At 39.6% G+C, this 1,145,797-nt stretch overlaps 17 protein-coding genes, 1 long non-coding RNA gene and 1 pseudogene across 71 annotated transcripts; 13 read left to right on the top strand and 6 right to left on the bottom strand.

Moving 5' to 3' along the window:
• The first annotated feature begins 6,247 nt into the window (after positions 1–6,247).
• Positions 6,248–36,271, top strand: fam222ba (family with sequence similarity 222 member Ba). 3 transcript variants are annotated; one of them, XM_022207103.2, is made up of 3 exons: positions 6,248–6,390; positions 26,915–27,042; positions 32,571–36,271. In XM_022207103.2, the coding sequence occupies exons 2-3, from the start codon at positions 26,961–26,963 to the stop codon at positions 34,280–34,282; spliced, it is 1,794 nt and encodes a 597-aa protein (XP_022062795.1). In that variant the 5' UTR covers positions 6,248–6,390; positions 26,915–26,960; the 3' UTR covers positions 34,283–36,271. The 3 variants fall into 3 exon arrangements, with proteins under 3 accessions (XP_022062795.1, XP_022062796.1, XP_022062797.1); XM_022207104.2 differs by having other exon boundaries at positions 6,255–6,379; XM_022207105.2 differs by lacking the exon at positions 6,248–6,390 and adding an exon at positions 7,073–7,581.
• Positions 36,247–50,527, bottom strand: trpv1 (transient receptor potential cation channel, subfamily V, member 1). Its single transcript, XM_022207102.2, has 17 exons — positions 50,143–50,527; positions 49,589–49,778; positions 47,151–47,381; positions 46,846–47,000; positions 46,599–46,751; positions 46,275–46,412; positions 44,243–44,541; positions 43,868–44,044; positions 43,626–43,781; positions 43,442–43,537; positions 43,263–43,333; positions 41,591–41,756; positions 41,435–41,501; positions 40,977–41,323; positions 40,779–40,900; positions 37,371–37,489; positions 36,247–37,290 (listed from the first exon to the last, which is right to left on the bottom strand). The coding sequence occupies exons 3-17, from the start codon at positions 47,357–47,359 to the stop codon at positions 37,205–37,207; spliced, it is 2,361 nt and encodes a 786-aa protein (XP_022062794.2). The 5' UTR covers positions 47,360–47,381; positions 49,589–49,778; positions 50,143–50,527; the 3' UTR covers positions 36,247–37,204.
• Positions 50,528–50,592: 65 nt separating this feature from the next.
• Positions 50,593–63,247, bottom strand: shpk (sedoheptulokinase). Its single transcript, XM_022207106.2, has 7 exons — positions 63,043–63,247; positions 62,759–62,900; positions 57,719–57,893; positions 57,476–57,628; positions 57,116–57,291; positions 56,375–56,575; positions 50,593–54,205 (listed from the first exon to the last, which is right to left on the bottom strand). The coding sequence occupies exons 1-7, from the start codon at positions 63,178–63,180 to the stop codon at positions 53,811–53,813; spliced, it is 1,380 nt and encodes a 459-aa protein (XP_022062798.1). The 5' UTR covers positions 63,181–63,247; the 3' UTR covers positions 50,593–53,810.
• A 1,042-nt stretch (positions 63,248–64,289) lies between these two features.
• On the top strand, positions 64,290–67,177 carry LOC110960047 (ER membrane protein complex subunit 6). Of its 2 annotated transcripts, none has more exons than XM_022207111.2 (2): positions 64,290–64,501; positions 66,494–67,177. In XM_022207111.2, the coding sequence occupies exon 2, from the start codon at positions 66,525–66,527 to the stop codon at positions 66,855–66,857; it is 333 nt and encodes a 110-aa protein (XP_022062803.1). In that variant the 5' UTR covers positions 64,290–64,501; positions 66,494–66,524; the 3' UTR covers positions 66,858–67,177. The 2 variants fall into 2 exon arrangements, with proteins under 2 accessions (XP_022062803.1, XP_051793718.1); XM_051937758.1 differs by having other exon boundaries at positions 66,491–67,177.
• A 7,120-nt stretch (positions 67,178–74,297) lies between these two features.
• Positions 74,298–82,271, top strand: LOC127530624 (uncharacterized). The gene is made up of 6 exons (XR_007937271.1): positions 74,298–74,333; positions 76,909–77,164; positions 77,391–77,545; positions 78,737–78,860; positions 81,803–81,872; positions 81,958–82,271. It is a non-coding gene; the product is annotated as an uncharacterized LOC127530624 (long non-coding RNA).
• A 4,917-nt stretch (positions 82,272–87,188) lies between these two features.
• sytl2a (synaptotagmin-like 2a) lies at positions 87,189–95,323 on the top strand. Its single transcript, XM_022210492.2, has 9 exons — positions 87,189–87,691; positions 87,875–87,979; positions 88,364–88,533; positions 88,768–88,870; positions 91,393–91,554; positions 91,636–91,732; positions 91,828–91,933; positions 92,298–92,503; positions 94,817–95,323. The coding sequence occupies exons 1-9, from the start codon at positions 87,647–87,649 to the stop codon at positions 94,963–94,965; spliced, it is 1,143 nt and encodes a 380-aa protein (XP_022066184.2). The 5' UTR covers positions 87,189–87,646; the 3' UTR covers positions 94,966–95,323.
• A 2,971-nt stretch (positions 95,324–98,294) lies between these two features.
• Positions 98,295–301,426, top strand: dlg2 (discs, large homolog 2 (Drosophila)). 40 transcript variants are annotated; one of them, XM_051937087.1, is made up of 28 exons: positions 98,302–99,656; positions 100,962–101,093; positions 142,521–142,657; positions 151,868–151,930; positions 199,419–199,502; positions 200,389–200,553; positions 205,027–205,086; positions 248,829–248,882; positions 249,801–249,851; positions 250,803–250,927; positions 256,415–256,584; positions 257,112–257,248; positions 258,002–258,146; positions 259,423–259,588; positions 264,888–264,947; positions 269,196–269,351; positions 273,498–273,654; positions 280,470–280,572; positions 286,806–286,920; positions 287,396–287,572; positions 289,514–289,589; positions 291,884–291,980; positions 293,674–293,724; positions 295,476–295,577; positions 297,873–298,045; positions 298,291–298,400; positions 299,612–299,703; positions 300,991–301,426. In XM_051937087.1, exons 1-28 carry the CDS (start codon positions 99,638–99,640, stop codon positions 301,095–301,097), a joined length of 3,084 nt encoding a protein of 1,027 aa, XP_051793047.1. In that variant the 5' UTR covers positions 98,302–99,637; the 3' UTR covers positions 301,098–301,426. The 40 variants fall into 40 exon arrangements, with proteins under 40 accessions (XP_051793083.1, XP_051793047.1, XP_051793048.1 ...); XM_051937088.1 differs by having other exon boundaries at positions 151,865–151,930; positions 200,392–200,553; XM_051937089.1 differs by having other exon boundaries at positions 151,865–151,930; positions 259,423–259,564.
• Positions 301,427–324,337: 22,911 nt separating this feature from the next.
• LOC110954081 (BBX high mobility group box domain containing) lies at positions 324,338–360,156 on the top strand. 9 transcript variants are annotated; one of them, XM_022198383.2, is made up of 16 exons: positions 324,361–324,449; positions 327,826–327,902; positions 339,979–340,150; positions 340,273–340,530; positions 341,003–341,204; positions 341,287–341,354; positions 341,538–341,612; positions 343,134–343,214; positions 346,479–346,544; positions 347,012–347,867; positions 348,457–348,592; positions 349,836–349,987; positions 350,219–350,308; positions 352,016–352,213; positions 352,669–352,861; positions 355,545–360,156. In XM_022198383.2, exons 3-16 carry the CDS (start codon positions 339,992–339,994, stop codon positions 355,621–355,623), a joined length of 2,613 nt encoding a protein of 870 aa, XP_022054075.1. In that variant the 5' UTR covers positions 324,361–324,449; positions 327,826–327,902; positions 339,979–339,991; the 3' UTR covers positions 355,624–360,156. The 9 variants fall into 9 exon arrangements, with proteins under 9 accessions (XP_051793394.1, XP_022054075.1, XP_022054078.1 ...); XM_022198386.2 differs by lacking the exon at positions 324,361–324,449 and adding an exon at positions 326,346–326,477 and having other exon boundaries at positions 340,276–340,530; XM_022198382.2 differs by lacking the exon at positions 324,361–324,449 and adding an exon at positions 326,346–326,477.
• Positions 360,157–370,749: 10,593 nt separating this feature from the next.
• Positions 370,750–381,099, top strand: vps11 (VPS11 core subunit of CORVET and HOPS complexes). The gene is made up of 16 exons (XM_051937290.1): positions 370,750–370,951; positions 371,870–372,014; positions 372,109–372,244; positions 372,363–372,526; positions 372,634–372,881; positions 373,885–374,086; positions 374,226–374,377; positions 374,657–374,843; positions 375,264–375,407; positions 376,327–376,524; positions 376,642–376,803; positions 376,909–377,042; positions 378,250–378,452; positions 378,619–378,790; positions 380,159–380,381; positions 380,563–381,099. Exons 1-16 carry the CDS (start codon positions 370,806–370,808, stop codon positions 380,725–380,727), a joined length of 2,781 nt encoding a protein of 926 aa, XP_051793250.1. The 5' UTR covers positions 370,750–370,805; the 3' UTR covers positions 380,728–381,099.
• A 2,307-nt stretch (positions 381,100–383,406) lies between these two features.
• On the top strand, positions 383,407–402,787 carry hyou1 (hypoxia up-regulated 1). Its single transcript, XM_051937289.1, has 24 exons — positions 383,407–383,611; positions 384,462–384,537; positions 384,700–384,793; positions 385,472–385,550; positions 385,704–385,858; positions 386,244–386,320; positions 386,414–386,595; positions 387,323–387,438; positions 390,242–390,428; positions 390,578–390,712; positions 391,492–391,574; positions 391,743–391,875; positions 392,166–392,350; positions 392,765–392,903; positions 393,331–393,388; positions 394,666–394,742; positions 394,951–395,124; positions 395,279–395,445; positions 395,534–395,621; positions 397,117–397,373; positions 397,486–397,570; positions 399,064–399,325; positions 399,450–399,557; positions 401,259–402,787. Exons 2-24 carry the CDS (start codon positions 384,468–384,470, stop codon positions 401,306–401,308), a joined length of 2,961 nt encoding a protein of 986 aa, XP_051793249.1. The 5' UTR covers positions 383,407–383,611; positions 384,462–384,467; the 3' UTR covers positions 401,309–402,787.
• Positions 402,788–408,669: 5,882 nt separating this feature from the next.
• On the bottom strand, positions 408,670–410,310 carry LOC110954086 (histone H2B 3). Its single transcript, XM_022198391.2, is given in 4 exon segments — positions 408,670–409,709; positions 409,712–409,738; positions 409,741–409,950; positions 409,953–410,310. Coding segments are annotated over 4 exon segments (369 nt in total). The 5' UTR covers positions 410,026–410,310; the 3' UTR covers positions 408,670–409,650.
• Positions 410,311–410,325: 15 nt separating this feature from the next.
• Positions 410,326–410,783, top strand: LOC110954085 (histone H2A). The gene is given in 5 exon segments (XM_022198390.2): positions 410,326–410,427; positions 410,430–410,456; positions 410,459–410,673; positions 410,675–410,707; positions 410,709–410,783. Coding segments are annotated over 5 exon segments (384 nt in total). The 5' UTR covers positions 410,326–410,354; the 3' UTR covers positions 410,745–410,783.
• A 1,449-nt stretch (positions 410,784–412,232) lies between these two features.
• On the bottom strand, positions 412,233–417,703 carry LOC110954076 (heat shock cognate 71 kDa protein-like; annotated as a pseudogene).
• A 3,318-nt stretch (positions 417,704–421,021) lies between these two features.
• LOC110954077 (cytotoxic and regulatory T cell molecule) lies at positions 421,022–428,367 on the top strand. The gene is made up of 11 exons (XM_022198377.2): positions 421,022–421,075; positions 422,742–422,882; positions 423,019–423,171; positions 423,340–423,459; positions 424,572–424,727; positions 425,169–425,330; positions 426,532–426,585; positions 426,784–426,846; positions 426,981–427,127; positions 427,419–427,505; positions 427,915–428,367. Exons 1-11 carry the CDS (start codon positions 421,030–421,032, stop codon positions 428,061–428,063), a joined length of 1,278 nt encoding a protein of 425 aa, XP_022054069.2. The 5' UTR covers positions 421,022–421,029; the 3' UTR covers positions 428,064–428,367.
• Positions 428,368–429,694: 1,327 nt separating this feature from the next.
• LOC110954078 (heat shock cognate 70 kDa protein) lies at positions 429,695–434,014 on the top strand. Its single transcript, XM_051937543.1, has 9 exons — positions 429,695–429,833; positions 430,778–430,987; positions 431,304–431,509; positions 431,592–431,744; positions 431,857–432,412; positions 432,578–432,780; positions 432,978–433,176; positions 433,250–433,482; positions 433,569–434,014. The coding sequence occupies exons 2-9, from the start codon at positions 430,783–430,785 to the stop codon at positions 433,764–433,766; spliced, it is 1,953 nt and encodes a 650-aa protein (XP_051793503.1). The 5' UTR covers positions 429,695–429,833; positions 430,778–430,782; the 3' UTR covers positions 433,767–434,014.
• A 150-nt stretch (positions 434,015–434,164) lies between these two features.
• jhy (junctional cadherin complex regulator) lies at positions 434,165–464,203 on the top strand. 2 transcript variants are annotated; one of them, XM_022198392.2, is made up of 9 exons: positions 434,165–434,783; positions 435,531–435,954; positions 439,686–440,379; positions 443,979–444,074; positions 444,787–445,226; positions 445,914–446,211; positions 458,008–458,094; positions 459,930–460,037; positions 460,832–464,203. In XM_022198392.2, exons 2-9 carry the CDS (start codon positions 435,581–435,583, stop codon positions 461,039–461,041), a joined length of 2,307 nt encoding a protein of 768 aa, XP_022054084.2. In that variant the 5' UTR covers positions 434,165–434,783; positions 435,531–435,580; the 3' UTR covers positions 461,042–464,203. The 2 variants fall into 2 exon arrangements, with proteins under 2 accessions (XP_022054084.2, XP_051793502.1); XM_051937542.1 differs by having other exon boundaries at positions 459,915–460,037.
• Positions 464,204–466,096: 1,893 nt separating this feature from the next.
• bsx (brain-specific homeobox) lies at positions 466,097–468,656 on the bottom strand. The gene is made up of 3 exons (XM_022198374.2): positions 468,105–468,656; positions 466,712–466,902; positions 466,097–466,473 (listed from the first exon to the last, which is right to left on the bottom strand). The coding sequence occupies exons 1-3, from the start codon at positions 468,346–468,348 to the stop codon at positions 466,231–466,233; spliced, it is 678 nt and encodes a 225-aa protein (XP_022054066.1). The 5' UTR covers positions 468,349–468,656; the 3' UTR covers positions 466,097–466,230.
• A 3,739-nt stretch (positions 468,657–472,395) lies between these two features.
• Positions 472,396–478,346, bottom strand: lim2.1 (lens intrinsic membrane protein 2.1). Its single transcript, XM_022198375.2, has 5 exons — positions 478,185–478,346; positions 476,465–476,652; positions 475,237–475,386; positions 474,629–474,763; positions 472,396–472,853 (listed from the first exon to the last, which is right to left on the bottom strand). The coding sequence occupies exons 2-5, from the start codon at positions 476,637–476,639 to the stop codon at positions 472,792–472,794; spliced, it is 522 nt and encodes a 173-aa protein (XP_022054067.1). The 5' UTR covers positions 476,640–476,652; positions 478,185–478,346; the 3' UTR covers positions 472,396–472,791.
• A 104,266-nt stretch (positions 478,347–582,612) lies between these two features.
• Positions 582,613–1,111,497, top strand: ntm (neurotrimin). 3 transcript variants are annotated; one of them, XM_051937546.1, is made up of 9 exons: positions 582,613–582,857; positions 938,305–938,395; positions 1,032,444–1,032,676; positions 1,067,514–1,067,639; positions 1,092,422–1,092,550; positions 1,096,453–1,096,573; positions 1,096,864–1,097,015; positions 1,101,545–1,101,580; positions 1,104,758–1,111,497. In XM_051937546.1, the coding sequence occupies exons 1-9, from the start codon at positions 582,797–582,799 to the stop codon at positions 1,104,856–1,104,858; spliced, it is 1,050 nt and encodes a 349-aa protein (XP_051793506.1). In that variant the 5' UTR covers positions 582,613–582,796; the 3' UTR covers positions 1,104,859–1,111,497. The 3 variants fall into 3 exon arrangements, with proteins under 3 accessions (XP_051793506.1, XP_051793507.1, XP_051793505.1); XM_051937545.1 differs by lacking the exon at positions 582,613–582,857 and having other exon boundaries at positions 937,803–938,395; XM_051937547.1 differs by lacking the exons at positions 582,613–582,857; positions 1,101,545–1,101,580 and having other exon boundaries at positions 937,802–938,395.
• The last annotated feature ends 34,300 nt before the right edge of the window (positions 1,111,498–1,145,797 follow it).

Raw genomic sequence — 1,145,797 nt, 5'->3', positions numbered from 1 at the left:
GAAGCTGGTTAAGTATTTATCTGCTTAATTGTTTGAAAATCATTTGTTTCTCAAGGTACAAAGTTTTACTTTACTCTGTAATATTGAATCTAAATAAATTTCTTTATTATATTTTGTACCATTAAATTAAATCTACAAAGTAGCTAAAGTTATCAAATAAATGTAGTGGAGTAAATGTGTAACATTTGCCTCTGAAAAATAGCAGAAGAAGAAAAAACATGAAATTTGCAAGTAGGTACTTAGTTTCAACCATGGCAAACAGTAATTTGATCCAAAGCCTCAGATTAAATGTGTTTTGTCAGAATCAATCCCAGATTAAAATGTTTCTTGTTTGATAGGCTTTGACTTACGCTATTTACATGTGATCTAAATATATATATGATTTATGCTGATATGCAACTACTCTCTACAGTGGTTTCATACAAACTGTTTCAGTAGAAGAAGTCTAATTGCTTGAAATGAAATGGTAGATCAGGATGATTGCGGGAGAGCAGGGCAACAGAAAGGGACCAAAGGATGAGATGGAAGATAATCCAATTTTAAGGAGGTCTGTGCGTATACAGAGAGGAACACTGCTCTGCAGGCCTTGAAATAACTTTGACAAGTAAAGTAATTACATGGTTGTTTTATATTTACATTAATGCATGAGGTAATTCGATAAAAAAGCAGTTGTGCGTCATCTTGCAGCAAATATTCCGTAACTCCCAGAAACCCTCTGGAGGGCCTCAGCTCAGGAACCACCTGTCTGCAGTCGGTAGGACATTCAGGGGCTAAAATTCGCTTACAGCAACTTCAAATCAGCTCATCACAATGCACAAACACATCTGCCGACATGAGCAACTTGCAGTTTAAAATGGATGACGGTGCTCAAAGGATCTTTTGGCGGGGGTGATATTCTCTAGATTACTTTGGGAGCTATGCTGCGACTATAACCACAAATCAGATTGCACTGCGCAGACTTTTTCTTTCCCTCTTGTCCCTTGAGTGCACAGAACAGAGCTTATCCCCGAGGGTGCTCGAAGCACAGTTGTGACAGTGTTGCTGAGGATATATCGAGCATCGCTGCTTAAAGCAATATGCCAGTGTGAGGAAAACAGTGCATGCTGTCACATTTACTCCTTGTAACTCCTCACCACTAATTCACAATGACAAGCTGATATAATGACTTGATAACTATGAAGTCTGTAAGGTTAATCAACAGACTAAAAGGACACAGTTTGCATATTGATTGATTACTGTAACATGTTGTTTTGATTCTGTATGGCAAAGCCAGGCCGAGCAGATGTCTCCCCATAGTCCATCAAACACGCCGGCTGTTTGTTAGTCCTCGAGGACTTGCTCAGGGCGGAACAAACACCTCCACTGGGGAGGATGATGAAGGATATCAGGTAGCTCACAATCTGTCATCATCTAACTCTAAAAGCTCAGCAGCAATGGACGGGCAACAAAAATGGAGCTTTTAGCAGACACTTACTGCCGAATTCCAATTGAACCAGAAACCAAAAGGATATTTGAGGATCAGTAATGTTTGAACTTTTTCTCTATCTGCCTCTCTCCAACTCTCTCTCTCTCTCTCTCTCTCTCTCTCTCTCTCTCTCTCTCTCAAATTCATTCAAGGCCTTTTCTCCCTCCGGGCTTTCCTCACATGGCCACTTCACGTGGGAGTGTATCAGAGTTCTTTCTATGACTGCATTAACTTTGGCCTTCAGAAAGAGCTCTCTCTCTCTCTAAAAAAAAAGACAAAAAGGCTTCGCCTGCAGACCATTTAATCATAAGCTGTAGCCCACTTTGCTATTTGAAGTGCACTTGCCAATGAGATTCAGTACGGTGTGATGGAAAACCTCTCTATGCTGCTGCAATTCAGCGCGCTGCTGATTCCTAATCAATCTTGTTTTCTGTAATTCAAACAGAACACATTGCATTGATAGGGAATAGGTCAAATCTGTCTGAACATACAGATCTTTTTGCTGCAGCTGAACCAGGTGGTGTCAGACTTTCTGCCACACCAGGTTTTGCAACCTCTCCTTGATGTACTAATAACACTAGCTGGGATTAGACATGCAATAACTGGCAGCTTGTGCACTAATAAGGAGACCTCGCTGCTCACGAGGAATAACAAAGTTCATGGAATTATAAGCACAAGCCATGGGGCATGTCAACAGGGAGCAGAGGTGGGAAAAAACAATCTGTCAGTGCGCCAGAGCATCCATCACTCCATCACCGCTGATTGCAGTGAGAGGCGTGATGCTGCACAGCCGGCTGACTGTCTATAAAACAGCTGCTCCTGAACTTTATCATGCTGAGAACTCCAACACAGATAGGCTATTTGTAAAGGATCCCACAGATTAATGAATGGATGGATGAATTTCCACATGTGATAAATGAGAGAGCAGTGAGATTTAACTGTTACATTTTATGTGACGCCCTGAAGGTCCCCCAAGGTCCCTCGACTCAGCAATCACTGCTCCATACGTCCTTGCTCAGACTGCTTTTTAAAAGAGGTGATTTAGCTCCCAAACTACCCATATAGGTCACACTGATGCTCTGATTGTACAATCTCCCTCTCAGTGGGGGAGATAAAGGGGGGGAAAAAACTTTTATTCATTCTAGACTTGCAATCGATGGGACTTGTCTGTGAAGTGGATCAATAATGCCTCCCTTTGAAATCATCAATCACGTCAGTAGTGAATTTAAAAACCGTAATTAGGAACAGCGTTCTTAAACATCCTGTATTGACGTCTTCTTTGGTATGGAGAAAGACACCATTCTGCATCATTAACTTTGTATTATTGCCTGATGGAGCCTGCTGCTGCTACTTCCCCACCTGCTGAACTCAGAGCGCTGTGTGTGATTGGGCTTTCAGACCAAATTCTCCCTTCTTTCACTTGCTGATGGGGGAAGTGAGGCTTGCAAGCTTAAATTGGCTGAAGTATTGTAATAAGCCCGGTCTGCGCTGGAACCCAGGCCATGGACTTATTCTTCACAATGCCTTAGAACAGAAATGTTTGTGGGGCTGAACAGGTGTAATTTTCTGTCTCATAATTTTATTTGATTACTTTTGTTCTGATGTGACATGACACTACATGGCCACGAGCAAACATTCTCAGCATTTCTATAACTCGCCACAATCCTCAGTGTTGTCCATCTGTCTCTCTCTTGTAATAAAACCATATCAATACTGTGGAGAGGGCAGGTGGGCGATTGTAATGGAGTAATTTATTTTAGTTGTCACAGAAATATAAGTCTTTGATTAGGGAGCTATACACATCAGGCTGCACAAATAGAACCTTTCATCAAATCACAAAGCATGTGACACTATTGACCAGGAGTCCTCTAGCTGGGTTTTATCTTCCCAACAACATTCTTAAAACAGTATGTGAAGGACATGACGCAGTAGTAAGCAAAATGCATGAACGAGGTGGAAGGGAAACTAAAGATTTTATGGAAACACCTAAAGAAACATCATGAAAATATTGTACAGATGATAGACAGTTGGCTCATCTTAACTTAAACTTTAAACTACAAATCAAAAGAAATGTTTCACTTAAAATCTCAACAAATTAGTGTGTACAAAGATTTCCACATGACATAATGGTTTTTTAAATGGTTGGATTGGTATGAAAGTGATGAGAATCATATGCAACTGACTGCACAGCCACCAGACTTCAAGCCAACCAAACATCTATGGGAGATTTTGCAGTTAGGTGACAGACAATGATCTCAATCATCATCATGACAGAATGTATGTTTTAGAAGAGTGGCATTTCATCACTGCAGAGGAGACTTGGAGAATCTACTTCAGTAAGATACATTATGATTAAACTTTACATCACAGTCTCATTAATCTGATGAGGAAACATTTAGATTCTACAACCTGAACGTTTGACCCCAACAGTGAAGGGGAATGCAATGGCATTTTTTGGTCCCCTTTGAGGAAAGGTTCGCTGCATTAAATACCGGGACATTTTGAGATCACCTTTATCCTGTGTTGAAACATTTATATCCTGATGGGCGTCATCCTTTCCAGGATGACAATACCCCCAGCCACAGGGCACGAATGGTTTGATGAAAACATTTGATTATCTTTGGGAGATTTTGGACCTGTATGTTGCTTTTTGAGCTCCAAAGCTCAAAAAGAAATCAATGGTGAAACCAGGGTAAGTCATCTGAACACTCCTTACTGTCATACACAAATGCCCATTAAAGGGTTTGATAAATATGTAAATGACAAGAATCATATGCAATGCTCTCCACAGTGGTAGACTCGTTGTCCTTTAAGTAACAGCTTGATGGTTCAAGTCCCGGTCAGGACAAGCTTCTAGTTAATGTTTCCTGGTTAAGACCTGCACTTCTACACAACCTACCTCGGAGCATAAGAGAAAATTATAACAACACCAATACCAGCTCATACATCACAGATTAACCATGTCAAATGTTGGGGGATCATGATATTCTGATAAGAAATGGTCTGCTGGAACAGACATGAATAATGATTGAGAATATTGACTTAATGGAATTCTACTCTAACCAAAGGCCCAAGGACAGAGGTCACATGCAACACATGTGGGAACTATGGATGAGCAGAAGAGCGACCTCCACATTGACTAAGAAGCAGCTGGGGGCCCAGTGCTCCAACATCAACAGAAAGAAGCTAGTATCACAGCTGGAGCTGGAAAGGCTCCAGCAGAGAGGGAACACCACTGAGCAGCAAGGGCATAGAGAGCTGACCCCAATACAGGATAGAGCAGTGTTAAGGTAGTAGATGCTGCTACACCACCAGTCCTGACAGCTTCATCCACTGAGCTGAGGAATAAAACTGTGCCCAGACTAATGCAGTCAACATCTCTGTACTAAACATACATGGTACCAAAGGCTCACTGACAAAGTCCTATCAGAATAGACACCTGCATGTTAACACAGCTCTACTCATCAAACAACTACCACCACCAGGACAGTCATATACAGCTACATACAGTTTTGTTCAACTGTAGCTACAGCAGCATTGTTGACAAGTACAAAAGTATGAAGCAAAGCTCAGGGAGAATAAACTCTTTAAGAATTTTGAAATATTGTATATATAATATTTATAGGATTATTATTATCATTAATTGCCAAAAGCAGTGAAAAAGACAAATGATCAGAAAAATAGAAACAGGTAAACAAATTTAAAATATACAATAGAATAGAAGTAAATGAATTGCCATTAAATGAATAAAAGCACAGAAGAAAAGCACTGCCTCTTTAGACTCAATGAAACATTTATACAACACAATACATTAAAGAATACATTTAAGAAGCACTTTAATGTCATAACTGATCAATGTGGCAGCATTATATTGGCTACTATTGTGGAGTCGTTTCATAAATCAAATACTAAAATACAAATATCCTCTGTTTTGTAAAACATCAATCTTCAAAGCAACCTACTGACCATAGCGGTCAGATAAATGCATAGGAGAGAAGTTTTAGGAGATAAGAAATTAAGAAATATAAGCGTCACAGATCTAAATATACATTTGGTACTTAACATAAAGTGCTGAATTACTTTCCACCACTGGTCACACTGCATGCAAGGCTTACTGAGTGCCAGCATTCCTCACTACTTCAGACTAAGCCTCCCTGCTGATTGGTGACATTGTTACATCAAGAATTTATATATCAATGTTAATAAAGTTATGAAACTTTTGTCCTAGGCCTCTCAAAACTAAATGAATAGTCAATATTCCAACGTGTTATCTACTGCTTCATGATGCTGTTAAAATAAAGTTAACCTTTGTAACAAGTTGTTAGTGTTTAAAATGACTAAGGTGAGATTTTCTGGGTCATGGGGAGGATTTACCTTTTCAAGAAGTCACATTTAGTTTTCTAATAACAAAATTGTAGTCTGTTATGATATATTTACTACGGGAATTTGTACACGGAAGCATGCGTTTTGTGTACATATCACACTGGTATGTCTTAAAATAAATATTTGTATTCTAAATAATTGTATTATAAAAGAAACATTGTTCTTACCCTGGTTTAGTCCGTTACTTCTGAGCTTATTAGCCAAACCTGCCAACAGACAACAAAGTACAGGTGGAGTAGAGTTTTATACGTATTTATATTTTGCATTTATTTCACGTTAATTCACTGATTTCTCCATCCTCTTCGTACTAATATTTAATCGTCCAATCACATTCCTCCCTGACTGTACCTTTAAAGCCCTCGTGTGTCCTGCGCAGCGCACGGCGCAGTCTGGAGCGGTCTCGGTTACAGCGCATGCGCCGGAAGTTGCTGCCGCAGACAGCAGCAGCAGTGATTCGGCAGCGCAGGGCAACGGGAGAAAATCTGTCCGTTTTAAACCATGGCGACGTACTAAACGATGCCTTTCGCAGAGGTACACGGAGAGTAAGTAGTTGTATCTTTGTGACACGCCTGTTGCCCCACGATGTGTGACATCGTCTCAGATTGTAGCATAAATATTGGGAAATGTTGAGGAGGCAACAATGGGACTGTGTATCTTTCAGACTGGCTGGCTAGGTTTGCTAGCCAGGAGCCTGGGCAGTCAGCTGGCACACTGACTGGCAACATGCAGGGTTATAGCTACTGTACGCTTCCCTTGTGTTGTCTCTATATTTACTGTAAAACCTCTACCTACGGCTTAACTGTCTTTTATAAGCCTCTCTGTTTTATTTTAGCACTGAAGAAGCCAAAAAAATCGTGTTTAAATAGGTGTTAACTGAGCGAAACTGGAATTGTGTTGTGGTGCTTGTTAGCTAGTTGTGTTCTGCAGTGTGACAACAATCCATTTACCAGGCACATAATTATCATGATTTCCATCTTCCTGATGCAGATAGGCTAGTGGCACCTCTCAAGTGAAATTGCAAGTTGTTTTCCTGCTAGAAGCCAGCTGAGGATGAAGTTGGAAGTGCGGTTATTTTATACTATTTGCAGCTTTCAAAGTATGCTATAGCTGTCGTTTAGTTGTCTCCCGCTGCTCGTATCTGACAGTCATTAGGACATGCGTGCATACATCCAGAATTAGTGACAGTCGTCTTCACTCCGTGTACAGATGTGCGTCTTCCTGGCTCCCCGGCGTGTCTGCAAATAGCACCTCTTAATACAGAGACGGGGCAAAGTGTTTCCACCTGCAAAAGCAAGTGTTAAAGGTGATAACAAAAGGTTGACGTCACCGGGCTCATCCTGCTCCTGCCGCACAACCCCGACCACTGAGGAGGTGGAGGAGGAGTGCAGGAGTTTCACAGTGGGAGAGCAGCTTTTTGCCATAACGCCTAATGGTTCGTGTCTGGAAGGAAAAGGTCTATCTGTGATCAAATTTCGGGTATCCTGAGGGCGCACTTAACTAATGGGATCCTATCGATGTTTCTCCCCCTCCAAGCCTGATCTTTACACGGCGGAATGTTAATGTTGCCACAGCCTGTCCATGTTGTCTTTGGCTGCTCTGTGTCTGGCTTTATTGTTGTAATCGCTCTATAATGTCACGGAGCTTGACGGATTTTATTAAAAAGCATACCGCAGTGAAGCAACTCTTCTGTTACTGGCCGGACTATGGAAGTTATCGGGTTTTCTCTGCACATGGTAAGATGATAAAACTGTAAAATGCTGCGGAGAGATATGAAAATCCTGTTTTGTCTACATTTGCTTAACCGTTTTGAAGTTTAAATGTAAAAAAAAAAAAAAAAAAAAGCTTTATCATTGCTTTAGCATAACAAAGGTGAGCTGTTTAGTTTATGGAGCAGGGAGGATGTGCTCTCTGATATCTCGTGCTTACTCGAACAAGAGCTTGACATTACTTGCCCAAAAGTGCAGTTTTGCAATGTAGCTCTCTTCCCCTACATTTTCCAAAGAGCAGATAATTAAATTTCAGACCTTGTTGTCTGGGAAACTCAGGCCTGGAGACTTTCTGCAATTATCGTGTGGAAGGAACCCTCTTTGCATTGGGGTGCTATGTTTCCCAGCACAATGAAGATTAATTAGGTCTTAGCAACAAATTACTGTAAGGCCTCTCCCCATCTGTAAAATGCAGTTTGTCTCTAATGACAGCAATCTGACAGATACCTAGATGAATGAGAGTAAAACGTTTCAAAGATACTTGCTTCCAATCTCTTGAAATATATCTGCACTTTTTTTGTAGTAGCTTGCAATTTCAATGAACAAATTTGGTTTCTGTGTTGTAGTTTCTGTGTGCGGTCTTGAGTGAATGAGTGCGTATTTCTATTTAACAACGACGTATGTGCTTGCTCTTGGTCATAAAAGCAGCAGATAAGTCTGAATGTCAAGAGCACCTGGTTCATTTGTCCATGTCATGCTGGTCAGCACTGTAGAAAATTACAGCGTTCCAGCAAATTGAAATACCACTCGAATGTATGTGTTAATTAGATCTCTGCATGGCTTTTCAAAGTGTCTCTGCTCCTCTGCCCATGAGTCATGTGCTGACTCTTTGACCTGTCACCGCAAATCCAGAGTCGTTGCTGAGGGCAAACTCACAGAGAAGCAACTTTGCCTTGTTTTATTTTATTTCCACAGCCAGCCACTGACCAATATATTTGAATGTATTGATCTCCATTGTGGCCAGAGGAGGGTAATTTCCTCTGAAATGCTTGTGTAGCTTCTTGGCAGCCGAGCCTCTCAGTTTACAGTTGCTTGTAGATGACATTAAACAATTGCAGAACACAAAATGCATATTGTAGAGAACATCAACACTGATGAGTATGTACATGTTTAAGATTACTGGAACAGAAGCATTAAAGTAGAGTATTGAATACAGCCCGGTGTGAATGTAATGCACTCCTACATCATTTTCCAAACATTGTTCTAACTGTATCCAAGTTTCTCTTTGTAAGCAAATGACAAGGTAGATATGAGTGAGCAATGATTGGCTTCACAGAGCCAAATCAATCGTTCTGAGCACCTTACGCTGACGCCTGGATGTTTTGTGTTGCAGAAGATTCTCCATGTGACAGCCGAACGATCTGATTCCCAACATTTGGCTTGTTTCAGACAGCAGTAATAAGAGGATAACATCAAAGCTCTGCTTTATTTCTGGGAGACTTCAGAGCAAGACTATGAATAACAGATCACAAGGTACATAGAGTGAACCAGAGAACTTGAGCAGCTTTTATGTTTCAGCTGTTGTTGGGATTCACATGGAGCTCATTAAAATACATTGATTAGTAACAGTCCTGATTCTGTGATTATTGACTGTGAAATCGCTCAGCTAACCAACATATTTTTGATGCGATGATTTTCTGTGCTGGAATGAGCCACTTGGCTGATGCTCATTTTGGTTTATTCAAAGCCAGTGATTTGATGTAGCATTTTAGAGACGGTACTTGAATTGGAAATGTGTAACCGTGTGCTCTCCCCAGTGCAATGCATTTGTTCCTTTCGTATTTCAGCAGGGGTCTGTGTATGTTAAATCTCTCGCAGGTGTTGCCAGTGAATTTTATGTGCATTGCAGATTTTTATTTTCCTCACCCGGTCGTTTTAGATGAGCTGCATTTGTTGAGTATCATCCATTTGCTAAATGAGGCTGCCCCCGGTCTCGGGCAGCAGGGCAGAGATTTCCCAGGTACCAATGATGTGCCAGCCGGCTCCACCTTTCAGTCCTCCAGTCACCAGTGCAGCTGTCAGCCCACACTCACCCACTCACCCACCACCACTTGGAGAAACTCTTTATGAGGCCACCCGATGTCTTCATAGCTGCGTGAGTCTGGTTTCAGACGGGTAACAGATGTTTGGTAGCTTTTGTGTGAGCGGGCAAAGTCAGGAGACCCATTGTTAGGGTCAAATGCAGGTCAGGCTCGGAGTAGGGAACTGCGGCCACATGATCCATCCAGATCAGGTGTTTTGGACGTGATGGGCGACTTCTGAATACCTCTGAGAAAAAGGAAGAACCTGCAGGGCTGAGACTGTGGGTCAGCTGTTGCATGGTATGCAGTTTGTTTCACGAGTGTTGCTATATTTTGTGCACAATGCTGCAAGCTGTAGGCCTGATTTGAAGATACACTTTGTGTCTTGTTTGCTACATTTTTGTATTCTTCGTGACTCTTTGTGCATAGATTTGCATGTTAGCCAGCAGGTCCAATTAGGGCAAAAAGCCGTGCTCTGGCAGAGGTAGTTTGCGTAATCAGCAAACCTGAGGCTTTAAGCCAGGGAGTGACGTTACAAACACCAGGACCAAAGGGCTTTCTCAAATTGTTATGTCTTCAGCTTGAGGGTAATCGTGGAAGAATCTAAGCCTCCTGGTGACATTCGCAGCAATAACAGCAGTCAGTGCAGCAGGATGAACAGGGCTTGGTCTAGGACAGCATCTGTGTGATCAGGCTTGTCGGAGGCACTGCAGATGACAGGGTTGTTTATCCACCTCCATCTCACAGGAACAGCAGAAGAGCAGGGCAGATGCTGTTATCTCTTTATGGCACAAGATAAGGTCGTCTCAATCGGATCACTGACCCTCCACTGACACTCTCCACCCCCAATACCAGTCACACTGTAATAAGAGGTTGCCAGGCGAGTCCCACATCGCTCTTAAGTATTCCTAATAGACGCCATTAGCATGTCCGCGGTTATTGCTGCAGTTTTCCAATGTCCATGCCAACTGTACATATCAGGGCGTCATTAACCACCAACAGAGAGGCTCAGAGTCTGACCCGGTCTGTGGGGTCAGAGAGAATGCCACAACAAAGCAGCAGTAAAGCTGTAGGGGATATCAAGTGGAGGGGATAGAGCGAGAGTGAGCTCAAAGTGTCATAGTTGGCGCAGACATTAGATAAGGCTAAGCTACGAGAGGATTAGAGAGGGAGGAGATGTAAAATGCTGTCGGCTAATTGGGCTTTATTTTTAATATTTCAGAGGGTTCATTAGAGACTAAATTGGTGAAGTATTTCAGCTCTGTCTGTAGTCTGGGAGCCTTTTTGGGACAAGCCTTACAACCTGAATAATGGCAGATCGTTTTTGTTCCGGTCTTGCCATTGAATGCAGCCTATATTGTTTTATTAAAATCCAACTTTTTTTCCCCCGTGGTAACATGGTTAGATTTCATAATCCCCTGTCCTGTAGTAACAATGCACCAAAACGGTGTACTTCAGGTGATTAAAATCTCATTTTTTAAAAAATGTTCTTGCCAAGAGAGAAGCTATTTGACATAGGCTATAAAACTGTGTTTGTCATACTTTGCAATCTTGAGTAGGACACAACAAGCTAAAGGATGGAGTTAAAAGTATCACAGTTGTCTCTCCAAAATGACAAAGCATCGAAAGCCTCTCAAGTCTCGGAGGCTTGATCTGTGTGTTAAGATCTGTGCTGGGGAGGGACTGAAGCCGAGCTGAGAGAGCTGCTGAGGAGAGCGGTCAGCGCACGGCACTTTGCCATGACCCTCCTCAGTTTATCATCGGTTACACCACTCCTCCAGGCCTCAGTGTGTGGGTGTGTTTTTTCTGTGTGCGTGCAGCGTACTGGAGAGCGAGCGGTGCTTAGAATGGGGTCCTTTATAACCTCCTAACCCTCTGGTCCTGTTTGCAGCCATTGTTGGCCACAGTGAATGGTATCTCCGTGCCTTGAAAAGTAACCAGATGACATTCTTCCTGTTGTTCAAAAGGGCCCGGGGTTCTGTTGTGAAAAGCGGCTGAAAGGATAGGCTAAGACTGTGACCTTCAGAGGCTAATCTCTGGCATGTCATTCAGTGCCTGTTTGAAGCGAATGCAGACCTTTCTCCCTGATAGCAATGTACCAATTCAAACAAGGCAGAAATTCCTCTTAGGGTTTCAACAGTTACACTCGAAAAACAGTCAAGTTAGTTTTTTTTTTTTTTTATTAAACCGTCACTATAAAGGAACCAGAGGATGTTTTGTAGCAGCTGAACTGAATCGTTATTCCAGACAGGCAGTGTGTCTGACACCTACATTGTCCAAACAGTCTCTCCAGCCTGTGACTGAGCCCTCTGTACACAGACCTGTGGCATCAGCAGCCCCTCTGTACTGCATGCTGAAATACCGCCGCTGCTGTGAAAGCAGTGGGGATGAAATGCACTTAGTGAGACAGTAAACATCGGTGCAGCTCTCAAACTAGCTTACGTTGTTTATGTCTCCTCCTCTCTGGTGTATTTGCTGTCTTCAGCTGGCTGCGCTTCCTGGAATGTGCAGAGATGCAGTTGTCGCTCTGTGGGGGGATGCTGGCTGTAATCACAGTTCATAGTTCGACTGTGTAGTTGGACTCAGCTGAGCAGCAGTCAGACTGGAGTTACATTATTCTCCTGAACTAGACGACCACACTTGACATTACTGTCATTGTGCACTGAGTTCATCTTTACAGGACTGTATCATGATGATTGCCGTTGGCGCAAAAGATGCATCTTTTTTGTCGAGTACATTAGGAGGTTTTAAACTTGCTGTTTGAACTTTAACCACAGCTATTGCATTTCTGACAATACTTGAAGAGTATCAGCCTTCACAGCATAATATGTAGTTGTACAGGTTTAGCTAACATCATGACTCAAATCCTCCTTAACCAGATGCTTTTAGTCCACACTAAGAACAGGTCCTTATTGTTAATGTGTTCAAGGGGAATTGCTTTTCAGTGAAATACACTTTACTGGCATTGAGCTGCCTTTGTGCTTGTCTAAATGATCTCTGAGAGCAGGTCTGAGAATGATTTTTTTTTCTTTTCTCCGTGCTTCCTGTGTTAGCGCTGTGTCACCTGTATGGGGTTAAGATTGGGGTCAGACCTCTTGCAGGAGTCTGTTGTCTGGGGCCCCTTTTTCAGGAGCTGCTTGCACTGCAGACTGGCATGGAAAAGAAAAGCTGTCAGGTTTTTAGGGTCTCTTTTGTCAGACATCTTTCAACAATAAATGATTGGCATATCTCCTGCCATTTCCCCCTTTTGTTTGCAGCTGTTGAGTTTGAAAGCAAATAATGAAATTGACCATTATGTGCGATGTGTTTGCAGCCTGTGTGCGATTGCACATGTGCGCACATAAAAAGCCGAGGTTGTTTACAAAGGAAGCATTGGATTAGAAAAGGAAAATGTCAACTTTTATCATGCTACTGCACAACCGTTTTGCATTAGTCAGAATATATCCCCTGAAGTAGTGTAACATCCGCAGAATGTGATTGAGATAGAGGGGGAGACTGGGTGGGGGCAAAGGAAGAAGGGTGGGCCGCAATTTGAAAGGCATACTTGAAAGTACTCGTGTAAAGAGTCCTGAGGCAGGTCATGTTGCTGTGACAGAGAAGCATTCGTCTTGCTGTGTATCTGACATCCCAGGGTCTCATTGCGAGGGTTTGCCTGCGCTGCGTGTCGGCTTTCTGTAATTAATAGCCAGTAGCCCCCTCACCCCGTCATGGGACCAGGTGGTGCTTAGATCTACTCTGGCATGGAAAGACGGCAGATATGCTGGTTGTGTGTTTCACTGTTATTGGGATAAAACTCGCAGATGTCACCAACATCTATCGTACTGTATACAACTCGGCTGACTGTGTACATATAAACACACTGTCCTGGACCCAAAACAAAGAGATGAATTTTAATGGTGCACAGCTGATGGATAGTTTGTTGGGAAAGGATGTGGTTCATTTAGTCTACTTTGTGTCAAGCACCATTGTATTCGTGTCCTGTGCTGTTTAGCAGGGCTTGCGGCCCTGACAGATTGCCATCCCGATGGGGAGATTTACCCAGCCAGCACAGCCAATGGCACTGACACCATCATTAGGCTTTGATCAGCTGCAGTCTGCAAGGGGAAGAAGAGAGAGTAATATTCTTGATCTAATTACTAGGAGACATTTCAGGCAGTGTAATGTGTGATTTAACCTCTTGTCAGAGGCTATAAAAGGAAGCTGGGTTAATCTTCCTGGCAACCTCTTTTCCACGCAGGGGAGAGTGCCTTTAAATTTCCTTTTCCCATGAAGCTAGTGAAAACCAGCATGCCAGTGTGGTATGCTAACACACCACTGCTGGCGTTTTACTTGAAATCTCTTAAGGCAAGGGTTCTCTGACCTTTCAGTGTTCGCAACAGCTGGTTCGCAGGAACTCATGTGCTATCATGTGCATTCAGAGACTTGCAAGTAGAACAAAAAAGCTGTCCTTTTGACTTCTCTGTGCTTCCTCCAAATGGATTGTTTTGCAGCCCCCTTTGTTTCTCTCTCTCGTTCTTTCTCTCTTTTCTTTCTCTCCCTCACCATCACCGCCCACACACTGCAGCATGATGAGTGCAGGGGACTTGATTGAACAAATAGATTGTAAGTGGAATCGAGGGGTTTGGGTTAATCAGTCAAACATAGTTAAACAATTCTTTGGACATGAAGGGATTAGTCTTGCCTGCGTTGAGCTCATCAGAGCCCATTCTCCCCAGTGCTGGCTGGGCTTTTAGGACCAAGGGCCACGGCCTCTCTGGCTCCATGAGGAACCACACACGCACCCCTCAGCATGCTCCATTGCCTCTGAATGCCCCACCACTCTCCTTTCCCTTTGTTACAGAGCACAATTGGAATGATGGATTAGCAAATTAAATGCAGACCTTTCTATTCATGGCCATTCCCGCTCAAACTCTCATTCGCTGGATCTATCACAAACCTACTTTAAAATGGTTTCCAGGTGCACTGTGTGTCCTCTAATTCTCGCAGAAAGTGTCTTTCACCCTTTAACATGTTCTGAAAAAAAAGCTGTTCACTCTTTCCCAACATAGAGGCTCTCAGTATCTTGTTTTTACAGGATGACTTCCTGTACATTTTCTCCCCCACTCCTTTTTTTTTTTTTTTTTTTTACTGAGTGCTGATCACACTGATAGGAAGCGGCCCTGATATGATGATGTGTTGGCAAAAGCAGAGTGCACAGCTGCAGCCAGCCTGAGCCTGCTCTAAATTAACTGTGTCACTGTCTTTTCCACGTTCCTGAGAGCAGAGCACCGACCCCGGTGACCCACAGATTAAAAACTGCACTCTTTTTAAATATAGTCTTATTTGAAAAATTATTAGACAACTGGACCTCAGTCATTACATAAAATAGCCAGCAGTAGCTTTCCAGTCTTCTATGACATTTACATAGATGTGTCTGCTAAATGAAATTGTGTAACATCTGATGTCTTTGTTCTATTGCTGTTTTAACCCATAGCCCCAAGTTGTTTCTGGAAAAGCTGTCTTTGAATCTTCATGACAACAAAGCCTCCAGTTATGTACAGCACCTCTGCCACACACGCTGATCTCATCTGGTAACTAGAGCTGAAAAGATTATTTGTTGAAATGTATGTATTTTAGAAATAACCGGTTATTCATTTAAATGATTTTGGCTGCACCTTCTCAGCTGGCACCGTTTAGTGCTTTTCTCAGTATTGTTTCAAAGTAAATTGAGTGTCTTTAAGTTTGATCGGCCAAAACAAGCAATCTGATGATGCCACCGAAGGCTTTGGAAACTATCATTGTTCATGTTTTTCAGCAGATATCGGCAATTTGACTGATGATAAAAACAGTCAGTAGTTGCAACCCCGTACTAAGCATTTATCATCTGATGTCTGTTTTTTAACCATATAGTGGTATTTTCTTAATTGTTTTGTGTGCATGCCTTCAGTTGTACTTTTTATTGCTGTGCAGTACAATTTACCAACTTGACTTGATGTTGTTTTCCACTCATATGAAAAACTTCTGATATATTTTGGTGTCAAAACAGTGCTTTTTTTGTTCAGTAATTTGTGATTGTTTTGATATGTTTTGTATTAGTGTCTTTCTGTTGTCTTTTCAGTGCAGCCTTAGTTTAATTTTGCATGCAGACGTAGATTTTTTTTTTTTTTTTAAAAGTCCAGTTCCCAGTTTTTTGTCCATTTACCACCCACTAGATAAAACACTCCCTCACTATCTCTTGCCTCCTCTGCCTCATTGTGCCCCCCTCCAGTGCAGTGTGGGGGGTGGATTGCTGTGCTCTGTGGAGACCCCAATTAGCAGGACTAGCAGGCCTGCTGAAGGTCACTCCCAAAGCTTTGGTGTGAGAAAAGAAGAGGGCTGGGCCGGTCAGGAGTCGCTCTGACAGTGACGGGGCTGAGACTCTCGGCTGGACCCGGGAGTTTTCACACAATAACCACATTTTATGAGCCTCAACAGCAGCTTGCATATTCTCTCTTTTTTTTTTGCATTGCACAGTGTTGGCAAAAAGTAGTTGAGGATTTTGCTAAAGGTCAAGTGTTCTCAGCGGATTGTCATAGTATACTGTGACCATATCTGAGAGATCCATTTGTCATTAGCTCCAAAGTCCCCTACTTCATCAGCCCGTGTCTGGTGTCGGCTATCTCGGTCTGATTGATGGTTCTGTCCTTATTGCAGGGAACTGGGGTCGATGGCAAAAAATTTGCTGCTGGGTGCATTAATGCTGTGTTCAATGGCATAGACCTTTGAGTGTGCCTCATCAGTCTTGAATCATTGGACGGCCACAGGAGATCTGTATGAGCAGGCATGATGCAAGAAAGTGAGAGAGAGAGAGAGAGAGAGAGAGAGAGAGAGAGAGAGCGAGCGACAGGAGAACGAGTTTTTATCAGCTGGGTTAACTCTATTACTCATATGACTTTATCTTGCTGGTACAGGGTAGAGGAGGATATTGAATATTTTAAATCAAGCTTTTAGTATTCAGAACTAGCCACACACACACACACACACACACACACACACACACACACACACACACACACACACTAGTGTTGTTACGCTGAGTAAAAAAAAAAAAAGATTGTTTGTTGAGACTAATTTTAGTATTGACACATCAACAGATCTGTAGCAGCCAGCGTAGAATTAAAGCAGAACAAGGTTAAATCTAGTCCTGTGTATGCTTTCAAATTTTCTCTATGCCACTGTCAATACAAAACAAATCTGGTATCAATCTCACAGCAAACCTTTATCAATACAGAAATGTCCTTTTGGATCGATTTTTGTGTAAAACTAATTTTCCCCAAATGTTACATGTTGTCAGTTTTACACAAAGTTTTATTTCTTGAACATAGCAGGCAAAAATGCATTTAAATAAACTGTTCAAGGACAACGTTTATTTGGGCTTCCAATGTGCCTTTGGGTGGTGACGATGCATGACTGTAAATCTAGTTGGCCTGCTTACAGTGAAGGCAATATATCTGGGGTTTCTCTTTTTCCAGAAATCTGTACATATTCTTTTTAAAAAAATAAATCTCAATTAGCAAAACGAATTTCATACATTTTTGTATATTTATTTTTAAATCAAAATTCTTATTTTGGCGCTTACTATTTTTTGTGGCATTGGCTAAAACCTTTTTGGGTTGCCAAAAGCTCCTCTGTGCAGAAAAATTGTGCAGAAAATAGCTGAAAGGGCACTCAGTGCAAACATCCGCTAAGGCCAATAATCCATTCTTCTATGATGTGCAATTTTGCATCCCAAATCAGAACAGCACAAAAATGTTATGGGTTGTTTTTGTCCATGCACTGTCTCTTAAAGTTTCATAAAAATCTGCTTAAAAGTCTGACCAGGCATCACATGCTGATCAGTTTTCAATATTCAAATAGGCACGTCTTGACTTATACTGAAAAGTTTAATACCCAGCTGCAGTCAAACAATCTGAGCTGAAGTTTCTAAGTCAGTCATTTGACAATCATAAAGTGAAGTGCCATGGTTGTTATATGATATTTGGTTTGTTTGCTTTTGAATGGTCGTGATTGTTTTTGTATATTAAACCAGTACCTGTGTAGGAGTGAAACTCTGGTGCCATGACAACACCAGTATACACCAACAGTGTGTGTAGGCTCACAGTCAGACAGGCAGACAGACGGAGGGCCCTGTGAGCCTGGGAGGGCCAGATGTTCCCATGCAGACACAGAGGTGAGATGTTTGCTGTGCCGAGCCTGTGTTTGCCTGGCTCTCCACAGAGTCATCGCCAGGCTGGCCTGGTACCCCGAGCTCTTGTCTGCTGGGGAAAGAGCTGGGGGCGGAGAGGCGCTCACATATACACAGGAGATGAAGGAGAGACCGCAAATGTCTTGTGTGTCGCCAGGGGCAAAAGGAACACATTTCACACAGCCCTGTCCAGTGTAGAAAGATCTTCTTTTTTTTTTAAATTTTCTTTTTCTTTCCTCGGCTGCTGTGCTGATATGAGGGGGACTCGTCTGGTCTCGCTGGAGGCCTGACTGAATGTCAGAGCTGCCATGGAGGCGGCTGACCTTACCAACCTTCCATAGACACGAGATGGACATGGATTAGCTTTTACTGAACACACACACGCAGCGATTTTGACTTCGCACTTATAAAGCCAGCAGACTATTTTCACCAGATCTGTGCATCACCACCAGATCTGACTCTCTGTAATCCACTCTTACTAACTGAACAAGCGTGCTTCAGTAGAATTTGGGTGGGAGCTTTTTGTTTGGCCTGAATTAAAGAGATTGCAATAAAATCTAAACTAACATTAAGACACTGAAATGTGATTACCATAGCAGAGTGACAGGTGAAGCTCTGATTCACTAAGATTCTTTTCAAGGTCAGTGGTCATAAATGACTGAGTGTTCCTGAGTTCCTAAACCATAAAAATTCTTAAAACTACTGATGATTTTCTGTCATAAGTCCTAGTCAAGACTTTAAGGTGTCTATATCTTAACACGTGAGCAACGTGTCAACAAATGAGAAGAATGCTACTTTCAGTGTAGACTAGTGAGGTAGAATTGTTTGAGTGGATTCTCCAGCAGAGTGGGATCAGGCATACATGTAATTAGTTTTTTTTGTGTGTGTATGTGTATTGGTGTGTATATATTTATATATATATATATATATGTGCAGCTCATATGGGAGAGAGGCCAGTTAGTATAATGGCACAGTGGATAAATCTCTCACAGCAGGCCTGCGCAACACTGGAAGCTGTTTTTGTGCGTTAAGCCCTTTTAGGATGATTTGTGAGAGTCAGCGCTTGCACAGTTCTGCCTAGCAGAGCTGCTCTGACCCCCCCCCCCTTAAATCAGCCCGCTTGCAAACAGGCCAGGGCTGGTTAATGCTGGGTCAATAATATGGGTCTGAGTGGGACAAACACACAGAGACTTAACTTTTTTTCTCTGTTAAACACAGCGTCCATGTCAATAAGAAGGCACTGGAAATACCAGAAGAGGTCATTATTCCTGCAGGGGAAAATCACTAGTGTATATGTATGTGTGCTTGTGTAGTTTCCTATGTTTGTACTGCAAGTGTATGTGTGTGTATATATATATATATATATATATATATATATATATATATATGTGTGTGAGTGAGAGAGCTGGGCGAACAGCTGCATTGATTTGGTTTTGTTTGCTGAGTACTCGGAGCAGAAATGTAAGCCGTGGGAACACCTGGAGAGTGGGGAAAATGGGAGAAGAGGTGGTAGTGTCAGCTCTGCTCCTGGCTCTGCACCAAGCATACATGCATGCACAAACACGCACACACACACCTCGCATCTCACATGTGCGAGGGCAGCCTGGGATCCCAATCAGCAGCACTTAACAAAGCTTTCCTCTTTCTCCCTTTAATCGCAGGCTCAATTTGTCACTGGGGTGTCCAATTTCTGATAAGCGCTTTGACTGAGAGAGGCGAGGTGGGTGTGGGGAAGAACACAAAATGGATGCACCTGCTAACAAATGAAATCAAACCACTCCATCTTCATTTCCCCTTTTTCCGCCAGCTGGAACAATGCTGCCTCACTTTAGCTCTCAGCACATTGAGTTATTTCCCACTAACCAGAGTTATTTCCCCACTAACCAGGGAGAGGGCCTGGCAGACTTACAGTTGAATAGTTAGAATAGGCTCAGAAGTCTGATTTTTAAACATCTGATGAACTGGGCCCAGTTTCAGACTTTAAAGAAACTTAATGCAGAAGGTTTGCCTGCTTTCCTTATTTGGGTGAGTTGGAGCATGTAGATCAACAAATTTATCAGAATCCCAAGACTCCCCTCCTTTTTGTATACAAAGGAGAGAATGTAGTTTAAAAGAAATTTTGAATATATATATATATATATATATATATATATATTTTTTTTGTACCTTGAAAGTCTTTGAAGTAAGTCAGCAACTCAGGGTCAACTGCTTGGTAAAGTTTCTTCATCCCACAACTCTGCGATTTGTCTGAGGATTCGCACAAAGCAAACGCCTTGAAAAACCAGCTGCGTGTATTCTGATTTCTATCGCTGCACATACCATAAGACACACAGATAGGAGATTTAATGTAGTCTAGTATCTGCATATCTCTGTCTAACCATGATATTCCAGTCCAGTGCCAAACCCCACAGTCTGGCATCTGACACAGCACCATGTGACTCAGCACATTGTTGTCTGCTGTGATGTGAGGATATGTGAAGATAACACAGATGTGGTGGCACCACTGAGGAGATGAAAGGAGGAGGCTTGATCTCATATGTATGAGTGCTGTCTCTGCTTGTGTGATCTGATGGTTACCAGAAGGCGGGATTACTGTGAAATTTGGTGCGAGCAATCACATTCCCCTCAGAATGAATTACATTAACTTTGATCCTTGAACTTTTCAGTGCCATAATTGGGTCAAGATTCTCATTTGTTCAGCCCACTGGTTTATGACCAAATGTCAACAAAACAATTGGCATTCTTATAAGCCTTAGATGCTCTTTGAGTTTCATGCTTATTGGTAAGTCAAGCGTAAACTAACCGTGACGTCACCCGTTGGTTTCAACGCCGAGAAAATGAAGCCCGGATTTTGCTACTTCCTGGTCGCCGTTTTGGATTTTTTTGGAGCCAGTGACGTAAAAAGCGTCATCAAACAGGCTGGACCGTAGAGCAACTATGGGCAGGATTGGCTGAGGACTCTCTTATCCCACCCACATTTTACCGCAGAGGCTTCTGTTGATGTCTATCAAGTATAGCCACGCCCCCTGGCTCCGCCAACTTTAACAATTTATTTAAAATTCAGTATTGATTTATTTTAAGATCGGCCACCTGATCTCTCATTTTGACCATGAAAACTAACAGGAAAAAAATCCTGAGCTGTAGAAAATCAGTCTATCAAATTTTATTTTTTCCAAAAATGAATTGGGGTTTATGGAGCAAAAGCTTTTTGGAGCCAACCCTAGCGGACGGCGTGATATTGCAAGTTTTTGACACTTCCGGGGTTGCTTCAATTCTGGAGCCAGATGCTACGTACACTATATATACAGTCTATGTGGTAAATATTAGCATGCTAGCACATTAAAGTAAGATGGTAAATCTGCCAAACACTGCCATGTTTGGCTTTTTTTTTCAGTTTTTTTTAAAAGATAGATTTTAACAAATGAATTTGGTATAGGCTGCCACACTGTTTACATAAACAAGCTTTTCCAGTACAGACTGCCTGTCCATCTCAGTGTAATTATTGTGATTTGTGACAGCTCGATCACCTGTTGTACAAGTTAGACTATTCTGTTAGAGCATATTGTCAATATGCACACACACTTTTGCTGTATCGGCGTTGTTCTTGTGAGCATATTAACCGAATGATGTTTTTTTTTTTTTGATGTTGTCCACAGGTATACAGTGTTTTTTTTTGGTTTTTTTTTTTAATGTAGCATCTTCTCTCTGTTTTGTGTTTCCATTGAAATGCAAATCAAATTTTTGATAACTCAAACAAGCTTTTGGAAGAGTTTCTCCAGGGTGCAAATTTTCAGAAAGTCCATTTGCAGTGTTGACATGTAGATGGAGGCGACTTTTTGAAGTGTTGATGCTTCCTAATGGATCTTATCAGTCACTAAGCTACCTGACTTCATTCATCACTCCTCCATAACTTTATTCTACAACTAAACCAGCCTTCCGTGTACACCAGCATGTGCACAGTGTGGAAGAATGATGATGTGATGTTGATATTATCAGGTGTGTAAATTTGGTCAGAGATTATAAATGAAACTATCAGTTGAACTGAGAGTTAATAGTGTAGCTCCTGTTAACATTTGGTTCTAAATCCTACCAGCACTCCAAACGATTTTAATTGCAGGGCTGAGTAAGGACTGGCACAGTATCTGAACCTTATCACGAATGATTTTCGAGCAGCTTCTCATTAATTTGAATAATTTCATGTGCTAATCAGAGCTCGTGTGAGCTGTATTAAGAGCAGAGCAAATCAAATCCAATCTCTAGAGCCGCTTCATGAGATCTTTGCTTTCCTTTTCTGTTACTGCTTGTCAGGTCTTTTTTTTTTTCTCCCTCAAGTGGTTTAGGACTGTCATGTCTGAGAGTAGGCTGGCTTTTTCCTCACTGAGGCATGCCCAGCTTCTGGCTGCGCTCTCGATGGATTTGCAGCAGATAAATAAATAACTAGTCTGGCACCCCTCACTTTGGATCCCCTCTGTTTTGGCAGGCCATCCACACCGCGTTTTCTATCAGGTGTAAACATGTCTGTCAAACGACGCAGTCAGGGGCCCCGGCATTTTGGCATTCATGACGCCATGCATGCGGCGCTGCCAGCACTTTCTGTCTGCCCGCTTGACCTTGGCCAGCCTTGACATGACTGAGCACACTTAGCTCTACCTTCCACGCTTGTAGGGCTTTTCGGGAAGCCAAGCAGGCTTAAGTGGCTGTTGGTGAAACTGACCCCAAGTTGAATACTGGACCTTGGCCGGCTGTCCTCTCAGTGCTGATGTGGTGGATGGGTAATGACCATGACATAGCTGTGGCAGAGATAGCCAGGCCATACCAGGACACTCACTACCCGATATCCTCTCATCCTGTCATCTCACCACCATTACTGTCATCTTCTGTGAGGAATCGTGGTCATCATTGAGTCAAAGAGGCTACAAACTGCTGATGTAAGGAACAGAATGGAGGAATGAGGTCAGTGAGATAAGAACAGGCCTCATACTTTCAAAGGGCTTCCTTTTCTTAGTTTCATGGCATACAGCTCCTCTACGAGCCTGTGTTCTCATTGCGAAACCAACTTTCCGTATCTGACACCTTTGCAAAGATTTAGCCGATCCAGTTGTGGACTATGCTGTATTCGCGGGGCATGCTGTCTCTCTCCGCTCCATATCCACCATCTCACCTCAGGGAACTGTCACTTTTTCATCAGTTAGTTACTGAGCGTTCATGCTGCCTCCCAGTTGTTTCACAGACCCCTCCCTCCCTCCAAAGAAGAGCGGTTTCAAGTAGCTGTCTTCCTCTCTCCCACAGTACTGCAGCAGTTTCCTTGCTTGACAGTTTTATCCCTGACACACAGCGTCTTGCAACTTGGAAACCACTATTTTACAGACTTTCAATTTGTGTGTGAGTTGGGTTGGATTGGTTGTCTTCTCTTCGTTTTTACCCTCTGCTCACTATCTCGGCCATCTCCCACTCTCTCGTCCTTTCTCTTTTGATGTGAGATAACACTCCGGGTTGATGAGGGGGGTCTTTGCTGACTGAAAAAGCAAACGGTCCATCCCAAACGCCTCGGGATGTGCTGGAGTCATCAGGATCCATTGTGTGAAGCCGTGAACCAGCCTGTCATAGCCCAACATGCCCCTGGCCCTCTGCTAGCGACAGAAATCCTTTTCTGCCTCTGTTGTTTGTGAAGCCCGATGGGCTAATGAAGGCCATACCGAAGTGTTATTTCTTCCCAACATGCTCAAAAGCCAAGGCTTTTTCCCCTTTCTTTTGACAGAATGCTCTGGCTTGGTATTCAAGGGTAAAAAGCTGTTCTCATCTTTCTGCTCCTTTTCTTTCTTTACCTCTTATTCAGAGACTCGGCTTGCAAAGAAAAGTAATTTCACTCTCTCTGTCCCTGAGAGAATCAACACAGTGAAGTTGCATTGAATTTCTACTGCAACATTTTTTTTTCTTGGCTCTATTTCAGACCCATAACCTGGGGGTAAACATGCAATTAAAATAACAGCAGCCTGCTTTCTCCTCCACTCTCCTCTCCTTCAGCCGTTAGCGCAAGTCATGTACAACATGGTGACTTGGTCTCCTAATTGCTTTTCCTCATAATTGGTATAGAAAAACTGCTAATATCCAACCAGCTACCAAACATACTTTCTCACCTTATTTTTTTTCCCCTTCATTGTTTTTCTCCACTAATATTGTTCGCGTCTCCTTCTAATGAGCTTATTTTTGGTGCACAGTCCTCCCTTTTTCCTCATGCATTACTGCTGGTGGATATTTAAATAGATGATCTCCTATGCAATTAGCCCAATGCTACGTCCAAATCTCTAACAACTGCTGATTATAGTTGATGGAGAGGGTATTGATCAAAACATTCAGCACATAAATGCAGTCAGCTGGTCTAATTTCCTAAGTGGCTTCCGTCTATCCTGTTCCTACTTCTCTGCATTTTTTTTTTTAAACTTTCAGATGGCTTTCTTTTTCTCCTTCCCCACTGAGGAATGAAAAGAAAATATAGGTCAGCTTTTATGGAAGCAATTTGACACATGACACAAGCCATGCACATCGCTTGCTCAAGTCCTGCTTTGTCTGCTCGCCTTTATTTGTCTATAATGAAAAGCCACACAGTTATTCACACAGTTTTATTACGGTTCTATAAGTAGCTGGTGGAGACTTGCCGAGTCACGGGGGCCCCCTAATACTCTGAGAACCCTGTGGTGTCTGTCTGCACGGGGCTGATAGTGTGAGACGCCTGGCTAAACTCCACCAAGCCAATCCCTGCTCTGCGGTCCTGCCCAGCTGGCTCGGCTGGGCCTCCACAGACGCAACTCTGTTTCCAGTCCTGACAGGAAGGGCTTGTTTCTATATCACAAAGGCCACTAAGCCATTTGGGTAGATACCTATTTGCCCGAATGGATGGCGGTTGGAGGGCTAAACCCGCTGACTTGTGGTCAGAGGGCAATTAGGACTCAGCAGAAGCCTGTAGCCGAACCACTCGTGCTGATTACGACCTGCAGAAGCACCTCCAACTTTAGTGAGCTCAGTCATTGTCAGGATTTGACGCTCTGTCAGGTGTAGTCATTGTGCCTCTGATACAAATAGTCCGTGTGTTGCAAAATCCTCTGTGGGGGTGTGTGCCTTTGTAGAAAGTGCCAGTGTTTGGTGTGTGATGTATATTTGAAGTCTCTGTGGCAGTGGTGCTGATAGGCGAGTCAGTAGACGTCAGGCTTCTGTCTGTCGAGTTTCATCTCCTCCTGCTCTGCGCTGTAAAGCAGAGTGTCAGCTTGGGCATTACCATAGGCTGACCTTTGCCGCTGCACTCCCCACTGCACAGTTTTCTGACATTCAGGGGCGCTGTGGGGGAGGCAGGAAGGGGGTGGCCTGTTGGCTGTTTTTTGCCTGTAGTGTGTTGATGCGTGTGTTCCTATAACAAATGAACTGACAGTTTGTGCTTGTGTTTTGTTTTTTTTCCCTCCACATCATTTCACTCTCCTGCCACTGATTTGCTTTTGAAACCCCCAACAAAGACACTGTTGTATTTGATATTTAGTTTTCCTCCACCCCAAACCTGCCTGTTGTCAAAGAGATTGCTGTTATCTTTGTGTGAAATCTTGGCACCCTGATAAATGAGAGAGAGTTGGAAATCTTGCCTGCTGACATCAAGGCACCATGTACCTAAACTCCTTCCAAGGCCAGAGGGAAAAGAATAACATATCAGGCCAATTAAAGTTAATGCATGGTGACATGCTGAATCGAGGGCAGGGATTGCTGCCATATGGCAGTCCAGGCTGTAAAGCAGAAAATGGGGGGAAAGGGAGGAGGATGAGAGGAGTGAGAGTCTGGGCAACAGAAAAGGTGACGCAGCATCAATGGCACAGAACACCCCCAAAATCCTCAGATCCGTCTCAAGACTGCGGTGCTGCCACCCACTGCTACCCACACACATCCTTTTCTCCTTTCCTCCCCCCGCCCCTGTAGCACCCCAAGGTGCAACGCCCCTCAGGTATCTGTGTAGAACTGGCAGCTTCATTAAGGCTTGTTTTTTCTCCTCTCGCTGGGAGGATTTAAATGAGCTGTCATCCTGACCTTTTTGAGCTCCTGCTTTTTAAAGCAAGTTCAGCCCCCCCGCCACCCCAAACCCGCCACCCGTCTTTCTCTCTTTCCACCTTTCTCTCTCGCTTTGTCACTCTTTCCTCCACTTGTCTCTTCTCCCTGCAGGGGGGAAGACACTTTTAAGCCATCACCCTGCGGCAGACAGGCATGCCAAGGTTGTTTTGTGGGTAATTGCCTCTCTCATAGACGCTGTTTGTCTGCGCACACTTGCCGCCTTCCTCTGATGCCACACAGCAAACGGGGAGGGCGCGGACTCTGTAGACTTAATTTGCTCCCTGACTGTTCTTCAGTGCTGATTAAGCAAGCATCTGTGGTGTTTTGAATACAGCAGTAAGCCAAGTGGAGCATGGCTAACGTTTTCTCCCTCTCTGTTACATCAAGTTATTGCACAAAGTGGCAGGCATTTATGGGAGCTGTAGCCGTGTTTATTCATTTCTTTTTCACCATGTCCAGAGCTGGCTCTATTGTTTAATGTCCCCAAAATAAAGGCCTCTTTGAGGTCTGGAGGACTGCAGTATCGATCAGAGACTCGCTAACTTGTCAGCGCCAGGCCTCTCGAGAGTGTTCTTTTCGAGTATACAGGAGTCATTAATTTCCTCTGCCATGGTCTGATGGAGGCGGAGAGGTAAAGCGCGGCTAGCAGGGTCCAACTAGGTGACTAACATGCAGGGCGAGGAAGAGGAGGGACTGAGTCGATTTAAAGCTGCCAGTCCCTCAGGCCCAGTCTGCCCGTTTTACTTCAGCTGTTTGATGTTTAATTGAAGTTGTTATTGGCATCAAATGTCACCTTACCTGATGCTCCAGGTGTGAATCAGTTTCTAATTGAAAGGTAACTATGTCTCCCACAGACCTGTGCCTCCAGGGACCAGCTACAGACTTCTATTAGTCCGGACCCAGCCTCTGTATCGCCATGCACCATGTGCTGCCTTGCAGTTATGTCTGACCTCTCCCCTCTCTCTTCCTCTCTCTCTCTTTCTTTCTGCAGTGTGAGGAGAAGTGTGTGTCCCATGTTGCATTAGTGTCTGTGTGAAATGCTGGCCTGTCTGCCAGGGCCAGGTGACCTCCCCCTCCAGCTTCTCCCCCACACGCAGATGAACACTGGACTTCAGAAATGTAAGTACTGATCTCAGGACACACACACACACACTATTACCAACCACCACCATCCCACACAACAAACCAAGCTGTTACAATCCTGCTGGCCGCCCCACATCAGATCCCCATGCCAACCCTGGCCTGGTTCTCTTCTGCAGCTCTGTGTTAAAACCAGAAAGAGAGAGAGAATATTTTTGCGCTCCAGGACCATAGATCTGTCTTCAAGGGAAATTAGGATGAACTGCACCATTAATTTGCTGATGAACGGCGAACCAGCTCCCTCCCTCCCTCATCACCCCTGAGAATCCGTCTGCTGCCAGAGTGTGGTCCTGTGTGCTTCCTACAACACTCTCACCGCGTTCACGTTTTAAATATCTCGGCTACTTTTCACCATCAGGAAGAGTCAGTCGCTGTCAGACTTGCAGACAGATTGCGGCTGAGTAGTTTTGCCCCGATGATCTTGTAATGTGAGTGAATTTAAGATGCAATCTGCTGCCCTGGTTTAACAGCAGACTAGTCAGTGCTGGCCTGCTCAATTCAATGTGTTTGAATTTTACAACTTGACTGCTGACAAATGTGGACACTTGAAGGTGTTAGGGGCAGCAGCACAAATGGAGAGTTGAAGTCGGCGAGTGAGAGCTGAGACTAACTGGCTCCGATCAGTGAGAAGACTAATACATAATAAATGGCAACGTTAACAGTAAGCCAGTGTTATTGTCCTTGTGTTACTTTGACGTGTCTTTCCACCCTGAACCGACATGTCCCTTGTTTTCAGTCTGAAAAGGTGAAACTGATAATTAATGCATGCATTCACATTGTGTAATTAGGTGTATATTTGGTCCTGCACACAGCCATACTTGCATTTTGTCCTATCCGTATGATTATCCCTAATAAAGCTGGCTTTTTAGATGATCAGTCACTTCCTAGACATAGATTATGGTCCACGTCTCCTTTTCCTCCTTCCTCCGTCTCTCTGAGTAGAAACTCAGCCCCAGCCTGACCCATTTCTACTGCAGTTTTTTTGTTGTAAACTGCTCCAGCTCATCAAGACTGTAATTTCAGAATCACAGTAATCAGCCAACCCCCAGGAGATCAGCAAGCGTGAGGGAGTCTGCTAAGTGCCAACGTCTGTTGCCTCACTCAGGCAGGCTTGTGACATGGTACAGCCATCAGCTAGACTGTTTCTCTATTCCTCCTTTATGTGACACAGTAAGAAACATCAGAGCACAAGGCGCAACTGGAGTTCAATTTGTTTTTCTGCCCAACACTGTAATCCATTTAGGTGATGGAGCGTGCTTCCTACTGCACGGCCGTTCCTAGAAGTGTAATTACTGTCTGTTCTTTTTCCCTCTCCTTATCATTCTCTCATAATGTCTTCTCTTGTCATCTGCTCTTCAAACAGACATGGTGTTACATCAAAGCCACAGAGCTGTATTTTATTAAGACTGAATCTTTTTTTTTTTTATCACAGTGCAATAGGAAAAAGTGAATGAAAGGAATCTGTACATTTTGGAGTTTTTTGTCCAATCCAGCACCTGTGGATGACCTTCTGCATGTCAGCAGTTTGTGCAGTTGTCATATTTTGAAGTATTACTTTCCTGTGCACTGCCACACGCAGCCAGAACCAGGCCTCAACCCTCAAGTAACGCTCCGCCGTCTCCCTCCTGGCTGTCCACAGGACTCACTGTCTCTCCAGAGCCCCATTGCTTACCCAGCACAGAAGATAATTTGACAGCTTGACTCCATGAGAGATGTGCTCGACTGCTTTTAGGTGAAATTCGTAGACTAGTTGTCACTTGAAATCTTTATTCAATGCACTGACAAGTTCCCACGAAAAAGACTCCGACAGGGAGTTTACATAATTAGCTCCTATTTGTTTTCCTATTTGCCCGTCCTTGAGCTGAAGCCTTCCAGGTATTCCACGCACTCTAATGGTGAGTTTTGTGTAACAGAATCTTGTCTTTGACACTTTTCTGCCACTCTGTATTCACCAAGAGTTCCAGATCGCCAGTCTGGCTGTGCGCTGCCTCCTGTGCATCGAAGAGTCATTTAAAGTTACGAGCTTGCAGGTTACTGTCAGAGGCAACGCCAGAGCAGCTGCTCTATTTATCATCAGGGAGTGACTGTTAACAGATGACAACTGTGAAATGTAAAGGCTGCCAGAGGAGAAGATCAGGTATGCTGAGAGACAGTGGGTCATGAAGAAAACGGCTCATCTTCCAGGCACGATGACTCAAGTACCAGGAAGTGGCCTTTGGTCCTCAGTTCTTACAGGCAGAACAAACTGTTAGTACAGCTGGGCCACTTGACTGATTCTCACATCTTAGTCCCCACTGAGATCAAAAGCAACTCTCTGTTCTTCCTCTCCTCATAATAGTTTTAATTTTTTGAAGGTTATGCTATCATGCTCTATCAGCATGGAATGTTCTCTTCAAAAGCCTGCAAAAAAGTGAGGAGGCGACTTCATGTGAGAAACTACATTCACATGTCTAATTTGACGCAGAAGCTTCAAACCTAATTTCCTGCTCTTGTGTGAAAATTGTAATTTACAGCAGCATGAGCCCCTGCTCCCTGCTGCTTAAACCTTGTTCAATAAAAACAGTAGTTTGAATAAAAGAAACCCTAATTAGTGCCTGCTGACTGTGCACTTGTGTTCCAACTAGCTAGCTAGCAGTGGGATAATTAGCGCACGACCAGGCTGGCCTCTTTCCCCCCGTTCCCTCTCTGGGAACGTGCTTAGCTGGAGATCTAAGAGATGATATGCTCGTAGCCACCAGCAGCCGCCTACAAACCTCACTCATATTCCTCATTAACCCTCCCTTGATGCTTTAAGCTCCCCAACTAATCCAGGTTTCAGGTTAAGGTTGAAATGCTAATAAGCTACACTTGCCTATTTGAACACATAATCAACAGCTGCCAGGAGCCTTAAACAGATGTAAACAGCAAGGGGTCGATTTCGTCCACTGTTAAGGGGAAACTACTCTAAACAGTTATTTATCGAATTCATTACACATTTTACTACACTTCTTTTAAAGTCTCCATCCAGATTTGCTTTCCCCCCAGAATGCCTGTGTAAGCTTTGTTAACAATGTATAATCCCTTTTCCAATTTAATGGATCGTTCAGTTTCCAGTGACACTGCTTTCTTTGCTACTTGCCTGAATCTTACAACTTGCGTATAAAACTCATTACACGAGTGCCAGTGGCAAAGTGTACCGTTACATGCTTGCTGTAGTTTTCAACATTTCTCAATCTAAAAGCTATTTCTCCCTCCCTGAAAAAAATATAAAAAATACACATATCTTTCCCACATTTCAGATATTTTAATAAGTTTCACATTACATATTAGAATATCCACAATGGTGGATTTTCTCCTGGTGAATATATAAAATGACACATTTTCATTTGGGTCTGTGGTGGAACAGTTGGTAGAGAGAGAACTTATATGACGCCTATACAGAAACCATAAGATGTTCTTGTATCTGTAGGTGTTTAATTGCAACTATTTTGATCATTCTTGTATTAATTACTCCAACCATGCTGGCTCGCTATATGAGACAGGTGTACACTCTGTTTTCACAGATTCACCTGCTGTAGAAGAGGCAGTGCACAGCTTGCTAATGGTGTTATATTTAGAGTTACTGTGATCTTTAACATTCGGTCACTCTGTTCCCAATCCTAGTTTCATCCAGAAGATTTCATTCCCATGAAATTATAAAAGATGTTTTATTCATTGCAACAGATGATGTTACTCTCTTCCCACCCACTTACAAACCTTTCTACAGCTGCACTGACATGAGGTTTTGACAACAGTTGCAGACCACGGATGCTGTGCCAGATTCTCACAAGCTCATCTCACAACATTGATAGCAAACAAGCTACATTTATTAAGTTTTATAGTGTAAAATGCTGTGCACTGTACAGTAAATGTAATCCACAGGTACTGGCTTTGGTTACTTGTTACTGACAAGCTGCCTTTATATTTATTTAGTCTGTTCCTATGTCACTATGGAATATCATTTCCAACAAGATCATTAATCATGTGCTGTTTGACAGGTGAAGTCTATCCTCAGCATGTCTGTGAGCCTGTGTGTAAGTGTTCATTTATCTGTGTTTGCTTACCCTGGCATTTATTCAGCGACAGACATTAGGCCGCAGTGATGGCGGGTGTCAAGCTCCAGCTCCTTGGCCCAGACCCTTTGCATTAATGAGGCTGCCATCAGCAGGCTGAACACTTAGTTACAGCAGCCCCCTGTGTACCGCCCCATACCGGCCCTGCACATCGCTGCCCATTGTTTCCTGTTCACAAATAAAGCAGGAATTAATTAGCCAGTTGGCACAACTCTTGGTGCTGCCATGTCAGCGCCCTCAGTTCAGCTCTGTGCCTCATCCCACAAGCCCCGTCTGCCCGCTGTGAGACTGAGCATGACGACTGCGGCCGCATGAAACCACAGACCTCTGCCAAGATTTCAGACATTTCAAATTGCTGCTCACCCAACAACATGGAGGAGTGGCCAGTATGCTGTAAAGACATCATCTGTTTTACCTGAGCTGATAATCCGCCTCCTCAAACAGCGGCGCATCAGACCTGTGATCGCTACAGTAAATCAGGTCCACTCACATCTGTCAGTCCAAACGCTGTAGCGTAAGTAGGTCAGACTGACAGGGCTGAGGTGGTTGGGACAGCGAGATGGAGGGAAGCAGGGAAAAGAGCTATCGTTCCCTCAACACGACTGACTTTTATTGTGAAAGTGAGCGTTGAAATAAAACGCGCAACACCTGCAACACCTGCATGATCTTGTCGCACATTTTAAACAACCTCATAAACGAAGCGCACCCTCACACATGCACAAACACATAATCATGTTCACATTGTCACTTTGGCATTGTTAAATTTAGCCACGGTGCTTAGCGGGTGTAACAAATGTCTGCGAGCTGAGGCCTGGGAGGTGTTCCCGCAGATCAGAGACGCTGCTTCTGTGTCTGATTACTTGTCTGCTGTCATGGAGCTCTGCTCTCTGCGTCTATCTCTTTCTTTCCTTCTCCTCGCAGCAGCCACAGGGGACCATCACTGCCTCGCTTATTCTTTGTTTAGTTTGTGATTCAGTAGCAAGCAGTGCAGCCCACCCTCAGATGTATACCTATTCTTTGCACAGATGCAGCGTCAATTAAGGCCACTAAAAGCTCCTGACCTCAAAGTCACCAGCAATAGCACTAAATTGGACTGTAGAGTGGGAATGTGTCAGCTGCAATATTTCTGCTGAGATGGGAAGTCTTTTTCTTTGTCCTCATGAGGTGGGACCTGAGAGAGTTTTAGGAGAAAAAGTGAGGTATGGAACATGAGACCGCTGTCCAAATCCGCCTCTACTCAGCTCCTTAGATTACAACTGATGTGCTCTTTTGTGCCATATAAACTTCTACCTGGATGAAGTTGTCTCTCTCATTGTGCCTCACCCTCCTCTCTTCACCCTTCAACCCTCCCAACTCTGTCTCCTCTTGCTTCCTGTCTGTCTCACTTCTGATCTGTCCTGTTCTCTCCCCCTTTAGGGGACACCACACAAAGGATGAGATCTGCTCCGTTTCCAACCCCTGCAGAATTGGACGCATATGCTAAGAAGGTTGCCAACAACCCCCTCTCCATCAAGATCTTCCCCAACAGTGTCAAGGTCCCCCAGCGAAACCACGTACGGCGTACAGTGAACGGGCTGGATACATCAGGCCAGCGCTACAGCCCCTACCCTTCGTCTCAGGCCAGTGCCAAGACAGGCCTCCTCGCCATCGTCAAGGTCCCCACAGTCAAGGGCATCCTCAAAGATTTTGACGGCAGCCGGGCTCGGTTGCACCCTGAAGTCATCATGAACCCTCCCACTGGACCCTATCAAGTGGCTTCAACCAGCACTTTAAACCACCACCCACCTCTGCCGAACCTCCCCCGGCCCCAGCAGAGCTTACCCCTTCAACCACAGGACCCACCTCAGACTCTGCAGATGCCACTTCCTCAGCAGCAGGCTCACACTCAGAGTCTCAGACACCCTCCCCCTATGGCCCAGCACCCTCAGGGCCCACCCAGACTCCAGACTCTGTCTCAGCACCCAGTCCTTGGCCACCCACAGGGGCCTCCTCCTGTCATGCTTCAGCAGCAGCACCTTCAGCAGCAGCCACCACCTGGCCTGCAGGGGAGCAGAAAGCTGCCAGATGGCGACGCTCCGCCTAACGTTACCGTCTCTACCTCAACCATTCCACTCTCCATGGCTGCTGGGCTGCACCAGGGCCGCCAGGCTGATCTGAGCACCATCGTGCATCAGATCAACCAGTTCTGCCAAGCTCGGGCCCAAGGTGCAGGAGCCACCTCCATGTGCGAGGGCCAGATCGCCAACCCCAGCCCCATCAGTCGCAACCTGCTTATCAGCGCCTGCTCCCGGGTGTCCATGCACAGTAACCCTGCTACCCCTGGCTTCCCCCCACCCAACTGCATCATTGGCGCTCAAGAGAAAGTCACAGCCCTGGTGGGAGCCCACCCTCCACCCAGTGTGGCTGCTATGAACCACTTGCCTTCCAACCACGCTGATCTCAAGCAGCAGCACCACCTGCAGCAGCATCTGCACCCACAACAAAATCAGCAGCAACAACAGCTACAACACAACACACAGCAGCAGAAGATGCGCTCTTGGAATCAGCATCAGTTGGCTCATGTGCCCCACATTCAGAACGGTGGGACCCACCTCTGCAAGCAGCCTTCCAGGGACCCCACCTTCCATTTTAAGGGCATGGGCTACCCTGCAGAGGTGTGTGTGGGTCAGCCTTACTCACTGAAACCTCCCGTGGAGAGGCCCACCCCCTCCCCACCTGTCAACAACAACGGCATGCCCGGCCCCATGGCCCACTACACTAACGGTCACTACTTCCAGTCACACATTTGGAACAGCAGCATCCTTCCCACACCCAACAGTGACAGCTCCGGGTCTCAGGACGTAGCCATGCCATTCCACAGTGCAGGCCCAGGAGGGTGTACCACACTAGACTGTGGCCCCCCTGGGGCTCCCCATTACAGGCTAGGAACCAGCTCCTCCACCTCTTCCTCCGCCCAGACTAATCTGATGCAAACGTCAGATTACTTGGGTGGGGACTTCCAGACGCCCTATTTCCGCGATCAGAATCTAGGGTTGATGGGCAAGATGCACAGGCCTCCTCTGAGCAGGGTAGGTCCAGAGGTTGGAGATGGCAGAACCGCTCTCATCCAGCACCCAGGGTACAGATAAGCTATGGCCTTGTCTCCACAACCGTTATCAACCCCCTTTGTTTAGTCTTAAGAAAGGAAACACGTGAATAAAACTCAATTGATAACTTAAATGACCGCTGATGTTAAAGAGGGTAAATTAATATATTCAATGAAGAACAGTAGTTATTTTGTTTGTTTAATCTTGCAAGTGATCAATTGCTACGTTTAGTTTTGTTGCTTTTACCTGGCACTTCTGGTAACTTTTTCATGTATGTGTGCGTAGACATCTGTACTGTTCATTCCCTGCTTCATCCTCGATCATACTCGTCGATTCTGTGTGCCTGGATCTTAACAGATCCTGTGTTATTTCTACTACAGACCTGTTGGTAAAGTTTTCTTATGCATGTAAGAAAGAAGAAAAACAGATTCCTCACTGAAAAACCGCAATGTCTACTGATGGATTTTTTTATTTTATTTTATTTTTTACAGGATTATGTCAGGAATTATTGGCTCCGACTAGTTTTAATAGACTAATTTCTTGTTGTTGATGCTTCAAGATTAAATACGATCACTTCCGGATAGAAGAGAGAGTTTGATCTTGTTTCAGTGCAAAGCCATCGGACACTGGAAAGTCGAAAACACAGCTGGAAGCGCTTGCAGTAATGCACATGTACACAGAGGTTTTATTCTTTTTAATTGTAATTATTTATTTGTATAATAGGACTATTCAAGATTAATTCCTCTCGGTCAGTTAAGGAAGCACGTAATCAGGTTGTTTGTACATAGTAAAGTTCCAGCAGGGAGCAAACGTGTAAAAAAGGTGAAGCTCTGTCCTGCTTAAAATGCTGCAATGAATTCAGGTGTTTAAAAAAAAAATGACTCAGTGCCACAGCTGGCAACAAGATTGTGAAATGTTTAGGGCAGAAAAAGTCAAGAAAGATTAGCTCTTCTACCTTAAAATGGCCAAAGTCAGGTTAACAAGGACACACTCTTATGAAGTTGTGCCATTTTTCTGTTCGTGTCCTTTTCTGATCCTTTGTGTATCCATGACAAATGTAATACTTGAATGTTGAGATTATTTGTTTTGCAGGTATTGAAAGGGATAGGTTAGTGATGAGGACAAAACTCTGGAGTAGAAGAAATAAGTGTTAATAATGTCACATAGAGCTGAACTACAAGCCTAGCCAGAGTTTTGCTCCTCACAACAGGAGCTTCAGTGAATTATGTGTAGTTGCTACTGAATCTGATGTGAAGTTTGCTCAAAAAAGACCAAATTGATCACTTGCAAGATCTCTCGGAGGTAAACGGAACCGACTTTTAAGTTTAAAGTGAAACAGCAAATGCATTGTTTATTTTATTGTACACTGGCTTACCTACTAGACTACTGTAACTTTAAAGTTTAATGATTGTGTGTGAATGTTGCCTGCTGCTGTGGGTACAGTTAAGGATGAATGTGTGTGTGTGTGTTATAACACAATTACGCCCATGTTTTGTTCACCTAACTCCCTAACAGCCCTTAAAAAGCCTTAAGTGTTTGGTCCTTGGACTTTCCTTTGAAAATGAGCATGGTTTTAATAAAAACCCCAAATAATAAGGAGAAAGAAGACGGTAAGGATACACAGAAACAGCAATTTTTTTTGTTTTGTTTTGGTCTTTTTATTTTAATGAAGTTTTGTTGACTAGACAGAGCAATTCCTTAGAGATTCTTTATTATGGAAAGCAAGAAAAGGAGTAATATTTTGTAATTATATATTTTAGCAATGTGTAGTTACTGAGCTGTAACATTTTTTTCCCAAGTCTCAAAGCTTCAGTTTGCAGTTGTGACTATTTATAATACTTGATTTGCTTGTTATTTAAATTTTATTTTCTTCTTTTGTTTCTTGTACTATTGCTGTGAAATGGAAGAAGGTCTATACGCCTTTCTTTTGTGTCATTCTGTACGACAGATAAGAGGCAAGAGCGTGAGAGTTGTGCTACTCTTTTTGTAATATTGTAATAATAAAATAAAGTTCTAATTTATGCTTTGAAATGAGTCTGAACTCAGTTTGGCTGAACATTAACTTGTCTAAATTCACAGCAGGGGTCTCCGCTGCAGTTTCCATCTGCTCCTTTTATTCTGCATGCGCTCAAAGAGATGCATGAACTTTACAGTTGTCATCCTGCCTGACAGCTAAGGTAGCTTACTATTCACACACTTGTCTCCTCCATAATCAGCCTCACGAGTAACTGCACAATTCAGAAGGCCCATCTAAACCACATATAATTTGTAACTGTGACAGCTTCTGCTGAAGGTGGGGATTGTTGCACCAATTGCTGTGCCGTCATGCCATTTATCCAGGCCTGCCTCTGCCAAATAGCAATAGGAAGTAGAGTAGACAAAGCAAGCTGTGAAATCCGCAGGACTATCTGGCCGCAGTAGATTTAGCTTGTCTGGCTGTGATGAAAATGGGACTTGTATAAAGGGCACACAGCGGGAGGGCAGGATCAGCACCTTAGTGATCAGTATTACTCCATGAAGGATTTTGAGCCATGCCAGAGGTGCCAGCAGGTTGTGGCCTTTGTGCAGAGGATGTGCATCCTGTTCACGTGTAGACGCAGCATGCCAAGAAGCCTTTTGGATTAAATGTTTAATTTAAAATGCAGGATTTATTTGGCATTTAAGCAGCACTTGTTGCAGCAGTGATAAATTCTACTTTTTAACACAATTATCAGTCAGTCAAACGCACAAATATTCACAATGTTTTTCCTGTTCCGCTCCTCAACTTGGTGATATGCTGTCTTGAAGATGGAATTTCTGATCAAGCTGATACACTGGAGCATTAGTCAGTCAGAGAAGCAGTTCACACATTTGGCAGGTGAATTTCTTGGGGGAGCTGAAACCGGATACTGTCTTTAGGTTTGAATGCCTCGTTGCTCAGGTCAGTCAGGCTGAGCAGCCAGAGTGAAGCTCTCTGTTGGCTCTTTACACCGGTGAGGAGCTCATCTCTGTGGACTGATATGCCCGCCACCGCCTACTGCCCTCTGTGAAAATGCCTCTCCAGCTCCTCCCTGTGGATGAACAAGGAGCTGTTACTACATGTGAGTAATGTCATTCTCTCACAGAAATGCATGCATACATGTTTGTGCACCTCTGGGTCGGTTCAACGGGGTGTCTGGGGTCGGTGACTGGACACGATCCCAACACCCAGGATCCTCATTGATTTTACTCAGGTTGCTGTTCCATTTGTTCCAGTTGACTTCCTCCACTCTGAGACAACAAGAGGACACATTCTCCAATTACTGTCTGCTGTGTGACGCATCAATCAGCTGTCAGCTAAATTAGTGAAGACCACGGTGATCCTGCTCACACTGCTGCATCTTACGGTAACTCCTCAAGAGTAAACCTTTATTTTCTACTTTGTAGTTATTCCTTGCTGAAGTTGGCTTCATGCTGCTCAGAAGATCAGGTAGTGGTGCTAAACAGATCTTTAATCCTGAGAGTAAAATTTCCTAAATGGAATGAAACTTTGTAGCTTTACTTAAATACAAATATTAACCCTGCCGTTGTCTTCATTTACGGGCACCAAAAAATATTGTTTCCTTGTCTGAAAAAAATCCAAAAATTCTGAAAAAAATTCCCCAAATTTCTGAAAATTTGCTCAGGAAGAAAATTCAAATAATTCCTTAAAAGTTTTATTTTAAAAAAAATCTCCCAAATTTGGCAAGAGAATTCTTGTAAATATGTTCAAAAAAATTGTAAAAATCTTCCCAAAAATCCTAAAAAATATCTAAAATGATTACTTATATATCAGTAAAACTTCTAATATTTTCCTTTAGGAACATTCACAAAAAATCAACCAAAATCTAGTGAATTTTGCTGGATTTTTGTTGATTTTTTTTTTTTTGCGAATGTTCTTAAGAATTTTTATTTAACATTTCTTTTTTCCACCAAAAAAATGTTTAAAAATTTTTCCCAAAAAATGTTGAAAATGTGGACATCAGAAATTTCACTCTGAAAAATTTTTTTTCCCCACATTTGTGAACTTTGAAACGGGTCAATTTGACCTGCAGGACTACACGAGAGGTTAACACAGCATGTCAAAATGTACCATTACAGGTAAAAATGCTGCATCAGAAATCTCATTGAAGCAAAGTAAGGAAGCATCGTGGCCAAAATGTAGTTGAAGTACTAAAGTAAAAGTACTGGTTTGGTCTATCTGACTGATATTACTGTACATGACTTCAGTGGATTATTAATAGTGAAGCATCAGTGTGGTTTGAACAACTTTATACAGAGAAATTATACAAGAAGTTTAGAGGGAAAAATCAGCATTTGGTGAAGCTGTTAATAGCTCAGACATCTGAAATGTGACTGACTACACTAAAAACTGACTATATTATCCAACTTTTAAAACCTCTATGTTAAAAGTACCTGAAGTTGTCAGATAAGTGTGCTGGAAATATAGCATGAAATGGAAATATTCAAGTAGCACAAAGCAGATCACGTTTCACTCTGAAATCCAGAAGTGACAACACTGAACCTCTCAGCAGGACACCTGAAGATCTGAAGTTATAACAGACACACATATACTTGGAGTGTTTTATCTGAACCGACCGGACACAGGACAGGACTGTTTCTCATCAACAGGAAAATGTGTAGTGTAGCCAAACAAAAATATATAACTCAGTTTGTGACTAATAACCCTAATGATCATTTATTTAACCATTATAAAGCAGCAAACATGCTCTTTCTCTGTTCTTCATCTGTGTCCTGATCAATCTGCATGGGAGCCTCACTACAGATTACTTGCAGACACTTCACTGTAATTCTCCCACAACCCCAGAAACCCGTCAGTATTTATATGCTTGAATTATTATTACTCATCCTTTGGTTTGCTGTGCATGAGGTAGTTTGTTCTAATCTAATGAAACGCTAACCTTTAAAGGAAAATGCATCATCAGAGCATCACATTACTGGAATACTCAGAAAGCTGCAGCCATTGTTACTTTATTAGATACACCTGTGACATCTGAGGTAAACTAATAAAACAGCTCTGCTTATGAAGCTTCAGTATGCTCAGTTTCTGATGACGTTGTCAAAAATGTGATGATTCTACTTCATGTTTTATTATTGCGGCCACAGAGGTGGTTGAGCAGCATTACATTTAAGAGTTACTGATATTTCACCAGCAGAAAAGTTTTAGGAAGCAAAATTCACGCCAGAACTGTAGCATTGGATTGCTTTAGATTTCACTGGTGTTCCTAATAAAAGTGGCTGATAAGTGTATATTTTTGCCTTAAGGCCTTCTAGCAGACTGAGCCCTCATAAAAATGCTAGCAGCTCTGTGATGCTGTATTGGACACAGTGGTGCTTTGAGCTAAATGCTAATCGGCCTTTTCATACGCTAACATCGCTATATTTTTTCTGTCTGTGTTGAACATCATTTTATTTTGGTGTATTGACATCACAATTAGTTTCTTGTACTTGTTTTGCCATAAACACAAAGTGCAGCTGAAACTGATGGAAATGACATTAGCTTTGCTGGTATTTGACAATAAACTTATGGTACCATATTGCTGCTACACCACAAAAAGAAAAGTGGATCAGTATCACATTATAGTGTGAAAAATTTGTTGTGATTATAAGACGTTTTCACATTATTGCTTATCATCTTAAAGCCAAACACTTTCCTTGTTACGCCCATACACCATTCACCCTGTTGTAACATTTCTTTTTCACATTATGATATGCTAACTTCTATTGTCATAACGTCTAACTCATGTCTGAATGAATAAGTGGTGTGTGAAGAACAAATTGAATGATCAATATGACTCGTAAACAAAATTGGATTAAGTTCTGCTTCATGCTTGGGTTTGGACAAAGCAAGATTCTGCTGTGATTGAGCATGATGGATGATATCGTGATAAGCACGTGGATTTTAAAATGCTTGAAGCTGTACAGAAGCAGGAATGAGTCTGACCCTCTGGAGCTAGCATCAGTTCTCTCTGATCAGCTGAAGAAGCACTGAAAGTTCCAAGGATACATGACTTATCAGAATATCCTCCATAGTGCTGAGCAGCAGCAGAATCTCACCATGTCTCAACCCAAGCATGAAGAAGAACCTAATCAAACTGTGTAAATGATCAAGCATTTTATGTTATTTGTTGTTTGTATGTCATAATGACATGAAAAGATCTTCTTATAACAGGTTAGTATATGAAACTATAAAACATTTTTCTTCTTCTGCTGCAGCAGCAATGCACATGTGTACAAAGTATCTAATGCTGTATAAAATTTGGATCTGATTATGGCAGCAGATGAAAAGCACAAAAGTCAACCTCATGGTGGAGCTGCAGGAAATATTCGATGATGACTATCAGGATTCATTATCTTGAGATCAGGACAGTGTCTGTCATGGTAATCCATCCAGTTATAACTGAGATATTTCAGTCTAGACCAACTGACAACTCCTTATCTGTGACCGGGACTCTGTGTGTTGTCATCCAGTGACTGGCGGACCGCTTAAAAACATGGTAATCGCTGACTGCATGCAAACCTGAAACACTGGCGCCGGTCGTCTCCGAGAGCAGTGCCGAGTTTTATCTCCACCCCACAGCGAAACCTCTTCTTCAGGCAGTTGGGCAGCCGTTTCTCCATGTCCAGGATGGTGACAGCCCTCTGAAAACAATCACAGCATTTTATTAAAGCCTCTAATAAACACTCACATGACCAGTGAACACCCTGCATGACTCGCCTGCAGCTTCCAGATGCTGGCGCTCTCCATGGTGATCTTCTCCACGGTGCGGTTCATCAGGGCGATGAGCATGTTGAGCAGCAGGATGTAGGTGAGTATGATGTAGCCGATCAGGAGCACGTAGAAGATCTCCTTGTACTGGTAACCCTGGGTGAACTCCATGTCGCCCATACCGATGGTGAACTTGAAGAGCTGCAGCGTGGTGTAGGAGATGTTTCTGAAGCTGGGTTTGAAACACTGCTCACTTTCTTGATCAGTATTTGCAGCAGGAGGATGATAGAAACGGCCCTTCTTCGCTGTATTTGTGGTATTTTTCACAGGAGGCTCTATGAGGAGGGTGACGACCGCTGTGACAGGACAGAGAGAGCACAACATCCTCCATTCATGGTACTTGGCCATAGCCTTTATCGTAAAATATTTTTGGGTATCTTCAGAAAGTAAGTAAGTAAGCAAAGTACCTGATGAAAACCCAAAGAGGAAAACAACGTAGACAAAAAGAAAGCGCAGGATATCACTGAGGATCATCTGCAAAGACAAAGACAGACAGACAGCCTCAGAGACCAGATTGTTCACTGTGACCTTCACTTTGGTGTGTTCTGACCTGCGTGGACTACCTTCTGTATCATGACGCTGTAGATGCCCATGTGTCTGTCACCCCTGGAGTAGTAAAGCAGGTTCAACCAGCTGAGAGCAAGACACAGCACCAGGAAGCCGAGATACTCCAGCCGCCCACACAGGTAGAGCCCAGCGGATGCCAGGAAGAGGATGCCCTGCACAAAACTGACAACAGCAGAGGAGCTGCTGTGATGCTGAATGGCTTTATGGAAGTAACCCTGAACTATAAAACATGACTGTACTGGAGGTTTCCCAGGAGCTATTTGGTGTTGAAGCATTGTCAAGTACCACTAACCCCCAAATAATACGCTTTATAGTGACTGATCCTTTCAAAAAGACATTCATAAATTGCCTGTTAAAAGCCTTCACCTCCTACGATCATTTTTATATTGATACAAATACATTTAATTCAAATAGTAAAGGATTCAAATTTAAAGTTCACACTAGTATTCCTCATTGATATTGCACACCTAAATCATAACTGCTTGTTTCAGAAATGACTACTTAGATGAGATCAGCTGCATAAAGTCAAGAGGGTTCACTTGATTGTTTTATTAATACAAGTGTAGCTGGAAGGTCACCTTTTGGTGAGTTGATATCATGGCAAAACTGCACTAATGAGCCGCAAGATTTAAATCTAATAAAAGTCTACTACTGAGCAAGTCCCCCTCCTGCTGCCAAAACAGCTCCGTCTCACTGAGGACTTGAATCCACAGACCTCTGAAGGAGTTCTGTAGTATCAGACCTCAGACATTAATAGCAGATCCTTTAAGTCCTGGAACTTGTGAGTTAGGGCCTCCATGGATCAGACTAGTTTTTCCTCAACTAAACTGAGATCTGGAGAATTTGGAGGTCAAGCCAACAAACCGAATTTATTGTCATGTTTTTTCAACTCTTCCTGAACAAGTGAGGCAGGAAGCATCATCCTGCTGATGAGGCCACAGCCATCAGAGAGAACTGTTGCCAAAGAGGAGTGATGTTTAGGTAGGTGGTACCTGTCAAAGCAACATCCACGTGAATGAACCCCAAGTTTCCTAGCAGAACGTTGCTTAGAACTGCTTCTGCTGCCATTGATTCCCCACGTAAACGACACACATGCAACAAACCGTCCACATGATGTTAAAGATGATTCATCAGACCAGGCTACCTTCTTCCATTGCTCCATGGTTCAGCTTGCATTGGAACTACCCGTCTGTCGCTACACAGCAAACTGGGATGCTCTGTGTGTTCTGACACCTTTCTATTATAGCAGCATTAAGGTTTTCAGCTGTTTGTGCAACAGTAGTTCTTCTGTGTGACTGGATCAAATGGGTCAGCACTCAGTCCACATGAGCACCAGCAGCTGTCCTTCCTTGGACCACTTTTGGTAGGTGCTAACCCCTGCATGCTCGGAGAAGCTCGGATCCAGTCGTGTGGCCATCACAGTTTGGCTTGCCAAAGTCACTCAGATCTTTCCGCTTGCCCCGTTTTCCTGCTTCCAACAAATCAGTTTCATGACACTGACTGTTCACCTTTTGCCTGATATAGTCCACTCCTTGCCTTTGTAAGAAGATGATTTGCATTTGCTGCTAGTGGTTTTAATATTGTGGCTGATCTGTGTGCATCATAAAGAGGTGAGTAAAATGAACATTTCAAAGGGTACTTTTCATTATGACGAAGTTTTCTACTTACAACAGAATCTCATAATATCCATCAATCAGCAGGGTCTGCAGCTTTGGGTTTTTCCTCTTCATGTCTACAATCTGAGTTAGATATAGCAATCAATCAGCCACATTAATGGATCACAGCTTCCATAAGGTGTTGATATGAGACCAGAAATATAAATTAATAAAACGAAGGCACCTACATACCCCTATGAAAAAGAAATAGAAGTTTGCCAGCATCATCAGCAGTTGTCCAGAAACATACAGGTAGCCCCACACGTTGTGCTCGATCTGAAACGGCGGCTGTGAGCACAAAGATAGCATCAGTACCACCAGGACTGTAAGGATTAGCTGCAGAGATCAGTGTCATAGTTTGTGTCATCCAGCTCACCGGTCCATTCTTCTTATTGTAGGCTACAATAGTGAAGATGATCAGGTACAAGAGGTAGACCAGAAAATTAAAGAAAAACATTCGGCCCGCAAACTGCTTCCACTTGTTATCCAGGAGTTGGCTTAGAGGCTCCGTCTCCAGCATCTCGTGTCGGTTCTGAAAGGAAACAAGAGGGGATGCACGTTTAAGAGCTGAATGTCAACTACAGCTGCTGTGATTGGACTTATAGTACTGAAACTCACAGGAATGTCACTACCATAGACCAAGATGTCTATAACCGACTTGTCCTCATACAAGTCCAAAGAGGCCAGGTCATACAGGGAGCAGTGGACCGGTCCATACACCCACTCAGTGAATTTACGAGACAAATGTTTAGTGTGGCTCTCCTGGAACTCCCGCTGAAGGATGTGTGAAAACAGCTGTGGACAAATGAAAGAAAAGAACAATAACATTTGTGACAGCTCAGTCTCATCAGCCCAGACTGAAAAGGACTCCACTCTACTGAAACTGGGTCAACCATAATTCTACTTTCTGGGCTGTCAGTGCTAAAGGGAACCCATAGCACTGTGTCTGCTGTGACAGTGCAGTACTCCTCATGCCAGTCTGTAGTAATTTACCCCAATCTTTCCAGTCTTGGCAGCCATTTTGAGAGGTGTCAGGCCCTTGCGGTTCTCGACGTCCTCCAGCTTCAGCTTGGGATGCAGTCGCGCCGTCGTCTTGAGGATGTGGTCATAGATGCTGGTGATGAATTCTGTGTTCTCCTTGGAGTTGTCAGCTACCACCACCAGGGCGTGCAGCACCGTGTTGCCTTGAGAGTCTGTCAGCTTAGCATCCGCCCGCTGGTACTCATTCTCCATGAGGAAGTCCACCACATCGGGCTGGTTGGTGCAGGCTGCCAGAGAGAGAGGCAGCTCACCTGGAGACAACAAAAACAGAGAATAAATGCATCTTAGTGATTCTCTTTAACTTGTCTTAAATGAATAAATCCTCCAGAAAAATCTGTCTGACCTCAAACATGTTTTACTTCTTATTTCTTCTCTTGGATGTTCGGGCTTCACTGTACAGAACGATGTATGTGAAGAGTTGGTGTGACAGCTAATTTGCAAGCCAATCAAGGTCTTATGCTATATCCCCGGAACTGTGAGTGTAGACAGAGAGGTGTAGCCTTATGGCGGCCTGTGAAGCAGCTGCTTATTCTGTGAGGGCCAAACCAGCTGCTTAATGCAAATGTGTTACTTGGTGATGTAGATAAGCTACCGAAGAAAAGTCTGAACTTTAAATGAGGATTTCCAGTCAGGCAAAGAGAAATGTTTTCTGTGAAAGTGAATGACCCCCTTTGGTGTGCAGCTTAGGCTTTGTAAATTTGCAGAATCTCTATACACACAGAAAGCTACAACTATATACTATACCTAGTACTTTATGCAACTTTCTGATCCATAGTGTATACTAAGAGGCTGTTAGTTGTAGCAGGCCCCCAGACCTACTACATGTGGAAAATAGACACACCTGGAGATCTATAGTGACCAATCTTTATAACGAAGACGACACATAATGATGATACCTAGTACTACAACAACTAATATCACTTTTTAAGCTACTATAACTGAAAGAAAGTATAAAACAACAAAGCAGAATATGGGCACTTTAATATTTATCTTCCTTTCCACTTTGGAAAACATTGCAAAACTGTCCCTAAAGTTGCTTTGTGTGATTTAACAGTATCAAGGTGATAAAGCAATAAAATACTGAAGGAAGAAGAAAAGAAAAGGAATGCGTGAATTCACAATGATACACCATGGTTTATACATCTCATACTCTAATAGACGTAAAATTGTCAAATTCATTGCAAACAAAAGCATCATATCCACCAAATATTCAAGACACCGCCTGTCTGAATAAAAATCACTAGTAGTAATTCAGCTCATTAAGTAATTCTGTGTTACATTCAAAGTGAAACAAAAGTTTCAAGCATCTTGTTTTTGCCAAAGTTGTAACAATTAATGTGAAAATAGGCAAACCCTCCTTGATGTCACCCACAGGTCTCCTGAGCAGCAGTTTTAAAGCAACCACAGCCTTTATTACGTACAATTTGCGTGTTAATACCATTCAGACAAGTAAGTTCTAAAAAATCAGCTCCCAACATGAACAGATTAATTTAGCTATCGAGACCAAAACCATTTTTTTAAACACCAGGCTGTAAACTTGTTTATTTCTGCTGTAAGGTTGGACATCTCAGCACTGGGATTTATGAGAATCCTGTCACTTAAGGGGTCAGCCTCAAGGGACCGTTTCAGGAACTGCTTTTGGAAGATTTCTGCTTTTCAGAAATCCTGCTTCTTGTAACTGGACAGTGTTTGAGGATACTAATGCAAACCTGCAGTATTACAGACTAACAGTTAGAGGTGCTGTCCCTCTCTACAGTTTGCACACTTTGCATCTACACATCCTGTAATTGAGGAAAAGCTCGTGTTTCATGTAGTACTAAGAAAATCACACTTCTGCCTCAAGAACAATTAATTACTAGGATAAAAAAAATGAAATGATTGAAATGCCACAAATATCACCAGCAGCATTACAGAGTGATTCATCTCATGTGTAGATGATCTTTGCATGAAGAAAGCGTTCCACTCTGCTGCAGCCTGGACTCACCAAAGTAGAAGTTGGGTCCGTCATGTTGCTGGAAGAATTTCCCACAGGCTTTAGCATGGACGTCTGCTCCTTTATGGACCAGCAGCTTCACGTAAGCAAGACTCCTCCTCTCAATGGCTATATGCAGAGCTGTCTGACCTGTCAGAGGGGACGTAGCATTTCTATTTAGTAGTATTTTATCCACTTAGTGTAACTGTGCTTTTTGTGGGTAAAACAAAATAATAGGAGAAGACCTTTACCACAGTATTTGTGGTTTATATGGAGAGTGGAAGTTGAAAGAGAAAGAGTTATGTTAAACTAAAGTGAATTCAGCAGAAAGTTCACCTTTGTAGTAGCTGCTGGTAAAAGCTACATTAACAAACTCCGTAATGTCGCCCATCCTCTCTGATATGTCGATTAATACGTCGATGGTATCGTTCTTGCCGTCTTTGATGTGCAGAAGAGCTTTCATGAGGGCGGTTTTACCATAAGACTGATCTGCAGACGTAAGCACACATTCAGGGGGTAAACACAAAGGTCAGCAGGTCACAGTTTGGTGCAGCTGTTGCATTATGGGTACTTTTGCACTCACACAAAGAGTCAGAGAGTTTCTTCATGTTCTGGTGCAGGTACTGTTGCAGACCGTCCAGCTTTCTGACATCCCTGCTGGCCACTGCCTCAAACAATCTATCAATGTTAAATGTCTTACTGTCTCTGCGGTCGGACTGCTGCTCACCTCGAATCCCTCTATAAATAAGAAATGTTTTACACACAACAGGTGGTACAACACAACAGCTTCACCGTCCATTTTAATTAACACAGTGGGGCTTGATAATACACAGCACCCACACCAGAATAAGGGCAGAGATCATTTTATGACTGCATGGAGAGGCTCACTTGTCAAAGTTGAGATTGAATCTTATTTTAGGTTTGGTCTCCTCCATTTCCTCCTGGTAATCAGTGTCCATGGGGGCCTGAGGGCCGTCCTGGCCCAACCCCAGAGCAGAAGCAAGACCATCTTTCTTGCCCCCTTTTCGTTGGGTTTTCTCCTCCTCTGTCCTGTCGTCGGCCTCCAGAGTGAAGCCAAACATCTCTGACTTCTTCATCTTCGCCTCTAGTTTGAGAGATCTGAACAGAAATATGACAAAAGTGTTCATCATCAAGACACAGAAGCTCATTCTACTCACTCATTCAACAGCTGGAGGTGCTACAGGGAGCAACTGTGTGACCGCTAACTCATTTTCTGTCAGATTCAGATCAAAAAAATGCACAAGAGCCACCCGCGTCTTCTGGAGTGTTACTTTCCATAGACCAGCATTTTTCATTGGAGAAGAGGAACCACTTGAAGGACTGCAAAGTAATTAAGAGGATAGAAAACACATTTCTGCTATGCAAAATATTTTCTGAACTCTGAACCAGTTAAAGTTGTTTCAACTCAGAAATGTAAGTTCTCCTGCTGACAAAGTCATCTTATGAGAAAAGTGTAAACAAGCTGAATAAACTTACAATGTTTAGTTAAATCAAATACTTAGACAGTGGGTTACAAACTGACTGCTTTCATTTTCCATTTTCTAAGTTTGAAGAAGTTTTGTTTTTGTTTTCAACCAGAGTCAGCAGGAAGTCAGCCTGTGAGGCGTCTCCCAGATTCAGTGAAATAAATTATAAGTCTGTGAATTCAGGGAATGATTTTAGTACTAACCTTTGCCTTTGTTTGTGTGGCACTGTTTAAATCTTAATGAAAAGAAATATCCGTAATTTGATTTAACTTGTATAAACACTTAGTGGGTACCAAGTTTCCCTTCAACTAGAAACAAAAATCTCTGGTGGGTTTTAACTCTCCAGTAATGCCTTCTGGGAATTGTTATGCTAGTTTAAACTTAATTTAATGAGTTGAGAGAACTCTCAGCTGTTCATTCATTCAGCTCATCATTGTAATTCAGAATGTCTCAAGTTATAAGAACTTATGAAGTTGTAAAGTGGTCTGAAGAAAGCAATGAGACATTTTAATTTCAAATAGGTAGAAATGAGCAAGACTCATGTTTACATAACGGAAACCAGAAGAGATAAGTTGATCTGACTGAATTCCTTTATGATCAACAACGTAAGGTGCAAAGATCAGTTTTATTAAACTGCTTCCAGCTGCGTCAATAGGTTACACATAGCTTTAATTTAATGGCTCACAAGTCAACATTGGCTGTGAGTCACAGCTGTAGACAAAGTGCTTGTATCAGCAGGGTTTCCACCGGGGTTCATCCCTCTGCTCTTTGAGACATACTTTCAGACATGTGATGTCTCATCCCTCTATGACTAACAAAGAAGTTTATTTAGAGGATCTCCATGACAGCAGGAAACACAGCACTTGATCTGGGAGCCACTTACTCTGCAGAATAATCAGATCATTTACAGTTGGGTTTGTGTAGAAACTGTTTTATCGTGTACAGCCTGAAGAGAATATTCCTCCAAAGCTCAGTGATCACAGCAAAATCTATAATCATGAGTAAAGGGAGACATGTTTGGGAAAATAGGAACCTATACAGAAATGTCTGGTGGTTTTTTGTTCCCATTTTCAGTTAGAAAATGAGGAATCAGTGACTCCTGTGTATGACTCCTTTATCATAAGAAAAGAAAAAGACCAGATGAAACTGGAAGCAAACACATGTTATTTTTTTAGTCTGTTTTATTTTGAGGTGATCAACTAAGCCTTTGTTAAAAAGGACGCAACATCTGAAGCAATAGAATAATAAAGTGTGACAGAATTCACATTAACCGTTTGTTGTTAAACTGTGTGTAGGAATACCTTGCACAATGTCATGATGTCCTCTTGTATTATTTATAGATCTATTGATTGTTGGCACAGTAATGTGAGCCATGCATGTTTTAACCGAATACATCATAAAACATCTAGATTATCTACATTCCAGTTCAGATTTTATAAGCACAAATCACATAATAAAGTTGTGACACTACAATATTATTCTATTCTATTCTATTCTATTCTATTCTATTCTATTCTATTCTATTCTATTCTATTCTAATATGTTTCACAATATAGTGTATTGTATTGTGAAACCCACATATCCAAGGATTCCCTCTGAGCAAGCACTTAGTGTTAACAAGAAGGACAAAAGCTTACAATTTAATGCATCATTTTACATGCACAGTGTATATACATGAAATGATTTTAAAAAAGCTTAAATCCCAGTAGCATATCAAGAGAATATTGTATTGTATAACACAAACATTTTGCTCAAGATAATTAGGGTGTTCTACATATTCTTCATAGATTGAAGTAATTTGATCAGCTGGATACAATAATAAAGCAAAAGTTGGCTCACCACAAATGAGCCGTCTTCTTCCAGATTGTCTTCTGAATCAAAAATCTGATCTTTAGTCAAAAACAAAACAACAGGGCAGGGTTCTGCAGAGGCGTGTGGATCCTTTTGTCCTCAGCGTCCTATGATGCTCGGTTAACGTAAAGGAAATGAGATTGTAGAAGCACGCCAGAAGGAGATAAAGTGACCCGCCCTAGAGAAAATCAGAGCACATTACTCGGACCCTGAGTGCTTGAAAGGATGCTGTATTGACTGACCATAGTCAGACCAAGACAGCGAAAGATACCACAAAATATTCCCCATGTATGGCCTGCTCTGAGTGCCATTATCATTTGACGCAAACACAAATGTGCTTAATGATGAGTTCAGCAGCAAGGAGCCACAGAGTTGAGTGTTAATGTGCAAACAGCCTTTACATGTAATCAAAACAATTCGATTATATAGTTTAAGTAATGCAACAAAGCACTTATCTGGAGAAAATGTCTATCAAGGAAAAATCTGTGTCGCCTTAAAGTAACACTGAAAGTAAAAAAAATAATCATATAAGAGAAACTTACATGTTTCTTTTGCTGGATTTCTGTTACATAAAGTCCATAAAGTCGCTTCTTGTGTGTCTTGCGCCTCTTCGTACTTTCAGTTTAATGTGTGTGTTTTCAGTCCTGTGACTGAGTGTGTGGTTGCAGAGCGTCTGCCTGCCAGTGTGATCTGCAGATTTGCATTCATAAGATCAGACAGTTTCCTTTCTTTATATGACTTCCTTTTTTACAGTTAAACGGGGCACACAGGCAGGACATGGTTTTGGTTTGCTCAAGACGCTGTAAACAAATATGTGCCAGAGCAGCCAAACCTGTGCTACTTCTTCTAGTGTGTGTCTGATCTTTGTAATACCTTCAGTAAAAACACTAATCACTTCACAAGATTAGGATTATTTTCCTGGAGAAACAGAAAAAAACATGACCATTAAATTTCAGTCTCTTTCAACAAAAATATATACAATCTGAGAGCAATTTGAATCATAAATACTGATTTATTTGACAACATCCCTTCATGTGAAAACTACTGACCCACAGACCTTCATGTTGCTCCAGTTCAATGGATCACTGGATATGATAAGATCAGTATTTCCTTGTAAAAATCAACGTTTACACACATTATTATGACAAATTATGAAGACATCAACTGTATTAACCGGCCCACCCGGATGCTTCAGAACAAAATTGTTTTCTCTCTGATGACTTTTAGTGTCTTTATTTGCTACTTAATTATAAAATTAATGTAATAATATGAAACAAATGACATAAGCCGAGTCCATTTATCCACCATTTGACAAGCAATAATTCCACAGAAAGCAAATAAAGAGCAGTGGTGGGGTAAAATTCAGAAAAACTTCAAATCTAAGCATCAGCTTGGATGAAGCGAGTAAAGACAGCAAATGAAGCATTTTCAATCAAACACGACTGTGCAGCTTTTGAACAAGCAATCTGTCAGTGCATGGGTAAAATGGAAGGAAAGGTGGTGCTGTGTGTTGGTCAAAACCAGATAAATGTGCTGGAGCCTGCATCTCACAGCATTTGCAGGTTAGCCAGATATCCTGGGTTTCTGGTATCATGATGCTGGGTCACTTTAAGATCACCATGGCAACCTGAGCTTCACAGTAAACAGTCTGATGGAGAAGTCAGTCATGACTACACAGAAGTAGTGTGTTTACAATCAAACTATACAGAGCAGCAGAGACATTTTTACAGATCAGTACAATCATTTCACTTTTCATGACAAATCACAGTATGAATATTAAAAGTCTGCGGTATTAAAGCCACAGGTTTCCTATCAGTGTATTTAGGTTTGAGCCGCTGTATAGTTTTTAACCCTTTCTGAAGAGCTGCAGCTCTTTTTGGAGTCTTAGGGGAAACAACCCCTTATCATTAATCAGCTGAGTAAAGTATAAAAGCAACATTTTGTCCAGGTACACCAATTATTTTCTTATTCTTTTCTTTTTTGGACCATCAGTACTTCTCTTGTCTGCTTGGGTCGTAAAAACACTAACAGCAGATAACAGTATAAAACAAAAGTGAGTACACCCAGTGTGAAATACAACTTAAACGTCAGCTGCTTCTAAAATGCATTCCTGCTCAACAATGCATCATTTCTAAGGTGAACAGTAGACCATTTCCTCTAACTGAACAATCAAAAACAAATAAACCAGAGAGACTATATTAAAAATACAGAGTAGAAACATCATGCAACGCAACGGAATACACTTATGATTACTGACAGATAAGTTACAAAACCTGTGATCACTTGAAACTAAACTTAGTAGACCTGTGATTTCCAGTTAGCCTAACGGCATGAACATGGGTATAAAATGAGCTGTGAACATCAGAACTTTCTCAGTGTTGAACCTGTAAGCTGTGTCAACCTGCATGTCCACATCATGGCTCCACGTGGAAAAGAACTACCAGAAAAACTTTAAAATCTGATTCTGAAATTTAACAAAGACAGAAAAAGATACAGGAAGATCAGTCACCAAGTAATAAACAGCTTAGGCAGCAATCAGGAGGTAAACAATGAGCCACAGTACTACTAATCAGAGCTGCAGTGGTTGTCCTCCTAAAATGACACACACAGGACATGACTTGCTTTTAGTGCGCTAGAGAATCTAGATCTGAAAGACAGACAGGCTCTGTGCTTCAGAGTTGGCACAGGAGTTATCAGTGAAAATCAGAGTTTCTGTGACAGCTCAGTCAATCAACCTCTATGGGCAGTGTCCACTGATTGCTCTTCAGCACAAAAATGCAAGCTAAAAACCTGAAAAGCATCTAATGCATTTTGAGAGCATATTCTTCGTTCAGATGACTCCAACCTAAAATTTCAATCGGCTCAGAAGTTTTCCAGTTTCTTTGGAGTGTACCTGGTCTGGACCACAGTGAATGAATCGTCCCAATAGTGAAGCACAAAGGTGGGACTGTGATGATGATGACTTTGGCTGCACTGAGTTCTTGCTAAACGTGGAGCCTGTATTCTTAATACAGTCAGTATAAACTTTTATTTATTTAAAAAAAATTCACAGAAGAACAAATACCCAACTGTTTAACTTAGAAATAATCTGATTACTGTCAGGCAGTATCACTTTAAATTATTGGACATTTCAGTCGTATTGCACAGTAAGTGGCTGTTTTTATCTGCTCTCATGTTATTGGGTCATGGTTCTGATGATGAAAGAACTCTGCCTCTTTTATGCTCAGAGCTGGACTGAAAAACAAGAGTTAAGGCTGAGAGCCAGCTACATGATGCCAGCTATCCAAGCTCACAGAAATTAGGCTAAATGGAGCACAAAGCAAATTAAACTTCCTTCCGTAATACAAACCAGAGCAATGAATCCATCAGACACAAAAAGCTCACTCACACCCTGATGACTCCAGAAATCTATGGGTGCATCTCCTTCTGATCAGAGTTAAACAGTAAACATTTCCCCAGAGAGAACCAAAAAGGAACCTGAGGAACCGTGAACCAGAAAATAATAAAACCATGAATGTTTCTGACTGAATGTTAATATTTTAGTAGTTGCAAGTTGTTCACAAACCAAACACAGTGATTTTACTAAGCTGTGATTTCTACCACTCTGTGATTTTATGTCATTCCTTTTAGAAACCTGCAGGGAATGAGGGAATAAACTAATTTCATCTTCTATCCGTGCAGCATCAAACAGCTGTAGAGCTCCAGTAAAGTAGAGCGAGGGGCTTTTAAAGGCTTTTATAGCATATTTGTTGTTGCACTCAGCATTGTTCTGACTGTTTCTGATGAATTCTAAGTATCTTTGGAACATGCCAGATCTAGGAAAAGACTCTAACACGTTGATTCTGAAGACTGGAAATATTTTACGCTGTAACACTTCACTGTAAAATACACTACCGAACCCGGATGGCACAGACAGAAATGCTCAGTAATAGCTGTTCAGTCACAGTGAAATGTTTAAGGGGGATTTGTTGCACTCAGCAGCTAATTTGAGTCAGTATGTAAATCACTTAGCAGCTTCAATCTTTTTGGTCCTGGAATTTTAAATCCATTTGATCCCTGTCTTGGCAAACAATAGTAGCATTTTAGTTTGCCTGATTGTTGTTTTATTTTTTTAAACAAAGCAATATCATTCAATAAAGGCATTAAAAAGTGTGCAAGTTTTTGAAGTAATCATGTAAACAGAGATTGCTCTGTGGATTAGGACCCTCAATCAAAGTCGGTCACAGAGCACCATGGCAACGCCAACAGCCGAGTCAGCGTTCTGTCCGTACACCAACTCCTGAGGAAACGCCTTCTCCACTTCCTGTCGGAGCACCTCATTACGAGCCAGAGCGCTCCCACTGCCCACGATCCTGCGGACCCCCGCCTGCTGGAGACGTTCTGCAGGCATCATGGAGGTGATGTTGCTCACGATTCCACGGCACAGCGCCCGGATCACATGACCCAGAGACAGATTGGAGGCTGAGATGTTGGTCACCTGACCCAGGCACAGAGGGTTGTGCCTCTCTCCCAGGATTGTGGGATTCACCGTCAGGTCGCTGGTTTCCTGGTTCAGAGCGCAATTTATCAGCTTTTCATAAAAGCAGGAGTCAGTCGGCTCTACACCTGTGAGGGTGAGAGAAAATTCACATGTGATGGTGTGGCACCAGTTCACTGTGATCTCTGTCTGTGGTCTGTACAGTAGCATATTTAGTAAACACCACAGTGGCCTAGATCAGAGAGGACTTATTATACTTTTAGGAGTTTTCACTGTTAAATATCAGCTTTTTGTGCATGTAAACGGTCTGCAGACTTACAAACTCCACAACAAAGGGAGTTACTCTCTCACTGTGTGCTTCATGTGAAGTCCAGGCTTTTCTTCAGTTATTTCTCTCCATTACCATGTTAAATATTTGCATTACAACTGTCTGCGGCTAGTTTGGCCCTCAAAAAAAAAAAAGAATGAACAGCGTCTTAACAGTGCGCCATTATTTCCAGCAAGACACACTTTTGCTTTAGTCTGAACTCAAAGATTTAACAAAATCAACACTGCCTTGCTTTCATCAGTCAGTTAGAGCAGACAGCAATCTATGCTCGGCCAGCAGGTAATCGGTGATTAAATCCCTAAAAACACATCTTTGGGGATCAAAGTTAGATATTTAAAAGTCTTTTCTATGAAAATAATCCCTTCCTGCCTTCAGTCTCTCTATCACCCCCCCACACACACACACACACACACATGCACACACACACACACACACACACTGCAGCTCAAGCACACCAGCTCATCTACAACTCTGTTCAAACACTGTGAGACCACTCTGAGTTCAACAATTACAAGTTGTAATACTACAGTAATTCAGCCACATGTTCAGAAACTGATTCTGGAGAAGAATACTGATACAGAAAATCCCACCCTGCAAGCTGACAGTATTGGTTCCAAAGATTTGTTAGGTATGAAACCATAGAGTTCCGTGTTTTTGAGATTTTCACTGTGTTGAATGCTTATTTCACTCATGGAAACATGTTAGGGAAGTAAAAAATGTGATTTTCACCAAAGGACAATTAAAACCCTTTAAGCTTCAGTGTCCCGCCGGCGGTACACCTACTAATTTGCATAGGAATTTCAAGAATGTCCGACGGCCGCAAACGCGCTTATACAAACACTATACACCGATGGAAAGCTTAGATTCTCATGAATCTGCCGGTATAAACCACTTTCAGATGCGATTACCACAGCGGGTGAGAAAAACACATTTGTCCGACAAAAACAAATATTCATCCATCCGTTCTCTATACACGGCTTCAACGCACACAGCGCGACTCACATTTCCGGGTTCATTATTATACACAAAAAAAAAGATTCCACAAAAAACGGCCATAATCCAACCTTTTACATCCAGATGACACAAGCCAGGAAACTATTTTGTCCAAAACATGTCCTGAAGTCGGTATAAAATCCCCGAATCGGTCATTTTCAAGGAAAAGCACCTCGCGATGCCCGTCCAATATTCCCCGTATTTTTCGTAATTTTTTTTTATTTAAAAATAGAATATTAGCGATTTTTTGTACTGAAAACGACTGGAATTGACTGAAGCTTAAAGGGAAGATTTCTGACAAAAACAAATAAACATCAAGATGGTGACTACGGTAAAAATCGTGAAACAGCTCATTAAGATATTAAGTTTAGTCTAGACACACAGAGCTTTCCCACAGATCTATACAATAAGAGGGGCCAAAAAAGGAGAAATGGAGCTGGTGAGAAGTTGCTGTGTGAGCAGCTTAATGTAAGTGACTGGGAAGTTCTAAATCAACCTCATCAATGAGGCTGTTTTCATAAGAACATTCAGTTATATGTGTCGATGAAACTTGCAGTGGAGTTTCTGTCTCCCACAGAGACTGTGGACTTGTGTTCATGACATATGCCTCTCTGCTGATCGCTTTCTTTTCAGACTGTAAGCCTTTCTCTGAACACCAAGTCTTTTTTTATCTGGAGCATCAAACATTTTTCTTGCATGACTTTTCTGCCATTGACACTCCTAGCTGCAGTAGTCTACATTGTCTCCATCGCTGCAGTTGCTTCCCTTTATGAGCCCTCGAAAACCAGTCATTTCTGGCTGATGTCTCACACATCATTACTGACACACCAGCACAGAAATGTCACCACAGAAAGCAGATTTAGAACTCCAAAATACAGAGAGACTTACCTGGGGCACTGATAGGCTTAATCATCACTGTGTGAACAGATGCTCATTTAAAAATCCTGCTTCAGAGATAATACATTAAAGAACTTACCAAGCTCTCTCATCCAGGCAGTCAGCATCTCCACAAAAGTGGCCAATACATTTCCTCCATTGAGTGATGCTGCTACAGCTAAGTACAAGGAGTCAAAGTAGGGGAAGTAGGCGATGGAGGAGGAGGGCTCAGGAGAATCTGGAGGTTTGAAGTCAGCTGGCATAGTGAAGGTCACCTGAGCTGAAGTGCTAATGTTAAGAACTAAAGAAAAAGGAGAAGGATGCAATGTTTTAGCTCAGGAGCAGAGTACAATTACAACAGAAAGGTTAGTTTTCTGTGTGTGCTAACAATAAAGACAGGCTGAACATGTACACTACAAAACAAAAGTTTGGACAAACCTTCTCAATCAATGGTTTGTATTTAATTATTTTATACATTGTAGATTAATAGTGAAGACATCAAACTATAAAAGAATACCTATGGAACTATGTTGTAAACAAAAAAGTGCTAATATTCAGTGATAATCTACAATGTAGAAAATAATACAAACAAATATAAAGCAATGAATGAGAAGATGTGTGCAAACTTTTGAATGGCAGTGTATATTTACTGCTGTATATTCTATGACTGCAACGTTTCCATTAACACTCTGATAAACTGCTGTAATGTTATTAAGCCTTGAGGGAGTTGGCTAGCATTAGTCCTGAATGCAGTATGTCATAGTGGAGCCTTAATGGATCCCTGCATTTAACCAGAAAAGACTTAAAGAGCATGGTGCATTTAGTGGACTTAATGCTTCACCTGCATCTGTCCGTGCACTCATGCAGGAGTAGACAGAGCACTGGAAGTCCCCCAGGGCGGCGCCTACTGGTGTACCAGCAGGGATACCATGCCAGGACGAGCACGTCTGTCCCGCCAAGCTGCCCGACGACACACACCGAGGAAGCAGGTGCAAAGGAAAGCTGGCACCCTTCAGACTGCAGCATGCACACACACGTTGGTTAGTATAAAAGCAGCTAGGTGTTTGTTTGTTACACACAACCGTTCTGACATCAGCTGGAAATGATGGACGAAGTGCTTGCACAAACATCCGCCATGCATTTAGTCCTTCAAGTACCAAATTAAATGTTATTAAAACGTGAAGTTGGGCACTTTACATACATGTTTTCATTCCACCGATTGGATGAAGTGTTGAAGAAGCCCCAGCTGGCTGCGTTCTGAGGCGTCATCACACATCCATCCAAACCGCACAGCATGGACACCACATAGTCCTGGATGGTCCCGGCAGCAGTGAAGCCCTCAAGGAACTCGGGTCTGCACAGGAAGCAGAACTTGATGTTGTATCACACAAGCAAGAGGTGCAGCAGACTCCACATGAGGCTTGTACAAAGTGCGTGGGCTCACCTGTGTTTCATGTACCAGAAGATTGTTGCACAGCCAAACCCTGTGGCCACGCTTTGATGCGAGTCTGGTTTTGGCAAAGAGGACAAGAAGTCGCTGCTGCAGCGTCCATCTTGCCAGGTGATCAGCTGACTGGTGTTTCTGGCCGTGAAAAAGTCTCTGCTGGACCAATCGCAACCTGCAAAGGACAAAAGACACTAAACTAGACTAGACTGACTAGACTGTCACTTCAGCACTGCAAAAACTCAAAATGTTACCAAGTCTATTGGTCTTATTTTTAGTCAAAATGTCTCATCCCATTTGATTTAAGATAAATTCACTTAATAAATGACATTTCAACAAGATGGAGGGACTTGTTTTAAGACAATGCATCTTAAATATCTTGTTGAGTCAAACAATCTTGAAATTATTTTGTTTTGAGTTGTATTTCACAAGAAAACTTACAATAAGTTTAACCCTCATGTTGTCCTGCGGGTCAAATTGACCCGGTTTAAAGTTTTAAAATGTGGAAAAAAATATACATTTTCACTGTGAAAACTTCCACATTTTCAGTTTTTTTGGGGGGAAATTTTTGAACATGTTTTGGTGGAAAAAAAGAAATGTTAAAAAAAAAAGGTTCAAAACATAGACTTTTTTCCCCGAATGTTCTTAAAGAAAATATTAGAAGTTTTACTGATAAATAAGTAATCATGTTAGATATTTTTAGGATTTTTTAAAAAGATTTTTGTTCACTATTTGAAAAATATTTACAATTTTGAGATTTTTTAAAATTTTTTCTATTTTCTGTTTCTTGCCAAATTTGGGATTTTTTTAAAAAATAAAACTTTTAAGGAATTTTCTTACTGAGGATTTTGAAAATTTTTATACATTTGAGGAATTTTTATGCTGATTTTTTTTAAACTTTTTTTTCAAACAAGGGAACAATATTTTTTTGGTGCCGTAAATGAGGACAACAGGAGGGTTAAGACACCTAAGCTTGACAATCCTGGTAAAATATAGCTTATAATAAGTGTTCTCAGTTAATTTTAAGGTCTCAATATTCTAAATATCATCTCTTATTTCAAGAAATCTTACCAAGACATTTTTCACTTGTTCTATTGGCAGATTTTTTTCACTTAGTTCAAGGTAAAAGTTCCTTGAAATAAGGTTTTTTTTCCTTGTTTTGAGAGGGACATATTTTCCAGTGAGCACAAACTGAGATGCATCTGAATTCAAGGTTTTGCCTAGATGTAAATATGTCAGTACCAAAAAATAACCATGGCTGCAAAACTGTTTTGAAAAACTTTTCTAGTTCAACCAGCAGAGGTCATCAGGGCAGCTGCTGTATCCCTGTGTGTGTTACTACTGAATGTTTTTCTGAAGTCTATGGTCTGTTTAAGCATCATGTGAACTGCTGTCCAACAGAATCTTTGGTGACTGACCTCTAATTACAGAAAGAGTTTCATATTCATACTGGACCAGCATTTGCATTTTTGCACATTAACTAAATTATGTCTATTGTATTATGACTTTATTACTTTAATGTGCTCAGCTTTACTAGAACAAAGAACCGTGTATGAGATACAACACCTAAAACACATTTTATGGACCTTGCAGGGGGTCAGAAGTAAATGGACACTTGGCTACTAAATATTTCTTCATGTGATGTTTTAATGTTAGTTCCTGTACAAAACAGCTCATATGTGGCTCAGACAGGCAGAGTAGTTCATTAGACTGATGTGAAGCTGTCTGTCAGTATGAGGAGTGAATAGGCAACCATTTAAGTGAAAAAGATAATAAAAGGCTCAAAGATGTTTCTCAGATCAAAGGTAGCTAATGTGTCAGAATCAACAGGGCATGTAAACACCGGAAAACTAGAAACGTGCACATGACCTGATAGACTGAAGAGCACAAGTCTCTCAAATGAGAAGAAAATCATTTGCATGTTGAAGGAAACCCTCTTTATGAAGGCACGACAAGTCAAGAATCAACTTCAGGATGTACACAACCAGTCAAAAGTTTGGAAAAACCTTTTCATTCAATGCTTTTGATTTATTTGTACTATTTATATTAACACTGAAGATTAACACTTTTTTGTTTATAACATTATTCCATATTTATTCTTTTATAGCTTTGATATCTTCAGTATTAATCTACAATTTATAAATAAAAAGAAAACACTAAATAAGAAGGTGTGTCCACATTTTAGACTGGCAGTGTACTCATCCTTATGTGGATATCAATTATATTTATATTTATTGTGTGTAGTCGTGTTGACATGTCAGAATTACTGTGATTGCTGCCTGTCTGCAGTCTGCTCCCCGTGCTGCATGACTGGATTCACAGGTAATAATCAACATTGGAAGGCTTTGAGACAATATGGGCATTATATTATATAGTGAAATAATGATACAAATTAAAACTGAACTCCAATAGCATGCAGTTATATATTTTAGACCAACTGCAAATTTAAACTTGTAGTTCATTTTCTTTGACTAATAGTTTGTTTCTGACTGGAAATGGCATAAACAAATGACAAAAAAATAGTAAGGCATTGTGTTAGAGAAGCTAATGATAAATTGAACTAATTTGACTTTTTTAGAAACACATTTGGGTCATTCCATATCATTTCAACCAGTTTGAAATGATATGCCACAAGAAGCAACCAGTCTGACCCTCTCAGAAGTTTTAACATACATTTAGTACATTATATATGATGGGAAAATCCAAAATTTGAATGCTTTATTGTCATTAGTTTCAAAGTTATGGCCATTTGAAGTAGATAGGGGGTACCCTAAAATTGCGGCCAAAATTAAGACTTGAAATTTTCGACCATTTTCAGACTTCTATAACTTCTGAACAACGAAAGATCGAGATCTGAAATTTTCAGAATCATTTCACAGTGACCTATAGTCCTCAGAAATGTGAAAATATTTACTTTATATTTATAATTGCATGTTACAAGTAGCCGTTTAGAAGTTCACGATAGATAAAATCGCAACTTTGCCATTCTCTGTAACATGCAATTGTAAAGTAAATATTTTACAGAGGGTACAGGGTACAGAGGAAAATTTCAGCAACCATCACTCCTGTGTTCTAATGCTACATTGTGTTAGCTAATGGTGTTGAAAGGCTAATTGATGATTAAAAACCCTTGTGCAATTATGCTAGCACATGAATAAAAGTGTGAGGTTTCATGGGAAACATGAAATTGCTCGGGTGACCACAAACTTTTGAACGGTAGTGCATCCATCCATCCATTCTCTATACACTGCTTATCCTCACTAGGGTCGTGGGGGTGGGGGGCTGGAGCCTATCCCAACTGACTCGGGTGAAGGCAGGGGACACCCTGGACAGGTCGCCAGTCTGTCACAGGGCTACATATACAGACAAACAATCACACTCACATTCACACCTACGGACAATTTAGAATCATCAATTAACCTCAGCATATTTTTGGACTGTGGGAGGAAGCCGGAGTACTCGGAGAAAACCTACACATGCACAGGGAGAACGTGCAAACTCCATGCAGAAAGATCCCACTTGAACGGTAGTGTAGATCTAAATTATTAACAGAATACAATGTTGGAACAGAGAAACAGAGTGATGCAAGGAAGCCTTTGATCTCAAAGAGCTGGAGATTATTAAACAGAGGAGCTGAACAAAATCCCAGTGGAGACATGAAGAAAGACTGTTATCAAATATGAGAAGTGTGTGATTGATGTGGTGACAAATAAAGGCTTTGCCATGGACTACTAAGACTAGAAAGAGTATGAGGAATTCTGAACAGGGACATTTTTAGTGAAAGTGTCAAAACAAAGACAAAAAAAACCCATTCTAATAAGAATTATTTTTCATTAACAGCTCTACACACTGTCTTACTGTTTTTGTTTATATACTGTTTTTATATATTTATTTATGGTTCATTCCAGAATTGGAGGACATTTGGGCTCCAAATTTTTTGAAAAATAAGCTTTCTCTTTTACAATTATCTGCCACATATTCATCCATAATAGTTAATAAACTATCAAAGGCTTGTTTGGCTGAGCGTACACATCAATGGCACCATTTTTATTCCACATTTTATTTGTTGTTTGCTAACCCTACTCTAATCACAGTAACAGGGTTGCTAATTCATGCTAATGTTAGCATTTTCTCAGGAGTAGAAGCTAGATATTTAGCTAGCTGTTACTGCTGACCAAGAGGACAACCTGACTGATGGAAAACAGTAAAGAAAATAGTATGAAGAATTTGTCTTTTCCTGATAAGATGCATAACAGGGTTGCATGAGGTAGAGTGAGACATTCAATCAAGGCTGATAATGTCATAAAAATATGAAAAATAGAAGAGAGGACAGCTCTGCTCTATCCATTCTTTAGGAAAACTGTCTGATATTAATTCCAGCGTATTGTGTGATTCACTGTTTTCTTCTTCCTATAGCTAAAAGGTTATGCTAACAGGGCTGTGGGTTACACATTCTGTGCATTATAATAATTATTTAAAATAATATGTTGATTGAAAAGGGACATCAATGTAAAAAACCACCCCAAAAAAGGAGACGTAAATTTCATTTTGTGGATGGAACAAGAGAAAAACGGCATTTTAGAGCAAACTCCAGACTTATTTGGTATTTTAAAAAATATTTTCAAGCATTCTTTTCTCCTGATTTTTTATTTTTTTAATTTGGTCTCAGGACAAGTAAATTAAACTGCATGTTTGAGTATTTAGCACAAGGATTATTTGAAATTTGATGGGAGGGGGCGTAAAATGTCCTCCATTTCTGGAATGACCTTTATCACTTTCAGCCAGAAGAAACCTGCACTTATCTGTTTGGAAACAGATCAAGTTTCAGCTTAACAACAGGTTGTTCCATTTTCCATGCATCCTGAAAACAGAACAAAAGATTAAAAAACCTTTTTAAGTCACTTTAAGTGGCTCTAGGGGCTTTAATATGGAAACTAAGAACCACAGTCTGTCCAGGGCAGCAGAGATGGTGTAATTACTGGTTACACAGTAAACCGCTCTGTTATGAAACGTCCCAGCGTGCATGGAGGCTCATCTCACCGCTCTTTGCTTTCCAGAACACAACTCCGTGCATCTGTCCGGTCAGTCCGATGCTGCTGACCCGCTGCAATTTGTCCGCAGGCAGGGCATCAAGGCACCGATTCACCGAGTCTATGATCCGCCCGGTGTCCTGCTCTTTGGCCTACACACACACACACACACACACACACAGAGAGAGAGAGAGAGAGAGAGAGAGCGAGAGAGAGAGAGAGAGAGAGAGACACTGGTGTTGAGTTTACAGGTCTGCAGAGTACGGTAATAAAGTGTCACCTGAACACTCCCACCTTCACTCCGCTGCTGTCGCTCAGGTCAGAGTCTGTCGGTAAACTGTGAGTCGCAGCAACAGATCTGGAGTCACTTTCTACTAAAACCGCCTTTACAGAGGTGGTGCCCACATCTAAACCAAGTATAAAGCTAGACATGACTGCTGCTCACTGTGTTTCCTCGAGCAGCAGCTCCACATCATCCCAAGTCAAAGTCTGCACCGCTGATGAGTTCACGCTGTAGTAGAAAATGGGAAATATTATATTCTGTTTGACATAATTACTCCAAATCCACCGCTGCATAATAATAGTATTATTATTAATAATAATAATAATAATAATAATAATAATAATAATAATGTTAAGAAGAAGAAGAAGAAGAAGAAGAAAAATAATAAGAATAATAAAAATAAGAAGAATAAAGAAGAAAAAGAATTAATCAGCCTTTACATTAAGGAATGAAAATATACTCCCAACTTTGAACAATTTCTTCTAATGCCACTTCAAAACTAGAATACCTTTCTCATTATTACTAAATAGTAAATAGTAAATAATAAAAATAATTTGTTTCTTTCCCATTGTGGAGAAACAATATGTTCTCAGAGTTGAACTCTTGCTCTTCTCGTTTTGCTGTTTATTAGTTTAAATTGTTGATCAGATCCAGATTAAGGGAGGAAAAGCTAGAAGCAACTGGACCAACGTTATCAAGAATAAATGCTGTTAAGCCATAGACTGTACATGTATATTGGATCTGTTTGTGTTGTATATTTTATCTATTGTGTATGTGTTTAATATACAGTCTATGTCTGACCTGCGCTACAAAGTAGATACAAGGGTCATTTATAAGTGAGCAGATTATATGACAAATATGTGTGTGCATTTTTACATCTTATTGAAGTTAAAGCTTAAAATAAACAAAGAAATTGACCTTAAGTATGTTTATTAAAAAACAAATGTTAGAACAAAGTAATTGCAACAGTAAAGTAACTTTTATTTTTACATTAATTGTATTGATTTTGTTGTTGTTCTTTTCAAGTTTTTTTCAAACCAAGAAAATTAACGCCACTAAATCAAGACTGAAAAATATATATATATATTTTTTTCAGTAAACCCGATTTTCATTCATGTTGCAGAGCAAAGCCTCCAGATGATGGCACTCGCCCACCAACAGAAGTGACCACGTTTGAAGTTCCTCTCCTTAATATAACTATAATTTCCTTCTTTTCAATGTTCCTGAACGCACCACATCCGTCGGCTGCCGTTTGATGACTCTTATGTTCCCACAATGCACCGCGAAGGAGCATGGCTGTCTGTGGGGCTTGGAGTGTCATCTAAATGAGAATGAATGCGCTTTTTCTGGCTCATAGCAGTTGACATTCATTCAAAACTATCTAATATCCGAGTTTATGAAGTTTCTCCTGCAGACTGCGTTATTTTATTCGCGTTGTTAGGAGCCGACGAGTCGTGACGTTTCTCTCCGGTGAGTCTGTCAGCGGGGACCGTCAGCTAAAGCAGCTAACGGTGCTAACATGTTAGCATCAGCAGTGACAGGAATATTAAAATAGAGCAGCTTAGCTTTCCGTGGTGGGCCGGTACTGTGCGTAGTCTCATAACGGCGTTCAACTAAGCACAGTCACATATGTCTTCTTGGCGTTTTATGAACCTGATTGTAACATCTGAGCAAAGCTTTAAATCTACTAATTACCTTCATTTTGAGCAGCAGCTAAGCTAACAGAACAGTGCGCATTGAGAACTATCAGTCATATCAGAGGAATCTAATGTATGAACCTCTTTTGCTTTTGTATTTTTTTTCCTCTGTTCACATCATTCGAAAATTTTAGGTCAACCTCAGACATTCATACATCTGCAAACCCTCTAGAGTTACTTAATATCTATAGCTGTCTATCTGATAAATATAGAAATATAGATTTAGATATATTTCAATCTAGTAGCCCTGGTTGGGCTGTGTCATTAAAGCTGGTATATTTATGTATTCGTAGGATCATTCTACCAAAAGTTCCAAAATAGCCTTTCACCATGTTGTAGTTCAAGTGGTCTGAGAGGAAAATAGACTAATGCACCTGCTTTCAGACTTTAGAAAATCTACAGGAGATTTGATAGGTGAGATTCAGAAAACTTTATTTGTCCTCAGGGGTCAATTAAAACAATCTTGTCAATCACAGGTTTTTACATTTTATTTCATATCCAGAACAGGTTTGATGCTGTTAATGATGAAGTGTAAACTAAGTTACAAATCAAGGCCAGAGTCTATGACTTGACCGTGTTCAAACGTCTAAAAAGTTTCTTTAAAGATCTTCAAAAAAATCATCAAGAGAAGTCAGCATTCGGAGGACAGCAGAATTTATTTATCGACAAACGTCCAGGAGTAATTCTTGGCAGTGATAACACCCCAAGGAGAACTGAAGATTTGTCAAAATTGAGTGACAGTTTTGACACCATTATACTTTTCTAAATGTATTGGTCAGATCATGACATCAGGTTATCATATTTCACTCCTAGATCACTTTACAGAAGACGTGCGCATTAAGTTATTATTAGGTCAGCTTTTACAGAGAAAATGCCCAGACATGTTCAGACTTTTGGCTCCACGTCTTACTCTTATTATTTTGTAATAGATTTCATGTATATAATTCCAATATATGTTAAAAGTTATAATACCTTAAATTTACACTGTTATGTTTTGAGTACATGCGTTTTACTCCTGGTCTTTAGCCTAATAGCATTTGCCATAATTGTATCATCTCTTATTTTTAGCACATTGTACCTAAAAAATATTACACTACATTAATCCTAACAAAATCCTTGATGAGAGTAAGGTGTAGTGGTAGAACAGTGTTCAAAGCACGATTGAAGCCACAAGTGAATAGTTTTCCACTGCAGGAACTTGTGGGCTGTTGTAGGTCAGCCCAGACCTTTGTGAGCATTCTGACCAAATGAACCGCCCCTGTAGAACCTCTTTCAAGGCCATTTCGAGGGGGAGAAAAGTATCTGCACAAGGGTAGGGACATCTGACTGGCCCTGATAAACTGTTGTCTATCTCAACACTGACTGATTACACTTGGAGAGAATAACAAGCAGCATTTATTCTTCCATCTTGATGTCCTTGATCAGTCGTCGTCTTCTCTTGAACATTGTCATCCAAAACAGAACATTCACGAAATAGGAAAGCACCCATTGTCCTATTTACTACATGCTTATAGAACTGGATTTTTCTCCATGCGATTTTTGTCTTTGCGAGCTCAGAGTTGAGGTCACAGTCAAAGCAGCAGTGGAGGAAGGCTGAAAGGGCAGGCTACAAAAGTGTTCCTATGAATGTTTGCGGCACCTCACATCTTCCTGCACATTTATTTAGCAGCTAGACTTGCATAAAAGTACAGAAAAATGTACTCCACTTCAGCAGCTTTCCCTCATCTGTGTGGTAAATATGCCTGAATCTCTTCTGTTGCAGCAGCACCTTCTTGTGGCAGCTGACCAGAGCCAACATGGCAGGAGTTGCAGCCAAGCGAGAGGGACCACAGTTCATCAGTGAAGTGGCTGTCAGGGGGAACTCAGCCGTGCTGGAGTACTGCCGCACCTCTGTATCCGCTCTGTCTGGAGCAACAGCTGGCATCCTCGGCCTGACGGGACTATATGGCTTCATTTTTTACTTCCTCTCTGCATTTCTTCTCTCACTGCTGCTCATCCTCAAGGCCGGCCGGCGGTGGAACAAATGCTTTAAGTCACGGCGGCAGCTCTTCACCGGAGGCCTTGTTGGAGGTCTTTTCACTTACGTCCTGTTCTGGACTTTCTTGTACGGGATGGTGCATGTGTATTAAAATGATGTACACTAAATAACCCTGAAATATTTCTGTCTAATGCTACGTAAGCCATTAAGAGCGTCTGTCCTGCTGTTTGTAGATAGGCTATTAGTTACAGACTTTTGATTTTTCCATTGTGAACTGTTGATATATTGAATGATGTGTTAATAATTACTATATTGATAATTAACTATTGACCCTTTCTTTCTGCTCCACATTTCACTTTAACTCCTTTAACCTGTAACTCCAACTCTGTGGTATCGTGAATACTGGGACAAGAGCCACAGTTATTACAATGTAGATTAACAGATAACATGATAATAAATGATTCTCTACAAGTTGTTTGCAGACATTATTGATCCGTTTGTCACTTGTTGGCATCATGAAACCAACATGACAAATACATGTGTTTCCAACAAGAAAAAACATTCAATAAATAGCAGCACAAGCAGTAGATGGAGCTCCTGCACTTCAATGATCATTCATTTACAGAAAACCAGTGCGTCTCCTCTGAGGACCTGCAGGTCGTTCTGTGGCAACTCAAAAGATCCTTCCAGTAGTGATGGCGAGATGAAGCTTCATGAAGCACTGAGGCTTTCCATCCAGTTTGTTCACTCATGGGTCAAAGCTTCATGGTGCTTCTTTTGCTCTACTGCGCCATCAAGTGGACAAATAAAAGTAAAACAGGCAGAGTGCCTATAATGACACACTGGCTTTGCTATGTGAAGAAATGATAATGCCAATAAACATAATATACTTAATATAGTGTCTGTTTTTCCTGACAGCAGAGATAGAGAGGAAAGTGGAAACAAATGGGGAGAGATTTGAGATCTGTAGTTTGACTGCTTGATTGAGGTCAGGTTCTGGTTTTCTGTAAAGTGTTTCAATACTTTTAATTGTAATAAGGGCGACATAAATAAAATGTGCTTGTGCTTCTTTTTGTTTTGTGACTGTGCTTGTGGTACCATTGCAAAACTAAAGTAGGGACAGCATTTTATTTGATATTATTCAAAAATATGAGAATTATTCCACAGAGCTGGGATTTAGGTGGTTTCTTTTTTTTTGGACAATATTTCTCCAGCTCCTTGGAACACCTCACCTTTAATAAAATCATACATATTAGGACTGATAGTTCAATATATGGCAGGTACCCAATATATTATGAGTTTTCCCACATAAAAACCTTATTATGAGCAGTCAACTCAAAATACTCCCACACGGGTGAGGACTTCCTCTTTCTTCCTTGCTCCATCTGTGAGAGAGTATTTGTGATACAACCAACAAACATGAAACTGGCAGGAATGTGAATGTTATTACAGTGTTTTCTTGTAAAATCACTGTCACCACAATATATATATATATATATATATATATATATATATATATATATATATATATATATATATATATGCACCATCACATGAATTAATCATTACCCAACACCAGTGTATAGTTTACAGCTCATTTTATTAATAATAAATAAAACTTTTGTACATATTTCACTTACACATGTTGTCTTTCAGAATAGGTAACACAGAAACTAACACATGCTTTGCAGGCCCTGCTGTAGAACTGTGGCTCCCAGTGGCTTCTTTACATACACGTCAAAGTAGTGTCTAGTTCCCATGTGACTGAAGAAGGTGACAGAAGGTGCAGACACCAAATACAGGAGTTACATTTACAAATGGTAAAACTGACACACACATACACCCATAATTTTACACAACCCATAAACCAATGTAAAAGAAAAAATATATAATATCTCACATCAAAACACTGCAGTTAGAAAATAATCTAAACTGCTGCTCTTCCTACACTTCTCCTACTCCTCCAGCTACTGCTATTTCACACCGAATAATACTTACTGAATAATACTAACTACAACTCGCTCTCACTCCTCTCTCCACAAACGCCAACAACACCCACAGTGTGGCTCGAGATTCGAAACATTTTTATGGGACAGCGATACGTTGAACGAACCAATCACGTGATCTGCACAAACCGAGGCCTCGTTTGTCATCGGTCACGTGACGTTTTCAGAAGTGACCCAAGCCTCGAAGCAAAGCTTCATCTGACACGCTCACTTTTACTCGAGACACGCCTCGATGCCTTGGTTCATTTGTCCCATCACTACCTTCCAGTTCATATTTTAAGTTTGCATGAAAAGTTTCATGTGGAAACTTCTGTCACATTTGCAAAATCTCAAAGCTGAACTCACACACCACTTTTTTGTTATCACTGTTACTTGGTAATTTTTTGATCCTCCTAACCCTCATCAATGATTTTCACTGGATTGCTTTTAAATTTGTACCGAACATTAACACTGACAATGTTTGCAACTAAGCAATTATTGCAGAATAGTAGAGTCATTTTGGGGGGGTTCCGTGACCAACCTCTCCGTACCTTTTTTCTCAGTGGATTTGGCATACTAGACCAATTTGAAGGAAATTTTGTGTGTGTGATATTATCCAGAGAGTCGGCTTGGGTACAGGGTTGACCGCAATGTAGAATGCATTTGTATTTGGCTGAAGACGTTGATGGTAACTCATCACTGTCGCTTGCAGAATCCATTATTCAGGATATGTCTGAAAATTAAGAAGAGAAACCAACATCAGCTTTCTCGGTGCCATAGTAGTTGAGAAACAAAGAAAATTGTATAGCGGTGGCCATATTGGATTTCTCTGCTATGGAATTGTTTTACAAGTGAACTGATGGCAGAATTGGAATCCTTGACCCCCAAAACCTATGTCTAGACACCAAAATTATCCTCCTAGCTGAATTAGTTACTGAGATATAGGGGGTGGCAGTCATTTTGGCGGCCATTTTGGATTTTGGGCTATAAAAAAGTTAGCCGTCATTTTTGGGAGGTTCATAGGAGCAAAATTTCCTTCAAATTGGTCTAGTATGCCAAATCCACTGAGAAAAAAAGGTACGGAGAGGTTGGTCACGGAACCCCCCCCCAAAATGACTCTACTATAAACCAACATTTTAGGTGCGTGTCCAGGGATTTTTGGTAGAATGTTCCTTTAAGGTGGATGTGTGAGGATTTGTAGGTGGAATACTTCCTGAAACCAACCTTTTAGGTCAACTTTCAAAGATTTAAGGTGGAATACTCCTTTAAACCAACCTAAATTTCATGTTCTGATCATTACCAAGTGAGAAACCTCAATCCAGACTCCTCATAATGATGTTTGAGATTTATGCTGCTGTTATTTGTTTAGTCCATACTAAATGACAGAAATCCACAACTGTAATTTTATTTCAGGACTCGGTTATTAAATGTCAAAACAATCGACGTGACTCTAAAAACTCAGCATTACAAACTCTAAGATTAAACTCTCCTCAAGGATCCAAAATAAGTTTGACTTCTACATGAGAGCTTTAATTATTCCTCATCTACTTCCTGGAAAGTTTGGTCAACAAAAAAATAAAATAAAATAAATATTTTCACCTGAACTAAAGACAGACTTTGTGATTTTTCCGCTCACATGTTGTGTTAAACTTACTCTTTCAAATAAATACCCTCCTAACCCCCTAGAAACCAGTGTTTGTCCTGTTCTTGTGTTGCTCTTCAGCAACGATAGACAGCTGGGTTGTAATGTTTTTTGAGCAACACACCATACTATGACGTTTTTACAATGATGGTTCTACTATGAAACCAGTTTGACATGTTCAGGTGTTCTTTGTGTGAAAACACAGAGATTTCAGGTATTAGTGTAGTATATAGTGCAGTGCACTTATAAAAAGTAGTGCCTGCTTGGGAGGTGGAGTGATATGATATTCGGAGAGTTGTGAACCGGTTGTCTGTGTTGCCACTAAAATGATGCCCAGTAAAACAGCGCTAAAAGAACCAGCCTGGTGTCCTCTTTGTCCAACCTGCACCACGAGCTACGTCGTAATATGGTAACGTTAACAGAAACCACTACACAGAAGGTGGTTTTCAACTTTCTTTGTTAACTTTCTGCTTTAACTTTAAACTAAATTTACTTAACTAAGCCAGCCCTCTGGACTTCCAGTAAGCTGTGTTCCTATTGGCTGTCCAGGTGGCTGCTTGGTGTTATCAGGAACACCTGAGCAGCTCAGTGTCTTCCTGCTTTATGAATAAAAGGTGAGAAAAAAGTAAATGTGTACTGTATTTAAAACTAAACATTTAAGAATCAAACTACAGACAAAATATTTGAAAAGACACCAGTTAGTCATTAGATCAAATTAAACAGAAGAAACAAAACGATCAAAAAGAGCAAAAACAGATAAAGGGCTTAAAACGTTTTCTAGTCAGAAATGAAAACATCAAGTTGTTTCTTCAAACATTTCCTCTTTCTGTGTTCTTGGTTTGAGTGTGGACAGATTTACTAAGAGCTCATTTCAGAAAACTGCTTTCCAGATAAAGTCTACTAGTAGTTGAAGGCATCGATCAAACTAATGTTACCTTCTGATCTCCACAAACTGTACTGTTCAGTGAAGAGAATCAAAGTTTATTCAGGATTTCTAAAAAACCCACAGGTGAAGGTCTGAAAAGAACTCAGATGGATGGTCTAAATGTGAAATCAAGACTCATGGTCACAAGTTTTAAGGCTTCTGTTAACCACAAAGTTCAAACTAACAGAGGAGTACTCAACAACTTTTAGGATTTCAGCCCTCAGACTGTTTAAAAGCTCAAACTAACAGTGAACCACTCAGGAACTTAGAAGATATCAGTCCTTGGACTGTCTGAAGGTTCAAACTAACAGAGATCTACTGTGGGACTTAGAAAATTTCAGCCCTCTGACTGTGTGAAAGCTCAGGTCCTCAGGACTTGGGAGGTCTGGAGGCTTCTTCAGTTCCAAACAAAATACAATCAAAAGATCAAACTAACGTCGTTGGTGCATTCAGATGCAGTCGAACAACGAAGTTGAATTCAGGAGCGTTGGAAATCGGAGATTCAGTGATGTAAATTTCCAACGAAATAAACTTTTTTTTTCTTTCTAGTTTGATAGTTTGAAGCTCTGCTATGGTACAATAAGTGTAATTCTGCAGAAAAACAATCAATAAAATGTTCCAGAGTTTAACAACTGTTTATGAAGAAATCAACTTTTTTAAGGTTTTTGAAAGAACATGAAAGACAAGTCTATTATATTTCTAATGAAGCTCTGAAGAAAACTCATACACATTCAGTGTCATACATACAGGCCTCGTCACTTCTAGTATTATGGAAAAATAAACTAATTAAGTTTTTAAACCATGTGTTCACATATGTTTACAATGCATGTGGATTTTTATAATGATATATGCAATTACATGAATAATCAAAGGGCTGAAAGAAATTATAATTCATCAGTAAAGTTGATGTTAAATACTAGGGGGCACAGGGCCTCTTTGAATAACAAATAATAATTTGTCTGCATTGCTCAAGGGCCCAGTGGTTGCCACATCAGGGTCTGAACCACTGACCTTCTGATCAGTAGTCCAGAGACTTCACCATTTCACCAGTGCTTCTATGTTGCATTCTTTGTGAACGAACATCCATCCATCCATCCATCCATCCATCCATCCATCCATCCATCCATCCATCCATCCATCCATCCATCCATCCATCCATCCATCCATCCATCCATCCATCCATCCATCCATCCATCCATCCATCCATCCATCCATCCATCCATCCATCCCTTTATCCTCACTAGGGTCACTGGAGCCTATCTCAGCTGACTCGGGCGAAGGCTAGGGAAGCCCTGGACAGGTCGCCAGTTGGTTGCAGGGCTACATATACAGACAAACATTCACACCTACGGGCAATTTAGAGTAATCAATCAACCTCAGCATATTTTTGGACTGTGAGAGGAAGCCGGAGTTCTTTGTGAATATGGGTTGGTACAATTCAGCCAGTTATATTGTAAGGTATGTTTCTGTGTGGTGATTCAAATTCGTGCTCCATGTGCCCCCTTTTAACTTTAAGCACCTGCCCTTCCAAAAGTCTCTGTACGGCCCTGCCAAATGTAAACATCCATTCATCCACCACTAAAGTGTCCAAATAACTACAACCCAGTTTTTTTCTGATTTCTTAAACAGTGAACTGAAAGTTCAGGACTCAACCTGAGGACAAAATGCTGAAGGGCAGCTGATTAACTGTGTGACAATTTACCTGTCAGAGAGGAAGATATGTTCACAGCTGCTGTTGCATCCTAATCAGCCCTTTGTCCCTGTCTGGATAATTTATAGCTAAACCTAATGAAATTATTACTGTTGCTCTTTGCAAAATGTGTGCATCTCTCTCTCTCGGAGACACTCACCAATAAAAACTACGGACATTTACAGTTGCTTGTATTGATTTACAAAGTACAAAGTAATTATAAAGTTAATTTGAAAAAATGAAGCCACCATAAACAGTCCCATCTTTGAGATTAGGCTAACAAATAATTCTAATTTAAATTATAATACGGGGGGGGGGGGGAATCTGTTAGTTCCTGGTCTGCAGTGGTCAGTATCTATCCAAAGTGTTCCAAGGAAGGAACAGTGGTAAACTGGTGACAAGGCTCATTGATTTATGTAGGGCAGTGAAGGCTGGCCCCTGTTGTCCCATTCATCAGATGTCCTATTGTTGCTCAGACTGCTGAAGAAGTTATTGCTGGTTCTGATAGAAAGGTGTCAGAATACACAATGCATCACAGTTTGTTGGGTATGGGGCTGGATAGCTGCAGACCAGTCGAGGTGCCCATGCTGACCCCTGCGCACCGCCGAAAATGCCAACAATGGACATCAGAATTGGACCACAGAGTAACGGAAGAAGGTGGCCTGGTCCGATTCATGTGGATGGCCAGGTGTGTGTGCGTCGCTTACCTGGCGAACACATGGCACCAGGATGCACTATGGGAAGAACTCAAGCCGGCGGAGACAGTGTGATGCTTCGGACAGTGTTCACTTAACCTGTCAGTGGTCATAATGTTGTGGCTGATCAGTGTACGTCTACACAACCGGTCAAAAGTTTCAGAACGCTCCAATTTTTCCAGTGTTTCATTGGAAATTATACTCTGAAATTACAGCATAGAACAAATACGAATGAAGTCAAAAAATCAATCAATCAATTTGGAAACCAAAATGTATTCTAAACTTTTAGCTCATCAAAGTAGCCAACTTTGGCAGATAAAACAGTGTAAGTGTTACTAAGTTGTTATTTTTTATAATAACGTAAATATGCAGGACTGTGTTATTATATCTGATTCCATTTGGTTGTTTTTCACAGTAAAGATAATCGGAGTAGATAAACAGAGGTGGTGATCTCATCAAGTACGCTGGTGTTCCAGTTACACATTAACCTAGTCTGTACTTGCAAGTCCATACTGCCAAGTATGCAAGTCGGTACTCATCGTACTTGGGATTGAGAAATAGGCCTGCATTCATTTCCTCAGTGCACAAACCAACGGGTGACGTCACGGTAGCTCTGCTATCCTCCCCTCTGCAGCAGCTCTGGAGCCAGTTGGAGTTTAGTTTTCTCTCTGCAAGGAGCAACAGCAAGAGGTGAGCTGACGGCTATCTGACTTTACTCTGAGAAAATGTTTTTTTTCTCTGCACTCTTTCTGCGCTGTCCTCCGTGTACTGCTGTAATGTTAGTTTGGCTCTGTTACAATTATGAACTTAAATGTCAGCACAGTTTAGGAGAAATGTCAAACACGGACAGAGATTCTTATTTTCCTATCCAAATCTAGTGTGATGTTGATCAGAAACCACTATTTTAGCTGCACTACACGATCATCATTAAAAAAAACTGTATTCCTCCACTGTGCAGCACAGTGTCACTATATGAATTAATTTTGCCAAATGTTGTGTAGAATGTACATTTTTAATTAAAAAAAACATTATAAGCAGCTGGAATATCATCAACATCATATTTAAAGTTTAAGTGGATTTAAAGAATTATGAAATTCCATGTTTTTCATTTTAAATGACAGAAACATGCTGTCTAATGTTTTGATAATAAGTGCACAGTGATAGTAACGGTTACAACAGAAGTCTTTCACACGCTCACAGTTAAAGATGTGTATCATGCCTACATCTGTTTTATTGCATTATTATTTAGACATGTCTATAAAAACTTCGGAATCTTTTTAACATATGCAAATACATTTTCAGATCAGTGCTGTCCATTTTTTTTTGTGGTTGTGCGGCAGAAGAATGAGAGACAGAGACAGTCAGTGGAAAAGTTAGAAAGAAGGAGGTGTTTTCAGGGGAATAGTAACATGGTAGCCACATCACACATCGAAGCACTGAGCATTCATGTTTCATCAGGCTGTTGTAGTGGCTTGAATATCAAACAGGATATGTACAGACATGTTTTTATTGTGGCCTTCTCACACAGTGAGAGTAAGGTGTCGGGATTCATAGGGTGTAGAGATGGGATTTACGACTGTTTGAAAGGAGCCGGATCTTGAGGTTCCTTTCAAAGAGTCTTTCAAAAGACTTGCTCATGGTTATATTCATTTATTTTAGAACTCAACCAGGGGTAACTAGTTTTTATCAAGGAAACAATGACTGGTAGCAGTTTTAAAATACAATATGGATCAGAGTAATTCAAACTTACACATCCCACCAGTATATTTACTCTATTGAGTTTTATTTATATTTTTATATGCATGAATACATTTTATTATTATTTATAATTTTATATTTTTCTTTGTATTGCTAAAATGTTCTTGTGCGGTTTTGTTGTTGTTTGTATCTATGATATGTGGCAGTGTAAGCTGATTGTTGACCTGGACTTGAAAGAGATGTTTTTCTGACAAATACTGCGTTGTGCTCTGCCTTGCGTGACGTTCCCAGAAAAGTGTATCCAAATGTTGCTATGTTTCCTTTGGCTCTGTCTCATTTTCTTTTTTTTTTCCTTTTTTTCCCATCGCTAATATCTCCTAGTCAAGGAGGTAAAGCTGGTAAATGTGACTCCGCTCCAGTCTCTAGTCAGTCGGACTTAGGCGGTGCTCACACTCCTTCTCCTCTAAGTTAGGTGCATATATAGCTGCATTTACATGAATGGAGTGTGCTGTGGACAACTCAAACTCAGAAACGTCATTACTTGTTCACACGAAGGCAGCGTGGACAACTCAGACTCATGGGGCACACGAGTGACTCGTGAAGGAAATGCGGACAATTTGCATACAAGTGGCTCGCAACTGTGAACCAGTTCTCATCGTTCACTTAAAAGACGTGTTCAAACAACTGAGTTGTTGAAATCTAATTTTCTACATGCGCTTCTTATCACCTCGCAGAAGTAAAACATAACAGTTAATTGGCAGTGAATTCAAATCTTAAACTCTGAAAAACAACAATAACAAAACATGAATGTTAAAAAAGAACTAAACGTCCGTTATCTATACACCGCTTAATCCATTAGGATCATGGGGAGCTGGAATCTATCCCAGCTGATTTAGGATGAAGACAGGGGACACCTGGACAGGTCACCAGTCTATCACAGGGCTGCATACAGAGACAAACAATCACACTCACATTCACACTTACAGACAATTTAGAATCACCAATTAACCTCAGCATGTTTTTGGACTGTAGGAAGAAGCTGGAGAAGCCAGAGAAAACCCAGGCATGTACAGGGAGAACACGCAAACTCCATGCAGAAAGGAAACTGGGGATCTTCGAGTTGTTTGGCAAAAGTGCCTTAAAGAAATCAATCCATTCATTTTCTTTCACACTACTACCATCTGTTGTGCAGTCTGAATGCTGAAGTAGAAACTACAATTTCTTCTGTAAATGTCAAATATTAGAGTTCTCCTTTCCTTTTTAGTCTTTAGTCTTTATTTATTTGGACAGGACAGTGCACATTGATGAACATACAATCTCATACCAGTTGCCATAAGGTTGCAGTAAATATGCCAGATTTAGCACAAGGCTAATTTCCATCCGTTGTCCTACATATAAGGAAAAAATAATTTTAGGAAAAAATTTTGCTTGTCTTCATTTTTAAATGGACTTATAAAGCATCAAACATGACCTGCAGTAACTAAATCCGACTGAAGACAAAACTACAAGTAAAGCTCCAGAATTAAGTCTTTTTAACTGCTTTCTCTGTCATCTTTTCACACTATAGCTAACACATAAATGACTCTAACTTGACTTAGAAGACAAGGCCATTGGGAGTTTCAAGAAGAACCATATGGAATGGTAATAATGTCCAACCACTAGACACTAACTCAACACTGTGGGAACCATCAGCAGCAGGTACAGTGAAGGACAGCAGTCATCATGATCGACCTGAGCTTCCTGTCAGAGGAGGAGCAGGAGACCGTTCTGTCTGTGTTGAAAAGAGATGCTGAACTGAAGAAGACTGAGGAGCAGCGTGTCCAGTAAGTTTCTACTGCTGGTTGGTTGAAGTTTGGTCTGTCATGGTTGAAATTGTATAGAAGGTTCCAAAAGTCTGCCCTGAATCTTATCTAGAAAGTAGAGGTACCAGGGTCAGACAAAAATTAAGAAGGAAAGAATTTTAGCAAAAAGTGACACATTCTTATGCTTGTTTTCATATACTTAAAAGCAAAGTAGTAGATACAGTGTTTATCACCGATGTCTCTGCAGGAATTTGCAGAAGACTGTGAGTGACAAAACCCAGCTGAGGTACCTGACTGGAGAATGGTTCTATGAGACCAAGCAACTTCGCCATCCGGATCGCATCCATGGCTCTGACATCATCAGGGCGTCTCTGAGGCACACACATAAACCACTAACTCTATGTGAGTCTGCCATATCCACATTGCTTCGATTTCTTATTCATATTTCTTACTCAGAGAACTTCGGCTTAGTTGACAGTCCTCGATTTAACTGTAGATACAACTAATAGAATGTGGCTGTACGCATCTCTGAATATCATCTGAATGACTCCATCTTAATACAAGCAATTTCAAAGCTGTTCATTTTTTATATATGCCTTTATAATACTTACAAATGGTCTTGCCCACCATAAGAATGAGACTGAATGGGAGGTTTCTGAATTCTGAATGAACTGGTTGTTTAAAGGGATTATATCTGCGATTTTGTTGGACAGATTTCTGATGTATGGTGATAATGAAATCCTTGAATCTTGAATGAGAAACCTAAATCCATGCAACTTATGCTCAACTGATGAGCATGTTAATTCTGCCCTCATATCTGCAGTTTTTTGCTGAACAGTCCCTCCTGACTGTGGCTGCAGCAGGTGTCATTGCATTGGCTGAGGATTACAGTTTGTTCTTCTGAGAAAAATGCAGCTTGAGACATGTCCCCTGCATTTATACACATTCAAAAATCCATTCAGAAACCCTGGGTTGATACCAAGTAGATACCCAACCGTGTGGGATGCTTAGCCTGACTGCGGTTGTAGATTTCATGAAGCCAGACAGTGTAGGACGGGTATAATGAACTTGGTTTAGAAGAGTACAAGACCCAAGGCAACAAGGGAACATTCGAGGAGGGAAAAAAAAACTGAGACAGGAAGTAAAACACACCATGACACACAAAAAAGTAGATCTTTTCAAAATGGAAAAGAAAATAAATTATAAGGAAACCATGACATCTGTTTTTGGTATGGATGCCAAGATGCTGACAAGACAGTATTAAGGTCTTGCATTTAATAATTCTCTCTAAAAAATAGTGCCATTTTGGTAAATGCTGAAGCTGAAAGGACCACCCTTGCATTTGTAAAAAAAAAAAAAGGGTTTTATTTATGTCCCATAAGACATAGTCATTAGTCCTCTGTGTAATAGTGTATTATGTGCCTCTGAAACGTCCATGCCACAATTCTTGTAGTCAGGGTTGAGACTACATCTGTATTTTTTTTATGACACTGTAAGGTAATCAATAGGTTACTATGTTGTAATGAATATAACTAGTATATGTCACGTCAGATGGCTAACTCAGTAACAGTAGCTATGTGGTTTGTGCTTCAGTGGAACTGTCACAGATATTACCTGAGAAGTCCAGTTTTGTCTGCAGTGAAAATAAAGAAGTATTTGTCCCACCTGTACTCTGTGGACTCCTTCAGGAATCTCACGTGCAGCTTAACATTGAGGGGTGAGTATGGCAAACCAAAGCATTAACCACATGTGTTAGGAGTGTTATATACTATACTACCAGTCAAAGTTCAGACACCCTCTCATTTAATGTTTTTTCTTTTTTTAATGACTATTTACATTGTAGATTCTCAATGAAGGCATCAAAACTATAAATGAAAACATAAGGAATTATGTAGTAAACAATAAAGTGTGAAATAAGTCAAACCTGTTTTAAATTTTAGATTCTTCAAAGTAGCCACCCTTTGCTTTGATTACTGCTTTGCAAATGCTTGGCCTTGTTTCAACGAGCTTCGTGAGGTAGTCACCTGAAATGGTTTTCACTTCACAGGTGTGCCTTCCACATTTGTGGAATTTCTTGCCTTCCTAATGAGGTTGTGTTATGCAGAAGTCAGTTTGGTACACAGTTGACAGTCCTATTTGACAACTGTTAGAATCCATATTATGACAAGAACCAATCAGCTAAGTAAAGAGAAATGACAGCCCATCGTTACTTTAAGAACTGAAGGTCAGTCAGTCCAGAAAAATGCAAAAACATTTGCAAAAAACCATCAAGCGCTATGATGAAATTGGCTCACATGAGGACCAGAAAGGACCCAGGAAAGGAAGACCAAGAGTCACCTCTGCTGCTGAGGATAAGTTCATCTGAGTCACCAGCCTCAGAAATGGGAAGTTAGCAGCACCTCAGATTAGAGTCCAGATAAATGCCACACAGAGTTCTAGTAGCAGACACATCTCTACATCAACTGTTTAGACGAGACTGACCAATCAGGCCTTTGTGGTCAAATAGCTGGTAAGAAACCACAACTAAGGAAAATCAACAAGCAGAAGAGATTTGTTTGGGCCAAGAAACACAAGGAATGGACTTTAGACCAGTGTAAATCTGTGCTTTTGTCTGATGAGTCCAGATTTGAGATCTTTGGTTCCACCCGCCATGTCTGAGCGGATGGTCTCTACATGCACTGTTCCCATTATTAAGCACGGAGGAGGAGGTGTGATGGTGTGGGGGGTGCTTTGCTGGTGACACTGTTGGGGATTTATTCAAAACTGAAGGCACACTGAACCAGCATGGCTACCACAGCATCCTGCTGTGACATGTTGTACCATCCAATTTGCTCTGTCAACCAGACAGAGCAGTCACACAAAATCTAGAGTAGGAAGACCAACATGAACACTGCCTGGATAAACTACAAGAAACCCTTTGATTCCACACACATGGATTCTGAAGTGCCTGATACTGAGCAGGAATGGCAGGACTTCGATATCCTTCATCAAAGAACTCAATGCAGCTGTGGAAAACAACACTGGAAGCCATCTCCAATCTCCATCCAGTGGATTACCACCAAGTGTGGCATATACCAATGTGGTCTCCTCTGCTATTCTGCAAAGGCCTGAATATATCCATACATCCATAATCCTCTGTAGTGTCACGGGGGGGGGGGGGGGGGGGGGGGGGGGCTGGCTATCTCAGCTGACTTAGCATGGAGGCAGGGCTCACCCTGGACAGATCGCCAATCTGTCACAGGGCTACACATAGAGACAGACAACCAAGCACACTCATATTTAGGCCTGAACCCCCTCACTGAAATCATCTTAAAGAGTGACTACAAATGTAGAATCAGAAGTGGAATAACCATCAGATACTTCCTGCACATGGATGACATTTACTTCCTGCACATGGATGACATTAACCTGTATACTAAGAGTGAGCGAGACATGAAATCACTGCTAGACCTCAACAGGATGCACAATGAGGACACTGAGTTGTCATTCAGACTGGAAATGTGTGGCCACAGGGTGGCAATGAGGGGCAAGATGATTAGGACTGAGGCAATGGACAACATCTGAGGTCTCTGTCCAAAAGAGCACCCTCAAACTCCAGGCCTCTGGTAAAGTACATGAAGTTGAGGACAGTACTCACCATACCCAACAGGTGGGCACAAGAGGAAAATAATTATCTATATAAATATACCACATATAGACATGTGGTCTGCATAGAGCGACTTTTGTTTGATTCTTCAACCATTGTTACCAAATTATCATTAGTTTAGTCTATATTTGATGACAACACTACCTTTTTGCACTTCTGTACCTTTAACTAAGTGTAATTTTCAAACTGCTTCAGCTGTTCCGCCCGCTTCCTCCTTCCCAACCCAGCACTTCCGTGAGTCTCCCTACCCCGTAGTTTGGTTATTGTTTTATGTTTAGTTCTACTCGGCCTTCGGGTCCGCCCTTAGTTTAGTTTTGTTCAGTTTACCTCTCCTCCCGCAGTTTCCCCCCGGCTTCCTTTATTCAGTGTTTTCTGTTCGTATTCATTCTTATTTTTTCATTAAATCTTTATTAATCTCACCCACTTGTCTGTGCCTGCTGCTTGGGTTCACATGTCTGATCATGACAGTACCTCCACATTGTATAAACAAAATGATCGGTGTTGTTTCTTGAGCACCATCACATGGCCGCACTAGTGGAGGAGATTATTCAGAGTGTAATTTCCAGTGCGTGATCTTGTGCACACAGTTACAGGGTAATTAGCCTTGTAATTCTCAGTAATCTCTTTACAAGGTCAAGTCTCACATGTTCTTGTTTTTACTACTTCGAGAGAGTGATCATTGATATCAGTATCAAATGAACTCTGCACTGACTTCAGCTATGTGGATTGGCCTACTTTTGCCTAAAGGCCACTATATGTAGATGTAATTACTTGTCTTAAGGCACATTAGATAGTAAGTTTTGTTGCAGTGTCCACAGTTATTTTCCATGAACAGGTGAACAGGCATTGATGGCTACTAAAACGTGTCTGTCATATGGAGGGCTACACTGCTCTTCATACTACATGCAAATACATGAGGACATTCCAAATCAAGCTTAGAAAGGTTTGAAGTTGCACATCTTGTCTACAGAGATTGTCATGACATATCATGTCATTTTTGTTTTTTCTAACAGGGACCATAACCTGAACAATTATAAATCCCAACAAGATTCTGCAAAACCAGGTTTACAGTCACCTACAAAGGTAGGATCCTACCTGTTGAATCAAAATCTGCTAAAATGTTCAGTGTAAGTCCATGTTGCGATGTGTTGTTCCTCTTCTGTTGCAGAGAAAAAATCCATTCAACACTGAACTTGCTTTCAATGAAAAGGATGATGAGTTGCTGGATGGAACAGTAAATCAAGGCCAGACACCAAATGAGAGTAAGTTGTTATACAAACATCATGTTGTGCTACTTTAAATATGTCCGTGTAGCATGAGTATAAACACATCTCTACGCTGTGATCTAACCATGTATCATTTATTTGTTATGTTTTGAATTGAGTGGACTTGACGGACAGATTGTGTGAACAGTTATTACAAACCAATGTAAGTCTGGTTCTAGAAGTCTGTTTCCTGCTTCAGCCTTTGATGTGAGCAGAATGTGGGCATGAACACTGGCTGCATGGCCGGGGAAAGCTTGCACTGGCTTGTCATTTCTAACATTTCTCGTGATTACATTCAATCTTGTTTTGTTGCAATTTCAAAGAAGGCTTTTCTATCACACAGGGAAACTAACTTTTTCATGCAGGTCCTGCTGGGTGACATACAGGTTTAAACATGTTCAGTAGTTCACAAGACCACTGGTTAAATGAATAACCACTCTTACGTTTTATTGAAAGTTTTGATGCCAAAATGTTGCATTTCTGCCAATATTTTTTTTCATTACCATGCCTTTGACATGAGCCAGTGAGCTGGGACCACAGAGTTTCTCAGGGGTACTCAAAGGGAAGGTGGATGTAATTACCTTAGAGTGCCGGACTAGCCAGAGGATTACACAGAGAAACATTCCAAAGCCCTAATCTGTACTGTGTGACTCGTGTCTGCTGAAAATATTTCACAGGAACTGTGATGTTTTTATAGCAGAAACTATACCATGAGAAGGACACAACCAACCAAAAAATGACAGTTAAGAAGAGGAAGAATAGGTCAGTTAGATACTAAGTACTTATCACCAAAACACATTTAAAAGTACTCATTCTGCAGTAAATGTCCTCTGTGCCTGATGCAATGTTTAATCTGACTTATCAGTCGGTTGGTAATTCTGATGCATCTGAAGTTATCGTCACACAGCTGATGTGCTGTTGGTTGAATTTGTGTAAATTTGTTTTTGCTTTTTACAGAGAATTTACCATTAACTAGCAGCTACATTTTTTATGCTTCTAACTTTAAACAAGATGGTAATGACAGCTCAGTCACCCAGAATGCATCTGTTCCAATGGTAATGCACAAGAAAAAAAGCAGTCAGCACCACTTTGAGGACTGTTGTGTTGATCTAGATCAGTCAGCAGGTAGACAGAATAACTCTTCTGATTCTTGGGGCATCCTTAAGCACTTGCATGCTTCCAGCCCAGGCTCTCTGTTCAGTTCCCTGAACACACAGAGTCCAGTTAACCTGGATTTTCCTGTTGAAACTTAGACAAACAGGAAGCAGATGAAGTTCAGCTCCATGGTTGGTCAGACTGATGTGAAATGGAAAGATTGGATAGAACTAGGAGAGCACAATTTGCTGGATGTTGACCCTTCTGTTACCTCTGAGGCACCAAAGTCAGTGACTGACAAAACTGATAAAGCACCATTGCTTGCAAACATACGTGCTCACTCAGACAAAAAAGAAGAATTTACTTGTAAATATGCAGCACACCTCAAAGAGCAAGCTGCTGGCCAACACTAGGTCTTTGGAGGAAAGAATCTTATTTCCAAACAGTGTATCAACTAGCTAGCCAATCACCAAGTCAATGACAATGACATCAATATTTACACATTTAAAAAAACATTTTTAATTGACAGTTCATCCTGCTTATGCATGCTCTTTCATCAAAAATGTGTATTGCTGCTTGTAGATGCTGGTAGAAGAAAGGGGCAAGGGAACTATCTGTTTTTATTGTTTTGTCGGGTTTTACTGCAACCTTCTTTGGTATTTTGGGCAATCTGTCACAGAATTCTGAACAGTTGCATGCATGCCAACTTTTCAGTGAAGTTAACATCTCATGTCATACTTTGAAAATTTTCATTGGTTGATTATGCGACTGTTAAATGAAGTGTGCTAATGCAAATCCTTGAATAAATGAGTAGATCTTAAGTGAGACCTAAAGACCCCCTCCTCCATGTGGTACTTTTTGATAAGTTTGAGGACCAATGGGCAAATTATAGCACTTGAGCAGAGTCATGGGTAAGGTAGTGATCTTGAGCTGCAGTGAAGCGTGGGAAAAGAGAGAGGCAGAGACTCTGTAGAACTGTACATTCTAGAGGAGGCAACAGTGTAGAGTTAACTTCTAAGCAATTTTAAGGTGTTTCAGAATGATTTCATTCTTGAAAGACCTTCTAAATATTAAACTTTGACTCACAGAGATGAGGGGTTTAATCAATGCCTGATCAGAGAGGAAGTTTAATCTTCTGCGAATTGTATTCCATCCACAATTGGAGCTCATGTGTCATTCAGCTATTGTAACGCAGCTTCTGGCACACTGGCGAAGTGTACAGTGTGGGCAGAAGGAAATGGATGTGTAGAATTTCTTTGCTTTTGTTTTTATAGCATGCTTAATATTATTCTGATACATTAAATGTTGACTTGTAGTATGTCATTACAACACTGAGTGCCCTATTTGATTTCATAGTAATACAACAAGAAAAGTCCCACACAAGTGATGAATTATGCTGTGTAATGTTTGGGTGGAAAAATATACACGAGTGATCTAATAACTGATTGCTGTTTTTGCAGATGTCTCTGAGCGTTGTCATTTGGAACTACTAAGCCCAGCAGAGTCTAGCTTTGTTTCTGCTGAGCGGGAGTCAGGTAAGCCTGTACACCCGGAGACAGTGTCTGAAGAGGACTGTCCATCTCAGGCTGATTTCACAGACTGGTCAGCTGGACACAGCATTTATTCTGTTGATGCCACCTCAGACACCAAACCCTCACATAATGGCAGGTCAATGAGTTCCTCTCTTGCCGTCTCACCAAAACCTAAACAAAGACTGATTAGAATTTTCAGAAGACAGCAGGATAAACAAAAAGAGGAGCTGAACATATCTAAACAGAAAGAACCAAGTATCACACAGAATCTCTTCAAAACGGCTGCAGATGTGCCCCTGGACAAACCTGCAAGTGTCAAACAAGAAGCTAAGGTCAGAACAGTACAACTTGCAGCATTGCAGAACACTCCATTTAAAGAAACAGTGACCTCAGTAGATGCAAGCACTCAGCAGGAAACGACAAAAGGCAGAACTACTCCATTTTCAGCGAGACTGTTCAATGAGGAAGCATTCTTCGAGAGAGAAAACACTGGCCCAAAAATCATGTTTGCCAGAGATGGGGCAAGACAGGACAACATTGCCAAGACAGAAGTAGGAGGTTCACAGTGCCCTCAGACTATCTCTCAGAAGAAGAACATCAACAAAAATGTCTCACCTAGAATGGAAATGACAGTGGGCCAGTCTGAAGACAAGAGTTTGTCCCCACAGACTGTCGGCAGTGTCTTAGTAAAATTATCAAGAGATGATGGCACATATAGAGCTAATCCAGTCTTCATCGATGAGGAGACGTGTGCCTCTTTGACAGGTTCAGTAACAGAATCCCAGGTTTCTGAGCCTGAAGAAAATATCACCTCCCCTATATTGCCCACTGTAGCTATGAACACCCAAAAGCTAGAGCAAGATACCGCAGTTCCCCTTCCAAGGCAGTCTAGTTCAACTCATCAAGAAGGCCAGCTAGCCAAGATCAGTGAGCCTGAGCATTTCGAGAAGAAGGAATATGCTAGATCCAAGAAAATCCCAGGAGTCAAGGAAGCTTCAAGCAGTTCAATACTTATACACAAGCCAGTTTCTCCCCAGTTTGACCTCAGAACATCTTTAGACAATGAAGAAATGTCTGGGATAGAGACAGAAACATCCTCATACAAAACCAAGTCTAATGTCTTGAAATCATTAAAAGTGACAGACAAGGGGTTTGTCAGTCAGAGTCTAGACAGATCACAGCTAAGAAGCACTGGCAGTACTGCAGATGTACCGTCACCAAGTCACAAATATCAAGTCAAGATTGATACAGAGTCTCAAGAAAGACCCCATAGTCCCAGTAAATCCCAAGCTCCAGGATCAAAAGACAAGGATGAAACAATCAGGAGGAGTCCATCGAAGACATGCCACCCAAAGGTCCTACCACGAGAATCGTCCAGTGCCAAAGGATCCTGGCTGGAAGACTCTTCCCTGAAAACCTTTTCAATAGACATCAGCCCCCAAACAAAAGCCACTGAAGAGCAACAAGGGAAGCCAACACCAGCGCCAAGACAGAGGAGGAGTCCCTCACATGCAGCAAAGCAGACATTGTCCAAAGACATCGACCTTAGCAGAGACATCACCTGTCCCCCTTTACCTTCACATCAAAGTAGTCCAAACTCGTCCACTTCACCACACCCCAACAAAGCTACCTTTACATGTCTTGCCAGATCTTTCATTCCTCAAGACCATCAGCATTATCTTGGCCCAAGTGAGAAGGCACACATTCCTCGTTTTAATCAAAACAACGCAGAAAGTGAAGCTGTGTACAGACCACAAAGTGCCAGCAGAGATTTAGTGGGAAACCAGAGTGGAAATCCCACCGAGGGAAGTCCACCTGGAATCAGTTCTGGGGCTGTGCAAAACAAAGATGGAAATTCCTGCCAAGATGCAGCAACCAGGGCCTGGTCTCTGTCTCGGGCAAGTTCAGGCAGTAAGCTTTTGAATTCTGTCTTCACTGATATGGCTTTTAGATAACGAGTGACAAATGCAAATCACAGTGATGTTTGTTTTTTTTTATAAAATCACAGCAAGTTAGGACATTAACATCACATGAGTCTGATTTGACTGAGAGTTCATTTACATGTTGCTTCATCTGCTGTGCTTATTATTAACCTTAAAGTTTCTCTTTGAGAGTATTCAATGGTTTTAATTTTAGTTACCTTTCAGCCAAAGTCTAAGCTTTCAATGCAAGTTTTTAATCTATGTCTTTTTTGTGACTAAAGATGCTAAATCTGTAAAAATGTTGCTTTTAAGGAACTGCAATTACTTACTACTAAAAAGATCAAAATTGGTATTACCTTTTACAACAATAACAACATTTCTATTAATTCATTCCCATAAAATCTAAACACAATCTGGCTATGTTCCCAGTGTTTAATGTGATCATAGGATGGTTTCATTTTCTCAAAAATATATCAGCAAAGTTCTCCCTATTTTTTTTATTTCATAAGTAAATCAGAAAGTCTGTGTTGAGTCTGTTGTCGAGTCTGTTTTCCAGAATTAACTTTGTGTCATTCTTGGCAGGTCGTAGCGAGAGTTCTAGTCCCATCATGTCAGCTCTTAAACGATTATCTTCAAGAAACATGACATCATCCCGAAGTCTGGAAAAGCTTGCCTCAGAAACAAGTACTGGAAGTCCTAATGTGTTCATTTATAATTTCTCATTTATTTTTGTGACGCTTAACTTTATATAGTAACTGTATGTAGCAGAATGCCGTCTCTTTATTGAATTTCTTTCCAGGAGAAGGGAGAACCCACAGTAACTCGAGAGAACAAATGAATCTAAGTGTGGATGATTGTAAATATAAAATCTTCATACACACAATCACCAGAATCTGTCCTTCACACTGACACAGGATAAACAGGAAGGCTGAGTAGTGATGTAAACATGCAATAGTTCATGTACTTTATTGTAAGAGATTAAAAGTCATATCTTTCTTCCAGTTTCTTCACTTTCACCATCAGACTCTACTCTCTCCAACCCAATGATAAAAACCAGTGTGTCAGTGCCTGTCCTTCAGCTGAATGAGGTAAATCACTTCAATTTCTGTCTTTGAGCTCAACAAAAGTATGATATCCAGATATCGATATGTGCTCTGAAGTTATACAACAGAGAGAAGTGTGAGGTAGAGACACATACAACATACAGATGTTTCTGCATTTGTGTTTTTTACTGTCAATAACTGATTTCTGCTCTCTGATGATATTACCAGGCAGACAGTGACGGCGCTTTTGACACCAACTTGGGATCTACAAGAAAAGCCAGCAGCTCAATGTCTAACATGAGTGTCTCCTCTGGACTGGCGTCCATGTCGTCTGTATGTACACATACAATTCATGACATAATACGCAAGAGTGTTTACCACAAAATATACACTTTAAATAGACTGAATTTTAAACTTGTTTTTTGTTAAAATGAGACTAACAAAAGATTACCTCACTTTTAAAGATTTTAATATGCAATGATCACAAATAGAAAGTTTTATTTTCAAATAAAGCTTAGTAATTTCCTAAAACAGGTGGCTGCTGGAGGTAGCATCTTACTAAAGCACTGCAAATTTGGACAATGTCTATAAAATTGGCTCATGCATTAGAATGAGTTTCCATCTAGAGTTGACTACAATCGCTTTCGCTTAAATGGACAGTTAGCTAAAACCAGAGGGACTGTATTTTTTCTTTCCTGTCTTGTTTTAAATGAGCAGGTCAGCGGCAGCATCAGCAGCATTTACCCTTCTGACTTTGGTGACATTGAAGTCCAGGGAAGCATCCAGTTTGCTGTGAACTACATTCAGAACCTTGGAGAGTTTCACATCTTTGTGGTGCTCTGCAGAGATCTGGCAGTGGCCGACAACAAAAAGAACTGCTCTGACCCGTAAGTGTTGGCTATAAACAACATCATCAAAATGACAAAGAACAGATGCCATGTCATCAGGTGATGTTTCTGATATAAAGTTTGGATAAATAGAACCTGTCGATTAAAAAAAGATGGTGAAACATGTCACATTTATAACATAGTTGTCTTTTGCTGTCTTTTGAACATTTTATAGTAATCTTTTCTATATTTTGTAGTTTAGACTTTAAATGCAACTCTGATGTGATTTCATAGGTATGTGAAATGTTATCTTCTTCCTGATAAAACAAAGTTGGGAAAGAGAAAAACCACTGTTAAAAAGAAGATGTTAAATCCAACCTACAATGAAATCCTCAAGGTGAGAATTCTATATTTAGTCTTTTACACATTTATCTTTACACATTAGCATCCTGGTTGCCTCTGATGTAATGTGAATACAGTTTTCTCATGCTTGGTCCTTAAGTGCTAATTTGAGTAGCCCTGTCTCCCAAAAATTATAGTGAACTAAACAAAATTTAGGGCTTGAACAAACAGCTTGGGTAGGAATTTGCAAACACATCAGACCTGGTGAAAAATTTGAAATTTTATGGGACTTGCGCAGGACGTTTCACCTATAGCTACCAAATTTTGTAGCTGTAACATGTCAGGAGACTCTAGGAGCCATACCCTAAACCCAACAAGAAGTTTTTACTGATTTTTGCTCTTTTTCAAAAGCAATTTTCTCATAAAGGGAAACTCAAAAACACCTCAGATTTGGACAGTGAAGTGAAGTGAACAGGCCTTCATGATAAAAAGCTATCAAAATCTTCCTCATGAGTCTAAAGGCGTTGCCATGGTAAACTTTGATGCTTTGCCATTAAAGAGGAAGTGCTGTCTAACTACGCTGTACGTGCTCCAATCTGCCTCGAACTTTACATATTTGACCACAGTCTCACCCTGATCGCCTCCATATGCCCGTATCCATTCACATTCATAGCGCCGCTTGCTGGCAAGGAAATGACAGCAATGCTGTACTATTGTTAGCCGGTTCCCCATATTCATGTTCATTATTCTATTATCCTCTCTATAATGGCTTCCAGTTATCTTCGCCTCTTTATATTGTCTCCCAGTATGTTTTTACCTCATCACACTGGTTCCTAATATGTTAGTTTCTTTAAATTGACTCTCACTATGTTTCAGCCTCTTTACACTGCCTCCCAATATGTTTTAGGTTCTTTACACTGCCTCCCAGTGTGTTTTATATATTCTCTTTATATTCACTCTCAGTATGTTTCAGCTTCTTTACACTAGCTTCAATATATTTTATCCTCTTTTTAAACACCAATTTGAACTTTTTTGTCTTTTTCTAAATCTTACCCGTTTTTTTGTCTCATTACAAAGCACATTGTAACTGAAAACTGATCTACATTTGTACATAAAGTTGCTACAGACATTGTGATATAATTCATGAAATTGGTCAGCTAATTGTCAACACCTTGACATTTCTGTCATTGTACCCAACGTACGCCACACTTCGAGGTGTGCCACATCCCGACAGGTGCGGGTGTGCGAGGACCCATTCAACACTGATTGCAGCTTTAATTTCAGTTGCATTTTTAAGGAATTTCTTTTTCTTTTTAATAGACATACCGTTGCCGTTTATTGTTTTGCTTTTTCACTTTCACACCTTTTCAGCCAATCAAGCACATAGATGGAGTGGGGTTCATGCTGGTAACCAAGACAATGGAGGAGAGGCTTCAAACCATGACAGTTTCATAAACAGTGTAAAACTTTGTAGCCATTGTTATAAGGATCAATTTAGCCTAGTGTAACTCACTGGATGAAGACTCTTATATAAACCTCTCATTTCTGCTGTGCAACTCATGCGGCTTTTGCCTTTCTTTCTCTGTGCTTTACTATTTTCTTTACTGAAAACAACAGCAACTTCCAAACCACAACTTACATGTTTTAAAGTTTTCAAGAAGATTGTGCTTTTGGTGAGTTAGACATTTTGAAGACAGAGCTCGATTAATTTGATTTAGTTCAGACATGCACCAGAAAGGCAAAGAGAACATCAAATAAAAGACGTAACTTTAGTTGTTTAGGAGTGTAATTTTTGGGAGACAGACAGAGACTCTCCTTCATTTCAAATTAAAATATTATATTTTTACTGTGTATTTTGATCTCTTAAGTCATTTTTTTATTTAAAAATGCTAAATGTTTCATGATTTGAGCTTTTCCAATCATATGATTTTTTTTAAGTTTACTTTTGAATTATCATGGCATTCATTTGTGTTTAATAATTTGAAAAGTTGTTTGAAACAAGCATTGTGAAGTAATCATTTTTGGGTAATGATGATAGGGAATTGTCACTACTTTCTGAACTTAAGAAATGCACTGAGTACTTACACTACCATTCCAGTGTTTGTTGTCACTTAGAAATGTCCTTATTTTTGAAAGAAAAGCAGTTTTTTTTCAACGAAGATAACATTAAATGAACCAGAAATACAGTCTAGACGATGTTAATGTGGTAAATGACTATTTTAGCTAGAAACAGATAATTTTTAATATCTCCATAGGGGTACAGAGGAACATTTCCAGCAACCATCACTCCTGTGTTCTAATGCTACATTGTGTTAGCTAATGGTGTTGAAAGGCTAATTGATGATTATTATTATCATGATAATTATGTTAGCACATGAATAAAAGTGTGAGTTTTCATGGAAAACATGAAATTGCCTGGGTGACCCCAAACATTTGAACGATAGTGCACGTAATCTACTAATAAATCTTTATAAGATTTAAATTACAAGATTTTACATGGTGCAAAGTGCTTTCATTTCTCCAAAGGCTCTGAATACTTCAACTAATAGTGATGGTTGCCTTCTTTTCTTTTAATAGTTTAAAATCCTAATGGAGGTGTTGAAAACTCAGAATCTGAACATCTCAGTATGGCACAACAACACTTTTGGGCGAAACAGCTTCCTGGGTGAGGTGGACCTGGATTTGTCAGAGTGGGACTTCAGAAACACACAAATAAATGATTTTACGTTAAAACCCAGGGTAAACACTTCATCACTTTAAATGTTCCAGGTGTAATGTATCAGCACCTAGATTTTTACTTACCTCAGCCTAATCCTTCAGGTCTCTGCACAGACCTCAGCACCCTCTCCCTCACGGCCAAACCACAACAGAGGTCAGATGAGAGTCGCCCTGAGGTTCCTGCCACAGACAACCCACAGTGAGCTGATGACTCCTCCTATGTTTTTTTAAATTAGTTTGTTTCCTTTAGTTTTATAGTCAGAATCCATTATCATGGTTTGATGGCATTTACAGGAAAGACAACATCTAGGATGAAGACTGGTGAGGTGCAGATTTGGGTGAAAGACTGCAAGAATCTTCCTCCAGTCAGAGGAGACATTATTGACCCATTTGTGAAGTGGTAGGACACCCGCAAACTTTCAAACAACTGCCTCTGGAGATGCAGAGTATTCACTATTAAATGAGTGATGGCAGAAGAAGGCATTTGAAAACATGATGGTTTTATAGACCAAATTATCAAGTGATTATTAGAAAAAAAAAGTAAAGAATTAATAGAATATGAAAATGATCATTAGTTGCAGACCTACTTTGGTGACCTATTCTGTGTACTATCCATTCTACCATTGTGACCACTCGTTTAATAATGTCTTGTTCATTGATTTAGTTTGAAAAACTTCTTGTTGCTTACCAATGTTTTCATCAGATTTTAAAAAGAGAATAAATTCAATTTATTTTTAATTTGAGATACCTTCTTTCTGGTGCAGCACTGTACTTCCTGACACTAGCCGGAAAAGCCGACAGAAAACACGGGTGGTAAAGAGGACAGTCAACCCCATGTTCAACCACACCATGGTGTACGATGGCTTTCGACCAGAGGACCTCAGAGAGGCCTGTGTGGAAATCACAGTGTGGGACTATGACCGACTGCATAACCACTACATTGGTGGTCTGAGACTTGGGCTCGGGACAGGTGATTCCCCTCCACCTACAGTTTGAGTGTTTTGTTTTTTAAGTTTGAATGATGGTTGTCCAAGGGCTGCACAGTGGCTTGGTGGTTAGCACTTTCGCTTTAGTTAGAAGATCCCCAGTTTGCGTCCCTGACTTCCCAGGATCTTTCTGCATGGAGTTTGCATGTTCTCCCTGTGCATGCTTGGGTTTTCTCCAGGTACTCCGGCTTCCTCCCACAGTCCAAAAAATATCCTGAGGTTAACTGATTATTCTGAATTGCCTGTAGGTGTGAACGTGAGTGTGGTTGTATGTCTGTATATGTAGCCCTGTGAGGCTTCATACGTATATACTGTAGAAGCCTATAGATGATGGATGGATAGATGGATGATTTTCCATCTCGGAAAATGTGATCTGAATTTTCATTGACTCGGTTTCGTTCAAAACACAGTAAAAAAGTACATAATGTTGGCTTAGCAGTGCTTTTCCTCCAAATCTTAAACAATTTTGCCTATTTATTTCAATACCACAACCAACAAATCAGATAGAGGGTTATAACTGCTGCTGCCATGGATTCGTAAAAGAAACAGAAAGGGACTAACTCCTACTTCAAGTCAGTAACCTCAATGTTTTGTTTCTGAATGTGTTCATTATACCACTGTAGAAGGCCCATGTGATGACTCGATTCCATTAAGCACACTGAAAAAACAGCTGTGTTGTCTGTGATTAGAAATGTGTCCATCCTTGTACTGACCTCTACAGTTACGAGAGATAACCAAAGTAAACACAAAATGCAGTTTTTAAATGATGATTTCATGCTTTAGGGGAAAAAAAGATATCCAACTCAACCTGGAACTGTGTGAAAAAGTAATTCTCCCTTTTGTTAAATCATGAATTAACTGTAGCTAATCATATTTTTTTGGAAAGCAAATTTGATTTCACTGATCACACCCAAGTCTGATTACCTCCAGACCTGTTCAATCAAGAAATCACTTCAATAGAACCTGTCTGACAAAATGAAGTCGGCCAAAAGATCTCAAAAAGCTGTACCAAAATGATCCAAAGAAATTGAAGAAATTAAAGAACAGATGAGAAATAAAGTAATTGACATCTATCAGTCTGAAAAGGGTTATAAAGTCATTTCTAAAGCTTCACGACTCCAGTGAACCACGGCAAGAGCCATTATCCACAAATGGAGAAAACATGGAGCAGTTATGAACCTTGCCAGGAGTGGCTGGTCTTCCAAAATTATCCCAAGAGCACGACGACTAATCCAGGAGGTCACAAAGGAACCCAGGACAACATCTACAGAACTGCAGGCCTCTCTTGCCTCAGTTACAGTCAGTGTTCATGACTCAGCAGTAAGGAAGAGACTGGGCAAAAATGGATCCATGGCAAAGTTCCAAGGTATAAACCACTGCAGACCAAAAAGGACATAAAGACTTGTCTTACTTTTGCGAACAAACATCAGAATGATCCCCAAGACTTTTGAATGAATATTCTATGGACTGACGAGACAAAAGTTGAACTTTTTGGGAGGTGTGTATCGTTACATCTGATGTAAAGGTAAAAACAACATTTCAGAAAACGAACATCATACCAACAGTCAAACATGGTGGTAGTGCGATGGTCTGGGGCTGCTTTGCTGCTTCAGGATCTGGACGACTTTCTGTGATTGATGGAACCATGAAATCTGCTCTTGACCAGAAAATCCTGAAAAACAATGTTCAACCGTCAATTTGTGACCTCAAGCGGAAGCACATTTGGATTCGGCAGCAGGATAACAATCCAAAACACACCAGAAAATCGACTTCTGAATGGCTTAAAGAACAAAATGAAGGTTTGGGAGCGGCCTAGTCAAAGTCCAGGCTTGAATCTGATTGAAGTGGTGTGGCATGACATTAAAAAGGCTGTCCATGCTCGAAAACCCTCCAGTGTTGCTGAACTAAAACAATTCTGCAAAGAAGAGGGCGCAAAATATCTCCACAGAGATGTGTGAGACTCATTGCCAGTCATAGAAAACGCTTGTTTTCAGTTGTTGCAGCTGAGGGTGACCCAACCAGTGATTAGGTTTAGCAGGCAATTACTTTTTCACACAGGGCCAGGTAGCTTTGAATAGTTTTTACCCCTTAATTAATAAAATCATTATTCAAAAACTGCATTTTGTGTTTAGTTGGGTTATCTTTGTCTGATATTTACATTTGTTTCATCTTAAATACACACACACATACATCCCATAAGTGATGTAAATGAGGCATATGGTTCTTCTTCACATACATGCATCGGATCCATACACATACAGCATATGAATCAAATAATTCCTCTGCTTTCTGTGCAGGGAAGAGTTACGGAGTGGAAGTGGCTTGGATGGATTCAACGCCAGACGAAGCAAATTTATGGCAAAGGATGTTACAGTCTGATGGTGAATGGGTGGAGGATGATTTACCTCTGAGGACGCTGATGATGGCAAAGACCATGTCAAAGTGAGGCTGTATAAAATATGTTGATTAATGTTGGGAAACTATGGGAGCATAGTGGATGGACTGACATACTGTACACTATGAGTGGAAGCAGCAGCCACAGCAAACAGCATGTGTGGATTTGTATACCTGATGAATACTATATGATAAATTAATATAATACTCAAGCTACTTTAGTTGTGTAGCCTGAATCGTGTGCTTAATTTGTCACCCACAAAAAGATAAGTAATTATTAGGATCACACAAAATTTAAAACATGCAATGTTGATCTGAAAAGATATCTGATGTAAGGACTAATGATTTGTATATTGTGTAACATAATTACTGCAAATCCTCAATAAACTGGATGCTGATGTGACCTATAATTTGGGGGTAAACATTATTCGTTGTAAACCATTTTTGTTGGTGCATTAACTTAAGTGGTTAAGTGGTGAGAACAGAGCTGGACTCTCTGGCTTTAGTAGCAAAGAGAAGGACCCTGGAGAAGACTTCCTCCATCCTGGACAACACCCAGCATCATCTCCACAGGACTGTGGTCAGACAGAGGAGTGAGTTCGGCTCCAGGCTGCTGTCTCTGACCTGCTCCACAAACAAGCTCAAGAACTTATTTGTCCCTCTGGCCATCAGACTGTACAACTCATCACTAAGAGGTTAATGATGGTTGTAGTCATGATGACATTAGAACTGATCCAATGTGACTGTAGAATGTCTATGAACCTTATGTAGTTTACTACAGCTGTTTTCTTACTGTCTGTCGAAATCACTTTAAATCACTTTAAATTACTGTACCTTGAAATGTGTAAATACGGTATACAGTATTGACTTTTAATACATGTAGTACTTCTGTAGATTTTAAAATTAGAAGTGTTTTGTTTAGAGTGTTGTCGAGCAAGTTTTTTAGAGTATATACTAACCTTTAATGTTAATTTTAATTTGGTTTCTAACCTGCCTTTTTTGTCTTTTTTTTCACTTTTTTTCTTGTATGTAAACTGCTGAATACTTCAATTTACCTTGAAATTAAAAAGTATCTATCTATCTATCTATCTATCTATCTATCTATCTATCTATCTATCTATCTATCTATCTATCTATCTATCTATCTATCTATCTATCTATCTATCTATCTATCTAATCACAGCTCAATTACAGATGACAGGAAATAACAAGATAAAGTCTCTTAGTAGTAAGGTGCTAACAGCTTAAACACTCTTTGGCATTGGTTCTCCAACTCAAATGCAGCAACAGAACACCACACTTCCTCAGTATATTCTATCATTTGGTGTTCTGATGATAATGGTGGTTTCCCATAGGGGAGACTGAAATCTGAGTCCTGTATTACAAAGCAGGATTTGATGTTATCGAGGTAACTTCCTTTTTAACTCTGGGTTTTCAGTACTACGACAGGGGTTTCACTTTAGCGTGGGTACATCACTACAGAAACTTATGCGGAACACATAATGTGTTCCAGGAAAGGTAATCTTTAAGAATAGAGATTAGCACAAATAAAAGCACGGCCTACTGATCAATCACTTCTCTTCTAAAAGGGCATCAGCACTACTCAGAGATCCAGTGGAGCTCTGTGTACGGGTAGTCAGATGGGAACAGAAACATATTTAGAGCTGCAAGTGATTTCAAAGCCGTTTCATTGTTCTATATGTACAAAACTATATAATCCCAACAGAAACTGATTAAAACATTTAGGCCTTGTACTTGTTGATAATCTAAGATTTACTTTAAGTCTGTTTAGCGATTTGAATGGTGTTTTTATTTTTTTGTTTTTAAACATCTCTGAAAGCTGCAAAATATCTAAACACAGCTGAAAAAATATATCCAAAAGTGACTTACATGCCAAAAGAACAAGACCTGTTGTGAGATTACTGAATTCATCCTCCACACCACCGTGAGAAGTTTTATTTTTATTACTTCAATATTTTTGTTAAATAATTTATTTTCATAAATACCATAAAAGGATAACTTATGTTATTTTCATCGATCCATCCATCCATCCATCCACCCATCCTCTATACACTGACAGTAAAGGAGTCTAAATCTGAATCTGTTTTGAAGTGAGGCTTCTCTCCCACAGCAGCTCCTCATTTTAGATGTACTCTCTTTTTTGACCACCAGAGGTCACTGTTTGGACTAAGAGCAGGCCGAGATAGAAACATTCCCAAGCCCGAATACAACTGTTTGCCATTTCCTACCATTTAGAACCACAGTGTTTAGCGTCAGCAGTCTTCAACTGACTTGAAGAAAAACATTTTTCTCTGTTTGTATCCGACATGACTGTAAAATCATCAACAATACGAACAGGCAATGTGAATATGTAAGATATATTTACAAAATTTGAAGAAAAAATGAACATTGGAGATTTTAACTTCAACAACAACAACCATACACTCCGCTGGAAGTCAGAATCGTATATCTATGGTCAGAATAATCTCGACATTTCTTACTTCCTGCAGTGCATTTAATGCAGTAGTATTTCAACTCTCATCTTTGCACAGGTTTGAAGCGCTCTCATTGGTTATCTGTCTTGATGCGACAAGAAATCCCAACATGTGATTAGCTGTCGCATTCTGTCAATCATGACGGAGCCAGCCAATCAGCGAGCAGACTGCGTTGCTAAGGGAAGTTAAACAGCTGCGTCAAGCTCGTTGCATTTGGCCCGGAAGCCAGAAGACTTTACGCCAAAATAAAAGTATGATGCATGTCACTGAGAAAGGATTTAAGTTAGGCACTGGTATGCTTAGATGACACAGCAGCAAATTATTTACATCCACAGTATCAACCATAACATTAAGGTATCACTCTGCTTGTTGATTGCACCCCTAAAACCTTATCTGTGATTATGTATAGAACTTAGGTCAAAGCTGTTTGTTTGGACATGAGGGAGACAGACAGTATTATGTAGGTGGTTTGAATTTTGTGGATTGATGTAGTGTGATCACTCACATGAACAAATAAAGATGTGGAAGCATCATGCTGGACCACTGTACCTAAGATCATCTTCCATATGTGCCACAGTATTAAATTAGTTCATTGTGCTCACTATCTGGAAAATGAATGGAAAATGCTCAGAGAGATAATGTAGGTTTTACAGAAAGTATTTTAACATTATTGTCTGGTTCATTATCAATAACAGTGGTGAGGATGTTTTCTTCATTCAGCCACTTCAATAATTCCACTCACTCAATAAATTTATTTCAAATGACTAAAAATGACAAATTATAGACAGTTTTCTGTTTGACGACTAGAGAAATGTCTTGTTGAGTGTGGTATTATTTTGACATGTCTAAGCGGACTTCCTTCAGTGTGTGCGTCCAGCTTGGTGCTGGCACTTCAAACTGTTGGCGATGCTGTCAGTACATATGGCTAACGCTGCGGTGCAGTACTTGCTCACAGAATAAAGAGATGTGGCAGCTCTATGACAGCGTTATGCTTTGCCAGGAGAAGTTTCAGGGGAATGCATAGCCACCACTTTACGGAAAATTAAAATACACGGAGTCTTTTGGGGGCCATGCGTTTTCGCCGACAGTTGGCAGGCAGGTATTTTCCTACAGCCAGGCGTCGCGCTGGGAAAGCATCATTTCACTTGGCACAGCCGCTGGCTGCTTATTTAGCATGGATGCTAGCTAACTAGACGCACGTTTGTGTTTGTGAGCAGGCACAACAACAACAGGCAGCGTTAGAGGGCTTTTCTATCTCATGAATTGTGATTGCCCGTCTCATGGGAGTAGACAGACGTCCCTCCATAAGTGAAAACCTGCAGACAGAAACTCTGAAGTGATTGGGAGGTGTTAGCTGACATTTCCTTAACAAAAGCGGCACAGCTTGATATATCCTTTTCAACTCGGCATTAATGTGGCGTATTTGAAATGCTGCATCCTTAATCCTGCGTTTTGGCTTGCAGACACGTAAAGAAACTTTGGCCATAGCCTGTGAGGTGTGAAGGATGTGGACCAGCTGCTCTGACAGAGGATCTACCCAGGACTGTGTCTCCTCACCTGCCGTGTGTGGTTGTGGTCGGAGCAGAGCTGTGGACCCAGGCCGCCCTCACACCTCCCTGCTCTCCTCACTATGGGACTCCCAAGATGCTCCTCTGTCCGACTGAGGACTGAACCGAGCCTCCACTGTACTCTACTGTAAACCTTTCATGTGTGAGAGGCTGTTTGGACCAGCAGTGACCAGTCATGACAAGGCACATATGCTGTCTGCTACCTCTTTAGTCAGAGGAAGTTTTTTTGATGTGAACCCAGACAGAAGTGTTGAACATCCTCATGTGCAAAATGTGTTAAAATGCTGGTTCACAGGTGTTCTCACCACTAGGACCCTACGCCAGTACATGAGCAGTAGATGGACATCTATGGGACCTCATCTTAGCTTCTTGTGGATTATTGAACGTAATGTCATCTGGGACAGACACCTGCACCACATCAGTCCACTGTGCTCATATTTAGTCAGAGGAATCAGTCTTTTAATACTTTTGCTTGGATATCCACTCAGGGGCCCGCTGGTGGTCCCTGGAGTCAACTTTGAGAGCCACTAGTTTACATTGTCTCCTCAGAGAATTTAGACAAAAACGAAGTTTACCAAAAATGTTCCTGTTTCTATAACAAGAGAGAACTCTCTGGCCATGCATTAAAGACCCAACAGGAAGCCGACACAGTCACAGAGCCATGCCTATCAGCAAAAAAGGTGAGTTACTCTATGTCCCAAAGCGCTCTAATTAATTCATTACACAGTGTAGCCACATGATGTGAACAAGCAAGGTGCTGCATTAGAATAGAGCAGAGTAGAACGATACTTTATTGGTCCTTTAGAGGAAATGACTCTGTTACAGCAGCATATTAACACACAGACAACCCACAAACCCAACAGAACACCATCACTAATAGTCATCAGTATGACCATATACACTACTGTTCAAAGTTTGGAGTCACTAAGAAATGTCCTTTTTTTAAAATAAAAGGATTTTTTTTCAATGAAGACAACATTACATGAATCAGAAATCCAGTCTAGACATTGTTAATGTGGTAAATGATTATTCTAGCTGTGGTGTATAGAGAATGAATGGATGGATGGATGTGTTAGCTAATGGTGTTGAAAGGCTAATTGATGATTAGAACACCCTTGTGCAATTATGTTAGCACATGAATAAAAGTATGAGTTTTCATGGAAACCATTAAATTGTCTGGATGACACCAAACTTTTGACTGGTAGTGTACATTGTATATAAGTTAGAAAAAATATCTAAAAGTTAAAACATATGCACGACATATAAATCACAAGTAAACCTATTAATGTGAATTGAAAAGCCTGATTGCTGCTGATCAGAAGGACTTCCTGCTGCGCTCAGACCTGCACTGAAATGCACCTGCACATTACTGAAACTGCACTTGTCCACAGTTTACGTATACCATTGAAACCCGATTTTGGTTGTTCAACAGCATGGAGACAACACAGTTTGTGTCCAAGTTGAACAGTAAAGCAACGGTTTTCCCAGGATGATCTGGAAAATCCAGATTGGTCTGCACAAAGCCCCAACTTCAACAACTATTTTAAGATGAGCTGGAATACAGATTGTGAGCCTGACCTCATCACCAACACCCGATGCTGGACCTTGTTCCTTCCCTTGCTAAGTACCGCCCCATAGCAAAGGTCACATCTGGTGAAAAAGGGGTGCAGTTTTCATATATGCCTTGATCGCTGGTGTGTCACAAATGTGTCACAGTCTGCCCCTTTCTGATAAACTGTGAACAGAGGCTGTGGTTGTGCAGGGTTTGAGTCGAGTTTTCTGGGAGCATAAACTCAGTTTACTCATCTCAGTATTTACAGACAGATTGATGCACTTTTTGCTCTATATATTTATTATGACATAGTATTGTCACACCATGCTGAATGTTGTCAGCTTGATGCCCAAATGATACACTGTACATGTTATTATATGCAGAAAAGAAACCAAGGAAACCCCAGAGCTTTATGTCCCCTCCTTCTCTGCAGACACAGCTCGAGCTTTGGGGCTTCTGGAGGAATACTGCACTAAACTGAAGAAGCCTGAGGAGCAGCAGCTCAAGACTGCCATCCACAGAGTGATGGGGATTTTCAAAACCAACCTGTTTGAAGCTCTTCTCGGTAAGTCAGTGCAGAGCAACCAAGCAACTCATATTTTCTGTCAGTTAATACTGTGGTGATTTTCTAAGAAAAACTGACACTACCTTGTTGCTCTAAATGTATACATGACTGTTGTACTGGCTAGGCTGTTATTAAAACTACACGACCAGTCAAAAGTTTGGACACACCTTCTCATTCTGTGATTTTTATTTATTTGTATTATTTTGTACATTGTATATTAAAACTGAAGATGACCATTTTTTTGTTTACAACACAATTCCATATGCATTCTTTTATAGTTTTAATATCTTCAATATTAATTTACAATGTACAAAATAGTTACATAACAACCATTGAATAAGATGTGTCCAATGTGTTTAATGGTTAGCTAATTTAAATGGTAACCTGTTAGGAAGAGTAACAGATAGCCTTTGGTTATTGCAGTGGCTCGATAATGAATATTTGTGTGGCAGATACAGAGAATCTCAGGATACCCACAGTATTTCTAATGCATCCTCAGTTTGATCAGTCTAATTTTACACCACACAGACAGCCTGCCTCAGTAGCTCTGACATGCAGTCAGAGTTGGTGCTGTTGTTAGCCTACAATGTTGAATTATTACCATATAAAAAGTAGTTGTGCTAAACAGAACCATGGAATATGCAAGGCCTTTTATTAATTTATATGTTTTTATGATTTATGTAAACTTAATTATCAACAGTAAGAACTTTTTAAGAACATTATGCAGAACAGTGAAACAGAAAGCTACATAATATGAATCAGCTCTTAGTTAAAGTGGTGTTGTCACAGTTAGCCAAGATGTCAGTCTGTAGTATTGTTCAGAGTGCACCACTCCGCCAAAGCTGCTCAGCCGTTGTATGATTTCCAACGAATGTCATCTTTAAAGACATTCATGGTCGACAGTAGTGGATTTGTAGTCGGATCGCAATCGTGTGATCGTCAGCAGGCAGCTGGCGTAGTGTTCACTTGTTGTCATAGTTACAGTGACGTCGTGCCGCTATCGCGCAATGATATAGAAATCTTAAACAAATCTGTAGATCCAGACTATAAGCCGCATCACTGCTGAAATCTAATCACTTGGTCCTTGTGTCATTTCTGACCTTCCCTGAAAATTTCATCGAAATCCGTTTGTCTGTTTTTGAGTAATGTTGCGGACAGACAGACAGACACTCTGTCACATAACTCTGCTACGTTCCTTGGCAGAGGAATAAACCATGATTACACTGATTACATTCCAGAAATTTCAAATAATTTATATACTTCTGTCTCACTGTTCATATATACATGCCACCATCTCTCTTACCTGTACTTGCACACTTTCCATTTTGCTCTCCCTCCAAACTTTTGCTTAAGCAACTGCATTCTCTGTTTTATGATTAAAAGTATAACCAAGTCATACATCTTCATCCAGTATCATACACATGGTCTGTAGATGACTGTTGCTTTGCCACAGCAGTGGTGATGAACACTTTAGTCACATTCCATGAGACTTAGGAAGAGGGCAGGGAACAGCATCAGAGACCCCACTCCCCCACTCCCCCAGGACACAAACTGTTCTCCTCCCTCCCGTCCAGCAGGCGCTACAGAGCCCTGTACACAAAAACCACCAGACCAAAGAACAGCTTCTTCCCCACTGCCGTAACCCTACTAAATGGCAGAGCCTTTATCAGCTACAAGACTGCTGACTTTTTATTAACTTTCTGTACAATACTTTCCCTGTACAATATTTTTGCACTATGAACAATATTCTTTGTGTTTTGCACTATTCTCACTTTAGCAGTTGCCGTTTTGCACTACTGTGTCTGTCTGTCTGTCTGTCTGCTACAGCTGAGTTACAGATGAAAGGAAATAACAAAATAAAATCTCTTAGTAGTAAGGTGCTAACAGCTTAAACACTCTTTGGCATTGATTCTCTAAGTCCTTGCAACTCAAATGCAACAACAGAACACCACACTTCCTCAGTATATTCTATCATTTGGTGTTCTGATGATAATGGTAGTTTCCCATAGGGGAGACTGAAATCTGAGTCCTGTATTACAAAGCAGGATTTGATGTTATCGAGGTAACTTCATCTTTAACTCTGGGTTTTCAGTACTATGACAGGGGTTTCACTTTAGCGTGGGTACATCACCGTGGGATCTTACGCGGAACACATAATATACTCCAGTATAGGTAATGTTTGAGATTAGAGATTAGATTTACTTTTTTTCTACAGTTATTTTATTATCCTCTTTCCTTATTCCTATCGTGACACCAACAGCCAAAACCAAATTCCTTGTATGTTGTACATGTACTCGACATTCAACGCTGATTCTGATTGTTGTTCATATTTTTATACACTCAGAGTACCACTCCAAAGCTTAACCTTTAATCTTTAATCTATCACTTTGAATCTTTTAGTAAACATCAACAACTGTCAGTTATGTAACAAAAACCACAGTATTCTACCACTTCATAATCATTAAAAACAGAAAGCCAAACTAAAGTACTATCTACGTTGTATTTATATCTACATATACAGTATATCACATACGGATGCACAAGCAAGCTTAAAACAGAGTTGCATTAAGTCTTATATGTTGTTTACACTGATGACTGAATGTTATACATGATTTTTTAAATGTGGAAAACAATACTACCTTTACTACAACTAGTTTTTTTTATTTGCACAGGACTCAGACTCTAGTTTTCTGGACTGACTTGCCACTGACACAGAAGTCAAGTAAACTTTGGGTAAATTTTGGCTTTACATAAAGTCTAGCTGATGCCTGGTTTATGCTGTTGTAGCACACATGCTTTACCACAAACAGAATCATGTTTTTGATATTGTTTTTTTTTTTTACATTTATATTGTTGTGCTTATTATTTACTTTTTTTGGGGGGGTTTACAGTATTGAATCCTTTGGATGCTGTGGGTTGCAGTGGTGGTACCCCTTTTCATTCAGAGTGCCTACAATTTTAGTAAAATTTTTTGCAGTTGTCAGAATATTTTCATTTTCCTAATAATAAAATAGTTACATTGTCATCACACATTGACAAATTTTCAGGGATTCGGGATACCTATCAGTTTTTATTAGACAGTTTGAAATGGTACTGTCTGTTTAGAGTTGCTCTTTTATTTATTTTTGCATTTTTTTGCATTTTACATTACTTGAGGTACTGTCCAATTTTGCACGTATGACAAATATTGCATGCATCTCATATTAGAATGTGGCAGAAGAGGTCCAATATTTTTCTCCACACATTGGTCTTCATGAAAATTGTAAATATTCTAGCCTCAGTACACATAAACTGAAATATTTAAAGCACTTATTTGTTTTAACTTTGATGTGAGCAAGTTACAACCCATAAATACCCCAAAATGTATCTCAAAATATTAGAATATGTTTGCCACAGACATGGCAAACAAGGACCCCTAGACACTCCCACACACCTATAAGAGGAGTACTAATCAGCTAACTCCCTGGAAAGAGCCTTGAAGTTCTCAGTCTGGTTCAGTACACACAACCACAATCATGGCGAGGACTGCTGACTTGACAGTTGTTCAGGAGACAATCACTGATACTCTAAAGTACACTGCTGGAAGGGCTGCTGTTCACTGAGTGCTGTATCAAAGCATATTAATGGGAAGTCAACTGGAAGGAAAAAGTGTGGTAGGAAAAAGTGCACTAGCAAAAAGAATGACGGCAGACTTGAGAGGATGGTCAAGAAAAGCAGATTCAAAAATGTGGAGGAGATTCACAAGCAGTGGACTGAGGCTGGAGCCAGAACATCCAGAGTCACCAAGTACAGATGTGTAAATGGAAATGGACTACAAGTGTTCAGTTCCTTTGTCCAGCCACTCCTGAACTCCCAACGTCAGGAGCGTCTTACCTGGGCCAAGTAGAGAAAGAACTGGGGCGTTGCCAAGTGGTTCAAAGTCCTCTTTTCAGATGATTTTGTAATTTTTCATTTCTTTTAGAAATCAAGGTTTCAGTGTTTAGATAAAGAATGGAGTGGCACCGTTGCTTGAAATCCAGCGTGACATTTCCACAGTCGGTGATGATTTGGGTGCCATGTCATCTACTGGTGTTGGTCCACTTTTTATCATCAAATCCAAAATCAACACAGCCATCAACCAGCAGATTTTGAAACACTACATGCTTCTGTCTACTGAAGAGCTTTTCAGAGATGCAGATTTTGTCTTCCAGCACGTCCTGGCATCTTCCCATACTGCCGAAGTTTCTTTGATTACTGCTTTGTAGACTCTTGGCATTCTCTTGATGAGCTTCATGAGGTCGTCAGCTGAAATGAGCAGAGCCTGTGTGTTGTACTTCTGACCAACCTCTCTCTATTGATGATATAGCCCACAGAGACTTGGTCTTTCATGGTATTTCCTCTTCCTTCTCATCACCCTCCATCGTTTACTGCATGAGGCACACTTTTATACCCCCGTTGGTGTGTGTCTTCCTCGAGCTCAAACTTAATTCTCAAGCTTAAGACTACTATCTTTGCTGGTTCAGTGACTGTTCTCTTCTGGACAGACCTCCGATGTTGTACCAAGAATCTACTGGAGCCACTGTCCCCGTTTGGGGCTTACAGTTCTTTTTTACCACTGGGATGACTGTGGACTTTACTTTTCACATCTATGTGCAGAATGTGCTCCTAATATTCACTAGACTTCTGTATGTGTTTTTGTCCCAAGGATGCCATCCATTTAGGCTGATGTTATGTGATGTCTGCACTGTCAGAGTTGTTACAGATACTCAGATTTGTACTGATAAGCCCGCTTCCAAGTCTGAAGCACTTGCCTGTCTGTTTTTTTTGGAGGAAACTCTTGCGTTTGTAGTTAGTGGTGCTATGGTTCATTTTACACCTTCTGATTTCTGCTGCAACTGTGTTTTGACAGATGTTTAGCTGGCCACTGATCTTACTGTATCATTTTCCATCTTCCATGTGTGTCCATCATGCAGACATGCCAATGGACACAGCTGATAGGTCGAACACTGACAAGATTCTGGTCTTCACAGGCCATCTGATAATAATGCTCACGCAAATAGACTAATTGGAAATCATAGGTATTTTCAGTTTGGTTTCACTGATCACAAGTTTTGTTAAAGGAAAAGTGTACAAGGCAATAAAATGTTTCATGGACCTTTCTATCTCAATAAAAAGAGAATCTGATTAAATATATAATGGCTGTGCATACAACCATTGCAGTCTAATTGCTGGCAGAAGCTGCTGTGTGGGGATTGATTCTACTTTAATGTCAGGCCCCGAGGAGAAGAAAAGTGCATGATTCTAAAGGATACAGAAGCTTGAACATCCGTCATGTAATATGCAATGCTACACTTTTTGATTCTTTTTGGTTTATTATTTTGTGATGTTTTTTTTCCTTTTGTCTATTTTTTATTTGCTTTATTTCACTGCAGTGAAATTCATGTTAGTATTCTGTTTGTTTTGGTTATCCCCATCATTATCTTCTTTTTGTCTCAGTTGAAGTAGATAAAATATTTTACAATATGAACATTAAAGCTAACTGAACAACTGCATACACATTCCACATGGCTTTTTGTAAACAAGCTATTTCTTTCACACACATTTTTCTCGCTTTCCTTTTCTGTTGTATCAAACCAGGGTGATAATACATATTGAATACACAATTTCTGTGGACCATGGACACTGGTTAAACCACATTAGAAATCCTCTTTAATTTCACGTGTGGATTACATTGTCATGTAATGCAGTGCTTACATAATATCCTACAACAGATGTTCTCCAGGGGCACGCTCGTATCTTGCACTCGTAATGCCACGTATTAAAGATTTACTTCTATTGCCTGCAAGCTTCCATTAAACAGCAGAATTGGTCACTATTCATTATTAGCAAATACAGAGTGAGCCACTAGTTAATTGATGCCATTCTTTCATCAGAGGTCATTAGTTCTAATCAGGATACATTAAGTTGTAGTGATAATAAGTACTAACATGTTTGCTGAATGTTTGAATTCTGGTATTGTGTAACTTTCTGAATATCAGCACAACTTCAGAGTTTTTAAAAAAAATTGCATGTCTCTTGTGTTAGCTTCTTTCTGGATTTTCATCAATTAATTTGATGGATTTTTTTGTGCATAGTTGAGTTGTTTCCCATTCATTAGTTGTCACTCCAAATAGAAGAACGCCATACATCTTAACAATTTCTTTAGCAGTGACGACAAACAATAGGTCGGTACATTCAAATACAACTAGAACTCTGCGATGGAATACATGCCTCCTGAAATAGATGTAATCATCTTACAAAGCATTAGGTGCTGTCTAATCTGGCCAGTGGCGTGGGCGCCCCAGCTAAACCCCATCACTGCAGAGTGGATCCATGTGTGGATTAACCCCTTCATCATAACCACTGCTATATTCCACAGTTACTTATCTGTACAGTTGAGAGACTCGCTGATCCGCCAGCTCAGGCTTCATACTTTTTTTGATTGACAGGGAAAGTACTGTTAAAAAAAGACTTTTGGTTTCAACCCTGAAAATGAAGACGTAGTTATTGTCTTTTAAAAGTACTATAAATTACAACATGCTTTTGTCAGTGGTGGGTCCATTTCATTTGATTTGTTCAGAGTGCAATACATGCTGGTTCTGATACATTGTTTCATTTCCACAATTGTATGAGAAAAATTAGATCTAGGTTGTATCCCACCTGCTTTGGTGGTCCTGTGACTTACCATCTTTAAGGCCGTCATCATGCCAAAATGATAATTTGTCCAAATATCTATTTTTTTTTTTATAATACTTGCAAAACTAACTACATTCATAGTATGACCGCAGCTGCACCTTGTGATTGACCCAGTTGTACAACAAGGTGGAGCATCTTAGCTACGAAGGGCTTGCAGATGTGAGTTTTGTTCTATATAACAGGCACATTGCCCTGTTGTTCAAGGCAGAAAAAATGCTTGCTTCATGTGGTAGTGAGGTTGATCAATGTGGCGATATGAAGTTGTGAAAATTCCTCTTTCATCTGGCACTGTCTGCTTAAGTTATTGGAGGCTCTCGCTGACGCCAAAATAGCGTCTCGGTGTGCAGTAAGCAGCTGCAGGGCTGTCAGACAGCACAGAGCATCACTGTAGCTACGATGCCAGCTTTAAAGACCAGCACTGCTCTGATTACATGATTCCACAAAACTGATGACAAAAGGGACATTAAAGTGATGAACTGTATCAGCACCCACCTGGCTTCATGATGCTGGTGCAGTGTGGTAGTTCAGCCTTTCTAGGACATTTGTCACTAATGTCATGTACACAAGGTGCTGCATGTGTATGCCTGTCTTAAATTTACTGAATAACAATGCAGGTTCTGTACTACTGGAGACTCCAGCCCTTTTCCTAGAAGGGAAATAGGATAGACCTTGGCCTAATTGTTAGATGTGTTCAACACATCTTGTCTGATTCAATTTATGCTTGGAAGATTTGTCCAATTTATGTGTTCTTTGAATTTCCAATGTACTCTCATATTTAGTGGAGAACAAAAATGGGAGGGATTAAACTATTGTAGTCTTTATAAAAATGGCCATTGTGTTTCAGACATTCTGAAAGCTTAGTATTTTTTATTGTAGCAGCCTATGGATCAAGTACTGGTCTCTAGTACTCTAGTATCATGTGTTGAAATAAAAAAGTGAGATCAGCCAATAGCTAGCCCAGAACGATTACATAAGATATGATCAGATATGATGAGGTTTGATTCCACAGTGGGAAAGTTCACCATTACAGCAGCTCAAAAGGCAGGGGTCTTTTAAGATTAATTATATACACAGTACAAAAATTGCAAAGAAATATTACATACAAAAAGGAGATTGCAACAAAATAAAAGATGAGATTGTAACACATTATTGCAAACAAGTTACAGTAGCAGCGTCAGTAGAGTGTGTATGTAAAGAGAAAGGTGCAGCAGTAAGTGTAATAGACCAATGAGGCACAGTGCAGCATTGTACAGTCTGACTGATGTTGGAACTAGATGAGCCCCCAGTAGAGGGCAGAACCACGCCCATGCATGATACTCTGTATCAATTTTGATGCATGATACTGTGTATCAATTTTGATCATCCTACGTATATCCCTTCCTACTTGATCTGCTGACCTCTAGCTCCACAACTGAGCAGGGGACCTTAGACTGATCTTCAGTGCCAAGTTTGATTATCCTGGCTTCAGCACTTGCAGAGATACATGACCGGACATACCCACATTCTTACCCAGCCAGCCAGATACCGAAGCGAATGCAGTAACCCCGCTGACGTACGTCAGACGTGGTTAATAAATTATCTGTGGAAACGCTCCTTGACAATGACCCAGAATCCCTGGATGTTCAGAGGTGGAGTGTTTCCTGTGGAAGTCAACCACCATCTCCTTTGTCTTGCTGCCATTCATTAGAAGGCTGTTCTGCTCACACCAGTCGACAAAGTCCATGATGATCTTCCTGTATTCACAGTGGTTCCACTCGGCACATGCCCTATGATAGCTGGGTCATTGGAGAACTTCTGGAGGTGACAAATGTCCATGGAGTACCTGAAATCTGATGTGTACAGGATGAGGACAAATGTAAAGTATTTAAAGGGGAAGTCATGATGGCCTTAACACTGATTTTGAGCATTGCTAAAATGTTATTTTTTTGAATGCAAAATTAATAGTTAAAACTTCAGAATATGATATACTGTTTATCACCTATGATAAACACAGAATTAATTAAAAAGTGACATTCATTTTGAGAAAATAAAGTGGGAATACAAAACAGCTTGGCACTTACTCAGTGGTGAGAAAAAGAATGTAAGCAATTCCTCATATTTCTCAGGTTTCATTACTACCTGTGGTGGTGTGTATGAGACACTGATTGTAGTGGGAACTACCATGAAAAAAAGTTTTGAATGTTTTTGCAGGTGTTTGAATGTCTGTCTGGGCAGATTATGTCAACATTAGAACATTAAAGTAGAATATGAGAACAGTGTGCAAGTAATAATGTGTAATAATATTGTAATAATGTAGACAAAACTACTGAGGTGAACTTGCACATGGTACAGTGCAGAGCACTGTTGCCTAACAGCTCAAATTTCCTGGTTTCAAATCTCAGCCTTTGGTCTTTCTGTGTGGAGTTTGCTTGTTCTCCCTGTACCTTTGCAGGTGAAACGTCAGCTCGAATACACTCCAGGCCCCTGCGACCTAACACAGGATAAGCAGTGTCTAGATAATGGATTTACTGAGATCTTCTGGTCCTCAAGTCAAGATTTTGATGAGTGTTGTGGGATGTGTGATCCCAAAACAAGATGGTCTCTGGTTAGCTGAACCTTACTTGTTAATTCTGTTGATTTTTTTTCAGATAGGCTTTGCTATGGATTGAATGTAGTGGATTAGAGGTTCAAACATATTGTAGATTTAGAAGATCTTCAAATTCACCAATTTCTTCATCCATTATTGTGTGATTTTCAAGTTTATTATACCCACAAACACAATGTGAAAATATGTTTTAGGAAATTTGGAAACATGTCACTAGCTGGAAACTAGCTGATGCCAAGGGCATCAGCTAATGGAGATCCTTTTAAATAAATAAATACAAGTCAACAATCCAATTCTGAAATCTCTCATTAGACCTTTAGTTTGGTACCTTGTACAAGACTGCGTGGTAGTTATTACAGCTCTGCTTAAATAAGTCCCCCCAGTCTTTACAAGACAACTCCATTTGGGCAGCTTATCCCATACTTCCCTGCACACTCACCATCTCCATCCTGGACACATATGATCAGGTAGATCCTGACCATAATTTAGTGTGCCCCTCACTCACTGATGAGGAGGTCAATACTAGAACTGCACCCATGAAGCCGAGGCTCTTGAGCTTCCAGGTGTTGCAAGCTGCGCTCCGGAACTTGGCAAACTAACAAGTTCCAGTCCCAACACACATATGCCCAAGTACATCACTTCAGACTGTAGTGCAAATGTGAAGACAGAAAGGACATAATAGGAGCATTCTTTTAAAGGAGCAGAGGAGGTTAATGATAAGAAATGGTATCATGTACTGCTGCATCAGAAACTGTCAAAGCTTTGTGATGGAGCAGTTAATACTACCAGAGAAGCTGCATACGCCAGTCAGAACCGCTCTTAATGATGACTCATGGCACTTTGGGCTTGGCAGAACATGGCAAATGGTGAGGAAGAAAATGTTCCAGGAAATAAAGAATTGGTGTGAGACGTGCAAAAGGTGTTGCCTCCTAAAGACCCCCACTGCAGGCCTAAGGGCTCCCCTGGTCAGTATCCATAGTAGTGCGCCCATGGAGCTTATTTACATTGACTTTTTGTAGCTGAAGAAGTCAAAGTGGGATATAGAAAATGCGCTCATTGTTACTGACCACTTTTCCCACTATGTGCAGGTGTACCCCAACAAGGACCAAAAAGCCAGTGGCTAAGGCATTGTGGAGAAATGTCTTCTGTCAGTTAGGCGTCCCTGCAAAATTGCATGCGGACCAGGGACACAACTTTGAGAGTGCAGTTGTGAAGGAGCTGTGTGAATGTACGGTGATCACTAAGTCCCACCAGGGTTAGATCTTAACACTAGCCCGCTAGCCTGTGGCTAGTGCAGATATCCATGGGCTAGTGCAAAATCTCTGCTACTAGCCCGTGTTGGCTAGTGCAAAACTTTTTAAGTTCATTCTATTTCTATTGTAATGTATTGTTGATGTCATTGTTCATTGACACAGGTAACTGTGTTGCACCATGATAAGTGCTTAACTTGCCACAAGATGGCACCACTATACAGAATCTGTAACTTAGGGTAGATGGCAGGGCAGTAAGGTGGGGTGATGTCAGCCATGTTTGAAAAGTTTGTTTGAAATGTGAGTGAGGAGATTTGCAGTGAATTTGCAAGATAACATAGCTTTTAATGGGCTTTTCCAGATGGCCAGTGATTCTGAGCGCAGGGAGCATAACCTGGTGAGTATGGAGATTCAAGAAGTCTCAAAATCTATTAGTTTTTTAGAATTGAAATACATGTGACTTTCAGATTGAGAAACAGGTGTTCCATAGTGCTGTGTCAGTTAGTTATGAGCATAGTAGGGCTGGCCCGAATAGTGGTTTCTGGCCTCCGAATATTCGGGCCCTATTAAAGACTAATATCCGAATATTCGTTCCGCCCCATAACGTCCGACGGGGGGGCTTCAAGTAACGGGCTAGTGCAACATTCTGCAGGCTAGTGCATTTTGCAAGCTACTAGCCCGGGTGGCTAGTGCAGAAAAAAGTTAAGATCTAACCCTGCCCACACAACCCTTCACCACCCTCAGGGCAACTGGACCACTGAAAGAGTTCAGCCTGACTCTGATGAACATGCTGGGAACATTAGAGCTTCACTTAAAAACTCGGTGGCATGAATATTTGAATTCTGTGACATATGCCTACAGCTGCACAAGACATAACTCGACAAGATACACACTGTACTACTTGATGTTTGGTTGGCATCCCAGGCTCCCTGTTGACCTGATGTTTGGGTTCCAAGCTAATGATCCGTCTGGATTTAATGAGTACATCTAGACACAGCATGATTGTCTGTCACATGCTTATGCGCAAATTAATCAGACATCACAGCATGTGAAAGAGCAACAGAAAAAGTACTATGATAAAAAAAAGAGTCAAGTCTTTGACCCAGGGGATAGAGTCCTTGTCAACTTGTCACTTGGAGAGGCATCACAATCAGATAAATGGAAGCTATGCCCATACATTGTGGTGTATGTGGTGGAGCAGAGAGAGTTGTCCACTGCAACCTCCTGAAACAGTGCATGTTTCTCTCTGCAGAGGAAGTGAGTTAAGTGACAATTGAAGAGGATGAGCCTGATTTAGAGGCACAGAGAGAAAGCAGTGACTTGGACAGAGAGGACGATTCAGAAGTGGATAATACACAGGAGACTGTGGACGAGGCAATGCCTGAGATAATGGGTGGAAGGGATGGATGCACAAGCATAAAGGAGGTGGAGGTGGAGACTGAACAAACGAGTGTATGAGAGGTCAGTGGAACTGCCAGTGGTGCTAACTCGGCTGTGAGATCTGGTAATCTGAGAAGAAATGTGCCAAGGCATCAGCGTCCTCCAAAGAGACAAGCGTATGAGTTGCAAGTAGGGAGACAATACAGTGACCAGGGTCTGCCTCTTGGAGTTTTATCCTATCTTGGACACCGTAGGTGTAGTTAGTTTAATGCAATACTGGGAGGAAAAGGTCTGTCTACGCGGAACTAACAAGCTGATCCATTGTCATAATGTCAGCCTGTTTTTCGCCGTGCACAACAATACTAAAACTGCACTGGCCGTTTCTCAATGCCAAGTACGCGAGTCCATACTTGCGTGCGAAAACACATCGTTAATGTGTAATTGGGACACCAGCGTATTTGATGATATCACCACTTTGGCTCATCTTCTCCTGTTATTTTTAAGAGGGATGTCATACATACGGCCAGTGGGCCAAAACTGGCCGGCTCGATGGTCTGTTTCTGCTCGTGGGATGACTTTACAAAGTGTAAAAATTGCAGAGAAGACATTAACTGTAAATTGCAAATTTGTAAAACTGTACTTTTTAAATAATTTGTAGACCTTTACAAATTGTTTTGATCATAAAGTAAAATACTACATTGTTCAGTTTCAGATAGCTGTGACTAGATGTTTTGTGCCTTTGTGGAAACGCTGTAATATGTCAGTTGCAATGCACATGTAAATGATCGACTGAGGCGTAATATTGTTGAAATTGAACTTACTTAGGAAAATTTAGGATGATCATGTTGTTTTTGCAAAAAGATAGTTCATTAAATGTGATCATTTTTAGAATGTACTTTTTTGAACTAAAACAAAGGGAAAAAGTTTGAACTTTGGCAACCATGCACACACACACACACACACACACACACACACACACACACACACACACACACACACACACACACACACACACACACACACACACACACAATGTGGGAGTAAAGAAAGCTACACGAAGGAGTGCGCTTCCTCTTCAACACTAGTGTGTGTCTATACGTGTGGACTGTGTGTTTTAGCAGTTTCTTAAATGTAAAATATGCTCCCTACATCAAAACCCTGCACTGTTGTTACAGCCATCTGTGATCTTTACTTCAGTCCAACTGTTTTGTGTTGAAATGCAACTTTATGCCCTTTTCTAGTCAAGGTTTCCCAATTTTTCTTGTCCTCTGCTGCAGCTGGTAGATTCTGCAACATTTCTCAGAATAAACACTGATGAATTGGAAAAAAGACTGGAATTTTTCTCTTTTTTGTACTGAAAGAATTTCTATACTTATGTGGGATCTTTCTCTTGATTCTATGGATTTTTAGACACATATGTCAGTTTTAATATTTGTTGGGAATATTTTGGTCCTCTACCATCCTCCCTGATGTTTCCTAATCAGATTTTCAGGTCTGATTAGGAAATATCATCACTATTGGCAACATGAGAGCAAAATATTTCAATTCACATCACATAGATTCCATCAAAAATATCAAAGAAATGATGTTCCTGTGCAGCTAAACTGCCATCCGAACTACATTTATGCGCAATTTGCATTCAGAGGTTGCTTGTGAATGAAGCAACACATTAATAAACTGCATCACAGTCAGCAGGAGGAGCTCGGGGTCGATGGAGGGCATTCATAGTGTACAACTCGTACACACATATTCACCCCTGTGGTTACACTTTGCACTTTTCCTGCAAAAAGCTCTCCACATAGTGAGGCTAAATGCACCACATGCATTCAGATACTTTCATTTGAACTACTTCTTATTGGTTAAGCAATGCCACCAAAGCCTGGCCCGTCTATCCTCGTACCGCTGTATTAACATGGAGCATTTTACAGCAAAAAATATCCAGAAAATGGTCAGATAAATAAAGTCAGATGATGACAACACATCCTGTTCCAACTCTCTTTTTGTAGTTCAGGTCTGTATCACAAATGACACACTCTTGTATTTCAGCTGTTCTTGTTTGTCAGTGACACAGAATAGAAGTTGTCAGTCAAGTTTCATGAATACATGAACACATCTTGATGTCAAATTTTTCTACATTTATTCAAGAAACGATCAAAAGTACAGTCAATTCAATTCAATGCAGTTTTATTTATATAGCGCCAATTGCACTTCAGATTGTGTCAAAAAGCTTGAGAGAACCCATATGGCCTGAACCCCCACAGAGCAAGCCTGAAGGCGACAGTGGCAAGGAAAGAACCCTTTTAACAGGGAAGAAAAAACCTTGAGCAGAACCAGACTCATGTGGGGCGACCCATCTGCTGCTGGCCGGCCGGGTTGAGAGATAGGGAGGGAGAGAGAGAGAGAGAGAGACAGAGGCAGAGACAGGCAGAGATTTTATAGAGAGAGAGACGTACAACAATTAAAATAACACCACAAAGCTATTGACACCACCTAAGAAAAAAGAGAGAATAAAAAACATGTTAGAAAGAGGAAACATGTTAAGTTACTGACATTGTTTTCATACAATGACAGAAAAATGTTGGTATCAGCCACTTAATATTCTGTGAAATTAAATTGTGAGAGTTTGATGTTTTTATGGTGGATTTTTCAATTTAATAGTTTTTTCTATTTTGTGTTAAATCAGTTTAGATTTTATATATACAATTTTTGATTAATATTTAGCTTATTATATATAAAATTTTAGATAACATTTAGATTTTTATATATACAATTTTACATTGATATTAAGATTATTGTATATAAAATTTTATATTAATATTAATATTTTTAAAATATATTTTGATAATTATATGCAATATTTTAGACTAATATTTTGATTATATATATATATATATATATATATAATCAAATATATTATATATATATAAATATATATATATGTATGTATGTATGTATATCTTTTTGATTGTTTTTTAGTAATTATGTAGAACATTTTTTATTAATATTTTGAATATTTTACATAATATTTTAGCTTATTATTTTTGTAATTTCACAGTTCCCCTAGCTTCCCACATTCCCGTTCCCACATTCAGACTCCACATGTTACTTTAACAGATATTCAGTGATAATACTTGGAACATTTAGCAATGTAAAACATACCCTAATGAAACACAACAAATACCGACACCACCGTGGTGTCTTCTTCTTCTTCTCCGTCGTCCCTGCAGTGGTGGCGGCGGGTGAAACCTCCTGGTCCTTTTTGTTGACACTGGTAATAAAGGGAAACACAGATTGTAGTTGACTTCATGATTCTGCGACAATGACTGGACCTTTGCTGCTTTGATCAAGTAAAAGTAAATCTTTAATATGTTCACAGTCAGTCTGTGTCAGATCAGTCAGAATTCAGGAAACATTTTGCTGAACTGTCACATTTTGTTCAAAATTTACTTATTTGTTATTTGGGACCCAAAAGTAACATCTGTATAATATTCTGTAGATATTCAACTCTTAAAATGGCTTCACAGCCTGGAACACGAGCAAAGAATTTAAGCTAGCAAGTTTCAACCACAACAAGCTGACAGAGCATAAATGTTGTTAACTTAACCTCGAGTCAGCTACATCATTTTTTTTAGATGGAAAACAACACATTTTCTATTGCTGGTTAGCTGTTATGAAACTGTTTTAGATTGTTGTGAACATAATTTCAGAAATTTAACATTAGCAAAGCTACAGGTTGAAAATCACTGATGTCCCTTGTGTGTTTTCCCTCAAAGTCCTACTCTCACATTTTAACATGACTGAATAAGTTTCTGATAGATTGCTTTTTCAATCTAACAGAATAATCCACATGACTCTCTTTTGTCTGTTTCCTCACTAAATTTTGCATCTCTCTGAGACACATTTCTGGAGATATTAAACTCCTAAAATGGCTTTACAGCTTTGAAGACTAGAAAAATTAAAGTTAGCAAGTTACCATGACAACAAGCTAATGTAGCATAAATGTAATTAGGTTCACCTAGAGTCAGCTAGGTCTTCTTTTAGACAGAAAATAATACATTTTCTAGTGCTGGTTAGCTGTTATGTTTCTGTTTTAGATTGTTGTGTACATAATTTCTGAAATTTAACATTAGCAAAGCTACAGTTTGAAAATCGTTCATGTCCCTTGTGTGTTTTCTTTCAAATTCCTACTTTCACATTTTAATGTTATTCAATAAGTTCTGATATACTGGTTTTTCAATCTAACAGAGAATCATCCACAGGACTCTCTTTTGTCTTTTTCCTCACTAAATTTCTTCTGTGAGATACATTTGTGGAGATATTGAATATTAATTAGCTTCACCTAGAGTCAGCTAGGTCGTCTTTTAGACAGAAAATAATACATTTTCTAGTGCTGGTAAGCTGTTATGTTAGTCAACATATTTCACAGAACTTAGTTTAAAATGACAATTAAATAAACTCTGAACAAAATCTGAGATGGTGGAAAAAGCCACCTGAAATGATCAGTTTCAAACAGCAACAGACAGTAAAAGAATTTCATACCTTTCTGCTATGGCCGTCTCAAAGACAGGGATTTTAAGAGGCAAATCCTTACAGCCGGTGTCAACACTGTTGATTAAAGGAAACACAGCTATAATTGTACTGCGTGGAGTGAACAAAATGGAAATAACACCAATATAATTTGTTCAATCAATTCAAAAGGGAACAGAAAGAAAGAGAATTTCATACATCTCGTCCGTGTCTTCATCTATTGGAATCGCTCAATTCCTGGTTTTCTGCTGGATACAAATACAAAAAAATAACTGTTTAAGAGAGCCCAGACAGACAACATACTACATTGTTTGTTCACTGGTTATTATTTGACATATTTAGCTTTGTTAAACTTAAAAAATGGCAAAATCTGGCAACAAAAACACTAGCTATTTTGATCAAGTTTGAAAAAAATAAAAAGATAGAATACTGAACCATTAAATAAAAAACATGAAAATATATAGATATTTTCTATGATTTTACCTATTATCTGATCTAACAAAACAGGGAAATGTGGAAAATAACAGTAAATTGTAGAACAAATAATAAGTAAAATGTACCTTGACATGACGGAGCCATCTGCCCCACCACGAAGTCTTTTTGGTTTTTTTCTCATCTGGACTTGAGACTGTGGTGGTTGGACAATCAGGGGCATCCTGATTACTAACTTTTCCCTGTTAAACAGATAGAAAATCACTTGTGAGGAAATGTCACAGACACATACCTAACTCAGGGTTCGTACAGTCATGAAAAACCTGGAAAAGTTATGAAATTGTAAAATCTACAATCCAGGCCCTGGATAAGTTTTGGAATTTTGTAAGTCCTGGAGAAGTTTTGGAATTTATAATTTCTTGTGTATTTATCGGAGATTATTCTCATAGACATATATATAAAGATTATTCTTCGTGCATTTGTGTTCAGGCACCTGGCAGGTTACCACCCACCAGTAACAGTGACATAACGCCTCCCCTCGAGGCCCTAATCAGGCAGCTATCGGTCAGTGTAAGCGACAGCGTATGTACAAGCTGAGATGCTAATGCGGCAACAATGCCCGGTAAATGTTGTTTCAACAATGCGTGGCTTTTCATGGACAAATATAAAAGCTGGCTTGAAAAAGATACGGACAATAGACACGCTAAATGTAAGCTTTGTATGAAAACTTTCGATGTTTCAAATATGGGAGAGGCTGCTTTGACAAGTCACATGAAGGGGAAAAGCACTCTGCTGTCGTGAATGCCACAACCGCAGCAATTCCCATCAGCGAGTTTTTGGGCGCAAGCACACAGAAGAATAATCCCAGGCAAGTTGCAACGACTACGACAACAACGCAAGCATCATTGGACTACGCCTCTAAAAGTGACGTGTTGAAAGCCGAAATACTGTGGGTACTTAAATTAATAAACTCTCATTACTCGTTCAAATCGTCAGAGGACACCGCGAAACTATTCGCAGCTATGTTTCCAGACAGCAAAATAGCAGCACAATTTACGTGTGGTGAGAAAAAAAAGTGTATATATCGCAGCCTTTGGACTTGCGCCATATTTCAAGAGACTTTTGATGAAGGAAGTGTCCCAACAAACAGCTTATGTGATGCTATTCGATGAGAGTCTGAACCATAATTTGCAGTCTAAACAAATGGATATTCACATACGTCTGTGGGAAGAAGCAGAAGTCAAAAGCAAGTATATTGGTTCTGAGTTTTTGGGCCATTCAGCAGCGGCAGATATAGTGGAAAAACTGCTCAACACTTTGTCTGAAATTGGAATGAAAAACCTCATACAGCTGTCAATGGACGGGCCAAACGTGAATTGGAAGGCCTTTGAAATGCTCCAAAGAGCGATGCAACAACAGGTAGACAAGTCCCTCTTAAACCTTGGCTCTTGCGGTCTACACATTTTACACAATGCATTCAGAGCTGGTTCAAATGCAGCGGGATGGGACGTCGAGCACACGCTCCTGTGCATGTATTGGCTCTTCCACGACGCTCCTGCTCGTCATGAAGACTTTGTGAAGGCAACCGGATGCAGTGTCACAATGCTCAAGTTTTGCAAACACAGATGGCTGGAAAATGTCCCGGTATCAGAGCGGGCGCTGAAGCTTTGGCCCCACATCTTGATATATCTGAACATGGTGCAGAAGGGTGATCTACAAGAGCCAAAGATCAAATCCTTTGAGACTATAAAGACCACATCCAAGGATCCCCTCTTTGTGCTCAAACTGATGATATTCAACAGCATTGCCAAAGAGATTTCTCCTTTTCTATCCCTTTATCAGACAGACAGGCCCATGCTGCCCTTCTTCAGTGAGGATATGTTCAATCTTATGAAAGGTAAGCTACTGAGTACTCAGATTTATTTTTGATTCTATGTGTTTTTTGTCTGTTTAAACTTGAAGTAGACAAACTATCAACTATTAATGCATTGTAAAACATATATTGTTATTGATTTAGTTATTTCAGAGTAGGATTTTAGGCAATGATATTTTATATTTTTGTAATACAAAAGCGATACAAAAAATACAAATACTACAAATGTGTTTGTTTTGTCATAGGACTAATGGGCCGTTTTTGTCGAGAGAAGCCACTAAAGGAGGCCAACACTGTCCTCAAGCTTCTATACTTTCCTCTAGAAGATGTGAGCTTTCATAAAGATGTCCAGAAAATCAACTTGGGGTTTTCTGCTGAAGCTCATCTCAACAAACTGAAAGTCACTAAACAAATCTCAGAAAGGCAGGGACTGCAGATCAGAATGGAATGTAAAGTCTTCCTCACAACAATCCTGAATAAGCTGCAGGAAAAGGCACCTGTTAGCCATCAGCTAGTAAGGAGCATGCAGTGTCTTGACCCAAGATTCATGAGCGGCTCGAAAGAACTCAGCCTGGCTAAAATGAAAAGGATCTTGACACATCTTGTTGAGACCAATCATGTGGAGGAGGCTTTATGTGATGATATTCTGCGTGAATTTGGAGAATTTTGCAACTTTGCTGCACACCAGAGCAGCTTTCGAGAGTTTGACCCAAAGGTGGATAGAGTGGACACTTTACTGTTTGAGACTATGGGCAAAGACAAGGTATTTTCCAAGGTTTGGCATGTTGTGAAGATCCTGCTTGTTCTTTCTCATAGCCAAGCAAGTGTGGAGAGGGGGTTTTCCATAAACAAAGAGCTAATCGTGGAAAATCTACAGGAAAAATCACTTATTGCTCAAAGGCTCATTGTGGGGCATATTAGGTCAGTTGGTGATGTGGCAAATGTGTCCCTGACAAAGGAGCTCCTAATGTCAGTTTCTAGTGCTAGACAGAGGTACCAGAGCTACTTGGATGACATGAAGAAAGCAAATGAGAAGCAAAGGTGTGGGCAAAAGAGAAAGGCACTTGAAGATGAACTAGATGATCTGAAAAAGAAGAAAGCCAGAACACATCAGGACATTACTGCATTGGAGAAGTCAGCAGATGAATATGCTGTTAAAGCAGAAAACACTGGCAATATAACCTACATAACAAAATCAAACAGTCTGCGCCGCACAGCTAAGGAAAAGAAAGAGTCACTCCAGGACCTAGACAAACAAATAGACAACGAGTTGCTGGAGATGAAAAACATTTAGATATCTGAATGTTTAAACTAAAAACAAAATGTCAGGAAGACTTTTGGGCTTTAGGATTTACCTTTTGAATATATGTATATATTTTTTATTTTAACTATATCGATGGTAGCGAATTTTTTTTATTGATATTTGAAGAGACCAGTGGGCCTGCACTGTCTGTGTTGGGAGGAACACGCTCTTCTTGACCAAACCATGTACACCACTGCAGGCATATTTTTGTTTAAGGATTGACTGGGACACATATCAACTTACTCAGTTTGTACTGGGACAATTTATTTTTTACTAGGACACTTTATTTTTTATTGTATCTTTACTTGAACTATTGTAATTGCACTGCAGCTATATTGTTTTATCTTTGAATATATGGAACACTGGCCAAATTACTCAGTTGGTACTGGGACACTTTATTTTTTCTTTATTGTAGCTTCGTTATTTAGGTTTTGACTGAAGTACCAGTCTACTTACTTTGTTCAGGAGCACTTTATTTTATTTTATGTCTCTCAATACTGTGAAGATGTTTTATTTAAGATTTGATTGGATTTTCAGTATTTTACCTTGCAAGTTGCAAAGTCTGTGTTACTAGATTAAATAAAAAAGAATAAATATGGTTATAATTTTAAGTTTATGTTGTAAGGTGTTATTTTGAGTCATGGAAAATCGCTTTAGGGTAATGGAAAAGTCATGAAAAAGTCATGGAAAAACTCAAGGGAAAATCTGTACGAACCCTGCTAACTGATAAACAGAAAAATATCAACAAACACATGAAGATTGTCAGAGTTCTGTGCAAATCATCTCAATCCATGAAATGAAATGAACAGTGTAGACAACAGAGAATCAGATACTAACCTTTCTGCGTTTTCCTAGACAGCAGAACATCGTGGTCGTCGTTCGATCTCTTCACTAAATACTGTGATCTTTCTCTCAAGAACTCCTCATCGAACTGGAGAGTTTAACAGAATTTCACCTCTTTAAAGATTCTAGAATGTTGTCTTATGAAATCAAAGATTTTAAAACACAACAAACTTGGTTCATTTTATTGCTTAGAACAAAGATTTTAAAAAACAACAAACTTGGTTCATTTTTATTGCTTAGAACATCAAAGATTTTAAAACACAACAAACTTGGTTCATTGTATTGCTGCTTTTAAAATGTGCTTGCAACCAATAATTTTTTTTGGTTTAAGTTATACAAGCAGTTCGTTGACATTATCAGAATAAGTACTCAAAATGTGTGAAGAATTAAGACATACATTTATTTTATTTTGTGTTTTTAAAGGAATTTAAAACTAATGGTAGGAGTTTAAAGCTCCAGAAGGCTTAAGTTTGTCAATTCCTTGTTGAGTCTTGAAAATAAATATGTACAGTAAAATACAACCATTTAACGGTGGCTGGTGTCTGAGGTGACCACAGATTTAATATTGTAACATAACACAGACATGTGATAAAAAATTCATATGAACAATTTGAATGAAGTGAAGTGGTGGACTCACCTGTTCACATATTTCACATTTGATTGCAGCCCGATGAACTCCTCAACTGATTTATTTTATGGGAACAGCAGTGTGAATTAAGGTTTCATTTTCTCAGATGGTTTTGTTCATAAAAAACTTGACAGGAATTATATTCAGCAATTGCCTTTACTGTACTCAGACTGATGCACAGTCGCCCCACAAATGTTGGTTTTGATCTACTATCTGCTATAGAGCATCTAAAATAATGAGAAAGAAGCAAAAATATTTTGTCTTCCTTGATAATATACTTTCATTTTTCAGTACTAGTTCCACCTGTGTTCAGGTACTAGTTTTGTATTTGTACAACACCAAACATTTATGGGGAACTTTTCAAATCCAGGTTACATAGTGCTTCACAAGTCATAAAATCATCAGACATTAAAAGACGATACAAGCACGACATGGTGTTTAAAAAACGAGACAAAATCATTGTTGCACAAAATAGAAAACAGTTCAAAATAAAAACTCAAATATAATCAGTAAAGGACGCTAATAAATGTACATGTTCAGAAGAGACATAAGATACTCAGGTTAGAAATATAACGAGAAAAGAGGCCATTATGTACCTTTGAATATTAATTTTGATAATCAAAAAAGAACATGGAAAATGTCTAGATGTCAGCTCTTAAATTAAAGTCTTATGACAGATTTTTGTTGCTATCATTATACTTGTCCAAACAAATGTACCTTTAGTGATACCAGGCAAGAAATCAGGGGTGGTCTAATAATTTTTAATGACTGTGTGGGTATGTTTTTCCCTTTTATCTGACATCTGCAGGTACAGCTCATACAACCTGATATTTATGTAAAAATAATGCTCTAAAAATCTCAATATTCCACAGATTTTGTTTTTTATGAAGCCTGAATGGTCTTAAAATCAGATGTGCTTTTAACCAAACAAATAATTACACCAGTGCGTGCGTTCAGCCACAGACAGCACATCTCCTTGTCTGCTGCCCCTCAAATAAATTCTGCTTCTGTTGTCTTTTTTTCACTAATACAGCTACAAGAACAATCAAATATATTGACCGAATGAAATTTATTGGATATTTTAAACTTTTTTAACAAATAAAAACCTGAAAAGTGGGGCGTGCAATATTATTCGGCTCCCTTGCATTGATACTTTGTAGCGCCACCTTTTGCTGCAATTACAGCTGCAAGTCGCTTGGGGTATGTCTCTATCAGTTTTGCACATCGAGAGACTGAAATTCTTGCCCATTCTTCCTTGCAAAACAGCTCGAGCTCAGTGAGGTTGGATGGAGAGCGTTTGTGAACAGCAGTCTTCAGCTCTGCCCACAGATTCTTGATTGGATTCAGGTCTGGACTTTGACTTGGCCATTCTAACACCTGGATACGTTTATTTGTGAACCATTCCATTGTAGATTTGGCTTTATGTTTTGGATCATTGTCCTGTTGGAAGATAAATCTCCGTCCCAGTCTCAGGTCTTTTGCAGACTCCAACAGGTTTTCTTCCAGAATGGTCCTGTATTTGGCTCCATTCATCTTCCCATCAATTTGAACCATCTTCCCTGTCCCTGCTGAAGAAAAGCAGGCCCAAACCATGAGGCTGCCACCACCATGTTTGACAGTGGGGATGGTGTGTTCAGGGTGATGAGCTGTGTTGCTTTTACGCCAAACATATCTTTTGCATTGTGGCCAAAAAGTTGGATTTTGGTTTCATCTGACCAGAGCACCTTCTTCCACATGTTTGGTGTGTCTCCCAGGTGGCTTGTGGCAAACTTCAAACGAGACTTTTTATGGATATCTTTGAGAAATGGCTTTCTTCTTGCCACTCTTCCATAAAAGCCAGATTTGTGCAGTGTACGACTGATTGTTGTCCTATGGACAGACTCTCCCACCTCAGCTGTAGATCTCTGCAGTTCATCCAGAGTGATCATGGGCCTCTTGGCTGCATCTCTGATCAGTCTTCTCCTTGTTCGAGGTGAAAGTTTAGAGGGACGGCCGGGTCTTGGTAGATTTGCAGTGGTCTGATACTCCTTCCATTTCAATATGATTGCTTGCACAGTGCTCCTTGAGATGTTTAAAGCTTGGGAAATCTTTTTGTATCCAAATCCGGCTTTAAACTTCTCCACAACAGTATCTGGGACCTGCCTGGTGTGTTCCTTGGTCTTCATGATGCTTTCTGCACTTTAAACAGAACCCTGAGACTATCACAGAGCAGGTGCATTTATACGGAGACTTGATTACACACAGGTGGATTCTATTTATCATCATCAGTCATTTAGGACAACATTGGATCATTCAGAGATCCTCACTGAACTTCTGGAGTGCGTTTGCTGCACTGAAAGTAAAGGGGCCGAATAATATTGCACACCCCACTTTTCAGTTTTTTATTTGTTAAAGAAGTATAAAATATCCAATAAATTTCATTCCACTTCATGATTGTGTCCCAATTGTTGTTGATTCTTGACAAAAAATTACAATTTTATATCTTTATGTTTGAAGCCTGAAATGTGGCGAAAGGTTGAAAAGTTCAAGGGGGCCGAATACTTTCACAAGGCACTGTATATATATATATATATATATATATATATATATAGATGTATATATCGTGACTTTGATAGTGATACTGACCACTGCAGACCAAGAACACCGCATAAGAGCTGCAGGTTTGAAGATGTTCTGACACAGTCATCTAGCCATCACAATTTGGCCCTTGTCCAACTCGCTCAAGTTCTTGTGCTTGCCCATTTCTTCCTGCTTTGAGGAAAAACTTTCCTCAAAAAAAACTGTCAACTTTGAGGACAAAATGTTCACTTGCTGCTTATATCCAACTCACTAACAGGTGCCATAGTAAAGAGATAATCAGTGTTATTCACCTCTCAGTAGTCATAATGTCTTCCTCATTTCCCTCAGAATGTTATAGTAAAACTCAATTCGACCTATACGAATTAAGGACACAGAGTCTGCCTTTTTTCAGTACTGAAGGCTGAATACTCCTCAGCTGACAACTGCTGTTTGGTTTCTGGGTTGTAATATTACACTTAATTTGATATTTGTTCTCTGAAGTGTATGGAGAAATTGCAAAGGAGCGCTGGGAAAGGTTGATCGCTGCACAGGAAAACCACTTTAAAGGGGATAGCAGTTAAATTTAAACCAGCGCTTTTTATAGGCACAGTCTCTTAACTTCTAGATCGTACTTCATAAATATGGCCTTACACATGTTATCCCATTTGGTGTGGACTTAACATTGTTCTCTACCACAACAGTTGTGTAACGAGATTAGTATCTCTTAACTTCTGACTCTACCCTCTGTTACTGAAGTCGGCATTTCAGTTTTTCTGATTCAATTCCTGCAGGCAGCATAGGTGGTCAGTATTCAACAAGGATTTTGAAAGCAGACACATAGAAGCTAAACTATCAGTTTCCTGGTCATACAGTAATGACAATGATGAGTAAATAATGAATGTTCCAAACTATATCAGAGTTTATGAATGTCTGTGTAGGTTTTAAAGGTTTTATATTCACTCAATGGATTATGGGGCTTCTCCTGAGCTTTAGATCAGATAGATCATCTGTTAGAGCACTTCAGGTCAGAAGGAATTAAAATTATTTACTGCTGTTTGTATATGTTCCGACATTTGTTCCATAGAGGGCTAAACATGTATTTCAGTACTTCTCACACTAATTTACCATAACATTGGACAACACTGACTACAAATAAAGAGTAGTAATTCATATTCATGTGATTCCTCTATTTGTGTAACTTTCTGACAACTGTTATATCTTTCAATGTTTTTCCGTTATCCAGTGGCCTGAATGAAACTGATTACTATGATGTTTGGAGTCAGACAATGATCACTGCTCTGTAAAAATTGATGTAGAGTATGCTGCCATCATGTGGTGATAGACAGAATCATAATCATCTTGTAATTAGACACTACCTATCTTACCCATCTTTACATGCTATATGAAACATTTCTTAAAAATGGTTAAAAAAAAAACAGATACACTAGTGGAGAAATTCAATGAATGATTATACTTCTACACATGTACACGTGCATGTTACAACTATGCAATCAACAGTCATACTCTGTGACACGTATAAGAATACCGAGCACTGTCAAGTTATTCTGATTTTGTATCTAGGTGACAAGATAAAAAGATTTAAATGGCTTTGAAAGAGGTTTCAGAAGCTGCAGTTCCACAGGCTCCTTAGCTAAATAGTGTTTAAACAGGAACTGACTGTGACATCGACTTTTAGATCTGTAAGTGAGACATAGTACAGTAAGACTGGAAGTTGAGATCATTGCTTGATTATGATGTGTCATATTCTAAGGTATTCACAGTTACCGGATCTCAACCTAGTTGAACAGTTAAGTTTGGGCCGATGTGGTGGATAACAACCGCCATCGTTATCATCAAAACACCAAAGAGGAAACGTCTTTTGGACAAATGATGTTCCATCGCTCAAGTAGAGTTCTAGAGACTTGAGGAATTGTGCACTGAGGTGGGGAGACATAAATTAACCTAGATAGGCACCCAGTCGATAAAAACAAACGCACATGGCGTTATCTGTCAAAATAACAGCGTAGCGTAGCGGCCCTAATCACAGTGTCAACCCTTCCTGTTCAGCCCCCGACCATGGTCAGGAAGCCCAGGGTTAACCCCCTTCACTTCCTCAGCAGCCGTAGAGGCAAAGACACAGGAGCCCAGCCGTATCGAAGAACACTGCAGCCTTTATTGTCTATCAACAGTGGCTGAACCGCACAGTACCGCCAACCCAGCAACTACACACCTTCTCTCCTCCTCTACCGAACCGACTGCCGTCTCTCTTGCTTGCGCTGCATTCAGGGTCACTGGGACATCTCGCTCTCCCCCTCTCTCTCTCTCTCTCACTCACACACACACACACACACACACACACACACACACACACACACACACACACACACACACACACACACACACACACACACGCGCTGCTCTCTCTCCCTCTCTCATGACGGAGCCACACACTCTCATAACAACAGCGTAATCTTTGAAATGCACTGGCGAGAACCCTTATCTGTCAAAATAACAGTGTAGCGGCCCTAATCACAGCGTAATCTTTTAAACTGACAGCGTAATGGGCCGTTATGACAGCGTAACGGGCCGTTACGCTGAAATGCGCTGGCGAGAACCCTGCCTTACAGAAGTGAATCCAAAAATGAACCACACATTCAGGTGCTTTTATATTTTAGGAATTAGACTCTCAAAAGTATCTTTAAAGCCTGTTTCACCAGTTTAAAGCCAGCAGTCTCAGCAACACATTAATGTTGTAAAAATCCTTGATCAGTATGAAACAGCTGAAATTGAAACAGAGACCCACTGTTATGATTTGAGTGCTATCATCAAAATGTCCTCTCTTAAATACAATGCATATCATAATGAATTTAAAAAATGAATTTAAAAATGGGAAATTATTTGCAAAACAATAAGTATGTATTGATTCCAACTCTTTGTCAACATACTAACAAAGAAATGCTAGATCTAGTAGCTTGTGTCATGAACTATACTAATAGCCAAACTGCCATGGAGACTATGAGGAGTGTGTTGCTACAAAACAAGTAGTATTTTAATAATAAAGAAGGTTGTTGAAATGTATTCACACTTGTGCTCCTGCAGCACAGTGCGTCACTCAGTCAAGTTCCAGTTACCAGGTGCTTTTTATTCAACTTTTCTGCTATGAAACATCTTCACTTGAGTCCAATACTTAGCTGTAAAAGATGAAGTAATATGGATGGCTTTCCAGTATTTTTTGGAGTTGGAGCTCCAGCAGAGGGAGCCAGACGTCAAGATATCTTGTTTACTTTCATCTTCACTGTTCAACATCCTGCTATTGTCAAAAATAAGGAAAGCTCACATCTAATTTTTCTCATCTAAATTGTACATAGGTGCCCAGATCTTTGACCGAAAGACTTTAACTGGTCTGTCATAGTTTTGACAGATGTCAGCACTGAAGAAACAATACTGAATTCCTTTAAATATTGATAGAATACATTGCGTTTACCTCTGAGTTGTATAGATTGAAAACCTTGTTATGTAATAATCAGAATCAGAATCACTTTAATACGTACTGGTCATCTGCTGTACTGCATGGTAGTCATAGCAAGTACTGATGCAGATCTCAATACTTTATTATAGCCTGCTGTCAGCTACGTTATTCCTCCCACACTTGTGAGGTCATTAAGACGCCCACACACTGAGCTCACATTGCTGCAAAGTACTGTGCATTACCTCAGTCTTGTGGCTGGCATGCACTGGGGGAAGAAGACAAGACAGTGAAGGGAGTGTAACACTTGGGAACCCAAGATTTATGCATTCATGTGGTCTTCAGTTTTAGTTGTACCACCTGCATGCACATTGTTACAGACCAGGTACACCTCTTTGTGGTCAGGGTATTCCCTCATGGCAGCGATCTGTTTTAGTATTATATGTCCCTCAGTGAAACTGTACACATAGTTTAGGAAATTTGAAGAGTTCAAGGTCTTGTGCTCTCCTCTAAATTCTTCCCAAAGAGTGCATGTCTCAGTGGGATGGAGCAATTTTGCTACAGCAAGGACTGATATCTAATAAATTATTGCATTACAGATGATCACTTTGTTGAAAATAGTATCTGTAGTTGGTATGTATCGTATCAAAATTTTGCAGTCAAGCACTTTACACAGTAAAATTCTGCAGTGACATTATTACATTAAGGGACATTATTACATTGCTCAAGTTTTTTTTCCTCCCATCTGATTCAAGTCAGGATAAAAAATTTCCATCTGATTCAATATTCCTGGACAATGCGCAGTACATGTACAATACATTATAAATGAATGAATTCAATCCATTGTACAGTATGTGCTTAACAACAGAATAGCTCTGCAATAGATTAAGACAAAATGCTTCTAAGCTGTCTCTTAAAGGCTAATTCATGGCAATAAGCAGACTGTGGCTGTGGCTCTGTTTATGCTACAATTGGACCCCGTCAATCTGTCATGTGCCTGGCAGCGTCTATCCACACATAAACACAGAAAAACACGAAGAAACAGCAACTGCTTACAGATTGGACTGTAGTACCATATCAGGGATAATTGTGCGGTGTCCCGAGCACAGGATGTCTATAGAAATGAGAACCTCCCACTGTGTTTGGGCTCTGTGTGTGGAAAACACAGCAGGCACACTTTCAGTGCAGACAATCCCTGCAGTTGCAAAGTTAGGGTTGCATGTGGACAGTTTGCCTGGACCCTTGCTTATTTGGATATGTCACAAACACAAGGTATTAGGAGGTCACAAACATTGTTGTAAAGCTCCAGTAGGTTAGGGTGTACCTGTAGCGTAGCTCCTAAAGCTCAAAAACTTGGTGAAAACCTGAATGTTCTTCCGTAGCAATGGGCTGCTCACCCAACCTAATTAATTAATTTACCATCTCTGAAATGTTTATGGCCTTCTTGCTGTCTTGAGTATGTTTCTCTTACCTTTTAAAAGGTGTCCTCTTGGGTGTGTTGCTTCACTGCAACCTTTCCTGGTTTACCAGAGTGAACCCACAGGTTCAATTCAAAATATTTTCACATGGCAGACATTTTAGCTGTGCCCTGCCACAAATAGTGCTCTTCTTCTACGTTCCAGTCCAGTATGTGGCGGTAATACAAATTAAAGCTGATTTGCTAACTACCAATCAAACCGAAAGATGAAGACTAAGAAGAATAATTCTGGTCTCCCTTTATGACATGTATGTGACAGCGGATGTAAACAAAAGATTAGACTAGGTTGGTGCTCAAAAAAGCTGGGCCCCATCTGTTAAAAAAAAATGGCTTCATTGGCTAAGATTGGGTTGGGGCAGCACTCATTACAACTTATAAACACAGCTGTTTAGTGTGATTAAGGTATTTAAAGCAAAACAAATTTTTGGATGTATTAAGATGTTATTCCTGGTATTTATGTATTCCAAGAAAGCTCAGAGTCATTATCCTGTGTTCTTGTTATGCACAAGCTCCACTCTCACATCAGTGGGTTTCAGAGGCAGATGTCACTAGATACTGTTGGAGTCTTATGAGCAGTGCGAGTTTTAAATATGTGGAGTAAATAGCCTCATATGTGGAGCCATAAAATTATGTAGTGAAAATGTGTGTAGCAGAAATGTATTCTGACACGGGAGCAGCAAATAATAATAAGATGTAGCGTAACAGCCTCACATGACTGTGCCAAATTAAAGAACATGTAAAATGTGAAATTCCAGAGCTACAGACGGAGAATGAAAATCTGCTCTTTGTTTGTTTTGTAGTCTGATCCTACAATTTTGATTTAGTTTTTTTTAAAATTATTATTATAATTGGTGAGAGCTCCATATGCTTTTTTTTTTTTTATGACAGACAAGATAAGATGTTTTGACTGCAAGGACATTTTCTTTAGTGTCACTTTTTTATGCATATATTCTGATGCTGAAACATAAGTAGCAATTGAGGCAGATGGCCATCTTCCCTGAGCCTGGTTCTAGTGGAAGTTTTTTTTTTTTCAAATTCTCCTCGTTAAAGGTTTTTTTTGTTTCCTTTCCGCTGTCACTGACTGCTTGCTCATAGGGAATCCATAGGCAACTTTGGATTGTTGGATTCTCCATTCTGTTTAAAATTTGCAAGGTCTTCACCTCACTATGTCAAGTTCTATGAGATGACATAGGCTGTGAATTGGTGCTACATAAATAAAATTGAATTGAATGTGTGATTGGTCTAGCTCCTTTTTATGTAGAAAAAATAAAGAAGCGTAATGTACTTTTCTTGGCAATCCTGATACCTGCTGGTCCATCTGTTGAGTGCATTAAGGTGTGAACTTGCAAGAATATATTTTGTGCACACCACTGGTTGGTTGTTTTCTACATATCTTTTATTTATTTGTTCATGTATGACTACTCATCGATTGCACAATCGCATTGATTAGTTTAGTATTACAAGATGTATTAGTGGGACTACTGTTGGCTACATGCCTTTAATGTGCATCTGTCTCATCTTTAACTAAGCTCAGTTTTAAGCCAAAATGATCAGATTGGTGTTTTTATGTGTGAACAAGCTGTCAGTATTGCCTTTCTCTTGAAGTGTGTCCAGAGTCTCAAGGTGTTTTATCAGAGATTACAAATTAAAAATGAAGAAATACAACTTAAAAAGAAAAATAACTGCCGGCTTCTCATAAGAACTGACATCATACCGAGAAGTGCACTTGATATTTGTATCCATGGAGGTACAGTAAGCTGGATGCCGGGTCATGACTTTCAGAATGTTTAGACACATTGTATTTACTTAAATTGGACTGTTTTACAACTCTACTTGCCCTGTCTTTTACTGAAACAAAGACTAGTTTAATAGTAAAGCAGTCTTGATTGGTTAATTAATAAAATATTGGAGCTTAAAGTGTGATGATATAAACTTCTCTAAACCATAAACTGCTCAGAGTCATTCAATTCATTCCTCCTCTCACTGTTTTCTGAAATTGGTGTTGGGGGAATCCCACCATTGCTAGATGATGAGAGTCAGGTTGAATTTTTCTAAACTGCAATCTTATGTGGATTCATATGTTTTCATGTTACTACCCCGCATCAGGCCATTTCCTTGAGGGAGGTGAGAGCCAGGGGAGTGGGCAGTGATGCATTACTGGTAAATGATAGCTTCTGTGTGTGTTGGGAGATAGAAGGATTAGTCACTATGGCTAGAATAATCACTCCCCAAAGAAGCACAGCTACACAGGAGTCCAGCCCACTCCACCCACCCGTTACGTAAGCATGAAGAAAACACATCAGCATTGTGACAGTGTCTATCTGTATTTACTCTAGGAATACTTAATGTAAAAGGGATTTTGTGCTTGTTTAAGGAAGCTACCAGTATATTTGCATGCGAGACATATGTGTCAAAGAGGATGCAGAGCTCCTCAGATCCACTGCAGGGTTGCCTAGGAAACCCAAAAGGGGTGAGATCAGCATGCCTACAGTCACTGTCAAAAAGCAAAAAGGCCAGTACCCTAAAATGTTAATGGGAATAAATTCACTGTGAATTTCTAAAGCTAATTACTGGAACAAGCTCAGCAATGTTGCGTTATATTGATGCTGCATTAGTGTGAAGCAGCTTAGTACTTTTTCCATTTCAGCTGTCTTTAATGGAGTTTTTTACATTTATGGAAGGTTTTTGCTGTTTTTACAGTTAGTCATACAGATCCTGTGATTATATTAGTCAGTTCAGTCCATGCAACCACAATCATGTGGTAGACTGCTGATTTAAAGTCTTCTGTGGCCTACCCGCCATACAGAGGGCAGACCACAGAAGGTGATTGATGAAAAGACTAATTGTTGGCAGAGTACTCTATCCAAGCATCTTAATGGAAGTTGACTGGAAGGTGAAAGTGTGGTCAGCAAAGGTGCACTAGCAGCAGGGATGACTGTAGCCTTGAGAGGATTATCAAGAAAAGCTGATTCAAGAACTTGGGAGAGCTTCACAAGGAGTGGGCTGAGACTGATGGTGGTGCATTAAGAACCACAAAGCACAGACGTCTTAATGGAAGGGTTTACAACTGTCACATTCCTCATACCAAGACACTCCTGAACCAGAGACAACACCAGAAGCATCTTAACTGGGCTGAGGAAAAAAAGACTTGGGGCCTCATTTATAAAACATTGCGTAGGATCCATACTAAAGTTTGCGTATGCCGAAAATACGAAAAGGGCGTATGCCCCTCGCCCCTGATTTATAAAACTGCGTATGCACAGCTGCATGCAATTTCTTGATAAATCACACACCAGCTGGAAGATTGCACAGGTGGATCCACCTCACATTCCGCCCACAACACACCCACATTTTACCATGAATGGTCAATGCAAAGTAACTCATGAATGTATCTGTATATAAATAAGCTGCTGATCCACGGCATTTCACGCGGCGCCGGCCGGCAGTCTTTTCACTGCTGTGCGTCAGGATGAATGAATCATGTGTTGACCCAGGCCACCCTGCCACTAAATTTTTTATGATCATGTCCGATGTACAAATAATTTGCACACTGATTGAATGTGCATTTTTTCGGTTCACATAGAGAAATTCATCTTCACTCGGGAGTTGTGGTGTGAAGCATGTGTGCCTGCGTGCCTGTACAGGGCTGATTAATGGTTGGACGCTCATCCCATTCGGCCGCATATGGATAAATAAACAAAATTCTTTACTTTTTTTATTTGCCTTTTTACTGTGATAGTTGCAGTGAAGAGTGACAGGAAATGGGGAGAAGAGTCTGGGGAAGACATGCATAAAAGTGCCGCGGGCAGGAACCGAACCCGAGCCACTGCGTCGGAGACCACCCCTGCAAATGGATGAGCCATACCGGCGCCGGGCCCCAGATACCGGCCCTTCGGTCAAACGACCGAATGAAATAACGTTCAATCCGCCCCTGTTGATATATGAACATAGTTCTGCAAATACAGTCGTCGGCCGAATGACGCACTATATGAACATCTACAACAATGAGGGTTTATGATTATCAGGCTCTACAAGTCTAATATGTGATAACAATAAAGGTTTGAGATCAATCTGGTTTCAATTCGCCACTTCATCCTCCGGCACTGCCGTTCCCTCTGTCTCCAAAATGTGCTTAAGCAAGCATCAAAGTTGGCGCACCGGTGCGCACATTCTCACGCCAAGTTTTTTTTAGAAATCACAACGAACACAGCGTACGCCACTTTCTACGCAAAGTTTGTGATTTACGCCCTGTTTTGTGCGTAAAGAAGCATCAAGAATCAAGGTTGGTGCACCGGTGCGCACATTCTCACGCCAAGTTTGTTTTTATAAATCACAACCTTTGCGTACTTTCTAGCCCTGTGTTGTGCGTACGCAAGCTTTATAAATGAGGCCCCTGGACTGTTGCTCAGTGGTCTACAATTCTCTTGTTCAGATAAAAGTAAATTTTGAATTTCATTTGGAAATCATGATCTTAGATTCTGGAGGGAGAGTGGAGAGACTCAGAATTCAAGGTGTTTGAAGTGAAGTTTCCACAATCTTTGATTATTTGGAGTGCCATGTCATGTGCTAGTGTTGGTCCACTGTGTTTTATCAAGTCAACGCAATCGTCTACCAGAATATTTTTGGAGCACTTCATGCTTCCTTCTGCTGATAAGCTTCATGGAGATGTTGATTTTCTTTTGGGCTGCACAGTGGCTCATGGCTAGCGCTGTCGCTTTGCTCCTAGAAGATCCACGATTCGTATCCCAGCCTGGGTCTTGGATCTTTCTGTGTGGACTTTGCATGTTCTCCCTTTGCATGAGTGGGTTTTCTCCGGCTTCTCCAGCTTTCTCTCACAGTCCAAATACATGCTGAGGTTAATTGATGATTCTAAATTGTCTGTATGTGTGAGTGTGATTCTTTGTCTCTGGTGACTTGTCCAGGGTGTCTCCAACCTTCACCCTAAATCAGCTGGGATAGACTAAAGCCCTAAGCGACCCTAATGAAGATAAAGCTGTGTATAGAGGATGGATGGATGATTTTCTTTTCCAGTAGGACTTGCCACCTGCCCACAGGGCCAAAACCACTACCGATGAGTTTGCTGACCATGATATTACTGTGCTTAATTGACTGCTCAACTCACCAGACCTGAACGCCACAGTACCCCATATGAGGTATTGTCAAAATTAAGATGAGAAACATCCAAGCCAAAAATACAGACGAGCTGAAGGCTACTGTCAAAACAACCTGGGCTTCGATAAAATCTCATCAGTGCCATGTGCTTATTGCCTCAATAACGTGCCGTATTGATGCAGTAATTCATGGTGAAGGACCTCAAACCAACTATTACATACAGAAATGAAGACACTGTACAGAAGTTGTACATCTCAGTATTGTAAACCATTTCTGATAGATCTTTAGAAGCATTTTAATAATTTGACATGTTTAATTTCTGATTTTCATGAGCTAAAAGCCGTAATCATCAAAATTCAAGCAAGAAAATGCTTGAAATATTAAACTTTAAGTACACTGAATATAGAATATATAAAGGTTTATCATTCAGAATTGAAATATTAAAAAAATAACTTTTTCAGAACATTCTAGTTGTTTCCGATTTATTAGTATGTACTTGCAACTTCTCACTTTTATTATTCCACTAACATTCTTCTATGTTTTAGCTATTTATTTCCACCATGACAATTAACAGACAGATTTACTTTTCTAAAGGCGAGGTTCAAATCTAAGTTCATTTTTATGATTATTTATTGAAAAATATTCAATTACTTTTGGTCAGCAAATGTGTATGAGTACAAAACATCAAAGACAGGAGAAGACAATTTATACAGAAAATAATACGTTTTAAACAGTCTCTAACAATGTTGCCGTAGTAGCTTTGCATCGACCTCCTGATTACGACTGTCCAGTTACAGTCCTGTGCTTGACTTAATGCTGCAACTATTTACTTTATCTGCCCTGTCCTACTTTTGTTTGAAACAAATGCTATAGGTTTGATCAAATAGTATCAAATATTGATTGTATCAGCTCAGTGTCTTTCCATTTAATGTGTAACCAAATCTTGCAACAGCAACTGCTATGTGATGCACAGATAGTCCTAATCCATTGTACAGCTAATCGCTATCGCAGCAGCCTTCATGCCATCACCATACATGTGACCCTGCTGGCAAAAATACTCAGCAGATTGGGATTTTGTCATTGTATTTTCTCATAAAGCCTATGGATTACCAGTTAATGCCAAGGGCTTAAAAGATGCTTCCACTGTTGAAGTATAATTACTTGATTAAAATTTTGAACAAGCACAGTTTGTCCCATTATGTAACTTGCTGAATTTACGATGCTTGCATTAATGTCTCTCTCTCTCAATGCTGCGAGTTAAAATACGCAAAAAAAATTCTAGCGGCTGTTTTGCATGTAGTGCATGACAAATATTCATATAGAAAGAACAACAATAAATGCAGATTTTTAAAATTTATTTTAAATACATTTTAATTCAGGCACATTAATCATTATTCTGCTGTAGTTTTGCAGCTTACCACGCTTGATACCATGCTTGAATTCACTCTGTTCCTGAGACTGACCCACTCTTCTACAAATGTTTGTTGAAGCAGTCTGCATGCCTGGATGCTTGATTTGATACACATGATGTGGTCATGGATTTGACCAGAACAATTACTTAATTCAACAATTACTTGGAGTGGTGTCCCAGTACTTTTGTCAGTATAGTGTAGGTTTTCAGTAAATCATCATTTGAAAACAATATTTTGTGTTTTGTGGTGGCTCAGCCCCAAATACAGTGCGTTGTGAAAGTATTCGGCCCCCTTGAACTTTTCAACCTTTCGCCACATTTCAGGCTTCAAACATAAAGATATAAAATTTTAATTTTTTGTCAAGAATCAACAACAATTGGGACACAATTGTGAAGTGGAACGAAATTTATTGGATATTTTAAACTTTTTTTAACAAATAAAAAACTGAAAAGTGGGGCGTGCAATATTATTCGGCCCCTTTACTTTCAGTGCAGCAAACTCACTCCAGAAGTTCAGTGAGGATCTCTGAATGATCCAGTGTTGTCCTAAATGACTGATGATGATAAATAGAATCCACCTGTGTGTAATCAAGTCTCCGTATAAATGCACCTGCTCTGTGATAGTCTCAGGGTTCTGTTTAAAGTGCAGAGAGCATCATGAAGACCAAGGAACACACCAGGCAGGTCCCAGATACTGTTGTGGAGAAGTTTAAAGCTGGATTTGGATACAAAAAGATTTCCCAAGCTTTAAAAATCTCAAGGAGCACTGTGCAAGCAATCATATTGAAATGGAAGGAGTATCAGACCACTGCAAATCTACCAAGACCCGGCCGTCCCTCTAAACTTTCACCTCGAACAAGGAGAAGACTGATCAGAGATGCAGCCAAGAGGCCCATGATCACTCTGGATGAACTGCAGAGATCTACAGCTGAGGTGGGAGAGTCTGTCCATAGGACAACAATCAGTCGTACACTGCACAAATCTGGCCTTTATGGAAGAGTGGCAAGAAGAAAGCCATTTCTCAAAGATATCCATAAAAAGTCTCGTTTAAAGTTTGCCACAAGCCACCTGGGAGACACACCAAACATGTGGAAGAAGGTGCTCTGGTCAGATGAAACCAAAATGGAACTTTTTGGCCACAATGTGTTTGGCATGAAAGCAACACAGCTCATCACCCTGAACACACCATCCCCACTGTCAAACATGGTGGTGGCAGCCTCATGGTTTGGGCCTGCTTTTCTTCAGCAGGGACAGGGAAGATGGTTCAAATTGATGGGAAGATGAATGGAGCCAAATACAGGACCATTCTGGAAGAAAACCTGTTGGAGTCTGCAAAAGACCTGAGACTGGGACGGAGATTTATCTTCCAACAGGACAATGGTCCAAAACATAAAGCCAAATCTACAATGGAATGGTTCACAAATAAACGTATCCAGGTGTTAGAATGGCCAAGTCAAAGTCCAGACCTGAATCCAATCGAGAATCTGGGCAGAGCTGAAGACTGCTGTTCACAAACGCTCTCCATCCAACCTCACTGAGCTCGAGCTGTTTTGCAAGGAAGAATGGGCAAGAATTTCAGTCTTTCGATGTGCAAAACTGATGGAGACATACCCCAAGCGACTTGCAGCTGTAATTGCAGCAAAAGGTGGGCTACAAAGTATCAATGCAAGGGAGCCGAATAATATTGCACGCCCCACTTTTTAGGTTTTTATTTGTTAAAGAAGTTTAAAATATCCAATAAATTTCGTTCCACTTCACGATTGTGTCCCACTTGTTGCTGATTCTTGACAAAAAATTAAAATTTTATATCTTTGTTTGAAGCCTGAAATGTGGTGAAAGGTTGAAAAGTTCAAGGGGGCCGAATACTTTCACAAGGCATTGTAAGTTCCAAATAAACTAAACAGCAATAGAACCATTGTTTTTCCTTCATTTTGCTCCTTCTTTTGCTTGATGTCATTGTAAATGGATCTTTGGTTTAACCCTGGGAACTTATTTCAGGCTTCTTTTCTCTATGTTTTATGTATTCTTTTTTTTCACATTTTACAGTCAAAAAGAAAAAGAATCTCGACTTAATCGAAATGGGGGAGATAAAAGCAAGAAGCAAGAATGAAAATCATTTTGGTAAATTTCAAATTGCTGCAACCCCTTTTATATTTATTTTGTAGTGGTCTCATGGAGAGCCAGCAAGGAAGTCACTCCTAGCCGGGACAAACTGATGCATGTACAGCTGAAGTTGTTCTCTGCTGGGCTCGTCCTGCAAGGACATGCAAGCCGTGTGCCTTAAATATCACACCAGCTGTGTCTTTAAAGCAGCTCAGCAGCACAAACAGAATGCATCATTCCAGAGCTACTAGTTACTTGTTTGTGTCACGCTCTTAATGCCTGGCCCAAAACATGTACGTGGCATTACATAAACATGACACTGAAGTATGAAGCCGACTGAGTAGATTTATAGATTGCAGACAGTGGAGAACTGAATGGTTATGGTTGCTGAAGTAGTTTTGATCATTATGGAGAGAAGTGGAAGAAACTGCTCTCTGTGTTAGGCACATTACCTATTGGAGAGCTGAATAAGAAATCAGCTATGGGGGGTGTAAGGTCATTGTCTGTATTGAAGGGAACAGGCGGCCTCTATGTCTGAGGATTAGCCTCGCTGTTAGCTTGCCACCAGGCATCTGGTGCTCTCACAACACACAGTTTCAAAGGATAGCTGTGCTGCAACATGACTACAGAGAGAAGAGATTTTACTGGACCGTGAGTTACTCTTGACAACCATTGTATTTTGTCAAAATTTTTTCCATAGGGCTTAGTTTTACTAGAGTTGTTGATGTTTTCGATGATATTGGAATGCAATACAGTGGAGGAATGACAGTTGTAATTTATTTCAGACCAGAGCTATGCTCATCAAATCAGCATGGGGGTAAGAACTGCTGCTGGATGCTTGGTCATATTTTCATTTAGTAAAGTCACTTTCTTGGTTTTTCTTGTGGTGAAAGAAAAGTCAAAACATGTTTCCTTTTTTAAAGTCAAGCAAGTTTGAATCCAGTTGTATTGTGTGCTGCATTTCAAAGCTTTGTGTATACTTCTACTGCAGAATCTCATTCTGTAATAATAATAAAATGGGACAACTAACAACTACTGGTTTTGTATGAGGTGGAGTCTATGGTCTATGCTCACCATAGTATGTATCTCCCATTCAAGAGCTTTTGGGGATTTGCATAAATTTTGCTGTATTCATTTGCATCAGTAATAGCCTGCTTTACTTTAAATGAAAAAAGAACTGTGACTCTTTTGGTTTTCTTTGCATTAAAAAAACTACATCAGTAAATCTTTAATCTGAATTTATTTCCTATTTAAACTTATTTCCTATCTAAATACAGATCAGAGTCAGTTGTGTACATTTGGGACTGAACATGATCCTGGACCTGGCCTGAATGCTAATCACTGGTTTAGAACGTGGCATGGTTGTTGGTGCCAAATGGGTGAATGTTCCTTAAGGTTAATTTAAATAGCAATGTGTCTTTTATGTGCAGAGCTTAAGTATTAGACTGGTGTGGCAGATCACTTGTTTTGGGTCTGATCGCTGGTAAAGGATGGCCAGATATTCCAAAAATGTGTCTGCATCTTGAAAACAATAGCGCTTGAATACCAAAGAGCTCACTTGAATCACACAACGTGAAAGCTTTGTGGTGAATATTTTAATGATACACTAACATATGTTCAGTCCATTGCGCCAAAAGATTTTAATGCAGTCAAGCTGATGCATTTGTGACTCATGCCGACACACTCACTCAGACCATGTGGAAATGTTTGCGCCAATGTGGTCATGAGTCCTGATTAAATGAATATTCTAAATGATATCATCTTTTCTTACCCAGTTATGTTGATCTGTTCTGCAGCTTCAGGCAAGGAAGTCATGGGACTGTGGATGTGTGCATGAAAACAGAACTAGCAGGATACACTACTATTCAAAAGTTTGGGGTCATGCAGACAATTCCATGTCTTCCATGAAAACTTACACTTATATTCACTTCCTAACATAACTGCACAAGGGTTTTCTGATCACCTCTTAGCCTTTCAACAGCATTAGCTAACACAATGTAGCATTAGAACACAGGAGTGATGGTTGCTGCAAATGTTCCTCTGTACCCCTATGGAGATATTCCATTAAAAATCAGCCATTCACAGCAAGAATAGTCATTACCACATTAACAATGTCTAGACTGTATTTTTCATAGAAAAATACAGTCTATTTTCATAGAAAAATGCTTTTCTTTCAAAAATAAAGACATTTCTAAGTGACCACAAACTTTTGAATGGTAGTGTAATAATATAACATTGAATATTTAACCTACACCTTTAAAACTAAACTGTTGCCTCACAGCAAGAATAGCCTGAGTTTTTCATCTGTGTGTCCTTCCTTTCTGAAGTTTGCATAGAACACTTGATCATAGAAATACAAGCAGACATTTGGTATTTTATGATACATCTGAACTGTGGTCGACCAATAAAGTATTAAAATAATAATGCGAACACAATATTAAAGGAGGCTAACTTAATCAAGATCAGTGCAGATGAGCACAATCGCTTTCTGGAACTTTACTTGAAATTGAAGTTGAACTAGAATTTGAATGGCGTACACAGTAAATTCTGTGTGTGGAAGTCAGAAACGGCTTGCACCAACTGTCCATAAATCTATTACTATGTCTAGGTTTTAAGTCTTTCCTAACTCATTTGTAACAGCTTGCTGATCAGTAATTCAATGTCAGATCATCAGATTATTAGAACAATTTCAGCTTGACCATCTAAGATTTGCCCGAATTCTTTTTTACAGCACAAATATCTTAGATCTGTAAAATCATAATTGCGAAATATTACTTTGATACAGTCAAAAATAAATATTTGCATACACACAGAAAAACCACATATATCATGGCAGTTTTGAGTTTGTCATACTCTTGTAACTCTGAATTTTCTATAACAGAAACATTGAAATCCATACATCTTATAGATTTATTACAGGTCCTCTTGAAATATGATAAAATAGATCAAGAATATATGTACAGCAGCATCCATCCATCCATTCTCTATACACCGCTTTATCCTGTACAGCAGCATGAATTTTCTATTTTGGTGCTATAGAAAGCTGTGTTAATCAAATTTTCTTAGTGACATGGCCTTTAATTGACTACAGCTGGTGACTTCTCAGAGCAAAGTTAAATAGGTCCCATTTGATACCATCATTCGACTCAGCCAAAGACACTGCAGTGGCAACGATCTGAAGAACCAAAGCCATTTCAAAGCTTTTGTGGTACAACTTGTCGTATCATTCATGAATGAAAATAACTTTGCTTTCATTTTTTTTTTTTTTATAATGATTTTTTTCTTTGTATTACTGTGACTAGTACACATGGTTCAGAAAATATTACCAGCTGGCTTTTGTGTTTTCAATTTTGTGTTAATATGTGCTCAATTTTTTCCATATTTCAACTGACCCATGATCAAATTATTTAATTTACTTGTCCAATATAGCAGAATCTAAGTCAATGTGAACAGTAAACAGACAAGTAATAGTCACATTTAATATGTGAATACATTTCACAGATTTTTTTTTATTAAATTTCCATAGTTTATAATAATAAAAAAAAAAAAACAGATCAGAGGCTGTCAAGCTAAGGCCCCTGATGGTTTGAGATGAAATCACTGTTTTTCAGACAGATTTACCAAGTGTTGCACTGTTCAAGTTTAAAGCATGTCTTGTTTGTTGATGGCCATGTATGAACAGCTATGAAAACTAGTTACGCCATCTTGTCAAAAATGATCAACTGTCAACAGCCTTTCAGTCATTTACTATCTGTATGTCCACAGATATCCAGGAGTTCTATGAAGTAACACTGTTAAACACACAGAAGAGCTGTGAGCAAAAGCTGGAGGAGGTCAACCACATGGCAGACAAGTGGGAAAAGAGTGTTTCTGTACAGAACTCTGCCTGTCCAGTGGAGGAGGTGAGTCTCAGACACAGCGAATCGGCCAAGCAAAACTTCACATGTACTTGCACTAAAGAAGCAGCAGCAGTAACAAGAACCAGCAGGAATGCTAGCAATGGGGGCTGAAGCTTTTTAGGGCCCTTTCACACCCAACGTGTTTGGTCCAAACTTTTGGAATTTTTAAATTCCTTTTCAAACCTTGCTCTGTATTGCACTACGGGTATTGAAAGCACCACTACCACCATGTCTGTGAGGAGACAGCACAGTTACCTGAAGTGATGTGGAGCCTCCTGGTCCCCTTCGTACTGGGTATACTTTCTGTGTTCCCCATAAAATCCACTTGAGCTCCTCAGGTGTCCGGATTCGATCTGTGTTGCCTGTGTGCCTGATTTTTTTGTGTAGCGAAACAGCTAGTTAACATTTCAGAAATCTTCAAATAAACACACAGATCTTGCTTTTCCTGTATTGTACTTGTCTTAATTTTAGTTGGATCAATATTGTAAAACTGAAACATTACAGAGAAAATAAAATAAACTGACATATGCATATAGACGGTCAGTATTACACATGTACTGCAACTGAGAATAAAACTTCTTCCGACACCTACATATGCAATATACTGTATAAGACACAATTTGACTGCTTAACAAAACATGACAGAAATATTTTAACATTACATTCTCTAAAAGATGCACAGAGCTTCTCGTTTTTACGCTTTTAGACTTGAGCGACTGCGAGTCTGTGCGCCTGGCTATCGCTAGCTGTCAGTGGTAAACATTTAAGCTGTTATGGCTTCCACCAGCTCCACTGAGGAAAATGCTAGAGGCAGCAAGCAGTGTTACTATTGGCTGTCCTAAAAGTTGCTAAATGACATCATTGCCTAATTTGCATAATTACATGTAATTGTAATGGATGTTGTAGGACAGAAGAATACCATTGTGGGACAGGCAAAAAATGAGTAAAAAACACACTAAGTATGTTTAGAACTGCAGGCTGTGTGAGTCAGATGCAGTGATTTATTTTAGTGTGACGGTGAAGAAACATTTACATCCCGCTCTGTTCACCAGGACAGGATCAGCAGCGGCTTTGTGGACGCACAGTTCATTTGCCGTCTGGACATGGAGTAGTGTGGGTCTCCTCTAATCTGACTGCAGCTGGAACTGTTGCAGGGTTAATGCGACACTGACCGCCTGTGAGTGCTGTGGGACGGGGAGGGACTCATGGCAGCACCTGCTGCTCGTTGAGGGCAGTAACTGCAGAACGATACGGGCTTTAGTGTCAGAGTCTCCAAAACGCCAGAAAAAGTTGCTAGATTTGTTGCTACTTGCTTTTGACAACAAAAAAAAAAAAAATCGACAGAAATATTTGGAAAGTTGCCACATTTAATGAGAAAGTCACCAAGTTGGCAACACTGGCGGCAAGGTTTAGGATGTTGTGGCCTGGGATGAGAGAGGACTGTTGCCACGTCATTGGCCTAGTCGGGGGAGAGATCATTGTGGCCCTCAAGCCTGCCTGACCAGGACATGCAGGTTATTATGGACTCCACTTTTTTGAGCTGTCTCTAGCCATGAGAATATGTGGAGAAGTGGCTACCATCCGACCCTTCAGAGCGGGAGAGGATGCGGTTGACTTTGGAGGTGTGGTGGCAAAGCACAGTGTTTTCAACACAAAAGAAAAATCTAAAAATGTCAGTCTGTTGCCTATAGAAGACACAGCTGTCCCAGCTTTGAGCTTTAAGCCTCCGGACTCTTGGCTTTGAGATTGGAGGAAGTAGCTCTAAAAAGGTTAGGAAGGTTTGGTACGGGCACAGATGGTAAGACAGCAAGAGTCCTGAGGGTCCAGGATGACAAGTCAGATGAGTGGAGAGGGCCCATTGCAGAATAAGTCTCTTAGCATTTTGAATGCATCATAAGTTCTTATGATCTCTCCACACAATGAAAGGCTTCTCTACCCCCCTCAGCTAATGTTGCCAACTCGATGGCCAGACGTTCACAGGTACCAGTGTCATATTTTGGGATGGATACAGAGGCTCAGTATTAAACAGGCCCAGTGGTGAAATTTTTAAATACCAGAGGATCGATAAATTCCAACGTTAACAGTTCTGCAAATGTTACTGTAAGAGGAACACCTGGTGTGTGAGGGGTGGAGCAGCTCGCTGTCACTTACCTGCAGCCCTGTGCAGCACACAAGCAACAAGAGTTCAAAAATATGATTATACTTCACTACACTTGACATAGAAAATGTTTGTTACCCCAAAAGTAACAAGTTGTTTGCAGAAACCCGATTAATCTGTCCAAACGTTCTGCAAAAGTTCACAAACTGACAGAGAAACACCGTTTGACAGCTGAACTTGTTCATTCCTCGCTCACCTAGTATGTTATGTGAACTGGCTGCCTGAGTGTGGAGTTAATTAAAATATGCAGAACATGGGATTATCAGCTGAATCTGCTGCTCCTCGCACCTTTATGAAGATCTATTGTGAGTTTCAGTCCAATGTTGGTCTCTTCACTCTTTGCTGTTACTATCAGAGTGCTCTCATGACTTTAATAGTATTGTTACTGGCTGCAGCAGGTATAGAAAAAGCTGTAAAACATCACTGCACACTATCTGCCCAGCAGCAGACGGACACAGTTTGACGTTGTCCAAGGGATAATGTGATAAAGATACTTTCTTCATGAATTGGCAGAGATAAAAAAAGAAGAGATCTCAAGAAAATATCGGCTTTGCATTAGACGCAAACACCACTCCATATTCATGATCATGTTTATCAGTGGATCTGGTGGGTACATGAGTAAACTACTGTTTGGTATTAAGTTCTCTATATCATCTCAAAAAGTGATTATATCAGTGTTGCAGTGTTTTTTGGATGTTCAACCAAAGTTAGTTCTTTTCATATTCGTCTTGATCCGGGTGACCTTTAAGGGAGCAGAATGAGGCATTTTTGACACCTGGCACACATAAAAGACAGTGGAAAATGTGTTGGCGGTGTCGACATGGTGGATTTGCTGCTGCTTTTCTGCTGAAATAGAAATATCCACACAATGTAGATACATTTCATATAGCAAATTGTTTCTAAAAGCTGAAAAATATTCTGCCTTGAACATAGGCACAGTTAACAAAATTTGTGTTTGGTCACTGGAGAAGAAAATATCTTGCTCAGTCTTAATGTCATTGTTAAGGCTGTGGTGGTAGTGTTAGAAATGACCGTCCATTACAGATCTCTCGTGTATAGTTTTATTTTAAAGTAACTACTACAACCATACAGTGCCATTTTATACCAACTTCATCATTCTGACTCATTTGTGGCAAGTTTGGTGTCAGGCCTTTAATGAAAAAGCATTTAAAAAATGTAAGTAAATGTGGACGAATGTTGGTTTTCATGCTTTCCCACGCTTTTGCAGTATTGCATTTTGTGTCTCTTCAAAATCTTAATTATTTTAATTATTATTATTTGATTAATTATTTTAATGATAATGCTGAACTGAATGGTAATTAATCCTGGCTAGAGCATGCATTCTGTGGTGGCAACAATACAGTAAGATCATGACATAAAAGCATATCAGCTGAAATGAATGCCACTGCCTTGTGTAGTTAGTACACAAGCATAGTCATTCCTGTATGATGCAGTTTTTGCTTCTGCTTATTGGTTGAAAGGGAACCTTGACCAGTGTCAAAGACCCATGGGTTTTTGCACACCAAGCGTGTTACTAATAGCATGTTTGACTTGGAATTGGACCACAAAGTCTGAAAATCCATTAGTAATCCTATTTGTAGATGCAGTCGAACCTTCACGTCACATCTGCCTTTTTCTGCCATAACAGTGAAGAATTGGCTATGAGGGACACAAATATATATTTCCAAAGAGATTAGGTGTGCAAGGTCTTTTAAAGGTCTTTTAAGCTTTTAAAATAGCCCCTCTGTAACAGCAGGAGCTTCTGAACCACTTTGCGGAAGCTATCCAGTAGTACCAAGATAGGGATAAGTGATCGGGATTAGAAGAATCCCTGGAGGCGAATGACCCTACCATGAGGTCATCAGTGCATGGCTGTTACATCCCCTGTTCTGTTACCACAATCAGCCCTGTCTGGATTAGGCAAATGTCATGCCAAATAATCAGGCGGTAGAGGACTTCATCCAAATATTTAACTGGGTTCAAAAGGTTGATTATAAAATCTGAAAACTCATTTTGTGTACAGGAGGGTATTTTAGATTTTATTGGTGAGAATTTAGGTTAGTTAGGCAAAATTAAATTATTATTTTCAGGCCTCCCAGGAGTTTTAAAATTTTAATAAAAGGCATTTTTGTTAAATGTGCGTTGACTTGGGATTTGATTCCTGCTCCCTCTCCTTTACCTCTTGGCATCTCTCCACTAAGTCCAGCATTAAAAAATGTTAAACAACTGAATGAAATATTGCCAATTTTTCAATGGTTTATCAGTAATACAGTGTCATTAATCTTGTTTAGACAGATTAATGGCTATAACAAATAAAATGCACAGTGTAAAAACAAGGCTGATGATTGATTAATTGACTCCCAGCATGCAGTATCGGCCTATGGTGAAATGTACCTGTGTTGTCCAGTATACCATACTGTAAAGGTATTGCAGTGCCTTACTAAAAAAACAGTGGTACTATAACTTGTTTAATTACTACCTGAAGCACTTACAGAATGATACTGTGTTAATCGAAGTCATATATTATCTATGATGTGTGTGCGACAGTAGGCAGTGTGTATGTGCAGTGTCTTGTTTCCGTTGCCTGCAGACATACACACGTGGACAAAATTGTTGGTACCCCTCAGTTAAAGAAGGAAAAACCCACAATTCTCACTGAAATCACTTGAAACTCACAAAAGTAACAATAAATAAAAATTTATTGAAAATTAAATAGTCAAAATCAGCCATCACTTTTGAATTGTTGATTAACATAATTATTTAAAAAAACAAACTAATGAAATAGGGCTGGACAAAAATGATGGTACCCATAACTTAATATTTTGTTGCACAACCTTTTGAGGCAATCACTGCAATTAAACGATTTCTGTATTTGTCAATGAGCGTTCTGCAGCTGTCAACAGGTATTTTGGCCCACTCCTCATGAGCAAACAGCTCCAGTTGTCTCAGGTTTGATGGGTGTCTTCTCCAAATGGCATGTTTCAGCTCCTTCCACATATGTTCAATGGGATTCAGATCTGGGCTCATAGAAGGCCACTTTAGAATAGTCCAACGCTTTTCTCTCAGCCATTCTTGGGTGTTTTTGGCTGTGTGTTTTGGATCGTTGTCCTGTTGGAAGACCCATGACCTGCGACTGAGACCAAGCTTTCTGACACTAGGCAGCACATTTCTCTCCAGAATGCCTTGATAGTCTTCAGATTTCATCGTACCTTGCACACTTTCAAGACACCCTGTGCCAGATGCAGCAAAGCAGCCCCAAAACATTACTGAGCCTCCTCCATGTTTCACCGTAGGGACAGTGTTCTTTTCTTCGTATGCTTGCTTTTTGAGTCTATGAACATAGAGTTGATGTGCCTTACCAAAAAGCTCCAGTTTGGTCTCATCTGTCCAAAGGACATTCTCCCAGAAGCTTTGTGGCTTGTCAACATGCATTTTTGCAAATTCCAGTCTGGCTTTTTTATGAGTTTTTTTCAGCAGTGGTGTCCTCCTTGGTCGTCTCCCATGAAGTCCACTTTGGCTCAAACAACGACGAATGGTGCCATCTGACACCAATGTACCTTGGCCTTGGAGTTCACCTTTAATTTCTTTGGAGGTTGCTCTGGGCTCTTTGGATACAATTCCAACGATCCGTCTCTTCAATTTGTCATCAATTTTCCTCTTGCGGCCACGTCCAGGGAGGTTGGCTACTGTCCCGTGGGTCTTGAACTTCTGAATAATATGAGCCACTGTTGTCACAGGAACTTCAAGCTGTTTAGAGATGGTCTTATAGCCTTTACCTTTAAGATGTTTGTCTATCATTTTTTTTCGGATGTCCTGGGACAATTCTCTCCTTCGCTTTCTGTTGTCCATGTTCAGTGTGGCACACACCTTTTCACCAAACAGCAGGGTGACTACTTGTCTCCCTTTAAATAGGCAGACTGACTGATTATGAGTTTGGAAACACCTGTGATGTCAATTAAATGACACACCTGAGTTAATCATGTCACTCTGGTCAAATAGTTTTCAATCTTTTATAGAGGTACCATCATTTTTGTCCAGGCCTGTTTCATTAGTTTGTTTTTTTAAATAATTATGTTAATCAACAATTCAAAAGTAATGGCTGTTTTTGATTATTTAATTTTCAATAAATTTTTATTTATTGTTACTTTTGTGAGTTTCAAGTGATTTCAGTGAGAATTGTGGGTTTTTCCTTCTTTAACTGAGGGGTACCAACAATTTTGTCCACGTGTGTATTTCCTCTCATGACCACACTGTAGTTTTAATGACGACAAAACAAGAGGCAAAGACAAGTGCTCTTATTGACTCTCCATAGAGAGCGAAATAATGGCATTATTTCACTCTCAGCCAAAAGTCAGGGCAACTCCACAGACACCACAAACGTTTAAGTTAAATATACTTGAATAACAGATATAGATATTTTTTATTTAAAATTAAATAAAAGATATAGCTGTATGTAACTACAGACAACTCAACCATAAGGAAAAATTTGGAGACCAAAATGGACATTTAAAAGAAAAACAAAGATTGTATTCAAAATTACACAAGTAAAAAAAATTCTATCTAAAAATGCATCCTTAAAGAGAATGTTCTATTTTAGTAACAGAAATTTTGCACAAATACTGACCAAACTGTATTCAAAATTTCATAAAGTTTAAGGAGGTTATCCCTCACATTGTGATTTCATTGTCAACCCAGATTTTTCTTTGTGTGACCCACAGAAAACCCACCCAGGAATTAGTCTGATTCTTAAACCCTGTGAGCAATGACAACCCCATCTTCATGCCAGACCTGCAACACCTAACCTTTGTTCTAAAAGCCTTCAGTGATTAAAGCCTATTGATTCAATTACTATGCACAATGCAAGAACCCAAAAGGGTAAGCCACTAGACATGGTGCGAACCATTGCTGCTCTTTTCACCAGTATTAGGCTGATGTGGAGGATGCAGTTCACCTCAGTGAATTGCTTTTCATGATAGGGCCTTTCTAGGTGAGGATGATGCAGGTGGTGATGGAACTGGTTTCTGCTTAGTAATCAAAGGTCACCAGTGGCTTACCCTTACTTGTTTGTAGACATTCTGTGACACTGTAGGGTAGCAGATCTTTGCAGATTGTTGATCTGTCTTCCAGAGTGGTTGAGTTGGACTTAAGCCATGTATGAGCTGAGGTTTTATAGGACACGACAGTATGTTGATTGCAAAGTTTGGGGCCTTGAGGGGATTAACCAATAGCAAAGCCTGTGAGAGGGTGGAACATGTTAGAAATATAACTATTTGTACAGTGTTTTAAAGGTTCTAGTTTGTACCCCAGGATGTGTCTTTCAGGTTTTTGTAGTTTTATTTTACTGATTCAATAGTATGGCTCCTTGAGAATTGAACTCGCTAAATAAGTAACCCCTGAAGCACAATTCAAAGTGAGCACTAATAAGAAATGGCAACCAAAAGGAAACAAAAGCCCAGGTCATGCCATGTTACAAGAGTGTCATCTCTGACTCTCCTCATCTCTGCAAAGTTTTGATAGTAAAGTCTAGATAGCAGCTATAAGCCAGGCTCAAGTAAAGACGCTGTCCTAAAACCAGAGATCTCCCACCCACAGTTCTGGAAGGGTAACATGCTTACAGAAACATAACCAAAGAGATACAAACTCCAAGATCAATAGTCAGTTTATCAGAGTTAAGTGAAATGCATCAGTTTTGGGCAGATCTGTTCATTTTACTAAACAGCTGTGAGTGCTGCTTTGATTCAGTTCTGGCTGGGAAACCAACAGCAATCATTCCTCCTGTGCACGTTTTGAGTGTGCACGGAGAGCAGAGGCTGTTCACAGCTGGGTGCTGCGTTTGTCAGACGGCATCATGGCTTTGAAATCATCAAATGTATGAGGACAGAGAGTAGGCAAACAGACTGCGTTTAAGTTGCCATAAACCCCCAAATTCATCATAAAAACACATTCACCCACATCCATTTCCTGTACATCGGTTTCAAAATGGTCTTAAAGGTTCTACCATGTCTGATTGTTTCTCAGCATGATAATTTCCGCATAGCTCTGACCTGTGACCCATGCTAATGGCTATGTTAGCAAAATTACCTACACGCTTTACTAACACAAAGGTTTTTCTTGTTTTGTGGAGACTTTGCCAACATTAATCAGCTCCTCAGTTCTGCTGATGCTGGGGTTGCATGAAAGCTCTTGTCTTTGTTCTTGCAGCCAAAATTTGAACATTTTAAGCGCTTTTCTCAAGGCTGAGACGCTTTAGAGTCAGCACAAGCGGCTCAAGCAAGGAGACAAAACTGATGAGCTGTGAGGCAACTACTGAAATCAGACGGCTTACCTGCAAAGAATCAGGCAATGAAGGGATGGGATTATGTGAATTTTTACTTTGTTGACGATGTTAGCCAGTTTGAATGTGGACAGTGAGACTAATTATCCGATAAGAAATGGCCGTAATGAGCAACATCATATTTTCACTCCTTTTATCTTACACCTCAAAGTTTAGAAAACACACAAAACACAGTCAAAATGATTTTCTCACATATGGCCCACATGTAAGAAAATATCTGCGACCTTAAAGTCACCGGGCCTTGCTGCTATGATCATTTAGGAGATAAAGCCAGTTTGTGCGTACTGTATAAAGGATTTGTAGTGCATCTCGGATTTATTTTAAGCTGCCATGGGCACATGTAGGCTTACACTATCTGAGCTTCTAATTAAAGAGTAGCTATCAGATTCAATTTCCAAGTACATTTTGATTGAACATTTTCAGAACTTTTCACCTGTTAAAAATGACGGATGTTTTATAGAGGGCTTTATTGCATTTTTAGATTTATCGTGGACTTTTTCTTACTGCTCGCTCAAACTTCATTGTTAAAAATCTCACACTGCACCAACCTTTACAAAATGGTAGCTATTGGATTTTTTCACCGTATAATCAGGATATAAGATACTTGTTACCTAAATGCTCATTCTGTTGGTTGCATCAACAGCTGCCTACAGGCTAGTCTGTTGTAGTTTGTTACAGTATTGCTGTTCAGAGGTACTTACCAGTGTGTTGTTCCCAGCAGAGGGAGCAGAGCAGCTCAGAACCCAGTGGGGGAGAACAAAGAAAGAGCTTCAGCACCTCCGAGGTAAGTTCTCTCCGTGACCAAATACATTTCTTTCTAAGTGCTTACAATGTACACTACTGTTCTAAAGTTTGGGGTCACCCAGACAATTTCATGTTTTCCATAAAAATTCACACTTTTATTCATGTGCTAACATAATTGCTCGAAGGTCAATTAGCCTTTCAACACCATTAGCTAACACAATGTAGCATTAGAACACAGGAGTAATGGTTGCTGGAAATGGACCTCTGGAATGTAGATATTCCATTGAAAATCATCCATTTCCAGCTAGAACAGTCATTTACCACATTAACAATGTCCGGGCTCTGTTTCTGATTAATTTAATGTTATCTTCAATGAAAAAATAAATGCTTTTCTTTCCAAAATAAGGACATTTCTAAGTGACCCCAAACTTTTGAACAGTAGTTTAGTAGTAGTGCACGTTCTATGTCAGACCCGTGACCTTTTTAATTAATTTTACTCTGCATCACATTAAGTCACCAGTTGTGTTTCTGTTATCAGAATCCATTTCCAATTCATTCTGTGTTGAAATTGTGATTTTCTCTCAATCATCACTTGCAGTGTAACTTAGCTCAACAGGTCTTTAACCAGTAACATAGCACTGGGTTCCTCAAGAAGCAATTTGTAGCTCCATAATCTCAACAACAATAAGCTCACATACGTAAATGAGATTATGCTGGGGTAAGGAAGGGAGATGTGGTTTGAGGGCATGGGACCAGAATAAGGACTGCAGTAGCAGATATATTACAGCCATGATGTGACATAAGCCAAACTATCTCTGTTTAAGTGCATGAGAGCGGGGAACAACCAGTCTGGATATAGGTGGCATTTTAATTTCTAGGGAATACTGATATTAAATTATTAGAAACTGGAAAGTTTCTTAATTTAATATGTGAATTAAATATTTGAAGTACAAATGATGCTTGCTGGCATTGAGAATTTTCTGTGAACAGATGGCTGAGTAATATTTGCTCGAATCTTGAACTTGTGCCCATAGCAGTAATTACAGTGAATTTCATCGTCTGCATTTAGTTTATGTCATACATGATAGGGTCGTATTTGAGTCACTGTTTGAGGTTCACATGTATGTTCTTTTCAGTCAGTATGTTGAAGTGTTTGCAGCTGTATGTGTGGGTTTCCAGCCCAACATACAAACAAATAAACTGACCATGTGTTGGATTTATGGTGTAAACAACACAATATTTACACAAAACAGGAGCCGGGCATACATTTCACTTGACATGTATGCTTACTGAAATAGTATTATCTGTGCTTATATACACAAAGATGTTTTTAATTGCTTTGTCATACAAGGACTTAAGAGAATACATTTTGTTCAACTGCAGGCCAGCTTCAAGGTCAGCATGTCCAGGAGGCTGTTGTGTAAATCAATCAAGCAAGCCATGTGCGCAGTCAGTGCTGTTACATTCACAGACAAATCCAAATTCGTCACACCCAAACTGTACATACGGGAGGCAGCCCTAACAAAAGAGGTTAAAGCATTCCTTCTCTCTAATGCATTAAGTCGAAGCTGCCTGAGCTGCAGCACCTGAAAAGATTAGCCCTGCTGCTCGGGCAGAGTAAGCCTGAGCTACAGGTAGAACAACGAGGGACTCAGAGCGTAGAGGTGTCGCTTCGTCCACATATGAAGGCAGTAATCAAAGTCAAAATCTGCAACACACCTCTTCAACAGGATGACTCCAGCAAACAGGTACTTGTTTATGAGCGGGAAATTTGCAGTTGCTCAAAGGCTGGTAGCTCTTAGAGGGGGAAAGTTGAGAGACACTGGAGTGGCCGTGCTTAACCTGGACCAGTTACTGATCTGTAGTATTCAGTACTAATAGAGCAGTACTGTAATAGCTTTTCACAACACCTTCATCACTGTGTTACCTCCTTTTTAAACTTCAGAATAGCAATAAGTCTCATATGGTCATACACTGTACTTGCAGACTGGATACAGGCATCTTAGGAAGATTTTACTCAGGATAGTCCATTCATCATTTGTTTTATAGTCATTTGTGAATCCACAAATGAATAATGAAACATTCAATTAAAACTTGTTATTCAGTTATGAATTCAACAGAAACAACACATAGGTGCTTGTTGCTATTCTGTTAATTTTATGCATGGACAATAGTCTGAATTTGATTTTAATATGCAAAGTGTCACATTCATGTTCATTGGTTGCAGATAACATAGACGTTTGGTGATAATTGTTCTGTTATCCTGTGACACTGACAGATAGCAGATAAAAATGAAGTCTATATGAAATGTCATTATAATATTATGTCAGCGATATTATGTGAAATGATTGTAGTCATCTTTGGCGCTTGGCTATTTCTCTGACATACCGTAAGTAAAGCCTGTATCTAAGAATTAAAGTACAGCTTTGCTTTGTGTTTAATCCTTATGTCTAATGCTCTCAGGCCATTTGAGATGCATTTTACTCAGTCAGGAACTCTGCATGTTGGTCTGTGTTGACTAACAACAAAGAGAATTTTTCATACTTTTACAGAATCATTCTTAGATTGTTGTAGCTTCTCATGTATCTGCAAGCATTAGTCAAGATTTAGCTGCTGTCACGGGGTCAGGCAGCAAAGACACAGCAGACCAGCAGTTCAGACAATCGTAAATTTACAATATGAATCAGAATTTACAAAACACACGGAAGATTGGAAGGGGGAATGACATCACTAAGACACAACTGGACAGACTTCTCTTGAAAGAGACTACTAGGGAACGGAGGGGGAAATGCAAAATACAGGAAGTGGCTAAGGAAGCTGAGATGGGACAGAAAACTGGATTCACAGAACTACAGACAACAACTACAGACTTGATAACACCAAGATAGGAATGGATGAGGATCAGAAACTCACACAGAGCACTAGAGGATACACACTAGAGCTGACTATGTATTACAGATACTATGCTACAAGACGCCAACACAGCATAACACTATTCTAGTGATGTGTGAAATAACACGCAACAACACATACAAGCACTATACAACAGCCCAGTATCTACAGGCTCAAGAGAGAGATCTGCCTTAGCTGGCAGCCTGAATGGGGGGAGTGGTCGAGGGAATGCAGGCAGAGGAGGCGTGTTGTGTGGCAGGAATGGTCACTTGGTGTCTGGTGGGGAATCCATTGGTGAGTCTGAGAAGAACCAGGTCTGAATAGTGGAGGCAGAAGAGAGTTTAGGTTAGTCAGAGAACAAATTTAAAGAAGGAGCAGAATAAAGGCCTGGGTTGACAAGCAGGAGTTGTTCAGCAGTCTGGTGTTGAGAAGGAGTCTGAGCCTGGCTTTTCTGGAGAGTAGATGAGTTGCAGGTGGACCACTCCCTACTGCAGGTGTCCTCAATCATTTTGAGCTGCACCTGCAGACATTCCACACACACACACCTCACTCACACCCACACGAGGGTAAAGGAAAGCAGGGAGAAGAGAAAGCTGCCACTTAACAGAGGTAAAGGTGGAAGGCATGACCACTGCTTTTGGAGACTTTTTACACCAGTATGTGTTAATTTGCTCTATCTGTGGTGTCTTATAAAATAATTGTAGCTGCGGTTTGCACATTTTATTGATGCAGAAATGGTTCTTTGACTCTGTCCTGACATCACATTTGGAGACAGGCAGTTAAAACTGGGATTGTGGATGGCAGTGAAATTTTCTTTGGATAAACCTTGCTGCCAGGATTTCACTGCATTGCACTTTTTTGTTGTTGAATTGCACTTTCAAATGTTGCACACCGGGCCAAAAATTCATTGTTCTCAGCGCAAAGATTTTTCAGTGGTTTTTACATTGTGGGCTGCAACTAAACACAATACAGAAATACAAATCACAGCTTCGCAAAGTCAAATCAGCTGTCCAAAACAGAAAAGCAACAAAACCTAGCATTTAAAAAGCGCAGAAAGTTTGGATCTTTTTGCTAAAACTACTACAAAATCTACAATAATGTCGCAGGAATTGTACATTATTATTGTCTACAAATAATTACCTGATTAATTGTTACAGATCTCTCGGTATGCACTTAGGCGTGTATAAAAACTGTCACTGCAGTATAAAAAGTTGTCAAATGGTGTTTGTTTTATTCTGTTATTCCTGCTATCAGCTGTGCATTGTTTTCATGTATGTGAGTTTGTGAGTCACGATTGATGCATCTGCATCTATTTGTAGATTTTGAGAGTGCAAAGAATTATGTCGTCAAGTCCAAAGGCTGTCCCGCTTCTTTTTCCTGTGTTTAGTTCACAGAGTTGTTGCTTGCTTTTTGGGAAACGTTTTGCTTATTTTTTTTGTTTTGTCATTGATATTTTTTTGGCACAAATCAATATTACTACTGTTATCAGTTTAAGTCCAAATTCTAGGATCCTGCCTCCTGAAAATACCGTATTGGTCGACCTCACACATGCACACACTCACACACAGTAGACGGTCTGTCACAAAGCCAGTTAAAGGTACCGCTGCTGCTGATTTGCAGATGAAATTCCAGCCAGTGTGTTATTCCTAAGTGCTAGCAGTCTGCCACAGCAGCTAATAGTCAGTGAGATAGCGAACATGGGAACCTGATTCATTCCGCTGAGCTCACGCTCTCATCCCTCACTCTCTTTTCTCACTCTCTCTTTTATCCCATAACGCTTAGTCGCTGGAGCCGTGAAAAAGGGAGGAGGAGAAGATTAACAGGAGACAGAGGGTGAATGAGAGGGAGAGAAGCTAAGGAATGATTTTGGGTTATTGGAGGAGACCAGCTGCTAAGCGCTTTTTTGTGTTGTTGTTGTTGTGTGTGCTTGTTGGCTGATGACGTGCGCTGTGCTCTGAGATGGTGTTAGGAATCCTGATTGCCTTCAGCGCTGTGGAGGAGGCATCTCACTGCTCACAAGGGGCCCACATGCAGTAAAGTCTCTTCACTGTGGCTTCTCTCTCTCGCCAGGGAGTGTATGTGAGTGTGTGTGTCTGTGTGTATGCATTCTCTTCCCTTCCTCCTGTTCTTCATCTTCTTTTCTTTCCTCCTTGCTTCTTCATACTGATATCTTTTTCTCCATCTTCCCGTGTTTGTTTGTTTTTTCCCCCCCCCCTCCAGTAGTGATATTAGTGGTGATGAATTTAAGCAGAGGTTGAGAGCTCCTTTTTCTCTGGCAGGCATGGATTGTCTTTGCATTGTCACTACTAAGGTAAGATCCACAGCACGAATGAATGATTCATTGGGACGGAGAAGGGATAAGAGGGAGTCATGGACTGAGACAGAGAGAGAATGAGCACTGTGGGAGAATGAGGTATGCAGTGAAGCAGGAGGAATAAAGCTCTGTCTACGTGTTGGCTATTCCTGAATGCTTGCATGTACATCCATGTTTTTGTCTTCAGTTACAGTCATGATGGTCTTCATCGCCCTGTAAGTTTGAAGTAAAGAGTTGAGTAAAATAATTTTCTCTGTTGCAACTAGATGTGTTTGAATTTAAAATAGTGTCGGCTATTATCTCCTGAAAGAGTGATTTGTCTGATTTAGCCTGAGTGTGTATGTGTGTGAGAGAGTGATTAATTTTTTCCTTTTAACAACAGTTTGTGTGTCAGTCAGCAACACTTCAGATAGCACAGGTGTCTGTTAAGATATGACAGCAGAAGTTGGGTTGAACTTCTGTCCGTCAGCTTGTGGTTTTGCTGCAGCCCTGTGCTCACACGACATGTAAGAACTTCTGGATGCTGCACTTGGCTGACGGAGCAAACAAAATATTGTTGCATCATTATAATAGAATCTTTGCAAGTTGCAGACCTGCAGCATTTTCTATTCCTTTTTGTAATCAGTCATTTTGAAAGAACCATTGCATACCCATACCAGGAAAGGGGAATCGGATTCCCACCTCTTATTCATTGCAACAAACATCTTTTCTGCTTCTCTGAATATTTTCTCCTAGTTAGTTTTTCTTTTACACAGATAATACTGCATGTTATTTCTTTATTGCCCCATGTGGTTTTTATGTGATTGTGAATGGCTTCCTCATGATTTAGGTAACAGAACCAGACAGCAAGTAACACGATGCATTCATTGTTCATTGTTCTGCAATGGAAAAGCAACAGTAGATTACTCCTATTGAAACAACTTTCCTACTAACTGACTTGTTGAAATGAGCCCTATAAGTGAAACTGACAGAGCTCTCCTCATCATTTATGCCACAAATCTCCACTGAGTGGTTTATAAGCATGGTCCAAGTTTAGGCATAGGCTAGATTCAGAAAAACAGCTGTCCTACTGTCTTGGCTGGAAATCCTACACACTATATATCCCGTTTTCTTGCAGTGTTGTAGAACACATGTGGCAGAACCCTTTAGTCAGCTAGGACGTTGGCTCCACTGAGAGCAATAGTGAAATATTGACACACTGGCCTTTGGATAAAAGCCATTAGTAAGTCTGTAAAGCTGTAGTTTGCTGTCCTTCACTCAGACTGGCTGCCTTCTGTAAGCAGAACGTGTTATAAAATTAAAGTTACAGCAACAGTTTGTCAGTGGAAGTCTTGTTTTTCATAATTCAAAACTACAATCTGTGGATATCACCAACCATGTGGATCACCAGATCTTTTAACTCAGCACATCAGGAAAGGCTGGACCGGCTTAGCTTCCTGATGTTAACTCTCCTCAATGTCCTCCTCACATAGTGCTCTGAAGCAGTGAGTGCATGTTCTGCTCTGGCCGTTAATAACCTGTGAGCCACGTGGATTAACACGTTATCGCCAGCGCTAAAGAGTATGCATTAGTGTTAGCTTCGAACTGTGTGTAGAAAGCATTCAGGTAATTAGCCAGAGCAGTGTTAGCACTCACCGTGGTGGGGGTTCCCCTCATGTAGTCCGTGATCGTCTGCAGTCCTTGCCACAAGCTTTTGGAGTCATGTTGTTGAAATTGTGATTCCTGCCTCGTCACAAAACCTTTGTCCTGTGCCGTTCTTTGTTTATGTTTTGGCATCAGGAGAATGGGGGCTTGATCTGATTTGCAGAGTGACTTTGTAGCCCTCTTTAAACAGTGTGTAGCAGTGGTCCAGCATGTTGGTCCCACTGGTCAAACGTGACATTTTGATAAAAATTCGGCATCACTAATTTCCTAAGGTTCGTCTTTTTAAAATCCCCAGCCATGTTGAGGGCAGCGTCCGGGTGTTTGTTTTGGTGCAGACAAAGCAAGTCTTGTAACTCGAATAATGCAACATCGGTATTGGATTTGTAGTGGAGTGTAAACCGCTGTGACGATGACTGACTTGAATCCCCAGCGCCAATGGAATGGACAGTACGAGATGGTCAGATGTTCCAAATCTGACAAGCAAGAGTGGGAGAGAATTCTGGTGTATTGTGGTTTACACCAGCAGTTGTTGATCATGAAACAGACTCCACCACCTTTAGACTTGCCAGATTCCTCCATTCTGTCCTTGCGGAACACAGAAAAAGAGTCCGATGACTGAATGGCACTGTTCGCTACTAGGGGACAGAGCCATGTTCTGGTCAGCCAGACGATGTTGTAGTCCTACTGTTATTTGATCTGACCTCTGAGATCATCCAACTTGTTTCCAGGGTCTGGGCATTGGCAGGAAGGATTCTAGGCAAGGGTGTGTGATGGACCTGACTTCTAAGCCTGTTCCAAACACCACCTGTCATCCTTGGTGCTTTTTTCTTTTCCGTCTCCACATCGGGTCTCCCTTGTTGTTGTAACAAGCCTTCCTGTGGCTAGCAGTGTGTTACAGTCATTATGCTGTTCTACTTGGAAAAAAAAAAGGCATGGCAAAAGTGAAAATAATAACAAAAAAAGATAAAAACGCACAGCCTACGCAGATCAGTTACAATGACGTCTGGACACGGCTGTGCCATCTTGGAATCCGACAGGACACAGGATACCAATCTACCACAGGGCTAACTGAGAGCTCCTCATAGAGACCATGTTACCTTCAAGGTACTCTGTCTAGTTCAGAGATACTGTACATGTGTCTGATGGCTGTTTGAACCAGATTTTTTGATGTAGGCATGTGATAACTTGAGGACCACTAGATGTGTGAGTAAAAGACTTCTCTAGTTGGCCGTGACTGCAGATATAATCTAGGTGGACATTAAAACATCTGCACTTTTTAGAGGCAGTCAATAATTTGGTAAATGACAATTTATTTTCTTTAACTGTCATATAGTCTCTAATTTATGAGTTTCATCTGCTAATGTATTACTATGTGACAGCTGCAACCTGTAAAAGGGAAAGTTATATATATAAATAATTCTGAGGTAAATAATTAACTGCTCTGATTTGTGTCAAATTGTCATCAAATTTAAATTGTATAGCAGCACCTCCCAACTGTGATTGCAGCATATTGCATACTGTAGTGAGGAATGGAACTGGAGAAGTATTTGTCAGCATCGTTAATGTGCATTATATAAGGTTTAACTTCAGCCCATGCAATGCTAATCTAAGGTTAGGTGTCCTCCCATCTTGGAAACATATTTGCTGCTTTCGAGTGATAGAGGCGTCATGAGACAAGACTGCTGTATAAAAAGAGATTGCTAAACCCTGCAAGTACTCTTCATGATCCTCTAGTCATACTAACCTCTGCAAAAGCCAGAATTACATCCCTCCCTGGTGCTCATGTCATGAGATCCTGTATGATGTTGATCATGTTGTATTCAGGTCTTCTACCGTAACGATTCAACTCTTAGTAATGAATGTGCACAGCATAATGATATGCAGTTTTCAGTCCATAACCGTGTTATGTAATGCTTTTGGGGGCATGGGGAGTCTTGTGCTCTAGTTCAGCATGGGAGGAAAATCAAGTGGATGGAAACATTCCAGGAAGAAAGCACTTCTACATGATTGTTTTAATACTTTACCATTGTCATGTTTTTAGACAATCTCTCTAATCTGGATTCTGACACCTTTTTGTTGAGGTAACCAGTGGTATGCCTGTTTGAAGCGGGCTAATTGCAGCTTGCATGTATCTTCTGCTTCGTCTGACTCCGCTACATTTGCACATCTGTCGATTGCCCAGCCCATATTATTGACTAAGCATGATATGGATTCATATCAAAGTCTGGGCATGCAAGGTGGGCAAGGCCCTCTGTGATGTCACCCTTAGGTTTCCTTGGGTGACCTACCTTCAAAAAGTGATTTTGAAGGTCGGTCATGGACTGTCCTGTGACTGTACTTTTAAGGCTGAGTACAATTTATTTATCTATTTATTTTCTACATTTTTTTTTCTTTGGCATTTTAGGCTTTATTATATAGAACATCCATCCATCTGTTATCAATACACCGCTTAATCCTCATTAGGGTCACAGGGGGGCTGGAGTCTCTCCCAGCTGACTTAGAGTGAAGACATGAGACACCCTGGACAGGTCACCAGTCTATCACAGGGCTACATATAGAGACAAACAATCACACTCACATTAACACCTAGGGACAGTTTGGAGTTATCAGTTAACCTGAGTATGTTTTTGGACCATGGGAGCTGGAGTGCCTGGAGAAAACCCATGCATGCACAGGGAGAACATGCAAACTCCATGTAGAAAGATCCCCGGAAGCAAACCAGGGATCTTCTAGTTACAAGGCGAAAGTGTTAACTACCAAGCCACTGTGCAGCCTGGAAATAAAACAAGTAAAATGTCGTGTGCCCCCCCCCCCCCCCCCCCCCCCCATTTCAGCTTAACATTGTGCCAGTAGAAGGCACTGACTTCTACCACCTTTTGTAGAATGAAGCATTGTGTTGTTGTCTCACTAATGTCTCAAAATAGTGATTGCCCTCCAGGAAATTTGTGTTCTTCTTTTAATCAGATATTTTAGTCATGCATTTAGTCATTTCAAAGTCGTAGGATTACAATTTGTGTCAACTACAACTATAACATGACAGAAGTACTAAACCAGGTACACTACTGTTGTAAAGTTTGGGGTCACCCAGGCAATTTCATGTTTTCCATGAAAACTCACACTTTTATTCATGTGCTAACATAATTACACAAGGGTTTTCTTTAATCATCAATTAGAATTTCAGCATGGTTAGCTGATACAATGTAGCATTAGAACACAGGAGTGATGGTTGCTGGAAATGGGCCTTTGTACCTCTATATAGATATTCCATTAAAAATCAGCTGTTTCCAGCTGGAATAGTCATTTACCACATTAGACTGTATTTCTGATCAATTCAATGTTATTTACTATCCATAATATACGCTATTGCAGATAGTAAATATAGAAAAGAAAAAAGGCATTCATGCAAAACAACACATTCTGCAAAAAAAAAAATGTTGTGCTGACACAAAAAGCAGTGCAGGCACCTTTTTACAGACGTGTAAACAATTCAGGTCCGTTTGAGTAAATATGACCCACTGTTGGAAATGGGTGTGAATAATTAGTTGCTTTTTATGTTGTCCTGTAGAGCACGACTAGCTAAGGATAGTATAATAGCACCATTAATAACACCATTTCAGGAACATCCAAAAGCATCCTGAATGGTTCATAATTGAAAGCATATTACAAAATTGGCATATTTCATTCAACCCAAGGATCTCATATAGGCATAATGGGGAGTTATTAGCAAATCCAAGTCAATCATTTTTTATAAGAATCAAGAAAATGTGCAGGTTCCCCATCAGAACATTTGGAGATGTAATGTTTTATCGATGTGTGGAAATTGATGTCTGTGTCAGCCTCTGTCTGTCTCCTCTGTTTGTAAGTTACTCAGCTGAATAACATTAAGCTCAAACATTGCAGAAACCGTCGTCCCTGCAACAGTGATAAAACTTTCCTCCAACTACAGCTCAGCCTGCCTTTATAGATTGGTGATCAGTTGTGTTGCATGGAAACAGCATTGCTGAGGAGGATTTAGTTTGAACCTTTTTATTGTGCTTTAGTGAGCTGGATAGTTGTTTCAAAACATTACCCACATTAATCTGCAAGATCCTGCTGGGCACTGTTCTCCTGACATTACACTGCAGCCCATGTCTTCTGTTGGAAATTGAAATCGAAAGTTGAGTGTGTACGTTGTGGTGGTATTATCAAGTGACATCTATTCTGTCTTCTCTCTAAACTGTTGATTATTACAGTAAATCATTGACTATCTGGATAAGAAATGACACAGTTGCTAAATGGCTCTTATGTACAGCGCTGTGAAAAAAAATGTCCTGATATCTTCTGTTTTTACATATTTCTTAAAAGGTAATATTTATCTAATGTTAGACACAGAAAGCCAACAAGACACAAAATGCAGTTTTGAAATCATGATTTTGGAAAGTTTTATTGAAAACTTTTATTACCCCTGTGAAAAAAATAATTGCCTCCCTAAACCTAATAATTAGTTGAACTACCCTGAAACAACTGCAGTTAAATGTTTGTTCCAGCTTGTGATCAGTCAGTCCATGGAGGAATTTTGGAACACTTTCTCTGCAGAACAGTTTGGCCACATTAGATGGTTTTAGGGCGTGATCTTCTCTTTTAAGGTCTTGCTACAGCATCTCAATTGGATGGAAGTACAAACTTTGTCTTTGCCATTCCAAAACCTTTTGTTTTACTCTTTCTGACCCATTCAGAGGTGGACTTAGTTGTTTGCTGCCTGTCATTTTAAAACTTTAAAACCTGCATTTTGTGTTTTCTTGTCTTATCTTTGTCTGACATTAAAATTAGCTTGATAATCTGAAATAGTTAAGTGACAAATATGCAAAAGCAGAATATATCTGACACTTGTTCTTCTATACTTCGATACTTATATTTGTAGCAGCAGTTTATATATGTTTGTGTGTGATTATCGTTTAGTCTACTGTGTATTTGTTTGGGAACTGGTGGTCAAAAAATCTGTTCACGACTTTTGGTTATAAGACTGATCACTGTGCCTGTATTTGATCTTTTTTTGTTTGGACTTTTACACTCTTTAATATAGGACAGTAAAGACAGACAGAAAAATGGGCAAAGAGTGGGGGGAGACCTGCAGCAAAGGCCATGTGCTGAATTTGCACCCAGTGATCGCTGTCGAGAACTATAGCTCTGTTTATGGGTCACCTTCTCAACCAGCTACAGTTGAGCTACAGGGTTTCTCTATATTTGATACATTATTGATATTCAGTCTGAGATATTAATAATCAAATGCTGGATTATATCTGATTGTAAATGAGTGCAATTTTAATCTTGAAGTGTGGTTACCTTATAGACGTATAGTTATGGTTCACCTTCATAGTAATTTGAAATGCATTGTTTTTGGGATTGCCCTTATTTGGTGTCAGTATGGAACAAAGATGCACACACTGAAAATAATATTTTTGGGCCTAGGAAATATCTTTTACAAGATTTCCCTATTAATTGTGCAGCATATGAGAGAAAGAAATGCTCACATTGCTGAATGACCACTGCAGCAGAAAATGTTTGAAATATATCTGAAGAGAGAAGCAGGTGTAAAATTGTACTGTACCAAAATGCTTCTGGATATTTATTCTAAAAATTAGGCTGCAGTATCAGTATATGCTCACATGCAGCCCTTCTCTTGCAGAATAAATGCATGTCAGCTGTTCCAAAAATACTTTCTGTTTAACTTGCATTCAAAGTTCATCCATCCTGCAATGATACAGAAATCTTCAACAAATTCGTGGATCCAAACTGTAAGCCGCCTCAGGGCTAAAGTCTAACATACCTTGCATCAGATACAGTTTAGCTACATTTTGAAATGGACTAATTAATTTAATTACTTAATACTAGATTGAGTTTAGTTGAACTACAATGAAAGTAATCTGTAAATTTGTAAAATATATAATACATAAGTATGTTTGAATTTATTTAAATAACTTTAAATAAAATGGCTTAAATGGCTTAATTAAGTTTTAGTCCTCACCTCTCTCTTGTCAGTGATGTCACTTAGTCTTGTCATAATGCTGTCATAATTCTGAGAAAGCTTTAATTATGATCTGAATTATGATTTTGTATCTCGTGAAGTTTTAAAAAAAGATACCAAACACTGTTACAGCGTGATTATTTCATAATAATGACATTTAAATTCAGTTTAATTTATATTTGTTTATAATTTTATTTCTCACCATTAATTCTTCTTTGGACCTATACTGTTGAACATTTCAGTTTGTTTTTACAATACATACAGACAGCAGTGTTGCCAGTAACATTACTGTAATTCAGATACAGTGTTTTAACTAAGATCCACTTTTATAGTAACAAAAGGTTACTGTAATGTGTCAAATGATACTTTCACTATAAAAGCCCACAGTTCAAAGTATAACACTCTAGTCACCTATAAAGGTATTAATTTATTTCTATACCACATAAAAATATTCAGTATAAATATTACTATTGAAAATGGAACTGGGATCTTTCTACATGGAGTTTGCATGTTCTCCCTGTGCATGTGTAGGTTTTCTATGGGTATTCTGACTTCCTCCCACAGTCCAAAAACCTACTGAGGTTAATTGGTGATTCTAAATTGTCCGTAGGTGTGAATGTGAGTGGGATTGTGTGTCCCCTGCCTTCACCCTTAATCAGCTGGGATAGGCTCCAGCCCACCGTGACTTTAATGAGGATTAAGCGATGTGTAGATTATGGATGCATTATGGAATATCATAAAGACAGACAGAAACAGTAAGAAAACATTTATTTTAATAATGCAAATGTATAACAGAAGAATATCACATAGCAATCAACAAAGATAATTTTATATTTAAAAATGCATTTGAAATACTTTTTATGAATACATATTTTATGTGAATATTAGTGAAGTTTACCACAGTGTTTCTATGTGAATCTGCCATTACTGTCAGACACTCACAAGCACTGGCTTCCCTAACATCTCAGAACGTATGGGCTGGTGGGGACAGCTAACCACCGTGGTGAGGGTCTATGTGGCTTCCTGGGCCTAGGTGGGTGGAGATCCCCAGCATGCTCTGAGAAGATGTGGTGGCTGACATGGGCTTAAGAGAATTGTGCTTGAAGTCCAACATGTTATGTATTATTATTGGTGTTACTGTTCTTCATCCTGGTTGCACAATATACCAAGTACTCACAGTTGTAAATAAAGAAGGTAATCCAATCAGAGGAAATCCAAAAAATGTACAGAATAAAAAGATAAAATAGCAGAAACAAAACAAAGCCTCAAGAAAGAAGAGGGAATTTGAAAATAAAACAGGAAATGAGAACTGAAAAAGGACATGAAACCTACATGTCTCTAATCCCATTTTACTTAATTGCACATCCTCCCACAGTCCAAAAACATGCTGAGGTTAATTGACGATTCTAAATTGTCTGTAGGTGGAGTGTGCTGGGTTGTCTCTATATGTAGTCCTGTGATAAACTGGTGACCGGTCCAGGGTGTCCCCTGCCTTCAGCCTGAATTGGCTGGGATAGACTCCAGCCCCGCAGCCTTATAGAGGATTAAGCAGTGTATAGATAATGGATGAATGGACACACATTTGTCAGTCCTGCTGCTGACATTAGCCTGGAGCTGAGGAGCTGGGAAAGTATATAGACTCTTTGCATTGTCAATCTGTACACGGTATTGGACCAGTGACGCCAATTACTTTGTATTTGCTGTAGATGGAAAACATTTGGGTTTGACATCAAAAGATGCCAGCTTTATTTCTTCATATTTACATCTGGATCTAATACACAGCTTACAAGGTAGCATTATTTGTAACAGAACACATTTTAGGTGAACAAAAGTATTGGAACAGATGGACTTAAAATAGATTACAGTGAGTAAGACTTAATGTTCAGTTGCTATAAACTGCATCAAATCTGTGACCCATTGACATCACCAAGCTTTGCATTCTTCTTTTGTGATACTTTTCTAGGCTTTCACTGCAGCTTCTTTCAGTTGTTCATTTTGGGGATTTCTCCTTTCAGCCTCCTCTTGAGCAGGCAAAATGCAGCTCTGTAGGATTCAAGTCAGGAGATTGACTTGGCCAGTCTAAAACCTTCCATTTCTTGCTCCTGATGAACTCTTCTGTTGTTTCTTAAGTGCGTTTTGGATTATTATCTTGCTACACGATGAAGGCTCTCCCAATCAGTTTGGTTTCATCTTTCTTTAAATTGGCAGATAGCATGTTTCTGTAGATTTCTGATTTCATTTTGCTGCTGCCATCATGTGTTCCATCACCAATGAAGATTAATGAGTTCGTCCCAGAAGAAGCCATGCAAGCTCAAGCCATGACATTACCTCCACTGCGTTTCACAGATGAGCTTGTATGTTTGGGATCATGAGCATATCCTTTCTTTCTCCAAACTTTAGCCTTTCCATCACTTTGGTAAAGGTTCATCTTTGTTTCATCAGTCCATAAAACTTTGTCCCATAATTTTTGAGACTCTGTACTTTTTTGGCAAACTCCAGCTGGGCCTTCCTATTTTTCTTGCTAATGAGTGGTTTGAATCTTGTGGTGTAGCCTTTGTACTTTTGTTTATGAAGTCTTCTGCAAACAGTAGATTGTGAAGTCTTCACTCCTGCCCTCCACCTCTAACTATAGGAGCAGTCTGCACAGGCAAAACCCAAATCTGAAACTGAACATAGACATGGAGTGCTATTTATTATTTGAATAATCAATAAATAGGACACACCAGGGCAAAAAAACCACACCTGTCAGTCACATGTCCCAATGCTTTTGTTCACATGAAAAATAGATGAGTTCAAAGAAAAGATGCTGTCTTCTAAGTTGCACGTAAATACCTGGAAATAACAGCCAAAATGTTGATCTCTTGTCTCATATTTATCATTGATGTCAAATCCAAATGTTTTCAGTCTACAGCAAATTGGAATTGACCTCACTGTTCCAGTAGTTTTGGAGGGGAGTATATGTTCCCTTTAAGGTGCTGGCATTACCATGTTAGTGGTTGTGTTCAAGACGCCAAGTTCAGCCTTTTTTTGTACAGTTTCATGTTCATTCTAACTCAGCCACCCCCAGATTTCCTCCCCTGCCTTTTTTCTTCCACTCTTCATACAAGCCCCCACTTTCCTTTTCTTCTTCCCCCAGCTCAACCTCGCACTCACAGAGGAAGAAATAAATAAATAAGTAAAGTAGGGGGTGGAAGATCCGTTTAGTTCTCTGTTCACTCATACTGCTGAATCGATGGACAGTTACCACGGTAACAGGAAGGCTGCCACCAAAAATATATTCTCTACAACATCTTTAATACCTCCCCTTACATTCAGTTTGCCAACTGGTTCCCACTGCGATGCACGTTGCTGGTGTAAATTACAGTGGCAAACGCAAGCATTTTTCAACACTATAGTATTTGTAAAAGTGTAAAACCTACAACTTTAACTAATGAGTAGCAATGTGATGTTGAGGTGCATTGATGTGGTTTTGTCCCTGAGAATGCCTCCACTTCAGTGTAAATAGCACAGTCATATAATAAAGTCCTGAATCATTGAAAGAATGCTCTTGTGTGAAGCTCTAAGTTAATGTTTGCTGCTGGTGTACAAAGCTAGACTGTGATCTTCATCCATTCATGCTCATTGCTTTACTTGTTAATTGTTTGTTGCACATTTTATGGTTTATGAAAGGTAATAATTTAATATGTAGATACAGGTGTACTGATCTGGCAAGCTATTAAAGCTGTGGCTTGATGGCAAATTCTAAAACAGCTATGTGTTTGAGCTAAGTTTAACTTGTCTGTGTTAATAAGTCCAGAAGTGACTGCAACCACGACCAGAGTTTCCTACTGAACATTAGCTAGAGAAGGCAGCGTGTGTCAGCAATTAATAAAACCAGTGAAGCTAGTTGATTTTCAATTGAAACTAATTTCAGTGAGATTTCGATTCAAGCGTGTGTCCAATATATCAAACTAGTCCTGGTCTATTGGTCTTCCCAGTGATTTTTTTTTTTAGCCTCACTAGTGGCATGAGGTTGGCAACGTCAGTCAGCTCACTTCATTTATCCAGAGGACAAATCCTGACGACTTTAGAGATCCTCTGACTTATGGTTGGTGAAAATGTTCATTAATCCAGTTAAATCTGCTTCATTGATTGGAGCACACATTCATGAATTTTAGGCAATAAACCCTAAAGGCTTTGGTGATAGCTTGGCTTTTCTTCTGGCACTACCAACAGCCTGTAGGACTGTCCCTTACTGAATTGTTTTTCTGTCTTTTCTTTGTATTATTCACGGTTGCTTTTTTCTTGACATTTTGACGCACACTAAGTTATTGATGACAGATTAAGCAACTCCCACGTGAAATCTTTGCTGTGGTGTAATTTTCTGATCAACTTCATATCACATTTTAATAAAACGTTACAGGTTTTATTTGATGTTAGTGAAGGCGCTCTTTATTTCAGGTGAGACCAGTTGCCCTCGCTGTAACACTGCATCATAAATCTTACTAATTATGCTGTTGCTATATACACTGTAATGTGACTAGAAGTAGCTCTTACATGAATCGGTGTCATTTTAAGTATTTTTATGACACAGAGAATATGTACAGAAGCAAAACGTCTCAGCAATCATCTCTATATCTCTTTATTGTTCTGCCAAGGAATGCAGCAGACTTATGTGAGGATCAGCGTACGTTTGTCTGTTTGTCTGTCTGTCTGTCTGTTTGCAACATTACTCAAAAACGGACAAACGGATTTGGATGAAATTTTCAGGGAAGGTCAGAAATGACACAAGAACCAAGTGCTTAGATTTTGGCAGTGATGTGGCTTATAGTCTGGATCCACAGATTTGTTAAAGATGTCTGTGTTACTGCGAGATAGCGACATGACGTCACCGTAACCATGACAACAAGTGAACACTACGTCAGCTGCCCGATCGCATGATTATGATCCTACTACAAATCGACCAACTTATCGGGACTTATCCTTCGGAAATCATACGACGACTGAGCAGCCTTGGCGGTTTACTGTGCTTTGTGTTTCATCTTTATATTTGTTTCCTTCCTGCTGTGTTGTAATTTTTAAAGCTTAGCCGGTTTTGCCGTTTTTTTATATAGTTTTCTAAAGAAGCAATGTCTCTTTGTTGAAACTTGCGGTGGTGTAAAAGAAAGGTGTTACTCTTCTGCTAGTTCTGCTGGTGTCTTTCTTCAGAGCACAGTAGTGGCAGCATCAAGCGTTTCTTGTTATGTAATGCCGTGTGTGTGCATGTGTGTGAGTAGGGGGGAGACGACACAAAAATGATCAAAGGCGGTGTGCAACATGCTGCAAACAATAGCGCTCTGTAGTGCACAATGCTCGTGTATTTTTAGGCATAGAATACACACAACAAGATGCACTGTTTGCAGCATACAGGATGTCACAAATTTCTTACATTGCATTTTCACATCTTTATGTCTTCACACTGCAAGTTTGTCTTTTTCTCTGCAGCCAACCTTGACAGTCCAGCATTTCCTGCACATGTTGATCACATTCAGACATTAGACCATCCTCAATTTGTTTTCTCCTTCTTTATGTGAGATGCACATTATCACTCCTCCCTCTTGATAGCTGAGTCCCGCCTGCTTGCCTATAAGCTGAGATGGAACCCTACGTCAAGTGAAAGCTGTTTTTATTGGTCTTTTTAAAATTCCCCACAGAGAAGGGGGTCTAGCTGCTTCAGCGTGGCACAGTTAGGAGTATTTCTCTCACTCAGGGATGCTGCTACTTTTGTCTCATCTCACACCACAGCTCCTTCCTTTGCTTTTTCTTTGCAATCTTTGAAGAAGATCTTAGCAGTCTTCTGTTGCTTCCTTCATGTTACTACAACATAGCCATGTTTTTCGCATGCTATTGTGCTCTGAGATCAGACATGCGGGTAAGTGGCTTCCAGGGGTGTTTGTGTGCTTTTGTGAAGGGGGTCGTTGTGTTAGGAAGATGTAAATGTGATTCTGCACAGAGCCCAGAGAGCAAAGGGTGACAAACTTGTTTCACAGGTGTTTTTTTCTTTACATTTGTGCTTTTTTTTTTTTGTAAAACTGGAAGGCTGTGTGTAGAATTGCATTTGAGCTGAGATTATATAATAATCAGACACTTTCGAAACTGTTGTGCTTTTTGTAGAGTTGATGTTTTTCACCATTTTTATTTAGCTTACAACAGTTGTACTTATAACTTACCAGCACAAAGTTGTACCCTGTAATCACCTCCATCTTCAACCTTGGCTGATATCAGAGTTAGTGCAGCCTGCTAAGTAGGCTCAGAATAAGCTTTGGCCAGTCACTACTGCGGGAGCTCAAAGGATTTAACCGCCAGGCTAACAGCAGTTGGTGTACAGGTGCAGCTCAAGAAATTAGAAGATTGTAAAATAGTATTTTTTTTTTGTAATTGAAGTCAAAACTGTACCTTTCATATCTTACATTATATATTCATGACACATAAAGTGAAATATTTCAAGCCTTTATTGTTTTCTTTTTGATAATTCTTGCTTGTAGCTGTAATTGTGACACCCAGTATCTAAAAAATGCACCTTTTATTAGTTAATTATTTTTAAGTCTGGTTTAAATTGTTTTTGTTTTTATTTTGTAGCACTTTGAGACTTAATAAAATAGTAATAATAAAATTATTTATAATTATTTTTGTTATTATTGTTATTACTCCTACTGAAATTGGCATTAATTGGTTGCACAATACATTATGCAACTAAAAGAAAGCACAATCTGAGCATTCATTGCTTCAAAGCAAACGCTAAGTTAATCAATATTTATTCAGGAAATCTCATGAGATCAAGACAGCAGGGAAATAAGTGTCCCATAATTGACTTTAAGCATTGTTGTAGCTCACTCCAGTAGTAAGACACAGCACCAGAAACTAGTCTGTCACAATTAAGACTTAACAAGAGGACCTGTCAAAGTTAGTCTCTCTTGTGGTTATTAGCTCTGAGCTCAACTGAAGATTATATCTATATCTATATATCTATACACACATACAATTTGTATCTCTCTCTCTCTCTCTCTCTCTCTCTCTCTCTCTCTCTCTCTCTCTCTCTCTCTCTCTCTCTCTATATATATATATATATATATATATATATATATATATATATATATACACACAAGGTGAAAGTGAACAGGATATTGAACAGAGTTTGCAGGTTTTATTGTCTATTCTTTCAGGTTTAGCAAACAGACAGCCTGTGGGAAGAAGCTCCTCCTCGTCCTTTCTGTGTTTGCCTTCAGGCAGCGTTAACGCCGCCCTGATGGCAGCAGAGAGAAGAGTCTGTGGCTGGGTTGGGTAGGGCTCACTCAAAATCTTACTGGCCTTTAACCTGCAGCGTTTGTTGTAAATGTCCTGCAGGTTGGGGAGGGTGTTTCTCATGGTGCACTCAGCCGAGTGGACCACCCTCCTCAGGGCCAAGAAGTCCTGCTGGGTGCTGCTGCCCATCCAGCTGGTGATACTCCCAGCCAAAACACTCTCAGTGGTGCAGGTGTAGAAGTTCCTGAACACCTTGAGAGGGAGTTTAAAGTCCCTGAGATGTCTGAGGTGGCAGAGACTCTGTCGACCTTTCTTCACCAGGGCGTTGATGTGACAGGACCATGTCAGGTCCTACATGATGTTAACACTCAGATACTTTAAGCTCTCCACTCTCTCCACCTCTGTCCTGCTGATCCTGAGTGGATGGTATGCCCTCTGCTGCTTCTTGCTGTAGTCCACAATCAGCTCCTTGATCTTGCTGACATACACAAGGAGGCTGTTGTCTCTGCACCAGTCCTCCAGGTGATGCTAATTACCAAAATGTAATTGACACTGAAGTAAATTTCCGGCATAGAAAAATGAAGCTGTTTCACCACACGAGATGCCATGCAGAGGCATCCTCAGTTATACTGTAAACCTGTGAGGCCTTACTATTACAGGGATGATCACAGAAATGTTTTTTTTTTCTCTTTTTCCCCCACTTAAATGTTTCTAGTAATTGATATCATTAGTATTTGGAAATGTTGAGAAAATAAGAATGCAGCATTTGAATATAAAAAAGTGAGCCATTACAAAGTGAATATTGAATCAATTTTTTAAATCTATTTGATGGAAATCATAATGCTGCCCAGTTTGCATTGGCTGATAGTATTTGGAGAACATTTATTACTTCATCCCATATATACTAGACCCTCCAGAAAAATGTGATTATGCAATCGCATGAATTCCCGCATTGATCACCAAAATGCCGCTGATTATGCGGGGGTCAATTATTTCCCAAAAGGCCACATAATCCCCACAAAACGGCACATAATTCCCGCAAGAATCTCACATTTCCACGACAAAATAGAGAAATATGCGGGTCCCGCTTGATTTCACAATTTCCGCATAAAATGAGAAAACTATAACCAATACTAGAAAAAAAGCACTCGGAGAGCGCATACCTCCGCCATACTGTCTGTCTGTCCGTCTGTGTGTGTGTGTGTGTGTGTGTGTGTGTGTCTGTTTGTCTGTTAACAGCATAACTCAAATCAAGGATTTTAGCCCGCATAATCAAGGATTTTTGCCCGCGTTTTTCTGGAGGTTCTAATAATGTACATGCAGACATCCAGTTGTTTAAAGGCTGACAGGTGCACAAACATCACTATATATACATAAATGTAAGTGCTTGTCCTTCATCTGTGCCAAGTACAGTCCATCATCAGTAGTTCCTGATGTTTGCACTTCAACACTGATCATGTTAACTGAAGGCAAATTGAATTCTGGCCTTAACAATATCATATTCAGAATACAGTTGAAGAAATATATACTTGTACAAACATCTAAAAATGCAATAAATATACTGTACATATTAAATTGAACAATTTCTAAACATTAACAGAAATACATTTTGTATTCTAACAGGACTGAAGTTCCTTTTCAAAATTAAAATATGCACAGATTATAAGCAATGTACTTAGTTTATGGAGCTGAGCAACATGCAGGGTTCCAGGACCAGCATCGGGATGTTGACAAAGACGCTGCACTGGCAAAAAGTCCACGAATGAAGCCTTGAGATCGAGGGATCTCAAGGCTCATGGTCCACCAGCTGCCTGTGGAGTCTCCCAGCTGTCAGTGAAGACTGTAATTTCTTAAGCTGTGCCTCAAAAAAAAAAAATTGCTTAAATGTTATTTTTTATGCACAGTCAAGGTCATTATAACAAACAGAAAAAGTTGCACTGCAGGTAGCGAAGACAAGCAAATAATTAAGTCAGAAGTACAAATTCAGCGATCAAGTACAATATTGAATATCAATATAAAGTCACGAACATGAACTTTATCCGTAACAGATTTTCCTGGGAACAGCAATTAGATTTCCACTCTGAGGCAAACGTTTGACTGTTAGACACATGCAAAACTGTTTATGTCTCATGTTTATCCACTACAGAAATGTCAGAGCCAGAGGCAGGTTAAAAAAGTCTTGCTGAGATAAGGCTGCTGTCAGCGGGGTACTGTGAGCACCGACCAGCCGGTCATTCAAATAACTTACAACACGTGTGATTGGGACACTCGCATCTCAAAAAATATCAGAGGAAATTCTTATGCAGGCTTTATCTTGATAATTCAACCTCAGACTTGATGTATATATCCTAGTATATCAAAAATTATTACCTGCAGTTGGTGGTTTTCTCCTCAGCCTTTGAGCCTTTAAGGCCCCGATTGGCATTAAATGTGTTTTGGGATACTTGGCTGCCTCAAATTCAAACAAATCTGCTCCTTTCACATCCTTGATAATGTGGCTGAAGCAGCTACACATCCGGGCATTTTTTTCTGTGCTTGGCTGGATGCTTGCTTTAAATTGGAAAAAAATACTTGGGCTGCAACTGAACACAAGTACAGCCAGTTCTGCATACGGAGAAACAGCCTGAGAGCAGATTCATTAATGGCCTGACCAGTTATCAAGGCCAATATTTGATACTTGACTTTAATAAATCAAATGTGCTACTTTGACTCTGATGGAACCAACTGCTCACTCTGAAGTCTCGCTGTGGTCTGAATCAATGTCCCACCCACAACTCTGTCTGATTAGCTACTTGTTACAGCTCAAAGCCACTGTTTACAGACAAGAAAGGATGAGCGCATTAGCAGAGTGAATTAGTGAGCAGCACCATGACTGAGCTATGTTTGGAAGATGAGGTAGCAGATTCTGCTAAAGTTGTAATAAGCACTGCCATCTTTCAGAGACTTGCAAAGTTTCCCTGCTGCACTGAAAACACCCCAATATGTCATTTGTGAGTGTCAGAGCAGTTGAAACCTATTTTCCTGTTGATCCTGGGTTACGGCTGCTTCTAAGAGATCATCTGTGTCTCATAGCCTGTACAGTAACATGTTTCTAAAATAAGATTGACTTAAAATTGGTTCTAGCTGACAGGCACATCTTTAGCTGGGATCCATCCGTCCATTATCTGTCCAACGCTTAATCCTCATTAGGGTAGTGAGGTTGCTGGAGTCTACCCCAGCTGACCTAGGGTGAAGGCAGGGGAAACCTTGAACAGGTCACCAGTTCATCACAGGGCTGCATGTAGAGACAAACAATCACATTCATCTTTAGCAGAGATACATTCTGCAATTACTACAAGAGAAGCAAAGCCATCACCACAGATCAGGACATAAGCTACTTTCATAGTGGCTAAAACTACGTTAATGTTTAGCAGCTAAGTTAGAAGGCAAGAACAGGTTACCCTGAAACAGTGCATGAAAAACAGTAACTAACACTGTTTTAGGATTTGGGCCTTAATGGCTAATTATAGAAATGGAACTTTCTTGAATAACCTGTAGAATCTATATGTATATATCCGTCCTGAAAAACTACAGATCATGGTTGATTCTGAAGTTTTTTCGTATGTATCAATCAATGGAAAGGATTGCAGTGCCATTGCTAAGGCCCTGGGATTTCAGAGAATGATACTGAGAGACATTATCCACAAACGGAAATAAAACATGGAACAGTGGTGAACCTTCCCAGGAGTGGACCAACTACCAACATTTCTCCAAGAGCCCGTTGACATCTCATCCATGAGGTCACAAAGGAACTAAGACAAACATCAAAAGAACTGCTGGCCTCACTTGCCTCAGTTAAGGCCCATCTACATGATTCCACAATAACGAAGACACTGGGAGAAAATGGCCTCCGTGGAAGATTTGCAAAATGTAAACCACTACTGACTGAAAAGAAAATAAAGGCTCATCTGGTATTTGCAAAAAAAAAAAAAAAAAACAAAAAGCAAAAATCTGAATGAGCCCCAAGATTTTTGGGATAACATTCTGTGGACAGATGAGTCAAAGGTGGAACTTTTTGGAAGACATGGGTCCTGTTACATCTGCTGTAGAGTTTATACTGGATTCCACAAGAAGAACATGATACTAGCAGTGAAACATGGTAGTATAGCGTGATGCTTTGGGGCTGCTTTGCTCCCATAGGACCTGGACAACTTGTCATAACTGATGGAGCCATGAATTCTGCTCTCTATCAGAAAATCCTCCTGGAGAATCTCCACCATCAGTTCATGACCAACAGCTCAACACAAATGGGTCCTGCAGCACGATAAAGAGCCAAGGCACACAAACAAGTCCACCTCTGAGCTGCTCAAAAAGAACAAAATGAAGGTTTTGGAGTGGCTAGGTCTGGACTTGAATCTAATTAAGATGCTATGGCAAAACCTTAAAAGTATGATTCATGTTCTAGGACCATCTAATGTTGCAGGATTAAAACTATTGTGCAGAAGAGAGGGGACCAGTATTTCTTCATGGCGATGTAAAAGACTGATCACAAGCTATCACAAACATGTAACTACAGTCGTTGCTGCTAAGGGTGGCCCAACCAGTTATTAGGTTTAGAGGGGTAATTACTTTTTCACAGGGCTGATAAAGGTTTTCAGTAAATCATCATTAAAAAACTGCATTTTGTGGGCTATCGCTGTCCAATATTAAATAAATACAAATATTAATTTGACGATCTGAAACACTTGAGTGTGAAAAATATGCAAAAAAAGAAAGCATCAGGAAGTACAGAAATACTTTTTATAGCACTATATATCATAAGTCCTGCGTTTCCAATGACTTCTTTACTTCTGAATTTGTGAGTTTTCTCACAAAAAACAAACATGCATTTTTTGTCCTATTTATAGATTATTTTAATAGATTTTTTGGAAAAATGTCAAAATTTCCTGGGTTAAAAAATATGCCATTGACACCAAAACAGCTCAGGGCATAATACTACCACTACCATGTCTGATGGTAGGTATAGTGCTTTTGGGGTTAAAGGCCTCACCTTCTCTCCTACAAACATATTTTGGTCACTGTGGCCAAATGGTGCAATTTTTGTTTCGTCTGATCACAGAACTTTCCTCTAGAAAGTCTTTTCTTTGTCAAACTTCAGCTATTTCTAAAAGAAAGGTTTCCTTCTTGCACAGCAGCCTCTCAGCCCACGATGATATAAAACACATCGGACGGTGGACGCTGACATCTGTGTTCTAGCCGCTTCTCATTTACTGCAGACCTGTTTTTGGTGAGTCTTGGTTGACTCTTGACTCCCAATTGTCTCTCAGCAGCAGGTGATATTTTGTGTTTTCTTCTTGATCGTAGCAGTGATACAGCTGTAACGTGTACTTTGTGCTTACAGTTGTTCGCACAGATGATTTGGGAGCTGTAGCTGCCTTGAAATGCCTCCAAGTGGTTTTCTAGACTTTTTCGAGTCAGTAATTTGGTTTTTAGATCTGTGCTTTAGATTGTAGTGTTTGTAGCTGAGTCTAAGCAGTGTATCAAATAGGCCCTATTTAAGGTAGCTTAGAGAAGTCAGCAGCTGTAGTCAATCGTAATCACTCATGAGAAGTTAAAAGGTCATGTCCCTAAGAAAATCTGATAAACACAAATGTGTACATTACCAATACTGAGGGTAAGGATAACCTGGTTGCTATGGATGACATCACGCTTTATTCTTTGTGACTTGGACACTGTCCACATATCGTGAGTCGTTCCCTTATTGCTTTATTTCATGTAGAGGTGGGTTATTTTCAAAAATTTCCTTCTGGATTTCTCAGATAAAACAGCTACTTACGAGATGATAATGTTGTTCTGACCGTTCTTCTTATTTATATATTTGTTTATTTGATCAGGGACCACGCAATTAACAGAAAACATTTGCTGCATGGCGTATAGCGTGTCGAACATTAAGCTAATTTTCAACTCCTGTCCCTGGTTGGGCTTTTCAGTAGACAGAGGATGAACGACATCAATAAAAATAAAAAATAACACAGACAACATTAGAAACTTGTAACACACACACACAAACACACACACACACACACACACACACACACACACACACACACACACACACACACACACCCACAATGACACAATCCACGGTCAGTCGGACCTTATAGTTGCATTTGTTGCTGGTGTTGTTCTGGTGACCCTGCTGCCGTCCTGTCTTTGGATGAATCCACAGAGTGGCTGTGGCCCTGATTTATTGAGGCATTTTCAGATTAATTTGATAAAATAAAGATCTGTGAAGCTTTCAAAACTCAATAAATTGTATTTTTTTTTAAATAGACAGTGCTGCCACCAAATTGTTTTTTTATCCATGATTTTCTCTGTATGATGTTATTTTTTTGCAGATCTCTTTGCTGACTTAATGAAGGTCTAGTTTTCATTTCCTGCATCACAGCCATTGACACCTTGAGTCTTTTGAGTCTTGGGTCGTGAACGGACAGCAAGCCATGTGATTTTGGGATTTTGGGGGTATGTAAAAAACAGGGTAACCCACCCCAGTTAGTTACAAGTAAGAAAACCTCTTGGATGAGTGGTGAATAGTCTTCAAGAACCAACAAAAAAGCCAAATGAACTTTTCAATGAGGTTTGCTATGACATAAATGACTGAGAATCTACACAGACATTAACAGGCTGAAGTTAAGAAAGTCGTATTTTGTTGGCAAATTTCTTTTGAAAATACAACAGATGAGACTTATACGGGTTTTGGCAGTTTACCATTCTCTTGTGGAAAACAATGGAGGACCAGTTTGCAGTCATCCACCTACACTGTGAATACAGCATTAGGTTATGCTCCTTTTGAGATGAATACCTTTAAGGAGACAAATAAGCAGCTGTAATAGATTTACCTTGATTTTTACTAGCTATTACTTCTGTAGTTGGAATCAAAAATGCTACGTATACAGGCTTGGCTCATATAAGAATGCAGAACCTGCTCAGCTTACACCCACAACCACTAGTTTAAATGATCATATAATCATTTTTCTAGTTGTATTGAAACTTTTTTGTGCTGTGATTATGCGCCACCTGCTAAAGTGTCCGTGCTTCAGCATATTCTGTCCAGCGTGTGGTTCCCTCTTGGCTGAACTCCCAGCAGCGGAGTGGGATGTGGGAGGGAACTTGTTTGCCGCAGTTGCCGATGCAGCTATGGGGAAGCAGTTCATTGCTGTCCCAAAACACTGACAGCTTTTGCACACAAACACACACACGTGCCCAGTGAGCAGCTAGTGCTGCCAGACACCAGGCAGTAGTTTGAAGAGAGCAGTCCCCAGCTAGATAGACAGCAGATTGAATCTCCAGACACTTGCGTGTACATGCGCGCACACGCACACAGACACGCATAGTCAAACACACAGCTTCATTCACAGGCATGCAGGAGGAGAAGGAGAAGAGCATGGAGGTAAGGAAAGAAGGCTTTAGGGCATTCACAGCCTAGTATTTTCAAGTGATATGTGAATGAAAGGGAGAACCTCTAGCTGTATGTGGGTAGACACGTGTGTGTGCATTGGCATGTTTGTGTGCATTTGCTGCCAGCACACCCTGCAGTCTGGGGTGGTAAGGAACTTGAATTCTGTAGGAGAAAACTGCAGTGGAGTCTCACCAGTCTCCCTCCCTGCTATAGTTCCTGCTCTCACTCTCACTGACGTCTTATCACAGTGAGTTTCAGCTATACAGTAATGGAATCATTTATTTATGGAACTCTTTTGTGTGCTTTGTCTGCTTTACTTGTGATAACGTTCATTTAAAAGCAAAAAATGATAGACTGAAAAACACAGACAGTACAATAGCCGATGCTAGAAGTAGGACTGTTATGCTGGAACAATCAGTCCTTTAGCTTACTGAAAATGAAGCTAAGTTCGATCATGATAATGTACCAGTTTGGACATTTTTGATGTTTAGCCATTATATGCCATGCAAATATACTAATTTCTTTTAGTTCTTTAATACCACTAGAGCTTTAGAGTTTTAGATTATATGAATTTTCAATTTTGAAGTGTCTCATAAACCAATTAGCTTAATACTGGGTACCCCCAAGGTTCTTCAAGGGAAATTTACCACTGTCTTTTACTTAGACTGAAATTTGATGCCAACTACACAGCCATTCTGGCAAAGTATGAAGGATATATTGGAAAATCAGTGTTACTTTTTAGCTCTTGAGAAGAATTATTTAGCAAATACTTGAATTTATTAAAACACCGTCTGAAGTAGCCACAATGTCAGAACTATTTGAATGGTAGTTTGTAGTAGTTTTCTGAATCCAAACTACCTCTGCTCGAGAACTTTCATGAAAACCGCAGTATGTTTTGCAGATCAATTGCCAGCAGTAGTTGCATAGCCAGGTTTACAGTCGCTGTGCTCTGACTTATGCTACTAAGGTCTGCTGCTGGTGGACAATACCACATGCACCATGAATGAATCCCATCATCCCCAGTTCAAAAGATTTTAACCCACTCAAGTTTAGGATTTTTGTGACAGTGGAGGTTAATACATCACTTGCCCATCCTGAAGTGACAAACTAATAATACTTTGTTCATAGCAAGGTTACGGATGTTTTGTTTTCTTTCCTGACAACTGACTAATGGGTACCGAGGCTTAAACACGCCCGACGAGCACGAAGGAATACACGGACATAAACAATAGCCAAACTGTCACAACATCCAAGTCACACCAGAGTTAGCTGGAACTTTCTGTATATATACACACTCATTCATAAAATATATCTATTTGTGATTTGTGATGTTGCTGTATTTATTAATTCTACAACTAATTAAAAATGCTATAAAAGTACAAGATAAAATACCAAGAGCTTTGTAGACAAAATTAAGTACTTACGACTTTAAATTCACTGTTAAATTCAATGCTTTTTAATACCTTTCAGACCAGGTACACATTACTGAGGAGATGTTCTTCCATTCTTCAGAGAAAACTTTTTTGAAACTGCTCCTGGTTGTTTTCTAACTGCATTTTGAAATACCCCAAATGATTCTGATTTAAAATAGGCAATGCACTAGCCTTTTTTCATCTTTTGAAACTTAAGAACACTCTGGACCCCATCTAGTACTGGTATCATGTCACCAAAGAATGAATATTTGTCAGACTTCCTTTCAGGTTCTTTAGCAAATTGAATATTGTTTTGTAATTAAAGCTCGTGTCCGGAGTTTGTTTGTTTTCAATTTATGTATCATTGTTTAACAAAGCTTAAATGTGTTAGTCTAGTTCGATACTATAATATAATGTTAGTATGACGCGATATGAAAATTTATTCCTGAGCTCCGCCTTCCTCTCATAGACCCCCATGTTATTCCAAAAAGCGCCGGTCGCTGCCGACCAATCAAGTTCGAGCTTCAGCTTTGTCATGCTGTCAATCAACGGTTACGCGCACAGCAAGCAAGCCCATGCAGAGGTGGGCGAGCTACGCACTACGCAACCGCGCGCACATTTGTTTTGCTTGTGGAGGAGAGAGCATCAGGGATCAGCAACTTCCAGAAAAGTTACCAATCCCACGGCTTGTCAGGCCAAGAGACTGCAGGACGTTTTTTGGCTCGGGGTGCTCGCGTCTCTCCCCGACCACGGCCTCCATAGCCCGGCTGACGGCTTCGTTTAGATGCCTGACCTCTGGAGGAAGATGTTGGGGCGTCTGGGACATACTCTTCGTCAGAGGAGTCATGCAATTCTGAACTCTAGATAGAAATAAATAAACAATGTAGCACATATACACGCGTAAATGCACTAAGTTTGATAAACAACGTCATCGAGAGGGATACACGAGTGTAATCACATATTGAAACTTTACTCGTTCGTCCTAGCAGATTCATGTTATTTTGGTATTAGGACAAGTTAGACTCAATACAGAATTCTAACGTAATTCCTTTATTATTTACTAAATGTAGAAGAGTGGAAAACAGCAAAACAGGCAAGATGCTGCAGCACTCCGGGCACTCCTGTCAGGTACTGCGCGCGTGCACAAATAAAGGGGTGAAATCAGAGGGAGGGTGGGACCTGATTTTTAGAACAGAATTGAGCAAGTACTCCAAAGTCCAAGGCATCATATGAGGAGGACGGCCACTGCAGCTCTGACTAGTGGCTCGTTCTATAACTCCCGATTACTGCTGCAACTGCATTTCCACTTCCCAATCTTCCCGTCTCCTTCTCTTTGTGATTTCTCACAATCCGATCTTTCAGGCCCTCCTTCCTCTCATTCTTTTCCAGTCTTACCAGAACCAAGAACATTCTGGTGTTCACAGGTATTTTCAAGTTGAAAATACCTGAAAGCAACTTGACCATGTAACACAATTGCACAATGATTTTCTAATCATCAATCAGCCTTTCAACACCACTAACTAACACAATGCACCATTAGAACACAGGAGTGATGGTTGCTGGAAATGTTCCTCTGTACCTCTATGTAGATATTCCATTAAAAGTCAGCCGTTTCCAGCTAGAATAGTCTTTTACCACATTAACAATGTCTAGACGGTATTTGATTCATTTATCGTTACCTTGATTGAAAAAAAAAATGCTTTTCTATCAAAAATAAGGACATTTCTAAGTGACCTCAACCTTTTGAACAGTACTGTATATATATCTGAACCATGCTTCCAAATAAAAAAATGGAATAATATAAATTCATACATAATACATTTTAAAGAATAGCACTATTCTCTGCTACTCTTAAAGTGCAGTGTACTTATGGGCAGGTACAGTAACCTATTTAATAGGCAGATTACTCTTACTCTCGCTTTTTTTTTTGTTATATCTGCTGTATACTCTTTTTCACTAAAGCGAGGGAGTAACACCATGGCTTGTAGCACAAATGTCAGCGCTGACTAAGGCAACACAACTTCATGTACAGTAGTTACAATGACACCGTCCCGCTATCTCGCAATGATACAGAATCTTTAACAAACCCATGGATCCAGACTGTAATCTGCATCACTGCCAAATCTGATCAGGTGGTCCTTGTCATTTCTGACCTTTCCTGAAAATTTCATCCAGATCCATTTCTGAGTAATGTTGCTAACAGACAGACAAATAGACGGATGGATAAGTAGACAAACAGATGGACAAAGGTGCGCTGATCATCTCATAACTCTGTCGCATTCCGTGGTGGAGTAATAATTATGTTGACAAATAAATCAGACAGTGCATTGAAGCTTTAATGACATCCTTGATGGCCCCATGTCTTCCAGAAAATTCCACCTTTAACTCATCCGTCCACAGTATGTTATCCCAAAAACGTTGGGGCTCATCCAGATTTTTTTTTTAAACAAATGTCAGACGAACCTTTATGTACTTCTTGGTCAGTAGTGGTTTACACTTTGCAGCTTTCCCATGGATGCCATTTTTGCCCAGTCTCTTCTTTGTTGTGGTGTCAAGTAGACGGACCTGAAATGAGGCAAGTGAAGCCAGAGAACTGCTGTTCTTTTGATGTTCGCCTGGGTTCTTTTGTGACCTCCTGGCTTAGATATCGATGCTCTTGGAGAAATGTTGGTAGCTGGGCCACTTCTGGGAATGTTCATCACTGTTCTACGATTTCTCAATTTGTGGATAATCTCTTGCTGTGGTTCTCTGGAGTCCCCAAGCCTCAGCAATGGCTTTGTAACCCTTTCTAGACTAATACTATCTGTGTTTCACATCTCTTCTTGATACTCTTTAGAACATCAAGTGCTGTTTTTTGAGAACCTTTAGCTACTTCACAATGCCAGACAGGGTCTATTTAGTGATGTTTAGATTCAACAAGCTTGGCAGTAATCATTTGTGAGCGTGGCTGGTGAAACTGAATCCCATTGCCAAATTAATTTCATTATTTGGGAGACGGACAGCATTTTTCCTTCAATAAATAAAATAATCTTTGAAAAACTGCAAATTGCTTTTTCCTTTGTTATCTTTGTCTTATATCAAAATTAGTTCTATGATCTGAAAAATATGCAGAAGTAGAAGATATCTCTAGAGGGGCCAATATGTTTTCACAGCACTGCATATGTATCTTGGAAAATATTTCATGTATCGAGCTAAAATGTAACAAATATCTTCATAAATGTTCATCAATTTACCACTAACTGTTTAGCTGCAAATTTTTCTTCGGATTACGAGGATGTTCAGTACAAACTTCAATCCTATCCAGTCGAAAAAGATCAATTGCTGGACTTTAGGAGGAATTATGGAATTTTGTGTAGAGGATGAAGCGTAAGATATTCTGACCTAATAAAGTATTTGGAGCAAAGCTTAAAGATTTTGCAAGGCCCTATGAACTTGATAGGTGTTTTCACATAATTTTTTTTGCCAAGATCTCTGACAGCGTGATTTAGGAAGGTAGCATGAGTTGGTGAGTTCATGTTACTTAAATGGCATGGAGACAACAATTTTTTTAAAATGACAGCATTTATTGAATGAAATGTAAAAGTAAGTACGTCTATATCGTATCCATGGATTGTGGGAAATCAGCTGAGGTAACATTACATTAATAGCTTGACTGTACATGTGAAATACTGTACTATCCTAAATTACAGTTGGATTTCATGACACAAAGCCATAACTAGGTTTCTTTATTCACTGTAATGTGTAGCCTAGGGAAAATGTGCTTAATCAAAGTGAGATATAATGTGAAAAAAACCTAGCATTAACACAGTGTGGAGGACATGCTGTGTGTCAACATCATCCATCAGCTACAGAATGGCTTTATTTTACAGTTCATAATTCACATGCTTTCTGTCACTGAGTCATGGGTGCCAGCACAGGTGCCTGAGCAATGAAGCAAAGGGAACAAGTGCATTCCTAATTTTCAGGTAGGAGTAAAGTTATGGTTTTGCTCTCCCACTTTTTGTCTTTGAAGAAATAATTTTATCAATAGACAGTTACCTCTCAGGTGGTGTTTCAACTAATGCTTTTACATTTAAGCAGCCTGTATTTTCATTGTGGTAGGTTGCTGCCACGAGTTTGCTGTGGTCTCCAACCTACATTTGGTGAGTTAGGCTCAGAGCTTATCAGCTGTTACAACAAAAGGCGATGAAAAAATATTAAATAATTAGAAATTTTGACAAAATGCTGACTTGAGGACTTCTGTTGCATTTTTCTGATGTAGAAATGAATGTGAATCGGGTTGTTGCAGTGTGAGCATTCAGACTTGTCGTGTTTACTGAGTAGCTGCCAGAGTATTATTGAGTATAAATGATAATCTGTCCTGGTTTTTCAAATCCTCTGAAGTTTTATTTTCCCATATCTTAAAATATAGCCAGTAACCATCTACTTGCAAACCACCTCAGCAACAAACACATGAAGAGGAGCTGCTGATTAAACCGGTTAGCCTTATCAAAAAGCCACAGGCTTCACTCCCATAGTACTGAAGAAAATGCAAACGGAGAAACTTAATTGGAATTTACAGCTTTGAGGATGGACTGTGAAATGTGTTCAGGTTTGGTCACTGAAAGGGTCGGCGTTTTCTCAAGATGTGCCCAGTTGTTGATTCCTATAAAGTTTTTCTTATAACCTCACCCATTAAATGGGTAACCCTTGCTGTGTTCAGTTATGCTGATCCAGATGCACATTAGAGTGACGGTGGGTTGAAAAGAACGCAACATCACTTCAGTTCCTACCAGAATTAAAACAATGGAGTGTGATGCTGACATTTTGCGTCTGCATGTATGACCATTTGGCTAAAATTTTATGTTATTTAATTCTCCCTGACCACAGTCACCTTTTAAGAACGTGGCCTTTGAGGTTTTAGTTACTTGTGCTTTGTGTTGTACACTTTCGTCCACAGTGCTATAGTTCCATCTAGTGGCTTAATTCTTCTAACACTGTACTGTGAGGTTTCTATAGATGAATCAGTTTGCATAGTTCCCACAGTGTCTGCCAAGGCGTGTAGAAAGGATGATGGGTACTACTACAGGAGCTATGTTATGTAGTCCTTAGCTACAGTACTGCACAAGTGCTCATGATCTCATCTTCTGCAGGACTAATCAACAATCAATCGAAAGAGAAAGTGAGAGACAAGCAGAAGTTTAACACCGCCTGAGCAGAATTCCATGTTATTTTGTGTATGAAATACAGGGGAACTTAAAGTTCTGTATCTTCATTGCAGAGAATTTCTTCAGATTTGCACGGCACCTGGTAATGTGGAAATTCCTTGTGTCCTCACAGAACTTATGTTACAGATAAGGGCCAGTTTGCAAGATTTTGAACATAGGTGTATTAATATAGCTGCAAACAACTATCTTTTATATGAGTCATAGTGGAATAATGTTGTCCTAAGCAGAGGATGAATGTGTGTTGTAATCTGAGCTTCCTTGTGCCGCGTGTAATAGTGCACGTTAGTGCATGTGTGTCGCTTCCTTTAAAAATATTGACCCTAACTACACCCACACAGATTATGACCTGAAACACCCCATTGGAAAAGTGACATTGCAGTCCAGTTTTACTGAAACATTGCTGATGGCATTCTGTGAGGGTCTTAACGACGGACACTGAACTGCTTGATTTGAGACATTTTGTATTTTTTAGGCTTCAGAAACTCCAGAAGTTGGAGACAGGGTGACTTTGTCATAACAGAGAGCAGCAGGGTAGCCACCTTTAGATACACTCTTACTTCTGATTTTTCTTCTCGAGTTTTATTTACATGTATTTTTTTTTTTATATTTGCTCTGATTTGATGAATGCACTGACAGATTTGCTGCTTAATTGTATTGTACACTGTGCAATGACAGTATAGAAATTCTATTTATTTCTAATTTGTTCTATCTGTGCTGTAATTTTAATATAGACCTACCTACCTAACAGGTTTATTTCACTGTGTGACTATGTGAGTGTTCAAGATGGCCTATACAGTATAGCAATTTTTAAACCACTTGGATGTTCTTCTTGTCATGTAACTCAACATTATTGTAAGATGTCAGACCCTTGTAGCATGGAAAAAACTGACAGCTGCAGTGTGAGGAGAATTACAGTCATGTCATATTACCTCTCATTTGGTTAGAGAGTGAGATTTCCAATGACTCGTAAACACAGTTTAAAAAAGGTTCAGACAGCTCAGTGAGGGAATATGTCAGTTGCTGCAACAGTCTGACCCAATAAGTTTTTCATAGTTTTTAGCCTACAGTGTTGCTGTATGAGGGCTGCAGAGTGGCTCAGTGGTTATCACTGTTGCCTCACACCGAGATGATCCTCGGTTGGCGTCCTGGCCTGGGATCTTTCTGCATGGAGTTTGCGTGTTCTCTCCGTGTGTTCGTGGGTTTTCTCCAGGTACTCCAGCTGCTGCGATCCAAAAACATGCTGAGGTTTATTGGTAACTCTAAATTGTCCACAACTGTGAATGTGAGTGTGCTCGGTTGTCTCTCTGTGTAGCCCTGTGATAGACTTTGCCCTGCCTTCACGCTAAGTCAACTGGAATAGGCTTCAGCCCCCTGTGACCCTAATGAGGATTAAGCGGCGTATAGATGATGGACGGTGGATGGATGAAGCTGTACGGCACAGAGGAATACTGGTCATCTGCTGGTGGTAAAGTTTTCTAAAGCTTTACATGTAGTATACCCAACAATGACATTTAAGGAATTAAAATGTCTTCAGTTTAGAAGAATTCTATTGCTTTGGACCATCATTTCCAGAGCATTTAAAGCTGTTCTGATGGCATGCAATGACCCAACAACTTACTGAGACATGTTATGTTGGTTTCTCCTTTAATTTAACACCTGACTACAACTAAAACAGTGACTGTTGTTTTAAATGCAAATTTGCACTACCTCGGGACAAGTGATATGGCAGTTTGTTTAATTAATGAGTTAATGCATCTACAGAAGTCAGGCTAGCAGGAGGAGGAGGACGATCAGGGTGATCAAGTGGAAAGAGAGAGAGAGAGAGAGATGGGGGAGGGGTTGTGTGGTGGGGACAGAATGTCACTGAGTGTGTGTGTGTGTGTGTGTGTGTGTGTGTGCATGAGTGTGTGTGTGAGAGCAAAAGCCCGTATGCAAAATCCTACTCTCATGAAGCGTAAGCCTTCTCTCTAGCTTTCTGGTTTGGTCTTACTGCAGCTTATCTATCTCTGGTCTTCATGCGTTCAGACGTTGTGCTACCTCAGTTTGTCCAGTAGCCTTTTTTTTTTTTTTTTTTAAAAAGGAATGTCACCCATTGTTAAAAGTCCAGAGTGCACCCCGATGCTGTGCCACTGCAAAGTTGCCTGCACCAACAACACTTTGTCGTTGCTGTTTGGATGTAAGGTAGGTTGTAGACCACTTTCAGTTCACTTTCAGTTGCTCATTTTGACTTGTTGTGGAGCTCAGTGACAGTGAGTATTATCTTTTGGTGGTGCGTGGATCATTTTATGATATGAAAGTGCATTGATTAAAGATAAGAACGCTGCTTGTTGTGTTCTTTTATAAGATGATAACTGAGGCGACGTATATTTAAAGGTAACGCTCGCAGAGTTTTGACTTTCTGCCTGCCATCCTCAAAGCTGTATTCATGCTCACTGGGGCTTAATGAGGGCATATGTACAGCTACAGTTATATTTTTGCATCCCTGTCCTGTCACCCTTCGTTTGTCATAGTGACTGGTCAGAATTACTCCCCTGCGTTTAATGTTACGAGTCGCATAATTCTCCTCCTTTTCCTGTTTCTTTTGCTGGTTTTTGTGCCACCATTTTTCTTATCTTTTGCATCTGACCAGGCTTTAAGCCCACAAGGTATGGAACAAAGTATCTCTCTGTATCAGCAATGATGGGTCACTGTCTTTAAGCGGATAATGGGTCATTCCTTTTTTCAGTTGTGAAAGAAAGCCTTAGCACCTGCTTTAGAAGCCTTAGAAAGCCTGCTTAGATTCTGAAACTGAATTCAGGATTGGAAGTAGAGATATAAAAATCATGTATTTGATTTAAAAAAAAAAAAAAGTCCAGGTAGTGTAGAAGTGCCTGCATGTGTTTTACAACAATGTCAAGGTAGTCATATTCCATTATTGTGCAGGCAGTTCTGTTGACAATGACTTTCTTGGTTAATATAATCATGTATTGAAGTTTGACATATCATGATACGATATCAAATAGGTGGCTGCATGTATTGTGTGGTCTTGCGATATACAGTATATGCATGCTGTTGCTTTACATGAAGTTACTTTTAATTTTTTGCCATTAAGGAGAGGCCAGTAGCAGGGGGCATAGTCAACTAAACCTGTTGTCCCTCATGTATTACATGCTTTGTACTGTGGAGGATGTACTTGCATTTATCATCCCAAACAGTTTCCTGGGACCTTGTGCCACGTACACATAGCTGAGGGAGGGTGATGATGGGGGCAACAGCATAGCACATCCCACAAAGTTACTTATCGCCATGGCTACCACAATGGCAGGAACAAAATGAAAAAAGTGCTACGGAACCAAACGACACAAACCGCTGACATTATTTTTTATGTTAGGTTTCTAATTTCCTCTTCTGCATTAATAATGATTACTATTACTGAATACATAGAATGCATATATATATATACACACGTGGACAAAATTGTTGGTACCCCTCAGTTAAAGAAGGAAAAACCCACAATTCTCACTGAAATCACTTGAAACTCACAAAAGTAACAATAAATAAAAATTTATTGAAAATTAAATAATCAAAAACAGCCATCACTTTTGAATTGTTGATTAACATAATTATTTAAAAAAACAAACTAATGAAACAGGCCTGGACAAAAATGATGGTACCTCTATAAAAGATTGAAAACTATTTGACCAGAGTGACATGATTAACTCAGGTGTGTCATTTAATTGACATCACAGGTGTTTCCAAACTCATAATCAGTCAGTCTGCCTATTTAAAGGGAGACAAGTAGTCACCCTGCTGTTTGGTGAAAAGGTGTGTACCACACTGAACATGGACAACAGAAAGCGAAGGAGAGAATTGTCCCAGGACATCCGAAAAAAAATGATAGACAAACATCTTAAAGGTAAAGGCTATAAGACCATCTCTAAACAGCTTGAAGTTCCTGTGACAACAGTGGCTCATATTATTCAGAAGTTCAAGACCCACGGGACAGTAGCCAACCTCCCTGGACGTGGCCGCAAGAGGAAAATTGATGACAAATTGAAGAGACGGATCGTTGGAATTGTATCCAAAGAGCCCAGAGCAACCTCCAAAGAAATTAAAGGTGAACTCCAAGGCCAAGGTACATCAGTGTCAGATCGCACCATTCGTCGTTGTTTGAGCCAAAGTGGACTTCATGGGAGACGACCAAGGAGGACACCACTGCTGAAAAAAACTCATAAAAAAGCCAGACTGGAATTTGCAAAAATGCATGTTGACAAGCCACAAAGCTTCTGGGAGAATGTCCTTTGGACAGATGAGACCAAACTGGAGCTTTTTGGTAAGGCACATCAACTCTATGTTCATAGACTGAAAAACCAAGCATACGAAGAAAAGAACACTGTCCCTACGGTGAAATATGGAGGAGGCTCAGTAATGTTTTGGGGCTGCTTTGCTGCATCTGGCACAGGGTGTCTTGAAAGTGTGCAAGGTACGATGAAATCTGAAGACTATCAAGGCATTCTGGAGAGAAATGTGCTGCCCAGTGTCAGAAAGCTTGGTCTCAGTCACAGGTCATGGGTCTTCCAACAGGACAACGATCCAAAACACACAGCCAAAAACACCCAAGAATGGCTGAGAGAAAAGCGTTGGACTATTCTAAAGTGGCCTTCTATGAGCCCAGATCTGAATCCCATTGAACATATGTGGAAGGAGCTGAAACATGCCATTTGGAGAAGACACCCATCAAACCTGAGACAACTGGAGCTGTTTGCTCATGAGGAGTGGGCCAAAATACCTGTTGACAGCTGCAGAACGCTCATTGACAAATACAGAAATCGTTTAATTGCAGTGATTGCCTCAAAAGGTTGTGCAACAAAATATTAAGTTATGGGTACCATCATTTTTGTCCAGCCCTATTTCATTAGTTTGTTTTTTTAAATAATTATGCTAATCAACAATTCAAAAGTGATGGCTGATTTTGATTATTTAATTTTCAATAAATTTTTATTTATTGTTACTTTTGTGAGTTTCAAGTGATTTCAGTGAGAATTGTGGGTTTTTCCTTCTTTAACTGAGGGGTACCAACAATTTTGTCCACGTGTGTATATATATATATATATATGTGTGTGTGTAAAATGCTATAACTTAACATGTGCAAAAGAAATAGGATTGACGATGTCAGAGCGTCACACAGCCTTTATTACAACTTTAGCAACATTTGCCACCTCACCTGATACAACTTTAAAAAGTCAAATTGTACACTGGAGTCTCTTCTGTCACTGAAGAATTACTGTGCAGTGTCAGATTAAGAAATACAAGGCTCGGGCTTGTATGTATTAATTGCAAAAGGGCTTTTCCCCTTGCTCTGTTTTTAATTAGAAGAATATGCTTTTCTGTATTCATCCATTTAAACTGAGCTACAAATGTTTTTGATTGTTCCAAGATGTTTTTAATCTTTTAATCTTTTTACAGTATCTAATTGAGACATTTACAAAACCACTGACTATACACAAAATCTCTCTTGTTACAGTGCCTGAAAAATTAAACTAATTCAGACTGAGTGTTAGAAATGGAAGCTTTTCTTTGCTTTCTCAGCAGAAAGACCAGTTTGCAGTGCATGATTAGATTAAATGTATTATTATTTAAGCAATCAAGAAATGGAGATATACGCACATCGAATTCAAAGACTGACATAGATCCGTTTAGAATCATACTATTATTCCATACAAGCTGAGAACAGTGAGGCTTAGTAAGACGGAGACAGAACAACAGAAATGTGTATATTTCACGAAAAAAAAGGAAAAAAAGCAGAGGGCAGGTGTTCCTTTTCCCCATAGCTCAGCTGTCCCTACCACTGTCTGAAGGAATTAGGGCTGTAGCAGAGAATGGGAGAGAAGAATGCAACTGTAGGTATATACAGCCACAGAAAGAGGTCAGTGCACCCAACTGCAAGGAGATTCTACACTAAGTCTTCACTGAGGCTCTGAATGTGCCTTTGGCCATGCCACCCCACATTTCCATCTCATCGCGATTCTGCTGGTTAGGGTTGTAGTGAATGTCGGAGAGGAGGAATCCTCTCAGTGGAGCATGACATAACTACACGTGAGCAGTTATCCTCTGCATGTAGCAGTTCCACCGGCCCCAGAGCTACACCCTATTATCAACTCCATTGAGAGCCAGTGCACTGCAGGGATTTGTGTGCAGTGATTATAAATACAGCGACTACATCAGGTAAAATTCAGAACATGAATAATTATTGTTGCTGTTGATTACCAAGAAGTAAAAATAGAAAAGTGACATGATGAACGGTACTGATTAAATGCATTAAAAACATTTTGATTCCAGTCAGATCCTCACCTCATCAAAATGTTAAAAAGCGTTGAATATGTGTATATATTAGGGCTGGACCCGAATATCCGAATATTTGGTCATGACGGTGGTATCCTGATATTAATTTTGAGATCCGAATATTCGAAGATCTGGAGATGTTTCAGTATGGGTAAAACAGGGCAAATGCAGTTGTGTGAAGAGCAAATGAACCAGATCATGCACAGGGCTACTCTTAAAAACAGTCTTCTTCCATCAGCTGGAAAACTCTTTCCTGCCTCGAATGACTGGATTTTCCAACAAGACAATGCCACTTGTCACACGACAAGGTCAGTTAAATCCTGGATGGAGAACCAGAACATTGGAACCATGTCTTGGCCTGCTCAATCACCAGATGTAAATCCAATTGAAAACCTGTGGAAAATCATCAAGTGCAAAATGGAGAACCACAAGGCCAAAAACAAAGCAGATTAGTTAGAATTTGTGTAATGTCAGAAACTGGTGGAGAGCATGCCAAGACGCATGGCTGCAGTCATCAGAAACAGTGGTTATGAAATCAAGTACTAACTCCTGTGTGTATCATGTGACGAAAACAGACAGGAAAAAAACAAAACATGGAATGCCTGAAAGCACTGTTTTTGGCAGTACAGTGCCACAGATACTGATGTAAGAACTTAAGTGGTTTTGGTTATCAAGAAAACCATAGAAATATCAGGACATCAGCTCTTAAATTAAGCTCTTATGAGCTATTTTTGTTGTTATTAAACTTGTCCAAACAAATCACTTGCAAGTGCAAAAATGTAGGTGCTTCAAATATCTTACCAAGGGACGCTTCTGTTCAGGCCTAAATTCGTCCTCCATACTTATCCATACCATCTGTGGAGAACTGTGGAAAATTTTCTGAAATGCTTGAAATAGTCAACCTGTCAAGTGTGTCGTAAAACTGTGTAACAAGGAGAACTAGTGCTATTTTCAAAAACAAACGCTGTTCACAGCAAACATGACCTGACTTAAAAATGCTGTTTACTGCACTTTAAATGAAGGTAATTGGTCTAGCAATGTCTACTAATAGCATTAAGGACATTTTGAATTAAACATTCTCATACATTTATTTTTAGTCCTTGAAATTGCATAGTATTATATATGGTGAGCAAAACAGACTGTATTCTCAGAACTGTTGACTATGTAGGAAAAGTGTGATTTCAGGGATGCTGTGTTTTTAGTTTCTATATTTAGCTCCTCTCCCTTTCATTTTGCTATGGTAAACTAAACAGCAATAGCAGCTGCGGACACCTGCCTCCTCACTCTGGAAGAAACACCCCAGTGGAAACAACATCTGCAAATGGGAATGGCCTCATACCTAGAGTACTGTCTGCCCTAAAGCAGACAGACACTACCTCTGGCCTACTCTTGTCCTCATGTCATGAGTGTATGAATTAAAAGAAGTGACTTTATGATGTGCTGTGTACATGATGTTTAGAGGTATCTGTTGGTCCTTACACTGTCAAGGAGTTTATTTCTGTTGCAATTCAAGCTTATATTTGGATTTAGTTTAGGCTAAAGCAAAGCAATCTTGTCTGACTGGTCTTCTGGAGAAACTGCACACAGTTTCCTCATTTTACTTTTTAATACTATAAATATAATGTACTGTGGATATGGTCTTTTGGTTTGCCAAAAATAGACATTTATTTCGATAGGCCTGCATTGTGGGAAGGATTAGTTGGTGCTCGAGGTAATACCTGAGGTTCATATGTGTGGTTTTGGTGAAGTGAAATGCCTTGTCGTTGGATGGGCTTTCATGAAATTAGGTTCCCTCAAATGTGTATCTAATGACTAGCCTAGCCACGCTAGACCCATGCTCTGAAGACGCAAGGGTCTAGGCACGCTCGACAGGGAGGGAGGCGGGCTAAAAGGTTGTCTATCAAATCACTCTGCAGCAGTTGGGTAGGTATCCAACCAATTAGCGCAACGAATAGGCTCCTAGAGCGCCGGAAATCAGAAGATGCGGTAGTTCGGTGAAGCCTTATTTATACAGTCAGTGTGTGAAGCTCAAGTATATTACAGACATGTTAACAGAAAGATTTTTCAGTCGGTGCTAATGGAGCGCAATGACTGTTGTCGTTTGTGTTGTCATCCCTGGCAGAGAATTAAATTCGTTGCCGTGGGTTGTCTAGCACGGCTAGGCTAGTTGTTTCCGGTTGTTTCTGTCAGAATCGTCTCGCCTCTGTCGTCACTTAGTTATGCCCGCCTTCTGACTCTACACTTCATGGTGATTCATCCAGCCAGTTTTAGGAGAATCCAGCCTCGAGCCTTATGGAGGGTAACTAGACCCACCTTGGCAGAGAATTAAATTTGTTGTCGTGGGTTGTCTAGCGCGGCTAGGCTATCTAAGGACATCATCAGATACAAAATGATAATTTTCCCATCCTTTGGTAGCATGGTTCATCGTCTTTTTTTTTTTTTATCAGATACCATTTCTGTTGCTTGGTAGCCAGCAGGTTAAGAATCTGTGGCGTGGCTATGAATAAATTATTGTTTGTGAAGAGCCTTTTATTGTTCAAACTAAAAATGTCTGTCTGCACTTATGTATATGCATGTACAGTAAGTTGAAGTGTAAGAAGAGTTTAATCTTATTTAGTTCCATCTGCATCTGGTTTGGAAACTTTTGTCCCAAATCATGGGCCAGAATCTAAGACCTGACCGTGTTCAAATTTCTAATAAAAATTTCTTGAAAGATCTTCAAAGAATCACAAGGAAAAGTGAGCATTCAGAAGCAGCAGGATTTATTGTCAACAGAAAATCCACCATAACAATAACCAGAGATACTGTGCTGTGCATCATCTTTTATGCTGTGAGAGTTGGTCATTTTTTCCACGCCTGTCGGGCATATTTTTTAGAGAGATAGTTCTGATACCAATATACTTTTCTAAATCTATTGGTCAGATCTTGACATCAGGTTATCATATTTCAGCAGTAGATCATCACACCATAAAGAGGACATCAGGCTATCATTAGGTCATGTTTTACAGAGAACATGCCCAGACATGTTCAGACTCTACCTCAGCCCCCCTTGCACATTTTTATGACAGTCTTCATATATTTTACACCATTATGTGTTGTTATATTTCTGATACACCTCTTTTAAGAATTGTATTGCTTTAAGTTTTCACCATTATGTTCTGAGTACTCCACATTTCATTTTTCTACAAAACATGTGATCTGTCTTTACACAAAAAATACATGTTTTACTTCAAGGTCTTCCAGCTGTGTGTGTCCTCCACAGACACACACGATACCATCAAAACATCAGTGATTACGATAACCTTCATTATTATGTCGTTTATACACATGCCTTAACTCTATTCTTCAGTTTAAAAGCATTCGCCATAATTATATAATCTTTTACTCTTTGCATATTTTACATAAAAGTATTACACTGCACATCACAAGTCTCTTCAACCACTGGGACAGACAAATAATTTTAAAATGGCAATCAGTAGGTAAAAGATGGATGCAGTTTACATGAATTTCAAGATGAAAAAACAACAGGGATGTCAACTTTTCTCCTCCTGCCAACTGCTGATTAATCCTGTTGGAAGGCATTAAAAAGCCAGTTCATGAGCTTGACCGAGACGTCTACCTGTGTCCTAAAAACAACCTAATAATAGCAGCAAAATTAAGATGCTGAGCTAACATGCTCCGAAAATACACCAATCCACACACTGTGGTTTCCTTTATTGATCAGGACTGAGTAGAGGTGTCAGTGCTAGAAGTAGAATGTTTAAGGTTTTGGCAGTCTCATAGCTGAGGATTTTTATCTTCATCATTCTTTACTTTCTCACACTTTTACAAATTTTACTGAGCTTCAGAGTTTTTACATGAAACAGTCAGATGAACACATATCTGAAAAATCTGTTCAAGAAGCAGAGGCGGCTAACGCTGGACAGCTTCATTTTAAAGAAACACTTTTTTTTTGGGGGGGGGTAGCACTCCCACTGTCGCCAACTGTTTGCTCAAAGGGAATCCAAAGGGAACCTTGGGTTGTTGGGTTCTCTGTTAAGAACTAATATAATACTATTTGAAGTATTTTGAGATGACATGTTTTGAATTATTGCTGTTAATAGTTCATCAAAATGTTGTTTACAGGAGATTTTATTGAAAGATTTTGCTTCGGTGGCGAATTGGTTCCATTAAAGGGAACAATTTCTTGTGTAATACGGTACCATTGTGTTTCTGTACACAACAATGTGTTTAGTACCTTTTAATCAGAAATTTGGAACAACAATTCCAAATTATACCTACAAAACAAAGAAATAACTCTTTATTGACTGCATCAGAAGTGATAATAAGATCCTCTGTGTGATAAATTATGACAATTTCATAATAAATGTGTTGCAAAAGTTTACATAGGACACCTAAGCAGTTAATAATGTGATGACGTCCCCTTGTTTGCGAGATGGCTGCCGATCTGCGAGGCATACTGTCCACGACGGTGTGTGACTTTGCACTGTGGAGACTGGTCCATTCTTTCTATAAAAGCTGGCAAAGTTCACAAAGATTACTTAGCTGTGAGTTTCTGGCAGCAACTGCATGGCCAAGAGCATCCTACAAATGCTTGATGGGATTGGTGTCAGACGAGCATGATGGTTGGTACAAAACGCAGATTCCCTCATAGTCAAGCAAAATCCTGCACAATTTGTGCTCTATGTGCTAGAACATTGTCACTTTGGTGCCTAAAGTTCTCTCCGTTTATCTGCCAGGCCCATGCAAATAGGTGATGTCTCAGCTTCATGATACACAGCCCGATAACAATGGCCCCAAAGATCTTTGCCAGGTCTGATTTGCCATTGGAGTGAAAAGCCCCATACATGTACTGATTCGCCTCCACTGGAGAGTCTTGGCTGCGCACAATCCTCAGTGAGTCTTTTACCTTGCATTTGATGCATCCTGGCACAGCCATCAGTTCTATACAGCAGAAAGGGCGACTCATCTCCAAACAGGACATGTTGTCAGTGATCAGCAGTAAAGGCTCCGTACTGCTTGGCCTGCTGGAGGAGATCCCACTTGTGTCTGGCTGTCAGCTTCCTGATTAGTCTTCAGGCATTCAGACCCCTTTCAACCAATCTCCTGTTGACTGTTTCATGACTAACTTGGATAGTTACGTCCTGTTGCCATTGTTGCCTCAAAGAGACAGCAGCATGTTTATATACCTCTAGTGTCCCAAAACCGCTTCACTGGAAACAAAAAGGTCTATTGTGAGTTTTATGTACTCATTAAATAGTTATTTAATAATCTGTTCTTTGGCCTTTTAGGCTTTTTTTTAATATCCAGTGGAGAGAGACAGGAAAGCAGGGAGATGGATGTGGGGTGGATAACCAGTTAAGCTACCGGGACACGCAATTGTTCAATAATCTTTTATTAAAACCTCTGTGTTCTGTTCACTAAAATGGTGCTTTACAAGTAATCCTCCATGTTCACAGGCTGTACCCAACATTTTGACCAACAGTGTAGAAATTGAATTGAACTGTGGACCATCTTCAGGTTTACACACTTACAATTTGTGGTTGTGAGTTTCTCACTTAAAATGTTACGTTGACAAGAGCTCCTGAAACAATGTTTTACTTTGTGCAGATGGCTATTTCTCTGTTGTAGAGAAATGGTCCAACTCAGTGCAATTTTGCAAAGATCTGTGGGATGCGTGTGTTGCAGACCTACAAGCCAAAAAGTTTGACTTGAGTGTGTAACTGTGCTGTGAGATAATGTTATTTTTTCTCTGTGGCTACCCATCTGTTACTGCCTCTGTGTGTACTCTCAGGCCCATAAATATTTGGATATTTACACAATTTTCTGTACACCACCACAGTGGATTCAAAATGAAACAATCAGAATGTGCTTATGTGCAGACTTTCAGCTTGAATTTGAGGGTATTTACATCTAAATGAGGTCAACGGTGTAATTGGACAATTGTCTGCTCAGCTGGTCCATGGTCAGGTGTGTGTTATTCCCTCATTATTTCATCTACAAGAAGCAGATGAAAGGTCTAGAAGTCATTTCAAGTGTGGTATCTGTATTTGGAATCTGGTCAGGTCAACTCTCAACATGAAGCCCAAAGAGCTGTCACCATCAGTGAAGGAAGTCATCATTAGGCTGAAAAATCAAAACAAACCCATCAGAGAGATAGCAAAAACATTAGGTGTGGCCAAATCAACTGTTTGGTACATTTTTAAAAAGAAATAACGCATTGGTGAATTCAGCAATGACAAATGACCACAAACAAACAAACAAAGAAACAACCAAAGAGTTTTTTAAGCCAAAGAAGTGGAATGTTCTGTAATGGCCTCGTCAACCAACTGAGCTGCATTTCACTTGCTGAAGACAAAACTGAAGGAAAATGCCTCAAGAACAAGCAGAAACTGAGGACAGCAGCAGTAGAGACCTGGCAGAGCATCACCGGGAACCAAACCCAGTGTCTGGTGATGTCTTTGGGTTCCAGACTTCATGCTGCTGTTGACTGTAAAGGATTTGAAACCAAATATTAAAAATGACAATTTGATTTATGATTATGTTGGTTTGTTCAGTTACCTTTGGTCCTTTAAGAAGTTGGAGGGCACATATAAAATGTGTTGTAATTCCTCCACCGTTCACCTGATTTGGATGTAAATACCCTCAAATTAAAGCTGAAAGTCTGCCCTTAAATCACATCTTAAGTGTTTCATTTGAAATCCACTGTAGTGGCGTACAGAGCCAAAATGCTGAAAACAGCGTCAATGTCCAAATATTTATGGGCCTAACTGTGTGTGTTTCTGATTGTAATCATCCTGACCACATCTGTCCTGCATGCGCAGACATCTGTTGTTAGTTCACAATTTCACAGACACCTACAGTGTATGGACAGTATGTACCATCACCTAGCAACTAGCCTGCCAGCCATGTGCTGTGTTTTTGTTTCTGTGCTGAATGCTTGGAGTCTTGGATGTAATTCAATGGCTTCATCTCTTAAGTCTTACCTGTGCTGTTTATTCTTAGTGGTGACATACAGTCCTGTTGCTCTCTCCAGAACAGGCCACCAGCAGTACAGGGGTCGTCCCACAACGGCCAGACCCCACCCTGCATGAACCCTGCCTTGATGAACGCTCCCTGGGTGAGAGAAGGGAGGAGGGGGCTAGTTTTCTATTCATCCCATCCTGTTTGTGTACAGTATCATGGTAGCAGTCAAGCACACATCAACCTCATCCTCATTTATGTGTTTGTTTTTTTTTGTCACTCCAGTAATGCCTGATGTGTGACAGATCACGAGTCATTGCTGAGTTTACTGCACCACCATGTGGTTAGAGTACCATCAGAGTTTTCTAATTTTCTGTGTCTGGGCCTCATTCTCTGCTTATTTGGTCACTACTAGACTCTTAGCAGCTGCTGTTGACTCACAACCATCTCTGTTATCACCTGTATGGTTTCAACACTTGTTTTATATGTTAACCATGGAGCCATTTTGTATTACTTGAACCTGCTGTTACGAAAGTTGGATTTCATAGTACTATTGTATGCCCAAAAATCATTCTAAAAATACGAAGTATTGCTAGATCAGTTAGTTGGGAGAGGTAAGAAACTTCAATTAATCAGATTTCACAAAACTTTTCTTAGTTATTGCTCAACAGTTCTACTTTAATAGTGAGACCTGTTAATTCATTTACCCACATCATTGCGAGGCCATAGTTCGTGATTGAGTTTTGGAGTTGAATTGTACAAATTCGATAAAGTTGAGGGAAAAGTCTTAAATATTGATTTAAAACTATTTGCACATGAATGAAAGTGTAAATTTTCATGGAAAACATGAATTTGCCTGGGTGACCCCCAAACTTTTGAATGGTGGTGTAGTTAATGAATATTAATTATTTTAGCCATTTCTGCTGTCATTCCTGACACCAGCGTAACACAAAGCATATACTGACTTTTGCTGCCAGCATTTAGAACTCATCACTTTCCTTTCCTTTTCCAATGCATATCTTTTTCCTCCTTTCCACTCTTAGCAGTACCACTACCAAGAAGATGACTCACCGCATCTTGACCAGGGATTCCCGCGGCTCACAAACAAGGTGCGCGCTCCTGAGCTGGTGCACGTGTCTGAGAAGAACCTGTCCGAGATCGAGAATGTGCACGGCTACGTGTCCCATTCCCACATCTCTCCTCTCAAGGTCAGTGTCTCCCTCAGTATTACAAGTGTGGCTTTTTGCACATGGCATAGAAGCCATGGCCTCTTCTCAGTCTCGCTCCCTTTTCTTTTCTATTCTCTCTTTTTGGCTTGAATGTGACTACAGAATGTTCAATGTTTGTTCTAACAATTTTTATATAATAGAGAGATGAGGTTAGACTAGTGTTTCCAATAGAAGTCATATCATTTACTGGAAGTGTTTAGCACAAACATCAGTAGATCATGGTTGAAATTAGGCCCGTTTTCAGAGCATAATATACAAGTTAGAGCTGAAATTCTTAAACGTGTTCCATCCTTTTCTCCTTTATTTTTTTCCCTTTATTTTGATGCGCTGTTCTGATCCACAGAAGCACGACTTAGTGGCAGTAATCCCTCTTTGACTCTTTGAGTTTGTAGTTTTGTTCATCATTAGAATAAGAAATGATAAAACATTGTCTTTGCATGCCCCCTTCCTTCTGCTTTTACCATTTCTTGCACACATCTTCACCCTGCATTCTCCTAATAATTAATGTGCCAGTGCACATTGGGATCCGGACCCCAACATCTCACTATCCTTCTCTGCCCACAAAAGCGCATGCCTCCATGTAGAGTCCAAACTTGGAGGAAAAAAAACAAAAACGCAACCAGATCTATTGAAGACTGGATAGCTGTTCAGTCAGCAGCTGGAACTTTTGAGTTGCGTCTCACCTCTGGCTTCTTTGAGCCAGCAGAGGGCAGTGTGGGAGCTAAAGTGAAGTTTTACTCTGAATTACTGTCACTGTTGATGGGGAAAGATTTTCCTGAATATTTGCTGTTTTGGTTCACAGAATATCATTTTTTAAGTTGCTTTAATGTTGCTTCTGCTGCCACTTCTTAAGCCTGTCTGTGTAATATATGATTATAAATCATTGTGTGCTGAACAGCATTGCTTAGTATGCGGGTCAGTGGGAACATGGCCTTGACTCTGATGGAGTCTAGTGTCAGGAGCTCTGACTGTGTTGCCTCTGTTTCTATTCTCTTCCTTTGTTGTCATTAGACTAAACTTGTTGATGCTGTGATGCGATCCAGCAAACTGTTGGTAGCATGTTACCCTTTGTCCTGCTTATACATACTGTATATAATGAAGGTAACAAACCAGTGGAGACATTCCGTGCTTTTTACAGAGGATCTTCATGTTAACATTTCACAGTTGATGCGGTCATTAATTATACCAATGTAACACACAGCTGTGATTTGTGTGGCTCAGTATTAAACCCACCTTTGGCTTCATTATGCTACAGTGCAGGTTTTTAAGAAAGCTGATTTAACCTTCCCTCTTTGAAAAGAAACTAAATTGGCACATCAACACAGATATGCTGTCTCTGTACTTTTATGTGTTGTTTATCACAAGAGTTATCTGAAAAGGAGTTGTCTGAGTGTTGGCAGTCCTTCACCTCATGTTGGTATCAGTTTACTCACAAGCTGTGAACCCAGAACTGTGTTAAAATATTCTGGCCCAATTATCTGTCTTCTCGCATGTAATGTGAGTCTCCTGTAAGTGATCATCAGTGAATCTGATTTTGCACTTGTGCAGTCAGTCTGTGATGGAAATATGTCATAACAAGCTCTTCTGAGAGCTGCTTCCCCATCTCAGTAATTAGTGTGGTGCCAGTTCAAAACATGTCTGTTTGGAAGGAACCAATTGTTTCTTCTCCAATATTTGTGTTTGCATCTTTCTTAATACCAAAAACCAGCCTCTCATCCAAACCACTTTACACTCAACATTGAGTGCATTCAGAAGTGGTTGGCAGATATGGATTTTTTTAGTGACCAATGCTGATATGAAATGTGTATGTCATGTTGTGCACTTAACAGATCATATTGCAGTTCTTGACTTGTTTGCTTTCCTGTTTACAAGGCTCTATGCTGCGCTACTGGTTACATATACACTCACCAAAAATATAAGCGCAACACTTTTGTTTTTGCTCCCATTTTTTATGAGATGAACTCAAAGATCTAAAATTTTTTCCACATACACAATATCACCATTTCTCTCAAATATTGTTCACAAATCTGTCTAAATCTGTGATAGTGAGCACTTCTCCTTTGCTGAGATAATCCATCCCACCTCACAGGTGTTCCATATCAAGATGCTGATTAGACACCATGATTAGTTCACAGGTGTGCCTTAGACTGCCCACAATAAGAGGCCACTCTGAAAGGTACAGTTTGGTTTTATTTTCGCTGTCGTATACGCCGATCCACAACATCCCAAACATGCTCAATAGGTGACATGAGTATGCTGGCCATGCAAGAACTGGGACGTTTTCAGCTTCCAAGAATTATGTACAGATCCTTGCAACCTAGACATCCTCTCTAAATCAGGCTGCCCTTCAATGTAGCAAGTCCAGACTTTGACTCGGCAAATGGCACATATTAGCAGCATGTGATTGGAGGAGGAAACCTGCCTTTCGTAACCAGGTTTCGTCATTACTAAGGACTTAGCAATGGCTTGTAACCTTCCAAACTAATAAATGTCAACGACTTTGTTTCACATCGAGCCATGGATGTCATTAGAACGTGGCATCATGTGCTGCTTTTTGAGACCTTTTAGCTCCTTCACAGTGTCGGACAGGTTCCATTTACTGATGTTTAGATTCAACAAGCCTGGCAGTAATCATGCATGGGTGTGGCTGGTGAAACTAAACCCAGTTGTCAAATGAATTTGGTCTTTTCGTAGATTGGTAGCTAAGGGGGCAATTAGTTTTTCACTTAGGGCAAGATGGGCTGGACAGTATTTTTCATTTATCATCATAACAAAACCTGCATTGTGTGTTTACTTGGGTTATCTTTGTCTTGTATTACAATTGGTTTGATGATGTGTAACATTTACACTACCGTTCAAAAGTTTGTGGTTACCCAGATAATTTCTTGTTACACATCATCAAACCAATTGTAATACAAGACAATACTGGAACTATGTCGAAAATTCATTTCTCCATCACTCACATGTATGAAATGACATATGAAAACAGACCCCAGGTTGAAAAAAAAAAATGAAGTTCCCCTTTAATATTGCTTTCATTGAAAGAAAAACTGCTTTTCTTTCAAAAATAAGGACAAACCCCAAACTTTTGAACAGTAGAGTAAGTGTGACAAATTGGCAAAAATAGAACACATTTTACTGGAAATGCTTTTTCACTGCACTGTGGGTCAATCTAAAATGTCACAAATATCTTTCCATTTATATCTATATTTTATGTGATGAATTTCAGTCAAATCAGAGACAATCAAGCAGAAATTCTTAGAAATTTGATTTGTACATTGTTTCCGACAAAACATGATGCAGGTTTTAGGACTGTTGACACATTACTACTCTGACAACACTGTTAGTGGTATTTAAAATTAGTTTATTTAAATGACTCTTCACCATCCCCACATACACCTCTGCTGTGTTAATGTTTACTTACACCATGCATCATCTAATATATTATATTTTTAGTTATCCCTGAAAGTCATGTTTGACTGAGAAAATTGCTTAAGCTATCTATAAATTAGGATACATTTATCCCTAATTGTCTTTGCTGTAAATTACTTCAGTGGTGAAGTGAATCCATGTTATTCTGTTTTTCTGTTTTACATGAAGTACTTCAGCTAAATTGCAGATTCTTCAGTCCATAGAAAGCATTGTTCCGACTGATTAAATCAATCTGTGTGTACTTTTGAATTTGACATCCGGTAGTTTTCTGATGAGGCATCTGAAAAGAAGGTTCTAGTATTATCTATGCTATTAGAAACAGCAGTGAATTGGAAATTTGGTGATGATTAGGTGATTGAATAAAAATGCTGAAATATTTGTGAGATACGATTTGAAATTTATTTTGGAAGAATTATATTATTTAAGTAATACATTTTTTTAGAACAGTTAAATAACTAATAACTTAGTTGTTTTAGCACCAGTGTGGTAACCCTCTTTCTCACAGGATCCTGCTTACATCTAATGAGGCACCAGCAAGTTTTTAAATTTGAGATTTAGTGTAACATTTTAATTACTCGGCACAGACAATGTTGAATGGTAAGTAGTCTGGATGAGCAGTTGGTCAGTGATAATGTCTGTAGAAATACTGAACGGACGCCGCACTCGTTGAAGTAATGCAGGAAAACACAAGGATCCACTGCCTTTCATCTTCATTCAGTCTGAACCCTTCTGACTATTTTTCTTTCTATGATTCTGTGATTTTAATTTATTGTCAGTGTTCCTTTCTAAATGCATCTTTATGCTTCTGTAAAGCACCCTGAGTTTCCTTGAATATGAATGGTGCTATGCAAATAAACTTAACTTACCTTGCCTTCTCCTTCCACTCCCCTCAACTTGTGACTGGGTAACGATTACTAATGGGTTTTTTTATCCTGCCGCATTGGACTCCCTTCTCTTTCTCTCCCTCTGTTTACTCAAGTATACTGGCTAGTGATCCTGTTTTTCATTTCTTACCTGCAGCCTGCACTGGTTACCCGTTTTGATCTTGCATACCCGGGTGTGACCACAGCAAACTACATGGCAAGTTTTATTTATTTAATATTTTTATTTTATCTCTGGGGACTTTTTGGGGTATTATTTAAAACTCTTCACTTATTTTTGGGCTCCCAGAAGATTGATGTCCATTTGGTGGTGCATGGACTGTTTTAGTGCTGTCTTCAATCCATTGCTTGAAAAAGCAGTCTTTGTTTTTCTTGTGGGTCGCTACCAATATTTTGTCATACCCCCGCCTTGTTCCAATATCCCCATCCGTGTTGGTGACCCATTTGCTTGCCAGCAAATCCCATGTGCTTGTTGTGGTGTTTCTGTGATCTGGTGTCAATCTGTTATTGTTAATATTAATGTATTGCAATATGTTTAGGTGTTTATTGTACCCAGGTACCCATGTGGTCAAGACTGAATTTTCTGATTTAACCAATTATTTAATGTTGAAGCACAGGCAGTAATATTCAAAGACTACATTGGTAATTTTAAGTTACAGTGTGCTCTCCTGTGTATAACTTTGATAATAATTTGTAAGCGATTATCATTAATAGCAATTAATGATAGTCATGATACAAGGGTGTGAATAGGTGTAAAATGACTGCAGCTTTTACATGAGTCTAATTCTTTCACTTTGGCAAAGAGTCTCAAGGTTGCCCACTATCATCCAAAGAAAAGCTAGTTCTATCGATTATTGGACTTAAAGTCCTAAAAGCACACACTGTGTTTAAAGAAAAGTAGAAGTCATCGTTTTCATAGAAATAGGAGGAATGGTAGGCACCTTCACTGTCGCTGAAAATGACCGTAGATTGACTGACTGTTAGTTCATTGCAGCACTTGCTTGGTTTAACTAACTGTAATAACAACGTAGCTTCATATTTAAACCTGAGTCTTATTTTTTCAGCGTTTAATCTATCACAGAAACAGATTTGCAAAATCAAGTAAGCCAAAAGAGTCTGTCCATCAGGTTCATTCTCACTGTGCAAAATGAAATATCTGATGACTTGGTTGTATTGAAAGAAGGACATGCACATTTAATTTGTTGATTCATAACTCTCATTTATTCAGTGGTTATTGAATAAATGAGGGTTACAGTTTATTTACACAGTTGATGAGATTTATTGTTCAGCCTATTCTGAGCCTGATACTGAAGGTCCACATTACGTTTTAGATTTCATAAGTAAGGCTCATTATTGCAGCCTGGGAAACAGTTTTTAACAGTCACTTGGTAGCTGCATCTTAGTCATTACTTTTGACATTTATTGATGAAATAACAAGTAATTCATTAAATAACTAAAAGATAAATGAAGAAAATGAAATTTAAATATGTACTTCCATTTCTCCTGTACTGCTTTGTACCCAGCATTGGCACACAGATTCATCTGCTTAGAAAACTATTGACTTTTTGTGGGTGTAATTTCCTGGTGGGTTGGTTCCCTCGTGGCATAAAGGAGGAGTTGATTGGATCCTTAATGTGAATATGGAAAAGACAGAGACAAGTGTGTAAGGGAGCTGTGAACAGGGCTGGGACGACAAATTCTGTGCTTGGCCTGTTTGTTTCCTCTCAGCTTTGAGACTTTTGAATGAAAAATTGCTTTATTACAGTCAGGGTAATTGCAAAGGAAGCAGAGAGACAAGAATTATGGTGTGTCTATGACCAGAGGACGTGTAACCCCTCCTCTGCTGACCAAATCCAGCACCAAAGGTTGGAGACTTGGACTCAGAGAAGACATTATTGATTCGAACTGCTTCAGTGTTTATTGATCACCAGCCTCTTTCCATGGTAATAGCAGCTTGTAAAAAACACACACATGTTTTGGCAGCAGTAACTTCTTTGTCAATCAGGTAGATGGAATTTGGGACCGGCCATAAGTCACCGGCTTATGCTCACTGAGGGGTAGCAGAGGAAAGCTTTGAGGGCTGTACTCAGCAAGATTCAAGGTACACTAACATTCAAAAGTTTGGGGTCATCAGGTAATTTCATGTTTTCCTTGAAAACTCACACTACCATATTTACACAATGGTTTATCTAATCATCAATTAGCCTTTTAACACCATTAGCGAGCACAATGTAGCATTAGAACACAGGATGATGGTTGCTGGAAATTGGCCTCTGCACCCCATGTAGATATTCTATTAAAAATCAGCTGTTTCCAGCTAGAATAGTCATTTAACACATTAACAGTTTCTAGACTGTATTTCTGATTTTTTTTTTAATGCTACAATACTACAGTAGCACTTGTAGCAAGCATTCGTATATCATAGTGTATTCCAAAATGACAGAGCATGAAGGACATCCGCAGACCTTATTACATAAGTTTTTTTATTGACCCATTTAGTAAATGAATTTTGTTTTGGGCCTGTAAAATTCTGCCGCATTTAATGCTGTAAGGTTTAGGGACAGTGCACTTTAATTTAAGACAATGAAAACTTGCTCATCAAAAACTATAAAAGACGAGCTTTAAAGAAACAAAACAGTGGCTGAGATGGGCAGGATCTGGCTGATGAATCTTCGCTCAGACAAAATTAGCATCTAAAGGTTACATAGAAAATTCCATTCATCACAGCAAAAGCATGAATATTCATTGCACAGTTGATAAAACAGCACTTTTCAGTCTCTTTAATTGGGTCAGTAGAACTGTCGAGCCTTCCAGTCATCAAAGAAACCGTGTTCTCCTCTGTAGGTAGGCTGATGTCAAAGTACCTGTCACGTGTAGACAGTTGTTAAACATCTGCCTGTCCTGTTGTCTTACTACCTTTTGTTTTAAGGGAAAATGATGACGATGACTCTAAGATGATGATGTCACTATCAAATATTGTCAGATTTTTTTAACATTTTATGGCCTGTCCTTGACATCAGCTCTATTTTTCAGTGATAACCCGAGATAAGCACTCAGACATTCTGAGAGGGGGCCAGGTAAAGACAAGATTAATCGCCATGTTTGATGAGATTCAGTTCCAAGATTCTCTTTCACTGACACACCTGTTAAAATGCATTCTTCCCATTTTCACTTGCACACTTGCACACTTGCAAATCATAGTGATTAGTTGTGAATGACAAGCAATCACATAAATAAGGAAAAAAGGCAGCAGGAACACAGTTTAATTGTAATGTAATTGTAGTATTGCAGTGATGCACAGTTGTATAGTTGTAGGAAAAATAACAATGCGTTATTACTCCGCCGAGTTCCTTGGTCCCAACCACGATCGTCACATAACTCCGCCGAGTTCCTTACAAAGACTGAACAGCCTTGGCGGAGTACTGCGCTCTCTAAGTGCTTTTCTTGTTTTGTTAAGTGAGATTGCTCAGTGTGCCTGTTAGTAAGAAATACACTCGATATGTTCTAATAGCACCTTGAACACACATTCACAGGTGGCCTTTGTAATTGAGTATGTGCAGCTCACGATCCCCTTTAAGGGATGAAAATTCCTTTTTCTTCTCCCTTTCTGTTGGTGGAGTCAGCCATTTGAAGACATCAAAAGAAAAATCGAGATCAAAGACAAGGAAACATGAAGAGTCAAAATGTCACTCGAATTGTGACTGACCTTTTCTGCTGATTGTTTGTTCACAAGGAGCTGTCATCACACCAAGATTGAATGTAATGATGTACTGCAGATATCCCTGCAGTATCATCTGTGACAAGATTCACTGCTTGCCATCTACACTCACGCACTATGAGATCCTCCAGAACTGATTTAGACTGAAGAGGCTTCTGTAAGAGGTCAATTTTGTGGACATCACCATTTTTCTGTAAAAAGAGTTTTCATTTTTTGCTGATAGAAAAAAGAAGAAAAGAAAAAAAGTCATAGGTTGAACAGTTAATTTAGTATCTTCAAAAAGAACATCTTGGAAAAAAGAGCTAAGGTCTTCAGCAGATGAATGTTTTCATTCAGACCTAAAAGCACACGCTCTGTTTGAATGTCTGAAGTTTTGTACATTTATTTAAGAAAGATGATTCCATTGTGTTTATTTTCACTACACCCCACAAACAGGACAACATATAACTGCTGCTAATTTTGACCACAACATCTTGATTATGTGATCTCTGATTTTAATATAATAATAATTGTAACTTATAAGCTTGTGCACCCAGCATGCATTAGCTGTGTGCACTAAGTTGGGTAAGATGTTTTTACATTATTGTGCAGCCTGGATAAATCAAGCAATAATCATCGAGGTAGAAAGTACGCAATTTGTATTTTATTTGAGATTTGTTAACATTATCGAATTATCACTGACATATGGTGATAATTACCTCATGCACCACACTTTGTGCCTCACTACTTTTCCTACACAGTTTGAAAATAGTTTTGTAATGTCCTCTGTGATGTTGTTTAACTGATTGCAGCTTGATCTTGAAGGATTTAGTTTTATAACAGAACAATAACGTTATAAACTGGCTGTGTGGAGTTTGGAAGACACCGGTGTTGATCGGCAAGAGTGAGTCTAATGAAAGACACTGTTGAATTGCATTTTTGGAAGTGGAGGGTCCTAGATTTTTTGGAACATGGCTTCGGTTACATCTGTTTTTACCCATTGCTTACAAAACTGTAACATACTGAGTGAGTTATGTTCCTTGTGTGTAGATGGGGTAGGTGGTGGTTTTTTTCCCTCCCTTCTCTCAGGTTACACCCGGCGATACTGGCCCGATGTACCTGTGGCTACTTTACAATCAGGAGGGATTGTTAAAAGCCATGTCACCCTAGTCGTCGTTGCCAGTGGGCCAGATTGGCTAGTGAGCTGTGTGGTGTCATGTTCTTCTTAAAGCCGAGCATGTGGTGCTGTGTTGACCTCAGGTTGGCTTCGTGTCCCCTCATCCCCTGGCTTATAACACAGTATAGTGTGTCATTTAGCATGTACTGAAATGAGTTAAACGTTATTCTTATTATTCTTATTCTTAACATTTATTTTAGTCCCTCAATTTTGCTGTTAGAATTAATAAATAGATATTTTATGAACAAATAAATACTTTAAAAAATGACTATAAACTACCATTCAAAAGTTTGGGGTCACTTCGAAATGTCTTTATTTTTGAACGAAAAGGAGTTTTTTTTTCTGTGAAGATAACATTAAATCCCATGTGTCTGGGATTGATAGGTGGAACCGAAATGTACTTTAATGCCTGATAAATCTTCATCAAACAATGTGGTGGTGATCCAGGAAACACGTTGCTGCTCTTTTGAAAAATGTTAATTGGTGCTGCTGTTATTTGAGCCGCGTTGCTGATACTGACTAAATTGAAAACTAAACTGAACTGTAATTCTTTATGACTGTGCAGTACCAGTTGACCTTGGTATCTATTTGTGTCTGGTGCTTTTACTGTGAGTTAGTCTGCGGTACATCATCCAGCAAGTCAAGGTCGATGGCCTGGATCAATGGCAGTCTGTTTCAGCAGCAGCTTAGTTCACAACTTGTGTAACTGAGTGGTTTTCAAGTCTTTCTAATGTGAGTAGTTGTAAAGCAGGCGCTTGGCTTTTTTTTTTATATATATATAAATATGGTTCGGTCAGAGATACAGAGTATTATATATCAGATATTCCAGAATGCAGTACAAGGTGCCCATGACCAGACACCGTGCAGTGTGCAGTCTTCAATGCTGGGATTAAATTCACATTTATACTTTTCTTTTTTCAGGATGCAGCATTTGGGGGGGGGGGGGGGGGGGGGGGGGGGGGGGGGGGGGGGGGGGGGGGGGGGGAGCTGCTATAGTATCATTGAAACCTGAGATCATGTCTGAGGGAAAGCATTTTTAAAATCATAATTAATATACAGTTCTTCTCTGTGCCATGGCATGCTTGCGAAAACTTAATTGACATGCAGAAGGCATATAATAATAATATTACATTTTATTTGTATGGCGCTTTTCAAAATAATCAAAGACACTTTACATAATTACATTATAAAATCAACAAACATTAAAACAGAGGAATATCATAAAACAAGTCATAAAACACATCATAAAATAAATTAGTATTATATTAAAAGCCTTCTGAACAGGTGGGTCTTGAGTGATTTGAAAGTGGTTAGGTCAGTGCTGTCACGGATGCTATGGAGGGCTTTGTGGGTCAGAAGAAGGACTTTGAACTGGGTGTGTTGTGGGACAGGGACCCGGTGAAGGTTTTGGAGGACGGGCTGGGTGAGTGAGGAGGCGGGCAGCAGAGTTCTGGATATACTGAAGTTTGTTGAGGACTTCTGAAGATGAACCATAGAGAATGCTGTTGCAGTGATCAATTCAGATGTGATGAATGCGTGGATGAGGGTTTCAGCAGCAGGGAAGGAGAGTGAGTTGCGGAAGCGGGTGATGTTTTTGAGGTGAAAGAAGGTGGTCCGGGTGATGTGTTGATGGAAGGTGAGGTTGCGGTCAAGAATGATTCCCAGATTACGGATGTGAGGTGATGGGGACAAAGTGGAGATGTCGAAGGTGAGGGTGAAGTTGTCAGTGCTTTATGCGAGGGATTTGGAGCCGATGATTGTTATGTTCGATTTGTCATAGTTTAATTGTAGAAAGTTACTTTGCATCCATGTATTTATGGCACTGAGGCAGTTGGTCAGGGTGGAGCAGGTTGTTGGTTCGATGGATTTGGTTGAAATGTAGATCTGTATGTCGTTGGTGTAGCAGTGGAAATGGAGACCATCTTTACGTATGATATTACCAAGAAGGAGGATGTAGAGGATAAACAGGAGGGGGCCAAGCACTGAACCCTGGGGGATGCCTTGTAGTAGAAGGGCGATGGAAGAGGTGCAGTTATTGATTTTGATGAATTGTTGTCTGTTTAAAAGATATGTCCTGAGCCAGGAGAGAGCAGTACTAGTGATACTGAGGAGTGATTCCAGGTAGGAGAGGAGGATGGAGTGGTTGATGGTGTCAAAGGCCGCAGTGAGGTCGAGCATGAAGAGGATGTTGTGGAGGCCAGAGTCTGCAGAGAGGAGGATGTTGTTTGGTGACTTGACAAGGGTGTTTCAGTGCTGTTTTGTGAGCAGAATCCAGGTTGAATTTGAACACGGCATTAGAGGTTGGTGGGTTTTGATTTTGGCAGCTACGACACGTTCCAGGATTTTTGCCAGAAAACAGAGTTTGGAAATGGGACGGAAGTTATTCATGATGTCAGGGTTGAGTCCAGGTTTTTTAAGGATTGTGGTAACAGCAGCAAGTTTAATATAGCTGATTTATTTTAAGAAATGCATAATAGTAAAAAATATGAGATGTGGTACGACTCAGTTGGGAAGTTGTGTGTGAGGATAAGTGAGATATGCTCGTGTGGGAGAAATGAGCTCAACTCAGGCTTAAAGGTTTACATCACGGCTGTTTATGTGCTTAAACAGTATGTTTGCTTCTATGGCCTTGGTAGCATCATAATGTATTTTTTGGTGACTTTTCAGGTTGGTTTTTATAAATTTGTTGTTGCCCTGCAGCCTTTCATAACAGAGTTTTCAGAAATTGAGGTTTTGATATTATCCTCTAATCATACCTTAATCTGAAGAAATAGTTTTTGTCAAAGCTGGTTCAATTTAAATTCACTTACCTTTCTTCTTCTTGTTGTTGTTACAGGTAAGTTTTCTTCAATTCAATTCTGAATTTTGTGCAATTTTTTTGTGTCCCATCCTCATAGTTTCTTTTACTGTTCTGTTTTTTTCATTGCTACTTTCAGTGTGTGCCTCTCTCACATACAAAATATGTCACTGTCTTAGGCCTGAGGCTGTTTTTACATCTGTTGATATAACTAAGGGAGAATTGTTTGTCAAAATGTTGTAAAGAATGACCTAGCATACTGTAGATGTACACTACATTCAAAAGTTGGGCCACTTAGAAAAGTCCTTATTTTTGACAGAAAAGCAGTTTGTCCAATGAAGATAAGATTAAATCAATCAGAAATACAGTCTAGACATTGTTATGACTATTCTAGCTGGAAACGGCTAAATCTTAATGGAACATCTACATAGGGGTACAGAGGAACATTTCCAGCAACCATCACTCCTGTGTTCTAATGCTACATTGTGTTAGCTAGTCGTGCTGAAAGGCCATTGATGCTTAGAAAACCCTTGTACAATTATATTAGCACATAAATAAAAGTGAGTTTTCATGAGAAACATGAAACCATACTGTTATAAAATGTGTTGTTAACAGTGTCTTAATATAAAACAGACTGCAAAAACAAGCTGTTGCCTTCTATCAATATGCTCTTTTTTCATTTTTAATTATTTTGTATAAGTAGATATCCACGATCTTTAACATGAACTATCTCTTTATGTAATGCTGCCAGCCTAGAAATATCATGCATTTGCAAGTAGACAATAAGAACATGCAAATGCAGCCAGCTGACCTTCTTTACAAGGCCAAGGGTAGCTTGACGGGATGGCCCTCATCCCCGCAGAGCTCTCCCCACCATACCGACCTTTCTCTCACACCACTCATTTACACACCTATGTGTACCAGGTAGAAAGTTGTGTTTCTTCCTGCATACAAATATTACTTGAATGTGACCCTTGGACACCAAGACCCTTCATCCAGTGGTTAAGGTCTTTTTCCAGCCCTGCCTGACAGCTTATCACGATTTTCTGCAGTTAGGACCCAGCAGCCCTGGAATAACCAACTTTGCTTTGACAGTTCTCAGTAGCAGACCTTTGTACATATGACACTGTACAAGGTGCAATAGAAAGGAATACACAAGTTCCTTTTGATTTTCTCTGATCCCAGCATGTTGTATCTTCTTTGTATTGTGATTCAAAATGATACTCTCATTTGGTTCACAATAGTACAGTATGTACTGCTTTGACTAAGAAGTGAACAAGCACAAAATCAACCCAAAAACTGAGGTTTGAAATGCATCCTAAGTAATCAGTAAAGTAGAGGAAATGTAATCACTAATCCAGCCTAAATAGCTTGGTTTGGCGCGTAAATGTCAGATATAACAACCACCTTTTCACAGCAGGATCTAAAGGTATCAACATGATTTACAATTTTAATAATTACACTTATTTATTTCTGATTTTAAAAGCTGCCCAGAGAACCAAAAACCATTCTGAGGGCCAAAAATTACCATTCATCAACAGATCATTTGCAAGGCAAAAAAAAAAAGTAATTTTCACTTTTTAACAGTAGTTGTTGTCTGAATGAAATGTTTTTAAATTTTAGTCTCATTCATACTCAGAGACAAACAAAAACAAACAATCACTTACTGGCCTCCACTATAAGTCTGACCAATGTCAAGTATATGCAGTGATATCCAGAGGCTCAGCATTAGGACAAGGGCGTAATTGTAGGATAATAGATATTTTTTGTTTAATTTCAAAATGTCTACATCTCACAGGCAGTGCAACTTTATTGTGTAATATAAGAATTGCACTGTTAATCTAGGAGTTGGTTTAGTAATATTATTGTCCTAATGCCTCTTGTAAATCCCACTCATATTTTGGGGAGAAATAGTTGTGTTGAACATAGAAAAAAACTGAGGCAATAACAACCATCTTGTTGTTCACTGCTCTTAAAACAGTTTGCTTTTTCAATTTTCAGTTCTGTGGACAAACTGCACAGTGTACAGTGAGATTTTGTACCAATGAGTGAAAGATTTGCGTAATATATGTATGCCGTACAATCTAATTGGATCTCAAACCATTTGCAGTAATTGCACGCAGGAAGCTCTTTACAGGAGAAACCAGGACAGGATGAAGCCAGACTGAGGCGGCCATGTCATCCTCCTACACTAATGTTCAGCTGTGTCATGTCATATTTCCCAGCAATTATCTTGCTGCACTTCTTCCCTTTCGTGACAGAAGGGCAACCATATTATTATAAGGGTTGGACTGAAATATGTTATTAAACACGTGCTTTGAGTAGGAGGAACCAGTCCTATTTCTGGTTGTCTTCGTGGTTCTTATTCAGATTTGAATGCAAACCATGTCAACTGGTTGATTAGAGTGGTTTTGACGTGAAGCCATTAAGTAGAACAGAGAACGTCTTGGGTCAAGGTTGACGGATATGGAGGGAGTAAAAGAAAGGATATGCTTGGGAATGCAGTGTGTTCATCTGACCCATTATGAGGTGTGCACATCAATTAAACAAGAAAAGCACTCGGAGAGCGCAGCACTCTGCCAAGGCTGTTCATTCCCCATATTGGCATTGTCAGAAATGCAGCATTTTTTTTTTCTTTTAGGAATGTAGCATCTGTTTATTTATTTATTTGGACGGAACAGTGCATTTTAATGAACATACAATCTCATAGTAGTTTACAAAAGGTTGCAGTAAATACGCCAGATTTAGCACAAGGCTAATTTCCATTCATTGTCCCACCCATAAAAGACAAAAATAAAAATAATATACAGCATTGCAGATGTATAAAAAAAACATTAGTATTAAAAACAAAGACAACGACAATTAATGCTGACGCTAACGAGTTATTGATGATCAGAAATTCCGGCAACATAGAATGTGCCCATTTAATATAGATGTACCTACAAAAAATGACCTTGCGCTGAGCACAGACGTGTGTTATGCATGTGTACGTTATGTACAGATACTGAATCACGTGACCTAAATATGTAGCGGGCGGTGGGACTTGGTGGGATTCTGAAACACCCTAACAATTTATCAGTTGTTCCTTGTATCATTTCCGATGGATAAGTCCGCAGCGGTTGATTTGTAGTAGGATCACAATTGTGATCGTCAGCAGGCAGCTTGACGTAGTGTTTACTTGTTGTCATAGTTACAGTGATGCCGTGCCGCTATCTCACAATGATACAGAAATCTTTAACAAATCCGTGGATCCAGACTATAAGCCACATCACTGCCAAAATCCAATCACTTGTCCTTGTCTTTTTTGACCTTCCCTGAAAATTTAATCTAAATCCGTGAGTCTGTTTTTGAGTAATGTTGCTCACAGACAGAAAAACAGACAAACCACCGCTGATCGTCACATAACTCGGCCACGTTCTTTGGCGGAGTAATAATTCTGTTTTTGATATTTAAAGCTGGTTATGATCACACATACAGAAATGTTTGTGTTTTTATGAAAAAAAAACAATATTTCTGTTTGTGTGGGCGACGGTACATCCTCAAAGAGTTCATGTCGCATTTCAGGGATTTTCAGGTCTTGAAAATTTCTCAGAATAAACTGAACTGAAGTTATTTTCAGGTGATGCAGCTTGTAAATGATCAAATCATCAATCTGAGTTGACTTCATAATGAAACAATTCAGTTTTAAATGTCTTGAAGTTGTATTTTTTACATCTTATTCCTTTTGTGAAGCTTAACAGAAATCTCAGACTTTTTTGCTACGTTTGATATTTTGATCAATGTGTAGCAGCTGTATTTTATGTTGTTTCCTTCTAAAAGACATTTTCTCGCATTCAAGTTGTATTCTAATCAGCTCAATGTTGTAGCACTTCAATAACACACTGTTCTGGTGGGATGTCCACACTGACCAAACAAAATGAGGAAAAAAAAACTCCATAAAAACAGTCGCAGGAGGTACAGAATGACCATGAGTACCCACTAATCCATGGCTGGCAGTGGTCATCCTCCTAAAATGACTCACAGGTAACAAATTACTTTCACCAAAACACCTGGAAGACTAGATGACTCTCGTCTGCAGAAGAGGAATATTCCAGCACGATAATCATCCAAAGCTCACTGCCAAACACAACAGTTTTAAAAATTACTGAAAACACTGCAAAAAATACAACACACACAGAGAGAGAAATAAACCAATTATTGTTTGCAGGCCTTTAAAATCAAAGGGGAAAACTCAACGCAAACAAATATGGCATAATTAGACACAGAGGCAAAATGCAAAAGCAGTATTACACAACACAGTGCATATGAATTCCAACATGTGAACACATGATGAGCTTAGAAGAGTCCAGGTGGAGAGATAAAAGTTCTTATTACTCGGAATGCAACATTCCCTTTTTAATCTATATTACTGGCTGTTTTACCAAACTGAAGCAATCCAAAGTTAAACAGAACACAACTAAGTGCTGGTATGAGACAACGTGGAAAATGAAGCTTTCTACTTTTTATCTGATTCATTGGCTTTCAGTATGCCTTTGATCTGTATGTGGTAGCAACAGAAAGCTACTACATACTAATAGATTGAAAATATTAGGGCATGATTTGGGTTTGTTAGAGGAAGCTTTTAAGGATTGTAGATATAAAAAGGACATTTCCAACAAGATTTCCGTCATGTCCTCCCTCTCTCTTCTCCCCAACCTTAACCTGTCTGTCAGTTCAGTTTATTTGCCATTTGCAGTATAAACCACATTGGAAAGAGGTGCAAGAAGCTCAAGTGCACTGTCAACATCTAGAACAACAAATACAGGAGAAATAGGACAGTAAAAAGACAGAGAACAATGCCACATAACATACTTCAGAATAAAGTACTAAGATCCAATAAATAGTTAATAAGAAAATAAAAAAACATATTAGAATCAAGGTGCATTATTAGAGTCATCACAGCTTGTAAGAAGAAGCTCTTAAAATGACGAGATGTGGTGCATTAATTGACCGATATCTCTTCTCTGAGGGAAAGACTTCAAACATGGCACTGGCAGGATGTTCCTGAGGAATCATTTACCATCTGTAAAGCTCGCTTTATTAAGTGGCCTCCAGGAGCGGCAAAGTGCAGTCGATGGTCGTCTGTCCTCAACTGCACTGTGATAAAAGCAAAGCCCCTAATGCAAAAAAAAAAATGGAATGCCTCCTGGATGCCCCAGTAGCTCAACTGGTTGAACGGGCAACCCATAAACAAGGGCCATAGTCCCCGACGCAGCAATCATGGGTTTGAGTCCCACCCACAAACATTTCTTGCATGTCATTTCTCAACTCTTCTCCCCATGTTTCCTGTCTCGCTCTCTTCTGTCCTCTACAATAATCCTACAAACGACAATAAAATAACTTTAAAAAAATTTAATGCCTCCAGCCTTGACTGTTTGTAAACGTAGAGGCATAGATTGAGACGCGTCAGTAAATTTGGTCTTTTCTTTAGAATGATGAGTGCTGTTAGTGTAGACAACTATATTGTGAGAGCCAAATATCAGTGACTTTTTTCCAACACTCCCCTCTGGAAACTTGGACTTGCCAGCAGCCTCTTTGCAGGTTTCAATTGGTGCTGAAAGATGCTGTTTCACACATGGAAATCAGCGGTCCCCTCCTTTGCTCTCCCTTAACCTCTCTCTCCCTCTCTTTGCTTTCGTGGCTGACAGAGACCTCACTTCGCTGTGCAGAGCTCTCCCTCCCGCGAGCCATCCTCCTGTCTTTTCTCTCTCTTCTCTGCTCTCGCCTGTGTGCTACATTCAGCCGTTAAGGAGCTCTGAGTCCAGATGGGCAGAAGCTAGACTCCTTTAGGCTGACCAAACAATATTATTTCCCCTGTTGCTATGTTTGCCTCTATCTGGTATGCCAAGAAGCTAAGGGAGACGACTTGTACAGAACAGCAGGAAAAGCCAAAATGCTAAAAGACAAGGTAGGTTTTTGCGTGTGTGCTTTTTCTGATTCACCGGGTTACAAAGAAAACAGCTGAGAACACCAAAATAGTGTGTAAGAAGTTGCTGAGCTCAGCTTCAAACACTAAACGTGTAATTTCGTGAAGACATTTCTTAAAATAGTCAAGATCTCTGATTTAGGGCTGCGGCAAAATAGTGCCAATTTTATTTCTCTAATAATTATATTGTTGTTGATGTCTGTGTTAGCAATCTGATTTTGGCAGTAAATTAGTTGACTTGGCTCAATTGCATCCTTTCTGCCTCATTTGAAATAGGAGAGTGAGCAACAAGGGAAGAGACCTTGCTGCCCAGAGAGTCAGATCTTGTATTTTGACCCTGCCTATGCACATGGGAGCCAGACATTCACTGTTTCTCAACTTGCTAAGCAATTACTGATATGTCTTTCTTAGCCATTCAGCCCCTGATTTCAAGTTTTCTTTGCTGACGTCTTGTGTGTAGTTTTGACACTGCAGACACTTTTCTTTACGAACAGTCTGCCATTGAAAGTTATATGAAAGATGAACTGAATGCAAAATTGCACTGACAGAACTTTCTCTATTGTCTGTGGATGCTCAGTTTTTCCCCCACAATGATGCTGTTTACGCTGCACCTTTAAAGAGTGAGATGCCTATTTGTAGCCTGGTCTAATAAATACTGGATACGACTCCACAGGAACAGAAAATGAGTACACTTTATCAGACCTTCGCTCATTATGAACAAATTTGCTGTCAATGTTTAGTTGCAATAAACGTCATATGCTGCCAATCCATTCTGTAGTGTTTAATGGACTGGCTGCACCAAGTTGTCATTCTGCTATCGGGGGTAAAAACGCTCCTGGCTTGTTTGTATTTCTTTAAAACCAATCACAGTCAGTGTGGGCGGGGCTAAGTGATTTACGCAAAGTTGTGACGGTTGGAATTGTTCAGGTGGAACATTTACATGCAGGGAGATGAGCACAGTGATTCAATGCATAACTGACCAAAAGAAAAAGTAGCGTGGAAGCCTAACTGCACATCCAAATGCTTGGTAAAACCTGAAATTTATCTTTACCAACTGAGAGGTTGCACAGAGTAAAGTCATTTCTGATTTTTAGCCAGATTTTATTGCCAAAGTCAACTGGATTGCATTTGGACCCCTTTATAAACGGACCTCCACAGCTCGCATCTATTGGCATTTCAGGTATTAACAGGACGTAAGTGTTCTGATCTCACCAGGAAGACGCGAGAGAAGTAAATTTAGTGAAAAGGTTTAACCAGGTTAAGAATGTTTCAGTGTACAGTTGATCACATCAAAGTTAGCTGCTTTCTGGAATAGCTAATCCTTTACTTGTCCTACGTTCTGCACATATACCACGCCCTCCTGCCAAAAAACTGCTGATGATTTGTTTCACTGAATACTTTCTATGCACAAGCACAGTTTTAACTCATTTCTGCATGAGCTGTCCAACTACTAAGTGCCTTCATCTACAGTTGGTAGCTGGAGGTTTGGCTGCACAACAACAGTCTTTAATTATCATAAAGAGCATTTTATATCCTTTCTCAGAAACCTCGATGCTCCTCATCAGCAGTTGTTGAGTGTGAGTGGAGAAAGCCAAAGCCCCTTGTCAGTTTTTCAGTGAAATCACAAGTAGTTCTGTCCACAAGCCTGCTTTTTGACCTTTACACCATCTGGAGGCACTGAATTTCTTTCTTTTTTTCTTTCATCCTTCTGCTTTTCTGTCAGCACACGTGTGACGCTTACAACTACCGCTGTGGACTGCCTCACCCGTAATTGCAGCGCCAATTCTACTGATTATACACTAGCTATGTATGTAATTTGTGGCCCCCTGCAGTGTAACTGCCAAGGCCCGGTTCATATGAACAAAAGCAGCGTGCTTTGTAGCCTCAGCAACAAGTGTGTGTATGTCTGTGTGTGTGAGACTCATATCAAGTATCTCAGATTATTAGAATACTATAAATTATAAGAAACTACTAGAATCATTTCAAATTTGCGTAAATTATTATCTCTCTGTCTGGTTTCACTACAACCACAATCATGTGGAAGACTCCTGACTGTAGCCCAGAAGATGATCATCGACACGAGGAGAGTGGACCACAGAAGGTTATTATTGCTAAAAGTGCTGGCTGTTGGTGCTGTATCAAATCATGTAGAAGTGAGGTAGGAAAGAGTGTACAAGCAACAGGGATGACTGCAGTCCTGAAAGCGTTATCAAGACGAGAGCTTCAGAGGGGCTGAGGCTGATGTCAGTCTATCTACAGTCGCCAAGCACAGATACCTTTAAAAAAAGGAGCTACAACTGTTGCGCTCTTGATATCTAGCTGCTCCTGAACCACAGACAACATCAGAAGCATCTCAACTGGACTGAGGAGAAAAACAACTGGACTGTAGCTCAGTGGTTCAAAGTTGTCTTTTCAGATAAAAGTAAGTTTGCATGTATTTGAAAATCAATGTCCTACAGTCCTACAGAGTGGAGAGGCTCAGAATCCAATATCATTAAAGTCTTGCTGGCGTTAAATCACTTTGTTCCATCACGTCCAAAGTCAACTCAGCCATCTAACAATATTCAGAGCACTTCATGTTTCCATCTGCTGACAAGCTTTATTGGAATGCCAATTTCAATTTTTATTTTTCCAGCAGGACTTAGCACTGGCCCACAGTGCCAGAACTGCTACCAGAGGGTTTTCTGACCTTGGTATTACTGTGCTTGATTAGCCAGCCAACTTACCTGATCTGAACACCATTGAACCTAGTACAGGATATTGTTAAGAGGAAGACAAGAAACTGCCGACCCCTCAAACGCTATCCTTACCGTCAGACATTGTGGTAGAAATATTATACTCTGAAGCTGTTCTACTGCCAGTGGAACTAGTGCCTTAGACAAAGTAAACAGAATAATGAAGAAGGATAACCTCGATATTCTTCAGGAAAACATAATATTTTCAGCCAGGAGGTTGGCTCTGGAATGCAGTTTGGTGGTCCAACAAAATAATGATCCCAAATGCACATCAAAAGTGTTAAAGAAGTGACTAAATCAAGCTAGAATTACGTAAGATTTTAAAGTGGCCTTCTCAAAGTCCTGTACAGTAATGTGTAAAGCCTTCCCGTTATCATTGGCAGTCTCCAGGACCAGAACTTTGCGTCGTGTATATTTTCTGAATTGACCACACTGCTTTTCAAGTTTTTAAGTATTTACGGATTCAGTCTGGCCTTTTTAAATGTTCAAGTTATGCAAACGGTTTGTTGCCTTTACAGTCCTATTTCAACTGTTGCACGCATTTGAGTGTTCCTTCATTTGAAAAGGACAGAAATGTTAATCCAATATGTCGGAAAAGGACTCTTGGTAAACAACAAACAGTGATATTCGGATGATTACGAAAAAAGCGCCAAAAAAGCAGGTTGGTGCTAATTTTTAGCATCAGCGTAAATTAAAGGTGTTTTTTTTTTTTTTTTCTTTTTGCCATGTTTCTTTTCCTATCCCAGGAGATTTTTTCCACACTAATTTCCAATAACCTGTAGCAGAACAAGTCTGTACAGTGTTGCTTTGAAGTCATACTGCATAAGAGCTCTTTTCATTTATTGGACCTACACTATCCTCGCCACATCTGAATTAGCCCATTTGCGAGGTGTCCACAGAAAAAGCCTGTTTAATTTCCTGTATCTATGAATGATTTAGATATCCCCATTTCCACAGCAGACTATTATTTTTGTAAAGCATCTTCAGCAAAAGCAGCTCCCACATTTTGACTTAAAAAGATTGAGGAAAAGATTTAAAGAGTGGGTTTTCAATACTGAATAGTAACTAGAATGTGTTTCACTTTGTTACTGAGTATTACTGTATATATTAACAGTTTGCAGTCCTGCAGAGAGGCTCATGTGAAAGCAGTTTCATAGCAGTTTCATGCACATTTATTATGTCATTATAGTATTTTTGCACCAAAAAGGGCAAGAGAGTGAGAGAGAGAACTGACAGATGATACCTGAAACTGTACCAGAAATAGTAGGTTATACTGTGGTCAGTGAGATGAGCAAAGTTGAGGTCGTGAGGTAGGAAATGAGTCATGAAGCAAAGAATAGGTTTTGTCCCACATGATCAGTTTCACTCAGTAAGGTGCTGATGGGTCATCCTAGAACTGGAGGACATTTGGGCTGACTTTTTTTTTTTTTAAACTAACCTTCTCTTTTACAATTTCCTGCTAGATATTCATCAATAACAGGTCATAAACTATCAAAGGTTTGACAGGCTCAGCTTACACATCAGCGGTACCATTTTTATTTTTTATTCCATGTTTCAATTGTTGTTTGCTAACCCTACTCTAATCACAGTAACAGGGATGCTAGTCAATGCTAACGTTAGCTTTTTCTCAGGACTACAAGCTAGATATTTAGCTAGCTGTTACTGCCGACCAAGAGAACAAACTGACTGATAGAAAAAGTTTTAAAAAAAAGTCAGAAGAGTTTGTCTTATCCTGATAATATGCGTAACAGGGTTGCATGAGGTAGAGTGAGACATTCAGTCAAGGCTGACAATGTTATGAAAATATGAAAAATAGAAGAGAAGACACAGCTTTGCTCGACCCATTCTTTTGGAAAAGTGTTTGATGATGTTAATTCTACCATATCACGTCATTTACTGTTTTCTTCTTCCACCAGCTAAAAAGATTAATGCTAACAGGGTTGTGAGATGCACATTCCATGCATAGTAAATTATTATTTAAAATATTGTGATGATTGAATTTTTTTCCTACAATTACAAGAGACATCGATGGAAAAATAATACAAAAAATAATTAAATTTAAATTTCATTTTAACGGTTTTATTTGAGATTCAATTAGGTCATCAGGGGAGTGGGACAAGAGAAAAATCTCATAGGAGGAAGTCAAGACTTATTTGGTATTTTAAAAATATTTTCAAGCATTATTTTTTCCTAGCTTTTTTCAGATTTGGTCACAGGGCAAGTAAATGTACACAACTGCATGTTTTAGTGATTTGTACATGGATTATTTGAAATTTGATGGATGGGACGTAAAATATCCTTCAGTTCTGGGATGACCCTAATGCGTTTAATAAACTGACTAGCAACCATCATGTACACTAGTAGTAATGGTGTTTTTTTCTCTCATGCTGCCTCTCTTTTACCTTGTTTCCTGTCTGATTCAATATTATTACTTGTCTAATAAAGCAAAAGTCTCACAAAATCCAAAACTCTTTATAGTGAAGCAAACAAATCACTTGCTCTGGTAATATCTCTGTTCCAGATTACCTGGCTCTCTTTTTCAAACGGTAGCTTGCTCTCCAAACACCACAAATGAATCTGTCTCTACAGCTGTCCATGGCAAACTCAGCTTTATTTCAAAGGACGTAGCCAGGATCACAGCAACCCCCGCAGCTGCTGAATGGCTGTCTGCTTTCAGAGATAACATAATTACAAATTGAACCCACATAAATGCGCCAAGGAAGCAGTACATAATTATGATGGAAGGGTTTGGTAGAGTGCTGCAGCTGAAAGATGTCACTCTTGCAACATTTACCAAAATAATAATTTGATTGGTTTATTATGTGTTTTGTTTGTTTTTTTGTTTTTGCAGAAGGAAGTGCTGAAAAGTTCAAACAGCAAAACTGCATCATTAGCTAGTTAAGTAGAAAGGAGAGTAAAGAGCTGTTGTATGTGAAATGGAAGCAAGTCCCAAATCATGGGCCAGAGTCTTAGGCTTGACCGTGTTGAAATGTTTAAAAAACTTCTTTAAAGGTTGACAAAAAATGAGAAGTAGGCATTCGAGCGCAGCAGGATTTATTGTTAACAGAAAATCCAGGAGTAGTTCTTCGTAGTGATAACACTACAAGAAAAACCAGAGATACTGAGCTGTGCATTGTCTTTTATGCTGTGAGAGTTGGTGGAGTTTTGACGCTATGATACTTTTCTATATCTGTTGATCCGATCTTGACATCAGCTTGTCATATTTCACCATTAGATCACACCCTACAGAGGACATCAGGTTATCATTAGGTCATGTTTTACAGAGAACACGCCCAGACATGTTCAGACTTTGCCTCAGCCCCCCTTGCATATTTCCCCCTATTATTTTAAGACGGGTTCCATTCATATTATACCTTTATGTATTGTTATTATGTTTATGATAGACATCTTTTACAAGTTATATTGCCTTCAGTTTACACTATTATGCTTTAAGTACTCCATTATAATTTTCTACGATGCATGCAATCACCAAAATACATGTTTTACTTTATAATCTTACAGCTGCATTTGCAATATCATCAGAACATCAGTGATTACTATGACCTTCATTATTATGTAGTTCATACATTTTTTATCTTTATACTTCAGTCTAATAGCATTTGTCACAATTAAATCATCTTTTATTTTTTCGTATATCGCACCCAAAAAATATTACACGACATACATGCAAACACTCACACAATATGCTTATTATTCTGCCGAGTATTAATTTAAATAAACTGCAGAGATTGCTAACACAGGGATATAAATTGAAAATACTTGTAGCTTGACTTCAACTGCTGTGGCTGTGAGCAAGATGTGAAGCTGCGGGTCACGTCTGAGGAGCCTTCACTGTCCAAAGCATTCTTTTTGTGGGTGAAGGACAGCTAAGTACTTATACTACCATTCAAAAAATTTGGGGTCACCCAGGCAATTTCATGTTTTCCATGAAAACTCACGCTTTTATTCATGTGCTAACATAATTGCACAAGTGAACACCATTAGCATTATGTAGCATTAGAACACAGGAGTGATGGTTGCTGGAAATGTTCCTCTGTACACCTATGGAAATGTTTCATTAAAAATCAGCCATTTCCAGCTAGAATAGTCATTTACCACATTAAGAATGACTAGACTGTATTTCTGATTCATTTAATGTTATCTAAAGTGAAAAAACTCAAAAATAAGGACATTTCTAAGTGACAACAAACTTTTGAACAGTGCTGTATATATTTATGAACCATGCTTCCAAATAAAACAATGGAATAATATAAATACATACATAATACATTTTAAAGAATACCACTATTCTCTACTACTCTAAAAGTGTAGTGTACTTATGGGCAAGTACTGTAACCTATTTAGTAGGCAGATTACTCTGTGTAAATAATACACTGATTTGCAAAAAATATATATTTAATTTTAATAATTGCATTTTTATTTATTTTTAACTGGACTATATGCTGATTGTTGGCAAATGCTGCCCATTGCCTTGTTTTTGATCTATTTCGGATAAATATCGGATTTAGGGCTTATGCAATTGATTTTTGACATTTTAGAGAGTAAAAGTGTCTGTTGTGTTTATTATACGTCACTCTTTTTTTCCTGCATCTTTTTTCTGCTCTTTCACTGCTCTCGTCCACTTTACTTCCACGTCCGCCTCCTTCTCTCTCTCGTTCTCTCTCTCTCTTTCTCTTTCATTTCCCCATGGTTACTATCCTCATGATGTCTCAGAGGCAGAGCAGCCGTTGCAGTGTAGCAACCAGCTCCTTCTAGTAATGGATGCACACTCCAGTAGCATGGTAGTGAAGTGGGTTTTTAAGAAGGCTTCTGGCTAGCAAATGGAGAACCGGGTGACTTGGAAGCATAGCAATGTGTCATGTTTTTTTGTTTGATTCTTTCTGTGAATTTTTTTAAGCCTGTGTAGCAACCAATAGAGCTCCGGACGTCACGTGACTCCGTTTGTTTACGCCACCATGTTGGCAGGAAACTCCGCTTCAAAATGAATGGCGCTGGTAGAAAATTTACGCCGTCTGAGTTTACTTTTCATTTTAAATCAGACGATATTATAAAATATACAAACAAACTGGACAAACTAAACATATCCGATCCAAATCATGCCCCCGGTATCTTATTTAAGAATCTTGAGGCGGTCGGAGCGGACCTTTTACCGGACCTGAAATTCTTCTTCAGTTGACTTAACATGAAACATATCAGCATCATATTGCTAGAAATTACGCGATCAGATATAAAGCTTAGGAAACGGATTCTGTACCTGATACAAAGTGGTCGCTACATAAGCGGAATCCGTTGCCTGCGGGTTCCCACCGCTCCGTTTTCTTCTGCTCGCTTCTTGCGCGTTTTATGGCAGTGATCCACCTCTGTCGTCTTTCAGGATCTTTGGGAATCCGATTAAAATGCTCTCCCCTTTGCTCGTCCTCGGCTGTTCTGGCATCCCGGGGCGCAACAACTGTCCACCATATCTCTGATGTCGACGCTGAAGAACGTTTAGGAGTTGGCTGGCAGTAGTTTAAACAGCGCGCCTTCCTGCCAATATGGCGTTGTTTTGATTTCGACTGTTGCATGCCGGGATTGTGTGACGTCATCTCCCGGAGCTCTATAATGCAATGATGGCCATTAATGTAATACCTGCCAGTAAGGTAATAATTTTGGCCATTTCAAATGTAATAAAGCCAATAACATAATAACTTCACACATTTTTTGGGCCAATGAAGTAACAACATTTTGCCAGTAATGTTAAAACTTATTACATTATTGGCTAGTTGTTACGTCAATGTCCTAGAAGTAAGAAAATCTTTTGAAAATGTAATAACTGCAGCCTTCTGCATTTCTTCTCTTATACACTACCATTCAAAAGTTTGGAGTCACTTAGAAATGTCCTTTTTTTTAAAAAAGAAAAGCAGCTTTTTTTCAATGAAGATAACATTAAATTAATCAGAAATACAGTCTAGACATTGTTAATGTGGTAAATGACTATTCTAGCTGGAAACGGGTTTTCTCCAGGTACTCTGGCTTCCTCCCACAGTCCAAAAACATTCTGTTTGATTATTTTGAATTTCCCATAGGTGTGAATGCAAGTGTGATTGTTTGTATGTGTAGCCCTTTGACAGACTGGCGACCTGTCCTGGTTGTCCAGCTCCCCCGCAATCCTAATGGGGATAAAGTGGTGTATAGATAATGGATGGATGGATAGCTGGAAATGGCTGATTTTTAATGGAATATCTACATAGGGGTACAGAGGTCCAAACATGAAGTTGCCTTGGTGACCCCAAACTTCTGAAGCCTGGAATTAGACAGAAGACGACTGTTCCATTAGTATTACGAAGCTCTACGAGGCTGCAGGGCGCAACTGTGGTCTCAGTTTGCATATAAAGCAGTTTTTTGGCGAGAACAGCCGATGGGTGAAAGCCTGGATTCTTCTCAGTAATGTAACTTTCAGGCAATACAAACTAAGGACATTCACTGGAATAATTAATATCAATTTTGTGTTGATCTTTTGCCCTTAGTTCATTATGTACAGAATACTCTTCAGTTTTTTTGGCTTTAAATGCCATTATAGTGCCAGTCCAGTTATTTAAAGACAGTTTTAAGTGATGACCGAATTGTTTTTCCTTGAGAAATGTTTGGAAAAAGTTTGACGAAATGCTTTCCGAGAAAAAAAAATGCGGTGAACTAATTTGGCAATGCAACGTCCAACAGAGACGCTGACATGGAGTTGTGAATTTATATATCTAAGCAAATAAACAATATTCTAAACAAAGATTTTGTACAACAAATAATTCTCACATTGCTTCTTACAACCATAATTAAGCAGAGTGAGAGCCACATGGGACATATCCTTCATGAATGAATATGAAGACTATGCCATCCACTATGCCTATTTTTGATGTAAAGCTGGGAAAAAAAAGTCTTATTTCCAAGAAATGCAGTCCTGTTTATGTATTATTATGCCATCGGCTGCAGTTATTACATTTTCAAAGGATTTTTTAAAAAGATTTTTTAATGCTGAGCCATTCACTTAATAACCAACCAAAAACGTCATAACTTATTGCATTATTGTCAAGTTCTTTAAAATAGACAAATCTGTGACATTCCTGGCAGGTATTATGTCATTGGCTGCTATTCCACTGCTGGTTGCTACAGCCTGTCAGCATGTCTGCTGTGAGCCGAGCTCACTTCCAACATTCTACTCTCCCTCTGTGTTGGTTTATGTGTACCTGTAAGTTGTTATCAGTGTCACACCATGCAAATCTAATCCCACATTCATCCAGCACTGAAGCAGAGAGCTTCGCTGCTTCAGGGCAGCCTGGGTTTCAGGTCCTAGTTGTTCCAACATCCACACATTCCTCTGCAGCTGATACACCACACAACAATGAGAAAATGAGGAGGAGACAAGTGGGCAGTGAGTGGGAGGGAGATGGTTGTGGGCTGTGAGAGAGAGGTCATTGATAAACGAGCAAATGAAAGAAATGGAAAACATGAGGAAGTCTCTCTGTATTTGTCTCTCTGTTTGGTCAAATCACACAAGAGAAAAACAAAAGGTTTATGGTGCTCTGAGAATTTTCAATTAGCCTCAAGCACCAGATTTTGTTTGCTTCTCTCTGCAGCAAATATATTATTGTTTCCATTAATGTTTAGCTCATTATGGTGTTTTTGTGTTGAAGTGTGGCATGATCCACTGTTGCTCCACCTCTTTTCCTGACACGCACCATTGATCTGCCTCTAATCTAGTTTTGGCTGCCTGACAGAGCTCACTTCCCCGAGGCATTAATTATACCTCCACGTGATTTATATCAGTGGGCTCCAGCACCCAGCACTCCTTTCTGCCTGGTCCAATCGGATCCACATCTGTGACCCCAGCCACTGCAGCTCTCATCCAGTCAGATATATTGAGTATCTGTCGCCAGCGTTTCCCCTGGCTTTCACCCCCCTCTGAGCAAAATCACCAATCTGTCCTCAATAGTCCCACTGCATCCATTGTCCTCCTCTGTGAAGAATGTGCTGTGCTGCACCAAAACACAGCTGTAAAGAGGACATATGTCTGTTGCAGAGCCTCTAAGTCATCTAAACTTCAGCTCATGGATAAGAAGTTGATTTTTTCAATAGCATAATCTGGTTCCTATGGGTACAACTGATCCGTGGATTATTTTACTTCTTGCAGATGCAGTTGGAAATTGCTGAACTTATTCATTTTGTTGGGATACCGCTCCTGAAGTGGGATGCCTGGTTGTTTATAGAAGCTGTCTGACTTGCTCGGTGACCTCTTTTAGTTAGGGTACATTTGAATATCCAATATCAAGTTCAAGATGAGCTTTATGGGAAAGCGACGGTGGGGCAGCCTAATAAGCAACTCGTCCCTGGGGTACAGCCCCACTGGAGGAAGCGTCCCAAACCTCCTGTCCGCTTCAGGCAGTGACAGCTGGGGGACCCTCAAGAAGAGACTGTCCATGGACATGCTGCGGGGCTGGGCACCACAACTAGGGAGCTTAAGTATGGGGCTTAATCTCAATTTGAAACCAGTGAGTTGGCCCTCACTAGTTGCTCTCTGCAAGCGGAAACAGAACATGACGGAGAAACTGCAGACGGCACGCTGTGGCACTGAGGATGAATCACAGGTTAGAAAACTTGCATGTACCACAAGCTTTAAGACTGATTAACATGAATGTTACTGAGGTCTAGATGATATGTTTTTAAATGTTTTAGATAATTAATATTGCTTTTTAGTCTTGTTAGCGTGCTGTATGTCTAAGTTACAAGCACCCAGGTTTTGCTTCTTGAATTTCTATGTAATTGTGTTTAAAGTTGACCGCGATTAAGATTCTTAATCAAGGGCAATCTGGCCAAGAAACTAGCATCAATGAAAGCAACAGTGCAGTATCACCACACTGACTGGCAGCGTTGTCAATCAGCAAGCTTGTAGGACAAAGCTATTTCAATCTTGACTCAACAAAGTGAACTCCTTAATGACTCTTCATTGTAAACCTAAACCAGAAAGACCAACTCCATATGCAACAGTGACAAAATCATTCACGGCTCTTCTGATTTTACAACCTGTTCCATTTTTTATAAGATGCGTAATTAGAAATACTATCCATCTGACAGGTCCCTCAAATTTATGGAATTCAATAAGTAGAAGACAGTTTCTATTAGGCGCAAATGGAACAGCTCACTGAGATCTGTCACATTACCACACATTTTTTAAGGCTTTTCTGGATTTATTTCCTTTGGTCTCTGGATTGTATCATTAAAAGCACGCTAAAATGCGTGTAATTTAGTGTGTTTTACATCTTCCACTTTATGCTGGTAGGCTTAAAGTTCCACTCTGGTCATTGATTGAGCCCCTATAAAGTCATTTGTGTTCATCAAAATGGCACATTTCTAAGTTTGTTTCAATCCTCTCATCCCTTAAAATCAGATGTAGCACCTTTTTCTCCTTTAGCATACATGGAGCGGCGAATATGGAATTTCCCTGTCCCCACTAACACCAGCCATTTTTGACCCTGTATAGACACTTTAAAGCTACTCCACACAATGGCAAATTGTAATACTAGAGTAATTTAGCCCTAAATGTTCATAGAGAGCATATAAAACACAATATGGACATGTTAACAATTTAAAAATTTGACTTTTATTGGAGGGGCTCTTGAAGAAAGGAGGAGAATGAAATAGATGATACCACACCATTAGCTATACCATCTTATCCTAACGTTGAGTGGTGGGGCTGAAGCCTATAAGCCTATGGTGTTGGTTTTGCTCCCAGATTTCAATCCGGGCCAGCACGGCAGCTGTTTGCAGAAAAATATTCAAGATTTTGCAAGTCAGAGCATTAAGAAAACTGAAGGTCCACAGTGTTTCCTCTAGGATTGGTGCCTTGGGGGGGGGGGGGGGGGGGGTTGTTTTCGCGTCGGTCGTTGTCGCCGTCGTACAAAAACTCGAAATAAGGAATTTGAGTCATAATATGTTTTAATTACCTACCTACATTTATGTAATGTATGTATTTTTATTAATTACTTGCTTATGCCTAGAGCTAACAACACGATATCAGGCCGATTTTGGCTAGGTTTTTTGTCGGCGCTTGTCTGCTCTTGTCTCACCCGACACTAAACTAAAATTGGCCTGATATCGCATCGTGTGCTCTAAGCATTAATTACTTACCAATATCAGTTTTGTACAGCCAGGGGGAATATTTCCCCTCTGACAACCAAGCTGGGTCAAAGTCAGGCGTAAACTAACCGTGACGTCACCCGTTGGTTTCAACGCCGAGAAAATGAAGCCCGGATTTTGCTACTTCCTGGTCGCCGTTTTGGATTTTTTGGAGACAGTGACGTAAAAAGCGTCATCAAACAGACTGGACCGGAGAGCAACTTGGGGCAGGATTGGCTGAGGACTCTCTTATCCCGCCCACATTTTACCGCAGAGGCTTCTGTTGCTGTCTATCAAGTATAGCCACGCCCCCTGGCTCCACCAACTTTAACGATTTATTTAAAATTCAGTATTGATTTATTTTAAGATCGGCCACCTGATCTCTCATTTTGACCATGAAAACTAACGGGAAAAAAATCCTGAGCCGTAGAACATCAGTCTATCAAATTTTATTTTTTCCAAAAATGAATTGGGGTCTATGGAGCAAAAGCTTTTTGGAGCCAACCCTATGATATTGCAAGTTTTTGACACTTCCAGGTTGGCTTCAATTCTGGATCCAGATGCTACGTCCACTATATATACAGTCTATATGGTCAAAGCCCGACATGCGGTGGTGAGATGATGACTTTTGCTGCGGGGCAGGTGGGGGGGCTTGCCATGCAGAACTTTAGCTGCTGTCACTTGGCCCGGGAGAGGCAGAGCTGCTCTGGGTGCTACTGCTTGAAGAGTCAGAGGGGCGGCTGGTGTTGCCATTATCACCCTGTGACTGTGAGCGTTTAAAAAACACTGAGATTTTGCTTTGTTTTTCATGTGCCATTTTCCGACAGTCGCTGGCGGGAGTCTGCTCACATGTGCGCTCACGCTTGTGTGTGTGTACACGTGTGCGCGCACGCCGATATTAAAATATATAATTTTCACCATTTTGTACCACTTATTTAGCGTGTGAATCATTTTTAGCCCATTTTTACGTTACGATGTTGAAAGGCTTCATCTAATTATTTTATAATAATAATAATAATAATAATAATGATACTTTATTTATTTTAGGCCCAATATTATGACAGACGTCGTCTCAAAGGACCAATTTTGCATCATAAGAAGTCATGCTGTTAAAAGAGCGTCTTCATTTTTTTTTCTCTCTATGAAGTTTCATCGCGGGTCCCACTTTTTTCATTTTTAACACGCCTACACGATTGAGAACAACAACACATGGCCCCGCTATACGGTCGTAATTACCTCATGGCGCCCGTCACTGTCATCAGAGGTGGTTTTTCTTCTGCTTCTTTATTTTATGGCTGAAATAACTCTATATTTTGGCCGTAGTTTGTTGTAGAAAGTAAAACACGAGATGCGCCACTGCAAACTAGTGTTTGTGTGTGTGGTGACAGTGGGGTGGGGGGCAGTGTGACTGTTTACAAGACGGAGGGAGGGGGGAGTAGACACAGTGGAGTGCTGCAGCGAGTGCTGTAAGGACAGCATGTGGAGCGGCCTTTATGCAGGAAAAGTAACAATTATTTTAATTTAACTTGACCTTCTGGGGGGGCGGGGCGCCCCCCTAATATAATGGTAGGGGAAACACTGGTCCATACTAAAAAATGTATCCTTACAAAGCTAAGTGTTACGACCCAACCTCTAGGGGTTGGCTGGATGCAACAAAATAACCAGATGTAATTGGTTTAGGTAAGGGATTTATTGCTTAGTAGTAAAAGAGAACGAAAAAGGTGACAACGAAACACAAGTCTGGTGGGTATTGCTGAAACAAAGAACAGAATAAAACATAACGGCTAACAGAGTTCGAAACTAAGCTAAACACAAAGAAAACAACTAAACTCCTTAGCCAAACAGAACTACAGAAGCAACACCCACCACCAAGAACAAAAACCAATACAAAAGGTGTACCAACAAACTAAACAAAACTGGTGCCTCTGGAACGGTATACATAATGAGCATAGTTTACCAAAGCTCAGCATACATAGTGGTTTCTATACCAAGTTAGCAACTACACAAGTGGAGCCTCAGTCTCCACACTAAACAAAAGCTGCTAACAAAAGGTCAGAGTTGTCTGGAACACAACCACAAGCGCTTCCAGACGGAAAGACCACACAAAGGTACACAAAACCACGAAACAGAGAGAGCACCAGGGTGGACTGGTCTAAACACCAGCCACCAAGACTGATGGTATGGTGGTGCTTTATAGTGAGCAGGTGTGGTGCCTGGCTGCCTCTGGTTGGTCGGAGGAGGAGCTGCTGGAGGGTGGTCCAATGAGGACGGCCGGAGGGCGGGGAGAACCAGACGAGAGTGCAGGTCATCATCAGCTTCATCATTAGCTGAAACGGCTGGCAGCTGGGGCTCCAAAAGGCTCTGTAACAAGCCACAGCTGAACCTACACACAAACTTCTCCCAAACAAAAGGCCCAACAAAGCACCACCCCAGAACGATCGGCACACCAATACTGGTGGCCGTAACACTAAGCTACAAAGCCTACCAGGTGTTGTTGATAGTGGAACACACTGCACTTCCTTATGCTGCTTTTATTGGAAGCATAGTGGGCAGTGCACGGTTGATAGCAAAATGTGATATTTGAATATGTTTTATGTGCTTTCATTGTTGGAATGTAAGGATGGCCAGTTGAGCCCACTGGTTTTTCAGATGGTTGACACAATTTTGAGTGTGAGGAGACAATGCTATGTCTAGCTGTTAATGAGGCATTTTGGGCCCTATTTTAACCCTGCAAGTACAACCACAGGTGCAGTGCATGTAGGCTGTGTGAGGATCTCTAAGTACACAAGCTATTTAGGTTCATGTAGTTGCAGCAGCACAAACTGCATGAAGTAGAACACAAATCAGACTTCGTAGTGGAGATCAATGATTGATAAATGCGCCTTTAGTCTGTCACATCACTCACTCAGGATCTCATTGCGACAGAGACAGATGGTGTGTGTTTCTACCAAGTAGTTAGTGCAATGATGATAGAAGTCAGTAAATAAAGATTAGCCTGGTTAGTGATGCATCTATCTGCTACTACTTCATTAGCAACCAATCTTCTACTTCAAATATTCATCTTCTCATATACATGTACCATTCTTATTATTGGGCTAGAGTGTATGATCTTCTATTCCTTTCGGCTTTTCCCTTCAGGGGTCGCCACAGCGAATCATCTGCTTCCATCTAACCCTATCCTCCGCATCCTCTTCTCTCACACCAACTAACTTCATGTCCTCTTTCACTACATCCATCAACCACCTTTTTCTTCTTCCTCTCTGCCTCCTGCTTGGCTGTTTAAAACTCAGCATCCTTCTAAAGATATCCTTGCTGGTCTCACCACCATTTTCTGCACCTTTCTTTTCACTCTAGCACTCTTTTATCACACCTGACACTTTTCTCCACCCCTTCCAACCTGCCTGTACACGCTTCTTCACCTCTTTTCCACACTCTCCAGTGCTCTGGACTGTTGACCCTGAGTACTTACAATCCTTCGCTTTCTTTATCTCTACTTCCTATAACTTCACCCTTCCACTTGGGTCACTCTCATTCACACACCGTCTTGATGTGGCTGGCGTTCATTCCTCTCCTTTCCAGGGCATACTTCCACCTCTAGATTTTCCTTCACCTGCTCTCTACTCTCACTACAGATCACACTGTAATCTGTAAAAATGCTAGTCCATGGAGGTTCTTGTCTAACCTCATCTATCAGCCTGTCCATCACCATAGCAAACAAGCAGAGACTCAGAGCTGAACCTTGATGCAGTTCCACCTCCACCTTGAACTCCTCTGTCACACCTACAGCACAACTCACCACCATCTTACAGTCTTCATACATGTCCTGCACCACTCTAACATACTTCTCTGCCACTCCAGACTTCCTCATGCAACACCACAGTTCCTCTCTGGGCACCCTGTCTTCTGCTTTCTCTAAATCTACAAAGACACAATGCAGTTCCTTCTGACCTTCTCTGTACTTCTCTATTAACATCCTAAAAGCAAATGCTGCATCTGTTGTACTCTTTCTTTGCATGAAACCATACTGCTGCTCACAAATGCTCACTTCTGTCCTTAGTCTATCTTCCACTACTCTTTCCCATAACTTCATTGTATGGTTCATCAACTTTATTCCTCTGTGCTGGAATATGTGGTACACGGGATTAATTACCTCGAGTAATCTAATGTCTCCTGCATAAAAAAACAAAATACAGAGTTATAACAAAGTCACCAGATGTGTGTAAACCTGGTATTGTTTTCAGCTAATTTAATCTAGTAGTAATTATCATGGTAATGACAATGGACTGTGCATAATGGTGCTGCAATTGTAAAATCAAAGTTGCACATTTATCAACATATGTGTGATTTACTTAAACTGTAAGAGAACCAGCAAAATTATTTTAGATCAATCCAGAGGGATTTGCCTGTGTTCATCACAAAGGTTGCGTTTTAATGCCAATGCAAATTCAGCTAATGGTAGGAGAGTGTTTGCCTGAAGAACAAATACTTCATGTTTTAAGTAATATTCTGTTAATATTACTCATTTGCTGCAAGCATTTAGTTTTTCTGATGCTGATAAAAGCATAAGACGCTGCTTCTGGCACTTCTATTCTCAGAGAAAAGCGTGAGACCAATTTTCACCAAAATACCAACAACTCACCTTTCATTACTTGATTTGCCTGAACTTACCTGCTAGGGAAAGCCAGTTTCAAGGTCAGGAAAATACCATCCAGAGCAGTGCTGGTTGCTGTGCTTCCACTGAAAGAGCTGGTTTACATTCTTGGTCATTTTATCTGGGTGTAATTTACCATGGTAATTGCTTCCTATAGAGGCATTACTGATGGCTTGAATGGTTTTTTAGAGTGAGCTATTACTCCTTTTCAGCCAACCAATGATAGAATAGATGGAACGGGACTTGTCACCCATGTGATCCACTAAAGGAAAAGGGGGTCAAACATGTTGTGGAGGTTGTTTTTTACCCCAAACTAAACAGAGTAGATTGTGTGCCTAAATCTAACCAAACAACAAGTGAAAACTTTTTAACAATGAGTGAAAATTAATCTTAAGTCTATGAATACTGGTACTATGTGGGATTCTACGGTGATGGTCCTGGTGCTGACTTCATCCAGTCCTTGATTGTACTGCCTTGCAGATGTGCACAACAACAACTGCAATGGAATTTTCCTAGTCTACAGTAGTGCAGTTGGAGGACCCTGTTCCTACATTTTCAATAGATTGTATCTACATGTTCCTATCATGTGCACTGGTGCTTCTTGTAGTGTTGTCATGTGGAAACATTTCTGCTGCATGTGGCTGCTACTGCAAAGGGATATCATACTGTCATACAGATCCTGAGGAAAGCAGAAAGCATGAATTGGCCTTAAAGCCGGTGTTAAGCTTCCCATCTATGTACAGCCCAAAATTTGCATCCACATGGACGGTACCCAGTGCATGTTCCAGGAAACAAATGATGTTCACTTCACCACTAATGTTGGTTTTGTAAAGAGACTGTACAAGGAGATCATCATTAGAAGAGATTCATGTGTAGTTGCTGCTGGACTTTTGGAGATCCTTTGATTTGTAAATGCTTTCCATCTGCATCAACCAAACACATTTGACATATTTAAATTTGATTATAATCCTGTGTTAAGTCTGCTCAGTATGCCACAGTAATAATCACATTGACACTGGGCTGAAGTTTAATCTATAACTAGCTGCTGCAGTTTTGAGATTAGAAATGACTCTTGAAGCTCTAAATCTTCTGTGATTCAATCATTGAAACACTTGCATCTTTGTCACAAAAAAATTCATTCATTTTGTTTCCTTAACCCGTTGCGCTTCAGTGTCCCGCCCGCGGTACACTTTGAGATCTGCATAAGCAATTTGCTAAATATCTGAAACTGCAAACGCGATTATACAAACACTATACACCGATGGAAAGCTTAGATTCTCATGAATCCGCCGGTATAAACCACTTTCAGATGTGATTACCACAGCGGGTAATATAAACACATTTGTCCGACAAACAACAAATATCCATCCATCCGTTCTCTATACACGGCTTCCACGTACACAGCGCGACTCACATTTGCGGGTTCATTATTACACACAGATGAAAATATTCCACAAAAAACGGCCATAATCCAACCTTGGACATCCAGACGAAACAAGCCAGTAAAATATTTTGTCCAAAACATGTCTTGAAGTCGGTATATAATCCACGAATAGGTCGTTTTCAAGGAAATGCACCTCGCGATGCACGCCCAATATTCCCTGTATTTCTTGTCATATTTTTTATTTACAAATAGAATATTAGCGATTTTTTGTACTGAAAATGGCTGGAATTAACTGCAGCTTTAAATTTATAAAATATGACATCTGCTGGTTAAAAAGTATACATATAGCAACTTGAATTCTGAGTTTTTTGATGTAGAAAGTTGTGTTCATCAACTTTTCTTAGTGACATGGCCTCTTAACTTCTCATGAGTGATTACGATTGACCACAGCTAATTTAGCGAATTTAAAAAGGGCCCATTTGATACACTCATTAGACTCAGCCACAAACACTACGGAGGGAATGTCCAAGGAGCTCAGCAAAATCTGTAAACTCAAGTCACCAGCTTGAACAACTCAAGAAAGTCACTTTGATCCATTTCAAAGCTGCTAGAGATCCCAAAATCCTCTGTGCAAACTATTGTTTGTAATTGTGTAGTGCATGGCACGATTATGTCACTGCCACGCTCAGGAAGAAAATGCAAACTAACTACTCCTGCTGAGAGACAATAAGTCATGACCTAGTGCTGAACACAAAGTAAATGGAATAATGAAGATGGAGGATTACCTCCACATTCTTTAAGAAAACCTAAAATTTTCAGCAAGAAGCTTGGGTCTTGGACACAGTTAGCTGTTTCAACAAGACAATGACCCCAAATACACATTAAAAGGATCAGAATCTTCAAAAATGGTAAAGGAATTAAGGTTTTAGACTGGCCTCGTAAAAGTCCTGAGTTAAACGACGTCAAAAGTCCGTGGACTGCGATGAAGAAAGAAGTCTGTGTTTTGTACGTATAATTTTGACCCAACAGGTTTAGCCTTATTTCCAAAAGACCTGTATTATTTCTATGAAAGAACCAGAATGCATGATTGTGTTTGTGACAAAGACTCATGTGTTTAAATGATTCCATCATAGAAAATGCAGTCATAGAAGTCACTGAAAACCCAACACTGCCATAATTTATAGTTGTAAAGAAAGGTTCTCATACACTTGTAAAGGCCATGTATCAAAGGCCCATTGGTCCAATATGCAACCTGATGACATGATGGGAAACAGCAAAGCAGAACTCCAGGAGCTTAGGAAGATCATTATCAACAGCCACAATCGACACACACCAACAAACGTTAAGATGAATGGGCAACGCCTCAAAGACGTGAAAAATTTCAAACACCTCTTTTGGTGAAAATGACATTAGCTCTGGCAAGACTCACCAAAATCTGAAGTAGCAAAACTATCAGCTGCCTTGTGAAGATCAAACTCATCAGGTAACTGGTACACTACAGTCTTGCTTATAGATGTGAGAGTTCCGTGCTCAGCAGATACCAGGTGCAGTTGAGATGCAGGTGAGAAGAGGTACTACAACTAAGATGATCTGCATCTCTTACATGCATCATAGGACAAGAGAACATACACTACTGTTCAAAAGTTTGGGGTCACTTAGGAATGTCCCTATTTTTGAAAGAAAAGCTGTTTTTTTTAAATTAAATTAACATTAAATGAATCATAAATCCAGTCCAGACTTTGTTAATGTGGTAAATGACTATTCTAGCTGGAAATGATTTTTAATGGAATATCTACATAGAGGTACAGAGGAACATTTCCATCAACTATCACTCCTGTGTTCTAATGCTACATTGTGTTAGCTAATGGTGTTGAAAGGCTAATTGGTGATGAAAACCCTCGTGAAAGGGATGATGAATGCATGATGAATGAAAGGGTGCGTTTTCGTGGGAGACATGAAATTGTCTGTGTGACCCCAAACCTTTGAACAGTAGTGTACAAGCAAGCACAGCAGACTGTGAAAATCCTGGTGAGCTGCTCTGGCATAGCAGAAGATCAGGAGCTATGAAGAGTCCACACTACTCAAGGATCCATTAGGACAACCTATACGACCCCCAAGGCAGTGGGATGAGGTAATTAGTTAGCGAGTGATGCAGATGTACATGGCAACCACTCTGTTTAATATGATGAATGCCGTGCCTGTTTGTTAATTTTCTCCCTCTGTTGCTCCTCTGACGGACAGGTAGACTGACCCACTTGCTTAAAATGTTTTAAGAATTACAGCTTGATTTATTTGAATCTTTGCTAAACCTTAAATGCATCATCAGACAGTGACTGAGCAGAACATGTCTGCACTGAGAATAAACTGGTGGATTACCAAAAAGAGAACACTGACAATCATTTAAAGTTTGGATTACAATCGGTAAGAAAAGTTGTTACAATCCTGTGTTTCCTTTTCTCCCCCTCTCTGGAAACACCTTACTGTATGACCTTTGTGTAAATGCAGTTGTACATACTCCTTACATTTGAAATAGTCAGGTCTACTGCTTGACACTGGACTGTAAGTGCCCTCTTGTGGCAAGTTAGAGGCATTGCTAGTACATATCACTACATTAACATTATTTGCAAAGAAAAACTCACGAAACCTTCAGTTCAGGGACAGTTGAAGAAGGCTCATGTGTTTCTGTCTGTGTCAGGTTTAAGATGCACATTCACTTCCAATGAATGCAGTTCATTGCATTTAAATTTTTTGGTAATGTGGTCAAATGTATCCTACTGCTTTACCATAGAGATTGTCTGAATTAGTGATTACTGTGTCTTTTAATCAAGGTATTTGCACTTGGAATATTACACTTGACATTCCATACATGTTTCTGTTCATTATACCATCATACCATACAACTGTATGGTAGCACCAGCATTATAGATACTGAAACGTATGCAAGAGTATTTTGACTAAAACTGTTCTGTTGAGAATTGGGGCCCAAACTGGCTAATAATGCCCAAACTGGCTAAACTGATTAGATGGTGTAGCATTGGATTATGTATATATATTTTTTATCAACAACAGAGAGCACATCAAATAACAGTACATGATTAATATGATTTATCCCAAACTGATCTAAATCAGTGACGGTTAGGTAATTATTTCAGTCTGTACAAGATTCAATTAGACTGAAGGTTGCTCCAAATATAACAAAAGCAAACACCTCAGATATTAGTTTCTATAGGCTTTAGAAACTTCCACCATTGATGTCCAAAAATAGTTATATCTGTCTATATATCTGTGTCTCATCTCGGATTTAAATTTCATAGGTATCCACATTTTACTTGTCACATGCTAATGTTATATGACTTGTCTTGCTTAAGTGTACTTAGCTGATTGGCTGCTTGATTTTTTTTGAGTTATTTATTGCAGATATCACAAGTTATATTACTGTTGAATGTTTCTTGACTTCCATTGTGACACCTCGAGTTTAGAATTTAGCCTTCACCAACTTGATCTGCTGATTTGAAACCAAATGTAGCAAATGAGTGCTAAGAGATTTTCATTAAGCCCTAATCTGAGACTGGCAGTATTGATATTACCATTGATATGACCCACTAGCACTAATGCATATATATAGGCTGCCCACCCATGCTCTCACTGTTTTGTGATTGTTTCCTCTGGTAGACACACACATACTAAAGTATAAAACAATAGCGACCATGTGACGGAAGTACTGTACCACTAGGTAGCTCCATGTAGCTACATATAAAGCTATAAGTTATGTTCCTCCAGTTGAAAATTCAGAATATACTTAATGTGTTGTATTTTGTAATGTCACAGATGTTGACACTAAAGCAGCCACATATTTTAGCATAATTTGCTTACAGCTCCACGACCCTGATTTCAGATCAAATTAGCATACTTTCGGTAATTTTACTTCACTGTGCTGTGTAGATGTTAGGTGGTGTTACAGAGGTACGCATCGCTTTAAGAAATAGTAGCTTGTAGGATTGGTTGCAATGTTACTATCTCCCTGTTTCATTTTCTATATTTATGGATGCCTAAAGAAACAAGATATACAAAGAAAGGACAGGAATATTGCATTTTTTGTGGGATAAAGAATAATATCTTATTCATTCAGGAGTTTTACAGCCTTTTATTTGATATTGCTGATATTTTGTTTGTATTTTAGTTTAGTGGACTCTGATGCTGGGGTTAAACAACACAATATTAATGTGTGGACCATAAATGGCAGTTAGGCACAAAAACTAAACAGACAATAAGTAATAGCACATTGTGGTTGCCTCAGAATTTAATTTAAGTTTCCATTAAAGACATGAAATTGTCTGGGTGACCCCACACTTTTGAACGGTAGTGTATAATAGCAGGTTTATCACAGCTGTTTACTGCAAACAACGGTGTGCTTCTGTTGCAAGTTTAGTTGGTAAGACTGTGGTGTGCAGAGCACAGCTGGCTAAAAGAAGCTAGAAACTTTTGTAGGAATAAATGAAACTGCAGAGCAGGATGGTAATTGTTCATGTGTCCATAAGTTTGAATGCAAATCATTATTTTATCCATTGATTTAAAAAAAAAATAGCAATTAGTGCTGCATGGTGTCACAAAGCTTGATTGACCAGAAACAGGATGCTCTAATTGTCAAGAAAGAACTCCTTTTGCTTCTTAGCTTTCAGGCACTCCCATAGTTATAATGTAGGGATTTGTAGTTCAGGGCAGCTTCTTTTGCCTTCACATCCCAGTAGCACAAACCATCAGTTGTTTCTGCCTGGAGGTGCAGATGCTGTCAAGCAGCAGTGATAGTTGAGTCATTTATTGACAGATGGCTGACAGCCAGTGTACAGACAACACACACACACTCTCTCTCTGTCGCCATCTCTGGCTGTTCTCATGTGCCTCTCTCCTTCCCATCATTCTCCATCATTCATCTCCCCCTTTCTCCCTCTCTCTCCCCTCAGTTCCTCTCACATTTAGCTCTCCTGTCTCTCCCTCTCTCACAGATTCCCTCTCATCCAGTATCTTGCTCTATCCCTCCCCATGTCTCTCTTCCCCCTGACTCCCTTCCCTTTCTCTCTTACTCATTTATCGCTCTACCACTCCAGAAGCTTTGGCGCACACACAGTCACACACTAACCCTCTATAGCCTGTTAAGCAGCCAGCTAGTTGGTTCCTTCATCATTCACTTTGCCAAGGCAAGCAGTTCAGACATCAGGCAGGATCGCGTCTCGTGCCTGATGACTGTTGCAGTGAACCTACAGAAGACAAACGGAAAGAAGCAAAATATAAAGTGGTAAAGGGAGCAGAGACGGCAACATGACTGCTTACCTCAGCAAACAGCAGAGTTGCTTTGCGGACCTGGATGGAAGAGGTGACTGTGGTGAGGTGCCATGTTCCTACAGCCGGCATCATCAGCGCTCCAACAATCACCACCTCCATCACCCTTGCCAGCGGTACAATTATGGATCTGTCCCTGGTGGTGCTACCCTTCCACGTAGGGGAGGTCGAATTGCTTGGCATTTGGACAGCATGTCCTCTAGAACCTCCAGCCGGTTGGTGTCCAAAGGGGGCAGCTGTGACCTTTGGCCCCCTGAGTGTGGCTGCATTCAGAGCTGGCAGGAGCACTATCAGGTAAAGCTGCTTTTATTAGAGAACTTCTGTAGTGTAGAATTAAGATAAATAATGATGCATTTTATTGATGGTGCAGTAATTCATCACTTGTCACTCATAGTATAACCTGTATTGATGTAGTGTGACTTAGATTGTTCCTTTTTTCTCAGCAACTTGAGTAATAAGGAGCATGAAGCTTGTGTAAGACCTTTACTTTAACTGGTTTACTCCTTTTGTACAGAGCTACTATTCTAACTAAACGCGTCATTAGGTTGTGTTTTCTACCTTAAAAAATTCTCTCCCAGGTAGTCAATAACAAGAATTATTTACACATACTGTGCATTTGAGTAATAAGAATGTATAGACTCATTTTAGCAAATGATGTCTCCATGTTTTGTCCTCTTTTACCGTCCAAGCTAAATTTTTATAGATTTGCTCTATGCCATGTGATATCCAGAAAAATTGTCTTGCATTGTTTTACCTTTTTAGTGGCGCTTCCATGGTCAGAACATGTAAAGAACATGTGTTTTGTTACTCACATCTGCATCCTCATTAAATTCCTGTGTCAAAATAGCTTCAGTTTGTTTGTTACTGAACTAAGGTGTTTTTTATGATATACACTCTTACCCAAGAGAGATACTTGTTTCACATCAAGATTATGGACGTAAGAATAAATTAGCTTCGGTGCAACAAATTTACTCTTAAAAAGGAAGCAACACAGACAGTCAAAGCAAAGGTTGTTAGAAATTCTAAGTGCCACCAAAAATTAGCAGTAAAAGATAATCACACATCAGTCACAAAATCTGCAGTATCAAAACGGGCAGCCTGAACAGCCTTGGTAATGCGCTGTGCACTTTGTGCCAAACGTGAGAAACTGTTCGAGGAAAAATCTAAGCCCAAGAGTAAAAGATGGGTATACTTCTTTGTCTACACTTGGCACTCGTATTTAGGTTGTTTTTGTTTATGTACACATCCATTAGTTTCCAAATGTGAAAAAAAAAAGTAGAAAATTTGATTGCACTGATGAAATTGATTTCACGGGTGACTGGGTTTACCAGTCTGCCATGAGTTCAAAAATTTCGAGCTATAGAGCTGCATCTGATTGTCAGAGCAGAGCTTCAGTGTTTGTTGAGAGTGGATTTCCATTGTATATAACTACTCGGACAAGGAACACGGACAAGTTATGTGGTTTGTCTGTTTATCTGTCTGTCTGCGATATTGCTCAAATTGCAATCCTGCTACATCTCTACTGCTGAGGATCACGAATTTTTTAAAGATTTAATCCGTCAGAAATTAGACAACTGGTCAGCCTTGGTGGGGCACTGTGCTCTCTGAGTGCTTTTCTTGTTTCTCCCCCAACTAATACTGTGGAGTTATGTGACGATCAGCATTTGTCCGTTTGTCTGTCTGTTTGCAACATGACTCAAAAAACAGACTAACAGATTTGGATGAAATTTTCAGGGAAGGTCAGAAACAACACAAAGACCAAGTGATTAGATTTTAGCAGTGATGCAGATTTATAGTCTGCATCCACAGATTTGTTAAATATTTCTGTGTCATTGCAAGATAGCAGCATGGCGTCACTATACATACGATTAAAAGTCAACACTATGTCATCTACCTGCTGGCGATCACATGATTGTGATCCTACTACAAATCGACCACTGCGGACCACAAATTTTTTAAAGATTGAGCAGCCTTGACGGACTACGGTGTTCTCTGAGTGCTTTTCTTGTTTAGCATTTTCTTTCCCTCAAAATGTATTTGTTGTATTGAACTAGTTGCATTTAAATTTCTAACATACAGAGTTGCTGTAAATGTGCGAAATTGTCCTTTAAACGTGACAAAATTGGTTGTCCTTTTTTGCTTTACTTGATTCGAAGAGATAAATGATGGTTAATCTCTAATCAGATCCGTATCAACCCATCAATATTATCTCTGCTGCTAGTTTAAGTTAGCAGGTTAGCGCCGTCCATTTCAGTCACAGCCGTCCATCTTCTTTCCCTCATTCTGACCATACTTCTAAAGCATCCACATCTCACTTTGTGTTGTTGACTATTTTTACATGACAGTAAATAATTGATACACTCCACAGTCATAAAGCCCTGTACATAGAGGGACACTGAATAATTGAGCAAAACTCAAAAAGAGCACAAGATCTGACACAAGCAAGTTACTCTGTGAAATCTTTAGTATTGGCTCTGCAGCTTTGCTCTGTAAGAGTGACACCTTCATCATCCAGTTAGTGCTTTGTTTCAGCAGATAAATGCTGTTTCTGTTCTCTTTAGCACACTGAATGAAAGCTTATGAGTAACAACATGAACAATGTTTCTTTATCAGTCAACCAATCAATTTTTGAAATTTTAAAGTGTAAAATCAGCATTTAACACCATCTACACCAACGCTCGAAAGTTTGGGGTCACCCAGACAACTTTGTATTTTCCATGAAAATTCACACTTTTATTCATGTGCAAACATAATTGTTCAAAGGTTTTCTAATCATCAATGAGCCTTTCAACACCATTAGTTAACACAATGTAGCATTAGAACACAGGCGTGATGATCGCTGGAAATGTTCCTCTGTACCCCGATGTAGATATTCCATTAAATATCAGTCGTTTCCAGCTAGAATAGTCCAATCCAATCCAACTTTGTTTATATAGCACTTTCAAAAACCACATTACCACATTAACAATGTCTAGACTGTGTTTCTGATTCAATTAATGTTATGTTCAGTGAAAAAAAAATTCATTTCTTTCAAAAATAAGGACATTTCTAAGTGACCCCAAACTTTTGAATGATAGATAGATACCTGAAAATTCTTTGAATGTTAGAATCAAAATGGAGCAACCACAGTGTTTAAGTAGTGTTTCAAAAGTTCTTCTCTGTGGGATCAAACAGACAGCAGTCCACTTGTTTGTTTTTTTTTGTCTTGGGGCAGCTGTTACTCAGGTGGTCGTCCACTGATTGCAAGGTTGCCGTTTAAATCCCTGACCTGCTGAAGTGACACTTAACCCCAAGCCAAGCCAAGGTGTGTGAATGAGTGAAAGCGAAAACACATTGTAAAGCACTTTGAGTACTGCTAAGGTAGAAAGGCGCTGTGTAAGTGCAGACTATTTGTTTTAGTTGAGTGTTGTACGGGAGGAAGTAGCACAGGAGTTCTCAGTGAAACTCAGCATTCAGCCATTTGTTAAAAATATAGCACTGTTATGACACTTAATTTTCTATTTTTTTCTGTGCTGGCAGAAATGTAATTAATAACTGAGTGTTGTTACAGTGATATAACCTCTTATCGGTTAAAGCTCCATGAAAGCCTCTTAACATATGATGCTCTGTGCTGCCGTACCTCTGGACCACTGGCTTAATGTGATGTTTGAGGCTACTCGCCACGTGGCAGTGTTAGTAAGCATGAACAAGGATAAAATGAGCCTAAGTGTAGTTAAGCATGCCATTCATGTGCTCAGTTCAGTGACCATTATCTCCCAGGAGTGTGTGTGGGTGTATGCATATTCACTGTGGCAGTGGTGTCCGTGTTCCGCGTGTTGTGTTTTAAAGGGCAAAATAGTGCAAAGAAGTGAAAACATATAATATGTAGCTCCTACTTACCTACTGTTTTTTTGAGCATCTTTGTTTTGTAGCATTGTCATTTGCTTGTGAAAAGACTAAATTACTTCAGTGGGATTTCTGTTCAGAATCTACACTGCATAATACTAAAGGCTACCCTTCTTTACTGTGGCGAATGTCACTATACTGATAATCTGCATGACTGCTGGTGAACTGTCAGGCACAGGTCAGACGGAAGCATCATGACAGGAATAAAATTAACAATCGAATCTCCTGATTTGCAATTGGATCATTTTGAGGTTTCTGTTCTCCTGCATTATAGAAGGGGATTTGCTGCACAAGTGCCTGTATGTGCCTTTCTCTGTTCAAGCTGATAGTCACTGTTTCAGTTTAAGAAGGTAAATTAGGAAAGTCTTTTTCTGTGCACACTGTCTGCATTGAAGAGGAATGTATACTGTATGTAGAAGTGGATGTGTGTGATGGGAGAGTATTTGCTCATGTTTAAATAAGCGTATTTCACATTTTGACAATGAGCAGTAGTAAAGGGATTCCACTATGGGTTGCACATGCTGTTGCAGTGAGTCGCTTGTACTCTAGAGTTGAGTTCACGGTTGATAGATTGTGTGTTCTCTCTGAGAATGACTGTGAATTCATTCATGTGTTCATGCACAGCAAGCAGAACACGGTTAATCCCTCTCATCATTTCTCTCCAAAATTACGTTTCTGACTTTGCAGTCCTGCACAGCCTGCTGCAATCTTTGTCTTTTGTTAAGTTCATTGAGTCAGTTAGTCTGTCTGTCGCCGTCTGTCTCTGTGGTGTTCAGACTCGTACACTATTAAGAGATGCCTATTTGAATGAGCCACATTAATATAATAAGTTGCAATGCTGCCATGTTGAAGATGCTCAAAGTCAGCCATCTAATCATCACAATTTAGTCCTTGTCAACACTGGTCCAGTCCTTCCTGTCCATCGTTTCTGTTTCCAACACATCAAGAACTGACAGTTCACTTGCTCACTAACATACTTCACTCCTTGACAGGTGCACTTGTAACAAGATTATCAATGTTATTCACCTTCCCTGTCAGTGGTTTTAATGTTGTGGTTCTGTAAATCTGTGTTTGTGTGCACATGTGTGTAGATTTGTATGTGCACGCAGTCTGATAGTCTTTCTAGTTAATGATGTGAACAGATGTAAAATGCATTGTGATACGTTTGGTAACTATTATGAATTCTGAGTTGGTGATCTAATCTAATGCATAAAATATAATATTCTTATTATGCATTCCATACTTTTTCAATTATTCACAGGAGAATGATTAGTCTTTTCTTTTGTTATTGCCCTGGTTTGAAGGATTTTTATTCCGCTTTTGAGGACAGAAATCAAAGGACGAATTTCAAAGGCATCTCCAAAAACATCCTTGAGCATCATCTTTTGAAGCGAGTCAAATGCATCAAGTTCATCGTTTACGTACCATAAACTCAGCTGCTGTTTATCTGATGTTCGGGTCACTACTCTCATGTTGTGGATGAAACACAGTTGCTCTCTTACAAACTCTGCCTTTAACCATATGCTCATTTTCTACAAGTTAACAGGAGGATGCATCTGGCGTGCACTCTGTGACGTTGGCTTCATTTCATACTGCACTGCTATGACTGCAATATTATAAGCTGACAGGAGGTCAGTGTTATATAAAATTCAGGCTGGAAAGTAGTGTAGTGGGACCCTAACAGATGCAGCAGAAAGACAGCTGAGCAGGAACGCTGTTTCGACAGTCTCACCGTTTGTGTCTTTACACTTGCATTTTCTGAGTATTCATGGAACATTTCAACACAGGCTGCTTTCCCGTATGAATAACTGATGTTGTGCTCCACTGGAACTTTCAGTGATGTGTCCAAATTCACATCTGCAGATACAGCCTTGAAAAGTCCACTTGATTACTAACCATTTTCTTTATCCCTCTCTCTTGTTAAACCCATTCAGCTGTGACTGTCAGACTGCTGTGTATGACGGGTAGTGTGTACGGTGCCATCCAGAAAATGAAAGTCTGTTAAACTGTTGAGATGCAGAAATCCACAAGCTGGTCCTCTGGATACATTTATGGAAAACAGGACTGTGGTGGGTCCAAGCATCTCTCTAGGACTACAACCTAACTCTCAATCTTTTGTCCCTCTTCTCTCTCTCTGCCTCTCTTCCAGGCCAGTCCTGCTCCAATAATCGTCAACACAGACACTTTGGAGTCAGTTCCTTACGTGAGTCTTTTTTTAATGCAGCTATTACTCTTTTTCATTGGACGATCAATACCTTCAGCCGAATAAGGCACACTCGAGTAGAAGCTCTACTCCAGAGTATGTATGGTGTAGTAGTACATTTTGATGATGTCACTTATCTTAGTAAAACAAAATGAGGTCGCAGCGCTGAATTATTGATGTTTGTCATGAATAAAAGACCAGCGCGAGACTTTCTAAAAACCTTCATTTCTGGTGCCTTTCACACCATTTTACATCAAAACTAAAAATGAAGCTAAGCTGGATAACTAACAAATACTACTCAGAAGAGTATTTTGCTTCGAGAGATAGTATATTTTTATGTTTGTAGCTGCAGATATGTTTGTGATTTCTGGTAAAACAAGACATTATTCACATTTACCTGGGCACTTTTCTCACTTGATAGTTCTCTGTCCTTAAACTGAGCATCTGATCATATAGTAACATCGGATCAACTTTTCCTTTGTTGATGCTAATTAAGTCTTCAGGTCTTGCTTACTATTTAAAGTTCTGATAATAACATCTAATGCTTCTTTAAATGTGCTATTCTGGTTTGAATATATAATGACGGAAGCACTTACTGCTTATAAATCATATGAGTGAGTTACATCATGGCAGTAACTCCTCTATTGCTAAAGTTCATCTTGGAGAAATAGTTAATGCTGATTACCCATCATTTTAAATGTTTCACTCCCTGGTTAGTATAGAAGGAGGGAAATTACCTGTCACTTATGTGCAATTGGTGTTAGTGTAGAGCCAGTGGTTAGCATCATTCAGTGTGAACGTAATTCAGGAGAGTTATTCAGTAGCACAGGCATTCATATTCATTTCAAACCTGTGCGTGAAAAACATAAATTAAAATGGAGAGAATGTCTGAGCTCAACCTGCTTTTTATTTCCTCAGGTCAATGGCACAGAAATTGAATATGAGTTTGAGGAAATCACACTAGAGCGGGTGAGTATTTCAGATCCCACAGCTGTGTTTAACCTCAGAAAGTCTTCATCCTTTTGGAATGGTTTATATGTAGTTCTAAAATTTCATCTTGAAGACGAATTCATGGAGATTTTTAATTTCAAAGCAGACAGTATAACACAGTTTAATTGCTCAGAACCCTGTTAAACAGTTTGTGTGCTAAAGCAGATGTGACACATTTGAAAGAGATGGTTAAATGAAGTCACTGAGAAGGAAATATTAGCTAAGTGGATTCTAACAGGCAGCAGAGTGAGGCAAGGTACAAAACCAGACCCACAGCATTTGTCTGTACTACCAACTAGATACAGAAACTAAACTAAAAGTCTACCTCCATCCATATTCCAGCCATCAGATGATGACCAAAACCTCCTAGTGTTGTCTCTGCCCACAGACAAGTAGGTCTACAAAATGGTCTACGCTTACATAGCCCTTTTCTTCCTTAATGGTGTTCAACTTGTGTCAGATCCTCTCAAGCTGTCACCCTGAATGACTTTATCTGATTCAGTAAAGCTGCTATTCCTATGAGCATAAAACTTAATTAAAGCTTGACTTTCATTTTGTGAATGGCTATTTATTTTCAGAGTAAAGTGCAGCTCCTGCTCTGGAAGACTCATTAACACAATATTTCAAGGTAAAATTCAATGCCAGGTTAACTCAAGAGAGAGGCTGTGAACTGAACTGACATGTATTGAGCACTGCGCATGCAACGGCCTGGAGTGGTTTCCTGCTTACATTCAAGTTGTAGCACAGACAACAGAAGTTGTCAGCTCTCAAATATTGCCTAAAAAATAGAATTATGTGAAGCCACAAAGGCAGCCATCTTGGCACTGCTGGAAATTGGAATGAGTGAGACAGGTAGCGGAAAAGCCGAGGAGCACTCTAGGTTCCACCTGCCCAGTCCCTGATATCTCTGACTGTTTTTCATGGCCACAGGGTAACTCAGGTTTGGGCTTTAGCATTGCTGGAGGGACAGACAATCCACACATTGGTGACGACCCTGGCATCTTCATCACCAAGATCATCCCTGGAGGAGCTGCATCAGAGGATGGACGTCTAAGGTCAGCCACTTACCCACAAATTTAACACAAATCACTACAGAAGTTGTCTGATCTGAGATGAGAAATAAACTTGCTTGTCACCAAAAAAAAACTGAAATAAAAAACCTAAAAAGAAAAGAAATCCTCTCACGAAGCTGCAGCAAGGTACCAATAAAGTCAGACAGTTTAAAAACGACCTTAATGAAAGAGGGTGACACAACAGTCGGAGGCAAAGTTAGTGACATAGCAGGATACTAACCAGGAATCTGTTCTCTGTTTTGTTGCTTTATTTGGTTTGAGGTGAATGAACAGTATTTAAAAAAACATTCTTGTTTTGTTTTTGTTTTTCATTCTAAAAAAAGCCCAAAATGGATTATTTGAGTGTATTCTTTTGAACTGCATTGAAAAGGTAATTAGGAAAACTAGGAGTGGACTTCCTTTGTTTTTTGACCAAGTTTGTTGTAATAAATGGAAAGTAATGATTTCTGAAAAGTTTAGTTCTTTTTCTTATTTTTGTTATAGTTGGAATTGACTTTGCTACAATTTATTATTGTGGTGTGACAACGAGTGAAGTTTTGTGCTGTGTGAAATATAGGTATATATGTAAATCAATATATGTAAAAACATTTAACCTTTGCAGGGTTTGACAGTGAACTTAAGTTATTTGGTTGAACCACTACAGACTTTAACAACTACGTGTAGAGTTTACCTTAACTTATGGAGGCTAATGTTGTTAGCAGCAGCTGTTAAATGTGGGCGGACAGACTCAGTCAATTATTGCTCTCCAGCTCTGCCCTCTTTCACAAATATGTGGTCTAGTAGCTCCAAAAAATACAAAATGGGTGACTAGGAAGTAGCAAACTCCTAGTTTAACTTTCTCAATCCAGAACCAACAAGTGACGTTGCGGTAGCTTCGTTATCTTTCTTATGCATTCTGCAATTTGCAGTCATGTGTTTGCATTGTGAAAGCTGACGACGAGTAAAAAAGCCGTTGTTGCGCCCACCTCAAATGTTAGGAGGCAGAGCTGCAAGCACTCGTCCTGCTGAGCAGCTACGCATAAACATTATGATCAGAAATATTGCTCTTAGCAAAAACTGATGGTAAATTAAAGTATTAATACTAACAAAACAGGATTCTAGGATTTTAACCAGCAACATATTGCAGTGATTTTCTAGTATCAGTATAACGTGCAACACTACTTTGTAAGGTCTGCTTTTGTAAATTTAATATTATCTGTTTGAGCACCTGCACATAAAAGTGTTGGTATGTATGTATACCTTTCCATCATGGTATCTCTTTCATGATGCATGATAGCGCTAATTACTGACATAATTCAAGCTATGAGGTGTGATTTCTTAAACTTTGTCCCTATGTGTCAGATATAACGTCTGCATAGATGTTATGTTAGCAATCCTCACATTGTGCTTACCAAATGTTTTTTGGTTGCCTAATACTAATAGAAATAAATTAGACAAATGCTAATATGCAATAGATGCATTGTTCTGGAGCAGCAGCATGCTAGCTTGAAGCTTTCCTCTTCTCACATTTACTTCAGTGGTGGTACTTGAACTTTTGTTTGCCAATTACAGCCCAAAAGAGTTAGCCATCAGAGCTGTTCAGTGTCAGCTATTACTGAATCTACACTCTGAAACAATTGTCTGTACTGCTGAAAGGCTCAACCCCATCTTATGAAATGAACAGAACTGGTGCTCATAAAGTCTATGAGAGCCTTGCAACAGTAGATAATCAAGGAAGCAAGGATGCATTTGAGCTTATTCAGTACTCAACTGCGATAAAAGACTCATTCAAGGGCAAACACTGCGAAAACACTGCATTTGCTATCTACAATCTTGGCGAGTTTATTCTAAAACGTAAACTCTCTCACTCTCACCACATTTTTAAGAAGCAGTGATGGATATTGTGGATGATGCTGATATTCATTGAAGCCTCTATTTTTAGCTCACATCACAGATGATACAGAGAGCCATAATGTAAACTCAATAAGGCCACTAACAACCAGACTAGGCATAAATAGCTCTTAACCTAATTGATGGTCACCCACTCCAAGCTGGACAGTGAGACATTAGACATTATAGATGGAGAGAGAGTCTAATCTCTTGGAGAAAGAAGGCCTGATGGGGATTTGGTTTGTTATAACGTTATAGAAGCCAGACTTCCTGTTGGTGTTCTGGCACACTGTAGCAGAGCACTAAGCATATTTAATGTACCATCTTGGCTTCAGGGACTGCTTGGAGCATTCAGATGTTTCTTACAGATGTTTTATAAAGAAAAGCGAGCAGATGTAGCAGAGACTAAACCCACACTGACTCCACCATTTTTTCTAAGATTTCTGTAAACATACGTGATACAAATTCCCTCTATATCTGTACATTTATTTTAGGTCTTCTCACAAAGTATAATTTTTAATTATTTGTGGCTGGTCTGTTTCGTTCTGTGGTGTTAGGTTACCTTTACACAAAATAACGATGTATTGTGGGTGCCGTATACTACTTGTTGAAATTTTGAAAGGAGTGCACTGAAGCTATTTTAGTACACCCTTAACCAACTCTACCTATTTTGAGCCTCTGAAATACAGTTGATGTTGGATCACCATAGAAACAGTGTTTAATGAAAATTGGGATGCTTCTGTATTTGCCATTATCAAGGTCTTACAACATAAATCTTAAGAACTTTGAATGTGTTCTCAACCCATCAAACTCTATGATAAAACTCATCATGCCCCAGGAAAGGAAGACCAAGAATCAACTCTGCTGCAGAGGATAAGTTCATGTGAGTTATCAGCCTCAAAAACCAAGCATTAGCAGCACCTCAGATTAGAGCCCACATTCACACATCTTCACAGTTCTAGTAGCAAACACATCTCTGCGTTAACTGTTCAGAGGAGACTGCATGACTCAGGCCTTCATAGTCGAATTGCTGCTAAGAAACTAGAACTGAGGATGAACAATATCAAGAAGAGAATTGTTTGGGGCAAGAAACACAAGGACTTGACTTCAGACCAGTGTAAATCTGTGCTTTTGTCTGATGAGTCCAAATTTGAGATCTTTGGTTCCACCCGTCATATCTTTGTGCGATGCAGAAAAGGTGAACAGATGGTCTCTACATGGTTGCCACATACAAGTCCCACATGTTAACATGGTTCCCACTGTGAAGCAATGGGGGTGTGATGGTGTGGGGGTCCTTTGCTGGTGACACTGTTGGTGATTTATTCAAAACTGAAGGCACACTGAACCAGCATGGCTACCACAGCATTCTGCAGAGCCATGCCATCCCATCTGGTTTGCGCTTACTGTGACCGGCATTTTTTTTCAGCAGGACAATGACTCCAAACACACCTCCAGGCTGTGTAAGGTCTGAACCCTAAGGTGGGAGCTGAAGTTCTATAAGGGGAACCGTGGAGCCAATTTATCTGAAACGTGCTAGATAATCATTAAAAAAACAAAGTTAATGCGAAGTTTCCTATGTTTTTTTAAATCTCTAGCCCCTCAAAAATACACATCACAACAACATCAATGATAATAGCAGGAAAAGCACTCAGAGACCACAGTACTCCGCCCAGGCTGCTCAGTCTGTGTACTATTTCCGACAGATGAAATCATTCATTTAAAAAATGACTTTGCGATTAGCACATGCGTGTGTTATGCATGCGTACGTTCTGTACGCAATCGTGTGACCTAAATGTGTACCGTGCAGCGGGAATTGATGGGACTCGGAAACACCCCCACAGTTTAATCAGTTGCTCCTTGAATGATTTCTGATGGATAAGTCCTGGCGGATTTGTCGTGGGATCGCAATCATATGATTCTCAGCTTGCAGGTGACGTAGTGTTCACTTGTTGTCATAGTTACAGTGTGTGTCTGTGTGTGTGTGCTGGTCCCTCTGAGCACCCCTAGGAGAAGAGTGTCCTTGAGTGACAGGACATGGATGTTGTGGTCAACACCCCACATGTTCATCCAGTCTTAGTCTACTCTGTCTCTCTGTCAAACATCGCAGATATACATATACATGACAAAGTATACGTGTTGCTCAGCACAATCTGCAAAAATCCATGTAAGCACATATGTGTCATCACTGTAAGTAAACAAAATCTATGAACAAACACGCACGGTCACATGTGTCTTCAAGCATGTTTGTGTCTCTACAGAGAGCTACAAAACAAAAAGATGGCTCTGTATATACTGTAAACATTTTTGTGTGTCTTGGCACAAGTTTTTGCTTTTGGAAAGCATAAGGTTCAGTATCAAAGAGGACACCCTAGTAGCTGAACTGGTTGAGCGGACGCCCCATGAACAGGAGCTACAGTTCCTGACAGAGCGGTCATGGGTTTGAGTCTGACCCACAACCATTTGCTGCATGTCCTGCCCCCGCTCTCGCCCCATGTTTTCTGTCTCTCCACTGTCCTATGTTATAAAGGCCAAAAAGCCCCACCAATGAAAATAATTAAATATCTGCTGGGTCAAAAATATAAATACAGCAATGTTAATATTTGCTTAAATGTCCCCTGGCCTTTTGCACCTCAAGCATCTTGCAACTTGCATCTTTGCCACTGCTCTTTATAGAGTTGGTGCAGTTCATCTAAATTTGTTGGCTTTCTGACACAAACTTGTTTCTTCCTAAAGAATGCAGAAGTAATCTTCCTTCATTATTCCATTGTATTTGTATAAAGCACCAGTTCCACTGGTACCAAAATAGCCCCAAAGCATAATACTACCACCACTATGCTTGACGGTAGGTTTGGTGTTCTTAGTGTTAAGAATGTCGCCTTCTTCCTCCCAAACATATTTTGGTCATTGTGGTCAAATAGCTCAACCTTTGTTTCATATCCAGTATTCCATTTCTTTGTCCATGTGATTAACAGCAAACTTCAGCTGAGCGTCAGGCTGCTGCTTCTAGATGAAGAGATTCCTTCTTGCATGGCAGCCTGTCAGTGAGACGCTTGACTGTGGACACTGAAACCTTTGTCCCAGCAGCTTCTAATTCATTGCAGATCTGCTTTTTGGTGATTCTTGTTTGTCTCTCGATCATCCTGACCCATTGTCTCTCAGCAGCAGGTGCTAACTCATGTTTTTTTCCAGATGGTGGCAGTGACATAACTGTGCCATGCACTTTCTACTCACTATTGCACTATGCACAGATGATTTTGGGATCTGCAGCTGCTTTAAAATGACTCCAAGGGACTTTTCTGACTTGTTCGAGTGAAAACAGTTTGCTTTTTCAGATCTTTGCTGAACTCCTTGGACTTTCCTACTGTTGTGTTTGTGGATGAGTTTGAGTGTATCAAATGGGCCCTATTTAAATTTGCTCAGAGGAGTGAGCAGCTGCAGTCAATCACAATCACTTACACGCAGTTAAGAGACTAAGAAAACTGAACCAATGCAACTTTCTGCATCATAAACGGATAATCTAAGAAGAAGATTTACATAAAAGTTACATACATATGTAAACTTCTGTTTACAATTGTGTCATCATTCTTATTTCTCTTTCAGGGTAAATGACTGCATCCTGCGCGTAAATGATTCAGACGTGTCTGAAGTCTCTCACAGTAAGGCCGTAGAAGCCCTGAAGGTTGCAGGTTCTATTGTCCGTTTATACGTGCGGCGCCGGAGGCCAATGCTAGAGACCATCATTGAGATTAAACTCATAAAAGGACCAAAAGGTGGGTTCAGATGCAAGCACTGTGTTGCTGTCAAGATATACTGCTCTTGTACACATTGTCACTAGCAGGTAATAGTTTTTGTCAAACACACAGCAAAATGTATAATGCATGGTAAGATTACGGTATATTAGATTCACTAATTTTTATTAATTTTAACTGAATTATATTTTTGACCATGCAAAGCCATTTTAACCGAACTGACTTCCCTTGTACAACACAAGAAAACAATATGTAGGGGCCTAATGTTGCATTGGGAGACAGTTCTTTTCTTTAGTTATGTGTGTGGGAGCTTTGTAGACCCTGGCTCTTGAGTTTGTTGAAGACCTTATCCATCAAAAAAAGGCCCAGAAAATGTCCCATTGTATATATAATGATTTTCTCATGCTCACTTTTAATGACTAGATATAAATTTACAGTGTCTTCATAATATATTCAAGAAAGTGCATACTGTATATCATGGTATACATCATCATATTATGTACTGATACTAACCAGGTACTTTCATCCACACACACATGCACACACAGGACTTGGCTTCAGTATTGCAGGTGGAGTTGGAAACCAGCACATCCCTGGTGACAACAGCATATATGTTACCAAAATTATTGATGGCGGAGCAGCACAGAAGGATGGCCAGCTACAAGTTGGAGACAGATTATTAATGGTGAGCAACCGGAATACTGGAAACAATGTCACACACAAGTCCCACATGTAAACACGCCTGTGTGTTTTCTGTGGGGACATCTACAGTGACGTGCAAATGTGTATGCCCCCCTACAGAAATCTAAAAGGTAGCAGATTTTTGTAGGGCAAATACTTTTGCACGGCACTTTATCGAATGGCAAAATACTGGCAATAATGAGTCACCACAGAGACTGAAGTCTCAATTGTAATGTCAAGTAAGCAGAAAAAGTTGTACTCTTTGATGATTCTCTTTCTACTGGTAAAGTGTATGAATCTTTTCTATGATGTTTTTATCATGATAAAACAATGATCGCTATTACGCAGCCAGAATTTTAAAAACCATTTGTAAGTCCATGAATCTGAGTAAACACTGTATAGTAAATCACCCTACAGTGCATTAACCAGGTAATATGCTTGCAGCTGACTTCACTTTCCTGCGTCTTCAATCTAAATGATAATTAAGTGATGAAATGAGTGTCTGGCACACACCATGAAAGCAACAAAGCAGCAAGCTATTGGCTCAATATAAGCACAGGTCTCTTTTGAGAAGCATTCTCATGCTTAACGAGCGCTTAATTTAATTACCTTCCGACTGGCATGTTCTCACCCGAAGACCATCTGTTATAATCCAGTCTCCTGGAGGCAGGGAGCAGGCTGGACTCATCTTAACTGAGCCGTAAGAAAACACAAGACGGCTTCTAAAACTGTTGGACGATATCTTGTGTCTGCACAGGTAAACAACTACAGTCTGGAGGAAGTTTCTCATGAAGAGGCTGTGGCCATTTTGAAGAACACGTTGGACATAGTCTACTTAAAAGTGGGAAAGCCATCCAGTGTCTACCTATCAGATCCCTATGGGCCTCCTGATATCACACACTGTAAGTCTCTGCATCTTGTTTTTGAATGGATTGGGTGAATCACTTCTTTTTTTTTATGATGCATAATATTTGTGAGCATTAAGGCCATATCTAAGAGTTTCACTTTGAATCAACACTTTTCTCACAAAGAACTCAAACATTTACAAGGTATAGTTGCTTTAATTTATTTATGTATGATAAGTAGGTTCCGTTTGTTGATATAAGCTTGATCCATTCAATTATATATTAGCATTGCACATACACTGCAATTCAAAAGTTTGTGATCACCCAGGCAATTTCATGTTTTCCATGAAAAGTCACACTTTTATTCATGTGCTAACATTACTGCACAAGGGTTTTCTAATCATCAATTAGCCTTTCAGCATAATTAGCTAACATAATGTAGCATTAGAACACAGGAGTGGTGGTTGCTGGAAATGTTCCTCTGTACCCCTATGTGGATATTCCATTAAAAATCAGCTGTTTCCAGCTAGAGTACTCATTTATCACATTAGCAATGTCTGGACTGGATTTCTGATTCATTTAATGGCATCTTTATTGAAAAAAAAAATGCTTTTCTTTCAAAAATAAGAACATTTCTAAGTGACCATCAGCTAGTACATCAGCTAACATTCAATTACTTATTTGTCTTACAGACACAGGTACCCATAAATAAATAAATTATTGATTTACATCACAAACTGATTAATTTAAAGTAATGTTTCTCCTCACCTGATAGTTGTAAATCACTTTTCCTTTAACTCAGGTTTGGTCTCATGCAGCTCCCAAGAAAAATGTTTGGTTCTGCAGCTGCTACATGCTGGACTTTCTTTAACAGCTCCTGTTTTTGTGTCTGTCTGCTGTTTGGTGGATTTATCAGAGCTCTGTCAGTGAAGCCAGCTACCTGTAGCTGCTACAATAGGGTTGTTTAACGCAATGAGACTAATCAATTTAGTACTTGTACTGTTAAACCAAAAGAACGATGTAAATGAGGTCAAAAGGCTCATCAGAACTGCAGAATTGGGTGATAGTTCACTCTTAACCTCTTTAATTAAACTTGTGGGTTTGTAGCAAATTTTCCTGTGAACAACTCAACTTCAAATGTGATTCTATCAAAGTTGAAATATAATTTGATATTAGAAAATCAGTGCATTGCATACATTTATGTTTTTCCTTTAAATAGTAGCTGCTAATTTGGGCCTTTTGTTTGCATAGTATGTTTAAAATTTGTGTTTCCTCCAAAAGGAAAGTATATCTGGTATGTCTTTTTTAATTGTCTTTCACTCTTCCTCTGCAGCTTTCTCTCCTGCCATGGAAAATCATATCTCTTCCCCTATCAACAGTGGCAATCTGGAGTACAAGTCGAGTCTACCCCCTATCTCCCCCGGGAGTTATTCCCCCCTCCCTAAGCACTTACTGGGGGAAGAAGATATAAACAGGTTGGATGGTTTTTCCTTCCTACGGTAATTACCTCCTTTCCTACCAGACTGCTAGAACTCCAGGTATAGGCTTTGTCCTGTTCGCTCTTCCTGTGTCCCCTTGTCCCAGTTAATTTGTGTTTGTGTGGCAATTCAAAATGCTACCAAAACTCCATCAGGAATTCCGATGCAATTTGAAAAGGTCTATTTATTGTTGAGTTGTTAAGTGTTGCTAAGTTTGATCACCTTTGTTGATTGATTGCTTTTTTTTTGTAATGCCATACAAAAAGCTAAGTGTGTGTCCAGTTTTCACTGCAGTGAGTTTCAAAGAGGACCTCTAAACAATTACCAATTACAATTAAGTACCGTGATCCTCCACAGAGAGCTGTGACCTTTTGGCCACATTTAAGGAAATAAATGTTTGAAAAATAGAGTCTCCAGAAACTGCAGTTTGAAAATCCTATGTCTACTGTAATCCTGTATTTCTGTTGTGGTGGCTGCTGAATGCGTCTTTGCGTGATTTTGTTTTGTTTTTGTGCGAGAAGAACACCTGCAGAATAATTAATCAAATCACCCAGAGCCACATCGAGACAACATTATTGGGTCATATCGACCGCGCTGTATACAGCTACTGAATGCCAAGTGATGAGAAAGTTTACTGATTAGTCTGAGACACACTAGCAAACAGCTACAGCTCTAGGCTGGTTCACACTTCGCAATCAAGCACAGCAGAGACAACCTTCTATAAAGATAAACTGCACATGAAATGGCTGCGCTACTACAGCTACTGTTTTTGCGAAAGTGGTGCAGATTTTGCAAAAAGTACAAATTGTTGTTTTCCACGCAAGTCAAAGTCACGCCTGTCCAAAAACATCTGAACCCTCATGGTTCCACAGGGACAGAGGAAATTAAACATGGCCTTTAAACATACATGAGCTTTCAGCGTTCTAGATAATTTTCTGACAAACTACTGCGTTTTCTTTCTCTGTCTTTTCTCCTTTCCCTCTTTTTTTGAGCTATTGGAGGTTTTCATTTAGTTCTCTCTGACAGCTGCTCCCAGTCTAAACAGCAAAATGCTTTAAATGTCTTCTTGAAGTGAATCGTAGCCAAACATTAGCTGCTCCACACCTCAGTTGTCCTAATATCTGATCCCAAAGCAAACGGCCATCAGGCTCAGACCCAAATGTTCGCATCTGCTGTCCAGTCAAAAATAAGAGTAGAGCTTTAGTGGGGTGGATGTTTCCCTACTGCTTGTCAAATGTAAGGTTTAATCTGAGTAGCAGCCTCAGCCGATCTGTTCACTAGTTTTATGCTACAGACTGAAGCAGATTTAAGGACAAGAAAAAGTGGTGGTTAGTGGTGATGCTTGTATGTTAGGTTACATCCTTTGCTGCATGCTATGGCAAGAATTACATGGTGTCATATTCAACTTGCAGAATAAAGATTGGTATGGGACAATTGCAGCAGAGTGATATCAAAAGCTCACAATAGAGGATAACAAATGGACCCCTGTGTTAGGCTGTGTTGATTGAAGGATTAAGCCTTTATTCTCTTTGGAGTTAAGAGGTTTACTAGCTGCTCTTAACCAAGGTGCATCTCTAATAGCCTTTGAGATTACCATGTTGACCTAAAGTGAAGGACTGTGTTCTGTGCATACAGTTAGAACAAACCATGTGGAAACAACAAAGCTAAGCAGACCTTCATTTTCTGTAATAACTGATGATACTTCTCCATTAGCTTTTATCACTCCAGATATAAAAAGTCAAAAATTATGCCTAATTTGACAAGCTAAATTCTAAATGTTAAAATGTCACTATTAATATTTCTGTTAAGCGAGATGATGAAAGAGCAGAGAATTTATTGCAAAGATCCAAATGAATTCATTGTTCATTTGCTCTAACTCATCCAAACATGGGTGTAGTTCTCATGGACCTACTCCACTAAAGGGAAGGCAAATGAACCTTGATGGAAAGTGACTGACGGCGTTTTTAGAAATCAGTTTAGGAGTTGATAATGGTATAATATTATGCAAATATGTCAGTGGCTGTTATAAGTTATGAAGCCTAGATATTTAATAATCCATGACAAATTTGCATGAAGCGCACCATGTTGTCTTCAGTTGTTTTCATTTGCTAAATAGCATTTGAAATGTGTGGGTTTTTTTTTTTTAGCAGAATAGCTACCAGCAGCTAATTCACTGCACAATAGCTTGGATACAGTTCTCCCAAGTTATCCTTTAAAACAGGAGTGTGCACTTTTTTTTTCTTTGACACTAATATTCATACAGCTGTGTGGTATTATTTTGGCTCTTTAGTTTGAAAAGAAATTCAGAATGTTGTTGTTTCAAGGATTTGATCTGATCTAATTCAAATGGTAATTTCAAAAAGGAGAGCTGAAATGCACCCCCACAGGCCAGTGCTCAAGTCCTCTTCCAGATTCTAAATGGGCCCTATATGGGTCCTTACAAGGTCACTACATTTTCCTCTGATCTTCTCAGCTCGTTGCAGAATGAATGATTCTGCAAAACAAACTAAGCCAACTTCCCAGATCTCTCTGGCTTTTGCGTCTCACTAGTGACTTAGTATTCACACTTAGTAAGAGTGTAAATACTGAGAGTTAAAATGTTTTTGACCACTTGCTCTAGTTAAGTGTCAGACATCATTTCTGATCCCTGACCTTTCACATGTTCTGAACTTCAATCCTGCAGTGTTCACTTTCCTCATGGCTTTCTTCGATCTGAAATAAATGATGGAGCCAGCAGATAAAGTGACTTCATTTTGTCTTTCAAGCTCATACTTTCTTTGGTAGTACCACCACCCCCCCACCCCCCAAATCGTGACATTTATTTATTGAAATATTTCAGTTAGTCAGGGGCTGTAGAGTGTCATCAAGTGTAGATGTTATTATGATGCCAGGTAGCCTTAAGTCTGCCTTTCTTTATTCACAGTCATTCAGAGGTACAGAAATGCAGCCTTAAAGCTGCTGTCCGGAGTTTCCGTTTGTTTTCAATTTATGTATCATTATTTAACAAAGCTTAAATGTGTTAGTCTAGTTCGATACTATAATATAAAGTTAGTATGACGCGATATGAAAATTTATTCCTGAGCTCCGCCTTCCTCTCATAGACCCCCATGTTATTCCAAAAAGCGCTGGTCGCTGCCGACCAATCAAGTTCGAGCTTCAGCTTTGTCATGCTGTCAATCAACGGTTACGTGCACAGCAAGCAAGCCCATGCAGAGGTGGGCGAGCTATGCACTACGCAACCGCGCGCACATTTGTTTTGCTTGTGGAGGAGAGAGCATCAGGGCTCAGCAACTTCCAGAAAAGTTACCAATCCCACGGCTTGTCAGGCCAAGAGACTGCAGGACGTTTTTTGGCTCGGGGTGCTCGCGTCGCTCCCCGACCACGGTCTCCATAGCCCGCCTGACGGCTTCGTTTAGATGCCCGACCTCTGGAGGAAGATGTTGGGGCGTCTGGAACATACTCTTCGTCAGAGGAGTCATGCAATTCTGAACTCTAGATAGAAATAAATAAACAATGTAACACATATACACGCGTAAATGCACTAAGTTTGATAAACAACGTCATTGAGAGGGATACACGAGTGTAATCACATATTGAAACTTTACTCGTTCGTCCTAGCAGATTCATGTTATTTTGGTATTAGGACAAGTTAGACTCAATACAGCATTCTAACGTAATTCCTTTATTATTTACTAAATGTACTAAATGTAGAAGAGTGGAAAACAGCAAAACAGGCAAGATGCTGCAGCACTCCGGGCACTTCTCTCATGTACTGCGCGCGTGCACAAATAAAGGGGCGAAATCAGAGGGACGGAGGGAGGGACCAACAGTGTTTTGGGAGACGCTGCGATTCAAACTCCGGACAGCAGCTTTAAGGGGTCCTCCATGTGTCGGTCCCAAGCCCCCATAAATGCAGACGATTGTGTACGGAGGGGCATCTGACATAAAACTTACCATAAATCAAATATGCGAATCATTCTTATGTGCTGAGCAATGAAGAATGTTGAAAAGAGATGAAGAAGCAAGTAGGTTGGAACAGGTGGAGAAAAGTGTCAAGTGTGATGTGTAATTGAAATGTATCAGCGAGAATGAAAGGGAAGGTGTGGAAATCAGCCATGTTGTCTGGTTTAGAGACAGTGGCACTGAAGAAAAGATAGGAGGCAGAGCTGGAGGTAGCAGAAATTAAAATGTTGACGTTCTCTTTGGGTGTGACCAGGATGGATAGGATCAGGAATGAGGACATCAGAGAGACAGCACATGTTAGATGTTGTAGAGATAAAGCCAGAGAGGCCAGACTGAGATAGTTTGAACATGAACAGAGGAAGAATAGAGAATATATCAGTAGAAGGATGCTGAGTTTTGAAATGCCAGGCAGGAGGCCTAGAGGAAGACCAAAGAGGAGGTTTATGGATTTAGTGAAAGAGGACATGAAGTTAGTTGTTGTAAGAGAAGAGGATGTAGAGGACAGGGTTAGATGGAAGCAGATGATTTATTGTGGAGACCCCTGAAGGGAAAAGCCGAAAGGAAAAGAAGATCCAGAGGTACGGTGTCGCCTGGTGAACCTGTTTTCATGTTTGAACGAGATGCAAACGCACAACGGTTGGTCAGAGAGAATAGAAGGATGAGAACAAAAGTGCAGTGATAGTAGTTTTGTGCGGCAGTATGCTCAAGGCAAGCCAAACAATGACATCACCAGTCTAGTCCAAGCAACATTGAGTGTGTGTGTGTGGTGTGTATTTGTGAATATGAATGAGCTGGTGTCTAGGGAAGACTCACAGTACACCCATCTACTCTAATCTCGTCTAATAGTGTGACTACCAACCTTGCATTGAAAGACTGCATGTGCACACACAGACCAGCGTCTTGCATACACACATTATGAATAAATTCCTGCTTTCCATTTTTCATACTCACTTATAGTACTACATGCTCTAGTTAACACACTTGAATCCGCATCAGCAGACACACACAGACTGAATGTTCACTGAATGTTTTACCAACTATGTGAAGTCGCAGTCTGTCTGCGGCAGGTTAGCGCTGCCTCTGCATGAGCTAACACACTCTGATGTTTGTGATGATGTTGTCGATGACTCTTTAAATCCCTGACATGGGACATTCACTTCAGTGTCTTCAAGGACGCTTCATGTTTTCCGTTGATTATTTGTTTTGTGTGTCAGTCTGAATGTTATTTAGACCTATGTCTGAATATATTAAAAATCAAAAGTGTAGAATTGGTTTCAATAGCAGAGCTGCAGCCTTTAGTGGTAAGAGGTAGTTACTATTGGTTGATTACCAAAATGTACTTTTTCTGTCCTGTTAGAAATCCCTCACTAGATGATGGGGAGGGACACAGGTTTGATTCCCAGCACTTCCAGTTGAGGTGAGATTAAGAATTAAATTTAATGAGTGGTTTTGAACGCACACCGTCACCAACTGCATGTGCTTGCCTTTTCATCATTGCATGTTTTTTTCTTCATCAGGTCATTTGATACAGAAATGACCTTTTTGAAGCATGAGCCTCTTTTCATCATTTTTTCCTTCTCATTCTTTAAATCCCTGACTAAATGTCATGAAGAAATTTTGAAGTATTGTTGAATGACATACACTTTTTGTTGTCTAAAACATATAAATTCTGACTGTCCACAATTCTGCTTTATCAAATAGATTATTCTTAGTTCTAAAATACTCGGGAAATGAGTTTAACATTTGTTCTTGTGTTTCTGCGAGTACACTAGTGAAGCAAGATTCCAACATTTGAAAAAAAAAACAAACAAATGCAACACAATCTTTGACTGAAAAAGAGTTATTGTGGACAATGTTAGTTCATGTTTGCATTTTTGTATAAGCTATATACAGTATGTCTATATACTGAACACTTCTGATTCAGCTCAATCAGTTGTGCAAACATTACAGTTCAATTTATGGATGAGGTGAGCGATGGACTGTCATTTTGGCATCCAGCCCCAGTGGACAGGGTTTTTACGAAAGTAGTATACTGTATGCAGTCATACATTAATGATCAAAGACAATGAACAGTGAAGATATAGATAGAAATGGCATTTTTATTAATCCACCCTCAAAAACCCATAATGACAAAATATATACATTACTGTTCAGAAGCTTGGGGTCACTTAAAAATGTCAATATTTTTAAAAGAAAAGCAGTTTTTGTTAATCAGAAACTGCTTTTCTTTGTTTTCTCCAGTTAATCAGAAACACAGTCTAGACATTGTTAATGTGGTAAATGACTATTCTAGCTGGAAAAAGCTGATTTTTAATAGAATATCTTCATAGGGATACAGAGGCCCACTTCCAGCAGCCGTCACTCCTGTGTTCTAATGCTACATTGTGTTAGCTAATGGTGTTGAAAGGCTAATTGATGATTAGAAAACCCTTGTACAATTATGTTAGTACATGAATAAAAATGTGAGTTTTCATGGAAAACATGAAATTTTCTGGGTGACCCCTAACTTTTGAACGATAGTGTATAAGTAAAGATATATCTTTCAAAAATCATCAGTTAAAAAACACTGGCTGAAATCTCTCATTAACAAAGGTGCAAGGAAATTAATTTCAGTACTTTATTGAAGCTCAAAGTACGTCTCTACATAGTCTGACTCATCGCTATAAGCCTGCCTTTGGCCACAGACTCTACACAGCATTCTCCTCCAGTCTCACCACCTGTGTGTTACCGTTTCCCAGATGTCCTTTGCTACAGGAAATAGCAACAACCTCCAAGCAGCAACCTATACAGTTGAAAGAGCAAGTTTTGATGATGATTTGGTTTTGTAATAAGGCCATTGTGCTTGGTTATAAAGCCCTACAAAAAACATTCTTAAAGCATTTACTCACTAATGGGGACGCTCTTGCATGTTTACCCACCAGATATGGATAAAGCGTTGTAGGCTCAATCAGACTTTAAAACAAAGAAATAGCAGATTTTCATTCTCCTTCTGTAGCTCTGGAATTTCAGACCTTTATGATCTTCACACTGGAGATACGGTCTGTTGTGATCAACAGAGTAACGACGCCAATGTACAGCACGCCACATGTGGAAGATTAAAGAAAAACATCTTCCATGTCTATCAGTAAGTCGTGAAGTTTGTGTTCCCAGGCGGGGGCCACCAGAAAGTAGACTTTCAGAGAATTCTCCAGCACACACTTCAGCATACCAGTGAGGACACCTACTGGCTCACATCCCCCGTCACTGTCAGAAGCACAAATGCCCAAAAGACCACCAGAAACACCATGACCAGTGTTTGACCCTGCAAAGACAATTATTCTACCTTTAGTCCCATTTTGATCATCTGCCTACCAGAAGTACACACCTAGAAATGGTGTGTATAAATATTGTACCATTGCACATTTATAAAAATCACTACAAAGTATTTTAAAAGCATAATTCTGCAATGGACTTAGCCCTCCCTGACAGAGTTTGTGCCAGAACCTCTCCTGAGTTCATGACATACGGAAGTCCCTTTAAAAAGCCGTACCTGAAAGCAACACGTTTAGCCCTTCCTGAGTTCCACTTGATTGCCATCTCCAGAGTTAATCTGTGATTGGAAGAAGAGACAAGGATCCACTCTGTCTACTGCTGTTAAGATCCACGTCATCAGGTTGACCTGACCATCAACAGATCCATCAGTCAGCAGAATCATCGCAGCATCATCGTTGTTTGTTTTGTATTGCTGTCCTGTCATAGTGTGTGTTATTCTTGCGCCATAGTTAGTAGTTGATTTTCTCTTTGTAACAACTGCAGCGGTTTAACTTAAATTACTTGAAGTAGAAAGTCAAACCCCAAAAAGATCAGTGTTTTTAGGCGAATTCTGCCATTCTTAATGCTAAACAATTGAAAATAAGTAAACACATCAAGGAGCACAAAACACCATAAAATCATCAGTTCTGTAACAAATAGAGCAAGGAACAGAAAACCTTTCAGGAGTCACTCCAATCATTTTAATTAATTACAGGTTATATTGCAACACAGTTCAGTTCAAGTTTTCTTAAACAGCAATTGTCCCTTAGTTCAACTTAATATTTAATGTGACATTTTTGAGTAAGGGCTGTACAGTGGCTTGTTGGTTCGCACTTTTGCCTTGCAGCTAGAAAATCCCCAATTCACGTCCCTGCCTCCAGTGGGTGCTAGAGCCTATACAGCTGTCTTACGGTGAAGGCATTGGACATGCTGGTCACAGGGCTAAATATAGAGAGAAACACTTACATTTGCATTCACACCTACAGACAATTTAGAGTTACCAATTAACCTCGGCGTGTTTTTTGGACTCTGGGAGGAAGCCCATACATGCACAGGAAGAACATGCAAACTCCATGCAGAAAGATCCCGGGAAGGAGGGGACGCAAACTGGGGGTCTTCCAGCTGCAAGGCAAAAGTGCTAACCACCAGCCCACATCTAGTTTATCTGTGTCAAATCTGGAACTTAGTAGTCATGTGTTCTTTGGCAGTAGAATCCCTAATGGAAACAAAGGATGTGACTTTAAGCAAGTCTGAAAATCACGCACACATCTTGTATTTATTTTCATAATAGACATTACTGTCCTAAAACACAAAACAAGCCATGCTCTGGCGGTGGGTTGGCCATTAAGAACTTGTGCATCCAAGCTTTTTCAGATCCACAACAATAAACTGACATTTTTGTCATTTTAAAGTCTCTAAAGATACTCTATTGGTCAAACTCAAATCTATTGATCTCAAATATGAACAAGAATTCTGGAATATTTCCACTTAATGGCATGTTTTTTTAAAAAAAAAAAAAAAAAAAGATTATTTTTGGTTTGAATCCAAAAAAAGTGAGCGTATGCATTTGCCGGTGTAGAAAGTGGGGCTCAAGTGCAAAATAATTTGTCAAAGGAGGACATAGTGGTACATAGAAGTTTGTATTTGAGTTTTTCACGAAATGTGCCAACATCATGTAGACTTAATGAAGACATGGAACAAGCAGATACTGTCAGTGAGAAATGAGATCATTTGAACAATCTTAGAGCTACTTATGGGGAGACAAAATAGATGAAAGTGTATCTTAAAGCGTTGATAACCAGATTTTCTCTGAAGTCATATATCAAACGCTTTCCTTGAGTTCAGCTTCTGACACCTGGTTTTCTGCTTTTCTATTTTTTCACATCATGATCTGAATACCTTTTGCGTTTAGACTGGCAGTCAGTCAACGAAAGCCATCACCTTGTCCTAAAATTGTGCTGAGTATTTAATATTTTAAACATTTTGACTGACGGAGCTGATCGATTAATTACTGATTACCTGATCAAAATATCAGTAAGACAGAAAATTTGCTGAAATATTTTTAGTTGTAGCTAGAATACCAATAAAACTAGCTTTGTGAAATATATTAGTTAAAATAGGAAATTAGTTAGTGCATTTTCTTTTAGTAAAGCGTGACAGCTCTGACTTTTATGTTTTGAACAGCGTGACCTCTATGCCATGTATACCATATACCAGTACTCTCTCCTCCTCTCTCTGCCACAGCTCATATTGTTGTTGTTCCCATTCTTCTGTCTTCTGTCATTTCGCCATCTTTGTTTACCCCAGTCCTGTTCGTCCTCGCCTCTGTCCCTAAACACTAACTTCTCTGCTCTTGTCTCTTACTCCACTGTAGGCCTCCTGAGCCAGTTTACAGCACTGTGAACAAACTATGTGAAAAAGTGCCCTCCCCCCGACACTATTCCCCTGTGGAGTTTGACAAAAGCCTCCTCCACTCTGTCCCCCTCCCTAGCTATCACTTAAGCCTGTTTCCCGACTTGGACTTCACCAGGTATTGTCCACCATCATCACCACCTCCAATACACTCCACCACTATGTCCCACTCCACAATATTGATGCTTTAATTCACTTAGTTGTGTGCTGTCCCAGCACTTCTAGGTACTGTTTTCTAAAGCCAGCATGCCTTTCTTCCTTCCTATCCTTCCTGTTATCTCTCTCTTGGTCTCTCTCTCTCTCCCCTCTGATCTACTAAGTACTGAATCATAAAGGAGCCTGTATTGACAGCTTTCAGACTGAGTAGATTATCAGCCAAGCAGAGCTCTTAGCCTAGCTGAGTTTACAGTGAACTGTAGGGTTCAATTAGATGAGGAACAATCTTTAAAATGTTCTCTTTTGATAATTGAGTATTGTAATGCTGGACTATCCATCCCTTTTTCATCTTAAATCTGCTGCTATTCTCATAGGGCAGTTGTTCTCTCAGGTCTAAACGTTAAAAGATGAATACACAGCAGTCTGCTAATATTTGAAGAGTAATTTTGCAAGCTAGTGCAAACAGTAACTTTACTGCTGTGGATATGTTGGGAGGAGCATGTGCAGGTGGTTCAGCAGTACTGATGTAATAGTAGTATTCACGTGTTTGGAGGGGGAGTTTTAGTGTTAGACAGATACTTTATTTTCTTCCTTTTTTCACTGTGTTTCATCAAGTCCAAAGTTCACACAGCATCTACCAGGAGATTTCAGAGCATGTAAATTCTTCCATCTGCCGCCAAGCTTTGTGGAGATGCCGGTTTCTTTTTCCATTAGGACTTACTACCTGCCCGCATTGCTAAATCTACTACCAAATGGTTTTGACTATGATATAACTGTTCTTGATTAGACGGTCAACTGAGTTGACCTGAAACACACAAAACCCCATATGGGATATTGTCAAGAGTAAGATGAGAAACATCTGACCTGAAAATAGAGATGCACTGAAGCCTCCTATCAAAGCAAACTGGGCTTCAGTAACACCTCACAGGCTGATCGCCTCCAAGCTATGTTGCATTGCTACAGTATTCATGGTAAAGGAGCCCCAACAAAGTATTGAGTGTATAAATGAACATATTTTTCAGAAGTTGGACATTCCTTTGTTGTAAATCGTTTTTCGATTGATCTGAGGAAATATTCAAATAATTCAAGATGCTGAACTTATTTCCATGAGCTTTGAGGTGTAATCATCAAAGTGAAGGCAGAAAAGGTGATGCAATAAATAATGATGTAATATAGGATGCATCAAAGTTCACCTTTTTGAATTAAGTTCCAAAACAATATTATTTATATTTTTATTATATATTTATTATAATTATTTGAGCTGCACTAGTAAGTACTAATGGCAAGAATTGTTTTTAGTGTAGTAGTTAATCAATCCATGTGAGTTTGCAACATGGCAAAAGAGACATACATATTGTAGTTTGCTGTTATGGAATCTAACTCTCTCAAAATGTAAGTCATTTAAAAAAAAAGCCAAAGTAGTGTTATTTCTTGATCCAAACACTGCCAAGAAACAGTCTATAAAAGTTTAATTTATTTTAGAGCAGCACACTTTTTTTTTCTTTGTTTCCATGGCTGGAATGTGTATGAACTGAAATAATTTCAGGTAGAACTAGAACACGATCAGCCATGATAAGGCACGCCTGAAACAGATGAGGAAAAGGACTTTGTCCATGGGTCCAACAGTGCATGCATGGCGATGCTCGAGCTTGAATTGTGACCTTCAGATCAGTAACCTGGAACCTCCACTGCTGAACCATCAGTGCTCCTAAAAAAGTGAGATTTTCATATTTGAGGAATGGGTCAAAACATCTGTGACCCACACAACTGCATGCTGGGCCTTGTCCTGGGTGAACCACCTTCTTTAATGACTTTAATGTCTTTGGTATGCACAATTGTTCTACTTGTGGGTCACATCTTTATAGCACCATACTCTTTCTTCATTGTGTGATGTTTCCTGGCTGCCTCAACACATTTCACCTTCACCCCAAACCACTTGGCATGTAACGTGTTTCAGAGGGGATGCGTTGTAAATCTGCAAATGGCCATTTAGTGACAGTAAAAGCAAACTGTCAACTCTCAAATTACATTGCTTTGACAGTTTGTAGAATATTTATCAGCTCAGCTACAGGTGAGTTATCAGAAGACTAGAAATGAGACATTAGTACACCATGATGAGCATAGGGAGAAGGCTCTCCTTTTTAAATTCTAATTGCAGAACTAATTGTCGTGTTCCCCTGAAGGCTAAGACACGAGTTTAACTTTTCCTTTCTATAAAAACCAGTTGAACTAAGGACACCACCTTCATCACGGTTGGGTTACGCGGCTCCATGTGTAGATTAATTTTCATGTTTTAAACTGATCCTGATTCTGAACTTTAGATGTAGATCTTGAGTACATACATATAGGCAGATACAGTACAGAGGTATGTTTTCAGACTGTGAAAATGTCAGAAGATTAAGTTGAACCATCAAAGTCAATTTGTTTTTCAAATGTAGTTATAATCACTTAATGTAGCCTCTCATTTATTTTTCTAATGTTGCATTAATCATGTATTTACTGTAGGGGGTTGATTAGATGTGAACAAAGCAACCATAACAACACAGCAGCAACATATGAATAAGAAGCCATTAAGTCTTAAGAGACGATTTCTTTCTTTCTTTTCTTTTCTGTCTGTCTTTCTGTCTTTCTTTCCCACAGCAACTTTCTTTTAACTCTATAACCAAGGCAAACTGTCTGTTATTTCTTTTTAGCAGTGAAACTACATTGCTGTGTGGACATGTTTGTGTCATTGGTGTTGCAGTGATGGTTGAAAATGGAGAAGAGATGATTGCAAAAAGGGTAAAAGCCTAAATATATGCAAATCATTCTTCTGTTAGAAGCAACATTTCAAGGCTAGAATTTACAGGGACAGTACATTCACAAAATAGAAATAATTTGAAATAAATCATGTGTTTGTAGATAATACTGACTATTCTATTTATTTAAGTCAGAAAGTGCATCTTAAAGTGATAAAAGTCTTTGTCTGTGTAGATACTAAAGCGGTAGGTCAACCACATAGGACATGTGGTCACATAATTCTTCAGAAAATGACGTAAATGCTGTATTGTTGAGCTCTAAAACCTCTCAATATGGAGTTTCAGTATTCACCAGCAGATGGTAGTGTGTTACTTACGGCATGGTCATGAAGGGTAGGAGGTTGCTGTTTCTAGAAACGTCAGATGCCATTTGATTATAAGCATGGTGGACCAGACCTTGAATTTATCACATTTAAGTTTGTACCTCCTCGGAGATGCTGCTGCACCTCAATCTGGACCAGGTGTGCTTCAGTGTACACTACCGTTCAAAAGTTTGGGGTCACCAAAACAGCTTTGTTTTCCATGAAAACTCACATTTTTTATACACATGCTAACATAATTGCACAAGGGTTTTCTAATCATCAATTAGCCTTTCAACACCATTAACTAACACAATGTAGCATTAGAACACAGGAGTGATGGTTGCTGGAAATGTTCCTCTGTACCCCTATGGAGATATTCCATTAAAAATCAGCCATTTTCAGCTAGAATAGTCATTTACCACATAAGCAATTTCGAGACTGTATTTCTGATGAATTTAATGTTATCTTCATTAAAAAAATGCTTTTCTTTCAAAAATAGGGACATTTCTAAGTGACCCCAAACTTTTAAATGGTAGTGTATATTTGTAAGTATCCCACGCATGTATCCTAGTGCGCACATATGAAAGCAAAAGAGAGAAACCATACCGCATACCTCTCTCTCTCTCTCTCTCTCTCTCTCTCTCTCTCTCTCTCTCTCTCTCTCTCTCTCTCTCTCTCTCTCTCTCTCTCTCTCTCTCTCTCTCTCTCTCTCTCTCTCTCTCTCTCTCTCTCTCTCTCTCTCTCTCTCTGTGTGCGCGTGCATGCGTACGTGTGACGAGGTTCCTTTTCCGTCAGAACTGAATCAAGGACAAGTGATCTTAAGTAGAGCACCATCCCCTGTGGAGCTCCAACAGTCTTTTTCTCCGCTGCCTGAGCAAAGCTTCACTGAGGCTTTTGTCGTGCTGTGCGATTGTTGTCCACTTCTCTGTCCTCCAGTCCACTGTAGCTGAAGATGCTGAGACCCACCGACTCCCCTGAGCTGATGTACTATCTAAACTGTCTGTACAGGGAACCCAGGAAGGTCGTGCTCCACAAGGGTTCCACAGGCCTGGGCTTCAACATCGTTGGGGGAGAAGATGGTGAGGGCATTTTTGTCTCCTTCATCCTGGCAGGAGGCCCCGCTGACCTGAGCGGAGAACTGCGGCGTGGTGACCAGATCTTATCGGTGAGTGTGAAGGGCGACCGCTTTCCATTTTTCACATAGCCATGTTGGGAAATGGTTAAAAGTGAAGTGTAAACTAAGTCAAGAAGTCAGAAGTCAGCATTCAGAGGCAGCAGGATTTATTGTCGACAGAAAATCCAGGAGCAATTCTTCGCAATGATAACACCAGAAGAATAATCAGAGATACTGAGCTGTGCATCATCTTTTATGCTGTGACAGTTATTAATAATAATAATAAACTTTATATATATATATATATATATATATATATATATATATATATATATATTTGGTCATTATCTCAACGCCTATAGGGCGTATTTTCTGATGGACAGTTTTGACACCATTAGACTTTTTTAAATCTATTGGTCAGATCTTGACATCAGGTTTTCATATTTTCCCATTAGATCACACCCTACAGAGGACATTACTTTATCATTGTCATGTTTTACAGAAAATATGTCCAGACATGTTCAGACTTTGCCTCAGCCCCCCTACACAAATTACCCCAATTTTGAGGCAAATTTCATGCATATTATACCTTAATGTATTATGTTTGATACACCTCTTTTACAAGTTATATTGCCTTAAGTTTACACCATTATGCTTTAAGTACTCTATTCTAATTTTCTACAAAGCATGTGATCTGTCTTTACACTAAAAATGGATTCATGTGTGTGTCCGCCACAAACACACACAATATCATCAAAACATCAGTGATTATTAGAACCTCCATTATTATTTAGTTCATACACATGTCTGAACTCTATTCTTCAGTTTTACAGCATTTCCCATAATTATATCATCTTTTACTGTTAGTATATTGCACCCAAACAATATTACACGACAAAAGTGAGTCAGATCCTGCAACATGTCTTCTTTTTGACACGATTATCGTTTCTCATGCATGATGAGAAAGATTTTAATACCTCAAAACAAAGTTACTTCTGTTTGTTCACTTCTGAATCTTTACATCAATATCAAGAGTGACCCTAAAGAATCTAGCAAACACTGGCAGCTGGGTTTCACCAAGTTTCCCCCTCTACATGTACAGATCTACTTTTAAAATGATCCACTCTTGTTAAACCTGTGTGTTCCCAGTTTATTAATAGAAGTTCTACTGGCCTAGATTAATTTTCAGGGCCAAACACTCACAGCCTGGTTTGTTTTTCCTGCTGTATTTCTACAATATTATCATAGAGAAAAGATCCGTAGTAGGAAATGGTCCGTTTATTTTGTTATAGTCATGTGAATACCTGTGCATCTACACTTAATTAGTCTGTTTTCTTTTGCATCTTAGTTTCTGCAATTTGTGGCCCATTAAAAATGAGCTGTGGTTGTATAAATTACAAGTGGCCTCTACAAATGGTTGCTTATAGTACACATACACTGACATTCAAAAGTTTGAGGTCACTTAGAAATGTCTTATTTTTGAAAGAAGAGCAGTTATTTTTCCAATAAAGATAACATCAAATGAGCCAGAAATACAGTCTAGACATTGTTAACCCCAAACTTTAGAGCGTTAGTGCGTCAACAACCACCTGTCACCTGAGTACCTGCCACAGAGCCCCTTTCTGAATCACCTATGAATCTAGTAGAACCAAATGGATTAGTTAGTTCATCAGCTGGTTTATTAGTGCAATTCAGCACTAATTTTGATAATCGCCTAAAGATTTAGATAGAATAAATCAAGTACACCAAACTAAATTTCTAGAGTCTAGATTTAGAATTTTGTGGGATTTGCTGCTTTTGTCTTTACCTCTGAGAATTTAACATCACAAGCATTTGATGGGACACAACAGGCCAGCTTTTTGATTGTAATTTTGTATAACGGTTTTATTATCTGATGTTTTAATAGAAATCAAATGTTATAGGAGCTAAATGTCATTTTTTAAGCTACTGAGATGTCTAACTTAGGAGTGACCTAGTTGGCACACAGTACTTTAGTCTGCTGGTACAGCATGTTACCTTTTGCTGTGTGCTGCATTTAGTACAGAATCTGCATGCTGTTCTTTGGTTAAAGAATAAGATTTTCACTTTTTTGTTATCTCCAAAGTGCATACACTTGAAAAAACTAATTGCTATGTTTCCATCAGTAAATCAAACACACAACTTACAGACTGACTACACACGTGGACAAAATTGTTGGTACCCCTCAGTTAAAGAAGGAAAAACCCACAATTCTCACTGAAATCACTTGAAACTCACAAAAGTAACAATAAATAAAAATTTATTGAAAATTAAATAATCAAAATCAGCCATCACTTTTGAATTGTTGATTAACATAATTATTTAAAAAAACAAACTAATGAAATAGGGCTGGACAAAAATGATGGTACCCATAACTTAATATTTTGTTGCACAACCTTTTGAGGCAATCACTGCAATTAAACGATTTCTGTATTTGTCAATGAGCGTTCTGCAGCTGTCAGCAGGTATTTTGGCCCACTCCTCATGAGCAAACAGCTCCAGTTGTCTCAGGTTTGATGGGTGTCTTCTCCAAATGGCATGTTTCAGCTCCTTCCACATATGTTCAATGGGATTCAGATCTGGGCTCATAGAAGGCCACTTTAGAATAGTCCAACGCTTTTCTCTCAGCCATTCTTGGGTGTTTTTGGCTGTGTGTTTTGGATCGTTGTCCTGTTGGAAGACCCATGACCTGCGACTGAGACCAAGCTTTCTGACACTAGGCAGCACATTTCTCTCCAGAATGCCTTGATAATCTTCAGATTTCATCGTACCTTGCACACTTTCAAGACACCCTGTGCCAGATGCAGCAAAGCAGCCCCAAAACATTACTGAGCCTCCTCCATGTTTCACCATAGGGACAGTGTTCTTTTCTTCGTATGCTTGGTTTTTGAGTCTATGAACATAGAGTTGATGTGCCTTACCAAAAAGCTCCAGTTTGGTCTCATCTGTCCAAAGGACATTCTCCCAGAAGCTTTGTGGCTTGTCAACATGCATTTTTGCAAATTCCAGTCTGGCTTTTTTATGAGTTTTTTTCAGCAGTGGTGTCCTCCTTGGTCGTCTCCCATGAAGTCCACTTTGGCTCAAACAACGACGAATGGTGCGATCTGACACTGATGTACCTTGGCCTTGGAGTTCACCTTTAATTTCTTTGGAGGTTGCTCTGGGCTCTTTGGATACAATTCCAACGATCCGTCTCTTCAATTTGTCATCAATTTTCCTCTTGCGGCCACGTCCAGGGAGGTTGGCTACTGTCCCGTGGGTCTTGAACTTCTGAATAATATGAGCCACTGTTGTCACAGGAACTTCAAGCTGTTTAGAGATGGTCTTATAGCCTTTACCTTTAAGATGTTTGTCTATAATTTTTTTTCGGATGTCCTGGGACAATTCTCTCCTTCGCTTTCTGTTGTCCATGTTCAGTGTGGTACACACCTTTTCACCAAACAGCAGGGTGACTACTTGTCTCCCTTTAAATAGGCAGACTGACTGATTATGAGTTTGGAAACACCTGTGATGTCAATTAAATGACACACCTGAGTTAATCATGTCACTCTGGTCAAATAGTTTTCAATCTTTTATAGAGGTACCATCATTTTTGTCCAGGCCTGTTTCATTAGTTTTTTTTTTTTAAATAATTATGTTAATCAACAATTCAAAAGTAATGGCTGTTTTTGATTATTTAATTTTCAATAAATTTTTATTTATTGTTACTTTTGTGAGTTTCAAGTGATTTCAGTGAGAATTGTGGGTTTTTCCTTCTTTAACTGAGGGGTACCAACAATTTTGTCCACGTGTGTAACTTTTCGTGCCACAGATTAAGAAGCCCTTCCAGGGTCAAACTACTGATAATAGAAACTTCATCCATCCATCCATCCATCCATCCATCCATCCACACAGAGGGGCTGGAGTCTATCCCAGCAGACTACGCAAAAGCATTGGACATCCTGGACAGATCACCAGTCTATCACAGAGTTACATATAAAGACAAACAAACACACTCACATTCACACCTATGGACACTTTAGAATTACAAATTAACCTGAGCATGTTTTTGGACTGTGGGAGGAAGCCAGAGTACCCGGAGGAAACCCACACATGCACAGGCAAAACATGCAAACTCCATGCAGAAAGATCCTGGGAAGGTGGGGATGCAAACCTGGGATCTTCTAGCTATGAAGAGACAGTGCTAACCACCAAACCACTGTGCAGCGCCATAACAGAACTCTCCTGCCTATAATCAATTTGGTTGTTGCCTTGAAATAAAGTCTTAAATCCTCATTCAAAATTCAGACTGATGACCGCTATAAAGATGTATGAGCAGGTTACAGCAGACAAACTGAAGAAATAAAAATTATAAACAGCTTATACAAAAAGATAAAGAGCTATGGTAAAGTTATGATGTGAAACTGCCTGCACAAAGAGTGAAAAAAAAATGTTGTCAAACATTTGCGGACTACCAAAGAGTCATCAGGAGAGCACTGATGTGAAACCAATGCTAGCTAACCAAACAATTTTGAGAAATAAAATAAATAAGATAGCTATAAACTTGTGGCACATTTTCCGAGCCAATTCTACACGACACACTATATCCCACACTGTCACTCTTCAGGTTGGAATCCAAACTGTGGAATGATGCAGTAGTATTTACCCCCAACAAAACGTGGTGTATTTATGAAACTAGTGAAATTACTTAAGTACACAGCAGACTGGATTTTAGAACTGCGTCTGGTTTACTCAGCAGTAGAAGTTACTATTCCGCTGTATAATTATGCTTCTCAAAAAGTCTCTAGCTTTAAAAATGTCTTTTCTTCAGAAAATATGAGAAACTAATGCTGTGGTTTCTAGTATAGCAAACAAATAACAATTCTGATCAAATGATTTAGCCAGCATTTAATACTGATTACATTCTCAGCTGGCAAAAATCCGCATTAAAATAGCATGCTAATCTACATACTGTTTGAATTTTACTGCTAGCTATAGATGTAGTATGTTTAATGTCAGAGCCGTAAATCATGAGTAAATTATGAGTCAGTTTTCAATGTCAGCTTATACTTTGTTTAAGTCACATATCCTGTCATACATGTATCCAAATATGCGTTGTGTTTTCCTTGCTTTCCCACCCCTCCCTCTCCTCCCATCCCTCCCCCTTGCCCTCCTCTGTCCCTCTCAACCCGCCCGGCGAGCAGGCAGATGGATCCCCCCTATATAGAGCCGGGTTCTGCTCGAGGTTTTTTCCCTGTTAAAAAGGTGTTTTCCTTGCCACTGTCGCCTTTGGGCTTGCTCTGGGGGTCAGGCATATGGGTTCAGTAAAGCGTCTTGAGGCAATTTGATTGTAATTGACGCTATATAAATGAATCAAATTGAACTGAATTAACAAAACTCTGTGACTTGCTGAGGTGCTGAGCTGAAAAGTGATTGTTCTGCTTCATTATAACTAATTGTAATAGTTTGCCTCGTATAGTAATTTCATGCTGTTCAGCAGATTCAACCTCCGTGTTTAATTGTAGTGTTATGGCATTGTGTAACCTGTAGACTGTGAAATCAACATGGCACTTTCTGGCTGTTAATTTGTCACCAGTCAGTGCCTTGGTCTAGCTTGATGAAAGCAGGCAGTTAACGCTCCAGCAGTGGCCTGGTTTTCAAGTCTAACAATAACTTCCTGTCTGTCCCCACTTAGTGAGCATCCGCACTCTCATTTCTACATTTCAAATCCATCACTTGCCCTTTTGCTCTGTTGTTCAGTTGCCGTTGGCCTGACACTGAAAAACAACAAACCAATTATGAATGGAGAGTTGTCAGAGATAAAACAGTGTGTTTTGCTTTTTGAGAATTTGACACTAAATAGTCACAACCAAATCCCCTGTGTCAACAAAATAGCTCTAACCCATGAGGCCGCAGACATAGGACCTCCAGGTGTTTCCAGTGGTTCCTTCCACTGGGATGTTGGGAGTTGTTTTTTGGGAGGATCCTGTGGGTTGAAAGGCTACAAATGAATGTCAGGACCTAAGTTTCCTGGCAGAGCATGGCATTGCAGTGGCATGATCAACATTGTATACTTCACCTGTCATTGACTTAATGTTGTGTCTGATCAGTGTATGTGAGTTAAGCTCATTATTTCAAAGTAGATCTGGTTTCAGCAGCAGCTCTCGTGAAAATGTGAGAATGTAGAACACTTGCTAGTCTGTTTTACACAAATGTTGCAGAGAGAAATATTTGATTTGCTTTTATATATAAACTGGCGATCAAATGATATTAACATTGACTATCAAAAGTTTGAGGTCGTCCAGACAGTTTCATGTTTTCCATGAAAACTGACACTTTTATCCATGTGCTAACATAACTGCACAAGGGTTTCTAATCATCAATCAGCCTTTCCACACCATTAGCTAACACAATGTAGCATTAGAACACAGGAGTGATGGTTGCTGGAAATGTTCCTCTGTACCCCTATGGAGATATTCCATTAAAAATCAACTGTTTTCAGTTAGAATAGTCATTTACCACATTAACAATGTATAGACTGTATTTCTGATTTATTTATCTTCATTGAAAAAAAACTGCTTTTTTTCGAAAATAAGGACATTTCTAAATGACCTCAATTTTTGTACAGTTGTGTACATTTATTGCATTTTGTATATTTTTATAGTTGGAAAAGTTTGCATGTATGTGAGACAAATCAATTGTATTTGTTTGCATGTGAGATCAGAACTGATATTGATATATTTTCAGGAAAGCCACGATTAATCATTCTCACAATCCCATCATTGCATTATATCTCATTTGTGTTGCAGGTCATTGTACTGTAGTCAGTATAACAGAAATTCTCATAAATAGCCTTGTTGTTGTAACAGGTTAATGGCATTGACCTACGAGGAGCTACGCATGAACAAGCAGCAGCAGCACTGAAAGGAGCAGGACAGGTGGTCACCATCTTTGCTCAGTACAGACCAGAAGGTGAGTCAGAACAAGCAAGCCACTGTATTCATCATACACAGCAACCCTGCGGTGTAAACGCCCTCCAAACAACACAAACATGCTCAGGACAATGCTTCAGTAGGTCTTTACTGCCCACTCTGTGATTTGCTTATATATTCAGGCCAAGTGATGTCTTACCAATCAAAAACATCTGCAGTTTAACAGTTGTTTTCAACTAGCATCTCACAGAATTGTCTTTTCATACATAGGGTTGACTGAGTCAGAGGACGTACAGCAAAAATGTGTTTGATAGCATTATAAGTTTTTGTTGGAAACAACTCAAACACAGTGTCTCAGACAAAATAAAACAAAACAAAAGCCTTTAAGAATTCTAACCATACCCTCAAGATTCTTTCACCTAATAATTTAAGAAAATTATAATTCCTTGTGGATGCTTATGTATTGAGAATTTGTTATTTTTGCTAAATTAACAGTATTGCTGATTACCAAAACATTTTTTTATGTTTCAGTAATGGTCAATCCACCAGTATATGCAAGCACTTTAATAAAAATGGTATCTTTAATGCTAAAATATAAATATTGTTGTTATTCATGAATTTTCAAATTTACAAAAAAGCAGAAAAAAACAGTAAAGCACGTTATTTTTTTAAAATGAGATTTCAAATTGCAGTTATTTGCTTGCGTTTCTAAACAGAAAATTCGGTTTTACTGCTTTTGTGTTATTCGTGATTCATTTCTGACTTCTCAGAGAATTCTAGTGTGCTGACTGAAATTTGCGTACAAAAACTGAAATCAGTTTGAAATTCCTCACTTCTGTTCAAAATGGTGAAGCGTAGAGAACTCACTGAGAAAGACAGAGTCCGAATTAAAGCACTTCATGATGCTAGATGGTCTTTGAGACAAATCGTTGAAGACATAAAGTGTTCTCACAGTGTGGTCAAGAATGCTTTGGACTTCATTGCAGAGACTGGTACTTAGAAAATGCACCAAGGAAGAGGTCAGAAACAAAAGTTAACTGAAACAGATGTCAGGCACCTCAACATGTGAAGTACTAGAAGCAGAAGGAAGACCACAGCTGATCTTCAGGCAGAGATTAATGCTTCTAAATCAGAATCTGAGAAAGTCTCCAGAATGACAATAAGCAGACGACTGAAGGAACGATTCTTACAGGAACTTAAGCTTTCTCTAAGCTTACAGGCTTACAGAACGTTTTGATGCTAGATGCACTGCACCAACAGTGAAACACGGTGGAGATTCCATTATGGTATGGGGTTACATTTGTGGAAACGGTATGGACAAATTAGTTCAAATGGATGGTATCACGAACAAGAAGGTCTACCACAACATCTTGGTGCATCATGGCGTCCCTTCTGGATTGAACCTGATTGATTGTGGGTTCATATACTAAGAAGACAATGACTTCAAGCATACTTCAAAGCTGTGCTTAGACTACTGGACCAAGAAAAAGGAATCTGGAGTCCTGGAATTGATGGACTGGCCGAGTTAAAATCCAGACTTGAATCGTATTGAACAGATCTGGGATTTATTGAATTAGAAATAGATCACACGAAAGTTTCATCTAAAGTAAATCTCTGTGAACAGCTAGAAACTATTTGGAACTTCATAACAAAAGAGACTGTGGACAAGTACATAAAAACAAGGTCAGCAAGAATGCAAGCTGTTATCAGGGCCAAAGTAGGTCATACAAAATATTAAGATTTGTGGTTATTATACATGAATAAGGAATATTTAGTTGTCACAGTTTGTTATGTGCCTAATCAATAACAATGCAGTTTTTACTATGAAACAAGTTTTTGACAGATTGCTGAATATTTGTGTTTTGTTGTTTTCATGGCAGGTGGTCTAATAAATTTGTTAAACACTGTAAATATATATGAAAATAAAGCAGTTGTTCCTGATTAGTGCATGCAAACAAGTAACCAGGCCAACCAAGCCAAGGTTATGTGAGGAAAACTAATTAAACAAGTAGTTAAAATGACTTTTTCAATATTTGTATAAGGTTGAGGTATTGCAATGTTTAAAACCTTAGCACAATGCTTTCTAAAGACATAGCATCAATTAATTTGCATTAACACACACAGTTCCCTTGCAGGCTTAGCTGTTTTTTTGTTTGTTTGTTTGTTTTAGAAAATTATCCTTCCTTATGAATGCTTTTGAATTTAGCATTTGTTCTTTTATTAATTTAAGTTAACACATGAATGAAAGGCAGTCTTTTAAGGACTCCATTGGCCCCAACTCAGAGCAGCACAGATCTTACTTATTGATGATATTGGAAAAGAGGCAAGGTGACAATTACAAGGCTCCTTCTGTCTCTTCATTATATCAGGAAGGATTTCCCAGTGAGAATTCTCACTGAATGGAATCCTAAGTGGGTCTTTTGCTAATGAGATTTTAGTTCAGTGTTAAGGTAGTAGTTTAACTGCACTCCTGTCAGATTTCATCTTCACACTTTGATAGTAAGAGAACTGACAGTCCATCATTACTATCTTTAGATCCAGGCGCCATACGTTACATATAGTGTTCTCTAAAACATTTTAGTTGTTGTATAATGTGGTAGTTATTTTTTTCTCAAGCAGTAATGTGAGCAGTAATGATATGATCTGTTTTTCTTTTCAGAAACCATGCAGGTCATGTTTGTGAAATTAAATCTGTCAAAGACTGTCTACCAGACTTGTGAAAGTTAACATGTAGTGAATCAGACAGCTTTGAGTGATGGCATGCCTCCTCTGATTAAGGTCAACAGCCGTAGCAACATCTACTTGAGGGTTATGGAGGCAGTGACTCATGGTCAGAGACTTTGGTATGTCTCACAATCAGTAGCAAAGCTATTTGACTTGCCATCCAGTTCAATCTGAAGTCCTTTGGATAAGTGAGATGCACCTCTGCATCATGCTTTTTCCAAACTGCTGTTCTCTCCTGAGCTGACTAAACCCCTTTGGGACTAACAACTACTTTCTCTTTTTACCCATTAGAACTTGCTCTATGTTCACCACAGTGGGCCCTCTCTCCTGCACCAGGTTTGTGCCACTGGCACCTGTGGCCACTCTGAACTTTAACATCATTCATCAGTGCTCAGCTAAGCCACTGAGCCACTGAGTGAATGTAATCATAGCATATACACTCTCAACCTCAGGCTGCTGAGACACACCAGATTCTCTCTTTCCCGACCTTTTGACTGTCACTCATCTACAGCACAAACAATCCTGACTGTACCTTTTGTTTCTGTGCTCCCAGCTCAGTACCCTTCAAATAGTACTGTTTCTTCTTCGCTTTGAAAATGTGTTTAAATTGATGTGCTCTTTTGACATGCTGGTTTTGAGAAGGTTATTATCATTAATTCAATGAATCCATCCATCCATCCATCCATTACCTATGCATTGCTTAATCTTCTGTAGGTTCTCTGGAGTCTATCCAGCTGACTTAGGGTGAAGGCAGGGTTTACCTGGACAGGCTGTCAGTCTATCACAGGGCTACACATAGAGACAGACATACATTCACACCTACGGACAATTTAGAATCACCAGTTAACCCCAGCATGTCTGGACAGAGGAAGGAAGCCGGAGCACCAGGTGAAAACCCATGTAGCTACAGGTAGAACATGCAAACTTGACACAGAGAGATCCCAGGCCCTGGCCAGGATGTGAACCAGGGATCTTCTAGCTGTGAGGATCTACTATCCTCTTCTGGATCTTCTGTCCTCCAGATGAGAACGTTATACATATCTCCAGTCTTATGTATCTGTATGCTTAAATGTTAAATTACTATAAATATTGGGAAATGTTTTTGAGTCATACTGATTTTTGCAGACGTTGGTACAATTACTAGGCTGGAAGCCAAGGCAATGCCATCAAGAGGAACTGTCTGTTTAGACTGTCTTTCTGAGGTGCCTAGGGCCAAATACAGTAACATCGGTTTTGCTTGAATTTAAATGAAGAAAATTACAAGTCATCCGGGCCTTTATGTCTTTCAGACATGCCTGGTGTTTGACTGACTGACTGGTTTTATTTGGCATTATACAGTAGATAAATATAACTGGGTTTCATCTGCATAACAATGGAAATGTATGCAGTGCTTCCTAATAACACAGCCTAAGAGGAGCCTGTACTAAATAATTACTGGTCCTAACACAGAACCTTGCGGAACTCCACAACTTACTTTGGTGCAAGTGGAAGGATCACCATTACCATGAACAAACAGGAATCTGTCTGATAAATATGATTTAAACCACTTTATTGCAGGTCCTTGAATCCCAATAATATCTTCCAGTCTCTGTAGTAAGATGCTGTGATCAACTGTATCAAATTCAGCATTGAGATCCAGCAGAACAAAACTGGTCCACTGTCTGAGGCTATTAGAAGATCACTGGTTGCTTTCTTACACACTTTTTCATGAATTAAAGCTGTCAGCTGGGACCTGCTGTTCAGCAAAAATTAGTAATAGTAAAAATAAATGTGTGTGTGACCAGACATTCTAGATAATTGAAACCAGCACTGTTTGGTGTATTGTTTGCTCTTGCCTCCGCCCCTTAGCTACTTATGAGCAGCCACCGGAGAGAGAGAGGGAGCTGTCTCCCTTTCTCTGCTTGGTGCTGCAGAGGGAGAATTGCTCTGTCAATAGAGAACAGAAATAAGGAGAACAAAGGAAAATAGCAAGATAAGAAAGAGACAACAGCAATGGAAGATAGAACATCTTACTGAACATGCGGACAGGTATGTGAGACCTATTTTAGAGGAAGATGGACAAGGAGGAGATTAAAGTAAACAATCTTGAGATTTCTGTTTCCAAGAATGTATTGCATTTTAAATATTGTTTTGCAGAGGAGCCTCTGTGCTCACATGTAGGGGCTCTGCCTTGTTTCCGGAGAGAAAGTTCTAGGAGGATGCAATGAAAACATGTTAGAGTTTGGTACATGTGTGGCAGCTTGTATACAGTTACAGCTGAAAAAGAATTTTCTTGGAATTCACTGTAAAAATTAAACAAGATTTCATCACATTTGTTGTTTTTTAGCAACAGTTCCAGTATATTTGATGCATGAATTTCTTAAAGTAGACGTTGTGTTATTAGAGGTTGTTTTTTTGTCATGATAGTGTGTATCTTGTCTCTTTACTTGTTGGTCTTCTTTAAGTGAAAGATTTCCCAGCCATACCACAAGTATTCAGCTTTTTTTAATCCTTATAGTGACCGGTACAAGCACTTCTCAACAGATTGATTTTGTTCATGAGTTCTGAAATTATGGTGGTTCATAATAAATGTATTAATGTTAGCAAAAGAAGTACACTGACGTTCAAAAGTTTGGAGTCACTTAGAAATGTCCTTATTTTTGAATGAAAAGCATTTTTTTTCAGTGAAGACAACATTAAATTAATCAGAAATCCTGTCTGGACATTGTTAATGTGGTAAATGACTATTCTAGCTGGAAACAGCTGATTTTTAATGGAATATCCACATAGGGCTACAGAGGAACATTTCCAGCAACCTCCTAATACTACATTGTGTTAGCTAATGGCGTTGAAAGGCTATTTGATGTTCAGAAAACCCTTGTGTAATTATGTTAGCATGTGAATAAGAGTGTCAGTTTTCATAGAAAACATGGAATTGTCTGGGTGACCCTAAACTTTTTAAGGGTAGTGCAAGTGTTTGTACACTGTCTGTATCGAGGCAGATCTATGAATTACTTCCTGCATCACCGTGTTGTTTTGTTTGTGTTTTTTTGCTTTATGAGGAAAAACTAACAAATAGAAAATAGACTAAATAAAAATTGCTGTTTCTTGACTTTGCTTGATTTTTGGCATTAATGGACAGTGAAATTTTGAAAAAAGGGAGTTTGTTTTCTTATTTTTTCATTTTTGGTTCATAACCAAAAATTTAAAAATTGACATTTTTTTCTGTTTTGGTTTCTGGTTCAAAATAAATAATTGTCATTTCTACATTTTTTGGTAGTTGAAAAATTTAAATATCCGTTAGTACATAGACCAAGGTCACATAAAAAATTTATACTATCCTTTGAGTACAGATTACCTCTAAGCTCATTTCCCTTCTGTATCATCATCTCCTTTGTATTTGCCCTCGTGAAAATCACGTAGAATTCCAATATACAGTTTCTCACTTAACAGGGGATCCTTCCAGTTTTTAGTGGCATTACCAAGCTGACCTCCTCTTTCCTTTCATGTACTGAAGTCTGAATACAGACCTGGCTGTCACTCTTCATCCATTTTCATCTTGTCTTGCAGAATACGAGCGATTTGAGGCTAAAATCCATGACCTGCGTGAACAGATGATGAACCATAGCATGAGCTCTGGATCGGGATCCCTCCGAACCAATCAGAAGAGATCGCTCTATGTGAGGTTGGTTTCCTTTAGATTTGACCCTAGTCTTGGGTGTTCGACTTAAATTCAGACAACGCAGAATATTTAAAAAAAACGTCCATTCCTTCCCCCACATTTCTTCCATGTGATGTCTGCACTGACCAAGCTCCATGGCAAATTGATCCGACCACAGTTTTGAATATTTTTTATTTATAAGAATAGTTGGGTTCATATTTCTTTTTGTATCAGGATGTGGGCCTAATTAATGACAAGATTTACACATGCACACGCTCAAACCAGGTTTGAGATCTGTGACTGAAACAGAAGAACATTTCTAATTCTAGCAGCCCCCACAGAGCAGCAGTCAATAATCTCTATGACCTGGTAAAACTCCACTTCTAATTTCTCTGCTGAAGTAGAAAAGACCTCAAATGGAGGACAGACAGAGAGGAAGTAGAAAGTGATTGTGTTTGCAATAATAAACATGATGCTCCTGTTTTCTTCCACTGAATAGGGTACTGTTTGACTATGAGAAGTCAAAAGACAGCGGCCTCCCCAGTCAAGGGCTCAGCTTCAGGTATGGGGACATACTCCACGTCATCAATGCCTCAGATGATGAATGGTGGCAGGCCCGCCGTGTTACTCCACATGGAGACAGCGAGGAAATTGGTGTCATCCCAAGCAAGAGACGGTAAGCAGTGGAGAGACCTGTTTCAGTTTGAAGACGTTTTAAAATGTAAATGATATGTAAGGGAAGTACTGACTGTCCATTCCTAAAAATAAAAAACAATCCGACGGTCATGAGTAGAAAGTACGTTGAAAAAACCAGGAACTTGGATAAGTGAAATTGATCTGATAAATTTTCTACCAAAATAACAGCGAAATGTAGCCACTGCCAAAACAGGTTTAGTTCAGGAATTAACATTTTCAACAATACCTGAAAAGCCTGAGACATTTTAAGCTGTCTGTGGAAAAAATGTCCAAACACTACAAACTGCACAAAATAGATCATTAGAAATCTGCTTAAAGTTTATTTTCACCCTGCAGAGTGCCCTTTTCAGACTTGTTTCTTGCAAGAAGGCAGATTGACTGCTTAGCAAAGGTAAATCAAGATGCATAAGAAGCAAAAATAACTCAGTGCATTTGGGTGTTAGCTGGATTTATCTTTGATGAGAAGAAAATATTTAATAAGATCATGTAATATGACTTTCCTTTTTTGGTGTGTCCATGATTTAGACGGAGGGAATCTAAAACAAATAAGACACAGGCATTAATAAATCTCTATTGATGTGTTCTTTGTAGTGTAAAAGGCAAAAGAATGAAAACAGGAGAGCCAGTGCATCCATTATACCCAGTAGTGCTGCTTTAGGTTAAAAACAGGAAACATATAGTTGGCTATACATTTAGAATTTTACAAAAAAAAACTGTTTAAAGGCCATAAAAACCCTAATCTGTGACTTAGATGTAATAAGAATTTCTTAATTTTCTCATACATTCTTGATAGAAATTAAAATTTATGTGGACACTAATGTCATGATTGGAATGATAAGAGCACTGTAGACAGGCTTTACTAACATAATAAAGCATTAGCACTATGTTTTTTTCAACAGTCCAGCATTATATCAGAATTAAAAGATGCTGCTCATTTTTGGGACTTCTGGTTGCAAAGTAGGATTCATGTGAGAGGAATCCCAGTTCACTTTCTGAAAGCTTTTCTTTGTACCTCACTTTTTCAGTCAACCCTTACTATATTTACACAACCATTCAAAAGTTTGGGGTCACCCAGACAATTTAATGTTTTCCATGAAAACTCACACTTTTATTCATGTGCTCACATAACTGCACAAGGCTTTTCTGATCATCAATTAGCCTTTCAACACCATTAACTAACACAATGTAGCATTAGAACACAGGAGTGATGGTTGCTGGAAATGTTCCTCTGTACCCCTATGAAGATATTCCATTAAAAATCAGCTGTTTCCAGCTAGAATAGTCATTTACCACATTAACAATGTCTAGACTGTATTTCTGATTAATTTAATGTTATCTTCATTGAAAAAAATGCTTTTCTTTCAAAAATAAAGACATTTCTAAGTGACCCCAATCTTTTGAACAGTAGTGTATATATAAATGCATGTCTGTAGCTCTGACAGAACTCCTTTTTTGATTTCAGAAGCATAAGTGCATAATAGACACACGCACATCAGTTCTTCACATCTACATTTAGTACCATTAACTTAACTGTCAACGTCGGTATTTTTTGATCCTCCGGTATTTATAAATTTTGCCCTGGTGCTCGTCTGATACCACAACTCAATACCCATCCCTTTAGTCACAGAGTGAATCTAAATTAATAAGCAGTCATCCCACATGACTGTCTTGAGGTCTACACAGTATGTACTGCATGACAGCCTGTTTGATTCTTTACTGGCAACATACTGATAGTCTTTTATATAGCTGATTGTTAGCAGTGATGACTGAGAAGAGAAGGAATTTCAAGAGACAAGTACAAGTGCTTGACAGATGTCTGCACGCCACAGTTTCAAAAAATTTCCATAGTTCAGTATATTGTCAGCGCAAGTTATTACATTTCAACTCTGCGGTGGACTGACTATTATTATTTCCTTGGCAGGGTGGAGAGAAAAGAGCGGGCGCGTCTAAAGACTGTGAAATTCAATGCCAAGCCAGGGTCATTTGATTCAAAAGGGGTAAGTGCCTTTCTGAGAGCTGCAAAATGGCAATTCTATCACTACATCGCCTTGATGATTCATACCTCAGATGTCTGTGAACTGAGTATGTGCAAGAAAAAAGTCGTCTTCAAGTCTTTGCAGGGACAGTGTTGCTTCCCGTGTAACCAGATTTAACTGTGTCATCATGTGCCTTCTTGGTTCTTCAATAGCACTCCTCTCACTGCAGTTTGATGTTCTTCGTAGCACACACAAACAGACAGACAGATCTCCTTTATTAAGAACAGTTTTATTGTGTGTGTGACTTTGTTCATTTACATTTCTACCAATGACATCACAGCTCCAAGTTTCTAACTCATTCAAAGATTAAAAAGAGCCGTTTCCCTCTTTCCCTCTCATTGTCTTTGTATTATGGATCCTGTAAATACAATGAAAGAGTTATATTTGTTATATTTTTCTGTCAGGAAAATTTACCTTCCAGTTGTCAAACTTTCTGCTTCAGTAAATTGTATGCTTTTAGCAAAAAATGTCACTTTACTTTTCATCCACATATTTCATTTAGAGAACTACACGAGGAATGCAGGTATATTCCACCAAGCTTTGACCTAAACCTAATGTAGACATGTTAATTCAACAACTTACATGAACTTAAGGAGGAAATAAAATGTGTGATTTGGGCAGTTAACACATCTGAGCATGACTCCACATGGAGTCAAACGTCACACAGCAGCAGCATTTTGTTTTCAAATGATGATGTAGCATTATATCCATTGTTTGAAGCGTCATCTTCTTAAGTTCCATCTTTTCTTTCTATCACTGCATGTTTTGTGTGTGCTTAAAGGAATCTCTTCTATGGCTAAACCTCATATTTTCTTTGTTGCATTACTTCTCCCATTGCATGGTCAGGGTATCTCTTCTCTCACCTTCTTTTTTTTTTTTTTACTTTAAATGGCTCTGATGCAACTGTGGCATGTCAAGAAGTACTGCAAACCTGCAGCCTCACTGTCCCAGATGAACACAACAAGCACATTATTTTAATCCTGCAGGCAGATTTCACGAACATTTTTATTTACTCGTTAGCATTTTACTAATTCAGGCAATAAGTAAGTAAGTAAAGTTTATTTCTTAAGCACTTTTCACAGATAAAAATCACAAAGTGCTTTACAATAAAATACTAGAAAAAACAAATAATTTTAAATACAATATAAAACAATAAAATACATATATAAAACAGAATAAGAAAAATGTCAACCAAATGCTCTTCTAAACAACAGTGTCTTCAGTCCACTTTTAAAAGAGACCACAGATTCTGCAAAACGCAGAGACAAAGGCAAAGCATTCCACAATGTGGGGGCCACAAACTGAAAAGATCTCTGTCCTCGGGTTCTGAAGTTTACACGAGGGATTACAAGCAGGTTCTGACCTGAGGAACAAAGAGCACGACCAGTGGCAATGGGCAAACTGGATAATGCATATTCACATTACAACAACTTTGTTTTTAATAGTGAAATGAAGGAATTCACTGCTTTGCCACTGCGTTCAATGTAAAATCACAATTTTGATAACTTTGCATGCAAAGGATTTGGGTGACCCTGACCTAATCTGAAGTCACTTTGGTTTATTTTGTAAATATCAAAAACTTTGAGAAAATGTTTCAAACTAAATTCAAAATGGCTGACTTCATGTGGAGTTCAGGATTTGGCTCCAAGAGCTTTTTGTAAGGCTGCACTTCATACATGACCATAAAACTGATTGAGCAGTGTACAGATAATGGATAAAGGACATTTATCTTTAGGCAACTTGGACCAAAAAGCATTTGCGCTGTATTTTTTCACATACTTATAATTTAGCCACCTAAGTTATATCCAAGTTGTTAACTTGTGGTTGGACTTTATTTTTTCAAAATCAACTATTCCATGGCAGAAAAACGCTCAACTTTCTCTGTTTGTGTCAGATCAGCAGTATGAACGCCATAATTGTTCATAACTGTAGTTTACTTTTTCACTGGCTTGCTAAATGGCTGAAATTTGAACATTTTTCAAAATGCTAGTGATTGTTTTTATGGTGATCATCTAATCGATTCACTGTTCAAATTATTTTGGAAGTGGTCTGACCAGAAATAAAACGAAACTTTGTTTTAGTCAGAAAACTGCACATATTACTTGTTAATATACTATTAGAGTGAAAACAAATCTCTACTTTGAAATGTTTTCAAAGAACAGAACTTCTTGATATCCCACTTTTTGCAAGCAGTTGTTTTGTCTGCATGAACGTGACAGATACCTGTTTGCCCCATGCTTTCTCTCCCTTCACAGTCATTCACTGACAAACGTAAAAAGAATTTCATCTTTACACGAAAGTTCCCATTCTACAAGAACAAAGATGGTGAACAGGATGGCAGTGATTCAGACCGTAAGTAAGCTCACAGACACACATGAACTCCATGCAGAGTCAGAGTAGGTCACACGCAGAACTAGCTGGGGAGTCATGAGTGCGTTTGAGGTGAAGACGCTTCAAACAAGCCTTTACTCCTCTCATTCATGGTTGTGTCTTGTTGTGCTGGTTTCTGTTGGATCGCAGTCAGGGACATCCTGCCTCAGATGCTGATCAGTCAGCAGGAGAGAAGCCAAATGAGTGCTGTTCATTCTGGTGTGTTGATATTGTATGAGCCGGTTTCCTTTCAGAGATACCAGAGGTTCAATCTAAATCTGCTATCATGTTGTATTTGGCTCCCTCTGCTGGCGGCTCACTGTCTGGACAGGGACAGATCTGAGGGCCCTCCACTCCCTCCTTTCACTGCCTCCCACATGGTGCTTATATTGCGGCTGTCCTCCTTCCTCTCTTTCTTCTGTTGCGGCTCTCTTTGGACGGTCAATAGGACATCCTGGGGCTAGGTGATGATGGGTATGGGACAAAGACATTCAGTAAGTTGGTCCAGGAATGATTTCTCATCTCTGTTTACCATGATTCCCCAACAAACCCACTCTTCCCACACAAATATCCTCTGTGTCACACTATTTGTCTGACCGTGTGTCTCTTGCCTGTATCACTGCATGCTGCGGCTGCTGGATTTGCCTTGCTTCTTGGTCTGCAGTGTGTTAACCTCTGTCCACTCAGGTTTTGGTCTGTTTAATGGCAAAAGGTTGAAAAAGTGTGATATGTTGTTGTGAATCCTAATAAGTGACAAACTTCTTTTTTTCCCTCTTACTTTGAATTGTACTTTATTTTCTGCAAATCACGCTTTATCCTTTGAAAAGAACTAAAATTTAGTTCGAAGAGGATGAGATGTTTTGTTTTAGAAGTTTTTAAAATCGGTTAATTTTCCTACTGTCTGTGTAGTCCGTCGTTATGTACGTGCTTGTAGTTTGAATTATTGTCCATTTACACTCTCATTGCTGCTAGTTGGAGCTTAAGCCTGTAAAGATGACAGTCACATCTGTCTGGGTGCAGCACAGGCTCAGTAGGCCACATGGAGGGTTTTTGCTCTGTGGTTGATTAGTCACCAGAATGATTCTCGTGTACTGGAACCTCCTACACTACACTGGCATGCCAGTTCACACTGACCACTGTCTTTAGATGTGGATTGTGTTTAATGCATGCGTGCATGGCACTGGTCTAAACCTTTTAAACTGTTTTGTGTTTGCCCATCAGCATTTCACTTTGAGGTACAGTCTTAGAGCATGTCACAGTTACATCTGTTTGTTTGAGAGTTATGCTGTAATGCGTTGCTAGCTCTTAGAGAAAATGTTTTAGTCCTTTTGAATATTGGTAAACACCAATATAACCTGATATTTTTCACAGGTATTTTTAAAATATCATATTACATTTTATGCAGTTTTTCATGATGTTTTGTTGCTGAAATTCAGAAGTTCTGATCATTCATTTATTTACAAAGATGAAAAAGTGGAGAATTCAGAACTTGAAGTTTAAATAGCAATAGATGTTAAAACATGATGGAAATGTTTCAGATTGATTTGAGACAGCTGTATGATTTAATATGAAGCATGAGCCGCATACATGCATTTGGATGTTAACAGGGAATAGTTATCTTTTATCTCACCAAAATGGCAGAGATGTGTTCTAATATTTCTATGTATCCCACCAGGGAGTCAAGATGATGTGATTCTCTCTTATGAACCTGTGATCCGGCAAGAAAGTAAGTCATCACTTCCCCGTCAATGTGTCTTCAAAGCCTCTCAACATGCATGCCACTTTACTGCTGTAGTGCTCATTTAGATTTGTCTAATGCTTCATTGTTACTGAGAAAAGGTAAGGTTACCATGAGACATTCATAACGAGTAAATAGAACCCTGCAATGTTAAATAGTTATGAAAAAGCAGTAATTATCATATTTGTAAAAGGTTGTGCTTATGTCACATTCACAACTTCTATTGTAAGGTGAGATGTAAAGTGGCATGGTGAAGCATGGGAAGAACAAAACAATACTTTGACACAGCTGGAAAAACACATAAAATGGAAAAAACATGGAGGGAAATCTTTCAAGCAGTTACTCAACAGTGACTCAACAGTTCAGTACAGTGCTACACATCCTTCAGACAGACTATTCTGCTCATCCATCCATCCATCCATCCATCCATCCATCCATCCATCCATCCATCCATCCATCCATCCATCCATCCATCCATCCATCCATCCATCCATCCATCCATCCATCCATCCATCCATCCATCCATCCATCCATCCATCAACAGGGGTGGGAGGTGCGGTATATCCTGGACAGGTCAGTGCAGTACATGAAGCCAACACAGAGAGAGTGACAGACAGAGTACCCTCACATTCACAGCTACAGCCAGTTTATACTCACCAATAAACCTTCTATGCATATCTTTGGATAGACAAAACCCACATAGCCACAGGGAGAACACTTGGAGCCTAGTAGTAAATAGTAGCAATACAATTAAATTCTGTATACATTGTGTTATATTTAATTTTATTGCTAGTATTTTTTTCCTCCCTGTTCCTCTTTCTATAGTTTCTTTATTTTTTTATTATTCTCTTCCGTATTCCGAGGTTTATACCAACAGCCGAAACCAAATTCCTTGTATGTTGTGTACATACTTGGCCATTAAAGCCATTAAAGCTGATTCTGATTCTCAGTAGAAATTAACTGGACTATTTCACCTCTCATCCAAGAGGCTTCTTCAGTTTTAACTGACTAATGGGGAGTTACAAAATTTGTAGTCATTCCAGGTCACATGGCCTGTTAACGAACAGGATTCGCATGCCTCAAGGTGTGAATTGTTGTGAAATCTGAAGGTCCAACAACAACACCGCCAGCAATCCTAGTGGTGGAGCGACCAGTTTACACAACAAAGATTAGGAATCTGCCATGTCAGGAGTGACTCAAGATGGTCATGGTAGCAAAACTGTCAGGGGAGAAGTTGATAAGTGGTGTCACAAACCACCTCCTCTGTTTAGAGATGGCTTTTCTAATTTGACATGGATGGATTCCTTCACTCCTCTTTCAAAACCATCCGCCCTCTCTGTCCAAAATGAGGACATTGCTGTCGTCAAAGGAATGTCGTTTAAACTTGAAATGCAGGTGAAGTGTTGAGTCTTATCCTGATGAGCTGCTCTCCTGTGTTGAGCCATGCGCTTGTGAAGATGTTGTTTAGTGTCTCCTATGTACCAGTCTGTGCACTCTTTACTGCATTGCAAATCAAGTGTGATTATTTGTCTCTGTGTAGCCCTGTGATAGACTGGTGACCTGTCCAGGGTCTAAACTTCACCCTAAGTCAGCTGGATAGAGTCTAGGATTAAAGCAGGGTATAGATAATGGGTGGATGGACGTCTGACTTTCATGAAAAACAAAGAATAAATGATGCAGATGTGGTGGCTTCTAAAGAAATATTTAAGAAATGCTCTCAATCTATGTTTCTTTTCCAGTTAATTATGCCAGACCTGTGATAATTCTCGGACCGATGAAGGACAGAATCAACGATGATCTGATATCAGAGTTCCCAGAGAAGTTTGGGTCATGTGTGCCACGTAAGTAGGTCAAGCAAACAGAACAACCGTTTGTTTCGCATTCTTCATGAACAACAGGGAAGCAGAGAATAAATGAAATTACAGGTAGTTTTTGTGTTATTTAATTACAGTTGTTGTGTGACATGATGTGACGCTGATAACGAACGGAAAACGTGCATTTTGTTGTGTTTGTTGCCACTTAGTCAGTGTTTGCCATCATCATATTCACTGGCATTTTCTATTACACCAGCATCATCCACTCATCTAACCATTGCTGCATTGTGTGGAGGCTGAGTCAGTCTTAGTGATGAACTAACATTTGATACTTCACCTTTAACTGTTTAGCTGTGATAAGGTTTTGATCCCAGCATGACTTTTGATTTGACCAACTGAACAGGATGAGCTCACCTGTCTGTGCATTGTGTGATGATACTCCTAATCAGGCAAAGTTTTTGTGCTGCATGTTTGATTTATCCATCTCTTTTATTTCAATTCACCCTTTAAACCATATAAAGCTGCTAACAGTTCAGGTTACCAAGGTAAGTGAGCCCATAAGCTGATTTTTCCATCCTTTTGTTTAGAAAGTGAAGTCTGAAGCAATTTGTAAATGCTTCCACTCCTTTTTCCCTTACAGCTTGTGTGAAGTCCGTTAGGGATTGTTGGTGTTGTACAGTATATATTTGTTTAATTTTGGTAAAAAGTGCATTTTCTAGCATTGTAGAAGCACTAGTTGTAGATTATATAGAGAACTATACTATAGACAGCTTATTTCTTCAAAGGTATCCAGTGAAATTTGCTGAGTAATGACAGAACGCTCATCAGACACAACATTTAAACCACAGGCTGAAGAAGAAAAGCACTCAGAGCGCAGTGCTCCACCAAGGCTGCTCAGTCGTTGTATGATTACCAACGAATAAGTCCTGATAAGTCCACAGCAGTCGATTTGTAATAGAATCGCAATTGTGATCGTCAGCAGGCAGCTGATGGAGTGTTCACTTGTTGTCATGGTTACAGTGACACCGTGCCGCTATCTCACAATGATACAGAAATCTTTAACAAATCCATGGATCCAGACTATAAGCTGCATCACTTGGTCCTTGTGTCATTTCTGACCTTCCCTGAAAATTTCATCCAAATCTGTTTGTCCGTTTTTGAGTAATGTTGCTGACAGACAAACAGATGGACAGACATGCAGATTGACAAACATATGTCGATCATCACATAACTCTGTTGTGTTCCTTTGTGGAGTAATGAAAGGACAAGACCTGCTCTGTTTTATCATGTTTTCTTGTACATTATCTGGACGGCAGGGTGTACGCGTGTCGATTAGATGGGGAAGAGATTTCAGCAGCATGCAGTGTGGGAAGAACGCAAGACAGGGGAGGCAGTGTGATGCACTGAGCACTATGCTACCAGGAAACCTTAAGTCCTTGCATTAATGTAGATGCTACCTGACATTGCACATCTTTGACATGGAGCGCCTACCTAAACTTTGTTCCAGACAATGTACGTCCATTCATAGCGATAGTATTCCCTGATGGCCGTGGCCTCTTCCAGCAGGATGATGCACCCTGCCACACTGTAAATAATATTCAGGAATGGTTTCAGGAACACGATAAAAAGACTTCCACATTCTCTCCAAATTTCCCAGATCTTTCAGCAGTTGGAATGTGTTGAAAAAATAGTGATCTACTCCATGGAGACCACCCCTCTCTTCCACTACTTAAAGCGTCTGCTGCTCACGTCCTGCCTGATAGCAGTTTTTGCAGAACAAGGGCACTGACACAATATTAGACAGGTGGTTTAATGTTGTGTCTGATGGCGTATGCTAGCAATATTTAATTAATAGGTCCTTGTTTGCCAAAGTTTTAGTTTCCATTGCACACTAGTGGAGAATCCACCTCAGATGTCTTCCAAGTATTATTATTATTATTATTATTAAGAGGTAATAAAGAGGTAATGTCTCCATTTGCTTACTTGTGCAAATTTCATGACAAGTGTTTAAACGTGTGTGACTGGATATCTTTAAAGATAAATGAGCATCCTGTTGTTGTGAGAATTTAGAATATGATTAGAATTTGACAGAGGCTCCTAATTATCTCCACCTTGGTGTCTTTTTTTGGTGGCAATTTAAGCAAAATGTCACCATTTAAACACTAAGATGCAGTGTTAATATTTGTGTGTTGGAGATTTTAAAACTTCATGTGTTTTAGAGACTTTGATTTGTTATGTGAGAAATCAGAAAGGAACACAGCGAGTGTCTGCTGATCCTGTTGTGGCGACTAAGAGCGTATCCTCCTTTCTCTCACACCAAAGATACCACTCGGCCAAAGAGGGACTACGAGATGGACGGGCGAGACTATCACTTTGTGATGTCCAGAGAGCAAATGGAGAAGGACATCCAAGAGCACAAGTTCATTGAGGCGGGACAGTACAATGATAATCTGTATGGAACAAGTGTCCAGTCTGTGAAATATGTGGCTGAGAGGGTGAGACTCTCCACCTACATGTAAACGTTACATGTCGGCAAAAGTGTAAACATAAGAATGTGAAGTTCAGGCCTTGAGGTCTGTTCATCACATAGGCGCTTAGATTCTACACCAGCAAAAAGAACAGATCGTAACACATGAGATTATTTTTTATATTTGACAAACTTTGCACAGTGAAGCTTTAATATTGGAATTTATGTTATTTTGTGTGGTACATCTCTTCTAAACGCATGCCTCTGTCCCAGGGTAAACATTGCATTCTGGATGTATCTGGAAATGCCATCAAAAGACTACAAGTAGCACAACTCTATCCCATTGCCATCTTCATAAAACCGAAGTCTATTGATTCACTAATGTGAGTATTCATTTTCAGTTTTACTACAAACAACTAAACACTCTGACACTGCTACACTTCAATAGACTGGTTCCTACTACTTCTATTTACCGTTTGTCTAGCAGCAGTACACAAATATATGTGTTTATTTATTCATTTTTTGGAAGCTTTCAGTTTTAATTCACCATACAGTTACTTTTGCAATTATAGCATTAGGTACACATTAGACCTGGCCGTAGTACAGAGAAAGACCCAACAGTTGTCTTAGGAGCAGCACAGAACCAGACTTTAGCATCTCTAAAGACATTTAGTGTGTTCTGAACCATTTTTGCAGTTAAATGTTCATATTAGGGGTGGGATTGTTTACATGAGTTGCACATATACATGCTGGCCACATCATAATCATTTAGTTAACAACCCAACTTGGTTTCTTTTTAATTACGATTTTAGTTTTTGAGCTCCTGATCTTATAGGAGTCTCAGCTTGAACATTAGAAATAAGTGAATTTTTTTCCTGACAAAATGTTTTGTCCTGGATATAGTCACATTGAGTGGTATTTATCTCATATTTAACGTTTTTGAATTGAAAATACACCAAATTTGCTTATTAAAGTGGCATTTTGCAGTGTAGCATTGGAGGGAACAATAACTCCCACTAAACTACTAAAAATCAGAAAAAAATATCTGATCATTCACAGGCAAGTTGTGAAGCATTCCAGTTCTTGATAAATATTTTCAGTGAATGGCACTGAGGGCTGCAAGCTGGGTCTTGTTTTTGACGATATTTGCTTGAATTTTGCAAAAATTCCTAAAAACTAATGTATTCTTCTGTGATACAAATAAAAATCATTTTCATTTTCAAAGGTTTAAAACAAGATCTCTCCTACTGACTGTGTGCTGAAAGTTTTAAGCTGCATGCCTCACTTTGTTGCTTGTTGATCTGAGGTTCCAAAACATTATTTATGTCAAAAATCATGCTTCTATGTGCGTATCTTAAAGTTGAGCGTTAAGATGAACTCAAATACTCTCCTCCTTCAGGAGATGCTCTGAAAACAGCGTATATGCCACACTCCCTTCAGACATCAATCTGACCAGAAAACTGAGAGCAGCCAAACATAGCAACAGCATGGTGCAGTGCAGTCATGCATTTTTAAGTGCAGGGGACTAGATTGTTGAAATAGAAATCAAGGAAAATCGTGTGTGTGATGTTCTGTGTCCTGTCCCCCTATGCAGGGACATGAATAAGAGACTGACAGAGGACCAAGCCAGGAAGACATTTGACAGGGCTATGAAGCTGGAGCAAGAGTTTGGTGAATCTTTCACAGGTATGACATTAATGGAGACACCGATGCGAAAGGAACCGTTCATATTCAGCTTGTGCCTCACAGTTAAACGCTGCTCAGACAGACCATATAGTCACACAAAGGCTGATTTCAAAGCTCTCCATTAAAATGACCTGAGAACAGGAATGGGAAGGGTTTGCCCACATGACTGCATGCAGATTCCACAAATGTCTGATTTTCCTCATCCAGACTTTAAATGTAGACGTTATAGAAATGCCGGTTCATGTACAACTGTATTTTGCAGTTATAATAAGCCCATTGGTGGCAGGCATTTGAAAAATGATTCTGATATCTATCATTTTGACCTCGAATCCAATAGGCAAGTTATCCTTTCACGAGTGATTGGACCCTACACTCTTCCATAAATGGGTCAAAAATGACCTGCATAAATCTGTTTTTATGCCATTTTTGTCATTTTAGTTAACACTAATAATCTGTTCTTGTTTGTATTCTATTTCTGTCCACACAAGAATGATTTCATGTCTGAATAATGTTTATTTTCCACTTTATAATAGAGTTTGAACATTCTGATAGTTGAAAAAGAAGAAAATTACACAGTACGGCAACAGAAGAATGTCAAGATCCCTTTTTATTTCCTCCTGCTGTTGTTGCTCTCTGTCCCTCCATCACCTCTTGTATTGATATCAGTGGTGGAGAGCTTCGGGTAGTAATAAAAATACTACAGTTTCTTTAAAAGTATAAAAGATAACCTAAAAATTTAAATGGAATGATATCAAAAACATGTTTTTTGAGGAATAGCTGGAACATGAAATAAAAAAAACTTTTCATCACAAAGATAATGCAAGAAAACGACATCACCGGGTCATTTCTGAGCCACTTATGCATCTAAGGATCAAAGATACCTTCTACCTAAAGATATCTCTTACACGGCTTTTGTCATTTCTCAGTCTAATTGAAATGTGGAATCATTTTATGGAGGAAGGCAAACTTATGTAGAACCCTTAAATGTCAAGTTTTTATGTGATAATGGCAAACATCCTAACTTCTCTGATGGTGGAAGTTTTATTTTTTGTTTTTGTTTTTTTAAACAAACTTCTAAATGCCAGCAATAATTAGTGTCAGAATGGATGGAAATAGCCTACAGGGCCTTTTTCTTATTCTAAAAGTCAGACGTCTTCAATACTACACACTTTAAACGGACAGCTATGAGATTTCACAGTGACTGAATGTTTACTGAAAAAGTGCAATTGTGCCTGTATCTTAATTTGATGTTCATTTCCCAGCTCATACATAGTTTTTGCTTTGCAGCGTTGGTTCAAGGAGACACCTTAGAGGACATTTATAACCACTGCAAACAGGTCATAGAGGAACATTCAGGACCCTATATCTGGATCCCCTCGAAGGAGAAACTATAATAACTCATCACCCTGCAAGGGAGTCTGGACTGCTAGGAACTAGTAATAAGCTGTATCATATGGTAACTGTGTGGCGATAAATAGTCTTCATAAATACTTATTGTGAATATGTTTTTTTTTTAAATATTATTATTATTTTCTCTTTGTTTGGTTATTGCTTCTTTTTTCACTCAACATGAATGTTCCTGAATGTAAACCACATAATGTTAGAAAATTTTAGGTCTTTAATCATGAACCGTTTGTATATTTGTTGATTTTTTTTTTAATTATTTAAACAAAATGGAAAGGAAATGTAATGAAAATGAAATAAAATTGGGGGTATGTGTCCACATCGTTACTGTGTGGGATTTCAAACGGGATGTTGGAACGTTGTCGTATACAGTGCAGATGTCTTTGCTTTGCCACAGGAGGAAAGGTACTCCAAGTGTGATACTGCAAATCGCAAAAAAATTCAATGTCCGATGCCCAAAGTTTGTTTCTGGTCTTGCAACTGTGCATACTCTGGACAGCGCTTTGCTTTGTGTGTCTTTTCATTGCCATATCCTCCTTCCATGACTGTATTTCTTTATGTGACGTGACAACGAGCATTTGTGAGGAAAATGGTTTTTCACCCGGGCTCTTTGTGGTTCTTTTTTCTTTTTTCTTTTCAAGAAAGACACTAATCATCTAGCCATTGCATTGACAATGATGAGTAAAGAGACAGAGCTGCTATAGGCAACAGAAATGTGACATTATATTTTGCTACTTAATTGCTAGAGGGCACAAAAGCACACAGTCATTTATTATTGAGAATATAACTTTGATTAAAGGGTAATTTACAGAGCATATCTAATTTGAGTGATGTAGTGTGTTGGGCTCTGTGGGTGAGAATGCAACAGGGAAGTAGTGATTGCATTCATTAGTGACACGTCTTTTGAGACCAGTTTCAGGAAAGCGGGTTAAGTGACATTTTTTGGAAGTATAAAATTATCTAGTAGAAAAGGAAAAATAAGAAGGAATGAAAAGTAACTTGTCAGATTATAACATCCTGCAGCAGCACTGTGGAGTCCTCAGTGAACTCGGTGATTGAAAAGGTGGGTTTTTAGCTTCACTTTGAAGAAGATATTGATTTAAAGTTTGAGTTGAAACGGGTGCTTCTCAGCTCAAAGAGCAGTTTTACAAAAGTGGCTGCAGCACACTGCGCTTCAAGATGGACAAGATGAAGACGCGGTCTGTTTGCTCAATAAAAGGCTGGTAGTAAGGCAGTATCTCCTAATGAGAAAGGTCCAGTAATGGTGATTACAATTTGGGAAGACCCAACACATTTCGATCCACTGACTTGTGGCAGCTTTCTTGTTCATAAATTAATACATTTCTGATGCTGTTTTCTAATCCAGAGTCTCCCTATTGAGCTGCAATAAAGAGACACTAACTCCAAGATGGAAAAACTAAAACTGTAGAAGATATCAGCTTGATTTGTCGAACTCAGTCTGATTAAGTCTCATTTTACTTTCAAACCTTTAAATATATTTAACACAAAATGAGAACTGTTTACTTTTTTTTTTACATTGCTAGCATGTCCATATAGTGTTTTTTGTTTGCTGGAAGACACATGAGAAAAACAGTCAAGAACACCTCAACTGAAGCATGGAGGTGCCTGCTGGGACATGATCAGTCAGCAGATCGGAATCATTCAATCAGACTTGTGTCTATTTCAAACCCAGCCCAACTCTGGTTGTGATCTGAGTGCAAAGGTGTCACATAATTTCGAAATCCGTCAAAACATTTTGTGGCCCATTGTGTCCTATAAATGGATGCATTGTCATCTTCGATAGATCACTCCCACCCACATGGAAATGTTTCATCATAGAGCGATGGTGATCACTCACAACTACCTTGTATTGATTTGCAATGACCTATGTCTCTAAGCGAATGCCAATGTATAATGTTCCCATTTTTGAAGAAATAACAGATTTTAAGACTTGTCATGGTTTTAGGCTTGTGCCCCTGTGGCTCGGCCTCTGTACTGCTGAGCACTGGCAGTACCACTTGGATACTGAGCGGGCAGTATTTGCAACTATACTGCTCAGCTGGAGTTCAGTCCTTCAGACCCACCTGTAGGAAAAAGTAAAACACTTATCTTGAGATCAGTTTTGATTTTCATAGTGAAAATATTCATACATCATCGTAGGCAGACTGATATGATTTTACTATACAATAACAACCAAGTAAACTCTGTTCAAAAAGTCTCTGGAGAATTGATCTTCTCAGTCAGCATGTCTGAAATAAGTTAGTTGGATGACAAAATGGGAACAAACACATTTGCAAATCTTTCACATAGCTAGCTTCATCCGACACTCGTCTGTCTGCAGTGTAACCTCATACCCACTACAGCTGTGCCAAAGTCTGTCTTTGGTACCAAGTCAATGCATAGATCAGTTGATATTTCAATTAAGACTACACTACCAGTCAATATTTTGGACACACCTTCTCATTTAATGTTTTTTCTTTATTTTCATGACTATTTCCATTGTAGATTCTCACCGAAGGCATCAAAACTATGAATGAACACATACGGAATTATGAAGTAAACAAAAAAATGTGAAGTACACACGTGGACAAAATTGTTGGTACCCCTCAGTTAAAGAAGGAAAAACCCACAATTCTCACTGAAATCACTTGAAACTCACAAAAGTAACAAATAAAAATTTATTGAAAATTAAATAATCAAAATCAGCCATTACTTTTGAATTGTTGATTAACATAATTATTTAAAAAAAACAAACTAATGAAATAGGGCTGGACAAAAATGATGGTACCCATAACTTAATATTTTGTTGCACAACCTTTTGAGGCAATCACTGCAATTAAACGATTTCTGTATTTGTCAATGAGCGTTCTGCAGCTGTCAACAGGTATTTTGGCCCACTCCTCATGAGCAAACAGCTCCAGTTGTCTCAGGTTTGATGGGTGTCTTCTCCAAATGGCATGTTTCAGCTCCTTCCACATATGTTCAATGGGATTCAGATCTGGGCTCATAGAAGGCCACTTTAGAATAGTCCAACGTTTTTCTCTCAGCCATTCTTGGGTGTTTTTGGCTGTGTGTTTTGGATCGTTGTCCTGTTGGAAGACCCATGACCTGCGACTGAGACCAAGCTTTCTGACACTAGGCAGCACATTTCTCTCCAGAATGCCTTGATAGTCTTCAGATTTCATCGTACCTTGCACACTTTCAAGACACCCTGTGCCAGATGCAGCAAAGCAGCCCCAAAACATTACTGAGCCTCCTCCATGTTTCACCGTAGGGACAGTGTTCTTTTCTTCGTATGCTTGGTTTTTGAGTCTATGAACATAGAGTTGATGTGCCTTACCAAAAAGCTCCAGTTTGGTCTCATCTGTCCAAAGGACATTCTCCCAGAAGCTTTGTGGCTTGTCAACATGCATTTTTGCAAATTCCAGTCTGGCTTTTTTATGAGTTTTTTTCAGCAGTGGTGTCCTCCTTGGTCGTCTCCCATGAAGTCCACTTTGGCTCAAACAACGACGAATGGTGCGATCTGACACTGATGTACCTTGGCCTTGGAGTTCACCTTTAATTTCTTTGGAGGTTGCTCTGGGCTCTTTGGATACAATTCCAACGATCCGTCTCTTCAATTTGTCATCAATTTTCCTCTTGCGGCCACGTCCAGGGAGGTTGGCTACTGTCCCGTGGGTCTTGAACTTCTGAATAATATGAGCCACTGTTGTCACAGGAACTTCAAGCTGTTTAGAGATGGTCTTATAGCCTTTACCTTTAAGATGTTTGTCTATAATTTTTTTTCGGATGTCCTGGGACAATTCTCTCCTTCGCTTTCTGTTGTCCATGTTCAGTGTGGTACACACCTTTTCACCAAACAGCAGGGTGACTACTTGTCTCCCTTTAAATAGGCAGACTGACTGATTATGAGTTTGGAAACACCTGTGATGTCAATTAAATGACACACCTGAGTTAATCATGTCACTCTGGTCAAATAGTTTTCAATCTTTTATAGAGGTACCATCATTTTTGTCCAGGCCTGTTTCATTAGTTTGTTTTTTTTAATAATTATGTTAATCAACAATTCAAAAGTAATGGCTGTTTTTGATTATTTAATTTTCAATAAATTTTTATTTATTGTTACTTTTGTGAGTTTCAAGTGATTTCAGTGAGAATTGTGGGTTTTTCCTTCTTTAACTGAGGGGTACCAACAATTTTGTCCACGTGTGTAAATCAAAATATGTTTTATATTTTAGATTCTTCAAAGTAGCCACCCTTTGATTACCGCTTTGCAAACTCTTGGCATTCTCTCCATGAGCTTCATGAGGTAGTCGCCTGAAACTGTTTTCGCTTCACAGGTGTCCCTTGTCAAGGTTCAGTTGTGGAATTTCTTGCTTTCTTAATGGGGTTGGGACCATCAGTTGTGTTGTGCAGAAGTCAGGTTGGTACACAGATGACAGCCCTATTTGATTGTTAGAATCCACATTATGTCAAGAACCAATCAGCTGAGTAAAGAGAAACGACAGTCCATCATTATTTTAAGAACTGAAGGTCAGTCAGTCTGGAAAATTGCAAAAACTTTGAATGTATCTCCAAGTGCAGTTGCACAAACCATCATGCACTACGACAAAACTGGCTCACATGAGGACCGCCCCAGGAAAGGAAGGCCAAGAGTCACCTCTGCTGAGGATAAGTTCATGTGAATCAGGATTTACTCTGCATGTACTGCACATGTTTGAAAATAAACTGTTACATTTTATGCATTTATGTTTTATTAGCATATTTTATATTAGCATATTTTAGTAGTGCAATGCATAAACTGCTGAATATACAGATCTGGAGTTTCAATTATGTTCACAAAGCAGTAGATTGAGAGAAAAACTTGTGGCTCAGTGACTTTGACAGTTATTTTATTATTGATGGACAGGCTGTCTCTGTATTTCTAAATCTGTTGATTTTCTGGAATTTTCACCAGCAGCGACAGCCTCCATTACAGAGTTTCAATATGTGGTGGACTGAGGAGCAGAAACACACAGATAATCCAGAAATCCTTTCTCAAAGCTGTAAATTTGGTCGGAAACCATTTCTGGAAACGGCTTACCCAAAACTCACATCTAAATGGAACATCTGCATATTGGATGTTTACATCAGAATTACTGCTCACGGCTCTCATGGAGACAACAGGACATCTCCTACCTCCACCAGAATCTGATAAGGGTCTAGTGAAGAAAACCACACCTCTGGACAGGAGGAGATGGCATCTATCACTGTGACCTCCTGACCTTTCTCTTTGCCTAAAACCCAGAACTGTCTTTATGACAATTAACTAAACAGTTTAAAATCCTCAAAATAAAGAAATTCTGCATCACTGGACAGATGAGCCCAACATCTGGACTGAATCTGTGATACCAGGTGGATCAGAACCATATCTGGATAGTAACACATCATATCTGAAGTGTTTGATACACAAACATGCCCCTTCTCTCTTCACTGCAATAACAGACACAGAGACTTTCATCCTGAGCACATACACTTCTTAAATCTTATTTTTCTTGCTATTGAATCTATATGCTTGTGTTCTCAGTGAAATTAGAAGTTTATTTTCATAAATCCAGAAAATCCATAACTTGCAAGTTTATTGTTGTTTGCACCTTTTATTATTATCTGTGAAACAATATGAGATAAACATATCTGGTTTGATATCTTTTTTTTATCACCTGCTGAACATTATTCCAGATCTATGATCATTATAGATATTTAAGAATTGGATGTGTGGAGAGATACCCATTTTCACTTCTATGGGCCACTTTTGACTCATGTAGTGCACCAAAGGGTTAAAAATGCAACAGCACAAACATTTTCTTTATAAAGATGAGCTTTGACACTTAGCATTTTTGCAGTGCAAACCTGCCAAAGTGTCGTCCTGTCTCTCTGCTCCTGAACCAACTCACCCAGCAGATCATCACAGCTTCACAGCCTGCAGCAGCCTCCACTTCCCTCCTACAAAAGCAATGCAAGTATCATTTTCCTTCTGCTATTTATAAATTATAATAGGGTTTCAATTGTAAAGTGATTCTAAATTGATTACCGTTCTATTAACTGCTTCCAGTGACATCACGGTTAATAAGTTTGATTACCTGCATTCAGTCAGAGTTTATGACTTTTGTTTACAAGACTGATCAATACAAGTAGATCTACTTGCCAAAAAATCTTTTTTAAAATTTGTTTTAATGTGTATTTTGTGTATATATTAATATGTTGTACAGTGTCCTTGAGTGCCAAGAAAGGCACCTTCAAATAAAATGTATTATTATTATTAAATTAATGATTGTTTGACCAGAAATATTCTTGATAAACGTCTCTCAATGTCTCTAAATGACTTTATTGATCCCCGAAGGGAAATTCAATTGTTTGGTCTTATCTTTTTGCTTTTGAATTAAACAGTCTGATTGCTGATGGCAAGAAAGATTTCCTGAATCTTTCAGTCCTGCAGCGCAGGGACAGGAGCCGTCCACCGATGCTTTGTTGTTCACTGAGGCAAATGTGAAGTGGATGATCCACTTATGAGACTATTTACACACGTGGACAAAATTGTTGGTACCCCTCAGTTAAAGAAGGAAAAACCCACAATTCTCACTGAAATCACTTGAAACTCACAAAAGTAACAATAAATAAAAATTTATTGAAAATTAAATAATCAAAATCAGCCATCACTTTGGAATTGTTGATTAACATAATTATTTAAAAAAAACAAACTAATGAAATAGGGCTGGACAAAAATGATGGTACCCATAACTTAATATTTTGTTGCACAACCTTTTGAGGCAATCACTGCAATTAAACGATTTCTGTATTTGTCAATGAGCGTTCTGCAGCTGTCAACAGGTATTTTGGCCCACTCCTCATGAGCAAACAGCTCCACTTGTCTCAGGTTTGATGGGTGTCTTCTCCAAATGGCATGTTTCAGCTCCTTCCACATATGTTCAATGGGATTCAGATCTGGGCTCATAGAAGGCCACTTTAGAATAGTCCAACGCTTTTCTCTCAGCCATTCTTGGGTGTTTTTGGCTGTGTGTTTTGGATCGTTGTCCTGTTGGAAGACCCATGACCTGCGACTGAGACCAAGCTTTCTGACACTAGGCAGCACATTTCTCTCCAGAATGCCTTGATAGTCTTCAGATTTCATCGTACCTTGCACACTTTCAAGACACCCTGTGCCAGATGCAGCAAAGCAGCCCCAAAACATTACTGAGCCTCCTCCATGTTTCACCGTAGGGACAGTGTTCTTTTCTTCGTATGCTTGGTTTTTGAGTCTATGAACATAGAGTTGATGTGCCTTACCAAAAAGCTCCAGTTTGGTCTCATCTGTCCAAAGGACATTCTCCCAGAAGCTTTGTGGCTTGTCAACATGCATTTTTGCAAATTCCAGTCTGGCTTTTTTATGAGTTTTTTTCAGCAGTGGTGTCCTCCTTGGTCGTCTCCCATGAAGTCCACTTTGGCTCAAACGACGACGAATGGTGCGATCTGACACTGATGTACCTTGGCCTTGGAGTTCACCTTTAATTTCTTTGGAGGTTGCTCTGGGCTCTTTGGATACAATTCCAACGATCTGTCTCTTCAATTTGTCATCAATTTTCCTCTTGCGGCCACGTCCAGGGAGGTTGGCTACTGTCCCGTGGGTCTTGAACTTCTGAATAATATGAGCCACTGTTGTCACAGGAACTTCAAGCTGTTTAGAGATGGTCTTATAGCCTTTACCTTTAAGATGTTTGTCTATAATTTTTTTTCGGATGTCCTGGGACAATTCTCTCCTTCGCTTTCTGTTGTCCATGTTCAGTGTGGTACACACCTTTTCACCAAACAGCAGGGTGACTACTTGTCTCCCTTTAAATAGGCAGACTGACTGATTATGAGTTTGGAAACACCTGTGATGTCAATTAAATGACACACCTGAGTTAATCATGTCACTCTGGTCAAATAGTTTTCAATCTTTTATAGAGGTACCATCATTTTTGTCCAGGCCTGTTTCATTAGTTTGTTTTTTTAAAAATAATTATGTTAATCAACAATTCAAAAGTAATGGCTGTTTTGATTATTTAATTTTCAATAAATTTTTATTTATTGTTACTTTTGTGAGTTTCAAGTGATTTCAGTGAGAATTGTGGGTTTTTCCTTCTTTAACTGAGGGGTACCAACAATTTTGTCCACGTGTGTACACGACATGATATTGTTTGATGCATCCATGTGATGCCATTTTTACCACAAATAAAATGCTGGAAGAAGTCTGTATACAGAAAATGTGTATCTGATCATTAGAATGGGTGGCACAGTGACTCTGTGGTTCGCACTGCCGTTTCACATTTGGGATTTGAGTTTCACGTTTGGATTTGAGTCCTGGGGTTAGGGATCTCTCTGAATAGAGTTGGCATATTCCCTCCAGATGCTCTTCTTACTTTCTAAAGGCATGCATGTGAGTGCATTTCCCCCCTATGTCAGCTGAGGCCCCACTCAAAGGTACTGTATCATTATCAATCCACCAGAGGGCATAAATGTACCAATAATGTAGGGGTTTGCTCTATAATGACAATGCAAACATTTCTCATGCCTTGTGTCCTTTTTTTTCAGACCCTCAATCTTTTGTCTTAAATGGAGTGCTGAAAGGCATTAGAGGAGATTTAATTTCCTACGACTTTGAACGTAGCATGCGCATGCGCACATACAACCTCTCCCTCACCCCCCTCTAACCTCCCCCCTCTTAACATTTACGAAGAAACGCCCCCCTCCAGAAACTTGCGTAGGACTCGTGAAGTTGCCTACAGCCGCAGTATAATACAATAATACATTTTACCTGTCCAGAAGGAATTTAGCAACCAAGGCATCTGTCTTTAGGTCCATTTGTTGCTTGAGCTGACGCCATCACCCAAATGACTCACTTTTGTTTTTGCATTCTCGCGATCCAGTTGTCTTTTATTTTCTCTGACCTAAAAAAAATGACTTTGTTTTACGGCTGGGTCCCCCTGGATCTTTATCTGCCATTATGTAAAAAAAGATGAGCAAACCTTAAACCTGCAAAAAAAAGAATAAATAATTTTTTTTAATTTAGAGAAATATACCACCTTATCAGCCTTTAGTGTGTTTCACAGTGAAGTGGTAACTGCACCTCTGCAGTCACTCTTAAGCACATGGGCACAAACTGTTGAAACCAAAATCATGCATTTAAGCAACCCACAAACTTAGCTTCAAGCTCATCCCTTTGCTTTATTGGACTGGATTTGTCAACATTTAAGTTCGTAGAATCCCTTAAAATTTCATTTTAGTGATTACTGCAATATCTCCAACATCCAGGTACTCAGTTCCACCAGAATATGTCTGTGTGGATTCTTAGTCATTAAGAATCTAACTGGACATCTGTTTTTGGCACTTGAAGACATTTTACCCCTCATTCAAAAGGTTTATTCTGTTCTAACTGGCTTGTAAGGAGTCCTGAGTGTTTATTCTTATCCTTAAACCACATGGCCCATGAACTGTTAATGACCCACCCTCATTTGCCTAAAGATGAATGAATCTGCCTATGAAAGGATCGCAGAACTCTGTTGTAAGTTCCTGATAAGTAGTGCTGTAAATCCATACCTCTGTTTAGAGATGGCTGTTTCAGTTTAATGCAGATGGCTTTCTTCACTTTCTCTCTTCACTGGTTCTCCTGTGTTGTGCCATGGGGTCATTCCAGGTGAAATGACCAGATATTCCTTGGGGGTGTTGCTGCACCATTTTCAAATTAGTCCTAAATTTGCATGCCATTAGACAGTCACAAAAGTACTTTCTATGCAAAATTGTAGGCCTGTAGCTCAAATAGTTTCTGAGTTGTGGGGGTCTGAAATTTTCAGAATTTGGGCTATAAAAAGCCTCACCAGCGTTTTTTGCATCTTTAAATGGTTACATACCAGAGAGCTGTGAGTTGGTAGACAAGGCCTCTGCATGTAGCTGGTGCCCCACAAACATCCTCAGATTTTTCCCTACACTCTGCAGGCCATGGGGACTTGCTAAAAATGCTAAAAATTAAGAGATACCTACTCACGAGTGGAGTTTGGGACCTTAAAAGTACTAGAAACGCTGCACTTAGGTAACTTAGGTATACCTATAGGTTCTGTTGCTTGTAACATGACATTGTACAATTAAATTTAACATGTTTAATCCCACTGCACTGATACTGTAAAATTCAACATTATTGTTGTTATTTTTAAATTAATCAACCATAAACTACTACAGAGCTCCCTGAATTCAAGTTAGTACATGTATTTTTTATGTGTATGTTATAATTACATGGATGCATTGCAAATGGGTGTCAACATGCCATTACACTTTTTGAAGGTCGTCACCTTTAACAACTAACATTTCTAAAAGAACAAAACATACATAATACTACCATTGGGATGACTACTAATACTTGTATCCTAATTTAAAGTTCTGAAAAGCAAAAAAACATTTTGGCATTACCCATGCCATTTTGAGTAAGAATATCTCAGTAACTACAAATATAACCCTGCTGCTTTTTTGTACAGTGATAGAAGACAGATGGAACTGTCTTGTAGAACAATTTGGGGTCTCTGGTACCTGTCCCACACTGAGATTTTTGCCACCAAAAATAGCCAATTAAAAATCTCTTCCAACTTTGGGAACTCATATTTTCCAAACTGAGGTACCTAGAAAGCTCCAGTTTGCTAAGTTATCACACAAGTTTGTGTAGAATGGAACCCAGGGGTGTTAGAACACTTCTGTGCAGTATTTCTAGTACTTTTAAGGTCCCAAACCCCACTCATGAGTAGGTATCTCTTAATTTTTAGCATTTTTAGCAAGCCCCCATGGCCTGCAGAGTGTAGGGAAACACCTGGGGATGTTTGTGGGGCACTAGGTACATGCAGAGACCTTATTTACCAACTCACAGCTCTCTGGTATGTCTAGAGGCTGAGAAATAACCACTTAAAGATGCAAAAAAATGCTGGCGGGGCTTTTTATAGCCCAAATTCTGAAAATTTCAGACCCCCACAACTCAGAAACTATTTGAGCTACAGGCCTACAATTCTGCATAGAAAGTACTTTTGTGACTATCTAATGGCATACAAATTTAGGACTAATTTGAAGATGGTGCGGCAACCACCATCTGGTGAAACCACACGGAATGACCCCATGTGCTTGTGGAGCAGCTGTTCAGTCCAGTGGTCCTCAATTTTCATCTTTACTTATGTGAAGTCCATATTTTCAAAGACAAAAATAATAAAATATACATTGCCCCCCCCCCCCCCCCCCCCCCCACACACACACACACACACACACACACACACACACAATCAGAGAGCACTGAGCCCTACAAGCACAGAGAGCTTCGCACAAGGGCTGCTGAGAATGAAGATAATGAACAGGCTGGAAAGCTGGCATCCCTGGAGTCATTGAGTGATAAAATGCCCTCCGGAAGTCTGCTGGAAGATGTCAGTGCAGCCCTACAAGCTATCCCTTCTATGACCATCACTGTGCTGATGTGTGCCACAGCAACAGTGTTTCTAGAGATGCTCAGTTATTAGATGAACAGCATGAATAATAAAGAGCAATGCCCCCCATTGAGGAGGAGGCTAGAGGCCAAGATCAACTTCAGAAAGGTGTGGAAAAGAAAGGGCTTCTCAGGAGGTACCACCGACTGTCCATAGCAGAGGCGCTAGTAACTGCCAAGCAAAGACTCACAGCTCTGGCTACCCGCCTAAAAGGACTAACTAGAGCAGTAGAAGCCACTGAATGAACACGGTGTTTACTACCAAACCATCCAAAGTGTACTCTCAGTGGGAGGGTCAGAACATAAATAGACCCATCCAGAAGTGAGACTGAAAGGTAGTGGAAGAGCACATGAGAGAAAGGAGCATCACATAACACCAATGCTCAGTAGCTAGTGGACCTAAGAGTTGACCACAGCAGTCTCCCAGAACAGAAGCCAGTGACCATTCTAATGGCAGACATCTGAGAAAGAAAATATCAGGTATGAAAAGCTGGATAGCACTGGACCTGGATATGGTCTGCACCTGCTGGATAAAGAGACTAACTGCACTCCATGAGCACCTGCTAGTACAAACAAATCAACTGCTGACAGATGGGATCCACCCAAAATGGCTAACCCAACAGTCCTGATCATGAAGGGCTCCCAGAAGGGTGCGATCCCATCGAACGATCGGCCAATAACCTGCCTCTGTACAACATGGAAGCTCCTCTCAGGCAGCATGGCAGCTAAGATGAACAGGAACATGGTCCAATACCTGAACATCGCCCAGAAGGGAATTGGTAGCAATACCAGAGGAGCCAAGTGCTCAAGACTGCAAGACCAGACAGACCAACCTTTGCATAGCTTGGGTTGACTACAAGAAAGTCTGTGACTCAGTGCCACACACATGGATCCTGGAATGCTTGGAGTTGTACAATTATCAACAAGACATTAAGATCCTTCATGAAGAACTCAGTGGAGCTGTGAGAAACGACACTGGAGGCCAACTCACAGCCAGTTTCACAATTTACCATCAAATGCAGCATACCAAGGGAATGCCTAGCACCACTGCTGTTCTCAGCCAGATAATCACAGAGTGGCTACAGGTACTTATTTTGAAACAGAGCGACCATCAGCCACCTCCTCTACATGGATGGGTTGGTTTTGTATTTTGAGTATGTTCCTGACTAGATGCTGGTGTGCAGTTCCACCAGTCCTTGCAAGATCACTGTAGTTTCATTTTTGGTTTCGACATTAGTCTGCCGTGTCTTGTTGTCCTGCATGTGAGTTTCTGTCTCAGACCCGTAACATCTTCCCTCTGGATGGAGGTTTTTAGTCACAAGGTGCAGGACAAAGTGTTATACAAACAGCTTTGTTCCTGTCGCTGTCACTGAGGTCAATAAGAAGTCATGACATTTACACTTTATCTTATTTATCTTTTTTTTAGCTCTATTTATAATTGTGACCGATAAATTTTCTGTTTTTATCCTGGTTTTTATCCCAGAGATTGCTTTTATTTCCCTACGTTTTTTTTGTTGTGTTTTATTATGTTTTGTTTTTATTTATCTTTTCTTTTATATGTCCTTGCTGCTACGTTGGTGAATGGTGGAGCATTTTTTTATCTTTTGTCATTTGAGCAAATAACAGCCTGTAAGGTTCAATGTCTGTTTTGTAACAGAATGCCAAATGCAATCATTCTTTTTCAGCAAAACAAATCTACCCATGTGCAAAAATAAAGTAACCTTGAACCACTTTTGCTTGCCAGGTTTGGAACATCTAACCATCTTGTGCTGTCCCCCCTTAGCCTAGCTGCGCTAGACCCAGCTTTTAAGACACAAGGGTCTAGGACCGCTCGACAGGGAGGGAGGCGGGCTAAAAGGTTGTCTTTCAAATCACTCTGCAGCAATTGGGTAAGTATACAACCAATCAGCGCAACGAATAGGCTGATGTAGTTTCTAGAGCGCCGGATTGTGGCTAAGTCCCATTAGCTTCCCAACCAGCGGAGCCAACTGGTATATTAAGGATTTGCCATATCCCGTCGGCATAAGTCCAAATACGTCTTTCTTCTCAATGAAACACTTCAGTGCCGTCCTTTGTTTATCTTTCAAGTTGAATTTTAGCTTCAAATCTTTAAGGGCTGTGGCCAAAGCCGAGTCGAAAGATAACTGTTTACTGTGCGCCGGTTGTTTCTGTCAGAATCGTCACGCCTCTGTCGTCACTTAGTTACACCCGCCTTCTGACTCTACACTTCATGGTGATTGGTCCGGCCAGTTTTAGGAGAATCCAACCTCGAGCCTTATGGAGGGTAACTAGACCCACCCTGGCAGAGAATTAAATTCGTTGCCGTGGGTTGTCTAGCGCGGCTAGGCTAGTCCCCCCTTGCATCTACCCAGGAATTCACCTTAGTGATTGTCCCTGTGTTTAAATAACACTCCAAGCCAACACGACACTGCACAATCTGAGTTACAGGACCTGTTGCATCGGCACCAAAACAGACACCTGGACGTTGCTTTCAGCATGGCTGGGAATTTTAATCTGCCTAACCTTTGGAAAGCAAAGCTGATTTTTGTCATGTATGTCACCAGTGAGAGCAACATACTGGACCACTGTACACCATTTACAGGGGCTCAGTAAATCGAACCATGCCACCATTTTCCTGATGCCACGACATAAAGAATGGCACAGGACAAGTGTTGTGACGAGAAAAGTAAGGTGCTCGAGTGACCAATCACAGGCTACACTGCAGGGCGCTCTGAGTGACGTCAACTGGGACATGCTCCAGTCCAGCTCTGGTGATTCAAATGAGTTTACCTCAGTGGTTATGGGCTTTATAGCTACTAGATGACGTCATTCCCATGGTGATGGTTTATATTTTTTCAAACCAGAAGCCATGGGTCGACAAATCTGTCTGCACTGTTTTGAACACTTGCAACTCAGGCCTTATCACCGGTTGTATGGAGTAATACAAGAAGGTGTCATACAGGCTGAGGTAAGGAGTGAAGGATGCTAAGCAGAGGTATGGGGACGAACTGGAATCACACTTTTAACAACATGACTCCAGAAGCTTGTAGACTGCTGACGATCAAGGACTACAGGAGGAGGACCCCCGTCATGGTGAGTGCAAACACTGCTCTGGCCAATTACCTGAATGCTTTCTATGCACTGTTTGAAGGTAAGGCAAGCACAGACTCTACTGCTAGCATGCTAACAGGTCAGTAATGGCCAGAGCAAATCACGGATTCACTGTTTCAGAACATGACGTGAGGAGAACACTGAGGAGAGTTGGCACCAGGAAAGCACCTGGCATTCGAGGAAGAGCGCTGAAATCCTGCACCAACCTACTACCTCCAGTGTTCACAACACTGTTCAGCCTCTCCCTGAGTCACTGTGTGATCCTCACACGCCTGAAGAGAGCCACTATTGTTCCTGTATGAAAGATGTCTCTCCAGCCTCCTTAAATGATTACTGCTCAGTAGCTCTCACCTCTGAAATAATGAAGTGTTTTAAGAAGCTAATCAGGGAGTACATCTGTTCCTTGTTGAGTTCCTGGTTTCCACTTCAGTTTGCTTACTGACCAAACAGACCCATTGAGGATGTCATCTCTCAGGTTATGCACAACACCCTCACTCACCTGGACAGGTGAAGAGGGGACTATGTGAGACCATGTTCTTCGGTGGTGTCAGACTAACAACCTGGTGCTGAACCTGACCAGCTGATTGTGGACTTTGGGAGAAGCCAGCAGAGGAATTACAGTGTACTGAGGATAAACGGGTCATTTGCGGAGAGGGTGTGCAGCTTCAAATACCTGGGAATGTACATTTCTGAGGATCTGTCACTGTCTGAGCATATATTCAGTGAGGTGAAGAAGGGGAGGCTGTCAGGCTTCCAAAGATATAAAAAAGGAACATCACCCAGACCATCAGCAGCAGCATTAACTCAGAAACTCATAACATTGCAAAACACCTTGCCATCATCTTTGCACCAACTGAACCAATTTCAGCCACAACTAGACATTTGCCCTGCTTGATTTCTGCCTGACAAACACCTATCTCAAGAACTATAAGTGTTTCCAGAGACAAAAGCATAGCTGTACCATGTACCATGTCACCATTATGGCTAATCTCTACATGAAGGAAATGGAAACCAGTCCACTGAGTCCTTTTAAGTGAACAATGCCCAGCCACTGGTTTAGATGTGAATGACACCCATGTCAAAATCAAAGCCTAAGAAGTAGAGGCCTTAACGGAACATTAAACAGTATTTAAATGTTGCTTTGAAACATCAACAAGTTCACATCGAGGGTGTCAAGGAAAATAAACTGCTTCTTTTCAACTGTGCTGTGCACATTGAGGTTTAAGACACACAGATCATTACTTATTGTTTGGCTCACATCACCCACTGGAACATAAGCTGGGGTTTATTAAAATCTACTGCTGGACTGATGATGTCCCTCATAAGACAGACAGACAAGAAAAAGAGCACACACATATTCAGAAAGCATTTAAAACCTGTGGTTATCCCAACTGGGCTTTCATTAAGTTACATAAAGAAAAAAATAGCACAGCCTGAAACAGAGAAGAAAAGAGGAACAGGTGCAACAACACAGTCATCCCTTATGCAGCTTGTATGTCTGAGAAACTTTGAAGGACTTACTTCAAGCACAACATCTCAGTGTGCTTCAGAACCGATCACACTCGAACAGGAACTGGTTCATCGTGAGGATGAAACGCTCAAACACAAGCTGAGCAACACTCTATATGTAGGCCAGTGCAGCAAAGACTGCACAGACCTATATATAGGGTAGACTAAACAAAAGCTCTACAAGTCATTGCACAGTACAGGAGAGCCAGCTTCTCAGGACAAGACTCAGTAGTCCACCAGCATCTAAAGGATAAAGGACAGCGATGTCTGTATTCTGGACAGAGGAAAAACATATGGTTTGAGAAAGGGTTAAACAAGCCATCTACGCTAACTGGAACAGCAATCTCCAAACAGAGAAGTGACTCTACTAAACCACTTAACAGGTCCTTATATCACAGTCCTCACATCCCCAGACAATTTCACCACCATTAATAACTTGATTCATCTCTTACATGACAGTCTCACAACCATTCCCACCTCGAGGTATGCGGGTCTTGAATTGTTAAAAGACCATGAGCCATGTCATTTGAGGGTGAAAACAAATACCTGTGACTCCCAACAATTCAGTTAGAACTGAGGAGGACTCTTGAGTCCAGTTGCTTTCTACTGAAGCACTTAGAATTATCCTTAGCTGGGTGACTGGGATCAACACAGACATGCTTTTCTGGATTCACTTACTGGCCTTGCTTCAGCAAAACCCCAGTTGGTTTCAGCTCTACTCCCCAGTCCAGTCTCTGCCTAAATTTCCTGCCTGCTCCAGCCTCTGTATAGTTCCTCTGCATATGCCTGCCTCTAGCTGCACTACTCTGTGCTAAATTCTCCTGCCTGTTCTAGCCTCAGACCTGTTTATTTGTGATTCAGGCAAAACCTTGCAAAATTTTCATTTTGACTGAATTTGTATTGTGTTAAATTTATTTAAATGGTTATTCTTTGCCTGGCCTGTTTCTTTGACCTCTCATTTGGGTTCCCAGATTTGCTCTAAAAGCTTGGCAAACAAATAATAATAAATAACATTTAAAAGAGAGTGGTCAAACTTATTTAATAACTCTAAAACAAGGCCCCTACACATTCCCCTTCGAAAGCACTTCAACCCCAAGAGTTAAGCCAATGAAGAAGTCCCTTATCTCAGTTGGCTGATATTAACTGCCACTCTCAGACACACTCTGGTCATTCTTAGAGCAACACTGCTTTCAGGACACCTAGAAAAAACAACTTATAATGTAATGAAAATAAATCTATTTCGGACAATGAAAAGATAAAAGTAACAGCAGAAAATGGATACAAATTTTATCTGGTTCCCAAAAGAGATGAATGAATTAGCAGAGCATTTCTACCGTCAGATATGAAAGACAGAGACAGATCCTGAACAGAACATGTGGTCACTGTCAGACAGGTGAACTCAAGTCAGAGATACTCTTCATCCATCAATGTGAAAGATCACTAAAATAAGGAACTTTTAACATCATCATTTGACAAACCATCCATCCATGACCTATGCACAGCTTTAGCATCTGTATAGTTGCAGAGAGCTTGGGGGTGAAGACAGGGTACACCCTGAACAGATCATCAGTCCATCACAGCAAGACAGACAGGCACACTCACATTTAACAAATTCAACTCAAACATTTAGATTTTCATAAGCATAATGAGCCCTCAAAAAAATTTGAGGCAGACATATCTAGCTGCCATCATGCCTAACATGCCTATGCTATACATGTCAATAAAACATATCAATCTTAATGGTGTATTTCATTTTCTTACAATTTATGACTGAACTGCAGTACCACCATGTTACTGACAATACATGTGTTTCTTTTTATCCCCTGCACTCTTTCCTAAACATTTTGAAATCACAGCACCAAGGATAAGCCAGAACTTCTGAGGGATAACTGTTTTAAACTGGCAAGAGGATAAATCCAGGTGTCTGTAAAAGGTCAGAGAGATACTAGTTTATATATTGTTACATGTTTACCTCTTTCCTCTTTTTCAAAATACCACTAAAGCCACTTCATGTTTCTCTCTCACTTCACTATTGGCAGTTCATGTCTTATTTCAGACATTCATATGCATTGTTTGCCATCTGTTGGTGAACTTCTGTAATGTCATCAGTAAGGTTCTCGATGTTACTGTGCCATAAATGAATACTGAATTAACTGAACTAATGTGGAAAGTCAAAGAGATTAGATTATTTTGCTTCACAGCAAACACTGTTATAATTTATTTTGAACAAAGCACAGGTGTTTAATACCCTTAGAGAGCTCAGTTCTATTTACCTGACCCAGCAGGTCCTGACAGTGCTGAAGCAGCTAAATGAAATCAGCCAGCCATCATTAATGCTATTTACACCTGTGCTTTTCCCACTGTGACATGTTAGACTTTTTTTGATGAAAAATACTGCCACCATGTTAACAGCTGCAGCCATCAGGTTGTGTTAGATCACCAATGGTGGTTTATTTTGCTCAGAAAGCAATAAAATATACTAAAACCTCAAAATTGATAATCTTCTAATAAACAGTAAATCTGTCACAATGCAACTGTTACATCCAAAATACTATTTGTTACATTTATTGCTTTCAGCTTCTTGCTTTTGCCACAAAGATCAGAAATATGTTTGGAGGAGAGAATTTGAGGCCTTGAACCCCAAGAACACCAAACCTACCATCAAGCATGGTGGTGGTAGTATTATGCTCTTGGGCTGTTTTGCTGCCAGTGGAACTTATGCTTTAACACAAAGTGAACAGAAGAGAATTTAGTCTGGTCTTTCCAATGTCCTGACTTAAACCCCATCAAGAACATGTGGACTGTGATGAAGAAACAAGTCTGTGTTAGAAAGCCAACAAATTTAAATTTACTGCACCAATTCTGTCAAGATGAGAAGTCATAGATACAATCAGAAGCTTGCCAGTAGCCTGTAGACAGCTTCCAAACGTGCGTAGTTGAGGGGAAAACGGCCAAATGACAAAATATTAGCATTCTTGACCCAGCAGATTTTGTCATATTTTCAGAATAACTTTAATGAATTTTTTAAAAAAGGAATGATGTCCAAAAATGCATGACTGTTGTTGTTATTTTTTTATATGGGTGCTTCAGTGACTCCATCATAAAATAAATCAGCTATGAGAGTCATTGGAAAGTCAAAACTGCCATGATACATATGGTCTTTACATGTCTATGGAGACTTTTGTTCATGACTGTACCTGGCCTCAGCCTGAGATCATCAGGCAGAGTCAGGATCTTGCCTGGTCATATGAAGCTGCAGCAGTTAATCAATATAGCCCAGAGTTAGCCCAGGAAGTGTCTTCAACTTCATCTGTAAAATCTTAAAACTCAATTAGTTACCTAAGATAGAACACATTATACAAACTTTCCCTTTTCAGTGCAGCGCTCTTATCTTTGGTTCCAATCATGAACAACTGTATGCCTTTAAATAAACTTACCACTGACTAATCCATATTAAGCGCCAGTCTGACAGTCTCTTTGCAACAAGAAGCTCTAAGACTTCATGAGAATTGCTGTCCTGCTCTAAATAAACATATCCTCATGAAATATTCTTTTGTTATTGTTTCACCTTGTGAGCTTTACACAGTGGCCTTGTTAGGCTTGAGCATCCAAAGGCCCCAAATGTTTTATGAATGACCCCAAAAATAAATAAAGATCTCCAAACTATGAATATAACAACAGATAGGTTTATTCATCTCTTAATCTGCCCTTCCAATCTTGCACTAAAGCCTTCTAAAATAAGATGATATCACTGATCAAGAACATCAGTAGCCTATGTTTTGGGTTTTCAGTATTTCATTCTAGTCGGTGATTAGCTTCACTCGACTCAACTCTCCCACATATTGTGTGAGCATGAGAGAGGAAACAACTGAGTGATTGTTGGTACTTGGTGATAGTTAACTCACAAAAGCAAACTTGAAGAATATGAGCACTAAAAGCTTTCCGAAAAAGAAAAGGGATGAAAGCTGCAAGGTACAGGCATAGAGGAGTCGTAGGAAGAGTTGTCTCCTGTAGGATCAGCTGTCATTGGACCAAACATGGACAGTGGCTGATATCACTTTTTAATTTGGGATACTGTGTCATGAGACTTTATGGGGGGTGAATTTTTCCCCCTCACCTGGCCTTACATCTCTTTGAATAGTCAGTTGCCCAAATTACTAATAATTTAAGTGTATCTTTAATAATTAAAATGAGTATTAATAGCCTATAACATGTACCAGTCTCTCTCCAGCTTGAAGCTGAAACTGGCAGCTCTGATTTAGCTCAGTGGTTCTCAGAGGTTTGGGATGACCTTGCTTGACTTAGAGTACAGTTGTTTTTAAAATATATATATATATATTCATTTTACTCTGAAATAACTTCTTTTCAGGCTAAAAGCTTAAGATTTCTGGGCTGTCCTGAGAACCCACTGTTTCAAGATCCCAATAAGACCTCTGGATTCATAACTGGTGCTTTTTAAAATTCTAATTAGCTGAATACATTGTGTCAGACAGTGCTGTTGATGTTGTGTTTAAATTACACAATTATGTTTCAGTTTTACACCCCTTGTACCCAAAGTAGAGAGTCAGTGACATTGGAGATTCTCACTGAAGCCATCAAAACTATCTATGAGGAAACAAAAAAGTGTGAAATAAGTCAAAACATGTTTTATATTTTAGATTCTTCAAAATAGCCATCCTTTGCTTTGATGACTGCTTTGGCATTCTCTCCATGAGCTTCATGAGGTACTCACCTGAAATGGTTTTCCAGCAGTCTTGAAGGAGTTCCCAGAGATGCTGAGCACTTGTTGGTCCTTTTGTCTTCACTCTGCGGTCCATCTCATCCCAAACCATCTGGATTGGGTTTAGATCAGGTGACTGTTGAGGCCGGGTCATCTGATGCAGCACTCCATCACTCTCCTTCTTGGTTTAATAGTCCTTACACAGCCTGGAGGTGTGTTTGGGGTCATTGTCCTGCTGAAAAATAAATGATGGTCCAACTAAATGCAAACTGAATGGATGGCATGTCACCTTTTCTGTGCTGCACAAACATACGGCAGGTGGAACCAGAGACCTCAAATTTGGACTCATCAGACCAAAGCACAGATTTCCACTTGTCTAATGTCCATTCCTTGTGTTTCTTGGCCCAAATAAATCTCCTCTGCTTGCTGATTTTCCTTAGCAGTGGTTTCTTAGCGGTTTTTTGACCACAAAGGCCTGATTGGTCAGTCTCCTCTGAACAGTTGATGTAGAGATGTGTCTGCTACTCGAACTCTGTGTGGCATTTATCTGGGCTCTAATCTAAGGTGCTGTTAACTTGCCATTTCTGAGGCTGGTGACTCACATGAACTTATCCTCAGCAGCAGAGGTGACACTTGGCCTTCCTTTCCTGGGCGGTCCTCATGTGAGCCAGTTTCATCGTAGCACTTGATGGTCTTTGTGACTGCACTTGGGGATACATTCAAAATTTTTGCAATTTTCCAGACTGACTGACCTTCAGTTCTTAAAGTAATGATGGGCTGTTGTTTCTCTTTGCTTGGCTGATTGATTTTTGCCATAATATGGATTCCAACAGTTGTCAAATAGGGCTGTCAACTGTGTACCAATCTGACTTCTGCACAACACAACCCTATTAAGAAGGCAAGAAATTCCACAAATGAACCTTGACAAGGCATACCGGTGAGCTGAAAATCATTTCAGGTGACTACGTCATGAAGGTCAATGAGAGAAGGCCAAGAGTTTCCATCCATCCATCCATTCTCTATACACCGCTTTATCCTCATTAGGGTCGCGGGGGGTGCTGGAGCCTATCCCAGCTGACTCGGGCGAAGGCAGGGGACACCCTGGACAGGTCGCCAGTCTGTCGCAGGGCTACATATACAGACGTACAATCACACCTACGGGCAATTTAGAGTAACCAATTAACCTCAGCCTATTTTTGGACTGTGGGAGGAAGCCGGAGTACCTGGAGAAAACCCATGCATGCACAGAGAGAACATGCAAACTCCATGCAGAAAGATCCCAGGCCCACCCCAGGATTTGAACCGGGATCTTCTTGCTGCAAGGCGAAAGTGCTAACCACTACGTCGCTGTGCAGCCCCGGCCAAGAGTTTGCAAAGCAATAGTCAAAGCAAAAGGTGGCTACTTTGGAGAATATAAAATACAAAACATATTTAGAGTTATTTCACAACTGATTGTTTGCTACATAATTGCATATATCTTGCTTCATAGTTTTGATGTCTTCAGTATGTATCTACAATGTTGTAATAAAAATGAAGAAAAAAACATTGAATGAGAAGATGTGTTCAAACTTTTGACTAATAGTCTACATATTATATATTTCTTCGTCTATCTTTCTACGTTTATCAGAGAACCTCTATGCAACCTGCGACTGAAAAGCACTAGATGTGGTGTGAACCAGCTGATTTACACTGACACTCGACTTTGGGTACAAGGGGTGAACAACTTAAATTGTGTATTTTAATTAAACTGATAAATACAGATTCCACTTCCAGTGTTGTGAATCATGAAATATAACCTGATTGTACAGTATGCCAAACAAAATCTACATTAATGGCACTATCTGCACACAGTCTATTCAGCTAATTAGAATTTTAAAAAAAACACCAGTTATGAATCCAGAGCTCTTGTTAGGATCTTGAAACAGTGGGTTCTCAGCTCATATCTTATTGTACATCTTATCTCATCTTATAAATCTCTCTATCTGTATGTATTTATTTCCAACACCCTTCCGCCATCAGTGTGTGAATGTGTGTGCGAATGGGTAAATGTGACATATCATGTAAAGCGCTTTGGATAAAAGCGCTATATAAATACAACCATTTACCATTCTCAACAATGCATGTATGTGATTAAAATTACAGGATAAAAAACGGCAGGGTTAGTATAGCTCTACTGCCTAATAGTCCGGACACACAGTAAGTTTGTTTCACTTGGATGTTTTGTGTTCTTAATGCCTTATTCTCCAACACGTGTCCTGAACATTACATTTGAGGACTTTACACAGCTCTCCAGACACTACAATATAACGGCTGCTCTCATTGGTGAAGCCGGCCCGTCCATCAGGAGGAGCGTCCACTCACGTACAGCATTGCATGACAGAGGTGGATATTTTCAATGTGTACAGTGTGCTGCAAAACTGTTGATAATTTCTCGGCTAAAGCTGTTTAAGCGGCCACGTCCGTCGCTGCTGCTCACAGGTACGTACCGTTAAACTGCCGGTAAACACTTCACCTGCGCTTCCGATCAGTTGTGGCGCTCACAAACACCCAGGAAGCTGGTGGAAAGTAGTCACTGAGCTGAAATAGGTTGTAACAGCGGCGAGTCGTTATCGGGGGGATTGTGATGCACCTTTTTAGACAACCTCTGTCAGTCGGACGCCGCGGAAAGATAAAGTTGAGTGAGGGATGGTGTTGGCGAGCACAGGCCAGCCCTGGCACTTTGCAAACCGGGGGAGGGGAGGGATATAGCGGAGATGAGAATCTTCTCCCACCTCGAGGAAATCGAAAGTGATTTCTGTGACATTGTGTGACTGAACAAGTCTGTGTTTTTAGCAGAATTGCCGCACTACGATGTTATTTTTGTGTGTTAAAGTTGTTTGTTGTGTCGCCCTCGCCGATAGAAACATTCATCATCTGGTCGAGTGCTGCGTTTCTGTACCATTGTAAAGCTGCACACAAAAACACACAGCTGTTCCGGTTAAGAGTACAAAATAAAAGTTTTGACCTACTGCATGCAAATAGTTTGTCTTCGGGTATGATGACCCTCCAGCACTTTTCCCTCTTGACCGTTTTCATTTTAGATGTTCATTTTAGGCCTCACTAATCCTTAGAAAGTATTGAAATCATTTCATTGGTATTTGGAAATCAGAAGGAATGGATTTGAGGTAAGGTGATGTATAAATCTAACAGAAAAACAGCATCTTATGTGTATATCATTTAAAAAAATATGCATATACAAACTTTTCATTACTGTAAACACAAGAGTCATGTGGAGTCATTTATTAGCTTAATAAAAAAAACTTTTGCAATGTGAGAATATATATAGGACTTTGAGGAAGACGTTTGGCCCTTTAGTTCTAAATATGACAAGTGATATTTTGGCCTGTCTGTGGTTATAATATTACCACTACATTTGTTATCATAAATGCTACATGCTTTGCTCATACCTATAAAATCTTCATCTGTGTTGGCATATTTTATCTCAATTTTTGTTTTTCTTTGCTGATCAAGTTTTCTTTCACCTTTTATGTTGTTGAGTTAAGTTGCTAAAGGATGATAAATAAGAGAACTGTTAATTAGTCTGTTCAGGGGGCAGAGGCTTGGCGGAGATATGTGACTTATCAGCGTTGGTTTGTCTGTCTTTTCACAACAGTACTCAAAAACAGATCAATGGATTTGGATGAAATTTTCAGAGAAGGTCAGAAATGACACAAGGACCAAGTGGTGAGATTTTTACTTCACTTGTAGTCATAGTTACAGTGACGCGGTGACGCTATCTTGCAATGATACAATAATCTTTAACAAATCCGTGGATTCAGACTATAAACCGCATCACTGCCAAAATCTAATCACTTGGTCCTTGTGTCATCTCTGACCTTCCCTGAAAATGTCATCCAAATCCATTAGTCACGTTTTTGAGTATTGCTGCGAACAGACAAACTTACGCCAATCGTCACATAACTCTGCTGCGTTCCTTGGTGGAGTAATAAAATGGAATAAAAAATTGTACTATTGATGTGTAAGCTGAGCCAATGAAGCCTCTGATAGTTTATTGCCTATTACTGGAGAATATGTAGCAGAAATTTGTAAAAGGGAAGGTGTATTTTTGCAGAAATTTTGAAGCCCAAATATCTTTTATTTCTAGAATGACCCAGGTTTACTTCAAAAGAATATTTTTATTATTATTATTAATATAAACACTGCATTAAAATACATTTGAGTTGACCTCCTGAGAAGATGTTTTGAAGTCTAATAAATGTATAGTAAGCACCACTGGAAGTGTCTCGACAAAAACCTCCAAAATCATTGGTGGCAGAGTTTCCAAGAAGTGTGTATTTCAGACATTTGTCAACACTTCCGGTTTTCGTGCGTCCTGTTTGTCGCTACTTGACGCAAGCCGCTGTGAGTACAGTCAGTGCTGAACTGTTATGATGTGTCAATAAGTTAAAAAGGTGGACAGCACCAATGATGAGAGGGCCCCCCCGGTACTTGAACAGGACATTAGAGGTATGTTCGGACATTAAGGAAGCCTTCATGACAGAGAACTTGTGCTAGTGTCGATTTGTCGTTCAGACCCGGTCGCTATTTTGTCAGCCTCTCAGTCAGTCACTGAAAAATTGTTAATATCGCTGCTTTGGACATGATGTCCGCCTGCTGGCTTTTCCCTCTGAACGTGTTTGTTTCTTATCGACATTTCATCGACAATCAGGCCGATCGGCGGCATGTTCTCGTCACTGTTACTGAGCTGCGTGAACATTTCTTCCCTCCTGTTTGAAATCGCCGTCTAAAATAAATGGCAAAGCAACTGTTTCTCAGAGAGCTGGTGTGACTCCCCCCCTTCCTACCCGCATCAAGTACACAGCCACAGACCTGCGTTGTGTTTTAAACGAGCAGCCACAACAGCACAAACCTCTATTTCCATCTGTTCACTCAATGAGTATTTTGTCAGCAGAAGGCTGTGTCGGAGAAGCTCGTGTGTTTCGGAAAGCGTTCCCTGTGAAAACTGTGACACGTCCAGTTAGCAGGCAGTGGAGCTAGCAAGCTAACTAGCTACTTTTATTCCCAGTAACACTGCTAGGAAATGGAGCTACTGCTCTGCAAAACATCACCCACAGATGCATGTGCCCCGGCAGAAAATCCTCACTTTAATTAACCTCCGTGAACGTTTTCTGCCCCCCTCGGAGTGTGAGACATTTCGGCGACGTTGTCATCGGAGAGTTTGACAGGAGTGAAATATCCCCACTACTGTACTGTACTTGGGCTTTTCTCGTCCAAACCGAAGCAAGATGGACTCTCATTCGGCTCGTCTGTCTTGTCAGGGCTCACATCGACATTTTGCACGGAGATGAAAATGTGTGCTTAGAGGTAGGAAGACGTCGTTTATTCGCACACCACGTCCATTTAGTGCTTCTGTACCGAAGCTCAAGACTTCACTCCCGACACTCGGTCCGATCAGGCATCAGCAGTTTTACCTGAGAGCTAAACCTCTGCGCAACCAAACAGTCCCTGCTGCTACTGCTGTGCCTGCTTCGTTTAGGGCTGTTGAATGTTGTATGAAATGCATCCAGTGGTCGCACAGGGTGTTTTTTGTTTTTTGTTTGGCCTACGTGTTTTGGGTTTGGTCACAAGGGCGGATCGACTGCACGACTGAAGTGATCAGTTATCGGATCAGACAAAATGTCCCACCGTGGTCTGAAGCTGATGTGCCATCTAACTCACTAATGCTCTGCTCTCGGGGCTCCAGCTTTTTTGCACACATATTTCCCTGCAGCCGAGCTCATGTTGTCGCAAAAAGAAATGTTGCAGAGATGCCAGTTGTAACGCCTGACTGAGAGCAGTGTCTTGTATTTTATAGGTCATCGTCATTGCATGACAAAGGCTGTGGCAGATTCATCTCCATCACTCATACAGCATTTCCATAGTTTTTCTTGAGTAAGTATCCTTGTTTTCCACTTCATACAGAGAAACGCCGCCGTCTGCCGTGGCTGAGGAACACCTCACTGAATTATTCATTGATTGATTGCTAATTTCATTTGTGCCATGTTTACTAGACATCAAAAGAGGGGGGAAAAAGTGCAGACATGCCTAGAAATAAAGTGCAATCAATGCTAAATTGTTACAGCTGTTTATGTGCATGTAAAGTATTAAAATGTACTAATAATTAAAAAAAAAACAGAGCTAAAGTTGAATAGGTGCATCAAAGTGAAAAGTGGCATTGAGCAATTTGACTTCAGCTGACTTGGTAACATTTCAGCAGCTTTATGATGGTGCCTTAACCCTCAGCTGCAGTGGCAGTTCTAGACAGATTTTACTGTGGGGGTAAAGGTGGGGCTAGTGTTCAATCACAGGGGTACATTAAAAATGGTTTTTGGCTTAGTTTTGTATGCTGACAAAGCTAAGCTCTTGCTATATGGATGCGAAACGTGTACAATATCAAATAATATGCAGAAGAGACTCCAGGCAATGGAAGTGTGGTTCCTACGAAGAATGCTAAAGATATTGTGAGTAGAAAGAGTAACCAATGAAGAGGTGCTCACGAGAGCAAATGTGAAAAGAACAATGCGGGCAACCATCAAATTGAGAAAAATTAAATTCCTAGCACATGTGATTAGGAGGAATATACAGAGAATCTTGCAATAACAGGTAAAATAGAAGGGAAGAAAAAAGGATGACAGAGAATGACATATATTGACAACATCAAAGATTGGACAAATACATTGAATTCCAACACTGTACTACATGCAACGTATGGCAGAGAAGAGTGAAAAGGCATGGTCGTCACTGCGATTACGCAAGACATCTAAGCAGAAGACATTAAAAACAACAATGATATTTAAGCAATAAAAACTTCAATTTTACTTTATATTAAAATCAAACAAACTTTTTTTCCAAAAAAAATTCATCAGCAATGATGTTATCAGGGCCAGATGTTGAAATGTGTAACATAAGTCACATTTGAAATCAATCACATGCAACAAAAGTGGTTTGGTTTCCTGTCATTCAGAATCCACTATCACTTCAGCAACAGGATCCGGCAGTAGTGCTGTCTGGCAAAGTGGTCCTCAAATATGTTAAAATCAAAGGCCTTGGCCTGTCTAGATTCTATACTCAGTTCTATACTCAGGAGCCGTACATCATTCCTGGACTTGCTAATATCTATGGGAAGATGCACAGTAAACATAGTTTACAAGTACAGTTATATGTTTATTTATTAAATGCACCTTGAATAAAGTCTCCACGGGCGCAAAAAACACTCTGCGCGCGTGGCAATGTCTCCGCACGCGAGGAGCCTCTTACGCGCGTGGAGACATTGCTACTCGTCCGTGTATGGTGCCATAATTATCCGTGGAGCTCTGATTTACGCGTGCGGGCAGAAGACTTTTGACCCTTTGTGGGCGGATACCAGTGCTCGCCACAATCTCCCTATGATTGGCTGTCTGCGACAGCAAGAACTCACCCCCCACGTGGGCACAGTCGGCTGGCGCCCCTTTGATGTTGCTGCCACTGTTCTGCAGCTCCGCCGAACACACACAGAACCGAGCCCGGATCTCCAACTGCCGGTGGGTGAGTGTCTCCACGTATTTCTGGCTCTAAATGGGGGGGGGGCTGTCAGCCTTTAGTACAGCGATTAGACGTTAGTTAGCTCCATTGCTAACGGCAGTTACCCAGGTGGACTGACCGGAATCGGCCCAGAAGCCCAGCGTGTCTACTCCAGTGATTCTGACAGGGAGTTTAAGAGTGATTCTATAATTAGGGGTACATTTCAAGTCCATGAGGTGTAGACACGCTGGGCTACTGGGCCGATTCTGATCAGTCCACCTGGGTAACTGCCGTTAGCAATGGAGCTAACTTCGTTGTACTAAAGGCTGACAGCCCCGCAATGGAGCACTGAGACCTCCCGTTAAGGGGCAGAAATATGTGGAGACACTCACCCACCGGCAGTTGGAGATCCGGGCTCGGTTCTGTGTGTGTTCGGCGGTACTGCAGAACAGCGGCAGCAGCATCAAAGGGGCTCCAGCCGACTGTGTCATTTCCTCTCTTGTATACAGTGGCATCCCACGTGGGGGGGTGAGTTCTTGCTGTCGCAGACAGCCAATCATAGGGAGGTTGTGGCGAGCACTGGTATCTGCCCACAAAGGGTCAAAAGTCTTCTCCCTGTGCGCGTAAATCAGAGCTCCACGGATAATTATGGCACCATACACTGACGAGTAGCAATGTCTCCACGCGCATAAGAGGCTCCTCGCGTGCGGAGACATTGCCACGTGCGCGCAGAGTGTTTTTTGCGCCCGTGGAGACTTTTTTCCCGCTCGCGCGGGGTACGTGTTTTGCGCGCGCGCGACTTTTGACCCAAATTTGACGCCATATGCGTCGCTCTGTATCATCTCTAAAACGTAGAGCCACATTAGTTTTATTTGGAAAGGGGCACTGGGGTCAAAGTGGGTCAAAAAATACTTCGTGAGGTCGTTTTCTTGCAATATCTTTATAATGAAAAGTTATTTCATATTCCAGCTATTCCTCAAAAACATGTTTTTGATATCATTCCATTTAAATCTTTAAATTGCCTTTTATACTTTTACAGAAATTGTAATGTTTGTATTACTGACCCATGCTCTTTATCGCTGACAATATCATACAAGAGGTGATGAAGTATGCAAACTTGGAGGGGCTTAGAGCAGCAACAGCTGGAGGAAAAATGTGGAAATATGTTGAAAAATGGATGTTGACATTCTTCTGTATTCTTCTTTTTCAATCATCACAATGTTCAAAATGTGTTCTAAAGGGGAAAAAAATATAGTTCAGACATGAAATCATTCTTGTGTGGACCGAAATATAATACAAACAATAATCCAAATGATTATTCCTGACCAAAATGACAAAAAAAAACAACCCACATTGATTCTTATACGAGTCATTTTTGACCCACTTATGGAAGAGTGTAGGGTCCAGTCACTCATACATCTAAGGGTTAAAACAAGTCAAACAATAGAATACGCTTTTGTCCAGTCCAAGACAGTTTGAGAGTGCAACAGTTGTAAGATAATAGCAGACCCAATTCTTCTATAGTTTCTTGTAATAATTTCTGAAAGTTTTCAAATCTCCTGATCTTAATGCAAACACGAGCTCGGAAATGTAATAACATGACAGAATCAAGGAAATGTACACAATAGAATTTGTGTAGTGTTACTTACTGTAAATGTCAAACAACTCGCATCACCTCTCAATGTCTTCATTGTTTCTAAATTGACAAGTAGAGTGCTCTTATGAACGATCAGAAACAAATACTTTGAAAAGACCATCCTGAAAATACAAGCCACAAAATAGCAACATAGTGCAACAGCACGTCACTGCTACAAAACTTACACCTGTGATTTCTAATTAGCCTAATGGCATGGACATGGTGATAGAATGATCAGTGAACCACTGAACTTTCTCAGTTTAGGACCTGTGAGTTGTGTCTATCAGCGTAATGGTTCCAAACGGAACATAATTTGCCAGAGGATTGGGAAAATCTGGTTGCAAAGCTTCTACTAAGATGAATAAGGATACAGGAAGATCAAAGACCAATGAAAAATCTGTGAAACACATTTACAACAGTAATCAGGAGGTATAGAATGAGTCCTAGTATCACTCTTATTTTATTTCTTTGGACGGGACACTGCGTATTAATAAACATGCAATCTCATAATAGTTTTTACAAGGTTGCAGTAAATACGCCAGATTTAGCACAAAGCTATTTTCCATCCGTTGTCCCACACATTAAAGAAAAAATACAACAGAGGTGCAGTGGCTGTTCTCCTAAAATGACACCATAGAGAGTGCGATACTTGCACAGTCTACCTCTTACACACAGATAGGCTGTTGCTATAGACTTCTCACAGTGATTTTTAATATAAATCAAAGTTACTGTGACAGCTCAGACAGTGTGAAGGACATTGCATGTTCAAAACAAGAAAAGCACATGGAGAGCACAGTACTCTGCCAAGGTTCCTCAGTCATCGTGTAATTTCTGACGGATAAGTCCGCATCGGTGGATTTGTAGTAGGATCTCAATCATGTGATCATCAGCAGCTGATGTAGTGTTCACTTGTAGTCATAGTTACAGTGACACCGTACAGCTATCTGGCAATGATATGGAAATCCTTAACAAGTCAGTGGATACAGACTAAATCCGCATCACTGCCAAAATCTGATCAGGTGATCCTTGTGTCATTTCTGACCTTCCCTGAAAATTTCATCCAAATCGGTTGGTCAATTTTTTGAGTAATGTTGCTAACAGACAGACAAATCATCATATGATCATCACATATCTCCGCCTCGTTCCTTGGCGGAATAAAAACTGCTTGCTCTTCAACACAAAATTGCAAGATGATACTTTGCTGAAGAACAAGAAGCCTGATGAATACTGGAGGCAAATTGCTTAGATGAGATCAAGATAACTTTGTTTGACTCAGCATAGGTCCAACATGTTGGCCATGAACCCAGCCAGAACTACCACAATGAGTGCATAGTCCTTACATTGAAGGGTGGAGAAGGAAGTGTGATGATATGGGACTGCAAGAGTGCAACATTTGTTGTGGAGATAACACCATAAATGCCTGTGGTCATACCAAGATACTAATAAGATACTTTTCAGTCTTTAGAAACTTGGGAGAAGAGGAACTATGTAGTGAAGGATTGAGTCTGTTGTCAAAAATATGCACTACCATTCAAAAGTTTGGGGTCACCCAGGCAATTGATTGGCTTGATTGGCTCAACTTGCACATCAATGGTACAATTCTTATTCCATGTTTTATTTGTTGCTTGCTAACCCTACTCTAATCACAGCTAATCCATGCTATTATTTGCTTTTTCTCAGGAGTCGATATTTAGCTAGCTGTTACTGTTGCCCAAGAGGAGAAAGTTACTGATGGAAAAAGTGAAAAGAATTTGCCTTATTCTGATAATATGCATGACAGGGTTGCGTGAGGTAGAATGAGACATTCAATCAAAGCTGACAATGTTATGAAAATATGAAAAATAGAAGAGAGGACATCCTTTTGCTCTACCCATTCTTTTGGAAATCTGTTTGATCTCATCTCATTCACTGTTTTCTTCTTCTGCTAGCTAAAAAAGGTTATGCTAACAGGGTTGTTGTGGGACACACATTCCATGCACAGTAATTATTATTTAAAATATTGTATTAATTTAAAAAATGTTACCACAATTGCGAGACATCAATGATAAAAATACTACCAAAAACGGAGATTAATATTTCATTTTAACTATTTTATTTGAGATTCAATTTGTTCATCTGGCAGGTGGGACAACAGAGAAATTCCATTTTAAGGGGAACTCACTCAAGACTTATTTGGTATTTTACTAAATATTTTCAAGCATTCTTTTCTCTTAGTTTTTTTTAGATTTGGTCTCAGGACAAATAAATTTACAGAACAACTGCATGTTTTAGTATTTTGTACATGAATTATTTGAAATTTGATGCGTGGGATGTAAAATTTCCTACAATTCAGGAATGACCCATAAGTTTCACATGTAATCCAATGGACCCCACACGTGTGGTCCTTTGGGTTCCACGGGGTTATGTGTATGTGTTTCACATAGGAATATAGAGGGGTTCCAAATGTAATGCTACTGAGCATCTGTAGAGAGACCTGAAGATGGCATTTCACAGACACCTTGTATCTCATCTGAGCTTGGAAAGATCTGTATGTAACACTGAATCATGGGTCAGAATACTTTTATATACAAAAGACATCAGTTTTTGACTTTTATTTTCATTTTCAACTTATCTACACTACCAGTCAAAAATTTGGACACACCTTATTTAATGGTTTTTCTTTATTTTCATGACTATTTACATTGTAGATTCTCACTGAAAGCATCAAAACTATGAATGAACACGTGGAATTTTGTAGGAAACAAAAAAGTGTGAAATAAGTCAAAGTGTGTTTTATATTTTAGATGCTTCAAAATAGCCACTCTTTGCTTTGATTACTTCTTTGCACACTCTTGCAATATGAGATTACATCTATCAAATGAATTTTTTCTTAACTTAATCACAAATCAATGAAATTAAATCAAACATTTTCAAAATAGGGCTGCCCAGTGGCTCTGTTAGTTAACAGTAGCAATGTTGCCTTACTAGAAGCTAGAAGATTCGAGTCTGGGTTTGGGGTCTTTCTGCATGGACTTTGCATGTTCTCCCTGTGGGTTTTCTCCAGGTTCTCCGGCTTCCTCCTACAGTCCAGAAGCATACTAAAGTTAATTGGTGATTCTAAATTGTCCGCAGGTGTGAATGTGAGTGTAATTGTCTGTCTCTATATGTAGCCCTGTGATAGACTAGTGACCTGTCCAGGGTGTCCCCTGCCTTCACCCTAAGTCAGCTGGGATAGACTCCAGCTCCCCCGTGACCCTAGTGAGGATGAAGCAGTGGATGGATAGATGGATGGATGGACATCCAAAGGCATTGCTCCATTGCTTAATTTTCTTCCAACTCTTAGGAATTTTTCTTCCCAAATTGAATCCAGCCTGTCAGTATAATTTTGACTCCTTGCTACTCCATTTTTGGATAACAGAGCAGACATTTCCTCCTAAAACCTCTGCTGCTAGCAATAGTGAATATGTCTTTTGGAGTCCAGTTGAAATTGTGGCTTGTTTTCCTTCCCTTTGTTTAACTTTTGCATCACCAGAGGTCTTCCAATCATTCCTTCTAAGACAGTGATCCAGCAAGATTGCTTTCAGTTTAAGAAACCAGGCAGCTGACACTTTTCCAGTTTGAGAAGGTTGTCATGAGATAATCATTGGCAGAAAGTGAACTTTTAACAGCAAAAATCACAAAGATGTCCTTTCTAAACTCTCGATCTTCACAATCCAAGATGATAATTCTAATGACATTTGTTAGCACCTCTTTCTCAGACATCCACAGAAACATGAAACCCTCCATATCAACTGGGTTCTTCAGAAAATCAAATACCTTCAATTCCTCTGGATGTAGTTTCAGCTAGGTTGTCTTCACATCTAGGAAACGGCTTGAAACCTCTCTTCTGGCCAAGATCGTATTTACCACAAATGTTTGGAAACGTGTGTTTTCATTACTGATGTACTTTAAAACTGAACTTCTGTCTGTCCAACACACAAAGTTATCAACCTGAAGTAGAAGCTTTGGCTTTCGCATCGCATCTAGTTTGGCATCTACTCTTGGCAGCTAAGATACAACTGTGAGCTCACTGTGACTTCAGTGATTCCACTCTGGCCTTACCCAACAGGAAAGTGTCAAGAATATTGTTTTTGCAGCTCTTCAACCTGATATCCATATCTATCTTTACTAGCGTCGGCTATACTTGGCTTTGTATGAGCTTCCCAAAATCCTTTGGCTCTATGCATCTGTTCTCCGTTAGTGATGCCAGCAACTCAGTCTTTCTCAACCAACCTTTCCACTGGTTCAACATGTCCAGTGGCATGACTTCATCCCACCCTCAACTTGTCCTGCAGAGGTCTTGCTGCATCAGTTTGGCAGACAAGATGACTGGTGCCACAATTCCCAGTGGATCGTGCATAGAGCTAGTTAAAAAGAACTTTTTCACTTCCATTTTGAACCGAGGAGTAAGGAGTCTAACTCAACACTCCAAATTAGACCCAAATGTCTCTCAGTAGGAAGACTATCTTCATCCAGATTCATCTTCTTTACATTCTTGGCCCACTGCCCTTCAGTGATAGTCTGCAGTATCACTCGACTGTTGCTATTGCAGTTCTCCGAAACAACCTCACCTCTTTTACAGAAACCACTGAGATTGTTACTCAACTGATTGTTTAGCATGAGCTCCAAGCTAGAAGCCAAAAATTCTGTTCACCCTATCAGAGTCTCAAGATGTTCTCAAGGACCACTGATGACCCACCCCAACACTGTTCTAATAGTGTATGGGCGCTCTCCATGGCTATTGATAATTTCACATGATTCCAATTTCTTTGGTTCCTATCAACAAATCAACATCAGGCTCTAAGCTGGCATTATGAACTTCTGACAAACATGGTGAAAGCGAATCTTCTCTCTGTGCTTTTCATACTGAAGCCGTTGGCATTCTGTACCAGGTGATCATGGGAGCGGCAATGACACAACAAATGCTTCACTTTCTTTAATCTGTAAGTCTCAGGTTTATTAACAGAATCCAATGATGTTACCATAGTAGCTAAAGTACTTCCTTTCATTCTGCTCTTTGAATGTCATATAAACTTGTGAGAATCTCCTAAGTCTACCTTTGTATTCCAAAAATGCTTACAGAATAATTTATCACATACTTCTCCAGGACTGCAGCCACAGTGTGAAAGGAGTTCTGTTACTTGTGGATTCTATAATTTCATGAACCATCACCCTTAACTGTTCTCTTAGCTAGAAAAGAAATTTTCAACCAATAATTTTCATATTGGTTGGCATGTCCAGCTGCTGCATGTAATGAAGTTTTTCCACTGCATTCAAACGTCTGTGAAAGTATAAAGCATAAGCTTGTAGGACTTTGAGAGCTTCTGCTCTTATTGCAGAACCTATGCAATAAGATACTAAAACCTTACCTCTTTATGCAGTAGCGTTAAGAACATTTCCACAATGTTCCTAAAGAAGATCCTTTGCCACAATTTGAAGCTGTGTCTGGAGTCATATGCTGGCAGATATGAACTAATTCCTGTGTCTGCTTTCTTGTGAACTTTTCCAAATAATATAAGCAATCAGCTTTGCTAGCTTTGTTCTTTACTCTTTGTTCAAATGCTCTAATGATGACTTTACATTGTAATGGATGTTTTTCAAGAATGGGAACGTCACATGCTGGCAGAGATATGAAAATGATGTTGCAGAACAAGGGCTGCAGTTACTTGTGCTATGTCACATGTGACAATGACGGCATCACCATGGGAAATTTGAACATTTTGTTGCGGATTTATGTGTTGCCTTTTATTTAAATTTGCCCAAGCAGTCATTGCTGCAGACTGTAAACCTTGTGATATTTCCTGATCTTTTGATCATATGCACCAACATATTGCTTTGATAGAGCAGCAGACTGCCTTTCAGTTTGTTTTGGTTAATATCCATTCCTGGCTGTCCGCTCTGTCACAGTTACCAATCTCTTAGATGTTTTGGTTTCCATGCAGTGGGCTCATATTCCTTTGCCTTTGGGTTAAGAGCATGAAATGGTGCCAATTTTCTCCTTTCCTTGTCAGAATAAGAGTTCATGCCATCTGACACATGAAAGGAACCTTGTCCTTCTAAAGAATGCTAAACCACCAATTTAGCAGTGAATAATGCTAGCTCAGTTTCTAGCTCAAGCTTTTCCTCTCTCCTCCTTATCTCTTGCTCCTGTTCTGCCATGGCGACACACTATTGGAAAAGCAGGGCCTAATGTATGTGTAAGGGACTTGATCCTCCTCAGGAACCTTCCCCAGAGACTAGGAACCTTTGGAAGAACATGGTATACACACGTGGACAAAATTGTTGGTACCCCTCAGTTAAAGAAGGAAAAACCCACAATTCTCACTGAAATCACTTGAAACTCACAAAAGTAACAATAAATAAAAATTTATTGAAAATTAAATCATCAAAAACAGCCATTACTTTTGAATTGTTGATTAACATAATTATTAAAAAAAACAAACTAATGAAACAGGCCTGGACAAAAATGATGGTACCTCTATAAAAGATTGAAAACGATTTGACCAGAGTGACATGATTAACTCAGGTGTGTCATTTAATTGACATCACAGGTGTTTCCAAACTCATAATCAGTCAGTCTGCCTATTTAAAGGGAGACAAGTAGTCACCCTGCTGTTTGGTGAAAAGGTGTGTACCACACTGAACATGGACAACAGAAAGCGAAGGAGAGAATTGTCCCAGGACATCCGAAAAAAATGATAGACAAACATCTTAAAGGTAAAGGCTATAAGACCATCTCTAAACAGCTTGAAGTTCCTGTGACAACAGTGGCTCATATTATTCAGAAGTTCAAGACCCACGGGACAGTAGCCAACCTCCCTGGACGTGGCCGCAAGAGGAAAATTGATGACAAATTGAAGAGACGGATCGTTGGAATTGTATCCAAAGAGCCCAGAGCAACCTCCAAAGAAATTAAAGGTGAACTCCAAGGCCAAGGTACATCAGTGTCAGATCGCACCATTCGTCGTCGTTTGAGCCAAAGTGGACTTCATGGGAGACGACCAAGGAGGACACCACTGCTGAAAAAAACTCATAAAAAAGCGAGACTGGAATTTGCAAAAATGCATGTTGACAAGCCACAAAGCTTCTGGGAGAATGTCCTTTGGACAGATGAGACCAAACTGGAGCTTTTTGGTAAGGCACATCAACTCTATGTTCATAGACTCAAAAACCAAGCATACGAAGAAAAGAACACTGTCCCTACGGTGAAACATGGAGGAGGCTCAGTAATGTTTTGGGGCTGCTTTGCTGCATCTGGCACAGGGTGTCTTGAAAGTGTGCAAGGTAGGATGAAATCTGAAGACTATCAAGGCATTCTGGAGAGAAATGTGCTGCCTAGTGTCAGAAAGCTTGGTCTCAGTCGCAGGTCATGGGTCTTCCAACAGGACAACGATCCAAAACACACAGCCAAAAACACCCAAGAATGGCTGAGAGAAAAGCGTTGGACTATTCTAAAGTGGCCTTCTATGAGCCCAGATCTGAATCCCATTGAACATATGTGGAAGGAGCTGAAACATGCCATTTGGAGAAGACACCCATCAAACCTGAGACAACTGGAGCTGTTTGCTCATGAGGAGTGGGCCAAAATACCTGTTGACAGCTGCAGAACGCTCATTGACAAATACAGAAATCGTTTAATTGCAGTGATTGCCTCAAAAGGTTGTGCAACAAAATATTAAGTTATGGGTACCATCATTTTTGTCCAGCCCTATTTCATTAGTTTGTTTTTTAAAATAATTATGTTAATCAACAATTCCAAAGTGATGGCTGATTTTGATTATTTAATTTTCAATAAATTTTTATTTATTGTTACTTTTGTGAGTTTCAAGTGATTTCAGTGAGAATTGTGGGTTTTTCCTTCTTTAACTGAGGGTTACCAACAATTTTGTCCACGTGTGTATTTTCACTGCATGGACCGATGTCTAAATTAAATTCCAAGGTACTTTTCAAAAGAACAGGAGTTTTGGGGGTGGAGCACTGAACATTTCTGATTGATCGAGTACTCATACAGTAATTTTTAATAATTTGTTGCTGTGTGTGTGTGTACATGTGTGTGTGTGTGTGTGTGTGTGTATATATATATATATATATATATAGGGTCAGGCATATGGGTTCTGTAAAGCGTCTTGAGACGATTTGACTGTAATTGACGCTATATAAATAAAATTGAATTGAATTGAATTGAATATATATATAGTATATTTCTTGTTCTTTGTGTTTTGGCACATCGTGGAGTCACCCAAGAAAGCCTATGATAGGTCTGCTGACAACCAAGTACTGCGTTGGCACATGAAAAAATGACATACAAAAACAGCTCTCACTTTTTCGTTAGACCAAATGCACTTCAGGTGGAAACACAGCTATAGCAACACTGAGGCCATGTAAGGCACAACACATTGCTTGTAGTCACACTTTACTACTTGTGCCACCACCTGTCTTGTACTGCTTTTTCATAAAACCTCGATTTAGTATTCAGTAACTATAACGAAGGTAAAAAAAAATCTTAAAAATACAGAGACAGTACATACAGACACAGTCTGGTCCAATCTATGCAGAGAATTGTAAAAGATTCAAAAAAATGAAGTCTTGAACAGTCACAGTGAAAATTCAGTTTCATTCAAAATAAGATTATAAATATTTATATCAACTTTAATGCCTTCTTGCAAACCAGCTTGAAGTCATCCAGTGTTCTGCCCTGGTCATGCATGTGACTAGTAAACACAGCATGCAATTAATGATACCTGATGCTTTCCCCATGCAGGTTTTGCACAAACATGGTCTTAGAGTGTGCCCAACCCCTTGCTCTTGTCTTAGGTGCGGTAGTACCATGAAGGGTGGAGGAAGAGGCAAGGAGCCACCTGTTGCAGGGGAGGTCACTGGCAAACGGCCCAAACGCAAATGCCTGCAATGGCACCCACTTCTCTCCAAAAAGGCGTTGGATTTCTCCGAGGAGGAAGAAGAAGAAGATGAAGAGGAACTTGAGAAGGTGATTGACAGTAATTTAATCATGATCAAAAAATGATCCACCAATCTGTTGGTTTATCACATAAATTGGACAGAAAACATTGCACATCATTGCACTACACAGTTTATCATTTTTTTCATCAGCAGCCAGTGATGTGCAGTCAGGACCAGGATTCGCAGGTGCAGTGTGGAAGCACAACAGAGGAACTGGAGGAGGACCCCAGTGAGCAGCGTGCACGCCGACCTATGAATGCTTTCCTCCTCTTTTGCAAACGTCACCGTTCCCTGGTCCGACAGGAACACCCTCGCTTGGACAACCGTGGGGCCACCAAGATCCTGGCTGACTGGTGGGCAGTGCTGGAGCCCAAAGAGAAGCAGAAATACACTGACATGGCCAAGGAGGTGAGACTGTTGTACTTATGCCTCCTTACTGTTATTATTTCTAGCTTTCCCTGCTACAAAAAAACCTTCAGTGTTGCTGAAGTTACTAAATGTAAAGTAAAGCACCAAGTCGTGGGTTATCTTGTAGAGCTTTGGTAATGTTGTATCAGTTGTATAGGCAGCAGTAAAACGGGGAGGGGTTTCACAGCCAAAGTGAAAAGACAGTTGGTGGGTTGTTTGCTTTTGTCACTAGGCCACTGTCAAATCTGATCAAATCACACCCACACAGTCCTGATAAAGAAGATTAGCTAAGTTTTTAACAATTAATTTCTTAATCAGTAATACCTAAGAAAGAACTTCTAAACTTTAACTTTGATTTCTGCTAATTACTAATCAGTGCTTATTGTTACAGAGAAATATTCTGATTAAATGGTTTTCACAAGGGGCCTACAGGATTTAATTGTAACCACATCAATTTTGTATGTTTTTCCAGTACAAGGATGCCTTTATGAAGGCAAATCCGGGCTACAAGTGGTGTCCCACCACCAGCAAACCAGTTAAAAGCCCTTCCTGTCAGTCAGTCAGCAATCCTCGCAAAAAAGTTTGGTCCTTCTCTTGCAACTCATCCAAGGACTCCACTGCCAAAAAAGTGCCCAAAACTGACAGCATGCCACAGTTAAACTTTGCCATGGCAGGTGCGTATAGTAAAGATCGTTACTGCAGCATAATATGATAAAGTGTTGAACTGCTTTTGTAACTTATGTCATTCATTGTCAGATCCTACAAAAATGGGAGGCCTTAGCATGTTGCTGTTAGCTGGGGAACATGCCCTCACAAACAGAGAGGTAAGTAATTGTTAGAAACCACTGATGGATGCATCCATGTGAGCTGCAAATGTACGCAGAAGGTGGCCTGAAAGAGTAATCCCTGATTTGTTTTCTTTGTTTGGAGCAGAAACAAATATTTGTGCTTTGTACATTATGTTATGTTTTTGAATTTCAAGTGTCTATTGTTGTTTACTTCTCTAGATCCCTTCAAGCACTAAACCTAGTTTACCTGACACAGGCAGTGAAGGGAACTCCTTTCCAGAGGACAAGGAAGAGGTATGTTCTGAGACCATATCCCTCTATTCCACATTCAGAGTAGATTTTTTGTCAAATAGACGAGGTAGTATGTCTCTCTGAAGTATGGGACTTATGTACTCTGACTAAACTTGTCAAAAATTTTAAGAATCACCGACGTTGAAGATTCAGATCATTACCGCAAATCAATCAACAACAAGAAAAGCAGTCGGAGAGCGCAGTACTCCGCCGGGGTTGTTCATTCCCCGTATGGCATTGTTAGAAATGCATTTTTTTTTAGAAATGCGGCATTTGTTTGTTATTTATGATCAAAAATGACGGCAACATAGAATGTGGTCATTTTATATGGATGCACTCACAAACAAAATGACCTTGTGCTTAGTACAGGCGCATGTTATACATGTGTATGTTATGTACGGATACCAAATAACGTCACCTAAATACAGTTGTGCTCATGAGTTTACATACCCTGGCAGAATTTGTAAAATTTGCTCCATTCTTTAATGAAAACATGAATGATCAGAGCAAATACAATTGCATGACAATAAATAGCTTTGTCTGAACACCAGCCCTAAATGAAAGAAAAATGTTTCCATTAACAAACATATTTGCTAAAAAATAAAGGACAATATTTCGCAAATTTGGCCAGGGTATGTAAACTTATGAGCACAACTGTATGTAGTGGGTGGCAGGAATTGATGGGACTCGGAAACATCCCCGCAATTTAGTCATCTGTTCGTTGTATCATTTCCAACAGATAAATCACGATAAATCTGCAGCAGTGGATTTATAGTAGGATCGAAATTGTCAGCAGGCAGCAGGCAGCTGGCGTAGTGTTCACTTGTTGTCATAGTGACAGTGATGCCATGGCTTTATCTCGTGATGATACAGAAATCTTTAACATGTCTGTGGATCCAGAATATAATGTGCATCACTGCCAAAATCTAATCACTCGGTTCTTCTGTCATTTCTGACCTTCCCAAAAAATTCCATCCAAATCTGTCAATCCATTTTTGAGTAATGTTGCACACAGACAGACAGACAGACCGACCAACGCCTATCATCACATAACTGCAGTGCATTCCTTGGCGGAGTAAATATTACTATATGCATAACTTTAGATCAAATTGTCCAGGTGGATATTGATGTGGTAAAACTCGAACCACCTTTACCAACTAGACCATTAATATTAAACTTATACTTAGGACTCGTGCACATTAGATTTTGTGAAAAAGACAAAAAGGATGTGGAGGGTAGATGGGAGCAAGAGGGACAGTTAAATGTGTCACATGCTAACTATCTAAATATGGTACCTAACTGAATATCAACACTGTTTCTCTGGAATCACAGACTCTACCTTCAGTGCGCTAATAAATTAACTAAAGTTAACCTTTTGTCTTCATCTGAAATGAACCATTCTACGTGAGTGCTGTTGATTCCTTTGATGAATGTAGGATATTTTGATCCCCCTAATTAAGATGTTTTATTTAAAGCCTTACCACACAACTGACTTGTTTTTGCTCGTGCCATTTTAATCTTCAGATGTTGTCTGGAACAATACCAAACAGAGTGCCTGGCACTACTGAAAGCAGGGTCAAGTCTGCTCTTTCTCCAATGGCAGAGGTAGGACTTGAATTACAGATGTACCAATTATCATATCTGAGTTGTTTATATGCAAAGCTTAGGTACTGTGTGTTTTTCCAGCAGGACAATATCTGTGTAACCATTTCTGTCCCCTCCTTTGGCCAGAATGTCAGTATTGTTTACAAGGCATCACATTATCTAACTGGAATCGTCATGACATTTGTAGAGCCACTGTTAGGGTTACTTTACTAACATGCTTTCAAAAGATGAGAAAACACTAACACTTGGGGGCCATACCACAAAATTTAGGCCTCCTTGCTATTATCATTTCTAACTCTCTCACAAATGGCACCAAAGTTAGTAAAAGTAAAATAAAACACCAAGCTCCTGGACTGTCTTGCAGAACTCTGGTAATGTGTCTGTAAAAAATTAGGTTTCATGGCTGAAAAAACCCGAAGTTGGTGGATTGTTTGCTTACATCTCTAGACCACTGTCAAATCTGATCAAATCACACCCGCACAGTCCTGATGATGAAGATTAGCTAGCAGATAATTTTTCATGAAGTTTGTTGAGTCACTATCAGTGTTATTTTACTAACATGCTTTCAAAAGATGAGGAAACACTAACACTAGGGGCTATATAACAAAATTTAAACATAACTTAGTGTTATAACTTCGTATCACAATCATCAGGCAGCTGACATATTGTTCACTTGTTGTCATAGTTGCAGTGACGCCATGCCGCTATCTTGCAACGATGTGGAAATCTTTAACAAATCTGTGGATCCAGACTGTAATCTGCATCACTGCCAAAATCTAATCAGTTAGTCCTCGTGCAGGGTTTCTGCAGGGCATTAAAAAGCATCAATAGTCATTAGATTGATTTTGTGAAAATTAAAGCCTTAAATGGCATTAAAAATCATTACGTTGGATTCTCAGTGGCAACAAAAATTCTTTCTGCCGTTTTCAAGAAAAATATTTGATAATAATGATGTATAATTATAGACTGCGATTCATCAGATATGTGCATCTGCATAAACATGCCGAAGCATTGCGATAACTGCTCCGGCCTGTCGGTTACAATTGATAAAAATTGCATTTTTGGAAAGTGGAGGAGAACTGAGAAATGGGGAAATGCAAATTCCGGCAAAAATGGCAAGAAAACATAGAATTAAAGAATTACTGCAGCCTGTGGGTGGTCAGGGGGAGTTTCCTGATTCAGAAATAATGAAATGAGGGGACAGTTTTCATCCAAAAAATGATCTTTTACAGAAAAACAAACCCGTTTAATTTGTTGAGTTCATGGTCATGGCATTAAAATTTTTTTACAGTATAACATTAAAATAGCATTAAAAATCAATAAATTTGACTGTCTGATTTCTGCAGAAACGCTGTCGTGTTATTTCTGACCTTCCCTGAAAATGTCGTCAAAATGTGTTGGTCTGTTTTTGAGTAATATTGCTAACAGACAAACCAACACCGAACATCACGTACACTGAGCTTCAAAAGTTTTGGGTCACTTAGAAATGTCCTTTTGTTTGAAAGAAAAGCATTTTTTTCAGTGACGATAACATTAAATGAATCAGAAATACAGTCCAGACATTGTTAATGTGGTAAATGACTATTCTAACTGGAAACGTCTGATTTTTAATAGAATATCTACATAGAGATACAGAGGAACATTTCCAGCAACCATCACTCCTGTGTTCTAATGCTACATTGTGTTAGCTAATGCTGTTGAAAGGCTCATTGATGATTATAAAACCCTTGTGCAATTATGTTAGTACATGAATAAAAGTGTGAGTTTTAATGGAAAACATGAAACTGCCTGGGTGACCCTAAACTTTTGAACGGTAGTGTAACTCCGCTGTGTTCCTTAGTGGAGTAATAAAATATATTTTTTTAAATCTTTTTTTTTTTCAGTTTTATCAGGCATTGACTAATTTTCTTTACTTAGTTCTCAACAGTCTGATACTATTTGTGACTGTATGTGTTTCACATAGTCATGATATTTATTATCAGACAATACAACAAAGAATCCTCATTATATAGTCCAGCCATGTAAGCCACAGCTGCTACAAACTACAGTTTCTGTGGTAGTTTTGTCATTATATTGTGTCTAATTGTTTTTTACCCTGTTGAAATTCACTTGATGTCGATATAACCACAAGTATTCATTCATAGTTCTGAAAATGTCTCTTGTAATATACCAGCTCCACTTGTTTCACAAGAACATTCTCATAGCTGGAGAGGCAAAATAGCCAGTTAGTCAACAACTTTATGACCGCAGTATATGAGGCCAGTATTAAGCTCAATGAAGCCAGGTAACCTAGAGCAAGCCCCATGAAGTTAAGCCTACCTCAAGGCACAAGCTCTAGGTTTAGTTGTACCTGCAATACCAGTGAATATTGTGAAATTTCTCCTTAAAAGTGTGACTGTTCATTAAAAAATTCCAAGGCTGTGCACACTGTGAGTGCACGGAGCATGTGCACAGAGCGTGCATGTCAGTGGGAGCAGTAAATGTCATGAGTCCGGATGCCACAGGATACCGTGCTGTCAACAGTGGGGCTTTGCTTAGTCATTATTTATGATAATTGTGTTGTTGTGACTGAAAAACCTGTGTGTAAAGGCCTTTCTATGACCAGATGCACAGTGCATTGGAGCACTCACTTTCCATTTCGTCGCAGTTGAGGCTGTTTCCTCTGAAAGTTCTATCTCAGACACCTCAGGCTGATGTTACAGGACAACTACAGTGCTCGACATCATTACTCATGATAGTTACTGCTCACACATGCACTTGCAGGCAGTTTATGTATACCAAGCAAGTGCACTGTACAAAGTTCTGCAACTTTTTGATCAACCCTCATATACACTAGCGTTCAAAAATTTGAGGTCACCCAAACAATTTCATGTTTTCATGAGAACTCATACTTTTATTCATGTCCTCACATAATTTCACAAGGGTTTTATATCACCAGTTAGCCTTTCAACACCGTTGGCTAACAAAATGTAGCATTAGAGCACAGGAGTGATGGTTTCTGGAAATGTTCCTCTGTACCCCAATGGAGATATTCCATTAAAAATCACCCGTTTCCAGCTAGAATAGTCATTTACCACATTAACAATGTCTACACTGTATTTCTGATGCATTTAATGTTAGCTTCATTAAAAAAAATACTTTTCTTTCAAACAGAAGGACATTTCTAAGTGACCCCAAACCTTTGAACGGTAGCATATGCGTTTGGCTGAATAGTAACAATATCTTATAACACAACAGTTGACAACAGTTACTATGTCTTCACAGTCGTCGTCATCTCTGGCACCTGAAGGAAAACCGTGCAGACAGTCTGCACTCTTTCAGCTAGCTGAGGTAAAACACTGAACACTTTTGCTGTATTGCATATTTGGTGATGTATTTCAACTTTATTTAGAAATTAGTGAGAATGCTAATCTACAAAAGCATTCAATTTGCCTGGTTGCATCAACATTGTTACAAAGTAACATTATTGATCTATAGAAACGAAAAATTGTAAAAACGAGACAATGATGACAATGAGTGTTTGTGTGTGAGCCTGTTGCAAGAGCAGACTAGAGAAGAAAATAACAAGCAGTGATGTTTTCTTACTTTTATCGATGCAAAGTCTTAAATGTACACTTATTAGCTTCTTCCATTTGTATCTACAGCAGTAAAATGTATAAATCAAAAAGTAACGTGTATAATGTAATGTGTGGAATGAGACATAACCATTATTTAATTGTTATCATTAGCAGCATAGATTGCTATAACTCTGTAGTTATTTGATTAACATTGTTTTTTGTGTGTGTGTGTTTGGTTAGATGTGTTTAGCATCTGAAGCCGGAAAAATGGACACAGTTGTATCTCAGCCAGAGGACAGCTCCTCTACAGCCTCTATCCAGCAAACTACCATCAAGCCAGAGGTCAAGGAGGAGAGAGCAGACACCAACAACTGTCCTCCCTCCCCACAAGCATCAGCCCTCCTACCTTCACTCTCTTTTGTCACTTCTACCTCCACTGATGTCATTCCCCCACAAATCAGCAGCCAAAATCCATGTGTCAAAAAGAAGAGCAAGAAAAAAGACGTGGCCAAATCAAATGAAGATGATGCGATGCCTTGTTCAGCAAAGAAGATAATCAAGAACTGTGACAATTCAGAATCAAACTTGGATAGTGTCTTCAGTACAATTGAGGCCGTGGCCAAAGGGGCCTGGATGGGCACAGAGGAAGATCCCAAGAAGAAGATGCAGGGCAGTCTTAGTGATGGAAACTCTGGTTTACCCAAAAAGAAAAGTAGGCCCAAAGCCAAGACCTTTATCAAAGAGAAAGAGGAGGAGATGGATGACAGCAGTGGGCAGTGTGGGCAGTACAGCTCCTCTGAGGTGGAGATGAAGGAAGAGATTACAGTTTGTCCCAAGACCGAAGCAGAAGAAGCAAATATAGAAAGCACAGACCTCCAGGGTCACATGGCAGAATCCGATTTCTCCCCTTGCAGCCACTCACCCGTTAAACTCAAAGAGGAGGACAGGGGGAAGGAGAGGGTGAGTGATGCAACCTCCGAGTCCAACGCAGAAAACCGTGGCTCCAGGAAATCAGAGCGGAGCTGTAAAGGCGCCTTGTATAAAACTCTTGTCTCCGAGGGCATGCTGGCATCGCTGAGAGCCAATATTGACCGAGGTACTTTGATTCCAGAGCAAACTGATTAATCCATGCAGACTACACAATCTAAGCTGTGAATGTTATGTAGATGATGAATACTAATGAATTAGAGTCAGATCCGTAAATATTTGGACCTGAAGAGTAACCTGGACATAATCATAAATCAAGTTGTCATTTTTAATATTTCGTTGACAATCCTTTGTAGTCAACTACAGCCTGAAGTTTGAAACCAATAGAAGCGCCACACTTGAAATGAACTCTAGACCTTTTATCTGTTCCTTGTAAATGAAATAATGAGTGAATAACACACGGCTGGCCACAGAACAGCTGAACAGGCAATTGTCCAGTTACTTTTGGTCCCTCATAAAGGTGGAGTACACATGTATAAAATGTGTTGTAATTCCTCCACCTTTCATCTGATTTGAATGTAAATACCCTCAAATTAAAGCTGAAAGTCTACACTTAAAGCACACCTTGACTGCTGCATTTTAAATCTGTTGTGGTAGTGTACAGAGCCGAAATGATGAAAATTGTGTCAATGTCAAATATTTGTGGCCCTGACTGTATCTTCAGTCATTTGTCTGACTTGCTGTACATGTCTCTTCAGGTAAACGAGGAGCTGTCCGTGCTTCTGATCATGATGCTAACTGGGGTGATGACAGTTGGACAGTTTCACAGATGGGACCTAATAACCCCAAGAAGCTGAAAAAGTCCAAGTCCAAAGATGATTCTTCACAACAAGGGTGAGTCATGTCTCTTCTTCTTCCTATTCTTTTTTTTTTTTTTTTTTTTTTTGCAGAGAAAGTCAAGGTGTCCGTGAGTCCAGTTGTCTTCATCATCAAAAGGCACTCGGAAACTCTGACAAGAAGAGGTCTGGAAGGCCCAAAGCCACAACAGAATCAGAAGAGAAGTTTCTGAGAGTCAACAGCTTGGTGATGGGCTTCTCACAGGACAACAGCTTCAAGAACAGAGTAATAGTGGTCGTAGTAAGGAGTCTCAGTTTCAACTGTGAAGAGAAGACTTGGAGTTGCAGGTTTGACAGGTCAAATTGCAGCACGAAAATCATTGCTAAGATGTCAGAATAAGAAAAAGAGGCTTGCCTGGGCCATGAAACACCACCATTGGACTACTGAAGACTGGAAGAAGGTATTATGGACTGATGAATCAAAATTTGAAATCTTTGGTTCATCACGCAGGATTTTTATACGCCATGGAGTAAGCAAAGGATGGTTCCTCAGTGTGTGACATCAACTGTCAAACAAGGAGGATGAAACGTGATGTTCTAGGGCTGTTTTTTGCTGGATCCAGGGTTGATGACTTGTACAGCATGAGAGGAACCCTGAACCAAAGCAGCTCCCACAGCATTCTGCAGCGCCATGCAGTACCCTCTGGTATGTTCCTAACTGATCAGGGATTCATCCTACAGCAAGATAATGACCCAAAGCATAAGTCCAAGCTATGCCAGAACTACCTTAGGAGAACAGAACAAGATGGTAAGCTTGAAAACATGGAGTGTCCAGCACAGTCTCCAGACTTACACCCCATGGAGCAGGTTTGGGATGAACTGGACAGAAGAGCTAAAGCAAAGCAACCTACAAGTGCCACACATTTATGGGAACTTCTGCAACAGAACTGGGAAGAACTTTCTGAAGAATATTTGATTTCCATTGTTGAAAGAATGCCACGAGTGTGTTCAGCTGTTATATCTGCCAAAAATGGCTGCTTTGATGACTCGAAAATCTAGAGTACATTTTGGTTTATAAACAGATTTTTTTGTTAACTTCATGTGTTTATTGTGTTTGCATTTAGTTATAATGCTCATAATGTTAACCCTGTGGGACTGGACCACGATTCCATAGCATACTTTTTCAGTGGGCACGTGAAAACCATAGTAGAGATTACTCTGACATCCAGTATGTCTTTAAGGTTAAGTTTGGCTCTTGATGATACAGTCAGTGATGTTGAACTCTGAACTTTACTTGTCAGCTTAGGGAAGCTGGAGGAGGAGTTTGAAAAGAAGTTCAACAGCCTGCCACAGTATAGCCCAATGACATTTGATAAAAAGGGGACAGCTGTGGCAAAGAAAAAGAAGACTGAGAGTTCATCTGTTCAAGAGGACGCGTCTAATGCTAGAAAAGGTAGGAATAAAATCTAACAGTGGTTTCCCCACTGTATACACGCAATGAATGTTGAATGTCCTCTCATCTTATCCATAGCCCACCCTGCTGCTGTTTGTTCACTCACGTTTCTGACACTTTGGTATTCTTGACCAGTTTTCTCTTTGTTAAAACAAAAACATTTGGACTGCATAACATAGCATTTCCATGCTCTTTTTTTCTTTGTTCTTTTTTTTTCTTTTGCTCTATCAGGGCCATCTCCATCTCAGAAAAAGACTTCATTCCACAAGATTGTTAGGAAGCACAAACACAAAAAGGAGAAAGCACGTGCAGTGGACGAAGGTGAACTAGAATGTTGATGTTTGTGCATTCTGTAGCCGGGGTGTGAACATTGTCAAAGATGTGCCAACAGACAACCATTAGCAATGCTCTCAAAATCATCAAAATGTTGCAGGGGACTTTTAATATTCCTTCAAAACTCAAGCATTCTATTAGCTTGCTGTCAACAAGTAAGCTAGCCTCCACTGAGATATACAACACTCATGTTTCAACTTGCACTATTTATACTATAAAACAGCTGTTTTAATAAGGAATATTCATGATGAATTCTGTTTTCAAGCCTATTCACTTTAGCGTTAAGTCACAATGATGCCAAATACATGACTGTAGAATTGTTGTATTTGTAACTTAACTCCTTGTAATGAAGAAGTTGTAGTTTTCCTACAGTACACCGCCACAATGGACTTAAAATGAAGCAATCAAATGTGATTGGCGTATAGACTTTCACCTTTAATTTAAATACTTCAGCAAAACTATTGCATGAACCATTTCGGACTTTAAACCATTTATTACACAGCTCCTCCATTTTCACAGGCTCAAAGTGCATTGGGCAACTGATCAATGAGCAGTGGGGCCTCTTTCCTCATCATTTAATGGCAAATTAAGGAGATCAAAGGCCTGGAGTTGATTTTAAGTATTGCATTTGCATTTAGTATCTGCAAATAGTTGTTCAAGTGAAAGTAGCCATTATGCAGAAACACCAAAAAAGAACAAGCAATAGAAATAGTAGAAACTTTAGGAGTGGCCAAAACAACAATTTGGTACATTCTTCAAAAGAAGGAATGCACGGGCTTGCTTAGCAGTACCAGAAAACCTGAAGCACCACAGAAGACGGCTCAAGTGATGACCACAGAATTCATTCTTTGATAAACAGCAACAACTTCTAGCATCTAGTCAAGTCAACAGCAGGTGAATGATGAGAAGAGTATGGAGAAAGAAAGGAAGAATTAGTGATCCAAAGCACATCATCTACAGACTGTATGGAGTCGGTGTCATGGCATGGGCATGTGTGGCTGTCGGAACTGTGTCACTGGTGCTCCTTGATGATGTGAATGCTGATATACGCAGCAGGATCAATTCTAAAAATGTACAGAGCTGTCCTCGGCTTCAGATGCATGGCTGCACGACTGATAGGATGGCGCTTCACAGTACGGATGGATAACGACCCAAAACGTATCATGACAACAACCCAAAAGCTTCTTAAGACAGAGAAATGTAATGTTTTTAAATTAAAAAGTCAGTCTCCTGACCTCAACCCAGAACAGCTTGCTTTTCACTTACTGAAGGCAAAACTGAGGGCAGAAAGACCCACTGATCAGCAACAAATAAAGGTGGCAGTAGCAAAGATCTGGCAGAGCATCTCAAAGAGAACTCAGCATCTGGTTTTGTCCAAGGGTTTCAGAATTTAGGCTGTCATTGACTGCAAAGGCAAGATTAACAGTAAGCCTTATAACTGCAATTTATTCATTTGTGCAATTACTTTTGAGCCTATGAAAATTGGACTTTGTAGAAAATAGCTGTAAATCCTACTGGTTGAATCAATAGTTTTGTAAATTGAAGCCAACAGTCTGCACTTGAATCACATATCGATTTCAAATCCATTGTCATGGTGTTCCTAGGCAGAATTACTGCATTTGTGCCATTGATTTTTCATTTCCACCTATGTATAATAGTCACTGAAGTCCATTCTGATGAATCTGTTCTCCACAGCCGTGGTAGAGAGTGATTCCACGATGCTGGATTCAGCTTCAAAAGCCAAATCATGTGCCCCTGTTGCCATAATGTGCCCTGATGTCCAGGGTATGACTAACATGGAGATGCTAGTTGGTAGCCAGAAGAGGAAGGCTAGGAAGACCAAGATCACACACTTGGTTCGCACAGCTGATGGCAGTGTTTCTCCAGCTGAAGGTGAGTGATGAATGATGGATCAGTTGATCAGTCCATCTGGAAGTAGATTGATCTTAAAATATATGATCTACTTTGAAAATGGCAGGTACTCTATTGTTTATGCTATTATTTTAATATTGTACTTTATTTTAGAATGATGTAATCAGCTGCTTGATACAGCTTCTTGATGTTTTTATCTTCTCAACCAGTTCACTTTTCCTTTATGTCATTTACACTACCAGTCAAAAGTGCTACACATCTTTTCATTCAGTGGTTTTTATTCAGTTATTTGTCTTTATCTGTCTCTTCAATTATTGAAATATCTCATCAAAAATGAAAAAATAATTTGAGTTTTTTTCTTTTTGCTACTTTTTAAAATTATTAAGGGGGTTCCATGTCATCAATCTGGCAATAAAAAAAATAAATGTTTGTGATGTTCCTGAGAAATGAACATGTTTGCTTTTTTTTTACTACAGAGGACAAAACAAGGGACCTGAACCAGGAACAGGATAAGAAGCCATTATCCCAACAGAATTTATGCAATGAAAAAGGGTGCTACAGTAATCCCAGAGCAGAGGAGGCAGAGAGGAGCACCGTACCACAAGAGCTACCTGCTTTCTTGAGCTTGGCTGCCCTTGCTGAGGTAGCAGCCATGGAAAACGTTCACAGGTAGAGACAGCCGAGCTTCTGCACAACAACATGGAGTACATTCACTTGACTTTGGCATATCTTAGCATTATTAGCATGATTACAATGCTAATAATGCTAAGATATTTTGTATCAACCACTTTAATATGCCGTGTGCTGTAAAAAAAAATTTTGCAAATTACAATTAACATTTTTAACCCCGACCCTTAGCTAATTTTGTGATTCTTTTTAGCATCATTGAGCAAAATTTCTATTGTCTCCATTGTCTGAGAGAAAACTAGAACTCTCGCTTTATTTTCAAGCTTTAGGTAACCCATGATTGAAGATTTTTAGCCAGTCATGGGGCTTTTCACAGATCAGCTGAGATACTATAAATAGCACCAAAGTCCTTGTGAGTACATGATCTGGTGGTGCAATGGGAGGATTTTACTTTAGAGACTGGGGTTCCAATCCCTGAGGAATTAAGGTTGACTTTTAGCTTGACTATCGTTGCAGTGTCTGAAGCTCGTGTAGCGGAGCAATGTTGAATAGAGAGGGGGGGAACTAGCTTTTTTGTTAGTTTTTTTGCCTTTTCCAGGTTATCGCCTGCTACAGCTGGATGTGAATGTGTTGGGTTTTTTGCTAATAGATGAGTGTTTATGTAGGGCCGCTTTGCAGCGAGAAGATCGCTGGTTCATGTCTCGACCTGAGCCTGGGATCTTTCTGCATGGAGTTTGCATGTTCTCCCAGTACATTGCGTGGGTTTTCTCCAGGTTCTCCGGCTTCCTTCCTTCACAGTCCAGAAACCTGCTGAAGTTGATTAGTAACTCTAAATTGTCCCCCTTGACCCTAAAGAGGATTAAGTGGTGTATAGATAGTGGATGGATGAGTGCTTATTTACAAAAGCTTAGTTAGATTTGAATTGTTCTACCATTTTATTCAGGACAAGTTTGACTTCTAAAATCTCTGCTAATTCAGTTTTTTTATGAAAAAAAAATGGCTCTTGCAAATATTTTAAAACTGTTTATTTTCTAAAATAGAGGCTAGCTACCTCTAAATGCTTTCATCAAACATCATCAGCTCCTTCTTTAGCATGTCATCTTGTATCTTTTAGACCTCATGCAGTAACTAGTCATGCAAACACATTTGTCCTTACTTGGCACATATGTGTGGTCTAAAAGAGCTTCTCACTTTCAGTTGTTGTCTTGCATTCGTTATTTAGAGTGAACTTCATAAGTGCCATCCTATTACTCTTATTGACTTAGAGACCCTCTCTTGTGTAAATCAAGTTTTTTTTAAACAAAAAAACTTGTTAAAATGTACACATGGTGTTTTTATAAGCAAAACAAGAAGTCAGCGTTATGGCTGAGCATTGCTATCATCAAACTGCAGTGTAGTCTTGTAAAGTACAGTGCATGTATACATAGATGCACAGATGCACACATACAATCTAAAACCGAATCAAATAACACAGTCCTTAACACAGCTCCAAAAACAGAAAAACAGATGGTACTGCTCTGAGCCCTGCACTGTGAAGCTCTCTTTATATTTTGGTGACATTATTGGGGATGAAACAACAGCAGGCATATTACCTAAAGCAAAAGTGCTATCACTGCAAAAACTCAAAATCTTACCAAGTCTATTTGTCTTATTTTTAGTCAAAATGTCTCATCCCACTCGATTTAAGATAAATTCTCTTAACAAGTGACGTTTCAGCAGATGGAGGGACTTGTTTTAAGACAATGCATCTTAAACATCTTGTGAAGTCAAACAATCTTGAAATTATCTTGTTTTGAGTTATATTTTACAAGAAAACTCAAAATAAGTTTAACCCTCGTGTCATCCTGCAGGTCAAAATTGATCCGCTTTAAAGTTTGAAAATGTGGAAAAAATATTTTCACAGTGAAACTTCTGATGTCCACATTTTCAACATTCCTGAAAATCTTTGAACATTTTTTCGGTGGAAAAAAGAAATGTTAAAAACGTTTCTTTAAGAACATCCACAATCAACCAAAATCCAGCAAAATTTGCTGGATTTTGGTTGATTTTTTTGTAAATATTCTTAAAGAAAATATTAGATGTTTTACTGATATATCTGTAATCACTTTAGATATTTTTAGGATTGTTTTTTGAAGATTTTTACTCATTTTTTGAAAATATTTACAAGAATTTTCTTGCCAAATTTGGGTGATTTTTTTTTTAATAAAACTTTTAAGGGAAACTTTTAAGGAATTATTGGAATTTTCTTCCTGAAGGTTTTGTAAATTGTGCCTATTTTTTGGATTTTTTTCAAGAGAATAACAATAAACAAACAATATTTTTTGGTGCCTGTAAATGAAGACAGCAGAAATTAGGAGGTTATATGAAAGCAAAAATCTATTTTGAGTGAAAAACTGCTATTTTTTTTTTTAGCACGTCTGGCTTATTTTAAGATACCCAAGCTTGAGAATCCTGGTAAAATAGAGCTTAAAATAAGTTTTATTAGCTAATTTTGAGATCTCAATATACTAAATATCATATCTTACTTCAAGAAATCTTACCAAGCTCTTTTTCACTTGTTCTATTGGCAGTTTTTTTCACCTTTTTCAAGGTCAAAGTTCCTTGAAATAATTTTGTTTCTTGTTTTGAGAGGGACATTTCTTTTCCAGTGTATGCTTTAATTTTAAAGACTCCTTAAAAACTGCGAACACACTCCTCTAAAGTCTTCTCTAATGGTCTGTTTCAGGGGCCAGAGGGGCTTGGCCGAGAGTCAAAAGACAGAGCTCGGCCAGACTGCAGTTCTCATCTCCTGCGCTGATCAGTGAAACTCTGCTGCTGCTGGTATTTGAAGCCACAAAACGGACATTGGCAGTGTAGCTTTACTTTCCTCAGTGGTAACCCCACGCTGAGCGAAGACTTGATCAGGAAGCTTGGGACAGACTCCACCTTCCCCCTCGTGGTGAATTTGCTTGAGCAGGGATTTATGGTGGGGAAAAGAGACCCTCTCCTCCTCGTCCCTGCTCCTTGCTCTCTCAGTGTTTTCCCCTGAAGCCTTCCTTTAGTTGAGGGTGGATGCCTTTCTTAAGTCCTCGCCCTGCTTAGATTTTCTATTAGGACCTGTGGAAGAACCAAGCTGTCTCCTAGTGCATGGCTTCCCTTATAGAGATGGTTGTCATGGGTTTATTGTGCACTGTTTTGTCAAATAGAGGCCATTTTTGAGGTCAAGTCCTGCGATTGAAAAAATGGCGTTTTAGGTAGGGAAAATACCCAACACTGCATTTGTTTTATAGGCAAACACAGCTTTCTGCCATCTTTTTACCTCACACACACCTGCTGAAGAGTTCCCTCCACCTCTGCTACAATACCTCTATATTTAAATAGCTCTTATCCCTTCCAGTCCTTCCAGCTTCAACCCAAAATTACTTTAACCAGGGTAAATTATAATGATGGATAGACCTCTATTACCAACTACTTGCATAATGTTTCTGTGTGGTGCACTAATAGTGTGCTCAAATTATGAAGAAATCATGGCTGAGTTGTTGATATGTACGCTTAGATGATGCTACTTATAAACAGTGTGTGGTAGCTCCCAATAATCATGTTAGACTGAATGTGACAAGTAGGCCTGTGCATACCCTTGCTTCTGAACCAGAGGGGACTGTAGCTGAGGGTATTTGTTCTGTTTATCTTTGAATAGTAAGTTCACAGTGTCTCAGTCAGGCTTATGAGACTGTAGGTCTGCTAATAAACTGCTTATTGTGACGGGGAGGTTGAGTGAAAGTGATTAAAATATAGCCTTAAACCTCCCACCTCCACATTCTTTGCCATGACAAAGCCCTCGACTAGCTTCTTTTTCAATGCCATCACAGTCCCACAGTTAGAGTAAACATTTTTCAGTAGTGAATTGCAGTCTTTGTCAATACTTGATCTTATTGCAGTTTGCGTAGCAGTGAGAACGGTGAAATTCTCGTGTGCAACTTATTTTCTGGATTTATTTTTTTTTGTTATTATTGTTGGTGTTTATTCCGTAAAAACTGCACTAATTCGTTGCTGAAGTTTGAGTTGCTCATGGAAGGGTAATGATAAAATGCCTCGTCTCCACCAGTCACGCTTCTTATGCCATAGCCTGTCTCAATAGTGTCTTTAATGCCCTCAGGACCTGGCTAAAGCCAGCTACAAGTTGCTACACAAAGGGTCAGGTGTTAGTCAGTCTCAAAGAATTATTTCTTTTATTAAATTGTTTTATATTCCAAGTCTCATTAAATGAGCAAGTTAGTAAAAAAAAAAAAAAAGAATAAAATAAAAACAATGCAGAATTAAATTTGCCGTTTTTGTTTTTCTGATTTTGTGCACAAACTAAATATGGATTTGATGTGTCCAAATCAGACAGCACTGTGCTCTGGTTCCTCTGGTGACGAGGCATTTATTAATTCCCCATTCGTTTCCTTTTGGCCTTTTGAGATTTTATTGCCAAGTAATGGTCTATTCAGAGGTCACATGTAATCAATGTTCTGATTGTAGAAGTATTTATATATACATGAAACTTGGTGTTCTTTATTTGGGTTTTTTTTTTATGTTTGGTCAGAATCATTACATTCCCTGCGTCTGTCTTGGCCATACTTCTGTTTAGTGTTTATCAGCTGTAAAAATGCATAAGGATGCAGTTATACTGTAGGTTTCTCGTCTTCCCAAGAGCTGGTGGAACCTGGAAGAGCTGCTGACACATGCTGATCGAGGCTAACTGAGAGCTGTGCAGGCTGCCCAGCAATACCTCTCTCCTCCTGACCCAACAGCCTTTTGTTCCTCTGTGTAGACCAGTACTACATCTATCACATTTTAGATCCAGTCACATTTATAAGTTGTGTAGCTTTTTTTGTTTTCCTATTTTACCATTCTAACTTTAAAAGTGTGTGCATTTATGATGTTCTTTTTAGTAGGTACTTGACCAACTTCATTGGTTTTTCCTGAGGTCAAGTTTACTGGACTGTTGTCAAAAAAAAAGTTCAAGCTCATAGAGAATGAAACATCTGTGCTTACATGGTAAGCAAGTAGGCATTGAAAAATTGGTGGCTTTTTCACCTGTGGAGGTATATACGAGTGTACTTCAAAAAGTTCTTGGCCTCACCCAGATGCAAGAGACAAAGCTCTCATTTTGGGGCAGAATTATATACTATAAGCCTAATATCACTTCCACAAATATTCAAATGATTGTTGTAATTTCTTTGCAAGGAGAGGACAGACTGGAGCTGGTGTGCTGGTGCTCCAGGACAACGTACCGTCCACACAGCACAGGTAGCAGTCAGCACAGGTGCACAGCATGCCACATCTAAACTTTCCTCTCCTTTTTTTCTTTGGTTATTTCAAAAAATGTGAGTTTTCCTGGACAGTGATGACAGTTTTATAGCATTCAGCTACGCTCCAAAATGGGAGTTACGTCATTTCCGGATAAGGCTGAGAAATGGTTGAAATACCCTCATATATGTCCATGACCGCTTCACAAATTCTTTGGTATGTGTTAAGAGGGCTTTTTGACACTTAATGACAAGACAGTCAAATAAGAAACATATGGGTCTTAGTGATTTGCTATGTATTAAAATAGTATGTATTTTTCCTAAATCAAGGCATTGTTACGTGGTAATGATGTTTGCTTACGTAGGCCCTTGTGTGTAAGTAGTGGTTTACATGCAACAAATCTATAGTTCCTCTATGAATTTGTGCTTGAACTCTAACAAACTTACTGCATGTTTCCAAGTTAACATTACAGGACCCACAGTATGCCAACGAGTGTGTGTGTGTATATATATATATATGTATATGTATACACTCACACACACACACAGAGATATGACAGAAAGCTATTTTAAGGATGCTATTGTTCAAGCAGTAAACTGTATAGTTCTTCCACTGGTGGCCATCAGTGTAGTTCTTTGCAAAGACAAAGAAATTGTCTTCCCCCCCAAAATAGAGATATATTTCTTTATAGCAAGTGAGTTTATTGACATTTGCCAAAGAAAGGGAAAGGTATATTCAAATGGAAATCCTGTTTTAAAAAAAAAGAGAGCTTGCATAACAGTTGCACTGAATTTTTTTAGGTGTTTTAAATATTCAGGTAACAATATTAGCACAATTCATCCTGTGTATCAAATGGGATTTCCTTGGTGTTTAAATCCAGAGTTGGAATTAAGTGCAACAAAAGGGCACATCTCAATGCCTCTTTTATTATACAGTATTTGCACCTTATGACCCAAACCAAAATTATCATGGGCTTTGAAGAAAATATATAATTTTTACCCAGTGTATGGAAATTATGCATTTTAACTATATATATATATATATATATATATATATATATATATATATATATATATATATATATATATATATATATATATATAATCCAGTCAATAACTAAATCACACATCTACAGAACAGCCATAAATTTGTCATTTCCATATCCCCTCAGTTTTTTTATCTAGAAATCTCTATAATGTTGAAATTCCTATATTAGTTACCTAAATGACTATAATACCCTTTTGTGCTAGTACTGTCTTCTTGAATGTAATCATTTTGTACTTGTATTTTTCTAATTCAGTCTTGATTGTACTGTATGTATGCTATGATGGTATACTGTTCCTTAGGTGCATAGTTTGTTACAACTAACAGTTCTTAAGACAAGATAGCTGCTGCTCTGTGAACTTGGTGGAAATGTATGGAAGATTTAAGTCCAAAGGACTTACTGTACCGTGGAAGCATCCATAAGACTGGTAACTGAGAGATTCTTGCATTTTGAGTGGTGGGACAATATCTTTCCAAGATTTGCTACTTCTTTTTCTTTTGCAGTTAAAGTGAAAGTCTGTTCAGGACAGTTTATAAAACAGCAACACTCCTGAAACAGAACATATGAATGCTTGAGTTTTGACTTATTTATTACTGTTCCTTTTCATAGGTTTAGTCAAATAAACAATGAAATATACAACTGAATATGCATCCATTGATACATGAACGAGTTAAAGCTTACCTGCCCTTTACTGGAATGTAGATCATGACTTCCTTTGGTCGTTTTGGTGATAAATGCCAATTCTCTTATGTCAGTTTCATCTGATAAGTTGTACATGTGCTTTCTCCAATTTTTGTTATCGATAATCATCGTGACAGATATGTATTTTTGATTGTTAAAGCCCAGTTGTTTCGTGCTGCCTTGCCTTACTGGAACCCCTGCTTAGTGTGGGATCCCTCAGCAACCCACCCTTCCCATTCCTATGTCATAACACTGTTTGCTGATGCAACTGTTATTCCTTTTACACTATCTGCTGACACAACTATTACTTCTTGAACACCTATTAAAATAACATCTATTACATCTGTGTGAAAAGATTTTATTGTGTAGCTATTTAACCCCATGTCCCTCACACTGGACAGTAATGCTGATTAGACTTTTAGAGATATAATATACAGAAATATTCATATATATTTATATACTGCAACAGGTTCATTTATTGTCATACAGGTAAATTTAAAGTGTAAAAAAGTTACATATATGTACTCACAACCATTCAGAAGCTTAGGGTTATTTATAAATGTCCTTATTTTTGTAAGAAAATCCGTTTTTTTTCTATTAAAATAATCAGAAATACAGTCTAGGCATTGTTCATGTGGTAAATGACTATTCTAGCTGGAAACTGCAGATTTTTAATGAACTATCTACATAGGAGTACAGAGAAAGATTTCCAGCAACCATCACTCCTGTGTCTAATAGTACATTGTGTTAGCTAATGGACTGATGATCAGAAAACCCTTGTGTAATTGTGCTAGCACATGATTAAAAGTGTGAGTTTTCATGGAAAACATGAAATTGTCTGGGTGACCCCAAACTTTTGAACGGTAGTGTATATATAATGACTTAAGCCTGAACTTTAAAGGGGAACTTCGGTTTTTTTCAACCTGGGGTCTGTTTTTATATGTCTTTTCATACATGCGAGTGATGGAGAAATGAATTTTCGACATAGCTCCAGTATTTAGCCAGGCAGGCAGCTTAGCAGCTCAGTTAGCGAAAAGTATGGGGCAACTTGCCCCCCCACGTTGAAGTCCACCCTAACGTGCTTTTTTCCCCACACTGACCGGCTCGGATAGTCTCAACGAGTGTCCCACAACATACTAGAGATGAGAAGTGAACGAAAACCTCCACATTACTTGGCGATCGCTCTTTGTTGTGGTCTGTATGAAATGTATGTGGTCTGTATGAAACTGGTGTTTTGGTGCGAGATTTCGGAACGAGATTTGCTTTCTAGCTTCCTGAGATTTAGATACAGAGCACAACAAAGAGTGATCGCCACGTAATGTGGAGGTTTTTGTTCACTTCTCATCTCTAGTATGTTGTGGGACACTCGTTGAGACTATCTGAGCTGGTCAGTGTGGGGGAAAAAAAACACATTAGGGCGGACTTTGACGCGGGGGGGGGGGCAAGTTGCCCCATACTTTTCGCTAGCTGAGCTGCTAGCTGAGCTGCTAAGCTGCCTGCCTGGCTAAATACTGGAGCTATGTCGAAAATTCATTTCTCCATCACTCACATGTATGAAATGACATATGGAAACACACCCCAGGTTGAAAAAAACCGAAGTTCCCCTTTAAAACCACCTGACTAATATTGAGTGGGTCCTCCTCGTTCTACTAAAACAGCTCTGACCCTCTGAGGCATGGACTCCACTAGTCCTCTGAAGGTGTCCTGTGGTATCAGACACCAAGAAGTTAGCAGAAGGTCCTTTAAGTCCTGGAAGTTATGAGGTGGCGCCTCCATAGAGCTGAGTTGTTTTTCCAGTACATCCCACAGATGCTCGATGGGATTGAGATCTGGGGAATTTGGAGGCCAAGTCAACACCTTAAACTCTTCATCGTGTTCCTCAAACCATTCCTGAACCGTTTTTGCAGAGTGACATGGAGCATTGTCCTGCTGAAAGATGCCACTGCCATCAGGGAATACCACTGCCATGAAAGGGTGTACATGATCAGCGACGATGCTCAGGTAGGTAGTACGTGTCAGAGTGACATCCACATGGATCCCAGGACCCAAGGTTTCCCAGCAGAACACTGCCCAAAGCATCACACTGTCTCCACCAGCTTGCCTTCTTTCCATGGTGCATCCTGCCGCCATCTCTTCTCCGGGTAAACGACGCACACACACCTGGCCATCCACATGCTGTAAAAGAAAACGTGATTCACCAGAGTAGGCCACCTTCTTCCATTGCTCTATGGTCCATTTCTGATGCTCCCGAGCCCACTGCAGGCGCTTTCTGCGGTGGACAGGCGTCAGCATGGGCACCCTGACTGGTCTGCAGCTGCGCAGTCCCATTCGCAGCAAGCTGCGATGCACCGTGTGTTCTGACACCTTTCTATCAAAGCCAGCATTAAGCTTCTCGGCTATCTGTGCCACAGTAGCCCTCCTGTGGGACTGGACCACTCGGGCCAGCCTCCGCTCCCCCCGCGCATCAATAAGCCTCGGCCGCCCATGACCCTGTCGCCGGTTGACCGGTTGTCCTTCCTTTGACCACTTTTGGTAGGTACTAACCACTGCAAACCGGGAACAGCCCACAAAACCTGCCGTCTTGGAGATGCTCTGGCCCAGCCGTCTTGCCATCACAATCTGGCCCTTCTCAAAGTCGCTCAGGTCCTTACTCTTGCCCATGGTCTCTGCTGTTTGCTGGAAAGCGGACGCCAAAGATGGCGCCGCTCACTGAATGAAAATAGTTTGAGTGGAGCTGACAGGAGCCAAGACATGTGTGAGCTCAGTGTTTTCTTCTTGTGGCTCCGCCTCCACATTCTGTCCGTTTTCAATAGTTTTTTTTAAGAAGACTATGCAGCTCTGCACACCATAGACTGTAAAGAATCACTCTTTGCAAATGTACAAAACTGCGAAGGAGAGAATACAGGAAATCTACAAGAAGTATCATCAGCTCAAGAAATGTATCCAAGCCTTAGTTGAAGTTGTTTATCCACTTTTCTTCTTTTTTATAATGAACATGTCCTCTATGCGTTGTGTAGTTTTATGCATCAATAAAATTCGTACCAAACTGCTCCTTCTTCTTATCCTTAGAAACAATAAAAACTGATATTTTTGCGTCTAAATCAATATAACACCTATTTAATTGGATGTACTCTATGCACATTTTGAAATAAAAAAGGAAGTTTAATTTTATTAATATGACAACAGCTGTTCCCAACTCGTCAGATTTTATTCTAAATGAGTTCTCCATCCGGTAATGTCTGGAAGAATCTTCCTGGGGTCAGAGTTACAGCTTACAGCACATAGCTATATACACTCCCAGTCTAAAGTTTGGGCACACCTTGTCATTCAATGTTTTTTCTTTATTTTTACTACTTTCTCCATTATAGATGCATACTGGAGACACCAAAACTATGAAACAAGATATATGAAATTACAAACAAACAATTGTGAAATAACTCTAAATATGTTATATATTTTTAGATTCGTCAAAATAGGCACCCATTGCTTTGATTACTGCTTTTCAAACCCTTGCCATTCTCTCAGTGAGCTTCATGAGGTAGTCACCTGAAATGGTTTTCACTTCACAGGTGTACCTTTTCAAGCTTTATTTGTGGAATTTCTTGCCTTCTTAAAATGGGGTTGTGTTGTCTTGTCAGAAGTCAGATTGGTACACAGTTGACATCCCTATTTGACAACTGTTAGAATTCATATTATGGTAAGAACCAATCAGCTAAGTAAAGAGAAATGACAGCCCACCATCACTTTAATATTGAAGGTCAGTTGGTCTGGAAAATTGCACAAACTTTGAACGCATTCCCAAGTGCAGTCACAAGCAATACGACAAAAGTGGCTCACATGAGGACCACCCCAGGAAAGGAAGGCCAAGAGTCACCTTTGCTGCTGAGGATAAGTTCATGTGAGTCACCAGTCTCAGAAGTGGCAAGTTAACAGCACCTCATATTAGAGCCCAGATAAATGCCACACAGAGTTCTAGTAGCAGACACATCTCTACATCAACTGTTCAGAGGAGACTGACCAATCAGGCCTTTATGGTCAAATACAATGCCTTGTGAAAGTATTCGGCCCCCTTGAACTTTTCAACCTTTCGCCACATTTCAGGCTTCAAACATAAAGATATAAAATTTTAATTTTTTGTCAAGAATCAACAACAATTGGGACACAATCGTGAAGTGGAACGAAATTTATTGGATATTTTAAAATTTTTTAACAAAAACCTGAAAAGTGGGGCGTGCAATATTATTCGGCTCCCTTGCATTGATACTTTGTAGCGCCACCTTTTGCTGCAATTACAGCTGCAAGTCACTTGGGGTATGTCTCTATCAGTTTTGCACATCGAGAGACTGAAATTCTTGCCCATTCTTCCTTGCAAAACAGCTCGAGCTCAGTGAGGTTGGATGGAGAGCGTTTGTGAACAGCAGTCTTCAGCTCTGCCCACAGATTCTCAATTGGATTCAGGTCTGGACTTTGACTTGGCCATTCTAACACCTGAATACATTTATTTGTGACCATTCCATTGTAGATTTGGCTTTATGTTTTGGATCATTGTCCTGTTGGAAGATAAATCTCCGTCCCAGTCTCAGGTCTTTCGCAGACTCCAACAGGTTTTCTTCCAGAATGGTCCTGTATTTGGCTCCATTCATCTTCCCATCAATTTGAACCATCTTCCCTGTCCCTGCTGAAGAAAAGCAGGCCCAAACCATGAGGCTGCCACCACCATGTTTGACAGTGGGGATGGTGTGTTCAGGGTGATGAGCTGTGTTGCTTTTACGCCAAACACATTGTGGCCAAAAAGTTCCATTTTGGTTTCATCTGACCAGAGCACCTTCTTCCACATGTTTGGTGTGTCTCCCAGGTGGCTTGTGGCAAACTTCAAACGAGACTTTTTATGGATATCTTTGAGAAATGGCTTTCTTCTTGCCACTCTTCCATAAAGGCCAGATTTGTGCAGTGTACGACTGATTGTTGTCCTATGGACAGACTCTCCCACCTCAGCTGTAGATCTCTGCAGTTCATCCAGAGTGATCATGGGCCTCTTGGCTGCATCTCTGATCAGTCTTCTCCTTGTTGGAGGTGAAAGTTTAGAGGGACGGACGGGTCTTGGTAGATTTGCAGTGGTCTGATACTCCTTCCATTTCAATATGATTGCTTGCACAGTGCTCCTTGAGATGTTTAAAGCTTGGGAAATCTTTTTGTATCCAAATCCGGCTTTAAACTTCTCCACAACAGTATCTGGGACCTGCCTGGTGTGTTCCTTGGTCTTCATGATGCTCTCTGCACTTTAAACAGAACCCTGAGACTATCACAGAGCAGGTGCATTTATACGGAGACTTGATTACACACAGGTGGATTCTATTTATCATCATCAGTCATTTAGGACAACACTGGATCATTCAGAGATCCTCACTGAACTTCTGAAGTGAGTTTGCTGCACTGAAAGTAAAGGGGCCGAATAATATTGCACACCCCACTTTTCATTTTTTTATTTGTTAAAAAGTATAAAATATCCAATAAATTTCATTCCACTTCACGATTGTGTCCCAATTGTTGTTGATTCTTGACTAAAAATTAAAATTTTATATCTTTATGTTTGAAGCCTGAAATGTGGCGAAAGGTTGAAAAATTCAAGGGGGCCGAATACTTTCGCAAGGCACTGTATCTGCTAAGAAACCACAAGGAATGGACTTTAGACCAGTAGAAATCTGTGCTTTGGTCTGATGAGTCCAAATTTGAGCTCTTTGTTTCACCCACCATGTCTTTGTATACAGTTTATGGGTGTAACTAACTGAATTTAGAAATAAATTCATATACATTACAGAAATGAGAACAGTATCTGCAATATCACTTTCAATGTCAAATAATTCAAAATTGTGTCACTTTACAATAGTTACATCAATACCAAGTTGACAAGTAAAGTATTACCTCTTATGAACAATGAAAAAAAATGCTTTAGAAAGACTGTAATAAAATACAAAATATAAATGCATTCACCAAAAGATAGCGCACCTATGATCACTGAGACACACAAATCACACAATGAGCCATAGTAGTACTAATCACTAAAACAATAATACCACAGACAGTGCTCTACTTGCACAATGTAGCTCTGAAAAACAAACTGGTCGGTGCTTCAGACTTGTCGGATGCATTTTAAATGAAAATCAGAGTTTTTATGACAGGTCAGACAATATGAAGCACATTTCATTACATCAACCAAGACAAAAACCCTGATTGCTCTTCAGCACAAAACTTCAAGATTAAAGTTTCCTAAAGAACATGATAAGTCTGGTGACTTTTGGGAGCATATTCTCTGTTCAGACGCAGCTCAAATGGTGTCCACCAAAACTATTTCTCCAACCCAAATTTGGTCCATACTGCCACCTACTGTACTGGAGGATGTAATATCAGGAAACAATTATATCAGGAAATAATATTCTGAATACTAAACTTTTTTTGTCAAATATTTCAGTAAAGCTATTTTAAGCTGCAATTGCTTGTACCATATCCCTGATGGACTTTGATATTTGATTCTCATCTATTATTTACCACCAGTGTGAGAAAGGTACAAGATAGTTTTGAATGGGTTGACAAACCAAAAGAAAGTTAATTAAATCAAATTTATTCCAACAGTGTTGATGTTGCAAAATGCTTGTGCCTACATGGAATTACTAAACATTAACTGAGCTAATACAACAAAAGCAAATCTAGTAAAAGAATGTTACATAACAGGGACAGGGATTACAGTGACTGTATACTGCTGCTTACAGACAGGACTCTGCAACATAAATAGGACATTTACGCTTCAGAAGTTTGGGGTCACTTAGAAATGTCCTTATTTTAGAAAGAAATGCATTTTTTTGAATGAAGATGACATTAAATGAATCAGAAATACAGTCTAGACATTGCTAATGTGGTAAATGACTATTCTAGTTGGAAACAGCTGATTTTTAATGGAATATCTACATAGGGGTACAGAGGAACATTTCTATCAACCATCACTCCTGTGTTCTAATGCTACGTTGTGTTAACTAGTGGTTTTGAAAGGCTAATTGATGATCAGAAAATCCTTGGAAAACATGAAATTGTCTGTGTGACCCCAAACTTTAGAATGGTCGTGTACATGAAATAAACATAAAGTACAAGTAGTAAGAAATAATGAAACCAGCAACAAAAAGCAAATAAATTTAAGTACATTTGTCATTGGCCTTGATACTTTTTATCATACGGAACAAACAAAAGGCAAATCAGTGAAGCAGGATGTTTTTTTAAATTGCTCCAGATCTCACTTTTTAAATAAATAAAAGTAATAATTTAAAAAATTGCCTCATATTGATTCATCTGCCTCAACGTCCCAAATTTCTGAAGAAGGTTAGATATGGTAAACAGACGTTTATCTGTACACACAACAAAATCTGGCTATCTGGATTTTTCTTTATTCAACACACAGTCAAGTTGAATCTTCCCCAGAGATATCTTGTTTGTCTGTTGTCAAAATAGCAGACATTTGCCAACAGCTCTCCATCATCACCAGGGAGTTTACTGTGATTTCATGTGTATCTTTAACATTAACCCGCTTCGATATGATCTCTCTGTCAACCCTGGAACACACTGGTGTCCATTCAAAACAATCCACCTGGCTTTTAGATTTAGATTGCATTCCTCTTAGTTTTAAAAGCTATTCAGACTGTTGGTCCAGATATTTTTGCTACTATTAGCTCTTCTCTGTGCTGAGATTTCCCTTCTTTTGTTAAACATGACACTCTTTACCACTCTTTAAAACAAGCTGTCTCTAAAGTGCTCTGATTTAAGTTTAGACCCATCTCCTAGCTGCTAATTTTATCTAAGATTTTAGAAAGAAAATCATGTCAACTCAGGTAGTTTCTTTGATTAACAAGAATAGGATTTTTGAAAAAAATTCAATCTGCCTTTAACTCCCTACATACTAAGGAGACTGCTCTGGTAAAGGTCTCAATCTGGTTTGTAATCTATTTTAACTCTCCTTAACTTTAGTTCAGCCTTTCAAACTATGGACGGCAATGTCTTAGTCTTCTGAAAAGCAGCATAGCCATCAATGATGTGGGCCTGCATTGATTTATCTCATATCTGTCAAACTGGTCCTTCACTGTCGGGCTTTGAGATGCATCCTCTTGTGTTTGTTTCCAATGTGGGGTCATCCAGGGATCTATTCTGGGTCCCCTCTTATTCTCTGCTACTTCTGGAGGAAATCCTTTGTGAACATGGCATTAATTTCCATTATTCTGTGGACAACACCCAACAGTCTGTCCAGTTAAGACAAAGTATATGAAACTGACATTTCACATATAATGTCCTGTCCAAGACGACAACAGAAATTTATAATTGGATGGCAAAAAATGTTCTACAGGTGAATGACTTCAAATCAAGTCATCATAGTTTTACAGGTTATATACACTAACCAACTAATTAAAATTAGGTCTTGGTTAGGATAAAGACATACAGACTCACAAAGACTGCAGTCGGTTCACAAAGTTGGCAGCAACATTGTGAACCACCTGTACTGAGAGAAGCAACCCCTTTGCACCAATACTTCCTACCTTTCACTGTTTACCTCTGAATTTTAGAAGAGACTTGAAGGTTTTACTGCTTGTTTTTCAAGCCGTAAATTATCGGGTTCCTGTTTTGTCCTCTACAAACACTGAGGGCCTGAGCTGGTTCTACTTCCTCAGGAGGCTCAGGTCCTTCAATATATGCAACTGCATGCTCCTGATGTTTTATCAATCTGTGCTAGCAAGTTTCATTTTTTTGCTGTGGTGTGCTGGGGTGCAGGCATCAAGGCGAAGGATGCCAACAGACTGAATAAACTGATCAGGAAAGCTCAGTCTGTTGTTTGGCTCTCAGTTGGCCACCCTGGAGGAGGTGGTAGAGTAGAGGATGCTGAACAAGCTGCTGACTATCATAGACATCACCTCCCAACTCTTCCATAAAACTGTGACCAATCTGAGGAGCAGCTTCAGCAACAGACCGATACAACCCTGCTGCTCTTAGGAACGGTACAGGAGGTCATTCCTCCCCACTGCAATAAGACTTATCTGCGTCTGGCAGATTGCAAAAGGACTTTATCTCTTTACCTGCTGATGAAACCACTTTACATCCTGGACACTTTACATCCTAAATGTCATTCATTATATCTGTAAACTCATTTACATATACTCATGTCATTTGCACATCGAAGCACATTCTCATTTGCACATTTCTGTATCACTTTGTATATTCTGTTGATTTTTTTCTATGTTATATTACATGTATTCTGTGTTAGTCTTGTCGTTCACCCCTTTATTGAATATCCATGCTGGTGTAGCAACTTAATTTCCCTCTGCGTATTGATAAAGTCAGTCTAAGTCTAAATAAGCTGAAAGTAGATGTGACAAAGGTCAAGCAAAGGGCGTACAATGCCTTGTATGCTAGGTTGGACAATCAGGAGGGAGAGACTGATTTATACAGGTTGGCAAGGCAAAGAGATAGAGATGGGAGTAAAGATATATATGGAATTGTATTGACAGGTGCCAGAAATGTGATAGGAAGATAGAGTACTTTGAAGAGTTGATGAATGAGGAAAATGAGAGAGAATGAAGAGCAGAAGAGATGACCGTTGTGGACAGGAAGTAGCAAAGATTAGTAAGGTTGAAGTGAGGAGGGCATTGAAGAGGATGAAGAGTGGAAAGGCAGTTGGTCCTGATTGAGGTATGGAAGTGTCTAGGAGAGATGGCAGTAAAGTTTCTGACTAGGTTGTTTAACAAGATCTTAGAGAGTGAAAAGATGCCCGAAGAATGGAGGAGAAGTGTGCTGATGCTGATTTTTGAAAACAAGGGAGATGTGGAGAGTTGTGGCAACTACACAGGAGTAAAGTTGATTAACCATACAATGAAGATATGGGAAAGAGTAGAGGAAGCTTGACTGAGGACAGAAATGAGCATTTTATGCCAAGATAGATGCTGTATTTGCTTTGAGGATGCTGCTAGAGAAGTACAGAGAAGATCAGAAGGAACTGCATTGTGTCTTTGTAGATTTAGAGAAAGCTGAAGACAGAGTGCCAGGAGAGGAACTGTGGTGTTGCATGAGGAAGTCTGAAGTGGCAGAGAAGTATGTTAGAGTGGTGCAGGGCATGTATGAGGACTGTAAGATGGTGGTGAGGTGTGCTGTACGTGTGACAGAGGAGTTCAAGGTGGAGGTGGAACTGCATCAAGGTTCACCTCTGAGTCTCCACTTGTTTGCTGTGGTGATGGACAGGCTGATAGATGAGGTTAGACAGGAACCTCTATGGACTAGCATGTTTGCAGATGGCATTGTGATCTGTAGTGAGAGTAGAGACCAAGTGGAGGAAAATCTAGAGAGGTGGAGGTATACCCTGGAAAGGAGAGGAATGAATGTTAACTGCAAGACAGAATTCATGTGTGTGAATGAGAGTGACCCAAGTGGAAGGATGAAGTTGCAGGAACCTGAGATAAAGATGGTGAAGGATTTATTAGTCAGCAAGGCAGACTACCAATTTGGTCTAACAATAATTATTTATTTGGGGAAAGAACATTATTATTTTAAAAATTAGTGTAATGATATACCAATCTTTCAGGTGGTAGCTAAAACTGACAAGTATCAAAGCACACCATACGATTATATTTGTACATCATCACAAATGATGAAAGACTAATTCCAAAGCTTTGAAACAAATGTGAAAATTGTGCAGTTATGTGCTTAAAAGATTGATGGTCTGAGTGTGACGACTTGAAAACTGATATTTAAGTTTTATGAAAACCCCTTCACTGATCGCAAGACTGTCATGAAACGAACGGTTAACTATCCACGCCAGAAGGAGGCAGTAGTGCAACTTAAATGATACCAACTGCTATGAAACACCAAAGAAGAAGAATTAGACTTTTTTTTTTTTTTTTTTTTTTTTTTTTTGGTCTGTCTGTCACATGACTGCGCTCCCAGTCAGGCTACTTTGCTAACAAAATGGCAGCCTTCCTACAGTGGAGAAAATTTGTATTCTTTGATAAAGATACTGTGAAGGATCCTGTGGATAATGGGAAAGACTTTGTTCTTCCAAAAGGAATATCAGCCTGTGACTCCGGCCGTGGTCACATCGTTCTTGGTGATATCCTTTAATGGTGTCAGGCTCTGTTATGCTAGGCTACTAACAGCTGATGCTAGCTCCGGTTTAGGTAATGTGAAGCCTCAAACCGAGGGGATTTCGACCGTGTTTCAGAAACGACTTTCTGTTTTTCCTATAAATAAACTGGAGAAATGTCCTGAAGACTGAACAATAGAGCTAGAGTGTCCTATTTTCTGTGGAAGTGGAAACGGCGTCACACCAAACTGATTAATATTTTCAAGTTACGGCTGAGAATAATAGCTGAGAGAAACTACTTGAGATTTCACTAGCTGTTGTGAATTATTGACCATCTCAGTCAACATTTACTACATTGATAATAAGCTAAATTACGACTATTTATAAGCCTACATACTCCTCCTTCAAAACAAGGCCCGCGGGCCAAAAGCAGTCCACCAGAGGGTCCAATTCGGTCCGTGGGAAAATTATAGTGTAGACATTAACTGTAAATTTTAAGTAATTTCTAGATCTTGACAAGTTGTTTTGATCATAAAATAAATGCTGTATTGTTCAGTTCCAGGTACCTGTGAAATATTGTGCGTCTTTGTAGACACTGCGATCTGTAAGTTGTAATGTGGAAATGATAAATTGAGGCATAATATTGTTGAAATTGCAAATATTTTTCCAAAGGAACTTCATATTTTTTATAATGTTTTAACATTTTTTGCTCTAAAGCAGAAGGATAATTTTGGAGTTGTGTTATTTATGGGTAATTACGCTCTGATTTTACTGATGTGGCCCACTGGAGATGTAATTGGGCTGAGTGTGGTCCCTGAACTAAAATGAATTTGACATCCCTACTTTATAGTAACAATAACTTGGAGACAGACGATAGTGAGTTGAGTGTCTATAAAATCTTATACAAACAGATCATGTAATTGTCTTTAACCTCTACAATGATACATATGGAAGGTAAGATCTGGCTTTTGACGCGCTCCCTGCAGCTGACTTCTTTTCAGGCCTACAAGTTGAGGGTAACGCATCTCTATCAGCTGAAGCAGCACAGTATTCTTGTATCAGTGGGGCAGGATGAACAAGGAATTAACCCTTTAGTAAGTGTTATGTTTTCCATACAAGTTTCAAACAGAAGAATTTTTTAAATGATCTTGAATCCACCACTAAACTGAATCGCTGTTCATTTCTTAGGTAAAGGTCTGGAACTTAGACAAAAGAGACAGTGGAAATCCTCTCTGCACTCGGATTTTTCCTGCAATTCCTGGTAACAAACCAACTGAAGTGTCTTGCCTCAGTGTACATGAAAACCTCAACTTTATGGCCATCGGTAAGACACAGTGACAGGTTCTGCTTTCATCTCGTTGACTGTAATCAATGTTTGGCAGTTTTCAGTTTTGCCATCACTGTTTATAATTGGTTGTAAAGGGTGTAGTGTTTGTTGACAGGCTTCACAGATGGCAGTGTGGTTTTGACCAAAGGTGACATCACCAGAGATCGTCACAGTAAAATTCTGACTCTGCATGAGGGAACCTGCCCGGTCACAGGCCTTGCCTTCCGCCAAGTAGCAAAAGTTACACACTTATTTGTCGCCACTCTGGAGAAAGTCCATGTAAGTTAGGTCCCACCTTGAACATTGTGGTAATTTTTTCTCAACTTAAAGATGATGAAATAGCCTTTCACCTCACAGTGTGGCCATTTTCTTTTTCCCTTGCTCAGTGCTACACTCTGTCCATCAAGGAGTATCCTAAAATAGAGCTGGATACACATGGCTGCGCGCTGCAGTGCTCGTCTTTGGCAGATCCCTCCCAGGATTCCCAGTTCATTGTGGCTGGTGATGAGTGCGTGTACCTGTATCAGCCTGATGAACGAGGCCCCTGCTTTGCCTTCGATGGACACAAGCTTCTGGCCCACTGGCACCGCGGATATCTGTTCTTACTCATCAGGGACATAAAGTCACCCAACAAGTAAGCACAGCGCTGAGCAAACAAATTGAATGCATACTGACCATTGAGGGGCTGTGTTCATGTGACACTTTGGGTGCTGAAATAGAAATATTTTCATCATAAAGGAAATATGTGCAAATACTATTGACAGATTAAGGTGGTTATTTAGCAAAGCTCTGTAGCATTTCCTCTACAGTTGGTGATTCTTACTACCTCCGAAGACACTGCGACAGTGGCGAGTTTGTGCTCTTGCAACATCTACTTTAAATTGTTAACAAACACAAGCTATAGGAGAACAGTACTAACACTCATTACCCATGTTAATACTTTATCATAATGACATGGCACTAAAACTAATTTCTTTGTTTGTTGTCTGCTAAATGCTAATGTTGCATTCATCAGACAGGCTATGCAAAGTCTTGGACCATTTCCTTTACATGCAAAGTAAATATAGACAGTGAACTTGTTACAATGACCAAACTTGGATAATTCCGGTATATAGTCGCAGCTCCTATCACAGACAGCCACAGATCACATCTTTATTTAATTATATAATAATTAAATAAAGATGTGGTATGAGAAATGTAGAATGACTTTCTCCTTGTCTTCCTCTTGTGTGATGGATACATTCTTGCAGTGCCCCTTTAGAGCACTAAATTGTGCTCTGTTGATGCTAATTTGACAGTAATCAGCTGACTGTAAAAGTCATGCTACTCTGTGGCATTGAGGTGTTAAAAGCACAATATCCAGAGTCTATTAGTGTAATATGAGCTGTGCCACATTTATTAGACAAATTATTAAATGAAGTATATTATATCTGAAAGAAGAAGACATTTTATTTGAACTTTATGTCAAACAAAGCATAATATTTAACACCGCCTAGAAATGGGCTAATTTAACAAGATGAAAATGAAGTGTTTTCATGTAAGACTGTAGACCAGCAGTTAGTGATCAGCTCTATAGAGTCTCACAGAAAGACAGAGGTTTCCTGTGTGACTGATGATGGTGTCCATTTTCATATCAGGACAGGGTTTGGCAGCAGGGAGAGCTTTCCGTCAGATAAACAGCTTCTGACCATCTATGACCTGGACAACAAGTTCATCGCTTACAGTGCCTCTTTTGATGATGTGATTGATGTAGTAGCAGAGTGGGGCTCCTTCTACATTCTGACCAGAGATGGAAAAATGTTTGTTCTCCAAGAGAAAGACACCCAGACCAAATTGGAGGTGTGTGCAATATGTAACTGTAAATTCATTACTTGTAAAGAATAATGATTAGGAATGTAGTCCCTTATAATTCACCTTACTACCTGGCATTACTCTGGATTAGAAAGCAGGGCTGTTACGTCTGTGTTTGTATTTTAAGATGCTGTTTAAGAAGAACCTGTTTGTGATGGCCATAAACCTGGCTAAGAGCCAACATCTGGACAGTGATGGACTGTCAGAGATCTTCAGACAGTATGGTGATCATCTGTACCTTAAAGGAGATCATGATGGCGCCATCCAACAGTACATTCGGTAATTACAGCATTAAATATTTTCCAGGGCTGAAACTGTTGTTATTATCCTGGATTGGATTGACTATTCTTTTAGTAGTTTATTTCCTGTTCAACCATGTAGAACTGTTAGATATACCAGAGCAAAGGTGCCATGATGATTTTGTGGCCTGAGAGAATTTTCAGTGTAGCACTACAATTTATTTCTCTATAGTTACACTATAGTTACACAGCTTTCACACACTGGATCACTGATCAATTCATCCAACAGCACGTAAAACATCACTGTGTTTTTCAACAGCACTATTGGTAAACTGGAGCCATCGTACGTCATCAGGAAATTCCTGGATGCGCAGAGGATCCACAACCTGACAGCTTATCTGCAAGCTCTGCACAGGCAGTCCCTGGCCAATGCAGACCACACCACCCTGCTGCTGAACTGTTACACCAAGCTAAAGGACAGCTCTAAGCTGGAAGAGTTTATTAAGGTGATTGACAGGTGATAGTGACCACTAAAGTTTTTCAGGATAAACAGAAATGTTAAAACTAGAAAAGCATTCAGAGAGCAAGGCACTTCTTTCCCCCATATGGCATTATCAGAAATGTAACTTTTAAAAAAAATACATAAATGCAGTAGCCCGTCTGACATTTTCCTGAAAATGTCATCCAAATCTGTAGGTCCGTTTTTGAGTAATGTCGCTAACAGACAGACAGACGGACAGATCAACCCAGATAGTCACATAACTCTGCCGCGCTTCATGGCGGAGTAATAAGGCATGGAAAATCAGCTCTTTTTGCAGTGACATTATTAAGTTACTTCCATCAAAGAACAGGTGTGTCTGAATGGATAAGCCACTAACGGGTTGCCACATTTAACGCGTCTGTCTTCCTGCTCTACATTTCAACAGAGCAGTGAAAGTGAAGTCCACTTTGATGTTGAGATTGCCATCAAGGTTCTTCGCCAGGCCGGCTACCACAGCCACGCTGTCTTCTTGGCTGAGAAACACATGCACCACGAGTGGTACCTGAAGATCCAGCTGGAGGACCTCAAAGTAAAAGCGTGCAAACCTTTGTTAGAGAGGTGTATTCAGTCATCTTTTGGCACTGCTGAAAGTTACTTTATTTGACCTATCTTCCCCTGACAAGTTAAAATGAATTACTTTTGTTCCTGCCTCTGTGCTCATTTTATTGTTCTTATGTGTATTTAGAAGAAATATTAAACCAACAAATTCATTACTTTTCTATAAACAGACATAAATAGCATCTTTTTTTGTATTTTATGATGCAGTTTAAAACACCCTCTTCTGAGTTTTAACACAGTCAAAGAGAATCAGACAAAACACACAAGAATTCTGAGGCGGTCCAGTAGTTTCTATGAACACTGTAGTCAGATTTCTGTTGCTGCTTTTACAAAAGAGTGACCAGTGTTCACTCAGACTTTAAGTCAAAATGCTCAGCGCCATTGGAAGAGAGTGAATATCTCATAGGAGCTGAAATACTCTAAAACACAGAGGTGTAGACAGTCAGAAGTTGCCTGGTCAAACATTCAGCAAAGTTCATTCACAGTAACTTTTATCAGTTCACCTGATTAGTTGTTCTGTGTGGAATAAAGTTCATGATCAGGTATTTTGACAGCCACTGACTAACCCAAAAGTGCATACAAAATAGCCAGAATCTATTTAATTGCTGTCTCCTTATGTATCCAAGGTGCTTGAGACCAATTTGACATTTAATCTTTGCCTCTTTCTAATATATACTAACCAGAATCCTGCAATATGGCCCAGGAGAATTCTGACCTTTATTTTCCTATAGTTAATTTCTGTTGTATATCCAATCTGTGTTGCCCCCCTGATGGTACATTAGTTTGATTATTATATGTTATATATCAATGAATTTAGGTACATAACAGTACCCACAGCAGCACTTAATGGGCAAAGTATCTCACTTGTTTTGTTTCCCTCCGAAACCCAGAACTATCAGGAAGGATTGCGTTACATTGGGCGTCTGTCTTTTGAACAAGCTGAAAGCAACATGAAGCGCTATGGAAAGACCCTGATGCACCATGTTCCTGAAGGTACCACCTTGCTCTTGAAGGGTCTGTGCACTAACTACAAACCCAGTGGAGACGTTACTGAAAAAGACAGCCTGGACATGAGTCGGGTCAATAAGGTCAGTCGTACGTTCTGTCGCTGTCTTTTGTATTGAGGACTAATTCCTCACAGATCATACGTTTACGGCATTCATCACAAATACTGGCCTAATTGAGTGTTCATGTTTTGGTGGAAGGCCAACTCAGAGGAATTCATCCCAATTTTTGCCAATAATCCTCGGGAGCTGAAAGCCTTCCTTGAGCACATGATTGAAGTGGACCCCAGTTCTCCCCAAGGTGTTTATGACACACTGCTGGAGCTCCGACTGCAAGACTGGGCACACGAACAGGACCCTGAGGTCAGTGCAGTGCAAAACACACAAAATAGTTATAAATGCTGCCATTACACTTTTGTACTACAGTATGAAAACTTTCCCATAATTTCTAATCCATATGTTTGGCAGAGAAAAAAGGTCCTGCAGGGGGAAGCTGTGTTCCTGCTGAGGAGTGACAACACTGTGTTTGATAAGGCCCTGGTCCTTTGCCAGATGCACAACTTCAAAGAAGGCGTCCTCTACCTTTACGAGAAAGGCAAACTGTAAGTGAAGGAGACCAAACAGCCTCCTGCTGTGTTTGATCCCAGTTGAAGTGATGAAGCAGCTCATCACATCTTAACATAACCTCTCATTAGTCACTGTCTCCATGCGTCGGGTAAAAATGTCTAAATCTGTCTGACATCTGAAAGCGAGCCGTAAACCACACAAGCCAGTTTAGACGAGGTGCTGAATATGATCCAGGTTTTTGTGTGTGGTATAAACCAACCATATGATTGAATATCAATACACAGACACTCATCAAGCACTTCATAAGGAACAGCAAACCAATACTGTAGCAGACCTCCCTTCTATATTGTGGATTTCACAAGAATCATTCTTCTGAGACTCTTCTCCATGTTGAGATGATTGTATCCCATCAGTTCCGTGTGTTACGTTCTACTAAATCCCAAAAGTGTTGTGCAGGATTCAGGTCTGATGACGGGGGAGGCCACTGAAGTCCACTGAACTCACCGTCATGTCACTGAAACCAGTTTGAAGCAGCATTTGCCTTGTGCCCTGGCATTTCATCCTGCCTGAAGCAGCAATTAAAAGACAGACATATTCAGACATGCTGTGGCATTCAAACCATGAAGGCTGGTATTATGGGCCGAAAGTGAGCCAATAATGCACCCCCCATGTCATAATACCAACAGCAGCCTGCACTTTTGATAGAAGGCAAACTAGATCCATGGATTTGTGCCATTTATGCCAAATTTTGAACTTATCATGTGCAGCCTCAGCAGAATCTGACCAGACCAGGTTTTTCTGTCTTCAGCTGTCCATTTTTGGAGAGCTTGTGCCCACTGGAGACTCATACTTCTGTTCTTGGTTTGCAGGAGAGGAAACTGATGTGGTCTTTTGCAGCCATAACCTCAAGCTTTGACATGTTGTTTGTCCTCAGCTGCTTTTCTGTCATTTTCAACCAGTCTGGCCATTTTTCTCTAATCTTTCTCATCAGAAAAGCCATTCCAGCAGCACACGTCTGACTTACATGGTGGCTTTTCTTCTTCACACATCTCTAGGTATACTCTGGAGACTGAAAGTCTCAGGTCACTAAAATACATTTTCCCTTATCCTGAGCATTATCAACAACTCCTGACCTGTTTCTGTAGAAGTTTGTGCAACACATGCATGAGCAAGTGTGCTCAATGAGCGTATTTAGATTCCATAACTGTTTATAAATTGAACAGGGTTTACATTTCTGCATAGGTACCAGCAGATTATGCACTACCACATGCAAAATGAGGAGTATGGAAAAGTGGTAGAGGCCTGCAAGCGTTACGGAGATCAAGAGGGTTGCCTTTGGGAGCAGGCACTGGGATATTTTGCCAGAAAGGAAGAGGACTGCAAGGCCTACATCAGTGAGGTCCTACATCACATAGATCAGAACAACCTGATGCCTCCACTACTTGGTGAGTTGGTGGACGTTTTATTTTACACATATTTGTTTGGATTGTGTTGGAAATGTCACAGAGTAAGCTCAGGTAAAGCCTGAGAGCACGTATCTTTTCCCATCAGTACGATGAAGTGTAAAAAGCAGGATTTTGCACAACGTCATCCCTTTTTTTGTGGTTTCAGTGGTGCAGACATTAGCACACAACTCGACGGCCACTCTCTCCGTCATCAAGGACTACCTCATCAACAAGCTGCAGAGAGAGAGCCAGCAGATAGAGGACGATGAACGCAAAATCCGCCAGTACCGCGAGGAAACGGCTCACCTCCGCTCTGAGATCCAGGAGCTTAAAATGAGGTGGGTCACAAGAAATGGCATTTTTTGAAAATGGGACCCTTTGACAGCCAGGAAAGACTCTCACATGATTTAAGGATCGTGACAATTAATGATTTAATTCACAAAGGTGAACTTTCATGTGTTTTATGTCCAATATCATTTATTGTTTTCATTTTGATTATCATGGCTTGTAGCTCATGAAAATCAGAAATCCAGTATCTCAAATTATTTTTCAAAATCCGTCAGAAAGCATTCACAGTCCAAAAATGTCCAACTTCTGAAAACTATGTTCATTTTTACACTCATACTCATACACCCATGAGTTAATGCATCTATGCAGCGTGTCATAGAAGCGATCAGCTGGTGGCACTGCTGAGGTGTTATTGAAATCCAGGTTACTTTGACAGCAGCATCTGTGTTTTTGATTCAGATGTTTCTCATCTTCCTCCTAACAGTACTCCACACTGGGTTCTATGTGGTTCAGATAAGAGGAGTTGGCCGGCTAATCAAGCACGATAATGTCATGGTCAGCAAACCATTTGGCAGGAGTTTTGGTGGACAGGTGTTAAGTGCTTCACTGTGGTTCAGGAGAGGCTTCATGTTAGGAATATGTGCATTATTTTGCACACTATTTTCATTATTTTTCTGAAATACAACATGTCTAAGCTACTGAATACTTTGAATTTCCTCAAGTAGATGAATAAATGATCATAACTCCTTTCCTTGAAGGTATCTGTGCATGTCGGCTCTTGATGCCCTGATGTCAGCCTCAGTTCTTGGAAAGCTTCCCCAAGTTCTTGAATTGACTTTTCTTGACAGGCTGTGGTCATTCCTGTTACTTGTTCATCTTTTCCTACCACACTTTGGCCTTCAGTCAACTTCCCATTAAAATGCTTCCATATGTTACTCAGCCAGCAGCAGACCTTCTGTGGTCTGTTTCCTTGTGAAGGATGTTTATGATTGTCTTCTGGACAGCTTTCAAATCAGCAATCTTTCTCATGATTATGGTGTAATCAGCCAGACTGTCTACATAGTGCTTAAATTGTTTCATTGGTAATTTACTCAAACTCAAAATTAAATATTCTAATATTTTCAGGTATGTTCTTAACATGTTTGAGCTGTAAGCCATAATTATCAAAAAATTTAAAAGAAAAATGCTTGAAACATTTTACTTTGTGTAATGGATGTAGAATATATACAATTTTCTCTTTCTTAAATAACTGATTGAAAATGTTATTTTTTCACAATATTATAAATGTTTAAGATGTACTTGTATAGTCATTGTCCCAGTTTTTTTTTCATTCATTATCACCACCAGGCTTTTGCTGCTAATGTGACCTGCAGAAGTCACAGATTACCCAACATCCTAACCTCTGTATTTCCACACAGTGCCAAGATTTTCCAGAAGACCAAGTGTAACATGTGCAACAGTCCACTGGAGCTGCCGTCGGTTCATTTCCTGTGCAGCCACTCCTTCCACCAACACTGCTTTGAAAGCTATGCTGAGAGCGAGGCTGAGTGCCCGACTTGCACTCCAGAGAACCGCAAAGTCATGGACATGCTGCGCGCCCAGGACCAGAAACGTGACCTACATGACCACTTCAACAGACAGGTAAAAATACTGCAGCTTGTCAAGAGGGAAGTTTACCAGAAACAAAGGAAGTTGTTTGTTCAGTGTACTTCCTTTCATGACTTCCATGGTCTGCTTTGATCTGCTTTGTAGTGTACTTGCCTAAACACCAATGGAATGTTGAATAAATGCAGGTTCTTGTGTCTTTCTTTCTGGTTTTCAGTTACGCAGCTCAAATGATGGCTTCTCCGTCGTTGCGGACTATTTTGGCAGAGGAGTGTTTAACAAACTGACTCTGGTGACTGACCCACCTGGCAGTAAAACGATTGGGAGTCTAGACGTCAGCCTGCAGAGAGACCTTCTCATCCACACCAAGAGAAACAGTTAGAAACCTCAGCTTGTGACTGCATTCTGAATTTCTGTCTGGTGGGCACCTTGTGTCTCGCTCGTCATCAGTGCAGGCTGTTGACCACATGTTTTGCTGCACTTTATTTTAGCAGTGGATACAGCTGCCAGCTCTTAGCACCTCTGATTGGCCTTTTTGCAATATTTGTGTCCAGTTTCAATCATTAATCAATAGGGACCTGTTAAATGTAAATGTGTTTAAAACATGTAATAACGTGTCTTAAACCTTGCTTAATCACACCTTGAAGCATTTTACATGTTCTCAGTCTTGCAGCTACAACTCAAACGTAGCTCACCTGTCTGACATTAATGAGCTTATGCCTGATTATAATTGTGAATAAAGTCATTAAGTGTATTTTCTTGATGTGACTTTGTCTTTGGGCTTTGCGGGAAAAAAACATTAAACTGCTGTTGTGACCGTACAAAACATCCATCATCCATACACTGCTTAATCCTCATTAGGGGCTGGACTTAGGGTGAAGGCGGGACACCCTGGACAGGTCACCAGTCTGTGACAAGGCTACAAGCACACTTGCATTCACACCTACAGACAATTTAGACTTACCAATTACCCTCAGCATGTTTTGGGGCTGTGGGAGGAGGCTAGAGAAGCCGGTGAAAACCCACGCATGCACAGGGAGAACATGCAAACTCCATGCAGAAAGATCCTATGAAGGTGGGGATGTAAATCAGGGATCTTTTGCAAGGCGAAAGTGCTAACCATCGACTCACTATTCAGCCCCTCACAAAACATGTTTTTATTAGATTAGTTCAGATTCATCTTTATTGTCATTGTGATATATTTCAGTACAAGTACTAAGACAGTGAAAAACAGTTTAGCATCCCACCAGAATTGCAACAGGAGGAGTAAAAGTGCAAAAGCTTTAAGAATGCGCTGATATACACAGAATGATAAACGGTACATTTAAGTATGTATGACATAAATACCCAAGTTGTTTAAGTCACGTGTATAGGATATGCTGTATGGGCATCTACAATATGAGACAGTATAAACACGCTACATATATACATACAATAGATACTATAAGTATGCTAGATGAATAACAATTTAAAAATGAGGATAAGTGACAGTGGAAACAGTATAAACAGTAAGACTTCAAAATTCATGCTCAAATTTAGCACGTGTAATACAGGGTGTCCTTAAAGTCTGGATACGGGAAATCTCATTAACTTCAATTTTGCTTCCACAGATTAAATATGTTCATGTGAATCTTGCAAAGCGCATCATCCTTTTGCATCACAAATGATGGAAATCATATTGAAGATGTTGTTAATAATTCTATTGAATAAAGTGTTTAAAACTTCATTTCTTGAAAACATGTATTTTTGCCCATGTGTTCAGACTTTAGGGACACCCTGTATATATGATAGTTAATCAAATATATATTTAATATAATAGCCATAGTTAATCTGTGGAAGCAATACAAACTTATAGTTAATAAGTTTTCCTATGTGTCCAGACTTTAGGGAATACAATGAGGTTAAGTTTGGACAGATCTTGATGTAAATTCTGTGACTGGTTGAAGGAGATGCACAACCACTGGGTGAGAATTCTAATCTTCTGTACTTTTGCCACTGTTGTCTGTCACATATGTTTTGTTGTTTGTTTTTTGTGAGATTTGCAAAATACTGATAATTATTATTTGATAGTCCTACCTCTTTTAGATTTTATGGAAAAGATAAAAACACAGCAAATAAAATAATGGAGTTTTTACAACACTGATCTGGCATCTTACAACAGATGTTTCGCAACACATTTGACTGTTAATGCAGTGAACTGTTTTCCTGTACGTAAAGGAGAAAGATGTTTGGATTTCATCAGCCTGTGCAAAGAACAAGTGGCAAGTTTTAAATTAGAAAGACAAACTCACATTTATGTTATTATCAGTGTAACAGTAAACTAGGTGTGGCATTTATTAAAGGTCACTGAACGTGAAGGAGGACGATTTCACTGCACAATTTCATTTAAAGCGGACATGTGGCTTAATCAGACTTTACCTGGAAATGTCGTCATTTGAGTTACGCCCACTATCTGGACGTGGACCAATTGGATGGAGCCAGAAGTCGTTTCCGAGCGTCACTCACTTCACGTGGACCAATCACCGCGCAGTGCGTGGACTGGTGGGCAGGTTCTGAGGTGGAGGTGGGGGTGGGCGGGGTCACCGCTAGTTGTTGCTAGAAGAAAGCTGAGGTTAATTACCGGAGGCGATGGGTACCTTTCACAATAAGAGCACATAACTTCCCCTTAGTACAATCAAACACTGTTCCTTACTGATTTATCATGTTCACTCACACGGAGATCTTCATGACAGACAGAAGACAGGTGTCCATTACTTCCCTGACTAATGTTTCAGTATCTGTTGGACAGCTATAAGATAACATAACATCCCCAGTGAGCAAGGCAATCACATTTATTGTTTATTTATTGCTTTTGATCAATAAATTTATTATAAAGTTACTGAAATCATTAATCACATGTGTTCTTTAAATGGATTTTTGTGTGTGTCCTATGATTAATAAACGACCCAGTCGGTAAGTTGCCAGTATGGTCTTCTACAATGCATTTTTCTGCTGAAGGCTACTCGGAAGCAGTTTGTTTGTTTGCCGGTAGTTTGACAACAGGATTTCTTTCAGAAGCGGCGTCAGTGGATCCAATGAGGTGACGCCGCGTTCCGGGCCCAACTGCTCAGAGCAAGCCGGTGATAAGGGAAATAAAACTAGCAAGTGTGACAACAAAGAAGCTCCGAATCAAGGCAGCAACGGGGAAACTAACCCCAGAACCCGCCCGGAACCGCACGACCTGTTGGGAGCCTCTGAAGACTTTCATTAGTGCCGCCTAAAGAAAGGTAAATCCTGCAACAGCCATGTCCATCATGCGTTCGTATCGGTGGTTGTCACACAGTGAGCCGGCTAACAGTAGCTGTTAACTTATGTCAGAGCTGTTTGTTCCAGCATTACATGGCTAGCTTTTTATTTGGAAAGGACAACAGATGTTCCTCATTGTCCAGATGTGTTTAATTTCTACTGGTTCCTGGTCCTGTGCTGTAATTAATGTGTGGAACTGAGCTGTGTAACACACAACCAGTACTTTCCAGTGATGCCCAGATGCAAGAAGACTAATGCTTTAAAACATTAATTAAAGTAATGAAGGTCTGCTTTGTGATACACTCTGTGTAGATTTTGGGTTTTTAACTGAAGCATATATGTTAATTTTAGCCCACACAGTCCTCAGAGGGCAGTCTGGCTCATGGTTGATAATAGAGAGTTTTAGCCAACCAACATAGGAGCTTGACAACAGTATTATTGCCACGTGGTTGGAAGATACCTGTACCTATGTGGGTGGAATCAGGTGCATTAACGCCCCTTATATCTTTGAGCAAAGGCCATGACATTGCCTGGCAGTGGAAACGTCAGGTCATAAGAAACTGGACATTTGTGTTACAGTGTTACAGCCTGAGAAGAAACTGAGGTGTTAAAGCAGCTGGAGCAGCCTTGTCTTATCACCACCTTTAGTTCTCCCGAAAGGAACAAAATAAGGGCCACATGCATCAGTACAGGCCAGGTGGATGGACAAAGATGAGCAGGATCCTATTTGCAACCTAAAGTTTTGACATACTGGATAGAGTTCTGTTGAATCCCTGTGTTGCCTTTTTTTTTTTTTTTTAACACAAATGTTTTGTTTGTTCATCTTTGCAGCTCATCATGGGGGACAGGAAACTGGTGCTGGTTGCCCTCTCTTGCCTTGTTCTGGTATTGTTGCCTTCTCACACAGGTAAAATGATCCTTCAACATGCACAAGCATTTTTTTTAATGATGGATTGTCTGTTGAACCGAAAACCGCATCGCTGATTAATATTATAGCTGCGCTCTGCCGCAGATGGTGTTGCCTGTCTGCCTTTCCAAATTTATGTAACACTTTGCTCCGTGTCTGCAGTAAGTGTAGCTGTCATGTCCGTTGACCTGGGAAGCGAGTGGATGAAAATGGCAATAGTGAAACCTGGTGTGCCAATGGAGATTGTTCTCAACAAGTGAGTATGAGCTTTAGTCCTCATTGCGAAAGAGTGAGTATACACACCTGTGGAGTCTGTGATGGTGGAGAAAGATGGTTGATATTCAGTTAGTTTGCATTTTTAGATAGTTTGCATGGGCCAGATTTACTCTCGCTCCTACAGCGGCCTTTCCCCTCAGTCCTCCCTTATCCTCCTTTCTATCCATCCTGTGCACTTACTGTGTTGTATCTACTGTCAGATGTATGCTACCAGTCAAAGGTTTGGACACACCTGTGATTGTTTGTCTCTATATCACCATCTTGACCTCATTTAATGTTTTTATTTCATTATTTTATACATTGTAGATTAATACTGAAGACATCAAAACTATAAAAGAATACATATGGAATTACAACGTATGCAAAAAAGTATTGCTCTTCAGTATTCATCTAGAATGCAGAAAATGATGCAAATAAATAAAATGTATTGAATGAGAAAATGTCCAAACGTTTGACTGGTAGTGTACGTCGCTTTGGAAAAAGGCCTCTGCTAAATGAAACTGTAGACTTGTACAAAACTGTATTTTATTACAGCCATTGCCTTTACCTTTAACTGAGAGCGATGCCCTCACAAAGATTTCTGTTACTTTAAAAGCATGCTAAGTTACTAGACATCAGTCAGAGAACCTACCATTATGTTTGTTGTCTCTTTCTTTAGAGAATCAAGGAGAAAAACACCCACAGTTGTATGTCTTAAGGAGAATGAGAGACTTTTTGGAGACAGTGCACTAGGAGTGGTATGACTTCTTTTCAAATATCTTCCATCTATTTCACAGAATATTAACCTAGTAATGGGAATCTCTTTTACATTACAAATTGAAATAGCCTCAAATAATGTACATTGTTTTCCTCGTGCTGTTAATGATCACATCTTCTGTGCAACATTTCAGTCTGTGAAGAACCCCAAAACTGTCTATAGGCACCTCCAAAGTCTTCTGGGTAAAAAGCACGACAACCTGCAGGTGGAGCTCTACCAGAAACGTTTCCCTGAGCACCACTTGGAGGAGGACCGAGTCAGAGGCACATCTTACTTTAAAAACTCAGAGTGAGTCTCTTTATTTGCCTCCTGTTACTTATTCCATTGTTATATTGAAACCGACCGTGTCCATGTGACTTTATTCAACGTGATCACAAAATAATATCATACACAAACTACAATCAGTATTCCCCTTAACCTTAGAACAAAACAGCTATTTATTCATTCATGGCTCCTACATTTGTTGTATTTCACTTCTGAAACATTTTCATCACTGATGATGGAAGATTTTCATTCATAATATGACTGATGATACAGTACTGCTTCCTTAGAGATACTATATGAGCTGTCATGGAAGCATCAGTTCCAGAGTATCACCTGTAAAGTAGTTATAAATAAATTACAGGAAGAAACTTAGCACTGTTTTGGGTCTAACAGCTTTTTCTTCCGCCAGGGAAATGCAGCACACACCTGGGGAGCTGCTCGGGATGGTGCTCAATTATTCACGTGGTCTGGCTCAGGACTTTGCAGGTCGGTTTGCTCGAGGACGATACATTACTGTATGGCTTGTTTAAAGACATCTAGCGCATTACTTCCGCCCCTAACAGTGTCTTCAATTCACAGAACAACCAATCAAAGACGCAGTGATCACCGTCCCAGCCTTTTTCAACCAGGCGGAGCGCAGGGCAGTCCTGCAGGCTGCGCAGATGGCCGGTCTAAAGGTCCTTCAGCTCATCAACGACAACACAGCCGTGGCCTTGAACTACGGGGTCTTCAGGAGGAAAGATATCGACAGCACAGCCAAGGTGAATGTTTAACTTCGCTCACAAGCGCACGTGTTGAAGAATCAGCCGTGTGGTATTCTGTATTTATCTAAATGCCAACAAACCTTTAGCAAACAACCGATGACTGTGTGTGTAGTAACAGCCTGGTGCGTCTTATTCTTCTGGTGCCATGAAGCTTCATTTATTCAAAATGCACCAGTGATGTACTGGTTGACAGGTTCTTTATCACCATGAACTCCCACACAGCAGGTTTTTTTTTCTCAGTCCCACACACCATTCATCTGCCTGAAATGTTCTGCAGAGCACCAAATGTGGTTTAAGGCACCACTAAGAACAGTCCCTGACAAAACAAGAAGGTCTCCTAATGCTTGAGTACTGTTTGCTAAAAATGCAAATGTCCAACTGTTTGAGGAAGTTGCAGAGCCTTCAAAAACTAAAACTGTATTTGTGGGGTGATTTTAAAGATTTCTATCTTTAGTCAGAATCAGTGAGTGTGGAACTGAGACCCAGAGACAAAGTAGAGAAATCAGACAGCGTTGAGATGAGGTTCTGATACAAATATGAAGTATCACCAGCTTTATTCATAAGTACATCTCATTATCATTTACTTAGGAGGAATATTTGATATTGTTGAGACCTTTTATTGCAACTTTATTTTAGGTTATACAGCATTCACATGAATGTAGCCAAATTAAAACGAAAGCTAAGATGACTAAAGTGCTGAAAACCTGATCTTGTTCTCTTTCAGAATGTGATGTTTTACGACATGGGCTCAGGCAGCACTACTGCCACTATTGTCACCTATCAGACGGTCAAGTCGAAGGAGGCCGGCACCCAACCCCAGTTACAGATCCGAGGTGTCGGGTGAGTCCTTTGAGACGTTCAGTAAAAGTGCCATGTAGAGTGTTGCTTTTATCAGCGTGAATTCTGTCTGACATGATGGATTCTGTGATGAAATAAAAACAGACTTTGAATATCCATCCATTATCTGTACATCGCTTCATCCTCATTAGGGTCTAGGGGGGCTGGAGTCAATCCCAGCTGACTTAGGATGACGGTAAAGGACGCCCTGGACAGGTCACCAGTCTATCACAGGGCTGCGTATCCAGATAAACATTCACACTTACCAAGAATTTAGAGTTACCAATTAACCTCAGCATGTTTTTGGACTGTGGAAAGAAGCCGGAGAACCCACTCATGCACAGTGAGAACATGTAAACTCCATGCGGAAAGATCCCAGGAAGGCCGGGGATATTCTAGCTGCAAGGTGGCAGTGCTAACCACCGATCCACTGTGCAGCTCAATTTGTGAATGTTATTATTTTAAAATAAGACATGTACAATGAAACCAAAAAGATGCATTTAACTTATAAAATGAAAGCAATTAAAAAGCTTTTAGATATATTAAAGCGGTGGCCATTGTGATGAATAGTCTTGTAATATTTAATAATGTTTATAATGAACCGAGTTGTGATAGTTAATTGTTCATTCATGCAGTGTTGATAGCCTCATGTCATTCATTAATAGATCCTCAGCAGCAGGCAGAATTTCACATCTTTCCTTGTGAGGATAACGTAACGTTTGAAATGTACAACAGAATTTAACAGACCATTTTGGAACGACGGGCACAGATTGTAATGTCAGTTGTATTGAGTACATTTTTTAGCATGGGAGCTTCTTAACATTACGGACAAAAGCTGCAACCTCTGTCACGGTGCAGGTTCTGTGAGGCCGTCTCAGGTACTCATTAGACTCCACCTCATTAGTCTTTGTGACAGAGTGCAAGATTTCTTTGGGGGCCAAATGGACAAGCTGCATAGACGCCTGTCGTTTTTCCTTTTCTTTCTCTTCTACCGCTTTCTCTTTCTTCTTCTTCTTCCTTCTGCCACCGGAGTCTAATGCAGAAAAAAGAACTTTATGGCTTGGGCCGGTCTCCTGATTCTCTTTACCAAGTTTCATGTCTGCGCCTTGACTACTTGAAATCCACATAGGGATGAAGTTAAAGGTGTGTTCTACTGGATTCCTTGAAGCAAGCTGATACTAGGTTTTATTAATAAGTTAAATTTATTTTTGTTGTCAAAAGCGGGGCTGCGCAGTGGATGGGGGTTAGCACTTTTGCCTTGCAGCTAGAAGATCCCCAGTTTGTGTCCCGGCCTTCCGGGGATCTTTCTGCATGGAGTTTGCATGTTCTCCCTGTGTATGTGTGGGTTTTCTCTGGCTTCTTTCCACAGTCCAAAAACATGCTGAGGTTAATTGGTAACTCTAAATTGTCTATAGGTGTGATTGTTTGTCTCCATTTGTAGCCCTGTGATAGACTGGTGACCTGTCCAGGGTGTCTCCTACCTTCACCCTATGTCCTCTTTCATCTTGACCATCTTGACCGATTGTCTCTCAGCTGCAGATGATAGTTTGTGTTTTCTTCCTGAATGTGGGAGTGACACATTGGTACCATGCATATTTTCCTTGCAGATAATTTTCTGCACAGTTGATTTTAGGATCAGTAGCTGCTTTGAAATGGCTCTAAATGACTTTCCTGACTTGTTCCTTTCAGATCTTTGCCGAGCTCCTCAGACTTTTGCACTGTAGTGTTTGTAGATTGATTGTGTTCATTTTGTTGTTTTCTAGTCCACTGCTCCACTGCATCGTGTTGATCTGTTGGGTAATGAGCCCAGTGATTGGTTAAAATCTCAGGCTAAATTTTCTAAAGCTTCCAAACAGAGCCAGGAGGAGCTGCACAAGTAGTGTAGCTCCTCTCAGACACTTGAACTAAGAGCTGGAAGTTTAGTATGGAATTTTTGCTCAGTAAGGCCAGAATAATACTACTTTGCCCAGCTTTAAGGCATTAAAGATGCTGAATGTGGATGTTTGTATTTTTGCAGTTTCTGTAAATTAAAAAGAGAGTAAGCGGTTCCTACTTTTGATTGTTAGTAAGTTTAAAACCCGTGGATTTTTCACTCAGAATAAACTCCAGAACATCTAACAGACTAAGATGTTATTATTCCACCTATTACTCCACCTGTTATTACTCACCGGTGGAGTTATGTGTCAGAGTATGTTTGTGTCCGTCTGTCTGTTCACAACATCACTCATAAACAGACCAACGGATTTGGATGAAATTTTCAGGGAAGGTCCGAAATGACACAAAGTCCAACTGATTAGATTTCGGCAGTGATGTGGCCTATAATCTGGATCCACAGATTTGTTAAAGATTCCTGTATCATTGCGAGATAGCGGTAGGGCGTCACTGTAACTATGACGACAAGTGAACACTACGTCTGCCTGCTGATGATCACATTATTGTGATCCTATTACAAATTGACCACTGCTGACTTATCGGTACTTATCTGTCAGAAATCATACAAGAAACAATTGATCAAATTGTGGGGATGTTTCTGAGTCCCATCAATTCCCACCGCCCGCTCCATATTTAGGTCACACGATTCGGTATCCGTACAAAATATACACATGCATAACACACACCTGTGTTCAACGCAAGGTCATTTTGTTTGTGGGTACATGTATATTAAATGGTCACATTTTATGGTGCTGTGATTTCTGCCATGAATTTTTTTCAAGATTTGATTGCTCAGTCGAAATGATACAATGACTGAGCAGCCTTGGTGGAGTACTGCACTCTGAGTGCTTTTCTTGTTCTGTTCCTGCTCTAGGTTTGATCGTGGGCTGGGCGGCTTTGAGATGGACCTGCGACTCCGGGACCACCTGGCCAAGCTGTTCAATGAACAGAAGAAGAGCAAAAAAGATGTGAGGGAGAACCACCGGGCTATGGCCAAGCTCCTCAAAGAGGCTCAGAGGCTCAAGACTGTACTCAGTGCCAATGTGGACTTCATGGCCCAAGTGAGTCCAGAAACACTTCAACCTTCAGTTTGTCTTTCTAGTTTTGTATCTCACTGTAGTATTGTGACTCAGAGCTAACTGCGCTGTGAAAAACCATTTGCAACATCTGGAAAATCTGTTTTCATCTTACATTTTTGTTTGTTTTTCAGGTGGAAGGTTTGATGGATGACATCGACTTCAAAGCTAAGGTGACCAGGGCTGAGTTTGAACACCTGTGTGCTGATCTTTTTGAAAGAGTGCCTCGTCCAGTGCAGGATGCCTTGACTGTAGCTGAAATGAAGCTGGTCAGTATTCTCACTCCACCTCTCTACATGTATTATGAAGTGCAGCTTGGTTGTCCTGTGCATGTGGGGAGACTTATGATTCCTATGGGGAGATTTGGTGTTCGATCGCTGATGACACTGAATACAGAAAAGCTCAGCGGAAGAGGATGTCCTATCAACAACAGACTATGGACACCTATATACCTGATCTGGTCATCCTGTAGTCCTCCACTTATTGAATTTACTAAAGTCGGTACTTACACCGATCAGGCATAACATTATGACCACCTGCCTAATATTGTGCCGTCACAATTTGGCTCTTGTCAAACTCAATCAACTCTTTACTCTTGGCCGTTTTTCCTGCTTCTAACACATCAACCTTTAGGATAAAATGTTCACTTGCTGCCTAATAGATCCAACCCACTAACAGGTGCCATGTTTCTCACTTCACTTGTCAGAATGTTTTGCTTGATCGATGTACAGACTATTTACAAGTTTATGTAAACTTTTGCTCACACTTGTATAGACAATGTTAGCATGGAGCAAAATGCGAAACACATGACTTTCTAGCAAACTAAGAGTTTGTGGCGGAAATAAGCTGTTTGATCTCCTCTGTTGATCAGTGTCATACTGTATCTTTTGACACAAATGCATCGATCAACTGAATACAGCTAGTCTAGCATTTGATGAGGGTATTTTGGGCAACATCATTCTCATTTTTAAGCAATAAGTAGTGAATTTAAATCAGTGCGTGTTTTGGTTACTGCTGTGAGTGTAAGCTTTTCTATTTCTGCCAACAGGATGAAATTGAGCAGGTGATTTTAGTCGGTGGCTCCACACGTGTCCCCAAGGTCCAGGAAGTGCTGCTCAAAGCTGTGGGGAAGTAAGTCTTTACCACAAGGACATGCCACTAAATTTGACTGCTTTCACTTTCACAAGTGCAAACTGTAATCACATTTATCTTAACCTAAACTTTAGTTCTGTGTCGTTTTGTTGTCAACTTAATGACATGAAACAGTGCGGTGGTAATCAAGTGTCTTTTCCTGTGCAGAGAGGAGCTGGGCAAGAACATCAATGCAGATGAGGCAGCAGCCATGGGCGCCGTGTACCAGGCTGCTGCCCTCAGCAAGGCCTTCAAAGTCAAACCTTTCCTGGTCCGAGATGCAGCCGTCTTCCCAATTCAGGTCAGCACATAGTCACTGCCTCATACTGCTGGAGATGGCTTTAGTTAATAAGAACCTTGCAAAAATGATTGGTATATGGACTACATTTAACCTTTTCTGGTTAAACTGGTTGTCATCTGTCTTTAAATAGCGCTGAGCAACAGAGGTGGTGATGTGTCTTAAAGACTAGATCAGAATTCAGTAATAGATTGAAATCATTTTTCTCTTACATTTCTGTGAACAGTCTCTGAGTGCAACTGTAATCTGTTCCAGTCCACGTGAACGCTATCCGTGATATTTGATTCTGTCAGGTGGAGTTCACCCGGGAGGTGGAGGAGGAGGGGATCAAAAGCCTGAAACACAACAAACGAATCCTGTTCCAGAGGATGGCTCCGTATCCCCAGCGCAAGGTCATTACATTCAATCGCTATAGTGACGACTTCGCGTTCGACATCAACTACGGCGACCTCAGCTTCCTGAGTCAGGAGGACCTCAGGTTGGCCTTAGCACCTTCTGTTTATGGGAGCTAATGAAAGGGTGTTTGCACAGAATTGAGTTAGAACCAAAGAAAAGTGAATTTTTATTTGACCACTATTATTTTTTTCTGGTTGAAAATAACATTGATAAATTTCAACTATTTCTGTGTTTGTTTTTTTCTGTTTTATGAGAAATTCCATGTCTGAAATCAGAAATAACCTTTCTCTGTAATCATCAGTGGCTAAACATTTTGCCACCACCGCAATCAAATAATTTCTAGAATCGCTAACGAGCTTTTAAGTCGTCTCCATTGGGATTTTGGACTACACCATGTACAATTTTGGTCTTTGCAGCATAGATGTGATTATTATGAGTTGTATTCCATGATTTAAGTGTAAACTGTGTCTCTGCCCTTCCTGATTGTGCGCTGCAGTGTATTCGGCTCTCAAAACCTGACCACAGTCAAGCTGTCTGGAGTGGGCAGCAGCTTTCAGAAGCACTCGGATGCCGAGTCCAAAGGAATCAAAGCCCATTTCAACATGGATGAGAGTGGAGTGCTCCTGCTGGATCGGGTCAGTTACACTACAATGTGTTTTGGTTTAATCAGGGAGCTGTCACATAATCACATCAGTGTCCGGCATTCAAAAGGAAAAGTCTTATTAAAAAAACGTCTGCCATGCATCTCTGATAAACACTAAAGCCTGTGGCTAGCACTTATCATCTGTATAACCAGGGCCATTTACCACAGCTGTAAAATGAAAAACCCTAAATCTGGATAATGGGAACAATACGTTTTTGTTGAAAGAACACAGTCAGTTCTGTCATGTGTCAGACATTTTGGGTTAGACTTTGATTTTCTTAGGTGCCACAATGGTCAGTTGAGGTTATTGAACTCAAAGTCAAAGTTATGATTGACTTGAATAATCTCAGAATTAAAACGTTTTTATTTTATAGCAATAAGTCCTTTTAAATTTCTTCTGTTGTAATTTTCATTCACAGGTGGAGTCTGTCTTTGAAACCATTGTGGAGGAGAAAGAAGAAGAATCAACTTTAACTAGTAAGCTTTGCAAACACAGCCACAAAATCAGACTCAACCCATTTTCAACACAAGCAGTCAAAATACTTGGACAATGTTCAGCAATTATTGAATATTGCTAACTGTAATTGAAACCCTAATGTGTGTAAGTCGATATAAAAAGACACATGGTTCTAACAGTAACCTAAGTTTATCAATTTGGGATGATCTGTACATGTATTTGTGCAAATCTTACTGTGTGTGTTGTCTACAGCAGCTTTATTCTGGATGAAAAGTTGTACAATGTCATTAGATAGTCGTTCGCTGTGTGTAGTTTGATCTGAAATCTGCTACACTAAAACCATGCACACCTTGAACCACATCAGACTGGTAAATTCTGGCTGTTTTTGTCAGAGATTTATTGATTTTGAGTGTTTTTTTTGGTTCTGTTTTTTTTTTTTCATTCATCCACACTGACAATATTCCATCTGCCTTTAATGCTCTCTTGGTCTCAGAGAACTGAACTGAAGAACGGATTAGAATGTATTGGTCGCTGGGTCCTCACAAAATCATCCATATTTTGAGAATATTGACATTAATTATGACACTGACAGGATAAAATATTTTGTTTAACATGTTCAAGAGATTACAAGTCGACTTCATTGTGACAAAGTCAGAAGGGAAATTGTCACCATAATTTAAATGTGGTTTGATTTTGGACTGATGAAGCTACTTAGTGCCACTTTTAAACTGAGGTGGTTCTGTAGATCTTCTGTACTGTTGAGCTCAAGAATCTGAATATTAGAATTAGTAGGTTCTTTACAGCAACATACATATTGGAAGATTTTTCTGCTGTCATGGATGGAACTTTGTGTTCTCTGAGAATCGTCTTTATTTGCCCAGCATGTGAACACACAAAGAATTTGACTACGTTTGGTTCTTTCATTGAACTTAAACATTTTTTAAAACTGTACTACATAAAGTAGATTATCAGTCTGGGCACACCAGGATGGAAACTGCAACTTTGCTGATTGGTGGAAGCATCAGGCAGTAATTGTAGTTTATCCAAAACTTCACACTACTCCTCTTTTATTCGCTGTGTTTTACAAGATACAATTAAAATATATATATATATATATATATATGAGATATTCTATAAGGAAGGTTGTTTGCTGTTTAGTTACAGCTTTTAGAATAATTCATAGAGGTAAAGATTTGAAAGTTTGCATGTTTAACTGTCGACTTATCGAGTAAAATCTGTGTTATGCCATATGTGAATCATCATTAATTAACTGAGACAACAATTTGCTGTCTTTCAGAGCTTGGTAACACAATTTCCACTTTGTTTGGAGGAGGATCCTCAGAACCTGCCCCAAATGTAACTGAACCTGTCCAGGTAAATGCACCTCTATCAGCAGTCCCAAATCAGGTCTTAAGACTGGGATTTGTATGAATTCTACATTTGACACTTCTGATAAATATCTGGACCTCCATGACATACGTGGTTTGTAGCAATTGTACAGCTAACTGATCAAACTGAAGTGTTGGGTACACCTCCCTGGAATGAGACTGTAGCTCACTGTCTTTTTATTTGCTGTGTCCAGGATGAAGAGGAAGTACCTCCAGAGTCTGGAAAGGATAACAAGAATGAGGATGGCAATGATGAGGCACAGAAGGAAGAGGCTCCCAAAGAGAAGCAGGAGGATTTGGAGAAAAGTGCAGGTGAAGAGAAAAGCCAGGAGAAAACAGAGGAGGCAGGCAGCAAGAATGAAGCCAAGGTAAGCTCTGCCACAGGTAATCCCGGAGCAGTGAATTCAAAATCAGATGCAGCAAATGTATCTGCAGAGTGGTTCCAAAATTTGTGTAGCCTTTGATGAAAATGTAGGCGCTTGAAACTTGGCGCTGACAGTCGCCACATCTCTGCTTGTGAAGGAGGAGAAGGACGAAGAGAAGTCTGGAAACACAGAGGTGGAGAAGGATGCAGAGAAGAAGGCGAAACCTCAGAAAAAGAGCAAGATCTCTGAAGACATAACAGTGGAACTTGTAATCAATGACATCCTCGATCCCACCACTGAAGACCTCACTGCCTCTAAAAAGAAGTAAAGCAGCATTTTTTTTTTCTTTCTCGCTCTTTCATTGTTTGGTTCTCGATGTTGTCAGCTAAAATGAGTCTTTCTACATTTGCAGGCTGCAGGATTTGACAGACAGAGATCTGGCCAAACAGGAACGGGAAAAAACACTGAACAGTCTGGAAGCTTTCATTTTCGAGACGCAGGTAAGCAAATAGCTGTGGCAGAGGAGGGCGCATAGAAAAAGTGTTGTAATCCCTCCACAGTTCACCTCATATTAAAGCTGAAAGTCTGTTTTTAAGGTACATTGTGATTGTTGATTTCAAATCCATTGTGGTGATGTACAGAGCAGAAGTGCTGAAAATTGCACCGATGTCCAAATATTTATGGACTTGAATGTATTATTATTACACTGGAAAAAATGACACTCTTAAAACAAGAGAAAAAACTTATTTCAAGCAACTTTTACCTTGAAATAAGGGGAAAAATCTGCCAATAGAACAAATGAAAAATGGCTTGGTCAGATTTCTTGGAATAAGATATGGTCTTTAGAATATTGAGATCTTAAAATTAGCTGGGTAAATTTATTTCAGCTGTATTTTACCAGGATTGCCAAGCTTAGGTGTCTTAAAATAAGTCATATGCTAAAAAAAAAAGTAGTTTTTTGCTCAGAAATAGATTTTTGCTTTCATGTAACCTCCTAATTTGAGATGTTTTAAACCTCCTGCTGTCTTCATTCACGGACAGCAAAAAATATTGTTTCCTCGTCTGAAAAAAAAATCAACAAAAAATTTCCCTAAATTTTTGAAAATTAGCAAAACCTTCAGGAGGAAAATTCCAATAATCCCTTAAAAGCTTCCCTTAAAGGTTTTATTTAAAAAAAAAAAAAACCAAATTTGGCAAAAAAAAAAATAAAATCTTGTAGGTATTTTTCAAAAAAAAATCTTCCAAAAAAATATCTAAAGTGATTACATATATATCAGTAGAATTTATATTTTCTTTAAGAACATTCACAAAAAATCGACAACAAGCATTCCACCAAAAAAGTGTTCAACAATTTGCCAAAAATGTTGAAAATGTGAACATCAGAAGTTTCACTGTGAAAATATATGTTTTCCCCCACATTTTCAAACTTTAAAACGGGTCGATTTGACCCGCAGGACGACACGAGGGTTAAACTTATTTTGAATTTTCTTGTAAAATTCAACTCAAACCAAGATAATTTCAAGATTGTTTGACTTCACAAGATATTTAAGATGCATTGTCTTAAAACAAGTCCCTCCATCTGCTGAAATGTCACTTGTTAAGTGAATTTATCTTAAATCAAGTGGGATGAGACATTTTCGCTAAAAATAAGACAAATAGACTTGGCAAGATTTTGAGTTTTTGCAGTGTAATAATAATGATGAACTAGAAAAGCACTCAGAGAGCACAGTACTCCTCCAAGGCTGCTGGCCAGTCGTTATATGATTTCTGACGGTGGAAATCTTTACAGAAATCGTGGATCCACACTAAAAGTCGCATCACTGCCAGAATCTAATCAGTTGGTCAATGGTACAGACAAACCAATGGCGATCATCACATACCTCTGACGGGTTCCTTGGTGGAGTAATAGTACTAATAGTTAATGAGAAAAAAGTGATAAGACGCCATATAACCTATGCCTCTTCTAAAAACACTGTGCATGTGTTGTTTCTCCAGGACAAACTCTACCAGGAGGATTACCAGCTGGTGGTGACCGAGGAGGAGAAGGAGCAGATCTCATCCAAACTGAGGGAGGCGTCTGAGTGGATGGACGAGGACGGCTACGCTGCCACCACCAAGCAGCTAAGAGAGAAGCTGTCTCAGCTGAAGAGCCTGTGCAAGGACATGTTTTTCAGGGTAGAGGAGCGACGCAAGTGGCCAGACCGTCTCGCTGCCCTGGACAGCTTGCTCAACACCTCCAGCTTCTTCTTGAGGTGAATGCTCAAGACTTAAGGCATGAGGAAAATGGAAATGTGAGGAGTTTGTGGTGCCCCAATAATTTTACGTTGACCGACCTTCTGTTTTTTTTTTGTTTTTTTTCCAAAGGAGTGCCAGACTGATTCCAGAGGATGACCAGATCTTTACTGAAGTTGAGCTAAATATGTTAGAGAAAGTCATCAATGAAACAACGGTAGGTAGTGAAATCATTTGGATTTTCTTGGTTCTTAGTACTGCTGTGGAAACTGTTTATTTACTGAATTCTACATTTTCCATCCTGTAACTCTACACCAGCTGCTTTTAACTCCTTCTCTGCTGGTAAATGCTTTACATCTCTGAAACCTCATGCATCCCAGCTTTCTGTTATGTCATTTTGTCATCTACAAGCTAAAGTTTAGAAAACCCTGATGACCCCTTCTGCCCTGAGCTCTCGTAGGAGGCGGTCGCATTTTTCCTCTCTCCGTCTCTATCTCTGTTCTTCTCCCCACACCCTCAAGGTTTCTGCTTGCTGCACTTTTGTCTCGTTGGTCTGACTTGGAGCGATCTCTTGGCACTGGACCTTCGAAACACCGATCATGGAATTGATTAGCTCGTCTCTCAACGCAATTGACAAGATTGTCGCCACAAAGAGCACAGGCCTAAGGGAGCCTACCTGCCCGGATGGGAGTTTCGCCTCTGGTTACGTGATCGATGCCTGGGGGAAGTGGAAGGGGATCATGTGCCTGGCACCCCTATCTGTGGAAGATGTTTATATATTCGGATTTGTGATGACAGGCCTGCTGATAATTGGCTTGTTCACGGGCCTGAGCTTCTGAAAAATTAGGATGACCGCAGATAAAAACAACGTCCAAACTCTGCTGGTCTTCGCAAATGATCGGATCAAGGCTGCTGGTGACCGGAATGATGAACTCAAACGTAAGATGGACAATTTGCTTGGTGTGACTGTTGATTTGAGTCGCAAAGTGGATGCCATCAAGTTGATGATCGCCACAGCTGAGGTCTAAAAAGTTGAGAGCAGCTAGGGGGAAGATGAAATTGCTCCTGTCCCCCGCCTAAACAAGAAGGATACTGATTACATTCTGGGGCCCCTGGAACAATAACAAACTCCTCTGGAAGCTTCATGGCCAAGAGATAGCTCTTCTAACCACCCCCCACCTCCCCAAGGACACCTGTTGACTTTTGGACCGGTCCAACCGAGGACGTCTCCATAGCAACCTGCTGTGTTATCGCGCTTCCACTAAGCGACTAACTGACTAACTGTGCTGAGCTTCCTGTCCCATTACCCCCCATCCTTATCCCAACTAACCTTGTCTCTTGTCATGCTTTGCCTGTTGCGGGTTTGTTTTTTCAGGTTCTTTCTCAAATTTAATTTCCCAACACTGGAGGTTTCATTTGGTATAACGAACCTTTTTTTTTTTTTCATTTTACCCTCTGCTATCCCTAGGCACAACAGTCTGAGCTGCCATTGGCAGGGCAGCTCGAATGAAATTTCATTGTATATGAAAGTTTGCAATGACAAATAAAGTAATCTGTGACATTACTGACACATAATCAGGGATACTTTCTCTGATTATATCTTCCAGATCTACAAAATACATTTTAGAGCTGTGTTCAGACAGGCTGAATATTTCTTCTTGGTTCAGTTAAACTGAGCTCCATGTGTGAAACTGTCTCTGTGTGCTTTAGATCTGGAAAAATGAGACGGTAGCGGACCAAGAGAAACGCTCTCCACAGGAGCGGCCAGTCCTGCTGTCCAAAGACATCGAGTCCAAGCTGGCTCTGTTGGATCGAGAGGTTAACTACTTGCTCAATAAGGCCAAATTTGCCAAGCCCAAGTCTAAACCCAAAGCCAAGAACGGCACAAGCACTAATAAAAGCAATAAGACCAACGACACATCTGAAGAAAACGTCATCCCTCCGACAGAGGAGAGCACAGACACAAAGAGTGGTGGGTCTATAAGTTAAAAAAAAAAAAAAGAAACGCAGTGGTTGTCATTTTTCCTACTACCCGTCAGTAAGAATTAGATCTACAATTAAATAACTTAATTTATTTTATTTTATTTAAAACGCAGAAAGCCCAGAAGAGGTCCAGCCTGGCGATGCTCCTCCCACCGAGGAGAGCACTGTACATGCAGATTCAGACAGCCAATCACAGCCCACGGAAGAAGTGACAACTCCAGGTCGGTCAGCCATACCTGTTGCTGATAATGCTGGAGAACTTTAGGGACACACACTGATCAGCCACAGCATTAAAACCATCTGCCCAATATTTGTCCATATTCTCCTCATGTTGCAAGCCCATTTCTGAGCATCTGGCCCCACACACAAGGACCTGTGGGAGTGTCCTGTGGTGTCTACAAATGGGAAGCAGATGACCCTCGTCCTGTGGTTTGGGTTAAGGGTCCTCTATGGATCGGGTTTGATCCTCTGCATTCCCACAGATGCTGAGATTGAGATCTTGGGGTTCTTTTTTGAGTTCCTCGGGCTGTTCAGGAGCAGCTTTTGTGTGGCAGGATGCTAGGAGAGGCTACTGCTGTCCAGGAGTGCTGTTTCCATGCGGAGTGTGTGCGGTCTGTTTAGGTGGATGTCAGTGTCACGCCCACATGAATGCCAGGGCCCAAGGTTTACCAGCAGAACATTGCATTCTAATGAAGATGATCGACTTCCCTTGTCTGTGGTTTTAATGTTGTGGCTAATGGGTGAAAAAAACTGCAGGCTCAGAAATCACCGCATTGACACACAGTCTCAGCACAGATAGAACATTATGTGACTGCTGGACTGTTTCTTTGGATTGCATTACCTGGTTAGTCATTCTGTTATTTCATCCTGTAACAGTAGAAGTTTCTGGCTCAGTATGACAGTCCCACAGTTGCAAAAAAAAAAAAAGCATGTGAACCTTTTTGGATTTCTGAATTAACTGTTCATAAAATGTGCTCTGATCTTCATCTAAGTCACAACAATAGACAAACACAGTCTGCTTCAACTATTACCGCATGAAAAATTATTCCCACCAGACATTTCAAGAATATTGCTGAACTGAAACAGTTTTGTAAAGAGGGATGGTCCAGAATTCCTCCTGACCATTGTGCAGGTCTGATCTGCAACTACAGGAAATGTTTGGCTGAGGTTATCGCTGCCAAAGGAGGGCCAACCAGTTACTAAACCCAAAGGTTCATAGACTTTTTCCAGCCTGCACTGTGAACGTTTACATGTTGTACTCGGTAAAAACATCATTTTTGGTGTGGTATTAGCTTAAGCAGACTGTGTTTGTCTGTTGTTGAGTTAGATGAAGATCAAAACACATTTTATGACCAATTTATGCAGAAATCCAAAGGGTTCACATTGCTTTTAAGCTTCAAAGCTGAAGAAGTTGCGTTTGTTTTTATATTTGTTCAATAGTACCAATTACTATGTGATTCATTTCAATAAAATGGTGTTTTACATTGTTATAGCATTTAAATGAGCATCTGTTTTGCATTTCACAAATTGCTACATAATTTAGCCTTAGCAATTAACTTAAAGTGGAAGACAGCAGTTATTAAAATGAATAATCTGGCCTACATTTAGAAAGGATTGATTGTAACGCCTCGAGAATGACCACATAAGTATTAATCTCAACTAGAGCTGGTGAGATGACAGACCTTTCTTTTTCAAACGTCACACTGACTCAGTCTCGGCTAACAGGCTTCACCATAGCAACAGCCTTTTGTGTGTGCCTTATTAAATCAGTAAACATGCGCTTGAGGAGCTCAGCCCTGCATCCACAGACTGGAAAGGTGGCGTGGTCACTGCAGAGCTTGTGCTTTTCTGTACTGATGAACTGAGTTGATGTAATCCCATACACTCAGTATTCACGTTTCCTTCTCTTCACTCGTTTCCAGGACCAACAGAGAAGGCCCCACCTGAAAACCACATAGAAGATGAATTATAACAGCTGGAACTGAAAAAAAAAATCACTATATTTATTGACAGTGTATAAATGTTCAAGTTCCCTCTCGCGCTGTGTTTTTTCTCCATTTGTTTTCTCTGTTTTATCGTTATTGCCCCTGCTTTGTTGAACTGCTGGAAGCTGATTGGATGCGGACTGGAAACGACTCGTCTCGGCCCCCTCCCTCCCCATTTTTTTTTTCCTCCTGCAGTTTATATCTTTTGCTTTTCATGGATTCGATAAGCAACGGACACCGAAACACCACAAAGAACCAGTTCAACAGAAATGAAGCCCCAGACTGCCATGATGGAGACGGTGTCCAAACAAAACGCTGGCATCCGACATCATGGTCTCATCACAGAGGAAGGTGAAAACATTTGAAATAACGATGGACAGCTGACAAAAGCAGTCCTACTCTGGTTTGTCATTTCATCTCCTGGTGTGTTGTTGTCAGGGTTAGCGTAGGTCTGAGTAAGTGCACTATGTACTGGATACAGCTCACAGGATTCTCAGTGGATAGGGTGGTGGTGTTTTATTGTTGTTTTTGTTCGACGCCAACCTGCAATTTATTTGGCTGCATAAATCATGAGTACGTTTGCAGTAATGCTACAGAATGGAATCAAATGTCTTATGGCACATTCAGTATGTTCAAAAACACATGTTTTGAATGGAAAGCATTGCTAATATGGTGAGTCATAATATTAATTATGAATTTTTCCTTTTTACCCGGGATTGGGCCAGATGGTCAAGGGGAAATCATGTTCCACTTATTGACGAGGATTTTAGGGGCAGCAATTCACAAGTCGGTGACAAAATTTCCTATCATCCAGGTGAATTTGGAGAGCAATGGCCAGTGTTATGCATGATTCAGAGACGCTGCATATCACATAACGTGCAGATCCTTAAGCGATAAAACCCTTACATTTCCATTTTTCAGTTTGCTTTGCTTGGCGAAGCTTTATTCCTCCATCACCGTTTTAGAGTTTTTTTTAAAGAACACAATCGGACCTGATAGAAGGTGGTGCAGAAAAACAGGTGCATGCCGGGGTCCACCGAGTAGCTCCTGTCTGTGCACGATGAGAACAAATTATTAAACTGGACCACCGAATAGTGTTGATCTGGCATTTTAGGAGCCTCCACACATCTGCTGCCCGTCGTTCTGATGTAGCTGGTTTCTGAACGAGTTTTTCTACCGATGCTAATATGTACATTGAGGAGTACTTGAATGTGTTTGACAGCAGACAAACTCCATGACTTCAGAGTCTCAAAAGCTGCTAGAAGAGGTGGTGTATTAATATTGTTTTTTTTCTTTCTTTTTTTTTTTTTTTAACCCCGACACGTTCTGTGGTACAGGTTCTTGCTTTGTGTTCGCAGCACTCTGGATTATTTGAATAACTGAAGAAAACACCCGGTCAGGCATGAGAGATGCAAACAATGTTGTATTTCTAAACTGTTAATAAAGAATCTTTTTTTTGTTTTTAATTTCACTGTCATTTTGTTGATGCTTTTTGAGCTTACTTTGTGGTTGTTGAAGTTGTCAATGCAGGGCCCTGACTGGGAGCCAGCACACCTGTTGAAGTGTCCTTGGGCAAGATGCTGCTCTGGCACAGGCCTAAACATCCATCCATTATCTATACACCGCTTAATCTTCATTAGGGTTGCAGATTTTTTCCCTATCCTAGCTGACTTAGGATGAAGGCAGGGGACACCCGGGACAGGTCACCAGTCTATCACAGGGACACGTATAGAGACAAACAATCACACTCACACCTACGGACAATTTAGAGTTATCGGTTAACCTCAGCATGTTTTTGGACTGTGGGAGGAAGCCACACATGCACAGGAAGAACATGCAAAATCCATGCAGAAAGATCCCGTGAATGCAGGGATGCGAACCGTGGATATTCTAACAGCAAGACACCAGCGCTAACCACCAAGCCCTTGTGCAGCCTCAGGGGTAAACAAAAGGTAAAATGACCCTATTAGTCAGTCGGTTCAATGTAAAAACAACTGACATAATCAATTTCTTGTGGGCTTTTACATTTTTTCGGACCTGTCCTTTTATGCCTTAAACAAGGGAAAATATCTGACTGTGAATAGAACATAATAGAATATCCTTTATTACTCCCACAAAGGGAAATTTGCAACATCACAGCAAGAAAATGCAATAAAGTAAAGAGGTGAGGCATACATACACGCCAGGTACACACTTCTTGTCAGTAGCTTTAGACCAGTAATGATACAATGACTGAGCAGCCTCGGTGGAGTACAGTGCTCGGAGTGATTTTCTTGCTTTTTCTTGTGTTTTATAAGCTAATATTTTGAAATTTTTAGCATTCATCTGAAAGATGGTTATTCTAAATGCAGAGCTGCCAACTTATGACCAGACCTTAGAGTGAGATTTGGTTTGTGTGGGATGCTGATGGGGGGTCTGGGGGCCGTCCCCCAGAAAATTTTGAAAATTATTGAACTCCAGCAACCACTTTGTAACATTTTTCTTGGAGGATTTTAATGCACACACTAAACAGCTTCAAGTTGACCACATCAGCCAACTAAACAATAAAAAGTGCTGAAGCAAAAACAAAACATATCTTCATAACTTAAATTATCCATTCACTGAACAGAATTACAATGGGACACTAAACTCTCTATTAAATGTCAAAACGATCCATGTGACTCTAAAAACTCAACAGCTTTACAAACTCTAAGATTAAACTCTCCACAAGGATCCAAAAGAAGTTGGACTTCTACATGAGCGCTTTGATTATTCTTCATCTACTTCCTGAAAAGTTTGGTCAATAAAAAGACAAAAACTAATATTTTCAGCTTAACTAAAGACAGACTTTGTGATTTTTCTGCTCACATGTTGTGTTGTTGTAAACTTACTCTTTCAAGTAAATAGCCTCCTAACCCTCTGGAAACCAGTATTTGTCCTGTTTTTGTGTCGCTCCTCGGTGACCATAAACAGTCGGGTCGTAATGTTTTTTGAGCAACACACCATACTATGACGTTTTTACAATGATGGTTCTACTATGGAACCAGTTTGACATGTTCAGGCGTTCTTTGTGTGAAAACTCAGAGATTTCAGGTATCAGAAGGTGGTTTTCAACTTTCTTTGTTAACTTTCTGCTTCGACTTCAAACTAAGTTTACTTCACTAAGCCAGCCCTCTGGACTTCCAGTAAGCTGTGTTCCTATTGGCTGTCCAGGTGGCTGCTTGGTGTTATCAGGAACACCTGAGTAGCTCAGTGTCTTCCTGCTTTATGGCTGCAGTCAAACATTTCCTCTGCTTCTCTTCACTGAACTGGGTTTGGCTTCAAAGCTTTAGTTTGTTCTTTAGGCATTGGCTTGCAGCTTCCAGCAGTAAAATCCTCTTTAATGTGTTTCTTGGTGTGTTTTAGGGCTTTGTACTGGATAGTTGTCTTGGTAAATGTGGTTCTTTAGCCACAGTTAGCACATGGTGCTAACATATGCAGTGATTAGTGGATTTGGTGCAGCTGAGTTGTGTCTTTATCTTGGCTGCAGTGAGTCTTTAGAGGTTTCTGGTCAGACATATTCTGTATTCTTGTTTGTGAACCAACATTGGTTGTCCAGAAGGTAGGAGTTCCTGTCCTGATTCTCTGTTTAAAGAGGTTCTCTGGTAGGCTGCAGGAGACTTTAGCATTTGGGTTGTGCTAGCTTGGTTTTTGTACGGTTTCATTTGGATGACTATCTTGAGGCCCCTCCATGTGGTTTAGTGAGGTTTTCTGTAACAGTTCTACAAAGCAACCTACAGCAGAAGAGACTTTGAGAGGTTTTAGGAAGTTCTGGAGACCAGACTTTAGAGCAGCACAAACATTTGTCAGCAGTTTAAGCAGGAGAAGGTGAGCTTCAGAGTAGAAATGAGAAGGAAACCTTCTTGACCCGTGTGGTGAGGTCCTGTACCAAGAGTTTGAGCAGATTGTGAAGAGTCGACTCATTAAAGGAGAAAACGGGAGATATTGTTGGTTCTTCTGTCGCTCTGCAGTTTCCTTAGACTGAGTATGTAGTTTCTATTTTAAATGATTTACCATGTGAGCCCAAGAACACTTCCCTTCATCCCCTGGACACAACAGGTATTATTACCATATTAATTTTTTTCATGTCTTCGAGTTTTAATCATAGTTTTTTTCTTTGTTTTAATTTTGTCGTTTGTGTGAAAGGTGCTAACAATTAAAGTTGTATTGATAAACTGAATAACTAACTCATGATTTTGACAACAGAAGTATTTTATTGCAATTTAAGGGTTTGGTTCATTTTTAAGGTTGACATTAAAATCTTGACAAACAAAAGATTAAAGAAATAAACTACATTTGTTCAGGATTTCTAAAAAACCCACAAGGTAAATGTCTTTATTTTTTTTTAAAGAAAAACTGTTTTTTCAATGAAGATAAATTCATCAGAAATGCAGTCTAGACATTGTTAATGTGGTAAATGACTATTGTAGCTGGAAACGGTTGATTTTTTTTTTTTTTTAATGGAATATCTACATAGGAGTACAGGGGCCCATGTCCAGCAACCATCACTCCTGTGTTCTAATGCTACATTGTTTCAGTTAATAATGCTAATTGATGAATTAAAAAATCCTTGTGCAATTATGTTAGCACATGAATGAAAGTTAGTTATCATGGCAAACATGAAATTGTCTGGGTGACCCCAAACTTTTGAACGGTAGTGTATGTACAGGTTGATTCTGTTGTCAGACAATTTCAAATAATATTCATTGGGCTTTTGACAAGATCATACTGATTGTTCTTTTACTTGTACTGAATAGTGCTTCATGTCAGCTTGAAAAGGTGTTGTTTGTAGATTGCTCACCAACTCACTTGGTCATAAGAAAAATCAAGAATTTACAAAATATATACTGCTGTCTAAGAGCTACCAGACAGCAGATCTGAACCCAAAGAACCATTAATTATCTGGTAAGCTGATGCCGTCCACACTGAAGACATTACATAACCAAAAGGTCCACGCCTGCTGAACTGTTTCAGACATATTTACATGGAACACGTACATCTCAAAAATCCATGGTATGAGTTCTGCCCCACTTAAGTGCTTTTTTTTCCCCCCTTTATTCACACCTTTACCACCCCTCACTTCGGCTAGAGGTTATGACCATTTGTTAGGTAATTAGGTCTCCTGCACACCATCTCAGACTTGGACAGAAAGGCACACCCTGCCAAACAAAACCTCTGACAGCTCACCTGAACAATGAAGCCCCTCAGATCCCCTCCAGGAACCCTGAGACCTGATCCCAGCAGTGGAGTGGATGTGTGCATACCCTGACCATAGCACGACTGTCCTTTTCCCCATTCATGAGCCATAAGTGTATCTTAGTGGGTTATTGCATCTGACATCTACCTCTTCTTAATCCTGGGTGTTGACACTTGAGGGAGGGGAGGGGGGAGGGATACAGATTGTAATCTGGCAATCCAGCAGTGCCATAAGAGTACACCAGCCCTGATATCTAGTGAATTACTGAATGAGTCAGACTGTTTTCATTGTTGTAGTAACTAGATCAGCACAAAATCACAAAGATGCTGTTCTTCCTTTTTTATTGCTAATCAATTAATGTTAATTAATCAATGGGTAAGAGCAGGATTGATTGACTTACTTGAGTTAATAACCAGCTTTGTAAGACTGCATATCTCTACTGCAGCTGTTATTGAAGCCAGATAAAGTAAAGATACCCTGGGTATGCTTAACCTGTTTTGTAGAACTGGTTCCAGGACTTAGATAACCCTGGAACACACTTTGCACCACAAATCCACCAGTAGAGCCAACAGAAATACAGCTTGATATCAAATCAAGTCCCAAGGTGAACACAGTTTAGTGAAGTCATTTCAATTTGAACTCTTGGTTTTCAGGACTACAATAATGATTCACTTCTTACTTGGGTATATCCCGCTCAGATCGGGCTCCCCCATGGTACCGTCAGCTGAACGCACAACCTTCTCCACAGGAGGTTGTGTTTGAGATAGCAGATCATCACTTGTAGAAGCACAGACAATCAACCAGTCAGTTATTTTGGAAAATGGCATCACACTTTGTAGAAGACTGAAGTTTGGTGAGCAGGTAATGATGTCTGTGAGGAGGGCAGGTTGGGTTCATCTAAATCTTTTTCTCTCTGTTCATCAGAGAGAAAAAGATTTAGATGAGAGATGTAGATCATGATGTAGATCATCAGCAGAATGAATTGCATTCTTGCTTGCTTTTTGTTGTGTGATGACAGCAAGAAATTTCATCTCCACATGAAAGAGAAGTAATCACATAACTCTGAAGCCTTGTCCACAGGTACACAGGTTGCTTTTTTTTTCTTTAAAAAAAAAAAAACCCCAGTGCTTTTTCATTGTTTTGGCCCTGTGGAAAACCCCTTCCAGGGGGAAGATATTCAAATACTCTCATTGCATTACTGATATATCTAGACAGGGAAAACAGATCTTCTCCTTTGTCAGTTCATACAGCCTCGATTCCTTTCCTCAACCGCTCTTCTTGAGTGTAATCCTATCCCCAGAGATGCACGGGAGGAGGCTAAGATACTCAGCAGTTAAGGAAACAGATCTTACAAAATGAGACCTCTTTGCCTCAAAACAGTGGCTTCAAAGTAGTGTTAACTAAATATGTGTTTCAAATTCATAAGGTCTGTACCTTACTATGTTAAGTGCTGTGAGATGATAGCCACTAATGTTCAAAAGTTCTCTGGGCTATCTGGTTGATCCTGCCAGTAGAATGTTTGTCTCAAAAATTAAGCCATGCAAGTCTAAATACACATGGCCGGTACAGTGAAACATCCCACTTGTGGATCTTAAACTGCACAAGCCATCAAATCCAGAGAGCCCAAACTTTTGAACGGTAGTGTACATGTGGGCATGTTGGAGTAATTTGACATAACAGCTTTCATCTATTTTACTACAAAAATGTTATAGATGAGAAAAACAGGACATCCTTTAGCTCAAAAAAAGTGTCCAAAACTGTGAATAAAGTCCAAATCTGTATACTTTAAAAATAGTGATTTATTCTTTTACAACAGTTGACCATAAAATTGCAGTTTTCGCTGTATTTAAATCAGCAAAAAACAGTTTTTTAAAGTAATATTTATAGTAATTTATTTAAAAGAAGAATTCTGCATATTGAAGACCAAAGAAAGGGTAAATAATTTTTTGTAACTGTTATTTTGTATTTTTTTCCTCCTTGGTTTGATAAATTATGTCCATTTTGGAGCTCACCTGATAAGAACTGATCCTGCACAGCTTCAGGCATCACATTACATTTTTCCAGCTGGTTCACTGGTTAAATAAAAAACATCTCCATCACCAGACTGTGGGCAGAAACAAAACTAGACATTGGTAGTAAGTCACAACTTTAATCTCACAATGGTTTTCAGCTGCACCATCACATACGGTGAAGTTTGTTGGTCATTTTCTAAAGTGCATGTGTACACATCAGTATAAATCCTTAAACACAGGAGTGACTAGACCCAACACTCTTCTATAAGTGGGACAAAAATGACATGTAGAAGAATCAATGTGTTTTTATACCATTTTGGTCATTTTGGTTAAGAATAAGCACTTGTATTCTTGTTTTTATCACATTTTTGTCCACACAAGAATGATTTCATGTTTGAAACGTGTTTATTTTTCTCTTTTTAACAGGTTTCGAACATTTTGGTAATTGAAAAAGAAGAATATCGCACAGAACAGCAATAGAAGAATGTCAGCATCCATTTTGTTGACATTTTCCACTCTTTTCCTCCAGCTGTTGCTCCTCTCCAAGTTTGTGCATCACCTCCTGTATGACATTACCAGTGATAAAGAGCTTGGGGCAGTAATACAAATATTACAATTTCTTTAAAGACATAAAAAAGGTAACTTAACATTTTAAATGGACTGATCTTAAAAACATGTTTTTGAGGAATAGCTGGAATATGAAATTATAACAACTTTTCATGGCAAAGACATTGGAAGAAAACGACCTCACCTGGTCATTTCTGACCCACTTATGCATCTAAGGGTTCAAATGATGCAAATCAAAAAAAAGAAAGACTTCCACCGTTTAATAATTATCTCTCTGATGCATTAATGATCAGTTAAAATCTGCTCTGAGTCAAACGTTTAGACAAAACAAAATGGCAGGCTACAGTTGCAGCGCATCAATACATTCCATGTAAGGCCTCAGTTCGATTCATTCTCTTCAAAATCCAGCAATGGTGCAAAAATCACAAACGAGTTTAGTTGCGGTAATCACCCAGCACAGCGGTGGGGGTCTGAACATCGTCTTGGTGGACATTTAGCGGCTGCTGTCCCCCTCATGTGGAGCATCTATGCGCTCCTACTTGGAGCTGGTGTACTTGGTGACGGCCTTGGTGCCCTCGGACACGGCGTGCTTGCCAGCTCCCCGGGCAGCAGCAGCCGGACGCGGTCTGGATTTCCCTGGAGGTGATGGTGGACCTCTTGTTGTAGTGAGCCAGGCGGGAGGCCTCACCGGCGATGCGCTCGAAGATGTCGTTGACGAACGAATTCATGATGCCCATGGCTTTGGAGGAGATGCCCGTATCTGGGTGCACCTGCTTCAGCACCTTGTACACGTAAATAGCGTAGCTCTCTTTCCTGGTCTTGCGGCGCTTTTGTCTCCTTTCTTCTGGGTTTTGGTCACGGCCTTTTGGAGCCTTTTCTCGGCGCTGGGCTGATTTGCAGGATCAGGCATTTTGTCTCTCCTGTTGACGATAGTGTGAAGGCAGGAAGATTAAACACGGCTCGTCTAGCAGCGTCCACAGCCCTCTATTTATAACGTAGCTATGCAAATAAGTGTGCGTTGTTCCTCTCCAGGATTGGAGCACTGCTCACCAGAGGACAGGCTTTACTGCAGGACGAGCCACGCTATTGGCGTATAGGGTTCAGTTCCAGTTGTCCAATCAGAGAAGCCCTTGTGGTTTATATGTGTGTCCTCACAAATACATTACGTAAAGGTCCAAGTGCGTGTATCGACTGGACTTACAAGCGGCTTTCACTTCATCGGTTAACGCACTAAGCATCATGTCTGGAAGAGGAAAAACCGGAGGCAAAGCCCGAGCAAAGGCCAAGTCTCGTTCCTCCCGAGCCGGACTCCAGTTCCGGTGGGTAGGGTCCACAGGCTACTGGCAAGGGCAACTACGCGGAGCGCGTCGGCGCGGGGCTTCCGGTGTATTTAGCGGCCGTGTTGGAGTATCTGACCGCTGAGATCCTGGAGCTGGCAGGCAACGCTGGCCAGGGACAACAAGAAGACCAGGAAGTCATCCCCCGGCACCTCCAGCTGGCCGTGCGCAACGACGAGGAACTAAACAAACTGCTTGGAGGTGTGACCATCGCACAGGGAGGGTGTGCTGCCCAACATCCAGGCTGCTCTCCTCCCCCAAGAAGACGGAAAAACCGGCCAAGAGCAAGTAAAAGAGACAGGCAGGCCCAGATTCAAACGGGACAAAACGGCATCTCCTTGGAGCGGCACTTTTTCATACAAAATGTATTTTTTTCCTTTGGATAAACAACTTTCAATAGGGGATGGTGTTCGTTGTTGCGTTTCTGCAATGATACACGCAATTGGCTCCCCATCGGGACTATTCATGGACTGCTCAGGCTCTGGAAAATGGAGGCGCTCTGTAGGCTGGAGACGATGACGGCGTGGAAAAAAAGCAGTTCTTAATATGGACCAATTCTGAAGAGATTGTTTTAGTTTCACTTGTACTGCTGTAAAACGTGCAAAGTTGTTGTGTTGTTTATTGTATCATGTTTCAATAAATGTCGTGCAGTCTTGTGGCACAATTCTCGAAAGCACTTGGTCTTTAATTCTGATGTTGTCATCCGGCGACTGAGCTGGCTGGTCTTTGTGCTAGGAAAAAAAAAGAAGTCAGGCAGATAAACGGGCTGCGGCCTCTGACCGGAACAGTGGTGTGATTTCATGCTATACTGGCTGTTGTTGCGTTTTGTTTTCATAGCTGAGTCCAGTCTCTGTGCCTGCAGGAGGCTTGCTCTCTGTCACAGTGGAATGGTTCAGGCATTTAATGGAACATGGGGGGGGATGATCAAGATTCATACAGTGAGGCTTCTCATCCTCAGCTCTTTCTTACCTGCTACAGCCTATTTCTAAAAGCTGTCAGTGTCCCTTTGACAGTTTCAGAGTGGTTAAGTATGTTGTAGAGCTGTTTAAGAGCATGTTGCAGGTTTCCTGATTAAAATGTGGTGTGATTAAACAGGGCACATTGGCTGACAGTGGACGTCGTCGTATTGACGACAGTCATTGTGTTGTCTCGACGCTGATTTACAACTTTTACTGTCCTGAAACATCTCTTCACTGTCTCTTGAAACTTGTGTAATTTCTCCATATTCAGCCATATTAAGCTTTGGTTTGCAATCAACATTGGAGGAATGAAAACTCAAATACCAAGGCCTACATGGGGGCTCGCAGCTTTTTCAGTGTTGACTGTAGAAACTATTTCAGAGTATCATGATCATAATATTGTAATGACCTCTGTGCTTTGCTAGTGCGCAGTGTCCCTGGAGCTAGTGAGGAACACATTGACATGCTTAAGCTCTGAGTCAGCAGAGTAAAGTTCCAAGTTAATTTTAACAGTTTGAAATAATGTCATAGAAACCAAGAAACGGATGGAAACATCACTCACCGGAGAAACAGCACATTAAATTTCTGAATGTCTAGAGAATACATAGAGACAAATTACAACTGTTGCTGTTCTTAGTCATTTTCACTGTAGAGCGGCCATTTATCTGTACAAACAATATTACTGGGGAAACATTGCAATTCAATATTTTCTTACAATCTTGGGTTATAGATGCAAATTTGTTCACATAAACTTCTTCCACTTCTAGGATTACTGTGTGTAAATGCAAGCCCACAAAGCAACATGAAACATTAGAAACAACTTTCACTGAGACACATGCTTCGGTCGTAATTTATTATTCTGGCCTCAAACATGACATAGGACACAGTGTTTGACTTAGGATCTGCTTATATTTACTGATCATAAATATGACTCGACTGAATTCAGGTTGGGAAAGTCCATGCTTGTTTATTGTTCAGGGACATGAAGGAGTCACAGACATTGTACTTAATCAACTTCTTCAATGGTTGGTCCAGAGGATCCTCCACCAGTAGGAGCACCGCCTGCTCCAGGGAAGCTGCCTGGCATTCCACCGGGCATCCCGCCAGCACTCTGGTACAGTTTGGTGATGATGGGGTTACATACATTCTCCAGCTCCTGTTGCAGATGTTCATATTCATCTTTCTCTGCAGTCTAATACAAAAAATATACATTCAATTTAATATATATCTCATATTCAAGAGGCAATGACTTGACATTTAGTTCAGCTTCAATTCTTTTACTGATGCAACATATATTATGATAATGTAGCTCTTCAAAACACTAATGAATATGTATGAAATCAGCATTCTCCAATGACATCAAATCAAAACTGAAGCAAATATGTAAACCTGTGAAAGCCTACAGCCACATAAAATTTGAAATTACCTTGTAACCTGTACTGTTTACCTCCTAGTAAACTCTCAGTATCAGTACACATCAGTCCCTTCATAGCTTAGTCAATTTTCTTCAACTGACAATGAACTAAGACAATGACTGCATCCATAAAGCAAATACACTGATGAAGGCACTGATGACTGAAATTTGATTTCTCTGTTCTGTCACATAAACAACAGACATGCTGACGGTGGAGTCTCACACAAGTGTAGGAGGCAGACTCTGTATTCATGTTTTTCATATTACAAAACTTATTTTTCTTTGATAACTCATCGCCAGTCCTCACCTGATTCTTGTCCAGCCAGCTGATGACTTCATTGCACTTGTCCAAGATCTTCTGCTTGTCTTCATCACTGATTTTGCCAGCAAGCTTCTCATCCTCCACTGTGGACTTCATGTTGAAAGCATACGACTCCAGGCCATTCTTAGCAGATACTTTGTCACGCTGCACGTCATCCTCAGCCTTGTATTTCTCAGCTTCCTGAACCATGCGTTCAATGTCCTCCTTGCTGAGGCGACCTATCATAAAACAAGCAAGGTTAGCATTTATTCATGCATTATTGGAAGAACACTGCAGCAGTTAAGCAGCTTTAAGAAGCATTTTGTACCCTTGTCATTGGTGATGGTGATCTTGTTTTCCTTCCCAGTGCTCTTGTCAACAGCAGAGACGTTGAGGATACCATTTGCATCATGTCAAATGTCACTTCAATCCTGGGGAACACCACGTGGAGCCAGGAGGGATGCCCGTCCAGCTCAAACTTTAGCCCAGCAAGTTTTTGTCCTTTGTCAGGCGCGCTCACCCTCGTAACCTGTTGGTTTATACAGCCCTAAATGTCACTTCCTAACCTCTTTGGAAATACATCTGGCATTATGTATGACCACCTGCTGGAATTGTGAAATGCGACAAATATACACAACTGCAATCCCATCCCCTAGTGTCCTCACCTGAATGAGCCTCCCTGGCTGGTTGTCAGAATAGGTTGGTGAACGGTCTGGGTTTGCTTTCGTAGGAATGGTGGTGTTACGTTTTGATCACCGGACAGTCATCGGACACCTCCAGCAGTCCTCAATACCCAGGGACAGAGGAAGTGACATCCAGAAGCAGCAGGTCTGCACATTCTCCAGACCTTGTCACCAGACAGGATAGCTGCCTGGGACAGCTGTAAATGTATTATGTGACTGGTTACGATATTGAAAAGAGCCCAGGCCTGTGGACAATGGTTCAACTGATTATCAACCCGAACAATTACTGAAGCTGATTTTTTGCATTTTTATGATTATTGAATTGTTACTTTCATTTACTGACTACTGCAAAATAAGATAAATGAGCTACTTTGGGTCTGATGCAACCAGCACAATGTGCTGTTTTGAAAGGTAAGGTAGTAGATTGTTGCTGAAGGTGTAATGAACACAACAATGTTACACAAGTAAGCACTCCTGTTTTACAGAAAATGTCTGAGAAATTCACTTTGAATTGATAAAGTGGTGCAGCTGGACATTATTTTGCTGATGCTGCTAGGCTAAGGCTATCACCAATAGGTTAGCTGTTCTCTTTTCCTGTTGGCTAACACTGCAATATCTGGAGTACCGCACATCTTCCTAAAGTAAGATTAAAGTAAACTCATTTCTATCTGACAGACACATGTCTTTAGCAGAGTTTCATTCTGCAAAAACTAACAAGAAGCAAAGCCATCACCATAAATCAGGACATAAGCTACTTTCCACAGTGGCTAAAGCAACGTTAGTAGCAGCTAAGTTAGGAGGAGGCCACCGATTACCATGAAACAGTGTATGAAAAACAATAACTGATATTTTTTAAGATACTTTTATTAGCAGAAGGAGCTGCAGGAGACAAACTGTACTTATTTCAATCAACTGATCTCATAGTTAACAATGGAGAGGTTGAAGTGTCATGTGATGGTCAAACATCATAACTTTTATTTTCTCTGTTTGCACATATTCAATAACATTGATCCTTATTAATAAATAGTCCAGTTAATAAATGACAGGTTCCCCGCTATTACATGCTATGAATATATAATATTTAATGATCATGTATATGAATTCAGCACAGGTAATCTTTAATAATAAATAAACCTAGTTATGAATAACACGGTACTCTTGCTATCACATGCCAGTTTTAAATAACTTTTCATGTTCCAGAACAGTTTATTGGCCCTTCTCAAGCCATCAATAATCATATTAACATCGGCCCTAAAAAAAAAAAAAAAGGGTATTGGTCATCCCTGCACGGACGTGTCATCTTGAGTTATTAGTGGATAGACACATTGTGAGAATTCAGACTCTTACCAGCTCCGTAGGCAACAGCTTCATCTGGATGATGCTCTTGTTCAGCTCCTTTTCCATTGGAGAAATCCTGGAGAAGTTTCTGGATTTAGGGATACGCGGTGGAGCCACCAACCAACACGATGTCATGAATCTGCCCTTTATCCATCTTGGCAATACGAAGTGACTTCTCCACAGGGTCTAGGGTGCCACGGAACAGGTCAGCGGTTGATCTCCTCAAAGCGAGCCCTGGTGATAGAGGTGTAGAAGTCAACTCCCTCATACAGAGAGTCGATTTCGATGCTGGCCTGGGTGCTGGAAGACAGGGTGCGCTTTGCCCTCTCGCAAGCCGTTGCGCAGACGACGAACAGCCCTCTTGTTGTCGCTGATGTCCTTCTTGTACTTGCGTTTGAACTCTGCAATGAAGTGGTTGACCATGCGGTTGTCAAAGTCCTCCCCACCAAGATGGGTATCTCCAGCAGTGGACTTGACCTCAAAGATACCATCCTCAATGGTCAAGATGGACACATCGAAAGTGCCGCCACCAAGGTCAAAAATGAGAACGTTCCTCTCTGACCCAACCTGGAAAATGAGAGAGGTTTGAGCACAGCTGTAAAAGTGTGTATTCACATAAATCATGGTACTACTGACCTACAGTACATCTCACCTTCTTGTCCAAGCCATAAGCGATAGCTGCTGCAGTAGGCTCATTAATGATTCTCAACACATTTAGACCAGAGATAGTTCCAGCATCTTTTGTCGCTTGACGTTGAGAGTCATTGAAGTAGGCAGGTACTGTGATAACAGCGTTCGATACAGACTGAAAAGAACAGAAGGAGTTTAAAGCACACAGTGGCAGTACTGTGGATAGTTGCTTAACATCAAGTATTTTATAAACTTACCTTCCCAAGATAGGCTTCAGCAATCTCCTTCATCTTTGTCAGCACCATGGAGGAAATCTCCTCTGGGTAAAAGGTTTTGGTTTCACCTTTGTATTCAACCTCCACTTTGGGACGTCCGCTATCACTGATTATATTGAATGGCCAGTGCTTCATGTCTGACTGAACTACTGTGTCCTCAAATCGTCTACCAATCAGACGTTTAGCATCTGCAATTCACAAGAAGAATGAAAATAAATACTTACTAGTTGAGATGCTCCTAGTTGACGAATATTTGCAAGCCATGTTCACACACTACAGCTATTCTTCTGTTTACTCAGTACCAGCGCAAGCACAATATCACCAGAAAATTCTAATTATATACATGATATAACAATCTGCTCGAACCTTACCAAAGACTGTGTTGGTGGGGTTCATGGCAACCTGATTCTTGGCTGCATCTCCAATCAGCCTCTCACTATCTGTGAAGGCCACATAGCTGGGTGTGGTCCTGTTGCCCTGATCATTGGCAATGATTTCAACTTTACCATGCTGGAACACACCAACACAGGAGTAGGTGGTCCCAAGATCGATACCAACTGCCGCTCCTCTGGACATGATGGTTCTGAAAGGGTGAAATAATTCATGGTAATTCCAGCAGGGGGTGATAAAAGCGTGTCAAGTCTGCATATGTTAATAAAGTCAACAAATGGGGATTGCAAGTTTTCATTCGGTGTTACCAGTAGAAGGTATACCCCACTCATCATTATTTTAAAAAAATAGCATTTTTATACACATTTAGAATGGGCATTCAGTATAAAAATAAATCTGCTGGAATTTCCTCCAGCCCTAACTTTGATGAGCTCTGTCTCCTCTCAGGAAAGACAGAATAGGTTACATGCCAGTGGATGGGAGTCAACTGAATGCCAAGCAAGTCAGACTGATAAGATGCAAAGAGTTTTTCTAGGAGTTATAGGTTTTACTTCGAATGCTATACTGTCGCATATATCAATACAGAGTTGTGTCAGTAATTTCATGCCGGTTGGTACAAAAATTGACAAAGTTTCTGTATTTTGTGCAGACTGCAGAGTACATTCTGCAACATCACGCCGAGGCGCAGCTGAAACTGCTGATCCTGGATCATCTGAGGAGACAGAGCTGACTGAAGGACAAAGTATCCTGCTGCTCCTCCTGCATCTATGCGCCAAGTTACATTGACCGAATAGACACTAAGAAGACGAGTCTTTTCAAAGTAAGGTCACTGCAACTCATTAACACATTTCACTTTTTTAAGTCACCCATTTTTGTGATACGATGATGTCACAGGTAAAAAGCAGCCAAATTTTCACAACATAAACACATGCACAATCACGATGTATGCATCCTAAACACTATTATTTAGTATTTTATTATGCAAAACAAAACAACAACATCAACTACGTCACTATATGTTCTGTATTAATTATACTGACCGATAATAAACAGACGTGTCGTCGGTGATAAGTTCCCCTGCTAAAGCCTGACTGGGAGCAGCTGTAAACAGAGACGGAAGAGACTAATTGCACTCCTACCGAGATGCTGTCGATGATCAGGAATGATGCAGTCTGACTGCCTTCCAGCAGTTTAATTTCAGCAAAAGTTGCCAGCCTCACTGCATCCGTAACGAGCTTCCCGATGTTTCCTGAACCAATCAGCTTTGAGAACCTCGGAAAGCTTCCAGCACTTTCTGGCTCAGTCTTCCCTCTGATTGGTTAAAATCTGGTGGAAAAAAAACATTCAGCTTGAGAGACATAAATAACCACAGAAAGAAAGTTCTAGGACTCGTTTTAGCTATCATCAGGAAATAACAGTGGATCCTAAAAAAAAAAATCATCAAATAAATTAATAGCTGGGACACTGCAGCATTCAAGGACATTTGGGTGTCAGAATTTTTGAAAAATTAACCTCTTTTACAATTTTCTGCTACACATTCATCAATATTAGTCACTAAATTATCAATTATTTGATTGACTCAGCTTGCACATCAGTGGTACAATTTGTATTATATGTTTTATTTATTGTTTGCTAACCCTACTCTAGTCACAGTAATAAGGTTGTTAATCCATGCTAATTTTAGCTTTTTCTCAGGAGTAAAAGTTAGATATTTAGCTAGCTATTACTGCTGACCAAGAGGACAAAGAAAAGGTAAAAAGAATTTGTCTGATCCTGATAATATGCATATCAGAGTTGCATGAGGTAGAGTGAGACATTCAGTCAAGGCTGACAATGAAAAATAGAAGACAGGACACACTTTTGCTCTACGCATTCTTTAGGAAAACTGATGACGTTAATCCTAGTTTATCATGTGATTCACTGTTTTAAGGAGGCTTAAGTTTCATATTAACTGTTTTATTTAAAATTCAATTTGGTCATCAGGGTGTGGGGCAAGAGAAAAATGGCATTTTAGGGGAACTCCAGACTTAGCTATTTGGTAAAAAAAAAAAAAAAAAAAAAAAATTCAAACATTCTTTTCTCTTGGTTTATTTTTAGATTTGGTCTCAGGACAAGTAAATGTACACAACAACTGCATGTTTTAGTATTTTGTAGATGGATTATTTAAATTTGATGGGCGGGACGTAAAATGTCCCCCAGTTTCTGGAATGACCCAGCTACTCCTGATCAAATTCATTGGTTGAACAATAATGGCAGTTTGAAGATATGAGTCTCATAATTAAACCACTATAAGTACAATTATGTCACCACACACTAAACATCAGTCAAAAATATAAATTGATATGGTTACCAGCCCATTCTCTTTGAGACTGGAAACAGACCATGCGGATTCTGAAGTCAACAAATGAACACAGAGACATTGTGATTGTCCTTTGACGTCTGACTTTGGACACTGGCTTTGGTGTCCTCTGGTTTGCAGGGTGTGGGCTTTAGGACTCAGGTTATGACTCCAACATCCCGCATGTTCCTCGACTGGATTGGTAACCCATGTTTGAGTTTGGAGGCCATGTAAACACCGCAGACTTTTGTTGTGTTCCTCGAACTGTTCCTGAGCCAGTTTCTGAGGTGTGGGAATGTTATTGTTACTTTAGGTGGGTGTATGAGTCAAATTTACATCCTCTTTGAATGATAGTGCTTAAAGTTTCCCTTTCTCTTTGTTGTGTTTCTGGGTTTTTAGTTTCTGTAGTGTAGGTGGGGAGATATTGTCCTGCTGCTACTCAAGCTCAATGTACTGTATACATGATCCATATTATTTTGGTTCATGTCTATGATAAAGCTAAAGTGATTGTCATTGTCAACAGAGTAAGACTGCATTTTCAAGACAAAACAAACAAGTACATTTTCATATTCAAAATACATCATGTTCATCAGGTTTGTGCACCCACAGGGCACTTTTTTAAAGACTCTGGAACCAAGCCTAGTGACTCTGTGAGGCCAAAAGGCTCACCATAAAAATATTAATATGTAGAGTAAACTTTAGTAAATTTAAAAAATGTAAAGGATTAATCAGGATGTCCATACAAAATTTGTACGCGTTCCTCTTGTCAATTCTGAGATATTTCACTGGATGGAAGTGTAAGGGATCACCAAAGCGAGCAGATAAATCATCAGGAACTAAAACATGTACCAGACTTCAAGACAATGTGATGTTAAAGCTACAGTTTAACCTTTGTGGTGGTTCGAATTACAGCTGAAGAGGTCAAAACCTCTAAGGCTATTTAAAGTACTTGTTGGTTAGAAACTGCCTCTTTGTGACACATGTTGACCTCCAGTTGCAGAAGTATAAATTTAACAAGAAAAATACTCTACCGAGGCTGCTCAGTCGTTCAATGATTTCTGACAGATGAAATCTTTAAAAAAAATTGTGGTCCGCACCGATGGATTTGTAGTAGGATTGCAATCATGTTATCATCACTAGGCATAGTTTCAATGATGCCGTGCCACTATCTTCCGTGGATCCAGACTATAAGCCACATCACTGCCAATATCTGATCATTTGCTCCTTGTGTCACATCTGACCTTCCCTGAAAATTTCATCCAAATCCGTTTGTCCGGTTTTGAGTGATGTTGCGAGCAGACAGACAAACAGGCAAACCGACGGCGATCGTCACATAACTCCACCACATTCCTTGGCGGAGTAACTATGATGATGCCTCTCCTTCATTTTGTAGTGAAGTACAGCTCACCCTTAATTTTATGGAGGATTTCTGTTGTCCACATATTATTTCATTTTCTATACTGTAGTTTCTCTGACATCCAGGATGTGAACATGTTGAAGAAAACGTCCATTGACACTCACTTGTTTGCATGAGGAAAAGTTTTTACAAAGAAGACCAGGATCAATCAGGCACCATGGATACCCGGGAGCATTCTCAGCCAGTATGAACAACTCAGCTTGACTTACAGAGACAACTCACTTATATAGGTTTATGTATGGAGGGTTCTCTTAACATTTGTTCATCAGTAGCAGATTCTCACTTTTTCCATGTAAGGTACATCATTCCAACATGTCCCAGGACAGGAACAAGGATCTCTTCTATCTAAACATGTCTTGGAGTAGCATAAACATTCCAGGAATAACATTTCAGTTGCCTGGAAATCCAGACTGACTTTATTTATGTATTAATATAAATACAAATAAAGGCTCCTAACATGGAGATAGGAGATCACATGGAGATTCAGTTTGGATTTTCCAAGCTAACATTTCAGCCCTATGGTTTCAGTAACGCGTCCCTGGATAACCCAAACTGCAGTCGCACCATACAAAACAAATTGAACTGAATTGAACTGAAATGAGCATATATCTCTGGTCAGATACTACAGCATCTACTTTATTCTGTGGAGGGTTGCAACAGTGTGTATGAATCTTGAACCTTTTACCCTTACTGTATCACATGAGAATCCCTTGAATCAAAAAGTCTGGGGAAACCACATAGCTGTGATGTCACGGAAGGTCCCTCAGTGGAGTGCAAATAAGTTGAGCGATGAGGAAGTGCAACAGTCAAAGTGTGATTGACAGTGACAGAGATGGAAGTGAAGCTGCAGTTCAGCGTCTTCGTGCTACTCATACAGGGTGAGTACGTTATTTTATTGTTTGTTGACAGACAAAGTTTGTGATGAAACATAGAGAAGACTGAAATGAGACAGCAACCTGATCTGATGACTATGTACGATAGTTTAGATAACTTACCACAGCGTCTCTCTACAGCGTTGTGTGATGTTTTAGCTTTTGATGCTTCATTTTGAAAAAATTAAGTGAGAGTCACGAACTTTGATGCTTCTGATAAATCAAATGGTTTCATCTTGTAGTAAAAGCATTGTTGCCTGAGCTGTTTATGTGCTGTGTTAATGCACTGCGTCTCAGTTTGGATTCTTGTCTAACTGCACATTCTTGTGTGTACAGTGTCCTCCAAAAGTAGAATGAAACTACCGTTTTGAGGCATTTGATTTAAAAGTTAAAATAAAAACATGATATTGATTATTAAATGTACACTACCGTTCAAAGGTTTGTTGTCATCCAGGCAATTTTATGTTTTCCATATAGAGTCATACTTTTATTCATGTGCTAATATAACTGCATAAGGGTTTTCTAATCATCAATTAGCCTTTCAACATGATTAGCTAACATAATATAGCATTAGAGCACAGGAGTGATGGCTGCTGGAAATGTTCCTCTGTACCCCTATGTAGATATTCTATTAAAAATCAACCGTAATTTACCACATTAACAATGTCTACACTGTATTTCTAATTGATTTAATGTTTTCTTCACTGAAAAAAAACTGCTTTTCCTTCAAAAATAAAGACATTTCTAAGTGACCCCAAACTTTTGAGCAGTAGTGTATATTTACAGATTAACTTTTGTAAAAAAATTAAAAAGTCTATCTATCTATCTATCTATCTATCTATCTATCTATCTATCTATCTATCTATCTATCTATCTATCTATCTATCTATCTATCTATCTATCTATCTATCTAAAGCATGAACACTACCGTTCAAAAGTTTGGGGTCACTTAGAAATGTCCTTATTTTTGAAAGAAAAGCATTTTTTTTCAATGAAGATAACATTAAATTAATCAGGAATACAGTCTAGACTTTGTTAATGTGGTAAATGACTTTTCTAACTGGTTCTCAGGTTCAGTTAAAGTAATTGCATAGCTAACAAGCCCACTAGAATGGAAAAAAACGCCTCTGAACCTTCAAGCCCACTGTCCTCAGCAATGGTGTGAATTTGCCCCCACAAATGTGTTTTCCAAACAGCTCGTCATTCTCACCCCACAGGAAAGAAAAATAATCTAAAGCCCCCGTAAACAACCTACACTGAACTTATTTTCTCTCACAACTGCTTTACTTTCTCTTTCACCATGAAAGGACTGACCACATTACTTCCTGTCACAGCAGAAATGCATTCAATTTGTAACGGGGGGCTACTGCTGCCACAGAAAAGAAAAAACACTCACCCACACTCAAACACACACAGTGTCAAGGCAGTGGCAGAGATGAGTCAAAGTGTGATAAAAACTTTTTTAAAACTTAGGGCTACTCTGTAAAAAGGAATGAAACAAGCGTCCGCTGTTCTTGGCGTGACGCAGTAGATGGTTGCTAATTTTTATCTGAAGGGTAGTATGGTATTTTATAAAATGCTGCATGTATCATCAGACTTTAGCATGAAATGACATTGTGTTTTGTTGTGAATTTTCAAGTAAAGTTATGTGTTATGACTCATCTGATTGCAGTTTCACTGGCGGTGTGGCAGCGTGTGACTGTGAAGAAAGGTCAAACACTCAGCCTAAGCTGTCCTATTACTAACGCTCACAAGTCTCATGTGGACTGGAAGAACCCTGAAGGATATATTATGTTCTTCAATGAAAAACAAGGTGAAATGACATATCTTGTACCTCAATCACACTAACATACTTATACGCACAAACTCAAATTGACTGACTGACTGAAAATTATAAGAATCCCTCATACTTGTGAAAGACTGATATTAAACATGTTTTTTTTTTCCAGCTTTAAAGGACAAACGCTACAGCATCAATAAATTCTCTGAGTCGGAGTTCTCCATCAGTATTTCCAGTGTCACTTTTAAAGATGGAGGAAATTACACATGCTCCCACTTCGACCATCCAATGACAGAAAAGAAATTTGAGGTGACAGTCTTAGGTGAGAATAATGTTGAATCCACCAGAGATCTCACTTGACAATGGTGTCGTAACTTTACCATCAGAGCTACCATCTTCATCACATCTCATCACAACTATTATGATGTTGGTTGGACAGTTATTTCATAATCCTGTATTTACATTTGTTCTGTTATTGAATCTTTTTAAGATTATCCCAAAATGACAGTAACACGTCATGATGGAAAGATTGTCATTAAGTGCGTTGCCGAGGGGAACCTTTCGCCTCCCAACATCTCCTGGAAATTTGATAAGGATCCTGAATTTTATGGTAAGTTTGAAAAAAAACTGAGATTGTTAACTTCAGTAGTAAACATGAGGAAAAAAATTTAATCAAGGAGTGGAGTCATAGAAGGTAAAACAACTCACAAAGTCACATCACCTTCCATCTTTAGCTGCATCTTTTGGTGAGCAATATTTGTCGTGCAGAACTGCCAATCACATCGCTGTTTTAGACAGATGAAAGGGTCAATATGACCCTGTGACTGTAACCTGAAGATGTGCACATACTGTGATGCAAATATACACTGCAAAAACACTGCCATGTTATTCGTTCAAACTCAAATCAATTTAAAATCCATCCGTTGCAAAAAGAAAAAGTCATCTCGCCTTAAAACTAGTAGAAAGGCTGTGATAAACAAGATTGAAATAAACCATGGATTGTCAAAATTCAAGTTAACCAATAGACGTAATACTTCACTGTGACAAATTAAGACTAGTTACCTTGAAATAAGAATAATATCTGAATATATTTGGTATCTTTGATAAACATAAATAAAACCAAATCATCTTGAGAAAGGATTTTATGACTTTTGAAATGTTTCTTCAAGTTTACAAGGAAAAATAGCAGGAGCTTTGACACTTGTCATTGTTTTTGAACACCCAGTATGCATTTGCACTTTTGCAGTATATTAAAATTAGACTCGACTCTTGGGGCGCCCCACTAGCTCAATAGGTGGGGCGGGTGACCCATTAACAGGGGTATAGTCCCCGATGCAGCGGTATCCAGTTCATGACCCTTTGCTGCATGTCTTTCCCCCGCTCGTCTCACCACGTTTCCTGTCTCTCTCTCCACTGTCCTATATAATAAGGGCCAAAAAAATAGAAAAATAATCAGTCTCGACTCTGAGCACATCTGTTAATGACACTGCCCAGCACAACTGTTGTCATTTTACCCACAATGGAAATTTTCTTTTAACAAAGGAACCCGACACTGCAAACCTGTAAACTGCCTAGTCTCCCTGTAACCTCATCGTAAACTTTTTGGAAACTATAGATGTTAATTTGTTTAGATATCTTATTTGTGATGCCTCTTTTTCTCTTGATGTAATCTATGGCACCTTCTCAGCAGAGGATGCTAATGACATCAATCTCATTCCACAGGTGATGTACATTTCCGACATGAAGATAAAAAATATGTCTCTCAGGCGATGCTGCATATTTTCCCGCCGGAGAAAAGAGTCTCTGTAAAATGCCTTGTTCGCCACCCTGCACTGCATTCCCAGCCTTTGATGGACTTTGTCAATGTTGGACGAAACTGTGAGTATATTTCATTTAATCTCTTGCTTACCTGCTGCTACGTCAGTGCCTATAACTTTTGGAAATCACAAATTAGCAACAGTCACTGTATTAGAAAACACTTGAGAGCTACAAAGCACTTCTGCATAAAGAGTGATATTTGAGGAAGAGAGACAGCGTAGTGGTGTCGTCACAAAACGGAAAACACTGCAGAAGGTTTTTTCTCATGAGTTCCTCCATGACGCCGTCCACAGAACTGGACTGTGAAACTCGACCAGTCAAAAACCAGAAAAGGACAGTCCCTTGTAATTTCCTCTTTCTGTGTGCTGTAAATTTTAATTTTAAAAGAACAATGTGACACTTTTCAGATTCGTAAAATGTGAGTGGGAATTTTCCCTTTGATTTTCTATGAACTGAATGCTGTTTCCCTTATTGATAATATAAACTCCCTTTCTGTCGCAGCTAAAAGGCGCCACCACACGACCACAGTTAAGCCTCAAGTGTCCACAAGGAAGCTGGAAACAACAACCAGCTGGATCAGAGATAGTATAACGGCAGAGTCCTTCACAACTGGAGATGTGAACAGGCCTGCTACATCCACAGGCTCACATCTGAGTGCTACTGGTGAGTTAAACTGCCCTCATGTGTATGTGATTTTCATGCTACATTGGCTTTAAGTGACAGGAAATTCTACAACAGATGACATCCATCCATCCATTCTCTATACACCGCTTTATCCTCACTAGGGTCGCGGGGGGTGCTGGAGCCTAAGATGACATACACTACTGTACAAAAGTTTGGGGTCACTTAGAAATGTCCTTATTTTTGAAAGAAAGGCAGTTTTTTTCAATGAAGATAACATTAAATTAATCAGGAATACAGTCTAGACTTTGTTAATGTGATAAATGACAATTCTAGCTGGAAACAGCTGATTTTTAATGTAATATCTACATCGAGGTACAGAGGTCCATTTCCTGCAACCTTCACTCCTATGATTTTATGCTACATTGTGTTAGCTAATGGTGTTGAAAGGCTACCTGATGACTGGAAAACCGATGTGCAATTATGTTAGCACATGAATTAAATTGTGAGTTTTCAAGAAAAACACGAAATTGCCTGGGTGATCCCAAACCTTTGAATGGTTGTATGTGGAGATGACGGGCAACAACCAAAAAGTTATTTTAATGAGACATTGCAGAAAAATAGTCACACCCTTTGACATTGTAAATTCCGCTAGTCCTCAAAAACATGCATATGACAAAGTCTTCATACATTTATTAAATGCACAGTATCTAAAAAAAAACAATTCTACACTGTAAGTAATGTATTGCTCGACGTAGCAAGTGCGTAGTGTACTATGCAAACTGCGAGCGTGGGGATGGAAACTACAGATCACACTTTCACATAGCAACAGACTACGGCTTAACCGCCTCTGTGGCTGTGATGCTTTTAGATCTGTTTCCTGTGATGGAGATCTCAAAGTAAAGTGTGAAACTGTCATGTTACACATCGTAATAACTTCTGATTATGGAACAGCGAGGTGAAGAACACCTATGAAATATACATGAATGTCTAAGATTTGACTTCCTGTTTCCAGAAAAGACTTCTTACATCTTCTGTCTTCTGTGTTTTTAACTTAAAAGACTAAAAAGCAGTTTGACAGAGCTAAATCCATTTAAAATTTTAAAGTTATACAGAGCATTGCCTCTATTTTAATGATATTGACTTACTTATCTGCTTGTCTTCGTTTTTATTCTTGAAAACTTTTCTGATTTCTGTTTTCCAGTTAACTTTAATCATCAGAATGTCTTCATTTTTTTTGTAGATAACTCAACCGGGGTGAGCAATGACACCACTAGTGAGGCAACAAACACAACAGGTATGAAATTCTCTGTATAGCAAAATTACTGTATGGGCAAAACTGTTCCTGAAACATGTCTGTCTGACGCCATCTAGTGATAATTCTGGACAACTACAATTGAGTTGCTTCATCAGAATAGATGGTTGACTTGGGCTGCAGCACTTTCATTAATTCTTTGTTAATTATTCTATCTGCTTTCTACATTCTTCTTTATAGGATGGATATTTGTCTCTAATACAACAGAAAACATCTCTTCCTATAACAACACGGACAAAATAGGTAAATTCACACTATAAACCATACCACCATATGCATGAATGAGACTAATATGCAGTTTCTGTGCTATGAAAATGCTGTTGACATCACAAGTGTTCCCTATGCACACTAAGATTTGCATTTTTGTCCATTCTCAGGAAGCTCTGACACAAATATGCAAAAAGGAAGTAAGAGAAATTCATCACTACTGGTCCTTCTAGTGACATGCCTAATCTTTGGCCTTCTGGTGGTGGTTATTTTTTTTGCCATCAAACTGAGGAGAGCTCACCTAGCCTGGAAGAGAGGTAAGCGGACCACATTCTCATTTTCTGCATGACAGGATGCATTACTAGGCTGAGACTGATGTTAATTTCAGTTTTAGTCAAGACTGTACATCCGTGAAGCAAACCGTCTGTGCTGCCTTTACTCTGTTGTCTGTGTCATATGTGTCCAGAAATATTGTTTCAGTTCCATGTATTTGAACGGTTGAAAGAGCTATAAAAATATAAAGCAGGAAGTAACATAGATAGACCACAAGTGCTATCTTCATGAAATGTATTATTTAAAAAATCATATGACAGTTTTTATGGTTACAGAGAATGAAGATTCTAATCCATCAGAGGAGAGCAGTAAATCCAAATCAAGCCAGGAGGAGAAAGGCCTCCAAGCACAAAGAAAAAGAGGTACACATAATGTATTAAATTTTTGATGGGATAATCTGTGGAAATGTGGTGAAAAACATGCCAGCAGAGGTTATGATCGTCCCTGCTCTTATGGCATGCTTTGTAAATTGAAACATTATTCATTTTGTTCTGTGGGTTCAGATTTCATGTGATTATGATTGAATGAAACTTTAAGGTTTAGACAATGAATTTCACAGCTTAGTGAAACATGGTTAGGGTGGGTGAGGTAAGGTAAGGTGCAAGCTTTTACCTTGCCACCACCTCATGCCTTTCAGCCATAGTCTCTGGTGACAGACTTCTCTTTGCTCAGATACAGGGCTGGTGTGTGAAGAAGCAATATGTTTCTGTAATTAATCACTGATCGTGAAATGCTCTCTCCCTCTTGCTTCTCTCTCTCTATTCTTCACAGCACCCTTCAACACAGCATTCACACAGTATGTTATTGAAGAACCAACGACGTCAGCGCTAACAGAGAGTGTCAACAAAGAACACACCTTGCAACCTCAACCCGCAGCACAAACTTCGGCCAAATCTGATATAAAGGAGACATCACTCTAGAACTGTGTAAAATACAGCTTTAATGATATCAGCAAAACCATTATGCTCACACATAAGCTTTATTAACTGCAAATTTAGCACAGTGTGTGCAGTGTTTACAACATTACTCATTAATTATTAGCAAAAGCACGCTAATACCGTGTTATCCCTCTGCTTTGGTCTCAAACAGCCTCAGTTTTTGGTGTCTTGGATTCCATATGATGTTAGAAAAACTCCTCTGAGATTCTTCTCCATGTTACATGACTGTGCCATACATTTTTTGCTGATTTTTGTGATTTTGTCATGCTGCAAATCTACCATTCCGCCACATTATAAAGGTTACTGGAGGCAATTGAACTTATCGTCATGTCCACAAAACCAGTTTGAGACAACTTTTTTTTGTGGCATGGTGGATTATCTTGCTGGAGGCAGCCCTTTGACAATGGTAACCTGTGGTCATAAACTGACATACGTGGCCATCAATAATATTTTAACTGCTTATGGCATACATTAGTGATTGGTACAAACGGGCCTGAGTAGTGCCAACAAAACATCCCCCATCTCAATAAACCACCAGCAGCCTGGACTGTTTTCACAAGAAAGGTTGGTCCATGGATTTATGCTGTTGACACCAAAATCTTGGCCTATCATTTTCAGCCTCAGCAAAAATGGAGACTTATAAGACCGAGGTGTTTTTCTTCAGCAGTCTTCAAATCCAGGACATCAGCTTGTTTAAAAAATACACACACACACTCACACACACACAAGCTTGTCTGACACCAACTGTTTTGTTATGCTATCATGAATCACATTTTCCTCATTCTGACATCTGATGTGAATATTATTTGAAGAACCTGCCTGTAACTGCTGGATTTTGTACATTAATGCATTCCTTATAACTGTCCTTCTGTACTGTACTCTGTAAATATTGTATAAACATTTTCTCTGTAAACAGGTACCAATAAATAATATTTTGCCGGAGCATACTGTGTTTGAACATGGAGCAACAGTGTTTCAGGAAATATAGTTTTGCATATTAACTTTATTTTTCATTATCATCTACAAAAATACTTAAAATAATTTAAAAAGGAGGTTTCACTGACTTATGAAAACGTTTTTGAATATTTTAATGAAATTAAATGTAGCTTGTATCACAGTAACATTATTTCAGATGTATCTGATTATGTGCTACTTAAAGGCTCTGAAGCGACAAATACTGAAGCTTTATGGAAACAGAAGCTAAATAAAGCTCAAAGTATGAAAAAACATCAACAACTGTCCTTAATCTAGCAAAGTGGTTAAAAACAAACACATTTTAATAAGAGGAAGTACACTAGCTAACCCTGATCAAGCCATCCCAGGACTGACCTTTGATTTGTTTAGTAATTCCCCCATTTAAAAAGAGTATAAGCTGATTCCATGGTTTCCTTGGACATGTAAGTGTGCAATATAGATATGAATTCTCGGAAACAAGGTCGTTTGTCTCACGACACATTGTCTATCCAGTCATAGCTACCGCATGGTCTCTGCGGTCATTCACTGCGATTATGAAATAAAGCCGATAAAACGGGAAGCCGGAAGAATCGTCATTGGCGTCATCAAAGATGTTGCGTCTCATTGGTCTACTGTCGAGGAAAGACTGAAAGACTCTACGCTGATTGGCTGCTGTGCCGACCATATAAACGATTCGTTAAACCAACCCCTTCCTTTCCCTTCTCATACCGGCAAGGTCCAGTCTCCCTCGCCGTCCATTCCTACCCAACACCCAGTCAACCTCGGTTCAGCAATTCGGTAAGTGACTGTAGAATACGTCCCGTCGAAAGGGATGAGACTATATTTGTTCCCACATTCGTTTTGCGTTGTTTCGGTTTTGGCGTTTACCTTTTAGTGCCACCCGGTAGCAGACAGAAATTTACTTTAGCGTAAAAATTAGTCTAGTTTGATGTGAAGGAGAGAGTGGTGATGATCAGAAATCGAATGCTTGGTCTGTAGCTGTAATATCAGGATAAAATGATCCGTTTTTTTTCACGGCGGCGTCTTGGTGTTGGTGAGGGTGGGGGTGGTGTGCTGACTGAGACGTTCCAGAATGTTCTCGAACACGAGCTGTCAAGCTACCCGGATTGAACAGACTTCCGGTTGATTTTTAAGAACAAAAGCTGTCTTGAAACAATGAGCGTCTCCGATTGAAATTCGTCTGGCTCTTTTGCCTCTAACCTCACTAGTTTAATATACGGCTTTTCTAGGATACCGCTGTAAATTGTTTTTCTATAGCTTAAACGGTAAATATGCTTTTGCGTTTTGTTAACTTCCGCTCTTTGCTGTTGCGGTGTTCGGTAAACTTGATGCGTCATTGTCACATGGCCAAAACTACTGCTGTGCTGGAACGGGACCAGTTTTTACAGCATTGCTTCGGCTAGTTGCCACTACGATTTATTGAAATTGCATACTATTACTACTTTCATCCTTAAATGCTGCTTTAATTTTTTTACTATCTAAAAATACACTCTCTCCACTGGAACTATCATTTAAAGATTAAAGTAGTTTATTAGTATTTTAAAGTGGTGGAAATCAATTTGGTATCTATGCAAAGTTGTTAATAATTTCAATAATTTCCTTTGTGTAACCTATTGTCATAAGTTTGTTTAGCTAAGTAAATTTGAGGTAAAACTGAAGGCATTTGAAATTTGTCACTAATTGAGCATTTTGTTTTTATTGCCTTTTGTTTCAATATTCAGGAAACATGTCTAAGGGACCAGCAGTTGGCATCGATCTTGGGACCACCTACTCCTGTGTTGGTGTTTTCCAGCATGGCAAAGTTGAAATCATTGCCAATGACCAGGGCAACAGGACCACACCCAGCTACGTGGCCTTCACAGATAGTGAGAGGCTGATTGGAGATGCAGCCAAGAATCAGGTTGCCATGAACCCTACCAACACAGTCTTTGGTAAGCGTGAACTGCCTGCTGAAAATCAAGTCATTTATCACAATAGTCAATTACTTCAATGTCCACCCGAGCCCAGTGCACTTGTTTAAAGCAATTGTAATTTTTAAACTCCTATGATAATTTAAAAAATACATTAGTATGACATTACTTGATTCTTTAGTTGCACCATCAGATCACAATGTGATGTTTCCTGCCGTTGGTACTTTTCACAAGAGGGTGAAGGACTTGGCTCAGCTTCTTTAATGTCTGAGTGACATTCCTAATGGAAGGGCACATAAGTTTTTCTTTTTTTAACAAAATTTTCTGTGTTTTGCAGATGCCAAACGACTGATTGGCCGTAGGTTTGACGACACAGTTGTGCAATCAGACATGAAGCACTGGCCATTTAATGTCATCAATGACAACACTCGCCCCAAAGTTCAAGTTGAGTATAAGGGTGAAACAAAGTCCTTCTACCCAGAAGAGATTTCCTCCATGGTGCTGACAAAGATGAAGGAGATTGCTGAAGCCTACCTCGGAAAGGTAAGATTTTAATAGGTTAAATAGTGAATAATGCTTAAAACTTGATGTGAATCACACTAATGGTTGGCTTATACCTTTTCAGACTGTCAACAACGCTGTAATCACAGTACCTGCCTACTTCAATGACTCCCAGCGCCAGGCCACAAAGGATGCTGGTACCATCTCTGGCCTCAATGTTCTGCGTATCATCAATGAACCAACTGCAGCTGCAATTGCATATGGGTTGGACAAGAAGGTAAATAGAACTTAAGACAATTCCAGTTATACCAGAGTGTGTGACAAAATTAGAGCATTTTGTCATTATCTTCTCTGCCTTTGGAATTAATCTAAACCCATTAAATTTCCAGGTTGGGTCAGAGAGGAACGTTCTCATTTTTGACCTTGGTGGCGGCACTTTCGACGTGTCCATCTTGACCATTGAGGATGGCATCTTTGAGGTCAAGTCCACTGCTGGAGATACCCATCTTGGTGGGGAGGACTTTGACAACCGCATGGTCAACCACTTCATTGCAGAGTTCAAACGCAAGTACAAGAAGGACATCAGCGACAACAAGAGGGCTGTTCGTCGTCTGCGCACGGCTTGCGAGAGGGCAAAGCGCACCCTGTCTTCCAGCACCCAGGCCAGCATCGAAATCGACTCTCTGTATGAGGGAGTTGACTTCTACACCTCTATCACCAGGGCTCGCTTTGAGGAGCTCAACGCTGACCTGTTCCGTGGCACCCTAGACCCTGTGGAGAAGTCACTTCGTGATGCCAAGATGGATAAAGGGCAGATTCATGACATCGTGTTGGTTGGTGGCTCCACCCGTATCCCTAAAATCCAGAAACTTCTCCAGGATTTCTTCAATGGAAAGGAGCTGAACAAGAGCATCAATCCAGATGAAGCTGTTGCCTACGGAGCTGGTAAGTCTTCAGTGGAAGATGAACACATTCTGTATTTTCCTAACTGCTTGCATAGTGATGGCTGTTCAAATTTGGGAGCTTGAGATCTGGGTCTTTCATGAACTGCACTTGGGGTTGTAACTTGGAGGAACTTTTTCAAGGACTAATCATCACTTATATTTACAGCTGTCCAGGCTGCTATCCTGTCTGGCGACAAGTCTGAGAATGTGCAGGACCTGCTGCTTCTGGATGTCACTCCTCTCTCCCTGGGTATTGAGACTGCTGGAGGTGTCATGACTGTTCTGATCAAACGTAACACCACCATTCCTACGAAGCAAACCCAGACCTTCACCACCTATTCTGACAACCAGCCAGGAGTGCTCATTCAGGTGAGGACAACATCAACATATTTGACTCTTAATGTTTCGCAGTGATGACGTTTACTCCTGCCATTCGTAGTTTCCACCAGAGGTCATAAGACCAAAGATGGCCCTGACCTTCCTTGGATGTCTGAGCGAAGTAAACTTGGCAGAAATGTTGATTCATAATTGAAAAATCGTCTGCTAACCCTACATGTTTCTACCAGGTTTACGAGGGTGAGCGTGCTATGACCAGGGACAACAATCTGCTGGGCAAGTTTGAGCTGACGGGCATCCCTCCTGCTCCACGTGGTGTTCCCCAGATTGAAGTGACATTCGACATTGATGCCAACGGCATCATGAATGTCTCTGCTGTTGACAAGAGCACTGGCAAGGAAAATAAGATCACCATCACCAATGACAAGGGTAAGTTATAGCTAAATTTAAGCACCATTTTGGATGTGCAATTGCGCAAGTTCTGACCACACTGTCCTTCCAGGTCGCCTCAGCAAGGAGGACATTGAACGCATGGTTCAGGAAGCTGAGAAATACAAGGCTGAGGATGACGTGCAACGTGACAAAGTATCTGCTAAGAATGGCCTGGAGTCATACGCTTTCAACATGAAGTCCACAGTGGAGGATGAGAAGCTTGCTGGCAAAATCAGTGATGAAGACAAGCAGAAGATCTTGGACAAGTGCAATGAAGTCATCAGCTGGCTGGACAAAAATCAGGTAAATATAAAACTTTTTTGTCAGTGTACAACAGCAGTGCAGAACACAAGGAACAAATGATTTTATTTTATTTTTTTGTTTTGCAGACTGCCGAGAAGGATGAGTATGAACATCAACAGAAGGAGCTGGAGAAAGTTTGTAACCCCATCATCACCAAGCTGTACCAGAGTGCTGGTGGAATGCCTGGTGGTATGCCAGAGGGCATGCCTGGTGGCTTTGCTGGCGCTGGTGGTGCTGCTCCTGGTGGTGGATCCTCCGGCCCAACCATTGAGGAGGTCGACTAAACATTCCATCCAACTGCTACCTCTGAGATGTTTTTCAAGAAAGTAACCCTCTTAAAGCACAAATTACAAGCTAAAGAGTGTAATTTCAAGTAAAACAGGGTTCCAAGCTCACATTTATTGCATTGTGTGCAACACAAGTGGGAACAACTTGTAGTTGGCATTACTGAGTGGTCACTTCACATGTATGGTACAGTGTTTTGTATACTGGGATGCCACTACCTTGACAATAAATCTTGTAACCCCCTGCACATTTCAGTTGTTTTTCTTCTGCTTTTCAGAGCCATCAGGTTTTTGCCTTTCAAATTGGATGAAATTGTGGAATATGTAGTTATGATAGCACTACAGTGCCTATGTGGTAACCTAGAAGCAATAAACTACTTCAGTACTGTGGTAAAACTCTTGCAGAGGTAATGAAGAGCAAAACCTTGTACTTAACCCATGTAGAGGATGGGAAATTAAATGTTTCAGATGACTTCATCCTCAGTATGTTTTCAGCTTTTTAATTTTTGTGAAATGCAGCTAATGCAGTGCATGTACCTTTAAAATATCTAAAGATTTTTTTTTTTTTAAACCACGTGTTCTCTAAAAGTGATGTAAATGCAAGTGTGTTAAGGTTGGAGGCTTGTGAGATGGATGCTACTTCTTGACATAATACTTTGTGGCCCCAAATTAGTATCTTTAAAAAAAAAAATCAGGATCATTGTTACGGCCGGCAAGAGACTAATGGAACACAATGTAATGTGAATGATGGCCAGGCTTTACTCCGGCTGCGCTGTTTTCTTCTTCCTGTTACATGACCTGACATTGCGAATGTGTGACTCATAAGGGAGACACAAATGAAGCGAAGCCATTACGAATTTTGGATTACTAATAAGCTATCTTTCTTTGTGTAAACGACAGACGGCTTGTTTGTATTTAATATCGGTTGTTGAAAGTGTGAACTTCCGGTTGGGCACTTCAAGACAGTGCGTCGCCGTCTCCATGGTTACCTTACTGAATACTGGCAAAGGACAGCAGGTCAGTATTTGAGCGAGTTGATTTATCTAAATGTTTCATTAATGCCGCAATGTCGTCACTGTAGACACAGGGAAAGCTGTAGATATTTTACGTGGTCGGAATTGAGAGGTAACTTCATGAAGTTCCCGTACGCTAGCTTCGTGCAGTCAAAAATACGATAGCCGCTGAGCTAGCTGTAAATGTTTGCTTTTATATTAAACGAAAATCAAAACATTATTTGTTTCCTGGGGGCGACTTGGGTGAACAAGTAAATGATTCAAGGTGCAGGTGTGCTGAATATATGACGAAACCGAATACCTCATCTGAAGCTAGTAAACAATGTTATCTGAACGTTATACTGTGTAAAAAAGATGAATCAAGACACAGCAAGTATCCAGAACAACTTTAATAAGAAAATCAATACACTTATAAAAAATACAGGAAAGCACTGGGATACACAGTTTGGATTGTGGATGGTAGGAGTGGGTCATGTCCCAAATAGTTAATGGGAAATAAACACCATACAAAATGGCGTGTGAAAACTTCCTGGGTATGTATCATAGACTTACTGTAGCTTGGAGATTCCTCGACTTGAATACAGAAATATATTAATATAGTTTGTTGAAGCATTTGCAAAAATGCTCAGCATACTTGAGTTTCATTTATAGCCTGCTACTCATCTTGTATAATAGAACAGTCTCTGTTTGCTGGTTGTAGTGTTTATAAATTACTATCTTTCTGCATTTTTCTCTTCCTATTTTTTGACAGCCACAGAGAAAAGGTCTTCATGAAGGAGACAATCCACCCACAACATAGACATGGATAAAGGACTCAAACATGGAAAGATGTGTCATGTGTTGAAAACTCAAGAAGACAGGCGATCTTCAAGACAAACAGCTCTCATCAAACAGTGGGAATTTGTAAAGTCAGACACCAGAGGTTTGGCCCAAGAGAGAGCCATCCAACAGCAGCTGCAACTCAGCCACCATGACCAAGTCAAATTCATATGGAGTCAGAAGGAGAATGCTGATAGTTTACAGCAAGGAGACCATGGAAATGAGGATGCAGAAGAAGAAAATGAATATCTTCACCTATATGATAGTCTAGAAGTTCACCCCCAAGACAAGAAGAATCCCATCCTGTTAGACTCCAAACATTTGGGATCACAAATAGAAGAAAAAGAAGAGAAAGGGTAAGTTTAGCTGTTTAGTCTTTGTCTGATAAATAGGCATTTTAATTTTGTAATTAATTGATAGTGTCCAAAATAACAACAATAACACACCTCATCATCAGTTGTAGTCAGAAGAGTGTTCTGTTGCACATGAATGGAAACCTAACAATGACAATGGAATGAACACACTGACTATAGGGTCATTCCAGAATTGGAGGATATTAAGGAATCAACAGTTTTGAAAAATACGCCTTTTCTTTTACAATTGTCTGCTACATATTCATCAATAATAGGTAATAAACTATCAAAGGCTTGACTTGGTCAGCTTGCACATCAATGATTCAATTTCTATTCCATGTTTTATTTGTTGTTTGTTAACCCTACTCTAATCACAGTAACAGGGTTGCTAATCCATGCTAATGTTCCCTTTTCCTCAGGAGTAGAAGCTAGATATTTAGCTAGCTGTTACTGCTGACCAAAAGGACAAACTTACTGATGGAAAAAAGTAAAGAATAAAGTAAATATAATTGTCTTGTCCCCATAAGATGCATAACAGGGTATAAAAAAACAGAAGAGAGGACATAGCTTTGCTCTACCCATTCTTTTGATAATGTTAATTCCAGTGTATCACATGATTCACTATTTTCTTCTTCTTCTGCATTTAGTTATCATAACAGGGTTGTTGTTGGACAGACGCACTATGCATAATAATTGTTGTTTTAAATATTATCTTGATTTAAAAATATTCCCACAATTGCAATAGATATCAATGAAAATAATACCAAATAATAAATCCTAGGGTTTCAATAGGGTCTTCGCACCTTTAATGTTCGGACCCTAAAAACTAACTGTTTTGTTTGAGATTCAATTTGGTCATCAAGGGCGTGGGGCAAGAGAAAAAAATGGCATTTTAAGGGAACTCCAGACTTATTTGGTAATTTAACAAAAAAATTGTCAAATGTTCTTTTGTCCTTTTTTTTAATTTGGTCTGGACAAATACATTTTCAAAGCAACTGCATGTTTTAGTATTTTGTACATGGATTACTTGAGATTTGATGGGTTTTGCGTCTTCCAATTCTGGAATGACCCTATACTTCTATGCCACAATAGGAAAGCTCCATCTGTAACTGTATTTTTTAAAAAGTAAACGAACTTTAAGAAAATATTAAACCCACGATGTGAATATTGGTATTTTGACCTACCTACACCATCTTTGACTCTCAGTTACACGTCCATTGGTTCCTGCTAAGGATGTAAATGTTAACAGATGAGCCACAAATTTGTAATTTGTTAAAAAGAGGATCCGTGTTTTCCTAAGTATGTGCTGTAGTTTTTTCAAAAATTGTTCAGGTGTATATGGCACTAATATGTTGCAGTGTTTTTGTCTTCATGGTAATGGGAGACATGAAAAACTGTGCAACAGTGTGACTTGCCTTTAACACAGGGAACTCTATAGCAAAGAGCTTTGGATATTAAAAAAAATGTTATTTTAGGCTTTAATTTAAACTTGTTAACAATTAGACAAACACCTGGCATCTGGACAAAGATGAAAAAAAAAAGAAGGCGGGAGTGGTTGGCACTTCTTCTGCAACTTGATGGCAACACCTTTGACCAATCGCACTTTTTGCACTTTTTGCACTTACTAAAGGTTTTTCCTTATGTCTGAATTCTTTCTTGTGTTGTATGTCGCTTTGGACAAAAGCGTCTGCTAAATGAAATTGTTGAATAGTAGAATTGTAGGAATACATGACTTAATTTGACATAAAGGTATATGCAGTTTGGCCAGTAGATGGCAGTAATTGATGTTAGTTACACAAATTCTGAGGACTGACTGCTCCAAAAAATACCATGGAGGCTTTATTAGTACCAAAAATATGTTTTATGTTTGGCTATGGACAGGGAGGGGGCTTAGATATTGTGTTGGAAAGAAAATCAGCTCAAATTGTTATTGTGTATCATAATAAATCTATGAACATGCCATTATATTCACCACAAAGAGATTTGTACATGACAGTGTTAATTTTTCCTATCCAACTAGACTGTCAGTTTCACAATCTGCAGCAAATTAATTAAAATTAAACAGATAATAGTACTGCTTAGATGGAATACAACAAGGAGAATGGTAGCAGTAATCAAACCCTTTACTTTGAAACAGCAAAGGGATGACAAAGGATAAATAGCCTTCATTTGTCACTTAACCACAAAATGGTTTCAGTAATTTAATGAGATGCGGGCACTGATGCTGCTGAGAATGGCCTGATTCAGGTGCTTTCAGAATAACAGCTTTCATTTAAGGGAAATTAGATTTTTGTTTTGTTTGGGTGGATCACAATAAGTGGTCACTCATGGTCCATTAACAAGGATCATTGTTGCTGTGAGGGAGATTTCTCTTTCTCTCTTTTAAGGGAGCAGGGGCAGGCATCTAGGGTAAGGACAACACCACATCTGTTTTTACTCTCTCGTCCACTTGTACATTTGTGTCTTCTTTTTCCTTCAGACACTGACAGATAGTCATTTCCCTCCAATATAGAAAAGGGTCATTCTCAATTTTCCCATCATTAACCCATGCGGATTGATGCCCAGCAAGTGTGGGTAGGCTTCCAAAGTATATTGTTTCAAAGGAAAATGACCATGACATATTCTCACAAAAGGCTCCATTTCATAGAGGCGAGGCAGTGGACACAGTCCTATTCCCATCATAGTCCTCTCTACTGCCTCCTCAAAGCGGGTAAGCCTTTTCACACAATGCCACTGCATAGTTTACAAATCCAATGGGCATTCCTCATTCAAGCAGAAGATTCCTATTTAGGCAACTCCATTCATCCCTCTTCACTATATTTTACACACATCTCACTTGAAATACTGCAAAAGGATTTTTCTGTATAGTCCGTATGACCAGTTTTTTCATTTTCCCATTCAATGTTTCTCATAATATTTCACTTGCTTTTGTATTTAGGTGTCCGTATCTTTGGTAAGAAAAATAGGCTGTGGTGTTCTGCCAGTGTAAGAATCATCACGCCCAGCTGCATGTTGTCTATAATGCATTCTCCAACTTGTTTGAGTCTGAGTCATTAGAGAGACATCCCTTACCCTTTTGGCCTCATCGAAGTGAAGGGCTCTACACCTAGGCAACCCTCCCCCACAACACACAACATCATGGCAAGAGAATTAGGCTCCCCTCGTCCTCCCAGTAAGCACAACAAAGAGGCTCTCTGCTATTTATTTTAATGAGATCTTTTCATCACCATCAGAAAGACCATTTTAGTCTGCAATTTTCAAGCCATTTCATAAGCTGAAAATTGCCGTTTGTGAACCATTCCCCCGCTAGTAGCTCTCAAATACACTCTCATTAGTGAGCCTGGAGGTGAAAATACGAAAATTATCTGTAAATACAGGCTCATAATCCCCCTCATCTGTTTCAATTTCAGAAGTCTCTGATAAGGCCAAGCTCTCTTTGTCTGAGGGCATCATCATCATTCTAATAATGGTGTAATGCCTCTTGCTTCCTTGACCTCCCAGTATAGGCCAGTGTAGCTTTCAGGTGTCTGTAAAACTTCACTTGGATATGAAAATGTCTGTATTAAAGCTCCTTAACAACAGTTAAATTAATTAATGTAATATTATGACCTTACTCCATGTATTTGAACATTATTAATAGAGCCTATCAAAAGAGATGTTGACACTGATGTGAGTGCTAGTCACTGGCTACTTGAACTGATCATGTAATCTTTATTGTTGTTGTCTTTCTTCAGCCAGCTGCTCTCTGATGACGTCTATTCTGACCTCCGCTATGATCCCAATTGGAGGACCAACCTGAAGGGAGCTGGCCGCTTCAATGAGAGTCCACAGATTTCTGTCAAAGAGTGTTACCAGAACCCAGAAGAGCCATCTAATCAGTGGTGTGATAGCAGAGGGGGGCTGGTCATAAAAGGAGGCTACAGATACATTGTTGACACAAGTACTGCGCCTGTGTTGACTCCTCATATGGCTAGCAGTGAGTCTGATCACTTGTACCGCTTATGGCCCCAAAATGATCAGACTAGCTCGGCAACATCTCCCCAATGTCTCAACAGTTCCGCTAAAAATCAAAGTGACAACAATTTGCAGAGAGGATTCAGACAGATGGGTGAAAAAAGCCTTGACAATGTTGGTGAAACTATTAGCATAACGTCCAAGCAGACAGAGGATATACAGTCGATGCACGTTCAAGAACTTCAGACCTGCTACCAGAAAGAAGTAAAACACACGCAAGAAGGACCCATTCAAACACAGCAAAGGAGCACATCCCCACTGATGAGTCCTAAGGTTTTGTCGAATAAAAACCAGCGTCCTCTGATTGAGAACAAAGTGCAACACAACATATTAACTCTGGGCCGTATCACACCCAAATGTGGATCCTACGTGAAGGCGTACGCCCTTAAGCAGGAGATGCCTCATCAAAAAAAGGTGTGTATAGAAAACTCTCTCAACCACAAGCATCTGCTTATGGTGAAAATCACTGAATGAGAATTTTATCTTTTGAAGTATGTGGATAAACTCACAGACAGTTCCATAATGGTCTGGCTGTCTTTTCAAACACGTTGCAATTATAGAAGCAGACACCAGGAGCTGCACTAGCATTGATAATGATTCTTGGCCCACCAAGCTATTGTTACACTTGTGAGCGGTTGCAGACTTTTGGACATTTTGGAATGCAATATAAGATAACAGGTGTTTAAAAATCCCAATTTACACTTGAGTCTTTGCGATCTGCTTGGTAATATCCAGTGGCTATACAAGTTATTTCTTAATGATGGGCAGATCAAATATTTTCATTGAATCTATTAGCCTTGATGAATTTCCTTTTGTCTTTTAAATGAACAAAGGGAGCTCTGCCTGTAATTGTCCATTAGCCTAAACAGCTATTGGCAAGTTTGCAGTGTCATTTATTTAAGGTGGTACATATAAGCTTTGATGTATTTGTAAATGAAGTTATAGTAATTGTAGCACGGTGATATGTTTTGTAGTGAGTCAGTACATTGAACCTTGGCTATAATAACTAACAGCATTAAGATACTTTAAAGACAATGTTTTTTTTAAGTTATGTTTGATAGAGATCTCTATTTGCTGTGCATTTATGTAATAAGAGAAGTAATGAGTGGTCAGTACATTTACTCTTAAATAGCTATTCTAATCTTGGAGACATTGTTAAAGAAATTGCCTGAATGCAGCTTTTCTCATGAGCAGAATATAAATCAAAATTGCTTTCTGTTTTTATTCTTTTTCTTTCATCATGTATTTTTCCTTCAGCTCCTGTTCATTTAGTGTTAATATTATTATTGTCCTACTGTTGGTCTTTTTTTGTCATCTACGAAAGCAAGGAAGAGAAATCCTATGCTCTTTCCTTAGACCTCGTCTGGAAAATTGATTTGACAAAGGGGCCTACCTGTTTTTATCTGCCTTCTCTTCCACCGTATAAAAAGAGATGTGTCTGGCTATGCAGCGCTTATTAAGAGTTGATGTGTACAACAAAAACATCAGAGACGCATGGTTACCAATAGGCTTTTAGACATCTCTGCACCTGGCACAGTGGCATAATTGGTCAGGATGGCCCGCATTCCCCATTTGTTGGGCCACAAGACTGGCTATAATACCCCCAACCTTGTTCACCCATCTGAGCCCCAGCCCTCTACAATGTCTCATATCATCACCATTTACATAGTCAAGAGCCGTTAGCTTTGTGCAATGGTAAACAGAGCCAGAGCCTTTCCCTCTCCTGAACCCTTGTGTTTTGTCATCTTCCCTCTGAATTTGCTTATTAGTTTTCCATTGCCCTATCTCCCCAAAGACGTGCCTTACTTAATGGGGGACACGGGGCACGCAAGAAGGGGCAGCTATTTGAATGAAGGCTATTTCCTGTTTCATAGGATTAGTCTCAAATTGGGTGTGTTACAGCATCTGTGTGACAGATCAACATAGCTTATTAGAACTAGTCTTAACCACAATATATATATATATATATATATATATATATATATATATATATATGTGTGTGTGTATAGATATATATTTAAAAAGTATGATATAATGTGAAAAAAATATGCAAAAATGGATGTAAAAATTGAACCTTAGTTCATTGCAGCGTTTTGACTAACATGCTTGTGGAGACATTTCACCCTTAAACAGCATTAACCTGTGAATTTTGTAGGATTTGGACAGTTCAGTCTTGATTTGCTGAGATGTGACATAAGCAAATGATCAGGGACTCTTGGGAAGCTCTCATCGTGGAATTTAGCTGTTTTCACACACACACACACACACACACACCTAATACCCAATCTCAAATAAGTAACATTAGAGATGAGTATTTGATTACTAGAAAATATAATATTGAAGACTGGATAGAAGACAACTTTTCCTAATTACAATGACCACACATCTTGTAGCTGCTTCCTCCCAATCCTTGTCAGTAATTTCTTGCAAAAGACATAAACACTCTGCATATAAATGGCATCAGTTTCACAAATCAATATGAATCCAGACAAGGTAGTTGTTACTAGGCCCTTTTAAAATACCCCATTTGGTCTTTTGAGGGAAGCGACCATCTGAAGGCAACTTGTGATAATTAGACGTGTTATTAAATGTACACAATTTCCTAATGTAGCAAATGTTTAGCCTGGCCAAGTGGCAGAGTGGCTGCAGCAATGATTGGTTTCATCGTGGCTTGGGCCTCCTTTGATAAAGACAGAAGTAGCAGATCAATCTTCTGCTATTGCACTCAGCCCTCAGAGTCCCTTCTCCTCTTCTAGGCCCTCACTTCAAAGCCAGGGGAACATAATGTACAATCTTTTAATAGCTTTAGACCAAAGCTCTGGGGAGCTCTCTGCCACTGTATACCCTGCCTCAGTCTAAACACCTAATCAAGATTACCTGGGCTGGCCACAATAGCAGCTAAATGCAATTCAAGATCCACTGCCCCTTTGAAGTCTTCATCGTGAAAAGCAGATGTTTCCTGTGTACAGGAGGTAATACAGCGAGCTGCAATTGCCAGACTTTGTTGCGACATCGTCTTGCAGAGAAGCAATTACGGGCCTCCCAATTTTGTAGAAAAGGTATTACACAGCTTACCATGCTCAAAATGCAATACATACTTGATCATTTGTTCCAGCTGATTGGGATTTTTGTAATGGCTGACAAAAGGCAATGGCAGGGGCAATGGGTGAAAGGGAGAGGTGCAAAGTGTGTTTGTGTGAGCATGTACACTGCCAGTCAGATCAGTAACCCCTGTTCCTGATATTCAAACAACTCTTCTGTGATTGTTTGTACTCTATAACAGCCCTCAAATGTGTACAATGTTTCAGGTAATTACTAAAAGCCCAACAATCTGTTCTAAGGTAGAGACGAGGTAGCACTGAACAAGTGTTCAATCTTTTTTTTTTGAAGGAGATTTAATCTTAGTTTTAAATATTAAACTATTGCTCCTTCATAGTTTGAAGTTTGAATGGGGCCAAAGCATCTGCCCAATTAATGTAATGTAAGATAACAAAAAGTCATATGAGTTTTATATTGAAATACCACTGCAGTCTACATGTGTTTTCCCTGCATAATAGTAGCATCTCAGGCTATTAGATGCAATCACTAACGCATTATTGATGGATATGTTACAACTGGGTTCACTCACACTTCATGACCTTCACCTTTTCAAGCTCAAAGAATTAGTGGCATTCAGTGAAAAAGTCTTCAGCCTGTCAATACCATCGATCCACTCAGATGGTTCTCTGTCACTGAGGGGAGTCCCAAAGTTAACAAAATGCTTTTCATTACAGTGTTAACAGAACATGTTTCTGTGCTACAAATGGATACATTAGCAACAACAAACAGTAAATTGATATAATATGATATGGTAACAGAAGGCAGGCACTGTAGTAATGGCTGCAGTATTGATACTCCTGAGTAGCCAACAGGCCAACAGCTCCAATGTATAGAAATTAAAAAATATAAAGGAGGTTTGCTTCTGCTTTCTTTGGTTATCAGCATGTTGCTTTCTCTTTGTGTTCTATCTAAAGGTGCATGTAACTCTTGAGAAGACAGCAAGTGCAGAAAGTCAAACAGGCAGTTCAGCCCCCAAGTTAAGCTTGCTGCAGAAAACGCAGCAGCTGAAGGTAGGAGCCCACTGTTTTTTCTCTTGGTTGATATCCTCCCAGACAACAGCATGAAGATATCATGAAATGTTTGCAGTATTTTGTGCATAGAAACTTATTTGTGTTTGTGCTACAATGGGCTGCTGACCTGGACACTATCAACCGAGGATACAAACCCTGATGACGTTGTTGCATTAAGGCTTGCCCGAAATTATTTTTGAAAATTTTTAAAAAGGTGTTGGAGTGAAAAAGAAAAGAAATGGAGAAACATTATTATTTTGAGCACTTGAGCAGCTGTCTAAACGCTGCCAAACACAGGAGTATAAATATTTTCCCTTTGGAATGGGCAAAGCTGGGGTTTGCTAAATCAGTGGCATTAGATGCATGAGACACACACTCACAGACCTCCCGGTAAATAATTTGGTCAGATCATGCAAAGAAGCGCGACATCCCTTCTTACCCCTGGGAGAGAATTGTGCCTCTTAACTCAAAGCTCATGTTTGTCTGGTGTTGTTTTTGTGGTGAAATGGGTTGATTTAGAGTTGATGCTTTGTCTGATTTGAATGCTAATAATATACTTGACTTTTGCCTGTTTGCATGTTTGGGTTTTGTGAATTGACACCTGTGCAAATCTTTTAAAGCAGTCCTGGTCAAATTAGTAACACTTATTGTTTAGACATCTGACATTAATGAAAACTGTACTTGTCAAACTGTAAATCCTACTTCAAACCAGGTCGCCAAGATCAGCAAAGGAAAAAAAGCCAAGCAGAAAGAATACTCCAACCCCTCTCAGCAGCAACAGAATCCTTCCCTGAGGGTCGAAGCTGAGCATGGAGACTGTCTGCACTCCCAATTAGCAAAATCAGCCACTGTGAATCAGACAGAACCACAGAAGACAACTTCATCACAGCCTTTGCCCTCCACAGTCCACCTCAGCATCCACCTAAATACTGGATCCCACCTACTTCCACTACTCCAGCAAATGGGCCAGAATGCCATCATCAACTTACCATCTCTTCATGATCATACTTATAGGACCTCTGCATCTAAAAGCGCCTTGTCTCTGGCGTATAAACAGACAACTGTAGAAAAGTCCAACCACGTGTCTCGGAAAGGGTTAAATGTACACCTTACCCACCAAAACTGGGAGAGTGGCCCTGAACAATGGGAAAGGTGATTCATACTGTTTTCTTTTTTCTTTGTAAAGACGAGAAAGATGCTTGTTGGAGCTCAGATTGCATGCACTCAAATATTAGCAACAATACAGAAATAATGGAGCAATTAAGGTAAAAAACAAACAAAAATACTAAGTACTAAGCACATGACAGCAAGAAGAACACTTAGAGAGCGCAGTACTCCACCAAGGCTGCTCAGTCGTTGTATGATTTCCAATGGATAAGTCCAGATAACTCCAGCGGTCAATTTGTAGCAGGATCGTAATCATGCGATCATCAGCAGACAGCTGACGTAGTGTTCACTTGTTGTCATAGTTACAGCCGCAATGATACAGAAATCTTTAACAAATCCGTGGATCCAGACTACAAGGTGCATCACTGCCAAAATCTAATCACATGGTCCTTGTTTAATTTCTGACCCTCGCTAAAAATTTCATCCAAATCCGTTAGTCCATTGTTGAGAAATGTTGCGAACAAACAGATGGACAAACACCTATCGTCACAGAACTCTGCCTCGTCCCTTGGCGGGGTAGTAATATGACAAACAGCATATTTGTGGTTTGTGCAAAATAACAGCACCAACAATAATACAATAAACTAATTTTATAGGGAAATATTTTTTTGTCTAGTGATCTATTATCACGGAAGCCTTCATTAATTGTGCACCTATATTTCTGTGTTTCAGGACAGAGGAATTAAAATGTCCATCTTATAAAGGAGAGGACCAGAGGTGGAGTCCAAATGAAGGTTACGTGAATACATTTGCACAAAATTTGCCCAGGACACTTACCAGCACGTTACCACAGGTCATGGGCACGTCCAAAGTTCTGCCTCCCATAGGACAGCCAATAACAGGAAAAGGAACTGAGCCAAGCAGTGGTCACAGTGTGAACACAGCGTATCCCATCCACAGAAGCAGCTCTGATGGCTACCTGGTTCAGATGGAGAAACAGAGGCAGATGAGAGCAAAAGACACCGACAAGGTTTGTGTGTCTGTGACCTTCCTTTATGATCTCACACAGATTGAAAAACAACTCTTCTGAGCATTTGTTTGTAATTGTAGTAATTGTGATGTGCTCACATTTTGTGCACATTCCATACATTGTATAGGGTCACCTAGAAATGTCCTTGTTTTTGAAAGAAAAACATTTTTTTCCAATGAAGATAACATCAAATTAATCAGAAATACAGTCTAGACATTATTAATGTGGTAAATGACTATTCTAGCTGGAAATGGCTGATTTTTAATGGAATATCTGCATAGGGGTACAGAGGCCCAGTGGCGTGCACAGATAGCCACCAGGTGGTGCTAGAGCCTGCCCTTTGCCCTCAGTGTCAAGCAGGTGCCGTTCGGTCTCAACTTTTTTTTTTTTTTAAAGTTTAAGATTAAACACACACATAGACGCAAACAACCCGTGCCGCTACTCGCCCCGCCCTATTTCGTAACGTGAACACGAGGAGCGGACAGGCGTGTGGCAGCAGCTGCGCACAGTCCACAGCATTTCCACCAACCGGGTAACACCTAAATGAATCAAGTGCATTGTTCATAAGCTTTGGTTGCCAAGGCACACGGTGCATTTATTTGTCTCTGTTGTGAAGTAGCCTGTCTCTTGCAGCGCTAAACAACCGTTCCTAAATTAGCCAACTGGCCGTGTTAGAAAGCCTTCATATTTCGATTGGAATATTGTCTGGGTTGTGTTGTGCATTTCGTCCTTTGCTGAGTAAACCGAATGTTGATGTTTTTTCCCTAAAGTCCCTGAACGCACCTCGAATGCCGTGTTTTTCTGTTTAGCAGCAGTCTGTTGACTAGTTTCTCCCCTGCACATGTTCGGCCTGAATGCATGTTGCATTTTTCCTTTACTTGCTGTGTGTAAATGACCAAAAGTGAGTGGTCTTGTGTTTCCCCCAGTGTAGAGCGTTCACTGTTACCTGTTGGTCGTTATTGATACTTTATGTGACAGACATTAGCTTAGCTATTAGCCTATCATGTTGTCAATTGTCAGGCCGTGTCTGACTGCCTTGCTCATGTTATGTGAATTAATGTGATTGCAATGCTAAGCCGTACACAATATTTTGCAGTGTATGCTATTGTGTTTATGTGCATTTTATGTTATTTCTCAGTATAATTATTATTTTTGTGGCTGTACTTATGGCAAATGTGTCACTGATTTATTATTCCTGTGTAATACTTCAGAACCATAGCTATCACAGCACAGCTATCTGCCACAGCTGTCTATAGTACAACAGCCTTTTGAGTTATCCAGCAATAAATACCAATAACCTGGAAAGTCTGGCTGCCTGTTCTCTAACCAGAACACCTCATACCTTGTGCCATACTGAAACCACCCACCTGGAGACCCTCTCTCCTTTTTAGCCAGCCTGCTTAGCCCCAGGCTACCCATAATAATAATAAATTAATCGACATAATGCGATGACCACACAACCGAAGTTATTTGGTGAATTGGTACAGCATATGATCAGTGTGCTATAACTGAATATTTAGTTTGTGTAGGTTTATTATTAGCATACATTAGGTAGAGGTAACAATGGCTGTGACTTATTTGCTGAATGACAAAAAAAAGTAGCTTTCTGCCTTGTTGTAGCTTAATATCAGGAATCAGTCTTGATATTGTCGATCTCTTTTCATTTACCAATTGCAGCATGCCCAGAAGGGAAAGGATCAGGAAAGACAAAGAAAGGGAGCTACATGTCATTTACAATGTTACGGTACAATGTTTTATTGACCCTTTGTGTGTTAAGATATTAAAATAAATGACGTTACAGAAAATGATTTTTACTTTTTTTTTTTCAAATCTCATACTGTTATATTAAGGCAGCCAGTGGTTGTACACGCCGCACGAGATGCCCTTTTTTTCCCCATTGAGCACCTGCCCCTCAAAATGTCCGTGCACGTCACTGCAGAGGCCCATTTCCAGCAACCATCACTCCTGCGTTCTAATGCTACGTTGTTAGCTAATGGTGTTGAAAGGCTAACTGATGATTCGAAAACCCTTGTGCAATTATGTTAGAACATGAATATAAGTTTAAGTTTTCATGGAAAACATGAAATTGTCTGGGTGACCCCAAACTTTCGAACAGTAGCATGTAGAGATGATGAGCCACAGAAGAAACAACCAAAAAAGGACTTTTTGTTATAAAGCAACAACAAAAAAGTTCTTTTAATGAGACATTGCAGAAAAATAGTTACACCCTCTGACATTGTAAATTATGCCAGTCCTCAAAAGCATACATATAACAAATTCTCCATACATGTATTAAATGCACAGTATCTAAAAAAAGTAAATTCCACACTGTAGGTAATGTATTGCTTGATGTAGCAAGTGTGTGGTGTACTACACAAAGTGTGAGCATGGGATGGAAACTACAGATCACACTTTCACATTGTACTAGACTACTGCTTAACCACCTGTGGTTGTGATGCTTCTAGATCTGTTTCCTGTGATAAAGATCTCAGGGTAAAATGTGAAACTGTCACATTAGATGTCAGAACAGTGAGGTGAAGAACAGCTATGAAATATACATGAATACAAACAGTACACCTCTATGTAATGCGTTCATTGTCCACATGTTTTAAACTGTTTAAACGGGCCTCAGTGGTCACAAAACACACTCAGCAAACACTGAATAATCACATTTAAATGACAAAAATAAGAAGTAATTTTGCAGTTTCACCTTACAAAAGTGAAACATGAATTCTTTAATTGACAGTGGCATTCCCGGTTAATCCCCATGTACACAAGAGGTTATACAAATAAATGCCCCTTTGAAGTCCCAAGTAATCCCCTCAGCTGTCTTAATGCAGGGGCTGCTTAATCCAGAAGGAGTGTTCTGGTGACTGAGGGCACAAAACATCAGGTTAATTGTCTAGCTCCACTAAGATACACTTAATTGCTGTAAGAAGATGGCTATATAAACCGCAGCGCTGCACCCTCTGAAAAGCCATTTGAAGTGTTAGAGGATAAGGTGATTAAAAGGGAGAGAGTCTGTACAGGGCAACTAAAGATACCCATTTGCATTTAATGATTTGGCTGTTGTTGTCCTGGTTTATCAGGCTACGCTGTGCAGGTGGGTCCTGAGCAGAAACTCACTTAGCCCTTCTTCTGTTACCTCTGTAGTTACATAGATATTCAAGCCATAGTTGGATTTTATACTGTGGTTTAAAGAAGTGCTTGTTTGACAAGTCGAACTTAGATCTGGCCAACCGCTAGTTTCTACATTAGTGTGCATGTTAAATTTAAATACCAGTAACTGTTGCAAAAACACAGTATATATTAGAAGTGAATATACCCCTGTCAACCCAGTCTCCACTTACACTCCTATCTGAGTAGACTGCATTCTGAAATATGTTTTGAGGAAAATATGATTCCGTTTTGGGCTGCACAGTGGGGTAGTGGTTAGCACTTTCGCCTTGCAGCAAGAAGATCTCGGTTCAAATCCCGGGGTGGGCCTGGGATCTTTCTGCATGGAGTTTGCATGTTCTCCCTGTGCATGCGTGGGCTTCCTCCCACAGTCCAAAAATATGCTGAGTTTAATTGGTTACTCTAAATTGCCCGTAGGTGTGAGTGTGATTGATTGTATATGTAGCCCTGCGACAGACTGGCAACCTGTCCAGGGTGTCCCCTGCCTTCGCCCGAGTCAGCTAGGATAGGCTCCAGCACCCCCCGTGACCCTAGTGAGGATAAAGCGGTGTATAGAGGGTTCATGGAAGATTCTGTTTTGAAATAAATGATAATTTATGACCTGCGATTTTTTTTTTTTTGTGAAAAAGGCAGCCAGTTTGAAAGAGCGACAAAATCTGCATCACGGGTAAGGAAGCATGGTTGATGGTGAAAACCAATGACGGACTTTCACCTAGGCCAAGGTTGGCGTCATGTGATGGAGGAGAGAACACCAGTGTCAGACTTAAGTTTTGTGGGAAAATATCATGCTTTGTTCGACGTTTGGGTATTAGAAGCTTGGTTCAGGTAAAGCATTAAAATTACTTGGTTAGGGTTAGGAGTAATGTCATGGTTAAGGTTAAAATGCTGCTCTCTCACTACATGTTTGAAGTATATCCTCCTTTTCTGGATTACCAGGGTGAAAAGTTCCACCTTATCTAATGTATGATTGGTTAGCTGATAAAGATGACAGTGAAGCAGTAAAATAAATGGCAAAGATACAGTCTTGAAAAAGTGCACATATACACTATCGTTAAAAAGTTTGGGGTCACCCAGGCAATTTCATGTTTTCCATGTAAACTCACACTTTTATTCATGTTCTAACATACTTGCACAAGGATTTTCTAATCATCAATGAGCCTTTCAACACCATTAGCTAACTCAATGCATCATTAGAACACAGGAGTGATGGTTGCTGGAAATGTTCCTCTGTACCCCTATGTAGATATTCCATTAAAAATCAGCTGTTTCCAGTTTGAATAGCCATTTGCCACATTAACAATGTCTAGACTGCATATCTGATTAATTTAATGTTATCTTCATTGGAAAAAATAGTTTTTCTTTCAAAAATAAGGACATTTCTAAGTGACCTCAAAGTTTTGATCAATAGTATATACATGCATACACTTGTAAAGACCATGTATATCATGGCAGTGAAGAATTTTTAATGACTTCTATAATTCTTAGTTTTCTGTGATGGAGTCTTTGAAATGCATGCATCCTTGTCACAAAAAGAATCACAAATTTTGATTCTTTTATTGATTTATTATAGGTCAAAGATATACATACAGCAATACAAATTTTGGGTGAAATGCGCTCTGAAGCATAGTTCAGAGGTTCTTCATAATAGCTGGGATTTTGGAAGGACCAGTCCAAAATTTTAACTGTAGCCTGATTCAGTCATGCCTTTACCTTTTTTGTTTTGTGTGTGGGGTCATAATCCTGTTGAAACATCCAGCTGTGTCCAAGACCCAATCTTCTGAGTGATGATTTTAGGTTTTCCTGAAGAAAACCTTTATTATTCCATTTACTTTGTCTAAAGCACCAGTTCCACTGGCAGTAGAACAGGCTCAGAGCAGAATACTATCACCACCATGCTTCACATTAGGTATAGCAGGACAGGTAGACATGACAGGAAGTCTTGTCCTTGTCCATGTTATCAGCAACATGCTTCAGAAGAACCTTCACTTCTACAGAAGAAGCTTTTTTCTTGCATTGCAGTCTCTCAGCCTATGACAATGTAGAACTTGACTGTGGACACTGACACCTGTGTTCCAGCAGATTCTGATTAATTGCAGACCTTCATTTCGTGATTCATGGTTGATTCTTGACCATCCTGACCAGTTCTCTCTCAGCAGCAGGTGATGACTTGTGTTTTCTTTAATGTGGCAATGTGGAACTGTGCCATGTACTTTATACATACAGTGGGTACGGAAAGTATTCGGACCCCTTGAAATTTTTCACTCTCTGTGTCATTGCAGCCATTTGCCAAAATCAAAAAAGTTCATTTTATTTCTCATTAATGTACACTCAGCACCCCATCTTGACAGAAAAAAACAGAAATGTAGAAATTTTTGCAAATTTATTAAAAAAGAAAAACTGAAATATCACATGGTCAGAAGTATTCAGACCCTGTGCTCAGTATTGAGTAGAAACATCCTTTTCAGCTAGTACAGCCATGAGTCTTCTTGGGAATGACGCTACAAGTTTTTCACACCTGGATTTGGGGATCCTCTGCCATTCTTTCTTGCAGATCCTCTCCAGTTCTGTCAGGTTGGATGGTGAACGTTGGTGGACAGCCATTTTGAGGTCTCTCCAGAGATGCTCAATTGGGTTTAGGTCAGGGCTCTGGCTGGGCCAGTCAAGAATGGTCACAGAGTTGTTCTGAAGCCACTCCTTTGTTATTTTAGCTGTGTGCTTAGGGTCATTGTCCTGTTGAAAGGTGAACCTTCAGCCCAGTCTGAGGTCCTGAGCACTCTGGAAGAGGTTTTCCTCCAGGATATCTCTGTACTTGGCCGCATTCATCCTTCCTTCAGTTGCAACCAGTCGTCCTGTCCCTGCAGCTGAAAAACACCCCCACAACATGATGCTCCCATGTTTCACTGTAGGGATTGTATTGGGCAGGTGATGAGCAGTGCCTGGTTTTCTCCACACATACCGCTTAGAATTAAGACCAAAAAGTTCAATCTTGGTCTCATCAGACCAGAGAATCTTATTTCTCATAGTCTAGGAGTCCTTCATGTGTTTTTTTTTTTTGGCAAACTCTATGCAGGCTTTCATGTGTCTTGCACTGAGGAGAGGCTTCCGTCGGGCCACTCTGCCATAAAGCCCTGACTGGTGGAGGGCTGCAGTGATAGTTGACTTTGTGGAACTTTCTCCTATCTGCCGACTGCATCTCTGGAGCTCAGCCACAGTGATCTTTGGGTTCTTCTTTACCTCTCTCACCAAGGCTCTTCTCCCACCATTGCTCAGTTTGGCTGGACGACCAGGTCTAGGAAGAGTTGTGGTCGTCCCAAACTTCTTCCATTTGAGGATTATGGAGGACACTGTGCTCTTAGGAACCTTGAGTGCTGCAGAAATTCTTTTGTAACCTTGGCCAGATCTGTGCCTTGTCACAATTCTGTCTCTGAGCTCCTTGGGCAGTTCCTTCAACCTCATGATTCTCATTTGCTCTGACATGCACTGTGAGCTGTAAGGTCTTATATAGACAGGTGTGTGCCTTTCCTAATCAAGTCCAATCAGTTTAATTAAACACAGCTGGACTCCAATAAAGAAGCAGAACCATCTCGAGGAGGATCAGAAGAAATGGACAGCATGTGAGTGTCGCTGCAAAGGGTCTGAATACTTCTGACCATGTGATATTTCAGTTTTTCTTTTTTAATAAATTTGCAAAAATTTCTACGTTTCTGTTTTTTCTGTCAAGATGGGGTGCTGAGTGTACATTAATGAGAAATAAAATGAACTTTTTTGATTTTGGCAAATGGTTGCAATGACGCAGAGAGTGAAAAATTTTAAGGGGTGTCCCCTGCCTTTCAAAATCAGCTGAACTTATCTAGCAGGTTCAGTTCTGAGAACTGAAGAAGCTTCTTGGATGAGAGTTGAAATGTCTTGAAGTAACAAGAACCTAGTTGATTTCTACTGAAGCTCCTACGATTACCATGGCCTAGATGATTGAGACACAGACATTAGACAATATACTGCAGCTTTCACTTTTTGCTTTTTCTCCTATCCACATAAACTTTACTATTTTCACATCACACATCACAATTAATTCACTTTTAAGAAGCTGCCATCATTGTTGCTTTTCTAAGATTTGTAACTGCCACATTATTAAGGCAGCGACATGGTGTGGCACAGTAAACCCCTCTCTTAAAGCATCCCCTGAAGCTCCTGAACAGGAGAAACCATGTATCAAAAACGACTTTCTGCTGAATCAAGAAAAGTTTCATTACTCCTGTGTAGCCTATCTTCTGTCGATAAGTCTTGCGGAATAATTCATAAGCAGGGAAGACCACGGTCTTCTCTATATTGTATTCTCTTTTTTGTTTAACATCTAATGCCGCATAACCACGACTTCCTTTCCAGAACACTTTGATACAGCAGACCATTTGTCCTGAGTCCACTCCAGATTTTTAACAGTTTCTCTAAGGACATCAATCAAAGCATTCACCTCATTGGTGATAAATTGGTGCATTCATCTCAGGCAATGTCACAGAAAGATCTTCATCTTTTCATTGTAATTGAAAATTTGGTTGACATAGCTCCAGCTCAAGGTCTTGGAAGGTCTTTTTGTCTCTTCCTCTCTCTTGATCTATAATAGGGTGAAGTTAGACCAAAACATTGAAAACATCCACTTCCTTTGCTTGTGGATCAGTTTTTCACTCAAATGTTTTGGGCACAGCAAGCAATTGATTCATGTTCAAAAGCCTGAGAAAACTTTTTCTGCATCAAAGTTTTTTTTGCTGTTTAGTAATACACTAAAGCGCACACCCTGCAATACAACCATACCAGGGTGGAAAACTTCAGAATCCAACGTGATCAAATGCCCTTCGACTGAAAAAATATCAAGCAACAGATGGCTTAGTGCCCAACTCATTTCAGTTTGAATGCAAAACTCCACTTCAAACAGGCGGATGAGTCCTACCATTCACTTTCACCAAAAAGTCCAATAATGACGCTGTTAAAGAAGGTCCACCGAAAGGACAGCCTAACCAATTTCCACAACAAATAGCTATGAATATGGCGCAAAAACAAACTGTACCTCAAGAGCAAACCTACAAACTCACCTAAAAAGCAGAAACGAGTAACAATCTAATAAAGTCACTACTACTAATTGGACACTTACACAACAAGTCACTTAATATAACCTTCTTCTGTCTGGGAGGAACTAGTTTTCAACAAGCTCAAATCCTAACTTAGAATCAAAATACAGCTGTGGTAGCACCTTACTCTTGCAAACAATTATGTTGCTAATAGATTAGCTTGTCCTGTCTGGTTTGCTTTGCTTTGTTTGTAAAAGGTGATTGGATTATGTATCAGTTGTGTCCCCAATAAATAACACCCATGGTCAGGCCATCATGTTATGGAATTCCAGGTTCTGTCCAGTACTTTTTTGATGCTGTTTTTTGTTTTTTTATGGTGGAACAAAGTGTTTTCTTTGAGTAGGTGAAAACACAATGAAACAAGATTATAGGCAGAATCAGAAATGCTGTATCGGTTCGTGTAAAAAACCATCAACCAATTTTCTCGAGCCACAGGTGAGGTACCAGCGCCCCACAAACACTACCCACGCCAAGTAATGAACAGTGAAATAAAGTCAGCATGCAGAGTTATCGCTACCTCTTTTCGGTCAAAAAATGAGAAGTGCATATGCGGTTCCCCATCCACCCCCACCACACCCTAACCACCCTACCCCCCACACCAAATCTCTCCCACTGTAGCCATCATGTCTGACGAGATTACAGGCTCAATTTCTAAAGCAGGCTGCAGTGCCTAGGCGTAAAAGCAGCTGAGCATGACTTAGGGGTTGGAGAGAAAAGTACCCTGTTGTGTCCATTGCCAAGGGCTGGACCAAGCTGAAATCCTAAAAAGCAGCCAGTAAAATCTGGAGTAATTAGATCCTTTTTGTCTAGAGACAGCTTTAAGACTCTCTCTCTCGCTCTCTCTCACGCACACGCACACGCACACGCACACGTACCAATTGTTGGTCTGTCTTTCCCTGTATTATTTGACATTTAAACTGTGGCTACGTTTATACGAGGACCATCTTAACAGAAAATGCAAAAGTGGCGTCTTGTCATTTCACGTTTAGACGAGCGGTTTTGAAGGAAATCTGCGTATATACGGTGACTCTATAGTGTGTGGAATTCGATTGGATATGCATGCCAGGCAGCTGGGTGGCGCTGTGATAAAACTCCGCCATGTCTACGCGCATGCGTACTATCTCCCTTTTCGGATGTCCGCCACGGTAAATGTTCATGAATGGAATCTGTACAGATTCTGCACGTTTGTTGGTACGACTCCTGTAGTGTACATAGAGCTGCCAGAGTTGCTTGAAGGTACGAAGGATGGAAATAATCACACATCTTTATTTACTTCCTTGTACCGGCCGGCAAACCAAAGCACCGGCGCACATATGTGACGTAGTCGCGTACGCGACGTGGTCAGATCTTGGCAAAGTTTTGCATTTTGCTGTTTAGACAGAAACGTAACGGCGGAGAGTTTTCAACTTTTCCACTCTGGAGGCCGGTTTCAAATTTTTGCGTTTTTAAGCCCCCAAAACGCCGTCCTCGTATAAACGATAGGGTGTTTTGTTGAAATATATTGACGTTTTTACCTGCAAGCGTCCTCGTGTAAACGGCCCCTGTATTGTGTCCTTCAGAGCTTAATAAGGGATCACTCTATGTTATACAGTATATGCTGCCAATGCAAAATCCTTTCAAACCTCACACGCTGCAGTATAAATTTTGAGTCGTCTTATTGCCTGATCTTCCTCAGAAGAACAATAGAAAACACAATCCATACAAATTGATGTAAAGTAGCGATTCTGCAAGTATTTGGTCACTTGCAATTGGGGAAATTAAAATTTGTATTGTATTTATTATTTAATTTCAGGCAAGTATATACAATAGAACCACATTTTATACATACAGATATATTGTTATTTCCGTACAGCAACAGCAAAGCTACAGTAGGAATAAACATACAGTAGGTTCTGATGCCTGAAAGGGAGTGGGAGGAAAAAAACTTATTTAATCCCACCCCCGTCCCCTTTACTTCAATTCAAAATTTTCACTTCCTTTAAGTAAAGAAAAGGAATTCAAAATAAACTAGTTATCTATAAACATAAATTATGCATTAGATAGGCAATGCATGACAAGTATTGAAACTTAGTGGGATTAACCATAGATAATAGCAAAACAGTTAAATAGCAACAACAGTTACATACCAACAATGGTAAGGAATTATACATACCAAAAGGTATAACACAGGATTCAGAGTAGTGATTGTATGAATAAACGCATACATAAGCATACATACATGCATACATCTACATATCCATATCCAAATTTCAACCCTAAATGAAAAAGTCACAAACTTATTTCAATTAGTGCTAATGGAAAAATTAATGTCTGAACTGAATTTCATGTCCATGGTGGTCTCATAGTAACATTAAAGAGATACCCGAAATTATCATGACACACTGAACCTTGAATGTCTGCACAAATTTTTTTGTTAAAATTCATCAATTCGGTTTTGACATATTTCTATTGATACATGGAAACTTGGACCTACTGGTGACAGTAGATAACAGCTTTCATTAAAGGGCACCATGTATTAAAAGTAGTGGACTAAAGTCATGGGCTGAACATTGCCATCCCTAGAACCATCTCACTGGGGTAGTTAAAAACATAAGAATAATCTCTGGATGTGTTTTATATATATGGCTGAGAATGTAATAGAGTCAGACTTTATCATGCCAAATGTCAAGGACTCCGTACCCCCAAATATATACATAAGGTCACTGTGTGTTGTTTGATCAAATTTTGGCCCATGGAAAACCCATGAGAGTTGTACTTTTGTCTAAGCATTACCCCAAACAGGGTTAAATGCACAGTGTGTCTATATTGTATGTTAGGGACGTTGCAGCATTCCTCATCACTGTACTTTACTTCGCTTGTACACTTGTATACTACAGCGAAGTTCACTTGTTGAAGTTGATTTATTACTTCACCAAGGAATGCAGCAGACTTATGTGACAATTTTGACAGTGTTGGTCTGTCTGTCTGTCTGTTCATAAAATTACTCAAAAACAGACTAAAGGATTTGGATGAAATTGTCACGAAAGGTCAGAAATGACACAAGGACCGAGTGATTAGATTTTGGCAGTGATGCGGCTTATCATCCGGATCCACGGATTTGTTAAAGATTTCTGTATCACTGCGAGGTAGCAGCACGGCATCACTGTAACTATGACAACAAGTGAACACTATGTCATCTGACACCTGCTGACGACCACATGATTGTGAGTGACTCTATTTCAAATCCACCGCTGCAGGCTTATCCGTCGGAAATCGTACGACTGAGCAGCCTTGGCGGAGTGCTGCACTCTCTGAGTGCTTTTCTTGTTTTCTCATTGCATCATTTAAATGTAATGAAAAACACCAAACTGAATGAAAATTGCTGTAGAGAATTTATTGCTCATACTAGGATGCCTCTTGACATCTTGACAGCCATCAAAGCAGATGAAGTTTATTTTGATGAGAGTCCAGCTGTTGTCAGCTTTCAAAAGTTTCTACTCTCCTTTTCCCTCTCTCTCAGGCATCTTGTGTGAAAGACTACAAACTACTGAAGTCAGATATAAAATTCCAAGGCCTCAACCCTGACTGCGCTGCCAATGAAAAGACAGTAAGTACTTAACTGAAGCAGCAGTATGTGACAAATCCGCAGAAATTGCGAGTGACCCTTTGGCCTACCACCAGCATGTCTTGTCATTCATTTATCCTGAAGCTATGGAGATAGATTAACATGTTGCTGGATAATGCACAAGCAGGCTTGTTATTTTCATCTTGAACGAATCAGCTTGGCATGGAATTCTAAAGGCTTTATGAGTTATTGCTGCTTACAATTGGGTTTTACTGCTTTACTTTTTCTGTAGGGTGGTACCACATCCTGAATTTGGATAGTTGTGTTTGATAGTTGTGTTTCCAGATAGTGTGGAGTGAAAACACCCAGAGCAATCTTATACCTTAAACAACTTGTAAAACCGCCAATTTAAAGAAGAACTAATGAGAATATAATATTGGTAATTCAGGTTCCTCACAGACATATGAAGTGCTGAATTGACTCAGCAAGTATGAATCTAAAAAAACAGCAATATTTGGCAGAGAAAAATGACTGCGTGTACAGTTTAATATAACAAGGCAAATATGTCGGTACACTGAAAATTTGCACTGATGTTCAAAGGTTTGGGGTCACCCAGACAATTTCATGTTTTCCATGAAAACTCACACTTTTGCTCATGTGCTAGCATAACTGCACAAGGCTTTTCTAAGCATCAATTAGCCTTTCATCAAGATTGGCTAACACAGTGTAACATTAGAACACAGGAGTGATGGTTGCTGGAAATGTTCCCCTGTACCTCTATGTAGATATTCCATGAAAAGTCAGCTATTTCCAGCTACAATAGTCATTTACCACATTAACAATGTCTAGACTGTATTTTTGATTCATTTAATGTTATCTTCATTGGAAAAAACTACTTTTCTTTCAAAAATAAAGACATTTCCAAGTGACCTCAAACTTGTGAACAGTAGTGTATATAATTAGCATCATGTAAAATTCCTAAATGAAACATAGACCTGTACGCTGTACGGTAAAACTAAGCCATACTGACAAGACACAAGCAAATACCAACATAATTTACACACATCTAGTTCTCCATTTGACCACACAAAGATGTGTCTGTAATAGAGGGCTCATGTTAAGCCCCTGAAACCCTTTTTATTCCCATCATTTGTGGAACGATGCAAGAAACAAAAGAACGAAGTAGAGCCACTCAGCAGTGAGAAGCAAACATACAGGGAGGTACACATTTGCCATGTCAGCTGGACTGCATTTTTTTTATTACTGTGCATTTTGGAAATATTGAGGTTTTCCCCAATATCAGGCTGAAATCAATCGGTAGATGTAGTATTTCATATTCTTTCTGGCCTTTCGTTACTTTAATCAGAATGAGTAATCAGAATTTATCAGGACAAATATGATTACTCTTTTAGTCCTTTGTCTCAGTTCTGATGTCCACCACTGACCATCTTGTAGCTAGATTGGGTTCAGCATTTGAAGACCCACAGATACAATTACATATACAACTCAAATGAATGTACCCCTAGAAGTTAAGTGTTCTTTCTGCTTATTTATATATCTTTTGTTAATCCCAGGTTGTAAAAAGGGGAGATGTTTGGCCAGTTTACAGTACAGTAAGCCCTGTGCATCTCCTAAGCCAAGCCTATTAGTGAATGATATGTGTAAATGTTGATATGCTCATTGAATGGCCTACTGTGTTCGGTTTGTTAGGTTGCATGGAGAGCCTCTGCCAAGAGGACACACAAAGAGAAGGGCCTTAAGGGAGAAATTGTTCAGTTAATTAAACCCCTTTTATAATCTGTTTCTCTCCCTCCTTCTCTCCCTTTCTTTTACCCTCCCTCTTTCTCCATCATCATGTTGAGAAATTGAAACGACAGAAGCTGTATTCAAATGTGATCCGTGAGCAGAACAAAAAGCTAAGTGGGATTCCCTTTCCTCGGACCAAGGACCAGAAAGACTGTGACAAGAAAGTTCCCAGGATGAAGGTGTGTGCGATTGAGTGTCTGAGAGTGTGAACCCTAGCACATGTGTCTTTCAGAACAGACAAGTGCAGTTGTGGTTGTTTGAGAGAGAAAAGTTGTGACAAAACAGAATGCCTAAGAAGGAGTATGAGATTTGTGAGAATGTCACTGAATGTTCCAACCTCAAACCTGTCCCACAAGCTCTTAACTAGATCAGGCTGCTAGTGACAATCGGTCAATTCACTAAGCACTACATTGTTGATCCCAGGATCTTACACAGCTGGCTCACAGTTCAGGATGATTCAGTAAAATCATTCAAAAGCTGCGAGCTATTGAATAATGAAATATTGAATAATTAATAACAGGATAAAGACAGAAGTGCTGCAGAGATAGTGAAGATAATTGCTAAGGTTAGTAAATCCAGAAATCAAAAAAATGTAAATTAAGTAATTGACTAGAGTGCTTATTTTTTATGTTTACTTGTAGGAGTTAGATGGTGAACTGGTTAATAGGTGTCCTGATTGTGACACGGGGCCTGGCTTTCATTGGATTTCATTTGGATTTTGAAATGCTCACAAGATAAAATCCACTGACATTTGTGCAGTGAATGATTAAGAATTATACATAACATTATTTTATTACATTTTGATAAATCAGTACAATTCTATAAACAGAACACAACAATCCAATTTTTAAAATGTACTGCTGGGAAGGTACCTTTCTGACGTCAATACCATTTTTGACTGCAACCTGTATGCACAGTATTTAGAATGCTTAACATATGTAGATTTCTCTCTTTGTTTCTCTCTCCATCGTAGGCCTTGGAATATGTCAAGACCATAGCCAAACCCCCTATCCAGTCCCGACCAAAAGTGAAACAGAGAAACCAGTCTGAAGGCATCACTGAGCATGCTCCTTTCATGAAGGGCTTGGATGTGTCCCAGCTGGCCACACTGCAGCTCCTTAGGAAACGGCATGAAGAAGAAAAGCAGTCTGTGGCGCTCTTTACAAAACAACATGCTGTCTGACGGAAGGTTCAGTTCATGTAGCCTGCAGACGTACAGTGAGGGTTGGCAACTGCACTCCTAGGTATAGGACACAACATGTCGCTGTGTACATTTTCAGTCATTTTCCAAAGTAATTATGATAAGATAGATAAAGATAACCTCTGAGGATGAGGAGTGCACCTGCCTCTGTGTTACTTTTAACACTGTGTGTCATCAGGTCAGAAATTCACTTGATTGCTTTACTGTAAAGGTAGAGGGTGCTATTCTCTCCGCACAAGCAGACATAAAGGTCTCTGAGCTTCTGGTTATGATAGATGGTGAAAAGAGAAAAACCATTAGTAAAATGTCTGAGCTAAACATATTTATTTTTGTTGTATTTGGCTTTGATTTCTGGAATGGATCACACCAATGTCCAAAAATATGTATATTAATGTTAATTGTTTCAAGCATAGATGACAAAGAAATTATTTAATTGGTGTTTTCATTAGATGTTAGTAGTTGCACTTATATGATTTTATTGTAGGGAAGGCTACACTGTTTTTGCAGAAGGAACTGGTGATTCTCAAACTGTCAGCCAGGTATAACCAAGTGAGAGGAGAAAAACTGAAAATATGTCGAAAATAGCAAGAAAACAAAAAACTGCGACAGTTTGCACGCTCGTTGCTTTGGGTCTGCTGCTGTTTTCATTTCTCTGGTTTAGAGTGTCAAAAATTGTGCGTAGATGAGGGACGACACTTTGAAGCTGAGCTGATTTGGTCCTGGTCCTAACTCCACCTCAGCACACAAACGCTCTCAAGCAGCTCATTTTACTAATTGAACTCTCAGATCATTATCAAAGCACTATTTACCTCTGTGCAATATTTTAATTAGATTATAGTCTCTATTTAACCCATCATGGACTCTTTGAAGCTCTGTGTTTTTAGTGTTAAGTCCTCAGATGCGCGGTTGGAAACAAATGGCTGAGCCCTTTTTAATTTAATGAGAATCACTGCCTATCCAGACTGAGTCTCTTTGCATCTTTTTTTTTTTTTTTGGTCCCACCTACTCGTTTTTCACTATTGAAATCCAGTTAATTGAAGGAGTCTTTCACCGCTATACATGAAGGGGGCTAAATTAGCATCCCTTTCTGCTCATTGGGGAAGCTAAGGCAGGCGTGGATGCTTTGATGTGAGAAGCACGCTTTCAGTAGGCGGCAGGCTTCCTGAAAATGAGCTGATGGCCCTGCTATTAGGCCCAAATGCAGATGCGTTTATGTGTTGCAAAACGCTTAATCTTTTAATTGATCACCTTCTGCATGGCCTATTCTCCGCATAGTTTTTTTCTCTGCTGCTTGTTAATCAGAATCACGTTTTGAAGATGATGTGGATTGCTTTTGAAAAGGTAGGAAAGGATCCAGCATTAAGGACAAGAGAGGATTTGCTTGTTATTGTGCAAATTCTCAGGGATGAGATCAGATAAAGTGTTGGATAAAAACAATTTAATACGTGTAATAAGAGCTGTTTTAAGATCCTGAAATGTCTTCGTCCACACAAAATTCAGTGAAAGCGTTGTCAAATTTACCATCAAATGCCTGTTAACCCTCTACCCTCCCTTTTTACAGCAATAATTAGACAATAAATACATTTATTAGGAAGAAACTTTTTTTGTAGAGTCTTTTAGACATTAAGTCTGTGGACAAGAAGGAGCGCAGTCAAATGTGTCGAAGTAGATTTTGTGCTGATGCTGAACATCTGTTGATGAAGCTTTTTAAAGATGAATGAATGAGATATCCTGCAGTAAATGAGTGAAATAACCCTTTTGTTTTTTGCATCCACCGTAGTAACTGAGTGCCTGCTGCAGTAAATTCCAGATGACAAACTCCTATAATTCCCCCAGCAGAGTGAACATGAGCTACAGTTCTTTTATGTTCAATGCTGATGGACAGTAAGATACAGAAATGGAATTCAGTCTTGCTGAAAATTTTCTCACTTTGTCACAGTCTTTCCGTATCAAAGAAGTTACTTCTTAATTATACAGAAATGAATGTCCCTCCATCCACTTTCGATACACCGCTTAATCCTCATTTGGGTTGTGGGGGACTGGAGTCTATCCCAGCTGACTTAGGGTGAAGTTAGGAGACACCCTGGACAGGTCACCAGGGCTACATATACAGACAAACAATCACACTCACATTCACACCTATGGACAATTTAGAATCACCAATTAACTTGAGCATGTTTTTGGACTGTGGAAGGAAGCCAGAAAACCTGGAGAAAACCCACTCATGCACAGAGAGAACATGCAAACTCCATGCAGAAAGATCCCTGGAAGGCCGGGACACAAACCGGGGATCTTCCAGCTGTAACCATGAAGCCACTGTGCAGATCTCTGTTTAAATAATATGTATAATATAAATAATTGCATCTGCAAAATTTAATTTTAAGTTGCTCATTTGAAAAATAAAAACAAAACTGAAATTACTACTACTAATAAAAACAAAACATCTTTTTCCGTGGTCATATGTCGGCACCAAATAGTGAATATAATAAAGATTTATTATTAAGAGGGCAGCACAAAAAATACATTAAATGCTGGATATATCAAAATTTTGGATTTATTTGATTTTGCGCCATTTTATACTGTCATGCTTCTGGGCAAAAGTAATTCATATTTTTTGGTCAAAAAATATGTGCACATTAAGTCTTAAACAGTGGTGCCCCAACATAAACGAGTGGCACGTTTCCATGAAGAAAAAGAGACTTGTGGATGTCAGAGCTGTCACTTCCTGTAGGAACAAATGTTTTCCATTTGCACACAATATTCAGAAACATCTTCAAACACACGACTGCCACGACAGCAGAGGTGTTCAGAATAGAGTAGCCTTCATTAGAATCCCCTCTTCATTTATTTTAATCAAAAACAATAGAAACAAACGATCTGATTCTGTGGACTGTTTTCCTGATTGATTTTCTTCAGAAAATCAAAAGCATGAAGTGCCTAACTGCCTCATGGCCTAGATTATTATTTTATATCCTATATATAAATGCATTTGACTGTTCTTAGCAATGAGCTGACACTTATAGATATTTTAGAAAAAAAATCACCATTGTTCTCATTTGTTGCTCAGAATTCAGCTGCCCTAGAATAAAGCTGTAATCCCTGCCTTTTATTGGCGATTGATTAAACTGAATCTGCTGAAACAAGCTGCAGTTTTGTAGTGAATTTCATTCTTAACTAAGGACAATATAACGAGAAATATCCTCATAAAGGGGGTGTAAATAGATCACCAAATGTGCTTCTGGATGCACGGGGTCATAGGGTCCAGTTGGCCCATGGGATGGCTTTGTAAAGTGTAAAATATGCGGAGCTTCCCCGTGGCTCTGCAGGTTGAACTGGAGACCTGTCAACTGATGGCTTTTTGCCCCATTCTTCTTCCCACTTTTCTGTCTCTCTCTCACTGATGTCCTATCAATAAAATGCCCCCCAAAAAACCCTATAAAAAATACAGAGAAGACATCAACTGCTAACTGTAAATTTGCATATAGGTAAATTTTAAAAAATTGTAGACCTTGACAAGTTGTTTTGCTCATAAAGTAAAATACTCGTTCACTTCCAGATAAGTGTTTTGTGCCTTTTTAGATACTTTGTGATCTGTAAGTATAATGTGTAAATGATAAACTGAGGCACAATGTTGTTGAAATCTCACTTATTTTTCTTAAGAAACTTCAGGTTGTTCATAATGCTTTGTAAGAAAATGTAAACATTTTCAGAATGTACCGTTTTGCACCAAAACAAAGGAAAAAAATTAGGAGTTGTGGTTATTTATAGGTTATTTTTCTCTGATTTTACTGGTCCGGCCCACTTGAAATCAAACTGAGCTGAATGTGGCCCCTGAACTAAAATGTCATAGAGGAAAACATAAATCCTTGCTGTCGCTCTTTTCTGGTGGTTTCCTCCCAGCACGGCGGGCTTCAGGCCACCGTGTAGAGAGGCAGCAGAGAGCAGCATCCATCCTGCAGGCAAAGAGGCTCCAGCAGCTGGTTGGACTCAGTTAAACATCTGACCGTGATAACAGGATCACAGGCACAATACCGCGGCATCGATAGTATATTTACATGATTGTTTTTAAGGCTTAAAAAAGCTCAATCCGGCTCATGCTATTGGAAATGTAAACCGCAAAGAAAGTTAGCTTTAGGCAGCAGAACAAAGAAGGTAAGAGGCGGAAAAGGCAGACTTAGAGAAGAACAACGGAGCCGAGAACCGATTGATTATGTTATTAGATATTATGCAGTACCGTTCAAAGGTTTGGGGTCACCCAGACGATTTCATGTTTTACTCACACTTTAAATCATGTGCTTAAATAATTGCACAATAATCATCAGTTAGCCTTTCAGCACATTTAGTTAACTCAATGCAGCATTAGAACACAGGAGTGATGGACGCTGGAAATGTTCCTCTGTACCCCTATGTATTTAAAAATCATCCATTTCCAGCTAGAATAGTCATTTACCACATTAGCAATGTCTAGACTGTATTTGTGATTCATTTAATGTTATCTTCTTTGAAAAAAAAAGGCTTTTCTTTCAACAATAAGGACATTTGCAAGTGACCTTAAACTTTTGAACGGCAGTATGTGTATATCAAAACTGGATTTGCAAAAACCTCCAACAACATGGACAAGCTGCAAATAGTGCAGGTAACATATCAAAGGTATACACATTGAAGGATGCATGGGATGTTTTGTTTCGGATAAAAGTGCAAAAGAAGGGTGGCACGATGCCTGTATGTGTTACAAAGCAAAGAGCTGTTCGACAGGCTTATTTATAGTCATTTGTACAGATTTTTTTTTTTAAAAACGGTGTAATAAAAATAACATGTCTAGTCATGTAGTATTACAGCCTTGCTATATTACTAAAGATGCTAGACATTGGCCTAAATAATAATAATAATAATAATAATAATAATAATAATAATAATAATACATCAACAACGCCAGTGATAATAATAATTATTATTATAATACACGAGGAAAAACTGCAGTTGTAAACAATTAATATGCCCATTTTGCATGTTCGGATAAATATTTACATTGTCTTGTATAGCCTATCCCCCCCTTCATTTAAAACAGTAACTTACATGTTGGTAATGGAGGGAGAGGACAGTCAGTGTGGTCTACCTACAGCATATTTACAGAGGGACAGCTGCTGCTCGGGGAACAGCTCCGCAGCCTACTATAGGAGGTGATCCGGGGAGCAAATGTCATCTTCGATATCCACATCGTCGTCGTTCTCGTCCAGCATGTAGGAGTCCGGCTCCAGGCAGTGCTTCAGCTCCTCGCCTCTCTTCTCGTTCAGGTCGCTCTCGCTGGAGTTCTCGGCGGACCTCTCCAGATCTCCGGGATTCTTCCGCTCGTCCTGCGCCTTCCTCAGCTGCTTCTTGTGCTTCATCCGCCGGTTCTGGAACCACGTTTTCACCTGCACGGATCCGGTAAAAGGACGATTATTTTATTCATATTTACTACTGAAATAACCCATTTTTCCTCACATGTTTATTCTAATGTCACTCCTTTACGCGGCGCTTCGTTCTGCCTTCATGCTCCTTGAATATTTCTTCGATGATTTATTATTTTCTAACTTTTCTGGTTTGCTTGCTATTTTCCCCCCCCATCTTTGGAGTGTAGCAGGAACAAATACACATCGGCAGAGCTTTTACCTGGGTCTCGGACAGGCTGAGCGCCGTGGCCAGCTCCACTCTCTCCGGCGTGGACAGGTACCGCTGGATCTCAAAGCGCTTCTCCAGGCCGGACAGCTGCGAGTCGGAGAAGACCGTCCGGGCCTTCCTGCGCCGGCAGTGTTTGCCCGGGAGCTCTGCGTGGTGCTGGAACAAGGCCGGCATCTGCATCCCTGGAGGGGGGTTTAAAAAATAGACAAGCCTTCATAAAAGCAGAGAAACAAAACGTGCGAACAAATCAGAGCTAATGCTGCAATTAATGAATGAAAATCTGGTGATCACGTGAAAATGAATTTTACTATAGCCTCTCTGCTTTTTAATCAGAGCAATAAAAACATTTAAAAATGTCTGAAGATCATTTAAGAGGAAGAGGGTGTGTTGAAGTCATGCATTTTTTTAAAAAAAAATATAATAAATACGTTTTAGTAAACGTGCTCATTTGCACTAATTCAGTTTGCATATTTACATCTTTTGAGGATTTTATTTGTAGTGTGTCTTTTTCTATATTTTATCTCTAACTCGGAGTCACCAAATTGAAATTTCGCTGTGTGGAAGCACGACGACAATAAAGATTCTGGATTCTTCTAAATGTCCCGAAGAAAACAGCTGGAGAAGTGATCGTCTCATATAATAATTATTTTTCTTTTGGTGCAGTTCAGCTGCCATGTGTGTGATGTGTAGGCCCAGCTCTCACACTCCTTAATCCTCAGAAATGAGGCCGTTTTCTGACAATATCTTTGTAATGAAAAACTATTATTTTCTATATTTTATTTTCTATTCCTCAAAGACATGTTTTTGATATAATTTCATTTAATTTTTTAAGTTGCCTTTGGTACCTTTCAATAAATTTTGATATTAGTATTACTACCCCCAGCTCTTTGTCACTGATAATATCATCATAACAATCTTGGAGGGACAGAGAGCAGCAACAGTTGGAGAAAAAGAGTGGAAAAATGTCAGCAAAATGACATTCTTCTGTTGCTGCTCTGTGTAATATTCTTCTTCTTCCAATTATCAAAATGCTCAAAATCTGCTATAAACTGAAAAATAAACAAATTTCAAGCATGAAATAATTCTAAAATATAATACAAGCAATGATACAAATGATTATTCTTAACCAAAAGGACAAAAATGGTCTAAAAACACATTCATTTTTCTACGGGTCATTTTTGTCCCACTTTCAGGAGCATGTAAGTCCAATCACTAGTGCATCTAAAGGTTAAAATAAACCCATACATGACTATTTACACTAAACAAACACTTGTGTTTTTGTCTTTCAGTTACAGGTTATGGACCGGTAGACTGTGCTGCTTTTTCTCCAGGTGTTCTCCAAGTTCTCCTGCTCCTCCAGGCCTCACAGCTGTCCCGTGCTTACCAGATGTGAAGAAGTACTGGTGATGCTCTGGCTTGTGGAGAGGATGGTGCGGATGTGGCGCCAGTATCGGAGTTGGCATCAGCGGGTATCCATATTCCAGGATGGGCATCCGGGAGGCCAGGGAGCTGCAGAACGGCGAGGGGATGACCTCTCTCAGCGGCTTGGGTTTGTGCAATAAGATGTCCTCAATGAAAAACGACGTGGACCGCTGTGTGGGCGCCGCAGACGCGTAGTTCATACTCATGATGTGAGTTTATCTTTCTTATTTTTGTTTTTATTTTTATTTTTTTTTGCTTCCTTTAAACCTGCATCAGCATCTGCCCGATCCCTCCAAGTCTCCCAGGTTTAAATGCTCTCCCTGCGTGTGATCACTGGAGCGTTACATAGATAGCGGTGGGAGGGCAGATTTCCAACAAGTATTTATTCAGGGAGAGCAGGGACTCGGGCGAAATTGATTTGCGCGTCGGCCAATTAGAGCCGAGCAATGGGCGGCAGGGGAGCCGAGGGGGAGCGGTTCTGGGCTCTGATTGGCGGAGAGGCGATCGAAGCGGGTTGGGGGGAAAAAAACAACCGATTCCGGATAAACAGCGCACCTGTGACCGTACGGCACAGTTTATCCTGACCGCAGCTTAAAATTCAGCCGAGAATGGTCGCTCATCATCATGGCGGAGCGTAGCTGGTCGCTTAGCAACCACGCTGTTTTTGCCGGGTTAGTGAGGAACGTGTGGCCCGCGGATTATTATTATTATTATTATTATTATTATTATTGTAACAGCGGGCTGTAGTTTCCAAACTACCTGATGAGCTTTCAGAGGTCAGAGGACAGGAGATGGAGCTGACCATGGTGCTGAAAGTATTCTGCTGCCGACTCACTTGCAATGCTTTTATTTAAAATGTCCCTTGCTGTTAATTAAACGGCGCAGAGAATAGGACAAGCAGGATGTTTTGTTTTCTTTCTCATATCCAAACTTTGTTGTACTCAGAGTTCAATGATCCATTAGTTTGATCTATTCTTAGTTACAGTAAGATCTATTAGGACAGCACCCACCCTGTTTCTCCTTCATTTTAAGGATCTGAGAAAAGACACTCATTCTTAAAATGCAGGACAAACAGGCTGAGAAACAGCTTTTTCCCCATGGTCCATCAGACTTCTGAATTCCAAACAATAGTTCAATTTTAATGGTTCAAATACTGTTTAACTCCTGCACATATTTATTCCTATTTATTGGCTTCTGTTTGATTTACCTCCCACGCTGTATTTTATATTTTATGCCTCCTTTGCATATATTGTTATTCTTAATACAGTCTTGTTCTATATTTGATTTTATTATTACTGTTATTTCATTTAGCTTGCTCTCAGTGCACCGTCCAGTAACAGCTATTTCTGTTATCCTCATGCCCCATGTATGATGAAAATAAAGCTATTCTATTCTATTCTATTCTATTCTATTCTATTCTATTCTATTCTATAAAAACGCCCCCCATGACACTGGGTAAACAGCTCTCCCATGGACATCAGTGCAGTGATTTTCACTATTCTGGCCTAGATATGTAATAAACTCTATACACCATCCATCATCCAATACACCTTACAACATAACATAAAAAATGTGAAAGGCTGATTGAAGGTTAAATTGCACTCAGATTAACATGTAAGCTCTTCTTTGGTGCATGTCATTATGTACATATTTTTAAAAGACAACAGATATTCTTCTCAAAGGGAGCATCTTCCAGTTTATCTACTGTTTCTGCTTCGAATATCTGAAGCTGCTCTGAATTCAGATTTTTGTCGTACTGCCTGTTAAAAGCTGCTCTCCAGCCTGTTGAGTGGCTTCATAGAAAACATCATATGAGGGGTATTTATGGTGTTATTGCTGCAGTGCTCCCACATGGCCCACATTTGTAGGACACGCCAGATTATTAGTAGCCAAAAATATTTTAATTTCTGATTCTATCGCTGTAATATATATTTATATCTATATGTATATATGTCTGCACTGGCTTCATCTACTAGATCATAGCTGCCTCTCTGAGGAGGAGATGATAACTTTCTACTGGCTTGTTTTGAAACTAACATGCGACCAGTGTTTTCAAGGAACTTCTGCACCTTTCCTCGCTGTAGTTTTTGAGTCCAGTGATGTAGGCAATGTCACGGGAGGATTAGGCTGCTACAGGTCTGTCTATTAATTCTGCCCAAATTGGCTGTAATTGTCAGAATTAAAATCTGGGAGAGTACAAGTGCCGCTCCTGTGCCCGTTTATGAAAGAAAGCGGCGCTGTGTAATTTGTTGATACGGTGTTGTCATCACATTTCCAATCAGTGCGGATAATGTGAAAGTGTCTTAATGTAGGCAGAATTCACGCTGCAATGCTATTAGGCAATTAAGAGAGATGTTAGAGCGGAAGTTGTAATCCTTGGACCAGAGGACAGGATTTCCATCTGATCAGATGGAGGAAGAACAAATTCATTACTGGGAATGGATTTGCTCCAGAAGCGCTGTTTTTCTGCGTCATTTTGCAGAGGTTCCTGTTAAATGGACGCTCAAAATGTCAATTAGATCGGTTGCACAGTTGGATGGAGGCAAATAAAACAATTTTAGGCATGATAAAGATTGAACATCGTACATGCAGTGTTATAATAATGACTATCATGGTGCTACAAAAATGCACACGTTTCTAAATAATTTTAGAAAACCCCCCAAATCAAATCTATTTATTTTGTGCTGTGTTTCCAAGATTCCATGAGTGGACACCACATTGAAAACTCCCCTGGGGTGCTTTTTTTTTTTTTTTTTTAAACTGTTAGGTAAAGTTAAGGAGCAGCAGCATAAAAGAAAATACCCCTTTCAAGGCATTACCTAAGCGGATGGAGGTAACCCTGCTGCACCTGGCAGCGTGTCTATCCTTTTTATGGAACGCACCGGGATAACAAGTTGCTTTGAAAGGAAAATTAGAAAGTAAATGAAACAAATGGTGATGAAATCGCCTTAAGGATCCGTTCCTGAGATGCAGTTAAGCGGCTTTTCTTGGCCATTTCATTAAAGTCAAATTTGGAGCCGGTCAGGCAGCGCGTCACGACAAGTGGCACGTTTGGATAAAAGGTTTGCGCCAGAACACCGGGTAATACTTCTCCTGCAGCTCTCTGGTGGAAAATAAACGACAAAGCGACTCTTAACGGGAAGCAGAAAACAATAACCCACCTATGCATTTGTGCCAAAAACCAATCAATCAGTCAATAAAATGTGTGCAGCGTTTGAGCTCCCATGAACAGCAAATCCAAGGTGCAAACTCTGCAGTAGGCCTTGTTTAATACACTGTAAAAAAAATAAAATTGTTATTTATACAGTAAAATCCCTGTGGTTGCCAGATCTACCACAAAAATATGTAAAACATTTTCTTCATTTATAATAAAGAAATGTACCCATGTTGTTGATTTTACAATTAAAAAATGTGCTTCATTCCATATCTTACTGTAAAAAAGTTTTAACCTTTTAAAAAAGTATTTTTTTCTTGAAAATGTACATGAAAATACTATCCAAAAGTTTGTATGACTAATTATAAATATTACAGCATGTTTTCTTTATCAGCACAACTGTTAGTGAATTTAACCTTTAATATGTGCATTTTTGGCAATGATATTTCTCTAAAAATTCTGGTAATAGCTGCAGTAAATATTAAACCACATGTCCGTAACATAATCAATTTGACAGGCACACACTGTATTTTTTTGACGTGATAAATGCAAAAATGCTACTTGTTATAAATACTGGAGTGTGCTTCCATTGTCAGCACAACAGTGTGCACATTTAACTGAGAAAAGTGGCTTTCTTTTCAAGAAATAAATGCAAAAAATTCGAGTATTGAATGTCATACACATATTAAGCTTATTAAAATGTATATGTTCTCCTGATTAACTCATTCATGGTGATTCAGTGTTATATAAACTGGATCAAACTGTTTTTACAGATTTTTACTGTCATGGATTTTCACACTAAAACTTACAATCATTTTTTACAGTGTACACTCCATGTCTTTTATGGGTTTTTCTAATCCTACAGTGTTTCTTATCATAGACTATATTTGAGATAAACATCATTATTTGTCTAGTTGCTTATCTCTGCTTCTTTCTTCTGTAGAATTGACAGGTATAATTATAGTAAAAGTAAGCATACAAGCATGTGTCTTTTCTATAGTGTGACCACTGGATTCACCCATTTGGTTGAAGCACACTCTTGCACAACATATTAAAATCATTTTTAGCTCATTTATTTCCTCACTATAATATGCAAAGGTGCATTCAGACTCAGTACTTACTCCCCACCTTTTTTCTTTCTTCTTTCTTTGGGGGAAAAAAAGCAATTGAATATAAAAGCCAGGTGCTGGGGGCAGCATGGAGCCCTAATCAGGTCATCAGTGACAGAAAACCAACAGATCAGCCTCCCAAAACCTCATAGTAACACTTTAAACAAACAAGCAAGCAAGCAAACAAACAAAATCCACGTAACTTGAAAGGAGGACTCACATTTTCCCCGTTCTTTTTATTGAAATGATTTAAACTTCGATAGTACATGCTCCACAGGTAAACTCTGCGTCCATGCTGATAGTCAGAATCTACACACAGTCTTGATCCACTCTCATGATCAGAATTCATGAGTTATTTTTCCTTTCTGGATGATGGTTCAAGTCTTCTAATGCGAGTTAGCACTTCTGGGGCATTCGTGCATCCGATAAGCACACATATAGAATATTCCTGAAAGAAAGAAAATGATTTGGTCCTTTTTGTCCATCTGGATATTGGATCTACATGCATCATGAAAAATTTCAAGAGAATGGGGAAAAAGCTTTGTGTGTGATTTTGTGGACTTACTGGAACTTATGGGTCATTCCAGAATTGGACAACATTTTACATCCCATTCATCAAACTTCAAATAATCCATGGACAATGTACTAAAATACTGTCTACTTTGTGTCAGTTTAATTTAGCAGCGGAACCAGTGAAAGGTGGCCATATTTAGTGTTTTTAATTCATAACAAATTAAATCAAATTAATGAACTGACCCTTTTATGTCAGCCTGAGCCACTAAAAAATTGCAATTTCATTCAGAAATTATGCTTTTCTTTTTTGTCTGAGTCAAGAAGCAGCAGCTTTGTTCTCTTAAAGATCGACTGGGACGCATACTTAAAGTCTTTTGCTGTGTTGAAGCACTTTTGTTGTCTGTGCAGTAACTACTTCACTTTACATATCTGCTGTTTATTTGGAATTCAGTTAACAATGCGGATTCTGAAAAACAAAATAGAAAGGAATGTGTCGAAATGTCATGCTGTTTTTGCTCTAGTTCTCACCGGCTGAACTTCTTGACGATACTAAACTAGAAACATTCATATCCATTAATGAGTCTAAGAATATCACAAAGAATACAGTGAAGAAAGAGTGCCAGTGTTTTTCTTGAGATCGTCACTGTCCTTGAATAGCTGCCAGTCTGTTTCATCGTTTTATTGTTTATTCGAGTATCATGACAACTTTTAAATTTTGTAAGTCTGCTACCTTGGCCAGGTTTCCCTTGTAAAAGAGATCTCTAAACTTAATGAGACTTCCTGATTAAATAAATAATGTTTCCGATATTTCCAGTGTCAGTAAAGCAGTACGACATCATGATATTATCAATGTATGGATGTTTCCTTCTAATCTCTTTTCATATGTAGCAGTGAAAGGCATGCTGATGGGCAGCTACTGGACAACACGGTGGAAGAATCAGAGATGAGCACTTACTGATATCATCAAATCACTGATTCAGCTGCTTAACTGTCTAATTGGACTATTTCCTGTTAAGGAAGTGAGTCATCGTATTGTGTAGTATTACATACTTTCCACAGTCTCTGTTTTTTGTAGCACATATAGCACATGTAATGTGAATATCTTGAGCTGGACATACAGGTACATGACCGTTCAAATGTTTGGGGTCAGGCAATTTCACATTTTCCATGAAAACTCACACTTTTATTCATGTGTAAACATAATTGCGCAATAATTTTCCAATCATCAATTAGCCTTTACACACCATTAGCTAACACAATGTAGCATTAGAACACAGAAGTGATTTTTGCTGGAAATGTTCCTCTGTACCCCTATGGAGATATTCCTTTAAAAATCAGCTGTTTCTGGCTAGAATAGTCATTTACCACATAAACAATGTCTAGACTTTACTTATTTACTGACTGCTTTTCTTTCAAAAATAGGGCCATTTCTATGTGACCCCAAGGTTTTGTACCTTAGGGTATTGTTAAGACTTTGACATTATGTGAAAGTAAATGTGGGTTTATCCTACATTGCATTGGTCTAATTTAACAGAAAATGAATCATAAATATCAGAAGTATTTTGACAAAGTTGCTATGACATCATAAATGTGTTCCCTGAGCACTGATTTTCTCTACTTGCCTCAGTTCATTAGGTGACCCTGACAAATGAAGGACTTTGATGGAGCACAACAGGAAAGCTAATGCCATTTGGTTTGTTGCACGTTTACCTGAAAAGAAAGTAAGCACCACTGACACCCAGCCAATGATATATGACCAGGAGAACCTCCAGTTTCCATAGCGTTTCCCATAGTAGTTAATAGTCACACCCGTGTACACAGCCATTGCTAGAAACACTAAAAAGCCTGAGTGGGGGGAAAAAAAAGAAAAATATAAAGAAAAGATTTTTGAAAGATTGTACAAATAGCCAACAGGCACGACTATCTGCTCATGGAAACTGATTTCAGTAGTTTTCACTTTTTAGGTATTTCAGTTTTGACCATGGATTTTCTCTTAGTTACAGAAGAATAACAAATTATAATGTTTATACCAAATAAAAGCCACTATGCAAAACAAAGCATTTTAACCAGGAACCTAATGGAAGCTTTCAGTCATGAATGAGGTCTTTTATCGACATAACAAGCGCCTGTGTGCTGTTGTGAAATTGTAATGATAATGGAGTAATTAAAACACAATTTGTTCGTGATTAGCACACTGTTAATATTATATTCTTTCAAAAAGCTGGCCTTAGTCTCACTGTCTAGTGGGTGCAGTCAGTTAAATCAAAGCGCCATTTACAACTCTTGCCAAAGCAACAGAATACAAAAACGATACTTACATGAGATGAAAAACAAAATGCCTGCAGCAAAGGTTTTGTCAAACCTGTCGAAGGATGAGTAATGGATGAAGGCCATAATGCCAATGATGATGCCAATGAAGCAGGCCAGAAGAGAGAGGATCATGAAGGCACGAGTTGCATCTAAGTGGGCTGTGGACAAGGTTAGAGGTCAATAAGAGTCACTGGTGGGGTCACTGCAAGTCAACGGCGGTGAACGACCTCAGGTATGACCCCGATCAGGCCACGGTAACAAGCTAATATGATGAAGAACGAAGGAGAATGAAAACTAGTTGCTAATTCTGTCAGACCGCTGAGATGAACCTTAAAAACCTATCAGTCCAAGAGAAAGACTGTACTAGAGGCAGTTTGAAGGCAGTTGGAAAATAGGGCTCTCATTTTTATGGTATGCAACTTGAGCATTTTATGTGTTTACTTAATATGTTCTTATGTTTGGAGTAACAATAGACTAAAATCAACTGAAATAGAACAATAAAACATTATGAAGCCTGCATTCTACTGCTTTTACTGTGACCTATTGTCCTATGTTTCACTGCTATGTTTTCTTTGTGTAGTTTTTGTAATGTACTTTTATTGTGACCCACTGTACTTTTTTCTCACTGTTATGTTCTTTCTTTCTGTTACCTGCCGCAGGGCTGTGGATGTAAACCAGTGTTGTTGCTATAATCCAACATATTTACACTACCAGTCAAAAGTCTGCGCACACCTTCAAAGCTTTTTATTTATTTGTAATACTTTCTACATTATAGATCAATACTGAGATGAACACTTTTTTGTTTCACAGCATAATTCCATACGCATTCTTTTATAGTTTTGATGTCTTCAGTATGAATCTATCATGTATAAAATAATTAAAGAAAAAACATTTAATGAGAAGGTCTGTCCAAATTTTTGACTGGTAGGGTGAGTCTGTTGCTCTCTAAATAGATGTCCATTAATGTGCACTCTGACTATCAAATAAATAAGTAAAATAAATGTTTTTTTAAATAATGCAGTCTTGTAATATAACTCATACTGCAGCCATCTCAGTCTGTTTATGATAGTAAGTCCTGTCCTTTCAAGTTCACAGTAGTCATTTAATACTTAATAATACACTATATAAATGCTGATTACCTAATTAAACTTGTTCGGTAAAATTATTCTGTGTCTGGACCAGTTTACTTAAAAATAATGACATGGGCTTACGCAAATCTTTTTTGGCTACACTTACCAAAGCTGTCATTATGTGGGAAGCATTTCCCTGGTGTACAGTAACGCCACAGGCCTTGGTGCATGTAGTTGCTGGACTGCCGATACTGCATCCAGTAATCGGTTGCTGTGGAAACGATCAGGAGGATGTTCCCCACGCCTGCACAGAACAACCCTCCGCCCATAAAGCTGTACATCCTGCACCTGCAGCTGCACAGACACACAACAACGTAAGGTCACTTATCATCGGCGGTCAGCGGCGTGGCCCCCCTGCTCTCTCTCTCTCTCTCTCTTTCTTTCTTTCTTTCTCTCTCTCTCTCTCTCACACACACACACACAAACGCACACACACACATGCACGCACTTCAGGGGAAAGAGGGTCTAAGTGTCAGTAATTGCCTTGTGATGAACATATTATTTCTACTGGATTGAGCTGTGGGGTCGCCTGTGTGTGTACACTCTACTTTGTTCTCTAGGAACAAAGCACACCCCTACCCCCAGTACACACACACACACAATCACACACACACACACACACACACACACACACACACACACACACACACACACACACACACACACACACACACACACACACACACACACACACACACACAGGCGCGCATGTGCACAGCCTCTATCAAGTCCAGCGTTGCTTTGATACTTGATACATCTATTGCTCATTGTTCCACCTGGATGCAATATCCTGCACCCATCCTCTCTTTCTCATGGAGAGCTGCCATGTTTTTTTTTTTTGGGGGGGGGTGGAAGGATGATAGATAGATAGATATATCTTGTTATGCCCGAAACCTGAACGGGATGCTCATTGAAGAGCTCTGTGTATTTATTGAAGAGCTCTGTATTTCCGCTGGATCACATTTCCCCCTGAGCGTCCTCTCTGGCAAGTTCCAGCAGGTGTCTCAATCTAAACAAAAACACTTTTAAAATCCATTTACTCCCCAGCGTACAACAAATCAAAACGGTCTCGCTGGCATTCAGAAAATTGGAATTGTTGTATTTAAGGTTCAGTCAACCAGGTAGATTTAATTGTTTCCTAAAGTATACATTTTTAGGATAAAAAAAACCCCCAAAACAAACAGTTAAGCGTTAAATGTTCTTGTCAAGCAAGTGGAGGCTTTGGTTGTGGCCGGCACTGACCTCGAGGCAGACTGTTCCTTTCAATCACACAATCACATCACTCAACTTTCCAAACAGAAGTTCTTCAGCTCTTATTGCAGATGTCTTTCCCCATAAAACACCTGAGAAAACTGAGCCACCAAAATGAAGAGAAATTCTGTACATCTTTTTCAGTTCACTAATGCAGATCATTTCTCATTGTTGGACAATATCTGTCCTGTAATCATTTCAGAATTTAGACTTCTACATCTGTGTTTGACATCATGCCTCACTCAGGAGGAGGGAACCTCGAGGGGAGACTTTGTTTTTCTGATGCTTTATCATTCACCGCCTTGCAGCTACATCATCACATAAGCTGTTTGTTTGTACCTAATTGCCTGTGGAGTGAAAACATTTGTCTCCCTGGAACTTATGAGACTGTTATATATTAAGTCATTTTGAGTACATTTTTTGCTGCATTGGTGGCTAATACTTGCAACATTCCCTGTGGAGCTTTTAGACATGGAGCTATGTTTCCACATGGGGAAACCTAGCAGAAAGAAATAAAAACACAAACAACCCAACAAACCGAAACAGTTATAGGAGGAGATTCAGTATGCTCTTACCTTAATCAGCTTCTTTTATGGAGACACTTATGAAGACAGGGCAGCCTGACAAAATACAACAACACCCTATAATGCCAAGACAGGCAGATTTTCAGCAGGCCAATAGCACTAGCGTTTGACAGGGCGCATAGGTAGGAAATGGGGCTACAACAAACTCTGCACTGAGACAATAGGCCAGGCCGACTGCTGACCAATCAGCACCCACCAGTTTTGTGGTTTGGGAATCTGCTGAAAAAACAGAAATGGCCAAAGCTTGGCAGGCTGAAGTAATACTGATGACTGCATGGTTTTAATTGAAAGTAGAAGGCTGAACTGCCTTTAGTACGGGGCAAGCCAGGCATGAAATCTAAACCTGTGCCCGCTCTGCCTCTGACTTTTGACTGACGATTATAAAAGCAAACACTCTCACACTGTTCAAAAGCCTACATAAATGAAATAAAAGTGGATTTAAGTTAAGCAAAGATGAATCAGTGTGTTATTTAAAGCTTGTTAGGTCTATGTGATTTTTTAAATCTAGTTCACTGTTCTCTGTAAAAGCTGTAATTCATGATTTTCTAAATTGACTGCAATCTGTACAAACCCCACAGTGAAGGGTGTACAGATGCAGAGAATCAGACAAACTGAAGAAGTGTTTTCAAATTATATGTGAGTCATTCTTCGATTGGAGGACATTTTAAGTCCCACTCATCAAATTTCAAGTAGTCCATGTACAAAATATTAAAACATGGAGTTGTGTAAATTTACTTGTCCTGAGACCTAATCAAAAAATAAATAAATAAATGGAGAAAAGAATGTTTGAAAATATTTTTAAAAATACCAAATAAGTCTGGAGTTTCCCCAAAAATGCCATTTTTGTCTCGTCCACTTGTCTGATGACCAAATTGAATCTCAAATAAAACAGTTAAAATGAAATTTAAATCTCATTGTTTGATATTAGTTTTTTCATTCTGGAATTGTGGAAGCATGTTTTTTAATCAACATAATATTTTAAATAATAATTATCACGCATGGAAATTGTGTCCCACAACATCCATGCAACTCTGTTAGCATAACTTTTTTTAAAATAAGAAAACAGTGAATCACACCATACGCTGCATTTAACATCATCAGATTTCCAAAAGAATGAGTAGAGCAAAGCTATGTCCTCTCTTCTATTTTTCATATTTTCATAACACTGTCAGCCTTGACTGAATGTCTCACTCTACCTCATGTCACCCTGTTATGCATAATATCAGGATAAAACAAATTCTTTTGACTTTATTCTTGACTTTTTTCATTAGTATGTTTGTCCTCTTGGTCAGCAGTAGCAGCTAGCTAATATCTAGCTTCTACTCCTGAGGAAAAGCTAACATTAGCATGGATTAGCAACCATGTTACTGTGATTAGAGTAGGGTTAACAAACAACAAATAAAATGTGGAATAAAAATGGTACCATTGATGTGTAAGCTGAGACAATCAAGCCCTTGATAGTTTATTACCTATTACTGATGAATATGTGGCAGAAAATTGTAAAAGACAAGGTTTATTTTTCAAAACTTTTGAAGCCCAAATGTCCTCCAATTCTGGACTGACCCAAGTAGGCATTGTCACTAATACTTTGGTAAAGGATGAACACACAGGTAAACTGGACAAGAGGATTGCATTAAGAACAGTTATATGTTTTTATTGCAGGTTACTCTCTAACTGTCATGCTGTCATTTCACACATTTGAAAAGATTTTCTCCGTTATCCCTCATGTATTCAATTTCGTTTTACTTTATCAGCCAGGAATGAGTGAGAAAATGGCTTAAACTACAGTTAAATAATTTGAATTATTTTTCTCATCCCACACTAATTCAAAAATACATTTTCCATGATTATTTTAACTACATATGACTGCAGAAAGACAAAGTGAAACCACATAATAACCATTTTAAAGGACTAATCATAAATATTATCGCTAGATTAACTAGTAAAAAAAATCATTAGATCTCGTTCTAGTTACTCAGAGCCTTGTAGACCCAGTTAACCTGCTCTCTCAGCTGTGATAGTTATACCTAAGCTGCACCCTCTGAGGCTGAAAATCAGGCCAACAATAAAAGGTCACCAACAATGTCTTAACTGTCCTTTTGATGTTGGCTCCCAAACTGAATCAATCCCCGTAGACCTACATGCCAAAGTGTCCAGCTTTATAGCAGAAATAAACATGTTTACAGCCTCATTCAAAAAAAAAAAAGTTTCAGTCTCTATAGCTAGTTTTCCAGCACATGGATTAGCCAGGAGTTAGGGAAAGTCAGGCTCTGCCAGGATGGTAAAGGCAAGAGCCATCACACTGACCTGGAACCCAATCTTCAGGAAACTTGTGGATGGTGATACAGGGAGTTCATCTGTCTTTAATTACAATAAATAGTTTTACCTAATGAGGTATCAGTTAAAGTTTTAATATCAATGTTTGATATCTCAGCACAGTCTTTGGCAAGTGGTATGTACTTTGGATAGGTGGGTGGTGAACGACACTGAAAAAGCTGCAAACAGCAATACTGGAGATGTATTCTGAATAGACACTGCATTAGTATGTATAACAAGAAAAGCACTCACAGACCGCAGTACTCCACCAAGGCTGCTCAGTTGTATCATTTTCAACAGATGAAATCTTGAAAATTTTGTGGCAGAAATCATGGCATAATAGACTGTGGCCATTTCATTTAGATGCACCCACAAACAAAACAACCTCGCACTGAGCACAGGAGTGTGCTATGCATGTGTACGTTATGTACGGATACTGATCATGTGACCTAAATACGTAGCAGGAGTGGGAATTGATGGGACTCGGAAACACTCTCACAATTTAGTCATTTGTTCCTTATATCCTTGTTGGAAAAGTCCTGATAAGTCAGCAGCGCTTGATTTGTAGTAGGATCACAATCATGTGATCGTCAGCAGGCAGCTGACGTAGTGTTCACTTGTCATAGTTACAGAGACACCGTGCTGCTATCTCGCAATGATGCAGAAATCTTTACCAAATCTGTCTATCCAGACTATAAGCCGCATCACTGAAAAAATCATACGCCGATGGTCACATAACTCCTCCATTCCTTGGCAGAGTAATAAAGTCCTACTGTGCTGATGGGACATTGATGTTTATTTCAACACACCTTAACCCTCATCTGTACACTTGGGGTCCTGCTAGATCCCTTTAGTATTTCATCTGTTTCATATTTCTGTACCTGTCCATATCCTCTCAATGCATATTTTCTTTCTATGTGTGTCATCTATAGATACAAATATGCAAGAAACAATGTAATTACTATTGATGATTACTGACGTGTATTGCTTACAATATCAGTTTAACAACTCCTGAATTGAAATGAAACACAATTCAGCTGAAGCAGTCATCACAAGAGCAATATTACACAAACATACATAAATAAAAGATGCACAGTCTGCCTGGGGTCCCCATGGATCCCAAATTATTTTTCTATAAATAAATCCCAAACCCGGTTGGAATCAAATAAGCTTTGGTTTGTGTGATGGCAAGTATGTGGGTGACAACTACCTAAAGGGACTGAAAAATCCAACTTGTAAATAAAAAATATGATAACTTATAATAGTGGCGTGCACAGATAGTCACCAGGTGATCCTAGAGCACCTGCCCTTTGCCCTCAGTATCAAGCAGGTGCCCACCCCTCTCATCTTAAAAAAAAAAAAAAAAAAAAAAAAAAGTTAACATTAAACACACACACAGACGCAAACGACCAGTGCTGCTACTCGCCCCGCCCCATCTCGTAACGTGAACACGAGGAGCGGACAGGCGTGTGGCAGCAGCTGCACAGTCCACAGCATTTCCACCAACCGGGTAACACCTAAATGAATCAAGTGTATTGTTCATAAGCTTTGGTTGCCAAGCCACACAGTGCATTTATTTGTCTATGTTGTGAAGTAGCCTGTCTCACGCAGCGCTAAACAACCGTACCTAAATTAGCCAACTGGCCGTGTTAGAAAGCCTTCATATTTCGATTGGAATATTGTCTGGGTTGTGTTGTGCATTTCGTCCTTTGCTGAGTTAATCGAATGTTGATGTTTCTTCCCTAAAGTCCCTGAACGCACCTCGAATGCCGTGGTTTTTCTGTTTAGCAGCAGTCTGTTAACTAGTTTCTCCCCTGCACATGTTCTGTCACGGCTTAGCTTATTCAGACCGAACAGAGAGCCACTACTACCAGAACCGGAGAAGTTGAAAAATGATTTATTGTTCAGGGGTGGATATGGCTGGAGTATGAGGACCGGAATGCAGGGACGGGAATGCAGGTGGGGGGAGGATGTGGCCGGGTGGATCTGGGGCCGGGGATCGGCGGTCGTCCGGGGTCCGGGCGGGACCGGAGCGTCGCGGATCACTGTGGGGGATCCCTGGCGGCCAGACGTCAAGGGCTTAGAGTTCGGTGGAGGAGAGAAGTTTGGAGAGGACGGACGTAGCACTCTGACGATCCGGGGGGGGGGCCCCGAGGTGTCGGATTGGCCGAGCAGAGACGGCGTCTCGCCGGTGATGTTCCGGGAGGGGGCTCCGGGAGGCAGGGAGAGCCGGTTGGCTGCTGCAGCTTCAGCAGCCAGGAGGGAAGCGGGTTGAGGGCTCAAGGAAGGGGTCCAGGCGGAATGGGGGATCCAGGTGGGGAGGGGACCGGTGTCGAATGGCTCAGGGGGGTTCCAGTGAGGGTTCCAGGTGGGGAGGTCTCCGGGCAGCTAGGTCTGGAAGAGGGTAAGAGAGGTGCAGGTTAGAAACGTCAAAATTCTTAATGAACTTTCTGGAGGCAAGAGCGAGAACTGACAGCGAAGTCTATTTCAACAATCTGGCAGGGTGTGGAGTGTTGAGCCCGTACTTATTGTGAGGTGGGTAATCAGGGTGATTTCTTCCAGCTGCCCGGGACTCATGGAGGAGGTTGATTACCTGAGTGTAGACGGCTGCGAAGCCGAACTCCACTCAGGTGTCGCGCTGAGGGAAAGCAGAGGAAGAGGGACGGATGGGAGACAGGAGACACATAGGGAGGGGGTTAGTTTGGGATGCCAGGTGGGGAGGGGTGAGGAGAGGGCCCTGACATGTTCGGCCTGAATGCATGTTGCATTTTTCCTTTACTTGCTGTGTGTAAATGACCAAAAGTGAGTGGTCTTGTGTTCCCCCAGTGTAGAGCGTTCACTTTTCATTGTTACCTGTTGATCGTTATTGATACCACTGGTCAACAACAAAAAAATTGTCTGAGGTTTTAAAGCTGTTTTAAGATGATTTTGGGGTGCAGAATTCAAATATAACATTAGTTTTGCTCTATCAGGTCAACTTTTTTAACTATGACCATTTGTTGTTTTTCACCTTTTCTTTATATATACGCATATGATTGCTTTATTGTTTACGCATCTACAACTTACAATCACTATATTTTTGGTGTATATCTCTATCGTATATTGTTTTGGATGATACCCAGTTTTTGTTTCTTGAAATATCTTCAGTAAATTACTTATTTTTATTCTTTGCACATAGGTGAATACCATGGCTTCTCGCAGAAGAGCTTGCAAAAATCAACCTGATGTATTCTGCTACATCTGTGGTGAATACACATTGGCACCTAACAGGAACTCTGTTACAAGCTTCATAAAGCGTGCCTATAATGCCTATTTTGGTATAAAGCTTGGTGACCAGGATAAAGCCTGGGCCCCACATATGGTGTGCAAAGCATGTACTGAGTATCTGTGTCAATGGACAAAGGGCAAGAAGAGTTGTCTAAAGTTTGGAGTTCCCATGGTTTGGAGAGAACCAGCAACCATGACACTGACTGCTACTTCTGTGCTGTAGATGTAACTGGGATTAACAGAAAGAACAGGGGCAGCCTTACATATCCTGGTCTTCAATCAGCACGTCATCCTGTAGCTCACTGTGATGAAATCCCAGTACCTGTCTTTGGAGAGCTTCCAGATATTAGTGAGGGAGATTCCTCTAGTGACCATGAAGATCAAGAGGATCAGGTGTTTCTTGATGATGATGCTCCACATCCTTTCACACAAATAGAGCTAAATGGTCTAGTTCGTGATCTAAGCTTTTGGCTTCCCGACTGAAGGAAAAGAACCTTCTTGCAGACAGTACTCGCATAACATTTTACAGAAACAGACACCAGGAATACCTCTGTTTTTTCTCTGAGGAGAATGATTTGGCGCATTGTTCAGACATTGCGGGTCTCCTGCACAAGCTAGGGGTGCCAAAGAACGACCCCACAGATTGGAGACTGTTCATTGATAGCAGTAAGCGATCCCTCAAATGTCCATCCATCATCTATTCACCGCTTTATCCTCATTAGGGTCGCTGGAGTCTATCCCAGCTGACTTGAGCGAAGACAGGGGACACCCTGGACAGGTCACCAGTCTGTCACAGGGCTACATATACAGACACACAATCACACCTATGGGCAATTTAGAGTGATCAGTTAACCTCAGCATATTTTTGGACTGTGGGAGGAAGCCGGAGTACCCGGAGAAAATCCACGCATGCACAGGGAGAACATGCAAACTCCATGCAGAAAGATCCCAGGCCCAGGCCGGGATTCGAACCGGGATCTTCTCGCTGCAAGGCGAAAGTGCTAACCACTACGCCACTGTGCAGCCCTCCCTCAAATGTGTATTTTGTAATAATAAAGCATTCTTAGATAAGAAGTATTGGCATAACTCAGCCGTTAACTACACAGAGGTGTATTTGATTTGGGCAAAAAATTAGATTTTCAACCAATCTGTAAAGCTTCAAAACCTGACCTGATAGAGTAAAACGGATGTCATTTTCGGATTAAGTGCTACTTAATCCCCCTAAATCAGTTAAAAAACTCTAGACAATTTTTCTTGTTACCCAGTGTACTTTATGTGACGGACATTAGCTTAGCTATTTGCCTATCACGTTGTCAATTGTCAGGCCGTGTGCACGCCCCTGACTTATAAACCCCTGGGTTCTGCAGTTAAACTGGTTGGTCGGGTGTAAAGAAATTCCTGCATCAGTCATGACTTTCAGTGAAGATGACTGATGTAAAACAGTTCTGCAGTTCCCCTCAGCACTGTAAACAGTGGGCAGTCCAAGATTATTTGATTACAACAATGGAGTAAGTAAGAGCTACAAATTTTCCTAGGACTCTGGAAGAGGTGGAAGAGTGAATATAGGACTGAATTTTCAGGTTACCTTAGACCTGAGTGCTAATGGTGCTTCCTCTTTCCTGAGGCAACTGTTTGCTAACAAATATTCTGTAACTTTCTCTGTTTTGTGTAGGCAAAATCTATTAAGGCAGTTTTAAAAAGAGCTGGATATTTGTAGATGGTCAACAAGCCATTTGCTGTTGCTTCTGTAATGCAACAGTGTTTACGGTAGTTTAGTGTTATGGTGGAGGAAACGCTCCGATCTTTTGATGTCTACACAAGGGCCATTCCAAAGATGGAGGATATTTGGGCATCGAAATTTTTGAAAAAATAACATTCTCTTCTACACTTGTCTGCTACATATTCATAAATAATAGATAACAAACTATTAAAGGCTTGATTGGCTCAGCTTACACATCAATGGGACTATTTTATATTCCACGTTTTATTTGTTGTTTGCTAACCCTACTCTAATCACAGTAACAGGGTTGCTAATCCATGCTAATGTTAGCTTTTTGACAGGAATAGAAGCTAGATATTTATCTAGCTGTTATTACTGACCAAGAGGACAAATTTACTGGTAAAAAAGGCAAAAGAATTTATCATTTCCTGATAATATACAAAACAGGGTTGCATGCGGTAGAGTGAGACATTCAGTCAAGGCTGACAATGTTATGAAAAATAGAAGCTAGAACATAGCTTTGCTCTATCCATTCTTTTGGGAATCTGTTTGATGATTTTAGTTCCAGTCGTGTTTTCTTTGTCTGCTACCAGCTAAAAAGGTTATGCTAACAGGGTTGTTGTGTGACATACGATCAATGCATAATAATTATTATTTAAAACATTATGTTAATTAAAAAAATGTTCCCACAATTACAAGAGACATCAACGAAAAAAAAAACAGTCCCAAAAAAAGGACATTTTAATTTAATTTTAACTGTTTTTTTGAAATTCTATTTGGTCCTCGGGAGGATGGGACAAGAGAAAAATGACATTTTAGGGGGAAATCCAGACTTAATAGGCATTTTTAGTAATATTTTCAAACATTCTTTTCTCCTATTTTTTTCAGATTTGGTCTCAGGACAAGTAAATTTACACAACTGCATGTTTTAGTATTTTGTACATGGATTATTTGAAGTTTGATGGGTGAGATGTACAATTTCCTCCAATTCTGGAATCACTCATAAGTGTGAATATTGTAAATTGGCAAAGGATGGCTAGGACATGCATGTCGTTATCAGATGTTAAAAATGACTAATAATTTCCTGATGTATACTAACAAATCAAGATAATTCATTGCCATTCCTTTGTTACAGTGCTGTATATTCTCCTGCTAAAATGCTTTAAACTGATAGCTTTTCCACTTTTAGTAATAGTTGCACCGAAGGTAAATATAGGAGGCAGATGTTTGAAGAAGCAGCTCACAGTACCGATCCTTTTGCTGTGCTTTGACGTGAAGTTTCCCTCATTCTGCCCATCATCTGGCAGTATTCACTCCTACCGTGCCTCTTTCCCATATCCAGCTGACTACCGCCCCCCCAGCGCCCCCTACCCCCAACCCCTCTCCTGTGCTCGGGCACGCACACATGCACAAACCCTGAAGATGAAAGGAGAAGAGTAGCTCCATTACCTGCATTACAACAGCAAGTTGCTCAGACCAATTGACAACAACAAAATGCCCCAGAAAAAGCGTTTTTTCTCCCCGAGATTTGAGTGCTGTACTTACATCTAACTTCATTTTTATAGACCACAGCCTATTTTCTTCCATCTGGAGTGTGGCAGCCAGGAGGGTATTTGATATCCTCCATGCACCATCAAAGTGGACAATATGCCTCTGTGACAGAAGAGCAAATCCATGTTTTTTGAATCCATCCAGCTTTTGAGAGATTAATTTTGTTATGGAAAGTCTACATTTATGTGGTATCATTGGTGAGCAAGGAGGGAAGGTAATGTGACAAGAGTAATTACAAAGAGTGTGGCTGGCGTTTCGTGCATTGTTGTGGTACAGTCACTAAGCTTATGGGCATGTCTGAAATCCTCCTGCACGCGGATTTATTCTCCCAAGGCCTTATTATGTGCACCTGCTGTTGGAGCACGGTGATCCACATGCTCTCATGTCGCTTTTTGTCTTCATATTGTAAGCTGTTTACAAACTCTGTCTCATCGATTGATTTCATAGTTACAGGATTGCAGGCTTTGCTAGTTTAAGAAACGTTGCTGATGTGGTTAAACACAAAGATGATTTGTTCTCGAAAATGTCATAATGTAGGTTAATATTTATAACTCAAGCTGCTTCATAGGATTCCCTTTGAGCGAACGTGGGAAGGAACGATTTGCCAGAGTGTTTTTTCATTGTGCTGCTAGAAAGAGGGTCTAAATCTATGGTTACTAAGCAGCCTGGTTTATTTTTATGCTTTTTTATTGTTGTATGTAAGCAGCTGAATACCTGAATTTCTCTTGGTATTAATAAAGTATCTATCTATCTATCTATCTATCTATCTATCTATCTATCTATCTATCTATCTATCTATCTATCTATCTATCTATCTATCTATCTATTCATAGAAATAAGGAGCAACAAGAAAAAACAATACAGTGAGAATGTATTTGCGTGAAAGTAAAAGCTATCAATCCATAATTACTGTTGTTGTAATCATGGTTTGAAGCAGACAAGTGACACATTATGGCTTGAATTTGGGAAAGATGATGATGATGATTCAGTTTTTTTATTAGGCTAAAACATTCAGCAATAAAACAATATGATTGTGATACACGGTAATATAAGCACATGATGTATCATAAGGTTTTGATGACATGCAATGTCTCTTTCATTATATTTAAAATATTTGGTCATTTTTATTGACAAATTCACAGCGGAGGTGATTTAAATTAATCATGAAAGCCTTGCACTGACAGTTGACCAACAGATGAACGATTAGTTTATTATATGACCTGACCCTTTCGGTCCAGCCCTTGAATCCTTGAATGTTTTGTTTTTTTGAATTTCTGCTTTCATTTTCTGCCTGTTTTTAGCTTTCAGGACATTACACATGTCTGTATTCAGTAAATGAAATGCCACTTTTGATTCTCCACCGTCTCAGCCAAAAAGAATCCACTCACAGATCCCATCCTATCAATTAGAAGCTTCGATCCATCTTTGCACTAATGGAATAGACCGATGGATCATGTAAGAATGGAGGCGTGAAGGTGACGGAAATGAGCAGAAAGCGAGAAATGCTGGTATTTTCCAGCTGTGCCGTTCACAAGGCACAAGGCCACAAAAACCTATAATTGCCTGTGGAAGTTATCGACATTAGCAGGCAAAATGCTTCTAAATCTTTACGTTCCAGCCACGCTTTGCCTAAATGCTTAAATCAACTCTTCGGAATTGAATTTTCAAGCCTTCAAATGGCTAATTTGTGCAGCAAGTGCTTTCAGTGTTTTCTCAGCAAATGAATGGTGGCTCTAATCATAAGAGCATGTGGATGGTGGAGCCTCTCTCCACACCCACCCATGAGACAGCCGTGTGGACGGGGAGAGAAACCTTTCCACTTAACCACTTAAATGAATATATCAAGAAACTAATTTACCATTTTAATTGCGTGATTTAGGAAGACGCTACTTCACTTGCCCCTCTTCCATTTTGGTTGATTTCCAATGTGAGCGCACATTAGATTGATCTATGAAAGACTGCAGAAATCACAACACTTAAGTCTTTTCATTTTCCCTACTTAATTAAATAATTGAAATTCCTGTCAGTGTCTGCACTTAAGCCACACACAAACATTGCAGGCATGCTGCATAGCTGAATGAATTGTGAAAGGCTTGTTTTGTTTTTTTTTTATCTCTGCTTGTTTGTAGCCAGTTCTTTTCTTCGCCTTCTACCTTTTTCTTTTTGTCTTCTAAGAGCCACAGATTCACTCCATCTGTCAAGCCCAGAAATAGATCAGTGCATCCATTTTGTTGAGATTTGCCCGTCCCATTAAGTGATTGCTTGCAGAAATGGCAGGGGACATTTCTTCTGATACGTTCCCTGAAACAACGCTGGCAGACATTAAGGACACATTATTGAGTCCCATTTTCTCCCAGCCACAAGGATATCCATTAGAGTGGCACACAGCCCTAAATTTTTCCATTTTCTCCCTCACCAAACTTGACTTTACACATTATTTCTGCCTCTGTTTTGTAATTTGCAGCCACAAATTATATCAGAGAAAAGCCATCTCGTAGCATGTGGCTCCTCTTCCCAGGGCTATTTTCCGAGACTTGATTCTGAAGTGTCAAAATGGGCCCATCGTTACGGCTAATCATGACTGACAGCAGGGTGCTTTAAAGTCCATACAAGTTGGCCCACACTGGAAACTTTTGTGTGGTTGTGTGCGTGTGTGAGTGTGTCTGTGTGCACGCACGTATGTTTTATCTTTATGTGGATTAAGTCGGTTTTTTTCCCCCGTGCACAGAGTGACATGTTGCCTTATGATGCTTCAGGGGAGGAACACATTTTCTTCCGTCTCACCATCTCTTATCAAAATGTGGATTCAAATTTTGCCTTTATGCTTTAAAGTCTGATTGTAAAGACATAAAGAATGCTTGTGTGAATGCGTGTTTTTGTGTGTATGTAACCAAAACAATTAAAGGCAATGAAATAGGAGAAACTGTGGCTGAAGCGATGTCCATGTCACTGGTAATGCATTTTTTTTTTTTAGAATTTTCCTTATTGGTCACTGGTTACTAGCTTTAATGACTCCAGCAATGCTAATATTTGAAATTTCCCACCTCTTTCATTTTAAAGTTGTGACATTTACACTACCAGCCAACATTTTGGACACACCTTCTCATTTAATGATTTTAATTCAATTATTTTTTACATTGTAGATTAATACTGAAGACATCAAAACCGTAAAATAATACCTATGGAGTTAATATTCAGTATTATTGTACAATGTACAAAATAACACAAATAAATAAAAAGCATTGAATGAGAAGGTGTGTCGAAACTTTTGATTGGTAGTGTACATTTAGAATATAATCTAGAAAGAGAAGAAATATGCTTTTGACGGAAACAGTTTTGACTCGACTAAATCTTGTGATGGATCACATCGGCTGCATCTGTCAGTATGCCTGTCTGATGTTCGGACATTCAGTGAGCGCTCAGACCGCACCTTTCCTCGACCTTGGTCCTCATTTTGATCTCAACAGCCAGTGTTTTTATAGAAATAAATTGCAGTACCAATTACAGTCGTGTTAAGAGGTTGGAGAGGCAGTGGTGGCATAAATCAGACAAAGGCCTTTCACAGGAGACTGAAATTTGTGTACCATGTGGGACCCATATTTTTAGACTCTGGTTTCTTCCTTATTTTCTCTCGCCGTTTTGTCTCTGAACAATGCTCCAGGTTGAAATACAGTCTTTTAAAGCTTGTTTGAAGCTTCTCCATTTTTTGGTTATCATAGTGATGAATTCTGCCCCAGTTTATGTACGCTACCAGTCAAAAGTTTGGACACACCTTCACATCCAATGCTTTTTGTTTAATTATTTTGTACATTGTAGATTAATACTGAAAACATAAAAACTATAAAAGATTACATATGGAATTGTGTTGGAAACAAAAAGTGTCAATCCTCAGTATTAATCTGCAATGTAGAAAATAATACAAACAAATAAAAGGCATTGAATGAAAAGGTGTGTCCAATTTTTTTGTCTGGTAGTGTATGATCATTGGACAGCAATACAGTAAATGGCATAGATATGTGGATTAGAACCTTTTTTATGATATGTCACAAGAAACTAGGAGACATGGCTCCAACTACACACCTGTGAAGTTTTGCGGCTGCATCCTGCATGGCTGTAAAATTTGTCCACAAACTGACCTATGAACTCTGAACCACCTCCTTGGAAGTTCCATCTACTGCTAGTGCTTGGGGGACCACACACAGGCACACAGGCACATAGAATCACAAGGTAAGAACAGTACAAGATATTCTTTTATGGCAGGTATTCAACAGTTTCTGTCACCATGAACACAGCACACTGCATTTCTATCGTGGTATGCAATGCGCGATTAGCCTAATGGTTAAAGGATTTACCCCAACCATGATGTTATTCCTGGACATAAACTTGTTGCATGTCATGCACATCACTCTCTTTCCTCCCACATTTATTGTCTGCATCTCTGTGCCACAATCAAACATAGTCATATCATAGCAATAACAAAAACATGTGACATAATGCGTTGACATACTGCTTTTTCACCTTCAACATGCAACAGGGTACACACAGTTTTGGTTTGGATAAAATAACCCCTTAAAATGCTCCAAATGCCTGATGATAGTCACTTTTTTCTGGGTTCTTCGAGAAAAATCCAAATACAGCCAGAACATAAAGAAAAACATGAATAAGCACAGACATGTTGCTTTTGTTTTGTTAGTAGTAATTGAAATGTGTGTGGAGTCTATTAAAGCTTTGTATATAGCACAGTGTATATTTTTTATTTATTCAACTGGTTTGCTTCATTTTCTACATATAGTCATATTTAGCTATACACTCATATATATATATATATACACACACACACACACACACACACACACACACACACACACACACACACACACACACACACACACACACACACTACCATTCAATAGTTTGAGATCACCCAATTTCATGTTTTCCATGAAAATTCACACTTTTATTCTTGTACTAACATACAGGGGGTTCTCGATTTACAACATCCTCAACCTACAGCGTTTTGTCGTTACGTTGGAGCTGGTTACATGGAACTAGTTGACAAGCGGAGTGGACGAATACATCGCTCTGCGGTGTTATCAGACGGCTTTGTTTGCATTCGCTGGTTGTACGCCACCTTGGATTGTGCTACACTGGCTAACTTTTTGTCCTTCATTATGGCTCCCAAGCATAAGTCAGACTCTTCTGATGGAGCTCTGATTTATGGCGAAAATTGACTTAGGTTGGACTGTAGGAACGGAACTTGGACGTAAGTTGAGGACCCCCTGTTCATTCACAAAGGTTTTCTAATCATCAACTAGCCTTTCAACACCATTAGCTAACACAATGTAGCATTAGAACACAGGAGTGATGGTTGCTGGAATGGGATGTTCCTCTGTACCCCTATGTAGATATTCCTTTAAAAATCAGCTAGAATAGTCATTTACCACACTTTATTTCTGATTCTTTTAATGTTATCTTCATTTAAAAAACGGCCTTACTTTCAAAAATAAGGACATTTCTAAATGACTCCAAACTTTTGAACAGTAGTGTATATATACACACAGAATTGCAACAATGGTTGATAATCCATCCATCCTCTATACACCGCTTTATCCTCATTAGGGTCACGGGGGGTGCTGGAGCCTATCCCAGCTGACTTGAGCGAAGGCAGGGGACACCCTGGACAGGTCGCCGGTCTGTCACAGGGCTACATATACAGACAGACAAGCACACTCACATTCACACCTACGGGCAATTTAGAGTAATCAATTAACCTCAGCATATTTTTGGACTGTGGGAGGAAGCCGGAGTACCCGGAGAAAACCCACGCATGCACAGGGAGAACATGCAAACTCCATGCAGAAAGATCCCAGGCCCAACCCGGGATCTTCTTGCTGCAAGGCGAAAGTGCTAACCACTACGCCGCTGTGCAGCCCATGGTTGATAATGATTGATCTAATTTTGTTTCAGTGTACTGGACTTACTCTAGATCTTAATCCATGATGAAGTGAAATTAGGGCTTCTACATGTTCAAATTGTTGACCTGTGTTATGATTCACTGCAGCCTTCCTTACAGGATTCCTTACAGCAGGTATAGCTGATGTAAGAAAATAATGCCTTTGTGTCTCTACTTCACACACATTAGACTGCTTGCTGCCATCTTGGCTCTTACTCAAACTGCTTGAGTACATTTCACCTGTCTTGTGCTGGAAAAAAATACAATTGCCTGACAAATGCATATGTCCACATTAACAAAATAATTCCCACTTAATCATGACCTCATTGCGCTGCTCACTCATTCAGAGACAACTCTGGGCTTTTGTGCAATGATAAGCACAATGGCTTAAAAAAATGCATTCAAGGCCAGATCCACCAACAAACAGGTCAAGCCTTTTCACAGTGTTGTGGAGGGCACAATCACAGAGGCGTCAGAAGGCAGCTCAAAGGCCACAGTTGCCCCCTGCTGAGCTGACATTCTCATCGTGCCTTGCCCATTAATTCTGTCATTGTTGCTGCCCTGGCCTCCTGGAGTCCTATCAAAGACTCAATAACCACTGCTTAACCATAGTCCGCGGCCAATTCCCCCCGTCTCTCCACCCCCCTCTCTCTGCCGCTCGCTTTCTGCTATAAACCATCTGACAGGATGCGAGTATGTGGAGCAACTGCCTTTCACTTCAACGTGGCTCGGCTGAAAAGGCCATTATTACCCTTTAATTGTGGAAGTCAAACCCAATTAAGCAAATCTAGGCAGTCAGCCCTCCACGCAGCACGTATGCACACACACACACACACACACACACACACACACACACACACACACACACACACACACACACACACACACACACACACACACACACACACCCTTTCCTTTCACTTGCTGTCATTTCACTTAGGTTAGGCCAGTTTGATCCCCGGTGCAGGACGAACAAGCGATGGCTCAGACCCCCAGCCAGGAGAAACATGTTGCTAATTGAGTTCTTGCTGGTCATTTGTTCCTTGCAAGTGAGCAAGAAGAATAACGGAAAACTGCTACCTCATCTGCTGTGGCCATGGGAAGAAGAAGTGAAATGCCACTCCCGTTGGTAGCAAGAGAAGGAAAAAGAGGCAAACGAAAGCCGTTTAATCCACAGGGAAGGCAGTGAAAAAAAGAGGGGCTTAGGCCTGTTCGGCTGCTCCAGCAGGGATCCACGCAGCAGCGAGGGACTCCGGCTCCTTGTGCAAACGCTCCCATTCAAGCACCATGCCACCCCCTGAGTCTGACACTTCCTGTCTCTGGGAGGGTTGGCTCTGAAACTAGGAGAGAAGAATAGGGCAATGTTCACGCTTATATGGATAAATCTGAAAATGCATTTTATTCTCTATGCTTATCTAACCAACTATGCAGGTGTTTCTTACAAAGAATGATGTAGCATTTTTAAAAGAATTTGGTGACTTGAAGAGTTTTTGTATTTCTAGTACAAATTTGTGCTTTTTGTTAAATTACCTCATATTTTTTATTCTAGAAAGTGTCACGTCTAATTTGAAAAAGACCCCAGTGACTGATAAACTCACTAAATAAAGCTGAAACTTAAATTTGAACTAACTGCACATTAACAACTTTGTGACATTAATTCATCTGTTCATTCCTGTTTTGTATGTTAGACTTTAATTGAAAACTGTGGAAAAAATTCTTATTCATGTTCTACCAGCAGACCTAACCAGTTTAACGACTAGGTAAGTGGCCTGAGCAACCTTGCTACAAAGTTAATTAAAGGGTTACAGGTTTTACTGCTCATTGTACTGCTTATTTTACCAGAAAATGTGTATAAGGTATGTTGGTTCGAAACGCAAAACATACTTGTCCAAACAAAGGCTGTAAAATTGTGATGCTTATCTTTTTTTAAGGGCTGTTCCTGGGATAAAAGCTTTCTGAAACTTTGTGTTTAGAGCTTACACAGTTGTGTTTGAACCGAATTCATGATCATTTCTGAAACCTTGCTGTTTAGTAATTAACCTAAACTTAACAAAATATACCTGTAGCATAAACAAAAGCAACATAAAGCAGCAACTCAAAACTGTATTGTAGTGTAATATAGACCATCATTATTTCCTAAACCTCATCACAGGTGTGTGTTATGCATGTATTATGTATGGATGCTGAATTGCGTGACCTAAACATGTCGAGAGAGGCAGGAATGGATGGGACTCGAAAACAACCCCACAATTTGATCAATTGTTCCTTGTATAATGTCCGACGAATATGTTCCGATAAATCCACAGCATCCGATTTGTAGTAGGATCGCAATCATGTGATTGTCAGCAAGCAGCTGATGTAATGTTCACTTGTTGTCATAGTTACAGTGATGCCGTGCAGCTATCTTGCAATTATATAGAAATCCGTGGATCCAGACTATAAGCAACATCACTGCCAAAGTCTAATCAGTTGGCCCCTACGTCATTTCTGACCCTACCTGAAAATTTCATCCAAATCTGTTTGTCCATTTTTGAGTAACAGACAAACAAACCAGTGCCGATCGTCATATACCTCTGCCGTGTTCCTTGGTGGAGTAATAATAAGAGCATGGCCACTTTGAGTGACGCCGTCACAGAGCTTTTCCTCAGCTCGACTCTCACTCACCTGTTAAAGACTGAAGCCAACACACTAAGCTTCTAAACGACTTTTCAAAGAAACCTGTTGAATCATGCCACAGAGGGTTTGTCTATTGTCATGTACAGTCTATGCTCTTCTTGAATCCTTGCTAGTCACGCAATGTGGAAGCAGGTCATTTTTAAAGAACATGCAAAAAACATGGCAACCTCACAACTACTCACATCTAGATATTTAGCAAGCCAATAAGACAAGCTTACTGATGGGGAAAAAAGTAAACGGAATTCACCTTTTCCTGATAAGATGCATAACAGGGTTGCATGTGGTAGAGTGAGACATTCAGTCAAGGCTGACAATGTAGTGAAAATATGAAAAAGAGAAGAGAGGACATCCTTTTGCTCTACCCATTCTTTTGGAAAACTGTTTGATGATGTCAAGTCCAGTGTATCATGTGATTCACTGTTTTCTTTTTTTAAAAAGTTATGCCATCAGGGTTGTGGGACACACATTTCATACATGATAATTGTTATTTAAAATATTATGTTGATTAAAGAAATGTCCCACGATTACAAGAGACATCAATGGGGGAAAAAAGTATACCAAAAACAGAGAGTTAAATATAATGTTTTAGTTGAGATTCATTTTGGTCATCAGGGGGGCTGGGACAGGAGAAAAATGGCATTTTGGGGGGAACTCCAGACTTATTTGATATTTAAAAAAATATTTTCAAACATTCTTTTTTCCATTTTTTTTAATTTTTTTTTTAGATTTGGTCTCAGGACAAGTACATGCTGCATGCTTTAGTAATTTGAGGGTGGATTATTTGAAATTTGATGGATGGGATGTAAAATGTCCTCCAATTCTGGACTGGTCTTTATACATTTAGATGCTAACTGCAGCCACAGCATTGCTCCGTGTGTGAATTGACATAACTCTGTCTGCACATATTTACACATTTGTAAATTGGTTTATTGCAACATGTAAAACAGTTTCAACAGGTGAACCTGTTTCTTTGCACATAATGGTCCAATTCTTAGGTGCTGAGCAAAACAAAAATTCACAAATGTGAGGTTAAATTTAGCTTTTTCTGGATCTAAGGAGCAGCAATCTATAGATGTCAATGATTTTAGTTTATTATTTATCAGTTATTTAAGAAGTTACTGATTAATTTGTATTATTCATATTCAGGGCTGCGCAGTGGAAAGGTGGTTTGTAGTTTTGCCTTGCAGCTAGAAGATCCCCGGCCTTCTTTCTCCATGGAGTTTGCATGTTCTCCTGCTTCCTCCAACAGTCCCAAAACATGCTGATATAATTTCTTCTCATGAGTATCTATTTATTGAATGTCTTTTTATTTGATATTGAAGTCAATCATTAAATTTCCTTTTAGTCAGCATAGTTGTCATGGTCGAAAATCACAAGACAAAACTAATAAATGCTAGCTTGGATTCAGTGTTAAATTATTTTTAACTCCAGTTGTGAATTGATTTGTCTCTTTAACTACTTAGATTTCAGCTAACTGTGCCTCTGCTGAATTAATATGTACAATCCATTGCCACATCATATACAGCACTTTTAAAAAAAAAAAAAAAAAGAAAAAGTGGACAGTTTGACTACCACACAGACTGGTAATCAGTCATTAACTGAAGTCTACACAACAGGTATTGAACTAATTACACTCGGAGACTGCCCACATTGTAAAAACAAAGAGTTAATCTAATGAGCAGCGTGTCAGTTACTGCGGCCTCTTCAGCCGGTTGTGGACTAATACAGAGGCAGTGAACAAGGAGGACATTGTCGATGTTCACCTCAGTGAGTATCGCATGAATAAGAGCACTCATTCAGTTGATTTAAATGTGTGTGATCTCACGCCTCTTTCACTCCTACCTTTGTTGCCATCAGAAAGGACAGGTCATAATGGGTCAGCGGACACACACACACACACACACACACACACACACACACACACACACACACACACACACACACACACACACACACACACACACACATTAACAGGCTGTGTGTGTTCGTGTGGACGGTCTGGACCGAATGAAGGTTGGCTGTTTTCAAATCTTCCCCCTGTTGAGCGCAAGAACAGTCTTTTCCTTCTGTTTTTAAAGGACAGGATTTTCAAGCCTAGATCTGGACCCTGGAGATGCAGAGACTCATGTGGATCTGAATAATCTCAACCCCCTCCCTGCACTACACATTGCAAATGCACTCACACAAACCTGGGAGTGGTTCTCCTCCCTGACTCTCACAAGCTTTTACCCCCTTTAACCCCTCGGATAAGTCTCACTACTTGTTCTCCATCCATCCTTCCAGGATATTAAGCAAATGATTAAAGCAAAAAAGAAATGTGTGTGGACACTGTGATCCAATTTTAATTTTGAGTCAGTAATTAAAATCTTCTGATGGTGACAATAACTAAAAAACCGTGTAGCCCAGTACTGGATAACATTTCTACTGTAGTTTAATTTCAATGTGTTATTTACATCATCATGCATAAAAACATTATGTAATTGCAGTTTTTCTAGTGCAGTATTGCACTTTAATTGCCAACAGTAGGCCTATGTGACAGAATTCTCTTTGCTGTCTTTTGTGTGCAATTTGAAATATTACATGGTAACAATACTGTCTGTATTTTACACGCACTGCACATTTAAATCAGATTAAATTCTATATAAATTTAATTTCTATGTTGGCTTTTATGTATATTGTGCTTACTTATACTGTACATGTACTTTACATTCATGGCTATTGGACATTTTTAGCACAAATAAATACATTAATATGTCTGAGGAAGTGTAAATCTGCATATAGCTTTTTGAATTCAGTTTTGATTTTTTTTTGTTTATTTCGGTCAAATACTGTTTTTATATTTTACCCCCAGTGATATTTTGCTGTTAGCTAAATTTCCACTTCCACCTTCTCTTCTGCTTTTTTCTTTTCTTCTCTTTATTTTCATTGCAGGTAAGTTGTTGACGGTACATAATGTTTGTGCTGTAAAGCGCATTCACAGCAGCCTGACTTGCATACCTTGTATATAACGCTGTTGTTGGTTACTGCCAACCCGGGTTCTCATTTGTAAATAGCCAATTAATGCACCGTCAGATGTCTTGAATCTCTCCCATGGTTGCCACCTCTGTCAGCGAGGGGCATAATGGCAACAGGGGGAACAAATGCAGCACTTGGAGGAACAATTGAAGAGGCCAGTAGTCAGTAATTAAGCAGTTCAGAAGCCAATCTTATTAATTATCCCCTTCACTGGTTGCTACATTCTCTGGACGTCCTGATTACATGCTTATTGACTCTGAATCCTATGATGAAATGTTCCTCGCTCCACTTCCTAATGGAGTCTAAAAGAGGAGTCATTTACAAATGGCTTTATTAGGCTGAGGGCCCACATGGACCTTTAAAATGTTACTTGAAAATGCAATTTCACCTGCCGTTTGCAGGAGGCTTTCATGCACTTAAGCAGAGGTCATACAAACAGCAATGTAATTAGCACTCTCCTTTTTACAGAGTCTGCTTCATTTGAAAGGCGTTACACACCTTTTCTCCACCATTTAATATTAATCATTCATTTTCAGGGGGAAATTGCCAGGCTTATGAGAGACAAAATGTCATTCTGGCTGGCCGCTGCATGAGGCTTCTTCTTGGAGCAGATTTGTTAGACACACGTGAAGAGTTGAAAGCTTTGTGCTTTGTCGGGACAGGGCAGGCTTTAAATGTACGATGGCAGGGAAAGCAGAGGGGTAAAGCAACACTTTAAATTTCACAGCTGTCACTTATGTTTTGTTGTCTGATTTATAATGAATGTTTATTCCATGAGAATAAATTTTGAGCTTTAAATCATAGGTACGGGGAAAGGAATAGACACTGCAGTTAGTGAAAAAAAAATGTAGTCGTGGGTTGAGACCAAACACTGACCTTTGAAAATGTGATGCATAGATAAATATATAGATACATTGCCATTCAAAAGTTTGGGGTGACCCAAAGCATGTCATGTTTTCCATGAAAACTCACACTTTTATTCATGTGTTAACATAATTGCACAATGGTTTTCTAATCACCAATTAGCCTTTCAACACCATTAGCTAACACAATGTAGCATTAGAACACAGCAGTGATGGTTGCTGGAAATGTTCCTCTGTACCCCTATGGAGATATTCCATTAAAAATCAGCTGTTTCCAGCTAGAATAGTCATTTACCACATTAGCAATGTCTAGACTGTATTTGTGATTTATCTAATGGTATCTTCATTGAAAAAAAATGCTGTTCTTTAAAAAAAATAAAGGAATTTTCTAAATGACACTAAACTTTTTGTATATATATACATACATATATACAGTAAAATACTGTGATGTCAAAATGTCACAGCAGTTAAGTACCACAACATCACCTACAAGCCCGCAACAAAGCAAATGCACAAGCTGTTAGTAAATTTCGAGTGCAATGAAGGAACCTCTTAAATGTGAGCAAATGCTGAAATTTGCCAAACCTCCTCAAAGCCCATCCCAGCTCATGTCGAGCCTCTCAGCATGACTCTAAATGCAGATAAGGAAGAAATGGAAAATGGAGGCCAAATTGACCCTTTCACAGCGTGTTAAGTCAGTTTGTATGGGTACCTGGAGTGGCTGCCTCCCTCCCATCAATAAAATAATTTAAGAACACATTATACTCCTTTAAAAGGGCCCATTTGTCAGACCAGGTGACTCTTAAAAGACCCTGCGGATTAGAGACGCCCTGCATCAGGTACTTTTAATTCAACCACGATCGATATGGCTTAGGCTGCTGTTGTGTTGGGAGTGAATATTAAAAAAGGGTATTTCAGTTCAAATGTCTCCTGTGCATAAAGTCAATAAAAATGGGTGGGGGGTAGACGGAGGTGGAAAATCATGTGTTCTGTACCGCAGTCGACCTGTAATATGCAGAATCTGCATGGGTTTTCTTGAAAAGAGTAGAAATAATCATGATAATGTAGCATGAATAATGTCAATCATGGAACAACCTGTTGCCATGATTTACTGTCGACCTGCTGAGCCATGACCCCTCTGGACCCCTACAACCTTTTCTGTCACTTCTTTTCTCTCTTTCACCACTGTGTTTCATATCAGCCACCTAATCCACCATTCAAATGTGAATCCCATCAAAGCCTGAGTTAAGTTTAAATCACAGTTTGGGCAGTTTTTACTTCCTCAATTGTGTTATTTTACAGTACAGTACTGTCTTTGCAGTAGTTATGTAAATATCAGGTAACTATTACTGCAAGAAATGTTTAACTTTTACACATGGTAGGTACATAATTTGTTTATAGTAGATTTTTACAGTAATGTGCCCTTACATACTGTTTATAATAATGACGTACTGTCTTTAATAAACATTCTCTCTCTCTCTCTCTCTCTCTATATATATATATATATATATATATATATATTAACCTTTTTTCTTGCTTTCAAACAACATTTCTTTGTCTGACAAACCTTGTGTCTAAACATACCCGTGTAATTTCTAAACCTCAGCAGGTGCATCAAAATGTTTAACGCCATTTAAACCTTTTGAAATGAAGGAAAAATTGTTTGAAATCTAGCAGAGTCAGTTGTGGATGATGTGTTCATACTTCTTTGTCCTAATGAGTCAAACAGCAGTAATTTCTGCCAACTGGTGACTGTAGAGGCTAACACCCAAGTAAAATGCGTTGCAGTGATCAAGTCAGTGATAAAAGCACATCAATGTTTCTTTTAGATCAATGATGAGAGAAATGACTTATTTTAGAGATAATCGGGAGCTGAAGAAAAAAGCATGATTTGATCTTTGAAACATTATCCTCACATATTACCAGCACATTTCTGGCAGCCTGCTATACTGTTTGACAGACCCCATGATTGGCACCAGTGGAGTTGATGAGGCTCCTCAGAAATGAGTTTCATCCAGAGGTTGCTGTACTCAGCTTTAGAGATAGGATAGGGGACATCCAGAGAGCTCACCTTTGTGGTGGTTCAGACATCTGACTAGGGTGCCGTCCATTAGAGGTTTTCTGGACACAACCAAATGGGTTTTAATGGAACGCATTGCTGAGCTGTATCAAGATTATGATCAGCACATCATGATTTTGAATAACGTAATGTAGCATGCATGTAGAAAAGAAAAGGGGGCTATGTATAAAGCCTTGAATGATACCAGTAGATACATAATAGATCAATTGGAATTGTGTGATTTTTGTAATGGGGAATATTTGTATTATATATTTAATGATAAACTGATGTTGTTTTGTGAGCTGGACTTTAATTGTGAGTTTCATCCCATGATCGTTGTGAAAACTGATAGGATCAAAATGGAAACTCTTGCTTTGTGTTCCATTGGGCATAAACTTCAAGACCAGTCTCACAAGCTGGACACTGTGCAGAAAGTTCAAGTTTGACTACATGTACACTATCGTTCAAAAATTTGAGGTTACTTAGAAATGTCCGTGTTTCGGAAAGAAAAGCATTTTTTTAAACTGTGATGTAATTCTATAAATGTTGTAGTAGTTCAAAGTTCAATCTGTGATCTCAGTATAAACAAAAAGGTCACCCACTCGCATACAAAAATTTAATTGGAACCTGTTGTCTCTGTCAAGTTGCTAAAAGTGACTAAAAGACAACCACACAACAGGAATGTCTGTTTTGTGTTGTCAGCTCTGTCAGTCCTTGTGATGCTGTTAAATTTCTAAGCTGCAGAGTTTGCCTTCTGGGTGCTGGAAAATGTGCACTCAGATACATTGTGCTATCATTAAAACCTCTTAATTTATCAGTGATACACAATAATTTCAGTTTTGGGGAAACTCTGATTCATCTTCGCAAGTTTTTCTTATTTATATTGCATATATTGTGTGTATACCTCACCTCTTTAATTTAAAATTGTGTTTTGTCTGACTTGTTTCCACTTTCACATTGCTGCTGTGATGTTGTCAGTTTTCATTGTGGGACTAATAAAGCATATTCTATTCTATTCTATTCTATTCTATTCTATTCTATTCTATTCTATTCTATTGATAGCTCTTACTGTGATGTATTCAAAGAGAGTTCAGGTTTTTATTCCATGACTTCTCTGGGTGCCAAGTTTTCACACAGCAGAAACACTCAATCCTTTTTCATATCAAAGATTCAAACCAGACAAAGCATGAAAGAAAAGAAACAGCTGTCAGATTGTAGATAATGATGATGTCTTAATATAGCATTTTACTTGCAAATGCACTGCCAGTTACATCCCAAAGGTGTCTGTTATTGTCATGTTTCTGACATTTTGTCTGTAACAAACAACTTCATTTTTCTGTCTCCAAGAACAAGAACATTTGCCATCCGCGCTGCTGCCTGTCTGTCTTGGAGCTGCCATTTTTATTTTTTGTTGTTGTTGTCTGTTTGTCGGTGGCTGGTGGTTTGCGGTGGCTGACTGAAGCAGTGATTTGGCATGTTAGTGAGTGTGTTGGGGCTAATCAGACAGAGGGGCCACTGTAATGGACAGAATCTGGGCAGAATCACAGCTAGACCTGCCGCAGTAGGCAGCGGGTAATGCAACTAATTTCTCCACTGTCTCAGCCACCGCAGAGACGGAAATGGGGTCAACAAAGGTGCAGACAGCATCAAAATGAACAGCTGTTGCCTTTCTCAGTGTAGAACTGCCAAAGAGGGGAATCTTCGCAAACCTCCCCTCCCATCTGCTTTCTGTGTAAATGCAGAAGAATGTATGTACAAATTAGGGGCAGGACCTGTGCATATTACTTTCATTCTTCATCGCAGAATCTTGCCTATCTGCGATGGTGTACTGTGGGAACACTCAGTGCAGCTGTGTGATGAAATGTGCATAGGGTTACTCATAGATTCCTTTACTGCCTGAGGTTTGTGCGTTTGTTGTGATGGAGAAACAATTGGCTATTATAAAGACGCCTCTCATAGGGAAATAAGATGCCAGTGTGTACATTGGAAAGGCTGGAGGTAGCTGTATGAAGTGTGGGCCTTGTGACAACAAGATGTATGTATATTAATGCAGGTATTAGGGTCCAATAGTTGAATGCTCTGAGAGTTTGTTGTCCCATTCCACAGTGATTGGATTTGTCCAATTCGAATCACAAAGAACAGATGTATGATACTTCATTTCATCAGCAGTCTGGCAGCCATGTAAAGTATTTTCAAGCATGTGAGCACAATAATACAGACCTCAGTACTTTGTAAGCTCTGTACATATTCATCATGACATATTATGTCAACTCTACTTTCCATTAATTTTCAACAAGCAGATGTATTTTCTAATTTACCTGACAAATGTGTGTGCATATTATATTTTTCCTCAATGAAGATAGCATTAAATGAATCTAGAGAAGAGAAGGGGCTATGTATGAAGCCTTGATACCAGTACTCACCCTAGAAATGTAGAACACATACATAGATCCGTTGGAATAGTGGTATTTTTGTAGTGAGGAATATTTATATTTTATGTTTAATGCACAGTGACATAGTGGTTAGTGCTTTTGCCTTGCAGCTGAAGATCCCTGCTTCGCTTCCCGGCCTTCCCAGGATCTTTCTGCATGGAGTTTGCATGTTCTCCCTGTGCATGTGTGGGTCCAAAAATATGCTGAGGTTAGTTAATGGTTCTAAATTGTTCAGAGGTGTGAATGCGAGTGTGATTGTTTGTCTGTATATGTGGCCCTGTGACAGACTGGAGACCTGTCCAGGGTGTCCCCTGCCTTCGCACCAAGTCAGCTGGGATAGGCTCCAGCACCCCACGACCCTTATGAGGATCAAGCAGTGTATAGATAATTCATGGATGGATGTTTAATGATCATCTGATATTGTTGTTGTTGCTGCAGAAATGTCCTTATTTTTTAAAGAAAAGCATTTTTTTCAATGGAGATAACATGAAATGAATCAGAAATACAGTCTAGATATTGTTAATGTGGTAAATGACTATTCTCGCAGGAAAGAAATGATTTTTAATGAAATATCTACATATGGGTATGGGTACTATTTCCAGCAACCATCACTCCTGTATTCTAATGCTACACTGTGTTAGCTAGTGCTGTTGAAAGGCTTATTGATGATTGGAAAGCCATTGTGCAATTATGTTAGCACATGAATAAAAGTGTAAGTTTTCATGGAAGACATGAAATTGTCTGGTTGACCCCAAACTTTTGAACATTAGTTTATATACTGTATATATTGTGAATTAAAAAAAAAAAAAGATGTCAGGATAAATCATTTCAGAACTTTTTCCACCTTTAATGTGACCTATAACCTGTACAACTCATTCGAAACTGAAATCTTTTAGATTAGTAAAGAACTAAAATAATGTGACTGCATAAATATGCACACCCTTAAACTAATACTTTGTAGAAGCACCTTTTGATTTTATTACAGCACTCAGTCTTTTTGGATAGAAGTCTGTCAGCATGGCACATCTTCACTTGGCAATATTTACCCACTCTTCTCTGCAAAAACATTCCAAATCTGTCAGATTGTGGGGGCATCTCCTGTGCACAGCCCTCTTCATACCACCCCATAGATTTTCCATCTGACTCAAGTCTCGGCTCTGGCTGGGCCATTCCAAAACTTTAATCTTCTTCTGGTGAAGCCATTCTTTTGCCAACGTGAATGTACACTTTGGGTCGTCCTGCTGAAAGATGAAGTCCCTCGTCATCGTCAGCTTTCTAGCAGAATCCTGAAGGTTTTGTGCCAACACTGGTTTTCGGAACTGTTCGTAATTCCCCAGTTCCAGCGGAAGAAAAACAGCCCCAAAGCATGATGCTGCCGCCACCACCATGCTTCACTGTGAGTGTGGTCTTCGTTTGAAGTGCGGTGTTATTTTTGCGACAAACACGCTTTGTGTAGTTATGGCCAAAAAGTTAATCGTTGGTTTCATCGGACCATAACACATATTCTCACGTTCTTTTGGAAGACACAAGAGTACATTCAAAAAACAACATGCAAGCAGTACTTGCAGGTTGGTAGTTTAGCTTACAACAGGATGTAACTATAGCTGTCCATTGACTGAAGTAAGAAGTTACAATGTTGACATTATATGTTTGTCTCAAATATTAAGCCATGTAAATCTAAGTACATGGAACTGCGGATGGCTCATTAAATCAGTTATGGTTCAGTAATAAAAGCAGAATTACAAAGTGGGTGAAATGAAAGTGATCAAATAAAGAACACTCACTTCCACTAGGACAGGAAATACAGCCTAGTGTGAAAAAAATGACCTCTTTATTATCTTTGTGCTGTCATCAGTGTGTAACCTCACGTGGTGACCCAGCTGGGAGGCGGATAGACCGAGCAGACAGATGGAAGCTGCTCTAACATTAAAACACTGTTGAGGGTGTTTGGGTGGCTGGCAGATAAGGAGGCTTTGGACAGGTATGAATCACTTAAAATGATAAGATCCACACAACAAAACATTCACCAAAGGCATTATACACCCTGAAGCTAAAAAGATTCTGACCTTAGGTAGTCTCAATGAGAAACAGGAAGTCTCTTTCATCACTTGCGGGTGACTGTTCACACATTATAAGATGAAATCTTGAGAGATGGTTGTTGGAGACCAAAAGGGACGACAAACCGCTTCATGTCAGAACATTTTACAAGTGGTAAACACTGCAAGTGAAGTAATTACTACGGAGTTCTGCAAGTCAATCACTCACTAATTTGTTTGGGCTGCACTTTTTCAGGCTCAGTAAAAAATGATCAAGTTTAAGTCTTAAAGGCATGTATTTGGAGGGTATTTTCACCCACTTCAACTCCATTGTGGTCCCTGCTTTTTATAGACGTATTTTGTTGCTTCAATGTCAATTCACTAACAAATTAATTGTAAGCTTTCAAATGCTCCTTGAGAAATATATAGCAGACATGCAACTCTTGGTTAGTTACAAGTACTTTCCTGCAAAGAGTCAATGTCCATGCTATTATTGCTGTTTTCTGCTGCAGTGGATCAATGCTGTTATCACTGATGCTGATTTATTGACCGGGGATATTGATGCAGTGTGGGATCAGAGCAGGTAGCAAAGGAATTCAGTTCTGATGTCAAATGCGACAATTCTGACAACAATGACATTTGGAGGACATTTGCTTCTGTTTGACACCCTCTCATACCACTAATAACAGCTTTATCTCTGCTTCAACAAGTACAGCATATTGTAAACAGTATTGATAGAGATGGTTAGCGATTTAAATTTGATTATTTGCTGCTTACACTGTTTTAAAATGTTCTTTTGAAGTCCACTTTTGCTGATTTGCATCATTTTTATGTACAATTCCAATTTTATTGTTGTGAAAGATGCTTTAAGAGTAAAATGCAGGTATTAACCAATCTAGCAGATTCTCAACATGTTCTTCCAATGCTGTTAAAAACCGCAAATGTAGAAGACGAGAATGAATTAAGAGCATTTTTCTTGATCCCACAAACCAAACCCCACAACTCTCATAACAAGCAGCTCAGTCAGAGAAAGGGAAAGAAAGCAGGAGGAAACAGAGAGACTGAAATGCACATGCCATCTACGGCTGAGATGCATTAAACCTTTCCCATCAGGAGAAGTAATGGATTAAAGGCCGCTGTGGCTCTGCAGTTTGCCAGTCAATGTTCTTTCGCTCTCTTCCAACCCGAGCCCCCCTCCCTCATCTGTTCCCTTCCCGCTGGAAGAAGTTGATTTGCCATCAATTGCCATCTTGGCTGGCGCCATTAATGCACGCCCACAAAGGGATGACACATCGCATTATCACCTCACTCCCTTTCAAATTAGAGCTGAGCGATGCCTCGGCGCAGCTTGTGACTGGTTAACACTATCAGCTATTTGTAGAGATTGTTCCCTAATACACAGCGTCTAAAGATTTCATCAGGCATTTGATGACGGAAATAAACCACTGCCCACAGGGAAATTGGACTGATTAATGGAATTATGTGTTGGAGGGGAGTCGATACAGGCAGCAGACACTCGCATGGGGATGAGCAGAGCTGTCTGCCATGGGCCAGACTGGAGTGGCTTGGCCAAGAAGCTTCGGCCAGTGCCACACTCACCTTGAGTAAGGCCCGGTTCATGTGTGTCCACTGGAAAAGCCAGGAATTAACACTGTGCTGCTAACTGTGGCTATACGCAGCCTGCCTCCATCGTAAACGCCCATGACCATATGAGTCCCTTTGAATACAAATCATTTTATATCATCCATCTAGCCGAAAAAGCACTGTAAGTCTTACCATGAAGGCTGGGAACAGCACTGAAAGGCCATTTCTTCTGCTTTTCTGCTATTATTCCAAGTCAGTCTTGTGCCCTCACTCAGACTGGCCCCCCTCTGCACTGTTAAGTGCTCTTTTAGTCCACTCTAATGCACCTCTAACCCACCACCTGAAAACATAGACGACGCCCTTCCACCACCACCATGTCCCCGTCTGTCACTTCCTCACAAAACAGCCTGTTTTTGCATTATTTGTTTTCTAGCCCTTAAGGATACAGATAGGTAACTGTGGTCCTCTGACAATCAGCCGTACATACAGAAATGGGAGCTTGTTTCAGCTATTCGCTATTCACTCCCACAATATGTGAAAAATAACTTGATAAAAATGTCCAGTTTCCCTATAAATGCACTACCGTTCAAAAGTTTAGGGTCACTTAGAAATGTCCTTATTTTTGAAAGAAAAGCATTTTTTTTCAATGAAGATAACATTAAATGAATCAGAAATACAGTCTAGACATTGTTAAAGTGGTAAATGACTATTCTAGCTGGAAATGGCTGATTTTTAATGGAATATCTACATAGGGGTACAGAGGAACATTTCCAGCAACCATCACTCCTGTGTTCTAATGCTACATTGTGTTAGCTAATGGTGTTGAAAGGCTAAGTGATGATTAGAAAAGCCATGAATAAAAGTATGAGTTTTCATGGACACATGAAATTGCCTGGATGACCCCAAACTTTTGAATGGTAATGTACTTTAATCAGCTTTTAGGGATTTTCTTTGACAGTGACAACAACAGAGCCTAACATGCTCGCACAATCCCGTAAATGCTCTTCCTCAGTTGATGTAGTTGCTTTAAAAAGTAGTTAATTATTCTTTCTGGATCAGTTTTCATGTTGTCTTAAAGAGCAGTTAGAAGTAAATGTTAAAACAGAAATAAATTCGCACAGATACATGTAACAGCTACCTGCATTTCATATTTTTTCAGCATATACTTAACAGCCTTCCCCTCCTGTCTTTCTACAGAACAGCAATGCTATTATTGGCCTGCCAAATAGTTGTGTGTGTGTGTTGTTTTTTTAGCTCATTATACATCTGACAGATTACATGAGCAGATAATTTGAGACCATTTATTTTGTTTAAACATGTCTTACCATCCGGCCTTGTGATCAGTTTCTTTCCAAACCAAAAGCATGCGCCAGGATCAGTGAGTGCAGTGATTCATGAAAGGGTTTTTCAATCATTAAAAAAAGAACAACAAATTGGCATAAAATAAACGTGAGATAGATCGCAACCATGATGAACCTCCACTCATAATACTCTTAAATAAAATGTTCTGGATTGATTTGGATTTAAATGGAAATGAATTTAAAAGCTGCTTTTCACATTGAATCAATGTGAAGCTTCCATAGGATTTCAGAGACAGTTTTCCTGTTAAAAGTCTGCAGGTCTTTTCTTTCGTAAATCTTGTCTTTAAAAGAATTTTCACGACAGTCAACTACAGTTTGACATCTCATCTAACTCTGTGCTATTGCAGTAGTGAAGGAATGAATTTGGTAGTATTATAGATGTTGTAAGGGTGTATTCATTGGACAAAATACCATACCGGTATGCTCCCCGACTTGAAGAGAGCATGACTGCCATAACACACAAATCTTTGCAAGAGTAGAAACCTGATCCATCCATCTCAATTCTTTTGCAGGAGTGCCCTCTAGTGTATATTCCTTGAAACTGGCGCAAGTCAAACCCCACTGAGCTCCAACATCCACACAAGTTGAAGTCAATTTTGAACAATGTTAAACCTTGTAGGTAGAGCCCTGCCTGGTCATGCATAACTTGAGAGGTTTTCCATCCTAAAGAATATGAGTGAAAACACGTGGTAGAACAGATTATTTAAAAGATCCTACAGTCCAGATAGAAGAGATCTCTTTCTTTGTATTTGAATACCTGTTAGGAGCATATTTAGATTGTCATTACTTCTAGACATGTTTGTATTTTTGACTCAAAGATGTCAAAAATACAAACATGTCTAGTCACTACATGAAGATCACAGACCCATGGAATCTTGTTTCTAAACTTGCCACATTAACCCTTAGATGCACTAGTAATTGGACCCTACACTCTTCTGTAAGTGGGTCAACAATGAACCATTTAAGAATCAATGAGTTTTTATGCCATTTGTATCATTTTGGTTAAGAATAATCATTTGAATTATTGTTTGTAATATATTTTGATCCATACAAGAATAATTTCATGACTAAAATACGTTTATTTTTTCCATTTTTAACAGATTCTGAACATTTTGATATTTGAAAAAGAAGAATGTGACACAGAACAGCAACAGAAGAATGTCAGCATCCATTTTGTAGACATTTTTTACTCTTTTCCTCCAGCTGTTGCTGCTCCCTGTCCCTCCGAGTTAGTGCATTTCATCACCTCTTGTATGATATTATCAGTGATGGAGAGCTTGGGGTAATAATACAAATATTAAAAATTCTTTGAAAGTATAAATGGTGAAAAATTAAATGGAGTGACATCAGAGACATGTTTTTGAGGAATACCTGGAATATGAAATGATAAAATCATTTTATGACAAAGATATTGCAACAAAACAACCTCACCGGATCATTTTAGACCCACTTATGCAACTAAGGGTTAAGTTTTGTAACGATTTCTTATTTGTATGCATTTCAAATTACAATACAGCTTGTGAAGTAGGTATCCCGACTGGATATATTTCCCAAACATATTGCGCAAAGATGGTATAATTACCATGAAAATAGTCTAGAATGTTAGTTGTTCTTTGTAAATTTGTTAATTGATATAAAAAAGTGTTATTATATGTTCTTTCTCAGAAGCTGACATGGAAGCCATTAGAAGTGCACAAACAAAGTCTCCACCTTGTATTTTAATTCTTTACAATATCAGATAAAGTTCTGTGACTGTGGCATAGCAGTGAGTTGGTTTCCTCAGATGCAATGTCTTTTGTTGTAAATTAGAGCATGAAGAATACATCATGAATCTTTCAAAGCATCTTTAATTGATGACAGGATTCATTCTGCAAATGACCTATGTCACTATTTATTGCTTTGTTTTGTTTCTAGGTGAACCTATGGTAGTTTCTTCCAAAGCATTCTTGCCCTAGCAGTAAGTCATGACCCAGACTTGTAGCATACATATTATATAGGGAGCTGTTACTCTGTGTAGCTTGAGTTGTTACAGATGGATTCTCCTGTAGAGTATCTAGTGTTATTCATAACGTGTTATTTCTTCACTTCTGGAGAAGTAAAAAGTGTCATATAGGTGATATATATGCGTAGTGGAATACGTGTCTTTTACTATTATAAATGTATTGGTAAGGTGCATGGAGTAAGCTTACATTTGGACTTGCATTATTAAAGATCATAAAAAAGTGATATGTTTTTGTATTTATATATTTAATCCTGCACTTTCTACACAGAGCTCACCTGTCAGCCAAAGAGGCTGTTAGAGTTGAATTTGTAAATACATTTATCATAATCAAGCCCGAGGGCATTAATTGATTGTATATAGTGTCTTTATATAATAATTTTCATTACATACCCACACACACACATCTTGCTCTTCTAGTCAGTATATTTCCACTCTTACAGCTTAGCACACCCCCTTGTGTAACTCGAGCTATTTCTTATCTTATGCTATGTTTTCGTTTCTGCTTGTGTATAAAATAAACTTCGTATGGGAGCAGTCTTTGTAGCTCGCACTAATGTGTCTTGTTACACTGTGCTGTTACCCTTGCAAGTAAAAAGTTACAGTCTCCGTGTCTTTCTGGTTCGGTGAATATCTTCATATGATATGTGGGAGCTCTCAGCGGAGCTACACTCTGACATATAACTTGGTCCTTCGAGCCGGATCCGAGGATTCCTTCCCGACGTCGAGGAGAGCCGACACCGAAGTCTGTCGACAGCGATCGTCGCCAAGCAGCGAGATCTGAAAATCCTGGGACGTGAATTCGTGGCCAGGTCGGTGAAAGGAAAAGCGGTCCCTCGGCGCTGGGTGTGAATCCAAGGATCCGATCCAGGAAGTGACACCGATCAGAACCACGGGTGAGAAAGAGATTCCGCTAGCATGATAAAATAGATTCCGCCGGCAAGGTGTACACAGGTGTGAGTGTGAAGATTCCGCCGTAAGGCATGATAAAATAGATTCCGCCGACATGACGAAAGAGATTCCGTCGGCAAGGTGTACACGGTGTGAATGTGAAGAGTGATTGAGAAATTCAAGCACATTATAAGGTCTAGGGTACCTTGCTGAATTTCTGATTTATTATTTTCCTTGTTGTTGACGACGTACTGGTGACAAAGGGATTAAGGGCGAGCTGGACTCATAAAAACTAACACCGCTGCAGCTTATCTGCAGTAGAAGGATGTGTTAGTGTCCTCCCGTTGTCTCATGCCAGAGAACTCGACAACAAGTAGCTATGGGACAAAAACACAGTGAATTAGAAGGCGATGAGAAGTTTATGGAAAAATATGCGGAAGGATCAGGAGAAGTGAGTCAAAAAAGATGGAGGAAAAAACATAATTTCTCGGGCAAACTAGATGAGAGAGAAATCCTAGAACTCCAAACTAAACTAAAAACTGAAATCCTCCAGACAAAAAATGATAAAAAGAAGAAGCGCAGAAAGGATGAATACAGACTCTCAGATAAATGGCTAGAACAGAGCAGACTCAGAGCAGAAAAAAGGAAAGATAAAAATGAGAAGAAACAGAAAAAGGTTCTAGCACTGGTTAATCCAGATGAGGAGACACAGGTTCATTCAAGGCAACAAACCACTGGTGGTGGGGACGCGCGGGGGGGGCTCCCTAGCGCGCAGGGAGGGCTCTCCAGCGCGCCGACACCGCCAGAGGAACCAATAGTCGTTAAACCAAAGAAAAAGACCTCTGCAGAAAAAAGAGACGATTTCCTCAAACAAAGACGTGGTTTGACAAAAACTTATGAACTTAGAAGCCAGATTAGGGAAGAACCTGACAAAAAACCTGAACTATACCCAAACTTGGCCCCATATAAACCAGCTGATTATGGCAATGGCACAGATGATGACTTTGAAGACAGAACCCCAAAAAGTGACGGAGAGTTGTGTCCTATGGTGGAGGTAGCAAATCCACGTTTTGGTACAGTTGTTGAAGGTGTTCAGGACACCCACGAGACTATTTTAGTTTACAGACCATGGACAGGCAGAGACATTGACCGAGCACTAGCAGGAATACCAAAACCAGAGGAAGATCCTGCAGGTGCAGTAGAGTCCTTAGAAGGTCTAAGAAAAAGCCACCATTTAAACGGTCCTGAATGCCATCAACTGGTTAGAACCTATTTGGGCTCTAAGTTCTGTCGTGTTGAAGGGAACTTCACAGGATATGGTACTAACCATGATCCTTTGAAACATGATAGTGGAGACTTAAAAACTGCATTTGATGCGCTAATGGACAGAATAAAAACAGAATTCATGCGAAAAGCCGATTTTACACAAATAGCACACTGTAAACAAAAGGAAGGAGAAGAGCCTGTTGACTATAGGCATAGATTGGAAAAGGTTTACAAGGCTCACTGTGGCATGGACCCTTCCAATGATAGAACTGGACCCTATCAACAACAGCTAAAAAGGGCATTTATCTCTGGGCTCCAACCTTCAGTGAAGAATTTTGTAGAGAAACACTGGGTTGGACAAAATACAGGCGCAGTTGAAGAAGCTGTAAATTGGGCAGTACATGCCACTGCTGTCATTCAGAAAAAACTAACTAAACCCGCGGCTGCGTATTTTTCTGATGAAACGCCAACCTCCACAGTACTCTACTCTGGAGCGTACAGAGGCAGAGGAGGTTTCAGAGGCAGAGGGAAGTTCCGTGGTAGAGGCAGGGGTAGAGGAGGTAGACCCGCCACCTCAGATGATGTATGCTATCTATGTGGCAAAACAGGCCACTTTGCACGCAATTGCCATACAGGAAAGCGTGTATATAATCCAAATAGCACACAAAATTGACAACTACTTACAAGCTCCTTGGAGGAGGGGGTTAACACCTCCCTAAGCCAACCCCATCATGTAGAAAATAAAAATCAAACTATGATGCAGACCGCCACAGACACCCCAGACGTAGATGTTTTCGCAGCACTACAAGCATTAGCTGTAAATGAAGATTTGCCCTATAGAAAATTATTTATAAATGGCCAAGAATTTGACTGTTTGTGTGACACAGGAGCCTGTAGAACAGTTTTAAAAGCACCACCTCCTGGAGTAAAATTCTCAACTAACACAATCCTAGTCAAAACAGCGAATGGTCAATTAGGTCATCATCCACTCTCTAACCCGGTCAAAATACGGGATAAACAAACGGGAGTGTATACCACCTCAGCAATTCTGGTGGATCGCAATTGCCCAGTTAATCTATTGGGCAGAGATGTAATGACAGCATTAAAAATTTGTGTTATTCCTACAAAAAAAGGAATGACTTCAGCTGTCGTCTCTTGCGGACTCAATATAATGCAGGGCAAAAAACCCCTACATTATTATTGGACTTATGACATTTCTAAGCATGCTGAAGGACAACCAGCACAAACACTATTAAAAAAAATCCAAAATGCACATCCGCCTGCACAGACACAAATGCGTGGTCCTGATGGGCTACATGTCACCATTAGATACAAAACAACACCAGGACCCGATCATAGTTTTGACAAATGGTTCTCCGCACAAACCACCCCTCAAATAATCACCCTTCAACACGTTTATCTAGATAAAAGAGGAAATGGGGTAGCTTCTGTTCTGCTTTCACCCGAACAACTGAAATTCTTTAGGGGACAAATTCCCCATACTCCACATGTCTCTCTGTCCAAAGCTCCAACAATGGAGTGGCATCAACTTGAGGGTTTGTTGCGGAAAGCACAAGCCGACACCTATGAACCCATTCCAAATTTTGACTGGCAAAAAGGTCAACGTTATGGGTTCATGAGACAACCTCTTGGGTGGCGTGTGAAAACCACACCATCCACACATTTGGATGAAAAAGAAACCTGATCCTTAATTTGTCTGTCTTTAGAGGATTACCCAGAATTAAAAAATCTGCCCGAAGATCTCTGGTCTAACAGCCCTACAGATGTTGGACTGATAAGAGATTTTCCACCTGTTGAAGTAAAAGCAGCCACCTCTTATAGACCACAAATTCCTCAATATCCGCTGAAACAAGCAGCAATAGAAGGTATAAGACCTGTTATTGCAGACATGGAAAAATCAGGGATTATTGTGAAAACAAAAAAGCATGTTTGCAATACACCCATTTTCCCTGTTCAAAAAGCACATACAGGACAATGGAGGATGGTTCAAGACTTGAGAGCGGTGAATGATGCTGTACAGAAAACTACACCTGATGTTCCAAACCCAAATACATTATTAAATGAAGTAACTTCAGATAAAAAGTGGTTTTCAGTTATAGATTTAAGTAATGCTTTTTTCTCTGTACCACTACATTTAAACTCGCAACACTGGTTCGGATTTACATTTGAAGGTACACAGTACACCTATACACGATTACCACAAGGCTTTACAGAAAGCCCCCACATATACACTCAGGCTCTCAGGTGCTCCATGTCAACATTTCAAATTCCAGAACACAGCCAAATTCTGTTGTATGTTGATGATATTCTTGTGGCTGCAGACACGCAGGAACACTGTAAACAGACAACGATGGCAGTGTTACGACACTTACATGAAACAGGTCATAAGGTTTCATTACACAAACTTCAGTTGTGGGCTCCGCAGGTGGTGTATTTGGGCCATAATCTTTCAAAACATGGGAAAGCTTTACTCACTGACAGAAAAACTGCAATCCAAAATGCTCCAAAGCCGCGAACAAAACAACAAATGATGTCATTTTTAGGACTTTGTAATTTTTGCAGATCCTGGGTTCCAGATTACGCAGTGTTCTCACAGCCACTGCAAGATTTAATATATGGCAAGAACATGTCGTTAACAGATGAGATTATTTGGACTGTACAGGCTGAGGAAGCTTTTAAAAATCTGAAATTAGCCCTGCAAACTGATGTTGTTTTGGCTCTACCTGACTACAACAAACCGTTTGACCTGTTTGTTAACTGCAAAAATGGGCACATGACTTCTATTCTTACACAAAAACATGGTGATACACCTAAGCCTGTAGCATATTATTCTAAACGCTTAGATAATATCGCAGCAGGTCTCCCACAGTGTGTACAAAGTTGTGCAGCAGCTGCTCTTGCGATTTCTGCCTCTGCAGATATTATTTTATGTCACCCACTTTCCGTCCATGTTCCACACTCTGTGGCTGCAGTCCTGCTGCATGCAAATCTTCCGTTTCTGACTCATGCCCGTCACATTGCCTATACTTCTACATTGTTGTCACAGCCACATATAACTGTGCATAGATGTAGCTCCTTAAATCCAAGTACGCTTTTGCCCACTGAAGGCGATGGAGATCCACACTGCTGTGTGACTACGACAAATGAAGAAACAAAGCCACGACCTGACATTTTTGATCTCCCACAATCTGGTTTTACTGATATTTTTGTGGATGGTTCTGCTTCTAGAGACATTCGAGGAAATAATTGTGTAGGTTATGCAATAACAACAGTAACTACAGTCCTAAGAGCAGAACGCCTGCCACACACGTATTCTGCACAGACGGCTGAACTTCTAGCAGTCATTAACGCTTGTAAGATGTTTGAAGGGAAATCGCTTAACATTTACACAGACAGTCAATATGTGTATTCTTCTGTCCACCATTTCGCTCGAATTTGGAATAACAGGGGCATGAAAACCTCTGGTGGGAAACCTCTTACACATGCCTCTCTGTTGAAAAATCTTCTCTTAGCAATTCAGTGTCCTGCTAAATTAGCGCTGTGTAAATGTAAGTCTCACCAAAAGGACGACTCCGCCATAACACGGGGTAATAACCTTGCAGATGTTGCTGCAAAACAAGCTTCATTTGGCACGCAATGTTCTGGGAATGACCTTTTCCTCTCAGTAGACCTAAACATCTTGGCGGACGCACAAAACACTGCTCCCACGGCTGAACAAGCTTCTTGGCTCAGACGTGGAGCTGTTTTGCAAAATGGCCTTTATCATATTCATAATAAGCCCGTTCTTCCGCGTTCTCTGTTCCCCACAGCCGCCCTCGTGAGCCATGGTCTAACCCATGTCTCAACAGGAGGGATGGTATACATGGTACAGAGACAGTTTTTCGGCAATAAAAATTGCTGAACGGCCCTCGTGGATCCACCAATCGCACTGTAAGCTGATACGACTGGAAGCCGAGCCAGATCAACCGACGGGGTAGCGGTGGAAGTCCGATACAAAGGGGTCAGTAGCACAATAGGGTGCTGACGTCTCAATCCGGTGAAGAACCCAACTAATCCGCGCCCAACTTTAGAATGGCTCTCTGGCGACTTCTGCTAGTCGCAGGGGTGACTTTGTCACTCCTGTGGCTCCTCTTCCTCTCTCTCTCCTCTACAGGAACTCACAGGACTAAAAGGACCCATGAACACTCCATGGCAGCGACTTGGGAACAGAACTTCTGGTATAAAGCTATGAATTTTACAGCACGACAGAATAATGTCACCAATTGCTACGTGTGCTCACAATTACCTCATCATGTTACACATCAGACCATTTTCACTCCTATAGGACTTAATAAATCAGAAACAATGTGTATATTTGGTGAAAGTACACTCAGAATGCTAAAAAATTTCACTGGTAACATGTCATACTGGTTTCCAAATTGTACTATTCATGAGGAAAAATGGCTGGATCCCACTAATTTTTCACAGGCTACGAACACCACATTAGGTGTAGGAATTGCACCATTACGAACTAACATTCCTTTCCCATTGTGTCTCCAACGCACCTGTGGCGATATGTACAGGCATCACTTACCAGGAACACCTAATTGCATCCATATAATATCACTTTCCAGTAACTCGTCTGCTATCTTATCATCAGTTCCCTTTGTTGCAGGATTTAACACATCTTGGTGGTTTTCTGAAGATAAATATAGGACTGGAAGAAACATAACAACCTTTAATCTCGGACCAAAAATCTCCACTCCACCCGAAATGATGTGGCAATGTGGAGGACTTCTTTATTGGTATTTGCCATTTGATTGGTGCGGTACTTGTACCTTAGTTCATTTACAACCTGCTGTAATTGTCATTACTGACCAACAATTGGAGAACAGGACATATATACACACACACCGAATCCAAAGCCGTGAAACTAAAGAAGAACAACAACCTGCTTTCAGTAAACCAAAACGTTTTCTCATGTCTTTAGTTCCTTCATATGGTACATCAAGATTATCCGCAAGTGTAAATAAACTTTGGTTTTCTCTTAATAATCTCACTAACGCACTAATTGACATAACTGATCAGCTAGAAAACGATCCCGAACTTAAGGCTATCAAACAAATGACACTTCAAAACAGAATAGCTTTAGACCTTCTTTTAGCAGCACAAGGAGGAGTTTGTGAAGTTGTTAATGACCATTGTTGTACATACATCCCTGATCACAAAGGCAATTACACTTTAATCAGACAGAAATTGGATGAGATTAAAATAGACATTTTAAGAAACCAAGACAAAGGTATTTTTCCAGGCTGGGATTTTACCTCTTGGTTTACATCTGGTGGTATTTTTCAGACTATTAAAAGATTTGTAGTTATAAGTATATGCATTTTGTTACTATTTTGCATTTTTGCTACCTGCATTTTACCATGTTTGAGATCCATGATTTCTAAAATGATAACTACTTCTATTATTGCTTATGCTGCACTTGAAATGGAAGAACCACAATGTGACTCTAATGATGAGAATGATGATGTTGAAGTGTAGTTTAATGATGTGACAGCAGAAAATGTTTTTACAAGATGTTGTTAACTGAGCTTCACACTTCTTGATCATGATAAACAGGAGGGAATGTTAGAGTTGAATTTGTAAATACATTTATCATAATCAAGCCCGAGGGCATTAATTGATTGTATATAGTGTCTTTATATAATAATTTTCATTACATACCCACACACACACATCTTGCTCTTCTAGTCAGTATATTTCCACTCTTACAGCTTAGCACACCCCCTTGTGTAACTCGAGCTATTTCTTATCTTATGCTATGTTTTCGTTTCTGCTTGTGTATAAAATAAACTTCGTATGGGAGCAGTCTTTGTAGCTCGCACTAATGTGTCTTGTTACACTGTGCTGTTACCCTTGCAAGTAAAAAGTTACAGTCTCCGTGTCTTTCTGGTTCGGTGAATATCTTCATATGATATGTGGGAGCTCTCAGCGGAGCTACACTCTGACAGAGGCTTTGCAACAGATTGTCATTCTTTAACAGAACAATAAAGAAAATTAGACACTGTCATGGCTCATACTGTATATCAACTTTCATAAAACACATCACACCCTTTAAGTTTCCTTGTGAAAGTGTTGCAGTAAATTCAACCATTTTTTTGGTGGATTATCTTCATTATTGGAATCAGTGCGTCAATTGATCTGATAAAATGTTGTTACTTTTGAAAGCAGGAGTTCATACATTTCAGCCAACATGATAAATCCATGAACGGATGTTTAAAAGACCACAGATGCCAATTAGGCATCCAGTTTAAAAGCAGAGGGATAAAATATCTGTGCAGTGCCTCTCTTTAAAATCCCCTTAGTCAAGGCTTCTCTGCACTGATCTGCTTTGCTGTAGATCCGACTGAGACTGGAGTCCAAGAGTCATGTCTGGAAACTGGCAGACCTTTTACCCATTAACCCCTAATCTACCAACACACACACACACACACACTTTAAACATCTTGTGACCATGACTCTCCTTTGAAGAGAAGATTTGGGACAATGTGTAAGCATTTCGTTTCAAATAGGTGAGACATAGGCCTAAAAATGTCTGTAGAGACAGACAGCAGCATTATGGGAGTCATTGGCAGGTTCTGTGTACCGACTCATGGGGAATAAAGTGACTCCAGGTTAATTATTTTCATATTTGTTCTTCCAGCTTTCCTCTGTCCTCTTGTGATGACTTGCTGCTGGCAGCTGCATGGGCATCAGATCTGACAGTGACTGCAGCCAGACAGACTTGAAATAGTTCTGAAAAAAACAAAAAAACAAAACCACCCCGAAAAACAGAGAGCACCCTGAACCCCCAGAGACAGTGTTTTTAAGCTTCTGGTGGTTTGTTCCTCAAATACAATAAATAAATCCCTTTTCCTCTGGCAAGTCGATAATGAGATTACGCACAGAGGCTGTGTGGAAAGTGGGCCGAGGAGAACAGCAGGGCTGAATCAGGCTGGAGAGATGAAGGAAACCATAAATTAGGAAAGGGTGGGGGAGGAAAATGGTGACAGAAAAGTTGACATAGTTCTGCTCTGGTACAATGTAATTACAAAAGAAGTAGAATCGAACATTCTCTTTGCAGATATATTGACTTGTTAAACACAGGGAGTATGAAAAACAATATTGGTGGCTTCATAGCACTGCAATTATACTTGAAGGGATTCATTGTTGTTGTTGTTAGTTCCACCTTTATTCCTCTCTGTGACAAGTCAATATTACTGTTGTCAAGAAGACTTGTGAGTAGACAGATCCACAATGCAAAATAGCATATTTAGCACATGATCAACAGATTTAGAAAGAGAAGTGAGAAGAATCTGCGCAAGATACCTCTGAGTGACCCAAAAAAGACTCACTAGACTTTAAGATGATACTGCTACACATACATTACCATTCAAAAGTTTGAGGTCACTTACAAATATCCTAATTTTTGAAAGAAAACCAGTATAAAGCCAGATGAATTCATCTTTTCCATGAAAGTTTCACACTTGTATTCATGTGCTAACATAATTGCACAAGGATTTTCTAAGCATCAATTAGCCTTTCACCGCCATTAGCTAACACAATGTAGCATCAGAACACAGGAGTGATGGTTGCTGGAAATGTTCCTCTGTACCCCTATGGAGATATTCTGTTATAAAAATAATTTGTTTCCAGCTAGAATAGTCATTTACCACATTAGCAATGTCTAGACTGTATATCTGATTAATTTAATGTTATGATCATTGGAAAAAAAAGTCAATCAATCTTGCTCCCAGTAGTTCAGTTCACCCACTAACTGTGCAATAAAAATGTATTCAAGAACACTGTGCAGTTTTACAGAACTGTTTCTGTAAACATTTATGTCTACTAGAAAGGAGAAAATGGCTATATCTGAGCACTGTATGCATTGTGTGCAGCTCTTTTTCTTTTCTTGCACTATTTTTTGCATTTGCTGCTGTAACACTGGAAATTTCCCCACTGCGGGCTCAGTAAAGGTTTAATCTATCCATCTCAGTGAAAAGGAAGGACATTTTTAAGTGACCCCAAACTTTTGAACATTAGTGTATAAGTTAGAAAAAATTCTAAAAGTTAAAACATATGCACCACATAGAAATTATTAGTTAAAATATTAATGTGAATTAATGTGAAATGAAAGGCCTGATTGCAGCTGGTAGGAAGGACTTCCTGCTGCACCGAGAGGGGATGAGTCTGTGGCTGAAGGTGCTCTGCTGAAAAACCTCCAGACTTTGTAGTGGGTGAGAAGCGTTGCTCATAATAGAGTTCAGTTTCCTGAGCATTCTCACCCCAGCCACCTGTTGGACTGATTCCAGCTCGACACTAGTTGTTCGCCCTCTTGATCAGATTGTATTTGTTCTGACTCTTCTCTTCTCTTCTCTTCTCTTCTCTTCTCTTCTCTTCTCTTCTCTTCTCTTCTCTTCTCTTCTCTTCTCTTCTCTTCTCTTCTCTTCTCTTCTCTTCTCGTGGTGATGAATATTACATGTTAGTACGATGCTGTAAACATTTTACTACTCTCACTGTGTTCTTTATCTTTTTTTTTTTACTATTATGCATGGTCTTTTCTCAACTCACACCATATTATCAACCGCATTTCAAAAAATGTAAATAAAATCGAGCAGAAACTTTAAAATGAGAGGAAAAAAACAACTAATGACAACTTCAAATCATTGTCACCTTCTTCAAATAGAAGAACAGTAACAGAGGTATTTACTGACCTCTGCTGGTGACCAGTGGGAACAGCAATTGCATCAGTCAAACTGTCAACCCTCAGCTGCCTGTAGCAGAGATAAAGGAAATACTTTATGAAAACGTGTTATATGCGAGTGATAAACTGGCACCATATTGTGCTATGAGGCAGTAAAACTCTTACTTATTGCGATGTTGTATTGATTTCTTCAGATTTAGAATTACTTTCATTTCAATCAATCACTCAGAGTATTGTTTCATTTGCTGTTGAATCAGTTAATTAAGCCCGGCTGCTGGGCCAGACAGACCTGTTCCTCACCAGTCACCGTCCTTCAGATGTTTCTCTTTGTGAGATCGTGTACAAAAGCACTGCAGCACCTTCACTGCTTTCATTTTACACTAAAAACCACAGGTGTGCTGCACTTGTACATTCTCTCAGATGTTTACTTCCCACCTCTTTAACTATGACTTTTGTTGCTGTTTACATTTGTCCTCAACGGTACCATGGGGTCTGGACATTACACAGTGTGACACAGTGGATGCACACCGTCTGAAAAGCTCAAAGGCAAAACTCTCTAAATGTTTCTAAATGTTCCTTTGTTCAGAGTTTAAACCCTCTGTCCCCTGCCAGCTGGGTAAAGTTTTCCCTCTTATGAAGAAGTAATAAGGCAGAATCATTTAGAGTTCACTGCTCTAGAAATTCAGTGGGAGAAAGAAGCATTATGATACCATGGGGAGAAGGTTCACAATAGTTTTTTCTTTTCAAACATATTTGTGAGGATTTTATTTCCCCAGTTACACGTACAACCATCTCATGAGATAGAAGAATAGAACATCCTTGCATTATTTGCAAAAACACTGTAAATATTGCCCACATTCACGTCCTACTTTTCACTATATGTGAAGTGAAGAATGAGTAAGCAAGGGACTAAAATTCTATTTACAAGTTGCCCTAAGCAGCTTACCTTCTGGGATTTTTTTTTCAATCAAAAAAAGTAGCCAGTGTTCCTCCTGCATCGATTGTAAAACTGTTTTATGACTTTATGACACAGGTGAAAACATTCGCATAGCTTTAAAAGCTGAAAGGGTTGTTTTGTGTGTGTGTGTGTGTCTCCTTATTGTTTGGGTCCATAGTGATGCTGTGCTGCTTCTTGCTCACTCTCAGTTTGACTTTTCATTCCACATTCCACATTTCTGTTGTGTTTTCTAGTCACGTGACCTGAAACATTCACACACTCCACACTCACAAATACAGTCATGGATGGAAATATTGGTACCTTTTTCTAGAAAATACAATATTTCTCTCAGAAATTGTTGCAATTACAAATGGTGGTCTAATAATTTTTTCCATGGCTGCATATAGTCCTGTGATAGACTGGTGACCTGTCCAGGATGTTCCCTGCCTTCACTCTAAGTCAGCTGGGAGAGAATCCAGTCCCTCCGTGACCCAAACAAGGATTGAGTGGTGCACTTGAAAAAATGCCCCTCTCAAAGCAAGGAAAAAAAACCTTATTTCACCTAACTTTTACCTTGAAATAACTGAAAAAAACTGCCATTGGAACAAGTGAAAAATGGCTTGGTAAGTTTCTTGAAATAAGATATATTTAGAATATTCAGATCTCAAAATTAGCTGAGAAAACTTATTTTAAGCTATATTTTACCAGGATTGTCAAGCTTAGGTGTCTTAAAATTAGCCAGACATGCTAAAAAAAACCCTCAAAAAAGCAGTTTTTCACTCAAAAATAGATTTTCACTTTCATGTAACCTCCTCATCTGAGATGTATAAACGCTCCTGTTGTCCTCATTTATGGGCACCAAAAAATATTGTTTCCTTGTCTGAAAAAAATCCAAGAAATCAGCAAAAAAAAAAATCCTGAAATCTGCAAAACCTTAAGAAAGAAAACTCCAATAACTCTTAAAAATTTTCCCGTAAAAGTTTTATTTAAAATAAAATCACCCAAATTTGGCAAGAAAATTCTTGAAAATATTTTCAAAAAATGCGTAAAAATCTTCCAAAAATCCTAAAAATATCTAAAATGATTACATACATATCAGTCAAACTTCTGATATTTTCTTTAAGAACATTCACAACCAAAAAAAATTTTGTAAATGTTCTTAAGAAACAGTTTTAACATTTCTTTTTTCCACCAAAAAATGTTCAAAGATTTCCCAAAAATGTTGAAAATGTGAGCATCAGAAGTTTCACTGTCAAAATATATTTATTTTCCACATTTTCTATGGGTCAATTTGACCCGGAGGATGACATGAGAGTTAAACTTTTTTTGAGTTTTCTTTTAAAATTCAACTCAAAACAAGATCATTTCAAGATTGTTTGACTTAACAACATATTTAATATGCATTGTCTTAAAACTAGTCTCTCCATCTTGCTTAAATGTTAATTGTTCAGTGAATTTGTCTTAAATCAAGTGGGATGAGACATTTTGACTAAAAGTAAGACAAATAGACTTGGTAAGACTTTGAGTTTTTGCAGTGTGTCTAGGTAATGGATGGATGTACATGTATTCAACCTCTATACAGCAGTTTAATGGTAGTCACAGCCAAAACATACAAATACATTACTGCTTGGTTTAAAGTACATTTCTCCTGGGAATCAAAGAGCATCATTATCTTGTTGCATAGCTTTTACTTTCTCTCATCTGTTGCACTTTCCATTTGGTTTAGCTTTAAGTATTTCAAATCATTTGTGAGTCATAATTCTCAGTAAAGTCTACCTTACAGCCCCCATTAACTCCGAGCAGCTTCTTAAGTGCATGAAATATATCCTCAGGAGGCTCGGGCTGAATGTATGCACAACTATTCCGCCTTCACAATCACTTGCTGCTGCTGCTGCTGCTGCTGCTGTTAAATAACTTTCATTTGAATTGGAAAATGAGTTGCAAAGGAAGGTGAAGAGGAAAGTTTAGCTGCAGTGAAAATCAGCCTGTACAGATCGTGCAAATGACAAAACTCCATTCCAAGTGCAAATATTGACACAGAAGCCAGACTAAACCCAGCCTCTGTGATCTCACCAGCACACCTGACGGTTTACCGACATGCACATTACAAACAAATCAGCAGCTCATTACGTGGAGGAACAATGGATTCCTGCCAGCTGAAACAGACACAAGAGTGCTCCTTCTTTGCTGATGCCAGTGACGTACGTACTGTGGCTCGGCTGCTGATGGATGTGGAGGATCATATTTATTGAGATAAAACCTTTTCAGAGAAGTTATTCCAGGAAGAGGCAGCAGAGGGCGCACAACTAAAATGTTAAATGGCAGCACTTCATCATGTGAACACAGGGAGAGGAAGCAAATGGGATTTAAATTCTTATACAGTCATATCTATAACAATACATTTAAAAATTTAAAATCAACTGACAAAGATATTTATAAAACAGTAATTTTGGAACTTTGTCTTCTCTATTTTTTTTCTGAACTAGGTGGCTTTTCTGATCATAAGTCCCAATAGCAGGGCTCGTGATTCATAAATTTTCCATTCTCTATACACCGCTTTATCCTCACTAGGGTTGCGGGGGTGCTGGAGCCTATCCCAGCTGACTCAGGCGAAGGCAGGGGACACCCTGGACAGGTCGGATTCATAAACTTGTCCACACAAATATTACGTTTGGAATATTAAACACATAATACTCAAAGATATAGCCACTATCTATAAAAGCTGACTTGACCCAAACATTATTCTTGTCAATAAAAAAACCTTTCAATCCATGGAGATTTTAATAGAATTAGTTAGAAGAAGTTTATTTTCTCTCTTCTTCCTAAAAAAAATGTCCACTAGATGGGCAGTTGAACTTTTAATTATGCAGTGTGATGCAACCTTTATTTACATTTTACCACTATTCACATCAGTTCTACAGTCATGGCCTCCACCTCCTCCTCTGCTTAGTGGCAACCTCTCCTTCTTCCTCCTCTCCCTGTTCTCTGCAGGCAGGCTGTGGTATTTGTGATAATCACCTGAGTCAGAACACCTGCAGCAGGGAGTACCACCACCTGATCACAATCATTTTCTCTCAGTTCATCACTCCACGCTGCACCGCTGAAAAGCATGCTTGTTAGTCAGCTCAGGACAGTATTCTGCTTCAGCTTTGTTGTTATGCTTGTAGTAGTCCCATTCTCTTGCACTCCCATCTGCCCCTGCCGTACCCACGGATCTTCTGAACTAGCTTGGATCTGATTCATCCCCATGCTCCATGGCAGGCCTCCACACATCTCCACCATCTCTCTCCCAGGCTTGTTAAGGCTAGATTAATTATTTGTAGTTGTATGATGTTTACTCTTCGCTATGTTGACGTTCCATGTTTAAATTATGATCCATCCATCCATCATCTATGCACTGCTTAATCCTTATTAGGGTTTTGAGGAGGATGGAGTCTATCCCTGCTGTTTTAGGGATAGCCTGGACAGGTCACCAGTCTTTCACAGGGCTACATGTAGAGACAAACAAGCACACTCACATTCCCACCTACAGACAATTTAGAGTCACCAATTAATCTCAGAGTATGTTTGGACTGTGGGAGGAACCCGGTGTACCTGGAGATAAATAATTATTAGCACTAGTATTCTGTTGTTGTTTCAGGAATTAGTAATTCGCCACATTGGGATCTTGAGTTTATGTATTTGGGTGTGTTTTGTGCACCGTAGCATCCTGTAAGCCCTGATTTGTTTGTGGTGCTGTGTGCGTGGAATCTGTATGCATGATTCATTCCTGACATGCAATTTTCCTAGCTCGGTTGTACCCAGTTCTGGTTAGTTTTCCCATCTCCTCTGTGTTCCTGATGTTTCCAGTCCGTCTTGTGTTTTGGTCTTTTTTTTTTTTTTTAAAAAGGGAAAAATAATTTAAGTAGTATTTTAATTCATTGAAATTTAGGCGTTGGAGGTTGGGACAGCCATCTCCCAATAGAAAGTCACACACAAAGGAGGATATTTTCTATATTTAATTTATTGATATCTGAACCAATGCTTTGGGATTAAAAACACTCAACAAAAATATAAGCGCAGCACTTTTGTTTTGGCTCCCATTTTTTTATGAGATGAACTCAGATCTAAAACTTTTTCCACACACACAATATCACCATTTCTCTCAAATATTGTCACAAATCTGTCTAAATCTGTGATAGTGAGCACTTCTCCTTTGCTGAGATAATCCATCCCACCTCACAGGTGTTCCATATCAAGATGCTGATTAGACACCATGATTAGTGCACAGGTGTGCCTTAGACTGCCCACAGTAAAAGGCCACTCTGAAAGGCACAGTTTTATCACAGCACAATGCCACAGATGTGGCAAGATTTGAGGGAGCGTGCAATTGGCAGGCTAACATCTGGAATGTCAACCAGAGCTGTTGCTGGTGTATTGAATGTTCATTTCTCTACCATAAGCCGTCTCCAAAGGCGTTTCAGAGAATTTGGCAGTACATCCAACCAGCCTCACAACCGCAGACCACGTGTAACCACACCAGCCCAGGACCTCCACATCCAGCATGTTCACCTCCAAGATCATCTGAGACCAGCCACTCCATGACTAGAAGTTGGGACTTTGCATGGCTATAGCAAGAGGATAGATGAGTTTCTGTGCAAATTTGCAGATCTCTACCACCTGTGCTACATTGACTTCATGGTATTTGAATATTAGGCACTTTTCATGGGGTGCAATGTTCAACAGTCCATATCTCTCTAAATAATGTGCTTAAAGGGCTCCACCTGTATAAGTTATAAGCCAGTCTGGTCTAGAGCAATACTAAATGGTGCTAAGACATTGATCTGTAAGATTTCTAGTATTTTTAACACCCTTAACCCTACTCGCAAGTGGTTTTTACAAATAATTTATACATTTTGGGCAAGCCCCCTGCTCTGTAGAGACTTCTCCTGAGTGTGTGTGTGTGTTGTTTCTAGGACACCATCAACATGTAGAGAGCTTGGAGAAAAAAATTCAAGTCTCTGTGATACCCAGAAGCAGAGATATAAGCATTTTAAAACCTAAAAATTCCAGGCAAGGATTGGGGGGAGGGCATTTTGGCCTGAATTATTAAAATCTGAAAATGCCATAACTCAAAATTTACTGGGAGTAGATGCCTGTAATTTTGCACATTAAGTTTTTTTTTTCCTTTATCATGATCTCCCACCACCATCTTCCAAAGCCAAATTGAAAATGGTGCTGCAACCCCCATCTGTGAATTCAGATGGAATGACTCAAGGATCTGTACATGAGTCTTGGAAGCTAAAAACGTCCCAGTTCTTGCATGGCCAGCATACTCACCGGACATGTCACCCATTGAGCATGTTTGGGATGCTCTGGATCAGCGTATATGACAGCGTGTACCAGTTCCCGCCAATATCCAGCAACTTCACACAGCCATTGAAGAGGAGTGGACCCCCCCAATAAAGCAAAACTGCACCTTTCAGAGTGGTCTTTTATTGTGGGCAGTCTAAGGCACACCTGTGCACTAATCATGGTGTCTAATCAGCATCTTGATATGGCACACCTGTGAGGTGGGATGGATTATCTCAGCACAAGCTGTTCACTATCACAGATTTAGACAGATTTGGGAACAATATTTGAGAGAAATGGTGATATTGTGTATGTGGAAAAAGTTTTAAATATTTGAGTTCATCTCATAAGAAATGGGAGCCAAAACAAAAGGGTTGCGTTTATAGTTTTCTTGAGTGTAGATCATAACATGACATTAATATCTAGGGTCTGAATATTTCATTATTTTTCAAAATGCCTTTTTCTACCATCGGATTGCAACCAGTTCGATAGAATGGTCCATAAATAATGAGAACAGTGATGTTCAGTGTAGATCAGAGACAACACAAGCCTTTTTGTTATATGTAAAAGACAGTGATAAGATATTTTAAAAATCTTGCAGAGCTTGAAATATTCAGACTTGTGAGTTATAAATGATAAAAAAATAAACGCATAGTCTTAGGCTGTTATGCTAATAAAAGAGAAAAGACAAGAATTTGCTGTTGCAGACAGAAAGATCATATCCCACTCCTTCCAGCACAGACAGAGAGTTCAATGAGGCGTCTCATTAGGCTTTTTAGAAGTGTTCCAAACATTACAAGGCAACAACCCTGGCAGAGCTTCAGCAGAACGCAACAACAACACTAAGTGAGAAAAAATGACGAGAGAAAAATGTTCCTTCTGTTAACAAAGAGTATGCATCTCTTTCTTTTCAATGTACACCTTGTTTCATGAAGAGGAATTCATCAATATTAGAACAAGATGAATGGAGGAAAACAGATATTTCCAGTGAAGCAAGGGTAGACATTATGCAGTTACAACAGCCTTATGCTGTATTTTTTTTCACTATACACTGCTACCCACACACAAAGCACAGGCAGAAAGGGGAAAATGGACAAAATGCATAACCCAAGGGTACTAATAATGAAAAACCTTCTGTACCTTTGGTTGATTTTTATTGCTCTTGGAGGCTAATACATTCAGACATTATTTTATCTGGTTCATTCCTTTCATGTAGAGAACACTTTGGCTTGTTCACTACAGCGAGGACACACATGCACACTTAGTCTCACTCATGATTAATTGTCTATCACTGGCCTTCATGTCTTACAACAGAGGGACAAAATCCATATGGAGCTCAGGCATAAGGGCATTCAGACTCCACTGCAAGAATGACTAACGCTGGGCATCAAATCCAGTACTCGTCACGGATAAAGCAGTCCAGTCCCAAACTGTCTCACATAACTGTGAGCTCATGTTGATCTAGGATGCCTCCGCTACCGTTTCTGCCACCTTATACGACAACCACTGTACCACCTGCCAGCTGTCTGTCAAAATCCAGGCTGTGGATAATAGCGCCCTGGAGGTCTCATTGCCAACAATGATAAGCCCATGTAGAAGACACACTGAAGCTCGAGATCGATTTATATCCAAGCTCTGGTGTGTGGGACTGACTTCTGCACAAACTTGTCTGCTAATCCTTCCATAGAGGTTAAATGTGATTTAAGTTAAGCATTTTTAAAGGTTGAATATAAAATAGGACCACAAACGTCCTTTCAAGTCCCAAGTCTGCTAACTGAAATGCCAGATTTGTCTTCTCCCCTTACATTATGGAGCTCAGTGATGTTCTCAATCTGTCCACAAGACAAAAACAATGAAAATTTAATGCAGTGAACACAACTCTGACAATGTACTGTATCACTGCATTTTAGGGAATATAGCGAACCTGTTAGAAATCAGTTACTTATTTCCTCATCCAGGCGTTGTGAAGCAGCACCAAGTTGTATTTCGGATTCACCTGATAATATCTTGGTAATCACTACCATATATCGCTGTCAAATCTCAAACTATTTCCATGTTGTCATTAAATATAATGATATATTACCAATTATAGCAGTTTCAAGATGCAAAAATGAACTTGCTCATGTACATTACTGAGAAAGTGGGAATGGAATTCTCCCTGTAGCCATGAAGCAGAGGTGGATCATTTAGGAGAACATGAGGAGAATGTTTTAGTTTTGAAATCTGAGGTAGAAAGTAATTAATATAAAGTTGCTCACTTGTGACTTCAGCAGACTCATCCAGTTTCTAAGTGTCATTGCCAAAACCCTTAAATGAGAACATCATCTGTTTAGTCAAGAAAGCCCAATAAAGGATTTCTTCCCGCGGCAGTTGAGCAAACCCAATGATTCACAACTGATCCATGCTCAATTCTGCCATTAAGCTTTGCACAGCTTCCTTGCATCATCCATCTTTACGTCTAGTTCCTCTCCAGCTTGTCCCTCCCCGAGGCAGAACTCTCACTTACTTTCCACGCTGGTGAGTGGGTCACTGAAAGTTACATTTCACTGGGGAGCTGGCGAAGAAAAGATGAATGAAGAAACATGATCTGTCAGTTGCAGGTAGTCTCTGTAGCTCATTCAAGGCTGAATAACCAGAAATAAAATAGCAATTGATGGTCTTTTTAAACGATCGACAGGTTGTTTATGTGCACAATAGGTCAGCATAAAACAAGCAATAACTTATTTAAAACAGTTCACAGCAATCTACAAGCTGTTTTTGAAAAACTTCAGTAACTGATTCCTAAAAGATCCATATGAATGGTTGAATCAACTTTTGGAAATACAGTAACATCAATACACCAAATACTACATCACCTGGTGACACCTTTGTAACTGCAACAGGTTGCTGGTGATTATAGGAAAAAAATCTGATAATTTCTAAATATATATGAGATTACATCATCTTATTTCCCCCCTTTGTTTAACCTCATCAAGCAGCGTGGTTTCAAGGATGTTGGTTTGTTGTTTTACCTGGTCCAAACAGGATGAATCTTTTGACATTGGGAATCCCTTGATCTTTTTGTAGCACCACCTTATCACACTAGCATAAGCAAAACAACAATTTATTTTACAATAAAGACAAGATACAGAACTCCAAAAACTACAACTAGATGTAGCTGGACTACAACAGGAAATTAAAGCAGAAGACAGACTGAACCTAAGCAGTGCCCTCTAGCGGCCAGGTGGAAAACTAACACCAGAGTATAATCAGGAAATGGATACAAAATACAAAACTAACCCATGCTCAGTACTGCCTAGGTAGGAAAGCTTAAACAAATTACACAAGAGTCAAGAATGGTGACTAGAAGTTCAGCTAACTGGATATAAAAACAGTGTGATCCAACCATACAAAGATTGGCTTCAGAGATCAAGCAGGGAACTTCGCTAATGACGGGCGACAGAGGGGGGAGTACAGGGAAGCAGTGAAAGGTGTAGTTGGCGTGTAGCTGGTGGCAGGGCAGGTGTCAATGGCGGGGAGCTTGACCTGCATGGGGAACAAATTCCAACAGATGAGGAGGGAGGAGGAGATGAACCAGGTGGAAAGACAAGCATGCAGGGAGTCCAGACTAGACAGCAAAGAGCAAGAGGTTAGCACAAGGTTGTCAGGCAAGGGAGCTAAACTGAACAGGAGTCTGAACTGACTGAAGCTGTTCAGTGGCCCGGTGCACGGTAGTGTGCAGACTCGGGTTTTATGGAAAAGGATGCAGTTGATGAGATCACTCTCACCTATTCGTGTCCAGTTCCTGCTCATTAGATTGGAGACATCTGCCCAGCAAGCCACGTCACACACACATCCATCTGAGGAGAGAGTAGAAAGGAGGGGGAAGATAAAACCTGCCACTACCTGGAAGCAGACGTGGAAGGTGTGACACAGCTACAGCTAAAGATCTTCATTTATCTGACGTACACCTCAACACATCTATAGGTAAACACAGGCACTGGTAAACCTGTTTGGTGCCTGGGTTATGTTCATTACAGTCAATATTTTTAAATGTGTAAAATTATGTGTTTTTATACCACTTACAAGTACTTGTGAATGGTGGGTGCATAAAGCACAAGACTGGAAAATGTGCTTGAGCTGTGATGAGGGCATTCTTTATAGGAATGGATTTAGTTGGAAAAATAAATTAAATTTACATCCAGGGGAGTGAGCATCTCAAACTCAAAATTCGTGCTTCACATAGTCATTTGGTCCAGCCTCAAATACTGGTTTATGCTTGATGCTATTAATTTCAAACCAGTAATTACCACTTTTAAAATTGGTAGTTTAGTGTATGAGACTTTATGAGATGGATTTATGAGACTGGTATTTAAATTTAGTAAATTTTCTTTTGACTGAATTGGTGCTGATTTAACATCCTGATTAAACCAACATCAGAACACTGCAGTTTCAAAGTGGAAATGCTCTGCCATGGCGTTCACTGCCTATTTCACTTATGATCTGCCTCCCAGCAAATTGCATACACTAGCACATACACTACCATTCAAAAGTTTGTGGTCACTCAGGACTATTTCATGTTTTCCATGAAAAGTCACAATTTTATTCACGTGCCAACATCATTGCACAAGGGTTTTCTAATCATCAGTTAGCTTTTCAACACCATTAGCTAACACAATGTAGCATTAGAACACAGGAGTGATGGTTGCTGGAAATGTTCCTCTGTACCCCTATGGAGATATTCCATTAAAAATCAGCTGTTTCCAGCTAGAATAATCATTTACCACATTAACAATGTCTAGAATGATTCATTAAATGCTATCTTCATGGGAAAAAATGCTTTTCTTTCAAAAATAAGGACATTTCTAAGTGATTCCATACTTTTGAATGGTAGTGTATCGGTTAATAAGGTTAAAAAAAACAAACTTGTTCTTAACGTAATAAAAAACAAAACAAAATGTAAAAAAAAAACAGCTACAACTTGATTTTCTCTGAGTTAAATCCTGCTTGACACTTTGTACACTGAGAAAAATAAACACTTCCCTTACCCAGTGAAGTGTGGCTCATCAGTAGTCAATTTAGGACAGATTATCACTGCAGGTCTTTTTCTAAAATGATTTCCACAAATGGCTTGGCACAGAAAACACGCTGCTCTTACTGCTTCATCTCATTTAGGGGGCTTGACTGGAAATCATCTCAGTCATACAGACGGTCAAGTCACCAGTGGTATGCTAAGTACACTTTGGCTGCAGCGTCTGTTCTCATTCTGTGGCAATGCCGTAGTCAGATGTGAAATACTTAGTTTTATGGTAGCTATGAAACAGAAAAATAAAGATTGTTGTTTTATGACAGAAGAAAGTTTAGTCAGTACAGAGGACTGTCCATCATTTTACAACTTTCTGTGCTAATTTATGGGATTACAAATTGTCAACCAAATCTTACAGGAAGGTTTAATAAGGAATATTATTTATCTCCATTTTGATAAAAGGAGGAGTTCTGGGATAATCAGTCCACTTCTCTGAGGAAGATGAGGAGGGAACACTAAGTTAATGTATTCAACATAATGAACAAACAGAAGAATGAGCTCAGCTCCACAGACATACATAACATCACACACCTAAACAAATCCTTAAAAGGCAAAAATTTAACCTGTCAACTACCATAACAACCATAACAGAGTCCCATTTTTGGAAATTGCATACAGTGATGTTATAGAAGACTTTTTTTTTTTTTGCCTTTCAAACTATTCTGCTGACAAAAGTTCCTGTTTGCAGAGAAAGGAGGCAATTATAGAGAAACCACTTTATGAGCTCAAAAATCCTCTTCAGGCAATCATTCAAAGAAATTTTTAAAAAGTCTTTTTTTTTTCTTTTTTTTTTTAGAAGGGTTTAATATGACCTTCTATCCTCTTTGGAGCTCAGTGAATATATTTCATTATCTGTGTGAAAATATAAGATAAAATATAAAGTGTGGGTCCATATTTAAGAAACATAAAATTTCCTTTCACTGTTTTTGCAGATGATGTCCAGATTTACTTAACGATTCAATACAAAACAGCTGGTTCATTGCAGCCATTATTAAAGTGCCTAGAGGATTTAGAATCATGGTTGGACATTAATTTTCTTTTCTAAATGAAATCCAAACAGAGATTGTTGTTTCGAGCCGTCCACATCAATTTGTTGACTGTGTCAGTCTATAATTGATCCTCTTCAGAAAATCTGCCTGTGATTTTTGACAGTGCTTTTAAATTTGACATCAAATCAGTTCTGTTGTCAAAACAGGATTCTTTCATTTGTGGCTGTTGGCCAAAGTAAAGCCCTATCCCTCCCACAACATCTTTGAGAGAGTCATATATGCTTTTGTCACATCTCGGCTGGACTACTGCAACTCTCTATATGTGGGTCTTGATCAGATGTCTCTTTGTCGGCTCCAGTTGGTACAAAATGCTGATTCCTGGCTTCTAACAGGGACAAAGAAACGGGAGCACATCACTCCGACTTTAGCCTTGGTCCACTGGCTTCCTGTCTGGTTCAGAATTGTTTTTAAGATTTTATTGCTTATTTATAAGGTGTTAAATGGGTTGGCACCTTCTCATTTATCTGAGCTTTAAAACTGTCCATGCCCCAGTTGAATCTCTGAGATCGGCCAATCAGATGGCCCTTAAAATTCCCAGATCCAGACTCAGAAACAGGGGACCGGGCCTTTTCTGTGGCTGTACCAGTCTATGGAACCGCTTATTTGTTCAAATTAGAACCAATCGGTCTCTTGATTCCAGTGCCTGCTGAAGACACATATGTACTCTCTGACTTTTAATTGTGGTTGAGCGTTGACACCTTGATATATGGCATTGTTTATCTTGCTCCGTGTGTTTCCTCACAGATTATGTCTTGTTCTCTATTTTGCGCTATAAAGCACTTTGGTCAACCTTGGTTGTTTCGTAAATGTGCTGAAGAAATAAAGTTGACCTGACTTGATTTTAAAATGCTGCTTTTTGCGTCTCAGATTTTTTCATACAAATGATTATTGATCATTTGTCAGTGCCTTACAAAAACAGAACTATTTTCTAATCTGCCAGCAATTTTGGCCAGGGCTGATGAGATGCAAGCCCAGACACCCTCTTTACTTCTGAGATGGGGCTTGAAACTTTCCTATTTGATAAACCTTGTAGTTAGGGCTGCTCAGGATCGCCTGAGCTGTCCCTTAGTTATACTGCTATAGAAGGATCCTCTTTCAGTGAAGATAACATGAAATTAATCAGAAATACAGTCTGCACATTGTTAATGTGGTAAATAACTATTCTAAGAGGAAACATCTGATTTTTAATGGAATATCTACATCGAGGTACAGAGGAACATTTCCAGCAACCATCACTCCTGTGTTCTAATGCTACATTGTGTTAGCTAATGGTGTTGAAAGGCTAAATGATAATCAGAAAACCCTTGTGCAATGATGTTAGCACATGAATAAAAGTGTGAGTTTTCCTGGAAGACATGAAATTGTTTGGGTGACCCCAAAATTTTGAACTGTAGTGTATATCTCAAATTTAACTGCCATTAAACAGCTCAGGTGACAATATAGCGGATGCATAGATGATCACACAACACAGCTAACTTTCCCAGACAAAGTCCTCAATATGAAATAACGAGCTGGTTGGCTTAGCTGTCTATTGTATTCTGTACCAGCTGTTTAGCTCTGTTATGATTTTATTGTTGTTGAAGCAGAACCAGAACGTTTGCCTTTTTTTCTTAATAGTACCACTTCCCATGAGAAATGCTTTTGAGAGCCAACTTCTGCTTACTACATGAGCTAAAATGGTAGCTGTCTTTGCCAAAAATATTCACACTTCTGAATTGAAAACAGCTAACAGTCTTCTCTCCTGTACTGAGAGAGAAGACTCACTCAAACTGTCTTATTGTTGCAATTGATTGAGTTTGTTTATGAAGTTAAGTGGATTCGTCTCCAGGCTCTATCCACATTATGGAGGTCTAGAGGCTCATCCTTCAACCTCATCAGACAGTTTTCTAATCAGCTGCATCGACTGCTCCTCTGGGTGTGTGGCAAGCAAAAGAAGTCCTGTTTTGCGTTATAGTAAAATTAGATGAGGAAGACAGTACTGGACTGGATTTTGTCTCAGTGGAAAGACTGGTACACTCTAAAGTGGATAATTCCACAGCAGGACTGAATAGCAAACAACTGTTTTATGGGTTTTGTTCAGGAAACAGAGTTATCATGAGAGAACTATAATAATATGGTTGATAGACCGCATATGTTGTAAATTTCTGCTGTGCAGTAGTGTATGAGGTCAGTGAAGCAGCCATTATTTTTATTTTTACTCCACCAGAGAACGCAGCAGACTTATGTGACAATCGGCATACGTTTGGCTGTCCGTCTGTCCGTCTGTCTGTCTGTTAGCAACATTACTCAAAAATGGACAAACGGACTTGGATGAAATTTTCAGCGAAGGTCAGAAATGACACAAGAACCAACTGGCAGTGATGTGGCTTATAGTCTGAATCCACAGATTTGTTAAAGATATCAGGTCCATTTTATCATGGCGTCACGGTAACGATGACTGCAAGTGAACACTACGTCAGCTGCTTGCTGATGTTCACATGATTGCGATGTTACTACAAACCAACTTATCAGGACTTATCCACTGGAAATCATTCAACGAACAACTGTTTAAATTGTGGGGGTGTTTCAGAGTTCCATCAATTCCTGCCGCCTGCTACATATTTTGGTCACACAATCCGGTATCCGTACGTAATGTACACATACATAACACATGCCTAAGCTCACCGCAAGGTAATTTTTCATTAAAGATTTCATCCATTGGAAATGATTCAATGACTGAGCAGCCTTGGCGGAGCACTGCGCTCTCTGAGTGCTTTTCTTGTTTATTTTTTTGATGCTACAGAAATATCTAAGTATTCAGTAACACCTGATAGTGGTTGTTGACATTTACATGTTGTACACAGAACTAGTTATTTATTTAACTTAAAATGGACAACCAAGATATTTGCTAAGGAGAAGAATAATTCCCAACACAAGCAGAGCATCGAACCAGGAAATTGTTTTTGCTGGGGCATGTATAGGGAAGTGTTGGTTTTAGTTCTAAAACCAGCCCCAGTATTGACTCCACTGCAGGTTTATATCGAAGACAACAAATAAAACTTTGCATTTATTAACATGTGTAAAAGTGCTTTGGATAAAAGCGCTATATAAATACAACCATTTAAATACAACCATTTACTAACACGCCATTTTGATTTGACGGAATGACTGGATGGATTTCTGCTTTGCTGTTTTTCTTGTACTTTCACTTTTTGCTTTCAGTTGCAAAAGAGTTTCAACATTTGGTATTTTTGTAAACAGTCTAGGAACAATCTTCAGAGTTGTAAGACAAGAAACATGGCTTCAGGCTTAATTCAAAGTCGTGACAAAGAAAATGCTGTAACAGTTTGATTCTTCGTACTGCTCAAGTTTTTGTTTTACTTTTCTCTTTCCGATATACCTCTGATAGTGGAGGCTGATCTAATACTTTGTTCCTCATAGTTTGATGCATCGACCTGTCCAGGGTGTCCCCTGCCTTCGCCGGAGTCAGCTGGGATAGACTCCAGCACCCCCCGCGACCCCAGTGAGGATAAAGTGGTGTATAGAGGATGGATGGATGAATGAATGTGTGATGCATGCAGACCTGAGTTGTCATTGCATTAGGATTCTGCAGAACCACTACACACATCATAACACTCTGCTATGAACAGAGGAACCTTGGTGAATGGTTCCACTGAGGGGTACATTTTGTGACTTACAGAGACAACTTAATTATTGATCCCAAAGATCAACATTATAAGTGGAGGCACTATTTAATACTCTAAGTGTTAATCGTGCCAACATTTGCAGACAACTTTTATTTGAATGGATACTCCAAAGTGGCTTTGAACTCACCAAGGTTAGTTAAATAGTCCTGGAATGGGTTCTCCCAGCCATCACACATGCATTAGATCCATCAGAGTTTCATTTGACCCCCAACTGTCCACCATTTATTCCTCTCACTCAAAACACTTCCTTAGCCAGCATTTAATCTTATTCATGCTTGATAATGAATCATATCTATGCTTCTCATTTCCATCTAATTTTCCCACTCTCCATTCTACCCAGATTTTTTTCCCTGCCTTCTGTGCTCTGCATTACACCGACAGTAACCACAGTATTTCTAATCATGCTCAGTATGAGTTTACTGTGACTGATGCAGAGACTCCACACTTTGATCCCAGCTTATAAGTTATCAGTTTTTCAGATGAGCTAGCGCTTTTATTTCATCAACTGATCACACATATTTGCAAAGCTATTATAACTTCTGCATTGTCTTGCATGAAATGTGAGACTTTGTAACGTTTTATGATTACAAATCGGGTATAGTTGGAGCTTGTAATAATCGAAATATGAATTGTTAGTCAATTGACAAACACCTCCAAACTTAAATGTTGTGAATATCAAGTGCAGTATGTTACTTGCTAGGAATTGGCTTTAATTTTGTGCATGATTTGTCATCCTTTTGGTATTGAACATCACATCAATAATATAAGAAAAGCAGGGCCGTACACCAAGGTTGCTCAGTCTTATAATTTCTGATGGCTGAAATCTTGAAAAAAATTCATTGCAGAAATCACAGCACTATAGAATGTGGCCATTCAATATAGATGTGGCACACAAACAAAATGACCTTGCGCTATGTTATGCATGTGTACGTTATGTACGGATACCGAATCGCGTGACCTAAAAATATAGCGGGTGGCGGGAACTGATGGGACTTTAATCAGTTTAATCAATTGTTCCTTGTATCATTTCCTGGCCACAGTGTCCATGAATGAAGTCCAGGGTTAAAAAAATGCCCACAAATTCTGTCAAAGCAGTCTTCTAGTATATGTTCTTGGCTTCAATTTGAGTCCAAGATCTAAATCATTGGTTTGCAAAATGTTGCAAAAAATTGAATTTTTGGATTTTGGTATATCACACTGCAGATTTATCACATTTCTCTAAGAAAAAGTCAGATAATACTTCACATATATCTTTCCAAAAGTGATATAGTACTTTCAAAACTGACAAAGGATACATCAGTAAATGGTCATTGTTGATGACCCCATTGCAAATTTGTGATAACTAAATCTGTGGCAAATTCAAATACTAGTAAATTTACTTATCACACCATAAACCCATTTGCCTCAAACAAGAACGGTTTGTTACTTATCCTTATACTTTTCTTTGCAAAGGTGCTTGCACTGGTAGTATATTTAAGCAGCTGAAGCCTAAACTACCTTAATAATTATAACAATGTGTTACACACTTTCTTACCTGCCAGGTAATATATCCCTATATAGGCTTATACTATACAAAACTTCAGAACATACTTGCCTGAAAATCCTTAAACTAAAGCAACAATTCTTAAATGTGGTATGAGTTGAAATGCATTACTGCACAAAAAAGGTTGTGCATGTAGTTCAAAAGCTCTGTTTATTATCAAAGAGGAGTACCACGGTCAGTGCTTTGAGGGCAACGAATGCTCTGGACTCCTGCAAAACTTAGACATGTTGCAGAATATGTTACTAGAAGAGCTTCAGCCCTTTCACAAATGCTTTGTTGCATTGCAGGAAGCAATGAATTCCTGTTTTGGGTACACCTTGGATGCGTCTTTCAAGGACAAGGTGGCAAACTTTGCAACTTGCTACCAAAGTCTCAATTTGTCCATCACAACAAAGGTACATGTGTTAACAAGACAAGTTGTGGAGCAATGTCATTCTAAATTTGAAAAATTATTCAGTCATTACAAAATCAGAGATATTTATCATCCAAAATACGTTCAACTCATACTTTTGCTAGGAGGTGCTTTTGCATGGCAGGACAATGTGTAGGGCTCTACACAAAAGGCTATTTTAAGAGCCACCCATAAAGAGCAATGTTTCCTCTGCACAAGCACACCTTAGGCTGTATTGGGTCCATGGAAAAAGTGCCTAGAAAGTGAATTTTGTTCCACTCACGTGGATCTACATGAACTCTGCTTTATAAGATATATCTATTGCTAATTAGTACCCAAGAAAAGTTTCTACTCACCGTTTCCAGTAATTTTTTAATAATTAGTGTTTTTGTGTCGGTCTTTTTTTTTTACTGTGGTGTAGTGATATTTACACGGGCGGCCTAGGATTTGCAGTGCGTGCAGCGGTTTTTGGTCACGTGGACCAATAGGAGCCGAGTTCTGTTGCTGTGGTATCAGATCAAAACAACATGGCGTCGACTGTATCTACCATAGATATGAGAGAAGATGACGAAAAGAAAAGAAAGACAAGGAAACCGCCTTCAAAAGTTACTAAAAAAGATGTCCAGGGCGAAGACATGCAGGATTTTACACGGAAACGGTGGGAAACTTACACAACCTGCGTTAGACAGTGGCTTTCTCCGGTTGCAGAAGGCTGCTGAGCTGAAGGAGGACACCAGCGTGCTTTTGCACATTAAAGAAAAAGACTGTGTGGCCCTGGAGGTGCGGTACCACGGGACCTGTTACGCACAGTACACAAAGTTTTTGTCAAGGCCTATGGAAACAAGTACTGCAACCCCAGATGAAGCGTGAGTTATTACAATGCATTAACATTTTAATACACATTGTACATTTCAAAATGAGGCATTGTTCCAAAAACCTATTTGATAATTTTATTCAGGAAAAATTGGCGGAATAGACAAGCTTAGATAATCTTGATTGGATGATTATGTAAATGTGACATGGCTGCAACAGTTTACACATGGTTTGTGTGTGTGTGCGTGTGTCTTTCAGAACTAATACACCGTTCACTGACAGCTACAATTTCTTCTGTGAGACCGTCATCCGTCAAAGGATTATAGTTGACCAGGAAGTTCTGCGAATGGACAAGCTACGAAAGACATTCGTGGACATAGTGAAGAATCAAGAGGGTCTTGATGCTTCAGAATACAGGTAACCGAAACATCATGTGTCTCTCTCACGGTTCTTGTAAACAAAAAAGTAAATACTACAAGTGTAATTGTTATTGACTTATTCTCACAAAAAAGGGTATGCACGTATGCTTATGTAAACACACACATGCATGCGCACACACATACTCATCTTTCCCCATATTTTTTGTGTTTCAGGCAGGATCTACTGAAGAGGCGGCTGACGCGTGACTTCCCGCAGCTCACTTTCCACTGCCCTGCCAAGAGAAACATCAGTGAACTTGTTTTTGTTGAGACACTGTCAGCTGATTGACTATTACAAAAGATACCACCACAGTCAGGTACATCTACTGAGTCCACTGAGGTAAGCCAAGCTGAAAGCCAAATTGAAAGTGACGGGGAACACATGGCTAGCACAACATCTGGATGACTAAAAATCCTGCCCCTGATAGTGTTTTGCAGGTAGTCCACTGTAGTTGCAAGACAACCAAATGTGAAACTGAAAGATGTTCTTGTATGTCTGCAAGACTGTCTTGTACAGATTTATGTCGGTGCCAAGCATGCGAGAATGTTTCAAAAGAAACAGAGGACACAGCTGTATGGGATGATGACTTTGATGAAAGTGATATTGATGAGTACTATACGCACCATGTCACCATGTACAGTTTTTCTTTCTTTATTTTTTTCTATATTTGTATGTGTATTAATCTATATTTTCATATTCAGAGACACTGTCGTATTTGAATAAATGTTTTATACCATACTTGTGAATGACTCTGACCTTTTGTGCATTTATTTTTTGTCTTATTCCATTTTTGCCATTATTCCGATTTAGGAGGGCGTGGTAGCAATTCGGTTGATTTCAGCCATTTATGGCCATGGTGTGCATTTTTTATTTTATATCTTTCATTACACAGCAGGTTGTGATATTTTTAATGTACGCCACATAAGCTTTTAGCTAAATGTACTATATATTTCATTGTGCTGGGTGCAAATCACTAAGTTGAAGCGTTTCCTTCAAGAAATTAGCTACATTTCTCACTCTGAATTCACTTATGTGTACTCTAAGGCACCGATACGTGTTTCAAATGTTTGGTAGATGTGTTTATGACATTTGATAAAGATTTTGTGTTGCCAGAATTAACATAGCAATTAAAACAAGCAAAAACAGCAGCACCAGATTTTTGTTTTTTGGGTATTCTCATAAAGATACATTTCTGGCTGGTGACAAAGTTCGGACAAATATTCTGAGTAGAACTTTTAACCCAGCTTCACTTGGCCCCTTCTCTGCTGCGTCTCTGGGACAAGACCTTGTGTGAAGCTGCTGGATGGAATGGTGGAGGGAGGGGTGGAGGTAGAAACATCCTCATCATCGGGTATGAGGCTGGGGGCGGTGGAGGTGGTATATTGCTGGCTGGGGGATGATGGCTGGCCACCAGCAACCTGCCCCAGCAGAAAATCACTGACAGTGACTTGACTGGAGGAGGGGATGGACACCTGGCTGGAGACCTGGCTGGGTGGCGGCCAGGAGGGCTGGCTGACATCAGCAGCAGGTGTTGGGGCTCTCTGTAAATTGGAGGATGTCTCCCTATTTATGACTAATGGCCTTAAAAAGGACATCACAGCCATGTAACACCATGGCCATGATGTGGAGGCCCCAGCTCCACTTCTGTGACTCTATTTCTCCCTGTTCAGCTCCTTTTTCGAACTGGTCCCTTAGGTTTCTCTACCGCGTATGGCAGACAACCTCTAATGAGAACAGAGGAAGAATAAAACACATCAGTTCAGTATCCCCTCAGAAATCGAGCCTGAAATTATAAATCTTATTTTATCCTATAGCCTTTCATTATACTCCTAAAAGTCTTGTATGGTATCCAACAGACATCATAGTGGCAGTGCCAGCTTTAAATGACCAGTAATAACTTGATAATTGTTGAAAGGAATGTACTTGAAGCATAACCTGCCTAAATTTGTGAGAAAAACGTTTTCACGTTACGGCCCTGGGGCCATGTAAATCTATTCTACTGTATCTAAAAATTTTCACTTTTTAATTATTATGCAGATTTCAGGAAAATAAATGGTTTCAACCCACCAGAGACACCAACATCCTCTGCAGCGGCCCTCCAGCAAGATGCTAGCAAGACATTATACAGGACAGCATGTGCAGACACCGCTGTTATCAGCTTCTACTCCATGGCAAACCCTATTCAACACCTGCCAACCTTCTTTAACCATCCTGCCTGCCCCTGATTGGACAAATGCATCGACTTGGGGGCTGGTCTGCTCCTGAATTTCAAGCTAGGCCGCAAACTGTCTCTGTTATTACAGTTCAGCAAAAAATATTTCTGAAAGCAATTGAGGCAAAAAATAAGCTGTGCAGTAGCTGAATCTGTCCTCATTTTAGTTTCGATCCAGTGTGTTTGCCCGGAGCTGGCCGCAGCTCATTTGCATAAAGTAGACTCAACTTCTACTTTAGACAAATTCAATGCAGTATGCAGAGATCCAACGCATCGTGAAACTGTCCTCCAACCCCTAAACTAGTCGCTGGTGAACTAAAACGAGGACAGATTCAGTTACTCCACAGCTTATTTCTTACCTCAAATGCTTTCAGAAATACTTTTCGCTGAAGTGTTTTCGAAATAAAGGAGAAAGTTGGCGGCCTAGCCACTTTGTTTGTCTGACCTATCTGCCGGACTGTCAAGCTGAAAACGCTGTCATGTGACTACGTAGTGGTCCGCTGAAGCTCAAGCACTGTCATGTGACAATGTTGTGGTCTGCTAGTGACCGCCCACCATGCATGCGATTTTCAAATGCAGCAACTTTACATGCGGGAAAAATGCATCAAGTGGACGCATACCTTTGCACTGTAGTCTGAATTGAAAGAGATTGATCTTTCATTAGTTGCAGGAGACACCATGTGAACCCTTGCAGTTTGCTTTGATCTACCCCCAGTCACCTCTCTTTACATGCTGTACTCTTTTATCAGTCAAATGAGACACATTCCTATTTGTCATTTATCATTGCTGTCATTGTTTGTGTTTTAGTTGGTTTTGGCTTTTCCTTGCTCGTCTTCCCCCCTCTCTCGTTTTGTTCTCGTCATTCCCTTTCAGTGTGTGGCTGAAGGCGTGGTTTGGCACACTGCAGCTGGCTGACTGAGTGCACTTGCACATCATCTCACCTCATGAAGACCTCCATTAAAGCCTGCTTTCGCCAGCTCTCCAGTGCCAGATTGCTCTGCAACTTTGTGATAGCCACAGCGACTTCCCGGCCACGTTCAGTGGAAGAAGATGAGGATTTGTCACTCGTGCTTCTCATTGCAACTCCAGTGATCACTTGCATGTATTATGTAGTAATATTTGCATGTGTAGATCATCCTGTGTGCCTCACTGCCAGATGCTGATTCCACCTGTGCTCCAGCCTTCCTCAGGTTCAGCCAGTTCACCATCTTCAGACAGCCCTCAGCCACTTTTGTTCCCCTCTAAAGGGATGCGACTGTTCAGGATTCCCCAATAGTTCTCAGTTAGGTTGAGGTCACAGGAGTTTGTTGGCCATTCCTCCTTATCAGATAACCAGGTAGATGCTCAGAACAGCATTGCTGAGTCATACGGGCAGTGTGAGCAGGGGCACCATCTTGCATAAATACCAATTCCGAAAGTCTCTTTTTTTTCCTTGCCGATTTCTTTCCTCCTGGCCAAAACTGGAAGTAGTACCTTTTCGAGAATGTTGTTGCTATAATATTGTGCATTAACAGTGGTACCTTGAGGCACAATTTGCAGCTCTGAGAGACCTGAAGTGGACATAACCCCCCAAACCACACTGTGGGCACTGAATTTCACTTGCTGAGATGATGGTACTTTTTCACAATCAACTGTATAGATATAGTTGTGTTGCCTATAGATACGGCATTCATCAGAGAAAATCCAGTTCTCCCAGTCTTCTGGAGTTATGTCAAATCATATCAAATGAAAATGCACTTTATTAATCCCAAAGGAAACTGAGGTATCCATCAGTGTATTATGCTACAAAAATATACAATAATGCACACTGAGGTATAAACTTCTTCTCTTTTGCACTTCTTTATGAAAGCCAGTCTCTTCTCCTTTTGTAGTTTGGTGAGTCACGTCCTAAGTTGCCTCTTGTAGGCTTTCAGCCCCAATGTTTCTGTTGCTCTTAGAAACATCTTCTCCAAGATTTTCCAGCCTCTGACAGTTGCCGGTATGACTAGTGTCTTTTGTTCTTGGCCTTTCTCATCAGATCCTTGGCTCTTGTATTTAAGCCAGAAGGATGTCCTGAGCGAAACAAGTCTTTTGAAGGATCCTCCTTTTTTTTATTTACTTTTGCCATCACGTCTGCACCCAGCAGATACTTCTACCAAGGACTTGAGCTTTTCCTGCATTTTGAAGAGCAATGGCCTGTGTGCAAATCTCTGAAGGAATAGCTTTTCCACCCTTACTCTTCGCCATGGTAACAACGCTTCCAAAATTCTGTTGTGAATGTAATGCATTATGGACAAGCAAGAAATTCATCTCCTGGATCCACACAGTTTGACCAAACAAGTAATCAAACAGTACCTGATTGACCAGGTGCAACCTATTTTGGTGACCAACAATCAAACATGTTGTCCAGTGGGGAGAACGAACTTTTAGGACGCGGTGTACAAGGTCTGGGAATGGGGAAGAGGATGAATGTGAACGGGATAAGGCACAGGGACTATTTCCTTAAGCAACTGCCAATGTGGGCAATAGAAGCACCTGTCGGAAGCAGACATAATAATCTAACAGTGAATGGTACTGCTGCATCAGAATCCAGGTAGAGGTGGTTGAGATGATCAGCTCAAGGCTGGAGTCCAAATGTAGTGATGGAGAAGTTGATATAGAAATGACTAGATCAAGGCAGAGTAACAACATATAATCAGAAAATGAGACTGACCTGAGTTCCCCAACTGAATTAGCTACAATGATATGGCATAGAATGTAGATCTGGGCCCTTCTTTTATGGTAGGAGAAGACAATTGGTAGGTGAACCATTCCCCGCTGCAGGTGTCCACAATCCGCTGATTACCCAAACAGAGTAAGGCACAAGCACACCAACTCACCCCACTGATTATGGAAGACAGAACAGGCGGGGGAATTGCCAGCTAAGCAGAGGAAGAGGGCATGACACAGGGAGTAGAATGGAGAACTGAGCAAGACAAGTTTCCACAGAGCAAGCAACAACTAAACAGAGAAATTTTAGCCTGAGCCTCACTCAGGTGATTATCCGATATGCACAATATGCACACACAAACCACAATCATGCCCACATGAGGGAAAGGTGAAAGGAGGGAGAGGGAGAGCTGCCAGCCAAGCAGAGGTAGAGGTAGAGGGCATGACACCTGTTCTAAGTGAATGACAGAAATTCTGAAGTGAGAAATATGGTGTGGCATGTTCTACGTTATTGTTGAGTTTTGTCAGTATGGCAGTGTCTTTGTAATATGTGGTGATGACAGACTGACGCAATCATTTGTGTGTACAGAAGGGAACTCAAGACACCAGAGACCTGAGGGGATCGGGTATTAATGAATCTTGAGCCTATGATCTTTTGCTGAGGAAATTCTGAATGCACTTGATGAAAAGTAGAGGAGTGTTGAGGTTCTGGAGTTTTCTCATTAGCAAGTACTGCTGCATTGCTTTGAAGGAAGACTTCGATTTAACGAAAGGGACTGATGCAATGTTGACTAGTGATTCCAGATGGAGGGGGTGAAGGATGCATGTCACAGCTTTCACTGTCCTTTGTTAGGCTCTGTGGGCAAACTGATGTGGATCCAGCTGTGGTCTGAAGGCTAGCAGGATGCAATGTAGGTTATTGGTTTTAGTGCAAATGGTTAGAAGTGGTTTCCTCCTCAGGGATTAGGGTCATTAGATACTGTGTAATGGTGGATGTTTTCCAGTGGCTGGCTTTTGAGGCTTCCCATATGATGGCCAGAAGATGGAATAAAAATGGTAAGGAGCTCTATAGCACAGAGCTTGAGCAACCCTGCCAAGATACCTGTTGCCTAGGAGGAATCACAGAAGGCTTTTGCAGGCAGCAGAAGGTATCACTGATGATTCTGCTCCAGTTTGTCCATAGATCTGAGTTTGGCTTTGATAATGCAATTCTTAATCTGTATGTTGAGTGTTCCAATGGAAGCTAAGTCTTTTCACTGGAATATATTGTGCTTTTCTTTCAGATTGTCCTTAAAGTCCTTGTGGGTGTGATGGTGTGGAGGGATAACCTGATACAGTCTATGATTAGCGGGACTCTCTTATCCTAATTACTTTGGACCATGTCCCAGTCAGTGCGTGCCAGTGAGCCCTGTAGTTATGCAACTACAAGCTCTGACCATTTAGTAGCACAGTGAATTTGTTAACATATACATTTCCTTTATGGTTTGGAGTATTGGAGTAGGTAAGCAACATTGTGGTCAAAGAAGTCAAGTGGAGTAGCTCGATTTCAGTCAGGGTGACCCTCTTCACTCGGCGCTTAGCATGAGGTAAATTCAGTTTGCTTCGGAGAGAGCGAATAATGGAGGTGAGGGGTTCTTAAGGGATGCTTGTTCCTGTCTGGTGTGTACATATTCTTGCTTGCCTTTTCCTCTTCTCTTGTAGGAAATGTGAAGTGTTATCTCCTAATTGTTCTGTTCAGACTCTGGGCTTTCCATTCTTTCTGCCCAAGACAACAGGAAAACTCACCAACTATATCAGTGTTTTTGATAATTTTAAGAATTTCCATCCCATCCAGCTCTGCTTTCAGTGGCTTTAAAGAATAGGTAGCATTTTTTGGTGTGGATGAATGACTGGTGGTGCACTTTTGTCTGCCTTAACTTTGTGTTCTCTAGGCAGACAGTCAAGGTCAGAGAAAAGTTAATTGATCAGACTAGATGTTAAACAAGGCAGTAGAAGATGACTGAGATGATACTACCATGTGAACACTAAGAGAAAAAAAAGAAACCAACAATCTTAGCTTATCCAGTGAGGCTTTCCTTACCATTTATTTTGTTCATAATTGTTTTCCAGCTTAAGCATGTACAGCTGCATTACTCAAATATTATAACTTGTCATTGTGTTGCATGCAGTAGTTATGTAGTGTTTAAGTCGAGTTTTAGGTAAGCAGACATGCTCAAGCTGCAGACAAGCAGCAGAGGACCGGTTGGAGATGGAGGCAAGATTACCAGATCTGCACATGCTTTAGGTGGCAATGGTATAGTGATCTAAGTAATCTGAGGGCATGAAGGTACAATTTTCATGGACAAAAAAATCTTAAGATTTCATTTTGATGAACAGAAATTATTATTATACTGCCAGGAGAGCAAGGTATAACATATAGTGGAAGAGCAAAGAAAAGGAACAAATACATACTGTACATTAATGTTAAAGTCCTGTCCAGGGTGTCCCCTGCCTTTGCCCGAGTCAGCTGAGATAGGCTCCAGCACCCCCCGCGACCCTAGTGAGGATAAAGCGGTGTATAGAGGATGGATGGATGGACATTAATGTTAAAGCAAAAAAAACTGTATCTCTGACTTTTCTTGCTGTGTTCATTCTTATCTCCCACTTAGAAGCGAGCAGCAAGTCTGTTAAAAGAAATTAAAAAGAAAATGAATTCAAATTTATATTTTTAAACTTTAAACTAAAGCAGGATGTGAATTGGCCTGAATCTCCAATATTTCTGCTTTAGCTGCTTTTAAAAAGACTAAACCGTAGTCTTCTTGCCTTGACTTCTACAAGCTAAGCTCCAGTTAGGCCCTATGTTTAGATTTCTGTTAATCATTTGTATGCTAAACCTCTCATGCAACCTGATGTCTGATGCCTAAGGATAAGAGAGCCAACATTTATAGCCTCTCTTAAGCAAATTATTATTGCCTTTAATTTATGAGCTCTTCTCAGTACATCCATGATTTACACAGACGGTAAGTTGACAGGATGTGTTTTAACACTTTGCCCCTCACACTACTTCCTCCTGTAATCTGCCGTGCTTACATGAACAAAGCCAGCTATGTCCACTAATGTCTTGCTCATACATGCTAAAACATGAACAGTGTGGAGCTGTCTGCAACCTTACGTCAGCACTTGCAGTCATATTATTTACCAACTAATTAGACGTGAAGCTAAAGCTTTGAGCAGAACATAATTAGCACAATGAGATGAAATCCCTCCTTGCATGACCTCACTGTTAGTGGGGTCTGATTTGATTGCTTGCCTATCAGATGGCCCGTGGTGATTATCATGCCAAACGGCAACACAAATAAATGTCATAAAAAGTCAGGCCGTTCATCCATCTCTCTTGGGTGGAGTCGTCATTTACCATGAAAAAGATTAACTATGACTGGAAAACATTCAAGCACATGTAGGCAGCATTCGTCAACTCCGCGCTTCATTAGCAGGCAACAAGCTTTCCTCTGCTCCGCTCTGCAGCACCAACACAGCTCTCCTTCAAATACCACCCTATCCCTCTATTCCCACCTTCTATCTCAGGTGCATCCTAAACTGTACAGCTTAGACATTGCAATCCACCTCTACATTGTGGGATTTCTCTTTTTACAGCCCAAAAGCACACGCAGACTTATTTTTACAGTTCCCTACCCTCACATCTGCCAGTCTCTTCTTGAAGTCATAGAAAATTCCTGTGCAGTCCCCATGAAAGAGAACTGACACTAAATTTACATGTGGATTAATAAGACTAGGGGGGCGCTTTTGTATGCAGTACAAGAGATGCTGGTTGTGAATAAAAATGCATGAAAATGTTGGCATTAAATATGCCACTCTCTTCCCCGAGGTCCCCGGAGTTGGAGCCCCAGGCATATTCATCTTTCACTCACTTTCTCACTGCAGCCAACAAAACCAGTCTGTTGGAAATCATCCCCTTTTTCTCCAGCTAGATTTCAGCACAGTTACAAGAATGCTGAAATATTGCAACAATTGTTTTTTTTTTTTGCCCCAGCAATACTACTGCTGAACAAGTGCTGGAATAGAAAGCTTGTTGCTTTTCTCAGGCATACAGAAAAATAATTTCACACGTTACAATTTATTCTCTGGGAGGCCCGTTTGCATAAATCATAAGAAGTATCGGGGCTACTTTATTTTTCAGTTTTCAATGCTGCTTGCTGCGTGAAATATCTGCATGTGTCTGGTCTGTGACTGAAAATGGCAGATGAGGTTGAGTAACTGTAAGGACTACAGCAGCAGTGTAGGCAGCTAAAATATGCATGGAGGCATACATAACCTAACCGATGCTCGCACAACGAGGGAAATGAGTGGAGTTCGAAATGAAATTTATGGTTCACTGAGCAGAGGGGTTGATTTTTGAGGTCCCAGCCTGACACCTTTCACTTCACTTCTGAAAGTAACAATCGCATTGAAGATCACACATGGCCTGTACTCCATATCTCCCATCTAACCTCTGGATGTTAGAATACATGGAGCAGTGACATTCATCGTGTCAAGGTTCTTATAAGACAAAAGGAAAAATTTAAATGGAAACGCAGCAGAGTTATGTGATGTTCGGCGTATGTTTGTTTGCCTGTCTGTCTGTTATTCCATCTGTGCGCAACATTTTTCAAAAACAGACAAACGGATTTGGATATAATTTTCAGGGGAGGTCAGAAATGACAAAAGGACCACCTGATCAGATTTTAGCAGTGATGCGGCTTATAGTCTGGATCCATAGATTTGTTAAAGATTTCTGTCTATTTGTTATTGTGTTTCATGCACTGTTTCAGGACAATCTGTGGCTGCCTCTTAACTTAGCCATTAATGGAGCTTTAGCCACTGTGAAAGTAGCTTATGTTCTGATTTGTGGCAATGAGTTTGGTTCTTGTTTAGTTTTTGCGGAATGTTTCTCTGCGAAAGAGATGTGTCTGTCAGTTAGAACTGAGTTTAAGTTAATCTTACTTTAGGAAGATGTTGCGATACTCCAGATATTGCAGTGTTAGCCACAGGAAAAGAGGCACAGCTAACCTATTGGTGATAGCCTTAGTCATCAGCAAAATACGGTCCAGCTGCACCACTTTTTAACAGTTACAAGTGAATTATTAGAGCCTTTTGTGTAAGGACAAAGAGAGTGAGAGAGAGATGACTGCATTAGAGCTAAAATAGGCATTTGCTTTATTTTGCAGTAATCTGTTAATGAAAATAATGATATCAATGATGGAAAAATACCAAAAACCTGCCAATAATGGTTTGATCCCTTGTAAGAACTAAAATTCCAGATAGATTGAATATGCTAAAGCTGAGCTATTTCATGTTAAATGTAGTTCAAAGTTGTAAAGCTGTCATTCCCAGAAACATACATTGTCCTTCTGTAGCGAACCACAGCATTTTGTTGACCTCCCATCCACCCTAAAACTGTCACACACTGTTTTGTCCTTTGCTCACAAAGATCATGGGCAAGATTCCTGCGGCTGGTAGATGGCTTTGCTAAATGCCATTCAACAGATGCTGTTAGTGGACTAAAACTACTGATGCTGTCATTTTTCTTGGGAGGACAGTATGAAAATCAAAGATGGTAATGGATTTTTTCCTCACCCTTCAACTGAAGTGCTGCTAAGCAGCAGTGCTTTCAGTGCTTCCATTATAGTCATTGGTAGCTGTAATGCTGCAACAACACTGCTAATGACAGTTGTGGCCTCATTTATACAACCCTCCATCTGGCGAGTTTGTATTTAAAACATTCCTTCCATAATACATGTTTTGAATGCCTGTTTATAGCTCGTTGTGAGAGCTGTTCAGGTTTGAATTAGAGGTAATCAAGGTCTGCTGTCAGATGATCATTCTCTGCATTCATTTCCATTACTGGGTGATTGACATTGATTGCATTATAATACACACTGCTGAATAAACATATAGCTGCTATTCAACAGTTTTAACTTTAAAAACACTAAATGTTGGTAAAGATGGGAAAAGAAGCTAATATAGAATTATATGAAATGTCTGGAAGACTCAGTGCACCACTTCCAGCTCAGATTGTGGAGGGAATTCACATAGAAGAACAATTTAGTTTTTTTTAAAAACTAAATCCCCCAAATCAAACAATTTCAAAGTGACAAGCCTGAATACAGTCAACATTGGAGGTTAGGTGGAAATACATGTGCTGGCCATTTTCACATATTTTCTGAATGCCCGAGCATTTCTCAGTACTGGACAGATATAATGACAGAGATTAGATCAATCATGCACCTGTAATCAGATTTTTACTTTGCCATCTTCACTGACAAAACATGACAGACATTGACTACTAAGTCCCAGAACGGATAGAAATAATTCAGAATATATACATTATGGAATGACTGGCTTTTAACATGCTGCCCAAAAATGTGAAAAGTTTTAAGAGAAAGGGAAATCTTGTTTGAATGTCAGGTGATCACAGTTATTATTGTCACAGAGCTGTTTATTGATCTTTTTTTAACTGTAAGAGAATGCAAAGCTATATGTCTTGGAAGGAGCAAATGCCAAATGAACTTCAACCCAAGACAGACCTGGAGGATCAACATTTCATATCGACAGTCACTTTTCAGACACTTGGAACCTTGGCTTGGCTTTGATTGTATTATACCATGAAGGCTATTATTCTGTCTATGTGTTGTTTTGTTTGTTTGTTTGTTATGGAAAATAATAAAAAATAAAGTAAAAACAACAAGGAAAAACACTAAATGTTGAGAATACTGACTTCCAAGCCAACTGTTCAGATTTTGACGGTCTCAGAGGCAGCATGGATTTTGTGAGTCGAGAGGCTGGAAGGAGGGTGATATTGTGGACTAAGCTGGTAGTTTGTGATTAATTTGACATGTGGAGATCAGATTGTTGTCCACACAGCTGTGTTATCTGCTGTGTGGACATAACTGTTACTGATGCTCAGGCTCGCTGGCACGCTATTTGTGTGAATGATTTTCTGTAAGTGTTATGATGATCCACAAGGCTTGGCTTGACATGTGGGGTTAAGTAGGAATGTCAAGTAATCAATTCTGCCCAGTGACTTACTTTTTGCCAAACAGCCACGCTATTCCAATTGGGAGTTGTCTCTGATTTCCTGCATTGATCCAGGGGATTTTATAGACACATGGGCTTGACTGCTGCTGCACTTTGCTGAACTTCATAGCAGTCAAGCTTGGCTGGACTGTGTAATGATTTCTTTCGTTGCATATTTATCTTTTGAGATGGCTGCGCTTTTAAAAGCAGAGTGATCCTAATAGTGCATTAATAATTCATCTGGTGGCCTCGCAAATGAACTGTTTGATAGACACCAGCACAGTTCTAGTGGGTGAGTACAGAGGGAATGCACGGGTCCAGTTAAACTAATATTTCATAATGTTTTCAAATAGATAAACATCTGTTTTTCTTCTATTACCAAATCATATAAGACAGTAGTAATTTAGCTTACACAATGGTGTCAGTACACTTCTTTATTACGCTGTCCGTTTAAAAATAATTGTCATTTTATATCAGGATTTCTTGTTGTGGTTCATTTAAACACAAACAAATTACTGTCGACATCAATGCAGAAAAACAAAGCTATTCTGCTGTTCAACAAAATCAGAGTAATGCCGGATGCTGGTGGTTTCACATGTTTGTATTTTGTTTACATATTTTTCCTTTGTCACTGTCGTGCCATTGTTGTATGCTGGCATATTCGCAAAAGCTCAAGCAAAAATACACTGAACAAAAACATAAATGCAACACATGTTTTTGCTCCCATTTTTCATGAGCTGAACTCAAAGATCTAAGACTTTTTCTTTCTTCACAAAAGCTCAGTTTCTCTCAAATATTGTTCACAAATCTCTCTAAATCTGTGATAGTGAGCACTTCTCCTTTGCTGAGATAATCCATCCCACCTCACAGGTGTGCCATATCAAGATGCTGATTAGACACCATGATTAGTGCACAGGTGTGCCTTGGGCTGACCACAATAATAGACCACTCTAAAATGTGCAGTTTTATCACACAGCGTAATGCCACAGATGTCACAAGTTTTGAGGGAGCGTGCATTGGCATGCTGACTGTAGGAATGTCCACCAGAGTTGTTGTCCGTGAATTGAATGTTCATTTCTCTACCATAAACCATCTCCAAAGGCGTTTCAGAGATTTTGGTAGTACATCCAAACAACCTCAAACCTGCAGACCATGTGTAACCACAAGGACCTCCAGATCCAGCATGTTCACCTCTAAGATCATTTAAGACTAGTCACCCAAACAGCTGCTTGCTGCAATTGGTCTCAGAGAAGCTCATCTGCATGCTCGTGGTCCTCATCGGGGTCTCGACCTGACTGCAGCTCGTCTTCGGAACTGATCTGATAGGGTAAATGCTCACTCTCGATGGCGTCTGGCACTTTCGACGGGTTCTCTTCACAGACGAATCCCATTTATCACTGTGCAGCATGATAATGCACGGCCCCATGTTGTAAGGATCTGTACACAACTCCTGGAAGCTGAAAACGTCCCAGTTCTTGCATGGCCAGCATACTCACCGGACATGTCACCCATTGAGCATGTTTGAGATGCTTTCGATCAGCTTAAATGACAGCGTGTTTCAGTTCCTGCCAATATCCAACAACTTTGCACAGCCATTGAAGAGGAGGGGACCAGTATTACACAGGCCACAATCAGCAACCTGACAGGCACACCTGTACAATAATCATGCTGTCTAAGCAGCTTTCTGATTCACCACACCTGTGAGGTGGATGGATTGTCTTGACAAAGGAGAAGTGCACACGCACAGATTTAGACAAATTTGTGAACAGTATTGGAGAGAAATAGACCTTTTGTGTACATAGAAAAAGTCTTAGATCTTTGAGTTCATGAAAAATGGGAGCAAAAACAAAAGTGTTGCGTTTATATTTTTGTTCAGTGCAGTTGATGGCGAGGAAACTCTGTCAACCAAAAACTGCTATGACTGACCGTAAATCAATTCAGTAACAAGCCACAGCATGTTGTTGGAAAATCACAACTGGAAGACATGCAGTAGATGAATAAATGTTCTGAAATGGAATATGCTTCTCTTGACTTTTTTTCTTTTTGCATTTTAAAGGTTGCTACTCAGCAGGAATCTCTCTAGTCTCCAATGTTGAAGGAGGAGCTTTCAAAAGACTGCCTGTAACAGACGTGACAACAAGGTCAGTATTATCAAGGAAAGGATGCATTCACACCTTTAAAAGCCTACCTTAAAACAAGGCTGACACGCCCATATCTGCAGTGGTACAGCTACTGGTGTTGCTGTGATAGTTCCTCCATATTCCTCCATTCTTTACTGATTATTTACTTACAAGTGTCTTCTATCTCTGAAGCAATTAGTTACACCCTGTAAAGAGATTGAGCCATACATTTTTAGTTAATATTTTGCATTGATGTACTACCATTGTTTGGTAAACATATTATGGAGATTGGTAACGGCAGTTTCATTATTTCTAAGTCACTTATTTTCCTTGGATAAACCTTAGTTCTTGTTGTTAGACCATTTTAGCCACTTTCTGTTATCAAGTATTACTTTGTACAAGGACAAAACCAAAAGACACTGTCATTGCAACTCACACTGGCTGTCAATGTCGACATCAAACAGACAAAAAAGCCCTGACCAGGCAAAGAGAGAGGAGAGTGGAGGCGTGCATGAGACTTCAGACTGAAAACTGCAATGTTATTCATGGACGATTCTACAGTTCACTTTGTGTTTCTTTTGTTTTTTTTACCAGCCTGATCTCTTGTAGGTCACAGTTGTCTCGTACAAGGACTAAACAAAAATACACTCTGTATAGTGCTTCCTTCTGTGTGACAGTGTGTGTAGGTATTCATTAAGCATCACCATTTCCTCTGTAGAATCCAGCGGTTCACCACAGTCCTCTTTCTAGCAAGTTTCTCATTACGTTCACTCCTTGAGAATGTAAATGAAACATATCATGTCTATTTTGTTATGTTTCAAGACATAGCTTTGATTGTTGTGGTGTTCATCGATGGATTTTTGGAGTGCTATTCCTTCACACTTTCTGCCTAAGGCACTGAGAATTAATTTGCATTGAATGACTAATGACTGCTGAGGTTACTGGCAAGTGGAACTGATTAATGATGGTATTTGTATCTTGTTTTTAATTGTCATGTGTGGCATATCTAAGAACTGATTTAGTTGATACATTTGGTAGCTTTTTGTAATGGGAGCTCCTGAATTCCTGATGTTCTAAAGCTACCGTTTGCAAATAAATTTGTAAGAACTGGAATGCATTACTGTCACAACAATTTTGAAAATGTTGCTAAAATAGAAATAAAAGCTGGATCACTCAGATTACAGTGAGTTAAGAGAATAATTTTAACAGTAACACAAGAAATACAAGTAAGTCCAGCAGCAAATATGTTTTAGCATGATGGGAGTGGTTTTGACACTAATGACTGACAGATTTTTCAGAAACCCCACCGACTTCCGTCTAACAAGTTGGGAACAGTTATGCATGCAAATTAGAATACTGCTTCAAGCTTTCAGAGCTGACAGTGATACCCACTGTTATTCAAATTAACACAGCAGATTACAAAAGTAAAAATGGTGAGGCAGAACAAATTACATTATGACAGCTAGTTTAAAATTCATAAAAAATGCTGAAAAATGTTTTGATCTAGCACATTCCCGAACACTTCAGTAGAAATGAAAAAAACCCTCAACATCTCAGTCAGAGCTTCTGGGAGGAAATAAGCCAGAACGTGTTCTCTGGCTGCAAGGTCTTCATAATTCACCACCAGACTCTCCTTGTTCTCTTTGCACGTCACTAATCCTCTCCTTGAACAAGTTTTGGCCGTTTTCGTCCACGTGGGTTTGCAGGGAGCTCTTGAAGATCTCGAGTCAAGGAGCCACCATGGACACCCACTCCCTGATGGTGTGGCCCTTCATGTCCTCCAGGTTCTCAATGCTCTAAATCATTTCCTCATCCTAGGAAAAATGTTTATGCGCAATAGTGTACGAACTTAATCAATTATTGTCTATTCACTGAATTGCAGGTGCTCGGACTCATTTCAGGTATTGATGCTTCTCTCCACATTAATATTCTTAAAGAATTCTGTGAGGAAAATTTGTGTTGATAAACCACCAAAATGTTCATGTCGGTCCCTAAACTCTGATGGAATTGGGATGGCATTTTAAAACATGACTGATCATCTTGTAGAATGCAGCGGTAAATGTACTTCTAGTACAAGGGAGACTGAACAAACATGCCGACGATTTTGTTGTACTAACCGACTTTAGTAACAAGTATTCAGCCCTGTCTCCTACATATGTGTAGGAGACAAAACTGCTTTCTCAAGTACATTTTAATGGAAACACATTTTCAGCCATTTTACACTTGTTTCGCTCAACATATCTTTCAATTTATTTTACTTATATTATAGAGAAACCGATGCTGTAGGATTGTATCGCAATAACATTTTTGTGAAGCGAGATTGAAAATTTTTTGACAGATTTTAGTCTAAAAGCTTTCTGTCATTGACATAATGCAATTATTGGGGCAATTGTTCATTGATCATCGCTTGATGTTGCTGTCTGTTCCAAAGATTCTGCAGTTGATTCTTAAGCAAATGTAAACATTCTCAGTCAGATAAATGGTGTTGGTAAAAGTTTAGTAAAATCACTGGTCACCTGAACCAGGTACCTGAACCTGAAGGACATAATCACAACTCCTGGCTAGATTCAGGAACATTTTATTGACTCCTTTTTTGCAGCTGCAGGAATTGAAGCAAGTTATTGCTGGGCTCGCCATCCATAACATATTGAGGAGCCCCTCAACACCTCTCGGAAGGCGTTTTACCATCTCATCAAGAGACGCTTGGAAGCTATTTATCAATGGCAAAGTCAGTGAGGAAGTGCTTCACCTTGAGGAGCAGACAGTAGCAGACATTGGAGGCAAACAGAGAGAGGAGATTGAATGAAATTAATCCTTTTATTGGTCTGGCTCTTCTTGAAAGGAGCAAGTAAAATTTGCATGTACTGACTCGTGAACAAAATAATGTGCTTTGACAATCCGGCGTGTAGAATCTCCGTGGGCTCTGTGAGTCAAGAAAAATCTACCATCCAAGAGGACAAGAAAGGTTTTAGAGGGTGAGCAGCTACAATGTTTTTCTTTGTTTAGAGTTTTTTTTTTTCTTCTTCTCAGAAGCAGGTCCATTCATCTGCCATAAAAAGCCAGCTGGAATGAGGGTTGATTTAAACCAGAACATTATTTTTATTATATTGTTATAAAAATGGATGTCATAGCAGTTTGTGGGGATCTAAAGTAGTAAGGGAGTAGAATATTCTACACTAAATATAGGAGCCAGAGTGAAGAGCTGGTGTTAAGCACCAGTTAAGAACTTCTCAGATATGACCTCATAAATGTCAGCATGGAAGTAGCCAGCCACTGCATAATAAATTAAAAAGGATCACCAGCTTCTATATGGATTTACTCTTGCAGAAATTGCCTCTGCCTCGTTTACCTTAACAGGCAGGTTTTGGAACATTATGTGCTGGGCAGCGAGCAGAAGAACATTTGTCAATGTCATGGACACTGATTCATTTTTAATGTTGATTTGACAAATGCTGGGCTGATTCCAAAGCAAACCTATGAACCCACGCAGTTTCTTATATTCAGATGAGTGTTTGTTTTTTGTTGCTGCAGTTTATTTACATTTTTTAGTAAAGCTGTTAACAACTGCCGAAGAGATGGATAGAAAGCCTTGTAGATCTGAGAAGGTGTAATCACCCAACAAGATGAGGCAATGCTGGATTGTTATCTGATTATCCGTTGATTGAAGTTGTGCAGGTCAAACTATATAATTTAGTTATGTTTGATGGTATTTGGAACACTATAAAATCCGTTTTACTGATTTCTACTGAAAATCAAGGCTGCTATGTCACAATGACTGCTAATGCACCTCTGAACAGTTCTTACTAATATTTTGTAGCATACTGAGGAGCAGAACATTCCAGAGCAACACACAAAGATCCAAAGACCCTTTCCCAAAGCTGTAAGTTCAGTAAGACACCATTTCAGAAGACAGCTAACCCAAAATTCACCTCCAAATGGAACATCTGCTGATTGGATGTTTACTAATAAAGGACCACTAACGGCTCTTACCTCCACTAGAATCTGACAAGTGTCATAAAGTGTCAACTGTGAGGAAAACCACACCTCTACAGAAGCAGACTGGCATTCTGACCTTCTGATCTCCCTACCGAACACACAGAACATGGTATGTAGGAATGAATTGAACGGTTTTTAAAACAGAACATCAATGAAATGCAGCATCACCAGAGCAATGATCTGGACTCTCTGATACCAGGTTGATCAGGACCAATATGGAAGACGAACACATCAAATCTGAAGTGTTTGTGGAGAAGCACACATGATACACGAACACCCCCTTCTCTCTATCACATAGAGTACCACAGTCATAAAGGCAGAGAGAGATTCTAAGCATATATAGTTCCTATGTCTTTTTTTTTAAATTATTGAATGTATATGCTTGTGCTTAAGCTATGTTATAAATTTACTTTCATGTACCCTAAAGGGTACAATCTGTAAGTTTATTCTTCTGTTTACACCTTTTATAATTATCTCAGGAACCATATGTGATAAACGTGTTGTGTTTGGTGTCATTCTAATCACTAGTGCTGTGTCATTTTAGATCTGTGATCATCATAAATATTGAACAATTGGATTTGTACATTCAAAAATTAACTAAGAGTAAGTCATATAGGTATTTGGCCTCTGACTTCTCCTGGACAATGGAGCTCAGCACCACCTATTGGGAGGAACACATCACTGATTGGGTAGATGCTGAATTGAATCTGGCTCCAAAACTGTCCATCAAGAGCAAAGTCACTGAAATGCAAGGCGACTTGCAAGAAGGGCTTCTAGAACATGGAGCTTTTCGAAAAATTCAACATGCGGCTTGGAAGAAAGGGCTTGTAGACGACAGGGCTTGTAAGGGTCTCTTAGAAGAATGGGCTCTTAGAAGAATGAATTTGGGCTTAAGAATTACTTAGGAACTACAACAGCACAAATATTTTCTTGATAACTATGAGCTTTGACTCTTGGTGTTTTTATTTTGGCACATTTTTGCAGTGCAAACCTGTCAAAGTGTCTTCTTGTCTCTGCGTTCCTGAGTCAACTCATCCAGCGGATCATCATACCTTCACATCCTGCAGCAGCCCCCCTCTGACTCCTACAAAGACTGCGCAAGTATCACTTTTCTTCTGCTAAACGGGTGAATTTACGGAACTACAATTGCTTTTCCAATTTCAAAGTAATTCTAAATTCAACACCTTTCTACCAACTGCTTTCACTAACAATCCCAGTTCACTAGTTGATCTTCATTCATTCATTCATTCATTCACCGTCTATTGTTGTTTATTGTTTGTTTGTAGAATTAGTTAATGTGTGTGTATAACTATTATTGCTTCTACCGTGTATTTCTTTGTTTTGGGAACTGGAGGTAAATGAAATCAAAGTTTAGGACCTTATAATGAGACTGATCAATTTCTTTTTCATCAAAGTCTCTTAAGGACTTAGTCTAAATTGATAATTTTCTCAGACGAGCTGAGAATGGAGTGCAATTTTAATTCTAAAGTGTTGTTTTGATTATTAGGTGTGTTGCAGTCTACACTTTTTGTTGTTTGCAGTTGTTTAGTGCAGCCGTATGAGGCTAATTTCTACAACATTTTTCTATATTTTTTAGCTATTGTCAATTTTGTCAAGTGCACAAAGTAAAAATGTGTGTGTGTGTGTGTGTGTGTGTGTGTGTGTGTGTGTGTGTGTGTGTGTGTGTGTGTGTACTTGTTTCTGCTATACTGGTGGGGACTTTGACCTGACTATTTGCTATAAAAGTGGGGACTTGTCTTACGGTGGGGACCTAAAATGGGGTCCCCACGGGTGGCAACACCGTTTTCTTGGCCATATTGTTGTTAATAAAAAATGTAAAAGTGCAAAAACGTTTGTTTAGGGTTAGGCATTGATTTGGTGATGGTTAAGGTTAGGGTTAGGGTAAGGGTTAGGAGTTAGATATGAATGGGAGTCAATGGTAAGTCCCCACCGGTATAGAAAAACAAACGTGTGTGTGTGTGTGTGTGTGTGTGTGTGTGTGTGTGTGTGTGTGTGTGTGTGTGTGTGTGTGTGTGTGTGTGTGTGTGTTAATGGCAAGAAAGAGTGACTCTGTCGTGGCTAGGCTAGTGGCTCCAAGTACAGACACTAAGGGCAAATGTTGAGGACAGTAAAAAGAGGAAAAGCTAAACAAATAGCTTATTTTACCATTGCAGGAAAGCGGGCCAAGGGCTAGACGGAACACTGGAAACCTTGTAGTGGGACCTCGGTTGATTACTGGGAGCTTACAACCTAAGTTATGGTTGTCTGCTCGGATCCTGGGACTAAGGAGGCACTTGGGGCTGGGGTTTGTGTAGGTACTTGGAAGCCTGGATGGACCAGGGTAGGGAGAACTCCTGAAGGGAGCAGGGCAAAGAGGAATCCAGGGAGCTGGGAGATTAGATGAACCGATGAGATTGTTAGATGTTGCAGAAGGTCTGGATCTATTGTGTATGACTAAATGTTGATATCCCTTCTTGCATACATGAGACAACTACGAAGACTCTGTGGGATGGTTCAATGAGTGAAGACATCCTCTGGGTTATCAAGTGGGTGCCCTCTTTCCTAGGTGTTTCACTGATAGGCCAATGACACCTCCAGGTTCAGCAGTGAATCCCAGCATCCCAGGTTCACTCCGTAGATGCCATCTACTCTTGAAGGCCCACGTGGAGTCCGCTCTCTTCATCCACTGCCACTGACTTCCCTTTTCAGCAGCCTTCCTGTGCACTCCCATCACCTGGAGAAGCCTGGATGTTGAGGTGGCTAAGAATCCCCTGCAGCCTACACCGACTGAACCCTCACCTTCCAGCCGCGCTGTTTTGCATTCACGGCAAGCTCATACACCTGCGCTCGTAGGCCTCCCCAACTGTGCTCTCCCCAACTGTGTTCTCCCAGGTAACTGTGAGCTTGACAATGTAAACATGGCTAAGCGATGTAACAGAAGCTGGAAAATCTCTAGAACTGTATCCGCAGGGAAATAAGAAATAGTCAAAATGGAATGCTAACAGAACAGCAAAAGAACAGAGACTGATTGGGAGCATGGCAACTGCATAAACACACACTGCATTCTGGCAGAGTTTAGCAGGTATGGCAGAGAATGAGAAGCACACTTGATGATCCTGATGAACCACAGCTGGTGAAGCTCAGCTCAGGCTGCAGCACACCTGTCTCCACTCGTGCAATGAAACACAAACAGACACAGATACACAAGTGGGGAGAGAGAAACTAGCTGCAGGCAAGAGAGGACTGAAAGCAAAGCTGAGGACATGGCATGAGTCCTCCCAACAATAAATTGGGGATCCCTTTGGAAATTGTCGTTGTCAGACACCTAATTTCCTGTTTTCTGGTTAAGTTTCATGCATCAGTTTGCATCCTTTTGGCATTGATTTGTGTTTGAAATGTTTTTATTTTAAAAGAAAAAAAAAAACCCACACAATTCAGGCACCACACAATGTTGGTCTCAGTATTTTCCCAATAATTTCCAATGTCCCAAAGTTGTGTTCCACAGAATTCAGTTTTCATTCCTGTCGATATTTCCCGTCCTGAGCCAACCTTAACTGTTTGTGAGGACTTTTAAACTTTTTATTAAATCTAAAATTAATTGTATGCAATTTACTAGTTTACTGCCCACTTGCAATGCCCCTCTGGTGCCTGTCTTCTCTCCCAGCCTCAGTAAGCTTAATAAGTCTTTGTCCCACATTTGCAGTACTATCACTCATACAAAGCGCACCATCTCTTCCCTGGACATTGTTCCTTCTCATCCCTAAAACATAATATTGGACACTGTAGGACCTACAATTTGTCTTATTTTAAACAGCAAATTTGCCAGCACAATAACTTCTTGAGTACCTAAAGGTACTAGTCTCCTGGTACACATATACCCCTGTACCAGGATGACACCATCATGTCCATCCAGCCACCTAAAACTGCCTCCAGAAGGAATAATAAAAAATAATAGTATATATTTTTTTTCCAGCTGAATAAGAGCAAGAGAGGAGTGATTATCTTCATTCCACTCAATATGACATTGATCATAACCAGGTCATCTTGGGATATAGACACCAAACCCCCATGCCCATGCTCAGAGAGTCATATTTTTGGCTCCATACTGAAATTTGATCGCTTAACTCTGTGGGGAGAAGGTACTACTTAACCTAGGAGCACTGTCAATTTGAAATCAATCAGCTGTCTAAGTCACATCAAAAAGGTAACCACTGTATTGATCTATACAAGGCTGGATTATGGTAACTCACTGTGCCCGGCCCACTCCAGTCTTATCTGTTGCTTGTGTTGAAGGCTGCGGCAAGATTCCGAACTGCTACCAGAAAAGGGAAAAGTGTTATACACGTAGCAACATCCCTGCAACTGGGTTTGTGTTTTCTGGCCCTACTCTACCTCTATGCCTATTAAATCCTCAGGACAACTAGTTTGAATTCCACAATCACGGCTAGTGGAAAGGGAGATCATAGCAGACATAGGGCAAAGGCAAGATACACCCTGGACATGATGTCAGTCTATCACAGGGCCATACAGAGAAACAGACAATCATGCATACTCGTACTGACCAATTTATAAATCACAATTAACCTCAGCATGTCTTTGACCAGTGGGAGGAAGCACCCAGTGAGAACCCATGCAGGCACAAGGACAACATGCAAACTCTGCACAGAAAGACCCAGAACCTTCTTGCTGTGAGACGACGGTGGGGACCACGCTTCTGCTGGGGGTACTCATGGCTACAATGTTCCTCTGAACACAGTTCAAACTAAGGCATCTGCCATGGCTTTTTGACCAAAACTGTACTCTGCACTCCAAAAAACATTTGGGTTGGGGGATGCTCGAGTCGATCCCTGTCGACTGAGGGTGAAGGCAGGGGATACCCTGGACAGGTTGCCAGTCTATCTCAGGGCAAACACAGAGAGACAGACAACCAGGCACACTCACATTCACACCTGAACAATTTAGGATCACCAGTTTTTGGACTGTGGAAGGAAGCCGGAGACAACCCACGCAAGCACGGGGAAAACATGCAAACTCCATGCCGAAAGACCAGGCCAGGGATGTTCTAGCTGTGAGGCAACAGTACTAACAACTGAGCCATCATGTAGCCCAGTCCATAACTAAAGAAAACCAATCCAATATAAGAGGATGAAGAGAAACAGATAGGTAAACAGACAAGTGAACAAGCAGGCAGCTAAACGGAAAACTAGCAGGTAGAGAAATAGAGATCAATACGCCAGGTACTTCAGCACAGGCAGAAAGAGTCAAAATTGAAATAGCTTCAATCACAACCAAGCCCAAAGACAATGATATACAGGACCTGATTTTTTTTAAGTATTTAATCATATCTAGTTAAAATTCTTATATGTTTTATGAAAAGACCAACTTGGCGGTTTTGCTTTCATGGAAAGAAAATAAGCCATGATAAATAACTAGAGGCTTCAGACTCTCCTCTGTCTTCAGGCGTTCTCATTTGAGCTCTCTCTCTCACCAAATAACCCATAATTTGCAATGAGCAGGAAGCCTAACAATTTTACAGTGTCCTGTGATATTCTAAAAACCCTTTTGGCCAGACTTAACCTCTGAAGCCACTTAATAAATAGTACTGTGCATGTATGTGCATATATTACAAAATATATGTCTGTTCATATGTTATTTTTGGTCTTATTTCTAAATAAGAAATAAATGCTGAGAAGCAACTGTTCCCTTGTTTTCTTCTAGTTTGATCAAGAGTGTACAGTACAGTTGGTTAAAACAGTTACATAAGCCCTGCCTTTGTACAGTGGCGTGATATTACAACAACAATAAAAAGCCATCAACTGACGGATTTCTGTTTGATTGTTCTGAAAATGTGAAAATTCTGATACTGAATGTCATAGCAAGTGCCTGCTCAGGGCTAATTTATATGAACAGTGGTTGTGCCAGCCTCTTGTTCCCTCTCAAACTGCTGTAAAATATATTCATGCCCCATCAAGCAGCTTCTTCCTTTGCAGTTACACAGTGTGTGGAGGAAAGGAGTGATCCTCATGGACTATCTTGTGAACTTTATTAGCTCACATCAGATATGGTTCAGATGTAGTCTTAAAAAGGGTTTTCTTAGTGGTAGCAAAAGTACTTGTAGCAGTACAGAATAGTATCCTAAAGTAAGGGTTTGTGCACTGGCAGACCAGAAAACAGGCAGCAGCGGAAGACAGTAAAGTTATTTGTTTACCCTTTCGGACATTGGACATGGGACATTGCTGGGTTCATCAGTCCCTTAAAGTAACGGAATTCTGTCTTTCAAGCCCCTTTCAGACAAAAGTCCATTTTCTGTTCACCAATGCCACCAATGCCACCTACATTACTGGAAAGCACCATTCATAATTCATGCAAGACTAGTCAATACAGGAAGTGATCCATCCGTTATCTATACACCACTTAATCCCCATTAGGGTCATGGGGGGTTCTGGAGTCTATCCCAGCTGACTTAAGGCTGGGTTATGCTTTCTGCATGAATGAGCCGCATGGAAATGAGATGCCCGGAAATCTGCTCGAGAGACAGAGTGTGACTTTATTCTCCATACGGCGTCTGCTCCCAAACTGCAGGGGCATTGTATTGCAAACATACGTCTACCTAGTCTACTCAGGTACTAAACTAGAGTAGAAGAAATTTGCCATAGTTTACTCCACTTCCAACTTGGCATTTTACTGAGAAGTTGCATTTCAACAGTTAGTTTAAATCACCATCAATGGTTCATAACCTGGTTCCAACGATGATCGTTGTGTCACGAATCATATAAATGCCTGTATTTCTAAACTTCTTCTACAAGGAGCTTCTGTTCTTCTGCCAGCTTCTTGTGTGTCTCTGTCCGCATAGTTAGAAAAATTTGGAGGTGCAGGACGTGGAAATTTTCCGCATGAGAAGGGCCGCGTGAGGGGCATGGCTGCTAAAATGACATAATTTGTTCGCATGGAGCCGCAGGGACCTCGTGGATGCAGCAAGCATAAAACAAGATTTAGGGTGAAGGCAGGGGACACCCTGGACAGGTCACCAGTCTATCAGAGGGCTACACATACAATCACACTTGCATTCACACCTGAGGACAGTTTAGAGTTACCAATAAACTTTAACATGTTTTTTGGACTCCTGGAGGAAGCCGGACGACCCAGAGAAAACCCACTCATGCACAGGAAGAACATGCAAACTCCATGCAGAAAGATCCTGGGAAGGCTGGGACGTGAACCGGGGATCTTCTACCTGCAAGGCAAAAGTACTAACTGTGCAGCCCACACCAAGTTACAGTAATGATATTAATAATAAAATATTTCATTAACGATTAATTCTGCAAACACAGAATATCAATGGGTCCAAATAATTTATAGCCCAGTTTATTTCTGATTTCTTAAATGGTGAAACTGTCGTGAGTTTTCCTGAGCTTTCAGAACTCACCCTGGGACATCCGCGATGTGACAGAATAAATTACTGCAGCTGATAAAGTCTGACTCTTTGTGACAACTCACATGTGTGAGGTAAAAAAAAAAAAAAAAAGTTCACTTTTGCTGTCAGATCTTGATCAGTCCTTTCTTGATGTTGGGCTAATTTATAATTAAACCTAAATAATGAAGTTACTACTGCTCCATGTATAAATGACAGTTTTCTCAGTTTGGAGACACTCATAGATCCTGCTGCTGTCTGATGCTGCAAGTTTATAATAAACTATGAAGAAACAATCCTAAACAGCTGGAAACTAAACTACCATTCTGAAGACATGTAGACGTACACGGTGAGACCTGCTGCTCGGTTCTGGTCTGGACTGATATGTTCTCTTGGCAATATTTTCTATTTATAAGAATTTAATTAAGTAATCTGTGCTATTGTTTCTCGACGTGCAAGTGTGCGCAACTTTTGTCTTTGGAGACACTCGTATGGATCCTGCCGCTGTCTGATGTTGCAAATATTAAAACTCAGTCAATAGTTCCAAACAGCTAGAAGAAATGCACTTTAGCTCTTCTTAACATTTTGTGAGGAAAAAGATTTGGATTACATCAATTACTGGTTAGTATCATTAATCTTTATGCTGTTGGTGTCTGTTTCATCACAGTAAGGATTTGTTATTGGTAGTGTCTACAGATACGGACCCGTACCCGTAGCCTGTGGGCTACGGATACGGCACTTTCCATTTGCCAGACAGATACGGACCCGTACGCGAGTCTCGTGAGTCAAGAAGCTGCTAACCACTGCAAACTGTTGAAAGGTAAGCAAAGGTTAAGGTTAGGGTTAGTGTTAGGTTTAGGGTCCGTACCTGTAGTACCGATGCTATAGTCCGTACCGCTAGCGTCTACCGGGAGTCACGTGACCAGATCTTGCATATCTGATTGGCAAATGGCAAGTGCCGTATCCGTAGTCCACAGGCTACGGGTACGGGTACGTACCTCTAGCAACAACCTTTGTTATTGTTGATATTTCATTTTGTTGCATAATAGATTTGAAAATATAAAGCAATGTGTGTGAAAAAGGTGTGTTGTGATTTTGGCTCTCAAGCTGGATGGTAAGTGTCTCTGATGTTTCTGGATGAATATTGTTGCTGAAATACAGAAAAATAATTTAAATAACTTCACAAACTACTGCTCCTTGTTTGTCTATCCGTTAATGTGACGGCTCAATTCACACTTGTACCGTGTCGAAAGTTAAACATCACTAGGTCCAACCTAGTAAGATTACTGCTGTGACTTTTATGGGTAAGTGACCAGGGTGCACATTCACACATGTACCTGACCCGTTTAGCTGCTGTCATATTAACGGAACAGAGTGCATGTGTGAAATTGGTATCTGTTGTCGTGTCGAGTTCAGGGGACTTTTGAAAACCCCAGCATTTCAAAACATTTCCAATCCCATGTTTCACAACAGAACAAAATACTATGACTGGACTAGATATTTAAACTTGGATATATACTACCAGTCAAAAGTTTGGTCACACCTTCTCATTTAATGTTTTTTCTTTATTTTCACAACTGTTTACATTTTAGATGCCATTCTTGGCCTTCTCTCAATGAATTTCATGAGGTACTAACCTGAAATGGTTTTCACTTCACAGGTGTGCCTTGTCAAGGTTCATTTGTGGATTTTTTTTGTCATCTTAATGGGGTTGGGACCATCAGTTATGTTGTGCAGAAGTCAGGTTGGTACACAGTTGACTGCTGTATTTGACAACTGTTAGAATCCATATTAAGGCGAGAACCAATCAGCTAAGTAAAGACAAACAACAGTCCATCATTACTTTAAGAAGTGAAGGTCAGTCAGTCTGGAAAATTGCAAAAGCTTTGAATGTATCCCCAAGTGCAGTCACACAAACCATCAAGTGCTATGAAAGTGACTCATATGAGGACCGCCCCAGGAAAGGAAGACAAAGAGTCACCTCTACTGCCAAGAGTGTGCAAAGCAGTAATCAAAGCAAAGCATGGCTATTTTGAAGCAGGCAGATGGGTTCCCCCTATATAGAGCCGGGTTCTGCTCAAGGTTTTTTTTTTTCCCTGTTGAAAGGGTGTTTTCCTTGCCACTGTCACCTTAGGGCTTGCTCTGGGGGTCAGACATATGGGTTCTGTAAAGCATCTTGAGACAATTTGACTGTAATTGGCGCTATAAAAATAAAATTGAATAGAATTGAATTGAATCTAAAAGATAAAACATGTTTTGACTTAGTTCACACTTTTTTTTACTACATATTTCCATATGTGTTCATCCATAATTTTGTGTCAGTGAAACTCTACAATGTAAATAGTCATGAAAATAAAGAAAAACCTTGAAATGAGAAGGTGTATCAAACTTATATCCTCATTAGGGTTCTAGGGTAGTCCAGCAACGCGAGACAACCCACGGCAACGAATTTAATTCTCTGCCAGGGTGGGTCTACTTACCCTCGGTAAGTCTCGAGGTTGGATGCTCCTAAAACTGGCCGGACGAATCACCATGAAATGCAGAGTCAGAAGGCGGGCGTAACTAAGTGACGACAGAGGTGCGACGATTCTGACAGAAACAACCGGAAACAACTAGCCTCGCCGCGCTAGACAACCCACGGCAACGAATTTAATTCCCTGCCAGGGCCGACAACAAAAACAACAACAGTCGTTGAGCTCCATTAGCACAGACTCTGAATAATCTTTCTGTTAACATGTCTGTAATATACTTGAGCTTCACCCATTGACTGCATAAATAAGGCTTCACCGAACTACCGCATCCTCTGATTTCCGGCGCTCTAGGAACTACGTCAGCCTATTCGTTGCGCTAATTGGTTGTATACTTCATAGACATATATAAAGAGTAGATGCCGCATCGACCGCTACTGCCTATTGGGGCTGACGAGCGGTGGGGGCGCAATCTTGGTCCGGTCAGCCGCTCCACTCAGCGCTGTTTGACAGCGCATTTAATCCATCTTAACTCTGAATATTATAATGATTTTCACACGTTTTTTATTTTTATTTTTTTGCTGCAAACGTCATACATGTAGCTATGATACAGGACAAATGGTTCGGCGTATTTTAATATCCATAGCGGGAATAATAGATAATAATAATAATAGGTAATAGAATATTCTGATATTAAGCTCGACTGTAGACAGGTATTTTGCAAAGACTGTAAACACACACACACACACACACTAATATGTTAGAGAAGCAGATAATGGCAGTAAAGTCAATTATTTTAATAATTTGAAGAGACAATATATGATTACACTATATATACATATATAAATAAAATACTGACTAATGAACACATATTTCTATATAAAACAATAGATAGAAGTTATATATCAGAGAAAATGAATATATATAAATCACAGATGGAGTATCAACATCATTCGCATATATATAGGCTATAATAGATAAAAGTTATATATCAGAGAAAATCATACTACATATATAAATCATGTACGGAGTATCAATATAATCAATATATCAGAAAACTGACTAATGTGTTCATTAGTCAGTATAATTGACTTTACTGCCATTATCTGCTTCTCTAACATATATTAGTGTGTGTGTGTGTATTTACTGTGTTTGCAAAATACCTGTCTACAGTCGAGCTTAATATCAGAATATTCTATTACCTATTATTATTATCTATTATTCCCGCTATGGATATTAAAATACACCGAACCATTTGTCCTGTATCATAGCTACATGTATGACATTTGCAGCAATAAAATAAAAATAAAAAACATGTGAAAATCAGTTTAATATTCAGAGTTAAGATGGATTAAATGCGCTGTCAAACAGCACCGAGTGGCGCGGGTGATCGGACCAAGATGGCGGCCGTATTTCTCGCTGCGCAGCACCCCGAGCGGCGTCTACTCTTTATTATGTCTATAGTATACCTACCCAATTGCTGCAGAGTGATTTGAAAGACAACCTTTTAGCCCGCCTCCCTCCCTGTCGAGAGTTCCTAGACCCTTGTGTCTTCAGACCTGGGTCTAGCGCAGCTAGGCTAGTGCAAGGGGGGCTGGAGTCTATTCCAGCTGACTAAAGTTGAAGGCAGAGGACACCCTGGACAGGTCACCACTCTGTCACAGGGCTACACACAGAGACAAACACTCACATTCAAACCTACGAACAATTTAAGATCACTGGAAAAAACCCACACATTCACAGGAAGAACATGCAAACTCCACACAGAAAGATCCCAGGCCCAGGATGGGACACGAACTAGGAGTCTTCTAGCTGCAAGGCAACAATGCTAACCACCAAACAACTATGTGGCCCACAAAGTACACGAATAAAATAAAATAAAAAATGCAGGGCAAATCTTAGCTTCTAACAGTATGTCAATGGTGAGATAATTCTTTTGTGTGTGCTCCTATTGGCTCTGTGTTCTTAAACTAACATGTTTGCTCTTTACATATTCCCCCGTTCTTACTAAGGCAGCCAGGCACCATATTTTCATCTTCAAAAGTGAAGGAACACCAACCCCCTGCTTACCACATTAACCTAAGATTGATGATATATATTGTAGACCAAAACAGTGACTGCACAGCACTGTGCATGCCATCTGGAAACAGAAGCAGAAAAGCTTGGAAGCATCAATTATGACCATGCTTTCCTAATAAGTTCCTCACTGTGTTGTGTGAAAAACAAGACTGATCACAAGAACAAGCTTAAAATCTAACTTGTGCGTGCATTTGTGGGTGTGTGCAAACAAAAGTTTAAAAAAAAATTAAAATTAAAGGTTTTACTGAGAAACGAGTTACTAAATGGGAAACACGATTTCACAAGGGCAAGCTCTTAAATGTGGTGCTTTGAACAGAGCCTTGAATGTGAACTTGAGGACAACATTAAAGATAGTCAATTACTCATTCATGAAGAGAAAACGCTGAATGACAACGACCTCCATCAACTCAGTAAGTTAGGCTGTATCAGTAAGAGATTTAAGGACATCTGTTAGGCTACATTAATGGTGGCTCTGAAGCTGCAGATGGATTCTATCAAAATTGCTGAAAATTAAAACGCAAATGGACTTATTTTAATAACTAGACTCAGTCAGTTGAATGCACTTAAAGCATTTCTAAATTATACCAAGAATTTGACATGACATGTAGTCAGGACAGAGAATAACATCATTTATTTATAGAGCACTTTTCAAAATCATGATATCACAGTGTGCTTTAAAAATAAAATATCAAGGGAACGATGCAGATCATAAAATCAATCAATTGTATTGCACTTTATATATCTCACCTTTTTAAATCTGCTGTTGAGATTCCTCATTGACCGCTGCAACATCTCAGTTGGGATACTGTGAATTTCATCCTGAATTCTCTGTTTTAGCTCATCCAGAGTTCTTGGTCGAGTCGTGTACACTTTACTCTTGAGATAGCCCCGGGTAGATTTCAAGAATGCATTCATACAGGAGGACGCCATCTACAGGAAGTAATTTTTGAAAAATGAAAATTCCATCATTGTTTCTTAAATGGCGTGTTTTAAGATTTCAGTTGCTATGAATAAAATATTTTTCTTCCATCACTCTTGGTTTTATTGGATTGTTAAAAAGTTCCTGTTTTTTTTGTGTCACCCTGTATAAAGTCCAAAGTCCATTCATATTTCAAAATGGCAAGTACAAGGACAAAGAAAAAAAATTATGACTAAAATCTGTGCGTTTCACTCTCATCTTTGTAAAGCAACAGCTGTATCACAACCTGTGAAAAATACAATTTCTGTGCTAATTTCATGATACATATTGCCCACTGATTACCAACGCGTGGGCTCATGGTGGCGACTTATGAGTCATTAGGAATTACATAATAACGCATGTTAAAGTCTATGTAAACCTATTAAATCCCACTGTATTTATAGCACCGCGCCTGGATACAATACAAACTCCATTCAAGTCTAAAATGCTCAGTTTCACCAGGATCAGTGTTCTAAAGCTCATTATGAATAAATATACTGTTTATGATTAGCCCTATGAGGTGAAGTCAATTCCAGCCATTTTCAGTACAAAAAAATCGCTAATATTCTATTTGTAAATAAAAATATTACGAGAAATACAGGGAATATTGGACGCGCATCGCGAGGTGCATTTCCTCGAAAACGACCTATTCGTGGATTATATACAGACTTCAAGACATGTTTTGGACAAATAGTTTACTGGCTTGTTTCATCTGGATGTCCAAGGCTGGATTATGGCCGTTTTTTGTGGAATATTTTCATCTGTGTGGAATAATGAACCCGCAAATGTGAGTCACGCTGTGTACGTTGAAGCCGTGTATAGAGAACGGATGGATGGATATTCGTTGTTTGTCAGACAAATGTGTTTATATTACCCGCTGTGGTAATCACATCTGAAAGTGGTTTATACCGGCGGATTCATGAGAATCTAAGCTTTCCATCGGCGTATAGTGTTTGTATAATCGCGTTTGCAGCCTTCGGACATTTAAGGAAGTGCTTATGCAGATCTCAAAGTGTTCCGCGGGTGGAACACTGAAGCGCAACGGGTTAAGGAATATGTTTGATTGCAGTGTTCAGTCCTATTGTATTTAAAAACACAGCAACTTTGAAAATTTCAGAATTACAAACGGTAAACAGCTGTACACAAGTGATGCCAGCTGCGGTCATGCCTGTGATGATGGGTGGTTTAAGGTCTACGCTGCTTTGAGTATGTCTGTCTGTAGTGTTCCACCACACCATATTTATGTCTCTGTTTACAGTACAAGATCATTCAAATTTCAAAATGGACACTGAGAGTGGTGTGTAAGCTAACAATGTTCACTTCTACCCTTTTTGATTTATATACAGCAAGCAATTAAAGCCTCATGCTTAAGTTATTTTTGATCCTCCATTATTTGGTGGTTTTAGTTTGTTTGTTCTTTGTGGTCCGAGAGCCGTCACATCACTCAGACAGAACCCACAGATTCTGTACGCACACAGACACAGTAAATGAACAACTATTAAAATCCAACCTCATTACAAATTGAACAAGAAAAGCACTCAGAGCGCACAGTACTCCGCCAAGGCTCCTCAATCTTTGTATCTGTTGCTGTCTTTTGTCCCAAACAGAATGTCTTTAAAAGATGACGAACACAAACAATAACATTGTCATGAGTGGTAGGTTTTAGTTTCTGGTTGTATTTTAGTTCATTCATTCCTATGTATTTTCATTTTCTGTATCTCACTATTTGTATCATCTGTGATTCCCTATTTGCATTTCCTCTGCAGGTTTTGTGTCATTTTTCAGTTATTTCCTGTTTTATTTAGAAATTGCTTTTTCTTCTATGGCGCTTGTGTTTATTCTGTTTTCTCTTTTGATTGCCCTCATTAGTTTTACCTGTGTCTTGTCTGTCTCCCCAGCCAGTTCTCAATGTATAAATAGTCTTGTCTTTGCTACTCTTCTGTTTGCAACTGTTTTGTTATTCAGATTACATGCCTGGTTGCCACCTCCTTACCTCATGCTTACCTGGCTGATTCTCCTCGTGTTCCTCATCTCTGGTTTGCAAATTCTTTGTTTTTTGTACCTTGTTTCTACACCCTGTTTTCCTATCGTCTGTTGCCGTGCTACTTCGTAGATTGTTAGATTGTCTCATCTTCTGCCCATGTGTTTACATTTTTTCATTAGGTGGACTTTTTTTGTGGACTGGATATGCTTTGATTTTCTTCTGCTGGGTTCTTTTCACGTGTACACCTTGATTGTCCAGCTATCAGTTGAAGCTCCTCTCCATGCACTAAGCTGACTGAATAAAATTTGTACGATTCACAGTCTGCCTGTGTGTTCTGCACTTGGGTCCTTTCCTGATCATCCACTGAAAAACGCGTAATATGCAAAAAAAAAAAAAAAAAAAAGAGATACAGCATTTGTTGAGGGAAGATATGCTTCCATAGCTTCTTGTTTTCTGCTTCTAAGGACAATATTCACACAGTAAATTTTCTTCAGTGTGATGCGAACAGATAATTGTTTCACTGCCACATCAGAATCAGTTGGTAGTAGTGTAGCCATGCTCCTTCAGCTTCCTTCTAACTCAATTTAACAGATATATTGTTGCAATACCCATGTGAGAGAAACTGCAAGTGTAACTCAGATAAAATGGGACACTGCAATCGTTTCTGTTGGCTATCAAGCAGAAACCCTGCTCGATTTTTATTGGACAGCTAAGATGTCAGTCCAAGTTAATAAGCCAATGGTAGCACAGCTTGGCCCCGCCCTACACCTGTGCAGCTAAATGAATGCATGCCTGCAGTCAGTCAGGCCAAGCCTCAGCAAACAACTGTATTTTTAACAACCTGGAAAAGACTGGAACCTGGACTGACCAACAGACTCCACTGAGGATGTGCTGCTCAGGGGTGCTTCTATTTTCAAGCTGCTGAAATGGATGAAGCATGCAATAAAACAGTGTTCCCCAACCACCCAGCCATGAACTGGTACTGGACCGCACAGAGGGAATAAAAATGGTTTATTTCATATTAAATTTCTGATGGAGTCCACAGGGTGTTTTATTTTGAAAAATGACTAGATCGCCTTCCCGTTGCTTCCATCTGTGCTTGTTTCCCCCGCTTGATGTTGAATGAGGCTGTCAATGCGCCAAAATTAATAAAAAAACAAACATCTTTGTAGAGCTTCTTTTTAAAGAGGGAGAGGCTTGATGCTGACAGAGAAAAATTAAGTAAATATTTAGCAATATTCTTTAAAACAAAACAATCGTGATGGAGTTTTGTGATGCTCAGGGTATGTTTGTCTGTTTGTCTGTCTGTCCATCTGTTCACAACATTATTCAAAAATGGACGAATGAATTCGGATACAGTTTTTAGGTAAGGTCATAAATGACACAAGGACAAAGTGATTAGATTTTGGAAGTGATGCAGCTTAAAGTCTGGATTCACGGATTTATTAAAGATTTCTGTAACATTGCGAGATAGCGGCACGGCGTTGCTCTAACTATGACAACAAGTGAACACGACATCAGCTACCTGCTGACGATCACATGATTGCGGTCCTACTGCAAATCTTCTGCTGCGGACTTATCACGACTTATCCGTTGGAAATGATACAAGGAACAATTGATTAGATTATGGAGGCGTTTCTGAGTCCCATTAACTATTCTCTTTCCTTATTCCTAAGGTGACACCAACAGCTGAAACCAAATTCCTTGTATGTTGTGTACCTTAAAAAAAAATTCTGATGACCGGTCCGTAGAAAATTGTCTTGAACTGTACAAATTGGATACTTCCTAGTTTATTTTGTATTTTGTAATATTTTCATTTAATTGATTGTATTTGCCATTTTACTTGAATTACATCAAGTATTTTGTTTTAACACAGTTGGTTAAAAAAAAATTGTGTTGTTTCATTAATTTTCCCTCCAGCTCCAGAAGCCATACTTACCTAAACTAGCCCTGTTCTTTAATTAATTACTTTAAGTAATGTACAATACAAGATAAAGCAAAAACAAAAGACTAATCTAACACTGCCTTAATGGCAGTTTATTTATGATTTTAGAAACAGTAAACATGATAAGATAACTACTATTTTACTAAAAGTAAAATAAAAACATCTCAGTAGATGTGATGGAGCTTTGATGTAACAAATCATTTCACTGCAGCTTACATACTGATTCTGTGTAGGACAGCTCACCTGTCTGAGAGGAAGAAAAGTACACAGTGTCTTTTACTTTGCCTGTAAAGACAGGTTAATGAGATTAACTCCGTAGAACAAAGAGTGCTTATTAGTTATTGCTTCTTGAGGTAAATGAGTACAATCCTGTCAGGGATCGGGTTAGAGCAGGGGTTGCTAACTGGCAGGCCGCGGCCCGGATCCAGACCCAGACGCCATCTTATACAGACCCGGACCTGTAATCAGTAAAGTGTAATGGGATTTGAAATTTGACAGATTGCTCCTATTTTACAGGCGGAGTGTTTACGGGATTGGTTATCAGCTCAGGAAACACACAGACCAATTACGCATGAGTTCAGCCATCCAACGTGACGCTACTCAGCCAATGACGTCTCTGCGCTGCAGGTGCTAAACATCGCAGCTCTGTGATCAGAAAACAGTTGAGAGGTGAGGGACAGACAGCTGACAGGCTGTGGTCACATACTGACCATGTTTGGCTCAACATGCAGCTGCGAGCCAGCTTCTCAATTATGAACATAATCAAAAATAAATATCATTCCAGACTCACCAATGAGCCTCCAAATGTGTTTGAGAATGGCCCTGACACCTTTCAGGCCACGATTCAAAATACTGGCTGGGCAAGCAGTTCTCCATTAAACAGCAGAGGATATAAGGGGAGTGATATAAGACATGAAAAAATGTTCAATTGTTTAAATTTTTTGACATTTAGGTATTGTTAGAAATGTACATCAGAATCAGATTGGTTCAGGTTGTTCAGTCATTTTTTCAAGTTCTGCACTTTATTTTGAAATATACAGTTATATCAAAAGTTATCAATACATGTTGAACTGTACTGAATTTATTTGACTTGACAGTTATTGATTACATGCAGACACTTGCAAAACTGCTAGGTTACATCAACATGTATCACACAAACTCAAGTTAGACTTTAGACCTTTGCTTTAATAAATTTTCTCTGACTGGACCTCTTTGAATTTTAATTGAATACCCCTGGGTTAGAGGCTTAAGTGCAAGGCCACAGAAATACATCACACAATAACTTCAAATACAATAATTTATTAATGAAATAAGTACAATATTTCCAGGAAGTCAAATTTAGCTCAAGGAGTAGTGATGTGGCTGGGAAGGTTAACTGGGGTGACTACTCAGGGGAACAGCTACTGGCTGGCAGGTGAATTACATGGAATCCCAGTGGGTAACAGTACTAGATGAAAACATAATGTACTATCAGATCAGACTCGCTTAATCTTACGAGCAAGATTAGGCATACGTAATTAAATTGACTAACCGCGACTTGGTATACCAAGCAAGGAAACCAGGGAGTAGGACGCCACTAAATGTGGCACAACAAACTACAGAAACACCAACAAGGTCGACGACACAGATCAGAATTACAACTAGCGATACTACCAAGTGAAGTGGAACGCAAACGGTGATGGTCCAGATGGTCATGAAGTGCTAGCGGTGCAGGCAGAGGTGGTCATGGACTTGAGAAAGAAAGTACAGATTACTTACTGAAACAACAAGCAAAAGTCAAAACAACAACTAGGAGCTGCTTGACAAACTGAATGTTATTCTAAAGGTCCGGCTTCGTGCACTGGTCTCAGCCAGGCTTTTATGGTGCAGGAGTGATGAAACGGGTAGACCACTCCCTGCCACAGGTGTGGTCACTCACATAATCATCCAATGCACCTGCAAACATTCCACACATATCCCACCCTAACCCACATAGGGACAGGAAAAGGAGGGACAAGGAAGGCTGCCAACTAAGCAGAACCGGAGGTGAAGGGCGTGACACAATCCCAGGCTGACAGAGAGTCATAGGTCTCTGGAGCCTTGCATTCATTTAGTCCTCAGTACTGATTACTTTATGACCTTCTTTATGAATACAATTGTGAGGAAAAAACACGGCTATGTCTTCAGGCACAGCGGCTCTGTGAGGCTGGATTTATATTTGCACTGCTTCTCTGCTATAAATCTCTCTGAGTTAACGTCGATAGTTGCTTCATCTAAACGAGTAACGTGTCTGTTAGACCCCATCCCAACCAGACTGTTCAAGGTGTTTTTCCTTTAATTAACACTCCAGAAATAGACATGATCAGCCTCTCTTTCCTAACACGCTATGCATGCCATGCTTTAAAGGTTGCTGTCAGTAAACCACTGCTCAGAAAGACAACAATATGCAACCTTCCCTTTTTTTAAATTCTTGAAAAAGCTGTTGCAAGCCAACAATGTGACAAGGTTTGTCTGGAGACTTTCAGTCAGGATTTAGATAACATCATAATGTGGAAAGAGCTCTTGTGACAGTTACCAGCTATCGTCTCATAGCTTCAGACAGTGGACTCTATGCTTGCCCTGTGCTGTATTTGATACAGTTCATCACAACAGCTCCTTACAAAGACTGGAACATACCATTGGCACTGAAGAGACATTTATCAGATAGATTCCAGGTTTGTTCATGTTTAAGAAGAGTTTTCAGAAGTAGAATAGAAGGCAGAACATTCAGCTATCAGGCACCTGTCCTGTGGAACCACTGCCCATTTGGGTTTGGGAGACACACCCTCTCTACATTTGAAAAAGGGCTAAAAGCTTTCCTTTTTCTTAAAGCTTGTCAAAGTGTTCAGTGTTCTCTTATTTATTGTTTGGTTGTTCTGCAAGAAAAAAATGGAAATGGCCAAAGGCAAAAGTTTCAGGACCCTGCATTTTGTGAGTGGAACAGTCATCACGAAGGTCAACCTCAATGAAGAGCCCAGTGCCACCTTCAAGTTGTTTTTGTACTTGTGTGGAGGATTTCCACCCAATCCTTCTGCAAAGGGCTTCGAGTCCTATGAGATTTTTGAACTGTCTTGCACACATGGCTCTTTTGAAACCTGTCTACAGATTTTTACTCTTATTATGATCTTATTTTTATAGGTAAAGGGGTCAGCTAGCTCTCAGGGCTGACATTGAATATTTATAGTGGTTTGATTGGATTAAATCTTGACCATGTGCTTCACATGCGGACATTATAAACAACAAAAAAGGGCTGGAGACAGGGACCTTTCACAGCACAGGGCCAGACCAACTTAAGTTTTGATTTGGGAAAGCAAGAAAAGGTAACACATTTGCAGCTAATAAAATTGCCAAAATCAGTGAAGATGGATGAACCTGTGGCCCTAAGGGTCTAACACTCATGAACAGTTGTTTATTTTGCCCAGCTCATATGATAGCCAGAGGAAGAAAGACACATGTACCACCAAAGCCTTTCTACAGGTTACTGCATGTCCCTTGTTTTCTATGATAGCAATCAATACACTTTGACAATTAATAATTACCTGTGATTACCTATTAATCATTGACAGCTCTTAAATACATTAAAAAATATGTAGAGGTATGATTGTGGCAGCAGAAGACCCATCAAACCGCTTTGCACTGATATGATGATGAATGAGCTATTATATGCAGTACACATCTTAAAAAATATTACAGACATCAAAACTCAACAATAAAAAATGGAGGCTATGCTGAGGCAGTCAGGGCAGTTTATGTATTTGTTCTTCTTTGTTTTTACAAATATAAAATAAAAACTAGGGCTTTTTTTCTGCTCTTTCTTTGCGATGCCGCCTGCTTTGGCAATACAGAAGAACAGCATGGCATGTATACAGCATGATAAGCGATAATGGATCTCCCCAGTGGCACTCAAGTCAGAAACAAAGTGCCTCCAGGGTGCAGATACAGAGCAGAATCAAAGCTGCAGAACAGTAGAAGAGCAACCGCACTCTTGCACTCAGTTCAAAAAAACCACCAATGCAGTGAAGTGCAGGAGCATAGGTGTTGCAGGTATCCACAGAACAGCATGACTTGGAGTGTCCTGTGGGACAAGCACTAGGAAACAGACAAACTGAACAATGTATACTATACTGACTGAACCTAAATTGAGAAAAGTATTGCTTGTCTTATGTGATCAATGGAACTTACAAACCTTATTTTTACACAATAAATTTCTGTCTGTCATCGCTGATGTTGGACTAAGCTCCGCTACTGAAGAGTGGGAAAACTTTTGATAAAACTTTGACTGCAGCTGAGTCATATTGGTTAGAAAACAAAATGCAAATTCAGTATATTGTGTTGAAATGATGGATTATATGTGTCAAAATGTGTGTCTATGTGGCTGTGAGCTGCTTCTCTTACATTACAGACTGAAATGCCTTGTGATGTTTAGATTCATGAATGTGTATAGAATACTTTATGAGCACTGATGGCGACAGAAAACAACAACTGCAGCTAAAAAGGGTAATGTTTATTTATTTGATAGGGACAGTGCACATTAATGAACGTCTATTTCGACAGTAATAGACGTAAATATGCCAGATTATATCAACAATGTTAATTTAGATCTGTAGCCCCTAAGCAGGTTAAAAAAAAACCAACAGAAAAACATAACAATGAAACATGGGCGATAGGTCACAATAAAAGGACAATCCCTCATTCCTCCCTGTAATCCTGACACTTTATTCTCGCATGTTCAGTCCTGGAGGGGATTGACTGGCACTACTGGTAATTACATGTTTGAGTCTAGATCGCAGATTTTGAGAATCGATACCAGAAAGCAGAGTTAGTTTGTCAAACCAAGAATCAGCATGCCCAGCAGCTTGATTGACTTGCTGACAAAAGCAAACACCTACAGACAGTTAAAATCATTTAATTCATGCAGAATGCTTTGCTGTCATAATTATTATTTGCATTAACAATATGGCCATAATACAAGGACTAAGTAAAAACATTTCAAAAGAAATAAAAGAAAAACAAAGAATAAAAGGAAAAAAAAGCAATTGATAGTCTTTATGGCTTCTGCCCATTAAAGTGAAACACACAGAGCAGTTCAAATCATGTGTCATCTTCCCTCCTCAGTTTCTTTTAAGAACGTTGAAGAGGCTTTCACATTCAAAACAAGAAAAGCACTCAGAGAGTGCAGTACTCCGCCAAAGCTGCTCAGTCACTGTATGATTTCCGATGGACGGAATCTTTAAAAAAATCCTGGTTTGCAATGGTGGGTTTGTAGTAGGATTGCAATCATGTGATCATCAGCAGGCAGCTGACGTAGTGTTCACTTGTTGTCATAGTTACAGTGATGCCGTGCCACTATCTCGCAATGATGTAGAAAACTTTAACAAATCTGTGGATCCAGACTATAAGCTGCATCACTGCCAAAATCTAATCATTTGGTCCTTGTGTCATTTCTGACCTTCTCAGAAAATTCCATCCAAATCCATCCATTTTTGAGTGACGTTACGAACACACAGACAATCAGACAAAGCAACGCCAATCGTCACATAACAGAGTAAATATGGATAGATTTTGTTTTGCAGTGGGAACCAGCAAGGCAAATAGTCCGAGTGATGGAAATTGCTCACATCCTTGCTGATGGTCTCATCTTCTCAGCATTATGTTAAACTAATAAGAAAAAACATAAACTTTATCGATCCCACAGTGGGGAAAATTCACAACTACAGTACCTTTAAAGACAGGGATATAAGGTCAGTTTAAGATTATATTATATACACAGTACGCACGGTGTCATCTCGCAATGATACGGAAATCATTAACAAATCTGTGGATGCAGACTGTAAGCCAAATCACTGCCAAAATCGAATCATTTGGTCCTTGTGTCATTGATGAACTTCCCTGAAAATTTCATCCAAATCTGTTTGTCCGTTTCTGAGAAATGTTGCGAAAAGACGGACCAACAGACGGACAAACAAACCGTCACATCATGAGATATTTGCAAAAATGTTTTTCCTAATATTTTCATCATTTGACAGCTTCATTGAATCCACATTAAGCGGTTTAAGATGGCCACTGCTGGTCACAAGGCTCCTGATCTTCCCTACTTGTTGAATGTTAAAATAAGCTTAGATCATAACAAGGACAGGCCTATAGAATACTGCTGAACTGAAAACTAGAAAAAGTCCAAAAATGAGCCCTGTAGGCCGTGAATGTGCCGAATCAAAAGGAAAATGCTTTCTTATTGCACATATTATCTTGGAATACAACAAATACTGTATGATAAATGAGTAGTTTTTAGTTGGGAGAAGCCAGCGGGACGGCAGCACCTCCTCCACTGAACGCAGCAGCACCTACAGTCTGTGTAAAGCTAGACACATACAACCAGAGCAGGACAGGAAGCGAGCTGAGCTGGATTTCACAATAAAGCGGTGGAAGGATTAGTGCGTGTGAATATCATCAAGTGTCCTTAATCCGGAAAAACGAGCCGGACGTGGTCGCTGTCCTCATCGCTAACTTGCTCCAATCACTGCTGCCAATAACCTCACGGTGGAAGGAGGGACTTTGTGGAGCGCTGCGTTGGTGGATGCCGTACAGTCACACAGGAGGACCGGGGACTTGAAGAAAAGCACTTTTCGGGATTTTCAGAGACTCACAGGCTAATTTTCCAAGACGACATCACACATCAGACCAAGCACAGATCCGTGACCATGAAGAACCCTCTGTACTGGGTTATGCTGTTCGGGATGACCATCCTGCTGCTGGAGCAAGGTAAGTGTTGGATTCTGTCATCCTGGCAGCACTTGTTATCGCCACCTTCGGGCTCTGTTGGCTTTATTAAGTGTCTTATTCGTGTGTCGGACAGTGTTTGCTCCTTTTGGCTTCATTTGACACCACGATGCTTGTCATCTAAGCCGCAGTTTAATTAAGCGATTAGTAAGTGCAGCTGAGCTCTGTTAGTGTCATTGGCTGGACTCTTAAGTATCCCACTGCTCGGTTTGGGTGTATTTTTACCCCGGTTATATATATGTGAAGCCGGAGCCTTTTCTCTTCTAAAGTTTGCACTAATCCTGTTAAAGGTAATTTTCAGGAGCAGCCTAGTTTTGCTTCGGTTGCGTGCGCATTTTTTGCATCTCAAAGAGCAACAATAAGTAACATCACCATCCTCCCTGCACACCGATGCAGTCACACAGCTCTTTATTTTATTGCACCTGCTCCGTGCGATTGTCCTTTTGACGGTTGTGGCTCCTGCTGCCCGCGGATCATCCTGACGCATGGCAAATCTCCCGGACGGGAGGTCTTTGCTGCAAAGTTGATTAAGTATTAGCTTGTTCTTAATCCACATCGACTGCCTGGCCAGGTCATCCAAGTTAAGCCATGTATTCTCCGGGCAGGCAAGAAGGCTTTGCTGTTGGAAGAGAGAGCAGTGAAGCAGTTTCTGACCTTGTTTACACCTGACATTAAGATTCAGTCCAATGACCAGACTGTTGCTAAACAGAGGTGCGCGTAAAACGCACAGATTAAGATCCAAGTGTGGGGGAAATAAGAACAGCACCTTTATTAGCCCTTATCAAGGTGGTATGTTTTAGCAATTTATTTTTCTTTGAACTCCATCCACAAAAAGACTGGGACTCAAGGAAAGGAAATTAATTCTGCAAATCCTCCTTGTCTTTGGATAATAACCCTTAAAATCAGTAGTGAATGGTTGCAGAACAAATCGAGTGAATAGACAAATGACTGTAGCGGATTTATTGATGAAGAAAGGAGAGGTGTTTTTCTTTTACTCACAACGTCTCCAGACCTTACATGTCTTACCTCTTTAGCTCCAAAACTGCTGCCCTGAACATCCTGCCCATTCTTCTCTTAATAGGGAAATATCTATCTATCTATCTATCTATCTATCTATCTATCTATCTATCTATCTATCTATCTATCTATCTATCTATCTATCTATCTATCTATCCTCAATGATTTCAGTTGTTTTATTTAAAATAAGCTGAGCCTTCAAAGTTCTGCTTTGTGATAGTTAATGTAGGCTGCAAGTTCTTGTTCCTCTTCCCATATGCTGCCTTCCAAACTAATTTTCATGACCTCTGGTAGATCTCAGATTTTCCATAGTTTTAGAACTTTCAATCTCATTATTTTTACCTTGTAGATGTGTCAGCAGTATATGGAATGAAGTATGTGTTTTAAAAGGAGCTTGTTTTAACTCAATAAAATTCAGCAAATAGTGTAATTGTTAATCCAACGCAGCTGTACTTGTGTCATAAATGGTACAATACATAGCAGGCGACAAGTTCGAACCTGCCCATTCTTCTTTGAATAGGGAAAATCTATCTATCTATCTATCTATCTATCTATCTATCTATCTATCTATCTATCTATCTATCTATCTATCTATCTATCTAATTGTTTAATTTAAAATAAGCTGACCCTTCAAAATTCTGCTTTGTGACAGCCAATTTAAGCTGCAAGTTCTTATTTCTCTGCCCATATGCTGCCTTTAAAACCAATTTTCATGACCTCTATTATACCTCGAGTATTTTTATGCGTATTTTTTTACACATTGCAGATGTGTCAGTAGTATATGGAATTAGCTGTTTTAAAAGGAGCTCAGTGAAACCCATCAAATATTGCAACTCTTAATCCAACGCACCTTTGCTTATGTCGCAAAATAGCACAATACATAGCAAGCGACGAGTTTGTCGAGTGAAACAAACCCACAGCACTCCTGACAACATTTGAATATCAACAAAAATCACAAACTACCACTGGAACAAGCAGCAGAGGAGATGGCGTTTTGTTTTGCGTCACATTGGCATGCCGTTAAAAATGTCTGCTTTCATACACCTAGAAAAAATCCACCCCTACCTACCTTCCTCCCTTCCCCGTTTCAAGTCCAATCCATTCTGCATACAGCCCTAAATTGTGCTGAAGTTATTTGCATATCAGCAGATCTCTTACAGAATCAGAGATGTGTTAGATTAGATTAGATGAAACTCAGAGGGTCCCAATGGGGAAACTGGGTCATTGCAACGGCAGAATAGGGCACCGCACATGACGGGGAGGCAAATGTTATTGCTTTTTGGCTATTATAAGCATTTTAGGAGAGATGACAAGCAAACAGCAAAAGAAGATGGATGTATGAGTAAAGATAGGCAGATTTACAGGTGAGCAGCGGTATCCTGAGAACATGTTGGTGCATATTACTAATACGTAGTCGTGCTCAGGACAGGATACTGCAAATTTGAACGCTTTTGTGTCTCAACAAATTTTGTTTCCTATTTGTTTTTGAGAGTAGATAAAAAGTGAAAAAATCTAGTTAAATTGTAATCCGTTTCAGTTAGCTGAGAAGCTAGAATCATTGCATATTTTAAAGGCAAGAATGAGTTTTCTCTTGCTGTCAAGCAGCTGTTAGACAAGTACACAACCAGTCGGAAGAGAGAGTTGTATTTTGACCATGTTTCTTAAAAGTATACTAGGAATGATGCTCATTAGCTGATAGATGGCTGATGTACTACCTGCAGTAGCAACTGCTCTGATCCTTCACATGAAGAGTGACTTAACAAGTTGATAGTGCTTTGCTGCTTTGTGTGCTCTGTTGTTCTTACACCTACACTCACCAGTGCCTACTTTTAAGATTGCCCACTTCACTTGCAATGGTTTCTACACTGGCCTTTGCTCTTGAAGTAACAGATGAGAAATAATGAGAATTGCAATTTCCAAACTAGAAGTCAGATAAGTTCTGACAACAATGGGGCTAACTATCAGAATATAGTATTGTGCACTATACTGATACTAGATGTACATGATGTGCCCTCCCAGTGTTGTACCAAAAATTGTACCATACTAGAGGTAAACAATTTGGGGAAAATGTAAATGTATGACGGATATTGCAATTTGTGATAGAATTTTTAAAAAATTTTCACGATGTAATAGATTAAAAACATATCATGGAGTATTACTGCATGAGATATCATGCAGCAATACTCCACACAAAAAGTATGGTATGGCATGAATTTGTAAAACTGATGACGTGACAGTTTAAGCCTTGGGTCAGATCCACTGCATATCCCAAATTGCTGCCTTCGCATTGTTTTAAACCACAACTTTGCTCTGAAATACATTTTCAGCTCTGTCCTATATCTCAGTTTATTAGTAACCATACTTAAAAATGACAGTGTTTCAATATAAGTGGTATTTCTTGGGATTTGCCTCGGTATGCGACAGTGGGACAGTGTGTGCAGCGCTCTGCTTCCACTCCCTGCAGGCATAGTGGGCGTGATAACCATTTTCTTCTCCTGTGTAGCTTTTATGGTGACAAAGCATGAGGCATGGCTGCAAAAAACAAGAGCTGTGCGATTAATCGCTTTAAAATCAAATTTGCAATGAGATAAATTGTAATCAGCAAATCCCTAAGGATGTAATTCAGGTTGCATGAGGTGTAGCTAATAGTTGGACTGATGCGTATTTTATCTAATTCGATCAGATTAAAACTTTTAAAGGTTGTTTTTGCTGCCCAGTGATCAGTGTATACTACATGGCTCAGACTGTGGTACAACATACATAAGCCCAGTCTAATTATTTAAAATCCACACCACATATATTTTGCAGGGCACCTGACCCAGATGTAATTTTTTTCACAAATTCACATCCTCCTTTTTTAACATATCTTTTTTCTTTTTAGCTAGCTTATATCTTATAAATATATAAATATCCGTATATGCAAACACATCGTTCACAACTATAATGTTAACTGTACTATAACTTGCAACCTGCTGAAAAACAAAACAGGTGTTCACAAGAATACATCAGCAACACTAGCTACAATTAAAACTGCAAGCAGTGCATCATTGGTGGTCAGTGAGTCCAAGCATGTCCACCAGGTGGTGCTGCGACTGAGAGTGTTTTTCAGACTATGGCCTTTTTGATGGGGACCTGTCAAAACTGTCCACCAAGTGGCGCTATCACTGTGAATGTACATCAGCGTAGGTATGCTATTAGGGCCGGACTGTGATCACATATGTAAAGTTTGAGGCAGATTGAAGCATGTACAGGCTAGTTAGACAGCGCTTTCTGTTTCATGGTGACCCATCCACCAGGTGGCGCTCTCTCTGTGACTGTATTTTGCTCTATAGAATTCATCAGACTTGTACTCTGATCACACATGTATAGTCTGAGGAAGATTGGAGCATGTACAGGCCAGTTATACAGCATTTCCTGTGTCATGGCGAACTCTCGAAATTCCGACTGCCGCCATTTCCACGTCCTCAGACTTTTGCGCAGCACTTTGACAACTTTTGATCACCCATGCCTGATGTACATGCTGGCCAAATTTGAGCTCTGTCGGGGTTACCCCGTTTGAGTCGATAGCTTTTGAAAATGCGCAAAAATTGATCCAAAGTCACCAAGGATGTGCCACGTAATTCAAAATGGCCGACTTCAAGTTGTGATTTGGGTGTCAGTTACATTTTTGTGCATTGTGACAAATTATTTGCACCTACCAAATTTCATAGCTGTAGATAACATGTCCTGGTCGTAGAGCCAGGTGGCGCTGTTTCACCATCTTGGCTCACACCTGTGCAAGTTCCATAAAATATCAAATTTTTCACTGCTATGTGTGCAAATTTTCATGCGTTGTCAAGCATTTTTAGGCCTTCAAAATTGCAATTCAAAATACGAGAGAAAAAATAAAAAGAAGAAACTCATGGGTTTCAAGAGGGTCCTACACACTTGTGGACACAACTAAAGCCCTGCAAAAAAAATAAAAGTTTAAAATGTGCCCTAAAGTACTGCTCCCACTTACCTTAAACATGTAATATTTATGAGCAGCAGTGTGACTTGAAGATGGAGAGATGTGAACATGTACAGAGCTGACGTTAGTGACGAGCTGCTTCAGTCATGATAGACACAAACTGCTTTCACTGCCTTGGAAAAATATTCTCTATTTACTTTTTTAAAATGTTAATTTAAGCTAAGTTCCATTATGTATCATCTGTTGTTCCTTTACTTTCCTGATGCTTTGTTTTTGCCGTGCTACTAGTTTAGATTTAGTATTGATATTTGTTGGCAAGAATCAAATTGAAGTCATCAACCCTGATCGTGGAAAAAAATTTCCATTTTTTTAATGTGTTTTTCCATTCTCCAATTCAAACCCATCGACATGGGATAGGTCACTGTCATTACTTAAACATACATGACTGGTAATTTCTTGGTAAGAATGAAACTACCTAACACAGTAACTCATCTGATTTGACTTGATTGTAATTACAAGTGGAAGAGGTTTGTGTCTATCATGATGGTTTGTGAATGAAGTAATGCTATTTTAATTTGCAAACAGATGTTTAAAGTACTCTGCAGAGAACTTTGCATGTCAGAGCCAGAAGGGCAGGGTGGATGTAGAGACCGAGGCCGGTCACAGAACCACAGAAAAACTATAAGGAGCAGCTGATAGAGACAGTAAAAAGTGCCTGCTCTGCTAGTTGGCTGATGCTGGAGCCACTGTGATGGGAGGCAGTGTACATCTGAATGATGGTCGACACATATAAGTACTTGAAGCGCTTCTCTGTGCACCTCGAGGGGATGAGCCGCAGGCTAAAATTGCTAGGGGCTGCGTGGAGAGATGGTGGGAGGCTGAGTCCAAAATGAAGATCAGTTTAGTTCTCAGCTTGTATATTTTGTGCTATAGCTCTTTTCTCCGTATTCATCTTGCGATAATTTCAAGGAGACAGCTGGCATTATTCTTAATTCACTGCCATTTCGTCATTTGGCTTTCTCATGTGCAATGGGAAATTATGTGTGAATTTGTCAAGGTCAAACCCATCGAGTGAATTGAGTCGACTAGCTATTATTTGGTACAGACAGACATTTGTGTGAGCTCTCCATGAGAGAACAGATTCATGGCTGGCAAGTAATACATAAGAAAGAAGTAGATAAAGAGTGTGTGCTTGAAAAGAGACATACCAATCTCTTTGTGTTTCATGTAAGGTGAGGCAGTAGCTTAGTAGCAGCTCAAACAAAGAGTCCCTCCAGCTTGTCTGAAGTCGATCCCACTGTTTCTGTCAGTGGATTGATTATACGAGTTGCTTTCAGAGTGTTTCCACAACCAAGGAAAGATCTGAACCCCAACAGTTGAACGTGCTCCACAAGAACTAAATGAGCAGACTCCAACATATGAAGGGTAGGTGGGAAGCAATCAAATGCTGTGGGTGGAAAAGAAAACCAGCAAACAATAGAATCAGGAGAAGAAAATCACAACCGCAGTAAAACATCCGAATAGCAAACCATCCCAAACGAGGACGCACATGTTCACTTCCTGAAAAAGAAAATACTAGCGTTTCTTTCTAAAGTATTAATCCAGCTTAAGATAAACAGTGGTAATGAGGCAGCCTCATTGTCTAAGCAGGCTGCCTCCCTCCCTCTTTCTCCGTATGTGGCTGGGAGAAGACAGTGCTGGCTATGTTGCCAGGATTCAGCATAAACTCTTGTGGTTTTTCTGGCTGAGACCCTTGCTGGCTTGTGTATTGTACCCTTGTCCTTCCTCCGTCAGCCCATGTCAGCCAAAGCGAGAATTATAGCCGGATACATCGAAATTTGGAGCAACAGCTGTTATTGGATGGCCAGCTGAGAGAGCAGAGATGGATAGGGGTGGTGGTACGGGAGCCATGGTGTGCTCGTTGTGTGCAGCCTTTTGTTAAAGACATTGAGATCATTGTTGATGGGTAGAGTGTGTTCTCTTCTTATCGCAGGGCTACAGCTACTCTGCAGGGATTTCCAGGCAAAAGAGGGAGAGCAGCTTCTGTAAAAAATGTCAGTGTCCATCTCCTGGTGCACAGACCACATAAAGCCTGGCAGCAGAATGTATAGGCAGAGCAGACGGATAGCCGACATTGGCAGGTACAGTAGATATTTGCCATCTTTGTAGAGTGTTGTGATATCAAAACGTGATAAAGAAGAAAAGCAGTCAGAGAGTGCAGTACTCCGCCAAGGCTGCACAGCCATTGTATGATTTGTGACAGATGAAATCTTTAAAAAATTTGTGGTCCACAGCGGTTGATTTGTAGTAGGATCGCAATCATGTGATCATCAGCAGGCAGCTGATCTAATGTTTACTTGTAGTCATATTTACAGTGACGTCACAGAGCCGCTGTCTCACAATGATAGAGAAATTTTTAACAAGTCCAGACTATAAGCCACATCATTGGTCCTTGTGTCATTTCTGACCTTCCCAGAAAATTTCATCTAAATTCGTTTGTCCGTTATTGAGAAATATTGCTAAGAGACGGACAAACAGACAAAGCAACGCCGATCATCACATTACTCCTCTGTGTTCCTTGAGTAATAAATGTTTGAGTTTAGAATACTTTCAAAACATGGTCAGCAAATGGCTGTTTTTTAAAAATTCTTTTATTTTCTCATTCGCTTTTAAAGGTTTTTAAATTTAATTTGCTCCAAGTAATAACATTCATTACTCTGCCGTGTTCCTTGGCGGAGTAATGAATGTTATGTAAATTGGCCATGAGATGGTAAAAAAAAGCCAAGTGACCCTCAGACAACAGTAGAATACCTCTTTTAATTTGAATATGATGCAACAGAATGCACCGTTTAAATGCACTCTGCGTGAACTTGCCTCATCTACTGTTTCTTCAAATAAACCACCCTCCGGGCACTGGCATGAACCCATTGTATTTTATTGCCCTGTCATGTTTTTTTATGTAATCGGAGTGAATGAAAATAAATGTATAACCCCTTTAATTGAATTTCAATTAAGTGCAGCTGGTTGTAACCCTGAACTATGTTATACTATACAATGTGTGCTATACAACAAACATTCTGTTTAACTCATTGCAGGCTTCATTTCCAGTCTACCCAGTTGCCATGGTGATGTTAATGTTGCTGTAAATGGCACATGGCTTTTGTGAAAACTTTCTAGAGTGAGTGAATTTAAAGTCTGCGACTTGCCTATCCAACAGAATAAAGGAAATGGTGACAATGGATTTTCACACCTGTTTATAGCACGTCTCCTTCTGTTTCTGTTTTTTCTTTTAGCTTATTTTATGTATCTGTAAAGATCAATACAAGATTGTTTAATTATGGCCATACTATACAGGTGAAAGAAATTATTGAAAACAACTTTAAAGTTTCTGTATTCCTCTAATATAATCTTGATGAAAGCATACAGATCAATAGTTTTGATGGTATTTGTAACATTAGTTGGACTGGTGATGTGAGTCGAGCTGCTGAATTAACCTGCTGTTGTGTCTCTGAGCAGAACAATTCTCTGTTGACCCCCACCATGTATGAAGCCGCTTTATTATTTCTGGACACATCCAATGATTGTACAAATATATATATATTTTTAAAATTATTTTAATTATTTTATCTTTCCTCCACCAAGAAACAGCAGGGTTATGTGACAATCGTCGTACGTTTGTCTGCCTGTCTGTCTGTCTGTTTGCAACATTACTCAAAAACAGATTTCGATGACATTTTCAGGGAAGGTTAGAAATGGAACAAGGGATTAGATTTTGGCAGTGATGCGGCTTGTAGTCTGGATTCATGGATTTGTTAAAGATTTCTGTATCATTGCGAGATAGCAGCACGTCGTCACTGTAACTATGACTACAAGTGAAAACTACATCAGCTGCCTGCTGACGATCACATGACCACTGTGGACTTATCAGGACTTATCCGTTTGAAATGATACAAGGAGCAGTTGATTAAATTGTGGGGGTGTTTCCGATTCTCATCAGTTCCCACCGACTGCTACTAATTTAGGTCACGCGATTCGTATCCACACTTAACGTACACATGTACAACACACGCCTGAGCAAGGTCATTTTGTGAGTACATCTATTGTCATATCTGTTGTCATAAACATTCTGTGGTGCCATCATTTCTACCACAAATTTCTTCAAGATTTCATCTGTCGGAAATGGTATGACGACTGAGCAGCCTTGGTGGAGTACTGCGTTCTCTGAGTGCTTTTGTTGTTTAGAATGTGACATGGTGAATAGTGATGGGCAGTTTTCACAGTTGTGCACAATGCCTCTCAATTCTAGCTGATTAGTTTGATTATTGATTAAAACAAAAATAATTGTTGGTGTAATTTCCAATGAAAACAATCAGTTAATGCACTTCTGCACAGCAGTGATACTACCTTCACATTGCAGTTCTTTGTGACAGTTGCAACTGTATTTATTAGTGAATACAATATATACCAAACATACGAAAGATTTTAAATGCAAACCCACCAATAACGAAAAAAAAAAAAGAAGACCAGAGCCACGCAGTTCATGATTAGAGCTGCAAAAGTCTTAAACTCTGGGGTCTGGAGCAGCTTTGCCTGGTTGATGTTCAAGCCTTTCCCCTTGCTGCACTTTTCTGAGAGTGACTAAGTAAGCTGACAGACGCTTCAGTGGCATTGCTGAAGGGTGTTTCTGGTGGGAATTTTGAACAAGGCAGTTGTATCTTACGTTTTCCTTATGGTGGAATATTGAACAAAAAGCAAGGGCTCTGATATGTAGGTAGACAGGACAATAACAATATTAATAGAAAAGACCCAGAGATTATTTGTTGTGATGCCTCCTGTACTTGAAGCACTGTCTGTCTCATGGCTGCATTGAATTCTGGTCTTGTAAGTCTGCGGTTACAGGTGAAATTGGTATTTCTGCATCTTCGCATAAATTGAAAATATCCGGACTTGATGTCTATAAAATAAGATTAATACAGGACAAAGCAATGAAATGAAAACAGAAGACTGATCAGCCAAAGCTGTTTTCATAATTCTTATGTGTTTTCTTCCTGCTGTCCCTCCTCACCTTTAACCAAGAGGTTGCACTAGATATGTCTTTTTTTAAATATAAACTTTAAGGTGTTTTCCCTCAAAGCATGATATTAAGGAAATTAGACACACCGTAAGGTCATTTATGTGCCCTAAATAGCCACTTTGCCTGTTTCAGAGAAACAAGGGACTGCGTTTGTTTCTTCAACAGGCAAATTGCAAATTGGAAGTAATTGTTATCTCATTGTCTTTTTCATTCCTGTGGTGGGAAGCAATTTCCATATAAATTTCTACCTTTGTGTTCAGTGTTGCTTTTTGTCATTTGTGAGTGTAATTTCACAGGTTCATATAAATGAATCATATCTGGGTTTTAGAAAGTTTGTTGTAGGGGATTAATGGAAGCTGGATTGATTTACTCACACTCAGTTTGGGTCAACAACCAATTTTCTGTTCTGGAATTTCACGCTGTAATTGTGTATGGCATTGACAATTCTGCAGCCACAGGAGGAAAACAACATTTCTCAGGAGACACCGAAAAAAACAACACGTTTCTTGAATATAATTATACTGTCAGTGTATAGTCTACCATTCACTCATAAAATGTAACGTGATAAGAAGCCCATGGGTAGAAGAGCACAGACAGACATACCCTGAAGGAAGTGTCTGAAATGTTGCCGTTTGAAATGCAGATAGACATTGCCAAGTAAATCTGTCATGGGCAGAAAATGCTAAATGTGTTAGTCTTTAGTATATATTTGATACCATAAGTTATGGAAAAGTGCTGAATAAAGTCCTGAGTTTGCACATGGCTACACTTTCAGTCCCTGGATATCAAATAACGCACTGTTATCATCCCTGCAATTGCACAAAAGTAAAGGCTAAGCTTATAGAGAAGCTTCTCTCCCCTACAAAGCTTGCTAAGTTCCAGTGAGTTGGTCATGTGACTTGTTGGTCACAAGGGACCTTGCCAGGGAGGGCTGATTAATAAGCAACAGCGATAGTGACTTCAGACTGCGTCTATTCACCAGGTTGTCGTGTCTAAGGAATGCTGCCTACTTCACTCACAGTTCACACTCTGCTATGTTTGTTTCCATGTAAGCAGCTTTATAAAAATGCTGTTGTATTACCATATGTGTTTCCTTTTGGGTTGGTTCAGGTGGGAGGGAGTACCGTGAAACTCTCAGAATTCCAAACTCATCCAATGCTTTTTGCTTTTTGACTCAGAGAAACAAATTTCTGAAGAATTTAGAGGAGCTACAGCAAAGAGGAAATGGGTCCAAGTCAGTCATTTCTCAGTCATTCTGGTTTGTTAGGAGCTTTATTTATGAAGCAGTTGCAGTACATGGAGTGGATTTTAGTGCCACTTTCTGCATCCTATTTGCATAATCCAACAAAACATCTGTTCTTTCAGATTCGATAAAGAATCGAGCCATTTTACAAGCAAAGATACAGATGGTATGTGACCTCTAAAATGAGTGAAATAGTGAAACTAATTATTGTTAACATTTGTTGCAGGAATATGCCATTTCATCTCATTTTCCTACATGATGATTCATTTACATCAGCATTTAAGCTTGCGTTTTGTCACACGGACCAATGTAAATATATATATGTATATATATATATATATATATATTTTGCCAGCAAATTGTGTCCATTGGTTCATAAAGTCAGTCTTTTTCTTGCTGTTTTGAAGGGTCTTCGTTGTGAGTGAAGGGCAAATTACTTGACTGTAAGGAGTTGTACAAACAGTCATTTTTTGATTCATCTCTGGAACACATTAGATTATTCTCTATTTGCGATTTTGAAGTTCCTGGCTTTTGTGCACCAGCTGTGATGATCAGATCAACATTTGATTAAATTTCTCCCATTTCAACGCTGAAGCAAATAGTTTGCTGTCAGCAAGATGGCAGAGTGCTGTAACACATGACCTGTTGTCAAAAGTCTGAAAAACAAGCACGAGTACAAAATCCAAAGTAGATGAATTTTATATGAGGACAAGGAGTTACAAAGGACTCCCATGCAGTCGACACAATCACAGTAAATGGTGGCTTGCGTCTTCTACTTGTCTGCCAGTACAAACATAACCTGGATCACAGCACCGGTGCAGTCCATGTCATGAGGGGCATTTTGTAAAGTGTTACTTTGTATTCTGTCAGAAGGGTCAGTAGATCGAATGTCAGTGCCTGCTTCAGCACGGCCAGAAATGCCCTCATCAGAAAGCACATGTTAGAACAGTTGGGAGAAGTCCAGGAGATCAAGCCACAGTAATATAGTGCTGGCCACTGGAGGCTGGAGTCGCTGCAGTCGTGTTTTTGATTGAAGCCGCAGCAGATGCTTGTACTGTGGAAGCTAGTGTTTTGGTACTGCCCATGGAAACTTGTGTGCTCATGCAGGAAATAATATTTTGGATTTCTGTTTCAGGAGCTTAGAAGTCAAAAAGAATGAAGAATCATCCAAAGTTAGAATCGGTGACTAGAGGATAAGGAAACAAGTTGTAAACACGGGTTATCTTGCAACAAGCAAAGCGGGCACATTCCAGATAATAAATGGTATCCTCCAATGTCAACTGTGATGAACAAGAGCACCTTCCTGTCTTGCTATCTGACTGTAATTAGTCTTTTGTGTCCTTTTTTTGTTTTACCTGCTCAGAGTGACCTTGCCATGATCTGGGAATTCCATTGTCTGTATTATAATCAGCTAATATGTAGTTGCTGTGTCTTGAATGGGTAATGGCGTCTTCTTGTTCTGCTGCAGCTATTCCTCTTCTGCCTACTTTACTGATACAATCAATCTGTTTCTGCTACTTGTCCTTACCAACTTAATTGTGGAGTCCAGCCTTGCAAGAGCATTTACAACCTGAGGTACTTTACTAAATCTTCCTTATGTTCTCTTTATCTGATTTGAAATCTCAAGGGAGAGAAACAGATATAATTTAGGAGGGCAGGCAGTAGATACCGACATCAATCATACACCATCACCTGCCCGGATCCTTGACATCAACACTATGATAAGGAGGCCACTCGAGACTCTGCATGCTCTTATGCATTAATAGCAGGAAAGCATCTTGCAGTTTGGAAGCTATTTTGTGCTGGGGGTACTTAACTAGTGCAGTGGTGTAGTTGTAATTTAAGAGCAGGTGGCAGAGCTAGTGGTTAGAAAATACATGGTCTGAGGAATAATCTGTGTGCAATTATTAAGGGTTTGCCAAGGCATTTGTGTGAAGCATGAGAGATAATATTTCAATTAGTGCTGCCATTGATGACGCTGGAAGCTGCTTGGCAGAGGCCTTTGTGGTGGAATCTGGGCAAGTGTTAATAGGAAACAGCTGAGCCTCCTGGGAGCAGGAATCTGCATTAAAGATACAGTTGTCATTTTATGCTGCTCTTGAAAAGCCTCATAGTTCAGCTGCGAAGTTGTCTTTCCAACCCTAAACCTAAGAGCACCTCATCCTTCCACGATCACATTTCATTTGAAATTGCTCATGATTCAAGATTTAGGACCTTTGTTTGTCACGAACACAATTATACACAGTTCAACGTGCAGTGAAATGTACTGAGCACCTGTTCAAGACCGAAACGACAATAATAATAATGCCTTCAGGCAGTGATAACGTCGCCCTGATGGCAGCAGACAGAACAGTCTGTGGTTGGGGTGGTGTGTGTAACCAACTGCTAACAAAGGTGACAGTGTTCTCAGCTGAAGGAGGAGGCATTTGGACATAAAGGCATTTATTCCAAATTTTTCACTGGAGGAGCACAAAGTGTGCTGATGCTCATCCCTCTAATCTTGTTATTGATGAATGCAAAGTTAACAGATCAATACAGCTGATAAAACTTTAAGCACCCCTGAAAGCACCTGCAGGCTTTCTCAGTGTCACAAAAAGCTAATGAAGAACAGCAGAGATGAGTTAGGATCCTTAAGAAGCTTTGTACTTGTACTTGTTGTTCATGAGTGCATAATATTGCAGGTCCACGTTTCACAGTTTATGAATATTCAACGAGGAATTTCAACCAAGATTTGCCACATTATGGATGTTATAATGGTCATGCTGTAGACTTGAGTGATTCTGCTCATGTAACAAAGCATATGTCTTCTGAAGACCCGCCCTGTGCTCATGAATATTTATGAAACATGTGTTGGCTAAGAAGACTTGCTGTATTATAGTGCAGAGTGACTCCATGAGCTTACGTTCTCAGCTTGTGTTTCTTGGCATCTGGGCTGGTGTGTTTTAGTTGTCATTCTGTACTAATGTAGCTTTTAAATTGCAATCACATCAGCAGCAGCTGTCTTAAACGAACCCTTATGCTTTTTAACAGATTGATAAGAATAATGCATCAAGCTCACAGAATGTGCTGCTTTGGTGGTCGAGCACTGCTGATGACCAAAAGCAGATTTAATGTGTGACTGTGCTGCAGCTACTCTAATTCTTGTAATTACTTTGAAATTGTCTTATGAAGAAATGCCAGGAGAATATTTCCACATAGGATTCTTGTCAGTGCTGTTTTTTTTTTTTTTTTTACAATGTCTGCTGAAACCAGTTTTATTTGTTGTGGTGCCTGTTTTTTTTAAAAATTAGAATCATAACTGTCATCATCAAGGTAGATGAAAGTCAGACAAAAGGAGTATATATGTGTCTGTCTGTCTGTCTGTATACATATATGTATGAAGTTGAGAATGAGGTCCATTTTATGTTTTACTGTTCAGTATACAAGGATATAATGGAGGTACTTTTCAGTAAAATGCCTGCTGTTTATCATTTCAATCGCTTTAGAAGGTGAACCCTTTTCATGGCAGAATTTCTTTGCCAGGCCTTGGATAGAAAGTAACATATTTTGTTGAGGACTGAGGTGCAGAACAATATGTGTTTTGGATATATTGCTGCAATGCTAATATATTGGTGTCTTGTAAATCCATGAGGGTTGGTCATGCTTGTGTGCCTGAAAAAAAAATAAAAAGTGTGTGTGTGTGTGTGTATGTATGTATATATATGTGTGTGTGTGTGTGTGTGTGTGTGTACACACACACACACACACACACACACACACACACACACACACACACACACACACACACACACACACACACACAAGAATAATATATACACACTCATACACATCATTAGTGTGTGCACTGAAACCAACTTGGCAGGAAAAAATAATATAACTGTTGTTTCAGGACTTCATTTACAAGCTAATTTTCAAACTTCTTTGCTTTACTTCAGACTTTACAATGCTCATTAAATTTCATGGAAGCTTATGTAGGCCTGGCTTATAATTAATGCTCAACGGTTGAGTGGCAATCTTAATAGTCTTTTAAATGGTCAATACAAAAATGAATGTTTCTCATTAATCACAATCCCATTGCTGTGATTCCTGCTAAGCCGTTTTCTCAGCCTTGCAATATCACAGTATTCATTTGGACCAAAAGTTATTGTTCCAATAATAAAAATAAAATACCTTGTTTTCCCTTCTTTTAATGGATAAATCTTTTGAGATTTACAAAATGCAGTATATTGAAAGCATGCTTTCAATGTGAAAATAGGCTTTAATGATCACATCCCTGCTTAAAAAAAATGCTTCTTGATCACTTTGCAAGTCTGCAGGCATCTTTAACTGCAATTGTGTGATGCAATCAGTCATAAAATGATTGTTTACTTTGTGATTTTGCACTGAATGAAGGCCAATACACTCAATAAGTTGAGTTGCACACCTGGGTTGTAACAAATACAAAATAGTATTAACAAAAAAGAAATACTCAGACCACCAATGCCTCTGTAGTTCGCCTGAAATGTGGAAGGAAATGAAAGGAAATGTAAGAATGACTTTCTTTATTGTGATAAATAAAGGTCTTGAATGTTGAATCTTGAATGACATCATTCTCTTGCAGGAGGTGCAAACTTTGAACCCATAGCGATCAAATAGTAGCAACAAACGCACTGTGGGCCACTCGGACATTGTGTTTTTAGTTTGAACTGATGTTTTTCACTGCTGCTTCATTGGATACAGAGCAATAAAAATATTGCATGGCAGGCTGCAAAGTCTTTTTCAGATGAAACAAAATCACTGGTTGGGAATTGAGCAAGACAGATGTGCATTCTAAGACTTATGTATTGGACAGGGAGAGTGTAACTGAGGTTGTTTTCTGAAGCTACAATTTACAGATGTCCATGAACATATCCAACTTCCAGTAGATGCTACCATTTGATGTGCCCAAAGTGCCTTACATGTATTGTTGGATACTAAAATTTACCAGCATTTCCAAAATGTCTCATGTGAATTGGTGTGTGCTATGATTTAGCTGGGGACAGAGAATCCTCCAGTGTCCACTGAGTTACTGCAGTGCTGCAGCTCAGATAGGTGTGTGATCATAAAATACTTCAAAAAAAGAATGAAAAAAGGTTTTTGGTATGTCATCCATAGACAGATCATTTGATTACTAGATTAAAGTTTGTAAAATGGACTTTTAAATAATAGTTTTATCGGAATGAGTCATTGGGTTTATTGTTTGTGGAGACAGCTGGCTGGAGACAGAATTACACAGCAGCTGGAACATGAAAAATCTATTTTAATTTCACTTCTATGGTGTCACAGTTTGATGAAGGAAAATGATTCTTGGTTTACCTGCAGGGGGTTAGATAATAGTACAGGCTCAAGTAAGATAGCTTTTGTTCATGTGACTTCAGATAGATTTTGGTCATTAAAGACTGAAAAGGCTGAATAAATTATTTCAGGATGCAATACTGGAGAACGTTTAACACAGGAGAAATTCTGAGTGAATTAAGACCAATTACGTACAACAAGCCACAAGAGATTAAGAGCTGTTTTAGTGAACTTCACAAATCCAATACACATAATCAAAACTCTTGCTGATGCATTGTTTTCTGTCTTTGTGTTCTTGTAGTACATCAAAACTTTGAGATAGGAGACTGATCTATCAACATTCTGCTACAGGTTTGAAGTAGCCGTTTCTCACACACAGTGAATGATTCATTAGTGTTACATGTCCAAGTGAAACAAACTCCCTCAACTCTGGTGTGGATTCTCTTTTTTTCTTTTCCCCAACCAATGTATTCTATATAAGTCATGTGGATATCTCTTCTGTTGGATATCCCCATGACTGTGGATCATCAGCTGCATCAATACACACTGCTGTTCAAAAATCTGGGGTCACTTAGAAATGTCCTTATTTTTAAAAGAAAAGCTGCTTTTTTTTCAAAGAAAATACCATTAAATGAATCAGAAATACAATCTAGTGACTATTCGAGCTGGAAACCACTGATTTTTAATGGAATATTTACATGTGGGTGCAGAGGCAACCATCACTCCTGTGTTCTAATGGCACATTGTGTCACCTAATCGTGTTGAAAGGCTAACTGATGATTAGAAAACCCTTGTGCAATTTTCTTAGCACATGAATAAAAGTGTGCGTTTTCATGGAAAACATGAAATTGCTTGTGTGATCCCAAACTTTTGAATGGTAGTGTGTTTAATGTACTGACTTTTGGAAAAGCCTGCAGAGATAAAAGCAGCACAGCCAACAGAATTGCTTTCTTCCACTATGTTGGAATCCACCACCTTTTGAGCTTGTTCGTGTGGATGAACGTCTAATTTACATAAATGTCAGGTCCATGTAGTTCGAACAGACACTGCATTTTGACAGCAACACTGACATGTTGCAAAGGCTTGCTTTTCAGTCATGCATCTTGTAATGTGATAATGATCTTTCCGTTTGTTGTTCTGTAAGTGATGCCAGCTACATGCCTGATGTTTCAAACAGCTTTAAATCCACTGTTATTTTCAGCCTAAGAATCCAACCGTTTCTGTTACAGCAAGATCATTGCAATTTGGCATTCATTATGAAATCTCACTCCAGGCAGAACAATAAAAAGGATGTCTGCACTTTTGTTTGATAGGACTTTAACTTTGAGACCAATTTCTAATTCATGTGTGCACACAACACATACAAGAGACTTGAGAGAATATGTATTTGAAAATCAATATATATTTTCATCAAAAACAGTTCTTGCATCAAACTTCTGAATAAACTATTTCAATGATATAGAACATGGATTAATGGGAAACTGCTAATTATCTCATCATCTAAACCAGTTTAAAGTAGCTGGTAGTGCTAATGTCCTTAACTAAGGCCTTTGATATCAAATGTTTTATGGTGCTACTGCTACAAACAAACCAGTCACAGTGACAGCAAGTCTTCAGCTAGTCTTTACTTTGGTTTGTGACTGTTACCACCCAGCTCTCTAGGGTCAAGTGGATGTAACAAAAACTTGATGTTAATGGTGCTTAATGAACCAAAAAAAGGTGATGTACAATGAAGGCAACAGATCTAGTGGGAGTTGCTGGGATGACCAGCTAGCTATAGCTGAGTCTGCACAGGAATCTCCCCACACAACAACTACAAAAGTCCACCACAAAAGCGAGACGGCACACAAGCACCAGTAACACTGTAGCAGTGGCTCACATGCGAAACCTGCTCAAGATGTTTGGAAGATGTGGATCTATCCATCTATTTACACCTGCTTTGTCGTCTACAGGGTTGCAGAGGGCTGGAGTTTTTGTCAGCTGATAATGGGCATGAGGTGGGCTACATCTAGGACAGGTCTCCAGTTTATCCCAGGACTAACGCAATGAGACAGACAACCATGCACGCTCACTCTCACACCTATGGCTAACAAAGAATCATCAGTTAACCTACCGTGCATGTCATTAGACTGTTGGAGGAGCACCCCGAGAAAAAACACTCAGGCACAGGGAAAACAAGCTAACCCCAAACAGAAAGACCCCAGCTCACCAGCAGGCTCACAACTAGAACCTTCTAGCTGCGAGGAAACAGTGCTGGTCAATAACAAAGTGAATTTTCTACAGGTGTCTTGATGTGTTATGCTGTTTTACAGTGTAGTGTAAAAATAGTCCCTGATATTGATTGATTTTGATGACTGGTTAAGGCAACATAACATCATTTCATTGTCAGCAATTCTCACTTGAAGATTTGTTGTTGTTTTCTGTTACATTAATTGCTAAATGTTGGATGAATAGAATAGAAACACTTCATTGAACCCTGAGGGGAAATTCTGTATGGATGGGCAAAATAAGTGTGATTAAACGATCTGAGTATGTTGCTCTGGCATTTTTCACTATTTTTTGACATTCTACATACTTAGTAAGTACGCGGAAAGTTAATCACTTGACTAACTAGAAAAGGAGTCGGAGAGCGCAGTACTTAGCCAAAGCTGGTCATTCCATCATATGGCATTGTGAAGAAATGTTTGTTAGTTATTGATGATGAAAAATCATGGCAACATAGAGTGCGGCCATTTATTATAGATATTCCCACAAACAAAATGACCTTGCGTTGTGCATGCATATGTTTTGTTCGGATACCGAATCATGTGACCCAAATATGTAGCGGGTGGCAGGAATTAATGGGACTCGGAAACACGCCCACAATTTAATCAGTTGTTTCTTGTATCATTTCAAAGTCTGCACTTAAAGCACATCTTGGTTCATTTCAAATCCATTGTGGTGGCCTGACTGTGTCTTTGCAGTGCAGAATGTTAAGAACAGCGACATACTTATAGTCAAGTTTTGCTCAACCATCAGCCAGCACAGCGTCAATGCAAATATTTTAGTTTCATTGTAAGATCACAACATTGTTTTACTATTTCAAACCAGCTCCTGTATTTGACTCAGAACTGAAAAGAAAAACTTGTTTACTTTGTTTTTTTTTTTTGTATTTTTTTTCTCATAAAGATATGGCTCAGAGATATACATCTCATAAATGAATTCTTTCAACATAACATCAAGGACATGCTTCCTCGAGACACATCCAAGAATTTGAGCTCTCATCTCCCTAAATGGGTGACTTGGCTTACTTGGCCTCCTAACAGATGTTATCTAAAATCCAGCATCAAATATTGGACAACAACTGCTCAACCTACTCCTCTGGCTTACCTGAAGCCATCTGTCGAGAGGCAGCACAAGACCAGAAAGAGAGTCTTGCTTGCAGCCTGACTTCTCTTTCATCTCTTTGTTTTGGAGTATATTAATTGCACACTCTGTATTCACATACCCATTGTGATCTACATACTTCCTTTTCCCAAATCTCCAATCTCTTCTCTATTTCTCAACAACTTAATTAAGTCTTTACCAGCTAACAATGAGCGCAGGAGAACTGCAAAAGCATGAATGTAGACAGATTGTTGTTGAGAGAGTGCTGTGTGTATTCTGCTCATGGCATTATGTTTGATGTATACAAACAAAGGGTATGGCTGTAGGTGAAACTGCCATGAGCACTGACATGAGCAACAGAATCTTCACTTTGGACCTTAAGGGGCCCGATGTAAAGAAGAACTCTTCTTTATACCTTTCCATGTTTTGTAGAAACTCATCAGTTGCACAACATACTGTATACCTTCCCCCCTACCTCCCCATTTTTTTTTTTTAGATGAAACAGTTTAAATTTTAGTTTTATTGAACTTTTGCGTGGCATGGAGCATTTGAATAAATACACAATTATTACTGAGCCAGGGAACGCAATTTATGAATTTCGATGACATTTTCAGGAAAGGTCAGAAATGACACAAGGACCAACTGATTAGATTTTGGCAGTGATGCAGCTTATCATCTGGATCCATGGATTTGTTAAAGATTTCTGGATCAGTGTGAGATAGCGACACGGCATCGTTGTAACTATGACAACACATAAACTATACATCAGCTGCCTGCTGACGATCGCAATTGTGATCCTACTACAAATCGACTGCTGCAGATTTACCTGTCAGAAATGATACAAGGAACAATTGATTAAATTGTGGGGGTGTTTCTGAGTCCCATCAATTCCCGCCGTTCGCTACTTATTTAGGTCATGTAATTCGGTATCCGTACATAATGTACACATGCATAACACACGCCTGGGCTCAGTGCAACTTCATTTCTTTTGGAGGTACATCTATATGAAATGATTACATTCTGTGTTGCCGTGATTTCTGATCATCAATAACTAAAAAAGAAATGCTGCGTTTCCCCCCAAAAAATGGTGCATTTCTGACAATGCCGTATTGGGGGAATGACCAGCCTAAGTGTAGTACTGCGCTCTCTGAGTGCTTTTCTTGATTGTTTTGTGGAAATATTGGCAGAATTATTTTTGTTTTTGCCACAGATGCTGCGAGTCTTAATAGAGTTTTAACTGTTGCAGAGCTTATCAAGCTCCCGTGTATTGAGTGATGATGTGGTATTGTGTTTAGTTACAATGAAATATGGTACACCGTTCCTTCTCTATTAGTTGATAATTATCATACCAAGTAGAATTTGCGTGTGGATTAGGGTTTGTTTGCAGGTTTGCCTGAAACTAAGGCTATAATGTATGATCCCTGTGTTCTTAATTGGTCCATCAGTTAGCTAAATAGCACTAATTGCACTGCATAAAAGCCATGTTTGTTTTTGAAGTTGTGGTCAGTGTGTTAGTCTTGACCTCTTGTAGTATGTGTGTTAAGATCAGGGGCAGTTTTGTGCATTGTAGAATTTTTTTAGTAGTATTCATGACCCCAGTATGTGTTTGCTGATTTTGTTGATATTGCATATTAGATATCCTGCTCGTGGTTCCATTATGCTATGATAATTGTTGACTGTGTTTAGTGAAGGTTAATGTAGTTTTAGTCATGAAACCTCACATTAAAGGGTAACTTCGGTTTTTTTCAACCTGGGGACTGTTTTCATATGTCATTTCATACATGTGAGTGATGGAGAAATGAATTTTCAACACAGCTCCAGTATTTAACCAGGCAGGCAGCTTAGCAGCTCAGCTAGCGAAAAGTATGGGGCAACTTGCCCACCCGCGTCAAAGTCCGCCCTAATGTGCTTTTTTTCCCCACACTGACCGGCTCGGATAGTCTCAACGAGTGTCCCACAACATACTAGAGATGAGAAGTGAACGAGAACCTCCACATTACCTGGCGATTGCTCTTTGTTGTGGTCTGTATCCAAATCTCAGGACGCTAAAAAGCAAATCTCGTTCCGAAATCGCGCAATAGCTCACGCGATAGCTCTCACATGATTTCGGAACGAGATTTGCTTTCTAGCGTCCTGAGATTTAGATACAGACCACAACAAAGAGCGATCGCCAGGTAATGTGGAGGTTCTCGTTCACTTCTCATCTCTAGTATGTTGTGGGACACTCGTTGAGACTATCCGAGCCGGTCAGTGTGGGGGAAAAAAGCACATTAGGGCGGACTTTGATGCGGGGGGGCAAGTTGCCCCATACTTTTCGCTAGCTGAGCTGCTAGCTGAGCTGCTAAGCTGCCTGCCTGGCTAAATACTGGAGCTATGTCGAAAATTCATTTCTCCATCACTCACATGTATAAAATGACATATGAAAACAGACTCCAGGTTGAGAATAACCAAAGTTCCCCTTTAAGTGCTGCACATTGTTTACAGTGTCAACTCCCTTTAAAGAGCAGCGGCAAAGGGACAAAGAACGAGGAGAGAAAAGCAGCTAAAAAAGGCCTTTCAACCCTGCTTTCAAAAATGAAGCCTGACAGCTGACTGACATATCTAGCTGCCGATTTTATACATATGATCCCCACATTAGCGGTTTTAGTATATTTTATAAATTTGGTTTGAATGATTGTACAGTAATAACATTAGGCTATAAATTGTAGGTATTATAGCTTAGTTTGTATAGTGTTTGTCAATATGAGTGTATGTCAATCTGTAAACTTTAGCAATATATTCTAAGTAAACTATTGTTTGTACACACTGCACTCTCTATGCTGTAGAGTTCAGATTGGTTTTTAGTCATGCTCTAGCTTATACAGTAATACACAGGAACGTGTGTCTGCATTTTCATGCATGGGAAAGATTACATTCACTTATCGGGCCCATTGGGCCTTCCAAAATTACCTGCGTTTGAAAGCAGCTCTGTCTTATATAGTAACATTACACAATGTTGAGCAATTATAGATGTAATTCTTTGTGAATCCTTGACAGTTACTGGAGATGAAAAGAGGATTTTGACATAATTTCAACTTTTTTCCATATTCGGTTAAAGTGAAGCTCTGAAAATGGTGGCATAATCTACTAGCATGCAGATTTTGGGGGGATTTTGTATTATACAAATTTAGCTGTTGCTGTCCTGGTTCATGCACCTTCACATATTTGATGCAGGATTTATTTACCTTCACTTTAATCTAGTCAAGCTCATTTCCTAACCGTCATCTAATCTCTTTCATTCACTTTTGCAATTACTTTATGACTCCATTAAGGAATGTGGCGAGTTATGTGACAATCGGCATTGGTTTGTCTGTATGTCTGTCTGTCAGCAACATTACTCAAAAACAGACTCACAGATTTGGATAAAATTTTCAGGGAAGGTCAAAATGATACAAGGACCAGGTGATTGGATTTCGGCAGTGATGTGGCTTATAGTCTGGATCCACAAATTTGTTAAATATTTCTGTATCAATGCGAGAAAGCAGCACGACATCACTGTAACTATGACAACAAGTGAACACTGCATCAGCTGCCTGCTGACGATCACATGGTTGCGATTCTACTACAAATCAATGGCTGCAGACTACAAATTTTTTAAAGATTTCATACACTGACTCAGCAGCCTTGGCGGAGTACTGCACTCTGTTTTTCTTGTTGTGAATGCAGCTGCTAGGCAGGTTATTAATTATGTTTTGTAAACCATACTAACACAGTTGTAGGTTGATGTTCACTTGTGTAGCATGCTGCTGCTTCTGTGGCCTCCATCTTCTCGGTTGCTGATCGCTGCCTGCGATGTAGCACTTGTAGAACTTCTTGAAAATTCTGTCTTTTCCAACAGTTTTGTAATTTACTCTGAGTACTGGTTGACACTAGTACATTTCACTTTCTACATCTGTGCTCTGACTAGATTGAGACACATCTAAACAGAATTATGGCCAAACAACACTGCAATTTGTTACTTCTGCTGTGAAGGACCACTGCTGTAAAGTGCAAACCTCATGAAAATGTACAGGTTATCAATTTTCAGACCCCATAATAAAGCTGAATCCAACTATTGTGGGCACGGATGTATGCCTAGTAACTTTTTGGCTGTGTAATATATTATTCTGGCATTGTCTCAGTATTGCACAATGAAGGATTTAGCATGATGGGTAAGAGGGACTCAGCATCTACAGAGTGAAAGCTCTCATCTGAGTCCTCATCACTCTCTTGGGTAGTTCATGGATTTCTTTCTCAGAGTTAAAATAATTAAAAAAAACCCACATAATGTATTCATGAGGATATTTAAAGTAACTTACAAAAATGACTGATGCAGAGTCCGATGTGAACTTTCTCAGATTGGAACAGTCATATCCTTGAGGCTTGCCTGTGGCTATTCAGAAGGCCACGCATTGGTAAAGCCCTGTGGAAAGGTGGACAACAGCTGGTGCCATCCATAATTTTTTTTCTGCTCGAGTGTCCCAGACAGCACAGGAAAAACAAAGGCTGATGCGCTTGCCTTTTATTTGTTTTTCCAGCTCAATGTGGGAGACTGACAGAGGCCTATTTGCTCTCATGGTAATAGCTGTTGTGCTTGTTGCTGTATTAAGGGTGATTGGCTTAAGGTTTCAGCGTGTCTGATTTCCTCCCACTATATGCTTCCACTCCTATCAGCAACTGTCAGCTGAAACCCATTCAGAGAGGTGCACAGTCTTATCATAAATGGTGTAATGCATCCTCATGGTGCATGCTTTTTGTGCCGCTTTTTCCCCGCTTGCTGTACGTATTCCCACGCAGAGCAGATATGGTGGACAAGTTCATTGGTATGTACACAGCGTTCTAAAATAAGGCAAGCCCACACTGCTATCATCAACAGACTGACACACTCCTGTGGTGGTGGAACCGAGAGGTTAAAATAATATCTAAATCAGGAATTTCTGGAAAGTGCGAGACTGAAATGAATCACTCCTGTCTCATAGCATTTTCTGCAGCACCTCTTTGAAAATCCTTACACATTGTATCTCTATTGCCAGATGGTGGGCCTCTTGGAAGTTGTTTTCACAGGGGCTCTTTTTGCTCTACACCTAGGTACCAAATTCACAGGAAAATAATATTGCCATTAGTATGCAAAGAGATGCTAAGGGATTCTTTTTTTCATAAACCTCAGGCTTGTTTGCTCTGACTCATTGTCAAGTTTATGCCTGACCGAAGTGGGTAATTCAAATCAGAGCTTCTTATGAGGCAAAACCTGCAATGTTGAAATCAATATTGTACAAAATCTGCAGCTTTTGTGCCCTTACTGTTTGTGTGAATCTAGCATCCCAGGAGACATTACTTTCAATCTGAAATATGCAGTTCATGACAGTGTGATCTATACAAAATTAATGGAATTAGGGGACAAGAGGCCATGTTCAATAACATTTTAACACATTGTATATGGAAATGCGTTTCTTGTAGACAGTCCAGGGACAGAAGTTTTTCTATGGAGGAAAATTAGAAAGAAAAAAACGTATTTTTCAATCTCAGGACGGTTGCCTTATTTTTTTTCTGATAACATGATTCACTGTCAGAGGCTGCAGAAACAAGGTTATACAAGAAGAGGGTAGGACGGGGCAAAAGCAAAGTGGGGAATTACACCAAGAGAACCAATATCATGGTCAACAAACGCTAACCATTATGTGGTTGCCTGTATTATATTGTCTGCTCCTCAGAGGGCAGGTAAACGTCAATAAATGCTATACCACCTCTCACTGAATGCCTTTATCTTAGAGGGAGGCATTCCTATCAATAAATTGTGCTTGGCTTTACACAGGGAAAGGAGTTTAAATGTACATTTTTCTGTGAGCGAGAAAAGTGCAAGACCTTTCGTAAACTGTACCTCAAGTTTTGAAGCTGAACTACTCTTGCTAGCACAACCTGCACAGAAACTCAACAAGGCAAAACTATTTTTAGCAATCACCTTTATCCTCTGTATGTATAAATGCTTAAAAACATGACTTTGCTACCTGTTCCATGCATCCAAGAGAAAAAAAAGAAAAAGAGGAATTTTCTGCCAGTGTATTGACACATGATATGATTTATGGTTTCATCATCCTAGTTTACATTTTTGGAACATAAGTAGACCAGTGGACTAAGAGCAACAGCACATTGCCCTGAATTCTAGTACGATTTTTGTATTTCCTGCTACGATTTTCTGTCAGATATCCAATACATCCAAAGTTCTCAAAAAATGTTATAAGTGCATCACAGGCCTTCATCTAAGTCTTTTTGTGACAGAGACTGGCAGGTACTGACAGAACAATGAGACGCTGCAGGAGTCTTGACAAGTGACAACAATTGAAGTGACTTTTTCTGCTCCCCCCCCCCCCCACACACACACACGCACACACACACACACACACACAGCTCCCATATGCATACTATTTATGTTCATCCACTTCACAAAAATATCTCCATGTCTAAATATCACATTTCTCATCACAGTAGCACTGCACATATTTGGCGGTGTTTTCATTTGTACCTGCAGGTGTAAATATAAACTCCATCTTTGATACTTCTTCAATGGTCAATCAAGTACGAGTCTCAATATCTCTATAAAGTTCAACAGCAGTACTGTTTTCCACTCCGCCAGGGAAGACGGTGAAGTTATGGGGTGATCGGTGTACTTTTTTCCTTCTGTTAGTATGTCTGTTTGCAACATGACTCACGGCCTAACGGATTTGGATGGAATTTTCAGGGAAGGTCAGAAATGACACAAGGACCAACTGATGACATTTTCACAGCGATGTGGCTTATAGTCTGGATCCACGGATTTGTTAAAGATTTCTGTATCATTGCGAGATAATGGCACAGCATCACTGTAACTATGACAAGTGACCACCACGTTAGCTGCCTGCCGATGATCACGTGATCACGATCCTACAACAAAATGACCACTGTGGACTTATCAGGACTTTTCTGTCAGAAAAGATACAAGAAACAATTTCACAAGGGTGTTTCTAAATCGGCATCAATTCCCGCCGCCCACTGCATATTTAGGTCATGCGATTCGGTATCCGTACATAATGCACACATGTATAACACACGCATGTGCTCAGCTCAAGGTCATTTTGTTTGTGGGTACATCTATATGAATTGGCCGCATTCTATGTTGCGGTGATGTCTGATCATCAATAACTAATAAACAAATGCTGCATTCCTTAAAAAGATTTTCATTTCTGACAAAGCCATATGGGAGCATGAACAACCTTGGTGGAGTGCTGTGCTCTCTGAGTGCTTTTCTAGTTAAACTTTTTGTCTTTCTATTGTTGTTTTAATTATACTTTATCTTGTGACATCTAAATTTTAGTTCACAAGTAGCCTGTTGGAAGCTCACAAAGCTTTGACCCATGATATTGATGGAAATAATCCCGCTCATCGCCCTTGGCCAGAGGAGACGGGGCCAGTGCTTGATGATCCCTCAGACAGGGTTATTATTAGGTCCAGACACGAACATGTTTGACCTTTTAGACTCTCCAACCTGAGCGAAAGGAGGATGTCATTAGGAACTCAAGGTCAGAACAGATAGGCTGCAATCAGGTAATTACAGGGAGGCCTTCATGCTTGTCTTCTGAAGTGTTGGTCTTGAAAAGTGTTTAATGTGACTCTGTTTATTGGAAATGCTTGTCCTGTGCCAGGCAATTTTACTGCCTGTCATTGTATAGACAGCTGCTTCTGTGGAAGTACCCTGAAAATCTGGTCTATTACATAGAAGTGAGATGAGTTGTGCTCCCTACTGTTGGATTCACTTTTAATTTGTGGTGCCTTCATATACAGTAACTATCAATAATCACTGAGTGTTCTAATAATAAAGGACAGTTAAAGGAGTCTAAATTACACGTATTTACTACATTGTCTGTACAAATACTGAATTTGATTATGCCATTGTGTATGTAAGCCACATACTCCTCAACATTTTAATTTGAAGCAGGAAAACCAAAAATGAAATAAAATCAAACAGTAACGATAATGATTTTGTTAAGGCATTAGAATAAATTTCAAATTATGCCCAATTTCCATGAAGAGTTAATACATTTACCAAATAACACACAACCAAAAATGTGTTAGAGAGAAAAACCTACAGCAAGAGAAATTTAAATTTCTGCATCTTAAGTACAGTCTCTACTGGCTCTAACGTGTTTCTCTGTGAGGTGTCTCACCCAGCAAGCAGAGCCTTTAGCTCCTGTCTGAGCGACATGCTTCTGTTCAGTCCGTCTGTTCTACTTCGTATTCCCTTGTAAAAATTAATGGTGCACTTGTGATATTATAGCTGAAAATTGTGGTCCTTTGGTTTTGTGCGGTTTGTGTGTGGGCTGTGTGGGGGGTTGGGGTGTTTGCATGTGCTTAACTAAGCCAAGCAAGTTAGTTGTAAAGTTAATTAACAGTAACTCCTAAGTGGTTGTGATTTTAAATCCTCCACAAACCCCCTGCAGCAAGCCGGAGGGGAGGCTTGTGATTAGGATTTCTCTTAAGTGCCTCTCCCGCCTACATGCTCACATGAATCACTGCATCATTTTGGCTTTCACATCAAATCCTACACAGGCAAAACTATACAGGGGCAAATATGCATTGCTGAAATCACATTTCAACCTGTGCGAAGTCATATTATCCTCCTAGACACAGTGCGATGAGATCCTCCAGCACAGCCATGTTATTGGTGATGCTGGGCCCTTTCACAGTGAATTTGTAAAGTCATGTCACAGGCTTCCATCAAGGGAATAAAGTAGAAGTGGCTTTAGTGTGGTGCTTGGCAATCACTCCTCTGTCTGTTTCCCAGCTCAAGCCGGAGGTGGAAGCTTGGCCATCAATATTCTCTCTCGCCCTCTGTGCCTTCCCTCCCCCTTTCAGTCTGTCCCAGACAGACAATTGCTTTATTAGATAAGGAGCAGTGGACCAACCACATCTAATGTGCGTGTGCTTGTTCGAAGTGGGAAATCGCATATTCCCACCTCTACAGTTCTGGGTGATCGCACTCCAGAATCCTGTGAAACACATGAGTTTTTGTGAGATTCTTTTGACCACATCACATAGGACAACGTTTGGGAATGTTAGGTATTGTTAGTATGTAATGTTATCAGTTTTAAATTAAATGGCAGTTTAATATCTGCATTTGATACAGCATTGATAAAGATATGAAAGAATGCATTTATTATTTCATGGACAGTTGATGACATGCAGCAGGTTTCCACATTCTTCTGAAACTGAGCCTGTTGCAGGGAAACTACTATATTCTAATGTGTGTCATTTTTTTTGTTTCTTGATTAGCATTGGAGCTGGTGTTACGAAATAGATAAATGTTTAGCATACCTGTAGATGTACCCAGATTGCTCCATGTGAGGAATGAGCAGTAAAGCTGATTAAGCCCATTGAGATCTTTATTTACTCACTACAGAGACTAAGAATGTGTTCTCTGCAGGGGTTAAATTAGCATTTATAATGTGGGGTTGCCATGGATGCACAAGCATGTGGGTCCTTCCAGAACTGGAGGACATTTGGGCTTCAAAATTTTTGAAAATGACACCTTCTCTTCTACAATTTTCTACTGAAATTCATCAATAATAAGTACTAAACCTTCAAAGGCTTAATTTGCTCAACTTGCAAACCCTACTCTAATAACAGCAGCAGGGTTGCTAAGCCATGCTAATGTTAGCTTTTTCTCAGGAGTAAAATCTACATATTTAGCTAGCTGTTACTGCTGACCAGGAGGACAAACTTACTGATGAAAAAAAAAAATTAAAAAAAGTAAAAAGAATTGGTCTTTTCCTGATAATATGCATAACAAGGTTGCATGAGGTCGAGTGAGACATTCAGTCAAGGCTGACAATGTTATTAAAACATGAAAAATAAAAGAGAGGACATAGCTTTGCTCTAAACATTGATCTCCCCATGATACCCTGTATCAAATGTTGAAGTGTCAATCCAACTAAAGGAAAAGAGAATATTAATATGAATGAATTAATGCGCATGGAGCAGACTTTTTAATAGTCCCATTAAAAAGTCATTAACTTACATTGCACTTTATTTAAATATTCACAGGCATTGATATTATAGCGACAAACTAATTTGCATTATCTGGGCATGGTGTCATTTTAATTGCTCTATTCAGTTCAAACCGCCCTAGCACAACAGCTGCACTTAAACTTAACCTTACTAGGCATCTCAGTGTACCTGTTAGAGCTTATCTGACGTAGGCCTACATCTTGTTTAACTGAGCTTAGTAAAAATCAACATATATAGTGTTCATGCACATCATCAGACCAGTTTACATTCGGTTGTGAAATAAAATGAGATCTCCTTGTTTCTGAACTGTTTCCCTTTGTTGCCTGCTGTCTGTTCATGCATACTATTTGTTCAGTCTGATTGGCAACGACTTGGAATTGATTGATTTGGTTTTTGTAAGGCCGATGCCAGTTGTTGGCAGTAGAACAGTAACTGATATTTGGAACCAGTATACATTAAATGTTATGTATTAAAAGCATGTGACAGCAAGGATCCTGTCACTCATAACTGCGATACATCAATAACAAGAAAAGCACTCGGAGAGCACAATACTCCACCGAGGCTGCTCAGTCATTGTATCATTTCCAACGGCTGAAATCTTGAAAAAAATTGTCAGAAATCACAGCACTATAGAATGTGGCCATTTAATGTCGATGTACCCACAAATAAGATGACCTTGTGCTGAGCACAGGCGTGTGTTATGCATGTGTACGTTATGTAGGAATACCGACTCGCATGACCTAAATATGTAGTGGGCGGCGGGAATTGATGGGACTCGGAAACGCCCCCAAAATTTTATCAATTGTTCCTTGTATCATTTCTGACAGGTAAGTCTGCAGCAGTCAATCTGTAGTAGGATCACAGTTGTGATAGTCAGCAGGCAGCTGACATAGTGTTCACTTGTTGTCATAGTTACAATGACACCATGGCGCTGATCAAGAAATCTTTAACAAATCCGTGGATCCAGACTATAAGTCACATCACTGCGGCTGCTTTTTAATCACTTTTAATCAATTTCATCCAAATCCATTACTCTGTTTTTGAGTAATGTTGCTAACAGACAGACAGACAGACGGACAAACGTATGCTGATTGTCACATAACTCTGCCACATTCCTTGGTAGAGTAGAAAGGATTAATCTAACTGAATTTGCATAGGAGGCATTGTAACCTCAGCAAAGGGAGGAAATCAGGTGATGTTTCAGAGCAAGAAATCATCAGACTGTTCATTTCCAATTAGTTTTTAAAAAAACAAAACATGACTATTGTTGTTCTCAAGCTTTAATCATGTTGTTGTCACCTCAATGAAGTGAACTTCTTTTTAACAAAACATTTTTCTGTCAGCAGTGACTTTCAAAGGATTTTTAGAAAGTGATTCAGTCAGCAAATTGTGCTGTGTCATTGGACACTAGACTTACAAGCGACACATTTTGTTGCTTAATTTGGAACCGTTTTGGTGCATCTATTCCAGTTTATTCAAATGGTGGAGCTGATTGAATGAAATCAGTGGAAGGAAAATATTGACAAAATGCAAGTAATTGGTATATATACACTACCATTCAAAAGTTTGGGGTCACCCAGACAATTTCATGTTTTCCATGGAAACTCACACTCTTTTTCATGTGCTAACATTATAGCGCATTGTTTTCTTGCCTGGAAAATCCAGACTGACTTTATTTATGTATTAATATAAATACAAATAAAGGCAGTCTGGCATTGTGATGATAGGAGACGATTTCCAAAAGGAGGGGCTAACGAATGCAGCTTGAACGAGAAAGAACCAATCAGCGTAACACGGATGTGACGCACAAACAAATCGACCTTGAAGTCCATGTAGTCCAAACAACAATGGCATGCAGCCGAGAAAGCGTCGCGGTGAATGATTACTGCCGTTTTTGTCGCAAAAATCAGCGAATACATGGGGTACTCTCAAGTACAACACTTATTTTTGAAAAGGCTACGCAACAAAAGACTCCTTCCGAACGATTAGCGGTGTTAGGAATAACTTTAAATCGGAGCCAAACCAAGTTGGTGCGTATGTGTAAAAGTTGCTTAAATTTACTCACACGTTTGGAACGGGATTTTCCTCTGTACAAACAATGGCAAGAAGCCGAAAGTAACGAGCCATCCACTGCCTCCTCATCGTCGGAAACATCAAGTGAAAAGAGGCAACAACTAACGCCATCCAAAACACCAAGAGACCACAAAAAGATTCGCTTTGGCCCCCCTCTTCGCTCTCTCTCTCTCCTTCTTGTTTTATGGCGGTGCCCCCCCTCCCCCCCCCCCTCCTCCTCCGGCATCATCTTTATGGGTAATCCAGATGCTGAAGATGACGCAGCATTAACTCCCGACTCCCGTGCTATGATTGGTCGTACCAAACTGTACCGGGAGGGAAACGCGATTCAATTCGCACAATGCCAAACTGACTCTCCTGTATCTCCTAACATGGAGATAGGAGATTACATGGAGATTCAGTTTGGATTTTCCAAGCTAAGGGTTTTCTAATCATCAATTAGCCTTTTAACATAATTAACTAACATTGTATCATTAAAACACAGGAGTGATGGTTGCTTTAAGTGGGCCCAAAATTAAGGGCATTTCTAAGTGACCCCAAACTATTAAATGGTGGTGTATGTCTGTATGTTTTACTAATTTTATGACCTTTTGTCACAGTCCAGGAAGGATCCACGCACAGAATCACAAGAAGGAGTCAGATGTGAGGCAAAACTTTAGTAGTACAGTCCATCTAAAGTCCAACACCAGCGATCAGTCCAACAGGGCAGAGGTACAAAACAGAGAAGCAGGCACAGGCCAAAATCCTATACAGACAGGCGGGATATGGAGCAGGCAGGAGCACAAGCAATGATCTGGCAAAGAGCATCATAAACTGACTGGTATATATACAGAGGGTGATGTATAGGTGAGTAACAGGTGTGTGGCAGAGTGAGCAGGTAGACAACTGATAGGCCGACAAGTGGTGCAGTGGGAGTGTACGCGGGTTGAGACTGTATAATGGTGGGAACAGGTGTTGACTGGAGGATGAGCAGACGAGTATGTGTGGCAAACAGCAGGGGAGTGGAGTTAGGAGGAGCAGAAAGGAAGCTCCAGCAGACTCCGTACCACCTTTACTCTTTGCAATTCTAGATAGCGTTGCTTGAAACATCTTTTAAAACGTCCTAAAAAATGTCCAAACCTTGACAAATTTTCAGGCCAGAAAGCACTGAAGATCAAAATTTAATAAATAGCAGACATATTTTCTTCTTCCTAGACAGTCAGACTATATTATTTAAGTCCTGTTGAAGTCTTAAAGCAGCGAGCAAGTTCACTGCAGGATACACACAGTCTGTGGTAATGTCATATTAGAAACAACAGATTATCTTGTTTAAATACAGATGAAGGGAGGGAGAGAGAGAATGCGCAGGAAAGAAAGCGAACGTGTTTTTCTGTCGGTAATTACAGTCTCAGCATCAGATCAATCCTGCTGTCTCTCACACTCTGCTGAAAATATCTCCGAAATAGGTCTCTCAGTCTTGAAAATTAGACGCTGGAGATTCTTGCACTGGTGTTAATGTTTTGTTTAGCAACAAGTACACGTTTCAAATAATGATGTTATTAACCATAATAAGCAGGAATTGTCTGCTTGCTGAATTTCCACACTGAAATTGTTGTTTGCCAAAACAAACAACTGAAAAATGTTACAGGCTAACAGTTGAGCCTATTTATCGTCTTTGAAATACCACCGATTATTTCTTATTCCTAAATGCGGGAGAAAAGTGTATAAAGTGAGCAATATTTTTCATTATATTCTCTCTCTCTTTCACGCACATGCACATTATATGCATTTTTGTCAAGCTGGAACTGAAACCTACTGTTCTCTTTGTTGTCTTCTTGTACTTGGAGAGCTTTGTTTCACCTGTTTTTCTAAACCAATTTTGTGTTCTGGTCCTGCACACTCGCGCGCACACACACACACACACACACACACACACACACACACACACACACACACACACACACACACACACACACACACACACACACACACACACACACACACACACACACACACAGACAGATCTATTCAGGTCAGACAAGAGCTGAACAGCATGTTGCCTAATTATGTGTTAAGCTATAACATCTCTGTAAAGTAGAAGGCTTAAAATGCCAACTTTTCGTAGCATTTTTCTGCCATATATAAATAGTATCTGAAGCAGAGTTAGTTGGACATGTAGTAGGAAGGAATTATTCATGTGTCTTATGGTAATTCAGCGTTTTCCACTTGTACTATCATGAAAGGTCTTGACAAAATCTGCAGCACTGAAAGCCGAAATATCATGTTGCAGAGAGCGCCAGATTGATATCACCAATTATCAGAACATGTTGAGGTAAACGGTGGCACCCACATTGCAGTGTTCCTGCATTTCCAACACCAGCCCAGAGTACCTGAGTAAGCATTTGTTCCTCAGGAGAGGTATTTTGTCATTAAGCCAGGCTGTAGAGTCCAGTCTGTCCTTTTTTTTTGGCTTCTGAATGTTAGCTTGATGTGAAAGTGGTGGTGAAAGAACAAATAAGGATTTCTTAAAATCTCCACAGTGATTATTGTGGTTATCGTACCTTTGAAAAATGAAACATTTTAAAGGACAACCACCCCAAGTCCTTGCATACAGATTGGAAGCAGGCAAAAGCATGGTGAATTCTAAGACCAGTGCAATTGACACAACTTGAATTGCGTTACATTTGCAGCCAGCGCCATCAGAATATTTGGACATCTATTGTCTTTCAAAGCGTCTCTACATGACTCTAAACTTTAAAATTAACTATGTTATGGAAGTTCATTGAAGTCAGAAGAGGATGAGGGGGCAGACAGATGACTTATGTTGTGAGGAAGGTTCACTGATATCAGAAGTGACACCGACAAAGCGGCAGTACATGCAAGCAATGTCAACATCAGTTCTGAGGATTCTCTCTGATTTTCGGGTATATATTTTAGTCGGGAGAGGGGTCATTTAGGTTACAGACCAATATGGGGACAATTCATCTGCTTAGTTACGTCAGAATAGACAATATCTGACTTTGACCAGAGCAGAGAGTCCTGGCATGTCTTCCTCTTACGTCTGCCTGTCGGAACATGGTTTAGGATGACGTCCGCTAACAACTGCAAGGAAATACCTTAGAAAAGGGAAACAATATTTTTTTCCCTTCACAAGCAGCATGATTTATGATAATGTAAAAACAAGATGACTGTGAAAGGGGTTGTTTACAGTAATCTACATGCGGAAAAGTATCAGCTGAGTTTGCAGCTTTCCTCGACTTAATGGAGATTCATAGTCTTTCAGCTCATTCTTAGGCTGTCTGGCCAACAACTTTGCTGTTCTGATCCTCTCACTGCTCTTACACTCTGCCCTCATTTTTTAGCTACAGGTGACAGCTGCTTTCAGAGAAAAAGCTCTCAAACCCCACTGTCAACCATATCAACTAAAAAGGCGATGGCATGTCAGTGTTGTGCTCACATATTGTTTCTGCTTACCCGAAGTGGTCAAAAGCAAAGCAAGCTAACAAAAGGAAAAAAAAACGCAACAAACAAATAAAAAAAACTATTGCAGGTTTGAAAGCAAGTTTCGCAGTGGTGCTTCATTCTGTGATAACTGAAAGCACTCTAGTTGATATTATAGGCATACGGTTCTTTCACACACATGTCATCATGTTAGTCTGCTAAAAGTCTCAAACTGAGACTCTTGTTATAATGTCACTGAGTTATGGTTTCTGTAATCACTGCATATACTCTTAATATACTTTACACCAGTACTCTACAGCTGTGTGGCATGTCAAGGACACAGACGCTTGCTATTCATATTCAAGTGTCAGGCGGTACTTAAAATAAGGTTAAAGATTCATTGCTGCTTCAACTTAGACAACAAGAGGTTTTTCAGTTATATTATTGACTTGTAATTGACCTTATAGTGATTTGTGATAACAGTAGAGAGATTTTCCTAGGGCACACAGATGATTTATCCTATGCTACTTATGAGAAGCATATTTACACAGCCAGCAGACACAGAGCAACCCTACCATTCATTTGGGTTGTGTGTCTGGCCACGGGGGCAGATACAAATCCAATATTAACCGCTTCCCTAGCTCTCTTTTTTGCTTTCATTTGTTTGCTTTTGATCAACTTCCTCGACATGTTGTGAACGTTATCATACCAAGTGAGGCCATGTAAAAGAAAAGCAACAAGAAAAGCACTCAGATAGCACAGTACTCTGCCAAGGCTGCTCAGTCGTATCATTTCCGATGGATAAGTCCCGATAAGTCCACAGCGGTTCTTTTGTAGTAGGATCGCAATCATACGATCGTCAGCAGGCAGCTGATGTAGTGTTCCCTTGTTGTCAAAGTTACAGTGATCGCGTGCCGCTATCTTGAAATGATACAGAAGTCTTTATCAAATTTGTGGATCCAGACTATAAGCCACATCGCTGCCAAAATCTAATCACTTGGTCCTTGTGCCATTTATGACCTTTCCTGAAAATTTTTGAGTAATTTTGCCAGCAGAAAGAAAAACAGACGGACAGATGTACGCTGATTGTCACATAACTCTGCTGCGTTCTTTGGTGGAATAATAGTAAATAAAATGCAGGAGACAGTTTTAAAGCATTAACATATATCTGGCAGTTACACCGGATATTATAGATATTTAAGTTTAAGTATTTTTTTCTCTTATCATATAATCTTAAAAATTGCAACTATCTCAGTCAAGGAAAACTTTAATTTAAATTTAACTTTACGTTCATCATATAACTTATGTGATACTGTTCTCCCTTATTCACTTAAATGTTTTACATGCAAACTGCTGCCCTTTGTCTCATACATTTGAATGGAAGTGGGTTGTTGTTTGCTTACTATAAACAACATGAAATTACTCTGTACTGACGACTGCCAGCAAACATAAAATGAAAATAAATAAATATCGCAAGAACATATTAAAGACAATATTGAAGAGACAGTGTGAAAACCTAGACAACATCTGTCTGCGGGCGCTGGGAGTCTCAAGTATTGTAATCCTATTACAGGATGCATAAATGAACAGACTTCATCCTGCAAAACTAATAGAGGCCACTGTTAAGAGAGTAAGCTCTTTATTCTCATCTAACTGAAGACTGCTATGCTTGCTGGACAACAGTATTTTCCCCTGGCTGCCCCATCTCCTCTTGAAAATATTCTCACCATGTTCCTCGCTCTCTCACTTCTTTTGTGTGGGAAAGATCCTCCTGTGCTGCATACAATGGCTGCCAACTAGTCTGCGATGTAAAATATAAGTCTGAAGGCTTTTTTTCGTCCACAAAAAGCTTTGTCTGCCCTGGGTTCTGTCAACAGCTTTTACATTTTCCTCAGTTACGTCCTTTCAACTGTCTGGTGAAACTGCTGGCAAGCAACACTGCATTTGCATAGAGTTTCTCTTTCGTGTATTTTTAATTATTTTCCAATCACCATCAGTTTCTGTTAAATAATCAAAAGTCCCAGAATTATATAAGTATCTTTTAAGGCCCTGACCCCCACAGATGCAAGATTCCCTCTAATATTTCACATTCGTTTATGTACGTGTTTGAGAGAAGGGATTTTATTTAAACTAAGAAGAGTTCAAAGATTAGCTGAACAAAGTTCTGCTTAATAGCAGCTGATCAGGGCTTTTTTCAGTCACTTTCTGTAATGGAGGTGAGTGCAAAGCATGGAACTTGCCATGTGGTTCATTTTGAATTATCAAAAAATTGCAAAATACAAGAAGATGACTAGATTGTTTCTCCAATGTGCATTTGAATAGAACAGAATGTCTTTATTGTCGCTGTATGTGGAATTGAAGGTGCAACCCTGCTGTTGGTGTCGCAACAAAGTTAAAAGACAGGGATAAGGCATTTAAAAACTGAAATAAAATGTAAAAGAAATGGAATTAAAATAACAAAGTGCTTAAAGCGTCCTGAAGTGCAACTGAGAATAAAAAACAAACAAAAAACATTTGATCCCGACACAAACAATCATCAGTCATTTCACATCACCAGATTATTGCACATGTATGATTGTTATTGCACTTATTTTTCTGTTAATATTGAATATTGTTTAAAGCAATAATGGCTCTTGCATAAAATGACAATTTTAGTGTGTTTGTTCTGGCCTTGAAAGTCCTAACCCTAACCCAAGAAGATCCAAGATGGCGCCGCTGATGGCAGCCTTAGTGTGGAGCTCTGTAGTAGTTTTTTTACACAGTACTTCTTATACTTCTTATACTTTATAGCATTTTTATTTAGAATTTTTCAGGATTAGATTTGTGTATTTATTCTTTTTATTGTCTGTTGTTGTTGCTGAGCAGTGCAACTCTATAGACCACGTCAAATTCCTTGTGTGTGCGAACTCACTTGGCATTAAAGGCTTTTCTGATTCTGAAACTTGCTTGGAATAATTGCTATTCTGCTTTCCGCAAAATCAATTCTATTAGAGATTCTACGCACCATTGATGTCTAACAACATTGCATCCCCTTCAAGAACAGCCCATCACTTATCTTGAATCAGTTTCCTAAATTCTGGACAAACCGAGTCATGACCTCTTTCGATCCTATTTCAAAGGACCAATCTGAGTCTTCAGCCGTTCTGCACAGCATGACTTGACCTGGTTTGGTGTACCAAAGAGGAGAAGACGATGAAACGAAATCCCCTCCATCAAAAATTCAATCTCTCATCATTATCTTGGAAAGCCCTTTAAATATACTTCTCAGCTAGCAGCTCACTGCACATTAGAATAAAGGGGGATTAGCTGGACAAATTGAAAATGGAGTTGTGTAATTTTCAGACTTGGAAAAACAGGGTGAAAGGAAAAAGAATCACTGGATGTCTAGTTCTGGGGTCACCATGATGCTTTGTTGTCTACCTCGCTGTTCATGCAATTCAAGCCGCATTGAAATACATTTTGAATAGCCTAATGGATACATTGTTTGTCACTTTCCCCTGATACTGGCATCAGACTGAGAGCATCTGTATGCAACAGACACAGTGCACGGAGCAACAGTAGCTTTACCAGGGTGTCCTTAAATTATCCCCACAAACACAAACACACACACACATTCTAACAAATGCCTATCCCCCTAGTTCGGCAGGCAGGTTGAGGTCATGGATCTCTGTGTGCTCTCCTGGTGCCTGTCAGATTAAAGAAAAATTAAAGCGGTGCAAAGAACGCTGCAGAAAGGTGCTCACTGCATGATGCTGATAACGTCGTCTCACCCAGTGCTACCTGCTCCCGCTTCTTTGTCAAGACTTTAAGATACAGTTGTTTGCAAAGTTGAGGCACCTCTGGGTAAATGACATTCGGTGGGTTTCTGAACTGAATAAATGGGCTTTTCTTCAAATGTAACACTCATAAACCGAAATAAACAGCAAATGTGGCATGTACAAAGGTTTTGGCAACTAACTCACTTCATTCTCTGGAGGATATCACAACTTATAAACACTTTCTGAAGTCTTGTTTCTTCTTGATTTCAGAATTTTCAGCCACTCTTCTTTCACTTTTCTCTCCACAACACTCATCACTTTCTGAATAGAGATGGGATTTATGGCTCTTTAAAGGGAGCCGGACCTTGAGGAGCCGTTTCTTTCAAAGAGCGGCTCATTATTCAAGTATTTTATAGAAGTCAACAAGAAGTAACTGGTTTTGTCAAGCAAACAATCACTGGTAGTGGTTATAAGATACGATATGGATCAGAATAATTCAAACTTACACATCCCACCAATATATACTCTACTGAGTTTTATTTATATTTTTATATACATACATTTTATTCTTTTTGTTATTCTTATTTTTTCCTGTATTGTTGAAATGTTCTTGTGTGGTTTACATTGCTTTGTTATTGTTTGTCTATGATAAATGGCAGTGTTAGTTGTCGATCTGGAAAGAGATGTATTTCTGACAAATATTGCATTTTGCTCTACTTTGCATGTTGTCCCCAGAAAGGTGCATCCAAATACTGCTACATTTCCTTTGACTCTGGCTCCTTTTGTCTTTCTTTCGTCGCTAATATCTCCTCCTTCCCAATAAAGCGATAAATGTGGCTCCGCTCCAGTCTCCAGTCAATCGGAGTGTGAGCGGTGGCGTTCACACTCCTCCTCCTCAAAGTTATCTGCGCATATATAGCTGTGTTAACATGAATGCGTGTGCTGTGGACAGTTCAAACTCAGAGATGTCATTAGTCGTTGACATGAAGGCAGCGTGGACAGCTCCGACTCATGGGGCACACAGGTGACACAAGAAGAAAGCGTGGACAATCTGCATATACGAACGGCTCAAAAAATGTAAACTGAAGAACCGTTCAAATGACTGACTCGTTCGCAAATGTCACATCTTTATTTCTGAAACTATTCTGACGTGTCTAGATGTTGTTTTTTTGCTGACTCCAGATGTGACTTTTGTGATGAGGTTCCAGGTAACCCTTCTGATGGCTCTTTCAGGTAGACTGAACAGCTTAGCACCACGTCTGTGTCGGCTTTCTGCAGCTGCTAGCACTCATGTCGGTTTTTGTTTTTCTGCTTGGCTGACATACAGTTTTATTTAAGGACATTTCAGATTTTCCAGTTCTTGTCTTGAGTTCCAGAGTTCTCATTAACTCTCATTTCTGAAAACTATTTCAGATAATGCAAGCAGGAAATGTGTGTGTTGCTACAGGATTTTAATAGGAAAAAAAACATGCTGTTTGCTATACAGCTGTAATGCTGGACTGGAAAATGTGTGGGTAGTGTGGTGGAGGTTATCAGGAATGTGTATCCTAATTGCATGTCTGCTGTATGCTCTGGTATGTGTGTGTGAGGTAGATAAAGGCCAATTTAAATAACACACTGAAAGAGGTTGTGAACCTGATTCAGAGTTCAGTGCATTTTTGTAGGGGGTTGAGATGAGTTACTAAGAGGAGCTTGGGTATTTGTATAGCACATGCTGATATTATCATGTGGATCAAGAAGTGTATATACAGTATGTACTATGCAGCTTATGAGAGTGTCCTTCCTGTTTTTTTCTGCATTTTAATTTATGTTGAGACAAAAGGAGAAGTATAGAAATGTAGAAATTGTTGATGCAGTTTCAAGCTGAGATGACAAAAGGTGTTAATAAAAATCTGAAATACTGAACTTGTGATTCTACAGGACTGCACAGTGGATTGGTGGTTAGCACTTGCAGCTAGAAGATCCCTGGTTTGTGTCTCTGCCTTCCTGAGTTTTTATGTTCTCCCTGTGCATGCGTGGGTTTTCTCCAGGTACTCCAACGTCCTCCCACAATCCAGAAACATGCCGAGGTTAATTGGTGATTCTAAATTGTCTGTAGATGTGAATGTGAGTATGATTGCTGGTCTCTATATGTAGCCCTGTGATCGACTGATGGCCCATCCAGGCTGTTTCCTGCCTTCACACCTTCAAGTCAGTGACCCTAATGAGGATTAAGCAGTCCATAGTTAATGGATGGATGAACGATTCTACAGAAACAAGTATAAAATGACAGAAATAACATAGGGTCATATTGCCATTTCAAATTCCACTATAGTAGTGAAAAAAATATAGCTTTACATGTGGATTCCTTACCATTGTATCAATGGAGTCCTTTAGCAAGCTAGTCACGAGTATAGCTTTATGCTTGTAGCTGTACATTTTGGTTTGGTGCTCATGATGCATTCTTTACCTTCTGCATGCATTAGCGTTGCATTAGTTCAGGTGGCGTGTATATAAAACACGTGTTGTCTATTTAACAGGTAAAATAGTATTCCACCGATAGCTCAAGGGCCAAATAATTAATCAATTTCAAATCAAAGGTGCAGTTTAAAGCAATGCAATTAGCAAATTGCAAAGGCTGCACTTTAACATGTACGAGGTGTGACTATTAAATAATCCGACTAGTGCTGTAATTCAGTTTCATTTAATTTGAGCATGGTAAACCTTACTGAGGCTGTTTATACTTCCTCATTGCTCAGCTTATGGTAGGTGGTTAGTGCACGCATGCTGTAGTTGGATGAACACAAGCCCACTCTGGTTGTGTAGTAGCCAGAATTTGCAGCATGTCTGACACAGGATTTAAGCTATTAATCTTAATAATCAATTGTTGATCCTTATAATATAAATACTTCATGTAATAATCAGTTAGGCAGAAGATGAGGGACATGGGTGTCAAAGAATATATTGTACATCAGGTGTAGTACTACTATACTGCTATTTAATAACATGGAAGACTGCTGCTTGTTTGCTGTTTTTAATACTGTAGTGAGCAGAGGAGGCAGTAGTAGAGCCTGCAGACAGTTTGTTATGGCAGTCAGAGAGCATTGTGGGGGTTTAGCTAGTAACGGTCCACCAGAACAGAGACTTCGATTAGCCATCGATAGCTGGTTAATGCCAGAGCTTATGTGCTCAAAGCAGGCAGAAATTTATCAGGATAGCACCTCTGTAGCTGACTGGCTAATGAATAAAAACGGCTTCAAAAGGATATTTAAAAACTTCCATCATACTTCATTCAGTGTCACAATTAATTGCTCATTAATTGACTATTTCGCTGATTATCATTAAGAAATTTGTTTTGAAATCTGCATCCTGTTTAAACTGTCATGCCATAGCTTTTATAAATTCATGCCAATCTCTTTGTGTGGCAGCCAGGCGTTTGATGGTGTGTCATGTAGTAATGCTGTATCTCATGTTTTAAATCTAGCAACCAGCCCGAAGAGATAAGGCTTTCAGTCAGTAACTTCTTTTAAAGCACTTCTGAAAACCCACTTTTATAGACTTGCTTTTATGTGAAGTTTACTTTTAGCTTTAGTTTTAGTATTTTATTCTGTATTATGTCCTGTTTATTACTCTGCCAAGGAGGTGGACTATAGGCAGAGTTATGTTACCATCCGCGTACGTTTGTCTATGTGTTTGTTGCTAGCAACATCACTCAAAAACAGAATAACAGATTTGGATGAAATTTTCAGGGAATGTCAGAAGTGGCACAAGGACCAAGTGATTAGATTATGGCGGTGATGCGGCTTGTAGTCCGAATCAACAAATTTGTTTCACTGCGAGATAGTGGCGTGGCGTCACTCTAACTACGACAGCAGTGAACACTGCATCGGCTGCCTGCTGACGATCACGTGATTTTGATCCTACTACGAATCGACTGCTGCAGACTTTTTGGGATTTATCCATTGGAAATGATACAAGGAACAAATTATTAAATTGTGGGGGTGTTTCCGAGTCCCATCAGTTCCTGCCACCCTATATATTTCTGGACTTGCGCTAGCCGATCGCCACAGCGCCATTGGCGCATCACCCCGCCGGATGGCGCAGTCAAAAAGCAACAAAAAAGGGTTCGACTTACCTTTTCTTCGAAACGCCCGAGCTATAATATAAGAAAAACAAACTTTTCTCTCGGCAGGCGTCGGAAATGGTCGGAGCCACCCGAATCTTGATCACCATTCAGCAAAACGATGCACCAATGGCACCGTGTCGCATCAGCTAGCACAAGCCCAGTATTTAGGTCACATGATTCGGTATCCGTACATAACATACACATGCACAACACACACCTGTGCTCAGCGCAAGGTCATTTTGTGCATCTATTTTGGTACATCTATATTCAATGGCTACATTCCATAGTACCATGATTTCTGCCACGACTTTCAAGATTTCAGCCATCAGAAATGATGCAAGGACTGAGCAGCCTTGGCCAAGTGCTTTACTTGTTTTATATGTTCTCTCTTGTTTTAATTTACTTTTAGGTGCCTGGTTCCTTGGTATGATGTTCTATAATGCTCTTTTTTTTATTTTAAGTCTAAATCTTTTTCTTTAATTTTCAAACTGCCTAGTTCACTTATTTGATATGAGTGCTAATCTAGCTAGCTATTCATTTAACTTATCATTTTTGCTATTTATTTTAACTGATTACTCTGTCTCCTATATCTTGCTGGATTGTCTATGTTGCATGTTTTGACTGTCAAAGCGCTTTGTGAACATTGTTCTCACAGGTGCTATATAAAAAATTATTATTATTGTTATTATTTTAATACAATGAATTTTGAACTGAAGCTTGACTTAAACAAATTCTATTGCAAATCAAATATAAATATATGTTTAAAAAAATCGCAATTAACTTCATTTCAGCCCTAGTTTGCTGTCCTTCCGCTGAGCAATATGGACCAATATATCAGAACACACGTTTTACATTTGATGACTGCTAAATAGCATCCACTGTGCTCCTGGCTAACTCCTTGTCCTCAAGAGAGGGTGAAAATGTCATGATAGAATGCTTGGAAGTAAAAGCAGTCATGTGACTGGCTATGGAGGCCATAACTCTGCCTTGTAGAAAAAATAACAAATCTTTAAATTCATTGAAATATGCTTTTACAGCAGACAAAACTGAGAAAACAAAATGAAACAGCGTTGCCTGTTTGACAGCAGGATGCTACCAAGAGTCCTCTGCACCTTGTCACATATGATAATAGGCATTCAAACAAAAACGCCAATATGTCTTTGATTAAATGCATAAATATGTCATGCGGGACTCATTTTTTCCCTGTCTGTTCCAAAGTCATTTATTTAGGATGTTACAACTCACTACCAATGAAATACAGGATGGTAATGACTTAAAGGTCAGTGGCAGAAATTCTGGTGGAGGTGCCGTTTGTTTCTTAATACCCAGAGAAACTCTAACGTTATTGATCTCTAGCACTGCGTGACTTTGAAAAGTAATTACCAGGTTATATATGATGAGATTTCCCAGCCCAAGGGATAACTTCATTACTACGATATAACATTCTCTCTCCACCCCTAAAGAAATACACAGCAGTCGATACAGCATGCCAGTTGTATGCACAGAGAAAGGATGGGCACTTTCAATGACAGGACCAATTTATTTATTGCAGCTATAGAAGCAAGACCGTAAAGAGGGCTGGTGAAAGAAGTAAAAAGGAAACCTACTTATTAGCCCACAAATAGTGTATTCTTTCTCATAATACAGCGACCCATCTGTGTTTCACGCTGATTTGTTTGTCTCTCATGTGGGACCAGAACTATTTATTCCTAAGATAAATAAAGCTGCTTTTTTATATTGCTGCCTTCAAAGAAAAATGGATAACAGCAGCTCACAAGGTGCTTATAGAACAAGTCTAGAGGTTGACCAGCGAGAGACAAAGGTAGTGCAGAAGAAGACGAGGAGGGAAAGAACGAGATGGGCATATAGAATGTGGGGAGGAGAAGAAAGGAGGAAAAGTAAGAGAGCAATGATAAAGTGAAAAGGGAAAATAGGATGGAGCGACGCGGGAGAGAGCAGGAGAGTTATGATTACTATGCTCCATGCTGTTTCGCATGGCTCCTCTTCCCAATAGCCTGAAGCAACCAGGGCTCAGATTTGGGCTGCCAACCAAAAGGTGGATATCAGCATTCCTTTGAGCCTTCCTGCCTTCTTCCCCCTAACCAGACTTCACACACGCTGCTTCTATCAACTTAGTCTGTGTGTGCTTGTCTTTGAAGTGTGGGCTACGTGATGCTTTCATGCAGTTTTAAATTCCCGTTTGCAGGTTATGGCAATGGTTTTAATTGTCAGTTAGTACAAGGTCCTACAAAGCCAGATGAATTGACGAGCATATGGGCATCGCAAACCACGCCGAACTGCCCACTATGAAAATAAATGTGATAAATATAAATTAAGGGGTTATTTAGAGTTCAGTTTGGTTAAATTTTTAATTTTCTAATTTAGAAATGTAGTTGAACACCAACGAAAGAAGTGCCAGCCTTCATCTCACACCACTAGTGGTGTGAAACGTTGTAATTAATTAAGATAAAGACTTGCTTACGCTTTGAAATCTGTAACTTAATCCTTCTCTTTAGTTGTTCAGTTTTTAAGTTTTTTTTTTTTTTTACTTTAGGTTTTACCTGACACAGGTAAAACAAGAAAAGCACTTAGAGAGTGCAGTACTCTGCCCAGGCTACTCAGTCACTGTATCATTTCTGACGGATGAAATCTTGAAGAAAATCGTACCAGAAATCACGGCAACATATAATCGTTTAGGACAGATCAGTTCCACAGTGGCTGATATGTAGTGGGATCGCAATCGTGCGATTGTGAGCAGGAAGCTGATGTAGTGTTCACTTGTCATAGTTACAGTGACGCTGTGCTGCTATCTTGCAATGATACAGAAATCTATAACAAATCCGTGGATCCAGACTATAAGCCATATCACTGCCAAAATTAAAATCACTTGGTCCTTGTGTCATTTCTGACCTTCCCAGAAAATTTCATCCAATTCCGTTTTTCCGTTTTTGAGTAATGTTGCTAACAGACAAACAGACAAACCAACGCAGATCGTCACATAACTTCACTTTCACTTGCTTTTATGCAAGTAACTAAAATCTATCAGTTGAATTTCCCTCCTCAGCTGATTGAGAGGCATGTAGAGGAAAATGTCTCCAAGAGACTGCGTTCATATGCTGCTTAGTATCAGCAACATGTCTTTTCAAAAAGACGTGATTACAAAAGACTCTTCATAACAGCTCACAAAATATCTGAACATTATTACTGAGTATTATTAATGCGTCTCATGGTAAGTTTAAGAACTTACAGCTAAGATTGTGTGCTGTAGCAAAAGACACAACATATTTACTTCATTTATATTCAGCTGGTATTTAACCTTCTGCTCTTTTGTGCGTATATTCCCTCTGTGCAAAAAAACAAACAAACATCGGGCTGCTGAACATTCATGTAATTGGATTTTTACAACAAATGAGTATCATAGAAACATAATTCCTCATAGACAGTTTGCCTTACACTGTCTTCTCTAATAATGGTGTTTCTCTGAATGAGTGTGATAATCATTTATTGATATCACATTGTTATGTCTGTGGTTTACATTGACATCGTGTTTATGGTGAGCTGCATAAACAAGAAACTGTAAAAGCTTTGACCTCCGATTCTGCAAGCAACACGTAACTTGTTTATGCTGTAAATCAATCTCCCTTTGTGTCGTAGATCAAACTCAGATTTCCTTAAAACTCTGACTTTGCATTCCACACAATGGAAAAGCTGCTCATGAACAGCATTGCTTTGACTATTTTTAAAATGAATCACATTGTTATTGTTGCTTTTTTTTAATCCAACACTTAAACACATGTTACATTTACACTTCTGTATGCATGCAGTTGGCTGCAAGAAGTGAACTACTTTTAGTTTTGGTCTTTGTAAGAATCTATGGAGACCTCTATCTCTATTTCTGCATGCAAGTGGATGACATCTTACTTTGTGCTGTAGATCAGTCTCCCTTTGCACCCTAAATCAATCATTTTTTCTGAAAATGTGACTCAAATGCACACAATGATATTGCATTGTTAAAATTGACTGTCTCTTCAGTAATTGCATGCATAGACGCTTTAGTTTTTTTGGATTGTGATATAAAGAGGGAACACAGAGCAGAATGATATATAGAAGTCCCGCTGAACAGGAGTCCAACCAAGGGCTTCTGCTGCAAAGTGCACTTTTGCCCATGGTTTCATCCCTAACAATTTGGCCATTAGTTCGCCAGAAAAATGTGATAATTGGACCTTTCGACGGAAGTGAAAGTACAAAAAAAGATCAGCAGAAGTGTTTCAGTGTAGAAAGAAGAAGCAGTATACAGTTGTGCAAAATCAGTAAAATATGCAGCATTCTTTAATGAAGAAAATGAATGATCAGCGCTAATACAGTTGCATGACAATAAAGAACTTTGTCTGACCACTGGCCCTAAATTAATGAAAGTTTTTACATGATCAAACATTTTCTAAAGAAATGAACAGTACATACTGAACTAGAAAAGCACCCAGAGAGCGCAGTACTCTACCAATGCTAATCACTCCCCCATATGATTTTACTGGCATATTCTTTTCTTTGGTTTAGTGGAATGGATTGAAAGATTGACCAATGGTTCTACTCAGGTAAAAAAAAGAACCATACAACTTTAGTTAATGTCACTGTGTGGTAAATATTACATCATCAAACTATAAAGCACTCAGAGGGCACTTTACACCGCCAAGGTTGTTCATTCCCCCACATGGCATTGTCAGAAATGCAGGATTGTTTTTTTTTTTTTTTTTTTTTAGAAATGCAACCTTTGTTTATTAGTTATTGATGATCAGAAATCACGGCAGCTGTTTAATATAGATGTACCCACAAACAAAATGACCTTGCGCTGAGCACAGGCAAGTGTTTTGCATGTGTACATTATATACGGATACCAAATTGCATGATCTAAGTATGCAGTGGCTGGCGGGAATTGATGAGACTCGGAAATACCCCCACAATTTAATCAGTTGTTCCTTGTATCATTTCCAATACATAAATCCCAATAAATTTGCAGCAGTCGATCTATAGTAGGACCACAATCATGTGATCATCAGCAGGCAGATGACGTAGTGTTCACTTGTAGTCATAGTTACAGTGACACTGTGCCGCTAACTCGCAATGATAAAGAAATCTTCAACAAATCTGTGGATCCAGACTATAAGCTGCATTGCCGAGAAAATCTAATCACTTGGTCCTTGTGTCATTTCTGACCTTCCCTGACAATTTCATCCAAATCCGTTTGTCCGTTTTCGAGTAATGTTGCTAACAGACAGAAAAACAAACGTACCTTGATCGCCACGTTCCTTGGCAGAGTAACAGATTTTGTCAGGGTATGTAAACTTATGAGCACAGCTTTATAGAAGATATTGCTGGCTTGAAATGAAAATAATATCATTTTGTAACCACGCAGTTAATTTCCTGGCCCTTGCTGGCACTTTAAAAATGGGCCCTACCTTTTGTGAGGAATTACCCGTATTTATCATCCACATGCACCGTTTGGATAAACACTCATAATGTTAAGGTCTGTATTGTTCTTCTTCATAAAATCTGAGCACTGGTTTGCCTTTCCTACACACTGCTCTCTCTCGCTACTCATATTAGGGGCTCAAATCTCCAGAGAATTCCAATTTTCCACTGAAAAACTTTGTTCCTCATCGTTAATTACAACAGGCCAATGTTTTCTCTCACCCTATAATTACAATTCTGAAAACAATTACATATCATTCAGGCAGCATGATTACCTCCTGTCACTCCAGTCTCCCGTGCCATAATTTAATATTTTGCTCAATGATCACTCAGTGTATTCATAAAGGCAAAAGAGGCTCCCACTTATAGTGCATTTCCTAGTCATCAGCCGCTCTGCTTGTTCGTCTGACAAATGCTGGGTAGAGAGAGGCACTCTGCTTTGACAGTGTGCCATTAAACCATCCACAGACCACTCTTGCAGACGCTGGGTGATTAATGTCTTCTCCTTCTTCCCATTTAGCCTTTCAATAATGAACCTGAATTAACAAGCCTTTGCTTCTGTTGATGAGAGCTGCAAACACTGTCTCTTTCCATATATACACAAACCCAGCCACAAAAAAGTTGAAGTGCCTCTTTTTGAAGTAGTGGGGACTTGATGATGGTTGATCCAAGTCAAAAAATTTGAAGTGGAAATTGGAGTGGAAAACCAAAACATGTGCAGGGCAATGGATAGTTTTGGGACTGAACTCTCAAACAGCATAAAACATGGCGATAGATTTTTCAAACCATCAAACAGTGTTCATTTTGTTATGATAATGACATTTTGTGATCCATTTATTAAATAAATAAACTGAAAAGTAAGCCTTCATGTGGATCATTAATTAATCTGCATTGGTGCAAGAAAAAACTGAAACCACCTTGGGCCTAATTACCGCAGAAAAACAAAAAGCGGCTTTTGTTGCACTGCATTGCAATGAAGACATGCATTGCATAACTGTAGACATTAAGACATGACTGGGATTAGTGGAAAATCTAACAAAGGCAGTGGGTATTTGGAGGTTAATATCACGCATAGTGCTGCTGGAAATTTACATTTCATGCACAGAACACTCTTCTGTTGTGAGAAGTCAGGGAACAAGATTTTACGTCTTGTGACATTTATGGTTTCGACCGCCATCATTTTTCAATTTTGGCAGCACTTTGACGCTGCTGTCAGGATGTTGAATGTCATGGCACGCATAAAATTGGATTATATTTGGCCAATAGGACTGGGTTACATATTGAGGTTCCACTACTCAAAAGAAGTACCTTATAAGATAAACAAGCTTGATTTGCTGATTTTCTGTTCTTTCAGCAGCATTGTTTTGTCACCGCTCGTGACCTGAGGTTTATAAAGCTTCCAACCCGGTACTTACAACATTTTCAATGTGATAAACACACTTAGAAGTTAAAGAAAAAAATAAGTTTTTATAAGCAATGAAATAACACCAAGTTGGAAAAGACTGATGTACCAAGGTGTTTACATTGCTGAGCTGCTAAAAGACCGATATTTGCCTGTATTATTCTTATTATTATTTTGCAAGTTCTACAAGCAAATGTGAACAGCCAAGTTCTTTATTTCATTAACAAAATGAATTCCTGTTATTTAAATATATGAACTAATTTGATTAACCTAATGCTGAAACCGAATTGTTCAATGAATCAATTAAGTGCAGTTCCAAAAAGTATCATAAAGCGATTAAAAATGCCATGTCAGTTTGTATAAATTCAAGGTCATGTAGGCAGTTTTTCTGCTACCATAGAAAACAACAAAAGCTAGAGATATTTGCTAATAATTGTTAATCATTTGACAAATTAGAAATAGATTGTTGCTATGACTTTCACACTTTTTAAAAACTATTACTGAGTGCTCTGTCAGTTACTTAATTAGCTCAGTATTTCTTTGGCTACTACTGAATATCATAACTTTACACACGTTGTCTTCCTGTAGAGTGACTATTTTGCAACCATTTTATTGTGTTACTATTATTTTCATGATGATATGCTTTCAAACAATGTGCAAACATATTAGATGAGATGTTAAAGACTCAGTTCCTCTTGATGTTCTAGGTATTCATTCCATTCTTGGTGTTCCAAAGTATCAACACACCACTGTGAGTTCTACTCTAAGGTGGGATAGCCTGCTTCAGCCTCCAGAAGGATCTGTCATTGGTATACTTTCATATACAGGGCAATACTTATACTGCTGCCCATCTACATTTGCTCCTTCACTGCACAGAAAAGTTCTGACCTTCACTCTCTTCATTCATATGATCATTTGTTGCTTTCTGTTCCATATGTCCGTACTGAATCGGGTAAAAAGGCTTTTGTTTGCTCTGCACCTTTTGCATGGAAGGACTAGAATCTAACAGAATTATTCTCCTTGAGTGCTTTTAAATCCAAACTGTGAGTTCTCGAGGCCGACTCTACAACATGCACTTATTTGCTTGTAAATGCATTCTTTTCACTAGTTTTTTTGCGAGTGTCTTAACTGTGTAATTTTGTAACTGCTTTGTATTTTCTGCTGCCTATCTTGGCCAGGATTCCCTAAAATGAGGTTTTTATTCTCAATGAGTTTGCAGCTGGTGAAATAAAGGTTAATAAATGAATATTAAAATGAATGCTTTGGTGCCTCATAAAGTACATCTCAGCTTCATCTACAAATTCCTTAGAGTTTGGTTAGGTTTAGTCAGTAAAAAATGTGTCTCCTTTCTGTGCAGAAGCCTTGATTCATACAGACTGTATTGCAATTTCCAGTCAGAAAGACAGCGAGGCACTACAGAGGAATCCAGGCCAGACACAGTAATTTGAAGCACTGAGAATGTGCACACATCTTTGCTGTTCTGTCTATAATGCAGATGACATACAGTAAAATTCCAATCCTCTAGCTAAAATAAGCCTCAAGTGTTTGGTTTGGTCAAAAATCCAAAGTATTTTAGTGAATGTAATCCATTTAAAAGTTGCAGGACCTCCATTCTTGCTCCATTCCCTGTCCTATTTCATGTTCTGGGGCTCCTCAGTCACCTGTAACCTTCGTGGCAGTGTTAAGGATTTGAGCTTTAGGGGATAGTGCAAGAAGAAGCTAATTTTCCCACCCCGGCCAATCTCTCTAAAGCACTGGCAAAAGCCCTTTGCTATACACCATTTGAAGGAGCCTTCCACACTGTGCAGTGCAAGCCCTTACTGAAAGCCTATTATTAATGGAAAGGTCAAAGCAGGATGGGTGGTTAGATAGTCGCAAGGAGATACTGTCAGTTCGCTCCCTTTTGCTGTCTGAGGCTGAGGGAGGTAAAGAATAAAAGAGCAAGCTCATGGAGATATTAAAGCAAAGTATACTTTTAAATGTGTTTATGGACAGTGTGCTTCAAAGAGTAGGAATTTACATGGATGCCTAATTGTCTATAAACGTCTTTCACCGCCATTTATCGAGACGGACATGCCCTCATCTACCCTTCGCTGGCAAATTGATTGAGCTCATATGAGGAAAGCTTGCCTAATTTGCTTCGGCAACAACAAAGATAATTTTTGTTTTCATGAACAATCCCGAGATGTTGTCCATCAATATCACGCTGGCTCTGAAGCTAATAATTACTTCCTGGGTTTGAATGCAAGAATGTCCTCACTGCTGCTAATAAGAATAAATGGACAGATCCTCGCAGTCCGTCTCTATACCCTTTATCATTGCTCATTATGTGCTCCAATAATTAAACTGTAATGTCAGCCGTTATCCTGCATAAAAATTAAATAAGTATGCCACACTCCCTCCTCTAAAAATTAAAAGAAAAAGAAAAGAGGCAGAAGTGTAATGATTTCTGTGTAGTTAATTTGTTCTGTTCAAATTCAAGTAGGTATACTCGAATGATTGCTTCACAGAGAAGGCATATTGACATTCACAGGAAATGAGAGCATGAGATAATGGCTGTTTTGGGAAACACTGCAGCCATGGAGATATAATTACTCAAAGCACAATTCGGTCTCTTATATGCCAGTAGATATTTTTGCATCTGCACTTTTAGTTTGAGAGGAAAACAGGGGATACTTATCAGCGAGAGACTCCGTACTGTATTTGTGTGGCAGTGTCACTCGCATCATCAGAGTGCAAGCAGAGCATCAATACAGCTTTTTAAACAAGACTCCTGTCGTCACTGGGTATGGCCTGAGCGCTTTTATGAATGTCATCGAAACTTTCTAAAGTTATCTCTTCCCTTTGTAAACATCCAGCTGCCAGAAGACATTTATCTTTGTTTGTCGAGCATCTTTCCTTACTGCCACACTCCTTTCAGGCATTTCAGGCATCCTCCTCATTTTATGTACTGCCATCTATTTCAGCTGTCTTGACAAGGTTAATGGTCTCATAAATGTCTGTGTCTGAGAAATCCCGTGGGCAAGATTTCCTAACTGGGGGAGTTTTGAGTTGTGTTTGGCATTGACTGGTGCAGGAGGGTCCCTTGCTTTGATCTCAGAAGTTCACTTAACTGGATTCTGAAGGCATGACACAGGGGATGGCAGTGCTCTGCTCAGGTAGTTTGTGTCAAGGTGTCTGAGTCACAAACCATCGTGGGAACAACTGTTTTGCCCTCTCAGTTGTCAGCGAATATTGCAGTGATTGAGCAGCAGACCTCACATATGCATAAAATGCATGAATTATCAAATGTTCTGTCAATATGTTTTTGCCTTCTAAGCTTGGGGAGGAAGTGGATTATACAAATAGGTTGCTTTGCAGTGAATCACTCTCAACAGTGCCTTTTTTGTCATTTGAAAATGGATTTGAATAAGTTCCCACTTTGGCATTGCATTAATCATGTTAGAGATGCAGATTACGCATCTGCGTGTTTACATAAATTATTCATGAAACTGTAAATAATGGGACAATTTCAAGTAAACCATTGTTCTGAAAAGATTACGTAATTGGGTCGAAAAGGTTTTCACAGAGAGGAAAAGTGCATAAACTGCCATCAGGGTGTACGTGCACTGAGGTTCCAGACTCCGTATTGCCCTCTGAAACAGTGAACTGCTTCACCATCGAGCCACTTTGAGTGAGAATGACTGGAGTCCAGGGAAAACGATGCAGCACTTCAAGAAGTGTCACCTTGCTTTCAACCTTGTGGCCAAACATAACAAAGCAAACAAAAAATAAACTGCAGAAGTTTTGGGATAAGTATCAGCCTGCCTGCAAAGATCTAGAACAGGGGTGTCAAATATATGATCCGCCAACCAAAACCGGCCGCCAGAGGGTCCAATCTGGACGGACGGACGACTTTATAAAGTGTAAAAATAACAGAGAAGACATTAACTGAAAATTGTAAATTTGTAAAACTTTAAATTGATGAATAATTTCTAAACCATGACAAGTTGTTTTGATCATAAAGTTAAATACTGTATTCTTATTCTTTTGTCGTTTTGTGTCTCTTTTGTAATATTTTGTCTTGATTTTGTTGTTTTTTGTTTGACTTTTGCCATTTGTCAAGTTTTTTGTCGTATTGTTTCTCATTTTTGTTTTAAGTTTCCTTTTTATCTCGCTTGTGTTTTTTTTTCTTTTTTGTCATTTTGTGTTTTGCTTTATGTTATGCGTTTGTCATTTTGTGTTTTTTGTTTTGCTTGTGTTGTTTGTCTATTTTTTGTTGTCTTGTTTCTTTTTTTTTTTGCCATTTTTTGTCTCGTTTGTGCCATTTGTGTAATTTTTTTGTCTTGTTTTTGTCCTTTATTTGTTTTTGTAACTTTTATCAAATTTTTTGTCTATTTTTGTTTTGGTTCATGTCGTTTGTCTCATTTGTTGTCATTTGGTTTCTCGCTTTTGTCATTTTGTGTTTCATTTTTGTCTTTTTGTGTCTCAATTTTGTCATACTTTGTCTTGCTTTTGTTGTTTTTTTGTCTTTTTTGTTCTGATTCTTGTTGTTTTAATCATAAAGTGAAATGCTATATCATTGAGTTCCAGATATCTGTGACTAAATGTTTTCTTCCTTTGTAGACACTCTGTGATCTGTAAGTTGTAATGTGTAAATAATAAACTACGGCATAATGTTGTTGGAATTTAACTTACTTTTCTTAATAAATTTCAAATAGTTCATTATGTTTTGGAAAAAGATAATTCCTTGAATGTGAACATTTTCAGAATTCACTTTTTGGCAATAAAACAAAGGGAAAATTTGGAGCTGCCTTTATTAGGGTCCGAGCACCGAGGTGCCGAGGACAGGCGGTGCAAGGGCACCGGCTGTCCAAGGCACCAACGGTGCCGTAGGACCCTATTGAAACCCTACGGTTTATTATTTAGGGTCCGAGCACCGAGGTGCCGAGGACAGGCGGTGCAAGGGCACCGGCTGTCCAAGGCACCAACGGTGCCGTAGGACCCTATTGAAACCCTACGGTTTATTATTATTATTAGGGTCCGAGCACCGAGGTGCCGAGGACAGGCGGTGCAAGGGCACCGGCTGTCCAAGGCACCAACGGTGCCGTAGGACCCTATTGGAACCCTACGGTTTATTATTTAGGGTCCGAGCACCGAGGTGCCGAGGACAGGCGGTGCAAGGGCACCGGCTGTCCAAGGCACCAACGGTGCCGTAGGACCCTATTGAAACCCTACGGTTTATTATTATTATTAGGGTCCGAGCACCGAGGTGCCGAGGACAGGCGGTGCAAGGGCACCGGCTGTCCAAGGCACCAACGGTGCCGTAGGACCCTATTGGAACCCTACGGTTTATTATTATTATTATTATTATTATTATTATTATTATTTGTCTCTCAGAACAACTGCATTTTTGAGGGCCTAAACATGCTCCGTAGGACCCTATTGGAACCCTACGGTTTATTATTATTATTATTATTATTATTATTATTATTATTTGTCTCTCAGAACAACTGCATTTTTGAGGGCCTAAACATGCTCAAAAACTCATGAAAATTTGTACACACACCAGAACTGGTGAAAAATTTTATATTCTAAAGGAATTGTGGTAGTGTATGACAAAATGGCTCCATAGCGCCCCCTACAAAATTTTAAAAAGCGGTATTAGGCCAACTCGGAGGGAATTTGGCCGAGAGCTAAAAAATTTGGGAGACATATGCAGCACATCAGGAAACACAAAAAAGTCAATCACAGCCATGCTCTACACCCAACAGGAAGTGCGCCATCATGCGTTAACTGTACAAAATCTATGATGAACTCCTCCTAGGGGAAAAGTCTGAGCGATCTGAAATTTTGCCAGTACATACAGCAGACCTTCCTGAGAAAAAGTTATCAAAATCTTCCTCCATAGTTAAAGGGTGTGGTCGTGGCGGCCTGTCGAAATTTGATCCTTCGCCATGAAACAGGAAATGCTGTCTAACTCTCCTGAACATGCTCTGATCTGAATGAAACTTTACATGTATGATCACAGACCTGCCTCGATGACATCCATATAGCAAGATTCATTCACAGTCACAGCGCCACCTTGTGGTATCAAGAATTTGACATTTTTTAGACTTTCATGTACTATTCTGAGCCTGTTGCTCAGATTCACCTCAGATGTTGTGACATAAGCCTGAACACATTGATGATGAAGCACAGAAAAAATGGTGACGTGTGATGAAAAGGCGTGTCTGTGGCGGGACGGCAAAGTTTGATGTTTCACCATGAAAATTGAAGTGTTCATATCTCAGCTGCAAAGGATCCTATCTGCCCCAAACTTCATGTGCTGGACACCAGAACCAGTTTGAGGACATCCACACTGAAAAATTTAGAAAAAGTCATAGCGCCACCTCTTGGTAACAAGCAGTTTAGAAATTACATTTGCACACATCATTGCTCCAAACTTTGTCATATCATTCTGAAAATTGGTCAGCTGATTCTTCACCCCCAGACAATACCACAGTGTGAAGATTTTGATATTTGATGAAATGCTGTTGCCGTGGCAACGCGTTGTTTTTGTGACAAACAAAGTACTTTTTGACAGGCTTAGAATGCTCAACAGCTCACCAAAATTACCACACACATCACAGTCGACCCAAGGAAGAACACGGTATGCTTCTTGGCACTGTGCATGCTATAGCGCCCCCTGCAGTATGTTTAATAAACAGCCCCGGCAGCACATTTCACATACATCCACAAAATTTCAAAGGCATATAGAGCACACCAGGACACACAAAAAAGCCTCTTGGAGCCATCCCCAAAACCCCACAGGAAGTCCGCCATTTTGAATTAAGTGGATAAATTTTCTCTATTTTTTGAATTTTTGAGAGCGAACTCCTCCAAGGGGTTAAGGTCGAGAGAGCTGAAATTTTGCCAGGATATACAACACGATGTTATGCTCAAAAGTTATTAAAAGATTCTTGCAGAGTCAAAGGCTGTGGACATGGCGACCTCCAGAATTTTGATGGTTCGCCATGAAACATCAAGTGCTACCTAACTATCCTCTGCATGCTCCAATCTACCTCAGACCTCACATGATTAAACACAGTCCTGTTCTGATCACATTTATTGGCCAAAATACATTCACAGCATGTACCATAGCGCCCCCTACAGCATTTAAAAAATAGCCTCCACACAGACTTTCACCAATGACTATGACATTTGGCATGCATATGTAGCACGTCACTGCAAGCAAAAAGGTCTCTTGGAGTCATTCTCACCAACGGTGCCGTAGGACCCTATTGAAACCCTACGGTTTATTATTAGGGTCCGAGCACCGAGGTGCCGAGGACAGGCGGTGCAAGGGCACCGGCTGTCCAAGGCACCAACGGTGCCGTAGGACCCTATTGAAACCCTACGGTTTATTATTAGGGTCCGAGCACCGAGGTGCCGAGGACAGGCGGTGCAAGGGCACCGGCTGTCCAAGGCACCAACGGTGCCGTAGGACCCTATTGGAACCCTACGGTTTATTATTATTATTATGATTATTATTAGGGTCCGAGCACCGAGGTGCCGAGGACAGGCGGTGCAAGGGCACCGGCTGTCCAAGGCACCAACGGTGCCGTAGGACCCTATTGGAACCCTACGGTTTATTATTATTATTATTATTATTATTATTATTATTTGTCTCTCAGAACAACTGCATTTTTGAGGGCCTAAACATGCTCAAAAACTCATGAAAATTTGTACACACACCAGAACTGGTGAAAAATTTTATATTCTAAAGGAATTGTGGTAGTGTATGACAAAATGGCTCCATAGCGCCCCCTACAAAATTTTAAAAAGTGGTATTAGGCCAACTCGGAGGGAATTTGGCCGAGAGCTAAAAAATTTGGGAGGCATATGCAGCACATCAGGAAACACAAAAAAGTCAATCACAGCCATGCTCTACACCCAACAGGAAGTGCGCCATCATGCGTTAACTGTACAAAATCTATGATGAACTCCTCCTAGGGGAAAAGTCTGAGCGATCTGAAATTTTGCCAGTACATACAGCAGACCTTCGTGAGAAAAAGTTATCAAAATCTTCCTCCATAGTTAAAGGGTGTGGTCGTGGCGGCCTGTCGAAATTTGATCCTTCGCCATGAAACAGGAAATGCTGTCTAACTCTCCTGAACATGCTCCGATCTGAATGAAACTTTACATGTATGATCACAGACCTGCCTCGATGACATCCATACAGCAAGATTCATTCACAGTCACAGCGCCACCTTGTGGTATCAAGAATTTGACATTTTTTACACTTTCATGTACTATTCTTAGCCTGTTGCTCAGATTCACCTCAGATGTTGTGACATAAGCCTGAACACATTGATGATGAAGCACAGAAAAAATGGTGACGTGTGATGAAAAGGCGTGTCTGTGGCGGGACGGCAAACTTTGATGTTTCGCCATGAAAATTGAAGTGTTCATATCTCAGCTGCAAAGGATCCTATCTGCCCCAAACTTCATGTGCTGGACACCAGAACCAGTTTGAGGACATCCACACTGAAAAATTTAGAAAAAGTCATAGCGCCACCTCTTGGTAACAAGCAGTTTAGAAATTACATTTGCACACATCATTGCTCCAAACTTTGTCATATCATTCTGAAAATTGGTCAGCTAATTCTTCACCCCCAGACAATACCACAGTGTGAAGATTTTGATATTTGATGAAATGCTGTTGCCGTGGCAACGCGTTGTTTTTGTGACAAACAAAGTACTTTTTGACAGGCTTAGAATGTTCAACAGCTCACCAAAATTTACACACACATCACAGTCGTCTCAAGGAATAACACTGTATGCATCTCTGCAGGGCATGTGCTATAGCGCCCCCTGCAGCATGTTTAATAAACAGCCCCGGCAGCATGTTTCACCAACATCCACAAAATTTGGGAGGCATATAGAGCACACCAGGACACAAAAAAAAGCCTCTTGGAGCCATCCCCTAAACTCAACAGGAAGTCCGCCATTTTGAATTAAGTGGATAAAATTTCTGTATTTTTTTCATTTTTGAGAGCGAACTCCTCCTCGGGGTTAAGGTCGAGAGAGCTGAAATTTTGCCAGGATATACAACACGATGTTATGATCAAAAGTTATTAAAAGATTCTTGCAGAGTCAAAGGGTGTGGACATGGCGACCTCCAGAATTTTGATGGTTCGCCATGAAACATCAAGTGCTACCTAACTATCCTCTGCATGCTCCAATCTACCTCAGACCTCACATGATTAAACACAGTCCTGTCCTGATCACATTTATTGGCCAAAATACATTCACAGCATCTACCATAGTGCCCCCTAAAAGAATTTAAAAAATAGCCTCCACACAGACTTTCACCTATGACTATGAAATTTGGCATGCATATGTAGCACATCAGTGCAAGCAAAAAAGTCTCTTGGAGTCATTCTCTAAACACAACAGAAAGTCAGCCATTTTGAATTAAATGTCAGATTTTTGGTGTTTTTGGTCATTTTCAACAATTCATTTGTCACTGGCAATAACTCCAAAACACCTGAATTTGGGAAAATATATAAGAAACGCCTTCAGGTTGCATATTTGCGAAAATTGTTCACAAAACTCAAAGGGCATGGCCATGGCGGCCAACTGAACTTTAATGTTACGCCATGAAGCAGGACGTCTTGTGTAAATCCCCTGTACATGCTGTAATCTACCTCAAACTTTACATGTTTGATCAGAGTCCAGGCCTGATGAGTTTCATAGACCACTATACAGTCACAGACATAGTGCCACCTGGTGGATGGACACAAAGTGCTGCAAAAATAGTCTGTACATGCTCCAATCTGTCTGAAATTTGACCTGAGTGCTCAGAATCCAGTCCTCGTTACATCCATGAGCCGAAATACACTTTGTCGCAGCATTGCCTGGTGGACATGCCTGGGGTCGCCGACCAGCAAGGATGCGAGGACCCATCCAACGCTGCTCGCAGCTTTAATTATTATTATTATTTGTCTCTCAGAACAACTGCATTTTTGAGGGCCTAAACATGCTCAAAAACTCATGAAAATTTGTACACACACCAGAACTGGTGAAAAATTTTATATTCTAAAGGAATTGTGGTAGTGTATGACAAAATGGCTCCATAGCGCCCCCTACAAAATTTTAAAAAGTGGTATTAGGCCAACTCGGAGGGAATTTGGCCGAGAGCTAAAAAATTTGGGAGGCATATGCAGCACATCAGGAAACACAAAAAAGTCAATCACAGCCATGCTCTACACCCAACAGGAAGTGCGCCATCATGCGTTAACTGTACAAAATCTATGATGAACTCCTCCTAGGGGAAAAGTCTGAGCGATCTGAAATTTTGCCAGTACATACAGCAGACCTTCGTGAGAAAAAGTTATCAAAATCTTCCTCCATAGTTAAAGGGTGTGGTCGTGGCGGCCTGTCGAAATTTGATCCTTCGCCATGAAACAGGAAATGCTGTCTAACTCTCCTGAACATGCTCCGATCTGAATGAAACTTTACATGTATGATCACAGACCTGCCTCGATGACATCCATACAGCAAGATTCATTCACAGTCACAGCGCCACCTTGTGGTATCAAGAATTTGACATTTTTTAGACTTTCATGTACTATTCTTAGCCTGTTGCTCAGATTCACCTCAGATGTTGTGACATAAGCCTGAACACATTGATGATGAAGCACAGAAAAAATGGTGATGTGTGATGAAAAGGCGTGTCTGTGGCGGGACGGCAAAGTTTGATGTTTCGCCATGAAAATTGAAGTGTTCATATCTCAGCTGCAAAGGATCCTATCTGCCCCAAACTTCATGTGCTGGACACCAGAACCAGTTTGAGGACATCCACACTGAAAAATTTAGAAAAAGTCATAGCGCCACCTCTTGGTAACAAGCAGTTTAGAAATTACATTTGCACACATCATTGCTCCAAACTTTGTCATATCATTCTGAAAATTGGTCAGCTAATTCTTCACCCCCAGACAATACCACAGTGTGAAGATTTTGATATTTGATGAAATGCTGTTGCCGTGGCAACGCGTTGTTTTTGTGACAAACAAAGTACTTTATGACAGGCTTAGAATGTTCAACAGCTCACCAAAATTTACACACACATCACAGTCGTCTCAAGGAATAACACTGTATGCATCTCTGCAGGGCATGTGCTATAGCGCCCCCTGCAGTATGTTTAATAAACAGCCCCGGCAGCATGTTTCACCTACATCCACAAAATTTGGGAGGCCTATAGAGCACACCAGGACACACAAAAAAGCCTCTTGGAGCCATCCCCGAAACTCAACAGGAAGTCCGCCATTTTGAATTAAGTGGATAAAATTTCTGTATTTTTTTCATTTTTGAGAGCGAACTCCTCCTCGGGGTTAAGGTCTAGAGAGCTGAAATTTTGCCAGGATATACAACACGATGTTATGATCAAAAGTTATCAAAGGATTCTTGCAGAGTCAAAGGGTGTGGACATGGCGACCTCCACAATTTTGATGGTTCGCCATGAAACATCAAGTGCTACCTAACTATCCTCTGCATGCTCCAATCTACCTCAGACCTCACATGATTAAACACAGTCCTGTCCTGATCACATTTATAGGCCAAAATATATCCACAGCATGTACCATAGCGCCCCCTACAGCATTTAAAAAATGGCCTCCACACAGACTTTCACCTATGACTATGAAATTTGACATGCATATGTAGCACGTCAGTGCAAACAAAAAAGTCTCTTGGAGTCATTCTCTAAACCCAACAGGAAGTCTGCTATTTTGAATTAAATGTCAGATTTTTGGTGTTTTTGATCATTTTCAACACTTGATTTCTCACAGGCAATAGCTCCAAAACACCTGAAATTGGGACAATATATAAAACACGCCTTCAGGTTGACTATTTGTGAAAATTGTTCACAAAACTCAAAGGGCGTGGCCATGGCGGCCAACTGAACTTTAATGTTACACCATGAAGCACGGCGGCTTGAGGAAATGCCCTGTACATGCTGCAATCTACCTCAAACTTTACATGTTTGATCACAGTCCAGGCCTGATGAGTTTCATAGACCACAATACAGTCACAGAGATAGTGCCACCTGGTGGATGGACACAAAGTGCTGCAAAAATAGCCTGTACATGCTCCAATCTGCTTGAAATTTGACCTGTGTGCTCAGACTCCATCCCTCGACACATCCATGGGCCTCAATATACTGTCGCAGCATTGCCTGGTGGAAATGCTTTGGGTCGCCGACCAGCAAGGATGCGAGGACCCGTTCAACGCTGCTCGCAGCTTTAATTTATAGATTGTTATGCTGTCTGGCCCACTTCAGATCAAATTGGGCTGAAAATGAATTTGACACTCCTGATCATTCCTGTAAAGGTGGATTTGAAAACATAGAGCTAAATTCATACACTCATGTACATTATGTTGAGTTATAGGATAACATAAGACTCTGTATTTTTATTCCCTCTCCGTTGTTTTTGTAAAATGTAATTATAAAACACTGTACTTGGTGAGATATTGGTTCATGGGGATGTCAGCCTAGAGCTCAAGAACAGTAATGTACAAACAACATGCATAATGGTACTTGATTCATAGTTATTAAAATTAACTATGAATCAAGTACACTGAGTTTACTGCATGTGTCCAATTAAGGCTGATGAGTGCCGAACAATTATTTTTCTCCCCAGGTAGTAAATTGGATGTTGTTATCACCATAAACCTATTCCAGGAGCAAATCTTTGTGTTAAGCTGTTGAACGGCTGCTGATTGAAAATTGCCTGTATCTGTAAATACTCCTATATGTATATATAGAACCAAAGTTAATCTTTTCTTTTAAAAAACCACATTGTGTTGATACTCAAGGTGAAGACAGAAGGGGGACATTCCTTGGTATTCCATTAGGATGTGCTAACGAAGGTCAATATCCTCATTTACAAAGGCTCCCAATGGCTACTGAAACCTGAGGTAATAGATTACCTCTAATCCCTGCTGGGATGTAAGACCTGACACAGTCAATTGTAATTTGGTGGCTGGAGGAAAAAAAAAAAGCTTCTTTTGTTAGTCATAGCAGGCTTTATGTTTCCGATTACTGTCCTTGAGCCCTGGGCTGATATGCCCATAAACCAATCTCTCTCCAAATTCAGTGTTGCATTTTTGTTGGTGCTATACTGCTAATCCAGGATATGTCTGCGTCCAGTGTTGCTCTGAAATCGCTACATTTTGATAATTTTGATAAAGCCGTTATTTTAGAAATACAACCAAGTTTTTATTTTAAGTAAGGGGCTTAAGGATTTACACCCACGATATAAGGGTAATCAACAAACCATTCATCTGTCAGCCCAATGTTGGCAACATAATTCAGTTTCTTGTAGCCTTTTCTTAAGAATATGAAGATGCTGTCGTTTCGTGGGCAATGTTTGCTTTGTTTACAATCTCAGTTTGGCATGCTAGTATTTGCTGATTAGCCAACGAACACTACAGCTGAGGCAGATAGGATGAGAATACCGTTAGTTTTGCAGGTATTTGGTCATGAACCAACCAACCAGCCTGATGGTGGTCCTCGGGAGTATGAAACTCTGTAAAACCCTTAATGGTAATTCAAATATTAATCTAAAAAGTAGTTCAATTACAGCCCACAGTGTTCACCTGAAATGTTACTTAAGTAGGGAGTGAAAAATACTGGCGTATTGTTTTCTTCTTTTTAGTGGAATGGATTAAAAGATTGACCAATGGTTGTACTCGGGTAAAAAAGGAACCATACACCTTTGTTTGTAGTCACTGTGTGGTAAAATATCACCTCATCAAACTAGAAAAGCACTCAGAGAGTGCAATACTCTACCAAGGCTGTCCATTCCCCCATATGGCATTCTCATCAGATGAGAAAAACCTGTCATGAATCAGGTGTTAATTGGAGTTTTTCTCACATATTGGAAATTTTCTCATGAATTACACTCACTAAGTATAAGCCATGCATAGGAGAAAATTTTTACAATTAGTTTTCCTTCTGGTATTATAATCTTGATTTGTTGCTACATACTGTAAATTGAAAAGTAAACTTGACGTAATACTAGAACATAGTGAAATCAATAGCCTATTTGAAACTCATTGTAGATATAAATGACTGATATCACAACTTTATTAAGATGTTATCTAAATTTGCATCAATAACAAAGTTAAAGAAATTGTCAGTGCTGATGTGTAAATTACCTGAAGAAAGATCTGCTCTCTATTAATGTTAATACTTCAGAGGAATTCAGATATGTGGCCGAAGCATGTTTGTAATTCAAATGGGTGTCAAAAGACGCATGGTCTCAATGGAAGACACACAGTTTAACCCTTAGATACACGAGTGATAGGACCCTACACTTTTCCAGAAGTGGGTCAATAATGACGTATAGAAATCAATGTGTTTTTATGTCATTTTTGTCATTTGGGTTAAGAAAAATCATTTGTATTAATGCTTGTAATATAGTTTTGTCCGCACAAGAATGATTTCATGTTTGAAATATGTTTATTTTTCACTTAATAGCAAATTTGAATGACATTTTTCCACTCTTTTCCTTCAGCTGTTGCTTCTCTCTGTATATAATAATCTTCCTGATTGATGACACTTTTGACATAGCGTGTGTGATCCACCATAAATGTATTCCTGACAGCCACAATTGATAAGAATCACAGGTTTCCATGAGATTCTATAGGAAAGGCATGCGGGTCATTTTGGACCCACTTATGGAAGCTTGGGGTAGTATTGCAAATGTTATAATTTCTTAAAAAATATAAAAGGTGACTTTAAAATTTGAATGGAATGATATCAAACACGTTTTTTGAGGAAAACCTGGAATATGACATAACCTTTCATTACAAAGATATTGCAGTAAAATGACCTCATCAGGTCATTTTTGACCCACTTATGCATCTTAGGGTAAACAATGGGATTCACAGGACTGCTTTGGTCCTGCAGTAGCAATGAATGGTAAATGGTTGTATTTATATAGCGCTTTTATCCAAAGCGCTTTACATGATGATATGTCACATTTACCCATTCACACACACATTCACACACTGATGGTGGGAGCTGCCATGCAAGGTGCTAACCACAACCCATCAGGAGCAATTAGGGGTTAGGTGTCTTGCTCAGGTACACCTCGACATGAGCTCAACGGGCCGAGGATCAAACCGGCAACCTTCCAGTTACAAGACGGCCACTCTACCCACTGAGCCATGCCGCCCCTACAATGAGAAGGGGAAGCTGCTGTTGTGTTGCTGTAGCCTCACAAATTCAGAATGTATACAGCAAACCTTGGGTAATGCATTGGGTTAATACCGTCTGGCACCAAGGCAAGAGATCAAAACAAACAGCTGTAGTGGTATTTACTTATTGCAGGGTCTGGCTGCTTGCTGTGCCTGGCAGCTGAGTGCCACATCCATTCATCATGTTGGAAATTTGAGCCTGCCTCCTTCTCCTCTGCTGCCTTTTGCTCAAGAAGCATTTTTTGAGAATGAGCTACAGGAGCTGGTGATCCTGGCCTAGATTTTCAGTCAAAGTGTGCTGTATGTTGCCACAACAAAGGAAGACCGTAGAACACCTCGATAAATGCACCCTTTTAAAAGGTTGGTGAAGATTTTATTTGGACGATCAGGAATTTATCCAGCGATGACATCCCTCATGTAAAGCTCTTCACAATTCATGATACTTGAGTGAGATAATCGCTGGAACCACAGCCGAGTTTTAAGAGATATCGTAGCAGCTCTTCCACTAAGGCCATGTCGACCTTTTCGTAATGGTTCCTGCATGCTCAGCACAAAACAGATGTCCTTCAAGAACAGAACACAACACAGTGTTTGCAGGTGATCTGCTGTTGCTTGCTCTCGAAGCTGTTTCTTAGAGCAGCTGCTCACAACGGATTGTGGTTATTACGACTAACGCAATTTTCTTATGCAATTAAAAATAAGTATGAATTTACACTGTGGATGCAAATCATAATAATTAATCATCTCCTGATCACCAGCTGTTCTGTCCATTCTTCTATTTCTGGTTTAGATTTCAAGCCTTCAGCCTATAGATGTGTTCCTGTCAGTTATACAGCTTATTTCGGCATGCATAGTCATTCCTGTCAGGAGTTGGGAAGTCTGAATTGTGTGTTCAGTGTGTCTATACATACGCAGGCACTTCAACAAATTGTTTCTCTGCTGCTTCTGTGTTGCACTGGCTTCTTTATTCTGAGACGTAAAAATTTATAAGTTAACAGGCACCCTGATTGCCATGGTTACTAAGTGGGCTAAAATGCAATTAGCAGTACAATCCCCGGTTCAACTTCTAGCTCCACATTTCCTGTCTATTGTGCTGATCCAATGAAGTCTGAAAATGCAAAAACAAATGCAAAACTTTAAGAGATGTGGTTATTAAGCTGTTAATATATTGAAGGGTATGTTTTCTTTAATATAATCCAGAGGTACAGTGTATGTCAAACTTTAAAGCTGAAATTGTTTAAGGGAAAGAAACCATATTAATGCACACAGGGCAATATGGCCATTTTCTGTAACCCTGAACAGGCAGATAAAAAATATGTTGGGCTGCTGCTGATGTTTTCCCATGTGTCAGAGTGGGGAAAAAATGCAAAAACAGAATTAATCTTATCTTCAGTGTTCAGAGCTGACTCTCAGTGAGAGAGAGCTTTATGTGCTGACAGGCCATACTGTATTTCTTGTAGGGAAATTTGTCCAAAGTAGTTTTTTCTACCCACTAAATTACCATCCTATAAAGAAGCCTGACAGCATTGGTGTATTATGTAACAAATGTAGGCCCGGCACTCTCAAACGATACTTGATCTCTCCTGGGGTTCACAGACATGTCAGTTAGGGTCAAACTGCTATAAAGGATGTGTCAGGGCTTAGCATGAAGACGGGCAGGGCCGTGCTTCTACAGATCCTTACCAATGGTGAGAGTCAGGCAATCCAATTCACAATGAGATCCCACCGGAGCCTGAACTCTGAGCAATTCGCCTCAGCCAAGCCTGTAATTGATATTTGTCAGAGGAAAGGGTGGTCCATGTCAGCACTGAAGCTGGTGAGAGCTGGAAGAAGGCAGAAGGGCATGTTGAAAGCCCAAGATAGAGAATATGCCTGTGAGGCATCAGATGACAAGGCCATTGATTTGTAGCTCTCTGTTTTAATGTGTTTCCTCATGCTTTTTCATGACTATTGAGTGTTATAGTGCATTGTTAAACCTTTTTTTCAGCTTTGCTTGGATCATGTGCTTTTAAAGTGTAAGAGTAGATATAGTTGTTTGGTATAACATGTAGTGTACTATATAGCCCTGTATTCTATTTTCCACAACACATGCACATGCTTTAACGATAATCGAGTTGAAAATCAACATTTAGTCGTTGTTTGCCCTGGGACTGGATCCCCAGCCTCCTCAGTGAAAGACCTCTATCTAGCCTGCTTAACCAACCCATTCTGTAATGCACCTCTTTGCCATCCTGCCACAATAACATAGGGCGATGCCAACCAAAGATGCATCTTGGGTGTTGCTTTTGGAACTGTTTTTGAAACCCTAGCAGAGCTGCCTCATTGGTCAGTCCAGATTTTCAGTGTGGTAGTTTGCCATCCCCTGCTCCCTTGTTGTTGTTTCTTGTGGTGAATTTTCACATAGTAACTTGCATATACTGGGAGTGGAGGAGAGAGCAGCATGATTTCATGGCTAATGACAGGCTCGTACCTGCAGGATACATCCCCCGAGTCTGACTATTCCATCTCCATCTACTCCATCTAGTCCATGGACATGCACAGATGAAGAAGTTTAGTTTCTCCTCACTATTTAAATTACAATATGCTGAAAAGTTAGTATGGAAATTTGCCAATGATGCCGAAAAACACTGCCTCACCTTTAACTGTAGAATTAATTGTAATTCTAGCATGTATTCAGACCCTTTACTGACAAAATAAACATCCCTGTAATAAAAGTAAAATAGTAAACAAGAATTAATCTCACTCAGGCAAACAAAACAGAAACCCTGCTGGCACTGGAACCAAAAGTGGCCTTTAAAGTCAGCAACAAAAAATGTGAAATAGCAGACTGATTACAGAGCTAATTTCATTGTTATTCAAGACGAGAGAGGATACTTTGAATGTAAATGAAGTGGAAAATCTACCTTGAAACTACACTTTTGTTAGCACTTTGCCTGCTACTTCAGCTAATTCACTGATTTTCGGAAGAGATTTGCATTCATACCATCACACACCTGATGAGAAAGTGTTTTTGCAGAGAAAAAGAAGTAAATGAAAATGTTTGCTTATGAGAATGAATATCATCCTGGATAAATTCGGAGTGTACATAGTGGAATGAATGAATACTAATGCTATTAGTAATAAAAGTGGCAACAGACCCAGCAGTGACAATTATACTTGCAGTACTCAACAGTGGTAGTGACAACAGTCTGCAAATCCAGTTGCCGCTTGCACAACAATGAACAAAAAGCCTCTCAGACCACGCCAGTACTGCGAACTATATAAAGAATGCACTCTCTACCAATGCATATGCGTTCGGTTTCCCTGCCTAGCCCAAAAGTGTCATTATTAACACTTGTATACTTCTGCCTCCTCAAAATTACATTTGTTTTCGGGTCATTCTAGAATTGGAGGACCCCACCCATCAAATTTCAAGTAATCAGTGTAAACATGCAGTTGTTGTGATAATGTACTTGTCGTGAGGCCAAATCTAAAAAAGCTAGGAGACAAGAATGAAAGCATTTTTTAAAATACCGAATAAGTCTGGAGTTCCCTCTAAAAAGCCATTTTTCTCTTGTCCCACTCCCCTGATGAACACAATGAATCTGAAATTAAACTGTTAAAAGGAAATTTAAATCTCCATTTTTTTTGGGGGGGGGTTGTTTTTTCATTGTTGTCTCTTACAATTGTGGGGACATTTTTTTCAACCAACACAATATTTTAAAGAATAATTATCATGCATGGAAAGTGTGTCCCACAACATGCATGCAACCCTGTTAGCATGACCTTTTTAGCTGGTAGAAGAAGAAAACAGTGAATCAAATGATATGCTGGAATTGACAAGCAGTGTTTCAAAAGAATGTCCTCTCGCGTTTCAAAAGCAATGTCCTCTCTTCTAATTTTCATATTTTCATAACTTTGGAAGTCTTGGTTGAATGTCTCATTCTACCTCATGCAACCCAGTTATGCATATTTTCAGGATAAGATAAATCCTTTTGACTGTTTTCCATCAGTCAGTTTGTCCTCTTGGTCAGCAGTAGCAGCTAGCCAAATATCTAGCTTCTACTCTTGAGAAACAGCTAACATTAGCATGGATTAGCAACCCTGTCACTGTGATTAGAGTAGGGTTAACAAACAACAAATAAAACATGGAATAAAAATGGTACCACTGATGTGTACGCTCAGACAATCAAGCCTTTGATAGTTTTTTTTTTTTTTTTAACCTATTATTGCTGAATATGGAGCAGAAAATTGTAAAAGAGAAGGTTTGTTTTTCAAAAGTTAGGATGCCCAAATGTCCTCCAATTCTGGAATGACCCAGCTATTAATTTGTTTATTAGAGTATTTTAGATCATAAATGCTAGATGGATTGCTTCCAGTCAGAATATTCTGACTTGCTGTATTTCTTAGATGAAATCACAGTCATTGTGGATGTTGCTATGATCAGGATACAGTCATGGTGCTGTAGTAATGATTGTTGTGGTGGAACATTTGTACATACAGTGTTGAGTGCTGTCTCTAAAATAGCTAATACACTGAACAAACCAGACCTGCATTACTGAAATCTGCTTGGAGGTTGTTGTTGTTTCCTGTAGTGAGGGGGATTTTAAAAACAGGAGCGCAGACAGTGGAGGTAGAGGAGAAAACTGTGTGAAATCCACAGACAACATGGCAGGCTTATAACCAAAGACTAGATAGGGTGAGTCAGACTAACTATGAGCGAATGTTGTAGAAAAACAAAGAAATAAATTGTTAAGGGTATTTCGCTTATGTGTTCAAGATGAACATTTTGCGATACATTTTTTTCCTGATAAATACACTACCATTCAAAAGTTTGGGGTCATCCAGGTAATTTCATGTTTTCCATGAAAACTCACACGCATGTGCCAGCATAAAAATTGCACAAAGGTTTTCTAATCATCAATAGCTGTTCATGATTATCTAACACAATGTAGCATTAGAACACTGGAGTGATGGTTGCTGGAAGTGGGCCTCTGTACCCCTATGTAGATATTCCATAAAAATCATCCGTTTTCAGCTAGAATAGTCATTTAGAACACTAACAATGTCTAGACTGTAATTCCGATTAATTTATTGTTATCGTCATTGAAAAAACTGCTTTCTTTCAAAAACAAGGACATTTTTAAGTGACCTCCAAACATTTGAACAGTAGTGTGTGTTCTGTTAAAGCTTTTCTCAGTTATGTTAATAAAAACACACCAGCAGTACTGGATGACACTGAAACAAATTCTCATCCGGAAACTAAGAAACAGGCAATTAATTCATTTCAAAGCAGTCAGTGGGTGTCATGGAAAGATCATGCTCATCAGTTGAAACAGCCAGGACATAGGAAGAAAATCTCCAAAGTTTTAGTCAGAAACTTTGTATGACCATCCTTCCATGGTCTCCTTTTCTGTCCGATTCCTTCCCGCTTTGCAACGGGCCATAGGTCAGGTCATTTTAACCTGTCAGAACACGTCGTTAATGCTGTTGTCATGGAGAATGCAGTCTTTCTAAAGATGACCCTGAGAGGTTAAACCACCAAAAAAAACAATGCTGTGACTTTGTTCTTGTGAGGATCGTTACTGGTACTGGTAGTACCTTTCAGCAACACGCCTGGTAACAATATCGGTTGAGAGAAACGCTGTAGCAGGAGACAAGCTGTGTTCTCCACCTCAGTGCGAAATTCACTGTGGATTTCAGTCTTCCTGAAGACCATCTTGTTCCATCACAAACATGTTTCAAACACTGTTCTCACTAGAGGTCATATCTTGTCCTTTCCCCCCAACTGTCATTTTCAATTGAAAAACTCACTGATAGAAACACTAGTGGCTGTCAAGCCAGTGAGAAAATGGCTTTGGGAAGACAGCTGGCAGGAGGTTGAGCACTCGTTCTGCTTTTTGCTCTACGTTGGTTGTCCTAGTTATTTCTTTAACTGTTGACCTTGTGGAAATTGCTGGTTGCTCCCTGGTGCCTTAGTGGTTTGGGTCACAGTACATTGCATCTCATCCACTGAAAGCTGCCTCTCAGTGGACGCTACATTAAGTGCTGCCAGTACTCCACACACCACTTACTACATCGACCTAAGATCAGCAAGTGCTTTATAGGTTTAAGCTTATATGCATCAGACTAGGAAATAAAATGATTTGGCCTATATGAGCCACAGCAGTTTATTGTCTGACACCGAAAGACCGAAAACGGTTTGACACAATACCTCTCTACCTTGTCCGGTATTTTCAAACCATTAGAAAAGAGATGTTGTCGAAATAATGTTTCTTATTTTGTCAGCTTTTGCACTCACTTAGCTTTTGATTCCTATTTCATGAAGTAGCATCTAAACAGGCTTTTAAAGTTTTTTTCAGTGTCTCATCTGCTGAACCCCCACCACTTGTTTCTGCCAGTCACCCCTAGAGGAGGGTTTGGAGGCGGAGATGAATTGATGTCATAACAGAGGAGGAAACCATCAAAAAAAGTCAGATTGTGATCAGCTGGATTTTGAATAGGCTCATCTGTGAGGGGAGCCCGCAAGATCGCAGGGAAAGGCAATCTGCAGACAAGAGGCTGGCAGAGTAATAAATTTCTGTCAGTGGCAACCTCCTGCAGTATCTTATTGTCCCTGGTATGATTAGAGCAGAGCTGATGCCATCAGAGAAAGGTTGGTGCAGATATAGGCTCATCTCTTTATTTTCTCTCATCCTTGCTAATAGCCTTTGATACATATTGAAACAATGCACTGAGTACTTGGAAACCATTTTGAATAATTCATGCAATTGCATCATAGAGTGCCAGTGATATACTGGTCCTACAAGGATCATTGATATCTCATAAAATTCACAGTGTTCAATCTCAGAGGGAACCTTGTGAATGAGCCTCATATTTTTGAGTTAAACGAACTGTGAGCTCCCGTTGAAAAGATGTAGAGTGTACAGACCTAAGCAGGGGTGCAATGCCTTTTCAGTGAAAGCCCTATTTGCACTGGAGGAGAAATAGAGGCAATCACTCATGTTTTATTTTACTCTGCCAAAGAATGCGGCAGAGTAATATGACGATTAGCGTTGGTTTGTCTGTCTGTTAGCAACATTACTCAAAAACGGACTAATGGATTTGGATGGTATTTTTAGGGAAGGTCAGAAATGACACAAGGACAAAGTGATTAGATTTTGAGTGATGCAGCTTATAGTCTGGATCCATGAATTTATTAAAGATTTCACTATCATTACAAGATAGCAGCACGACGTCACTGTAACTATGAGTACAACTATAAGTGAACACTGCGTCAGCTGCCTGCTGAAGATCACATGATTGCAATCCTACTACAAATCGACTAAACAAATTCTGCATTTGTAAAAAGAAAATGCTGCATTTCTGACAAGTTTATATGGGAGAATGAACAACTCTGAGTGCTTTTCATGATATTTTTGTGTACATTTGCTACATCTCATTTGCAGACAACAGATTTTAGTGTAAGCCGTGATTTGCAGTAGACAAATGAGATTTTATGATTGGAATCCAATGTGATTTAAGGATGTATCAGGGATAATTGGGCACGCTTTCTCTTTCTTCTCATTTCCATCTTCTTTCTGAGACAAGAATGGGATCTGCAGATGATGCTTGTGGATGCAGATTGGCCTCATCATTGTTAGTTATGTTTTTGGGGGAAAGTGAAATAGAAGAATTTACTGTCACACACTTCCGAGGTAAAACAACATATCTGATTTTATTAGGCTGTTGCCCTCTAGCATGCGGGTGAGGCTTGCCGTTGTACAAAAGCACAAAAATTCGTATATGAGATGCTACATTAGAAAACAAGAGCAGCATCTCTTATCTGTAGTCCAATGCTTAGGTGAGTTTCTTCACGGATTAGGATGCGGTTTGTACTTTTCATCAGGGAACCAATGTGAGAGGCACACAGCCATCTAAACTTAACCAAAACAGAGGCGATGAAAAGTTCCTGCAGCAGTCAATTTCTTAATCTAATCCTGGCCTGGTTTTGAACAGACTCGAGCAGCGACTTACTGGGGAGAATACAAATTGCTTGATGAAATGAAATGAATTTCGTGATGCCAGGTTATCTTCAACAGATAATTGCCAAATCCTTTGGCTGCCTCGATCAGCAGAAGGTAGCAGAGGATAGATGTAACTGGCATTAAGACCACACGCCTGTGTCAGTTGTGTTTCTCTCTTTAGGGAGCTCAAATGGCTTTCATATTTGGACCCAACCGTCGCTCAGAAAGTAATTTAATCTCTCTGCTTTTTTAGCTTGTATTGCCGGCAGTGGGAAAACAGTCCAACGCAGATATGAAATTAATGTTGCATGCTTTGGCCATGCATACTAACTGCATATGAAAGTATAGATGCTATTCTCCAAAGAAATGACAGAGGAGGTGGGTGTTTACTTTCTCTAGGCCACCATATGCTCCATCACACTGGGCCCATTAACTAAACCCAAAACCCGACAAATTAGGAATGTTGTTAAATGTCCAACAGTCTGTTCTATTCCGTGTAATCATAAGTTGATGTTTTTCTCATTGAGACAAAGATTTTTGGACTGCCATGACACGAATGTAATTTCAGAATTCTATTAATGTGGAAAATGGAAAAGCTGATCAGGATAATTGAGGAACTCTCTGGGATTTTGTGCTTGTATAGTGTTGAGTCTGAATAGGTTTTACTGTCGGTCAGTCATATTTTGAAGTGCCTTTTTAAAAATCTGCCATATGTGCCTACAATATTTGCCAGTTGCCTGAGTAAACCGTAGAGCTCTGAAGCTTGGTACATTCAGTATTTGCTGACATTATGAGACAGAGGGATTGCCTGGAGGCTTTATTGTGATTTATTTTTTTTTATTTTTTGCTATGTTTCTTTATGCTGACTCAGTATATGGAAGGGCGTTTCTGGTATTTTCCCAATTTTAATGTATATATGAGTGAACATTATATTTAATAGATGGATGCAGATATAAGTCAAAAATGAATTGAGTTTTGCATGAGCAACGACTTCTTTTCATTTTTACAGCCCACTACTACATACACCTTTTTGCTTATAAGCATTCCTAACATGCTCTTCATGCAGACCACAGGGTTAGAAGCATTATGGCATATTATAGATATTAATCTCAAAATAAAATGATGTATTGATCTTTGGTGCACCAAAGGTGGATCATGAAATGACATCTGATGCTTAATTTAGCAAATTCCATCCAGACTTTTGCTCTCAGAGGTGAAGCTTAATTCTTTTGTAGGTGGCACATGGTTCAAAATAAAGCCAAAATGTAGCTTTAGATGTTACTTAAAGACTTTAAATGACCAACAGTCTCAATATGTAAATGGTTACATTAGAAATGTGGGTTTGTTTTCCCCCATTTTCTAATTTTTACACTTACCTTTTCACTAATTAGCATTTTTACATTCATGTAAGCATCTCTCTACCAGGGCTGTACATTGGTTTGGTGGTTAGCATCTTCACCCTGCGGCTAGAAGATCCCCGGTTCTCGCCCCGGCCTTCCTAGGATCTTTCTGCATGGAGTTTGTTGCATGTTCTCCCTGTGCTTCTGGCTTCCTCCATCAGTCCAAAAACATCTCCAGTCCCTCCACAACCATCCACAGGTCATTTATTTGCAGCAAAATCAACTTGCAAACACTTTTTGAAGATACATAATCCATCACAGTGAATTAAAAAAAAAAGTCCAGATAAATTTAAAATGTTTGTTGGAGAGAAATGTCAGAGAGTCACAGGGATGGTATTTATATCAAATTTCTGTAATTTTAATGATGTTTTTTATTTTCAGAAATGAAGAGAACATTGTGTCATATAAAAGGAGCAGGAGTGCTTCACAGATTTGGAGACAGATTATTGATTTCTTATGCAAGTCACAAATGTGTAAATATGAACATTCTAAGTCAACAAGGTTTGACTTGGCAGGGATAAACACTGCTCAGTGCTGCAGCAGCTGTGTTTTATGGTTCCGGGTGATAATGCATATTTTACTAAAGACCCTGCAGATTGCAGGTTGAAAGGATTTTAGCACTGGGAATCTGGAATGCGATACATTTTTGTTTTTTAAGCATCAGCCATAGCTGGAGTCCTCATACCAGCAGTGCTAGAAGGCTAAATGAATGCTACAGTGACCTCTGGACTCAGGTTTCCACTCTGCTCGCTTTCCTGCCTTCCCTATGCATAGAAAAAAAAGATACATCAGTGCCCTAGAAAAAAATGTAATTATTTCAGTGGGTGGAGAATCTCAGTGAGGAGAAAAAAAATCTCATTTCAACAGGATAGCAGACCTGGTATAAAATATGCTTCTTCCCTTCAAAAGCCTGGCAAATTGGGACAGTGAAGACCAGGTGCCACATGGGGAAAACATTGTAATCAAACACTCATTTATGACTAACACAAACCAGCTAGCACAGGAAACGGAGGATCATCATTTTACCTTTTATTTCTTTGCTGTTGTAAACTTTCAAAGGCATTTGTTTATTGCAGTGCATTGCTCCATCCTATATATAAACAGACAATCATAAAATCTTAGTCTTGGCTGCCTTCAAAGTAAAGTCTGTATATGACATCACTTGCTGGATCTCTGAGGATTTGAGAATTTTAGAAAAGAAGAAAATTCTTTCTATCTAAGAGTGACCATCGGTTCACTTTAAGCAGAGCTTAAGTGAACAAAGAGGAGTATAATGGTCTTCCGTGGTGAAATTCGGCAGCGAAGGACATTGGACTTTAAAATTTAGTTGAGGATTAGAGTGGGATTAATACAAGCATGGCAGATAAAAAGGAGCACTGTGTGAGCCGAGATGCCTCTGTTGTACAGTGTTGATATTCAAGAGATGTTCTTAACACCTCCCAGCTGTAAATCACAGATGCAGGGATTTGAAAATCTCTGCCTCCTTTGAACAGAGATTTATAGCCCACGGTTATATTAATATGCTGATTAAAAACATGTTGCCATGTGTTGATTATGTACTTTAGTAAATCACTGTGGTGCCACTGTGTAATAGTACAATTTTTCATTTGCATTAGCTGTTGTTAATACAATAAAGGGTGTACCGGTAGTCTGACAGAATTGTCATGTTGGAAAAAGATCACCAAGTTGGCATCTCTCATTTGAAATGTGCTAATCTTTACTCCACTGTCCCATTTTAAGCTCTACATCTGTTATTTTTTGTTGTGATTTGGGAAGTAAGTCCCTGACGATTAGCCTGAAAATAATTAACTTTAAAGCTATTCTCCTCCAAGGTCTGGAGGACAAGCTGTGTCAGGTAATTCTAGTCTTGTTCACCTTCCTCAGCATATCAAATGCCACCTTTAGGCCCTTCCCTCATGGAGATAGTGTAACAGTCCTTAGTGTGGCAGGCGGCACACTTCAGCAGCATAAAAATCACCTACTTCAGGCTTACTGATGCCTGGTAGTTTAATGTTTTTATTTGCCTAGTGAAGCTTGATTTTGTGTGTTGGGCTGCTATAGCACCACACTATCTTTGGCCTGCATGTCTTGTTGGTTTTAAAAGGCTGGATGCGATTTATTTATTTTTATTTTTTTGGACATTTAGGGGCCAGATGATTGTTTTGAGATAGGTGTTGTAGATTTTTTTAAAATTTTTCATTATTTTCCTTATTTTGTCATTGACATTTGCTGCTACTTTTTGTATCATCAAGCAGGTTTGATGCATTAGCTTCTGCTTTTGAGAATAATATTGCTAGTTGTCCATCTATCAATTATCATACACCACTTAATCCTCGTTAACATCTGGAGCCTATTCCAGCCGATTTAGGGTGAAGGCAGAAACACCCTGGACGAGTCGCCGGTCTGTCACAGGAACAATCACACTCACATTCACACCTATGGACAATTTAGAGTTACCAATCTATCTGAGCATGTTTTAGGACTGTAGGAAGAAGCTGGAGTACCCGGAGAAAACCCACGCATACACAAGGAGAACATGCAAACTCCATGCAAAAAGATCCCGGGAAAGTCGGGACGCAAACTGGGGATTTTTTAGCTGTAAGGCAAAAGTGCTAACCACTAATCCACTGTGCAGCCCATTGCTAGTTATGCTACTTTAAAAGACTGCGCTGCATTTTCCATCTTCTTCTAGTTTAAAATTTAATAAACCAAAATCAAAATGATAAAAAGTTTTTTGAGTATACTGAAAAAAGACATTTCCCTTCCAGTCTTTAAACTAGGATAAACATATTAAAGATCAGCCACATGCTCACAGAAAGACTCGCGAACTGGTAAATAACATCAAACAAATTCAGTCTGCCTCAAAGAGATTGTGTAAAGTTTATCTGTTCATACATATCAGCCTGAGAACAAAGGCTGCACAGAATGAGAAAAGATGCCACTAAACCGTGATATGGATTAGAAAAATATTCCCACAACACGGATGGTTATCATTGCATTATTAACAGGCTAATGACTTTTTGTCTTACTGGTTGTTTGCTTTCTACAGTCCTGTTTCAGGGTAGCACTTCATTGAACAAATAAATGTAACTGCGTACGCCTTCTGCTTTATCCATTGGGTTTTGGCTGAGGGAATTATCTGAGCATATTGAATTCATAGATCATTGTTGCTAGCTGGGGGCTTCAAAGTATCATTAATATTCTGATTCTGGAGATCTGTGAACTGCTCTCTCGTTCCTCCTCTGTTATTATAGCGTTGTTCCCAGGCTGAAAAGCGACTCTGCTGGAGATTTTAAATAACTTTTGTGTGGCGATAGAAACAGCAAACAATGTTTTCCTTTTTCTTGTAAACTTGTGCGGCTATTGCCAAAGCCGATGCTTTGTGTGAACCGCCGAGTAATCAATGCACTGAAGCTTGTCCAAGTTCTATTATGTCTTGAGGTAGAAGGTCAGGTGAACTTGGGAAAGCTCGAGTGAGGTTCAGTAGCTCTGATAGTGGGGTTTGTCAGACTTATAGAGACAGGATTTACCTCTGGGCTTTGTGGGGATTTGAATTGATTAACAGTCAGAGATTTAAGACTTCAGTTTTTGATTTTACTGTCTTTTGCGAGTATTTTTCTCTGAAAAAGTTAGTGAGTTTTTCATACAAGTTATGTAAGTATGTGGCAGGTACAACAAACTTTCTAAACTATTAAACTACAGCTTCCCAAGTCTGGTGAAGGTTTGTATTCAGTTGTGGGAATCAATAGCTCACAGTGAAAATGTAACAGTTGAGTCTCAATTTCTATTTCTGTGTCTAAATCCTTGTTGATGGTGAAATATGAAATCTGACTTTTTTTATGCACATTAGTATCTGTATTTGCATTTTTAGACTTCTTCCTCCGCTAAGAGAATTTCAGGACTTCCACGCTCAGAGATGAAATAGTTGTAGCTATCTTTAAGACCGGAGGCAACATTATCCCCTCAAAGAGAATGTAACAGAAAGAAATGAAAAGAAAGGATTGTTAGAAATTTTCCTTTCAAACAGAATGTAGCTAGGATTAAAGAAGATGAGCTTGTTGGAAATTATATATTCCTTTTAGTGTTTCTTTGTGAAACCCTTGTCTTGCCTTTAATGAAAGCCTCCAACTGTCATTAAGACACAAGACAGAGACTAGTTGAGTCCAAACCCGCTGTCCGTCTGTGTGCTGGTACCTGCAGTGCTGCCATGTCTAGAAGCAGCATGATGAAACTGAATAACATCCTGTTTTCTGCAGTGTTCAGTGTTGGCCTTTTCTTTTTGATTTGTTTTCCTAATCTTCAGATGCTTCGCGACACTTGTGATTCATTCTGGAATGCCATTAACATAGAAGTGAGCTCAACCCTTGGCTGTGAATGCTAAGGCTCTTAAATTTTGGATGGGATGAGAGGAGCTAAGGAGGAGATTGGTGGAGGCGGGGGGTCACTTCCACTTTTACACTTTGCTCGTTTTCCATTAATCTGTCAGAAGGAGAGAAAAAGACATTCCTACAAGCAACAATCCTCCACATTTCAATACGTTGATGATGGCTCCCTTGTACTCATCATCTGTGGTGTTTTGGTTGCGAGACGTCGGATTTAGTCAAGTGGCTGCTTTCGATTCTGCTGCTTTGTGCCGTGTTTCAAATGCTTTTTCACAAAGGCCACTTCTCTTAGACGATTTAAAATGGGATATCCTTAGCTCCTCACTAAGAACACTTTTTATTTTGTGTCATTTTGTGACATTTGATCACACAGCACATGCACTAGGCTATGTGACGTTTTCTTCTGCAGTTTCACAGCATTTATTTCTGTCTAGAGTTCCATTAATTTTCTATCAAAATCTTGTGTTAATGATGGGAAAGTGGGACCACTGTGGAAAGTCTTCTCCAGCACATCCCAAAGATTCTCAATGGGGCTGAGGTCTGGACTCTGTGGAGGACAATCCATGTGTAAAAATGTCTCATGCTCCCTGAACCACTTGTTCACAATGAATCCTGGCATCATCATCTTGGAACATGCCCATGCCATCAGGGAAGAAAAACCTCATCGATATAAAAGACCTGGTCATTTAGTGGATTCAGGTAGTCAACTGACCTCATTTTTTGGGGGACATAATGTTGCTGAACCTGACCAACCCCAGATCATAACCCTAACCCCCACAGGCTGGTAGGCACTAGTCATGCTGAGTGCATCACTTCATCCGCCTCTCTTCTTACCCTGATTCACCATCACTCTGGAACAGGGTAAATCTGCACCCAGACAACATGACCTTCTTCCATTGCTTCAGAGTCCAATCTTTATGCTTCATTGCAAACTGAAGCTTTTTTTCTGATTAGCCTCACTGATCAGTGGTTTCCTTAGAGCTACAGCTGTTTAGTCCTAGTCCTTTGATTTCCCTTTGCATTGTGCGTGTGGAAATGCTTCTTACTTTCACTATTAAAAATCGTTCTACTATTGATTTCCTACAATCATCTAAGGGTTTGTTCTGACCACATTTGTTCCTCAAAGATGATAGTTCCCCACTGTGCTTCAGGTTTAAATAATGCGTTGGATAGTTCTAAACTCAATTTTAGTAATTTCAGAAATCTCTTTAGTTGTTTTCTTTGCTTGAAGCTGGCCAATAATTTGAGCCTTCTGAGACAGATGAACATCCTTTTCATGACCACAGGATATGTCTTGTGACACGGTTGTTTAAGAAATGAGAAACTACTCACTGTATCAGCTAGGCTTAGATAAGCTGTTGCCAGCTGAAACATATTCATCACTGCAGTAATTATCCAATGGAAGGTTCTTGTGATGACATTCAAGTGATGACATTTTTTTTTTTTTGGACAGGTACTGTAGTGTAGAAATGTATTATTGTAAATTAAAATGTGATTGGTCAGACTGTGTGTCCTAAAACAAGAATAAAGAACTTAAAAATCCAAAACTATAGCAAAGCTGAATTCCTGTCTTGCACATTCTCTTGGCAGACTGTTGGATTTGTGTCACAAATGTGCACTCTGCTTTTATGGGAAATGAGTAGAGCCTAATGAATCAATTTACAGCAAACACACAGACATGACAGAGATTTTCTTGAAATGATTTTAGGAGCACAGTGTTTTACAACAATTTCAAAATATAAGATTTAAAAATTATGCAAGTGAAATGATGCTTTAAAAAGTATGTTGATGATGATAGGAAACTTTTGTAACAGTGTGGTTGAGGCCATTCAGGCAAGCATTCTAGTGTCCAGAGTAATAATAAAAAAAGAATTAAAAGGTTTAGTGCACAAAACTTGCCGTAGGAGGATGAATTTTCTACACAGTGCCCTCACTGTTACTTCTTCTGACTAGCTTTGATGCTTGGAAATGCTTTTACAGCATTATGAGCGAATTAGAACTGAGCATAGAATAGAGCAGGCAGCAGCAAAGACAGAAACATGTATGCTCTGACTGCCAAGAAAAGGCCAAGGTTTTTCACACTGATTGCTTTATTTGTGGTTTCTTTTCACAAATTATACAGCAGATCAAGAACTTAATGAAAAACAAGTTAATGCATCACTAATATTCAGCACTAATTCAGACGGTCTTTAGCTCAGCGGTACAGTCCGTCCTCAGTCTGAATCTTGTGCTGTTGAGCATAAAAGTAGCCTTGACAGCACTGCACATACACTACCATTCAAAAGTGTCACTTAGAAATGTCTTCTTTATTTTGAAAGAAAAGCATTTTTTTCAGTGAAGAAAAAAATTAATCAGAAATGCAGTCCAGAGATTAGCAGTGTGGTAAAGGAGTATTCTAGCTGGAAACGGCTGATTATTGCAGCCCATTTCCAGAAACCATCACTTCTGTGTTTTAATGCCACATTGTATTAAGTAATGGTGTTAAAGGGCAAATTGATGATTTGAAAACCCTTTTGCAGTTATGTTAGCACATAAATAAAAGTATGAATTTTCATGGAAAACATGAAATAGTCTGGGTGACCCCAAACTTTTGAACAGTAGTGTTCGATAAAAAAACAAAACAAAACTGAGTTACCTATATGCACAATTCACTGTATCATACAAAGCATTAAGGTTTACAGAAATCTGTACTACAGTAGCTGTTCTGTGGGATCGGACGACATGGGACGGCCTTTGTTCCCCATCTGCATCAATGACAATTGGGTGCTCATGACTCATTTCTGACCTTCCTTGAAAATTTCACCCAAATCTGTTTGTCCGTTTTTGAGTAATGTTGCAAACAGACAGACAGACAGACCAACCAGCTACGATTGTCTCATAACTCCGCCGTGTTCCTTGGCGGAGTAATAAAGTTTTTTTTTGTCCTTTAGATTCACAGTATTTTGGAACTTGTTTTCAATTCAGCTCATTAATGGGCCCATCCACTGACGCTCCACCACAGCATGCATCTCTTCGTTTTAACCTAGCCGCTTGTCATTTACTCTGCTGATGTCACTCTGCACGCAGCATATGGATGCATGTCAGCACAGGTCACTGCTACAGATGTGCATGAATTGCAAATGTGTCCCAGAAGAAACTTATAATAATTAAAGCCTCACTTCCATTGTATTTTTGATGCTGTCATTTGGGAGATATCAGGCATTCTATACTGTCAAACTGTACTTTACTCTCCTGTCACATAAGATTACATTGTTACATATGCCTTTAAAAAACAGCATATTGCATGATTTAAACAAAGTACAGATGGTGAATTTAGTTAACTATAGTTAATTAGCACATCAACAAATAATGAGAAAAGTCTGGGAGAAAAATGAAAGATGTCGTGTGTTATCTCATTAAATATATTGAGATTCCTTGAATGCCATCCAGCGAATTTTATAAAAGGTCAGGGAGGGATTTTTACACCTTAAAAAGGCGTATAATTTGTAATAATGTGTGGAATATTTTTGTTCCTCACATGAATTTAATAGTTTGCTGTATGTTATTAGTAATTTTAGTGTTTCAGGGCATGTTTTCAAACTTTTTCTGGAGGTCACTTCCAGACTAAAATGAGAAGAAAAGGAAACAGGAGACCAAATAATGTTGTTGCCTGTAAAATGCCTCGGCAGTAAATCTGTCCGATGAACACAAGGCAGTGTTCAGGTCATAGCCTCTACACCATTTCTCAGCAAATTACTCCTGCAGTCTGAGTTGCTTAATTGTATTGATCCAGCTGTCTTTTTCTACTTGCGTGTCGATTATTTTAGGCCAACTCAAGACCAAAGAAAGTTAAAACTATTTACAACAAGCTCAAAAACCATGAAGGGATTATTCACAAGGCTGTCTGAAAGCACAAGCAAAGTAAGCAGATCTTGCAAACACATTCAGGTCACTAGGATTCCTAATTCAAATAGTCAAAGGCACAACACCCAGCAGCCCTTCAGACCTCTGTAACACAGCCTGATGTAACTTGTTTGATACATACAAATTTGACGAATTTGTGTATTTTTGCCTTCCAGCAGTGATGTCTAAAGTTGATCAGTTAAACACTATTTAAAGTTTACTTTTTAGGTTCAAGTCCGAAACAGTGGAAATGCTTAGACTTCAGGCAAGCTTTGGGTTTTTATAGATGTGTCAGATTAATGTTTAAAAATGTACACTGAGACTGCAAATGGTGCATTACATTGTATTTAGAATAGGCTTTGCACAGTGCAGTGGGCTGAGTATTAAGTAAGAAGAGTTCATGAGCCTGATGGTTGTGACAAAGAAACCCTCTTTCTATGTCTTTCTATTCTCCTGTGCTCCACTGTTTAGCAGACAGTGTTTGGTCCCTAAAAATCACTTGGGATTTTTACAATGGTCCTCTGGGTGCAGGGGTCAGAACAGCATTGTAAAGGGCAGATCATATCTGGCGATGTGCTGCTTTGACCACTTACTGTAGTACTTTAGTGCACTTGTAGAGGTTGCAGAGAGACTTAACATCCTCATCCTGTAAATGAAAGATTTTCTGATGATGCCAGTGTGATGAGACCAGCTCAGAGTTTTACAAATGCAGACCTTGAGGAACTAAACGTCTAGAATATGTGAGTGAACTTGAAATTTGAAAGGAGCTCAAAATGCAGTTGTGCTGGACTCTGCCATCTTAGAACTTACAATCCAGACCAGACTGGACAGGTTATCCTAAGCTTTGAGCAACAGGCAAAAATGGCCACGTATTATTATTGTACAGAAGTAGAAACTAGAGTTTGGTGGACAATACCATACTTTAATTGAAATGCTTTCTGCTTCCCGGAGGATAAACGCATTTTGAACATTTTCTCTCATGCCAGCCAAATCAAAATGCTCATAGCCTGTCAGGAAGATTTATACAAATGTGAATGAGTGACATGAAACACCACCCAAGGACAAGTCTAACATTTTAGTCCTACTGCTAATCAGGGTTTAAGAATAGTCACATTTTTAGCAAATGGCCAGCACTTACACTACCACTACTAATAGAAATGCCCTTATTTTTGAAAGAAAAGCATTTTTTCCCGATGAAGACAACATTACGTGAATCAGAAATACAGTCTAGACATTGTTAATGTGGTAAATGACTATTTTAGCTGGAAACGGATGATTTTTAGTGGAATATCTCCATAGGGGTGCAGAGGCCCATTGTCAGCAACCGTCACTCTTGTGTTCCAATGCTACATTGTGTTAGATAATGGTGCTGAAAGGCTAATTGATGATTCAAAAATTCTTGTGCAATTATGTCAGCACATGAATGAAAGTGTGAGTTTTCATGAAAAACATGAAAATTGCCTGGGCGACCCCAAACTTTTGAACGGTAGTGTATATTCCTACACAACAACTGTTGTATAATAATAATAATCATCATCATCATTATCATCATCATCTCCCTGAATTGTCCCTGGGAAAACCAAATGTGCTACTTTGAGTGTCTGGTCGGAAAAAGATGCCGCTGATATGAGCCATTTGTGCTGCTTGTAGACTGAAATGCTGTTAAAGTAATATAGCGACGGTGGCGATACATGTGAAATACACCTAAAGGTGCACTGCCACATGCAACCAGTGATGTAGCCTGGGGTCATTGGATGTTTTAAGCATTTTACCAAAAAGACACTGTCATGTAGTTGACCCAGCATACACAACCGTCCAAAAGTTTGGGGTCACCCAGACAAGATGTAGATAGTGCCATTTTTTTTTTTTTTTTACCATAATAGTCACATCATCACAATGTTTCCTTTTAAACCCATCACATACACTCATACACTATTGCAAAGCATTTTGGTATCTGACATTTAAAAAATGATGTGTTTCCCACAGGTGTACTGTATGTTCAAGTGCATAGGTAATAACCTCACATCTAGAATATTTTAGCATTTCCAAACTCAACTGACACAACAACAACCAGAGAAGCACTCAGAGAGCGCAGTACTCTGCCAAGATTGCTCAGTCATTGTATTTAGTAGTCACTGTATGATCTCCAACAGATGAAATCTTTAAACAATTCATGGTTCGCAGTGGCCAATTTGTAGTAGGATCGCAATCATGTGATTGTAAGCAGGCAGCTGATGTAGTGTTCACTTGTTGTCATAGTTACAGTGACGCCATGCTGCTATCTTGCAATGATTCAGAAATCTTTAGCAAATCCGTGGATCCGGACTATAAGCCACATTGCTGCCAAAAATCTAATTACTTGGTCCTTGTGTCATTTCTTTGCTTCCCTGAAAATATCATCCAAATCCGTTTGTCCATTTTTGAGTAATGTTGCTAACAGACAGACAGACTGACGGACAAACCAACGCTGATCGTCACATGACTCCATCGCATTCCTTGGCAGAGTAAAAATTGATAACTTCTGTTTGTGGTAGGAAGCAGGAAGCAAATAATCCTAGAGAAATTAGTAATGGTCTTATCTGTTCAGTAAAACTAATAAGATAAAATGAGATTAATGTTATTTATTCCAGTAGTAGGGTGAGTCCATCATTACAGCATCTCAAAAGACAGGGGTATAGGGGCAGTTAAAGAATTGTATTATATACACAGCACAATTGCAGAGAAGCAATATATACAAAAGATGAGATTGCAAACAAGCTATTGTTCACAAGTTACATTAGCAGTGTCAGTAAAAACGTGTATGTCAAGAGTAAAGTGCAGCAGTATTGTACAGTCTGACTGATGCTAGAATAAAGGACCTGCAGAAAATGCTCTTACACTAAGATAATATTTCAGAATTAACAAAAAACGGTGATGATAATGAATAACCTCCGTCAAAATTAGTGGTGCAGCTCAGGTGAGCACTCAAGGTTTATATGTCAGAATAACTTTTTGTTTTCCACATTTATACAATTCGACTGAAGGATTCGTTTGAAAGGTTGCAGATTTATGCATGCATTATGCAACCGTTCAGCTTGTGATGTTTGATCTGCCGAGTCTCACACTTTTCAGTATTTTCGTATACGTAATACACCTACTCACCGAGTTTGCATGCACCGCTTGTGATTTATCTAACATGCATTACCCATTGCAAGTGCCCAAAGCAAATTAGATCGAAAAATCAGTATCAGGAATGCAGTGTATTTATCACACTGCCTGTGTGATGATACATTCACATCTCACACGAAATCGGCTTTGGAAGCCCTTCAGCTGTATCTTATTCACTCAGAGTCTCTGCTGAGAGTCCATCAGGCAGTTTATCTGGAAACTCCTTTGCATTGTGGTTATTGCTATTTTCCAGGTGCAGAGGTACAAATACCACATACTACAACTGACATGTAAGGATAGATTTTCTCTCGTCTTTTGGGCTTCTCATCAGCACTTTCACTTGCAGCTCGAAGATCCCTGGTTCATGTTCCAGCGGTTCCCAGGATCTTTCTTCATGTAGTTTGCATGTATTCTCCTTGTACATGTGTGGGCTCTTCTAAGGTATTCCAGCTTCCTGCCACAGTCAAAAAACATGATGGAGGTTAACTAGGATTCTAAATAGTCCATAGATGTGAATGTGAGTGTGACTGTCTGTATATGTAGCCCTGTGATAGACTGGTGACCTGCCTTCACCCGAAGGTCAGCTGGGATAGGCTCCAGCCCTCCGTGACCCTAATGAGGATTAAGCAGTGTATAGATAATGGACTGATGGGTAGATCTTAGTTTTCACACAAAACTATAACTGCATAGAAACACTGCAGATGTAGCTAATTTTCAAAACAGCAAAATATCCTCTTTTTAGCCAATGCACGAGCCCTTTTTTTAAAGATAACAAGTATGTGTGCTTAACGTATGATCACACATGCAGTCTGTTTTGGATGAATTACTTGCCTTGCCATAATTTAGATCAAGCATAAATTCTAGGCTGCATCCTGAAGCTTGTGATTTCTGACATGTCTTGAATTTTGCTTTGTCAGATTAACTTTCTCAGATTTCCTTTTGAATTTTTGAACTAAAGTTGTGACAGATGACTTGAAAGTTGTATATTTCATATTTATGTTAAAGCCACTAGAGTTTTTTTTAACTCTTACCAAACAGAAAAAAACATGCTCTTGATTTCTGGGGAATTCTGAAATGTCAAAATATTTTCAAATAGCATATTGATGTATATTTTTTCCCCTACTCCTTATATTTCCCGTCTTGGTTACTCTTCCGAAAAATGGGTGTTGTAAAAAAACCACAATAAACCCCAACCCTCCAAAAAACAAGTTCCTACATATAAATAACTCCTGTACCTTTTGGTACCTCTTGAGCCTAATTAGGCCCCAAAAATAGAGCAGAGTAAAACACAGCACAAAGAAAAAGAGATTGAGATGCTGAATTCAAGAGTGATTCACTTCTATAGCTCAGGCTTTTTTTTTGCATTTGGGGTAACAGCCGTGTTCATTTGCAACACCCAAGGGATCTTTCAGTGGATTGCCAAGTCTCAGGAGAAGAGATAGGAGGCTCTAGGAGGGGGCGGAAGCTTGAGTGGCAGATCTGTAGCTTTGCTCTCAAAAAGCAATGATTAGAGAAAATTGTAGATACAAATATTGTGCTTACGATCCTGCCGCAAGGGCTCCGAGTCTCAGTATCAATGGTAAGTATAAATCAATGGCAATATGGAAGATAGGTCTTTCGTGTAATTGCAAGGCATCATATTTTGTCCTGCTTCTGTTGCAGAAAGACACAAACATTGAGCTGTAAACTGTCACCTGGCGCACACTGCAGCAGCACTAATCAGATAAGACCAAACTAATAATCCAATGCTCACCGTTAATACAATTATTTGTTCTGCTTGCTTACTTCATGACTCAGCCTGGTGCACTGACCTGTGTGATAGAATTTACAAACAACAAGACCTTTGACCAGCTGCTGACATTAATTACTCTTCCCATCCTTTTCTGCTGTAATCAATTTGTGAATGTGTGCTTTTATTAGTTTATTCAAAAATGCATGTGGAAGCAACCATAGCTGAAATGTTTCATTCTCAAATTATCGAATCAGCCGAGAAATGTGCAGTTTTGACAGATGTTAGGGTTATTTATAATTGAGATGTTGTTCACTGGAATGGAGAATGTAAAATTTCTAAACTGTTTGTTTTGAATCATTTTCAAGGCAGAATCCCTTTATCTCCATTACACACACACAGATTCAACAGTACAAAAATCTGGCTGTCATTTATAGTCTTACTCTGACACCACTGGCCGCTTTTAACAATCCACAGTGAAGTGATACGATATGCTTACTGACTCTTGACATTACACCTTGAATGACCACACACACAGAGGCACAAATAAGAGGAAAAAAAAAGTGGTAGTCTTTCTTTGCCCCTGCCATTGCTGCCGCTCAAGCTCTCAGATACTTCTGTGTTAAATCTGGTGACCCTTGACTATCTCCACATTCAGCACTTCCTACCTCGCGGCTTTGCAGAGGCACTCAGCCAGAGCAACGGGGATCTGTGATGGATATGGCCCAACAGGAGTCGGGAGTTTTGATTGAGTTCCTAGCAACTTGTCAAGGGAGGATTGGGGGAAAATGCGAGAAGAAGAACAAGTAGGATAGAACTACAATAAGGATAAATGGAGAAGGGAATGTCAGGAACATGATGTGCTCACAGACAGCTCATTAAGGTCTTATTTCCACATTCCAAACTGCAGTGTCCATGTATTGATGCATATATTATATATAGTTGTGTTATCCAGTTGAAGTCCCGGCTGATGGGTTGGAAGAATTGAACAGTGCTTTGTTAGGGATTATTCCGTCTCAATTTACAGAGATGATCATATCTGGTTGAGTCCCTTACTAATCATTTGCAACATGGGGCTTGATGTGTGTATCTAAGTTAGTACAGCATTCTTGTGGGATAGTTGTAAGGCATATTTGTGAGTTCTCACCATTGTCTAAACAACTGTAGCTACTGATCTAGATTTACATTGTGGGATTGCTCCAGCTTTTAGTTACAGTAAACTCATTGGAAATGTGAATCACTGCAAAGATGCTGGACTAATCAGTTTTATTAAATTTAAATATCATTATCCATAATGACTAAGCAAACTTCTCCTCCTACTGCACATTATTGAAGGGATTGCTGTGGGCCAAAAAAATAGGAGGAATTAACCCATGGATGGTATCAAGTAGATTGTACCTTACATTAGATTACTTTTAGATTTTAGAATTGTAATTCATACCTAGGGCTGCACCAGTGGCCTACTGGTTAGCACTTTCGCCTTGCAGCTAGAAGATTCCTGGGCCTGGGGATCTTTCTGCATGGAGTTTGCATGTTCTCCCTGTGCACACGTAGGTTTTCTCCAGGTATTCCAGCTTCCTCTCACAGTCAAAAAAACATGCCGAGGTTAACCCTTGATGCCTGAATTTACTTTCAGTTATAGAAAAACACATCATTTGTGTTTCTGCTTCCAGCTGATACTACATTAAGTAGAGATTATAGAACAGATATAAAATAATAAAAACATATATAAAATATTTTACATCCCGCTTTGACCGGTCCTACGAGGTGAATCTAAATTGTTTGTAGGTGGGAATGTGAGTGCTTGTTGTGTCTCTATGTGTAGCTCTGTGACAGACTGCCGACCTCCAGTCACCCTTACGAACATACTGAGGATTTAAATGATGTATAGCTAATGGATGGACACAATGCTGTCTGGAAATTATTAGGACTCATCTCACATGTAAAAATCTCAAATTCAACAATTTCTCAACCTTCGTATTCTTCTGTTAAGTATCATTTATTATACTTTAATTGATGACATCATAGAACGTCCCATTTCTTCATACCCCAAATCCTATAATTTTATTTCATGAACATTTTCCTTTTGCTCACACCTGTTTCGCTGTCTCTTTAAATTTCTGGGTAGCTTTTTCTGCACAAGTATGACATTGTAGCTTCAGTTTAAACAACTTTGGCAGAGAACAGTCTGAGAGGATGTAGCTTTTTCATCCTGACATTTACTGATTTACTGTAGATTACACTCTATACACTGGATTCAAGATTGACAATTCATCAAACTTTGGTTGGTTGTCAAGACCATCTTGTCCAGCCCAAGACATTTAATTAATTCAGAGACCAGATTCAGTACAAGCTGAGAGCAGCTGAGTTTGAAGCCAGAAAACCTTTTCCGATACTATAACAAGAACACCTCACGTCTTTCTAAAGGTGGTGATTGATGTTTCATGAATGAACAAGATGTAGATCAACATGAAGGAACTCTACAAAAACCTTCTGAGGTCTATTAGAATTCAAACATAGGATCAGTGATGCTGGACAAAAAGGTGTAATGGGTAAAACATGTTAGAAAATCTGTGCTCTTGCTGGACTCCCTGTGGCAAAGTAAGCCAACAGCTCCCAAAGAAATTGCATGAAGCTCTAATCTTCTAAACTGGCAGCAGCTCTACTGATGGACTGAGCAGCAACATTCTGAACTGCACACTTGTTTTTCTTCCCTTTTCACAGACCTGTGCAGTGACGTTGATTAAAATCTCTCCAAGCTCATAATCGGGATAAATACACAAGACAGAGCTGAGATTATGCGCATTAAATGTGTGGCAGGACTTAGGCGACAACCAGCTCACAGGATATGAATGGTGTTTCTCATAAGCCAGCTGCATTTTTTTTTTCCATGCAGATTGCTGAGGTGAAGCCTATTCTGCCTGAGAACCTCTCTGTAGTTTTTAAAAGTTTGCAGGAGTGGTTTTTCCATTTAGATGTTGCTGTTCCTGTACTACTCACGGTTCGACTCCAGGGGAAAGAATTCCTGTGGTACAAGGGAAATTGCTGAATGTAATTTGCAAGTTTTTATTTTTATTTTTATCCCCCCATATTTATAACGGTAAGAAAATAAAAGCGAGATTGCATAAAAGTTCAACAATTGCACAGGGATGTTGAATACGCTCTTCTGATGATGTTTTGATCAGTCAACACAAGGACTATGGACCAGCATGCAACAGTGCCCTACTGTGTGGCATGTGGTCTTTAACATCCTGGGTATCATATTTCATGATCCATAAGGCAATTTGTTGTCTTTTGGTTTATTTCTTTTAAACAATGGAATATGTTACCATATCTCTATTTTTACATATAATTACACACAACAATCTTTTACAATTTCAGTAATATGTGCAAAATATTGCTGTGCACTTTATGAAAACAAAAGCCATATTAGTGCCCTCAAAGGGGTGTTTTTGTTGGCTCCTTTGCAGCCTTTCTCAATTTACTTGCATGTGCTTTCCTTGATAAAATCTCCAATTTCTGTGCTTGCGTTTTTCTAACAACTCCACACTTGAGAGAAGTGCCTCCCAATATAAAGTACTCCTGCTGGTGTTAACGTGTAAAAGGTGGCTCTGTTCCTCGCAGGGAACCTCTCCTTTCTTGATGATTCAACAAGCCCTGCAATTGTAGAGTTACACTTGGATCGCAAGTTGCATACTTACGAGTTAATTCTCACCAGAGGGGAATGTCTGAGTCCATGTGGAAGAAGCTCGACTCTGATGGCGTTCTGGGACATACTGCAGGTATTGTCTCCCCACGCCGTCATTTTCCACTAATGTCTCCTGCCTTTCCCTCATGGGAACCCCCTCCCATACCCACACAAAATAAAGAAAAGCGAAAGAAAGCGGACCTTGTGTTGTTTGGCAAAAGAATAAGAATTGTTCAGCAGCACTCATAATGGGGCATTTGCATCAAGCTACTGGAGTGTCCTGACACCTACGATCTGGGGAAATCTCTGCAAAACATGACTGGTAATGATGAATTTAAATGCAAATGGCAACTTGACGGGGGAAACAAATTACACCCATCACTTGGCTAAATTGCTCCAAATTGAAGACGAGTCCCCAAACCTGAACATATTGCACCACTGGTTTATGAAAAAATAGAATATGGAAAACAAGGTAATTGCTAATTTTACCTCCTCTAGTTATCACGGCCTGGGGAAATAAATGGATGGCACTGATGTTGATATATGAATGCAATTCACATATACAAATTTGAGTCGTTTTTGTTTTTGCATATTTAAAAAAAAAAAAGCAATGTCCGTTTCCGGTTGTCGGGCACAGAACGGGGGTCGGGGGAGGGAGTGGGCAATGGGGAACGACTTGTGTTTGAGTGAATAACAAGAGGAAAAGCATTTACAGGCTCTTGTCAGCATTGTTTCCTCTCCTGTGGAAGACGGCACCCAATCAAAGTGCCTCAGCAGAGTAATAGGGAATCATGGCCAATGTTTATAGCCACATTCCTTCTATCTCTGCACAAATTCAGTGGTTGCAATGTGGGATTGAACAAGTACCTGGGCTTTGCCTGATAGATTGACTGTGTGACATGCTGTTGACCTTTCTCCATCCTATTCCAGATGCCGGCCGTTTATTTCCCGCACACCTCCAACACAGCCTAAATGTGTGCTTCATTGAGAAGAGCTAACATAGGAGGAGAATATTGTCTCTTTTCGCCCATTAAGCCACAGAGGATAAAAGAACACTCTCCTCCTTTTCACCCCCCATCACCTCTCCCACTCATTCCATGTTATCCTCAGAGCGGGGAATGTGGGGAGACTTCGAGATCAGCAGTGGTGTCAGTCGCAGAATACAAATTAGCAGCAGAAAGAACTGATGCCCAGACTATTTAGCATACCTAATTGACCTCCAGCTCAAAAACCCTTGCACTGTCACTAACCCCACCCCTGCCCCCAAGCAGCATCCGCCATAATATTATTTTCTGACTCAGTGCTCACAGCCGTTTTTATTGATGAGTGAGCTTAATCATGGTTCAAGCCATCAGTATGTTTGTCTGTTGCGTGCTTTGCAACAAATGAAACCCTTGTGAGCCTCTGGTTTGTTTTGTTCTCTCCCCTGCTCAGCTCTTCACTGCCTCTCTGCTTTCAGCAAGAGAAAGGATCAAGTTCACCAAATCTTGACTAGAGAGGCAGTTACCCTCAGTTCAGTTTAACTGTTTCAATGCTCTAGTCCAGGGATGTCAAACATACGGCCCATGGGCCAAAATTGGCCTGCAGAGGGTCCAATCTGGCCCATAGGATGACTTTGCAAAGTGTAAATATTATGAAGACCACTGCAAATTGCAGATTTGTAAGACTGTGAATTTAACATATTTTCTAGATTATATATATATTCAGTTCGAGATGCCTGTGACTGAATGTTTTGTTTAACCTTTGTAGACACTCTGATCTGTAATTTGTAATGCAAATGTCTAATTGATAAACTGAGACATGATATTGTTGAAAGTGAACTTATTTTACTAAAGAAATTTCAGGTTGTTCAAAATGTTGTGCAGATAGAGTTCCTTAAATGTGAACCTTTTCAGAATGTACTCTTTTGCACTAAAGCAAAAGGAAAAATTAGGAGTTGTCGTTACTGATCGGTTATTATGCTGTTATTTTACTGGTGCAGCCCACTTAAGATCATGAATGTGACCCCCAATCTAAAATGAGTCTGACACCCCTGCTATCTATCTGTCACAGTAAGAATTAAATCCTGGTAGTTAAGTTAGTCCAAAATTGTAAAATAATCAATGCTAGAGTGGCTATTTTACTCATTTCAAACCAGACGCTGATTCTGTGTTTAATATTTCAGTCTCTATCAACGTTTAAATACCAACTCACCGACTGGAGTGAGAGTCGTTAGTTTTAATGCTTAATGGGGAGATTAAAGACTGAGCAGTGTTTCAACAGAGTTATCAGCAACAGTATTGCTCTGTCTCAAATAGGCTTGCCACTGCACAAGGTTTTCCCAGAAGGCCTCTAAAAATATGCAGTAATTAACTGCTCACCTCATTCTAAAGGGATTATTACCGTAAAAATATCCTAAAGACATATTTTAAACCTAAGGAAGAAAAGGGAGGAGAGCAGGAGCTGTACCAGATATTTCACTGTGAGGATACACAAATGTCTCGCACCATTATGGTCTGCTGTGAAGAATTGTGGATAAAAATCTTAATATCTTAGCCCACCCACAAACACATGAAAAATGATATAGGCTAATTAAAATCAAAAGCTAAGCCACTGGTGTGTTGATTTATATGGTAAGAGGAAAAAAAAATAGAGGCAATTAATTACCCATATTGTCTTTTAAATGCATGTATCACATGTTAACTGCATAATTCAACTTTGTCCCACTACACCTTCCATTCTTACCTGCTGAGAATTTTCTTGTTTGATGAATATCGATAAGCGTTCAGTTTTATTTGTCGTCACTCTCAGCTTAACCTACAAATAATGTTAAATAATGTGGATAAACTAGTTGTGGTTTATAAAATTCCTAAGAGTTTCCCAGATTTCAAAGTGTGTCCTAAATGCTGGCCCAATCTACAAACGTAAGATATAAGCTGTAATAAAGTGATATTTTTCTTCAAAATTCATTTAAATAGATTCCATTCTGCTGTTTGAGTCTGACACTTCAGACATTTCTTTTCAAAACACGAAGAGGAACACTCTGAGTCACACTTGAAAGCAAATAAATTAGGTTTCTTTAGTTGATACTTAACATCAAGCTTGGTTTTGTATCGTGGACCTCAGCTTCTGCGCTGTCAGAGATCAGACGAAACACTTGGCTGAGGGTGGTGAACAAGCGTGGTTGAATTGCGACCTAATAATAGCAGACAGAAACAAAAAGACTCAGCACAAGTATCTGCAGTTAACAACCCCAGCCTCTTTTCCAGACCTCTTTTTTTCTTGTGTGTGTGAGTGGGACACAGTGGGCATTTTCAGTATTTCTTAATATGCTGCCAGCCATTTCTATGTGGGTTTGTGACACCCCTTGCTGCAATTAAGAGATACAGAAAAACACAGCTAAGGATGGGATTAGAAGACATGCAGCGGTGTGTACACGGTAATTTGCACTAAGTAGTTGAGCCACAAGGATGCTGTGGCCACTTGGGATTTATAGAGTGCACTGGTTCAATATCTAGCAGTACAAAGCAGGACTTCATTAAGACAACTTGCAGACAGCGTTGCAACCGAGCCAGGCTTCTTCTCTCTTGACACAAGAAGTTATGAATCTGCCCATGTACTGTGACAATGCAATGACAACTGCATGATGGCCCTTGTCTATAAATCTTTCACAGTGATACTTCCCAGTAGGTTCTGACAGCTAGTGATGTTTCATAGCGTGTACAGCGCAAAACCTGACATGGCACGACATGGTTGTTGTAAATCACCTTGTATCACTCCCAAGTGCTCCGTAACTGTTCCATGATGGACTAATTTAAACCTCTTAATGATTGTAATAATTTACAACATCACATGAGCAGGGATATGCTTGTATCTTTGGGAAGAAATTTCCAGTGACTAGTTAAAGCCAGAAAAACAAACAAGTCCATCACTCCATCCATTATCTCTACACTGCTTAATCCTCATTAGGGTTGTGGGGGCTGGAGTCTATTCCAGCTGACTCAAGGTGAAGGCAGGGAACACCCTGGACATGTCACCAGACTGTCACAGGGCTGCATATAGACAAACAATCGCACTCATATTTACACCTACAGACAATTTAGAATCACTAATTAACCTTTGGGATGTTTTTGGACTGTGGGAGGAAGCTGGAATACAGGGAGAACATGCAAACTCGGAAAGCTCGGAAAAGCAGGAACGCACACTGGGGATCTTCTAGCTGCAAGGCGAAAGTGCTAATCACCAATCCATTGTGCAGCCCAACAAACAGTGATTATCCAAAATAATGTCACAGTTACAATATACATTATTTTGCAGCTAGAAATCCAAACCGAAAGCTGATTCAGTCTTTGTCAACATGGATGTGGTTCGTGTCCAGTTCAGGATCAAACCGATATGAGCATTTGGGAGGAAGCTCTATAGCACATTTGGGGATTTCAGGAACCTTCTAGTGGTGAATGATGTTGAGAATGATTTGATTATTTTCCTTTCAGTTTTTCCGTCATATGGCTTCGTTTAACATAATTTCTTTCGTGAAAGTGCAGACAGTGTTTGACAGTAATTATCGAACAGGTTATTTCATTTTAATCTTACAGAACAGCAGCTACATTCACTTTAATGTGAGCTCTGACAACTTCTGGTCTGAATAAAAGATAGTGCTGACATCGAGAGTTACAGTCCATCTACCACTGCTTGTTCAAACTTCATCTAATCGTGTAAAACATGATGTATTTTGTTCGATTTTTTCTTTAATATACTGAAACTTTACAATGCCAAGTGTAGCTTGAAATGAACCAGCAGCACAGCGTCTTACATAAGACATGAATGTGACAATAAAGTCTTTAAGGCGGCAGATTTTTGAGGGATTATTTTCTGGAGGAGACTTTTATTTCTACCTATGGGTGTCAGCTGATTGACAGTAAGCAGTGCGTAACGTAATGTGCGGACTGATTTGTGAACACCCGACTTGAGCCTAACAAAATTACAGTGACACCAGAAGGCTTCATGCTTCCTGTGATGTATTATTGTGTAGCTCAGGTGATTTTCAGGTCTGTGAAAGACACTTTCCCTTCTCAACAAGAATTAATCATGCAAAATTACTTCCACTCAACTGATGTCATATGAAAGACTGTGGATTTGTGATTCATTGCAATTAAGTCAGGGAATTTAGGAGCTCATGTACTATTTGCTGTGATTGTAATGTTCATGGGAAAAGATTTGTGCTTTCTGAATTGTCTTTTACTCGATTTTCACTGAAAATTGCTCATAAATGCCTCCGCTCCATCCCTGCTCCTACAGGGGCATTACATTTTAGACATTGGTAGTCAAGTAGTCTCAGCTCTTTCTCTGCATCAATAACTTTCCCTGTTTCCCTTGCCTCTGCTTTTTCTTCCTGGATGGGGGACCAAGGGAGATTGCAGCGGTTTTCACAATAAAGCGCTGGTGAGAATATCCACACTATGATTGTAAATTAGGCTCCTTCGCAGCATGCTTGATGTTTTCAGCCCAGTGGCAAGGAGCCATCATGATGTTTGAAGCTCTGACTCTAGCAACAGAGCGTGGGCTTAGTTTGATAGTGAACTGATCTTTTCATGACCTCAGTCTAAAAAATCAAAATATAAGTCAGTCATTCATTCGGCTTTGTTATTGTCCAGTTTGATTTATATTCACTGTTCATCACTGCAACAGCTTTGTAAGTCTATAGCAATGCTGTTTTTGTGAATATATTGTAAATTTGTCCATACATGGATGTGCATAAGATGTGTTAGCATAGGTTTTGGTATGCCAAAATATTGTGAATCTCCACTTATAGACAAGGGCTAGTTATATTTGAAGTCTTTCTGTGATGGTGTCAATACAACACCTTAGTTTTGGCATTTATACCAAACAATGCATATTATTGATAGCTTCTTTAAGAAATCCAGTTTTGTATCAGATAAAGGAAATAAAGTGTAAGAAGCACAGGAATGTACCATGTCTTTGCAAACAGACATGTTTTTTTTTTTTTTCCATTATTGTTTATTTAAGTAACCATCAATGAACAGAGATGCCCTTTGGAGGCAAGGGCAAGAACAACTGCAAACAAGAAAATGCAGAGTGGTATTACTGTGTACATTTTTTTTGGAAGTTATGACTTGAATAATGAAATATCAGGTTAAATAGTATTCACATACCTAGAAAACATTTCATGATCACTTCTATTCTTTGGGATACATATGATATTATAATCATACGATTAACTAGAAAAAAATTAGTTTTGTTAAATTACATCACAACCAAAATATGATCAGCATTAATAAAGTAAGCCTGTCAACTCTGTCATTAAAGCCTGGGTTGTAATTGTTGTATTTTGTGGCACTTTTCCCTGCTACATGTACACTATTGTTAAAAAGTTTGGGGTCACTTAGTAATGTCAGTATTTCTGAAAGAAAAGCAGTTTTTTTTTCAATGAAGATAGCACTAAATTACTCAGAAATACAGTCTAGACAGTGTTAATATGGTAAATGAGTATTCCAGCTTGAAACAGCTGATTTTTAGTGGAATATCTACATAGGGGTACAGAGGCCCATTTCCAGCAACCATCATTCCTGTGTTCCAAAGCTACATTGTATTAACTAATGGTGTTAAAAAAGGCTAACAGATGATTAGAAAACCCTTGTGCAATTGTTATCACATGAATAAAAAGTGTGAATTTTCATGGAAAACATGAAATTATCAGGGTGACACTAAACTCTTCATTGAAAAAAAAGTATACTTTTCTTTCAAAAATAAGGACTTTTCTAAGTGACGCCAAACTTTTGAACTGTAGTGTAGGTTGATCAGTACTTGACTTGGGTCCTAAGCAGCACTACCCTGTGGCTCAGTCTGTCTGATCCATAGCCATCTGGAGGCGGAATCGGCCGCCTCTGTGACACCCAGCACTGTGAATGCTTTGCAAAGCCTCTACATGGAATCTCTATGGACACACAGCAAACTGTTTATCCCTGCCTCTGAAACTTCTCTACCAGCTCCTTAGAATTTGTCGTCTTCCTCGTGTGGACCTTTTTGACCTGATCTTTCATGATCAGTCGTTTCAGAAAAAGGCTTCAGACAGTGGTACTGCATCACGCTTCAGTGTTGCTGGTGTAATGGTGTCAGGTAGTTTGAGCTGCCTGTCCACACACAAGCAACTGCCAGTCAGTTGGACTGTTGACACCCTGGACCGTCATCTGGACGGCTCTTGAGAAAGCAATATTCTGCCTCGGTGGAAGGAGGTGCTTGCTGTTGTTGAGGGTTCATGTCACCAGCATTAGCAGCTTCCTTTCAAGGCCATTTGGCAGCTGATCAGGATGTGCTTCGAGGTTCCTCCGCTGGGACTGTTGCCACATACTTACCATTCTGGTAGAGTGTGCCATTCCATATCAATTAATCTCCACGTTTAATTGATTTTGAATATGCTACATCTGTTGTCATTGCTCGGAGACGAATGAAAACAGCCAGCTGCCTACACATGAGCGTGTTGGTACAAAAAATTACACACATTTCTGGAGATCACAAATTAAGCAATCTATTTGATTTGTGTTGTTTGGTGGTCTGCTGTACCTAGACCAGGAGTGCCAAACATGCGGCCCGTGGGTCAAAACCGGCCCACCAGAGGGTCTAATCTGGCCCGTGGAAGGACTTTGTAAAGTGTAAAAATTACAGAAAAGACATCAGCTGCTAATGGTAAATTTGTAAAACTATAAATTTAAAATAATTTCTAGACCATGACAAGTTGTTTGGATCATAATGTAAGTTATATTGCTGGTTGTTCTTGTGCCATTTTGTCTCATTTTTGTAATATTTTGTCCTGTTTGTTGTTTTGTCTTTTATGTCTGACTTTTGTTGTCTCACGTTTGTCGTTTTGTTTCTTGTTTTTGTCATTTTACATTTCCTTTGTCTTGCTTGTGTTTGTCTTGTTTTTGTCATTTTTTTTGTTTTGTGCGTTTTTTTGTCGCTTGTGCCATTTGTCGATTTTTGATTTATGTTTGTCTCATTTATGTAATCTTTTTGGCTCGTTTGTCATCTGTCACTTTGTAACTTATTAAGCAAATTCAGTGTCTTTTTGTTTTGTTTCATGTCATTCTCATTTTGTTTCTTGTCTAATTTTTGTAATATTTTGCCTTATGTTGTTTTGTGTCTGTTTTTGTCTGACTTGTTTTGATCATAAAGTAAAATACTGTATCATTCAGTTCCAGACACTTGTGAAGAAAACATTTGTGTCTTTGTAGCTAAACTGATCTGTAGGTTGTAATGTGTACATGATAATCTGAGGCATAATATTGTTGAAATTGAACTTATTTTAAGAAATTTGAGGTTGTTCATAATGTCGTGTTATGTTTCACCCCCTTCTTGTCTCAGACGAACTAAATGAACCAAGAGTGCTTTTGGGTGAAACTAACAAAAACTGCACAAACAAGCAGAAAACTGGGTTCTGTGGTCTAAAAGAGGATAGTATCCCCCACTAGATCTACCAGGGGTGGTAAAACAGAAACTACAACCCCTGGAAAGAAAAACATTCCCCAAAACAAAGGCAAGGAAGTGCTGGGTTCCGTGCACCGACACAACACAAAGAAAATTAGGTTTCCAGAAAAAGGCTGACTGATGGTGTCAAACCTTCCAGGTCGCCTATCCACAACCAATTGAGCAGTTGGGGGTCCCCTCCTTATATCCCCGCCCAGCTGATTGGCAACAGCACGCAGCCGAGTTCAATCTCACAGGTGCAGCAGATTGAGCCTGATCTGAGAGCCAGGCTGTGAACTTTCCAAGTTCATAATATTTGTAAAAAGATAATTCCTTAAATGTGAATGTTTTCTGAATGTACCTTTGGGCATTAAAACAAAGGAAAAAAATTGGCTTTTGTCATTGTTTATAGATTATTATGTTATTTTACTAGTTTGCCCACTTGAGATTAAATTGGGCTGAATGTGGCCCTGAACTACAATGAGTTTGACACCCCTGACCCAGACAACTAGAACAAGAATATTATGCAAAAATGTGTTTACAGATTTTTTCCTGAAAACAAAAAAAGCAGAAACGCGTCCTTTATCACTGGGAAAAAAACAATAAATAGGGTGCAGTGAGTGCAGAGGTCCTTGTTCCAGCCACAGTCTACTTTCTAATTCTATCATAGCGCTAGACTTTTCAGATAACGATTGACTAAATGTCAAAAAGCTGATGTACCACACACAGATACTCACATTTTGGCGACTGACTTCCATCAGTCAGCGAGCAGATCAGTCAGCTGCAGTTCAAGTGTTGAGAAGTAGAACAGCAATGATAAGTTGTTTGGGCTGGCAGCATGTCTGGCGATTAGCCTGGCAATGGTTTGCACCACGCCGTCAAAGGCTGCTGTCCCGTGCCAAAGCCGGCATCACACAAATGGGAGAGCAAGAGAGAGCAGCTACTGGGAGATTCGAATCTGCAGAACAACGCAGACACAACAGCAAAACAAACAGCGGGCCAGGAGGCTACCTATCAATCAGTGCTGTGTCATGAGCAGGATAGGCTTTAAGTGTCACATACTTGAATATGAACTGACAGGTGTGTGTAAGTGTGTGTGCATCTGTGCGTGTGTGTGTGTGTGATGGGGTGGTACTGCCACACTGCTTTCTGCAAAGGTGTACCCTCCCTTTCGCTGTCAAGATTGATTGCATCATAATTGACTTGTGAAACATGAAACGCAACCTCACACTGAGCCGGCAGGCAGAAAATAACAATGGCAATAATCAAATAGCTCAAACCATATTCCTCTTGAACACAATAAAATACACATGTGCCTACGTTACTGTGCCTCCATTTACTGATAAAATGTACTTTTCTTTTTAGGAGACAGCCCAAAGCAGGACAGAGTCAAACCTTTATTCAGTACATCTTTATTGCCCTTTTGTCCTTTTGGGGCATAATCTCAACATTTGATCCTCCAACAGATTTCTTTGCTGAAGGCAGACACTTGTGTTTGCCAGCATGTTGTCTACGGACTATGAAACCAAAGTGAAGGGGTGAATAGGACAAGAGATGAGTGGACACCAGTGGCCAGTGCTTGTACATCACCATTGGGTGTCTGTTATGTAATAAAGACAGGAACACGCAGAGAGCACAGGGACAGCACAATTTATACTGGCTTCAAGCTCCCGTTGCAATTAGTAACATGTAATTTGAGTTTCAAACCACTTATTGCAAAAGTGCCGAAATGCTGCTGGCCATACAGGTAAACGCACATTCACTTGCTGCGAATTCTCAAGACACTTACAGTCAGATCCATAATTATTTGGACATTGGCACAGTTCTCAGCATTTTGGCTCTATACACCATCACAATAGATTCAAACAATTAAGACGTGCTTTAAGTACACACTTTCCCACAGACATCATCAGATGCTGGGTTTGGTCCCTGGTGATGCTCTGCCAGGCCTCCACTGATGCTGTCTTCAGTTCCTGCTTGTTCTTAGGGTATTTTCCCTCCAGTTTTGTCTTCAGCGAGTGAAATGCAGCTCAGTTGGATTCAACTCATTTGACTGACTTGGCCAGTGCAGAACATTCAACGTCTTTGCCTTAAAAAGCTCAATGGTTGCTTTGCATTATGCTTCAGGTCACTGTCCATCTGCACCATAAAGCACCATCCACTGAGTTCTGAAGCATTTCACTGAATATGAGCAAATGGTATTTCCTGAAACACTTCAGAATTCATCCTGCTGCTTTTGTCAACAGTCACATCATCAGTAAATATAAGAGAACCCGTTCCATTGGCAGCCATACATGCCCACAGCATCACATTACCACCATGCTTCACTGATGAGGTGGTATGCTTTTGATCTTAAGCGGTTCCTTCCCTTTTCCTGACTCTTCTCTTCCCATCGTTCTGGTCCAAATTGATCTTTGTCTCATCTGTCCACCGGATGTTGCTCCAGAACTGCGCAGGCTTTTTTAGATGTTTTGGCAAACTCTAATCTGGTCTTCCTGTTTTTGAGGCTCATCAATGGTTTACAACATGTGGTGAACCCTCTGTATTCACTCTGGTGAAGTCTTCTCTTAGTTGTTGACTTAGACACAGATATGCCAAAGTCCTAGAGAGTGTTCTTGATCTGGACAATTGTTGTGAAGGGTTTTTCTTGACCAGGTAAAGGATTCTTCTGTCATACACCACACTGCTCTTCCTGGTCTTTTGGCATTGCTGAGCTCACCAGGTTGTTCCTTTGAAAAATGTACCAAAAAACTGATTTGGCTTCACTTAATGTTTTGCCATCTGATGGGCTTGTTTAGAATTTCAGCCTAATGATCACTTGCTTCACTGATAGTGACAGCTCAGTGGACTTCATATTGAGAGTTGACCTCACCAGAATCCAAAACACAAATACCACTCTTGAAAGTAGACTTTTTTTTCTGTTAGTTGTAAATGAAATGAGGGAATAACACATACCTGACCATGGAACAGCTGAGCAGATAATTGTGTTGTCGTTCCTCCACTGTTTACCTGATTTGGATGTAAACAACCTCAAATTAAAGCAGAAAGTCTGCACTTAAAGCATATCTTTATTTAAAATCCATTGTGGTGGTGAACAGAGCTGAAATGGTGGAAATTTTTCCAATACCCAAGTATCTATGAACCTGATAGTACCTGCTCTCCATACACAGGGGCTCAGTTGGACATTAAACAGACTCTAGAGTGCCGGCAGGGTAAAGTTGGTTAAATATTTACTGACTGGGACATTTGAAACTTCAGAATTGTAGTTAATGTATGAAAACTGGTGACATAACACTTCACTGTCTGCAATGAATGATTTGCGGGTGAGTTATATGAAAGTTCAATGAGATGCTTTGTTAATTACATTTTAACATTAAAGGCTGACAGACCTGTAGCAGGTTTTATTGTTTGCAACTATGACAGAATTTTGCGAAATGTAGCACGCAAAGTGCTATACTGCTGCCCTGGTGTAGCTCTACCCAGGCTATGCAGCTTAACTGCTTTTCCCTCATGCCCATTATTGAAGTCCTCCCACACAGACAGACATATTTATATTCACATATACACATGTAGCCCCTTGTTCAGTGCTTCCAATAAGCCATTGCACACAACAGGCTTTTCATTTTTTTCAATTTCAATTTCCTTGCCTCTTTCTCGGCCTTCTTGAATGTTTCGCTTTCACACTTGTCTTCTGCTGCTTTATATTTGTAATAACCCAGTGTGTCTGGATGAGCATGTGGGAACCACTGCTGGCTGACTACTGATAACCCTGTCAAACAACCCAGCACCTCCAACTGTCAGCTCTCCCAGGAGTTCTGCTCCTCTGCTAATGGAGACCAACTTCGGCTCCGCTCTACGAAAAGGTGTGTCAAAACACCCATTATCTTCTTATAAGAAAACACTGGCACAGTACAGAAACCCTTCGAAAATACAGTTTGAATGAATTCAGGAGGAAGCAATAATTCATATGAGAAAAAGTGTCGAATGTGGTCCCATGTGATCTGCTCAGACCTTTTTCAATTTGTTTTTCACTTCAGTGTTTTTTTCTCCTCTGTAGCACACAAAGATTAAATTACACAAATATGAATTTATTTAAAAGAGAAGTATCACAAAAATGACATGAGATATGATAGATTTCTATAAATAAATGGTATATCTCATCAAGTTACTAATACAACTTACCGTCTCAACTACAGAAGGGTATTATCTGCAGTTAAAAGAAAATATGATCTACAAACTTTTTAGCATGTCAAAACAGTAAAGAGAAGGAAGTCACAACATTTCAAGACTGCTGTAGTACTTATGACAAGAGAACAGATAAAAGAATGGTAGTGGCAGGAGTTGCAATTCAAGATGGTAAATCAAAAAATACATAGTTCCTTTAGCCTAGCCACGCTAGACCCATGTTCTGAAGGCACAAGGGTCTAGGACCGCTCGACAGGGAGGGAGGCGGGCTAAAAGGTTGTCTTTCAAATCACTCTGCAGCAATTGGGTAGGTATACAACCAATCAGCGCAACGAATAGGCTGACGTAGTTCCTAGAGTACCAGCGGATTGTGGCTAAGTCCCATTAGCTTCCCAACCAGCAGAGACAACTGGTATATTAAGGATTTGCCATATCCCGTCGGCATAAATCCAAATACGTCTTTCTTCTCAATGAAACACTTCAGTGCCGTCCTTTGTTTATCTTTCAAGTTGAATTTTAGCTTCAAATCTTTAAGGGCTGTGGCCAAAGCTGAGTCGAAAGATAACTGTTTATTGTGTGCCGGTTGTTTCTGTCAGATCTTTACTCCGCCACATTCCTCAGCAGAGTTATGCGACGATCGCCATACATTTGTCCTTCTGTGAATCCATCTGTTTGTGCACAACATTACTCAAAAACAGACCAACAGATTTGGAGGAAATTTTCAGGGAAGGTCAGAAATTACACAAGGACCAGTGATGTGTCTTAAATCCGTAAGATCCGTTTGATCCACGGATTTGTTAAAGATTTCTACATCGTTGCAAGATAGCGTCACTGTAACTGTGACAAGAAGTGAACATGACATCAGCTACTGACGATCATATGATTGCGATCCTACTACAAATCAATTGCTGCAGATTTACCAGGACTTATCTGCTGGAAATGATGCAAGGAACAACTGATTAAATTGTGGGAGTGTTTCCGAGTCCCATCAATTCTGGCCGTCAGCTTTATATTTACATCACATAATTCGGTATCCGTACATAACGCACACGTGCGTAACACACGCCTGCACCCTTGTTTGTGGGTACATCTATATTAAATAGCCACATCCTATGTTGCCGTGATTTCTGCCACAAATTTTTTTCAAGATTTCAGCCGTTGACAGGGATACGACTGAGCAGCCTTGGGGGGTGTACTATACTCTGAGTGCATTTCTTGTCATTTCTGCGACTTTTATTCTGCGTCAAGAACAGTTAGTTGAAAATGATTAAAATCAAGTGCTAACAGGGACAAGGTGCCATCTCACTAACTTTCCCCTCATCACCAACTGCCACCGACCTCACTTCTGTTCCACAGAGCCATGTAACCTCATAGTACATCGGTTAATCTGTCTCTTTTGAGTCATCTCCTCGTGAGTTAGCCTTTTCTAAAAATACAACATGTAACAAAATATTTCTGCAATTCTTTATCCTCTGCAGGAGACTGTCATTGGACCTCATTAAGAATCCTGTACACTCCACCCCTACGCTTTTAATGTGCTCACCATGTTCAAGCAGGTTTCATCCAATCCATGATATGCCCTTGAAAATGATAATCATAGCACTAATAATGGTGACAATTCACTGCAGTGACAAGAATGAAGTAGTCTTTCATAACAGTGGCCTAAGCATGCGTGTGAAGGCTGCTTTAAATTATTCAAAGCAGCTTTAATTGTGATTAATCTGCACCCGCACTACAGTTTGAGGTGTTTTGCATATTTCCAGGCTATTACAACATTTGATTTCAGGCTGTAAGCTCTACTTTTGCAAGTTTCCTGAATGCAACATTTCAGGCCGTTCTGCAATATTAAGCACAATAATTTAGAATTTTTACCGCTCCTGCTTTGTCTCTGTCGTCGCTATTCAAGGTATTTCATGGTTGCTCATCAAGCTGAACTGGACTTCATGGTCTCTGCTGTGCCATGAGTGAAGTATGTATATAGTATACATATTTATTCCTGTAAGGAACAGTCCTCCAGGTGTCTGTATAATTTATTGGAGTTGGGAAAGTGTGAGGGAAAAACACTTTCCTTCTCTAGCCATTACCATCTGGTTTCTTTAACAAAGTATATTACTCTGATTGGACAATACATCATCACATCTCTGATCTGCTCTCAAAAAGTAATAGCAATATGCCTTTGCTCTTTCTAAAGGGGAGTTTCTTTGTCTGTGTTGTATGTTGAAATTCCTTTTTGCTATGATATAATATATCTGTTATTGTATTAGATATGTTTTAGAAGGATGTGACTGGGTGGTTTAGAATTTAAAAATTATGATATTAGAGATAACTGAGCAAGAGGAATTGAAGCCCTCCTACATGCATTGATTTTTTTAAAAATTGTCTTCACCATTTCTAAAATGCACAAAGGAGACTTTTCTCCAGAAGCACAGAGCACACTAAGCTCCAAAATATCAACTGTATTGAATAATGATGCTCTGTGTTTGTGGTGTCTTTGCACAGTGCCATGAAAAAGTATTTGCCCCCTTCTAGAATTCTTATTTTTTTGAGTATTCCCCCCACTTAAATGTTTAAGACCAAACAAATTCAAATATTAGACAGAAATAACCAAAGTCAATGCAAAGTGACGATTTAATGTTTTAAGGAAAAATAGCTTTCCAAATCTACCTGGCCCTATGTGGAAAAAGTAATTGCCCCCCTTGTTAAATCATGAATTAACTGTGGCTAATCACATTTTTTGGAAAGCGAGTTCAATTTCACTCGCCACATCCAAACCTGATTACCTCCAGACCTGTTCAATGAAGAAATCACTTAAATAAAACTCGTCTGACTAATTCAAGTGGGCCAAAAGATCTCAAAAAGCTGCAAAAAATGCTGCGATCCAAAGAAATTCAAGAACAGATGAGAAATAAAGTGATTGACACCCATCAGTCTGGAAAGGGTGACAAAGCCATTTCTAAATCTTTCGGACTCCAATGACCCACGGTGAGAGCCATTACCCACAAGTGGAGAAAGCATGGAACAGTGATGAACCTTGCCAGGAGTGGCTGGTCTACCAAAATTACCCCAAGAGCACAACGACGACTCATCCAGGAGGTCACAAAGGAACCCAGGACAACATCTACAGAACCGCAGGCCTCTCCTGCCTCAGTTAAGATCAATGTTCGTGACTCAATAAGGAAGAGACTGGACAAAAATGGCTTCCATGGCAGAGTTCCGAGACGAAAGCCACTGCTCACCAAAAAGAACATAAAATCTCGTTGTACTTTTGCAAATGTAGCCCCGTTGAAAATTAACCTAACTATATTGATGGCCTAAGCAGTTATTGGGTTTTTATGTAAAAACCTGTTAAACTGAAAGTAATTGAGTTAACTAAGACATTAATAATTAATTCATGTTAATTACTTCTATAAACAAAATGGTTATTTACATAGTGAAAGTAAACTGTGTATAGGAAAGAATGTATGTGTACAATGGGGTGATCTAAATAATTACATTTAGTGGATGAAGACATGAAAAACAGACTACTCCTTTAATTTGCAGTTAACTGTTTATTGGTCAAAGATTAAAGGTGAAGATGTTTTTCTGTGTTGGGATTGGTCGAGTATGAGGAAGAGAATGTTCGGGGGCGGGAGGGAAAAATGTGAGACGTACGTTGAGAGAAGAGAGACGGGTGAACGACGAGGTGGAGACGCTGAACAAGGTTTTAAAAGTTTCTATTGACTGAATTTACTTCGTGAATCTTATGTTTTGCTTTGTTAGCTGTGTCTTCTGCAGGAGGAAAATGATCCAAAACACACCAGCAACTCTCTTCTCGACTTCTGAATGGCTTAAAAAAACAAAAAACAAAATGAAAGTTTTAGAGTGGCCTAGTCAAAGTTCAGACTCGAATCAGATTGAAATGCTTTGGCATGACTTTAAAAAGGCTGGTCATGCTTGAAATGCTTTCCAGTGTTGCTGAATTAAAACAATTCTGCAAAGAAGAGTGGACCAAACTCCACAGGGATGGGAAAGACTCATTGCCAGTTATAGAAAATGGTTGACTTCAGTTGTTACTGCTGAGGTTGGCCAACCAGTTGTTAGGCTTTGGGGGCAATTACTTTTTCCACACAGGGCTTGGTTGCTTTGAATAGTTTTCCCTGAATAAGTTAAATCATTTATAAACTGCATTTTGTGTTGACTTGGGTTATCTTTGTCTGATATTTACATTTGTTTGATGATCTGAAACATTCAAGTGAGGAAAATATGCAAAAAAAAGAATTTGAGAAGGGGGCAAATACTTTTTCACGGCACTGTATGTGGTAATGAATATGATTTCAACTGCGGTTGTAGCACTGAAATTACTTGAAAATGTTCTTTTTTCCCCAGACAAATTGTGTCCCAGTTGCACAGGATAATCCATCAACCTCAGTGCCAACAGTATTCACATGAAGTATCTTTGACATACAAAGTAGTTTGCGTAAAAACTGTTGTTTGGTGTGGCTCCTCCAGACAAAAACAGATACTGTGCTTGGGGAGACATTTAAAAAAAGAAAAACATGATTGTAATGAATTGAGTACCATAGATGTGGTTTAAATCACTGTTAGTGTATTAGGACAAAAAAATATGAAAATGTGATTTAACAGTTGCTAACAGTGGCTGATCAAACGCTCATTGTATGAAAGCTTTAAATTTCTAGCTTTCATTAGTTTAACGATTGGACTGATTATAAAGGCTGTCCTTTCCTCTACTAGTAAGTGTATGCTTTCTGCCAGAAAGTTCAAACACTGATTGTTTCACTGTGCTCTATCATTGTGTGTTCAGTATTACCTGCAGCTCTGGCCTTCACTGAAACATGGGGAAGAGAAGGATTCTTTGTGTTTGTGTGCGTGTGCAGACTGCAATACTACTTTGTTGAATATATAACATTGCTGGCCTTGTCAAGCTGTGAAAGTGTTGGCTTTTTGTCATTCAGACGTGGGTGACTTTTACATTCCTCATGGCTTAATTCAGACACACAGAGACTATATTAGAAAGAGCAATATTTTTGTGTGTATCGGTGTATTGGCATCCGACATATGAGATTACACGGAACAGGAAGTTAGATTTAATGTATGAGACTGTTGCAATCACATCTCATCCTCAATGTGCAGCGAAAGCAGTTATCTGATCTTGGACCAACTTTTTGTCATTTTTGCAAGGCACTTTTGGTTGTGTTGTACAAAATGTTTGAAACAATTTATAGAGCAGTGCACTGTCACATCACAGCTAGCCTTGCCAGCTGGATCTTTTATCACATTATTGTGTTATGAAGCACTGGAAGGTGGTACATTGATCAAGCCGACATTACTGGAGCATTTTGTGGTCAGTGAAAAGATGTGACGGATCAACCCTAAATGACGATGGTCGGCCATCACATACCAGTCTCACATAGTCTTGGCTTTTCAGAGTAACATTTTGTCTTACCTGGACATATAAATTAATGCTACAGGGATGAAAATGAATTAGCAACACTGACTAGGTTAACATCTTGGTGGCTATGGTTCAGGAGGTAGGTTGGGTGATATGCTGGTCACAGGCTTGGTTTTTCAGTCCCCAGCACTGGCATTTCAGTTGGTCCTGGAGATTTTAGCTTTTGGATTTTCTTAATTTAGCTCGCTAGCCACCAAGTCATCACAATACACCAAGCAATTGTGTGTATTAGTCCAACAAAAGTACTGCCATCCTGTCCCGAGGTGAAACATACTATGTCACTATATGATAATCTGAGTCATAACTCCGCTAAAGAACGGAGTTGTGCGACGACCGACGTTGGTTTGTCAGTCTGTTCGCAACATTACTCAAAATGGATGAACAGATTGACTTGAAATTTTCAGAGAAGGCCAGAAATGACACTAAGACCAATTAATTAGATTTTGGCAGTGATGTGGCTTGTAGTCTGGATCTACGATTTCTGTATCATTGATAACAGTATGGTGTCATTGTAACTATGACAAGTTAGCACTACATCAGCTTCCTACTGACGATCACATGATTGTGATCCAACTACAAATCGACCGCTGTAGACTTATCCATCCTAAATGAAACAAGGAACAACTGATTAAATTATGGGGGTGTTTCCAAGCTGCCCGCTACATATTTAGTACATAGCTTACACATGCATGATGCACACCTGTGCTCGGTGCAAGGTCATTTTGTTTGTTGGTACATCTATATTAAATGGCCACATTTTATATTGCCATGATTTCTAATTATCAAAAACTAATGAACAAATGCTGCATTTCTGACAATGCCACATGGGGGAGTGAAAGGCCTTGGTGGAGTTCTGAGATCTCAGTGCTTTTTTTTTTTTTTTTTTCGTTATGATTGCATTCATTCTGACTTTTAAAAGAGATGCAGAAAATGATATGGAAATGTTTCACATAAAAGATTGCGGGATGTCAGAGGAATGAAAAGCGGGACATAAAGGCAATGTTAGCTTGTCAGTTTAGGTTCGGATATCAGTTTGACCATTTACCATTACCATTTGAGCAAGAAATTCCTGGTATCCTTACTCATGTGTAGTTAGTCCCTTTCTGCAGTTGTTTTCTTCCATTTAGACTGAACATTTCAACAAGCATATTGGTTCTGCATGCTGACATTACCATTGTTTGTGCGCACCAACTGTGAAGTTCAGAGCAGAGATGAAAGTCTGTGAGTGTAATAACTTGTACAGAATTCTACTTTGCAAGCAAGTCTCCTTTTTTCCCCCCGTCATTTTGCTTCTGCTTTAAGCTGACCCTTTATAATCAAAAGTCAGTGCTCTAATTCTGTTAACCTCAATCTTGCCTTTGCACAAACATGTATTTGTTTACTTGGTATTTACCCTTTACTGTGCCGCTAATTTTACTCTAGATTTTTTAATACAAATTGTGGCCCCCATATTGTTTGTTTTACTAGTACAATGATACACAAATCTTATTTTTTTTGGCAGATGTCATCAATTTCTGAGTCAGTGTTATTTCACCCCTTGCTGGACTGTGACTGTATCACAATTTATCATCAAACCAAACACTTAACATACACTCTCAAGGCAGTGATTCTTTTAGGTAGAGCAGAATAGGATGGAGGATAAATAAAAGTGCAATTTTAGGATGGTAATAATTATGACAATTTCTTTAGTCTTTAAGAGATTTCTTATTTTAACGTTCCTTAAAGTCGAAATGAAGAAGTTTTTGCATTGATGAAGTGATTAAAAGCAAACACCCTCAGTGTGAAATGACAGGAACAGCACAGACACAAATAATAAATAAAAGATGAAAGGCATTCAACCAACTTAACCACAGGAGATACTGCCTGTGGTCTCATAAGTGTGTGTGTGTGTGTGTGTGTGTGTGTGTGTGTGTGTGTGTGTGTGTGTGTCATGTCTACTTTTTTTCACCCCCCCTTTTTTTTTCTTTCATGCACACTCTTTCATAACTTTTGGCAGAGACATACTGTGATATACTGTATATAATGATCAGGCTTGGAACTAAATCTCAGTAGGATGGCTTCATGCAAGCAAATTAAAAATAAATTGTATTATAGAATAACAAAACAAGACATTGCTATTTATTTTTTAGAAACATTTCATTTTTCATTTTCTTCTGGGCATTCAGCAGGCTTTATATATAAAAGGCCCTCATCTTTCCTTGTTCATTGTTTAGTATCCCAGTGGTATTGCTCAGCCATTCACACATTCTATTACCTCATCAAAGACCCTTCTTCCACCGAGACGTGTAGAAGGTTCTTCATTATCTAAATAATCAACCAGTGTATGAGCATATCTCAAGCCCAGACTCCCAAGGGAGGTGCGCGAGTGATTTTTCTGACTCATGGTTATATCATTTCATGAGCATGATTAAGACTGCTTGAACTTTTAGCACAAGACAGAGACATCTCCCTAGTGGTAAAGCAGGTCCTCGAAACCTGATGTGGTGCGAAACCCCAAATAAAGACACAGGCACAAACTCAGAGTAAACAGTGGTGTAACATTTTATGTCATAACATTTTATTTCAGTTATTTTTATCCAGCCCGTAGAGTAGCCGGCATTTTAACTGACAGGGAAGCAACTGAGAGATGCGCCAATAGTACTGTGGAATGAGACTTGGGCATGCAGCTGCTAAGTACTTGTTTTAGGATGGCATTATGAAGCTGTCCTATTATTGATGCTTTAATGACACACATCTTGGCACAATATAAAATTGCTCTGGCAAAAGGACAAAAATGTCCTAATGTGAAAAGTTGCTGTAGCTAACCTTTATAGACAGAACCGCTTTGCTTTAAAAAAGGAGACTTGGCTGTGCACCCTAATTGCCATTCTGTTTTATTAAGCCCGAGCTGCTGTACTGTTCTTTATCTGTTCACCTTTTCTCAATCAGCTGATTTTATCTTTTAACCTATGATAAATCAGCTGCCTTTATCTGTTGACCTGTTCTAAATGAGAGGTTTTTATCTGTTAACCTATTGTGAGCCTTGAAAGACATAGGAGCGTACCAGTCTGATATGTATTTAACCTAAGATCTGATACAGAAAGACAAACAGTTGAATCTTTCCACTTTTTGCACCATTTTGCCAGGATCTGAAAACAATAGTTTCACTACCGTTGCCTTGGGAATATATAGCCGTAAAGAAAAGTTTTTTCCAGTGATTAATTTTATGATGAATTCATTGAAACACTTGCATCTTTGTCACAAAATCCAATCAAGCATTTTGATTCTCTCATGGAGATTATTATAGGTCCTCTGAAAACACCACAAACTCTGCTGGATCAAAAATATACATACAGCAATGGCAATATCAGAGTAAATGTCCCTTTTCACTAGCCTAGCCGCGCTAGACAACCCACAGCAACGAATTTAATTCTCTGCCAGGGTGGGTCTAGTTACCCTCCATAAGGCTCGAGGCTGGATGCTCCTAAAACTGGCCGGACCAATCACCATGAAGTGTAGAGTCAGAAGGCGGGCGTAACGAAGTGACGACAGAGGCATGACGATTCTGACAGAAACAACCAGCGCACAATAAACAGTTATCTTTCGACTCGGCTTTGGCCACAGCCCTTAAAGATTTGAAGCTAAAATTTAACTTGAAAGATAAACAAAGGACGGCACTTAAGTGTTTCATTGAGAAGAAAGACGTATTTGGACTTATGCCGACGGGATATGGCAAATCCTTAATATACCAGTTGGCTCCGCGGCTCCGCTGGTTGGGAAGCTAATGGGACTTAGCCACAATCCGCCGGTGCTCTAGGAACTACGTCAGCCTATTTGTTGCGTTGATTGGTTGTATACCTACCCAATTGCTGCAGAGGGATTTGATAGACAACCTTTTAGCCCGCCTCCCTCCCCGTCAAGCTTCCCTAGACCCTTGTGCCATCAGAAACATGGGTATAGCGTGGCTAGGCTACCTTTTCACATCAGTGAGATTCTTTTGGTCGGCATCTCCAGGCTTCTGGTTGCATCTTTGACCACTCCTCTTGACAGAATTGGTGCAGTTCACCTTATTATTTTAACTTTCTGATTCAGACTTGTTTCTTCAGCAGAGGCCACAGGTTCTTGATTGGTTTAGATCAAGACTTTCCGAAGGTTTGTCTAAAAACCTTAGTTCTCACCTGTTTTAACCATACTTTTACTACTTTTGCCACGTGTCTTGGGTCACTGTTTCGCTCAAACACCCAGCTGCATTGAAGAACCAACCCACTGGCTGATGATTTAAAGATTTCCTGAAGAATGGGGAGAAAATCTTTTGTCATTTTTCCATTTGCTTTGTGTAAAGCACTAGCTCAACTGGCACCATAGCAGACCAGTGGTATAATACTTCCACCTTGCTTGTTGACTGTAGGTTTGGTGTTCTTAGCGTTACATGCCTCACCATCTCTCCTGGAAACATGTTTGTTATTGTAGCCAAATGGTTAAATTTTTGTTTCATCTGACGACAGAACTTTCCCCCAAAAGGCCTTTTCTTTATCCATGTGATCAACAGCAAGCTTCAGTCAAACTTTAAGGTTCTGCTTCGAGAGAAAGGGTTTCCTTCTTGCACAGCAGCCTCTCGGTACATGGAAATGTAAAACATGCGTGACTGTGGACAATGACACCTGCTTCTAATTCATTGCAGACCTTCTTTGTGGTGATTTTGGTTAGAATCTTGGTCACCTTGACTAAATGTCTCTCAGAAGCATGTGACCGCTTGTGTTTTTGTCATGATTCTGGCAGTGACACCAATGTATCATGCACTTTTTAGTCAAGCAGTCATTTTCACTGTTGATTTTGAGATCTGTAGCCGCTTTGAAATGGCTCCAAGTGACTTTCATGACTTGTTAAATCATTGATTTCCTTCTTCAGATCTTTGCTAAGTCTGAAGAGTGTTTCAAATGGATCTTATTTAAATTGGCTCAGAGGAGTCAGCAGCTGTAATGAACTGTAGTTACTCAGGAGAAGTTAGAAAGTCATGTCACAAAGAAAACGAGATTAACACAACTTCCTACATCACCAAAACTCATAATTCAAGTTGCTGCATGTATTTTTGACCCAGCAGATTTTGCCATATTTCCAGAAGACACATAATAAATCTTTGACTGAACCTAAATGCATGCCGTGACCTACAGATGCACTAGTTTCTCTCTTCTCCCTGTAATTTCACAGTATGTTAGAGGGGAGGGATGAAGCCAGACATGGAGCAGAGAGACTAGTGAAGTGGTGAGAACATTACTCATCTTGTTACATTAAACGCTTCCCAACAAGTGTTAATCCATCTAAAACCACAGGTAGTCAGCTGTCAGGGATAGTGGTAAGTTTTCTAGAAGCTCTGTTGCCGGTTGCAGGGAAGCTATCCTTGGCCAGAGTAGTAGCAGCTCTCCCGCTGAAAGCAACATCGAATCCCCAACAAGCTCAGGCAGACAGGCTTCAATCTATATTTAATATCAGAGCCCCACAGTGCTGAAGCAAAACAAATGGACATTTGTTATTATACCTGCTTCTGTCTGCGTTACCATGTTACTTAAATCTGATGATGCCGTGTCTGTGGGTGACTGATATGTAATTTTAACAAAATAAACAATTACACAGGAGAGATGTAAATGTATAGCACATTATGGAGGGATTGCTGTAATGTGGTACTGTAACACACTGAAATAGATCTGAGTGGGGATAACAGTGGATTAAGATTTCTGTTCCCACTACTTATGAGTTAATCATATCTTAGCTGGTGTGATCTCTAAGATTACTACAACACTCAGCATCATAGAACATGTCTACCTGTCACTTGGACATTCATGAGTACTCTATTGAAAATTAAATTTGCATGCAGTTTCTCTTGTTTCTCAATCATGGCACCACTTAAGTCCATTACAGCTTAGCTGACCACCTGCTTCTACATGCAGTGCACCAATTCCAAGAAAACAGGCATAAATATTAATATAGTTTTGCGATTTGGCACCAACCACGTGGGGTGCCTGGTCAGTTCAGAGGACGGTAAGTGTTACACCATTTGGCAAGCAGATTCTTCAGTGTCTGTGGGACGGTATCAGATCAAAGTGTGGTTAGGACCAGTTTTAACCAGTCAGACCAGCATGGAAGTGTAATGTCATAGAATTTTTACAGTTGACTTCAAATGTTGACATTTAGGATGGTACATTGCTGTTCAAAATGGCTTTGTAATGCGTCAAACCATTGCATAATGAATTTCTCAATTTGTTGGATAATATTTCAAAAGACAATGTATTCACATTGCTGTTTTATTCAACACACAATGCATAATTACGCATAACAGAAAACCTGCCAATTTAATTTTAACATTTCATTTTTTTGGCCAGCAAATGCTTAGAACGTATTGTGTTTGGAACTTGCATTTGAAAAATGACAAACATAGTTGCTGGTCAGTTTAATCATAGTAGTCAGGTCTGTGGCAGTACAATGAGCCCTAGCTGGCTAGTTTCGTAAAATCCTGAGAAACAGGACCTGCCATGTTTACTTTTTGACATCCTGACTAGGAGTGGATGATTTGAAGATCTTCTACTGATCATAATTTGGCATATGGTCTGCTATTCTGAGGAATTGCAGAGGTCACATCATTAAACAAGAAAAGAACTCAAAGAGCGCAGTACTCCACCAAGGCTGCTCAGTAATTGTATGATTTCCAATGGAATTATTATTCAATAGGGAATTTATTCTATGTAAATAAAACTGATCTGACTTGACTTGAGCAAAAACAAAAACCCAGAGGTTTGTGAGTTGAGCCTCTAGTCCAGGGATTCGTTTTCACCACCAATCATGCAATGACATCAACAAAAACTGTGTGGAGAATTGCGATTGAGATAGTGAATTATGATTCTGCCTCAAAAAAAAAAAGAAAAAGAAAAAAGATTGTAACATGACCTTCTGGCAGATCACACAGACTTAACACTCACTTTCAGGACCTGGCATGAGCAGCAGAAAATTTCATGAAGTGTGTTTCTAGATGAACAGACTTCCCACCAAATTAACAAAAAAAAAATCCCAAAACATACTGTTGTATATACCCCATCTTTATCCATTGTGACAGATGCCAGTTATAGTTACTGTAATTGTCCTGACAAATCATCAGTATTGTGTCCTTTATGAACAATATGTCTCCCCATATGTTGTCATTGTTAACAGAATTACCAACATAAAAATGAAAGTAGCTGTTAAAGCAAACAAGCAGTTGACATTGCTGCATGTCCAAACTTCTCCCATCTGTCAGAGACTTGCTACTTGCTGTGTCCTAACCTGACTAATTAAAGACAACAACTTATTGCCTCATATTAATAGGGAATAATAGGGAATAGAAGAACACATCACCATAGTGTGATAGGTGTTACTCATTTACAAGGCTGTTCATTTTTTTAAGCACTCTGCAGTATTTTCCCCCCACCCACCTCAGATGGTTCATTTTTATTGTCACTCAGATTTAAATTTCAGATGGAAGATGCATTTTTTTGTTTATTTATGCCGTTATCACAAACATTAAAACTAAGTGTGACAACCCCCGTGTGTCTCCGTCTATTAGGTGAACTAATGACATCTGTTCTCTTTAAGGTGCTGGGATTGGCCAGGGGTAATCATTGAGATGTGGAGCACCTGGGCCCGCTGCTCCACATCTACTATATATACTTGCTTCCTTTGATCTGCTGGGCGCTGGGCTCTTTCTGCTCCTGGTTCCAGCCGCCAACGCCACATGCACTAATTATGTTAGCTTCTTTTGGTAGTGTACTTTCCAACACCTTGCACCACATCATTTCCACACAGCCACATACACACTACTGATAGTACAGATGAGACACACTCCATGCGTACAGTTATCCTTTGGTTATTTTACTTTAATTTGTAATAAACTGCTTGAGTATTTTTGAAAAAGCACTCCTCTTGTCCTTTTGTCATGGCCTTGAAGCTGGGTTATGACAAAATGGGGGCTCGTTCAGCTGTTTTGTTCCTGTTTGATTGAGTAAGTTGGTTTGTTTGAAGTGTTGCTTACTGGCGACATTCAAATTTGTTGCACAATTTTTTTATTATTTTTTTTTTTTTGGTCGGTCGGGATTTGATTAAAAAATATTTGTGAGGAGTTTTCACTTTTTGTGAATCTGTGATTTGTTTGTTTGCTGTTGTATTTAGACTGGAAGTTTGTTGATTGGTGCTTTGTGCCGGCGAGAGCGCACGTGCGTAAAATTGTTTGGTGCACTGGTTTTCTTTTGTTTCTCTATTTACGTTGGCTTTAAATATAACTTATTTTGGCTGGTGATCGGGGTAAGTTGGTCATTATATTAATTGCATGTTTGATTGTATACTTACCCTGTGGACTCAGCGTTGATTTGCGGCTGCAGTTTTATTTGCACATGCAGCAGGACAGTCAGGTAAGGTATCCTCGTGTGTTTTGTTATTATATGGTGTGGAGTTTTCCCCTGTAGGCTGTAGCAGCGCTCCCCTTTTGGGTTCGTCACGTGGGGCTTGGTCGTGCTGTGACGCGTGCGGTTAAAGCTCTGCTTGGGAGCATGTCCGTGGTTTAGGGAGGGTTGCTAGCGTGCTAGTTGCCCAACCGAACCAGCGGTCAACGGTGCATAAGAACCCGCCGCTAGTCGTTGCATGAAGACTAGGGAGGAGTTAGATAGCGGGGTTTAGTCCATTAGATAGCGGGAGAACTCCATCCATACTGGCTCCGGCTGATTTTCCGGGTGCACACGGTGGCCTTGTGGTGCCTGACGGGTCCTGTTCCGGTGTAAAATTGTTTAATGCTGTAGTTTTTGAATAAATCCTCAAAATGCCAGAAGTTGAGTCATTTATTGCTTCTCCGTCTGAGGAGAATTTGGAAAAGTGTACAAAGGAACAGTTGGTGAGGCTTGCTGAGCATTATAGTATTGGTTTGGGAGATAAACGATTAAAAGAAAATGTTAAGGTGACCTTAAAAACAAAATTAATGGAGATGAGGCTCTTGTCCACTGTTACCTTGGGTTTTGGTCTGCCATGTGTCTCAGTTAAAAGGTAAGGAGTTTTAGTAGCGTCAGTCTGGTTTCCCATGAGTTAATGCATTAGTCATCTTTATCAGTCATCACAACAACTTGATTAAGCTTTGGATTTAAGGTGGTTGTTTCCACATTTGAGTCACTTGTTAGTTGCTCCTCAGGTTTGAGGGGGTCAACATTTGTGTGTAGTGGTTGGCTGCAGTGTGACAGTTTGGATTGTGTGTGGTTGTTTGAGTCCATTTTTGTGTGTTGTCTTGGCTGATGTTGCGTTGGAATGAATGTGGTGCTGGTTTCCGACTCGTTACAGTAACTGGGTTTGTGGCGGAAGGCCATGTCGTGTCCGTTTGGTTTTGTGGTGGTGGCAGGTCGCTTTTGGTTGGGTCCGTGTGTTGCTGTTAGTGTACGGCACCTGGGCCTGCTGCTCCACATCTATATACTTGCTTCCTGTGATCTGCTGGGCTCTTTCTGCTCCTGGTTCCATCCGCCGACCCCACATGCACCATTTGTTAGCTTCTTTTGGTAGTGTACTTTCCAACACCTTGCACCACATCATTTTCACACACATACACACTACTGATAGTACAGACGAGACACACTCCATGCGTACAGTTATCCTTTGGTTATTTTACTTTAATTTGTAAGAAATTGCTTGATTATTTTTGAAAAAGCACTCCTCTTGTCATGGCCTTGGAGCCAGGTTATGACATAAGCAAAACACAAAGTGTATTAGTATGAAGACATGATACGAATCCCTGTTAAATACCTGCTTTTGTTTATTTTTGAATGCAATGTCAGTGTTTGCTCCCCCCCCCATGTAAATGTGCGCTTCCTTAAGTGTGTTGCTCAGAGGCATCTCGGAGCCATTGTTGAAGCATTTAATTGTTGAGAGAGAGAAAAGTGGATGTCCTCCACTGGCCAGATATTCCTGCAGAACTTTAGCTTGTAAAAACATCTGCTCATCACTAATGTTCAGTTTCCTCCTCCAGAACACAACACAAGATATTTAAGATCATAAATGGGAAAACGAAGAAAAAATACACGCCCAAAACGGGGTTAAAAATAAAATAAAAGGGAGTCACTAGTGTAGAATAACTTGATTCTCTCATTCAGAATTCCCAAAGAAAGCCAGCTGATGGTGTAAAACCTTCTGAACCACTCTCCCCACCTGAAAGAAGCGTAGTCAAACACCCTCTCTTTATATAGTCTCCCAGCCAGGCTGATCACCAACAGCCCACAGCTGAGCTCTACTTCACAGGTGCAGCTGATCTACCTGACGATCAGGGTGAGCTGAGACCTGGTTTTTGTTCAAGAAAAAGTAAACTTTTTGGATCAATCCATCACTCTAGATTGCTATCAAGGCTGTTTTTCATGCAAAATGTTTCTTTGAACGCCTCATTTTTTTGTTTGTATCACATCCCTTGTCTGAAGACTTTTAGGTTACAGATTACAGAGGCCCGTAGTGCGGGAAAGTTCTCATGTGAATATTGCTTACCGCTCCCCTCTGTCACGTCAGCACCAGATTGACAAATTATGGTCCCTCTACTCACTTCAACAACAACATAGACGTGCTGCTAAGAGTGTGTCCCACCCGACATACAGTGTTGTGACATACATGTTGAAGACATAAAGTCATTAATCAAGCTCATCATATAACCATCAATTGAAAATATACTGCACGATATAAAGTACCTGTGATAATTTTAGAGGGGAGGCATGTGTAGTTGGAAAGACTTGGATGTGATCGCCTAGCAAGCTTACATCAACTTCTCCATTTTGGCAGGAATTCACAAGTCAAGTTGTTTCCCACATGCCCACACCACATAAAGTATCAAAGTTCTCACAGGAAAAGGAGCACTGAGGACGTGTACTTTTGGTCTTTTGCTCAGATTAAATTGTAAGATTAAAATGCAAAACCTGTGCTTATCCCCGCCCATGTCAGTCTGTCCTCTGTGCACCTAGCATTGGCCTGCTGTTAATGTTTGCGGCCTCTGTATATATTGCTACCCCCTCTACTCTCACAACCCCATCCCATTTACTTGGCTTGGGGACAAAAGGGACAATGTCACAGGCCGTGTCGCCCCTGGATACTACTGTCACCTGTCGTTTGATCGAGAGGCTTCAGAATAACTTTATGTGCTCAGCAAAAATAATGTAGCCTGTGTGTGTTTGTGTGTGTGTGTGTGTGTGTGGATCCTCTCTTAAGCCTGCAATGTTCCCAGGAGTCTGGTCGGTGCATCGACATTAAGTATTAAGAGCCCTGCTGGGCAAAATAATGGTAGAGGTGGAAGGGTTGCACAGTGCTGGGGGAGGAGAAAAGGGGCTGTGGAGGTGTGTGGACCCAAAAGACAAAGAGAGGGCAGTGGGCTGTGGCTTTCATTCTCTTGCTTTTCTCTCGTTGTGTTTTTGGGATTTCTACAGAGCAGCGATAGCTTTCTAAAAGTGTCCTGCCATTCAACATCCACAGGGACTCAAATCGACACTCGCCAAATGTTGACAAAATTTGTCTTTGGCAGATAAATCGATAGCGTCACCTGCCAGACGAGCTAGTGACTTTTTCAAACTTTTTTTTTTTTTTTGTATTTCAAACATTTATTTATTTACTTTAATGCCGCAGTGATTTCAACTTTTTAACCTTAGGGCTCCTGGTCTTGTTCTTCAACTTCTTTCCCCTTCTGACCACTGCTACAGCCTCTGATGGTGAGCCAGTCAAAGCAGAACACGACTATGGCTCTGAATCAAAAAAAGGCTCTTGATTGGTTGCCTGTTCTGCTCGCTGCCAACAAAGTGATATTGTGTTGTGTTTTAGCACTGCCTGAATAGGACTCTCCTAAAGACACATAAGAGTAAATTCATGAATCACTTCTCAATGAATTTCTGGATCCAAAATGAAAATGAAATGCTTCAGTCATGTTGTGCAACAATGATTTTTAGCTGAGCCAAAGAAATTAACCCACTGGCCACCAAAAGCAATGTACTTAGTAGGTGCTTTAAGCTGTCCTATCTGTCAGGAATATATTGATTTGTGTTATTACTCTGCCAAGGAGGTGCAGCCTCAGCGGAGTTATGTGACGATTGCCGTTGGTTTGTCTGTCTGTCTGTCTGTCTGTTAATAACGTTACTCAAAAACTGACTGTCACATGATTGCGATCCTGACACAAATCGACTACTGCGGACTTACCGGGACTTATCCATCAGAAATGATACAAGAAACAATTGATGAAATTGTGGGGGTGTGTCTGAGTCCCATCAATTCCTGCCACCCACTGCATATTTAGGTCATGCAGTTTGCTATCCATAACATGCAAGGTCATTTTGCCATGATTTTTGATCATCAGTAACCAATAAACGAATACTACATTTCTAAATAAATAAATAAAAAATGCTGCATTTCTGACAGTGCCATATGGGGGAATTAACAGCCTTGACGGAGTTCTGCGCTCTCTCTGCTTTTCTAGTTACCTCTGTCTCATTCCAGTGATGATACATTGAAGTGACAGGTCCAGGTGTATCACATTATTTCAAGTAGAAATTATAACTTACAGACATAATGCATTCAATTTTTCTGTCGGGTGGTGCATGGCCACCAAAAATCCATCAGGGCTGCATGCTGCAAATCACCGCCACATCGATGGAAATTCTAACAGCACTCAAAGGTCATCATCAATCAGCCAATTTTTCCCTGTTTTTCTCCCTTTTTCGATCTTCTGTCCCTTGCTATGTGTCCATCACTTCTGTGCTCCCATGTCCCCTCCTTCCCTCCTCTCCTCGTCAGCCATCACTTGTTCTAACCGAAAGCTCAATGGCTGCATCAGTCAGCACTCGCTTCCAGTAGCTCAGCTTTGAAATTGGGCTAAGACCCTCTGTATTGCGCTATTTGCAAGCAGACTTTTTCTAGCCAACTTAGTGACCTGTGGCCCTGGATTGTTTTTGTTCTCGCTTCTGACAGAAATATATTGAAGCATGAGTTGTTTACAGTAGATCTGCTGAAATGGAATACAACATTAAAATGACTGGCTTACTATTCATGCTTGGCAACACTGCATTTTCAGTTTTTGCTGATATTCATGTGATGCTTCCCCTTTTAGTGTTTTTTTTTTTTAAATCACACTTTTGGACTATTTCTTGTGATATTTAATAATTACTTCATCAAGGAACACAGTGGAGTTATGAGATGACCGGCGTTGGTTTGTCTGTCTGTTTGTCTGTCTGTTGGCAACATTACTCAAAAACGGACTACCAGATTTGGATGAAATTTTCAGGGAAGGTCAGAAATGACACAAAGACCAAGTGACTGGATTTTGGTAGGGATGCAGCTTATAGTCTGGATCCACAGATTTCTTAAAGATCATTGTGAGATAGCGGCATGGCATCACTGTAACATGACTGTGCTCAGTGCAGTGTGATTTTGTTTGTGGGTGCATCTACAGTATATTAAATGGCCACATTCTGTGTTGCTGTGATTTCCAAGCACAAATAAACAGCCTTGGTATAGCCCGGCGCTCTATAAGGCTATGTTCAGACTGCAGGCTGAAGTGACCCAAATTCGATTTTTTTTTGCCCCTATGCGACCTGTATCTGATCTTTTCATGACAGTCTGAACGACACGGATCCGATTTTTTCAAATGCGACCCAGGCCACTTGGATATGTGGTCCTAATTCCGATACGCATCGGATCTTTTGCCATGTGACTTCAGTCTGAACGGCCAGGTCACATTTATCCGACCTATACGTCATTGGTACATGACAAACTACATTATTCTGCGTTCAAGCAAAACACGTCTTCGGGCTGTCGAAGACGTGTGTCTTGCCGTGAGAGTGTTAAAAAGAGGCGCTCACGTATGTACGTAAAGGTCGCCCTTATCATTCGAAAATTTTCAATGAAGTCCCCATCTGTGAAGCCTCTCACATCACTGTCAACCACTCCTGGCTGCGACTCCGTACCCACACAGGTCTCTGGACAGACGTTGCTGCCACTGCCCCGCAAAATGCCAGGGCCAAAATCCTGGCTCTCTTCCTTCTTGACCTTCTCCTTAAAATGATTAAGGTATAAATATGCTGTTAGCGTCCATGTTTACTTCTGTAAACACTGAACACGCTCTGTGTGTGTCGTTGTTGTGTCCTCTTCTGCGCATGCGGGGCACTTTTGGGTTGTGTGAGGTTCACACAGGAGATCACATACAAGTCGCATTTAATTGGAAATGTGAACGAACTCGAAAAAAATCGGATTTCACAGAAACATCCGAATTGAGCATCAGGCCCTGCAGTCTGAACATAGCCTGAGTGCTTTTTTTATTTAGATTTTACAACACACAGGATCACAATATGTTAAAGCTGAAGCATATGAAAGGACTGACCTGAAATCTTATTTGTTGCAGCTTTACGAGACTGCGACCTTTTGGCAGACATTTATTCTTTCTTGTCATTTTCAAATCTTCACAAACATATTAGAAATTCAATCAGTGGTGAAAATTTCTTGTACAGACATTCACCCACATTCCTGCCACAACACAAACACAGATTATATCCAGCTCAAGAAGAGAAAATTACCAGTGACAAAACTCCATATGTTCTTGGAAAACTAAGTTTTAGTTGTTGTTGATTTTTTTTTTTTTTTTTTTTTAGGGTCAGTCATCCTGACACCACATCATTTTTCCTCTGTATAAAAATGCTGAAATGGAAAAGCAAAAGTCCATATTGTCATCTGGCTACCTCACCTTGCTAAGAGTTGTGCCGCAGTGCGAGTGGTGTGCTGAATGGTCACAAATGCGTGCCTAAGGGTGCTCCCTTAAGGCAACGTACCAAATCAATGTCAACATATCCGCTCGGGGGTTACAGCTACCACAAAAGTACTCGTTTAACACAACATACTGTTATTTGCCCAGCTGGGACTCTGTCAAACACATATTATATTTTCCTGCTGGTTTTGTCAAATACCACTGCCCTGATACATTATGCCTGCCCTGAGACATGGCGTTTACTTTTTTTTCTCTCTCCTTTCTTGGACCAGAATGGATGATCATTTTATTTTCCCAGCATGCCATCAAAAGAACTTGTTTGACTCTCAGCTGCAGTGTTAGACAAACCTATCCCAAGGTCCTAGTGATATTACCCTGTAATTAGTGCCACTGCTGTGTACAGACATTAACAAATGCACTCGCATTTAAACATAAAGAGCGATTTTTGCTTTGGCAGTAAATTCTACAAATTTGAAGGCGCGCACGCAGCCGTTAATTAGAATGTAAAGTGTCGGGGATGTGAATTCTGATGCTCCCAGAAAGTAGCTCTTTTCAACAGAAAAAATATATATATATAATTCACATTTTCATGCAACTTTTTGATCTAGCTTAGTGTCTCCGAGTGTAATTATGTAAATACTCAAAGCGCTTAAGGATTTAGGTGAGTAGGGCTCAGAAGGTGTTTCTACACTTGGAAAAAAGAAATTGCTTAAAGTGTGCTGTGGCAGGCATTACATAAAGCCTAAATACATCCAGACTCATTGTATGCAAAGACAACATGAGGCAACGTTTGCATCCATACTGTAGCATTCCTGACGAGGTACCATACCTGACTTGGAACATAATTCAAAGTATATTGCATCCACACAAAAAAAAATCCATTCACTTTTCCGTGTGACACAACCTCTGTGCATATATTGCAAAATGAAGCTTATATTATAATGTCGCACTATGGGATGTTACTGTCCCAGCTGCAGCTGCTTAGAAATGTGAGGAAAACACTCAGTAGATCACACTGAGATTATGAGCCGGCTTCCAAATTCATCACCTGTAGGACACCTCTAATTCCCCATTTAGTACAATGAACTTCAAAGAGCTCATTGTCCTAAATTAATATTAAAACACAGTCAGCCGTTTCACAAATTGGACAAAATGCTTCTAAATTGATTCCATTTTTGCTATCCTTAATGGAGTCTTCTACCTCATTTGTTTTGAAGCTAGTATTCACTCAGAACTTTTTCTCATCTGCCCCCAAAATTATAAATATTACCAATGTGTTTCTTATCAGTTCCATGTTGATAAAGAATAGCTCTCATTCCTGTCTGTCTATTTAAAAACACGCTACTGTTCAAAAGTTTGGGACCACTTAGAAATGTCCTTATTTTTTGAAAGAAAAGCAGTTTTTAAATGAAGATAACATTAATCAGAAATGCAGCATAGACATTTTTAATGTGGTAAATGACTGCTCTAGCTGGAAACGGCTGATTTTTAATGGAATATCTACATAGGGGTACAGAGGAACATTTCCACCAACCGTCACTCCTGTTTTCTAATGCTACATTGTGTTAGCTAATGGTGTTGAAATTGATGATTAGAAAACCCTTATGCAGTTATGTTGGTACATGAATAAAAGTGTGAGTTTTCTTGGGAAACATGAAATTGTCTGAGTGATCCCAAACTTTCGAACAGTAGTGCATATTCACTAATAACATGCACAGTACTGAACAAAAGTTTACATCGTCTTGTAAAGAAAAACAAAAAAACATGCATATCACGGCAGTCTTGAGGTTCCCAAGATTCAAACAACTCTTAATTTTTAATGATGAAATGATTGAAACACGTCTATCACAAAAAGCAATCATCCAGTTTTGGTTGTTTGGACGAAATCTGAACAAAAATTTGCTGCTTCACGAAAATACACACAGCAGCTTTTTAGAGATGTAGACAGCTGTGTTGAATAATTGACTACACCTGATGGCTTCTCTTAGTCAATTTAAAAAAGTCCCGTTTTTTTTTTTTTTTCCACTCGTCAAACTCAGTCAGAACTGCTGCAGTGACAAAGTCTGAAAAACTCTGTAGTGTACATGGAAACATAATTCAGCCTTTGGAGCTCCACACGTTGTCCTTACCTTCATGAAAATGTTCTCAAGTAAATTTCAACATCCAAATTGCTAATCTTAATGAAGCGATATTTGTATTTTAGGACCCATCATTGTCTCTTTCCAGTGTTTCCATCTTTGTTTTCTGAGATTGCAGACAGTGGCTGCAATAAAGCCGCTCACCCTGCAGCCCCCAGAAATGAATGTGAATTATTAATACACAAACACATTAGAGGAGGATTATTAGCTGTGCATTCTGCTGTTAACGGCTGGAACTGTGATTGGCAGATTAAGGATTATGATATTAGCCGGGCTGCCTGGCAGTGAATGCAGCGCTTGGCAGACATGCAGATATGGTATGTCATGTTTGCATTTGGCTTTTCATGCTTGTCTGCGTATGTATTACAGTTTCAGCTTATGTAATCCATCTACTCTCTGTGTGCAAAGAGAACGTAACTGTGTTTGCCCTTACTCATTTCCGTGTGCAACTCGCTATGTTTTTTTCTGCTTTGTCTTCCTGAACGATGCTCATTCTCTCTTTGATTGTTTTGATAACTCCTGCTATATTACTGCTGCAGGCACATGTTTTAAATTACCTGTGTGAGCAACACAGGGCGTCAGGGCACACAATCTTACCAGCAGTCCTCTTGTGTCTGTACAGTTTCTACCGTTACAAAGGTGCCTCTAGAGCAGGGGTGTCAAACATGCGGTCCGCCAGAGGGTCCAATCTGGTGTTAAAATTATAGAGAAGACATTAATTGCAAATTGTAAATTTGTAAAACTATAAATTTAAAATCATTTCGACAGCATGACAAGCAGTATTGATAATAAAGTAAAATATTGGATTGATTGTTGTTCTTTCGTCATTTTGTGTCTCACTTTTGTAATATTTTGTCTAGCTTTTTTGTTTTATGTCTTTTTTTTGTCTGATTTTTGTTTGCCTCACGTTTTGGTCATTTTGTTTTTCATTTTTGTCGTTTTGTGTTTCATATTAGTCTCGCTTGTGTTTATTTGTCTTATTTTTGTCATTGTGTTTGTGGCATTGTAACTTTTTTAAATCAAATTGTTTATCTCTATTTTGTTTTTTTTTCATATTGTTTGTCTCATTTTTTGTCATTTGTTTTTCCTTATTGTCATTTTGTTGTCTCATTTTGTTCTATTTTTGTCTTGTTTTTGTTATTTTATACCTTTTTTGTCTGACTATGGTCGTGTCTCGTGTTATTTTGTTTCTCGTTTTTATTGTTTTGTGTTTCCTTTTTGTCTCGCTTATATTTTGCTTTATTCGTTGTTTTGTGTGTCGTTTTTGTCGTTTGGTGTTTTTTGTTTTGCTTGTGTTATTTGTCTATTTTTGTCGTTTTCTTTCTGCTTTTGTCATTTTTGTCTCGTCTGTGTCATTCGTGTAGCTTTTTCTCTTGTTTTTATCCATTCTTTGTGACTTTGTAGCTTTTTTAATCAAATCTTTTATTTCTTTTTGTTTCTTTTCATGTTGTTTGTCTCATTTTGTGTCATTTTGTTTCTCGCTTTTGTCATTCAGTTCCACATACCTGTGACTAAAGTTTTGTGCCTTTTTGTAGACACCCTGTGCTGTAAGTTGTAATGTGTAAATGATAAATGGAGGCATAATGTTCTTGAAACTGAATTTATTTTTTTAAACAATAAGGTTGTTCAGAATGTTTTCTAAAATGATAAATATTGTCAGAACATACTTTTTGGCACTAAAACAAAGGAAAAAGCTGGAGTTGTTGTTGGGTTTTTTTATTATTATGCTGTGATTTTACCTGTCCGGCCCACATCCGATCAAATCAGGCTGAAAAGTGGCCCCTGAACTAAAATGAATTTGACACCCCTGGAAGCTAGCTCTCTTCCTCGGCAGTCAAAATAATCGAATGCAATCTGATACCAGTTTCATCCTGGATTCATATCTATCTGCAGGTGCATGTATCTGATGTGATGTCTCTACTGAGCAAATATCACGGAATTGCTGATAGAATCCCAGCACCTGTCCAGAAAAACATCCTTGCTCCTCCACAAAAGGGTGAAGCAGCAGATCAGATACAGTCTGCCTGTGTGCCACTCCAGTCAGCATGTCTTGTTATCGCTCTCAGTTTGGGTTGTGTGCCTTTCTGTCACCACACATCCCCTCTCTCATCCCACCCTGTTCAATCACACATGGAAACAGCATCTTGGGACAGCATGCTTCGCAAGCCGAGAGACACGCTCGCCACCTCATCTGTCCCCGGCTTGCAACAGCGCCTGTAGTGGCTCAGTTCATGGCCCATTTTCAACGGCTTCTTGAGTGTTTAACCTTCTTTTCCCTTCCATTTCTGCAAGGTCACCGGCATCCGCTTTGTGTAAACGCTCACGCATGAACCACTCTGCGTGTCTTTCCATTTGCCCTTCCTGTTTTCCTTCTCCTTCAACTAGTTTGTTCTGCCACAGTACAGTAGTGCGGTATTTTCAGAAATGGATCAGCGGAAGGAGAAGGGTGCAGCAGGCTGGGGCTGGGGTGGAGGGGGGGGTGGCGGGGTGGAGGGTGAAAGGAGGGGCAGGTTGCCGGAAGGCTCTGCTCTGTGGCTGGCCTTGTCAAATTGATTGATGAGAAAGCCAAGCTTGTGTTCTTGGCAGGCTGGGGATTCATCCTCCTGGCAGCACTGATACACTTATCTAGGTTTAAAGTGGCGGCGGCGGTGAAGGAGGGAGGGGCTGCCATCGCACTGCTACGGTGTTAAGAGGGAGATTAGGCTGCTGCACATCATGCCAAATGAGATTGGTGCACCTGCTGATACACATGCTAAATGTTACGATGTCATGTGAGCGAATGTATGCGCTGGTTTTTCTGACCACACACCCAGCCGAATGGCCGAGTGATAGAGAGGCAGGAAACGTGGACTTCCAACACGTGCTCCCTCATCTCTCGGAAACTGGAGTACAAAAGGAACACAGCATCTCTGGGTAAATCAAAGACTACAAATATGGTGTGAAAAATGAATGGTGCAGCAAGGCTCCTTCTCTGATGAATGATGTTCCACACCAGAGGCTTTATAGTACTCCGGTTCCCCTTCAGGTTCATTTCTTTGCTCGTTTTTGTGGAATGACCCCAAGGTCTCCCAGAGTATCGCAGAGTAAATCAAAAAACACAGGAGGCCTTTCTGGCTTATCTGTGCTGCTGACAAATGCAGCACGGAATCTGTGGGACGCATTAGACATTCATTGCAACTTTTGAGTTTGTATCATCTGTTCATGCTGGAAATAAATCGAGCTTATTCAGTCTGCCGAAACTCTTACCTCGAGTTGTCAAGACCAAAGAAAGGGAACAAAATATACTATTTTACTGACAGATATCATTTCATAAGCAGAAGTCACATTTATCTTTCTTTGTAGTTATTTTTATGGTTTAAAGGGTGTCAAACATGCGGCCTGCGGGCCAAAACTGGCCTGCCAGAGGGTCCAGTCTGGTCTGTGGGAAGACTTTGTGAAATGTAAAAATTACAGAAAAACATTAAATGCAAATTGTCAGTTTGTAAAACTATAAAGTTACAATGATTTCTAGACCTTGAGAAGTTGTTTTGATCACAAAATACTCGTCATTTTGTGTCTCGTTTTTATAATATTTTGTCTTGTTTTGTCTGACTTTTGTCATTTGTCTCATGTTTTTGTTGTTTTGTTTCTCGTTTTTGTTTTATATTTCCTTTTCTGTCTCGCTTGTGTTTTATTTATTTATTTTTTTGTCATTTTGTGTTTTGCTTTATTTGTTGTTTTCTGTGTCATTTTTGTCATTTTGTATTATTTTGCCTCTCCTGTTTTGTTTGTCTATTTTTTGTCATGCTGTTCTTTTTTTAATCATTTTTTGCCTCATTTGTGTCATTTGTCTAACTTTTTGTCTTTTTGTCCATTTTTTTATTGCTTCGTAACTTTTTATAATCACATTTTTGGCTCTTTTTTGTTTTGTTTCATGTCGTTTGTTTCATATTGTGTCGTGTTTTTGTTGTTTTGATCATAAAGTAAAACACTACGTCATTCAGTTCCAGATACCTGGGACTAAATGTTTTGTACTTTCGTAAAAACGCTGTGATCTGTAAGTTGTAATGTTTAAATGATAAACTGAAGCGAATGTTGTTGAAATTGAATTTAATTTTCTTAAGAAATTTCAAGTTGGTCATAATGTTTTGTAAAAAGAAAATACTTCATTAAGTTTGAACATTTTCAGAATGTTCTTTTTTGCACTAAAGCAAAGGGGAAAAAAGGAAGTTACTGTTTATAGATTGTTATGCTGTGATTTTATTGGTCTGGTCCACTTCAGGTCAAATTGGGCTAAGTGTGTCCCCTGAACTAAAATGAGTTTGACATCCCATTTTTAAAGTGAGTCTGTTCAGCTCAGTTACTTCTGTCCTGAAGAAAAAAAAACCTTTGCATTGCTCTATAAAGCATAAAAAGTGGAAACACACTCATAATCAAAAATATATATACTCAGACACATATGCAGACAGATAAGCACATACACAAACGCACATCTAGTCAATTCCTAGGTGTTGCCAAACCAACAATTTTGTTTTAAAACAAAAATTATTACAAATTATCCAAACATAAGACATGAAAGCAGAAAGCAATACAGATCAGGTGTAGTCCTTTTTTTGTTTTTAAAAAGCAGATTTTGAGGCTTTTGGAAATGAAACCCTTCAACTTTCATCTGCGGATCGACAGCAGCTCTAATCCCACAACAGTGCTGGAGGGAGAGAAAAATGTTCCTTCAATTCTCTCACCATGAAAGAAAGTTCAAATTGCATTGCCACGCCATAGCACTGAGGGGGAAGGGATTTGTCTTATAGATGTGACATTATCTTAATCCACTGTCCAGATCCCAGTGTGGAGAAAAAGATGTCAGTTATATTTTTATTCTGAAACCTTCCCACAACATGCAGTTAAAGTTCTGACTGAGGGGGGCTGAGAAATAGTGACTGAAACTGATGTCAACAAGCTGTGTGCGTTGCATCACGCTGACCAAACAAGCCAGAACTTTCAACAAAACTTCTCTGTTCAAAAAAATCCTCCCTGTTTGACAGAGATGTGAAATTCTTTTATGAAATTGTTCAAATCCGACACTGCTTGGAATTTTTGTTTGTTTTGAAAAAAAAAAGGCAAAACAGGAACCCTTTAAGCACTGAAGGCAATCTGCATCTTCCGTTCAACTCCTGATCCCTCAGAGCAGAGGAACGAGGTCAATCTTCCCACCAGTGATGAATGAAGGAGCTTTCAATTACATTCAACCTCAAGAGAGTAATAAATAAATGCATACAGCAATTTCTTCTTCTGCCTTTATTTATCCGGGGAAAGCCGAGTAGAGATTTTAGACTACGCCATGCTTCGCACTAAAGCCCTGCACTGTTTCTTTTCTTAATCCCGCTGGATTTCTGACCATTACCCCCTGCTCCTGTAATCTGTGTGGTCCACTACCTCCTGCACAGCATAGAGTTCCATTGATTTTGTGTCTTCCCTCGTTCCGAAGGGATATCATGCACTGTAATTTCACAGTGTGAAATTAATAAAGAGATCCTGTCACATGACATGAATTAAAATCTATTATTCTAGTGGTCTACTTGTGCATTTCATACATTTCTTAACTGCACATGGAAGAAGTGCTTTAGAAACATTTACCTGGGAGAATGGAGCAAGTGTCACCCAGAGGTGGCAGATGTGTGCTTTCCTTATTAGCTGCAAAAAAGCCCAGTTCTTTTTCATTTTTTTTGTCAGTTACAGATGGGGTATTTACTGTCGGACTTACCTATCTTTGCTTTTGTATCATAAAAAACAACTTTAATCTTCTTTTCAACTTTATTTGTTGACTCCATTCACCTGGTGGCAGTAAATCTTGGGACCTGCACTTTATTTTTTTGGACACCTACAGCAGTTTAAACTGCCTGCTCCCCTGAGATTTGTGTTTGGTCCTGCGGGACCTGTGGGATCCCAATCCCCATGCAGTCCTTCCTGCTTAGTGCGTCTACACCGACCGGCAGCATGTCACTGTCAACGATGTGCTCAGGCGTTTTCTTGCAAGGATTTTTATATATAGCTAATTTGCAATAGTATTGTTAATTTACATATTTAACTAGTTATAAGTATATTGATACTTAACATATGAGTAGAATGTTTACGGTACAACATACCATTTTTCTTTTCTCTGAATATACTAACACTCAGAAGTTTAAAGTCACTTAGAAATGTCCTTATTGTTGAAGGAAAAGCATTTTTTCATTGACGATAACATTAAATGAATCAGAAATACAGTCTAAACATTGTTATTGTGGTGAATTACTATTCTAGCTGGAAACAGCTGATTTTACAAGACATGACCATGTCTTACTTGGAGCGCAATTCAAAGTATTATCATCCAGATAAGAAAAATCCATACGATTTTCCATATGACATAACCTCTGTAAGTCTGGCACACCTGCAGCGCTGCCATCAGAGAATTACACCACCCTTTGAATAAATAAAAAACAGAAAACAGAAATATTAACATCTTTAAACCATAAAATACACAAGGACTGTCATTGTCCCAATAGATACCTATTTCCCTGCACTTACAATACGAGTTGCACTTCTGCACTTATCATTGCATTAGTACTTGACTTTACCACTAGTTTTTGATTTGACTACCACAACATTTGATTTTACATTTATAAAAAAAAAAACATGCAAACTTTGGAACTCAGAATGTCTTAGTACCACTCATTTAACATGGATCATTCCTAAAGTAGAGAATACAAAGGGGTGAAAAGTTGCTTGAAGCCAGGTTAGAGAGTTAGAATCTAAAATTAATACACACTACAGTTCAAAAGTTTGGGGTCACTTTAAAATGTCCTTATTTTTGAAAGAAAAACAATATGATTTAATGTTATGACGATAACATTAAATGAACTGTACATCCAGTCTAGACATTGTTAATGTGCTAAATAACTATCCTAAATGGAAACGGCATAGGGGTACAGAGGAACATTTCCTGTGTTCTGATGTTACACTGTGTTAGCTAATCATGTTGAAAGGCTAACTGATGATTAGACAATTCTTGTGCAGTTATGTTAGCACATGAATATATAATGTTTTCAAAACATGAAATTGCCTGGGTGACCCCAGACTTTTAAAGTGTGTGTCTGATCTTGTAGCATGGTATCCTCTTGTAGTTACTACAGCAATATTCATTTTTTTTATGAATAGGCAGCTTTTAGTTTAAGGCTAGTGAAAGAGTGTTATCCGATTTAATATTGAAAAATTCAACAGTTATTTGTTCCACAATCTTATGTACATTTACCTAAAGTCGCAGTCTTTCCCTATCCTTAAAGTCTTTTTGTTGCCCACACCACAGATAGGAGTCTGAATGTGATTGTCAGTCAACATTAGCCAGCAATTACACTTCCACTACGAGGTTAGTCATAACAGTTCCGCTGAATATAATTTCTTGGACACAGATAAGTATCGTTACCAAATGACCCACATTATATATGCACTTTAAAAACATTTACTTTATATTCTTATGTTACTAATTGGGCTTGGTTTCTTGGTTGTTAGCACCGTCGCCTCACAACTAGAAGATCTGTTGGGTTTTCACCGGGTTCTTCGGCTTCCTCTCACAGTCCAAAGACACTGACTAGCGACCTGTCCAGGGTGTCCACTGTCTTCATTACCCTACAGAGGATTAAGCGGTGTATAGATAATGGATGGATGGATGTATCGGTTCTTGTTGGGGCATCATGGGGCTGCAGTGGTTGCCACTGTTGCCTCATACCTTGAAGCTCCTGGGTTCTTTGCTTGGTGTTTGATGGATAGATGTTTGCTAATTACTACTTGCTGCAGTGCTAACCAGATGACATGACCATTTTTCATTCATGTGATTCCTTGTACCTTGTTTGCTGCTGTATTATATTTTTTTTTAGTGTACATTAGTATGGTGTACACATTTGCAGATGTCTGCAAATGTGTACAGACATCCCATCAATAAAAAAAAAAATGAATAAAATAAAAGTGTGAATTTTTAATAAGCACACATTTGGTCCTGGTTGTGCACCACACCTCCACTTGCTCTGCTGGCAGGTACAGAGCACAAGACAGGCTTCAAATGTTAACACTGAGCGGCTCAGCGTAAGCAGTTTTATCGACATACAACATTCATTCTACATGAATAATTGAAGCCTTACATTATGATGTAACATTTGCCCACCGCAACATTCAGGGAAATGTAGGTGGGAAAAATGAGTAAGTGCCTTCGAGCATTTAACCCTCACAGTCTCTAGTGGAGCAGAGCAGTAGCTAACGGCTGAAGAATGTGGATATGACGGACAGCTCCCAGTGGCCAGGATTACATGTGCACTGTGAAAGCTGAGATTCAGCCTTAGGTTTCATATCAAGAAGCTGATGATCGTGAAGTTTATTGAATAGTGCGGTTTCTGACCTGACAGCATTCAGTGGAGAGATATCAAAAATGAAACCATTTTTCTTGGCAGTGAACAAATTTAGAACATTTGAATTGACCTGCATTTTCAAGAAAATAGGTTCCAACTTGACATTGCCACAATCAATCGCTTCTTTCCAAGTGCTTGACTGTGAGTGGCAATACATTTGCAAAATTCTGCATCATCTGAAGTGTTGGTAAAATTAGTGCTTCATCAAGAAAAGTGTTTATTCAAGGAATGTATGTAACTATAAGTTTTAGGTACTTGGATTTAGGGTAGTCTTATTCAGCTTCACACTTGATCTTCATTATTACCAAAGCTCCACCTCTGAAAAGAGTATTTTTAAGCACAAATATTTGTTTCTGCTATGAAAAATCAAAAACAAATCCGAACAAATAAAAATGGAACAGCGATCACTGGTGCACAATTTGAAAAAGCTGTGATTCCTGAAACAAAAGTGAGTACACCTGCAGTTTCCCAAGCAGCAATCTAACTGTGTGAACATGTGAGATTTGATTGTTAATTGTTAATTTTTTGTCCTGTGAGCTGTTCCGTTCTAGCTGTTCTGGACGATATTCTTCTTTTTCAATTATCAAAATGTTCAAAGTCTGTTATAAAGTGAAAAATAAGCATATTTCAAACATGAAATTATTCTTGTGTGGACCAAAATACAATAAAAAAACAATACAAATGATTATTCTAAACCAAAACGACCACAATGGTATAAAATTTTTTGACAGACTTATAGAAGATTGTCGGGTCCAGTCACTCTTGCGTCTCAGGGCTAACTGCTGACAGAAATAGTAATAATCAGTGGCCTATGTACCCTTCTCCTGAATAATATTTTAGTGATCTTTAATCCTGCTTGCCTTTGGTCAAATACTTCAATGAAATAGCAAAACTGGTCCTGGGCCATACATTTCTCTCTTTTCCATTAAGGCTGATTTATGACTAGAGTGGCACATCACATAATTGCATTTCACTTATGGCAAATTTGCTGAACATTATAAAACCAAATTTGATGCAAATCTCATTAAGGGAGTCCAAAGCTAGGCAAAGATTTTATTGGAGACTGGGGTGTTACTCATAAAAAAGATTTTTCCTGAGGAGATCTTCCCTTGCAGTGCAAACAGTGTTATTGGTTGAGTGAAATATCAATTGGTAGAGAAATTACAGGCCAAATATAAATTCCAAGTTTGCTGTTTTATGGTGAGCTGTGTGCTTGTAGTAGCATGCGATCAATTAGGATTCTCAGCTGGGTGTGTTCCCATCTGTTTTCGATGGCTCTGTGCTATAGAGTATAACCCACTTTGGCTCTAATGTATTTTTCCTGAAATGAATGTCAAGGCTTCCCATGGGCATCCCCATGTGTTCGTGTCAGACAAATCAATGTTTGATATAGCTGCACCAATCCCTACTAGTAAACTGCAAACGTATTTCATCTTGTCTTTATGTTTGCATTCTTTTGGTAAGGATTGTGCTTCAGAATGCAGTATCGAAGACATGGCATGCAAACATCCGAAGAAAGGTGCAGCAAAAAAGACCCAAAAACTTGAAAAAAGCTGTCATATTAACCTTCATATGTATAATTGCAACCTCAAAGGTCAGCTAAGCTACTAACTAATCAAGATACAACTCTCGCAATAAAAGATTAGATGTCCAGTTTCTTTCTACAATATGTTTGCGCAAGTATTGTGAAGATTAGAGATTGTATTTTATGTATAAGCGTACAGAACCACAGGGCATTCATTCACTGCAATAAATATATTTTGCAGACCTTATCTTGTAATTCTGACTTCTGTATGTCATAAATATGTCTACATATAATAATTACAAGATGAGCTCGTGAGGATATTAGTTTTATTGTCAACATGAGCTAATTCAGCATATTCTACTTATTATTTACACATAGTGACTCTTGAATCCATTGCAGCATTGTACACCCCCTGTCAAAAGTTTAGAGACGGGTTCTCATTCAAATGAATGAGAACCCGTCTCAAAACTTTTGACAGGAGATGTACATTCTGTTTCTGATGAAGGATCGCTTCACACAAGTGCTGACTTTTAACATCTGAAATGGATACACTTGCAAAACTGACTTTTTCCTATTAAAATATGAAAAAGACCATTCCATATTTTTTTTCTCCATCCACTCTCTATCCACCCTGGTTTACCCTCGTGCTTCTTCCAGCGAGACGTGCCCAGAAAACCTCTAAAGGAAATTCACCCGGGTGGCATCCTGATCAGATGCCTGAACAACCTCGAGTGGTTCCTTTTGATGCAAAGGAGCAGAGACTCTACTCCGGGGTCCCCCTCGATGTCTGAGGGAACGAAGGGAAAGTGATTCTGACTGCATGTATCTGTGATTTTCTTCTTCGGTCACTACGCAGAGCTTTTGACAATAGGTGAAGGCTAGAATGTAGACTGACTGGTGAACTGAGACTCCCTCCTCACCACAGCTGTTCAGCACAACATCAGAATTAATGCTGATGCTGCGCCATGTTCGAACCTTTTGTAAATCCAGATGATCACTTTCGTTTTCGTTGGCAACATTATCACTTCAGTACAAAAAAATCCTTTGTGGTTGCACACTGTTTGGCTAATGGGGCTAATGTCACCATATGTCAGACTTGTGTTCAAACTGTACAGCTGAGGGACAATAAGAAATGACTGAAACTTGAAGACCAGTTTGAAACCAGTGGACAAGGATTGGGTAGGTTCCTATGATTTAATTTCTCTCATCCTTAAGGGCTTGTTTAGTGTTTGCATCTGTTTGTGCCGCTGCTGCTCTGCACACACATACAGTGCATTTTGATGCAGCCAAATTCCCTATGAAGCTGTTGTAATTCACATGTCGTTCTGTGTCTGTTGTCAAACAGTGGAACAAGTATGAAATGGTGGCTGAAAGGCAACACATTAACAAAACTAGCAGTCAAAACCATTTCCAAGCTGCTGCTCTACACTGTTCAAATACTGATTTTAGAACCATGACACTGATATATAATGGACATGATTGATGAAAAGACATGTTGAAGTGAATTGTCCCTATGTGTGAATGTGAGTGTGCTTGGTTGTCTGTCTCTGTATGTAGCCTTGCGATAGAATGGCGACCTGCCCATGGTCCATACAGAGGATTAAAGGGTGTATGGATAATGGATGGGTGGATGTATCAGGGGCATCATGGTGGTGCAGTGGATAGCACTGTTGCCTCACACCTTGAAGTTCTTGGGTTTAAATCTTTGCTTGGTGTCTTTCTGTGTGGGTTGGTTGTTCTCACAGTGCCTGAGTTGGTTTTCACCATGTGCTCTGCCTTCCCGTGACCCCCCGCAATCCTGCATGTATAGAAAATGGATGGATTTATCAATTCTGTCAAGGCGAGTAGTCAAAGATGCAACTAGATGCTGATGTATGCATGTGCTGAATTGATTCCATCGTAGAAACTTTAGAGATATGGGAGTCATTGGAAACTTAACATGGCCATGATATACATCGCCCTCCACCCCTGGTTAGGATGTGTTGAAAGCCTTCAAATAAAATCAGTTTTTATTGCAGAAGCATACTCTGACAATGAACATTGTAGAAAAATGTATTATAGGAGAAGATAAGGTGCTGTTTTGTTTGCAAAAGGGGGTTGTGCAAAGTCTTAACATCAGGGGTGCTAATAATTGTGGCACATATGATTTGATGTAAAAGAATTATTTCTTAATGTGAGATTTTTTTCCCCACTGAATAAATCCACTTTAAAGGTTGGATTTTCCTCTTTTTTCCATTGTGGTCCTATATTATTTAGAAAAAAATACTAAATTTATTAGAAGCTGAAGAACACATCCTAACCAGGGGTGCCAATAATTATGGAGGTCACTGTACATTGTCTTTACAAGTGTGTGAAGCTTTGTTTAGAGCTGTGTATCTTCTTACACTTAAGAGTTTACTGTATGTGTTTTTTTTGTATTAATTATTTATTTGCTAAAGAGAGAGAGAGAGATATATCTCTTAACTGCTGACTCTCTTGGAGTCAGGAACAATTAGTTGCTCATGAACCCTTTATTCACCCAAATATTATTTTAGTGATCATTAATCCTGCTTGCTTTTATGTTTCAATGAAATAGCAAAACTGCTCCTGGGCCATACATGTATCTCGTTTCCATTACGTTTGATTTATGACTAAAATGGCGTAGAGTTTCTTTATTTAAAAAAAAATTCTTTCATTCTGTACACATAATCAACATGCTATTGGCATTGAATGTGCAGCTGAAGACGTGCATCTTTCGTCTGCTACATGTGACCAGTCACACAACAGACTGTTCTCTGCAGCATCAGCCCCCTGGATATTAGCAGTTCAAGTTCATGTGGGTACTGCTGTCTGCATTAACCATGTGGCACAGTGCACACAGCCAAAAATACACGCCCTAATTGACATGTTCTCCTTAACTGAGTTTATATTTTAAAGACCTGTTCCATCACTCAGTAGACTTTTCATATCTCCCTATTCAGCTGACGCTCCTAAAATGACTCATGTCACAGGACCACAGTTTTTTCTCATGATTTAAAAAAAGTGAAATTAAAGAAATTGTAATAATTGGAGAAGCTGGTCTTTCTCTTGCTTGGGTAGCTCTTTAATCTTTCACATTGCAGGAGTCAGTGACAATCAATTTAACATAATTATCCATTAATATGCAAATTAGTCCAGATGTTCAACAAGCAGCAGATGTACACAACAGCTCAGAATGAAAAACGGCACCGAGCTCACGACACATAATAGGACGGCGCACACGGTTAATTTACAGCTTTGTTTTTTTCAGAAGAGCATTAATGTTGGAGATTCATGCAAAATTAAGCTTCTCTTTCAGCAAGAAGCCAAAAAGTCACACACAAGTCAACAAGCAAATAAACTAACACCTGGATGATAAACATTTACAGCTAGTATTGTTCTTCAGCATGATGTTTTGAGAAGTGCTAGATAATACAGTTATGCATTATCCACAGCATAATACGCAACTGTAGTATAAAGTAATCCAGCATTCAAGCTACAGGGGAGCCAGGAGGGGTGGCAGTATGGTATTGTTGACCAATAAAACTACTTTTGCATGTCTTTATCATCATGGATCATGTGTACAATTATTCTCCTGTTGATGTATGATTCATGCATGAGGGTGATTTAGATCTAATTCATTTTAAAAATGATATGCATGCTTTTTTCTTTCTTTTTTTTTTTTTTTTTTTTAACCATGATCAGTAAAGCATGACAATGCAATGCCAGAAACTTTACTTATGCAAGAAAAACACCATGGTGCAGGTCAGGTAATGGTGGTAGTTTCGGGTAAATCATAATAATCACTTTGTAAATCACTGGGAACGTTTTCAATTTTTTAGCATCTTTTTCCTGAACCATAAAAATGTTTAATAATGCTATAGTCACTTAAAGTGCATATTATGCTGCAAAACTCTGTTTTAGAAGAAAACATCTTGTCATCTTTTGTTTTTGAAACACATAATTGCCAAATACATAACTGAACAACATCTTCTCATATGTCTTCCAAGCAATTTTGCTTTCGGGAGTTACCCGTTTGTGAATGGAATTTCTTGGAAAATGGGTTGCCAGTAAAGCTGTATGAAGCTCGTTCAGTGCTATGAAATGAAGCTCCTTGTGATATATGATAAACAAACATGTACTGGCAGTCCACAACATCACTCTTATATTCACTCCCTAAAGTGGCGCTGCAGTCATTTGGTTATGATATAATGAAAACAAACATTATGAATGTGATGCCAATTAATTGAATGTGGAGTTCCAGGGTTTATCTTTGACAGCGAATGGAGAAGAACAATTATAGAATATGTTCTGAAAGGTTTCTGTTTGAAAATTCTCAGTACAAATATGCATTGTGTAATATAGTAATACCGTACTGTATAGTGAATGTGAGCAGTGTGCTTGAATACATACACCACCAAACAAAAGTCTGGAGTCACCCAGAAAATGTCATGCTTTCCATGAAAACTCACTTTTATACTTGTGCTAACATAACTGCACAAGGGTTTTCTAATCATCAATTAGCCTTTCAACACCATTAGCTAACACAATGTAGCATTAGAACACAGGAGTGATGGTTGCTGGAAATGTTCCTCTGCACCTCTATGTAGATATTCTATTAATACTCTGATATTTCCAGCTAGAACAGTCATTTACCACATTAACATTGTCTAGACTGTATTTCTGATTAATTTAATGTTATCTTCATTGAAAAAAAAAAGATTTTCTTTCACCAATAAAGACATTTCTAATTGACCCCAAACTTTTGAACAGTGGTGTATATTAACATTCTACAACCCTAACAAAGTTTGCCTACAACCAAGACTGTACTGTCAACTGGAGGAAGCAGGGAACCGCATACGGTAGCTCAAAAGTCCCACATTGACTGTGCAATGGCAATTTAAAGAATTGCTGATTTGTTTGGTGATATGCACCATTGCATCTCACTTTAAAATGTGAAACCCGCGTTTTGATTTCATCTTAAGTTTGTGTGTTGTAGACAAGTAATGTAATAAATCACTTTTTTTAAAGTGCAGATTTCAAGTGACATTATTCTTAAACAAAGCTTCTTTTTTTTTAATCACATTTTTTGTTTCAAATAATCAGTCTGCGTGACACAACAACCTCGGACAGAGTAGTATTGTGGCTGGCTCAGGCAGTATAGGTTGCCCCTTGGCCCACTGCCAGGTCAGCCTGGCCCTTTGTAGAACTCTACATGTGTTCTTACTCTTTATAAGACAGTAAATCTACATTCTGCTGGGTTTGCATCCATTTTTTTTTTTAGATCAAGCTGTGTTAGTGCTACAGAATAAACACTGACCGCTTGGACTTTACAGGTAAAGACTGCTAGAACCAGTTTCACTCTTCAGTCAGTTTTTTTGGGCAAAGGAGCAGTGTTTTTTTTTTTTTTTACTTTTGTGGATTTAGTGAGCAACAACAAAACAGAAAACAACTTTGGCCTGAAACACAAGTTGGGGCCTCCGTCACTGGGACAGTGGCATAGATAATGTAGCTCACTGCTTATGTACACTGCCTGCTTGAGCTTCCAGCAGATGAAAGACTCCTCCTATTTTCTCGTCTGTCATTCTGTTTGAAAGTGATGTTAATATGCATTGTGTGAGGCTTACTGCAGCATTGCGTGGCATAACAAACAATGTGACTTCCCCACAGGATTTTTTTTCATCTGTACGGAATGGAAATCATCGGGGAGTTTCAAATAACCCCTGTAATACCACTGTTCTCGTTACAGTCTTTTTCCCTTGACTCGCTCCCCTCTTCCTCTCAAGCACCACCAATTATTTGACTGGTATTGAGCAAGCTATTGCGTGAGCCACCTGCTCGTTATTCATTGTTACCCCACTGCATCTCTAGAGTGTCTTGTCCTCTCGAAGAATTTCCAAGACCTCAGTCTCACTCAATGAGTTTTAGTGACAAGAGGATGCATCAGAAAAACAATAGCGCACACATCGTGTCACACTTATTTTACAAGTAAAGAGTGTCTAGATGAAAGGATCGCAGAAGCTGAATTCATTTGCTTTGCAATAAGAAAACAGAAAGAGGGGGACGAAATTTCTCTTAAAACCCTTTCTTGCGTATGGGGATTTTTTTCAGCTTAAAATATGCAGCCAATGTTTTTTGAACAGCAGGGGACACAGTTCTATTCAGGAGGAATTATCTCATATCCAGAAATAAGCATTGAAGAAATAAATGTGTTAAGGCTAATTTGTCTACATCTGCATGGTAGATATCACTCCCTGTATGTGGTACATATCCTCACATATAGGCAGAGGTGATGCCTGTGGTGTGTGAGTCTGGAGCCGCTAAGTGGATTATGATCTCACTGTTTTCATGTGACTTATGGAAGATGTGTGCATGCAGGTGTCAAAGCAGATAGCTGCGTTCAAGGAAATTGTGCAACGAAACACGCTGCTGTCTTTTTTGTTCATGCCAACAGTCACCATCACAAAAACAGTGACAACAATCTGCAATAGACTTTGGCTGTTAAAAACTCATGGAACTTTACACTAGCGTACAAAACTTTGGAGTCACTTTGAAATGTCTTTATTTTTGAAAGATAGCAGTTTTTTTCAGTGAAGATAACATTAAATTAATCAGAAATACAGTCTAGACACTGTTCATGTGGTAAATGGCTCTTCTAGCTGGAAATGGCTGATTATTAATTGAAAATCTACGTAGGTGTGCAGCGGAACATTTGCAGCAACCATCACTCCTGTGTTCTAATGCTACATTGTATTAGCTAATCATGTTGAAAGGCTAATTTTAAAACCTTTGTGCAATTATGTTAGCACATGAATAAAAGTGTGAGTTTTCATGGAAACATGAAATTGTTTCGGTGTCCCCAAACATTTGAGCGGTAGTGTCTATCTTCCTATAGAGATAGTATCAGGGATATCTGGACATAATATCTATCCCTCGCTTTAAGCCACAATAGAACAGTCTTAAGCAAGAAAGTTACTATGAAAGGTATTTTCTCATCTATGTATGCCAAGGTACTTGTACTTTCCTTGAGTTTGTAGATGGAAACACTTGTTTAGTTTTTTTTTTTTTTTTTTTTTTTTTTTAACTGTATAACCACGGAATAATGTTTAGCTGTGTGTACAGCTTAAACCAGTATTACTTTACACCTGGCACCCCCTCATGCACTCTCAACAACACACACATGCTTCAGATATGTCAGATTTTATTTTGCTGTTAGTCAAATAAAAAACACAAGTTAAACAAGTTAAACTCAATTAAAATTGCCAAAACAAAGTTTGCTTATACTGAGCGTTGTTTGGTTTTCTTATCTATTTTTGCAGGGAGACAACTTTGGTTCAAAATTAGTCAGGTTAGTCTAATTAATTATTGATATTTTTAGGTACTTATAAGTAATAATATTAAATGTAACTTATAAGTTACATTTAATATTATTCTGCCGTGTGTTAAGCTGTAATCTGTGTGGACAGATTCACTTCATAAATAACACTGTAACATCTGTACCCCAGTGTTTAAACTTGTTAGGTTAATTTGTAGTGCCAGTCATATTCTCTCTCTCTCTCTCTCTCTCTTTAATAAAGTAGTCTGGCACAGTGGCTGTTGTTTTGAGTGCATTGTATGAATAATGGTGACTTGACTGGACTCTAAATGTGTCTAGTGGTGATGACAAACCCAGTTTTCATACTTCCCTCTAGAAGTCAGAATCTGAGTAAGTGCAAGCATATATCTGACTCATGTTCAGAGTCATTTCAGAAAAAGTGACCTAATTAGTTGAGGATGAACTCATTTTGGCTTTGAGCCTTCTGGACACTGCTACGTTTACTGCTCACTCTGCTATATTTGGCTTGTGCATCTGATTAATAAAGCACCTGCTCAGATGTTGTTGTTTTTTTAGATTGTTTACATGCCACAGGATGATGGTCTTACAGTATTTCAGCTAGCACAGGGTAGCTAAGTTTTTTAAAATTGAGATAAATGCTTGTTCAAATTTACCTGACACTCCACTAAAAGGTTGGGGTCACCCAGGCTGTTCTGTGGTACGCAAACACATACTCTCTGAGTGCTTTTCTTGTGATTGCTGTTTTTGTTTTTAGCTACTTTTTTTAATAGTCTTTTTTTTTTTTGGCTGCTGCATCAGGGACCACCTCAGCTAGCTGAGCTATCTGGGCGCCCCTTTTCAAGCACTTTTGGTTACATTTTGGCAGCAGAAATACTTCAGGTTAAGTTTAGAGAACAATAATGGTTTGGGTCAAAAAAGGCCCCTTTCAAATCAGCAACAGACTGAAATGATTTGAATACAGAAGGCACCCTTTTTTATTGTACGTCTAGTGTATCAGCGGATTTTAGAGAGTTCAGCTGAATCCACTGAGACAATTCTGTCAATGCATTGAAGTAGTCTGGAAACACAAGTTACTTGGTGTGGTTTCGCCTGTGAGGCAGCTTTGAAAGCAGAGAACCGAAAAGCACATCTACCAAGAATGCATAGACAATCACAATCCCCCCCCTCCTCATGTTGTGTTGTGTGTAGCTGTGTAGGAAGACAGAGGAGAAGGAACAGCTGAGGCATGACCAGCAGCTGATCTATCACGACATTGTTTGTGAAATTGGCTTGGCCCTTTCACGTTCATGCAGGCATGCACACAAAACACAAAGCCCACTCTAATGAACAGCTATTGTGAACAGCATACAGAGAGTCGCTTCTACAACTCTACTGCAAATTGCATGAAGGGGAGATTTTTTTTTTCTCCCCTTTTTTTAATATTATCCAATGCATTTAAAATCAGACTGGCCTGGCTTCTCATTGGAGTTTCCTCTGTGTCATTAAAGCTTTCTCACACAGCAGTGAGAAACACATTGTAGCATATAGATCACACTCTGTCTCCATCTTCGTGATTGAATTGCCATTAGTGTTGTGCAGATTACTTTGCCTTTCCGTCTTAATGATCTAACTGAGAACTGACCTGCTGGAATGAATTAGGTGAGCACACCAATGAATTACAGTGGCACTACAAATCTAGCTTTCAGTTTCTGCTGATTAGGCAGTAAAGCCTGACAAGCCTTTATGAGAAATTTCGACCTCACACAAACAGAAATGCTCCACACAGAAGTTAAAGCAGACGTTTGTGAAAAAAAATGAAGAAAGCGAACATATGGAGGTTTTGTGATAAATAAAATTCTCACTTCTGTAAGACGTTGCATTTGCCTGAATGTCAAGATGGGAATCATTTAGCACAGCCTGTAAGCACAATTGGACTTTGCAGGTTATCTCAAACACAGCATATCATATATTGTAGATATTAAGTTATCAGGATGAGCGGGTCACTTGGGTAATGCCAAGGATTATCATTTTTAATAAATCCATGTTGCCATAGGGAGATTCCCTCTGGTGAGATTTCAAGCTTAGAAAGCTAAACTTCAGCAGACTGCTCTGTCTGTGCACAGCTGGCACTAAGAAGTTGAATATATTTCAAGGATCTTAGCTAAAGAGAGTTTTTGCTCTGCCCTTTTAAAACTTTTTCAGGTACAAGGCAATTACAAGTTAATCATTAGTCATTTACTAGCTGATAGCAAGGACCTTATTCCTTTTGTCAATGTGCCTCTGGCTTCATTATTATGCTGGACATCTCACATTCCCTATTTGATGTGGAGCAGGTGTTTGCCATTCCTGGGACCCTCCCAGTAAATGAGGTCAGTGCATGATCCGCACCTGGAAATGGATTAAATTGCAGCCGTATATAACAAATGACTTGCCAGCTGTCTTGTAACATATGACCCTGTATGGCACAGCTCTGCTCCCTGCTCAATAACGCCTGAAAAAGGATTGACGCTGCTGAAATGTAGAGGTTGGCGTCCAAAATAAGCCAGCTTTGATTTGACTGCAAAATCTCATCTTGGAAGCGGCTGTGAGGTGCAGTGCAGGGCTTTCCTATATGAGTTTGTCAATGCAGCAGTGGTTGTTCTTTAACCGCCAGCTTGACCCTAGAGTGAGCTCTGGAGAATATGTTATTGAGTTTGACTTACTTTAGTTACTTGTGATGCATTTAGAAAAGCTTTTTGTTGACGCTTCGTGTCATCCCTTATCGGTGAAAGAAATAGGAGATTTTCTTGTCTTTTGGACGGGGCTTGTTCATGTGGAGTTATTATCCTTAGAATTATAAATATATACTACCAGTCAAAAGTTTGGACACACCTTCTTATTCAATGCTTTTTCTTAATTTTTGCTACTTTCTACATTATAGATGCAAATTGAAGACATCAAAACTATGAAGCAAGATACAGTGGGGGAAATAAGTATTGAACACATCACCAGTTTCCTGAGTAAATATATTTCTAAAGGTGCAATTGACTTGATATTTTTACAAGATGTAGGTAACAACCCGTGCAGTTGACACATGCAAAGAAATCAAAACACAAATGGCCATAAATTAAATTATGTGCAATAATATGAAATAACACAGGAAAAAAGTATTGGACGCATATACTGAAATTTATTTAATACTTTGTACAAAAGCCTTTGCTGGTAATAACAGCTTCAAGACGCCTCCTGTATTGAGAAACAAGTGTCATGCAATGCTCAGGTGGGATTTCGGCCCATTCTTCCATACAAAAAGTCTTTAGATCCTGAAGGTTCCTGGGGCCTCTCCGATGAACTCTGATCTTTAGTTCTTTCCATAGATTTTCAATTGGGTTCAAGTCAGGTGACTGGCTGGGCCATTCCAGTAGCTTTATTTTCTTTCTTTGAAACCAATTGAAAGTTTCCTTGGCTGTGTGTTTGGGATCATTATCTTGTTGAAATGTCCACCCTCGTTTCATCTTCATCATTCTGACAGATGGCAGCAGATTCTTATCAAGAATATCCCTGTACATTTGCCCATTCATCTTCCCTTCAGTTACACTGAGTTTGCCAATACCATTTGCTGAAAAACAGCCCCATACCATGATGTTCCCACCCCCAAACTTTACAGTAGGTATGGTGTTTTGGGGATGATAAGCTGTGCCATTTTTCCTCCACACATGGTTAGTATGATTGTGTCCAAACAGCTCAATTTTGGACTCATCTGACCAGATCATATTCTCCCAGTACTTCACCGGCTTGTCCAAATTCTCTGCAGCAAACTTTAAACGAGCATGTTTTTTGTTAAGCAATGGTGTTTTGCGTGGTGAGCGTGCATACAGGCCATTGCGGTTGAGTGTATTACTAATAGTTCTTTTAGAAACAAATGTACCTGCCAATTCCAAATCTTTCTTTAGCTCTCCACGAGTGATCCTTGGCTCTTGGACAACTCTTCTTACAATTCTTTTCACTCCTCTGTCAGAAATCTTGCGAGGAGCACCTGGTCGTGTCTTGTTTATGATGAAATGATGATCTTTCCATTTTCTGATAATGGCTCCAACAGTACTCAGAGGGATATTCAGGAGTTTAGAAATCCTTCTATACCCCATTCCCTCACTATGTTTTGCAACAATAAGGTTGCGCATGTCTTGCGAAAGCTCCTTGCTTTTACCCATCATGAGGTGTTTCTTTTGTGAGACCTTGATAATGTGACAGCCTCTTATAGGCCTTCAGTTGGGACTGAACCAGCTGACATGAATTTGCACTGATTGCTTTCCATTTACTGGTTGAGTTTAGCAGGAGTTTTTACATCCCATGCTTGTTATAGAATCCCTTTCTTTCAGGTGTTCAATACTTTTTTCCTGTGTTATTTCATATTATTGCACATAATTTAATTTATGGCCATTTGTGTTTTGATTTCTTTGCATGTGTCAACTGCATGGGTTGTTACCTACATCTTGTAAAAATATCAAGTCAATAGCACCTTTAGAAATATATTTACTCAGGAAACTGGTGATGTGTTCAATACTTATTTCCCCCACTGTATATGGAATTATGTAGCAAACAAACAATTGTGAAATAACTCTAAATATGTTTTATATTTTAGATTCTTCAAAGCAGCTGCCTTTTGCTTTGATGACAGCTTTGCAAACTCTTGAGCTTCTCTCAATGAGCTTCATGAGGTAGTCACCTGAAATGGTTTTCACTTCACAGGTGTACCTTTTCAAAGTTGTGGAATTTCTTGCCTTCTTAGTGGGGTTGGGACCATCAGTTGTGTTCTGCAAAGGTCAGGTTGGTACACAGTTGACGGCCCTATTTGACCACTGTTAGAATCCATATTATGGCAAGAACCTATCAGCTAAGTAAAGAGAAACAACAGGTCCGTCATTACTTTATAAAGTGAAGGTCAGTCAGTCTGGAAAACTGCAACAACTTTAAATTTATCCCCAAGCACAGTTGCAAAAACCAACCCAATTGCTACGACAAAACTGACTCACATGAGGACCGCCCCAGGGAAGGAAGACCAAGAGTCACCTCAACTGTTGAGTAGTTCATCTCAGTCACCAGCCTCAGAAATGGCAAGTTAACAGCACCTCAGATTAGAGCCCAGATAAATGCCACACAGAGTTCTAGCAGCAGACACATCTCTACATCAACTGTTCAGAGGAGACTGAACCAATCAGGCCTTTGTGGTCAAAAAGCCGCTAAGAAACCACTGCTAAGGAAAAGCAACAACAAGAAGAGATTTATTTGGGCCAAGAAATACAAGGAATGGACATTAGACCAGTGGAAATCTGTGCTTTGGTCTGATGAGTCCAAATTTAAGATCTTTGGTTTCACCTGCCGTGTGTTCGTGCGATGCAGAAAAGGTGAACGGATGGTCTCTACATGCATGGTTCTTACCGTGAAGCATGGAGGAGGAGGTGTGATGGTGTGGGGGTGCTTTGTTTGTGACACTGTTGGGGATTTATTCAAAACTGAAGGCACACTGAACCAGCATGGCTACCACAGCATTCTGCAGTGACATGCCATCCCATCCAGTTTGTGTTTAGTTGGACCATCATTTATTTTTCAACAGGACAATGAAATCAAACACACTTCCAGGCTGTGTAAGGACTATTTAACCAAGAAGGAGTGCTGTGTCAGCTGACCTGGCCTCCGCAGTCACCTGACCTAAAACCAATCCAGATGGCTTGGGATGAGATGGACTGCAGAGTGAAGACAAAATGGCAAACAAGTGCTCAACATCTCTGGGAACTCCTTCAAGACTGCTGGAAAACCATTTAGCTCACTGAGAGAATGCCAAGAGTGTGCAAAGCAGTAATCAAAGCAAAAGGTGGATTTTTTTTTGAAGAATATAAAATAAAAAACACATTTTGACTCATTTCACACTTTTTTGTTTGCTACATGTGTTCATTCATAGTTTTGATGCCTTCAGTCATGAAAATAAAGAAAACAATTAAATGAGAAGGTGCGTCCCAACATTTTACTAGTAGTTTACATGCACACACACACAGACTATTATACTTGATGGACAAAACTGGACAAGTCAATCACGGCTTGGAGGCTGGAGTCTAACCATCAAATAGGCTACCCATACACAACTGCTGTTCACCAGACTCACAAACACAGACACACGTGAAAAGGATGACACATTTCCACCTTTGAGATTTGAAATAAAACATAAAAATAATAGACACACACATAGCATTAGTACAAGAATAGAAATAAATCATGCAAAAAAACAAAACAGAAACGAAAAAAACCTGTTGGATCAGCAAACGGGGATCATTTTGTCAAGCAAACCTTTAGTAGCAGTTTGCACTGTACACAAATGTGAAATGAAAAAAATCATTCTTCCAGCGCAGTGGCACTGATAGGTGCTGTAGCAGCAGTAACTTATGGACCATCAGTATGAATATAAAGGTTACTAGCACGGGAGTCACAGACACATCAGCTAACACATGATGTTTAATGGTGTCACAAAATGACACTATCATTTTCATGATTTATCTACTGAAGATGGGCCAACATCCCATGGTAATTTTCCACTCGCAATACCTAATGTTAATATTGTCATCAAATGACATATCAGACTGGGTGCTCAGATTTATTGTGAAAAATACCCCTTTCACACCAACCAGTAAAAAATTTCCAAATGTGATGGAGACGAGCATGTATGAGGAGTGATTTACTGTTTAAAATACCAAAAATAAACTATATTTCCAAAATAGCCAAAATATTATTTCTTGTATGCTTTCCAAAACGTTCTCCCCCCAATTGTTCATAATGTTTCCAGATCAGACTGGTTACAACAAGTCATTTTTGAGACATTTCAGACAGCTTTTAGAATCCATCTCCTTTTCTGGCCCTCTGTCTAGATCGAGTGATTGACTCAGCTTCTGACTGCGTGGAGGCTGTTTGAGGCCAGCTGTTGTCTGTTTCTTATGGAAATATCATAAATGCGTCTCTTTCATTTCAGACTGTAGTGATTGATGTCTAGAGTTTGTGGACACGATTTGAACATGGCTGCTTAATTCTACAATAACTGGCAAGAGCAGTTTTATAAAACTGTAGTGGTTTCTATAGTCAGAGGATTGGTCATGTCATCCATAAGAGCGTCTTCAAGACACAAAGGTGTCTTCACCTTGTTAGCTACTAAGGACTAGAACGAATTGCACTGTATATTTTTTTCTCTTCTTTTATTTGGAGTCTATCTCATCATTTACTTACAGAGGACACCCTAGACAGGTCACCAGTCTATCACAGGGCTACATATGCAGACAAACAATCACACTCGCATTCACACCTACGGACAATTTAGAGGTACCAATCAACTTCAGCATGTTTTTGAACTGTGGGAGGAGGCCAGAGAACTCAGGAAGAGCCAACGCATGCACAGGGAGAACGTGGAAACTCAATGCAGAAAGAGCCTGGGAAGGTCGGAACACAAACTGTGGATCTTCAGCTGCAAGATGATGGTGCTAACCACTTGTCCAAAAACGTACTGAGGTTGATTGTCCGTTGGTGTGATTTTGAGTGTACTTATTTGTCTCTATAGATAGTCCTGTGATAGACTGGTGACCTGTCCATGGTGTCCCCTGCCTTCACATGAAGTCAGCTGGGATAGAGTCCAGCCTCCCACGACCCTCATAAGGATTAAGCAGTGCCTAGATAATAGATAGATGGATATCGTATGTTGCAGTTTGACCTGTTTGTAACAGTATGTTTTTGTTGTTCCAATGCCTAATCTCAGACACAATTATACAGAAGTGTGTCTGCTTGGCCTAATATTACAGAAACACAATGGAGTTGCAGCTGGTTTCAAATGGTGTTCATTCAGAACGACATTGTCTTTAAAGTTGGAGGATTTTGATAACAGCAGATATATCATCTGCATTTACGCTACCATTCAAAAGTTTGGGGTCACCGAGGCAATTCCATGTTTTCCAACTAGAATAGTCATTTACCACATTAACAATGTCTAGACTGTATTTCTGATTCATTTCATGTTATCTTGATTGGAAAAAAAAATGCTTTTCTTTCAAAAATAAGGACATTTCTAAGTGACCCCAAACTTTTGAATGGTAGTGTATATATAATGCCTTTCTTCCTTAATGGTACTCAGAACTTTGTAAATGTGCTTTACAATGTCTCACATTCACCCATTCATACATACATTCACACACCAGTAGTGACAGAGCTGCCATGCAAGCTGCTGCCTGTAATCAGGAGAAACTCAGGGTTCAGTGTCTTGGGCACAACACTTTGGTATGAAGAGGGTCAGGGGATTGAAAAGGAAACTTTGCAATGAGTGGACACCCACTCCACCACCTGAGTATGAACTTTAAATGTTTTTACTTAATTTATAGTTTGCAACAGCTGCTTGTTCACTGTCAGGTAAATTACGCATTTCACCATACAGGTAAACTTTACTGTCCAGATAAACAGAAAGTAATCAGATTAAACATCTAGACCCTTCAAAAATGTGATTTAAATATTTTGACGTGATCCAGAAGGCTTTTAAGTAATAATTCATGAGTCTGAGACCCTCTGAGATCCCTCAGAGTACTTTCAGGAGGCCCTCATGGTGAGTTTGATGGAATTTGAATAAGCGAATAATAATAGCAGTATTTATAGTGCCTGTTTTCAGTGTCCGAGTCCCAACATTATGACAATGAACCTTTGCTAATGTAGTTACATTGTTATCTCACTGTGGAAATATACTTTAATTGGTTAGCTGGGATGGCAAGTCAACAAGGATGTAATAAAAACTGTAGAGTACCACTGTGTCATTAATGCAGATAGATTACGACCCTAATGACAAACATAACAGCACACATTGTCAAGCATATTGGCTTTTTATAGGTTCAATTTATAACCCAATTAGTTCTCTGACCTGCCAGTTTAGAGACAGATTTTGTCTGCAATGATCATTGTAACTAGATGACAGTAGATACAGTTTCTTTAAAATGGAAAATCTATCTCGACCCTAGTGCTGATCACATGTTCCATAGAAGACACTGCAGAGTCTCATTATGTGTCTCGGGACTGCTTCCATCTTGTTATTTATTTTTTTAATAAACCCATCTCTCTCTCACAGATTTTTGGTTCATATCTATTTTTCATTGCCAGGAAAGGTCCTGAGGAAACCCTTTAACTTACAGCTGTCAAAATTTTACCAACAGTGGAAAAAAGTCATCTGTACCACAGTGACCTCACATGCTCCATCCAAAAGCTGAGAACACCAGGTCCTTGGTTTACAATGTCCTTGACCTGCAGTGTTTCGTGGTTATGTCGCCATCTCCCATAAATTTCTTAAGAAAGTGTTGTTCCATCATTCCGACGTACACTGTATGCAACATTAAAACAAATTTTGTGCAGGAAGTAGTTGGCGAGCAGAGCAGACAAATACGTCATAACGTGTCACTATACAAGGAATGTATCTTTACATTCACTGGTTGTATGCCACATACATCACAGTATGTGAGTTCCGACTTACGACGAAAATCATGTTATGTCGCCCTGTAGGAACGGAATTCCAATGAAGTCGAGGATCCCCTGTAATAAGTTTTGCCAGAATTATTAAGCTGGCATGTGTGATGTGTTTTTTCTGCTTTTTAATTCCTTTTATCAGTTACTATCCACAGTGTCTTAATTGATCCCTTGAGTACTACTAACGGAGAAAAGCATTATATATACTACCATTCAAAAGTTTGGGGTCACTTTGAAATGTGCTGAATTTGGAATGAAAAACATTTGCCATTTTCTAAATACAGTCTTGACATTGTTAATGTGGTAAATGACTATTCTAGCTGGAAACAGCTGATTTTTAGTGGAATATCTACATAGAGGTACAGAGGAACATTTCCGGCAACTAATGCTACATTGTGTTAGCTAATGGTGTTGAAAGGCTGATTGATGATTAGAAAACCCTTGTACAATTATGTCAGCACATGAATAAAAGTGTAAGTTTTCATGGAAAACGTGACATTTTCTGGGTGACCCCAAACTTTTGAATGGTAGTGTATGTTCTCAGAGAGTTTCAGGGACAGTACATTTTCTCACGCTTTGAAATGCTGTACATGGATCTGTGTGTGAAGCAGCAAATCAAGTGATTTCCATCTTGCATTTCCCGTCAATCCTCCGCAAGTATTGTCACACCAAGGAGAATTTAGGCAGATTTTGAATCTTTCAAGTGAGATATAACTGCTTTACAACTTGCTCAGAGATCATAACACACTTTCTGCATTGATTCACATGGATTCTTCACACTGCCAAATGCATTTTTTTTGCAACCTTGCCACTAACCTGTCCTTCTAAGTCATCTTGACTACTCCTCTGCCCCTAGTTATGACCTTTATCTCAACCGGATTTCGATTTAAATGCTATTTTTTTGTGTATCTTGAATGTGACTCAGACTCTTAAGCAACAGCGGTCTTGTTTGGCTATAAGAAGCGCTTTTATGAGTGTGCCTGCCTCCCCTCAAAGCTTTTCTCGATTCCTCACACGCAAATCGCAGGTTTTCAGCATAACCAAAAGAGCATTAATGTGCATTACATATAAGGCAGCACACTTCTCTTTTTGGCCATCTACCAGCTTAATTTTTTTAGCCTCTTCACAGTTCTCTTGGTCTTTTAGCATTTTTTTTCTTTGTATTTCAAGTTCAAAGCCTGCCTTTCATTGTAATCTCACATGGTGCCTTTACCCCTGAAAAACTCTCATAGCTAAATACCTCCTGCATGGACCTTTTGCACCACTGGCCAGTCTCTTCATTTCTTCATATCTTGGAAATGTAAAAGCCTCTTTTTTAAATGAGTAGTATTTTAACATAAAAGTAAATATTTTATATACTCCATACATTTTCAGAGAGACTGGGGATGAGGATCAAACATTTCCACTGAAGTATTATCTGTCTGAGCCTTGGTCATGTTTAAATTTTACTTCTTGACTCTATCAAAACTGTAAAAACTCAGTACTGTTAAATACAGCCAATAAGTAACTAACCACATTTTTCAACACTGAATGCAATGTTTAAATATGTGCTGCTACAATGGTGCATCATATTAATGTAAAGGTGTCATAGTTTATTAATTTTTCTGAATAAAAACATGTGGGTGCATTTGGTTTCTTCAAACAAGACCTCAGGTAGGAAAAGGAAAGTGTCTGACTGTTTTTCCAGTCACTTATGACTGCAGAAAGAAAGGACTGAAGGCCTCCCCATTAAAATTGATAGACTCTAAGGCTTGACCCAGAGAAGATCTGTTTTTCAATAGTGTCTCAAGTAAATAACAAATCCAAAGCCCTATTTTGTTGTATTTGTCCTTGCACCATCTGATGTGCCTAGATCTCGTGAAGTCCATGAAATGGAATTAAAATTGCAGCTATTTTAGCACAAGGTCTGTTCTTTATTACTCCACCAAGGAACATGGCATAGTTATGTGACAGTCGGTGTATGCTTGTCTGTCTGTTTGTCTGTTCGCAACATTACTCAAAAACAGACAAACGGATTTGGATGAAATTTTCAGGGAAGGTCACAAATGACACAAGGACCAAGTGATAATATTTTGGCAGTGATGAGGCTCATGGTCTAGATCCATGGATTTGTTAACCCCTTAAGCTTCAGTGTACCGCCGGCAGTACACCTACTAATTTGCATAGGAATTTCAAGAATGTCTGACGGCTGCAAACACGATTATACAAACACTATACGCCGATGGAAAGCTTAGATTCTCATGAATCCGCCGGTATAAACCACTTTCAGATGCGATTGCCACAGCGGGTGAGAAAAACACATTTGTCCGACAAAAACGAATATTCATCCATCCGTTCTCTATACACGGCTTCAACGAACACAGCGCGACTCACATTTCCGGGTTCATTATTACACACAGAAAAAAAGATTCCACAAAAAACGGCCATAATCCAACCTTTTACATCCAGATGACACAAGCCAGTAAACTATTTTATCCAAAACATGTCCTGAAGTCGTATAAAATCCCCGAATCGGTCATTTTCAAGGAAATGCACCTCGCGATGCCCGTCCAATATTCCCTGTATTTTTCGTAATTTTTTTTATTTAAAAATAGAATATTAGCGATTTTTTTTGTACTGAAAACGGCTGGAATTGACTGAAGCTTAAAGGGTTAAAGATGTCTGTATTATTGCGAGATAGCAACACAGCGTCACTGTAACTATGACGACAAGTGAACACTACGGCAGCTGCCTGCTGCCGATCACATGATTGAAATCCTACTACCAATCAACTGTTGTGGACTTATCGGGACTTATCTGTCTGAAATAATACATATTTAGGTCACACAATTCAGTGTCCTTACATAGCATAAACATGCATAATACATGCATGTGCTCAGCGCAAGGTCATTTTGTTTGTGGGTACATCTATATTAAATGGACATGTTCTATATTGCAGTAATTTCTGATCATCAGTAACTAATAAACAAATGCTGCATTTCTAAAAAAAAAAAAAAAAAGAATGCTGCATTTCTGACAATATGGGGGAATGAACAGCCTTGGTGGAGTACTGTGCTCTGAGTGCTGTTCTTGTTAGATTATTGTTATCCTTATTATTGCATCTGAGTTTGAAACAAATTTCAACCATATAATAATTTCTGATCATAGGCAAGGTTTTTCTTTTGAGTTTATTTTTTATTGCTTTTAAGAAGCTTGAAAGAGTCCAAAGCATGTGTTATACCTTTTCCTTGTCAATAGTTTCAGTAGCAGTTTTCTAGTTGTGTTATTTTTCTAATTGCCTTAGGGAAGCACCCATACTACAGCTTTAGGCGAGACTTTGTTGTTCTTTGATTTCAATTAGAGTGTAGTGACTGCATTCTGCAAGCACTTAAAGTGCACAGATCCTGCTTTTCTGTTTCTTTTTTGTGCTGGGCATTCTTTTTTATTTAGCCCTTCAAGTTGAGTAATTATAGTTTTATTTATTTGTTTATTGCTATCTTTCAGGCATTTCCACAAATAACAGCGTCTCTGCTAGTATTGATCCCTGCTCCTAAACCCACACTGTCAATAGCCATTCGTATCTATTTTTGCATGCAGCAAAGCACGTTATTAAAAAACTGAAAAACATCCGTGCTGTGATAAAACTTCTTAAACCTGACTTTCTGTTGACCTTTTAACTTTCTGCAATATTAATTATCATAATATTCACTGAAGTAAAAAAAATGTCTTTGGAAAATCTGTGATCAGTGCTCATTGATTAGTCCGCGTTTATGCTTTATTCACTTGCCTCACAGTTTAAAATACTAATGATTTGGTGACACAATCTATTTTTAAAGTATTGAAATTAAGTGCATTTTTAGAGATTTTGCTCGTCTGAAGTGTGATGTGAAACAGGCCTGACTATTTAGCTGATTTCTAATACATTCCAGGTGATGTACTGTATATCAGTATGAAGACGTAAGGAAAATCCTTTTTGTAATGAATGTTCACTTCTTCCTACTAAGCAGTGTTTATGAAGTCAGAACGCCTCTTATTCATTTTAGCAAAGCTGTTTAGAACCCTTACGCTCCAAAACCTTAACACTGATGCATATTTTTAGGACTCACTCAAGCATATCCATCCTTTCAAATGAATCCACTGGAATGGCTTCCACACCATCAAGTTTTCAAAGTTGAAAATAAGTTTTCATCTGCAAGTTAAACCATATGTGCTAGTAGAGGTGCAAGTTTAACAAAAGCGAAAAGAAGAAGAACAACAACAAGAAGAAAAAAAAACCAAAAAAAAAACCCTTAAACCCCCTCAAGTTTGCAGGCACAGGATGCTTTCATCCACTACATGGATTTCAGCTGAGAGTGGAGGAGCAGATGGTGTGACACATTACTGTGCCCCATGTGTTGCTGAGCATAGCTTGAACAAACTCACGCAGCACAATTTGTTAAAATGAAAATGTAAATATTCACTGGCACAGGTTGTGCTGTGTATCGGCTTGTCACCTTTTTTATATTTATTTTCTTCTTTTTTTTTTTTTTACATTTGCAAACAAACATTGGTCTCATCCAAGCTAGAGAAAATGCAAGATGGTAAATAAGCCGCTGTATCACTGAACAACTCACCTGAGGGGGACGCATGTCTAAACTTGTCCCTTGTGGGGCATGTTTAGTGTCAGTCAAGGACAGTCACAGTCAATTGCTGATGTACTGTATGTACTGTAATCAGCAAAAGTGTTCTTATCCATCATGCAGTGACATCTGGGAGTCTTGCAGCAGATGGCGTGGACCCCACCAAAACCCTGATCTCAACATCATGGAGTCAGTAAAGAGAAGACACTGTAGCGGATTAAAGCCACAGGACTGTAACAAGTTATCCAAGATGCTTGGAACAGCCTACCTGAATATTCTGTACTATACTGTGCAGGTTTTCTGATAGAACTTAAACAACAACATTTTGTATTTGGGATGTGGAAGCACCTCTTGCAGTTATCTAGACAAGGATGACAACTTCAACTATACATGAGGCAAGAATGTCAGAATTTACTGACAATAGCTTTCAGAATATGCTTGGTTAAAGTCAGTGTGAATAGGTGTACTTAGTAAGTTCTGGCTTAGAGTTGCTTTCTGATTGGTTGCCTCTGACATTGCATAGGACTTCTCACTCAGTCATCTGTTTTGCCACTAACATACCCTTCCACACTCACCACTGAGAGCTCTATAAATTGTTGAGGTGGTCATCCCTTCATATCCGGCAGCTTCACCACTGGTTTCATTTTGTTTATAAGTTAATTCTGGGTAATACACCTCCCTACCTTTCCTCTCTTCTTCACCTCTTCTGTAATTCTTATCACAATAGGTCTAGTGAATACATCAAGCTCATCATCCCCAATACTTTCACTATTTTTGTCCATAACTTCCTTCGCTGTGCAGCAGCTATCGACCGGAACACCTTACAAAACACTCTCAAACTTACAACTTTGACTCGCTTTTCAACATGTTTAGCTAACACAATGTATCATTAGAACACAAGAGTGATGGTTGCTGGAAATGTTCCTCTGTACCCCTATGCAGATATTCCATTAAAAATCTGCCATTTCCAGCTAGAATAGTCATTTACCACACTAACAATGTCTAGACTGTATCTCTGATTAATTTAATGCTATCTTGATTGGGGGGAAAAATGCTTTTCTTTCAAAAACAAGAACAATTTCTAAGTGACGCCAAACTTTTGAACAGTAGTGCGCAAGGCATAGCAATATCAGCAGCACGTCTGGTCTTCAACCAGCCCAAAAGAGCTCATGTCACTCCCCTGTTTATCTCCCTTCACTGGCTTCCAGTTGCAGCCAGAATCAAATTCAAAACTCTCCTCCTGGCTTACAAAACGTTTACAAGAACGGCCCCAGCCTACCTGGATTCCCTGATCCAGGTCTACTTCCCTTCACGCCCACTTCGCTCTGCATGTGAGAGACGCCTGGTGCTTCCAGCCCAGCACGGCTCAATATCTCTAGCCAGACTCTTCTCTGTTGTTCCCAAATGGTGGAACAAACTACCAAACTCTGTGCGTTCTGCTGAGTCCCTTTCTACTTTTAAGAGACAATTGAAGACTCAGTTGTTCAGAGAACACCTAGGCACTTAATCTGACTCCACCTTAGGGGTAGAATAAGTCAAGTGGTCCAAAACCCAACACTTATTTAGCGCTGACAAAGTTGGAAAAAAAAAAAGGGGGGTGGCAATTCTTCTGCAACTTGATGGAAACACCTTTGACCAATCACAGTTGAAACACTTTTTGCACTTACTACAGGTTTTTCCTTATATCTGAATTCTTGCTTGTGTTGTACGTCGCTTTGGACAAAAGTGTCTGCTAAATGAAATTGTAAAATTGTAGAATCTTCCATGCTCCTTGAAATGGGAATACAACAATGAGAGACTTGTTGTGTTCACTGCTTAGTAGCTACACTACCTTAGCATCTGATCAGTATCTGATCATTTCATGTCATGTCTGAATTACAGTCCTTGAAGATAGACAAAGAGTGCTCTGTTGTACTGCCGTATGTGTTTACCTTGGGGAATTCTTTTGTAGATACAATGCATTTGAATCCATTGGTATGTGTCACTGGGGATAAATAGAACATCTAGCCAGCAATGTCTGCGTTGTAGGCGTTGCTGTTGCCGTGCGTCGATATCTGAAAGTCAAAATCCAACTTGGGTGTTCGAGGTCAAGCAGAAAACATTCCAGGCTCAACGTCGGTCACAGTTTAGCCTGGGTTTACATCGCCTGCCAAAAGGCATTGCTGCCCAAATCCCCACTGAAAGATGGCTTTAAGTGGTGAGCAAGAAGTGGAAGTAGCTCTCACAGAAAAGTCAGAAAAGCAGGAAATAAAAAAGTCTGCGGCCCTCCAGAAATAGGTTCCCTCACTCCTCCTCCTTATCCCATCAGTCTGTCTGGTCATCTATCTGTCCAGCCAAAATGTCTCCCTCTGTCTGTGGCTTACTCCTCCCACACCGAAAGCTCTTCAGCTCTTTGGATTTGTGTTTGGTGCTGTCCAGGGATTATTTTGCATGCGATTTTCCTCAGTGGCTTGCCAGTTACTCTCTCTCCATCTATCTGAGTGAGTCCCAACAGTGCCGAGAGGCCCCTTATGTATTTTATTTTATTTTATTTTTTTCCTTTTTGCCTCTGTCTGTCACTTTTTGGGCTTATTAACAAAGCATTGGAGTTGAAGTAGTTTTGGTGCACTGGCCAAGTTTTTAGTTACAAATGCTTCCAATCAGCTGCACTGGGAGCATGGAGTTGTACTTTGTTTGGGCTGTGCTCCAGTAATCCTAGCTATTATTTTTTTGTTGACTAGATATGCCTGAATGAACATTTTAATCAGTGGGAAAATGTGGGCTTTTGTTTTTAAAGTGATGTTGCTGCATATTGACTGGTCAACACATGACCAATAATGTGATTTATTATGATATGTCACACTCGTCATTTATTTTACAATAGTTTTCTTTGCCTTTGCCTCAAAGTTGTTTATGGGAAAGCGTGTAGTTTGCTGTAGTGCAATTTGTGACTTTGTGTCTTCTTCACTGCTTAGGAAGCCCTAGTTGTTACCTTAGAAAATTCCCATCCCAGGGTTGACTGAATTGATAACTAGCTTCATAAAAACTCTGTCATTTGTTTGGTTCAGTGTAACCAGATAATAAAATATAATCTGGGTATGTCGATCTCACACCCTAGTACAGATCTCTGCCGTGTAAAGATGGTGGAGTCGAAAAATGACCCGATTGCGAGATGCACGGCTCACGTAACCAACAAACACACACGTGGGGCACATTAGTAATCCCAATAGAAGTGGATATTGGCTTTGTGCTGCTCTTTCCTCTTGTAAAACTGCTGTTTAAAAACGCTTTTAATAAATGATTTGTGTTGAACATCCAAGCCAGTTTTCTACTGTGGCACCAAGCCTAAAGGGTCATCCCTGCCCCTAACGGGCCTCAGTTGGGTAAGGCCTACTACTTCCGGGACAACAGTGAACCTATTCTATTCCTTTAACACAAAGGTGAGATCAGTTCTTTATTTTGTGACAGTTGGTGTACGTTTATTTGTCTGTTTGTTTGTGTACAACATTTCTCAAAAACAGAAAAACGGATTTTGATGAAATTTTCAGGGAAGGTCAGAAATGACACAAGAACCAAATAATTAGATTTTGGCAGTGATGCAGCTTTCAGTCTGGATCCACAGATTTGTTAAAGATTTCTGTATCATTGCGAGATAGCGACATGGCGTCACTGTAACTATGACTACACTACGTCAGCTGCTTGCTGAAAATCACATGATGGCGATCCGTCTACAAATCAACCACTGTGGACTGACTGGGACTTATCCGGTGGAAATGATAGAAGGAACAATTGATTAAATCGTAGGAGTGTTTCTGAGTCCCATTCGAGTCCCGCCGCCCGCAACATATTTAGGTCATGTGATTCGGTATCTGTACATAATGTACACATGCATGACATCTGTGCTCAGCCCAAGGTCATTTTGCTTGTGGGTACATCTATATTAAATGTCCACATTCTATGTTACTGTGATTTCTGCTATGCCTTTTTTCAAGATTTCAGCTGTCGGAAATGATAATGCTGAGCAGCCTCGGCAGAGTACTACACTCTCTGAATGCTTTTCTTGTCTGATTTCTTTTCAGACTGTATTTTTAATAAATAGTTTTTCAAGAGAAAAAATGAACAAGAAGAGTCATTGATATGTTTAGCAAATATATGTCAAATTAACCGTCCTATGTCCAGGAATGTCGGGCGCACAGTGGCTGGGACAGTCTCAAATGAGAACCAGGTTGTCTCGTGAGGGTTGGTTTTTACATACTCTGAACACAAACTATATGAACACAATGAAAGGACACATTTACGCTGATGTTTTCAATTTGCAAGTAACTATGCGGTAAAACTTGAATCAGGGAAGAAGAGATGCATTGTACCAGATCTAACTGCTAGCTAATTTCTATCTGCACACCCTGTCATTACATGACATGTAGTGTTGGAGATCTGTGAAAAAATAATGACTTAAAAAAAATAACTCAATAACTTGTTTATTTACTTACATCTGACCATCAGTGCTGGTTCACTCACAGAAAGCCAAAGCCGAGGGTGAGATGAGCTGAATTCTGATACAGTTCCAAGCTTGGAATGCATCACGCCAGTGAAAAGCACAACCTGCAGAAAGCACTAAATGATGTCTGTGTTGAGTTTCAGTGGATACAGCCCACTGCCCGCATATATTCAGTCGCTTTATTAAATAGAGCTTGTCACTTGTAACTTTGGTACAAGCCGAACAATACTTGGGTTAGAGGTATCAGTCGGTCCTTGACCTCTACAGTCCACAGTGTGATATTCATCCAAAATAGTTGACAATGAAACCGAAGCAAGATAGCCGTGTCCCTTGTGGATCTTAAAGCAGTCTAGCAAGCAATGCAGTTTGGTGTCTCTCTGGAGACTTTCTAGATCTTGACATAAAATATTAGATAGTTTAGTTCCAGATACCTGTGACTAAATGTTTTGTACCTTTTATAGATAAACTGTGACCTGGAAGTTGTAATGCGTAAATTATAAATTGAGGCAGAATGCTGTTAAAATTTCACTTATTTGTCTTAAGAAATTTCAGTTTGTTCATAATGTTTTGTAAAAACGATAGTTCATTAAATGTGAACATTTTGAGATTGAGTTGTGGTTATTTATCAGTTAAGTTCTGATTTTACTGGTGCTGCCCACAGTAAATTGGGCTGAATGTGGGTCCTGAATAAAAGGAGTTTGACACCCTGCAATAGAGGCAACATGAACAGTGGCATCGTTTGGCCTTCAGGGATTTAAACAACTGAAGGTGAAACAACTGTGTACTGGGATTGGGTAGGAATCATCCAGATCCGTATCGATCAATTCACAGCGATTCACTCGATTCACTCTGATGTTGTTGCTGATTTTAATGAACTCACTCACTTGGATTAATTCAACTTTTTGATTTACACTGATGAGCATTTTTCATTTGACTTGCTCTTGTTGACAAAATCACTGAAGTGACAATGGAAATGTATCCCATCAGAAACAGAGGTGTTTGTCAGATATTTATTCTAAGTGCGACATTAAAATACTGTCTGCACTGTTAGCTTTACAGCTCCATTTTTTAGTTGTCTGTCTCATGCATCTGGCAGAGTGCATAGATAGATACACATCTGTTTTTAGCAGTCTCGATGTCTACACAGGCAATTCAACAGCTTTTGTTGTTTTCACTCAGTATGCCTGTAAATGCAACCTAAAGTACATTTTTCCACATCAAGTCTATTTTTCTGAGTTTTACGGGGATTGGGTTGAAATATTTCAGTGCAGTGCTATGCCTGAATGCCTTGTCTGTAGACACAGATGGAGCGCTGGAGCTGCTGCTGCCGTTCTGCTAACATACTACTCACTACATCTTTTGTGTAAATTCTGTGTAAGATGCATTTTCCACAAATACCAAGAGCTCAGTTTGCACTGCCTCATTTGAATGAGCCTCCCACCTGTACGCTTTGGACTGAAGATACCACACGGAATGGTGAACCTGATTTCAGAAAAAAAAAAAAACTGATACTAAACAAAATTGTTGTATAAGTTGCTGCTAAGCAAAGCTACTTAACTAGCCACCTACTTCCACATTACTCCACTTAGTGATATGTTATGCAGGGCTTGAAATGAAGTAAATTAATTAAGGTGTTTAGCTATAATTCTTCAGATTTACTTTTACTTTTCATCATATTTAATTTGGATTTGTCATTATTTTACAATGATTCAGTAGCTCTTGCTTGCTTTATTTCTTAGGCTCTTTGTTGTCGTTAGTTGAACACTATGATTCATGACAAAGAATAGAGAATGCTTTTGTGACAAAGAATAGAAGTCAGAATAATTAACTCGAGACTTCTCTCTCTCCCACTTGATCTCTCAATTGTCTTACGACCTTGCTGCCTCTCTTTCATCTACAATAATCTATGCTTCCATATACACAATACAATAAAGTTAAGTAACTTATTAAGCAATCACTGCCTCACTGTCGGTTCTATACCTCCGCTAATCAGTCAGGTTGGAGTTTCCATCCATGTTTCTCCAGTTACTGTCGTACAAAGTTTGAAGCATGTAGATTCATTAGGAGAAGCAAAAACACAGTCAGCACAAGGTTGCTGTCACGAACGTATACAGTGATTCAAATCTGTATGCTGCTGCAAAGAAGGTACACATTTTAAAATGTGAATGCTTCAACATGGCAGCACAGGCGATTTATAATCACCACAGTGGGAAAGATTTGTGTCATTGATTCAGTAACTGACCAAAAGGAAAGTACAATCTCCTGCTGTTCCTGAGTTATGGGACTAAACGGTGGCCAGAAGTGTTTTTGCAGTAATTGACGTTACTGTTAAGTTGAGCAGTGACCTCTTGCATATAAAACATTTATTTTTGGATCCGATTAGACTTTTGTTGTTGTCATAACTACAGTATCTTTTGAGGTCACAGCAATGTTTGTCTTTGATCGCCAAAATCTCAGTTGCTCCTTGAGTGAATGTTTGTGCCAGATGTGAAGAATTTTTTTCAAGGTGCTCCTGAGATCTGCAATGGATAGATGAAAAGACAACTCCAAAGTACCATGCTTTGGTCCCCAGCTGTCCCCAGCAATTTGGCATGAAAAATTTCAGTGTATTTTCATCAGCATGTTATTGTCTTAAGTGTACCGCCTATGAATTACATCAGTTCTAGTATTTAAATGTCTCTGTTGTCTCTGTTTTAAAGACTTAAAGCCTGCAGTGATGCACTTCAGTATAGTGAATGCAAAACCACACACAGGTACACTGTCAACAAAAGCTCTCTGCTCTGACAACCCCTTGTAACAAAACATTTTGTTTGTTGGAACCTTGCGATAGACTGGCGACCTGTCCAAGGTGGAAAATCTTTTTTTGCTTTTACATAACCACGCTTCTGAGTGGAGGATGCCGGAATAACAAACACAGAATCGTGCTTTGTAGATAACAAACTTTATGTATTCATACTCTTTAAAATGCAAACAATGCTGCTCATTTAGCGTGTCTGTTTACTTTTGTAATGGTAGTTGGGTTATCATTCTTCAATGGTTTGTCTTTTGCAGGCTTTATGTGATCTAATGGCTGATGTGCTTAAGTGATTAAATACACTATTGTTGTTGTTTTGATGTCACTTAGAAATGTCCTTATTTTTGAAAGCATTTTTTTCAATATAGATAGCATTAAATGAATCAGAAATCCAGTCTAGACATTGTTAATGTCATAAATGACTATTGTAGTTGGAAAAAGATGATTTTTAATGGAATATCTACATAGAGGTACAGAGGAACATTTCCAGCAACCATCCCTCCTGTGCTCTAATGCTACATTGTGTTAGCTAATGGCGTTGAAAGGCCATTAGCTAACTGATGAATGATTAGAACACCCTTGTGCAATTATGTTAGCACATGAATAAATGTGTAAGTTTTCAGGGAAGACACAAAATTGTCTGGGTGGCCCCAAACTTTTGAATGGTAGTGTATGTTTTTTGCTCATTAACAAATACCACATGGTATGAAATCTGTCTTTTAATTGTTCCCAGTCCCCAGCATGCTAGTCTAAAAGAATGTCTTCATTTGCAAAATTGTAGCTTTTCATGACCTCATTACAAAAGTTTAGTTTTTATTTCGAGAAAACAGTATTCAAAGAGCTGATTTTTGGCACTTTTGATTCATTTCTTTTTTAGCTTAAATTGGTGATTTAATATTCCCTTAGGCATCAACAATCATTTAAGTGATTAGTTTGTTCTTCTCATCTCCTGCCAGTTTTTTTTTTTTTTTTTTTGGTGTAAGCTGGTAAAGATGCTTTAGTCAGAAGTTTCATCATAGTTGGAAATACACAAACTCACTAAAGTGCTCCGGACAACAGCTGACGTCCAAATGGGCCAAAGTTCCCTGGCAAAGAGCATGCGTTGTACCCGGCTCCACATGTAGCATTGACAGCACACTGAAAAGCTTTCAGTGATGAACAATGCATCTGTCTCATCCATTTCCTTCATTCCTTGCCTCTGCATTGGGGCCAAAGCAGTTCTTAAAGAGATCTCTGTCAAAAGGGTTCAGTGACTGCAGGCTGGTTTTCAAATGTAACCAACCATACCAGCCTGACTGAATATGATATAAATTGCATTTGAGGAAAAATTCATGGGAGACAGAACTCATGCTGTGAAGGCTTCTTTAGAAACTGTCAGGAAACTGGGTCAGGGAGAATGTACAATCACATTGGCACCTATTAAAGGAAAAATGATTACAGGGTACTGGTTTGGGATGGAACAGAACAAGATGAACAGGACAGAGGACTGTGAGGGGATTTTTTTTTTAAGTTTAACAAGTTAAATAACAAATATGTGTGCGTTTTATGGCTTGCTTCTTTTTTTATCATTGTTATTATTAGCCCATGTTCCCCACTCTCTCCACTTACATCTGGTGGTTATAGATTTGCCTCATCAAAAAACATATTGCTACATTACTTTCAGGATAATCACTGAGAAGACCACCAACGTTTGCTGTCTTTACGAGTCATACAGAGGGCATGTGCTAAATTTTGTGGAAGTCCAGAAGAAAAGTGAAAAACATTCCATCCTTTTATGGTATTGGAGTAACGTGTTTGATGTCTTCACGCAGGAGACGAAACCTGATTTCACCTTTCGTTAACTGTAACCATGATCGTTCTCTGACCTCAGCCAAGTGTTTTCATTGCCTAACCATAGCTGTACTTTAACCACAAAGAAGGCAACACGGTCTTTGGACACATTTCAAATAGGCTTTAAACTCTTGAGCTGACAGTGGCAATGTTCATGATCCTATAATTTTCAGTGCCCTCATTAACAGCTTTAGACCTGATGCTTGCCAGATGTTTGGCCTGTGGTATAATCTCCTACTGCTTATCCTGGAGGATTATACAGTAGTTATAATAGCAGTTCAGTTTGTATAGTAGTCGTTGTAGTTAAATACGTGTGGTGGAGATGTGGATTTTAGAATGTAGGGTGCTTTCTTAACATATTATGACACTGATAATGGCCATAAGGTCACCAGGATCTCCCATTTAAAGGATTTTTTATTTTGTTATTTTCAAGTCTGCATTTAAACAGTGCTGGTGTATGTAAATGAGGATACTGTAAGCCTTGTTGTAATTTTTCCTACCCTCCACAGTGAAACTTTACCCCGAGAAATAAATGACTAATTGCACAACCCTCATTACCTGTGAAGAGTAACTCTGGGGCTCATATTAAGCTCTAAGTGTCCCATAAAGCTAAGTGGACTCTTGAAGAACTAATGTGTAGTTAATACAAATTTCCCTCATGTTATTGAGCTGGATAGTATTTTTATTGCAGAACTGTGGTGGAAGAATACCTTTTCGTGGTAGGTATGTGTGCATTTGAAGTCGCATCTCTTATTTAGCCTTGCCTATGGTAGCTGTGGCTGATTTAACGAAACACGCTGACATACTAAAGCAGACTTATAGCATGGTGCAAGCAGACCATGACATCATGGGCTGGAAAAATGACACTAATTTGTCATGGTTTGGCTCTCAACATACTTTGGACACGAATTTATACTTTGCAGTTAATCCCAGCTGGAATAGCATTTCGGTTAAAAGCAGTGTGATTAAAACCTGCTCTGACTCTGTGTTGGGAAAATATTGTGCGGCGGAGACATTTCAGTCCAGCTTTTCTCATGTTATTCCTCAGACCCCCGCGATTTGCTCACTTCTCAGCTGTGCCTTCTGAGACACAGAGCAGAATTTGTACCTGAAAGAGACAAGAGACGGGCAAAAGTGTTCTGCAGATTTCCCCTGAGACATGCTGAGAAGACCAGATTGTTGCTAATCCTGGTCAAAATGGACATAGGTACACAGTCTAAAGATAAGAGAGATACATGAATGTAGAGCCTCAGAGGACAGTTACCACAGTAGTGTTGTGAGGAAAAAAATCTGAAGAGGAAAAATGTGCCAAAAACAGCTGACAAGAAATAATAATAATAATATTAACTTTATTTATATAGCACTTTCAAATCAAAATGCTTTACAGAGCAAACAACAGATAAAGTACAATAAAATGACAATGGAAGAAGGCAGTTTCTAACAAGAAAAGCACTCAGAGAGTGACGTACTTCACCAAGCTGCTCAGTCGTTAAAGGATTTCCGTCGGATGAAATCTTTAAACAATTTGTGGTCCACAGCAGTTGATTTGTAGTAGGCTCGCAATCGTGATCATCAGCAGGCAGCTGATGTACTGTTCACTTGTTGTCATAGTTACAGTGTCGTCATGCCGCTGTCTCAATGATACAGAAATCTTTAACAAATCTGTGGATCCAGACTATAAGCCGCATCACTGCTAAAATCTAATCACTTGGTCCTTGTGTCATTTCTGACCTTCCCTGAGAATATCATCTAAATCCATCTGTCCATTTTTGAGTAATGTTGCTAACAGACAGACAGACAGACAGACGGACAAACGTACACGCCGCCACTTTCCTTGGCGGAGTAATAAGAACAAGATGACTGTGCTACATGTTGCCATAAATACCAACCCCTAATTCACGCTAAAGAAACAAAGTCTGAGATTTTTCTATTTTATGGTACTATAGCAGGGCCGCATGTTTTGTGGTCTACAGACACAAAGACACTGAAAGACAAAAGAGAGGGAATGTTTTCAACAGTTAGCAGCAAATTCTATGGAAAATATGCTGCGTGCCAACACACACATGCAGTGGCAAACTTAGTATGCACCTATTGCAACCATAATGTTTGAGAGTTGGCAGAGATGTTAAATAAGACAGTCATATTACACCTAAAACAGCATTCAAAAATTTTCAAATAAAAATATGCTTCTCTATGTCTTTGTACCATCCCAGACCAGACAGACTGCCTTTCACAGTTCAAGATGAAATGATACACACATTTCAATTGAACCACACATAAATATTAAATGCATGAACAAAGACAAGCTGCTCTGGTGCACTCCTGGGGATTCCTTACCTTTTCTGTGTTGTTCTTTCCTTTGTAAACCTTTGGTTTTCAAGGCCACCAGGGGCTCCCGAGTGCCAGCTGAATAAAGGGAAATCACTTGCCCTGTCATCTAGATTCACCTTGCAGCTCAGCCGAAGGAAGACAGGGGAATTAGATACAGTTTGTGTGCTGCCATGGTCGTGTTTTTCTTCTAGTACCAAGGGCCAAAAAGAAAATCCACAGACTCGAGGTCCTACTGTCACCGCTGAGACGGGAGAGCCACACTTCTTCAGAAAGCAAGTGTGTAGGTTGTCAGTTCACTTCACGTTATTTAGATTAAAAATATCTTGATCACAAATCAAATATCTTTCCGTGCCTTTCACATCTATACCTTCCATCTATTTTCAAATAGTTTATCGTGGTCAATGTTGCAGCGGCAAAAAGGTAGAGGGAGTATCCCTGTTCCCCAGCACCTCAGCTCATTGACCGGCTTTAAGAGAAGACACAATGGGGACAGAGAAATGCCAATTTAAGCGGTTTTATGCTGCTGTTGCAGCGCTCGATTTTGACGGTTGCCAGGTCGCCATTTGCGACTAAAAACGTCGCACCTGGCGACCGTCGACATCGAGCGCTCGATCGAGCTGAACCGCCTATCATGTTTCTTCATGGAGGCAGCCACTTTGTATGATGTCATCAACCTGCCATGATTCCCGGCGACCTGGCGACCGTCTAAATCGAGCGCTGTGTTGTTTTGACATTCTGTGCTTTTTGGCTTCAACCACAGCTGGCCACCTCCAGTGCAAACAGCATCACTAGAATCAATGGCGGAATAGTTTAGGCAAGAAGGGAAGCTTTGGTTTAACTTGGTGTTTAGTCAGAATTTCAACTCCACTTGTTTTTCAGTTACAGTCTCTGTGAAAGGTTTTTATCTGAAAGTTAAGGAAGGCTTCATAGTTATCAGTAGGGACCATTTCTGATGACCTTGCCCCAACATGGGGACAACATTGTTATGTTAATGTCAGTGAATACTGTGAACCCATTGACCCTGTAAAAGGTCACACTCAGACATGACAAGGGTGTGGCATCAGCACTTTGGCAGCAGTGTATCTTTCTTTATTTGTGTTGCTATACCAAAGGCTCAAGAATAGTATCTGCTGGTTGGTCGATCAGTTGGTCAGCCTTGCATTTTACACCTAGTTTTGGAGCTACCAACTGGTTCAACAGAGGTGCTCATTCATCCCTTCATATTCTTTAATGTCTTCACAAAATGTGATTTGAAATAACCCTTCACTTTACCCAGTCTCCATCCTAATTATTGTCAAAGAGCTGCAAGAGAGCTGTCGCTGTGTTATACAAAAGGTGTTCTTTTACGTTTGAGTCAGTGACATTAAGTGAATTGGTTTTTCAAAAGGTCCCGTGGGGACTATAATCTTGAAAGTTCAGTGTCTGTGCCAAAAGATTGATTCTTTTTATTCAGTAAGATACGCAGTATTGTGCAGAAGGTTGAGGCAATAAAAGTAAAGTCAGGTTTTCAAACACAGTGCTATGAATAGTTTTTACTTACCAGTTAACTTCATTCAAGTCCAGACAACTGAGAAAAAACTGAAAAAAAGATCAATATTTGCTGTGAACACCCTTCTCTTTGAAACAGCATTTGTTCTGTTTGGAACACTTGCACATAGTTAACCACACTGTGCTTGCAGGATATTCAGAGTCTTGGAGAATTTGCCACAGTTTCTCTGTGGATTCAGTCTGTCTCAGTGTCTACTGTCTCTTCCTGTATTCCAGACTGACTCCATGATGTTGAGATCAGAGCCCTGTGGAGGTCAGACCATTTGCTGCAGGACTCTGTTGTTGTGGCTGAGAATAGCTCTTTTTGCCTCTGAAATGTTTGGGCTTGTTGTCCTGCTGCAGAATAAATTAGAGACTGATTAGATGCCTCCCTGATGTACTGTGTGATAAGAATCTAAACATATAAGGAGCTGAAAGCCTTTACACGGTGTTGCATTTAAAAATGACCTTACTGCAATAACCATCTGTTCATCTGATAATAAATGTCCATACAAACAGCCTGCATCCTGACTGTCAGACTGTTTTTGCCACAATGGGTAGTTTTGCTGGTATAAATGTCGCTGTTTGTTTTCCTATTCTTTAGTCAAATCTTGACTGATGTGATCTGAAGAAGCTATTAATGGAAAATAATGGATACTCCTACATTTAGCCAAAATGTTGAAGATGAATAGATGGGTGATTATTCATGTTTAAATTTCAAAACTGAGGAAAAACAAAGGTGTTCAGCAAGGTCTCCAAGAGAGACACTGGTGAGATGAGGGTGAAAAATAATGGTAGCTGTACATTGTCCATTAGGGGGAATAATGATGCGTTTTATTGGCTTAAGACATACAGGCATTACAGAGACTGCTCTATTATTAGAGTGCTGAGTGAATAAGGCCTATGTCAGAATGCTGCTTTGATCAAGTCGTCGCAAAAACATAAGGCAACAACTTCAATGTATAATGTTTTCCTATCTGAGGAATGGCTGTTTATTTTCTTATTAGTGACATATCTGTGTCAGCTTATTTATTTAGACCTTCAACAAATGTCGATCTAGAGTAGGCCTTTTTATGCCGCAGCACGTCCACTCTGTTTCCGTACATCCTCTACTCATCACTGTGTGTGTGTGTTATGTGCAGCTGCATGACATGGTTGAAGTTTCTGTCTATTCAACGTGACTCACATGCTCAGGCAGGGTGTTCAATCATTCACTTTTGTTGGTGTTTTTTTTTTACTTTGCTGCAGGGTTTGCTAGATGAGTTTATAAATGAAGTTCAACCGCCACACAAGAAATTATTTCTCTAAATCGGGGTGTCAAACATGCAGCCCACGGGCCCGAGGGACGAGTTTGTAAAATGTAAAAATTATAGAGAGGAAATTGACTGTGAATTGTAAATTTGTATAACTATAAATTTAAAATAATTTCTAAACTATGACAAGTTGATTTGATCATGAAGTAAAATACTAGATAGTCCATTGTTCTTTTGTCATTTTGTGTCTCATTTTGTAATATTTAGTTTTGTTTTTGTTGTTTTGTTGCCTTTTTTGTTTGTTTTTTGTCATCAGTCTTATGTTTTTATCATTTTGTGTTTTTCATTTTGTCTCACGTTTTTTCCTCTTATTTTTGTCATTTTGTGTTATGCTTTATTTGTTAATTTGTGCATCGTTTTTGTCATTTTGTGTTTTTTATTTCGCTTGTATTGTCTTTTTTTAGTCGTTTTGTTTCCCCCATTTGTCATTTTTCATCTCGTTTGTGTTGTTTGAATTTTTTTGTCTTGTTTTTGTCATTTCTCCATTCTTTTGTCGCTTTGTAATTTTTTTGTCTAATTTTTGTCTCTTTTTTTGGTTTTCTTTTGTGTCATGTCACATTTTTTGTCATTTTCTTTCTTGTTTTTGTCATTTTATGTGTCACTTTTGTAAAATTTTGTCTTGTTTTGTTGTTTTTTGTCTTTTTTTGTCTGACTTTGATCGTGAAATAATATTCTATATCGTTCCGTTCCAGATACCTGAGACCTAATGTTTTGTGCTTTTGTAGAAACACTGTGATCTGTAGATTGTATTGTGTAAATGATAAAGTGAGGCACAAAACCGTTGAAATTGAATTTATTTTTCTTCAGAAATCTCAGGTTGTTCATAATGTTTTCTAAAAAAGATAGTTCTTTAAATGTGAGCATTTTTGTTCTAAAGGAAAGGAAAAAGTTAGTGTTGTGGTTATTTATAGGTTATTATGCTATGGTTTTAATGGTCCAGCCCACTGGAGATCAAATCAGACTGGATGTGGCCCCTGAACTGAAATGAGTTTGACACCCCTGCTCTACACGATTGAGACTGCTAATGTAGTAAGCAAACTCTTTACGTGAATTTATGCTCTGTAGCTTTTGAGTGATTTCAGTGCTTTACCACACAGCATTATTTTAAGACCTTACAGCTGTAGAGGATTGAAGTGTCTCACCTTTGACTAGCCAAGCTGAAGTTCCTTTTGATAGACACGGCTCAGGAAGCTATTGTTGATATTCGGTTCTTAAACTGCAACCCAGCGTCTGAACATTCTTTTGCCTCTTTAATCCATCTGTGTCTGCTCTGTCCGTCTCCTTTCTGCAAACCCAATGCAAAGTAGGCCGACACATATTCATGTGTGATTCATGCAGCATGGTGCAGTCATACCATGCATGCTGATCAGTTTCATGTTGGCTATGTGCATGTAGCCAGCAGACATTCACAGTGCTCGTCTTTTATGAGAGATGAGTATTCAGATTGCTTTGAAAAATATTTCCTTATATTTTATTTGTTCGTGTCGCTTTGCTCTAAATCTATTTGTGACAATGACCTGTCTCACACTGTTGATGTAGATCATGTGTGGATGTCTTTCACATTCTAACATTAAAACTGAACTTTTCATTTTTTGCCAGACCTGATGTACAGTTACACTGACAGGATGTATTTTGATTACCAATACATTTTTAGTCTCTTTATTTTAAACAATAAAAATGAAGCGGTTGGCGTAATTTTGTTGGCATTGTCAGGATATTATGCACTGGGCTACGTGTATCAGTGACACATAACTTGCCTCACATTTTTTTTTAATGCAGACAGAAAGGGCAGTGATTTTCTTTAATTTTTGGACCAAATTTGCTTCTTTTGCTAGTTCACCTCACCCTGCAGTACCTCTGCATCCTGCAAGTGTTGGCAATCACTCTGAGATGCTTCACTCGCTCTCCAATGGGAGCACCAATCACTTTGCATGTCAATACCTCTGGATGTGCGTTTCCACTCTCGTTAAAGACATTAACGCAGTTTTGCATGCTGTACCTTGGTGGACTGCTCAGATGCTCAGCCCTTAATTAAGTCATTCTATACATGGCTTGCCATTCGTAGCACGGCCTAGTTCTTTTAGTAGCACCACCACTCCACACCTCCCATCCAGCAAGTTGCTCATTAAAATGTCCACTGCCACAGCTGAATTGCTTCTGTAAATACATTTCCAAGCAAAGGCTGGCTATGTACAACAGTGGCCTTAATAACTAAAAAAAAAAAAAAAAAGCAATATAACAAGCGGAGTATGAGCGATGAAGAGTAACAGTACACTCAGTAAGAGATGGAATCTATCTATCTGTCTGTCTGCCTGTCTGTCTAATCTATGAAACACAATTGCAACATCAGTCCATTATGAGTCAACTCATATTTTCTTCTTTGTTTTGTTTTTTTAATTTATTTTGAAATGGAGGGGGGCGGGAGGGTTAACAGGGAACAACAGGGAGAAGGAATGAAGGAGGGATTAGCAGAGGAGGCCAGATGGCAGAGATGGAGTCCTGGGCAGCCAGAGCTGGGAAGGAAAGCTGAGCAGATGGGAGGATGAGAAGCCTCATAAAACCATATTACCAGAGGTATTATCATTGTCATGATCACAGGAACCATACCGGCGATGAAGCTTGTTATGTCAGATGTTAGATACCGAAAGACCCGGGGCTGACTGATGGCGGAGTCCTGGGGCCAGAGGTGGGGGAGATGGAGACGTCGTAAAATGAGAATATTTACTCGTGTGATCCAGTTGATGGGAAGTATTGGGACAAGGATCTCTTCGGTCAACAATCACTGGCTCGTGCAAATGTAGCCTGCTTCATAACAGCCTCATGAAGAGTGTCTTCTCTGAGAGGTCTGTGGACTAAAATGAGTGTGTGAAAGCCAGGGTAGTATAGAGCAGACGTGTTTTGTAAGTCCTTATACTGATATAAGCCTTTTTACATGCACAGTCCTGCCCCATGCTCCAGCACTTCCCTGCTTGCAGTTAAAGCAGAATGACTCAGTGGTTAAGATCATTTATTTTATGTATCATTATCGTTAAAGCTAGAAAATTCCCTGTCCAGAACACCCATGCATCCAGCTTAGTCCTCATTAGGATCATGGGGTGCCTATAACAGCTGACTTAGGGTGAAAGCAAGGGACACCCTGGACAGGTCACCAGACTTATCTCAGGGCTACAAATACAGACAAACAATCACACTCACATTCACAACTACAGACAATTTAGAGTCAGTATGTTTTTGGACTGTGGGAGAGAGCTGGAGTACCCAGAGAAACCCTCGCATGCACAGGGAGAACATGCCAACTCCATGCAAAAATATCCCGGGAAGGCCTGGATCTTCGAGCTGCAAGGCAAACCCACTGTGCAGTCCCCTGTCCACAACATACTGGGTTTTATTATTTTGAAATTTAATGCACATGATGGTGGTCAAATTTAAATTTAATTCAGTAATGTTTTTCTTATACATTCCATCAGCAGTTGTGGATGGTACCATCACCTTTTGCACTTATCATACCATATTTAGCTGTCTTTGAGTGCCTAACGCCAGCCACACATGAGGACGAGAACACGTTTTGCAGAGTCATGCTGCAATCGGTCATAATTTTCTGACTTTAACCTTTTAAGACAAAACGAAATCTTTAACAAATCCGGATAGACGCTAGCCTAGCCGCGCTAGACAACCCACGGCAACGAATTTAATTCTCTGCCAGGGTGGGTCTAGTTACCCTCCATAAGGCTCGAGGCTGGACTCTCCTAAAACTGGCCGGACGAATCACCATGAAGTGTAGAGTCAGAAGGCGGGCGTAACTAAGTGACTACAGAGGTGCGACGATTCTGACAGAAACAACCAGAAACAACTAGCCTAGCCGCGCTAGACAACACGCGGCAACGAATTTAATTCTCTGCCAGGGTCAACAACAAAAACGACAACAGTCGTTGAGCTCCATTAGCACCGACTCTGAATAATCTTTCTGTTAACATGTCTGTAATATACTTGAGCTTCACACACTGACTGTATAAATAAGGCTTCACCGAACTACCACATCCTCTGATTTCCGGCGCTCTGGGAGCCTATTCGTTGCGCTGATTGGTTGTATACCTACCCAATTGCTGCAGAGTGATTTGATAGACAACCTTTTAGCCTGCCTCCCTCCCTGTCGAGCGTGCCTAGAACCTTGTGCCGTCAGAAACATGGGTGTAGCGCGGCTAGGCTAGATAGACGCCACATCACTGCCAAAATATAACCACTTGGTCCTTGTGTCATTTCTGACCTTAACTGAAAATTTTATCCACATCTATTTTTCAGTAATGTTGCGAACAGACAAACAACAAACCAACGCAGATCATCATGTCACTCCTCCGCGTTCCTTGGTGGGGTAAAAATCATTCTTTATGCTCGCTACAAGGCGCTCCACCTGATCTGTGTTACCAAAACACTAGCAGTGCCATCTGCCTATTTCAATACAGTAACGGTTGTTTGTATTCAAAATAAAAATTAAAAAAAAAGCTTTTACTCTCAGTCCGGTCTTTACTCTAATGACAGAAAGTGATTTGTTGTTGGTTTGCTTTCAAGCAGAAGATGAGAAAACACGCAGGTGTGTCACAAAGAGACAATACAGCAAGAGAAAAGCCAAGCATTGACATTGCAGTCAGTGGATACATTGTTAGACTGCCAGGCGACTCTTGGAAGTGCAATGCAAAAACACCATAAACATCACAGCAGTGGCAGCTTACCATCAAATGTGGTGACAGCTTAAAAGAAACACGGTTATTGCATCTCTGTGATGACTTTCTACCTGTTAAAGAATGACAGTACATTCCCAAATGCTCAGGGTAAGCTTGGAAAGACATGCAGAGAGGAAACAGAAGAGGTGGCATCTGTGATGCGACTGCATGACAGTGTGACACTTGTGTATTCCAAATGAAGAAATATGTACATTCATGTGTTTCTTTGTACGAGTGTAGCCTCACTCTCGCAGTTTCACAAGGGTTGTCAAAGCATAATGACTCTATATTTCCCTGAAGGCTTGCATAAAACGTGTGCTATTCAGGCGTTATATTTAGGCATTTCTATGATTTTGTGTGTTACAAAGTATGTGCACACATCTAAACATGCAGTGTAAGCTACGCCAAGTACATATTAAGATATTTGTCATGTAATTGCAGTGGGGCTACGTTGAGCCGCATTAGAATGTGGATGGGGACATCCTCTGATGAATAATACAAGTTCATAAAAGAGGCTTTCAATGAGCTAAGCTACCTAGCAGAAAAAAAAGAAAGCTGTTGAAGGAAATGTTTGAGAGCAAAGTGTCATGAATAATTGAAGAGGTTTTTGAAAAATTCAGCATAATCTCACCTGCTTGAAGGTCACATCCCTGTTGTGATGTTTGTGCACATTCAAAGGCAGAATTGAGTTATCGTTCATTTCAGTAAGATCAGAACAGCATTAAAAGGGCTTGTAATGGCACTGGGCCAGTGCTGAGTGAACTTCAGCGACACAGAGACCTGAGTGTAAATCTAAACTTTAGTCAAAATGTTTCCAGCCTGTAGCCATGCAGCCCCAGATATGACCTTTGCAACCAATACATTGTGAGACAGCATGAAATGAGTCCGAATTTCACAGAAGTGCATTCATAATAATGGTTGCAGGAAACAACTATTGCAGATATTTGAAAGCTGCCTAGACCCCCAATAAGATGGGGGCTTGGTCTTGGCTGTCAGTAAAGTCAGCTTTCAAACTCTAGTGTTATCTGTTTTATCACTTGTCTCAGACTTGCCTCTAGACTAAGGCACACACGGGACAAAGATAATATACAAAATGAAGAAATCAGTTCAGTAACAGAATTCGAGTATCCTGGGGTTGCATCAGAACCTCAACCTTAATGTAATCTCCACGTAAAGACGTTTTCAAAAACAGTTAAAAAATGAAGTTAATCAGACATTATATTCCTCGATAGACAGCCCAACTCTACATGCATGCTTCATCTCATACTGTCTGACAGTTTGGGCTCAAGCAGTCCTATCTCCAACAAGAAAAACACTCAGAGAGCGCAGTACTCCACCAAGGCTGCTCAGTCATATAATTGCCTACGAATAAGTCCATAGCAGTGGATTTGTAGTAGGATCACAATCATGTGATCATCAGCAGGCAACTGACTTAGTGTTCACTTGTAGTTAGTGGCGCCGTGCTACTATCTTGCAATGATACAGAAATCCTCAACAAATCCTTGGATCCAGACTGTAAGCCGCATCCTTGTGTCATTTCTGATCTTCCCTGAAAATTTAGTCCGTTTGTGAGCCATACTGCGCACATACAGACAAACGGACAGACACAGACCAACCAATGCTGATGGTCGCATAACTTCACCATGTTCTTTGACGTGACAGAGTTATGTGTTCAAGCTCTGAAAATTATGGATAGACAAAACAATTTGGTGGCGTCACTGTCTTATTTTATTTTTTTAAATTACAAATTTATTGAATTTTGAAAATTTCAGTGATGTTTGCATCATCAAATTAATCTTTAAGTGCCTCAATAAATCAGTGCCACAGCTACTCTGTGGATTCATCCAAAGACAACATGGCAGCAGGGTAAACAGAAATTACACCACCAACAACTGCAGAAATCTTGTCAGTGCTGTTTTTATTGGTGTTGTTGGTTCTCTTTGTCTACCTTCACTGAAAAGCTCAACCAGGGACGGAAGTTGAAAGTTGGCTTGATGCTATACACTGGACAAGCAATACATCAGATGGTTTCTATGGTAATTGCATGATCCCTGATCAAATAAACAAACAGTTGAATAAACTGTGGAAAAACAGAAAGAAAAATATATTATTTTATTCGTTAGTTTAGTTAATCTTTGTCTTGTAATACCCTTTTGTTGTTGTAATTATAGAATTAAAATTATATAACAAATGTTATGTTTTGTGTGTGTGTGTGTGTGTGTGTGTGTGTGTGTGTTGTGTGTGCTGTGTGTGTGTGTGTGTGTGTGTGTAAAGCTGGTAATTAAGCATGACCAATTATTCATTTGTGCTTTTCATCATTTCAGCATCAGCCAGGAGATGACTTCTGGCAAATGTCTTGCAAGATAATTATTGGGTTTGGAATATGATCGATAAAAGCAATTAGTAAGGGATTTTAGATCTATTTAATTATTGATCACTCTCTCCTCGAGTCTGGATTTCTGCCACACATTAAAAAAGAATTTTGTTCTGCACATTCGGTCCCGCAGAGCATGGTCACTTAAAAATTCATTTGATTTGGTCAGACGACGTGGCACTCTCTGAGGCTTTTTTAATGGAATCATCAGTGTTATATTCAGCCACCCTTCAGCACTCTGTTTGTATCAGTAAGAGCGAGGTTAGAATAAGGTTGCTGTCAGCAAGAGATGAGCACAGGTCAAAGCTGCAATCATCATGAATAAGAAGAGAAGCTTCACATGTTCTCTGATTTCCAAAGGGTTTTCATCTTGACCTTTTTTGCATTTGCATTTGCTATAGAGCATAAGGTGTGATCTTGTAGAGTCAGTGATGCAGAGAAAAGCAAACAGCTTGCAAACTGTCATTTATATATAGCCTTTTTTTTTTTTTTTTGGTATCGTCAGAGCACAAAGCCCGAGGATTGAAAATAAATTGCACTCCCAGTCTCTGCATTATTCCTTTAGAGGATAGTGCAAAATGTGAGGCTTCTTAAAGGCCTTTCTTGCTCCACTAACTTTGATTGCTTTTCTTTGGCCAGCTGTTATGGCCACTCAGTATCAGTTTTAATGATGTGGGACTAGAGTTTGACCCCACTGACGAGTCAATCAACTGAGAATGTGATACACCACTGAAGGTCTGAATTGGGTCCCAAAGGAATGTTTTCAAAGCTTTCATTCCACAACACCATGTTATTCACCCTGCACAAGAGGAATTAATCCACCATATCATGGTCCAAAGCATTAACAGCAGCCTTGAAAACTACAAGTGTTTCCTCTCAGTGTAACAGTCAACCTAATGCTCCCCTATTCTCAGAATTACTGGTCAAAGTAACAGTTTCTGCCCATGACATTCAAAGATAGATATCAGTGTGTGCAGTAAGTACAGACCTGTGATATGTATTATTCTTCTCTGATGAATGTGCAACTCATAGAAAATCTCAGATTCTTGTTTTTACATGCTAATGACTGTGACTGTGGTTAGACTCATGGTTTCTGCATGTGCTAATTGATGTGTACTTTGAATGTGGACAACACAGTTTAACTTATACTGCAAGGGTACACGTTTGGTGCATAGACGTGTTGCACTGCCCATATTGGACACAAAAACACACACAAGGCTTCCTGGTATGCTTCTGAAAGGCTGACCGGGACTGTATTTTTTACAAAACATAGCTGACAGATTAGGTTATAGCGTGGCGTCACTGATTACTTCTAAGGTGTATAGAGCACAGGGGGTGGACATAGACGAAAAATTCTGAAGAATTTAGACATTACCTCTGTGTTTAGGAACCATTGATGGAAATCATGCGTAAATCAAAGAACCTGAAAGAGCTAGCAGTGAGTACATCAATTAAAACTCCTTTAGTGATGAATTAAATATCTTCTCCACAGCCTCTCCTCAAAGCCAGCCCTCATTTTCTTTTCTTTCATCACGCTTGCAGTGTGTACAGTCCATGGATGTCTGCAGAGGTATCCATGTAGACATCTGTGAAATGGAAAATATACATTGGCTTAGTATTGTCCATGCAGTGTAGTGTGAATGGCAACATCCCATTTTTATTTGTAATTGTATATGAAAACATGAAAAGCTGTGAACTATCTGACTTGGGGTTTTATTAGAGAAGTGTTAGAAAACCAAACATTGCATTAAGTGAGCCAGGGTTTGCATTGAAGATTATTTGACCAAATGTTAGTTAAAGTAGTGCACTCGTTAATATTCCTCAAATGACTCACTCATCAGTCATACACAGGGAGCATCGGTGTCTAGTAATATCCACTACCGTGCAGGTTTGGGGTCACCTAGGCAATTTCATGCTTCCATGAAAACTCACACTTTTGCTCACGTGCTAACATGATTGCACAATGGTTTTCTAATCCTCAATTAGCCTTTCAATTTTTCTTTCAAAAATAAGGATTTTTCTGAGTGACCCCAAACTTTTAAATCCTATAATATTCCTTTAATCCATATTTAAGATGAGAGGCAAGATTTTTCAAATGTTCTACATAATTCACAAAATTCCTGACACCTTTTTCCAGTTAACCAATGTATCCACTAAGGTATTTTATGCTAAACATCCATCTGGCAGAGACGATTACTAAGCATTGCACCTCTTATTATGACAGTTTCTCGTTGTTTGTCTTTTACTGTTTAGTATAGGTTCAAGTGTAGCCTTGTCACCGTTACGCCTCAGAAACGCTGAATTTGAAGGAAAATCACCTGTTTGGAAAACACCTGAATACTAATGCGACCGATGTGACTGAGCTGAGGATTTTGCTAATTTGGATACATAAATGTCAAGTTGTTTTTCCAACACCTCCTGGCTAATATAGATCGGCATCCCTACTCCCTTGGCGCTCTGTTATACACACAACTACTGGGTTTTTAGTGTATTTTATTTTTGGCACGTCTTTTACCCACCTTGCTGTTGCAGAAACCTGTTTAGCTTTCACTTTATCACAATTTTATATCTATGTGCATGATGGATTCAAGAAATTGGATTGGAGTATTTATGCATCTTCACTGGAAGAGGTCAGTCTCTATCATTGCTTAATGATAAAAAATACACCTTAAAGAAAGAGCAGTCTGTAAAGAAAACAACACGAAGTCAAGGAAGACTTTCATACAGTGTTTGCTCTCTGAAACAAGGTGCAACAAAGCTTCGATCAGTGGGACATCTGCGCCTACAGAGCTGAGGGAGGAAAGACTAGGTGTTGATTGGTCAGCAGTATCAGTCCTGTAGGTGTGGAGCTTTAGCTGCATCAGTTCTCTGTCCCCTTAGGTGTGGATGTGCAGTCCTGGGAAGACAGATTACCATAACAGGCTGCGAAAAGTAGCAGCCATTTTTTCTGCTTGTGGGCGCTGTCACCTTCCTGTTTTGCTGTTAGCTTGCGGTGGCTGAACACTGAGGATTATTAAGTGTGAGGAAAGGAGGTGAGGATCCTCTGTGGTGTGTGGTTAAGGTGCTATGAATGAGTGAAGACATGCAGGAACCAGCTGGGCTACAATTGCCATCAAGCTTTAGAGACCCTTCAGCGTTTTTGTTTTTTAAATTTTTATCCCAGCGATCACATTTGCCTTCACCGAGGGACCCAAGCTCATTAAAACCAACAGACACTTTTCTTACGCATGAATGAACTGTGAGCAGGTCAGAGGTACTATTTTGGATTCTGACCTATAGTTGAGAAAACACTGCAGCATTTCCTGTGAAAGTTCAGTTGGAAATAAAAGCATGTGGTAATTGTTGCAGTATGTGAGGCAAAGGATGGGAAAAATAACCCTGCAATAATTTCTACCTTTGTGATAAACTTTGGTTAAAAGTTGATTAAATAAGGGATTGGGATGAGGGCAAGAGAGTCACAGCCAGCTGTAAAGTTTCCTTCAGTGAGTTTTACTTGTGACACCGTTTTCCTTTAACCGGTCTTCATGTGGCATCATGTTGTCATGAGTTTTGAGACTGGTTTGAGAACCTTTTAGGGCTCATTTGTGAAGCTGCTTTGTTATGCTTTTGCTTCATTGCTGACCAGTGTGGACTATTTGAGCTGTTGTGCAACATTTCTCCACAAAAAATGATGTGTTAGAGATGTGCAGTTTGGCTCTATGCACAGTGCAGTCTGTTGTCTACAGTCCATCATTTCACAGCTTACAGTAGCTGTTTTCTCACTGCTCCTCATCCTCACTGTTTTTAAGACTTGACTGTCAAAATGCAAGCAAATAATTCAGAATCTTATTTGCACACCAGCTTTTATTTAAGAATAGCACCTGACAAAGTTCTGCTAAACACATTACATTTTGTATTGCAGTTGCACAGTAAAAGCCTCAAAATACGTTACCAGCTAATATGAAGCAGCAGTAACTGAACACAGCTGAATACAATCAGTACATGTTTTATAAGACTGATAAGTGAAATAACAAATAGGTAAATAAGAGTGAGATTAAACCCCTGAGATTCAGTTTAAAGCTGCAAAAGCCCTGAGTGTTGAATATGGATAGATCTTTCAAGCATAGCTTTAGAACTGCTTTCTCTGTGGTCACCAGAACAGCTACATGTGTTGAGCTAATCAGTTATGCACATAGACTGTAATACAGTCAGTGGTTGTGGACAAGATGTTCTTGGTTTGGGGTGGAGGAATACCGGGTAAGTTTTGGAGAAGAGTACAGGATATGTTTTCATCAGAATTGTGACTTCAGAATTGTTTGGGGCCGAATGTGGGGACATTGTTTTGAACATATTTTACAACTCAGCTCTCTAGGGTCAGCTGGGTACAAGAAAAAAAACAAAAAACAGATGTTGCTGGTAGGGTAAAGCCATTTGTTGCTTAGTGACAAAATTAACAAGCAAAACGGTGATGATACAAAGCAAACAGGTAATGAAATTTGCTAAAATCAGTGAACCAAATAAAACCAAACAAAGGTTTACAGAGTTCTCAAACTAGTGTGTTACGATGCTGTAAATCAGAGACAGAAGTGAAGCAACAGAGACATGATGGACTTGGCATAAAAGTAAAATACAAAAACAGCAAACAGGAAGTACTAACTCAGGAAGATCTAGGAACAGAACAGGACCCCATAGTGGGGTGGAGGTTAACTGTAACCAGGCTTAATTCATTAAACAACAGACCTACAAAAACAGACCCAATACTTAATAACACCAAGACTTTAAAGTGAACAAGTAAACAGGGTACAGAGTAATACTACTGCCGAGAGTTCAGCGCACAGTAAGAACAGGAATGCACTAACTGAACTGGCTCATTGACAGAGCTGGAGACTAAACTGTCCAAGGTGAGAAACTCGTGCTGGGGAGGTAGGGTAGGTGAGGTGGCGAGTGGGGGTCGGAGTCTGGACAGGTGCTGCGGTGATCGGAGTGAGATGAGCCGAAGGGCTGGTGTCTTGGCTGGGGCTGTGATAGTGGACGAAGATCAGTGGTGGTTGGGAGGAATCCGGACTGGCAGGGTGATTGAAGGAGAATTCAGGTGGGAAGGGCAAGCAGGCAGGAATCCAACTAGAACAAAGAGAGAACTATAAGCACGAGCAACAACAAAAGGGAGCTAGACTGAACCAGAGCCAATACTGACTGGAGTAGTTCACGATCCAGTGACGAGTAGTGGCAGCGTCTGGCTTTCATGGAAGGAGGAAGATGCGTGGTGATCACTCCCACCTGCTCGTCTGCAAATTCCACTGATATTGATTGGCAGCACCTGTCTGCATGCCACACGCCACCCAGGAAAGGGAAAAAGGGATGGGGGAATGGGAGGAAAATCTGCCACAATCTGGCAGCTGAGGTGGGGGGCACGACATAAAGAGAAACAAAACAACCAAACTCCTCAGCCAAACTTGAACACAATAGCAACACCCACCACAAACAACAGAAACCAATACAAACAAGCACAGAGTGCACAGAATTAACTAAATAAAATAGGTGCCTCAAAATACACATAACAGAAAAACACGAGACACGAATCATCACCCCACCCCATTCACCAACACTCTCGTAACTCCTCATCGAAATATCAGCTGCTAACAGAAGCTGTATTTTAAAGTAACCACCCATCAGGGGCTACGGAAAGCATTTAACAAACACACACACACACACACACACACACACACACACACACACACACACACACACACACACACACACACACACACACACACACACACACCCGGTCTCACGGGGATTCGTGAAACTGTCACGTCAGTTTTTGTTTCGGTTTCGTGCGCACCAACACGATGTCGTCATGTTTTTCGTGCCGCTCACCACGAGCGAAACCCGCTGTGGTAATCACATCTGAAAGTGGTTTATACCGGCGGATTCATGACGATCTAAGCTGTCCATTGGCGTTTGCGGCCGCCGCTTCGGCCGCCGGACATTCTTTAAATTCCTATGCAAATTCGGCGGATTCATGACGATTTAAGCTGTCCATCGGCGTTTGCGGCCACCGCCGCGGCCGCCATTGCAGCCGCCAGACATCTGGCCGCAGCAGCGGCCGCGGCGGCGGCTGCAAACGCCGATGGACAGCTTAAATCGTCATGAATCCGCCGGTATAAACCACTTTCAGATGTGATTACCACAGCGGGTTTCGCTCGTGGTGAGCGGCACGAAAAACATGACGACATCGTGTTGGTGCGCACGAAACCGAAACAAAAACTGACGTGACAGTTTCACGAATCCCCGTGAGACCGTGTTGCACACACACACACACACACACACACACACACAAGATATAAACACAAGAGGCACCAGGGCGAGCTGTTCACGCTAAACCCTAGCCGCCCTGACTGAGAGTTTGGTTGTGGATTTATACTGAAGAGTCTGGAGAGACTCTCAAACTAGCCACAGCTGGGCCTCCACACACCATCTCCCTGTACAAAAGGTCCCAAAAATCCACCACAGAAGCGAGATGTCACAGTGGCCGTAACAATGCCCCATCCCATTAGAAAAGTTACATTAATTAGGAGTTCAACCACTGATATCTATGTTGTGGGCAGATTTGGCTAATATCAGCAAAGAGAAAAAGCAATAATAGGTGTACCTGCCATAGCACTGATTCCGTGCCCGTCTCAGTCCAATTTAAAACCTTCAGAATGATATATTAGAGAGCTGTTATGTTGGGCTGCATCACACAGTATTTTTAGGTTTGTGACATTTTATTGAGCCTCTGTACGGGGAAATGTTTTTCTTTGGGTGGCATTTAATTAATGATGCTGTTACATGAAGCTGATAAGCACAGAAATACTGATAATGTTGCTTTTAATCTTAACAAGATATGAAAAAATAAATCAAGCATTAAGCAGGTAATTTTTGAAGGGCTTAGAAAATGAAGGGAGTTGTAACTTAATTTCCACAGACTTGCAGTTTAAAAAAGTGTCTGAGAGTTAAGAAATACAAAAAAATTGTCATAACTTCTTTTGAAATTGTTTGACACTTCTGTATGTGTGTTAATTAGACTCATATGCTTCCTCTTGGAATTTGTCTTACTTGAATCTCACTGCCAGTCACACCAGACATAATAAAGTGAATAACAATAGTCTGCTCACAATTTTCCTGAAGTGTGTTCTGTTATTGTTTGATTCTCTGATGTAGACTGTTGGTTTAAAGCACCCATTAGTCACATATTTCATACATTCTCCTTCTGTTTCGCTATGCACGGGTTGTAAAATTCAAGAAATCCTTCGCTATAGGAAAGAACAACCTCCGAGCAGCAACCTCCAAGCTGAAAATGTATGCAAATTTTGACAGAGATCTGGATTGTGCAATAAGGCACGCCTGCCGATTCCTTTGTTGTGTTCTACTTGGCAGGAAGCTCGCCATTATAATGAGACTGCTTGCCTCCCCAAGGGCAAATGTTGCAGAAAAACAAATTCTCCCTGACACTGATTTGCAGGGACACCAGTGCTGGATCCTGGGCTTAGCCCCGCCCACGATCACTGTGGTTGGTTTAAAGAAATACCAGCAAGCCAGCGCATCATCCCACCCATGAGTACCACCTCAGAGATCTGAATGTGTCAGATGCATATTACTGCTCTTCACACAATGGCTTATTATACATCATTTGCGTACATTACCATCCAAAAGTTTGGGTTCATTTGGAGTGGAGTAATGGTCTCACATGGATCCCAAACCTCAGAGTCCTTGGTGGAAGTATCATGTTGGACTAAAACTACCATCACCCCTGTAACTTCCAGATGTCTAACTTCCACTATTTGAAAGTGGAAATATTTCGCTCTGCGCTATATTGTCATCCTTACCAGACAAAAAAAATACTAGTTTTTGCAGCTGAGACTGCAGTTTAGTTCGAAAGGAATTGAATTTATGTTTTAGAAAAAGTACATCCCACAGCTTTCACCAATTAACTTCAAAGTTGAGCCGCTGTCATTTCGCCAATGTGCCGCGTTCTCCGACACCTGACATTGTGGCCACCCAGCCTACATACAAAATGGATAAGAAGACACCTTCCTGCCCCGTAATCACAGCACCTTATCATCACCACCTATCACTCGACAAGTTTCATTTTCTCCTCTTTTCACGTAATAATATGGATGAAAAGCGCACAGTCAATCAACTGATGCACTGACCCATCAAAACAGACAGAATTGCTAGCTTCATGCTCTCTTCTACCCGCATTGCCTTTCACACAGTACGTGCATGATATATTAGAATTTAGTCAAATATGCCACTGATGGCTGCACTTGGTTGGTTTTTCACCTGCACTGTAGCAAGGTGTCATTGTGTTGGCATTTTACACAGTAGTGATTGCCCCTTTTTTATTTGCTTGTTTTTTTTAATTTCTAATTGTTTAGTTGCTTAGTGTTAAGTGACTTTAATTTGATTGTCAGTAAAAGCAGGCCGCTGTAATACAAAGCACAATTTCAGGTAACTTCAGGTTTAATTTTTGTTTCCAGTACTAGAACAGTGGTTCACTTCTTTCTGGAGTGTATCTCCATGGTAACTTTTGCGAATGCTTGATGCTCTGGAGCTGCTTAAGTTCAAGATCAGTTTGTATAAAAGCTGCAGGTGATTTTAAAGCCATCTGATTGTTCTATCTGTCTTTGCAGAGTGACATTATCCTAAAACAGATACTAAATAAAACACTTAAGCCTTACCTTATGAGGTTTGCAATAAGCTTACTTATCTAGTTGAACTATGTTTTTTGTTTCTCCCATTTAACATCACAAATCAGCTAAAAGAATACGTTTTGCACCACAATTACATTTCACTAACTCTGTGTTTGTTCTCTCCGTGGTTGTGGAGCTACAAGTCTCTGATTTGCAGTCGCTGGCCTCTTTGTTTGTAGTGCTTGCTCTCCATCTGCTTTCCTGCCATTCCCACCCCAATCCCTTCTGCTAAACCTCAGCCCTCTCATCCCCGCTCTCACCCCAACTGGTCGAGGCAGATGGCATCCTTCCCTGAGCCTGGTTCTGTCTGAATTTTTTTTTTCCCACCTATACCAGGGAGTTTTAATTTGGATTGCTTCCCACCATCGCTGACTGCTTGTTTATAGAGAATGCAAAGGCAGTTTTGAATTGTTAGGTACTGTGTTCTCTGTTTAAAATTCAGAAGCTCTGTGCCTTACCATATTAAGCGCTGTGAGATGACACATGTTGTGAATATAAATAAAATTGAATTGAACTGAATAATGGGATGGAATGTATGGTTGATGTCCTCAACATCACCTTCAAAATAGAGTTTTATTACCGTATTATCGAAATAATTACTCTTTTTCATGAGTAGAAAGAAGGGACAGTATCTCTAAAGTCTTGATACGATCTTGTGATGCATGGTGGTAATTGAACTGAATCATGAATAAGAAACCTACATCTAAGCAAGTCACACACAATAGGGCAGTTATATTAAGTATATAAATTACACATTCTAATAGTCTGCAGTTTTTAGAAACTTTCCTTCCAGACTTTGGCTGCAGCAGTTGTACTGTTCTGAGCCTGCATTCTATATCAAACTCCTCAAATTGGTTCAGGATTACAGTTTGTTCTTCTTGTGGAAGCTATATAAAGTTGTGCACACTTACGCTTAGGCTTCGGTATGATAAGAGTTTATCTACTGAGCAAAAATTGTCATTTTTTATTTGCACTTGGACCATTTAACACTGAAGAATAAAGATAAAACGGTCTCAGGCTACACCAAGAACAGTACACTTAAGCACCATTCATTTAACAGAATAGTTGTAGTAATAATCAGATCGCCTCGTGCCCTTACAATTTGGTGGTGATATCGATAAGCCTGCCAGCATTCACATACAAAATGTAACAACATTTCCTAATTACAATTCAGCCTCACTGCAAATATATGAATATGGACCAAACATCTGCCGCAGCATCAGTCAGTTCTGCATGTGCCTTAAAATGCAAACTAAAGTTCCTTAGTGATTCTGTTATCTATGGGGGTAATTAGCCTGCTTGTTGAATCATTATGTGCTGTATGCTGTTTTTGCTATCAGAGTTGCGTACACAAAATGTCTCTAAGTGTTCAGTTTGTCTTTTCCCCCTTTCATGTAAAAGAGAGTCTCCCTTAATACGTTAGTAGAAAAAGTAAATCCCACTGCAGTTATGTTTGCTTCAAAATGTATTCGCTTTTGCAGTTGTGTAGGAGTCCAGTTTATTACAATTTTAATTACATGCACCCCACAAATCTACCCAGCAGAGAAAGTGTTGTGTCTATTAGTAGCATCATCTACATTGAGGCTGTGGAAGTTTAGCTGCTAAGAAATTAATGGTTGCTTTTGAATAAAATAAGCCTTAACAACATGGTTACCATGGTCAGATATTTATAGAATAAAATGTTGGCTTTGCACATAAAAGAAGGCTGCAGTGAACATGGACCGGCACAACTGTCCAAGGTCAGTGTGAACAATCAAAAGAGTTTCTCCAAACCTGAAAATAAATCTGTATTAGCTGGTTTTTGTTTCCACATGAATGCAATGGGAACAAGCTTTAAACTCATGAAAATGGCGACCACGCAAGTAAAATGTCTGGTTGGGAAACAGAAGTTCTATAGTGCCAGGTTGGATAAATAAGGTGGATGGGAGAGTGGAAAGCCACATTTGAGCAACAGCGTTTTTATACGATTGCTTTGAGTTTTTGTAGACAGTGACATAAGGCTTCACGGGTTACAGCTATGGCTCAAAATGGGAGTTATGCCACCTCATCCAATCCAGCGCTAATTAGATGCCAATAAGCATGTTTTAAATTTTCCTACTTCCTTAATGAGGCTCTTCTTGTGTCAAAGCGCCTTCTTCTGGGGATGCAAGGCAGAGATGAGAGGATGGAGGGATTTCATTTGACCTACACGACATGGTAACACTGTAATGCCGTTTTAAGGAGACAAATTACTGACGCAAAATATCTCAGCTGTCCAATAGTTAAGATTTGTGTATGTGGTGGTTTTTCTGACTGAGTCAAGTTGCACTTAGAGGGAAAAAAAAACAGTTGAGGAAGAAAATTAAAAGAGGTCTGTCGTGTTTGTTGCAGTGTGCTGTTACAATGTGAGAGAGATACAGTTTGTCACTGTCATTGGTGCTGAAAATTAAGTTGCAACGTGACATTCAACTACTTTGAAGCATCAAACAGGACCCCAGCCTGTCTGACTGCCTGTTTGCCCCTCCTGCATTTTTCATAGCTACATTTCTGGGTGTTAGCTGTGCCCTTTAAGAGAGAATAGTAAAAAATGTTTCCATGAGGCTACAACCATGGATCAGGCTTGTTCGTTCATTTATTTTGGTTGTTATTGTATTTTTGAGCAGTCCATTTAAAAATGTATACACAGTGGCAACAGCACAGCATATGTGCCGTACAGATACCACTGAATCAGATAAGAGCTCAGTTCTAAGCGCTGCTGTGCCAGAGTGTGGCATGTACAGCCAATCGATTCATGTTCACGATGCACACTGAGAAAAGTACAACAAAGCTGTTGTTCGACAATGTGTTTTTTTTCTTTGTCACTCCACTGACTGAAAAAAAAATCATTCATTTAGAATTAACACTGTCTGATATTAATGGTTGAACCTTTTATTATCATTATTTTAACTTGTATATAATATTTATCAACTGACAGAGGTATGTCACATTTAGATTATTCATTTTATCACAGCAGTTTGTGAGACGAAGCATGACTTGTGCATGTACGTTATGTGAAAATGCCACAAAGAGCGTGAGGGTAGACTCCAGCGTATAGCTAATGCATGCTACAACTTCAAACACACAGACCAGAGGCGACATTACAGCCAGAGACTATAAAATGTCAAAGAAATTAGGCACTGTTGAACGATGACAGGTGTAATACCCATTGGTGGCATAGAATGGGTGAAATGAATGAGTACCAAAAGGAACGAAGGATGCTCTTAACTGGCATGACCTGTGATCCATGTATGTACCATGAGAACATACAGCTTTGACTCCTACTACTTCAGCGAAATCAAAAGAGAAAAGCAGTCATTGCAGTCTCTGAAAATCCCAAATTGTACACAACTCATGAGGCCAAAAACATAATGCCTAGGTCCACGTTGTTGAAATCATTGACAAGTGAAAATCTTGTTCTGTGGGTTGATTAGCTATGCAGGCTGGATCTAACAGCTAATGATACCACAGATTTTTTAATTTAAAAAAAAAACTGAGCAGTTACACGGTTTTACAGGTTTATGTAACAAAACGGATCTCCTCAGGCTGAGCTCTGAGCTTCACCATAGCTGTTGGGATGTTACTTTACAGTTCACAAATGGCTGATCTGTTTACTGTCTACTACAGTCTGTATGTGTAAATCAAAAGAAATGAAATGAAATGTGAGTGAACAGTGACTCTAAAGGGGTGATTTGTAGTGTATACAACAGGGTAAGTTATGTAGCCACAACCTGGACTGTCCACTTGCCATCAACTGGGGGACGAGCAAATCGATTTATATGTGGACGTACTGCCGGTTGCCACTATCGTAATATGAAAAAACTGAATAAAATAAAGTAATAAACAAGTGGGCAATAACCAGGAAACTTATGACTTTTTTTGCAACACTTGAAAGAAAAACCAAAGTTGTTACTGGTACGAAATGAGCCTAAACGTACTGCAACCAGGAATGATAACATTATTTTCAGTGCTATTTGTCCTGGAACCTGGCAATAATTTTAGCAGTCACGCCTGATACCTTTGTATTAAATGGTGCTAACATTAGCATTATCATCAATACTATACATTATATAATGTTAGCTCTTTGTCATATGAATTCCAGCCATTGTCTAGAGAATCAGGTCATTCGAGGCTCATTTAAAAACCAGACCTCGCCCAGAACGCAGATGAAAGCAGGCAGCAGCAGCAGGGGGTAGAGGCAAAAAGCTGCAGTAAAATTTACAGCAGTTTTAGTCTGTACAGACAGTTACAGAAGCACTCACATCATGTTAAATTTGGATTCTAATTTACTGATATGTTGCCAGATCCATACATTAGTTCAGTATCTTGGAGAAGTACCATTTGAAAAATAAACAAAAACCTTTTAAAGTCACAATGAACGCTTTACATCTTTGACACAGCTACACTCCCCTCAGAAAGTATTGCAACAGGAATTGGCGTCACTGTTCCAATACTTTTTGGAGTAGAATGTATGTTTTTATCTGAGGTAGCTCTGTGAAGAAATCTAAAAGCATCCTGCTGTATGCCCTGCTGTTTTGTCGACATCAGTACTATGTTCACTTCAACCAGTTCCTTTGCAGACAAAGTTTTTGCACAGTCGGACTAGTACTCCATCAAAGTGCTGGAAGTCAACAGCAGCAAGGATGAAGTTGTGGAAGGAACACTACAGTCACCAGTAGATGCCATACCCACCATCTCAAAAATAGGAACCTTAACATCGGTTTCAAATCAAACAAAGCGCTACACATTTTTTCCTAATCATATGAAAACGTTTATGTGAATGACACTTATTTAAATCCTCAGAGTTTCGAGTGCATCAAAGCTGAAACATGAAATCTGGAGATAAGCTTTTGACTTCGAGATTTCTGAATTCTATTCCATATTTATTTAGCTTTTTCTTCTCTGCGATTGGATGGAAAGCAACAAAAGCAAACTAAATTTTAAGTTAGGTACAGTTTGTAAGGCTGAAGTTCAACAATTTCACTATTTAGTCTTAATAGCCCAAAAAGAGAACAAACATGAACCAGCTCTAAAATATTAATATTACTATTGTTACAAAATAGTCTGCATGGCCAGTTAGTATTTTATAGCTCCATTGTCAAAATCTGTCTGAAAATCATCATACAAACTCAAATTGACATAACATTTGATTTTGCGAAAGTTTAAACAATAAAAACAAACTGTGTAAATGCAGCAGTAGTGCTATAGGTTAGTGTGCAGCTTTAGTGAAATTGTCTTTGGTAGGCTATGTTTCTGAATGAAAGTTCAGCTTGTGAACGATAAATGCACAAACATAGACAAAAATACTGTACTGACATCTGCAGATATTTCTGCAAACGATTCGTTATTAGTATTAAGCCTTTTGTCATATACACTACCGTTCAAAAGAACAAGGGTTTTCTAATCATCAATCAGCCTTTCAACATGATTAGCTAACATGATGTACTATTAGAGCACAGACGTGACGGTTGCTGAAATGTTCCTCTGTAGCCCTATGGAGATATTCCATTAAAAATCAGGCATTTCTAGCTAGAATAGTTATTGGGAATGGTAGTGTACACTAACTTGCACAGCATGCACGGTACAAGTGTGACTGGATTCTACTAAGGAAGCCATTACTTCGCTATCTTCACATAAAAAAAATTGTTTATTTGCTACTATGCTAATGTTCAAAATCTAATATAAAGAATTTGATCAAGCTATCAGAGAAAAAAGAAAAACTTTCCTAATCAGACTGCGTTGTTACAAATGTAATCAGTAAACACCATGAGCTTGCAATGTGTAGTTCTTACTTAAAAAAGTCTCTCCATTTCTACAGCCGAGGATAATGGAATCCTCACACTTTTGCCGTACACCATCTGTCCAACTAAACTGCTTTAGTACATTCTTAGACTGTGCTTTGCTGTCTAGTCATATCTGTGCAAAGCTTAAGCCTGTCTGTCAACACCAAATTGAACATAAAGGTAGAAAAATAAATCAAAGGCGAGAGTTTGACCTTGCGTCAATTTGCCCTGTTAGATTTACTCTTTGAGTTTGGTTAATGATTTCTTATTAAAAAACGTGAAGCGCTTGTGGTGGTCTTAATTCACCAGGATAAACAAAGATCTCGATGTGCTATATGACCTTGTTAGAGCAGTTAAATTCAAAAGATCAATTTTAGTAGCTGCCGGGCTCTGACTTGAAAAGCCGACATTTGCCAGGTTGTTATGGGAGAACAGCACACTGAGCAGTTACAGCTTCTAATACATCGAGGCACAGATTGCGGGCATGTTGCTACACTCTTTGTGAAATTGACTTTTAATTTGCAATGAGCAATTCCATATTAAAGTGCTAATAACCACTAATGACAGTTAATTTTGCTCCCTTGGTGGTGCAATATTAAGCAGCATCAAATGTTACGGCGGAACAAGGCTGAATGGATAATATCAAAGATTCTTGAAAACTGTAATTGTTTGATATAATCTGCCACTGCGGTTGAGAGATGCTTCTGACTCAAAGGATTATGGGTAGCTCTGACTTCACTTCGAGACTCCCACAGAGGACGGCTTAAGACAACCCGCTGCAGGATCTGAGAGATTGTTTGAGGTCAAATTTAGACTGCTACCGCATAGGCTAATTGAATGTAGTCGTGTCATTGTTTGATTAAAGTATGGTAGAGCCAGCATGAATAAAATATAGCCAGAGGGAAGCCAAGAAAACTGCATCGCAGTTAATCACGGATATTCTTCAGTAGTCTGTTAGTCCAGTCTAGTGCTATGTTTAGTTCTACCTGTGCATCACAAGAAACACAATCAATGCTTCAGTTTCCCGCATTACTATATGGATATCATTTCAGTCGTGATTTGACTTGTCATCAGTATTTCTTTGCGTTGGTGTTCCTCTCAACAAAGAGAGTCTTTCAATAGATGGCAGCTTGTTCAATACTAACAAAGTGGGTTTTGATGCTTCAAGGTTACCTGCCAAAAATAACTTGCTGCAGTGGAATTTCTAACAGGAAAAGTATTTTTTTTTTCATATGAAGTACACTGCCGTTCAAAAGTTTGGGGTTATTTAGAAATGCCCTTTTTTTTTTTTTGAAAGAAAAGCGTTTTTTTCCCAAAGGAATTAGCATCAAATTAATCAGAATTACAGTCTAGACATTGTTAATGTGATAAATGACTATTCTAGATGGAAACGGCTGATTTTTAATGGAATATCTACATAGGGGTACAGAGGAACATTTTCAGCAACCATCACTCCTGTGTTCTAATGCTACATTGTGTTAGCTAATGGCTTTGAAAGGCTAATTGATGATTATGCAGTTATGTTAGCACATGAATAAAAGTGTGAATTTTCATGGAAAATATGACATTGTCTGGGTGACTTCAAACTTTTGTACAGTAGTGTATAAGTAACGATGAAACTGAGAAAAGCTGAACACAAAATTCCTGAGTTATTCAGGTGATGACTTCATGGTTGAAGAATGTGCCTCCAGACAATTTAACTGTAAAGTACATTACTGGTTACTTGTACTTTCTCCTACATTCACAGTAGTAGAATGCGGTCACTTGTTTGTAATGAAATTAAAACATTAACCGACATATACAGGACAGGATCGTTTCTCCATGTGGATCTTTTTCAGTTGTACAGGCCTCATGCGTCAATTCAAAAGCCCAATAGCATGACGCACAAGGAAAAATGGTGAAAGCAACAATCGTGCTTTATTTACCCAAGTAGAAGGTTGTAAAAAAACATGCAGGCAAGCAACACAAAGGAGCAGACAGAGACAAGATGCAGAATAACAGGAAAAGGAGAAGCTGAGGAGCTGAGAAGCACAACACTGGAAAGGAATGCCACAAAGCGACAATCTGCAGATCAGTAAAGGTGAACTAGGGTACATAAGGGTCGTTCCAGAATTGGAGGACATTTTGGCTTCAAAATTTTTGACAAACTAACCTTAACTTTTATGATTTTCTGCTACATATTCATCAATAATAGGTAGTAAACTATCAAAGGCTTGATTAGCTCAGCTTACACATCAGTGTTACCATTTTTATTCCATGTTTTATTTGTTGTTTGCTAACCCTACTCGAATCACAGTAACAAGGTTGCTAATCCATGCTAATGCATAACAGGGTTGCATGAGGTAGAGTGAGAAGTTCAGTCAAGGTTAACATTGTTATTAAAATATGGAAAACAGAAGAGAGGATATAGTTTTGCTCTACCCATTATTTTAGAAAACTGTTTGATGATGTTATTTCCAGCGTATCAAAGATTCACTGTTTTCTTTTTCTTCGGCCAGCTTAAAAGGTTATGCTAACAGGGTTGCACTCATGTTGTGGGGAGCACAATCCATGCACATTAGTTATTGTCTAAAATATTACATTGCTTAAAAAAATGTTCCTACAATTACAAGAGACATTCATGAAAAAATAATACCAAAAAAAAGGGGGTTAGGTTTCATTTTAAGTAATATATTTGAGATTCAATTTGGTCATCAGTTGGTCGGGAAAAGAGAAAAATGGCATTTTAGGGGCAACTCAAGACTTATTTGGTATTTTAGAAACATTTTCAAATACTCTTTCCTCCTATTTTTTTTTTTTTTTTTAGATCTTGTCTCAGGACAAATAAATGTACACAACTGTATATTTTAATATTTTGTACATGAATTATTTTAAATTTAATGGGTGAGACGTAAAATGTCCTCCAATTCTGGAATGAGCCATATACCGGGGGACTAATTAGCAGAGTGGAATCAGGTGAGTTCAGGGGCGGGGAAGCTCAGGTGATGTAGATGGGAAAGCATGGCAGGTGCGATTGGCTGATCTGAGGTGACAGGAGTGGGTGAAGAGAAAACACGGCAGAATAAATGACAAAAGGCAAAAGCGTGACATCATGCACAGGCCATTAATATGTAGCATTAGCCGAATGGACTCATCCTTCATGTTAAAGGTTCATATTATTTCTTGACTGGCTAATAAGTTAGCTTGACATTTATTCTTGCATTAATCACCTGCAGCGGATGTTCCATTCAGTTTAACCTTGACTGTGAGGAGAACAGAGCTAACTCTTGTGTGTAGTTCACTTTACTTTCCGAAGCAAGTGATGGGCTGCTCACTGAAGTGTTGGTCTGCACTGGCTGTATGCATCTGTGTGTAGTCCTGCAACTTCTTTTTTCCTCTAATTTCAATATGTATTAAATGGTGATTGAAAATGCAGTCCAGTCATAAACAAACTAATGCATAAATCTCCAAAATTATCTTACCGACATTTAAACCTGCAGCTTCATTTTCTTCTTCTTTGATACTTGAATTTCAGGATTGACCACACGGGAACATACAGAAGCACCATGCAACATCCTTTGAGTCTGAAGGACATACAGTAATTAGATGCTGGAATATAAACCCCAACAGCCCAGGGACCGCAGATGGAAATTAGCTGGCAACTAAATTTGGTACAATACATCTCTTCTCCTAAGAGATTGGTGCTGTTGTGTATTGCCCCTGACAAATATATCAACTGAGATGAATTATTGTGATGCTATCTAAAGGATTATGAAGCTAATTTTGAATATTGCATGTATAAAAGAGTGTACTTTGATGTATATTACTTTCATAATCTTGCCCCAAAGTCTGTCTTGGATTTACCAGAATATGATAAGCTCAGAGCAAAATTCCAATCTGAAATCATTTCGAAGGCCTTCATGCTTCTTCTGCTGAGTGGAGTTATAAGGGATCAAATAAGGAAATATGCCTGTCATCATTTAACCTTTCAGTGACAGATTTGTTTGACCTACATGTCATGAGAAAGGCTCTTAATAATTTATGACCAAGATCTCGTAATTCAAGTAACAAGGCAAATACAAAATATTCTGCAGAGAGAAGCTAAAAATGTTTGTGTGTGCTTGCATACTGTTTTTTTAAATATTCCTTCTTCTTCTGTCTATTCCACACATATCAATTTCCAGTGTCCTTAATAAATTTAAAAAAACAAAACAAGATTGGAACATTGAATACCCTATTATTATGTTAAATCTGGAAGCTACTGACCTTCAATAACTAAGCCATCCAGAGCCCATCAGATAATATGGGCCAATTCTGGAACCCCTCCCTCCTGAGAACATTCACTCATAACACACACATAAGCTTTGTGTCAAAGTATGACAAATTCCTATTCAGCAACACCTTGTGAGGCTGAACCCTTCACTCAGCTAGGCGACAGACTCTGTATCTGCTTGAGGAAAAAAACTGTTGTTTCCTCTTTCACCGTGCGGGATTCAGTAAGATAAAGTGGTGATATCAGCCATAGGTGCATTCAAGCGCCAACATGTACTAAATCAGGCATAAAATTAATTTCCAGAGTGTGTTTCAACAGGGTCCTGTGTAATAAAGCCAATACCCATTGTAGTCAGGATCTATCATCTGCAGCAGGGATCTATCGCTTGATTTGTCTTCCACAATTGGAAGGGGTTGTTGTACATCTTCATCAGAGAGCGGCACCTTTTGATACACACTTGTTGGTGTAATGATGAGGTAGAAACCCTCTTTCTTTCTCAGTGTGTGTGTTGTGCTACAGGTAGGTTAGACTGTTGCATGACTACGGCTCATCATCCATATGCTCGATTGTTGTTCTGCGCTGCTGATTAGTTTTTGATGCAAATTTCAATTTAGTGCAACATGCAGTGGTCCAGGACATTTCTTTTACACTTGCATTTGATTTTTTGTTTTATTTTTTTCATTGCGTCAAAGGCTGGGGCTGCACAGTGACTTGATGGTTAGCACTGTCGCCTCGCAGCTAGAAGATCTCCGGTTCGCGTCCTGGCCTTCCCGGGATCTTTCTGCATGGAGTTTGCATGCTCTCCTTGTGCATGCGTGAGTTTTCTCCAGGTACTCCAGCTTCCTCCAACAGTCCAAAAACATGCAGACGTTAACTGGTAACTGTAGTAACTGCTAAATTGTCCGGATGTGTGAATGCGAGTGCGATGGTTTGTCTCTATATGTAGCCCTGTGACAGACTGGTGACCTTTCTAGGGTGTCCCCTGCCTTCACCCTATGTTAGCCGGGATAGACTCCAGCCCGAACCACGACCCTAATGAGGATTAAGCAGTGTATAAATAATGCATGGGTCTTGGGCTGCACATTGACATGATCGACACCGTAGCCTATGAAATGTCAGAAAACAATGAGAAGCACCAAGAGAAAGAAATTCTCAGTGATTTCTTCATATTGCTTCTTTTGTTGGACTTAATGTCCAAAACTGTTGTCATAGATTTTACTAAGTATTTGGAATTGCAGGATTGATATGGCATTGCCAGGCGAGTACTGATTATGATTGTCACAGCTCTCTGTCGCTCTCATCACTCATCTCCCTCCCTCTCCACTGTTTATCTACCCTCCCTCCTCCTCGATCCCCGCACCTCAACTGACTATCTGTCTACAGTACCTGCCTTCTCCCCGTCTCACAGCCTAATATTTCACAGCTGTCAAGGCCTTTTTAGACAGTCTGAACAGTATAAGCAATTAGCTGACAAATCCTTAACTTTTAACAGCCAAGGCCTTCTTCTGTCTTTTTGGTGTCTTTATGTTGAATTTATTAAATAAATAGACTATCGCTCAAAAGTTTGGGGTCACCCAGGCAATTTCATGTTTTCCATGAAAATTCACGCTTTTATTCATGTGCTAACATAACTGCAAAAGGCTTTTGTAATCATCAATTATCCTTTCAACACCATTAGCCAACACAATGTAGCATTAGTGCACAGGAGTGACGGTTGCTGGAAATGTTCCTCTATACTTCTATGTAGTTATTCCATTAAAAATCATCCGTTTATCACATTAACGATGTCTAGACTGTATTTCTGATTCATTTATTGTTATCTTCATCGAAAAGACCTGCTTTTCTTTCAGAAATAAGGACATTTCTAAGCGACACCAAACTTTTAAATGGTTGTGTATTTCCAGTGTATTTTAAACTGGCATACTTCACACAAAAATCACGAATCACTTTAATTGTCTTTGTTATGTTCAACAACGAAAATTGGGTGCTCTCTCTCAGCACAGATAAAACAGAAATACAAAACAGAAAAGGAAAATGCAGATAAAAAAACAGGAAGAAGGACAACCGTCACACATTCATAAATATGACTATGGTGACCAAGTTTGCACTCTCCATCTGCACTTGAACAGTTCACACAAGCATTGTATATCCACACGCCTCCTGTGTATTATAAAATAAACACTTTTTACTTGAATTATTTCAACATTTGTCTCTCACTGTGATGTACGGTAAACTCAGAAATTAGCAATCTAGACAAGTTTTTTTTTTCCCAGTTCAGAATCATAATATCAGTTCTACTTTATCTGGTGTTTTATTTTTATTTGTTTGTTTGCTTGTTACCGGTCATGCTATTCCATAGGTCTTGTTTGTTAGAAATGCACAAGAATATTCATGCTTTTCATGCTGGTGTAATTTGTCACACAGCATGTTATTTGCTTCAGTCTAGAATACTGGTGTCCTGCAGCTGTCCTCCAGTAAATCTGCCCTGCACTCCACCAAGCATCTGCACAGATGTCCTCACATCCCAACCTTAGTGCTGCAGAACATGATACGTAATGCAGGCATGCTGTAATGTCTCTTCATCGCAGTTTCGTCCCAGCAATGTCTTCACTTCCCTCTGTTACGTCAGGTGTTTAGGAGGAGATGCGCTAACACCTGTTCTTATAGCCGATTGCCTGAGCAAATTATTCATAGCTTGTTGCCTTTATCGAAGCATATGGTCTGCATGTAATCAGTGTATACAGTATTTACTCAAGTGAGCTGATGTCAACAACGAACAGACGGGAGAATTTAAAATGCTTGTTCAATGCACATGATATAACATCCACGCGTGGGCTACCATATGTGTGTGTAAATGTCACATCATAAACTGCTCTTGTTATCTCATGCAATGTTACAGCCTGGAATTTTCTTCACCTGAGCACGCAAATTACATCTTCAAACAGTATCATCGTTGTGATCATAACATACAGTTAAAGAACACAATTTGTTGTTTAATCAGTGATGTAGAGAGTCAGAATTCACCAGAGACCAGCTGATAACAATAGAATTAGCTATGTCTGATCTGATTATTCTTATTACCTGTCTAATCACACTGTAATTATGGGAAAGAATAGTAAGTTATGTGATGATTGGTGTTGGTTTGCCTGTCTGTATGTCTGTTAGCAACATTACTCAAAAATGGACTAATGGATTTGGATGAAATCTTAAGGGAAAGTCAGAAGTGACACAAGGCCAAGTGATTAGATTTTGGCAGTAATGCAGCTTATAGGCTGGATCCACGGATTTGTTAAAGATTTCTGTATCATTGCGAGCTAGCAGCACGATTTCACTGTAACAATGACTATGTATATGTGAATGAACACTGATGAATCCCTGCATGTTGTTTGTACCAGACCACTCAAAGAACTGCATAAATATATGATATGTCAAAAATGTCCTCATAAAGAGTATAAATACAGCCCACAGCATACAGTATGTGAAGCGTAATTTGTATTTCAGGGTCTATTTTCTTTCCCATTTTTTCTTTAGTCAGGTAGAAATATGAACTTGTGCAAGACACTTGTACTAACTAACATTCACAGCACTTGAATACATTATGATCACCTTTGAAGTTCTTACGGCTGACTTGGTTTGAAATAATTGCTGATTACACATTCAGTAAATAGAAACTCTAATGTTTCTGGCTGTCGGCGCAGCAGTCACACCAGTAATGTAGCAGCGCTGCCAACCTCTTTTAAAAGCTGACTGCAAGTTTTTAGCAGCTGGTATGTTTCTGAAAGCAGCCGAGAATAGGTGGTGCGTGGTCCAATCAGATGAAAGAAAGATCATGCTGATCTAACTTGATATCTCTACATTATTGACCACAGACTGAATTTGGAGCCTTTTGTGTGTGTTGCCATCTTAACTATTGTTCCAGAATGGGAATTTTCTGAGACTACTGTTGTACAAGCAACTGTAATTCATCTGCAAAGTTAAAAAGCACAGCAGTCTGATGCTCATTACTAACCTTTAGCAAATAAATGCAAGATTATAAAAACAAGACAGCTGGTTGCTGACCAACACAAACGTATTTGTATGAAGCATCTGGTTATTACTGCTTGTCTGCTATAATCCCTTAACTGGGCAGCTACATAGATTGCAGTTGCTTTAAATTCATTGATTAAGCTTACCTATGATGTAAATTCATGACCTTGACAGAAATGTCAGAGGACAGCCTTCTATTTGCTGCATTGTATTTTGAAGAAGTGACCTACTACACGCAGCAGAAGCACATATTCACACTCAAATAGCTGTGTGTCACATGAGACATACACCTATCACATCCTAATTGATCTGTCCATTTAATCAAATTGTACCCTCCCTATGGTCATTCCATGCCACAGCAGAGCACTGTGAACAAATAAATTCACTCTTTGTGCTAATGCAGCATACACTCTGAATGCACGATGTAATAGGTTTTTTTCTGTTTTCTCTTCTCTCTCTCTCTCTGCAGGTAAGTGAAACAAATTGCTGCAACTGATTGAAAGTGGACTGCCTTGGGGCGTCACATTCAACAACACCCCCTCCTCTGGTACAGTACTCAGCCTTCATACTGATGCAGCCTTTCAGTTGTCTCACTTTGCACACATACTGACCCAAACAATCAAGCGCTTGAATCTTACACGCGGCTTTCTCGTTTTTTAATTTCATTTTTTGGCACATATTGATTGCACAAGTGGGAGGACTTTGGACACTCTCCAGTGTTTTTGAGGGTGATGAAGTTCACAGGTTTTATCCTTTAGGGAGTGCTAGGGCTCAAACTGTTACATGGCATTTACAGCATATCGGGCTACATCTATTTCTGTGTGAAAATACATGTAAATTTGTGAAAAGCATTCAATTATGCAAGTAATTACACTATTGTTCAAAAAGTTTTGGGTCGCTTAGAAATGTCCATATTTTTGAAAGAAAGGTTGTTTTTTTTCAATGAAGATAACATTAAATTAATCAGAAATACAGTCGAAACCAGGGGTGTCAAATTCATTTGAGTTCAGCCCAATTTGATTTCAAGTGGACCGGATCAGTACAATCAGAGCGTAACAACCTATAAATAAACAGTGCAAGTGTTTTACTGCAAAAAAGTACATTCTGATAATATTCACAGTTTAAAAAAACTATCTTTTTACAAAACATGAAGAATTTCAATAACATTATGCCTCAGTTTGTCATTTACACATCACAACTTCCAGATCACAGTGTGTCTACAAAACATTTCGTCTAACGTATCTGGAACTGGATGATATAGTATTTTACTTTATGATTAAAACATCTTGTCAGGAGCTAGGAATTATTTGAAATGTATGGTTTTACAAATTAAAAATTTGCAGTTGTTGTCTTCTGTAATTTTTACATTTTGCAAAGTCATCCTCCAGGTCATTTCTGGCGGGTCATGTTTGTGAAATTGGCAGTGCATCTCTGAAATAATGAACTGCAATAGATCTGAGTTGAAACCCAAATGCACAATTTATATTTTGTTCATGGTGCAGTCATGTTTTTTGCTAATAGGTAAAAACTCAATCAAAATACAGCTTTGACCATTAACCTCAGCAATGATTACAATGTACAATGGGTACGGAAAGTATTCAGATCCCTTGAAATTTTTCACTCTCTGTGTCATTGTAGCCATTTGCCAAAATCGAAAAAGTTCACCTTATTTCTCATTAATGTACACTCAGCACCTCATCGTGACAGAAAAAAACAGAAATGTAGAAATTTTTGCAAATGTATTAAAAAAGGAAAACGTAAATATCACATGGTCATAAGTATTCAGACCCTTTGCAGCGGCATTCATATTTAACTCACATGCTGTCCATTTCTTCTGATCCTCCTCGAGATGGTTCTGCTTCTTTATTGGAGTCCAGCTGTGTTTAATTAAACTGATTGGACTTGATTAGGAAAGGCACACACCTGTCTATATAAGACCTTACAGCTCACAGTGCATGTCAGAGCAAATGAGAATCATGAGGTGGAAGGAACTGCCCAAGGAGCTCAGAGACAGAATTGTGGCGAAGCACAGATCTGGCCAAGGTTACAAAAGAATTTCTGCACCACTCAAGGTTCCTAAGAGCACAATGGCCTCCATAATCCTCAAATGGAAGAAGTTTGGGACGACCACAACTCTTCCTAGACCTGGCCGTCCAGCCAAACTGAGCAATGGTGGGAGAAGAGCCTTGGTGAGAGAGGTAAAGAAGAACCCAAAGATCACTGTGGCTGAGCTCCAGAGATGCAGTCGGGTGATAGGAGAAAGTTCCACAAAGTCAACGATCACTGCAGCCCTCCACCAGTCGGGGCTTTATGGCAGAGTGGCCCGACGGAAGCCTCTCCTCAGTGCAAGACACATGAAAGCCTGCATAGAGTTTGCCAAAAAACACATGAAGGACTCCTAGACTATGAGAAATAAGATTCTCTGGTCTGATGAGACCAAGATTGAACTTTTTGGTGTTAATTCTAAGCGGTATGTGTGGAGAAAACCAGGCACTGCTCATCACCTGCCCAATACAATCCCTACAGTGAAACATGGGAGCATCATGTTGTGGGGGTGTTTTTCAGCTGCAGGGACAGGACGACTGGTTGCAATTGAAGGAAGGATGAATGCGGCCAAGTACAGAGATATCCTGGAGGAAAACCTCTTCCAGAGTGCTCAGGACCACAGACTGGGCCAAAGGTTCACCTTTCAACAGGACAATGACCCTAAGCAAATAACAAAGGAGTGGCTTCAGAACAACTCTGTGACCGTTCTTGACTGGCCCAGCCAGAGTCCTGACCTAAACCCAATTGAGCATCCCTGGAGAGACCTCAAAATGTCTGTCCACCAACATTCACCATCCAACCTGACAGAACTGGAGAGGATCTGCAAGGAAGAATGGCAGAGGATCCCCAAATCCAGGTGTGAAAAACTTGTTGCGTCATTCCCAAGAAGACTCATGGCTGTACTAGCTGAAAAGGGTGCTTCTACTCAATACTGAGCACAGGGTCTGAATAATTATGACCATGTGATATTTCAGTTTTTGTTTTTTAATACATTTGCAAAAATTTCTACATTTCTGTTTTTTTCTGTCAAGATGGGGTGCTGAGTGTACATTAATGAGAAATAAAATGAACTTTTTTGATTTTGGCAAATGGCTGCAATGACACAGAGAGTGAAAAATTTCAAGGGGTCTGAATACTTTCCGTACCCACTGTAAAAAGACACTGGATCCGTGGTCAAATTGTATGAAATTTTGCCTCCAATAGTACAGACAAACACATTGTCATCTGTGACCATGCAGGATGACCATCAGTGGTGCCATCTGTGGCCTGTATGTCAATGAGCTTTACTTGTAAACATTCTGCACACACACACACACACACACCAGACTGAACACTAAAGCGTATCCACTCTTCACCTTCTCCCATGATCCTCTGATTTCCCCTCCTCCTGCACCATTAAAATTTGTCAAATTACATGTGTAGCGATCTTGCATGAATACAACATACACGATGTTTAATTGAATCATATTTTTATATTTAGATTGTAACAGAGAAAAGTCGAAGTAGCCACTTATCTGACTAAGTATTGACTATTATATGTGACTATTATGAGACAAAAAAAAAATCCATAAACCGTACATGACATAAAACATTTGGGCTATTCCAGAATTGGAGGACATTTGGCTTAAAATTTTCAGCTATATATTCATCAATAACCCTATTCTAGTAACAACAACAGGGTTGCTAATCTATGTTTACAACAAGTAAATTGACACAACAGCTGCATGTTTTAGTATTTTGTACATGGATTATTTGAAATTTGATGGGTGGGACGTAAAATGTCCTGCAGTTCTGGAATTGCCCATTTACTGTTGGAGCTAATATGAAAATCTTAAACTTCTTTTTGTATATGGGTTTTCCATATGAGTTTTATTGGGTTGAAGTGCATATTAGCTTCAGGTTAGCCACTGATACTTTGAGTCTTCAGGAGAAAACACATATTTTGCTTGCTGTTTGTTTATTTTTTGTTGTTGTGACAGATAATATTCATCTCAAATCCTGACAACATAATGGGGACTTTATAAAGACTAGCAGACATGTAATGAACATCCTCTGACATCCAATTAGCCAAAACATTTTCCAGCACAAGTTGCTTTCATTGTCCAGAATTTATTTTTAATGGACAAATTATCACTGCAATGCCCATCAATAATTTTGTACCTCTTAATTATGAGCTGGTATTTTTCTTTCATAACTTTCAATTACTTTGCTGTTATTGGCAACCGCTGTGTTTTTACCCTATCGCCAGTCACCCTCCATTCTGCTCTTTAGGTGCTGTAGGCACTGGCTCTAAATTGAAGTCCCTGCATTTGTGTTTTACTCTCTCTGGCTGTGTGTTATGCAGCATAATTGAGTTCAAATTAAATATAAGCTAGCAATCAGTGCAATTAAAGGAAGACTGGAGCGTGTCTTGTGAGGGCACGGAGTAGACAGATCCCCCTTGTCCTCAGACATTAACACCTAAGCATCCATAAAGCCACACGATAACGCTCCTCAGATTGGTCACGCTTAATGACTGATAGAGAAATGGCTTGCTGTGTGATCTGCTCATTATTTTCTGGCAACTTGTTTACAACCAATGCATTTTATAGCTTGATTCATTTATTGTGGATTTTATTTAAAATAACCGAGTTGTGCATTTTACATGTCAGAATTGTAAAAACATAAAATATACAGATACAGTGGAAGTAAATATTACTTGAAGATGTTAAGGATTTGGTTGTAAATTAAAGCTGCAAGCAGCATTGGTCGGTTCCTCTTATCCTTGCTCCAAGCATGTCCACTAGGTGGCCCTGTGACTGAAGGTGAATTTCGGCCTGTGGGCTTTTTGATTGTGATCTATCAAAATTGTACACCAGGTGGCGTGAATGTACATCAGCCTAGGTATGTTATCAGGGCTGGACTGTGATCCAGCCCGATCTCACGAGGATTCGTGAAACTGTCACGTAAATTTTTGTTTCGGCTTCGTGCGCACCAACACGATTTCGTCATGTTTTTCGTGCCGCTCACCACGAAATGCACACCAATGTATTTTAAACGGCGGACTTTTCGTGCCACTCAGAACGTATTTCAAAAGAATGTGTATATTATATTTTTAATGTAAAACCGCGGCGAATCCAACGCTATATTTTGCATGACATCGTCCCTAAACATAACCCTAACCATAATCCTAACCATAACCTAACCATAACCTAACCATAAGCCGGTGGTACACTTACCAATTTGCATAGGAATTTCAAGAATGTCCGGCGGCCGGCGGCCGCAAACGCGATCACTCAAGCAGTATACGCCGATGGACAGCTTAGATCGTCATGAATCCGCCGGTATAAACCACTTTCAGATGTGATTACCACAGCGAAAAACATTTCGTGGTGAGCGGCACGAAAAACATGACGAAATCGTGTTGGTGCGCACGAAACCGAAACTAAAACTTACGTGACAGTTTCACGAATCCCCGTGAGACCGGGTTGTGTGATCACGCATGTAAATTTTGATTCAGATTGGAGCATGTACAGAATGGTTCGACAGCATTTCCTGTAGGTAGTGTCTACAGATACGGACCCGTACCCGTAGCCTGTGGCCTACGGATATGGCACTTTCCATTTGCCAGACAGATACGGACCCGTACACGAGTCTCGCGAGTCAAGAAGCTGCTAACCACTGCAAACTGTTGAAAGGTAAGCAAAGGTTAAGGTTAGGGTTAGTGTTAGGGTCAGGTTTAGGGTCCGTACCTGTAGTACCGATGCTACGGGTCCGTACCGAAAGCGTCTACCGGGAGTCACGTGACCAGATCTCGCGTATCTGATTGGCAAATGGAAAATGCCGTATCCGTAGTCCACAGGCTACGGGTACGGGTCCGTACCTCTAGCAACAACCTTTCCTGTATCATGGTGAATTGTCAAAATTCCGCCAGCCACCATTTCCACTCCTTTGGACTTTTGAGGAGCATTTTGATCATTTTTAGTCACCCTTGCCTGGTGTGCATTCTGGCTCTGTTGGGGTTACTCTGTTTGAGTTTATAGCTTTTGAAAATGTCCAAAAATTGATCCAAAATCGTTCAAAATAGGTCACATAATTAAAAATGGATGACTTCCTGTTGTGTTTTAGCTATGATTATCAGTTACATTTTTGTGTGTCATACATATGCCTCCCAAATTTCATAGTTGTAGGTGACAGGTCCTAGTCGTAGAGCCTGTTTGAAGTTTTCCAAAAATATCAAATTTTTCACTGGCCCTGATGTGAGTGCAAATTTTTATGTGTTTTCAAATATTTTTAGGCTTTCAAAAGTGCGAAAAAATAAAAAGAAGAAACCCATGGGTTTCAAAACTGTCCTTATGCGCCTTTGGTGCTCAGATCCTAATTTATAAGCATCTGTGTTCATGTTGGAGCATTAACAGCAGTTGTGTGTATGTTAGCTATTTACAATAAGTGTTCCATCTCATACAATAATCACAAGTCCTGCAATTCATGATTACACCTTCTTATCCAAAATACCGTATAATGAGTGATCACTGAAGAGAACGCTCTGTATTAATCCATCCAGCACTGACTATACTGCCACCTGGCATGGTATGGTATTTTTCCGAGAGAAATCCGAGAGTTTTTAATTAGACTTTGGCTCCAGCAGACTGTGATTTGGATATCCTGATGACATTTCATGCTCTCCTCGTCTTGCCTTCATGCTTTTATTCAGGAGAGACTCATATTTAATGCTCCTAATAATTTTTCTCACCCTCCATAACATGCTTAAGTGACAGACAAACAATAATGCGACACACTGACTTGGTTATGGTGATTTTGTCGTATTTTATTTATATTTTCTTCAGAGAACTATTTCAAGCTGCTGGCCTTCATTTTTTTGCAAATATGCTGTGACTTTCTTTTTTCCCTTGTTGCCCAGTGCTTTTAAGTAGAGGATCAACCAGCCATAACTGACTTTAAATTAAAGAAAGAACAGATTTTCATCCTCATAATTGTCTCTAAATTGTATAGATGCCAGCTCCATAGTTTTTCTATTTAACGTTCCCCTTTAAATCATTTTCCTGGTCGTTTTGAAACCCTCAACGGCCAATAAGAAGAGCTTCATATTCAGCATTATTACCACAGTCTAATTGGATCATCTTGCTGGCCGAATGCAAACTTAGATGTGAAATAATTCTGGATAAACATAAGTCTCTTGTTGAACGTGGCAACAATATTGCATGCAAAAGTCATTGGAAGGGAAGGGGCAAAAAATTAGTGATTTGGAGAGGGGAGCTGTGTTTCACTTCTGCTCTACAAAGAGGCTGCAAAAAATTTGAGATGTTTTTGTATTTTAACATTCAGTACAGATGGATATGCTCAGTGATCCGCAGTAGAAAGAAAAAAAATGCGTGAGGTTTGCTTGTGTGCTTTTAGTAAGCTCACGTTATATGCATTAGATAATTTGGTTTTATGCTCCAAGTTGTATGTAAACAAAGCCGCCAGTATTTTTGTGATAGTTCGGTTAACTGTGAAAGAACAGATGATTAAGCGTGAGTTGACTGACGAAAACCGGTGAGCAGAACAAAATAGCTACTTGTTTGATCCTGATGTGAGGAAGAATAATCCACAAATATGGCAAAAAAATTACATATGAAATATCTACGGTGGCCCTGAAGTGCAAACCACAACAGCAAATAACTAAACACATTGGCAAATAACGAAACACAACAGCAAATAACTAAACACAACAGCAAATGACTAAACACAACAGCAAATGACTAAACACAACAGCAAATAACTAAACACACTGGCAAATAACTAAACACACTGGCAAATAACTAAACACAACGGCAAATAACTAAACACAACGGCAAATAACTAAACACATTGTCAAATAACTAAACACAACGGCAAATAGCTCTAGAGCTACCAGAAGAGGTAGGTACTTGTGGCGGTATTAATCGTCCGTGATTGGACGAGAGAGAGAGAAGGAGAACTTGCTTGATTGGACGAAAGCACTGTTTAACCTTTGACCAGGAAGTTATTGTGCATTTGGTGTGGTTTAAACATGAGCGTTACCAGTGACCCAAACGTAGCTGCCGCTATCAAAGCATATTTTGATTCAGGGCATACATATGAGGTAATACTAGATATGCTTTCTGCTAATCATGACATTTCAATCAGTCTGCGCACGCTGAAAACGCATTTAACGGAGGCTGGGCTGCACAGACGGTGTAACTATTCTCCATTTCTTGAGGTGAGGCGTGCTATTTTGATCGAGCTGCAAGGACCAGGGCAACTGTTCGGCTATCGGACCATGTGGCAAGTTCTTCAGCAGAAACACAAATTACGTGTTACAGTTTTTCTCAATTGCTAAAACACTAAACTCTATTGTTTGAACCAATTCTCAGTTGCCTGAACCCACTTATTGAATCAGTCACTCTTTTGGCAAAACCATAAGCCCTTTTCACCTGTTTAGACACATCTTGTCAACACATTGTCATTGCGATGCACCTGTGTTGCAAAATGGTGAGCAAAAGTCAAACACAGTTAAAGCTCAGGCGTCACCAGTTGAACACAACAACTCAAAATTCATCACACTTGTGGCTAATGATGTGAGGGTACATATAAGCCAAAGCACTGGTTTGTGAGGCACTACAATGGATAGAAATCTAAGAAGAGAAGCATGGATACGGCATGGCAGGGGTTTATTCCCCCGTTGCCTGGCCAGAGAAAATTCTGCTTCACAAGTGCTGGTAAAATTACAGAAAGTGTACATGACTGACTTTTCCCTCTGTTTTGTGTGTGTTTGTTCCAGAGAGTTTTTCAGTTGGATTTTGATGATACACATAAATACACCTGGGACAATGTTAGTTTTCATAGAGGACTATTGATTGAGAATGGTTCAATATGAACCCTCAAGTCATTGTGATTTTTCTGCCTCCATATTCTCCCCTTCTGAATCCTATAGAAGAATTCTTCTCTACATGGAGGTGGAAGGTTTATGAGCAGCAGGAAAATCTTTTGCCATTAATGGTCTTGACATGTGGTGATGTTTCTGCCGATGCATGTTAGGGCAGGATCAGACACACTAGGTCCTTCTTTCCAGAGAAAATGTGTCCTGTGATGTAGATGAAGTCCTATGGCCTGGCCCAGTACGGAGAAATGATGCTGTGGCAGAGTAATGCACTTCTTTTCTTTGTACTTCATTTGTACATTTTTGTGCTTTATTTTTACGTACAAGTGCTACATGTAAATGCACAGGATTTCTGTTTTTTTGCAAATTCTTTTTTCTATGTACAAGTGTTACAAATGCCCAGGTATTTTGTTTTGTAACATGCATTTAGCCTAAATAAACATTTATTTCTACCGCTTCATGTCCCGAGCATTGTGTTTTCCTTTTTTTTATGTAGTGTTTAGTGACTGCTCAGTAGAATATTTAATTTTGATTGACTTGAGGCATGATTTGACAGCAAAGTTCAGTTTTGAGCACAGATTGAACTGTTTTGGGGTGAAAGTTTGGTTTTGCAAGAAGAGTCAGACGTTTTGTGAATTTAGCTTGAAAATTGGGTTTTGTGTTCACAGTTTAGGGAAAAGGAGAGCAGCTTTCCAGAAATGTGTCTCAGCAATCGAGAAAAACTGTAATACCGCCACAAGTACCTACCTCTTCTGGTAGCTCTAGAGCTATTTGCCATTGTGTTTAGTTATTTGCCAATGTGTTTAGTTATTTGCCGTTGTGTTTAGTTATTTGCCGTTGTGTTTAGTTATTTGCCGTTGTGTTTAGTTATTTGCCAGTGTGTTTAGTTATTTGCCGATGTGTTTAGTTATTTGCCGTTGTGTTTAGTTATTTGCCGTTGTGTTTAGTTATTTGCCGTTGTGTTTAGTTATTTGCCAGTGTGTTTAGTTATTTGCCGATGTGTTTAGTTATTTGCTGTTGTGTTTAGTTATTTGCTGTTGTGTTTAGTTATTTGCTGTTGTGTTTAGTTATTTGCTGTTGTGTTTAGTTATTTGCCAATGTGTTTAGTTATTTGCCGATGTGTTTAGTTATTTGCTGTTGTGTTTAGTCATTTGCTGTTGTGTTTAGTTATTTGCTGTTGTGTTTCGTTATTTGCCAATGTGTTTAGTTATTTGCCGTTGTGTTTAGTTATGTGCTGTTGTGTTTAGTTATTTGCTCTTGTGTTTAGTTATTTGCCAATGTGTTTAGTTATTTGCCAATGTGTTTAGTTATTTGCCGTTGTGTTTAGTTATTTGCCAATGTGTTTTTTAATTTGCTGTTGTGTTTAGTTATTTGCTGTTGTGTTTAGTTATTGGTAGTGTCTACGGATACGGGTCCGTATCCGTAGCCCACAGGCTACGGGTACGGCACTTTCCATTTGCCAGACAGATACGGACCCGTACACGAGTCTCGCGAGTCAAGAAGCTGCTAACCACTGCAAACTGTTGAAAGGTAAGCAAAGGTTAAGGTTAGGGTTAGTGTTAGGGTCAGGTTTAGGGTCCGTACCTGTAGTATCGATGCTACGGGTCCGTACAGCTAGCGTCTACCGGGAGTCACGTGACCAGATCTCGCATATCTGATTGGCAAATGGCAAGTGCCGTATCCGTAGTCCACAGGCTACGGGTACGGGTCCGTACCTCTAGCAACAACCTTAGTAATTTGCCGTTGTGTTTAGTTATTTGCCAATGTGTTTTTTAATTTGCCGTTGTGTTTAGTTATTTGCCGTTGTGTTTAGTTATTTGCCAATGTGTTTTTTAATTTGCTGTTGTGTTTACTTATTTGCCAATGTGTTTAGTCATTTGCCGTTGTGTTTAGTTATTTGCCAATGTGTTTAGTCATTTGCCAATGTGTTTAGTCATTTGCCAATGTGTTTAGTTATTTGCCAATGTGTTTAGTTATTTGCCATTGTGTTTAGTTATTTGCCAATGTGTTTAGTTATTTGCCGTTGTGTTTAGTTATTTGCCAATGTGTTTTTTAATTTGCTGTTGTGTTTAGTCATTTGCCAATGTGTTTAGTTATTTGCTGTTGTGGTTTGCGCTTCAGGGCCACCGTAAATATCAGATGCCTCCACTTTCAAAAACAATCAGACTACATTCCCTTCAGCAAAGAGGAATAAAACAATCGCACAGTCCTTTATAGGATTGACCAGGGTTAGTAATACCAGTCTAAATATCTTTGAAATTTAACCACAATGTCCTCTCTGGAAACCATACACACATCATTAGATTTGTATTCAGGACTACAATCTCACATTCCTGTGAGCCTACTGACCCTGCTTGTTCAGCACAGAAAAGAAAAGAAAACTTCTAGTGGCAGAAACAATTTTTCTGTCTCCACAGCGTGACTAAACATCTGACAGTGTAAGTAATGTATTGCCATTCACAGAAGCATCTAACATATACACTATAGTTCAAAAGTTTGGAGTCATTTACAAATATTTTTTGTCAAGGAATATAACATTAAATGAATGAGAAATACAGTCATTGTACATTGTTGATGTGTTAAATGACTATTCTAACTGGAAACGTCTGATTTTTAATAGAATATCTACATAGAGGTACAGAGGAACATTTCCAGCAACAATCACTGCTGTGTTCTAATGCTACATTGTGTTGGCTAATGGTGCTGAAAGGCTAACTGATGATTAGAAAGCCCCTGTGCAATTATGTTAGCACATGAATAAAAGTGTGACTTTTTATGGAAAACATGACATTGTCTGGGTGACCCCAAACTTTTGAATGCTACTGTACTTACTTTCAGAGAATTCTGTGGGTGATTGTTTTAGAGCTACACCACAGAAGTCTGGAGCTTAGATCTACTTGAAAGTGGACAAAGGCTTGTCTGTTTGGTCAGGCACAGTTTGTTCTAACCACAGTCTCGTGGACAGCCTAAACAAACTGAAACAGACAGACAAATGCACCAAAGTCCATTTAAAAATAAAATTCAGTAACTTCAATTTTTTTTCTCTCATTTCTTTTAAAATCGTGCGCCACCCTCCCCTCACAGGCATGACTCTCTGATGGTTCCTGACTCTATCACTGTAGTTCTTTCGACACAGCTGTCATTATCTGATCGTACTACTAACAGACTGTTAGTTGGTCAGCCTCAGGCACATTTCAGTGCTTCTGCTTTCTTGTTGTGTTTGAAGTAAAGGGCTCAAAATCATTTGAAGACAATCATGAATTGATTGTTACTGCTATTATTTATGCATATTGTAAGTCTTCCTGGAGGCTTAACTTTATGACAGCCATCGACAGCAGTGTTCTCAGATGGAAAACAAAACACTAATGTACATGATGTATTACATTGACACGGACTATTGGGCATTTGAATATCAAATCTGTATTTCAAATTTCTGTGCCATTCCATCCAGTCTTCACTCTTTTATCAGTCTGTACTGTTTTTGCATTTCTGTTCCCTCAGGCATTGTGACCTGCTCGGTTGTAAAGGTTGCATTGGCTCTGCTTCTCGCCACATAATAAGGGCACTTTATTTTGCTTTCTATCAGCATCACAATGATTGAGCCATGAGTCAGATGCCTGCGCTGCACAACACAAAGGATGCATTGCAACCCTAGCTCTGTTGATCCTGCTAGAGCAGTAAATATTGTGTCTGAGAGTCCTGATCCGAAATCTTTACATGACTCAATGCGGATTTAAATGAGAAGAAATGAAAAGACACAACAAAGTGAAAAAAGAAGAGGCAGATAGCCGCGTACATTGACACAATCTTTCCAATACTAGCATGCTCCATTGGTGCTGCCATTATGCTAATGTGCAAGGCGATGCTGTTATAATGATTCGATAGAGTAATGGGAAGTAGCTAATTGAGTGAATTCTTGCCAAATTGCCAGACGTGGTTAATCATCTGCCATAAGCCTCAGTCAGATGTGAACGTACATACAGATGTACTCGCTGAAATCCTTGCAAAAGAGGGGTGACTGCACTTCACCTGTGACAGACACTCCATTTAGAGGAACAGTGCTACACAGGTGCTCACTGCTCCGAGACAGACAAGATCTTAGAGTGGAATTGACTCCGAGATGACAAAAAAAAAAAGAAAGAAAGAAAACATGAATACCGAGCAGTTCACTCAGCAGCAGTATAACACAGCAGTCGAAAGCTAGTGTGTCTTTCTGGTGAGTCAGTCACACACAGAGGGGTAGATCCTTAAGGAATACTGTCCAAACCAATGACATTTTTAACACATAAAGGTATGCATCATGTCAAACAAATGCCTTACCCTTTACCAAAACAACTTGCTAATATGCACATGCACTTTATACTTGTTGCCAAAGAGCAGTGTTGATTAATCAGTGGCAGTTACCTCCTCTCTCGACTCCTCTCTAGATGTGTGTGAGTATGAGCACGTCTGTGTGTGGATGTGTTGAGAGAGAGTACACCCTGGATAATGTCACATTAGCATATGTCTACCCCTGTTCTGTCACTCAGTGTAAAAAACAAGACATACCTGTAGAATCATTCCCATACTGACGGCACAAATATGTCTCCAATGTAATCAGGAGCCAGCCATGTGTTTCACCACAGAGGCTGACATAACAGCTCTGTGCAACTCACTGGGGACTGAGCTAGGGAATGGATACATTAGCTTTAATGGAATACAATAGGTATGGTGCAGCCAAGTAAAACGCAGTGTGGCGAAAGTTCATATTTTCTGCTGGGCTCACACAAAATGTCAGCCATGAGAAGTGTGAATGTAGCCATATCAAAGTCTCCAGCTAGAGGACTGTATAAATATATATATGTATATAGACTGTAATTGCACGAGGATTTTCTAACCATCAGTTAGCCTTTCAACATAATTAGCTAACACAATGTAGCATTAGAGCACAGGAGTGATGGTTGCTGGAAATGTTCCTCTGTACCCCTATGTAGATATTCCATTAAAAAAATCAGCTGTTTCCAGCTAGAATAGTCATTTCCCACATTAACAATGTCTAGGCTGTATGCTTTTCTTTCAAAAATAAACACATTTCTGAGTGACCCTAAAATTTTGAACGGTAGTCTACGTAGATGCATCAGTGAGATATCAATGAATGTTTTTCCTGAAATTAAGACAATTTCTGTCGAGCAGAAACACTCTATCTCAGGAATCACACCTATCAGTTTATGTACTTTAGAATATTATTTGGGGATATTAATAATTCGGGCAAAAGAACGACATTCACTTCAGTAGGCATTTGAATGAACATAAACTTTGAAAGCAGCTTGAACTTCTCTATAGCTACAATAAGGAATCTGAAATGTCAAGTTCATTGCCTGTGATTTTCTGTATCTGCTGGGAACAGCCTCATTAAAGTGAATAAAAAAGCAAAAACAACCTTTCAAGCTTGTAATTTGGCATTTTAAAAATCTGTTAAGCTTAAGATGATTCCATGTTCTCTTCATGTTCAGACTGAAGCTGCTAGTGCAGAGGGTATATCACGGTGATCTTAACTACTTATTGAATGACAGCCACCATGACAGGAGCCAAGTTCACAGAAAATCCACTTTTACCACAAAACACTTGAAGTCCCTACTTGTCTGACAACTGGCAATGCAATACACTCAGTACAATAAAATGAGGCGTACCTTAATACTATAATGAGCAGTTAAACTCTTCCTTAACTTTTCTCATTCACTCCCAGGTAAATAAGCTGCACTGGGTTTTGGTTTGGGGCTTTATAAGTGTTTCAGGTTGCTTTGCTTGAAACTGGAGAAGGCCAGTTTTGATTATTAAGCACAAAAATCTTCGTCCACAGAGGACAAATAAAACTGAGTGTGGCCATGCTTTTGTTTTCCTTTGCTCATCGTGTATGAGTTGTACTTTCTTCCTTTACTGGAAACACCTGACCACCAGTTCCCTCTCCATTGTCTTCGTATTGATTTTCATTTGTTTCTTTGACCTTGTCTTAGTTTTTCCAGTGTGTCATACCAGTTTGACTCTATCTGGTTGCACTCTTGTCTGATGAAAAATTGATCCGCTTTTATTGTCTCTGCACATCATGCTAGCTAGCATGAAATACCACCATAGCCAAACTACTGCTATAGTGTTCTGGGCTGTCCGATTAACAGCTATCACACCTCTATCAATGAGAATTCATTTTGGTAAAAGACAAATATTATGTGAAAGGGTTGTATGCTTACAACAATTCTGCTTTTCAGGACATACCCAATCTTCTTCAGCATGGAGGATAACAGTGTCGGCCAATTTTTCTGGAGAACTTATCTGCCAGAGATTATATTGTCAGCTGGTTATTGCTAGAGGGCTTGTGTCTTTCTCTGTGTCCCCTTACTTAATTCAGTAGAACACCCTAAAGGTGTTCTGCTGACTTAAGTCAGACATACACTGTCGTTTAAAAGTTTGGGGTCATTTAGAAATGTCATTATTTTTGAAAGATAATTTTTTTCATTCAAGATGACAATAAATGAATCAGAAATCCAGTCTAGACATTGTTAATGTGGTAAATGACTATTTTAGCTGGAAACGGCTGATTTTTAATGTACTATCTACATAAGGGTCCAGAGGAACATTTCCAGCAACCATCACTCCTGTGTTCTAATGCTACATTGTGTTAGCTAATGGTGTTGAAAGGCAAATTGATGATTAGAAAACCATTGTGCAAATAATCTAGCACATGAATAAAAGTGTGAGTTTTCATGAAAACATGAAATTTTCTGAGTGACCTCAAATTTTTGAAAGGTAGTGTATGTCCAGGTTTGCACTTTGTGCTTTTGTACAAACTCTTTTTGGCAGTGTGCTTTAGATTATTTAGATTATCTTGTTAGTATATGTTCTTCTTCAAAGAATTTACAGACTGGGAGTCATGGGTGGCCATGCCTCAAGTGGTAGAGTGGGCTGTCCACTAATCTTAAGGTTGGTTGTTCTATCCCCTGCCTCTCCATGTGCTTTAGTGTCCGTGGATATGACTCCGAGGCCAAGTTGCTCCCTATGGTGGGTGAGCTCTTTGCATGGCAGCTCTGCTGCCACTGGTGTGTAAATGTGTGTATCATTGAGCCACGCACTGTAAAGCACTTTGCAGAACCTAACTCAGGTTAAAGAGATGCTAAGTGCAGTTACCATATCTTTTCTGTCAATATTTTGATGTAAGTACAGGCACTCATGGTTAATTTGTTAATGTCAATTCCACAACAATTTTTGTGCTCATGCAACCCTGTATTATGAAACTCCCACTGTGCTTCACTGTTGGATTGACCCTACAGTGCTTCACTGTCGGGTCAATGCATGCTTAAACCAGGAGTTAGGAGAAAACAGGTACTGCCAAAATGCCGACAGCTCAAGCCGCCACACTGACCTTCAAAACTGCTGTTCAGAAAACCTGTGGGCGGCATCACAGAGGGCTCATCCATCCTAATATACAGTGAATGGGGTACACACAATGAATATTAAATGGAATAAGCAGTTGAATTTCACTCTGTCTTGTCAGTCACAAAGTCATTGAACTGCCCTGGAAGTGGCTGCGAGCAAGCATATCATGCTACCTCCAGCTAGATTAGTGAGACAAACTAGAGAAGGATGCAGAAAGGATACATAGAGAGGTGAGAACACAAGTTTACCATTCCCCGATTTTATGTTCCCACAATACAATCACAGTTGTGGTAATTTTTCCGCTTTCCGAGACCAGAAGGATAGTTCTGCTACATTAACACTTACTTGACAGAAGAGGAAGGTAGGCTGTTTGTATAATTTGCCAATCCTCTGCACCTTACCTCATGAACGTATATAGGGCTGCATGGAATGCTGCCACCTACCTTCCTAGAGAACATTTTAGCAAACACATTCAGTATGCTCAACAGGTCTGCTTTGGCTCATTGCTGCAGTTAGCCTCTTTTCAGTTTGGCTGACTGCAGGACATCTGAATCCAAAATCTGGTCATATTTAGCAGAACCTGTTTTTCTTCTATCCATGCAATGTTTCCTGGAGCATTGTGCCTGCAACACAACTCCCAAATGGAATATTTGCAGCCCCTGGGTAAGAGTTGGCAGGATGTTGTTTTCTTAAAAAATCTTTCTTTCCCATCCCACAGATGTTGATTCTAAAACTTGCCTGACATATCAACTTGCTGCTCTCCAGACTGGTAGACTGAAGGTGACATGTAAAGTTTCCCTCTGATGACTATTCCATGTAGATGCTCATTGTTAACTAAAATACTTCTCCCAGACTTTGTTTTGACTTCCACAGATCCCCATCAAACTGTCATTTCTTTAATACCTTTGCAAACAGAAGAAATTGCAAACCAGAAGTATTCTGATGTCTGTTCATAGTGCTGCTGTGCTTTGTAACACTAGTTAGCTTAATTTTAGATCCTCAGTCAGCTGCTTCCAAGAACCCACAGACGTTGAGTGTTACAAGTTGGTAGGAAAATTCATCTGCTGTGGATCAACCATCAGCTGATGATTCCTATAGACTATTGTTGATGTGGTTTACTAGTTCTATGAAGGTAATTAAGTTGTAGAACTTTATAAGGGACCTAAAACTATTGCACCTGCCACAAATAAGACACCCTGACAAAGGGGATTACCAAAATGCACATATTTATGTTTCAAAGTATTGGATGAGCTTCATATAGGCTTTTTTTTAAAAAAAAAATACTTTTTCTCTTTAAAAAAATACCACATATACAGTTCTCTACAAAAATAAACAACATCTATCCTTTGCTCATAATAAAATCATATGTATAAAGCTGTCACAAGTAACACAAATGAGTGGGAAATGTGAAACATAAATAGAAACTCAAACCCCATTCAAACATTTCTTTATAGCCTCATAGCTTCCTAGGCTAATGGAGACATACAAATGTCCTAGTAGGCAATTTAAATGTATGAGCGGTCAAGTATTTTTAGAATAAAATTCAGCTGAGATTTTGTCAGGACATCTGATTCAGTATATAATGCAGAAACAAAAAGGAAAAAGCAGAGGGCAAGGCTTTTAAATTAGACAACCCCTGGTTTGTAGACCTATTCTCAAAGCAAGGCTATAAAAGAATAGAAAAATATTACAAGATAGTACAAAAGGATTGTGTATATAATCACGCTATTTGTCCGAGTTACATTTTTGTGTTGGCACAGGCAGTTCATGGCGCAACTGAAGTGGCACATTGACATTTAAATACTGTCTACATTTGCCTGAGTAGCAGCCAATGAACACTCCTTTGCAGAGAAAAGCTAGACTCACTGGATTTGTATCCTCTTGTCACCCTTATGTGCAAAGTATCACAGACTTGTTGGGATTTTTCAATTAACAGACTGCCATGAATTTTGCAATTGCCATTTTATGAAGTATACAAGTACAAAGAGATGATTGGCTAGAGGCAGCGTGGCCAGACTGAACATGAAGAATGCTGGAGCACAACAGGTGACTGGAATCAGCAGCCGGCAGTGAGGCACACAGGAGGATGTACACACGAAAACACAAGAGATAAGTGAAATGAAAAAAACATTTGAGATGAATACTCCGTTTGTTTCACTGGAGAAGACCGAAGAGTCGCTGCGGCTGTACCAAAGTTGCGGAGCAATCTGACACTGGAGTGCTGGAGAAAGCGGGGTTTAACGGAGGTCCTCGTGAGGTGAGATGATGTCAGCCAGCTGCAGTGAGCCAAGCCACGTCCTCAGCCCCACACTGAAAGGGAATGATGAGAGCAAAATGAGAGAGGAAGCTTGTTTTTTTGTTATTTTTTGCTTTTTTATTTTTCAGTGGAACTTTTTTCAGGGTCGGTATTTTATTTTAATATTTTAATCCCAATGCCAAAATCTAAAGTCCCAGTCCTGACTCAGTATCTGCCATTAAACAAGGCAAGACAAAGACATGACACAAGGTCTCTGTAAATAGTCTTCTTTACTGCTTTATGCTTCTCATCATGTGCACATGTCACAACTAAAACCTCCAATGTCTACACAGGGGCCTGCCTATTGGATTTGTGAGGGCTTATTGTGAGGCAAAGTATTTCTGGCAATATTGAGCTGGACATACTGATTGCAGTACAGCGTTATCTGTGCAGTTGCATTACGTTTTCTGCTGTCTGTTCCTCAGTTTTACACACTCAGCTGGGACACAGAATCACTTACTAGGGTATTTGTTTCTGCTGGGAGTATTAAAGTGCAGGGGCCATCTGTGTGTTGACAGGCAGTTTAAACAGAAAGAACAACAGCCCACATCTTGCTATTAAACATGTAGAGAGGGGGGCAGTGACACCGGCTTTGCATTTGCAGGTCGAGCCTTTACAGCTACAGAACTGATTTTGAGCTCCACAAGCTGCTACACTTAAAGGCTAATGCTTTCACCGCCTTTTGTTTGGATCAAATCGTCCACAAAACTACATGGCTCACTCAGATTGGCTTCAGTTCCCAATGAAAACCGCATATCTTCAAATGATTGATCAGACAATAGTATTATAAAATTAGAATTATGGATCCAAAATTTCAGTGAACTACAGTGACCTGGATTATCTGACACTTTACCAGGGCCACAAATTTGAACCCAGAACTTATGCTAGCCAACCTTGTAATGGTACAGAACTGTAGGACACGCATGAGTCGTTCACATGCTAGATGCAAGAATACTTTCTAATGAGGACTACACACAATTGCACAAAAACAATTCATATGTAGAAATGTTTTCAAGTGATTCCTCAGATACTTTATTAAACAACTCTGAATGAGAAAACCCTGTCACCTCACATGAATCAGAGTATCAAAAAAAGCTGCTTTTCTTCTTCTTGACACCAGTGCTAAGTGCTTTTATTTGTAAAGCTCCCTGTGTTAAAGGGAACGTTATATTCAAACACGAATCCCAGCATGCAGCTCGTAGGGCAGAGTGCACAAGCAGATCAATTTAGAATGAAGAGGAAACTTGGAAAAAAAAAATCATTTAGATGTGTGTTTACAGGAGAATAACTACATTTTACAGCAGTTTGCAGTTTCATAGTGGGAACCACACAGTCGCATTCAAATGGATTTTCACTCGCAAATCTCTTCTAGTGATCCAGTGTTGCAGCAGCATCCACACAAGCTACATTTATCTCATCTTTCTGACAAGCACAGTGGGCCATGGGCACGTGACCTCTGGTGGTGTTCTGTACTATCCAGCACTGGGATGTTGGCACTTGATCCTTTGGATTCTCTGGATTTCAGGATGGGGTGTTCATGGATGAGACTTGTTCTGGCAGATCCGACAGATGCTCAATTTGGATTGAGTTCTGGGGAGTACAGAGTTGTCAAAGTAACATCTGCATGAAGTCAGCACACGAGTTTTCCCAACAAAACATTGCATTGTAACAAGATATTCAATGGTACATCTCTCAGCTGTCAGTAGTTTTAATGCTTAATGTTGCGACTAATCGTGTACATCTATAGTCAACAGAAGTATTGCCAAACAATCCTTAGTGCAGTCTGTAAATATCAAATGTCAGAAACTTGAGGTACAAAAACAACTGAGGTTACAGTCCACTGGATGACAATGGTCATGTCATTTCCAGTTAGGCCAGTGTTGCTATTCTAATGTGTAATCTAATGAAGTGTGTCTGTTTTTATCTGCTCTAAGTAGCTCGTTGTCATCGTACCATGACCACATCATTTTCTTTGATATTAGAGGTGTTTGATGACAACAGTCCTGCAGATGAAGATGAACCTACAACTGCTGATGATGAGGAATTATCTGGCAATTAGAAACCATTGTAACCTTCTCATTTTAAAGGTGGGTTATTCAATGAGCTGTTGAGAAATATACTCTCACTGGAGTCTGGACTCTGGAGTCCGATGATAGTGGATCAGGGGTGAAGGGAGGTGATGAAGATCTGGATGGAAGTGATGTGAGGCAGGGCTACTGATGAGGTCAGCTGAGGCACCCATCGATACTGGTTTTGATAAAAATTGATGATTTACGGGTGGAGGAGCTGTTATTTCTGATGCGGAAATAACAGCTGCAGAGAAAACAAGAGTTTTTTAAAAAGACAGCAGTGAAATATTTAGCTCACAGACAGAGAGTGTGGCAAATCTGATTATTTTACTGTTACATTTGAACAGTTTTTTTTTTAAAATTATGATTATTACTAGACATGCAAACTATTTCATTTCAACTGATGAGTCACACAGAAGGTCCCAGTGCTAACATACACTAGCTTTCAAAAGTTTGGGGTCATCCAGGCAATTTCGTTTTCCATGAAAACTTACACTTTTATTCATGTGCTAACATAATTGCACAAGGGTTTTCTAATCATCAATTAGCCTTTCAATATGATTAGCTAACAGAATGTACTATACAACACAGGAGTGATGGTTGCTGAAAATGGGCCTCTGTACCCTTATGCAGATATTCCATTAAAAACACTCCTAGAGCACAGTACTCCACCAAGATTGCTTAGTCGTCGTTTAGTTTTCGACAGATAAGTCCCAATAAGTTCACAAAAGTCGATTTGTAGTAAGATCACGATCATGTAATCATCAGCAGACAGCTGACGTAGTGTTCACTTGTAGTCATAGTTACAGTGATGCCTTGCTGCTATCTCACAGTGATACGGAAATCCTTACCAAAACTGTGGATCCTGACTATAAGCCATATCACTGCCAAAATCTAATGAGGTGGTCTTTCTGTCATTTCTGACCTTCCCTGGAAATTTCATCTAGATCCGTTATTCCGTTTTTTGAGTAATGTTGCGCACAGACAAAGATACGCCGATCATCCCATAATTCTGCCATGTTCCTTGACGGAGTAAAGAATCAGCCGTTAGAACACAGGAGTGATGGTTGCTGGGAATGGGCCTCTGTACCCCTATGTAGATATTCCATTAAAAATCAGTCATTTCCAGCAAGAATTATTATTTACCACATTAACAATGTTTAGATTGTATGTTTGATTCATTTAATGTTATTTTCATTGGGGGAAAAAAGTTTTTCTTTTAAAAATAAGGACATAAGTGACCCCAAACTTTGGAACGGTAGTGTACAGCACACCCACCAACTGGCCTGCTGTGTACCAGAATGCTGTGTACTTCTCCCAGCGTTCTAAATGAATTTACATGTACGCCCTATCCTCTACTTTCTTCAATAAGATCAAACCTTATTGCATTTGGTAACCACATCAAATTCTGTTTAGTCTCCTGCGAAGGCAAGCTGTCAGTCTGCAAATAGCATCTGTCCTTACAAAGCATTCCAAACAGGAAACAGGAGCAGGTCTCCTTTCAAGTACTGTGCTAAAAAGCATAGAGAAAAGAAGTCGTTCATTTTTTAACACTAATCTCTAAATGACAAAGCAAATATTTCAAAAAGAGAATTTCAGAATGATTTATTTGTTTAGTCTTTTTCTTTTCTGTCCAGCATGTCCAGTATTAATAGGCCTAGTTTCAAGCAAGAAAACAGTGATGCGGTGAAGAATTACGTGAGGTGATGATTTTTGAGCTAACAAAACATTATCCTTGACTGTGCCAGGTGAGCCAGACTGTGTGCATGCCTTTAAAACAGATTTCACACTTTACCTAGTTAACATTCAGACTGTGAATAGCTGGTACATCAGCCAACACCAACACCAGCACAGTAAGTCCGTGTAAATACGGCGCCAAAATGAAATTTGAGATGTCTTTTGCGTTTGGCCATAGCTGCTACCTCAATTATTTTGTTATATCCCTGATATCAAAACCTTCCTAAACCAGATGGTGCAGTGTTGACAGTTCCTGTTGACTTGAATAAAACATATTATTTTTACTCTGCTTGACACCATTCGTGCTGGACTGTTTTGACAAATGTCCCTATATACCTCCTGAAGATGCATGCCATTATTCAGTGCAGATTGACCTACAAATTGTTAACCTCATAGCATTGCAACTGCTACACAAAATGCTTTCTTTTGTGTTGCAGTTGGGGGGGGGGGACAAAACCAAAAAAAAAAAAACACCAAACCAGAAGTAGTCCATCTTTCACATCTCTACAGACCTCAAGTAAAACATGAGAATACATTTTTTTTTCACTTTTTGACAAGAGACCAAGTCCAGTTTGAGTAAATTTGAATGCTATCTAAACTTCTTTAAAATGACGAAATAATGTAATAATGCTAAAGAAAGTGTCTGCATGAAAGAGATGGAATGAGTTTGTGGTGAGTGTGGGTGCTTCGAATTCGCCGCTTTCTCTCAAGGAAGAATGTGTGTATATTTACCCTACTGTTTTCCATGAAAACTCACACTTTTATTCATGTGCTAATGTAATCGCACAAGGATTTTCTCAACATCATTTAGCCTTTCAACACCATGAGCTAACACAATGTAGCATTAGAACACAATAGTGATGGTTGCTGGAAATGTTCCTCTGTACCCCTATGTAGATATTCTATTAAAAATCAGCTGTTCCCAGCTAGAAAAGTTATTTATCACATTAGCAATGTCTAGACTGTATTTCTGATTAATTAAATGTTACCTGCATTGAAACAACTGCTTTTCTTTCAAAAATAAGGACATTTCAAACTGACACCCAAACATTTGAACAATAGTATGTATTCTACATTCATATGGTCTGCGTGCATGGCACGCATTTACACATTTTTTACAAATGTGTAAAAAAAACTTTATTTATACCCAAGGGGAAATTAGGAAGGCAAAGAGCGGCACATTAAAAAGAGCAAGAGAAAGAAAATACAAAATGAAGTGGGTAGGCGAAAGCAGCAGATTTTGTGCAGTGGCAGGCCTGCTGCCAGTAACAGAATAAGTATTTGCTGCGGAGGCAGTAAAGGCAGTAATGTCGGAGATGTAAAAAAGCAGATTATGGATGACAATAAATTAAAAATAAATTAAAAAACAGCAAGTATATTAACTGCAGCAATTTAAACAGCAGATCGAACAGCAAAATGTACAGGATGGTATTATTGTACAGTGTAAAAGTAAGATTACATCTGACAAGGACAGTGTAATACCACGAGACAATATTGCACGAAACTTAAAGTTACTGTCTCCCCAAAGTTGTTGTAACCCCAGAAATACTGATCTGAAATATTGAGATTCCTCCCTGTGTGTGTGTCTATTTTAAAGTGTATGTACATAAGGATGATGGTACCAGGTCAGAAACAAAGAATAGTTTGTTTGCATGCACGACCCCTCATCTGTGTGAAGCATACATAGCATTAGCAGTTTGGGGTAGCTGCTGTCTCATACTTCTCTAATATACTAATATGGTGAAATACAGCTCAGTCCCAAATCAGTTCGTATGCATTCACAAAAGTCAAGTTTATGCTGTGCTGCCTTGGTCTGCTTAGAGACCAGTACATGGAAAGAGCTTTCTTTTTGTGTTGCCTTGTTGGCTGGAGATTCCTATGCAGTGTTCTGTTGGTGCAGGTTGGAGGAAACCACTCACTCCTTTGTTCTTCTTGCAGAGTTAGAAGCTCAGCGCTGCGTTGCTTTGTTGCTTTGTTGCTTTGTTGCTTCTGTTACTTGTAGAGTTTGCTGGCAGAAGAAGTCAGTTGAAGCTTTCTGAGTCAAAGTATGCAGGCTGATAAGCAGTCAGTGGAAACACAATGTTTGGTCTTCGTTGATGGAAATCATGCACAAATGCATGCAACTACTGCTTCAGTTTCAAGTCTGTTGATGATCTAAAGAACTGAAATGAACTAAAGAGGTGTGTATGGCTGAGAATTATCCCCCTGTACCAAACATTTGTTTAACCACCACTTGCTTCCTTGGTACAGGCAGAGTTGGCATGCTTGTAGTGTGGACGGTGCACATGGTCAAAAATTCACAACCTCACATAGCCTTATGGACGTGGATGACATAAATTGACTTTAACAGACAAATGGTGCGCACTTGGCTAATAGGGTGTTTTAGACTGGCTCTCTCATGGTCGCCATGAGAGGAGAATTTGTTGGATGTTGCAATGCCAGGTGAGATAGTTTGGGTTATGCGGGAAGCTATTGGTAGAGAGAGAGATAAGATTTTATGTTTTTACTCTGCCAAGGAGGCAGAGCCTTGGCGGAAATTTGTTGCATTTGGCGTTGGTTGGTCTGTCTGTCTGTTTGTCTGATACAATTAAGAAATCCATTGGTTCAGTTCGAGTTGTGCCTATAATTCTATGCCTTCTCAGAAAACAATATGACTGAATGTGATTTACAACAGAATGACAAGTTCAGTATCTATCTGAGCAACCACATCTTCTTCATTTAAAAAAAAAAAAATTACTCTAAAAAGTTACATTCTTCAAACACAAGAAAAGTTCGTAATGTACACTACCATTTAAAAGTTTGGGGTCACTTATAAATGTCCTTATTTTTGAAAGACAAACATTTTTGTCAAGGAGGATAACATTAAATGAATGAGAAATACAGTCATTGTACATTGTTGATGTGGTAAATGACTATTCTAACTGGAAACGGCTGATTTTTAATGGAATATCTACATGGGGTACAGAGGAACATTTCCAGCAACCATCACTCCTGTGTTCTAATGCTACACTGTGTTAGCTAATCCTGTTGAAAGGCTAATTGATGATTGGAAAACAATTGTGTAAATGTTAGTACGTGAATAAAAGTGTCTGTTTTCATGGAAAACATGAAAATGTCTGAGTGACCCCAAACTATTGAACGGTATTGTACGCCCTTATTTTTCATTCTGTATTTTCACTGGATATAAATGCCAGTGTGAACTGTTTTATCCGTTAAGTGGCAAAATATTTATCGGCCTTTCATTCCACCTGTCTTACCATACTTAAAGCTGTCACATTTCAGAGCTATTATCAGGGGAAGCAAAAACTGCTTTTTCACTCTTTGGAAGCAGGCATAGTGCTTCTGCTGTACACAGGTAAATACACAGTATAGGCCTCCTTCACTTTGGAATTTATTGGACTTTGATCACAAATTCATACCCACCTTTTAGAGATTAACCTTCTCAATAAAAAAAAAAAAAAAGGTTTTCATCTTCATTTGAGTTGCCTTGTGCTGCTTATATTCTTCATATTGTACCTTTCCTTCCTCTGTTGCCTCTGGTATACTTAAGTATTTGACACATCAGTCACTTGTTTACTGATCTGCCCTATTTCTAAGCAACTGTAGCTTTTTCACGTATATATATATATATATATTTGTTATTATGTTTTTGACAGTGAAGGAGTGATTTAAGTCAAATATATGACCGTCATGCTTTGCAGTTAAGGCAGCCTGTCACAAGCGGCTGCCCAACTCTTCTCCAGTGATGCATTATGTTGGATATTTAGCTAAACTCTTGCGTCTCCAGAGAAAAATGCTTTGTAGCTCACAGGAGCCAATTCAACATAAAGTGGCTTCAATTTTGACCAGATACTCTTGACAGAATTTGGTGCACAGCAGTTTAACATTTATATGCAAGAGAAAACACAAGGTGCCACAGTGAGTTAGCGTAGTCCCTAGACTGTGGAGTGATGTTTATTTTGTTGCTTTTTCCACTCCTTGAAACAGTAACTGCTGCCAGCCAAGTGAATGGCTGCACTCTCCGAACAAATGGTTATACTAATGGATCAGTTTAGCTCGTCGGAGAAGTGAAAAGCAAGCCACAGCTGATACAGGTGCAAAAGTGCTGACAATTTCTGAGGTAATCACAGTATAACAAGGATAAGCTTCTCTGTAACTCTACAGTGACATGTAATGAGTTTGGTGTGCATGTGTAGGGGAAGACCGGCAACTAAAAACATCCCAGCAATTTACTGTCGAGTGGTACCAATTTGATAAATTAGATCAATATGACACAATCTGTTTTTCCATCAACAAATCATTATTTGCACACATTAAACACAAGCTGTTCATTGGCACTGCTTGTGTTAGGGTAATATGAATATATAATGTAATATAAATAACATAAATATAAAAAATGAAATACAATATTTAACTAATTAAATTGTTTTTTTCTCTTCCGAAGGAGATTGTGTGGGGAAAAAAAATGTCTTCTTGCATCCTGAGGCTTTGTCTTTCTTGTCTGTCTCACACCTGTTTCCTCGGTTACTGTATGAAATTAGTTGTAATAAATCAGCAAGAACCCAAAACCCATCTATGTCAACTGTTCAGTGGCATAAACTGGCCGTCACAAATACCCGTCTCTATAGAGATTGCTGCAAAGACTTCCCTCAAAATTTCTCAATCGGACTCAGGTTCATGTGCCTAACTTGAACATCAAATATTGCTGTTTTCAATAAATTTATAATGACTACTCCAAGCTTGACATAGGATAGCACATACAATGATCAGCCACAGCAATAAAACCACTTGCCTAATACTGTGTAAGAAATGTTATGCTGCCAAAACAGCTCTAAACTATTAAGGCACGGATTCCCAAAGACCTCTGAAGGTGTTCTGTGGTGTCAGGCACCGAGATGTTAGCTGCAGATCCTTCAAATCCTGGAAGATGCAATGTGATATCACCATGGATTGGACTTGTTTTTCCAGCACATCCCACGAATGCGGACTGCACAGTGGCACAGTGAGTTGCACTGTCACCTTGCAGCTCGAAGATCCCCGATCTGCATGGAGTTTGCATGTTGCAACACTGCAAGACTCCAGCCCCCCCGCGACTCTGAGGATTAAGTGGTGTGTAGATAATGGATGGATGGATCCCACAGATGCTCACTGAGGATAAAATCTGGACAATCTGGGGGCCAAGTCCACACCTTGAACTGTTTGACTATGGCCTCAAATTATTGCATTGCAGCAGAGTGTATCATCCAGCTGAAATGACCAGAGCCATTGGTACTACCATTACTATAAAGGGGTTAAAAAAAAAAAAAAAAAAAAAAAAGAAAAAGCTTCTCTTTCAAAAACAGTCATTTCTAAGTGACCCCAAACTTTTGAACGGTAGTACATATACTGAAACTCAAACTGAAATAGCTTTCAGAAAAAATGAAAATATATTTTCCCTAAATGGTTCAGCCCTACTGTACCGGGAAAGAAAAACAGACAGTTCAAGAGTTTTATCTGAAGTCAAGGTGGCAAAGTAAAAATGCTTCTGTCATTTGAACTGTTTATAACAGCTTTGAGTGTGCGGAAAGTAGCAGAGACACTCACATCTGATCCCAGTTTAATACAATGTTATTTGACCATTCCATCAATCTTGTTCTGCAAAATGCAAAAGATACACAAATTATAAGGGTATTGCATTAGCATTAGCCCCATAACCCCAAATCTCCATCTTCCCAAACAGTGGTAGAGATGAAACTGAAAACCACAGTTTGCTTGAAAAATACTGTCAGCATAAAAAGACTGGGATTTAGAAAACCATCTGCAGGTGGTGATTGCATAACAGTGACAGCATAACAATAACAGCATAACAATTTTTAAAAAACTATTAGAGGGAAAGTTACATAATAAGGCTGTAAGTTGATACTCAAATGATTATGTGTTTGTTTTCTTTATTTAATGTTAATAGTGTTGCTGTCCTTTTTTCGGTCAATTGTTTCCTTGTTGCTGACACGTCGTGAAAAATCAAATAAATAAATGAATTAAAAGGTAGGTAGATATTCCTAGTTTTATTCAATCCAGGGTTTTATTCAGTTTGTATGAATGGAAATGAATAAATTTAGACAAAAATGCTTCTATCTATTCAAAATCATGGATATATGTGGGAATAGCGGAATGTCATGTGGATGCTCAATCCACCGTCATGCCAAACAGTCATTACATTGTCTATTAAAACTCACTGATTTGAATCTACAGCCAGTTATGGTAATTTTACATTCCTAGCATGGTGGGAGTAATGACTGCTGGATAACAAGCTGTTGGTTTGTTTGCCTTTGACCCTTGCGACTCCCTGAATAAGCTCTTTGTGCAGGTACAACATAGAGTTGTACACTGTACTATATTAAGACTACTGATTTATGTAGAACACAAGTCATCCAAAAGTCTACACAACGTTTTTGGCTGAATTTCTGAGAACATTTTGATTCTTGTTATGTCAATGCCAATCATTCCTTATAAAATGAAAAGTAAAAGAAAATTGAAAAGATTGACATTGACAGATTCTTTTTTTAAATTTGTACCCAATGAATTATTTTTACTTATTCAAACGTTATGACACAAGTGATGTTGTTTCCTTTACCTTCCTTGTAGATGATTATTTGAGCAATGCTGCCTTAGCAAGTGTCCTCCTTGTGTCTCATGCCTGGATAAATACAGAGGATTGTGTCAGGTTTAGAGACAGTGACACTGAGGAAAAACCAGGAGGCAGAGCTAGAGATAGCAGAGATTAAAAAATTAACGTTCTCTTTGGGTGTGACCAGGATGGATAGGATCAGGAATGAGGACATCAGAGGGACAGCGCATGTTAGATGTTGTGGAGATAAAGTCAGAGAGAGGCCAGACTGAGATGGTTCGGACGTGTACAGAGGATGGATAGTGAATATATCTGTAGAAGGATGCTGAGTTTTGAACTGCCAAGCAGGAGGCCGAGAGGGAGACCAGAGAGGAGGTTTATGGATTTAGTGAAAGAGGACATGAAGTTAGTTGTTGTAAGAGAAGAGGATGCAGAGAATAGGGTTAGATGGAAGCAGATGATTCATTGTGGAGACCCCTGAAGGGAAAAGCCAAAAGGAAAAGAAGAAGAGATTTATTATTTGAGCACAAGTGTCCCGTATTTGACAAGTTTTGGGAGGGAGCTCCACCACACATGGCACATCAGCACATGAGCACAGAAACGTCTGAATTATTTAGTTTTCTCAGAAAGGTTTTCTTTTTTTTTTTAAATTCAGGTGAACCAAATAAAGTTGGATGGATTAGAAACGGTCATTTGATAGAATAATTCTTTGAACAACATTATTTTCTCTAATTGCTATTTTCAAAAAATGCCTTTTAACATTATTGTCTTTTTTCTTAATCACTCTTGTGTCTATAGAACCCCTGTCTAACTCAGTCAAATTCACAGAGGAATCCAAAATCTAGAGAATGGTTCTCGGCAGCACTGGGTGAAGTTAAACATAATGTGAAAACTCTACACTGTTTATATGTAGCATTTTGAGCATTCTGCGAAATGAGTTCACTGGTTACAGGAATCTGCTATTTTAAACGATGTCAGCCACGTTAACAATCAGTTATCTGTTGAACTTAATGAGGAGGCTTTCTGATGTGCGTGAAAATCTTTTTTTTTTTTTTTTAACAACACGCACTTAAAACAGCTTGGTCCTGCGACCCTAGAGAGGATTAAGCGGTGTAGAAGTGATGGATGGATGTTTCAGGCATCAAACATTTTTTTGACAACCTGATACTGAGAGTTCGTCAACACCATTGCCAGAGTTAGCAGTTAAACAGCAGGGAGGTGTGTGTGTTTTATGAACTCTTACAGGCAGTCAGCAAATGCACCTGTCCCCCATCATTACTCCACCAAAAACGTGGCAGAATTATGTGATGATCGACATTGGTGTGTCTCTCTGTCTGTCTGGCTGTTAGCAACATTTCATATCAAATTAGACTCCAGCATCCTGCCAGTTCTGTATCTCTTCACTGGTCAGTGCCACTGGCTGCTCTTTTAGCAATGATACATATCTTTTTACCATAGTCGGTGTGAACATGAGCAAGATGCTTTTCATGTAATCTGGTCACTTGTTAACAAATACTCTCACAGTTGAGGTGTAGAGAATGTGAAACTCACAAGCATTAGATAAAACTAGTGAAAGTGGTTTGGTTAAATGGAGATAAATATGCTGCAAATCAATACAATGACTGTGGGCTTTTTTCTTTGTTCAGTCTTAACAATGAGTCAGCCAGAATTTAAATGTAATTAAGAAGTGCAAACGGTTGACATGCTCACTCTTTTTTACTGCTACCTGTTGGTACCTTTCTGTAGCCTAGCCGCGCTAGACAACCCACGGCAACGAATTTAATTCTCTGCCAGGGTGGGTCTAGTTACCCTCCTTAAGGCTCGAGGCTGGATGCTCCTAAAACTGGCCGGATGAATCACCATGAAGTATAGAGTCAGAAGGCGGGCGTAACGAAGTGACGACAGAGGCGTGACGATTCTGACAGAAACAACCGGCGCACAATAAACAGTTATCTTTCGACTCGGCTTTGGCCACAGCCCTTAAAGATTTGAAGCTAAAATTCAACTTGAAAGATAAACAAAGGACGGCACTGAAGTGTTTCATTGAGAAGAAAGACGTATTTGGACTTATGCCGACGGGATATGGCAAATCCTTAATACACCAGTTGGCTCCGCGGCTCCGCTGGTTGGGAAGCTAATGGGATTTAGCCACAATCCGCTGGTGCTCTAGGAACTACGTCAGCCTATTCGTTGCGCTGATTGGTTGTATACCTACCCAATTGCTGCAGAGGGATTTGATAGACAACCTTTTAGCCCGCCTCCCTCCCTGTCGAGCGTGCCCAGACCCTTGTGCCTTCAGAACATGGGGTCTAGCGCGTCTCGGCTAACCTTTCTGCTCTTCTTGACAACACTTGTCCAGTCAGAACAAAACAACATCTCAGATAGATTCTTTGCTTGGTATTCTCCAGTTTAATGGATAGCTTTTAAAGAATAGTCTGTCTATGGTGATCACATACTCATCCTTCATCACTTTGTGGAGTCAGCAGGTGTTTAGTAGAAAGACTCAGTTTATGAAAAAACAATACCAGAGCCTTTTAAAGGTTAAGGAGTCAACATAAGGCCCACATCTTGTACATTAGGCACTGCTGACATTTCCTCGGGTACCTTGTCAAACTTGGTGAAAGTTTTAATGCTGTCAGTGTCTGTGGTTTTAATTGTCAGTGTAGGATGGTTTCATGCTGATAATGAATAATTTCCTTCCAAATTGCAGATTTCCCACGTTTATCAGACAACTAAATGGAAATTCAAATTACTCATGCATTTCTATTCAAAAGTCTGGGCAGTGGAAGGCATTGATAAATCCCAAGCAATCCATTAACTTAATTTTATTATGATATCCAATCAGCAGTGCTTGGGGGCATGCACATGCAGTCTGGCAGTTGCTAATGAAAATGATTGGTAGTATGCGTCGGCCTGGGCAAAGTCTGGTGGAATATAAAATAAATCTTGGCAATAGCATTCTGCTGCACGAGAGAATGACCCTTAAATGCAAGATTAATTTGGATGGGCGTCATGGCAGTACCAATCACTCAGAGTGGAAACATGTTGAAATTACAAGAGGAGAAAAGGTACATAACCCCTCACCTAGTCAACACAAATCAATGACAGTTAATTAAATGGGAAGATGGGGTAAACAGCCTATTGAAACACCTTTAATGGCTGCCCACACAGGTTTTGCCATCTAGGCTGATAGTTGTAAATATAGATTCACAAGCATTACAGTAAAACCTCACCTCCAAGCAGTGTCCGCAGCCCTGCTTTAATGTTTACCATGATTTACAATTCTTATCTTGAGCCACACGTCCGAGATATTGTGGCGGAAGACAATAAAGTCAATAAGTCTAGAAATTTAAGTGGATTCAGAGTTTGCACAGCTCTGAGAGTAAACACCGTTTTTCAGCATCTTATCTATCGGGTTTGATGCCATTGCAGTCTGTCTTCAGCAAAACAGTAGAACCTGCTCTGTGACTGAGTTTAAATGAGAATATATTTGAACACAATATACTTTTAGAAACATCAACAACACTACATACTTCAAAAATCCTATCTGTAGTATAAATACTAATCGATCACTGAAGCACTTTTCCTGTGAAGTACACATTATGCACTACTGTCATCTGTTACAGGTAATATACAACATAAACAGAAAAAGTGTGTGCACATCACAATGTATGTGCTTTTGAACATTAAATTTAAAGAGCAGTGACTAATACTGGACCTCTGCTGGCTATTTGTATTTGCCTGTGGTGGATGGACATGCAGCCCATTAAGAAGCTGCTACAACTGCACATCACATACATATGGGCCAACAGGGACTTCTTCCACATGTAGCCCATTTAATTGCAGTAGAGTCACAGTTTAGCACAAGCAAATATATGCATTTAGGCATTGAAGGTGTTGCTAGTGCAAGTCAGCGGGCTTTCGTCTTGGGGACTTGAGTTTCAGTTCCTTCTTGGACCTTTAATGTAGTACTATCTTTTACCTTCAGGTTTCTTTCCACTTTTGCTGTCACTTGCTGTATCCTACTCTGTGCTTATTTGTGTTTTCAGTCAGTGTCTGGCTAAATTTAGGGACCAAAAGATTTTGGTGAAGTTATGCTCCAAAATTGCTCGGTTATAGGTTTATTAAAAGATCATGATTTGAATCAAAATATATCCTTATGCTCCATTTATGTCATGTTCTGTAGTAGTGGGCAGTCATCTAGGCAGGTGTAGGAGTAAACAAATATGATTTTATTTACAGAAGTACAAAAACTACAACAGGAAAGAACATGAGCTAACAGGAAGTTGATACACTAAAGCTCCAGATGCGATGGAGCCCTCTAGAGGAATGGAGGGTAACCATAACCGGACTTAATATATCAGATAAACGAAACAACACTAAGCTAACATGTGCACAGCACTACCGAGGAAAGCTAGCCTAGCCGCACTAGACAACCCATGGCAACGAATTTAATTCTCTGCCAGGGTGGGTCTAGTTACCCTCTATAAGGCTCGAGGTTGGATCCTCCTAAAACTGGCCGGACGAATCACCATGAAAGAAGGCGCGGTGATTCTGACAGAAACAACCGGAAACAACTAGCCTAGCCGCGCTAGACAACCCACGGCAACGAATTTAATTCTCTGCCAGGGTCGACAACAAAAACGACAACAGTCGTTGAGCTCCATTAGCACCGACTCTGAATAATCTTTCTGTTAACATGTCTGTAATATACTTGAGCTTCAAATAAGGCTTCACCGAACTACCGCATCCTCTGATTTCCGGCGCTCTAGGAGCCTATTTGTTGCGCTGATTGGTTATATACCTACCCAATTGCTGCAGAGTTATTTGATAGACAACCTTTTAGCCCGCCTGCCTCCCTGTCGAGCGGCCCTAGACCCTTGCGTCTTCAGAGCATGGGTCTAGCGCGGCTAGGCTAGAGGAAAGCAGAAACTAAACAGAGAATTACACTATACTTTAGAGTCAAGAATTCAGCTTACAAATAAACTATACAGGCATCAGACTACAGGGACTAAACTGAATCGAAGAGCGAGCAGAGAACTTAGTACTGCTGAATTTGTGAATTGCCCCCCCATATCTGTGTTTCTTTCAGTGCATTCACATAGAATAAGTCTGTATTTTACTTGAATTTACAGACATTACAGCCTGGATACAATATCAAATTTGTGCATGTCGCAACATCCGCTGTTGGCATGTTGTTGACGTGGTATGTAGTCGTCATTGGCAACAGCAAATATCTCAAAGCAGCAATGTGACTTGAGAACAGTGGGCAGTGTTGTTGGGATAATGGGACATCAGGGCACATGCTGCTACTCATGTCATCCATCTCAATATCCCTAGAAACTTCCCTCTTGTTGATCTGATTTTGCCATTTCTGCGAATGGTCCACAGGCCTGTTGTGTACAGACCTACTCCTGCATTTGCACCTAAAATGCTGTCAATAATTTCCACCGCATCCTCCATTATTCAACCAGGAAAGATGTAGACAAAGGCGCACAATAAAAGAAAAACAACTAAAATACCCGGCAATCACTGACATGCAGATTCGCACAGGACTAGTGTTATCACAGGACGTCGGAGTTTGGTGAAATATGGTTGGTCATTTGCAGCGGAATTTTTACTTTACAAATTACAGACATGGCGCATTCACACGGGATTAAGATCACCAACAACCTCTGCAGTTATTACAAATCACCGGTGGTCCCGAGGTAATACTAATACTGTGTGAATAGGACATTAGATAGAACTGGGAACGGTACTGACTGAGGTGTTGCTACGATCCAGGGACGAATAGCGGCAGTGCCAGGCTCTAGGGAAGGCGGTGATTACTCCCACCTGCTCGCACGCCAGTTCCGCTGATTGCCATTTGCAGCACCTGTCAACACACCACACGCCACGCTCACACTAACCTAGGAGAAGGAGAGAGAGAGAAGGGAGGAGGGGAAAAGAATCTACCTCTCCCTGGCATCAGGTGGAAGGCGTGACAACTAGAAGATAGAGGGGTCCCTACTGGTCCATATTGTCTGAATGTAAATGATTTGCAGCAATAAAGGCTCTACCCCACAGCAGTTGTGCATTAATGTTTCTGAATGGTTCCATTCAGGAAGAGACTTGCTGTCAGAACGAAGCTTGGGGTGTTCCCCATGTGGGGCAGAGAACATGTGGGTATGATGACTCGTTGCAGTTGAAGATACTGTTACACCGGGCCCCTTAGGAAGCTGCCCTGATGAAGCGCTGGCATAACTTTGATTAGAATTATTGTGCAGAGTTTATAATGAAGTCTGGGAATACGCAATTAGCATATGCCATTGGAAGATGTGATATCCTCATATTGTTTTATCAGCTGCAGCTTAATTAATATTTCATAATGCTTAGTGTACGTCTCTTTAAGCTTTGTGTTCGCAGGGGGGAAGAAAGCCAGTGTGGTGGGCTTTTCTGGAAGTGTGCTGTAAGCTACTAAAAAAAAGAGAGAATTTGTAAGAGGAAAGAAAAAAGTAAAATCAAATATTTTTCCACTTCACCCTCTGTGAGGATTAGCCCAGGGCTGATCATTAAGTTATGTCAGTGATCAATAATAAACAGAGTGTTTAGTCCCACTCTGATTCTTAAATCACACTTTTTAGACTCATTTTTCAGAACAACCACAGTAATATTTGATTAATTGCCATCTTCTAATTAGACTTGCAGTGTTGGAAGTCATTAGATAATTTAATCTCTAGTAATATCTGTCACATTTCCCGACTCTCCTCTCTCTGTCTGCTGCATACACCAGGCACACATGCTGAAAACATATACTTGGCCATTTCTGCCTCTTCTTCTTTTTTTTTTTTTTTTTCCCTGAGTGGAGGTGATACTGTCTGAGGAGGGACATCAGAGTCTTTGCACATCTACAAATGGTCAATAACCCTACCAAAGCTGTGGGACTGAAGGTTAGCATCATAAATGAACCCAAATACATGCGCCATAAAAATGAGGTGACCCCCTTTAGTGCTCCTAAATGTGCCGCTTTAAAATGAAACACAGTAGAGCAGAAGCCATTGAATTCTCAGCAGGTGTGTCCTTCACTTAGCTTTGTGTTGACATTGCTGCTTTATTGAAAGAGATGGAGTGATTACAGAGTGGTGCTGGCTGCCATTTTATGACCTAACTCCAACAAGCATTATTTTCATACCATGTTGTGTGGTCTGCGAATGAAGCCTTTAGCCCAGCCTGGACATATGAATCCATTTCTGAACACATTTTGACTGCTAGCAACAGTTATATAAATGCCCATCTCTTCAGTGATAGTCAGGGTTAGAGATTTGTTGCATTGTATAATAAATACTCATTTATTTTAAAAAAATCTTTTCTTTTTCCTACAGTCTACAGCGTCAGCATAGGAAAATAAAACAAAAAGTGATATCACAGATAAGCAGATAAGATCCAAAGTAGGTGATGTATTTAAAGACTACCAGCCACGTAATGAGGAGTAATGTGCCCAACCCTACATCGGATCATTATCATATCTCAGCACATCATATTCACGTCAACAAACTGTGACCAGTTGAGATGTTTGAACTCGGTTGTCTGTCTGAATGCATCTTATGTTCTGATGTTGACTTTTTTAAGCATTTTTTTTGCTGAGAAAGAATATCAGGAATAGGCTGAATGAATAGAATTCCTTTAACAATATTACAACTTGTTTGAAAGCATAATGCGACCAAGCAAACAATAATTTAGCTCCAGTTGAATCAAGCTGCACAAGAAAAGCACTCCGAGTGAAGTATTCCACCGAGACTGCTCAGTCGTATGATTTAAAACGGATAAGTCCTGATAAGTGTGCAGCAGTCGATTTGCAGTAAGATCGCAATCATGTGATCGTCAGCAGGCAAGTGATGCAGTGTTCACTTGTAATAGTTACAGTGCAGTGTTGCTGTGCCACTATCTCGCAATGATACAGAAATCCTTATTAAATCCGTGGATCCAGACTATAAGCCGCATCGCCGCCAAAATCGAATCAGGTGGTCCTTGTGTCATTTCTGGCCGCCTCTGAAAATTTCATCCAAATCCATTAGTTTGTTTTTGATTAATTTTACGCGCAGACAAACCGACAAACCAATGCCGGTCATCATATAACTCCACCGTGTTCCATGGCGGCGCAAATATTGAGGTTCTGCATGATTGTTTGCAGCAGGTGTTACAGCAAGAGTGTCAAAGTAATTTTCGTTCAGGGGTCCAATTTGATCTCAAGTGGGCCGGACCAGTAAAACTGGAGCATAATAACCTATAAATACGACAACTCCAAATTTTCCTCTTTGTTTCAATGCAAAAAAGTAAAATTCTGAAAATGTTCACATTGACTTTCTTCATCACTTTTCAGAAAACATCATGAACAACCTGAATTTTTTTAAGAAAAGCAATTTCAACAAAATTATCCATCCATCCATCCATCCATCCATCCATCCATCCATCCATCCATCCATCATCTATACACCGCTTAATCCTCATTCAGGTCATATATTTGACACATCTGTGTTACAGGAAGTCTTTTAAACATGATAGCAAACAGGCATCACTAAAAACCCGATTCTGTTCTTGATTAAGCCTAAACATGGGCTTGAGACTATTGTTTTTCTTTCTTAAAGCACAAGTAAGTCTGTGGAGAAATATGCTGAATGATTCGTCAGTGAAGATAATTATTTTTACATTTTCAAGATGACATGCCAGTGATTCAGTTTTTGTGCTGCAGTTACTGACGGAGACGGACAGACGTGTTGTGAAGAAAACATCGGCTGGATCTTTGTGTTACTGCATTATTCTCAAAGCATACCACACTCATTCTCCAAGCCTTTTATGAATTTAGTTCTGTCATCTTTGTTTACTTTTTCCCGAATGTGATTGTTCTAAAGCTTAGATCATCTAAATTAAAGCTGCATGTTTTTCTAAAAGCATACCGATTTTTATTGACAGCTAAGAGGAATTAAGTTTTTCTGTGTAATATTCAGTTTTCAGTCGTTGTTGTGTGTGGTCTTGTTTGAGCAGTAATTTGAGAGCAAAGTGATTTTCTTTGTTCTGTCTTTTTGTCCCTTTTGGAGCTGAATGTTTACCCAGTGAGCACAGCGGGAAAGCTGATTCACATCAGGATCTCCTAGACAGGTACAAATTTGAAATATGCATAACGGCACTTTTTGATCTTCGTTTTCTTTCTGCTTGACCTCAGTGCTGGCTGAGTTCATGTGCCAATGAACCTGACATCTACTGGATCTAAAAAAAAATCCTGACTTCTGTCACTAATGCCTCAATAAGCAAAAGTGGATTGTGGGTGTAATTTTCGTAATGCTTAAAACCCTGAGTTGTTTTCAAGTCACAGTCAGTCTCTGTCTTGGGAAGGTTTTTGATTAGTAATATTAAGACAATGGTGCTTTTCAGGCTCTTCAGAAGTGCCATCATTTAGCATGAGAGCAATCCATGTTCTCCTTCTATGGAGGGAAAAAAAAGCACCTTAACAGAGATGTAGCAGTAATATTACATGCTCACTGTCTCAAAAATAACATCCCTTCATTATGGGATATTTGTAGTAGTAACATACAGCCTTAATTGACAGCTGAGCAGTCAAGCTGTCATTTTGTGGTTCAACTGGCAAATGGAACTGTTTGTATCATTCTGAGCACAGCTACTGAGTAAATCTCACTTTGTTTTTTTTTCCTCAGTGAGGGGACATGTCTGGCCTCAGCATGACATGAACTGAGCTCCTCTAATGACAGTGTTAATGGGCTTCACACTTGCAGGTGAAGTGCTGCAGAGTGCTAATGAAATGCACAGCACAAGCCAGAGCGCTCAGCTCAGGGCCCCGTTGGCTGGAGGGAGAGTAGGGGGGGAGAAGCCTGCTTCCTGACACAATAATTCATTCCCATTTACCATAGCTAGGGAGTGAGAAGCCCCAGCAATAGGGGAGGCATAAATCCAGGCTGAAATCTCTCAGATTGCATCCGAATGGCCCTTTAAACAACCGGCAGGGCTGCCACCGTGACTTCATAGGAGCAATCTATCGTCTAACGGGCAGCGCGTAAGCCTCCTTTGCAATCACTGATAACAACGGAGGCAGGGACTCCTGGCAAATTATGCGAGGGGTGCTTTTCTTCTTTAGCCATAGCACTTATAAGCATAATATACAAGGGAATTAATTGTCACACACACACACACACACACACACACACACATATCCACACAGATTCCAGCACATTTGCTTGTCATCTCTCTCTGGGTGGAAGCTTTGACAAGGTCAAAGCTGAAAAGAAAGTGAGTGGGTGTATCTCATGGAGGCAACTGGGAAGCAGAGCAGATGACAAAGTCTGTTAGTGTTCTGCATATCATCATCTCTAACACGATCACGGATGCATGCCGGGCTCACTGACTCTCAGCCTCTAGTGTCTATTAATGCACTGCAGACTTGTCTGAGATAAGTGTTTGAGATGTCGCAGTGTTTGAGAAGTTCACAGAAAAGGCAAAGTGTTTTCCTGATTTCATGTGATTTTTGCAGACGCACATAACACTTTATTAGGCGTTCTCATCGAGGCATTTGCTGACTTCACAGCAAATGGCATGAAGTGTACTGTTTGGTAATATCTTGTACTGCAGCTTAAAAGGCACTAATTGAAATTTGAAAGTGGGCGATAAAGGGAATTAAATATCTCTATTCTTGGCAGGATGGAAGGAGAAAGAAATCTATTAAAGGAAGGTAAATTGCAAACAGGCAATTTTTCAGGAAAGAACTCAGGATCCCATGATTGTTGATGCAAGCATAAACTAAAAGTACTAGTGCTGCAGCTGTTTTATCATTTCTCATTTCTTAACAAAATAGAAAATAGAGAGATAATCCAAAACTTATTTTGCATTGTAGGAAAAGGGGAACCTTTGGTGTTTAATTAATGTATTTGAAAGATGCAAAGGAGTACAATGCACAATTCCATAACACACATTTCCTTTTTTATAATACAAGGTGCCCCTACATTCTGGACACATAGGAAATCTCATTAACTATTTATTTTTTTTGCCTCCACAGATTTGGCTTTGTCGAATAAAGAAAGAGTTGAAGTGGTACTTCTCAGTGGATGTGAAGGATGAACGTATCGGAAGATAGCAGATGAATTAAATGCACGTCATCCAGGAAGGATTCCACTTTGTTTTTCCACAGTGGTGAATTAGGTTAAAGAAATGGGCAGTGTCATGGACAAACCCTGTTCTGGATGACCAAATGTATCACCCAAAATTAAAGATTTGGTCATGGCTAAAATGAATGCTAGCCCACAACAGCCCGATCTCACGAGGATTCGTGAAACTGTCACGTAAGTTTTAGTTTCCGTTTCGTGCGCACCAACACGATTTCGTCATGTTTTTCGTGCCGCTCACCACGAAATGCGCACCAATGTATTTTAAACGGCGGACTTTTCGTGCCACTCAGAACGTATTTCAAAAGAATGTGTATATTATATTTTTAATGTAAAACCGTGGCGAATCCAACGCTATATTTTGCATGACATCGTCCCTAAACATAACCCTAACCATAACCCTAACCATAACCTTACCATAAGCCGGTGGTACACTTACCAATTTGCATAGGAATTTCAAGAATGTCCGGCGGCCGGCGGCCGCAAACGCGATCACACAAGCAGTATACGCCGATGGACAGCTTAGATCGTCATGAATCCGCCGGTATAAACCACTTTCAGATGTGATTACCACAGCGAAAAACATTTCGTGGTGAGCGGCACGAAAAACATGACGAAATCGTGTTGGTGCGCACGAAACCGAAACTAAAACTTACGTGACAGTTTCACGAATCCCCGTGAGACCGGGTTGCCCACAAATAATAAATCACTTCCCTAACCCTGTCTTTCAATATGTCCATCCTTCACGTCCAATGAGAAGCATCAGTTCAACTCTTTCTTCTTTCGACAAAGCCACGTTTAATCTGTGGAGGCAAAAGAATTATAGTTAGTAAGATTTCCTATGTGTCCAGACTCTAGGGACACCCTGTAGTTTGATGATAATTCATGTTTCCCTGAAAACTACTGAGCCAATTTGAGTTTTGTAGAAGGGAATGAGAATGTAGTTGTCAATATTGCAAAGTAGGGCAAGAAAAAAATAGTTACATCAAAGAAAAATGCCTTATAATCACCACAAAAATGGCAACAAATGTTAGAGGTTGTTGCAGTTCCGCTTCACTGCTTAAGGTAGCCACTGTTGTTGTACGACTTGTGCAGCCGATACAACACTTCTTACTAGTTATTCATTGCCCAGTAAAGCTAAAGAAAACAAGTTTTTCTTCCAAAGATCAGCTAACACGAACACAATACCAGGCTTAAAGAATGAACTGAAATTAAGTTTCAGTTTAGTCTATCAGACTTGTCATGATTCAGCCTTGAAAGAGTTATTTAGAAAGCAAAATTACATGTAAACACATGATGGCTTTATATAGAAACAGAATAAAGAAAGTAAAGCTTTTTAGGCATCAGCAAGCCTTATAAAATGTCTGGGGTTGCTTTTGTCAAAGTTAAAGCAATTCTGTTGCATCTCAGTAACTCATGGAAATCCTGTCCCTGATTATGTTATTTCAACAAAATAACAGAAAAAAACCTATCTAATGTTTCCAAAATATTTAATAATTCACCAAAACTAAATTATTAATAGACAACAGGGCACAACATTTTAGCATAACAAAACAAACAAACAAAACAACTCAGAGTGCAGTACTCTGCCAAACCTGTTCAGTCATATGATTTAGCATTTTTAAAAAATTCATGGTCCGGAGTGGCGAATTTGTAATAAGATAGCAATCATGTGATCGTCAGCAGGCAGCTGACGTAGTGTTCACTTGTTGACATAGTTACAGTGACGCCGTACATGATCAACAATGACGACCAAAAAATCTTTTTTTTTACCATCGCATAGCACTTCCATAACACTTTGCACATGGTGTAATTAGAATTTACATACAATCTGAAAAATTGCACAGCAGGAGGAGGAGCAAAAAGATCTCATTAATTATGTTATTTTGCAGTAGTAGTGTCCCAGAGCTCTTCTCCTGTGGGAGGCCACAGTCCAAAAACATGCTCAGGTTAATTGGTGATTCTGAATTGTCCGTAGATGTGAATGCGAGTGTGATTGTTTGTCTCTATTGTGTCGTCTTGTGATAGACGGGTGACCTGTCCCGGGTGTCCCCTGCCTTCACATTTCGTCAGCTGGGATAGAATCCAGCCCTCTGTGACCCTAATGAGGATTAAGCGGTGTGTAGACAATGGATGGATGGATGTTACTGAAATGTGTTAACTGATAGTTAAACACCTGAAATCCACCAAAACATCAAAAAGTCACCCACATACATGACATCACATCCAAACAAATGGAAGGCATCCAAGTGCTTGAGTGCATCAACATTGTGTATGAGACGCACCCAGTGCACACGCTTGCATTTTAAAGCAAATAGATCACACTCATTAGGGGAGAGCCGCCAGGTAAGTGTCTGCTTCCTTCCTTGAACAGCTGTGTGCCTACTGCGGCTGTGGCTTCATGTCACAGTATGCCATATGGTCCAGACTCCGCCCCCCACTGCAGAGTGCATTTAATAGGAATAAATTGGACTCATTTGTCTGTCCATTTGGCATGGTCCAAAATGCGGCATACATTCCTTAACGGAAAATTAGTTATGTGGAAATTCGGGGCTCATTTTTCCTTTTCAGTGATGAATCTTTGCTGCTGTAGCTGCTGCTAATGGATGAAGTAGCACCTTCTCTAATGAGGTATACCTCGCCTCATCCTTTAGGCTCGCTTTGCTGTTGCACAAATTGTTGGTAATTGCAAAGCATGACGTAGATGTGATTTGAATCTGTGAAGTGCGGAAAATCACAGATCACGAGGGAAAATGGTAGCTATTGTTGTATCCTAGTTTCAGTGAAATGAATGACCTGCTACAACAGGTAGCCGCTTTCTCTCATCTCTGAGTGATCAGTTCACATGGCTTTACTTTGCAGGATGCAGGACCTTCACTGTGACCCTCAGTCTGGGTTATTTGTTTTTGCTTCTGTCCAGTAATCACTAAAGGTAGGTAGCCCACACATGACTGATCACATTAAGTGCTTGTTGTCAATGTTGTTGTTTGTTTGTTTTTGCAATTAAAGTAAAAGCAATGCCTACTTAAAAATTTATATTGGCCTAATGGCTGACATGAGATAAAACAGAATGCACTATCAGTAAGGCATGTTTCTCTTTCAACTTTGTTGCTCCGCCAAGGAAACGGAGCTTTGGCGGAGTCATGCGATGATTGGCGTTGGTTTGTCTGTCTGTCTGTCTATCTGATAGCAACATTACTCAATAACGGACTAATGGATTTTAATAAAATTTTCAAGGAAGGTCAGAAATGACACAAGGACCAAGTGATTAGATTTTGGCCGTGATGCGATTTATAATCTGGATCCACGGATTTGTTAAAGATTTCTGTATCATTGCAAGATTGAGCACAATATCACTGTAACTATGACTACAAGTGATCACTAGATTAGCTGCCGCTAATCTATGCTGGCATAGACCATAAGGAGAAGTTAGAAGGCTAGGCGGGTAGTGAAAGCAGAGCTGTATCGTCGCTTGCAGTGGAAGATTGTATTCATTTAGTTCTTCTGTTTTATCGAGATGGCTTCTGCATGCATCAGATTACCTAAATTTCAATGTGATATTTGTCAACCTGAATAAGCATTGATTAGCCAATGGTGTAGAAAATCTCATCTGCCCATGTACCATTTAAGGTTATGTTTAATCATTATGTCTCAGTACTGGGTGTGCAAGCTATCATTTCTTTTTCTCTGTTTTATCTTAGACACATTCTACAATGGCTTTCACAGAGCAAATAGCATTTTGCTACTCATGCTCCCAGTCTTATTTGCTGATAAAGACATATTGATCTATGTTAGTTCCTAAATCTAAGTAGCACCAGAAAGGCATTGCAGTTAAATATATCTGGACTCTATGCAGCTGGACTGAAAAGCTTCAAAAGCACATACCTTTGAATAATCTGTTAGCAATTTTCTGAGAAAAGAAGGACGGCCTTGTCACTCTTCCATCACTTGGAGATGTCACCACAGCAAAAAAGAATAAAACAAAATAAAATGTTACACTGTCAAAAAGGCAATTCGAACAAATCCCCCCATTTCTTTCTGCTGCTCACACTGTTCCTTTGTTACCTGAGGGTAGTAGTTAAAGTCCCTGCTCATGACAGGTTGTGGATAAAGCGCCTCTGTGCGTCTTTATCATTGTTTGTGTGTTATTCTGCAGCAGCTGGCCAGTTGGCCCTCTATAGAGTGCCTCCCTCAGCCTCGATTAGGTTCAATAGAGTCATCAGCTGCACTGTGCTTCCATAGCTCACTTCCCAAGGTCGGCAGACCCTCAGGCGCTCAGACACTCACCATGCAATTAGCCTGAATACCACACACACTGTTATCCAGAGAAGACAGAAGGCATGCCATCGACAGGTGAGGAATGTTTGTGTTTGGTGCTGAGCCTGGGTGCTGTGCCTGTACATTGGCAAGAGGTTTAAACTCGGACTCGAATGTCTTTGAATTATTGTGTCTGACATTATTTACAAAACAATGGAAAGGCTTCAGTGTTTCCCTGAGGAAAACAAAATTGAATCATACTTCTACCATTATTGTATATTTAGTCAACTAAAACTGTGATTGTGACAGTTAAAATTAGTTTATTTTTCTCTTTAAAACTAAAATGAACTAAAAAGTAAGTTTTGAAAACAAAACTGTTCCAATCAATGCGAAGGTGCTGTTTTTCATCAAATGAAGTAAAGGACATATTGCCACCACTTATTTTAAATGCATGATTGAAAGATTGAAAAAAAAAAATCAAATTTACTGATTTAGATAAACTATATACACATGCAGTCATTCAAAATCTGGGGTCACGCAGGCAATTTCATGTTTTTCATGGAAACGGATGCTTTTATTCATGTGCAAACATAGTTGTACAAAGTTTTTCTAATCGTCAGTTAGCCTTTCAACACGATTAGCTGACACAATGTAGCATGAGAACTCAAAACTCAGGAGTGATGCTTCCTGGAAATGTTCCTCTGTACCCCTATGTAGATAATCCACTAAAAATCTGCCGTTTCCAGCCATAATAGTCATTTACCACATTAACAATGTTTAGACTTTGTCTGATTAATTTAACATCATCTTCATTATCTTTCTTGATCTCTCCTCCCTGTAACCTCACTCTTCCACTTGGGTCCCTCTCATTCACACAAATACTCCGTCTTGCTGCGGCTAACCTTCATTCCTCTCCTTTCCAGGGCAAACCTCCACGCCTCCAGCTTCTCCTCCACCTGTTCCCTGCTCTCACTACAGATCACAATGTCATCAACAAACATCATAGTCCATGGAGACTCCTGTCCATCACCATAGCAAACAAGAAAGGGCTCAGAGCTGATCCCTGATGTAGTCCCACCTCCACTTTGAACTCTTCTGTCACACCTACAGCACACCTCACCACTGTCTTACAGTCCTCATACATGTCCTGCACCACTCTAACATACTTCCCTGCCACTCCAGACTTCCTCATACAAAAGCACAGTTCCTCTTTGGGCACCCTGTCATAAGCATTCTCCAGATGTACAAAGACACAATGCAGCTCCTTCTGACCTTCTCTGTACTTCTCTATCATCATCCTCAAAGCAAATATTGCATCTGTTGTACTCTTTCTTGGCATGAAACCATACTGCTGCTCACAGATGTTCACCTCTGCCCTTAGTCTAGCTTCAACTACTTTTTCCCATAGCTTCATCGTGTGGCTCATCAGCTTTATTCCTCTGTAGTTGCCACAACTCTGCACATCTCCCTTGTTCTTAAAGATGGGCACCAGCACACTTCTCCTCCATTCCTCGGGCATCTTCTCACTATCTAAGATCCTGTTGAACAACCCAGTCAGAAACTCTACTGCTACCTCTCCGAGACACTTCCATACCTCCACAGGTATATCATCGGGACCAAGTGCCTTTCCACTCTTCATCCTCTTCAATGCCCTCCTCACTTCATCCTTACTAATCTTTGCTACTTCCTGGTCCACAACAGTCACCTCTTCTACTCTTCGTTCTCTCTCATTTTCCTCATTCATCAACTCTTCAAAGTACTCTTTCCATCTTCCCATCACACTATTGGCACCTGTCAACACACTTCCATCCTTATCCTTTATCACCCTAACCTGCTGCACGTCCTTCCCATCTCTGTCTCTCTGCCTTGCCAACCTGAACAGATCAGTCTCTCCCTCCTTACTGTCCAACCTAGCATACAAGTCATCGTAAGCCCCTTGTTTGGCCTTTGCCACCTCTACTTTCACCTTACGCTGCATCTCCCTGTACTCCTGTCTACTCTCTTCAGTCCCCTCAGTGTCCCACTTCTTTTTAGCTAACCTCTTTCTCTGGATCCACTCCTGCACCTCCTCATTCCACCACCAAGTCTCCTTATCTCCTTTCCTTCCAGATGACACACCAAGTACTCTCAGACCTGTCTCCCTGATCACATTTGCTGTAGTTGTCCAGTCATCTAGAAGCACCTCCTGAGCATCTAAAGCCTGTCTCAACTCTTTCCTGAAAGTCATACAACACTCTTCCTTTTTCAGCTTCCACCATTTGGTCCTCTGCTCTGCCTTTGCCCTCTTCATCTTCTTCACCACCAGGGTCATCCTACACACCACCATCCTATGCTGTCTGACTACACTCTCACCTACCACTACTTTGCGGTCACTGATCTCCTTCATATTACACCGTCTACATAAGATGTAGTCTCCTACCGCCACTTTTACAGGTCACCCTATGTTCCTGCCTCTTCTGGAAAAAAAAAAGTATTCACTACAGCCATTTCCATCCTTTTTGCAAAGTCAACCACCATCTGTCCTTCTGCGTTCCTATCCTGGATACCAAACCTGTCCATGACCTCCTCATCATCTCTGTTTCCTGCACCAACATGTCCACTGAAGTCTGCACCAATGACAACTCTCTCACTTCTAGGGATGCTCTGTGTCACTTCATCAAGGTCCAACCAGAATTTCTCCTTCTCCTCCCGCTCACGTCCGACCTGTGGAGCATACCCACTAACAACATTGAACATCACACCTTCGATTTCTAGCTTCAGGCTCATCACTCGATCTGACACTCTTTTTACCTCCAGGATATTCCTAACAAACTCCTCCTTCAAGATAACTCCTACTCCATTTCTCTTCTTATCTACACCATGATAGAACAACTTGAACCCTGCTCCTAGACTTCTAGCTTTACTACCTTTCCATCTGGTCTCCTGGACACACAGTATGTCCACCTTCCTCCTCTGCATCATGTCAACCAGCTCTATACCTTTTCCTGTCATAGTTCCAACATTCAAAGTCCCTACTCTCAGTCCTAGACTCTTGGTGTTCCTCTTCTCTCTCTTCCTACGAACACACCTTCCTCCCCTCCTTCTTCGACCAACAGTAGTCCATTTTCCACCGGCACTCTGTAGGTCGACAGCACCGATGGTGGTCGTTGTTAACCCGGGCCTTGACCGATCCGGTATGGAAGTCATACATTTGATTCGCATGTTTGATTTGGCCAAAGTTTTACGTCGGATGCCCTTCCTGCCACAACCCTCTGTATTTATCCGGTCTTGGGACCGACACAATAAGACACTGACTTGTGTCCCCTTGCGGCTACATTTGTCCCCTTGCGGCTACATTATTCTGACTACCATTAGGTATCAGGATGAAATCCTTTGACCCATTGTCAGACCCTACATTGGTGCAGTGGTCCTGGATTCCTTCTGGTGCACGACAATGCCCAGTCTTATGTGGTAAGAGAACTCATGCAGTTCCTGGAGGATGAAGGAACTGATACCACTAGCTGGCCCCCATGCTCACCTGACCTGAATCCAATAGAACACCTTTGGAACATTATGTTTTGTTCCATCCGACACCATCAGGTTGCTCCTCAGACTGTCCAGGAGCTCAGTGATGCCCTGGTCCAGTTCTGGGAGGAGATACCCCAGGACACCATCTGTCGTCTCATTCCAGCCTGATCTCACGAGGATTCGTGAAACTGTCACGTAAATTTTTGTTTCGGTTTCGTGCGCACCAACACGATTTTGTCATGTTTTTCGTGCCGCTCACAACGAAATGCACACCAATGTATTGTAAACGGCGGACTTTTCGTGCCACTCAGAACGTATTTCAAACGAATGGGTATATTATATTTTTAATGTGAAACCGTTGCGAATCCAACACTATATTTTGCATTACATCATCCCTAACCATAACCCTAACCATAACCCTGACCATAACCCGGTGGTACACTTACCAATTTGCATAGGAATTTAAAGAATGTCCAAAGGGTGCAAACGCGATTCCAAGAATGTCCGACGGCTGCAAACGCGATTACACAAACAGTATACGCCGATGGACAGCTTAGATTGTCATGAATCCGCCGGTATAAACCACTTTCAGATGTGATTACCACAGCGGGTTTCGTTGTGAGCAACACGAAAAACATTTCATTGTGAGCGGCACGAAAAACATGACGAAATCGTGTTGGTGCGCACGAAACCGAAACAAAAATTTACGTGACAGTTTCACGAATCCTCGTGAGACCGGGTTGCTCATTCAGAGCTTGTCCCGACATCGTCAGTCATGCATACAAGCACATGGAGGCCATACAAACTACTGAATACCATTTTGAGTTGCTGTCAAGGAATTTCAGCAAGATGGACCAGCCTGCCACATCAGTTTTTTCACTTTGATTTTGGGGTGTCTTGAATTTAGCCCTCCTGGGGGGTTGATAATTTTCATTATATATATATATATATATATATAAAATGTTTACAATTCAATTACTTTACTTCTTTAGGCTGTTTATCAGAAGCATAGACATGTTGAGTTGACAGTGATTGTTTTTCCAGACACATTACAAAGCTTCATCATTTTATTTATTTTCAAAGTCAATCAGAAAATTTTTTCCACAAAACATAGTTAGCCAGAGGAAATTATGGCAGCTATTTTTAAGAGTCAGTGTTGGAACGCAGACAATAAAATCACGCATGCATCCACATTCAATAATTTGTTCTGGTATTTCATGAATATGCTGGCATAGCTTCTTCCTTTGTATTCCCTTCAGGCAAGAAGGGACACGTCTCATGGAGAGATGTGCTTTCAGCCACTGCATCAGAGATGGATGCCACTGACTGGTTACTATTGGATTTTTAATAAACAGACAAAATTGGCCCAATTTATCACACTATGCCCACTGTGTACTGTATGTGTGATTGAACATATATTGTGCATTTCCCTGTGTGTCCATTCTGGCTTTATGTAGCTATTTACTTCTACAGGATCTGCCCAGCTGCGCTTTGGAGGGCAAAAAAAAATAAATTGTGGAGATGTTTCTGCATTTCCTAAAAATGTATTCCAAAAAAGGGATTTTTACTGATAGTACAAAAGGTGGTTAACCTCAATTAATAAGTTCAGGTCTCTGCAACTTGAGGCTTAATCAGATAATGTCTGGTGAAGGGTTCAGTTCTTAGCTTGTCTTCCAATAGTTATAATCTCTGTTTTCCTGTCAGTATAGAACAATATATTGTACATTCATGGCTGACAGCATGAACCCTAACCCTATTACCAATAAACAATTCAATGTTCTGAACTGTGTTCTTTTAGCTGCAGCACCAGCAGCTTAAAAAACAGACTTGGCAGCATATTAGGACAAAACAAAACAAAAAACAAATATTTATGCGATTTCTGCATCCCCGATTGAATGGATGTAGTTTTTTGTGGTAACACAAAATAATACAATGTGCAATACTGTAATTACATCTCTTCATTCAGAGGTATCACAAAGAGACAGCACAACAGCTTTGCAGATATAACTGAATCCCTTAGCTGAGAACCTGTTTTGCTCACGAACAATCATCAGGAAACGAACTGGTTACAGGAAGATGCTTCTTACATCCTCACTAAACATAACCTGTTCCATACCAGGTTAGCTGTGCAGCATCAATTGCCACAATGATCTAGACAGGATAAAAAAGATCCACATTTAAAACTTTGGTCTTAAGTTCAACATTAGCTGCTAACCGGTTAATCTTGCTTTGTAGCACAGCCCTCATGTCTTTTGTTGTTGACACATGTATTCCAGAGTCCCCATTCAGACAGGCTGGGCAGGTTCTTAAAATATTGACCCCTATATTGAATTTAAAATTAGCTTCACTTTGATTGTACACTTTGACAATGACACAGCTACCTTCTCAAGAATGTTGCTGACTTGGCTAGATGTCAACAACACTAGAAGGTGAAGTGAAGGGGTTGTTCTTCATGAAGGAATACATTTTACCGTCTTTTGTGGTTGTTGATGTTCACGAGTTCGTCAATGCATTCTTTCTATGCAAGAATGTGAGATTGTTGTTCTTGTCACTCTCAAAGTTTCTGCTGTCTCCCCAATAAGTCTGTTGTGTTTTTCAGCCTAAACTTGTGGATATAGTGAGACTATGGTGGGTAATTCAGTTACCAGTTAACACATTAGTTTCGGTAAACTCCTGGCTTCAATCCCATCTCGATTGTCGAATTTCAAATCCATTGTGATGATGTACAGATGGAAATTTATGAAGCTTTGGCCTCTGTCCAAAAGCTTGTGGACCAAATTGCAAATGATAAAATTAGTACTGCTACAGCTCTCTCTCTCTTCCAGCTCTGGTAGTCCTTAGTTCCGACATTATGACACTGCTTAGATTTGCTAAAATATTTCACAAGATGATCACAAGCCGCAGCTATTCATCTCCACAACATGCAGTGATGCAGACAAGATGTTAAAAGAGAAAATAACTTAGTCAAAGCACCTGCATGGATAATACTGTTCTATTTATTACTCCCACATCACTGTATTATATCCTGTTGTAGGTTTCATATACAGTATATATACATTTATCAGTCAATGAAAAGAACATGAGAGAATGTGCCCCTCTATGAGGTGTGTGTTAGTGTGTGTGCAGTTCAGTAAGTACTCACACACACACACCGGACAGCCTTTGACAGCATTTCTCTGAAAAATGTTCAGCTCAAGATGTTACAGATAGCACAATTGAGAGAAGAGCGTAATATCATTTCTTTCCTGGGGCCTTGAATCCCTGTGCAGTACAAAAGAAGGGCTGTTACATAATGAAACTCTCTTTACTTATCAAAGTAGTTAATTTAACTCATCTGTTCTACTGAAAAATCTTCTGCATGGAGTTTGCATGTTCTCCCCTGTGCATGTGTGGGTTTTCTCCAGGTACTCCGGCTTACTTCCACAGTCCAAAAACATGCTCAGGTTAATTGGTAACTCGAAACTGTCCGTAGGTGTGATTGTAAGTCTGGTTGGTTGTCTCTTTGTGCAGCCCCAGGATAGATTGGTGACATGTCCGCTGTCAGTCAGCTGGGATAGACTCCAGCCCTCCGTGACCCTAATGAGGAATAAGCGGTGTATAGATAATAGATGGTTGCAGAGGAGTTCTACATATTTGCAGCATTTTAACATGTTAGTGCTACTGAAATCTCCCAGATGGCCCCTGATTGATAAAGCAGCCTCTACTGTAAAATAAAGACCTTCTATCTGAAGTCTCTCGTAGTAGATACATCAGCACTGACTGAAGGTGTTCAATGAGTTTCTCCATATTTGGTGACTGTGTGCTTGTTGTTTCTATAACAAGTTGATGCTGTTATGGTCCATCCAATTTGGTGAGAAACATCTGTAATGTTAATTGTTGCACTGCAAATGAAAATCCACCTTTAGAAATGCCAAATGTACTGCTGGAATCAGTTCAACTCTCCATTTCCACTTCCTGGCTAATAATTCAATTTGTAGCGTTAACATTTTAGGAGACAGTGGACACATTTGTAGACTTTTTTTCATTCCCTCCCACCGTTGCTCATAGGAAATCCAAAGGTAACTTTGGATTGTTGGGTTTTCTGTTCTTTGGATACACTTTATTAGGCCTGTACCTTACTATGTTAAGCACTGTGCGATGACATATGTTGTGAATCTGCGCTAAATAAGTAAAATAGACAGCTGTTCAATAGTTACAGTTTTGTTTGCATCAGTAAATAGAATAAACACATACTAATTGCAGGATTTTTTAAAAAAAAAACAAGAACTCAATTAAGATTCAAGAAGAACCAACTTTTTCTGGCAGATTAAAATAGAGTTGCAGGTCGTCCATATGGCAGCGTTTGAAAAACTGTGATCTATCGATGGCTTTCTTCTTTCTTAATCTAACTCTCAGCGTTGACATAATGCAACAGCAGTCACTCATAATGATATTTCTTTTAGTCACTGCACACAACACTGTCATGTGTTTTAGCGAGCAGCTGGCAGCTTCAAAGAGATTTCTTTTCTTGTTTGAACTAAAGCCTCTTTCTGCCACATTGCCACTGTTGCACTGTATCGACTGACAGTACAGTAAGAGCAATAATGACACTTTTAAAGTTGGATAAGAAAGCTTCTAGCTTTCCATTTTAGTGGCATTAGTAGTTTTTATCGCTACATTGGGGAATCATTTGCATCTCTGCATTTGCTTCTACTGCAAGGTACCAGTATTTCAGTTGTCATGCATTGAGATCAATTAGCTTACTTTATATTTATAGCCCACTCAGTGATGAGATAAGAAATCATTTTCAATTCAGTCAGCTGATTTTTGCAGCTTGGTCTAAGGATGCAATGTTTTCCTACTTTAACAGGCTTCGCAACAGACTGCCTCCACTCCCTTTCACTGTACTTGAAATGCAGTAAGTGTTTACACCAGACACTCCATTTCAATAGCACAGTGCTTAGCATAATAAGCTAATTAAAGGTACTTCACTCATGATGATAACATTTTTAGATTAAGGCACAATAAAATGCACTGTAGTCAATCTTCTTTATTGACTTTCATAATATTTATAGCTTGCTTGGCACTTAAATAAACTGCAGTTCCTTTCACTTCCATTATATTTAAAAGGTTGCAGTACAACTGGAGTGGCACAGTCCTCTGCTTTCCATCTAGATACAAAGAATAGCCACAGGATTCATTAATCAAGGTCCACAGACATTTATATAAAAATATTGTGAATGTTGGGCAATCAAACATGTTTCAACAGCAAAGCAGCTTGTGTTTTGATTAAATAAACATCTAGCATTTACATTATGTCCTGCAAATACAAGGCCCAGTTTAGAGGAAGTCTTTAATCGCCTTTTGATGATGGGAATATACAAGGCCTTTATTTAATGACTGCAGTTTTGAGTCCAGCTGTCGCCTTATGCAATATCAGATGACAGGCTTCACACCAAACTCATCTGCATTTATTAGGATTACCACACTTCATTAGGACATATGAGTCATCCAAAGATGGAGCTATCGTTGCTGTACTCTTAGTATTATTATTGAAAAACTATACAACAAGACAGTGCTACAGATGTACTTGTAGGCTTTCAGATCAAAATCAGTGCTGTGTGCGTGTCAGCCCCAAGCCCGTTGGTTCATCCTGTAGACATACATGTTTAAAAATTACTCACCAATATGTTGCTGACATTGGACCCCTATGGCACAGAATAATTAGTTCAGTTTGTGTAAACACACAATACTTGCTAGAAAAAAACATATTAATCCTGCTAACATGTATTTTAATTAGATTGTTACTTTAAGTTGTTATGGCTCATTCTATAATTGGAGGGCATTTTACATCTCACTCATCAAATTTCAAATAACCCACGTACAAAATATTAAAACATGCAGTTGTTGTGTAAATTCACTTGTCCTGAGACCAAATCTAAACAAAATCTAGGAGAAAAGAATGTTTAAAAATCTCTTTTAAAATACCAAATAAGGCTTGAGTTACCCTTAAAAATGCCATTTTCTCTTCTCTCACCCCCATGATCAAATTGAATCTGAAATAAAAACAGTTAAAATTAAATTTAAATATCCTTTTTTTAATTTTGTTTTTTCATTGACGTCTCTTGTAATTGTGGCAGCATTTTTTATTCAATTATCATAATATTTTAAATAATAATGATTATGCTGTAATGCGTGTCCCACAACAACTCTCTTTGTATAACCTTTTTAGCTGGTAGAAGAAGAAGAAAAACAGGGAATGACATGATGCGCTGGAATTAGCATCATCAGTTTTCCTAAAGAATGGGTAGAGTAGAGCTATGTCCTCTCTTCTATTTTCATATTTTCATAATATTGTCAGCATTGACTTGACTTGTCTGACTCTACTTCATGCAACCCTGTTGTGCATATTATCAGGATGAAGCAAATTCTTTTTACTTTATTCTGTAATTTTTACATCAGTAAGTTTGTTCTTGGTCAGCAGTAACAGCTACCTAAATATCTAGCTTTTTGTAACCCTGGTTTATCAAATACTCACTTCAATATATGGTACCATCACTTTAAAACTTACCTTGTTGTCCTGTATTTACTGTTCTCCGCTCTCCAGCAGCCGTTCTTAGACCTTCTGAGCACTAGTCCAATTCTTGTTTTAATGCATTATTTAGTTATATTGTACTATCAGGTGTTAATACAATACTTGCTACATTTTACTCCTGAGAAAAAGCTAACATTAGCATGGATTAGCAACCCAGTTCCTGTGATTAGAGTAGGGTTAGAAAACAATAAATAAAACATGGAATAAAAACTGTGCCAGTGTTTAAGCTGAGTCAATCAAGCCTTTTAATTTTTTAGTTTAGTTTATTTCAGTTAGCATCCAAAACAACAAACTGACAATAAACAATTACTGTTGGGCAACGACTGAAAAGGCATAGGCTGAAGCACAGCTTATATCGCCTACCCTTATCACAACTTATGTTTTCACGCTGAAAGGAAAAATGAAAACAAAAATCCAGAGAAGCATTTTACAGAAGCTTACATTTTTGCCTTACAATAAATTTCTTAAATAAGATTCCATTAACTTGGCTTTAAGCTTTCTCTTAAATATAAATAATGAAGTGCAAGACTTCAGTTCATCCTCTAGTGCGTTCCACACATGTACACCTTGGAAAGAAAAACTTCTTAACTTTACATCAGTTCTTGCTTTAGGCTTAGCAAACATAAATAATCCTCTAAGTTCATATGAAGTACTTTTCATTTTGAACAAGTTCTGAACACAGTTTGGAGCTCTGTCATTTTTAATTTTAAACATTAAAATGGCAATTTTATAATCTACCAACTCATTGAATTTTAAAATTTTTGATTTGGCAAAAAGGTTATGGGAATGCTGATTATACGTCGCTCTATTTATGAGACAAACCGCACGTTTTTGCAGTATAATAATCGGCTGAACAATAGTTTTATATGTTTTTCCACATATCTCCACACAATATGTCATATATGGTAGTATTAGAGTATTATAAAGTAGATGCAGGGACTTGAAACTAAGTATAAATTTTACTTTTTGGAGTAATCCCAGTGTCTTATACATTTTGGATTTAACATGTGCCACATGGGATTTCCAACACAACTTACAATCAATGATTATTCCTAAAAAGGTATTTTCATCCACCTGTTCTAACTGGACATTGTCAATGGTAATTTCCACAGGCTGGTTTATTTCTAGATTACTAAAAATAATAAATTTTGTTTTATTTAGATTTAATGAAAGTTTATTTATGTCAAACCAGCATTTTAAAATTTTTAGTTCGGCTTCCACTGTGTTAAGAAGTTGATCAATATTCTTTCCAGAACAAAATACATTGGTGTCATCTGCAAATAAAATAAAATGCAAAAGGTTAGTCACTTTACAAATATCATTTATGTACAGTAAAAATAATTTTGGTCCCAATATTGAACCTTGTGGAATTCCATATACTATCTTTTGTAACTCTGATTTATTGTTTGATATTTGAACATGTTGGTACCTATTTGTTAAATAATCTTTTATCCATTTATTTGCGATTCCTCTAATTCCATAGCGTTCTAATTTTTCTAACTGAGGTAAAAGGGATATTGGCCTATAGTTGGAAAAACTGTGCCTGTCACCAGATTTGTAAATGGGTATGACTTTTGCTATTTTCATTTTTTCCGGAAATATACCTGATTGTAGTGATTGATTGTAGATATAGGTTAGTGGTTTGACAATATGATAAATAATATTTTTAACTAATTTCATATCAATATCATTGTAATCAGTTGAGTTTTTACCTTTAAATAATTGAACAATTTTGAGGACCTCATGCTCTTCAACATGTTTTAGAAACATGGAATTTATATTATTTTCAATAAGGTCCAATCCCACTCCTTCTTTAGATTCAGGTTCTTTTATTGTTTCTGCAAGATCATACCCCACTTTAACAAAATACTTATTAAATTCATTAGCAATCTGATTTTGTTTGATGGTACATTTATCTGTACTCTTAAAATATGTTGGAAATTCCCTCGTACCTGTTTTCCTTTTAATAATTTTATTTAATACATTCCATGTACCTTTTGTATTACCTTGATTATATTCTAATAAATCATTGTAATATTGTTCTTTACTTGTTTTTCTTTTTAATTGCATTTTGCAATCCTTTTGTTATCCAAGGTTTTGCATCAAATTTTGACTTTTTATGTAGATGGACAGGGGAATGTTTATCATAAAGAGAATTAAAGATTAACAGGAAATTTTCATACGACTCATTTGGATCAGTTGTTTTGAATACTTCATCCCAGGACTGCATAATTAAATCATTCTTTAAAGCATTTATTGCATTGAGTGATTTACACCTCATGGGCTTTTTATCATATGATTGAGGGCTACCACACTGACCTGTATTATTAAAAAACTTATTAACTACTATGAAGACTGGTAAATGGTCACTAATATCATTAATTAAGAGCCCACTGGTTATTTTACTGTCCATTACATTGGTGAAAATATTATCAATTAAGGTTGCACTAGTACTTGATATCCTTGAAGGTTTAAGGATTGTGGGAAAAAGACCCAGGCTGTACATGGAGTCCAGAAAATCTCTATTTTTCTCCAATTTACCCATATCCATTAAATTAATGTTGAAATCTCCACATACAAACCTGGGACCTCTACCCCCAACCCTACCAAGTAATTCCACTAACGTGCTATTAAATAAATTAATGGTACCTGTACCAGGGGTTCTGTAAACACAACTTATTAACACTTTTTGTGAATTTTTAAGAAGCATTTCAGCTGTAACACATTCCAAAATATTATCTACTGCGGTAGACATTTCTTTAACAAGGTAACATTCAACAGTTCAACCAGCTATTATTGATGAATATGTAGCAGAATTCAGAGAAGGTTTATGTTTCAAAAAAATCCTCCAATTCTGGAATGACTCTTTTATCAAGCTAGCATGTCCATTTTTTTAACTACACTTTCCAATTAAAAGCAAAATAACAAAACAGACATTTGTATAAATGATCTGCCAGGGGCATGCCTGCAACTTTCCTCACATATGTGAACACACTCTTTGTTTTTTCCTTTAAATTTCAGAAAGATACTTGTCGTTTTCGATTATACTGCCAAGTCTGCGCTTTACGTCCTGTGCCTAATTTACTTCTAAATCACAAGGTACTGGAACATAGCGACTGAGATAATCCGCTGGGACAGAAAGCGGAGCGCAGAAATCAGAACACTTTTAAGAGCACTGTTTAACATGAGGACATCAGACACAGATAATCCGCATGCTGATGTATGAGTCTTGGAGCCTGTGCGGCATGCCAAACCATAGGCAGAGTAGTGTTATTTCTGAGACAACACTGTGCTTGTGCTGCTACTGCAGAAGAAAAGGGGATGTCACACCATGTTGCTAGATTTCAAGTACTCAGTCAAGAGCCTCCAAAGTGGTGTCATGTGTGAAAGTAGTCATATGTAGCCTTACATGGCTTGATCTGGCTTTGAATAACATGTGAAAGACATCCATCATTAAATTACCTTCAGTAAACGTGTGAAGTTGTTTTCTTATCCTTTACATTGACCAATTGAATGAAATGGCTTTTTTGTCTTGTATAGGCTGTTAACAGTCAAGCACGGGAAGGAAATATTCTTGATGAATGCCAGGTTTTTATAAATGCAGGTGTTAGATGTGACCCATCTCATCCCACAAAAGCCACTGTGCACAAACTATTGAAAACCGTAATGCTGCTTTGATACAATCGTGACAGAATACAGAGTGCATAGCGGCTTAATGTATGTAAGGCTGCATTGAAGACCAACCAGAGTGCCACTGATCCTCTTTCACTGCCAGGAGCATCTCCACTGGACACATTTTGTCAGACCTAGCCTTGGGGTAATGTAAGAAGGAGGTATAATCTGATCAGTCATGTTTAGTTTTACTTCATGTGGATGGCTGGCTGTGGGCTACATGTACATCATCGCACAATTAAGAGATCACAGCAGAATGCAGTATAGGAAGAAAGAAACCAGCAATGGCAGTGTGATTCTCTGGGGAGTGTTCTGCTGGGAAACCTTCGTGTGGATATCATTTCAACACGTGCTACCTATCGAAACATTGTTGCAGACCATGTACAGCCTTTCAAGGCAGAGGTATTCCTGATGGCTGTGGCCTCCTTCAGCTGGACAACAGGTCCTGCCATTTGCAAAAATGGTTAAGTTCAGACTATTTTGAAGAGCATGCGTAAGAGTTTAGAGTAGTGACTTACACCGCCGTTCAAAAGTTTGGGGTCCCTTAGAAATGTCCTTATTTTTGAAAGAAATACAGTTATTTTTTCCAGTGAAGATATCAGTAAGTCAAGTGCCATGCCATTGAACATAGGCGATCATTTCTCTCCATCTAATACAATCTTTTACTTTCTGAATTGTGATTGTTGCCCGTTCCATGTGTAGTCATGATGTCAGTCGGTCTATCATTTTCATTCTCTGTCTGCCTCGTCCTCTCTTCCCATTACAATGCAGATAACATTAAATTAATCAGAAATACAGTCTAGACATTGTTTAGATAGGTAGGTAGGTAGGTAGATAGATAGATAGATAGATAGATAGATAGATAGATAGATTAAAAAAGATGGAACAGGCAGGTTAACCTGATTATTTTTGACATTAAACACTAGTACTTGTATAGTCTTCAATACCATAAACAAAACAGTTCTAATTTTAAAATCTTGAGAAGTACTAAATGTAGTAAAAGTCAATATGCAGTATTTACACATTTCAAGGGACAGGAAGAGATTTAAGGTAATTTTGACAGATAGTAAGAAAAAAGTTGTGGAAAACTACAGAAGGTGCATAGACATTTAACAATCCCATTGGATTAGTCCTAATGTGATCATGTCTGGTAAATGACTATTCTAGCTTGAAACGGTTCACGTTTAATGGCACATCTGCATCGGGATACAGAAGTCTATTTCCAGCAACCATCCCTACTGTGTTCTAATGGTACATTGTGTTAGCTAATGGTGATGAAAGGTTAACTGATGATGAGAAAACCCTTGTGCAATTATGTTACAACATGAGTAAAAGTGTGAGTTTTCATGCAAAACATGAAATGTGAAATTGCCTTGGGTGACCCTAAACTTTTGAATGGTAGTGTACGTATATTCTAAATTTTTCGAGGATTTCTGATTGAGCATGTGCGTCATGTGCTGCAGCAACAGAACCAAACCACTGGGGCCGCACCTGGCAGTATCTACTGGTACAGAAGTCCTGGTGCTAGATACCACAGGATACCCTCCATGCCTTGATAGGTCAAAGCTATTCTGGCAACAAGAGGGCCTCTCTTTTCAAGGTGAATATCAATAGTTTTGCTGTGGCACTCCTGACCATCTAGGCCTCTTTCACATGGTAAAATACAGCTATTTCACCCTTCCACTCTGAAAATCTTCCAAATTTAGCTGGGGATACCACACAAGCCCTCGGGGAAGAAAATTGATCCCCTTTCCTTACAGCGCCATCTTGTCTTTCTTCACTGTCACTGAACAAATGCATCCTTTGAGCTTTCCCATTTTCTTGTCTTTAGGTGGAATAAAACTGACTGACAAATTGCTTTTTTCTTTTTTTCTCTTCTGTCTTCTCACCATTCTAATGGCTTGGTGTTAGATGAACGTATGCTGAGCTCTCTGCAACCTTTTTCATTAATCATCATGGTTTGCAGAGGGCCGAAGTCCGATTCAGGCAGAGTTAAGATCAAGGCCTTTGCCCTCCTATTGTATGCTGGATTAATAGGAAACTGGTAGCAACCCAGCTGATGTTTTCAAGTTTGTTGCATTGAAAAGCGAACAATATAGACTCTCAAAAGCTGTAGTGAAGATAAGTAATTTACCGTCTTCATCTTTGTTTCTTTTGATCCAATCAAACGCATCAGCAGAACTCCAGGTATGAGGATTTTGCTGCTTCTTCAGTGGGCTGACAAAGATGACAGAAAATTCAAAATTATCCAGAAAGGAAAATATAAGCTCAATTGTACCGATGGACAATTGGAAAATCGAAAATCTAACATGGATGAGTAAATGCACCATGTTGGGATCAGAAAACAAAAAGAGACAAGCCATAACCACTTGATAAAGAGGTCTTGGACTCGTCAGTCTTTGCAATTGAATTGTTTGCAGCTCTACTGTCCCCTAGAGGAAAACATAGTACATTGCAAGTCTTTTCCTCCGCAGTGTCTCCTAAAGCAGAACTGTATGACAGGCCAAGGACATCTGTAGAGAAGGTGAAGAGGGATAGAATAACTGCACACTGAAGAAAAAAAATCATTCCATCATCTCTCACTCACCCATCCTTTTTTCACTTCTTTAGATAATGAAAGTTGTTTGGATGTTCTAACATTTCATTGTCATAGAAAGCTCAGTGCAGAGGTATGCTGTTACACATTTCACAGGCTATGTGCATCGCAACTTATTGAATACTTTGCTGTATCTTTTGTGAATGATCGATTGTGATTTATCTGCTCCATTACTTTTCTCTGTGAATTGATGTTCAGGCTTTATGAAGTCTGTGTTTACCTCAGGACAAAGCAGATCTTGCTGACCTTTTGGAGAAGCTCTTTTGCGACACCTTTCTAACCCCCTTGCCTATACAGTTTTTGGAGCCAATACTGTCTCTGTCAATTTAAGATGCTTGCAGCCACTTTTATTTTTGTGCCCGAACCACGCAGATTTCAACAAATACACATATTTTGAGTGCCTACTAGTGAAAACCAATTCAGATGCAGGGTGAAAAGCAATACAGTTAATTTAAATGAAACAATTCCTGCATGTTTCTGGATATCAAATAGTGACTTCTCTCATTTTTGAACAGGCTTTATCACATAATTACAAAAAGGGCAGTATGTCTATCTTAAGTATGATTATCTTACTTCCCTCCATGGTGCCTGTACTGAGTTCTCGCTGTCCGTTTTCCTGCAAAACTAGTAACACTAGCCACGAAAGGAACAAATCACAAAACACTTTGATAGGATTTATCCACTGAAGCGACAGAATTAAGTTTTATATTTGGACATTTCAGACATTTTGATACCTTGAGCCTAAATTAAATATCCACTACCGTTCAAAAGTTTGGGGTCACCCAGGCAATTTCATGTTTTCCATGGAAACTCACAATTATATTCATGTGCTGACATAATTGCACAGTAGTTTTCTAATCATCAGTTAGCCTTTTTACATGATTAGCAAACACAATGCAGCATTAGAACACAGGAGTGATGGTTGCTGGAAATGGGTGTCTGCATCCCTATGTAGATATTCCATTAAAAGTAAGCCGTTTCCCGCTGGAATAGTCATTTACCACATCAACAATGTCTAGACAGTATTTCTGATTCATTGATGTTATCTTCATTGAAAAAATATGCTTTTCTTTCAAAAATAAGGACGTTTCTAAGTGACCCCAAACTTTTGAATGGTAGTGAGTGTTTTTTCTAATAACAGATCCCAGCATAGTCATCAAAATCCTGAGTTTAAACCAAAGAAATAGCTGCAGCAGACACAGTGGCCACAACCTTGTTTGATCTGGGCAATCCTGGATGCCTGCTTTGAGAATCGTTGTAGCTTTTTCAGTGACTGGCTTGTTAATATTCAAGATAGTAGCCTGGGGTTTTTCCTTTGTACCGAGCCATCTAGGTCTTTGCATGTATCAAATACTGGGAATGTCTCTATACAGTTTAGCATGTACTCTGAGTACAGCTTGTGGGAAGCCTTGCTACATACTATTAGAGACTTAAGCTGTATTACAGCCCGATCTCACGGGGATTCGTGAAACTGTCACGTAAGTTTTAGTTTCGGTTTCGTGTGCACCAACACGATTTCGTCATGTTTTTCGTGCCGCTCACCACGAAATGCGCACCAATGTATTTTAAACGGCGGACTTTTCGTGCCACTTAGAACGTATTTCAAAAGAATGTGTATATTATATTTTTAATGTGAAACCGTGGCGAATCCAACGCTATATTTTGCATGACATCGTCCCTAAACATAACCCTAACCATAACCCTAACCATAACCTAACCATAACCTAACCATAAGCCAGTGGTACACTTACCAATTTGCATAGGAATTTCAAGAATGTCCGGCGGCCGGCGGCCGCAAACGCAATCACACAAGCAGTATACGCCGATGGACAGCTTAGATCGTCATGAATCCGCCGGTATAAACCACTTTCAGCTGTGATTACCACAGCGAAAAACATTTCGTGGTGAGCGGCACGAAAAACATGACGAAATCGTGTTGGTGCGCACGAAACCGAAACTAAAACTTACGTGACAGTTTCACGAATCCCCGTGAGACCGGGTTGTGTATTACTATGCAGTGGCGTGCACAGATAGTCACCAGGTGGTGCTAGAGCACCTGCCCTTTGCCCTCAGTATCAAGCAAATGCCCTCCCTTCTCAACTTAAAAAAAAAAAGTGAACATTAAACACACACAAATGACCCGTGCCGCTACTCGCCCCGCCCTATTTCGTAACGTGAACAAAAGGAGCGGACACGCATGTGGCAGCACCTGCACAGTCCACAGCATCTCCACTCTGACTGTAGCCACCAAAAAGGTAACACCTAAATGAATCAAGTGTATTGTTCATAAGCTTTGGTTGCCAAGCCACATGGTGCATTTAATTGTCTCTGTTATGAAGTAGCCTGTCTCATGCAACGCAAAACAACCGTGCCTAAATTAGCTAACTGGCCGTGTTAGAAAGCCTTCATATTTTGATTGGAATATTGTCTGGGTTGTGTTGTGCATTTCGTCCTTTGCTGAGTTAACCGAATGTTGATGTTTTTTCCTTAATGTGCCTGAACGCACCTCGAGTGCTGTGTTTTTCTCTGTAGCTAGCTGCACAGATTGTTGGCTAGTTTCTCCCCTGCACATGTTCGGCCTGAATGCACTTTGGATTTTTCCTTTACTTGCTGTGTGTAAATGACCAAAAGTGAGTGGTCTTGTGTTCCCCCCAGTGTAGAGTGTTCACTGTTCATTGTTACCTGTTGATTGTTGTTGATACTTTGTGATGGACATTAGCTTAGCTATTAGCCTATTGGTTGCGTTGCTCATGTTATGGGAGTTAATGTGATTGCAATGCTAAGCCATACACAGTATTTTGCAGTTTATGCTATTGTGTTTATGTGCATTTTATGTTATTTCTCAGTATAATTATTATTTTTGTGGCTGTACTTATGGCAAGTGTGTCACTGATTTATTATTCCTGTTTGTAATATTTCAGAACCACCAACCCTCTCGCCTTTTTACCTGCCAGCCCCAGGCTACCCATAATAATAATCAGTTAATCGACATAATGTGATGACGATGACCACAAAACCAACGTTATTTGGTGAATTGGTACAGCATATGATCAGTGTGCTATAACTGAATATTTAGTTTGTGTAGGTTTATTATTAGCATACATTAGGTATAGGTAACAGTTGCTGTGATTTGTTTGTTAAATGACAAAAAGGAAGAAGTAGCTTTCTGCCTTGCTGTAGTCTAATGTCAGGAATCAGTCTTGATATTGTCGATCTCTTTTCATTTACCAATTGCAGCATGGCCAGAAGGGAAAGGATCAAGACAGGCAAAGAAAAGGAGCTACATGTCATTTACAATGCTATAGTACAATGTTTTATTAAACCCTTTGTGTGTTATTATTAAGATATTAAAATAACATTACAGAAAATTATTTTTAGTTTATTTTTCAAGTCTCACACTGTTAAATTAAGGCAGCCAGTGGTTTTACACACTGCACAAGGTGCCCTTTTTTTCTGTTGAGCACCTGCCCCTCAAAATGTCTGTGCACGCCCCTGATTATGAGTATATCCAAACTGCTAATTTGACAAGTAATGTGGTACTCAGTATGTTAGAATTTGAAATATCCATTCATTCACCAAAAAACAGAAAGAGGCATTTATTTAAACCTGTGTTTGCTGAGGATAATGAACACAGACAGCTGAGAAAATTCTAATGCACGTCACTTAGCCTTGGTTTTTTTCTTGTTTTTAATAGAAGACTCAGTATTATTTTTAAAGCCACAAAATAGTATATTCAGAGCAGTCGTAAATATGAGTTGCATCATCTAGGATGACAAAATTAGCCTGCTCAGGTGGGTGTAAAAATGATGCAACTCAGTGTTCTTGGTTTTTCTTTCTTTCTGCGTTGAAATTTAAATGGGGCAGTTTGCTCAGTACACATACTCATCAGTAATTAGATTTTTCACAGGACTATAAGCCATCATTTTAAAATTTGTTTTAATTTTACAATTTTCCATTTTGGAATAGCCGTGTAAATCCCATACTGTTGACTTCATTAGTGACAGGACATGTTATTTGAAGAGTGACTTTAATGGAAGTCTGTCAGTGTAGGTGTCGTCGATCCAAAAGTATGCTGCTTAAGCCTCATGCCCGTAATGATTAGTGATGATTTGGGGATAAATGTCTGTATCACTGCAGCAAAGTCTGGAGTTGAGCAAAGACTGTATTGAAATATAATTGACACTATAATCGTGCATTTGCCAGCACAGCTCAGTTGAATCCCTATTGGCCCAGTACCAGTTGCATCAGGCGTTTCTCAAAAGTCATAGGAACCTTAAGTATTGAGAGCAATGTTAAACTTTAGATAGCACATGTGCAGTATTCCCGGTAGTAAAAATTCTCCCCATGATCTTCCTTCACTACTTCTTGCCTCTGAGAATTCTTTTTGTCTCCTATTTCTGTTGTCAACTGTACATCTACAGCTCAGTAAGGCCTTTGTGTTCCTCTCCACAACACTGCATTAATACGCATTGTAAGTATGTACACGACAGACAAATTCTCAGACAGATCAATGGGAGAGACTTTACAGAACAATGCTACTTACTGCCTCTGCCACAAAGACCCTTCTCTGCTCTCCTAGTCTTTGTAACTTAGCAACAGCCTTGGTAAGTGGATTGGAGCTGGAGGACAGGGAAGGGAGGGTTAATAGTCTAACATAAGCTCCGACATGCCTCCTATTCTTATTTTGTCACTAATCTGACACTGTTTAATTGTGTAGTTGTGTCTTAATGACACATGCATCATGGTAATTGTTTTTAGTGTAGCGGGCAGTTTATTGTCGGAGAGGAGAGCTTTCATTTACAAATCGGGTGTGTAAAGTTGACTGTTAAAATAACAGAAGTACGTCTTGTAATTTCCCTGTGGTCTAGTTAAATTTAGCCCACATCCCATTGTGTTTGCCAGTGCTTCTGAATAGCGCATGTCATTTGAGCGAATGAAACACAAAGTTGTGATATTTATATTGTTGAAGAATATTTATTGCTTTAATTTCAAAGAAGCCGTGCAGCAGCTTTAGGCAGCAACTGGGTGCAGACGTTTACCTATCAGTCACAGATAGTTTTGTCCCGTCTCAATCCCCAGGACGGTATCATGTTTCAATTTAGTTCTCATTCTGTCCTCTGTGATATCTAAATTTAGTAATTTACTGCATGCTGAGGGAGTGTTTTCCCGGTGACAAAATGACTACTTAAGGGCTGCGTAGAAGAGGAAGAAAAAAATCCCCCACGGAGGCCCAGATCCTGCTCTCAGCAGTGGTTCATTCAGCAATTTGCTGTGTTTGCAGGTGAGAAGCCGGTGAGAGACCTTGTTCCTAATGCTGCAGAAGCAACTGCTATCATTTGGTCAGGGTGTCTGCTCAGTAGGGGGACCTGCATGTGTTACTCTTTATGAGTGTCAGGGAGCAACTGCTGTCAGCTCTGTGTGCACCAGGACCACATAGTGATCTACATTATCCTCCAAACAACAGTCCTGGTCTGCAGACTAACAGTGAGGTTGGAAATGATAGCAGCGGTTCACAGTAGGAGTCAGCAGAGACTAAAATGGCGAGAAAATTGGGAGAAAAATGTTCTTCCTTTTCTGCTGTGCTGTTATTTTGGGCGACACGGTGCCTCGGTGGTTAGCGCCGTTGCCTCACAGCTAGAAGATCTCCGGTTCATGTCCCGGCCTGGGCCTGGGATCTTGTTTGTTTGTTTCTTGTGTGCATGTTCTCCCTGTGCATGTGTGGGTTCTCTCCAGGTTCTCTGGCTTCCTCCCCGTAACCCTAAAGAGGACTAAGCAGCACATAGATAATGGATGGATATTATTGCCTGATATCTGAGTGCTTTCAGCTTCAGAGATTTTTTACAGTTTTGGACAAAATCAAGACTATAGGACCCTAACTCTTAGAGAATATGTTTTAATATTTTTACATGAATAATATTATGAAGCAGTAATTCTCAACTGCTAATGCTTGAATTATATTTATTGTATTAACCTTTATTTAACCAGGAGAAATCCCATTGAGACTAACAACCTCTTTTGCAAGAGAGTCCTGGCCAAGATAGGCAGCAGCAGCAAATAGAAAACACAGTTACAAAAAATACACAGTTAAAACACGATTAAGACACAAGCAAGAAACAAATTCATTTGCAAGCAAATTATGACAGATGTATTTTGGGGAGTCAGCCTCAAGAACTTTCAGTTTGGATTTGGAAGCTTGCTTTAAAGAACGATTTTGTTTAATTGTGAGACTGTGTGGTTGGATTAAAACTGTTACAACTGTAGCGGTACTACGTTATGATCTATAGCTCTCGTTATTAATAATTGGGGCACCACCCTAGATCTCTAGGGAAAAATATTAATTTTAATAAAAAATTAATATTCATAAAAATTTTGATCAATCTCATGTCAAAAAGTCTTGAATCCTCGGTTAAATTGACCACATTCTACACAAAGAAACACAAGACTGTAATTTGGTCTATAATGAGGTATTTATTAACTATTCTATGAAAATAATGACAAGTGAACTATGTACAATGTAGATATAGTGTGTGTGTGTGCGTGCAGGACTACATGTGTGCGTGTGCGTGCATGTGTGGAATGTGGGAGTGTGTGTGTGGTGTGTGCATGTGTGAGAGATGTGGAAGTAGGTGTGAGAGAGAAGGAAATATGGTGAGGATTAGCCAGAGCTAACCTGACGAGGTAACCGGTAATTTGGATTAAGAATTCTAATGATTTGTAAAAGAATAAATTGATTAAATGAATTAAATGACCAAGCGGTTAGTACATCAGCCATAGAATGGAATCAGAGCAAACTCAGCTGGAGTTATTGAAGTGAACCGTCATGGGGCTGGGACTTGCGGGGCCTTCAGATTCGCAGCACAACCGTCTGGACTTGCAGGTTCGGAGCGGTGTGTCGTCGTTATGGCCACGCTCGGATGTCCTGCCGCGGGTTGATCGATTCTTATGCAAGTGGACCTGGTCCAACAGGTCTCCGGAGTTCTCAGCTGAGTGTTGCTTGGCTTAAAAATGATGGTTCTCAAGCTTTAGCCAAGAAAAACGGGTGTTGATGAAAAACGGTCAAAATTAAGAAAAATAAATGCTGGTTCTGAATCGGTTCTTCAGATTAAACGAATAAAATTTGGCTTAACGTGAGCCAAATGTCTCCTTAAGTTACAAAAATATTAAGAGATAAATAGTTAAACTTAGATGGTGAGGGAATTTCAAAGATAGGAAAAATGCGCTTTAGGTAAGAAAATAGTGGGAATCTCTGTTATGGATTCCTCAGGTAATAGAGTAAGAGAGGGGTAAGAGGCAAGAGAGAAGAGCGCGAAGGTGGGGGCTGCTTAGGCTTATATCAGGCCAAAGGGACCATGGGAGGACCCCAAGGCGGAGGGAAGCTTCGGCGTGAATCTCTAGGTGGTAACATGACCCCCTTCCTTTGTCTCAAAGAGGAGAGATGGAAAACTACTCCAGAGGGAATTAAAACATTGGGATATTAAACGATTAAAATGCGATCTGTCTATCTCTCCACCATATTTCAGTTGTGTGAAAGAGACAGGCATGTTCCTAAATGTGTAGATTGATACATATGTTCATATGATGTGAATCATTTCATTCATAACTATATGTTTATGTTTATGACATTAAAAATATGTATCACAGTGAAAATATAACAACAAGTCAGAGATTTGGTAACAGGTAAATACAATGGTCATCATTCAACCTAAATGGAGAGGAAATTCAGAGGTTAATACTGGAATTCATTCCAAAATCATAGTATCCTGGGGAAGAAATGATTAAACATCACAAATTAATAAATCCATTCTGTAACAGATATAACTGTCAAATTCGGATATGATGTACAACACAATCTCACTATAACTTTGGTAATCAGGAAAGAATAAAATAAATCTCAGAAATATGAACTTTGAAATAATTAGTTTCTTCAGTTAAAGAGTGTGTCTCTCTCTGTTCCAGCCTTCTGCCATAAAATTTTACGACTTATCTGATCTGTGGAATGCAGAGACGTCTCCGGCTGAGGGTCTCCTAAAGCTGAAAAGGGATTTTAGCATGAAAGTTCATTAAACAAACATCCATAGCATATAATTGAAAGTCATTGTCTTTTAAAAAGAAGTAGTTATTCCAGGGGTTTAAATGTTCACAGGAGCTCCATCCTTCTGTGAATGAAAACCTACAGAAATACAAATGTCTCAATCCTCCTATAGAGATGGGTGTTGGTCAGTGCTGGAGAGGGACGGCTTATCTGAGTTTTGATCAGCTCAGGAATTCCAGGGCCTTTGCAGTCTTGCTACACAACACACTAACCACCAGATTATGACACCATGATCGAGAAAATGAATATTGTAGACTTGTTCAGTGTTTGCCCTTGTGCTTAGACTGCAGACCACCTGGCTTGTCGGATGTGGTTTGGGCAGTATCCCGACTCCCCTCTCCAAATGTGATCATTTTGGATTTTAATAAAGATGATAAATGTGTTGACACTGATTAGCTGATGTATTTTTTTTAATGGTTTTTCATTTCTTCCCCTATCCAACTGTAGAAACTCTGTTTGCTCTGTACGAGTCAAGCAATAACACTATGTTCCATAAATCAATACATCAGAGTGAAGGACCACTGCACAGTGTACAATTTGGAATTATTATTTATTTTTAGACTGAAACACTTTTCAGCAAGACAGCAATAAAATTAATATTGTATTTTACCTAAACACAAGCTGACATGGAATCACTAGTTAGAATACACACTGCTCAAAAAACTTAAAGGAACACTTTGAAAATACATCACATTTTAATACAAGGAAAAAACAAACTGGATATTAGCATTGATATGGACTGGATAATGTGTTAGGAATGAAAAGTGCCACATTGTTTGATGGAAATGAAAATTATCAACCCCAGGACCCCAAAATCAGAGTGAAAAACTGATGTGGCAGGCTAGTCCATCTTGCTGAAATTCCTTGGCAGCAACTCAAAATGGTATTCAGTAGTTTGTATGGCCTCCATGTGCTTGTATGCATGACTGACGATGCCGGGACAAGCTCTGAATGAGACGACAGATGGTGTCCTGGGGTATCTCTTGCCAGAACTGGACCAGGGCATCGCTGAGCTCCTGGACAGTCTGAGGAGGAACCTGATGGTGTCGGATGGAACAAAACATAATGTTCCAAAGGTGTTCTATTGGATTCAGGTCAGGAGAGCGTGGGGGCCAGCTAATGGTATCAGTTCCTTCATCCTCCAGGAACTGCATGAGTTCTCTTACCACATAAGACTGGGCATTGTCGTGCACCAGAAGGAATCCAGGACCACTGCACCAATGTAGGGTCTGACAATGGGTCAAAAGATTTCATCCTGATACCAAAAGGCAGTCAGAGTGCCATTGTCTAGCCTGTAGAGGTCTGTGCGTCCCTCCATGGATATGCCTCCCCACACCATCACTGACCCACCACCAAACCGGTCATGCTGAACAATGTTACAGGCAGCATAACATTCTCCACGGCTTCTCCACACCCTTTCGTGCCTGTCACATGCGCTCAGGGTGAACCTGCTCTCATCTGTGAAAAGCACAGGGCACCAGTGGTGGATTTGCAAATTCCTGTGTTGCCAGCTGAGCTCCACGGTGCCGGTCAGCGAGCACAGCGGGCACTAGAGGACGCTGGGCCCTCAGACCACTCTCATTACATCTCTTTCTGATTGTTTGATCAGAGACATTCACACCAGTGGTCTGCTGGAGGTCATTTTGTAGAACTATTGCAGTGCTCATCCTGTTCCTCCATGCACAGAGGAGCAGATACCTGTCCTGCTGATCGGTTGAGGACCTTGTCTCCTGGAATCTCCTCCATGTGCTTGAGAATGTGCTGGGAGACACAGCAAACCTTCTAGCAATGGCATGCATTGATGTGCCATCCTGGAGGAGTTGGACTGTCTGTGGAACCTCTGTAGGGTCCAGGTATCGCCTCATGCTACCAGAAGTGACACTTACCCTAGCCAAATGCAAAACTAGTGAAAAACAGTCAGACAATATTAGGAAGGAAAAAATGTCAGTGGCCTTCACCTGTAAACTCATTCCTGTTTTGGGGGTTGTCTCATTGTTACCCCTCTAGTACATCTGTTGTTAATTTCATGAACACCAAAGCAGCTGAAACTGACTAAAAAGCCCCTCAGTTACTTACTTGACCAGATCAGTATCCCACATGTTTCACTGATCTGATGCAATACTTAGATTAAAAAGTGTTCCTTTATTTTTTTAAATTAAAGGAATGTGGCAGTGTACTTAATACACATAGAAATTGTTCTTTTTAGTCTTTAAATTACAGATTAAAATGACATTTGCAATGAACAATGCATTATTGCATCATTAGCACGTCAGTCAAATCTGACAATATAATATATATAATATAATATATACACTACCGTTCAAAAGTTTGGAGTCACTTAGAAATGTTCTCATTTTTAAAAGGAAAGGATTTTTTAACATGAAAATAACATCAAATTAATCAGGAATACAGTCTAGACTTTAGTGTGGTCAATGACTATTCTGGCTGGAAACAACTAGTATTTAAAGGAATATCTCCATAGGGGTACAGAGGAACATTTCCAGCAAACACCACTCCTGTGTTCTAATGCTACATTGTGTTAGCTAATGGTGTAGAAAGACTAACTGATGATTAGAAACCCTTGTGCAATTATTTTAGCACACGAATAAAAGTTTTCATGGAAAACATGAAATTGTCTGGGTGACCCCAAACTTTTCAAATTAAGTTCTGAAGGTATTTGACTTCTGACCTTTCCTGTACATTGAAACTCTAGACCACCCTTAGGGAGAAACACATCCATGATTGGCTAGCTGCTGATTGGAATCTGACTCCAAAACTTTCTGTTTAAAAGAAAGTCACTAAACTGTAATGCAGGCTTATCTTGCTGTTAACTGTCTGGGTTCTACTTTGATAGGGGAGTTTCTTTAAGTATAGAGGATCGTCTTTGTCAGCTTTTGAAACACAGTTTGTTTGTTTTTTCTCAGAGGGTTATCTACCTTAACTTTATGCTTTCCTATAATTAATAATTGTTGTTTTATCAGACCAAAGGACTCCTTCCAGCTGACTTCACAATCTCTCACCAGCCTTCTGGGGAACTCTGGTAAAGCTTCATAGTGCACTTTCATCAGTAGTGGCTCTCTGCTAGATCTACTAAATACTGAATTAAAGAGAACAAATACTTTGACTTATTTTACTTTTATGGTAGTGTATGCGCAACAAAACCTTACTTTAATAAATAACTACAACTGTCAGACAGATATATGTAGCAAAAAACAGAAAATACACTTTTGAAATGGAGGCTTAAAGTATCTAAGTATCTCAATGATCAGCCTCTGATGTTCAAACCATACTTCAGTTAATGCATGATGCTCTCTACCTCTGCTCAGTTGTAAAGCGCATGAAACAAAGCCATCGTTTAGCACTACAGAGTCTCTTAATAAGGTGTCTTGATGCTGTCCAATTTCATTCATTCATTCATTCATTCGTGCAGAGATAGAATGGTCAAAAGTCAGAAGTCTGCCACTTCTTAACTAGTGTGTGATTCCATTAATTGAAAGATATTAATACCATGTCTTGCAATTGTATTCATCTAACCTCATTTGCTTAATGCTGCGCAAGTCTAGTCAGTAAAGTAGAGCCCAGCTTTGGATCCTTCTTACACATCTGCAGAAGGCAGCAATGTGTCTCTTCAAGTTATTCAGCAAATCTTGAATATGCTGATAAGCTGTGAGATCAGAGAGAGATGATCCGCTAGGCAACAGTACAGATTGTAGCTGTGTGTAAACATTACCATTAACGCGACTGAGAGAAAGTGTATCAAAACAAGCACGCGCAATCCATTCTTAGCACTCGGAACAATTGTACCTAAGAAATAGAGAGATTTCAGTTGCAATTGTCTGTACAGCTTGTTGTATCAACAGAGTCAACATTTTGTAGCTGTGTTCATGTCAAAGCAAAACTTAATTAAGCCTCCATCAGTCGACCTCCAAACAGCCTCAAACATCACCCTTTGGCTGAGCAATGAATGCGTAACAAATAGTTGTTATTCATTTATATCTATCAGGTCAGGAAAGTTGACTCGTCTCTCTTCGCATTCCTCCTAGACTAGATCACAAACCTGCTTAAACTAAGACACACACAGACTGCGTAAAATTTTCATTCCATCCGTGAATTATCCATTTCCTACTTTTTCAAAAATGCTTATGTCCTCATCAGTATATCACCATCTGCATTAGAGGCATTATAAATTGAGGCAAAGGCTAAAAGCTCAAAAAGCCTGGTGCATTAGTGTTGGCAACCCTATATTACTTCTTCAGAAAAGGTGCACATATCTCTTCACCTGTCTGAACCAGTCCACAGCGGTGACATTAGGAAGATGCAGAGGAGGACATACAGCATGGAGAATATGCTGTCAGATGCTCTCGCAAGTGAGAATAATTGTTTTGACATGCCAGCAAAAGTGCCTAAACGTCCCCGTCACGTGCCAGGAAAATGTTTATACTTCTGGATTAGATTGTAGTCTGTCATGTTGAGTTCTATTCCTTACACTGAAAAATTCTCCTGCTCCAGTGAATTTAGTTAATGACAGGTTAACAAGAGGATGTGCTATTTTTTTTTATACAAATGCTAGAGGAAGGATAATTCTCACTGCATATACACTGCTATTCAAAAGTTTGGGGTCACCCAGGCAATTTCATGTTTTCCATGAAAACTCACACTTTTATTCATGCACAAACATAATTGCACAATTGTTTTCTAATCATCAATTAGCCTTTCAAAACCATTAGCTAACACAACATAGCATTAGAACACAGGAGTGATGGTTGCTAGAAATGTTCCTCCATAACCCTATATAGATATTTCATTAAAAAAAATCAGGTGTTTCCAGCCAGAGTAGTCATTTACCACATTAACAATGTCTAAACTGGATTTCTGAATCATGTAATGTTATTGTCACTGAAAGAAACTGCTTTTCTTTCAAGTGACCTCAAACTTTTGAATGGTAGTGTATTTACAATCACCTGAGTTTGCTTTGACTCCATTTGTTGGAATGCTTGCAAAATCAGTTTCATAATGCACTCCAACATGCACAAGGTGCTTTATAGTCATACTGAGAATGACACGCATGTATAAAGATCTACATGCCCTCCAACGGCCATAGGGCTGTTTTGACTGACTTGCATGTACGTGATAGAAGATAGTAGTGAGCACAGCAAGTTTTGCCAAAGGCATCAACAAGAACTCCTTTTTTTGTCAAAGCTATTTCTATCACTGCTTTTCACTCTATTCAATGGTGCGGAAAAAGCATTTATATCCATTCGGATAACTCTGAACCATTAAAGGAAAAAAGGGAAGTTTAGGATGCAGCCCCGTGGCTGGACTAGAGGGGATGAAGTCGGATAATGCAGTGAATGCTCAGATTACTTTTTCCAGACTTCGTGTCAAGTTGAAGTTCACTTCAACAGATCAATTTTTCACGCAGTTGCCGGTGAGCTTCAAGGATAGTATTCAATAAAATGCAATGTTACGTTAAATCAGGATTCGGAAATTGGTGAGAACTCAAAAAAAAACCAATAGTGTAATTTAGTAGGCTAAAATAGTGGGTATGATTGAATTAATCACAGTATGGACATGAACGCATACCGAGTGCAGAAGGCATTAATTTGTGATTTGTAGACTTGTTGAGCATGTTCGTTTTTGAGATGGAAGACAAGCAACTTCTCTCAATTTGAGTGGTTTATTCTGCAATGATAAATGAAGCTTGAATTCAAGGACCATTACTGATCAGAGGACCACAGTCAACAAAGTGTTAATCGGCCATTTTATGAAATGTGCTACAATCTTTTTAGCTAAAAATGTTGGAGAGAAGCCGTGGTTTAGACTTGGCTCTCCCTTCATTGGCCTAAAGGCATGTCCCCAATCTCGTGGCGCATGATTCGTCCAATCAGTCGATGAGGTATTGTCAGTTTTTTAGCTGATGCACTAACTCTAGTCATGAGTATTTTAGAAGTTTGAACACAGCAGCTTTTGTTCTCACATGATGTACCTGTGACTCCGAGTGTGTCTCAGCGGTATGTATGTATGTATATGCGTGTGTCAGCAGCTGCATTCCTTTAATCTGATCTCATCTAATCTTCATGTATTCTGTTAGAGGTGTGACGTTCGTCAACAAGTCAGTCGTTTGATTGGCTGTTTTAAGTGAACAATGACAGCTGGTTTGCAGTTGTGAGCCGTCCGTATGTGCAAATTACCCGTTTTTTCTTCTCGTCACTTGTGTGCCCCATGGGTCTGAGTTGTCCATGCTGCCTTCAGTTGAACGACTAATGACATCTCTGAGTTTCAGTTGTCCACAGCACGCTCCATTCATGTGAACTCAGCTATATATGCAGCTAACTTACAGGAGGAGGAGTGTGAGCGCCGCCCAAGTCCAACTGATTGGAGACTGGAGCGGAGCCCGACTTAATGCTTTATCAGGGAGGAGGAGATATTAGTGATGGGGAAAAAAATTAAAGTGAGCCAGAGTCAAAGAAAACATAGCATCTGGGTGTACTTGTCTGGGTGCCACACAAGTTAGAGCACTATGCAATATTTGTCAGAACAACATGTCTTTCAAGTCCAGGTGGGATGTGTAAGTTTGAATTATTCTGATCCATATTTTATCTTGTAGCTGCTGCCAGTGATTGTTTCCTTGATAAAAACTAGTTACCCCTGCTTTTCTTCTAAAATATAAATGAATATAACAACAAGCCAGTCTTTTGAACGGCTCTTTGAAAGAAACGGCTCCTCAAGATCCAGCTCCCTTCAAAGAGCCACAAATCCCGTCTCTATATTCTATCCTTCAGAGCCTGGCATGGATGTTTAAGTCCTTTCTATTTGTTCACAGATCAGTACAACTCTTTTATTTATTAGAGCAATATGTAAATCAGTATTAAGCCAGCGACATATTTAACAAAAAAATAAATCTAACAGACTCAAGACCCCTAATGAGTTTTTAAGAATACAACCATTATTTATATGTTTTGAAAAAAATCACGGAACAAATAAAACACAGGTGAACACCCCCAAACCTACTTAGCATTCCACTGCTTGTCCTTGAGAAGGTAACTTGAAATGAGACTTGTTATCATTCTTGACACATGATCCTGACTTGTTTTGAATAATTTGAGAGAGACATGAGGCTGTATTTGTTGTTGGAATTGTCTCAGATGACTTCAGCATAGCTGTGTTCTGTGTTCATTTCTGTTTGGGACTGAAATGTTGAGTAGCAAAAGGAGGACAAATGTCAGGTGTCAGGCTTATAACCAAACACCTGAGGAACTTTTTTTTTTTTTTTTTTTTTTTTTTTAAAGCTACACCTCTAAGAAATGACACTGGCATCTTTTGTTCTCACAGTGTGTTTCATATAAACATACCCATGCTGGGAACATAGTTTATACCCACTGTTTCAAAAACACAACTCAACCCCAATCCTCCATCCTCTTTCTCTCTCCTCTCTGCTACTCATCATGTGGTATTTTTATTAGGATGTTTACTTATCACTTCCTTCAGTTTGCATTTTTTGCAAGCTGAATTTTATGCTAATAAATGCTGTTTGTATTCTCTCACCTAACATCAAGGAGTTGAGAGTGGGAGCAAAAAGAAGGCATGCACCCGTTCTTTTATTCATACAGTAAACATACAGAAGGGATGCTTGCTGTTGTATTAGACAGCACCCTCCGGTCCCCTGCAGCTATTTGACACTGCTGAATAAATGTTGTTTTTCTAAGTCTAGTTATCATACAACAGGGAGAGCCTAGCATCCTTTTTCAACTCCTAATTTGACTGTCGGTTGTAGTCTATGGACTGTTATTGCCTGTCTGAAATCCTGATAGGCTTCAATTGAATATTATGGCCAGAAAAAAGACAATCGCATACTATTGCAAACTCTGCAGGAAAGCAAGCAGACACAGGGCTGACAGACCTGAGGATTTCATGTAGAGCATCAGCCCCATCTTCTGTCACTGCCAGGCAAAGGCAGTGCTATTCATCTTCATCAGACAAACACAAACAGAACTGTCAAAGAATGAAGCGGGGAAAATGAGTGTCATTTCGGTCTCAGGTTGGTTGGAATATTGCATTTGCAATGCCTCATCAATACAATTTCATCCAGGCTGTCTATTTTAAATAAAGTGCGACTCATACACTACCATTCAAAAGTTTGGAGTCACCCAGGCAAACCCACTTTTATTCATGTGCTAACATAATTGCACAAGAGTTTTCTAATCATCAGTTAGCCTTTCAACACCATTAACTGACACAATGTACCATTAGAAGATGGGGGTGATGGTTGCTGGAAGTGGGCCTCTGTACCCCTATGGAGATATTCTATTAAAAATCAGCTGTTTGTGTGAATAGAGAAAACTCAGGTTGATGCAAGTTCTGTTAGCCTTTACACTTAATGTAGCACTGACATGGCTGAACACGCTGAGGCATTAGTTTCTGTCTTAACATGTTGATATCAAGATTTCCAGTGAACACTATTCCAGTCTCTCAGTAGCTAATTAATTCTGATTGATTAAGCCAGACATACATGTAATATGAGGAATTACCTATTTTGCTCGTGGTCATAAGATGCTATTTAAATGGCTCTATAGATGTCTGATAAAAGCTGTAGAAGTGAATATAAAAACAATGCGAGACAAATGTACGTAGGTGATGAAGGTGAACGCGGTCACTGTTTGTTCAGAAGCAAAATCAATCAATGCAGTGCACACAGACAAAACTGAGGCCATTGTCCATACGAAGTCTTTGTGTTTTCTTGTGGTTTATCTGTCCAGACAGGCAAACAAAACAACAGAGAATTCATAGCACCTGACATCTTTTCTGTGCAAAACAAATAAAAAAGCAAAGTGCAAGGTCCACATCCATACTGGTCCTTTTTACCTGCCTACCTACTGTATACAGCGCCCAGAAGTAGTATTGACTTTTAACCTCTCATTTGACTTTCAGCAGAGACTTTTATGTCAAAAATGTACATTTTAGTACTTTTTTGTGGAAAGGAAAATAGATCTCTACAAAGTAACACCAATTGTTTGAAAAATTTAGAAGGTAAAATAAGTCCAGTATTTGGTCCCTTTAATTCAGGATTTAGTAGATCGAACAGAAAGCTACTTTTAAAGAAAGTGCACATCCAGTCTTTACCAGAGTTCCCCAGAAGGCTTTTGAGAGATTGTGAAGTCAGCTGGAAGGAGTCCTTTGGTCTGATGAAACAACAATGAAGAACGCACAGGCATTAATGTAGGAAAGCATAAAGTTAAGGTAGACGACCCTCAGAGAAAAACAGTGCTTCAAAAGTTGATGAAGACAGGCCCTATACCTGACAAAGACACTCCCCTATCAAAGTAGACCCAGGCATTTAACAGTAAGAGAAGCCTCCATTGCATTTTAATGACTTTCTTTGAGAGAGAAAGTTTTGAAGTCAAATTCAAATCAGCATCTAGCCAATGGATGTGTTCCTCACAAATGGAGGTCTTGAGCTTCACTGTCCAGGAGAGGTCAGAAGTCAAATACCTTTATAAATTAATTTGAGAGAATTTCTTAAACATATAGATGCGGTTGTTATTGTAATTATAGATCTGGAATCCCACTGAATGAGTGACTTAAATGACAACCAGTATGATATGTGTATCAAAATTCCGAAGAAAATATTAATTGGTGCCAAAATTGTGAAAATAAATGTGTACTTGATTTAAAAACAACAACAACAACAAAAAACTTCTGATATAGTCAATATAGAATTCAAACAAAGAAACTGAGATTTCAGAACATTTGCTCAGGAAAAAGTCTGTGTCTGTCATGGTGGTGACAGAGAAAAGAGGGTGTTGTGCTCAGACGTGTTTCTTTCACAAACACTTCTGAGATGAGATGTTCTCTTTTATACTGGTCCCTGATGACCTGCTATCGAAGACTGAGTCCAGATGTTGGGATCATTGGTGATTCCTTCATTTTAGTTTTGTTCATTCTTCCACAGAAAGGTCGGGTGCTAGGAGGAGAAGGAGGTCAGGTTATTACAGTTAACAATACAATCTTCTCTTCTCCAAGGATGTGGCTGTCCTCAGAATTGACAGTCTGTGACCACGATCAGTTTGTTTGGACGGTAGACGATGTCCTGTTGTCTTCAAGAAGGCTTTCATCATTTTGATGCAGACGTCTGATTTCAGTGGTGACCTGATGCAGATGTTCTATTTGGATGAAAATTTTGGGCTAGCTGTCTTTTTAAATGGTCAGCTGTGTGAAAGAGTCTCTGTGGGTTTTCTGTGTGTTGCTCTATATTGTAGCCAGCAATAATAACTGACATTGTTTAATAGAAATCTCTTTTCACTTTGACATAAAAAAGTCTTGTTTATAAATCTTGTTAAAATAGCCAGATTACCATTAAGACTAAATGTTGAAAAGCAATTAAAGTTGCAAACGTTTAAAGGTGGTGAAGACTTTTTATAGATACTATCTCACCCACAATAAAGTACAAATCAAGGCTAAATGTAACAAATATAACTGAATGTTTGAAACAGTTATGTTCTGACTCTTGTCATTAACTGAGAAATGTTAGTGTCCCCCTGGTGGTGTTTCTGGGTGATTGCACATTCAAGCAAAGATGTGCATGTTCAGTGCTCCACCACTTAGGCTGATGGTCAGAGCTTAGCTCTGGAACTATCGGTGAGTATGGCTGCTCTTTGTTTAAGTTGTCTGAAGACACTGTGAGCTTCAAGGTGGTGTTTTTTAGCCTTTATTTTAAGTTTGGAAGCTGTGATAACGGTGCTAAACGCGAGACTAATCACTAGCATGTCAGTCGTTATGATGCTAAAGCAAGTTTAGTTTTTGTGGACCTCATTGTGATGTATATGTAAATTTACGTCTGTATTTCTGTGTTGATACTGTGTTTGCCTTGCTGTGAGTGCATTTTCCTGTGAAAATAGTGTGTGTTTGTTTTGTTGACACTGAAGTTATCAGTTACCTGATCTATGTAACCTGTGAGGATGAGAATGCAGAGTGTTTTACATAATTTATATATTTGTAACATGTTGTACGTTATTTGTGTTGAGTTTTATAATATTGTAAAAGGCTGAGGAGATTCAGTAAACAGAACTCACCCTCAGTCGAGCCTACTGGGCCTCTCCTTTTTTGTTTGCTATCTGTCTGGAAATACAAGTGGTATTTTGCTAGGACAGAATATAAAATAGGTAAAACAAAAAACAAATACATTAACAACAAGAAAAAACACTGAAGGCATAGTCCATATGGCATCGTAAGAAATGCAGCATTTTTTTTTTGGAAGTGCAGTATTTATTAGTTATTGATGATCAGAGATCACGGCAACATAGAATGTGGCGATTTAATATAGATGTACCCACAAACAAAATGACCTTGCACTGAGCACAGGCGTGTGTTTTTCATGTGACCTAAATATGTAGCGGGGGGCAGAAATTGCCGCTATCTCCAAATGATACAGAAATCTTTAACAAGTCCCTGGATCCAGACTATAAGCCCCATCACTGCCAAAATCTAATTACTTGGTCTTTGTGTCTTTTCTGACCTTTCCTAAAAATGTCATCCAAATCCATTTTTGAGAAACGCTGCGCACAGACAAACAGACGGACAAACCAACGTCGACCATCACATAATTCTGCTGCATTCCTTGGCAGAGTAATAATAGACAAAGATGAAAAATAATGTACATTTTATTATAACCTGTATTATTATTGTTGTGGTCATTAATATAGGACATCAAATTTCTGGACAATAGTTTTAGTTTTACAAAGAAATCCCACATCTCATTGAGCATCTAAGGGGAAATAAAGAAGTTATGTTCTTATGGACATTTGAAGCAGTGGAAGTTTAATAAGCTAAATCCACTCATTATATGAACTGCTTGTTGAAGTGAGAAGCCAAAGCCCGTAAAAGCAGTTTGTGGTTATGAAGATATATGGTGGTGTGACATTGCATTCGGCATTTGGAAGTTTATAACAGTCAAAACTCCCATCATTTGTCTTCATTGTGAATAAATCTCAAACTTCCAGTTACTTTTCAACTGAGAGAAACTACTGCAGGCCCTGTTAGTGAAGCTCAATAGTAGAGACTATTAGCTTCTATCAGGCCTCGGATGAGCTAAAGCATCATCAAAGCCCTTTCTCTCTCTCTCTCTCTGCAAAGTCCTAGCTGGATTCTCTCTTTCTCTCTCTGGGATCCAGGAGACATTTACATTTCTGTTGACTAGCTGAGTAGTCAGACACAGAGTTTAAAAAATGGGGAGGCTTTGTCCACATTACAGGTAATGAAGTAATCTGTTCTGCCAGTCCCAGTTCCACCATCAGCTAATAAAGCCCATGTGGATCTATCTTGAGCTTGAACCTGTTTTAAATGCTGTTTCAGAAGCTGTTGAAGCTTTCCAAGCAGACAGTGCTGTAGTGCATCGCCTAGGAGGTTCACCTTTTTTTTTTTGTTATGCGATGTTACATTCATAACAAAAAATCACTCAGAGCGCAGCAGGCCAAGGTTGTTCAGTTGTTGTATGATTTCCAATGGATTAAATCTGTCAAAAATTTGTGGTCCGTAAATGTAATATTTGTACAGGTTTGCATTCGCGATCGTCAGCAGTGAGCTGACGTAGTGTTCACTTGTTGTCATAGATACAGTGGTGCCGTGATAGAGAAATCTTGAATGAATCTGTGGATCCCGACTAAAAATTGCATCACTGCCAAAATCTAATCATTTGGTCCTTGTGTCGTTTTTGACCTACCTGAAAATTTCATCGAAATCCATTAGTCTGTTTTTGAGTAATGTTGCGAACAAATAAACCAGTGCTGATCGTCTCATAACTCCACCTTGGCAGAGTAACTACAACAAATAATATATAAACAAAATATGTATTTATAGGTAAGGCAGAGCTAATTAATATTTGACAGGTGCTTGCACACTATAGTAGAATGAGTATTTGCGACCTTTACACAACAGTTTTGGCAAACAGTATTTACGGCTGAAATGTTTATTATTTTAAAAAAACATAAAGAAAGAAAAGCTTTGAAGTGCCATCCTGGTACAAGATGACTGTAACTCCTGAGTGTGCTAACATAGCTGACAGTAACAGCTGATGTAATATTACATCATACCTCCACATGTCAAGCTTGTACGCTTTGGTTATTCAGCTGGCATTTACAATTTTATGGACTGATGTACTTTCTTTGAAAACTTTAGTTTTGTAATTATGATGCACAAATTACATGGGCACAAAACAGAGTCTTTGACAGGGCATCTTGCATGCAACCCACAACCCCCATCCCTGCAGTGTATCAGCACCAGGCAGCAACAAAATAAAGCAGTGAAAATTCAGAAGAACATCCATCCGTTAACTATACACCACTCAATCCTCATTCAGGTCACGAGGGGGCTGGAGTCTATCCCAGCTGACTTACGGTGAAGGCAGGGGACACTCTGGACAGGTCACCAGTCTATCACAGGGCTACACATAGAGACAACTAATCACATTCACATATATGGACAATACAGAATCACCAATTAACCTCAGCATGTTATTGCACTGTGGGAGAAAATCCACGCTGGGAAAACATGCAAACTCCACACAGAAAGATTCAGGGAAGGTGGGGACACAAACTAGGGATCTTCTAGTTGTAAGGCAGCAGTGCTAACCACCAAGCCACTATGAAGCCATTTAGAAGAACAATCAAATCACTTTTTTTTTTATAATATAGCCAAAGAAGAGCCACAGTAAGAAATGTTCTCAACCCACTTTAACTGGTTGCTTGAGCAAGAAGTGTCAGCGCTGCAGGTCTGATGACCACTGAAGAAGGAGAGGAAAAAGGCTGACTGTGCATATCCTAATTGCACATTATATGGTCAGCTCAGGTTACAGCATGCATATGTTTTCGCTCACACATAGATGTGCTGATTGATAGCTTAATTTTTTTTCTGTTTAGTTTCTTATTTGTGCTATCCCACACGAAACCATTTCACCAAACTATAAAAAAGACATTGCAATGAATGATTTACTCGACCAAATGACTAAAATCCCTTTTATTTTTAAAATCACTAGCAGCTCATTGATTTGATGGACTGCACCTGTAGTTGGTGTGAAAGCTGTATTTTGTTAGCCTCCAGCCAAGCACTGGCCCTGAGAGGTGAAACAATAACAGGATGCATCACTATCATATTTTTCCCATATATAATAATGTAATAGTAACCTACTTTTGCTGTTAAATTCTGCTTGTAAACTATGTATATAGTGCCATAACAAGGAGAGTTCCAGGGTCTTATTTTAGCCTGGAATCACATGACAACAATGTATATAAAGAAAACAAAGCAAAACAACAAGAACATGCATACATCTAAAGTGTTAGAATCATAATCCATCCATTATCTATACACTGCTTTATCCTATTTAGAGTTGCAAAATCTGTATATTTTTGGACTGTGGGAGGAAGCCCGAGAAAAGTCACACAGCGAGAACATGCAAAGTCCACATAGAAAGAGCTAGGATGAATCTGAAAATGCGAACTAGGGATCTTCTAGCTGTGAGGCGATGGTGCTAACAACCAAGCCACCATGCTGCACCTCATACTACTACAACAACCACAAGAATAACGACCACAATATTAATCAGAAGAAGAATTTACTGCCACTTACTGTGCTGATTGTTTTTAAGGTTGGTTCAGCCACTTCACTAGCCTAGCCATGCTAGATCCCATGTTTCTGACGGCAAAAGGGTCGAGGGAAGCTCGACAGGGAGGGAGGCGGGCTAAAAGGTTGTCTATCAAATCACTCTGCAGCAATTGGGTAGGTATACAACCAATCAGTGCAACGAATAGGCTGACGTGGTTCCGAGAGCACCGGCGGATTGTGGCTAAGTCCCATTAGCTTCCCAACCAGCGGAGCCGCGGAGCCAACTGGTATATTAAGGATTTGCCATATCCCATCGGCATAAGTCCAAATACGTCTTTCTTCTCAATGAAACACTTCAGTGCCGTCCTTTGTTTATCTTTCAAGTTGAATTTTAGCTTCAAATCTTTAAGGACTGTGGCCAAAGCCGAGTCGAAAGATAACTGTTTATTGTGCGCCGGTTGTTTCTGTCAGAATCATCGCGCCTCTGTCGTCACTTCGTTACGCCCGCCTTCTGACTCTACACTTCATGGTGATTGGTCCGGCCAGTTTTAGGAGAATCCAGCCTCGAGCCTTATGGAGGGTAACTAGACCCTCCCTGGCAGAGAATTAAATTCGTTACCATGGGTTGTCTAGCGCGGCTAGGCTACCACTTCACTGTATTCCACCCACATGTTTTGTGTGAATAGCGATGGAGGAAGCCATCTTGGTTTCTGACTGAGTTCATTACCTTATAAAGCCAAAAAAGTAAAGTAAAAAAAAAAAACACAACAAAACAATAAAAACGATGCCATTAATCAGTCCTAGCAGTGCAGAAATCCACCCATTAAATCTTAAATTGACGCACATTCACCAAATAATGTCCCGACCATGCTGGTGTGGTTGGAGGCAGAAGCCCCCTCGCCTTAGATTGCCTCGCCTCCATCCTTGAAAACACCCACTGATTCCAAGTGCCATTCATTAGAGCAGATCATACCACCCTGCAAGTCAGCAAACTAGGTCTCTGCAAGGCCATGGGAGCCCTCCTGAGCATCCCCTCCTCCACTGATTAGAACAAGACCTCATCCTGCAAAGGAGCAGAGCAAGGGAGAGAATAAAACCCATTTCTCCTTCTCACCTAATCTTCATCAGGGTTTTTGCTCCACACCTTCCCATTCCTCTGACAGCACGACTATCTGCGTGTGGTGTTCAGCCGTGGGTATTAAAAACCTCTGAGTGCACCTTTAGGGGTAAAAAAAAGAGAGAAGGAATTGGAATTAACTGAGGTTCAGTATTATCAGCCTACATGCCATAGGTGGCTGCGAGTCTATCAGCCTCGAAGAAAACGACTTAATAACAGCCTCATTAAGAGCATAGTCCATTACTGATAAGGGTCCCCTCGAGACACACTAATTAAAAGCAAAGGGGGGTGTCAGAGTGGGCAAATTGGACACAGTCAGTAAAACTTTAAGTTTTAACAGGGAAACAAAAGCCTGGCTAATCTGGCCGCCTCCTGTGTAGGGCTTTGTGTCTGCCCTGATGCACCTCACCAGGGTGCTGCAGATATTTCTTACCGCTGGTCACATTAAGACTTGAAAAGGGGTGACTTTTTACGATGATCCCGCCAAATTAGATTTTTTTTTTCTCTGCCTGTGTGTATCAAAGACCCAAGAATGTGAATTTTTAAACAAAGCTTGAATGTAGTTGTCCACTTGGTGGCAGAAGAGTTCCACTGTACTGCACAGATCCTTCTTTGTTACTTCCCTCCACTTTCAGGGCAAAAAGGAGCTCTGCATCAAAGAAGCAGGAAGACAGAAGAAATCAGTTGTGGATGTCATCAGTATCACTATGGTTCTGTGCAGATTGACATACCCACTCTGCTGTTTTCAGTTTGTCAAATAAGCTGATGATGTATTGCGGAGGAAGACAACAAAATGCTCCTTTTGGGACTGCATGACAAGATGTGGAGAACAGAGAACAAAACTGTGGAGACGACGCTGCAATTGTACTTCTTTTCAGAGAGTCATTGTGTCGAATGTAATTGCTAGGGTGTAAATCATTCCAAAAAAAAAAAAAATTAATCCTTAAGGTACTTTAAGTGGAGAGGTAATGACTGTGGGCTAATTCTAATGCTACCTTTGAAATGAGTCTTAAAGCATTCACATTAAGCACTTCAAGATCATAGGACTGCAGCTATAGAGCATGATTGCAGCAATGCTGCTCAGCAGGGTTAAAAGTGTTTCTCCATTACTGAAAGCCTCAAGTAATCTGTGTCATATGTTAAAAGCATTTTGATCATCGAGCAATGCCCATTTAGGCCACTGTTGAAAAGGCAGGAGAAAATTATTAGCCTCATAGAAACCGTGTCAGCCATCAAAATACCACATCTGCTCCTGGCGTCATTTTCTTGAGGCACTTCAAAGTTATTCTTTGTTGTTTCGCAAACAAAAAAAAGCCCTACTTCGGTGGATTTTATGTTGGGGGATACAATGTTTCTGAAATTACTTTCATCCTTGAAAAGGGGAAGAATAAGTGACTGTCAGGAAATATTGTGCTTAGCGGCCCACGTGCATGTGGCGCTGTCCTATTTGGAAACAAACATGCATGCCTAATAGAATGGCTCGAGCAAGCAGAAAATAAATTTCCTGCTCTGTGCACTCCAGTTGTCTCTGGATTCATCCTTATTCATTTCAGTGCTGCTGCTGGTGCTGTCATTGATAGTAAGGGCAAGGACTGTTCATACACAAACCATTTCTCTTCTGGGAAGAATTGATTTAATGACAACATCTAGTGGCCGCAATCGATGGGGCAGAGGGAAAGGTACATTATGAGGAAAGGAAGACAGATAATGGAGGATCACAGAGCCATTTCCATCACTCTAACTAGCATCCTTGAACACTCCTCCGTGCCTTATTCCAAAAGTAGCCAGTGGAACAGCCAGTGTCTGAACTTGTCTCATTTGTTTTCCACAGTGTCTAATTGTCACACACTCTCACCTTTGGCCCACTTGCTCCTTGGTTCCCAGTAGAAGGACGTGTGAGATCACAGTGGTGGTGTGCAGATCGATACTGAAATATGGATACTTCTGATGCATACACTTCTGCCCTAAGATTGATTCTACTATGATAAGATAGACATCTAAATTCAGTAATTTGACCTAATATCTATTTTATCACCAATAAAAGACACGCTACAAATACGCAATAGAAAGGATGTAGTCTAAATAGGACCCGGTTGATAGGAACGACTTCTTCATAGCCGTATGCGACCTAATGCTGTCTAAATGTGTGAGCCACTGAAGCTGTTCTGAAGAGGAGAATAAAGGTGCTGCCAGGGTGAGACAGGTGCTAGACAACAGACATCACTGTGTGCTTTGGCAGTAGCAGGCAATCTGAGCACAGAGTGAGAAGGGGTGAAGCAGAATTCCACAAAGCAGGTTTCTTTCTACAAATGTTCTACCTTTTTTTTTTTTTTTTTGGTTTGTTTTAGGGATGTTTCACTGTAACGTTTTAGAGGTCATTTACAGACCTGTATATATTTTGTAACTTCAATATGTTGCTTTTTATAGTCTTTTTTTTAACTGATTATTATTTGTTCAGTCTTTGTATTCTGAGTTCATTCAGCATGGACTGTGTCGCTGTGTTGTGTGATGGAAGGCTAGATTAACTGGCAAGTTGAGATTGGTCCAAATGGCCAGTGTAAAATATACTTTCACATAATGTGCAAAATATAATGTACATCCAACTGAAATTCAACTGAAGGAAGATATTGTAGGTTGGTGCTTTAGAAGCCTTGGGGCTTTCAGCAGCTGAGGCCAAGTGGGCTGTAGCATGTGTTTCCAGGAAGTGCCATTTCTAGTTTCTCAAAAAGGATCTAAATTCCATACTCAAGTGCCTCTCCAGAAATAATACATGCATATGCTGGATGAGCCTGGTCTCAGTCCCAACTTTCCACATACTGCTGCTTTGTCAGTTTCCCTCAGCATCACATTTGAACACAATGGGTACTCTTTAGCATCATTTTCAGTGCACAGGGTCCCTCAAGAGACCTGCAAAAACCAGAAAAAGATACCATTAGTCCATGGCCAAGGTGATGTCACCGTTGGTCCTTTTCAGCAACGAGAAGTTTGCCTTGTAATTTATTTTAACCAAAGCAATGATCTTTTTCTTCCAGATCTACAATTAATTTGCTAGTTGATTTTCTTTCCACAACTTGCGAACGTCTCTTTAGCACACATATATCTTTACCTAACGCTGTCAGTATCACTGTCTGTATGCACCGGTACTGTAGAAAGCAAAAATTCCACACATGTGAAATATAGGTGTATCCGTGTAATATCCAGGTGTATATATGCAATATTTATGCATTTCGCACTGAACCTTGAGATTTAAAGTGATGGTTGCCATTAGTAACCACAGGTGTCACCACATCACCATGGACTAAAATCTCGAGAATTTCAACTGACTGCTGCCATCAGACACATGCTTGCTTTTATATATGTCCTATTTCTAAAGCGGATTCATATTTTGAGACAGAATAAAAGGCCTATGGTTTTTTTGTTGTTGTCGCTGTTGTTTTTGCCCTTGACAAGACAGCCGGAAAACTGCACTGTAAAATCCCGAACATCCAAAGAAATTCCCGGGTATTGTGGAGCACACGATACAGGTTTAACATTGGTTAGCTTATCATCTTGCTTTTCTTCACATGCGAGGATTTCGGTGACACTGCTTTGATGAAAACCGCACAGCAAGGTTCCACTTTTCCTCTACTACTGAAAAGTCAGAGCTGTCATTTCCAGCGGTCAAAGTCCTTTATAATAACTCCACAGTGTGACTGTTTCTGTTTGATGAGTGAGCCCTGCTCTGAGACCCAGACTGCTTGCAGCTCTTCCCTGCCTGTTCATTTCTTGTTGAAAATGAATGACTTCCGGGTGGCAATCACTTACTGCATGTAATGGCCCTTAAGGTGAGCCATAACACTTCACTCTCAGTGAGGCTGTGATGTATGCAGAGTTGATAGTACAGTGATGATGAGTTTTTTGCGGTGTTTTGGTAAACAGTGGGCTATCTCAGCATCTCACATAATCAGCACTCTGTTGCAGATTAAGACATATTTCATGGTTTCTTTGTTTATTTGTAAAAAATTCAATTTGAACATTCTTACATTTCAAAAAAGTACAAGTGGAACACTGCAGCAGCCTTCCTAATATGTAATTACATTTGAGTGCTTGTCAGAAAGCACAGAATCCATCATTTGTCTTTGCTTTCAGCCTTAATAACCCCTTACAACAACCCACTGCTTTATTCTGCCATTTAACAGCTGAACTTTTGCTGTGCTGTCAGACAGCGCAGACCAATATTCCAAACTTTTCTCAGGTCCGCCTGGCTTGTTAAAAGCTGCTATTGGCTGCTGTGGTTGTGTTTCTCTTCCCTTTATTCCCTGAGCACTGAGGAACCCAGGTGTTGGCAGTGAGCAGCTTGCGTGGCAGCAAAGTGATATTTTGATGAGATGACAGTCAGCTCGCTTTGCAATTCTGCAGCACAGCATTGTGGCCCAGTGCTCCAGTGGGACGGGAAGATTCTTGGGTCTACACAGCTGGCAGCCACTCCTGCCAACTACAGCAGCTCCCCATCACAGATGTTCATGTAGCCACCACATTGGCAGCAGCTAGCCCTTTGTGTTGACCTCATTCAAAACTACAGCCAGCCATGGATGAAAATGGAACGCTGCAGCCAACATGGAACCTGTTAAAGGAGAATACTAAGGATATGGCAGATTAATTTGTTGTTAAGCTTAAGATAAAGACAATGCAGACACAAAAATGTGCCCAAATGTTTGGTACTAACAAATTAGCACATGCTAAGCGATAGCAGCCCTGGTGAATGTAGGGTTCTCGCCTGTTTTCCAGGGGAAGTTCTTGTGAGGTGCTTTCTCTTAAGTTTGTGTAGGATGATTGTGTTTGAAGCCGTCCAAACTTACAAATAACAACGGTGTGAGTTAAATAACCTCACAAAGCTTGCATATGTACAGTTCTTTATAAGGTAGCAGTTAACTTTTGTTTCTAGTAACAATAATCTTTAGTGCAAAATCCAAACAGCCCAATTAAAGACAGTCACTTCATAATTACACTTTAAATAAGACATCATAATAGACTGATGCGCTGAGAGGAATTTCTAATTCTTTGATTCCCTCATGTATGCAAATGGTGAGCTCAGAATATTAGACATCTTTCAGCACAATCCACTGCATTCTAAGTAAAACAGTTTTTATATTGAATCTTTTCAGGCTGTTTCCTTTGACCAATGAAACAAATAGCAACACTTGATGATAAAGCTTAGAATTAGAGGGTGATATTCAGGTAGTGACTTAGAATTGGGACTTAAATGTAGATGCGTGTACAAGAAAACCTCCTGCCTATAAACAAGCGTGCAGACAGGGCTGGATGTTAATTCTGATTCATCTAACAGAATCACAATGTCAGGTCTGGATGTATGCATTTTTGTTTCATCCATTTCTTAATAATCATCCAGCAACAATTTTTTAAGAGTCACAGCTTGCAAGTTAGAAAGCAGTGACCCGTTCATATTTGTTACAACATGCGGTGTGACGACCTGCCAGATGCAGCAAGACATCATCTTCTCAACAATCCACCATCTTTTGTGAATCGTAATTGATAAATAGCTCTCCTAATGCATCATCGTGTGTAAGAACAGGACTTATATCTTGCTATAACAGCAGGGGTCCTTCAGTTATATTCTCACAGCCTCCCCTGCATGGAGCTTAAAAAAATGTTCCTCACAGCATGATGCCAGTAATAATCACTTGACAGTGAGTGGAGATGAATTCTAGAAATGTATCTCATGGTGGTAGAGTTAAACCATCTATTATAAGTTTAACAACTGTTATTTAATTTTGGTTCAGCGCTTCTTGTTTGTTCCAATGTTTGCTGTTTGCTGAAGATTTTTGGGGATATACATACACAAGCACGGCCACTGCAGTCGACACCACGATTCCCACCCCACCATCCCCGGCTCCTCCAATCTCATATGCACAGAGGCAGACGCAATTATTTTCACAGAGATAGAGAGAAATGTCATCAGGACTCTCCAACAGCCTCCATGTTCTGTCACCTTCTCTTCTGTTTTTTCATTTCCATGATTCCCTTTATCAATTAAGTCTGCTCTCAAGATTGTCTCCGGCAATTTCATTACAGTCAATTAGCCTGAAGAGAGACAGAGAGAGGCAGAGGAGAGCTTTCCAGTCAATGAACAACATGCATCTCAGCCTCTGCATACCAAACAGTGACAGCAGGAAGCTGCTGGCCAAAAGGCCCTCTGACTAGCTGTGGACGTTTACCACTCTCAAGCTTAATAATGTTTTCTAGATGCTCAGTGGGCACTGCAGAAACATGCCTACATCTCTCTCTCTCTCTCTCTCTCTCTATATATATATATATATATATATATATATATATGTAAATCAACATGTATAGGAAATCTATTCTTTATTTTCTGACTTACATATTATGTTACGATGACAGATGCACATGGCAAGAGGCGACTAACTTACATGGCAACCAAAGAGGTATGCAAAAGTAACCCCTGTGAGCTGAAAGCTCTGGTTTCTGACTGAACTGAATTACAGGTTTGCAACATTTTTTTTCCAATAATCATTACAAGCTAATGTTTGCGCAGCTCATGTTACTTTTCATCTGTAGGGTTGCTATAAAGTATAATCATTTGGCAACAGCAGAATAACATTTTTCTTGCTCCTTTTCTTTGCCTTCCAGACACCAGATGTTTTGGACATTTTATTGCATTTCACACATATACACTTAACAGCAGCATGCATAGAAAAATGTTTATTTGCAGCGCGTGACTGGAAGACCACATCACATCCACTGTTATGTCTCACGATAAGCAGGGGATGGAAGTAATATATTTGCTGCAGATGTTCATGCTGTCCAAGCTGGGTTGGATTCAGCCTTGAAAATGCATGGAAGGAGTTGAGAGGTTGCCATTTCTTTTCAAAAACAGAAAATTATATTACTCATTCAGTTTGCAGTTTGCTTTCAGAACCCACACACAGCAAGATAATTTTTTTCCCTTTTTTTTTTCGCCCACTTGGTGCTCACATGCAAAGGCTTCAAATGTATGAGATCAGTAAGGATGTTTTGGATCATGCAAAGCTACGATAGTGGATTAATAGAGATAGTGGATACCCTGACTGGTATATACAAAATTAATGAATATCCTGTATGTATAAACAGTTACTACAACCTTTGTAACATGCCATAGATGTTGCGTATATCTGTTGTGCATAGCTTTAGTGTTACTAAACACTCATCAGTGCTTAATAATCCGGTAAGGATACTTTAGAGGAGCCATTGTGATTTCTGTTACACTAATAAATACATTAAATATATGTCAAAACTAATTTTGCATTCAAAAAATACTTAATTTTTTTCCCTTCCCGGGATCTTTCTGCATGAAGTTTGCATGTTCTCCCTGTGCATGCCTGGGTTTTCTCCTGGTACTCCGGCTTCCTCCCACAGTCCAAAAATAGTTTGAGGTTAATTAGTAACTCTAAATTGTCCGTAGGTGTGAATGTGAGTGTGATTGTTTGCTTCAATGTGTAGCCCTGTGACAGACTGGTGACCTGTCCAGGGTGTCCCGTGCCTTCACTCTAAGCTGGGACAGACTCCAGCCCCCCTGCGACCCTAATGAGGATTAGGCGGTGTGTAGATAATAGGTGGATGGAAGGCTTTGCCCACATTGTATGGAATCATGCTGCACCTTAAGTTTGACTTGTATTCAGTCTGAACAATAAGTATTTTTTTAGTCTGGAGTAGCGTGTTCCAGAAGCTTCCATTCAGCATATTTTTAGGTTATAATGCCCTGATAAGATTCTGCTGGTCGTGTAGCACCTCTGTGTGGTACATCAGAAAGAACCAGGGCATTTCCCCTCATGACATCAAAACATATGGCTAAGCCACAGCTGGCTAACTCTCCTGCAGCAAATCAGCCTTCCAGAACTCTTGGGAATCCACATGGGTTCTAGGGGGAATAACCAACATATGCCTGAGTGTGCAGTTTACTGCTGTATTACCTGTATTCTGTTTTAGTTTCATACTGCCCTTGCAGTGGTTAGACCGACTGGTGCTTACTATGACAGGTTTTAATATTAAAAACAAGATTGTCAGCAGTGGCTGGATTTTGATTCTATGTCGGGTGACGAGATGCAAATATTTTAAAATCACTGAACAGGAAATCAGAAAATTGTTGTGTTTTGTACATTGGAGGCTGGGGTCAGTGGGAGGTTTGCTTAACCCTTAGATGCACAAGTGGGTCAAACATGACGTTGTGAAGTTGTTTTCTTCCAATATCTTTGTAATGTTATCATTTCATAGTCCAGCTGTTCATCAAAAAACATGTTTTTGATACCATTCCGTTTACATTTTCAAGTTAAATTTTATACTTTTAAAGAAACTGTAATATTTGCATTACTACACCTAGCTCTTTATCACTGGTAATACCATACAAGAGGTGATGCAGTGCACAAACTTGGAGGGACAGAGAGCAGCAACAGCTGGAGGAAGAGTGGAAAAATGTCAACAAAATGGATATTTACATTGCTGTTCTGTGTAATAGTCTTCTTTTGCAATGATCAAAATGTTCAAAATCTGTTACAAAGTGAAAAACAAACATATTTCAAAGATGAAATCATTCTTGTGTGGAGAAAAATATAATACAAACAATAATACAAATTATTATTCTTAACAAAAATGACAAAAAAAATGGTATAAACAAACATCGATTCTTATGTGGGTAATTTTGACCCGCGTATAGAAGAGTGCAGGGTCCAATCACTGGTGCATCTACGGGTTAAAGTGAACAGAACAGTTTTTGTCTGCAAAGTTGCAGTGTTCTGTCTCAAAAATGAAGTGTGACATTGCAGGAAGAAAGCAAAAGGTAGGCAGCAGAGGTCTGCTTTTGAATGATTTTGAAGTTGCTACTTTGGATGAAAACCAATCTGACTTTCTTGTCTTGTAATTACTTGAAACAAAAATAATATTTTAGAACTGCTAATAATCACTGTAAGACCATTTTCTGACAACTGCCTTTGTTAACACATTCACTAACATAATAATGACAAGGTATAGTGCACATATAAAATATTTTAATTTGCCGTGTTTTCCTATGCCTCTTGTTAATTGCATACTTTTCATATTTTCTAAGGATCCTGTGGGTGGACTGAGCTGCATAGTGCAGCTTCTCACCCACACAAGAATAACAGGAGGAGCATATGGGCCTGTTGAGAAGGTATATTAAGCTCAGATTTTGGCACCATTAACAATTCCTTTTATTGTTCACGACATCAGCGTAGTACACAAAGTGTCAATGAAGTTTGTCTGTCTTGCCTGTGCATGAACATAGCATTCCAGTAACAAGCTAACAGAAATCATGCTGAGATTCCAGATTCGTTCTACATGTTCTGATCAGATCGTCCAGATTTATAAGGACCTTGCTGCACTAATTTGCACAAAAATGAGAAAAAGCAAATAGATCCAATGAAACCACTATATCCCCCATAATGTCTTGTAATATGGCATTTACCACTATATCAATAATACCTCATGTGAGTGACATGGAGACATAATTGCAAAAAGACAAATATTTGCTATTAAATGAATGAATCTGATTGGTAATGTGCTATGTTTTGTTTACATTTTATAAGACCGAGTTTGTGTGAGTGTCTGTATGTGAAAGAGAGAGCCGTTGAGGGGTGAAGAAGCCCTATGTATCTATGAGGTACAACAAAAATGATGAATGCACATCTTTCTTCGACAAAAGCAAGCAGTTTTGTGTGTCCAGGCCACAACTCTTTTTACTGTTAAACTCTTGATAATTGATACTTGGGGTTGTTTTTGTCAAGTTTCGAAACACGATTATCAGGGGTTTCCATTTCCACTTCAGACTTGTTGGTTCATATGTGCCACATTCAACAAGTATGGTTTGATTTCTGAAATTAGTCACACCTCTGCGTTGTGTTATTGTTTGCTCGAGGCGAATTTGTCTTGAAAGGGCCTGCACAAGCCGACTGCAACCTCTTCAAACAGTTTGCAAGTTGTGATAGTTTGTGTGGATTTCCACTCACTTATCTGAACAACTGTGAAATCACAAAAGCTGCTCATGCGTTGCATTCTTCACTGCTATTGAATGCGGATCGCTATTTCTCTCTTAAGTAATGCAGAACTAAGTGAATCCTTCAGCGCCTTCAGTTTGACAGCAGCAGCTGCTTAAAAAAGATTGCCAAAAGTTTTCATGGATATGCTTCTTGGAGTGAAACAAGCTAACAAACCAAGTTGATAGTGTTTGAGGTCTTTTCAAAGGGTCAACCTACAAAGCGAAGCTGAAGAGAAAATTGCTATGAAAATTGAAATGGCAAGGTATCAATTCTTCCAGTGTGTTGAATGAAAGTGACTGTGTCTCATTTTTTCTGTGGAACATGCCTGTTTAGGACATATTTTCAAATGGATTAGGACTCATTTTTCTATCAAGCACCAGTGTTGCTGCATGCCCTTTTACTTCTCTCAGAATATCTTGGGGGTCCAAATAAGTGACATAAGAGTCAAAAGAGATGTGACAAGCCTACCTCACCCCACTACCACCCACCATTATCACTGTCAACACTGCCACCCACTCGAATTGTCTTCATGAATATCCACAGTGTTTTCTGTTGCGTCTTTCTGTGCTCAGACAGATTATGCATCAAGTTTTTAATTGATCCCTCTGGGGTGGTATTCTCACAGTTGGGGGAGACTTAGCCACACAATAGTTTGAACCTCGATCCTGTGATTTCTAAGCAAACACAGCATTTTGAATACCTAGCTCCAGGCAACATTAATTGGTTTCACATAGACACTCATGCTTTTATGTTCCAGTAACCTTCAGTGAAAGATTGGATGTTTTCACTGTTATGTGAGTAGTGTAAGCGCAATATGGGATCAGAATATTGAGTGCATTAACAAGCACAGTAGTGCTCTGCGTATAATCAGGTTATTGGAGTTACACAGGTCAAGGTTTGTGCATAAACAAATATTTGTCCTCTTCCTACCATTACTTGAGTTGGACTTCCAGGTTCACTCAAATATAATGCGCATTTAAAATTGCAGTTTTCTTTTGGCTGTTGTCAGTGGTTACACATATAACGCTAGCTCTAAACTTGTCCAAAAATAAGAGTGATTGATACATCTGAATTGCTTTGAATTCTTACACACAGTGCTTTTAAACGGTTCAATTAGTTAAACATCCGCATACACCTTTAAATAAGTATTTACATGCAACATTTTTTGTGTCTCAACCACAACTCAGAGAAAGAAAAAAAAAAAAAAAAAAACAGGATCCATTAAAAAAATTAAATAAATAAATTATTTATATATATATATATATATATATATATATATATATATATATATATATATATATAAATAGGGAAAGAGAGAGAGATTAGCATTCAAAAATTTGGGGTCACTTAGAAATCAGTGAAGATAACATTAAATTAATCATAAATGCAGTGTAGACATTGTTAATGTGGTAAATGACTATTTTAGCTGGAAACGGATGATTTTTTATGGACTATCTACATAGGGGTACTGAGGAACATTTCCAGCAACCGTCATTCCTGTGTCCAAATTCTACATTGTGCTAGCTAATGGTGTTGAAAGGCTAATTGATGATTAGAAAACCCTTGTGCAGTGATGTTAACATGTGAATAACTGAGTTTTCACAGAAAACACGAAATTCCCTGGGTGACCATAAACTTTTGAATGCTAGTGTGTATATATATCAGTTTTGCAGTACTGCTGGTGATTGCTGTCTGTATAGTATGTCCAAGAACTGCTGTTAGCCAAAACTTTTTTTTTTTATTATTTTCAGTTGATGTTACATAGTTGTTATCTTTAGCTAACATTTCACTTTTCAAGCCTGGCACTTTGCACCATTTGACAATCGGGAACTGATGAGCTTAAGTTGGTGACAGTTTCATAACTGAATGCAAAAGCCAGAGCTTTATAGATCATTATGAATAGTTTTGTCTTTTTCCTCCTCGGACCTCCATTTACATCATAGTTTAAACAAGCTATCATTCTTCACTTTTTCTGTAACATGACCATCATCATATTACAATAAGGGTACAACATGCTTCTAAAAGGACACTTGATATTTGAGGTCCTGGAAGATGGTGTCACATGGTGGATGAAAAACACAACACATTAAGAATCACCATTACAGTTCATCTAGAATAACAGAGATAACTTGAAATGATTGTCCTTTTGAACCATAGTTAGGATTGCTTGTTCGCTGTCACAGTGGCCAATGTAAACATTTCTATTCAACTGTTAGAGTCGTCTGCATTCTCTGGTAATATCATTGGTGTTCTCGGAGACAAGGCTGTCCTCTGCGCTCTGACCCTTCACCTCCTCAGCAGGGGCCCTCACTCATGCAGCTCATTACCTTATACACTTGGCAGTTTTATTGTAGTTGAAGCAAAACAGCTCCACAAAATTACTGCACACACACACAGCACTTCCATTGTATTCACCTCTCTATGATCATGGCCGGGTATATTTGGATCCGCTCGGGCAAAAAAACGCAATAATAACAGACCAGACCCCGGACCTGTGGTACGTGACAGGAACCTACTTCAGACCCAACCATTTTAAACAAGGGTCAATGGCCATACAGCTGGTCTCAAGTCCTCAGGTATGGGAGGCACCTTTAAGACCCAAAGACCTTTAATTAGGGTCCGAACACTTAATGGCGCAAAGACCCTATTGAAACCCATGAGTTTGTTATTTTTCATTCTTCATTCGTCTTTTGAATCACAGTTTTGAAGGCCTAAAACTATAGGAAAACATGTGAAACTTTGCACAAATATCAGGACCAGCAAAAAAATTGGATATTTTAAGGGAACATGCAGTTCCCTTAAAATATCTTTGGTGTGAGCCAAAATGGCTCAATCAGCTACAAAATTTGGTTAGTATATGTAACTCCTCAAGATGCACGAAAATGTAATTGACAAGCATATCTAAAACACAACAGAAAGTCAGCCATTTTGTATAATGTCTCATATTTTGCAACATTTTGGACCAATTTTTGCCCATTTTCAGCAGCTATGAACTCAAACAGGGTAACGCCAACAGAGCTCAAATTTGGCCAGGAATGGGTGATCAAAAGCCATAAAAATGCTCCATAAAAAACGGAGGACGTGGAAATGGCAGCTCCCAGAATTTCTGACAATTCGCCATGACACGAGAAATGCTGTATAATTAGCCTGTATATGCTCCAATCAGCCTGAAACTTTACATGTGTGATCAAACTCCGGCCCTGATGACTTAAATAGACCGACATAGACTCACAGTGATAGCGCCACTTGGTGGACAGTTTTGATAGTTCGCCATCAACAAGGCCATGGACCGAAATACACTCTCAGCTGCAGCACCACCTGGTGGACATGCGAGGATTTGTTGACCAGCAAGGATGCGAGCATCTGTCCAACGCTGCTTGCAGCTTTAATTTAATGTAATGTTTCAAAGCCAAACAAAAACAAGACAGGATTCAGGTAAAAGTTACTCATGTTCATATACAAATAATGGAGGTTTCCTGTGCGGCTCTGAGCTGTACAACCTCTGCAGTCGGTTTCATCAAAGTTTGGGTATATGCGTATTTGTGGGAAAAATTACTGACTCATTTTACTTCCGTTTTGAGATCTGTCTACAGTGTGCGCTGAAAGGTGGTTGGTAGGTGAGTGTGTGAGTGTGTGTGCTGTCTACCCTGACCATGACTCATCACTGGAGCTGTTAAACTCTCCCTATCCCTCTGGGGTATTACATGTCCTTATCCTTGTCTCCGGACTCTCTGAGAGCAGATGATCCTTATTAAAGCGTCCGGATAGAGGGCATGTGTCGTTGCAGTTGTTTCTGTCTTCACACTGAGAAACTCAATCTGACAAATCCTCTGATAAAGATATCATTCTCCCATCATCCCAGCCTGGCCCGTGTTCTCATCAGACATCGATGCCTGATTTGTCCTTCCTTATTTGCACACGGCATTGATCAAGTAAAAGCAGCAGTACAACCAGGACAGGCGGTGTGAATGCGTTGTTATAAATGATGAATATCCTTCGCTGAGCATTTTTGCTAGGACCAGACACATGAGGTATGGCGTTCACAGTTAATATCGTCTTGCTGGCATGCAGATGAAGGGTCAGGTTGCCATCCCATCAACTACAATAATTGGACTGTCGTATAAACCGCTGTATTCTCCAACTTCTGTTCTTGTATTCCCCTTTCTTATATATTTCATGAAATTTTCATCAGCCCAGCCAGGGAGCTTTTTCCTGTCTTCATTTACTCAGCTAACCTGAATGCTGGTGAAGACTTGGCTGACAGTGAACATGATCTGCAGCCGTGTTTTATCAGATGAAAGCTACCCGTTGATGAAGGAACAGTTCATGAGAGATCAAAAACCCTCTACCTTTAAATGCGAGTAAATGGCAGCCCACCTGTTTGCCAAGTCACTTCCCAACGTTTAAACCCGACTCTGCTGTTATCTACTGCCTCACACAGATCACAGCCTTTCTATACTGGGGGCTTAGAGCGTAGATGACACCTAAAGGTAACCGTTTCACTAGCTATGGTAGATCAATTTAGTGTGATAACATCGTGATGCAAAGGCAGAATCTGAATTCCTCTGGAAATTGTATTCGTGTTCAGCGAAGAGTGAGTCAGTGTAGCAGCTCTGTACTTCTGGCTGTACCATAGGTTCTGTTCACATTTGTAATGGTGTGGATATAAAGCTGCACCTTACTGCGCACATGTGATCTCATCAATCTCAGAAAGATATCTATGCACCGCTTAATCCTCATCAGGGTCACGATTGGGCTGGAGCCTATCCCAGCTGACTTAGGGTGAAAGCAAGGGACAACCTGGACAGATCACCAGGCTATCACAGGGCTATATATACATATAAACAATCACACCTACAGACAATTCAGAGTTACCAATTAACCTCAGCATGTTTTTGTACTGTGGGAAGCTGGAGTACCTGGTGAAAACCCACGCATATACTGGGACAACATGCAAACGCCATGCAGAAAGATTCTGGGAAAGGCTGGGAAGTAAATTAGAAAAAAATAAAATGTGTTGACTGTGAGCTAATAAGATGGAGCTGTGTTGAAGGACACATAACGTACTAAAGATGTTTCCTTCAATGTAAGTTGTATGTTGTTGTTACTGTTAATAATCTTGACAAAATGCTACACTAAAACATGAGCTTTTGTAAAGACATATATTAAACATAACTGATATTCCAAAGTAATCCTCCCTTTGCTATTTGTCAATTAAAAACCAAAAAGCAATCTTTTGGTCGACAGAGAGCAGGAGAGGTGTTTGTAAATGCAAGTGCTAACCACCAAGGATTTCAGAGGGGCTAGACCATATCCCTATATGAAATCGTATAAATGATATTTGACATGTAAAATGAGAAGCTAAATAAGCAAGATACAGCATGTAGCATGTATGGCATTTCCGAAAGCTTAAAATAAAAGTGCTGCTTGAAGTTACAGAAAATGGATGTGATAATTGATTGTATTTTATCGTTTGTAAAATATGTTTGGCATGCAAAATAGTGAAATTTTAATAGTAATTATCACCAATATGTAAGATGATTAAAAAGCACAGCCTTTAGATACATCCACAGCAACAAATCTTTTAACAACATTACAGTTTGGTCTTGGTAACACAAAGCTTCAAAACTATTTAGTCCTGACTAATATACATATGCAGTTTATTCATACAGAAAAACATACTACTGAAATTAGAATGAACTTATACTTGTGTGATAGTTCACTCAATCTTTTGAACTGAACCTGATGACAAATATTTAGCATAAATGTACTTTTTTTTTTCAACTGATATGTGAGTGTTTTTTTCTTGTCAAAAGTTTGTGATGCAAAATTGCGGCCAAATGTTCCAGCACAAAATGAAGTGAAGTGCATTAAATTTTAAATGACATCTCAGAGCGCATTCACTCGAGACTGTGGAGAAGGAGAGAGAAATCAAAATCAAGGTAAACTTACAAAAACATCTATTCTTCCCTGATGTTCAATAATGAGAAGAAAAAAATCCGGGGATTTTACTTCACGAAAGGGCTTTGTCAGACTTAAATGTGTCGCAGGTAAGCTACATCCTCACATTCTCCTGTTGATCTTAAAATTTTGTGCTTATGACTCTCTGTGGGTAATGCACAACTTGTTAATTATCACAGACTAATAGAAATCATGTAAATGAGGCCAGTGATTTTGCACCACAGTGCCGTAAGCACAGAATATTTCATGAGAGGGGGAGTCAAAATGCGTGCCCCGTGTGAGGTATAGATGGTGAGGCAGAAGAGCGCAAGATAAACACTCCTGAGGAGAGCTCTTCAAATCTGTGTCTGTTTGGGAGGTGCAACATCAGCTGAGTTTGACCAGGTCACATAAACACCCAAAGGTGGCAGCAGGTAGATTATTAATGCAGAGAGGCAGAGAAGAATATGAATATGTCACAATTTCTTTTAATGTCCACAACCAGCGCTTCTTTTGACACCCCCAACATGCTTATTTCTGTGAATCCCAAACCCTCTTCCTGAAAAGAAAAAAAAAAAAGAAGATAAAAAAAACAGAAAGGACCAAAAAAAAAAAAACAACCTGGAGGCTTCAACTGCCATCTGCTCAGATTGGCTAATAAAAGCAACACCACCAAACTGTTAAATTATGCCTTTTTATGATTATGATGGGAGACTGTAATTAAGGCAGTAGACAGCCCTCTGGTAGAGTCACCTCCATCAACCTCTTTTCTTCTTTGAAACAACTATTATGTTTTAGCCCATCTGACCTATTAGCCCACCGTTTTATTTTGAATTATCTGCACAAAAGGCTAGGCCAGTTGTATGAAAAATTTCTTGAGGGCATGTAGGTCTTATAAGTTTCATTAATAAGCCTTCTGATTTTTTTTTTTTTTTTTTACAGTGTGATCATCCACTACAGCTATATGATCATCCGTCCATTACGCTGCTTAATCCTCATTAGGGTTGTGAGGGGGCTGGAGTCTATCCCAGCTGACTTAGGGCCACACATACAAAAAAAAAAAATCACACTGACATTCACACCTCCGGACAATTTAGAGTAACCATTTAACCTCAAGAGGAAGCTGGAGCACTCAGAGAAAACCCATGCATGCACAGGGAGAACATGCAAACTCCATGCAGAAAGATCCTGGGAATGCCAGGATGTGAACTGGGGGATCTTCTAGCTGCATGTGCTAACTACCAAGCTACTGTGCAGCCCCCAAAATGATCAACTGAAACCTAATTCAAACTGGATTAGCATTACAGAGGGAAACTATTCCCTGTGATCCTGCTAATTTTAGAACTTTCCTAAGAAACGTTCGATTTTATAGATTTGCTCAGCAATTCAGGGACAGCTGTGAGTATATTGTGCATTTAAAGCATTCTGATTTACCTCCAGATGTGCATGGTGATGTGGAGTGGATGATATGCTCATTCAGGCAAAATGTCAGCATGATAGATGCTCAGAGTCCATCATTGAAAGACTTCAAAACTTGGCCAGGTCCCAAGGCTGGGCCCTGTGTCTCCATGGCACTCAGCAGAGCCACCCATATTACTCCAGCAACAAGTCAGGGAAGAAGATGGATGCAAGTGTTTCAGCTCTCACTGTCACACAGAGCACACCGGTTGACCGAGGAAGAGGGTGGGGGGTATGTGTTGGGGGGGGGGTCAGTCCAGGTCTGAGCTGCCCACAGCTTTTGTATGTCTGTCTCATTTCACAATTCATCAACCGAGCGTGACTGTCAGGCGAGCCTTCAGCTCCAGCGATCCATCAGGGCCTGTCACCCGGCCATCACAACAGAGAGATGAGGCTCCGGCATTCGAATTCCATTAGCCCCATCAGCCCCGGCTATACTGCCAGGCAGCCAAGCCAGCCAGCCAGCCAGCGCCTTGTTCGGGACTCAAAGAGATAATAAAACCGTATCGGCGAATCAGAAACAGCTTCAACCACTGCCACTCCCTCTGACTTCCCACGGGATACGCTGCTGTAGCAAAGCTGCATTGACTGACATTACATTTCTTTTCGTTCCTTTCACATTTCTTCTCCGAGTAAAATATTTCTCCCTCTTTTGGCTCTCACATGAGCTGCTTTTCCTCAATGGAAAATAAAAGAGCTTTAGATTTGTAATCATGGCTTGCACAGACATCAGCAAATAGCTGTCAGCTGCTCTTTGGCACTGGGGCTGTGATGATGGGCTGCCTCTTCATTCCAGGATGTGTAATCACGAGCACATACGAGTACTTTGAGTCCTGCTTAATCGTAATAGTGTTATTACAGTAAGTGATCAGCTTGCATTATACTCTGGAGGAAGACATGGATGTTTCAGCACTGAAACTGCTACTAGCAGGTGTATGCATTATCTTAGAAATTATAAAACATTAAAAATAGCAGGTGTATTTGAAATTCAATGACATCACAATATTGCAAAAATAAAGTCTTTCTGATTTCAATATGTGCAAGAAAAAGGAAGTCAAACGTCTGCACTGTAACATATTTCCTGCAAAATTACAGTATAATACTTGCACTTGGGGTCTGCAGTTGTATTTTACCAAAACACTCTACTGTAGTATCTTAAATCCAAATATGAGGTTTGCTATAGAATACCGCAATTTGACTTTCCAATAATATAATGCATTTACTTAGTGTTGGCAGACAGTGTTTTTTAAATATACAAAGAGTACTGTTTATGCACTTCATGTCTTCATGGTCCACAATGTGGATTGGAAATATTTATTCAAAGGCAACAATTTTTTGACAAATTGTACTCTATGAAATATGAAGAGTTCATTTGCAAAAACAGGTAACTCCGTTTTTTAAAAAAAACTATTTTTTTATTGTTTACTTGAGATAACACTAACAATTTATTTTTTCTCTATTTTGTCATATTTTACTACTGAGTCAAATACACTCAACTTCAGTTTGATATTATCTCAAGTAAACAATAAAAAAAAGTTTTCTGAAAATGTGTCAAAATGGAGTTATCTATTTGCAAATGAACTCTTCGTATTTAGAAAGTGAGTGAAGGTCAAATTAATTAGTAATGGTGAGTACCAATCTTCTGACATGAGTTGGTGTGCTAAAAAGCAAACAACTAGCCACCTTTAACAGAAAGCAAAACATGTACGGAAACAAAATGTGTAAAATGCAACAACGGAGAAATAATTCAAAAGCAAAAGAAACTTTTACACTTATTTTTTGGAGATGAAAGGGAAAGCCTGTTTGGTACATGGCCTACTAAAGCAGAAATCTCCTCGTAGTATTTGAAGTCACGTGCACGCAATGACTAAACTTTGTGATGAATATTGGTCTGTGCTCTTTTTAAAACGTGACTGAAAAAGATGTGATTGGGATTATAGTGCAGGTCCTTGGAACTTCAGAAGAAGTGACAGTAAATCAGTGACAAAATGCTGAGGATTCTGAATGCACTGGGATTCAAGAGATACATATGGAGAAATCACAGTTAACTAACATTTGATCTAAAATAATGTCACTGAGGACAATCGGAGTTTGAAGTGATTTTGCCTAATATGTTATTTTGACCCACTTAATATTTCGCACTAGTTTCTATCGCTCATTGATAAGCCATTGATCCAAACAAGTAGATGCCCTCCCATTTCACCAACAATACTCTGTGTGATAGGATTATGTCGTGTCATGCTGCTTTTCTCTTTCTTTTGCCAAGCTCCAGTATTTTCAGAGTACCCTGGGTTTTTCAGTAGGTAGTGAAGATGAGCAATGTTGTCTCATCTCCAGCATTGGCATCATTGCCTTTCTCCTTAATCCTTCAGGCAGTCAATTTGCAGCCAGCGAAGTGTGAAGCTCTATAATGATGGGTTATTGACCCGTTTGCTGTTTGGCAACGAGGACGGAGGCAAACTGAAAGGATAGTTCCTGGTTTTCCATGTGATATTTAGATGGCTTTCTGGCACTAAGGGTAATGTAACTGAAATTGATAGTTTGCTTGTCTGATAATGGCCTGTTTGCCAGCGGTAATGCTCAGCAAATCGAGTGCACTGATGCGTAATGCTATCATTTCTTACATTTTGGATTAAATCATCCTAAACCAGCAGCGGTGCCCAATGTCATTGATTTAGGGTATGTTTTGTTAATTTTAAAAAGAATTATGGGTTAGTTCCTTTTACATACCGCCTTGTTGCATGAACCTGAGTGGTTTACAGACAAGCACCAGTAGGCACATTAGTTTACTCCTACCCTTGCACTTCTGCAAAGTTGTTTGAATACGGTGGCAGATATACTTCTTAATATACAGTTATTGACATGCTGACCGCTGTTACATGAAAAAAAAACCTCCTATCTTCATATGTCTGTCTATATTCTTCTCCTCATTTTATACATTTTCACAATCAATAAATGAATTAATTCAAATGGACACTTGGGGCATGCTATCTAATCTGGAAGAAATGCCATAGTCTAGCCTTCCAGCATGTTTTGTGGCACTTTTTTGTCTGACTGTGTTTCTCTCTCTTTCTGTCTCTCTGCTTCCCATGAGGTTCTAGTGGTTATCTATCTTGACATGAGGGAGGGGAAGCCTCAGGGAAGCGCTTGACAGGGATTCCTCTCCATGATTCCTGGCAGCTCTCTCCATTCCTTTGCTGTCACTGTAGGGAAATATAAGGGAGTCATAAAAGAATGCTGTCATGTTACTGTCATAAACACTGTATGGAACTGAGATGTCCAGCTTCAATGCAGACTGAGCTACTGAAACTGTGTTCTGTGTGCGTGTGCGCGCTGTATGTCAATGTAACTGTATTTCTGTGTTTACCTGCCACTTGGAGTTGTCCAGTAAAACTATATTTTTAGTTTGACAGGCTCCAGTCTATACTACAAACATGATACCGCTTCATAATAATGTCTGACAACTTCATCAAATGTCTGTTTTGCTCATTTAAAAAGGTATTGTTGGTATGCTTTGTATAGTTATGTAATGATCGCCATATGTTTGTCCGTCTGTCTGTCTGTGCACAACATTACTCAAAGACGGACTTTGAATGAAATTTTCAGGGAAGATCTGAAATGACACAAGGACCAAGTGATTAGATTTTTGCAGTGATGCAGCTTATAATCTGGATCCATGAATTTGTTGAAGATTTCTGTCATTGCGAGGTAGCATCACTGTAACTATGACTACAAGTGAACACTACATCAGCTGCCTGCTGCGATCCTACGACAAATCAACTGCTGCAGACATACCAGAACTTATCCATCAGAAATGATACAAGGAGCAGCTGATTTTATTGTGGAGATGTTTCTGAGTCCCATCAATTCCCACCGCCTGCTACATATTTAGGTCATGTAATTCAGTATCCATAGTTAACGTCTGCATACATGACACACATCTGTGCTCAGCCAAGGTCATGTTGTTTGTGGGTACATCTATACGCATTCTATGATGCATGATTTCTGCCACAAATTTTTTCAGTTGTCAGAACCGATGCAAGGACTGAGCAGCATTGGCGGAGTACTGCGCTCTCTGAGTGCTTTTCTTGGTTTAGTTTTGTCGTCACTGAAGAATTTTTTTCCAATTTGGAGGACAACAACGTCACCACAGCAGACAAGTACTGATGTTCGGTGATGCAACAAAAAACTTTATACTCAATGGCAAAATTTTTATTAGCTACTGTGATTGTAAAAAAAATAAAAATAAAAACTATGTTTAAGGTAAGATTAGTTAGACAACTAATGTAGTTGCCTGTGATGAGACAAAAGCTCATGTCATCTGCATGGACCCCAAAAAATAAATACAGCAAAGCTAAAAAACACCACTTAAACAAATGTATGGTTGCAAGATAAAATAATAATAGTGTAATTATATTAATACTTATTTAGATATATTTAAATTGCAAACATTATTTTGATGATTGCGTTGACATAGTAATGTTTGCATTTGTTTTAAAATTATATTGCATGCAATTTAAACAGAAATTTCAGCAAAAAAATATTTAAATCTAAATTCAATTTAAAGTAACTTAATGAATCAGGAGTGATACCTGAATTGTTCCTCACCTTGGCTTAGGATTTCAGGTTTCCTCCTCTAGCTTAACACCCATCCATTATCTATACACCGCTTAATTCTCATCAAGGTCGTAGAGGGCTGGAGTGTATCCCAGCTGATTTAGGGTGAAGGCAGGGAATACCATGGACTGAACAATTTAGAGTTATAAATTAACCTCAGCATGTTTTTGGACTGTGAGAGGAAGCCGAAGTACCTGGAGAAAACCCACGCATGCACAGGGAGAACTTGCAAATTCCATGCAATACCGGGACGTGAACCGAGGATCTTCTCGCTGCAGAGTGAAAGCGCTAACCACCACTACGTAGTTTCTAGCTTAACATGTCTAGACAATTTCAAATTCAAAATACATTTGATTGTAGATGGTGACATAATTGCAATCCCACCAAAAATCGACCAAATCGAGGAAAGGCTAATTTCTCTGAGTCGATGTAATTTGTTGGTTGAAAATTTCCTTAGAAATAATGACAACTTTAGTCCATTGATACAAACTGTTGTGTTGATGTCTTTGTTGTTGAGCCAAATACTGTTGCCAAACATATTTTTTATAGTCCAGGCAGATCCAAGCCAAGAGTTTAACTGAAATTAAAAATCAATACAAAAGGGCTGAGCTGAAACACTAGACGATTTGAATAATGATTTTACCATTTTCCATCCTGTTTTTTGTCAGCCTGTTTGCTTCTTTTGCCAAAGAGATTTTGCCCAAAAAGATTAGCTACTGACTTAATAGGGATGCAGGGGCAACTACTTTAGAATTTAAGGCCCATGAAATAGCAGCAAGAGATGTCTTAGAGGTGGGTGATACTCTCTTGCTTCAGCTATCATTGGTAAATTCAGCTTCCTGTGTACCCACAAACTGTACCACTGAAAAGCTCAAGAATCAGTTAAACAGATCAAGATTAGGCCAGTAGTACAGAATACTGTTTAGCAAATCACTTTAATGGCCAATACTTGTTTTTTTTTTGTTTTTTTAGGGAGGCTAAAGTTAGGTCAAAATGTGGCCAATGGACGTTGTTAAATCAAGAATTGAAGAGTGTGGTGACATTAGTCAACAGTGATACAGGCCAGCCAGTCCACAGCTTAGTGTGCCATATGGTAGGTCTCATTTTCTAATTGAATATTTGTCTGAAAGGGCATTGATGGATTCTGCAGTGGCTGTGGTCCGTGTAGACATGAAAAATTTCTGATTTACAGTTTGAGATTGTAATGAGGAGCTGTTATGTAAATGTTGAACAAAGGCACCATGCCTCGGGGCTTTTTCTTTCATGTAACAGAATGGTTTTACAGTAATTATGGTTGAATAGTGGAGCAAAATGATCTGCTATTGGCAAAAACGGAAAAAAAGAGCAAATGTCATGGAGTATTAATATGTTAATCTAGCGCTTTTGGAAGGCATACTATTCATTCCAAAGCCAAAAGTGAAAGTCTTCAACACATACAGAACTCACAGAGCACTTGTGTACTATATTATGGGAACATTTGTGGCCACATTTAATAGTTTGAAATCTGTATTACAAAGGGCAGACTCGACTCCATTAAAGTGTATAAGATTTTCATGTGTCTTCAATCATTGTCGTAATTAAACCTTTTTAACTTTGGCCTTTTTCTCTAATACTAAGCTTTCTTTTTCGTGAGGGCTCAACACTCGGTTTAATGATAAGACAATAAACTTCAGCATCACATCTCTCTGTCCATACTCATGTGCGCTTAGTCCCGGCGACCTTTATAGTTCCTGGAGCTGTTACTTAGCACTAGTGACTTTTCTCTGCATGGCTGAATTCAGCAATCTATTGCAGCAGCAACAGCCCCTGATGACTTTCTGACATACAAGAAGTTCTTCATCTGCGAAATGGCCGCCTGTGTTGCTATGCACCTTGAATTTGTAATTTCTGTCTCTGTCACCTTGACTTACCCACCTCCATTCTGCATATCGTCTAATAAGTGTGTACAGGGGAACTGAGCTCATATGAGGAAAAAGCTGGGCCGATATCTATCTGGCAGGAAACCTTTACCAGGGAAGGGACATCAAATTCAATTAGTTACTGAGGCAGCGGCTGTGTTGTTGGGATGTGTCCGGAGGGGACAAACGCATACCTCGGCCCCTGTGATCCATCAGGAATCCAAGGCTCACCATACTCAACCACCCACCAACTTGCACAAGTTGCCATCTCTCCTTCTGATGACATATTTCTCTTTGATCTCTTCAAAGACACCCTCGACACTCCCTGCCATGCAATGAAATTACAATAATTTTCATTAATGTAAAGCAAAACATGCAGCACTGCAAATCATTTTCCCCCAAAAAGTACAAATTATGAAAAGATCCCAACAACCCAGGAAATTAAAATAGATTCTCATGAAACAGTGTGTAAGATATTATTTTGTTACACAATTGTCCTAGAGATTCCCGCCTATATTGATAGTGCTGTAAAGGATCAAGCCAGCTCACTGACTTGGAAGGATCTGTGATCAGCTCAGAAAAGACTAGCATGATTATGAAGCACAACTGCAGGGTGGTGGGTGTCACCTTGGGCTGACTTTGTTTTTGGATCGATTGCAGAGAGATTGCACATAACTTCATATTTTTAATTGAGCACCAGTGTGACCTCTCACCCTACTGGAAATGCCAGGAGCGAGCAAAGCAGGGAGAAAGAAATAAATTGGGCCAAGGTTATGGGAAAAGGAGCATGTATTTAGCTTATTGAGAATGTCTACAAAAAAAAATAAAAAAAGACTTCAAGAAAGTGTACTCCTTTCTAGTTTCTGCAAGCAATAAAAGATAGATGTTATATGTGTGATGCCACTGAGCTTTGACAGCCAAAGCTGGCTTCCTTGTCAAACAAGGATTGCAGGTGTCTTTTTCTCCTCTAAAGCTGGAAATAAAAAGCCCAGTGTTGGGTATCAGATGCACTACCCGGAGGTAGATGTGCTGTGGTTTATGCATGATTACTGCCAGGGACAGTGAGGAGAGCTTGTTATCTCTGCAACATGCATGACCTCCCCAAGGAAATTCACTGTGTAATGACTACTGATGGCGTGTACATTTGTGCTGTTGGAACACATCCTTGAAAGTTCGCCACATGCATGTGTAAATTATTGCACAGAATAGATCCTTTTTTTGAAATTGTAAGCCATTGTAATGAGTAATTTTATGTTGTAGCTATAAAATGTTATCTTCAGGTAAGATGTTTGAATTTTGATAATTGTTGTAGTTCTGGTACATGTCAATTATATCTGTTTTTAGCCCTTAGATGCATAAGTGGGTCAAAAATGACCTGCTGAGGTAGTTTTCTCACAATATCTTTGTAATAAAAAGTTTTTAGCTTTTCATCTTCCAGCTATTCCTCAAAAAATCTGTTTTTGATATCATTCTATTTATATTTTTAAGTTGCCTTTAATACTATTAAAGAAATTGTAATATTTGTATTGGTACCCTAAGCTCTTTTTCACTGATAGTATCCTACAAGAGGTGATGAAGTACACAAACTTGGAGGGACAGAGAGCAGAAACAGAGGAAAACAGTGAAAAAAATGTTAACAAAATGGATGTTGACATTCTTCTATTGCCGTTCTGTGCAAAATTATTCTTTTACAATTATCAAAAATGTTCAAGATCTGTTATACAGTGAAAAATAAACAGGAAACATGAAATAATTATTGTGTGGACAAAAATATAATGCAAACAATAATAGAAATTGTTGTTCTTAACCACAATGGCAAAAATGCCTTAAAACACATTGATTCTTATACAGGTCAAAAGCGTAAGGTCCAATCACTCGTGCCTCTAAGGGTTAATACGCTCTCAGCAGGCTCATATTTGCATGCCATCCATGCTTACTCAACTATGACATGCATAAATGCAACTGATTAAGATGTCCTTTTAATTGCACTGTCCTTGAACTATGTCATTAGTCCTTGTCAGGCAGATAACCTCAGCCATCATGATGTTGGTGTGCTCATAGTTACAACCATTAGACAGTATAATGGCTCATTTGGCTCTCATCATTTCCCGTCTACTAAGATTAAGTGGCTACCCCATGCAGTGAAATATATACGGCTAAGCTGGCAGTAGAAAATGCATGTGAGAACGGTGTTCAATGGTGACTGAATTCTGAAGAGCGCCTGGTTTAAAATTAAATAACACATTTGTTTTCTTGACTCTGCATAGGTTGTTACTATTCTTGGTCTGTTGTGTCAGCAATATGGGAATACCACATCCACACTACAAAGGCAGTAACATGTTGTGAATTTTCAGACTCCAGAGCTTACAATAGATCTCATTCAATAAACCGCTGAATTCTGGCGAATATTCTAATTTTCTGTGTCTGCACCTTAGAGTAACATTTTAAATAATCACTCTCAAGTCCATTTCCAAATGGCATATCAAGTTCCAAGGGATTATTAAAAGTTGTTAATGTGCTGCACCATTATCTGTCTTACAGCTTTAATTATGAGGACAGGTCCGGGGAATAATACTTTCCTACACAAAGAATAAGGTCCATTCAGTTTGCTACATGTAGTTATGTGTGAGATGAGTGAATGGAAGCTGAAATGCATATATTGAAATGAATATGTAGCCATTATGCACTTTCACGTTTAAAAAATTGAAATAAAATGAACTGTCAGTGAAATGTTAAACTTAAATGGAAATAAGGTTTAAAGGCTAAGTTGCTCATGTGCAGCAGTGTTTCATGGTAAATCCCAGCATACAGGCTCTTTAACTGGCACGTATTTTCTAATGTTATGAAATGGCAGCACTAACTTGGGTTCCATAATCTTTATAGGAGGAATTTCATTCAATTCAGTTTTATTTATATAATGCAAAGTCACAGCATATGTAATCTTAAAGCACTTCACATAGTAAGGTGAAGACCTTCTGAATTTTAAACAGAGAAATTTTCTTTTTAAAATCCAAAGTTTAAATTGGATTCTCTTTGAGCAAGCATTTGGCGACAGTAGGAAAAAACAAACAAAAAAAGTTAGTGACGTGTAGTATTGGTGGTGTATAACTGTACACTCTAAGCCCATAGCAGCATTCGTAAGGGACAGATGAGGTGATCCTAAGCAGCCCTATCTCGAAGCTTTATCAAAGAGATTAAGTCTTATCTTAATATTACAGCGTTAGAATAGTCCATCTTTGAAGATACTGATGCATGGACTGTTTTTTCAGCATCACCCTGAGACAGGATGTTCATGAATTTTGACAATATTTCTCAAGTAAAGGAGTTCCTCAGAGTAGAGTTGGAGACAAGGGAATGTCATCCAGAGTACCTATGTGGTTTGACAATGTGTTTCTGAGGTTTTAAGTGCAGAATACAATAACTTTAGTTTTGTCTGAATTTAAATGGAAAAAAAGTTGCATCTCATCCAGGCTTTTGTATCCTTAAGATGTGGCTAGAGTTTGACTAACTGATTAGTTTTAACCCGTTGCGCTTCAGTTGCGCTTCAGTGTTCCGCCCGCGGTACACTTTGAGATCTGCATAAGCAATTTGCTAAATGTCTGAAACTGCAAACGTGATTATACTAACACTATACGCCGATGGAAAGCTTAGATTCTCATGAATCCGCCGGTATAAACCACTTTCAGATGTGATTACCACAGCGGGTGAGAAAAACACATTTGTCCGACAAACAACAAATATCCATCCATCCGTTCTCTATACACGGCTTTAATGTACACAGCGCGACTCACATTTCTAGGTTCATTATTACACACAGATGAAAATATTCCACAAAAAATGGCCATAATCCAACCTTGGACATCCAGACGAAACAAGCCAGTAACATATTTTGTCCAAAACATGTCTTGAAGTCGGTATAAAATCCACGAATAGGTCGTTTTCAAGGAAATGCACCTCGCGATGCGCGTCCAATATTCCCTGTATTTCTCGTCATATTTTTATTTACAAATAGAATATTAGCGATTTTTTTTGTACTGAAAATGGCTGGAGTTGACTGCAGCTTAAAGGGTTAACCAGCTTCATAGTTAAATATAACTGGGTGTCGTCTACATAGCAATGGAAATTCATGCAATGTTTCCTAAGAACATTGCCTAAATTAGCATGTAGGAGGTTAATAGCACCACTCCTGGCACAGAACCCTTTGGAACTCCATAACTAACTGTGGTGTGAGTGGAAGGATCATCATTAACATGAACAAACTGGAATCTACCTGATAAATCTGATTTCAGCCAATTTAATGTGGTTCCTTTAATCCCAGTGACATGCTCCTGTCTCTATAAAAAAAATAATGCATGAACGAATGCTTAAATGCAGAAGAAATGCACAAGGGTTATGGAAAAATCCGCCCCAGCTAAATGAGACAAAGACATTTAAATCCTTTGCCTCTGCTGCACCTTATGCTTAAGGTTGTATCCAGGATTTATGCAAAAACTTCATCATAGATCATCATGAGCAATAGAAGTTCTCTCCGTGCCTATTACTGCTGTTTTGAGAGCAGTCTCTGTCAAAAATATACATACAGCAAGTTAAAGTGTTAGTTTTGGTAATTTAGAAAGCTGTGTTAATCAAATTTTACTCTGTCAAGGAATGTGACGGAGTTATGTGATGATTGTTGGTTTGTCTGTCTGTTAGTCTGTTTATCTGTGCGCAACAATGGAACAACGGATTTGGATGAAATTTTCAGTTAAGGTCTGAAATGACACAAGGACAGAGTGATTCAGTTTTGACAGTGATGCGGCTTATAGTCTGGATCCACAAATTTCTTAAAGATTTCCATGTCATTGTGAGATAGCGGCACAGCATCACTGTAACTATGACAACTGCCTGCTGACGATCACATGATTGTGATCCTAATCGACCGCTGTTGGCTTGTTGGGTCTTATCCATTGGAAATTGTACAACAACTTGGCAGAGTACTGCGCTCTCTGAGTGCTTTCTTTTGTTTTTAGAGGGATTTCCACTTAACTTTTTGGTAAGTGATTACAACTGACTACAACTGCTTACCACTCTGAGCCACTTTTAAATAGAACCCATTGGATGCACTCATTAGACTTTGCAAGAAACATTACAGGTAGGTCTGCAATGAGAATCTGCTGGAAAACAGTTGTCAGTGTCACATCACCATGGGCTGAGAGGCTGCTGTGCAATAAGGAAGCCCTTTCTCCACAAACAACACCATAAAGCTCAGCTGCAGTTTTCTCAAGATCACATGGAAAAAGAAAAGCTCTTCTGGAGGACAGTTCTGGGATCAGATGAAGCAAAAAACGGTCTATTTGGCCATAATGACCAGCAATATGTTTGAAGGACAGAAGGAGAGGCTTTTAGCCAAAAGAACTCCAAACCTCCTGTCAAACATGATGGATGTAGTATTATACTCTGGCACTATTTGGTGACAGTGGAACTGGTGCTTTATGTTAGCACATTCTTCATTAACATCTGAAATCAGAATCGGTTTTATTGCCAAGTAGGTTTTTACACTTACAAGGAATTTTCTCTGGTGCTCTTGGTGCAAGTACAGATAAAATAAAATAAAACAAGAAGTAAAGAGATGTAGGAAATATGGATCAAATAGACAATGTATATACAGTTACTACGCAGTAGTAATTAATAGTCAACAGAGCTGATTTGCAGTGGCACGGGCAGTGTTTATCAGCGATGCAGCAGAGGGGAAGAAGCTGTTCTTGTGGAGAGAGGTTTTAGTCCTGATGGACCGCAGCCTCCTGCCTGAGGGGAGGGGTTCAAAAAGTTTGTGTCCAGGGTGAGAGGGGTCGGCCAAGATCTTGGTTGCACGCCTTAAAAGCCTAGAGGTGTACAGAACCTGGAGAGATGGCAGGTTACATCTGATCACCTTCTCAGCAGAGCGGATGATGCGCTGCACCCTGCTCTTGTCCCGAGCGGTGGCTGCAGGGTACCAGACGGTGATGGAGGAGGAGAGGATGGACTCTGTGATGGCCGTGTACAAGTGTACCATCATAGTCTTTGGCAGGTTGAACTTCTTCAGCTGCCTCAGGAAGTACATCCTCTGCTGTGCCTTTTTTTGGTTATGGAGGTGATGTTCATCTCCCACTTCAGGTCCTGGGAGATGATGGATCCTAAAAAGCGGAAATATCATCATCATCCAAAAGTTTGGGTCTTGGACACAGCTGGTGTTCCAACAAGACAATGACCCCAAACACACATCAAACATGCTAAAGAAATGACTAAATCAGGTTAGAGTTGAGGTTTTAGACTGGATTCCCCAAAGTCCTGACTTATACTTCATAGAGAATCTGTGGACTGTGATGAAGAACTCGGTGTCAGAAAAGCCAACAAAGGTAGTTTAACTTTAGCGATTTTGTCGATGCATGCATATATGCAATCTTTGTGAACAAGAATAATTCATAATACTTGAACTTAGTAGGCTGAACATTGTGTCAACATCTGTAAATCAATTTTATAACTTACAGATTATCCCCATTTTGATTATAGCTAATTCCCTCCTACCTTCATCATTGTGAGTGCTGAAATCTTAGCAGAGATTGCTCGAACCATCAAGATGATCTTGGTGTCGAAACTTTCTTGGGTAAGTCAACCAGTAGTATAACTCCTATGAAACTCAGTTTTCTGTAAACAGCCTTTGCACTAAGATGGATTTTCCCCATCTGCTGAGGGTTTGAGCCTCTTCACCCTTTGTGCATCTTGGACTGACATCAAACATCTTGTCAGAGCTAGAATAGCTGTGCACCAAGCTCTGCTGGCCATCCCTCTGCCTCTGTGTTCATATCTGAGGGCAGATAGCTGGAAGAACACTCTGGGATTGTTGTCCTTGCTGTCTGGCCACCTCTTTCTCTCTCGCATGGTGTATGTGTGTGACTGTTAGCGCCAAGTTGAGCTTGCTTCAAAGAGATAGCATTGTGTTTATTTGCCATATACTTCAGAAATATTCCTTTTCAAGATGAGCAATTATGTAGCAAGTGTATTTACAGTGGAGCTCTGGCCCTCCAGCTTGAAACGTTGAGCAGAATAATTATTCTCCAAATATTCAGTGGAGACTGCTGGGCAAGGTAGCTTTCTTGCTCAGTATTTGCTTCACTGTACTAACATCGTATCTGTCTGTTCATTTTACCTTTGGTAACACAGTGGTGCAATTGCTCTGGTAATTGTTACAGAAGTAAAAGTCTTGGTGATGTTTTCTTTTTTCTTTATTGCTAAGAGAATTTGTTTCAGTATCTGTGTAGGAGATAGCTGCCAATATAGACCACACAGTTAATGTTTCCAATATCGGCAGGAGTGGACATAATGGATGTTGCTTTGTTGAACGGGAGTACCAGAAAAGCACTTTCCTCTAAATCGAGCTCGGTGAGTCCTACCGAGCACGCGAGAGACCTGTGACCTGTAATGCCGTCTGGAATTAATATAACTTTAATCCTCCTCCCCTTCACGTTTCTGTTTGTCAATTAACCCTTTAGAGTTTAGAAGAAACAGATGCAGATGAGAAAGTAAAAAAGGTCCATTATGTGATAATATACCACCACCTCATGCTCTTGTAAAATTCATGCATATTTTCTTATGTAAAAACTGACCTTTTTTTCCGAGTATATATGTCTTCGGGTGTAGAGCTTAATTTTCTCTGCTCCAAACTAAGTATTCACTGTGCGCCCTCCTTGCCTTTGAGGGAAGATGTCCTGGCCAGTGGCGGGAACACACACAGTTCCCTCAGAGAGCACAGGTGTCATGCAATGGGAAACCACATGGATGCCCCGGGGGCAGCCACGACTTTCTCCTATCTGACACACTCAGACCTAATTCCTCTTCTGCTTAACGAGCCACTTGATCATCCTGCCAGATTCGGTCGCCAAATCAATTTAAGCAGAAGCAGAAAAAAGCAAGGGTAACATTTCTCCCTGTTGGGGATTTTTGAAGCTGCTTATCAACAACGGGCAATAGAGCAAGACAGGCGCTGCTGACCCCAGTGACCCCTGTGTAATATGGTCAAGTCTGGTATGAAATGTGAGCTTGTTACTGCTGGGATTGGAGAGGGGGGTTGTTCTGTAGCTGATGGTGTCACAAGCCATTTGGCTTTCATTTATGAACAACACAGAATCAGCAGCACCTGCAAATTGTTGTTTTTACCATCAGGCCTAAATATTCAAAAGAAAATGCTCTTAAATCGTACAACAACTGACTAATATGGGAGTTTTTGCCAACATTGCATTAGTTCATCAGTGTATTCCTTGAAACATTCACTCATTTGCATTGTTCTAGATAGGTCATAGGATTTTGACGCACATAATTTTAATAAAAACGTTACCCTAGCATTTATGGCTTCAAATTTGGGACCTTGAAAGTGTTCCTATTCAGCTAGAAGCTATTCTACTATTCAGTGAAAGTGCCCAGCCCTGACCAGAGCTTTGCAATAAGCACCAGCACAGCTCAGCACATGAGTATTTCCCTTCTATTCTTCAAAACCAAAGGTTAGCATCTCATTTGGAAGCTCTGTGATTTATCAGGATATAGTAGAATCTAGTGGGAGGTCAGTAGAGATGCTTTTATTTGAACTATAAACAAGTAGATATACATCAAGGTGTATCTGCTGTCACACTGGCCTCTGGAGATGCCACTTTTTACACAAAACCTGATAAGGCATTTTTAATTAAGCTTGATTTCATCTACTCTCACATCCAGCATTTTGGTTGACTTTGCAAGGCTTAACGTGCATATATGTGAGTTCTAGGTATTTGCCTTTTGACTAAGATACCTGTCTCTGTCTCGTCAATTCTTGTTTGCAAAGATGATTAATATGTGGGTCATACCAGAATTGGAGAGCATTATACGTCCCACCCATCAAGTACATGTACAAAATACTAAAACATGCAGTTGTTTTGTATTTTTACTTCTCCTGAGACCAAATATAAAAACCCAGGAGAAAAGAACATTTACAAATATTTTTTAAATAAATGAAAGATTAATCTTTGAGAATCTGATCAACACAAAGAACAATTTATTGTTTTTGTTTTTTGGACACTGAATACCAGTAAAATGCTTGAATGTGAATCACATTAACTTGGGATATGCCAGTAAATATGTTGTGATTCATGTTGTAGAACTAAGAGTCCCCTCAGCAGGTCAAAGGAAGTTTGTAGCAGTTTCCTTCCCAATTTGAAATTCATATTTAAGCTGGCCTATTTCCGCCCAATGACGGCAGCCTCATTTTCGATCTCTGCATGTATATTTGACAGCAATGTCCCAAGGGAACACTGCACCCTCAAACCTTGATACCAAGGTCTTTTATAGGCGACTGCAGAAATACTTGACTAACCCTCATTAGCTTGGCCTTCTTTCTAAGACTAATGCTTTTAGCTCTTTTCCTTCAACACCCAGAAGGAGACTTTTCATGGGGAAAATTGCTACAATCTGCACTTAATAATTTAGCATATGAATGGTGACAAGTCTCTTTTCTCAAGTGTCCGGTCTAGTTAAATGAGTGCTATGACAAACTACAATTCTCAGGCAAGAGCTCCTTCTCTGTTATTCTTCTGCACACTAAAGCCAAACTTAAGTGTCATTGTCACACATTTTTGAGGGAATGTTTGTTGAGTTTATGACCTCAACGCACTCAAACTGTATGTCTTTGTCAAGATAAGGCTCTCTCTTGTCTCTACTCATTAAATCAGGACTGACACCTGATCGACACCCTTCTTACTGCCAGATGATACTTATTGTATTTATGTTACATTCCCAGAGGTATATAATAAATAATTGCCAGACCATACTATTATACAGTCACTTGGCAACAGCAGAACAGTAATTTCCTGGCTACACTGCCATTTGTATTTTCTAACAGTAGGTGGAATTTTAGTGCATTTAGTGCACGTCCTGCTGTTATCTTTGTTGCTGCAGATGTTTGTGCTGTCCAATTCATAGTCTGGGCTGGATTTGGGCTTAAATAAGTATCAGTGGATTTAGTTACCATTTAACAAAGAACAAAAAAATGATGTTACGTAGTAGATTTACACTTTAGTAACATTAAACATGTAACAAATTCAGACCATTAGCAGAGGGCTGAAGGGCACGCATGAGGTAGGGCTGTATGAAAACACTATCTGAACTGATCACAGACTCTACAAAACACATGATGACGACGACGATGGATGAATTCTCTGTGACATCACCCACGTTTCCCGAAGATCAATTTTGAAGCTCCGTGTGATGCCTCCAGACTTCGCTATCTTGATCATGCTTGACTCCTCCTTGCTCCAAGCTAGTACAAAAATAAACAAAGAAGCCAAGCTGGTTTGAACATATAGCGGAATTACTCCAATATTACAACTTGCCACTTTTTAGCATAGAGTAATTTAGCAGTGTTTGAGCAGCTAAGCTGCTGAGCCTGAGCTGCAGCAAGTGGCAGATAGGTGGAGACTTCAAAGATGTGGACTTTCTAAAGGAAGCAACCGTGTGGAGTTACATCTCAGCCATTTTAAAGCAGGAAGGGACAATTGTCATGGAAAGAGGAAGTGGATGAATATGTCACTTTTAGGTTTTAGGGGTTAAATGAATGACCAGGAAGGACTTTAAATAACTAGAAAAGCACTTAGATAGCACAGTACTCCGCCAAGGTTGTTCATTCCCCCATATGGCATTGTCAGAAATGCAGCATTTTCTTTTTCTTTAAAAATGTAGCATTTGTTTGTTTTTTAGTTACTGATGATCAGAAGTTATCGCAACTTAGATTGTGGCTATTTAATATAGATGTACCCATAAACAAAATGAGCTTGCACTGAGCACAGGCGTATGTTTTGCATTTGAACATGATCCACGGATAACGAATCGTGTGACCTAAATATGTAGCGGACGGCGGGAATTGATGGAACTCAGAAACGCCCCCCACATTTTAATCATTTGTTCCTTATATCATTTCCAACTGAAAAATCATGGTCATTTTGTAGTAGGATCGCAATCATGTGATTGTCTGCAGGTAACGTTCACGTCATGGTTACAGCGACCCCGTGCTGGCAGCTATATTTCGCAGTGGGAAATCCTTAACAAATCTGTGGTTCCAGACTATAAGCCTCATCACTGTGAAAATTTAATGAGTTGGTCCTTGTGTCATTTCTGACTTCCACTGAAAGTTTCATCCAAATCTGTTGGTCTATTTTTGAGTAATATTTCACACAGGCAGACAGACAGACGGATTCACAGATTCACAGACAAACGTGCGCCGATCCTCACATGACTGCGCCATTCCTTTGCGGAGTAACAAACATTTAAGTATTTGTTACAGTTTGCAGCCCTAGCTTCACTGCTTCTGCAGCTACATCATTCTGCCTTTATGGGGCAGTATATTGCTTATCAATAATGATTATTTTCACAGCAAGAGTACAGTACTTACAGATGTCCTGACTGCTGCCAGAGAGCTTAGTGTCCATTTCCTCTGTCAAATCTTCTAACTATAGAGCATATGATTACTTCACTTGCAGCTCTCAGTTTAAAAAAGGTAACACTGCTCATTTATAACTGTTCCTGAGCCATTTTTGTGGACTGGGGGTGTTTGTATTGTTTATGTGTAATCGTCTTTAAGTGAGAGGTGATTACTGACAGCCATTTGGTCTGTTTCAAATCAGTTAAGTGATGGAAAATGTTCGGTTCATGTTAAGTTGGAGAGCCTGGATCAATGAGGTAATGACAGACAATTAGTAGCAGCTCTGTTCATGTATCAAACCGGTAATTATGCTTTTGTTTAACTGCAGGAAGGCATTCTGGCAGCAGTCTACCTGCTGTTTCATGTCTGCTGATAAATGCAAACCTTGATGACTTTGCTTTTAACCTAAGTAAACACAAACCTTGCCTTTCTGTTTTCATAGAAAATACATCTCTATATTTTTTTCACCTGTGAGAATGATTTGTTATTCCAAATGTCAACTTGTTTCATTTTAAAAACGAGAAAAACATTTATCTTCCACCAATCCCTCTACCCTAGCCTTCAATTTTCATAAAAGCAGTCAAGATCCTCCACTAAATGGAATGGGTTCTTCTCATGCTGATGCTCTCCCAAGTTCTTGCTTACACGCAAACAGCAATCGGGTCTTGTCTTGGCTGAAAAATTACAATATCACTATTGATATGATCAGTCTCAACCAATAGGATGCCTGCTTGTGATCGGCAGTCTATTCATCTCTATAGAGTTTGTTCTGCTCGACACTGCTTGGGTGAATGCTGCACCTGAACACAGTGCTGCTCTTGCACAGAAAATGGAGCCACAGCTGTTAAAATTTATGTCTGGCAGAAGGATTGAATCACATGCATGTGAGAACCACTTCAACAGCAGCAACCTCTTAAGAAAAGCCAAGAAGAAAACTTTTGAAATGGTGACAGGAGGTGGATGAAGAAAAAAGAAAAGAAATACAGAAAAGCCAAGAAATGTAGAAAAAACACACTGCCACATTAAATGGCGGTATGGTAATGTAGACTTGGCCATCTCTATCTTTAGTCAGTGATGTGAGGACTATTAAGAGACTGTAGAAGCGAGGAGCAACAGGTCTGGTGTGTTTTGTAACAGCTTGAGCGAATTCTCCACAGAGAAGCTCAAGTCCCCATTACTGGATCTCTCCTAGCACATCGCTTTTCCTTTGCCGGAAAGAATCAGAGGTCAGTCAGGGCAATGAAACATATCTAAGCTGAGCAAACTGCACCTACAACAGCTCTCAGTATCTCTATATGTAAAATTTAGCACTTGTGCAGCAGTTGTACTGGTGTCATCAGCCATTTCCAACTCTCAGTGCCTCCAGAGAACCAGATTGTTGGCTTCCTGTCTAAAATACGCCCACGCTTTAGAAGACCATTGTTGAGGGTTTGTAGTTGCAGCTTGCTTTTTTTTAGGAATCCCAGCTGTGACTGAGCACAGCCACATTTGCAGTACGTCGTTGTCATAATCAGTGCAATGTCATTACTTCAGTGAGTCATAGAGTTTATGGTTCCTCTTTTCATGTTCCTCGAACACCTCATCCAAACAACTTTAAACTCAGCGATGCACTTTCCAAGGTCCCAAAACAACACGCAAAGCGTGTGGTAGATCGCATCAATGATGTGAAGAAAAGCAAAAATGCATACAGTGCGCCCTTCATTTAATAGAGAAAAGATACATTATGGCTGACAGTGCAGTGCCCTTGGTGATGTAAGTGAGCTCTAGAAATATTGAAAACTAATTAGATTCATTTTAACCCTCCTATTATCCTTGGATTCGATTTGACCCCATTCAATGTGTATCATTAAAAAATAATAGTTGACTTTTTTCCTTCATATCTTACGACTTTTCCTAATTTGATGCTGACAACTAATGAAGCATAAAATTATCATAATGATGTTTTTCCAGTGTGATGAACACATATTGCATGCATTGGTGTTCATCTGGGGTCAGTTTGACCCCAAAGTGCTTTAGCTGTGTAAAACTATCTGTCTGTAACCTAACATCCCCACACCTGCAGGTGCAGAGTTGATACTTTCGTGTTGATACATAACAGGGGGGTGGGGAAAACGGCTATTCCTAAGACACCTTTGATACTTCTCATGGTGTAGGCATGTGGGAAGCAACTTCAATCGTGAACTCCTGCCAAAATGAGGAAGGCTTGCGAGTTGATCTGTGTACATTGTGTGAGCTAACTGATGATTAGAAAACTCTTGTGCAGTTATATTAGCATATGAATAAAAGTGACTTTTCATGGAAAACATGAAATTGTCTGGGTGACCCTAAACTTTTGAACGATGGTGTACAAGGCTGGTGATAATGCTGCTGTCCAGCGAACTAGCAAAAAGAGAACTTCTCCTTAAAAGTCGCAGAGTCATAAGATGTGGCTTTTTCTAAAGAGCTGTAATTTCGATCACTAACAAACTGCTGGATTTGGTGATATTTTTCTTACATTGATAGCAGATCAATGTTTCTAGGCTTTAGTTTATGACTCGATAGTGTGGTTTAATGCATGCAACTGAAGATAACAGTGATAACATTTTTAAAAAGCACTTGTGCAAACATGGGCTGCACAGTGGGGTAGGTGTTAGGACTTCGCCTTGCAGCAAGAAGATCCCCGGTTCAAATCCCGGGGTGGGCCTGGGATCTTTCTGCATGGAGTTTGCATGTTCTCCCTATGCATGCGTGGGTTTTCTCCGGGCACTCCGGCTTCCTCCCACAGTCCAAAAATATGCTGAGGTTAATTGATTAGGTGTGCCCACATGCCCTGCTGTTTTGCGCAACCGAATGTTCAGATGCAGGTGTAGACTGTTGAAGTCTTCCAACAGCATCATTGCTGTACTGACCAACCCTGGACTAAGTTCAGTGCGGTACTTTTCTATTTTATGGACTCATTGGCGTTTGAGCCTGTATAGAAAAGTTATTTAATTGTATGTGTGTCTTTTTTTAATGGACCAGTTATTGTGTCTGAAACAAAGTATTGAATTGAATTGAATTGATTATTCTAAATTGCCCGTGAGAGTGGTTGTCTGTCTGTATATGTAGCCCTGTGACAGACTGGCAACCTGTCCAGGGTGTCCCCTGCCTTCGCCCGAGTCAGCTGGGATAGACTCCAGCACCCCCGCGACCCTAGTGAAGATAAAGCGGTGTGTAGAGAATGGATGGATGGATGGACTTGTGCAAACATGTCCATTGAGCTAATTGATAATACAACCAAAAACACGGATTAATACTCAGTACAAGATGATCCTAATCATATTTTAAAAAGCCCAATTTACTTTTAAATCAAGGAATATGCCAATTTTTTTGAAACTTGCATTCACTTGCCGCTTGCAGCCTTTTTTTCCCCCATGATTTAGAGTGTAAACGTTGTTCTTTCACATCTGAAATTTGCTGAGGAAAGATGTGGCTTCAGATAGCATGCAGGGCTTTGCTGGGAATCCAGTGAATCAAGGGTATTTGATTGGAATATAATTGCAACGAGCATATGCATATGAATAATGCATTCAGTGAATTATAATGAATCCCATAGTCACTGACAATGACAACAATCTGTCATTGTTTTGTTGATTACTGCTGCCGCTTCCTCTGTGTTCTACCTTTCTCTTCAGTATCTTTGATGGAAACCTCACACTCATTTAAGCATTCAGTTTGGTTGAATAAATGAAGGCATAACTCCCCCCCCCCCCCCATTAATGTCATGAATAATACACTCTACGATGACTCTTCAATGTACTGATTTTTTCTTCATTTCATTATTATGAGTATTGGCTTTTGTTTTCGATTCCATCAAATGATCGAGGTAATAGTTTTCATACCACTGTCTATATTTGTGATTTTGGTAACCATCAAAGTAGTTTAAAATCAGTGGGATTCTGATGATTCAGAGTGCGCGTCGTCCCCTCAAACACATTCTATATGTAACAAATCAACACTGCAGTCTTCATGATCGGCACTGACTAGGCTGAGAATGCTTCGGATAAGATTCTAGATGCGTAGCCTTCTTCCTCATATAGACACACCAGCTGGCTTTATTACACTGGCTCTGCCTTTAGATATGACCACCATGCATGTGTGTGTTAATATAACAGAGCAAAGTGAAGGAATTACTGCTCAGTGAGCTTAGAGATGGTTAAATATTTAATACACTGTCTTTATAGTTTGTCTCACAATTCCCAAAGTGGAGGAAAGACACTTTTTATTGTTGAATCGACTGTGCAGCTATATTTGACCTCCATGTGTTATTGCTCTGGGACCAAGAGATACCAGCAGTCTTAGATGCTCATATTCAAATTGTATGTATTTGCCCGACAGAGAAACCAGTCATCTATTAAGTCTCACGATGTACAGTTATTAATACAGTGTAGAATTATTCTATTATAAACAGATAATAGATCAAAGGCCGAAGACGGCTCCATGCAGCAATTTAACAAACCGATGAAAAGATGAGATCCCTGAATCACAGCCACTGCAAAACACCTCCGTCTCGAGCACGCTTTCTGGACGATGGGTGAGGAGTTACGGGTGGGTGGGTGAGTGAGGGGTGGGAGAGCAGGTAAATCAAAAGAGGAGGCTGGTGTGTGGATTTCCTAAACCAAACAAGTTGTTCCAAGCTGTGTGTAATTCACCCCACAGATGATGGGTTTTACAGCCTTTTTGCCTGTATTCTATCCAGTGGGGATCTGTAAATCTGTCAAGGAGAGAGTCAATTCCATTCCCCCTGCTGTAATCTCATTTGCCTCTGGTGCCAATGGTGCATCAAATGTCGGCGCTGGCTCCTGTGGTTGGGTGCAGTGCCTGTCTGTCTGCCTGAGCCGAGTCTGGGAGTAAATCCCACCTGTCCCACATGAGGTGCTCCATCAACCACAGAAATCCATTATCCCAGAATGTTTTAAGGGGCTAATGGAATCCTTATCTTTATTTTGCACAGGAAGAATTTAATTACATGCTGTAGTAAAAAGTTCTCCCAGTTTATCAGTGCTACATGCATATCTGTCCTTTTTTCTGGTCCCATGGTGTTTTGTAAGGATGTTCCACTCCTGATGTCTGTGTTTTACAGTATTGACTGCCAGAGGCTGCAGTCATTACGCTTTCCCATCATGAGTGCACCTTTTCTCTGTACAGTGCACAGCCTATACCAAAGACAAGATAAGATGATATTAACGTAATTAGGAATGCCTTGATTCTTCTGAACACACTTAGCAAACATGATTTGCAATTTTACTGCAAAACTACGGTGTGTTATTAGGAAGAAAATGAGGACGTGGGATTGCACATCAATCCGTTATCTATACACAGCTTAATTCTCATAAGGGTCGTGGGGAGGCTGGAGTCAGGGGACACCATGGACAGGCTACCAGTCTTATCACCGGGCTACAAATACCGACAAACAATCACAATCACCAATTAACCTCACTGTCTTTTTAGACTGAGAAGACCCATGCATGCACAGGGAGAACATGCAAACCTCATGCAGAAAGATCCTAGGAAGGCTGGGATGCAAACTGGAGATCTTCTAGCTGCAAGGTGAAAGTGCTAACCACCAATCCACTGTGCAGCCCCAGGATCCCAATAACATGTACAATGGAGACCTGATTCAAAATTGTTGCTTCTTCTTTGGCCTTCTTCTAGACTGGCAATTTTATTACAAGCTTTCTAACACTGCTTTTGTCATTGTTGTTTGGGATTGTTGGTGTGCGTTTGGATGGAGGGGGTTGTGCGTCATAGCAGTCTGTAATGTGCATAAAGGAAAGCAGTGAGGGGATGCAAATGAAACAGAATAATTACAGTCGTCATTTTGTTTAGGGAGCGATAATGGTGCGATATGTTTTGTCTCTAAATTGTCGGGGAGAATATCTTAGATGACACATCACTTTAAGTGGAAGCTGCAAATGTTACAGTTGGAGCTCGTTAAAGCTGAGCATTTCCGTGCTTCACTGTCGAGAGTCCCGGTGATTAGGGAGAGAGCTAAAGAGGCTGCATAGCTGTGGCCTTTTGCTGTGGAACATTTTCTACCATGTAATTTAAGATGACTAATTCTTCAGATAGTGCGAAGGTGTAGACACAGTGGTGTAATGATTATTTTCAAAGCTGTATATTAACATAATAATCACAACCTAATGTATGAATTTAAATGTATTTTAATACTTCTAATTCAACTTTATTGTGCCCTTGCCCTACAATACAGCATCAAGTAACATCAAAATATCGGTCATGAAAATATCCTACCAATTCACGCTTAAAGGCCAGTTCAGTTTTTGCAGTACTACCTCAGCTCTAATTATCACCTGACACATTTTACTGTGGGCAGCTTCTGCTTGATAGAATGCAAAGCCTCACATTACGGTTGCACTTTAAAAATTTGAGCTTTATTACTCCACAAGGAACGCGGCGAAGTTATGTGACGATTGGCCTTGGTTTGTCTTGCTGTCTGTTAGCAACAAAACGGAGCAACAGATTTGGATGAAATTTTCAAGGAACATCAGAAATAACACAAGGAACAAGTGATTAGATTTTGGCAATGATAGGGCTTGTAGTCTGGATCTGTTAAAGATTTCTATATCATTGTGAGATAGCGGCACAGCGTCAATGTAACTATGACTACAAGTGAACACTGTCAGCTGCCTGCTGATGATCACATGATTACGATTCTACTACAAATCCACTGCTGCGGACGTATCGGGACTTGGCATAGCGTAATCTTGTTTGTGGGTACATCTACATTAAATGGCTATGTTCTATGCTGCTGTGATTTCTGATCATCGGTAACTAACAAACAAAAAATGCTGCATTTCTGACAAAGCGACACGGGTTAATGAACAACCTTGGCAGAGTAATGCGCTCTCTGAGTGCTTTTCTCGTTAATCCTGTGGTGTTCAGGAAACAATTACCTGTGAAATTTAAAGCAAGACAACAGCAAAACAATAAAATCAAATAAATAAATAAAATGGCTATTTGTAATGAAACGCCGATAAATGTCTGATAAAGAAAATGTAGCTTGGCCACCAATATGATTCCTTTTGGGTTTTATCTCTCTCCCTCTCTTTCTCGCTCTCTCTCTTTTTTTTTTTGGTCCACCTAATGCTGCACAGAGATAGAAGGATCAGTGACTGTAGGAGCTGTGTAAGCCACAGATCATACTGGATCTTGTGGCACAAAGACAGGTTAGGACAATTTAGAGGAGCTGTTGTTAAGCTGCTACTGCTGTCGCTGAAAAACCTTACAATTGCCGGTACTGATATTTCACAGCATCCTGAATATAGAGCTTTTGTGGTTTGAGTGACACCAGGCTCTATCTATGGAAAGCTCCAGAAGAGAAGAGTATTTCAGTAAATAAAGAAAAACAGCATTTACTGATGTATTTTTAATTACCCTGGGTGATTTTGGCTTGGGAGAACCAAAGGGTAAATACACACAAGAATTGATTTACATTTTTGAATGCTTTCTGCCACATCATGCATTCCTTTACCACAACTGAATAAAATACACACCATCTCCAGAGCTACTGTTAATTTTAGCTGAGCTTGCTGAACTCGTGCTTTAAAGATGAAGTGCATCTTTGTACTCTGGGTGAGGAATGGCACATTGTTGAATAATTCTGTTTTTATAAACTGAAATCTGCACATGAATATTGAAATGCTTTTACTTTTGGCAGCTTGGTTATTTACTGTTTACTTTCTACCGCCTATTCCACATAAGGTTTACTGAATTTAGGACTTACACCAGATAGACGCCAGACACTTTCAGTTGGGTCATAACTCTGCTTTTCATGTGCACAAGTACTGTGTAGTCGGCAGGGAAGACACAGGGAGGTGAAGGTATGTGAGGGAGCAGAGCTGGCTGAGTAGGTATTAGAATTTTGAACAGTGTAGTTTGGGTTCTACTTGAGGCACTATATATTGGAGCTTGGAAAATGTCTTCTAGCACAGGCAGGGATCCTGTTAAAAACAGAAAAAAAAAACCCAAAAACAATAAATAATAAATATAGCTGACAAAGATTTTTGGATGCTGTATGCAGTGACAATAAACCGGCTGACATTGTGGATGTTTTAATGGGGTTGTCCACACATACATCCAAATTTGCGCTTACCTTAGGTGGGATCAATCGTTCATATCATTAGCCACTTTTAGCTCATGTTACATATGGAAAACTGAAAGTAAAAGCAGCCAGAAAGGCCATTTTTGATCAGTTCTTAAGGAGTTTGCCCTGAAGGAGTGCACCAGCAATGAGGCAAACCAAAACATTTCATGTTTTCCATGAAAACGCACACTTGTATTCATGTGCTAACATAATTGCACAAGGGTTTTCTAATTATCAGTTAGCCTTTCAACACCATTAGCTAACACAATGTAGAATTAGAACACAGGAGTGATGGTTGCTGGAAATGGGCCTCTGGTTCCCTATGTAGATATTCCATTAAAAATCAGCTGTTCCCTGCTAGAATGGTCATTTACCACATTAGCAATATGTTGTCCTCATTGAAAAAAAAAGATTTTTCTTTCAAAAAATAAGGACATTCTTGAGTGACCTCAAACTTTTGAATGGTAGTGTACACACACACCGATTAGGCACAACATTATGACCTCCTGCCTAATATTGCGTTGATCCCCTTTATGCTGCAAAAACTCCTCTGACCCAGTGGGGCATGGACACTGGACCTCTGGGGATGTCCTGTGTCACCAGGATGACGGCAGTGAATTCTGTGGGTCCTGTAGGTTGCAGGGTGGGACCTTCCTATATCAGGCTTATCCTGTCACATCCCACAGCTGCTCAATAAAACTTGGATCTGAGGTGTTGAACCCAGGTGAACACCTCAGCCCTGTCATGTCCTGAACAGTTTTTTTCTGTGTGTCGGGGTGTATTGTCCTGCTGAGGGTGGAAACTGGCATCAAGGACTGCCATGTATGATATTGGGGGGCTAGGGGGTTGCTTGACCCACAACGTTTATGTGATTGGTACATGTCAGACATCCACATGAAAGTCAGAACTCGAGGCTTCCCAGCAGAATGTTGTATTATAACAAGACGATCGATGTCATTCACTTCCCCTGCAAGTGGTCAGAATGTTGTGGCTGATTGGTGAACATCACATGTCAAGAGGAATATCTTCAACAGTCTTTACGGCCAGAGAATTCCTCTTAATGATCCAATGTAGGCAATGAAATTATGGACCATTTGTTATCTCTTTATCCTGAGGGGCTGAGATCATTGTCCAGGGTATGCCATGTTTATGGCTGCCTTGTTACGCAAATAATTTGAAGCTGATAAGGTGTAAAAGAGTATTTTATGTTATTTGTTTTTTTCCCCCCAAAAGTCTTCTGGGGCAGATTCCTTTATTTCACACTGATGATGTGTGAACACCCAAGAACACCACACAGCACAGATAAATTTAGAGTCCATTAAAGATGACTGAAGAGGATAAACTGAAAGCATTAAGATGCCACTATAGTGTTTCAAAAGTGGGGAAGTCAATTAGCAGTGGCAATGAATCAGGTAATTATTGTTGCCTGTTGTTTTATCTGTCCCTCTGATCAAAAACCTGCTGACTGTACTTGCTATACCATACTACTCTTTGTTACTAACTTTATCTGAGTGTATGAGAAACACAAGACTATTTTGTGGATGCTGTAGCCATTATGCTTGACCTTCTTCACTAGTCATTTCTATTTTTTTTAATTTTCTTTTTTTTTAAATCATTCTCCTCGAGTAATTTTCAATCACCATGTAATAGCTTAAAATCTATTTTTGTGAAAATAAGTTTAGCTCTTGAACACTTTCCTGTGTTTTTATTCCGTACCGCTATGTGTAACTTTAATGAAAACAGTGCTGAAAACATTCTTTCATTTGTAGTAAAAGATAAATTATTATTCTGTGCATTAAAGAAACAACTTTGTTTTTGGTGGAATACATAAAGCAGATTTGTTTAGTGGGTGTGAGAACACATCTCGACAGTGCTGTCAGCAGGAACTGGGTTGTTCTTTAATCAACTTTGGCTAGTTTGAAAGAAAATGTCACCAATGCAGGCACTGCCCTTTCTCTTGCCGTGGCTCCATTGATAACATCTGGTAGCAATAAAACTGCGCTTTCAATTTTAGAATCTAAATGTCAAGAAAGCAGAGGAGTCGCATATTAATGTGCAAATAATATTGCGGGTTTTAATTTGAAGGTTATTGTTTCAAACTGAATCTTCTTTTTAGACACTCTGCTGATTTTCCAACAATTAAATCTTAGTTATGTTGTAATATGGTTCTTAAATATGCATTCAATGATCCGTATTTAATTCTATAAATAACAGAAATTAAAGTGCTGATTATTCATCCTCGCATCCAGAAAACCAGATTCCATTTTTAGGTAGCAGCTGACTTAATAAGTTGATGACATGCTTGTGAAAAGTAAACAAACTGACATAAGATCTAAATATATTAACACTTACTTGACAACTACTTAACAACTAACGACAGAAATGTCCTAATAGATAATGGTAGTCCCAGGAGGAGGAACCCTACTTTTTCCTCTCATGGCCACAAATGTGATTAACAACTGTGGTCCACACTGCAATAGATAAACAGCCCGTTGGATTTCTGTTAAATTTAAAGTAAAAGAGGGTAAATTCCTATGTTCCCTTGACTTTAAAACTGTTTTCTTTACTGCCAACATCAGGTGAAGATTTCACTTTGTCAGACACTTGTAAAACTAATGACATGTTAGCATAGTCACTGTGACCACGTTAGCATACTGACATTAGCATTTAGCTCAAAGCATTGCTGCACAAAATTAGAGCTGCTTGCATGACTTAACGATGACTGTTTCTGTGGTGTTCTCAGCCAATTAAATGCTTTAAATGTTTGAATGCATGGTCAGAAATGCTTACGACGCTGACCAAGATGACTTGTAAATCTCCCCAGACTTCTCGTCTGTGGGTTGAGGTGCTTCTGTGCATGCACACATTCAAGAAAGCACAGTAAAGCAATGCGCTACATGCTGTCCAACTTAGCAGTCTAGAAGGTGTCCAGGTGCCCTTTACTGCTTGACTGAACAGGAGGATTCTGGGATGTTCGGGGGGGAGGTATATGGTGACGGCTGCCTGACACAGCAAAAAGTAGAGGTGGAATGACGAGCTTTTAATATTGTGGAGGGACCACAACCTTTTCAGCGTATGAAGGGGATCATGCAATCTGTCATGTGTCGGCACAATTTGCACAGTTTGTTTTTGTCATTTCATAGCATCATTTTCCATATAGATCTGAAGTTTTGACAGATATTTCTGTAAGAAGCAAACATATTTTTTTGACTTAGCCAAATAAAGCAATTTAACCTGTATGGTTCCACTGGAAATTTGTATTAATTCAAAGAAAAAAATGCCCTTTTTTTTCTTATCACCATACTTTATGCTCTGATTTATGCATTCAATCAAAGTGCAGTCGACAAAATATAAACTTTAACTGTAATATGGTCCTGGTTGAAATGTGTTGAATGGTTGAAACAATATAGCAACTTATCATTGTGCAGTATATGTTGTTTTGATGCTGTCTAAGCCTTTTCTGGGTTTGAATGGATCATTTTAATTAAAAAAGAAACAACAACAAAAACTTCTAAATATGTAACTTTAATGAACTAAGAGTTTTTTTAGTGGTTTAATGAATGCCCAGAGAGGAACTTTAAATAAGAACTACAGTTTTGAATTAATGGATGTGAGAACATAATGCACCAATAGGGATTGATTAAAGGTTCAAGTTGATTTAAAGCCCTTCTACCAGAATACTTTCATTTTAATTAAATACTTAATCCTTCCGAGCACCTCTGTCTACCACTGTTGGAAAATCTAATGTTCATCAGGAACATCTGCCCTCACTCTACACTGCAAAGCCATAGTAGCTGCTGACAGGCTGAGGGTATGTGACACGCTAGTGCTCCTATTTCAGCACAATCTCTCACTCTCCCACTACCTTGACAGGCCTCATCAACTAAGAGGCAGGTCTGAGGGTGGCATTTAATCTCAATGACCCCTTTGCCATGGCACAAGATGCAAGGAACACAGCAGCTGTATCATCTTTAGGTATGAGAACAGAATTGATGGGTAACCTAGAAGTGTCCACATTCGTGTGGACACTTCATATGTGTGTGTGTTTGTGCGCACGTGTGTGTGTGTGGTCTGGTCTGTTTTTTTTTGTGTTTGTTTTTCCATCCACCGTACACGGAGGTTTGGAGAGTATGTCACTACACTTTGGCTGCAGATTTAGTCCAGTTGTCAAAAATATCTCTCCGGCTGTTTAAGCCGGAGCAGCAAAGACTATTCAGAGTGCTGAGCCAAGCCGTGAGGCAAAAATGAATCCATGACCTTGACCTAGAGGCATGGAGGTGTTGCAGCCCTCAAGCTGTCACTTACTTTTTATTGTGCTTGCATTCTTACAATGCCAAAAAGAGCCAGAGCATCCTGAAGCAAATGTGCCTATTGATAAATGTGAAACTGCATTTAAAACTGCAGAGATAAAATTATTATTTTTATATGTATATGTAATAACAAAATGCCATTAGAACATTTATAACTATAAAAGCACTTCACCAAAGCTGTTCATTCCCCAATATGAATGTAGACATTTACTGTAGATGTACCCCCAAAAAACATGACCTTGTGTTGTACGCGTGTATTTTGCATGTGTACGTTATGTACGGATGCCGAATCATGTGACCTAAAGCAGGCAGCTGACGTAGTGTTCACTTGTAGTCATAGTTACAGTGATGCCGTGCTGCTATCTTGCAATGATACAGAAATCATTAACAAATTCGTGGATCCAGATTATAAGCCGTATCACTGCCAAAATCTAATCACTTGGTCCTTTTGTTAATTCTGATCTTGCCTGAAAATTTCGGCCAAATCCGTTAGTTTGCTTTTGAGTAATGTTGCGGACAGACAGACAGACAGACAAACCAATGCCGTTTATCATATAACTCTGCCGTATTCCTTGGCGGAGTAGAAATGCAACACACATGTAGCACACATACAATTCCACTGTAAAGACTTTGTGCTGAATACATTCGATTGTCAGGCCATAACAAAGCAAAGGTTACTTTATGTGACTACCCACACTGACACAACACCATCTCACAGTGAACAAGGTAGTTGTTTTCATGAAATATTGCACATTCAGTATTAGATCAGGTGGCAGTGTCGCTCTATTTATCATGTTTTCCTTTGATGGCACATTGCATTCAGAGTTCATAATTTCTCTTGCAACCGGGCAGCGGGTCCCGGGGTCCTCAGTGTGCTGCTGCAAAAGATAAACAGTCAAATGCATCATGTGAGTGGAAGACATTAAGAGCACACTGTGTGTTGTGTGAACTGCAGTCAAGGTCGACGACTACACACCGCACTGGCACCGTAGCCGTTTATCATCAGTCTCAGCCAGAAGTGGTGCAAAATAGTGATGGTTTTGGTTCCAACTAGAGAACATTGCAGCACTTTAGTTTCGCCATCCACATTCAGCAAATAGATTAGATCATCCTTACACTGTAGTTCGAAGCATGAACTTAGTGTTTGCTACTTTTTTCTCCTACAACGCCAAAAATAGTCAATATACTTGGTAAAAGTTTGGTAACACTGCGTCACATAAATGTAATCATTTATAATCATGTCTCTCACTCTCCACTGTCCTATAAAGGCAAAAATACTTCTAAAAAAAAAGGCAATATATTTTTTTATTTGTTTTTTTCACAAAGTTAGTTATAGTAAAAAAAAAAAAAATACAGCAACATGATTAAAAGAACCACAAGCAGTGAGATTATTAAACAAGATTTTATACACCCCTAATTGAGCATTTTTCATCCAAATGTCTTTTGGAAATATCAAATCCAATTTAGAAACATGGTTCAACTTTGAACTGCTGCAGTTAGATGCAAGTTTTACTGTGCAATGACAAATTAGCAATATTCCTGTTGGTCTCTTAAGGTTTTGCCTATGAATATTCCAAATATCTGGCTAAATAGTTGCCTTTCAGCCCCAGAATTATCCACTGAACTACCATCCCCATATTCCCCATACAGTAGTGTCATAATGATATCTGCAGATTGTAATGGAATCAGTGTCGTTGACGAATGTTGCACTTTTGGATCTTTATCCTGAGCAAAGAAGAGCCATGCGATTATTTTAAGATACTTTTAAGTAACTGCATTTTCATTAATTTTCGCATAGGTCTCGGTGACATTTTTTGCCTTGAATATGCATGAAACCCGTCTGCCTAAAAGAGTCACTAAGTTTGGGTGGCCACGAGGCTTTGCATATTTCTTTGGTTAATGTATTATTAGTCACAGTAAGCACCCTTTTCCATTCCCGAAGGAGGGCTTGTAGGGGCTTGATTTTTGTCAACAAAAAGAATATAACCACATAATAATTAGATGTATGCACCTTCTCGCCTTAAGCTGACACTTTTATAAAGCTTTAGTGAAAAAAAAAAAAACTCCATAGAGCAGCAGAAAAATGTGTTTATTAAAGTGCCTCTACTCAAGGGAAGTAAAATGTGTTTGTGCGTGCGTGTGTGCGTGTTGGGGCTGGTTCTCTCAAAACAGCTGTTGTATCAGTGTGTGTGTGTAACTCCCCCTTGAAAAAAAGAAGAAAAAAAACTGCTGAGATGAATAAACAAACAAGCCCACACCACTGCTATTAATAATTACTGAGCTGCTCCCCAGCTCTCCACATTATTAAGACATTGAAGATAAAGTGCTTTCTTCATACTGTGCGTTTATGCCTTATATTACTTTGACCTGCGTGAATTTGTGAGTCCATAGCCTGGAGTGAGATTTTAATTTTTGTTTTTTGTGTATACATTTTTTTTTTCCCTCATCGGTTGCCCTGAGCAACCAGATCTAGCTCTTTACACGGATATGTTGCCATATGATCAAATGAGATGCTGCTGCCTCCGTGGCAAGGCGTTACGGAATGAAATGTGTTTTTCCATTTTCTGGGGTTAGCGAGCTGAGGACGTGTCACTGCAAAAGTGCACTTACCACGCCTCGCAGTCAGAAAGCCATTGCTGAGGGGTGATGAAGACGACTTCGCCAACATCAATCTCTTCATGAGGAAGTAATGGTCACTTCCACTTGGGGATGTCTAACACCTAAGGGCCACTTTGTTATTGATTGCTCGAGCCCACCGTGATTAAGATCTTGGCAAATGCCTGCTCTTTCTCGGTGAGTGTTGGGAATGAGGAGTGGGACGGGGCTTGAGCCTCCGGGAGCAGCCGTGCTCTGATTCAGTGCCAAGTTGGAAGCCTCTCCCAGACCACAACCAGCCGCCTTCACAGCCATTCAACCACAGTGCGTCTCCCACAGCTGTTATCACCACTGTTTGTTTACTCTTAATTGTTATTTTTCTCAAACGCTCAAACCCCAAGTCAAGTGCTTTCTGTCCGACCATCTGCAAGTGCTCCAGCGTAATTACATAGACATGCAATCACTCGCATACAGTGGGGAAATCTCGCAAAAACACATTCGCGTTGTCATGTTTTTTTTTCTTTTCTTTTCTTTTATGCACCCTTGAGAACTGAGTGCACTGTGAGCTTAATTCTACACTACGTGGAATGTTTGTGATTAATGTGTGAACAATGCACCGCACAATTTAAAGCATCCAGAGGCATTTTCCAGAGGTATTCTTGCCGCTTTCACCGCGCACAGTTCAAGGTGTCCAGCTGACTTCTTTGCAAAGATCCTCCCACAGTGGAGCTCCCTCCAGTCTGCAAGGTGATATTTCATTAATGCCAATGACTAAGACCTCATTACCCGAGCTTCCCTTGTGGACATAGAGGGTCTTAAAGATGGAGGACGGCCATCTGGAAGTCATCAAGAGGGATCACAGTGCAGAGCGGCAGAGATAACCGTTTAGCTTGCTGTCCAGTGCACCAGCATGATCCATTTCATGCACATTCTGGCCTATGGTGACCAACTAAAGTGTAAATCGCTCTGTGAAATGCTTTGCAGACTGCAGCTGATCTAAGACTGCTGTTTGTTGTTGCGTGACACTACACTGAGTTTGTTCCTGTCATTTCTCAGGCTCAGCCATACACAGATGTTTTTTTTCACAGCAATCTAGCAACTTCTTTCACATTGCATTTACTTGTTGTCAAGACAACCAATGAAAGATATCACCTGGAGGGTGGTCGTCTAATTTAGTTCTTTGTAGCAATGCGTTTCTAAATGGCTACAAAGCACATGTTATGTAAATACAATTACTGTGTCTGTGAGTCGCTGTAATGATGCCAGAGCGCAGTGATGACTGTAAAAGGACGTTATCACATAAAATCCTAATTGATCGGTTCCTAGAAAGAAATGGTTACATTAACCCTTTCAGACCTGCTGTTGTGTGCGTCTGTTATGATATATTCTTACATTTTTACATACTGTAGCGTAATTTTTGAATCATTTTTATTTGCTGTACATCAATTTAACCCTTATAACCTAAGTTTTAATCATACACATTGACTTATGTCTTAACTACTATAATAAATTGCTTGAAAGTGCAGTCTTCAAAATACAGAAATTGCATAGCTGTATCACTCAGATTTGTAAAAAGGTTGCACAATATCCCGTGGTCTCCTTTATAGGGATTTTCTTTATGTGTGCTTTATTTATTTATTTTTTTTTACAAACCCATCGCTGTAACAAAAAAGCGCTCTAAATTGTGGTCAATGTGTGAAATGTTAAGTGTGACTCCCAAGATTTTATATGCAAAAAGAATGATCATTCTATCTTATCTGGATTAAAATCTCCCACCCATCAACAATAAATATGCAATTGTAGCACCCGTGCTACGCTGGGCTCTGTCGGGTTAAAGAAACAGCATTGTGCTGTCTGGGTCAGCATAGACTATTTGAACCAGGATTTACAGCAAATGTTTATGGTTACTGCATACGTAGAACCATGAAATGTAACTTCTAGACCCAACTGTACACACGTGGACAAAATTGTTGGTACCCCTCAGTTAAAGAAGGAAAAACCCACAATTCTCACTGAAATCACTTGAAACTCACAAAAGTAACAATAAATAAAAATTTATTGAAAATTAAATAATCAAAATCAGCCATCACTTTTGAATTGTTGATTAACATAATTATTTAAAAAAAACAAACTAATGAAATAGGGCTGGACAAAAATGATGGTACCCATAACTTAATATTTTGTTGCACAACCTTTTGAGGCAATCACTGCAATTAAACAATTTCTGTATTTGTCAATGAGCGTTCTGCAGCTGTCAACAGGTATTTTGGCCCACTCCTCATGAGCAAACAGCTCCAGTTGTCTCAGGTTTGATGGGTGTCTTCTCCAAATGGCATGTTTCAGCTCCTTCCACATATGTTCAATGGGATTCAGATCTGGGCTCATAGAAGGCCACTTTAGAATAGTCCAACGCTTTTCTCTCAGCCATTCTTGGGTGTTTTTGGCTGTGTGTTTTGGATCGTTGTCCTGTTGGAAGACCCATGACCTGCGACTGAGACCAAGCTTTCTGACACTAGGCAGCACATTTCTCTCCAGAATGCCTTGATAGTCTTCAGATTTCATCGTACCTTGCACACTTTCAAGACACCCTGTGCCAGATGCAGCAAAGCCGCCCCAAAACATTACTGAGCCTCCTCCATGTTTCACCGTAGGGACAGTGTTCTTTTCTTCGTATGCTTGGTTTTTGAGTCTATGAACATAGAGTTGATGTGCCTTACCAAAAAGCTCCAGTTTGGTCTCATCTGTCCAAAGGACATTCTCCCAGAAGCTTTGTGGCTTGTCAACATGCATTTTTGCAAATTCCAGTCTCGCTTTTTTATGAGTTTTTTTCAGCAGTGGTGTCCTCCTTGGTCGTCTCCCATGAAGTCCACTTTGGCTCAAACAACGACGAATGGTGCGATCTGACACTGATGTACCTTGGCCTTGGAGTTCACCTTTAATTTCTTTGGAGGTTGCTCTGGGCTCTTTGGATACAATTCGAACGATCCGTCTCTTCAATTTGTCATCAATTTTCCTCTTGCGGCCACGTCCAGGGAGGTTGGCTACTGTCCCGTGGGTCTTGAACTTCTGAATAATATGAGCCACTGTTGTCACAGGAACTTCAAGCTGTTTAGAGATGGTCTTATAGCCTTTACCTTTAAGATGTTTGTCTATAATTTTTTTTCGGATGTCCTGGGACAATTCTCTCCTTCGCTTTCTGTTGTCCATGTTCAGTGTGGTACACACCTTTTCACCAAACAGCAGGGTGACTACTTGTCTCCCTTTAAATAGGCAGACTGACTGATTATGAGTTTGGAAACACCTGTGATGTCAATTAAATGACACACCTGAGTTAATCATGTCACTCTGGTCAAATCGTTTTCAATCTTTTATAGAAGTACCATCATTTTTGTCCAGGCCTGTTTCATTAGTTTGTTTTTTTAAATAATTATGTTAATCAACAATTCAAAAGTAATGGCTGTTTTTGATTATTTAATTTTCAATAAATTTTTATTTATTGTTACTTTTGTGAGTTTCAAGTGATTTCAGTGAGAATTGTGGGTTTTTCCTTCTTTAACTGAGGGGTACCAACAATTTTGTCCACGTGTGTATATGTACAAACATTCACAACTGAACAAAAAAAACCCAACCATTTGCAAGTAAAGTATGTTGCTGAATTTCACTTGAATTATAAAAACAGACATTTTCTTAAAAGTGTGGAGAGAGAGTTTGTTCATTTGCCATGGGGATGGCTCAGCTATATCCCACTGAAACGCCACTGTCAACGCCCAGGTGACAGCACTGACTGTGGAAGTGCCAAAATCATCGCCTGGGAGTCACTGGACAGCTGCATAAAGATCACAGAGATTTTTTAACAATAGTAACACCAAAAAAAAAAAAAAAAAAAAAAAATCCTTTAAATGTGGTATCCATGACAACACAGTTTGTTTCAGGGCAGACTGACTGGAAATCCATATTGTTACACCACTGATGCATTGCAAAGCTGTGTGCTTTTCAGTTGATGCTTTGACTTTTTTTTGCCGTGTATCTCACCTACAAATGTCTGATTGACAGATTGGTGTTTTGCCGGCTGTATTGGATGTTTGAGAGGCTCACCATAAATTTTCCTTTTCTTATCAAACTGAATGAAATTAAATTAATTTGAATTCAAAGAATCATTGAGGAGGGCTGCACAGTGTATTGGTGGTTAGCACTTTTGCCTTGCAGCTAGATGATCACTGGTTCGTGTCCCGTTTTCCCAGGATCTTTCTGCATGGAGTTTGCATGTTCTCCCTGTGCATGTGTGGGTTTTCTTCCTCCCACAGTACAAAAAAAACCATCTTGTGGTCTGCAAGTGTGAATATGATTGTTTGTCTCTATGTGTAGCCATATGATAGACTGGTGATATGTCCGGGATGTCCCCTGCCTTCACCCTAAGTCAGCTGGGATAGACGCCAGCCCCCGATGACCCTGATGAGGAATAAGCAGTGTATAGATAATGGTTGGATGGATAGAATCATTGAGGGCCCCACCTTTTTGTAATGACTTTGAGTAACACCTTAAAATGATTTAAAAAGTATATATATATATATATATATATATATATATATATATATACATATATATTCAGAGTAAATAAAAACTAAAACTATCAAGCAAAGACGTTAGAAAATGCAGTTTATAAAAAAAATCCGATGCAACAGACAAAGTACTTTAAAAATACTTCTTTGTGGCAACTTAAAAAAAGCTTCATACAAACGTCAAATGATTAATGAATTGAAAGTGACTAGTGTTTCCGAAGAATTAACTTTTAAAGTGCATCACAGATAGGTGGTTAGAGCATATAAACTAAAAGCAGATGGACCAAGCTTAGTAGAGACTACAGGGACTTGTGGTAACAGCAAGCCATTAGACAGCACCAGTCAAGCAAGGGTTTTACAGGTAAACAATAACTTATGCCACTGACATCCTTCAGACAGAGAAGCCCACACAACATGTAGATGAAAGATGCAACAATGAACACTGCAGACACTGAGAGTGGATGCAGAAGCATGCCCATCAGTCAGATTCCCATAATCTAAAACACAGAAAGAGTTTCATAATTGTTTTCCTACAAAGGAAAGACCAGAGAACTTTAAAGGAATGTTGCCAGTTTCTATTGGTTAGTTGAGCAGAATTGACAATGCAGTACAATACTGTATGTCCAAATGTATCTACTAATTGAAAAAAATTGACAATATTATAAATGTACATTCACATTCATAAATATTTGGACATTGACTTGATTATCAGCATTCTGGCTCTGGACAGCACCACAATGAATTTGAAATGAAACAATCAAGATCTGCTTTAAGTGCAGACTTTCAGCTTTCATTTGAGGGTATTTAGATCCAAATCAGGCGAACTTTGTAGAAATTACAATGTTATATATGTGCCCTTCACCTTTTAAAGGGATCAAAAGTAATTGGATAACTAGTTGCCCAGCTGGTCTATGGCCAGGTGTGTGTTATTCCTTCATTATTTCACTTACAAGGAGCAGATAAAAAGGTCTAGAGTTCATTTCAAGTGTGGTATCTGTGTTTGGAAACTGGTGGGGTCAACTCTCAATATGAAGTCGAAAAAACTGTCACTATCAGTGAAGCAAGCCATCATTAGGCTGCAAAATCAAAACAAACCCATCTGAGAAATGGCAAAAACATTAGGCGTGGCCAAAAGAAAGTTCAATACTTTACCAAATAAAATTAATCAGCTGAAATTCAGTTCTGCACTCATCACACATTGGGCTTGAACCAGCCACTCTGTAGCCTCTTAGTCCATCTCCCTTGAAACATTTCAAATCCTCGTCTGTGCAGATGCTGACTAAGGACACTGCATGAACAGTAGTACAGGAAAGTCAGCTCCTCAGGACAAGACTCAGCAGTCCCGCTACTTCTAAAGGACAAGGCTCATTGTTTTGAGGACAGCAATGTACACATTCTGAGCTGAGAAGATGCCATCTGGGCAAATCTATAATATGAGTACTGCAGAGATAGATGCTGAAAATGATTTATGGCCGGCCTTACCGATTTCCATTATTTGCAGTAATGGTTCTGACTGCTGTGTAGAATTACAGTAAAACCCATTGCTTGTTCTCCTCCTCTAAAAGTATGCTGCAGCATCTTCTTGCATTAGCCATCACAGTTTGATTGACACGTGTGAAGGATTGCCTAATAGTGGTCATTACACTGATTATGGTGATTATCAAGTCAGTCCTATAGAAAGCTGATTAGCAGTGGCATAGGAGACATTCATCTGTCAGTCTATCTAACGTACACTCTTCCTGTCAGTCTTTTTCACTCTGTCATTCATTTCAATTAGCAACAGATAAAGGGTTCTTTGATGTCTTCAGGCACATTGGGAATCTTCTGTTATCTGCCTCACCAACAGAATGTCACTTTACCTTAAGGTGGAGAAATGAGACTGTGCTGAATAAATGTGTTTTTACAGCAGCACACTGCCTCGCACTGGATCATGCCAGGAAGCTGTCCAGACTGCTCCAGTGCAGTCGATGGAGGTTAAGCACTTCGCTCAGTGACATCTTGACAACGTTTGAAGCAGAGGTGTCACTTCTTGCCTTCACCCAGGTTTTCCCTGTGGTCTGATACAAACCACCCAATTAAGGCGGCATGATTACCGTTAGTTTACATAGACATCATTATCATCAAGTAGATGTTTTCACTCTTGTTCACTTTTTCCCCCTGTGGTCTGAGTTTACCTCACAGTTAGTTCTTCATTACTTTTGAGTTACGGCTACGCAAACTGCAATCTTTCCACCGTATCTCTATTGATTTATTTTTAAAATCTATTCACCTAAGCAACTGGAAAATAACATATTATCAGTTGTGATCCTCTCTCCTCTACATGTTGGGAGATGGCGTGAGTGTGTGGAACTGCTGAGTGACTGTAGGACTTGCAAACAGTTTTTTACGTATTTCCAATATGTCACTCTTTGTTCATGAAAATGTAAGAAAAGTTTGTTACGGACAAGCTCAGTTGTTCCTCAGCCATGGTATCAACCTCAGTGCAGGGGTAGCAACATGTTTTCACAATACCTCAATTTAACCAATGCAGCATCAAGTGAAGTCGAACATGGCAGGTTTTGAATAGTACTACCAACAATCAAAGAAGTTCTCTTGATAAAGATACACTACTGTTTGAAGGTTTGGGGTCACCCAGGCAATTTCATGTTTTCCATGAAAACTCATGCTTTTGTTCATGAGCTAACATAATTGCACAAGACTTTTCCAGCCATCCATTAGCCTTCCAACATGATTAGCTAACACAATGTAGCATTAGAGCACAGGAGTGATTGTCGCTGGAAATGGGCCTCTGTACCCCTATGTAGATATTTCATTAAAAATCATCTGTTTCCAGCTAGAATAGTCATTTATCACATTAACAATGTCTAGATTGTATTTCTGATTCATTTATTGTTATCTTCATTGAAAAACAATGATTTCTTTCAAAAATAAGGACATTTCTAAGCGGCCCCACACTTTTGAAAGGCAGTGTATATTCTAACAACTCTGGTAGTGTTCGCAAAGCACTGCTCAGTAAACTGAATGAAAAATTGAAACAGTTTAACAGCAGTTCAGTCATAGTGTTAGGTGGAGACTGGAACTGCATAATACATCTGTCAGATGATAGAATGCTGGAGAGCCTCAACCTCTGTCAGCCTCTGCTTTGTCCAAGGTGGTTGTAGAAAATGGTCTGACAGATGTTTGGAGGAAACTCCATTCAGAAGTCAGTCAATATACATTGGTGAAAATCATAGACGGCAGTGTGAGGGCAGCCGGGTTAGATAGATTTTTTGTCAATCAAACTTAGAATAATAGGTTAACCAAAGCAGCAATATGTCCTGTTGGATTCTCAGATCATCATATAGTTACATCCCTACTGGCACTTCAATGTGTGATTAACTCACAGGCTTTCTGTCAGTCTTTTTCTGACTTCTGGAGTCAGTGGAGAAAATTATTTTTAGAACCCAGCTCAGTGGTGAGAAATAGGCAAAGCATAAATTACAATTTTCTGTCCACAGCACTCATCAGACACAGTAGGTATAGAGAAAAACTGTTACGAAGAGCTTGAAAATGAAATTAGTGTACTGGAAGATAGAATAATTACTGGAACAGATAACAACAATAGGACCTGAGAGAACAAAAGAAAGCCTTAGGGAAATTTCTGCATGAAAAAGCAAAAGGTGCACTAATTAGATCCCAGATCTCAACCATTAAAGATATAGATGCTTTAACTCTCTTCTTCTTTAAATTGGAGAGAAGAGTTCGAGGGCATAATCAGATAATACATCTCAAACCTTCCACTAACTGACCCATCAGAAATGAGGAAGTTAGCAATAGACTTTCATTGCAACCTATTTAGTAGAGAGATCTACATTCTTTATCGTCATTGCATATTTTTCTGTAATGGAATTCTGTTTGATAGCATATGTAAATTTGCACAATAATGCAGGGTGTAAAGTGCAAGTGCAGCTCAGGCTTATAACATGGCTTTAATAGCTTTGGGTTAGAAGCTGTCTTCACGTTTTTCTGGCCGTGCCCTCATGACACTAAGCCTGCCAGAGGAGAGGGTGTCAAAAAGACATTGTCCAGGGTTGCATTGTCTCACCCGATCTTTTTGGCTCTGTTTCTCAGCTGGGCCGAGTGTATCTCTTCTGGGGGTGGGAGAGGGCTACCGATGATCTTTGATGCGGTCTTGGTGATCTGCTGCAGGTTTTTTCTCTCTTTTGAGGTGGAGCTGGAGAACCACACCATGCATCCATAGCTCAGGACACTTCCTATGGGGCACTGCTAGAAGTTGGCAAGGAGTTCATGTGGGAATCCAGATTTTCTGGGGGTCTGCAGGAAGAAAAGTCTTGCTGGGCCTTCTTCACTACTTCCCTGGTGTTCACTCCCCACGTCAAATGAATGTCGGACTTCTTTCCATTGATCAGGAAAAAGTATTTGACATGGTTGACAATTGTTTCTTGTCCAAGGCACTTGAAGAACTTGGTTTTAAAATGAGAGTTGTTACATGGGTAAAGTTGTTATAGTCCAGAGTCACTGTACAGTTAAAAGTGGGAGGAAGTCACAGTAGACCAGTCACTGTTCAGAGAGGCATCAGGCAGGGATGCCCTTTATCTGGGATGTTGTATGGACATCATGCACATTATTTGAAGAAGCTGCTTAGCCGATCCCAGGTCTGTTGGTCCCCTGTTATTCTAATGCAGCCACATTCTATCATGTCTATGTTCATAGCAGAATAATTGTTCAAGTTACATCAAGAGATTCAGTTGAAGCTCTCTTTTTTTCTCTTTTCAAAACAACACTAGCAATGCAGTCTGTAGCAGCTAATGAGAGACCACAGTACAGAATGCAGCAGGCTCCAGCTGTGGATGCTGGTCTGAGGTCAGCAGGTTTCATCAGAGAAGATGTGGACTGATGAAGAGAAAAAAAACAAACTAGAAGAGCACTCAGAGTGCGGTACTCTGACAAGATTGTTCATTTCCCCATATGGCATTGTCACAAATGCAGCATTTTTATTTTTTAGGAATGCAGCATTTGTTTATTCATTAGTTACTGATGATCAGAAATCACATCAACATGTGTTAATTTAAAATAGATGTACCCACAAACAAAATAACCTTGCTCTGAGCACAGCTGTGTGTTATGCATGTGTATGTTATGTATGGACACCGAACTGCGTGACCGAAATATGTAGCGGGCGGTGGGAATTGATGTGACTTGGAAACAAACCCACAATTTAATCAATTGTTCCTTGAATGCTTTCTGACAGACAAGTCCTGATGAGTCCACAGCAGTAGGATCTCAATCATTTGATCGTCAGCGGGAAACTGATGCAGTGTTCACTTGTAGTCATAGTTACAGTGACGCCATGCTGCTAACTCACAATGATACAGAAATCTTTCACAAATCTATTGATCCAGACTATAAGCTGCATCACTGCCAAAATCTAAGCAATTTGTCCTTGTGTCATTTCTGATCTTCCTTGAGTATTCCATCCAAATGCATTGGTTTGTGTTTGAGTAATGTTGCGAATGGACAGACAGACGAACAGACGGCCAAACCTATGCTGATTGTCTCATAACTCCAGCGCGTTCCTTGGCGGAGCAATAGAATACCAGCACAACGTCACCACTACAAGTAACCCATTAAAGATCATACATTGTCTTGTAAACAATTGCTCCATTGCTTATAGAAAACTATTGATTGATGCAGTCATTTTGTTTTTACCCAAACATTTCTTTCATGTCAGATGACTAGTGGTGCAACGGATCGGATCGGTCCTCGGATCAAGAGTCACGGATCGGATCATTTTTCGGATCAGCAAAAAAACAAAAACAAACATACGTTTTGTCTGTTTATTATTAGATGTCACTTCAAATGTGTGGATGTGTTTCCACTGTCATATGGCTTCGTTATGCCACAGTGCCTACACAACATCGCGGTTTTGTCCACTGACCTCTTTCCTTCGTTGTCATATTTGACAGGGAAACCAAAATGCTCCCATAGAGGGGATTTAAGTGTCGCGGGGTGTTCAAGCTCCTCCTTTCCTCCGCTCACCACAAGCTGCGTGCGGACGGAGCAAAACTTTTTTTTTTTTCCAGAAATCGATCTGTGGGTCACACGTGTGTGTGCCGAACCGATGACGTCGATCCGAACGGATCACGGATCAATGATGATCCGTTACACCACTACAGATGACATCTGACATCTCGTATTTATTGCCATACCAAACACTGATCCAAATAGTGATGGCGATTGATTTACTAGAATAGCTGTTTCAAATGGAGAGCATTACATGTCTCCATAGCAGGATTTACCTACATTTCTCAGCGTTACTCAGTGTGTGCTGCCTGGTCCAGGTTCTCCAGTAGCTGGTGGACCTGAGGGTATATAGTCCAGATGGACGTTCCTGGTTTCCTTGTTCTCTTATCAACAGAAGACCCTCATCAAATTTTCCTTGGAGTCATCCAGACATACCTGGTGGGTTTTCTGGAGGCTCCTGCTGGACAGGGGTTGGAGCAGGATACTGTTATGGTTTTTTTTTTTTTTGTTTGCTTGTTTTTTGTTCTTTTTTTCTCCTGTGCCAGAGACCATGACATTTCCTTGCTCATTCATTGACTTGACAACTTCATTCAGGTGAAATACAGATGGGTGCAGAGCTGTGACATATACAGTACAGTCTGTACAGTCGTGGAGATGCTGTAGCGCTCCCAGAAAGTCAAGCGACATGACTGTGGCTTCTTTGGAATGTGCTGCATGGAGGCTCATTGTTCTGGATGGTGACATCTCATTCTCTTCCTTTCTAGATCTGGACTATAAAATACCTTCAATGCTGTCAAGCCTGAAGCATACCCACTTCCCCATGTCATATAACATACTGCCATGAGCTGACAGGGAGGAATCTGATTCAGTGTACCATCCGTTGCGTCCACATAAAACCACTGCAAAATGAATTACCCTACACATGTCCTCATCTGTGTTTGAGTGAACACATGATAGTTATCTACCACAGCGAATGACGTTAGAGAAAAGTGGTTCTGTGTTTAAAAATATAGCGGTCATGAATTACAGCCAATAGTGAATGCAGGCTGTCATACTCAGATGGGGAAAAGATTTTGTCATTTATTGGCCAGGCAGCACTTCTTGAGAAATGTAGTACAGACACAGAACTAATTTTCACCTTGGGAGTCAAACTAATTCAAACATTATCATTCCTACCATGTGGTTAACTCAACCTGAACATTAGCAAACATGGATGTAAAGTAGATAATTTCCACTTTTAATGGCAATCAAATTGAAAGTCTGAAATGCAGCATAGCTTCAAATGTGAAACTGTATAGTCACCAGCAATGTGTGTGTTTTCAATTTCACTTCTTATGATTCTCATTTGTATGACTTCATTACCTGCATTCTGCAGACCAAAAAATTGGAAGTAAAATACTGGGGGGCAAAATATTAAAAAGCTCAGGTGATTGCTGGGATTAAATGAGTGAGAGCTCAAGCAGCAGTAAGCACAGGGTTGAATAAATGCATGCAGTCTATTTTTCACTAGAATTCCTGTAGGTCATACTACGAATGAAAATAGGTAAAGGAGACTGTATTACGGTTCTGATGGACAGAATCCTACAGTAAGCAGAGTTAAGCCAGGAAAGCATGATTTTGGGTGATTAGTAGTGAAACAGCCAATTCACAGGAATTATAAGTATTGATCAACAAAACAAACATCACCTGTTTTACACAGTCAAATTGTAAGTGGTAACGAAGTTTAGAAGGCGTTCGATAGTTTGCCTTGCTTTAAATGATGTTGGTTATGGTAAATGTTTTTGGATTAACAGCCATTGTATCTGACAGATTGTCACCAGTCTTTATCTCACAGTGTGTATGCCTTGACTTTAGCATAGTGGGAAAAACTGAAGTATAAATGGAGTTTGGACTTGTATTCATTCCAGGGGCAGTTGATTCATATCTTGTCAGGGAAGTGGTGTGTGGTGAACCCAAGTACAGGCACAAACAGAACAGGCAACTGAGAATAATATTAATAAAGGTTTATTAATCGAAAAATGCTTACAAACCGAAAACGAGACTGAATTGGCAAAACAAAAACTAACAGTGGTGAACAGCAGGGCTACAAAGGGATACTCACACACTGGGAAACAAAGGGCAAGGCGAAAACGAGCTGAAGTCCAACTATAGAATCCAAAAGAGGTAATCCAAAAGGGAGGCAAACAGAGACGTCCAAAAACTGTAGTAATCCAGAGAAGGTAAAAACGGGGAAATGGAGCCAGGAGCGAGGTGAGCATCCGAGACGATGAGCCAGCGACAACTGAGAGAAATGGCAGGGCTTAAGTACAGCGGGGATGGCCAGGTGAAATGAGTCTGAGCTGATTGCATCAGATGACAACAATCAGGGGAGTACGCAGGGAGCAGCAGACAGAGGGAGACAGAGAGACCAGACAACCCAAGAGGACAAAAACAGGAAAAGGTACCAAAAGGCAGTAACAGATGCAGAATCCTGACATATCTTGTGGAAACATTTCAATCTCGGTCATTATGTCTCGGGAGTGTGAACATTAAAGGTGCTGGGTGAACAATGGAAAAAATAAAGAAGTAAAAATGGGGGAGGAGCTGAAAATCTTGCAGTGACAGATCCTCTTATTGAAAGTGCACTATTTTTTTTTTTTTTTGCAGATTCCATTGTCCATTAAACCTGTCCTCTAAACAGTGTTATTTTAAAAGACTACACTTCACATAATATAGTATAGGCCCTGAAAGCCTTTTTTATTTCCAAAAAGCTTTTTACTGTGAGTGATGAGGTCCCACATAAATGGAAATACCATTTTGGTGATGCCACCACAGCATCACTTATCGGGGCAGAGGCTCAAGTGCAGGAAGACAAAGACACAGCAGACAGAAATTTCAAACTATTGACAATAATTTACAAGAAGGTTAAAGGGAAAAACAGAACTGACATAACAGTGTACACACGAGGCTGACTTCTCCTAAGGGAGACAACTATAGGACAGGAGGGGGATTGCACTAACCAGAATTACCATGGAAACGGGAGCAGGACAGAATACTAGGATACAAATGATTACACTACCAAACTGACTCAATCTCACAAAGGCAGACTGTATGACACAAGGCTGGGCTAACCAGGACAACCAAGCTAGGAAAGTCAGAAGCAGAGCAGGACTAAGAATGGACAAATGGTGCCAAACACGACTAACACTATATGGCAAACACAGCGAAACAAAACGGAGCGCTAACTAAACGCTCGACAGTATACACAAGCACAGTAGTAATGTAAAATATGTGGCATGACAGGAATGGGGTCTTGGAAAGTGTAGGAGCCAGGTGTCCTGGTGTTCCCTGCCTCCATCCTAAGTCAGCTGGGATAGACTCCAGCCCTCCTGCCCTCCTGCCACCCTAATGAGGATTAAGCGGTGTGTAGATAATGGATGGATGGATGTTTGTCACTTGAGAAGATTGTGGTATCAATTCACTGTGGACTTCATCCACGTTAAAAAGGCTGCAACCTTTTCCTAAGCATTATTTAATCATATAAAGTTGAGTTTGAGAGTAATTCTGTAATGGCTACAAGTGAATATTGTGTCCTGTATGTAAAGTGCTAGTATCAACATTGACTTGCCACATATACGTATAAATGAACCTTCTCCTTTGTTTCTGCTGTCGTACTATTTAATGCAACTGTGTACATTCAGCACTGTAAAATACACATGTAATCCATACTATTATAATTCATCCAGTTTGAGCAGAAATGCCAAATAGTTTTAAATAAAATATAAAAATTAATCGTAATTTGAACTTTTCACATTCATTTCCCCTCGACACAAAAGTAGTACCTGATTTCCATTCAGTCACAGCTGCAGAATCTCCATTGGGTCAACACATTTCTTCATACAGTCAATAGAAAATTTTGTAGCTTTTGCAAAATTGTTTTATGAAGACTTAATTTGTAGGAAAACACAACCATCGAAATGTTATTAGTAAGAAGATTTTGCTATTCCTATGGCAAGCCAAACTGTCTGATGTGAAAACGCCCTCCTGTGTGAGATTGATGATTCTTTGTGGTTCAGCTTTCTCAAAGGTACAACTCTCTTTGGGTTTCCACTCATAATAGCAAAACATTAAAATGCCAATATAAAGCAGAAATAGCATTACGTTCCCAGTAATGTAGTGTAAGTTATGTATAGTACCACAGATAGACCACTTTATGTCAACACTGCATAAATATGTCCTTTATAAAACATAAAGTCATGTCTTTATTAGCCGCTTTAGCATGAGTGGGGCAGTTAAATCAAAGCAGCCATTAAAGCCAAAGAGCTCTGTCAAGGAGCTACATGACCCAGACTGCACTGTTGTAAAGAATGTTACCATCAAATATCCCTATTGTTACATCAGGTCTCTACTTTATTTTCTAGCATCAAAATACTGTGAAATATCCAAAGATTCCCACAGAAATAAACTCAAGCACTGTATGACTACATTTCTCTCCCTTTGTCTCAGCTACACACTCCATGCATATATTACGGTTTATAATTCACACTTCATTTCCAATTTCAGTTCATTTTCAATCTGAATGAAGCCGTGCTGCCTGGAGTAGAGGCATATGCTGAATGTTAGCTAAGTATTCAGCATTTCCAGGCTTGTGTCTAACATTTACAGATTGTGATCTGTCTCTATTTATCTGTTGGGCGGTGTGAGGGGGGGGGGGGGGGGGGGGGGCACCAGGCCCACTCAATCAACACTTGATTACTCTGATTTCATTTTAACAACCTCTGAGCATTCTGTCAAACAATTCATAATGTCAGAAATAAAATTTTAAGAACGTTGGATGGCTGAAGAATGTTGTGCCTTTAAGTAATTCATTGCACCATATCCCTGTTAAGTGACAATGTTTATTGTATTTCCAATATAAGAATATGTTTGTACACCATATAGCCACAGAACCTATGGTCCGGAGTACCGGTAATTTAAAACTGAGTTTTAAGTTAGTTCCAACCCCCCCCCCCACCCCACCCCCCCACCCCCCTCTTTTTTTTTTTTTTTAAATGATTGCACATCTCAGTACACATGACCTCTGTGATCTGGTCCCATTCTCCATTTAGTGAAAATGTTCACAAACACCTATGGACACACACACACACACACGTCAACATCAGGTAGCAGGAGCTCTGATTTCTCTACATTATTACATCACCTGGACACACACTAGTGCCAACAAAACATGTTCTGAACAGGTCTGAGATGTACATCAAGGTCCTCACGAGAAAATGGAGAATGGGGCATACTGGTTGTCATGACAGCACTAGAGAATTGAACAAGAGAAGTGAGGTGATAATTATACTTGATCACAGTTTAGTAACCAGCCACCATAGTCGATTGCAAAGAACATGAGAAACAATGTAATGCAATGTAATGCTCATAGACATGCAGGTGAATTCAAAGGGCTATTTTTAAGTCAATGAGTCATGGTCTGTGTATAGGTTCTTTCTCTTATACCCTTGGTGCACCAATGCTAGTGTGTTCCAGAAAAGCACTGCAAAGCCTGAAGGCTTACAGTGTCAAGATGAGCAGTGTTTGATCACACCCAGAAGCAGAACCACTGTCTCATATTGAAGTATCATATACATTTTGAAATTTGATGTTTAGTTTAGGGCTGCACAGTGGCTTGGTGGTTAGCATTCAGGCCTTTCAGCAAGCAGATTCCCGGTTCGTGTCCCAGTCTTTCTGGGATCATTCTGCATGGAGTTTGCATATTCTCCCTGTGCATGTTTCTTTGGGTACTCCAGCTTCCTCCCACAATCCAAAAACATGCTGAGGTTGATTGGTAACTCTAGATTGTCCGTAGGTGTGAATGTAATTGTTTGTCTCTATATGTAATAGAGACAAATGTAATAGACCGGTGACTGCTGCCTTCACCCTAAGTCATCTGGGATAGGCTCCTGTGACCCTAATGAGGATTAAGTGGTGTACAGATGATGGATGGATGTTTAGTTTGGTGGCTCGGTGGTTATTACCGTCACTTTGCAGCTAGAAGATCTCTGGTTTGTGTCTCGGCCTTCAAAACATCTTTCTGCATGGAGTTTGCATGTTCTCCCTGTGCATGTGTGGGTTTTCTCTGGGTTTTTCAGCTTCCTCCCACAGTCCAAAAACATGCTGAGGTTAACTGGTAACTCTAAATTGTCCTTAAGTGTGGAGGTGAATTTGATTGGTTGTCTCTATACACTGTAAAAAATATTTGTAAATTTCATGATGAAAAACTGTCAAACCATGACAGTAAAAATCAGCAAACTCTAAAACGGTTTGATACAGTTTACATAGCAATGAATCACCGTAAATAAGTTAAACAGGAAAAAAAAAACATTTTTTTGTTTGTCTTTATCTTGAAAAACTACATTTTATACTACTGTTGCAGTTTTTAATGGAAAAATGCCACGGTATGTATAACATCAATCCTGTAATTTTTCAATTTATTTCTTGGATTGAATGCAATTTTTCACAGTTGAATGTACATACGGATAAACAGAAACATGCCATAATACTTAAAACCAGTTATGTAATGATTTTTGCATTTCTTTCATGTCTAAAAGTAGTTTATTACCGATCAAATTGATGTAGTTTTGTGTTAATAGCAGACATATGCTTTAATATTTATTTATTTTTGGATTAATGGACACAAATGCTTTAATATTTATAACAAATCACACAAACTTTATTTTAGACGGTATTTTCATGTAATTTTTTTAAAGGTCAAAACTTTCTTTTTACAGTGTAAGTCAATTTTACTTGACGTTGATAGTTAGATTCAGTTGACAGCCAGTGATTCTGCAAATAAAAACTGAAAATCAAAACTAATAATCCAGAGTAAAGGCTGATTAACAGATGCGATAGTAAAGAAAACACCAAGCAGTCAGTTAACACATATATTACAAAACTGTGAGAACATATTGATATCAGAGTGTTTTTATTTCCAGCATCACTGGCTGTATCCTGAATCTAACTGACTATCAATGGCAAGTTAAATTGGCTTATTTTCATGTATTTATTTATTTACTCCTCATTTAAAGCACATGAATCCATTTTGCTGTCTCTTCTGCCCCAACTGTCCGTCTCTGACGCAGCCAGACAGAAAGTGCTCATAATCCAGAGGGGCGACAGCAGAACAACTCACTGACAGCGCGTGCAAACACCAAACTCTCTGTGCCTTTTGAATATGGGCGCAGTGTGTTTTGGTTGTTCGCCTAGTGTTTAGGCTCATCTGGGCTGCGGATGAACAGTTTAAATACCTCCATCTATGAAGGGATTCGTGCTTGTTGTTCATGTCTCCTTCTTTTAACTAACTTGGAGCAGTCGGAGCGACACTGACCATGGCTCCCGTTTGCGCGTTTTAACGCACCGACAGTGGATGGTGACAGTGCAGCCGCTCAGAGTGCGTCCGCGGCTACCTGGACAAAAGATTTGGATTAAGACTAATGAACTGGGGATAACAATCTCCAAGGGACCGTTTACAGGACCGACTTATTGTCTCGCTGTGGGATTTGTGTGTGTGCACCTCTAAGACGATGTCTGTCCGGGGATACTTGGTCGCTTTTTCCAAATGCACACTTCTTCTCTCTCTGAGGATTTTGCTTCTTGTGCCTGCAGGGTTGCCCGTCCGCAGTCAGGGGGATTCTCAATCCGATAACAAAGTGATGGACAACATTACCGTCCGACAAGGAGAGACGGTCTTTCTCAGGTAAGTCAACATCATTTTTTTTCTCTCTCCTTATTTTCCTCCTCCTGCTGCTGCTGCTGCTTCCTCTGAACCGGTCTCCTAAAGTTGAGCGCTGCCTGCGGGCTCTTCGTAATTGAAGTATTTAGCGTGAGGATCGAGAGGCTGAAACATGACTGAAGACTTGTCTGTTTTATCATGTAGCCGCTTTTGAAAACTGAGGCGGGGAGGGAGGGAGGGGGGGGGGGGATTTCAGAGGATTAGACTCCGAAAAACACTCAATTCAGAAGCGATACTCTGTTAATCTTCTGCAGCTGTTAACGAGAGACTTAGTGGTTTTAATTGTTGTGTGACGGTGCAGAACTAAAGGTGGTGGTGGTGGGGGTTCTGAAAGAAGGGAGACACCAGAAACAGTTGCTCTGCTGAGGACTGAGGGTGGATGTTGCAGGTGGGGAAAATGAGAAGAATCGTGCATTTAAAAAAGATAAAAATCTGTAGTTATAGCAAAGGATTCAGCAGCATTTCCTGAAGATGGGAGATTGTCTGTGGTGACCTTTCCCCTCCTCTGTAGCCTCTGAGGATTACTGGACACAGATGGATTTGTGTTGCTTTCAAGTGCTGTCGGGAATGTCCAGCGTAACATGAGCAGTAATCACAATGACGAAAAGCAGGGATTTCTTTTTTCTTTTAATACCAGAGTTGGTAAAATGACATAAGGGAGGTAGAGAATTATAGGAACAGTGTTGCTGGTCTTTGGTTAGTGTCGCTGTACTGCACTCATATTGTATGGACGAGTTCAAATTCAACTATAGAAATGAATTAAAGAGAAGTTAGAAGGACGTGTCTCTTCATGCTTCGTGCTTGAGCTCAGAGTAAGAAATGTCTGCTTAGTTTCCAAAATGTCACAGTTAACAGAGGTCATCCAAAGACATCATTAATCTCACCTATTTTTGATTTTAGATATTTGCTGGCTCAATGTCACCCCAAATACACTTGATAGCACAACATGTTTCTACCTCAATGTAGCTCTTCCAGTAGGCTTGTAAGAAAGTGAAGAGGAACTCAGCTTGGCTGTTGCCTCATTTACTCAAAGCTCAAATAATGAGGAGTGAGACAGGATGACTGCTCAGGTTTAAAACAACACTAGAGCAAGGTGAACTAAATCAGACTGCACTCAGTACTTCACTGATGCTATTTCTTATATATATATATATATAAGGAATAAAAGGTAACATATTTTGAAAACTGAGCAGCAGAATGTGTGTTTTAGTATATTGGTGTCTTAGAAGCCCATCAGGGTTGGGCACCGTTGTATGCATGATACGAAAATAAAGAAATCAAACAATCATATACACTACCATTCAAAAGTTTGTGGTCTTTTCAAAATGTTCTTATGTTTGAAAGAAAAACATTTTTTTTTCAATTAAGATGACATTAAATGAATCAGAAATACAGTCTAGACATTGTTAATGTGGTAAATGACTGTTCTAGATGGACACGGCTGATTTTTAATGGAATATCTCCATAGGGGTGCAGAGGAACATTTCCAGCAACCATCACTCCTGTGTTCTAATGCTACATCGAGTTGAAAGGATAATTGATAATTGGAAAAGTCTTGTGCAATTTTTTTTTTAGCAAATGAATATAAGTGTGAGCTTTCATGAAAAGCATGGAATTGTCAGGGTAAACCCAAACTATTGAACAGTAGTGTATGTTTCAGTGCTGTTTGTGTGTTTGTCAGCAAGAGTAGGTGCCTGGGTGACCCCAAACTTTTCAGCGGAAGTGAATATATAAAAAAACTACATGGGACAAATTGGCAGTTTCCTATGACTTGTGTGGTTACTACAATATGCATAACATGCTTTTGAACTTAAAAACGTCCAATCAACACATTTAAAAAAAAAAAAATGTGTAAAACAAGAGGCCTAGCGAATTCAGCTCCCTTAAGTCATACACTACTTAAAGCTAAAGGACAAAATAAGATACAAGTTGTGGAATATTTTCTTTCAAAAACATCAAATTCAACAAATGAGTTTTCTTTTTGTAATCCTGTGTACACAAATGTACAACCCGGTCTCACGGGGATTCGTGAAACTGTCACGTAAGTTTTAGTTTCGGTTTCGTGCGCACCAACACGATTTCGTCATGTTTTTCGTGCCGCTCACCACGAAATGTTTTTCGCTGTGGTAATCACATCTGAAAGTGGTTTATACCGGCGGATTCATGACGATCTAAGCTGTCCATCGGCGTATACTGCTTGTGTGATTGCGTTTGCGGCCGCCGGCCGCCGGCCGCCGGCCGCCGGACATTCTTGAAATTCCTATGCAAATTGGTAAGTGTACCACCGGCTTATGGTTAGGTTATGGTTATGGTTATGGTTAGGGTTATGTTTAGGAACGATGTCATGCAAAATATAGCGTTGGATTCGCCACGGTTTTACATTAAAAACATAATATACACATTCTTTTGAAATACGTTCTGAGTGGCACGAAAAGTCTGCCGTTTAAAATACATTGGTGTGCATTTCGTGGTGAGCGGCACGAAAAACATGACGAAATCGTGTTGGTGCGCACGAAACCGAAACTAAAACTTACGTGACAGTTTCACGAATCCTCGTGAGATCGGGCTGAAATGTATCAGGCAGCACACATCTGCAATCCAGTGGGCCTGAGGTGGGGATCACTTTCGCAGTTGCTCAAAGCATCTTCAAATTCTTTAGTGGAAAAAAGTAAGCTACAAATGTTGTTGTTGTTTTTTTTTTTAAATGACAAACTTTTCCAGGACAATTTATCCAATGACTGTACACACCTGAACTGGTAAATTAGCATCTAGAAAGAAGGAAATAAGAATTTTTTTCCCCAAAATTTATTAACTAATAAATCTAACTTTTAAATTACCACATTAGGAGTGGCAGGCTCTCAATGAAGTACTTGACACTTTCCGATGAGCACCGTGCTGACTTGACGTTTGGCCTTCACTGCTGACCCCCTTCAGCACCATGGACAGAGAACAGTCGCGTCATTAGTTGTTTCTGGTTTGTAGGAATTTCATATCCTGCTCTATGTTACACTGTTCCACAAAGTTGCTGTTTGCAAGCTATTCTGACCAAGAGGGCTTCTGTTGTCAACAGAAAAAGACAAAATAACTCTGGCTCACAGTGCCATTATCACTCCACTGTTTAGCCCTGGTCAATGGAACTGGCAAGTCTGAACATGCCACCATGTGCATCAATCCTCCAGCCTGAGCAGTAATGGCTGTTTCAGTCTTAAATTGATTCACACATTCTGTGGATGCACTGGGCTTTCATCTGAGTGCCCACTCACACAGTCGGTTGAAAAGGCATTTGAATCTGCAACACATGCGGTTTGTGAAGCTCATCGTGTAATGTTGTCTAGAAAAGAGTCCAACAGATTCAAATTTCTGCACCTCATGACTTGCCCGTTAAGTACGAATGTCTTTCTATTTTCAAACTATTGTTGTTGAGTAAAGCCTGAAGTGTATAAACGTATGATTTTAATGTTATTAACAGTATGAATAATTTTACAAATGAGGAACAGTAGTTGGTATTTTCAGCAACATTGCTGATTTGGAAATATAATGATTTGTTTTCCTGTGCTGTTTATATATTACACGTTGAAGCCAGTTTTGTAATTAGGACAGTGCTCTACCCAGTCAGAGCGATCAGGCTACCCGCCAGCAATTCACTGCAGACACCCTTTCACTGTGTTAGTGTGCAGTTAGCTGTCATCCTGAGCGACAGCCACGATGACCTTTAAGTTTGCTGTGTTTCTGTAACACTTTAAGTATGATCAACAAGTTGGACCGCAAACTGCAACTTTAAATCGCTGGAGTATTTGAGCAGGGATGAAAGTCCAAAGTATTAGCCGTAGCATACATTATGTGGTTAGGCCTCCTCCATCAGCTAGCAGTGCTGATTTGTATTACATTTATAGTCCCTGGGAAATTTCAATGTATTGCATTTCTCTGACAGAAATGATGTTATAGACATGGGACTCCCCACCCCTCCTGTGCTTGGCGCTAACAAGCTCCCCATTGCCCTTTCCGACAACTGCCAGAGCTGAGGGTGGTATCACATTTTAAATTATAGAAAGTCAGAGCTGCCATTTCCTTTGTGCCTGTGTTGTTTTCTGTGCTGTGGCCTGATTTGCAGCGATGATATATAAATAACTCTAATTATCAGTTTATCTCAATGCGAGCTCCCACTCTGATTCCCCTGTTGATCTGCTGCTGAAACTTCCTGCAGGGAGAGTAGCAAGAAGCAGCCTGAGAGTGTATGAATACACACGACTGTGCAAAGGTTTTAGGCACTAAAAGTAAAGTAAGCATGCTTTCAGTAATAATGCTGTGAATAATTTGTATTTACTAATTTAATAATACAGTGTGATACAGAAGAGAGGGGAAAAAGTTATCAATATTTGTCTTTTAGATTAGCACTGGGTACAAATACTTTACAGGTAGATTGTTTCAGGCATCTTGAAAAACTTCCCACAGTTCTTCTGTTCCTTCAGAGTGTCTCTGTCTGTGGCAGGACTCTTTGTTGTTGTTATGACTGAAAATAGTGCTCTACAACTCTGTCTGACTTTTCGGTGTTGTTGTCCTGGAGCATTTGGGACCAGTCAGATGCCTCCCTCTTGACATTGTGTGATGGATAAGAATCTGATCATGTTAAGTGCATGAAACTTTTGAACAGGGCTGTATGTATATAAAAATCCTCAAGTGTTACAATAAAGGTAAACATGAACACACATAGGCAAGACTTAACCCTTGGATGCATAAGTGGGTCGAAATTGATCCGTTTTCTTGCAATATCTTTCTAATGAAAAGGTTTTTTTTTCATTTCATATTCCAGCTATTCCTCAAAAAATGTTTCTGATATCATTGCATTTAAATTCTGAGGTTACCATTTATACTATTAAAGAAACTGCAATATTTCTATTACTACCCCACACTCTTTATCAGTGATAATATCATGCAAGAGGTGATGAGGTATGTAAACTTGGAGGGACAAAGAGTGGAAAAATGGAGGTTGACATTCATCCTGTGTAATATTCTTCTTTTTCCATCATCACAATGATCAAACTGTGTTATAAAGTGAAAAATAAAAACTGATTTCAAACATGAAATCATTCTTGTGTGGACAAAAATGTAATACAAACCATAATACAAATGATTATTATTAACCAAAATGACAAAAATAGCATGAAAACAAATTGATTCTAATATAGGTCATTTTTGACCCACTTATGGAAGAGTGTAGAGTCCAATCACTCGAGCATCTAAGGGTTGAACTGCCATTTGTGTTGTCATTTTTTTTTAAAAAAGGCACTGCTTTTCTTTGTCTTCCCCATTCGCAACCTTCTGCTGATTGACACTCTTGGCTCAAAGGATTTTCTGTTTTCTTTTTGTGCAATAGGCTGTTCAATCTCTCTGTGAAATGTAAGGACAACAGTAAGGACACATGACACTGAATTCTGATAGAGGAAGGTTGAACTCTGCTTTGTGTCAGGCTCTGTTAGTATGTATGTCAGCCTATTGCTGGTGCTGTGCTTTACATAAAATAGACTATAAGTGGACTAAATAAGAAGCATATTTAATTTCCCTAGGCTCTGCTTATTCAATTGGACTAAAAAAGAGACGACCTGCCTCCTGTGAATGCGATTAATGAATGTCACCACAGTGGCCGAGGTGGGCCGACAACCTCTCGAGACGCTTATCTGCCTGCACAGACCATTCTGGTCCCTGAGAAACAATATGTTATCATTTATTCCTTCCTCTCTGAGCTGCCTGATGAGCGCATTCAAGATTCAGGTTAAATGTCTCTGGGATGAGGGTTCATTCCAAACAGTGAGAAGCTTTAAATTGCGCTGATATTTAGTTTGCGTTCATGACATCTACACTGTCGTTCAAAGGTTTGGGGTCACCTAGGCAAATTCATGTTTTCTATGAAAACTCACACTTTTATTCATGTGCTAACATAATTTCACAAGGGTTTGCTCATCATCAATTAGCCTTTCAACACGATTAGCTAGCACAACAATCTGTTTCCAACGAGAATAGTCATTTACCACATTGACAATGTCTAGACTGTACTTCTGATTCATTTAATATTATCTTCATTTTAAAAAAAAACTGCTTTTCTTTCAAAAATAATGACATTTCTAAGTGACCCCACATGTTTGAATGGTATTTATATACCTTACACGCAATTTTTTTTTTTAGTATATTTGACGCATTGTTGTACAAAGCTTTGCTGTCAGTCATGAAGATTTTCCTACCCAGTCTATGCTCAGAGTTAAAACAGCTCTCTTTTCAAGAAAGCATATTCATTTTATTCCTCATATGCCATTGGCCGAGAATGGAAAGCTGATAATTAGATTTTACAGAGGGATGCTAATGATTCTCTCTGTACTTTCATTTTATTTAACTTGCATCTTCTGTCTGGGCTGCCATCCATCAGTTTTCACTGTCTTCAGTGTTACTGTCCCAGAAATGGATTCTTAACCATCAAAATGAAAAGGCTCTCATAGCAAAATGGCAGTACAATAGGATCACTGTGCAATTTCATGAGTTAACAAGATCTTTTCTCATAAAATTGTAATATGACCAATAGCTGTATCTCATTTTAATAAGCACTGGTGGTTGAATTTTTTTTTTTAGCCTCCTTTTGTCTTCGTGGTTATTAAAGAGTGACTGAAATTGGTCTGTGCTGTCAGTGGAATTAGCATATATACTCAACAAAAATATAAACGCAACACTTTTGTTTTTGCTCCCATTTTTTATGAGCTGAACTCAAAGATCTAAAACTTTTTCCACATACACAATATCACCATTTCTCTCAAAGGAGAAGTGCTCACTGTCACAGATTTAGACAAATCTGTGACAGTGAGCACTTCTCCTTTGCTGAGATAATCCATCCCACCTCACAGGTGTGCCATATCAAGATGCTGATTAGACACCATGATTAGTGCACAGGTGTGCCTTAGACTGCCCACAATAAAAGGCCACTCTGAAAGGTGCAGTTTTATCACACAGCACAGTGCCACAGATGTGGCAAGATTTGAGGGAGCGTGCAACTGGCATGCTGACAGCTGGAATGTCAACCAGAGCTGTTGCTGGTGTATTGAATGTTCATTTCTCTACCATAAACCGTCTCCAAAGGAGTTTCAGAGAATTTGGCAGTACATCCAACCAGCCTCACAACCGCAGACCACGTGTAACCACACCAGCCCAGGACCTCCACATCCAGCATGTTCACCTCCAATATCGTCTGAGACCAGCCACTCGGACAGCTGCTGAAACAATGAGTTTGCATAACCAAAGAATTTCTGCACAAACTGTCAGAAACCATCTCAGGGAAGCTCATCTGCATGCTCGTCGTCCTCATCGGGGTCTTGACCTGACTCCAGTTGGTCGTCGTAACCAACTTGAGTGGGCAAATGCTCACATTCGATGGCATCGGGGACGTTGGAGAGGTGTTCTCTTCACGGATGAATCCCGGTTTACACTGTTCAGGGCAGATGGCAGACAGCGTGTGTGGCATTGTGTGGGTGAGTGGTTTTCTGATGTCAATGTTGTGGATGGAGTGGCCCATGGTGGCGGTGGGGTTATGGTATGGGCAGGCGTCTGTTATGGATGAAGAACACAGGTGCATTTTATTGATGACATTTTGAGATACTGTGACGAGATCCTGAGGCCCATTGTTGTGTCATACATCCAAGAACATCACCTCATGTTGCAGCAGGATAATGCACTGTCCCATGTTGCAAGGATCTGTACACAATTTTTGAAAGCTAAAAACGTCCCAGTTCTTGCATGTCCAGCATACTCACCGGACATGTCACCCATTGAGCATGTTTGGGATGCTCTGGATCGGCGTATACGACAGCGTGTACCAGTTCCCGCCAATGTCCAGCAACTTCACACAGCCATTGAAGAGGAGTGGACCCCCCAATAAAACAAAACTGCACCTTTCAGAGTGGCCTTTTATTGTGGGCAGTCTAAGGCACACCTGTGCACTAATCATGGTGTCTAATCAGCATCTTGATATGGAACACCTGTGAGGTGGGATGGATTATCTCAGCAAAGGAGAAGTGCTCACTATCACAGATTTAGACAGATTTGTGAACAATATTTGAGAGAAATGGTGATAATGTGAATGTGGAAAAAGGTTTAGATCTTTGAGTTCATCTCATAAAAAATGGGAGCAAAAACAAAAGTGTTGCGTTTATATTTTTGTTGAGTGTACATGCATGATCCATATATGATTAATAACTTTACCATGTTATCAATACAATCACAGAAGAGAGCTGTGTAATTATTTTCTCTGTAGCATGTGCCTCAGGTATGGCTTTCACTGTGACTTAGATGTGACACTGGAACCTTTGTGCAAGTAGCTAATTTAGACCATGGTTCAGTTTCATTGTGACCTCACTTTCTAGTGGTAATAGCAATTATGACAGGAGTTAAGGAGGAAATGTGGTGAGGTGGCAAAGGTGAGCCACAGAAATTGTGTAAGGAGTAAGTGGGGTCGATAGATGGGTTGACAAAGTATTAAATCTAAATACTGGGACCCGTTTCTCATCTCCCATTTCCAACCACTGTTTGTTCAGCTTTTCTTTTAAATGTCCCACATCTTCACTGTGTGTGTCAGCAAACAGTTGTTCATTTACACATCCAACAGGAAAGCACAATTCATTTTGTTTGGTGTTTGTATCTTCATGATGAATGTATGCCCAATATTGACATTGTTTTATCTCAGTTTTTAATCTCCCAAAGAAATTATTTGTCTCTTTAGCTTCCTAAAAGCACTACTGTTTCCCAGTTCATCCCTAACTATATTTGTGTTGTTTTATGTTAAGAAAGTAGCATAAAGTCGCTTTTGTCATCATTTTCTTTGAAAACAGCTGACTGCTGTGCCTGAAAATTAGATGCTGAGGGTGAACCGACATGGTAAAACCATAAGGCAGACCTTCAAAAGTGAGCTAGAATTCATGATAGTGCTCTGCAAAGCCAAGTATAGCTTCAGATTGAGATTCAGGTTCTTTGTAAGTTCACCAGCATCTCCATTTTCACTCCACTTACGACCCCTTTGTTGATACATCGGTTAGAATTCAACTGACATGGATTGACGTAATGACACTAAAGATTTTTTTTTTTGCTCCTGTCACAATGTTACTCATTGTGCCCATATTTTTCACTGCAATATGAAGTCCTGCTCCTGAGAACCTCCAGAGGAACAGCACAACCTTGGCCAAAAGTATGTTTCCTGTGCAGTATTATAAAGCTAGAATGCCATTAATCATTAATGTGTTGAATTTTGTGGCTTTTTACAGATTCTGGTACTTTCGTATTTGGAGCTTCAGCTACCCCTACACATTGCACCAACATCAAGCTACATCAGTTATCAAATTTAGCAGTGTACAAAGTGAAACATTCATTCCAGAACTGGAGGACATTTGGGCTTCAAAATTGTATTTATTTATTTATTTATTTTACAATTTTCTGCTACATATTCATCACTAATAGATAATAAACTATTAAAGGCTTGATTGGTTCAGCTCACACATCAATGGTACAATTTTTATTCCATGTTTTATTTGTTGTTTGCTAACTCTACTCTAATCACAGTAGCAGGGTTGCTAATCCATGCTAATGTTAGCTTTTTCTCAGGAGTAGAAGATATTTATCTTGCTGTTACTGCTGACCAAGAGGACAAACTTGCTGATGTATAAAAATAAAAATAATTTGTCTTTTCCTGATAATATGCACAACAGAGTTACATGGGGCAGAGTGAGACATTCAATCAAGGCTGACAATGTTATGAAAGTGTAAAAAAATAGAACAGAAAACATAGCTTTGTCCTTCTTATTCTTTTGGGAAACTGTCTGATGATGTTGATTCCAGCGTATCATGTTATTCACTGTTTTCTTCTTCTTCTACCAGCTAACAAGGTTATGCTAACATGTTGTGGGACACATGTTCCATGCATAATAATTAGTATTTAAAATATTCTGTTGATTAAGAAACACAATACCGAAAAAGGAGGCGTAAATTTCATTTTAACTGTTTAATTTGAGATTCAATTGGGTCATCAAGGGGTTGAGACAAAAACTCCAGACTTATTTGGTATTTTAAAAAATATTTTCAAACGTTTTCTCCTAGTTTTTTAGATTTGGTCTCAGGACAAGTAAATTTACACAACTGCATGTGTTAGCATTTTGTACATGGATTATGTAGAATTTCCAATTCTGGAATGAACCATAAGCAGTAACTATGTGCATCCACAGTCTGCATAGTTGCTGATAAATAAAATGTATTCGCAACAGCGCTTTTTTCTTGATATTGATCTGCTCACCTCGATTCTTTGACCGCTGTGCTGTGTGATATACATTCAATGAGTATCATCCTTGTGCTACAGCCAACCATGGTTTTGCTAAGCTAAGTGTTTTATTTTTATTTATTAGCACATTTCTTCTGAAAAACAGATCTTTTGCCAAATTAACCCATAAGAACCCAGACCCATTTTTCCTTAAAAGGAAAATTATGTGGGATATACCACAGACCAAGTGGACCACATAGACTGGGGGCACTCAAAGTGCTTGTTACACTGGTGTCACCGTGGGTTCTTATGGGTTAAGATTATCACGATGCACGATTGTCAGACTGCCCACTCCTCGTCTGGTGTCATCAAACGCAGACTGCAACCGAAAGCAAGGCTGGGCTCTCATTAGAAATGATGGCATGAAATATGATATTGTCAGCATAAATGTGGATTTTGTAATGTTCATTTTGAAAACAGACATTATTTTAAATTGTAAATACCTGATTGCTTAGTGTTGAGCCTTTTAGAACACATTCATGCTTGAACATGAAAACACTGCATTGTAATAGAACAAAACACGAGAAGACACCTAATATCGCTTGTCCTTAAATGTGCCATTCAGTCCTGCTATGTGGAGTCATGTGGTGGGATTAAAGTATGGCCTCTAATTGATGAAATTTAAAATAAGTGCCAAAGGAGCCATTTATCTCATTTCTGTCATTCCAAGCCCCCTTAGAATGGCCTTTTGATGTCATCTTGCTTGTTAAATTTGATATATTTCAGGTTGAAACTGGATTTTGATGGTAACGCAGCATTCAACTAAACAGAAATAGGATTTATGGCTCTTCGAAGGGAGCTGCATCTTGAGGAGCCGTTCCTTTCAAAGAGCCGTTCAAAAGACTGGCTATAGGATATGATATGGATCAGAAATAATTCAGACTTATACATTCCACCAATACATGCTCTATTGAGTTTGATTTATATTTTTTAGATACATATATGCATTTTTATGGAGTCACAGGAGTGCCACATTAAAATATAAATAAATAATTGTGGAAATATAAAGATAAATAAATATATAAATAAATTTGGAAATATAAAGATAAATAAATAAATGTGGAAATATAAAAATAAATAAATAAATAAATGTGGAAATATAAAGAGAAATAAATAAATAAATGTGGAAATATAAAGAGAAATAAATAAATGTGGAAATATAAAGAGAAATGTAGAAATATATAGAGAAATAAATAAATAAGTAAATAAATGTGGAAATATAAAGAGAAATAAATAAATAAATAATTGTGGAAATATAAAGAGAAATAAATAAAAAATAATTGTGGAAATATAAAGAGAAATAAATAAATGAAAATATAAAGAGAAACAAATAAATAAATAAAAAGAAAAATTTAGTCTTTGCTTTTGCCTTTTCTGTTTTTTCCTTTTATTTTTCCGTTTTGTCGTTGTCTTTCCTTTTCTCACTGCTTTTTCCTTGTGTCACTCCTCAGTCCACCCCAAAAAGAAAAAGGCAAAACAGTTTGCTTTCACCTGGTGGACTGAGCTGTCAATCAAATGGCTCTGGGCGGGGCTTTCTGTCCAAGGTGGGGAGTCGTACCTGATCACAGGATTCCTGCCTGATGCCAGCTCCTAGCACGGCTCAAGTGAAGCCATGTCATCTTGGAGTTTCGGCTGATTCTACCACCAGACACTGAAAGGACTTTGCTAGAGTCTGTGCAAAGATGTTTGGTTTCATATGTATTTGGTTTATAATGTGGACATCAATAAGTTCATTAATTTTGGTAAGTTTAAAAATTTTGAAGGTTGAAACGGTCTTTTATAAACTTGTGAAATTAGGTATCCATCGGTGTTGCAATCAGAGATTTTATCAACATATCTAAACTGAAAAGACCAAGGACGAGTTTAGCGGTGTTTGAATTTGTGAGTTTAACTCGTTCAGAAGCTTGGGGAAACAGCTTGGCCTACATTTACTGGCTCTCCGTATTGTTGATGAGAATAATCTCCTATCTCCAGTGGATTACAGAGAGAGGACTTGCTGAACTCTGGAACAGCGGTGGTTCATCGTTTGTAATTTGTGGAAGATATCTTTTTTTCTCTCCCTCTGTCTCCCCTCTCACACTTGCCTTGCTTTGAAGTGATTTAATTCCACTTTGAATGCTGTCCAGGAAATTACAAAGCCACTTTAATGAGCGGGACTGATTGGACAAGTGCCCTTGCGTGAACATTAATTTTTCGACTATCCAGGAATTTTGAAATGAGTGCTGGGCAGGTTGGATTGTGCAGATTGATTTTTATAGCCTCAACCCACAGCAATTTGAAGCTTTCTGGTTCCAATTCTGTGAGGCTGATGATCTTTGGATAGGGCGGGTGCCCAAATAACTGAGCTCAAGCTGAAGTTCCACTCATTTCAAACAGACGGAGCTTGCATTGCGCCACAAATGGACTGTTCCTCTCAAACAATGATTACTTCTGTCATCGGAAAGTTATGCCAGCCAGTCTGAAATAAAGCTTGCTCTACGTGCTGCACCTGAGATTTGGTGCGCACCAGTTTGGAGGCCCAGAGTGTTCAGTATTACATGTGTATTTTTACATGTATGCTGCTTTGCATGACTAATTTATGGGTGATTCCAGAATTGGAGGCCATTTTTCAAAATGTACCACTTATCAAATTTCAAATAATCCATGTACAAAATACTAAAACATGCAGTTGTGTAAACGTGCTTGTCCTGAGACCAACTCTAAAAAATTTTTAAAAATGTATTTCTCTTGTCCCACCATGATGATGACCAAATTGAATCTCAAATAAAACTGTAAAAGTGACATTTAAGTGTCCATTTTTGGCTATTTATTTTTTCATTGATGTCTCGTAATTGTGGGACCATTTATTTCATCAATGTGTTTTTAATAAGAATTATTTTTAATGGAACGTGTGTCCCACAACGTACACTCAACTCTATTAGCATAACCTTTTTAGCAGGTAGAAGAAGAAAACAGTGACTCACATGATATGCTAGAATTAACATCATCAAACAGTTTTCTGAAAGAACGGGTAGAGCAAAGCAAAGCTATATCCTCTCTTCTATTTTTCATATTTTCATAACATTGTTTTGAAAACACCTTGACTGTCTTATTTTACCTCATGCAACCCTGTTATGCGTATTTTCAGGATAAGACAAATTATTTTGCTTTTTTTTTTTACTTTTTTCCATTAGAAACTTTGTCCTCTTGGTCAGCAGTAACAGTGAGCTAAATCTCTAGCTTTGACTCCTGTGAAAACGCTAACATTAGCATGGATTAGCAACCCAGTTACTGTGATTAGAGTAGGGTTAGCAAACAACAAATAAAACATGGAATAAAAATTTTACCATTGATGTGTAAGCTGAGCCAATCAAGCCTTTGATAGTTTATTATCTATTATTGGTGAAAATGTAGCAGAAATTTGTAAAAAAAAAAAAAAAAAAAAAAAAAGTTTATTTTTCAAAATTTTTGAAGCTCATATGTCTTCCAATTTTGGATTGACCCTTATGTCATTCACCCTCTTCACTTTCTGGCACTCAGATGTGCCCTCAGAAACAACTCCTGTGGTGGCTAAAATGAGCTATGAGATACTAAAGCTGTTTTCTTCAACAATTCTCTCCTTTAAAATTTCAATCTCTCTTGGCACAATAGCCCAGTTAATTCATTGTCATATCGCTAGTTGATGATTCCAATTATTATTATTTTTTGGTTTCTTTACATACCAACATTTATTTCAAAATGTTAGGTTGATTTATTATTGAATTTTTGATGCCAATTTACTTGACCTGACAGCATGGTTTAAACTATCGCAGATTTGTGAGAATATGACTGACCCATGGACAGCGAGAGTGGAGCTTCACTATAGCGTCTTGTCGACTTAAGCAGGGCTCCAGTCCTGTCTGGGTATTAGAAGAGGAGATGGGTGCGAGAGAGGTGGAGTGCTCAGGATTATGTGCTTATAAGATTCTCAGCTCCACCTCCCCTTTGGCACCAAAGTTTCAATACTGCAGGGCACTGTGTATGTACACACACACACACACACATGGACATGCACTGTGTTTACCAACACAAGGATTAACTATGAGTATATCTCACTGCTGCTTTGGTGGACTAAGGTGCAATATACAGAGCTCCCAAAGAGGCCATATACCTGTAAAGTTATGAGACATGATTGGGAAAAAATGCCTGGATAAACAAAATGTTCTTTTGGGAGTTGGAGCAACAGCCTGAAAACACCAGAATACAGTTCACATTAACTGCACCAGAGACACTGGGATAATGATAATAGTTTCAAACATGTAGGAGCATTGGCGTATGAGAAAGAAACCGGATATGCAGTTTGGAGCTGCGGCAACAGTGCCTTTAAGTGTATAGTTGTGTGACAGAAAATTACTGGCAACTATTATAACTAGAAAAACACTCAGAGTGTAGTACTCCACCAAGGCTGCTCAGCTGAAATCTGTAAAAAATAATTGTGGATCCAGACTATAAGCCACATCACTGCCAAAATCGAATCACTTGGTCCTTGTGTCATTTTTGACCTTCCCTGAAAATTTCATCCAAATCTGTCGATTTTTTGAGTAATGTTGCTAACAGACAAACCAATGCCAATCGTTACATAACTCAGTCGAGGCTCCGTCTCCATGGCGGAGAATAATCTGATAATCTTTGTTACTTTTCAAATAAAAAAAGCAAACTTTCCTTTGTTTCAGCTTGGCAGTTGTCATGATATATAGCTTTTGTTTCTAATGAGAGTTTATTGAATATCTGAGCTAATTTGAAAAAAACAACCACAAATTTCTCAGGTTTTGTGGACAAAATGATGAATCAAAAAAATAGTTAACATTTAAAACGTTAATGAAGATAATTTTTGTTTGCAATCTCAATGCAAATGAAGGGCACAGAATGCAGGATGAACTTTTGTTCCTCCATGCACACAGTCTTTAAACTGAACACATAAACGTGCACATTGGATTGGTGGTTAACACTTTTGCCTTGCTGCTACAAGATCCCTGGTTCGCATCCCGGCCTTCCCAGATCTTCCCAGATATTATGACACTTTCAGTTAATGTTTAGGAATACGATTAAAACTTTCATGCCACCACTTTTCATAGCAACAGTAACAGTCAGGGTCCAGTTTTGAGAGGCTGTACTTAAGAACATCTTTCAGCTAAACGCTAATGTCAACATACTAATATGTTACAGCAAAATTGTTGACATATTTACCATCTAAGATAGTCTTAAGACCATTTTAGTCTAACAGCTATGCATGAATTTGTTAGCAAACCAGAGAACTGCACAAATAAAAACTCATTTAAATCTCTACGGCTACACTATGTGCAACATTGAAGAGGGATTTTTAAACTTTTGTGCTGAATAAAGTTACAGAGAGATGCTTATTTCTCAGACAACCAAATATATTTCCTTAAGTGCAATAACTGCTGACCAGTGTGGTTTTGGGAGAACTCAATCCATTGGGTGTGTTTAAAGTAATCACCTCTCTCTTTCTTGCATAGCTGAAGCTTGCCTAAGCTAAGTGTAGAGCTTGATGCCAAATGTAATGCAAGTTCAGGAAATGAGACGTCTGGCCGAGATATACATAAAATAAGGTTGGTCTTTCAGATGCATGTGCCCTTGCTTCTTTTAAGAGTTTCATAAAAAGTGTCATTGGGTGATATAGCGCAGGAGTAAATATACGCTGTGGTTGCAGGATGTGGTGTCCCACATCCTGCAACCTATGAGCGACTGGTGAGAAGAAGTGAGTGATGGAAAGAGCTCTTCTGATCGATGCAAATACCTTACCTCTCCTTTCACTCAAAAGTCATTTGCCATTTAGTTGGAAAACAAACAGTTTTATTTATTTTTCTGCTGTAATTGTGCCCAACAAACCTCGCCTCTGGCTAAAATAAGTTTTCTGTGACTTTACACTTCAAAGTGAAGAGACGAGGAGAGTGGAGTTAGAACAGGCAGGGCTCCGGGCTAAAGCTGTAACACACCCTTCATGGCTGATCAGAAACTTTCTGCTTTAATGTGTGTGTGTGTGTGTGTGTGTGTGTGTGTGTGTGTGTGTGTGTGTGTGTGTGTGTGTGTGTGTGTGTGTGTGTGTGTGTGTGTGTGTGTGTGTGTGTGTGTGTGTGTGTGTGAGTGCTGCTTGTTAAAAGCGTAGGTATATTTTATTTTTTTTATTTTTTTATAAAGGGTAAGAAGGTGAAGAAAGATTAAATTTGAGATTAAGATGTGGTTCAGTGAATATTAAGGCAGTGTTCAGAATTTGTATAAGGACCGCGATGTTAAGCTGAAATCTTCTGGCATCCGGGACTATATTACAGGATTTTAAATTGCATCGGAGCCTAAAATTGCAACTACAGCAATATCTGGTGATAGCAATTGAATTGTACCTAACGTTTGACCAAATGATAAAATACCAGCAGCTCCGAGACTTTTTTTTTTCTGAAATTTCAGTGTGCAGTAAAATATGTTTTTTTTTTTGTTTTTTAAAATCTGTTAATAACAAAAGTATGCTCTCTCACACCTACCATTACCATTTTAAGGAAAAACCTGTTTTGCTGCCTTTGGATCCATTCTCATGCACTGAGTGTTCTTTCGTTGTGAGCACTTCCTGTTTAATTTTACTGCAGAGGTCAGTGGAGAAATTGGATATGATGAACCCGCTGCACCCTGCTGGGGATATTGGGTGATGGCAAGAGTGCAGTGTGTGTCATGGGAGGCAAGGTCAACAGGCAAGTGTCATAAAACATCCTGATTTATGTGACAGGCAATTTAACTATGGGTGCATAAACATGTAATACACTTAACATACTAAATCACACTAGTTCAGGTGTGGATGAGAGTCCAGGGAATGTAGTTGTGGCTGGTTTGTGCCCTGGCACAGAAATGTTTAACACTGCTGGCAGTATAGCCTACAGACCAGGATTTTTGACGAGGATGAGCTGACATTACTGCTACAACTTTTGGCCTTTGTTGTTCTGCTTGAGTTGGGAGAACGAGGTAGAGTTAGGTGACCTTTTGTCTTTCAGAATGAAGATAGAATGTAGACGCTTGGCTGAGATCCAATCACAGCACAAGCCTGACAACCTCCAAATGTAGTCTGGCTGATCCAATCGATATGTGTTTCCTTATCCAGATAGAGATCGTATGTTAACACTTGCTGTAAACTTGAGTATATCCAAGCTGTATTGCTGATGCATACTGTATTTACAGTGTACAGGTCAGTCAAACCACTGTTATTGAGTGGACTGCTCAGAAATAGAGAGGCATATTTTAGCAGCAAATCAGGCAGTTATTTACTTCTGAACTTATTATTGTGACCTTTTTTTAAAATTTGTTTTTTAAACAGATTAACAGATTTGGATGACATTTTCAAAAAGGTCAGCTATGACACAAGGACCAGTTGATTAGATTTTGGCAGTGATACGCTTCATAGTCTGGATCCATGGATTTGTTAAAGATTTCTGTATCATTGTGAGATAGCAGCACGATGTCACTGTAATGACTACAAGTGAGCACTACATCAGGTCTACATATCCCACAAAGGGATATGTAGACCTGATCAAAGGCTGCCTTGAGCTGGTCTGACATATCATCACTAATGCCCCGTCAATTATCTGTCCTTGTTCTCCAAATTGGAAGTAAGAGTACTAGAATGTGTTGTATGAAGATGATTTTTAGTTTTCAGGAGGAGAGAGGTCCCATTAAATATCGCAATTGTGATGTAACTACAGATACTGTTAGTCAGGCAGGGGTCCTAATGTTTTGTACCTCTTGACCTATTCTCTCCTGACATCAATGAAACAGTACCAGAAATCACTGACATCTGGATTTTAATGGACCTGTGATTTTTTTCTGCCACAAGAGGGCAACTTTTGTACTTGTTTAGAGAAAACAAAAGTCGGATGTTATTCCCGTTCAACATCTCTGGTATGTTGGTCTAACGTACAAACTTTATTGTGTCACATTTTACTTTTATACTGAGAGATGAAAGTTTTACTTAAAAATTTGCTTTTTAAAAAAAAAAAATCTGTTTTTATCAATTTGATGACAGTGAACCTTTTTGGAAACAGTGTGATTGTAGTACGTCTTATGTGGTGCTCAGTGCTAAAAAATTACCAAAAATATCAATTTTCTATCCTCTTTTACATGAATCAATGGGTTTCAAATGCCTAGCTGGTCACTGATGCAACCTGTGAATGTACACATATCATCAGTATGTACAACACTGCAGGTGTCTTTTTATTTTAAGGGCGGTTCACAAGTCAGTGATTTTTTTCTAAGCCTCAATCTGCAACAAAAACATTCAACGTTCAGTTCTTCGTGATATCACCACTCCGCTTACTGGAGAAGCCAAGCTTTCTTTATGAGGAGAAAGTAAAATCAGGTGGTATTCAAAGTAGATTATCTTCCCCTGAGCAGCGGTACACCTCACTTACCTAAAGTGCGCCGATGCCTGATTCTATAGTGGGAGCAGAGAGTCACTGTACTGGAGATTAGGGGATTCTTCATCGTTAATGCACCGAGAGGCTTTATGCAGGAAGTAAGGCAAGGATGTTCCTGCTCACGACAACTTTTGTTCCCAGACTCTTTGCTCATGTCTAAGAGCATCTGGATCACAGTGCAATGCAGTATACAGTCCTGCTGTTGGTATAGAGCAGCAGCTTTCAGTTCCTTTACAGAGAAATTCACTCCTGCTGTTTCATTCCTGTTATAGAGCATACAATGAAACACACAGACTCCTGGTTTGCTGCATTAAATTTCAGCTATCAGAAAGTACCTTCCTTTTTAATATGTGAAAAGCAGGCAATGTAATAATATGGAAGCAATTCAAGGTTTTTGATGAGTGGAATATATTTTTTACTTCACTTTTTGCCAAACGGAACATGATAGCTGTGCTTTGTCCAGATAGATAGACAGATAAACAGATAGATAGATCAGGTCTTGACTTTACCTGTACATTGTACCACAGTGAACATAAATTGTCCAAACAGTTCTTTGTGTCCAAGCCATAGAGTGTCAGTCTTTATATACAGTCTTTTTATAGATGAAACTTCAACAACATACTGGTGCGAATTGGAAACAATGTCCTCTTCTCTAGACTGTCTGGAAGCAGCAGTTCTCTAAAGGCAGAACCTTTGTGCACAGTTAAGTAATAGTTAATGCGGACCCTGAACACAAGTTAATAAAGCCTATTTTGCTCTGTTACACCATTATTTTCTGGGTGTATAACGTTACTGAAGAGTGCCGTCACATTTCCATGAGTCCTATGACATAACAACACGGTCTCACGGGGATTCGTGAAACTGTTACGTAAATTTTTTGTTTCTTTTTCGTGCGCACCAACACGATTTCGTCATGTTTTTCGTGCCGCTCACCACGAAATGTTTTTCGTGTTGCTCACAACGAAACCCGCTGTGGTAATCACAGCTGAAAGTGGTTTATACCAGCGGATTCATGACGATCTAAGCTGTCCATCGGCGTATACTGCTTGTGTAATCGAGTTTGCGGCCGCCGGCCGCCGGACATTCTTGAAATTCCTATGCAAATTGGTAAGTGTACCACCGGGTTATGGTTAGGTTATGGTTAGGATTATGGTTAGGGTTATGGTTAGGGACGATGTCATGCAAAATATAGCGTTGGATTCGCCATGGTTTTACATTAAAAATATAATACACACATTCGTTTGAAATACGTTCTGGGTGGCACGAAAAGTCCGCCGTTTAAAATACACTGGTGCGCATTTCGTGGTGAGCGGCACGAAAAACATGACGAAATCGTGTTGGTGCGCACGAAACCGAAACAAAAATTTACGTAACAGTTTCACGAATCCTCGTGAGATCGGGCTGGACATAATCAGATATCTATTTTTGCTACCCAACAGTCAAAAAGTATTGAATTTGCTATACTGTTCTATTTATTAAATTAGGTATTTACAGGCAACATTACTGAGACAGTAGAGGGATGCCTTTGGTTAACTGCTGAATCAAGCAGTGGACAGTGTTCTGCTAATTGTTAATTATTGCAGCTCCAGCTACAGTCATTAAAAGACACAGTCTCAGGACTGGAGCATGAGTCATTAGCACTGTAAGCCAAAGCAGAATGTGAGCTGATGGAAAAAGAAGTACACATAAATATCAGGGAATCAGCTTCCTCATGTGATTCGTAAATGTTTTTATCTCTGTAGCCATTTTTGGCTTTGGAGGTTGATAAGTAGTGTTTATTTTTCTTTCTTTCTTTCTTTCTTTCTTTCTTTCTTTCTTTCTTTCTTTCTTTCTTTCTTTCTTTCTTTCTCTCTCTCTTTCTTTCTCACTTTCTCCCTTTCTCACTTTCTCTCTTTCTCTTGCTTTCTCTCTCTTTTTCTCTCTCTCTCTCAGATTAGCAGTTTGTATCCTCAGGTGCCTTAATTTGTTCTCTCAGTTTAATAATTGATGTACATGAATTACAGAACAGAAAGTCTATTATCCTGAAGTTTCAGCTATGACACACACAGACAAACAGAACTGTATTAATCCCAAGGCCTCATTCAGTGTCCATGAACTTTCCTAGTTTCTGTTTAGCTGCAGTGCTTTTTGTCCAACGCACAGTTTAAAACACGAGGATATGCAGTTTGAAGTAGAATAGAAAATAGGCTCAAATAAAAAAAATTGGTCCAAGAATACATAAACTGGATGTTGAACATATACCAGCATCCGGTTTATGTATGTCCATAAAAACATAAAATGACACACACACAAAAAAGCTCTCTTGTATGTGCTTGTACGGGTGGCTGTTCAGTTTAGCTCATCAGTTTTCTATCTACTGTCAAGTCACCAAGGTGCCAGGCTTCAATATATGAGCCTCAGGAGGTAAAGCGGGTCATCCACAAAGTGCAATGTTGGCAGGTTTTGTCCCCGGCTCTTTCTATTCATGCGATGAAGTGTCCTTGGGCAAAACACCGAAGCCCAAATTGTTTTCGATGCTTCTGCCAGCACCTTGTGTTGCAGCTTGCTGCCACCGACGTGTGAATGTGCGTCAAATTGCAAAGTACTTTGGTGAAAAGTGCTCCCTTAATGCAGCCATTTATCGTGTTTATCAGGTAAAAATAACACTCGCAGAGAGCATTGTGCGTCCAGCATTAGTCTGTTCCGTCCAGTCAATCTGTATTTTGTGACACTTCAGCATAAGAAGAAATGAAATATAAAGTGCATGCTGCTACTATTTGTATTGATATCTGCGCTGCCATGTGGAATTAATAAATTAACATTTGATAAATTGGCCATGAAGAAAATCACAGAGCAGCTCACTGTATTTCTCAGTGCCATCTCCCATAATGCATTCTGATTCACCACTTTTGCATGCTGGGCTGATTGCAAGGTGTGTCCTCTCAGACCCGGTCTGCAGTTTGACGAGCTGTCAATGTCAGTGGAGTGGAAGCATGTCTCTGATGGCTGTACCTGTCTGTCAGTGTGCGCGTGTGAGAGACAGAGAGGGTCTGAGAAAAGGCAACTTTGAAATGTTATTCCTTGTGGTTTTTGTCAGCGCTCACCATGAATGCTTTTATAATCTGCTAGAGAAGCCTGGATTTTTTTTTTTTTTTTTCTCCTAGAGACAGATTTATTATTTTGCTCTTAAGATAATGTTGTGCAGTGACTCCCTTCTAGTCAGCATAGAAGAGTTTCTGTGGCGCATTTCAGACCGGATTGTGTTTACATGTTTTTTTTTTTTATTCCTTGTGGCAACTTATAGTTTATTGCAACACCCATGACAGCAGCATTAAGAGTTTCCGGTGATGCTATTTTGATCTGGTGATTTGATGGATCTGAAGGTGGATGAGTCCCTTGGATGACACCAAGAGTCCCAAGTTCTGTGTTATTTCCAATAACGGTCAAATGTGCAGGGGTTTCCAGCACATGAAATGTTACTGGAGGAAATGAGTTTTAAAGTGTTGTGTTTAATCTGTCGCTGGTGGAGGAAGAGACTGATGATGGGGTGTCAGGATTGCTGCTATGCAAATTATTTCCCTGGTGACATTTGTGTGAAGCCAGCAGTGGTCTTCTATAGGTTAGAAACAATAAGAAATATTTGCCACTGCTCTCATAGGTGCATTATCTGTGTCTTGATAGCTGAACCAGATCAGCTGGAAACCAGTTCATGTACTTGTACCAGACTATGTTAGGCACTTAGACGGAATTGTCAATTGCCTATATCATTTAAAAACATGCTTTTCCATCAATTAATACATGGGTCATTCCAGAATTGGAGGGCATTTTACATCCCACCCATCAAATTTAAAATTATCCATGTACAAAATGCTAAAACATGCATTTGTGTGAATTTAACTGTCCTGAGACCAAAAAACGGAGAAAAGAATGTTTGAAAATATTTTTTAAAATCCCAAGTAAGTCTGGAGTTCCCCCTAAAATGTCATTTTTCTCTCGCCCCACCTGCCTGTTGACCAAATTTAATCTCAAATAAAACAATTAAATGAAACCTAAACCTCCTTTTTTTGGTACTACATGTTTCATTGATATCTCTTTTAATTGTGAAGACCTTTTTTTAAATCAACATAATATTTAAAATAATACTTTTTATGCGTGGTACATGTGTCCCACAACAACCCTGTTAGTATAACATCTGTAGCTGGTAGAAGAAGAAGAAAATCGCATGATATGCTGGAAGTAACATCATGAAACAGTTTTCCAAAAGAATGAGTAGAACAAAGCCGTGTCTTCCTTTCTAGCTTGGATGCACTTCCTTTCAAATCAGTTAAAGCTGGGCTGCTGTTACAAGGCTGTTATATATGCTGTAATTTACATTTTTGTTAGTTTAAATTAACGTGTCCATTTTTGCAGTCCAGTTTTTTTCAGATTTCTCTCGCGTAAAGATTAGAGACTTATTGAATTTCCAAATTCTCCTAAACATATTAATAGAACCCAAAGTTGGCCTTCTTGGCCTTACAAATGTGAAGCTTTCACTGACTGAATTTGTGGATGCTTTCCTTGGTGGAAACTAAACTAAAAAGAGGGAAACACAAAAAGAATGAAGCCTTGGGCTTAAGGGGTTATTTATAACATAGTTTAAGACTAATACTGGGGATATTTTGTAAGCCTGTGGAAAATGTATGCCAAGGGAGCAGAGTTTTCTGATGCTGCAGTTTTAAAAATAATTTTGCCTGGTATTTGCCTCCTAAGGTTCCAAGGTTTTTTGTTTTGTTTATTTATTTACACTTGTTAGCATGTGTATATGCTGTTTTTATATGCGAGAAGACACAGCATTAGTGAAATAAACAGTCAGCAGCATGGCTGAGCTTTTCCACCTTGAAACTACTGTAGAAACGTCCCCATGTGATTAAAAATTGCACTTGTTTCTGAGATATTTAATTTAGATCGCCTAAGAGACCCTTGTCAAGAGTTTTTCAGGCTGAATCCTCACAGATTTATCAAATTTTCTTGTATTGATCAGTCTCATGAACAAACTCTGGTTTCATTGACCTCCAGTTCTCAAACAAATCATTTTTGTTAACCACTATTTCTATTCATTTCTGTGTAGTGTGTGAACGAAAATCATTACAGTGTTTACTTGTTTAATACAGAACATTTAAAATTGTCAAAAGCCGTGCATTTTCATTAAGCTCATGAAAGTAAAGTTTGTTAAGAGCGAGGGCATCTCACATTAACTTACTGATCCTCAGCACAGCTGGTTAAGTACATCTTTACTGACACTCTGGGCAAATAAAGCCCTTAGATCTAAGTGCCGCCTAAGTCGTCTGGTGAGTCAAGCATCTTTCAAGAAGGTGGCAGCAGAAAGGGAAAGTTGACAAGCAAAAAAAAAAAAATCAATCTAGGCATTTCCCATCACAAAAGCTCTTGATAAAGCGACTGAGTGTCTGATGACGATGATGATGAGCGCCCAACAGAATGCTTCTAATCATTGACGCCCTCACTGCTGAAGCATTCTGTCCCGTTCCTTATTATTGTGTGATGAAAGCCCATCGTTGGTCTCTCATCATTGTCAGCTCACTTCTGCAAACTTTGCACTCTTTCTTCTTCGTTGCATTTCCTGTTTGTTTCATGAGTTTTCCCTGCCTGATGTGCGTGCCTCTTCTGGGGACGTCCGTCAGAAACAAACTGCTGGCCTTGCAGTATTTCACTGTTGACTTTGACATCACAGATGCTCAGTGGGAAAATTGATAAATAAATCAGGCAACATAAGCTGTGTTGAAGGAAGCTGAATAGCATGATGTCTTTTTTTTTTTTCTGGTCCACAACTTCTTGAAGGGAGGAACTAGAAAATGAGAATAGACTAAAGATGTAAAAATCTGAGTTTGTAGAGGTGTAGCTACCACTAAGCTGAGACCAGATGTTGTGTTGTGGTCAACACAACTATGTGTTGTGTGTTCTGGGAGAATGCAGTTGAAATGGCCTATGGAAGGAAAAAACTTAGATGTACAGAGTTGGCAGCAGAAGCAGAGGATCATGGCTGGAAACCAAAGGTCTGAACAGCAGAGGTTGGCAGTAGGAGTTTTGTCCATGTGAAGTGAACTCTGTGAGAGCAATGGGCCTAGAGCAGGCAGTGAGAAATGTAGTCGACACTGCAGCCAGTTCTAGTGAAAGGCTGTCGGTTAGACGAAAGGTGAATGGCTTGGGCATAGAGAAAGAACTGTAAAGTCTTAAAACTTGTAACCGCTGATGTGATAGACATGCAGCACATTTTATTGATTGCTATGATGTAGATAAAGTAGCAGAAGTTTCCTTTCTGATTAGTCTGGAGGGTTTGGTTGCATTCTGCCACTCCTCTCCATATACTAGTTAGCTTCCTTCTAAAAAAACATGTATGATATTGCAACAAAACAACCTCAGCGGTCATTTTTGACCCACTTGCATCTAAGAGTTAAATCAGAATTCTTATTGCAAGAGTTGTGTGACAACTTAATTTTAGAGTCATATTTATTATGTCGTGCACCAACAATAAACTTGATCTGTTTTCTCTTAATCAGTTAATCATTTCAGCTCAAGAATAATACTTTTGGGCCTTGATACTATGAAAAGACAATGACACTGCAGTAGTGTACACATCAGGCGATTAGCCATGTGTCTATCTCCACCCGTGTTTCAAAAGGAGGCAACAGGTCATATTTTAAGACTGAGGACTTTAAACGAGATTTTTCGTTTTTGTTTTTTTTTAATCTATTCAATCTTGAGTCTGTTTCTCTATTATCTGCTGTGACACCTTTCAGTTGATGTTAGAAATCTCATAACAGGCTTCAGTATTGAGTATTGAGCTGCCTGTGAAATAGAGGGCATGGCCATTCCACCGAGGCCAAAATATCAGCAAAAGAGAAAATCTCGCAATCCTGTCTAAAAGCAACCACTGAAATGATTAAGCCGCTCTTTATGCCTGAATCCTTTAATTACTTCAAAAGAAAGACTACAAATCCTCATCCGTCTGTGATGCCGTGTTTGTATTTACAAAAAGTGTTTTGTCGTATTGTCAGAGTGCTGCACATTCAAGGTTGCGGAGGTGAATTAGGTCTGAGGCGTGGATGTGAAGAAAGAAAAAGAAATCATTTGCATGACATATTCATGGAGCTTTATTTTACAAGGTGACACAGTTGGATCAGACTGCTGTTTTTGTCTTTGTTTCCCTCTTCCTTTGTTTGAGAAGTCATTCCAGATGACATGTTGACATAGTGAATGCTTTATTGCTTTGGATGTTGCTAGATGAGAGCTTCAGCTAGTTGGAACGGACCTTGACTAAATGAGGAATAAACTTCGTGCTATTCCGTCACCATTATGCCTTCTTCTTCTCTTTGAAGTTATTTAGGGCCTCTGCATGTGTACATTTTAGATGTAAGCTGACAGGGTTTAGGGATTCTCCTGTCATCCTATTGTCTTCTTTATCTTCTCTAGAATTACCCTATGCATTTTTTCATTTTCCTAAACACATTTTGTTGTTCTTGTTATTGTTGGTGGCCTACTTGTGACAAAAATAAGTAGTTTTATAACGATTTTGAAAAAAAAAATGCGTGGGGATAAAGCTAAAACTTTGATTCTTTTCCTACTGTGTGACTGTGGTGCAGCTGATTATCCAGGTTAGTCTAGAAATAACATCAGAGCAGCCCATAAAGCTTGTAAAAAGAAGGCCAACCAGCAGTTTTGTGTGGAAATCATCAGCAGCACACTGAGGTTTATTATTGTTCTTTACTGAGTCGACAGTAAGAGTTTGGAGTTAGATGAAGTTTAACATTTAACAGCAAAATCATTTCTACCTCTGTTTCTGTGCCTTAAGAGGCAGAGGATGCATTTGGCGTAGGGTTGCAAAATGTAGAATTTTAAGCATCGACACTGTGCAGCACTTCTCTTGCAGGAAGAAGACTACCTGAAACACATCATGCGACTTTGTTTCTGCATGATACAGAAAGCAAAGTTGTGTGGTTTTGTAAGCTATTTTGCATGACTGATTTCTAAAAGAAGTCTGTCTAATGTAACACCACGTTGTCCAGTTTAAGGGATTTTGAAGAAACAGACCTTTTTGTTTTTCAACTTTACTGATATGCAGGCTCCACATGTGCACAGTAAAATGAACAGCAAAAAGGAGAGAAACACTAAAGAAGATTTGGGTGCAAAACAGAATGCAACATTAGTGTTGTGCCACACAATGAATGGAATTGTAATCCTTATGACTTTCACTTCCACAAACGAGAAAGCAGTACTCCACCAAGGCTGTTCATTCCCCCATATGACACCGTCAGAAATGCAGCATTTATTTATTAGTTACTGATGATCAGAATCCCAGCAACATAGAATGTGGCCATTTAATAGAGACCGACATACAATAGCTGATTATCCCTATGGTTTTATTATTTAATTCATCGTAGCACTGTCATTACCAAATCAAATAGCCCTTACAATAAAAACTCCACAACCAGGTGTTCCTGCGTTATACAGCTACATCAACAACATTCAAGCATTTTAGCCGCTAACATATGAATTTATATGTAATTGACAAAAATGAGAGAAGTGAACTTTTTCTTTTTAAGTACCTATTCAGAACACTTGGCTGTCCTTACAGGGCTGTCTGTTTAAAAACAAGTGGATGTAAAGGCAAGCTTTATTTTGTAGCATTAGAATATGGCGTACCCATCTGAGTTCATATGGAGTAATTCCCAATTTCACCCAACAGTTTAACACAGTCTTTGTTTTTTGCTCTCCAAGACGGCATTTGAAGTGTACTGTAGCCTAAAAGGACTGATACTTATTTTGAAGTGCAGCACCGTGAAGTGCAGTCTGTCAACAGCAGCCACTCTGTTCCCTTCGATGACTCAGCCTCAGAGCCAATTTTAGAACTACAATCTCTGGGTGACATTTCAGACACTAACAGACAAGGTGATCAGTGTACTTCTCAAAAACTCCATCCAGCCGTTATCCATACACCGCTTAATCCTCGTTCGGGCCGTGGGGGGCTGAATTCTATCCCAGCTGATCTAGGCAGTTGACACCCTAGACAGGTCACCAGTCCATCACAGGGTTACATAAACAGACAGTCACAGTCACATTTACACCTACGGACAATTTAGAGTTACCAATAATTTGAATATGCTTTTGAACTGAGAACCCACGCATGCACAGAGAGAACATGCGAACTCCATGCAGAAAGATCCTGGGAAGTACAGGACGTAAACAGGGGATCTTCTAGCTGCAAGGTGAAAGTGCTAACCACAAAGCCACTGTGCAGCACCCTCTGAAAAACTCAACAATTAAAGAAAGATGCGATTGATTTTATTGTGTACCCTTGAGATTTGGTGAAGTCTGAGGGACTGCTCATAATATCTTTGGAGCAATATCCTTCGTTTCACATTAGTTCTGTATCACCGGTCTGAAATCGAGCTTGTTCTACCATAGTGGCTGTGTAAAACCCCAGTGGTGCGTAACATTCATGAAGCAGCCAGAGAGATTATCAAATAATTATAAATGAGAAACGTTACGCTTCATTATGCTTCTCTTTGATAAATACACTGCCTCAATTTTTCCGTGACAAATGCAGATTACTTTATATCAGAGGCTACAGGTTGTTTCATGTATATTTAGCTTTGATTAACACTATGCTAGAAATGGTACATGAGTTTGCAATTTAATTTCCCGCACAGACATTAGCCACTGTTTGGATTTGCATTCAAACACTTACTATGTAGAGGGGGGGTGTATTTCTCAGTCGTGTGTGCACCTTTGGCATCTCTAGAGAACACTGAGGACAGACGACGATCTCATAGGTCTACCTGCCATCTGTAAATCAGGATTAATCGGCAAGAAGGCTACTAGTGATTCGACTTATTTTTATTTGTAATCTTGATGCTAAGCCTATAAGTGAACATGTGTTTTGCATCGATGCTTCCTCAGGCATCAGAACCTGATCTACCACAGGTGTATGATTTCAAACAATCCTCATGTCTGCACAAATGTCTCAAGTAATTGAAGTGAAATGAGACTGCTTATAATTATAATACCAGCAGTACTGAACTAGCAAAGCGCAGTAAATAAAACAAAAGAAATAGCACATATTTTATGTGTATTAAAAACACTAATTTAATCGCACCTGTGAGACCACAATAAACCCTCGTGCATTCTATGGGTAACAGACACTTCGACGTAGACAAAAAACTCTCCTTGTCTTTATCAGCATACCAGAAAACTGAAATCTTCTAATCAATGCAAACTGTGAAATAGATGGGGACAATGCCCTATCTCACAATTTTTTAATTATTATTCCACCAAGGCATGCGGTGCAGTTATGTGATGATTGGCATTCGTCTGTCTGTCTGTTCGCTCGCAACAATTAATGAAATTTTCAGGGAAGGTCAGAAATAACACAAGGACCAAGTGATTAGATTTTGACAGTGATGCAGCTTATAGTCAAGATGCACGGATTTGTTAAAGATTTCTGTATCATTGCGAGATAGCAACACGGTGTCACTGTCTTCTCCCTCCATCTTCTGAATGGCAGTATCACATGCCAAGTGAAATATTCATGTTTTGCTGTATTTATAGTATGTGCAATAATCATGCATAGAGCAAGTCTCTAACAAATTGTTTCAACACTGTATATTTTCTCTCATATTCCGGTCATATATATTTTTAGTTTGTGTTCTTATTGCTTTATATAGTTTATTTTTAATGCTGCTACTTGGAGAGTGTGAAACCTTTTTTCATTGTTTTTGTAACCATGACAATAAAGACGTATTCTATTTTATTCTATTCTATTAACAGTACTCTGCACCTTGTTTTTTTGCCACTTGTTGGGTCAGTCTGTATTTACAGAACCCATTGCTGAGACCATCCGTCTCTCTCAGGAAATCCTTGGTAACTAAAATGTGGTTACTGCATACACTGTTCAAATGTGTTGAATCCTAAAGTGTTTACCATCTGCACAAGCAGGAAATGTGAGATCAAATCATTTTTAAACTGCACGACTTTACATCTAATTTATATGCTGAAATGCCCAAGTGGCCTTGCAAATGTAGGCCAAACACCACCTTGGATGGATAAAAGTTTTATAGGTTTGGAAGGAGTCTTATGTAATCCAAAAGGAGGTCATATCGAACAGCCGCTGAGAAGAGATGCTTTAAACTCTGTACAAGTTTTAAATGATGCTCACATTTTGAATCCTTTTTCTTTTTTCTTTTTTTTTTATTTTTTATCATGGAATGACACACCCCCTGTTCTTTAACTCCCACTGACTGGTCCTTAGTCAGAGGGAGTTTAAAAAATGCCAGAAACCATGTCAGTAATAACACAATCAGTGCTAATTCTAGGAGCAGTATTTTTAAATAATTTGAGAATTCATTTGTATTTAGAAAACTGCGATAGTGTCCTGTTAAAATGTCCAGTCATACTGATTAAGAAACTGATGGGATTTGTTTAAAGCATAATGAAGAGATTTCAGCTGATATTTATGATCCTGAGACTATGTTGTTAACTCGTCATATCATACTCTTAGCTAACACTTTGTCATTTATGGACTGGGAGACTTATCACTCTGTTGGTATTTTCAAACAAGAAATTATCACAATCTTACCAAATAACAGCCAGCATGTTAATTTTATAGACTAGCTAATCATGCCAAACTCAGCTAACAACATTGATCCTGACCTTATATCTGTGAGGGGACATGAGGGTGTAGGGCATTCATAGTGACATAACATATGTTTTAAAGGGGCCCTGGTTGTACTTTACATGAAATCCGGGCAGTGATCTCATGTACATGGAGACCACAAACAAAGATGAGGTTTGGGTCCAAATTCAGAGAGTTCTAATAATTCCAAGTGACTAGTAAAATCACAGCAGGGATTATAAGGGATAGTGTTGTTCGAGCTCCATTGTTTCACCATGTAGTGACTTTTTGGTAATAAAAACTTAAGAATGTCTTTTTCAAGACAACAAAGAACTTCTTTCTCAAGGACACAACCTGACACTGTTGCACAGCAGCCTTTTAAGTGCATCCAAAGTAAGGTGGAGCCTCGAGGTAAAGCAGGGAAAGCAGAGTACCACAATACGAAGGACGGCATACAAAGATCCATCCGTTAGGGTCGCGGGGGGCTGGAGTCTATCCCAGCTGACCAGTCAAAGGTAAGGGACACCATGGACACGTCACCAGTCTATCACAGGGCTGCATATACAGACAAACAATCACACTTGCATTCATGTCTACAGACAATTTAGAGTTACCAGTTAACCTCAGCATATTGTTGGACTGTGGGAGGAAGACAGAGTAGCTCAGAGTATCAACAAATACAAAAGTGCAGAGGGCCTTTTCAAGTGAGGATTTAAATTCTGTGGGAGAAGGTCAGAGTACCTGGAGAAAACCCATGTATGCACAGGGAGAACAGGCAAACTCCATGCAGAAAGATTCCAGGAAGGCCAGGACACGAAGCAGGGATCTTCTAACTGCAAGGTGAAAGTGCAAACCAACAAGCCACTTCATAGCCTGCATACAAAGATGATTACCATTTTAATTTCTTGGGAGTTCATGACAGTTATAAACAGAGCAACCAGGGTTAGGTCACATATTTGCCAGACGGCGACAGCGTGGCGACAGGCTCTGCAGAAAGGCCAGCAACAGTGCAGGAGTTGATTTGCTCTTTCTGGTGCAAAATTGTTGTAACTTCAACCACAGAACAGATGATAAAAAGTGGTAGGAAGGTCATCTGGGACTCAGCTGCATGTCTGGGTCTCCATTATCATACTTCATTTGAAGTGATACCTTCCAGTCTTTCAATTATATGGAGAAAAGCTTAGGACTTTTTCATTAACCTCCTGTCTCTCTTATATAGAAAAGAAGCTTTGGAGTGGTCACACAGAATTACTAAAATGATTCCTGATAGCTGTCTTGGACAATTATTACTAGCAGCTGCAAATCTTGTTTCCAGCTGCTGCTTACTATGCTGCTGGAATGTGTCTGCCAATCAGTGCACCCTGACCATTCCTCAGTGGTCAGAAAAGTCATCAGTCATGATTTAGAAAGCACTTTTCTCCTTAAATAGTATGGCCGGTGCTGACTTATCTTCACTGCTTCAAAAATACACATCTGTGCTGCTTTATAGATAAAGTGTTGTTATATACACACCCACTCATTACAAATACTTAGTTTTTGGCTTTGGCAGACCTTTCTTGGTGGGCTGGGGACCAGATCTGTAATTTAGGAATTACAAGTTGCATCAATCTCCTGTACTTCTGTGCTTAAAGAAACCTTAAAATAAAGTTCAATTTGATTAATATAATGTACATTAAGTGATTGAAGTGCCACTTCAGGTCACTAAGTGCCACTTCAGGTCACTGAATTTATTTTCTTTATTTTTTTTTGATGGTGTTGGTGCATATTGTAAACATATCTATTTTATTATCTGAGCAAAATTTCAAGGTTTGTCTGTGTTCTTTCTACTGTGCATCTCCAACCTGGCACAGTTATTTCCGCTGAATAACAATGCCCTCGCAACATTATCCATTATCATCTTATTTCATGGTTGTAATGGTAGGTCATTTTCTTGCCATTATCATCAATTCACTGGATAACAACATTTTGATAAGGGTCCACACATCCTCCAATAGCCCATGGAGAGCGGATGGTATATGAAAAGTGCACCGTGAGTGAACGCAGATTTCCAATGATATCAGTTTGTTTTATCACTGTTATCATAATTTGCAGAGTTCTGTGGTCAAGCAATTTTTGGAGAAGCCTTCATCTGAATATTAACTTCTCCAGAGCCGAGAGTTTGAAAAAAGAGGCTTTACAAAACTTGGAATAAATTTGATCTTAGCACAAAGTCCAAATAGCCCGAGAAAACAAGACTAATCAAATTACTGTTGAGCATTATCACGGTTTACACACAGTGCTCAAGAGAACTAAAATTATCTATCACAGAGCAATTGCAGCGTTTTTACAATATCAAGCTACAGAAAATTATAAATATAATGAGAAGCAACTTATCTGTGTTTTACGATAAGATAAGAATATGAGGAAATTTCCTGCTTAGAAAAGAATTTACCATATTTAAATAGGGCAATTGTTGTAATTTCATATTATTACAACTGTTAAAATTGCATGTCTCACTTTATAGTGAATGTCTGTAACTCCATAGTTTAAAATGCAGTAGTCAGAACAAAGTCATATATTGATGAAAGCTTATGTACTGAGTATCTGGTATGTATGATGTCTTATTTAGCTCATGTGGACTCAAGTAGACTTTAAAGGGGAACTTCGGTTTTTTTCAACCTGGGGTCTGTTTCCATATGTAATTTCATACATGTGAGTGATGGAGAAATGCATTTTCGACATAGCTCCAGTATTTAGCCAGGCAGGCAGCTCAGCTAGCAGCTCGGCTAGCGAAAAGTATGGGGCAGCTGGCCCCCCCGCGTCAAAGTCCGCCCTTACGTGCTTTTGCCCCACACTGACCGCCTCAATGAGTGACACACAACATACTAGAGATGAGAAGTGAACGAAAACCTCCCCATTACCTGGCGATCGCTCTTTGTTGTGGTCTGTGTCCAAATCTCAGGAGGCTAGAACGCAAATCTCGTTCTGAAATCGCATGAAAACCAGTGATAAAACTAACAGTGATAAAACTATCTGAGGCGGTCAGTGTGGGGCAAAAAGCACGTTAGGGCGGACTTTGACACGGGGGGGCCAGCTGCCCCATACTTTTCGCTAGCCGAGCTGCTAGCTGAGCTGCTAACCTGCCTGCCTGGCTAAATACTGGAGCTATGTCGAAAATTCATTTCTCCATCACTCACATGTATGAAATTACATATGGAAACAGACCCCAGGTTGAAAAAAAACGAAGTTCCCCTTTAAGCATGGCATTACAAGAATGTGAGGGCTTCAGGCGACACACTGTTGATGTTGTTGTTCAGCTTTGTGGGTTAGGGTCACTGATGAATCATTATTTGATTGCGTTTTGGGGCATTTTTGCACTCACTGACTTGTCTTCAGTGGAGGTGAGTTTCGGAGGAAGTTTGCAGTTGGTGAGGTGGTTTCAATTCTGAAAAATGACTCAAATGACATTACCTTTCTGCAGTTAATTTCGTACAGTAAAGCTTTATTTCAAGTGTTTCTAAAAACCAAGATTTAGGACGAAATTAATGGAACGCTGCATTTTGGTAAAAGGGGTCAATTTATGGAACAATGTAGACAAGGAAGAGAAAACTCTCATATTTGTTAGGGTGGCTGTACAGGCCTCTCAGACTTTATAATCATTTTGTTTGTTGTTTGTTTTTAATGCTCATTGTAAGCAGATTATTAATAAAGGGGCAGATTACCTATGTTTATTCTCACTAACTAATGACTTAAAAAGTAAGATCATTTTCTTTATTTTATTTCAAATATTTATCAATAATTAAATAAGCCTTTGAGTACAGGATGGGATCTCACATGTCTGGCCTTTATTGACCAGCCACCACGAACTGACCATATCTCTGCTGTCAAGTTTGTGTCCCTATGCACATTTTTCTAACAATCAACGTTATTCCCGGTGATAGTGGTGGTATACAAGTGAAGATACCATACCCAGAGTGAAACGTAAACGTAATGAAACAGTTTCTTGTTACAGATAGAGATGGAATCAGCATCTCATTAACCTCTGGCTCAGCCCAAACATCGACAATATACGCCTTTATACCTTCTGCTTTGATATGGCTGTTGTTTGATGTAACCCCCTGACTCGTTTTTCTTCGCATTGTTGGCTCTTATCGTTCCTCCTGTAAAATGGGCCAGCATGTGCTGCTGTTTTAATTTCAAGCTTATTAAAAAGAGGGATGAAACTGAGGGAGAAGTATTAAAGGGTAGAATTAGCATGTGGAGACAAATCTCTGTGAAATTACTGCAGACGAGGGCAGCTGAAGTTACCTTGGGAAGTGCACTGTGTCAAGCAGATTCACTGTGTTTACCTGTTTCCCCAGAGCCTTAATTAACCCATCACTCACTTCTGAACCCTCTGTAATCATTGTAAAATCAGACAAGCCATCATTTCTCATGTATAATGGTGAAAAATCCTCTAATTTAGGCGAGCTGATTATTTTCAGAAGAGTCACAGGGGCAACATGAGCACTAAATCTACCTTATAATATTTCTAAATAAAGCGATTTGTATAATTAAGAAATGAGGACGATCCATTTCTCTTCCAAGTGCACAGGCAGAAAACATCACACTACCAGCTGTGCTTGCTAATGCACCTGGCAAACAGCTTCAAGAAGAGCTGAGCTTTAGTGTATTGTGTTCCTGTCTTTGTGCCAGCCTGAGGGCATGTCGTACGCTCACCGCTTTTATCATTCTTGTGCATGTGCATTCTTTCTTTGATGACTCTTTAAATTTCACTTTGCTCAAGTGACTTATGCCATACGCAAGTGAAATTTGTCAGACTTTATTATAGATTACCCTACCGTTCAGAAGTTTGGGGTCACCCAGACAGTTTCATGTTTTCCATGAAAGCTCACACTTTTATTCATGAGCTGACATAATTGCACAAAGGGTTTTCTAATCATCAATTTCACAATGTAGCATTAGAACACAGGAGTGATGGTTGATGGAAATGTCCCTCTGTGCCTCTATGTAGATATTCTGTTAAAAATCTGCCATTTCCAGCTAGAATATTCATTTAACACATTAGCAATGTCTAGACTGGATTTCTGATTAATTACTCAGCGTCACTGTAACTGCCATCCGACTACAAATCGACCCCTGTGGACCTATCGGGGACTTATCTGCTGGAAATCATACAACCACCCGCAGTCTTGGTGGAGTACGGCATCCTCTGAGTGCTTTTCTTGTCTTTAATATGAGTCTTTCAAGGAGAGAAGTGTGCAGTTTTTATTTTAACTACACCACTGGTGACACCCTGTTTGTCTTCCAGCATGGACTGTTTTGTCTGGCTTACGCATTAGGCAATGATTAAAACGGGTGCAGATCAAAGTGAACATTTGCCATGCATGCTACCCCTTTTTGCATTATTTTTTCATTACAAAAATGCCCGTCATGGTGTAGAGCTCATTTAGGCTGACAGCATCATAGCGGTTTAGACCACCATTAAAAAGTGGACTTATGGTACAATATGCATGCTGTGATGCTTTGTAACACAGATATAATTAACTTTTGCATAAGCCTATAAAGCACGTAAATTGAAGTACCCACTTAGAATTAATAACTGATGTATACATACAAACTCACATGACCTTACTCACCTAATATAAGTCTGTAAGGTTTAAGTTTTAAGTTGGAGGAAAACAGTAATACAGGTATCAGATCTCCTGCACATTGTTTCTAGACAACTCTATTACATGTAGGTGCATAGTAATCACTAGCTGGATGACTTTCTGGCCTGTTTCTTTCCATTATTTTTTATTTATTTGTTTAACGCCACCTATTGATAATATTAGCAGACCCAGAAGCATGTTCGCAATAAATCTAAGCATTGCTTGAGTTCAAACATCATATGTTAGTTCACTTGGGTCTCTTTCTTTTAATCAACAGACATAGAACTTTGATGCAGGGTGTTTTCTTTATAGCACAAGCTCTGAAATAAGAAAGCTCTGATCTGTGACAACTACAATTCTGTTGTTTACAATAAGAGAGTGTTATTCATTTATTAATAATAATAACAATAATAATTAAAAAAAACCTCACTACTTACAGTATGAAAAGCTGCATGGAGCTTGAAGGGTGCAGGGTGAATGTTGAGATTTCTTTGATTTTGTGTGGAGTTTGCTTGTTCTCTCTGTGCCTGCACTGATTTTCTCCACATGCTCCGACTACTTCTCACAGTGCTACTTCTCACATGCATGGGGTATTAATTGGTTATTCTAAATTGGGTTCAAGTGTGAATGTGCTCGGTTGTCTGTCGCTTTGTGTTAGTCCTGGCAACCTTTCCAGCATGAGCCCCACTTCTCTCTCAGTGCAAACTGAGTTATGCTCCAGCCCTCTACAGGATAAAGCAGTGGAGATGGTTCATGAATGGATACTGGAAGTTGTTGATGCTGTCCATTCTGTTAGATGTCATTAGTGTATGTTCATTATTACGTTTAGACATAAAAGCATCAACCCAGTGTTTGAGTCTGGACAGCCAAAGGTACTTTTCTTTCTTAGTGCAAGAAATAAACACTTCACTGATTGTGATATTAATCCTTTTAAATGCTTTGCAGTACAGTATGCTTTGGGGACAATGAGCAAAACAGTCAGTAGTTCTGTTTATCCTTTGTTCCATTGAATTTCATTAAATGAAAGCTGACAGCCTGCACTTGTCGCTTTAGTCCACTTTCAAAGTCATGATGTTATAGAAAGAATATATGAAACTTCTAATAGTTATGCTACTTGCTTTACAAAAGGAAGGTGCATATCAGGCTGAGGTGGTGAGATCAGCAGCGTAATCTGCATATATGATTGAGAGGGGCATTTTAACATCATGAAAATTAATTTGTTGTTAATTATACTTAACTCTTCTTTTATGCATGGCTCTTTAAAATGTCATATGCTCAGCATTTGCACTCTCTTTGCTGAGACTGCATATTTTTCAATTGCATTCATCAATATTGTGGGGTAGAGAACATATCTGACTGGAATGTGGTTTTGTCCTGTTTTCGAAAGGTTTCATTTAGTTGCACTGCTATTTTACATTCTCTTTTTTATGCCACAGAAAAGCAAACATTAGATGTTTTATTTTACTGTTTTACCACTGACTGGGGGCTACACGGTGGTGTAATGGTTAGCTCTTTTAATCTGGCAATAGCCAGATTAATAATTGTGTAGTACTTGATAGTACTCCACAATATCAATCTGGGACCGCTCCATGTAAATCCATTCGGAGGAAAGAGGCACGGATTGGACAATGCAACAGTATGTCCCGTCTCTGACAGGTTTGTTTTTAGCCAATCGCGGGATCTTCACAACGAGCGGAGCCAATTGGTAGATTAAAATCTTACCAAAACCCGTAGGTAAAAAAGCACAAACATCTTTACCATCCAGAAATGCGCAAAGCGCCTCTCGTTGTTCTTCCTTCAAAGAAGCGATAGGAGATTCAGCTAAAACTGACCTAATAGCAGCATCTACACGATCGTTGTCCTCCGTTGCCATGTTTGTTTTGATCTACTGGCGCTTGGTGTCGTCGTCACACCCGGATATCCCGCCCCACACACGAATACTGCTGCGTGATTGGCCCAAACCAACTTGGTGCTGTACGAAAAGTGAAGGCGGGAGCGGAGCAAGATGGTTTCTTGAGAGATTTGTGAACTCACAAATATCGCGAGAAATCAACTTGCTGGCAAGGTTATAGCTCTTTGACCTTGCAGCTAGGTTCACGTCCCAACATTCCCAGAATCTTTCTGCATGGAGTTTGCATGTTCTCACTGTGCATGCGTGGGTTTTCTCCGGGCGCTCCGGCTTCCTCCCACAGCCCAAAAATAAGGTTAATTGATTATTCTAAATTGTCTGTAGGTGTGAATGTGAGTGTGATTGTTTTGTCTGTATATGTAGCCCTGCGACAGACTGGCGACCTGTCCAGGGTGTCCCGTGCCTTTGCCCCAAGTCAGTTGGGATAGACTCCAGCCCCCTGCAACTGTAATGAGGATTAAGCGGTGTATAGAGAATGGATGGATGGACCACTGACTGGCACATCCCAGCTAATACTACGTTATTAGGAATCTTGACATTGTGAGTTGTTAGGACAGACCAGGATATTTACAAATTGCCAAAATATGATTTTCGATAACATCAAATATAAAGTCCTGTTTATGCGTGCAACCACCCGACACATTATGTGAGAGTCATTTTCAATCGTCTAGTCCCCAAAAATCTGTGTTAATTAACCACATGAACCTTAACCATGTTGCAGGATGGTTTAATCAAAACAGGGACATTTGTAATTATGCAGTTTCAATAGCAGTCGTCTTCTCAAAACTATTAAACTGGCAACAGACAACTTACCTCCCCCTTCCTGTGTTCCTAGAATTTGGAAAAGTTTCATCAGTTAATGGAAGTTATTGCGTCCACCTTAAGGCGTTGCAGCAATGTGTCTGATGATGGATTAGTGTGTTAACAGTCAAGACAGTCTGTTGAAGCGGATTGGTACACCAATGAACAAAGTGGAGCAATCTTTGGTGGCCACCAGCACAACCATTGGTTCCAAAATCTGAGAAGACTGAAGATGGAAGAATGCCACTTATTATTATTTATGTTGCAATGACTTACATCGCCTGCTGAACCAATCTTTTTTTTTCACTCCAATGTTTAGATATTCCATTGAAATGTTATTGGCAAACCTATTTGCCAATAACATTTACAGTCGTCAACAAAAGCTTACATACAGACTCCTATAACTCTGAATTTTCTGTAATGGAGTCAAAAAAGCACATATGTCTTTGTCACAAAAAAAGGGGGGGAAAAGTTTTGTAGAATTATTATTATTTGAAAATATCACACAATCTGCTGGAGCAAAATGCATACATTATTTTTTCTTAGTGGTATGATCTCTTTACGATACAAAAATTGAGCTATTTGGTCATAATGAACAGACATATGCTTGGAGATGAGAAGGTGAGGCCCTTTACCCCAAGAAGACCAAATCTATTGTCAAGCATGGTGGTGGTAGTATTGTGCTGTGACACTGTTTTGGTACCAGTGGAACTGATGCTTTACCCAAAATAAATATATAGAATAATACAAAATAAATAGAATAATGAAGAAAGAGAATTACCTCTATGTTCTTCAGGAAAACCTAAAATCATCAGCGAGAAGATCTTGGATGTAGTTGGGTGTTCCAACAAGACAATGACTTCAAACACATTAAAGATGCTAAAGAAATGGTTAAATCAGGCTGAATTTAAGATTTTGCACTGCTCTCACTAAAGTCCTGACTTAAAACCCAAACAAGGTCTGCGGATTGATGAAGAAACACATCTGTGTTAGAGAACCAAAAAATTGTTTACCTTGGCTGGTTCTGTCAAGAAGACTGGTGAAAGGTACAACGAAAAGCTTGTGGACAGCTACCAAAAGCACCTAGTTAAGGTATGAATGACCAAGGGGCATTTAACTAAATTTTAGCACTGCTGCACAACTTATCTAGTCTTTTTTTTTTTTTTTTTTTTTTTACAGAAGGAATGTAACGTACACATTTGAAATAAAAAAAAGTTTACTAAGTAACCACAAATCTGAAATCAAACCATTGATATTTCAGTTATTGCATGTGTATGGAATGATGTCATCTGTTGCTTTCACTTGAATGGATGTTAAGGCCAGGATTTACAAGCTAAACCGCTTTGTGGGATTTGCAGAAGAAATCAAAGAACTATTCAGGAACTCTCCAGAAGCTTTAATTTGTCAGTCAGCATGCTTTTTTTGATTGCTATGAGCGTTCATCTGCTGTGGGTGTATGGCATGATTTTTTTTTTGTTGCTTTTAAGCTGCATGAGATGAATTCTCTCAATCAAAATATCATTATTTTGATGACATACCCCATACCTCATCTCCAGTCAGTCACCGACTTAGGGTAAGAATACAGGGACTGAGCTTTGAAAAGAGTCATGTAACTTGCACATTCAATGTAAGTACTAGTGCAATCTCAGCAAAGGCGGGGCACTCCTGCTTAGGACTCTTACCAATAACATAGTAAGCATGAAGGGTGGTGGACTGAACTGAAAACTGCTGGGACATTTGTGCTGTGGAGTCAAGCAGAAGAAAGATGTACAGGAGCAACAAGAGCTGTTTAAGTCTGCAGTTTTTGAATAGTTTGCTCACTGATACCAGAATAAAGTGCACTGCAAGAACTCTGTGTCTGCAGGGGAAAGGGATAACTTGATCTTGATTAGATGTCTCACTTATGTAAAACATGACTGTGACTTTTGTTATCTGAGTGTCAAAAGACAGCTCTGACTCAAAAACCACCCCTAAGTTGCAGATCTCTTTTCATTCATCACCAAGAGTGTACGGGACATGTAGTTGGGTTTCATCCGTGTACCAATGAAAGTAAATGTCGTGTCTTTTTGCCCCAGTAGTAGCATGTACGCAGCAAATAAGAGACAACCCAAAATAGACCCCTAGGGGACCCCACACTGGATTGAAGCACAGGAGAAGGAGACATCTCCAAGTATGACATTGACAGATTGGTTTGACTGAGATTGGAGAAATAACCAATCTAGGCCCACATCACTACTGGCAGTGTTGTTTTTCAAACCAATGCAGTGATATTGCTAGGTGGGGTTTTCCATATCATCATTTTCGAATCAAAATGGATACTTTTAGAAGAAAATAGAATTGCTTTCAAGTCCAAACATGCCAATGTGAGCTGCAGCAAGTGGTGAAAGGTGGGTGGAGAGAGAGGTGGCGATTGCATGGAAATAACATAGCAAATTCTGGAGACAGCAAAAGAAACAACAGAGTGCAGCATTACAGCAAAGTACAAAACATATCTAAAAATGTAACTTTCATCCACAGAGATGGGTTTTTAAGAGTTAAATCATGAACGAAAGGGGACTTCAAATATGTATCATATTTGAGTGAATCAGGAAATCCAAGAGGAGAAAGGGATGCTATCAATGTCGAGTGTGAGAAGAAAGAGATAGGACATGAAAGGAACAATGACTTAGACAACCTCGAAGATAAAGTGATATGGAGAACTCATGAGTAAGAGTGACTTAAGGAAAGGCCATCCGTTATCTATACACCGCTTAATCCTCGTTAGGGTTGTGGGGGACTGGAGTCTATCCCAGCTGACTTAGGGTGAAGGCAGGGGACACTCTGGACTGGTCACTAGTCTATCACAGGGCTACACGTAGAGACAAACGCTCACAGCCCCACTTAGTGAAAGTATTAAATCAATACTATAACTCTTAAAATGTGTAATTGTCCATGGTACTTGAAGGCACCACAGCTATCAGAGGTAGCCTTCTGGAGTTTGTGATTTTTCTGAAAGGACGTTGATAAGTGTAGGTGGAGCAACAAGACCCTGCATGTTGTGAGAAAAAAACACCTTCAGGTGGGTAACTTGGGCAGTGGACAGTCCAGAGGTTAGAGAAGTGGACAAGTGATCTACAGGTTCCCACCTCTCCCTGGCCAGATGCTGACATCTTCTTTCTCTCGAATTATTATTTTTAAACATGATTCGCAACTTAAATGATCCACAAAAACCTAACCAAGGTTAAACTACCATCCAATTATCACAGAAGTTTGAGTATATTTATCGCTAGCAGTAAAATCTGAAGCCATGGAGTGAATCTGAGCCGTCATCATAGCAACACCCCTCCTCAAAATGCACTAAAACACACTGTTAAGTAGTATGTGTTTGGGCCAGAACATGGCAAGGAGGGGGGATTTAGAAACTATATCAATATTTTATGTACTATAATTTTATGGTCTGATTTTTTTTTTCTTTTTTATCATTTGACATGCTGGCATGGTGATGCAGTGGTTACTCACATCACAGCCCAAAGGTTATCGGTGGAGTTTGCATGCTCTCCCATGCCTGCGTGGGTTTTTCAGCAGGTGGGCGTAGGTGGAACTTTTTATGGTGTGAGCAAGGTGAATGTTTGGATGAGCAGAGTCCACCAGGAGCCTTGTACATAACTGCATCTCAAAGCTCCACCTATTTGCATGCAACCTGAATCCAGACAACTTCCCACATGGTACACTGCTTTGCTCCCTGAATGTGAGAGACAATATTTTATAATTGTTTTTGAAAAAAAAAGGGCTTAAAAAGTCTGATAAACTGAAGCGAAAGCATTCAGCATCGCTACCTTACCTACGTGTGCATGTTTTGTTGGGGATTGTGAGTTTCGTACAGTGACAATCATAATTTAATTATGGCTTAATTTAATCCTACTATCAGACAATGGCAAGTGGGATGTAGCAAAATGGATGATAGAGCTGTGTTTCCCTACAGGCAGATAAACCATGCACATGACAAGGGTAACGATTCAATTATGACCATAGTGGGGAGCCTTTGAATGATAAAAGCTATTCAAGAGCTCATAAACACAACATTTTACGAGCATCAGCGCCATCTTCCTTAATCTGAACAATTTCTAGGGAAATACAATATTCTGCACATCTTATCAGTGTCTGACAATAAGTTGATTTAACTTTTTTTTTTTTTTCTTTCTGAAATTCAGCGGTAGATATAGCTGCAAGCACTTAAGGAACAGGAGTTGATGTAAAGAAAAAATGCAAATTGTAAAATCATGTTGTTGTAGCTGACAGAGTGTGACGATGGTCCAAACGGATAAATACATGCTTGCAATGCTAGGTCACTGGGGGAAGAGTTACCACACTCTATGCCATTATAGCACAGAGCACCAAAACTCTGCGATGGAAGAATGTAGGAGGCACAGTGTTGCATATCAATAAGGGTATCAGTAATGCAATATTTTAAGCACAGGTTGTAAAATGTCTTTCTTTGGCTGCCTGCTCCCACAAGTTCTTCTTTCCCTCTCTTTATCTTATTTTACAGCTGCTGTCAACTGTCTTGCTGTAGTTACACAACCACCTCATAAAAAAATAAAGCAGGCTTTTCTCATATAACCAGACCAGCACAGAAATATCATTGTCGACTGAGTTCACTTTGGCATTCGAGCTTCAGACCATGTTTTCTATACAGTAATACGCTGCAGTTTACATGACATCTCACTAAGCCAGTTAAGATCAGCATTTAATTCCTGTTTAAATTAAATTAATTGAAGAAAATGTTCCTGTTAGATGATATGTAGGATATACTAAGGGACTGTACAGATGAACATACTGTAAAAAAAAATAAAAAATAAAAAAGAAGCTTTGTGCAGTGTATGACAGTTGGTGGTTGAATTCAAAATTTTTGTTGTGATTTCCTTTGATATATTTTTTCTGTGACAGTATGAGTTTAAATGTTTCAAGCCACAGTAAAGGTGTTTGTTTTACATCCATTTCTGACAAGGATCAAAGGTGAAATTTACCAAGATGGGGTGTGATGAAAGCTCAAGGTTTCTATAATCCAACCTATATAACAAATTGTATGCTCACTCTGTTAGGAACCTCATCCTAACACTGACCAACTCTGGCTGAGATCTCCTTCTGCTCTCTTTTTGCTCCTTGTTGACATGTTTGCAAAGACTATTTCTGCTGATTTGTTAGCTGCACATTCATGCTGCCAACCTCCTGTTTTGTCACATCTCAAAGCTGTTCTACTGGATTTAGATCCAGTGACTGGAGAGGCCACAGAACACATTGCCTTGTTCATGAAACCAGTTCAAGATTACATTGGCCTTGAGACACAATGCTCCTGCTAGATGTGACCGCAAGAAGATCGTAAACAGTGGCTATAAAGGAATGAAGATTGTCAGAACATTCCTCAGACAAGCTGTGCAATCCAAACCATGATTGTTGGTAGAAAGGAGAACGAACTGTGCCAAGAAAACACTCCCTGCATTATCGCACCACTTCCACCAGACTGGACATGTTCGTTCTGAGCTGCTGTTCTCCTCGCCACAGGTGTAAAGAGTGGTTATCTGTTAGCATGCTCCTTCTGTGAGCACCAACTATTCTCCTCTGACCTCTCTTATCAGCAAGGCATTTCTTTCTACAAAACTGCTGCTAATCAGTTTATTTTAGTTTTTCACGCCACTTTGGGTAAACTCTCCAGGCTGCTGTGGTGAAAATCAAGGAAATCCTCAATTACAGCAGCTTGTCTGCCACCTACGGTCATGCCACAGTCAGAGTCACTGAGATCACATTTTACCTCATTCTAATGTTTGATGTGAACTTTAACTGAAGCTCCTACATTGTATTCACTCTGCCAAGGAAGGTGGCAGAGTTACACCCCTGTTCAAATGTTTTGAGACAGGTTCTCATTCATTTAAATGAGAACCTGTCTCAGACTTTTGACAAGGGATGTATGTGACAATCGGCGTGTGTCTGTTCATCTGTCCGTCTGTCTGTTAGCCACATTACTCAAAAAACTGACCAATGGATTTGAATGAAATTTTCAGAGAAGGTCAGAAATGACACAAGGACGAGCTAATTAGATTTTGTCAGTGATGCGGCTTATAGTCCGGATCAACGGATTTGTTAAAGATTTCTGTATCACTGAGAGATAGCGGCAGGCACGTCGTCACTGTAACAATGACAGTAGGTGAACACTGCGTCAGCTACCTGTTGACGATCACATGATTGCGATTTTACTATAAATCTACTGCTGTAGATTTATCGGGACTTATCCATCCAAACTGATACAAGGAGCAACTGATTAAATTGTGGGAGTGTCACCGAGTACATATTTTGGTGACACGATTTAGTATCTGTACATAACGTAGACATGCATAACACATGCCTGTGCTTAGCGCAAGATCATTTTGTTTGTGGGTATATCTATATTAAATGGCCACATTCTATGTTGCCGGGATTTCTAATCATTAATGACTAATAAACAAATGCAGCATTTCCAAAAAAAATATGCTGCATTTCTGACAAGGCCATATGGGGGAATGAACAGCCTTTGCGGAATACTGCGCTCTCTGAGTGCTTTTCATGTTTGTATTACAATATCAGTTTATTTGTTAAAATTCAGGTGCAAGACAATCAGAAGATGACATTTCTACTGCAATCAAGTTGATTGCAGCAGCAATAGTATGGAGTAAGATTACTGTCAAAAGTATTCATCCACGATTCTAACCATTCGTATTTGTAATGTGAAACATTTGTATGTTAATAAAAAATTTGTACACAAAATTCTGCTGTCATATGCAGGAGTTTGATAAATTAAGGGTTAGGATTGTTTTTACGAGTATGAACCTAAAAGTTGTGAGTGCAACTCTAATTTCTACGACTACGAAGTCTTCCCTGTGAGGACGAATTCAAGTTTATGGGTACGAGTAGAAAAATACTGGAATGACGTCACATAGGTCACAGGGGAAGGTAATCGAACACCGATTGCTCCAAACGTGCATGCGTCATTTATAAAGAGTAGACGCCGGGTGGACCCGGTGGACCTACCCGGGCAGGTGACGCCTCACAGGTCAAGTAAATAACACATCCAACTTCTTGTAATTTATTTCATGAAACTGTACTGTTTTAATTGATATACAGTTTATGGACGAAAGACGGTACTGCTTAGCTTGCACGCTAACGAGCCGGGCCGGTGACACATTAGCCTTCTAATGCAAGGAGGCTAATGAGGAGGTTAAGGAGGCTTAATAACAAAACAAACATAATTTGAGATTATGAATCGTGGCAATTGGCGTATGAATCAGCCCATTGTACAGCCTAAATTGCTGTAAATTAAGTCCAGTTTTAGTTCTTTGCAAACTCAGACACGTGCATTAGTTTAGTTTACAATGAATCTGGCGGAGTTCGGTAAAGTTGGAAAGATATTCACAGATTCGGACTTCCGGCATCAATAACCCATGAGATATATGTTGTCAAAACATGAACGATGCCTCTTTCAAATCGTTGTAAGGTAGACAATGTGCTACAAGGCCAATTTTATCAAAAGTCGCTGTATTTCAAGCTACAGAAATAACATTGGCGTCTATGAGCAGCTGGCGGTGCAACGAGTGAACAGGGACCGTCTGCAAATAGCAAAACCGCTGCAACAGCGAAAAGAGACACTACACATTTATTCAATAACTTTACTCTTGTACCCTGTAGAGCCACTAAAATCACTGGAGCCATGAATCGGCTGCGGCTGGTCATACTACAACTCTTTGGTGCTAAATGAAAAATTGAATTTTAAGGATTTTTTATGATTATTTTATGAGTATTTAAATTACAAGAAGTTGGATGTGTTATTTACTTGACCTGTGAGGCGTCACCTGCCCCTGTAGGTCCACCGGGTCCACCCGGCGTCTACTCTTTATAAATGGCGCATGCGCGTTTGGAGCAATCGGTGTTCGATTACCTTCCCCTGTGACCTATGTGACGTCATTCCAGTATTTTTCTACTCGTACCCATAAACTTGAATTCGTCCTCACAGGGAAGACTTCTTAGTCGTAGAAATTAGAGTTGCACTCACAACTTTTAGGTTCATACTCGTAAAAACAATCCTAACCCTTAATTTATCAAACTCATGCATATGACAGCAGAATTTTGTGTACAAATTTTTTATTAACATACAAATGTTTAACATTACAAATACGAATGGTTAGAATTGTGGATGAATACTTTTGACAGTAATCTTACTCCATACAATAGTAGCAAATTTTTGAGTTACATGTAATGCCACCTGCCTCTAGGGCTGAGTACCGAACTTTGGTTCTTTAATGGCACCGACCAAAAATTTTTTGGTAGTAATGAGTATCAAAATAAGCCTCGTCTTTCGATTCCATGTTCCGGTACTTATCACGTGATTATGATAAAGCAAACCTGTGATTGGCGGTAACATTACACGTGATTGCGGCAAGCCAAAAAATAAACATGCATTCACAGACATGTTTCACGTTAGGTATTGACTTTACTGCAGTTGTGTAGCGTGTCGTCGAAGTGGGAAAAGATGCCTTGAGGTCTAAAACATGGCTCTACTTTTGTAAAATGGACGCCAATTGTGCGCGTTGCAGTATATGCCAAAGCGGGTGGTAAACTCCATCTAAGGCTAAATACCGGCACGAGACCGATAGTCGACAAATACCTTAAGGGAAAGTTGAAAAGAACTTTGAAGAGAGAGTTCAAGAGGGCGTGAAACCGTTAAGTGGTAAACGGGTGGGGTCCACGCAGACTGCCCGGGGGATTCAACTCGGCGGGCCAGGGGCGGCCGCTCGGTGCGGGAGGATCCCCTCGCGGGACCTCTCCCCGGGTGCGGGCCGTCCCCCGCCGGGCGCATTTCCTCCGCGGCGGTGCACCGTGACCGGCTCTCAGTCGGCCAGGAAGGGTCCGGGGGCGAAGGTGGCTCAGTATGTACTGAACTGTACATTGCTTGCAAATGTTCTTTTGCACTGGAAATCACTGGAAAATTAAACTAAAGATGTAAAAAGTAATGTGTAATGCAATTTTCATTCTGTTAGAGTATATATTGTACAACTGGTATCGAAAAAAGTATCGTTTAGGAACCGGTATCGAAGTGAAGGTATCAGTATTAGTACCGGTATTGAAACTTTAAGATTGATACCCAGCCCTACCTGCATCACATTTTTGTCACATCGAAATTAACATTTCTGAAAACTTGAAAAATAAGCAAACATTCACTGTCACCATACACATACATTGTGTTTTTTTGGGTTGTTTTGTAATGTTTTTTTTTTCCATGTATTTATTTTAGTTTGATTTAGTAAGATGAGTGTGACTAACCAGACAGCACTGTGTGACTTCAGTGAACATGTCAATAAGGTTAGGCTTAATTTGCATTGAAAATATTAAAAATATGATGTCATCGCAAATAAACAGACCAAATACTGTAAAAAAATGCAGAATTCAGTGTAATTTTACTTTTTTTGTCATTACAGAATTGAAAGCATTTGCACCTTTTTTCAATGTTATGTTTTGACCTGTACCTTTTGCTACAGCCGCCTTCAGCAGTTATGGAAGAACTCGAGAGCATGTGCAAAAAGTTCTTTTCCTTTCCCACAGAATTCTCATATCTCGTGTAGATAAAAGTGTAAATACTTACATCATGTGGTCATATGACAAAAGCTGACTGTACAGTAAGGTTTAAGAACACTTTATTGTTACTGCAGAAAATGTCAATCAAGCTTCCCGACTTTCAGGCCCTCTGTAGGTTCAGGAAGTTGTTCGACCTCATGGGCTTTAAAAGACCCTTCAAAAACTCCGTGGATTGACTGAAAAATTCATGGTTGTCAAGCTGCCAAGGCCTCTTTTTGCTACTTCTTGAAAAAATGACATCTATGGCAATATGGTGGTTTCATCCTGCAGCATTGAATGTAAATTTGTTGGTGGAGTTTACCCTTGGCTGTGAGCGTTTAATAATGGTAATTTCAGTGACAGGTGAGGTTGTGTATTATGTATTATGCTGATATTCAGGATGCTTTAAAGAGCATCCTCCAAACAGGGTAAAACCTTTGATCGGTGTGATGTGGATTGATATAAAAAAATAAAAATAAAACAAGACATCACCCCATGTGTTTTGACCTCCATTTTAATTTGTGGTTGTTGTGAACAGCCATTCATTCAAATGAGCCCAGCTGCTCGAACACCTTGCTACAGGAGTCCTTGCGAAGTGATCAAATTTGACATCTTTATGTTTATATCAGTTAATAAATCAAAGCATTACAACACCAACATTTAGTAGCTATTCTAAATCATGAACTGTGGAAAGTTTTTCTCCTTGTATTTGTTTATTTGGTTGCATAGGAGGTTACAAAGGACAATCAGCCAACTTCAACAGCTTCTCACTCTGAGATATGACGTGGTCTCTACATGTCTACTTCAGGCTGCTTTTTGGAATGATCTAACAAACACATAACATTGTTGTCTTTTTAAACTGCCTTGTTGTGGATTCTGTCCAGAAAAAAAAAAGATGTTCCTGATTTTGGTTGTTCTATCCTTTTCAATTCAATATGACATATGCTGCAAAAGAACTCAACAAAAATATTACGTTTTTACATATTTACACACTCCATTTCATAAGTTTGAGGTCACCTAGGCAATTTGATGTTTTACTTAGCCTTTCAGCACCATTAGCTAACGCAATGTAGCATTTAGAACACAGGAGTGATGGTTGCTGGAAATGTTCCTCTGTATCAAAAATCAGCCATTTCCAGCTAAAATACTCATTTACTACATTAACAATGTCTAGACTGTATTTCTGACTCATTTATTCATTCATTTTTTTTTTTAAAGGGTTTTCTTTCAGAAATAAGGACATTTATAAGTGACCCTAAACTTTTGAATGGTAGTGTATATGTATACATATGTGTTTGTATGTGTGTGTGTGTCTGTGTATGTCAAATATCTCATAATATAAGATGAAGTACTCGTGTATTAAATTCAAAAGAATAAAGGTTTTATCTGGATGGACATGGATGTAAACTACAATTTCACTGGTTAATGGATGCATGTAATCAATAGGTAGCAATTCTGGTTTATTTTATTACTTTGTTAAACCACTTCTTACACAAAGCTTGTGCATAGAAGAAGGAAACTATAGCAGAAACCAGCAGCTGTGAAAAAATAGATAAATAAATATGTCCCTATGGAATATTGTTTCACTTTCAAGTAATGCTACTTTATAGCAGCAGCTGATTTCAGTCAGGAAAGTAAAGAGTGTGATGGGACTTTGTCAGGGGAAAAAAAAACACACACACTCTGGTGTGTTTCTAAAAGCAAGTGACTGCAATGTGTCAAAAAGCACGTAATTCTCCCCTACTGAAGCAAACATTTTTCTGAGGTGTCATCTGCCTTTCAGGAAGTCGTTTCTACACGCTTTGCATTTAGTGAAGTTAGCTGTCACATGAAGCCAAACTTCTAAGCGCTGCCTGTCAGCTGCTCTGCGGTCAGCCGTTGCTTCATCTGAAAATGGAGCAGAGTATAGTGTGGAGTGTTTCATCACTCGCTGCAGGATGCAGCTGATGAGACAACTAAAACTCAGGGAAACAATTCAGGTGAAGCTGAGATGAGCACATCTGGGTTGTACTGTTGGGAGGAAAACATCTGATTGTGTTGCTGATGAAGCACACATCAGCTAACCTAGGCGACTTGAAACGATTTCGATCTGAGAAAACATCTCCAATTTCAGGCAGTACATCTGTAAGGTCAAAATGAAAGAAAGGACAATCTGGACAAGAGATACTTCAGAACTTAGAAACAAGAAAAGTACTTCGCCAAGGCTGTTCATTCCTCCATATGGCAGTGAGATTTTTTTAAGAAATGCAGCGTTTGTTTATTGATGATCAGAAATCACGGCACCATAAAATGTTGCCACTTAATATAAAAATGTGACCTAAATATGTAGCGGGTGGTGGAAATTGATGGGACTTGGAAGCACCTCCGCAGTTTAATCAGTTGTTCCTTGTATCAGGGTGGATTTCCATCACCAGGCCACTTTGACCAAAAAAATAAATTTAAAAAAATTACCAAACTTGAAAGCACTACATCAGGTTGCGTTCCAGTGTGACAACAGAAAACAAACCTATTAATAAAAACTCACATATTGACTGAAAACTAAAATGACTGATTGATTTATGCCTGGCATTTGAGGTATAGCTTTTAATGTGCTTTTTTTTTTTTTTTAAATCTCCTCACTAAATCTCAAACTACCAGCCATAGCTCTGCAGCTTTTGGTAAAATTATAAAGTGCAACTTCCAATTTTAAAGCCAGAGGATGGACCAGAAAATGTCTTTAACATGGGTCAAGGGAGCAAATAAAAGCTTGGACAAATGTCAGCTGAGGATCAGATACAGATGAAGTGCACCTGTAATAGAAAATAAAGGAATAACAATAAAAAACATGCAGTGTAAAGCATGTGAATACATTTTTTTTTTTTTTTTTTTGCATAAAACAAAGCTAAATGTGAGCGTATATGGGTGTGTGTGGCATGCATGCAGATCTGATGTGGCAGGCAGAGCAGGGTCAGATTAACAAGTAGCCATCACTACTACTACTGGTCATCGCCAAATAAATGTTGCACCTCTACAGGCAAGCAGAATTACAGGGTTTATTACACAAACCATGCTTGTTTCTACATCATTCCACAGGTGGAATGACTTAATCCTTGTTTCTCTTCTGTTTTAAGTTACACATACCTCCCATCTGTCAATAACTTTCATTGTAAGTGCAAAGGTAATTAGAAGAAAATGTTGTGATATTGACTTTGGGATATGTTTCCCAGCTGCACAACACACTGTCTCATATCAGAAGTGCTTTAGGTAGTCAAATCTGTTCACTTTTGCACATCGATTTCATTTAAATTACATCGAGACACATCGAAATATGTGTTTAGAGTGAGCAACACACTGCGGCGTTGTTGGCCTGTGCGAAGGGAAGAACATTTCAGGGCAGTATTACCATGGACTTTCAGAGAATCATAAAGCATTTTCACAGAAATCTGGGACAGAACTGTAATTAATTAAAAAAAAAATGAGACCACTCATAGGACTGAAAGGCTTCATGAGTGTTTTATACCAGGATTCACAGTGAATGAGGATGTCAAGTGCCAACTGAAATTTAAAAAAAAGCAAAAAAAACCTTTTTACACAGTGCATAAACTGAAGTATGAATAAGGAGTGGGGAGTAAAACTGGACCACATATTACAGGAAAGGGAAAGTAGAGTGGGAGACACAGCTAATGAATCAATACAAAGAGGCTAATAAATAAAGATTACTTAAAATTAAATATACTAATAATATATAAACAAAATATAAGATGTGATGAAACTCAAAACTACAGTCCCTAGAGCAAGGGCATTCTGTATGAAAGCAAAGGTCTGGAACATCATAATGTCTAACTTGAGTTGGTGTGATGTATGTTGATGTAACCTAGTAGCTGAATCAACCTCTACATGTAATCAATAACTGTCAAAAAAGATAAACTGGAAAAGCTGTCAGAGAGCGCAGTATTCCTCCAAGGCTGTTCATTCCTCCATATTGCAATGCCAGAATGCAACTTTTTTTTTTTTTTAGAAATGCAGCATTTGTGTGTTAGTTTTTGACGATCAGAAATCACGGCAACATAGAATGTGGCCATTTAATATAGATGCACCCACAAACAAAATGACAGTGCACTGAGCACAAAATTTGTTATGCATGTTTACGTGATGTACACACGTGGACAAAATTGTTGGTACCCCTCAGTTAAAGAAGGAAAAACTCACAATTCTCACTGAAATCACTTGAAACTCACAAAAGTAACAATAAATAAAAATGTATTGAAAATTAAATAATCAAAAACAGCCATTACTTTTGAATTGTTGATTAACATAATTATTTAAAAAAACAAACTAATGAAACAGGCCTGGACAAAAATGATGGTACCTCTATAAAAGATTGAAAACTATTTGACCAGAGTGACATGATTAACTCAGGTGTGTCATTTAATTGACATCACAGGTGTTTCCAAACTCATAATCAGTCAGTCTGCCTATTTAAAGGGAGACAAGTAGTCACCCTGCTGTTTGGTGAAAAGGTGTGTACCACACTGAACATGGACAACAGAAAGCGAAGGAGAGAATTGTCCCAGGACATCCGAAAAAAAATTATAGACAAACATCTTAAAGGTAAAGGCTATAAGACCATCTCTAAACAGCTTGAAGTTCCTGTGACAACAGTGGCTCATATTATTCAGAAGTTCAAGACCCACGGGACAGTAGCCAACCTCCCTGGCCGTGGCCACAAGAGGAAAATTGATGACAAATTGAAGAGACGGATCGTTGGAATTGTATCCAAAGAGCCCAGAGCAACCTCCAAAGAAATTAAAGGTGAACTCCAAGGCCAAGGTACATCAGTGTCAGATCGCACCATTCGTCGTTGTTTGAGCCAAAGTGGACTTCATGGGAGACGACCAAGGAGGACACCAATGCTGAAAAAAACTCATAAAAAAGCGAGACTGGAATTTGCAAAAATGCATGTTGACAAGCCACAAAGCTTCTGGGAGAATGTCCTTTGGACAGATGAGACCAAACTGGAGCTTTTTGGTAAGGCACATCAACTCTATGTTCATAGACTCAAAAACCAAGCATACAAAGAAAAGAACACTGTCCCTACGGTGAAACATGGAGGAGGCTCAGTAATGTTTTGGGGCTGCTTTGCTGCATCTGGCACAGGGTGTCTTGAAAGTGTGCAAGGTACGATGAAATCTGAAGACTATCAAGGCATTCTGGAGAGAAATGTGCTGCCTAGTGTCAGAAAGCTTGGTCTCAGTCGCAGGTCATGGGTCTTCCAACAGGACAACGATCCAAAACACACAGCCAAAAACACCCAAGAATGGCTGAGAGAAAAGCGTTGGACTATTCTAAAGTGGCCTTCTATGAGCCCAGATCTGAATCCCATTGAACATATGTGGAAGGAGCTGAAACATGCCATTTGGAGAAGACACCCATCAAACCTGAGACAACTGGAGCTGTTTGCTCATGAGGAGTGGGCCAAAATACCTGTTGACAGCTGCAGAACGCTCATTGACAAATACAGAAATCGTTTAATTGCAGTGATTGCCTCAAAAGGTTGTGCAACAAAATATTAAGTTATGGGTACCATCATTTTTGTCCAGCCCTATTTCATTAGTTTGTTTTTTTAAATAATTATGTTAATCAACAATTCAAAAGTGATGGCTGATTTTGATTATTTAATTTTCAATAAATTTTTATTTATTGTTACTTTTGTGAGTTTCAAGTGATTTCAGTGAGAATTGTGGGTTTTTCCTTCTTTAACTGAGGGGTACCAACAATTTTGTCCACGTGTGTACAGATATTGAATCATGTGAGCTAAATATGGGATTTGATGGGACTCGGAAACATGCCCACAATTTAATCTATTGTCTCTTGTATATTTTCTGACAGATAAGTCCTGATAAGTTCATAATGGTGAATTTGTAGTTGGATCACAATCATGTGATCATCAGCAGGCAGCTGACGTACTGTTCACTTGTCGTCATAGTTACAGTGACGTCGTGCTGCTATCTCGCAATGATGCACAAATCTTTCGTAAATCAGTGGATCCAGACTATAAGCCACATCACTGCTGAAATGGAATCACTTGGTCCTTGTGTCATTTCTGGCCTTCCCTAAAAATTTCATCCAAATCCGTTAATCTGTTTTTGAGTAATGTTGCGCACAGACAGACAGACAGACAGACAAGACAAACACCAATCGTCACATAACTCTGCTGCATTCCTTGGCGGAGCAACAATAAAAATGAAAAAAAAATCAGTATGATTCATAACCATTTTGACAATATTCATTATCACTTACCATTTAAGTATATAGATATACAGTGATAGACTGTAGATAGACTCCCCTCCATGACAAGGTTCTTCAACTGATTAGAATGGAACTCAAGCACACACACACATATAAACACCTGAACACGTGTAGACCGCGAAAGGAGGGAAGGGTGACTGCCAGCTAAGCACATGAGGAGGTAGAAGGTCTGACAGGGAGGCATGAGGTCAGAACATCAGCTGGATTAGAAGACAGCATTGAAACAATAGTAGGGAGTTGCTCTTCCTAAAATGATAAAGGCTTGTGTGTAATATAGTCGGGTTCCTGAGAAGTACAATTTACAATACATTGGCTTTAGAACTATTAAATAGAAAATGTAGTTATACATTATACACACTATACAACATCAGAATCTGTGTTTTCTTTAAAATAATGCCACATGTAGAATCATTTGCCGACCTTGTAGAAAATTTAGATTTTTTTTTGCCCTTTCTTATGCTGGTGCACACTATCAGCTGTCTGCACATTTTGGCCCTCTAGACCAACCTTGTTGCCAATCTCAATGGCCAGAACGGCAGCTTTCTCTTTATGGGGGGATCCAGTGACCCTGAGGCACTGAGTGCCACCATATCATAATCTGTTCTTCAAGGTGATAGCATTGCCCCAGGACACATGGAATGGAAAAAGAAGAAGAAAAACCCTCGATAACAAATTGTAGAATTGTTCACCCCTCAAAGGGCAAAGCTTTGGCATATTGAAAACACATCAAGAAATTAGTCATGTTTACAATATAAATTGTACTGCCAATTGTTGAGCTTCTGCTTGCCAGGGTGATTCATGAAAGAACAGCTGCTACTCTGTTGCACTGGTTAAATGAACAGTGCAGACAGCCAGCAAACAGACAACCCCTAGCTCTATCGGGAATGTATTTGCTACGCGTGCTCGTGGTGCATGCATCACACTGTGGCTTTTAATAAACTACTATGTAGTTGAGTGTGTTCCCACTTATTTTGTACAATTTTGTTGTGCGGCTATTCTAATGAACATGGAATCTGATGAGTAGCATTGGAGACAAATTAAAAAGTGGAAGATATACTACCTTCGCTGCCACGTAAAAGCTGAAGCTATCAAACTAGTGAAATGTGTGCTTGCAAAACCTCTTGATACACATTACAAACTAGAAAAGCACTCAGAGAGCGTGATACTCAGCCAAGGTTGCTCATTCCCTCATATGCAGTCAAAAATGCTTTTTTAAGAAATGCTGCATTCGTTTATTAGCTATTGATGATCAGAAATCACAGCAACATAGAATGTGGCCACTTAATATAGATATACCCACAAACAAAATGACCTTGTGCATTGAGCACAGGCGCGTGTTACACATGTGTACGTTATGTACGGATGCCGAATCACGTGCCCTGAATATGCAGCAGGCGGCGGGAATTGGTAGGACTTGGAAACATCTCCACAATTAAATCAGCTCCTTGTATCATTTCTCCTTGTATCATTTCTGATGGATAAGTCCCAGGACGTCCGCAGTGGTGGATTTGTAATAAGATCGTAATCATGTTATCGTCAGCTGGCGTAATGTTCATTTATTGTCATAGTTACAGTGATGCCATGCTACGATCTCTCCATGATACAGAAATCTTTAACAAATCCATGTATCCAGACTATAACCCACATCACTGCTGAAATCTAGTCACTTGGTCGTTGTGTCATCTCTGACCTTCCCTGAAAATTTCATCTAAATCTATTCAGCCGTTTTTGAGTAATGTTGCTAACAGACAAACCAATGCCAATCCTCACATAACTCTGTCGCCTTCCTTGGCGGAGTAACAACAAGAGAGCAGAAGTACTGAGATCATTTTATTATCCCCACCTTTGTGCAGTGGGGCAGTGTTTATTGTTGTAGGTGGTTTTTTTCTGCCTCAGAGACAATAACAGTGCCATTTTTTTCTCTGGATGATGTTTATTTTTTCTTCTTTGGAAAGTAATTTTAAAAATGATCACAGACAGATCTGTAGATAATAATGGGGACACTGTTTTGGAAAGATGTTAAGTTTTTAAATGTGGTTTTTCAATGCTGTGCCACTGGGGTGAAGTGAAGATAAAATACAACAACTTTCAAAGGTAGATACTGTATTGTTTTCTCCATTACAAAATAACAAAAATAAGAATAACCATAATAACTGAATAGTAGTTGAAAGCAAATTGGTACTCTAGACCAACACCTTCTAATGTGACTTCAGGGCCCTGAGCTCTATGATATTTCAGAGCTGACAGTCGTTAATCTGCATAATAAGCTTCACTCTTGGTGTTACGAACAGACACTGTGTATTGCTCATTTAATTCCGGCTTTCACTATTGACACGCACCAGTTGTCACTGCATTAGTATCCATCTTAACCAGATAAAGCAACAAATAAACCGAATTTGTAAAACTGCTAAACAAAGCCACCCACTTCTTTTGTGTGCCCACCGTGGCTTAGAACGCTGCCTGCTGCCCATCCCAGCAGCTGTCTGCTTTCCTTTGTTTCTCATAATAATGCAACACACTGGTATAAGAGATAAATACATGGACTCTTCCTGCCATGTTTATTCTCTGGGAGTTTTGTTTTCCTGCCCCAGATTCCATTGCTCTTCTCCCTCGGCTTTTAGGTCCACTTAAGTCTGAATCGATGTTCATCAGCAAGGGCCAGGGGTGACTGTAAAGGCCTGACAATTGTGCACTATTGATTAGAATCCACCCAGACTAATTTAAACTGCATATGGCATTATCGATACCCGGTACTGACCCAGATTCGGTATTACTATTCAGTGAGCGTTCATTAAGGCGGCGGATAGGCGGAGCAGTTTGTGAGATTCAGCCGAATGCTGGGTAATTACAATAGGGAGTAGAATCTGTGAAGTCCCTGACGTTATGGTTTGCCAGCAGTCCTTTTGTTTCCTCACTTGCTTGTTTGTTTGAACTCTTCCTAAATAATGGACTGTTGGATAATGAGGTCATGATGAAAAAGATAAGGATGAATGTAGACAAGCAGCCTTTTCTTTACTCTGCCAAGGAGCGTGACGGACTTATGTGATGATCAGTGTACATTTGTATGTCTCTTTGTCTGTCTGTCTGTCTGTTAGCAAAATTACTCACATGCCTTTATCTTTGCCTGCATACCTTATTATTCCGCCAAAGAATGCGGCAGAGTTATGTGACGATCGACGTTGGTTTGTCTGTGTGTCTGTCTGTGGGCAACATTACTCAAAAACGGACTAACGGATTCGGATGAAATTTTCAGACAAGGTCAGAAATGACATAAGAACCAAGTGATTTTGGCAGTGATGTGGCTTATAGTCTGGATCCATGGATTTAATTTGTTTAACTCTGAAATATTGAGCTTAAGTGAATATAGAGCCTTCACCAAACAAGTGAAAGATTGGTTTATGGAGAACCAGAGATGTGAACATTAAGAGTGTGTCATGTGTAGAAGTGAATGTTACCTTGTACATGATGAGTGTGTTTATTAAGTTTATGAGATTGTAAAGGCATTTGCTTGGGATGATGAATGGCTGACATGTTACGGATGTTTTTGAAGAATAATGAGTTTTAATTCTGCAACTCTATGAATGGGACTATTTGAAAATAGTCAAATGCCCCCGTCCCTTTCCCTAAGGACTACAGATGGAAATTAGCTTGAAAAGCTACAGTCTGGTCCAAACATCTTTGCTCTTGAGCTTAATGTCATTGTATACTGTCCTGATAAATAAACAAATGAAATGAAATGGATTTATTAAAGATTTCCGTATAATTGCGAGATAGTGGCACGGCGTCTCTGTAACTGTGCCTACTGACGGTCACATGATTGCGATGTTACTACAAACCCACCGCTGCAAACTTATCGAGACTTACACCCCCTGTAAAAAGTTGTAGGACAGGTTCTACTTTATTTGAATGAGAAAGTGTCCTAAAACTTTTGACAGTGTACCTGTCGGAAAACATACAAGGAACAGTTCATTAAATTGTGGAGGTGTTTCCGAGTCCATCAATTCCTGCCGTCCACTACATATTTAGGTCATGTGATGTGGTGTCATGCATAACGCACACCTGTGCTCACTGCAAGGTCATTTTTTTATTAAAGATTTCATTCGTCGGAAATTATACAATGACCGAGTACTGTGCTCTCCAAGCGCTGTTGTTTTTTTTTTTTTATTGTGTCTATTCTTTCACACTCAGTCTTCTCGTGATAGTGAGGTAGCAGATGTGTTGAGGAAAAGTTCTGATGCTTTGTTTTTATTCGAGATTTATGTTGTTTAACTCTGAACACATTGGCAAACTAGTTGTGGGATCAGGGACGCTGTTATGACATTTAGATGATTGTATCGTTATTCCCATTTTGTCAACACAACTTTAATGAAGATTTTAGGGTGACTGTGGTGCTGTTCCTCTCCTCAATGTGAAGTGTTTGTCAGAGCAGAATACTTGACAACAATTATCAGATTAAGTGAGGTTGCAATTTTAGATCGAAAGCTTCTTTAAATATTCCATGTCCTCTTTTGAAGGTACCTACTGCATTGCTTTTAGTATTTCTGTCATCTCTCTTATTGTTTTCGTTTTTAATATCTGCAGACTTTGTTTTTTTCTGGTTGGCCTAAAGTTGGAAAGGTGGTAAAAAAAAAAAAGTAATCGCAGAATGCTGACTTATTAGGAGATACTACACACGTGGACAAAATTGTTGGTACCCCTCAGTTAAAGAAGGAAAAACCCACAATTCTCACTGAAATCACTTGAAACTCACAAAAGTAACAATAAATAAAAATTTATTGAAAATTAAATAATCAAAATCAGCCATCACTTTTGAATTGTTGATTAACATAATTATTTAAAAAAACAAACTAATGAAATAGGGCTGGACAAAAATGATGGTACCCATAACTTAATATTTTGTTGCACAACCTTTTGAGGCAATCACTGCAATTAAACGATTTCTGTATTTGTCAATGAGCGTTCTGCAGCTGTCAACAGGTATTTTGGCCCACTCCTCATGAGCAAACAGCTCCAGTTGTCTCAGGCTTGATGGGTGTCTTCTCCAAATGGCATGTTTCAGCTCCTTCCACATATGTTCAATGGGATTCAGATCTGGGCTCATAGAAGGCCACTTTAGAATAGTCCAACGCTTTTCTCTCAGCCATTCTTGGGTGTTTTTGGCTGTGTGTTTTGGATCGTTGTCCTGTTGGAAGACCCATGACCTGCGACTGAGACCAAGCTTTCTGACACTAGGCAGCACATTTCTCTCCAGAATGCCTTGATAGTCTTCAGATTTCATCGTACCTTGCACACTTTCAAGACACCCTGTGCCAGATGCAGCAAAGCAGCCCCAAAACATTACTGAGCCTCCTCCATGTTTCACCGTAGGGACAGTGTTCTTTTCTTCGTATGCTTGGTTTTTGAGTCTATGAACATAGAGTTGATGTGCCTTACCAAAAAGCTCCAGTTTGGTCTCATCTGTCCAAAGGACATTCTCCCAGAAGCTTTGTGGCTTGTCAACATGCATTTTTGCAAATTCCAGTCTGGCTTTTTTATGAGTTTTTTTCAGCAGTGGTGTCCTCCTTGGTCGTCTCCCATGAAGTCCACTTTGGCTCAAACAACGACGAATGGTGCGATCTGACACTGATGTACCTTGGCCTTGGAGTTCACCTTTAATTTCTTTGGAGGTTGCTCTGGGCTCTTTGGATACAATTCCAACGATCCGTCTCTTCAGTTTGTCATCAATTTTCCTCTTGCGGCCACGTCCAGGGAGGTTGGCTACTGTCCCGTGGGTCTTGAACTTCTGAATAATATGAGCCACTGTTGTCACAGGAACTTCAAGCTGTTTAGAGATGGTCTTATAGCCTTTACCTTTAAGATGTTTGTCTATAATTTTTTTTCGGATGTCCTGGGACAATTCTCTCCTTCGCTTTCTGTTGTCCATGTTCAGTGTGGTACACACCTTTTCACCAAACAGCAGGGTGACTACTTGTCTCCCTTTAAATAGGCAGACTGACTGATTATGAGTTTGGAAACACCTGTGATGTCAATTAAATGACACACCTGAGTTAATCATGTCACTCTGGTCAAACAGTTTTCAATCTTTTATAGAGGTACCATCATTTTTGTCCAGGCCTGTTTCATTAGTTTGTTTTTTTAAATAATTATGTTAATCAACAATTCAAAAGTAATGGCTGTTTTTGATTATTTAATTTTCAATAAATTTTTATTTATTGTTACTTTTGTGAGTTTCAAGTGATTTCAGTGAGAATTGTGGGTTTTTCCTTCTTTAACTGAGGGGTACCAACAATTTTGTCCACGTGTGTAGCTCTGATTCTACCTTCTCTTTAACTGGCTTGCTTTTGCAGTTTTTTGGTATCTTTCATAGATAATATTGTGACAAATCCTGTATGCAGGCTTCGACTTCTTCAGACTGCTCAGCAGACTGTGTAAATGCGTCAGATCTTAAAGCCAGTCTTGTCAATTTCACTTTATTCCAAAGCGCATATGCAAATCATGAAGGTGAGGTTATCAGATTGTAAAAGACCTTTGTATTCTTTGTATGCTGACGTTCTCTGAGTCAGAAGAGCACCATTTCATAAATTATGCCACGTGAATTCCATTTCTTTCGCTACACATTTTGAGAGGACAAAACATCAAAATGTTGATGTCATTCATTGATGAATGGCTGATTTATTTAATATTCAGTGACCAGTTTCAGGGTCTGCCAGCTTGCATCCTCTTTGAACAGCAGCAGATGAAAAGCTTTTAGCTTTCTTTAGAAGTGGCTTTAATATTTGCAAAAATCGTGGCCTTGCAAATGCGGGACTTTATGGTCCAGAGTATATTTTAAGAGGAACCTAGAAGCAAAGTTGTGAACAATCTTAGTCAGCTTGGCAAAGATTATATCCTTTGAAATTAACCTTTTTCCTTCCAGGATTTCTGATTCTCCCAGTAAGGTTAGGAATCATTTTTTCTTCTTTCTGTTTTATGGGATCAAATTTTGATTTATCTTTACAGTGTGCTATCACAAGGAAATATTGTAGATGTGCTTTACACCATTTTCCACCAAATTCAGCCTGACAGATATAGTATTATTGGAGATTTCTACTGGAAATGGAAATACATGTCTGGGGATTTTAACAAGGTTTGGCTGCACAGTTTGTGGCTGCACAGTGACTGAGAGATGCTGTACCCTCACACAGCACACACAGACATGTACCTTTACTCAGTGACTGGGAATACTGTCTTGCTTTGGTAACAAGATAGGGACAGTGCTGGAAGAGAATGCAGTTTGTGTCTGATGCAGCCTGCCTTGTAAGTTGCTTGTTTTTTTCTGCAGGAAAACAGGACATTTCAGATCAATATTGATGAATAATTAGTGGATTGATCTCATACCCAACTTTTGTAAATGTAAGAAAATTATTAAAAATGTTCAGAAATACAAATGTTTGGCCACACTGTGGTGCATGTAGACTGTCTCTTTGTGCTCAGCTCAGATTTGATATTTTCTCACTTGCTGTTGAAGTTGGATGGTACAGTATGTTAGTCTAGGAGAAGAAATGCCGAAAAGTGCTGTCTGAGTGACAAAGAAAATGAGTCTAATTTTGTTTTCTGTTGTACTTTGTAGTGGGAACTCTGCCATATTTAGATTGGTATGAAAAACAAAGTTGCCTTATTACTTAAGTAGGGGTAAAGACTGAATTGGTCGGTCACATCTGACATTATTTTATAAAATAGCCCTTTATCAGGAAAAGCTAAAAGGAAAACAACCTTTTGGACAGCAACCAGAAGGTTTGTATCATGCAGTATAATAGCCCTGTTAGCTGGCTATGCAAGACTCGGCTAACAGAACAGTCATTTGGGATATATTTATTTTTATGTCCACACTACTCTCCAGAAGTTTGGGGTCACCTAGGCAGTTTCATGTTTTCCATGAAAACTCACACTTTTATTCATGTGCTAACATAACTGCACAAGGGTTTTCTAATCATCAATCAGCCGTTCAACACCATTAGCTAACATAATGTAGCATTAGAACACAGGAGTGATGGTTGCTGGAAATGTTCCTCTGTACTCCTATGTAGATATTTTATTAAAAATCAATTGTTTCCTGCTAGAATAGTCATTTACCACATTAACAATGTCTACACTGTATTTCTGATTCATATAATGTTATTTTCATTGAAAAAAAAAGTTTTTCCTTCAAAAATAAGGACATTTCAAAGAGACCCCAAACTTTTGAACGGTAGTGTATATAGCACTAGAAACCATACCACAGGAATACATGTAATAATAAAAAAGTATTATTGCACATGATTCCAACTTTCCTTTTCTGAATGTACATACAGTGCATCCAGAAAGTATTCACAGCGTTTCACTTTTTCCACATTTTGTTATGTTACAGCCTTATTCCAAATCGGATTCAATTATTTTTTTCCCTTAAAATTCTACACATAACACCCCATAATGACAAAATGAAAAAAGTTTTTTTGAGAGTCTTGCAAATTTATTAAAAATAAAAAACAAAGAAATTACATGTACATAAGTATTCACAGCCTTTGCCATGAAGCTCTAAATGGAGCTCATGTGCATCCTGTTTCCACTGATCATCCTTGAGACGCTTCTACTGCTTAATTGGAGTCCACCTGTGGCAAATTCAGTTGATTGGACATGATTTGGAAAGGCACACACCTGTCTATATAAGGTTCCACAGTTGGCAGTGCATGTCAGAGCATAAACCAAGCATGAAGTCAAAGGAATTGTCTGTAGACCTCCGAAACAGGATTGTGACGAGGCACAAGTCTGGGGAAGGGTACAGAAAAATTTCTGCTGCTTTGAAGGTCCCAATGAGCACGGTGGCCTCCATCATCCGTAAATGGAAGACATTTGGAACCACCAGGACTCTTCCTAGAGCCGGCCGGCCATCTAAACTGAGCAATCGGGGGAGAAGGGCCTTAGTCAGAGAGGTGACTAAGAACCCCATGGTCACTTTGTCAGAGCTCCAGCGTTCCTCTGTGGAGAGAGGAGAACCTTCCAGAAGGACAACCATCTCTGCAGCAATCCACAAATCAGGCCTGTTTGGTAGAGTGGCCAGACGGAAGCCACTTCTTAGTAAAAGGCACATGGCAGCCCGCCTGGAGTTTGCCAAAAGGCACCTGAAGGACTCTCAGACCATCAGCAAAAAAATTCTCTGGTCTGATGAGACAAAGATTGAACTCTTTGGTGTGAATGCTAGGCGTTTTGTTTGGAGGAAACCAGGCACTGCTCATCACCAGGCCAATACCATCCCTACAGTGAAGCATGGTGGCGGTAGCATCATGCTGTGGGGATGTTTTTCAGCAGCAGGAACTGGGAAACTAGTCAAGATAGAGGGGAAGATGAATGCAGCAATGTACAGAGACATCCTGGATGAAAACCTGCTCCAGAGCGCTCTTGACCTCAAACTGGGGCGGCGGTTCATCTTTCAGCAGGACAACGACCCTAAGCACACAGCCAAGATAGCAAAGAAGTGGCTTCAGGACAACTCTGTGAATGTCCTTGAGTGGCCCAGCCAGAGCCCGGACTTGAATCCAATTGAGCATCTCTGGAGAGATCTGAAAATGGCTGTGCACCGGCGCTCCCCATCCAACTTGATGGAGCTTGAGAGGTGTTGCAAAGAGGAATGGGCAAAACTGCCCAAAGATAGGTGTGCCAAGCTTGTGGCATCATATTCAAAAAGACTTGAGGCTGTAATTGCTGCCAAAGGTGCATCAACAAAGTATTAAGCAAAGGCTGTGAATACTTATGTACATGTGGTCTCTTAGTTTTTTTATTTTTAATAAATTTTCAAGAATCTCAAAAAAACTTTTTTCATGTTGTCATTATGGGGTGTTGTGTGTAGAATTTTAAGGGAAAAAATGAATTGAATCCGATTTGGTATAAGACTGTAACATAACAAAATGTGGAAAAGGTAACGCGCTGTGAATACTTTCCGGATGCACTGTACATCTTCGTACTTCTCATGTCTTTTTGAATTCATTTCCAAGCCTTACATCAGTTCTTAATATTCAGAAAAATTCTAGTGAAGTTGAAGGTTTTTTTTGCATCATTTTAAATTAATTTCACCAACCTTTAATCTGATTCATTTGATACTTTTCTAATCTTTGGACTCTGTAGTAGAATTTAAACCTCACCATGTTGGAAATTTAAAAGCCAAGACACACTGTGGTGCCCTCTTTTGACAGTCCCCTCTCTAATCAGACTAAAAGAGGGCAAAAAAAAGATAACACACTCAATAATTTTTGATGGTCTCCCCTCAGGCATAGTTTTGCCTCACATTCTTCCATGACTGCCTGCTCCACAAACACCTTTCTATCATCCTCAAATGAATTACTGAAACACAGTGTTACATGAGAGACAAAAAGCAGTCATTTGTCAAAATTGGCTTTCACTCTATTGAACCTGAGCTGCACAAAGGAGAAGTCCTGGGGCCTCATTTATAAAGCTTGCGTACGCGAATGGCTCATGAAATCTAGTGTCACAATGTACACAGCGTACGCCACTTTCTACGCAAAGATTGTGATTTATGAAAACAAACTTGGCGTGAGAATGTGCGCACCGGCGTGCCAACCTTGATTCTTGATGCTTCCTTACGCACAAAACAGGGCGTAAATCATAAACTTTGCGTAGAAAGTGGCGTACGCTGTGTACATTGTGATTTATAAAACAAACTTGGCGTGAGAATGTGCGCACCGGTGCGCCAACTTTGATGCTTGCTTAAGCACATTTTGGAGACAGAGGGAACGGCAGTGCCGGAGGGTGAAGTGGTGAATTGAAACCAGATTGATCTCAAAGCTTTATTGTTATCACATATTAGACTTGTAGAGCCGGATAATCATAAACCCTCATTGTTGTAGATGTACATATAGTGCGTCATTCGGCCGACGACTGTATTTGCAGAACTATGTTCATATATCAACAGGGGCGGATTGAACGTTATTTCATTCGGTCGTTTGACCGAAGGGCTGGTCCACATCTGGGGCCGGTGCAGTGATCTTTATTAAATAATTTTGTTTACTGATCACCCGGCGCCCGTATGGCTCATCGGGGAAAGCAGAAGACCCATTTGCAGGGGTGGTTTCCGACGCAGTGGCCCGGGTTCGATTCCTGCCCACGGCACTTTTATGCGTGTCTTCCCACTACTCTTCTCCTCATTTCCTGTCACTCTTCACTGCAAGTATCACAGTAAAAAGGCAAAAAAAAGTGAAGAATTTTGTTTATTTATCCATATGCGGCCGAATGGGATGAGCGTCCAACCATTAATCAGCCCTGTACAGACACGCAGGCACACATGCTTCACACCACAACCCCCAGTGAAAATGAATTTGTCTATGTGAACCGAAAAAATGTACATTCAATCAGTGTACAAATTATTTGTACATCGGACATGATCATAACAAATTTAGTGGCAGGGTGGCCTGGGTCAACACATGATTCATTCATCCTGACGCACAGCAGTGAAAAGACTGCCGGCCAGCGCTGTGTAAAATGCCGTGGATCAGCAGCTTATTTATATACAGATACATTCATGAGTTACTTTGCATTGACCATTCATGGTAAAATGTGGGTGTGTTGTGGGCGGAATGTGAGGTGGATCCACCTGTGCAATCTTCCAGCTGGTGGGTGATTTATCAAGAAATTGCATGCAGCTGTGCTTACGCAAAGTTTTATAAATCAGGGGCGAAGGGCATACGTCCATTTCGTATTTTCGGCGTACGCAAACTTTAGTATGGATCCTACGCCTGGTCTTTAAGAATACAGCTGTATTGTGTCCTGTAAAGAAGAGGTGGATATAGGTGGATATAAGAAGTGTTACATGTTGAGACCATAAGCACTTGGTAACAAGCTGCAAATGCTAGCATAGTAGCCAGACATACATGACAAACTTGAATATCAATTCAGTGTGAGCATCCAGCTCTAGTGTTATTCGCATCAGGCAGGAACTTTACCTTCAGCACGTCTTTCATCGAATGAGGACTGAGGTTTCAGAAAGACTCAGATTCTCACGTAAGCCTGCCATCATATCTGTGGCTGAATATTGGCAACCCAGACTTTATTGCTTGGCTTGTTCATCTAAAAACTGAAGACATTTAAAACATGTACCAGTGGTGAAAAAGGTGAAGTACAGAAAGGTAGAAATACAATTTTCATTATTGATCAGACAGGAAGTTTAACCTCTCATGGCTAAACATGACATCATTTTAGAGATTCTCTTTTCCCTCATGTCAGCAAACTATTTGTGTCCTTACATATACTACTGTTGAAAAGTTTGGGGTCACCGAGGCCGTTTAATATTTTCCATGAACACTCACACTTTTATTTACGTACTAACATAATTGCACAAGGGTTTTCTAATCATCAATTAGCCTTTCAACACAGTTAGCTAACACACTTTTGATTAATTTCATGTTATCTTCATTGAAAAAAATGCTTTTCTTTCAAAAATAAGGGCATTTCTAAGTGACCCCAAATTTTTCAAAGGGAGTGTATCTCAACAAGAAAAGCACTCAGAGAGCGCAGTACTCGCAGCTCTATGCTCGGGTGTGCGCCGCACGCTCGTCCCGTCTGGCCTACCTGGTTGATCCTGCCAGTAGCATATGCTTGTCTCAAAGATTAAGCCGTGCAAGTCTAAGTACACACGGCCGGTACAGTGAAACTGCGAATGGCTCATTAAATCAGTTATGGTATCAGTTATGGTTACGGGGTGGCTGTGGATCAGGTGGTAGAGCGGGTCTTCCAATGATCGAAGGGTCGGCGGTTAGATTCCCGCTCTCACCGAGTCATGTGCTGTTGTGTCCTTGGGCAAGACACTTTACCCGCCTTGCCTCCAGTGCTGCTCTCACACTGGTGTATGAATGCGTGTGAATGTTGATGGTGGTCAGAGGGGCCATAGGCGTGGATTGGCAGCCAGGCTTCCGTCAGTCTGCCACAGGGCAGCATTGGCTACAAATGTAGCTTACCACCACCAAAGTGAGAATGTGTGAGTGAATGAATAGTGGATCCATTGTGAAGCGCTTTAAGTGCCAAAAAAACCGCTATATAAATCTAATCCGTTATTATTATCATGATTACTCCACCAAGGCTGCTCAGTTGTATGATTTTTGTGGTCCACAGTGGTGGATTTGTAGTAGGATTGCAATTATGTGATCATCAGTGAATTGTGAATGTGAACTGATGGGACTTGAAAACATCCCCACAATTAAATCAGTTGTTCACTGTATCATTTCTGATGGCAACATAGAATGTGGCCATTTAACATAGATATACCCACAAACAAAATGTCTGTGCGCTGAGTACAGGCGTTTGTTATGCATATACACATGATGTACGGCTATCAAATTTTGTGAGCTAAATACGGGAATTGATAGGACTCAGAAACACCCCCACCATGTAATCAATTGTCCCTTGTATGATATCCGACAGATAAGTCCAGATAAGTCCACAGCGGAGGATTTATAGTAGCATTGCAATCATGTGATTGTCAGCAGGCAGCTGATGTAGTGTTCAGTGTACAGTGACACGATGCCGGTATCTTGCAATGATCTTTCTGCCATTACACAAAACATCTGATATTACCAGTGGGATTGTGGAAGAAATACTCCGCCACATTCCTTGGTGAAGTAAAAATGACATATAAACAGAATAGTAATAGAGGACACACTGAACTTGGATAGACTGTAGTATGCATTCTAAGGGAGCTATCTGTTATGTCCTCAGACTCTTGAGTAGTGATGAATCATTACAACCTTCAATTAATGCACATTGTATGATTTAGTGATCAATTCAATTCAGTTTTATTTATATAGTGACAATTATAGTCAAATTGTCTTGAGATGCTTTACAGAACCCATATGCCTGACTATGCCTGATTATGAATGAAAAATATTTAAAAGAGAAGATATGAGAAAGGAGGCCAGGAGAAATGTACAGACTCACGAAATGTAAATAATTTAATGTAAATTCGTGTCCTCCAGCTGTCTGTGTTTTATGTCAGAGGACTCTCACTGAGTACCCCCAATATTTTGAATATTGTGAAGGCTATTTTTTTCCCTTCATCTGTGAAGTGTGACACAGATGAGCAGATAAATCATAATAATATGGCATTTTCCTTCAGTTTGGAATCTTTCCTGCAGTCATGCCTTGCTGCATCCTCCGCTGAGACGAACACACACTGTGGTACTTAAGATGACGATGCGGCCTTTGCCCTTCTGTCTCCTCAACCCCGGTGATTTCTAAATGGAAATCAGCAGACCTTAGAAAGATTTGTGTGAGGGCATCTGACCCTGGCACCTGACCTGTGTGAACAAATTAAGATGTTAGATCTGCAGGAAACTAAAGCTTCTTTTGATGAGCAAGTCATCTAACCAGTTTAATGAAAGTCAGTCAGTATTGACCTGAATGGCTACTTCTCCCAACTACATTGAAACTGAGCTTCTCATGTTAAAGCCCTCACTCTAAAGTATACTTTATTCACGCTTTTTTGAATACCAAGAAACTTTTCAAGCCAAAGATTTAGCAGTGGAGTTAGTTAACCTTGTCCAGAGTCAGTCCTTTCCCTCACTTCCACGCTAGCCTTAAATGATGGGCCTCTCATAGCAGCCAATTAGGCTGTGTCATTTCTCGAGCTGTACAGGCCCCCAGTTTGATAGATCATGCACCAGAAGCATGTGGAGGGAAAGCCAGCCAAGCATGCTCTTAGGTCAGCTCCATCCAACATACACCAACCTCCAGTTTCAGTCAGCCACGGCTCTGTGATCAATGGGGAGGAAACTGTGTAGCTATTATTTATAGGATCACCAGGCCATTAGAGCCAACTATCCACTTAGCCTTTGCCACTGACTGTTTCTGTGTGCCAGACTAGAGAGAATTGGAGGCTGAGGATGGCTAGCCAGTCCATATTGTAGGAATCATTCCTTTCATTTATCTCCATCCGCACTAAATTTACTCTGGGCTGGGGTGCCTATGATACAGGAGGCCCACCTGGATTTAGAGGGAGGCAGTGGCACACCATTTACAAACCACACTCATGTTGAACCAACATTAAATGTCGCATGTATGCTTGCAAATGTGACTTAGCAGAGATGAAGTGTGAACTCAAGCAAGCAGATTAGGGACAGATGTGTGGGTTCTCCTGCAATTATTCATTTGGCAGAAAATTAATCGATGACATTTAGTAACAGTAAATATTGTGGAGGTAGTGGCCTATGCAAGTGACCTACACCATGGTTAACATTTATGTGTGCAGTGGTGTGTCTGTGTCACGCAATCTAGTTAGCTGTAGGGTTTGTATGCCTCTCTGTTGAGCCCCTTGGTGTTTTCAAACAGTGGAAATGGGGCAGATCATATTGCAGTTAAAGCTTTTAAATGGTGAACAAAATTTGCTTTTCCCAAAGCTTGTAGTTACATTTCTAGGGAGATGCATGTGAAGCTATAACATAGGACAAGGTTATCCTTACAGGAGTCTGCCGGATGGGGTCAGGCATTACGGTGATTCAGTTCACCTGGTCTCCATTATATGAGGGGGTGATAATCAGCCAGTCTCTCTCTCTCTTCTTTCACCTTGTTTGGCTTATACTTTGTACTCAGGTTAATGTCTTCATAGGTTCTGTACAATAACTTTGTTTTTCGTTAGGTCTCATGTGTGATGGCCCCTGAACAGTCAAACAAAACAGTACCATGTCATTTTAAGAGGAGTTTGACAAGGATTTTTCCACTGAGAGTCTTCCGCAAAGGGCTGCATAGTGGTTTGGTGGTTAGCACTTTTGCCTTGCAGCTAGAAGAGCCCCGGTTCACGTCCTGGCCTTCCTGGGATCTTTCTGCATGGAGTTTGCATGTTCTTTGCATGCTCTTCCTGTGCATGCATGGGTTTTCTCTGGGTTCCCCAGCTTGCTCCCACAGTCCAAAAACATGATAAGGTTTACAGTGGTAAACGGTCCGTAAGTGTGACTGTTTGTCTCAATATGTAGCCCTGTGATAGACTGATGACCAGTCCAGAGTGTCCAGAGCTGAGATAGACTCCAGCGCCCCCCACCCCACCCCATGATGCCAATGAGGGTTAAGCTGTGAATAGATAATGGATGGATGGAGTCTCCTCACTGTGGGAACCCAGGATACCAGTGTGTCAACTGCTGAAGACTTGCACATTTCAGTTGTTTTTCAAGTATATATACATGGGTAATGTTACAATTCCAAATACAATGCTCCTGTTACTCTACTACTACTACTACTAATAACTACAAAAGCCCCCAGAGAGCACAGGAGTCCACCAAGGCTTCTCCTTGCTTGTATCATATCCGATGGATGAGTCCTGATAAGTCTGCAGAGGACGATTTGTAGTAGGATCGCGCTTAGCTGACAGTGTTCCTTTGTTCTCATAGTTACAGTGACATGGTGTCGTTATCAATGACACATCACTCTTTAAAAAAAATGTGAATCAGACTAAAAAGGTGCATCACTGCCCAAATCTAATAAACTGGTTCTTGTTTCATTTCTGACCTTCCCTGAAATGTCATCCAACAGATAGATAAACCAATGCTGATCGTCCCATAGCTCTGCCATGTTCCTGGGCAGAGTATTTATAATAATTGTCCACCTCAAATATAATGTAGAGAGATACTTGTTGTTCCATTGCCATATAAACAGACAAATATATGCCATTTAATTTTAAAATCAAACTTTATCTACTGTTTGGAGAAAATTTCTAAGAGTCCAGGGCAAAACAATGGCAGTTTCAAAACCATAGCAAAACTGCTAGAGGCAGTGATTAAAAAGCACAGGCACATGTCTTAGGAAGGTAAGCAGTGTGAGTGCAACCAGAGAATGAACAGCTTCTTAAGGGATACCTTTATCTCATGACCAAGAACCCCCCACCCCACCCCATCCTCCCTTTTACATCTTAGAGAAAGAAGTGCTGTAAGCAGACATATCCTTTGCTTGCTGTGTTTCTAATGGCCCCTTTTAATTATTAATGATGATTGAATCCAAGCTGCAGTCGAAGCTGAATCTCATATCCAGCTATTTCTTTGTTAGATGTTTGCTCTTCCGACCTCCAGAGAGGATCAGTGTGCTCTCTGTGTGCATTTTAAATGGAACCTGATGTCATGCACTGCAATGAACTTTGGTTTGATTTTCTCCTGCATCTGTGACTGTAAAAGATGCTGTTTTTATTACAATTCTGCAATTTTATTTAGCAGACGCTTTTATCCAAAGCAACATACATCTGAGAGTAAGCAAGGCTCTAGTCAGGAGAAAACAACCTGGATTAGAGCCATAAAACAAGTTCAAGTGTGGTAATAGGACCGTGGTGTCTACAGGCAGTGCAGACATAATAGAATTTTTTCTTTTTTTTCTTTTTTGCAGTCTGCCAAGTGCAAAGGTGTTCAGTGAAGAAGAATTATTTGAGATGAATAAAAATGACAAATTTTTAGGCCCTAGAAAGGGGCAGTGATGCGGTCCTGACTTCATCTTTGGACACGCTTTCTCATTCAGTGGTTTTATGTAAGTATTTTCTGCATTGTAGATTTATATTGAAGACATCACAAAGTAGAAAATAATACAAATAAATGAAAAGACTTATTTGGTATTTTTAAAAACATTTTCACAAATTTTTTTTCTTCTAGTTTTTTTTTAGATATGGTCTCCAGACAAGTAAATTTACACAACAACTTCCTGCTTTAGTATTTTGTACATACATTATTTGAAACTTGATGGGTGAGATGTAAAATGGCCCCCAATTCTGGAATGACCTACGTTTAATTCATACATTATTCCATCACACAGGCTCAGAAAGTCCACGTGTGTGCAAAAATATTTTTCAATAATATTATAACATCTCGATCCTGAGAGTGTAATAAATGCACACACAGCGAAGGACAAAAATATTCAGTATATAGCCGTCAGCAGACACAGCTGAGCTGAATGATATTTGGCATGTGCTCTTGACAGATGACCTGGTCCATAAGGAAACACTGAAGGTCTTAAATGCCCCAGCATGACAAGCGTGCTGGCCTGTGCTTCGTTCTTTCTGGCCCCGCTACACTCTTTGTACTCTTTGGCTGAATAAGTTTATGAATGGCCGCTGGGCATTCTTGGCAAAAGGCACTTTCATTTGTATGTGTCTGTTTGGGTGTCCAGAATGTTCTGATTTGGAGCTGAAGCTTCAGTCGGATGTAGTTTTTTCTCCAGTAATGTAAATGTGTGTTCAAACTCAGGCAGCAGTGGGGTTTTTTTTATTATTCAGTTATTTACAGTTTCTAGACATTTTTGTTCTTTTATGAATATAGCCAACTGACAGTAAATTTGTATGTTTGGCCGGTAGCAACTAAAGAGACCCACAAGGCGTTAATTTGACAAGTGATGATAATAGAGCTATCATTCTGCTGCTGGGAGCAGTACTAGTATGAGAGAAATATATCTCAGAGCAATGAAACCGTCACTTCGCCCTGTATGTGTGAATTTATCCAGCTGTGTTACACAGTATACACTGTTATAAGTTGTCAATATAGCACACAGCTCATATGGCTAACTGGGCCCCTGGCTTCTTGTTAAAGATAAACAAAAATGGATCGTGTGCAGCGTATTTCTAGCAATGAACCACATAGATAGTGTTTGAGTGGAGGTAACTTGTACCTAAGATTGTTTGGATTATGATTTACTTATGGTGTTTCTCCACTTGAGTTTTATTTCTTTGTTTGCAGACTGAGTTTGAAAACTTTCCGTTTTTTTGTTACATGGAAAAATGGACATCTCCACTGAGGTGTGACTGACAGTCATTAGCGTAACTCTTGATGACAGATGGTAACTTTATGATTTTTCTAATGTGTAAAAAGGTGGAAGGCTAAAATTCTCTTCTTGTTGTTCATCCTCAGTAGTGGCTTCTTTGTTGCAATTGTACCATGAAGGCCTCCTCTAAACAGCTGATGTAGAGATTTGTCTGCTACTAGAACTCTGTGAAGAATTTCTGTGGGGTCTGATCTAAGGTGCCGTTAACTTGTGGTCAACAGGGGTCTGAGTGAGCCGGTTTTGTCGTAGCGTTTGATGGTTTTTGCAACTGCACTTGGGGATACATTCAAACTTCTTGAACCCAACTGACCTTCACATCTTTAAATAATGATGGACTGTTGTTTCTCTTTACTGAGTTGAGTGGTTCTTGCCATACTATGGATTACAACAGTAGTCAAATAGGGCTGTCAGCTGTGTACTACCCCTACCTCTGTACAGCACAACTGTGTGCCTCACATACATTAAGAAGGCAAATAATTCCACAAATTGACTCTTGACATGGCACACCTGTTAATTCAAAAGCATTCCAGGAGACTACCTCATAAACATGACTGAGAGAATATATTTTCCATCCAGCAAATCATCAGACGTGTGTTTCAATGATTCCATCATAGAAAATTAGGAGGTATAGAAGTCATTGAAAAGCTCAAGACTGCCACAATGTGTATGGTGTTTGCAAGCGTATATAAACTTTTGTTCACAACTTTACAGATATCATAGTTTACCAACACTATACTAAAGAACAAGGTCCTCTAATTGTAATATTCTCAAAAAACAAAAATTAATTAGTGTTGTAAACTCAAAGAATGCATGAAAGTTCTTTAAAAAAAAAGTTTATGAAAGTTCATGAAAGTTCCCGTTGCACTTCTGATCTGCATAAGCATTTCCTTAAATGTCTGAAGCTGCAAACGCGATTATACAAACACTATACACCCATGGAAAGCTTAGATTCTCATGAATCCGCCGGTATAAACCACTTTCAGATGTGATTACCACAGCAGGTAATATAAACACATTTCTCCAACAAACAACAAATAACGTAAACAGCACAACTCACCTTTGAAGGCTCATAACTAGTCACAGATGAAAATATTCCACAAAAAACAGCCATAATCCAACCTTGGACATCCAGACAAAACAAGCCAGTAAAATATTTTGTCCAAAACATGTCTTGAAATCAGTAAACAATCCACAAATAGCTAGTTTTCGTGAACGTGCACCTCGTGCTGTGCGTCCCATATTTGGGATAGGCTACAGCACCCCCCGCAACCCTAGTGAGGATAAAGCGGTGTATAGAGAATGGATGGATGGATATTAGCGAACTTTAGTAGAAATTTCAGGCGGAATTGACTGCAGTGTATAGGGCTCCAAAATTATAAAAACCAATTGGGCATTGTCGACCGCAAATTCTATTAACTGTGTTGCAGCAGGAGACAGTTTTTCTTGATGACATTGTGAGATTCTTGTCTCATGTCTCACATTTTTGTAAGTTCTATTTCATTTCGTCAGACAAGACTCGGCTATACAAGGGATTAGAATCATGGGCTTTAATGAATCGTGGTTGGAGTGGGCTGATAAATTAACCATTCCTGCAAAACGGGCTGGCTACTCTGAATCTCTCGAGACTGAAAAATGTATGACACATTCCAGCCATTAGCAAACTTAACACTTGAAATGGCCCCCTCTAACTTCCGATAGCTTTGCAGCAGGAGTGGGGGTGGGTGTGGGGGTGGGGCTTGTGGCATCTGATTTATTGCATTCACTTTACACTGTGCAAAATCGTTTATACAAGGCAAGTGGAAGTGAGTGCTCCAGCAAATTTGACCTGATGTGTAGAGCTGTGAGAGCGTTGATGTTATTCACGGGGGTACTTTTATCCGTGGCTTAGCTTTGTGTCCGGCTCAATTAAGCAAAGCTCATACACTTTTGCAGACACTGAGCCTCGATTATCATCAGAGGAGCTGCTGGCCACATCCCACCAGCTTGTGTCTTCGCTCTCTTTTGCGCTGTGAAAACAGAGGGTGGTAGAGTGAGCAGGGGGCATCTAACTGGCCTATTTTCGTGTGTCAGTTTGGGACACAGCAGGAAACACTTCGTACCTGTGTGTGGATATTTCTTGGCCATGTCAATTGCTCTGAGTCTGTGGAAACTCCTTCAGGGACAATTCATGTACTCCCCAAGCAAGTGTTTCCTCCTTATTTAAGGGCCTCCCCGAGGATGAGAACAAGCCACATCTGACTCTGCCGTCTGACCTATGAGTAACCTCTCCAAGTTTGGGGGGGGGGATAAACTGAAGCAGCAATGTGGTCATGGATGAATTATGAGACAATAGATCTGCAAGCATAAATGAACACGTAAAAAACATGTTATACACCCCCAGCCTCCTTTGGGCCTTTCAAATTTATCCAAGATACAGTGTGGTATACTTTGTTCTCAACATTATGAAAGCAGGTGGTCTACAGTTTATTTTACTACCTGTCAGTATTCTGCTTTGCTTTCAGTATTTTTTTATTCTCTTTTTTTTTTTTTTTTTTTTTTTTACATCCAGTTATTGCTGTAAAATGTTCCCCTTTCAGGTTTTCATTGCAGTCATAATTACTACCTTTGATTACACACAAGCCACACATTTCACCACAACACATTTGACAAGATTAATTTATTTTAAGAATGGATGCCATCCTGCTATCCCCCACCGCCCCTCACCTTTATTCTCAACACAACCAGTCCTTCCCTGAGCCTGGGTTTGTCTGAGTTTTTTTTTTGTTCTTTCCCAACGTTGTTGCTTGCTTGTAGGGAATCCAAAGGCATTTCTGGATTGTTGGGTTCTCTGTTCCTTGTTTAAAATTTGTAAGGTCTGTACCTTACTGTGTTAAGCACTGTGAGATGACATGTGTTGTGAATTGGCACTATATTAACTAGAAAAGCACTTAGACAGTGCAGTACTCTGCCAAGGCTATTCATTCCCTGACATGACATTGTCAGAAATGCAACATTTTTGTTGGAAAAAACATTATTTGTTCCTTAGTTATTGATGATCAGAAATCATGGCAACGTATGTGACCATTTAATATAGATGAACCGAGAAACAAAATGACCTTGTGCTGAGCACAGCTGTGTATTATGCATGTGTACATTATATATAGATACCGAATCGCGTGACCTATATATGTAACGGGTGGTGGGAATTGATGGGACTCAATTCCCACGACAATTTAGTCAGTTGTACCTTGTATCATTTCCAACAGGTAAGTCCAGATAAATCTGCATGGGTAAATTTGTCAGTCAGTCAGTTTAAACAGTCTGCCATTACACAGAACATGTGATATTATCAGTTGGATTGTGGAAGAAGTACTCTTGTAGGTCTGGTCCGAGCAGGAAACTAGAAAAGCACTCAAATAGTGCAGTACTCCACCAAGGCTGCTCAGTCATTTAATTTCTGACGTATGAAATCTTTAAAGAACTTGTGGTCCGCAGCAGTGGATTTGTAGCAGGTTCACAATCATCTGATCACTTGTTGTCATAGCTACAGTGATGCCATGCCGCAGTGATACAGAAATCTTTGTATCCAGACGATAGACCACATCACTGCCAAAATCTAATCACTTGGTCCTTGTGTCATTTCTCACCTTCCCTGAAAATTTCATCCAAATCATTTTCAGAAATGTTGCGAATCCAACAAACCAACAGCGATCATCACATAACCTCTACGGCGTTCCTTGGCAAGGTAATAAAAATTAATTGAACTGAATTGAGTAACAATTCCACAATGTAATGCAATGAAGGGATTAAAAGAAAATAATATATCCAGTTACCCAAGGGGTAATGTGGGAAATTGTGTTTCTGTATATTGACTATTAGAGGAAAGGCTACTGTTGCTTTTCAATCTGTCTCTGAAGTCCACCAGCCTTAAAGTGTAGTTTTCAGACAGTGGAGTCTCTAAACCAATCAACACTATTACACATAGAGATTTTCAGTGGAAAATTAGTTCGATGTTGTTACACCATGGCATATTTAGATATTTCCCTGCATGTTACTGGGGGGAAAAAAATCTGTTGGTACATACTTATTTCTGTCTCAGAACTCAAACGCTAGACATGCAATCACTGAGAGTTCTCTTGTTAATGCTTCTGTCTTTACTGCTTGTATTATATAAGGACTCTGAGTATTGAACTCTAGGCCTAATTAAGACAATAGCTCATCAGCCTCCTTCCCCGACATACAGCTCTTAAAATAGTTGAACAATAAGAACCATGAGATAATGCTTAACTTGACAGATGTGAAGCTGTACTAAAAGTAAATGGTGCTTTTAGTGCACATTTTGCAAGTCACTTTGACTCTATATGGTGTGTGTGTGTGTGTGTGTGTGTGTGTGTGTGTGTGTGTGTGTGTGTGTGTGTGTGTGTGTATATATATATATTAGTGGTGGGACATGATAAAAAAAATACTCTAATTACTTACAGTGTCAGATAGCAATATTTGACACAAAAGCAAAGTGTTTTCCATTCAGATAAATTTCAGTTGATGATTGAATCAATGAATAGACATATACATGAACGGCAAAAATGTTTGTTTCATTTATAGTTATCTGTGCATTTTTCATCCGTCTACTGCATTCACAGATTACTGCAAACTCAAAGTGCAATATAGTCACTATATTCAACATTTTAAGACTTTTTTCTGAGCTCAAGCACTTTCAATGTCTTTGAAAAAAAATTATATATATATATATATATATATATATATATATATATATATATATACACACACACACACACACACACACACACACACACACTGTTTTTCTGTTGCTTGTGTTTCATTTACGATTTCAAAAACAAAAATTTTTGTGAAATTTTTTTTCTTACATTTCAGTTACACTTGTAAACTTGTCCTTCTTTTATAATATGCATAAGAAAAGTGATGAATTCTGCATTTCCATTAGCAGCAGTTAGAATAAACTGAGGCATAAGAAGCACAGTCAAGTGCCCACAGTCCTGAGGCTGTTCTTTACAATAGTAACACTATAAGCTGATGTTTCGCAATTTTAATGTTTGGCTTGTCCAGCGTCTCAGTTTAAGGAGCTATGTAAACATTTGATAATTACCACTAAAGGCTGCAATTCCTCGAGCCATGCTACCAAAAAAAGGCACATTGCCACCGCTGAGATAAATTGCCTCATGTCTTTTCCAGTGAACAAGCTTGTAGGTGGTTCAGAATATCTCAGCAAACGGCACAAATTTCTGTAATGCTCCACAAGCCTCACAATAAGGGACTTCTCTAAATCAACACTTTGTCTGCATAATGGATGCCACAACAAACACTGCAAACAAAAGACAATTCAACTTGTAGCCATGTTCAATACATTAGTCCCTTTTCCATTGTGCTGCTCAATCATTCTTTTGAGCTGAGCTGACGCATGTAACTACCTGCAAATCTGTGGTAACTGGCAACAGATAAACAGCTCAGCAGTTACACTGAGGACACAATGCAGCGATGATGAGTTGACTGTTTGAAAGAGTAATGCTCTCTGGAACATGTCCAAGCTTGTATATTACAACTATTTATTACTCTCAAGAGTTGTACCTCTTAATCTTGCCGCCCCTGATTAAATAAATATATAAAAGACTCGACTTCCTGCCTGCAAGGCAGCCACTGAAATAATCACTCAGTTTTAGAGTTAACACTTCCTCAGGGCCAAGACAGACACGGTAATGATTTTTGATGCGTTAAGATGCCATTGTATTATGGAAATGCAAAGTCGGAAGCTGATGGTGATAATGAGGAGAAGGAGGCTGTTGGACTTGGACCTTGAAACACCCAGGAGGATCCATTAAAGAAGCCAGGATGTATATGATTGTGTTTTGTTTGTTTTGTTGTTGCTTTATTTGTCTCCATCAGTGCTGTAGTATTGAATCCAGGCTTTCATATTCATTTATGCTGTCTGTCTGTCTGTCTGTCTGTCTGTCTGTCTTATTAAAAGACTGCATTAAATATCGAAAGGACAAAGAAAAAGTGTTCTTCACCGACTAGTAGCATTAAATAATTATGAAATGATCGCATACCTTAGCAGTATATGCTTGTCTGACAAAAAGAAAAGACGCACCTAAACAGACACGGCATATTGTTATTGACTTGCCATACCCTCTATCTCAGCCGTGTCTATGCCTTTATGAGATTTGGAAGGTGTTTCAGATCCCTGAAGTCTTAAACGTCATCCTTGTACAGCCAGCCCCAAGACTGGAAATAAGCCAGGGACACTTAAAGCAATCTTTTTAATGTATCTCACACCGCACGACCTTCACACAGTGCCATGATACAATTCACTTTAGCCCAGCTGCTTTATACTGTACAGTGTAGGGCATTATCTTATTACTGTAAGTGATGCTTTGTTTGTGTGATATAGTTAGAGGTTGAATGCAATGAGACTGAACTGCTCTTTAGTTACCAATCGAAATTCAAAGACTGTATTTGTCTCATGCTCAAACAAAATTAAGGTGGGTAAAATAAGAATAACAACATAAAATGAAAACTGTAGCGTCACACCATTTAAATTCTTAGTTATCAGTCATTTAATCAGAAATTCTGATTTCTTTGTTCCTAAACAAAGAAACAGGTAGTACCACTGATGATAAGTACACAGAAAACATTAATTAACTATTGCTACAAACAAATAATAACACAGCAACACAACAGACAGTGAGTTAATGGATGCAGGTGAGCAAAGTAAATGAATAATAGTGGTTCTCACTGGAGGCACTTGACAGAGCAGTGATGAATTTAGAGTTCAGAGTTGACAAGTCAGTTGTAACGTCTTAATTCACCTATTTAGCAGAAAGAAAGTATTACTTGCATAGCCTTATATGTAGCTGCAGAATCAGTACGGTGAAGGAGGGAGAGAGAGGCAGCAGCAGGTCGTGTTGCAGAGGAGATCTGCAGGATGTTACCTATTATTGATGGACATGTAGCAGAAAATTGTGAAAGAGGAGGTTATTTCTTCAAAAATTTTGAAGCCCAGATGTCCTCCATTTCTGGAATGACCCTGATCAGCAATGAGAATTCAAACACTAGATTGTAATTTGCCAAAATATACCAAGACGAGCCAGAAAGGTTCTGTGTCCATAATGAAAGCAAAACAAATTTGGAGGAAGACAAGATCCGCACTCTGTCTGCACATCAGTGAAGCATGGAAGAGGTCATATGTGTGGCCTTGCTTAAATGACTGCTTCTAGTACAGACTCACACCATATGTTCATAGCTTCTTCTTCATCTTGTTATTAATATTAGCAGTCGTGTTTTGTCGTATTGTATTAGTATTGTTTGTATAGTTGTTGTCATCGTTGTTATACATTAGTAAGAGGAAGACTTAATTGCCATGTTTCCATAGAAGAGCGGCACTGCCTCTAGTCGGACTCGGAATCTCGGACTCGCTCCACCATCCTACAGAGGACGAAGCGTTGTCGAGACAGCAAATGGAAGTATGATTAAAATAGGAGTGTATCTGATCCGTCCTTGTGTGATGGACACCTATAACTAGCAGCTGCAGCACGATCTGTGTAGGCACAGATCAGGTCAGGCATCTTGATGATGAAGTAAGCAGTAGGCCTACGTGTTTGAACCTTCCCAGTGCAAATACCACTGGAGTGCATAAAGACACAGAGAGCAGATGTATTCCACCCACATCCTACACGCAGACGAGTATGTTGACACAGAAATGTTCCTAATGATTGCGTGGTTTTGGTAAAGTAATGGCCCCATCATTTTGATTACAGTGCCGCATTAAGCAGCTCAATGGACTCTTTTTCACCAGGTTGTGACAGCGCTTATTTCGTGATTTCTTCAGCACAGAGATGGAATGCATTAGTACTTATAGCAAAGGTGCTTGCAGCTTTACACATGTTTATTTTTGTTTGACACTCTGAAGAGAAGGGCAGCATAACTTATGGCAACATATGATACGATGTTATTGCTACACTATTGTTCAGAAGTTTGGAGTCACCCAGCCAATTTCATGTGTTCCATGAAAAATCACACATTTATTCATGTGCTAACACAAGTGCAAAAGGGTTTTCTAATCATCAATTAGCCTTTAGACACCACTAGCTGACACAATGTAGCATTAGAACACAGGAGTGATGGTTGCTGGAAATGTTCCTCTGTACCCCTATGGAGATATTCCATTAAAAATCAGCCGTTTCCAGCTAGAATAGTCATTTATCACATTAACAATGTCTAGACTGGATTTTTGATTCATTTAATGTTATCTTCTTTGAAAAAAAATGCTTTTCTGTCAGAAATAAGGACATTTCTAAGTAACCCCAAACTTTTGAACGGTAGTGTATATTTGCCTGCCTTATCCTGTAAAGGGCAAAAAACATGTTTTTTTAAAAAAAAAATAAAATCATATAAATAAGTAAATTACAGAGGTTATTACAACTCTGCACAGTGGTGCTCAAACATCCAGGAGACAGTGATCAAACCAATTTTCTGAGTGCAGGTGGGCTTCTGATTCAATTTCAGTTTAATTGAAGGCAGAATGTAGAGTTCAAAAGTTTGCTCGGTCTTCAAAGCACTGAATGGTCTTGGACCAAAACACATCCTGGACTTACTAGCTCCATATGAAGCATTCAGAGGCCTCAGGTCATCGGGTACATGTTCACTGTGTTCCCAGAATCAGAATCAAAAATAATGAAGCAGCATTCAACTATCATGCTCCTCACCTGTGGAATAAACTTTGTGAAAACACGAGGTCTGCTCAAACTGGTGCCTCTATTACTGTAAGTCATTTTGTTCGTTTTAGTTACTCTTAAATGCTAAATCTATTTTCTTGACTTTCAGTGCTTTTTTATGTTTTATTTCTATGATTTTAATGTCTACTTTTAAATCGTCTTTATAAATACGTTCCTGAATGCATTTCTTTGCCACTGTAAAGCATCTTGAAGTGCCTTGTGTATGAATTGTGCTACACAAATAATTTTGCCTTACTGTGCCTAAGTTAAACAGTTCAGTTTGTATTGTTTTGTAAATTATATATCATTTCTGATGTTAGAAATGAACAACTGACTGTGTAGCTTTTTTCTTGTAAAATCAAAACCAGTTACATAAATGGATTTTCTTTTCTTTCAAACTCAATATTTCATTAAAGCTGCTGTCCGGAGTTTCCGTTTGTTTTCAATTTATGTATCATTTTTTAACAAAGCTTAAATGTGTTAGTCTAGTTCGATACTATAATATAAAGTTAGTATAACGCGATATGAAAATTTATTCCTGAGCTTCCTCTCATAGACCCCCATGTTATTCCAAAAAGCGCCGGTCGCTGCCGACCAATCAAGTTCGAGCTTCAGCTTTGTCATGCTGTCAATCAACGGTTACGCGCACAGCAAGCAAGCCCATGCAGAGGTGGGCGAGCTACGCACTACGCAACCGCGTGCACATTTGTTTTGCTTGTGAAAGAGAGAGCATCAGGGCTCAGCAACTTCCAGAAAAGTTACCAATCCCACGGCTTGTCAGGCCAAGAGACTGCAGGACGTTTTTTGGCTCAGGGTGCTCGCGTCGCTCCCCGACCACGGCCTCCATAGCCCGCCTGACGGCTTCGTTTAGATGCCCGACCTCTGGAGGAAGATGTTGGGGCGTCTGGGACATACTCTTCATCAGAGGAGTCGTGGAATTCTGAACTCTAGATAGAAATAAATAAACAATGTAACACATATACACGTGTAAATGCACTAAGTCTGATAAACAACGTCATTGAGAGGGATACACGAGTGTAATCACATACTGAAACTTTACTCGTTCGTCCTAGCAGATTCATGTTATTTTGGTATTAGGACAAGTTAGACTCAATACAGCATTCTAACGTAATTCCTTTATTATTTACTAAATGTACTAAATGTAGAAGAGGGGAAAACAGCAAAACAGGCGAGATGCTGCAGCACTCCGGGCACTTCTCTCATGTACTGCGCACGTGCACAAATAAAGGGGCGAAATCAGAGGGACGGAGGGAGGGACCAACAGCGTTTTGGGAGACGCTGCGATTCAAACTCCGGACAGCAGCTTTAACCAAATATTTTGGGGGCTGGAAATGAGCTAGAAAATAAGCTCCCTACACATTATATAAGAACAACGGTGTACAGGTTAGTAAATTTCTAATATCTGTTGCCTTGACTTCAATAAAAGCTGAATAAAGGCTTTTAAGGCAGCATAGATCATTTGTTATCTTCAGTTACTTGAAGCACTGCAGGACATGTGATATTTAAAAATCATTTATATGTGCTGAGGTTGAAAAACATTTAACTCCGCTCAAACGTGCATTAATACATGTTTTTAGCAATGAACTCAGTCTAAGATTCAGTTAAAAAGTCAGATCTTTTGCAATTTTGAAATAATCAGATGGCGTATAATCAGGCCCACTATAAATTACTGTCATTTGTGTGTTTAGTTCCCCCTTCCTAAAATAAACTGCTGCCAGAAAATTGCGCTTCAATACTGTGAGAAATCTGCCACAAGTGTTCCTTTCTTTCACAGCATGGTAACATTGAGCACACAATGGCCCTCATTTATTCTGATTGCCTCACAAGAAACATTCAGTTTCAGGTTACACTTGCATAAATCATTTCTGGCTGTTGCCACAATCACTTAGAAAACATTGTTTTCCTGTGTTACATTTATCCTTCCTTTATTGCAATTTCATTATTATATCAAAGTCAATGTGTGTGGAATGTGTGTATAGTGTCCTGTCCTGCTGCGACCCATGTCTGCACACTGAATTGCCCCTCGGGGATAAATAAAGTTATCTGAATCCTGAATCAAAAAGCTTTAAAAAGCAAGTTTATTAAACAAACATCAAACAACGGATATGTCATCCTATCACTAGGTAGTAATCTTGGGGTATAGTCTGTCTCATGATCTCGAGTGCATATAAAGTATGAAGTAATTACACTAAAGAAAGTGCCTAGCCTAGTGCTAATTGAACCATTGGCACTAAATGACAGCAGTACTCTAATGATTTGATTTTTGTTCATTTTCTGTTGTAATATAGTTCTTTGTGTTTTATTTGATTTGTATTGTCACACACCAGCCCTACAGCTGCACAATGGTTATAAAATGGAAGTTCATGTTCTCTACTCTGCATAGATACCATTAGTCTTTATGCCGTCTCTGTGTGTAGCTAAAAGGTTGCGTACAAACTAAATTATCCCAATGAAAGGTCCTGAGCGTGAAACCCATCATCATCATCATCTTGGCAATTCCATCCATCCATCCATTATCTGTACACTGCTAAATCCTCATTAGGGTCACAGCGGGCTGGAGTCTATCCCAGGGAAGGCAGAGGACACCCTGGACAGGACACCGGTTTATCATAGGGCTACAAATAGAGACAAACTATCACACTCGCATTCACATCTATGGACAGTTTAGAATTACCAATTAAGATGCGGGAGGAAGCCAGAGTACCAGGAGAAAACCCACGCATGCACAGGGAGAACATGCAAACTCCATGCAGAAAGATCACGGGAAAACCGGGATGCGAACCAGGGACTTTCTAGCTGCAAGGCGAAAGTGCTAACCACCGAGCCCTTATCTTGGCAAATCCATTTATTTATTTATTTAAAGGCATTAGAGGAGATTTAATTTCCTACGACTATGAATGTAGCATGCGCATGCGCACATACAACCTCTCCCTCACCCCCCTTTAACCTCCCCCCTCTTAACATTTATGAAGAAACGCCCCCGTCCAGAAACTTGCGTAGCACTCGTAAAGTTGTCTTTTACGGCTGGGTCCCCCTGGATCTTTATCTGCCATTATGTAAAAAAAGATGAGCAAAACAAGTCGCCAGCTACCTACGAAGCTGTACCAAAGCAACACATACAGAAAACACGTAAGTCCAAGGCGTAAGTAATCTACGTAACTAGGCCTGAGCCGGAAGATTTTTGATTGACAGGAAAGGGAGCAAAGCAAACGCCTCGGTCCGAGCGCGTTGATTGGCTGATGTTTTTGTGGTCCTGCCATGTCCACAGTTATTTTTTAAAAATTTTTATTCTTTTAGAGACCATACATACAAGTCCACTAAAGGTCAGTATATTCATTTTATGTGAATCAGACAAATTAAACAAAAAAACATCCTCCATAATGCCTTTAATTATGTATGAAATTTGAGCACAAGGAGGGTGACATGACAAGAGTTTTAATCCCAGAAAATATTTCATGGCTTATTAAGATTATAATTGCGTGAGAATTTATAGAATATGTTCAGTTAGGAGACCAAGACAGACATATATTAAGCTGTAGCCTTTCATGTGACTGCATTCTTGTACTCTTGCCTTGTAAGAATACAAGCATGACTAGTACTGAAAAGTGACTCAGATAGAACCATAGCACATTAAAACACATTTTAATTGGCTTCACATTAACATAACTGAGTGCGTGTCTGGACTAGAAAACCCGCTAAAACAGGATGAAGGCAGAACTGTGCCACTGAACTGGTTAAATCTGTAATTACATTTACAGTTAGGGTTAGTTGTGTGCAGTGTTTAATTGCCCTTATTATAAAGTGATAGACTATGAACTGCTGCTACGTGTTTTATTTAATAGACATACATGATCATTATGTGAAACATTTGCTTGTTGATTTATTTATTTTTGATAAGTGAAAACTCAAATTTCCTCTTTTTAATAGGACATCAGCCTTTTATCTTCTCACAGCACTAGGTTTTCTATGGTGTTTTTCATGTGTGTCATCACATCCACATCCGTTGCTTTTTGAGTAAAATCCCACACACTGGTAGTATCTTGACATGTGTCAACCCTCCACAGAAGCAGCAGTTATCACAATTGCTTCCCAGATTGACATATCCTGGCCACTGTGCAAAGACTTCTGTTTTGTTGTCTGTTTGTTTTTAAACTCATTTATTGTTCCTACATTCAATTAGTTTTTTGTTTTAATGTTGAGAAATATTTTCATCAGGAGGTCTGCCCACAGGACAGCTCACCTGCGGAGCAGCTCTCCCACACTAAACTCTTTTGTAGCCCTGTGTTTTAATGCCTTTGATTGTGTAATCTGTAATGTGGAAACATCAGATTCTCACACAGTCAGAACGTTCAGTTCTAAAACTGTAGCGCACCACAAAGCGTCGCCCCTGCTGAGGTGCTGACACTGCCGAAAAGTCTCACACTGTGGCAGTAGAAGAACTGGCACCAGTGTCTGGTTCATTTAAAAAAAGAAAAAATGTTATTCACATCACTGCTGTTTTCTGGCAGTGATTTTAAGACAGGTCTTAAATATGCAGATGTTTCTAGTCTTCCATGATATCCTCCATTGATCTGAGTATCAGGAAATAAAGAATAAAAAAAGTTCAGTGATTGAGGGCCTTTTCAAGTGAGGAATTAAATCTGTTGCCTGTGACTACGATGAAAATGGGTTTCTGGACCGCAATGTACTCTTGCAAAGCCAGGAACAACGCTTTCACGGCTACAATGAGCTCCTTCCGTATGGCGTGGACATTGTTGAACGGCTACGTATGCAGTAACATACTAACGTTTTACGGTCACCCAATGACATGCCTCTAACTTGGCTGCTTGCCAATGGAAAAGCGAAGTGGTTCTTAGGAGGTGCGAGTTTTGAACCAGCTATGCACCAGCACCAAGCTAGCACCTGGTTCTTCTTGGTAGAAAAGGGGTAACTGAGGTTTGGTTTTGAGCCCTAAACTGGAGAGAGAAGACATGAAGAAAAGAGAGAAAATAAAATAACATGTGATTCTTGTGCCTAAATAAAAACATGAGTCAGACTCTTAACTTAATTTTCAGTTTTGCTAATTTTACATCTCAGATTAGAATAGAATTTAATTTTTATTATCACGAGTAAAAAAAAAATTACCTCTGCTAATTTGGACAGTTTGTGTAGTTCCACACATTCATTTTCAGTTATCTCCACATTAAATCTTCCCGTGGTGAGGCAGGATAACAAAACTGTTACTGTGAATGTTCATAATCTTAACATTATATCACAACACAGTGTAACTAACTTTTATCTTTGACTAAACACAGCTCCAATTTCTGATGAATGAGGCAAGTTGACGTCCCAGTACGATATGTAAGAGCCCTTGGTTTGTTTGAGTATGTACGAAGCATAATTTCACAAGCATCTTCAGCTTAAGTGCATCTGAATCATTACAGGCTAATGTGAGTCTCTTCACTAACTCACTGTTGAAAGAGATGAGGCCTGCGTTCCTGCAAGCAAAGCCACTGATGACAGAACATTAAGCATTCACTCAATTGATCTGTAATGTAAGTAAAATCGAGTGCTGATTGTGGAGCAACAAGTGTCATATTTTTTTAACGATCTACACATTACCGTTAAAAACCACACGGGGGGGGGGGGGCCGGGGAAGCCGCTTGCCGAGAGTTACTGTTTCACCTCCTAAGCTCATCTCTGCTTCCCTTCAACCTCTCATGCTTTTGAGAGGATTGACAATTTATTAGGATTAAATTTTGTTTGCCATCTGTGCAGAAGCGATAAGAGGAGCATATATGGAATGTAAAATATTTATCCCTTCGTTTTTCTTCTTGTTGCTCTCTTGGGGGATTTAGTCGGTGAGGCATATAGTTTATATAACAATAACAACCCAAGTCAAACCAGATTTCCTTTTCAATGAAGTTCTAAAAATACACATTAAAGGGGATCATTCCAATTAACTGCTAGGAATGTTGACTTCTAATATATTTCTTATGCCAAGCATGTAACACCAGGTAAAAAATGGCAGCTGTACTGATATTCATGCAGATGTTTCAGTGGAAATTTCTGTAGACTGAGAGACTTTACTAGCATGGCATGTAGTGGAAAACTCAACAAAATAGCCACTGGATCATTCCTCCTCTTTGCTCCTTATTTAATGGCTGTCGAAAGACCAGCACTGCATTCTCATATCTGACGACTTTCTGTGTGCGCTTTCATCGCAATCAAAGTGGTAGCACTCCCACTCACACAACATGACCACGCAGTTTCTCATGAATTGGAAATTGGAAGGCACTGTAAACACGGTGCCAGGAAAGTCTTTACTGTGTCACTGACCCTCTCAAATTAAACAAAAACCACTGAAGGCTGCATTTCCGTAGGAGGCGCTGACCACAGCCTTGACCTTGAAGACTGGTAAGATAACTGAGCTCTTTAAAATTCATACAGTGAAATGAAAAAGTTTGGGCGCCCCTGACAATTTCAGTTATTTTCATTTCGAAATCATTAGGTGTTTGGATCAGCAATTTCATTTTTATCTATCAAATAACTGATCTGGATACAGTAATATTTCAATAGTGAAATGAGGTTTGTTGGATTGACAGAAAATGTGCAATATGGATCAAAATTATATTAGACAGGTGCATAAATTTTGGCATCCCAACAGAAAAGTCACATCAATGTTTAGTAGAGCCTCTATAAATAACAGCCTCTAGACACTTCCTATAGCCTCTATTGAGTGTCTGGATTCTGGATGAAGGTATTTTGGACCATTCCTCTTACAAAACATCTCCAGTTCAGTTAGGTTTGATTGTTGCTGAGCATGGACAGCCAGCGTCAAATCATCCCACAGATTTTTAATGATATTCAGGTCTAAGGACTGAGATGGCCATTCCAGAACATTGTACTTCTTCCTCTGCACGAACGCCTGAGTAGATTTTGGGCAGTGTTTTGGGTCGTTGTCTCGTTGTGACATCCAGCTCCAGCTTCAACTTTGTGACTGATTCTTGAACATTATTCTCAGGAATCTGCTGATATTGAGTGGAATCCACTTGACACTCAACATTAACAAGATTCCAGTACTTACACTGGCCACACAGCCCCACAGAATGATGGAACCTCCACCAAATTTTATTGTGGATAGCAAATGTTTTTATTGGAATACTGTCTTCTTTTACCACCACGCATGACACCCCATGGTTCGACCAAATAACTCAGTCTTTGTTTCATCAGTCCACAGCGCCTTTCTCCAAAATGAAACTGGCTTGTCCAATGTGATTTTGCAAATCTCAAGCAGTTGTGTTAGTGGTGTTTGTGCAGAAAAGGTTTCTTGCTTATCACTCTCCTGTACAGCTTCTTATTGTGCAAAGTGCACTGAATTGTTGAATGATACATAGTGACACCTTCAGAATCAAGATGATGTTGGTCTTTTGAAGTGGTCCGTGGGTTCTCTTTGACTGTTCTCACCATCCCTCGCCTTTGCCTCTCCGATATTTCTCTTGGCCTGCCACTTCTGGCCTTAACAAGAACTGTGCCTGTGGTCTTCCATTTCCTCACTATGTTCCGCACAGTGGAAACTGACAGCTGAAATCTCTGAGATAGCTTTTTGTAGCCTTCCCCTAAACCATAACATTGAACAATCTTTGTTTTCAGGTCGTTTGAGAGTTGTTTTGAAGTCCCCATGTTGCCGCTCTTCAGAGAAGATTCAAAGAGAAGAACAGCTTGCAATTGGCCAGCATAAATACCTTTTCTCATGACTGAATGCACCTGACTATGAAGTTCAAGGCTTAATGAGCTCAGCAAACCAATTTTCTGTTCCAATTAATCAGTGCTAAGTACTTACAGGTATTCAAATCAACAAAATGACAAGGGTGCCCACATTGTTGCACGGCCAATTTTTCACATCTTATTTAATTTCATACAGCTTCATATTGCTACAATAAAAATCTTTGTCTGGAAAATTGAAAAATACCTCAATACTTAGTTTTTTTAGTAAATGAATAACATGCCAGTGCGATCATTTTCTGTGAAGACAAAGTAAATTATTATGCAGACTCAGACGGGTGCCTAAACGTTTCCATGCCACTGTGTGAGCAGGAGTTTAATGTTATGCACCACGTTAATCCTCGTTACTGTTGCACTACAGCCTGTGTCAGAAGTCCACCTATCTCAGTGTTTGATAGTGATGCATGGTGAATTGAGGAGATGCTTCACCACGTCAGTCTTAAGATTTTTTTCTTCTTTAATTTCAATTATTCATTTATTTATAAATATATTGTGAGTATCGCTTATGTACTAACCTAAAAAGAAAACCAGTTCAAGACAATCCAAGCTGGAAAAGAAAACATAGTCATAAAATTAACTGTATGACTCATCTGTGATATAATGTTAATGTGAGTAATCAAAATTCCAAAGTCCAAGTGACTAATAAATTGGTAGGCCAAAAGTCCATATGACTGAACTAGAAAGGCACGTAGATTAGATTAGATTTTTTATTTGTCACATACAGTATGACGGTGAAATGCAGTGACTGTCCACCAGGTCTAATAAATACGAAATGTTAAAATAGGTAACAATATAAAACAAAAGAAAAATACAAATACTACAAAAAATACAAATAGACAGCACTATAATATACAAGAAATAAAGACAAATAAAATGGACATGCAGTATTTATGGAATGTCCACAGTGCAAGAGGTAGCAGATGTGCAGTCTGTGGCATGTGCATGTCCAGTGTTGCAATATTTACAGTTTAATTTTTATGCTCTTTGTTAGTGAGGCGCTGACTGGAGGTCAGAGTTGACCGTCCTGACAGCCTGAGGGGAAAAGCTCCTCTTGAGTCTCTCTGTTTTCCCCTTGATGAGGCGAAGGCATCGGCCGGAGCGCAGCCACTCTAGCTCGTTTGCTCATAGGCAGGGCCATAAATATTGGGACATTGACACAATTTTGAGAATTTTCAGCTCTGTACTTCATCACAACGGATTTGAAATGAAACAGTCAAGATGTGCTTTAAGTGTAGACTTCCAGCTTTAATTTGAGGGTACTTGCATTAAAATCATATGAATGGTGTGGGAATTACAACACATGTTTAAGGGACAAGTACAAGTAAGGACCTGACTGTAGCTCTTAACAGGTAATTTAAAACTTTCTTTCTGAGTCGCGTTTATATTTTCAGAAGATGCAAACAAATGTATCCCTGACGTTGCTAAATCTCAAATCTCTCCTTAACTGCCATGAAAAGCATCAGAGGGACTCATTGCCTTCAATCTGCATTGAAGAAAGCTAGAGCAGATACGTTTATGATTGAGTATGAAATCCTTTCACTGTACTCTTAAGAACCCCCAGAACTGTGAGCAGTTTCTGAGTGATTTTTGCTACTGTCACATTTTGCCTGTCTATGGGATCATTTATCATTGTGGTATATAACCCTGTACCTATACAGAAACAGCGCAGCATGGACAGAAGTAGAGGGGACTCAGAAATAATAATAACGCTAATATTTAGCATGGCTTACAAACCCACTGGCTGGTTTTGGGGTTGACATGGTGCCTTTCAAACCTGCCAGGATTCAGAGGATTCTGCTAACCGTACCTTTGAAAAACATTAATGAGCAGAATGCATGCTGTTATTTTGCTTACTTTGGAGGGGTGAATTGTGATCCTAGAAGCTGAATTATCACCTCAGAGCAGTAACAGAGTCTCAAACCGCCTTTCTGCCTTCTCTGTGTTGTAATTTCAACCTGAAGGTCAATTCCTGTCAATAGCAGCTCTGTGTAATTAGCTCGTATATGCATAAATGGTTCAGCATCTCTAAGATTTACAGCCAATTTCAAAATTTGCAAAAAAAAAAAGAGCACATTTAAATTTTGCCTTTTGCTGGATTTATACATGTCAGTATTACTTCTGTTTTTAGTGAAACAGAATTTTTCAGTGTGAAGTGTTTAATGTGTTTCACAGTTGTGTGGGGAATAGACGTGTTGCTTCATCGAGAATCAGAAATAGTTTCGCATTCGGCAATGATGAGAACATGTCTTAAGGTGATGGTCTATCAAGGACGTTGAGGCTGACAAAGTAGATATGTTGCTCAGGTTGTGTGTTGGAATTCCTCCAAGAAACAAAAGTTTTCATCTGCAGTTTTTACACTCGAGTGAGCCAACATGTGTTGCGTGTCTGCAGGTGACCTTAAATTCTCTACATATCAGTTCTTGTTTTCAGGCATACCATACCCTTTTAAAAGGAAGTTCCAGGGAAGGCATAGTTCAAACCCTGCCGTTGTTGGTGTTATTTATAAAGGTTAACATTTGGCAGTGTGTCTGCACTGTGAAATACATTTACAGCTCAGTGGAGTTAATTTGCTGTAGCCATTACAAATGAAAACCCTTCTTTGAATCCACTTTATCATAGTAAATTGATAACCTTACCCTCTCACGTACACCATGATCCATTATTTTTGAAAGCTATTGCTCCCGTGTATTGATTACACACAATCCCACACAGAGACACACACCTTTTTTTGTCTTTCCTCCCTAGCATAGCACCACAAATGCCCCAAGGATGCCATTGACCCTACTGCCATCACTGAAGTGGAAGTGAGTGATGGTGTAACAAAAGCTGTGACAGCGTAAATGGAGCTGAGAGTCATTCGGTTGCAAAGTGCTGAGCTCCTTTTGCACTGCCGCAATTCAGAAACTGTTCAAATGTTTAAACCTCCTGCTATTCCGTGCATCAGAAAATGATATTTCTGGAAGCTAAGTACACAAAGATGACAAACAATTGGCAGCCAAATGCGGTGTTTGTACAATGTACTCATTTCCTCTTCCGCTGGTACGCTCACTTGCAAGTTCCACCTAATTCCTGTAGTTCTGGGTCAGTATTTTCTCAGCAGGATCCAAGGCTTCAACATGAAAATACAGCAGATGTGTTGCTCTGTGGGAACAGTCAAAGATCAGTGGCCCTGCTCTCGTATCAAAGCAGCGTTTTGTGACTGGTGAAACCAATCTGTTGTAATTGCGATGGAGCACAGCGGTGCAGTTTCAGCCTATTGTCTGAATCAGTTTTGAATGTCACAAACCAAGTGTGTGGGCAGATTTACAAAAGAAATCACATGAATGCTTGAGAGCTGTATTTGCATATGTACAATGTGTGAAGTTACCAAGCTCATTATAAATTGTCCAAATTCCAGGAAAGGTCTTAACGTCATCACTGATACTTCAAATTATATTATTATTTTAATTTCAGTGAGTATCAGCGTACATGTGTTGCATATCAAAATATTATCGTACATTTAAATCCCCTCTTGTTTATCCTGGAACGGAAATGGTATCGCTGATTTGTTATAATGACACTGAGAATATGCATGTAAACTTCAGCTGACCTGGGCTCCATTCTCTGCACTGTCTTACGATACAGGGTCAGCCTTTAAATGCATCAGCGGGTTTGTACAGCCGCCGAGGAAAGGGAATTCCAGAGCCTGCGTGTTTTCAGCTCAACCAAACACTGCACCAGCTGGTTTCACTGATTAATTCCTCCTCTCTGGTTAAAGCTTCGCTAATCAGTGGGATGATTGTTCACCCTAGCCGAGCAGAAAAACAAAATAGCAATGAATAATAAAGAGTCCTTATGTACTGGAAGGAAGGGGAGTAGTGCTTGACAAATTAGACTTTTGAATTGTTTGCTTGGCTTGACTGTATACATTTTGTCAAGCAAGAAAACTGGGTCGACATTTTACTGCTCTGGACTTGACCCAACCTTAAAATAACACCAGAAAGAGCGTTACTTCCGATGCTTTAAAAAAAAAACAAAAAAACATGTCATTCTTTTCCAGGTGTGCACAGGGGGACGTCGTCACACACACAGCATGGCTAAACCGGTCGAGTATACTGTATGCCGGAGAAGATAAGTGGTCGGTGGATCCCAGAGTGAGTCTGGTGACCCTAAATCAAGAGGAGTTTACCATCAAGATCGAGAATGTGGACATGACAGACGAGGGGCAGTATGTGTGCGCAGTCCAGACAAGCAGTCGACCAAGAACCACCTCAGTGCACATCCTCGTCCAAGGTAACGAAACACAGACAAAGAGAACATCACTGCCAGTGCTACTAATGTCACTGCTGCTATTTTATAACTAGACAGTGGTTGCATTGATAACAGTTTGAATAAATGTCTGTCTGAATTTCTGCAAAATTGCTATTTCCTTTTAATGCGCTGCTACTTTCTTTGCATTTTGTTCATAAATTTAAGAGAGCAGAAAGAGAAACTGTGGCCATCAGTACCACCACTTGCAAATGTTCTAATGCGATTCTTGATATTGTAATTGTTAGCGCCTCCTATGTTGAAAACACAGAGATGTTTTAGGCTGTCTTGCACACTGTGCACACTACACGTTACTGATGGTTGAGATGTGTTATTCAAGAACACCAGCACATGAGGGCATAAGTGAACAAACCAGAGAGTCAGAACAGGCATGCAGTGCCTTTTTTTATTTATTTTTTTAAAATCTCATTTCCTCATGTATTGCTCTACTGGAGCAATTACAGGCTAAATGCCTTGCTCAAGGAGTGGGAGGGGAGTGTGTACCTCATTCACTACATTAGGTGAGGTTAATGGGGAATACCAGATGTTAAGATGCTTTGGCTATAATGAAGTGTGGGGTTGTGATAAAGTCCTCATGGGATGCAAGACACATTGAGGTGCATTGTGCTGTATGCACATAGTGTAATGGGCCAGTTTGAGGCAGCTGATTTGATATGCAGATGATCCATGTAGCATAAAGTGCTGCTCGTAAGATGCCATCCCCAAGCTTCTAACAGAGAAAGCACTTGATAATATTTCCCAAGTTTAGATTTCTTGCCCATAGCTTTATTTATAACATACTTGCTTTATAACACAATACCAAACAATAATAATGCAACAACCCTGTTACAGGAAAAAAAATCATCCAGAAGTAAGTGCATTTTGAAGCTAAAGTCAATTATTTATAACTTCTGAAGTGATACTGATACTTATTTACACCATGTGAATAATTCAATGATAAGCTTTAGCTCTAATATAGTATACAAAAAAACAAAACAAATGTAACCCACTTCTAAAAATGCAGCTGCTGGAAGGAATATGTGTTCTGCATAGTTGGCCAAGTCAAGTGCGATGTCCACGTTCCAGTGATGCAACTATGAGAACAAGTGAACGCACCATTAGATGACTTTATCAGCGATGTGCATGAGCAGCCAATCAGCTCTTTGGCTTCTATGACATCACAGAGTGCAGAAGACATAGTTTGTATGCTTTTAATTGACTGAGGTTGACAAAGTTGACAATTGACAAAGACCTTAAATTGCTAAAGGGCTATATGGGTCATCCCAGAATTGGAGGACATTTGAGCTTTAAATTTTTTTTTAAAAATTAACCTTTTTTTTTTTTTTTTACAATGTTCTGCCACAGATTCTTCAATAATAGATAATAAACTATCAAAGGCTTGATTGGTTCAGCTTACAAATCAGTGGTAGAATTTTTATTACATGTTTTATTTGTTGTTTGCTAAAGGCCCGGTCACACCGCCCGAACTTTGCTGGAGCGTTCCTTGAACGGTAGGGTGGGGGGGCCGAATTTCGACAATGCTCGTCACCGCGCACAAAATGGGAAAAAAATTGAAAACACGGGCGTTGGCTTAGCTGTGCACCGCTGAAGCCGGCGTTGCCTTAGCGTTGCTTTAGCGGTAGCGAGCGTTGGTTTAGCGGTGACGCGAGCGGCGTTCTGCGCATGCGGGCGTTGGCTCGGCGGGGGTATAAAGTTGGTTTAGCGGCATACCGCTTGTGACTACTGTTGATCCTCAGGGCCAGTGACCCCCTAATTAACTTATTCAGCTGTCAGGGAATCACCGGACCAGCTCTCTATCCTTCGGGTCCGGTTCTACTGCCCCCTGAGATCTTACTCAGAGGGATGCTGCAGAACTGTTAAGCTGGTAGACGAGGAAAATTCGCCTAGCTGTCTCACTGCCTTCATCCAGACGCCTATCCCTGCTTCCTCTGATAATTAATTTAACCGAGTAGCCACTTCGGTAAAGTTAAACTTAATCACCAGACACGCCTGTTAACGGCAGCTTTTCCTCTCATAGATCTTGCTCTTGGTAAGTTGCTAGGTTTAATTCAGAGATTATGGACATATAGACAACCTCTAGGATATGTTTATACAGGGCCAACCTGGCCCCCATGACTAGGTAACCTTTCAGAACCTTTGCTATTGTTATGCACGCAGTAATCTGACTTTTTACATCCAGAGCTAGATGTATAAGTATTCATTCAGGGATAAAAATAGCACTTGCAATTTGTTGTCTTTAATTGCAAAATATTTTTAGCAGGGCAAAAGCATAGCCAATAAATCATCAGACAAATAATCAAACATTAGATAATATTCAAATCACTCATCCTAACTCCTAACTGGTATTATGCTTTCCTAAAAGAAGAGTAATAATCACCCAGATTCCATAATTTGGAGGGAGAGCAGCCACGGTGTGGCCACACCTGGCTGCTCACCTGAGACCCAACAAGTGTTTGAGACCCGCCGGGGCCCAAGGGGAAGTGGACGGGGGTCCGGACCAGATTTAGATCTGCATATATCCATTTTTGTTGTTTGGTCCAGTATTCCTCACATGGAAATAGAGTTCGGTAATGTTCCTTCAGACAGCATTATTTCCAGATCACAGTTCAGTAATCTTCCAACACTGCAGAAAACGCAGTACTTTGGTCCATAATTCCATCAGAACAGTTATTCCTTTGCCAATCATGTTGAATTCCCCGTCCGAGTTACGTGGTAATCATCCCCTGTGCTCAGACTGATGTCTGGATTGCACCCAGGCAGATACCCGCAACAATCTCCCAACTTGCGCCTCGATCAGATGTAATTTATAGTTTACTGAACCTTATGCATAGGCAATGACTCCATCTTCCCCCCTCCTCACTCGCACACTTGCCCCATGATCACCTCTACTTTTAAGGAACTGAAAATGTATGTTTTGGACTGTCCAGATAGCCCATCTTGCCCCCCCTGATCTCTCCTGTCTGCAGCTCAGCACAGGCTCCTGATCAGGAAATGGAAAAACAGGTGTCAGCCTCTAACTGTCGCTGGCATCCCATTGTGCAATCTTTTACACAATGTGTACAGACTTATTAAAAAAAAACAATCTATTTTGAGTCTAGTGACCTTTACTGTGAACACTTGACCCTAGTTCACTTAACTCGTGACTTCTCACCTCATTACCAGGTTAAAAACCTCTTATTTTAACAGTAGTCAAACCTCTTTCTAAAACATCTCAGTTTAATAGTAATCAAAACTCTTAAAAGCATTCCCATTTCATAAAGCATAAGTTCCTCTTTTTAGTCAAATCTATCAAAACATCAGTTTCGTATGGTAACCAAAAACATCACTTTTCACAGTGAGCTGCTGTTCTGACCTGGTTACTTCTTAAAACAAAGATTATCAAGACAACCCTTAAAAAATAATCAAACCATCACTTTTTACAGTGAGTCACTCTTCTGATTTTTACACTTGTTTCAAAATTATAGAATGTAAGAATAGACACTTGGTGAGTTCAAACACATTCATTAGGTTATGGCATAATCTGATCATAAATCACAGGTTATAATATCACAATGTTCCCTTATTTAGCTGTTGTTCTGTCAGAGTCTCCCCTTTGTGGCTGATTCAGGGATCTCATATCTCTATGCTTCACAACACCCCCTTCTATGAGATCCCAGTCAGCCCCTATAAATGGCTGGTTTTGGGATCCCATATCTCCATGCTTCACAACACTACGGAGCTGAACGGATTGTTCATCAAACATGGCTGATGGCATCCTCATGAAGTGCTGGAAGGCTCGTGGATCCTCATTCCTCCGCTCCACCATCAGCTTGTCATACAGTCCATGTTCAGGCCTTCTCAGTATCCACTGTCTGACCCACACAACTCTGTCTCTCCTTCTTCTCTCTCTTCTTCTGTCAACAGCTTGTTGCAATCTGAGGAGGTTCTGATTCTGCTGCTGGACTAGTGCACCAATCATAGCAAGTCTGTCAGCATCCATGGTGATACAGTTCTACTGTAACTTTGAGCAAATTCGATATAGATGAGGTCTGAACTCAACGGCAGCTCGATTCCAAATGAGCTCCTGGTCCATTTCTCCCCGTATTTATAGCCAAATTCTGGTCCCGCTCCGACACCTCTATACCAACGCCAAACCAAAGTTCATCGCTGCCATGGATCGCTGCTTCAACGCCCGACACCGTTCCAGCAACCCCGTGTCCGCTCGTAAAATGCTTACAACCACTCCACCGAAGTTTGTACAACGTTTAATCGCCGCCCGGGCAGCGCTGGCGAAGCAGCGGTGGTCCAGCGTTCAAGATTTCTGCGTTGGCCTAGCGGACCCAAGCGTCCACGAATTTGCGTCTAGCGGTGCCAAACTTTGACTGGGCGTTGGTGGAGCGGGGGTGAACTTTGCCGGGGCGGAAAATTGCCCCCTCCTCACCGCTCGCAATATTTTGTGCAGCGCAAAACTTTCGGAGCGGTAGGAGGGCCCCTCCAGAAACATCGGCGGTGGCTGAGCATATACGGCGTTGCTTTAACGGGGGCCAACTTCTGTTAAACGGTGGTGAACGGTTACGAGCGGTGATGAATTTTTTTCACCGTTCAAGGAACGCTCCAGCAAAGTTCGGGCGGTGTGACCGGGCCTTAACCCTACTCAAATGACAATCACAGTGTTGCTCATCCATGCTAATGTTATTTTTTTTCCTTAGGAGTACAAGCTCGATACTTAGCTAGCTGCTACTGCTGGCCAGGAGGACAAACTTGCTGATATAAAAAAGAAAAGTAAAAACAATTTGTCTTATAATGATAATATGCATAACAGGATTCCATGAGGTAAAGTGAGACATTCAATCAAGGCTGACAATGTTATGAAAATATGAAAAAGTACTTCTACCAGCTAAAAAGGTATGCTAACAGGGTTGCTTGCAACCCTGTTAGCATACTAGCATATTTGAGTTTCAATTTGATCATCGGGGGTGGAACAAGAAAAAAATGGCATTTTACTTACTTGGTATTTTTAAGACGGCTGCAAAGTGGCTTGGTGGTTAGCACTTTCGCCTTCCAACTATAAGATCTCTGGTTTGCGTCCCGGCCTTCCCGGGATCTTTCTGCATGGAGTTTGCATGTTCTCCATGTGCATGTGTGGGTTTTCTCCGGGTACTCTGACTTCCTTCCGCAGTCCAATAAAATGCTGAGGTTAATTGGTTACTCTAAATTGCCTGTAGGTGTGAATGTGAGTGTGATTGTTTGTCTGCATAGATTATGACCCATATAGTCTGTCAGTGTTTCCTTTCTTAGCTCCCATATTGACATAGTCTTCATTTAGCTACAACACCCTAATAGAATTCCTCAGTAAGGAGTCTCGAATGTGAGAGTAAATTTCACAATCAGGGGGTATTTCCATCTGTTGACCCCAACCCTAACCCTAACCCCAAACACATATATTTCTGGAACGCCCACTTGGGTTGAGAAACACCCATTTATGTTCTACAGAAACTTCTCCTTGCATAGTTCAGCTGGAAATCAGTTCACAACTGTAAAATTCCCATTATGCTTCAACATACAAAGAAACAAAAACACACCCACATGGGTTCATTTCTTAACCTTAGACCAGACCAAAGATCATTTGAATGAGAAGAGGGGATTGAGACAGTTTTTCTCACCAGCTGCTACTGAGGTTCAGCGCATATGAATGGTGTTGTCGATTCTCTCTTATTCTCATTGGATTACTGATATAATTGAAACCACTTGACCAGTATATATGACAGAATCCAAAACAAACAATATGAGATTTTCTTCAGCAGCAAGAATGTCACGAAAAACAAAGCAAGCAAGCAAGTGATAATGACACAATAATTACATCTTAACTACACTGCAGTTTCTAATTAGATCCTGTCTTTATTCCCTGGAGTCATGCACATACATTTGCAATGCAGTAGGCAGGTTAGGTCATAGGGGCAGGAATGAGCAGATGCAGTGTCTTATCCAGGATTATTCTGTCCAATAAAACAAACAAACAAAAGAAAAAACAACCTTCCTTCCAACTATACAAAAATCTAATGCTGCGAAAAAGTGTTTGCCCACTTCTTGATATGTTCTGTTTTTGTATATTTGCCACACTTAAAGGTTCAGGATCATCAAACTAATATTTAAATGTTTTTCAACAGAGATGACCAACAAAACACAAAATGCAATTTTTAAATTGTTTTTATTTTTTTAAAACCTTCATCACCACAGTCAAAAAGCAATTGCCCCTTAAACCTAAAAAATGGTTTGTGATAACTTGTGATCAGTCTTTGACCCACTTTTCTCTGCAGAACAGATTTAATTCGGCCACATTAGATGGTTTTTGAGCATGAACTGCCCTTTTAAGAATTTTCCACAGCATCTCAATTGGATTGAAAATTCATTTTGTTCTTTTTGAGCCACTCAGAGCTGGACTTGTTTGTGTGCTTGGGGTCATTGTCATGCTACATAAAGCATATGAGCTTGAGCTTAAGGTCATGAACTGATGGTGGATATTCTCCAGGAGGATTTTCTGATAGAGAGCAGAATTCATGGCTCCATCAATTATCACACATCGTCCAGGTCCTGTGGAAGCATAGCAGCCCCAAACCATCACACTATCACCACCATGTGCCAATGTTTGTATCATGTTCTTCTTGTGGAATGCAGTATTAGCTTTACACCAGATGTAAGGGTCCCATGTCTTCCAAAAAAATTCCACCTTTCACTCATCAGTCCACAGGATGTCATCCCAAAAATCTTGGGGCTCATTGAGATATTTTTTTTCCAAATACCAGATGAACCTTTGTTTTCTTTTTGGTTTGCATCTTGTAACTCTCCCATGTAGGCCATTTTCGCCCAGTGTCTTTCTTATTGTGGAATCTTGTAGATGGACCTTAACTGAGGCAAGTGAAGCTTACAGTCCTTTTGATGTCCGTCTGGGTTCTTTTGTAAACTCCTGGGTGAGTTGTTGATGTGCTCTTGGAGAAATATTGGTTGCTGGGCAACTCCTGGGAAGGTTCACCACTGTTTCTCCATGCTTTCTCCATTTGTGGATAACATCTATCTTTGTGGTTCTCTGGAGTTCCAGAGCATTAGCAATGGCATGGTAACCCTTTACAAACTGACAAGTCACTGACTTTGTTTCCCATCAGGTCATGAATCTCTTTAGAACATGGCATCATGTGCTGCTTTTTGAGACCCTTTCGCTACTTTACAATGCCAGACAGGTTCTATTCAGTGATGGCTGGCAGTAATCACATGTGGGTGTGGATGTTAAAATTAATTTGTTCATTTAGAGATTACTTTTTCACATAGGGCAAGATGGGCTGGACAGCATATTTCCTTCAATAAATGAAGTCAACATTTAAAAACTTCATTTTGTGTTTTCTTGGGTTATCTTTGTCCTACAGTAAAATTAGTTTAATGATATGAAACATGTAAGTGTGACAAATGTGCAAATACTTTTTCACAGTCCTGTGTGTGTGTGTCTATATATATATATATATATGTATGTATATATATATGTGTGTGTGTGTGTGTGTGTGTGTGTGTGTGTGTGTGTGTGTGTGTGTGTGTGTGTGTGTGTGTGTGTGTGTGTGTGTAGACATGCATACATGATGATTTTATTTTCCTCAATTTCGACAATAACTACATCTACTTTTTAAAGCATGCATATTCGTTTAAAATTGTAGGTACATTGTGGCACTGTCTTATGCAAAAATCTTATTTTTCGACCCAGTGTAAATTAAACAGCAGATCTAATGATATGATCAGTGAAAGCAGCTTTGTAAGCACAATGATGGCAAGTTTTGTGAAGGAGATAAGCACTTGTTTATGTTTTTGAAAAGAGCTCATTATGAAGAACTGACTCTCCTCCCTCTCTCTTTTGGAATATTTGATCAGAGCATCTTGACAGCATGAGCAGTCAGTCCCTGGAACCATGCCCAATCACAATAAGTCATCTGAGGTCAAGCAGAGATGTTTGAATCAGATGGATTCATAGAGTATTTACAAGACATAAGATCTCTGTAGCTGCAGACAGGAGTATAGAGAGCTTTGAACTCCAATAATCGCATCCCTAGATTTTGTGCAAGGAAACATCTGTCAGTTTATTCTATGAAAGTATTTCATTAATTTTTTTGTTAAATTTTCTCCTGAAATTCATGCACTCTTACATTCTGTATATGTGGTTGGGGTCCATCAATATGCATTACTGTGTCAGTGCAATGTATTATGGACAGTATGGTTTGATGACAATTGCAGATGAGCAGTAAGGAAGAAGCGCCGCTTGTTCAGGAAACTTACACTATGGGTAACAAGGCCAAATTCTCAGAAGCCAGAAGAAACTACAATCTTGCTGAAAAGAAAGTCAGAAGAAAGTATAACAACAAATTGAGGAAGGAACTCTCAGACGGGAGTTTCAGCAGCAAGAAGTGGTGGAACACGGTCAACACCTTGTCTGGTAAACCCACCAGAACTGATATTCCAGTCTTGAAAGACCAACATCATGTCTACACCACAGCAAAAGAAAAGGCTCATAAGTTCTGCCAGACTTTTGCTGCCAAGTGTCAGCTTGACAGTGCAGACGACCCTGCTCCGGACTCTCAGCTTTCAACAACGTGCAAGATAGAGAGGGTTACCTTTAAAGCCAAAGTTATAAGGAGGCTCTTAAGGAATCAGCAACCGGACAAAGCAACTGGCCCTGACAACATCCCAGCCAGAGTCCTGAAAGAGTAGCGCAGAACTGACAAGACCACTCTCCTTGCTGTTTCAGCTTTGCTTCAATCAGGGAGTCTTTCCAAGCCAATTTAAGACAGCCAGCGTCATCCCCATCCACAAGAGAGACTCAAAATCAAATCCATGCATGTACCGGCCAATCTCACTGCTCAGCATCATCAGCAAAGTTATGGAGGCAGCTGTTAATTCACAGCTTCAAAAGTACCTCCTGGGAAATGGCCTCCTCTCAGACCGACAGTTTGGATTCAGACCACATCATAGTACGGCTGATATTTTAACCATCCTCACCCAGCAGTGGTCTAACTCTTTGGATAGAGGAAATGAAGTGTGCTTGATTGCCCTAGACATCAAAGGTGCTTTCGACAAGGTCTGGCACAATGGCCTTTGCTCGAAACTTATTGGAAAAGGAGTGTGTGGAGAGCTACTAACCTGGATAAGGAGCTATTTGACAGACCGATCCATCAAAGTTTTCTTATCTGGCCAGTCATCTGGAACTTTACCAATCAATGCATCAGTCCCCCAGGGATCAATCTTGGGCCCTCTCCTATTCTCTGTCTTCATAGATGATTTGAGTGACAAGTGTAAAAATCAGCTCTATCTTTACGCTGATGATTCAACTTTATTCTGTGAGATCAAATCCACTGATGACTTTAAGGCCACTACAGCTAGCCTAAACAGAGACCTGGAGAGGATGAGAACCTGGGCAGGCAGGTGGAAGGTAACATTTGAACCATCAAAGTGCAAGACTATGACAATTTCCAGGAAAAGAGCTCCCACCAGGCTTGAACTCAAGTTTGGAAGTACATCGCTGACTGAGATGAACGAGCTGGAGATTTTGGGAGTCACAATAGACAGCAAATTGACCTGGGCAAAGCATATCTCCAACATTGCATCAAGAGCTGGGCAGAATGTGGGAGCCCTAAGGAGAGTAGCAAACAAACTGGATAGAAGAGGTAGAGCAACTGTTTACAAGGCCCAAGTGAGAAGTGTAATGGAATATGCATCATTGTCATGGATGAGCGCTAGCCCGACAACACTTGGTTTGCTGGACACTATCCAGAAGAAGGCACTTCATATTATTGGTGTAGACAGGGACAAAGCTAGAATAGAACTTAACATCACAGCCCTCCACCAGAGACGTCAGGTGGCAGCAGCTACAGTCCTCTATAAAATGCACACCGGTATATGCCCAACAGACCTTCGTGCTCTGCTTCCTCAGCCTTATGTTGTTAGGAGAGCCACCTGTTTCAGCCTATCAATGCCATGCCGTGCTCTTGCAGTACCAGTGTCCAGAACAGTTTCCACAGGACGGACTTTTATCCACACTGCAGTTCATGTTTGGAACAGCTTGCCAGATTGTGTAGTTGGTGACATCACAGAAGATGGTGTTGTCCCCTTCAGGAGCAGGGTGCACGAGTATTTGCTGTCATGTGTTTAAGGCTTCTGCCCTTACACTCCAGTTTCCTTGTTGCTGTGAACCACAGATTAGGCCATGGAAATATCTTTCATAGTGCATAGTTGCCTATGCTAGATTTTGATTTTTATCATTCCTCATGGGCTACTGTTCACTTTGCATCTTATAAAAAAATAAAATAAAGTGATCAACCTGTGGCATGCTGAGGTGTTATTGAAGTCCAGGTTGCTTTGACACCAGCTTTCAGCTCGTCTGTATATTTTATGTTGGATGTTTCTCATCTTACTCTTGGCAATACTCCAAATGGGGTTCTGTGTGGTTCAGATCTGATGACTTGGCTGACCAATCAAACACATTAATATCATCGACTCACAAACGATTTGGTAGCAATTTTGGCACTGGTGGCAGGTCGTAACTCCTGCTGGAAAATAAAACTGACATCTCCATAAAGCTTGTCTGCAGATAGAAGCATGAAGTGCTTTAAAATCTCCTGGCTGACGACTGCATTGACTTTGAACTTGATAAAACACAGTGGACCAACAAGCGCACATGGCCCCTCAAATCATCAGAAAATGTGAAAACTTAGCACAGGACTTAAACACCTTGGATTCAGAACCTCTTCACTCTTCCTCCAAACTCTAGGATCTTGATTTCCTTGAGGACTTTGGACCACTGAGAAACAGTCTACTTCTTTTCTCTTTAGGCTACGAGGCATCAGGAATGCAACAGTTGTAGCTCCTTTTCTGAAGGTTTCTCTGCTTGATGACTGTTAACACACTGGCATCAGTGTCAGTCTACTGCTCCTGATGCTCCTTCAAGTTCTTGAGTTGGACATTCTTGATAATCCTTTCAAGGCTCTGTTGCTTGTGCACTTTTTTTCCTACCACACTTTTCTCTTACAGTCAACTTTCTATTCACATGCTTCGATACTGCACTTTACCAACAGCCATCATTCTGTGGCCTACCCTCCTTGTCAACACTCTTATGACTATAGTTACCTGTAATGAACTAGACCAAAAGATACATGGTAGTTATATGGTTTGAATGGTAATTACTCAAATAAGAAAATAAATCTTGTAATATTTTGAGATACTGAATTTTGTTTTTTCATGAGTTTTAGGCTATAATTATCATAAAAGATAAAAAGGCAATGAGTCTAGGATGCATTATGTTTTCTTTTGCTTAAATAACTGATGGTAAATTCCAAACTTTTATCATAATTTTCAATTTTTTTTTGACAAGCCATACTACTACTGCTTACAATGATGACAGGAAAAATAAAACAATAAAATATTTATAATAATAATAAAAGAGAACGGCAAAAAATAGAAGAACACTCAAGGAGCGCAGTACTCCACCAAGACTTCTCATTCCTTGTACCATTTCCAAGGGAAAAATCACAATAAATCCACAGTGGTCGATTTGTAGTAGGATCGCAATCATGTCATCGTCAGCAGGCAGCTGACGTAGTGTTCACCTGTAGTCATAGTTACAGTGACTCCATGTCACTATCAATGAGACAGACATTGTGGATCCAGACCATAAGCTGCATCACTGCCAAAATCTAATCAATTGGTCCTACTGTCATTTCTGACACGAACATTTTATGTAAATCAGTTAATCCCTTTTTTGAATAACATGGCTAACAGACAGACAAACCAATGATGATCATCACATAACTCTTCCGCGTTCCTTGGTGGAGTAATAATGAGAATTTGTGCAACCGGATGTCTACAGCAGGCCAGAGTCCTGACATCTCTGGTAGAATAATCTACAAATTTAGTGAAAATTAATACAACATTACATGATTGAAGTCTTCTAAGATCATGCTGAAAGCACTGGGATGTAGAATTTACAGTCTCAAGGTAATGAAATGGAAGACATCACACACAGTTACTGTGTTACATGAGGGAGGGATGTGAGCAACAGTTCGGATGGCATGTGAAACCTTTATATAGCTAACAGTTCAGGGCTGCAGAAATGTTCCTTCACAATAATATGACTGGCACCATTTGTTGATAATTAAAGCAGTTAGCCCTTTGCTTTATTCCATGCCACTCTCAGATTTATTCCTGTCCATCTGAAGCATCTGAGGGCTGTACAATGTGGGATAACATAAACAATCAACCAAAACACATTTAGCCCTAACAATAACCCTATTTTTGAATTTCAGTACCCTTTGTGTTTATTAGAAGGCCCATAATTACTCTCTGGAGCATTTACTCACTAACGGTATAACGCTCGCCAGAACATTGGCACATTTTACCTTCTTGTAGGCTGACAGTAAAGTTGTTATTTCATTCCCTTGAAACAACAGTGGAAGGCTACTAAGACACATGCGGTTACCATTGTGGATAAACACTAAGAAAACACACTACAGCCTTGCTACAGAGCTTAAAACTTTGTCTCAGAAAATAAATATGCCTTTTTTTGTACATTTTCAAATTGCATCAGAGAGCCACATCCTTAAAAATGCACTGCAGAAAATGCATCAGGGTTCTATATAGAGTACAATGCTATGCATGAGGTAGAACTTTTTCTCTTCTTCTTCCTCTTGAAAATGTATCATGAGCTTTGTGAGTGTTGCGTTAAAATGAAAACTTGAATATAGCCTCAACTTGTCGTTGCCTCGGTAACAGCAAGAAGGAGCAAAGTGAGTTGATTGAGGCAGTTGAGAAACACTTGAACAGTAAAGGTCAGTCACAGTACAATGTGTGGAGTTACTGTATATGTAGTTTCTCCTGCTGCCACTGTGTACCTTAACAATACAGGGAATGAAAGTATTTGCCACTCGAATGAAGCCCATCTTCCAGTCCTCCAGTCATGACCAGCGGCATAGAAAGAAAAACTCTACACAATAGTCTATTGCCGTTTTTTTTTTTTTTTTAATACAATCCCTACACAATGCTTGTTTATCAAAGCACTTGTTTACTATAGAAGATGGGCCTTCACAAAATCGATTTTGCCACTCTTATGCGGCCGGTGAATGATGACATCAATCTGTTGGTACATCCAACACTTCGATCCCAACAAACTGCGTATTAGAAGTTCCTAAAAAGATTTTAAATAAAATAAACCCAGTGAAGGTTGAAGCAGTACATTCCATAGAGCTTGCTTTTCTGTCAGTCCCTACTTTTATTATGTTGTGATAAAGTGGAAACTAAGTCCAAATCATGGGCCAGAGTTTAACACTTTACTGCATTCAAATGTATTAAAAGCTTCTTTAAAGATCTTCAAAGAATCACCAGAAGAGATCAGCATTTGAGGGCAGCAGAATTTACTGTGTTACTGAGTTGTTCTTAGTAGTGATAACACCAAAAGAAAAACCAGAGATACTAAGCTGTGCATTGTCTTTTAAGCTGTGACAGTTGGTCATTTTTCCACACCCAAAGGGGCATATTATTGGAGTGACAGTTTTGACACCACCGTACTTTTCTAAATCTATTGGTCAGATCTTGACATCAGGTTATCATATTTCACCATTCGATCATAACCTACAGAGGACATTAGGTTATCATTAGGTCATGGTTTACAGAGAACATGTCCAGACATGTTCAGACTTTGCCTCAGCCCCCATTGCACATTTTACCCCTATTATTTTGAGATAGATTTCACGTACATTGTACCTTTATGGATCGTTATGTTTCTGATATGCACCGTCAAGCAAACTTATATTGTCTTACGTTTACACCATTATGTTTTGAGTACTCCATATATAATTTTCTAAAAAGCATGTCATCTGTATTTACCCCAAACACACATATTTTACTTTATGATCTTCCATATGTGTGTGTGTGTGTGTCCTCCACAGACACACAATGTCATCAAAACGTCAGTGATTACTAGACTATTATTATGTGGTTCATGCACATGTGTTAACTCTATACTTCAGTTTAATAGTATTCTCCCTAATTATATCATCTTTTATTTTTAGTATGTCGCACCCAAAAAATATTACACTACAGTGGGAGTTTGATTTTCTTTCTTTTAGCTGCCACCCTCATGTCAGAATGTTGATTGATATCTTATAAAACTAATAGATGAGACATAATTTTTGGTCAGCACATGTTTTGCCGAAAAGGTCAACCGTTTAGATGTTAATATCTTGTTGGGAGAAACAGCTGTTGACTGTGTGCAGTCAATGACTGAGCCTTTTTGGTCCAGTAGTGTATTTTTTCTTATTGGACAGTAGTGTACTTTTTCTTCAGTTGATGAGAATGAAACAAGAAATAAAATAATTACATATTAATCAATAAATTAGGTAATGATCTTTAATTTTGACATTTTGCTAGTGTGTACCATAGATATATCCATGGACAGGGGCACCTATAAACACTAGAATATCAGGAAAAAGTTATATTCTTTTAATGTAATTTAATTGAAAAAGTTAACTTATCACAGTTAACAGTTAAATATTTAAATAGTATCCAGTATAAGACTAGTAGAATACTTAATTTTGAGTTTGAGTAAGATAATACACATACAATATCAATATTGTGTATCTCTCAATCTAATTCAGGGAAGACAGAGGGCAGTCTTTCATGAAGGCTGGCTGCTGTCAGAGTGCTCTATCAAATCATGTTAATGGAGAGTGAAGTGGAAGGAAAAGTGTGGTAGGAAAAGATGCACTAGCAGCAAAGATGACCACTGAATTGAGAAAATTATCAAGAAAACTCAATTCAAGAACATGGAGGAGCTTTACAAGGACTGATGGTTAGTGCATCAGGAGTCAGCAAGCACAGATGTCTTCAGAAAAAGAACTACAACTCTAAATATTAAGACACTCCTGACCTGAAAGTCTGTTCAGTGGTCCAAAGTCCTCTTTAGAGATGAAAGTAAATTTTCCACATCATTTGGAAATAAAGCTCCTACAGTCTGGAGGAAGAGTGGAGATGCTCAGAATCCAAGTCCAGTGTGAAGATTGTGATGATTTGAGGTGCCAAGTCATCTGCTGGTGTTGGTCCACTGTGTTTTATCAAGTCCAAAGTCAATGCAGTTGTCTGCCAGGAGATTTCAGAGCACTTCATGCTTCCATCTGCTGACAAGCTTTACGGAGATGTTGATTTCCAAGAGGAAGATGAGAAACACCCAACCCAGAAATACAGTCAAACTGAAGGCCGCTGTCAAAGCAACTGGGCTTCACACACAAAAGATTCACCCAAAGCAAATCTCTGGGAACAGCTAGAAACTATTTGGAACTCAATAACAAAAGAGACTGTGGAAAAGTACATAGAAACAATGGTAGCAAGAATACAAGATGTCAGGGCCAAAGGAGGTCATACAAAATAATAAGATTTTTGGTTAATTTATGAATGAATGAATAAGGACTATTTAGTTGTTACAGTTCCAGTTATTTGCCCAATAAAAAAACAATACAATTTTTAGTTTGAAACAAGACAGATTTCTAAAATATTTGTGTTTTCTTGTTTTTATGACAGATGGTTGAACACATTTGTTCTGCACTGTATAGATATTTAAATTGAAGACAATGCAATGTATGTAATGTAGTGAGCATTGCAACCATTAGGGGCTCCTGGATGATAGTTGTATCGGTTCATAGTCATAAAATACATTTAGCATACTCAGTACATTCATACAAGAGTATTTTTTATCCCATTTCATGGACTATGATTGTTTTTGCCTTTCAGACAAGATAATATTAAGGTCATTTTCATTTTCAGGCTCTGCTACTGTCATTGCAGATCATCTCCTCAGATTGCACTGACTTCACATTCTGACGCCTGCAGGTTTACTATCTTTAAAAGCAAATATCCACACGTTTCTCACACAATCTCACATTACGTATTTCCATGCCAACCCACTGACTGCCTATCTTACCAAGCATCTGGAGATACTGGAAATGTGTTTGTAAGAACCTCAGTATTTTGAGTCACTGCAGATCTTCTTTCCGCTGCTCCCATTAGGGGTCACCACAGCAGATCATCTGTTTACATCTCTTCATGTCCTCTGCATCTTCCTCTGTCATGCCAACCACCTGCATGCTCTCCCTCACCACATCCATAAACCGTGTCTTTGGCCTTCCTTTTCTCTTTTCTCGCAGCTCCAGCTACAGCCTCCTTCTATGAGTATACCAGAATCTATTCCCTATATAAGTCCAAACCAGCTCAGACTTGCTCCTAACTTATTTTGTCCCAGTCAAACAATTACAGGCCCTTTTACAAATTTTATACATCTTCTCTGAAATTGTATTGTACGCTGCCCATCCAAAAGCAAAGTCACACACTCTATTATTTCATTGGACTGCCTTTAGCTCTGACAATGACACACATTCATCGTGGCATTGTTTTGATAAGCTTCTGCAATGTCACAGCATTTATTTCTGTCCAGACATGCATTAATTTTATACCAAGATCTTATATTGATGAAGGCAGAGTCGGACCGCTGCGCAAAGTTTTCTCCAGCACATTCCAAAGATTCCCAATGGGGCTGAAGTTTGGACTCTGTGGAGGCCAATCCATGTATGAAAATGTCTCATACTCCCTGAACCACTCAGTCACAATGTGAGCCCCATGAATCCTTTCATCGTCATCTTGGAACATGCCCATGCCATCAGGGAAGAAAAAATCTATTGATAGAAAGACCTGGTCATTCAGTATATTCAGGTAGTACGACAACCTCATTCTTTGGGAACATAACGTTGCTGAACTTGGACCTGACCAACTCCAGATCCAAATTTTAACATCCACAGGCTTGTAGGCACTAGACATGATGAGTATATCACTTCATCTGCCTTTCTTCTTACCCTGATGCATCTGTCATTTTACAACAGGGTAAATCTAGACTCATCAGACAATATGACCTTCTTCCATTGTTCCAGAGTCCAGACTTTATGCTCCATAGCAAGTTGAAGCCATTTTTTCTGAGTAGCCTCACTGATCAGTGGTTTTCTTAGGGCTACACAGCTGTTTAATCCCAGTCCTTTGAGTTCCCTTCACATTGAAAGTGTTGAAATGCTCTTACTTTCACTATTAAACATAGCCATGAGTTCTACTGTTGATTTCCTATGATCATCTAAGTGTATTCCAACCACATTTCTTCCTCGAAGATGATGGTTCATCACTATCCTTCAGGTTTTAATAATACGTTGGATAGTTCTTAACCTGATTTTAGTATTTTCAGAAAGCTCCTTAGTTGTTTTCTTTGCTTGATGCAGACCAGTAATTTGACCCTTCTGAAACAGACACCGTGGTTTAAGAAATGAGAAGCTCCTCATTGCATCAGCTAGGGTTAAATAAGTTGTCAGCTGAAACATGTTCATCACTGCAGTAATTATCCAATGGAAGGCTCTTACCTATTTGTTATTAGTTAAATCCGGGTGGGGACTTTTTCAATGCACAACATAAAAAGAATGAGCACATGCTATCCATGTCTGTATCTAGTAATGTGATCATATCATATGTATTATGAGGTTATAACTATAGAAACTCATATGAGATAAAGGCAGCCATGACTCACGTGGAAGACTGGGTTGTCCACTCTTCACAGGATTTGCAGTTCTATCCACTTCCCCAGACAGTCTACATGCTGCAGTGAAGCACAAGTTCTCCTGATGGCAGGCCAGCTATACTGCATTGCCAGTGATGTTTGAATGAGTGAATAAGAAGCACTGTAAGGTGGTTAGCAAAACTGCCAAGATTACAAAGTACAATATATATAAGTGCAAGGCATTTACGAAATCATATCCAGTGAATTATATTGTTATATAAAAAGCATATGCCTTCATAGTTAAAACATGTTTAAAGATTTGTTTAAAAACAAGCATTTTATGTTAAATATACATAAAACATTATTATAATAATTAAAGACATTCTGACAAAAAATAATTCCAATATATTAGAGTTATCCACCTACACATTTGTAAGACATTTTTGGACCATTAAGCCTTCAGAATATTTACTGTTACTTGAATGCTCTTTTTTTTATTTAGATATACAGTAAAATTTCTTCACAGCTGTGATGTGACTGTCATCTCTTTGAAAATTTGCATGTCTACAAAGACGAGCCAGACTTTGTTCAAAGGAACTCAATGCAATAAATCCCTTTCGTGTGGCAATTTATAAAATTCTACTTTGTGTGTACTGTGAAATAATGAGAGGGATGTTTGACTGGTGCACTCATTAATCCTACTGCTGGATAAACAGCAAAATGTCCTTGCTGGGCTATTTGGATAAACTCTGGACCATGTGGACAGTTTAAGCTTCATGCCTACTGTTAATATGTTATCGATCCCTGTCGGAAAATTCACTTTCAGCCCAACCCCCTATATTTAGAGGTCAGAGGTCAGGGTCGGATATGTAGAGCAACACCGTGGAGCTGATAGATTTAGCTCCTGTATGTGTACACTTCTGCAAGGTGGGTGTCTCTAATATATAGAAGAATGTTAAACCAACAGTGTAGGTGAGGTTCAGGAGAGGACTATATCTTATCTCTGAATCAGGATTTTCACCCAGTTCACTCCTAAGTGTCGACCAGAACACCTCTTAGGCCGGATATCCAGAATAATGAGGGAGAGATGACTGCTGCTTAATGGTGCCTTTACTTTCAGATGCTCACACATGCAGGTTACAGGGCAGCAATATGGTACAGACGAAGGTTGGTTCACTACATCTGTCCCTAGTTAACTGTGGTTTTCTATGAACAAAGATAACAGAAATAGAGTAAACAATAATCCTAATAATCATTACCACAGTTATTATAAGCAAGATGGCAATGTACAAACAGTCCAAATAGGAAACATCAATCACTACACTGCACATGAATTCCAATGAAATAACATGCAATATAAACCACACAAGAGATACCTCTCATTACATTATCTAAACAATCTTAGCTCTTATTTTGTAAACCGGAAGTAGTAATTTTTACACGAAGCGAAATAAACACAATCTATATCGACAAATACTGCAAATGGCATTGACGTCAACACAATTAAGGACATGAGGAGCAGGTTAGGACGCTAGCTAGAGATGATCTTGGAGCAGTTCATCTTAAACAGCTCTACAGAGACGAAGCCACTTACTAGCACATGTATGCTATGAGCTAGTTAGCTTCATGTGCTGGCAACCGACAGTTCAATTCTCGTCTACAATCAAATCAGTACTGTTGACATAAGACGTAAGACACACGTCTTAACCAAACAATAAAGGCAAATACTCACTCTCCATGAACGCACAGTCAACTCTCAGACTAGTGTAGCTTCGCGAAGCCTCAACTTGAACCATGTGCAATCGGCAGAACTCTCCGGTAGCTTACAACAACAGCCAGCAGGGGGAGCACTCCCCTCAACTACTCACCAGTATTAAAGAAACAGAACAGACATACATATACTTCCAACACATATGCATTATCCAACTTGGGGGCCTTTTCTACAAACAGGTTAATTTTTTAACAGAAAATGATGTCCAAACTGTTAGTGAAAATACTTAGTTATTAATTTTATTGCTTGCTGCATTACATTTTCTGCATTCTGGGTTATATGTAAATAAATGACAAACATGAAGATGAATCAGGAACATGTTTCATGCAAACAAAAGGATGGGTGGGAGAAACAAAAATTGTGTCATTATGCATCAAATTAACCAAATATGTAGAAATTATCATTCACCATTGCTATAGAATAAAAACTATGATAGCACTGAATAGACGAAGTCTCACTTTTGCTTGCTAAAAAAGTAATTAATTTCAATACACTTTATGTATGCCTGAACCAGATGTCCTTCATGAATATTCAACCACAAAGAAACAAACACAGGAGAGCTATTCTGTTTTTTCTATTTAGCAAGCAGTTCAAAAATATGGTTTTCACAAGGTAGAGGGAGGAGGAAGGGCTTTGACATGGGTTTATCTCTGATAATTGACTATGTGTTTATTTATATTATTTGCAGGGATGAAAGTAGTTTTAAATTCCTGCCGGTACTATTACCAAAACCCTCGTCTCACTCTAACTTCATCCATTTTAAAATAGCAAAGTTAACACACAAACAAATAAAAACATAATATTTTACTGTAGGCCAATGAAATAGGTAGGAATTAATAACACTTGAAAATATGGTAAACTTTTTTGCTTTAATTGAAACACTGATAAACATCCAGAATACAAGGCTCTAAGAACAGACATGAGGTCATGAGCAAACACTCAGAATGGAACTAAACATCAAAACACATCACCTAAAAGATTTTCCACAGAGGCCTAAAGTAGTTATAGTATACTGACAGTCAATAGAAACTTTGAGGTCGAAATGTACGCAGAATTCCACTTGTAGGGGGGTTGTAATTATTCATTGTGGATTTACTGATGATCTAGTGCCCTGGTAGTTGAGATAATGATGAGTTGTCATTTAGTCATGATTCATTGCACATGGGTTGGTCACTTTGCAAAAGTGAACCAAATACACACCAAGCAATACTCAGTGAGTATCTGCACAATTTGAGAATGGGTTTTGAAGGCCTATATAAAGGCCCAAAAAAAAGGCCACCATTGTTAGTCCAGTGAACAGCATCATGCCGCGTCTATCACATGAACAACGTCTCCGGGCACTGGGTATGGTGGAGGCCGGTTTGAGCTACAGTGATGTAGCCAGGCGTATGGGCTGTTCCCAACCCACAATCAGAAGCCTGGTCCAAAGCATGCGCCGACGGATTGCTGCCTACATCAAAGCAAATGGAGGCCATACTCGGTATTGACTGTTGTGACTCTGTGTTTGGCAGGTGCCGTTTTCTTTTGTGAAATTCTTTATTTTGAAATCATTCTTGAAACTTTAGATTTTTGTTTCTGTATGCCAATATGCTAAACAAATGATTCATATGAAGAAAATCCAGTTTCAAGCTTCAAAATAAAAATTATGTTGAAAAATATGGTCTCAAAGTTTTTAATGACTGTCAGTGTAGTAGTTAGTTTCTGATTTTCTGTGGTAACCCATCTTCAGTGTCCCTGTCTTTTCCCTTAATTAAAGAGGTTATTTTCCTCGCATTATTACTTTGACAAACATTTTTTGACTGTTCTGTAGTGCTTCTCTCGGTTTTTATTTAAAATATGCATCTGTCAATGATTACCGCTGTAAATCTTGTTGACGTCTATTGATGAGTTGTAGGAAATGTCCCAGTGCAATAAAGCAAGCGCACCTACTTGCTATTGGCTACTTTTGACCATAGCAGTCGCTGTGTTATGTCAGAGTGGATTCTTTGGTACTGTTAATGAGGAAGAAACACTCGGAGACAAGGATGACTCAGAGTCAAAATATTCATTTAAGAATATTTAGTAAAAACGCATTGGATAGTACAGAAATGCATGCATGCAGACTCTCTGTTGTTCTAGCTGACATCAGATTGACTTAAAACTAAGACAATATTCTTCTGCATGCAGCTGTTCGCAACAAAGAGCGAATTCTAAACTATTACATGAGTTTTTAACGAAGAAGGTGTTTTTCTTCTGATTGGTTCACACTGCCGGATGTCTTCAGTCTTCGTCCAACCACAGCCGTCTTCACCCTGTATTGAGAGTACTTTGCATGTGTGTGTATGTGCCTGCCTGAGGTGTGACTTCCTGTGAGCTTTGCACAGACTACAACTCAGCTTTCTGCAGACAACAGGTCTGAGCTTCTTGCTCAATTTATGCTGAGCTTTGAGTTTTATTAATTCAGCTTATTAAATGTTATATTTAATAATAGTACAACAATATCAATAATTTAATTATTTGTATAAGGCAGATTAATCTGATTTTATCCCTATTTTAATCTAGAATCCTCATAGGTTAATATAAGATTTCTATGCCTGTCCCCAATTTACTGTTAATTTAAGACATTGTTGATTACATTTTCTTTTAAGTATTTTTCTTATGAACATTATATTCTAATCTTAATTCCCCAATATTGTTTTATGGTTTAATACTTTAACTTTTATTCTTGTTTAAACATCTAGCTGTTGTTTGAACCTTTTGCCCTGTCTCTGTCCTCTGTGAGTACGTGACAAGTTGCACATCTCTGTAACCACAGACCCCCCTCTTTCTTCCAGGTATTGCATAGTTTTAACGGATGTTCTTCACTTTTATTTTAAAACTGTCACCTGTCCTCGCTAAACTGCCATCCTAGATGCTATTCTTATTTCAGCTTGTTAGTTTGAAGCGAGGGGGAGAGTTTTCCCCTCAGCTCTTTGAAAGGTCAGTTGTAACCACAAGCCTTTTAGTCAAGTGGAGCATCAAGCATTTACCTTAAACACACTTTCCTTTAAGTTAGATGTTGAAACCTGCGCAACCTGCTTAGATCAACACTTTTACAGGTTATGAGCTAGAACTCAAACATGCATTCATAAGCACTTTAATACATTTGATTATAGGGTTAATACAAGTTGCAAGCACATTAGTATATGATTAACACATATGATCAAATGAAGGTTAATAATGAATACAAGTAACAAGTAAAAGAGTAATTAAATGATGATTGTAAGTAATGAATAAAAGTAATAACATGATGATCATAAGTAATAAGCAAAAGTAATTAATATGATGATTGTAAGTAAAAGTGATAAAATGATGATCATAAGCAATAAGAAAGAAGTAATTAAAATGATGATTATAAGTGATAAGTAAAAAAGTAATAAAATGATGACTGTAATTGATAAGCAAAAGAGTAATTAAAATGATTATAAGTAATAAGCAAAAAGCAATAAAAAACATGATAGTTTAATAGATATGTAAAATGAATATTCCCCACAGTTACAGAAAGTAGACACACATGCGCACTCATGTACTGCTGAGTGAACGGTTGATAGCAGGCAGCCGAGCGGTGTACCCATAGATACCGGTGGAAGAGCAGCGTACCGCGACCAGATCTTTTGCCGGTACGCAGTACTGGACTGTACCGGCTAACTTTCACCCCTGATTATTTGTATTCTGTTTTGTCAGTCAGTATGTACGTAACTATATTACGGAGAAAGAATGAATAAGCTTATGCTTCGTCCCACTCCTTTTCGGATACGTTGGATTATTGTTTTTTGCGTTGTTTTGTTTTGTTTGTCAGTTTGTTTTGTTGTGTTTTATTTTGTGTTATTTTGAATATTTAGATTTTTCTTTTTCACATGTCCGAAATAAAACCATGAATTCACACACACACACACACACACACACACACACACACACACTTATATATATATATATATAGCAGAACCAGATGTGTGTGTGTGTGTGTGTGTGTGTGTGTATATATGTGTGTGATGTGTGTGTGTATGTATGTGTGTGTGTATATATATATATGTATATATATATACACATTACAATGATTTGCCAACAGTAATTCAAATTTAAATGGATGTACTCCATTCAACTTCTTAAGCCCTCGCAGAAAGTGCTCCAACACACAAGCACATGAGTAATTGAGTTGACATAAAGTACTCCATGTATAAAATAATACATTTCAGCTCAGAGCAAAACAAAAAGAAAGAAAACATAAGCCTACATAACACATTTAATGCAACACAACAACCCTCAGCTGTGTTCTGGTCACAACCAACCCCTGCTACAAATTCAACTGATGTATATTAACCACCCACTCAATAAATTTTCCAGTCTTCTATTTGCTGCTTGTTGGGTAGCAGTAGCAAATCATGATTAATGCAACGACAAAGCCCTAGGCAAAAAGGTGAGAAGAGCAGCAGTTATACTGTGGTCTCCACCAATATACTGTGTATCTGAAGGGAAAAACAAGTGTCTGAGAGCAACATATGTTTATGCTCAGGTGACAATGGAATTCCCGCTATTGTTCATTGGAAGCAAATGAGGGAGTCAGTCTGCTTAAAGACAGCTCAACAAAGAAATCAGCATAATCTGTTCTGGGGCAAGGTTTGGGTCATTGAAACAATAAAACTGCAGAATGTCCATTTATTTAGTCCAAATGGCAGTCAATGTCAGTTTGTTTTCACCACAACATAGAAGCTCCCCTAACTAATTAACTAAAAAGCAGTGTTTTTTTTCTTTGTTTATATCAGAAAACGTAAAATCAATTAATAGACCCCATCAGAGCCTACGTTATCAACAAGCTGCATGCGCATCAAGGCAACGGAAGTACCGCTTCATATCATTTACCTGGCATTGTTCACACCACACGGAGTAGCAAAACTAAAAGCTAACGCTGAACTGTCGGCATCATAATGTCAGGCTGTTGTGTTTTTGGTTGTACGAACTGAAATACTCAAGAGGGACTTAAGTTCTACCACTTGCCAATGGACTCTCAGCCGTTTCAGAGCAACTGAAGGCAGCTGTGGCTCCAGGCTATCAAGCCAGCGGATTGGACGGAGGATACCATCAACAATGCACGCGTGTGCTCTGTTGTGGCAAATAAAGTGAAATCAGTGCAAAATATACTGAACGAGCTGTCGGTTCCCACACGATTCGAGCCACTGATAAAAACCCTGTTGACTGTTGTGACAGGGGGACAGAAAAAATAAAGCGGCTGGAATCGCCGCCATAAAGGTGCAGTTTGCTGTGTGTATGTAGTTCTCCACTTTGTTGATGATCACCCATGCCTCATACATCGTAGTCTTCTGCCCTTGCCTTTGGCTGGGTAGGATTTCAGACATCAAAACACAAAACTTTTTGTCAGTGTCCTTGTATCTCACCTGTACCTGTCCACAAATTGCATAATCATAGGCCTCCATAGATTTGTATGCTCGCAGCTTCTCTCTAGTGTACACTCTAGGTTTTTCAACTAAATACAAATAAATATCAGGCCACTGAATATTGGGAAACTCACTAACGTCATAGTCCCGTTCGGTAAGTGTACAGGGATCTGGGAGCCTCTTGCCATTTGTTAAAGTGATCTTTTTAAAGTATTTTTCGCGATCTTTTACTGATAATGCACCCGCATGGCTTGACAAGCCACTGCCAGCCGCCATACTTCCGTTGCCAGGGTGCGCGCGCAGCCCTCTTTATTTACCTACAGTAAATGGGTCTATTGCGTTCTCAAAACCACAACCAAATGATATCATTGTAAGGTCCCAGATAAGAAAAGTACTGTGTCATCCTGGAAGGCACGGACAAACAACGTAACTTATTGCTATTGTTTTGTTTACTTCATTACTACGTCAAGAAACATGGCAGAGTTATGTTATGATCAGCGTAGGTTTGTCTGTCTGTCTGTTTGCAACATTACTCAAAAATGGATTAAAGGATTTGGATGAAATTTTCAGGGAAGGTCAGAAATGACACAAGGACCAAGTGATTAGATTTTGGCAGTGATGTGGCTTATAATCTGGATCCACGGATTTGTTAAAGATTTCTGTGTCATTGTGAGATAGTGACACGGCGTCACAGTAACTATGACAACAAGTGAACACTACGTCAGCTACCTGCTGATGATCACATGATTGCGATCCTACTACAGACTGCTGCGGACTTATCAGGACTTATCCTTCCAAAATCATACGACCGAGCAGCCTTGGCGAAGTCTTCCGTTCTCTGACTGCTTTTCTTGTTTTCCAATAAATTGATATTTTCAAAAGATGAACCACTCATTGCCTGGTACAACATGATATATGATACAGCACAAAATATTAATAATAACATCGGAAGCAAAGAATAGAGAGTAAGAACAGACAAGCAAAATTACTGCTATCTAATGACTGATCTGAGGTGCCACTTCTGTTAAAAGAAAATTTTACATTAATTTTATATGAAATTGAGGCCAGAAAATACTAATCTAACCAAGTGCACACGCATTAACACACATACAGAATTATGGTTTTCCATCATTTCAGAGGACATTAGATTCATTCTTATTCATTCATTTTCTGGAGACTTGCGTCAAACCCTCAGTCTAATTACTACTGACTACTCCTACTAAACTTTCACTCATGCAGATTTCTTGTTATGTCTCCAAAAGGGATGTGAGACTGTACAATAGGACTGTATGAACCCATTTTTCCAGCAGGAATAATTGGTGTGGGTGCACAAGAGGGGGTAATTAGAGTGGAGGGCTAACACAGGGTTTTTCTTGTCATAACAGTGCCGGAACAATTCTGTCCAGGTCACCTACCTGTGTCCAGTCAGTAAACAGTCATTTGTCCCTTTGACAATGACACAAGCTATTAATCATTTTTCAAAAGAAATGATCTATCAGACCCTTCTGTGCTGCTGCAGTCCCAAATTTCTGATTAGGACTAAGACTCAATAGGTGATCTCTGAACAAGGCAAAGGCCTACTCTGTCCAGCAGGGATACTGTAGCTCATGCAGTTTGCATGGCTGTAATTCTGCAGCAAAGCAGAAGGCCAAGTATTGCATGTACTGCACATGGTGTGACCCAACATTTTGCAGAGCCAATAAGTTTGTTGACTCTGCTACAAACATTTTTAGAATGAAACACTCGAAAAGCATAACGAGATGCAGTGCATCTACCTTCATTCTGTGACTTTCCTTTAAAACCTGCCAGTTTGTGTACATTTTACATGATCTCTAATCTATACCTAAACAACTTGTTTTGATCATAAAGTGCTTTGTGCCTTTGTAGACAAACTGTGATTTGTAAGTTTTAATGTGTAAATGATAAAGTGAGGCATGTTGTTGTTTAAATTGAACTTAATTTTCTGAATAAATTTCAGTTTGATCATAATGTTTTGTAAAAAGGTAGTTCATTAAATGTGAAGATTTTCAGAATGGATTTTTTTTTTTTGCATTAAAACAGAGGGGAAAACTTGCAATTCTGGTTGTTAATCGGTTATTATGTTATAATTTTTGCTGGTACAGCCCACTTGAGATCAAAATGGGCTGAACTTGGCCCCTAAATTAAAATGAGTTTGACACCCTTGCAATAAAATATAAACAGTACTGCATTGCTATTTATGTAAATTGGATATTTATACTGTAACTCTGCCAGGGAGCCAGGGAATGCAGTGGAGTTATGTGATGATCAGCATACGCAAATCCTTCCTTCTGTTAGCAACATTATTCAAAAACAGATTTGGATAAAATTTTCCTCTGTACCCCTATCTCCATAGGGGTACAGAGGAACATTTCCAGCAACCATCACTCCTGTGTTCTCATGCTACATTGTATTAGCTAGTGGTGTTGAAAGGCTAATTGATGATTAGAAAACCCTTGTGCAATTATATTAGCACATGAATAAAAGTTATAAATAAAAGAGAATAAAAGAGTTTTCATGAAGTTGTAAGGGTGAACCCAAACTTTTGAACAGTAGTGTGTGATTTTTATTGAAAGCTCTTTTCAATAGACTGCAACAGATTAAACAGTTTGGTTAAATAGATACACATCAATCAGTCATAACTTTGAAACCACTGTCAGTTGAAGTGAATGACATTCGTTATCGCTTTACAATACAGTGGGTCCTGAACCTACCGCGTTTCATGGTTACATCGCCATCTCCCATACATATATTAAGAAAGTCTTGTTCCATTACTCTGACGTACATCATTTGCGATGCTGAAACAAATTTCATGCGGGAACTAGTTGGCGAGCGAAACGGACAAATACGTTGTCACGTGGCACTATATGAGGAAGATGGCTTTGCTTACATTCATCGGTTGTATCCCACATACGTCAAAGTACATTAGTTCCGACTTACGGCAAGAATCGAGTTGCGGCGTAGGAACGGATTTCTGTCGTAAATCAAGGCCTCCTGCACATTATTTTCTGGGAAACCTTGGGTCCAGGCATTCATGGGGATGTTACTTAAACATGAATCATCTAAACATTCTAAATGTTTCACAAAACGTTCAGCTAGACTTCTCTTTTTGAGTCTTGAATATGTTTCACCTCACCTCATTTTAGTGCTGTCACTTCATGAGCTTCGTTTTATTCGTACAGCATTTGTTGTTGTTGTTTTTTTTAATTTTCACTGCAGTGTCTGTATTTATAGTCAATTCTTTGGTATTTATAATACCACAAAAATGTTTACAAAAATCATAACCTTTCAGCTTGTGTTGAAAACATCTAAAAACTCAATCTTTTGTTTTATATTCTGTGTACAAAGTTGGAGCATTTGCTTCTTGAACTTTAGCCTCAGCAATGCTGACACACTTGCTGTATGCTTTTGTCATTCTGGAAGGGTAAATGGGGATTAAGCTGACATCCAATAAATTATTCATAGAAATTTGGTCTTACAAACAAGTCTGATCTGCCTAAAAGACAATGAAGCACTGGTGACACTCTGTACACTTTTAGTTGATGATTTTCAAATGTTAAAATAGAGGCGTATTGTTGTTACTTTGAAATGGAAATGACAAAAATGTTGCTTAGACACATCTGTCAGGGAAAAAAACAAAACAAATATGTATATGCAGGAAAACTTAAAAAATGTTATACGACGAGAAGAAATCATTACAGTCATATGCAGCCATCAACTCTGTCTTCAGATGTCCTGGGATGTGTTGTTTACTTGTGTATAAACGCCCAGAGACATCATCAGATGGGTTTTTATAAAAATGATGAAAGAGCATGAACACACCACACAAAAGGAGCTGTCATTTAGATGTTCTATACAGGTAGTCACATCAGAATGCTTGCAGCTATAAAAGACTCTATGTGGACATTCATACAATTATTGATTCATGGAGTTATCTCCATCTCTTCCCCCACCCTGTGGAAATCCCTCTGCAGGGACATTATATCCGCCAACCCCCTAGTTTAAGTGAACAATTTGCTTTTATCTAACGCTCATCTCAAATGCTGTTTAGGATTTAATTATACCCTTATTTTACAGAGACAGTGGAGAGAGACAAGGCCAGAAACTGACCCAGACACTAGCTGCTCAGGGAATTTGCAACCTTGTGGCATACACCCGAACCATTTAGCTTTCAGGTCACCCCATCACTGATGCTTTTATGGGAGAGTATGTCTGTTATATTTCTCTCTTTCACTTTATATCTTCTTCTGCCTTAACGTAACTACGTTTTTGCTCAAAATTTATCTATCCAAGTGTTTCAGACCCTCAGCTTGCAAAGTTTTGTGACTAGTGACTAAACATTTTGTGCATCAGTGATAATAGTAATAATAATAATAATAGGAAAAAAATGGACTTAAAAGGTCAAAACCATTTACTTTTAACTGGGGTAAATCTGACATGAGAGTTTTTGGTCACACACCTGCAGTGACTGAATGGAAACTTTAGGTTTCTCAGCATACAGCCACCTTGGTAGTGTTCACGAATGCATGTGAGATGTTAAGAGATCATCTGTAAATTGCCTTAATGATCTTGCTCAGCGCAAGATCATTTTGTTAGTCGTCTATCTTTACTAAATTCTATGTTGCCAGAATTTTTTTTTTCAAGATTTCAGCCGTTAGCAAATGATACAGCAACTGAGCAGCCTTGGTGAAGTACTGCACTCTTCCAGTGCTTTTCTTCTTGTTTAAAATTTGACGAATGTGGACCAAAAGCCGCAATTATTCAATGTACTTTCTTGACTTACACAGCGCTCGATTTAGACGGTCGCCGTGAGCGCCGGGAATCATGGGAGGTTGATGACATCATACAAAGTGTGGCTGCCTCCATGAAGGAAACATGATAGGTGGTTCAGCTCGATCGAGCGCTCGATTTAGACGGTCGCCAGGTCGCCATTTGTGACGTTTTTCGTCGCAAATGGCAACCTGGCGACCGTCTAAATCCAGCGCTGCTTACCACCCTGATTGTCAGCTGCCTACTGACGATCACATGATTGCGATCCTACTACAAATCAACTGCTACACACCACAACTTTTTAAAAAGTTTCATCTGTCGGAAATCATTCAATGACTGAGCAGCTTTGGCAGATAGTCTGCATAAGACATCTGTAAATTAGCGCTTAGGAAAACAACCAAGGCAAAAATCGTCCCTTCTAAACTGCTGTAGTTTCTATACGCAGATGGATCACACCATATCACCCGCCGTAAATGTTCAACCTGTGGGAAACACTCAGCTGGAACAAAATAGCCAATATCACCACATTTCTTGCAAAGAGAGCAAAAGTCAAAGCATGACTGAAAACAGTGCTTTTGTCAAAGTATCAACATTCTAAATTGAAAAGGTACAAAAGCAAAAATCTCATTTTGTGCAGGATCAAAATGGAAGCAGAGAGGATTCAAAAATGACAGTGATGGTTAACACTGCTTATATTATAGCCAAACTGTGTATAAGTTACTGGTCGTCTGTGGAAAGAAAGAATTGGTTTAAATGTGCAGAATGTTTATCTGCACATTTATTCCTGTTTGCAGTCATTTCCTCACACCATGTCCTGATCATACTCTGACTGCATGCCACTCGTTTGCTTTTTATCTTAATTTGTATATTCTAATAACTTGCAAGTATTTAACATTACTTTTAGAATTGCTTTCACAGCCATTGTGCTGTGTTAATGCAACAGTAAGGCCGCTAGGGCAACTAATATTGATGTGAAACCTACTGTCGACCTCTTTGATGGTTTTTCCTGCCAAAGGTGTAGCTGGCATTTCCATGTTTGTTTGTGTCTTCCTTTAATAAAAGTTTTTTTTTCTTTGATCTTCTTATTAAAGCATTTTATTTCTTTTCTTTTTTTGTGTCTGAGTGATCTGTAAAGATAGAAAGGGCATAATGAAAGCTGCATGCAAGCTTTCCCTCCTGGCTTTAACATCTGTCTTCACCTTTGAGCTGCACTCTCAGTGGAAATGGCAATATCTTTCCGAACAAAGTGCTCTGTATTGTAGAAATATCCTTTGCTTGTTTAGAGGCAATTTGCTGTGCACTCCTTTGAAAGAACTGTATAAACTTTTGCACTAAGCTCTTAAGGAGATGGTTAGAAAACAGCTTGTTTAGCGTCATTTACAGCATCTGAAGTAACCCTGATAGTTATGTTACTTTACAGCTGCCTTTTATTTATGTGGAATGCTTCTGAAAATGGGTCTCTTTTCCATTTTTTTTTTCACTTACTGCCGCATATGACCGTTATGAACTTGGAAATTAAACTTTTTCTTTTTTCTTTTTTTTTTCCCCCAGAGATGTGTTTTAAAAACCTTGGTTAGTGAGAGACACGGGACCAGTTTTCTCATACTGCAGAGAGTAAAGGAAGTTGCCTTGGAGGATCTTTGTCAAATAGTTCACTTAGAAGACTGCTTGATTAAGCAGTCTACCTTGAGAAAATGATTGGTAGCCATAAAATTGTCTAGCTGCTAAGAAATCAATATGTCTTTGTTACTTTGCTTTGCAGAGCACACATTGCAAACACAATACAGCTTAACATGCCTGAAATGTGTGTTTTGAATCAATTGATACAAGTGCAGTTATCGTCCTCAGGAGTTCTTCACAAGCAAAGCTGCATTTTAAAAAAAAAAAGAAAAAGTGAAATAATCTCCCCTCATCCGGTTTTGCTGTTCTTTAAGGACGCTAAGGTTTTAGGACTTAGAGAGTTTTCTCATGATCAGAGCATAATTGGATGTAAAAATGTGTTTCCAGGCTCTGAACATGTTTCCATCGGCGACAGTGTGCTTCTGGATACAGTGCTTACAACCTCATTTTGGCCCTGTGCATGGGTGACATGAAATCTGACTGCAAGGATCCTTCAGGCAGAGACAGCAGCAGCACCGTCGATCGTGCTAGTTGAAGCCAATAAGACACATCCAGTGCGATGTTACTCTGCTGTAGAACTGACATTTTAAAAAAAAGTAAATTTAAAAAAAAAGACCTGCTGAGGCAAAATGATTAACAGCAAGCCCTCATCATTATTTTCAGAGCTCCTTACAACCACAAACAAGCTTCCTCGCTCACTCTCACTATTAACTTCACTCAAGTGTGTTTTTTTTGTTTGTTTGCTTGTTTGTTTTTACCTGATAATATATTCGTACAGCTTGGCCTTGCCTCGCTTGCTCAGTATTTTAAGCTCACTTCACTCAGTTGGAGCTCTGGCAACAATAGTCCATCCATTGCTGAGTCAGTAACTTCTTTTAAATCACCTCTTATAGCCCACTTTTATAGACTTGCTTTTATGTGAAGCTTACTTTTAGCTTTAATTAGGTTTAGTGTTCTGTTTTGTATTATGTCTGTTTTTTTTTTGTTTTTTTTTTTTATATGTTCTCTCTTGTTTTATTTTCATTTTAGCTGCCTGGTTCATTGGTGTGATGTCATCTCTAATTCTTTAATTCTCTATTTTTTTTATTTTTAGTTTCCAACTTTTAACCCCTCATCTGATTTTTAAAGTGCTTAGTTCCCTTGTTTGATATGCATGCTAATCTAGATAATTGTTCATTTAATTTCAGCATTTTTACTGTTTATTATAATTGACTGCTCTGCCTTGTCTTCTTGTCTTGCTTGATTGTGTGTGTTGCATGTTTAAACTGTCAAAGCACCTTGTGAACACTGTTCTAAAGGGTGCTGTATAAAGTTATTATTATTATTATTATTATTCATTATCTATACACCTCTTAATCATCATTAGGGTTGCAGAGGGGAGGGGCTGGAGTCTATCCCAGCTTAGGGGGAAGGCGGGGACACCCTAGACAGGTCACCAGTCCATCACAGGGCTACATATAGAGACAAACAATCACATGTGCATTCACACCTATTTGGACAATTTAGAGTTATTAATAGTGTTTTTGGACTGTGGGAGAAGGCCGGGGTACCTGGAGAAAACCCACACATGCACAGGGAGAACATGTAAACTCCATGCAGAAAGATCCCGGGAAGGCCGGCAGGGTTCTTCTAGATGCAAGGCGAAAGTGCAGCCAGCCACCGTAGTAATCATGCTATTAGTTTATACCTCAGCAGAGCTACTGGAGATAGATCTTTCATTTGGTCAGCAGCAGGAATTCTGTTCTGACTGCTTATTCCACTCATGATGGCCTCAGGGTAAAATAAACCCTCACTCACATACAGTGATCCTGCGTATGGTAGCGGTGCCCCTTTTCTCTCCCTGCCCTCGAGGAAGTCTGTAGCCTCTGAGCTTAATAGTACGTTGACATGATAGACAACTAACACCAGCTAGTGAACCTCATATTCACATGGGTAAGACAAGAAAGAGCATTCTCTCTGCTTGTTGGATTTAAAGCATGCAAACAAAAAGCTTGACTTGTCCATGGGGAATTTTAAAAAAATCACAATGCAGAGTAAATTAGATATGACAGTGATTCCACTTTCACATGAACATAATTTCTCTTTATTGATTCTTGTGCTGCAAAGGAGGCTATGAAGTTTATGCTGTTTTGTCGAATGGTATAATTCATGTTTTTATGTTCAAAAACAACTGCTCTGTTGAAGTGTCTGCATTATTCATCAGAAAATGTTGTGCATTTGTCAGTGGGTATAAAAGACGGATGCTTCATAAAGGCATGGCTTTCTTTTTCTTTTTTGCTTGTTTTATTAAATTGTAAATACGCTGCCCAAATGCGAATCATTCCAGCACTGCGCATTAAATACTGAATATGTCTCTTCACATTTAGGAAGATGTGAAGTTGCAGAATCCTATGCTGCAAACCTTTTCCCAGGGGAGCTCCTGGATCCCCCGAGCTTCCTCTTCCCCCAGTATCTCCTCTCTACTCATGCAGCGCACAGGAGGTGTAGTCAGTGTTTACACTTGAAAAGCTCTCAAAAGACAGCCGATAACGATAACAGTACCAATAGGGCAGCTTCCAAAAATGGATCAAATTGTAGATATCGAAATGTTTCTAGTAATAAGAACAATTAAATGATAGTCTAAAAAAAGCAAACAATAACGAAAAATCCCCAAATGTGCGGTAAAGTTTTAATTTCGTTTCAGAATTTACACCAGAAGAAAATTATTCAACTTTGGTTTGTATGAATATTTTTTCAATTTAATCTTCAAAAATGATCAAAATAATGGAGGTTCTAGTAATGACTGATGATCCTAAAGTAAAATATATATTTTTGGTCTAAAGACAGATTGCATGCTTTTCAGAAAATGACACATGCAGGACTCAAAACATAATGGTATAAACTTAAGGAAATACAACTTCAAAAAGAGGTGTATCGGAAACATAACAATACATAAAGGTATAATTTTGACCAATTCTCACAGCATAAGAGACAATGCACAGCTCAGTATTTCTGGTTTTTCTTGTGGTGTTATCACTACTAAGAACTACTCCTGGATTTTCCATTGACAATAAATCCTGCTGCCTTCGAATGCTGACTTCTTCTGGTGATTCTTTAAAGATCTTTAAAGAAGCTTTTTAGACATTTGAACACTGTAAAGTCTTTGACTCCGGCCCATGATTTGGGAGTTAGTTTCCACGTCACAAGCAGCATTCCAGCAATGACTATGCAGACTTTAATGGGTTACTCTAACACTTTATGCTGACTCCAGTTTGTCCTATAAACCCCCCTTGTGATTGGGGATTTGGGATACACACATTAAAGAAGCAAACATTACCAAAATTGATGGAGCAAGATATATTGACCTTTGGTCAGACTGTAGGTCAGTAAAATACTGAAATACAGTTTCCACAATGCACGTTCATAATGTCTCTTTGTTGGACTTGTCCTTGGTAAATAAATACGCATGTCAAACTGTCTGTTACCCAGAATTTCTTTTATGAAACTGCCGTGGCTGAAATATATAAAATCAGAAGTAGCCCTGGGGATGTCATAGTAATGTTGCCAGGGTTATTTTCAGACTTTATCCATAGAGGATCCTCTATAACCATTTGATTAAATTTACATATTTTTCATTTTCTCTCACAGTGCCACCAAAAATCATCAACCTGTCGAAGGATATAGTGGTAAATGAAGGCTCCAATATCACCCTGTTGTGCCAAGCCAGCGGTAAACCGGAACCTTCCATCAGTTGGAAGTTCATCTCCTCTTCAGGTAACTTTCTTTTAAAGGTATTTAGCTGCAGAGCAGTTTACTGCTGTACTTATAGTGTTAAATGTATGTGCTTTCTACTTCATTTTGCCACTGCCTCTTTCTCTTCCCCTCAATCCTCTGTGTTTATTACACCTCTCAGTGACTTTGTTTGACCCCTGCTGGATTTCTCGCTTCAGTTGTTATCCATCATTACCTGGTTCCAGTTCATCATTACAACGTGATCATTCACAGGAAAATAAACTGGCCCTGTTGTAATTGGAATAATTAATTTGGATAATTAGATGGATGTAAATGTTTTGGAGGCAGTCTAAATGACGGGATTAATGCAGAGAACATTAGCATAGTGTTGAGCACTGCAAAAGAGGCAAGTGTGCCCCCGCAGGTATGTCCAAAACCAGGTTTGTTGCATTGTTAGCGCTGAATGACATTTTTCTTTACTGAAGACTGGAGGGGGAAAAAAGAAGAAAAAAGCTTTTGTGTCTTTATCTCTGCTGTCCTTTTCTAAAGCTGGGATTTGGGAATTGAGATCTTCACGTACACGTGTGACTGACCTGTCTGTAATGAGATAAGCACTGAGAGGTGAAAATAATTGTTTCTATTTTTGAAATGCTACATGATCGTGTGTACATTAGTGTACCAACCCTGTCTACTGGAATTTAAGTTTCCATTCAATGCAACAGTTTCCTCAGTTACATTATGTTGTTTAAATTGATTATATATATTTTTTGTCTTCTTGCATTACATTAGCATTTCTTTTTCTGACAAATTAGTCAGGATGATTTTTATCTTAATGACGTGTTTCGACTACTGTCTGCAGTCTTCCTTAGAAACATCATCCGGCATAATGATGACATGTCTTTTTATCAGGTGGCCAGCCTGACAGATCTGTCAGAATCTTTCAGGCTGGCCACAAACCCTGCCGTCCAATGGTTTCTGAAGGAGGGAGTCTCAGGTCTGTGAGAGGGTGTAGGCCCCAAGAACCACCTTAAATCCAACCTCCAATGCAAAGATGAGGGAATAACAGCGACAGGCCTCAACATGAAAAACTCCATCCCTACCAAGAATGCGGAAAACATAATTAACATAGCAAAGAAGGCAGCGAGAGGATAAGGAGCGGTAAACAAACTTGAAAAAGTCAGCGCACAATTAAAAGAGGAGCTGAACAAACTCAAGGAACACTTTCCTTTGGAGCAGAGCATACAGGAGCAGATAAGTACACAATTAAAACATATATGAAGAGGAATTTACCCAAACAAAAAATCACTAGATCCGAAAATTAAACAAACATATGGAAAGGAAAAACAGAAGCAAAGAAACACATAGGGAAATCAATGAAAAATGGGTGCGTAGTCTATCACAACGCACCCTCACTGAAACAGAAAAAACTGTTTTATCCAGAGGTTTAAGTTTCACCATTACACTAACAAAAATACTACATGAAGAATACATCTTAGCAATAGAACTAACAAGTGAAAAACTCCAGGACCAGAGACAAAAAGCAGAACCCTGCAAAACAGTCACAGACATATTAAAAGCAGCAAACATCAAAGCAACATCACAAAGAATAAAAGACAAGGCAATAAACCCACTCAGACAAGACAAAAAAAAATCACTATTCCACCGGAAGGAAGCACAACAGTTGTTATGGACACAGACTCATACGAAAAACAGATGGAAACCATGCTGGAAGACAGAAACATCTATGAAATATTGAACAAAAGACCCCACATAAAGAAACAGACATTAGAAGAACTACTGAAACCCCTAGTGGAAACCAATAAAATAACGTAAGATGCATATCACCACCTAAGACATGCAAATGTTACCAGTTGTGTTATATATGGAATGCAAAAAAAAATTAAAATTCACAAAAAAGACACCACATTGCGTCCTATAGTGGACAGCATTGCATCAGTCACCTACAACCTTTCAAAAGCTCTGGTAGACATCATCAAACCCCTCCTTGGTACAACAGAACATCACTGCAAGAGCTCAGAACAACTGGAACAATAACTCAGATCTTCGTGTCAGATGTATCATTATTCACAGAAAAAAACATTTTTCATCACACTACACATTTCACAGGAACGCCTCAGGAAGGACAGGACTCTGAAAAAACACACAAGCCTTACAGTTGAAAAAATATCCACACGACTACGGTTTGTTGCCAAATCCACCTTTTTTCAGTTCAAAGGAAGAAGGCAAAAAGGGAGATTCACTATCAGCAATAATGAGTAATGAGTAACCTGGAAACCAAAGCCATCCACACACTGTAGACCCACACTCTGGAAAAGATGCGCCTGGAAAAAATAAAATCTGGACACACACAAGAGCCCACAGACCATCTGAACAACATGGATGACACTGGCAACATACAATTCACTCATGAAGAAGAAATAAACCAGACTATATCTTCACATGAACACTTACCAGTACCTCCTCTGGACATCAGAACACCCCACAGCACACAAACTATCAGTAGTTAGAACACTCTATGAACGGACCAGCATCATAACCAAAGACCAAGACAGACAGGAGGAGGACAAACACTTCAAAAACACACTCACACACTGCCAATATTCAAAATGGGCCATTAACAAAGGAAAACATCAAATAAAGAACAAAGAGAAGAAACAAAAAAAAAAAAATGAGAACAAAACGCACACCAGCCGGACAGTAAGATCAGAGATACAATTACTATACCTTACATCTGATATGGAAAAAGGAAAAAATACATCAACACAGCAGTAAAAGCACACAAACTCTGACAGTTCCTCATACATCCTAAAGACAAAATAGAACAGGACACAAGTGTAATACCATTTATGAAATACCTTGCAAATCATGCGAAAATAACATACATGGGAGAAACAGGAAGAGCGTTCAATACAAGGATGAAGGAACACAAGAAAGTGTGAAAAAGAGACAGCTCGATGACTCACAAGGACACTAAAAGAAAAAGCTGAACAAGAAAACTTAAAATCCGCCATCACGGACCACTGCAAAGGGAACAACAACATTATGGGCTGGAACAAGAGCAGGATTATAGCATCAGAGGCCAACTGGCACAAACGGTAGATCAGGAGCGGGTGAACGACTCCGTGAACGACTCCATGAACTGGGGCGATGGGGCTAGCAGCCTTTCGCACACCTGGGACTCCCTCCTCCAGAGACCATCGTCGAGAGGCTTGACCGGCATGACAGATTCTGACAGATCTGCAAGGCGGGTCACGTCATCAACATGTCAGATGACGCTTTGAGGAAGACTGCAGACATCAGTTGAAATATGTCAGTAAGGTTAAAACCATCCTTTCTAATTTGTCGGTTAAAAAAAAAGAAGAAACCCTAATCTAATTATTTGTTTTACTGACAAAAGTACAATATTAATGAGCTGCATTAGATGAGATGGTTGAGGTACATAGATGGTGGGCACACAAAACACTTGAGTCTCACAACAGAGACGAGGTTCACAACCAGATTCGCATAACCAGAATTCGGTATCAGGAGCCCTTTGGTTAAGTGTAGAGTTTAGGTCAAATAAATGTAAATGAGTTTATTGTCTTATTGTGTACACTGTATTCAAACAGAACACCATCATCTTAGCCAAGTGCTGCCAGTGCCTAAACATAGGCGCACAAAATCTGAATTACCAAAATATGTTCCTTCAGACAAGGTTGACTATACAAGCTATGGGGACACCGGAGAAACTATCAGTGGGTTTAGTCTTTGTTTTTGTTCTTTTGTTTTAAGGGGAGAAAGCAGTTGCCTGCAAATAGTCAAACTCCTTTGGTCAAAGAGTCTCAAGGCTGAGGACTTTGGGGTATTTACAATAAGTTTGATAATACTATAATTACCAGTGAGGTAGTTCTAAAGATTGGATAAGGTCCCTGGAGTTTCTCTTGTCATCTATGCAGCGTTTATTATATCCAGGACCCTGCAGCCGATGTTTGAACAACAGAAACACTCAGGCAGTCTCCCGTACACTGTAGCTGCTGCTTCAAACTGGATTTATTGCTGGGTCCGCAAGATGAGCATCAGTATTTATGTTCCTCATCTTGTGTCTTGTATATTGGAATGTGTTCAACAGTTTAATGGCGTTGCTCTCTGAAGTTTAAGCGACACTCAATCCAGCAACTTCTATGACTGAGGAGCGAAGATCTAACTAAAGCAAAAACCTGTAGCTGTAAAATACAGGCTAATCAATGCGTATTTACTAAGCTCCTTCTCTTTAATGTATTTCAGTATAAACAAGGACTTTTCACTGTTAAGTTATGGTCTATTTTATCAATAAATCAGTCAAGCTGCTTTCTGCCAATCAGTTATAAAACAACATTAGTGAATGTAGTTCTTAATATTATACTAATACTAACACAATCTAACAATAAAGAACTGATGGATGAAAACAACAAGGTGCCTTTTTGACTGTCTCCCAAATGTGGCCACCTGAAGATATGTTTCTTTGTGCCTCTGATAGGATAAATGACAAACCGCTAGACGTACAGACAATATTGAATTGGTGTCTCCAAAACTAAATCAAACTTTCCCCAGAGTTGAACTCAGGAAAGCATATCTATTGGAATTTCATGGAATGGATCTTTGTTGTAGATTGTCTTAAGACTGTCAGTTTGAACTGTCTGCCATTACACAGAACATCTGATATTACTAGTGGGATTGTGGAAGAAGTACCCTTGAAAGTCGAGTCCTAGCAGGAACAACACTCAGAGAGTGCAGTACTCTACCATGGCTACTCAATTGTTATATGATTTCTGACGGATGGAATCTTTAAAGAATTCGTGGCCCGATTTTTAGTAGGATCGCAACCCCATTCATTGTGAGATAGGAGCACAATGGTTGGTTTGATGCTTTGTACTGAGAATAGATATTTCTGAACTGTATCTGCTTCTTAACTCTCTATAGTGTGTTTAAATCAAAATTCAAAAATAACATTTACAGTGACATCTGCACTCATCTGTAAATGAATATGAGTAATCCTTACAGTATCTGTTGTCTACAGCTAAATGAGACACTTCTTTTTCAGTTCATTAAATCCCTGAAGGCAGACAAACAAATGTGCGAGCACAGTGGCATTATGCACAACCATCCAATTTACTATCATTAAATCACATGTAAATGCCACCGTGACTCCCACTGAATAACCACACACACATCTACATGGAACAGCTAGGCCTGTTACAGTGCATCATTTTAAAGACTTTTGTATCATGGCCCATTTTGAAAAATTAAAAAAGAGCCTGCAGTTTGTCGTTAATTATTTGAATATATGACGAGCAGATGTGCGATATGGCATTTTAATATATAATGTGACCATTTACAACGTGAAACACAGTGTGCCTCACATAGCATTGGATTGATCATGTGTGAATCTCAAAGTTATTTTTCATTATTCATTTTTGGAGAACTGTCATTTCATTCATTGAGCTGTTATCGTCGTGTGTTACTGTGAGCCAGCAATGTGGTTGGCTGGCAAATTAGCCAGTGCACACTTGCACAGAGCTGTTGAGAGATTTCAGATTTGTCCCACAAATGTCGGCCTGCTGTTTACGGTGGAAGAAGCATCACCAAGATTGTCAGGGTTCATTGTGAGGCCACCAAGAATATCCACTACAGTGCTGTAAAATGTGCAGTATTTACTTGGAATGCATTGAGTAGTTTTTTTTATTTTTTATTTTTAGCAGCACTGCCTTTGTTAAAGGCATTATGGAGGATGTTTTTGTTGTTTAATTTGTCTGATTCACATAAAATGAATATACTGACCTTTAGTGGACTTGTATGTATGGTTTCTAAAAGAATAAAAAATTTAAAAAAATAACTGTGGACATGGCAGGACCTGAAAAACATCAGCCAATCAACACGCTCGGACCGAGGCGTTTGGTTTGCTCCCTTTCCTGTCAATCAAAAATCTTAGTAGGTAATCTTAGTAGGCGTACGTAATCTAGTTACGTAGATTACGTACGCCTTGGACTTACGTGTTTTCTGTATGTGTTGCTTTGGTATAGCTTCGTAGCTAGCTGGCAACTTGTTTTGCTCATCTTTTTTTACATAATGGCAGATAAAGATCCAGGGGGACCCAGCCGTAAAAGAAAGGCATTTTTTGAGGTCAGAGAAAATAAAAGACAACTGGATCGCGAGAATGCAAAAACAAAAGTGATTATTGGCGAGTCATTTGGGCGATGGCGTCAGCTCAAGCAACAAATGGACCTAAAGACAGATGCCTTGGTTGCTAAATTCCTTCTGGACAGGTAAAATGTAGTATTGTATTATACTGCGACTGTAGGCAACTTCACGAGTCCTACGCAAGTTTCTGGAGGGGGGCGTTTCTTCGTAAATGTTAAGAGGGGGGAGGTTAGAGGGGGTGAGGGAGAGGTTGTATGTGCGCATGCGCATGCTACGTTCAAAGTCGTAGGAAATTAAAACTCCTCTAATGCCTTTAAAGTAAATATAGTGTTGGGTGGTTGAGTGCTGTGGTGCAACTTGGTAGATGGGAACTATACACTGACTTAAACTCATCTCAGATTTATTTACTGCATCATCTTTCCCACTTTATTTCCTCTCAAGGTCCACATGAAACATTTGTCTTGCAGTGATGTGCTGCATATCCTTTGTTTGGCTCTTAGCAACCTAAATCCTGTATGTTGTAGATTTTTCCAATCCAATAACAGGCTTTCTGCACACTTAACCAGCTATTTTTGTACTTTTTGTGTTATCTCAGCCTAGGATAGACCGCTAACTGCTCTGCTAGCTTTCCCACTAGACCATGAATCCTCTGTCCTTGGTTTATAGCATGAAATTATGCTGAATACACTTTCTCATTGTCCTGTCACTTCATGAAAACAAAGCTATATTTCAGGGGTTATCCACAAAAATGTCTTAGGGGATGAAGGAGTACATTGTGACCTACTTTCTCCCGAAATATATGTCACAATATTAAAATATCATTCATGTGTCCTATTTTGAATATTAATAGTTTAAAAAAATCAAGTTTGTGACCATGTTTCCTCTGTAGTTTGACCACTCACACAGGATGGCATGCATTCAGTGAAATCAGCATATCATTGATGTAACCTTGTACACTCTGGTCCAAAATAAAGTCCCCTGGTGTTAAAAAAAGAACACTAAATGCAACACTAAACATACTGCCACACTGTCCAGCATCCTGTCACTGCTTGTACTGAACAGATGTGACTCCCTTTGCTGATTGCTGTAGATTCTGTGGAGGCTAGAGAAGAAAATCTCTGTTACTGCCTTGACCAATAGTTTTCTTTTCCATGGGTCCAAATACACTCTTATTTTTTTTCTTCTTCTGCTTAGTTAAAGCAGATATATCAAAACAGTAAGCCAGAAAATCGAAGCAATCATTCTGTCTTTTTAAACAGAAAGTTGTCAGACTTTTTGACTTAATGTTAACCTAATATGTCTGTTTCAAAAGTTAATGCATGGTTTTATACATTTTATGAGACCTTAACAAAGCAATTTAGGTTAGAAAGTCAGCATTTTCGGTGTCATATTTGATGCGTTGTGATCTTATGTCACATGCGGGAGTGGTCTTGAGTGCATTGCATGGTAGAAGGTGGTAGAGAGCCTGTCAGGATATCAGATCCACACTTTTGCTAACAATGGAGTCATGCTACGTTTCCAGAGATGATAGCGTGACGGATAGAATGTCAAAGCCAGGACTGTATGAGGCTGATAGCCGGTGTGGTTCTCCTAATATACACCTCTGTCAATTCCAACATCGCAGCAGCTTCTGGGACTATGTTAGACAAAGAGAGATATCACCGATCTCAGCTGATCCATGCACACTTGTTTCTGTTTCTGTAAGTATCAGAGCTTCTGCCAGTATTAAAGGTGGAGCATATGTCTCCACTGGAATTTATTGAATATTTTCTTGCAGTCTTTTAGCTGTCCACTCTGTGTGAGCACTGAAAAAAACCCAGTTTTGTGAAACAAACCACATAATTTATGTTGCACATTTGTGCTCATGCACATTTGTGCTTGGGCATGATAGGCGGAAAAGGTGGAGGAGCAGAAATAGAGGGTAAGGGAACAATAAAAGGGAATGGATATCAAATTTCAGATGGCTACCTATGTACATGTGCTAGCAAGCTTTAGCTGGGCAGCACACTCATGTTACATCCATATATGTGACGTGAACACAGCACTATTTATCATTATCAAATGGTGGTCAGCCATAAAGATAGTTGTTGAGTTCACCATGTGTGATTTATCTTAACCCTCCTGGTCTCCTTGATGCCTAGCAAGCTCATACTTTTAATGCTGTGCTCCATAATATGCACATAAATACATATTTCTGATTTCATCAGAGTCAAAACTGTTGTTAGGATTTGATATTTCATGTTGTTAAAACTGACCTTGTAAAGTTGTCTTTGAGACAGGTACAAATCTCTGTGATAAAAATGACTCTTAATGCTACAGGAGAGTATATAGGAATGCTTTTTGTTGTATTTTCTTTTTTCTGATGCAAATAAGGACAATATGTGCAATTTAACAGAAATTTTCTGTAAACATTTATGTTCCTTCTACAAGAAGAAAGTACTTATTTATATCTGTGCACTCTGTGCATTGTGTGCTGCTTTTTTCTTTGTTATGTCTGTCTGTCTGTCTGTCTGTCTGTCTGTCTGTCTGTCTAAACCTGCTTTATATTTTCCATAAAATGTGAACTATTCTTTCAGTTTTATTTATAGGAAATCACCAGCTCCACTGTGCTGCCTTCTCTGTATTTCAGAGCAATGTCAGGAATTCCCACTGGCTACATGGCAACTTAAAGACGGTGGTGGCCATACTTCTGAGTCTGTGACATGTTGTAAATTGATATCGTTAGTGGCTGTATGTGAGCAATAGACATTGCTGCCAAGCCCAATTTCTGTCAAACTTCATTGCTGACTACATGCCACGGACAACCTTATCAGCTACTCTTGTACTTTGGTGTAGAGGTGGAGTAAGTTATTGATTTGCACTGTGTGATGATGATATAGTCAAACGTTGATTCGACATTAATCCCATTCTACATTCAGCTGTACACTCGTACAGGAGCAGTACAGATAGCTGGATGAGGAGATGGAGTGTTTATTAGCATGAAGTCAGAGGAGTGGGTAACACTGACTCATTGAGGCAGTGACAGATTGTGTCTCTGGAGAATTCTGACTTGCTGCTTTATGCGAGTAAACATATGTGTGTTAGAACCCATCAGCTCCCACTGGAGCCACTTTGGTTCCCTTTGCATTCTTATTGCTTGCTTTTAACCTTAATCACATCAGTCACATCAGTACTTTAATATCGCATTCAAGAAGTCTTTATTCTATTTACTCAAGCTATGACAGCCCATGTGAAATATCCATCCATCCATCCATCATCTATACGCCGCATAATCCTCATTAGGGTCATGGGGGGAGTGGAATCTATCCCAACTGACTTAGGGCAAAGGCTGGGGACATCCTAGATATGTCAGCAGTCTATCACAGGGCTACCTACAAACAATTTAGAATTACCAATTAACCTTAGCTTGTTTTTGGACTGTGGGTGGAAGCCTGAGCACCCACAGATAACCCTCGCATGCACAAGGAGAACATGCAAACTCCATGCAGAAAGATCCCAGGAAGGCGAACCAGGGACCTTCTAGCTGCAAGGCGAAAGTGCTAACCACCAAGCCTCTGTGCAGCCATGTGAAATAAATATTTGTTATTTTGGAGAGGGTGTTATGTTTGATGGTGTTGTGTGTTCCAGTTTTTTTTATTTTTTTATTTTTTGCTCCTGGCTTTTCTCAGACATGTTGAATTTAAAACAAAGGCTTGACATTTTTACGGGCCAAGGATATACAGGTCATTCGGTTCTAGAGCTGTGACCTAGTCGTGGTGGAGGGCACGGAATGGAGCCCAGTGAGCAAGCTGCTTCACAGCACCCATCCTTTCCTGCAGGAGGGTAGCACATGGCTTTTATTTTGGGATAAACACCTGGGAGTTCCTCTGAATATAAATAAGGTCTGGTCTGCCTGACCTCATTTTATCTATCTGTAGTATCCATTTTTTTGGTGCTATTACTCTTTCTCTCATACATATGGATTTAGACCAGATGAATAATGCTTCACTTATAAATTTGGTTACTTGTGTCTTAGTTACTCATAAAAAGAAAAGTGAGGAAAATTAAGCGTTTACTAAGAAAAAAAACAAAAAAAAAGTCATCACCCTAATTGGCATATCTGTTCAAGTGTACCACATCTACTGAGAATGATATATAAATGTCATTTAAATGGCAGTGTGGAGGTAGAATGCCCTTTTTTTTGTCCTTTTCAGCTTAAGGGTAAAAATGAAGTTGAAATAGCATCCATTTAGAACAATCTGCCTCATTAGCCAGTTCTGTTAATCAGCAAATCAGTAACCTATGAAAGCAAGATCTTCATCTCTTTGTGATATGATTACGAACAGAAACAGACAATTGAATCTAAAATAGATTCTACAGAAGGCTTATCAGTCCCTTCACTCTGTTGTAATATTTATTCTAAAGGAGGCAAAACAGTAAAACTTATGAGTTCGACAGAGGACATGTTTCTGAGTCATGGGACTGAACCACTCACCTGACTCCGGGTGCTATTACTGTGAAATCTCATTAACAGCTGATTTCTTTGCTGCCTTAGCGCCAGGTTATGATGTGAAAAGAGAGATTTTCTTTTTTTCCTCCTCGGGCCTCTTAAAGGTGCTATCTATTATAAACGCTTCTAAATAGATCTTTATGTGGGAGGAGACTGAGCTGAGTCATCTATGGGCCACACAATACATCACACTGGGTTTAAAAGTAGACACTCATATGCTTAAATTTGTGTCTTGTTGTTTAATTGTCATTAAAAGCACATATGTGTGTTGTGTTTCCTCCTCTGTTACCACAGAATACTGTTTACCATATGTAATAGGTGCCCTAGCAACTCCTGCCTCATGAGGGAGAGACTGCATTCTAGAAAAGACAAAAAAAACACAGTGAATGTTTTCTGATTAACGTAAGAGAGGTGTCTATATATTGAAGAGCCTCTATTGTTACTCCGCCAAGGAAGGGCAGAGCAATGTGACAATCGGCGTACGTTTGTCCGTCTGTTGGTCTGTTAGCAACATTACTCAAAAACGGACAAGCGAATTTGGATGAAATTTTCAGCCAAGGTAAGAAATGACACAAGGACCAGCTGATTAGATTTTGGCAATGATGTGGCTTACGGTTTGAATCCATAGATTTTTTTTCAAGATTTCAGTATCATTGCGAGAAAGTGGCATGGCACCACTGAGCAGCCTTGGCGGAGTGCTGTGCTCTCTGAGTGCTTTTCTTCTTTAAAAGTTGATGAATGTGGACTGCAAGCTGCAGTTGTTCAGTGTACCTTGATGACTTACCGCCATGGGGTGCCCACAGTGTAGTTGTTACATCAGTGGTTTAAACCAGGTTTCTTTGCATTTCTCTTGCTTCTTTTATTATGCATTTTGTTTGTGTCGTGAGTTTTCCAATAAAGCAAAGGTCTTAAAACTAATCTTTAACAGAGACAGTTCAGATCTATGCTGTGCATTACACTGCAAGATAACGGTGGAAGCGTATGTGTGTGTGCGTGCGTGCGTGCGTGCGTGCGTGCGTGCGTGCGTGCGTGCGTGCGTGCGTGCGTGTGTGTGTGTGTGTTAGGCCTATAGCTACACTTCCACCACAGCTGAGTTTTTGTGCGACGTTAAACTGATTGAGAATCTTTATGTAAAACAAGCTATTTTTCACAGGCAGCCCTATTCAAAGGGACTCTATTCTGTGCTCATCTCAGTGTTCTTTACAATCAAAATGAATGCATCGACTGGCTGCTTATGTTTATTTATCTGTTTAAAATCCATATCTGAGAAAGTCTATTGAAATTCATAGTGAGGATCCTTTTTTCGCAGGCACCAACAAAACTACAATTCAGGGATGTCTATTGGCTTTTAGTTTAGAGTGGGATGAAAATGTAAATGGACTAGCATGAGCCTGAGAAACTGTCATTTTGATTTTCCTCTTGTAAGATAAAAGACAGTGATTCAGTGTTTATTTTATTTATTTTTTGTTCTCTTTTTGGTTGTGTGTGTTTTTTTTCCCCCTCTCAAATTGCTCAGTCTCAATGTGCTGAATTCTAGCAGCTATGTTTTTCAGATACCTTTTCCGTATCGGTTTCATCCCCACTGTTCGACTGGGGACTTGATAAGAAAGCTGAGCAAGAATACAAAGAGTCACAGTGCACAGTTGCCACACAGAGTCAGACAGAGAGCGGCAGAGCAGAGCAGAAAATGTCCTGGTCCTTGCTGAGGTCCAGACTTGTGTTCCAGTATCTCCCAACTGCAGTGCAACTCTCCTCCAGCCCGGGGCCATTCAGTTCGGGCCCAGCTATTGCAAGCACTCCAGGGTGCTAAACAGACTGAATTAAATAAATAAAGATTCTGCGTGTGTGTGTGTGTGTGTGTGTGTGTGTGTGTGTGTGTGTGTGTGTGTGTGCGCGTGCGTGTGTGCGTGTGTGCGTGCATAAAGATTGATGATTTCAGACTGAGGCCGGGGTTCTCACACAGCCGTGACCCAGCTCCCCCTCACCTTTGATAGATAGATGGCTTTAAGGGCTTGTGGCGGATCAGAAGTGATCCTCAGTATCTCCCACAGACCGCACAACCTGACTGCAAAGTTTGTCGGCCCAGGTGGCCGGCCAACACCCGGTGCATTAAGGCAGCCGGAATGAACATGCACATGATTGAATCTGGCCTAGGAGCAATAAAAGTTTCCCAGATTTTCACAGCGCTGGTTGCTTAGAAAGATTAATTTCGAGTTGAAGTTGATGGAGTAGTTGTAGTTTTTGACCCTTCTGAAGGTGAAAGAAAAACCTTAAGCACGATGATACCGTATCATACCATTTTAGATGAGTGTTTATAGCCTGTTTTTGAAGCAACTTTAAGCTGTTGCTGTTGTCTTTCTTTGTGCGTAGACTTTCACTTTATTGCAATGTTAGCAGAGAGGGTGCTTTTATGTGGCTTTTTTTTTTTTTTAGCAGATTATTTAACCCTAACCCTACATCATCTTTTCATTAATACCAGCATGCTGGCTGTATGATTTTATTGGTGTGTCCCAGCTGCTGCTGTGCCTCATTTTGTGTCATTTTCAGTGAGTTAAATGTCAGCAAATGCAATTGATCTGTTCTAATTTAACAAGTGGTGATATTAGCCAACAGTGACGGCTGTGAGAAAAAGGAGCTATTTTGGGGTACTGGGATGTTTTGCCAGTTAGTGCAGGCAGTACAGTGTGAAATGTGTGAGGTCACTGCAGATTATGTAAGTGCTGAATATTTGATTGAACATCTAAAGGAAGTGCTGTGTCAGTTTTAAATCTGACTTCAACATTTTGATTTCCACTGCAAATGTACAGTACCATTCAAAGGTTTGGGGTCACCAAGACAATTTCATGTTTTCCATGAAAACTCACACTTTTATTCATAATCAATAACAATAGTGTATATCCAAATATAGGAAGTCAGTCCCCGTTATTATGAATAATTTTGTATCAAAAAAACATAAACTTAGTTGCATTCAGGGCAGAATTTGTCTCTGTCAGAGCTATCCAAATGTAATCAGATATAAAATGAGCTGACCCTGCATGCACACTGCCGTTCAAAAGTTTGGGGTCACTTAGAAATGTCTTTATTTTTGAAAGAAAAGCTTTTTTTTTTTCAATGAAGAAAACATTAAATGAATCAGAAATACAGTCTAGACATTGTTTATGTAGTAAATTACTATTCTAGCTGGAAATGGCTATTTTTTTTAATGGAATGTTTACATAGAGGTACAGGGGAACATTTCCAGCAACCATCATTCCTGTGTTCTAATGCTACTTTGAGTTAGCTAATGGTGTTGAAAGGCTAATTAACAATTAGAAAACCCTCGTGCAATTAGGTCTGAATTTGTGATGTTATTTATGCTAGGTTGTAGCATCTGCTCACACTTGATTTAGGTTGAGGAACTAATAAAGTCAGATCATGTTAAGCCACTGAGAATAATTCAGATATTAACTGGGACTTTAATAACTTAAATAAAACAAACAAACAAAAAAGAAATAAACTAAGAGAACCATAGGCAAAAAAAGAGTTTAGTTTTAGTGAATAAAAATTGATGTGGAAGAAAAACCTCAAAACAGAACTCATAAAGTCAGGGAAGGTGAGGCTGGGAAGCATCGTCGTCTCCCACTAATTCTCTCGTTTGGAGGGATACTCAGCTGGAAGAACTTGGTTTGTTTATATTTTTTAAACCCCAAGGAGAAATCCTAAATAAGTCGGTCTTCTGGTGGAGTGACTGTGGACAGTTTCAGCTCATATTGTGGCTTTGTTTATCCGTTCTGCCTTTTTGTAAAAGGAGTGGGCAGTTTAATTTCTCAACCTGATATCTGATTTTATTTCTTTGCTCCCTGGAAATACTGCCAAAGGTCTCAAACTCTTTATAATTTTTATGGCCGCTGGTAGAAAAATGGTTTCAAAATGCTGGTCCACTGGAACCCTCCCACCACTGCCCTTCTTACCAATGTAGTCAGTTTTATGAGCTTAATGGAAAAATGTTTTTTAATTTCATGTTTCCTCTGTGTGAATCACGTAAGTGCATTATGAACTGTGTATGTGTGGATTTTGTGCGGTTTTGTTGTTGTTGATTTCGTTTGCTGTGTTCCTAAAGAAAGATAAAAGTATTGTCAGTGCCTGGACATTACTTTCCAATTGTGCAATACTATGAAGTCCACAATTTAGTGGATGGCTTCTTTGGACATTTGCTGCTCCCTCTCCTCAGCACAAAGGTTATGGTTAGAGCGAGGGTTGTTTTCCGTTTTGTGATAAGTATGATGAGACTAGAAGGTGTTATAAAATGCATCTGCTGAAAGAGGGACGCTTTTCTGAGCTCATCCCAAAATTTATTTTAAAACATGCGTGAACAGAATTTGTGACCATAATAGACATTAAATCAGCCGTCATTTGTCCTAATGCCTGACTACAGGGGATTTTAATGCACACAATGCAGACTACAAATTGACTCAGTTCCCTCTGACAGATTCTTTGGTAACTCTGTCATCCGTGAATTAGTCTGTTTTTACAGAAGAATAGAGGTTAGCTTTCTGGCAGCAAGAAAACATCAAACTCGTGAACTCAGTCCAGATCAATGGAAGCTGTCCTTTTACAAAGTCTTATCACTTCAGGTGTCTTATGTCCAAGAATGTTGCAATAAAACAGAATGTATTGACATTCTTCTGAAGGCTTCTGAAAAGCTCAAATTACTATTTTAATCTTGGCTCAGTAAACAGCCTTCGCAGCGTCTGGCCCTGCTGCTTGTATTGGTGCTCAGTAAACACCATCAGTCTGTATATTTAGCAACAGTAAGCAACTACTATATGATAACGGATGAAGACTTTTAATGTTGTATTTCTCATATTTGAAACACAAGAGAAAGCATTATCGTTGTTGAATAATATTGTTGATATAATATTTGATTTTAATCACTTACAGTGAGGTGCATAAATATTTGGACAATGACACGATATTCAGCATTCTGGCTCTGCACGCCACCACAGTGGATTTGAAATGAATCAGTCAAGATGAGCTTTAAGTGCAGACTTTCAGTTTTAATTTGAGGGTATTTACATCCAATTCGGGTGAATGGAGCAGGAATTAAAACCCATTTTGTATGTGTCCTCCACCTTTTTAAGGTAAATGGACGATTGTCTGCTCAGCTGTTCCGTGGCCAGGTGTGTGTCATTCCCTCATTATTTCATTTGCACAGAGCAGATAAAAGGTCTAGAGTTCATTTCAAGTGTTCTCAATATGAAGTCCAATGAACTGTGGCTATCAGTGAAGCAAGCTGAAACGTAATTAAAAAAAATCAGAGAAGTGGGGTGAGAGGCAGACAGGAGAGTAGGGGTGAAGAATGAGGGAAACACTTGCAGCAAACCACCGTGAGCTGGAATCTAACCCAAGCCGCTGCATCAGGGACTATAGCCCCTGTTTGTGGGTCGCCCACGCAACCAGTTAAGCTATCTGGACTCCCCAGAAATGTCCTTATTTTGGAAGAAAAATCTGTATTTTTCAGTGAAGATAGCATTAAATGAATCAGAAATACAGTCGAGACATTGTTAATGTGGTAAATGACTATTCTAGCAAGAAACAGCTGATTTTTAATGGAATACCCACATCGGGGTACAGAGGAACATTTCCAGCAAGTTCTGTATCAAGTTCATGTATTAACTACCAGATACCAGCACTTTGAAAATACAGTAGATGTTATGACACGAAGGTCAACAGTTCTAGAATATTTTTGCTTCCATTTACTGTATTAGTTAAAGGGAGTAGGTATTTTTTATGAAGTAGAATGAAGAATGTCACTGGTATTATTTTTTCAGGAAGCTTTGTTTCAAAACAATCTGTTCAACAGAAGCGGAGTTACTCGTGTGTTTTATCATGACACATTCAGTTTTATACAAATGGATAACTGAGATGTAAAAGGATTTGTGGCCTCAGGGATTAGAGGCAGTAAGAGTTTTCATTTTTATTGATATGCTCCAAACAAGTGCACGCTATTGACGGGTCATGTTAAAATTGTACCGTCACAACAGATTCTTTTTTCCCACTCACCCATTTCATGTTTCCTTTAAAGATGATTATGCATCAAAGGAGGCCTGGCACACTAAGGCAGTCCAAATACTGAAGACTGATAATGAAAAAAAAAACTAAACTATATATTTACCTGCTTCAGCAGCAGTAAGCAGCAGTGGCACAGGTTAAGAGTCAAATTGCATTACAGTGGTAGTCGGTCTTCATTGCCTTCTTGGACATCTTTCGAATAAGCGTTCTTTCTGGGTATTTGTTTGAATAACAACAGCTTTGTCTCCAACAGCATTTCCCTCCAACTTCTTTCCTTCTCAGCCATGGTAACCGCATCTCCACTCCCACTCTCTCTTTGGTTATGTGTCCTGTTCTGTCTGTTAACAGCTCCTATCTGCCATTCCGCTTCTATTTCCTTCTTTCCCCCTGCTTGGATTCATCAATTTAAATCCTACCTCACCGTATCCCCTTGCTCCCTCTCCTTAAATGCCTATATCCCTCAAGCATCTGCTCTCCTGTATTTTTTTCCCCCCTTCAAAGTTGTTCCCCTTCCCTTGCACACCAATATCTTTCTCTCTTTCCATTTTCTAACCCATTTTCCTCTCTGCCCTTGAGTTTGAACATGGCATTTCAGGGACAGAGAAAGGGTACATTATCTTCTGCTGGCCTCCTGAGACTTCCTGGCTCTCTTTGCTTTCTTCTGTTGACCACTGTCTCCTGTGCAGTCTCCCCGACGCCCCGCCATGTCATTTTAATGGCAGTGCAGGACACAGTGCCACCTCACTAATGACTCAGTCACAAACCCAGCAGTTCGTTTTAACAAAGGCCCATAAATTAGAAAGGTTGTTGTCGAGTTGTGGGAGAGAAAAAAATACTTTATCCTTGGTGACAAGTACAAAAAAAATGGATAAGTAGCAAAGCTGTTGCACTTTTTTTTTTTTTAGAAATTCTTACCCATTAAAATGAAGAAACGCCATAATGAGTTGTTTGGGTATTTTTCAGAGCTTGGGGTAGTGCTGTGCAGTTGCTACTGAAGTGTCCCTTGAACTCTTTGTTCTCTCTTGTGTCCACATAAATATGATTTTTTTTCCCTTTGGCACATGGTTTAATGTGGTTTACCTAGACAGTTGGGTGACTGACAATCAAACTGAACACAGAAGCACGTGATCATGTGCAGCAGTGTGACTACAATCTATTGTAACTACTGCAAAAGCACAGAGATGTGTATTTTGTTTTTGTGGGGGTTTTTTTCTGCACTGAAAATATCTTGTAAACATTCAAAGTGTAGATTTGAAAAATATATCTTTAATCCTGGGCAAATGACACCAACAAAAGTAACTAACTTCCAAAGCATTTTAACCCTTAGATGCACGAGTGATTGAACCCTATTAGTGAGCCAAAAATGACCCGTAAAAGAAACAATGTGTTCTTACGCCATTTTTGTCATTTTGGTTTAGAAAAATCATTTGTCATATTGTTTGTGTTATATTTTTGTCCATACATAAATGATTTCATGTTTCAGATTTGTTTGTTTTTCACTTTCTTATTCATTTTAAACATTTTGCCAGCAATAGAAGAATGTCAGCATCCATTTTGTTGACATTTTCCACTCTTATCCTTCAGCTTTTGCTGCTCTCCGTCCTTCCAAGTTTGTGCATCACTTCTTGTATGATATTGTCAGTGAGAAAGCACTTGGGGTCGGAATACAAATATTACAATCCCTTTAAAAGTACAAAAAGGTAGCTTAAAAACTCAAATGGAATGATATCAAACACATGTTTTTTGAGGAATAGCTGCAATATGAAATGATAAAACATATTCTAGAACTGGAAATAGTTACTGTCTTTCTGAAAGAGTTTAGCAACCAATCAGCCCACAGTCAGACAATTTGTCTCTGAATGGAAACTGTTTAGTTATGTGGCTACTCTCCCAGCTATGATGACTCCCAAAGCACAAAGCAGAATTCTAGATGTGGTAAAAATAATAATAATAATAAATAAAGAAAAAAGAATGAAAGAAAAGAACCCAACATAACGGCTTAAGGCTTTGAAAATGAGTCATGCCTTGAGTTCATGAGTCTACTATATGCAAATCATGGTGCATGACATCCATTGGTAGGATACCATGGACAAAAATAACAAAATAAACCCCAAAATAACATAAAACCCAGCATAAAAACATCACCCCAAATATATGGGTGGTCGCAATTTAATGACTAAATTTTTCCATCCTCGATGTGAAAATGAATTCCCAGATGTGTCCATATAGCCAAGATAAATTCCAGGAGAATGTTAGGGAGACTGTCAAGCTGACGTTCTGTAGAAGCTGATAATGCAGAAGGACAATGACAGTTTTAGAGTAATATGCATTATATAATCAGAATATAATTACTTATGCATGAATGTTTTCATCATTTTAATGTTGCAGCTGCAAAAAGCGAAGCTGATTTTAATATTTACTGCCGGGTAGTTTATAAATTTTCCCCCTGGGGATCAACAGTGTTTCATCTTCATCTAATGATAAGGCGTCACTGTGAGATTTTTCAGCACTAACAGGCAGCATCATGATTTATTTGCTAATTATGCTTTGTTTTAATTATCTCAATATCTGTATCTCAATAATGAATGGTGCCAAATTTTGTTGATTAGCTAATAGCTGCAATAACTAGTACTCACATATCCAAAGGAGTGGAGTTATCACCCACTGTCTCGGCCTTTCAGGTCTGAAAAAGTCAATTTGATGACTCCACACTCCTGGGACCACATCATACATTGTAGATTCACAAAACAGACATATCTTGATGTACTTTATGGACTACAATTTTGACGCCATGAGACTGGAATGGGGCTGTTGCCATGCTGGTCTTTGGAAACTAGATGTGACAAGTGAGAAGTGGATCTGACTGGAGAGTTTGGTTGTAGGGTTTATCCTTTCCAGGCGTGGTGATGGGTGCGACCGACTGGCTGAAGATGGAGGGAACCGAGTGTTCGCCCAATCAGACAGGCCGAGAGGCAGTGAGACCAACGGCTGGGGTGCAGGTCTTCAGTTCCACATTAATCAGCTGAGATGAATGGCAAACCAGCTGCAGCTGAGCCCACACAGGCCATTTCCCTGTACAAAGGCCCAAAAGAAATCCACCACAGAAACAAGATGGCACACAACCACCTGTGGCTGTAACACCCACCCTGCTTTATCATCTATTTTACTACAAATGGGATCATGTTTTATAAATTAACTACCATGCTTTATTGAAAAAGACATGAAAGTAATGATTGTGACCATATTTGATTAGAAAAATGTTTACTACAGTAACAAATCAAAGGAGAATTTACATATAGACTTCGTAGATTTTCTGCTCATGGATAATGTTCTTGTACTCATGTCACTAAATGCCATAATAACATAACTTCACTGCAATGAAAAGAGATTTAAGTATAATGATACTCGCCAGTAATGAATGTAATCCGAGTTTTTTCCTCACAAGATGTTAAGAGGAGCTTATGCGTGTTTCTTCCAGCGGGTTAGAACTATTGGTTCAGAGTTTCTTTAAGACCTGAAGCATCAGACAACAGCACGATCCATAAGTGTTTCTCCACAAAGAGAGAGATTCTACATTTTTACACTGTAAAATAACGCTTACAACTTATTAAATGCTTCTAATTATAAACTTCCGCTCAAAGCAGATCAGTCAAGACCCGGACCCGATATCAAGTCTCACTGTGTGGGTCTACATATCTTTATATTAGACAGATGAACAGTCACACACAGAATGGTCGTTTTGTTTCCAGCTCTTTAGGACTATTTCTTTGTAGAGACTCCTAGACCCTGTAGTTTAGGATCTATGAGTGTCTCCAAAGAGTGAGAACTTTGGCATTCACACTTGGAGCAGTAGTAACTTCATTAATTAGGTTTAACTATAAATGATCTGGACATGGAAAAAGGGTCAATTAAGATCTAATAGCAGCTGTGAACTTTTGTCCACCTCAGAGAGTTAAACTGTCACTCAGAGTCACACTTCATCAGCTGCAGTTTAATATATTGTCACATTCACTGTTGAAGAAATCGGAGATACGCTGGGCTGACTGGTACTTTGTTTGGCTGCTATTGGTTTTAGTTTTAGTCTGTTACTGCATTATGTTTTATACATGACTTGATGTATTGACTAGTCTTGCATGAATGATGAATGCCTCATGCATACCGTGATGAACCGTGTTGGAGGTATGTGTGAATGCAGACATTAGGAGCATTTAATGAAAAGTAAGCAATGTCTGAATGACTACTATGCAGTCACTGTAATGGAGGATCGATGAAGCTAGCAGTGTTCCATTACCTTCTCCAACAAAACTGCTAGCTGTAACTCAGTTGAAGGTCAGATCACACTTTGTGATTATCACTAACATAACTAGCAATTGCAAAAGGATTATATACTTTATCTTGACACGACGCATGAAAGGAGAAACTCATTGCATTAGTGCAACACTTCAGATTTAAACGGGTGATAGAGCAGGGGGGTTTATGTAAATGAGGGGTTGGACTGGACTAGTGAAATCACTTGGGAGTAACTCTGGACAAAGAGGCACAGGTGTTGATGGTTTAGAAAGGCATTTGAGATAGAGTGTAAAGTATAGACAGTAAAGTGATGGTGACTTAACTACAGTCAAACCAAAATTGATACAAATAACCGGAAGAATGTAAATTTTTTGCATGATTAGACAGTGCTCTGGTAATAGTTTGGCTAAGTTTAGGCGCAACAGCAATTTGGGTAGGCTTGACCATTAGCTAACACAATGTAGCATTAGAACACAGGAGTGATGGTTGCTGGGAATGTTCCTCTGTACCCCTATGGAGATATTCCATTAAAAATCAGCTGTTTAATTTAATGTTCTTTGTTCAAAAATAAAACTTCTTTCAGAAATCAGGACATTTCTAAGTGACCCCAGATTTTTGAACAGTACTGTCTCTCTCTCTCTCTCTCTCTCTCTCTCTCTCTCTCTCCATATTTAGGTGTGTGTGTGTATATATATATATATATATATATATATGTCAGGGTAGAGACTGCGATTTGGTAGAGTTGGAGTTTCTACCAGTAGAGATTGCGATTGTAATCTCTACCAGTAGAAACTCCAATCCTACCAGTAGAGATGGAACTTTAAATCTGACCTCTGCCCTGACCCCTGACCCCTGACCCTAACCTTAACTGACCCTGACCTTTAAATCTGACCCCTGCCCTGACCCCTGACCTTAACCTTAAAAGTCTAACCTTAGCCCTGACAAATCTCTACTGGTAGGATTGGAGTTTCTACTGGTAGAGATTACAATCACAAACTCTGCTGGTAGAGACTCCAATCGCAATCTCTACTGGTAGAAACTCCAATTCTACTGGTAAAGGTTGCGATCGCAATCTCTACTGGTAGAGACTCCAACTCTACCAAATCGCAGTCTCTACCCTGACATATATATATATATATATATATATATATATATATATATGTATATATATATGAAGAGAGAGAGGGAGAGAGAGACAGAGAACTGAATTGTTTTGCTTATACAGCAAAGGGGCAGCTGGTGTACTTTCTGTTTTATTTCCACAAAGGAAAACTACCATTGGCTTATGCTCCACAACATAAAGTGAAAACAGACACCAGAGTTTACAACAATTACAGTTTTATTTCAGTAAATAAATGTCTTAATACGGTGCAAAAGTATGAGCAGATGTGCGAGCACAGTAAGCTCCAGCAACCCGAGTGGTGACACTTGCAAGCCTTTGCAGGCCTGCCTGTTATTCACACCTTCTCAGGTGGACAATTAAGACAAGCCCGTCCACCACTCAAAGACTGTACTTTTCACTGCTATGGCAAGACGAGTGGGGATGCTGAGGGACTTAACAACAACCCACACACAAAAAGGGTCACACGGAAAGTCCAGACTGCTGTCACACCTATTGGATTTTACTCTGTGATGGATAGGAGTCTGAATTGCTTTAAACCTTTGTACAGTGCTTCATATATAGTGCATAGTGTTTAGTTGTTTTAAAAAAAGGCACAAAAAAAACAAAAACAAAGCCAGTATGAGACTTACCGGTTACACAGAACTTATTAGACTGACATATCCTGAAAATGAGAAGGGTTGCAAATGCTATGAGATATTAGTTACTCCGGAAAGGAACGCAACGGAGGTATGTGACGATCGGCGGATGTTTGTCCGTCTGTGTCTGTCTGTCAGCAACATTACTCAAAAACGGACTACCAGATTTGGATGAAATTTTCAGGCAAGGTCAGAAATGACACAAGGACCACATCATTAGATTTTGGCAGTAATGCAGTTTCTAATCTGGATCCATGGATTTGTTAGAGACTTCTGTATCATTACGAGATAGCGGCACAGCGTCATTGTAACTATGACAAGAAGTGAACATTGTGGGTACATCTATATTAAATGGCCACATTCTATGTTGCTGTGATTTCTGATCATCAATAACTAATAAATAAACAAATGTTATGTTTCTAAAAAGTAAATAAATATTTGCATTTCTGACAATGCCATATAGGGGAATGAACAGCCCTGGCGGAGTACTGCACTGTCTGAATGTTTTTGTTTTGTTTTGTTAAAAATGTAATTGATGCATTCATATTCATAACATCTACATGGGAGATCCTGAAAGAAATTTCTATCGCGTTGGTACATAATTTGATTTGAAAACTGCACGCTGTTCGTTTCATTTTCACCCATAAAAACAAACACTCCAACAGAAAAGCGTTACACATTGGGGTTTCAGAAGTTTTTACTTTTGTTTTGCAAATTACTTAAGCAAGTTTAAAAGATAATCAACAGACATAGAAAAGGTACAACCAGAATGCCAAACTGGATATATATGTTCTGAATTTATTTTCAGTGGCACTACCTATGGAAAGGCATGGATTTTATATGTCAGTCTGGAGGACAGCTGCTTCTGCTGCTGATATGAAGTTACCTGCCAAAACCCTGACGCCTGATATGAACACTTTGATGACATGCGTCAGCTGACAGCCTCATCTTGATTAAGTCTCCTCTGAGGATTTACAATGTTACTTTACCTGACACTGTGGTCTCTATTGGCGACTTGTAATATCCTCTTTTGAGAGAGAGAGAGAAAAAAAACAAGCAGAAAAGGAACCAGAAGTAACAGAAATGGAACAGAGTGTAACCTCCACTTTCATACAAACTCTCCTGATACTCCTCGTCAGGTGATCAGTGTGTCACTTAGGACTTGTCTCCATAACAGCCTTCCCAGGTGCAATTTAGTAATATGCCTAAACCCAGTAAAGTGAATCCACATGCAATTTATTACTGTCACCCACCAACATCTTGGGAGGAGGCTTGAAGTCAATTATGTCTTTTGTTCTGTACGTTGAGCGCTGTATTAGGTGTCTCTGTCAAGCGTGTCAAATTGATACAAGGAAAAGAAGCGAGGCTGGCATTTCCTCCCGTTCATACTCTCATATCTTTGTAGTAGTTCTGGTGAGCTTCCAGACTTCAGACACACACAAAAAAGAGCAGACTATGAAAGTTTTGACAGACAAGTGATAATGAGTGGGGGCTGAACAGAGCTCTAATCAGCAAGTGTTGTAACATCCTCCTGAAATGTCAGTAAGCTCCGAACCACTCTGTGTAATTGCTGAAAGAACAATGCAGAAGAGAGGAATACAGCATTGGACACACGTGACGATATTTACCAGTGTAAGTTTTGACACATATGTAGCGGTTTGAATTTTCCCTGACATGGCAGATGAGATTTCTACAAGCATCACCAGGATCTGTCTCCACTCCTGCTGCAGCTGAATTTAGATCTTTGGTTGCTGTGTTGGAGTTGGAGCTAAACCAACTTTTTCTTTGGTTTGAAGAAATTCTATATTTGTTACTGCTGTGCATGATGGTTCTAAAGCAAGCACAACTCTAAAGAACTAGATTAATTTTGTCTTCAGTAAGAAGCCATGAGCTCGCATTATCGACACCTACCTTCTTCCTTCAGCAGTGTGATGAGACGCCACGCAGGGACACAGAAGTGTGAAAAAAACGAAATGAATCCACAGCTGTTGACTAACCACATTAACTCTGAATGATCCTTTCCACTTTTCTCCCTCTTTGTCCTTGCGATCTTTCACAGGGGACCTGGCATCGGACGACGAGTACCTGGAAATCCCTTCAATCTCCAGACAGAGAGCAGGGACATATGAATGCACAGCTGTCAACGATATTGATACAGATGTGCAGACTGTAGACATCACCGTCAACTGTAAGTCCATAGCTGAATTGAGCAAAAGCGTATACTAATGGTGATTTTGATATTTTAATAATGGCTTAATCATCAGTTTAGGAAAAGTGCCAAATGTTTGCTGATTGTACCTGTTTAAATGTGAGCCTTTGCTGCTTTTCCTACTTCACTGTGAACTGAATATCAGTTCGGGTTGGACAGTTAACTTGGAGAAACAATATACACTACTGTTTAAAAGTTTGGAGTCACACAGAAATGTCCTAATTTTTGAAAGAAAAGCAGGTTTTTTTCAATGAAGATAACATTAAACTAATCAGAAATAGAGTCTAAACATTGTTAATGTGGTAAATGACTATTCTAGCTGGAAATGACTGATTTTTTTTAATGTCATATCTACATAGGGGTGCAGAGGAACATTTCCAGCAACCATCACTCTATATCCTAGAAAATCCTTGTGCAACTATGTTAAAGGGTTAGTGATGTGTGGGCGACCCCAAACTTTTGAATATTAGTTGAACTGTGGGAAATGACAAGATTTCTTTTCAACATTTGCTGTCAGTCTGTAGTGATTAATAAGTGTTATTCGTGGTAATTTGAATACTGAGTTTCCTTTTCAATTTCCAATTCAGTTTACAATATAGTATGATGCTTCATTTTTTTTTAAAACTTGGCCAGAAAACTTTAGAAGCACTTTATTAGGATGGTGCCTGAAGTCACACCAACTTCTGCTCCCAAACTACACACGTGGACAAAATTGTTGGTACCCCTCAGTTAAAGAAGGAAAAACCCACAATTCTCACTGAAATCACTTGAAACTCACAAAAGTAACAATAAATAAAAATTTATTGAAAATTAAAAAATCAAAATCAGCCATCACTTTTGAATTGTTGATTAACATAATTATTTAAAAAAACAAACTAATGAAATAGGGCTGGACAAAAATGATGGTACCCATAACTTAATATTTTGTTGCACAACCTTTTGAGGCAATCACTGCAATTAAACGATTTCTGTATTTGTCAATGAGCGTTCTGCAGCTGTCAACAGGTATTTTGGCCCACTCCTCAGAGCAAACAGCTCCAGTTGTCTCAGGTTTGATGGGTGTCTTCTCCAAATGGCATGTTTCAGCTCCTTCCACATATGTTCAATGGGATTCAGATCTGGGCTCATAGAAGGCCACTTTAGAATAGTCCAACGCTTTTCTCTCAGCCATTCTTGGGTGTTTTTGGCTGTGTGTTTTGGATCGTTGTCCTGTTGGAAGACCCATGACCTGCAACTGAGACCAAGCTTTCTGACACTAGGCAGCACATTTCTCTCCAGAATGCCTTGATAGTCTTCAGATTTCATCGTACCTTGCACACTTTCAAGACACCCTGTGCCAGATGCAGCAAAGCAGCCCCAAAACATTACTGAGCCTCCTCCATGTTTCACCGTAGGGACAGTGTTCTTTTCTTCGTATGCTTGGTTTTTGAGTCTATGAACATAGAGTTGATGTGCCTTACCAAAAAGCTCCAGTTTGGTCTCATCTGTCCAAAGGACATTCTCCCAGAAGCTTTGTGGCTTGTCAACATGCATTTTTGCAAATTCCAGTCTGGCTTTTTTATGAGTTTTTTTCAGCAGTGGTGTCCTCCTTGGTCGTCTCCCATGAAGTCCACTTTGGCTCAAACAACGACGAATGGTGCGATCTGACACTGATGTACCTTGGCCTTGGAGTTCACCTTTAATTTCTTTGGAGGTTGCTCTGGGCTCTTTGGATACAATTCCAACGATCCGTCTCTTCAATTTGTCATCAATTTTCCTCTTGCGGCCACGTCCAGGGAGGTTGGCTACTGTCCCGTGGGTCTTGAACTTCTGAATAATATGAGCCACTGTTGTCACAGGAACTTCAAGCTGTTTAGAGATGGTCTTATAGCCTTTACCTTTAAGATGTTTGTCTATCATTTTTTTTTCGGATGTCCTGGGACAATTCTCTCCTTCGCTTTCTGTTGTCCATGTTCAGTGTGGTACACACCTTTTCACCAAACAGCAGGGTGACTACTTGTCTCCCTTTAAATAGGCAGACTGACTGATTATGAGTTTGGAAACACCTGTGATGTCAATTAAATGACACACCTGAGTTAATCATGTCACTCTGGTCAAATAGTTTTCAATCTTTTATAGAGGTACCATCATTTTTGTCCAGGCCTGTTTCATTAGTTTGTTTTTTTTAAATAATTATGTTAATCAACAATTCAAAAGTAATGGCTGTTTTTGATTATTTAATTTTCAATAAATTTTTATTTATTGTTACTTTTGTGAGTTTCAAGTGATTTCAGTGAGAATTGTGGGTTTTTCCTTCTTTAACTGAGGGGTACCAACAATTTTGTCCACGTGTGTATCTCCTCAGAGCTGTATCAGTGCTGGTGAATGATCTGACTGCACCCATTATCATTTTGCTGTAAGGGGAAAAATAAAGATTTGGTTTGCTTTTATTCCCTTAAATAAATAGCAAATATGGAGTGACGGTGATCCAGCAAAATATTGTTGGGGGAACTTTTTTTGGTGGAGCATTTGCATGTTGTAAATATGCTTTAAAAGTCTTTCCAGCCACACAGAAAATCAAACATTTCTCCCTTATTGCATGATCCAAATCTTCAGCAAAATTTATCAGTTCAGCATGTAGATGTCTGCTGTTGTTGGTGTTGTTTACCGTAGTGAAGAGAATTTTGAAAATGGTAATAGTAATAGTAGAAGGCAGGGAGAATGGTGTAAGCGATGCACAACTCCTATTCAGTCTCGATGGGTCAGACATCTTACAAACAGCCTCATCTCTTTCTATCATCATTTTCAACATTGTAGAATCATTCTTTTGAGATTTTAATGTCATGATTCATAACACAACTTTCACCGATTAGTGAATTGCAAATTGACATATGGTGACTGAAGACGCTGCTGAAGTCCACTGAGCTGTCTGCCACGTTCACGAAGACAATCTGAGAGGACTTTTGTTTTGTAACTTGGTGCATTATCCTGCTGGAAGTAGCCAATAGAAGACATAAACAGCACATGGACGGACATGGTCATCCAACGACATGCAGACAGGCTGTGGCATTCACACCCCGATTGTTATTAAGTGACTAAAAGTGTGCCACGAAAACGTTCTTCGCACCAAAACACCAACAGCAGCCTGCGCTGTTGACTGTTGGGTGCATGAATACACGTTGTTGATGCCAAATTCTGACGCACCATCTGCAGCCTCACCAGAAACAGAGATTCATCTGAGCGGGCTCAGTGTTAATGACTCAGTTCCTCAGATTTCTGTTCTGTTCAGCTCAGTCAGTCTGGCCGCTCTTCTTTGAGCTCTCTCAATGACAAAGGGTTGATTACTGGATTTTCAACTAATTTTCCACCGTTTCGATGTGTCATGTAAAAATTAATTGAAGCTCTTGACCTGTGTCTGTTTATGCATTGCAATCAGCCATTCATGTGTGACTGGCTGCTTGCAAGAATGAGCAGGTCTAATCCTAATAAAGTGGTCAACGAGTGCACCACATGGGATTATCACTTTTTCTTTGAATTTTTGGGCTTATCTGTTCTTGAGATACCTTCCTGTATACACACAAATAAGTTTTTGTTCACTGTTCCAGCTTCTTTATTGCAGATTTAGTTTAATTTCATAAAATAGGCAGCAGATTTTTATCTGACAACGGCTTAATTCACTCTCATCGGCCCCTAACAATATGCAGTAACGCCGATGTAATAAATATCGCACACTATTTGAATTCATTCAATTCCTGTTCACTTATTGTTGTGTAAATCACAGCTATGAATCGAAATCCTGGCTGAAGGCGGGGAAATGCCGTGACCTGTCTCCTGATATGCTTGACTTGTGCTGCCTTGTAGTCCTGAACACAGTGCTCCAATGTGTTGCTGCCTTCTTGTAGACGCTCCAACTGTGTCAGAGGGCAGAGACGTTGGAGTGACTCTAGGCCAAAGAGGAGTGCTGGAGTGTGAGGCTGATGCGGTGCCCGAGGCAGATTTTGAGTGGTATAAAGATGACAGAAGGTAATGGGTTTTACATTTGCATTTTGAGCAGGCAAATGGAAGACTGTGTGTGTGTGTGTGTGTGTGTGTGTGTGTGTGTGTGTGTGTGTGTGTGTGTGTGTGTGTGTGTGTGTGTGTGTTTACTATTAAGTTGATCAGATTCCACTAAACGTATTGATAGCTACTGATCTGTTGCTCGTCAGATGTTGATATTGTGGTCCTATATATTAAAGTTTTTTGGTAACTAATTTGGCAAGCGAAAAAAAAAAAGGAAATATGTCTGACATGTTTTCCCCCCCCCTTTCGTTTAGGATCTTCAACGGTTTTGATGGCATGGAAATTGTCAATACTGGATCACTGTCAAAGCTGACTTTTTTTAATGTGTCTGACGGAGATTATGGTAACTACACCTGTGTTGCCATAAACAAACTTGGGAGCTCAAACACAAGCTTCCTTCTGTACGGTGAGTACATATATAGTTCTAATGTACTATAAGTAAGATACAATAGTATATTGTTTAATTTATATAGAATATGTAAGCAATGTGAAATGAAAGAGGCAGCAATGTATCCATTTTGGCTCTTTTATAGAACTATGACAAAGTCTGCTGCCTGAAAAATATGCAGGCATCAACTTCAATTATCAGTTTTGGTAATGTAAAAAGCTGTGTTAATCAAATTTTGTGTGTGGCATAAATTCTTTTCTTCTTGTGAGCAATTACAATCAACTACAAGTGCTGACCTCTCTGAGCCAATCTGCATAGGGCCCATTTGACACACTCATTAGACTCAGCCACAAACACTACAGTGGGAAAGTCTGAAGAGCTCAGAAATGTTCCTAAAAAAGTAAATAATTGACTTAAAACAATAAAGGAAATACACTTGAAACCATTTCAAAGTCAAGTGTGTAAACAATTGTTTGTATAAAGTGCATGGTAGAGTTGTGTTACTACCAGGATCATGAAGAAAACACAAACTATCACCTCACCTCAGGATAGTCAATGGTCAAGCAAGAACAACCAAAAAAGTAGGTCTGCAATTAATTAAAAGCTGCTGGAACACAGATGTCAGTGTCTACAGTCAAGCATATTTTACATCATTGTGCACTGAAGGGCTACAATGTAAGAAGGAAGCCCTTCCTCTAGAAGTAGCACCTTCTAAATTGGCTGCAGATCACATGGATCAAGAAAAGACCTTCTGGAGGAAAGTTCTGTGGCCACATGAAACAGAAATTTGGCTATTTGGCCAAAATGACCAGACATATGTTTGGAGATGAAAAGATGAGGCCTTTAATACCAAGAATACCAAAAATAATGTCAAGCATAGTGGTGGTAGTATTATACTCTGGGGCTGTTCTACTGCCAGTGGAACTGTTGCTTTCGAAATAGAACCACGAAGAAGGACAATTCCCTCCACATTCTTCATAAAAACCTAAAGTCATCAGCCAGATGGTTGGGTCTTGAATGTTCCAAAAAGATGTCACAAACATACATCAACAGTAGTCAAGAAATGGCTTAATCAGACTAGAATTTAGGTTTAGACCTTGGTCCTCCCAAAGTCCTGACTTAAACCCTATCAAGACCCTGTAGACTCAGATGAAGAAACAAGCTTCAGTCAGAAAGCCAACAGAAAGCCAGAGTAACTATAATAAATATATGAAAGAAGCAAAATGCATGATAATTTCTTCTATTCACTTTTAATCTTAATTTTTTTGTGACAAAGGCACATGTTTTTTATCGATTCCTTCGTAGAAAATTAAAAATTGTGAGAGTCATTGGAAATTCATGACTGCCATGATATACACACGTGGACAAAATTGTTGGTACCCCTCAGTTAAAGAAGGAAAAACCCACAATTCTCACTGAAATCACTTGAAACTCACAAAAGTAACAATAAATAAAAATTTATTGAAAATTAAATAATCAAAATCAGCCATCACTTTTGAATTGTTGATTAACATAATTATTTAAAAAAACAAACTAATGAAATAGGGCTGGACAAAAATGATGGTACCCATAACTTAATATTTTGTTGCACAACCTTTTGAGACAATCACTGCAATTAAACGATTTCTGTATTTGTCAGTGAGCGTTCTGCAGCTGTCAACAGGTATTTTGGCCCACTCCTCATGAGCAAACAGCTCCAGTTGTCTCAGGTTTGATGGGTGTCTTCTCCAAATGGCATGTTTCAACTCCTTCCACATATGTTCAATGGGATTCAGATCTGGGCTCATAGAAGGCCACTTTACAATAGTCCAACGCTTTTCTCTCAGCCATTCTTGGGTGTTTTTGGCTGTGTGTTTTGGATCGTTGTCCTGTTGGAAGACCCATGACCTGCGACTGAGACCAAGCTTTCTGACACTAGGCAGCACATTTCTCTCCAGAATGCCTTGATAGTCTTCAGATTTCATCGTACCTTGCACACTTTCAAGACACCCTGTGCCAGATGCAGCAAAGCAGCCCCAAAACATTACTGAGCCTCCTCCATGTTTCACCGTAGGGACAGTGTTCTTTTCTTCGTATGCTTGGTTTTTGAGTCTATGAACATAGAGTTGATGTGCCTTACCAAAAAGCTCCAGTTTGGTCTCATCTGTCCAAAGGACATTCTCCCAGAAGCTTTGTGGCTTGTCAACATGCATTTTTGCAAATTCCAGTCTGGCTTTTTTATGAGTTTTTTTCAGCAGTGGTGTCCTCCTTGGTCGTCTCCCATGAAGTCCACTTTGGCTCAAACAACGACGAATGGTGCGATCTGACACTGATGTACCTTGGCCTTGGAGTTCACCTTTAATTTCTTTGGAGGTTGCTCTGGGCTCTTTGGATACAATTCCAACGATCCGTCTCTTCAATTTGTCATCAATTTTCCTCTTGCGGCCACGTCCAGGGAGGTTGGCTACTGTCCCGTGGGTCTTGAACTTCTGAATAATATGAGCCACTGTTGTCACAGGAACTTCAAGCTGTTTAGAGATGGTCTTATAGCCTTTACCTTTAAGATGTTTGTCTATCATTTTTTTTTCGGATGTCCTGGGACAATTCTCTCCTTCGCTTTCTGTTGTCCATGTTCAGTGTGATACACACCTTTTCACCAAACAGCAGGGTGACTACTTGTCTCCCTTTAAATAGGCAGACTGACTGATTATGAGTTTGGAAACACCTGTGATGTCAATTAAATGACACACCTGAGTTAATCATGTCCCTCTGGTCAAATAGTTTTCAATCTTTTATAGAGGTACCATCATTTTTGTCCAGGCCTGTTTCATTAGTTTGTTTTTTTAAATAATTATGTTAATCAACAATTCAAAAGTAATGGCTGTTTTTGATTATTCAATTTTCAATAAATTTTTATTTATTGTTACTTTTGTGAGTTTCAAGTGATTTCAGTGAGAATTGTGGGTTTTTCCTTCTTTAACTGAGGGGTACCAACAATTTTGTCCACGTGTGTACATGATCTCTACAAGTGTGAACTTATGTTCATGAGTTGACATGCAGCAAAAAGGCTGACTGAGATTTAGACTACATAAGATATCTGCTCCAGCCCCTCCAGTGTCCCCTGCTTTGTGTGCTTTTTAAAATGCCGCTCAGTCAGATGAGCTGAGATTAGGTCCAGACACATCGTAATGTATCAAATGAATTCGATACTGTGTTTCAAATATGATTTATGTCTGAATGATTTTTTCCTAAGCTCCACTGTCAAGCCAGACAAACTAAAGCATGTCATTTTCAGCACCACCTGTGTGTTTTAAACTGGAAAAAAATTCAGCTCATAATGGTGGACATTGTTACAATTTCTCTTGTCTTTATCCTTTTTTTTATTATTGATGTAAGATTCAATAGTTTAGTCTTGCATCCACTTCTACATGGATATTTGTCAATTGTTTCAGACAGTAGTCGGCTACCTCAATGGTTTATATTTGGCTGTCAGATTTAACCATTTATCAGTTAACTTCAGCTGACAGTAAGCTGTTTAATTATAACATCTTTTGATACAAATCATATGTTTCTTTTAGTTAACTTTTTCTTTTTTAACCCCACTAGCGTGCTTCCTAGTTTTACCAACTTCATCGCAAATTGTGATGTTTTGGTGTTAAAGTTGTCTTGACATACGGAAATAGGTCTTTTTATTAAAATTCAGACATGCATGTATATGTTATGGCACTTTTAACATGTTGCTATTATATCTGAAATAGCCACCTGAGTCTGTTTTACAATAAAATCACAAATGCAAGTCTGACCAGTTTGTATCTATTCATGGTTTTCAAAAAATTCCACCACCTTATAAATGGATTGATTTATCAGATGAGCATTAATGCTATAGCAGTACAGTATAAAATATGCACACAGAATACATACTATTATTATAATTGTATTGTGTATTTTTTTTTTAATTTTATAATACTTTAATAGAGATTGACTTTGAGGTGACATGGTAAATGTCCATCACATTTACAATGGTTAATAATTGAATACATGTAGCCTGTCAGAGATCTGAACACTCTTTTTCTCATGCAAGAGTTGCAGATCGTTCTGTTAACATCCTGTCATGAAGCCGTATGGAACAATAATGTAATAGATACCTTTGTATGAACATTAAAATGCTAACAGCTTTACACAGCTAATAAAGAAGTCCCGTTTTCCAAGTCTGATAGGGATTCTTCAGGTCATGGCCCGTATACTATGTCACAGCACGCAGATTTTCCAGATATTATAACATACCACTAGAAGTGTTTCTAAAATCAAGAATCAAATAATCCGTTCATCAACTCCAAGTGGTAATGATGCTGCAATCCTGCAGTTTCTAGGTTTTATGGATGACTTTTTGAAACAACCTGCACTTAAATGAGCTGGCGCAATTGTCAAGTTGAACTCCGTGCGGCCACAGTGTCAAAACAAAACCCTTTCAGCAGCCTACTTGCCACGCTTTTCACAAATGCTGTCAATGATGTGTTACTGTTCTGCTTCCAACATGTTGCTCTGTTCCATTTGTTTCTCTGGTATAGTGGTAATTGAACCCACTAGCTCAACGCTATTGCAAGGTTAGTATTCTGCACCAGCATGCACCTCAACTGCCGTGGATCGAAAGTATTAACAGCATGCTGGAACATGTCAGACATTGCCATTTTCACAAACTGAAAGTTCGGCCGCATTGTCTCTTGAGTTATAGAGAGAGTCTCTGCTGAAATTAACAAGAGAAAAAGCATTTCTTGGTTCTTTGATCCAGTCAAAATTGTTCCATTGTTAACCCTGTTCTTTTTATGAACTGACATGATGGAGCTGTTGTGTGGCAAGCCCAGTCTTTGAAGAAGAGGAATCGTAAAGCAAGCTGCAAATCAAATGTCATATGAATCTTTGTGAAAATGGCCAATGCATCCTGTTTTTGCTAACTGTGTTTCATCTTTCTCATCTCTACACCTAACTGCCTCTCTCTCTGTGACGTTGGCTTCATTTTGATTTTTGCATGCTCTTTTACCAATGTAAGTATTCTGCATTTTTCACTTTAATCGTTATGGTGTGCTTGCGTGATTCTTTGACCCTGTAGGTTTTGCATTTCTCAATAAGAAAGAGCAAACAGAGAGTTGCAAGCATTCCTGCAGGCTAAAATGGTTCTGCAAATAGTGACTCTAGATTGTGGATTTCGTAGTAGATGAGGCCTGTAAGTGGCTTTAGAACCAGGTCTTAAAGATGTGACACTGTGGTGATAGTGCAGAGATAAACACCTCACCCTCCATGTCATTTAACGTGTCATTGTGACTGCTGGTTTCAGCGTCTTGTAAGCAGGCCCACTTCATTAACACAACGGAATTGTATTAGTGGCTTTGATTTTGACTATGAGTGAACGTCATTATTCTAATTAACCATATGCAGGATTAGGGCTAATCCACTGTGGCAGGGTAATTGGATAGATGCCCCAAAGGAAACTGTGGTGAACTCATTGAAATCCAAGGGAAATGAGTAGTCATTGTGTTACGAGCTTCAAAGTAAAAAGTTACAATTTGCCATCAATCCTCAAACAACGCATTCCTTTTGATGGAATTTGTCTCATCCCTGAAAAGAGCATGATGAAAATATTGCTTGTTTTTTGTTCATGAAATGCACCCTAAAATCATGTAGCAGTTTAGCTGTGGATTCTTGGGATTTTCACGGTATTAGCTAACACTGTAGCACTTTATGAAACTAGATTACCACAGGCATTGTATGTTAAACAGGATCATATTTCATAAAATACAAGTACCTGAGGGTCTGCTTTAAATTTTTGTCATAAATCAGTGTATATACATATACAGTGCTGTAAAAAAAAAAGTATTTGCCCCCTTCTCAAATTCTTACTTTTTTTGCATGAATTGTACATATTAAACACATACACATGCACAATATGTGTAAATACATATACCATAATCCTTCTTGGATAAACATTGACCATATATCACTGACAGAGATTAGCATTAAATTTACAAAAACACCCAGACCCAAACACACATAGCAAACGTAGAAGTCAAAGCTTCATTTTAACAGATTCCTTGAGCTTTTTTTTAAGCAGTTCACAGCATGAAGGAATGTCCTTGTAATGAAAACAAGACCTCCTTTAAGCTATGGGTGCTGTGCAAGATTCAGGTTTAATCCCTTTAAATATGAGTGCAGAACTTGTTGCTGCAGACAATGTCATTTTGATCATCGCACTTCAAAACAGCTGCTCTCTGCAGACTAACTAATGGAAGCTTTTTTTTACTGTAAATATAGCGTTTTTTTGTCAACCAAGGTTACCTCCTGACTCAGGTTTATTTTATTTTATTTTATTCATGGTGCGTTATGATTCAAAAATGAAACATTCATATCTAGCCAAGTTCGCTTGAGAAAACAAACGCTGACAGGATGATGCTTGTCAGGGTTGTGTTGATTACAGTAGTCATAGCTTTTATTAGTCATAGCAGCTAAAATATCACTTACCATGTAGATGTCACGTCACTAATGAAACCATAAAATCCACACTTCCTAATTCCCAATGATTTTAAGTACACTGCCTGTCCAAAAAAAAAAAAAAATGCCACCTGGATTTCACTCAGCAAATCGGTAAGAGCCTTCCATTGAATACTTGCTGCAGTGATGAATATGTTTCAGCTGCAACGACGTCTTTAACCCTAGCTGATACAATGAGGAGCTTCTCATTTCTTAAACAACCGTGTCAGAAGACATATCCTGTGGTCATGGAAAGGATGGTAATCTGTCTCAGAAGGGTCAAATTATTGGCCTGCATCAAGCAAAGAAAACCATTATTGAGATTACTGAAACTACTAAAATTGTACCATCCACTGCATTATTAAAACTTGGAAGTATCGTGGTGAACCATCATCTTTGAGCAACAAATGTGGTCGGTCTTGTGGTCTGATGAGTGTAGACATGCCCTGTTCCAAAGTGATGGGCCCATCAGGGTAAGAAGAGAGGCGGATGAAGTGATGCACTCATCATGGCTAGTGTCTACCGTACAAATCTGTGGAGACAACGTTATGATCTGGGGTTGGTCAGGTTCAACAACGTCATGTGCCCAAAGAATGAAGTCAACAGACTACCTGTATATACTGAATGATCAGGTTTTTCCATCAATGGAGTTTTTCTTCCTTGGTGGCATGGGCATGTTACAAGATGATGATGCCAGGATTCATGGGGCTCACATGGTGAATGAGTGGTTCAGGGAGCATGAAATGTCATTTTCACATGTGGATTGGCCTCCACAGAGAGCCCCAGACCTCAGCCCCATTGAGAATCTTTGGGACATTCTTGAGAAGACTTTTGCACAGCGGTCTGACTTTCCCATCATCAGTGCAAGATCTTGACAGAAAATTAATGCAACTCTGGACAGAAATAAATGCTGTGACATTACAAAAGCTTATCAAAATGATGCCACTGCTAATGTGTGCCGTTTTCAAAGCTAAAGGTGGTTCAACGAAATAACAGAGTGTTCAACTTTTTTTTGGGAGGGGCAGTGTAGTATGCTGTAATCACTATTAAAAATATGATCCCTCTTAATTAAGACACTGTTATCACAAAGCTTCAAAGTTTCTGTCATGCAGTATTAAGCTGTTGAACTGTCATTAGCAGATACTAGGTTTCTTTAATAACATACCTCCTGCAGTGCTAACATGAAGGAAGAGTGCATCACCTGTGGCCAAACTTACTCAGGTGTATTTTCTCTCTTCTTCTTTTTTCCTTCCTGTCAGGACCGAGAGCAGTCCAGGATGGCAGCGGCGGTGCAATGGGAGTGCACTCACACACCTGTCTCCTCTTCATAGTGTTTCTGCCCTTCCTGCTCAGATTTTGAAGAGGAATGGAATTGAACAGAAGCGTTTTGTGTGTCTGTGTGAGTGTGTGTGCGCGCGTATGTGTATTTTTTTTTTTTTCCCAACCGGAACCATAAACTGATGCACACTGAGTGCATGAAATCTCCTGCAACGTATTGATGTTGACCCACTAAATAAGTACGTAATAAGTTTCTGTTGGGTTTCTGTTTGTTTTTCTGTTTAGATTTCAAGGATGTAACAAATGTTTCACCTTTTAATTGAATTTTATTGGATATTTTTGTCACTAAATTATATTATTCTGGATTAGCTCTTTTTATGTGTACATCTAAAGGAAAAAAAAGATTTTCTAAAAAGGGATTTCTCTTATTCAAATGGGTTTGTCTTAATTTTTAGCCACATTGCATAGTCATGTCAACTCCAAGAAAAGGCACATTTACAGCAAGTATGAGAGGTGAATGTTAAATACCTCAAAGTCAAACTGAGACAGTGAAGCGGAAGGAATTTAGGTTACCCCGAGGCTGAAAGCCTGGTATTATCATATTTTAATGTATAATAATTATCATTCAGTCTGGTTGTTGAAAGCAGAATTGTTTTTGACCTTCAAGTGTTTTCGTTCTCAGCATTCTAGTGATATACTTGCAGTTGTGTTATGCTAATCTTTATAACTTTATTTTTTCAATTATGTTTAGTTTTAAATATTTTTGAGAAGGGAAAATATGAAGCTGTAATTATCTAGAACAAATGCCCTAATTTCCTGTCTTTCTTTTTTTTTGTTTGTTTTTTTCTTAATTGGTACCAGTTGTATGCAAAAATGGTGTCAAGAACAATTATGTTAGAGTTAAGTAATTAGAAATAGAGGGAACGTTTACTCCATGTTGAGTGGAGTCAACATCTGACTTAAATAATGCAGATTTATTAATGCTTTTGCTACTTGTTTGAACATCATGCCATTTATACACAATACCGTTGTCTGAGAAAATCTTCTTGTTCATGTTCCAAACCAGCACATGAGGGTTAGAGACCAATCAATAAGATCATGTTAACAGAAAATAAATACTTGTTGCATGTATTTAGACACAATTAACCCAAAGACTTTAGCAGTTTGTACAATTACACAATTCACAGAATTTCTGTCTTCTTCTCTCAACACCAAACAAAACACACTTTTTCCATGGACATGTGTTTTAACATAAGTGGGGATAATTTTTTTTTGGGGGGGTGGGGAATCATCTGAAATGATGGATACCTTTAAACCAAAATGTACAGTGTGTGATTCAGACTGTGAGATGTCCATCTGAACATGACTTTTCTTGCTCTTACCGAAACAGGGCTTACTGTACAATATGCGAGGAAAATTGCAATAACAGAGACTGATCAGAGGTCTGAGCAAAAAAGGCCACAACTGTTCTTATCATTGCCATATAGCTTGCATTATCAGAAAAATACAGGATATAAGAGAAAACAAGAAAATTAGATCTCTCTGTTTTATTATGGACAAAGATCAGTGCAGTCAGAGAGCCACAGGCGTTACAAGAGGCAGCGAACAGGCGACACCTCCGTTCCCGTATTTTGTTGTGAGCGTGAGGATTTTATGCAACAATCAGTAACCTCTCACAACACAACAGCTAGCATTTACACGGTTCATTTATCTTCATTCACCTTTCATGAGTTGAAAAGTAACTTACACCACGTCCCAGGCTACCCTCACACCCTCCCCCTGAGTGGCAACGGCAGAAATGTGGTGTTTACTGGGCTACTGGCTTTGAAATGAGGAAGAGACGTCGCGCATCTCTTGCAAAATGCTGTTTGTTTTTCTACGCTGCCAGTTTCCGTAAGAGCTGTACTCCGTGTCATTTTGCATTTTTTTACAATTCCATTAACATGCCATCAAACAGGAACAGTGAATTTAAACTAATTAGTGTGTGTGTCTGTTTAGTGTCGGGGCAATGGTGCAGTTCTTATGATCTCACAACTCTGACAGAGTGTGTTTTCACATATGGTTATTTTTAGATTAGCCCCAAAGGAAAAATATGTGCAACAGGAGCAACAATATCTGCTCTTTTCGTGCCCAACTTTTACTCCCCTAAATAAAAATATTTCAAAATGATCATTTTTTTTCCATGGCTTACATTGGCTCTGGTGAGGTCCTAGTCCATCAATCACGTACACCTCTGTTTTTCTTTTGAACTCAGCCCCTTTGTGGCTCTCGGGGATGACAAGGTTTGTCCTCCTTATTGTGAAAAAAAGAGCCAATATCCAAATCAAAGAGGCATGAAACAGATAGGGCCATTATTGAAATTGATCAGGGTAATCATCAGCTGAATCTGACAGGCTAATCATGGTTTGTTTTCACACACGAGACAAAGAGAAAGAGGGAGATTGCAGGCTATTATTCATCTCCAGCACAGTGATGTTTGGAAATGACATGGTAATTATTCCATCCTGGCTTGAAAGATGGCACAACTGATCTCACATCTATCCTGCGCAGTCATTTTGCCACAAGATTAACCACATTTAAGATCAACTCAAGTCAGATCACCTCCCAGGCAGGTCTGCACTGGGCCCCCTTCAGAAGGGTCCATGCCAAGCAGCTGCCTTCAGTATTGGACAAACAATCACAGCCTTTAAAGTTACATTAAGGGTTTAAAAGAATTGCTTGTGTAATATTTTCTCGAGGAATATCAAACATATAACTCACTTCCTCCCTTTAACATATAAACACACAGATCGTCTTTAGGAGATGTAAGACAGTTTATTATGTCCACTATTTCTGGCGGCACACATTGTAAAACCTGGTTCATTTGTTTTATTTTTAACGAGTCCCCACATATGTTACATCCGCGAAAGGGTGAGGTGAGTGACAAATGTACAGAAAAATAAAAACGGGTAATGAGGCTGGAAAACTGATCATGTAACAGCAAAAAATATTTATTCACAAAAACTTTTAAAACCAGAATCCGACATGAGGCGAGCTTCTTTAACACGAAGCTGATCCCGCGATCACAAAGTCCTTTAAGCGCCACAATCTTGGCTTCAGCAGAACGCTACAACACCGTCTCAGCGCACTAGCAGCTGATCTGGCCCGCTGGCAACAATGATCTGGGTGGCTCAGCTTTTAACCATCCCTGTTGAATTGGAAGGAGCCACAGGTGCAACTGGCCGTTCCCGCAAGGTGTAACCTGAGAAAAAGGGGAGAAAACAGAAAAAAGAGAAGAGCAAAAAAACACAACCTACCCTACCTACTCACAGACACACACCAAGGAACGTAATAAACAGTTGTTCACCAATTTTCCCACTTATTTATTGGCACAGCAATTATCACCTCTGAGTAGTATTTATCTCTGGTTGAGCATTTGTTTGTTCACGGAAGGGAATTCACACAGCAGTACTGTTTCTCCAGCACTCCATCGGTTTGTGAAAGGTCAGTGCAGACAGTTGGATGTTTTTAGATGTGCTTTGTCCTCAATAATTCTGATATTGGGTTTTTGGATTGTGTTCAGGACATATCGAATGCAGCGCGGTATAATTTGTCCAGTCAAGCACACTATCGCTGAGAACAAACCCATTTAAGTGCTGAGTTCTGTACAAACCAGCAGGGCTACTCTCAAAACATAACATTCATCTGTTTTGTTTTGTTTTTAAAAAATGCTTAACCTGAATATGTGAGGTGGTTCTAAAGCTGACATCGCCTAATAATCCACCTGTTCATATCATTGCGATATGGTCACTGTGACAGTGATTCAGAGTTGATGCTGCGCTGAGTACGACTGACTTCAAACCACAACTGTGAACCTATTATCAGTTTAAGAACCACACCAATTGGCAATATCAAACAACAGCAGTCTATGAGGTCTGTTGTTATAAAAAAATGTTAAACTGTGGAACACTGAGCTAAAGTAACTGCACAGAAGGGAGTGAGGAGTCTGATCTGTGATCTTAGAATGACGTGTTCTGCCTTTTCAGTGGAGATGGAAAACAGTCGGTGCCGGACAGATCACAGTTGGAAATTCCGCTAGATCACATTTCCTAAACTTTTGGCCTTGGTCTGTACCGTGTATAGCGGAAAGAAAGACATAATCTTCATTCTCTTGTTCTCAAATCCCTGCTGTTCCAAATGTGTAAAAAGAGAAGCGTGTAGAGAAAGCTGCCTCTTTAAAGGCTTAATTTGGATTGCTTTCTGACCTGAGGCCTTTTGTATTACTTAGCGCCAGTGTTCTTGATGCATTATAGGCACTGGTAGCCTCAAGGTTAGACAAGCTGGCTTGCTGAGTTAAATAAACACAATCACATTACATTTAGTGAGACAGTGTAATGTTTTGTGTTGCACAACAGAGCTATTTACTATGTTATGGCTCATTTCGTTGAGAAAACTCCAGTAAGCTCTCAGCTGGTCCTCATATTGTCCTGTTGTTAGCCGGACTCATCCTCAAATGGACAACTTAAGGGGCTGTACAGTCATGAACAAAAGTTTAGATGCACTTGTAAAGACTATACATATCATGGCAGTGTTAAATTTCCAGTGACTTCTACAGCTATTAATTTTGCCTTATTGGAACATCCAACTCCCTTCAAGACTCAACCTTCAGGATCATGATTGTTTTTTTCTGAAGAATGTGGTAATCCTCCTTCTTCATTCCATTTGCTATGCACATTACCCTGCTTGTAACTATGTATGGTGATGATGCTCTTCGGGTTGAACTTCAGTCGAGTCCTTTTTTTGACCGCCACATTGTAGTGTTTATGTCTGAGCCTGGTGAATGCATCGAGTTGACCTTATTTGAACTGGCTCAGATGGGTCAACAGCTGTAGTCAATTGTAATTACTCACAAAAAATTAAGAAGCTGTCCTACGAAAATAATTTTTACAACCTTGCCTACAGCAAGGAAAAGAACCAAAATGCATGATTGTTTTTGTTTAGTTACTCTGCCAAGGAATGCAACAGACTTTTGTGACAATCAGCATGTCTCTCTGTTAATCTGTGAATCTGTCTGTGCACAACAATACTGAATAATGGACTCAAGGATTTGGATGAAATTTTCAGGGAAGGTCAGAAATTACAAAAAGACCATCTGATTAGATTTTGGCAGTGATGTAGCTTCCAGTCTAGATCCACAGATTTGTTTAAGATTACTGTATCATTGTGAGATAGCAGCACATCGTCACTGTAACTACGACAACAAGTGAACGTCAGCAGCCACCTGACGATCACATTATTGCGATCCTGCTACAAATCGACCACTGCAGACTTACCAGGACTTATCCATTGGAAATCATACAATGACTGAGCAGCCTTGGTGGAGTGCTGTGCTCTCTGAGTGCTTTTCTTGTTTTAATTTTTTTTTTTTTTGTGACAAATACACATAGGTTTTAATCATTCTGACAGAAAATTAAAAGTTGTGTGAATCATTGAAAACACAAGTCTGCCATGATATACATTGTCTTTACAAGTATATGCAAACTTTTGAAGTCTTACACAGTATGATGACTTCAGCTCTTTGTTAAATACAGGAACATTGTGTTTATGAAACCTGTCAATTGAAAGTTGAAATGGATTATTTCTTTCCGTGCCGTACGCTTCCAGCAGCTGCATATAACATGCATCACGGTCTGACAAACTGAACCCAGCAGGCGCTGACATACCTATTTCAATGGGAAAGAAACCAGTTTCATAATTGGAAATAATTCATCATCTCGTATACAAACAGTCATACTGCAGTTTCCTTTTGTGTGGCATTAAAAAGAAGTCAACCTCTCTACTGTCTTGTTAGAGCCAATACAAATGCTTTCAACTCCCACCAAGCATGACTTTTAAAAAGGATATGCAAGTCCTATTCAAGCAAAACTTATAATGATAAAAATCTAGCAAACTGGAGAGAGGATCTTGGAAATACACTGGCAAAATATTTCTGATCCTCCTCCAAAGTTCATCTATGAAACCGCAGTGAGAAGGCATGGATACACATAACTTTTCCTGTTTTTGTCTGACTTCATTCAGTCAGCTCTGAATCACAGCCCGTGAAGGCTTTTATGATGGCAGTAGCATTGCATATTTATGCTGATATGACCAATTTCATTGTCTGTTTGAGTAACACACAGGGATTGAAGGACTCGTTCTCTGTCTCAGCCAAAACAAACATGGGCCCAGTTGGAAGATGGGCTGAGTGGGGGAAAAAGGCTATGGGTATATTTCTTTTATTTGTCTCCATATGTGTAAGGCAGGAAAGCAGTCTTTGAAGAAATTTGGATACCATTTTAAATGACTGAGCTTGTATTGCACCTATCAGATGGTACTATTAATTTTAGGTGTTTGTGACATTTGTGTAATTTGCATCAGAGTCTAGAAGACATCACTTTTGGATGTGAACTTTGGTTAGACAGGAGAAATCAAACCTTTGTCCCCGCTGTCAGGCAATTATCTTAGCAGACGCATGTCTTAGACTCACAATCTGATTTGTTTTGGACGACTTACACTGCTAAAATTCTGCCCTTGGCCTCGCTAAAAGTTCCCAGGGCTCTTCTTTAGATCAGATTGTTCCCAAAGTGGACACTATGTTATTTGATTCTCTGCATTGTAAAGGATTGTTGGTTCATATGTATTTTCTCGATGAAAAGTGTGTGCTCATATTTAAGACTGACAATAATAAAATGTTGTATCTTAAGATCGTGTGGTTTGAATATATATATATTTTTATATATTTAGTCGTTGTCAATGTCAAATGAAATATCTTATAATATAGCACTGCCAGCAGACTTTTCCATGGTGTACAAGCAGCAGAGTTTCCTGCAGTGGCACCTATCCAGAAATAAGACAAACCTATTGATTTTCCTATCCCTCAGAAGTCCTGACCTTGGACTGAGCTCTTTGTGGTCTGTCCACTACATTACCGACAACTGCTAACTGCAGTTCTCTAAATGACACCAGTGTGTCTTCCAGCCTGAACAGTGTATTTTAAAAGTTCCGGTACATCAATTATGTACAACCACAGCAGGAGGTCTACCATAACACTCTGAATGTGTTTCTCATCCTCCACCATGAATGCTAATTGCATACTGTAGCTGCATGCAAAAGCAATTTCTGTTCTTGTTCATTCTTTCACTTTATAGATATTAGATATCAAAATGAATTGTTTCCAATGTGAATTGTCTCTGGCAGTGATACTGATGACATGGAGCAATGTTCTGCAATGCTACAGTGTGGTAAATAATACCAAGATTTGTTTATAGGGTATATGGTATTTTCGTTTTTATCCCTTTCATTGTAGATTTTTTTCAGCTGTGACAGGAAAAAAAATGGCTTGGCAGTTGATACCCCACTGCTCTACTTCAACCTCAACGAATATTTAATTCATGCAAACATCTGCTCTCGGCAGCTGAGTGTTGCTCATTACACCAGAGACTGAATACGGTGATGCCATTAGAAAGATAAAATATATCACTTTGCCTTATGTTAAAGGGCAGCATCTCTACAATCAAAACGAACGTAGAAATGCACAATTTTACAGCATTCCAGGCTATGTGTATTTTTTAGGTTGTGTTGCTCTGATACATGGTTTGTCACTTAAGAAAACTGAAGCTAATGAAGTACTAAAGGGAATCGGTTAACCCCAAAATACTTAAACCATTATAGCCAGCAGCTCATTGTGTCAAGGTTATTGATAAATCAAGAAAAACATGCGTTCACCCTGAGCATGCTGGATATGGAGTATTTGGATCACATAATCTTAGCCTGATTATACAAGGGGTATTGTGATATCTACACTCTGGTTCTCATAGAACAATTTAAAGAACTATCAGGGTGGCCAGAGGCTAACATTGTTTGTTACCAGTCTTATTCAGGGTCTGATTCAACACAGTTGAACCCTATGCGAAAGCCCCATGCAATAATACTTAAATAGTTAATGAAGCAAATGGGGTCTGATATGCAGCATTTAATATCCAACATCTGGCACGACCGAGCTTTGACTCAGTTTATTCTCAGATGAGGACATTTAAATAAGACTGGAAGCGGTGAAATGTAGTATGATACCCGGTAATTACAGTCTCAGTCCTCCTCTGGATGCGCTTGGTTAGGAGAGAATAATCAATACTGAGGATCAGTAGCCATGTTGGAACCTCTTTCAGCTGCTTGAAAATGTACATACTGATGTTAAACAGTTCTAAAGTTTGGCAGATGTTAGCATGCTCTCATTTGCTAATTTGTGGTAAGGACGATGATGACACTAGTAGAAAAGTAAGTGGATCATCAACTATTTATTCTGACAATTCATGCAATAGCTGATGAGACATTTCCCTTTGGGACTGGGAATTACTTAGAATTTGTAAAAAAAATATATAAAAAAAAATAATGTCCTGGCAGTGAACTGCATCGTGGCTTGGTGGTTAGGATTTTCACCTTGCATCTAGAAGATCCCTAGTTCATCGTCCGGGCCTTCCTGGGATCTTTCTGCACGGAACTTGCATGTTCTCCCTGTGAATTTGTGGGTTTTCTCCAGGTACTTTGACTTCCTCCCACAATCCAAGAACACGCTGAGGTTAATTGATGAGTCTAATTTCTCTGAAGGCGTGAATACAAGTGTGACTGTCTGTACATTTAACCTTGTGATAGACTGGTGAACTGTCCAGGGAGTTCCCTGTCTTCACGCTAAGTCTGCTGGGATAGACTCCAGACCCCCACGACCCTAATGAGGATTAAGCAGTTTATAGATAATAGAAGGATGGATGGATGTCCTGGCAGTCCATCCAATAGCATATACCTCAATGTGGAACAAATGGTTGGACTCACAGACCATGCTGTTACTACGGTTAAAACCAAAAAGTTTTACAGTATACCGAGGCTGAACTGAGACAAGAGCAATATAAGTAAAAAAGTGGCAAAGTATGCAGAATTGAATTGCCCATCATGATTAAGTTGCAAGGACTGGTGATTGATTAAGTTTTCATGCTCTTACCAGAACTCTATTCAACAAATTTGTTATTTTAGAGTCCATGCTTCCATGCTCCAAACTTTTGTCATCTTCGTGGACTTTTTAACTCTATTTCCAACCAAAGTCAACAAGCCGTAGGTATGAGCTAACCCTGCATTCAAAATCTGGTATACCTTCCTTAGTTTTGACATCGTAACCTTTTTTTATTTTATTTTATTTATTTATTTTTTGCCAGTTTAAAACTTGTCTGTGTACCTTGCTTATTTTGAACTCTGGATACTGACTGGATGCAGTAGCAATTCAGGGTCAGCTGTGTGTGAAAAGGCACTCTTGTAAAAAAAAAATAATAATAAAGGATGAACTAGCCAGAGGTGATTTTGAATATGTGGCCCATCTCAAGTTTACGAACTCTCTTTCCTCATTTTTCCACTACTGTTTGAGTTGTTTAAGTTTTCCCTGATTTTTTATTTATTTTTTTACTGAATTCATGGTGTTTTCAGTGACTAATATGTTACATAGCCAAAGGACTTTTGAATGTCTTGCTTTAGTCTCCTGAGACTCAACATGTCTCTTTGACAAACGTCTTTTGGGAAAATAATCAATATAATGGCAACAACAGCAACAATTCTTCTTCTTGTTATTATTCTAATTATCATTATTGTCATTGAGAACAACAACAATAAGAAGAGGAAGAAGACGACGACAAGTGAATAAAAAAAGGGGGGGGGATCTATATTCACATTGTACTCCTTTGCATGTTTATGAGAATGGCTGCAGGGATTTGATTTGATTGTTCAGAAATGTTTATGCTCAAACATCAGTCCTGTCAATCATCTTGTGACATTTTGCTTTTACTGTGCTCTGGTGGAAACCTGGTAACCAGATGCAGGACAATGTACCTGATTGATTAGTATGTACAGTTGGTGGTGGTCTTGACCAAAGCCTGAGGCTATGGCTCCGTTGCTGAGGCATTCACTTGAGACATGGATAAATCGGAGACTCAGTTTCTTTGCTTTGTAAAAAATATTTCTTTATGTGGTTAACATTATTGTTGAAGTCATGATATCACCACTGTTGTGTTGAGCTGAAACTTCCCCTGCTTTTAAAACCGACTGGGAAAATATTAGGATCTTGACAATATGTCAAGGTGTAACTGTAAGTGGATTTGAAATGACAGCATTATCAGGAACCCAAAAAGGCAAAATATTATGTATTATTAGATGGTTAGTTATGAAATTTTGTTCAGACATGCATGGGCACCTGAGGTTAGACTGACTGACCTGACTTTAGATAGCTATCTAGCTAGCTAGCTAGCTAGCTACTTTAATAATCCTGATGGAAATATTCAGCAGCTTACGTACAATAACAAAAAGACAAAACAGGCAGGTTAGTAACATTAATGTTAAAGGTTAGTATATACTCTGAAAAACTTGCGATACGATACTATAAAATATCACTTCCAATTTTAAAATCTATAGATATACTGACTGTATTAAATGTCAATATACGGTATTCACACCTTTCAAGGCACAGTGATTTAAAGTGGTTTAAAGTAACAGCTAAGTAACTGACCAACTAGTAGCATTGCAATCAGCCAAAATTGCACTTTGTTCTTAGTTGTTAATTAAAAAATGCCGGCATGCTAGCAGGCTAAAGTAAGATAGTAGAAATAGTTTTTATCTGCTGGCACAATTAGCAGTATGTTAACCTACTAATAGCCAAACCCACATTTCCTAGAAAAGATTAAAAGTCAATAGCAAATTTTGGTAGAGTGAAAACAGCATGCAGTACATAATGATTCAACAAGCATGTGTCCATAAAGATGACAGAAAAGTTTAAACTGTAATTTTGTTATGTAGGGAATTACTGTTGTTGTAGATAAATTCAAGTTTGTTTATATAGCAGCATTTTACAACAAAATGTCATATCATAGCACTTAACATAGTGAGACGAAGACCTTACAAATCTAGAACAGAGAATCCAACAATCAAAAGATCCCTTTGCGATTTTTTTGAGTGTTTGAATAGTCTGTGCTTTGACATTATGTATAGTTTAACAATTTTGATTCAGAATGCGCTGATGTAATTTAAAACAGATCAGCAGAATTGTTCACCTTCAAAACAAATGTCATGGCAGAATCCAGTTGTTGCTAAAAATCAATTCCTTCTCCCTAAAAATATGCTTATGTTATAAAAATATGCTTATGTTATGTAAGAAATACTACGCCAGGTATGTTTTTCTTTATGTTTTGGAAGTGCAATTGGCCTAATAATTGCTTCCAAAGCTATTAATTAAGCGTAGAGAAACATTATGATCTTTGTCAAATTGACCATGTTTCCCTACAGAAGTCTTTCATTAACATAACACATGAAACTCTTGGCTATTTTAGAAAATTTCTGCCTGTAGATGGTGAATACAGTGGTTTCCAGATAAATCCTGCCAAAAAATACTACAGCAAAGGTCAAACTGCTTCACCTGATGCAACAAACCTTCATGTTTCTTTGCACTATGAAGACTTCCAGGTAGGGATCACTGTGGCCACCGTTTCAAGCAGGTGAAAACAAAGTAGCCAGTACAAACCATGCGAACAGAATCTGGAGACGCTTCAGATCATTGCATCCCAACTTGAACTCCTATCATCCGGTCTTCATCACAAGGAAGTTTCCATCGCCACCAACGAAGCAGGAAATGGAGTGCAGTCGGGGCAGAAGTAAGAGAACAGCTGTGGTTCAAGTCCACAATGTGTTTGACTGTCACTAAACTTCCAGGATCTGTCGACTGAGGACAATGAGTTAAACGTATACGGCATATATTCCAACCAGAATTTATGTGGTGGAAAATATCCAGGTCAACAAATGTCATACTCCGTAAAGATCTAACCCGACTTCAGTCCAGCAGCGAAACCACCAGTTCTAACCGATCAGATTACTGGTTTATCCAAATCTATACATTCCTCTTCATAGTTTGTGTCTGAAAGTCAACAAACCAACATCTCCACAACAGTTAGACCTAAATTAAAAAGTAAATACCTTGGGCTCAATGGGTGAGAGACAAAAAAAAGAGTATTTTTGGAATACCTACAATCAGGACAGCAAAATTTAAAATTTTAACTGCTGCTAGTCACCTTTTTTAGATAAAAGGATAAATAACTGCCTCATAAAAATAAGTCAGTGACACTGATTTTTTAAGCCTCTTCTAAAAACTCCCAACAGCAAGTCTAATAAATGTACTGTAATGCCACAGAAACGAAGCACAATAGTGCAACATCCTGCTAAAAAATAAAAGATTAAAAGACAAACAACAAAAAAGAAACAAAAAAACGTATAATCTTCTGAACTCCTTCTAATCTAACTGATCATGTCAGTAAGTGCGATGTAAGCAAGAGACATGCTTACTCTAAATTGCATTTGACAATGGAAATATGTTCTATACTAATGAATTGAGTTTTATATAGAAAAGTAAACTCATAAGCATACTTATACACCAACAGTGACAGAACAAGAAACTGCTGGAAGACATACTGTAAATACTAATTGTCAGACACAATGCACAGTCTTTGTGTTGCGGAGCGCCCACTTAGAGGTCCATGACAGACATCTAAGCACTGGAGAAATGTCTCGCTGTCTACCTTCTAATTCCCAGTTGGAGCCATCTCTTCCCCCATAGTCTCTCCACTGTATTTCAGTCTAATTAATGTCAAAATGAAGTAAAAACAATTAAGAATGTATGTCCAAAAAGTTGTTGATTTTTTCTTCCACTCTCTTGATTTTCTCTCTTACAGAGGCAAGCAATGATCTTAATGGCTGGTAACCATATTTTGAGCGTCCTGATGGTCTCCCAGGACTGCCGGGTTTACTGTAGCTAAGCAGGGGGGAGGACAACGCAGTGTTTGTTAAAACCAAAAGACACAACATCAATGCTGAAAAAGGCCAAACTGCAGCTTTGTCGTTGCAAAATCTGATGAAACTATGTTTTATAGATTCACAATGAAATGTAGTATTGCCATACATGAAAGAATTGCTTATTGTGCAATAATGCACTAATGGTGATCAGGAATCTGCCATGGACTAAACCAACAAGCCTTGGCTTTATTAAAAAAAAAACATTTCAGAAAACCTTTTACAATATGTTCACTTTCATATCAGTAACTTTAAAAAAAAAAAAATAATTACAGTAATATCCCAGAGATAATGATTAACTGTATAAAAGAAGAAGAGTCGCATGGATTGTTTTGACATTTAATAGAGAGTTTAGTGTCTGACTGTAATTCTGTTCAGTGAATGTATAATTTAAGTTATGAAGATATGTTTTGTTTTTGCTTAAGCACTTTTGATTGTTTAGTTGGCTGATGTGGTCAACTTCAAGCTGTGGAGTGTGTGCATTAAAATCCTCCAAGACAAATGTTGCAAAGTGGTTGCTGGAGTTATTTCAATTATGCATATATTTATGGAAAATACTGAAATGTGTTGTGCACATCCAGCCACAGAACTTTTATCCATATTTTACATAAAGAACCATTTTCAATACTGCCTGCCCTTGCTCTGTTTTTTCAGATTTTTTTTTACACTCAATGTTTTTTTTTTATTATCCCTTAATGTTATCTCTATAATAAGATTTTAACAGGCATAATGCTCTTAAATTACACCAGAATTCAGGAAATAGGATCAATAATTTTCAAAATTTTCTGGGGGGCGGCCCCCAGACCAACCTGTCAGCATCCCACACAAACCAAATCTCACTCTAAGTTGGCAGCCCTGATTTATTTAATTTCTTTTCAGAATAAATGGCACCTTCCACAGAATGTAAAATTTATAGGAAACGAGAGTTGTAGTAGTCTGAAGGAATTTAAAGAGGTATTAGAAAGCAATAATGAGATGACATGCTTATAAAACAGCAACTGTTGCCTGTGAGGATCATTAGCAACTTCCTGATTTATTGAATGAAATACATTGCTGCTGCATGTAGGGCTGCAACTAACGACGCGTCAACTAATCATCTGAGCACGATACGTCATCAAACGCGAAAGTGAGCGTGCAATGCAACAGAAATCACCGTCCGACCGGAGCGCGGAACACAGACGGACATCGGCGCTGCATTGTGCATATATTATGTACGCATGATGCAGCGCCGATGTCCGCGTTTAGATACAGCTGTATAGTAAAAGCTGACATCCGTGTTTACGATAGATCGCGGATGTCCGCGCTGTATCGTGCATACATAATATATGCACGATGCAGCGCCGATGTCCGTCCGTGTTCCGCGCTCCGGTCGGACGGTGATTTCTGTTGCATTGCGTGCTAACTTCTGCTTTTGATGACGTATCGTGCTCAGACAATTAGTCGACGTGTCGTTAGTTGCGGCCTTAGCTGCATGCGTAGCATAATTTAAGTTGCTACATAGCCTTCCTTTTAAAATGACAGCACAGACACAAGTGTCAATGGCAGCTCACACAGTGTGAAAGACATTACATAACACCTGCCTCTGTGGACAGCATCCGGGAGAAACTAACCCTTGCTTGCTCTTTAGCACAAAACTGCAAGATGGAACTTTGCTACAGATTATGAAAAGAAGTCTGATGAATGTTGAGAGGAAATTCTTTTTCAGACAAAGATAAATTTGCTCAAGTCAGGTCAGCATGTTTCATGTAAACTTGGCAAGGACTACCACGGTAAATGCGTAGTGCACACATGATGAGCTGGGACTGCTGGGCCATGGTACTCCTCCAATGCAAAAGGTGTTGAAGAGAGGGCATTTATAGATGGCACGTGGCTGAAATAAGTGTAGACTGATGAGGACAATGTGCATTTGATCCATTTAAAGTTAAACTGTATTTAACCATCTAATTGAATGAAAAAATACTGCACAATACACTGTAATTCCAATCCTTTTCTTATTTTCATAGAATATACTTTTTCAGAATTAGACATGAGCAGTACCTCTTTTAAAATTCTTTCACTGTGTCTTAAAAAATGCTAGAACTGAATAAAAGCTACCCATTCTTCAAGGACACATGCAGCACTTCACTGAATAGACCTCCTTATTGAGTGCTTTAGCTTTTTTGTGTGTGCATTTTTTTTTTTTCATTTTTTCCTCCATTGAAATACAACAATAGATCAACCAAACTGCCATGGTACTAAAATACAGAAAGTTGTCTCAGGTGAAGGATTTTATCAGTTTAAAATTCTCAAATTGTTCCCAAATGTTTTATTCTTTCAGCATCACCAAAGGCCTACCTGTTTGATTCTGACACTGCATAGCTCAGTCTACTGGTCACGACAAGAGTAAAGATAGAACCCTCAATATGTTTTGTTGGTCGACATTTACTGTAGTTATTCAAAAAATGTGTCTCAAAAAATATGGAGAAAAACAAGAAAATTGTATTATGTTGTGCAGTTACCTTGAAATAGAAAGCAAGAGAAAACATATCCACCCACAGAGGGATAGAAGGGCCCATTCAAAAATTGTCCTGTTCATCAAATTTCAAAAAATCCATGTAAAAAATACTAGAACATGCAGTTGTTGTGTAAATGTACTTGCCCTGAGACCGAATCTAAAAAACTAGGAGAAAAGAATGTTAGAAAATGTTTTTTAAAATATCAAATAAGTCTGGAGTTCCCCCTAAAATGCCACTCCCTGATGAACAATTTGAATGTCAAATAAAACGGTTAAAATGAAATTTAACTTGCTGATTTTTGGGGAGTATTATTTTTTTCTTTGATGTCTCTTGTAATTGTGGGAACATTTTTTTGAATAAACTCAATATTTTAATTCATAATTATTATGCATGGAACCCGTGTCACTCAACAAGAACACAGCCCTGTTAGCATAACCTTTTTTGGCAGGTAGAAGAAGAAGAAAACAGTGAATCAAATGATGTGCTGGAATGAACATCAAACTGTTTTCCAAAAGAATGGGCAGAGCTTCTGTTTTTCATATTTTCATAACGCTGTCAGACTTGATTGAATGTCTCACTCTACCTCATGCAACCCTGTTATGCATAATATCAGAATAAGACAAATTTGCTTTACTTTTTTCTTTACAATTTTCCATCATCAAGTTTGTCCTCTTGGTCAGCAGTAACAGCTAGCTAAATATCCAGCTTCAACCCTGTTACTGTGATTAGAGAAGGGTTAACAAACAAAACATGGAATAAAAATGATACCATTGATGCATAAGGTCAGCCAATCAAGCCTTTGATAGATTATTACTTATGTTTGATGAATATGTAACAGAAAATTGTAAAAGAGAAGGTTTATTTTTCAAAACTTTTGAAGCCCAAAGGTCGTCCATTTCTGGAATGACCTAGCCTAGCCGCGCTAGACAACCCACGGCAACGAATTTAATTTTCTGCCAGGGTCGGTCTAGTTACCCTCGGTAAGCCTCAAGGTTGGATGCTCCTAAAACTGGCCGACGAATCACCATGAAGTGTAGAGTAAGAAGGCGTGCGTAACGAAGTGACGACAGAAGCGCGACGATTCTGACAGAAACAACCTGAAACAACTAGCCTAGCCGCACTAGACAACCCACGGCAACGAATTTAATTCTCTGCCAGGGTCGACAACAAAAACGACAACAGTCGTTGAGCTCCATTAGCACCGACTCCGAATAGTCTTTCTGTTAACATGTCTGTAATATACTTGAGCTTCACCCATTGACTGTATAAATAAGGCTTCACCGAACTACCGCATCCTCTGATTTCCGGCGCTCTAGGAGCCTATTCGTTGCGCTGATTGGTTGGATACCTACCCAATTGCTGCAGAGTGATTTGAAAGACAACCTTTTAGCCCGCCTCCCTCCCTGTCGAGAGTTCCTAGACCCTTGCGTCTTCAGACCTGGGTCTAGCGCGACTAGGCTAGGAATGACCCAGAAACAGCTAGCTACAACTTGTAAAATACCACCAATACCCTGCATTTGTCAGTATCCACGCTGTAGTGTCAAAGAAAATTTGGTGCAATCATTCATTACTCTGCTAAAAGAAAAAGAAATAGGTATGATCAGATATTGGTGTCCCGTAAAAAATTTAATAACTTCCTAAATCACTGCATGTACAATTCTAAGAACCAGATGATAAGGAGAGCAAGAGAGAGAGAGAGAGAGAGAGAGAGAGAGAGAGAAACAAGACAAAAAACTCATATCTTTTTCACCAAGCATTTAAAATCACATATTTCATTGTTGCTATTCTACTTCAACATGACAATATGGCCAATAAGCTAAAATCTTAACATATTTGAGCATTGCTGAAATTAGTAAACCATGCTAGTAATGAATTGCTAATCATAGCATTCTAATTCAGTTGGAAATGACAGATGAAATCCCATTATGTAAAGTGTCATTCGGTAACACTACCTCTAATGTTGTGGCCAAATTAGTCACCTAACCTGCTGAGCAGCACAGACAACATGAGTCATTTTCATTGTCACAATCCACCAGAGGCAGCAAGAAAAAAAAAAGTAAAGATCTAAATCGATTTGCTTAGATTAGTTGGCCATGTAGGTGCACAATCTCAGGCAGCGCATGTGCTGTGAGGACAGACATGCCAAAACAGCGAGGCATCTTCCAAGCGGACTCTCCCCCCTGAAAATATGATTAATGAGCTGACAGCCATCAACCTTCACAGTCCTCACTGCTTTCATCCAAGGCCAATAAATATGCTTTGAGCAACACAATAGAAAGTCGAAGAAATGGTGACACTTCCCAATGTGAATCCAACAGAAATTCCAACAGCTGTCTTTGTGTATGTATTTTTACAATATCAAAGGGAGCTACCCTCTGGGCCAAATATGCTGCCATGACACAATTACAAAACAAAACACATGCATTCAGGAGTACAGGAGTACTGGTTTTGCAAAGGGTTGAAATTTCTTTGGATTAGTGTGAGAAAAATCAATGGCATGCTGAAAGACATCATTATGTAAGGTCTGTTTATTTCAAACAGACTGCATCCATGCAGCTGGGATCGAGCTGCCTCACTGATATTACATTATTGAGTAGATGTTAAATAAGAATGTATTTTATTCAACTGAGTTGCATTTTGCTTAAACTCTTACATTTGGAGATTGGCTCCGATTATTTAGCTTTTAAGTTTTAAGAAAGGAAGTAAATGCTTTAATTTCTTTAAATGGGGTGAACTATTAAGTAATCAAACCAAAATTGAGTATTCCTGTGATGGACAGTGCAAGGCTATTACTGAATTGAAATAATGACATTTTGTAATAGAATTTGGATTTAGATGGCTTTCACAATGACAATGGCTATCTTTTGTCAGCCCATATTTTAATACTGTTAACATAAAATGCAAGACTATTCCCTATCCAGAGAGTACTACGCATACTGTAGCCAGTCATCTGTGTCATAGCTGACAGAGTACATAAAAGAAACACTTTGCCACAGTGAGACTCTCTGAGATCTCACTGGGACCAAATTTATGCCTCAGTTACACAAGGTTAGACTCTTCATTACACACATTAAACACAATGAGCTGACATAATGAGCTGCCACTAGCACACACACATACCATACCAGAATGTCTGCCCATATGTGTTTCACGTGTGAATTCATTTTCTCTTGCTTATGTTGCCTAATACGACATGTAATCGATGTTGAGTCGGGGTAGACAGGCGTTATCATCCAGGGATAGAATAGGGGAATAAAGCACCGCTGCACTGGGAGGAGCATCGGCTTCAGCAAACACAGTGCACATGTGTGAAAATCATTATGCCTGCACCACATTCCTCACTCTCCCCTGCCACATTCTTTCATTTAAACTTCACATGAAAAGGAATTACACTTTCTGATACAAATCACACTGAAAAAGAATTACAAGGTTTATCTAGTGAATATTCATATGAGACGAGGTGAGAATGGAAACTGGTTGGAAACTACTTTTGGAGCAGAAAATTTTTTGTTAAGGATACAGTAGAGTTAACTATTGAAGGATGAGTACACTCAAATGATTAAAAAAAGAAATATCCACGGCCATATTTTTGATTTTATGTGTGCAGGTTTTGAGATTTGCAATATAAAAGGTGAATGAGAATGTGTTTTTAGTGATTTAACATAGTCCATGTGTTGCTTTTGAGCTCATTGTTTAAAATAAAACTAAATCCACTGTTGTATGTGTGGTAATAATAGCATAATACCTGTCTTTTTTCCTGTTTATAATTTATTGTCTTTCCTACAAGCTTTTTTTTCAGGGTAATTTCATACCATGGCTGTTATATCTGTCAATATTACCAATTACTAAACTTTCATATTGTAATGTGTTTTTGTTTGTTTCTTTATTTTTCTGAACAGTTATCCAGATCTTCCATCATAATCTGACAAATCAGTTCTCTTGGACAACGGCATCCCCATTCCTCGAAGATCCCGTGGAGGTCAATGTACAGATAGAGCACCCTGTGGGCCTTTTTATGGTGATATAAGCTTAGAACAAACACTTCTTAAAGCATCTGAACACCTTGTAGGAGCTGGTCTTGTAAGATTTACAACATGCCCGCATTGTTGGTTTGAATAACATTTTTTATACTGGCCTTAACTTGTTCCTAAAGGTGTTCATTACAGCCAGTGTTAAGGCCAATGTTTATTTGCATACCATATATTCAAGCAAAAGTGCATCTAATGCATTACAGCAATATCCAAAGTAGTTTAAATAAATCCACTGGACTTTAAGAAAGTTCCTTGAAGATGTTTCACCTCTCATCCAAGAGGCTTCTTCAGTTCTGAACTGAATAACTGAAGAAGCCTCTTGGATGAGAGGTGAAACGTCCTCAAGGAACTTTCTTAAAGTCCAGTGGATTTATTTAAACTACTTTGGATAACCCTGACCTGGATGAATGAGAACCTACACAGACATTACAGCAATATATTTATCTGTTGCAAAAAATTTTAGAACGCCCCTATTTTTCCCAGTTTTTTGTCACAGCCGCTGCTGCAGGCCCCCATAGTAGCAGTACTCTCTCTCTCACTTCTCAATGATCAGTAGGTGAAGCTGGAACAGGAGGCGGCAGATGTGCGGCGTCTGTAATCAGCTGACCTGGAGGGAGCAGGTGGGATTGGCAAATCATCTTCGCCATGTGCCAGAGGAGACCTCACTCACACTGGATCGTAAACAAGCAACAGTTAGTCTCACCTGTTCCCGACCCCCCTGGATTCACTCGTCACAAGCCGAAGCCATCCACCCCAACCTCTGGATTCCCTGGTCTCTCACCACCTTCACCACCGTCACCACTCCGGATCCAGGCCGCCATGTGCCACCACATGCCGTCTCCTGCTGCACCCCAGACCACGCCATCTGTTCCTGTCACTACGGCTTAGCCCTACACTCGCCACTCCAGTCAGCTAAGTTTCCCAGTCCTGAGCCAGGCTGTTAGCAAACTGATATTCTGTCATTGCATAGTATATTTTGTATTTAGTATTAGTTAATCATTCATGTCACTATCCGGCTTAGTCTTTCTGTACATATTTTGAGTGTTTAGCTTGTACTCTCATTGTTTTGGTTATCGCAGTGCTTAACCGCTTATCGGCCTTCATCATTCTGCATACTCTCCCAGCGTTCAGTTTGTACTGTCGTCGTTTGATTAGCTTAGTGCTTAGCCTCTCTTGTTCAGCGGAGCCTCCGTAGCTCTAGCATATTTCTGCTAGGATAGATGCTGTATTGTTAATTCTCGTTACTTCGTTTCAGTTACTCTCTTCTGCCTAGGTGGTACCTATTGTGGGTTAGTCTTGCTGTGTTCCTTGTATAATATTGGTGCATTTCAGAATTACACAAAAGAGATTTTCCAGGAAACAAGAAATGGGTTAACAGCTTACAGCTGTTCTGCAGCAGTGGAGGTTGATCAAGCCTTGAAAGCAGGTGCTACTCAATCATACAGCTGTCTCAACTTTTCTTGATTATTTAAAACCCGCTCTGTCTGCATAAAAGTAGTGTTGGAACACACCGTGGCACCAAACCTTTGAGAGCATTATTTGAACAGTACTGTACTGCAGAAAGTAGTGAGTTGCTACAACAATGGTGAGGAAAAGCAATTAACTATATAAGAGAGACAGACCATCATAACACTTAAGAATGTAGGCCTTTCCTACAGAGAAATTGCGAAGAAAGTCATGGTGTCAATGAGTAGTTTTCTTCACCATCAAAAGGCACTCAGAAAACTGGGGGAAATTCTGACAGGAAGAAGCCACAACAGACTCAGAAGACAAGTTTCTGAGAGTCAACAGCTTGTTTGATAGGCGGCTCACAGGACAACAGCTTCAAGCACAGCTTAATAGTGGTCAAACTGAGCAAGTCTCAATTTTAATTGTGAAGAGAAGACTTTGAGTTGCAGGTTTGACAAGTGGAGTTGCAGCGAGAAAATCATTGCTACTACGTCAGAATAAGAAAAATAGGCTTGCCTGGGCCATGAAACACCACCAATGGACTACTGAAGACTGGAAGAAGGTATTATGGACTGATGAATCAAAATTTGAAATCTTTGGTTCATCACGCAGGATTTTTGTATGCCACGGAGTAAGCAAAGGATGGTTCCTCAGTGTGTGACATCAACTGTCAAACATGGAGGATGAAGCGTGATGGTCTGGGGCTGTTTTGCTGGATCCAGGCTGTTTTGCTGGAAGTACCCTTAACCAAAGCTCCCACAGCATTCTGCAGCGCCATGTAGTAGCTTTGGTATGTTCCTAGTTGGTCAGGGGTTCATCCTACAGCAAGATAATGACCCAAAGCATAAGTCCAAGCTATGCCAGAACTACCTTAGGAGAACAGAACAAGATGGTAAGCTTGAAAACATGGAGTGTCCAGCACAGTCTCCAGACTTACACCCCATGGAGCAGGTTTGGGATGAACTGGACAGAAGAGCGAAAGCAAAGCAACCTACAAGAGCCACATATTTTTGGGAACTTCTGCAACAGAACTGGGAAGAACTTTCTGAAGAATATTTGATTTCCATTGTGGACAGAATGCACAAGTGTGTTCAGCTGTTATATCTGCCAAAAGTGGCTGCTTTGATGAATTAAAATTTTAGAATACATTTTTGTTTAGAAATAGTTTTTTTTTTTATCTTAATTTGTTTATTTGTTGTATGCTTTCATTTCAGAGTACAGTAAGAAATTGAAATGCATAATTTCAAATAAGAAACTGTACTTTTTTTTTTTTTTTTACTAATTTGCCCCTCCTCTCCACTTAGTTCCTCTTACCAAATAACCCCCACTTTATTTAAATTCACGGTCAATCGTATCACATTAGTTATAGAATGTCTATGCGTCTGGTGTTTTACCTTTCTATTGTTCTGTTTGCCAATCTGTATTGTGCTTGTTTTAAACTTTACCAAAACCTTTTCGATTAAAGTAAAACTTGTTTTAGCTTTTCCCAGTTTGTTCTTGAGCTATGCCACCGGGTCCCTTTTTCTACCATGATAGTGGAGTGGTAATTCAAGAACTGTTCCTGTGGGTTTTTATCAGCGGTAGAGACAAACCATCTTAAAATTCATTCAGATTGGACATTTTTTTAGTCAAGTTGGAGGACTTCTTTAATACAGTACCTCATGGCATACCCAGAATGAGCAACAACCATCAACATCACTTCATTATCAAGGAGAGCGCATGCCACACATCTGAATTTATCAATAAACATGATTTTACCTTGTAGGAATAAAAATGAATGGCTGAGATCTGAAACATTGCTTTGAATTATTGAAAAGAATCGTGGAACAATTCTGCAGCCACTAATTGCCCCCAATAACCTTTTCTGTGCTACTGTCACTCTCCAAGCATAGAGTCACAAAGAAACAAAGTGAGATTTTACTTAGCTCTGTGATGTTACTCTAAACGACAGACGAAAGACCAAAGACAAATGAGAAACATCCAGTTGTTGGTTCTCATTCTTCTCTGTTTCAAACTGACAAGCTTGTCAATGACTAAAAAAGAACTGACAGAACGCACAACATGATTTGCAAAAGAAGCTTTTCTGCTTTAACGCTTCTGCGCACCAGATTTTTTTTCTTCCTGTTTTCCAGTAGCATAGCTCATGGTGACTGTAGCTTGGTGTAATATTGAGGGGGGAAAAAGCTCCTCCTGGGCTAATTCAAAATGTGACACAATTTATGTGTCAAATTCATTCTGCAACTTATATTACTGATTTTATGTCAAAAAGTAAGCAGTAAACAAACCAAACAAAAAGGAGCAGCAGATGGAGATTTTGGATAATATTACTTTACAGTTAAGGGTTAAAGAAATTTTTTGATTGCTTTGGGTTCGTTGGCCTCAAACTAAAACTCAGAGCTGGCTTTTTTACTTCTGGTTAACTGGTCAGCTCACCTGCCAGTATGAACTGCATAAAACATAAACCCATAATCCCTAATGTCATCCTCCACTCAATCAAGTATTTAACCCTCCTATCATCTTTGGGTCATTTTGACCCCATTTAATGTTTAATGTCTCAAAATAAATGACTTCTTTTTTTTCTTTGCATTGAATTACTTTTCCAAATGTAATGGGGACAACTGGGTAAATATAAAATTACCCATGTGTTGTCTTCGGGTCAAAAATGAGCCGGCCACCATATTTAATAGCATGAAAAATCCCCAAATTACCTTGTGTCAACTTAAAATTTGATGAGTTTTCCAAAAGCGACCCCAACATTAGAGAAAGTGAAGCATTGTCTTTGTTTATACTTTCACCAAAACCGTACATCAACAGTGTACAAAGATCGTACACACAGAAACTGAGATTTTGTGTGTGCTACCGACTGATCTCAATCACATGATCGTCAACAGCGGGTGTAGCCTTCACTTGTTGTTATAGCTAAAGTGACGCCATGCCGCTATCTTGCAATGCTACAGAAATCTTTAACAAATCCGTGGATCCAGACTGAGTCGCATCACTGTCAAAATCGAATCACTTGGTCCTTGTGTCATTTCTGACCTTTCCTAAAAATTCCATCCAAATCTGTTTGTCCGTTTTTGTGTCATGCTGCAAACAGCCAATTGTTCGCCGATCGTCACATAACTCCGCCACGTTCCTTGGGGAAGTACATGTCAACTTTTTACACAATTCATTTTCGGTCATTTTGGATGATACTGAGGTCACAATTTTAAAAAGTTTAGGGCCCTAAAGTTTGTTGCATGACAAACTTTAGGGCCCTAAACTTTTTAAAATTGTGTTCATTTTCGATGGGGTCAAATTGACCCCGAACACAATACACGTTGCTATTCTTGATAAGAGAAATAGTTTTTCATTATTTTATAGAGAACAAAAATATGTACTTTGAAATAATATGAAGCCATTAAAACACCAAAAAGATATTTCTCTCCACTCCCCTCTTATTTTCTGGATGTAAAAGGGGAGTGGATGGGAGGTTGTTTCTTTTTTGAAAGGGCTATAGTCAACAAAGAGACTTACCTTACACATAAACTTGGAGAACAATTTTAATCATAACTTTCTGGATGTGAAACTGAGTCAAACTGACTCCAATAAAAAAAGGTATTAGTAAATTTGAAGGGAATAGGAGAGTTCAACAGTACCACACATCTCCATAACAGCTGCTTTTCTTCTGTGAGCCTTCAGAAGCGTCCTAACATAGGTATCCGCTGCCAGGATGACTATAGCTTCTCCCCAGATCTCTGCTCCACAGAATGTCCATCCCACATAATCTCTCACACCAAGTCCGGATGTCAGCTACCAGTTTGGCTCTCATCCTCTTCCACCTCTGCCACACACATACTCAGCGGCACACATGAAGGCTCTCCTATGCCTTTTTGGATTTCTCTGTCTGTTCTTCACAGTCTGTTTATTCAAGCAACTCCTTGGCAACATATTCACAGCTTTCACAGCTCCCTCTTCCCAGACTTCTCTGTTGGACACAAAGCCCATTCCTGCTGCCCCCTCTACATGAGACAAGTTTTTGATGCGCACAGACTCATCCCCTAACCAGCAACAAAACCACCACCTCCTGTTGCCCTCTGCAGTACATCTTCTCTGCACAGTTATCCCTGGCAAAAATTGTTTACATCCAGTTGGTGATGGAAATGCACAGGCATGGCACTGACTGCTTATTTTGCAGCATGTAAGGATGGCATAGAGGGTGCAGGTGATGTGTCAGCCAGTTCTTTAGTCTTGTAAGTAATGCAGTATAAACATGTTAAGCAGGTAAAAACTTGATTACTACTGTAGATGTGTAGATGTTGTAAATCTACACTATTGTTCAAAAGTTTGGGGTCACCCAGACAATTTCATGTTTTCCATGAAGGTTCACACTTGTATTCATGTGCTAGCATAATTGCACAAGGGTTTTCTAATCATCAATTAGCCTTTCAACACCATTAGCTAACACAAAGTAGCATTAGAACACAGGAGTGATGGTTGCTGGAAATGTTCCTCTGTACACTTATGTAGATATTCCATTAAAAATCAGCCATTTCCAGCTAAAATACTACCACATTAACAATGTTTAGACTGTGTTTCTGATTTATTTAATGTTATCTTCATCGGAAAAAAATGCTTTTCTTTCAAAAATGAACACATTTCTAGGTGACCTTAAACTTTTGAACAGTAGTGTATATGTTAAGTATGAGAACAACATGATGTATCTTGCCCAACAAGTCAAAACTTATTTAAAATAAAAAGGTTCAGGTAATGTAAAAACAGCACCAAAAGCTTCCTGTATCATTTCAAACTTCTCCACCTCTTAAACATGTGGACCGCCTATTATTTTCCACTGTAACATCACAAGCTACAACTGCTCCAAAGAGGTAAATGTTAATTTTACCACAATTTCTGTCACTTTTGAATCTTCTGTTTCAACATAGAAGCTCTCTGTAACAAGAAACGTCTGCAACATGTCTGATTTTTACGTCATAAAAACATCTTTATTTGTCACATCACTGATACCTGCTGCTTAAACCAAAGGCTCTGAACTGGTTCAATAACTGATTCATTTTTAAGCTGATCTCTTGTGAAAATTCAAAGCACATCGTCCGCTGACTGAGTTTTTATCAGCTTTCAACCAAGCCTCACAGCTTTCTTCTGCAGAGCTCAAAGCTGCACAAAGTTTAACGAATTCCCCTTTTAGAGATGATGACTTTTATGGACCTGTTTCCTCTAAATATTTCTGCTGGATTGAACATTTAGCATTCTCAGACTGTTACTGCTTCAGTTTGTCTACAACGTTCGGTTGTTGCTAAACCAGACGATAACTTTCATTGCAGGATTGTTTTCTTGAGGTTCCGATTGTCATCAGATTGGTTACTACTGTCTCTGTATTTAAAACCTAAACAGCATTTGTCTTTTTTCAAATTACAAATCATATTATTAATCCCAGGCATAATTGCTCTTGTTTATCTGCAGTAAGTAAGGGAATTGAGGGATGCTGCTATATGGGGAGAGGTGATTTGCTTCCTATGCTAACAGTCTATGGGAATGATTTCCCCCAGGAGTGGAAAAACAAAATCTTTCTTACTTTTTAAACTTTTATCTTTTTCTCCAGTTGGATTTTTGAATTCAAGTGTCATGGTCCGGCTGTGTCTTTTACCCCATTCCTGTTTCTACTGTTTATTCCCTCCCCTGTGTTGCTTGCTCTTGTTTTCCTCTTTAAATCCTTTCTCTGTCCGTCTGTCCGACAAACCGGGTGTGATTTGTCGTTCCAGCTCCTGCTGCCAATCAGCCAACACAGCCGAGGTTCATAACTCATTAATTCCAGCAGTACATTTATTCCAGCTCTCTCCTCCCCACTGGTCGGTCCACCTGATGGTGGCTCTGCTACAGCCAATTCTCATGTTCTGACAAGTTGCTATTCTTCATGTTTTTGACTCCTGGCTAACCCATGTTTTCCCTGTGCCTTGGGTTCATTGTCTCCCCACTCTGCCTGCCTGCTTGCTTGTTTGTGTAGCCGCCTCTTCCAGCGCCACGCCATTCCTCTTCCTAGCCAACAGTCTCGCTTGCCCAGCCAGACACAGACAAACCTTGACTTTCTCTTGCCAGTCCTGGCTTCTAAACCCTCTCAGACACTTTCAGTTTCCACACTTTTCATTTTCTAATCTTCAATATTAAATTGTGTTTAACTGTCGCTCATCAGAAAGTCTGCTTTTGGATTCAGAATTGTTTGTTCCAATATAAAATCTCTCTGACTGTCCAAAAACCACTACCTAGGTGAGAAAAGTGTACCCCTAATGTGGTAGAATACCATTTCACTCTAATTTTATCTTTTTCCTGCTCAGATTGATTAGATTATGTTCTGGCAGTATTAATATGATCAGAAAAAGTATATTGTAGCTTTAAATAGTTTTTTTTTTTTTTAAGCACTGAATGGCTGATCCTGGACTTATTCGCTCCATATGAAGCATCTAGAGCCTCAGGTCATCAGGGACATGTTTTCTGTGTGTTCCAAGAATCAGAACCAATACTAGCGTAGCAGCATTCAGCTAGTATGCTCCTCACTTGTGGAATAAACTTCCTGAACACCTGAGGTCTTCTCAAACTGTCGGCTCTTTAAAAATAGGCCTGAAAACCACATTGTTTACTGTGGTCTTCTCTTCAATGCAAAATCTATTTTCTTGACTTTTAATGCACTTTTAATCTGGATTTTTATTACACTTTTCTGTTTTATTTCTATGATTTTAATGTATGATCTTAATGTCTTCTTTTGAATAATTTGTATAGTTAATTTATTTCTGAATGCACTTCTTTGCTATTGTGAAGCACCTTTAAATGTGTATGAACTGTGATAAATAAATAAATTAGCCTTGCCTTGTAAAATATACTTAAAAAAATTTATGTTTTGAAAATCTAGTGTGTAAAAACTCTGACTGAAGGTGCAGTCTCAAAACAGATGAGTTGAAATGCCAGCTTATATATAGCTTATATTTAACTGAATTAAACGGATAGCACCTGTACAATATATTCAATGACACCATTTGCATCATATTTGAAAAAAAAGTAATATTCTTTTCTTTTTTAGAGCAACAAATTAGTTTAAACAGATTCAGAACAGGTTCGTCTCCTTACTGTGAATTATTCCAAAATGCATGTGCTATTAGTTTTCATTTTCAAAGGATGATCCATATTCTTCTAGAGTGGTTTGATGAACGATGCCTCTGTTCCAGATGGCATCAGGATTTTAATGCCTGACGAAATAGCATCAAATGTAATAGCAAATTAAGCACAGGCATGCTATGTTCTGATAAGAATTTGTTATGAGTAAATATAAGACTCTCCTTGATAAGCAGTTGGCATACAAGTAATATGCTATTATCAACCAAGATCTTCCTTCGGTGAAATTCAGCTTCTTTTTTTTTTTTTGCTGTTAACATGTTCCTGTGGTCAGCATTATTGCAAAGTATCGCTGCCTTGAATGCTGAGCTGGTGTTCTTGAACTTCCACAGGCGCCAAGGTGTTTAACTTTACACATCACAAGAATTCTTTAGCTTTCTAAAGTACTGTAGGAAGTATGGGAAGCAACTCACATTCGGATGGTTTACCTTTGAAACCACTGGCTGGGACAACATATCCAAATACAGCTGTGTGATCTGCTGGCTGACTAAGAGAAATCACCGTTCCTGTTAAGGAAGCATAATTTAAGCTCTCTTTACAATTTAAGTAGGAAGTGAAACTAAATATGAGACAAAAAGAAATATGGGGAGACAGGGCAGCCCTGACAGATCCCCCATTTTATCCTAAATTCCCTTGTAATTCCATTGGGGCACTTTAAGTAAACTGTTCCACAAAATGTAAGGCATATATATATTTGCTTCTTTCTGTTTTTTATGTTCTCCAAAAAAAAAAAAAATTAAAAAATTTGAAATATGAGCATTATTTGTTATGTATCTATCATAATGACACCGTAATGATCTACTGCTATACATGTGTCACTGGCCCCAAGCCAAATTACTAGCTTTCTGAAAAGATTTTGAGAGGCCCCTTTCAAAGTCCTGTTGAGGCTTTCTACTGAAAATCTGTAGAGTGACTTCAAGGTAATTGCTCAAAAGCTCCCCAGTCCAACTTCACTGCGCCTGAAAGACTCTGTGAGGAAAGAATGGGAGTAAATCCCAAATCAGGGATTCTAAGAAGCCTTGAAGCCGAACTTGGTGCCAAAGATGCTTCTATAAAGTAATGAGTCAGGAGAGAGATGTTTTTTTTTCTTTTTAAATTAGATATTTCTGAATTTCAGTTTTAAGCAAACAGAAAGAAATCTATTCTGACAAATTTGCATTAAGCTGTAACACATTCTACATTGTGTGGAATCCGAGGGCTGAAAACTTTCTGTAGGACCAGTAAATGAACACTCTGCAGGCTGTAGATACCCACAAATCCCCAGGGATGGAGCAACAGATCTGCCCTGATGTCATGTATAAATCAATGATCAGTCAAAAGCAGCGAAGAGCAGGGCATTGTAATATAGTTAGCAGACTGGTGCTGGAGGCTATTCTGCCAATTTGAATATTTTTTGCAGTTTGTTATACAGAAGACATTTGACATTACATTAAGTGGGTGATTCTACCAGGTTTCATATTGATACATAAAAGGATTGAATCTTTCTCATTTTTATCTAAAAGTATCAGTTATGGTTGTCCAGAAGAACATATGAAATTCAGTGCTTTAACTTAGCTGAACTTAGTTTTTGATAATTTGAGATGGGTGTGGATATTTCTGTGCTTTTAATTCTTGCTAAAAAAAAAAAAAAAAAAAATATCTGCAACTCATACCTAGAGAAGTGCATCTCATGCACAGCTAGCTGGATCATGACCAAGACTTTCCAAATAAATAGCATTACAATTTCTTTCAGTGTGTAAGAGTTTAAGGTGGGATCCTAGGTCAGTGACATGAAGTTGTGATCTTCTGCTGTAGTGATCACACTTTAATTCTTTACAAAAACTTGGAATAATTTTTTCCATGCATGAACTTCAGGTCTAGTTGCTTTTACTTTAATAACTACCTGCATAACATTAGCGGAAGTGTGGAAAAAAGTGGAAACTGATAGCAATGCAGTGACGCACATAAAAGCTGACTCATATCCCTTAAGGTTTTGCAGTATAGTGTACCAGGAGGTTTCTATGTCTACTACTGTTACACAACTTTTTCAGGTTAGCATGTGCTTTGATTAAAATAACCTTATTGGATCACTTGAGAAAAACAAACAAGGACTTGGTACTTACATTCAGTGCGATCTGCACATGGTTGTGGTCAACTGACCTGTACAGTGTTGAGAATTTGTATCCAGCACACGACTGGTGTATTGGTCAAACTTCTGGGTGGAATTCAAGCTGCACAATTTTTGCTCTACGTATGTTGCCATAAATACACTTACATGGTGTACGGAACCAAAGAAATGTCCTATTGGAATGAATGTTCTACATTGTAGATTGATACTGAAGATTAACACTTTTTGTTTACAACATGGGCTTCACAGTGACGTAGTGGTTAGCACTTTCGCCTTGCAGCAAGAAGATCCCCGGTTCAAATCCTGGCCTGGGATCTTTCTGCATGGAGTTTGCATGTTCTCCCTGTGCATGCGTGGGTTTTCTCCGGGTACTCCGGCTTCCTCCCACAGTCCAAAAATATGCTGAGGTTAATTGATCACTCTAAATTGCCCGTAGGGGTGATTGTGAGTGTGATTGTTTGTCTGTATATGTAGCTCTGTGACAGACTGGCGACCTGTCCAGGGTGTCCCCTGCCTTCGCCCAAGTCAGCTGGGATAGGCTCCAGCACCCCCCGCGACCCTAGTGAGGATAAAGCGGTGTATAGAGAATGGATGTTTACAACATAATTCCATATGTATTCTTTTATAGTTTTGGAGTCTTCAGTATTAATCTACATTGTATAAAATAATTAAATAAAAACCACTAAATGAGAAGGTGTGTCCAAAGTTTTGACGAGTAGTGTATGTGCTATGCTAATGACAGTTTCAACTCCGTATTCATACAAGCAGTATTTCTAAGAAGATGCTCATCGTTATTCATAATATCTTTATCCAAGATAAACTAGGACTGTGAGAACTCTTAGCCTCATAGAAAAAATGTCCCACAATCAGTGTTCATTTGTGGAAGGTCACCTCAAATGACTGCATTAAGACCTCTTAAAGGTCCCTTTGTGTTTAACCTATTTACGAAACCACAGCATCTGGTCAGATCACAGTACAGACATGACCTCGTTGCTCTCAGGCTCAGAAGAGGCAGCTGATCCCCTCTGTCCCTGGCAGGCATCGAGGGATAGTCCGCTCAAAAACCAGAGAAATGAATGTGCCAGTGAGTTGCTGGCATTGACTGATGTTGTTGTTCCACCTGAAGATGAGAGCACAGTCAAGGGCAGGGATCTGAGTGTATTTATGAGACATGTCTGAGCGGATTTTACCTCAGAGGTTGAAAGGAGAATTGACAGAGAATGACCAGACAGAAAGAAAGACTGGATCAAATAGGCCTATTCCAAGTGTGCAGTACAGTCATTTAGGATGTTATTTAATACAATCAAACTTCAAATGTGAGTGTGACAAATTAGTTTTCTTGAAGCCTAACATTGTGCAGTATTTTTACACTTAAAAGTTGATAATGTGCACCATTGTTCCATTTATGCATAAATATTTTTTGCAGGAAAAACTTTCAAGGTTTTCTATCCAAAACAAAACAACATTCATTTTCAGTTTTCAGCAAAAAATCTGTTTTTTCATAAGAAAAAATCTCTGGGAAAGTAATTTGTACCAAGGTCAGACAGTGGCTTTTATGTCTGATAAAAAGAATGCACTGGAATCACCCCATTTATTTATTTTTACTTTTCTCAACAATTTTTGAGAACCTACATATTACATTTTTTTATTGCTTGCAAATACATGTTAGAACAGAAATACACTTGGATTTTATTGAATGTAATTCATCATTTTAAATGTAATGACTATATTGTTTTGTTTGTTTTTCTCTGTTACTCAACTATTATTTTCACATCCCCTACTGTACTTTTGGAATGTCTGATTTCACTGACAGAATTACTGCTTAATTTACTTGTGCACTGTACAATGACAATATTCTTTTCCTTCTTTGCCATCATCCTAATTGCCAACGTATCAGTCTGGACCGATGTGAGTCCATGGATACTTGTACAGGTGTTATGTTATATTTGTCAGCGTCCTTTACCTATGCCATCAATAAATCCTGGCTGACCTCAGAGGCGTGTGGACTGTTAAGAGTATGACGTGTTGAATTCAAACCCAGTGACATCGGATCAGCAAGACTCCATCAGAACTGAGTCATTGGAGTCAAAAAGTGCAACCTTGTAAGAGAATCCAGAGTCACTTTCACAATTCCAAGGACACCAGTCACGTGGCAGGAGATTGAAACCATCACAGGCAACAAATTGTTCAGAAAACAACACCGAGTTGATCAGTATGCTTAGAGGCACTCAAATACAGACGTGAAGAAAGCAACTCCTCATCACAACAACCAGTCAGTCTTGAGCCAGCTAATGTCCAAAGAACCTTGAGGAGAGTGAGCTCATGGAAAGATGCAGTTTCTGACAATATACCTAGCCGTGTGCTCAGAGAATGTCCTTACCAACTAGTTAATGTTCTCAAACACATTCTGAATATCTGTCATCATGCTTCAAGACTGCTATGGGAATCAATTCATCCAATAGCTACAGTATAAATGCTTTTTTTCTGTTGCAGTATGCTCCAGTCCACCATAACCTGCTACCCTATCCCAGCTAACAACAGGGCAAAGGCAGGGTTGCGAGTTCATTGTTTGGCTTACGTTAATTCACCTATTATCTTGCTCAAGTAAACTAGCAAAGGCATGACCATAAGCATTGGCTAGTAATGAAACAGGATATAGTGGCAAGTATTGTAGATGCATAATGTAGATATTTACTCTCCCGAATAAGGAGATGTTAGAAACAGATATCTGCCACACAGTTGACCGGGGATCTCAGCAGTTGTACAAGCCACTGATCTGCCCCCTCCCCTCCAGCTATGGTCTTGACCTGTCTTTGCATGTAGCCAGCTGTGCCCACAAACACACACACACATGCAGAATTATGCCCATAAGTCATCTGTACGCTAGTAAACACATCATCACATTCTTGTTTTCTTCACGAAAATAATACTGCACGCACTGGTTCATCTTCAGCACACAGACGCGGGTTTATCTCAGAATAATATTTGTGACAAACATGTTTTCATTATATGTGACAAACCCAGTATAAATGAATGGATGTTTGTGCATTGGCGCTACATCAATGCAGTGCTGTAAAGTGGATGACTATGGCTTATTGGAATAACAACGCCTCTTTGTGTAGGAAGTAGTAGCAGTTAAAATCAAATTCTGCTTTTATAATGTTCTTATAGTGGTAAAAAAAAATCTACGAGGTGGAGAGTAATTGATTAATAAATATAGAAGAGCATGCAAGGTTTAACTTAATGAGGCGAAAGAAACCAAAATATTTTAAAAGCATGGGACCAAAAGGAAGGCAGAGAGGCTGCCAACTATTTCCAGCACAACATATAAGCCATAGTGTTCAGCACATTGAAAGAGCAGCAATCTGTGTCGAAACAGTTGATGTTTAGGTTTGAGTTGTAGGCTGAGGGTATGTTCAAAAAGGCTCCAAGTATAAGACACAGTCACTGGAGTTCTGTACTAAATGAGAACTACTTCACATGCTTATGAACCGACAGGCTGCCATTTAATCAATTCTATCCACAGAAGCAGTGAGAAATGCGAGAGATTGTTTTTTGACTAAAGAGATTTGCTGTGGTGCACCCATGATATCTGTTTGAAAGTTTACACCTCATTTTTATTTCATTGTATGTTGAGAATTACAAAGTAATCTGGTAATTTGCTGACACACTAAGACAGAAAACAAAAACTAGCTAATTCCAGGAGTAAGCAGTTACTGTTGTAAAACTGGCATATATTTATGGTTGTAAATAGGCATGTAAAGAAAAATATTTCATGTTGGAACAGCTATGAGTTAATCAAGAAACCGTGAGTGAGACAGATTTCTGATAGCTTATACTCTGTCAAGGAACGCGGAGGAGATATGTGACTATCGGCGTACATTTGTTCGTCTGTCTGTCTGTCTGTTCGCAACAGTACTCAAAAACAGACTAACGGAGTTGGATGAAATTTTCAGCAAAGGTCAGAATTGACACAAGGACAAGTGATTAGATTTTGGTCTTGATGCGGCTTGTAGTCTGGATCCACAAATTTGTTAAAGATTTCTGTTTCTTTGTTAGATAGCAGCACTGTAAGTATGACACCAAGTGAACACTACACCAGCTGTCTGCTGACGGTCACATGATTGTGATCCTACTACAAATCCACTGGGACTTATCTGTCAGATATGTTACAAGGAACAACTGATTAAATTGTGGGAGTGTTTCCGTCTGAGTCCCATCAATTCCCCCCGCTGCTACATTATTTAGGTCACATGATTCGGTATCTGTACATAACGTACACACTTGTTTGTGGGTACATCTGGATTAAACGGCCACATTTTATGTTGCTGTGATTTCTAATCGTCAATGAATAATAAACAAATGCTGCATTTCTAAAAACAAAAACAAAAAACAACAACACTTTTTTGACACTGTCATATGTAAATGAATGAGCAGCCTTGACAGTGCTTTTCTAGTTTTTGACTGCATTTTATAGTGAGTTGCCACTCACCCCATTTCTTAAACATTTATTTTAAAGACAAAAACAACAAAATTTCTTTGATTTATGTCAGAAGAACAATTGTACTGATTGATTCAAAAAGCTGTCTATTAACCTTGAAACAGCTACTTAAGATGATGAGCAGTTTTGAGAACAGAGCGGTGAAAAATAATGTTCTGGCTCATTCTTGAACCAGCTGCTTTGTTTTAATACATGAAAAAGATTCACCTCACATTGAACCTGCCAGCAGAGAACAATACTCATTGAATTTATGTATATCTGAAAGATTTTGCTTGCTGTGTATTGTCATATTTGTGCCTAAAGGAATCAGGGGCGCCAGATTTCCTCTAGCCCCATGAGGACATTTTTACAAGGCTAAAATTCAATCAATATAAAGGCTGTTCAAAATGATACGATTGTATTACATTAGGATGGTTACAGGCAGTATTTGTTCGTTCTTCTCTGCTGGCTTTGGTCTGAGCAAAAGACAAAAAAGCTTTTGTGATTCCCTCCTCAGAGAAGCAATAGAGTTATGTCTTGTAATTGGAACATTGTTGGTGTTCTTCACGCTGTGAGGCCATTGGCAGGTTAGCACTTCAGGCTCATCATGGTGTCATCAAGTTTGAAAAGCCTTTCTGCCAAGAACCTTTTCAGAAGACAGGGTTGTTTAAACAGGTTTGTTGGGTGAATCAATTGATTTAAAACTCAGAAATGTCAGAAATTCTGCTGTGTCGCTTATTGTAAAAGGAATAGGTATGTCCCCATTACCTCGGAAAGAATCAGCAGTTCTGTAATCACAGCAGTGACTGAAAATAAAATGAAGTTGTGGAAGTTGTACAAAAAGTGCTCATATTCCATAAACCTTGAGGCAAGAATTTGCATTAATATCTCACAGATCCGTCACAAGAGTGCATCTGCTGCCATTCATTTACAGACACAAAGAGGTAACCGGCAGCTTACTGACACCACAGACACCAAACTTGCACTGCTTTTTTTTTTTTGAAAAGCTTTGCTCTGATAACGAGGTTACGCTGAAAGGAGCCCAGGATCTAACACATGCAGATATTAATGTCACTGTGCTGAGACTGTATAAATCCCTATCAATTCTGACAGCAGTGACACTGAGTATTCCTGTTTATTAAGAAAGAAGGGTGGGTGTGGACGCTGTGGTGTGCAGATTTAGCACTGACAGGAATTATGAAAGTGGAGATAGATGCCTATTTATGCCAAGACTCTGCACTGCAGAGTCTTCCGCATGCAGTGGGTACGGAAAGTATTCAGACTCCTTGAAATTTCTTACTCTCTGTGTCATTGCAGCCATTTGCCAAAATCAAAAAAGTTCATTTTTTATTTCTCATTAATGTACACTCAGTACCCCATCTTGACAGAAAAAAACAGAAATGTAGAAATTTAAAAAAAAAAAGGAAAATGTAAATATCACATGGTCAGAAGTATTCAGACCCTTTGCAGCGACATTCATATTTAACTCACATGCTGTCCATTTCTTCTGATCCTCCTCGAGATGGTTCTGCTTCTTTATTGGAGTCCAGCTGTGTTTAATTAAACTGATTGGACTTGATTAGGAAAGGCACACACCTGTCTATATAAGACCTTACAGCTCACAGTGCATGTCAGAGCAAATGAGAATCATGAGGTAGAAGGAACTGCCCAAGGAGCTGAGAGACAGAATTGTGGCAAGGCACAGATCTGGCCAAGGTTACAAAAGAATTTCTGCACCACTCAAGGTTCCTCAGAGCACAGTGGCCTCCATTATCCTCAAATGGAAGAAGTTTGGGACGACCACAACTCTTCCTAGACCTGGCCGTCCAGCCAAACTGAGCAATGGTGGGAGAAGAGCCTTGGTGAGAGAGGTAAAGAAGAACCCAAAGATCACTGTGGCTGAGCTCCAGAGATGCAGTCGGGAGACAGGAGAAAGTTCCACAAAGTCAACTATCACTGCAGCCCTCCACCAGTCGGGGCTTTATGGCAGAGTGGCCCGACGGAAGCCTCTCCTCAGTGCAAGACACATGAAAGCCCGAATAGAGTTTGCCAAAAAACACATGAAGGACTCCCAGACTATGAGAAATAAGATTCTCTGGTCTGATGAGACCAAGATTGAACTTTTTGGTGTTAATTCTAAGCGGTATGTGTGGAGAAAACCAGGCACTGCTCATCACCTGCCCAATACAATCCCTACAGTGAAACATGGTGGTGGGAGCATCATGTTGTGGGGGTGTTTTTCAGCTGCAGGGACAGGACGACTGGTTGCAATTGAAGGAAGGATGAATGCGGCCAAGTACAGAGATATCCTGGAGGAAAACCTCTTCCAGAGTGCTCAGGACCTCAGACTGGGCCGAAGGTTCACCTTTCAACAGGACAATGACCCTAAGCACACAGCTAACATAACAAAGGAGTGGCTTCAGAACAACTCTGTGACCGTTCTTGACTGGCCCAGCCTAAACCCAACTGAGCATCTCTGGAGAGACCTCAAAATGTCCACCAATGTTCACCATCCAACCTGACAGAACTGGAGAGGATCTGCAAGGAAGAATGGCAGAGGATCCCCAAATCCAGGTGTGAAAAACTTGTTGCGTCATTCCCAAGAAGACTCATGGCTGTACTAGCTGAAAAGGATGTTTCTACTCAATACTGAGCACATGGTCTGAATACTTATGACCATGTGATATTTCAGTTTTTCTTTTTTAATAAATTTGCAAAAATTTCTACATTTCTGTTTTTTTCTGTCAAGATGGGGTGCTGAGTGTACATTAATGAGAAATAAAATGAACTTTTTGATTTTGGCAAATGGCTGCAATGACACAGAGAGTGAAAAATTTCAAGGGGTCTGAATACTTTCCATACCCACTGTATTTGTCCGCTAAAAGTAAATGTGTCTGTAGTATACAAAAGAAGTGAAAACGATGTTGTGTGGAAGTCAAATGATTCAAAATTGTAACATCTTACAACAAGTAGATTATTTCCAAGTTGAACAGAAGGGCAATTGTTCTTATGTAAAGTCAAACAACAAACAACCATTCTTTACTGGGATTCCAATCTTTTAGTGGACTTTCTCTACTTCATATCTTCAGTTTTAGTTTTGATAACAGACTCAATGCTCCTCGGCATGTAGGACACCAAATTCATGAAGAGATGTTCTGCCATCAAGTTGTTCTGTTGGATTCAAGTCACCTGGAGCTATTATTTCGGATCGTAGTTTTCACTTGTTTGTTCTTCAGAAACTCTTGTGTGATTTTGGCTGAGTGTTGTTGGTTATCACGCTGAAATATTCCTCCACTGCCAAGCCTCTGCAGACTCGGAGTTGTCTTGTCAATCAGTATTTTGGTACATCCAGAGATTTGTAGGCAGCCATCTGTGAATATCATCTGCCTGACACCTTTTGCACTCATGCATCCATCCATTATCTATACACCGCTTGGGGTAGCGGTGGGGAATAGAGTCTATCTCCGCTGACTTTAGGTGAAAGCAGGGCTGCATATAGAGACAAATATTCATGTAACACAGGTGTCAAACACAGCCTGTTGTAGAAGTGTATGCTCTTGCCTCTGTACTGATCTTTGTTACATTACGTGCTTCCGTGGGAAGTTTGGCTCTGGTCATGTGACCATAAAGCCGGTAGTTGCTATGTGCCGGTGGCAGTCAGTTACCTGTGTATGCGGAGGAAGGACGGTTTGTTTGCTGCTCGAGAACCAACTACCAGTGCCGGACTGTGTCGACAGAGCGCTGTGATTGATAGAAAACCGGAGGCGGCCAGGTTTTTGTTTGATGGCGAGCTAAGGAAAGGCTTCTAGCCCAAAGAAGAATCCTCTCAACTCAACTCTACTGGAGATTCCTGCCAGGAACCCCAACCTGCTCTGTTCGGCCTGGTAGGAGGCTCTCGTAGCCACCCTTTGCACACTCATTCACTCGCACTTTAGTCTGCGACCCAACCTCATCCACGCATCCCCCTACTCACTCTCACGTTTCCCCCTGGATATTAAAAATCATTGCGGGTCGTATGAACTGTTATTCCAACAGTGCGAATGAACTGAACTGTGCGAAACTGAATCCCCTTCATACATAAACTCTTTGGAATCCAAAAGGAACTTTTCAGTCCTTTTCCCTTACGAACTGTGGAACTAAACCATTGAACACTGGTGTATGAATTGTACATTCTACATTGTTATTCTCTTTTGAGTATTGGAATATCGAAACTTGCAAACTGTACATATGGTGACTAAGAACTTTTCTATTTTTATATATTTACACTGAATGGCCATTCATATTTCATATCACTGTCTAATTATTATTGTTGGTTGTCTATTTGTTGTCCACTAACTAAAATACTTACAATATATGGTGTTAAAACTAAACATAAACTCTCCGTCTCTGCTTTCTCTCTCTCCTAGAGCCGCATCTTAATCTTCTGATATCTAACCCTTCTATCACTTAATTTAATGATATGCAGCATGTACAGGCTACATTCACACTTGCATTCACACCTTAGAGTTACCAATTAACTAGACCTTTTATGGACTGTGGGAGGAAGCTGGAGTACCTGGAAAAAAAACCCACGCATGCACAGGGAGAACATGTAAACTCCATGCAGAAAGATCCCAGGAAGGCCCGAGACGTGAACTGGGGATCTTCTAGCCGCAAAGTGAATGTCGTAACCACCAAGCCACTGTGCAGCCCCTACTCTCATGCAGTATTCAGTTCACAAACATTCTGGACACCATCAGAGCTCACCAAAGGGCATGTTCCCAATATCAGGTTTCTTATAATGTTCTTTCGTAAAGGTTCATCTTACAGTTTTGTTTAAATAGCAAGCAAGGGTGTTTTTTTGGTTTGCTTTGGGTCTTTTTTTTCTTTTTGTGGGCACGAAGAATTACATTACGTACAGACTTTCACACTGTACCAGCTGTTACAGAAATTTCGATTTCCACCACCCAACTCTTTTAGAGCTACATTGGGAAAGTAGTACACTGTCCATCGCATCATTTTCAGAGGATGGCCACTGTGGCTCTGATTAGTGATACTCATTCTGTACCTGATTACTGCTAGAAATTCCACTGATGGCTGGTTTCCACTGATTTTGAGTTGGTCACATTTTTTGTTAAGTCTCGTATTCAGATTTTTCAACTCATTGGTCAAATATTTTCAATGTGAGTCTATGATAGACACAAGTGTCCAAAATTAAGCAAATCCTTGTGTCCACAGCTCATTTTATAACATGTTCATTCACTTAGACTAATTAGAAACCACATATGTACATGTTTTCTAATGTGTGTTAGTGATCAAAGATGTATTCACTTTTGAATAGATTTTCAAAAGAATTTGTTTTTTGTTTTACAAGGAAATAGTGAACTTATCAGTTAGACATAGTGCAGTCAGTGATGAGAGATAAACTTTCTAAACATAGCAACCCTAACCCTGCTGTTGTTTTACTGTACTTTAATTGGATGCTACATATTAGTGTGACTATATATTTAATATATTACACTGATTAAACCAATACAAATTGATGCAAGGTTATAACACAGTTTCTATGTGTGCTTGGGTTGTTTAATCCTCTTTTGATCTGGGTTGATTCTCTCAATTTAAATATCATTTTTCCTCCCAGATTCTCTTCCAAAACATCAAGTGAAACATTTGAGCCAACTATGACTCATGACATGTTTTGACCATTTCATAGTCTTGCATCACCTCGACCATATTGTAGGCATTTTAGAGTAGGGCAATGATGATAATTTATTTTTCATCTGCAACACTAGTTGCAGTCAAGATCTACAAATTTGCTATCCACTTGTGACCCCACTTATTTCCACTGTATTATTTTGAAAATAAACAAATCAACAATTTGCTAATGACATAACTCTTTCCTCCTTAATACCAGTTAAAGGTGGATGACCAAATATCTTGCAACTGTTTAGATGGTTTAATACTCTTGTCCCAGTATTAACAGTAATGAAATAAATAATACTACTCATAAAAAACATTCTGTCTGACTTACATCGTAACATCTTTTTCATCTTCAATTAGTTATGCCAAACATAAGCCAATGTACTGATCACACGGTAAATTTGTCTGCCGTAATTGCGGTGAGCTCAAGAGAGATGTCGCAATAAAATGTAACAACGCTTGTATGAAAGATCTTTTAGGCCATATTGTTGTGGAAGGACAGTCTCCTCTGTCCATGACGGCTTCACTGGTGTCGTGAAACCTCTGATCTCCTCATTTGCTGCTGTACCTCCCTCTGATCTTTTGATTACTAACTCCTCATTATTCCATGTTTCCAGTTTCCAATGCTGCACCACTGTGGGCCGCTGTGAGGAACCATTTTTAGAAATAATGCTGCCTTTAATTGTTATTATTCACAGTGAATAATTGCTTTAATTATCCGTTACAATTACTGC

Source organism: Acanthochromis polyacanthus, chromosome 17, assembly GCF_021347895.1.
Source record: "Acanthochromis polyacanthus isolate Apoly-LR-REF ecotype Palm Island chromosome 17, KAUST_Apoly_ChrSc, whole genome shotgun sequence".
In the NCBI taxonomy this organism is placed as follows: domain Eukaryota; kingdom Metazoa; phylum Chordata; class Actinopteri; family Pomacentridae; genus Acanthochromis; species Acanthochromis polyacanthus.
Note: the sequence above shows the minus strand (reverse complement) of the source record. Positions and strands in the feature narration are given on the sequence as shown.

Coding starts and splice junctions, on each gene's coding strand:
- jhy (XM_051937542.1), top strand. CDS start 435,581: ATGGATAAAGGACTCAAACATGGAAAGATGTGTCATGTGTTGAAAACT. Junction 445,227..445,913: donor GGCCCTGAACAATGGGAAAG/GTGATTCATACT, acceptor TCTGTGTTTCAG/GACAGAGGAATTAAAATGTC. Junction 460,038..460,831: donor AGAAAGTTCCCAGGATGAAG/GTGTGTGCGATT, acceptor TCTCCATCGTAG/GCCTTGGAATATGTCAAGAC.
- LOC110954081 (XM_051937434.1), top strand. CDS start 339,992: ATGAAGGGTGGAGGAAGAGGCAAGGAGCCACCTGTTGCAGGGGAGGTC. Junction 341,205..341,286: donor GTTAAACTTTGCCATGGCAG/GTGCGTATAGTA, acceptor ATTCATTGTCAG/ATCCTACAAAAATGGGAGGC. Junction 348,593..349,835: donor GATGATTCTTCACAACAAGG/GTGAGTCATGTC, acceptor TTTACTTGTCAG/CTTAGGGAAGCTGGAGGAGG.
- fam222ba (XM_022207103.2), top strand. CDS start 26,961: ATGCTGGCCTGTCTGCCAGGGCCAGGTGACCTCCCCCTCCAGCTTCTC. Junction 27,043..32,570: donor GAACACTGGACTTCAGAAAT/GTAAGTACTGAT, acceptor CTCCCCCTTTAG/GGGACACCACACAAAGGATG.
- LOC110960047 (XM_022207111.2), top strand. CDS start 66,525: ATGGCAGGAGTTGCAGCCAAGCGAGAGGGACCACAGTTCATCAGTGAA.
- lim2.1 (XM_022198375.2), bottom strand. CDS start 476,639: ATGTACAGCTTTATGGGCGGAGGGTTGTTCTGTGCAGGCGTGGGGAAC. Junction 475,387..476,464: donor CCCACATAATGACAGCTTTG/GTAAGTGTAGCC, acceptor CCTTGTCCACAG/CCCACTTAGATGCAACTCGT. Junction 472,854..474,628: donor GGTGCTTACTTTCTTTTCAG/GTAAACGTGCAA, acceptor TCTTTCTTTCAG/GAATATTCTATATGTGTGCT.
- LOC110954078 (XM_051937543.1), top strand. CDS start 430,783: ATGTCTAAGGGACCAGCAGTTGGCATCGATCTTGGGACCACCTACTCC. Junction 431,510..431,591: donor CTGAAGCCTACCTCGGAAAG/GTAAGATTTTAA, acceptor ATACCTTTTCAG/ACTGTCAACAACGCTGTAAT. Junction 432,413..432,577: donor AGCTGTTGCCTACGGAGCTG/GTAAGTCTTCAG, acceptor TTATATTTACAG/CTGTCCAGGCTGCTATCCTG.
- bsx (XM_022198374.2), bottom strand. CDS start 468,348: ATGAGTATGAACTACGCGTCTGCGGCGCCCACACAGCGGTCCACGTCG. Junction 466,903..468,104: donor CCAGTACTTCTTCACATCTG/GTAAGCACGGGA, acceptor ACCCCCCTCCAG/GGATGCAGATGCCGGCCTTG. Junction 466,474..466,711: donor TCAGCCTGTCCGAGACCCAG/GTAAAAGCTCTG, acceptor GGATCCGTGCAG/GTGAAAACGTGGTTCCAGAA.
- ntm (XM_051937545.1), top strand. CDS start 938,223: ATGTCTGTCCGGGGATACTTGGTCGCTTTTTCCAAATGCACACTTCTT. Junction 1,067,640..1,092,421: donor GAAGTTCATCTCCTCTTCAG/GTAACTTTCTTT, acceptor GATCTTTCACAG/GGGACCTGGCATCGGACGAC. Junction 1,097,016..1,101,544: donor CACAAGCTTCCTTCTGTACG/GTGAGTACATAT, acceptor TCTCTGGTATAG/TGGTAATTGAACCCACTAGC.
- shpk (XM_022207106.2), bottom strand. CDS start 63,180: ATGTCTAGCTTTATACTTGGTTTAGATGTGGGCACCACCTCTGTAAAG. Junction 62,901..63,042: donor GCGACAGCAGCGGAGTGAAG/GTGGGAGTGTTC, acceptor GTGTGTGTGTAG/GCCAAAGAGCAGGACACCGG. Junction 57,894..62,758: donor GTTCTGGAAAGCAAAGAGCG/GTGAGATGAGCC, acceptor TGTCCTTTGCAG/GTTGCGATTGGTCCAGCAGA.
- hyou1 (XM_051937289.1), top strand. CDS start 384,468: ATGGGGGACAGGAAACTGGTGCTGGTTGCCCTCTCTTGCCTTGTTCTG. Junction 397,374..397,485: donor ACCTCCAGCTTCTTCTTGAG/GTGAATGCTCAA, acceptor TTTTTTCCAAAG/GAGTGCCAGACTGATTCCAG. Junction 397,571..399,063: donor AAGTCATCAATGAAACAACG/GTAGGTAGTGAA, acceptor TGTGTGCTTTAG/ATCTGGAAAAATGAGACGGT.
- dlg2 (XM_051937086.1), top strand. Junction 298,046..298,290: donor TGAAATATGTGGCTGAGAGG/GTGAGACTCTCC, acceptor CCTCTGTCCCAG/GGTAAACATTGCATTCTGGA. Junction 298,401..299,611: donor AAGTCTATTGATTCACTAAT/GTGAGTATTCAT, acceptor CCCCCTATGCAG/GGACATGAATAAGAGACTGA.
- LOC110954077 (XM_022198377.2), top strand. CDS start 421,030: ATGGAAGTGAAGCTGCAGTTCAGCGTCTTCGTGCTACTCATACAGG. Junction 425,331..426,531: donor CTCACATCTGAGTGCTACTG/GTGAGTTAAACT, acceptor TTTTTTTTGTAG/ATAACTCAACCGGGGTGAGC. Junction 426,586..426,783: donor TGAGGCAACAAACACAACAG/GTATGAAATTCT, acceptor TCTTCTTTATAG/GATGGATATTTGTCTCTAAT.
- trpv1 (XM_022207102.2), bottom strand. CDS start 47,359: ATGAAGAAGTCAGAGATGTTTGGCTTCACTCTGGAGGCCGACGACAGG. Junction 46,413..46,598: donor TACCAGCAGCTACTACAAAG/GTGAACTTTCTG, acceptor CCCCTCTGACAG/GTCAGACAGCTCTGCATATA. Junction 43,334..43,441: donor TCTATTTCTTTTTCATAGGG/GTATGTAGGTGC, acceptor TATCTAACTCAG/ATTGTAGACATGAAGAGGAA.
- sytl2a (XM_022210492.2), top strand. CDS start 87,647: ATGATAAAAACCAGTGTGTCAGTGCCTGTCCTTCAGCTGAATGAG. Junction 88,534..88,767: donor AAAAAGAACTGCTCTGACCC/GTAAGTGTTGGC, acceptor GTGATTTCATAG/GTATGTGAAATGTTATCTTC. Junction 88,871..91,392: donor CCTACAATGAAATCCTCAAG/GTGAGAATTCTA, acceptor TTCTTTTAATAG/TTTAAAATCCTAATGGAGGT.
- vps11 (XM_051937290.1), top strand. CDS start 370,806: ATGGCAGCCTTCCTACAGTGGAGAAAATTTGTATTCTTTGATAAAGAT. Junction 372,245..372,362: donor CCTCAACTTTATGGCCATCG/GTAAGACACAGT, acceptor GTTTGTTGACAG/GCTTCACAGATGGCAGTGTG. Junction 374,844..375,263: donor AGCTGGAAGAGTTTATTAAG/GTGATTGACAGG, acceptor ACATTTCAACAG/AGCAGTGAAAGTGAAGTCCA.